Here is a 989,513-nt window from a genome sequence, read left to right on the forward strand (position 1 = left end):
AGACACACTGTGGTGAATCCATTTTAGTTTCCGCTTGTGACACAGGAGTCAGATTAGCTGTTGACTTGCAGGCCTGTGCCCCTGACACCTAGTGACCTTTTATCTACTTAGCTTGCTCTGTTTTATTGAATTTATTATTTCTTTTACCTTTCGCCATGTGTTTCCATTTTATAAGAAAGTTTTTGATTTTCATTATCAGTGCTATTCTGAGAAGGCATCATTATCGGCGTCATCCTTCCTGATGCTATCTATGCTGCATGTCACCTTGCTGCAGGACTCAGACTTTATGTCACCATGGAATCTGACCTAAAGACCTCATTCCAAGGTAACAAGAGTTAGGGGGCGCTTCTCATGGACATCGTACTGGCAGACTAGGTTTGTCATACCTAGCTTCCACTAGGGTAGAGAATAAGGCTTTCTTGTTTAGAAATTTTATATTTCATGTTTATTGATTAGAGGGTGGGGGGGTTTATATTCACAACTCTCATCTTCAGTTCTGCTTTTATTCCTGTTTATTATACTAATAACTGCAGCACATGCATTTTATCGTAGATGGCAGTCTTTTCAATAAATCTATTGAAAACTCTCCAGCATCTCTTTCATTGCCTTTGTGTGAATGTGACTTGTTGCTAATGAGAGAAAAGGGTAACTTTCGTTCCACCGCGACCCCATTGGATGGTCTTATCTAGAGTCCATGTGTAAGGCTGCCAGAAATTACCTTCGCTTTCTGAGTTTGGTAAGGTACTACTTGTGAGCCGGGAGGGTTGGGCCGACAGTTGTGACTTGTACGAATGACTCAGTCACCTACAAACAAAAATGCTTTCTCCCCTACACCAGCAGTCTTGCATAGGAGCAAGTGTCCAAATATTAGGAAAAATCTAATTTGCCAGAATTAGGAAATTGCTCAATGATAGGATCCACAGAGTTTGAAGCCAGTCTTTCTGGAGGACATCCTTGACGCACCAGGAGTACAACACTCAAAAAATGCTTGACAGTACGTCAAAAAAAGCCAGTCAAAAATGGACTGAGGGGTAGCTCTTTTCAGATCAGTCGGAAAGAAAATAACTGACGTCACCACACCTGGGTGGTGCTTATATACGACTGCGACGTCAAATCCGGCACAGAAGACGGACGTGGAGCTGATTGATAACACCTAACGTTGCGCAGGTGTACTTGCTCATGAAAATCTTCCGGATCCAGTCAGACGCCTGGGTAGAATTTAGAAGTAAGGCCATCTTCAGCTAGAAGTCACAATCAGATGCAGTGTGAAACATATGACATGAGCTGGACATGCAGTTTACATGTTCGGACAGTAAATATGCAGAAACACTTTTTACTATGGAAAGTCTTGGTAGCGCTGTTGTCAAGTACAGGATTACAAGCTGACCCCTCAGATATGCTGACTCCTGGACTGCAACCAAAGAGGGCACTTCAAGATATCAAACAACACGTGACATCAAGCCAGACTTGTACCTCAATTCCAAATTAATTTAACTTGTTGCAATGTGCAGCTTTAGCAACTTTGCAAGACAAAACAAAAACTGGTGGCTGATGCTAAATGTTCGCACATCCACGTTCAGATGTATGACTCAGTAGTTCAAGTTCAATATGATTGTTGGGGGCGCCAACCTGGTAAGACACCCAACCACCACGGGTGTCGGCTCACTGATCTGAACACCAATCAGAGCTGGAGCAAAGTCAAAGAATGCCAGGGCACACCAGAAGTAGTCAGAGAAATAGTTCTGAAGTGGAGAACACATGGACTTTTCAAGGCAAAGATATGGATGTGGTTAGTCTTGGAGAAGAAATTTGGAATGTTCCGATAACCAAAATAATTTGCGTGGTCATTCAGAAAAATATGTGCCACGAACTGAAGGAAGTCATGGCAGTTGAATTTCGATAGTAGGGTCCCTGATATCATTAATGAGTTATCAATTGCAGGGCAAGGCCATGATAAGCCTTCGATGACAGGACCGCCATAATCTTCTTAAAGTTGTACAATGCCATGATTGCAAGCAGCTTCTCTTGGTCAGCTCCCGCAGCTGCAATAAGCAAGGCGTTGAAGAACAAGTGTAGATTTTGGAGGAAGTCTACATGAGGACGGCAACTGAAAGAAAAGACGGAACATATTGCCTAAACTGGCTTCCGTACTGTGACTTTAAGTGTCAAACTTGGCGGGAAAGTATTTTGGTTATCGGAACATTCCAAATTTCTTCTCTAAGACTAACCACATCCATATCTTTGCCTTGAAAAGTCCATGTGACGAAACATGTGTCGGCAGACCATACTTTGTCTACAAGGAATAAAACCTTCATCAACCTTCACACAGTGTTTGGACTCTGAACTCTTTTCTCCACTTGGGAACTATTTCTCAGACTACTTCTGGTGTGCCCTGGCATTCTTTAGCTCTAGCAACTTTGTTGCCTTTAAAGTTTCTGTGCCTTCCCGTGCACACACGGAGTATGTTCCATGAGACAGCTTTCTGCTTTCCTGGAGCGATGTGCCGCCTTTGAAGGGCAGATGTATCAACCTAGGGGGGAAGGGTATCCCATTGCTTAGGCAGGTGGCCGGCACAGGGAGCAGAGAGGGGAAACTAGTTGCCAAACCAGTTTCCCAAGGGGCATGTAGCCCTGAGGCAGCCACATCCCAGGGGTGGTCTAATGAGGTCTGAACACTGGGAGAGGGGTCTTGCCATCTTGGGAGTGTGCAAAATGGTGCATCCTGGGATAGCCAGGCGCCACACTCCACAGAAAGTGGCCACCAGGTGGGAGGGAATATGGTGATCCACTGGCTACCAATCTCATCCTGCCCTAATGGCACTTTCTGAGCATTAAGGGGGCACCCAGACTTCAGATCTCTATCAACTTGGAAGAAGGACCGCCCTGCTGCACTGAGGGACCAGCACACACAGGCTACACCGACGAAGACTGCACCTGCTGGCTAGCAATGGAAGGTGCCCGCCATGTCCTGCTCAATGAGAAGCTGCTTCCAGAGCCCAATCAATCCAAGAGAACTCCAAGGGCCAGCTGACTGGCCTATTGTTTGCCACACATTGACACAACAGCTGAAGAAGTCTGTTAGGGCAAGTTGGTATCCTAAAGTTTTACAGCTGTTACCCCTGTGGCCATGCAGCACCAAGGACCAAGACTCGATGCACAGAGTAGCACCCAAGTTCAACCTAGGAGTGCGGTCAGAGTTGCTGGGACCCTCAGAAGGGAAGTTATCAACTCAGGAAGGATTGGTCTATGACCGCAACACGGGACAACTGGTAGTCCAGTGATGACTGGAATTCAGCCAGACACAAGAGGACCTCGTGGGACATAGACCAGGACCCCATCACAACTTTCGTGGTCCGAGGAATCCCTGCAGGAAGACCCCCCCGACTACCACATTGCATCCACGGCATTCGTAGAGCATCTTCAGCATCCTTCTTCCCTTGCATCAGGACCATTCCATAAGATTCCACTGCAACTCAGATAAGGTGCGTGAAACTGCTGAAGGACTTCTTCCCCTGTGAAGGTAACTACTCTTGAGGACTTGGCTGGTCCCCCTGAATAGCTCCCTGCTGCAGTTTGTCGCCCCAAGTAGTTCTAACTGACCGCATAGACACCCAAAGTGTCTTTAAAAACATTTCTGCCCAATTAGTTGACTTTGCCTAGGTTTGGTTGTGATTAAGTGAAAGTGTTTTGATTTAATATTGCTTATAAAATCCACATCTCCGGAACCCTCCGGTGGATTTTTTTCATTCTAGTGTCTAAATTCTTATAAAAATACTATCTGTTTTTATACATTGTCCTCGGCTGGTTTGCTTGAGTGTTGAGTCAATTTCTTCTTCAATTTAAATGCCTAACACTTGCTGCTCTGTGTAAGCCTTGCCTTTCAGAGCCACAGGTACCCCGGGTTGAGCTGAGGGCTCGACAGACTAAACCTAGGGGTCCTAAAAGAGGCTGGTGAGTGTACTACACAGTTGCACAACCACACCATATAATACACTGCATTTGCGGCTGGAGGCCGATGGAGCAGCATGCGTAAAGCGGAGCTCCCAGCGGCCACCGATACTCGAACGAACAATCCTGTCTCCTGGACCCCGACAAAGGACAAGAAAAACATGTGGCACCTAAAGACACCCCAGGTGCACTGAGAAATGGTAACTGAAGAATCCAAAACAGTAATTTGATGGCTCCGCGGCCCCAAAACTGAAAAGGAGCAGTGATGCAAAATGGCGGCCCCGCAGAGACCAGAGACTGAAGGCCATGTGTAGGCGGAGAGCTGAGGAACCGCTCAACATCGGCACAGCAGGAAGTAACTGGAGCGCGGAGTGCGTGCCCGGAGCCTGCACCGGCCCTGGAGCAACGGACTAGACGAGCGGTAAGGGGGGCCGGAGGAATGAGCCTGGGAGAAGAGCCAGGACTGGTGGCAGCACAGGAGGGAGCCAGCGGGGCATGAGAAAGGCCGTGGGCGCTTGTCTTGGCCCCTCCACCAGTGCGGTGGAGACGTGGAGAAGGCAAGAGGCGGAGGGCGGGGGCTCTGGGGATCCTGAGAGTCGTATGCCGCGAACCTGGTTGTCCGGAACAACGCAGGGCCCGGCGGGACCCAGGGGAGATCGACCAGAGAACTAGAACAAGGCCCGCTCCCCTGAAAAGGAACCTAAAAAGTAGCAAACACAGCCATGGGGAGAACGGAGCGGGCGGCGCAGGGTAGCGGATGATGAAAACATGACTGCGACCAGATGCCCAGCTTGCTAATACTGGGCAGCATGAATCATGGAAACAGCAACATGCACTGCCAGAAGGGGGAAAAGTAAGCAGAGCCCTCCCCACCACAAGACACAGAATAAAGGACGTCAAGGACACAAGCAGCTCAGACGGGGGTCCGCACACAGTGAAGCAAAAACACTGCATCCACTGAAAATGGGCAAACCCAAGAAGCGTGAGGGCCCAGGAGAAGATAGCAGCTCAACAAAAGAAGGAACACACGGAGAGGCCAATGAGAGCACTACCCTAGACACTCTGTTGCAGGCAATTCAAGCATCTAGAGAAGCCCTGGAACTCAAAATAGACACCCTGTCTGTAGACCTGACACTCCTAAGAGACGATCACAGGAAGCTGACTGACAGAGTAGCGGCCAATGAAACATCGTTAAAACGACTTACTCATGAATGTAAGACACACTCCAAAACCGTGACCACTTTAATGTCCAGGGTCGGGGCTTGAGGGCTAGGCACACGACCCCAGCTCAGCCCCCCCTATACATACAATGGTCAGCAAGTTGGGGACAGTTTGGACGGGGAAAGTTTTCACACCAGTCCTGGGGATAGGGAGTTTGGTTTACAAAAAAGTTGCCAAGTTAGTAGATAGGGGGTTTCAAATAAGGGGAATAGACTCTCATGGAAGAATCAACCGACAAGGCTCCAGGGCGCTATCACACACAAGACGAGGGCATGGGCACAGTCACACCAAAGATCCACTTATAACGAGGACATAAGGAAAAACCACTAGATTACAAATTCCTTACATGGAATATTAGAGGATTGAACAGCCCAGCTAAACGATACAGGGTATATAATCAACTCAAAAGGCGAGGGGTGCAAATAGCAATCCTACAGGAGACCCATCTGATAAGGAAAGAGGTAACAGCTCTGTCCAAAAGATGGAGGGGTCAGATATACGCCACAGAATATTCGGCATACGCACGAGGGGTCCTGATATAGATACGCCCGGGGACCCCTTTCCAAAAAACAGATACAATTATAGATAGGGACGGGCGCTATGTGCTGGTAAGGGGTCGACTAGGGGGAAGGGACATCACACTGGCAGGAATTTATGCCCCTAACCAGGACCAGAGCTCTTTTCTGAAGGCACTGTCCTGTACTTGGGGTCCCCACCTGACTCAGACAACAGTGGTGGGAGGAGATTTCAATTGTGTGTCAAACACGGTTTTAGACAGATCTCATCCACCCTTGGATTTCTCCCCTATACACAGGACAGCCAATAACTTCACAGACTGGCAGAGGAACTGGGGACTGATTGATACGTGGAGGCAATCCTAACTTTCTCGGATGTAAATAGCACAGTACGCAGTGTGGAATATCTATGCTGCACAGTATCGAATCACAACCCACTACTGCTTATTCTAGACCCGCGGAGAGAACGTCCCCCTATACCAGACTGGCGAATGAACGTAGAATCACTAGAAGATAGCGCCTATCGACAAACTATCAGAGAAGCAATCAAAGAGTTTTTCACTCATAACTCAGGCTCGGCCTCCTCCCGAATGCAAGAATGGGAGGCGTTTAAGGTGACAATCAGGGGACACTGCATGGCAGGAACGCAGGGGGTTCGGAGGACAATAGAAGGGGAAATCGATAAGCATGAGAAAACACCGAGAACCTTGGAGCGAAATAGACCAGATAACCTAGACCTGGCACCCAAAATATCAGAGACCAAGTATAAGATAGCAAGCGCCCTTGAAAAACTCAGACGATTCGATTACAGGAAATACATCAGTAGACAACATACAGAGGGGGACAAGGCGGGAGCATTATTGGCCTGGCTGGCGTCCCTGGTGATGGAAATAGAGGCCGCAGAGGGTAGGAAATTATATGGTCAGGGAGAAATCAATGCTAGCTTCGGAAAATTCTACCCGGCACTATATGCCCCCCCTCGGAACCCCTAGAACCAGACTGACTGAGAAGTTTGGAAAACGTCCGGTTTCAAACCCAGAGTGAAGAGGACCAGCAACTACTGGGGGAGGTGATAACCCCACGGGAGGTGACTGCAGCAGTAGAGGTAATGGCCAGAGGGAAACTACCAGGAGCAGATGGGCTGCCAGCAGAATTTTTTTGAAAGAGTACGTGGACCTATTGGCGCCACGACTCAGTGACATATACGGAGAGGGGTGGGAGAGTGGTAATCTGCCCAGATCTACCAATGAAGCCATTGTGGTCCCATTACCAAAACAAGATCGTCCGTCTACAGACGTAAGATCATACCGTCCACTATCTATGTTGAATATGGACTATTATTGAGCCGTATTCTTGCCACCAGGCTGATGCCCCACATGGAAACATTAATCCACCCCGAACAAACAGGCTTCATGCCAAATCGCAACACAGCCATAAACATTAAAAGACTGATAGGAATAATGCATTCGGGTTCCCCAAACCTCTCCACCGCAGCAGTAGTGGTAGTGGACATTGAGAAAGCATTTGATAGCCTAAAATGGGACTATCTACAAATAATAATGAGCAAGATGGGTCTGAGACCAGGGTTCCTCAGGTGGTCCAGATTGCTAAAGACCACTCCCACAGCAAGAGTCTGTACGGGGCGTACAATATCGAATTCATATGATATAGGGAGGGGCACCAGGCAAGGCTGCTTGTTATCACCACTACTGTTCGCCATCGCAGTAGAACCATTGGCGTTGATGGCCAGAACAGAGGAACACTATGAGGGAATAGCCATAGGGGAAAGAACACACCAGATTGCACTCTACGCCGACAATATGATATTATTTATAAAGGACCCAAACAGGGATCTTCCCAAAGTCATGTCCCTGCTAGACTGGTTTTGGGAGCATATCAGGCCTCCATATCAACTGGCAGAAATCCCTTATTTCCCGCTGCAGAAGGGGACCCCCCTGATCACAACCATCCAGAACATGGGATGGTCTCCGACAATGTTCAGGTATCTTGGCATAAAAATATATCATGAACTGGGAGATCTGCTAGAAGGAAATGTGAACGAAGCCATACGGACACTAAAAACAGCCACCCAATTCTGGAAGACACTGCCCCTCTCAGTAACCGGCCCAGTGGCTTTGATAAAAATGGTGGTGTTACCAAGAATGCTATATGGCTTCTCGACCCTGCCGGTGTTGATACCCAGAGCAACCTTCAGGGAAATTAACTCCATTATTACCAGCTTCATATGGGGGGCGGGACGCCGCAGAATGGCCCTGCACAAACTTCAGCGACCCACAGCAGAAGGCGGACTAGCAGCTCCTGAAATGGAGCTATACTATCTGGCGGGACAGCTCCAGTGGCTGGCAAAAGAATGGCACACAGTAATAAATGGAGGCAGAAAACCGAGGGAGAGAGGCAATAGCTACAACTCTCTCAGGGATACTATTAGCCCAAGGGGGAAGGAAGGAGACAAAATCACTGGAACATCAAGTCATAAACACATGCTGGAAATGCAGCGTGCACGAGTTAAGTCCCCATACTCACCGAAAATTCCCCTGAGATTCCTGACTTTACTCCCCGGTGGTGGCTCCATAACAGGGATCCAGAAATTAGAGGCGCATGGAATAACCACGATAAGAGAACTCTACAGGAATGGAGAGCTCATGACATATATGGACATGATGGTACACTGCGGGGTCCCACCTGGGATGTTCCTTATACATAGATCCCTAACAGCTCTGATATAGCTACACTGGAAGCAGGGACTAAGGTAACCACCCATACACGCAGGAAGCCACACCATTTGCACAATAGGGGGAGACAAAAAGGTAGTGTCCACGATATACAAAACACTGCAAACATGCACTAACCCCTCTAGAAACTCTAAAAACCCAATGGCAGGCAGATATTGGGGAACACATAGACGATGAACGGTGGAGTAACATCACAGCCCAGGTCTACAAAGTATCTAGGAATGCCCGGTTCAAACTGATAAACATATACATATACCATAGAGCATACCTGAGCCCAGCTAAAATAGGATCAATGTACAAAAACACAAGCAGCGCATGTCCTAGATGTACAGAACTAGAGGCAGACTTATTGCACATGCTGTGGACCTGCAGAGAGTTGACAAGCTACTGGGAAGGGGTAATTAGAGATACTGAAATGATCACAGGAAGGAAGTTGGCGAGTACTCCAACGGTAGCGTTACTAGGTAGCTTTCCCAGACCCCACTAAAAAAAAATTAAGAATAAATTCATAGACTTAGCACTAATTGTAGGAAGACGGGAAATCACTATACACTGGAAAGACCCCAGAGGACCAAGGTAGGACACCTTGATTAAATAGGCTTAAGCAGAAGGAGAGGCAGTACGTCTAGAGCTGACAAAAGGAGTAGGAAATGAAGAGGGGGTACAACACTGGGACAACTTGCTAGACCGTCTGAAAAACCCAACCGATGATTCTCAAGAGCAAGACATCTCGGAGGAATCAATAATGAGAACAATAACATGGACTAGCTAAAAGGCTTGCCCCATGCCAGACAATAAATAACTGATAGCTTGAGCCAGAGTGGCAGCGCCTAGGAGGAGGGAGCACTGAGATCCGGATTGAACAGAATTAGGGGAGGGGGATGAAGGGAACGTAATTAACGATATGTAAGTAAGAAACAATATAATAAAAACATATTAAAAAAAAAAATACACTGCATTTACTCACAGTGGGTCAACCAGGAAAGCTATATATTTCTGAAAAGTAGACAAAATTCAAACTTAAGCAAGGCGTCATTTGTGTAGGTTGCCCATGGTTTTTCTAACGATACTAATCACTGAAACAAAAAAAAAAAAAAAAAAAAAATGAATACATAGGAAAAGTTTAACTGTTTTTTTTTTTTTGCCTTGATGGCCGATTTACAAAAAAAAAAGTTTACCATTACAGCCATCAGATTCTGCTGACATGGATATATAGTGTTTGGTGGTTGTACAAAAACATGCAGTACCCAGAGCAAACAACTTGGTTGCAGTTTACAGTTATCTTTCATTGTGCACTTATGAAGTATCAATTAATACGGTAAAAAGCGTGTAGTTTGATCACTTGCCTGGTCGATGTTATGGGTATGGAGAATGCCATTTTAATAGTTAGAAGCAAAAGAGGTCAGCTGTGCATGGGTTTGAAGGGAGTGCAGAGCAGTTACGTGAGAACCAAATTAAAACCCCGCTGTGGCATCACAAACCGTGTTTGCAGAAACATGGTGGATTAGTCCCTTCAAAATAACACATTACAACAGATGATTTGAAAAGGGACGGCTGATCTTGTAAACGTAGGAATGGCAAAAGGGCTGACAGGTATCCCTAGTTATTGCCACAACAAGGCTTTCCTAGTCTAAGGCCAAACCAAACAGAAGATCAGCTAATAACTGGGCAGACAGAGGTTGGCTGTGTCAGGAGGAACACCTGGCAACAAATGTCTCCTGCATAGACAAATTTAGGGGATGGTCGCTTGGCTGCCAAGATGATACAAGCTACCTTGGCAGGAAGATTGAAAGCCATCAGCAGCGGTCGATCAACCCCCCACACATGGATTTCTAGGTTGGATAGATTTGGGAGCAGAACTTGGCCCTATTGCTACGTCAGAAGATCCTCCAGATGGGGTAGCCAGATTGGAGAACAATGCTCATGTAAGTCAGGAAATGTTCTGAATATTCAGCCATTTCCAGAGACACAAGGACTTCTGGCTCAGTATCCATGACACCATACTGCCCTGCTTGTTGCAATACCACAGGGCAGTCGTGTTGTCAGTGAAAATCTCCACCCTCTCCCTCGTGATGGTTGGGAGGAATGCTTTCAGTGACAAGTGAATCACTCAAATTTAACAAGTTTCTGACAGAGACCAGAGTCCTCTGATCTCCACTTCTCCCAGATGACATCCCCAACCCAACAGTGATGCATCCATCACAACCCTTAGATCTGGGTGGGTTAGGGATCTGCTGTGGTGTAGCCACTACTTCAGGACTTTCACAGTCTCTTACACCTGGATGAAATTTGAAATGACCCTGGTGCTGAACCCACTGAGACTTCAGATCTCACTGCAGTTCCCGCATGTGCCACTTACTGTGATTCATGAGCATGATGCAAGAGGCAAAGAAGCCACTCTCCCTAAAACCCAGGTCAAGGGTTGAAACATTGGGATTATAGTCCAAATGCCCTGGACTCACTGAGGCAAAGGGATGACTGGAAAGAGCACTGTATACAGGATAGCTCAGATGAAAGTCATTATGAAAGAGTCGGGTGTGACTTTGACACATTGATTAAAAAAAAAGAGCCCAACGATGTCAATAAGTTGCCCATCGTCTGGAGGTGGCCTATGACATGGCTTATGTGAGCCCACCTTCTGTAACCAGCCATTGAGGCATGAAAAGACTGATATTCCCTATCACTGATATTCCCTATCTCTACAGATGGGCTTCGACTACCACCACCACCCTGGTGAACAACTGAGGTGCACTGGTAAGACCAAAGGCAAGGCCAGGGAACTGAAAGTGCTCACAACTTATATGAAACAGCAGGTAACGCCTGTGGAACTGCAGGATGGGGATGTGAAAGTATATGTCCTGCAGGTCCATACCTACAATCCAGTCTCCTGGATTCTGGGCAGACAAAAATTGGTCCAAGGTGAGCAATCCGAACCTGTCCTTCCAGAGAAGGAAATTTAGAAGGCAAAGGTCTAGGATATGGTAAAGGCATTGATCTTTTTTTGGGACCAAAAAAAACAAAAAACAGGTGTAGCAACCAGTCCCGATTTTTGAAGATGTATCCACTCGATCACTACCTTTGCAAACAGAGCCTGAACTTTTCCACTAAGTATAGACAAATGCTCCTCCAGGAGGTGTTGTGGTGTGGGCCGTACGTCTGGGACAGAGGCTAGGGAGGGTAGAGTGTATCTTTAGCAATCTGGAGAGGTACACGGTGACCGGACCTCCAACCAGGTGATCGCGTGCCGCCAAGGAACATTTAAAGTGTTATGGCAGCAGCAGGGGTTAGGGAAATGCGTTGCCCCAGGGGGCTTGGGAGCTGTCAGGCTGCTCCACAGGCTCGCCATCAAGAAGAATGGGAGGCATGTTGCTGATGAGGCACAAATTGACATTGCTTCTACTACAATCCCCTACAGAAGCCCAAAAAGAACGGTTGTTTCTGCTGAGCAGACCGTGTGTCAGCCTTGCTCTCTTTAAGTCTCTCTAAGACAAAGTCAGCCTTTGCTCCAAACAGCCTGCAGCCATCAAGGGGCCTGCCCATTGGGGACTGGTGGACGTCAGTGGAGAGAATTCATGTGTGGCACCGCATCCAGTTCCAATCATTCTACTCAGGCAGTCAATAGTGTCCAAACCTGAACATATTATGTACTCTGCTGCATCTTGACAATAAGAAATAAGATACAGGATGGTCTGTCTGATGTCTTTCGGAGAATCTTGCAAGAGGTCCATGATCCTGTCCCACTGCATGTGCGCACACTTACCCAAAAGACGTGAGGTACTGACAGACCTAAAGTAAGAGTGCCACTGGAACATGTGTTCCATGAGCATTTCCATTTGTTTGAATTCTCATTCAGGCGGAGTTGCAGGGAAGGACATTGAGGTTCGGGAAGCAGGAAGGTGCCTCTCCCACTATGGGGTTAGGGTACTGGAAGAGAAAATCTGATTACCCAGGAGCAGGGTTGTGTCGTCTTTCCACTTGCCTACTGTATGGGGGCAAGATCCGAGTTTTGAGCATATGCCCACCAAAAAGTAAATGAGGGCCTCATTAAATGGCAAAAGAGGTTCATTGTTTGTCCGAACTGGCTTCAGAACCTCAGTGAGGAAATTTATTTTTTAACCTCTTGCATGGGTAGATTGCAAGTAGGGACTTTCGCTGCCCTGCTGACAACTGTGGCGAGGGATGCAGTCTCTTCTGTAGCCATGGCCGGGTTTAGGGAGGATAAGTCAATGTCTAGCGAAGTGTCCAGACCACAAGCATCCTGAAGGTTCTCTATTACGTTTCCCACCTCAAATGTTTTAACCACTGTCGTCATTATATTGGTGAGATATGTCTGAGTTTGAATGGCTTAAATTTGTAACTAGAGGGTAGGGGGAGAGCACCGAAATTTACAAAACTATCAATCTGTGTCTGACATCAGTACCGACGTCGAGGCTCTGGCCGGTGATGTCAGATGAGACGCTGAGGGATGATGAAGATCCATGATTCAATTTCCATGGTTTTTGTCAGATCTCTTCAACTTACCTGTGCTCAGTGACTTCAATTTGGAATGCTTATGCCAGCGGTCTTGGGAACAAGAGCACATTCTTGACCTCAACAGCTTCTTCTTACAGAGTTCAGAGATGGTTTACTTGGCTTTGCAGATGGCTTTGAGATTCAACTTCATGCAGCAAGGATAAGACTGAGTCGTGTGATGTGCCAAGGCACCAGAGTCAGACAGTGTGGGTGTCCATCACCGACATCTGTTGGTGGTAGTCATAGCATTGCTTAAACTCAGTTATTTTAGGGCCCTTATTCTACACACTGTAGTTTTTGGAAGGGAAGAGTTTTTCTGAGGAAAAAAGGTCTGTCAGAAGACAGCACTGCTAGCTCTGAACCTAAATCAGAAGACAAGGAAAGAAGGGACTGATGTCAGCGTACTGAGGTGGCGCATAAATGGGCCCCTTACCCCGAAGTCCTTTCCAGAGTGGACGGTCACGACACAGAGCTACACGATGCCACATTTTATGGTGAAGCTATTCCAGACTGAAGAGGCAATTAGAATGGGCGGTACTCCTGTTCCCTTCCCAGAATGCACTTCCATCTGCTAACATCTGTTAAGTATGGCCTAAAAGTTTGATTTACTAAAGTCCCTAAAAGCCATCAAGAGGGGTTGAACAGGACAGTCTTCAGGCTGCACTCCCGTTTAAGCTCTATATTAATGAACAGGATGAGGTTCTTTAAGAGTGGGCATTGATTAACCCCCCACCCCACCCCCAAATATTAAATAACACTGCCATTGCTTCTTCGTGCAGAACAAGCTATCCTCATGTTGCTAACAGCCAATGATCTACAATAACTTACTGATATATACGTTTCTAAGACCATGACTGTAGGTCCGGGAAAGCCTTAAATCCAAGCACATTTGTAGCTAAAGTACCTTTTCTAGAGCAGACTTGCTGTTTTTATCACCTTGGTGTGCTTGATGTCAATTCTAATTGCCCCCTCAACGTTCTGGCAGATGTCTCTGTATTGTTCAGGCAAATAAGGCATTGTTTAATTGTATTAGTTATTACTGAAAAACAAATAATGATATGGTATGGATAAATACAGCAAAAACCTTTTCCACCACACTATTTGTAAATCATGCATGCCTTAATGCTAAGAGAAAATGCTTTCTCAGGAAATTATAAAGATGCCTCCCTCACCTACAACCTTTGCCATTCATTTGGGAACCTCTCTCATTATCACCCAGGTCGCAATAGGATTGTCACTTTAAACCATGGCTTTATCTGTGGAAAACCTCTATAATGGTCCAACTAAAGACTTAAGGAAGAATAGTCTGTTGTAGGACAACGATTATACCATAGCAAAAAAATAATTATTTTGAGTAAATGTTTCAACCCTGGAAATAAATGGGTGTGTGCTATACCCCTGGCCATGTATTCAGCTCAGAGCTGAGATGAAAACCATTTCTGAGGTAGAGTATCTTACTGAAATGCTAGACAGGACTTGCCAATCACTCACTGAGGGAAAACAGTGGGCTAATTATATACCTGTTGAAACTCTTGGGATTTGGCATATCCCAGGTTTACTTAGTGATTTCCTGCAGACTGGGCACTCTCCTGTGACAGTACTCCTTATCACAGTGATAATACGTCCCAACCAACTACTAGTTACCTTATATTTTTTTATTTTTGTTATTTCTATATTAAAATCGAGAAGGTCCCCCATTGTATACTGGCTTTTCTATATCTTCATTTACGCCAGTATTTAAGTGTGTCTCTTGTTGTTGGAAAATTCCTGGTGGCAGCCCTTACGATAATGGAATCTGTGGTTCTATGTGAAATTCTACAATTTTATCGGATTAACAGACACAAGCTTGTATCTAACATGACAGGGACTCATGATGAGGTGGGAGTCAGTTAAAACTGGTTCGGCACCACAAGGTCTTGGGCATTTAGTTCGGATGGACTTGATGACTCTTTGAGCAAGGGCATAATTGCTGGTTAGTCAAACAAAGAAGGGGGGATAGGGAGATTAACAAGGTCCAGTGTATGGCCTCCCTAACTGTATCAAAAATCAAAAAGGTACAATGTTCCTGAAAGAAGAAATCAGAACACTGGTCCTCAAGGCACTTCTAAAATTAGATGCAAGCGCCCTCACACATCCAATGGATGTCATACTTCATCATAGGGCTAGCTCCTTGTCAGACTGGCGCTGCAATGTCTGACGAGCCCCGCAAGGGGGCTCTTTGCCAGAGATGTTGAATAGCTATACTAAGAGGTGACCTCTTAGTATAGCTAACGGGAGAGTGTCCCTTTTAGCTCCCTTGGATTGTTAGAGTGGTGGAACATTATTACTTTCCCACTCTCTTGTGTTTTTAATCTTGACCAAGATCCTCAAAGCCCAAAGCCCTAATTAAATGATTTATCAAGGTTCTTGAGCCAATTTTATTTATTTCTTCTCCTGCTCTTTTCCTACAGTAGGTTTACTTCATTCCTACTCTACCTATCACAGCACACACTTCATATTCAAGATCTCCGGCAAAGAGACCCCTTGTGGGGCCCGTCAGACACTGCAGCACCAGTCTGACGAGGACCTAGCCCTATGATGAACCATGACATCCATTGGATGTGTGAGGGCTCCTGCTTCTAATTTTAGAAGTGCTTTGAGGACCCGTGTTCTGATCTCTTCTTTCAGGAACAGTGTGCCTTTTTGATTTTTCATATTTGCTGGTTGACAAGTAAAAATCTGCCATTATTCCTGAAGTTTTTTCATCATCTCATTTATCTGATGAATTCTTGTGCAGCACCTCAGAACTCTGCATTTGCTCTAACTCTGTCAGTGTAAGTGAAGTAGTGTAGTTTGCTTGATATGTTCTAATATGCAATTCAGTTTGCGATTAATGATCTCCTCAGATTATTTTTATTTCACTGGTCTAACTATACTGGTTTTAATCAATATTTTAACTTGTATTGTGTGCTAAGTGTACTTATCTGCAATGTATATATTTGTGGATTTTAGGATTTTTTTCAAATGAAATCTAGATGTAAACGTTGGTCTGTACCACTAAGAACTTTGTTAATGCATTAAGGTATGTATTTCAGTAGACTAGTGTTTACAAGCTATTTAAAAGGATTGTTATCATTTTAAAGTGGCCTTAAAGGGGAATTATGAATATCCACGAATTGCTATGAGCATGGAAAACTGAAGAATAATCAAAAGAACTGGAATCGAACTGGAGAAAATTATGGGCCTGTTATGTCTTTTCCTTCCACAAACCGAGCCGGTTCCAGTATGGACATTGTAGTAGAGTTTGTTCTCTTCAAGATTTGCACTGATATTAGAGGTTGCAGATACTTTTTTGCCAATATCTGACTTTTCCCTGACAATCATTGCTCCAAGGCATGGAAACTTGTGACTATTTTTGAATGTGTAGCACATACATTGGTCTCTGAACTCGTCAGGTTTCTGAAGCAATGTAGAAGAATAGCTACGAATTTGGATTTCTCTTCTCACAAGTTTCAACCTGCAAAAAAATGAGCAAAGGTAGTACAAGCCAGAGGAAAATAATATTTTGACTGTTAAAGTAACAGTAATTAATATCAAGACAGTTGAACATCACTCTTCCATTGCTGAATATGCATACAGTGCATCCATCTCTAATGACCACGTCATTTCTCTGCAAACACAGTTGACATCCAAAAATACTGCCAATACTACACTCCAATGTACCTATGTTTACAAAGAGATCCCATTATATGAAATAGGTAAAGCTACTCTACAAACTCTGAATGAGATAAAGATTTGATATAAGTGACCCCAGATACATCAAATGTAACAGCATAAGATGGAAGATCTGGATGCCCACAAACAAACTCCAATCTCCCAGCAAGTGGAAAAAACAAAGTATAAGTCTAAGATTCACAGGCTCCTTCCCCGACAAGGGTTTTATGAATGCTAGTGCAGCTGCTGTTATACTGGCATGAGAATCTAGTCTTCTTTGTGTGCTTCCTGAATTTAAGTGCCCATAATCAACTCTAAGGAGAGCCCTACGATACTGCAGTCATGTTTTACTTCGTTGTCCTCATTTGTGGACCTGCCGGATTGGGTGATGCCGGTGCAGAAGGCCCCTAAGAGGATTTATTGTTGGCTCAATGTCGTCTGATTGGAGTTGTCCTACAAGCACAGATGTCTCACAGCAACAATGTAATAATCTGAGACATTACTGTTGACTCAAGCCTTGTGACTTCCATCATAGAATGATAGGCACCCTGGAAGTTGAGGCTATAGAAAGTATTTCACCGTCCTGTTTTTCCTTTCTCTTATGCATCATGCTATGGCTACAGTAAATTAGAAATAATTAGACTACAATTAACTCTAACTTGTGTGAGCGAGGGTGGAAAATTCACAACTTATATGTTGAATGAAAAGCACCCTCAAGCACTAGATCTAATTTCAAATATATATCTACGGAATAGAAAAGTCAGACTGGAAGACTGTGCAGCAATCTGCAGCAAAGGTCCTGCCATCTAGTGTAGGGCTCGGAGTGTTACAAGTTGTTTTTCTTCGAAGAAGTCTTTTCCAGTCACGGGACCGAGTGACTCCTCCTTTTCGGCTCCATTGCGCATGGGCATCGACTCCATCTTGGATTGTTTTCCCGCAGAAGGTAAGGTAGGAGTGATAGAGTGTAAATAGAGAGATGTCCATGCAATGGAATAGAGATGTATCTACAAAGTTCAAATAAAGGAATGTTTATATACATATGTACAATTTTTAATTATAACTTAAACGGCTACAGGCTCCCGGGGAGGAGGGAGGGCGCATGTGAATCTGCAGCGGAACATGCCACGAACAGATGTACACCGGGTAAGTGACATTTTTCGTTCAGTGGCATGTGTAGCTGCAGATACACATGCTATGCATAGACTACAAAGCAGTAATCTTCCCCAAAGCAGTGGTCAGCCTGTAGGAGTTGAAGTTGTCTGAAATAATGTTCTTAGTACAGCCTGTCCTACTGTGGCTTGTTGTGTTGCTAACATCTACACAGTAATGCTTGGTAAAAGTATGAGGTGTGGACCAAGTGGCTGCCTTACAAATCTCTGTCATTGGTATATTTCCCAGAAAGGCCATTGTTGCTCCTTTCTTTCTAGTGGAGTGTGCCTTTGGTGTAATGACTAGTTGTCTTTTGGCTTTCAGGTAACAAGTTTGCATACATTTCACTATCCATCTGGCTATGCCTTGTTTGGATACAGGGTTACCAGTATGGGGTTTTTGGAATGCGACAAACAACTGTTTAGTTTTACGAAATGCTTTTGTTCTGGCTATTTAATACATTAGAGCTCTTTTAATATCCAATGTATGCAGTGCTCTTTCTGCCACTGAATCTGGCTGTGGGAAGAAGACTGGGAATTCCACTGTTTGGTTTAAATGAAACAGTGAGATTACTTTTGGTAGAAATTTTGGATTTGTGCGCAGTACAAGTTTACGTTTGTGTACTTGTATAAAGGGTCCTTCAATAGTGAAAGCCTGTATTTCACTAACTCTTCGTAATGAAGTGATGCCACTAGAAATGCTACTTTCCAAGTTAAGAATTGGATCTGACAAGAGTGCATGGGTTCAAATGGTGGACCCATGAGCCGTGTAAGTACGATATTAAGATTCCACAAGGGTACTGGTGGAGTTCTTGGAAGTATGATTTGTTTTAGGCCTTCCATGAAGGCTTTAATGACTGGTATCCTAAATAGGGATTTTGTCTGTTTATTTTGCAAATAAGCAGAAATTGCAGTGAGATGTATTTTGATGGATGAAAAAGCTAGATTTGCTTTTTGTAGGTGGAGTAAATAACCTATGTAAAGGAAAGGTGTTATGTATTTTGCTTGGCAACAGAAAACAAATCTTTTCCATTTGTTAGCATAACACTGCCTGGTGGTAGTTTTTTTTGCTTGTTTAATGACTTCCATACACTCAGTTAGAAGATTCAGATAGCCAAACTCTAAGATTTCAGGAGCCAGATTGCTAAATTGAGCATCGCTGGATTGGGGTCTCTGATCTGCTGCTTGTGTTGTGTCAACAGATCTGCCCTGTTTGGGAGCTTGACGTGTGGTACTATTGAGAGGTCCAACAGTGTGATGTACCATGGTTGGCGTGCCCACGTTGTGCTATAAGTATTAGTTTGAGTTTATTTTGACGTAGTTTGTTGACTAGAAATGGAATGAGTGGGAGAGGAGAAAAAGCGTAAGCAAATATCACTGACCAGTTGATCCATAGAGCATTGCCCTTGGACTGAGGGTGTGGGTACCCGGACGTGAAGTTTTGGCATTTTGCGTTTTGGTTTGCGGCAAACAGATTTATGTCTGGTGTCCCCCACTGACGAAAGTGTTTGTGTAGTACCTGGGGATGTATTTCCCACTCGTGAGTTTGCTGGTGATCTCAACTAAGGTTGTCTGCTAACTGATTGTGAATCCCTGGAATGTATTAAGCTATCAGGTGAATGTTGTTGTGAATTTCCCAATGGCAGATTTTTTGTGCTAGGGGGGCAAAGTTGCGATTAGTGTGTTCCCCCCTGTTTAAGTAGTACATTGTTGTCATATTGTCTGTTCTGACAAGAATGTGTTTGTGAGCCAGAAAAGGTTGAAAGGCTCTTAGTGCTAGAGAGACTGCTAGCAGCTCTAAGTGATTTATGTGTAGCTGCTTTTGCTTGCTGTCCCACTGTCCCTGAATACTGTGATTGTTGAGGTGTGCTCCCCACCCAATCATTGATGCGTCTGTTGTGAGAATGGTGTGAGGCACAAGGTCTTGAAAAGGTCGCCCTTTGTTTATATTGGTGGCATTCCACCACTGAAGCGACTGGTGTGTTTGGTGGTCTATCAAGACTAGATCTTGGAGATGACCCTATGCCTGCAACCATTGTTTTGCAAGGCACTGTTGTAAGGGCCGCATGTGTAACCATGCGTTTGGGACAATTGCGATGCATGATGCCATCATGCCTAGGAGATTCATCACAAAACGGACAGTGTAGTGCTGATTTGGCTGTATTTTTGGCAACATGGTGTGGAATGATTGCACCCTTTGTGGGCTATGATTTGCAAGCGCCTTTTGAGTGTTGAGTGTAGCTCCCAAGTACTGCTGAATTTGGGATGGTTGCAGGTGTGATTTTTGATAATTTATCGAAATCCCTAGTGTGTGTAGGGTATCTATTACATAACGTGTGTGATGTTGACACTGTTTTTGAGTGTTGGCTTTTATTAGCCAATCGTCAAGATATGGGAATACATGCATATGTTATTTCTTAATGTATGCTGCTACTACGGCAAGGCATTTTGTAAAGACTCTGGGGGCTGTTGTTATCCTGAAGGGTGATACCTTGAATTGATATTGTTTTCCTTGTATAACAAACCTGAGGTATTTTCTGTGAGCTGGATGGATGGGTATGTGAAAATACGCATCTTTTAAATCCAGTGTTGACATGTATTCTCCCTGTTGCAGCAATGGGACTACATCTTGTAGTGTCACCATGTGAGAGTGTTCTGATCGAATGTAGAGGTTGAGAGTCCTGAGATCTAATATTGGCCTTAGCGTTTTGTCTTTTTTGGGAATGAGGCAGTACAGGGAATAGACCCCTGTTCCTTTTTGATGATGAGGCAATAGTTCTATGGCTTGTTTGAGCAATAGTGCCTGCACCTCTGTTTGTAACATTGCAAGATGTTGCGATGAAAGTTTGTGCGCTTTTGGGGGAATGTCTGGAGGAAAATGTGTGAATTCTATGCAGTAACCATGTTGGATAATGGATAGTACCCATGTGTCTGTTGTGATGTTTAACCATTGCTTGAGGAACATTTTCAGTCTTCCTCCCACAGGGGATGTGTGTTGGGGGAAGGTGATGACAAAGTCACTGTTTTTGTTAGTGGCTTGCTTTGGGGATTGGAATTTTCCCATAGATTTGGGAAATTGCCCTCTGTAGGACCCTCAAAATCCCCCTCTTTGATACTGTGTTTGGTATGAGGGCTTTGATTGTGAGGTGGGTGGCTCGGAGGGCTGTGGCCTAAAGCATCCCCTATACTGAGGCTTACGAAATGTCCCTCTGTATTGGAATGAATAAATCGATCCCATCGCTTTAGCAGTGTCGGCATCTTTTTTCATTTTTTCTATGGCTGTGTCCACCTGTGTACCGAATAATTGCTGTTGGTTGAAGGGCAGGTTGAGGACAGCCTGTTGGATTTTAGGTATAAAACCTGATGATCTGAGCCATGCATGCCGCCTAATGGTGACTGCCGTATTTATGGTCCTTGCAGCTGTATCAGCTGAGTCTAGCGCTGATCTTATCTGATTGTTATCGCCTGTCCCTCCTCTACTACCTGCTGAGCTCTCTTTTGATGTTCCTTGGGGAGATGTTGAATAATGTCCTTCATCTCATCCCAGTGAGCCCTGTTGTATCTAGCGAGGAGGGCCTGTGAGTTCGCTATGCGCCACTGACTGGCTGCTTGTGACGCTACCCTTTTCCCTGCCGCATCAAACTTTTTACTTTCCTTATCTGGAGGGGGTGCATCTCCAGAGGACTGCGAGTTAGCTCTTGTCCTCGCCGCGCTGACCACAACCGAATCTGGGGGAAGCTGTTGCGTGATATACACTAGGTCTGAAGGTGGTGGTTTATACTTTTTTTTCCTACCCTTGGGGTTATAGCTCTTCCCTTAACCGGCTCCTGGAATACCTGTTGGGCATGTTTGAGCACACCAGGGAGCATGGGTAGGCTTTGGTATGTTGCATGTGTTGAGGACAATGTATTGAATAGAAAGTCGTCCTCGAGTGGTTCCGTATGCATGCTTACATTGTGGAAAGCTGCTGCCCTAGCCAAAACTTGTGAGTAGGAGATGCTATCCTCAGGTGGAGAGGGCTTAGATAGATAGCACTCTGGGCTGTTGTCTGACACAGGGTCATCATAAAGATCCCATGGATCTGTGTCTTGATGTGACTGCATAGTGTGTGTAGGAGACTGTGCAGTGGGTGTAGCAGGTGGAGAGACAGTTCGTAGAGGAGAGTGAGGAGGAGACTGGGCAAGAGAAAACTGGCGAGGCGGATATTTCTCTCTTGGCACGTTAGCCTTTGGTTGATCAGTGTCCAAACGTCCATGGAATGCCAGTTTTCTTTTAATTTTGAGGGGAGGTGCTGTGAGGATCTTGCCAGTATCCTTGTGGATCTGTATCCTGGCTTGTCTGTCATCGAAATCCTCCATTTGTTGTAGCTCTTCCTCAAATCTATGGCTTTCTTTAAGCTGTTTCGAAAGTCCATGCTCCTCTGTGTACGACTGTCTTTTCGGCTCCGAAGCCGGTTTCTTCAGCACCGAAAGGCCGGGTGGTAGTTGGCCTCGGTTCCGAAAGGGACTTTCGGGGTCTCGACTCAATGGGTCGGTGCTGTATGATTTCGGAGCCTGTGTCTCGACTCGAGTCCGAAGACTTCGATGCGGGTGTGGCCTTTTTCGGTACCGAAGGTGTTACTTAGTCACCGCTTGATTTTTTCCGGGTGGAGCCATGGCCTTCCAGCAGTGGTGTCCCAGAGGCCTTCTGTTTGGTCTTGGTCTGGGTCGGGGCAAGCGTATTCAAATGCTGGCCCGCTGTCGGTGGTCGGTTGACGTCGGATTCCTCCGAATCGGAACCTTGAACGGAGATGGCAGTGTGGATCATCTCCTGTTCTTCCGTGTCGAGGCGTTCGGTGCTCTTGGATGCCATCTGTAGCCTTCTCGCCCTTCGGTCTCTCAAGGTTTTTTTGGAACGGAAGGATCTGCAGGCCTCACAAGTAGCCTCTCGGTGATCTGGAGACAAACACAGATTACAGACCCAATGTTGATCTGTGTAGGGATACTTGGCGTGGCACTGAGGGCAGAATCGGAATGGGGTCCGGTCCATGACGCTTCAACACTTCTTGTGGTCAGGCTGACCAGGCCCAAGTTGGGCGCAGGTGCCCCGAAGGGCAACCGAAGGGGTGTGTCCACTGGTACCGAGGTGTTGATGGAAGATGGGGCGTGATCGAGAACAATACAGTTGAATTTCGGTGAATTATACGTTTTTCCGACTCGAACAACCGGAGTGAAGAAGAACACGTCCGAACCCGATAGTGAAAGAAAACAATCTAAGATGGAATCGATGCCCATGCGCATTGGAGCCGAAAAGGAGGAGTCACTCGGTCCCATGACTCGAAAAGACTTCTTCGAAGAAAAATAACTTGTAACACTCCGAGCCCAACACTAGATTGCAGGACCTGTGCATAGCATGTGTATCTGCAGCTACACATGCCACCGAACACATATATATATATATATATATATATATATATATATATATATATATATATATGTATATATATTCTAGTTTTGGTTTAGTTCGGTCTGTGGTAAAAAACCTACATGCGAGCAATGGGGACGTTGAGGTAAGGGAATGGATCCAATCACTGCACCTTCCTAACCATTCCCTTATTTCTTTTCACCAGCTGTATACCCATTCTTTGCTGTCACCATCTTGTAATTTCCTCTAAGATGGAAATTTACAGAACTGACAGCATAGTTGCAGTATAACACACGACCCATGAAAATCCACACACCAACACCCAGTCACAGGTCTCAAACCTGGGAGTTTCTTCCCTTTTTATATAGATTATCATGCAGACCTGCAGCTTTAAATAACTTAAACAGGAAAATAAAACCCTAAAGAAAACACAAATAAAACCAAAAATTTAAATCAAAAGGACAATTACGTCGACAAAGAAATTCACCCGCCTTGGTTCCAATCGGAGGTTCGCTTCCTTGTAAACTTACAATGTTCGTTTTTATTTTATTCTTTATACTTTGAAAGTGAAAAGAAAGAATATAGTCTTTGTTTTCCTTCTTTTGTTTTAAATATTTGTCCTATGTATTTACAGAAGCCATAAGATTGTTCTAACTGCAGTCCCGAAAGCATTAAGAGCACCTTTCACAGTCGAATGATTCCCTTTTATTGTACTTTACAAGATAACTCGGTAAGCACTCCATCCAGAACGACGAGGACTTTTGCTGTTGAGTGCGGCTGTTAAAATCGTCATTTCCATCTCTTGACTGAAACTCCTTCATTTCCAAACTGTTTCTCGCCATTTATTATGTTTGCCTTTGTTTATTTTTGAAGCAAGCTGCAAGGCAAGCAGTAAGATCGGATGATACAAACCAAGGATCATTCGGATGATTTTCCACACCTAACTCACCTCAAATCTTCTCTCTCTATTATAACAACAATTGGAAAGGAAAAAAAACTAAACATTAAGTGTAACAACGGGGAGGAGGATTTAGCCGATTTGTCTTTTTTCATCCCATCATACCGTTTGTTTCCTGAAAGTACAAATATCATTAAAAAAAACTGACCTGCTAATTGCAGAATTGTAAAATAATAAATAAACTGTATACTTGTCCAACCCCCAAATTGATGTGGGACTTGTTTTCCAATAGCTGTGTGGTCTTGGTTTAAAAGGAAACAAAGTATTTAAAATAAGATTTTATAAATAGTGTGATCTTGTTTCAATATTCTTCCTTCAAGTGTAAAGTGGTCTTGTGACTCCCCTTCCACCCTCGTACCTTTTTTTCTCTTGCTGCATGATCTCAGTTACCAATCAATATTTACTCCCATCCCCCACTTGTGCACGTGTAAGGGAAATGCTTTATTTCTGCCGGGGAATTGGCCTTGCTGCACTGTGATTGGTGAAGATGGAACTTATCTTTTTTAAAAAAAAATACTTAAATTCTTTCTTGCAGGTGTAGGGTTTTGTATGCTTTCGTTTGCTGCATGTGTAAGTAAATTCAGTTTTTTTGCCACTGAAAAGTTTCTAGCTGTCCTCCGACTCCTCTTCGGCCTCTCGAAGCCACGTAAAAAACGCTGTAACCGATTTTAGTGCTACACCCTTGCCGTTCTGCTCTGCGGGGTCCTTGCTCGCCTCCCATCTGTAAAATGCATCTTCTGATATCACTTCTTCATCATACAGGCAATCAAAAAACATCCGTAGTAGATCTGTGAGTGATAACAGATGAAAGTAGAGGATTAATAGTCAGTGGTAGAGTGAACAAACTACGGAAGTTATCACACGACCACGCCGCATCATTACAACCTCTAAGGGCACGTATAGCTTCCCTGTATTATAAAACAAATGGACTATCAAGATTGTGTGGCACTGGCTAAGAAATGGACGTCTAATGAAGTGCACTGTGTGGCCATCTTCTAAGTTGCCAACAAGCTGCAGGAAGACACATTTTTCATTTAAGAAAAAACCTTTGACCCTCATATCAGAAATCAAAAAAGCAAATGTTACGAAAGAGTATATATGTAGAAAAAGTGAGAACAAGTCTCACAAAAGGCAGAGGGGTTTTACTTCTACACAATGCAACAACACAGCTACCCTTGCATTCCGAGTCTAATGTAGGTTCAGCTGAAAGTTCCCACCTGAAGTCCAATTCTCACAGCTAGGATCAGGGCTTTATTTCGTAACCTCAATTATATCGGGGGGGGGGGGGGGGAGGTGTGTGTGTAGAGAGTGAGGCGCATGACGTACGAGAGGCAAAGCCTCGAGTGAGTCATGATGCCTCTACCTCAGCAATGGTAAGCACTAGCTTATACAATGCACTTTTGCATATATGGTTTATGGCATTGCATTTTTCATGTGCACTTGTTGAACAAAAGATACTGAACGAAATTTAAAAATGCAAGGGATTGCTATTCCTGTGCTAAAACACTCTGCTAGATAAACAAGACCACTTGCGGTGAGCAGATCTGGAATGTGGGTACTTGTAGACTACCCTATATAAAGGAGCTGCTCTACACCTAAAACCGGGGAACTACCCAGAATTCATTATATATATATATATATAGCGAGAGAGAGAGCGCGAGAGGCGTCGAAGATAAAGTATATATGCAGATGCACAGAGTTTACTATGCTATTGCCATTGTAGAGTTTTGGGAGGGGCATGACGTACGAGTGACAAAGCCTCGAATACGTGTTGATGCCTCTCCCTTAACCATGGTAAGCACTAGTGTTTTATACAGTGCACATCTGCACGTATGGTTTGTGCCATGTCATTTTTTTCATGTTTTCTTGTTTCTTATAAAAAGTATTTAACGATAACCAAAATGCAAGTGGTTAAATTAGTAAGAAAGTGGTAAAATCACATGGAAAAGACCTGGTAAGGAGATTTCACTGGGAAAAAGTAATTGTTATATGCAACCTGTGAGGCAGTAAAAATTGCTTTTCTCATGTCAATTGTGCTGTACTACAGTATTAAACTTAAATTTGACCTTTGCATTTTAGTAATAAATGGTGAATGTGCATTTAGTAGTACAATTGATCTAAATAATGCAGTTATTGAGTAATTGCGGTACTGAATATATGCACATACATGTATATATATGGCATGGCAGTGAACCTAAATCTGGCTTATAAAACACATTTACAGCAATTATATTAATATTGCACTATTTTCTCTTTTAACTGAAAGATCAAAAGCTGAGATACGATTAGTCTTGGAGATATAGCTATATATATATATTTAAATATACAAAAATAATCATACCTCTACTTCACCCTTTTGATTTTTCACAGAAAAGAAAAAAAATATATACATATACGTAGTAAGTGTTTGGCTTGGAAAGCTACTGGGTGCCTCCTTGTGTTAAGACAAAGCTATGGTTCTCTGATGAGCTCTTATCAGGGAGTGAAACGTGTCAAAAGATGCTTTTATTTATTCCAAGTTGGCTTGGATGGCATTTTACTGATCCAAAGCTGTAATACTGTCCTGGGAGAGTTAAAACACTTTTCTCATTTTTCAACTTGACATGGATAGCACTAGCTAACACTATCAGTGCTGATGCTTTGATGATGATAAAGAGGCTATGAGTAAGAGTCAAACTAAAGATAACTTTAGCCTAGTCTTTTGCTATGGCACTATCTCCTTCTAACCTGTGGGCAGATTTCACTGCCACTCAGAATTAGAAAAAGGGCTAGAAAAATGATGGAAGCCTGAGCAGAGGTCTCAAAGAAATACCCAATCAAACTTAGTATTGCCCTAGGAAGAATCCTGTAGAGCATAGTCTCGACAGTCCACATAATCACTGACTGACGCATATCTTTAGAACTCCACCTTAATCTTGAAGTATTGTACCTTGACAAGGGTTGAGGTACAACTCATTTTAACAGTGGTTGAGCTCCCTGTGTAATGTAGCAATGTTTGATGCATGACAGTCTATCTGGCAATGGTGGCCTCAGGAGCTGCTCAATTGGCCTCATCACCCTAAAAGAAGAGGGAAGCCCAGAGAATTACAATGTCCCAGTAAAATACTGTGAAAGGATCTGGAGAGGAAATTGATTAAAGCTTGCTGATAATCCTGGCTGATGTTATGGTCAACAAAAGGGTTGTCTTCTACAGAGGGAACTGTAGGTTTCAGGATGGCATTAGCTCAAAAGATTTATACATAAGCATGGCCAGCATCAAGTTAAGCTTCTAGGGGTGGCAGGATGCCATAAAAGAGTTAAACCAATATATCAGGCCAATCAGATGTATACTGATTGTCTCTGTTTTTAAGAAGTTTGTCGAGAAGTACTCTAAAGGTGTTTTCTGGTGGGCTTCTATGGGTGCAAGGTAGGTTTTGCAGTGAATCACTTGCGTCTTTCATATAAAAAAACAAAACAAAAAAAACAACAACATTATGCACTGATCAAGAGAACAGAGTGGCATTCTTCGCTAAAGACCTAGTGGCATAACCAAAGCCATTTGCTTTAAAACGGGGCTCTAGTGGAGGATACAACCAGGTCTGCTGAGGAGACGGGTTGGGATCTCCGCGCACCCCCCCCCCCCCAAAGAATTGTTCACAATTATTCAATTAAGTTTGCAATGTTTAAATATGTCAAGACTTATTTAAACAATGCAGTAAAGTTCTATTAACTTTTTAAAGTGTTTTTCTGATTAAAAAAGCAGTGTTCTCTCCATAATGCCCTTTTGGCCAGAGCATGGCTGGCGTCCCCCCCTGGGATTACCTGAGGCCCCTCCAGGGGGGGCCGGTCCTCCAGTTTGAAGACCCTGGTTTAAAAGAACACGTTTATTTGATCACAACCAAAATCTTTGTTTAGAAAAGAAAAAAGAAAGATATAATAGAAAGTACACGCCTTTAACTCCTCTATTTCTGTTCTCATGCACAGGTCTTTTTACTTAATGACCCCTTCCTGTCCTACCTCCTTTCTTCCAAATACCCACTAGTCTAAGGAGGGGTGGGGGTGGACCCCCTCTTACTCTCTTCCTGCTCTTCCTCATCTCAAGCCCTTCTTTACAATAAGTGGCGCTTGACCCCAGAGTCCTGGAAAATAAAAAAATAATGGTGCCCACAAAGGTATCATGGGAGCATCCCCTGACCCTCCTGGCTCAGGTGAGACCCACTTCCCCACAAGGGACACACACTGCTGAGGTCAAAAAACTAAATTAAAAAAATATATATATTGCAGACTACAAGGTAGGGGTCTGCCAACCTGAAGTGAAGCTCCGCTGTCTGTTACCCCCTCTTTGGGATCTGTGAATCCTACAGAATGGGACACTTGAACCTTTATTGGCCCCCCTTGACAGGTGCACAGAGATGGGACTGGGACTGCAAACCCCACGGTAGATCCAACAGGGGAAAGAATCTCTAAGGGTTCCTAAATCCTCAAAATGAAAACAAAAAAAATAATAAAAACTTAAGACATGAAAGAAGGTAAAACAGTGAATATGTAAGGGGACAGTTTCTGCTTGGAAGCCAGAAGTCTGTTTGCAGTGGGGATTGGCAGGTCACCATGGGTTGGTTGCAGGCTATGCAGCCAACACTCACTGTGAGATTGGTGTCAGGCCTAGACAAAGGTCATCCAGGCCATTCGCCGTCCTCATTTGTGTTGAAATTCGAATTTTGTTCTAGGATACTTATTATGGTAATTACAAACAATGGAGTTTTGTCAGGCTGGTGTTATACATTTTAAGAATTTGTCATAATAGAAAATGGCCACAAACACTCCATTAAGTCTATCATTAGGCCTTTCCACAGGAAGTGCTGTAGTAGATTGTGAATTAAGCTATGTGAGTCTACTCCAGATGATGGGGGTTGAGGACAATCAAACTTATGTGACAAGTAGCGATACCTGCTGAGACTGTTCCTTCTGGTGTTATTATCAGAGACACACAAAACCACTGCCAGCTGGCAGAGCTGTGTGGTGTTAGTGTTCCTTTATTCTTGATGCAAGAGATGACCATGGTGTGTGTCTTTTGGGCCATTATGACACTTGATCCCGTCACTGGTGGTAAAGAAATGGATTGAGTTACGTGTAATGTGCTATCCCCGTACTCAGATGAGTGGTGACTGCAGATGAGGAAATGTAAAGGTTCATCCCACCAAGAACTTGAGAGCAAGTTCCCACCATTACAGGGTCAGAACCAAGCATTATGGACAGGAATGTGCTTCTAATTGCATTCTCATTGCTAGTTTCAGTGCTGCACCAGATGTAATTGCAAGAAGAGCTCAAGTAGTACACCTGTAGTTCCAGGAACTCCTAGAACCTCAGGAGGCTGTTAAAAGCCTTGATGCGGACCAAATGACCAACTACTTCATTGATGGTTACAAACCTGTCTGGAGGAGAGAAGCCAAAATTGTACTTATGAAGTGGATACTTCAGATAAGGACCAGTAAGGGTTTATTCATCTCACAGAGCTTGTAGAGGGTTTCTAGTGTTTTGGAAACTGTATAACCTATTGTTACGGAGGACACCACTCAAATGTGATTCTACATAATGGTACTAATTAATCTTACTAATGCAAGAAGGCCATCACCTGGACTACAATGCTTGTAAAGACTAGCCAAAGTCGTCATCAGAAGGATGAACTAATTTAGACTAAAGATCCCTAATGGGGCAGAGAATCTGTCAATCTTTTTTACTTATAAGGAAGTTGGGGACTAGTATCCCTGTCCCATTTCTGGGAATAGGTCCTGCTTGTTTTCACTACTGAAAGGACCCATGTTTTAGTTAATCTGGGTCCAGGAGTAATAAGTGGGGAAAGCCTAACTCAACCCCCTCTACTGGCATACGAGTCAGCACCTTAGATTGTGGTGAGGAAGAGTTGGTTCTGGGGAAGTCACTGGGAGATATTTGCCTCAGATGAAGCTGGGAGTGCAGGCTTGTTCCCTCTTCTGAAGCATCTCCTTTTTGCCTGCCTGCTTTGGAGGGAATAGGAATATCCACCAGGAATCTCGAGTTTAAAGGACTCAGTAACTATAAAAAGTTTGGAAGGTCTTTGCAGGCTGAACAATTAGGAGGTGGTCTTGCTGTTACTGCTTGGATGGCACACAATGACTTGGATGGAACTATGCCACTTTTGCATTGATGGAGGAACTCACCCATCATGGAATTCACTCATCATGGAACTGAAGAAGAGTTTGAAAAATTCAAACTGAGCCACCAACTTTCAGTCTGACAGCTTGAGCAATGATGAAATCTGCATAGAAAGACTAATGTTCATGGTTGTAATAGCTGTTCTGAGGAGGTGATGGGACATCAGCAGGTTCTGCTCTGCAGACACCTTCCCTTAGATGATTAAGATTATTCACCAAGCACAAGATGCAGGTCAGCTGCTATAAACAGTCAATGACATGACAAGTGGCTTAAAGTGGGATTGCAATTGCAAAAGCTACCTGATCTTAAAAAGAAATACCTGAGGGAAAAAATAGGAGCAAGTTCATTGTGGAGGTGTTTGCTACGAAAAAAAAGGATAGGATTTTAACTACACAGCAGAAAAAAAGTGACTGGCGAATATGTGCATTTGAAAAGGGATGGGGGAATGCAGTATATAATTTATGGGTGTAATACTGGTGAGGAAAAGCTCTTTATAGTTAAACTGCTTCCAGGGAAAGGGCTAAAAAGAAATATAAACTCTTCTGACGGAAAACGCTTATCTCACATTCTTGTGGAGATGCCAAAAAATCAATGCAATAGCGTAAGAAGGACAAAGATGAAAACTGATAATGCTCTGGAGATCATAGCTGTCAGATGTTGCTTCCTGTGTGGCGACCCCTATCCAATATACTCTCCAACAGGGAAAATTTGGATCCAATGAACAAATACTGCTAGCATTTTTGGGAACATTTCAACTACCATCCAGCTCAGAAGTGTATCGGAAGAGGCTATCAAGTTGGTTATGAAAACAAAACCCAACTATCAATAATGCCTGTACCACACATACTGCTGTTTGGTGCACACTTCTGAACTACATGTTCTCTGATATTAGAGAAATGTTATAAATGCCTAAGGGTAAATCCTATAACTAAGGACACAAGGAGCAGGTTTATGGCTAAGTTGGATTTTTAATAGCAATGCGGATCCACAATTTGGGACTTAGGCTACCTGAAGATTTTTATGTTTGACCATATTTGCATCAGTGGTCCAGGAGTCTGGGTAGGTGAGTATGTGGGTGGGAGTGGGATGATTGTGAACAAAGATGTGTGTGTGTGCAATACTGAGCTTCAATAAGCCAACTTTTTGAGCGCCAAGACAGACTGTGAATAACAATGCAGCATTTACACCATTTACTTTTTTTTATGTTAAACTGTTAGACTATTTGAATCCTAGCACTGCCACCTTAGCACACCCTGCACATATGGAGCAAAGCTATATTTTTTAATAGGACCTTGAAAATCTATGCACTTTATGAACCAATACCATGACAATCTGATGAGATCTGAAAAGATGGTGCATTTTATGATTGTATGAAGTAACTTATTTTACTACCATATACATTTTATGATTTCTTTGTTTTTATTTTCAGCGTTGTATTGTGGGAAAGTGTAATGGTTTGAATTAACTATGCACTCTGGTAATAACACTGGAAAAAAACTTACTATTTGAATTGAAAATTATGTGGTAGAAAAATCATATTTTCTTCAGAGATTTCAAACGTGATATAATTTCACACAGCGCAGTACTGACCCCTAATCCAGAATTGCACACTGCAATAATGTGTACTCTTTCTCAAAATTTGAATTCATTACATAAAAAAAAACCAACAAAAAAAAGTCTCAGCATAAAGTTAGTGGGGGGTTACTTTTTAAACATTTTTTTAGCACAGTGACAATTAGGCCAGTTTTACTACTCTGGTAATCTCTGCTAAAAGATTCAGCTACTTATTTTTCATGTTCTGTGTATGAATGCTCGTTAAGTTAAATGGACACAGCGTGTCATATCCGTGTGGATTCGCAGCAGCAGGTTTAAGTGTGCTCTCCTGGAAGGTCTGATGGCAGGATGCAGGAACCTAGTTATTTTAATGGACAAAGGAATTTTTTTTATTTGTCCTGCACTTATGCTCATTGTTCTGCTTTGATTTGTCATCATATAAAAGCACTACACTGCTATGGGCTCTCCCCGACAAACTACTCAAGAGGACTGTCTGCTCTTTCCGTGTACTCAAATTATCGCCTTATTGGCAGTGTTCATTGTTTGTACTGCTGCTTTTATTCTTCGTGGCTTAACAATTAAGGCTATTGATCATATTCTATTGTTTTGCAAGGTTTTATTTCTTTCTCTGTGACATCCTGAAGCAGTCGTTATGTAGGAGCTATTGCTGTCTGTAATGGATGAAATATTTATATCAAGGTTCGATCAACTTTTTCCGGTATTCTTTAGTTTATGTTGCACAGACCAAAAAATAGTATGCTTCAGATGTGTGCATGAAGCCGCTTAAGAAAGATCTAATAATGTTGTCGGCAAGCAACTTGAATGAGATGCACAGTCAGGTTTAGTTGTGTTGGGGCAAATGTGGCCTTAAGGGCAACACCTCTTAGGTACTTTGACAACTGATTATTTGGATTACGTTTGTGAGCTGACAATATTTTTAAGCCTATTACAGATAAGAAAATATGCATACTTACTGGCAGGTTGATCAAGCTTTGCTATCAAAGCTTGAAGTGCATAAAGTGCTTCTAGTTCTCGCTCTGTATCCGAGTCTAGGTACTTGAGTAAGACGGGCACTCTCTGCTTAATACTCGCAGTGTCCACACGAAAGGAAGAACTGTCCCCTGTACAATAAGAAAAGAGTAATACTCAGCATTTCAGTCAGAATTAAAATATTTCTAATTTTCAGCAAGATTTGTTTTAATTCTAGTTATTCGCAATGTTTTGTCTTGGTATGACTACCAAGAATTACATAAATTTGATGTCTTTACCTTAATGAAAAACTATAAATTGTATACATTTGTAAATTCTGTACATTTGTAGTTTAGTAAAATCTAAAATTAAGTAATCTTGTTATCAAAGTATTCTTGTAGAAGTATAAATATTTCCTAAATGAAAGCACAGATTCAAAAATATTGCATTTGTTTCTGTTACCCTGCTGTGATGGCAGACCACAATCTCAAGATGGTCATCCGGAGTGTCTGATCTTAAAAGCTACAACAGAGTACACTACAAGTTTTTTTTTGTAAATCTGCAGAGGGCTGTGCCTGGCTTAACAGCAACAATTTGTCAAAATACAATATGTGAATCTATTAAAAGATTCATATCGTCCACTTCAGAGGTTAAAAACCAGGGAACATAATTTTTGTAGTGGCATGTTCACCTCAACAAGTTACATATCGTAAGTTAGGATCTTTCTGTTGGGTACTGCACCTAACCGTAGACTCCTCATCTGAATCCCCTCGCCCCCCAAGGCGCCTGATTGAAACCAAAACTTTTCCAAGGAATTGCTCCCACACACCATAAGATGGCGCCATCGCACTACATGACCAGCTCACATTGCTTCCAAAGAGAGAGCCTGGAGAGTTATAAAGATGCCACATCTATATGTTGAGGCCCGTTTTCATTTTAACCTCATCAATGCCTTAGAATGCAGATCAGTGATCAATTTCCTGAAATGACGGTGTGCAAAATCTAACATGGGTCCTTTTTAGAACCCGAATGGTTCACTCCACAAAACAGGGAGGAGGGAGGGTGGCAATCAATTTGCAGTTAGGTAGAATATCCATCATAATGAGCTTAAATAAAAGTAAATGAGAAATTAGTTAGTTACCTCTAACATCCATTCTCCAACATTGGAATCATATATATATATATATATATATATATATATATATATATATATATATATATATATATATATATATATATATATATATATATCAACAACATTCATGAAATACTTCACGAACGACCGCACTCCGGGATCTCTTGTTTCACAAATTTCATTTATTCAGGCTCAGTTAACTTCGTCTACAGCTCAACAATCACCTGCCCTACGGTCTGAGAGACCTTGATCACAGGCATTTCCGGTAGGGGGTTTCTGTTTCCACATTTACAGTATATCTACAGATAACAATTCATTAAGACTCAACATATTTCTAAATGCACTTAGAAAATACTATATATATATATAAAATGTCACTTACCCAGTGTACATCTTGTTCGTGGCATGTTTCGCCTCAAATTCACAGGCTGTGCACTGTTCCTGCCATCTAGTGTTGGGCTCGGAGTGTTACAAGTTGTTTTTCTTCGAAGAAGTCTTTTCGAGTCACGGGACCGAGTGACTCCTCCCTTTCGGCTCCATTGCGCATGGGCAGCGACTCCATCTCAGATTGTTTTCCCGCAGAGGGTAAGGTAGGAGTGGTAGAATGAGAATAGTAAAGATGCCCATACAGTGGGATAGATATGTATGTACATAGTTTGCGCTAAAGTAGTGTTTATTTACATATATGCAATTTCTAATTGCAACTTAAACGGCTACAGGCTCCCGGGGAGGTGGGAGGGTGCATGTGAATCTGCAGCGGAACATGCCACGAACAGATGTACACTGGGTCAGTGACATTTTCCGTTCAATGGCATGTGTAGCTGCAGATACACATGCTGTGCATAGACTACAAAGCAGTAATCCTCCCAGAAGCGGTGGTCAGCCTGTAGGAGTTGAAGTTGTTTGAAATAATGTTCTTAAAACAGCCTGTCCTACTGTGGCTTGTTGTGGCTAACACATCTACACAGTAGTGTTTGGTAAAAGTATGAGGTGTGGACCAAGTGGCTGCCTTACAAATCTCTGTCATTGGTATGTTACCCAGAAAGGCCATTGTTGCTCCCTTCTTTCTAGTGAAGTGTGCCTGTGGTGTAATGAGTAGTTCCCTTTTAGCTTTTAGGTAACAAGTTTGCATGCATTTAACTATCCATCTGGCTATGCCTTGTTTGGATTTAGGGTGGGGTTTCTGGAATGCGACGAACAACTGTTTAGTTTTACGAAATGGTCTTGTTCTGTCTATATAGTACATTAGAGCTCTTTTTATGTCTAATGTATGCGGTGCTCTTTCTGCTACTGAGTCTGGCTGTGGGAAAAAAAACTGGGAGTTCCACTGTTTGGTTTAAATAAAACTGTGAAATGACTTTTGGTAGAAATTTTGGATTTGTGCGGAGAACCACTTAATGTTTGTGTACTTGTATAAAGGGTTCTTCAATAGTGAAAGCCTGTATTTCACTAACTCTTCATAGTGAAGTGATAGCTACTAGAAATGCCACTTTCCAAGTGAAGAATTGGATTTGACAAGAATGCATGGGTTTCAAAAGGTGGACCCATTAGTCCTGTAAGTACGATATTCATATTCCATGAGGGTACTGGTGGTGTCCTTGGAGGTATGATCCACTTTAGTCCTTCCATGAAGGCTTTAATGACTGGTATTCTAAATAGCGATTTTGTGTGTTTAATTTGCAAGTAAGCCGAAATTGCAGTGAGGTGTATTTTGATGGATGAAAAAGCAAGATTTGCTTTTTGCAAGTGTAGTAAATAGCCTATAATGTCCTGTATAGACGCATCTAACGGTATTATGTGTTTTGCTTGGTAGTAGAAAACAAATCTTTTCCATCTATTAGCATAGCAATGCCTGGTGGTAGGTTTTCTTGCCTGTTTAATGACTTCCCTAAACTCGTTTGGAACTCTAAGACTTCAGGAGCCAGATTGCTAGATTGAGCATTGCTGGATTGGGATGTCTGATCTGTTGTTTGTGTTGTGTTAACAGGTCTGGTCTGTTTGGTAGTTTGATGTGAGGTACTACTGAGAGGTCCAACAGTGTGGTATACCACGGTTGGCGTGCCCACGTTGGTGCTATGAGTATTAGTTTGAGTTTGTTTTGACGCAGTTTGTTGACTAGAGAAGGAATGAGTGGGAGAGGGGGAAAAGCGTAAGCAAATATCCCTGACCAATTGATCCATGGAGCATTGCCCTTGGACTGAGGATGTGGGTATCTGGACGCGAAGTTTTGGCATTTTGCGTTTTGCTTTGTTTTGCTTTGTGGCGAACAGATCTATTTCTGGTGTCCCCCACTGGCGAAATTATTTTTGTAGTATCTGGGGATGTATTTCCCACTCGTGAGTTTGCTGGTGATCTCGACTGAGACTGTCTGCTAATTGATTGTGAATGCCTGGGATGTATTGCGCTATTAGGCGAATATTGTTGTGAATTGCCCAATGCCAAATTTTTTGTGCTAGGAGGCAGAGTTGTGATGAGTGCGTTCCCCCCTGTTTAAGTAGTACATTGTTGTCATATTGTCTGTTTTGACAAGAATGTGCTTGTGAACTAGAAGAGGTTGAAAAGCTTTTAGTGCTAGAAAGACTGCTAGCAGCTCTAAGTGATTTATGTTTAGCTATTTTTGCATGTTGTCCCACTGTCCTTGTATATTGTGATTGTTGAGGTGTGCTCCCCACCCAATCACTGATGTGTCTGTTGCGAGAATGGCGTGAGGCACAGGGTCTTGAAAAGGCTGCCCTTTGTTTAAATTTACGGGGTTCCACCACTGAAGCGAATAGTGTGTTTGGCGGTCTATCAACACTAGATCTTGGAGTTGACCCTGTGCCTGCGACCATTGTTTTGCAAGGCACTGCTGCAAGGGCCGTATGTGTAACCTTGCGTTTAGGACAATTGTGATGCCATCATGCCTAGGAGTTTCATCACAAATCTGACTGTGTAATGCAGATTTGGTTGTATTTTTGGCACCATGGTGTGGAATGATTGTACCCTTTGTGGGCTTGGACTTGCGATCGCTTTTTGATTGTTGAGTGTAGCTCCCAAGTATTGTTGAATTTGGGATGGCTGCGATTGTGATTTTTGGTAATTTATAGAAAACCCTAGTGTGTATAGGGTATATATTACGTAACATGTGTGATTTTGACACTGCTGTTGAGCGTTGGCCTTAATTAGCCAATCGTCGAGATATGGGAATACATGCATGTGTTGTCGTCTTATGAATGCCGCTTCCACGGCAAGGCATTTTGTAAATACTCTTATCCCGAAGGGTAATACCCTGAATTGGTAATGTTTTCATTGTATAACGAACCTGAGGTATTTTCTGTGAGATGGATGGATGGGTATATGAAAATGCGTATCTTTTAAATCCAGTGTTGACATGTATTCTCCCTGTTTTAGTATTGGGACTACATCTTGTAGCGTCACCATGTGAAAGTGTTCTGATTTGACGAATAGGTTGAGAGTCCTGAGATCTAAAATTGGTCTTAGTGTTTTGTCCTTTTTGGGAATAAGGAAGTACAGGGAATAAATTCCTGTTCCTTTTTGTTGATGAGGTACCAGTTCTATGGCTTGCTTTGTCAATAATGCCTGTACCTCTGTTTGTAACAGTGTTAGATGTTGCAACAACAGTTTGTGTGCTCTTGGGGGAATATCTGGAGGAAAATGTGTGAATTCTATGCAGTAACCATGTTGGATAATTGATAGAACCCATGTGTCCATTGTTATGTTTGACCATTGATTGTGGAACATTCCAGTCTTCCTCCCACCGGGGATGTGTGTTGGGGAAGGGTGATGGGCAAGTCATTGCTTGGTATTAGTGGCCTGCTTTGTGGTTTGGAATTTTCCCCTGGACCTTGGGAATTGTCCCCTAAAGGACCCGCAAAACCCCACTCTCTGATATTGTGATTGGTAGGAGGGTTTTTGTTGAGAGGTGGATGTTTCTGATGACTGTGGTCTAAAATCTCCCCTATACTGTGGTTTTTTTAATGTCCCCCTGTATTGGGACGAGCAGATCGCTCCCATTGCTTTGGCCGTATCCGTGTCCTTTTTCATTTTTTCAATGGCCGTGTCTACTTGTGTGCCAAATAGCTGTTGCTGATTGAGTGGCATATTGAGGACAGCCTGTTGAATCTCTGGTTTGAAACCTGAGGATCTCAGCCAAGCATGGCGTCTAATTGTTACTGCAGTGTGCACTGTTCTTGCGGCAGTGTTGGCAGAATCTAATGCAGATCGTATTTGATTATTAGATATTGCCTGTCCCTCCTCTACCACTTGCTGAGGTCTTTTCTGTATGCCTTGGGGAGATGTTGGATGATATCGCTCATCTAGTCCCAATGAGCTCGGTCATATCGTGCAAGAAGGGCCTGAGAGTTTGCTATGCGCCACTGATTGGCAGCTTGTGACGCTACTCTCTTTCCTGCCACGTCAAACTTCCTACTCTCCTTATCTGGAGGTGGTGCATCTCCAGATGACTGCGAGTTGGCTCTCTTTCTCGCAGCTCCAACCACTACAGAGTCTGGGGACAGCTGCTGTGTGATGAACACTGGGTCTGACGGTGGTGGCTTGTATTTCTTTAACACCCGTGGTGTAATGGCTCTCCCTTTCACGGGCTCCTGAAAAATTTGTTGGCCATGTTTAAGCATGCCTGGGAGCATAGGAAGACTTTGATAGGAAGCATGCGTTGTGGACAAAGTATTAAAGAGAAAGTAGTACTCCAATGGATCTGTGTGCATGCTCACATTGTGGAATGCGGTAGCCCTAGCCAAGACTTGAGTGTATGAGGTGCTATCTTCGGGTGGAGAGTGTTTCGAAGGATAGCACTCCGGGCTATTGTCCGACACAGGGGGATCGTAGAAGTCCCAGGGGTCTCTATCTTCTTGCGATTGCACAGTGTGTGTGGGTGACTGTGCAGTGGGCGTTGCAATAGGTGACATTGTTCTTTGCGGAGAATGTGGAGGAGAATGTTCTGGGGAAAATTGGCGTGACAGAGATTTATCTCTTTGCACTTTAGCTGCTCAGTGTCTGAACGTCCTTGGAAAGCCAGTTTTCTTTTGAATTTGAGAGGAGGTGCCGTTTCGATCTTCCCTGTATCCTTATGGATCTGTATCCTTGCCTGTGTTTCATCAAACTCCTCCATTTGGTGAAGTTCCTCCTCAAATCTGTGTCTCTCTTTTAGTTGTTTTGAGAGTCCATGTTCCTCGGTGTACAAGGCTTTTCGGCACTGAAATGCCCATGCTGACAGTAGGCCTCGGCTCCGAAAAGACTCTTTCGAGGCTTCGCTGACTCGAAGAGTCGATGTCGAGTTTTCTCGGTCACGGGTTCTCGGCTCGAGTCCGAAGACTTCGGCACGGATTTGGCCTTTTTCGGTGCTGAAGGCATTGCTTGGTCACCGCTTGATTTCTTATGCGTCGAGCCATGGCCTTCCGGCAGTGGCGTCCCCAAGGCCTTATGTTTTGTCTTGGACTGACTCTGGGCTTGGGTCGGGGCAGGTGTACTCACGTGTTGGCCTGCTGTGGGTGGTCGGTCTGCGCCTGGGTCGTCAGAATCGGAACCTTGGATGGAGATAGCCATCTCCTCTTCCGTGACGTCGAGGTGCTCTGAACTCTTCTATGCCATTTGCAGTCGCCGCGCCCTCCGATCCCTCAAGGTCTTGTTCGATCGAAAGGACCTGCAGGCCTCGCAAGTATCTTCTCGGTGTTCCGGTGACAAACACAAATTACAGACCTGGTGTCGGTCTGTGTAGGGATACTTGGCGTGGCACTGTGGGCAGAAATGGAATGGGGTCCGGTATATTAGGCTGCAACGTTTTCTGCTGTCGGGCCGTCCAGGCCCTGGCTGGGCACGGAAGCCCCAGGGGCCACCAAAGCTGTGTTTCGCCAGTGTCGATGCAAGATGTTTCGCGATCGAAAACAATACCAATGATTTTCTGTGAATTTAGTCTTTTTCCCAAATCGAATACACGGAGCGAAGAGGAACACGTCTGAACCCGATGGTGGAAAGAAAACAATCTAAGATGGAGTTGATGCCGATGCGCAATGGAGCCGTAAGGGAGGAGTCACTCGGTCCCGTGACTCGAAAAGACTTCTTCAAAGAAAAACAACTTGTAACACTCCGAGCCCAACACTAGATGGCAGGAACAGTGCACAGCATGTGTATCTGCAGCTATATATTCACATTACTCGTTCCCTGTCATCAGGCTGGAAATCCCGGTACGTTTAAAATAGCAGAATAGTGTGTTAAACAGGGGTGGCTCCTCCACAATGGTGGAGGAGTGTTACCCACCTGGCCAAGAGCCAGGAGATGAAAAATAAAACGATAGTTGACTATCGTTTTATTTTTCTTCTGCTGGCTCAGCCAACAATGCAGGGAGTGACAGGACTGGGTCACGGGAGGTGGGAGGAGGAGAGTGCACCTAAGTGCGCATGTGTGTTTGGCCGGCTGTCTCAGGCGGGCCAAACACACACACACTTAGGTTTCTCCAGCCCAGCTGTGTTGAACAGCCAGGCTGGAGAAACTGCAGAGACCCCAGAGGGCTGTGTCTGAGCAGCCGTCTCAGCTGCTCAGACAAATCCTGGCGCTCTTTTCATGCTGTGTTTAGCATGAAAGCAGCGCCAGATTGCTGAGGTGCCTGTGCTGGTGCCCTAGTGAATGCTGGAACACCAACCATCAGGAGCAGAGGAGCGAGGTGGTAGGGGATAATACAGGCCAAAGAGCTATCCCCCATTGTCCAAATGAGACAAAAAGCTGACAGAAAAAGCTGGTCTGATGTATGCATGTTCTTTTTTGTCTATGGAGAACCCGAGACATCTATGCAGGCCCAATGAATGAAATGATTTGTCTGCTGTCAGATGGATTTGGGAGCAAAGATTTGAAAATGACAGGTTCATTTAAATGAAATTCAGTAGAAACCTTGGGTATGAATTTAGGATTGGCTCTAAAAATTACTTAATCATTTGTGAATCAAAAGAAAAGTTCCTTGATTGTGAACGCTTTAATCTCACTCACTTTCCTTGCAGATACCTATGGAACTTGAGGACGCTGAATAGGTGGGAATGCTCTGAAGAGCCATTTCATTAACTGTTTTATGATCTGCAGGGAGAACAGAAAAAATAACAGCCAGGTGGACTGACTGAATATTTAAGACCACATTTTTAGCCAGATCCAACAAATATGGTAGAAGAAAATGAGGACCTTTACCCCTAGACCAGATACAGAAATGTTTCCAATTGGCATAATTGGTCCTTGCGGTCACTGGCGTTTGAGTCTGCACAAAAATATTTCTACCATTTTGCAGTAGATCCCAGTGGCCAAACTCTAAATGGTCAGGTGCTGTCAAATTTAGCGACTTGTGGTCGTGATGGAGAATCTCTCCTTGGTGTCGGAAAAGGATCTCAGGATGCGCTTTCAGAGGAATGGTGCTGATAACTCAAGGAAACTGCTGTTCCAGCACTGGCATGGCCACGGAGGAGCAATAAGGATAAGAGGTCAATTATCTATCTTTGCCTTCCTCAGTACCCTGGGGATAAGGGGGAAGAAAATATGTTACTTACCTGTAACTGTAGTTCTCCAGTATTGGAATCTTTCATAGATTCACATGCTTGCATCATTCCCCGCCATCGAGATGGGAGTCTCCCGGTACCTTTAATAGCAATGCAATGATAACTTTAGTGTAAGAACGCCTAAGGCCTCCCACTTTAGTAGTCTATCCTTGTCACCTTAAGAAAATAGACCAAACCTAGGTTTCAGCCAATCAGGCTGCCCTGCTGAACACTCCTGTGAGAAGCTCTAGTCCCTCAGATTTTCCAAAGCACGAGTGCTGAAGTACACAGGGTAGATAATGTGTAACAGGTAAGCTTCGCAGGGGAAGAGGGAGGGTTGCATATGAATCCATGAAAGATTCCAAACCTGGAGAACTACAGTTACAGGTAAGAACTTATTTTCTTACTCCAGTATAGGAACTGTCATAGATTCAGTGCTTGAATGAGAATAGCAAGCAGTAGTGAAGCACACTGTATGATCAACATTTATGTATCTTTTGATAGAACCAGTACTACGAATGGTAAAGAAAGCTTCAAGTGATTGACCCTTAATAAGTTACTATACAATGCTAAACAACGAACAGTGTATTTTCAAAGGAAGAAAAATGACTATGCAATGTGCGGAACATATACTGGGATGGAGGGAAAAATAAGAATAAAATAGCTCACCATTACTGGAACAGATGCTGCAGCACCGCTTGTTCCACTGCTACATCGCCTTGTGACATTTCCTCCAAACAGTAATGCTTTGCACAAGTGTGAGTGCACTTCCAAGTAGCCGCTCTGCAAATGTCCTGGATGGGCACACTAGCAAAGAGCATTGTGGATGCTGAGACAGCCCTTGTTGAATGTGCATGCATTGGCCTGTGCAGAGGCTTACCAGCAGCTTTGTGATGATCGATTGCACTAGATATCAATCTAGCAATCCCCTGTTTGGAATGTGGTTGACCTCTCCCAGGGACACTGAATGCCACAAACAGTTGATTGGATTTTCTAAAGTCCTTCGCTTTGTCTAGATAAAACTTGAGCTATCTTTTGACATTAAACGAGTAAGGAAGAGCCTGTTCTGCTGGTGTCGAAGGATTTGTAAAATACGACTTTAGGACTACTGGCTGATTATTGTGGAAATCTGAATTGACTTTGGGTATTAACTTTGGATTTATTCGTAGTATTACCTTATTTACCTTAAACTGCAAGAAAGGGTCTTGAATACTGAAGGCTTGGATTTCGCTAATCCTTCTGAGGTCAGGACAAGAAGAAGCACGACCTTCCGTGACAGGAATTTCAAGTCCGCCCAGTGTATAGGTTCAAATGGATGCTTCATTAATTGGGACAAAACTACAGTGAGTTGACAAGATGCCAAAGGTTGTCTGACTGCCGGGAAAGAACGAAAAAGAACTTTAAGAAACTGTTTGACAATCCTTGTCGACCACAAGGACGGTGAGTTCTCTGATCGCCTGTAATGGGATACTGCAGCCAAGTCAACTTTAATTGAAGCACTAGCCAAACCATCTCTCCCTAAATGGAGAAGGGAGTATCTGCTCAGGGATGATAACAGGTGCACTTCAGCTTGTTTGCACCATATGCCAAACCTCTTCCCTTTAAGGTGGTAAGTTATGTTAGTACTATCTGCTGCAGCCCGAGCAAGAATGACTCTACAGTTTGGGGAAATGTTTAAGTGCGCAAATTCCTGGTGTTCAGGCACCAGGCTGTCAAATGAAGTGCTGTTTGATCTGGGTGAAGAACATGACTGTTGCTCCTTGTTAGCAGGCACAGAGTTTTTGCTACAGGGGTGCTGAGGCTCTCTGAGAGGAGAAGCAGCTCCGTATACCAATTTTGTCGAGGCCATGCCAGGGTAATCAGAAGAATATTGCTGTGTTCGGTCTTGATCTTGGCTAGGACTCTTGGAATGAATGGAATGGGAGGAAAAAGCATAAGCATAAATTTGTGACCATGCTATTTGAAATGCATTCCCCCAAGAGCCCGGATGGTGATCCCTACTTGCAAAGAATTGGCATTTTGCATTTTGGGGAGTGGCAAAAAGATCCAGATTTGGCTTGCCCCATTGAAAGAAGATGTGATCTAGCACTCTCTGATCCAATTCCCATTCGAGGTTGGATGTTGTCAACCTGCTGATAGAGTCCACTATGATATTCTGACACCCCAGCACATGTTCTGCTCAAAAATGCACTTGCAGAATGGACCAGTTCCAGATATGTTGAGATTCTTTAGATAAGAGAAGAGATCTGGTCACCCTGTTTGTTGCTATAGTGCAACGTTGCAGTGTTGTCTGTGCATATGTGTACTGACAAATTCTTTATCTTCGGCAGGAAAGCCCGAAGCGCTAGGAAAACTGCTTTTAATTTGAGATAATTGATATGGAAGGTTTTCTGCTTTGACCTCCACCTGCCTCTGACTTGTAAATCCTAAAGGAAGGCTCCCCAACATTCCAGAGAAGCGTCAGTTATGATCATCCAGGGGGCTGACTGGGGGAGGAAAAAAAGTCCCACTGACAGGTGAGATTCCTAGGTCCACCAAGACAGACGTGATCATGAATTTCGTAATTTAGACTGCATCGTCGAAAGACCCCTTGGAGTCCACCGATTGTCTAGTTGCTCTTGAAGGGACCACATTCCGAGACGGCAGAATGGCACAAGTGGGATACAGGAAGACATTATCCCTACTAGGGACTTGAAGAGGCAAACTGAAATACTTACTTTTTTTAACCAGTCTGGGCAAGGAAATTCGTTTTTTCTGACTCTCCTTTTATAGGAGCCGCCTGGTTGAGGGATGTCTCCAGAACTGCACCCAGAAAGGTAATCCATTTCAAAGGCTTAGAAGCTGATTTGTTGTGGTTGATAGTGAGGCCCAATTTTCTGAATAGCTCTACACAGGCCTCTGTTGCTCTCTGCGCCTGCAACTTAGCCTTGATGAGCCAGTCATCTAAATACAGGAATACCTGTTTTCTGAGGAATGCTGCGACTCGAGCTAAGCATTTGGTGAAGATTTTGGGGCAGATTTCAGGCCGAAAGGAAGAACTTTGAAATGGTAATGCTCTCCAGCTACCACAAATCTGAGAAACTTTCTGTGAGATGGATGTATAAGAATGTGGAAGTATGCGTCCTGGAGATCGAGAGTAGACATATCTCCCAAATTGAGAAGGGAGAGACTATTGCTGAAAGTAATCATACGGAATGACTGTTTCTTGAGGTAAGTATTCAGCTCTCTGAGGTCCAAGTCTGGATACCATTTCTTCTATTTCTTCTGTACAAGAAAGAAATGTGAATAAAACTCCTTCTTTCTGTCCAGAACAGGAAACATTTTTATTGCTTCCTTCTTGAGCATTGTTAAGACTTCTTTTCTGAGAAGATTAGGTATTTTAAATTGCGTGGAGGAGGTGGTCTTGCTGGTGGAATTTGCACGAACTCCAGTGTATGGCCGAACTGGACAAGGTTTAACACCCATTGGTCCGAAGTAATTTTTGGGCAATTGCAAAATGTTGAGAAATCTTTCCCCCTTTTTTTGAATTTGAGGAAAGAAAGGTAGCCGGAGTTAGTAAGAAGTCATTGCGTACGCCCTGCCTCCCTTGTTTGCCGTCCTGCCCGTTTTTTTTGTGTGGTCCTAGTATATGCGGCTTGCGGAGGCAGTCTCTTTGGGTATTGAGGACAAAAAGATTGGTAAGCAGAAGAAAAAGATAGATATTTATATAGCTGAAATCCCCATCTGTAAAATGGATATCCCAGTCCTCTGTCACCCCGAAAGGGTTGTTTCCTAAATTGTAGGGTGCCAGGAGACTTGGCTGTGTCTGTATCAGCCTTTACAGTCTGCAAGGCATCATCAATATGTTTCCCAAAAAGGGCTTCTCCATGAAAAGAAAAGTCAAAAACTTTGTTCTGCACTTCAGGTCTCAATAAAGTTGCATGAAGGCGACCCTGCCTTAAACCAGCGGCTCCTGCCAGCTGTCTAAAAGCAGTGGTAGCAATATCCATCACACAGTCGATGACTTCACACAAAGCTCTTTCCCCTTCCTGCAGCATTTTGTTTGCCTCTGCCTTTGAATCCTCTGGGAGCCGGCCAAATTAAGGAGCCATGTCTGCCCATTGCTGTCTGTCATACCTGCCTAGCACAGCTAATAAATTTGACGTCCTCACTGTAAAAGAAGACATTAAGGAGAAGTGCTTTCCTTTATTATCAAGTCTTCTTCCTCTTTGTCAGGTGGAGCAGAAATTGGTGCCGAAGGATTCCTAGATCTGCGCTGGGACCGCCAAAGTAATAACTGAGTCCTGTTTAGGGTGTCCAGTTAGACAGGCTGTGGCATCACCTGGTGCCTTATATTTTTAATCTAAGTGGGGCAGGACCGCTGTAACACTGGCAGGATTTTTCATAACCTTCAGCCCCTCATCTCATATACTCAAAAGGAAGCCTCTTCCCGCCACACGTCTTGCAGGCTCTGAAGAGACTTTTTCTCTTGATCAGAAATGGTGATTGGAGAGAACATTAGGTTTTCTCTAAGCCAGATAAAAGGTTCAAAAGCTTTCAACTGGTAGACGTAATATTCTGAGGAGAAGAGCTTCCAGAAATGATTCCTGAAAGGTGTGACTGAGCAGAGCTCAGTAGAGACTCCCTAGCACAACGTGCGTTAGAAAATGTGAGTGACTGGAGCTTTTTACAGGAGTGTTCTAGAGGGCAGGGCAGCCTGATTGGCTGAAACCTAGGTTTGGTGTCTCTTCTCAAATTGACAAGGACAGACTACTAAAGTGGGAGGCCTTGGGCCTTCATACACTATAGTTATCATTGCATTGCTATTATAAGGCACAACAACGACGGGGAATGATTTAAGCATTTGAATCTATGAAAGTTCCAATACTGGAGTAAATAGAGGAAAAGCTTAAGCAAAGATTGTGGTCCAACTGATGGAAATGGCATTCATTGCTCATTGTCCCTGGATGCCAAAACCTGCTTCTGAAGCACCGGCATTTGCTGTTGTGGTAAGTGGCAAACAGTTTCACTCGGTCTTGGTTCAGTTCCCACTAATGAGACACTGAAAGTTGCCAAATGAGTGTCTCCAACTGATCGTTTAGGCAGTCGTCCGGTGTTCTATACTGATGTGAATCTAGTGAGAAATGGGCCAGTCCCACAGTAGTTGAGCCTTTTCTGAGGGGGTTATTTACACCATTCATCTGTACTTGGCTACACAGAAAATAGAAATTGTGTTCTCCATTCTGACTTGGATTAGTATACTTGCTAATCTAGGGAGGAAAACCTGAAGACCTACACGTCTGGCACGTTGATCCAACACATTTGTATGAAGGGTTTTTCAAGAATCTGACCATAGGCCATAGACCTCTGGTTAAGAGATTCCGTTCTAGGATGCATTCATCGAACACTTGGGAAAGGCTTTTTCCTTCAAAGAAAGGCTGAAAAATGTGCAATGTGTGGCAAAGAATGTCTCAACAAAACAATCACAGCGAGATGATACAAATCCCTGTTGAGCTTAATGGTATCGTATATAGACCATGTCCCATTCTGCAGGCTTTGCAGGACACCTGTCCAACAAGAACTGGATTTGCAATGGAAGCAGATCGAAGGGTAATGGGAATATACAGTCCAAGCCATCTAAAGGTGGCTAAAGCAGGCATTGTTGTGGTGGAGGCTTCCAGCAAATCTGAATGCAGAACTTCCTTTGCTACCTATATCAGACAGGATAATACTTACAATGGATGGATCGCAAGCTCACCCTCAAGAACTCTCAACCAGAGGCCTATGATCAGATGCGGGAAAAATACTTCACACGTTTGTCTAGGGATATAAGGATGATTTCTCTCTGTTCAACGTGAGGCCCAGTCTCTGGAAGAGATGGATGAAGACCACTGTAGCGAGGTCTGCCTCTTCCTCTGATGGCGCTTTGAGGAGTCAGTCATCAAGGAATGGGAACACTTGATGACCTTCTGGTCTGAGGAAGGCAGCTACTGAAGCAAGACATTTGGTGAATTTTTGAGGTGCTGACTTTAGTCTGAAAAGAAGCGGTTTAAACTGGTAGTGTTGTCCCATAACCAGCAAACAGATATATTTTCTGTATTTTTGGTGAAAGGGTATGTGCAAGTATGCATCCAGAAGACCCTTCAGGACTTCTTGTAGCGTAATCATCCGAAAAGATTTTTTTTGTAAACAAAAAAATGTTCAGCTGTTGGAGATTCAGGATTGGTCTCCACTGACCATTTTATTTTTAATTAGAAAACACCTTGTTTTCTTTGTGACTTGGGAACAATCTCCTTAGACCCTTTGGGGAGGGGGAAGAGAATTTTCGACTACAGCTTCTACAAATGGTCTTTCTTGGGTGGGTCTCTGAATGAACTCCGTTGCATAACCGGACATAACAATTTGGCTCACCCATTTGTCCAATGGTTAAATCTCCCAAATAGGAGAAAACAGGCAAATTCCCCCTCCCATATTTGAAGCACAAAATGGAAAAGGTGGCAAGGACAGCGTCAAGCTTTCTTCAGATTGTCATTGGTACGCGATTGAGAGCCACTCCTTTTTATTCATGATGGGGTCTCATAGGACTATCTTTGATTACTGTTGTCGGAGTATTCTTGGTCATACCCAGGCTGCCTCTGAGGTTAGTATGAATGTTTATTTCCATACTGATCGAACCCTCCTCTGAAATTGTGATCTTTGTGAGCGACGAAAATTAAATGATCCAAATCTACAAAACTGTAAAAGACCCAAAGCTTGGCAGTATCTGTATGTGTTTTAAGTACTTGAAGAGCCTCATTTACATGCTTACTGAAAAGAGTAAGGCCATCGAAAGGCATGTAAAAAATAAAAATAAAATAATGATTGCAACTCAGGATGGAAGGCTGTAGACTTTAGCTATCCCTGTCTTCTTAATTTTAGTTCCTCCTGCAAGTTGGCAAAAACCTGTATTTGAGGCATCCATTGCTGCGTCATTAATGATGCAATAAATCAGCTCTCTTTCCCTAAGGATAGCTCTTGCCATCTCCCTCATCTTAGGAGTCAAGCTCAACAAATGGTGCAATATCATTCCACATCTGGCAATCAAAATGCCCTAGAATTGCCAGAGCATTGGCAGGGTTGATAGAAGTTGCTGCTGTATATTCAAATTCCTCTACCCAAATTGTGTATATGTCTACTATCCTTGTCTGGCAGAAAACAAGATGGCATAACTGATTTTTGAATCTTCTGTGAGCTGCTGAAGAGATGACTGAATCCGGTTTGTTAATTCCAGTGAGGCAGGCCAGGGCAGAATCCAAGGTTTATACTTCTTCTCCAGGCAAGGTATCACTGTTGGAATGGTAGAAGGAATCTGCATTAGCTTCAGGCCTTTCGAACTGACAAAACTCAAAATTGGTATTGATCTTACAGACTTCCCTGGCCGTTTCTTGAAGTTCTAAGGGAAAACTGCTGATCCATAAACTTCATTGGTAGATTGAACTTCCTAGCAACTCTTTCCATTAATGAATGAAAACTAGAAATATCTATTGAGTCCTGTGGATTAGTTACTCCATCCACTTCTCTTGGGATAACCATATCACCTGTGACTGCATCTTGTTCTCCAATTTTTTGTGGAAGTTAAAACTCCTCCTTTTCTATATCAGAATATATAGTTACTGAAGTTATCATCAACCATGCCTTTAGATGTTGGTGGGGCTAGTGGTTTCTGAACAGTCCTGGGGATGACACTCTTGGTGGTGGAGAGGGGATGACCGTTGGAGGTGGAGGAGAAGGTAGTGGTGACACTGTTGAGGACGCATACCTGTCAAAGGATTAGGTAGAAAAGGTTGAACAGGATTGTTGTGGCAATTACTTTTGGAAGGTTTCTGTTATCTGTTGCAATGTAAATAGAAATCCCATAAGCACTTGAACTACTTCAAGTTATCTGTATTGTCTAAGTGGTATGTAATAACTTGAAGTTTGAGGAATATAATCCAGCTGGTAATCATACTCCGAGTAAAATTAAATTTCCTTCATTTCCTCTTCACAATTTGTGACATATCTCACATTCAATTGTGTTGAACTGTAAGCAGTTTGCAAGGCATAGTCACTAGCTTCATCTGATCAGACTGTAAAATCTGAGGTGCTAGTAAGGTTGAAACCTTTAAAGGTCACTTTAAAAGTTGAAACCTTTAAAGGTCACTTTAAAACTCTTCTTGATGGTAAACATAGTCGACAATGTTGTGATCACTGTTGACTGTAAGGTCGCTGTTAATGGAACTGCTGCCATCGTTGACAAGATCAACGTCAATGTGTTTGCATGAAGTGTCAAGGGTAATGCTGGCAATGTCACCTTTGACTTAGTCATCAATGTTTTAGTTGAAAGCTATGGTTGTGAAGATTTCTTCTTTTTAAATGCAAGTTGATGCACAATAGACTTTGATATTTGCACTATAAGTGTGCAGGCAATAATCACTTAGAGGAATGTGTTGTCTATATCTAGTAACAGAAAAGGTGGCTGCAAGCACTGTACCAAGCAAGTCCAGTTCAGAAAACTGTATATGTCTCCCTATCTGTGCAGCCTGCATGGAAGTGCCTGGATGAAAACTTAACAGAATCTTCACCTGAAGAGGGGGTATCTTCTTTAGAAAGAGGAACATTCTCCTAAGCCATCGGGTACAATGACAACCTCTTTTCTTTGTCGTTAAGAGTCTTAGCTGCAAAAGACTTACATATATCACATTTAGATGTCTTATGATTTTGAAAAAGACAATAAATACACTGAAAATGAGGATCATCACTGTAAATCTTCTTAAGACCACAAGATGAACAAGGTTTGGAAGGTGGTTTTTCGCTCGATCCCCCATAATGACAGATTGGTTGCTTGGTATTAAGATTACCCTGATCCAGAATTCAATACGGCTGGCTCAAATCCAGGGCAGATCAAGACAGTAACAGACTTTGGGTTCAATGAACGGTTAGAGTAGAACTCTGCTAGGGGACTCCCTCATACACAACGTGCAGAAGAAATCTGAGCTATGGTTACCTTTACGGGGATAGGAGAATTCAAGCTTCCACTTCACTGGCTAAAATTTGGATTCTTTCAAATGAGGTGGATGTGCTACTAAGTAAATGATGTTGTTGCTGGCCTATTTCCACTTTAACACTATGGGGGCCATTATGACCCCGGCAGTCGGTGTTATAGTGGTAGAAGTACCAACAACAGGCTGGCGTTACATACCGCCATATTATGACATTGGGTACCACACCGACCCCCAGGCTGGAGGGACTACAGTCCCCAGCCCAGCAGCCGTCACTAGGCCACCCACGGGATTATGACCCCGCCCACCGCCATGGTTTCCGTGGCTTTCTTACTGCCACAAAAACCATGGCGGTAGGCACTATCAGTGCCAGGGAATTCCTCCCCTGGCACTGATAGGGGTCTCCCTCACCCCCCTCCCCAGAGTCCTCCTGCCCCCTCCCCCTCCCGACACCACCCGACATACACACACCTACACACAGAGACATACACAGACATACACACGCACGCACACATACCCACATTCACCCACGCATGCATACATCCATGCACACACACATCCACACACACTGACATACATACTAGCACACACGCCTTCACACAACACACACGCATTCCACACGCCCTCACACACGTACACAGAAACATACACACACACAAATCCTCCCACACACAACACCCACCACCACCCTCCCCTGCCAGAGCACCCGACTTACCTGGTTGCATGGGGTCCTTAAATGAACAAACAGAAGATGGACGGAATGCAGAACAAATCAAACATTCATCCCTGGTCACAGATCTGAGTTTAATCCATCAGTTTTTTTTTGCTTGCCATGCCATTCCAGCTCAGACCCAGCCATGTGCAAATCAGTCTTGACCCTGTTCCCCATAGGAACAGTCCAGCCCAAACTGCCCGGCCAGGTCCTCCCTAGATCAGAAACAGGCATCCTGGGACCGGTTTCAGGGTATCACCCATCATCAGCCAGGCTAGCTTGAATCTGGTGGCATAGCAAGCACAGTCCTTAGGCAGGAGATGGGATGGGGCACTGCTGCCAGCAGCAGCGTCTGCCAGCAAAACACCGCCAGGCCGTATCATGAATCATGACATGGTCTGCGGTGGTCTACTGGCGCACCTTACCGCCGTCCGCCGACATGACTGTAGCCGGAATTCCGCCAGCCTTCTGGCAGAATTCCAGCTATAGTCATAATATGTCGGTCGACTGGTAGCCACGGCGATGGTCTTTTGGCGGCCGTCACCGTGGCCTATGTCTTAATGAGGGCCTTTATACTGCTATCTTAAATGTACTGGGGAAGCATGACCTAGAATGATTCAAACATGTGGAATATATAAATGATCCACTGTTGGAGAATTTGTTTTTCAGGTGAATATTCTAACCACAGAATATTCACCTTTTCAACAGAAACCCAAGCAGTGGCTCCCAAAAGATGAAGGATCGGCGGATGCCTTGCAAAAGGAAGTCCTACAAAACTGAGTTGACAAAATGACCAACTCTATAGACCTGAAATCGAGACAGTGATGCCAGCTGAAGGTATGGACTGATGTCAATATTGGCTTCCTGCCAGATGTCAGAAACTGGAACACCCCTCGCTAGCGTCAAGGTGGCAGCCTTGCTTTTGGACGAATGAGCTGCAAAACCCTGAGGAGGCTCCTTACTGGCCATGGCATAGCATATATTTATGCATAGGACAATCCATCTGGATAAGGTATGCTTTTGAACTGCTCTTCCTTTCTTAGAATCAGTAAATTCAATAAGAAGTTGGTCATCCACCCCAGAGATCCATAGTGTGGTTGATATAAAAATGTAGTGCTCTTTTTAGGTCCAACAAGGGAAGCCTTACCTCCCTCCTCCCTCTGAGGGATGCAGCAGAGAGAAAAATAAATGGAGAGTGATAGACTGTCCTGCATGGACTGGTGACAGCACTTTCACAAAAAAGGAAGAATGAGTTTGTAGCACTAAAATATCAGGGAAGGTGGTACACAGAGGTTGCACTGATAGCGCATAAACTGAAATGTCCGAGCTCAACACTAGATGGCAGGAGTATGCACAGCATGTGTATCTACAGCACCATGGGCTGTAAACATCCTGTTTTTATGGTGAGCAAGCTCGGTGAACAGCTATGCATAGGCTTGAAGGGTATGATTATCAAGAATGTGAGGACTAAGTTAAGATACCACTTAACATTTGTGGTCCACCAGATGGTGAGTGCAGAGCTTGTCTGCCACTGAACAATTCTTCAAAATGATTGGCTGTTTGAGAAATCCCCAGAAGGTTGAACCAATGTCCATCTCAATGCATCCTGGCACAGCAGTCTTGACCCAACACCACCTAGCTTGTTGCAGTACCACATGGCAGCTGTGCTGTCTGTTAGAATCTGGACTGGTTTTCCCTTTATAGAGAAGTTTTCAGGGCAAACTGAATGGCATTAAATACTCCACAAGACCAATATTGTGCTTCTGCTCATCCATGGACGGAAAGTCCACTTATTTCCACCATCCCTTACCCCACATCTGATTTTATCCCAAGGTGATCATGACGGCCCAGAGATGAAGCATGGGTGAAGTAGGAAGAACAGCCTGGTGCAGGTCAGGCTGGCTTCTGTCAGCCACCACTGAAAGCCCCAGTCTGCCTAGTCAAAAAATACAGATGTTGTCTGAGAGGCAAACCCACTGCTGGACCCCACTGGAGGAAGAGGTTCCACTGCAGAGTCCACATGTTCCAACAGCCTTGAGAACCAGCAGGTTAAGAAATCTCAAAACTGCCCACGCCCAAACCCAGGAGTGAGCCAGACACATTGAAATCATAACCAGAAAGTCCAGAGTAGTTATGTGGATGGAAAGACCTTCAATGCCACTGTGTCTAGGATGGCTTCTATGAAGGAAATCTTCTGTGCTTCCTGCAGTTGGAATTTTGGCTTATTAATAGAGATCCCAGAGATGAAAGCAAAATTCCATTGGTTTTTAGGTGGTCCCCAAATGATTGCAGCAAGCTCGCCTTCATGATCCAGGTTTCAAGGGATGGGAATATGTGTATTCAAACCTGCGAAGATGAGCTGCATTCACACTGTGGTAACATTTGTAAACAGCAGAGGTGAGGGTGAAAGGCAGGGCAATGTACAAAGACCTAGGCCAAAGTCAACATCTTGAACCTGTCCTTCTAAGGGAAGGTCTACAGAAACTGAAGGCTAAGCCCTCTGTATTTTTCTAAGCATCAAAAACTGGTGCACGTAACACCCCCATCTCCTCTCCACCTCAGAAACTCTTGCTAGGGCCAGTGGTAACTGACCACCTTGTGTAAGGATGAAGAGATGGAGTGATGAAGTCTGAAGAAAGACAGATGGAACAGGAGTGGGAACAAATGTAAAAGTGAGAGCATAACCATCTTGAACAAACAGCAGTATCCGCCGGTTGGAGGCACTACATGTCAGTTGAGCTGGTAAAAATTAAAAAAAATCTGTTCTGACAGTGCATTACCATGTGAAGGGAAATCAAAGTGGGATTGCTGCAGTCGTGGTAGGCCATCACAGTGATTGCTTTCCTTGCTGGTGGCCAGGTCTCTGTCACCATCACATCCTCTGGAGTCAATAAAAGGTTGCATGATCTGTGGTACTCTCTGCAAACGATGCCTTTGGACACAGGTGAGAACCCCAAGAGTATCCTGTGAGTTATTTTATTGTTGGTGGAACTGACGCATAATCACCTTTTTCTCCAAAAAGCTGGGAGTCATCAAATGGAATGGTCAAAGGGTTGCTTGTATATACCTAGAACATCTTGTGGAGTGCACCCAGGCATGATGCCTGATCACTGCACTGGTGCTAATGGTGGGACTTGTATCTAGACTGGCTCTCAACACATACTTAGCCACATTCCGTCAATCTTGAATTATTTGTGCAATAACATTTGGAATTCCTCTTGAATAGCAGGCAAGATTTCCATGGCCATGTCCCCGATAGCATGTAAATAGACCACAGCAGGCAGATATCATTCAAGAACCTCAAAGCCAAACTGTCAGGTAGAAAGACCCTTATCCTGAACATGTCAATGGACTATTTGGGCAAACCATTGTTCAAAGTGATGGGTTGCTCTTGCTGGTTGAAGCCTAACTTACCAAGTTCTTAGGGTTCTGGGTCAGAAATGCCAGGTCTCCAGGGCTAGGATTATTATATAAAGTGGCTTATTGGGTGAGTGAAGCACAACGTGGACCAGTTAGCCATCAAGATCACTGCCAAAGCTTGATTAAGGGAAGATCTCTGAAGTAATAGGCCAAGAATGGAAGTTCTTCATCAATAGGTTTGGCCTTGGTCACTGTTGTGGGTAGCTTTCCAACAGTTATGTGGCTCTGCCAAAAGAAGCATTTATTCCTCTGGTGGTGAATCCAACTCTATCCCAGGGGATGTGCCCAGGCCACTAGTTTTCTGTAATCTATGTAAAGGGCAGCATCATTGTAATGTTGGAGGATGGGGATTGTGGGGGGGAGTGCATGTAAATTATTCACCTCCTTAACATCCTGGAAAGTGTTTTAAAGGCCCTGGAAGGCATCTAAATCTAATCGGAATAAAGTCTTCCGCTATTCTTCCAATGGCTGAAGACGTAATTTAGAAGGATTGGCACTCTCATGGAATCATCTTAAGGGTTAACTGCACCTTGGTTTTATCATAACGGGATATCGCCTGGGACACTGGCTCCAGATCTGAAACAGGCACTGAGGTTGGATTCAGAGCAGCCACCAATGAAGTATAGTTCTGCCTCAATGGGCACAGTGTGAAGGCATGAGCAGATGCTGTTTGGGGCTGGGGACAGGCCCGGTAGGGGCAGCAGGCACCAAAGATGGCCCCACCAGTGGAAATCCAACCTGGGGCCTCTGTGGTTCTCCATGGGCCCGAAGGCACTTCAGAGAGAGCCTGCACCTTCCTAAGAAGATGCAGCATGGCCTCCTTGAAGTCCTCTACTTGCTGAAGGGTCAATGACTGCTTGTGGAAACTCTGAACATGTTGGGCTAGTCTCAGGATGGGCTCTGACTTGGATGAGAGGAAGAAAGTCGGGTCCTTCAAGTGATGTACTGCACAACGTCCTCCTGGAAAGGGATTATTGGGACACAAAAGAGCCCCATCTGGACATGTGTTTATGGCCAGACTTGTCTTTTGACTTTGCCTTTGACCTACTAGAGAACAAAGACTGAGCAGGACTGGGACCTGGAACAGGAGTGGCAGTCCTGCAATTTGTAGTGGGAGTGAGTCTGTGACTTGGAGCTATCTGCCATTTTTCTTGTGCTCAATGACGTACAGTTTTCTTTCACCTCCTGCTCCAATAGCTTGCGGGTGCATCAGGGACCAATGGTCGCAGGGGTTAAAGCTGTGATTAGACCGTAGACATCACAGGCAGATGCTGTCTAGCTCCATAACCATCATCTCTTTCCTACCGTTGTCTTTAGAGTCAACTTCCCTACAATACTGTAATGAAAACGATTTGGGAGTTGGCAAAACACTGACATAATTGTGGCAGTGGAACTTTAGGTGCAGAAAGAAGCTGATGTCAGTGCACAAGTGCAACTCGTGTACATGGTTCCTGACTGTCTCTTTCCGAGGCAGTGTGAGTCTCGGTGGAGTCTGAAGGTGTCCCCTGTTGGCACGCAAAAGCAACTTCTAGGAAAGATTCTGGGTCCAGTCAGGTACCGAGAGGAATCCAAAAGACAAGGAGTCTGAGGTTAGAAGTACCATTGAGAACTCAAATTTCACCTAAGTGAGTCCAACAGCAAATAACCAGAGGATTATGCACACGATGTGTCTGTTTTTGCTGTAAACAATAATGCAGTTGAACATACACCTAATTTATGGAAAGGGGGTGGGGGTCAAAGGGCGTTTACAGCACTAATAATGCCTTGTTGTTGCTTGGGCAGTATCCCCAAGTTATAGTATGACAAACACTTGTTCTTGGGATGTTAAGTGTTTTTGTAAGTTATTCACTACGTAATAGTTTCTGTCTTTCTTGAGGGGGAGGAGGGGTTTGAGAACTGGTTAATGGGGGAGGATCACCTCTATTTAAAACTGATGCTTAAACAAATTCTAAAGTTGTGATTTTTTTCTACGTTCCCCCCCCCCACACACATTTTAGAGAAAAATACAGGAAATATCAGGGGTTATAGCTTTTTTTTGGTCTGCATTTTACATTTAAAATGCAAACAATTGTAATAACAGATTTGTTTCCGATCTTGAGCTAGAAGAGAAGTGAACTTTAAATAAAACTACTTGAGACGCCTCAATTGGTAATCCACAAAAATAAGGTGTGAAACGATGCACTTGCTTGTTAAATCATATAAGACAAATGTCAGAGAGCGAAAAGGGAGAAGGAACAAGATGGGTATTGTTTTATTTATTAACTTCAATTTACGGATGTGATCGTTTCTGTCTTTACATTTTACATTAAAAGATTTCAGAAAACATTTTGCTATGATACAAGGTGCTTTTTCGAGTTATGGCTCAAAAGACAGGAGATGAGGTCATATTGTCATGCCCAGGTGGTAGTTCAAACATCCTCACTCTTGTGCATGTACAGTTCATTAAAGAAAGAGAAATTGCAAGTTACTCACCAATAATAGCAGCGCTGCATACCGCTGTCATTAAAGCTCTAAGGAATGTAGGTGAACTCATCTGGAATTCATCTAGATTGGCCTGAAATCAAGAGTACACAAAGACTCATTAGTAGCCCCTAGTAACATTTTCAACAGTGACACATTAGCCACAGTGCTGATCTGAATGGGAGCTTCAACGTGAGGCTCTTATACGAAGGTTCTAGGAGCAGAATTTCCTTGAGCTCAGGAATAGGTTAGGAAGGTTTTCCCTGACAGCATTTGTACCAGCTTGTTACTCAAACTCTAAGAATATTGCTTGAGAGACAAAGTTGAATGTCAAGCTGCATTCCTACATAGTTCAGCCTATAGGTAGGTGTTTAGCCCTTAATATTTTTCAGAACCTCAGCGTTGGAATGAGGACTAACATATCTAGGGGAAGTCCTACAACCTCGGAAAGGTGGGTTTCTTGGGAACATCTCCGCAGATATCATTCTAGTGTAGGACTCTAAAAACATGCAGACAGTTTTGTAGACGTCAGTGTACAGCAGAATGGAGAATCACTGGAAACCGAGCTAAATTGCCCACAGAAACATCAAATACCATCACAATGTCGGGAAAAGTGACAAAGGCCAAAATGTCACTTTACCTAGGGTGGCAAACTCCTTGAAGCATCCCTTGCAGACACTTCAAATGTAAGTCAGGGTGAGGAGTCTGGAAACAGTACACAAAAATTCAGTATGGGTACGAGTACTACCTTGTCTGGTGAGATCCTACAGTGCTTTAAGATCAGGAACTACAAAGGGCAATTCGATAAAGCTCAGTCTGGTGTAGGAAGCTCAACGTCATGAAGAAAAAGTTACTTACCTTCTGTAACAAATTAGCGGGTGGAGACATATTCTAGTTGCAGATTCCGAACCTTGGAATTTCCCCCGGGCGTCAGTATGGATATGGAGATTTTTAATTCGAGCACTACCTCTGACTGCCGCCAGGTGGCGTCTGTCAACTCTGTGTCCATTGTTGCCATCGTGGTTGCTGGATACGACATTGTGGGTTGTATATAGGCATCATCTCAGCGCAGTGATGTCAGTTTCTTTTCATGACTTTCCAAGGCAGAAGTGGGGAGCCTTGAAGAACACTGACCCTAGAAGTGCACCAGAACTAGGTCCCTGAAAGGGATGACACTGTCCCTAGACATCAGTTCACAGAGCCGGGAGGATGGGTGAATTGGTAAGGATTCTGCAACTAGAATATGTCTCTAACAGATAACTTGTTCATCTGATTGAGACTTCTTGTTGAAGATTCCTTACCTTAGAATAGATACCCAAGTAATACCATCCCCGGACGAGGGTCTGCGAACCAATATCAAACTAGAAAGTCCTGCAGGACTGAACGGGCAAAGTACCTGTCCCTTCGGACCTGACTGTCCAGACAGTCATGTTTGGTAAACGTGTGCAAGGATACCTATATGTTGCTGCCTGGCAAACACCCAGAACTCTGCATGCTAACACAGTGGTTTGCAGCTGTTGCTCTGGTAAAGTAAGCGCACAAGCCCTCCGGTGGTTGCTTTTTAGCCAATGCGTAGCACAATTGAATGCAGAGAACAACCCATCAAGAGATGGTTCCCTTCTGCACTGCCTAACCTTTCTTTGCACCCACATAATCCACAAAGAGTTGATTATCCCTTGAACTGTTTGGCACAAACAAGATGGAATGCCAATGCTCTTTTTGGGTCCAGGAGGTGGAGTCTCTCCTCTTCCTTAAAAGGATGTTGGGGCGCAGAAAAAGTAGGCAAAGTGATAGACTGGCCTACATGAAAGGGCGTAACCACCTTTGGTAGAAAGGAAGCCATGGTACCAAGCACCACTTTGTCAGGATGGATGGAGATGAAAGGTGTGGAAAGAGCCTGCAGCTCACTCAGTCTGCGGGCAGAGGTGAGGGCTACGAGGAAAGCTGCCTTCAGAGTAAGGAGCTGAAGTGGGCAGTTGTGAATAAGCTCAAAAGGAGCACAAATCAGAAAAGTAAGTACTAAGTTCAAATCCCAATGGGACATTATAAATGGAAAAGGAGGAAACAGATGGGTTAGAGCCTTAAGAAATCTTCCAACAACGGGAGATTTAAACAAGGAGAGTTGGTCAGGCAATCTGAGGAAAGCCGAGATGGCAGACAAATAACCCTTGAGGGTGCCCAGAGCAGAGCCATACTGGGCCAGGAAAAGAACAAACTAAAGAACCTCCGAAAGAAGGGCAGAAAGGGGGTCCACAGACTTGTCTGTACACAGTGCCACAAATTTGTTCCAACAACAGGTGTATACCATTTTGGTGGAGGGGCGTCTGGCTGCCAAGATAACATTAAAGACTTTGGATGGCAGGTCAAAAACTGTCAACTGCCGCTGCTCAAACTCCATGCAAGAAGGCGGAGACTGGACAGGTTCAGGTGGAGAACTGTCCCCCGCTGCTGGGTCAGAAGATACACCTTAAGGGGGCAGTCTGATCGGAGGATCAATGGCCAGGTTCAATAGCTTGGGATACCATACTCTTCGTGCCCTATCCGGAGTTACAAGAATGATTTGAGCCCAGTCGTTCTTGACCTTCTTGAGAACTCTGGACAGAAGTGGTATTGCCGGAAAAGCGTGCAGGAGGCCAGAGTTCCACTTGAGACAAAAAGCGTAGCTGAGCGAGTGCCGCCTTGGAAACGCCAACGTGTAAAACAGCTGACATTGGGTGTTCTCTGTCGAAGCAAACATATCTAACCAAGTCTCTCTCCACAGCTGAAAGACTTTGCTCCACCTCCGGATGGAGATGCAATTCGTGATCAACCAGGCATTGACGGCTGAATTTGTCCGCTCTGGCGTTCAGAGAACCACCAGATGTTGAACCTCCAGGGAAATGTCCTGACGTTTCAGCTATGTACAGTAGTGTCGAGCCTCCTAACAACAGGTCCATGACCCCACCCCGCCCTGCTTGTTGGCAGTACCCCATGGGGGTGGTGTTGTCTGTGAACACTTGTACCACCTTACATTTGAGAGAGGGAAGGAAAGATTGATATGGAGCCTGGACTCCACCAAGGACAAGACACCTCTGATCTCTGCCTCTCCCATGTGGCCACCCTGTCCCAGGGGTGATGCTGGTCTCTACTGTCAGATCTGGATGGGGAAGGGAGAGGGATCTGCCTCTAACCCAATTGCAGTTCAAAAGCCACCACTGCAGATCTTGCGCAGTTTCCTCAGAGATCTGGACCATGTCAGAAAGATTCCCCTAATGCTGCACACTCTGGAACTTCAGGTCCCACTGCAGAGCCTGCATATGCCACCTGCCATGTGTCACCAGCAGGATGCGATGAGTCCCGAACCTGCACTGTATCCAGAACAGCTCTGATGAAAGGGAGCACCTGAGAGGGAGTCAGGTGTGACTTTGGCACGTTTATAGAGAACCCCAGCGACTGCAGAAGGTCAGTCGTAGTCTGGAGCAGGGAGACAACAGCCTAGGGTGAGCCTGCATTCAACAGCCAGTCATCGAGGTAGGGGGAAGACTAAAACCGCTATCCTGCGCGGAGGAGATGCGACCACCGCTATCACATTGGTGAACACCCGAGGGGCGTTGGTAAATCCGAAGGGGAGCACAGTAAATTGAAAATGGTCATGGTCTACTACGAACCGCAAGTAATGTTGGTGGGCAGGCTGGATGGGAATATGGAAATATGAGTCCTGCAAGTTCAACACTACCATCCAGTCTCCTAGGTCCAGGGCACAGAGGACTTGAGCCAGAGTGAGCATTTTTAACTTCTCCTTTTTGAGGAAGAGATTGAGGGACCAAAGGTCTAGGATAGGGTGAAGGCCCTTGTCCTTTTTGGGCACCAGAAATTAGCGGGAATAACAACCATGACCTATGTCTGGCATAGGGACCCTTCTCCAAGGCTCCCATGGCCAGCGTAGCCATAACCTCATTGCGGAGAAGTGCCAGGTGATCCTCCGCCATTCAATCGTAGGATGGTGCATGGATGAAGGGGTAGTCTTGAAGGGGAGGGAGTAGCCCCTTTGGACTATTTGCAAAACCCACCTGTCTGACGTGATGGTGTGCTGCGGGGCAGGTGATGATGAATCCTGCTGCCAACCATACCCTGGTGGGGAAGCGTCAGGACTAGGACGGACTGGAGGCTGCGACTGAGGGAGGGCAGTGACTGGTGTAGGAAAGTGCCCTGTTTCTGGCATGGTTACCCCCACTTTATCAATAAGTAAGTTTTGACTGTGTTCACTGGGATCCTGCTAACCGGTACCCCAGTGACTGATCTCTCCCTTTAAATTTGGTTGCTTGGACAACACCCACCCCACATTTGGCAATGTGGTGCTCCCTTATAATTCCCTAGTATATGGTACCCAGGGCATTGGGGCACCTGGGGTCCCCCATGGGCTTCAGCATGTATTATACCACCCATCGGGAGTCCATGCAAAGTGTATATGCAAGCCTGCCATTGCAGCCTGTGTGAAGGCGTGCATGCACCCTTTTCACTAAAGGTAATTGCACCAGGTCACTAAGTCACCACTATGGTAGACCCTCCTAGTCCAGAGGAAAGGGTGCAGGTACCTGTGTGTGAGGGCACCCCTGAATGAACAGAGGTGCCCCCACAAACTCCAGCTCCATTTTCATGGACTTCGTGAGTGCGGGGACACAATTGTATACGTGTACTGGACATCGGTCACTACATTACCTATGTCCGGCTACATAATGGTAACTCTGAACCCAGGCATGTTTGGTATCAAACATGTTGGAATCATACCCCAATACTGTTGTCAGTATTGGAAGTATGATTTCATGCACTCTGGGGGCTCCTTTGACAACCCCCAGCATTGCTCCTACCAGGTTTCTGGGGTTTTCTGGGCAGCCCAAGCTGCTGCCACCCCTCACAGGTGTTAAATGGCTTGGGAGGGGTAGCCTTCCCAAGCCACTGGTATGCTTTGAATGGAACATTTTGTGCCCTCCTTGCATAAACCAGTCTGCACCGGTTCAGGGACCTCCAGTCCCTGCTCTGGTGCAAAACTGGACAACGGAAAGGGGAGTGATCACTCACTTGTCCATCACCACCCCAGGGGTGGTGACCAGAGCTCCTCAAGAGGGTCCCTGGAATCTGCCATCTTGAATCCAAGGTGGGCAGAGGCCTCTGGGAGCTTCTGAGTGACCAGGTCAGGCAGCTGATGTCACAGCCCCTGGTTAGGTGACCAATCCCCTTCCAGGGCTATTTAGGGTCTCCCTCTTGGGTGGGTCCTTAGATTCGACGGGCAAGACTCCAGCAGGACTCCTCTGCACTGTTTACTTCAACTTCTGGCCATTGGAACCACAACTGGACTCCAAAGGAACCTACAATCTGCAACAAAAGCGACGGCTTTGCCCTGCAACATTGTTTATCCGGCTCCTTCCATCTACAGCGACATTTCCGTGGCTGTGCATTATCTGAGGACAGCAAGTCTTCAGCCTGCACTAGAAGCAAGAAGGAATCTCCCTTGTAGTAAAGGAGTCACTCCATTGCATCCGCAGGCACCAACAGCAACGACGAAGGGCTGCCTGGATCTCCTCTCTTCCTGTGCTGTGTAAATCCTGCATCACGGGTAGTGGTCTGGAGTGGTCATCTTGGTCCTCTCTGCCAGCTGTCCAACTTGGTGAAGGTAAGCCCTTGCCTAACCACGCAGGACAGTACCCTTGTGCATCGCGTGTCTTGCAGCTACCAAGACTTGTTGCCATCTCCTCCCAAGGATCTTCAGGCTCCGTGTAGCCCCAGCACTCTTCCCTGCGATGCACAGCCCTCTACGTGCTTCTCCTGCGGCGTGGAACCATTTTTCAGTTGTGCTGCGTGGGCTCCTATGCGATTCTTGGGTCCTCTTCCAGTGGGTCTTCTGTTGGGGCTGCCTCTTCTTCTGTGGACTCTCTGCATTGCTGAGGGTCCCCTTGGGACTCCCCTCCATGGGCTGTGTCCCCCGGACCTTGGTGGTCCCCGGCAACTCCACTTTCCGTCTACCGCAACTCTTGCTTTTGTCAAGGCTTGGCAGCTTTTCCATGCCACAGACCGACTTCAATCTTCCAACTGGTGTGGAACATAGACTGCATCCTCCAGGAACTTTTCACCGACTCCAGGGCGGCACTGCTGACCGACTTCATCCTACCGTCGACCAAATCCTGAAACCACAGATGGGTGGGTCGTGGCTCCTGCCACCACTGGACACTTCTACGAGTTCTGGACTTGGTCCCCTTCTTTTTCAGGTCCTCCTTCTTCGGGATCCACTGCTGGTTTCTTGCAGTCTTGTCTGGGTGGTGCACTATTCTTTTCAGTCCTTTTGGTGGTTTGTGGAAAACCCAGTAACTTACTCCTCTTTCCAGGTCACTGGGGTGCACTGTGGTACTTACCTTGTGGGGTTCCGAGTTCCTGCAGCTCCCCTCTACAGACTCCACTCACCTGGGTGGGGTCCTGCATTCACATTCCAATTTTTTTATTATATGGTGTGGGCTGCCTGAAGGGTCACTATTGTCTATTGTTATTGCACTGCTTTCTATTGCTATTTATGGCTTTTTCTGATTACTAGTGTACATATTTAGTGTGTTTACTTACCACCTATGGGAGCATTGCCTATCTAGTACTTTTGGTAATTGTGTCACTATAATAAAGTACCTTTATTTTTATAACACTGTGTGGTTCTTTCAAGTGTGTAAGTGCTGTGTGACTACAGTGGTATTGCATGAGCTTTGCATGTCTCCTAGATAAGCTTTGGCTGCTCATTCACAGCTACCTCTAGAGAGCCTGGCTTCTAGACACTGCCTACACTTCACTAATAGGGGAACCCAGGACCTGGTATAAGGTGGAAGTACCAAAGGTACCACCACACACCAGGCCAGTTTCCTACAACTGGCTAGACTGCTGGCTCCCCGATCCAGACGGACACTGGATCCCACGTCACCAGCCATGCAGAGGCTGAGCAGAATGTGTAGCACAGTGGCTGGCGGTAAAAGGACGTAGCCATGAAAGGGGCGAAAAGCAGACTGAGGGGGGCGAGGGGCAGCTGCGAGGGCTAGGAACCGGACCATAGCCTGGGACTCCTTAAAGTGCTCAAGCGCATAGCCTGCTTTGTCTCTGAAGAGACAGATGCCATCAAAGGGCATGTCCATCAGGGTGGATTGGATATCCCCTGAAAAGCCAAATGTCCTCAACCAGGCATAGTACCTCAAGGCAACCGTCGAAGCAACCAAACTGCCTAGAGTGTACATAGTATCCAGCCCACTTCGGAGCGTCAGCAACAGCTTGGGAGAGAATGTCCTGGGGCCTCCTCCGGAACCTGTGGCACCACTTGCGTGGCTGTGTCCCATACAGTATGGGCATTACGGCCCAAAAGGCATGCAGTGCTCATGGACTGCAATGCCAGGTTGAGAAATTAAACAGCTTCTTCCAGAGGTGATCCAGCCTCTTGGATTCCCTATCAGAAAGAGCGGAAGGGAACGCACCATAGGATGTTGAGGCCTGGATGATTAAGCTCTCGGGGAGGGGTGTTGGGTCAGAAATGTCGGGTCATTAGGTACAGGCCTGTGGCACGGGCTATCATCCTGTTCCCAGGAGCTCCTGTGCTGGGTTTGGACCAGGTCCCCAGCAGGACCTCAGCAAGGGCTTCATTGAAGGGCACAAGGAGTTCTGACATAGAAGCCCTAGGCTGAAGCACGTCAGTCAGGAGGTCAGTCCTGACAGCCACTGATGGCAGTTCGAGGCCCCAGACCTTGGTCGCTCTCCACAACATCATGGAATAAGATGCCTCCATCCTCCATACCTACGGTAGGAGGAGAAAGCATACCAACGTCAGGGGAGGTGTCCAGACCATTGGCTTCACCCAGTTCCTGAACACAATCCATAGGATCTTAAAGCTTGTATTATAAAGGTTCCAGAAACCCCTCTATACTCTCGCCAAACTCGTACCCATAAGAATTAGGGTCAGTATCTGACCTTGGAAGCGAGGTCCCTGCCCAAGTTAGAATCTGTGTCAAGCAACGTCACTCCACCTCTGTGTCGGAATCGGCAATGAGTATGGGATCAATGCCGTCTGCAGGCTCGGTCGTCACCAGGAGCATTGATGTCGGAACTGTCATTGGGGAAGGTTGCAAAGGTACGACCAATGCTGGGTCGGATCTGTAAGAGGATCCTGGGGTGCACCCTGGAGTCGAGGCCGAAGCCACCGGCACGGAAACCGAAGGGACCCCTGTCGACCTGCGGGGCTTGAAGGCACTCTGACAGGGGCGGACTACCAAAAGATGAGGTGCATGACCTTGTGAAATTCATTCAATTGTGCTGAGGTGGCTCCAGCTCCTGGAAACTCGGGGAGGGGCAAGGCCAATCCAGCAGTAGGCTCCTAGGATGGAGGCCTAGAGCGATGACGCTCCTCCCACGTTGCATCGTCCGACCGACAGGGTGAAGTCAAAGAAAGCTTGTGCTTCTTCGATGACTTCTTATACTTACCTGAATGTCCGGAAGATTTTGAATGGGACGATGACAATCGGTGAGGGCTCCGCGAGCGGTCTCTGGACCTTCCTCTGTACCTAGCCTGGGACCAATGCAGAGCAAGGTGCTTGCCCGTGAGCAGCTTTAAGGACCGCTCTCTCAAGGCCTTCGGGTTCATGACCCAGCATTCAGAACATGACTTTGGGTCGTGGTCGCTCTCTAAACACCACAGACACACAAGATGCAGATCTGTCACGGACATCATCCAGTTGCAAGGCTTCACGTCGGTTTTCCGTGACGACATACTTGATGCACCAAGAAGTCAAAAAACTTCCACAAATAGTCAAAAGGTGACTGTAGGGGTATCTCTCTTGGGATCTGCACGTAGGCTGGCGCGGAAAAAAAAACTGATGTCAAAATGCCAGGCTTGTGCCCATACATGACCTGCGACATCATATCGGGCAACGACGACACCAACGACGGACGTGGAGTCGACGATGCCATCCAATGGCGCACAGGGGTAATGCTCGCAGAAAAATCTCCGGATCCAGACTGACGCCTGGGGGAAATTCTAAGGTAAGGAATCTGCAACTAGAGGTATCTATTACATAATTCCTACCGTGGAGCATCACACGCAGACCAATAAATGGGAGAACAAATGCCCATGAGAATTTGTGCATAGGCACCAGACGTACAACATGCTAAAACATCACAAGGAATCAAAAGTACACACTTTAAAAGCACTCCTACTACAAAAGCAAGCACACTGCCCTCATCCTTCTCGACCTATCAGCCGCTTTTGACACAGTCTGCCACCGCACCCTACTGACCCGCCTCCAGGAAGCCGGCATCCAAGACAAAGCCCTCCACTGGATCTCATCCTTTCTCTCCGACAGAACTCAGAGAGTCCGACTCTCCCCCTTTCGCTCCAAAGCCACCAACCTCATCTGCGGCGTCCCCCAAGGATCCTCCCTCAGCCCTACTTTGTTCAACGTCTACATGGCCCCCCTCGCAAAACTGGCCCGCCAGCATCATCTCCTACGCCGACGACACCCAGCTCGTCCTCTCCCTGACCAAAGATCCACTCACCGCCAAAACAAACCTCCACGAAGGACTAAAATCCATCGCCGAATGGATGAACAACAGTCGCCTGAAACTCAACTCCGACAAGACGGAAATCCTCATCCTCGGGCGCTCTCCTTCGGCCTGGAACGACTCATGGTGGCCCGCCGACCTCGGACCCCCACCCACCCCTGCCAGCCACGCAAGAAACCTCGGCTTCATCCTGGACTCTGCACTCACCATGTCCAAACAGGTCAGCACCGTCTCCTCCTCCTGTTTCAACACCCTCCGCATGCTCCGCAGAATCTTCAAGTGGATTCCAACAGAGACCAGTAGATGGTGACCCAAGCCCTCGTCAGCAGCAGACTTGACTACGGCAACGCACTCTACACAGGCATCCCAACCAAAGACATCAAACGACTCCAGCGTATCCAAAATGCCTCCGCCCGACTGATCCTCGACATACCCCGCCGATGTCACATCTCCCCTCACCTGAGGGAACTCCACTGGCTCCCGGTGGAGAAGAGGATCACCTTTAAACTCCTCACCCACGCTCACAAGGCACTTCACAACGCCGGACCCTCCTACCTCAACTCCAGACTCAATTTCTACGCTCCCACACGTCAACTTCGATCCGCCAACCTCGCCGTCGTCCCCCGAATCCAGCGCAAGACCTGCGGCGGCAGATCCTTCTCCTTCCTCGCCGCCAAGTCCTGGAACTCTCTCCCCACATCTCTACGCCAGACCCAGGACCTCCTCACCTTCAGGAGACTCCTCAAAACCTGGCTCTTCGACCGCTAACTGCAGCACACCTCCACCCCCCCCCCCCCTTCCCCCCAGCGCCTCGAAACCCTGACGGGTACATAGCGCGCTTTATAAATATTGTGATTGATTGATTGCCATCTGTGGTGGCTTGGCAAAAGATCAGTAAACCATAAAGGGAAGGAAAGTACCCTCTTTTTGGCACGGTTACCCCCACTTTTTGCCTATCATTATGCTTAGAATGTTTTCACTGGGGATCCTCCTAACCAGGACCCCAGTGATTGTGCTCTCTTCCTCTAAATGTGGTTGCCTAGGACTTTGCACACCCCACAATTGGCATACTGAGTCCCTAGTATGTTACTTAGATACCAAGGGGATTAGGGCACCAGTGGTTCCCCATAGGCTGCAGCATGTATTGTGCCACCCATGGGAGCCCATGCAAAATGTGTCTGCAGGCCTGCCATTGCAGCCTGCGTGACAAGGTGCATGCACCCTTTCACCACCGGTCACTGGAAGTCACCCCTATGGTAGGCCCTCCTAGCCCAGAGGGCAGGGTGGAGGTCCCTGTGTGTGAGGGCACCCCTACATGAGCAGAGGTGCCCCTACGAACTCCAGTTCCATTGCACTGGACCGCGTAAGTACGGGAAGCCATTTTACCTGTGTCCAGCTACATAATGGTACCTCCAAACTTCTGAATCATATCCCAATATAGTTGCCAGTATTGGTTGTAAGATTCCATGCACTCTGGGGGCTCCTTAGAGGACACCCAGTATTGCTCCTACCAGTCTTCTGGGGTTTTCCGGGCAACCTGCGCTGCTGCCACCTCTCAGACAGGTTTCTGCCTTCCTGCTGCTTGACCAGCTCAGGCAGGGGAAGGCAGAACAAAGGATTTCCTGTGGAAGAGCGAGGCAACACCCTCTTCCCTTGGAAATAGGTGTTACAAGGCTTGGGAGGGGTAGCCTCCCCAAGCCACCGGCATGCTTTGAAGGGCACATTTAGTGCCCTCCTTGCATAAACAAGTTTGCACCAGTCCAGGCACCCCGATCCCTGCTGTGGCGTGAAACTGGGCAAAGGAAAGGGAAGTGACCTCTCCCCTGTCCATCACCACCACAGGGGTGGTGCCCAGAGCTCCTCCAGGTGGCCACTCAATTCTTGAAACCAAGATGAGCAGAGACTCCTGGGAGTATCCGAGTGGCCAGGTCAGGCAGGTGACAACACAGATCACTCCAGATAGGTGGTCACCCTGCAAGGTGATCAAACCCCCTTTTAGGGCTATTTATGGACTCCCTTGAGGTTGGGTCCCTAGATTCGACATGCAAGACTCCACCAGGACTCCTCTACATCATTTACTTCAACTTCTGGCCACTGTAACTGTAACTGGACTGTTCAGGATCCGACAAAGCTACAACTTCAGCAACAACTTTGCTTTGCAACATTGTTTCTCCGGCTCCTACCAGCAACTGCAACATTTTTTTTTTCCACATAGCTTTATTCGGTTACTTTCAACCATAAAAGCAAAAACAACCAACAATTAAATGAGAAGAAAATAGGAATTAAGTTAAAAAGAGATAAGAAAAGTAAAAAACAAATGTTTCAGCCTTAAAACACATAAAATTATTTTCCTTAAAAAAAAGCACCTAACCCGCTAATACCTATCATTTATCATCAATACATAGCTTTATTCGGTTACTTTCAACCATAAAAGTAAAACAACCACCGGTAAAAAGATAAAAGATAAGTAAAAATTAAGTTAAAAAAGGAAATAAGAGGAATAAAAAAGAACATCCTTTACGGCCTTAAAACACATAAAAACCAAACACCTAATCTCCTACTGACTGTCATTTAAATTAATCATGGGGTTTTGTTCCAGTCTAGGTGTGTGGTTAAGATTTGATGACTAAAACATTCCATTGTCAATTTTTCATATTGTCCTTATTTTTCAAGTAAGTTCCGCATCAGCAATTTTCCCCAAGCGATTAATACGTACATGCCAGGCAGCTGTAATGTACTTACTAACCGCACAGGGTAAGGGGGGGGGGGAACTTTCCCTCATCAGAATTCTTAAGGCAACAATATAATGTCTTACCCCCATATTTCTACACACTGGCCGTAACCACTTTCGACGCGCAATCAAATAGGCAGGACATAAAAACATAAAATGTACAATGGATTCTGAATTATGGTTACAGCTCGGACAAAAATCAGATCTTGTAGTTGCACTCCACTTACTGCCATATGATTTGAGAGGCAGACAACCATATCTGAACTGGATATATAAACTTTTACTTAATGGGTCAAGAATTATATCCATAAAAGATTCAAAAGACGGATACCATTTAAAATCAAAAAATTGTGAGGTCAATCTGCCGTGAGTAGGGCACAGCAGATAGTTTTCCCTGACATAAGTCCAGTATATAGTTTTCAAATGATTCTTCTGCTCCTTCCTTATACTTTCTGGATGACTCCATAGCTCACTAAGACCCAATTTATGAAACCATTTAGAGATGTGATTAAACCAGGGAATGGTGAGTACATTTGGTCTATCCAAGATCTCTTGGATAGACTCCTTGTAAGTAGATAACTCAGGGGTGGACCAAACACGGACCCAAAAAAGCAGAGGTCGTAGGGCAACTACATCTGAGATACGTGAAAGGCCAAGGTCCCAGAACAATGGCAGCAGTGGGGTACTGCGAGGGCAGGCCAAAGTAGACCTCACGAAATTGTTTTCTTCCCCCACTGCAAGCCTGCCAGTGTTTGAGGACCCCCAAATTTCTGCCCCATAGACCGCAGCACTTTGTGCCTTTGCTCTATAAATTTTAATAATTGGAGTAATCACTCTCTCAGAAGTAGACTTATGAAAACGAAGAATGGCTCCAGATGACTGTACCAGGCGAGCCAAACTTTTGTCAATTTGGGCCCCCCAATGCAGATTGTTGCTAATTCTCACCCCCAAGTAATCTATAGAGCTTACCAAACCTAGGGGCGTTCCATTGTAAAATATTGAATATCTCTTAGTGGGGCCACAACCCAAAGTCATAAGTTTAGTTTTGCTATGGTTAAGTTCCAGACCATAGTCACCGCAAAACGAACTGAACTTGTCCATGAGTACCTGGAGGCCCATAGGGGTTCTGGAGATCAAGAGAGAATCATCGGCAAATAACAAAATTGGAATTTTATGGTGATTCAAAGATGGGGCATCATTTTGACAATTGGACACGACTTGCACCACCTCATTGATGAACAGTGTAAATAGTGTTGGGGCAAGAACGCAACCCTGGCGCACTCCTCTCTTGATGTCTATTTTGTCTGTGAGTTCCCCCTGATTGCCCCATCTTACTTGTGCAAATGTTTTTTCATGTAATCTTTGGATTAAATGCACTAAGTTCCCTGGGATACCAATTTTGTTTAATACTTCCCACAGTTTCTCTCTTGGGACAAGATCAAATGCAGATCTTAAGTCTACGAAAGCCACATAGAGTTTTTGCTTAGATAAGGTGACATACTTCCAGAACAGTAGTGACAGCCTGAAAACTTGGTCCATAGTATTAGTTTTGGGCCGAAACCCAGCCTGTAAGGGAGATAAAATTTGCTGGTCTTGAATCCAATCAGTAAGCCTCTCTAAGACTTGTTTGGCAAACGTCTTCTGAAGGATATCAATAAGGCTAATTGGTCGATAATTTACAGGCAACCCTGTATCACCCTTTTTGTAAATCGGTATTATTTCAGCACCACGCCAAGACTCTGGAATAGGGCTGCCAGCTGCTATGGCATTAGACAATAAATTGATATACCATGCCCATATCTTAGGTTCTGATTTGAACAAGTCCCGTGGAATCTTATCCGGGCCAGGGGCTTTTGCTGGCCTCAGAGAATCAATAGCAGCTGTGGTTTCAGCTAAGGTAAAAACAATTCTCTCAGATGAGATCTTATTAGCAGCCCAACACTCGACATGTGCAGGGTCCTCCAGAGCTTGCTGTACAGGCAAAGCATAGATTTCAGAACTTTTCATGCAACATTTCCCCAGCTGTGCATCCTCTGAAGTTGACGAGACGCCTGAACCAAGAAGCAAGAAGGACTCACCCTTGGAATGAGAAAGTCACTCACCTGCAACTGCAGGACCCTACAGCAATGACGTTCGGCTGTGTGGATCTACACTCCTCTGGATCTGTGTGCATCCTGCATCACAGGTGGTCTGAAGTGGTCCCCTTGGTACTCATTGCCAGTTGTCCAACTTGGGAGATGGTAAGCCCTTGCCTCTCCTTGCAGGACAGTACCCCTATGCTCCACGACTCAAGGCTTGTTGCCGCCTCCTCCTCCAGCGGATCTTCAGGTTTAGAGTAGTCCCGGCCACCAGCACTTCTTCCTGCCACGCGCAGTCTCCTCTTTGCTGCTCCAGCGACATGGGACTCATCAGGTGTGCTGACTGGGGGTCACAGCAACTTATTGTGCTTGCTGCCAGTGGGTTGCCTGTCAGGGCTGCAACTGCTTCTGTTGTCTCTCCGACTTCTGAGGGTCACCCTGGACTCCCCTCCAAGGGTCGAGTCCCCTGGGCCTGGCTGGTCTCTTCAGCCTTGGAACTCTTCTTTTGCCCCTCTTGCCTTTGCCAAGGCTTGTTGGTGGTTCTCCTACACCACTGACCATCTGTAACCCCACAACTGACGCAGGACACCATCTGCACCACTCCAAGGACACCTCTTCTGCTCCTGGGCTCCACAGCTGGTCTTCTCCCCTCTTTGGCCTGATTCTGCATCCAGAGAAGGGTGGTGGGGTTGGGGTAGTGGCTCCTGCCCACACTGTACACTCCATCGTGGACTGGACTCTGTACCCTTCTTTTGCAGGTCCTCTTCTACCAGAATCCACCTTTGGTTTCTTCATGCCTGGTCTTCTTCTTGTACAATCCTTTTTCTCAAGTTCTCCTGCTAGTCCTTGGGAAGACCAGGTACTTACCTCTTCTCTTCTGGTCGCTGGGGGTCACTCAGGTACTCACCTCTTGGGGTTCCTAGTTCTTCCTGCTCCCCTCTAACAAATCCACATCGATGGGTGGGGGAGTGTGTCTCGCATTCCACTTTTTTAGCATATGGTTTGGCCCTCCCCTAAGGCCCTTTCTATTTTTACTAAGTATTGGCAACGCTGCTTGTTTCTATGCTAATTCCTGATTTCTATTGTGTATATAATTAGTGTGTACTTACCTCCAGTTGGGGGACAGCCTATAAGTAATCTAGTGGTGTGTTACTATAATAAAGTACCTTTATTTTTGTAACTGTGTGGTTCTTTCATGTTTTGTAAGTTGCTTTGCGACTATAGTGGTATTGCATAAGCTTTGCATGTTTCCTACGTAAGTCTTGGCTGCTCATCCACAGCTACCTATAGAGAGCCCTGGCTTCCTAACCACTGCCTACACTTCACTAATAGGGGATACCTGGAATAAGGTGATAACACCATAGGTGCTCAACACAGACCAGGCCATCGTCCTACAATAACCATGTCCCTCTACCTCATTGTTTAGGGGAAGATCTGAAACCCTTTACACTAGGGAAACAGAATGATAAATAACTTATCACTGGATGTACGACCCAACATCAAACATAACAAAATAGATACTTGGCAAATATTTTTTATATATTTAGCATTTTCTCCTCGTGGAATGTCACAGAACCATTCTCAGCCTGTCACCACTGGAAGTGGTCTTTGCAGAACTACTACTTCTCTACTTTCGTTTTTTTTAAATTTCAAATCTTTTCTTTTTTGTAAAAACCTGACTATGTCAAATATGCAATAAATTGATAGACAAGCAATGAGACAGTCGTATAGAATTTTGCTTTCTGCTAGTTGTGTTTAACATTATTGAGAAGAGGATATATACAATCTTGAAATAAATTAACAAGAGAACGCCCCCCACTACATCCCATCATAAAGGGGGAAAAAAAGGAGGTGGGTGGGAGGAAACAGAGGTGAAAAGGTTTGTATATTGCTAGGATTTTAGATCAGGAATTTCTCTGTAATCAGAGTGATGGATTCTCTGGATAAAACCAGGCTAACGTTTGCCAGGCTAGGGGGGCCAAAAGAGTAGTGTGCCATTTTATTTATTAAAGTGGAGGGGGAGGTGATGGTTAATCCACCAAAGAAGACATCTGTGTCCCAGTTTACGCAAATAGGTCCAGTGTCCTTAGCCTGTGGGCTATAGGTGTTCTAGTCTAGAAATATAGTCTACCGAAGGCTGCCTTTTTTCAACAAATTTGTTTTCCGAAATGGAGATTTTGTGTTTTTATTTGTTTAATAACCAGTTTGCCATAACCTATAGAACCAAAGTACTCTAGACCGGGATCTTTCTTCTTCCAAAAGAGTACAACGAATTGTTTGGTGGCACCTGTGATGTGGCGATGAAGTCAGAGCCTGCCATAACCAACATACCTGAAGGAAGCATTCTCAGGATGAGAATTCCTGGGTCAGCTGGGAGCGCGAAACCCAAAGTCCCTTTAAAATGTCCTAAAATTTCTTTCCAGAAGGTTCTTAAGAAAGGGCCTGTTTCACATTCACAACACCCACATAGAGACGACGTGGATGGATATGTCCGGTTCAGACTCACCAGGGTAAGGTACCACTGGTACATGACTTTATATGCAGGCTCTCTTTGGGGAATGTTTCTAAGACTTTTAAAGATATCCTGTCATATTTGTTCCCAGTTCACTGTCAGGAACTCTCCTCCTAAATCTCTCTACCAGTGAGATTGGTATGGATGAATGATGGTTGGTTTAGAATGATGGCTAACACAATAAGTTCTAGAGATGAGACCCTTCATGCAAGCAAATGTGCTGACTACCCTTTTAAAGTGCATGAGTGGTCTTGTGGCAGCAAATGTATTCAATGGGTGTAAGACTCAAAACCTAAACTGGAAGTATTTGAGGTAGAACATATCAGAGTTTTGGAAATCTTGTTTACATTGGTCAAAAGATTTGATCATCTCCCATTCAAAAAGGTCTCTCGGGTTCTACAGTATACCTTTAACTATTCAGGAAATTATGTGGGATCCCTAGTTGGTACGAACTCAGGGTTCCTAGGTATAGGTGTTTTAGAGGAGGGAAGTGGTGAGGCCTTTTATAACAGCTACAAGATCCCATATCTCTAAGACGGTCTTAGTTGCAGTGCCCAAATATGGTATATAGATTTTTGGTCTAGCATGATGAGGGAGCCAAGCCAGGTCACACAAGGAGTGGCAAATTACTGCACAGTCCATATAGAAACCAACTACTCTTGATCTCTCTCACTACCCATTCAGAGATGTACCGCAGATGTGCAGCCCATTAATATTCTATAAGATTTGGATGTGCTAATCCACCCTTATCTTTGGAATGCATGAGCAAGCATTATCATGAGGTTGGAGGTAGCTGAAATAGTTAGATAATTCTTAGGAGGATATTAGTTTTCATGACATTAATACGACCCAGCCACGATGAGTATAGCGGAGCCCACTATTTGAGGTCTCTGATAATATTTATGTGCTATTCTGCCCAGTTATCCTTAGTTTATCCCTCAAGACGGCCTGTGATATTGAGTCCCAGATATCAAGTGGAAGTGTCAGCCCGCTGGAAAAGTACTAATGTCAAAGGTGTGGGAAATTGCTCAGGGGCACCGTTAAATTGATGACATGGGATTTCTCTTTATTAGTTCTGAACCCCGATATTAGTTTGAATGTATTGATCCCCGATATCAAAGATGATAGGTACTAGGAGGGATAATTCAATGTAAGAAGGACGTAGTCAGTAAATATATCCAAGAAGTGTCCAACGAACGTGTCTGAACGATATGCCTAGTGTCCCCCTGTGTTTGCCGAATCTTCATGGCTAGAGGCTACACTGTAACAGCAAAGAGGAAAGACGGTATCCCAGTCTAGTGCTCCTGGCAAGGTTAAAGGTATCAGTACACTGACCACAGACCCTGACAGCTGCCATAGAGGAGGTTTAGACTGCCATTATTAGGCCTAACAATTTAAAGACCACTTTGAGGAAGGCTCAGCTCACTTGGCTGAACGCTTTCCCAGCATCCAGTAATAGCAAAAGAGCTGGGATGTTGCTGTTTTGACCAGGTAAGCAAGACGAGAAATGATATCAGCACCCTGGTGGCTTCTGATGAAGCTAATCTGGTCAAGGTCCAACACATCTGGGAGAAGAGGGTCCAGACTTACTGCTAAGATTTTCATGAAAAGTTATGTGTAAGAAAGCAGTTGGGGCGTGGCTGTATCACATTTCAACAAATGTCATTACAATGCATTCCTTTACCAAGCATCCATTACCAAACAAGCCTTTACCACACACGTATTTACCACAAATGGGCCTTTACCATGAATGCCTTTACAAATAAATAATAAGCATATATAAGTTAAGTAAAACTCAAATTTTTTATATATACCAAATTCCCTTACCCACCGAAACCCTAAAAATATCCTTACCCAACCCAAACCCTAAAAACCCATTCACCTTTTCACTGCTGGTCACTACACCAGGTCACTGTACGTCTCCCCTATAATAGGCCCTTCCAGCCCTAAGGGCAGGCTGAAGGTCCCTGTGTGTGTGGGCACCCCTGCAAGAGCAGAGGAGCCCTTACGAACTCCAGAACTAATTCCTTGGACATCTTTAGTGTGGGGAAGCCATTTCAGTTATGTACTGGCCATAGGTCACTACCTATGGTCCAGTTACATAATAGTAACTCCGAAACCAGGCATATTTGATATCAAAAATGTCAGAATCATACCCCAATACCAGTGGTTCCCAAACATTTTCGACCCACGGCTCCCTTGATCTATTGGCCACTGGCTGCGGCTCCCCATTATGTTACTTTTTGTTGGCGGGTGGGGGATGTAAGCCTGGCCTAGGGAGTACATCCATTTTTCTCCCTGAAAAGAATTGGGATGACGCCAATGAAGGTATTGTAATTCTATATATAACTGTAAAAAATAAAAATGTAACAGTTGTTTAATTACAGCATGCATAGGGTTTTTTAGTAAGGGGAAAATATTGGTTGACGGTAACCCTAGTAAAATGGGCAGGTCTCATTTTTATGTAGTTATAACATAACTGTTTAAATATTGTGAAATGTAGAATCCCTTTAGTTGTGTTTAACCACCAGAGGGCGCTCAAGGACAAAATTAAAAAAGAGCTGCTACAACTGAGTAGTTTTATTTTGTAGGAACTGGCCCAAGGGCTATAAATAGCTCAGTGGTTCCCAAACTGTGTGCGGCGCCCCTGGCTAGTTTTGATGGCGCACCAGCGAGCCGCAGCGCACAGATTGGGAACCACTGCCCAATACTGATGGCAGGATTGGTGACATGATTCCATGCACTCTGGGGGCTCCTTAAAGGACCGCCAGTATTGCTCCTCCCGGTCTTCCAGGGTCTGTGAGCAGCCCACTCTGTTGCAGCCCTTCAGACAGGATTCTGCCCTCCTGCTGCTTGACTAGCTCAAGCAGGGGAAGGCAGAACAAAGGATTTCCTGTGGGACAGGGTTGCAATCTCCTCTCCATTGGCAATAGGTGTTACAAGGCTGGGGAGGGGTAGACTCTCCAAGCTGCCGGCTTGCTTTGAAGGGCACATTTGGTGCCCTCCTTGCATAATCCAGTTTGCACCAGTTCAGGGCCCCTCGGTCCCTGCTCCGGCACGAAACTGCATGCAAACTTCTAATGGATCTGATAAGCTGTGAAAGTGAATGTATTTTACCACTGACTACAATGTAAAAAAAGAAAAAAAAAACATTATTCTACTGCTTTCTATATACCGTGGGACTCCCACTTCGATGACGGGGAATGATTCAGCATGTGAATCTATGAAAGATACCCCAATACCCTAGCATGACAAACCTAATCTCTAACCTAAAAAGAAGTAGGTGTGTTAAACCTAATCTGCCAGAACCATGTCCATGAGAAGAGCCCCTCAACCCTTGTTACCTTAGAATGAGGTCTCTAGATTAGACTCCGTGAGGACACGAAGGCTGGGTCTGCATCAAGGCGACATGTAGCATAGATAGCATTGAAGGCACCTAGTAGGAATCTCTCTGATAATCTTGTCTGTGTGAGATGTATTTATACAGATCTTGTAGGACTCCTTACGGAGGTATGTCCCCAAAAAATAGATAAGTCAGGCTTGGGGTGGCAATTATATAAACAATTCCCTGAAAAAGTATATTATGTTACTGTTACAAGTAAGTGGGAAAGTGCATGAAGTGAAAACCTACATCTCATTTGCCTTTGACACGGATAGTGACGCCTTCACAGAGTGGCACTGATAACATAAAATGAAACATCTTCCTAACTATAAACACAGCAGCAACCTCGGAAGAAATAATTAAATAAATGTGCTAAAACAGAGCAGGCCAAGTAGGATCAAAGGTCACTAGGTGATGAGGGCACAGGCCTGCAAGCCAGAAGGCTAAAGCTCTAAAGCTATCTCCTCGTTCCCAATAAAAACTAAATAGGATCCACTACAGGGTCACTCCCCAGCATATGCAGGGACGTAAAGCAACAATATCCGACTGCCGAGAAGTGCTGTCCTCTTGCTCTGCGAAGATTCAACACAGGTGGTGGTTCTGAGGGGTCCTATTGGTCCTCTCTGCCGTCTGTGCAACTTGGGAGACAGTGAGCCCTTCCCTCCTCCGCCGAATTCCTGTGCACTGAGACTGTTGCAGCAACCAAGGCTTATTGACTCCTGCTCCAAGGGATATTCAGGCTCCAAGTAGCCCTGGCCCCTAGCACTCTACCTCTGCAATCACAGTCTCCTCTCTGCTGCTCCAGCTAAGTGAGACGCCTCTTCAGGTGTCCTCAATGCGACTTACTGTGCCTGCTGTCGGTGGGTTGCTCGTGGGGTCTCCAACTGCTTCTGCTGGCTCTCCTGTCTTCCTAGGCCTAGCCCGGACTCCCCACACTAAGGGTGGAGTCCCCAGGACCTTGCTAGTCCACTCCAGCTCTGCAAATCATCTTCAGCTCCAAATTGCATTTGCTTGTTGGTGGTCCCTCCACTTGGTGGGACTACTGACCCACCTGCAATCCGGTGACAGTCGAGGGGCAGCTCGTTGGTGACTTCCTGGACTCCTCTACAGCTCCAGGACTCCACAGTTAGCCTTCATCCAACACTGTCGACTTGGATCTTCATCCACAGAAGGGTGGGCATCGACTCTTGCCCAACCTGGACACTCCTCGTTGACTGGTTTCTGTCCCCTTCTTTCACAGGTCCTTTTCATCTAAAATCCACTGTTGGGTTTCACCGGCCTAGTACTTACCTGTGCATATTTTGTGTGTACTTACCTCCAGTAGGGGATTGCCTATAGTATTCTAGTTCTGTGTTACTATAATAAAGTACCTTTACTTTTGCAAGATGGTGTGGCTCCTTTCATGTGTAATAAGTTACTGTGTGACTACTGTGATATTGAAAGTACTTCACACACGCCTCTTGGCTGCTCATCACAGCTACCACTAGAGAAAGCTGGCTTCCTAGACACTAACATTCATTAATAAGGGTTACCTGGACCTGGTACAAGGTGCCAGCACCATAGGTGCCCCCCACACACCAGGCCAGCATCCTACACCACCTAAATACCATTACACGCCTTAAACCCTAAAAAAAAAAAAACCTTCCTACCCAAATACCCTTGCCCATCTTAAACCCTAAAAATACCCTTACCACCCAAACGCCCTTAGACACCGTAAAAATACCCTTACCACCCATATCACCAACCCCCAAACCATAAAAATACCCTTACCACCCAAATACCCTCACTCACCCTAACCCCTAAAAATACACTTACCACCCAAATACCCGTACCCACCCCTGAACCATAAAACACACTTACACCAAACTACTCTTACCCACTCCTTAGAAAATACCCTTACCCCCTAAATGGTCTTACCCTAAAGCCTAAAGATATCTTTAGTACCCAATACCACCATCCAATGCAGTTATCCACTCTAAAGCCTAAAAATGCCTTTGCCACCCAAATACCCATACCTACCCTAAACACGTCCACACCCCCACACGTGTGTGTGTGTGTGTGTGTGTGTATATATATGTATACATATATATATATATATATATATATATATACACACACACACACACACACACACACATATATATATATATATATATATGGAAAATGTCACTTACCCAGTGTACATCTGTTCGTGGCATGAGACGCTGCAGATTCACATGATGTGCATTATCCTGCCATCTAGTGTTGGGCTCGGAGTGTTACAAGTTGTTTTTCTTCGAAGAAGTCTTTTCGAGTCACGAGACCGAGGGACTCCTCCCTTTCGGTTCCATTGCGCATGGACGTCGACTCCATCTTAGATTGTTTTCCCCGCAGAGGGTGAGGTAAGAGTTGTGTATATAGTAAAAGTGCCCATGCAATGGAGTGAGTATGTATGTACATAATGTGTATAAAAAAAATATATTATATATTTACAAATTTATAAATGTACAAGTTTCATCAACTTATAACGGCTACAGGCTCCCGGGGAGGCGGGAGGGCGCATGTGAATCTGCAGCGTCTCATGCCACGAACAGATGTACACTGGGTAAGTGACATTTTCCGTTCGATGGCATGTGTAGCTGCAGATACAAATGCTGTGCATAGACTAGTAAGCAGTTATCTCCCCAAAAGCGGTGGCTTAGCCTGTAGGAGTTGAAGTTGTTTGAAATAATGTTCGTAATACAGCCTGTCCTACTGTGGCTTGTTGTGTTGTTAACACATCTACACAGTAATGTTTTGTGAATGTATGAGGCGTAGACCATGTGGCTGCCTTACAGATTTCTGTCATAGGTATATTTCCTAGAAAAGCCATTGTGGCACCTTTCTTCCTAGTGGAGTGTGCCTTTGGTGTAACAGGTATATCTCTTTTTGCTTTAATATAGCAGATCTGAATACATTTCACTATCCATCTGGCAATGCCTTGTTTGGATATTGGATTTCCTGCATGAGGTTTTTGGAAGGCTACAAACAATTGTTTTGTTTTGCGAAACTGTTTTGTTCTGTCAATGTAAAACATTAGTGCTCTTTTAATGTCTAAGGTATGTAAGGCTCTTTCAGCTACTGAGTCTGGTTGTGGAAAAAAGACTGGGAGTTCCACTGTTTGGTTTAGGTGGAATGGTGATATAACTTTTGGTAAGAACTTGGGATTTGTACGGAGAACCACTTTATGTTTGTGTATTTGTATAAAGGGTTCTTGTATAGTAAATGCTTGTATTTCACTTACTCTTCTAAGAGATGTTATAGCTATTAGGAAGGCTACTTTCCAGGTTAAGTATTGCATCTCACAAGAATGCATGGGTTCAAATGGTGGACCCATGAGTCGTGTTAATACAATATTGAGGTTCCACGAGGGAACTGGTGGTGTTCTTGGGGGTATGATTCTTTTTAAACCCTCCATAAATGCTTTGATGACTGGGATTCTAAAGAGTGATGTTGAATGTGTAATCTGCAGATAGGCAGATATTGCTGTGAGATGTATTTTAATGGAAGAAAAAGCTAGATTCGATTTTTGTAAGTGTAATAAGTAGCTTACTATGTTTTTTGCGGAAGGATGTAGTGGTTGAATTTGATTATTATGGCAGTAATAGACAAATCTTTTCCATTTATTTGCGTAACAATGTCTTGTAGTTGGTTTTCTAGCCTGTTTAATGACCTCCATACATTCATGTGTAAGGTCTAAATGCCGAAATTCTAAGACTTCAGGAGCCAGATTGCTAGATTGAGCGATGCTGGATTCGGGTGTCTGAATTGTTGTTTGTGTTGAGTTAACAGATCTGGTCTGTTTGGTAGTTTGATATGAGGTACTACTGACAGATCTAGTAGTGTTGTATACCATGGTTGGCGAGCCCAGGTTGGTGCTATTAGTATAAGTTTGAGTTTGTTTTGACTCAATTTGTTTACCAGATATGGAAGGAGTGGGAGAGGGGGAAAAGCGTAAGCAAATATCCCTGACCAACTCATCCATAACGCATTGCCCTTGGAGTGAGGGTGTGGATACTTGGACACGAAGTTTTGGCATTTTGCGTTTTCTTTTGTTGCGAATAGGTCTATTTGTGGTGTTCCCCAGCTTCGAAAGTAAGTTTGTAGTATCTGGGGATGAATTTCCCATCCGTGTGTTTGTTGGTGATCTCGACTGAGATTGTCGGCTAACTGGTTTTGAATTCCTGGGATGAACTGTACTATTAGGCGAATGTGAATCGCCCAATGCCAAATCTTTTGCGCTAAGAGACACAGTTGTGATGAGTGTGTCCCTCCCTGTTTGTTTAGGTAATACATTGTTGTCATGTTGTCTGTTTTGACAAGAATGTGTTTGTGGGCTATTAGCGGTTGAAATGCTTTCAATGCTAGAAACACTGCTAACAGCTCTAAATGGTTTATATGCAGTTGCCTCTGTTGAATGTCCCATTGTCCCTGTATGCTGTGCTGGTTGAGGTGTGCTCCCCACCCTATCATGGAAGCATCTGTTGTGATCACGTATTGAGGCACTGGGTCTTGGAAAGGCCGCCCTTGGTTTAAATTTATAGTATTCCACCATTGAAGCGAGGTGTATGTTTGGTAGTCTATCAACACTAGATCTTGAAGTTGACCCTGTGCTTGTGACCATTGTGATGCTAGGCACTGTTGTAAGGGCCACATGTGTAATCTTGCGTTTGGGACAATGGCTATGCATGAGGACATCATGACTAGTAGTTTCATCACTAATTTTACCTGGAACTTTAGGTTTGGGTGCATGGCCTGTATTACGTTTTGGAATGCCTGTACCCTTTGTGGACTTGGAGTGACAATCCCTTTTTTGTGTTGATTGTTGCTCCTAAGTACTGTTGTATTTGACACGGCTGTAGGTGTGATTTTTGGTAGTTGAGTGAGAACCCTAGCTTGTGAAGGGTTTCTATAACGTATTTTGTGTGTTGAGAACACCGTTCTTGCGTATTGGTTTTGATTAACCAATCGTCCAGATACGGGAACACGTATTTGCTGTCTTCTGATATGGGCTGCCACTACGGCAAGGCATTTTGTAAAGACTCTTGGACCTGTTGTTATCCCGAATGGCAACACTTTGAACTGGTAATGTACCCCTTGGATTACAAACCTTAAGTATTTTCTGTAGGAAGGATCTATGGTATATGGAAATACGCATCCTTGAGGTCTAATGTTGTCATGTAGTCTTGTTGTTTGCGCAAGGGGATTACGTCTTGAAGTGTCACCATGTGAAAGTGATCTGATTTGATGTAAAGATTTAGTGTTCTGAGATCTAAGATGGGTCTTAGAGTTTTGTCTTTTTTGGGTATGAGAAAGTACAGGGAGTAAACACACGTTCCTTTCTGATGATTGGGTACTTGTTCTATTGCATCTTTTTGCAACAACGCTTGGACCTCCAGCTGTAATAGATCCATGTGTTGTTTGGACATGTTGTGTGTTTTTGGTGCCACATTTGGTGGAAATTGTAGGAATTCTATGCAATAACCATGTTGGATAATGGCTAGAACCCACATGTCTGTTGTTATTTCTTCCCAGTTTTGGTAAAAATCTGTTAGTCTCCCCCCCCCCCCACTGGTGTCATGTGTTGGGGATTTGTGACATTGAAGTCACTGTTTATTTTGAGTGGTCATGGGACTTTGGAACTTTCCCCTAGTTTTAGGGAACTGTCCACCTCTGTATTGTCCCCGAAAACTTCCACTCTGATACTGGCTCTGGTATGTGGCTCTGGTATGTGAGGTTGAGGGTTCTGTGCTTTGTCCCCGAAACACCCCTCTAAATGGTGTTTTCCGAAATGTGCCTCTGCCCTGTGGGGAGTAGAGCGCGCCCATGGCCTTGGCCGTATCTGTGTCCTTTTTAAGTTTCTCGATAGCAGTGTCCACCTCCGGCCCAAACAACTGCTGTCCGTTAAAAGGCATATTAAGCACCGCCTGTTGAATTTCGGGCTTGAATCCTGAGGTGCGTAGCCATGCGTGTCTACGTATGGTGACCGCTGTATTTACAGTCCTTGCAGCTGTGTCTGCTGCATCCATTGCCGACCGTATCTGGTTATTAGAGATACTTTGGCCTTCTTCCACCACCTGTTGTGCACGCTTTTGGAACTCTTTGGGTAGATGTTCTATGAAGTGTTGCATTTCGTCCCAATGAGCTCTATCATATCTCGATAGCAAGGCCTGTGAATTGGCAATGTGCCATTGGTTGGCTGCTTGTGCCGCAACTCTTTTCTCTGCTGCGTCGAACTTGCGACTTTCCTTGTCGGGTGGTGGTGCATCTCCCGAGGTGTGTGAGTTGGCCCTTTTGCAAGCTGCACCTACTACCACTGAGTCCGGTGTCAATTGCTGCGTGATGTACACAGGGTCCGTTGGGGGAGGTTTGTACTTTTTCTCCACCCTAGAAGTCATGGCCCTGCCTTTCACAGGCTCTTGAAATACTTGCTTTGCGTGTTTCAACATTCCTGGTAACATAGGAAGACTCTGGTACTGACTATGTGTGGACGACAGAGTATTACAAAAAAAGTCATCTTGAATTGGTTCTGCGTGCAGGGTGACATTGTGAAATGCGGCTGCTCTGGACACCACCTGTGTGTAAGCAGTACTGTCTTCAGGTGGTGATGGTCTTGCTGGATAACTGTCGGGACTGTTGTCTGAAACAGGCACATCATAAAGATCCCATGCATCAGGATCATCGTGGCTCATCCCTGTGTGCGTTGGAGACTGCATCATCGGTGGGGTAGCCATTGGTGCAGGTTGTGGTGAGCGATGTGGTGATGGTGGCGGAGTTACTTGTTTTGCCACCTTTGCCTGTGGTTGTTTGTCTTTTTCTTGGAAAGCAAGTTTCCTTTTCATTCGGATTGGAGGGAGAGTTCTGATTTTTTGTGGAGCCTTCTCTGTGTGTAATCTGGCTCCCCTGCTTCTAGCTCCTGTCCGAATTTGTGTCCTTGCATTTGTGAGGACAGGCCTTGTTCCTCAGTGTAGGAACTTGGTTTCGGCTCCGAAGCCGGATGTTTCGGTATCGAAACCTTTTCAACCGTCTTTTTCGACTCCAAAGACACTTTTTTGGCTTTCGGTGTTGCGATATCTCAGTGCCGACTTATTTCGGTGCCGGTATCTCGATGTCGAAATTGTTCTGACCCAGTGTCTCGGTGTCGAGTCTGTTCTGTGCCGGTATCTCGACCTGAGTCGGATGTCTTCGACACATGTGTGCCCTTTTTCGGTGCCGATGGACGGTCACCTAATTTTTCGGGTTAAGCCATGGCCTGTCGGCGGTGGCGTCCCCTGGGCTTTAATGTATTTTCCTTGAGTATTGGCCAGGGGTGTTTTACTCACGGTTTTCGGCGTCTGTTCGGTTTCGTCCTCGTCCGAGTCAGCAATGGAGAAGGTTTCTTCTTCCTCCAAGCCTTGGTGTCCTGACGGCGCCGACGCCATTTGAAGTCTTCTTGCTCTCCGGTCCCTTAGCGTTTTCCTCGACCGAAACGCTCGACAGGCCTCGCAGGTGTCCTCTTTGTGTTCGGGAGACAAACACAAATTACAGAGCAAATGCTGATCTGTGTAAGGATACTTGTTGTGGCATTCGGGGCAGAAGCGGAATGGGGTCCGTTCCAATAGCCTTGAAGACGCACGTGGTCGGGCCGACCAGGCCCCGCCGGGGAATCGAAACCCCGAAGGGCCACCAGAGCTCTTCCAAATTCGGTGTCGATCTGAGTTAACTAACCCGATACCAAACGCCAACAATACCATCAAATTTTCCGAGATTTAACTAACTTTCCGAACCGAAACACGGAGCGAAGAGGAACACGTCCGAACCCGATGGCGGAAAGAAAACAATCTAAGATGGAGTCGACGCCCATGCGCAATGGAGCCGAAAGGGGAGGAGTCCCTCGATCTTGTGACTCGAAAAGACTTCTTCAAAGAAAAACAACTTGTAACACTCCGAGCCCAACACTAGATGGCGGGATGTGCACAGCATGTGTATCTGCAGCTACACATGCCATCGAACACATACATATATATATATATATATATATATATATATATATATATATATATATATATATATTTACCTGATATATACTATTTAGTTGTAAAAGCAAGTGTGGTGGTACTACGCTCCAGCACTCGCGTTGATGGGTACACAGCACTGCGCGCAACTCACAACCGCTGCGGAATTGGGCCCTTGGCACGCAGCTGACATACACACTCTGGGTTATTTATAAAGCGAGGGTGGGCTAATTCAGTTCACAGAGCTCTCGCAAGAGACGGGACTGCCAGCGGGACAATTTCTTTTGTACAATTCATTGCTGCGGGCCAAGGCAACCACTTGATTAGTTGGTTCACTGATGTCCTCAGAACACTTACAGCGGGAACCCTCATTAACGGAAGGGAGTCATAACCGGTGGCAAGAAAGCTGTCCTGGTTGGCAACATCTATTTGTCGGCACAAAAAGGAGGTAAAAGGTGGGTGGGAACTAAGAGCTTGTAACGCCCTCACCCTTCTGGCCGAACTAACAGCAAACAAAAGCACTGTTTCCTCAGTCAACATCCTTAAGCGACTACTCATGTGCTCACATGGTGTTCCCCATGAGAAACATTACAACTAAATTAAAGTCCCAATGGGGCACAGCAAAGGAGGTTGTAGGATACAGATATGTCAACCCTTTGGAAAAAAAAAAAAACCATCACAATTATAGACTTGAACAAGAAAGGTTTTTCTGGAAGACAGAAGAACACTGACAAAGCAGCCAAATACCCCTTGACAGTGCCCCCTCCACATCTCAGCTATTTAGTTGGATGTAAAAACTGCAAGACCTGGGACCGCTTAACCTATAAATGGACCACAATGTTAGCCACACATCAAGCAATTAAATTACTCTATGTTCCGGGGTAAGCCGTCTTGAGAGAGGGGCGGGGAAATGCAGTTAAAAGTCCCACCCAAACTAAAATGTGTCCCCCAAGGTGCCTCACAACAGATTCTGGAGGGCAAAGAACTTCTGTCATTGAGCATTGTTTTTAATGAGGTGAACAAGTCCACCTAAGGAGTGCCCCACTGGGCTAACATGTTCTGGACTACCTATGGTGTGCCCAGGACCACAGTCTCAAAGTTTCCAGGCAAGGGAGGTGAGAACCTACTCCCCCTTGCTTACTGCCCTACCACATCTCTGTTGTGTTGTCTGCCAAGATCTGGACAGATATTAGATGGAGGAGTGGATGCCATAAGCGTTAGCCAAATTGCCTTCAATTTCAACAGGTTAATGCCAAGAACCTGTTCTTCAGGAGGCCAGAGGCACCTGATTTTATAAATGGGCTCCCCACCCTGAGGTAGAAACATCTGTCATTATTGCAGCAACAGTCAGAGGGGGAGTGAAGGCCATCCCACAGCCTAGATTCACCTTTTTCCTCCATCTAACCCCACCATAGCAGCCCTGGGGGAGATTATGATGAAGTCTGACAGATATGGTGTGCACAGACAAAAATGTGGGCTTAGAAGATAGAGCCTGATGCTCGCTCACTCTCCGAGCAGAAGATATGGCAACAAGAAAAACAGTTTTGAAAGAAAGGAGCAGTAAGGGACAATTGTGCATTGCCTCAAAGGGAGCACACATTAAGAAACTACAAGACTGAGGTCCCACTGAGGCATGATAAATGGTCTATGAGGAAACAAATGGGTGAGACCCTTAAGTAATCGACTAACAACAGGAGACTTAAAGAGTGAAGGCTGGTCAGGCAAATCAAGAAAGGCTGAAATAGCCGATAAATAACCTTTAAGGGTGCCCAAAGCAGAGCCCTGCTGGGCTAAAGAGAGAATGAACAAAAGAATCTCAGAAAGAGGGAATCAACAGATTTGTTGGTACACCATGCCACAAATTTATGCCAATGACAAGCGTATACCGTTTTGGTGGAGGGACGCCTGGCTGCCAAGAGAACATCATAGACTTTGGGTGGAAGGTCAAAAGCCGTCAACTGTCGCTGCTCAATCTCCACGCATGAAGGCAGAGATTGGACAGGTTTGGGTGGAGAACTGTCCCCTGCTGCTGCAACAGAAGATCCTCCTGAAGGGGCAGTCGGAGTGAAGGATTGGTGGCCATGCTCAATAGCTCTGGATACCAAACTCTCCGTGCCCAGTCAGGAGCCACTAAGATGACTTGGGCCTGATCGTTCATGATCTTCTTGAGAACTCTGGGCAGAAGTGGTATTGGCATAAAGACGTAAAGGAAGCTTGAGTTCCATTCTAAATCAAAAGCGTCACTGAGCAAGTGCTGCCTTGGAAACTCCAACAAGCAAAACAGCTGACACTGTGTGTTCTCTGTGGTTGTGAACCGATCTAATCAAGCCTCTTCCCACTGCTGAAAGACTTTGAAACATCTCCCGATGGAGACGCCATTCGTGATCGACCAGGTATCGTTGAGCGAGTTCTTCCGCTCTGTCGTTCAGAGAGCCTGCCTGTTGTTGAACCTCCAGGGAAATGCCCTGGTGTTTCCAGCCATGTCCAGAGGCATACAGCCTCCAGACAAAGGGTCCGCAAACACACCCCACCCTGCTTGTTGCAGTACCACATGCAGTGGTGTTGTCCGTGAACACCTGCACCACTTTCCCTTTGAGATAGGGAAGTAATGTCTTCAATGCTGCCGTGATCTCCAAAAGGTTCATATGGAGCCTGGACTCCCCCAGAGACCAGATACCTCTGATCTCTGCCTCTCCCATGGGGCAGCTCCATTCCAGGAGTGTTGCATCTGTACTACTGTCAGATCTGGTTGGGGAAGGGAGAGGGATCTGTCTCTGACAGAATCGCAGTTCAAAATTCACCACTGCAGATCTTACACAGTTCCCTCTGAGATCTGGAGCATGTGAGAGAGGTTAATCTGATGCAGCGCTTACTGGAACTTCAGGTCCCACTGCAGAGCCCGAATATACCCTCTGGCCTGTGTCACCAACAGGATGCAGAGGACCATGAAACCCAGCAGCCTCAGAGTCCTTCTAACGAAATACAGGATAGAGGCTGAAACGTCAGTATCATAGCCTGAATATCCTGTACTCGCCGTTTGGGAGGATAGGCCCAAAACTGCTCAGTATCCAGACCAGATCCAATGGACGGGAGCGTCTGAGAGGGAGTCAGGTGTGACTTTGGCACGTTTATATTAAACCCCAGATAATTTAGGAGATTCGCCGTAGTATGGAGGTGAGAGATGACAGCTTGAGGTGAGCCCGCCTTCAACAGCCAGTCAAGGTAGGGGAAGAATGAAACCTCCTCAGCAGATGAACTGTCACCACTGCCATCACTTTGGTGAACACCGAGGGGCGCTTGTAATGCCAAAGGGGAGCACGCAATTTGAAAAGGGTTTGTGACCTACCATAAACCCCAAGTAACGTCTGTGGCGGGCTGGACAGGAATATAGAAATATGTGTCCTTCAAATCCAATACTACCATCCAATCTCCTTGGTCCAGGGCAGAAAGGACCTGGCACAGGGACCCTCTCTATGGCTCCCATGGAAAAGAGCTGTAACCTCCTTGCAGAGAAGTGCCAGGGATCCTCCACCATCTGATCTTAGGAGGGTGGCATGGATGGAGAGGCAGTCTTGAAGGGGAGGGAGTAGCCCCTTTGGACTATATGGAAAACCCAGCTGTCTGATGTTATGGTGAGCCACCGGACAGGTGATGGCAAATCCTGCCTCAGACTGGTCCCTGGTGGAGAAGCTTCAGACTAGGAAGGTTTGGAGGCTGTGGCTGAGGGAGGGCAGTGGACTGGCTAGACCGCTGACTCCCTGCTCCATGCGAACGCTGGATTCTCACGTCCCCAGCCACGCTGAGGCTGGGCAGCATGAGCGACATGGTGTCTGGAGGGGAACGGATGTGGCTGGGCACCCCTTCCGTAGCCACAAAAGGGAAGCAGACTGAAGGGATCGAGGGGCCACTGCGAGGCCTAGCGAGGCCAGGAGGTTAGTCCTAACAGCCACCGAAGGCAGCTCGAGGCCCAAGACCTTGGCCACTCTCCACACCACCATGGAATAGGATGCCCCCTCCTCCGTAGCCGCGGTAGGGGGAGAAAGCATACCAGCGTCAGGGGAAGTGTCCAGACCGCCTGCTTCACCCGGTTCCTGGGCCCAGTCCATAGGGTCTTCAAGTTGCAATTCAAAAGGGTCCAGCGACCCCTCCATACTCTCACTCTACTCGTACACATAAGATTAAGGGTCAGGATCCAACCAAGGGAGCAAGGTCCCCACCAAAGTCAGAATCGTGTCTGAGTCGGCAATAAGTATGGGAACTGTCATCAAGGAAGGTTGCAATGGTACGACCAATGCCGGTTCGGACCCCCAGAGGAGAGGCCGAAGCTACCAGGTCCCTGCTGTCCCTGAGGGACCCAGAGGTGTTCCGACAGGGGCAAACTGCCCAAAGATTAGGCGCATGACCTCGTAAAATTCCTTCAATCGGGCAGGGGTGGCTCTGGCTCCCGGAAACATGTTCCCGTTCTCAACTTCGACCAGGAGTGGGACTTGCATGGTTTCTTCTGTTTTGCCATACAGAGTTCTACTTTACGTTTCTGGATCGCCTACAGATTCAAAGGCGGACTCTTCACACACTTGGAGTCATGCCCTGTACCCAAACACCTAAGGCACACCTCATTTGTTTGCAACAGTTCCAGCAAGGTTTAACTCCTGTAGACTTTGGAGAGGACATGATTCCCCTTGCAGACTGACTAGGAATTTTAGTTGAACATTTTTTTTTATCAACTGATGAGGGAGAAAGAGTAAGAAGAACTCCAGATCTACATCTGGAAGTGCAGAAAGAAAGGAACTGATACGCAGCAGTGGCACTTATATGCAGTGCTACACTCACTTCTAGAGCGGAGCAAACCGATGCAGAGCCACATGGAACCACTTACCACTGTGGAGGAGCAGTGCTGTGTTCAATTTCCATATCCAGTTTGGCAGATACTCTGTCCTTCCCTTCAAGGGCTCGTTAAATATTTCAGAGGTGGATTTAAGCGTGCACTTGCACATGGGAGGAATTACACTGTCCACTGTAATTTTGAGAGCATTTCAACAAGGAAGTCCTCTTCCTCATGACGTGCCTGTCCACCTTGTGAAAGGCAACTAACTGCCTGCAGGCTGGGCTTGCGAAAAGCCATGTAATCATCAAGGGCAGATGCCCTGATGGTGTACTGGTAGAATTCTGGGTCGCCTGGAGGAAACAGCCACCCCAAAGGGGATTTGTCATGGGTGGTAAGCGTGGCCAAAGAGGCTTCCTGGGCCAGAGAAAGAGCGTGGGGACCCCTTTGGTGACTCTGGCAGAGGCAGTTGGGGTGATGTGCGTGAGCGCAGCAGTAATGGAGGAGGTGGTGGTAGAAGGTGGAGGGCTGGTGCCTCTATCCTTATAGGTCTGTGGCGTAAGGTCAGAGGGGGCCTCGATGTGGGTAATTTTGCTGGCTTCTAAGTCAATGGGGATCCTATGTTCCAGCAGTGCCTTTGAGTTGTGTTGAAGCTTGTTGGTGGACTTTGAACTGCACTGGGCATGATGGCTTGGAGGGGCTGACACCCGTGTTCAGGTCCTTTCTCAGATTTGAGGCCTTCGCCCAGAGCAGACCCTGAAAGAGGCATAGGCCTTAGAGCCCCGCAGTGTCGTGTACATGGAGCTCAATGCCTAACTCTCTCTGGAGTAGGGCTGTGCTTCAATGTGATAACTGAACATAACAGGGGCAACCCAGAAAATACCTGGAAACCAGGGGCAATAATATCTGGATACACAACAGGGGTTCCAAGAGAGGGAATCTCAATACATTAATTATCAGAATAACCAATAATAAAACAGAGAACTAATTAACCAACCTAAATCAAGAAATAAGCAAATAAAACAAGGTACCCATAAATCAATTTTTAAAGGGGCGCAATATATTAATATGATCCGATATACAATGTATTCCATTGTTGTTTTTTTTTCTTAACACACTATGTACTATTCAATTTGAACTCACTGCGTGATCACCAGAGCACTTTTCACCACCAATTAATATAGTTTTTGAGTTGCTGAACATTATTAATATAGTGCACTCCTTTAAATAAAAAATTGTGGGCACCTTGATTTGTTTATTTTTTTATTTAGATTGGTTAATCAGTTCTCCATTTTATTATTGGTTATTCTGATAATCAATGTTTCGATATTCCCTCACTTGGAAACCTGTTGTGTATCCAGATCCTCCTTCAATGTGAGGCTTGGCATGGGTATCTTAGCAGACTGTTCTTACAACCCTGAGCATGATCTTCGGTCGAGGGCTGCTGGAGGTTGTCAGAGACCCCCCTTCTTCCTTGCTGGAACGGTTTTGGCTTGGCGTGAGAACGGTAGAAGCTTCTGTGTCCTCTATCTCCATGACGCCAAAGGGGTCTTCTTTGCTGAAGATGTCGGAGTATCTGTGGCGGTCTGCTGTGCCTCTCCCTTTGCTACCATAGGATTTTCTTTGACTAGATGGGTGAAGCAGGACTCACATGAGCTGTTGTCATGGTCCAGAGAAAGGCAGACATTACAAACCTTGTGATGGTCCAACCATGCGTATTTCGTTTGGCACCAGTAGCACGTCTGGAACTGCATCTGTTACATCATGCTTTAAAACTCCACATTCTCTGGTGTTGAAGGCCAACAAAGAGGGCACAGGGCTCTGGAAGGGCACAGGGGATCCCAGTGCTCAAGGACTCAGTCGCTTGGCACTGGTTTCTGGATGGTGATGACGAGAAGACACACAGTTGCTGCAGATATTCTTTTGGTGGTGGGAGTCCATATTTTGAGTGCGAGAGCCTGAAAATAATGTGGCTGACATGAAGCAACTAGGAGCCCGATCGCTAATCATCAAAAGCTAATGGCAGGAAAAAAACAGTTTAAAAATGGAGAGGGTGCCCAAGCACATTGCCAACTAAGGAAGGGGTCACACTACATCCTGAGACTTGAAAGACTTCTTCAAGGAGAACAATTTGCAAACTTCTGAGCCCAACAATAGACGACAGGAGTACCCAGAGCCTGTATATCTGCAGCCACACCTCTACGAACAATATTTTCTTCATGCCACATTCTTTACCTACCTTGTAGATGCATGTTTATTGTTTAACAGAGCATGTTAAGCTAATGAAAGGGAAGTCCAGTGGCTGAAGCAATAGAAAGTTTTGCCTTGGTCCAAAAATCCAGGGATATGAGAAAGACCCAGAAGGGGCTGAAAACTGGACAACCCTTCAAAGGTGGTATATCATCCTAACATAGATGCAAATGCTCCAGACACTTTATTTAAAAACAACTTTAAATACGGGAAAGAGCAGCGATCACCCCCCAAGAATCCATTTAAACAACGTCTGTAAAAATCTGAAAAAGGCTTCATAAAGAGATGCATAAATCTGCCCATCTCATGGCTGCATGGCCCAAAGCAAATGAGATGGATTGACTACACTTTTTATTGTATTAAAAGTATGTCTTCAATACTACTGCGTTAAATGTATCAAGGATCCTACTCTAAGAAAGAGAAATAATTCAAAGCATACAAATGTATGAAAGTTTTATGAAAAAAGTCTGGGCAAACAAGCACAGGTTAAAAAAAAAAAAAAAAAAACACCTTTTATAATCTTCTTAAAAGGCATCTTACAAACTGAAAACTGAATAAAGTAGGTTAGTGAGTTTGTCACAATGATTCTGTCAAGGCATTCAAAGTGAGAAACTCAACACAACAAAAAAATGTACATGAACATTTTAAAATATTTCCTCAATGAAAGAAATGTCAAAGCTGGCTTCATATAAAGATGAAAAGAATTTCTATACCTCCACCCAGTCGAAGATCTGCTCATCATTGGCTTTTTCTTCAATAACAAGTTTTGCTACCCGTTTGTCCAGCTCTTCTGCAGAAAATTCTTTCTTGGAAAGTGCTTCAGAGGAAGTGCTACAGGCTAACACAGTGAAGTCTAACTTCTGCAAAGGAACAAAATCAATTTTTTACAGAGAAGGCAAGATTAATTGTCTGAAATTTACCAACATTCAGGCCAAGGAAGGTATCACAATTTTAAAGCCCATAAACACAGCATGAAGGGTTTCACAGACCATCACCAACAGGAAAAGTGTCTTTCATAGACAACACAAGCACCATAAAGATAGCATTCAACAATCAGCCCCCCACCCCTTAATAACAGACGCTTTAAAAGGACAACCCTACAGCAACCGTTCTTTCAGATATCCCCACTCTACAGGAAACAGAATTATCACTGCAGTTATGGCTTTCAAAGGCCGCAAAACACAAATGTGCAGTTTTCATCTGACCAAAATAGCAACCTGTGGCACAGGCATATTTAGCAATGTGAAAGCCAATGAGACTGTCTCACTCACTTTCTCACAGATGAATTTCTGTTCATCTTCCCCTTCAGGTAAGAAGTCTTTCCAGTTCAGGCCAGCTTCTCTCCACAAGGCTCCAACTTTCTTATGGCTCTGCAAACACAATCAAATGCAAACATTACTAATAACCCTAAACTACTCCGCACATACAATGATGCCTCGATAAAGTGATGCAAAACCAGTTCATGGATTAAGGCAGCATGTTCCATCATCGTGTCCGGAAATAGAAGTGCTTACAGAAGGGCTCAGCCCCCCATACGAATATGGCCAATTTGATATTTAAGACTAATTACAGAGTTAAAAATGTGGTCTTTACAAATTGGCTCACTTTGTGCTGGAGCCCATAGTGGGTGGCCAGGTTTCCCAAAGATGCCGGACACACACAATGTGAATGGCTTGATCAAGGTGCTGATGGAAGGGGGAAGTGTATCACCACATCATAATTCTCATTCAACCACAAACGTTTGTAGTGACCCAAAACTGACAGGAAATGGATTTTGGTTAACAGATTACCTATGTGGAGTGGTGCAGTGTGTATGAAAACAACAGTTTCCCAGAACAACGGTTTTAGTCTTCTCCTGGGCACCTTTATTACAAAAGCTCACATGAGGTCCCTGGTATGGAATAAACCATACCTGGTCCTTAGAACGAACAAGATGTTTGGAGAAAGATGCATTTGTTTGGCTTACGTGGTGGAAATGCAAATAACCTTTGTTTTTTTGGGACAAGGTTACAGAGGATCTGGCTTTTTAAAAACAAATTAGAATGGCAACTAACATAACCAAACTGGGTTTGTTTAGGGCTCTTGACAGCCAATAAAAAGTTTATCTCCCCTTAAGTATTAGTATCGTGGCCTGCTTTTGGCTAGGTTTTTCATAGCCATGACATGTAAGAGAAGTGTAAAACCTTCACTGACCCTGTGGCTTTTGGGAATGGGAAAAGGGATAAATACTGAAAAGATAGCCAAGGAAAAGAATGTGTGGCTAGGTTAATCAGGAACATCTACGCTAGGGCTACATGACTGTGAAGGTTGTCAAACGTCTAGAATGTAAGTCCATATAAATTCACAGAGTGCCACGACACGGAATTATCATGTTACCTACCATGTAAGCATCTGTTTGTGACATGTAGTGCTGTAGATTCACATGCTCTGCATACTCCTGCAACCTAATGTTGGGTCTGGAGTGGTGCAAGTTGTTTTTCTTCAAAGAAGTGTTTCAAATCACGAGATCGAGTCACTCCTCCTCTTGATGATATTGCACATGGGCATCTACTCCTTTGTTAAATAGTTTTCCCGCAGGCGGGTGAGAAAGGAGTGGAAGAAATGTGTAGGGAAAGAGCTGTCCATGCTCAATAGACTGATTAAGGTGAAATTGTGAAACTACTTTAGGTAGAAATTTAGGATTAGTTCAATGAACTACTATGTCCCTATGAATTTGGAAGAAAGGTTCCTCTAAGGTTAGTGCCTGGAGATCACTAACACATCTGAGAGATGTGTTTGCGGCTATGAAAGCCACCTTACATTAAACAAAATGAAGTGGACTCGAGTGAAGTGGACATGAGTGAAGTGGCTCGAATGGAGGACCCATCAGTCTACTGAGTGCAATATTAAGGTTCCACAAGGGAGGCTGGAGGCACCCTAGATGGAATAACTCGTTTGAGCCCTTCCATGAAAGCCTTTATTACTGGAATTCTGAATAACGAAACGTGTTCTCTGTTTTTGGAGATAGCTGTGAGATATAAGTGAATGCAAGTGTATACAAGACTTACTTTCTTTAAGTGAATCAGGTAGTAAACACTCATGTACTGTGGTTTTGGTAGGATCTATGTGTTTGGGTTGGCTGTGGCAATTTTTTTTTCCATTTTGCAGCATAACAGGCTCCAGTGGTGGGTGTGATATCTACCTTACCAATGTTCATATTTTCTGCATGCAAACCTAAGTTGCCAAATTCTATACCCCCAAGAGCCATGTTGCAAGGTTGAGTGACTTGGGGTCTGGATGTCTGATTTGTCCTTGATTCTGGGTGAGAAGGTCCGCTCTGTTGGGGAGTTTCTCGTGTGGGACTACTGAAAGATTGAGGAGTGTGGTGAACCAAGGCTGGTGTGGCCAGGTGGGAGCCACATGGATCATGGTAAGAGATGTTTGCCTGATCCTCCAAGCCAGAAATGGAATCAGATGGAGAGGTGGAAAAACATAGGTAAATATCTCTGACCAACTCATCCATACAGCGTTGCCCTTGGATGGGGGTGAGGATAGCTTGAGGCAAAGTTCAGGGATTTTGCACTTTTTGCTGTGGCGAAAAGGTGCATGTGAGGAGTCCCTCACTTTCTGAAACATGACTGGAGGAATTGTGAGTGAAGTTCCCACTAGTGGACTTGTTGCTTCATCCTGCTGAGCAGGTCTGCAATGTCTTTGTCCGTTCCCAAAAGATACTCTGCCAAAAGGTGAATGTGGTGGTGAAGAACCCAATTCCCTATGGTCTGAGACAGGTGTGATTGTTGTGAAGACCATGTCTCCCCCACCCCCTGTTTTCGTAAGTAATACATGGCTGTCATGCTGTCCGTCCAGACTAGGACAACCTTGTGGCACAGGTGAGAAAGGAAAGCTTTCAGTTCTAGAAATACTACCTGAAGCTCCAGTAGTTGATGCACAGGAACTGGTGTTTGGATCTTTCTAGCATAGTTACCCCCACTTTTTTGGCTGATGTCAGTGTGTTTAGACTGTAGTTCACTGGGATCCTGCAAATGAGGACCCCAGTGACTGTGCTCTCGCCTCTAAATTTGGCTGCTGGCAACCTTTTTACATCTACAATTGGCATACTGGTGCACCCTTGTAAGTACCAAGTATATTGTACTTAAGTACCCAGGAACACTGGTACACCAGGTGTTTCTCATGGGCTGCAGCATATATTGTGACACCCATGGGAGGAGATGCAAACTGTGTCTACAGGCCTGTCGCCGCAGCCATATGAAATGGTGCATGCACCCTTTCACCAACAAACCTGGTCACTGCACTAGGACACTATAAGTCACCCCTCTGGTAGGTTCTTCAGCTCAAGGGCAGGGTGCATCTCCGTAAGTGTGAGGCTACCCCTGCATGAGCAGGGTGTTCCTACATACCCCAGGCCATTTTGTGGCATCTGTAAGTGCGGGGAAGCCATCGTAAGGTATGTAGTGGGCACTGGTCAACACGAGAGGTCCAACTACATAATGGCTTCTTCGAACCTAAGCATGTTTGGTATCAAACATGTTGGAATCATGCAATTACACCGATTTCAGTGTTAGTTGCATGATACCATGTTCCTTAGAGTATCCCTCAGTTCCGCCTGTGCAGCCTTATGTGGTCTAGCTACCAGCCCACTCTGCTGCTGACCCCAGACACTGTTCTGCCCTCCTGCTAGTAAGCCTGGCTCAGGCCGGAGAGGCAGAACAAAAGATTTCCTGCAAGGGAGAGGTGTGACCACACCTCCTTTGTATTAGACGTCTAAGGGGTGGGATGGCCTCTGAGCGCCACCAGACTGCTTTGAAGGGCACATTTGGTGCCCTCCTTGCATAATCTGGTTTGCACCAGTTCAGGAACCCCCGCTTCCCGTTCTGGCACGAAACTCCACAAAGGGCAGGGGAGTAACCACCCCCCTGTCCAGCTCCTCCCTTAGGGAGGTGCAGAGAGCTCTACCAGGTGGCCACTTAATTCTGTCATCTTGGAAGCAAGATGGGTAGGGGAGCCTGGGCGCAACCTCTCCCAGCTGCTGAGAGTCACCCTAGACTCCCCCTCTTTGGGTCGAGCCCCCTGGACCTTGCCGGTCCTCTTCAGCCTTGCAAACCTTCTTCTCCATCTCTTGCTTTTACCAAGGCTTGTTGGTGGTTCTCCAGCACCACTAACCGACTCCATCTCGATCGCCAACATGGGACATCACTTGCATCACTTCTGGGACTTTTCTCCATCTTCTGTGCTGCACTATTGACCTTTTTTGTCCACCGTCGACCTTGTCCTGCATCCACAGAAGGGCGGGTAGTGGCCATTTGCCACAACCAGACTCTCCAACACGAACTGGACATGATCCCCTTCCTTTGCAGTTCCTCTTCTGTTGGGATCCACCTTTGGATTCTTCCAGTCTTGGCTGGGTCTTGCATATTCCTTTTCCAAAATCCTGCTGTTGGGATTGGGGATCACCAGGTACTTACCTCTGCTCTCCTGGTCGCTGGGGGTCACTCTGGTACTCACCGCTTGGGGCTCCTTGTTCTGCCAGCTCCCCTCTACTGAGTCCACATCCATGGGTGGGGGACTGCTTTTCACATTCCACTTTCTTAGTATATGGTTTGGCCCTCCCCGTTTACCTATACTTTTGCCAATGCTTCTTGCTTTCTATGCTCTTTACTGATTGCTAATGTGTATATAATGGTGTTTACTTACCTCCATTTGGGGGACTGTCTATTCAGTATTCTAGTATTTATGTTACTTTAATAAAGTACCTTTATTTTTGTAACACTGTGTGGCTCTTTCATGTGTGAGAGTGCTCTGTGACTATAGTGGCGTTGCATGTCTCCTAGATAAGTCTAGGCTGCTCATCCACAGCTACCTCAAAGAAGCCTGGCTTCCTAGACACTGCCTACACTTCCTAATAGGAGATACCTGGACCTAGTATAAGGTGTTAACACCATAGGTGCTCATCACACACCAGATCAGCTTCCTACAGTGCAGGGTACTGGCTTTGATGAGCCAGTCGTCTAGGTAAGGAAAGACATGGACGTTTTTTTACCTTTCATAGATTCACATGTGCCCTTTCTGCTTCCCATTCATCTGGGTACTGTGAACTTTATTATACAATTTACAAAAATCTGGCAGTTGGAGCTTCTGAGATAGGTTGAACCCTGGACCTCGCCCCCTGATTGACTAGACATAAAATGAGGTAGGAAAGACTACTTGTTGTCGGTTAATATTTTACATTTATTTTCAGTGTCAGTAGATGTATTGAAAAACTGCTGTGTTAACATGAACTACAGAGAGTTCCCCAGCCTGATGTTGGGGACTCATTCAGACATGTGAATCTTTGAGAAATACCAATGCTGAAGAAATGGAGTAACAGCGAAGTAACTTTTGTTCACTCGTAGCTGATCTTTAGGATGCACCACTTGGCCATTCACATTGTCTTCTTCACAACCAAGTGAAGAAGCTTGACTCTGCATCAGGTTGACTGAAAAAAGCATACACACTACATATCCTTGAATACTGCATGAGTGCAAGGTTTACCTGTGTAAGATGGCATGTGTGGCTGTGGATACACATGCTCTGCATACTCCTTCCATCTAGTGTTGGGTCTGGAGTGCTGTAAGTTGTTTTTCTTCAAAGAAGTGTTTTGAGTTACGAGATGGAGTGACTCCTCCTCTCTGTGATATTGCATCGACTCCTTTGTTAGGTTGTTTTCTCTTCACCGTCAGGATCGGACTTCGTTATTTGAATGCAGTCATCCCATTGCCCCAAGTTTGGCTTTTACTGCATGTCTAGTTCTTCTTGCATGGGTCTCATTCTCAGCGGACACTGCTGGTTTAGAGGAATGCTAGATGACATTGTCGTACAAGATCTTTATATTTTCGGATTGTAATCTGTGCCATTAGGCCAGTATTATTAATCTAGCTCCTCTTTCCTGGGAAGAATAAGCTTTTAGATATATACACCTATGTTTACACCTAGAAATAAAATCTGCTGTGCTAGTATAAGTAGCAATTTTCTTTCGTTGAGGGTCAGACACAATTTGTTCAGCAGACAGTTCCCCATGAAATACATCAGATTTTTGAGGCAACAACGGAACTTTGATGAACCAACTGCTAGGATCTGGCAAACTCTCATTCCTTGGTTATGTAAATGTGTGGGCACTGAATCTAGGCATCTGTGAATACTCTTGGTGACTAATTTTAGGCTAAAGAGGAGCAATTTCAATTGGTGATGACCATCCACCATTACGTATAGATATTTTCAAGGTTGAGGATATACGCATCTTCAAGATCTATTGATAACTTAAAATTCTTCCTGAAGGTTTGGAGGGCATTTACCAATGAGCGCTGGTAAAATGAGTCAGCAAACCCTCAGGGGCTGCTTTTTGACTAGTGGGCAGCAGATTGTGATACAGAGTACGATTCAGCGTGAGATGGTACTTTTTTGCATAGTCTTGCCTTTCCTTTCCTCCAGTGAACCTAATAAAGAGCTGATTGTCCACAGAACGATCATTGCAGATTCCAATTGCCAGCATCATACCCCTGTTATCAGTGTGTGTGTGTCGAATAGTTCACGAAGAACGTCAGCTCTTCAAGAAGGCAGATGCACCGCATCAGAATTAGGAGGATTGTAAAGGGCTAGTGGCTTAGATCATGGAAAGTGCAGCCTCGGTCGAAAGCAGCAGCGTCTAGGTGTCGGGCAGTAATATGGGCTGCCGGTCGTTATCTGGAGTTGATAGTGCTGGCGGATCACGCACTAAGGCCTGTTGTGGCACCGGAGGCGTCGGTACCGAACTCCGCGTGGAGCCCTGAGCAGATCCATATGGCCCAGGTGGTGCAGAGGACTGAGCCGACAGCAGAATTCCAGTTGTAAGGTTCCCTGGTGCCCACAAGTGTGGCAGAAGGAACCAGTAACTTGCTAAAAAGCTGCAGCATGGGTTTATGGAAGTCCTGCATTTGCTGCAGCATCGTTGATAGCCCAGGAAATTCCAGCTGACGCAGAACGAGGGTTTGAATCAACTTCGAAGTAGAGTAATTCAGGAACACAACATGGAGGCAGAATGCCAATTTTACACCTCCTGGTGAGATTGAGAGCAGGCAGGATGGGCCTACTTGTACTTCTTGCAGTACTTCTTTAGATTGTAAAGATGATCTGTTGCATAAGGAATCTCAGGAGAGAAACTGGGAGCGGGAAATAACTTTAGACCTGTAGTGATCTCGGTGTGGGGTCTTGCAGTGCTTCGTCACAAAGAGCTTCGCTTCCCAGTCTTGAATGACCCTGGGATGCATCAAGTTAAATCACTGAACGCCTTTGAGCCATGGTCTCATCTTCTGCACCACAAGCAAACCACGTGGGACAGCCTTAGACATTTGTTTGTGACATTTACCATAACCTGTGTATTTGGATGGCCTTTGAGCACTGTAAAAGTACTCAATGAGATGAGGGGTAGCTCCGGATTTGTGTCTGGTTGCGGAAAGATTGGAAATTAGGTCAGTGTGCATTGGTGCACACCTATATAGGCCCGCAGACATCACATCTGACATGGAAAGACACTGATGGTCGCCTTTAATCTATCAAATAGAATTGCAGTTAAGAACATGGTACAGAAAATTTGAAATATTAAGTAGCACCACTGCTGATCTCTGACGAGATCGAGTTTTTGACTGTGTTGTATCACCATGTCAAGTTCAAGGCCTTTTGTGTGTGAGGGGCTTCTGGAAAAGATATCCAAATGGGGACTATCGGATTGGACCAGGAGGATCGGATAGAGTTGACCTCCAGACAGATGTTGAAATCCCTGTAACTAGTAGGTGAGTGGAAGTGAGGATTAGTTAAGACAGAAAAGTGCTAGACGTTTGGAAGACGGTGTGGGCTAGTCTAGGATAACAATTTCATGAAAGATCAGGCAAATTAAAATATATATATATTTGTCGTTTGCCAAAATAAGACAAACAATGCTGCACAAATCATAGATGTACATGTGCATTCACACTATCACAGAATACACGGAACAGCCTGAAATGCAAGAGCAAATACAACAATCAAGCAAAGGCTAGGAGGGGATGTACAGGAATGCTGAGGCTGAAGACAGCGAGGCATAAAAGGTTACACATACTTATATGAAATAAACAGAATATGGTCAACACAATCAGTCATGTTGTGGACCAGCAAGTTCAAGTATCAGTGTCTTCATCATCATCAGGTTCCTGGATGGGTTGCAAGATGGCCTTAGGTCTGGAAGCTAGAGGTTGTAGGGAGGAATAAGGTTTGCTGGTAATGTAGCAGAACAGCATGTACTTTAGCCAGGCATCGGTAGTCTGGACCCTCCTGCTGCCCCAGTACAGAGCTATTCGTTGCTTGGCCAGCAGCGGTGCTATGGCTGTCAAGTGTTGCAGACCTGGACTCAGGAGCTTAACATAGCCCAACAATGACATAAACCGGTCCGGGTCGACTGTACGGTAAACCATAGTGGAGGTCAAAGCAAAGACAGCCCACCAGAATGCATAAATAGAAGTACAATTCCAAACCAAGTGTATTGGCCTGCCGCACACTTCGGAAATGGATGCGATCAGGGGGGGTCCAACTTACCGAGAACCTTTAGCGTGGCATACATGCGGTGTAAGTTCTTATAATGAAGCAACTTATGCCTGTGATTGTTAGCGATCCATTTTGTGTACATGCAGCACCAGGTGTTGTCTGGAAACTAATGCCCCAAATTGTGTTCCCAGGAGGCCCTGGATTTCTCTGGAACCGAAAGCCCAAAGTGCCAGGCAGGTGTGGTAAAGTAGAGAAATTAATCTGTCACTGTCCGTGGTGGATATCATCAAAGTCGGGGGCGGATGGGAGATCAGTAGATTCCCTAGGCTATGTTATGCATTTGTAAAGGTCATGAATACAAGATGGGCGTCCCAGCACAGGAGCAGGGTGTCACGCATATGTCATACGTATGTAGGCAGGGTGTCACGTAGGGTATTACGCAAGTGGTGAAAAATAAAGTTTTGGTGCCTGGACTTCCTGGGAGGGAGGCATGGGACAGGCGATCACTTTTCCATTTGCAAAGCGATCTTCCACAGTATGCAACTGGTGAGCTCTTGGATGCGCTGTACCAGATTCTCCTGAGTAAGAGGGAATCTTGGGTTGATGGGGAGAGGAAATTGAGGGTAAAACAAGAACCCACCACTCAGGCAGCACCGGAGTCTAGACCGAGCCCACCATGTTGTGGAAAGGGTCTGTATATCAATAGGGTTGCACGGAAGTCCCAAGGGCAGGAGAGAGGACAAAGGACGGTCATGCTCTTGGTCCTGTCCTGGTCTCAGACAAGGGAGTATGGTGTCTGGGCGGTACCAACAGAAGGGGAAATGGGTCTGTGCCGCTAAGTAGTAAAAATGAAAATCCGGGTCATTGAAGCTACCTCAGTCATACGGAAGAGTCAATGTCTCCCATCGAATTTGGGAAAACAACCCACCCAAACAAGACTAGTCAGGAGGCCACAAAGTGTAGCAAAAAACTGTTGGCCAGGGCAATAGATATATTTAAGAAGAGATATAGAAAGCGCAGAAGGACCACGATTTTTATTATAGCAATTTACCCTGCAATGGACAGTGGTAGTTTCATCCATCGCTTCAACTGTAAGGTGAGTTTGTCAATGGCAGGGCCATAGTTTTGGCGTACAGCTTCAGATTTCTGCATGTGCCTCTGGTCACTGGGAAGATCTCCGTAAGCATGTCAGTCACCTGTATTCATGCTCCAAGGCAAGCTGAGAGGAGCGTGTTGGGATCACAAAATCCGTTGGACACCCATAACTTGGCCAGCGTCGCCTACAGGAAGAGCCACTCTAGCAAATTAAATGCCTTCTCGGCATACAGAAGGGTTACTGCTGCCGAGGTAGTCAGCGAAACTTGATTCAAAACATCATTCGCAAGATGGCTCGTCATACATTTATTTTGACAGTTAAACCGCAAGAGTTGCACTAATGTGCGGCCCAGTCTCTCCCCCTACCCATACTGATGAGTCAGAGCATATTTACCCATGTAGGCGAACTTGTGTTCCGCCTGGCCCTAGAACTCCAGCAGCAACCTGGAGTGGCTGTATAGTTGGGCAGGTTGTGTACAGGCCATTGAAGCGAAGTCTATATCCGGCAAATCTCTCTCCACTCTAGATAAGTCAAATGCTCCAAAGAACCCCTGCATGCTTGGCAATACAACCACCACATGCATAAGCTTTGAAAGCTTCCCACAATGTGGAATGTTCGTATACTGAGCCAGTGTTTATTCACTGATGGAGTGTGTGAGTTCTGACTTGAATACGGCATCATGCAGTGGATTTTCTGGGAATCGCCATTGCCCGGCCACATGGTCCTGGAACAGAATAAATAGCGTGGCCTTAACAGGGGCATGATCAGAAAGGGTACCCAACATAAGTGATACATTCCCACCCCACACAGAATTGCACAGTACTTGGCTTCTTCCTGGCCTGCTGCTGCTCTGTTTCTTTCCCCCTTATTTCATGGGCTGTTAGTGAGGCCAGTGGTGGTGAGGATTCAGGTCTTGGTTAGCAAACTGAAAGAAGGAGGTGGTTTCACGAAATTGGGTGTAGAAGGTTTTTTTTCTTTGTGTGCCTGTCAATGCATTGTCACTTCTTTTCATAATTGAAATTAGTGCTACTGCTCCTTATCACAGAGTATATATGCTTGTTATGTGGTTATTTGATCTGGACCAAACATTCCATGTAGTGGTTCTGTTCTTGGTGACTGTCACTCTGTCAATTTTGTTTGGCTCTTTAGTGCAGACATGCATTGACTTTTAATTCTAAAGAAGAAGAAAGCTTTGCATATCTAGGACAATAGTTCGCTTTCATCTAATCTTTGTAAGTAATAATCATAGAGATATTGCCAGTATAGGTGTATAAGGGTCAGATTCATGCTTTGTTTTCAGGAAAGCCATTAAGTACCTACAATATTCCTGTTTTCATTCATTGTCTGTAAATCTGATACTGATCCATCCCTCACAGACCAATCTTGGACCCTCTTAATATTTAGCTAGAGTCTCATCCAGACCTTATCATGTGGATGAAATATAAAGAGGTAATTTGGCACTGGAACACCTTTCAATGAAACTGAGTGATGAATTGTCCCTTACTTTTTGATTCAGCAGGGACCCTCTCAGACAGCCCACTGATTATGAATTACTTTGCAGCCATTTGTTCTAACCTATCACCCAAAGCTCAGAGAATATTTTTGTGATCAAGGGAAACAAGTGTTCATGTTTTGTTTCCTGGATAAATAGGTCCAACCCCCTTTAGCACATTCCCTTTGACTGCTAGTTAAAATTGTGAGTTTGTGAAGGAGGACTGTCTCCCACTAAGGATGCATATAGAGATGTATAACTTGTATATATAATTCATTAATGCAAAAGCCTTGACTATTAGGGTGAGCTGTCTGAGGATATGCTTTGAGTGCAGCTTGCATTACTGACTGGTTCTGGTATAAAACCTAGTAAATATGTTTGAAAAATGTAACAAGTTAATGTTACTAATAGTGCTTCATGATTATAGGCAAGTACATGCACGGACATAAAAGCAAGAATTACCACTATTTGTTTTCAAAATAAAATGTGCACAAAAGAATTTACAACTTGAAAAAAACGTTTTGCTAAACTATTGTACAACCGTAAACACCATTTCTCTGAGGCATCATTTACTAAAACTTATTTCACGCAAGTAAAGATATAAAAAAAGGTTAACAATGGAGATCTAATGTAAAACTGCCATTATGGGGAACGTAGGGAACATTCCTGAGCCTCAAATCCTGAAGTCCAAAAGGTACACCTGCAGGTATGCATCCTTCTATTGGTGCACATTCACAACTTTCGAAAGTTCACAAGAGTTTGCAGGAATAGCCCTCTGGAAACCATAATTCTAGCACATTTTTCACATTAGCTAATATACACATGTATATTTGCTCATGAGAAAATCGGTTGAGCAACTGCCAAATTACTATTCATATATCCCCTTTTTTCCACACCGTGAAAAAAAGTTTTACTCCTGCCTTTTTAAGAAGTAAATCACCAACACCTTTTCTATGTCGAAAAAGATTGAGAGGAGTTATAGAACACCGCGAAACAAGTTTGTAAGTGTGTACAAACACAAACTAATGGGGCATTCCAAACCTGGAACTACCATTTCCCAGCTACTTCCAGGTGTAGATGTGTATAAAGGTGGCACAATCACAGCCTTGCCATAAAACAAACTAATAAAGGCCCTTGTATAGTTACAAAGGCTATTATCAGAGCTCTGATGTAGTGATAATACTGCAGTCATTTGGCACCGCACAACTAGGCACCAAATGAGACAAAATGATTTATTTAGGGACAAGTGTATTTCTGAAGTAGATATTTTATAAAATCCCACACCCCCTGTCTTGCCCTCGATTTATTTGTTAACCGTTTAATATAGCACAGAATGGTATTACCATGCTTCTAAATGGAACAAGAGTAATTGCATCCAAAAGCAAATCAAGTTCAACTATGATAAAATGAGGGAGCATGGGAAATACTACTAGAGTGATGGTTGTATTATTTTTGAGGAGTCAATTTACTCTTCTGGCCCATACTATCACTGGGAGCAAAGCAAATGAGTTTTAGAGATTTTCTTATGCTCAGATTTTTAGAACGAGTTCCATAGCATTGGGGCTGTGCCTGAAAAATAGTTATTTTCATGGTAGTACTGGTTTTGTTTTCTTAAGAATGGGAAAGTCTTTGCTCTATGAGCCTCGCTATCTTCTGGATTATCAACAAATTTGGTAGGAAGTGAACAGGTGTGAAGGTCAAGCAGCATCATTTAAAATTCCCCACAATTCTAATGGTAAGTAATTAAGATCTTTTAGTATGGGTGTTTGATTTTTTTTGCTTTGATTAGATCAGTCTTGCTGTGGAATGTAATTTTTTTTTTTTTATAAACACATTTCTATTGCTTTTCATGAGAAACATAAGTAACACAAAGAGGAAAAACTCAGCATAACCTGCACAGGTACAGAGAGGTACTACCAATTCCGGTAGGCATCCATTTGATATAGAACACATAGGTTATTGTTAGTGCTACTTAACGTAACAAAGAATGCAGGAACACACATCCACTGGCTCGGCTTCAAACGAGTAATCCCGTCTATTTCCCCCACACCTTCCCATGTTTGTGGGGTTACCCCCTTGACTCGTACACCACTTTTTCTTGTGCTGCGCACCAGTCCACTCCACGCCTCCATTTCTGGAGGGAAGGACCTCTGGCGGTATTCCAGGTAGCTGCAATGTCTCTCTTGGCCACCAGCAAGGCCGTTTCAGCAAATGTTCAATCCACTCTAGAGCCCTCCAACTCCTCCATCGTACCGAATAGGACCATTCTTGGGGACAACAGTTGTGCCTTTCCTAGTACTTTGTTCAACTCTTGATTTATCTTTCACCAACACACCTGTATCACAGGACATGACCATACCATGTGGAAGAAATCGGCCGGGCCCCGAGCACACCGCGGGCATTGGACAGAGTTCCGGAGGCCCATCTTATGCAGTCTGTCGGGGTATAAGTATGCTCTGTGTAGGAAATAGAATTGTATCGCCCTCAACCTGCTGACACCGCCAGTGACCGAGGAGCCATCAAGGCCTCTGCCCACTCGGCATCCACAAGCGGCCCCACCCACGCCTCCCACCCACTCTTAAGGTGACTCAGGTCCCCGGGGGCATTGTTTATTAACATTCTGTAAATTTGGGATACAACTTTCCTCCCCAAGCTACCCATAAGCAGTTTAACCTCAAGTGGGTTGAAGTCCGTTATTGAGTCAGCGCCAGTCAGGTGCGCACTCAGGGCATGCCGGAGTTGAAGGTATCTAAAGAACTGAGTTGGGGACAGCTGAAACTCATTCTGTAATTCCTGGAAGGACTTCAGTGTGTTCCCCTTCCAGACATCCCCCACCAGGGAGATGCCCAGTGTGTCCCACCTCGTGAAGCCCTCCAGTGCGGCCGTTTCACCCAGCCATTTACCTTGCCACAGTGGAGTTTGCTGGGTGATGATATTATTCCATCTAGTGTGCCGTAGCGCCGCACGCGTCATGCAAGAAATACCGCTCTAGTTACTGGCACTAAGTCTCTGGGAATTGGTGTCCCGTAGAGGAAGTCCAAAATACGAGGAAACCCCAATGCCTCTAGCTCCACCTGATATCATGGGTCCGTCCATCCCCCCCCGTTGAACCAATCCCGAACGACCAGGATTTGAGTCGCCAAGTAATACAGATATGGATCGGCCATGCCCAGTCCCCCATCGTACACCCCTCTACGTCAGGTTTGCGATGCCATCTGCCCTGACGCGAGACACAAGCGGCGTCAGGTTCAGAGCCCAGGATAACTCTGGAAGCAGCGTGACCCACACGCCGAGATATTTAAAACTCAACCGGCGTGAGGGCACCACCTCCTGCCAATCGAAGAAAAGGAACCACCAGTCAACGGAGTCAAAGGCCTTCTCAAAGTCTATAAATAGGAGGGCCAGATTCTGGGGCAACCGGTGACGCCTCGCAAGGGCTACGTGAAGCAGTCGTATACAATGGCGCGTACTGCGGCCAGCCATGAAGCCACACTGGTCTGGGTGTATCAGCAGGGGCATCACCTTCTTACGGCGGGAGGCAAGGATCGTGGCGTACATTTTTACTTCACTGTTGATCAGGGATATGGGTCTGTAGTCACCACAATGAAGGGACGGGGTTGAGTCTTGGGTAAAACTACAATGGTGGCTACATCCAACCCCTCTGGGAAGGAGCCCAGGTGGCCCACCTCCGCATACAAAGACGTAAGACGCAGCACCAGGTCATCCTGAAACACCTTGTAATACTCTGATGGAAACCCATCAGGCCCAGGAGTCCTGCCCACTCCCGTCGCAGCAATGGCTTCTCTAACTTCCGTTTCGGTGAACGATTCCTCCAATGCCCGGACCTCCCCGAAGGGCAATGCCGGGCGAGGAACATCCGCCAAGAACTGATCGGCGTGGCCCGGGACCCTCGTACCCACAGCCTGGTATAGGACCCTGTAATATGCAGCGAACGCCTCCGCCACCTCCTGGAGCTTGGATAAGTGCTCCCCTTGACCGTTGCAAATTTCAGGGACGATTCTGGAGGTCTGTTGCTGGGATGCCACCCAGTACAGCAATTTCCCCAACCATAAACCCTGGCCGTGGATGCACGCCACTGGTGCTTAGCCGCCTCTAAAGATTGGTTACGGATCTCCTCTTGTATCAGCGAGAGTTGTCTGGTTACCCTGTCACTGGGGTGTACCCCCTGTTCCGCCTCCAAGTGTAGGGCCCGTGCCTCCAGCTGGGCACTGCGGGAAGTCAAGGAACGCACCAGCGCACGGACAAGGCTCCTGTCCATCGCCCTCAGCACCGCTTTACTCACAGCCCACAGGGTCCAGGGCGTCGCCACCGAGCCCTCGTTAATATTAAAGTACTAGCGCAGTGTCCCTTTTAGCCGATTAACATAAGCCTTGTCTTGCAAGTACCATGCATTCAGCCATATGGGGCGGACCACCGAGTTCGCAGGACCCACAATGAACCGGACTGGAGCATGGTCAGAGATCCCCGTGGCAGAATCTCAATGTGTGAGAGGTGGCAGGAGTCAGTGGCCGGCATGAACACAAGGTCAATTCTAGATTGCGTACTGTGGGCCGCTGAGATATGCGTGAAGTGTGTGCGCCGCGGATACCATATTCTCCAAGCGTCGCAGAGCCCCGCCGTCTGTGTGCTGACGGCACCCTGCTCGCGCCCACCCCGGTGTCGGGAACTGCATTGAAGCCGCCCCCCAACACCATGACCCCCGGAGGCAAGTCTAGCAGCAGTCGAGTCAGATCCCCTAGGGTCCCGCGCAACACTGTCGGTGGAACGTATATGCTAACAACGTTCAGCGTGCGACCCTCTATTGTCCCTGAGATCGCCACATAGCGCCCCTGTGGGTCTCTCCATACCCGGACCACCACCATGGGCAGTGAGCGGTGAAGCAGTATCGCCACCCCCATGACCCCCTCACAAACCCCGCGTGGTATACCCTGTCGAACCCTTTACGGACTAAAAAGGGGCAGTGGTTCCCTAGGAGGTGAGTTTCTTGCATCAGGAGCATATTGGGTTTGTGTCGGTGGACATGTGCAAATACAGCTGCCCATTTGATCTTGTCTAGAAGACTATTAACGTTCCAAGATATGATATGAGTCGACCCCATTCAACTCTTTTGTTTGTACACGCTCACCTCGCCCCTCTCTCTCAATTCCCTTTGCACGTCCCGGAACAAATACCACTCTCCCCCTGTGCTGTGTGTGCTCTCTGCCGTGACCCTCCTTGCTCTACTACCCCCTGCAGGTGCGAGAGATAACAAATCAACGTTAAATTCAGATAACATTAACAGCTGTCTTGAGGCAAGGCTAAAACTCCCATACCCCCCCAACTCCCACCCCTCCCTATACTTCCCCCGAGAAGCATCTGTCGCCCTTGTCAACCAGCTCACTCCCTAACATAGTGAGTTGAAAACGCCAATTATCTGAGCTGTGATGGACCCCTCCATTTCTGCGGATTAAAGAATGTTAAGTAATAAACAGATGTAATGCGACCATATTGCGTTTGTGAGCCATACTGGCCTCGCCCTCCCTTCCCCAAAGGGAGTTACAGCACCGGACTCTGGGACACATCTGTATCTTCCACTGGGGCGCAGCTGTGTCAGGCCCTCTGCACCCCCTGGCCCACCAGCCGCTTGGGGTCCCGATGACGATTCCCCTGTAGATTCCACAGGGGAGCCGGATTGCGAGTCCCGCCTCTCCCTGCGCTTCCTTGAATGCGTTCTCTGGCGGGGGCCCCTCGGTCGCTGCGATTGCGTGTCTGCCGTCTGACACGGGTTTGCCGCAGCTCTCCTACGGCAGAGCCCAAAGGGGACCTCTTCTGTTAGCCATGTCCAGGCCACACCCAGAGACTCAAAGAAATATGTCCTGTTGTTGTAGACCACCCTAAGTTTTGCAGGAAAGAGAAGGCGGTAGGGCACATCCATCGCTCTCAGTTTTTGTTTCACTTCTATAAAGGAGCGGCGCTGCACCTGCACGTCCCTCGTGTAGTCTGGGAACACCATGACTTTTGCTCCTTCACATTGTAAACCGCCCCTCGAGCACGCCACCTGCAGTATTGCGTCCCTGTCCTTGAAATTGAAAAGGTGGAGAATCACTGGCCTCGGCAGACAGCCCGGTAGAGGCCTGGCCTGTAGAGCCCTGTGAGCTCGTTCAATCGCAGACCACGGTGTGAGGTGGTCCCAGGGCATCCAGGACCGGAACCACTCCTCCAAGAAGGCGGCCAGGGAGGAGGCCGCTGTGTTCTCCGGTAGGCCCACGATATGGAGGTTGTTGCGTCAGGACATATTTTCAGCATCTTCAGCCCTGCGGTACAGTTCTGCTGTGCGGGCTGTTAGCGTTGACACTTGTGTTTTAAGGGCAGTCAGGTCGTCTTCCACAGTGGAGATTCTGGATTCCGCCTCCGTGATCCTGGCTGTTGCGTTGCAGAGGTCCTGGCGTAGTAACGCCACGTCCACCCTTACTTCTCCAATCTTAGCCTCTACTGCTGTCTGGGACGCCTGAATAGCCCTGAAGGATGGCCGCCAGGTCGCCAGTCGCCGCCTGCTTCTCACTGCCTCCATCCGACGCCTGATCCTCTTTTCGAACTCTGTCTGGGCCAGTGGCAAAGTGGTCTATGCGCGTTTGCGCAGCGGACGGGCGCGCCTGCCTGTCTTTGCCCATTACAACAGAGGCAATCGGACTTGTCGTCAAGCCTGTTCCTGTGCCTCACTTCACGAACCAGCCCCCGAGAGTCCTTGGGGCTGGGATCCTGCTTCTGCCGAACCACCACCTGTGGCCACAGCTCTACGACCGTGGGCACCTATGTGGGTGTATTTTCACCCCGCACAATATGTCCTGCAAGGTTCACCCTTCAGCATCTGAGGTCTCGACTTCCTCTCTTGCAACGTAGACTGCCAACAGTGACCGGGGGAGTCCCCAGGTTTGGACCTGAGGTCCGGTGCCCCTCTCCAGCAGCGTGGGGCTCCTCCATGGGCCCCCCGTCTGCCCTCGGTGTGCTGCTTCTGTGTCTCCGGGGGCCCGGCGTTTCCAGTCTTGCCTCCAGCTCTGCTCGCCTCCAGGGGCCCCAGGCATCAAGTGGGACAAAAGGGGGAGGGAGGCCCCCCATCTCTTCCTGTTTCTCACTCCCCTGGGGCAAGTCTTCATCTCTGCTCTGCTCCCCCCTGTGTCATCCATCGACTCTCCTCCAGCACAGCACCGGTGCGGGAGGGGTTAAGGGGGGGGTCGTTGACCCAGGCGGCACGCCTTCCCCGGCACCCTCCTTGACCCGGGAGAGGCCAGGTCCCACCGCAGCCTCCACGCTCAGTTTCCGCCCGCTCGGGCACCCTACTCCTCCGCCTCACCGCCAGCCAGGTGCCTCACGGTCGCGTCCGCCTTCTGGGCCACTCCCTCCTTCAGGCCCACTCCAGCCTTCTCCTCTGCTGTTTCTCCCCCTGTCCGGAGGGGGGGCCGGGCCCCCGCCGAGGAGCCGCCCCACCAGAAGACCACCACTATTCTCCCCGCGGCTCGGTGTAGCCGCCGACATCCCCGTGCTCTGTTAGCGTGCCCGCCATTTTGGACGCGGGCCGCTCTGACCATTCTTCCCACCTGGCCGAGCCGTGAGACCCGGAGCACTGCCCCGGTGTCCCAGGGACCTCCAGGGGTCCCCCGAAGTCTCCCCCCTCTGCCGGGGAGGACGAGCGTTAGGCGCTTCTTGCGCGGATGACGGAGGGGTCCGGAGCAATACGAAAGTGCGACTGCCATCTTGACGCCCAAGGCACAACCCCCCCCCCTCCCTGGAGTGTAATGTTTTAAAGAGTGCAATGGCTGCTTGAGGTGCTCCTTCGAGCAAACCCTGTTGTCGAGGTTAAAGTCTGACGAGTTTACTTCAAGATGTAGGTTTGCATAGAGTGTCAGTTCAACCAGTAACAATGGGTTAAATGTGCTTTTAAAGGTGTAATCGCAGTCAATTTTCAGACACCCATTTTCATATTTTTATGGGGTATGATCCCATTTGGATATCATGTACAGAGGATAACTTTAAATATAGTTGCATAATATCTCCATTTAGATGGGGGGTGTTTCCACCTCCCAAAAAAGATTTGAATGGGGTGGCCACCCTTTATATAGGGCATAAGTAAGTCCTCGAAGGTTCCCGTTTGGCAGCTCAGATTTATCTTCAGATGCTGATAGTTTAGCTGCTGTCTCGTCTGTTTCATTTAACAAATCTTATAAGGTATCTCAACAAAATGACACAACCTCTTCTGTGATCAGTAGTACCACCACTTAATATTCCTAATTTTGGAGTAGGCCCTTGATGTTTGTCTCTCTCTCTTGTTTTTTCTTCCTAGTCATATGGGAGAATTAGGTAGGTTTTCAATGGATTTACTTGTCTGGGGGACCAGTGGTCGATGGTCCTGCAATTTGGGTCAATTGGAGTTTCTTCAATCAGTCTCTACAAGGCACTGAAAATCACCTGGGGGTAGTCCCAGGACCATCTGTTCTTCTGCATTGCTGGGATTTTTGAAGGGCACAAGGGGTTGCCACTCTCCAGGCCTTGACCCCATGACTTACTTGGAGTAAGTCACTGACAGCAGACCCTACACACGTTTTGTCTTCTCAGGTGCTAAGGGAAGGCAAAGGGTCCACCCTCTCCGTCAAAGTTTGGTGCTCGTGGGGGGAAAGGGGAAGGGAGTTGTGGGGAGAAACAGACCCTTGCCCCCCACTGCATCACCAGCATGGGTGGGGGCTTGGTGATTGGTTTCACTTGCAGTGTAACTGTGGGCCCTATCATCAAGTGCTATCCAAATAAATCTATCTGCTGTTCACTGGTTTAGGTGTGTGCCCATTCTCTTTTTGCTTCCCTTGTGAATTTGGGCCTCTGGTAAATATCAGCTTAACCCAGACGGCGCAAGTACAGCCCTCCTCCTCCTTCACAGGCTGCTCTTCCTCAGCTAGGTTGTGCTGTTTATTCTTTCTGAGGGCCTAGGGCCACATCACTAAGTCTCAGTGCATGCTCCCCTATTGCTGACCGCTCCGAGACTGCAACCTGGTGGAGGCCCTTTGCTCTTGTTAACCAGTCCCTTCAGCCTGCTCTTTCTCCACACCTTCAGTTTTTCCCTCAAAAGCATGCAGGAGTTGGATATCACCCGGCAGAATCCAGGGGCGTCGCTGCTCACAGCCTGCAGCAAGCCAACACTGCCATCTAGAAGCTTGGCTACTACATTTCTCTGCACCCGCTCTTGCATCTCCCACCAGACAGGTGGTAGCCAGCTCTAGAACAACTCCACCACCTTCAACAATACCCACCTTCCCCTAATATTAAGTAATCCGGGCTAGTTGGTGGTTGCAGAGTGGCAGCCGGTCCATGAGCCACTATTCTGGCTGCTGCAGTATTCACATTTGCGGGCAGGCGTCCAATCACACATTTAAAGAAAGTTATGTACAACTAGCCTTCTTGTAATTTATCAGGGGTGTGGGCGAGTGCCTGCTTTATGACAAGCTCAAGCTCTTGCTCTTCCTCTACTTTTCCTTTAGAGACCTACAAGAACGAAGGATCACTTCTAACTACCTTGGCCAGGCAGAATGTCAGATGGGCCAGCAGAGGCTTGTGATTCTAGATGTGGCGCCATTCCCTCCAGTACTGGAAGGTCTTCTTGCAGCAGAAGGCATACATCACAGGAGGCCCTGTTAGTTAGCAAGAGGTGCAGGTCGTAGATGATGTACTGGTCGCTGCAGGATCTGTGTTTGTTGTGGAAGAGATCCCAGGCATTGAAGGGAGCCCTTCTAGGTAAACATTGATTATAAACCAGAGGCTTAAGCTGAAAGGTGGGGGAAAGGGGTCATTCAAAATGTTGGTATGTACTGCTGGAATGTAAACATTTCCATGAAACTAGAACTATCTTGCCTGAAGATGATACACTTCAAAAGAGCATAGAAGGAAAAACATACAGGTCCAGGGTTTGGAATGCACTTTGAGAAAATGGCAGGAGCTAAGCTTCCAGGGAACTGAAGTCAGTAGTGGGAGGAAAGGTTCTGATTGCACTTATGCAGTAACACTCCTGCATTTAAATGCATCTTCCATGCAATATTATAGGGTTATACACAAGTAAATGTGTGCGTGTTTGTGGCATGACAGCCAGGACTGTTTGAATGCAGGAAGAACAGTAAACCTTGAAAGTTAAATTTGTGATTGGTGTTGATGTTTTGTACGGCTATGCCACACTGTGAACTTTAACGACTTAAGATCCCAAGTTGCTTTTTTGCAGCTCCCAGGAGATCTGCTTAACTTTATGATTCATCACACAAAAAAAGTGACCAGTCATGATATAATAGCACTGTGCCCAGGAGCAGTGCAGAATGTGTGCAAGGCAAAAACAAATTTTACTTCTAAAGAGCATTTCATGCACCAATAAAACCAGTATTTTTCTAGAAGGTTTTGTGGAAATGCGGTGTGGTAATCACCTAGTAGTGATGCCATAAGTCCTGTCCTTGCCTTGCAGAAGAGCTCCTAATGATTTTGTCAAACCACCCATTTTGATGGCACCTTCACACTATTCTCCTCCACTTTTCCATTAACAGTGTTACCCTCTTGAGGGAATACATGCTGAAAAAATGCCTGAAAAACGTACTAAATCCAAGGACCATCAATAACCTTGCCATTTGATATTGCCCTTGCTTTTATTCTGCACCAAAGGACTATGAAAGTTCTTTTGACCTAGCGTCTATTCAACATTTTATTGCAGCTAGGAAGTAAGAAAGACTTTAGAACCCACCAAAAATTAACATTTGAAAGGAAACATAGCAGCTTAATTACCTTGAATTAATCCAGGAGCACATATTTTAAGTGTTTGTCATTCAAGGAATAAATCTAAACTTGAGATGTACCAGCAGATTGGTATACATATTGTGGTTCATCAACAACAAACCCGTTCAACTAGGCTGATGAGCAGACGTAGAAATCTTGTACTCACCATCTGTTTGCATAGAAGGTGCAAGATTTCGGAAAGCAGAACACCGCCTCTTCCCACAGGAAGTAAAGGTTTGCTAAATTCCCTGCAAACCAAGAGAAAGCAAAAACCTATTATCAACGAACCGGACAAAATCAGAGGATATATTCCATCAATCAAAAGTGCATTTAAAGTAATACTCTGTAACACTTAGCCCCTAAGAACTTCACATTGCCAAAATCATAAATACTGAGATCATTTGCATGTGGAGTACAAGAAATGAGTAAAGCACTCTCAAAGTGAGTGTGTGATAAATCATATAGAGACCAGGGTGGCTGGGATGATGTGCAGATAATGGAATAACATAGGAAAAGAATATGGAGGCAACTGGCAATTTCCAAGTACCAAATAATCTTAGGCCATCACAAGCCAGTCTTGTCAGTACTATTTTGAATACAAGGCATATGGTATAATGCTGAAATAAAGGATTAGTATAGTGCTCAAAGGATTAAAAACCGGTATGCTAAGAACGTAACTCATACATACAAAGTAAAAGAAATTACAAATCACTAGCTGAATTTCTAGATTGCGATGGACCGATCATGTACAATAGTATGACAACAATGCATCTTTTCAAAACTAGACTTATAGATCAGATCAAGAATTTCTTACGTAATCAGTTCTCTCATAGAGATCCCTCCTTCTTTTAGCATGGGAGTTACTAGCTCAGCCAGGTACAGCCAGATGTGGGGAATATCTATTGCCATATCATCTGCCAACTCCAATGTTTCTGAAAACCTTTTAAAAGACAAACAAATGACAAACTCACTTAGCTTTTATAAATATGGTTAACATGCCTTATTTAACGCTTCAAAGGTATAGTCTTTTTTAAATATTGACAAAGCATCTGAGATGGACATCAAGTAAATAAAACTACTCAAAATTACATTGACAATTTTATCTGAAGAAATTGAAGTTTTTGTTAAATTACTATACAGGTCTATGGGTTGTATTCTCACTATATATGATGGATTCAGCGGCATTTCAAATATACCAAGACAACATTGTAGAACTGTAGTATTCTACGTTTGTAGTGACGGTAAACAATATATGTAACAGAGGATACAGACTAGATTGCTGTCCGTTTAAATGGATTTCTTTTGAAGTATTTAAGGGCAAGGGTACATTTTTTTCACCAATCTCAAATCAAGCTTTTTTTTGTCATTTTGCACTGTTTAGTTCAGCCACAGAAAAGGTAAACACACAAAGCAAATCTAAAAGCACTAATCTCTGATGTCTATATTACTCTTAGATTCTTGATCACAGCACTTTTATGTAAGACTCAACATTGACCATATCTGCCAGTGAAACGGATTACAAATAAAGATGAGAAATACTGGGTTGGAGAGTGTAACAAAAGACCTTTGGTCCGAAAGAGATTCAACTAATCCAAGTAAAAAACACAGGTGGTAAGTTAAAAGTTTAACCCATTAAAAAGGACAACACCATGTTGAGGGCCCCATGAACATTAACAAAGGAAAAGTACTCTCTAAACTCCTGAAACTGCTGGCCACCAAATCAACTCAAAACAAGAAATCTTCTTGAGCCTAACGCAGAGCGACTGAATTGTGGCTAAATTACCTTCAATAGTGTTAACTATAAGGTGGTTCCTAGCCAGACATATTGGAAACTACAGAATCCTGGGGATAAAACAAGACAGGGTGACAGATCGTGATTCAGTGAACCTTTTCTAACCTAACAAATGTAACCATGGTGAAAGACCGTCTCCATTTTCTTGAATCTTTGCTATAAAGCTGTCAGTAAAGTAAGAGTATGTGAGAGAGAGAGAGAGAGCGCGTGTGTGTGTGTATATATATATATATATATATATATATATATATATATATATATATATGTATATATATATATATATATATATAGAAAATGTCACTTACCCAGTGTACATCTGTTTGTGGCATGTGTAGCAGCAGATACACATGCTGTGCATATCCCGCCATCTAGTGTTGGGCTCGGAGTGTTACAAGTTGTTTTTCTTCGAAGAAGTCTTTTCGAGTCACAAGACTGAGGGACTCCTCCCTTTCGGCTCCATTGCGCATGGGCGTCGACTCCATCTTAGATTGTTTTTTCCCCGCAGAGGGTGAGGTAGGAGTTGTGTATATAGTAAAGGTGCCCATGCAATGGAGTAAGTATGTATGTACATAATGTGTATAAGAGTGATATATATTTACAAATGTACAAGTTTCATCAACCTATAATGTACAATTTTCATCAACTTATAACGGCTTCCTGCATGAGGTTTTTGGAAGGCTACAAACAATTGTTTTGCAAAATTGTTTTGTTCTATCGATATAGTACATTAGTGCTCTTTTAATGTCTAACGTATGTAAGGCTCTTTCAGCTACTGAGTCTGGTTGTGGAAAAAAGACTGGGAGTTCCACTGTTTGGTTTAGGTGGAACGGTGATATGACCTTTGGTAAGAATTTGGGATTTGTACGGAGAACCACTTTATGTTTATGTATTTGTATAAAGGGTTCTTGTATAGTAAATGCTTGTATTTCACTCACTCTTCTAAGAGATGTGATAGCTATTAGGAAGGCTACTTTCCAGGTTAAGTATTGTATCTCACAAGAATGCATGGGTTTGAATGGTGGACCCATGAGTCGTGTTAATACAATATTGAGGTTCCACAAGGGAACTGGTGGTGTTTTCGGGGGTATGATTCTTTTTAAACCCTCCATAAATACTTTGATGGCTGGGATTCTAAAGAGTGATGTTGAATGTGTAATCTGCAGATAGGCAGATATTGCTGTGAGATGTATTTTAATGGAAGAAAAATCTAGTTTTGATTTTCGTAAGTGTAATAAGTAGCTTACAATGTTTTTGGCGGAAGCATGTAGTGGTTGAATTTGATTATTATGGCAGTAATAAACAAATCTTTTCCATTTGTTTGCGTAACAATGTCTTGTAGTAGGTTTTCTAGCTTGTTTAATGACCTCCATACATTCCTGTGTAAGGTCTAAATGTCCAAATTCTAAGACTTCAGGAGCCAGATTGCTAGATTGAGCGATGCTGGATTCGGGTGTCTGATCTGTTGTTTGTGTTGAGTTAACAGATCTGGTTTGTTTGGTAGTTTGATATGAGGTACTACTGACAGGTCCAGTAGTGTTGTATACCATGGTTGGCGAGCCCAGGTTGGTGCTATTAGTATTAGTTTGAGTTTGTTTTGACTCAATTTGTTTACCAGATAAGGAAGGAGTGGGGGAAAAGCGTAAGCAAATATCCCTGACCAACTCATCCATAACGCATTGCCCTTGGAGTGAGGGTGTGGATACCTGGACACGAAGTTTTGGCATTTTTTTTTGGTTGCACATAGGTCTATTTCTGGTGTTCCCCAGCGTAGAAAGTAAGTTTGTAGTTATTGGGGATGAATTCCCCATTCGTGTATTTGTTGGTGCTCTCGACTGAGATTGTCGGCCAACTGGTTTTGAATCCCTGGGATGTACTGTGATATTAGGCGAATGTGATTGTGAATCGCCCAATGCCAAATCTTTTGTGCTAAGAGACACAGTTGTGATGAGTGTGTCCCTCCTTGTTTCTTTAGATAATACATTGTTGTCATGTTGTCTGTTTTGACAAGAATGTGTTTGTGGACTATTAGCGGTTGAAATGCTTTCAATGCTAGAAACACTGCTAACAGTTCTAAATGATTTATATGCAGTTGCCTTTGTTGAACGTCCCATTGTCCCTGTATACTGTGGTGGTTGAGGTGTGCTCCCCACCGTATCATGGAAGCATCTGTTGTGATCACGTATTGGGGCTCAGGGTCTTGGAATGGCCGCCCTTGGTTTAAATTTATAGGATTCCACCATTGAAGCGAGGTGTATGTTTGGCAGTCTATCAACACTAGATCTTGAAGTTGACCCTGTGCTTGTGACCATTGTGATGCTAGGCACTGTTGTAAGGGCCGCATGTGTAGTCTTGCGTTTGGGACAATGGCTATGCATGAAGACATCATGCCTAGAAGTTTCATTACCAACCTCACTTGATAGTGTTGGTTTGGGTACATGTTTAGTATTACATTTTGGAAGGCTTGTACCCTTTGTGGACATCCCTTTTTGTGTGTTGATTTTTGCTCATCCCTGTGTGCGTTGGTGACTGCATCATTGGGGGTGTTGCTACTGGGGACAAATGTGGCGAGTGTGGTGGCGATGGCTGTGGAGAACACTGTGGTGGTGTTTTTTCTTTAGCCACCTTAGCTTTTGGCTGCATTTCCGTCTCATGGAATGCGAGCTTCCGCTTCATCTTGATCGGAGGAAGAGTTCTGATTTTCCCTGTGTCTTTTTGTATATGGAGCCTTCTCTGGGTATGGTCTGGCTCTCCCATGCCCAGCTCTTGTTCAAATCTGTGGCCTTGTAACTGTGAGGAAAGGCCTTGTTTTTCTGTGTAGGAGCTGTGTTTTGGCTCTGAGGCTGCGTGTTTCGGCACCAAAACCTTTTCTGCAGTCTTTTTCGGCTCCGACGAAACCTTTTTGGCTTTTGGGGTGCCGACCTCTCTGTGCCGAATCTGGTCGGAGCCGGTATCTCGGTGCGAGTCTGTTCGGAGCCGGTATCTCGACCGGAGTCGGATGTCTTCGGCTGCTGGGAGGCCTTTTTCGGTGCCGATGTTTGGTCACCATGTTTCCGGGTAAAGCCATGGCCTGTTGGCGGTGGCGTCCCCTGGGCCTTCATGATTTTCGAGTGAGTTTTTGCCGGGGCTGGTTTACTCACGGTTTGTTGCCTCGTCGGCTGCTCACTGTCGGGCTTGTCCGAGTCCGAATCTGGAATGGAGAATGTCTCCTCTTCTTCGACGTCGAGATGTCCAGCCGATGTCGACGCCATCTGAAGTCTTTGAGCTCTACGATCCTGCAGTGTCTTCTTGGAGCGAAATGCCCGACAGGCCTCGCACGTACCCTCTTTGTGTTCGGGGGACAAACACAGATTACAGACCAAGTGTTAGTCTGTATAAGGATACTTAGCGTGGCATTTGGAGCAGAAGCGGAATGGGGTCCGTTCCATGAGCTTTGAGGATGCAAGCGGTCGGGCCGACCAGGCCCCGCCGAGGAGTGGAAGTCCCGAAGAGCTGCCGGAGTTCTTCTTTTCTTCGGTGTCGATGTGCTAGCACTAACCCGGTACCGAGCGCAAACAATACCGTCGAATTTTCCGAGTAATAACTATCTTTTCCGAACCGAAAACACAGAGCGAAGAGGAACACGTCCGAACCCGATGGCGGAAAAAAAACTATCTAAGATGGAGTCGACACCCATGCGCAATGGAGCCGAAAGGGAGGAGTCCCTCGGTCTCGTGATATGAAAAGACTTCTTCGAAGAAAAACAACTTGTAACACTCCGAGCCCAACACTAGATGGCAGGATAGTGCACAGCATGTATATCTGCAGCTACACATGCCATCGAATATGAATATATATATATATATATATATATATATATATATATATATATATATATATGTCTAGATTTAATTATCTTTTAGCAATTTTTCTTGACCATTATTTTTAATGATAAACACAATATTGCCTTTAAGTCTGATTTTTCTTAGCACTTATTCTAATAATTGCTTTGAATATGAATGATGCTTCCATGTTAGAGAACACATAGTCTTAGACCTGAAGATCATTGCTAGTATAAATGTTTTGATCTTTTCTGGTCCACAATAGGTTGTAAGCCACCAGCCCTAAATAGGTACCCAGAAAAATCTGAACAGCACCCCTGCCTATTTTTGTTGTGTTGTACTATGTGAATGGCGCCTTTTAGCAGTAAAGATATCAATTTCAGCTAGATAATATCCCCATCAGTTAAAAAAGGTCTGCATCCTCCTATGTATCAGCCTTGTATGGAGCAGTAACAAGATACACTGAAACACATACGAGGGCGCCGGATAAGGGTGTCATGGCATTGGACTGGATTGCTTTATCTAAGTGTGAGAATATCTTTGAGGCAACTCTGGCAGTCCCTATCAATACTACAGAGACCCATTAAAGGATTCTTGAGCAGCTTTATGACAAGATAATGCAAGACCAAAGCTTTAGCAGCTCTCCAAGAAGTGACATATGTCACTGAAAAATCACTAATGTCAAAAGACATATGGCCAAAAGAAATCTGACAATAGAGACTGAGCTATTAACATGATGGGACTGTTGCAGACTGTAGGAAAGTACCCTTTTTTTGGCATGGTTATCCCCACTGTTTGCCTGCTTTCAGTGTGTTTTGACTGTGTTCACTGGGACTCTGCTAACGAGGACCCTAGTGACAGAGCTCTCTCCTTCTAAAATTATTTGCTCAGGACTTAGAACACCCGACAATTGGCATACTGGTGTCCCCATATAAGTCCCTAGTTTATGGTACTTAGGTACCCAGGGCACCGGGACACCAAGGGTCCCCAATGGGCTGCAGCATGTATTGTGTCACCCATGGGAGCCCATGCAAAATGTGTCTGCAGGCCTGCCATTGCAGCCTGCGTGAAAAGGTGAATGCACCCTTTTACTACTGGTCACTGCACCAGGTCACTGTAAGCCACCCATATGGAAGGCCCTCCTAGCCCAGAAGGCAGAGGTGCCTTTACAAATTCCAGTTCCATTTTCCTGGACTTCCTAAGTGCGGGAAGCCATTTTACCTGTACTGGACACAGGTGTCAAGTACCTGTGTCCAGCTACATAATGGTAACTCTGAACCTAGGCATGTTTGGTATCAAATATGTCGTAATCATACGCCCAACACTGTTGCCAATATTGGCTGTATGATTCTGCACAGTCTGGAGGCTCCTTAGAGGACCCCCAGAATTGCTCCTACCAGTCTGGGGATTTCTGGGCATTCCGCGCTGCTGCCACCCCTCCAACAGGTTTCTGCTCTCCTGCTGCTTGATCAGCTCAAGCAGAAGAAGGCAGAAAAAATGATTTCCTTTGGGAGAGGGAGGCAACACCCTCTTCCTTTGGAAATAGGATAGCCTCCTCAAGCCACCACTATGCTTTGAAGGGCACATTTGGTGCCCTCCTTGCATTAACCGGTTTGCACCAGTCTAGGGAACTCTGGTCCCTGTTCTTGAACGAAACTGGACAATGGAAAGTGGAGTGACCACTCCCTTGTCCATCACCCAAGGGGTGGTGCCCAGAGCTCCTCCAGGTGGCCACTTGATTCTGCCATCTTGAATCCAAGATGAGCAGAGACCCCTGGGAGCATATGAGTGGCCAGGTCATGCAGGTGACGTTACAGTCCCCCTCCTGATAGGTGGTCACCCAGCTAGGTGACCTTTCCACCATCCTGGGCTATTTAGGGTCTCCCTCCAGGGTGGGTTTTCAAATTTGATGAGCATGTTTTCAGCAGGACTCCTCTGCATCGTTTACTTCATCTTCAGGCCGCCGGGACTGCAACTGGACCCCCAGGACCCAACAATCTGCAACTCCAGCGACGACTCCCCTTTACAACATCGCTTCTCCAGCTCCTTCTAGCAACTGCAACATTTCCCTACCTGTGCATCCTCTGAGGGTGACGAGCCTTCAGCCTGCACAAGAAGCAAAAAGGAATCCCCCTTGGAGTGAAGGATTCCCTCCCCTGTATCTGCAGGCACCAACTGCAATGACAACCAGCTGCGTAGATCCTCTCTCCTACTGAACTGCGTGGATCCTGCTTCACATGTGGTGGTCTGGAGTGGTCCCCCTAGTCCTCTTTACCAGCTGTCCATCTTGGGAGAAAGTAAGCCTTTGCCTCTCAGCTACCAACAATTGTTTGTCCTTCTCAGAGGGATCTTCAGGCTCCGTGCAGCCCCGCCCTCCAGCACTCTTTCCTGCAAAACACAGTCTCATGCCTGCTGCTCCGGTGGCGCAGGACTCTTCTTCAGGTGTGCTGAGCGGGCCTCAACGCAACTCCTGTGCCTGCTGCCTGTGGGGGCTGCCTCCTCTTCTTGTGACTATCCCAGCTGCTGAGGGTAACTTTGAACTCCCATTCTTGGGTCAAGTCCCCTAGGCCTTGACGGTCCTCTTCAGCCTTGTAAAACCTTCCTCTCCAACTCTTGCATTTGCTAAGGCTTGTTGGTGATTTTCCAGCACCACAGACTGACTGCATCACGACCGCCGACGTGGAACATCACTTGCATCGCTTCTGGAACTCATATTCTGCTACTGTGCTGCACTGCTGACTTTCTTCATCCACGGCTGACTTGGTCCTGCATCCACAGAAGGAAGGGTAGTGGCTCCCGCCACAGCCGGACACACTCAAACTGAACTTGGTCCCCTTCTTTTTCAGGTCCTCTTCTGTCAGAATCCTTTGGTTACTTCCAGTCTTGTCTGGGTCTTACACTGTCCTTTTCCAAAGTTCCCCTGTGGGTTTGGGGGGAAAACCAGATACTTACCTCTTCTCTACTGGTGGCTGGGGGGCACCTGGTACATACCTTTTGGGATTCCTAGTTCCTCCCAGCTCCCCTCTACTGATTCCACTTCCTTGGGTGGGGGGGGACTGCCTTTCACACTCCACTTACTTAATAAATGGTTTTGTCTTCCCCTGGGCTTTCAGTATTTCCTATTGGTTTACTATTTGCTATTGCTTCCTATGCTAATCACTGACTTCTAATGTGTATATAATAGTGTGTTTAATCACCTCCTAGTGGAGTATTGACTTTACAGTACTTTAGTATTTGTGTCACTTTAGCAAAATACCTTTATTTTTGTAACACTGTGTGGTTCTTTCATGTGTGTAAGTTCTGTGTGACTGTAGTGGTATTGCATGAACTTTACACATTTGCTAGATAAGTCTTGGCTGCTTATCCACAGTTACCTCTAGAGAGCCCTGGCTTCCTAGACACTGTCTACACCTCACTAATAGGGGATACCTGGACCTGGTATAAGGTGTTAACACGATAGGTGCTCACCACACACCAGGCCAGCTTCCTACACAGACAACATTAGGGTCTGATGGCCACTTCATCCACAAATTCACAGGTAATTTCTCCACTTTTTTTTTTTTTTTTTTTTTTAAAGAGTATTTTAAAACCATTCCACTAGGCTAGTATTATGTAAAGCATGTCAATCTATATTAGATGCGTGCTTGAAAACCGTATGCTGCATCTGGCAAACCCCGTTTTCCAAACAGCTGTCACATTTACAGATTTGTTAAATTTGTTAACTTAAATGTGAAAACCCCTGTATGCTTCTAGGGCTATATTAAAAAAAATAATCTCTGTGGTAGCCAGTAAACTGCTTAATTTTACTATATTTGTTTGAACATTTGAATAAGCAAGTTTTGGCAGACTCCAGTAGAAGTTCTCAAAAACTCTAACTATGAAACCTTTACTGCTGTTGCCTGCTTCTATGAATAACTGGGTTGCCTGTAGATATTAAATGCACTTAAAAACACCTCAGCCCTGGCCATTAAGTTTAGGTGCCTCATTCAGATATATAACAGTCTTTTCTTTTATATGGCAAAGGATACATTGGACCAGGAGAAAATTCATAGGTACCCACCCTTTAAAAAAGTCTTCTTTGTCGAGTTTGTCCGCCTGGACTAACTGGTGAAATAACTGGCCCATATGGTCACGTGTGATCTGACTCCTTTCTAGAGTTGACTCCACTCCAACTCGAACGAAGACAGACATGGGACCCTGCATGAGGAGTTCCTCCACACACTGCATCGCTTCCTACAGAAAGCATTGAATACCATTAATTTAAAAGAGAATTCATCATGATGAAAAGGCAAAAGATACTGACATCCGTTTATCATTGTGTCACCTATTTTTTGCCCTTGCTCAAAACTACATCCATATAACACAACTTTATTCATGAATATGGTGGCCAATAGAATTTGTTATCAAGAAAATCACAGTGGCCCGCTAATAATACAAGACAATGAGCCCTCTCTAAGACTGCTATTATAAACCAGGGTTATCAATTCTATGTAGAGCTCCACCGAGGTCTAACTCCTGCAGCCTAGAATAGTATCCATCTGGTTCCGCAGCAGCAATCAATTTCGATGGAGGGCGATTTTAAGGGATCATTCAAGCTTTGACTTGCATATCCTAATAAAGACAGTACCCAAACAGTGATCATTGTTTAGTATCACAACCCAAGCACAGCTGCAGACCTCAAGTCTTTCTTACTACACTGTCAGATTCAGGTCAAGAATATCTGTTTAAAATGAAGAGTACACAGCCTTAAACAGGCAACACAACTGACATGAAATGTGTGATTCCTTACACGTAAGAACCAATGCAGTCTAAAAATAAATAGGATTAACAGTGAGAATAACACTTTTTAAACCACATACTGACATACATAAAATGGTAGATAGTTCAAAGTAGAAAAAAGGGAAATTATAGTAATTTTCAAAGCATTGTGAAATTAGCAATTGTTAGTAAAAGTCCTCCAGATATAATTAACTCCACTGCGCTTGGAAGTGATTCGACGTCCTAAGGTTCACTGTCCAACCCTGGAAATTGGTTAAGGAGGTGGAGCCTGAGAATGTATAGGGCAATCATAATAAGGCCTCCAACTGTTTAGATTTCAAAACTCTCAATGCGCTAGGGCATCTGCTTTGCTCCAACCCAATTTTAGGATTTCCCACCCACTGGAATTATGACCCTGCTAAGACTACTGACTTCGTAGGCAGGGGTGGGAGTGAAGAGTCAACCAGGATGGTCACGAAATAGCCGAGCTGCTATACATTCCCTAGAAATACTCTGTCAATGGACGACTGAGTTTTTGTGGAAGGTCTTGATGCCTGATCCCCTAAAAAGCAGTTCGCCACCTGAACTTGAGGCCTTTCTGGATGCCATATATGTGTTTTGATTTCAGCTACACTCAAGCTCCATGCTGAATTCTTCATTTGAGGTCCAGAAGGTGTGGAACGCCTGAACGTAATCGTGCTTTGAGTCGGCAGAGGCTAGGTGATGTTTGGTGAAGTGGAAGGCCCGAGGGGCCGGCCTCTTCACCTTCCTCAATGTTGGGGGAAGGCTGCTCCCCAAAGATGTTGGGGGTGTCACTGGAATCCTGCCTCTTATGGCGTAGTGTGCCACCTTCTCTCCTGATATCAAACAGTCTTCTTTGAACTAAAGGTCAGATAGGCCTTGCATCAGGGATCATTGTGGTCGGGAGACAGGCAAAGGTTACACAGTTCACCAATGCCGGTGGCTGACTCGGAGGACAGTTTTGGAACATGCGCTTGTTCCATCACCCTGTGTGAATTCTCCACCAAAACCGATGTTGAACAACATCAAGGAGAAGGAGCACGAGGCCCTGGGTAGGCCCGAAGCCCCACATTGTGGGAAGTTGATGTAGATTGGTGTCCGGAATGTAACGGTTGGAGGAAAGGTAAAATATGTTGTTTTCCAGATAACAGACTCAAGGAATATACCAGCTGGGCTCAACCCAAAGCATGGAAATGCACAATACTCAGAGCTTCGGCCATGCACATCCAAAACTGATGGCGGGAAAAACTATTTAAGACATTTTAATAGAGTTGGTGCCCATGCCCACTGCCCGCTACTGGAAGAGCAAATGTTTATCTTGTGACTCGAAAGACTTCTTCAAAGGAAAACAGCTTGCAAATGTCAGAGACCTATACTAAATGGCAGGAGAATGTAGAGCAGTGTATTTTCAGCAACGCAGTCTGCAAACTTTGTTTTTCTGATGGATACCTGTAATCGCAGATTTCTCATCTTTAGAATAGACATTAAAGAAGTACCTCCCAAAGGAGAAGGGTCTATGGAGTGGAGCTGTTGAAACTAGATGTCAAGCCACCAATACTTTGTGAACATGAGCACCAATGCAAATTTTTTTCCTGCCTGGCATATATTAAGGACAAGCTTTCCACATGCCAATGCATCGGTAGCAGCCTTAGTGGAACGGGCTTGCAGTCTTTCCAGAAGCTGCTAATTGGCCAGTGTGTAGTAGATCTTAATGCAGAAAACTATGCGTCTCAACAGTCCTCTTGTGCACAGCCTTACCTTTTTTCACTCTGGAGACCACTACAAAAAGCTATGCATCCACCTGATGGTCCTTGCTATGACTGTAAAAGTTTTAAGCTCTTTTGGGTTCCAATCAATGGTGCCTCTTCTCCTCTTCTGAGGGGTGAGAAGGAGCAAAGAACACCATTAGAGTGATGGATTTCCCAACATGGAAATAAGTCCCGACTTTAGGCAAAAAGACCACTAGAGTCCTCAGCACTAGTTTGTTTTGAAAAAAGGTGGTGTAAGGCAGTTGCACCAGCACAGCCAGGAGTTCACTCATGCGGCGAGCTAAAGTGGTTGTAATGTTGAAGGTGGCCTTTGGAATCCAAATTCAAAATGAGCAGTTGTGTATCACCTTGAAGGGAGTACGCCTGGCAGCAACACTCAGTCCCCATGTATGGAGGTGTACATTGTGAAGGCTCAGGTAAAGGACCTCTGCCCTGCTGCTGCGGTATGAGATCCTCTTGAGGTTGAAGCCCAATCAGAGGGCATATGCTCAGAATTTTCGGGTACCACATAGTCCTGGCCCAATCTTGGGCCTGGTTGCTTCTGATCTTTTACCCAACTTAAGTTAGGAATGCAAATGCTTACAGGAGCCCATGTTCCACTCAGGCTGGCATGCATCTCATAGCGAGTGTCTCTGGAAACTCCATTATGCAAAACCTTTGACACTTCGACTGTGGCCCTGGTGCCTTCTCTTTGGAATAAAAGTGGTGGGATGGGGTGAGTTGAGCTTTACTTTCTTATGTTTGCGCTTGGACTTCAAATAAACGGGGAACTACGAACACAAAGTTGAAAGGTGCGGGAATGGCCTAGTGAGCAGGAATGAGTTGTTCCCACGACTTGGAACAGGAACAGAAGTTTTGCAAAAACCACAAATACTTTGTGTGTTCAGTGACCTATAGCTCTGCCTCCCGGTCCGGGTTCACCTTTGTACTTACTGCATGATTCAAGTGTCATTGCCGGTGTTCAGACACCAAAGACACACCTCAGACAGGTCCATGACTAACATTTGCTTCATGCAGTTGGGATATGGCTTGAAACCTGTCACTTCTGGTTGGGGCATAGTCCCCAGTACACTGGTGAAATAGTTTTAAAGAAGATGATGGGCAAAAACACCAAATGTGTAGGCGGAGCTCCATATCTGCATCAGAAGGTACAGAAAGACCAACTGACATCAGTGCAGAGTGGTTACCCTCATATGCAGCTCTAACATTTTGCAAATACACTGTTTTACTGCTTTCGGAAAAATTGGTTTCAGCCCTGGTCCTTGGAGCCAAACTCGATATGCTTATTCCCAATATCCTATGAGCTTTCACTAGCTCGGTCAGCACATCACTAGGGACTTGACAGAACAATACAAGCATAATCTGCAGGGAATACAAGAGAGATATTAAGCTGATGTGTCACACTGACAGCGTGGCCCCCTTCCACTACTTGTCAGAGCTACACTAAACAAGATGATGTCTATGTTTCAGTTTCTATGCATATGACAAAACATTCCCATATTGGTGCAAGAGACAGTTTTTGCACAGTTCGAAAACTTCATTGTGGGTTGATAAACTGGCAAAATTATATCTGCATAGATGATGGAGGAAAAGAGTCATCAGATTTATGTAAATCTGTCTGGGCCTCCCAATTAACTGCTCTTAAAGACTGGGTATTTACTTCCAGGATGAATTTTCCCTCTGAACTGAAAAGTATGCCGGGGCAACAAGGAATATCCTGTGATGACCAAAGGTAAAGGCCCTCCCCATTTAGCTGGCCAGAAGCCACAAGGATGGTGAGGCAGGTTTCATAAACAACTGCAGTGATGACAGAATGACAAAGTATCACAACAAAAGAAGGGCTTATTTGGGACAGGTACATCCTGAAGGAGGTTGAGGTGAGCGATAATTGGAATGCAACAGGGTTGAACCTTTGAAGAAGATATAGGATACGCTTTAAATATACCATAAGTCTTTAAATATGAACTCCTATAAGATATCCCTGCCAAATACAAAACACACATATAATATGCCCAAGAAAGGTCCCCTTAAGATTGCTGATGTACCCCTACGACAAAAGGCAATCTCACACTTATACAAAACACTGATTAATAACTCTCCATGCCTTAGGACCTGTGGGAAGAGTCGTTACAAGCACAGAATGATTCCAATTAGTCAGGGGCAAAATAGGCACCTACATAGGTTTTTGATTGCGGTACAGCTCAATATGCTGTATTGAACATACTACACATGGAACCAAATGAAAGCCTTTAGTCTCATACAATCTCCCATATGCCTGAGAGCATGAATCGTGGGGGTGTCCAATGCTGGGTGAATTTTGTGGAAGGTGTGAGACTGTTGGCAGGATATTGAAATCGAACTAAGACTATGTTGCTAAAGGTTCATCTGCCTCAGAGTTACAGACCCCTTCTCTGCAGCACTGGCCAAGTGACTACCAGAAGTGACCTAGGGCAAGATGTAGCCAAGGGTTTTTTCCATTCTGTGTCAATGGGAAAATGTGCTCGTACATATGGCCACTAGTCTTGTATGGGGAGTACATAGTATCCCAGATTTTGAGACTAGTGCACAAATATGGATTGGTGTATACTGGTCGAAAGATTTATAAAAGCAGAATATGCTCATGAAGCTTAGAAGAATATGGGGCAACTGGAACAAATACCATGAGTTAACAAGCGATAAGTGGTGAAGGTAGTGGATGTACAGGGTTCTTAGATGATTCACCCCTGATGACATGGATTGACGCTGTGTTCCATATACTGATACCATATGGTTTATGCTTAACGTCTAATAACACCAATGATTATGCACAGTTTTTTTCATGAACAATAAAAACAATAACAATTTATTGAAAAAAAATCCTTCTGTTTCCAGAATATATACACTGTCACGTTGTCCTTTGATGAACAAGTTACTTACTTTTGGTAATGCTCTTGCAGGTGGATACTGTTCCTAATCTTGTGATTACTCCCAGGCACCAGACTGAATTTAGAGGTTTTTCTCAGCAATTCTCTTGTATGCTAGAAGGTGGTGTCATGAGACTCCTCATCTGGTCTGTCCCATCCTGGAAGGGATGTTAGGGCCACATGTAACCTAACCACCACTTCTGGGTGTCATCAGTTTCTTTCTGATATCTGACTGCAGTTTTGGACGCAGAGCTTGCGTGAATTAGATATGACAGTGTGTAGATCTCTAACTGGGACCTTTCTAGATGTAGAAAATAATTCATTCCACAGATTAGGGATGTGGAAGGGTCGGCGAGGATTCCTTGGTTAGATTATCCACCAGAAAGAGCATTACCAAATGTAAATAACTTGCTCTTCTGATGGATACGTCTGATGCAAGATTCCTCACCTTTAAAAAAGATACATTATCTGTACCTTCCTAGGTGGTGGGTCTGTGAAATTGCTCAGATCAAAAAGTCCTGAGGGACCAAATGGGCAACATTATCCTCCCATCAGACCTGGCCATCCAGACAGCAGTGCTTTGTCAACGGGTGAAATGATGTCAATGTAGCAGACTAGCAGATGTCCAAGAGAGGTACTCTTGTAAAGACAGTAGCAGCCTTGGCTTTTGTGGTGCTGCACTCTTTTGCCCCACAAAGAGGCGTTCGTCCATCAGATGGTCCTTGGTGCAATCAACACAAAAGTTCAGAGCTCTCTTCATGCCCAAACAACAGTCTCCCTCTTCCTCCTTGGGTAGGTGAGTTAGAGCAAAGAACACCAGCAGGGCAATAGCCTGCCTGATATAAACAGGAATCTCAACTTTTGGGAGGAATGCTGCCTTAATTCTCAGCACTAGTGTGTCTGGAAAAAAAGATGGTATATGGTTGCAGGACAGATAATGCATGTATCTCACATGATGAGCTGACATGATCACTGCGATTGCTATGAAGAACATGGTCTTCATAGTTAATCTTAGACAGCAACTGTGCATTTGTACAAACTGGGTACACATCATGTATGAGAGTACCAAATTAAGGTACCACTGAGGCATCGCATCACAAAAGGTTTTGGCAGAAAAATGTGTCAGCTGTTTTAGAACACGCATCCCAACAGGCGAGTTCAGCCAATAAAACTGATTAAAAAAAAAAAAAAAAAAAAGGAGAAACAATGAGACTGATAAGTAACAGTAACTGCATCAAGGGCTTTCTGGGCTGATGCTAGAGAAACCGTAGAAAATGAGACAACTGGGCCTGCAAGGTTTGGCTATGCGGAGAAGAACATCAAACAAAAAACTTCACCCAGCATCCAGCATACTTGGTTTTGGTGGATGGATGCCTGACTGCTAAAACTACATTCACTACCTCAGGAGGAAGATCAAAGGAAGTTAACTACTGCTGCTCAATCGCCAAGTATGAGGTGCAAGATGTGCAGCCCGATTGTAAAAGCCTCCCATGCTGTTGTGACAAAAGCTGCTACTGGGGTGGCAGAAGGATCGGAGGACAGATGCTCATGGCCAGTTGTACTGGATACTGCCCTTTCTTGGCCCAATCTGGAGCCACTAGGCTGACCTGGGTACAGGTGTTCCTGATCTTCAGAACACTGAGCAGGAGAGGAAGAGGCGAGAAGGCATACAGGAGTAAGAAGCACCACTGCAGCCAAAAGGCAGCTCCTAGGAAGTACTGGCTTGGCAACTCCAACACACAAATTATGTACACTGCGCATCTCTGTGCTGAAAGACACCCTGTCACCACCTGCCAGTGTAGTCACTATTTGTGATAAGCCACACAAGGCAGGCTGAACTCTTAAACCTTGACTTCTAAAGATCCTGTCAATTGTTGTACGACTGTGGAAATGCCCAAATGATTCCTCCAGTTCAGGAGGCTTAAGTGTACTGGCACAGGGCTGCACTAGGAAATAAAAGCAGCCCTGGCAAAAATGTTCAAACCAGCCGCGCTCCCTTTCATCGCTCTTATTTCTCACTCTCCTTTTCAGTTTCTTCTTTTGTTTTTTCCTCTCTCTCATCTAAAGCACCCAATATACCTGTTGTAATTACCTGGTGGAGATGTCGGTGGCAAAGGTAACATTTGCCTGCAAAGACAAGCCTCCTGTGGGGATCCAGCCCACAGGTAAAATGCCTGGTGGAAAAAAACACACATTTCGGACCTGCAGAGGACCCACAACCCCACCCTGCCTTGCTTGTTGTACTACCACATGGTGGTGGTGTTGCCTGTGAGGACCTGCACCAGTTCCCCCCAATGGAGGGAAGGAACACTTTTAGTGCCAAACTAATCGCCTGCAACTACAAAAGACTAAGGTGGAGGTGGGTTTCTGCCGGAGACCACCGTCCTCCGATCTGTGCCTCTCCCAGATGGCTTCCAAAAAAACGCAACAATGATGCATCTGTCATTACCATAAGCTCTGGGTGGGCTAGGGTAGAGGGGTCTGCTCCTGGTCTAAATGGGGTTCAGTAGCCACCACTGCAGGTCTGTTGAAGTCTCCTTCGACCCCTGGATGGAGGCCAACAAGTCACAGAGCTGCTCTCACTAAGACGCAGATCAAAGAGAGAAACATTAGGATCACAGCCTGAATGTCCAAGACTCAATGAGGTGGAGGGACGGCTCAGAACTGCACTGTATCCAACATGGTTCCAAAGTAAGGGAGCCTATGTGAAGGAGCCAGGTGTTACTTCAGCACATTGATGAACAATCATAAGGATGGTAACAGATTTGCCGTTGTCTGGAGGTGGTCCACAAATGATTGAAGTGAGCCAGCCTTAAGTAATCGGTCATCAAAGTATGGGACAATTCCTAGCTTACTAACATGTGTAGTGACCACTATCACTTTTTTTTTTTTTTTTTTTTAAACACCTGAATGGCACTGTTGAGTCCAAAGGGGAGCACTAAGAACAAAGTGCTAGTGGCCAACCTGAAACCGCAGGTAACACCTGTGGGACTGCAGAACTGGGATGTGAAAATAGGTGTCCTATGAGTCCAACACCACTATCCAGTCACCTGAATCTATGGCAGAAAGACTTTGGTTCAGGGTGAACATCTTTAACTTATTCTTTTTGAGGAAAAAGATCAGTGGGCAAAGACCTAAAATAAGACGAATTCCTCCATCCTTTTGCACCAGTAGAAAGTAACAGGCATTGCAACCAGACACTATTTCTGATAGTGGCACACACTCTACGGTTTACTTGTCCATGAGGGACTGAATTTTCTTCCATAATATGGACAAGTGGTCTTGCATAAGTAGTTGTGGTGTAGGTGGCATGTGTGGATGGATGGGAAAGATAGAGTGTTTCCAGTGTGGATGATTTGAGCACTCATCTGTCCGATGTGATGCTTTGCCACTTGTGAAGGTAATAACTTATCCTTCCTCAAACTCAAATAAAAGAGATTCCTGACCAGCGCGGGCAGGGGACTGGGTAGCGTGTTATCTTTGAAGGCCTGGTCACTGTCGGCCAGATCCCATCCTCTACCTGAGAAGGGCTGAGAAGTCTGCTGTTATGGAGGCAGATTTTGACATTGCCTTTGGTGGCTGTCCCTTTTAAATCCACAAAAAGGACAATACTGTTAGGGAAACTGCCGCATGGTTTGCACCAAAATATTCTGCAGCTTTGCTTTCTTTAAAGCATGTCAGGACTGAGTATGCTTTGTTTCCGAAGAGATGGGTGCCATCAAATGGCATACTTATCAGGTGACGCTTGTACATCACTTGAGGCCCCGTGAAATGTATCCATTTGGGCCACCACAGCACTACTCTTGTACAAACTGTCCTACCCAAACAGTCAGTAGTGTCCAGGCCTGCCCTCCAGTTAATGAGTCATCAAAGCATCCATCCGCCCTGTAGTCTGAGCAGACCCTGGAACGTAACCGAGAGGCAAAGTCGGCACCAGTGATGAATTTGATCTGTTTCGGTGTTGCTGGTAGCCCTGGGAATTTGGGCTGAATTGGGATAAGCAGAGGGATTGGCTCCATGGCGAGAGATCAGGACAGAGACACTGAGGTACCCTGACATCTGCATGACTTCTCTTGACGAGAATCGCAGAAAGGAGAAGATTTGCGCTTTAACTTCTTATGTTTCTTCTACTTCGTCTTACCTGATGACTTAGAACGGGCAAAGACCTTTCCTAAGAACAGCCTTGAGAACGTGTCCACAACTAAGAGACAACCTTACATGCTTTCTTGTGGTGGTCAGTGACAGAGGTTGGCCTCATGGTCTCAACTGTCCTTTGAATGCATTTAAGTAGTCGTTGCATGATTGAGTCATCTGAAGAGCTTAGACACCAGAGAGAAATCTCGTGAGAATTTGTCACTGACATCTGTCCATGCAGGATTTAAAATCTGTAGTTTTATGGGGAGACATGTCTTGTGAAAATTGATAACATTTGTTAGAAAGGATTCTGTCGCTAAGAAGATGTGGAAAGAAAGGAACCAATGTCGATGTGCAGAGGTGTTGGTTTTATGTGGCCCCAACACCACTTCCAGGTCAGGACAAACCAGATGCGGAGCCACATGGCACAACCTACTGGCGTGTGAGGGAATTGCTGGGAAAAATCTCCAGATCCATCTGGCTCCTGGGGGTATTCACAAGGGGAGGAATCTGCTGTTAGAACTATCCAGAAACAGTGCTGCATTTGCAACAGATTCTAAGCACGTAGTAGCAAGATTAAAAAAAGCGGAAGGGTAGTACACCGGCAATAAAAAAACCTTAGCAAAAAAAAAAAAAAAAAAGGCCGCGTGCCTGCCATGATTCACATCCAAACCTTATTTCGGAGAAAAACAATTTAACAAAGGAGTTGGTGCCCATACCCATCCATGACCAGAGGAGTCACCAAGATCTCATGACTCAAAAGACTTCTTTAAAGAAAAACAAGCTGCAATCGTACTAGCTCATCACAAGATGGCAGGAGTATACAGAGCATGTGTATCTATAGCCATACATGCTACAAACTGTAGCTTGTAGTGTTAAAGATTCCCATGCTATGAACACTCCAGACATCTAGTGTTGGGCACAGACTTTAGATGTTTTTCTTCATAGTAAAAGTTTTGTTTTTGAGGAACTCATGATCCTGACCCAAAAATCTCACGGAGCCAGGATAAAAACTTAATCTCAGACTCTCACATGCTTTGCGTAGACTGAAAAGCAGTGCTCTCTCACTAGGGCAGAGAGCTTGTGAGCAGTTGTTTGGAACAATGTTGTAAGGATTATTTGTCCAACTTCTGCGTCTTGCTGGGCATGAAAGCCCATACAGTAATGCTTTGCAAAAGTGTGCAGTGTAGACCAGGTAGCCACCTTAAAGGTATCCGGAATAGTGTATTTCTAAGAAAAGCCTCAGTAGCTCCTTTCTTCAGAGTGGAATGAACTCTAGGCATAGTGTGAAGAGTATTCCGCTAAACCTGAATTTAATTTACTATCCATCTTACAATGTCCTACTTAGCAACTGGGCAATTACACAAAGTTGTTTTGTACTGTAAACTGATTTTTGTTCAGTCCATGTAATAACATTAGTGCCTGCTTTACATCTAATGTATGCAAAGGCAGTTTTTCAACTCATCAAGGTTGGAAAATGAAAATGGGCTAATGTATGAGGCTGCTTCTTAGCCAAAGCGTAGCAGACCTTAATACAGAGAACAATGAAACACGAAATGGTTAGCTTCTGTAGTGCCAGACCATTCTTTGCTCCCACATACCACACAAAGAGTTGGTCATCCACCCAGAGTTCTTTTGTGGGGTCAAGGTAGAACCACAAGACTATCGGTCCAGACGTGGGAGTCGCTCCTGTTTCTTTAGAGGGATGTGGGGGAGCAAAGAAGGTGGGCAAGGTGACAGTTTGACCCAGAAGGAATGGGGTCACCACTTTAGGAAGGAAAGAGGAACAGGTGCGTAGCACTACCTTCTCTAGAAAATATTGTGAGATGGGGGTGTTGTGTAGCCATTTTAGTTATAGCTCCATACACGTTATTTTAGCAAACTAGGCCTGCCGCTGTGCACTTTAACCTAGACATATTTGATTCAGCTTTGTTTTATTATTTTAACAGCCACATTTGCGGTTGTTTTATTTCTCTCTATTTGGCTGTTCTTGCCTAGATCAGCACTGCGTTCCTAACGAAGACAATTCTTTCACTCTGTGCTTTTCTCAAGGCTGCAGTAAGATAGGTTACCTGTGGTAACGCTTTGTCTCTACTGTTCATAGAAACATACACACTCTTACGTAGGGATCCTTTCTTGGAACATCAGCTGTTTTATTATAAAAACACTACTATGACCCATGTACATTAGAGGGAGATTCCAGCCAGATGACCACGACTGTATGCTGATTGCAGAGTGCTTCTCTACAGCTGCTTAAGTAGACTACAGGCCTCTTGCTCAGGTATGAGGGATGATGTCTTCCCAGGGGAACCTGAAGGGCAGAACTAGAGCTTAACATGCTGTGCTGTAACACAGCCTACATAGGAATTACTTTAACGACTCTAGTGACAATATGGTAGCGTTATTTTCATGCTTTACTCTCCTCGTCACAATGTTAATCCTGTCATTCTTTATCGTACTAGTTATTGCAGTACATGCTTTATTATCCAAGATGCAGTTACTTCAATAAAAGCTTATTGAATTTTATTCTGCCTCCGATTGCCCTTGTATATTGGAGACTAATAACTGAGAGAAACGGATGCGATCTGAGTGACCATGATTTCCCTGAGGAATCAATTGTGTTATGCGCTTGGCTGCCCAATCATCCCTGCTCTTGGGTGGAGATGAGGCACTGCTAGTTAGCCAGAGCAAAACCCGGATTGGGCCGACAGGTGTCACCTCAGTCCCCCACAGCGCAAGTGATTCTGCCGCCCAAATCCAGTAGTCTCGTTAGGATAATGAGAGCCTACGCTAGGGGGGTTTAGATGATAAAGCCTATCTCATTCACCCTGTGAGCATATGTCATTGCCACTAAGAAGGCTGTCTTGATGGTAAGCAGCCGGAGGGGATCATTGTGCAGTGGCTCGAAGGGAGCCACATGAGCTAGGTGAGAACATCCCACAGAGGCATGATAAAAAGGACATGTGGGGAAATATATGTACAAGCCCTTTAAGGAACCTATTTACATAACAGGGAACCTGAACAGAGAGGGTTGATCAGGCAGCCGCAGGAAGGTGGGCAGAGCAGGGAGAGAGCCTTTCAGAGTGCCCACAGCAGAACCCTGTTTGGCAAGAGAAAGAATGAAAAGAATAATATCAGATAGAGAAGCAGGGAGAGGCTCTATAGACGTCTGTGTACAATATCTTTCAAATCTTTGCCAACTGTAGGCATATACCGTTTTTGTGGAGGAATGCCTGACTGCCAAGATAATGTTACAGACTTCAGGAGGAAGGTGGAAAGCTCTCAACTGTCACCGCTCAATATCCACGCATGAAGGTACAGAGTTGACAGGTTCGGGTGGAGATCCCTTCCATGCTGCTGCGACAGAAGTTCCTACCGAAGGGGCAGTCTGATTGGAGGACTGATGCTCATTTTCAGAAGCTTGGGACACCAGACTCAGTGCCCAGTCCAGAGCCACAAGGACTACTTGGACACAATCGTTCTTGAGAACTCTGGGCAGGAGTGGTATGGGTCGAAAGGCATACAGGAGGCCAGAGCTCCTCTTGCAAAAAAAAAGCGTTGCCAACCGATTGCTGCCTTGGAAACTGCAACCCACAATACTGCTGACAATGAGCATTCCCTTTGGAGGCGAATAGATCTAACCAAGGCTCTCCCCAATGCTGAAACAGACCTTGCATCACCTCCGAATGGAGAGGCCATTTATAATCTGCTAGACATCGACTGTTCAGTTTGTCTGTACTGGCGTTCAGTGAACCTGCCATGTGTTGAACCACCACGGCTATGCCCTGCTATTCCAGCCATGTCCAGGGCCTCTTGGTAAAGGGTCCATGACCTCACACCACCCTGCTTGTTGCAGTACCACATGGAGGTGGTGTTGTCCGTGGATACCTGCACTAACATACCCTTGACAGAGGGAAGAAATGCCTTAAATGCTAGTCGGATCACCTGGAGCACCAACATGTAGATGTGGAGTCTGGATTCCGCCAGAGACCATAGTCCTCAGATTGCCACCTATCCCAGATGTCCAACCCATCCCAGAAGTGAAGCATCTGTCACTACTGTAAGGTCTACTTGGGGAAGGGAGAGTCAAATGCCTCTGGCCCAATCACGGTTCGTAATCCACCACTGCAGGTCTTTCGCAGTTCCCTCCGAGATCTAGACCATGTCGGAAAGATTTCCCTGATGCTGCGCGCACTGGAACTTTAGGTCCCACTGCAGAGCCCGCATATGATTTACATTACCAGAAGGATGGAGGCGGCCATGAGGCCCAGCAGGATCAGAGTCAGTCGCACTGAAACCCAGGACAGAGGTTGAAATATCAGTATATTAGCCTGGACTCGCTGCTCTGGAGGATAAGCCAGAAAGTGCACTGTGTCCAGAACAGCTTCTATGAAGGAGGGTCTGAGTCAGGTGACTTTGGCATGTTTATAGTGAACTCCAGCGAATGGAGGAGGTTCGCTGCAGTCTGGAAGTGGGAGAGGACAGTCCGGGGCGAGATAGCCTTCAACAGGCAGTTGCTGAGGTAGGGGAAGACTGAAACCCCTGACCTGTGCAGATGAGCTGCGACCACCACCATCACCATGATGAACACCCGAGGGGCGCTGGTAAAGCCCAGTGGCTGCATGGTGAACTGAAAGTATTTCTGGCCTACTTTGAACCGCAGGTTAACAGCTGTGTGCAGGCAGTGTGGGGATATGAAAATATGTATACTGCAAATCCAGCATAACCAACCAGTCTTCTAGGTCTAGGGCAGACAAGACCTGGGCCAACCTAAGTATCTTGAACATCTTGAAAGAGATTTACAGTCCATATGTCTACAATATGGTGAAGACCCATGCTCCTTTTGGGTATCAGAAAGTAGTGAGAATAACAAGCGCTGCCTACATCTGATATCGTGACCCTTTTCTATGGCTCTCTTGGCCAACGCCCTCTCGGAGTAGTGAAAAATAATCCTTTGCCAGCCGTCTGAATGTTGGCGAAATGAGGGAGCAAAGGATTGTAAAGGCAGTGTAAAGCCCTTCCTGATGATCTGCAGTACCCATGCGTCCAATGTTAGACTTACAGTGGAGGATATGATGATGTATTCTCCCTCCATCTGGGCACAGCATGGTACTGCAGACACAAACTAGGAGGACTTTAAGGCTGCAGTTGCCGGGAGCTGTGTGGCAGACAACTCCTGACCTGCAGACCCTGTAGGTCTGAAGTAACCATGCTCATGTCCTCACATACCCTGATTTGGTTGCTGGCATAGGGCTGGTGTGGTGCCATGCCCTTTCCTTAGCCATGTAAGGGGCGAAAGGCAGAAAGTGGATGAGGGGTCACCGAGAGGCCCAAGGACATGGTGGTAGCCCGAGATTCCTTAAAGCGCTACAGCGCCAAGTCTGCCTTTTCGACAAACAAGCAAGTGCCATAGTAGGGCATATCCCTCAGGTTTGCTTGGACATCCCCTGAAAAAACACAGATGTCCTCAGTCTGGTGTGGCATCTTAAGGCCACTGTTGACGCAACCGCTCTGCCTATTGAGTCAGTCAAATCTAAGCCACAGAGAATGGTCAACTTAGTTACGCTCCTCCTGTCTTTTACCACTTGGTAGAGTATGGCCCGGGCCTCCTCCGGGACCTGAGGCAGTACACCCGTATCCCAAATGCTATGTGAGAAACAGCCCAGTAAGCACAAGGTGCTCACCGACCTCAGTGCCTGGCTGGTGGAAGAAAACGACGTCTTCCCAAGATGGTTGAGCCTCTTGGATTCCCTGTTCGGGGGAGCGGAAAGGAATGTGCCATCGGTCGTGGAGACTTGGACTACCAAGCTCTTAGGGGTGGGGTGTTGGCTGAGAAAATCAGAGTCGCCCGCTGCCGGGCGATGGCGGGGGAAATCTTCATATTTACTGGAGCCCCTGTGCTGCGCTTGGACCAAGTTCCCAGCAGGATGTCTGTAAGTGCTTCGGTAAAGGGCAGAAGGGGTTCAGATGAAGAAGCCCAAGGCTGAAGCACTTCCGCAAGGGGTTTGTCTTGACCGCCACTGAGAGCAGTTCAATGTAGAGGACCTCTGCTGCCCTACGCACCACCAAGAAGTTCCCTTCTCTGTGCCACAGTGGGGAGGGAAGAAGGGGTGGGGGGGGTGGAGTGGGGGAAGGAAGCCAGTACCTGGAGAGGTGTCCAGCCCACAGGCCTCTCCTCATACCTGTCCAACGATCTTCCCAACTGGTTTTCTAAAGGGTCCAGTGACCCCTCCCACTCTTCTCTCATGCCTGATGTGACGAATAAGACTCAGACAATTATCTGGCACCTGTCAGCGCCAGAATGGGCCTTCTGCAATGCCATTCCCGATCTTGGGGAACTAAAATGGGGCTTGAGATGCCAGTGGGCGTTGGGAGCATTGGCTTCATGACCAGCTCCAGAGAAGGTCAGCTGGCTACGACCGGCACAGGTCCGGGTCAAGAATTGGATCCTTCAGACACCATCGGAGCCGAGGCCGAAGCCACAGGCAAGGGAACCGCTTGGGGCCTTCTCATACCCCTGACGGGGCAGAAGACGCACCAGAGGGGTCGGCCTGCTTGAATATGAAGCGCATGGCCTGGTAAAACTTCTTGATCTGAGTGGGTGTCAATCCAGCTCCCAGAAAAGGGAGGAAAGCGCAGAGTCGAACTGGGCAATAGCCCAGCAGAACCATGATGGAAATGCTGACGTTCCCCAATCGTATCATAGGCTGATGGACAAGGTGAAATTGAAGTCCTCTTGGACTTCTTCTTCTTATATGTCTTTCCCGAGTGTACCGAAGACCTCAAATGGGAAAAAGAGGACTTGGGGCTTTGGGAGCAGTCCTGAGATCACCTTCTTGACCGAGACCACCTCAGAGTCACTTGTGACATGTTGCTAACTGCCGGGCCGCAAGCAGCTTTAGGGACTGCTACCTCAAAGCATTCGGTGCCAATGCCCAGCAGTGCGAGCTCGACTTGGAGTCATGGTCCTGCTCAAGGAACCAGAGGGAAACTAGTTGAGGGTTCATAACCGACATGGTGCGTTGACAGGCGCCACACAGTTTGAACCCAGCCTTTCTTGATGACATCCTTGACACACACAAAGAAAAACTCGACAAAGTCTAAAAAGGGCCCTTCTGCGGTCTGCGCTAACTCGCGTGGAAAGAAAAGAACTAATGCCTGCAAGCCTGGGTAGCGCCTACATAGGTCAAAGCAATGTAACATTTGGCGCCAACGTTGCCACACGAAGTTGAGTGGAGCCACCCACGGCGTGCGCAAGGGGTATTGCTTGGCAAAGGCTTCCAGATCCAGCCGGACACCTGGGAAAATCAAAGGTAAGGAACCCGCAACTAGAAGTCTCTATCAGATTGTAGGTTTTCCTCGGGATGACTGGATTTTTTTGAACCGGAATGAAAGGGGCCCTCAACATCAAGACTCACAACTCACTAATTCCAAGTAACAGCCACTAAAAGGCCACTTTCCTGCATAATGCATCTAAAAATAATTTAAGGGCTCAAAAGGAAGTCCCATGACTGACGTTTGGACTAGATAGTCTCATACAGGGACTGGAGGTGTGCTTTGAGGGATAACTCCATGAATGGTTCAACAGCAGAGATCCTAAATACACACCGAAGTTGGTTGCTTTGTAAATAAACAGCTACAGCTTTTAAGTGACATCTAATATATGTTTATGCCAACCCTGATTGGCATAACAGATAGCAGATGTCTATATTCAAGGTCTAAAGAGGTTGGGTATGCATAAAGCTAAAGTAACATACAAATTGTTTCCATTTTACAGCATAACAAGCTCATGTAGCAGGTTACAAACTTCTCACGAAATGAACATAAAATCTTCATGAAGCTGCTCATATCAAAACTCTAAGATATTAGGTAACACTACAAGGTTCATCACCTTCACTTGCCCCTTTAGCTGAGTTAGTAGGTCTGCTTTCATGTGGGTGGGTAGACACTTCCAGCAGCACAGTGGTCCATGGTTACCTTGGCCATGTTGAAGTGATTAGCATGAGCATCATGGTGGTTTGTATCCCCTTTCTCACTACATATGGAAGTAGCGGAGTAAAAGTGTGGGCAAATAACTCTGTCCAGTTCATCCACAGAGTATTTCCCACAGACAATGAAAGTGGATACCTGAAAATTAAGTTTTAATATTTTTTTTCTTCCTGTGGTAATGAACAGATTGACTGTAGCTATCCCCCTTTTCTAAAAACACTACTGAGATACTTTCAGATTCAGCTCCTACGCTTGTATTTGTTGAGGCATCCTGCTTAACAGGTCCACATAGTCACTCTCCACCCTTGGTAGATGCTCTGTGCAGGCATATGGGCTGGTGTGTGAAGAGCACATTTGGTGTTATCACCCTATACCAGGTGCAGGTATCCCCTATTAATGAGGTGTAGTCAGTGTCTAGGAAGCCAGGCTCTCCAGATGTGGCTGTGAAAGAGCAGCCAAGGCTTATCCAGGAGACATGCAAAGCTCATGCAATACCACTTTTAGTCACACAGCACTTACACACATGAAAGAACCACAAAGTGTTACTGAAATTTAGGTACTTTATTTTAGTGACACAAATACTATATAGGCAATACTCTACTAGCAGGTGAGTAAACACATAATTATTAACACCTTAGTTGTCAGGAATGAGGATAGAAAGCAATAGAAAACAGTGCAATAACAACAGTGACCCTAATGGGTGCCCAAACCATATACTAAAAAATGGAATGTGAATGATGGACCCCTACCCAAGCAAATGGAATCTGTAGGGGAGAGCAGGAGTAACCAGGAAAACCAAAAGATGAGTACCAGAGTGTCCCCTAGCGACCAGGAGAGAAACCCACAAAGAAACTTTGTGAAAGGACAGTGCAAGACCCAAACAAGACTGCAAGAAACAGAAGGTGGATCCAGACAAAAGAGGACCTGCAAATGAAGGGGACCAAGTCCAGTTGGAGTGTCTGGTTGGGGCTGGAGCCACTACCCACCGTTCAGGAGATGCAGGACCAGGCTGACCGTGAAAACCGGGAGCAGAGAAAGAGTTCCAGAAGTGATACAGTCAATGTCCCAATGTTGGAAGTAGGGTTGCAGTTAGTCAGTGGTGTGGAAAAACCACCAACAAGCCTTGGCAAAGGCAAAAGTTGCAGAAGAAGATTTGCAGAGCTGCCGGGGACCAGGAAGGAAGGTCAGGCAGGAGACCACACATTGCAGGGAAAAGTGCTGGAAGTCAGCGCTACCTGGAGCCTGAAGATCCCTTGTAAGAAGAGCCAACAGTCCTTGGCAAGTGCAAGAGTTGCGGTGCAAAGGGGTACTGTCCTGCAAGGAGAGGGAAAGAATCACCACCTCCAAAGTTGGACAGCTGGTGGAGGGAACCAAGGGGACCACTCAGGACCATGACCCAGGTTGCAGGATTCACGCAGAGTTGCAGGAGAGAGGACCCATGCAGCCTGGTGTCTGCGGATACAGGGGAGATTCCTTCTAGGAGCAGAGGGAAGACTTGCACCATCAGAGGATGCACAGCTGGGTAAATGTTGCAGTTGCTGGAAGGAGCCAGAGAAACAATGTTGCAGAGTGAAATTGTTGCTGGAGCTGCTGATTGTAGGTTCCTGTAAAGTCCAGTTGTGGTTCCAGAGCCAGAAGTTGAAGTAAACGTTGCAGAGGAGTCCTGCTGGAATCATGCACGTTGGATCTGAGGACCCACCCAAGAAGGAGACCCTAAATAGCCCTGAAGGGGGATTGGTCACCTATCAGGAGGGAGCTGTGACGTCACCTACCTGACCTGGCCACTCAGATTTTCCCAGAGGCCTCTGTCAACCTTGTTTTCAAGATGGCAGAATCAAGTGACCACCTGAAAGAGCTCTGGGCGCCACCTATGGGGTGGTAACTCCTCTTTCCATTGTCCAGTTTCGTGCCAGAGCAGGGACTGGAGGTCCCTGAACTAGTGCAGACTGGTTTATGCAAGGAGGGCACCAAATGTGCCCTTCAAAGCATACCAGTGGCCTGGGGAGGCTACCCCTCCCAAGCCATATAACATCTATTTCCAAAGAGAGAGGTTATTGCCTCCCACTCCCAAAGGAAATCCTTTGTTCTGCCTTCCTGGGCTTGAGCTGGTCAAGCAGCAGGAAGATGGAGACCCGTCTGTAGGACGGCAGCAGTGAGGACTGCCTAGGAAATCCCTGCAAACTGGTAGGAGCAAAGCTGGGGGCCTCTAAGGAGCCCCCAGAGTCCATGGAATCATACTACCAATACTGGCAACAGTATTGGAGTATGATTCTGACATGCTTCAAACCAAACATGTCCAGCTTCGGAGTTACCATTATGTAGCTGGACATAGGTAGTGATGTATGTCCAGTACCCGGCTAAAATGGCTTCCCGCACTCGAAGTCCAGAACAATGGAGCTGGAGTTTGTGGGGACAACTCTGCTCATGCAGGGGTGCCCTCACACACAGGTACTTGCACCCTGCCTTCTGAGGTAGGGGTGCCTACCATAGGGGTGACTTGCAGTGACCTGGTGCAATGACCTGTAGTAAAAAGGGTGCACACACCCTTTCACGCAGGCTGGAATGTCAGGCCTGCAGACACTTTGCATGGGCTCCCATGGGTGGCATTATACATGCTGCAGCCCATGGGGAACCCCTGGTGCCCCAATGCCCTGGGTACCTTTTACTAGGGACTTATATGGGGGCACCAGTATAATAATTGTGGGGTGTAAAAAGTTAGGGTCAACCAAATCCAGAGGGAGAGAGCACAGTTACTGGGGTCCTGGTTAGCAGGATCCCAGTAAACAGTCAAAACACACTGACATCAAGCAAAAAGTGGGGGTAAATATGCCAAAAAGAGGGTACATTCCTACACTCTGCTTTAAAGCAAACCCTGTTGCAAATGCCCCAGTACTACATTAATTTTGCCAGTGCTGATTGCTGGTGCCAGTGAGTGCCCTTTGTTTTTCGATATAATACACTGCAGTTGTATTGTCTGTTTGAATGAGAACTGTCTTGTTGAGTATAAGCGTGTAAACTGCTGAGGCCCAGCTGGGCTGCCGTGATCTCTAAGAAACTGATGTGCATTTTCTGTTGTTGATGTGTTGAGGTGCTTGGAATGGTCAGGTTATCCAAATGTGTACCAGGGAGACGTCCACAATAATAGTCAGCTGTGGTTGAGGGTTGACAAATGATCTAGCAAGTAACATGATTTTGCTGGTTCCACCACTGGAGATTGTGCTGAAACCTGGGCATTACCAATGCCACATCTTTCCTTTGAGCCATCACTTGTGAATATTGCCTGGACAGAAACTGCTGTAATGGGCACAAGAGAAGTTGAGCCTTTGGAAATACTGCATTGCACAAAGACATAATTCCCAACAGTTTCATGGTTATTCTCACTGTCAATGTCTGGTGAAGTGGAGACAGCCTTTGAAATGGCATAATTCTATCTTGGTAGGTATAGGCCTTGCATATTACTGTGTTTAGTATGGCTCCCAAAAAGGTGTTTAACTTTTGAGGGAAGAGATGCAATTTGTTTACATTTACTGTAAAGCCTCATCTCTGAAGTAGAACCACCAGATGAATGTGTGTTGGCACTAATGGCTGCTGCTCTTTATCAACCAGTCAAACAAATACGGAACGACGAGAATGGCACTCATGTGCAGGTGTGCTAAAACCATCTCTCAGCATTAGAATGCCCTCTGTGATGTTGTGTGCACAAAGGGTAGCATTTTGAACTGGAAGTTTAGTCCATTCAGAGGTAGGATAATGTGTGGGATTGATATGGGAGTGTGCATCTTTGAGATCAAGGATTGTCATATGATCTGCACAGAACAGCAGAATGGCGTCTTGCACAGAAGTCATCTTGAAGTGCTATCATACTATGTAATGGTTTAGTGACCTGAAGTCTAGTGTTAGTCTTAGGATTGTGCCTTTCTTTGGGATGAGGACAAACAGAAAGCATAACCCTTAACCCCTTTAGTGCATCAAAACATTTCCTATGGCACCCTTGTTCATAAGTGCTTGCATTTCCTTTTGCAGCAGCATTTTTTATTATTGACTGACTGTATGATAGCAAGATATTTAGTGGAGTGGCGTGTAACTCCAAGCAGTGTACCTTTGAGACATTAGATAGGTCCGCACACCTGGTGTTATTTTCTCCCACTGAAGGAGGAGTAACCTGATCATTCCTCAGACAGGTGTTCTGTGATTAGGTGAATGGTAGCAAAGTCACTGCTTTTAGGCAGAGGAGCCCTTTTCTGTGGCCGCCTCCACGTATTCCTCTCCTGCTGCCGCTCAGGCCTTCTACGAAGAAGGTTTTCTGAGGCTGTCCATCCTGAAAGGACCGTGGTTACTGAAAACCAGATCACTGGGTGTTGCTGCAGGTTTGGCACTCGGTGCTGAAAACCAGGCCTGCTTGTTTCAGTCTGGAGTACACCCACAGTCTTGGAACTGTCAGCACATTTTTTTTTTCCTTTTTTCAAGCATGAAGTCCACTTGTGGCCCAAACAAGTGCTCCCCATTAAAAGGAACACTGATGAGAAGATGCTGCCCCTCAGGATGAAATCATGACACCCTGAGATGATGCCGGTGTTCATTCTTCGTAGCCCAGTATCCGCTCAAATAACGCACAACAAATGTTGGTACTCAATATTATTTTTCCTTCCTGAACTACATCTTTGCATCATTTACAATAGTCTTTTGAATGATGTTGTAAAAGCTGCTCTTCTCTTGTAGGTCATAACCGGCATACATGAAGAGGGGCTCAATAAGTTGGCTGTGCTCCACTGCACTGCCTACTTACTGATCCTCTTCTCCCTTCTGCAGCTCTACTTGTCTAATGGCAGAATCTATCCCGTGCCCTGAGCGAACGTCCTCTGCCTAGTAGTATGTACTACTAGGGGAGTTAGGCGGTAAGTGGTCTTGTATGTAAAGTGGGTCATCAGGTGTCAGCTTGAACTTTTTCCCTCCCCTTGATGTTACCACCCCAGCTTTTACAGGGTTTTTGAAATTTTCTGCTGCTCACTTGATCGTGCTCTTTAGTATGGGTGCCAACTGTCCCATCCTAAAGAAGTTCTCCACCAAGATATCCTCCTTAATGACGCTGTTTCACTTTATGGTGACCTGATACCCTCTGGGTGACTGCATACTAATTTACTAGATCATCTAGTGGCGAGGACTTCCTCCTGAGGGTTCATGTTTCAATCCTGCCAGGCACTACACCTCATCTTAGTGTGGACAAGCTTGTGATAAGGATCATGGGCAATGAACTGGGTAGAGGCACAGAGCTACTATCTTTCTATCAGCATTGCTTAGTGATTGCAATTGAGCTATGTTTTTCAAAGAATGTCTCCACGAAGTCAACTTCCTCTTTTTAAGAGGTGCTTTGGTCTGTATCTTGCATTGGTGTGTAAGTGGGTATTTTTCCAGACTGAGGATTAAGGTAAATCTTTCACAGCCGGACAGGCTTTTCAGGTAGCTTGATGTCTGAGGTCAGTTCACTCGACATCGAGACATTAGTGAAATATGCTTTACTGCCTACTTTTGTTGCCGAAGTTGGTGGTTTGGGACTCTGAGGCACATAAGATGTTGGTTGACTTTGAGGCTTGGTACCCTGTGCTTGTGGCTGCTCTGGAATGGTGGCAGGCTGCCAGTGATGAGCTAGCTGAATGGCAGTGGTTGATGCCATCTGTAGAGGCCTCTTGAGTGCTGTCTCAGGGCTTGAAGCTCTTCTCTCTCAACACCGATGTCCAGCCTGTATTCAAGACTCTTGTGGAAATCAAGCCCCAGAAGAACGATCTTCAGATGGTGTCGAAGGTGTGGCGGTGTTTGGTACAACCTATGTCCTAGTGCAGCTTTCAATGAAGCCCACAGAGATGGTTCATCTCTGTAGTCTGAGTCCTCTAAGAACAAAATTTCTAGATTTCGATCTCTTTGGCCTGCTAAAAAACTGGATGGCTTTTTTCGATCTGAGCAGATTTCCTTCATGTCTTCAGAGCATGAAGCGGCTGTAGGACTTTGGAGCTGCATCCATGACATTCCCGCTGACATTCCCTGCTAATAACAAATACACTAATGTCCTCCTAATTCTTCAAAGTGAAGGACTAATTTTAAGTGTGCTAGGAATAAGCTTACTTGACCTAGATTTCAGGGACCACAAGCTTTTAAGAACTTTAATCACTTTTAGTGAACTGACGGTCTTCTAAAATTAGTTTTAAAACACCTCACAATGTTCACAACTGTGCTCCCCAGGTTTATATGGCTGGTACAAGTAAACCCTTACAGAAGCACATTTCTATAAATGAAGCAGTAACATGTGTGCCTTTGAAACTGATATTAAAGTAAAATATAAAACTACTAGTTAAATGTACTAATCAAAGGTTGCAAAACTAATCTGGCTTGCAATATTCTCTCTGATGCAACAAAAAAGCAGTAGTTTGGGCCCCCATGGCAGAAGGTGCACTTACTACTTCGGCTGGAGTCCCAACCTCCACTCCATCTGTGATTCCCCCAGTCAGTTAAGCTTAACCTAGCTGCAAAATGCTTTCATGCAGAGCCTTCACACATTACATCTCCTTCCAGGGTCTGCGATTACGATGCCTCCCTTCACCCTCTGACAATAGTCACGACTAAATTAGACTTTGTTGCTCTATTGGATTACGATGTGGTTCTGAATTGTTCACATATATTACCTTAGTTTGCAAATATTGAAAATTTAAAGATGTTTCAAAGCAGTGACATCTCCCTTGAATCTATATCACGCCCCTCATTAATGAGTAAAACAATGATGTTGTTTCAGTTTAAGTTCTAGTTTTGCAGAATGGTGATTCACTTTCATCCAGAGGAGTCAACGTAACTCCCATATGGTGAAAGGGTCAAAACTACACCCAACCTCTTACTAATTCTAATCATTCTAAGATTGCCATGCAGATACAAACAAGTTTTCGGGTAAAAACCTAAAGGTTATACAGTATGGATTAAGGGGAGGCAACCAGTGAATTATGGTAGTTTGGGGCTTAAAGCTGTGCCTGCTCTTGTTTGCAGATGCCAAAAAAGAAGAAGCTCTACATATCCCCCCAATTCTCTTTCTGCCAAAAATAAAACAGATAAGAGGTCATTCATTCCTCAATCTTCTGAGAAATATTGACTGTTATCCTAAACAGAAAATTTGATCTTGATTCTCCTGCTCAAAATACACATAAATCCCCACTGTGCGACTCCATAACTGATTACAGCATTGCCTCATATTCCACCTGTAAACTTACATCAGATCTGAAAGTCAATCACTTTGCTTAGCGATCACAGAACGCTGGTATTTTCAGTTAATTGCAGTACGTCGTTATTTGGATTATGGAGATTTGATGGATCCAAGTTGCAGCTTAATAAGTGGTCTGGGAGAATGTATTGGCCTATCCCAAGAATATCTAACCTAAAAGAGTTATTGGAAGGGATAGTTAAATTCATAGGCTCAATTTAGAAAATTCATGAAGTTGATTTCTCATTTCAATTCTGAGAGTCACCCCAAAACGGCTCACAAATCTCAATGTTGATTACTTCTCTCATGTAACAAAGAACTAAACAAAATGGTTAGAACTCAATTTGCCTTCTTCTCAAAGGAAAGAGTCTGGTTAATATCTCTGCTTAAAAGAAGGCAGAGCCTAAAGACAAGCTTAAGGAAGCAAAACTGCAACAGCTTGTGATCAATTTAAAAGAAGCTCCATTTAGGAAAAATGTGTATGAATACTGGGATCTTAATGCTGACTGCAGTGGGACAAGAGTGAGATACCACCTTATCACCATTAGCAAAGATGTACAGGAGTGTTTTATTAGAGAACTGTGTGTGGTAATCCCAGTATCTAATTCTGGTTTGAAGATCTACCCTCCGACTCTGAGACGATGCTAGTTAGTTACAGTCTCCCGTCTGACTTAAATAGATTTTTCGATTAGGGCAATGCAGGCTCCTGGTGCAATGGGCCCGGAAGAAGTCCCGATCTTGGTTATAAAAAAGGAAACAAATCTCTGGGCTCAGGTTTTGTTTCTGGTCTTAGGTTTTGTTTCTGGGCTTTGATTACTGTTATAACCTTTTATCTGTGCCCTTGTCATGGACCGGAAGTATTACTGTTTCTCTGTTTAAGAAGTGCAATTGTAACTTACCTGTCAATTATCAAGAAAATGCATTACTAGATGCGGATGGCAAAGTCTTTTCTAGGTGCCTGTTGGAGTATCTTAATTCTTGGGTTTAAGATAAGAATTGTATTCCTTTAGAACAAACACGTTTCAGGAAAAAGCACTGCACTCTAAATGACACTGCAGCCTTGCAACTCATCACTGGTAGATATGCGACCGTGAGAAAGTGTCCTGTCTGCGCTGCCTTTATAGATTTTTCTCCAGTGTTTGATAAGGTGGATCGTCCAACCCTGTGGAAAAAAACTAGCTTATCTTGGGATGACTAGAATGTTCTTGCGCTTGATTAGTGCTCTCCACTCTTCAACCTACAGCCAAATACTGTTGGTTAGGGGTATCCACAGGTGTTCCTACAAAAAATGATGTGGAGCAAGGGTGTCTACTTGCGCCTCTGCTCTTCTCCTTCTATATATCATAGGGCTAGAAAAATCATAAAATGTTACTAAACCTGCAGGTCAAGCAACTTAAATAATCTACTCAACCTAACATATGTACTTGACTCAAACAGGTCTCAAATTGTGTGATCCGAGGCAAATAGTTTACTGAGTCGCCTTTTCCTAATTCTCACATATGATTGCGCCTTCAAATATGTGAGCTCAGCATTTCTGCAGTACAAAAAAAACTCTTTTGTTTCATTAAGTAGACAAAGTTTGCTGCATGCATCATAAGAATCTAGCCCACATAACCTAGGACTTCTTTTACTTTACTAACAACATTGCCATCAGGGCAGGAGTGTTTCTCAGTTTGTTTAAACAATCAATTTTGATAAATATATTACTAAACCATGATGTGGTAACATTTTGTCATCTGCACACAGTAACTTTCCAAGAAATGCCCAAAAACCTCTCCACTAACTTGCAGCTTTACTGATAAAACTATATACTGTATTAATCAGTGAAAATTGGGTTTCAGAAAACTTATCCTTTGAACATCAACATGTAAAGTATTCTGATTTGTTTTCATCCTATTAAAATATTTTTTCATCACACAAATATAAAAAAGGGCTTTCACAACTACTGAAATACATTTTGAAATGTCTGCACAATTGACTTAGTCATTTAAATGTTGTGTTAGGAAAAATCTGACACCATATATCCTTTTATTTTACATTCTAAGCAGCAGGTCACCAAGTTCACCTTACAAAGTCCTGGAACTCTGCAGTCAGAAGGAACATTTATTGTAAGAAAAACTGACTTTTGACATCTGTCTGTGAACACAGACCAAATGTGACATAAGAACAAGATTTAAAGTCATCTTTTATTTCTCCTCCACTTTTCAACTGAACAGAACACCTGTTCAGTGTCAACTCGCCAGAAGGAACAAGTAAGTATTAAAAATAGCTCAACCTGAGCAAATAAAACTCACCAATGCGGGCGGTCCAGTGGACTTTATGAGCCCTGTATCAGATCTCCCCAGTTCATTTTTTATCTAAATGTGTGGGTTTTCCTTCCGGCATTGGAGGTCACCTAGTGACCTGCCTACTATACGTCGATGACTTTGGGATTCAATACCTAAAGGTTTAGATTGTCGGCTAAGTGACCCACAACAGTATGCCAAAACGCACTTTTGAAAATTAACTCCACAAAAATTAAGGTGTTGTGCTTTCGGGGAACAAGTGTGTGCTCCTACGTTAATTACTCATGGCATCTTGGCACACAAAAAATGGAAACAATTAAATGCTACACCTTTTTAAGGAAAATAATGTCCAGTACTCTAAATGACTCAGAACACATACGTAATAGTGTGTGTAAAGCCCAGTCACAGGCTAGGGAGCTTGGCTCTTTATATAAGACTATGGGACTGAAACATTTTTCCCATCTTCTGTCAGTGCACCGGGCAAAATTTCCACCTACTCTTCTATATGCCATTGTACTAATTGACGTGTCAAAGAGTTTTAGATAAGCTTTAAGGGCAAATACTAAGGGAAGTGCTATCACTTAATATGATAGATCCCACCACCCCATTAAGATTAGAATTTGGTCTAAAAAGTTCATTAGTACAGAGTTTGGCTGAAGTGGTGCAATTGGTTCATTGCATTATGAACAGTGATGGTAACTCCTTACAACACCTTATATTTAAAGAGATTTTTGAACTTAAAAGAGACAAAGCATTATTTTTTGGGAATTTTAAGTATGCTATAGGGCAATTTAATCTCAATATAAATGTGGCTTCATCTATGTCCATGTCTCAGCTTAAAGCTTTTCTTAAGCATGCCGCTCTTAAGTGAAGTTTCCGTTTGAATCTGGATTCCTTTAAGAAAAATGCAGATTTTGATTCCGTAATGAATTGTGATGTTTTGAATAAATCACAGCTTTATGCGTCACAGAATATGGTCCGTGCGGTTAGATGCGTCTGGGCACTAATCCGCCTAAATATTATTCCATTAAATGTTGTAACATCTAATTGGTATGGCACCTCTAGCACAGGTCACGTTTAATAAAAGAAACTAGGAAATGAAACACGTTCTATTTATGTGCCCTGCTTTGCTTTTATACTGTCGTAAGTGGCTGAGACCCCTCTTTTTAAGACATTCTGCTTGCAGAGAGGAAGTATTTATTATTTAACCCACCAAATAAAATATTTTGTATTCACATTTTTAACTTCTAAAATGTTTTTTGCCTTTATATTGAATGTAATAATTTATGTTTCTTGGTACATTTCAGCTTTGATTCAAATCATTTTATCTGTGTATTTTATATCTCTGTGTTTTATGTGGACCGCCTAGGGGTTCCAAAGCATGAAATAACATTTGATTTGATTTATGCTTTCAGGAGGTTACAAGAAAGCCATGCATGGCAAATGCACTTAACATATCTTGTGAACAACCTCAATGGCCTTAGTGAGTTAAGGAAATATGAAAAAGGTCAAGAAGTTTTTATAGTATTACTGAAGATCCAGCACAAAAATAAAATCTGTTCAGTACATATCCAATAATGGATGAAGCACAAGACCTAAATGCTGAGTAACACTCAGACACAATACATTCGCTTATTACATTAAAGGAGCTTTTGAGTGGCACAAAAGAGATATACGATAGAGACAGACTTATTATGAGCCTCGAGGAAAAGATGCAATGCTGCTGGCTCCTATGAGTCTCACCTTAAAATCATTGATGTGTAGGAACTCATCAATGATGGCCTTTGATTTCTTCTCCATCTCGTCTTCAGGTAAGGCTGACTTTTCCTGTTCTGGTGGAGGAGCGACCCCAGATTTGACTTTTTCAGGATCCAAAGACATAGCACACAATATTGAGAAAAAATAAAGTGATACCAGTGTAAATAAAGGAGAAACACAGCACAAATAGGCAGTTTATACAAACTGTGATTTGAGGTGAAACTTTGATGTCCAACACTTGAGAGATTTGTGTTCACTAAGGATTAGATCTGTGGTGTGTGCATTATGTTTTCAGACTGCGAAAGACCCGTTAAGAGATCAGATGGTCTGGTACTGAGGGAGTGGAAAGGTACAGAGTAAAATTATTTCATATTAAAGATGAAGAACCACACTCCAACAGATCTCAAAGGTTCCACAATGTAGCCTTGACTCACCTTGGTGGTTCCACAGAAAGCTAGGGCAAGGTTTTTTTTTTTGTGTTGGGGGGAGGGTCAGAGGCATTTGACTAAGAGTCCTGATGGCATGGTAAAGCTATACATTCCTGCCCTGTACATTTTCTCTGGATATCACTGACTGACCACTTCATGTGAGCTTGACGATCAAACTTTCAATGGAGAAGGTCCATCTTTTTTGTACTTTTCTTTCCAACACAAAATAGACAATACTGCTGTGGCCCTATACACTTCAGCCAAACCAGGCTTCCTGTGCATTAATCATGCTCCTGGCCAGTCCCCTTTCACTTAATCTGAATCTCATCCACTGGCCCATTTCTTGCATGGGTACAATTTTACCTTTTACATATATGCAGACATTCAAGTTCTCTTGACTATACACAGTAAAAAGGACAGAACTGCCCCCAATAAACACGAAGAACTGGATGCTGTGCACTGCTGGATGAGTATTTCGTAAAGCTCAATTCTTCAAAGTCTAGAATTCTACTCACAGAACAACCTAGGTAGCTGGGACTGTTGCCCATGGAACTATTTTTTGGGCCTAAGCCCTAGACCAACTTATACGTTCAGGTGGTGAGAAATCTAGGCACTTTGGTCTACTCAGGCATCATCTGTTTCCTAAAGTGTCTACACCCTGTGAAAATCCTGAGTAGTAAGGAGGCAGGCAATATTTGACTTACTGGCCTGGAAACAATCTTTTTCAAGCCACTTTACTGAAGCCTGGTGATGGAGTGAGGCCACTGGATGTCACCTGTCTACAATATGTTGCAGAGGCCTGGAAAATACTAATTTAAAGGGAGGCACGTTAAACGTAGACAGAATTAATCTTCATAAAAGAGGCCCATCAACTAATGGCAGCCAGTAAAGTAAATAAAAAGGCCACCTCGATTGGCTATCACAATAGTTGAGTTCATTCAAAGAAAGGACATGCATAACAGCTCTTTTTTTGTGGCCATGAGTGACCTTATCTTGAAATGAATGACTTTCAAAGCATTGTGCATAGGTTGGGTATTCCACAGTAACTTACATGATTTGGCCTGCAAAACTGTTTGCATTTATTAAAACATGGTAGATGGGGACAGACCGAAATCTCATGCACCAAACCCAGGGACTTCCTTAAAGTCAGCAAACCTAAGAGAGTATGGGTTTAAGTTCATAATTCCTATGGGGTTGCCTACTCAGTGTTCCAAGCTTTGCCAGAAGTCCCTTTCTGGTGCTAAATTCCCTTGGGAGTCAAGCTCCACCCAACCTGGGATGAAAAGACAAACTGGCTCAGAAAATATGACAAGTTCTCTGATCCAAACTGCAACAACATCCATTTCCCTTGACAGATGGCAGGAGTGGTGGTCAAGATAGCCACCAAAATCCTCACTTAATATACCAGGCTTAGACATTCAGCTGTGATGATTCTGAAGATGAGAGAAAATGTGACAGAGGAAAAACTAAACAGGCATATTCACTCAAAAAGGATTTTGAACCAGCATTTCTCATTTAGGAACAACAACTGAATTACAATTGATCTGGACTTTTCATTTAAGGACTACAATATGCAATAGACAGAAATCTAGTTCTCTGGAGTCCCACTGTGATATAATGTGAAGTAGTGTTGGGATATAAGCACATGGCTGAGGAATCCAAGGGTGTGTTTGTATTTGCACACTGGGGCAAGTGTCCAAAAAGAAAGTACTTCAGAAGTCGTATCAGATTTGAAGATCTAGAGATTGTACTCTTGTCAAGTGCAATAGTGTCCACCCATCATGGGTGGTTTTTGTACTACATAAAACAAAGAATACCCTTGCTCTTTTCAACAAAGGGTGAATGCACTGAATACATTTGTAGCTTTAACTAGGGGCCAGCTCTCCAATAGCAATTAGTCTTAGACCACCATTTTAGTTCAAATAGCACTAACCACTGCCAGATGGTGTTAGTTTGGATTCCTGGTGAGGGGTGGCTGCATTGATGAACTGAGTGGGAAGGGGATTTAAGTGAACTATAACATTTTGTCAAGCTGCCTTGTGAAGGTGGTCAGTTGGTTGAACACCAATTCATTGCTGTCAAATTCAGACAAAACCAAGGTGCTGGTGTTTCGGTCCTCCAGGTTGGTCCTCTTCATGATGGCCTCAAACACTAGGGTTCTGCCATAAGCCTACAGATACTGCCCGCAATCTGGATGTCCAGTTTGACACAATATTGTTATTTTAGACTCATATAAGGAATCGAGTGACTTCTTGCTTCTTAATCCTGAAACAGCTAAAAAAGATTTGACCACTTATTCCTCAAAACTCAAGGCAGCTATTAATACAAGCATTGGTTATTAGCGTTTGACTAGTATAATGCACTGCATATGTCAGCCTCCCAAGCCTGTCTTACGGACACATTACAGCTTATCCAGAATGCTGCCACCAGATTGATATTTGGTATTCGGAAATCTGACATTGTTTCCACTCAATTTACAAAGCTTAAGTGGCTTCCCCTACGGAAGAAATGCTGCTTTAAGGCATTATGCTTGTCCCACAAAGCCTGTATCTATTGTCTTGTATCAACTACATTTCCAAAATGTTCAAAATGTGCAGCTTATCCAGAGTGCTTAGTTCTGCCTCTGGCAAATTAGGAATTGTACCTAAGTTCCACAGGACAAGAATGAGTGGACGTGCCTTTTCAGTGGTCACAGAACAGGCATGGAATTAACTGCTGATTGAATTACGTTCTGAATCCAATATCCTAAAATTTCATAGGTCTCTAAACATACTTTTCACTAAATTTTTGTAATTAGTCTTAAACACTTGGATTCCTCAACTCATCACGCTTTGTAATTGTACTGCAAAGCTCAGATGCCTTAACATAGTGCCAGGACACCTGCGGGCAATCACGTGCTTTATAGTATTATACATAAATAAATGGACTCTGCATTAGGGATTTCGCTAACAAATCAACAAATGCCAAAGCCCAAATTCTCAGAGCTGCTTCTCATACCAGTCATCTTGGTCTTGGTACGGTCAGCCTCGGCTATGCTCCTCTCGAGCTCAGCATTGCCTGTTAATTGCTTGACAGTCTCCAACGTCTCTCTTCGCTGCTCCTCTTGCAGCTGGTTGTCTAAGAGCTCCTTGCTGCTGCTGCCCCGGAGGAAAGCAGTGGATCTGGCAGGCGACGGTGCAGATGGCTTGTCTTTCTTCTCTCTATTTGAGCTTCCCCTATTGAGCATCAAAAAAACATGCATTTCAGATGCACGCAGAGGAAAACAAACTACAGAAAGAAACTGCAGACAAAAGAGTAGGTATGGGGTCTCTGAACACGATACTCTGGCTTTATCTAGAAGTGGTGTGGAAGTATGACGTGCACAGGCATTCAGAAACATGCAGAGGTTATCAAATTCACTCGAAAAACTACACAGATTAAAATGGATTATGTTAACAGCGGAAATCGACTGTACCGATTTTAAAAAGTACAGAAAATACAATCATATTTTTGCTTTAAACTATGCAAACATTAAAGTGATAGGGCATGACAAATGTGAGTAAATGTTTCCCAAAACGGGTGATGGGAAATGGGACTGTGGCGCTCGATGTTCAAATGCAGAAAAAAAGAGCGGTGATGCATTTGAAGTAAACAAAAGCCAAGAAGAGTAAAACTATATGGTGCAGTGGAGAAGGAGAACAGGTCAGCTTGGATGTGGGGTGGTAGCTTCTCATTTTAACACAACTTTACTGAACCCTTCTCCCCAAAAAACTCTTAGTCCTCCGCCCTCTAAGAAAGACAACTGCAAACATCACTTTACATTGATTTTTTTTACTTAACATTTACAAGGTTACCATTTGCATATAAATCTGATGAACTGCACATAATGTCCACTAACACCTCATACAATATTGAGAAGCAAGAAGAACACATCCATGTTTGTAACCCCTCCAAGACAATCTAAAGACTAAGCCCCCTTTCTGGCCGTTTTTGCTGTTGCCCCATGTTGCCCCTTCCTATCACATAACAAAATGAGGGAAGACGTTGCTAGGATTCCAACGGCCGCAGCTTATTCTATGTACATTATACATGTTAAAAAAAGACATCTTATGCAGGTTGCAAAATCATTTCACACATAATGATAATGCATTTGTGTGTCTTTCCAGTTTCTTCAGTGGTTATGTTGCTATTCGCCAGTGTTACAGCACAGCCTTTCCTCCAGAAGGCCATTAGTCAGCGCAACAGCAGCTAAGCTTCCATTGCTACCAATCGCAGTTGATGGCTCCTTGGTCTTGCCTGGGCCACAAGCGCAGTGTACCCCCACTGATAACCCATGTTGGCCTTTGTCTGTTTCCTCGTATCCCTGCCGTGAGCTGGCTGAGCTCTCTACACCGTGCTGCATGTGGTACCCAACCACAGGCACCTCCCCCCATTTCACCTCCTATAGTACTGAAAACCTAGCTGTTCCAAAGCCCCAACTATGTTTAGCAAGAACAAGTCCATGCCCACCACAGTCACTTGGACTCCATCCAATTCACAGAACCCGGGTACCCTCAGGTTAATGAACCCCTGCCTAATGAAACCCCCCAAGTTGGCTCTACAGAAGTTACTCATGGAAATGTAGTTTCCTTCTTGATTGTCCACCACCTGTGGTCTTCGGCCCTCCTTCACTATGGCCTTGCTATTATCTCGGACCACACAATGTCTGTGGGGAGAAGCAGGCTCGCTACTGCCACAAGAACTGACACCATTGCTCCCAACAGGTCCTTCCTGCTCAGGCAAGTGAGGTCATTACCCCCCAGGTGGATTACCATGGCATCTGGTCTACCCAGTCACTGCAGGGCGTTATGCAGGGAGGGGAGGAGTTGAGCCCATTTCATTTCCGGCCGTCCTAGTAATAAGACTGTTGAGCCCTGCAATCCCAGAACGTTGTGGTTCTCCCAACTTTCTGCCTGTGAGAAATTGGAGTGGCCCATAATCCAAATACTGCATCTGTTGCTGGTGGGGCTTGGTGTAGAAAGGGGAAAGAGAGGGGTTTGAGGGTTAGGACTTAGGGTCCCACTGGTCATGTGTACCTCTTAAATGCACCCGCTGACTTGCGGCTTGCATGTCTTATCTGCTTCCCACACAGCACCCTTGCTGCCACTGTCGTGTCTACGCCAAAGTGGAAGGAGTGCAAAACGAACCTCTCTGGGGGAAGCCTGGCTTTGGCAATGGTCATTTTTATTACCGCTGTATGAAGGAGACGTCCTCATGTCAAAAGAGTGGCAGGCCTTTTTGGATGTCGTGCTTTATGTAGTCCTGCTTGCAGCATACGGGGCACAGTGCGTCCTCGTCTAGGGAATGAAGGCAAGAGTACATCCCCCCCTTGCACAGTTTTTTCGTCAAAATGTTAACTGCAAATATTACTCTGATATTATGAAAGATGGCATGAGTGCCATAATTTGTGGCGTAATTAGCGGTGCATGGCGAGGGCGCGAGTTATAGTTACCTTAGGGCAACGCTAACTATAACTGGTGAATTTTTATGATTTTGTACGTTTAAAATACGAGCCTAACTATTACGTTGCTATAACCTTTGGTTTTTTGAAAAGTGAATTTCTATGTTCTTGTTTAATTCTATTTCCTAACTATAACAACCACCAATCCATGGGCACTCTAGGACCTAATAGGAGCCAAACCTTGGTGCTGGCGGTCCCCAGGGCCATCAGTGGCTCCATGAGGGGGGGCCACGCAGCCAACCTCCACCGTGTACACAGTCCCATGGAAGTGGTGCTCCCTTGGGTTTGGCTGTCTCAAAGGGACCCCTTTTCTTTTTTAAAAAAAATTTCCCTGGGGCCACAGGCCCCTCTGCATAAATTGAATTGAAGAGGGGAGGCGGTGGACAGCAGAGAAGGATGTGTGTTAGCACACAGCCCCGCCCCCTGTATATTTAAATACAGCACTGGGTTGGAGGCAGTCCCCAGGGCAGTTGGGGTTTCAGGTAACGCCCCCCCCCCCCATCATAAGCCCTGAGGAGGTGGCGGTCCTCGGGTAAGCAGCAGGGAGCCAAGAGTCCACCCCGCATTTTTATAGAAATTAAACACCAGTCCTCAACACCGGGGCATAGTGTGCCCTAGGAAATTGTTTCCAAATCAGAAACTGACACACGGCCTTGCAACCAAAGGGACACTAAATTTCTCAAACACAATAGCTGCAAACATCCACTAGGGAAGCAAGAAAAAAAGGCCTCACCTTATTAACGCCCTTCGTGAATCGAATTCTGAGGTTGCAGACCCTGGAGAAATAGAAGATGGTGGCTGCTGTAATGCTGAGAATCTGTTTGTGGCCCCAGGTCGAAGGGATTCTGTAAATGTTTTTCAGGAATTAGCATAGTTATCAAAAGAAATAGGGACTCCACATTGTTTATCCTTTACATATTCGTTTGCACCAGGGAATTTTGTTTGACTTTTAAAGTTGTAAACAGGTGTAAATAAGGAGAGAAAGAATAGGAAGTTAACCATAGAGCACTACAAATGTGCTTCTTTCTCGGGGTAGAACAGTCATTTTTATTCAACTCTTGGGCTCATAAGATTGTTTCAATGCACCACAATTATAATCAGTAAAAACATTTCCCAGAACTGAGACAGCTACAAAGCTCTGCTAGTGCAACTCTGTCCTGAATTGGTGGAGGTAGCAGTAGTATTTCAGTAAGGTAGTGAATGGACCGCAATCCTGCCATCAGGCATTCTATATATTGTAGTACTGGTCCCAAACAAGTATCTATCTGTATTATTCCAGAACCTCCTGCTAGGCCACTTACAGAGTTTAGGCTCACTTTAACTGGGTTGAACACCATTCCAGAACTGTAACCATTTATTAATGGGGGCAATAACACATGATCCCACTTTGTTGCAGCCCTTCTTCCTGTCTTGTCCCAAAGATGTATGCCCTGTAGTAAGAGTGAGTACATTTGGTTGTTTTCTTCACTTACCAGGATCACCTGCTTTGGCTCCACCACTGCTCCCCTTTCCCCAGCTGTCGAACTGAGCTTTGGGCACAAGCTGGATTTTGTCATCTATAGTAGTCTACAGGGAAAAAAAAAAAAACACAAAGTAGCAAGCGAGACACCAATGTTAAATTATGTCAGATAGCATTTTCTACCTCCTTTACAGACCAACAGCTCAATGCCCAACAACATGTAGTATAAATTTGACTGTGCAGTCAACTGTGGACTTGTGATGTTCTTTTGCTCCTGTAAGAAGTTTATATGCATGCGGTAAAGAGCTATTATCGTTGGAAAAAGGCTTCATTACAATGTTACACCAAAGCTTTAGCCATCAACTGGATGATGTTGATATCAATAAAGAGGCACAAACTTCAGTAATTTCGCACATTCTTACTCTTTAAAACTATTCAATGATCTAACAGAGTCAACATCATGACATTAATGTACATATTTTCAGTTCTAGGGTGAAGAAAGTGAATAAAATGTATCATACAGAGATTAGGAAATGATGCTGATACTTAGGATGCAACGCATTTTAATGGCTGCATTTGGTGGTAGAATTATAGTCTAAGTTTTCTCCAGTGAAGATGATTTCACCCAACAAAGTAACAGCTCCTTACTGCCATTTCACAGGAAACAGTCATTAGAAAGGCATGGATAAAGTTGCCAAAGGCAACTAAAATGTCCAACAAAATTGGAGCAGCACCATTGACCACACATTAATTGTTCACAATAGAAATACAATGATTAAATACTATCACTGGGTAAAAAGACTGATTGAACCCATTTAAGAAAGTTCTGTCCTAAAATGTTTGCATTTGCTTCATAATAGTATTCCAACTGTGCAGCTTTCCTGCAAACAGTAATATTAAGCCAAGTGTTTTTTTAACCATCTCTCTTTATTCAGATTAAAACAACGGGAGAAATGCATTCACTTTACCCAACAATTAAACTAAATGACTGCCGAAAGAACAACAATGACCAAATAACACTCTACACCCTAGGTAGTATTACACAATCAGTGTTCAAATAGTAAACAACTGTTGATCAACAAAATTCGAGAAGACAGGTCTCCCCCTTCATCCATCACCCCTACAGTGCTGAGATTTGCACACGGAAATAGATTCAATGCTCTCGAACGAGACAGACTTTTCTCTGGTGAGGAGAAGGGGAGTGGGGGGGAGGCGGAAGTACAGATATGATAGAGGTAGGCCTTGAGACAGGCAGGACACCAGTGGCTCCCATAGCAATTTGAAAGAGTTCTGTGGAACTTACAGGGTCACAGCTAAACGTTACAGGCAGGGGTCCTCCATAGCTGCAAATACCAGGCATCAATAGATAGTGGATCCTTCTTCTTCCAAAAAGAAGGCAAGTCTTATAAAGTGCACTTAGACAAATCCACATCAGAACCGGTCTTGTAAGCCACAGGATTCAAGCCTTAATATTACAAAGGAGAATTCAGTGGGCAAAGGGTATCACAAAATCGATTTTTTACCCACAGCCCTCGAATTAGAGAACCCCATTTGTCTGGAAGGGTTGCCCAAAGCCGCCCCCCTTATAGCGGTGAAAGACTACTGCCTTTACCAGGAGTTAAGAAGCACAAGTGTGGTGATGGCAGCATATCTTGTAGAGATCAGTAGGAGTGAAAATGCCTTTTTACTTGTGCCACTGGAGTAAGGCCTACAGATGCTGTGTGCTTGACTCACGCTTGGCCTGCATCAAGTTAGTATGTAGCTCTGTGCAGTGCACATGCTTGTATGTGTACCTGTGAGTGGTACAATACATGGAAGAGTCTGGGTTCCATTTTGGGAGACCCTGGGAAGATTTGTGGATTGCTGCATTCCTAAGAGCTGAGTGGGATACACATTGGAGGAAGAAAGATCCAGGTTCTTCAGTACACTTCAAAGGGTGCTCTTTGAGTCTGAGATAGGTCACTGGGAAGGGGTATGGGCACGTCTTATGATGGAGATGGGCTGATATTGAATCATAAAAAGTAGGGATGGGGCCCTGGGGTAACCTTTTGATGCACATATCCCTGTATCGGACATCTACAAATCACCCTCTAGTCACTCCCATGGCCTGTGTTGTGGGGCTGTCAGATTTGGAGTCACTACTGCAGTAACCAACTGCTTTCTGGAGGGAGGAAGGAGTGGGGACTTCAAAAGGAATCAAACCCCTAGCACAAAGGTCAAAGGCTCAGACCCACAATTCACATTTGGTGTCTGGAAACGGACTATGAGAAGGAAAGCTCAAGGCCGCCAAAACAGTCAACTGTCAAGCACCCAGTCAGCAGTATGCCAAGGAGGAGAAGCTCTGAAAGACTTCTACCTGTGACCAGGTTCTGGGGCTAAGGCCAGTCTCCCAGCTAGGTAAGGGGACATCACCAAGGGAAATACAAGACCACCTAGCCTGTAGCACCTTACCCTTCCTGCTTTTAAAGACTGTGCCCTGTAAGGAAAAAAAAAGTGCTTGGAGGAAGCAAGGTCCAGTGGGGGATCCTGGTCAGTTGATCCCAGTAATGAGGTACGAGGAGGTTTCTGCTGCACCGATCGAGCCGTTACCAGTGTGCAGATTACAGCTGACAATTCAGTATGCCAGAGGAGGCCGCTGTGAAGAGTGCATACTGCTGTGCTGTTTGGGCCATATCCTGTGTGTGGAAGTAAAGTCAGCGACGACCCAGCATGCCAGAGGAGGCGGCAGTGAAGATAACATTACAGCCTTGGTGACCCAGCCATAGCCCACGTGGAGTAAAGCTGACAACCCTGTGTGCCAGAGGGGGCTGCCATGAAGAGTGAATTACTGTTGTGCCGATTAGCTGGTGAAGAGACAGAAGGCTGCTGTAGTGACCTGCAAGTGCCTGGACTCATGCATCAGAAGCCATGCAATCACCCTTACCTGTGGGAACGATCAGAAGAACTTACCTCAACATCCAAATGTGGAACACTATCTGGGACTAAGGTAGAGCAACCTCAGCAGGCACAATTAAGAATGAGCACAGGGCCGAAGGGTCCAGGGGTGCTAGTTCTGCCTCATAGTGCTATAGGAGCTGGAACATTTATGATTTTGGAAGAGTCGGAATGGGGCTCCTAAGACTGGGACTGCTATTAGGGCCTAACCTGAATGTTGTCTATTGTGAACGGGGATTAACTACTAACAAAAGAGAGGGAAGTGGGACTCGGGGACCTGACCTGCCTATGTAACACTAGAGAACTGGCCTCAGAAAATCTGGGTGTATTATTCATTTATACCGCATTTCTCGTGGGGTTCGTATAAGACCCATATATATGAAAGCTCCTTTTTTCCCAAATGAGCAAGTACTTGAATGGTCAATCATTTATTGCTGCTCTTTAACATATTTTGAGTTGTGAGCCTGGGTTCACCCCCTGCATCTAACTCTCCAGAGAAGTCCTAAACTGCTTATTCATTTTTTCGACAACATAAACTCTTATTTCATCACATGTTTGCTGTCCTATATTAAATCCAGGGTTAACTGTATTGATCAAACCTGGGAGGAGAGATTCCAATCATGTGTATATGTTAGGGTCTTTATTAAGTAGTGTGCTTGACCTAAAGGAGGCACACTAGACAGTGTCTTTGCCATTTTTAATTAGGGGAATATCTGAGCCTCTGCCATTCTAGGCAAACCATGCCACTATCGCATACAAGGTTAAAGAATTGATTGGGTGAGGGGTTAATGTGTCAGCAAATGTTTTTTTAAAGTTGGAAGTAAAGCAATCCGGGGCCACAGAATCATTGAGTTGAAGGGTTTTGATAGCAGCTTTAAATTCTTCCTCGGCTATGACCGCTTCAAGCTTTTCCCTCTGATCTGGAGTTATCACGGGCAAATTAACAGATTCGACATATGTTAGCTGATGGGCCTCTAGTGGGGAATCTCTAGTAGAGAGAGCCTGATAAAATGACTGAAAGGCATTTAATTTCTTAGAGTCCAATTGGGCCACAGCACCTCCAATATTTAATATCCAGCACATATATTGACTCCTGCTTTTGATGTAGTTGTTTCATTATGTGGGTTCCCACCTTGTTAGACTAGCTGTAGGAAACCTTTTAAAGCCCTAAAAGAGTTGGTTCAGCTTTGTTCAGAGCATACAATTTCCCACTCAGGGCCATCACTTCTCTCTGTAATAGCATAGTTTGATTCGTCTTATGATCAGCTTCCGCTTTGGCAAGCTCGTAATCTCCAAGTTATACACTGTTTGGTCTCAAAGGCAAGACAAAGCTCCACTGGGTCATGGAAAAAGATTGTGTGTATCAAGGTGCCCCGTATTTATTGCATAAGGCCATTGCTAAGTAATCTATAATCTATCCTACAATACGAGTGGTGTACATGTGAAAATAAAGTATAGTTTTGTGTGACTTTATGATCCTCTCACCATGGAGCTCTACGATTGAAATCTCTTTAGGCATATTTCCTTTTTATTTTTTTTTATTTTTTTTTATTTAGAGTAAGCTCCTTGGGAAGTTTAATCATTGGCAGCCCTGTTCACAGAGTGCTCCCGGACAGATAGAAAGACCTGCACGAGTATTGTGTCACCTACAGCAAACTACCCCAGGGGCCCTCAGACAGAGATCAAGAACAGGTCCAGGGGGTGTACCGGGAGCATATAATGTTGCTACACTAAGGGGCCTTCCCTTTAGCATAATAGTTTTAATGATCTATTTACAAACTCTATCAGTTTTATGTACCAATCAAGTGCTTAAATCCCAATGCACTACAGAAAAGTAGTGCACCCCAAGTATATTTTGTGTTTGTGGTTGCTCATAACGCTGTGGGGTAATGTCTGTGTTTCAATCTATGGTCCTGCCGACGAAGGAGATGTGTTACTGTAGTGCCTCCAAGATACTTTGCCAGAGTTTAGTCCATTTATTAGAGGAGTTTAAGCCATTTGTGTGCAATGAAAATATCTTAGGTATTGTTAATTATGGGTGGGGTTTGGAAGTTAACGAGCATTTATATGTTTGCACGTAATTATTGATCCCTAAACCTCTAGCTACACCTGGGTGTGTCCTAAAAGGGTCATTAACAGTAGAGATGCTCTAAAATAAATACATACATCCTGTCGAACTCTCCCAACAGAATATAGAAATGCAATAATGATAACAAATAATCAATAACCTCACAGGGTACTGAGTAACATGGAACAATGTGATGTGTGTGGGCTGCCATGAAGGTCCCCAAAAAACTTTACCCATTGTTTGTGAATCGTGATTGTGCACTAATATAGGGTGAGAGAGACGGCACTCCCTATGCCCCGCAACTTTCCAGTAAACAATTTGTTTTATATATATTTATCTCTCAATAAATTTATTTTGTAAGAATATAGATACCCTCTACATCATGCAAGAAGGTTGTTGCCTTCTGTTTTTCCTCATATTGCAACACTTTCCTTCAAATCACAGAATTAGGTAAACCGAATCACTTCTAGAGAGTTACATATGCTCTCAAGCGGAAATATTAACAAAGCCAAAGTGCAACCCAAGAGTTTACTGCCTGTGATTCTAATTCTCGTCTCACATAGCTCGGTAAGAGTAGGAATCTAATGGAGTAAGTGGTAACTTGTCTTGACTTGGCCTTCGTAGCGTTTCATCTGTTGCCCCTATGGGGTTTCTCATATGTACTTAATTGGTGTTAGTCTGGATTAGAATCGTCACCTGCTTCAAACTCACTTGGGCTCCATTCCTCGTCCAAAAGTTGAATTTCCAGGAGTAGTGGCGCTTGATCTCTGCTTGTAGAATGGTAGTTTTTGCTTTGCCAATCAAAGGGAATGCCAAATAGAAAACATCCAGTGATATTTTACATTGTCCGATTGCAATCTGCCCACAATTGGCCTGAGTGATTGTTGCTGTGAAAGGATAGCTGGATCAATTCCCTTACACAGTTTACATATACAATGTTTACAAATGATGTGGTCCATGTAAGAAAGTACCCTCTTTTTGGCATGGCTAAGTACCCAGATTTTGCCTGCTGTCAGTGTGTTTTGACCACAGTAACTGTGCTCTCTCCCTCTAAATGTGGTTGTTCCTGACTTAGTACACCCACAATTGGCATACTTGTGCCCCCATGTAAGTGTCCCTAGTATATCGTAACTAGCTACCCAGAGCATTGGGGCCTCAGGGGATCTGCATGGGCTACAGCATGTATAATGCCACCCATGAGAGCCCATGCAAAGTGTGTCTGCAAGCCTGCCATTGTAGCCTGCGTGAAAAGGTGCATGCACACTTTAACAACAGATCACTGCACTAGGTCTCTGTAAGTCACCCCTATGGCAGGCTCTCCTACCCCAGAGGGCAGGGTGCAAGTATCGGTGTGTGAGGGGACCGCTGCATGAGACTTTTCCAGGACTTCGTAAGTGAGGGGAAGCCATTTTACCGGTGTACTGTCCAGGTGCATTATGGTAACTCTGGCATTGTTTGGGATCAAACATGTCTGATCACATCCCAATACTGTTTACAGTATTTTTTGTATGATTCCATGCACTCTGGAGGCTCCTTAGAGGACCCCCAGCTTGGCTTCTACCAGTTTGCTGGGGTTTTTCTGGGCAGCCCGCGCTGCTGCCATCCTACAGACAGGTTTCTGTCCTCCTGCTGCTTGACCAGCTCAAGCCCAGGAAGCCAGAACAAAGGATTTCCTTTGGGAGTGGGAGGCAACACATTCTCCCTTTGGAAATAGGTGTTACATGGCTTGGGAGTGGTAGCCCCCCCAAGCCACTGGGATGCTTTGAAGGGCACATTTGGTGCCCTCCTTGCTTAAACTGGTTTGCACCTGTTCATGGACCCCTAGTCCCTCCTGTGGCAAGAAACTGGACAATGGAAAGGGGAGTGACAACTCCCCTGTCTATCACCACCCCAGGGGTGGTGCCTAGAGCTCCTCCAGGGGGCCACTTGATTCTGCCATCTTGAATCAAAGATGGGCAGAGGCCCCCAGGAGTATCTTGAGTGGCCAGGTCAGGCAGGTGACGCCACAGCCCCCTCCTGATAGGTGGTCACCCTGCTAGGTGACTAATCCCCCTTTCCTGGGCTACTTAGGGTCTCCCCACTGGGTGGGTCCTCAGATTCGACATGCAAGATTCCAGCAGGACTCCTTTGCATTGTTTACTTCATCTTCTGGCCACCAGGACTGCAACTGGACTCTCCAGGAACTGATAATCTGCAACTCCAGTGACGACATAGCTTTGCAACATTGTTTCTCTGTCTCTGTCCAGCAACTGCAACATTTCCCCGCCTGTGCATCCTCTGAGGTCGACGAGTCTTCAGCCTGCACGAGAAGCAAGAAGGAATCTTCCTTGGAGTGAAGGAGTCACTCCCCTGCATCCACGGGCATTAACTGCAACGATGACCGGCTGCTTGGATCTTCTCTCCTGCAAAACTGTTTGGATCCAGCAAAACACAGGTGGTGGTCTGGAGTGGTCCTCTCTACCAGCTGGCCAACGTGGGAGACAGTAAGCTCTTGCCTCTCCCTGCAGGACAGCACCCCTGTGCACTGCAACTCTTACAGCTACCAAGACTTGTTGGCTCTTCTTCCAAGGGATCTTCAGGCTCTGTGTAGCTCCGGCCTCCAGCACTATCCCCTGCAAAGCACAATCTCCTGCCTGCTGCTCCAGCGTGTCATGAGTGGGCCTCACTGAGATTCCTGTGCCTGCAAGAAGCCCGTTGGGGCTGCATCCTCGACTTCGTGCTTTCCTCACTCCTGAGGGTCACCTAGGATTCCTCCCCCCCCCCCCCTCCTTGGGCGAGTCCCCGGAAGCTAAGCAATTCTTCTTCTGAAACTCTTGCATATGCCAAGGCTTGCTGGCATTTTTCCACACCACTGAATGACTGCAACTCTTCTTCCGACATGGGACATCGAATGCATCACTCCTGGAACTCTTCTCCTGCTCCTGTGCTGCACAGCTGACTTCTGATCTCCACTGTCCACCTGGTCCCGCATTAACAGAAGGGTGGGTAGGGGCCCCAACCAGACACTCTAACTGGACTTGGTCCCCTTCACTTGCAGATCCTCTTCTGTCAGGATACACCTTTGGTTTCTTCCAGTCTTGCTGGGTCTTACACAGTCCTTTTACAAAGTGTAACTCCAGGTTCGGGGAAAAGCTAGATACTTACCTCTTCTCTCCTGGTCACTAGGCAGCACCCAGGTACCTAACATGTGGTTTCTAGTTCCTCCAGCTCCCCTCTACTGGTTCCACTTCTTGGGTGGGGGACTGACTTCCGCATTCACTTTACTTAGTATATGGTTTGGTCTCCCCTAGGATCCCCATTATTTTCTGTTATGTCACTGTTTTCTATTACTTTCTATGCCCATTCCTGACTTCTAATGTGAATATAATAGTGTGTTTACTCACCTGCTAGTAGAGTATTGCCTATACAGTATTTTAGTATTTGTGTTACCATAATAAAGTACCTTTATTGTTGTAGCACTGTGTGGCTTTTTCATGTGTATACATGCTGTGCGACTACAGTGGTATTGCATGAGATTTGCATGTCTCCTAGATAAGTCTTGACTGCTCATCCACAGCTACTTCTAGAGTGCCCTGGCTTCCTAGACACTGTCTACACCTCACTAATAGGGCATACCTGGACCTGGTATAAGGTGATAATATCATAGGTGCTCACCACACACCAGGCCATCTTCTCACAGTCCATTTTTAGAGGCTGCTTGAATAGTGTTAGTCTTGAATCTTAAGAACTTCACCAGGATGTCGTGGGGATTGGTCATCTGTCCTGTTCATCTAGGCGCAACTCTGTGGGCCCTTCCAATGTCGAGAGTTGCTTGCCGGTTCTCCAGGTCTGAGCGAAGAGTCCAGTCAGAAAAGCTTACAAGTTCATACCCTCTGCTACATCTGAAAGGTTTTTGATGTGTGTCACATCGCAGTGGATTGTCACCCAAAAGAAATACATATTTATAGTAGGTTAAAAAAAAAGGTATATCAGTGCCACCCAACTCCAACAGCAGGATTCTGAACCTCAACTCCCTTCCCCAGGACTGATACGTGCTTAATTAGAGGTAGAGGCAACCATGTAGGGTAAAGAGTAACAGGTTCCCTGTGCAACTGAGCAAAACTTAGGTGTTGCTATCAATTTCATCAGGCCATGGCCTTTAGTTTTCATTGCATCAACCTACTAAAACATGAGACTTTGCTGTTGGCTCACGGTTTGTTTTGCTCTAGAAAATTAGATGTACTTTTGAAAAATTGAATGTAGTTTTGCGGGGTCAAGGATAGCAGAGGAGTAAGATGTGCCTAGTGTCTCCTCTGCCCAGGCAAGTTTCAAAGTGACCTTAAAAATTTCCTTCATCATAAGGCTCAAATGAAATGACTCAGCAGAACCACAAGTTCAATACAGAAAGGACCCGTTGGAGCAATTCAATTTTGTGTGGTATGGCAGATAATTATGGCCTTACTGGTATTTTCGCCAGAGCTCCTCTCTGTAAAAAAATTAGCCACCAGAAGGTAATGCCGAACCAAGTCTAACACTCCAGTACCATAAGTTACGGGCCGGCTAGCAATCTCAGTGTCTCCACTGAGCACAATGCAGGTTCTGATCTACCTCCAGGTTCACACTCAGCAGACCTTCACTTCCTCACAACCACCTTTGGGCCCACACCTTGCAGGCATTCTCTCTTCAAACTGCAGCTGGGTGGCCATGGTGCTTGTGTGTTTCAAAGTCAACCGCATCTTGGAGATCATCTGGCACCTTGTACCTCTCTGCTGTCAAAACATCTAACAGCAGACACAGAGCGTAGAAGAAGAAAAGTCCACGCGGCTGAGAAATCTTTTCAAATATGGCAAGGTCCTTTGCTGGAGCTGCCGCAAATTACGTCTAGGTGGTTAACTTGGCAGGCCATGCCCTGTTACTGGACTGATAAGATTATCTTAACAAGACCATGGCCATTAATACCTTTGAAAAAGCATTATGGCATTTTATACCTGCCTCAGAGACACGAGGGAGTCTAGGTTTGCTCAGATATTCTTCACACTTTTCATGTACAATTTATTGACTGGGAGCAAATAAAATACAAGTTACTTATATGTACTCTGTAGTTCTCCACTACTGATATTTTTCAGAGATTCACAGGCTTGAATGCTCCCCGTTGCCTAGGTGGAAGCCCCATGGTAATTATAGTAAGCAGTATGAAAAAAAATTGTAACTTAACTATGCTCAACACAGTGACAATGTTAACTAATTCACATCATCAGAAAATAACTTATCTCCACCCAGTCAGGAAGCAAATCAGGAAGCCCCTTTCCCTCAATGGCCACTGCAACTCAGATTTCTCAGCACAAATGTAAAGGTAACTGATTAGACATTTAAAAGAAGTGATCTCCAATCAGAGAGGCAGGTGGGTCACATATTAATCTACAAAAGAGATCAATACGTGTTTTTTCTCTAGTATTAAATCTTTCATAGAAACACGAGCTCAAATCTGAATAGTGAGCAGTTCTTGTAAAGAAGCAGAATGCCTTTAAGGTGCGGTGGGAAGCCGGTATTATGGTAAAAAGAAGCAAAAGAGGAGCTCACTTAAACAAAACAGATGTAATATTTTACTGCTGTATCCAGATAGTAATGTTGGGAAAATATAAGTCTATTTTCCCATGCATCTGCTCTGCAAAGATCTAGCAAGGGTAGTCCAGTAAACAAAGCTATTAAAGTAGTCACACCTCTAGCAGATGTGCTCTAGCCTTTCTGTCCAGAGGACATCCAGCTTTTTTGCTGCCAAAACACTGTACCCACAGAAAGCACCATGCTGTGTATTGATACCACATGGCTCTTCCAAGGCATACCATGGGCTATCAGAAACTGGTCAATTTACCTGAGCATTTTAGTTCTTTCAATGTAAAATGTGAGGCCTATTTGACATCAAGAGTATGGTGTGCTCTTTCTGAGGCATCAGTAGGATTGGGAAAATAGGTCTTGAAAACTATTGGCTCTCATTAAGACTAAAGTCTAAAATTCTGTTGTAACTTTGGAAATAAATTTGAGGATTTGTCCTCAGTACAGCTCTGTCATCATAGAATTGCATATAAGGTTCTTTAACTGTGAAAGCTTCAATTTCACCAACTCTTGGTACAAGTGTTAAGGGTAATAGTAAAGCCATCTTCCAAGACAGAGGCTTGAGGTCCGCTAGATGTACTAGTCGATGTACTAGTTGGACAGAAGCCACTAGTTGAAACAGGGTTGTGTTTATTTGCCATGAAAGAAGTGCTCTCCTTTATGTGGATAAGCCCCTAATAGGCCATTGAGGAATTTCTTAACCAGTCCACAACACCAGAGTGCCAGTTGATTTGATGATCTCCTGAAGAATAAAACTTCTGCCAGGTGGACCTAGACAGAAGCGCAAGTGAGATTTGCTCATGCTAGGTGAAACATATAGAAGGATTTGCTGAGATAAGGAAGAAAAAGTTGAATGTTGTTTCTTAACTTTCAGAACTTCATAAACAGAGAGTCAATTTGGCCTTGTATGTTGTGTTTGTTGTTTCAGCTCTGGTTAAAATCTCTCTGCAGTCTTCTATAATAACAAATAGGTGGAACTCGCTGTATTCAGGAGCCAGGCTGATATATTATGCAATTTTGGCTTTGGATAAATCTGGCTTTTGCTCATCGTTAAAAGTTCGATTACTGGTCTGAGCAGAATATGCTGGTGCTCTGATAAGTAGTAGCATCTCTGTGTACCAATACTGTCTGAGCTATGATGGGACTATGAGGATAGGGTGACAACTGCTATTTTTTAATTTTATTCAACAGTCTTGGTATCATAAGTTCTGGATACTGGTCATCATAGGGGTCACATGAATATTGTTTTGCAAAAGCTACTATGGACCTAGATTTTGAAACGTCAGGCTGTAGGTCATGGAAGGTGTAAAAGATATATCTTTTTCCTGTCTTCATTTTCTAAAGCCATTCCATTAATCTGCTCTCTCAGTTTTGAGCGTTTTTGCAGAAAATGAACAACAGTACTTACAATACTTGGCTTTATGCTTTGGACAGCGGTGTAACAAACCTTGAACCCCACCCCGCCCTACCCCTCCAACCCCCTCCTGCAAATACATGAACATTGGCCCAGTCAGTGGTCTGCTGCCTGCACACAGTGTACTGTGCTAAGGGGGACCCCTGATCTTGTGGGCTGTGGGTGCCTTTGTTACGCCACTGGCTTTGGATGAAGATAGTGAAGACACTCATTGTAAAGATCATCAGAAATAAGCCATTTTTTTTTTTTTTTTAAAGAGATCTCTGAAACACTTTGTTGTCAGTAATAACACACAAGCAATATATTCTAAGGTGTTGTCAGTTCAAGTTGAGGTTAAAAGTAGAACAATTTTGCTTTGGTGAGAAAAAACCTAAGCAGAGCTCAGGAAGACTCCCTTTACATGATGTGCTGTAAGAAGTCTGTGGAACGGCGGGCCATTGAGGGGAAGGGTGCTTCTTGATTGGTTGGAGTTTGGTCCTTTTCAAGTGATGTGAATTGATGTGAATTGGTTAATGTCATTACTTTAAGCGTGATTAAGCTAAGCGTACTATAATTACTGTGGCACTTTCACCTCGACAACAGAAAATATTCTACCATGTGCATCTAGGAAAGATTCAATACCGGAGAATGTAGCATAACTGGACTTGAAAGCTTCTTCATACTATTAAACTTCATGATTGACAGGCCCTTATCTTTAATTGCTGAGGGTTTCCTGTATTTTAGGTATGAAAGAATGTATCTCCCTGCCTTGTTCAACTCACAAAGGATTGAAGCAGTTCGGGGTGGACAGTTCCAATAACTAGCTCGGTAAGTACTAATTTACATCAGGCAGACCTCTGCGTAGAGTGAATTAGTGGGTGAAAAACAATGGTGCCAGGGAGACTGGCAGTGGTTCAGACTGCTTGCAAGCATTTCTCCCATCACCTGTTGTGTGTCTGATATAATACCCCAAGTTATCAGATATGCTCTGACATGGATCTCTAGCTGCGACAGGATTCATGCAATATCTTAAGGCTGAGACCAGTTGGGCGTTGCTTGTGCTTCTTCTAAAATTGTCAGTTCCAGTGGACTGTTCTCAGGAGGGGGGTCACTATAAAATGTAGGCCTCTTTTTACAGTTGCACAGCGGGTGAAAAACAATGGGTTGGAATGGTACAGTGAGGGAATGCCAGTGATTTATAATGTTTGCAAACATTCCTCTCATCACTTTTAACATATTTGTTATAATTAGGTTTCAACAAACCCTTTTCGCTGGATCATATATTTCATTTTCTGCCAGGCCTGCTTCAGTCCGTAAAAGAGTGGAGTTCACTTCCTTAGCGATTCCCTGGAATTTAGGGAAGCATTCACATTAATAATTAAGGAGTATAAGCTGCCCGTGGGCCAGATTTTTAAAGGTACATACCACAACATTTGTTGTCAAAAAAGCCTTACCTAAATAACCTTTCCCTAGTGTTTTGTGGGCATATCATTTTTCAGCTTACCCTCTGTGTACAGCCATGCATTTCATCACCTGCTGAAGCTGTGTGGCCAGATAGCAGGAGTGAGCAGTATTACCTCCCCTTATTGAGGTATACACTTCACTGAAGGCCACCCTGCACCAGCACATATCAACCAGTACTGAGTTGAGTTCCTTGAGAAAGTGATGTGTAAGCATCACAGGCATGTTTACAAAATATTACAGTATTCTAATCAGGAACACATCTTGGACAAAGCTACTCTTTCCGAAGATAAGCGAACATGCTACCAGAAGACTACTTTGTCATCAAAGGCTTGGTTATTGATATCCTTATTGAGGAGATACATTTGCATACCTAAAGGTGCATGGCTACCATCCTAAAACTAGATTGGTCATATTTGCTAACTTGTGCGCCTTTTTTTCTTACTCTCCACTAGACCAGAGATGTTACCAAGGATGTCTAATCAGCCCACCACTTGTCCATTCCTGACCTATTGTCATTTGTAAACAGCAGAACATAATTTGCATACAGGAAATGGAAAATGTTTTGCCTTGGAGTTTTATCCCATGTGTGTTCCCTATATGTCTGATATGGCTTGCAATGGCTCCATTACCAGAATAAATAGTAATGGTGGCATAATGGCTAACAGCCGGACATGCCTTTGTATTGCTTTGGAGTCATAAATTATTCCCCCATATCAGTAAGTGCCATAGGGTCAGAATATAGGAGGTTAATACAAGAGATGTATAGCTTTCCACAAACAATGGTTGGCAATATTAAACACATACAACATAAGGTAGCCAACATTTAGGGGGCAAAGAAACTGAAGCAGGTCTGCTGTAATACAGTATAAGTTTGGCTGCTGTATGTCATGGCAATGACTCAATAACCATTACATGGTCCATAAGGAGAAAACAAAGAGGATCTGAAAGCATTATTAGACAGATTGACCCTAAGAAGATCACAAGACATATCCCACCTGTCCTTGCAATCATCCTGTCCAGCAGAAGGCAGCTAACCTGTAAGGTCTACCAAACGTCAGACTACAAATTACACTGCTTTGCTGAACCACAATAATCACCAGCAATTGGAGGAGACTGAGGAACTGATCTGATCAGTTGCCCAACGGAGCAGGAAAAATGATCGGTGGTACAGGGTGGAATAATAATTCCATACATTTACTTAAGGCTTGTCTCGATAGTGCAGTTATAGAGAGTAGTCTATAGCAGTCGACTACTGCACAGTTCTGTACCACCACTACCAGCTCAGGGTACCATACTAAGCCACATCATTAAAATGCCCTTCCATGCTGAGCAACCTTGTCAGCAGGTACTGTGAAAGCCCTGGGTAAAGACTTCGAAAGTGAAAATGACAACCTTAGAAACAACACTACATTGAGAGAGTAGCAGATGCCTCAAGTTTCAGATGTAGAAATTATATAACTCTGCAAAGGCACCAATCTAAGGAGCAAATGACATCTTGTTTTCCAACAGGATGCAGAGTTCCCTTATATCATGAGAGGTCTGGTGGAAAGAATTGAGCAAAAGAATCAAGGGTCTGAAGGTCTTTGCAAAACGGCGCTCCCCACTTGTTTTGCTATTAGATTAAAAGTTATTATGCTTCCAAAAGGCAACAGTTGGAATGTGGTGCTGTGGCTGGGTTAGCGGCACAGATTCAAATACAGATGACAGTTTTGTCTGCATAAGTGAAATAGTGCAAGTAGAGATAAGCCAGAAGGTGAAAGTGAATACTTAAGTGACCAGCCCTTAAGTTCCTAGCAGGCCATTTACTGAGCAACAGAGAAATAAAGGAGAAACCGTAATTACTGGGGGTGACCAGAAAAAACATAAAATCCAACCAAACACCACAACATGGATGACAATCACAGGAATATCTAATGGGAATCATACAAGTGAAATAGTCAATGGTGTCAAATCTGGCATTAAGATTTTTCAGGTTGGATATTCTTCCAAAATTGGTAGTTACAGTTTCAAAGTTCTCATATGTTAGAGCCAAAATAATGTATTTAATGCTCTCTGGCTGAGAGATATTCTGTATTTGGTGGTTTTCAAGAAAATCCTACAGTTGTCAGGTAAGAAAGCTTTCCAGCAGGCTAGGTGCATAAAGCAGGTTTGAGATTGACCGAAAATGTAAACATATTTAGGATTTATTGAGTAATTTCTGCACTAATGCGTCCCATGCTAGTTCCCGTCAATTGATAAAGTGAACAAATTGTTGTTGATTTTCCAACTGATGGCTGGAGCTCAGCAGGACTGCAGTAATAATGTATAAAAGCCAACAGATTAAAGGTCACATTACAAATTATATGTTAATAACGACATAATTAACTTCTTGTGGTATTAGCACTACATCTTCCAGAACTGTTGCATGGAGTAAGCTGGACTGCATTGGAATCACGGTGCCTGAGAAAACAGTGCATTTGATAATTCTCCATATATTAACACAGCATATGGGGGAAATGTAGAAGTCGCGGTTTTGCAGATAGGCACCATTTTAAAGTTTATCAACTGCATGGAAAGGCTCGTGTAAACAAAGAAGCTGCCACATAACCCTCCAATAAATCCTTAAAGCTTGTTCAATCACTAATAAGACAGACATTTTCTATGTGCTCCGGTACATTGGCAACAACAGACATTATCCTCTTCCATCCTCCTAAAACTGCCATCTGCGTACCCGGGCTGTTTAACCATGGCACTGAAACTTGCAGAGGAGATGGTTAAAGAACAGACCAGACCCATTAGGCACACCATGATGAAATCCTCTCTAAAGCGTTCTTCAAGCACTCATATGAGGTAACCGATTTAGTCAATGCCATGTCGTTATACTCCTGTAAGAATGTGGGACATCAAGAGGAAGCAGAATTACATCAAGGGTAGGGTACCAGACCCCATGTAATAGCAAACAGAGCTAGATCCTGGCCACAGGCCACCCAATACCTTGGAAAAATAGTATCTGATTCATAATCTTAGGTATGTAGGATAACACTGGAAAAGTGGAAGCTGAGGGAACCCTTATGCAAGGTAAGGACAAGAAAATACAGACCACATTGCCACATGATGTAGATGTAACATCACAAAAGGTTAATTGTGGTGGGGAAAGAGTGCGCCAATAGGCGCTGGGGTCCAGCTCACTGGAAAGGAGAAGAACAAGTTACTTACCTTCAGTAACTCTTTTTCTGGTGAAGACTGACTGCAGATTACTCACCTTGTGAATTTCCCCAAGTGTCAGACTGGATCCGGAAGCTTTCATAGTAATTCCCACACTTGTCGACAGGTGGTGTTGTGCGGCTCTATGTCAGTTCAATTCTACCCTAGACATGACGTTGGCATTATACATTCGCAACTTCAAGGTGCTGACGTCAGTTCTTTCTGACCTCCGTCCACATCAACAAACGTGGGGCCATTGAAATCAGTTATGGTAGTGTGCAGACTTTAGGTAGTAATTTTACTATCTCTTCCACAGAACTGGGAAGAGGGTGTGTCAATGAGGAATCTGTGGATAGCTAGATTTTCCACCAGAAAGAGAGTTACAGAAGGTAGACAGCTTGTTTCTTCTGATAAATACTTCTTACTGCAGATTCCTCACCTTGTGAATAGATGCCAAAGCAGTACCTCGGTGGTGGTGGGTGTGTGGAATGGCCCTAACCAATAAATACTGTAGGACAGATCTAGTGAAGTGCCCATGCTTCTGGACTTGACCATCAAGGTAGTAATGCTTTATGAACATGGAGCGCGATGCCCACATAGCAGCCTGGCAAATGTCCAATAATGGCACACCAAACAAAAGTACAGTGGTAGCAGCCTTCGCTCTGATGGAATGAGCTTGCTTCTGTTGGGCTGCCATTTGCAAATCAGTATATGGCTAGGTGCAAACTGGGGTGGCATGTTGTGCAAAATAAAAATGGATTGGGATGTTGCGCCGAGTGATTACCTGTGGCTGAGATAAAATGTAAGCATTCCATCCATCAGTTTTTTTGTATGGTATGTCGCCCTAAGCGGGACAGGTATACCCAGACATGGGGTCCTGTACACACTGTCACTGGAAACAATCTATACCTGGCTGATAAGCACTAGCAAGGGCGAAATTGATCCAGGATTGCTTTTATTCTGGTTCAGGGAAGGGGGCTGGCAGTTTGGGCTGGATATTTCCCACTGGAGCAGCTGATTTGTATATGCCTGGATACAAACTGAGGTGGCATGGTGTGTACAAATACGATGGTTTGGGATGTGCCCCAAGTGATTACCAGTGGCATACGGAGAAATACTGAAAGCCATCATCTGTCGTCACTCAATCTTCATGCATGGGAGTTTAAGTTGTACAGAGTTGGGTGCAGCAACAGGAGGGTCTCATGAAGGGGCAGCCGGATTGGTGGACAAATGCTCATACCCAGAGGTTTCCGGTTACACACTTTCTTTGCTCAGTCCAGAGCCACTAAGATGACTTGCGCCTGGTCTCTCCTCATCTTTTTCAGCTCGCTGGGCAGGAGAAGGAGGGGCGGAATGGCATGCAAGATTCCCAAGTCCCAGTGCAGGTGGAAGGAGTCTCCTTAAGTAACAACCTTGAGAACTCCAACATGCAAAAGCTTGGACCTGGCACATTGTCTGCGGTGGCAAATAAATCGAGCCAGGGTTCTCTTTATTGGTGGAAGAAGCCCTGTGACACTTCCACCTGTAACTGCAATGTGGGATTTGCTAGGCAACAGTGTCTGAGTTCATCTACCTGAAAGGTGGTGTGCGATCAGGGATATGCCCTGAGCTTTCAGCCACTTCCAGAGACATATAGCATCCTGGCAGAGGGCACATGATCCTTTATCTCCTTGTTTGATGCAGTATTACAAGATGGTCACGCTGTCTATGAGCAACTGTTCTCATTCTCCTTTGATGACCGAGAGGAACGGGTTCAGTTTCAAGCAAATCATCTGGAACTCAAACTGGCTGATGTGAAGGCGAACCTCCACTGGAGACCAGTCTTCTGATATTCCCCTCTCAGAGATGATAGCCCCAACCCAGGACCGATGCATCTGTCACAACTGTTATTTATGAGTGGGGTATGCAGAAGGGGTCAACTGACGATCAAATCAAGGTCGAGCAGTCACCACAGAAAATCTTCCAAAACTCTCCAACATTTGGCTGGAATATTACAGATTGCCTTGGTGGTAAGCTCACTAACACTTCAGATCCCACAGCATATTCGGCATGTGGAAAGATCCACGAGCAGGAAACAGGAGACCAAGAAGCCTCAGAGCGGACCTCAGTGAGGCACAGGCTGCCATTTGACCGGAGGGCAAGATCATGGTTTGCAACAGTACATCAGTTAAAGGGGAATGGAGGCTCGCGGGTTAAGGACCTCTGGTTAGGACAGTGCTTTTGACTTTCTGGGTTGACAGGAGGTGGTCAAGTGTCTCAACCACCCTTTGAATCTCTGTGGTGAAGAATGCAGACTCTTCAGTAGATAATGGCAGGGTTTGGTGAGGAGAGGCCCATGTCTGAGGAGGTGTCTATCCCACTAGCATCCTGTAGGTTATCAAACACATCACCTTTATTCACATTATTTGTTGTCATCCTTATCAAGATTGCCCAGTTCGTTAAGTGGGGCATACTCTGGCTCAGAACGGGCATATTATGTAGGTTTGGGTGACAGAGCATGCGTCTCAATCTGACAGTACAATCAGTTCTCTATCTGGCATAGGTGATGTTGAGACTGCCACCGATTCCCACGTCAGTGGCATTGGCAATGGGGCTGAGCATGGTATCTCTGAATGGCACTGGGACTTTTTTCGGTGGAGCAGGAAAAAAGTCAGCCTCAATGCTAGGTCGAGGGCACAGTCCACATCAAGGATAGATCTGCCGATAGTAAACCAACTGGATGGCCACCTGTATCCATGAGGCCCAAAGGTGCTCCAGAGAGATCCCTTGTGGATTGAAAAATGTGGTCCAAGGCCACCTTCAAATCGATGACTGCTATGTTCATTTAGGGTGGGACAAATGCAGGACTTGCCCCCAGATCTGTTCCACAGTGGGAGTTAGGAGCATCTCGTGACTTTGCATGGTAGAGGTGGCGGAAAGGAGGAGACCCATTTTAAGATTTCTTATGCTTCTTGTGCGACTTCCTCTAATAATCTAGGGGATCAGGACCTTGAAGATGACTGGCCACAGTAGTAGCCTCGGGAACAAGAGCAAATTTGTGGCCTTGACTGCGACTGGGACAGCCAGTCTTCTACGGTGAGCGCTTTTTCATCCGCCTGGGATGGGTGATTGCTAATTTTGCTTCCAGGTCACGGATGGCTTTTTCTTTTTTTTTTCCATTTTGCGTAACAGACAATACACTGTTTAACGTTTGGAACCAAGACGCCATAGATAAACCTTATGGGTTTTTGTCACCAACATATGTGACAGTCACAACACTGTTAAAACCCTGTTGTTTTATGGGGTGGCATCTGCACACTGAAGAAATTAGAAGGAAAAAACCTCTCTGGAGTGCCAGCATTCACGAGTTCCAGATCAGCATTGGCTTGTGTGGAAACAAAGGAAGTGGAATCAGTGCGCGAAGGTGGTGCATAGATAGTGGCCCCGACATGTCCAGGGTTGGACGAGCCTGACACGCAGCAGCACAATGCTACCTGTTGACTTGAGGGAAATGCTATGAAAGTTTCTAAATCCGGTCTGATGCCTGGGGAAATTCAGTAGGTGAAAAATCTGAAGTCAGAATTCTACCAGAAATGGCTGATTTGGGTTGTTGTCATTTATTATTATTTTTATTTATTTTTTTAATTTTGCAGCAACAATAACAACAATATCAAATGGATCGGTTGTGTGAGAGAATCTTACTATGAGAAATCAATACATTATTATTTACATAAAGGAAACCTAAATCCTTAAAACTATGCAGGCTAAGAGAAGCGAGAAGGAAATGCACACACTTTGCTCAAAATAACCTCTTTTATAACAATTATTAAGGCCCACAAGGGCCAAATAACACAAATTGCTCTTTCCTCGCACTCACCTTTGAAATTTTCATGAATTTACTGGGATCCAGCACACGGTTATTCTTCGGTGTTTGCACTGTGTTCCATCCACTATCATCTGACCTCTGCCCACCTGCTGGGGAAAAGCAAAGCCTTTGAAGTTCCACACTTAGGTGACACGTTTGTACATAATGAATATTTGAGATACTTTGCAAGTTAGGTCAACAAAAAACTGTAGAATCTGCTGTAATGAATCATTTACTGCAAGTCAAGCCTTTGTTGTGAGTGAGTGAATAAATGCTGCTGGTTCATATAGAAATAATGTTACTGTATCATATACTACTTTAAACTACTACTAGTACTACTACTAAAAGTAAATATATCTCAAGCAAGCAGATATTTTCAAATTGGATCACAATCTGTTATTGTATTGTAATAGTATTGTAATAGTATTGTAATAGTATTTATATAGTGCTTACTACCCCTGATGAGGCGTCGAAGCGCTTATTATAAGAACCAACGTTTCCAGACAAGATAATAGCACCCCACAAAATCAAGTGGTCTGTGTGTCAACCTGCTTACTACAGTGCTAATGTTAAGTAAATTAGGTCTTTATTAGAGGTCAACTATCTCCTCCATCGAACCAGCACAGTGTGTAAACATTGCACTCTTAAATCTGTTTTCAGAAGTTCTAATTATAAACCCAAGCAAAGTTACAGCAGTAAAACACGGAAAAACTGGCAAAGCCAACAGCTGATGCCTTTTGACCTGCTGGCTATTCCAATGCTTTTGCTTGTGCTGGACAGCATGTGCCACAAAAAAACGGGGGCATAACAAATAGGTGCAATGACATAACAGTATCATGTGTGCACGTCAGAAATGATGCATGCGCCATTTATTCTGATCTAAAACGGCGGGCGCCATTTAAATTGGCAAATTAAAAGAAATGTAGTATTGTGTGCAAGTGCTTGTCGCTCTATGGGGTGGCACGGCAGCAAAGGATAGCCACGCCCCTTCCCAAAAAAATATTGGAAGAAAGAGTTACTGACAACAAGGAGCTTGGAAATTATCGTAAGTATGGGTGAGAAGCAGCAATGTGGTTGAGCAGGGCGAGGTACAAACAAGATAAAGAGAAGGCAAGCCACTGAATAAGAAGCAAGCACGTGAGAGTGCTAATAAAGCCAACCAATGGTAAGCAACAGGTGGGCTTTAAGCCCACAATAAGTTGCTGGTAGGGTCCACAACAGTCGCTTGTCTACAGACTTCTAAAAGCGTCCTGGCATGAACACCCCTTTCCAGGGATATCATTATAAAAAAAGAAAAACAATGACAGATTTGAAGGGATGTCCTAATTCATCTTTGTCTGTTGCAAGAACGAGTCCATGTGTTTCAAATTTGGTCTAGAACCGTGAAACTGCAAGAGGAATGTATAGGAAAAGTGCATATTGTGTAAAATATTGTGCTTTATTTATGCCCATCTCTAAAAAGGACGGTGTGGCACCATACCTTCCGAACAAAAGCCTTGCTTTCCTTCCCACAATCACTCAGCCTCTCCACCTCAGAACTTTAAAAGCGACCAGGACGCTACGCAGAAGTAGAAGGCAGCAGAAGAGATAATGGGCAAGCCATCAGAAAGAAGGGCTTAAGAAAGAAAGGAGTAACAACAGGTAGAAATTAAGTTTACTTACTTGTAAATATAGAGAAATGCTATTTTAACAGTATGATTGGTTGCTTGAGTTTTTGGCAAATGTCTATATTTATAATTAAAGAACTTATTTTTTTCCAGTATTTGACTTTTAACAGATCACTATTGAAATGATTAGCAAGCAGTAAGCAAAGTGGGAGGTGGGTAAAGAGATTGCCCTCCAGTATGTTTAAGGATTGCCTTTTCCACCCGAGTGCCACCATTTGCATCAATCTTATGGTCACAGTGGAGCAAGGAGTCTGAAAATGATTTTCATGCGGCTGCCTTGTTTATCTAATGGAAGTATATAGGCAAAGAGTTCACACACCATAGCCTAATCTGCTGAGGCTTTAGGACCCTTAAAGAAGTTCCCAAATATTTATTATGTAACTGCTGGAACTTGGAAACTATCGTAAGAGTGAATCTAGGGTGACGTATTTCATTTTTTTGGCTCTGCGGAATTATGTACATATTTGGTTGCAGACACACATTTGGAGGAACTATCGGTATTGAATACTTTCGGCATTTCAAGTATACCTGGTCATCTAAATGATGTATTATCGATGGTGTTACTTATGCTGAACTCTGTTAATGACAATGTTCAAAGTTGCAGAATGAGGCAATTGTCACCAAAATGAAGATGTTCAAATGCACATAATGATTTTATCTCAATACCCCTGAAAGCAAAAAAAAAATAGTGTTTTCCCAGTGAGAGATTTAAGTGCATTTAAAGAGAGGAAGACATCAAAAGTGACAGTTTAGATTCCATACTTCATTTTACAGAGCACACCTGTGATATATGCAGTGATCATATCAAAAAATATTTTACCTTGAGCTGTAAAAACAACATCCTCGACTGTTTTTTCTTTCATCTTGGGTATGTTTAAGTTGTGAGGATGCAAAGCAGAGCAGAGGAGGTAGGGTACGATCTTATGCTCTACTACTACGGGTAAGGTTAACATGTTTAGAAAGCACACCAGTAGGAAGGGTTAGTGGAACCTGTTTCAGACTGAGTCAATATGTTCATTCACTCCTGAGGTCCTTGATGTTGAAACTCTAGAACTCTACAGTTTAAGCTGCTAGGCTGAATGAGATGGACTAAGCGTGCAATCTCCTGCCACGTTCCTGGTGCAGGTCTTGAGGGGGCACATGGGACCGTACTGACGTGCAGTAGGTGGAAGAACCATTTTTGCCAGTCTCAATCTGAGGCTTTAAGGACGATCCCACAGGGAGACATTTTCGGCTGAGGGGGCTGTTAGCTGAGGAGGTGGAAATACGAGTCCACAAATGAGTATAATCTCTCTGAGCACGAGGCTGCACATTATCCACTATAAATGACTAAGCAGAGCATATTGCACCCCGAAAGTGCTACACAAGTTTGGCTCTCAAAAGAACTCAGACTGTCAGATGTGATTAATCTGCAGAAGACTTTACACACTTATCATGGACATTACTAGCAATGGTGTGAGGTAATTGCTGCTTTATCAATCATGACTGGATATGATCTGTAATGCAACCCAAGAGTTGCCATAATGGGATGGGTATGGGAGATCCTTGTCTCACATACAGGCACTATACTGCCTTGACACAGATACTAGAAAAGAGGTTTGTTGCTGGGGGATGGTGATGATACCCTAAATACAAGCAGCAGATACTCATCGGTCAACTGTAATGAGCAAACAGAGCTTTACACTAGTATGATAGCACTCAGATACTCAATGTAGTCATTGTAAGTCTGAGTAACCATGGCAGATGCATACAAAATGCTAACAAATGATGGGTTCTTAAAGTTGTTTTTTTAAAGAAACAACAATGCTCTAGCAGCACACCACTGGTATGTATCTCTTATTTCTGTACATGTTCACTATGTCTTGTGCGTATGACTAAGCAATGCCTTTCTTTTTATGCTGTGCTAAAAATTAATTAAAAAAGGAAATGCGCAAATTCTCTTTCAGTTAATGGAAATTGCCTCATCTACGGGTTCCTTGTGGGAAGAAAAAAATGTTCATCTGTATTCAATTACAAAAAACAACATAGCTGGAAGATGTTCGATTTTTATGTCATGCTCACTCATGGATTTGCCTTCTTGCCCAATATAGCTGTTTTTTTTGTTGTTTACCCTAGAGAGGTACTGCAATGTCAATGTATATGGGCGTTTGTCAGCCTACATCCTCGGTTCTCGGGGAACTTTGATCAGTGTGCTCTGGTGTACTGCATTATGATGGTATTGTTGAGTTTTAGAAGGGCAGATTTGTTTAAGACTCCAGGCAAGGAGGCTTTTATGAAATATCTCAAAGTCTTAACACATGATAATGTCTAACGACCATTGATGAAGAGTGCTCCTTCTTGGGCTAGTTGTCCATAGCGAGAGTCGTTGCTTAGTACTTGACTCCTGGCAGGCTTTGATTTAATATTCTTTCATCAGAACAGTAGGGCTCCTCTTACGCCATCGGTATGTGCATCTCAGTTAGCCAAAAAGGCACATCTCAGTAAGATGTCCCTGAGGATTGCTTCATAATGACACTGAATCTCAGACAGTGACCATATGCTTTGTTCTGTTGGCTTTGAGTTTGTGACAGTATTTTCACCACTCTAAGGACGATTATGAAGATTAACAGGTTGAGACTGATCTGACGATTATTCACTGCCAAATCGTATGTTTCAAAGATCTGGAGGCACGTCTGAAGGCATGCTTTTGATTTTGTTTTGTAGGTGATTATTAAACAGTAGTCCAGATAGAAATGTGTAACTAGTAACTTAACTAACAAGAGTTGTGAAGCTAGAAGCTTCTGTAGATTCAAATGTAGTGCATAGCTGCTTCCCAAAACATCCTTCTACAGATCCTAAAAATGAAGAAAACTGTCTCTGGAAGACTGAGAACCCTGGTCTTGATGTATTCGTCAGTTTTCGTAGTGTGTTGTCTGTCATCCACTGCCTTGGAGAAAAAAAAGGACCAGTTCACCCTCGAGACATGAAAATATACTGTGCTATATTTGTCCATGTGTTCCATTACTACACACTCAACAAATGGCAAACAAAATAAAAAGATCTCTATTTAAGGGACACATCTGATATTCTTCTCTGTGCATCGAGTCTGAATCCAAAGTGTTTATGATAAGGCTTCTAGTGGACAGCCTGGTTGCCAAAGGTCTAGGTAAAAAAAAAAAACAGGCAACATCTAAGTTCATTCTCCGCTATGTATTTGGACGTTAACCTGTATGTGCCGAGACTATGTAGCCTTTACGAGTTTGCTTTCTACCAGAAAGGGTAATAATGTGCCATACTGTTTTCTTTGTTTTGCACTGTTTGGTAGAAGGAGGATTCATATATTTACAATCAGTGAATTTGCGTTCTATGTTCTCCTTCAGACCGTGGAATTCCAGTCTGGGGAAGGAAGCGAAATCAAAATTAAATAACTGAATTCAATCAGGTTTCTTGGGCACTAAAAAGGCTCGTCTTGTGGGTTGTATTGCTCAGTTGGCACAATGTTATGCCTGGGATTAAAGCATGATATATATTTTTATTTAATTCAAGGCGCTTTTTGCACACCTGGTCAAACATGGGAATGGCAAACACAGTCTTCTTTGGTTCTTTGTTTCTCAAACATTCATAGGAAGCATCCATATTTAGTTATTATACTGCAGCAAAGTCCTAATCTTCTGTACACCTAAGAATGGCTGTGACAGAGGAAGAGCAGAGAGAGATCGAGAAAAGAGATGTGAAGAACTATAGATATGGTCCATCTGTCTCTGGGTGTAACATTCCCAGAATGCCAAATACAGAGAAATTCTATACAAACCTCTAAGCATTATATGCTATATGAATAGCTGCAAAGTCCAACCTGAAAATTATTGAAGTGACCACGATCTGTCATTGAAAGATGATGTGTAACTGGCTCTTGGAAATGGATGGAAACCTAATTAGCCAAAACAGGACCAAAACGTAATTATGGTGGTCAGAGATTTACATATCACTAGCTGGCTAGCCTCATGGAAGACAGTGAACACATTCATATCAAATAGGAGGTCAAGTACTCTCTCTCTCAGATCTCCTGAGAAGTGCAACCAGGCCTGGACATACACATTCATCCTCCTTTGAAGGCACAGTCTAAATGAAGGGAAACCTGCTGGTCTTTACTTACTGTGGTCTGTATCTCAGTCCTCTAGTCCTAAGAAATGCCAGGAGTGCAAACAGACAATAGACCATCAGGGCAGCATTAGTCTGGCAGAAGTGAGGCAATACACTCTGATAAGCGTTTCCAATTGAAAGTCATGGATTTAGCTACTATATCCAATGGCAAAGAGGCCATGAATGCAAAATGTTCATTTTCTTTTTTCAAATGCAACAGTCACCCTGAAGTACATAGCTTGTGAATGAGTAGCAGGGCACTGAAGATTTACTAAAGAACCGGTGTGCATTTGGTATCCATTGCTTTTCTCACCACCAGATTAGAGTGGGAGTGCCTGATCGTACTTGCCAGGCAAAGAATGCTAGTAAGCAGGTGGACCTAAGGTAGCTGGACAGCATCCAGCACTGACAGTGAGTCACAATGCAGGGTATGGTTTATAAAGACATGAAAATTATTTCAGGGTTGAAACGCCATCAACATACTGGCAGGCTTGTTTGATAAAAGAGTGGTTTTCCGCATTTTTATGTAAACAACGTTTTAAGTGTTGCTTGCACTCTGTGGGCACATGTGCATCAATCACCATTTCATATAAGCAGTTTCAAAATACTGTGAGCCAATTAAAGCTATTGATTTTTTCATCATGGCCACTGCATAGTACTATGTTCTCAGAATAGATATGTTATCCATTGCCCTTGCATGCTTGTAAACAAATCAAGTTTGTAATAACTCTACCACTGTAAACCCATGTTGTCTATAGGATTTATCGCCCCAGATTTCTTGTGATGCAATGGCCAAACTCTGTTCATTTTCCATCAGTAAGACTCAAAACACTGAACAGTTCAGCAATACTGAAGACATTTCCTTGAGAGCACAACAGAGGTAGACTATGGGGTGTTTCAGAAAAACAACATGGTGTGTTGCTAGTTTTAGGATTATAACAACTCAGTATTCCCTCTGATGGGACCATAACAAGGGGACAGTTCCTCAAGAGCCTCATTACTGACGGTTGTGACAAAGTTACCAGACCACCTAGAGAAGGAACCCATTAAAATAAAGGGTCACACATCTTTGACTTCTGCAGTCTTATTTGCATCTGTGCTCATGTATCAAAGGAGATTCTAGGAGGCGCACAAACCAAAAAGTGTTAAGCAATAAAAGAGCCAGATACAACACTAGGCAGACCAAAGAAAAATAAAAAGCAAATAAGCATGATGATACTTTGATCTTTTTCTCGCTCACACAAAGAAGAGTTGGTTCAGTTCAATTTTTTTAAAGCCTTTGTATACATTTTCCTATGTGCCTCATGTGAGGTGAAGGTTGATTCTTCTACTGAAAGTGCCTTATTTTTTTTTTTTTTTTTTTTAACTTTGGAGGTCTCCAAATGGAGCATATGCGCTTTCTTTCCTTGCACAGAAGGGGCATTTAGCACAGTTTCACCCCAGACAAGAGGAGGGTCTCAGCAGTCTTCGATTTTTGAATCCCCTTCACAAGTGTTCCACCAAGGTAATTGAGGATTTTGTCTGAAAATGCCCTGCAGATCTTCCAGATGTCTTGTTTGTGAATGGATCAATGCAACATATGCACATTCAATGAGAATCATCAATAAAGCATCATCTTGTCACATGACTCACAGGCATTGAAAGCCTCTTTCAGAAGATCTTCCCATACCAAAACTGTTTTAGCAACCTAACCTGAAAGTAGAGGTGGAAGAACTCAACATACACAATCTAAGGAAAGCCCAAGGTAGATGTTTTTGAAATGAGAACACAGTGCAAACTTCTGGTACTTCCTTTGCACACAATGCATTGCAGAAATGTGAGGCGAGATGACCTCCAGGACGAATGAGGCTCAGGGCATGCCCCCCTAAGCAGCTGGAATTCAGTTATTTTCCAATGAACTGAGTGTGCTACTAAGGTCAACACAGTTTGAAGCATTTCAAGTTTATTAGGCTACATACTGTTACTGTAAAATTACCCTTTAACTCCTACTTTGATTAAGGGGAATGATTCAAGCATCTTAATCTATGAAACATTCAATGCTGGAGAACCTCATCCTCATAATGATGTCAAAATAGACGTTTTTGGTATTCTTGGATAACCCTTCACCCACTGCAATTTCAGTCCCTCAAAAGGCTTAATTATAATGAACATGCATAACAGTAAAGATCCAGGATATGAAGCACAAATTTAGAAGATCCCTCCAATAAGATGAATGATTTCAAATTTACAATATCAAAGGCAACAAAAACCCATTTTAAGTACACACCACAAACCCATTTGTCGGGCTATTACAAGAGCTGATAATTCAATCACAGTTATTCTGCATCTTAGAAGAAAACAGAATTATTGTTGTTTTTCAATCCATTTAGTTCAATTAAAGTACATTTTCTGCAGGGCCTACTGAGCATCATCTTTTGTAAATAGAAGTATCTGAGCAGTATGAGTTTGGCTTGTGGGTGCAACTCTCTCCCCTTTTCATGTTTAAATGAAAAGCCTATGTGATACATATTACCCCAAGCAATGTAGATATGACAGCACAATTTTATGTAGTTAGTTTCTGGGCTTTACTCACAATACATCCCTTTGTTTCAAAGTGTGGACCCTTATGAAAACAGTCCCTCTTTCGTTAAATTGCTAAAAATGTCAGCTAGCTGTGGTCTAACTCAAATGTGTCACATTAAGCTAGCAGGAATATTCAACACTGGCAAGTTCAGCATGTCTGTAATCTAGTGCTTGAACTCCTAAAAGGAGGTCAGGAGATCAGCACTGTTGTTGATACGTTCAACAGAAATACTCTAAACAAAAAGAACCTCTCAAAGGTGGACATATATCTGTCTTTCTGATGGTCTTAAGGTTTATAAGATATTTCAGACTAAGTCATGAAGCAAGCACTTCAGGACTCTTTTAGAGCAATCTTAACCAACAGATTGCAGGAAGGAATGATGTGTACACCCTGGGCTGGGGGTGAAGACTGCTGGTGGGAGTAATGAAACCATGACAGACCAGAATCATGGTACCTTGCAATAGGACTACTTAGCAGGACAAAGAGACAATGGAAGTCAGGTGAACCTTTTTCCCCCTTTCAGTTTTTAGCCAGACCTCTCATACAGTCTCTCTACATCAGACATGATTACTTGCAGCATCACATGTAAGTGAGAGATGGAGGGGGTAGGGATGATGGTGGATACTCATTTCACTTTAAGCTCAGGTTTCCATTGCGAAAGAACCATGATTGCTGTTACAAATTGGGTCTCTAGTTGGCAGTGGTATGTACCCTGTCCAAATAGAGACCACAATCCTAGTCCCGGTAAGTAGGCTACACCTCCTAAATTAACCTGTGATCACCCTCTGGTAGCTTGGCACAGAGCCGTCAGGCTTAATCTAAGAGACAATGTGTAAAGTATCTGCGCAACACTTGAATTACAGTAACACAGTGAAGACACCACAAAAATACTTCAAACCATTTTTTAAAAATAGGGAATATTTATCTTGTTAAACTTAGACCCAAACAACAAAATTTAACTACTTTTGCATAGATTATCACAGTTCAAATATTAGTATTGAAACTAACAGTGACTAAAAGATGTGGATGCTCCCTTTCAGGGAGTTAAGGTAAGTTCTCTTTAGAGGAGTACTATGAAAGCACACGTGATGAGAGTTCTGATGCGATCTCCTAACTGGAATGGTTTGCAGGGGATCTCGGTTCCCCCGGCCCCTCGAGATTGGAAGTCAATGCATGGCAGAAGCACACAAAAGGTGGCCCAGGATCTCACTGAATATGCCTGCAAGGAGGTGGAGCAGTCAGCCCACTCCCTTTACTCACAGTACTTTATCTGTGTCTGTATGGCCATGTGAAGATGTCCTCAGGTCGTGGTTGCTGGGCCAGACACTGCGGGCGGTGCAGAGATGCGGGTACATGCACTGCTCAGAGGGAGTGTGTTGTGCACTTGAAACAGTCTGACCCACTGTTTCTCGTTGACACACACTGCTTCTGGACCCAGGGTAGTGGTGCGCAGTTGAAATCTTTGATTGCCCTGAGATTTCCAACAGAGGGCAAGCCAACAAGCCCTTGGAGTTACTTGAGACGTCCTTTGAGGTTGTAGAACAGTAGTCCTTCTCACTGCAAGAGGCAGCAGGCCAACACAGCAGAGCATGCTGCAAAGTAGCAGTCGCTTTTAGCAGCACAGCTCCTCTTCTTGGCAGTGTCTCATCGGACCCAGTGAACTGATTTGGTGGGGTTTGGGTTCTAGTGCTTATCCCAAATGTGTCTTTGGAGTGAGGGGACTTCAAAAGTAGCCTTTGAAGATCACAAAGTCCCTTCCCTCCCCGGCTCAAGACACACTATGGGGGTGGGGTGGAATGTAGCCCTTTGTGTCAGGAGAAGCACAGCCCTATTCAGGTGTAGGTGTCAGCTTCTCCCTCCCATCTAGCCGAGGAAGACCCATCAGCCAGGTGATGGCCCATTCAGGATGCAAATATCACACCAAAGATCCCTTTTTGTGCAATTGATTAGAGGGGATGCATATAGCCCAACTGCCATCTACCCTAGACGTGTATTCAGAGACAGCCAGAGGCACAGAATGGTTAAAGTAAGAAAATACCACCTTTCTAAAAGTAACATTTCAGACCTATTATTTAGAATCTGACTTCACCATAAAGTGTGATCTTAAACTTCTTGAGCACAGAGACACCAAACTCCAAAATTCTATCTCTTCCCCTTTGAAAATTACACCTAAAGGATGTTTTAAGGAAATCCCAATATTAACCTATGGGAGAGATAGGCCTCCAGCAATGAAAAGCAAAGTTAAGAGTTTTTTTTTTTACCACCTGGACATGTTAAACTAAAAAGGAAACTTTTTAAATACACTGCACCATGTCACTGTGGTTAAGTAGGGCCTACCTTAGGGGTGCCTTATAGGTAATAAAAATTAAGGTTTGGGCCTGGCAAGTGCACCCACTTTAAAACTACGCCTACAGGCACCATAGTGGCAGTCTTGTGAGATTTGAAAGGCTACTGTAGTGGGTGGCACAATCAGTGCTGCAGGCCCACCAGTAGCATGTAATTGACAGGCCCTTGGCACACACAATGCATTTTACTAGGAACTTACAAGTAAATTAAATATGCCAATTGTGGATAAGCCAATGTTACCATGTTTAGGGTCCAGAGCACCTGCACTTTAGCAATGGTTAGCAGTGGTAAAGTGCACAGAACCATCAAAGACAGCATAAGTGAGTCAGAAAAACAGGAGGTCAGAGGGCAAAAAGTTAGGAGACACCATACGAAGGATGCCAGGTCTAATAATTGCCCAGGAGACTGCTCAAATAAGGCCCTTGTTTACCATGACCCATTACATTTAGATTCTGACATTTGCTGGAGCTTGCTATTCATTGATGTTGAGGGCACATGGAGGTTGCACAGGGTTCTTTTCACTTTGTATTTCTGACTCTTGCTTTCTTTTATATTAGCAGCTTTAAAGGCAGTAGGTTTGAACTTGAGGTTGGATGTGGCATGATCTTCATAGTTGAGATGGACATTTTAACACCAACATCATGTATTCATTTATTCAGTCTAACTGTGAAGTTTTCTTGGCAGTTCTTGGTCAATATAGCAGATCAACTGGATATTAAACAATTTGTTTAGCAGTGGAAAAGTTGCCTAGTATAGCAATTCATATACTTGGCCATTTGCATTACACACTAATGTGGACAGCTCAGCAAATAATGTCAGGAAATAATGTCTCACTAACTGAGTAAATATGTGTTAGTGATAACTTTTCTGATGATGGTGCCAAGCGGTAACAGTTACCAGTTTCCACACTTTTTCCACTTCACATACTGGTCCTGGAAATTGCATGTGAAGTTTGGCTACAAAAGTGTTAAAAAGTTATGGAGTACTACTAAAAACATCTATTTGATATTCAAATGATTTTCACTGGAAAATTGTTAAATGTGACATTTCTGGTGTATGAGGCTGCAATAACTGCACTGCAGTAAAATAGTAGAAAGAAAAACACTGTGCTTTCATCATGTGAGGGAAGTTAGTTCCATGGTTCAATAATGAAGTTTATGAGCATCAAACATATCTAATGACTCAGGAGCTATGTCTGAGTTGCCAGGAAAAGATAATAAGACAATTATAGAACACCATCAGGATGAAAATAATGCTTTTATTAAAAAACTAAAAAATGGGAGATTCTCCTAAAGTATATCACCTATACCAACACACAAATAAAACTTGTTTTTACTGTCAACTGGATTAGAAGAGGAAAGATTTCTGATAAGGAGTCCAAATAAAAGAGACTGTGATTGGCTATCTCATGTTAAGACTATTTTAGATAAGGCACCAGTTTGAACCTGGACAAAAAAATCTTATGTACGAAGGTATGCATATGTTTTCAAACTGTAGTAGTTCGTGAAAAAACTAAACTTTCTCAAGATGACCAACATCCAGTCTCTTGTAGTGGCCATTTTCCCAAAAGAGTTTCAGCTGCAGCGCTTGCGAGGTTGGTGTAACTCAGACTTCAAGTAGAAAGTCAGAGCATTGCCCTGTCTTTGTAAAATGTCAGTATATCTCCATCCATTTAGTTCTGATCGTATGTAGCATTGCCATGTTGGCGACTTTTAAGATCATTTTGCAGAGGTCTTTTGTACACTCTTTACACTCAGTTCAAAGGCGCCACTACAGTGGTTAGGGATCGTCTGTCAACGGTAGATGTCTAACAACAAATGTCTTCTTTTCACCTCTAGAAACAAAAACAAACTGGACAGAGCCCTACTAAATAAACTATCACTTGATAACATTATATCCTTTTTCTGATCTTCTGTAACATTCTTGTAATATAGCAACAAACTTGCACAATCTACAAATGTCATTGTTAAGGTACTAAAGAAAATAAACGGTCTCCTATCCTCTGACCAACTGATTTCCACTGCTCCCTCACCTTCATCATGGCCATACGCCATGGCTTGGCTGATATTGACAAGAACATTTGATCACATAACTCTGGATTTAAATGGAATTCACTGGCACTCTGTCCATGCACAAATCCTTTTCAAAATGAGTTATTTCACTCACAAGGCGACCCCTCTCTAAAAACATGGCTGCTCTTCATATTATCTCAGGCAGAGAGAGCGAGAGTTCTTAGGGCAAAAATCCTTACATGCAACGACTGGCCTTTATAATATGTCCTTGGCACCAAAATACTTTTTCTGGTGCTGCTTCCAGTCTTTGAAACTCCTTTCTTTCCTCCCTCAGAACTCAACCTGATCTATCAAACTTCAGGAAACCTCTGAAATCCCACTTGTTCTGGCTTTGCCTGAATTAAACCTCATCATTTTTGTCTAGTATTTCCTGTTCTTTTTGGTTTGAACCCTCTTCCAAGTTCGTACTTCTCTAGTTATTTCAAAAGCAGACATCATACTCTATTAAGAACAGCTGTGGCATAGAATATCGTAAATAAATGCATTTACTAAAGTTCTCAAAGTCGATCTCATTTCCACACTCTAAGAACTCAAAAAATATATATAAAGTCTCAATTGTCCAATATGTCCTTCAGGAGCTGAAGTCTGTGTAAACTCTCATGGATGCTAAGATCCGAGTTTCACAGTTTAGCCTGAGGTCTTTTTTTTAAATCTACAAACATTCAAAAGTCTTCTTTGATAAGGTTGTGAGTATCTTGTACTAGTTTTACCATTAATCCTGGGATTCATGAGAAGAGGCTGATGGTGGAAGTGGTTTTGGACCAATACTTAAAAAAAAGAAAAAAAAAGGCCCCTTGCAGTAATTTGTGTACAAAATTCAACTGAGCTGTTTCAAGCTATCCTTTCAAGCTGGCCAGGCCCATGCCTCCATGTACTGTAATGCTGAACAAGGTGGATATCAATTCTCAGGCACCTCCTGCCCCCAAATGAATCTAGTAATGTGCCCGTCTAGTCCAGCTATGTCTGGTGGAGCGAGTGGGATTGCTGAGCAGTAAATGAGGTCAACTGAAGGTGTGACTGTACTATCTCCAGATTCCTTGTCTTCAGAAGTCAGCCCTATGGGTAGGGGGAATCCATATACTGCAAACCACCTTAGATGGACTGCCACCACTGTCATCACCTTTCTAAAGACGTTTGGTGTTGATGTTAGACCAAAAAAGGACCCCAAATTGGTAGCGCGTTAAGCCCACCACAAACCTCAAGTACGTTTTGTGGATTTTCAGGATTGGTATATGGAAATAAGCATCCCTTGAGTTGAGAAACCCAGCCAGTCTCAGTTATCAAACACCGACTGACTCTATAGAGGGGCATCAGGAGTAGCATCCTTGACCAGTCTCCTGCTCTGCTAACTCCTCCACTGCGGCTTTCTGAAGAAAGGTTACCGCTTCTTACTGCAGAAGGAAAAGACGTTCCTGTGAAATGTCTGACCTAGGGCTTGGGGAGAGTGGTGATGAACAGAAGAGTCTGCTGGAAGTTTAATGTATGCCACTTTTCCACAATTTGTAACCCCCACTTGTCTGAAGTTATGGCCTTCAAGGATGGTGGACAAGAGAAACCAGGCCTGTGGACAAAAGGAAGCCAGGTCTATGGAAAAGAGAATCCAGACCTCTCATCAGTTTTGAGTGAACGGACAAGGTAGAATTGGAGCTGCTTCCTTATAGTGGCGGGTGAGGAGAAAGAGGAGGAAAGCTTGACCGTTTGGGTATCTGGATGTTCTCTATCTTTTCTGTGGCACCTGCACTGGCATAGAATCAGGTTCAAGGTTTGCTGCTGAGCAAGGGCAGCTTGGTGCTGGCGAAGTTGAGCCCTCTCCCAAAACCTTAGAACCTCCAAGACCCTTCATATGGGGTTGAAGACAAAGAGAGCGGGCTGTTGTGAAAAGGTCTTGATACAGTCCAAAGCCAAACCAGTATTCTCCCCAGACAATTTGGTGCCTTCGAAGGGGAGGTCCATTTTAGAGGACTGAAAATCGAAGGAAACACCTGAGGTTTTCAGCCAGCTGTGCCTGCAAACAGCAACGACTGTCCCCATAGACCATGCAACTGAATTGACTGTATGCAAGTCTGACCGGATTACTTGTTCCTCTCTGATGAGGCATTGAAAGAGGACTAGGAATTCCTGCAGGAGATCAGGAATGAGTGGTCATCATATCCCTCAGCATGTGCATATAGCGTCCTAGAAGGCACGTAGCATTTAGGGATTTCAGTGTCGGGCTTCCTGCAGCTAAGCTTTACTTTGCCCAAGCTACCATTGTTTTCCATTTTTATCCATTCCTATTTGTTGTGACAGTAGGGAAAGTGCCTGGTGCACAGACAAAAATAAAGGGTCACCCAGGGCCGGTCTACACCTCCTGGTGATTAGCTTATTTACTACCGTAGGTGCCAAGATTGGCATGGTCCATGCAGTTAGTACAGGGTCTGGGGAGCCTCACTGAATTGAATAAATAGCTCAGAGGTGTGCATGGTGGGCTGCATGAGCTCTTCCATGATATTTGACTTAGTTTTCACAGTATTCAGCAATAACTCCAAAATGTCTGCAGCCTTCTGTATTATGGAGTGGTAGGAAGATGTACCATGGCGAAGGGGCTATGCTGGTTTCACAAAGTGCTGGGGAGGTGTTTTTGCCACTTGCCTTGAACAGGCACTGAAACTTCTACAATGGCTCTTGAGAAGAAACTTGGTCTGTCTCTGTACCAAATAAGTCATACAGAGAGGGGTACTCTTGCGCTTCCTTTTCCTCCAGGAGATGTGCCTCCCTTCTGTACCTATGTACAGGTGTCAGTGGTTGTGAGCCAGTAATTGGGTGCTTTTGAGCTGGTGTTAGTGCCAGCGCCAACAGCGTTGGAGTTACATTTGGGGTTGGCGTTGCCACAGGAGAACACGGTCATTGTGGGACCGGTGCTGGAATCAATGCTGGCATCAACAGAACTATCTTCAAAGGGGAGGCCCTCAGACCAGAATCCAAATGGCATCTCCAGATGTCCAACAGGGATCAAATGTGCCCCAGAGGGGATCACAGCATGCTGGCAGACCTCAAATATGGCGCTGAGGTATTGCGCTGGACTGGAGCTGGAAAGCGGGAAGTCAGGGTACAACTGAGAAACTGGAGCAGTGGATGGCAGTGCCAGGCACTCTGACTGGAAAATGTGCTGCAGCACTAGGAACAACTTCTAAATCCCTATATAGCAGAGAGAAAACAAAGTAAAATGACCGGAAGTAGTTTAAAAGGTTGAAAATGATGCACTGCTACTTTAAGGAACTTGAAGGTTCCTTCTCCGAGTATGTACTATACTGGCATTTTGCCACACAGCCACATTTCTTATGGAAGGTAATGCATAATTTACTAGAAGAGCAGAATACGTTACTTACCTTCAGTAACACATTATCTGGTAGAGACAATATCTAGCCGCAGACTCCTTACCTTTGAATTTCCCAGGCAACAGACTTTAGCATGAGTAGTAACCCTGCGCGCCGTCAGGTGGCTTTGCTCGGATCCACATGTAATAGGCGCCAAAAGTGATGTGTGGTCATCAGTATAGGTGCCACCTCTGCATGTGGACATCAGTTATTTTTCACGACTTTCCACGCCAGAAGCTCGGAGTCATGAAGTGCACTGACATTGGTAGGGTCCTGAAAGGAATCATACCAAACCCTAGAAATATGTCTGCAGTGCCAGGAGGAATGGATGGCTCGGTAAGTAATCTGCAGCTAGATATTGTCTCTACCAGATAATGCATTACTGAAGGTAAGTAGCTTGTTCATCTGACAGTCATCTAGCTGCAGACTCCTTACCTTTGAATAGCTACCCAAGCAATACCATCCCCGGCGGTGGGCTGTGAACAAATTGTCTAAACTAAAAAGTATTGGTGGACCCAACGGGACCGTCCAGGCAGTAGTGTTTGGTAAACGTATGCAGGGAAGCCCATGTTGCTGCCTGGCAGATGTCCAGGACTGGGACTCCATGAGCTAACGGTGAGATCGAGCTTTTCTTCTGGCAGGCCCTTAAGCCCTCATGAGGTTGCTTTTTAGCCAGGGAGGAGCAGATCTTAGTACAGAGAATGGCCCAGCACGAAATGGTTCGCTTCTGTACTGCCCTACCTTTCTTTGCTCCAATATATCCCAGAAAGAGTTGGTTGCCAACTTGGAACTCTTCGAACAGTCAAGGTACAACGACAACGCTCTTTTCGAGTCCAGGCGGTGGAGTTGTTCCTCTTCTTTAGAGGGATGTGGAGGAGCGTAAAAAGTGGGCAAAATGACTGATTGTCCCAGAAGAAAAGGAGTCACCACTTTTGGTAGAGAAGAGGTTCTACTGCAAAGCACCACTTTGTCTGGAAACAGTCAAATAGGGATGTCTGGATGACAAAGCCTGCAGCTCACTCACCCTCCGGGCAGATGTTATTGCTACTAGAAAGGCTGTCTTGATGGTGAGCAGCCGCAGGGGGCAATTGTGCAGCAGTTCGAAGGGAGCACACATAAGGTAGGTGATAACTAAATTAGGTTCCCACTGAGACATGATAAAGGGTGAAGGGGAAACATATGTACAGGCTCTTTGAGAGCCCTATTTGCAATAGGGAAATTAAAAAACAAGAGGGCTAGTCAGGCAGCCGCAGGAAGGCGGACAGAGCAGAAATATAGCTGTGAAGAGTACACAGAGCAGAGCACTGCTGTGTAAGGGTAAGAATGAAGAGAAGAATATCAGAGAGAGAGGCAGAAAGAGGGTTGATAGACTTTTCTGTACAAAATAATACAAACCTTTGCCATTGGAAGGCGTACACTATCTTGGTAGAGGGACACCTGGCTGGTAGAATAACATTACAGACTTCAAGGGGAAGATCAAAGGTTGTCAAATGTAGCAACTCAATTTCTCCACAATAAGGAAGAGCGTTGACAGGTTCAGGTGGAGAACCCTCCCCTGTTACTGTGACAGAAGACCCTCCAGAAGGGGCTGCCTGATAAGAGGATCAAACCGCATTCTCAGAAGCTCAGGATAGCAGACTTTGTGCCCAGTCCGGAGCCACAAGGATTACTTGGGCCAATTCCAGAGAACTCTGGGCCGAAGTGGTTCGGGCAGAAAGGCGTACAGAAGGCCCAAGCTCCACTGGAGAAGAAAAGCATCTCCAAGCGATCGCTGCATTGGAAACTCCAACGTTGGGGACTGAAGACGTCTTAGCAAGCCTCCTGGTTCAGCAACGCTCAGGCATACACATCAATTCAGACTCACCATGCATTCAATTAAGAGTTTCCATTACAATTACACATCACTTAAACAAGAAAAATAATGTTTAATAGCATCTGCACAACATTCAGACCAGCAGAGAGATTTACTGCAATAGGGCAGTTATTGGTAACTGCAGAACACAGCTCAGTCAAGTTCTATTGCTACATTAAACACCAGCCTGCTGGACAGCTGAGATAAATGCAGCATGCCTCAGTACAGGCACAGAAGGCACTTGCACAAGCATATGGGTCTAAGAGTAGCGTGGCTATCAAGACTGTCTGAATATCGCGGTCACACATCAGACAGTCGCTGGGTGCTGGGTCACCACCATCTTTAATTTCTTAAAAGAACAGCTTTAATACATTGCTACTAGATTTTAGGACAAAATGCAAAGGCATGAGGCACTGAATGCCATCATAAAAGAAACACTACAGGCATGCATACTTTAAAAAAAAAATACTATGGACAAATTCAGATGCAATCACTAGACAGAAGGACAATGTACAGCATGTGAATCTATAAGACACTCACTGTGAAAAAGCTGCTCAGCTCTAACAATGACAGACTGGTGTGTGCATCCTGCAGACAGAAGCGGCCTTCCCTTCCTCATCTTCCTTGAGATAATAAGTCAGGCCTTCCGTTTCCTACAACTAGAAGGAAGCCAAAATGGCTATTGCATAACCTGAGATTTTCAATAAACAAAGATACTAAGGTGCTTTAGCCGGCCAGTCAATATTGGATGGTCTGCGCTGCAGTCTAACTTTTGAAAAATTGTCTGTATACAGAAGAACTGATATAAGAAGAAAAGCGAGCAGAGTACCAAGTAAGTCAGGACACGAGGTGTGGATCAGACACAAAAGACAAACTGGAACAAGGAAATAACTGTAAAAACAATGTCCAAAATCTGTTAGCAAAACCCATTGCCTGTGTCAGGATTTGTTTTTCCTTTATTTAATTAAAGTTCACTTAATTTAATCTATCAGGTTTAACTGGCAAAAGGTTTCCATCAACATATAGTAAATAAGTAACATCACTAAGAAAAAAAAACATTAAAACAGCATAAATAAAAAAAGATATAAAGTGTCTAATGTGTACAATTATTACACTTCTCTTTTGCATACTTGTTGCACTTTAAATTCCTACACATACCTTATTGGAAGTCATAGAAATTGTTATTTCAAGCATAAGAAAAAATGGAAGCTGACAACGACAATTTCCTTCTTCTTAAGCCTACAATACAAACGGTTCCAACATAATCGGGGATCTTTGCAAATACAGAGTATTCTCACAAAAGAAGGGCCCCATTCTACTTTTAATAGCATAGTACAATACTAAAATTTTTTATTATCCGGTTATTACGAAAGGGACACTAAAAAAAACAAATCTTATCCAAAATGGGCAACTGGAATGAATGAAAATTGTCTGGGGGTCTCATAAAAAAAGATAGCACCAAGATCATCAAATTGCCAGAAAAGGGAATACCTTTAATGCCCAAGTAAGCACCACCTACAGCGCTACCAAAAATGTTGTTAAATGTCTCATAATTTGCTATGAGCCAATACCTGCTTTCATTTAGGTTTTTAAGAGTTTGTGTACATGAAGAGAGGTCTGACCATAAAGATGTCAAACCTAAACCAAACAACGTTTGACAAGCCTATCCAAGGGCACAGTTCTGGCCCTGTTCACTTTTAGGAGGTCTTTTAGTGGTTTATGGTATGCTAGTGCTAGAAGTACCCATAAAAGTAGTAATCTAACATTTGCTGGATTCACAATATATTTGACTAACTATAGATTTAGCAATTTAATTAGAGCTCAAATTGGCAAAACACATAAGCTTCTCAACAATGCATCAAGAAGTAACCAAAAAACATATTTGTGCTGAAGATAGCGGTTCCATTTCCATAGTGCTCCATAATTACAAACTAGACAGACTACTCCCAGAAGGCTTGGCTCTATAAACCTCGAACTAACTGTAAAATGGCATGGGCCCATTTTATTGTTTTGTACTCCCACAATTCGAATGGAATTATGTTATGTTAAATTATGTTAAATTAATTCAGAATATGCACAAATCACCCCAGGAAGGAGTATCTCAGTGCAGCCGTAAGTCACAGGCAAGTAGAAGCAGCTAAGTTAAAAGTTAGAACAGTGCTATCTTAAGAGCTTTCCTAAAGAGTAAATGATTGGTGCATGTATGAATATGCAGTGGCAGGTTGTTGCAACAGCAAGGGGCTAGGTACACAAATGACCTGCTCCCAGATCGAGTCTTTCTGATCCGTGGGGCAATGAGCAAAGCTTTGTCACTGGATCTGAGGAGTCTTGATAGACAATATTGAATGAGCTTCAAAGATAAATAGTTAGAACCTATCCCTGTCAGGCACTTGAGTTAGGCAGCAAATTTTGAAAACAATTCTCGTATGGACCGGTAACCAGTGGAGGCACAGCAGGAGAGGAGCAGAAGCCGCCCCGGAAGAAAGTTGAGGGGTGAGATGGGCAGAGGTGGTCTGCACAACTTGTATTTTAGATAGCAGCATTTCATTTGCCGATGCCATTAAGGCACTGACATAATCCAAACGGCTAATGACAAGAGCCTGAACCAGGGTTTTCCTCGCTGCCAGGAGAAGGAAAGGAAAAACTCTAAGCAGGCGCATCATTTGGAAGCACAAACCTGTGATGAACATAATCTGCTCTATCTGGGTGAGGGGCTGATAAGATTTCTGTTCTTCCTGATCTGAACAGCTGAATGGCACTTTATACAGAACTCAATACAAAGGTATTTGCGTAAACCAACATCTGAACCTTTTCTGTTTCTGATCAAAGGCCTTGCACAAAACTGGATTGATGGTAACATTTCTCATATTTTCATTACATATACGTTTGATTGTCTGGCACAGAGAGGTGCAGAAATGGCCCAAATGTGTAAGCACTGTTACACAGGGAAGTGAAACGAGGAATAAGTAAGCAAGCCTTTGCAAGAGCTGGGGGGGCACACTTGTGTCCTCCAGACAAGAGTTTGGGGTGGAATAGAGTGACACCCCATATAACATAGTAAAGAGCTGGTTTAATAAGTGATACTCCCCAGTATTAATGGGGAGATCAGAGGGTGCAAGAGCGCACAGCCTTGGCAGAGTGCCATAGAATTACCACGGAATACCGAGATTTAAACACTGGACTTGAAGGAAATAGACATGTAGTATATAGTCAACCACCGTGTAGACCTGAAGGTTTACTTTAGGTATGACTGGAATACAGAGGCTGGGGAGCTAACACACACAATGGGTGAGCTGCATTATTGTATGAGATGGGCCACTGAGGTGTTCTTGGAGTCAGAAGAGATGGCTCATTTGCAGGATGCCCAAGTCTGGGAGGGTGAGAGGAGTGGTTCGGACCCTGCAGCGTTCTGTTTGCTGACAAGTTGTTTTCCAACCGTTTACGTCCTGCAATGTGTTGGTTGGTCCACCTGGGTTGATGTGGCTTCCAGCTGGGCCAGAGTACAAGCTGGAATTTGTACCATCTGACGCATGTTCTGCACAAAGTGGAGGGAGCCTGTGAGGAGATGGCTTTGATCTCAATAGATATTGAAAAATCTTTCCACACTGTGGATTGGGTGTATCTCTGTGGGGGGAGGCTATGGGATTCGGCATGAGATTACAGGCCTGGATATGCCTGTTGTACACTGCTCTAGGGGCGCGGCTTCAGGGTGGGGGGTGGGGTTCGGGGGGGCACTATTCAAATCGATGGGGCATTTAATGTGGGACTTGGCAAGGCTGCCCTTTGTCGTACTTATTGCTTGCTCTGGCCACAGAGCCTTTGGCTGTTCAGGTCCAGCAGGTCATGCACGACTGGGGGATTAGACTGGGGCGAAGTACACGTGGTGTCTCTTTACGCTGATGATACATTGTTCTATCTGAGGGACCTGAGGGAATCTTTGCCGATCCGCTGCGACTTCTGGAAGACTTTTGTAAGGTTTCGGCTTTAAGGCTCACTAGGACAAAGTCATTCCTGTTGATGGCAGTGGTGGGGGTGCTGGCGGAGAGTCTTCTGAGTCTAGGGCTGTGCTGGGAAGTGGGCTGGTTCTGTTACCTTAGAGTGATGGTGACATGTGGAAGCAGAGTAGAGGCAGTATAAATGTGGAACAGGTTCTGACTTTTCTCCAGAGTTAGGCTAAATTCTGGAATACTCTTCTGCTGTTGCTCATGGGCAGAACAGCAGTTGCTAAAATAGTGTTGCTGCTGCGTTGCCTCTATATTATTCAGAACTTGCTGTGTCCGCTTAAGGCGTGGATTTTCCAACAACTGAATACATTTCTTACGTCACTCTTTTGGACGTGGAAACGAAGTAGGGTGGCTAGATCAACTATGATGAGGGGGTCATGGATGGGGGACTGGGTGGCCATAATATAGAGCATTATTATTATGCAGCCCATCTTCATCATGCAGCCCTCTAGTTAGTTGATGGTGATGATTGGGAAAAGGAACTATTGGCAGGGCTGTTCAAGAATGGTGACATCCCTATGATATTGATGGCAAGCTTGGGAGTACCAAGAGGGGTGCCCCACATTGTGTAGCAGACCTCGGCAATCTGCCAGAGGATGGTTACGTTTGTGAATAAGAGGTCCCCAATCCACAGGGAGCTCCTATTATGGGTGCTAGACCCATTTCGCCAAGTGGAGGAGGTCGTGACATTTCAAACGTGGCCTGAGTTCTTCATATCCTTTAAGGACGCACAGTGACAATTTGACCTGGGAGCTGGGCACATTTTGCAGGATGCAGGTGCAATGGAGATAGTCAAACGTATCTGCGTCTCCTTTCTGGACGCACCTCCGGATTTTGCTATGTTGGCAGTGCTGTTGATGATAGGCGCAGGATACTATCCAATTTCGCAGATTCATAACTCACTTTGGACGGATAGCATGCGGGGGCAGCTGAGGGTATGGCAGACATGGGAGGTGGTTTTGGGTGCACCTCTCTCAGATGTAGAGTGGGTCAGGGTATGTGCACTACTGAAAATAGTGTCTAGTATTGCTCGGTTCCGCATGATACACTTTAATTTTTTACATCGACTTATGTGACCCCAGTGAAACTACATAGGAATGATTCAAGTAGGTCTTCATCCTGCCCCTGTTGTAAGTTTGGGGTGGCAGACTTCATGCACATGGAGTGGAACTGTGTGGTGGGGTCCTTCTGGTCGACTGTGGTGGCCAGATTGAGCAGGACCATGGCTTTTCACTGTGAGTTGGCACCACAACATTGTTTGGCAATATTGCTAAATCTAAGAAGCATAAGATGTCCTATATCACTTTCTACAATTGGCTTTGGTACTGGCACAGGGGTGGGTTGCTATCACTTGGATGGAGTGTTGGTGCCTGGCAAGGCTCAGAGGTTTTGGGATGTCTTGAAATGGTCCCTGGCAGAGGACGTACATCTCAGGCAGGTGGGAATTGATGGCAAATTGCAGGCAGACCTGGAGACTTGGGGAGTGCTAAGTGAACACTTTATTGGGGAAGAGAGGAGTGAGTCGGACTATCGTGGCTGAGACTGAAAAGGAGGTGTCTCTGAACGGTTGGGGCTTTTTTTGGAATGCGTACATGGCTTTTGGGGGCTCAGTTTAACGCTGAGTAGGGTGTCACCTTGATGTGCTTCACTGTATGAATCATTACTTGTATACCTGTAGTGCCACATGTTAAAATGTTAATATGTTTAACTGACTTATTATGGACCATGTACACAGGTCTGTTATATATATATGATAACGGTTTTAGAAAACAAATGCAGGAGTAATGCACAGCTGGAAGAAAGGTGATCACACTACTGCTCTGTGCAGCGAAATAGTCTTCCCCCGGAGGGTGGTAAAAGCCTATGTACAGACATATCAGGCCTGCCTGTCACACCTCTAGGAATTCCTAAGGATGGAAAAGCTGTCCACAACCCTGGAACGGAATGAAACCTTTTTGAAGGAACGTGGGCCACTGATATAAAATTCTTCTTGGACGAATTTTGGGTGCTTACATGCCCGAAATACTTTTGGGTATCAGACTAACACAAGCCACATAGGTACCTGAAGAACCTTACTGCTCTGTCCTAAGATGGGGTTGGGGGTTACCCTGGCCTGTACCCAGAACCACCACACACATCATCAGTACCTATCTAACATACAAAGACTATATCTATCCTTTACTTTAACACAACGGAGTGCGAGTTTCGAAACCGTGTTTTCAAGCATGACCCAATGCACCACACTGGCCAGTGGCTGTAGGTGGGTGAATGTGAAGCAACTTAAAAAATACAATAAAATAAGAGCTAAACCATAAAATGCAGGAAGGGCTGCTCAACGTATGTTACATGACACTTACTCAGCAGTGGCAAAATAGGTATTCAAAGACCTTTTCTCACTTAGGGATCACTTTAGTAATTGCCCGTTGTCAGAGTGAAGAACATTATTCATTTCTAGGATTCTGCTGACCTTCGTGAAGAGGTCTTCTCACCTGGTCGCCTCTTCTCTTTGGTTATGAGTTGTTGGACTTTCCGCTGTTCCTCCTGCTCCTCAATTTTTGCCTCCTTGTGAATCTGCTCTATAGTTTTAGGTCCCTGGTCGGCTCTTCTGGAGACCCAATTGCACTGCAGAGGTAGCAACAAGAACATCGTAATTGTAAGTTTAGAAAAAAACAACACACTACTATTAGAAAGGGTGCAAGATGAACGCTATATAGCAATAACATATTATCCTTGACCAATCATAATGAAAAAGAAATGTTGTATTTGATACGCTAATTCGAACATAATACAAACAAATTAACAAAAATGATAATATTTATTCTGTGTGGATGTACGCATCAATAACCAAATGCTGTAGGAGAGAGACAGTTGCTATAACATTCCCATGTGCTTTAGTAAGTCAATCATTTGCATTCTCAAAATGAAAGCTGCTTTGGTGTTTATTTTGTTTTATTAAGAAAACTAAATGAGCTATTTACTATTAGCAATATGTATATTTTTATATTAATACTAAAGACTATCAACAAGTGGTTCGTAACTTTTGAGGACCACCACTGACTCATTACAGGAATCTAGGGTACCCTCGCTGAGTCATTATTGGAAGCTGGGGACTCCCAGTCTAAGCAATTTCCATGATTTGAATATCAAACCAATAAAAGAAATTCAAAAACACACAATACAAATGTGCAAATATTAAAATATTTTGCTCAATTCACAATCAAATCTAGAAAATGGTTTCACATTTACATATTCTTTATTAATTTTAGTGTATTTCTTTTAATATTTAATTTGGTGACAGTTGGGGATCCCCTGAATAGGCCTCACGGACCCCTTGGGGTCCTATCCCCAGGGTTAAGAACCACTGCAGTAAACTAAACACAGGAAGGAAAATATGGATGAGATCAATGAGAATCATTGAAAGTAACTGAACTCTTTTTAAAACCGTATTTTCAAGGATTTTAGTGCTTCAACATAATTTAGCACACATGCTGACTTTGCGGTCTTTTTTTTTTTTTTAAACACAACTCACATTACACTCACATCCTATGCCCAGTGTTCACAACAGTCCATCAGCAACTACAGTCCCTGGGTGTGTCTTTATCCAGCAGTATACTTAGGGCATGTCTATTTTAGGTTTCATCACTTATCTCGCTCCATTAAACACGAGTGCCATTTGCACCACAACACAAATTTTCCTTCATGCAATGACAGCTAACAGAATTATATATACCCGTCGCAGATCTATGATGTCCTGAAGCATGAAGCGAATTCTTGAGGATGTCTTTCGCTCTTTCACAATCTTCTCCATCTGGTTGAAGTACTGGTCCATGCGAGGCTAGTAAGGGGAAACAAAAACAGGAAGGAAAATGTTACTTACCCAGTAAGTGTCTGATTGTGGCATGTAGTGCTCTAGATTCACATGCTCTGAATATTTCCGCCATCTAGTGTAGGGTCCAGAAGGTCGCAAGTTGTTTTTGTTCCGAAACGTCTTTCGAGTCACAAGGTACAATGGCTCCTCCTCTTGCTGGTAATGCGCATGGGCATCAACTCCATCTTCAGATTGTTTTCCCCACAGTAGGTGTAGGAACGGAGTGACTTATAATATAAAGTGACTGGAAAAAGCCCATGCATGTTAATGTGTAGCAAAGACAACTCTACAACCACAGATGACCGGGGAGGTGTGTGGGAGCATGTGAATCTACAACACTACATGCCACAAACTGATGCTGACTGGGTAACTAACATTTTATTTGATGCCATGTGTGGCTGTATACACATATGCTCTGCATAGACTGTAAAGCAGTACCTCCATAAAAGCGGTGGCTAACCTGTGGGTGTTGTAGTATTTTGAAATATTACATAGCACTGCCTGGCCTACATTAGCTTGTTGGCGTGCAAAGACATTCACACACTAATATTTACTGAAAGTGTGTGTGGTGTAGCCCATGTTGCTGCTTTGCATATATCACAATGGGAAGGTTAAAAAAAAAAAAGCCCATAGATGCACGTTTTGTACAAGTTGAGTGTGCTTTAGGTGGAATAAGTAGTGGCCTTTTAGCTTTTGCATAGCAAGTTTGGATGCTTTTGATGATCCATATTGTTACAGGACATTTAGTAACAGGGTTGCCTTTATGAGGTGGGGGAAAAAGCAACAAAACGATGTTTGGACCTGCTGAATGTTTTAGTCCTATCAATATAGAACATTAGCACTCTTTTAACATCTAATGTGTGTAGAGCTCTTTCAGCAACCAAGTCTAGTTGAAGAAAGAAGACTGGCAATTCAATTGTTTGATTAATTTGAAAATGAGATACTACTTTGGGTAAAAAGTTTGGGTTGTACGAAGAACCAACTGTTCCTCATGTAGTTGGGGAAAAAAGGTACTGCAAAGTTAATGCCTAGAGCTCACTAACATATCTGAGGGAGGTCCTGACAACTAAAAATGCCAATTTCCATGATAGGAACTGTAAAGGACATGAGTGAAGTGGCTGAAATGGTGGGCCCACAAGTCTAGTGAGGACCACGTTAAGGTTCCAAGAATGCACCGGGGAGAGAGTCCTGGTGGTATTACTCTTTTGAGCCCTTCCATAAACGCTTTAATGACAGGAATTTTGAAGAGTGTCAAGGGTTGTCTGAAGATAAGCTGCTATAGCTGCTAAGTGGAGTCTTGTGGAAGTATATGGTAAGTTTATCTTCTGCAAATAAAGAAGGTAAAGGAGGATATTTTGGACTGATACCTTGAAGGGATCCCAATTTTTAACAATGCAAAAATGCACAAAATCTTTCTATTTTGCTGCATAAAATGCCCTAGTATTTGGTCTACGAGCTTCCTTATGAATATCCATACATTCTTGAGGTAGGTCTAAATAACCAAATTCAAAGACTTCAGGAGCCAAATTGCAAGATTCAACTCCGTGGGACTGGGGTGTCTGATTTGACCTTGATTCTGAGTGAGAAGGTCCAGGTCGAGGGGAAGCTTCTCATGTGGTACTACTGAAAGGTCTAAGAGTTGTAAACCATGGTTACCTGGCCCACGTGGGTGCCACTAGAATAAGTGAGAGGTTTCCGAATCACATTATATGGAAGAAGAGGGAGAAGTGGTAAAGCGTAGGCATATCCCTGACCAGTTCATCCATAGAGCATTGTCCTTGGACTAAGGGTGTGGGAATCAGGATGTGAAGTCTGGGCATTTTGTGTTTTCTTTTGTGGAGAAGAGGTCTATGCCTGGAAATCCCCTCTTTTGAAAGTAGGGGAGAAGGGCTCAGGGGAATTCCCACTCGCGGACTTGTTGTTGCATCCTGCTGAGAAGGTCAGCAAAATTGTTGTGTTTTCCTGGGAGGTGTTCCGCTAACAAATATATATTGTGGTGAATTTCCCAATACCAAATTGTTTGTGCAAGACTAGAACAGCTGTAGAGAATATGCACCCCCCCTGTTTTTAAACATAATAAATAGTTGTCATGTTGTCAGTGCGTATGACAACTACCTTGTTGGTGAGATGAATCACAAAGGCTTTGAGTGCTAGGTGAACAGCTAGCTGCTCTAGAAAGTTGATGTGCAGGGCTGGATGTGTGTGAACCCAGAAACTCTGGACTGTGAAGTCCTGTAGATAAGCACTCCGCCCTGTCTGAGAGACTTCCATTGTCAGAATGATCTGGGAAACATGGTCCTGAAATAGCCACCCTTTTAAAAGGTTGGTTTTGTTCCACCACTGCAGAGTGTAAAAGGTGCGGCTGTTCAACACTAGATTTTCTAATTGACCCTGTGCCTGAGACCATTGTCGTGAAACACATTCCTGCAACAGGCGCATGTGAAGGTGGTATATCACAATGCAAGAAGCCATCATCCCCCGGAGCTTCATGATTAATTTTACTGTAACTGGGTGGTTGGGACGAAAATGAGAAAGCTGTATTTGGAAATTTTGTATCTCTGCTGCATTTGGATATGCTTTTCCCAACTGGGTTTTTAGAATGGCCCCTAAATATGGCTGTATCTGAAATGGCCTTTATGGTGAAATCTAATTGATGAAGTAAGTCTTTTGTGACTTGGGTATGATGCAATCATTGACTGAGATTGCCGACTTTGATGAGACAGTCTAGGTATGGGTAGGCATGAATTTTCTGCCTGCGCAAGTGAGCAGCTACTACTGAGAGGCATTTTGTAAACACCCTTGGAGCTGTTGTGACTCCAAAAGGAAGCACTTTGAATTGGTAGTGACGTCCTATCACAAATCGGAGGTATTTCTGATGTGGTGGGAATATAGGAATGTGAAAGTAAGCGTCTTTTAGATCTAGTGCTGACAAAATATGGCTTGTTGCAGCAATGGGATTACGCCCTGAAGTGTGACCATGTAAGTGTGCTGATGTGATGTAATAATTTAACGGCCTGAGATCCAATATAGGTCTCAAAGAGCCGTCCCTTTTGGGGATGAGAAATTATAGTGAATACACCCTGGTTCCCTGATGTTGTAAGGGAACTGGCTCTATTGCCCCTTTTGAGAAATAAGGCTTGCACTTCCTGTTTGAGGAAAGTGACATGTTCTTGTGAGAGTTTGTGAGTGCATGGGGGAATGTTTGGAGGTGTGGAATTGAGCTCCAGACAAAAACCATATTGGATAATATCCAACACCCACTGGTCCATGGTGATATTTTGCCAATTGTGTAAAAAGAACTGAAGACGGTAATCGGAGGAAAGGCATGGTGTAGTGTGGTTGGTGGCAGTGAATGCGGCTTGAGGGGGAGGTGTTTTTCCCCTACCACTGTGGTTGTTACCTCTATAGGAACCCCTGTAAAACCCTCTGTGAGATGGTGTGTTGTTGTCCCTTGTTAAATGATAACGAGGCTTCGGATATAGACGGCTTGGAGGCTGATTTAAATTGAGGCCTACGAAAAGTAACACGGAGGCAGGGGATTGTAACGCCATGGACTTCTCCACCTCATTGTGTTTCTTAATTTTCTCCAATGCCTGATCCAATGCCTGATCGACCTGTGGGCTGAACAGGCGTTCTTTATGAAAAGGCACATTTAATATAGACTGCTGTACCGCCTGCTTCAACTGTCCCTCATTGAATTTCCTGACCTCTTTCCTTGAGCTCCTCTGGGAGGTACTGGAGAAATTCCTCCATTTCATCCCAGTGGGCATGATCGTATCTGGCAAGTATGCCTTGTGTGTTGACTATTCGCCAGTGATTGTCCGCTTGTGCAGCGACACATTCGCCAGAAGCATCTATAACCTTACTTTCTCTATCAAGAGGTGGAGCATCCAGAACGGACTGTGAGTTTGCTCTTTTCCTGGCATTGGACATGACCAGGGAGTCAGAGGGATTGTTACCTTAAAAAAAAAAATACTGGGTCAGGTGGGGAGGCCTGGTATTTTTTCTCTACCTGTGGAATAATGTGTGCTCTAACAGGGTCTTGGAAAATATTGTCTGATGCCCTTAAACATAGATAGGGATTGTGTTGATTTATGTGAGGCGGCGAGTGTCTCAAAAAGGAAATCCTCAATGGGCTCTTTGTGAAGAGGCACCTGATGGTATGTGGCTGCCCTTCCAATGAGTTCTTGAAACGAAGTGGGATTGTCAGGTGGAGAAGGTTTAGCAGGGGTCAGTGTCAGTGTCTATGTCAGTGTCCACATCATATTGAGACCAAGCAACTGTGTCTGGGTGTAGGGGGAAGGTTGTTGCCCCCTAAGTCCTGTGTTTAGTGAAAAGAATGTGGTGAGCTCTGTGGAGAGATGTCAAGAGGATTACCCAGGAGATTGTGGAGAAGACGTTAGTGGTGGAGTAACTTGTGGTGTAGAAATAGGTAAAGGTAGATGGATATCTGCCAAGTCCTTTAACATTCTCCGCTGTTTAACTGGAAAGGTTGGTGGTTCAACAGCCTCTTCGAAGGAATGTTGTCTCTTAACTGGGGTAGTAACCACCACTTTAACCAGCACTCTCATTGTGTGTGGTTGTATATGCAGCTGTGACTGCTTGGCATGAAGCTGTTGCTTATTTTGTGAAGAATTGGCCCAGAGGATGTTATCGCCTCCGAGGCTGCATTGAGAGAGTTTCTTAGATGCAGAAATGCTCTTTACTTTTGGTGATGAAATAGTTGGTGCCAAGGTAGTAAGTCTCTTTGGTGCAGAAGCAGTTGGTGCCAAATGTGATGTAGAAGGTTTTGGTACTGAGGTTGGTGGTTTTCGAGTCGGTACCAAGATGGAAGGCTTATGTTTTGGTTTCGGTGTCGAGCCTGAAGGTGGGGCATCCCGATACAGTTTGCTGATGCCTGCCATGGTCCAAGAGCAATGGCGGTCGATAGCCTTTTATTCAATATATATATATTTTTTTTTATGGGAGCGGGGGAAGGCTTACTCACAGTTGGTTGGCCTGATGGAATTCCCTGCATCTCTAGCGTGATGTCAGCTTCTGAGTCTGAGTCTTGAATGGATAAAGCCTCCTACTCAGCAGTGGAAACCTCCTGAAGTTCCTGCTTCTGCTTTGTGTCTGACATGGTGTCCTGGATACGGTAACTGTGTCTCTCGTCAAAATTTTGCCACTGCATCTCACTACGACGAGCTCTCCGATCACGAAGTCTTTTTTGACCTGAAAGACAGGCAAGCTTCACAGCCTTCTTCTCAATGCTCTGACCATAGACAGGGGTTGCAACCCTCGTGGAGATCTGTCCTCTGAAATTTCGAATGACACTTCGGACAGAAATGGAAGGGTCTCCGTTCCATCAGGATTTCATTCTCCGAGTTGTGGAATGTAGAAAATCACGGCCCAAGGGCCTTGATCAAGACGAGTCGACTGGAATAACATTTTCTTCGATCCTGGAATGCAAGGGAAAAGAAGTACTGCATTCGATAACAATACAGACAGAATGGAGGTTTCCCGAATTGAAAAAAGGCCTAATACAGACTTGAACTGGAGTACACTAAAAACCATAACCGGACCTGACAGCGGAAGTGAACAATCTTAAGATGGAGTCGATGCCCATGCGCATTACCAGCAAAAGGAGGAGTCACGATACTTTGTGACACAAAAGACTTTTCAGAACAAAAACAACTTGCAATCTTCTAGACCCAACACTAGATGGAGGATGTATGCAGAGCAAACCAAAGCTCTTATAAGGAGGCCTGCCACCCCCTATGTGGAGGACAAAATGCATCTTAAGGCTGCAAACAAAGCTGTAAGTAACTTGGTAGGATCCATGAGTGGGGCAAGTCACCACAACCTCATTAACATGCAGCCTCATCAGTTCTGGGTTTACTGGTCTTATAGTTTGTAAAAGAGAATAGTAGGCTGTTATGAAGGAGTTTGCAATAGGATGTCTGGAATTGAAGGCACCCTAGACTAGTGATACTCACAGTACGGTCCGGGAGCTGCATGCGACCCTCATGACCTTCACATGCGGCCCTCATCAGAATGCCAACACTGGTCTACTGTTTATTTGATAGAGCAGTAACATTCTTAAGTATGTCAAATAAACGTCAATCATTTATTTAAACTGAAGTAGAAAAGAAGCAGCATGTGATATGCTCTGCACCACTTAACTTCAGAAACGCATTTGTTTTTTTAAAGACATTTTGCTACAACCATAGAAAGATATGATAGTTTTCAAAATTCAAAAAAGTATATTTCTTTAATATGCAGATGTGTTTCACCTCAGTACATCACATTATATCAGTGCATTCAGAAGTATTTGTAAAACTGATAGCTTTAAAAAAAATTAATGTATAAACATTCATGCCTCCTCCCACCCTGACAACAATGTCAATAGTGAAGTAAGAGGCAAGTCAGTTGTCACAGACCCTTCTGGTGGTCTGTGTTGGTTTTTTACATGGACAACATTATAGTTCATTAAATCAAACACAAGAAAAGGGTTTCTACACACATATCCCAAACTTATGTATTTCAAGCTGCATTTATATGTCATAATAATGAAGACAAAAAGAGGCAAAGTGAAATTAGACAATTGTCTAGGATCACACAATTTGGTCAAGTGGAGAAGCCAGGATTGATTCCAGGTTTTGTGGTTTCAAATTATTGAATTGGCATGAAACAGAATTACACAATCAAGTTACTTTCTTTTTTGCACTTTAATCTCCCAAGTTAACAATAGTGTCTACCTTAACCACTCTCCTCACAAAGCCCTGCTGGCATCAGTGCATACCACACTTTGTGGCCCCTTGGAAAGTGTTTTGAGTACCCATGGCCTAGACAGAGTAATGAGTAACACAAAAAAGTGACTCCTGCCTCCTCACTGTTTTCTGTGCTCACCCATGGACCAAAATACCAAAGAATAATGAAAATGAGACCATTAGACAGCCAAGCACCCAAGATATTATAGTAGCTCTTTTCCTTGCTGAGAGGTACACCACACTGTGTAGAGGCATCTACGTTGCCATACTGGCATGACACAGTTACCCTGCAGATGTGTTTGATAGGCGCATGCCAGGAGAGTACCACAGATATAGCATTAGCCTTGGTAAACTGTGCACAAATGATCTTGGGAAAGAGCAGATATGTGCAATTCATACCAGTATTGAACGGAGGAAAAGATTTACCATGCAATAGTGGTTTAGGAAGTTGACTTACATCAGTGCCACCACATAGTAGGTGATGAGAAGGAAAGGGACACAGAAAATTCTTACCTGTTTAGGTGATTACATATGTTCTCTGAATATATTTTCTTCCAGTTTTAATTTCACATAGATAATACTCTTGTTCTCCAGTGTTTGTAATGGTATCTTTCATACATTAAGATGTTTTGAATGTTTAGTGACCATCATACCCTGGTGGAATAGGCCCCGAAGCTCTTACAAGCCTTGTTCTTGGCAAGAGTATAGCAGATTCTGATGTATACTATGATCTGTCAGAAAATTATATGCTTTGGAATCGCCTTGCCTTTTTAGAATTAGCACAGTCAAGGGAAAGCTGATCATAAATCTGGCATCTGTGGATCCTGGCAATGTGAAAACTGAGAACCCGGCACAGATTCAGGGGATGCAGGCTCTACTCTTAAGTGGGAAGAAGAGGCAGGTAGAATGTCTGCAGGATGATGCAATAACCTATGTCGAGCACTGTGACCACTTTTGGCAAGAAGGAAGCCTTCGCCCAAAGGACCTGTTTGTCTAGAAGAAATAATATAATCAGGACTAACAGAAAAATCCTGCAGCCACCAGTACGTGGAGAAGAGGTAATGACAATCAAGAACACAGCCTTTAAAGTAAGTGGTAGTAAAGGACAACTGTGTGTGGCCTTGAAGGGAGAGCCCATTAGTAATAGGAGCACTAGGTTACAGTCCAACTGAGGTGAAACAAAGCACGAAGAAAAAAAACCTGTAGGCCAACATTTCCCGAAAAAATAAAGATGGAGGCAAAGGGTGGTTATTCTAGCAAACAAGAAAAAGTGAAAAGAGCTCACAAACCGCTCTTAATAGTGCCCAAAGCAAAGCTTTGCCAGGGCAAGAAAATCACAAAGTGCAACATTATATAAACTTGTTTGAGGGGGGTTAACGTATGCCTCAGCATACCAAAAGAGAACCAATGGTCAGAGAGGAGAGCGGCTGTGAAAATCACATCCACCACACCTCAGTAGGCATGAAATCAGATTGCCCTGCTCAATCTACAGGAATTAAGGTGGAGCAATCCAGCGGTGTGACAAAATTCCCTGACCACTGTGAAAGAGGTCTACTTCAGCAGAAGAGACCATAGGGACCAGTGGTGCAGATCAGACTACCACATTCTGCACAGCTAGTCCAGATTCATCAAGAGCCTCTACACACGGTCCTGACAAAGGCTTCCTTTGGAGCCAAAGAATCAGAGGCAGAGGAGGAACTGTGTAGCGGAGAAAGAGGTCCCCTCTCAGACGCAAGCATCTCACAGGTTTCTTGCAGGAAGAAATGTAGGGCACAGCATTGAGGACAGTGTGTGCTCCCGTGAGTGGCAAAGGGTCTACTGTAAGGGTACCCCTGAGGGCCAAAATGAACTAAACCACCTAAGGGTGAAGACAGTGCTTGTGACCAGCAAGATGACACTGAATGAGATTGTTTTTATGTTCAGAGAGCCCAAGAAATGATTCATAACCATCTAAACACTGTGAGCCTAAACCTAAGACAACAACTTCTGAGCTTCTAGGAAGAAAGGGCTTATCCCAACATCACTGTTCTTGTTGGGGGTATCACTTTGCGGTCAGATTGTTTTCCAGGATCTGCACTTCCTGAACAATGATGGAAGGCAAGAACGTCTGGCGGGCCAGCAGAATACCTCAAAACTTGAGCAGAGTCATGTGAGATTTGTACTCCATGAAAGACCACATGCCCCTTACCTTCAGTGCATCTAGATGACTGCCCCAACCGAAAGAAGTGGCATCATGTACCCCTGTGGCCAATGATGGTGGAACGCAGAAGGGCTACACGCATGTAAGGCCTCAGTCTCCAGCCACCACTGAACGTCTTGAGCCCCTTCCAGGGAAATATAAATTGTTTCCTCAGGACTCTACAGTGCTGGGGCCACTGGAAGTACAGGCACCACTGAGTGAGTGAGGGAGATGAGTGGATGCAAAATGTGCAGGGTTTTTAAGGTCAGAAGAATAGCTTCCCTCCCAAAACATCAGGATTATGGCTTGAATCTCCTGCACTTGCCAGGGAAGTGGGAAGCTTTAAGGCGACGGTATCGTGCTCCGCTCCAATAAAGAGGATACATAGGGAGGCCTGGAGGTGCGATTTGAGAAGACTGATGGAAAACTCCAGGTCCAAGAGCACAGGAACTGTGGTCTGTAGGTGATCCAACACCAGCTGTGGCTTTGCATAGAACAGATGCGAATGAGGTGTCAAAGTCGCTTTCTCCGTTGGACTCCCACAGGACAATCCATACTCACATCAGATGACGATGCAGGCCACTAGCATTCTGCACAGTCAATGCTTGTTGGGGTGGGGGAAGGAGGGGGAAGGTTTAAGAACCTAGCCCACCTCACTGCTTCCACTGTTGTGATAAACCAAACTGGCTTCTTAACAGAGCCTGAATCGGAGCCAAAAAGGCCATAAAACCTGCCACAATACTCTTCACAAGGCATAGGCTTGTAAGGGGGTTCCTATGCAATTAACTGCTGTGCCCTGCATCTCAATCTGACCAGGGTGACCCCTTATTCTCCGGGGAATTTTCACTTTTAGTAACAAATCCAAAATTGGAGCCAGTGGCATTGGATACAGCGCTGGCATTGGGGTGACTGGTAAAGCATTCACTGTGGAGGTTTAGCTGTCACTAGAACTGAGTGGGGATGACTAATGCCATGCATGGACTCGGTGGTGGGTATCTTTGGGGCCCAACGCCACACCAGCGGGAACTGGGGAGGAGCAGAAAATGACAAGTAGAGTCTTGGTGAAAGCAATAATTTCTGTCGTGTCAGCACCAGTGGCTGGATACAGGGGTCCAGAGCTGAAGCCTGAAAGCCAGGGAAATGGAACTGGAGGCTCTGGGCCTGGAAAATGGATGAATATAGCAGTACCATCTCCACCCAACTGGCCCAGAGGAAGACACTGAGGCTGATGTCAAGGAACAAATCCACTGACTGGAAACCCCACCCCTGGATTAGGAGTAACATAGGTTGGCGAGTTCTTCTTGGGGTGTTCCGTGTGTTTCTTCCTGGAGAACATGTCCTTGGTTCTTGAAAGTGGCCTACTTTGAAGTAGTGCTTGTCAAAGGTGAGCTGGAGCAGGCTCTAGTGCTGGGCATGGACCTGGATTGATGTTGACCTGTGTTTCTCTTGGGACCACAACATGAAAAGCTTTGCATCCTACTTCTTGATTGCCTTAGCACGCACACGCCCACACCCACACTTATTGCACAACCTGGAGTTGAGTTTGGGAATGAGACACCAAAGAGAGATGCTGACATGGTCAAGAGTAATATATGTTTGGTGCAGGATCGACATTGCATAAACTCTGATATTTTCAGGAGAGACATCCTGTCAAACCACAGCAAAAGCCCCAGCTTCAAGTCAATGGGTGCACCTTCTAATCTTGGAGGTTCAGCTGGGAGACTGCGATCCTAGTGCGTACTGCTGGTAGGGGTGGAAGAGGGCTGTCCTGCACAATTAGGACTACACCTTCAAAAAAATCTTCTCTCATTTGTAAAGATATTAATACTCATTCTGTTTGTGTTTGTCTTGATTCTTTAGGGGACATTATGTAAATCGTAGTCATTAAGTGCTAGATCAACGTATGTCACATCTATGATGTGGGATTGAATTTTCAGATAAAAGTGCTTTTTCTCAGTTAATCCTATCTTTGGAGTGTTGCACCATTTGCCAGCAGCTGAAGATATGATGCTGCAATCTGCATGGTTGTGTTGCTCATTAACGCAAAATACACCTGGTCTCCTTTGATTACTTTCTTAGCTTCTGCTTTTACATAGTCTATGATTAGGTCTAAAAAAATCAGGCGATTAAATATAGCAGAATTTTTGATGTATTTAATCATGTAAATAGAGTTGCCAAAATGAAATTAATCTTGTTTCCACAGCATTGATGTAGTTTACCTCCAGAAAGGGTGGCAATGAGCAGGGAATCGATGAGTTTTTCAGGCATCTAACCGTAGTTGAGGTGATAAGAGTTTGCCTGTGGGTGTCTAATGAAATATGAAGGGCCAAAAGGAACCCTTGCATCTTATTTCCATCTTATTTCCAATTTGACTACCACTACTATTGAAGATGCTGGTATTTTCATTACTAAACAGCAATCCTGCCATAGGAAATCTGACAATGGGATGTAGTTTACTGACTTTCTTGGTTTTTCCTTAACGTGATCCATTTTAATGGTCATGGGCAAACTGAATCTGCCTGGAAGTGATCTGAAAAGGGTGCTCCAGGTGGGCTTTGAGACAGAGCCTTGATCATCTTATTCATTGTCTTGTGATGCTTTTTCACTCTAGAGTAGTAACTTGGGTGGGACTTATACCTCATTACCATGGCTGTCCCAAATGTATTTGCTATAGGTACAAGGGAATAGCTGGCAATGGGAGGAAGCTGCAACCTCAAGCCATTCAAGGTAGGAAGAGTAAAAAGGTGTAATTTTTGAGATAATGATTCTGGACTATTTTGTAGAATGGCTGCATTTTAGTTGCAGGGATTTGATTAAATCAACTAGAACCATTCCTGTGAAAGTACAATCAGGGTGCTTATAGGGCTCCTGCAGAAGGTGACGCGCACCTGGGAGAAAACTATCTTCAAACTCCTCTATTAGGACATCATATTAATCCTTCTAGTCCTCAGTGGAGTACAAATTAACATCTGGCTGTGATTTATCATCAGGTTCAAAACATATGTCTGACTTCATCTGCTCAGAAGGGACAGATCCTGTATATCCAAGTAGTCGGTCAGCGCCAAGCATTTGAATGGGTAGTTCAGCTGGTATCTTAATTGGAAATACCCAAGCAAGCAGGAAAGAAGACATCACCTGACTCAGGCTCAGAGGAGACTACGGGTGTCGTTGACAAGTATGATCAAAGTAAATCCATCAATGATGAGAAAGTCTGTTAGTGACAAGAACTTGGCAAAAATTAGTTTTGTCATTGGCAAAGTGGTGCTTTATGGTGATCTTATGGACGATTGTGATTAAGGTTATAGCATGGTCAATGAGCCTCACCCTGATGAGTATTTCACTGATGATAGTCAATGATGAGATGGACACGGACAAGGATGTGGTTGACAACAATGTTGCATACCTATAACCCAATGACAGGGCCCTTGTAAAGAGGTCATTCATAATTAATTTTTTGGTTTACGAGAAGCTGAGTAGGGTTACAGAGAAATTAAGTAAGCAAAAGGTTGTCCTGGACTTGACTTGATTCCTCGACAAATCCTCTGGGATTTATTGCAAGAAGGAGGTGGATGTATGCTGCAAGGACTCATCTTCTAAGTATCTCCCTTCTCACTGGAGAAATCTATTGCGCCTCTCCCTCTTACTGAAAACTGTAATTGAAAAATTGTGGCACATTCAGACGTCTTGGTGCACACCGGCTGGGTGAAGACAATACATGCATTTTTCAGCTGGTTATTAAATAAGATCTTCTTGAGCCCACAAGAAGCACATGGTCTAAAAGGCTATTTCTTTTCGCAGTGTGCATCTGTTATGATGAATAAAAGCTGGACTGAATGAATTCCTCAAACTACCAGGAGTAAAAATTTGATACACAGATACAGAATATTGTACATGACCAGTACAGCTGCTAAAAGTTAGACTCCTCCTTCCATTTCTGTTTTTAAATTGGAAATGCATTTTAAACAGGTAATCTGAGTAATAATGGAGTTGGTACTTCAGAGATTGTCTTCTTTAATATGATATGTATAGCAGCCCAGGTAAACAGTACAGTGTGGTGGGTACTACTGGTTAAATAAGACAGTTTGGTCGGTCAACTGTCACCACAAGAAGTTAAAGAATTATTGTTTTCCGAACTGAAAAATAATGGATGTGAAAACGAAAGTACTAAATTAGTTACTCCAGTTCTCCGGTGTTATTATCTTTAATCGATTCACATGCTTTAATCATTCCTCATAACTGGGCTGAAAATCCTGACAACTTTAAATCACAGTACACAGTGTTAAAATGGCCATAGACCCAAAAGTGGATGTTTAGCAGCATATCCACTCTTGTTTGAAGGAAAATGATTTTTAGCCAGTGAGGTGAAAATGATAAGCTCTCTACTGTCGTAGAGTCCACCACAACTTAGATTTCATAGTACCAGTGTGAAGGGTATATTTGATGATGTAAGCCCCTGATTGAGGAAGGAAGAAAAGTTGCATGTGAACTTATGCAAGGTACCAACCCTGAAGAAACAGAGTTCCAGGTAAGTAACTAGTTTCTTGTCCAGCACCGGTCCTTTCAAATATTCCTCAGTCTTGGATCAGAAGAGCTAGCAGTATATAAAATTTGAATAAGGAAGGGAGCAAGCTGACCTTTTTGTAACAGGGTGCATAGAACTGCTTGAACCGATTAACATTGAGCTGTCTAGGCAGTAATGCTTGGTGTAAGTTTGCCTGCTTTTCCACATGATTACATTGCAAGTGTATTCTAAAGGCACTCCATATTAAAGAGTTCAGGTGTTGTTGTCATGCCATTTTTTGAATAGTAGGCAGCACCTTCCTGGGTAGCCGATGGCTTAAAATAGTCGATATGAAGAACTGGGGCCCTTAACCTTGTCCAATTAGAACCTGATGCACCTGCAGACATCCAGTAAGAGCAAGGATCTTTCTGCAGACATGGATTAGCTAGGAAAGAAAGAGTGAAGGATAAAAGATTCAAGTGGAAGTGAGTCAAGACTTTTGGCATAAACGTTGGATTGGTACACAAGATTACTTTGCCCTTGGAAATCGAAGGCACAGCTCAGTAAATGTACAGAACTCTCAGGCCCTCCTTGTTGAGGTGAGAGCAAGAAGAAAGGCAGTCTTCATTGAAACTAATTTCAGGTACACTCTATGGATCAGTCCAAAAGGAGGCAGCATAATTTGACTCAACAAAGTACTTAGTTCCTGAGGTACTGGAGAGCACTTAATCTGTGCAAACGCTCTCAAAAGTCCTTTCAGGAACGGATTCAGAATTTGCTTTGGAAAGATGAGTAAGTGTCTTCGTTCCTCTGTAATCTTGAACTGCTATCAAGTGAACAGTGATTGATAAGTATTTGAGACCACCCCTGGCCAGCTCAAGCACGTATAGGTACCCAATGGGTTGGCTGACGATATTTCCAAAAGATGTATTCCAATTGGTCCTGATATAGTTCCACCTGTGGCAATCTGCAAGTGCACTGCTGAGTGCATATGTTGGTCATTCGAGAACCCTAGGAGATGCTCTACTGCAATGTTCACTTCATTTATCACAATATTTGTGTCTATTCAGACAGAGAACTGTACCTTGTGCCTGCTTGTTTTGCTATGTAAAACATAAAGGTCATGCTGTCAGTCCTGATCAACACAGCTTGTCCCATAGCCTGGGGAGCAAAGATTACAGGCCCAGTCAAATGGCCGAGACTCCAGGACATTTACGCGTAGATAATTTTCTGAGTCTAAACAGAATCCTTTTGTTGACAGTTCTTGCTTGAGGGCACTCCATTGACACATTTGTCTTCATTATTTTCCTGTAGATTGTTGATAGGAAGGGACGTCTTCTGTGTAATATTGATTGAAACAACCAAAGCAAAGTCACCTTTAGCTTACTTGCAACTTACACTATATTGTTCAAGAGCCAGTTGCTTGCTTCCACTGACCATGCAGCTCTTGTTATATAGGTCTCAACCCGAGCCTGCTGAAGGGTATTAGTCTGATCCAAGACAACCCTAGGACCTCACAAAGGCTTCAATGTTCAGACCAAGATTGTTATCTTGCAGCAAAATGCCACTGCTATTTGCATTTCGTAACACTCTCTCTCTACGAAAGAGAAGACCTTCTCCAGGTGGGTGTTCGAGATGGCACGCAAGAACTAGATTTGTGTGACTGGTTGATGGGGGAGGTTTAAAGTCAGTCTCTGATTGCAGAACAGGCCTACAAAAGCAGCATTGGAAGCACAAGCTACTTTGATGGGGCTATGAGGGTGTACTTTGTGGCCTTGGCTTCATAGGAAGGCAACTACTAATGCCAGGCATGAGATTCTAGGTGCAGACCTTTGTCATGAGACCTGTGCTTGAAGTCACTATAATTATGCCTCGTTTCTTAGCACTCTAGAAATCACAATGTCTTTGCCTTGCATTGTTATCAATTGCACTTTTTTCCTTTCGTGCCATTGTTTTGAAACACACTAATTACACTTGCTGTGCAACCATCTTCCTGGGGTCCTATCTGTACATTCACTGGCTGCTCAGTGGGCACAAGTGCCAGGTGTTGTTTTCTGTCCATCCAGCAATCGTTCTCAGGCTTCCATAGACATAGCACAGTAGCTTTTCAATGTATAAAGCGAACGTTGTAAATTAGGTCCTGTAGTGTATTTTTTTTTTTTTTTTAGAGAGGAAGATTCTAGCAGAGATGACATGTCTGGGGGAATAGATGACCTCCGGGGCATGCAGCCTGTGTAAACTGTGCTTACACTTCCCTATGAGGTCCACTTGACTACGCAAACAGAGGTATGGGGTTCTCCACTCCAAGATCATAAATATTAATAATAGCCTTCCTGCGCATACAATTACAGGGAAGGCTCAGGCCACTAAATGTGCATAATTGTGGCACTATTTGCGTCATACACTTTTCTAACTGCTATGCAGATTTTTATAATTATGGCCAGTACTGTAATCACATCTAAATTGCTTCATAATAGACTATGTTAATTGCAATAAATATATTGTTCATTTTTATTGTGTCTTTTTTACTGTTGCTGTAGATATATATGTCTGAGATAATGTATGAAAACGACTGACCTGTTTTCCACTACTCCCTGAGAAAGGGTGCTAGAGTGTTGTGCCTTTAGGTTTGCCACAATTGCTTGTCACTCTGTAAGGTTAGGAGGGAAAGTAAGGCACTGTGAGCTAGTCAGGTATTTTGGTATGACAGTACTGATTGGCCAGAAATGGTGCACCTCCTGCTTTCTGACATTCTGTTGTCCCAAGGCACAGTTCTACAAAAGCAGATTCCCTGTGACACCTTCAGTCCAAATAGAAGTGCCATGAAACGGTATTGCTGCCCTTCCACTAAAACTGCAGGCATCATCTGAGATTTAGCTGTATTTGGATCATAAAATGTGCATCCTGAAGGTCCAGGGAAGTGAGGTTCTCCTCCTTCCTGAAGTAGCGGAAGGAATTCTTGGACATTTAACATTTGAAAAGATTGCTTTTTCAAGACTGTGTTTAAATCCTGAAGGCTCAGGAACAGACTCCATTGCACTGATTTTCTCTTGACCAGAAAGAACCTCAAGTAAAATCGCCAATTCCACTGGCTCTATGAGACTGCCTCTATGGCTCTCTCTAGGAGAAGAATTTCTTGCTACAGCTCCTGCAAGTGGAAATAATATTCTTTTCTGGGCGGTTTCTGTACAAACCACATAGTCTGAAAAGTCTGCACTTTATTACGTACCCAGTGATCTATTCTTATCCCCTCCCAAGTGAGGGCAAAAGCTGAGATTCTCCCCCTGACTGAAAGTAATTGGGCTTGTAAGGGAACAGATGGAAAAGTCAAACTCTTTTCTAAATGTCCTGGAAGTGTAGTTGAGATGCTCCTCTTCTCTTTGCTGATGCTTTGCCGTAGCATTTGAACTTGCCTCTGCCAAGCAGTAACCACGGTTACACTTTTTTTGTATAGGAGGATAGTAAGTTCTACCTTGGCCTCCATACTGGGTGAAATCTCCCTTAAAGGCTTGAGATTTCGAGCTATAAAAAGGAATAGAGGTAGGACGTCTGTATTGTAATGCTCCTAAAAAGCATGCTGTGCCTGTTTCAACATTTTGTTTGGCAATGTCCATGTCTGCCAAACAGTTTCTGGTCACCAAAAGGTATAGCCAAGATTTCTGTCTAGATGGAAAGCAGCTGATTGAAGGAATCCATCCCTGCCTGTGCAGGAATGGTACGCCTGCGAGATGGCAGAAGCCTGCAGTAGACATCCATACCTGTATAAATGGTGGTAGCAGACGTTTGCACCTTCCTTGACGCAGGTCTTAGCCTCTTTCCCTTTAATCCTCTGGAATGGAATTCAGAAGGGCCGAGATGCTGTGCCACATCTGTCAATATTAATATCCAAGGATGGCCAAAGCATCTGCAGCTTTTACTGATGTTTCTGCCAAGAAGTAGATTCTATGTTCTCAATTATCTATGCGCCTGCTGTCACTGTGTGGAAGAGCCAACACTGGAATTTTGGGATTTTTGTTATCTCTGTTGAGCTACTGCCACAGTGATGGAGAGGAATCTTTTCATGAAAGGAGAATGCAGTAAAAGCTGCCCTGTATTGCCACTCATGGATGGAGGAGTCATCAGACGATGAAACAATGAGGTCCCTAGCTCCAACTACAGGTTTATACTGATAATTTCATGAAAGTCGTGGTCTGATGTCTCTGTACGTAGGCAGGAATATTCCACATTTATGACTTCAGTGGGACCATACAAAGCAGAATATGCTGTTCCACGGATGTCATAAGCAGATCAAACTTGGCTGTTTCTTCCAAAAGATCATGAGAACGAGTGATGTCATTCACCGGGTCAATCAGGCTGAGTGGGTGATTTGTCACCTTCTTTGTGTAGGATGTTCTCTTTCCACTCTTCATCGTGCTGGCCACCATGATCATCAAGTACTTACTCCTAGAAGTCTGACATGCGATCTAAAAATTAGATTGTCAAATGTCTTTAGGTGTCAGCGAGACATGGAGTGGAAATGGAGCTGGAATTGTGTGAGGCAGTGGAGGTACCTCTAGTTGCAGCTGAGGAGATGTTAGTGTTGGGACACAGGGAGGAGGTGGTACCAACTGTGAGCCAAGTTAGTGAGCTCACTGGTGGTTGAGGTTGCTGAGGGAGTAAGTTCTGGAATGTGGCAATAATGTGTTGGAGAGTGCACATGAATGCCACACACACCTGCATCACAGGTGGCTCCTTGTAGGGACCCTGTGACCTGTAAGGGTGGTCAGACCAGATGGCCCTCATCAAGTAAAAAGTCTGAGACTTCTATTCACACTCCTGTTGGTATTCCTCCTCTTCTCCTCCTTCTATTGAGTTTAGTAGCTTATTTCTAATGGCACAGGGCTATAGGTGGAATCAGATGTTTGGTCATAGTCTGTTGCCTTTGCTTCCAACTCATTAGATGCTGTGCCACATATCTGTCAATATTATCATCCAAGGATGGTCAAAGCATCTGCAGCTTTTACTGATGATGCTGCCAAGGAGTAGACTCTATGATCTAAATTATCTATGCGCCTGCCATCACTGTGTAGGAATTACGGGATTATTATTTTTTATCTCTGTTGAGCTACTGCCACAGTGACGGAGAGGAATCTTTTCATGAAAGGAGAATGTAGTAAAAGCTGTACTGTTTTTGTACCCATGGAGTAATCATCAGACTGTGAAACAATGAGGTCCCTATCTCATGGCAAAGGGCAGTAGGCTGTATCAAATGTTTGGTCTTAGTCTGTGACCTTTGCTTCCAACTCAGAGTCCATTATATGCACTGGTAGTGTGCTAAAACCTTTAATGATGTATGCACAAAGGTGAAAGCAACAAGAGGAAATTATGACACTGAAGGGGCCTTAGTGAAGGTAGTCACTGTATGAGGTTATTTATGCTGTAGACACACCTGCCAACGAAACTGCCACCAATGAGGTCATCATCTATTAGAATGTGATGGTAATCACAGGGATCATTGACAAGGGCTTTGTTGTCAACAGTACCATTGTCGGTGGGATCTTCTTGATTGTCAATGACTGCATAGAGCCAGTTGATATTACTGGTGAGGTGCCCAGCAAAGGGATTGAGGTAGAAAATGGGACCACCTTTGCCAAAGTTGAGGCGCTGGTCGTTGATGACTTGGGTAGTATGTTGACAAGTCATCAGCGGCTCTGGATTTTTGCATAATTTTTTTACCAGCTACTCTTTGCCCTTTGTTGATGCCTTCTTGTTGAAAGGCTTTGTCTTTTCCTTGGAGGACCTGGCTGCAGTCCACATACTTGATAGTATTTTCATTAGGCAGCTGCCCTGATGGCTAATGGCTCTGTGAAGAGGGTATTATCAGTGTATCACTGCACCCTCACTATGCAGTTTAAGGTAAATTGGGCTCCATATTATTTTGTGAAAATCATCATGGTAGAGCTAGCTGGATCACTGTTCTTTGAATCTTCTGCAGATGAAGGGGAATCTCCTTTATTCTAGTAGATAGAGAGCTAAGCTCTTTTCTCAGTCCTTAATTATCTTAGAAGGAAACGTCCTGCAAACTTGAAGGCAAGAGGCTTTATGAGTGGGCTACAGATAAATATATTGATCACAAGGATCACAAGGATCATCAGGGTAAGTGATCCTTTGTTCTCAAGACTTGAAGCAAGATTTCTTCTTTCTCAGCCATAGTGTCAACTGGTGATAGATAGCAACCCCCCTTGGAAAGTAATGAGTCAAAACAAATCTAGGAAATCCCTAAAACCAACTCATGGTTTGATGAAGCTGAAGTTGGGACTGGCTGAATTCCAGAGAGGACAAAGTAGAGTTTGCTATAAAATCAAACAGATTAGAGCAGAGATGTTCACAGAGAGTGTATAAACATTATGTGCAGAAGATATCCGCGTTATGATGGCCTCTGAGAGAAGAAGACAGCTCAGCACTTCCACATCACTGGTGAAGTCTGGCTTGTTTCAAATGAGGAGGATGTACTACTAAACAAATTTAGGGGCTGGGCTTACGGCCATTGTAAAACGGTTTCCTGCTTTTTTATGTTGCCAGGGAATTCCAGCCTAATTACAGGGAATGATTCAAGCATGTAAACCTATGAAAGATCCATTCCTGGATTACCTAAATCCTTTAAACACTAATACCTGTGACTCACCAGCGACCAGATTCCTACATTCCCTGGTGGGCATTATCCAGAGGCTGACAGTCTCCTTCCATCAGCTGCTCATGCCCTTGTGCTTCTTGAAGAGCCGACACTCTAAAAAAACAGACTAAAAACAGCTCCCCACAGATGGCTTAGGGGTATCAGAACAGACTGGTTTTAATCTTTCTCTTTTTCAAGCCATTCTTGGGTATATTCTTGTAACCAGGTAACATAGAAATTCTAATTTGCACATATTCAAAGTCTATTTTGCCAGGTCCTAGTAAATCTTCAATTTTATCATTTTACACTGGAAGATGTCCTGCTTAACCTTAGTGCTGCAATTGATCAAACCTTTCCGGGTTCATTATCTTTGTAGTTGTTCATCTAGAAAATGCCATTTACTAGGGGTTTTCACTCTTTCTTGGCAACTTTACAGTTGTAAATAAATGGTTTTACAATGTTTTTTTCATTTCTCTTTTTATCCTTTGGTTGTTGCCAGGATGCTTTCTGTGTCAAAATAATCCTATAATGAACATTGCTTGGTAAAACGAGGTACATCAAATAATCAAATATGGTCCTTCACTTAAAAGGTGGTAAAAGTCATTCCATCTTCCAGTTAAGGCTACTATGTACAATAATTTTCCAAAATATCTGTGAGGGGAGTGGGATGGGTTTAAATATGAGTCAGCAACTCTACACCCTAAGCCCAGCATTTAAAATGTAATATTGGTGTCTTACACACCAGGCTTACCTTTGCTTTCTCAAAGTCAAGGTCCTTCCCGATGGTAGTGAGCAAACGGCAGAGGCACTCAAGTGACTCTTCATCATGGTTTTTCAACAGCTTAACCATGCAGTCATGCATAATAGCCTCAGTCAGCATCTTCAGCTTGAACAGCTCACCAATAAATTTGATGTTGCCTATCGATCGCCTGCGTGCCTTGTCCTTGGCCTCCTCCAGCTCCTCCTGTAACCTGTTCTTCTCCTCTGGCTGTGAAACAATGAAAGAAAAGTGTAAGGATCAAATAGCACCCCTGTGTGCAGCTGTCTGTGCAGTATGGAACCCCACCAGTGGAGCTCAAGTAAAAATTTGTTCTAAACTCACTGTTACCAGTGATCAGACTTATCCAAATGCTACAAAAACACTGAAGATGGGGGCTTGTTTGTTTCTTAAACATCTTTGAACGAAGATGTAAGACAACAGCACAGTGCCTCTAGAATTCTACAGCTCAAGTGATATCCTATTTGATGCAGTTCCCCTTCTCACTCCTTCCTCCATTTCCCTGACTTTGTTTAGCTTACCTTGTTCACGCTATATCTTTCCTTTACCCTCCTTACTCTCAATTTAATTTCTGGCAAACTGTAGGAAAGTACCCTCTTTTTGGCAAGGCTACACCAACTTTTTGCCTGGTGTCAGTGTGTTTTAACTGTGTTCACTGGGATCCCGCTAGCCAGGGCAAGTGTCTGTGCTCTCTCCCTCTAGATTTGGTTGTTCCTGACTACGTACATCCCACCATTGGCATACCGGTGCCCCCTTGTAAGTCCCTAGCATATGGTACCCAGGGCAGTGGGGCAGAAGGGGTTCCCCATGGGCTGCAGCATGTATTGTGCCACCCAAGGGCGCTCATGCAAAACTGTGTGTGCAGGCTTGCCATTGCAGCCTGCATGGAAAGGTGCATTCACACTTTCACTACAGGTCACTCATCAGATCACTGTAAGTCACCTCTAGGGCAGGCCTTTCTAGCCCAGAAGGCAGGGAGCAAGTACCAGGTAGGTGTGTGAGCGCACCCTTACATGAGCAGAGGTGCCCCTTCGTGCTCAGGTTCCATTTTTCTGGACTTCGTAAGTGCGGGAAAGCCATTTTACCCGTGTACTGGACACCTCTGTCCAGCTACATAATGCTAACTCTGAATCTGGGCAAGTTTGGCATCAAGCAAGTCGTAATCATACCCCAATACTATTGCCAGTATTGACTGTATGATTCAATGCACTGTGGGAGCTTCTTAGAGGACCCCCAGCTTTGTCCTACCAGTTTGCAGGGTTTTCACTGGCAGCCCGCGCTGCTGCCATCCTACAGACAGGTTTCTGCCCTCCTGCTGCTTGACAAACCTCAAGCAGGAAGAACAAAGGATTTCCTTTGGGAGTGGGAGGCAACACCCTCTCCCTTTGGAAATTGGTGTTACATGGGATGGGAGGGGTAGCCTCCCATGCCATCCGATATGCTTTGAAGGGCACTTTTGGTGCCCTCCTTGTATAAACCAGTTTGCACCAGCCCTGTGACCTTGGAAACTGGACAATGGAATGGGGAGTGACAACTCCCCTGTCCATCACCACCCCAGGGGTGTTGCCCAGAGCTCCTCCAGGTGGCTACTTGATTCTGCCATTTTGAATCCAAGGTGGGCAGAGGACCCTAGAAGCATATGAGTGGCCAAGGCAGGTAGGTGATGTCACAGCCCCCTCCTGATAGGCGGCCTGGTGTGTGGTTAGCACCAGATCCAGGGATCCGCTATTAGTGAGGTGTAGTCAGTGTCTAGGAAGCCATGGCTCTCTTGAGATAGCTGTGGATGAGCAGCCAAGACTTATATAGGAGTCAAGCAAAGCTTATGAAACACCACTGAAGTCACACAGCCTTCACAAAAATGAAAGAACCACAAAGTGTAACAAAAATAAAGGTACTTTATTATGGTAACAACTACTAAAATACTGTATAGGCAATACTCCACTAGCAGGTGAGTAAAACCACTATTATATACACACACACCAGAAGTCAGGAATTGGCATAGAAGGCAATAGAAAACAGTGAAATAACAAGATAATGGAGGCCGTAGGGGGAGACCAAACCATATACTGAGTTAGTGGAATGCAAAAGTCAGTCCCTCAACCAAGGAAGTGCAATCTGTAGAGGGGAGCTGGAGGAACTAGGAACCCCAAAAGGTAAGTACCAGGGTGCCCCCAGTGACCAGCAGAGAGGAGATAAGTACCTGTTTTAACCCCAAACTCACAGGTAAAGTTTGGAAAAGGACTGTGCATGACCCAACCAAGACTGGAAAAAAACAAAGCTGGATCCTGACAGAAGGGGAACTGCAAATGAAGGGGAATACGTTTTGTTCGAGATGGAGTGTCAGGTTGGGGCAGGAGCCACTATCCACCCTTCTGGAGATGCAGGACCAGGTCGACGGTGAAGAGCATGAGTCGGCTATGCAGTACAGGAGGAGAAGAGTTTCAGGAGTGATGCAGCTGATGTCCCACGTCGGAAGAGTTGTAGTCAATCAGTGGTGTGGAAAAACCACCAACAAGCCTTGGCAAAGGGAAAAGTTGCAGATGACGATTTGTAGAGCTGCCGGGGACCAGGAAGGTCCAGGGGGACTCAACCCACAGAGGGGAGACCCAGGTGACCCTCAGCAGTGAGGAGAGTCAGAAGTAGAGGATGCAGCCCCCACACACAACTCACAGGCGGCAGGCACAGGAGTCGCAGTGAGGCCCACTCAGCTCATCTGTAGAGGAGTCCCACATTGCTGGAGCAGCAGGCAGGAGACTGTGCTTTGCAGGGAAGAGTGTTAGAGGTCGGGGCTACGCAGAGCCTGAAGATCCCTTGGAAGAAGAGCCAACAAGCCTTGGTAGCTGCAAGAGTCACGGTGCACAGGGGTATTGTCCTGCAAAGAAAGGCAAGAACTTATCGTCTCCCAAGTTGGATAGCTGGTAGAGTACCGGGCACAACTCCAAATCACCACCTATGTTGCAGGATCCATGCAGCTTTGCAAGAGAGAAGATCCACGCAGCCGGTCGTCGTTGCAGTTGGAGCCAGCAGATGCAAGCGAGTGACTCCTTCACACCAAGGGAGATACCTTCTTGCTTCTTGTAAAGGCTGAAGAATCGTTGTCCTCAGCGGATGCACATCGAGTGAAATGTTGCAGTTGCTGCAAAGAGCCAGAGAAACAATGTTGCAAAGCGCAGTTGTCGCTGGAGATGAAGATTGTCGGTTCCTGGAGTCCTGTGCAGTCCCGGTGGACAGAAGATGAAGTAAACGATGCAGAGGAGTCCTGCTGGAATCTTGCACGTTGAATCTGAGGACCCACCCAAGAGGGATACCCTAACTAGTCCAGGAAGTGTGTAGAACCTCAAGGTACTGAGTGCTAGTTAAGAATGTTCTATTGTTTGAGTGTCGGATTGCATATTCTCTCCTGCACAAAGCTGTGAGGGGTCCAAATGTGTGCAGGTTGTTTTTCTTCAAAGAAAGTCTTCGAAGTATAGCAGTATGTGCAGTATCACAGAGAAGGAGGAGTCACTTTACCACCTGACTCAAAAGACTCTCAGAAGAAAAACAACCTACACACATCCAGACCCAACCCTAGATGGCAGGAGTATGCAGAGCATGTGTATCTACAGCCATACATGTCTCAAACATAAACTTTTCCCTGACGGTCAGTATCCCATTCATTGTATGTGGTAAAAAACATTGCTGATCATAATCCTCTTGAATTGGGGATCTCCTATGGTAGAATCTCAATGTATATCCACACCTAAAAGATGCAATGTGCACTGCTTGATGATTCAGCACTCAGGCACATGGGATGAAACTGTAGTCAATTTATTTAATGATAAGATTGAAGGGACTGCATCCTCTTCCCTAACAGATTGGGCAACGTTTAATACTGCCATTAGGAGACTTTGTATCCAAACAACAGTGGAGCCCCGAAGAATGACTGAAGAGGAACTACAAACAGTGGAAGAATCCCTATTAGGATTACAATGGGAGGTGGATGTAATGGCTGAGCAGTTAGAACACCTGTGACAAGATAGTGGGAACATGCTGAGCTCACAGAGAAATTGAGATGCATGGATTATGCAACATACCTTACCAAAACATATGCAGAGAGTAATAAGACTGGCAGGTTATCAGCTCAGTTATTCAGCTGGCACCAATGAAGCTCATTCAGTCACATCGATTTGAGACATACACAGTGCCATGCATAATACGCAGAGGACCATTAACTTTTTTTCATGGCTACTACAAAGACCTTTACACAAATAAGGAGGTTTCAGATGACGGAGTGACTGAGTGATTCTTAAACTGAATAACACTTGCCAGAGTTACCCTGGAAATCTGTGGGGAGATGGATGCATGCATCATGGGACACAAAAGTAGGAGGCTTGATAGACCTGACTCAGGTGAAACCTTGGACGGCTGCTAGATTCACTTTATACAACATCTGAAACCCAGCAATGTACCAAATTTGCAAATTATTATAAACCACATTAGAAGTTTGGTACCTCTCCCACATTTAATGCCATTACTTAAAACTGGATGTGAGCTCATGGACTTTGCTTTGTATAGGCCGTAACTGTCCTAGACAGATAGCATTCTTAGCAAAGATTTGCAGAAATATTACTGTAAGGATGTTGTGAACTCCTTTTACCAAACCCAGAAAGCTGTGAAATAATTTTTTGTGAATAAAACTGAAAGGCTTAAAATAGTACTACAAATGTTAATGCTTTGAAAACGAGGTTTTACCTCAAAACACGTGTTGGCTGTTTTGGAGTACATGCAGAATTTGAATATGATGAAATATATTGAATTGGAGGAAACAAGCTTGAGTGCAACATCTTAAGATCTTGACCTATAAAGTACATATTATTAATATTAATATCTCAAGTTACCTCCTTTGAGGAAGACTTTCTTCTTGGATGTATAATATTTTAAGTTCTACAACACTCCTGTAGGGGGCGTAGTTTGTGACAAAGTCCTTTTTGTGTGAGTGATAGGTTGGCCAAGTCACCTGTACAGAACAGTTTATTCGTATGCCATTCAGCATTAGTCATGTTGTTCCTTTTGGGGTGGCTCTCTAAGCAGTGACCACAGCTCCTCGATTTAAAAGTTAGCATCCTTCATATAAAGGTTAAGCAACACTAGGTTACACACTATTCTTTCTTGAAGACACAAGTTTACCTGCTGTTTAAATTTTAATGAAGTTTACTTAATTTTTATTATCAGCATTTTCATTCCAACTCCTGCCATTTGGAAGCTATCAAAACAAGACAAAATGAGATGCTTCCTGAAAATCATTCATTTTGTGAAATGGGGAAGAGGAATCTTCAAGCCCAGTGTGCACGAGAGAACCATTCTGACATGGAACAAACAGGCTCTGGTGGCCCCTTGGTGAAAGAGAATTAAGATTTGGGTACAGAAATCAGTTTCATTGCCAGAACAGACTTGTCTCCAAATTATGCACATATTGAAGATCTGGCTATTCACCTCTTTGCGGTCATCTTTAGCACTCTCCTCTGGCTCACGCATGTCTGTTAGTGCCAGAATATCTTTTTAGGTTGCCTTTTCAGGTCGGTTGCACTTTATAAAGCCACAATAAATGAATTACTAATCTGCTAGGTCATTACCGACTCCTATCAAGTGCTGAATTGTGTTGCTAACAGCTAGAGGGTCTGTTGGAAGAAAGACAGGGAAGTACAGGCCCCCTGTTAATTATGGGACCGTGATGTCATGTTTTAAATAAAATAATTCTTCACAGGGTTTACTGATGGACTTCATGCACTGTCCTAGGTAGCACACCATTTATATGTAGAGATTTAACTGGGTGCACAAAGGCCTTTGGTGATTTGTGTCCAAGCAGAACACCAACAAATCTGGTCATCATTGACTGTGGTTTTGATTCCTGGAAAGGCAGACTTGACCTAACATTATTTTAATCACCTCACTAGTCTAGAGCAAATTTGAATGCTTGTACACACCTGATCATCCTAACTATCTATTATTTAGCAAACTTGGCTATTCCTGAACCATCCTCAATTGCTGTGAGGGCTCAATGGGATTCAGGAGGACATTAGAGCAATGTGTATTTGCTCAGTGAGATGAACTTTGCTTTGTACATCTGTACCATGTGAGACAGTGCTGAAAGCACTTCAGACACCAAAAGAATTACCGGTCGTTAGCCAAGCTAAGTTGTGTCCACAACACATGCAATTAAAACCAATGAAAATTTAGATCGTAACTTTGGCAAGCAGAAACAGGAAGTGTCTCTCTTTTTCACCAGATCAACACCTGGCTCCACACAAGAAATGCAAGAACTATTTCACTTGAAAGGTTTAATATGACCAGGATGAAATTCTTATTGCTTCTTGGAGTATGTCCTTCAAATATGCCGACACCCTACATGTCTGTATTGCAGGAATCCAGGAACAAGGTCCTCAAGATCATCTACTGTAGGTTGTAGTGCAAGATTCCACGGTATGCTGTGGACAGCGGGTCTGGGTCTTCATTGGAAGTTATTGGGTGAATGTTCTGATAGGAGAAGCAGGACTGAAATACCAATGCAAGGCAACTCCCGGGGAGAAACAATCCTCCTTGTTCTGGTTTGCTTAACTGGGATGACCACCATCGGTATCATGGACACTGGAGAAAAAGCTTACAGAAATGTATTTTACAAGCTGACCAAATGCACATTTGGACCCAGATTTGCAGTACCTGGATGCAAAGTTTTGCTATTTTGAGTCTGGCAAACAAGTATATCTATGGTTTGTCTTTAGAGCTGAAGACTTGATTCAGACTTCTATCAGATATAATCTGTGAGTTTCCAAAAGAATTTTGCAGAGGACATTGGATTTGCTTGATCTATACTTCAAGCAGGTAGGTTGCCATGATGATGGTGCTTCTGCCCCTTAATCAGTGCCAGTGGTCTGAGCCTGCAGCACCAGGGTCGCCTATCTCAATGCATTGTTTAAGTAGTATATAATCATGGTGCTGTCTTTTCAATTAACACTTCATTGTTATTCAAAGATAAAAAAGAAGGATTTCAAGATTGGATGTACCTCACCTAATACCAACACACTGATGTGATGTAATGGCTCATCTTCAAAAACACAATCTAGTGGAAATTGACTCCTTTCATCATATTTCCAGTCTTCATTGACCATTGGAATGAATGCAGGTTGCTGCCACTGACCTGGACATTTTACTTTCAATCCCCCTGACCACTGATTTAATGCTCCTCTAAACTACTCCTGCTGGGCACATCTTGCCACTGGAGACTATGAATATGAATGGCATCATACAGAAGAGGCAAGAGATTAGATCTGCTGACCCATCAATTCTGGCTCTGAGTTCAGAAATGTTCATTTCTTCTGGATGGAACAATGCCTCTTCGCTGAAACAAATTTATTTGTTTTTTATCAAATTCATTCCAGCTGCTAAGAAGTGGCTCTTTTCACTAGGGAAAGTACTGACCTGACTTACGGACATTGATGTGTAGCCTCAAAATTTGCAGTGCCATCACAGCTACCTATGAATTGTAATACATTGTATCCTCCATAATGATTTTGAGACGCCAAAGTCATATAGCTAAGAATATTTCTAAAGTTCACTTCTACTAAAGTGGTTTGCTGCAATCTCCATGCATTTGAAGTAGACATGTTGCAAATTTGAAGCTGAATGATCAAACCCCAAACTTGAAATCCTCTTTCTAGACTGTAAAACATTTAACATTACCTCCTGCCAATTATTACCGAATGCCCAAATGTTTGCGACTTCTTTTTCTTCAAGACTGTTGTTGTTTTCACTTAGTTGGTGAGCATTGTTGGTGGAGAGTAGTGCTGAAGACAAAGATAGTGTGAACTGTGCACTGTAAAAGATAATGACCTTGAAAGGAAATATCTGATATTATTGTTGGCTTCTGGGAGGAGGGTGAGCGAATGTGAATCCAGCACTACACAGTACAAACAGATGGTAACAGGGTACCTAACATTTTCCATTCTTAACATGTGTGGCTGTAAATACAAATGCTCTGCATATACTGTAAATAGTTTCTACCCAAAGCAGTGGCTAGCAAGCAGATGATGCAGTTTTTTGGAACAATGTACTTTATAGAGTCTGGTCAATTAAAGCCTGTAGATCGACTTGAATCTACAGAGTAGTGTTTGGTAAACTTGTGGTGTTGACCAAGTGGCAGCTTTGCAGATGTCTACAAAAGGAATGTTTTGCAAGAAGACCAAAAAGTCCCCTTTTTATGCATGGATTGTGCTTTAGGGGTGCAGACTGTACGCTAAACTGTGGCTAAGCATGTCTGAATACAATTCTGAGAGCAATGCCTGCTTTTGAGATGGGGTGTCCCATAAAAGGCTTAGCAAAAGCTAAAAAGAGTTGCTTGCTTTGTTTTGCAGATTGATTTGGTTCTGTCAATTTAGTGCATGAATGCCCTTTTGACACCTAGTGTAGTACCCGTTCCGCTACAGAGTCTGGGTAGAAAATGGGCAGTTCAATAGTTTAGTTGACGTGAAATGAAGAGATCACCTGAGGTAGGAATTCAGGGTTTGTTCTAAGGACTACTCTTATCCTTATGGACCTTGATGAAGCGTTACTCTATGGTTAATGCTTGTTAACTTACTGATCCTGCAGAGGTGATGGGCACTAAAAGGGCCACCTTTTAAGACAAGAATTGTAGATCATAGGAATGGAGTGGTTTGAAGGGTGGGATCATGAGCTGTGCGAAACCCACATTTAAGCTCCAAACAGGGGCTAGAGACATTCTTGAGGTGTAACTATCTTGAAGGCTTTAACAACAGTGATTTAACCAAACCACCCCAAAGAGGGACAAACGTAAAGCATTTACCAATGATAAAGGATTTTGGAAAGACAATCCCACGAACTAGTGATAGTGATGGGCGTGCGGTGTGCGTGGTTAAAAGCACACAGATAGATTACAAAAGGTAAGAGCACTAGCGCGCGAGACCTAAAAAGTAGTGAATGATCTCTGTTCACCATGCATGCTACAAATACACGTAAATGTAAACGGATGGAGATGTCTGCCTAACGCAGCAGTGAACAAATCCTCTGTACTTGGCTATGGGTTTACATGCCCCAAGCAGGATTTGTACACACTCCTTCAGGTGTCTGGGGTTAAACTTTATGATCTCAGGAGCCAGATCACTAGACTGAGTTGGCTGGTATTTGGATGTCTAAGTTGACAACAATCCTGAGCGAGAAGCCCCAAACTGAGCTGCAGTTTCTCATGTGAGCACAGTGACATCTTGAGGAGCTTGGAGTAGTGGCAAACTAGCATGAGGGTCATGGACACTTGTCTCATTTTACCCCACATACAGAGTAAGAGGCGGAAAAGCGTTAGCAAATATTCCAGACCAGTTCATAGCCCATACTGCATTGCTTAGGGACTGTGGGTAACTGGAAGTGAAGTTTTGGTATTTAACGTTTTGAGGAGGAGGCAAACAGATAGATGGTTGGAGTCCCTCAGCTGAAGTACCTCTGAAGCACTTGTGGGTTTAACTTCCATTTGTGGACTTGTTGACCCGTCCTGCTTAGAAGGTCCACAAAGCCATTGTCCACCCTAAGTGAATGCTCCACTAAGAACTGGATATTGTTGTTCATAGCCCAGAGCATATCTCGTGGGTGACTTCAGACAGTTGTGGCAAATGTTCCCCCTAATCTTCTGGATACAGCATATGCCTGTCATGTTGTCCATCTTTGTGAGGACTGTTTTGCTTCAAACGAGGTGCAAGAAAGCTGCCAGGGCTAGATGGATGGCCAAGAGCTGCAGGTAGCTGATAATGCAACTGTGAAATGGGGGGGCGGGGGGTTGGGCTGGTACCTTGAACAGTCAGGTGGTGGAGGTGAGCTCCCCATCCCATTAGTAAAGCATCTGTGACAATGGTTACCTGCAGATGTGGGTTGAGGATAGGCCTGCTGAGCAATAAGATGTTGCTTTTCCACCACAGGAGAGTGCTCTGAGCTATGGCCTTTACCAACACCAGATCTTCTAAGTGGCCCTCTGCTTGTGACCACTTCCTTGAGAGGCACTCCTGCAGTGAACACAGGTGTATTTTTCAATCATCCCCTTTTATTTCATTACCGTTCATACAGAAGAGGACACCATGGCTGAAGACACGGAAGCAGTTTTTGGATAAACATCACACACTCTTGGTTGTGGTACGCCTTCTCTGTGACAGAGTTCATGATCCAGCCTAAAAAGGGTTGGATCTGTTGGGGCTGAAAGTGCTGAATCTTGGTCTCTGATGGTGAATCCAGAACTTTGAGCAGGGACGCCACAGTTTGCATATATGCCAGGCATTGCTCTCTCCAGCAGTTCTTTCAGTCATCTAAGTATGGAAAAAAATGAATGGTATTTGTGTAAATTTGCTGCACCCAATGCCACACACTTTGTGGATACCTTAAAAGTCGTAACAGCTCCTAAGGGCAGAACTTTGAACTGGTAGTGCTGTCCACTTACTATGAAGTGCAGTTACAGTTGGTAGACTGGATGTATGTGGATGTGGATGTGGAAATGGGGACATGGAACTGGGTGTCTTAATTGAGTGTTGTTATGAAGTCCTGCAGGATGGTCATAAAGAAATTCTCAGACAGGATGTAGTCATTCAAGTGCCTTAGGCTTGGATAAGCCATAGGGACACGTCCTTCTTAAAGATTAAGAAGTAATAAGATCACACTCCTCCTTCGCACTGGTGTGAGGGGCAACAAAAAAGAAAAAAGACACCTTTAGCAAGGAGCACCTTCACCTTTTATTTGAGCAGCCAGAGTTGGTTGTGGCTGAGGACATGACACCAAGGTGGAATGTTTGATGGTGTGAATCTCTAGGCAGTACCAATGCTGTACCACAGAGAGCACCCATTTGTTCAGATGTAATTCTCTATCAGTGCTGGAGGAAAAGGCTCGAACTTTACCCTCTGAAGGTGTTGTGAGGTCAGGTGTAGCAGAGGTGCCCAGTTGGTCTGCTTCCTCCTTTGCATCACCTCAGTCAAAAGTACTGGAGAGCTAAGTGCCCCAAAAGGACTGCTACTGGTTTTGGTACCCTTGCCTCTTGGCAGATGAAGGGTGATTTTTTCCAACATTCCAATGACCAGAGGAGTGAAAAGATGTTTACACTGAAGGGAACATTAAGTGTAGTTGCATTTCTGGCTGGAGGCCTGGAACATGGAGTCAAGTATGACACCAAAAGTGGATACTTGTGTTTATCCCACCCACACCACCAACCCCTTCTTATGAGGCGGCATGTGCACCTTCCAATGCGCTTCTTATATTTGATATTCGTTTGCCCTTGTCTAGTAGTTCTTGGCCGCTTTTTTCATTGGGCCTCAGGGAGGTGTTTACAGAGCCCCTCCATTTCCTCCCAGTGATGGCGATCATACCGGGAGAGCAAGTTGAAGAGTTGGTGATTCACCACTGTGTACTGGCTACCACCGCCACACGCCTCCCTGCACCGTCAATCCTCTTTCTGTGAGGGGTTGCTTGTATTGAGGCATGCTTCCGAGCTGTGTGGACTTCAAGGAAATCAGGTTGTGCTTGGCTTCATCTGTACCTTGAATCATTTGGCACTGGATTGAACAACTTCTCCACCTGTGGAGTAATTACCCTAGCTGTCCTTGGTTACTTAAGGTTTTTGGTGGCAGATTTTAGAATGCCCTTAAACACAGGGAGATACTGCAGAGATCTCAGTTCTGGATAGTGTTTTCATGAGAAATGTGTTGTACTACAGGGCCATTTGCAGGATGACAATGTGTTGGTGTGCAGTTCTATGGATTGCTGCAGGACGGTGGTAGTGTAATCTGCTGGGGTTGCCCTAGCAGGGTAAGGCTCAAGGTCACAAACGGATCAGTCCAGTAGTCTTCCCATAGGTTCTTCAAACCCCTGGTCCTTAAAGGCTCATAGTATTGGTCTTCAGTGTGGTATGGGCTTCCTGGATCAGTCTGTGTGGAGTTACTGAGGAGGGGAACGTGGAGAGTGAGGTTTGAGGATTGTGCAAGGGCATCAGCATGTGGATAAAGGCACCTGGGGTTGGGGTAGTGGCAGTGGGTTGGTGGCCCTGTCCCTAACCCTTTTTCGAATGAGAAGGGTTGATGGCTCAAAAGAGTGCTAGTCTTCAAAGGAACGCCTCATATTCTAAGGGATCACGAAGAGTGTGTGAGACCACGCTTGTGAAGGAGGCCTGATAATGATCTTCCCCTTAGTGAGGTAGATGTAGAGCTTTTTCTGTTTGTAGTCCAGGCTATTTGGGAGCTGAAGTATAAGTAATCTCTTGCTTGACTGTGATCTCGAAGTTGAAGGTTTATTGGTGTTGAATTTGGGCGGGTTTGACAGTAACATTTGGAGGCAACGGGTGGTAAGACTCTACACCTCACTTTGAAGGTTTGCTTAGCATCGGTCAAGCAGTTTCTGCCAGCAAAGCCAGAAACAAAGGTTGCTGCCTCGTCGCCTGGGCTCCAGGCTTCATGACAGACTCCCTTCCTTGGGAGTGGTCCTCTGCCTTTGCCTAGTGGTGTATTCAAGGTTGACTCCATTGGGATTGACCCTCCTGCGTCTCTGGAAAGATAGAAGCACTGGGAATGCTACTAGTGGTTGGTCCCAGGTATTCTGGGGCTGGAGGCTCTACTTCCTCATTATCGGACTCAGAGGCCTCGGTGGGCAACACCTCCTGGTTCTCTCCCGTTTGTGCAGTTACAAGGCCCAACAGTTTTGTGTTCCCCTACCACCTCTCACAGTAGTACCGGAAGATGTCAGAGGTTTTGGGCAACTATTGGTGCTGCTTCTTGTGATAAGCCCAGTGCCTTTCCTTTCTGTGTCAAAGTGTCATCTTACACCAGAATGCCTTACAGGCTGTTCTATCGGCATCACCATGCTCAGGTTCAAACACAAGTTATATATCACATGCTGATCTAACTAGGGGAACTTAATGTTGCATCTATAGCAGAATTGGAAAGATGCTCATTTCATAACACCCCTAAAAGTCATTCTCTACAATACCACCTGAAATTGTTCAATGTTCTGTGGACACCAGACCAAGGTATGGGTCTTTGTCGCAGTCTGATGCTGGGGGTGCATTAGCAGGGTAGTCCAGGGGTGAAGTGCTTGTTTTGAATGAAAGGTTCTTGCTGCTGGTTTTGCAGAATGCAGGAATTAATTTCTAGTTGCTGGATTTGATGTTACGATGACCAGCTCAATGTTCCCAAGGACAGACTCAAAGGTCGTGGAACTGGCACACTAATGTTCAAGCTAGTTCAAGAAAACAATCTGAGGAGTAGTAGTCTTTCTGGTGCAATTTGGATGGAAAGTGGAGTCAAAAAAGACTAACATGAAAAAAGATTTGAAGAAAAAGAACTAGCAAACGTCGTGGACAAACACTAAATTACAGGTGTATGCAGAGCATGTGTATTTAAAGCCACACATACGGCATACAGTGTCCATTCTAATATTAATCTCTGAAACAATCTCTGAAACAGAACAAACATTTTTACAGTAATGATTCCCTTTATGCATTTAAACCCTTTTTAAAGTTCTATTTTTACACATACTTTTATAAATATCTTTATTAAAAGAAATGTTTCGTTTGGAAAGGCAGTGTGGACATACTTTTTCTTTACATTGGTAATGCTTTTTAGTATCCTGTACATTACCTGGGGACAATTTACTCTTCAAGAGTAAACCACACACAAACCTTTATTGTTTTCTCTTCTCTTTTACACTTACTGTTTTTGAAGACTCCAGCTCCTTCTGCTTTCTTTCAAAAACATCATCATCCACTTTGTCTTTTTCAAATTCTTTCTGGCAGCGGTTCAGCAAGAGTTTGCGGAAATTCACTGTGCTAGCAGGTTTGTCAGTCATCTGCACTTTCAGCTGTAGCCAGGGAAAGACACTACATACTTAAATATTTTGTTTATTTGAAACAATACAATTACATACATGGATTTAAACTTTTAAAATCGACCCTAAGTCATCAAGTCACCTGGTCCCTTTCTTTTACAAAAACTAAAATTATTAGTCATAAGTGGACTGGAGTAAAATTCGTTTTATAACAATGTTTTAAACACTACATCCATTTAATTAATAAATCTGTTTTTCAACTGCACATTCACACTCAACATAGAATATAAAACAGAGAAAAAAAAACTAGTGAGAAAAGAATGTAAGGTTTCACTAGATTCATTTGTACATTAACTAATATTTTGCAGAAATAAAGTACGTGAAATAATAATTTGTTTTCACAATAACAAAGTCTACAGTCCTAACTGAAGGGAACGATGAATGGGTCATCCCTATCAAAATTCAATGCGACTACATAGATGTGCACAATTAGATATGTATTCCCCAAAAAACACTGACTAATAAAGGTTCTTCTGCCTCAAATTATCTCCATAGAACCAAGATAATTTATTCTTAATAAAATATAAATAGTTCTAAATGGATGATATAAGTTTTAGCAGGGCACCTAGCAGACTCCGTAATTGAGGATGTGGATAAATAGCATTCCAAACGTCACAAGCTGATAAATTCTACAGGGTGACCCTGCTATAGTCAATGCTATGACTTCAACAGACCGCTCAATACCTTGGATGTATTTCACACACTCCAATGGAGCTATTCTATTTTTGGGCACACGATTAATAGGTTAATCCTCAAAACCCTATTTTGTTCAGCAGCCAAATCAATGCATGGGCTCATCCAACGGTTTAGTTCAAACAGTTGCCCGAAACAGGAGTCCTGCTCTTGATCCTGCTGTTTGGGGAGCTTCACAGGGTAAGCTTCTAGTTTTATCAGTAGCCAAAATGGGAGCGAGGGATTCGTTTTCGACATGATTCAAAAGACACCGCAAAGCATTGCATGACACTATCACTATTGACTTTAGGCTGGCCAAATGTGAAAATGCAACCCCATTCCGATCTGAAAAAACACCTACATATTTGCAAAAAGAAACTCTTTCCACAGTTAGCAGATTTAAAAATCAACTGCTTGTTTTATGGGCTTTCAGAAATGAATAACTTTGCCTTACCTAAATTGCTCGACAGTCAACTCTTCTGACAATAAGCATCTAGGAAATTTAGCAGACTTTGCAGACCAAATCTTGTATGGTCAAGCAGAACATTGTGGTCTGCATATTCCTGAATAAGAGCGTGCTGTCTTCCCAGTTTGGAAGGGAGGTAAGCATAGTGTTTTAGCAAAAGAATGATTAAAGTGGCTTATATGACAATTGAAGAACAAGGAGGCCAGTAGACCTCGATTAGAAGTCAGAAATACTTGAAATGTCATCCAATTTAAATGTGATCCAAGTGTGTGAGGCAAATACTAGAATGGTCTGAAGCAGATTACTTGTGCTTTAAGGTAACTATGACTCGCGCCACCACCATGTGGTCCTGTCATCAAGTTTATTACAAATGTTGCAGTGATATTAATGATGATCTTGTTGTCTTGCTATGTCCTCCCTAAGTGGCATGTATGCCCAGATGAAGATACCTTGCTCACTGTGCCACAGCATTCAAGTTAGTCTGGCTGATGAGGGATGATATGCTGAAACCGATCCTAGGATGCTTGCTTCAGGTCGAGGGAGGACCTGGCCTGGCAATTCAGGCTGGACTGTTCCCATGGGGAACAGGGTCAATACCGACTAGCTTATGGCTGTGTCCAACCTAGGGTGGCATGGTGAGCAAAGGAACAATGGATTTAACCCAGATCTGTGACTGGTGGTGTGTGTTTGAAACGTTTCAGCACTCCACCCATCATCATGTTGTGTTGATAATATTAATGATGTCATAGAAGATGCCGTGAATGATGTAATATTTGGGGTAATTAGCTATTTCAAGGAACTATAACTCGTGCCCCAACAGCTGAATTTCTACAGTTTTGTGCATGTAAATTCAGCACCTAACGTCCCGCACACCTTTTTTTTTTTTTTGTGAATTCCTAAGGTTTTTTAAATTTTAATTCCTAACTGTAACATGCCTGTGTTTTTTATTTTTAAATGCAGCAGGAGCATACAGCCAACCCCCGCATGCATTCTGGCCCATCTCAAAGGTGGTGGTGGGTGGGTGGGGTTGGGAGGGGGCGTTGGGAATCCTTCCCAGCATCACACGTAGCCTTTGGCTGTTTGAGGTGTGCAATTGCCGCAGGGCCTGGCCTGTGGCCGGACCCTCAAGCCAGACTTCTGTAGCCATCTAACCCTGCCCCACGCAGGACCATTTTGCGCATTTGCATAATAGATCAAAGGGATACCATTGTGCTCAGTTCTCAACAGGAGACGAGACAAAAATATGACATCACAGGGAGTGCAGAAGCTATTGTGCTCCGAAAGAGCAATGATGAATTAACCTCCATCAAGGATTTGAGATAATTTTTCACGGTGGAAGTGCAGAGAAAAAATGCTTGCTTTGCCTTGTTTATTTATCTGAGAAAAGACCGAATGTTTTGCAAAAAGTGTCTACCCAACTGGAGTACTTTCTTACTGGATAAGTAATAAGTGAAACCCTGTTGGGTAAATGCATAGTGCATAATCCACGCTACAGCTGTGTAGACGACTCCAAAGTAATGTCTCCAGTGACCTTGTATGTCTGTTATTTTGGCGGAGTTTTTATACAGAAGCCTGAAATAACATGAATCCTCGTGTAGATAAGACGACAAGACTACAAAGAGTTGAATCTCCACCAAACATGAGTACTTCCTCCTAATTATATGTAGTATGTACTACTTTGTTTGGTGAAGATGTGCATATCTTCTCTGCTCTCTTGGGGACCGTGGTAGAGCCTTCATAAAGCGCGAACCATGCCAGCTTCCTGCCTCAAGCGGGAGCTGGCACTGCTCCCACACACACAGGGCAGCATTTTTGGCTGCTCCCTGCATGCAGGAGCATCCTTTCTTTTGTTTTCCTGCATGCTTGATACTGTGCAGGAAAACAGATTAAGTCTTCTCCCAGCGGGCAGGAGCAGTTTTTCTGCTCCCATTGGCTGGGAGTGAACTTACAGCTTATTCTTGCTTGACAGGAGCTGTCAAAGCTGCCCCTAGGGTGGGATCCCTGGGGGACAGGGAGCCGGCCCTTGGGGTGGAGGTCCCCAAGGCCATTAATGGCTTCAGGAGGGGGGGCCACAAGGCATCCCTCCTTTGTTTGCACATGCCAGCTCCGGTGAGGTGGAGGTCCTCAGGGACGAAAACGGCCCAGGAGGGAAGGGAATTTGGGGTGTCACATGTCCCACCTTCCAATTTTAATATGGCTATGGCCCCCTTCTCCATGCGCCCCTTCCCTTCCTTTTTTTTTTTTTTTTTAATATTTAACTTTGCCCCATTGGGCCTGGCCCACCCGAGGGACAAAACAACAACAAGCACAGGCAACTTTTAAAAAAAAAACTTCCCCCCCCCCCCCAAATCCACCGCTGTTTTCACTGGAAAAATGTAATAGAAAATGTTTTTCTGACCTGGCAGGGTCTCTGGGGGACTCCACCACCAGGCCTAGGTGGTCGAGGTATTCTTACCCTGCCCCCCTTTTTTTATTTTTTACTTTATTTTGGCACCTTACTGAGTGAGCCTGGTTGAAGTGTTGGCGGCCAATCAGATATCAGCACGGGGACTGTTGGATTCACGTCCCTAGATATCTAGATTTCTTTTTTGTTTAATATCTAAAAAACCACTGAACAGATTTAAACCAAATAACAAAAAAGCCTCTTTCTAGACCAAGAGCTACCTATATGCCAAATTTGGTGTAATTCCGTCTAGTGGATCGGGCTGAAGTTGTGTACAAAATCCCTATGGGAAAATAGCATGTGGGAAAAGCATTTGGGACACCCCTTTATCTCGGCCCCCACTTGACGGATCACCCCAAACCTTTCAAGATAGCTCAACTGAGTGGCGTACTAACTGTGAAAATTTCATATAGATTTGTCGAATGGCAATAAAGTTATTGGCAAGAAAAATATACTTTCCCTATGGAAACTAGGCCCTACTTTAACTACCTACTAGCGACCTCCAGTAGGTGATACACCTGTGTGTATTTATACTAATAATGTACACACACACATATATATATATATACACACATATATATACACACACACATATATATATATATACACACACACACATATATATACACACACATACATATATATACACACATACACACACATACATACACATATACACACACACATATATACACACACACACACATACATACACATATACACACACACATATATACACACACACACATATATACACACACACACACACACACACATATACACACACACATATATATACACACACACACACACATATATATACACACACACACACACACATCTATGTGAACAGGTTACTTACCTTCAGTAACGCATTATCAGGCCCCAGACGCGAGAATGAATCCGGAAGCTTTTTACATAGTACGTCTGCCCATCAGCAGAGGATGTCACACAACTCTGTATCGACGTTGTCCACCGGATGTGACATCAGGGAAGTCTATATAACTCCCCAGCTGACATCAGTTTCTTCGGTGACTATTTTCCACGCTCAAAAAGTGGAGCCACAATAGAAACGGTCTACTGAACCAGTGTGCTTTGATTAAAAGAAACCTTTTCGTCAATTAATCAGTAAATTCTTAATTCTGGGTGTTGATTTTCATAATGAAATCTTCTGATCAAAAGAGAAACTGAGTTCGCAGAACGGGGAAGATCGTTAAGGAATCTGCAGCTATAGCCTGTCTCTACCAGATAATGCGTTACCAAAGGTAAGTAACTTGTTCTTCTGCTAGAGACATCTAGCCGCAGATTCCTTACTTTAGAATAAGATATCAAAACAAAGTAACTCGGAGGAGGGACTGCGAACTGAGACCCTCAAAAAATGTGTCTAAGTATTGTAAAACCTGCCTAGAACAAGAGAAATATACCTGATAAGGAGAGTAATAATATACTCTACGAAATTAAAACCTGTGGAAGTGGTCACAGGTAAATAAAACCATAAAACAAGGGAATTAAAATAAGCTCATCCATATTAGCAGGTCAAGTGTGTGTAAAAAGCGATTTAACCATATTCAAAGTATTTTATCCAGAAGAAAAGTGGTCTTATGCTGGAAGAATAAAATATACATTTGTAACAATACAGATAAGGAAGAAATTCCTCATTAGTAAAATAACTGTAAAAGATCACAATAATAATTTATAAAAATGTCCAGAACATGGGTATAGCATTGCCCATAGTTGATACGGCTTAAAAAATGTTCTTAGAACAAAAGTGGTTTAAACTAATGTAAAAGACCGGCACTCATGAGAATGTAATTGACCCCCAACGTATTTCATGGCTAAAGATTCCTAGGAAGAACCACCGATAAGCAGTCGTACACAATGAAAAATATGAAGAAAAAAAAAGAAAATTCATGTTACTATGACCCATCGGTGTTGGATGCGCACTAACAAAATTGATTATTAAGTTACTTACTACCTTAATGGGATGTGAACCCATGTACGAACACCCCATCAATACTATGAAAAAGACCACAGTAATGCCATCGTAAAGGCAAAGAAAACATGGCCAAGAAACACTACCTGTGACGGTAGGACAGTAATACCAAATGAGGTAGTGAAGAAAAATGTATTTGTTCCCATATGTAGACTGAAACTGCTTGTTCTACCCTGTAAGAACATGGAGCAGCATAACAAGCCATTGATCAGAGCCTCTTATAATGTAAAGGTATATTCAATCAATTATGTGTGTCTTACATTATAAGACGCACATAAAATGTTGATCTGTGGCAGAGGAAACAAACAATTACCCTTGTTGTACAAGTTACTTACCTTCGGTAACAAAATATCGGTTAGAGACTTCTAGTTGCAGATTCCTTACCTTCAAATAGATACCCGAAGCAATACCATCCTGGTGGTGGGCCTGCGAACTAAGATCACACCAGTCCTGCAGGACCGAACGGGCAAAGTAGCCGTCCCTTCGGACCTGATTTTCCAGGCACTAGTGCTTGGTAAAAGTGTGCAGAGATGCCCTAGTTGCTGCCTGACAAATATCTAAGGCTGGAACACCCAGTGCTAGCGCTGTGGTTGCAGCAGTAGCTCTGGTGGAGTGAGCTCACAAACCTTCAGGGGGTTGCTTTTTAGCCAGAGCGTAGCACATTTTGATGCATAAGAGTACCCATCTTGAAATGGTCCTCTTCTGCACCGCCTTCCCTTTCTTTCCACCCACATATCCCATAAAGAGTTGATCGCCCACCTGGAAGTCTTTGGTACGATCCAGATAGAACACCAACGCTCTTTTTAGGTCCAGACAGTGGAGCCTCTTCAAGAGAGGGTTGTGGGGGTGCATAAAAGGTAGGTAAGGTGATGGACTGTCCGACATGGAAGGGTGTCACTACCTTAGGTAGAAAAGAAGCCCCCTTGCGAAGCACCACTTTGTCAGGGTGTATGGCAAGAAAGGGTGGCTTAGATGACAGAGCCTGGAGTTCACTAACTCTGTGGGCAGAAGTGGTGGCTACTAGAAAGACAGTCTTTATAATTAAGAGCCTTAGAGGACAGTTGAGAAGTGGTTCAAACGGGGTACACATAAGGTAAGTTAAGACCAGGTTGCGATCCCATTGGGGCACGATGAATGGCAGGGGTTCCCAACAGTGCGCCGCTATAAGTTGCCAGGGGCGCTGCGTGCATTTTTAAAAACATGACATAACACTTTTAAAAAAAAAGAATAATGCGCGCAGTTTTTACCAGCTTACGTTACGCGGCGCAGTAAAAATTATTTTCTGGCCGAGTAACTCATAGTCCCGATAAATCTTCCCACATTTCCCACTTCCCCCTTATTGCTTCCTCTCTATTATTTCTTCAACTCAGAGTTGCATCTAAGGCAGCGCCTTCCCTCGTGTCATTGTGACTGCACATGAGGTTGCCTGCAGACTGCTGCAGTCTGTGGGGAGGGAGGGAGGATTGCTCAGTAGGGGGGGGAGGAGGGTGCTTGTGTGGCAAGTTGGTTTTCAGCTTAAATTGATGTGGGGGAGTTGCATAAGACCCACGTCTTGCTGTCTGCAGCATGGTTTCACCCAGCAGCGTGATTACATAATTCGGTGTTGCCAGGTGCGCGGCAGTCCAGAAGAGAGCACTGGGGTGTTATTGTTACCCACATTGTCGAATTTCGGTTTTGTTGAATAATCAGATAATTATTATGTTCTGATGGAATCCATGCTTTCAGATTGGATAGTCTGTTTTTAAATGCTTTCAAGTAACACAGTTCACATTGGTGCATTCTTGTTGTGTAGTTTTTAATTTGCGTTTGTTTAGTTTGTATTGTCAGGTTTTCCCCTACAGGTGCTGGGAGTGTTATTGCTTGCCAAATGGAGCTGGCCACTGCTTAGCCTTGTGATCATTGTAACCCCTCCCATTTGGGATTTCCTCTTTCGCTGCCAGATGTCTTCATGAAGGGTGGAAAGATAAGGGCATTTTCTCTGTTTGGGCCTATTAGGGTATGGAAGGGCCAGAAAGCCTGCTCTGTGTGCCCCTCATTTCTCGCTAATCTAAATATCTCGAATTTCTACTTCCACCTTTTCCTTCAACAGTTATCTGACTCTCATCCAAACACCCCCCCGCCTTTCGGGTGGGCACAGAGACCTACTAACATGGTCCCTGGGGTGTTCTTGGTTGCCCTTACCATACCTCTGGGTGGATTGTGTGGAATTCCCTCTGTGGTGCATGTGAGTCGTAATAGGTGCACCACCTCTACTACTGCATATAACCCGTATAAACCCAGACAACAGCTTCACTATGTTTCACCTCTCAAAGAGCACTAAGGTGGGAAAAATCTTGGGCTCCCATTGCACCGGTGTCAATGAGACATGTTCTTCTGGTGGACTAAACACACATCCAGGGGTTGGGCTTCTATTCCTCCATGTTGGACTCCTTAAAATGCTACTGGTGGCTCAATTGTGGTGGCTCAATCTAACATGCTAACAGCCTAATTACATATTTCTCATTATGCAAAGCTTCTGCATGAATATCTGTTATTTTACTTTCATTTAGATACAATGGTCTTTTGAATGCTAAATGTGTCTTTGTGAGTGGATGTGTAGGACAGAGATTGAAATGAGGGAGGAATAGAAGTGGATAAGGGCTAGAAAGGCAGAGGATTAGCGCGAGAATTAGATAAATGAGCGTAAGAAGGAAGAGAGAGAAAGAGCGAACAAAACAAAAACAAACAATACATAGAAAAAAATAATTCATTCTGTATTTTCTAAAATTGTTTTTGAGCACATATTGATATAATTACAGATTTTTGAACGGCAACAAGACACCAACAGGGTGACTTTATTATGTAGAAGTCTGAATCACAAATTAATGACACCATGGTAAAGGTACAGACACTGTTCCACTGGGTATCACTGACGCACAGGACAAGAGGCTGGCGTAACTCGAGCACAGACGTTTTACATGAATAACACCTGTATGCATATGACAGATCATACTTCTGCATCCTCCTGCGAAGCCCATCCATTAATGGGGGGTTGGTGTGAACGAGGAAAGAGAAGCCATGTTGCCCTGAAATAGTAGCAAAGTTGCACATACTGCAGCACCATTGTCTGGATGTTGCTGTAGCTATGATCCCACAAGAGCAAGGAACCTTCCATCAGCCACACTTACAAACTACTGAAATCTGAGGCATAGTGGCATAGGCCAGTCTGGAAATTTACCTCTTCATATATAGTACCTGGAAGATGAACAAAGAGTAACTGCAGAGTGGGAGTGTGAACAACAGTGCTTAAGTTGTAAATAAAAACGTGCCGGTGCCCAAAGCCCACCTCTTAAACATATGGCTGCTGCAATTAAATGTGTGAAAACTGAATACTGAGGCAGTGTAATACCAAAGCCATCTCAGGCCTCTTCAATGATTTTAAAACCACGTCCTTCCCCTTAAGCTCACTCTTGCAGCTTTCTGTTTTCTCCCATTGTGACACTATTTTGTTTTTCTGTTCCTCAGTCTTTCTCTTCTACGTCTGAACTGATTGGCATCTTTATAATTGACAATGAAGAGATTTTTAATACATAGTTCAAGTTCCTCTGAGCAAAGTGAAGTCTCAGGTTCTTCAGGGAAAAAAAGAGGGCGGGAAGTGAAAAACCAAGTACAGAAAGTATGATGACAGGTATCTAGATTATGGTTTCACATGGGTACAGGTTAATAATGAGGAGAGTCCTCAATGTGTAATCTGTTTAGAGGTTTTGGCTTTAGAATCCATGCTTCCAAGTAAACTAAAGCGTAATCTTGAAAGTATTCACCCAAATGTGGTTGGAAAGCCAAGGGAATTTTTCCAAAGAAAACTAACAGAAGCCAAATTACAAAAGACCACTTTCTCATAACAAGCCAAAGTTAATAGTAACGCCCTCTTGTCTTCTTATAAAGTGGCCCATTGTGTTGCACAGTGTAAAAAAACACACACAATTGCAGAAGAGTTGATTTCGCCTGCTGCTGTTGATATGGTAATCATCATGCTCGGCGAACATGCTGATAAACAGCTGCTCAAAGTGCCTCTTTCTAATAATACTATCAGCCGGAGGATAAATGATATGGCTGACAATATTAACGATCAGCTCATCTGATAATTAAAAGTCAAAGACTTTGCACTCCAATTGGACGAGGCAACAGACAACCATAAAGGCACCCATCTTATTTGCTATGTCAGGTTTGTTAACGAAAACAAAATAGTTGAGGATTTGTTGTTCTGTAAGGAAATGAAAGGAGGAACTACCGGTCAAGACTTGTTTGCGGTTGTGGATGATTTTATGGTACAGAATCAGATTGACTTGGAGAGATGTGTTGGAGTTTGTACAGAGGGGGGTCGTTCAATGGCAGGATGCTACCAAGGACTTCAAGCTCGCATACAGTCTATAGCACCTAATGCTGTTTGGACACACTGTATAATACACAGATATGCACTAGCAGCAGGAAACCACAGTGAAGAACTGCATAATATTCTGAAAATAGTCACCAAAGTGATACAGTTTAATAAAATAAGACCAATGAAAGCAAGATTTTTTGCTAAGCTGTGTGAAGACATGGGTGCCGAACACTCATGCCTCTTGGTCTACAGCAGTTCTCGATGGCTGTCTCTCAGTAACTCCCTGCTTAGAGTGTATGAGCTTAGGAATGAAATATACTCATATCTACATGATGCTAAACATTGTTTTGCAGACAAATTTATTGATGCAGACTTTCTAATACAAATGGCTTTTCTTTTGGATCTTTCTGAAAAACTGAACGCACTGAACAAGCCCTTGAAAGGTAATAATACTAGCATCTTGCAGCTCTCAGGCAAAGTTTCAGGGTTTAAGAAAAAAGTAATCCTTTGGAAAGGCAGCTTAAGCAAAGGTGACTATAAATGTTTTCCTTCATTGGACACGTTTCTGCAAGACAATGAGATGGTATTAAAGGAGGAACTGAGGACAGTTTTTGTTCTGTGTTTGTCACAACTGCATTTTTACCTTCAGAAATAAATATTTCCCAGAGGATGAAGTGGAGCCAATAAAATGGGTGAGAGACCCCTTCAATGCTGAGATACCTCAGCATTTCAATAATGAGGAAGCAGAACAGCTCATTGACATTTCAAGTGATTCAACATAGAAAGTAGAATTCCAGTCTCTGTCACTGCTCGAGTTTTGGTGCCAAACTCAAAATAAATACCCAGTGATTAGCAAGATTGCCCAGCGTGTTTTGATCCCGTTTGCTACTTCCTACCTTTGTGAAGCTGGCTTCTCAGCAGTTGTGGTGATAAAGTAAAAATATAGGGCAAAAATTCACCTTGAGAAAGAAATGCGTGTTGTGATCTAAAAAAATAACACCAAGATTTAAGGAGCTTTGTAAAGTAAAATAAGCACATCCATCTCACTAGGATTTTCCAAACAAATTTAGGCCTTTCCATTTTGTTTACATTCGGACTCCCTGTTTTTTCTTGTTCATTGAAAAACATTTTCTACAGAAATTTGTTGTGTGGTTAATCTTACATGTTTTTAAAAAAAGTTGCTAATTCATGGAAAAATGTTTGACTCTTATTATTGTATTGTTTCTGACAACTTAATTGAAAAAAAATCTTAAAGTAAACAACTTGTATTTTAATTTGTTACCAATTTGATAAAACCTTTATCCCAATTATTTGCAGGGAGAAAAATTGACGTACTCCTGAGGATGGGCTTACATCGCCCACCCGAAAAAAAAAGTAACATAATGGGGAGCCGCGGGCAATGACCAATATAGGTGAAGGGAGCCGCGGGTCAAAAAAGTTTGGGAACCACTGATGAATGGGATAGGAGGAAAGAGATGTGTGAGGCCTTTAAGAAACCTCCCAACTATGGGAGATTTAAATAAGGAAGGCTGATCAGGTAACCTTAAGAAAGCAGAGATAGCAAAAAGAGATCCCTTTTGAGTGCTCAAGGTGGAACCCTGCCGGGCAAGGGAAAGAATAAAGAGAAGAACTTGAGAGAGAGGAGCAGATAGAGGATTGAAAGAATTGTCGATGCACCATGCCACAAATTTCTTTTAACAACAGGAGTATACAGTTTTGGTTGAGGGACGCCTGACTGCCAAGATAACGTCATCGACTTCCGGGGGCAAGTTAAAAGATGCCAACTGTCACCGCTCTATTTCCATGCAAGAAGTTGCAGAGTTGACAGGTTCGGGTGGAGGACCTTCCCCTGCTGCTGCGACAGAAGATCCTCCTGAAGAGGAAGTCTGGTCGGAGGAGCTATGGCCATGTTCAAAAGTTCGGGATACCAGACTCTTTGTACCCAGTCCTGAGCCACCAGTATTACTTGGGCCCGGTCTTGCATGATCTTCAGAACTCTGAGCAGAAGTGGTATTGCCAGAAAGATGTACACAAGGCCTGAATTCCACTTGCGACGAAAATAGTCGCCGAGCGAGTGCCACCTTGGAAACTCCAAAGCGCCAAACAGATGACATTGCGCGTTCTCTACAGAGGCGAACAAGTTTAACCAAGGTTCTCCCCACTGCAGAAAGAGACCTTGCGCCACCTCCGCATGTAGATGCCATTTGCGACGGACCACGCATCATCGGCTGAGTTCGTCTGCTCTGGCATTCAAAGATCCTGCCAGGTGTTTAACCACCAGGGAAATGCCCTGATGTTTCAGCCAAGTCCAGAAACAAAGGGCCTCTTGATAAAGAGCCCATGACCCCACTCCGCCTTGTTTGTTGCAATACCACATGGCGGTGGTGTTGTCTGTGAACACCTGTACTGCTTTCCCCTTGAGGGAGGGAAGAAATGCTTTCAACACTAGTCAAATTGCTCGGAGCTCCAGATGATTGATATGACGTCTGGTTTACGTTGGAGACCAGATGCCTCTGATCTTTGCCTCTCCCACGTAACCACCCCATCCTAGAATTGACTCATCTATCATGACGGTAAGATCTGGTTGGGGAAAGGAGAGGGATCTGCCCTTGACCCAATCCTGATTCTTTAACCACCACTGCAGGTCTTTCGCAGTCGCTTCAGAGATCTGGACCTCGTCTGAGAGATTTCCCTGATGCTGCTCCCACTGGAACTTCAGGTACCACTGCAGAGCCCGCATATGCCATCTGGCATTTTGAACAGCAGGATGCAGGAGGCCATGAGGCCCAGCAGTCTCAGCCTCATTCTCAACGAAATCCAGGACAGAGGCTGAAACATCGGTAGCATAGCCCAAATGTCCTAGACTCGCTTTTCGGGAGGATATGTCCAAAACTGCACTGTATCCAGAACAGCTCTGATGAAAGGAAGTGTCTGAGAAGGAGTCAAGTGTAACTTCTGCACGTTGACAGTGAACGCCAACAATTGTAAAAGGAGGTGGGATACGACTGTCTGGGGCAAGTTCGCCTTCAACAGTCAATCGTCGAGGTAGGGGAAGACTGAGACCCCTAACCTGCACAGATCAACAGCCACCAATACTATCACTTTCGTGAACACCAGAGGGGCACTGGTAAGGCCAAAGGGGAGAACTGTAAACTGAAAGTACTTGTGACCTCCACGAATCGTGGGTAACGCCAGTGAGCCGGCAAGACGGGAATGTGGAAGTATGCGTCTTGCATGTCCAACGCTACCATCCAGTCTCCGGGATCCAGGGAAGATAGGACCTGAGCCAATGTCAACATTCTGAACTTCTCCTTTTTGAGGAAGAGATTGAGGGACCGAAGATCTAATATAGGTCGAAGACCTTCGTCCTTTTTCGGAACCAGAAAGTAGCAGGAATAGCAACCACAACCTACTTCTGGCAACAGAACCCTTTTTATAGCTCCTTTGGACAAAAGGGCTTGGACTTCCTCGCGGGGAAGCGCCATATGATCCTCCGATATCTGACTTTATGAAGGTGGCATGGATGGAGGAGATGTCTCGAAGGGGAGGGAGTAGCCCCTTCGGACAATTTGGAGGACCCACCTGTCCGAAGTAATGGCTTGCATTGGGGCAGGTAATGCCGTATCTTGCGTATCCTGCCACCTACTAGCTGCTGCTGTACCTGCGGACTAGGAAGGCTTGGAGTCAGAGTAGGGGGCAGGGGAGGACTAGGCGACCTGCTGGCTCCCTGAACCCCAGGAACGTGGTATCCTGCGGCCACGCAAAGGCTGAACAGTGTGCGCGGGTCTGTGGCCAGGGGGGAAAGGACGTGGTTGGGTGCCCCTTCTGTAGCCACGAAAGACAGACTGTTGGGGTCTAAGTGCGGGCGTGAGGCCAAGGGACCGGGCCGTGGCTCAGAAATCCTTAAAGAGCTCAAGCGTCGAGTCCGCCTTGTCTCCCAAGAGACCTGTGCCATCAGAGGACATGTCCATCAAGGATTGCTGGATATACTCCGAAAAGCCAGATGTCCCCAGCCAGGCGTGGCGTCTCAATGCCACAGTCGATGCAACAGATCTGTCTAGAGAGTTGGTCGTAACCAGTCCACAACGAATCATGAACTTAGCTGAATCCCTCCCATCTGTTACGGCTTGGGACAGGACAGTCCGGGCCTCCTCCGGAACTGCAGGCAGCACTTGCACGACCGTATCTCAGAGATTATGGGAATAGAGCCCCAAAAGGCATGCTGTGTTCACAGACCGCAGCGCTAGACTGTTGGAAGAAATTAACTTATTTCCCAAATTAGCCAGTCTTTTTGAATCCGTATCAAGGGGTGCAGCAGGGAATGCGCCAGATGAAGAAGAAGGCTGGATGACAAGGCTCTCAGGCGTGGGATGTTGGGTCAGGAATTTCGGGTCAGACTGCGCAGGCCGATGGCGGCGGGGAATCGTCCTATTCACAGGAGCCCCTGTGCTGGGTCTGGACCAGGTACACAAAAGGACATCTGTCAGTGCTTCATTAAACGGTAAAAGGGGCTCAGAAGAGGAAAATCCAGGCTGAAGCACGTCGGTTAGGATTTTAGGCCTAACCTCCACCAAAGGAAGCTTGAGGTCCAGGACCTCAGCAGCCCTTCTCACCACCATAGAGTAAGAAGCACCCTCCTCCTTAACCACGCTAGGAGGAGAGAGCATACCAGTGTCAGGGGAGGTGTCTAGACCACTGGCATCACCCAAATCCTGCACCCAGTCCATTAGGGGGTTAAGCTGGTATTCCAAAGCGTCCCCTCCATACTCTTCCCGTACCCATACCCACAAGAATGAGGATCTGGATCAACCCTGAGCCCAGGAGAGCCCATAGAGAATGGAATTGTTGTTGACGGATGTCGTTCCGGCTCTGGGTCGTCAGGTATGAGGATGGGGTCGATGTCGATTGTGGGCCCAACCGACATCGGGAGCATCGACGCCTGATCCGATGCCCAGGAAGGTCGCCGTGGCACCACCGGCATTGAGACAGATCCGCGATTGGATCCGGAGCTGACTGCTTTGAAACCAAAGGGACCCCAACCGACTCACCTGTGCCCAAAGGTCCCAAAGGTGGGTCCGACTGCCCAAAAATGAGACGCATGTTCTCGTCAAGTTCTTTGAGTTGGGCAGGGGTGGCTCTGGCTTCTGGTAAGTCAGGGAAGCGCTGAGCCGACCCAGAAGGCGGCTCCGTTGATGGAGGCCTAAATCGTTGACGCTCTTCCCGCGTCGTGTCATCCGATCGACGGGGTGAAGTCGAAGAACGCTTGTCTTTCTTCTACTTCTTTTTGTGTCCCAAATGTCCCAATGACTAGGAGGACGAAGAGTGGTGATGACTACGCGGCTGGTCTCATGACCTTCCTCTCGAACAGGACCGTGAGCGCCACTGGGTCGGGTGTCAGCCCGCCATGAGCTTTAGGGACCGCTCCCTCAAAGCTTTCAGGTTCATGGCCTGACACTCTGAGCACGACTTCAGGAAGTGATCGCGCTCCAGACACCAAAAGCATACGAGGTGCGGATCAGTCCCCGACATAGTTCCGTGACAGGAGTCGCAGGGCTTGAATCCGGTCTTGCAGGACATCCCTCGACGCATCCACTAACTCGTCAAAAATACGACAAAAATTACGACATAGTCAAAACCGGATCAGCGCGCAGGCTGGCGCGTAAAAGCAAAGAACTGACGTCAGTGCGCCGGGGTGGCGCCTATATACGACCAACGCCACCTCATGGCGCGCAGAGGTACTGCTCGAAGAAAAATATCCAGACCCAGACTGACGCCAGGGGAAATTCAAAGGTAAGAAATCTGCAACTAGAAGTCTTCATCAGATAAGATATTTTTAATAAATAGACATACATATATATATATATTCCCACTGACATAGGAGTGAAACAATCTAACAGCTATGCAGTACCAGTGACATATCTGTGTGTGTGTGTGTGTATATATATATATATACACACACATAATAATGAATAAGACTTATCTACAGTTGACCAATGATGAAAAACTAGAAAAATGTATCAGATTTTTAATAAAAAGAATATGTTCAAGTTTGAGGATCCATCCTATGACAACACCATTTTAAGGGTAAATCCAGCTTACGCCAAGTAGAGTCATGTGAAGATGAAAACAGTTGTACCTATATAAGGAATCAATAAGTAGCCTCATCCGACAGAACAAATGTAACTATCTTCTTAGGGGAGAAACAGTACTCTTGAAAAGGTTAAAAAGAAGGAAGTTTGAATGCAAGGTCACATACGTAGAACAATTGCTGAAGAGTCCATATATTAATCACTCTACACAAAAGACTGAACAGAATCTACAAAGAGATACATCTTTATGAAGACCATTTATCAACTGAAATAAGTCAGGAAAAGACGTAATAATGTTCAAAGAACATGTTGACACCATGGAAAAGTCTACACTAAAGCGTAGAACATATGAAAACTGTGATGAGTATCTAATATGAACCCTTTAAGACCAAACCAGGAAAGTATTAAAAGTTCTCAAAAAATACATCTGGCTCATACAGTCTCCAATTTACCAAAATTAGAAGAAGTTATATTACCATATCGCAGGTAAAAGTAAATATACCTCTCAGTTAGTGTAGATCAACAGATAACTTATTTGACAGTGCAAAAGGGACTTCAGAAACAAACACTTTTTAGTGCTGTAGAATCCGTATAAGAAATCTCTTTGCACTGAGGATAACAATATACCGACATTCCCAGAGAGATGATAATATTCCCAGTTCCCTGTAAGGGATACTAGTAAAATTTAGTTATTTCACAAGTTAAAGTAATTATTTTACATCAAGTAATTATGAAAATCAAAGAAGCCTTGAACATCAAGTGATAAAAGCTCCATAGGGTTTCACGGCACTATATAACTAACAAGTTAAAGAAAAGTGGCATCTCCAAAGCACGACCCACCGGGCATTCCAAAAGAGGTAGGTAGGTAGAGATATATATATATTATATATATATATATAAAAATAACATTACAGAAAAAGCCTCACAGCCTTACCGAATCAGGACTCTGGATAATTTTTTTTTTAGGAACACCATACTAACAGCAAAGAAGTTATGAACTAACCAATGGTAGAGAGGAAGCAAGCTAATTCAGTGCTCCATACCTACTGTCTCAAACGTCTCAACGCAGAGTCAGCCTGAGCACCAAATAAATTTGCACCATCAAATGGCATGTCAATCACTGTAAATTTGACTGCCTGAAAACCCTGAGGTACATAACCAGGCACGATGGCGTAGCGCAAATGAGGAAGCCATAGCACGACCCACATAGTCAATGGTGTCCTTGCCGCAGTGAATGATTAATTTAGCTCTGTGCCGTCCATTCTGAACCATAGCAGTAATAGTACTCCTAATGTCTTCCAGAAGCGAAGGTAAAATGTTCGCTAATGAGTCCCATAAAGAATGAGAGAAAGGTCCAAAAACGCAAGATGTGTTTAAAGAGCATAGAGCAGAACTTGTGGAGGAAAAAATATGCCTGTCACAGAAGTCTAGACTCCTGGGCTCTCTATCAGGTGGAACATGTGGGAGACTCTATATCATGGAAAGCTAAAGCAGTCTGTGGTTTTCATCGATAAAAGTACATCTTGCAAGCATATCTGCTTATAGAAAATCACCTTCTCAGACATCCTTTCATCAAATGCCTGTTAACGATTTTTTAGAGGGCTTAAGAAAGGTTTTTCCTTCTGGTTGTTCACCCTCTACTCTCTGGGAGCTAAATATGGTACTTTTGAAACTGATGGGTCCACCCTTTGAGCCCATACATAAAGCCTCCCTACAGCATATGACATGGAAAACAGTGTGTCTTGTAGCAATTAACTCAGCGCGCAGAGTAAGGGAAATTCAGGCTCTCTGTTCAAAATAGCCTTTCAGTGTTCCATGACAATAGGATAGTTATGAGAACACATCCTAGTTTCCTGCCAAAGGTGGTTTCAGGTTTCCATATTAAGCAGACTTTCACTCACTACGTTTTTTCCCAAACCATCCACACTGGCAGAAAGAGCTCTACACTCTTTAGATCTAAAAAGAGTTCTGATGTTCTATTTGGATAAAACGAAAGACACTAGACACTCCGATCATTTATTTTTTAACTATGGTCCAATAAGAAAAGGCATGGCTGCTTCCAAGCAAACTATCTCTAGATGGATAGTTTCCTGCATTATGTTTACCTACCAGTTGGCTAATAAGCTTTTGACTGCCAGACCAAAAGCCCATTCTACCAGAGGCAAGGCAGCAACAACAGCTCTTCTGAAGTATGTACCCATCTCCAAAATTTGCAACGCAGTGACATGAAGATCAGTACATACTTTCACAAGACACCAGTGTCTCGATTCAGATACTAGAGAAGATACCCAAGTGGGACAGGCATAATTACGAAACCAGTTTAAATAAAGAGCTCAACTGCTGTACCTTACTCAAGCTTCATCCGCAGGGGTATGGGATGGGCTATTGATAAGAATCTCCTGGAAGAGAAGGATAAATTACTTACTTGTAATCCTAGTTCGCTTGCTGGGAAATCCTCAAAGTCATAAGCAACCCTCCCACCTCACGAGACAAACCTTGCATACAGTGTTTCTCATTCTTCAATTCATCATAAAAAATAAATGACTGTCACATTACTGTCACCTTTCTCTGACCTCTGAGGCATGGTGCGATACTGGAGATCTGAGGCCTTAAAGACACTGTGCCATTTATTTGCTTTACCATGTTAATCTGAATACAGCCTATTGGCTAAAAATGTCTGCTTTTCATTACAGTTTTCTCTTCAGTAAAACATAGTACTGTTATCTATATCTCCTTTCTTTCTGAGTTTCAGAAATTATGGAGTTCTTTTTCATATTATGATTAAAGGAAAACAACAAAAATTAGACATGTTTTTTACTTTAACATTTGCTGCAGATATATATTTATGGAAAATGTCACTTACCCAGTGTACATCTGTTCGGGGCATGAGACGCTGCAGATTCACATGCTGTGCCACTATTCCTGCCATCTATTGTTGGGCTAGGAGTGTTACAAGTTGTTTTTCTTCGAAGAAGTCTTTTCGAGTCACAGGACCGAGTGACTCCTCCCTTTCGGTTCCATTGCGCATGGGCGTTGACTCCATCTTAGATTGTTTTCCCCGCAAAGGGTGAAGTAGGAGTTGTGAGTATAATAGAGGTGCCCATGCAATGGAGTAGCAATGTATGTACATAGTGTGTATTAAAATAATAATTATTTATATTTACAATTTTCATGCAACTAAAAAACGGCTACAGGCTCCCGGGGAGGTGGGAGGGCGCATGTGAATCTGCAGCATCTCATGCCACAAACAGATGTACAATGGGTAAGTGACATTTTCCGTTCGATGGCATGTGTAGCTGCAGATACACATGCTGTGCATAGACTACAAAGCAGTAATCTCCCCAAAAGCGGTGGTCAGCCTGTAGGAGTTGAAGTTGTCTGAAATAATGTTCTTAATACAGCCTGTCCTACTGTGGCTTGTTGTGTTGCTAACAAGTCTACACATTAATGCTTAGTAAATGTATGAGGCGTAGACCAGGTGGCTGCCTTACAAATTTCTGTCATTAGTATATTACCAAGAAAAGCCATTGCGGCGCCCTTCTTTCTAGTGGAATGTGCCCTTGGTGTATTGGGTAATTCTCTTTTAGCTTTAATGTATCAGGTTTGAATGCATTTAACTATCCATCTGGCAATACCTTGTTTGGATGTAGGGTTAGCTGCATGAGGTTTTTGGAAAGCTACGAACAATTGTTTTGTTTTACGGAATTGTTTCGTTCTGTCAATGTAATACATTTGTGCTTTTTTTATGTCTAAAGTATGCAAGGCCCTTTCAGCTACTGAGTCTGGTTGTGGAAAGAATACTGGGAGTTCGACAGTTTGGTTTAGATGGAATGGTGATATGACTTTTGGTAAGAATTTTGGATTAGTACGGAGAAGCATTTTATGTTTATGTATCTGTATAAAGGGTTCTTGAATAGTAAATGCTTGTATTTCACTCACTCTTCGAAGTCATGTGATGGCTATTAGAAAGGCTACTTTCCAAGTTAGAAATTGGATTTGACAAGAATGCATGGGTTCGAATGGTGGGCTCATGAGTCGTGTTAATACAATATTAAGGTTCCACGAAGGTACTGGTGGTGTCCTTGGGGGTATTATTCTTTTTAATCCTTCCATAAAGGCTTTAATAACTGGATTCTAAAAAGCGATGTTGTATGTTTAATCTACAGATAAGCAGATATTGCAGTGAGATGGATTTTAATGGAAGAGAAAGCTAGATTAGACTTTTGTAAATGTAGTAAATAACTTACAATGTTTTGTGTGGAGGCTTCTAGTGGCATAATTTGATTAGCCTAACAGTAGCAAAGAAATCTTTTCCATTTGTTCACGTAACAATGTCTTTTTGTGGGTTTTCTCGCTTGTTTAATGACCTCCATACACTCTTGTGAAAGGTTTAAATATCCGAATTCTAAGACTTCAGGAGCCAGATTGCTAGATTGAGCGATGCTGGATTTGGGTGTCTGATCTGTTGTTTGTGTTGTGTCAACAGATCTGGTCTGTTTGGTAGTTTGATGTGGGGTACTACTGATAAGTCCAACAGTGTTGTGTACCACGGTTGGCGAGCCCACGTTGGTGCTAAAAGTATTAGTTTGAGTTTGTTTTGACTCAGCTTGTTGACCAGATAAGGAATGAGCGGGAGTGGGGGAAAAGCGTAAGCAAATATCCATGACCTGCTGATCCATAGAGCATTGCCCTTGGACTGAGGGTGTGGATACCTGGACACGAAGTTTTGGCATTTTGCGTTTTCCTTTGTTGCAAATAGATCTATGTTTGGTGTCCCCCAGCGGTAGAAGTGATCCTGTAGGATCTGGGGATGTATTTCCCATTCGGGAGTTTGCTGTTGATCTTGACTGAGATTGTCGGCTAACTGATTTTGAATGCCTGGTATGTATTATGCTATCAGGCGAATGTTGTTGTGAATTGCCCAATGCCAAATTCTTTGTGCTAAGAGACACAGCTGTGACGAGTGTGTCCCCTCCTGTTTGTTTAGATCATATTGTCTGTCTTGACAATAATGTGTTTGTGGGCTATCAGTGGGTGAAATGCTTTTAATGCTAGAAATACCGCTAGCAGTTCCAAGTGATTTATGTGAAGTAGTTTTTGTTGATTGTCCCATTGACCTTGTATGCTGTGATTGTTGAGGTGTGCTCCCCACCCAAGCATGGAAGCATCTGTTGTGATAATGGCATGAGGCACTGGGTCTTGAAATGGCCACCCTTTGTTTAAATTTATAGGGTTCCACCATCGAAGCGAAGAGTGTGTTTGGCGGTCTATCAACACTAGATCTTGTAGTTGACCCTGTGCTTGCGTCCATTGTTTTGCTAGGCACTGTTGTAAGGGCCACATGTGTAGTCTTGCGTTTGGGACAATTGCTATGCATGAGGACATCAAGCCTAGTAGTTTCATTACAAACCTTACTGTGTAGTGTTGGTTTGGTTGTATGCTTGATCTTACATTTTGGAACGACTGGACTCTTTGTGGACTTGGAGTGGCAATTGCTCTTTGTGTGTTGAGTGTTGCTCCCAAGTATTGTTGTATTTGGGATGGTTGCAGATGTGATTTTTGTAATTGATAGAAAACCCTAGTTTGTGTAGAGTTTCTATGACGTATTGCGTGTGAAATTGAAATTGTTGTTGAGTGTTGGCTTTTATTAGCCAGTCGTCCAAATATGGGAATACGTGCATGTGCTGTCTCCTTATGTGAGCTGCTACTACCGCTAGGCATTTTGTAAATACTCTGGGGGCTGTTATCCCGAACGGTAGCACTTTGAATTGATAATGTTTGCCTTGAATTACAAACCTTAGGTATTTTCTGTGAGAAGGATGGATGGGTATGTGGAAATATGCATCCTTGAGATCCAGTGTTGTCATGTATTCCCCCTTTTTTAGTAAGGAAACCACGTCTTGAAGTGTTACCATGTTGAAATGATCTGATTTGATTAAGAGATTCAGTGTTCTGAGATCCAAGATAGGCCTTAACGTTTTGTCCTTTTTTGGAATGAGGAAATATAGTGAGTAAACGCATGTTCCTTTTTGGGGATTGGGTACTAGCTCTATTGCTTGTTTTTGTAACAGTGCTTGGACCTCTATATGTAATAGGTCTAAGTGTTGTGGAGACAGTCTGTGCGGTTTTGGTGGCACATTTGGAGGGAATGTTGTGAATTCTATGCAATAACCATGTTGGATAATTGATAGGACCCATGTGTCTGTGGTAATATGTGTCCAATTGTGGTAGTATTTGGTTAGCCTCCCCCCCCACTGGTGACAAGTGTTGGGGTGTTGTGACATTGAAGCCACTGCTTGCTAGGGCTTGGTTTGGCGGGCTGGAATTTCCCTCTTCCGCTTGGGAATTGTCCTCTATAGGAACCACAACCCCCACCCCCTTTTGGTATTGTGATTGATAGGTGGGTTTTGTTTGGGAGGTGGAAGGCTTAGATGTTTGTTGCCGAAACCCCCCTCTAAATTGTGGTTTCCTAAAAGTGCCTCTGAATTGTGGGGAGTAGATTGCACCCATGGCTTTGGCTGTGTCTGTGTCTTTTTTCATTTTTTCGATGGCAGTATCGACTTCCGGCCCAAACAACTGATGTTGGTTAAACAGCATATTTAATACCGCTTGTTGAATTTCTGGTTTGACTCCAGAACTCCGCAGCCATGCATGTTTGCGAATCGTTACAGCCATGTTGACAGTTCGTGCTGCTGTATCTGCAGAGTCCAATGCGGACCTTATCTGATTGTTAGATATGGCCTGTCCATCTTCAACTACTTGCTGGGCACGTTTTTGGTGTTCCTTGGGCAAGTGCTGGATGATGTCTTGCATCTTGTCCCAGTGTGCCCTGTCGTAGCGTGCAAGTAGGGCTTGCGAATTTGCAATTCGCCATTGATTGGCTGCTTGTGATGCCACTCTCTTGCCCGCCGCGTCAAATTTTCTACTCTCTGTGTCAGATGGTGGGGCATCCCCTGACTATTGTGAGTTTGCCTTTTTTCTTGCCGCCCCTACAACCACTGAGTCCGATGTGAGATATTGCGTTATAAACACTGGATCTGTTGGGGGTGGTTTATATTTCTTTTTGACCCTAGGTGTTATAGCTCTTCCCTCTACAGGCTCTTGGAAGACCTGTTGTGCGTGCTTGAGCATGCCCGGTAGCATTGGCAGGCTTTGATAGGATGCATGGGTGGATGCCAGAGTGTTGAAAAGGAAGTCATCTTCCACTGGTTCAGAGCGCATTGTTACGTTGTGGAACGTAGCTGCCCTGGCTAGTACTTGCGTATATGCTGTACTGTCCTCTAGTGGTGACAGCTTGGTTGGATAACACTCTGGGCTGTTATCCGATATCGGTGGATCATATAAATCCCATGCATCAGCATCATCTTGGGTCATCCCAGTATGTGTGGGTGACTGCATTAACAGTGTTCCCACTGGTGACAAATGTGGTGAGTGCAGTGGGGATGGTTGTGGTGAGGCCTGTGGTGGTCGTGACTTGTCTCTAACCACTTTGGCCTTTGGTTGCATCTCTATTTCTTGAAATGCAAGTTTTCTTTTAAATTTGAGTGGAGGTCTGAACCTTGCCAGTATCCTTTTGGATATGTAACCTTTGTTGTCTTTGATCAGGTTCCTCTATATCCAACTCTTGCTCAAATCTATGTCTTTCCTTGAGTTGCATGGAAAGCCCCTGCTCCTCAGTGTATGAGGTTTGTTTCAGCTCCGAGGCCGCTTTTTTCGGTATCGAAGTTTCTAACATAATAGTCTTTTTCGGTTCCGAGGTGCTTTTACGGGGTTTGGTCGATTCTATCACTCGTGTCTAAATGTTTCAGTTCCGGAATCTCGACCGGAGTCGGAAGTCTTCGGTAACTCTTTGGCCTTTTTCGGTGCTGATGTTATCTGGTCACCTTCCCTTCTGTGGGTTGAGCCATGGCCTGCTGGCGGTGGCGTCCCCATGGCCTTGTTTCTTGGTGTGACCCCGAGTCTGGGACGGGGCAGGTTTACGCAGGTTTGTTGTCCCGTCGAGGGTCGTTCACTGTCTGATTCATCCGAGTCCATTTCTTGGATGGAGATTCTTTCTTCCTCCTCGACGTCGAGCTGTTCTTTTGGTTTCGATGCCATTTCAGTCTTCTTGCGTGTCGATCTCTCAAGGTTTTCTTCGATCGAAACGCTCGGCAAGCTCCACAAGTATCCTCTCTGTGTTCGGGCGACAAACACAGGTTACAGACCCGGTGCTGGTCTGTATAAGGATACTTTGCGTGACACTTAGGACAGAAACGGAAGCGGATCCGGTCCATTAGTCTGGGACGACGGGTGTGGTTGGGCCAACCAGGCCTCGATGAAGAGTGGAAGCCCTGAAGGGCTGCCGAAGCGGTCTTGATGTCGGTGCCGATACACTTACACTAAACCGGTACCGAACGAGAACAATACAGTCGAATTTTCAAAACTTTAGCTAATTTTCCCGATTCTAAATACGGAGCGAAGAGGAACACGTCCGAACCCGATGGCGTAAAGAAAACAATCTAATATGGAGTCGATGCCTATGCGCAATGGAGCCGAAAGGGAGGAGTCACTCGGTCCCGTGACTCGAAAAGACTTCTTCGAAGAAAAACAACTTGTAACACTCCGAGCCCAACACTAGATGGCAGGGACAGTGCACAGCATGTGTATCTGCAGCTACACAATATATATATATATATATATATATATATATATATATATATATATATATATATATATATATATATATATATGAATATTTATATGTGTTATGTGCTCCAGGGTTCACGCCCGCAGGCGGGAATAATTCAGTGCTTATGACTATTGATGAGTATTCCCCTGGCATAGAAGAATCCAAGCCACTAGCCGTAGCAAGGTCAGTTAACCAGTTGTCTCTATTAGAGTCCAATTCCTCTACCAGCTGTCCACCATGTCACTCAGTAGGACAAACATGAGGGAATTTTTGTGGAGGAAGGCCAGGGATGCCAGGTCTGACTGGTGCCCTTCTCTGGTGTCTGAGAAGGTGAGTCTTCGACGTTGACTTCAACTTCAGACAGAGAGAGGAATTCAACTTCAATCAGCGCCACCAGCGGAGTTGCCTGATGGGATACCCGCACCAAGGGTAGAAAATCCCAAAGGGCTGTGCACCGATGCCGTAACGGCTTCGTCAACTGACACTAAAGGCCTAACTGAAGCCCACCGGCGTTGATACAGTCAAAGCTCTTCATACCTCCTTGGGACCCACAGACACCCCATAGGGAGATGACTAAAGATATCATGAAGGGAAGCACGATATTCAAACATCTGGTCTAGAGTCGCTCCGTCTCCTGGAAAGACAGGGAGACATGGGGCAGACTCCGACCTCATCTGCTCCACTGAGGAATGACGGGAGGTCGTATGCCATGAAATAGTCAACTTGCGTGACTTCGACCTCTTGCTAGACTTATCTCTGGACGTCAATGGACAATTGTGTCCACAAGAAAAACTCTTCAAACAGAGCTGTGAACGGAAGTCAGTCCAAGAAGGAGACCTCATTCGACGGGAAGACCGAAATGACTGACATCTACGCCTCTAAAAGCTTTACCCAGCACTCTCATAGAGCTTTCGGCCGAAGTTGCTGACCGGAGCCGCACTCGTCAGCGTTATGGTGCTCGCCCAGGCCCCACATGCAAACCGAATGGCGGTCCATACCTGACATTTGGTATCCACAGCACCCGCAGCGTTTAAACACAGAAAGCACACTGTTTAATACAACAAAAACGTTGAAGTAGGCTGAAGAACGACCAGACCAACTCTTACCAGATCCATGTTGCAAGCACAAAAAAGGAACTGATGTCGGGGTGTCAGCTTGTGAGTTATAGGCACCCTGCTGACGTCACACCCAGTGGACTACGTCAATATGGAGTTGTGGCCATCCTCTGCCAACATGCAGACAGGCTTGGATTGGGAAGTCGGGCATTTGGCCAGTCCCCGAGGTCAGATGTGGGCCGATTTTTCCCTCCTGCATTTCCAATGCTCAGGGATACTCATACTTCTCCTCTGATCTGAAGAGGCTGCAGCAGCCCCTTCCCATCCTGGTGCGACTATCAGGAGGCCCACTGTCACATACAGATTTACAATGGGCCATCCTGAACTGCCACAGCATGGGGTGGGCTTCCTTGGACCCCTCGTTAGGGCATGACAGGGAGGAATCACTAGGGGAGATGCTGCTTCTGAGCAGCAGAGTTCATTCTCCCCTCCCAAGGACAATTAGTTGGTATTACGGAGGCGTTCTGTTTTTGTCCCCCCAGTCGGTTGCGACACCTCCATTCACTGTGGCCAGGAGAAATATCTTTTGTACTCTACCTTAACAAATGCAGACATAAACAGGAAGGCAAGCCTTACCTGGTTTTGCAGTTTCACTCAATGGAGAGGCAAGGTTACTTCAGTATGTGCCATCTGCAACATTTTTGCTATGCCTTACAGGCACAAGGTGGCCAGTCTTTTGATCACTTTGGTCAAATAGGGGTCCCACAGAAAGTATTTAGGAGTTGTCAGAAAAATCAGATTATTATGAACTCCTTTCTGAAACAAAATGCAAAATAAAGTCCCTTCTCACAATACAAGTGAAACTGAAAGTGACAGAGGTCTGCAGTTTAATAGTGACGACATCACAGTAAGTAAAGTGCCCTCTGCTGGGATGTTTTCGTATGCTGAACAGGTTTTATGCTGGACAGGCCCTGCTCTCCTATTCATTTTGTGGTTGATAAATGGATCATTGAATTGAAGACACCGGTAACAGTGCCATGAAATGCCGGAAAATGCTGTGTAATTCATTTATAACAACTCAAATTGTATGAACCTTTCCCCTTTTTATTCCCTGTTTCTATAATGCTCTGCTTTTGGACTCTATTACAGTAGTGTCTGCAACTCACTTCATTCTTCCACACTGAACACATCATCGTCCATTTATCACATTTCCAACATACTGTGCTCAAATTTTGCATTTGGATGGCAAGAGTAGGCTCAAGCACTATTTTTTCGGGGCGAAGGCTTATTCAGGGCACACGTCTTAAAGAAAAGAAGTGGGGGGACTAACCAAGTTAGACACTATGCAAGAGACATCATGGCACATGACGTCACCTTGCATGACATCACGGTGTGTGAAATTGCAAAGGAATCACAGGTAGTGGCATCATAACCCATGACCTCACAGGAAATTACATCACAAGAGGTGACATCTGATCTTAAGACCTCAATCATATGTTTAGCAGGTGTATCATGAGCACATTTGAGCACATTACAATATTTAACTAATCAGATTTTGCGTCTGGGTTATGCCAAAAAAGTGGTGCAAACCTGACGCAAAGTCTCAAACTGTACGGAAAACAGTGAGCCTCGTACGTTTTCAGCACTTGGTCGCTGCACTCGAGGAGGGCTAACCACCGGAAAAGGCATGACGTATGCATGCCTTCCACTAATGAAAGCAAGCAGATTTTAAAAGGCAAGCCCACGAACCAATGAAAGACACTGACGTGACATGGGCAGGGCTCCGAGCCCTTTTCTAAGTACTACGGCATCTCGCAATAGATAAGCATACGCAAGCGCATGCTATGCAGGATTGACCTTAAAAAGTGTATGGCTGTCTTGGAATGATAACATTCACATACTATGCCTAGAAATCAAAACTGAAATATGTATTCCATATGGTGCATAAATATATATCAAAGTGAATCCTCAAATGTTAACAAATATTAACTAAAAACAAGTGGACACAAGTAGCAGCAGACAGAAATTGCGCAATATTTGCAAGCCGCTATTGTTAATCTCCAAATTTGACATGGCCAAATAACCCACAGCACATACAAATATATTCAGCTGAATTTGCAAACATTGAAACCTATTAATGGGTACACACAGCTTACATCGAACAGATTGCGCGATGGTGCTGTGCCAGTTGCACAAATCATAAGCATTTGAAATAAAAATATTTACCAATAAACGTACAACTTTAAGATATTCTGTATCCAGCCCAGGTGGACATAGATTGGGATGTAAAATTCTAGGGCAATCATAATGACCTGTTATGTCACAGGTTAGATGGTGAACTACTTACAAAAGTGCAAGTGGACTGTCACTGCATGATGTGAAATACAAATATGCCATGCTGCATGGTAGCAGGCTCAGTCAATATCAAATAGTTTTGTCACAAACTGTCATGTCTCTGTGTGCAAGACATCGCCAAAGTGTCTGGCATGTCGAGCAAGTGGGCAGATGTCATTCCCAACCATTCCAATGGACATTATCCATAAGCCAATATTTTCAACTCTTCACAAACTGATGCCAGCAACATCATTTTTATTTTAACATGGTGAAAAACAAAAAAAAAACATATCACCCGATGTTATCTGTGATGTCTTGGAAGAGTAGGGTAAGGTAGGGTGCCTCCACGGGGGCCTCCTCTCAAACCCAGCTCCCAGGTGAGAGTCCCTTCCTATCCTCCCTGGAATAGAAACAGAAAATGCTTTTGTAGGAAAATGCCACAGTTGGCATGGTTTCCCTTCCTACTTTGTTCCTAGTGTTGATGCCAACATTGATTGAAAGTGTGCTGGGATCCTGCTAACCAGGCCCCAGCACCAGTGTTCTTTCCCTAAAACTGTAACTTTGGTTCCACAATTGGTACAGCCTTGGCACACAGTTAAGTCCCTTGTAAAAGGTACCCATGGTACCAGTGGCCCTGTGGTCAGGGAAGATGTCTAAGGGTTGCAGCACGTATTATACCACCCTGGGGACCCCCTCACTCAGCCCATGCACACTGCCTTGCAGCTTGTGTGTGCTGGTGGGGAGAAAAAGGCAAAGTCAACATGACACCACTCTTAGGGCGCCATTCCCACAAACCACTGCCTGTGGCATAGGTAAGTCACCCCTCTAGCAGGCCTTACAGGCCTAAGGCAGGATGCACTATATCACAGGTGAGGGCACAGCTGCATGAGCAATATGCCCCTATAGCGTCAAATTCCATTCTTAGACATTGTAAGTGCAGTGTAGCCATATTGAGTATATGGTCTGGGCGTTGTCATTATGAACTCCACAGCACCATAATGGCTTCACTGAATACTGGGATGTTTGATATCAAACTTCTCAGGACAAACTCACACGGATACCAGTGTGAGATTTATAGAAATAATGCACACAGAGGGCATCTTAGAGATGCCCCCGGTATGATAGCTCAACTGCCAGTGTAGGACTGACCGGTCTGTACCAGCCTGCCACTTTCAGACGGGTTTAACACATGGGGTAAGTGCTTTTGTGCACTCTGTGGTCAGAAACAAAGCCTGTCCTGGGTGGAGGTGCTTCACACCTCCCCCTGCAGGAACTGTAACACCTGTCGGTGAGCCTTAAAGGCTCAAGCCTCTGATTAAAGGGCCCCAGGGCCCTCCAGCTAGTGGAGATGCCCGAACCCGGACAAAGCCCCACTTTTGGCAGCAAGTCCAGAGGGAAAATTAGAGGGAGGAGTGACAACCCCAACCAGGACCACACCCCTTAGGTGTCCAGACCTCAGGTGACCCCCTCGTCCCCCCTCCCTGCAGAATCCTCCATCTTGGTTTGGAGGACAGGGACCAATAGGGATAGGAATGTGTCCCCCTCCCTAAAGGGAGTGGGCACAAGGAGGTTGTAGCCACCCTCAGGGACAGTAGCCATTGACTACAGCCCTCAGACCCCTAACACGTTCCTAAATCTAGGATTTAAGGGCCTCCCTGAACCCAGCTCACCAGATTCCTGGTGATTTACAAAAAGGAGGACTGCTAAGCTGAAAACCCCAGCATGGAAGAAAGCAGACAACAACTGCTTTGGCCCCAGCCCTACCGGCCTGCCTCCTGCTTCAGAGAACTAGCACAAAATGACCAGCGATGCGTCCAGTGGGCCCAGTGACCTCTGCCAACTCCAGAGAACTGCTCTGCACCCCAAAAGGACCAAGAACTCCTGAGGACAGCGGCTCTGTCTAAAAGAAACCTACAGCTAAGGACTCCCACTTCACTCCAGATGCAGGAGTCCTGACCCCTGTGCACCTGACTCCCAGGGCCTTTGTCCAGGTGGTCCACCCAGCAAGAAAGGGTCCCCAGGCCATTGGGAGCAAGAGCCCACCCTGGGTTGACACCTCCTAACCTCCATGACGACGCCTGCAGAGAGAATCCAGAGGAACCCCCTGACTGTAAGCTCCGGACGAAGATATCAGATGCCTAAAGGATACACTGTACCCACAACCCCCAGGCCTTGGAGAACCTGACCCCCAGTGCTACATCGACCAGCAGGCGGCCCTCTTCCCTGCTGAACTGGTGGTTTGCCTGAGAAGCCCCCCCGGACCTTGTCTGCAGCCTCAGTGTGACCCCTGGGGTCCCCTCATAGAGTTGCATTGAAAACCTGATGCCCTGTTTGCAACCTGCACCCGGCCGCCCTAGTGCTGCTGAGGGTGTGTGATTGTTGCCTACTTGGGGCTCTTCCAGTGCTCTCTTGAACCCCCCTGGTCTGCCCTCCGAGTTGCGGGTACTTACCTGCTGGCTGACCGGATTCCGAGAACCCCCGTTTCCATAGGAGCTCACGTTAATTTGGTGCCTATTTGACCTCTGCACCCGACAGGCCCTGCGTTGTTGGTAGTGGGTGTTTGGGGTTAACTTGAACCCCCAATGACAGACTACCTAAAACCCGGTGACAGGAATTGTAAGTTGAACTGCACTATCTTTTCTTCCCCCAGGAACTGTTGAAAATTGCAGCGTCCACTTTTAAACTAGTTTTTTACCATTTTAAAGAAAACTGTATACATTGTTGATTCCATTCAAAGACCTGATTATACCTATGCAAAGTATCCTTCATTTTATGTACTTACCCGCAAACCGAATCTTGTGGTTCTAGACATAAATTAACAAAACATATTTTTCTATATAAAATCCTATTGGTCTGGAGTTAAGTCATTGAGTGTGTGTTTCTTCTATTGCTTGTGTATGTACAACAAATGCTTAACACTACCCTCTGATAAGCCTAACTGCTCGACCACACTACCACAAATTAGTATTATCTATTTCTGCCTCTGTCAAGCCTCTGGGGAACCCCTGGACTCTGTGCACACTATATTTCATTTTGATAGAGTATATACAGAGCCAGTTTCCTACAGCTAGAATTTATTGCAGAGGACTACACAATAGCATATTTACACAACAGTTTCAGATAATAACAAAATATAATCAGAGATACATTATTCCAAATGCACATTTAACTCCTCATTGGAGTTTAAACCATTAGGAGTTTGGTGTTCAGCTCAATAATTAGCCTTGATTCACATTTCCTTATTGTGGCTATCCTGTCACCCCGTGCACCCACCCGATCCAATCTAATGCTTTCGATGCCAAAAAATCTTAGCACCTTCACGTCACTTTAATAATGTGTCTCCAAGTGCCGTGCCGCTGGGTAATGCTTGTCCTGATTAGTGAAGGCCCAGGTATGTTCCAAGATCCTCTGATGCAAAGGATGTATTGTGCTCCCCATTTACCGGAGATCACAGGGAAACTAACAAATAATATTAGGTGTGCTGCATGTGATAAGGAATACGTTACTTACACTGTAAGCATCTGTTTGCGGCATATAGTGCTATAGATTCACATGCTCCGTAAACTCCTGCCATCTAGTGTTGGGTCCTGGATGTGTGCAAGTTATTTTCTTTGAATAAAGTCTTTCAAGTCACAAGGTGACTCTTTCTCTGTGATACTGCAAATGGGCATCAACTCTATTGTTAGACTGATTTCCTGCTGGAGGGTGAAAATGAAGTGTAGAGGCAGTGTAAGTCATGAGATGTCCATTTGCGAAGAGTAGAATAAACTTTAACAGCCATAGTGTCTGGAGAAGAGGGTGGGCGCATGTGAATATACAGCACTACATGCCACAAATAGATGCTTACTGGGTAAGTAACCTATTCCGTTCAAAGCATGTGTGGCTGTAAAAACACATGCTCTGCATAGACTGTAAAGACATCTCCCTCAAAAGTGGTGGCTAAACTGTGGGTGTTGAAGTTGTCTGAAAAAAAGAGTACATAGCACTGCCTGACCTACATTGGCTTGCTGGTGTGCTAAAACAACCACACAATGTTTGGTGAGGATGTGTGTGGACCATGTAACTGCTTTGCATATGTCAGCTATGGAATATTTCCTAGTAGAGTGTGCTCTAGAAAGTGTAGGTGAAGGTGTTTTGCCTTTAGTGTAACAAGTTTAAATACATTTTACTATCGATCTGGCTATGCATGATTTGGATATAGGGTTGCCTTTATGTGGTGGAAACAAAGCAACAAAAAGTTGTTTAGTTCTCCTGAAAGTTTTAGTTCTATCAATATAGAATTTAAAGGCTCTTGCAAGATCTAATACATGTAGAGCTCTTTCCGTAACATTATCTGGTTGAGGGGAAAAATGGTACCAATTGATTGGTGAGGTGAAATTCTGAAAACACTTTAGGAAGAAATTTAGGGTTGGTGTGGAGAACAACTCTATCCTTATGTAGTTTGAAGAAAGAAGAAAGATAGGAACTGAAGGGGCTATGAGTGTAGGAGTTCAAGTGGAGGGCCCATAAGCCTTGTGAGAACAACATTAAGGTTCCATGAGGGTGAGGGTGGAACCTGTTGTAGAATACCTCTTTTGAGTCTCTCCCTGAAGTCTTTAATCACTGGAATCGTGAACAAAGAAAGGTATTGCCTATTTTGTAGACAGGCAGCCATTGCAGCAAGATGTAATCTTATAGATATGAATGCTGACCCAGACTTTTGTAAATGAAGGAGGTAACAGACTATGGGCCTGATTCTAACTTTGGAGGACGGTGTTAAACCGTCCCAAAAGTGGCGATATACCACCTACCGTATTACGAGTCCATTATATCCTATGGAACTCGTAATACGGTAGGTGGTATATCCGCCACTTTTGGGACGGTTTAACACCGTCCTCCAAAGTTAGAATCAGGCCCTTTGTTTTGTACAGTGGCTGTGAAAGGGTTGATTTGTTTTGAGTGACGGTAACAGACAAAGCGTTTGCACTTTCCTGCATAGCAAGCTCTAGTGGTAGGACTATCAGCTTCTTTAAGAATGTCCATACATTCTTTTGGCAAATTTATGTAACCAAACTCTATGACCTCAGGAGCCAAATTTCTAGTTTGAGAGACTTTGGATCTGGGTGCCTGAGTCCTCCATGTTTCTGAGTGAGAAGGTCCGGGCCCGTTGAGGACCTTTGCCTAGGGAACTACGGAGAAGTCCAGTAGTGTTGTGAACCAGGCTTGGCGAGCCCATGTGGGGGCTACTAGGATCATTGAGAGAGACTTTTGCCTGGGCTTCCGAAACAGAATTTGAAGGAGTGGGAAAGGAGGAAAAGTATAGGGCAATATCCCTGACCAGCTCATCCATAGTGCAGTCTCCTTAGACAATTGGTGTGAAGTTTGGGCATTTCGTGTCTTCTGTGGTTTTGAAAAGTTCTATGTGAGGGAACCCCATCTGTGGCAGTATGGAAGTAGGACTTGTGGGTAGAGTTACCATTTGTGGACTAGTTACTGCATCCTGCTTAGGAGGTCTGAAAAGTCATTGTTCGTGCCTGGGAGTTACTCTGCCAGCAGTTGAATGTTGAAATGCAGAGCCCATTTCAATATTGTCTGGGCTATTTGTGAAAGTTTTAGAGACTGTGTATCCCCCTTGTTTTTGTACATGATACGTGACTGTCATTGTCTGCCTAGACAAAGAAAACCAAGTGAATTAGATGAAGGAAAGCTTTCAAGACTAGGTGAAAAGCTTGAAGAAGTTAATGTGGAGACCATGGTGATCAGTGTCCCATAAAACCTGGATTGTGATTGTTCAGATATGAACCCCATCCTGTAAGTGAGGCATTTGTTGTGAGAGTTATGTGGGGAACACGGTCCAGAAGAGGCTAGTCCTTCAACATGTTGGGATTCCACCATTGCAGAGAGTGATAAGTTTGCCAGTCTATCAGCAATAGATCATGTAAGTTACCCTGGGACTGAGACAACTGATGAGCTAGACATTGCTGCAACAGACGCATGTGTAGACGGGCATGGGGTAGCATAGCAGTACAGAAAGCCTTCATCCATAGAAGATGCATGGGTATCTTAAATATTATCTTCTGGTCAAGACGTATTAGGGCCTGAAAATTTGAACCCTTTGGAACTGGGATAGGCTATCCTGATTTTTGTGTTTAGACTTAAAAGTAGATATGGTTGTATCTGTAGAGGATGCAGGTGTGATTTGGTAAGACTGATAGCAAATCCCAGGCTGTGAAGTAGGTTTACTGTTACAGGGGTAGTCTGTTGACATTGCTTCTGGGATGTGGCTGTTAGAAGCCAGTCCTCCAGATAGGGAAAGACGTGTATTTGTTTGGAAGTGGACGGCTACTACAGCTAAACATTTGGTGAAAACTCATGGTGCAGTTGTGACCTTGAATGGGAGGACTTTGAATTGGTAGTGTATTCTGTCCACCATAAACCTGAGAAATTAGCGTGGGCTGTGCGGATTGGCATGTGAAAGTAGGCGTCTGAAATCTAGAGTAGACAAAGTCACCCTGATGAAGTAATGGAATAACGTCTTGAGGAGTGACCATGTGGAAGTGCCTCCATGCAGGGAAGTACTCTTGCCTCTTTCCCTTTGTGTTGTTTCCTCTATAGGAGCCCCTGTAGTAGGACTTTGTAGGCCAGTCCTGAGACTGTTCTCACTGATAAGAGGTGGAAGCTTTCGAGGTGGTGGTCTTTGAACCACTGCAGTAGGAGGAGAGACGAAAGGAGCCCCTGGAAGCAGGCGTTTGAAAAGCTCCCATATACTTAAGCACTTTCTGTAACCACCTTGATTTTTTTCTAACCTTTCATGGACCTGTGGGCCAAAGAGATGTTTCTTATCAAAAAGAGGGTTTAGAATGTTCTGCTGAACATCAGGCTTAAAGCCAGAGATACGCAGCCATGTCTCCGAAGGACTACACTTGTGTTAAAACTCCTGGCAGCAGTGTCAGCAGAGTCTAGGGAACATCTGATAGAAGTATTGGAGATCAGTTTCTCTTCTGCAAGTAATTCCTGACCCTTTTCCTGTGCTCATCTGGGAGATGCAGGAGGGGTTCCTCCATCTCGTCCCAGTGAGAACGGTTGCAACACCCTAATAACCCCATGGAATTGGCGATGCGCCACTGGTTAGCAGACTGTGCAGTGACCCGTTTGCCTGCAGCACCAATTCTTTTCTATCTTCACCAGGCAGCGGAGTGTCACCTGATGTCTGTGAATTAGCCCACTTTCTGGCACTTGTTACCACAAGGGAGTCAGGTGGTACCTGTCTATTTATGTATACTGGGTCGGAGGGTGAGACCTTGCACTTTTTAATCAACCCTTCAGGTGATAACGTGTGCCCTGACAGTCTTAAAAGATATCCCCGTATGGCAGAGTAGGCCTTTTACCACTGGCAGGTATTGTGTGCCCCTGTTTGTTGATGACAGAGTTTCAAACTAGAAATTATCTTCTAGAGGTTCTTTGTGGAACTGGACCCCATGAAAAGTAGCCACCCTCACTTTAAGCTCCTGATATGTTTTTGAGTCATCAGGGACAGAGGCATGCTTAGTACAGGTCTGGGTCCACTGGTGACTATGCCACATGAGTCCCAGAGGGTCAGTGTCTCAGGCACATGAAAGGAGAAATTGGGAGGGTAGGTAGTCAGGTGTTGTCTGCAGGGGAGCCTTGAGAGGAAATGTCCAAATTCTGCATACAGAATTTGGTGACTGAGGCGTGTCTGGTATAGGTGGTGGAAGTAGCACAGATGGTGGAGGCAGCTTTGGTAGTCCAGGTGGAGAAGGCGGTGTTGGCAGCAGAGGCCTGGTGGCCTTGTTTGAGTTCTTTTTGGTTGGGATGGGTGCATCCAAGGCTTCCTGAAAACAGAGATGTCTCTTGGAAGTTGGTGGCTGAGGAAGTGGTGGTTTTGCCAATATCCTTCAAGTCTGGTTAGATCTGGATCTGTTTAGAGTTCAGTTTTTCCTGCTGTTAGGGGAGAATAGGCTCAAAACTGTCTCTGCAGTCTTTTTTGGGACAGCTTTTGAAGTTTTAGGCTCAGAGCTGAGTTTCTGCTTTGGCACCGAAGGGTTAATGCCAAGGAATGTGCCGTCCATGAGGAAATGGAGGCTGCCTAGGTTGTCGGTCCAAGTGCCTCCTGTTGTGAAGTGTGAGTCATTTGGTGGTTTCGACTCCGAACAGGGTGGCAGGGGTTAACAGACTCATTGCGCCAGTTTGCATGGTGACGCTGGAGAACTCGAATTCAGGATCTGATTCCAAGTTTGCCTCGACAGAAAGAGCTTCTTCCTCGGCCACGGGAGCCTCTGGATGGAGTTCCTGTTCAACATCCTGCTGCTTGAAGAGGTCTGGAATGTCCTCGGCCTATCTACTTTGCATTGCGCTCGACTATCACAAAGTGTTTTCTTTGTGTGAAAAGCTCACAGTCAGCCTCCCAAAGCTCAGGGGAGAGGCACAGGTTACAAACCTGGTGGAAGTCTGTCCTGGGGTATTTTGCTTGGCAACGTGGGCAGAATCCAAATGGCATTTGTTCCATCACCGGGAGGTCATTAGGTGGAAGACGGATCCAGGGACGAAAATGGAAGGCCATGAGGAGAGAGGCTCTCAACAGGCGATGACAAATCCACATTGACTCGACGTCCGGTTGTAGTTCGATGCTCAAGGGAAGACAACGTGATTGAGAAAAATACTGACAAGTAGGAGAGGGCAAAGAAATAACAGACAACTGTCTTCACTTGGGGTGGTAGCACACACGCCTGAACCTGTCGGCAGAGAAAAACAATACAACAATGGAGTGGATGCCCATGTGCAGTATCCCTGAGAAGGAGTCATCAGTCGGCCTGGTAACTTGAAAGACTTTCTTAGAAGAAAAACAACTTGCGCACATCTGGACCCAACACCAGATGGCAGGAGTATGCAGAGTATGTGTTGAATATTGGCATGCTTTGTTGTTTCCACAAGTATGAAAACCTGTGAGCTGGTGTGCTAGCATGCTGTTTGCACCGTTCTGCTCCACTAGTTCAGTCTTGACTGACCTGTTTCTGTGAGATCTATTTCAACAGTATGTAATCCTAGGTGTATTACTAACTACATTACTGATAACAGGGTCACATTTCAAGAGACTGCAGTTTTTTGCCAGGATACCTCGTACTGCCCACGATTAGCTATTAAATGTGATTATCACTCAAGTGGGATTCTGCGTAAAGTGAGGGGCACACCTACATTGTGTCCCCTCCTGCCCAAGATGATTTAAGTGTAGGAGATGTAGACTTTCTCACTACCTTGGTGGAATTACAGGATCAACGATGTTGAAAAAAGTTTGCAGGATCAAGACTTTGTTTTATGAATGCAGCATACAAATGAAATTTAAAGATAAATCCAAATTTACACCTGTGTTAGGCTTTGACATGACTGTTGCCTTCCACGAGAAGTTGGTTAATCACCTCAAAGAATTGAAGTCTAGGGGTAACAGAATGAGAAAGAACATCACAAGGTGTGAAGGGAAAGCCACTGATACCCTAGCCAGTGACCCCAACATTATAATTTGCTCAGATGATAAGGGGAGGTGGGGATATCATAGTCATGCCCACGATATGCAACTTAAAGAAACTCTGAGATAGCTAGGCAATAGGAATTTCTACACCATTATCAGTAAGTTGGAATATAGGAATACTATTGTCCCATTCTGGGACAAACTCAGCACATGGAAGAACAAGGGTCTGATAGAGACTGAGAAGTACCAATTTCTTAAGAATTAACATCCCGGACTACCTACACTATACTCACTACCCAAGGTGCATAAATCGCTCACCAATCCTCCAGGCGGACCAATAGTAACATTCAGGAATAGTCCACTGGAAAATCTATCTTGGTATATTGATCATTTTCTGCTTCCTCTGGTAGGAGTATTACCACCCCACATTGAGGGCACCAATGAATTCCTCAACAGGACTGAGGTGATCATGTGGGAATCTGACTACCTCTTAATAATCCTTGATGTCAAGTTACTATATACCAGCATTTTACAGAGATGGCTTGAAAGCGTGTGAACATTTATTCACGGTTGAGACCAGTCTGGTACTATGCATACACATGCATGCTCTTGGACATGATGCAGTTCTGTATAACAACATCTTCACCTTCAATGGCACACTATATAGATACACAAGGGACTGTGATGGGCACCTGCTTAGCCCTTCCACCCCACAGCTTTGCCAATTTGCACCTGAATTTATAGATGACAGAGCAGATAATACTATGGGTGAAGTTTACTGATGACCTTTTTTCTGATATGGCAAGGCAGTGAACAAGATGCAACTAACCTTGTGGACAGCTTGAACAACAATAATTTGAATCTTGACTTCTCAAGTAACATGGGCAGGGAGTGCAGAGTTACTGGATGTAGAGGTCTGCATATCACCTAACAGTCACCTCCATACTACATAGGAAACCCACAATAGGCAATAGTTCACGTCATGCATTAAGTACCATATGGCGAATTAGTGAGGGCCAAAAGAAACTGAAGTGATGATACCACCTTTCCAATTGAACAAGAAGCCATGGTAGAACACTTCATCCAACGTGGCTATCCTGAGGGGGTGTTAGACAAATCTATTCAAAGAGTAAGCTCACAACCAAGGAACAAGATTCTGTTTGATCCCAGCAAAATGACTAGTGTTAACTGTGAAGAGCACCCCACCAGAGTGATCACCCAATGAACATCTAATCGGGGGCAGAACGAGGCATCCTGGCAAAAAACTGAGGTCTCTTGAAATGTGACCCTATTATCGGCAATGTAGTTAGTAATACACCTAGCATTACATACCATAAGAATAGATCCCTCAGAGACATTTTGGTCAAGCCTGAACTAGTGCAGCAGAAGGGTACGAACAGCATGTGAGGTCACCAGCTCACAGGTTTTCATGCTTGTGGAAACTGCAAAACATGCCTATATTTAACCAACTTTAAAGAATTTGCAATTCCCTACACTACTGAACACAGACGGAAAACACAATTTATCACAAGCAGTATACCTTATGTCACTTAAGTGTTATAATGTCCCTATGACCTCAGATATGTGGAGAGCACAATACATCCTGTGCTTAAGAGGATCTTGGAACATACCAGGGCCATCACTAATCGGGACAAGAATTACCTGCTGGCACATCACTGAGACACATCATTACAGTGACAGGAAGCTGCTAAGAGTGTTCTGCATAGAACACGTTAGATTGGATCATTGGGGTGCGGGAGTGGCAACAGTATAGCCAAGCTAAGGAAATTTTATCAAGGCTAATTAGTGAGCTTAACAGCAAAACCTCAAATAGTTTTAACTCTGGTATGGCTTTATATGTGCATTTGGAATAATATATCTGTTATTACATTTTGATATCTTCTGAAACTGTTGTGTTAGTATGCTATTTTATAGTCCTGTGTAAAAAGTGATACCTTTTTTCTTTTTTTTATTCCAGAGAAAATAGGAAGGGACTTTCACCCTTAGAGCTGGGTTTGAGAGAAGGCCCCGGCGGGGATACCCAACCCTAATCTTCCGACACATCATAGATGATAACACTGGTTGACATGGTTTGGTTTATGTTTTTCACAAGGTTTAATATTTTATTTGTAGTTGGCATCAGTTTGTGAAGAGTTTAAAATATTGGCTTATCGGAAATGTGGAATGGAATTGTTGGGAATAACATCTGCTCACTTGGGCAACATACTAGAAAGTTTGGTGATGTCTTGCACACAGAGACATGCCAGTTTATGACAACTATTTGATACGGATATAGCCAGCTACGGTGCAGCACAGCTTATTTGAATTCCACATTATGCAGAGACAGCCCACTTATGCTTTATGATTAGTTTCCTATCTATTCTTTGACATAACAGGTCATTATGATTGCCAGAGACTTATGTCCCAACCTACACTCACCTGGGCTGGATATGGGATATTTTAAGGTTGTACATTTATTGGTAAAGATTTTTATTTCATACATTAATGATATTTGCAATCAGCATGGTGACAGTGTGCAATCTCTGTTAGATGTATCCTGTGTATGCTCATTAAAACGTGTCAATGTTTGCAAATTCACCTGAACATATCTATATATGTTGTGGGTTATTTGATCATGTCAGCATTGGGGATTAACGGTGGCAGCTTGCAAAACATTGTGTAATTTCTGTCTGATGCTACCCTCTGTGCATATGTTTATATTTAATATTTGTTAAAATTGGAGGATTCACTTTGATATACATTTATGCACCATATGGAATTCATATTTCAATTTCTAGGCATAGTATGCAAATATTATCCATTCCAAGATGACCAAGCTCTTTTTGATTTATGTATCTAATGGTGAATTGCCTGTCCTCTGTTTATGTTAGTTTTATTTTTCAAACATGATTTGTATTTGAGTGGTTGGTATCACTGACCCTTGATGCGTGATAGAGGCCATAAGGGTTAAACGCGCTGTAGGGGCTAGAGCATTTTCAATAATTCACACTGGAGAATTTTATTCTGAGTGCGCGTGACTCATGTTCTACTGAGTTCCAATTTATGTTATTTGCAGGGTGCGGTGCCAGGTACCACGCAACACCCCTGTGAGGTAGCTCGGCATAAAGCATACAGTAAGGTGTATTTTATATATATATATATATGGAAAATGTCACTTACCCAGTGTACATCTGTTCGTGGCATGTAGCGCTGCAGATTCACATGCTATGCATTGCTTCCGCCATCTAGTGTTGGGCTCGGAGTGTTTCAAGATCTTTTTCTTCAAAGAAGTCTTTTCGGAGTCACAGGATCGAGTGACTCCCACTCTCGGTCATACTGCGCATGGGCATCAACTCCTTTGTTAGATTGTTTTCCAGCAAAATGGTGAAGGAAGGAGTAGAGTGTAAGAATGTAAATGTACTATGAAAGTAATAAGTAAAATAGATGTCCATGCAAATGTAAATGTACATACATATGTACAAATAATAAACTGCAACGACTACAGGCTTCCAGGGAGGAGGGAGAGTGCATGTGAATGTGCAGCACTATATGCCACAAACAGATGTATATTGGGTAAGTGACATTTTCCGTTCAATGGCATGTGTAGCTGCAGATACACATGCTATGCATAGACTAAAAAGCAGTTTGCTCCTCAAAATAATGCAGTGGCTAGTCTGTAGGAGTTGGAGTTGGAGTTGTTTGGAATAATGTTTTTAGGACAGCTTGACCAACATTGGCCTGTTGCTTTGAAAGTACACCCACACAGTAATGTTTTGTAAATGTATGTTGTGTGGACCATGTGGCAGCCTTGCATTTGTCTGCCATTGGTATGTTACCTAAGAATGCCATTGAAGCATCTTTTTTCCTAGTGGAGTGTGCTTTAGGTGTTTTTAAAAGTTGCCATTTTGCCTTAATGTAACATGTTTGAATACATTTAACAATCCATCTAGCTAATCCTTGTTTAGAGATAGGATTACCTTTATGTGGTTGTTGAAAAGCAATAAAAAGCTGTTTAGTTGTTCTAAACTCTTGTTCTATCCACATAATACATTAGAGCTCTTTTAAGATCATCAGTGTTGCGGGCTCTTTCTGCAGTTGAATGTGGCTGTGGGAAGAAGACTGGCAATTCCACTGTTTGGTTTATGCAGAAAGGTGATACAACCTTTGGCAAAAATGTTGGATTAGTTCTAAGTACAACTTTGTTTGTGTACTTGGAAAAAAGGTTCTTAAAGAGTGAAAGCTTGTATTTCACTAACTCTTCTTAATGAAGTAATCACTACTAGGAAAGCAACTTTCCAAGCTAGAAATTGAATCTCACAGGAATGCATAGCTTCAAAAGGTGGAGCCATTAGTCTTGTGAGTACAATATTGAGATTCCAAGCAGGAACTGGTGGTGTTCTAGGCAGAATGATATGTTTTAGTTCTTCCATGAGGGCTTTGATAACTGGAACTCTAAAGGGATAGGTATGTTGTATAGTCTGCAAATATGCTGATACAACAGTAGGATGGATTTTAACAGATAAGAAAGCAAAATTTGACTTTTGTAAATGAAGTAGGTAGCATACAATATCTTGTACTGATGCTTTAAGCGGGTCATATTTTTAGATTGACATTAATAAACAAATCACATCCATTTGTTAGCATAGCATTGTCTAGTTGTAGGCTTGCATGCTTGTTTGAGAACTTCCATACATTCTAACAGAAGTTGCAAGTATCTAAATTCTATGACTTCAGGAGTCAAATCGCTAAGTTGAGAGCACTGGGATTGGGATGTCTGATTTGTCCCTTGTTTTGTGTAAGCAAATCCGGTCTGATTGGAAGTTTGTAGGAGGTACTACTGACCGGTCTAGGAGTGTTGTGTACCAATGTTGGCGTGCTCATGTGGGGGCTATGAGAATCATGGTGAGAGAGGTTTGAGACAGTTTGTTGATCAGAAATGGAAGCAGTGGGAGGGGGGAAAAGTGTAAGCAAATATCCCTGACCAGTTGATCCACAGAGCATTGCCCTTGGATAGAGGGTGTGCGTCTCTGGATGCAAAGTTTTGGCATTTTGCGTTTTCGCTTGTTACTAATAGGTCTAATTCTGGTGTCCCCCACGTCTGAAAGTACTGTTAAAGTACCTGAGAGTGAATCTCCCATTCATGTATCTGTTGGTGTGTTCTGCTTAGGAAATCTGCTAGCTGATTGTGAATTCTTGGAATGTATTCTGCTAGTAGATGGATGTGATTTTGAATTGCCCATTTCCATATTATTTGGGCTAGAAGGGACAGTTGAGATGAATGTGTCCTGCCTTGTTTCTTTAGCTAATACATGGTTGTCATAATGTCTGTTTTTATCAAGGCAGTTGTGTTTGAGAAGTGGTTGAAAGGCTTTTAGGGCAAGGAATACAGCTAATAATTCTAAATGGATTATGTGATAATTTGCCTGTTTTGAATCCCATTCCTCTTGTATGGTAAAGTTGTTGAGATGAGCTCCTGAACCTATCATTGATGCATCTGTTAGTGTGGTCTGAGGCACAGGGTCTTGAAATAACTGCCCCTTCATTAAATTGCTGAGATTCCACCATTGAAGGGACTTGTGGGTTTGGCAGTCTAACAACACTAGATCTTGCAATTGACTCTGTGCTTGAGACCACTGTTGAGAGACGCTGTTGTAGTGTTCTCATGTTTAGTCTTGCATGCAGTACTATTGCTATGCAGGATGCCATCATTCCCATTAGTTTCATGATAAATCTTACAGTATATTGTTGATTTGGCTGCATTTGTGGTATGAGATTTTGGAAAGCTTGTATCCTTTGTATATTTGGATAGGCTAAGGTTTTTTGTGTATTGACAATAGCACCTAGGTAAGGTTGCACCTGCGCTGGTTGAAGATGGGATTTTTGGTAATTGAGAGTGAACCCTAATGTATGTAGGTTTTCTATTGTGTACTGAGTGTATTGTTGACATTGGCTAATAAAATCAAGCAATTTTATACAATCGTCTAGATGAGGAAAGAAATGTATGTGTTGTCTTTGGTAAGCTACTACTACTGCTAGACATTTTGTGAATACCCTCGGAGCTGTTATGCCAAATGGTAGAACTTTGAATTGGTAATGGTTTCCGGCTATCACAAACCTTAGGTACTTTCTGTGAGCTGGATGGATGGGTATATGGAAATACGCATCTTTGAGATTTAATGCGGTCATGTAATCTTGTTTTTGTAGTAGCAAAATGACGTCCTGTAGAGTTACCATGTGAAAGTGTTCTGACAGGATATGTAGATTTAGTGGTCTGATATCTAGAATAGGTCTGAGAGTGCAATCCTTTTTGGGAATGAGGAAGTATAGTGAATATACCCCTGTTCCGTGTTGAGGTTTTGGAACTAATTCTATTGCCTCTTTCATTAACAGCGATTGTTCTTCTTGTTGTAATAGAACATTGTGTTCTGGGGACAACCTGTGATAACGAGGAGGAATATTTGGAGGAGTAGAAATCAATTCTAGGCGATAACCATTGCGGATAATTGAGAGTACCCATTGGTCTGTGATGATATTTTGCCATTGGGAGTGGAATTGCTGCAGTCTGCCCCCCACAGGAGATATGTGGGGTTGTGGCATGCTTATGAAGTCACTGTTTTGTTGGGGTAGTGACATTTTTTGAGGCCTGGAATTTGCCTCTGGCTCTAAAGGGTTGTCCTCTATAAGAGCCTCTAAATCTCCCTCTCTGGTACTGTTGCTGATGACCTTGTTTAGGCTGTGAGGTAGAAGCCTCCGTAGATTGGGGATTGAATCTTCCTCTAAATTGCTGCTTACGAAAGGAGCCTCTGTAAGGTGTTGTGTGTAAGGCTCCCATTGCTTTAGCTGTCTGAGTCTTTCCTGAGTTTTTCTATTGTGGTGTCAACCTCCGGGCCAAACCGGGCATATTCAGTACTGCCTGCTGTATTTCTCGTTTGAATCCAGAGGAACGTAACCATGCATGTCTGCGTATGGTTACAGCAGTATTCACACCTCTAGCTGCTGTATCTGCAGCATCAAGGGCAGACTGTATCTGGTTATTACTTATGGCCTGACCTTCCTCAACAATTTGTTGAGCCCTTTTTTGATGCCCCTTTGGGAGGTGTTGTAATAGCTCCTGCATCTAATCCCAGTGAGCTCTATCATACCTTGCTAGCAAGGCTTGTGAGTTTGCAATTCGCCATTGGTTAGCTGCTTGTGTAGCTACCCTCTTGCCAGCAGCATCAAATTTCCTACTTTCTTTGTCAGGGGGAGGGGCATCCCCTGACGAATGACTATTGGCCCTTTTTCTTGCGGCATTGACAAACACTGAATCTTGAGGTACCTGATGGGTAATGTAAGCAGGGTCTGTAGGTGCCGGCTTATATTTCTTATCAATGGGTGGTGTTAAAACCCTAGCTTTAACCGGCTCATTAATTATCTCATCTGCATGTTTTATCATGCCAGGTAGCATTGGGAGGCACTGGTAATGTGAGTGTGTGGAGGATAATGTATTAAAAAGGAAATCCTCTTCCAAAGGCTCACTGTGCATAAGTACCCCTGTGGTACGTTGCTGCCCTAAAAATGACCTGCGTGTAAGCAGTAGTGTCTTCTGGTGGGGAAGGTTTAGAAGGATATAAGTCTGGGTCATTAGCAGGTATGGGATCTGGATCATACAGATCTCAATGATCAACCGTATCACCATGAGAATAAGTCTGTGAGTGAGTTGGTGAAGGCAAAGGTGTTGGGCTAGTGGGTGGTGGTGAAAAAGAAAGTTGTGGTGAATGAGGGGGAGAAGTATGCAGAGGTAATGGCTTCTCCTTCTGTTGAAAAATCTTTGCTGGTGGTGGAGCAGTATCTAGATATTCCTGAAAAGCCAACTCTCTTTTAGTCTGTGGAGGAGGTGCAGTAATGATTCTGCCAGTCTCTTTATGGATATGGATCCTTGATTGTCTCTCATCCATAAATTCGAGAATGGGTTGAATTTCAGTGTCCTCAGAAATATATTCTGATGGTTTCGATGATTTAGAGGACTGTTCATCATATGGCTTGGAACTCTGCTTTAGATGGATCGAAAGTCCTTGTTCCTCTGTGTAGAAATACTTTTTCAGCTCCAAAGTTTGCAGTTTTTTTGGGCCCGAAAATACAGCCTATTGTTTCAGCTCTGAGGTAGGAAGAAGAGGTTTTGACTCCTAAGAGTGTGGACGCTGACTCAGTTCGGAAGTTGAGCTTTTGGTGGTTTTGCTCGACTCCGGTATCGAAGTAGGTGTGGCCTTTTCGGCGCTGAACCCGTTGGTCAGTCACCGAGAATTTTCTTACGGGTCAAACCATGGCTCTCAGGCAGTGGTGCACCCAAGGCCTTGGAGGACTTTTTTTTGGAGTGGGCGTAGGGGCAGTCGTACTGACGTGCTGGCCAGCAGTGATGATTTGGTTATCATCCTCCGAGTCTTCTTCGGAGTCGGTGTCCTGAATGGAAACTGCCATCTGCCCCTGTTCTTCTCAAGTGTGTCGATATACTCGGTACTTTTCGATGCCACCTCCAATCTCCTGGCACTCCGGTCACGTAGTGTCTTCTTGGATCAGAACGATCCTCAGGCTTCACAATCCTCTTCTCGGTGATCGGAAGAGAGACACAGATTACATAGCAGGTGTTGATCTGTATATGAAAATTTCGTGTAGCAGCGGGGACAGAATCGGAATGGAGTCTGATCCATCAGACTTCAACGCAGTAGGCCCGAACAGGCCCGAGATGGGCGCTCGCGCCCGGAAGGGCGAAAATTGGTTTTCGACTGCACTATCGGCTCGACTATAGATGAAAAGCGCAATCGAAACAAAGAAAGTTATCTATAGTTTCCGATTCGAAATCTAAGAGCGAAAGGAGTCGATGCCCATGCGCAGTATGACCGAGAGGAGGAGTTACTCGATCCTGTGACCCCGAAAAGACTTCTTTGAAGAAAAACAGCTTGTAACACTCCGAACTCAACACTAGATGGCAGAAGCAATGCATTAAATGTGTATCTGCAGCTACACATGCTATATATATATATATATATATATATATATATATATATACACACACACACACACACACACACACACACACACACACATATACCAACATATAAATTCACTGAAAAAACTAAACGCTACAGGGACGTTATAGTTGGGAAATTTAAAAAGGAACAGAAATTTACTCAAAAAAACAAAGGTTACAGGGAGGTCATAGCTAGGCTCACATTTTAAACTTACAAAACCATAGAAATTCAATAGTATAGTTAAGAATTACCTCAAGTAACTATAAATTGTGCCCTAAGGTAACTAACCAGCTTAATGTTCATACTTCTACTGTATTGCTGTTCCAGACATGTCCTACCTGACTAAGATCTCAAGTAAACTCCTAAGAACTAGACTCCCTGTTTATTTTCGGAACCTCAGTATTGTCCACTGGGAAGCTGTTTTGTTCTTCCTCCTCTCAAGATCCGAGAACAGACACGACATCATTTTAGCTTATGATGATGCAGAAAGGTAATCTCTCAAAATGACAGCAGTTAAGTTTCCCAAAATACACTCTCATCATGAATGGAAGAGCTGTACCTACTGGGTGTGGCAGAGAGCAGGGTGATGATGCTGAGGTGTGAGCGCAGATATTAGCTGGATGGGATGGCAGCAACACAGGGCAGCAAACATCCTCTAAGCTTGACCTCACTGTCCATGCTACTCATTTTTTAATTTTAAGTAGAAAAAAAAAACTAAAGGGCTTGTCAGACAATTAACTTGGTTTAGCCTGATACGTACTTCTACCTGATGTTAGGTTAATAATATATATTTTTTTTAAAACACACATACAGGACTAGATCATGTTCTACTTCTTTCAGCTCTCTGGTCACCAACTATACCCACTTGAAAGGAACAAGAGTCTGAAATGCCTGCAGAAAATGCTTGGTGTGTAGCAACCCTCGTGAAAATCTGGCTGACAAATAGTAGATCAGATTGGATAGCTCCTTAGATAAAAAATTATTTTATCACAGCATCAATTCTGAAGAATGCACAAGTAGCAGGCATCCTAATCCTTAACCATCATAAAGAAAACAGTTAAGATTGCAGTTAACAAGCTACAAAGCCTTAAGTGTCTAGCAAACCAGCAAGACCTCTACCTAAAGCACTGCACAGGTGCAGGATTGTGTTCTGGACATAGACTACACAACATGATGTTATTAAAGCTGTAGGAAAATACAATATGCCTCAGCTCTATCGTTATCTAACCTACTGATTTCCTGTTGGGCTCTTACCGTTGCAAGGCACCTGCACATGTTGGCATATGCTACAGAGAAGCTAGGCTCATCTATAGCTTTTTCAAAAACCAGATCGATGACGCCCTTCAGACGCTCTTCTGTATCCACAGTTAGGTCGGTGACTTGCTTCATCAACTGGTTAAACATCTGAGGTGTCAGCTTGTTAAGGATACTTCGTACTTTCCGGAACAGCTCCTGGTAAATAAAAATAGTCACTGTATCGATTAAAACATTGGATTTATAAGGTGCAAAACATGATGCCTTGTGGCCACTTTAGACACTTTCTTAGAAATAAACAGTGCAACAACATACCATTGCATAACCTAGACAACAGGGTTGGTTAGAACAGACTACGTAGGTACATCTCTGAGAGTTAAGTGGTATAGGTGGACAGCTTCATCCAGCCATCAAATGGGGCAGACCCAATCTGCCATTTATTGTTATCCGAGTTACTTTTAAAAGCTGGCAAGTACTCATGACTGTGCACTTGAGATCCAACTAACATGCCTGCATTCAGGGAGGGATACAGAACTGGCTGGATAAACATAGCAAAATCCCTACTGCTCATCATCTAATTGATTTAACTGCCAGCCCGCAGTCCTTACAAATGGCAGTGGAGAAGCGCTTAAAGACCTTTTAAAATACACATACTCAATTGCACAATGAATTAAATGTTTCATATAGTGTCACAGCGGATGTCAGGTTTGACCACTTTCCCAGCATTTACATTTTCTTTAACAAGCTTTGTTGTGTCAAGGCCTTGACATAAAAGGTCAATACTCTCAAAATCATCGAACCCCAGCAAACGTGTTCAATTCAATGAAATGGCAATATAAAGATGCATCCTCATTATGAGGAAGAAAAAATTTAAGATTGCCCTATTGATGTATATTTATGATAACCATAACTGAGACAAAAACATTTTTGCTCTCACATGGGAAACGAAGAAATACCAATCTGCGAATTAGCTACGGATGAAGTGATGCAAAAGAGGACAAAAATGATTTACCCACCTGGATGATTGCACTAGAATCAATATCTAAACAACTATGCAACAGATCCCTCAAACTGCAACTTTGCAAATGCACCACGGGAAGGGGAGGTAAGCATGTAACAGGGTAAACCTGTAGGACATGAAACTCAGAAAAATCATTGCATTATTAACAGGGATTTTTATTAAATGCTACTAACCACCTTGTGAAGGCCTCAGTGCACACTGAGGTATGTCTACATTCAGAAATAGTGCTGATTTGTATTATAGTAGATTTGCAATAAGGGGGATGGTGAAGGGCTTGAAAATCCTAGTTCTGCAGCGCAGATATCCCTACTTAAGTCATAAACATTGAATATTCCCTCCAGGTTGTGAGGATTCTGGAATGTTTCCAGTATGAATAAAACGTGAACTGGAGGTCGGCATAAAAACTCCCCAAAACATGCATCACCTCCACAGTAATAAGTTCAGCTTCTCTATGGGAATGACATGTTAATCAATATAAAGACACAATTGCAACAAATAGCCGAAAATATGCTACACCAGTAACAGGAATCGCTAAAAACCTTCATTACAGAGAGAAAGATGAAGGGAAAGGTGCATGCCAACCCAAGAGTGCACAAGGTTGAAAAGGTACACTGTTGCTATACAGAGCTATCAATCTCCATTTTCCAGCATGAACTACACTGGTAGCGTCTCAGCCTCGGTTCTTTTGAAAGGCAATAACTAACCTATTAGAAAGTAATTCACTGTTGAAATTATTCACAGTCAAGGAAGAGTAGTTTATAACATCAGTGAATATAACTACAATACAGAAGTAGGATTACAAAAAACTCACATTTATTTCTACATCATAGGCTGCTCACTAACAGTCAAACAAAGAATTTGGTTGCAAGCTCATCCTTTAAACCATGGTTTCCAATAATCAGCAGCAAAAATAGAACAGCTTAAGGAAAATATAAGAATAAAGCAACATCAACTACATTGGCTTGTTAAAACTGCTTGACTGTCTAAAGCGTAAGCTACAGCATCCTCCTCTAAAGAGTAAAAGTACTGACGGCATGGCTAGACCCTCCAGGTGGCAGTCTTACATATTTTTGCTAATGCGACATTTCTTAACCAGACAGCAATAATCACCCTCCTTTGAGTAGAAGGCGCTCCAAGCCCAGTATGAAGGAGTTTGTTGGATAGCTGTAACAGGCAAAACATGAAACTACTTCAAAAAAGGAGGGGTAAGGGGAATAGTACCGGTCCAGTGTGCTGTCCCCTAATATAACTATTGCATAAAGGTACACAGTTCTGGAGGCACAGAGTCCCAACTAGGAGCCTTAAATAGGACTCTAGGCACTTCTATAAATAGAAGCAAAGGCTTTCACACACCCAATTGGGTGTCATGCTTCATCCTTGGCCCTCCTCCTCGTCGAACTGGCGCTGCAATGTCTGACGGGCTCATTGCCAGAGATCTTTTGGACAACGTCGTTTGGTTGAGTGCAGGGATGTACTGGCCCTGTCGGAGGAGGAAAGTGAGGAACTGGAAAGTGAATATTAAAATTGACTGTGGGACCCATAACCCTATATGGTTATTTATCAGTGGGGTTTATGTCAAGGTTAAAACAAAGGACAGAGTGCCGCCAGAGATGATGCTCTCGCACTCACTGCCAGAAAGTGAGGGAAAAGAAGAACATCTTCTATTCCTGGGTATAGGTCAACATGTTTCACGCCTGTAGAAGTCTCTACGGATCAAGTGGCGTTTCATAAGGACCAAAAACAACAACCTAGTCCTCACTATAGTGACACTCAGTGTGTCTGCAATGTAGAAAAAAGTGTGGAAAAAAGACTTGTGTATAAGCCTAAATACCTAATTTAAGGTAGACCCTCTTAGATTGAGGGCAGGGTCCCTTTGGGAAAAGCGAATCGCTGGACTGCTGCAAAATTTCAGCTGGTCGAGTCCATATCGGAAAACTTATCCAGCACGCGCAACCTGGAAATAACATGAAACTATCCATCTAGAAATTCTTTTAAAGATGCCATGCTGGTATGAAGAAGGCCATGACTGACAGATGTTTAGTTCCCTCCCTGTGAAAGATTGTACACAGACATGAATAATGGATTATCATTAAGTGTGTATCTGTAGAATAGCACTGTCGTTTGAGCGTTTACCTCAAAGAAGAGTGTAACGCTCCTAATTTCAGGTCAAATCTCAGATGGGGCTAGTCAGCCTGCCATCACTTACAGCATCAGCAATATCTGTCACTCAGGTTAGCATGAATTATTAATCAATCATCACTTTTAAATATACTATGGCTCCTAACCTTTTGACTTCAATTTATAAATACTGGAACCCGGGGACCCCCAATGAATCATTAATGGAATCCGGGGTCATTACTGAATGCTAGGGACTTGATCTGTTAATTTTATTTAATTTTCTACGCAGATGCAGACCCCTAGGGGTCCCCGGACCACAGGCTGGGAACCACTGTGCTACGGAAACAACATTTATTCTTCAAACATCAGCCTGACCTTGTTCTGCCATGCCCATGTTTCATTTAAAAAAAGAAATTTCGATTTCCCACACAAAATCTTGAATTGTTTTGAAGATATCTACCAGTCACCAAATATTTTTTTTAATTTAATAAGTCTGCAAGTTGTGTATCTAAATACCAGCTCGCCAATGTCAACAGATTTGCCTGTGTAACTACCAAAGGTGGACAGAATCTTCCTCATGTACAGTGCATCACTAGGCACGTTATGCCACTGACGTCCACATCCATATGTCAAAGATGTAGACAACCAAAAAGCATGAGTGGATTATAATAAGGCAGAGATGACCACCACTATGACAGGATGATCATGAGAATATCAAGGTTGTCAACAAACTTGCTTAGCATGACCAGCATTTTACCACTGTTACTTACCTGGATGCCTGCATATAGGTAACAAATCAGTAAGAGCCATCTTATGGGAGTACCACATAAATGCCATGAACGCACACACGCCAAAATGAGATACAATATGCCAGTGCTATCAAATTGCTCATAAAGGCCATCCTTATGTTTGCAATGCCCATTTTACATCTAGAATTGGCTATTTTAATGACCTGAATACCTAAAGTATGCCAAAGGTAGTCGTCATAATTCCCATTAATACCCACAATATTCCAAGGGTAGTCAACTAATGCCAGAAACACTGTAAGGTTCAGAAACTATTTACACCTCTTATCAGTGTACCGCCAACTCTCTCATTCGCTCGCCTCCATTTCTCTCCCTCTATCTTTCAGGCTCCCCAATTCACTTGTCATCCCAAACTAGTTTTCCTGTCTTAGTTCTCTTCATTTTTAGCACACTCCTCATAGCTATCTCTCTCTCTCTTTTCCCTTTTTCCCTAGTTTTCCTTCTTTGTAGTCCCAGGCCATGTTTCACCGCTCCTGACTCAATCCACTCTTTACACCTCATCTGCCTGGTGTTCACCTTGATTTGATCTGTTCTACTGTTTTTTTTCTTTTATCCTCCCATCTCCTGTACTCTTTTCATCATTCATTTTTTCCCAATTAATCTCTCCTCTTTATTTGTGTTTCACCTTACTCCTCACTTTATTGCCTCCTTATGCTGTTTCGATTCCCCTTACGTCTTATTTATCAGCTTCTACTTTCCAATTTCTTCTAGCTTTCTTTTTCTCCCATACAGTCTTCACCATATATCATTCTCCTTCTCCAGAAACCTGTCCAACATTCTTATGCTTTTCTCTCTATCTCCCTCCCCTTTTCTCTAACCACACGCAATGCCACATACAAAGTCATATCAACAACCAGTTACAAATTGTGCCTAAATCACTCAATATACACAATGACTTTCTGCATATTAACCTCTTAGCTGCTGGGCCTTTCACCCCCCCAGTGCAGAACCCTTTTTTGGCTATTTGGGGTAGTTTGTGCTTAGGCCTCCATAACTTTTTGTCCACATAAGCTATACACGCCAAGTTTGCGTCCTTTTTTTCCAACATCCTAGGGATTCTAAAGGTACCCAGAGTTTGTGGGTTCCCCTGGAGGAGAACAAGAAATTAGCCAAAATACAGCTAAAATGACGTTGAAAAAAATGGGAAAAAAGGGCTGCCGAAGAAGGCTTATGTTTTTTCCCCTAAAAATGGCAGCAACAAAGGGTTTGTGGTACTAGAATCACCATCTTCCCAGGTTTCAGTAACAGGCAGACTTAAATCAGAAAAACACATTTTTCAACAAAATTTTGGGATTCTACTGTGACATACCCCATTTTTACTATTTTTGGTGCTTTCTGCCTCCTTCCAGTTAGTGACAGGAATGGGTGTGAAATCAATACTGGATCACGGAAAGCTAAGCATTTCTGAAAAGTAGACAAAATTCCTAATTCAGCAAAGTTTTCCTACAGAAAATAAAAGCTGAAAAAAACCAGCCATTTTTCTCCACGTTTTACTCAGTAACTGCAATGTCAGATCTTTTAAAGCAATATAGCGTTACGTTTGCTGGACTCTTCTGGTTGCAGGGATATATATGGCTTGTAGGTTCATCAAGATCCATAGGTACCCAGAGCCAATAAATGAGCTGCACCTTGCAATGGGTTTTCATTCTATACCGGGTATACAGCAATTCATTTGGTAAAATATAAAGAGTGAAAAATAGGTATCAAGAAAACCTTTATATTTCCAAAATGAGCATAGGGTAAGGTGTTGAGAAGCAGTGGTTATTTGCACATCTCTGAATTCCGGGGTGCCCGTACTAGCATGTGAATTACAAGCCATTTCTCAAATAGAGATCTTTTTACACACTGGCTTACATTTGGAAGGAAAAAATTAAGAGAAAGACTAGGGGCAATAACACTTGTTTTGCTATTCTGTGGTCCCTTAAGTCTCCCGATAAAAATGGTACCTCACTTGCGTGGGTAGGACTAATGCTCACAACAGGAAAGGCAACATGGACACATCACATTTTTACATTGAAATCTGACATGTTTTTTGCAAAGTGCCTAGCTGTAGATTTTGGCCTCTAGCTCAGCCGGCACCTAGGAAAACCTACCAAACCTGCGCATTGTTCAAAACTAGACCCCTAGGGGAATCCAGGATGGGCTGACTTGTGGGGCCCTCACCATGTTCTGTTACCCAGAATCCTTTGCAAACCTCAAAATGTGTCCAAAAAAAAATAATTTCCTCACATTTCCGTGATAGAAAGTTCTGGAATCGGAGAGGAGCCACAAATTTCCTTCCACCCAGCATTCCCCCAAGTCTCCCGATAAAAATGGTACCTCACTTGTGTGGGTAAGCCTAGTGCCCGCAACAGGAATAGATCACACAACGGTCAATTTTGGTCCTTACATGAGGCAACTGTTGACCCTGGGGTGATCCATTCCTGACGCAGGCACTAGGTACAGGTACTCAAGTGGGGTAGTGTTTTTATCAGGACAGGTGAGGAATCATTGGGTGGTAGGAAGTTTGTGGATCCCAGCATATTCCTATAATTTGTGTGACAGAAATGCAAGAAAAATAGAGTTTTTATTCAACATGTCAGCTTTGCAGGGTATTCTGGGTAAGAAAACTTTGGAGAATGCACACAAGTCACACTTCTGTGGACTCCCCCAGATGTCTAGTTTCCAGAAATGCTTGGGTTTAGTATTTTTACCTATATGGTTACCGAACCCAGGACCAAAAACACAGGTGCCTGCCATACAAAACCAGTTTGTTTTGTGTTAGATAATTTTGATGTCTCCACAATACGATTTGGGCGGTGGAATTTGGGGCTGAACTAAATTGGGGAGCTCCCAAGAGAGCACTCTCTCTCTGTGCTTGCCGCCGCATTCACCTGCTCTCTGGGTTGGGCTAACCCACTATTGCCCCATTGCACAGACTGTGCTTGCGAAGGGACAGAAGGACTGTCCTCATCAACTCCCTCATACTTACTGGTAGAGGAGTTATCGAATGGGACTCCTCCGACTAAAAAATCACTCCCAGAGTCTGCGCCATTGTCCTATCCCTCAGATGCTGTCTCAGTATCTGCTGTCTCAGTCTCTGATCCTATGTCAGAGCTGTCCTTTATAACTCGAGTGACGGCATCAGCAACAGTCATCCATCAAGATGCCATCTCTGCTACTGGCTAAACTGTTGCTCTAAAACACTAGCCTACGTAGACAGTCACAAAATTGCTGGTGTGTGTGATACATGCCACAGTAGAGGTCACCTTACATGCACTTGTTCCCTCAATCAGCACGCTCTTTCAAGACACTAAAAAAAAACACCTTGTCACATACCATTCGTCACAGTCTTTAGCACCTCCTGCGCCCAGTCCAACAATCATTATTGCTGTTCCCACTCACATGTCCTCCTCATCGGATTCCCTCAGTACCACCAAGCAAAAGTACAGTTCATTTCTCCATAGCCGCCCACCACCCTGCACATACATTTCATTTGTACTATAGCGCAGGTAATGGCTGACTTTACTAATGTACTCAACTATTTACATAAAATACAGATTTGCTCTTTGCAGTAGGCATATAAACCTTCTGTGCTTCTTTATGGCACTAAAACTGCCACTAGACAAAAGTCTGATCCTTTTGTAGCAGAAACATTATCACAAGACTTACTTGACTTTTACTGCTGCCTAAAAGCTACAGTTGAAATGTGTCAGTTGAAGTATGTGCATTGCTTTGAAGATGCAAGCTGCAACTGCAAGACAACTGGTGGCAAATATATATATATGGAAAATGTCACTTACCAGGGTACATCTGTTTGTGGCATGAGACGCTGCAGATTCACATGCTGTGCATTATCCTGCCATCTAGTGTTGGGCTCGGAGTGTTACAAGTTGTTTTTCTTCGAAGAAGTCTTTTCGAGTCACGAGACCGAGGGACTCCTCCCTTTTCGGCTCCATTGCGCATGGGCGTCGACTCCATCTTAGATTGTTTTCCCCGCAGAGGGTGAGGTAGGAGTTGTGAATATACTAGATGTGCCCATGCAATGGAGTAGGTATGTATGTACATAATGTGTATTAAAATAATATTTATTTACAAATTTACAATTTTCATTCAACTAATAATGGCTACAGGCTCCCGGGGAGGTGGGAGGGCGCATGTGAATCTGCAGCGTCTCATGCCACAAACAGATGTACACTGGGTAAGTGACATTTTCCGTTCGGTGGCATGTGTAGCTGCAGATACACATGCTGTGCATAGACTTATAAGCAGTAATCTCCCCAAAAAGCGGTGGCTTAACCTGTAGGAGTTGAAGTTGTCTGAAATAATGTTCTTAATACAGCCTGTCCTATTGTGGCTTGTTGTGTTGTTAACACATCTACACAGTAATGCTTCGTGAATGTATGAGGCGTAGACCAGGTGGCTGCCTTACAAATTTCTGTCATAGGTATATTCCCCAGAAAAGCCATTGTGGCGCCTTTTTTCCTAGTGGAATGCGCTCCTGGTGTAATAGGTAGATCTCTTTTTGCTTTAATATAGCAAGTTTGAATACATTTAACTATCCATCTGGCAATGCCTTGTTTGGATATAGGATTACCTGTATGAGGTTTTTGGAAGGCTACGAACAATTGTTTTGTTTTACAAAATTGTTTTGTTCTGTCAATGTAATACATTAGTGCTCTTTTTATGTCTAATGTATGTAAGGCTCTTTCGGCTACTGGGTCTGGTTGTGGAAAGAAGACTGGGAGTTCCACTGTTTGGTTTAGGTGGAATGGTGATATGACCTTTGGTAGGAATTTGGGATTTGTACGGAGAACCACTTTATGTTTATATATTTGTATAAAGGGTTCTTGTATAGTAAATACTTGTATCTCACTTACTCTTCTAAGTGATGTGATAACTATTAGAAAGGCTACTTTCCAAGTTAAGTATTGCATTTCACAAGAATGCATGGGTTCGAATGGTGGTCCCATGAGTCGTGTTAATACAATATTAAGGTTCCACGAAGGTACTGGTGGTGTTCTTGGGGGTAGGATTCTTTTTAGTCCCTCCATAAATGCTTTGATGACTGGGATTCTAAAAAGCGATGTTGAATGTGTAATCTGCAGATAGGCCGATATTGTTGTGAGATGTATTTTAATTGAAGAGAATGCTAGCTTCGACTTTTGTAAGTGTAATAAGTAGCTTACAATGTCCTTTGCGGAAGCAAGTAGTGGTTGAATTTGATTAGTATGGCAGTAGTAAATAAATCTTTTCCATTTGTTTGCATAACAATGTCTTGTAGTAGGTTTTCTAGCTTGTTTAATGACCTCCATACATTCTTGTGTAAGGTCTAAGTGTCCAAATTCTAAGACTTCAGGAGCCAGATTGCTAGATTGAGCGATGCTGGATTCGGGAGTCTGATCTGTTGTTTGTGTTGAGTTAACAGATCTGGCCTGTTTGGTAGTTTGATGTGAGGTACTAGTGATAGGTCCAGCAGTGTTGTGTACCACGGTTGGCGAGCCCAGGTTGGTGCTATGAGTATTAGTTTGAGTCTGTTTTGACTTAGTTTCTTTACCAGATAAGGAATGAGTGGGAGAGGGGGAAAAACGTAAGCAAATATCCCTGACCAACTGATCCATAATGCATTGCCCTTGGATTGAGGGTGTGGGTACCTGGACGCGAAGTTTAGGCATTTTGCGTTTTCTTTTGTTGCAAATAGGTCTATTTTTGGTGTTCCCCAGCATAGGAAGTAATCCTGTAGGATCTGGGGATGAATTTCCCATTTGTGTGTTTGCTGGTGATCTCGACTGAGATTGTCGGCCAACTGGTTCTGAATGTCTGGGATGTATTGTGCTATTAGGCGAATGTGATTGTGAATTGCCCAATGCCAAATTTTTTGTGCTAAGAGACAGATTTGTGATGAGTGTGTCCCTCGTTTGTTGAGATAATACATTGTTGTCATGTTGTCGGTTTTGACAATAATGTGTTTGTGGGCTATTAGTGGTTGAAATGCTTTTAATGCTAGAAACACTGCCAACAGTTATAAATGATTTATGTGGAGTTGTTTTTGTTGATTGTCCCATTGTCCCTGTATGCTGTGCTTGTTGAGGTGTGCTCCCCACCCCATCATGGAAGCATCTGTTGTGATCACATCTTGAGGCACTGGGTCCTGGAATGGCCGCCCTTTGTTTAAATTTATAGTGTTCCACCATTGATGCAAAAAGTGTGTCTGGCGGTCTATCAACACTAGATCTTGGAGTTGACCCTGTGCTTGTGTCCATTGTTTTGCTAGGCACTGTTGTAAGGGCCGCATTTGTAATCTCGCGTTTGGGACAATGGCTATGCATGAAGACATCATGCCTAGAAGTTTCATTACAAACCTTACTGGGTAGGGTTGGTTTGGCTGTATGCTTGATGTTATATTTTGGAACGCTTGGACCCTTTGTGGACTTGGAGTGGCAATCGCTTTTTGTGTGTTGTGTTGCTCCCAAGTATTGTTGTACTTGGGATGGATGCAGATGTGATTTCTGGTAATTTATAGAAAACCCTAGTTTGTGTATAGTTTCTATAACGTATTGCGTGTGAAGAAGACACTGTTGTTGAGTGCTGGTTTTTATTAGCCAGTCGTCTAAGTATGGGAATACGTACATGTGCTGTCTCCTTATGTGAGCGGCTACTACTGCAAGGCATTTTGTGAATACCCTTGGGGCTGTTGTTATCCCGAACTGTAACACTTTGAATTGATAGTGTACGCTGTGTATTACAAACCATAAGTATTTTCTGTGAGAAGGATGGATGGGTATGTGAAAGTAGGCATCCTTGAGATCTAATGTTGACATGTAGTCCTCCTTTTTTAGTAAGGGAACCACGTCTTGAAGTGTTACCATGTGGAAGTGATCCGACTTGATGAATAGATTCAGTGTTCTGAGGTCTAATATAGGTCTTAAGGTTTTGTCCTGGTTTGGAATTAGGAAATTTAGGGCCATATGTACGAACACATTTTCCCATTGACACAGAATGGGAAAAACCCTTTGCTACATCTGGCCCATAGTGAGTAGACGCCTGTTCCTTTCTGATGGTTGGGTACTAACTCTATTGCTTGTTTTTGTAATAATGCTTGGACCTCTAATTGTAATAGGTCTAAGTGTTGTTTGGACATATTGTGTGCCCTTGGGGGCACATCTGGCGGGAAATTTGTGAATTCTATGCAATAACCATGTTGGATAATGGCTAGGACCCATGCGTCCGTAGTAATGTGTCTCCAGTTTTGATAGTATGCGGTAAGTCTCCCCCCCACTGGTGTTAAGTGTTGGGGTTTTGTGACATTGAAGTCACTGTTTGGTTTGGCTTGTTTTTGGTGTCTGGAACTTTCCCCTTCCTCTTGGGAATTGTCCACCTCTATATGAGCCACAAAAACCTCCCCTCTGGTATTGTGCCTGATAGGTGGGTCTGGTTTGCGAGGTGGAAGGCTCTGGTGTTTGCATTCGAAACCCCCCTCTAAATTGTGGCTTTCTAAATGTGCCTCTGCCCTGAGGGGAGTAGAGCGCGCCCATGGCTTTGGCCATGTCTGTGTCCCTCTTTAATTTTTCAATTGCTGTGTCCACTTCCGGCCCAAACAATTGTTCCTGGTTAAAAGGCATGTTCAACACTGCTTGTTGGATTTCTGGCTTGAATCCAGAGCTTCGTAACCATGCATGCCTGCGAATGGTTACCGCAGTGTTGACCGTTCGTGCTGCCGTGTCTGCTGAGTCTAATGCGGACCTTATTTGGTTGTTGGAAATTGCTTGTCCTTCTTCCACAACCTGCTGGGCACGTTTCTGGTGTTCTTTAGGCAAGTGTTGTATAATGTGTTGCATCTCGTCCCAGTGTGCCCTGTCATAGCGAGCAAGTAGGGCTTGTGAGTTTGCGATCCGCCATGGATTGGCTGCCTGTGCTGCCACTCGTTTGCCCGCTGCGTCAAACTTCCTACTCTCTTTGTCAGGCGGTGGAGCGTCTCCTGACGATTGAGAGTCTGCCCTCTTTTTAGCTGCTCCTAAAACCACTGAGTCTGGTGTAAGTTGCTGTGTTATAAACACAGGATCCGTTGGGGGAGGCTTGTATTTTTTCTCCACCCTAGGCGTGATAGCCCTTCCTTTGATTGGCTCCTGGAATACCTGTTTTGCATGTTTGAGCATGCCCGGGATCATTGGCAGACTCTGGTAGGAAGTGTGGGTGGATGCCAAGGTGTTGAACAGGAAATCAACCTCTATTGGCTCTGAGTGCATTGCTACATTATGGAAGGTAGCTGCCCTTGATAGTACCTGCATATATGCAGTACTGTTGTCTGATACTGGTGAATCATACAAGTCCCATGCATCAGGATCATCCTGCGTCATCCCTGTATGCGTAGGTGAATGCATAGGAGGTGTTCCCACCAGAGACAACTGTGGTGAGTGTAGTGGGGAAGGCTGTGGAGAAAAACTTGGTGGTGGTGTTTTTTCTCTGGCCACCTTCGCCTTTGGCTGCATTTCTGACTCTTGAAATGCCAGCTTTCTTTTTGTTTTAATTGGAGGAAGAGTTTGCATATCCAGAAAGAGACTGGGAAAATACAACCTCCTTTGCGTATGGTCTGGTTCAACCATACTTATTTCCTGCTCAACTCTGTGCTTTTCATGCATTTGGCTGGAAAGTCCTTGCTCTTCTGTGTAAGAGCTTCTTTTCGCTCCGAAGCCGTTTTTTTCGGTACTGATGTTTCCGATAAACTCTTTTTCGGTTCCGACGTTATTTTCCTCACCCTGGGTGAGTCGAACTCTTGGTGTTGAGATCGTTCGGTGCCGGAATCTCGACCGGAGTCGGAAGTCTTCGGCAAATCTCTGGCCTTTTTCGGTGCCGATGTTTGGTCACCTTCTTTTCGATGGGTTAAGCCATGGCCTGCTGGCAGTGGCGTCCCCTTGGCCTTAACAATCTTTGTGTGAGTTTTGGACGGGGCAGTTTTACTCACTGTTTTCTGCATCGTTGTGGTTCGCTCACTTTCGGAATAGTCAGTGTCCGTCCCCTGGATGGAAATTCTTTCCTCCTCGGCGTCGAGTTGTTCTCTCGGGTGTCGACGCCATTTGTAGTCTTCTCGCTCGATCACGAAGGGTCTTTTTTGATCGAAACGCCCGTCAGGCCTCACAAGTATCCTCCCTGTGTTCTGGTGATAAACACAGCTTACAGACCAGCAATTGGTCCGTATAAGGATATTTAGAGTGCCACTTCGGACAGAAGCGGAAGGGGGTCCGATCCATTAGTCTTCGTCGATGGATGCATTCGGGCCGACCAGGCCCCGCTGAAGAGCGGAAGCCCCGAAGGGCCGCCGGAGCGCCTCTGCGATCGGTGCCGATATGGTAACACTAACCCGGTACCGAGCGATAACAATACCGTTGAATTTTCGATATTTAGCTAACTTTCCCGATTCGAAATACGGAGCGAAGAGGAACACGTCCGAACCCGATTTCGGAAAGAAAACAATCTAAGATGGAGTCAACGCCCATGCGCAATGGAGCCGAAAAGGGAGGAGTCCCTCGGTCTTGTGACTCGAAAAGACTTCTTCGAAGAAAAACAACTTGCGACACTCCGAGCCCAACACTAGATGGCGGATAATGCACAGCATGTGTATCTGCAGCTACACATGCCACCGAACATATATATATATATATATAGATATAGCTATGTAGATATATCTATCTACATAGCTAGATATATCTATATACATATAGATCTATATACATATAGATCTTTTTTTTTTTTTTTTTTAGTAGTTGTATGGTTTCCTTTGGGGCCAAAATGGTGAGAGGGCAGAACCTCCCCCAAGTGAAATCCCTGGTGTCTAGTGGTGTTTCCTGGACCATGGAGGGCCAGGAAACACGTTCAGGAAGGCCTTGTGTGAAAGGGGAGAGTCTCCCCTTTCACACAAGGCCTTCCCGAACATTCAAAACAACATTGTGACATCAGCGATATCACAAAGGGGCGGGTGGGTTCAGGGGGAGACACAGAAGATCTTCCATGTCTCCCGGGGGTATTTATTATTTTTTTTAAGAAAAAATCCATAGGATTTTTTATTCCCCTCCCTGGAGTTGGCCACTGGTCGTGACCCGCACAAGGGAGGTAGTGTGGGCGCCCACACCAAAGGGGTTAAAAAAAAGGAGAATTTGCACTCATGAATCGATTTAGACCCGCTGTAGTCCAATATAACATGGGAGTGAATCTGCTCCCATGATGGGGTATACCTTTCAATTACAAATTGGAGACATCCTAAATGTCATTTTTGCCAACCCAGAACTAGTCACTTTCCAAGGATTTTTACAGTCATGTGGTCAGACCACCGTCTAGTAGCTTTACAACACAAGACACCACAACTCTCCACACCTAAGGCCACCTTACCAGCATGCACAAACTGACCTTGAAACAAACTTTTCAGGACTTAGAAACACAACTTAACGTCCATCACAGATGTGGACACAATACATTCAGTTCAAAAACTCTGAGTGGCTCCTGGAAGCTTTTGATATCAGAGTTCCACTAAAAACAACAAACATGCCAAAAGAGAACAAGCAACTTTGATGAATGAAGAAAAAAGATATAACAAATTGCAAAGCTGAAGATGAAACAGGATCACTGAATATAAATATATTTACAAAAACTAATAATTATTATATACATACATATATGTATTACTTTATGATTATATCCATAAACAAGTACATCACCACATCGTTAACATAAAATGATGAGTGCAGGCTTAAGGGTTTACTTTCCTATAATAAAACATGTGTGACAATGTGTAAATAGGATTATAGCAATAACTATCATATCCATAATATAAGTAGAGTAATACATCAATAAGATAAAATGAGGAGTGTATGTTTACTGATTTCCTTTTCTATAATAACACGTCAATGTGTAAATGTAATCATAGCAATTGTATTTATATGTGCTTTACTACTTAAGCATTGGAGGACAAATACAAACTTTGATTTACACCAAAAAAGAAGACTGAGTTTGTAAATATTTATCCATGCATGTACATATGGGACTTTACCCAGTATAAATTTATAGCTCCTTATTATTTTCCATTAGTGCATCATGTTAAAATCTCTATGTTGTATACTTATGTGTGGTTACGTACCTACATATTTTCCTCCCACTGCAGAGAAGAATAAAAATTAAATATCTAATCTCCCCAAACCTCATCGAATCACCACTATAAGACTAATCCTATTCCTCTTCCAAATCATCCCCCATGGCCGCTCTAATTCATCCCAAACCCCTTACTACTATGAACTCATAAACAACTCTTTCCAAACTCTTCCCTCCTCTAGACATCCTATATCCTATTCATCCAACTAAAAGGCTCTCTGACTCATCCTAAGCCTCTTTCACTACATGCCATCATTTTAGAAGAGAAATGTAGGAGATTTCTAGAAAATAAGTCGGGAGAATTTATTTCCCCCCATTGGCTTCTATTGGGCCCTGAATCGAGTTACTGTTATGTATGGGATTTTCAAGTCGGGTGCTGCAGGGTCGGATATTGTATGTTTTCCCCCTCTTACCCATCAGGAGCACGGAGAAAGTTCTACAGAAGGCAGAGAGAGCATGATGCAAATGCTGTGCACTGACCTGAAGGAGCAGGTTACTGGCAGTGCATACTCCAAGTTACACAAGGCCAGGCCCTGGTCAGCTGAAGCCCGCAGAGGAATCAGGTTTTTACATGCAGCAATTGGGATGTGGGAGACTGACCTTGAAACCAGAGGCTTCCCGTCTGAATTGGGAGGGTTGGCATGTATGACACTGTCACGTGCAACTTGTTGTCAGTGCTCCGCATCAGAGGGCAAGGAATGAAAAAGAGTAAGAAACTGACATCCATTCAAAGGGTTGGCGCCTACAAGTGATTCCACCATGACACTTGTAGGACAGTATGATGTCACTGTGGAGCCATGTCAGGACTGAAATTTTATTAGTGATAGCATATTGTTATTTACCACAGTATAGTGCAGTTGCTTGTTTATTGGTTCACATTATACAAGCATTGCACGATTCGGTCTCTTACTCCTCCACACTGCGCACTCTGGTCAATCAGGACACACTGAGTCAGCGCTCGTGGAAGAATGGTGAGGTAAACGTGGCCCCGTCAGGAGTGATCTGCACAACTGCTCATCTCTCTCGCCCGCCACAGGATCGCATTCCTACTGTGACTATGGGCTGAGCCAGGGGTGGATAGAGCATCTATTTTAGTGTTGTGTGGAGCCCCATGAGTGAAGTTTTGGGGGTCGTGATTGATGTAAGGTGGATTGCTTTAACCTAGTGAGTTTCATTTTAAATATGTCCGACACGTTAATTTTTTTAAGTCTGCATTTTCAAACTGACTGTTCATACATAGTCTATCTCACTGAGGCCCCAGTATTAGTTCATATCGCTTTATACCTACTTGAGACATAGATTGGTAGGTTTCCCGGACCTTAGGATGGCAGGTGATCATTTGTATGGGCGACAAGAGAAGGTGGGGCAGCTAGGTGCCAATGACCCCGAGTTGGTTGAAATAATAGACCTGGACTCTCTAAATCAGTCAAAAACGCAATGGCCATTACCTTACAAAAGCTACAGAGTGCCCCCTAAGGGTCCTATGGGTGCTCTGCCTCAGACATCCAACGGAAGTGTAAACATAGACCCCGATAGCGGCTTAGGGTAATAAAACCAATGAAAGCACTGGTGGAGTAGTTTGGGAAGCTGCACCAACTACTCCAAACTACTTAGGTGCACTTTCCCCAAGTGGAAGTGGGCCCCATTGGCCTTCTATTACCAGCCAACACCCCTTTGTGGGCCCCATGGCCAGACTATGATCAAATCCAAGACCATTATGATACGGCCTCCTAGTCCTTCCAAGATTTGGACAAGGGGTCCAAACGTTTGAGGGACTAGAATCCTGAGAGGGCTCTAAAAACAGAAGTTGAAGGCTGATGTGGTCACAAACCCGATGACCAGGATCAAGGTAAAGATCTTTTTGAGCCCAAGGATATTCGGCACCCCCACTCTTCGTACTGGGACCCATCCTCCAAGGTGACATATGACTAACTCCTCAGACCTTCCTTTGACAAGGGGGTGCTTAATAAATTAGGGGCACGATGCGTAAGACACTCCATTGAGGGAACGAGAGTGGCCACTTTTGAACTGGACCACACCATGGTCACATTCATGTGCAGCCTTATTAATGACCTCAAAACAGGTTTAGGTAGGTCCTGGCCATCCTGTCAGGAGAAACTACTCGATTTTGCCGGGCTGATCACAAAGATTACAGAGATGGCGGAGGACACCAAATGTACAGGAGAAACAACTGACCTTGAAATACTCTCAGGTTGGGCCCAAAGGACAGTCTGCCTATTAGGGAACCCCAATTGTGTGCAGTCCACTGAGCAGAGACACCACCTTCTCCTTTGTTTGGACCCTAAACATGGAGAGTTGGCCTTCACAGAGGTAGATTCGGAGGCAAAAGGTCAGTTATGTGGTGACGCCTTCGTCAAAGACTTGGCAACTTTTGGCCAGGCCTTCACAACCGTACATAAGTAGTAATCCTCAATTTAAGTGTTCAACCCGAGGATTTTTATATGGGGATGGGGCCATTCATCTGGTCATTTCTTACATCAAGGTTCCCGCAGGAACAAAAGCCCCAGCCACTATGATTGGAACGACCATAGGGGATCTAACCCCTTCTTCCCCTCCAAGAAGAAGTTCAGTTGAGGACGCACCTGCAGAGGAAAAAGCATCTCCGCAGGTGAGGACCAGGTTTTTATCCATAGTAAGACTAGAGGGGGGGGCAGTATAAAGCAGCAGAATGTGCAAACAAACGGGAGGAGATCGCATAAGACACATGGGTCAATCAGACAGTACCAGGGTTCCATACAGATCTCTATGGTACCCTGATTCAGCACAGTAGATCGTTTTCCCTTTCCTTTTCGGAGGAGGTTATCCCTCTTATAGACCTGGAGATTCTAAGTCTAGAAAACAAAGGGCTATAGAGAGATCCTTCCTACCCCCCCAAAGTGGATTTTTGGCGATACAGATTCATGGCCCCTGACAAGAATAACCTTATTTATCAAGCCCAGGTGGCAGTCCAGCTTTTGGAAGACTTGGGCATCATTATCAACACTTTCAAATCAGACTTAATACCAAAGCACACTATGGATTTCCTTGGCTTCACCATCAATGTGCAAGCAATGACCCTGAAACTACTTATGGTCAAGATCCAGAAGACCAAGAGGGAGTTGATGGACTTTATATCGTCTGATTGCATCTCCCTGCACAAACTACATGGATAGTATGACTATTAACTTCCTCAATACAAGCGATCTTTCCTGGATTGTTGTACAACAGGGCACTACAAAGGTTGAGGTATTGGCACCTTCAAATAGGGGCATTTTATTCTGATGCGATAGCTTTGTCGAAGGAGGCCAGGACAGAGATGATCTAGTGGCTTAACCACAGGTAAACGTGGAAGAGCTGGGTGAATTTCAGACCATCACCATACATGGTGATAGCATAGCAGGGACTGAGGTGCCAGATGTGGGATAGTCTCAACAGGAGATGTTGGTCCCAGGAGGAGCTGAACCTACATATCAACTGCCTCCGCTTCTGGCGAGTTCTGGTGTGATCTGCAGCTTAGCAGAAAAAAACAGGAGAAGTATTCTGTTTTGTTGAAACTGGACAACAGCTCAGCGGTGCAATACATCAAGTTGGGGAGCCCAAGATCAAGGATTATGGCGGAGCTAGCCAAGGACTTTTGGCACGATTGCCTAGAAAAGAAAATTTCAGTGTCAGCAATGCACCTTCCAAGCACCTCCAACGCAGTAGCAGACTCGAACCCTCCAATTCTGAAGGATTCCAGGGACTATAGGCTACACTCTCATGTCTTCCACCTCCTTTGCTAGACATGAGGATTTCCCACCAGGGACATGTCTGCATTGAGATTGAATGTACATGCTCTGCAGTTCCTCAGCTGGAAGCCAGAACTAAAAAGCCACCACAGTGGATGCATTTCTCCAGGATTGGAGCGATAGGTTGAATTACGATTTCCCTCCATGTATTATGATTACAAGTGTGGCAACTCAGGCCAGGCATCAGCGAGCAGAGATGATCCTAGCGACGATGCTATGGAGACTTCAAGCTTAGTTCCCTTTTCTCCTTAAGATGTCGAGTGACTGTCCTGTGGCCCTTCCAACGTTTCAGGACATCTTACAGGGACCAAGAGGAGAAGTCCACCCAGTGATCAAGGACCTGCTGACCCTTATGGCATAGAGAAAATTAGGAGACAATGGACTATGTCAGGGCTTTCGGGATCGTCTATCATTTATCGAGCAAGCTTGAACATCAAGGACCCATAAGCGATTCAAGTTGGCATAGTCTGCCTGGGGCAGTTGGTGTGTGGGGTCTGACATTGTACATGTTTGAAATTTTCATGCAGAATAGTCAGAGATAGGTAGCGCATATTCAATTCCTTCAGATCAGCCATCTCAACTGGACACATTCCAAATGCATGTAAGCCAGACCGCTCACATTCTTAAATATGTATACTGATGAAGAGCATCAGGCTGGGTAATTCGACTAAAATCTAAGAACATCCAGAACTGAGATGTGAACAAAATGGTCCATTTGTTTATGACCTGGCCAGACAATTTAGGCATTTCCAGAAAGCTCTCAGTTTAACTGTCAATGCTGATGTGACTTATATCATGCAAAAGGGTATCCGATGTCCGTGCCTTTCATCTCACAGGTAGGTCATTTACTAAGGAAGGAGCTATGTTTACTATGTCCAATTACACACAGAAAATGTGTTTGTGTTGTACCCAGAGTTCCTGGACTCACCCAATTCATGCATAGTGCGTTGTTTGCAAGAATATGCGATTTTGTCTTGTGAGTGGTGACTCAGAGGTAAAAAAGTCAACCAAATTACAAAACCAAATCATGCTCTCCTCTTCCACCATGTTTGATGGGTAAGATGGGTGATTTCAGAGGTTGGCATGGACATTTCGATCTTCGGGGATGATTCGGCCAGGAGTGTGATGTCCTCAAGAGCCTACATCTTAGAAGTCTGATTAAAAGATTCTTGCAAATGCCAGATTGGTCTTCCCATTCTATATTTGAGAGATTCTACTTCAAAGCCAGTCTCCCATTTGGCTTCCATGGTGGTAAGTTTTGAACAAGCATAATCAAGCGTCTGGTTCCGACATTGAATGAAAAATGATACAGAGGCAAAGATTATCCCATCCTTTTATTCATAGAACCCACCCACTGGGTAAGAGGATCATGATCTGCATCAACATAAGTGTTTTTTTTTCATTACGAATCAGTCCTATTTTATTGTGTTACAATTTGGCTCAAACAGTTATGATTACCATCCAGAGTTTTGAAAACTAGTTGCTAGCAAGAATGGAGGGACGGTTAACCTGTTTTATGTATTTTCAACCTATGAAGGGAAACAATGAGGTTAGAAAAGACCCTGGGGTACAAATTAAACCAGTACAGTTTGCATAAAGAAAGAGTAGTGGCAGGGGATGACACTGTGCTATATACCATTATAGACATTACTACTGATTGAATTGGCCATGTATTGTGGCTTTACATTGTTTTGGGAGTTTCTTCTTATGGCTGCTGTGAGAAAACTAAAGACAGGTTAATCATAATCTTCGCCTCTGTGTCCTTAATAGAACTGAAATGTTCCTTCAAGCTAGCTAGGAAATTGTTCAATCTCTAGATCCAGTCTGGGCCTGGGACTATTCTAAAGGCAAGTAATCTGCAGAAATATAAAATGATATATAGTTTCAGCCATGCCACATATGCTTTTAGTGTCCACCTTGTGATAGCACAGTCTGAAAGCTCTTATTTTAAATCATATATTTCTTGGATGATTAATACTTACTGTAATCTTAATTATTATACTCTGATTCTGCCACCTAAATAATAGACCACAAAGCAAAACACAAGCCTTTCAGGGGTGTATGTGAGGATCAAAGTAGGTATGTGTGCTTTCACCTGTGTTTTTACATTTTCTGGATCCTCAGACTGGGTCTCACGCTTTATGCCAGGCTTCCAAGCATTCTCTGCTTTCTTCAGGCGCACATCTTCAGTTACCGAAATGTTCATGATGATTTTTCTAGGTTCTCGCCTCTGGCTGGGCTGTGATCTCCTTGTCCCCACACTCATCAGCTAAAACAAACAGCTGTCTATTAGAGATTGGACAACAAATTCAATACAAACTACACTCTGAAAACATTCACTGGACATTTGAGTTACAGGCTTGAATTCACTTTACAATGCACATGAGAGGGCCAAGGAAAGACAAGTGACACTATTAAAGTACCACCCAATGAAAGAAAAAAGGTTCTATTTTGTAGTGCTGCCTTAAAACAACTCTGTACAATAAGGATTTTAGGATCTCAGCAATAGCTTGCATCCTTGACATTATTGTGAGACTCAGATCAATGAGTGAGACTGACTTAAGTCTGAACCTAGAAGATATAGGAACATGTTTTCTGTCAAATACTTTTAAACTACACTGTTGACTAACAAAGAGACAATGAAGAAATCATAGCAGTACTATCTTCAGAAACTTTTTTAATCAGTCACAATGGAATTTTTTTTTACATACATACCTGTATTGTGTACCCAAGACATACACATGTAAGGTTCCTGAGAGGTCTATCTGAATATCAACACCTATCATCACAAACCTCCAGACCGAAAACAAAAACCTAACTGATAACTTTTCACACCCTTTACTTTCAGAGCGTCAAAAATAAACACCATGCAGATATGAATAAGGAAAATGTGAGTAAATAGTGAACGAGAACAGTGCATTCATTGTACTAAATAAAGCATGCACTTTGCAAAAAAAAACCTACACAAAGTACATGACTAACAAATAATTGATGGGATGCCCTCTCACAATGCTCATTGCAGACAACAAGATTCTCTGGATGGTGCTGGCGGCGAATCGGTGGGGGGGGGGGGGGGGGGGGGGGGGGTGGTGTCCCTAGTGCACAAAGACCAAAGTGGGTTCATGCTGGGGCGCAGTACAGCTTTCAACTTACAATGCTTGGCACACGTAATGCTCTCGGTGGCTGCTCGCGAGGAGAACCTGGCACTGGCGTCAGTAGATATCACTAAAGCATTTGACACCCTGGACTGGACATAGCTCTTATTACTCGGCCGAAAAGTGGGATTCAGTCCCAAGTTCACAGGGTGAGTCAAGCTCCTGTTACCAGCCCCCACGGCTCGGATGTGCAATGTCTGTGGATTGGGAGATAAGGAGGGGCACGCAAAAGGGTCGCCCCCCTCTCCACTGCTGTCTGCCCGGGCACTTGAACTTCTGGCAGCGATACTTCGTTGTGATATGGCTGACTTTGGCATTCAAGTGGGGGATGTTACCCATTTAATCTCACTGTATGTGGATGATGCCCTATTTTAGCTACAGAAACAGATGAGTCGGTTCCGCTCCTACTGACACGGCTGGAGGCATTTGAGGTGGTGTCCAGACTTCGCATGAACAGACAAATTCCTGCTTTTGCCTTTGAGGGCACATTGTGGGAAGACAACTTGGGAACTATCTTCGCTGAGACAGAGATGGTGACAGTGGTCTTTCAGTATCTGGGAGACATGGTTGGGCACTCACTGGAGAGTCAGCGGGAATATGGGACCGATCCACTGGTAACTGGACTGACAAACTCTGTAAGGTTTTGGAATATACTGTCCATGTCAGTGGTGGGGAAGATCGCGGTGGTGAAAACCGTGTTCTTGCCCAAGTACTTATATAACATACAAAACGGCATATATATGCTTCCCTGCAGTTTGTTTAAAACCCTAGATCAGTTATTGGTTTTACTGGTGTGGGTGGGGAAAAGAAGCCAATGGCACTGTCCCTCCTCGAAAGAGATATGATAGAGGGGAACATGGGTCTCAAAGATCTTGAAATGTACTATTAAGCGGCTAAGCTACAACATAATACCTGGCCGCGGAGACTCATACTGGGGACATAGGGTATACATTTATTATTGACGATACTTATGGGAAACTCCAGACAGGCTCCTGATATACCGTATGTAGTACAGCAGGTGGCGGAAATTTAGGATCGGAAATTCACTAGAGTCTTTAAGAGGCCACCCTTTGATAGGGACCTCAACATTTGGGCACTTGGGCCTTTCTGCTGCATCTGTGCCGACATGATTGCCGCGCGCTGGAGAGTGTAAGATACTTGGGGATCTCTACCCTGGGGAGACATTCCTCACATTTGAGGAGGCTCGGGAAGGGTTTGCAATAGGGGGTGGGCACGTTTTTACAATACACCAAACTGGCAAGATCAGCACAGGAGATATTGTCAGACATAAGCAGAGTGAAACGCTACATCTCTTGCTGACAATGACAGCGGAATGCCACATGGTGACATTGTTGTGCAAAACACTTAAGATGGACAGACCCAGAAATGTACCATAGGCTTGCACAGTGTGGGTGGAGGACCTGTCTTCCCCGCTGACGGAGGGGTAATGGAATCAGACTTGCACTATTTAAGGAGGTCTCCTGCAATGCAAGGTTTAAACTAATTACTTACATCACACATAACTGACAACAGTCAGGCTTAGCTGGATGTACAGGGATAGGAGAGCGGATTGTCACGGGAAAGGAGCGAGGGATGCATCTTTTCTCTATATGGTGCGGGGATGCCCCGGTATTCATGCATACTGGTTACAGGTGGTGACGCGAACGCAAGTGACAACGAAGCTCCAGCTCGAGTAGTCACCCAAAGGCTGCTTGCTGGGGGGACTGGTCAGAAGGCCCAAAAGAGGCAAAATGATGTGGAAGTTCTTGCAGCTGACCCTGGTATTGGGCAAGCGACGAGTGGCTATGGGATGGCTGGGAACCCGCCATCAATCACTGGTGCATTAGCCAGATGTCAGAGTACATGGTCTCAGAGGAAGTACACATGAAACTACATCAACAAGACAATGCATTGCATGATGATCTGGAGGCCTGGGCAGGGCTCCTAGAAAGGTTTCAGCTAGAACAAGGCAGTAATGGGGCATAGGAACACAGAAACAGACTGATGTGATTGCAACATCACTGGGGCAAAGGATGAGGGGGGAACGACAATAATAGGGGCACGATCACCCACTCTGCAGAGCCCCTGATTGATCATAAGGTGGCGTAGAGGGGGAAGGGGGGGGGGGGGGGTGGAGAGAACAATGCCCAGGCCACAGGACTGATGACACATTACAATCATAGGCATACGGGTCCTGCAGGGGACCTGCACCAGGGACTAGTGGGACGATACTCAGCATCGCCTACACTCCATAGGTGTGACTACTATACGCAATAGATGTATGTATTTTCCTGGAGCTACTGTACCTGTTACTGCTTTGGGAGGGAATTTAACATGACATTCACTGATGATGCACAGACACTGTACGGGGTGTAGTTTGACGTGAGTTAGCTGTGATCCCACAACAGTGGGATAATTGTACCAAAACCAATAAAAAGACTTACAAATAAATACATAATAGATGGAATTAGATACACCATTCGCAAGGGAACGTTCATTGTAGTGCAGTTGTTTTAAACTGGGTCACCTTCTCCCAAATCAACATTACTCTTTTTGATATTCTTTAATAAACTATATCACTTAAAAACACATCAATTAAATACAGTAATTTGTCCCACATGGGGACACGGATGTCCAGCGGAGGTGCAGCTAAATGTAACCCTTTTCTGTATCTTTACATTCTATGTTTTTGTAGTTTATATCTTCAACTTTCAAAGGTACATGTAGCTTTTTTCCTAGAAATCTACTTCCATGTGTGTGACAAAGATTATACTCTTAAAAATAACAAAACAGCCACTTCCAGCTAGCTCAGGGCCTGAGCTGTCCTTTCCAGTACATCAAAACAAATAACGCAATTCCACACAGCAACGTCTGTATGTCGTCTTTAGGCACATGAGGAAAGCAAAACAAAGGACTGAACAAACTAAGGATTAAATTATTCGTTCAAGTAGGAGACCAGGCATGTTATCGATCTGTTAATTTAGCAAGTAAGACACTTACAGGTACACCTCGACCAGCTGGAGCAGGCCTTGGAAAATCTGCAAAGGCTGGGGTGAAATCAGGCCCTCGTTGCAGAACTCTAGTTTCCAAGGTTCGTGATGGTAATTTTGGTTGGTTTATCTGGGAAGGATAAAACATTATTTCGTTATATTTTATAACATGTACATGTCTCAAAGATAAATTAAAAGTCAAAATAGCCAGTCTCTGAATAGAATATTCAGTATTGCTCCAGGGCCAACATTCCTTCTTCCACCTCTAATCCCCACTTACTACGGCCCTTCTAGTGCCCTCCTTACCAGTAACTCTAGTGAACTCCAAGTCCTCTTAAATTCAGAATCCTAATCACGCCTTCCAGTATCTTAAGTGCCGGCAGGCACCCACTTTACATTTAACATCTTTGTACAAGTGCCAACCTCTACAACTAACCAACCTCTTGTGCTCTTATCCCCAGAGCAGATTAATCAAATACATGTATCTAGTAGTCTCAATTGTTCTACCCACATACCTTATCAAGTACCACATCAGTGATGGGTGGCAGCCCCTCAGGCTTCTGTACACAGGCAGGCATGAACTGAAAACCAAGCAGGAAGTCTCTGTTGTACTGCTTCTTTCCGCTGGGGTCATGGGGTACCATTTGTTCCAGCACAGGTGTAGTTTGTTTAAGTTCAGGGGAAGCACATAGAGGCTGGTCGTTGGGAATGTCACCTTTAATAAAATGAATTGAATATCTTTGAAAATGTAGGAATCAGAGCTTTTCACTTTAATACTACAATACTAGTACTACTACAATATTCACTAAGTACATTGGAAGGGTAATTACTATCATTTAACTCATTATTTAATATATACCTGCCAAATACAACCACATAATTATCCCTTATGCTACCAGTCAAAGGTACCAAACAGATGTTTTAAATAGATTGGGTCCAGAATGTCACAAAAACAATATCCGTAAGCTGCATTTTTTTTTTTTTTTACCTCAAGCGGCCAGTGTGAGGCATTTTATACTGACGATAAGTAATGAAGCCTTCTACTAAATACATGATATGATCTTGCATTCTCAATGGCATAGATTATAGCTAAGGTGACAGTGGGAAGACCACCACAGTAGTCCTAGTCTCTTTGGTATATCAGCATTTAGTGAACAACTATGTTGAAGTAATTTATGCCTAGTTTGGGATGGACTCTGTTCAAAGCATGAACCCTACAAGTAATAAAGTTCACAGATAAACCTGTGTTTTCTATGGAGCAGGACCAAAGGCAATCCTTAAACTGGCTCCAGAAGGTCTGGTTAATTTCTGTCACTTCAAGCCCTTTACAAGACAATTTGATATGGCAGCCCAATTTTGAAAACCACCATTATATATAAATTGGAGAATAAACATTAGTTATCAAATTATAGGCCTGTATATTCTTTGAATGCTATAGGAAAGTTCTTTGGTTATAGCCCTAGCAATGATTAGCTTTAGGACGGAAGGCTGCCCAAGTTGGCAAAGTTTTGCACACTATTTGCATGAAATACGTGGTTCTTTGTGGCATTTTTCAGACCTGAATAGAAACTTCACTACAGTTGACACCGTACTTATAGCACCAGTTAAAAACGTTGCTTTCCCAACATCTTTGGTAACTTTGCTACAGCAACTAAATACTGATGACGTCTTTGTCAAAGTTCAATATAGTGCTAGCAGCAAGTTAACACAGGAGCTTTCGAGACCATCAGGAGAACCAGGAGGATTCTGTAGTGGTTTCAACATTGTTCAACAATTTCATGAAGCTGAAGGCCCCAAGAATTAGCCTTGAGCAGTATCAAATTTTGCTTTTTTTTTTTTTATTACTGAAAAAGTGATGCACAAAATGTTGCATGTTCTTCATTGTAGGGATAATAGACCAGTTGCTATGAAAGATTCAAATTCTAAGATTATAATCTTAGGAAAATCAGCTAGTCGAAAGCGTAATTTCAAATCAATGGCCATTGGATCAAGGGGGTACACTTACTGGACCTACTTGGGTATCCATAATTAATCAAACTTCCAATAACATGATCAACCTGTCAAAACTGTAATTTCTACTGAAGGGCACTACAAGACACCATGGGCACATTTAAGTACCACATTTAAGTACCACGGCCTTTGCATGAAAAATGAATTCTTATTTACAAAGAACGCTTAGAAATCTGGTATAACACCGAAGCTATAATTCAAAGAAGAGGTTCTTCTTAAAGGAGAAATATTGGGATTGGAAAACTACCATGTCAACGCAGAGAGCAAAAGCAGGTATGAGTAAGGCTTATGGTTAAATATCATTCAGGTCTGAACGGCTGTCTTAATATGGCTAACTCCGAAGAAGAGAGATTATTTTTAAAGTTTAAATTGGGTACTCGGTCTGTATTCCACGGCTCAAAAGGTTCTAATAACTGCTAATTAGTTTGAGGTTTCATTAATATAATCAAATAAACTTTGCTTGATTTCTTGATCTTCTGTCTGTTTTACACCAATTGAAAGAGAGGTGGTTGACTTTATTGGTTATTAAATTTAAAGTCTCAAATTCTAAACAAGCACTTTGTCTTCAGTCCTCTCCTACAATAGCTCAGTTTGTCTGGCAGCTACAAAGGCTAGCCTAGCATTTTGAGTATTACTTTAGGAAAGACCTAGAAATACACTGAATGGGACCAGAGAAGACTGCTTTTAGTGACTTGCAATGTAAAAGATATGTTCTGTTGTGTTCCAATAGCACTTCAATGATTTCCCACCCTCCCTCAAACTGCAATGATGTGTGTCAGCTAATGGTATAAGGACTATAACAATATAGTGGGAAGGCCATTCAACACTACAATTAAGATGGCTACGACCAGGATCATGAGCTGCCTTATACAACTTACAAAAATGTTTGCCCATTATAAGGCAGCAGGGCACTCCTCCGCTCAGAAAACCTCAGAAGAATGAACTTGTAAACTCTGTTCAACATTCCACCTATTACCACACACTATTTTTCTTTATTCGGGATTTGTAACACTACATGAAGAAAATACTTGCAGCAGAGCTGGTCGGGTTAGTGTTTTTTTGTGAGGGGGGGAGGGCAAAGAGGTAAGCTAAGTGGAGTTCAAAGGGGTCTGAAAGGGGAGGTAATAACTGGGCGAAGAAGTCCCCACACGATGAATAGTATGGGCAGGCTTAAAGTGAAACTTTTTTTTTTTTTTTTTTTAACAAATGACTTGTACAACAGCCATTTCACGATTCTGCTGAACAGGTAGCTTTAAAAGCTTTGGTGCACAGCAATCCTGGCATTCAGTAGCACCAGTGCACCAGTGGTGGGCTCCTGAGGAACAGTTTGGGACCCCAGGCTGCCCTGTGCATTTCTTTTTAATGTAGCAAAGTAGAATCAAGATAAGACCTCATCTTCCTCAGATAACATGGTCAGATGGGAGCTCAACTGTATAGTAACAAGAGTGCTACAGTGATGTCTATGTAAAACATCTCCAAAATCTCATACTAGCAGTCAATAGAAATTAAAAATCCCATCAGGGCTACCAATGTTCAGAATCCTAACTCACATCATGTTCAAATCCCTATGGTTACTTTAATCAAGCTGGATAAGCATTAGAAACGCAACCTGTTTTGACACTATGAATAACGCTCTAACTTAAGGAGGATGGCCCAGTGTGTGGTGGACACCTATGGTGGTACACCTTATACTGGGTCCAGGCAACCCTTATTAGATAGTATTAGTGTCTAGGTAGCCAGGGATATCTAGTGGTAGATGTGACAAGCAGCCAAGATGTGTATCTAGGAGGAATGCGAAGCACTTGCAATACCACAGTAGTCACACAGTAACTTATCACAAATGAAAGGAACCACACAGTGTTGCAAAAATGAAGGTTCTTTATTGCAGGAACACCAAGCTTGATTACTATAGGCAAAACCCCCTTCTGGAGGTAAGTACACAGAAAATATACACAGCTAGGTTTCAGGAAATAGCCTGAAATGGCAAGGGCCCTATGGGAGGGGGCAAACCATAGACTAAAAACAGTTGAATGTGAGAATGGGTCTCCCACCAGAAGATATGGAGTTGTTAGCCAGGGGCTGGGAGAGAGTGGAACCCCAAGAGGTAAGTGTCTAGAAGACCCCCAACGACCAGGAGAGGCGACATAAGTTACCTGGTCATCCCACAGGCTGGGACTCTTAAATGGAATATTGCAAAAGCAGGACAAATTTAGTGGAACCCAACGGTGGATTCCGGACGAAGAGGACCTGCAAAAGAAGGGGACAGCATCTAGTCCATTAAGGAGTGTCCAGGTGAGGGCAGGAGGCAATGCCCACCCTTTTGAGGGTGAAGATCTGGGTCGACAGTGATGGAGGAAGCCCAGCTGGGAAGTCCACGAGCTGCAGAGAAGTCCCTGAATTCACCTATGAGCTGTCCGTCGCCAGTCGTCAGATTGCAGACACGTCAGTGGTCGGGAGGACCACCAACAAGCAAAAGTAAATGTAACTGAAGCTGTTGGAGATTTTCAGAGCTGAAGAGGACCAGCAAGGTCCTGGGGACTCAGCCCTTGGAGGGGAGTCCGGGCTGACCCTAAGAAGAGAGCAATGCCAGCAGAAGCAGTCGGAGCACCCACAAGCCACCTACCGGCAGCAGGCACAATAAGTCACAGTGAGGCCCAGTGAGCACGCCAGAAGAGGAGCCCCATGTCCCTGAAGCAGCAGAGAGGAGACTGCCCTTGTAGAGGTGAGGTGCTGGGGCCTGGGCTACTTGGAGGCTGAAGATCCCTCGGAGCAGAAGTCAACAAGCCTGGGTTGCTGCAACAGTCGCCGTGCATAGGAGTTCCGTCTTGGAGGAAAAGACAAGAGCTCACTATCTCCCAAGTTGGAAAGAAGGCACAGAGAACCCAGAAGGCCCCTCAGAACCACCTGTGTTGGAGAATCTTCACAAGTCCAGATCCCAGCAGCTGAAAGTTGTTGCCTTAAGTGCCTGCGGATGTAGGGGAGTGACTCCTTCAGCTGCACTAAAGAAGCAAGAAGGAGCCTTCCTTGGAGTGAAGTCTTGCTAACCCCAGAGGATGCACAGCCGTGGAAATGTTGCAATTTGCTGACAGGAGCCGCGAAAACAATGTTGCAAGAAGAGGCATTTCGGTTTTGCAGTCTTGTTTGATTCATGTGGAGTCCAGCAGCGGTTCAGGTGGCCAGGAGCAGAAGAGGTTGTTGCAGAGAAGTCTTGGTGGAGTCTTGCACATCGAATATGGGGACCCACCCGCAAGGGAGTCCCTAAATAGCCCAAAAATGGGCTTGGTCACTCTGCAAGGTGACCACCTATCATAGGGGGTCACTAACGTCAGCTATCTACCCTGACCAGTCAGATGCTCCCAGGGGCCTATGCACATCTTGATTTCAAGTCAACAGAACCAAGTGGTCACCTGGAGGAGCTCTGGGCACCACCCCTGGGGTAGTGATGGACAGGGGAGTGGTCACTCTCCTTTCCTTAGTCCAGTTCACACAAGAGCAGGGACCAGGGGTCCCTGGACTGTTATAGACCGGATTATGCTAGGAGGGCACAAAAGGTGTCCTTCAAAGGAATCCGGTGGCATGGGGAGGCTACCCCTCCCCAGCCCTGTAACATATATTTCCAAAGGCAGAGGAGGTTGCACCCCTCACCCAAAGGAAATCCTTTGTTCTGTATTCCCCTGCTTGAGCTGGTCAAGCAGCAGGAGGGCAGAATCCTGTCTGAGGGGCTGCAGCAGCGTGGGCTGTTCAAAGACATTCAAAGACTGGTAGGAGCAGTACTAGAGGGTCCTCTGAGAAGACAACAGAGTGCATTGAATCATGCCACCGATACTGGCATCAGCATTGGGGTACGATTCTGACATGTTTGATACCAAACATGCCCAGGTTCGGTGTTACCATTATGCAGCTGGACTACAGGTGGCCAGTACATAGCTAAAATGGCTTCCCCACACAAAGTCCAGGGGATTCGAGCTAGAGTTCGTAGGGGCACTCCTGCTTATGCATGGGGGCCCACCCAAACAAGGACCTGCACCCTGCCCTTTGGGCTGGAAGGCCTACCATAGCGATGACCTACAGTGACCAGCAGTGAAAGGGTGCATGTACAAATACGGCAAATGGCAGGCCTGCAAACATAGTTTGCATGGGCTCCCATGGGTGGCATAATACATGTTGCAGTCCCAGGGGACATCTGGAGTACCAGTGCCCAGGGTACCGAAGTACCATCTACCAGGGACTTACGGGGGTACACCAGTATGCTAACTGTTGGGTGTAAAGAAGCACCAAAGCAACTAAATTTGGAGGAGAGAGCAGAATCAAGAATCACTGGGGTCCTGGTTATCAGGATCCCAGTGAAAACAGTTCAAGCACACTGCCAACAGGCAAAAAATGGGGGTAACTATACCAGAAAGAGGGACTTTCCTTCAACAACCTGTCCTTAATCATAACAGAGCGGGAGAGAGGGTTTAACAACTGAGAAAATATTACTAATAAAATTAACATAATATGAGGTAAACCGGCATTTGCAAATCAATGGATCTCGCATTTGCTCGACTTAGATCTAGGAATGATGTTATACAGTTTTTTTTTTTTGTTACAATGGTTTAGCTTCAGTAGCTGGAGGTGGGGTTTCGTTTACCTGTGAAATCAAACCTTAGGAATTTGGATGATGCAGCAGCCATGAAACTCAAATGGCGCCAGGTAAGAAAATTGTCCCATGTACCAATGAACAAATCCTCAAAACCCACCATGCCTTGGCAAGGCCACTTCTTTGATGGTGTTTACTGACGGCTACCCGGTGCTAGGCAAGGTCACTGTCCTCCACTAACAATAGTCCCACGCACCCTCCGCTGGCACAGGATCAGCAACAATAAAGCTTGAGACTATGGAATATGGGTTAAAAATTTTTTATTTTTTTTTGATAACCCCCTTGAGCTAGAACCACAGTTCTAACAGAACCCAAATGAGGGTCATCTTCTGTAACTACTTCTCTGACTTTCACAACCATGAGGTGGTGCGGAGGTGGTCCTCAAGTCTGCTGGAGAAAAACGTTTAGTCGCTAAACAGCATGGGTTAGTCATCGACAAAGTAGCCTCCTTTTTACTGATGTAGGGACAGCAATGAACCTCCTCACTGCAACAATAGTATTGCGCAGTAATGGGGGTACATGCCCGGTTTACTCATTATCACTTCTTGAGGGAGAGAATGATGCAAAATCTTCCCTTCACTTGGTACCAGGTTGATTAACACCCAAAATTAATTTTAATCAGCACCAGACAGGGCTAGGGTTAGTAAGGGAAATGACTATGGTCCGGGAAATGAGGAAGGGAGTATTACCCTAGTAGGGAAATCATGGGCTAATTTGGGTAAGGGGAAACTAACTTCCAGAACCCATTAGGCATCTAAAACGGTTATACAGCGGGATGAAGAAGCTGGGGATATGCAGCAGGTACCCATTTTCGTTATAGGATGCACGCTAACCCACTGACTCATTCTCACCCAGAAATATTCCGTCAGCACTCACAGCCTCTATGCATGTGCCAGACAAGATGGTGGCTAAACTACGCTGGTTAGGGGAGACTGAACACACTTTAAAGGGAATAAACAAAGAAGTTGGTATGCACTTCCTCAGGATACAGGTAAAGACACCCACGCCTCTTGGTTGTATGACATTACCACTCGTTCCTTCACTACATATGTTTTTACAAAGCAGACGTTACAACGCATACCACTACCACACATTTAAATTAATTCACATGTGAAATACCTTTACCACGCAATCGACTACCACGCACTTTCACCATGTTTACTGTTACAGAAACATCCAGACAGTCCAACACTGCTGTCTACTGTTCAAAATGTATACATGAATTCTTAATACATTATTGTTCACAGAATGCACATATTTAAATACATTTATGTCGATTACAGGTTCTGTACTATATTTTTGGTGGGAGAACCCCCCTTTTTAATTAACTCCCAAAAAAACATATAAACAGCTTATCACATACTCACCGATTCAAACATATATGCATTGCAAAGCCTTGCATGGTAAAAGTAACTGCGATGTAAGAAATGCATTCTAATTCCATTTTGTGGTTAAAACCTAGTTGTATAAACTGTCCCCTCCAACTCTTACTAGAGAGAATGCTGCAATCATGGTCTGTCAGTAACAAACTGGGTAGAGGTCAGCAGCCAGACTGTGAAAAGGGCCTGGAACAGAATGCGCACATTGCTTGCCTTCTAACGCATTACAGCCGAACTCTGATTAGTTCTAAGTACTTAAAAAAAAAAATACAAAGTGGGTTGACAACTGTCAAGTTCACTGAAGGAAAACACATGACTATGCAGGGCTGGGCAGCACAGCTGAGACCATGGAGAGGTTCGTCTTGCAAACAATACTACATGCTGTTAAGAACATCATAATACACCAATATCTAAGAAAATAAGTTACTTACCTGTAGTTTCCCAGGATTGGAATCTTTCATAGATTCACATGCTTGAACCATCTCCCGTTGTCGAGATGGAGTCCCAGGTACCTTTATAAAGTAGTGTCAATACAGACCTAAACATAGAGGCCTTAGGCCCATTCGTTTAGTATTCTATCCGTTATTTTTTAACAAGCATTAGCAATGCAGTAGGGTCTCGCATTTGTGAGCATTAGAGCTACTGGCATTGTAAATGACAATGTCTTTTACCTATGTGTTTTGCCAGATGCCACAGCAACCTTCAAGGCTAGGAGCTGCAGTAGGGAGGACACAAGAAGGCCGCCATCTTGGGAGCATTTATGCCTCATTCCTACAAACTGGCTGTGATACCCTACAGATGCAACCCTTTCTAACGTGTTTCCCTACATTTTTATAGCACCAAACAAGGCACAAAGATGCACCTCTGTGGCATTTAACCTGGAGAACGAGGGGTTCAAAGGAGTTAGGAGCAAAGAAAAGTGGGCAGCCATATATTTCTCTGTATTAAACTTTTAAAGGAATTATTCTTCTACATTGGCAATACTGGCCTAACTTTTAAAAACACTGACTGTATACAAAGAGACTAACAGAAGAGGCAGCTTAACTGAACAGGAGGCTTTAAGTGTATGCTGATTGGTGAAACAGAGCTTCAGTGGTAGATGGGCCGAAGGATAGGTTCCAGAGGTGCAACATCTGTGACCCTGGTCAGAGCTTTAAATGGAAATAAAGAAGGGCTGGCACTCTGTATTCATTTAAAGCACTGCACTGGGTTAGTAGGCTTATGATAGTCCTCCTCTCAGGACTGAACTCTGCAGAACAGATACATGTATCTGAATGTCCTGGGCCTTGATGGTGCATACATGTGGGCACTGGCTTATGGTTTTGAAGTCAGAATTATCTCTGTTGGGGGTAGCTACTCAAAATTTTAAGTCTTGGCCGTGCCTTCTAGACCACTCCGAGTAGAGCGGGAAGCCTTGGTTTCGTCAACAGTGTTTTCTCACCTGGATCAGTGGTGCCCAATGAAGCTCCTACAGGGCTGGTTCACTGGCATTTGTTTTGGGCTGTGAAAAAGATTCAAATGTATGCTTTTTTGGGAATCCAAGGTAGGTCTAGAACCAGATCAGGGTTTGATACTCACGTAAGATAAATTACATAAGAATAATTTATATGGAACTTATTTATACAGTGGTTAACCCTGCATGCCTGGCCTGGATCCTGCCTGTTTGTGATCTTATACAAAAAATGACCAATCACAACAACACATTTGGTTTACATAAGTACAAGCATTGGCTGATTCTGGTGGCCACAGTTTGTGAAACAACAGTTCTCCTGTTCAAAACACTGACTGCCCATGTAGTCTTTACTGTTACTGTCCAAGATTGCCTTTGAGATGTAGTCCTTGGGGTGTGTACCCATAACAAAAAACACATATTCCTATAGTCATTATGAACGTTATGGCGTTATGGCGTTATGAAGCACTGAGAGGAGCACCAGTAGAAGCAGGAGTGAGAAAAGGGCCACTTGATATGGTCAGAAAGATTTTCTTGACACTGATTTTTCTATGTACCTGGTAACCACAGCAATCAGAAATAATGCATAGAGTTTACATCAAATGATGCATGGGAACTTAGTAGCATTGTTAAACGAAGCCTGGTTTGGAAGAGAGAAGAGCAGATTAGGCATTACTGGACTGTGACGATGCGTGGATCATACACAGGATTCCAGAGGGTGACTGGGAAGCGGTCTGTGCCTGTGACAGCGAATGTGGGGGGTATTTGAGGCAGTACCTCTTCAAACAGGAAGCAGTGCTATTCGAACGCTGTTTTAAACAGAGCTTCCAGAAGTAGCATCTGCAAGTTTGCAGTAGCTGTAAGGGGACGGTCAAAGCCATGACACCAGTGAATTCTGAGATGAGGAAGTGATGGAGTTTGCGCTACTCGTCTCACTGTGGCATCCTTGTGTTAGCTTCTTTGCACTATATGGTTAGGAAAATAGCTGCCTCTACTAACATAACTGTATTTGAAGAGGCCTAGTTTACATCCAAAGGCTTGATGTTTTTGCTATCATGCTTGAGACCGTGAAGTGCTTGGGTCTGGAGTCAACTCCTTTTACACCATTTTGGAGACAACACCTTACACCATCTTCTTGCCTACAACTAACCTATTTGCTTGGGTGACTCTCCGGAAGTTAGAGAGCACCTGCTGTTGCCAAGTGTTAAGCCCTATTCAAGTCAGTTAACGCACCCACTGCAGAGGTCTTGACAGAACAAGAATGTCACAGATTACAATCCTGACATAGCTTTTTCACCTCTTCATCTCTCCAAGGTCGATGCAAATGAATTATAGCGATTTTGTGAAAAATGGCCCCTGCTTTGAAGGGCTATGAAGTGGCAGAATCTGTAATACCAAACACTATATGAAAAAAAGGAGTTATTCCCAGAATGCCCCAACAAACGTGTACAGTGCCCCCGAGCTCAGCATTGTAAGCACACTGACTCATGGGAGTAGGAAACCAAAAAAAAAAAAAAAGTACCCCAAAGAACAGATAAACACGAAGCGTAATTATACAGTAGTTAGTCCCTGCTTTCAAAGAGAAAAAGAAGGGACAAAGAGGCATGACTGACCACTAGCAAGCAAGGATTTTTAAATGACACTGAAACAAACAAATGAAATGTCTTTAAGCCCACAGAAGTAAGAAAAATAAAAGTGTACAAGAGGCCGTACGTTTACGCTCGACCTAAAAAGGACTAAAGCTGAGAGTCCACCAATCAGGTGACACTACCCTTTAGAACACTCCTGCAAGAAGCTCCAGTCCCTCATATTTTTGCAGCACTAGTGCTTACCAATCAAATAGATCTGAGAGAAGTAAAGGTGAACATCTCTGGGGAGGTAGGTGGGCGGCATGTGAATCTATGAAAGATTCCAATACTAAAGAACCACAGTTACAGGTAAGTAACCTATTTTCTTACTCCAGTATTGGAACTTTCATAGATTCACATGCTTGAATCAGAGTAGAAAGCAGTAGTGAGGCACACTGTAGGGTCAATTGAGAATACCTCAAAAGACTATTCAAAAGAGCTGCAATAAAATAATCAGGCATAAAATGAAGCATAATAAAATTGCTTACATCTGTTACCAGAAGCCATACAACATAAACACTTAACCTAACAATGTGCAGAACTCAACGAAGGATGGTGAGAAGATAGAAATAGCTCAACTTTATTGGACAAAATGTCTTAGGACTGCCTTTCCCACCATTACTTCCCCTTGAGGAGTGGAACTGAGACAGTAATGTTGCATGAATCTGTGACAGTTCTTCCATGTAGCTGCTCTGCAGATGATCTAGAGCCGCATACCTGCAAACAGTGCAATAGATGTTGACACAGCTCTAGTAGAATGAGTATCGACAGAAGTATGTAACGGTGTGCCTTCTGCAAGATGGCAAAAACGGATCGCAACTAATATCCATCTTGGTCCGTCTTGCTTGGAAAGGGGGTGGTCCTTTTTTGGTGTACTGTAAGCGACAAACAACTGGTTAGTCTTACAGAAGTATTTGGTCCTATCAAGGTTGAACTTGATGCACCTTTTCACATCCAAAGAATGAAGAGCCCTTTCCGCTGGTGTTAGTGTTTGGGGAAAAAAGGTCTTCAAGATTAATGGATCATTGATATGGAAGTCCGAAGGGACCAGAGGTATGAATTGTGGGTTTATAAATAGAATTATCCTGTTGTCTCTGATCTGTAAGAGAGGTTCTTGAATCGTAACAGCTTGGATCTCACTGACCCGTCTGGCTGATTTGAGAGCTACTAGGAGGGCTATCTTCAAGGATAGAAACTTGAAAATAGATCAGTGAATTGGCTCAAATGGCTGTTTCATGAGCTGTGAAAGGACTATGCTCAGCTGCTATGGAGGAGGGGGAGGTCTGAATGGTGGAAAGACCCTGAAGAGCTCTTTTCAGGAATTGTTTGATGCTTCTGGAGGACCATAAGGCAGGTGTTTTATGTGAATGTCCAAAACATGGAAGATAAATGAACCCTAATGGAGGCATGAGCTAGGCCTGAATATGCCAAATGCAAATGGTAGGGTAATATCTGCTCCGTTGAGGAAGACAGTGGATGTATCTGTTGCTGCAGACACCATAAACAGAACTTCTTCCACTTACAGGAGTAAGTTTTGTTAGTGCTAGTAGCTCTAGCTCTGAAGAGTATGTCTCTGCACCCTGGAGGGATGTTTAGATGAGTGAACTCATTGTGCTCAGGAGCCCTGCTGTTAAGTGAAGGAATTTTAGATTTGGGTGCAAGACTTAGCTGTTGTTCATGGTCAAGAGATAAGGAAGACCTTCAGCGATGTGTGAGGCCTCACTGACAACAGGAAAAGCTCTGTGAACCTGTGTTGGCAAGGCCATGTCAGCGCTATTAAGATCAGTGTGCAGGGTTCGATCTTCATTTTGGTGAGAGCCTTTGGAATCACAGGTGTCCCTTGGGCAGAAAGGAGTAAACAAAGATTCGGTGCCACAGAAAATGCATTCCCCCATCATCCATGGTGACGCCAGCTTGCGAAGTATCAGCATTTGGTGTTTGATGGGCTTGTGAAGAGGTCAAGATTGGGTGTTCACCACTGGGAGAATATCTGATCAACAGTCTGCTGATCTACTCCCCACCCATGACCAGCTAATTTCAACCTGCTAAGAGTGTCTGCTATCTTGTTTTACTTCCCTGGGGTGCTCCAAGTCCTATGGCCCAAGTCCAAATTTCCTGTGCTTCTTGGGAGAGGAGAAGATCTTGTACCTCCCTGTTTGTTTAGGTAGTGCATTGTGGTTTTATTGTCCGTCCTTATGAGCACCTCTTAGTTGGCAATTCTGGGAAGGAAAGCTTGCAAGGCCAAATGAACTGCTTTAAGCTTTAGGAGGTTGATGTGCCAACTCCGAAGAAGTGTTTGCCACTTTCCGCTGATCTGTAGATCTTGAAGATATGCTCCCCACCCTTCTAGCGAGGCATTGGTGGTGGTGACCCATGGAGATGGTTAAGGGAGGAAGGAGAGGCCGATTGATAGGTGTTTTGTTTTCTACATCCACCAAGTTAGGGTCTTGATGATCGCCATCGTGATCAGATCGTCTAAACTGCCTGTGGCTTGAATCCACTGGAGGTTCAGCTGCTCTTGGAGGGGACCCACCCTTAGTCTGCAGAACAGTATTAGAGGGATAAAGGAAGACATCATCCTCAATAACAACTTGAAAAGGTGTACTGAAATGCATTTTCCTTTTTGAATGGCTTTTGCCAAAACAATCAGTTTCTGTTACCTTTCTACTGTGAGCCTCGCCATGTTAGATTTGGGGACCTGATCTGCCCCTAAAAACTTCGTAGTCTGCAAGGGATGAGGGCTGGACTTTTTCCAATTGAGAGTGAGGCCCAAGTCGTTGAATAGTGCAATACATACCCTTGTCGATTTTTGCGCATAAAATGACTTTGCCTTGACAAGCCAATAGTCCAAGTACAGGAAAATTTGGTGCTTTTGTTTTCTGAAGAATGCAGCCACAGGTGCTAGGCACTTTGTAAATATCCTGGGGGGTGATTTCAGTTGGAAGGGTAGAATACGAAACTAGTAGTGGGGTCTGGCTACCAGGAATTGCCTGTGAGAAAAATGGATTGGGATATGAAAGTAGGTGTCCTGCAAATCTAGGGTGGAAAGATAATCCTTATGGTTTAAGCAGAAAAGGATATCCTGCACCGTTATCATTACGCCTGGGCGGAGTTCTGCTACGCAGAACTCCGCGAACTGCAGAAAAAAAATACTTTCTGCAGCTCGAGTAGAGTTTCTACTCGAGTGGCAGCTTCCTCAACGCAGACCCATTAGTCTGATGTTATGTCCTGCCATCATCAGAGGAATGACGTAATTTTGCCCCGTGGTTTGAACGGATAGGGGTAGCTGGAGCCATAGAGGGATCATTGCAGTCTCTTTTCCCTGGCGATCTGGTCGCCCCCTGTGGCCAGTCTGGTGTACACTGCTTGTGGAGGTTGCCTCTGTGTATACTGTGGCCGACATTGTTGGGAGGTGGATATGTAAGAGGGGTATCTGTGCTGTTGACAACTTCCCCTGTGTGAAGGAATTCCACAACCTCTAGCTCCACAAAAGACTTTCTGAACTGCAGTGTACCAAGTGATTTAGCGGTGTCTGTATTAGTTTTAATGACCTTGACAGCTTCATCAACATGTTTGCCAAGCAATGCTGGTCTGTCAAAAGAGGGATCTAAGATCTTATTTTCCACTTCTGGGTGAAAGAATGTAGCCTTTAATCAGCCTTGTCTTTCTGAGAACAGCGGCTCCCGCAAGCTGATGAAATGCAGTGGTGGCAATATCCATGGAGCTGTTGATAATTTCTGCTGATGTTTTCTCTCCCTCTTACAAGATCTTTTTTGTTTCTAGCTTGGATTCCTCTGGTAGCTGATCTACGTATGGGGCTATATCCGCCCACAACTGTTATCATATCTGCCCAGCTCCGACAGTGAGTTAGCCACCCTCACTGTAAGACATGACATTGATGAAAACCTTTTGCCAATATTGTCTAATCGTTGTCCCTCCTTATCGGGTGGTGCCAAAATTGGGGTGGAGGGGTTCTTAGACTGCCTTTGAGCTGCTTGGGCAATGTCTGGGTGTGGGTGACCAGTTAGGCAGGCTGAGGAATCTTCTGGGGCTTTATATTTGTTATCTTAGTGTGTAAGAACTGCTGTGACTGTTGCTGGGTTTTGCATCACCTTTTTCTGGAAAGGCTCTTTGAAGTCCTACAAAAAGCAGTCCATCTGCTTGGATGGCACTGGTATCCCAAATCTTTCAGCGGCTTTTTTAGGCAAACTATGAAAACCCGGATGTCTTCAAGAGGCAATTTTCATGGGTACAGGAGATGATAGGGTGGGAAGAATAAAGTCAACCCATTCTGTGTGATCCTAGTAGAGTTCACCTTTCTCATGTTCTTCATCTGAGGTATCTGGATAATGGAGCAGAGCTGTGGAAGGTGATTGTATTGTCATGAGAGGCGATGTTGGCTCAGATCAGGTTGTAGATCAGAAATTGGGGGACTCGGCATAAACACCATCTCCTCTTGATATCACTGTTTCTGAGAAGTAAAGAATTGTGGATCCTATTCTTCAAAATACTTGTCTTCTTCATGCCATTTAGCTGCGAGGGACTATGAGCTGCCCCATAGGGTCTTTTGTCATCAGAGTTGTCTTCCCCCTCCATCAGATGAGTTGGTATGAGGGGAGTCACCTTACCTCAGTACAAAAGTGCTCTGGGGTAAACCGCATCAGTTGCTGCTTTCTGAGCCTTTTTTTCATCGTCAGTGTCATTAACAAGGTTGTCGACAGAGTCAACGATGAGGCCATCGATAAGGTGGTAGACAGGATGTGTGATGCACTTGTCATCGGTGCAGATGTTGATGGCAGAGATGTAGTTTGTGTTGTCGACGACGAGGAAGGGTGGATCTTGATAGTCAATGGCTTGGTGCCTGATGTTGATATGGAGGCTTACGTAGGCTGTGAAGAAATGGTCACAGTCAGCTTTGTTGACGAGGTATTGTATGCCTCTTAGTTGACAAAGTTGCTGACAACGGTTCTCCCATTGATGGCGGGGAAGTCGGCGCACTCGTCGACAGTGAGGTGTTAGTCAATGGTGAGGTTATCGTCGAAGGTCTGTCAAAGGCTGGAGCTGAAGAAGGTTTACTAAAGGTGTTTGAAATCTTAATAGGTGTTGTAGTTAGCTCAGAGGAGGATTTTTAGCCCTTTCAGACAAGGAAGTATACTCTTATCTCCATTACAAATGAGCGAGACCTGGATCTGTGAGAATTAGAAGGGCTACAGCCTTTGGAAGACCCTGAGGTGGTCTTTTTTTAGGCTTTTTTTGGGCTGTTCTGAGAAGGATTTAGTATGGGGTGATCTCTCTCTTTTGTGGGATCTCCTCAAAGACCGAGAACAGTCCTCACTATCAGAATCTGAAATGGGGTCTTTTCTGTTTTTTAAGTTTTTGTAGCCAGGAAAGCAGCCTTCCTTCTCTCTCCTTTAAAGTCTTGGTGGAAACAGTAAAACATAGCTTGCAGTCTTTTGTGGAGTGATGGGGTAGAGGCAATAAATGCAATTCTGATGTGGGCCCTCAGATTGTAACCTCTCTTTGTTGCAATTCTTACAGGGTCTGAAGAGACTTTTCTTCTCCTTATCGACATGATGACGGTCTTCCGATAAGTTAAAGCTGTGAACAATAAAGGTGGAACCTTCAGACCAGTGGAGAAATTAGACTTAAGTCTTCAAAAATAATCAAATAGTGGAAAAGCAGAGCTCAGTGGAGACTCCCTAGCATGGCGTGCGGTAGAACATCTTAGGGACTGGAGCTTCTCTCAGGAGTGTTCCAAAAGGTGGTATAGCCTGATTGGTGGACTTTCAGCTTTAGTCGTTTTTTTTTTTTTAAATGACCGATAGAATACTAAACTAATGGGCCTAAGGCCTCTATGTTTAGGTCTATATTGACACTACTTTACAAAGGTACCTGGAACTCCACTCTTGACGAAGGGGAATGACTGAAGCATATGAATCAATGAAAGTTACAATACTGGGGTAAAGGCTTTGAGACACACACACACACACCATTAAATGCACTACATACATAACATACGCCTTTAGTGATGACATCTGTATTTCTCTTTAGAACAAATTTACCTTTGCAGGATTTGAAAGGGGGCATCGTAAGAGGTATTGTAAAGAAATCAAGCTCAGTAGCTCACAGACATTATTGGCAGCAATAGTTTGGTTTCCTGGAAATAATCTGCAGTAGGTCCATTAATGGGCTCAGATAAAGCACCATCAATGACAAAAGCACAAGTTAGCTACCAGAGAAAAAATTACAGTCTTCTTGTGAAGTTGTTATAATCCATTGTGAAATTATTGTGTGCCAAGTTGCTTTTGTTAAAAGTAAGTAGCAGCCAAGTGAACTATTCTTGAAGAATACTTAGGATTGAGAGGTGAAGAGATATGACAGAATTGTCTGTGAAATGATGGACAATGGACTGAGGTCTTCAGAACATCTTACACTTCAGTAGATCAGTCTTTGACATGAACTGTGCTCAGACTACTAGCATCATCTCATCACCAAAGGATGATCTCCTTTTATTTAAAAAGCCTGGTTTAGCTTTTTCAGATTTGGTAAATTGTTGCACGATTGGATATGCAGTTCTTCTGCTTCAGAAACATTACTTCAGTTGCAATTTTCACTCTTTTTTTCATGAGATGCTAACCGAATCGCAACCTTTTGATCTTGCCCATGAAACCACACACTTGCTCAATTTCTCAGCACATGTGTAAGCCAAAGAATGACTCATTTTTCCCATTCAGGATGTACACCAATTTTACCACCTGGAAACATTTAGACTTAACCCTCTCATATTTTGGATGCTCTAGTAGTAATGTCCGGTAACCCATGGCTTTTAAGACTGCTGATTGAGTTAAATGCGGACATCTGTAACATGACAGAACCGATTCAAATCCCAGCATGACACTCAGCCATTATTCCTTTCGAGACAACTAAAAGGAGTGCTGCGCACCTCAACTGTGTTACAGCACTAACAGTTGTTTTTTTAAATATTAAGAATATCCCCAACTGTGTTATTAAGTACCAAATAAAACAATTTCTCAGCAGTAGCTGCATAACGCTCCAGGTTATCATATGATCAGTAGCGGAGTCTCTATAGACCAATGAGACTGTGAGGAAAGGGTACAAATATCTTATGGCTCACTTTTCCTAAATTTTAATTATGATAATGTTTTTAGCAAGGTTGTTGGTTGCCATCCCTGCTTGTAAAATTAATTCCCTTTGTCTACTTGACCGCTTCCCCCAAAAAAGTTTATCTTTTAAATGCTTCGGTTAGAATGCATTGTCAACAGTACGCAATGATTAGTGCATACACCAGAGATTATTCTTGCTTTATTTCATGATGAATGCTAATTATTAATCATACTAATTCAGCCTTTGTCTTCAGGTGTTTGTGTGACAAAATGCATGATATGTTTAAGCTTTTCTTAACACCAGCCTGGTGGTCTCAAGGGTTATAAAAAAGTATAACCATTAAGTAGCTGCTCCTAAATTCTACACCACAATGTGAACATGTAATGTTACTTATAATCAACAGAATCACTGATCCACTTATGAGTGAAGGTGATAATGTCAGAGACAAGTCAACAGTCTTTTAAAAGTGTATATGAGGCTTTTGGTGCCAGGGAAACCAAAGAAACCTCCTTACACTAGTGCTTTGTAGCAAGATGATACCCACTTTGATCTACAGAAAATCAGTAACACTGACTCCCCAGTGTCTGAAGAGCACTCGTCAATCTGGGAATGATACAGGCATAGGCCCAGTGGGATCGTAAACTCCTGCATCAAATAAAGTTTACATGGGAAACTATGGTAAGAGAGAATTTAGATAAAATTGTAGTAATACAGTGAAAAAGAACACATACCCAATAACTGGTGAGTGCCAATAGTTATTATGGTTAAGTCTTGCACAGTCTGTCAATCACATATGCAAGAGGTCAATCAATCAATCAATCAAAGGCATTTGTATAGCGCACTGCTCACCCGGAGGGTCTCAAGGCGCTGGGGGGGGGGGGGAACGCTACTGCTCGAACAGCCAGGTCTTGAGTTGTTGGTCTTGCGTTGTCCGGAGGTGGATGGGGAGGGAGTTCCATGTCTTGGCTGCCAGGTAGGAGAAGGATCTTCCTCCGGCGGTGGCTCTGCGGATGCGGGGAACGGTGGCGAGAGCGAGGCTGGCGGAGCGGAGCTGGCGGGTGGGCTTGTGGAAGGTCAGGCGGCTGTTGAGGAACTTGGGGCCCAGGTCGTGGAGGGCCTTGTGTGCGTGGGTGAGGAGACGGAACGTGATTCTTTTGTTGACGGGGAGCCAGTGCAGGTCTCTCAGGTGTCCGGAGATGTGGCTGTGTCGGGGGATATCCAGGATGAGTCGTGCTGAGGCGTTCTGGATCCGTTGGAGTTTCTTCTGGAGTTTGACGGCGGTGCCGGCGTAGAGGGCATTCCCGTAGTCCAGCCGACTGGTGACGAGGGCCTGGGTGACAGTCTTCCTGGTTTCGGTGGGGATCCACCGGAAAATCTTTTGAAGCATGCGCAGGGTGTTGAAGCATGAAGATGAGACGGCGTTGACTTGTCTGGTCATCGAGAGGGAGGAGTCCAGGATGAAGCCTAGGTTGCGAGCGTGGTCCGTTGGCTTGGGGGTGGCCCCCAGGGCGGGGGGCCACCAGGAGTCGTCCCAGGCGGAGGGTGATGATCCCAGGATGAGGACCTCCATCTTGTCTGAGTTCAGTTTCAGGCGGCTGTTCTTCATCCATTCGGCGACATCTTTCATCCCTTCGTGTAGGCTGGCTCTGGCGGCGTCCGGGTCACTGGTGAGGGAGAGGATCAGCTGGGTGTCGTCGGCGTAGGTGATGATCTTGAGGTTGTATTGACGTGCGATGGTTGCGAGGGGGCTCATGTAGACGTTGAAGAGGGTGGGGCTGAGCGATGACCCTTGTGGAACGCCGCAGATGACTTCGGTTGCCGCTGACCGGAACGGGGGGAGGCGGACTCTCTGGGTTCTTCCAGCGAGGAATGAGGTGATCCACTCCAGGGCCTTCACCTGGATGCCGGTGTTGTTCAGGTGCTGTATCAGGGTGCGGTGGCAGACAGTGTCGAATGCTGCGGAGAGGTCCAGGAGGATGAGGGCCGCAGTTTCCCCATTGTCCATTAGGGATCTGATGTCGTCTGTGGCTGCGATGAGGGCGGTCTCCGTGCTGTGGTTGGCTCGGAAGCCGGATTGCGAGTGGTCGAGGGATCCGTTGGTCTCTAGGAAGGTGGCTAGCTGTCTGTTGACGGTCTTCTCGATGACTTTGGCAGGAAACGGGAGGAGCGAGATGGGGCGGTAGTTCTTGAGGTCGGAGGGGTCTGCAGTTGGTTTCTTCAGCAGGGCACTGATCTCCGCGTGTTTCCAGCACTCCGGGAAGGTGGCAGTGTTGAAGGAGGCGTTGACGATGTCGCGGAGGTGGGGTGCGATGATGTGGTCGGCCGTGTTGAAGATGTGGTGTGGGCAGGGGTCCGTAGGGGATCCGGAGTGGATGGTGTTCATTGTGCGTGTTGTGTCTTCGGTGCTGACTGGGGTCCAGGTGCGGAGGGTGGCGGTGGGGGGCATCGGTTTGGTGGTGGGGTTCGTGGTTGGTGGGCCGAAGCTGTTGTGGATGTTGGCGATCTTGTCGTGGAGGAAGGCTGCGAGGGAGTCGCAGAGGTCTTGCGAGGGAGTGATGTCATTGTTTCCGGCGTCGGGCTTGGAGAGCTCTTTGACGATGCTGAAGAGTTCCTTGCTGTTGTGGGTGTTGTTGTCCAGTCGTTCCTTGAAGGCTGTCTTCTTTGTGGCGCGGATCAGTTGGTGGTGTTTGCGGGTGGCGTGTTTGAGGGCCGTCATGTTGTCTGTGGTCTGGTTGGTGCGCCAGGTGTTCTCCAGGGAGCGGCAGTTCTTCTTGGAGGTGATGAGTTCGTCTGTGAACCAGGAGGCTTTCTTGCTGCTGCGTCTGCTGGGGGGGTTCTTCTTCAGTGGTGCGAGGGCATCTGCGCAGTTGGTGATCCACTGTGTGAGGTTGTTGGCGGCTTCATTGGGGTCTGTTGAGCTGGTGGGGGGGTTCTGGCTGAGGAAGGTGGTGAGCTGGTCGCCGGTGATCTTGTTCCAGCTCCTGCGGGGGGCTTGTTGAGGGTGGTGGTGGGTCGTCGTTTTGCTGAAGCTGAAGTGGACGCAGCTGTGGTCAGTCCACTGGAGATTGGTGGAGTGGCTGAAGGTGACGTATTTGCTGGATGAGAAGACTGGGTCGAGCGTGTGGCCGGCGTGGTGGGTGGGGGTGGTTACCAGTTGCTTGAGTCCGAGGTTGTCCAGGTTGTCCAGTAGAGCGGTGGTGTTGCGGTCCTTGTCGTTCTCCAGGTGGAAGTTGAGGTCCCCCAGGAGGATGTAGTCGGTGGAATTAATGGCGTGGGGGCTGACGAAGTCTGTGATGTCTTCGCTGAACTGTGTGCGTGGTCCCGGTGGTCTGTAGATGAGGGTGCCTCTGAGCGTGGTCTTGGGGTCGGTGTGTATCTGGAAGTGGAGGTGTTCGGCGGAGGTGAAGGTGTCATCGGAGTTGTTCGTGATGCGGATGGTGTTCTTGTGGATGATGGCGATGCCTCCTCCTGTCTGGTTGACGCGGTCCCTCCTGGTGATTTTGTAGCCTTCTGGGACGGCGATGGCGACGTCTGGCGCTGAGGAGGCGTTCATCCAGGTTTCCGTCAGGAAGGCGATGTCTGGTGCTGTCGAGTCGAGGAGGTTCCAGAGTTCGACGGCATGCCTATGAACGGAGCGGGTGTTGAGCAGGATGCACATCAGGTGTTTGTTGCTGGGACTCGGTTTAGTAGGTGCGGTGTTGGGTCGGAGGCTGGTGAAGCGGCAGGTCAGGCAGGTGAAGGGTCCGTGGGTGCGTCTCGGGGTGGCTCGGTAGCAGGCGGTGTTACGGCCAGCGTTGAGTGCGTGGAGGGTTATGGCATCGTAGCTGTGCAGGGTGTGCTGGCGAGGGCGAGGACCAGGGGGTCTGGTGCTAGGCGCGGACGGGCGCAGACGGGCTTACCTTTGGCGCACCTTCGGCGCTCCGTCGGTGCTCCCGCTGCGCGGTCGCTCTGGGGGCGTCATAAGTAAGGAGCCGGGAGGGAGGAGCAGCTGGGTGGCGGGAGCGGGGCGGCGAATGGAATCACAGGGGGGCGGGGCCGCAGGGAGGCAGCGGCGGGAAATCCCAAGCAGACGAAGCAGCGGGCAGCGGGAATCCCAGGGACGGCGAGCGAAGGAATCTGCAGGCAGGAGGCGGTGAAGGTGAAGGAAGGCAGGCAGGAGCGGCAGCAGTGAGTGGGGCGACCAAGCCCTGTGGAGGGCTGAGCGGTCACCTTTGACCGCTCAGCAAGAGGTTTGATCCTTTTGTGCAAAACACAACCTTGCTTTTTCATTTGTAAATCTATACTCATGATAACCTTATAGTAAGATCTTCATTAGTCTAAAAAACAAAGGAATAAGTTTCCTATTGGGAACAGCCTTTCTTAACAAGTGAATATTACCAAGATGGTTCCATGCCACTTGTATAGCTACTTCTTTAAACAGCAAGCTTAGGTCATGCTTGGCTTGGTTATTCCGCAGGAGCCTTTATGTGTGACCTTGAGTTTGAAGAAAACACACAGGGGCCTCTTCCAATGGAAACCCTCCCTTCCATTCGATGTTGTACATAACTGCCCTCAGAAATGTCATTTTTCTGCCAGGAATGAGAGGACTTTTCCTTGTTGATGGAGAAGCCCAACCTGCTGAAGGGCGCGAGACAAGCTTTCAAAGAGTTTTGGTGGGCTGAAAGAAATGTCCATTTAGCAGCCAATCATCTAAGTAAAGAAATGCCTGAAGACCTTTATGCCTCAAAAAAAAAAAAAAAAAAACACTGGAGAGATGCACTTTGTACATTTTTTTAGGGTTGTTTTTTAAGCCAAATGGGAGAGCCTTTAACTGATAATGGCAGCCAGCGTCCGCGAAGCGAAGATATTTTGCTTGTTTAGGGTAGATAAGAAGGTGAAATCAAATGATCTGTAGATCTATAGGTGTCATGTATTCTTACTCTCATGCAAACGTATTGTTTTGTGAGGTATGGAATTGCTGTAGAATAAACTTAGCCTCCACTTGTCTGACTTCTTGATGAAAATGCAAGAAAAGAAGTGTCCATTTCACTGGGATTTGGGGACATATATTATGGTATACTTATGCATGAAATTGTACTTGCATCAGATGTAGGTGTTGGTGCATTCTCTTCAACAAGCTGTAGGTGGTTTCTCAACACATTCTGTTGTATGACCAAACCTCTCTACTTCAGGATCCATCATTCGATTGTGATTGCTTACCTTTTTTCACAGCAAGCCAAGATTCTTCCATTCACTGTAAGGACCTTTGTTGATCAAATAGGGATTGTGGCCAGTGGCTGATGGTAGCCAGTGTGTCACTCTGTCTTGACCTCTTGCCGTAACAGGGATGGTCCTGCTTGTTGTCTGAATCGTGCCATGGGTACATCTATGGCATAGTTTAAAAAAAAAAAAAAAAAAAAAACCCACATGTATTCTTCCAGAATAGTTCACTTTTAACCAAAGCTACTGGGCACACAAAAATGTTCCTCCTTCCTCAGTAATTAATGCTCCGGCTTCAGCCCGCTCAGCATTTGCAAATAGATCACAAATGGAGCAACATTATTATGGACAACATCAGCCTACTGTTGTAGTTGGATTCTTGCTCTAGGCATGACTGATGTTTTAGGGATGACAGCACTTTTGTTTGTAGGCGACTAGGCAAATCCTACAAGTCACAACTGTCAGCCCAACCCTTTCAGCTCACAAGCAGTACCTCACCAAAAACTCTAATAGTAAAAGGTGATTTGTGGTAGCCTTTATGCATGGATTCAAGAGTGCGACATCTCAGGGGCGTAGTGGTTAAACGGAGATTACCTTTTTCTCACATGAGCAACCAGTCTCGGTCACACAAAGGCAATGAAGGAGATGCAGTAAAGTTTTCAATAGGTTTTATTAACAAGACTGCAGTCTACTGTAAATTGCATGGGCTGCAATGATTAGGATAATAGAAAATGCAAGACATAGAATTGTAAAAACGAGAGTTGTGAATATGAAGACTCCCACCATCTTGCAACAAGACGAATGCGAAATAGGCCCTTATACCCCAATATGATGAACCCAATATCTAACCTAACGAGAGTTAGGCATGTTAAACCTAATCTGCCAGTAACATGTCCATGAGAAGAGCCCCCCAACCCAGGATACCTTGGAATGAGGTCTCTAGATCAGACTCCGTGGGGAAACGAAGGATGGGTTTGCATCATGGCGACATGTAGCATAGACAGCGTTGATGGCATCTGGTAAGAAACGCTCTGATAACCTTGCCTGCATGAGATGTATTTGTACAGATCCTGTAGGACCCCTGATGCAGGTATGTTCCCAAACAATAGATTAGAAGGCATACTTGGGGTGGCAATTACATAAACAACTCCCTCCAAAAGTACATTATGTTCCTGTCACACATAAGTTGGAAAGAACATGATGTGAATACCTGCGTGTATCACTTGTCTTTGACGCTGATAGTGACGCCTTCACAAAGTGGCACTGACAATGTGAATCAAAACATCTTCCTAACTATAAACTTAGCAGCCATCTTGGAAGAAATAATTAAATAAATGCTCTATGACAGAGTAGACTAAGTAGGTTAAAAGGCATTAGGTGATGGGGGCCTAGGCCTGCAAGCCAGAAGACTAAGCTATCTCCTGATTCCCAAAAAAAACCAATTAGGATTGACTACACTACTGTATCTGACAAGGACAGACCGGGTCGCTGCCAAGACAGCCAAGGATCTCTTAACTATGTTGTCCAACCTCCTTAAGTATCTGGGGGAGTGGCACAGGCACCTACGGTGTTGTGATTACTTTAATTGCATGTGGGACCCACAGGCACTTGTGTGGGGAAAAAACACTGAAGGGAGATAGGAAGGGGAAGAGAAAGATGGAAAAAACACGTCAAAAAGAAAACGCAGGAACCTGCAAGTGAGAAATAAAGGGGCAGAGTGTGGTTGTGGAGAGTAACTAGTGGTGGATTAAAGAGGGATGAGGTGGCATTAAGACTATGTAACTTTGGTATACTCCACATCAACATTCAGTAGCGCCTAGATTAATAAAAGGCAGTCCCCCCCCCCCCCCCCCAACTGGAGATAAGTACTGGAAAATGTAACTTACCCAGTGTACATCTGTTCGTGGCAGATTCACATGCTGTGCATTATCCTGCCATCTAGTGTTGGGCTCGGAGTGTTATAAGTGTTTTTCTTCAAAGAAGTGTTTGCGAGTCACAGGATCGAGTGACTCCTTCTCTTCCACTGTGAATGGGCATCGACTCCATTGTTAGATTGTTTTCCCGCAAAGGGTACAGGAAGGAGTGAGAATATATAGGTAAAAAGTAAGAGATGTCCATGCAAATGTAAATGTATACACATATGTACAAATGTTTGTAACTTGAACGACTACAGGCTTCCAGGGAGGTGGGGGGGTGCACGTGAATCTGCAGCAGAACATGCCATGAACAGATGGACACTGGGTAAGTGACATTTTCAGTTCAATGGCATGTGTAGCTGCAGATACACATGCTGTGCATAGACTACAAAGCAGTTTGTCCTCCCATAAATGAGCAGTGGTTAGCCTGTAGGAGTTGAAGTTGTTTGAAATAATGGTCTTAGTACAGCTTGGCCTACTGTGGCTTGTTGTCGTAATAATACGTCTACACAGTAGTGGTTAGTGAATGTATGTGATGTTGACCAAGTGGCAGCTTTACATATTTCAGACATTGGTATATTCCCTAAAAAAAGCAATTTTCACACCTTTTTTCCTTGTAGAATGTGCTTTAGGAGTAACTAAGAGCTGTTGTTTTGCTTTAATATAGCATATTTGGATGCATTTTACAATCCATCTTGCTAAACCTTGTTTTGATATGGGATTGCCTGTATGAGGTTTTCGGAAAGCGACAAATAATTGCTTGGTCTTTCTAAATGGTTTAGTTCTATCTATGTAGTACATTAAACCTCTTTTGAGTGTCTAATGTATGTAGAGCTCTTTCTGCCACAGAATCTGGCTGTGGGAAGAAGACTGGCAGTTCCACTGTTTGATTTATATGAAATGGTGATATAACTTTTGGAAGAAATTCGGGGGTTGTTCTTAGTACAACTTTATGCTTGTGTGTACTTGGAAGAACTGTTCTTCAAGAGTACAGGCCTAGATTTCACTTACTATTTTTAAAGAAGTAATTGCCACTAGGAAGGCAACCTTCCATGTTAGAAATTGAATTTGGCACAAGTGCATAGGCTCAAATGGTGGTCCCATAAGTCGTGTAAGCACTATATTTAAATTCCACGAAGGAACCGGTGGTGTTCTAGGTGGAATGATATGTTTTAAACCTTCCATGAAAACTTTAATGACAGAATCTCTAAATAAAGAGCTATGCTGTATATTCTGTAAATATGCTGAAATTGCATTTAGATGAATTTTTATTGAAGAGAATGCTAAATTTGACTTTTGTAAATGAAGTAAATAACATACAATCTCTTGTATTGATGCTGTAAGAGGGTCAATATGTTTGGATTGACCGTAATATACAAATCTTTTCCATTTGTTTGCATAGCACTGTCTAGTAGTGGGTTTTCTTGCTTGTTTACTAACTTCCATACATTCTGATGGGAGTTGTAAATATCCAAAGTCTATGACCTCAGGAGCCAAACTGCTAGATTGAGTGCCTTGTGATTTGGATGCCTGATATGGCCTCTGTTTTGTGTCAACAGATCTGGTCGGGAGTTTGGAGTGAGGTACTACTGACAGATCTAATAATGTTGTGTACCACGGTTGACGTGCCCAAGTTGGTGCTATGAGTATCATGTTGAGTGAAGTTTGATGCAACCTGTTGACTAGAAACGGAAGGAGTGGGAGAGGGGGAAAAAGCGTATGCAAATATCCCTGACCAACTGATCCATAGAGCATTGCCCTTGGATAGGGGATGCGGGTGTCTGGATGCGAAGTTTTGGCATTTTGTGTTTTCGCTTGTGGCGAACAGGTCTGTGTGTGGTGTTCCCCACTTTTGAAAGTATTTTCGAAGTATTTGAGGATGAATCTCCCATTTGTGAGTTTGTTGGTGATTTCTGCTGAGGATATCTGCCAACTGATTGTCTATCCCAGGAATGTATTGTGCTAATAGATGAATTTGGTTGTGGATTGCCCATTTCCAATTTGTTTGTGCTAGAAGGGACAGTTGGGATGAATGTGTCCCTCCCTGTTTGTTGAGATAATACATGGTTGTCATGTTGTCTGTTTTTATAAGAACATTCTTCTGTGTGAGAAGAGATTGAAAAACTTTGAGTGCCAGAAAGACATCTAATAACTCCAAGTGGTTTATATGTAGCTGTTTGTCTGACATCCCATTGCCCTTGTATGTTGTGATTGGTTGGGGAGCCCACCTAAACAATCATTGATGCATCTGTTGTGACTATGGTCTGAGGCACAGGGTCTTGAAATAGCCACCCTTTTTTTTTTTTTTTTTTAGATTTGTAGAATCCCACCACTGAAATGACATGTACGTTTGGCGGTCTATTAACACTAGATCTTGAAGCTGACCGTGTGCCTGTGACCATAGTTGTGCAAGGCACTGTTGTAAGGGCCGCATGTTTAATCTTGCGTGTGGCACAACTGCAATTCATGATACCATCATTCCTAAAATCTTCATGACAAATCTGACAGTGTACTGTAGATTTGTTTGCATTTGTGTGATTACATTTTGGAAAGCTTGTATCCTTTGTGTATTTGGATATGCTAGAAATGTTGAGTATTTAGTATTGCACCCAATTATTGTTGTATTTATGCTGGTTGAAGGTGTGATTTTTGGTAGTTTATAGAGAACCCTAGTGTGTGCAAGGTTTGTATTACATAACGCGTATGATTTTGGCATTGTGTATGACTATTTGATTTTATTAGCCAATCATCTAGATATGGAAAGACATGCATATGTTGTCTTCTTAGGTATGCCGCCACTACTGCTAGGCACTTTGTGAATACCCTTGGAGCTGTTGTTATTCCAAAAGACAACACCTTGAACTGGTAGTCTTTTCCCTGAATGACAAACCTGATATATTTTCTGTGTGCAGGATGGATGGGTATATGAAAATACGCATCCTTGAGGTCTAAAGCTGTCATGAAATCTTGTTTTTGAAGTAGTGGAATGTCATCTTGTAAAGTTACCATATGAAAATGTTCTGACAGGATGTAAAGAATAAGGGCCTGAGGTCTAATATTGGCCTGTGAGTGCCATCTTTTTGGGGAATTAGAAAATATAGTGATTAAACTCCTGTTCCTATTTGAGACTGTATCAGGAATTCTATTGCTTGTTTGACTAGTAGAGATTGGACCTCTTCTTGTAACAGAATTGTGTGTTCTGTGGATAGTTTGTGTGACCTTGGTGGGATATCAATTCTAGGCAATAGCCATTGCGGATAATTGCTAGCACCCAATTGTCTGTGGTAATATTTTGCCAATTTGTGTGGAACTGTTGTAGTCTATTTGATTGTTAGTAATGGCTTGTCATTCCTCCACTACTTGTCGTGCCCTTTTTTGGTGTTCTTTGGGGAGATGCTGGATTATGTCTTGCATCTCGTCCCAATGGGCTCTGTCATAGCGAGCTAATAGTGCTTGCCAGTTGGCTATCCTCCACTGAATTGCTGCCTGGGACGCAACTCTTTTCCCTGCAGCATCGAATTTCCTGCTCTATTTATCAGGAGGGGGTGATCTTTTTCTGACAGCACTAACTACCACAGAATGAGGAGGTACCTGATGGGTGATGTAATCAGGGTCAGAGGGTGCAGGTATATATATGTTTTCTATCCTAGGTGTTATTATACGTGCTTTAACAGGTTCACTAAATATCTGATCCGCATGTTTTACCATGTCTGGGAGCATCGGAAGGCAATGATATTTAGAATGTGTTGAGGATAGGATGTTAAATAAGAAATCCTCTTCTAGGGGTTCTGTATGCATGGTGACACCATGATACACTGCAGCCCTAGCTGTAACTTGGTTATAGACAGTACTATACTCAGGTGGTGATGGTTTAGAGGGATAGCTGTCTGGATCATTACAAGGAATGGGATCTGGGTCATAAAGGTCCCATGGATCCACATTGTCTTGTTGTGAATCATAAGAGTGAGTGGGTGACTGCACTTGTGTAGGACTCGTAGGAGGAGAAGTAGGAATGTGAGAAGAATGAGGAGGAGAAGATTGAGGAGGTGGTGGTTTTTCCTTCTGCTTTGGCACTTTTGCTGGAGGCTGCATAGTGTCCAGTTCCTCCTGAAAGGCTAGCTTCCTTTTTGTTTTTAAAGGAGGTGCTGTCAGAATTCTCCCTGTTTCCTTTGGGATGTGGATCCTGGATTGTCTTTCATCCATAACTTCTAGTATTGGTTGTACCTCTAACTCCTCTTCAGAGGTTTTGTGGCTTTAAGTCTTTTTGAAAGTCCATGTTCCTCTGTAAAAGTTGACCTTTTCGTCTCCGAAACATGCTTTTTTGGGGATTGAAAAAGATGATGAAGATGAAGATTTCGGTTCTGAAAGTGGTTTTCTAATTTTTGACTCTGAAAAATGGTGTCTACTGGAGTCGGACACAGAGCTTTTTGTTGTATCTGATGTTTTCGGAGGAGTGGCCTTTTTCGGTGCCGAACTGGTAAGTTGGTCACCGCCAGTCTTTTTTCAGGCCGAGCCATGGCCTTCCGGCAGTGGCGTACCCAAGGCCTTGTGTTTTTTCTTTTGTGAGGGTACAGAGGCAGACGTACTCACATGCCCTGCTGTGACCGGTCTGTCGTCTTCTGATTCCTGTTCGGACTCAGAATCTCAAACCGAGGCTGCAGTTTGCATCAGATCTTCTTCCTCTGCGTCAAGATGTTCACAGCTTCTCGACGCCATTTTGAGTCTTCGTGCCCTCCTGTCTCGAAGAGTCTTTTGATTGGAAGGATCGACAGGCCTCACAGTTTTCTTCCCGATGATGCGGGGAAAGGCAAAAGTTGCAAACCAGATGCTGGTCTGTGTTCAGGTATTTTGTTTGGCACCGAGGACAGAATCTGAAAGGAGTCCGATCCATGAGGCTTCCACGCAGTCGGCCCGAATAGGCCCGAGTTGGGCGCACGTGCCCCAAAAGGCGAACAAAGTTGTTTTCCTGACGGTACTGCCGTGTCGATGTAAGGATATAAACCTGATTGAGACAATACAGGTGAAAAGAGAGTTTTACAGAGTTTTCTGAATCGAAATCTCGGAACGAGAGGAAACACGTCCGAACCCAACGGCGGAAAGAAAACAGTCTAACAATGGAGTCGATGCCTATGCGCAATGGAATTGAAGAGGAGTCACTCGATCCCATGACTCGAAGACACTTCTTCGAAGAAACACAACTTGTAACACTCCGAGCCCAACACTAGATGGCAGGATAATGAACAGCATGTGTATCTGCAGCTACACATGCCACTGAACATATATATATATGGAAAATGTCACTTACCCAGTGTACATCTGTTCGTGGCATTAGTCGCTGCAGATTCACATGCTGTGCACAGTCCGCCATCTGGTGTTGGGCTCGGAGTGTTACAAGTTGTTTTTCTTCGAAGAAGTCTTTTCGAGTCACGAGACCGAGGGACTCCTCCCATTTCGACTCCATTGCGCATGGGCGTCGACTCCATCTTAGATTGTTTTGCCCGCAGAGGGTGAGGTAGGAGTTGTGTATGCTAGTAATAGTGCCCATGCAATGGAGTGAATGCGTATGTACATAATAAAGTTTTAAGTAATATATTTACAAATGTACAAATGTTTAAGATCTACTTCTAAACGGCTACAGGCTCCCGGGGAGGCGGGTGGGCGCATGTGAATCTGCAGCGACTAATGCCACGAACAGATGTACACTGGGTAAGTGACATTTTCCGTTCGATGGCATGTGTAGCTGCAGATAAACATGCTGTGCATAGACTAGTAAGCAGTTATCTCCCCAAAAGCGGTGGTTCAGCCTGTAGGAGTTGAAGTAGTTTGAAATAATGTTCTTAATACAGCTTGACCTACTGTTGCTTGTTGTGCAGTTAGCACATCTACACAGTAGTGCTTGGTAAATGTATGAGGCGTAGACCATGTTGCTGCCTTACATATTTCGTTCATTGGAATATTTCCTAGAAAGGCCATGGTAGCACCTTTCTTTCTGGTTGAGTGTGCCTTTGGTGTAATAGGCAGTTCTCTTTTAGCTTTAAGATAGCAGGTTTGAATGCACTTAACTATCCATCTAGCAATGCCTTGTTTTGAAATTGGATTTCCTGTATGAGGTTTTTGAAAGGCGATAAATAGTTGTTTTGTCTTTCGAATTAGTTTTGTTCTGTCAATGTAGTACATTAGTGCTCTTTTGATGTCTAATGTATGTAGTGCTCTTTCGGCTACCGAATCTGGCTGTGGGAAGAACACTGGTAATTCTACCGTTTGATTTAAGTGGAACGGTGAGATTACTTTTGGTAAAAATTTAGGATTGGTCCGTAGAACAACTTTATTCTTGTGTATTTGAATAAACGGTTCTTGAATGGTAAATGCTTGAATTTCCCTCACTCTTCTTAGAGATGTGATGGCAATTAAAAATGCAACTTTCCACGTTAAGTATTGCATTTCACAAGAGTGCATGGGCTCAAAAGGTGGACCCATGAGTCGTGTTAGGACAATGTTGAGGTTCCATGAAGGAACTGGTGGTGTTCTTGGTGGTATAATTCTCTTTAGGCCTTCCATAAACGCCTTTATGACTGGTATCCTAAACAATGAAATTGAGTGCGTAATTTGTAGGTAGCAGAAATTGCCGTAAGATGTATTTTAATGGAAGAGAAAGCTAGGTTAGATTTTTGCAAATGTAGTAAGTATCCTACTATTTCTTTTGCAGATGCGTGTAAAGGTTGAATTTGATTATTATGGCAGTAATAAACAAATCTTTTCCACTTATTTGCATAGCAGTGTCTAGTGGTAGGTTTTCTAGCTTGTTTTATGACCTCCATACATTCCTGTGTGAGGTCTAAGTGCCCGAATTCTAGGATTTCAGGAGCCAAATTGCTAGATTCAACGATGCTGGATTTGGATGTCTGATTTGTTGTTTGTGTTGTGTTAACAGATCTGGTCTGTTGGGTAGTTTGACATGAGGTACTACTGAAAGGTCTAGTAGTGTTGTGTACCAAGGTTCCCTTGCCCATGTTGGTGCTATTAGTATGAGTTTGAGTTTGTTTTGACTCAACCTGTTTACTAGATATGGAAGGAGAGGGAGAGGGGGAAAGCGTACGCAAATATCCCTGACCAGTTCATCCATAGAGCATTGCCTTGGGATTGATCTTGTGGGTACCTGGATGCGAAGTTTTGGCATTTTGAGTTTTCCTTTGTTGCAAATAGATCTATTTGAGGTGTTCCCCAAATTTGAAAGTAATTGTTTAGTATTTGGGGGTGAATTTCCCATCCGTGGGTTTGTTGGTGATCTCGAGAGAGATTGTCTGCCAACTGGTTCTGAATCCCTGGAATAAATTGTGCTATTAGGCGAATGTGGTTGTGAATCGCCCAATGCCATATTTTTTGTGTTAGGAGGCACAACTGTGTCGAGTGTGTCCCTCCTTGTTTGTTTAGATAATACATTGTTGTCATGTTGTCTGTTTTGACAAGAATGTATTTTTGGGTTATTACGGGTTGAAATGCTTTGAGCGCTAGAAATACTGCTAGCAGTTCTAAGTGATTTATGTGAAACTGCCTCTGATGTATGTCCCATTGTCCTTGGATGCTGTGTTGATTGAGGTGTGCTCCCCACCCTGTCATGGAAGCATCCGTCGTTATGACGTATTGTGGCACTGGGTCTTGGAAAGGCCGCCCTCGGTTTAAATTTGTACTGTTCCACCATAGAAGCGAGATGTATGTTTGGCGGTCTATCAACACCAGATCTAGAAGTTGACCCTGTGCTTGTGACCATTGTGATGCTAGGCACTGTTGTAAGGGCCGCATGTGCAATCTTGCGTTTGGGACAATGGCTATGCATGAAGACATCATGCCTAGGAGTTTCATTACCATTTTTACTTGTATCTTTTGTGTTGGATACATGGCCTGTATTACCTTGTGAAATGTTTGAACCCTTTGTGGACTTGGCGTGGCAATCCCTTTTGCTGTGTTGATTGTCGCTCCTAAGTATTGCTGTGTTTGACACGGCAAAAGGTGTGACTTCGCGTAGTTGATGGAGAAACCTAGCCTGTGAAGGGTCTGTATGACATATTTTGTGTGCTGTGAACACTGTCTTAGCGTGTTGGTTTTGATTAACCAGTCGTCTAAGTACGGGAACACATGTATTTGCTGCCTTCTGATATGTGCAGCTACTACTGCCAGGCATTTTGTAAAAACTCTTGGCGCAGTTGTTATTCCGAATGGCAACACTTTGAATTGGTAATGTATTCCTTGGAATACGAACCTTAGGTATTTCCTGTGTGAAGGATGTATTGGTATATGGAAATACGCATCTTTTAGGTCTAATGTTGTCATGTAATCTTGCTGTTTGAGCAGTGGGATTACATCTTGTAACGTGACCATGTGAAAGTGGTCTGATTTGATGTAGGTATTTAGTGTTCTAAGATCTAGTATTGGTCTCAGAGTTTTGTCCTTTTTGGGTATTAGAAAGTACAGTGAGTAAACTCCTGTGTTTTTTTGTAGATTTGGTACTAATTCTATTGCGTCCTTTTGCAGCAATGCTTGAACTTCTAGTCCTAGAAGATCTATATGTTGTTTTGACATATTGTGTGTTTTCGGTGGGACGTTTGGAGGGAATTAGAGAAATTCTATGCAATAACCATGCTGGATAATTGCTAAGACCCAAGTGTCTGTTGTTATTTCCTGCCAAAGTTTGTAAAATTGGCTTAGTCTTCTCCCCACAGGTGTTATGTGATGGGGTTGTGTGACTTGTGAGTCACTGTTTATTTTGAGGAGTTTTGGGGCCTTGGAATTTTCCTCGATTTCTTGGGAATTGGCCCCCTCTATATTGCCCCCGAAAACCTCCCCTCTGATATTGACCCTGGTAAGTAGGCCTTGTTTGTGAGGTTGTGGTTTCTGTGGGTTGACCTCAAAACCCTCCCCTAAAAGGTGTTTTTCGAAATGTGCCTCTGCTCTGCGGGGAGTAGAGTGCGCCCATGGCTTTGGCTGTATCGGTGTCTTTTTTGAGTTTCTCAATGGCAGTGTCTACCTCCGGCCCAAACAATTGCTGTTCATTAAATGGCATATTGAGCACAGCTTGTTGGATTTCCGGCTTGAACCCTGAAGTGCGCAGCCATGCGTGCCTTCGTATCGTGATTGCAGTGTTTGTCCTTGCAGCTGTATCTGCTGCATCCATGGAAGACCGTATCTGATTATTTGAGATACTTTGTCCCTCTTCTACCACCTGTTGCGCTCTTTTTTGGAACTCCTTGGGTAAGTGTTCGATGAAATGTTGCATTTCATCCCAATGAGCTCTGTCGTATCTTGCCAAAAGTGCTTGTGAATTGGCAATACGCCATTGATTTGCTGCTTGTGCTGCGACCCTTTTTCCCGCAGCATCAAATTTGCGGCTCTCTTTGTCTGGAGGTGGTGCGTCTCCTGAGGTATGAGAGTTGGCTCTCTTACGAGCTGCCCCGACAACTACTGAGTCTGGTGTTAGTTGTGTTGTATTATAGATTGGATCTGTTGGCGGTGGCTTGTACTTTTTCTCTAACCTTGGAGTTATGGCTCTGCCTTTAACTGGATCCTGAAATATTTGTTTTGAATGTCTTAGCATTCCTGGGAGCATGGGAAGGCTTTGGTACTGGCTATCGGTGGAGGATAGGGCGTTAAACAAAAAGTCATCCTCAATTGGTTCAGAATGTAAGGTGACGTTGTGAAATTCGGCTGCCCTTGCGACCACCTGTGTGTAGGATGCACTGTCCTCAGGTGGTGACGGTTTTGTGGGATAGGAGTCTGGGCTGTTGTCAGACACTGGAGCATCGTAAAGGTCCCATGCATCGGGATCATCCTGACTCATTGTAGTATGAGCTGGTGAGTGCATCAGTGGTGGAGTTGTTGCTGGTGATGCATGTATTGATGGTGGTGGAGACGGTGGTGGGGTTGTTTTCCTTGCCCCTTTTGTCTGTGGTTGCTTGTCCTTTTGTTGAAAGGCAAGTTTCCTTTTTATTTTGATTGGGGGAAGAGTGGTTATCTTCCCTGTGTCCTCATGAATATGAAGCCTTCTTTGCGTGTAGTCAGGCTCTACAGCTTGAAGCTCCTCTCCAAATCTATGTAATTGGGAGGTTAATCCTTGTTCCTCTGTATAGGAACTAGTTTTCGGCTCCGAGGCTGGATGTTTCGGAACCAAAACCTTTTCGGAAGTCTTTTTAGGCTCCGAAGAAACCTTCTAAGCTTTCGGCGTGGTGTCTCGGTGCCGAAATTCTTCGGTGCCGCTGTCTCTGTGCCGAAGTTTCTCGGAGCCGCTGTCTCGGCTCCGAGGTTGCTGTGTGGCGGTATCTCGACCGGAGTCGGATGACTTCGACACCAGCATGCCCTTTTTCGGTGCCTTGGATCGGTCACCTAGTTTTCGGGTTAAGCCATGGCCTGTTAGCGGTGGCGTCCCCTGGGCTTTTGTGGACTTCTCGTGAGTCTTGATTTTCGACGTCTTACTCACGGTTTGGGGTGTTTCTTCGGCGTCGAGTTCTTCAGAATCCGACTCGTGGTTGGAGAAAGCTTCTTCTTCCTCCTCGAAACGTTCTTGACCTGTCGGCGTGGACGCCGTTTGTAGTCTCCTGGCTCTTCGGTCTCTCAGCGTCTTCCTCGACCGAAACGCTCGACAGGCTTCACAAGTATCCTCCTTGTGCTCGGGGGACAAGCACAAGTTACAGACCAGATGCTGATCCGTATACGGATACTTGTTATGGCATTTTGGGCTGAAGCGGAATGGGGTCCGTTCCATCAGCCTTGAAGTCGCACGTGGCCGGGCCGACCAGGCCCCGACGGGGGATCGAAAAAACCGGAGCTCTTCAAAATTCGGTGTCGATACCGAACGCAGACAATATCGACGATTTTTTCCGAGATTCTAACTAACTTTCTGACCCGAAACACGGAGCGAAAAGGAACACGTCCGAACCCGATGGAGGAAAAAAACCAATCTAAGATGGAGTCGACCCCCATGCGCAATGGAGTCGAAATGGGAGGAATCCCTCGGTCTCGTGACTCGAAAAGACTTCTTTGAAGAAAAACAACTTGTAACACTCCGAGCCCAACACCAGATGGCGGACTGTGCACAGCATGTGTATCTGCAGCTACACATGCCATCGAACATTGAGAGCCATGAGAAGCAGTCACAGCCCCCACAGGCAACCCACTGGCAGCAGGCACAGTTAGTTGCAGTGAGGCTCAATCAGCACACCTGGAGAGGAGTCCCGTGTCGCTGGAGCAGCAGGGGAGAGACTGTCCTTGCAAGGATGAAGTGCTGGAGGTCGGGGCTAATCAGAGCCTGAAGATCCCTCAGAACAGGAGACAACAAGCCTTGGTTGTTGCAAGAATTGCAGTGCACAGAGGTACTGTCCTGCATGGAGAGGCAAGGGCTTCACTGTCTTCCAAGATGGACAGAGGGCAGAGAGGACCAAGGGGACCACTCCAGACCACCACCTGTGATGCAGGATCCACACAGTTAGAGAAGAGCAGAGCAGATCCATGCAGCCAGTCGTCGTTGGCTTAGGTGCCTGCAGATGTAGGGGAGTAACTCCTTCACTCCAAGGGTGATTCCTTCTTGCTTCCTAGTGCAGCTGAATTCATGCTGACCCCAGAGGATGCACAGCCTTGGAAATGTTGCAGTTGCTGGAAAGAGCCGGGGAAAGAATGTTGTCAGGTCATCTTGGGAGTTGCAGTCTGGTCAGTACCTGAAGTGTCCAGTTGCGGTTCAGTTGGCAGAAGTAGACAATGCAGAGGAGTCCTGGTGGAGTCTTGCACGCCGAATCTGGGGACTCACCCACAAGGGTGTCCCTAAATAGCCCAAAAGGGGGGAATGGTCACCTTGAAAGGTCACCACCTATCAGAGGAGGTTACTGATATCACCTGCCTGAGCTGGCCACTCAGATGCTTCCAGGGGCCCTTTGCACATCTTGTTTTCAAGATGGCAGAATCAAGTGGCCACCTGAAAGAGCTCTGGGCATCACGCCTGGTGAAGTGATGGACAAGGGAGCCACTGGACTGGTGCCAATCAGTTTATGCAAGGACACCAAATGGGCCCTTCAAAGCAAACAGGTGGCCTGGGGAGGCTACCCCCCAAGCCTTGTAAAACCTATATCCAAGGGAGATGGTGTTGCCTCCCTTACCCTCAGGAAATCTTTTTTTCTGCCTTCCTCTGATTGAGCTGGTATAGCAGCAGGAGGGCAGAAACCGGTCTGAGGGGCTGCAGCAGCGCGGGCTGCCTGCAAAACCCTGGAAGACAGGTAGGAGCAATACCGGGGGGTCTGCTAAAAGTCCCTCAGAGTGCACTGAGTCATATAACCAATAGGGTAGGAGTCCGACATGTTTGATACCAAACATGCCCAGGTTCAGGGTTACCATTATGTAGCTGGACACAGGTACTGGATACCTGTGTCCAGTACAGGTAAAATGGAACTGGAGTTTGTAGGGGCACCTCTGCTCATGCAGGGGTGCCCTCACACACAGGATCCTGCAACTTGCCCTTTGGGTTGGAAGGGCCTACCAAAGGGGTGACTTATAGTAGGCCTGGTGTAGTGACCTGTGGTGAAAGGGTGCATGCACCTTTTCACGCAGGCTGCAATGGCAGGCCTGCAGACACATTATGCATGGGCTCCCCTAGGTGACATAATACATGCTACAGCCCATGGGGGAGCCCTGGTGTCCCAATGTCCTGGGTACCCAAGTACCATACACTAAGGACTTACAAGGGGACGCTAGTATGCCAATTGTGGAGTGCACAAAGGTCCACAGTAACCAAATTTGGAGGGAGAGAGCACAATCACTGTGGTCCTGGTTAGCAGGATCCCAGTGAAAACAGACGTAAGCTCACTGACAGCTGGCAAAAAGTGGTGGGTAACCATGCCAAAAAGAGGGTACTTTCCTACACTGTATACCTAAATAAGCAGAGCTTAGGGAAAGAGAAGTAGACGTGTGACCAGCATGACAAAGACAGCTGATGCAGAATGCAGTTTAAGTAAAGACAACTGATGCAGAATGGTACAACAGGAAGAAGGTGTGGCGTAACTACTAGAGCTGCTGACTTTGGAAATGAGGACCCAGGTTCGAGTCATGGCATCAGCTCAATCTCTCTGTGCCTCAAAAAAATTAAAAGATCCTTGTGTAATGTAGCTGGTACCCATGTAAAGCCTCCAATACCTTTGCAAAGTTAAAACAAGTAATTAACTTAACAAGTAATTAAGTAAACAAGCCTCCTTGCTGTTAGCACCGGGATAGCAGACAGGCAGACTCAGAAAATCTAATCACAAGGAAGGACGGGAGCCAGGCAGCTGAGAGAGGGCGCAGAGAGCCCACTAAGTCCAAATGTGACAAAGACAACAGCCTGATTTACACCCTTGTTTACAGCTAGGCTAAACTCAGAGCAAGAATGCTCTGCTAATGAAAAGGGAAGATTCCTTGGACAGGGGCAGGAAACAAAGTTTAAAAAAAAAAACTACAGCCCAGATAAACAGGACAAAGTGTAATTATACAGTAGTTGGTCCCTGCACCCACACTGAAGGAGAGACAAAGAGGCATGACTTATAGCATGCAAGGATTTTTAAATTATATAAACTAACAAATGAAATAGCTGGAAACCCACAGAAGTATACTTAAAAGTATACAAAAGGTGGTATGCTTACGCTTGACCTAAAAAATCAAGTACCTCTGCAGGCACGCAAGGAAGAAACAGCAACCGGGGGTGGAGGGGGAGCAAGTGAAGGAGCAGTGCCAACAAGCTGGGAGGAGAGAAGATTGCCCGCAGATGCACTCATATGAAGTGCTCAAAGAAAATTGACAATTCAGTGTGTAGCCAGTGACCTATAAGCTGTATGAGCCAAGCTTCACGCACATCATGGACAGGCTAGCAGAGCAGGAAGTGATGAACTGAGGATGTGCTGACCAATCAGATACATGTAAGTTACATGGATGTTTGAATGACTAATGGTAAGTTCAAGTAAGTAATGGCGGTTCTAAGCCCCTTTTAAGTTTTTATTTTTATTTTTTTATACAAGAGATTTTGCAAGCATAGCGCAATGCAAGCAACTAAAAAAAGGCTCTGCGGGATGGGTTACCAAGTGCCTAAAAAGGCTTTTGGGGCTGCCGCTCCCCCTCCCTTTTAAAAAACAAAACAAAAAAGGGCCTGTGGAATTGGGCCACCAAGGCCTAATAAGGTTTGGGGAAGGGAGCTTGTGGTAACTACCCTTTATTAATTTAATTTTTTAAAAGACCAAAGGATTAACTCCTCGACGTGGATTGCCAAAGGCCTTGCGTGACATGGGGTTGGCTGACTGTGGGATGGTGGGTGCAGGACCTGGCCTATCCGTGCCACGCACAGCCAAAGGCCCTGTGCAGCGTGGGGTTGACTGCCTTTGGTGGCCAACCTTCATCGCCCACAACCAAAGACCCTTCAAAGGGTTGGAGCTGACCAGGGGGGTGGGGTGGGGCTTGTGTACAATCTCTCCCCGCATGCAGCCAAAGGCCATGCGCAGTGTGGAGTTGGCTGCATTCCACAGGCCAGGCCCTGCAACCAACACCCCGCCACGGACAGCCAAAAGGGCGTGTGCAGCTTTGGGCTAGATTTATGTATGGTAAAACATTATTACTTTACCTTAACAAAAACCCTAGGAATTCATTGAAAAAACAAAGGTTAAAGAATGTTATAGTTAGTTGAAATCTTCAGAAATAACGTAAAGTTTTTAAGTCTAAAAAAATCACAGACCTTTACCAGTTATAGTTATCTCAAGTAACTAGGACTTGTGCCCTAAGGTAACTATAACTCGCTTCCTCGCCATACACTGCTAATTACCCCACATATTATAGCATTCATGACATCTAAAACATCACTGATAATATCACTATAACACTTGCAATGAAATTACTGATGAGAAAACTATGCATGGCTGGAGTGCAAATTATAGTTACCTTAGGGCATGATGTGGCCTTCAGCCAACCTTGCCTTCTGAGGACAGCAGCCCCTGCAAGCTGACGAAACGCAGTAGTGGCTATGTCCATCGCACCATCTATTATCTCTGCCGATGTGTGTTCTCCCTCATGTAATGTCTTTTTAGCTTCTGCTAAAATGTCCACCGGCAGTTGATCAAGATATGGGGCAATGTCCGCCCATAATTGTCTGTCATATCTGGCTATCACCACCAGACAGTTAGCCGCCGTTATAATTAGACTAGACATTGAGGAAAATCTTTTGCCAATATTGACCAATTGTATACCTTCCTCTTCCAGAGGTGTGGAAATTGGCGTAGAAGAATTTTTTAGATCTTTACTGGGCTGCTTGTTTTAACACGAATCTGAGTGAGGGTGACCAGTCAAGCATGTTGGGCAGTCTTCAGGTGCTTTATATTTTTTATCCAGGCGTGGAAGCACTGCTCTGACTGTTGCTGGGTTTTGCATGACTTTCAAACCTTCCTCCCATATGTAACTGACCAGTGGCATGGAGCATACTGATTTTTGGAGTGGTTCCTTAAAGTCATACAGAAAGCTATCAGTTTTCTTGGATGGCATTGGAAGTGCAATACGCTTAGCAGCCCTTTCCATAAGATTTTGGAATCCTCCGATGTCCTCAGGAGGTGAATCTACCTTTGAAGGTGAAGGAGAAGGTGGAGCTGGAATAATATGCTCGTTCCACTCAGACTGGTTGTCGAGGAGCTCACCTTCCTCTTGTTCTCCTTCCAATATGTCAGTCTCATGTGGGAGAGTCATATCCGGTGTGGCCAAATGCGTGAACGAGAGATGGACTGGTATTAAAGGGGTTATCTTACTAGGAGTCATATGCTCCAGTGTACTTTTTGTTGTTTCTTGTGTATTTTTACTCTCGTCGAAGGCGTGACAAAGTGCTTGTTGATGCTGCAGATTTTGAGGATACCTTAACTGTCAACGGTTTCATGTTGGAAGCTACCATTGACAGGGTCGTCGTCGATGAAGACTGTAGTGGGGAAACAATGTTTACTATTGTAGACGGTGATGACTTATAGGTCTTCATCAATGATGATGCTGTCCATGTCCTCGTCGATGGTGGGTGACTTGTCTACGTTGTCGTCAGAGGGGCTGTCAACGGTATTAATACAGAAACTGTCGTGGACGGTGGAACGGATCTTCTTGTTGCCGAGGATGCTGACAACGGTGGAGTTTTGACTAGTGGTCTGTCGAAGCACAGGAAGATCTTTTAAAATGTTCAGCTGTCTTAGAAGGAGGCACAGAACATGATTTTTTAGCCCTTTCAGAACTACTGAAATGCCCTCATTCCCCTTTTGCAGAGAATTTGTGAGGTGATGATGAAGAGCTGCGGCCTTTTTAAAACTCTGAAATCTTTTTGAAGGCCTTTATTGGCTTGTTTAGAAGAGAAGGTGCGACATACTTAGCAGTCATTGGCAGAGTGGTCTGGGTAAAAGCAGTATACGCAGTTCTGGTGAGAGTCTTCAGAGTGTCACCTCTTTTTACCACAGCTCTTGCAGGATCTGAATAAACCCTTCATTTCCTTGTCAGACATGGTGGAGGCCTTACAAGCTACCAGTCAGAATTAGCTGTGACGAGTATAACTTTCTGGGTATTCCAAAATTTGAGTAGAGCAGAGCTCTGAGGAGACTCCCTAGCACAATATGCGGTAGAAAATCTGAGGAACTGGAGCTTCTCAGGAAGTTTCTAGAGGGTGGTGTTGCCTAGTTGATGGGTCCTTAGGTTTGGCCCTTTTTCTTAAGTGACTCTGATAGAGTGCTAAACTGACAGGCCTAAGGGCTTTTAGGATTAAACCTATGTTAGTACTACTTAATTAGGGGTAACAGGGACTCCTGTCTCGACAACGGGTAACGATTCAGGCATGTGATTCTATGAAGGTTCCAATACTGGAGTAAGTAACCTTTCCTTTTCCTCTAGAGGATCCTTAGTATTAAACACTGGACGAATAGCAAGCCCATCCCACATTAAAAAAGTGGAAGAATGAACATGAAAACCCATGCTATTTACCCCAAAAAAGGTTCCTCAATGAAGCTTGTCCTATTTGGGCATCAGGCCTGGGAGCAGATAACACCCTGTAAACACAGAGAGACTTCCAAGTAGCTAATGAACGTTTCTGAAATAGGGATGTTTCTCAGGAGAGCCTTTTGCCTCTAATCAAAAGGGCTTTAGACCTGGAAGAAAGGGTTATGTTTGCCAATTCATAACAGAGTACAATACTAGACACTATGGTTTAGTAAGGGCTAAACCCATTTGTATTGGAATATCACAAACAAGTGTTCAGATAGGCATTATAAAGAAAGATGAACTTGAGGAGAAATGCAACACAGATACCTTTAAGAGAAGAGTTCTGCTTCCTTCCGTCATATAAAGGGACCACAGTTGTTTTGAATGCACTAGATGCAGAATCCCCTCCATTTAAAAGTGTGCTCTGTTCTGGCTGGAGGTTGCTTAACCCGTTTATAATGTCCATGCAGTCTTTTTGCAGGTCTAAATTCCCACACTGGGAAGCAAAACTGCTAAGTGGAGCAATATAATGCTGAGATGCAGAATCTATCCTCTGAATTTGTAAAGGAGTTACTGTCTGCATGGCACTTCTCCTCTGTGGATGTCAGGTGTAGGAGGTTGGTGAACTAAAACTGAAGTGGCCATGCTGATAGTATGACTTTATTCTTTGGTTTGCAATAGGGTCACATGACTAAAAATGTTGGAATCGGAGGAGGGAGTTGTGGAGCAAAAAGTGTATAGACACGTGCAAGAACATCAGGCGCAATAGCACTGAACATCAGAAGATTCTCCGAGTGGCACCACCAAAGATAAGTGAAATGTAGATTGCATGCTGCCGGAGTAGTGATACCAATGATCATACAGGCACTGCTGTAATAAGTTTGTATAAAAGATCATGGTCTTGGAGCATGTCCGTAATGAGAAAATCTGAAATGGCCTCAAGAAAGTGATCAAAGCCTTTTACAATGCTCCTATAATGTGGAATTTCATGAGTAGTTACAGCCAATGGTCTTCGATGCTGAAACGGTATCTGAGGAACAGCTGTTTGAACTGCATTAGAAGTGACTCTAGAGAAGCTGGTATTTCTGGAGAATAACAGTGAACCAAAACTCCTTGGGGGGAGCAGGTGAGAGCGCAAACATGAGGGACACTTCACATGCTAATGAGTTGGCTATAAAGTACTCTGGGTGAAAAGACTCAGGAAGCTTTCTCTTCAAACGACAAACCCAATCAGTAGAAATTTGCAAGGACTCTCCCAACATCGATGTCACTGTCCTCAATGTCATATTGTATGTTTTGACACTAACGCCTTTTTTAGATGGTAAATGACCTAGAGTCCATGAAGTCAAAGACTGCCTTTAAGTTAAATAGCTGGTGAATCTGGCATGAATGGATTTTTAAATGGCAAAAGGCCAGTGCCCCAATGGCAAATGGTGCTTTGATATCAACCGTCTGAGAGGTGTGCCTACCCGAGACAGCAAGAATCTTGCTACCAAGTCAGTCTTCTACATCATGGACCTGGACTTCAACCGGGAGTAGTACAGTTTTACTAATGAGTTTTTTTGTTCTTTCTCTCAGGGAGCCTCTGAAGACAGACAGAGAGCTGTAGTAAAAGATTCATATTCTGATCACACTTCTGATCTTCCTGAAGTGGATCCCATTTTAAGCCTCATGCAGACCATGAAGCCTGATCTTCCTCCTGTCCTTCAGGGTTCTCCTGGACATCTTCTGGCAGTAACAAAGGTCTTCAGGGCAATGTTTCTCATGCAAGTAGAGGATGAAGAGGCCAATGGTATCAGACTGATCCTTCTTACTACCACAGCAGGAAGGGCAGTTCACAATAAGTGAGGTATTTTGTGAAAACAGGCAAAAAACCCTCAGTGAATTCTTGGAAAACACTAATAATCCTGAAAGACATTGAGTAAAAAAATCTTGAAGGTATGGAAAAATTTCCAGTGACAAAAAAAAAAACAACCGACAGAACTCTATGCTCCACAATCCTGATTCCAACAGAAAAAGATGGAGACGTGGGATTCCTTAAAGGAGCAGTGTCAGTTTCCAGTCATTCTTTGCGACTGCCATTTCAGTCATTTCTTTGAAAGTGCTACAGGATCATGAGCGCAGGGTTGAGAATTTAGGGCTTACTTTGACTATTTAAATATATTATTAGGACCTCCTGAAGGGGACTCGTTCACAGATCTCAGCACTAATCAAAATTATATAGCTAACTTCCGTTAGATGGCCTGAACTGATCTCTGCCGAGCAACATTTAATCTAGTGTTTCAAAGCAGCGTATGCTGTTGAGAGAAAAGTAAACTATGATGAGAAGTCGGTCTTATCAGGAAAATGCTTGGCTTTGCCAGGACCATGTCTAAATTCAAGACAACCTAATTCAGATTAGTATTAGGGTCCTTGAAGAAAGTTTCTATAGGAGATTGTTGAATGATTACCATGATTTTCAGACAGCAAGGACAAAAAGTTTAAATGACGCACCGATAACCCCAGTATTCTTCTAGATTAATCACAGGAAAACCAGACAAATCCAAATGATCATGAAGTTTTAACTTCTAAACCTGAGTTTCTTTTCCTGGGTTGACAAATGCATTTTCAGCGAATATCTACCCAGAGTAAACAATCATTAAAGGCATCTGGTTAGCAACTTGATAACAAACATATGTCTGTAAAGATCTATAGAACTATGGCTGTACCTATGCTTTCCTGTTCTCTTACATTCTTCATGTCAATCAATGTACATCTGCTAATCATGACCCTATGTTGCAGGTGATAAGGAATCAATCTCTTTAGGGGAATGAAGGAAAAGTAATTTTGAGAACAGAGTATAGCATTTACCTGATTTATGCTTTGAGAGATCCTCCTCATCAGCACTGTTCATGGTGGTAGAATCTAGGTCTACTCCTTCACCTTCTGAAAGGCTCTCTGCACCATTTTGCACTTGCTCCACTTCCTGCACTCCGTTTTCTTCCACAGGATTGACAGCTTTAATCTCGAGTTCTTCATCGGTATGAAAGCCACTGTTCATATTAACTTGTTTACAGTCCACCACGTCATCATTTAACGCCTCCACTTCCCCCTTCGGCTGAAGAAAACGTAACCAGATGAATTTATACAAACATCATTAAGGAACTATTTCACTGCTACTGCAATAAAACTGCAATAATGCAAAGCGAATCACATTCACATCAATGACATATATGGAAATTACACATATCAATTGAAAGAATGGGCTATAACAAAAGTAAATCATGTACTTAAAAAGTGCTTCTCCCAGATGAACTTTGATGCGGAGTCCTTCTCAGAACAAACTGCTAGAATGTGCCAATGATTTTAGAAGGAAAAATAGTTATTCAACTGGTCAAAGCTTTTGGTGAGCAAATTGGTTACTACTTAGAAAAGCAAAGTAAAATGTGTCCTCTGGAAAGTTAACTGATGTACTGCTATACGAGCATGCTACAAGTTCTGTAGTAGATTTCAATATAATGAACAACACTATCCTTGCACAATGCGAACTATAGATGAAGATTTCATACAAGCTTGGTGCCACCTAGCCAGGTTTGTCAAACAGCACATGCCAACTGCAGCCTACAATGCGCACACTATATCCAAGGCTAATTTTCAGGTGCTCAACTACAGCTTACATCCCCAGACAAATGTCAGGTAGCACCTCATGCCTCTAAAGACTCAAATGGTTACATACAGCCAAAATATGTCAACTGCTGTAACCATATGCCAAGTACAGCTATTGTAGCAAGTTGAAATCTACATACGTCCAGATACATGTCTAGTTATTCCAAACATATACCCGATTACACAGCCAGAAGCGTCAAAATACATAGGCCTAGATGAGTAAATGACAGGTGCAGTATCATATACCTATGTGTAGTATATGCACAGGAACAACTTGTCTCATTCTAACTTTAAAATCCTTCATCTAGGCCCCATTCAGGCAACAGGTCTGAGGCAACAAGAAAGTGCCAGTTTCTACTCCATTCAATACCCTATTTTCCAACATCTCTAGTTGTGGCATTATTCTTGTTCAAGTGGGAACCACCAGAGATGTAAAGGTCCATCTAAGAGGACATAGCTCTTCCTACAAGTCATGTTGTCTCCCAAGTGAGTCCCACACTGCTCTGACCTGGAAGAAAATACGTGTGTGACTTAAGTCAGTTTACAGTCCCCACTGAAGCAGCTCTCCCATTTGCCACTGTTTCTTTGGGTTATCTATAGGGAAGGGAACCAAAGAAGGAACAGCATTCCAACATGGATTTCCTCTTGGTGATGACAATGTGAACAACTAGTAGGAGCAAAGCTGTCTGAAGCTTGTTTGGCTCTCAAAGGTCAACAAGGCACTACAGACTGATCAATAAAAGAGTACGCTGCAAGAACATCCATTGTCATGCAGTTCAACTGTCTTTCTATTTTGGCATTAGAATGTACTTGAAAGTAAAACCAGATGAATAGCTGTTGGGGGGGGGGGCTGTAATTGTAGAGAGTGAACACATCTGTTTGATACGCCAGCATAAAATAATTGATTTAAGTACAAAGAAAAGGATAGTGTTGTTGATGTTACAAAGCTGATAAAAGCAACTACTAATCACTGAGACAAACTGTACACTAAGAACATATCCGGTTAAAACATAAGAACCAGTTTTTGTTTAACCTTATTTTCTAATGGAAGTGAATAGTTCACCAAGAAGGGTAAAGAAATGCCATCAAAACTAGGCCTGCCCTTCGCTTTAAGGAAAATAGCCTCAGCCTTAGATCCATCGGGCTGGAGGAAATGTTTCTGCAATCAAGAATGCACCGTCAGTTACTGCTGGAAAGGTTCATAGTTGTGAATAGCGACAGGTGCAGGTGCAGTGATGTAAAGCAGATTTTTGTTGTTAAAATGGAAAAGTCCTCTGTGTGGTAATGGATGTGTGCACCGGCCCTCAATACGTAAATGTACTGTTGTCTGGGTCCCTAATGCGGATTTGTGTTGTCACAAACAAACTTGGCTCATGCGTGTACACCATGACATATAAACCTGTCTCATAGATTGTTGGACCGAGAGGGGTGCCCAAAGTGCTACCCTCATAGTGGTGGAAGGCCACTGCCTTCACCAGGAGTTTAGCAGCACAAGCGTGGTGGTGGCAGCATACTGTGCGGTGATCAGTAGGTGTGAACAGGTCCTGTCTCACTGCAGTGAGGTCAACCAGCTCACTCACCTTTTTAAAGTTCCGCTGAATGCTTAATTCAACCCTTACCCTACATGGGTTGGATGTGAGGTGCTGCACAGCGCAAGAGTAGTGACTGCGCTGGATGCACATGTGCCTGGGAAGGGTACAGTACAGAGATAGATGAGCGCTATGCAGTGCAAACATGGTGAGTGCTTGTGCTTGGTGGATGAATACCTGCAAAAATGTAATGCTGTGCAATGTATGCAAGGTGAAAGCATGTGCTGGATGGAAGAGTGCTTGCGCAAAGTACACTGCATGAAGGATGAAGTATTGTCAGAAAATGCATGGTGAATGTGTGTGCTAGCAGTTTGTATGTGTTTGCAAGTAGCACACCATGGCACAATACAGAAAGGCTACAATACTGAGCAGTGAGCACAGATTGAGAGTGTGGGTTGATTGTGTGCATCTGGTGTGGTACAATACATGGAGTTCTGGAGTGTGTGCTGTGCATACAGACTGAGTTCAAGTGTGACCATAATGGTACATTAAAGGGAGGACCCTATGTTCAATTTTGGGAAGCCCAGGCCTGATTACTAAAGGAATCAACTCCAGACAGATCTGTGTATTGCTGCATTCCTGTAAGGTGGGTGGGACACAGTTGAGAACGGAGAAAGAGTCCCCCCTGTACACTTCAAAGGTTGACTCAGTGAGAGAGCACAAGGAAGCAGCCTGTAAACATCTCAGGAAGGAGATGGCGCTGATTGGGAAATCAGAGTAGGACTGTGGCTGCCGATTAATCTTAGAACGTACAAATCACCATGTCTGACATTCAGGTGTGAACTCTAGTTACTTCCATGGCATGTGTTGTGAGACTTTCACTCTTGCTGTGACAGACAGCCTTTCAAGATTTAGACAGAGAAAGGAAGCATGCACTTCAAAAGAAGCAGAAGCCCAACATATAACTAAGGCCCAAGCCCAAAATCACATTAAGTGTCTGGAAATGGAAAGTAAGAAGGGGAGGTTGAGACCCCAAAAAATGTCTTCTACCAAGCACCCAGACTGGCTGTGTGAGGAGGGGGAGGCTCTGCAAGTCTTCTGTCTGTGACCAGGATTGGGGTGAAGGCCTGCTGGGCAAGGGGACATCACACAAGGAAACCAAGACCGCCTGTTTTAGAGCCTAGAGCATGGGTGCCTGCCTGCTTGCCAAGACCCAAGTGACTTGAGAGGGAGTGGAGAGCGTTGGAGGGAGGGAGATCCAGTGAGTTGCTCTGTCGAGAAGACACCAGGTGCATGGCATGAGGAGATAGATGCTGCTCAGAATTGGGTGTTTACTGTGTGCAGAATCAGGTCAGAGATCCCCATATGTCAGGAGATTCCAGCCATGAGCGAAGTGCCGTGCGGGGAGCAAAAAACCAATACTGCTCTGCTGTGCCAATCCCATATGCCGGGGGGCTGCCATAGAATTGAATACTGCCAGCAACTACGAAGACCATTGTCGTGCCTAGCAGCGACCCCACATCCCAGGATTGATTGCCATGGTACTGACTGCCAGGCAGGAAGAGCAGAAGCTTTGTGTGAAGTACCGTTAAAACCCCGTATGCTAGGAGAGGCTTCCGGTACCAATTACCTTTCCAAGTTTGAGCCTCCACCCATGAATTTAAGTGTGACCCGTGGGTTGAGATAATGTGTCAGGAAGCTTGCTAATGAATTGCCCCATGGATAGAACAGGACATCAGAAGTGCATTGACCTCACTGGGCCCAGATCAGGAGTGCCAGGATCAACACCTCCGGCTCAGCAGGGAGTGCTGAACTTACTTTAGAGGTTAAAGTGCTGTTTACTGCTGGAGCCGGCCGTACAATCTGTCGGAGAGCCCGTGCCTGGCGAGTGCTGCGACATCTCTCATGGGCAACCCAACTCGACAGAGCAGGACTGGATCAACGAGAGTGCCCATGGTTGGAGCACCCAATGAAACTCAAAGCTTCCTCGCTGCTGGAGTGGTTAAGACTTGATTCAGGCTCACGGGGCTCCAGGGGACTCACTTTTATAGGTGCTGCAGCACCAGTGTCACTTTTGACTATTAAAGTCAGAGTGGACTCTCTTGTAAAACCTAATAGTGATCATTCCCCGAATGCACCCTCCAGTGAACAGGGACTAACCCCGAACAGGTCACGAAGAGCAGGTGGGAAAGATACATGCCAGAGAAACACTAGAGCCCCAACCTCAAGGGGATTGTGTTATTGCTTATGTTGTGTTGCTACTTTCAATGCTTAGAGCTAGAAATAAAATACTTCTTTTTAATAAAAGAAAATAGGTATCTGATTGGACACTGATTTATTGTAATTTCTGTGTGACAGATTGAGTACTGAGCAAAGTTCAATAACTTTTATCCACATTTCCCTTCCGAGGAAGCCTTGACTGCTCGAACATAGCTACCGCGGATTGTCAAGAGCAAATGGGGTAGTTGACCCAGCTGCTTAGGATCCCTAGTTGGAAAGGCCTGGAACTTCAGGAGTAAAAGGCCTCACCACCATGACTGGGCACAGTAACCTCTGCATGCCCAGTCACCCAATTAAATGGGTTCTGACAATCATGCACTTAAAAATTAAATTAAACTGGGACCTCTGATTAATTCAAAAGGGGGAATCACAAAAATGTTGAACAATGTAAGGCATAATGGAAACATCTGTGGACTTTCACATGATGTGTTTCTTGCTCAGAAAAAGAGAGCCATTGACAGGTAGGGTTCTTTATTATGAAACAAATTAATCACATTTTATGGCTTTGGAAGTGGCCTTGGAGGATGCAGAAGGCTGGTCCAGTGTGTGATAGACACCTATGGTGTTACACCTTATACTGAGTCCAGGAAACCCTTATTAGGTAGTGTTACAGTGTCTAGATAGCCAGGGCTCTCTAGTGGTAGCTGTGGTGAGCAGCCAAGATTAATCCAGGAGGAGTGTGAAGCACCTGCAATACCACAGTAGTCACACAGTCGCTTATCACACATGAAAGGAACCACAGAGTTTTGCAAACATAAAGGTACTTTATTACAGGAACACCAAACTAGATTACTATAAGTAACCCTCTTCTGGAGGTAAGTACACACAAAATATACATAGGTAAGTATTGGGAAGTAGCATAACATAGCAAGGGCCCTGTAGGGGGGGGCAAACCATACTAAAAAAAAAAAGGAATGCAAGAATGGACCCCCCACCAGGAGATATGGGGTAGTTAACCAAGGGTTGGGAGAGAGTGGAACCCCAAGAGGTCACTACCTAGAAGATCCCCAGTGACCAGAGGAGGAGAGGTAAGTTACCTGGTGGCCCCATGAGCTAACAAGGGGACTCGTAAACAGAATATTGCAAAGGCAGGACCAGGCCAGTAGAACCTAGAGGTGGATTGTGGATGATGAAGACCTGTAAAAGAAGTGGACCGAGCCTAGTCCATGCAGGAGTGCCCAGGTGGGGCAGGAGGCAATGTCCACCCTTCTGTGGGTGAAGATCTGGGTCGAGGGTGATGGATGAAGTCCAGCTGCGGAACCCAGGATTTGCAGAGGAGTCCCTTAAGTCACCTGGGAGCTGTCCCTCGTTGGACGCTGGATTGCAAACGGGTCATTTGTTAGGAGGACTTCCAACAAACACAGGCAAATGCAACAGGAGCTGTTGGGGACCAGCAAGGTCCTGGGGACTTGACCCTTGGAGGGGAGTCCGGGCTGACCCAGAGAAGACAGGAGAGCCAGGAGAAGCAGTCTGAGCCCCCACAAGCAACTCACTGGCAACAGGCACAGTAAGTCACAGTGAGGCCCAGTGAACACACCTGGAGAGGAGTCCCACGTTGCTGGAGTAGGAGAGAGGAGACTGTCCTTTCAAAGGTAGCATGCAGGGGGCCAGGGCTACTTGGAGCCTGAAGATCCCTTGGAGCAGGTGTCAACAAGTCTTGGTTGCTGCAACAGCCACAGTGCATAGGGGTTCTGTCTTGGAGGAAGAGTCAAGGACTCACTGTCTCCCAAGTTGGATAGAAGGCAGAGAGGACCCAGTGTATCCCTCAGAACCACCACCTGTGTTGGAAAATCTTTGCAGGTCCAGAGGATAGCAGATCCCAGCAGCCGGACATATTTGCCTTTGGTGCCTGCAGATGCAGGGGAGTGACTCCTTCACTCCAAGAGATTCCTTCTTGCTTCTTTGGTGCAGCTGAACTCTTGCCGACCCAAGAAGATGCTCAGCTGTGGAAATGTTGCAGTTTGCTGACAGGAGCCATGGAAACAATGTTGCAAGAAGACATCGTCTCAGGCGTTGCAGTCTTGGTTCCTGTGAAGTCCAGCAGCGGTTTCGGCAGCCAGGAGCAGAAGATGTCTTTGCAGACAGGACCTGGCGGAGTCTTATACGACAAATCTAGGGACCCAACCGCAAGGGAGTCCTAAATAGCCAAAAAAGGGGCTTGGTCACTCTCTGAGGTGACCACCTATCAGAGGGGGTCACAGACATCAGCTACCTAACCTGACCAGTCAGATGCTCCCTGGTGCCTCTGCACATCTTGTTTCCAAGATGGCACAATCAAGTGGCTACCTGGAGGAGCTATGAGCACCACCCCTAGGGTGGTCACTCCCCTTTACTTTGTGCAGTTTCATACCAGAGCAGGGACCGGGGGTCCCCGGACTGGTGCAAACCGGATTATGCAAGGAGGCACTGAAGGCATGTTTTCCATCTCTTCTCAGCTTTCTCCCATAGCGGGCATCAAGACTGCTGTTCATTTTTCTCATCTAATCCCACTGTCAGGGTCGGCCAGCAGCTAAGTTCTCATATTGGGTCCCTCCCACCCTTCAAGCCAAAGGTCTGTTCAAAGATACTTGGATCTGGGACTTTTCAACAATTACTCGTGTGAGAAGTGGCACCTTTGGACTCCCCACTAGCCATATACATGCACCATCTCTGCACACAGATAAGAGTTTTCTTTTGCAACACTTCTGCACCCATCAGACACAAATCAAACACAACAGCAAACATGTTTGTTTGCCGAACCAAACTTGGGACTATTTTAGAAACCTAAAAGTCCACTCCTCAGAATAAGTAAGTGACGTCATTGAGGAATCTGCAGTTAGATAGGAAGCCTTTAAAGCCATTAAGAAGACAGAGAGCTACCAAAGGGAAGCAAACTGTTCTTCTGAAAGGGCGTGGCCAAGCAAGATGGCCAGTGGGACGCGGTGCTAGGAAGCTCCTCACCACCCTGGCCTAATCCTGTTTTATCTGCCTTGCGAGACAAGCTACGTGGGTGTGCTACGGGGCACAGTGAACTACTCATTGATCCTGGGGCCCAAGAAGTTGCACCTGGGCCCAGGCTGAGGAGGCACCCGGCCCTCGGAGACAGCAGGCGGTGGCCACTTGGAGGGACGATGGGCGTATCGGCACGTGAGTGCTACGGTGGGCTTCCCCACGGCATGGTGAAGTTGTGTGGTGCTGCAGGCTTGGGCTGCAGTGGCAGTGGCCCGGCCTGATTACTGGGATTAGGTAAGCTGCTGCCCAGGGCCGCGGACGCAGCTGTGCGGTGTGTTTGGGCCACTATCATGGAGTGAGTGCCTGGTTGTTGGATGGCACGGAAGAGGAGATCGGTGGACACACCGCGGACCACAGGAGTGACGACTGTGTCCTCTAAGCCACGTCATCGGCTCTGCTTCCGGTTACATGCAGGTGGACAGTGCGGCCTGGGTCTTCAGTGTTGCAGACACTGGAGAGCTCCTGAATCCCGGTGGAGGAGTTGGACGGGCCATCAGAGGTGGTCAATCGGGGCCGATTGATGGCCTGGCCCACCGGAACATCAGTCAGCTCTCCCCACAGTGCAGTGGAGCTGTGTGCCACTAGGGGTGGGAGCCGTGGTGGTGTGTGCACTCGAGTGTCTAAGCCGAGCCCGTTGCTGTTCCAGTGCCATGGGGGTGGTGGTGCAGCATGATTGGGACTGAGCCACAGGATGTGATTCGGACAGCAGAGAGGGCCAGATTAGGTGACCAGTAAGCAGACTGTGGGCGCAACAGTTAGAATTGTGGTCCTCTGGCGTCTCACCCCCCTTGCTGTGGTGTGTGCACAAGTGGGCAACGCTACACAGGATCATTAGTGCTAAAGACCTCTGGAGACGGGTGTGGAAGACTGCCGGCAGGCGCTGTTGACTGATTGCTCATGCAGCGCTAGTGCAGGGAGACCAGATGGGCCCCTCAGACTATATGGACATTATCAAGATGGGGTGCCGGCACTACCCTGAATGACTGGAGCACGCAGCTAGTGACATTTCCTGGAACGCTTTTCTCTCTGGGGAATATCCATCCTACCATTCATTCTATACAGGGGGGTCCTACACCACTGAGGGCATCAGACACTGGATTTTCACCCATTATACTGAACTTGACCATAAGAACACTTTTGCTCACCCCGAGATAGTGGTGGCCTCAGAGCCCCCTCCCTAGTTGGCGCCCTGATGGGAAGAAACAAGCAGGTCGCTCCCTCTCAAGGAAATGCCATGGAACATTATACAGTGGCTACCCCTCTGCCGCAATGTCAAACTGGACAGAGGGAAGATCAGGGTGTGGCGTCGTCCACGGAGGAACCTTCCAGTGAGGAATTACTGGCTGCATAAAGGGTTCCAAGGCATCTCTTGACGGGGAAATAGAGTCAGTGGCCCTGGAGGTCAATCTCCTCTGGTCAGACCATAGAAAGGTCTTGGATAAAGTCAAAGTGGCATAGGGCTCCATTGTGGAACTGCCGACGGAGGTCGCCACCCTACACAAGAAGATGGCGCAGGTCAACTTGAAATCTGGGGCACTGGAGGTAAGACTTGAGGATGCCAAGGGTAGATCATGGCGAAACGTTCACCACCTCAGGTTCCTTGAGAAAGCGGAGGGTGGTTCTGTGGAGGCCTATGTGAAGCACTGGATCAGGGATGTATTTAACCCAGCAGAACTGTCCATCGTGTTCACAATAGAGCAAGCACACACATCGCTAGTGACCCCTCTGAAATCTGGGGCACCACTCTGGGCCATTACAAATCGAATACTTAATTATAACGATCGAGACTGCACCCAAAGTGCAGCCCAGGAAACCAACAATACAGTTTTTGAAAATCACAAAATATTAATCTACCTGGATTATACTAATAAAGTTCAGAACTCTAGAAAGAACTTCCTGGAGTTGAAGGCCAAGCCGAAATCCATTGGTGTCGGTATAAGCTGCTATACAAGGCGAGCCTGAGGGTTATTTCTGGGAGTAATGAAAATGTCACTTACCCAGTGTACATCTGTTCGTGGCATCAGTCGCAGTAGATTCGCATGTTCTGCAATAGCTCGCCATCTGGTGTTGGGCCGGAGTGTTACAAGTTGTTTTTCTTCGAAGAAGTCTTTCGAGTCACGGGACCGAGTGACTCCTCCTTTTGTCTCCATTGCGCATGGGCGTCGACTCCATCTTCGATTGTTTTTCCCCGCAGAGGGTGAGGTAGGAGTTGAATTGTAGTAATAGTGCCCATGCAATGGAGTGACTAAGTATGCACCTATTTAAGGTTGAGATGATACATATATAAATAATTGAAGGTAACTTCCAAACTGCTACAGGCTCCCGGGGAGGCGGGTGGGCACATGCGAATCTACTGCGACTGATGCCACGAACAGATGTACACTGGGTAAGTGACATTTTCAGTTCGATGGCATCTGTCGCTGTAGATACGCATGTTCTGCATAGACTAGTAAGCAGTTATTTCCCCAAAAAGCGGTGGATCAGCCTGTAGGAGTGGAAGTAGTCTGAAATAATGTTCTTAATACGGCTTGACCTACTGTGGCTTGTTGTGCGGATAACACGTCTACACAGTAGTGCTTGGTGAATGTGTGAGGCGTAGACCATGTGGCTGCCTTACATATTTCTTGCATTGGGATGTTTCCTAGAAAGGCCATGGTAGCACCTTTCTTTCTGGTTGAGTGTGCCCTTGGTGTAATGGGCAGCTGTCGTTTAGCTTTAAGGTAGCAGATTTGGATGCATTTAACTATCCATCTGGCTATACCTTGTTTTGAAATTGGGTTTCCCGCATGAGGTTTTTGAAATGCAATAAAGAGTTGTTTAGTCTTTCTGATGTTTTTTGTTCTGTCAATGTAATACATCAATGCTCTTTTGACATCTAATGTATGTAGTGCCCTTTCAGCTACGGTATCTGGCTCTGGAAAGAACACTGGAAGTTCCACTGTTTGATTTAGATGGAACGGTGAAATAACCTTTGGCAAAAATTTAGGATTGGTCCTTAGGACGACTTTATTTTTGTGTAGTTGTATAAAAGGTTCCTGTATTGTAAACGCCTGAATCTTGCTTACTCTTCTTAGGGAAGTAATGGCGATGAGAAATGCCACCTTCCAGGTTAGGAACTGTATGTCGCAGGAGTGCATGGGTTCAAAAGGTGGACCCATAAGTCTAGTTAGGACAACATTTAGGTTCCATGAAGGAACAGGTGGTGTTCTTGGTGGTATAATTCTCCTAAGGCCCTCCATGAAAGCTTTAATGACTGGTATCTTATATAGGGAAGTTGAATAGGTAGTCTGCAGGTATGCAGATATTGCTGCAAGGTGTATTTTAATGGAAGAGAAAGCTAGGTTAGATTTTTGTAAGTGAAGCAAGTAACCCACTACATGTTCTGGAGTTGTGTGTAATGGTTGTATTTGATTAATATGGCAGTAGCAAACAAACCTCTTCCATTTACTTGCATAGCAGTGCCTGGTGGATGGCCTTCTGGCTTGTTTTATGACTTCCATACATTCTTGGGTAAGTTGTAAGTGCCCGAATTCTAGGATTTCAGGAGCCAGATTGCTAGATTCAGCGATGCTGGATCTGGGTGTCTGATCTTTTGGTTGTGCTGTGTCAACAGATCTGGCCTGTTGGGCAATTTGATGCAGGGTACCACTGATAGGTCTAGCAGCGTTGTGTACCAGGGTTGCCTTGCCCAAGTTGGTGCTATCAATATGAGTTTGAGTTTGCTTTGACTGAGTTTGTTTACCAGGTAAGGAAGGAGAGGGAGAGGAGGAAAAGCGTAAGCAAATATCCCTGACCAGTTCATCCATAGGGCATTGCCTTGGGATTGTTCGTGTGGGTATCTGGATGCGAAGTTTTGGCATTTTGCGTTCTCCCTTGTCGCAAACAAGTCTATCTGAGGTGTTCCCCGGAGTTTGAAATAAGTGTTCAGAATTTGGGGATGAATTTCCCATTCGTGGACCTGTTGGTGATCTCGAGAGAGATTGTCTGCGAGTTGATTTTGGATCCCTGGTATAAACTGTGCTATTAGGCGAATTTGGTTGTGAATTGCCCAATGCCAAATTTTTTGTGCTAGCAGGCTTAACTGCGTGGAGTGCGTCCCCCCCTGCTTGTTTAGATAATACATTGTTGTCATGTTGTCTGTTTTGACGAGAATGTATTTGTGAACTATTAATGGTTGGAAAGCTTTTAGTGCTTGAAAAACTGCTAGAAGTTCTAGGTGATTGATATGCAGTTTTGTTTGATGTACGTTCCATTGTCCTTGTATGCTGTGTTGATCGAGGTGTGCTCCCCACCCCGTCATGGAAGCATCTGTTGTTATTACGTATTGTGGCACTGGGTCTTGGAAAGGCCGCCCCTTGTTTAAATTTATGTTGTTCCACCACAGAAGCGAGAGGTAAGTTTGGCGGTCTATTAACACCAGATCTAGAAGGTGACCCTGTGCTTGAGACCACTGTGATGCTAGGCATTGTTGTAAGGGCCTCATGTGCAGTCTTGCGTTTGGGACAATGGCTATGCATGAAGACATCATGCCTAGGAGTTGTAATACCATCTTTGCCTGTATCTTTTGTGTTGGATACATGCGTTGTATGATGGTGTTGAAATTTAGAATTCTTTGTGGACTTGGAGTGGCTACTCCCTTTGATGTGTCTATTATGGCTCCTAGGTATTGTTGTACCTTGCGCGGCAGAATGTTGGATTTTGTAAAGTTGACGGTGAACCCGAGTTTGAAGAGGGTTTGTATGATCTGATTTGTGTGATTTGAGCACTGTATGAACGAATGGGCCTTGATTAGCCAGTCGTCCAAATATGGGAACACATGTATTTGCTGCCTTCTTATGTGTGCAGCGACTACCGCTAGACATTTGGTAAAGACTCTTGGTGCGGTTGTTAATCCGAAAGGCAGTACCTTGAATTGGTAATGTATTCCTTTGAATACAAACCTTAGGTATTTCCTGTGCGATGGGTGTATTGGTATATGGAAATAAGCATCCTTGAGGTCTAAAGTTGCCATGTAGTCGTGTAGTTTTAGCAATGGCAATACTTCTTGTAGTGTGACCATGTGGAAGTGGTCTGATTTGATGAAAGTGTTCACTACTCTGAGGTCTAGGATTGGTCTCAGCGTTTTGTCCTTCTTTGGTATCAGAAAGTACAGTGAGTAAACTCCTGTGTTTATTTGTGTGTTTGGCACTAATTCGATTGCATTCTTTTGCAATAGTGCCTGCACTTCTATCTCCAGGAGATTGGAATGGTGTGTTGTTAAATTTTGTGCTTTTGGTGGTATGTTTGGAGGGAATTGTAGAAATTCTATGCAATAACCATGTTGGATAATTGCTAGAACCCAAGTGTCTGTAGTGATTTCCTCCCATGCTTTGTAATAATGACCTATTCTTCCCCCCACTGGTGTTGTGTGGAGGGGGTGAGTGACATGTGAGTCACTGTTTAGTAGCAGGGGTTTTGGGGCTTTGAAATCTTCCTCTATTTCTAGGGAATTGCCCTCCTCTATATTGTCCTCGAAAACCTCCTCTATACTGTCCCTGGTAACTGGACGGTGTGGCTTGTGAGGTGCTGGCTTGTGTGCTTTGACCCCGAAACCCCCCTCGAAAGGGCGTTTTACGGAATGTGCTGTAATTCCCTCTGCTCTGCGGGGAGTAGAGTGCGCCCATGGCTTTGGCAGTGTCCGTATCTTTTTTGAGTTTCTCAATTGCTGTGTCCACTTCTGGACCGAACAGTTCTTTTTCATTAAAAGGCATATTGAGAACTGCTTGTTGAATCTCTGGTTTAAATCCAGACGTTCGGAGCCATGCATGCCTTCTGATAGTTACAGATGTATTAATTGTCCGTGCAGCTGTATCTGCAGCGTCCATGGAGGAGCGGATCTGGTTGTTGGAAATGGCCTGTCCCTCCTCAACCACTTGTTTTGCCCTATTTTGTAAGTCCTTGGGCAGATGTTCAATGAGATGTTGCATCTCGTCCCAGTGGGCTCTGTCATAGCGCGCAAGTAGTGCCTGGGAGTTCGCGATGCGCCACTGGTTTGCAGCTTGTGCTGCGACTCTTTTACCAGCTGCATCGAACTTGCGGCTTTCTTTATCTGGGGGTGGTGCATCTCCAGATGTGTGAGAGTAGGCCCTTTTCCTAGCTGCTCCTACAACGACAGAGTCTGGTGGCAGCTGTGTAGTGATGAAAACCGGGTCTGTAGGAGGCGCCTTATACTTTTTTTCCACCCTTGGTGTGATTGCCCTACTTTTGACCGGCTCCTTAAAGATGTCTTTTGCGTGCCGGAGCATACCAGGGAGCATAGGCAGGCTTTCGTATGAGCTGTGGGTGGAGGAGAGTGTGTTGAATAAAAAATCATCCTCGACCCGTTCTGAGTGGAGGCTTACGTTGTGAAATTGTGCTGCTCTAGCCACCACTTGAGAATACGCGGTGCTGTCTTCTGGTGGAGATGGCTTCGTAGGGTATGCCTCCGGACTGTTATCTGACACTGGGGCGTCGTATAGGTCCCATGCGTCCTGATCTTGGTCACCCTGGCTCATGGTGGTGTGAGCTGGGGAGTGTGATGGAGTTTGTGTTGGTGAGACGTTAATCACGGGCGGAGGAGAGGGTGGTGGGGTAACTCTTTTCACCACTTTTGGTTGTGGTGTCTGTTCAGTCTGGAACTCCAACCTTCTCTTTCTCCTAATGGTGGGAAGGGTGCTTATTTTTCCTGTCCCCTGCTGTATGAAGATACGCTTTTGCGTATGGTCCACATCAGTTGCTTGTAGCTCTTCCTCAAACCTATGCTTCTGCATTTGGGAGGTTAGCGAGTGCTCTTCTGTATAAGAGCCTGAAGCTGGGTCGCTTGCAGTTTGTTTCGGCATCGAAACCCTGTCTGCGTGTTTTTTTCGGCTCCGAGGTGACTTTTTTCTTTTTCGGGGCCAAAACCTCTCGGCGTCGATCTGTTTCGGTGCCGCTGTCTCGGCGTCGAGCCGTGTCCACACCGGCATCTCGGTGTCGAGGCTTGTCTCCAGCACTTTCTCGGTCCCGAGAAGGCTGCGTGCCGGTGTCTCGACCGGAGTCGGACGATCTCGGCACTGTTTGGGCCTTTTTCGGTGCCGACGGTCGGTCACCGAATTTATGGGTGGAGCCATGGCCGGATGGCAGTGGCGTCCCCTGGGCCTTGTAAATGTTTCTCTGTGTGGTTTTCGACGTCTTACTCACGGTTTGTGTATCGTCGAATCCTTCGGAGTCTGAGTCTTGGATCGAGAAGGTACCTTCCTCTTCCTGTTCCTCGAACTCCCGTTGGGCTGTCGGTGCGGACGCCATCTGAAGTCTTCTGGCTCGACGGTCTCGGAGTGTTTTTCGGGACCGGAACGCACGACAGGCCTCGCAGGTGTCTTCGCTGTGCTCAGGTGACAGGCACAGGTTGCAGACCAAGTGTTGGTCTGTGTAGGGGTATTTATTGTGGCATTTGGGGCAGAAACGGAACGGGGTCCGTTCCATCGGCGTTCTTCAGCACGCGGTCAGGCCGACCAGGCCCCGACGGGGGATCGAAAAACTACCCCGAAGGGCACCGGAGCTCTTCGATCTTCGATCTTCGATGCGGTGTTGAATCTAACTACGCCGATCCCGAACGCAACAATACCGACGAAAATCTTCCGAAATTAGCTAATTTTCCGTTCCGAAACTTGGAGCGACAGGAACACGTCCGAACCCGATGGCGGAAAAAAAAACAATCGAAGATGGAGTCGACGCCCATGCGCAATGGAGACAAAAGGAGGAGTCACTCGGTCCCGTGACTCGAAAGACATTTTCGAAGAAAAACAACTTGTAACACTCCGGCCCAACACCAGATGGCGAGCTATTGCAGAACATGCGTATCTACAGCGACAGATGCCATCGAACATTCCATTACTTTGATCACCCGGGGGATGTGTGGCACTGACTTGAGATGTGGGACAACGTACTAAACAGCAGGTCAGGCCGGGTCAAGTACAGGCCGGAGAACACAATGGAATCCCACAGTTCCAACTGGAGATTACACAACTCTGCAGGGGTGGATGTTTCGTTGAGGCCTGAAGGGGAAGGTTCCTCTAGAACTGAGTTACAAAAGGATGGCATGATGGCGGTGGTCCCCTTCAATCGAATGTTGTCTTTAGACAAACAAATGCAGGAGCCGGAAACGGGGATGGAGGTAGGAATTGATGCAGGCTAACAATCACACAGATTACTTTGCCTTTTCTTCTCTCCCAGGATGAATCATTATGGTAACTGTGTGTACATTCTGAATAATTTAAATGGGTTGTGTGGGTGGGAATGTATCCTTGGGGAGGCTGCTATGGGCGATAGATGAGTCCCCGCAGTGGGGCATGCATGCATGCAAAGGTTCTTTGCATTACACTTGTGGGTGAAGTTCTCTTTCATCATAGAGTTCGTAAGGACTGAAGTGCAGAGAAGTTACCTATCATCTACATGGGGGGGCTGCTACCTCCACTGTGATGGTAGGCCTTGTTCTAGGGGTTTGAGGTTAGGCTGCAGGTCCTGGCAGCATATATGTGTGCGGATTTGCAGTATGTGTGATTTTTCCTGTTATACTGCTTATACCAGGAGGGAAAGGTGGTTGGGGTCAATTTCTACTGAGTAATTTTGACATGTTAAATATTTCACTTGTTTTTCTCTTCCTCCACAAGGGGGAGGTGTTGGATGATTATCCTAGCTCCTAATGTCCTGGGAGAAGGACTATTCAGTTTCTATTCCAGTGCAAGGAGAATTTACAGATGGGTCTGCGGGAACTTTACCCACGTGTACAGACAGATGTATGGAGATGCTTGCAGGTGGAGGGGGTGTGTGCATCGGTTACAAGGCTAAGCATGTTAATATGTTAACGTGGATTGTTAGGGGGCTAAAAAATATTGCATGTTACAGGGTACATTCATTCCTTCAAAGGCATAAGATACAGATCACCTATTTACAAGAAACACTTAATGGACGATGAATCACAGAAACTTACAAAGAAGTGGCAGGGTCAATTGTTCTTCGCGTCATATTCTTTCTTTGCACGGGGCGTGACTGTGAGCGTGGCACCGGCACCCCATTTAAGCACACCTATAGTGAGGCAGATAAAGAGGAATGCTCCTCAGGAAACTTTGGATTGGGAACCCATTACAATCCTAAATACTTATGGATCCAATCGTAATGGCCATTCTTTTTATAATATCCTGGATGTGCTGGAAATAGGCATGGGTTATCCCATCATTTGTGCGGGAGATTTCAACTGCATTATGGATTGGGAGAGGGTCCGTCACCCCCCGGAAACAGGGCACCAAACACTGATGGTGAGTTCTCTCACCTCAGTTAGAAATAATCTAGGGCTTTGGAACATTTGGAGGGGAGCGCTCCCGGAGGGCAAGGAGTACACTTGTCACTCAAAAACACACAACAAATACAGTTGCTCAGATAGCTTCCTACTAATGTACCTTGACTGTTCATAGGTGGTTGAGGTAACACATTTGGGGAGGTTCCTCTACGATCACACTCCAGTGCTTCTGGAACCTAGGACAATTGGATGGGAGGCAGTGAATGTGGTGGCACAGGGGACATGCCTGGGAGCTGTATGTGGGTGTGCATAGACAGCTGGAGCATGACCTTACGGAGTTGGAGGGGCAATTGTCAGATGTGCAGCGGCGTGACTCACTCACTGCTGAAGTGTGCATGAAACTTTAGGGCAGTGAGCGGGAGATTGGAGACAGTAGGCGAACTAACACTCAGGACTTATTGGCAGAGACTGCACAAGGAGGGGGACAAGTCAGGCAGACTATTGGCATGGATGCTCAAATGTGAATTGGATTCTCCACTCATTTTTGTCGGTAGGCCCAAGCCAGCGGTGTGGGACGGGACGGTGCTTCGTGACCCTCACAAGCGGTGTCCACAAGCCACGGTGAGGCAGGATGCCTGGGGACAACACAGGAGTCGATGGTGCTGCCGTCGGTGGATCGGGGCTGCGGTGCGGGATGGGACGGTGCTTCGTGTACCTCACGAGCGGTGTCCACAGGCCACGGTGCAGGCAGCGGCACCGGTGTCAGCAGGAGCGTCGTCGTCGGGGATGCCCAGGCTGCAGTGTGAGCAGGCGATGCCAGACTGCGGGGCCCACAGGTCGCAGTGCAAGCAGCGGCCCAGTGAAGTTGTCCGATGACGGCGTCAGTGAGAACAGGGTCGCGGTGCGAAGCGGGGCAATGCGACTCCGTGTGGTGTCAGCAGATCACGGTGCAGGCCAGCGGCGTCGCAGTGGTTTCTTCTCTTGAACAGCACAAAAAGCACAGTTCCCAGTGCTGCAGGTCGGGGAAACTGAAGTCTTTTGTGTCCCTGAGACTTCCAACAGGAGGCAAGCTCTATTCCAAGCCCTTGGAGAATTTTCAAGCAGGACACACAGCAAAGTTCACCTTTTGCACTCTTTTCAGGCAGAAGCAGCAACTGCAAGCCAGTCCAGCAAACAACAAAGCAAAGGGACAGTACTCCTCCTTCAGCTCTTCTCCCGGGCAGAGGTTCCTCTTGATTCCAGAAAGATTCTAAAAGTCTGGGGTTTTGGGTCTTCTTCTCATACCCAGTTCTGCCTTTGAAGTTGGCAACCTTCAAAGCAAAGTCTCAAGTGTTTGCAAGATCCTTCCTTGTCCAGGCCAGGCACCAGACACTCACCAGGGGGTCGGAGACAGCATTGTGTGAGGGCAAGCACAGTCCTTTCAGGTGTGAGTGACCACTCCTCCCCTCCCCTCCCCTCCAGCACAGATGGCTAATCAAGATATGCATGCTACACCCCAGCCCCCTTTGTGTCACTGTCTAGAAGAGAGGTGTGAACAGCCCAACTGTCAAACTGACCCAGACGGGGAATCCACAAACAGGTAGAGTCACAGAATGGATTAAGCAAGAAAATGGCTACTTTATAAAAGTGGCATTTTCAAACTAACAATCTAAAAACCAACTTCACTAAAAGATGTATTTTTAAATTGTGAGCTCAGAGACCCTAAACTCCATATTTTTATCTGCTCTCAAAGAGAATCTGCGCTTTAAGGATATTTAAAGGCAGCCCCCATGTTAACCTATGAAAGAGATAGGCCTTGCACAGTGAAAACCGAATTTGGCAGTATTTCACTGTTAGGACATATAAAACACTAGTATATGTCCTACCTTAAACATACACTGCACCCTGCTCATAGGGCTACCTAGGGCCTAACTTAGGGGTGCCTTACATGTAGTAAAAGGGAAGGTTGAGGCCTGGCAAGTGGGTACACTTGCCAAGTCGAATTGGCAGTTTAAAACTGCACACACAGAAACTGCACTGGCAGGTCTGAGTCATGTTTACAGGGCTACTAATGTGGGTGGCACAACCAGTGCTGCAGGCCCACTAGTAGCATTTGATTTACAGGCCCTAGGCACATCTAGTGTACTTTACTAGTAAATCAAATATGCCAATCGTGGATAAACCAATCAACAGTACAACTTCTATAGGGAGCACTTGCATTTTAGCACTGATTAGCAGTGGTAAAGTGTGCAGAGACAATAAACCGGCAAAAACAGACCTAAAAAAATAGGTGGAAGAAGGCTAAAAGTTTGGGGATAACCCTCGAAAAAGGGTCATTTCCAACAGTGGAGTATTAGTCAAGAGCCGGTGGGATAGTTTGGCTGTAGTGGTTGATCATTTACACACAGTCTCTCTGGCTGGCCCTTTCAGTTCAGATGAGGATACACAGGGCTTCCTATGGAGGCTGGAGCTTCCTCAATTGGGTCCCGAAAGAATGCGGGAACTTGAAGAAGATAGAACGCTGGAGGAGGTGGGAGCAGCTATAACCACTCTACACAAATCTAGAGCCCCGGGAGGACAGTTACCCCGTTGAGTTCTACTAGACGTAAGTATTCTGCTCTCCTTCAGGAGAAATTATGAGAGGTCCTCATGGAGGTATGCGAGAGGAGCATCATATTGGAATCAATGTGACAGGGTATTATGTGTCTTATGCCCAAGCCTTCATAGTGAAGCAGCACATAGGCACCTTAATGTGGAGAGGGTGACGGTGGGTCCGGAGTGCTTGGTCCTGTTTTGGAATAGGTTGCCACTGTCGGTAATGGGTAGAGCAGCAGCTTCCAAGACGGTGCTCCTCCCGTGCTGTCTATATTTGGTCAGGAAACTGTTGCTTCCACTGACTCCTTGGTTATTTGCTCGACTGGATAACCTGTTGATTTCCCTGGTTTCAGCATCGCAGTAGGGTGGCTCTGTCCACACTTTGGCGGAACCTAGAGGACGGCAGGATGGCTGTCCCAGATATTAGGATGTATTATAACGCAGCACATTTTCAGCATGCTGCGAAGTGGCTGGTTGAGACAGACACATGGGTGAAGCGAGTTTGAGGGGATGCTTGGAGCCAACACAGTAGCCAGGATCGTCTGGAGTGGTGGTTGTTCGGACCAGCCGGTTCTGTATCTGGTTTGTATCACCACAATAGTATGGAAGCAGGTAGTCAAGAGAGTGCTCCATCACGCCCAGTTTGACAGGGCGCTGAAATTATGGGACCAGCCCCACTCAGAGCAATAGTGGATCACATGTATACTGAGTAATGGATGGGGGGGCTGTATGGTGACAGGGGACCTGTACCCTGGGGAGCTCGCTCTTCCATTCCAGGAGGCATAGGAAATATTTGAACTGGGTCTGGGTAATTTTCTGCACTACGCTAAAGTGAAGAGTGTGGTGCAGGAGGTGTAGTGTGATTTCCCAGCGGTCCCACAGTTGTCAGAGGTACTGGGAGGACTTATTCATGGGGAGAGGGGAGGCATCTGAATAGCATATTCTATTAAGAGCTTCGGAGGAACAATCAAAAAACTCTGTGCAGCACGTCAAGCCTGGGAGCGGGAACTTTGGGACTCAATATCGGACACTGACTGAGCTAAGGCATTATTGTTAGTACATACTGTCTCATGGTCTTACATTTTAGTTTTGTGCATCGTACATATGTGACACAATGCAACCTGCACAAGATAGATCCCACTATAGTGGCTGGGTGCAAACGCTGTGGCAAGGAAGATGCTTCTTTTCTTTATCTACAATGGTCATGTGAAGGAGTGCAGTGGTTCCCAGAATTGTGGAGGCTATTGGACTAGAGATTGCCCTGACCCCACTGGTCTGCTTACTGAGAGTAGTAACTAAGCCCAGAGGGTGGGAGATTCCACACAAACGTGCGCAACTGACCCTCACACTGGCTAAGTGTAGGGTGGCCATAGAATGGATGAGCTCCAAGAGGCCTCTGGTTGATCACTGGCTTCGGTATCTTCTGGAGTGGGGAGTGGTGGAGGATCAGCATATGTGTCTGGCCCGTACAGAAGATGGGGCAGCAGCAGACTTGATGACATGAAATCAACTGCTGGAGAGCTTCACAAATGATGATGCTTCGGACTCTGTCATCGGTGCTGATGCAGGGGACTGATATGTGGTAGTACAGTGTTCTAAGATTGTTGAGACAACCAGCTGAGCTTATCTCAGAACCTCTGCAAAATGATTTGGTATATGACTTGGTTACTTTACTGTGTTATTGCAATGTACGGCTGAACCGGTTGCCAATCCTGACGCACCTGTTGTATCACACTCCTATAACTCCGTAAGTATTTCTCCATGGAAGGAAATGTATGAGGGATATTGTATGTCCTGCACTGTACTGTTACAGTTTGAATTGCAAAAAACTCAATAAAAAAAGTTATATAAAAAAAAAAAAAGTTGTTCTTCTGAAGAAAACGTTTATTTGCGGATTTCTGTCCTTGTGATTAAACCAAAGTATTACCTCAGGTGGAGGGTATGAGTAATGGACTTACACCAGGAAGAACTGCAGACAAAAGGATGTTCTCTGTTAACTTGAGATTCAAAACAATAATGCCTGGTGAACAAGTGTGGACGGATGCTCATTTCTTGGTCAATGCATAACACATTTTATGCACAGGATGGAAATGAAGGAAAGGAGAAGAATCTTATTTGGACTGCTTACATCTATGCCAAAACTTCGTTGGTTTACCAGTCAATGGAGACTTGCAATGGGCTAGAGATATGGAGCATAATCTACCTTGTGCTCAGTTACGTACAGCTTTGCCTTGCATTCCCCAAAGGCCTTTGAATGTATTAGAGAGCGTTTGTCACAGGACTTTGAGTCATGATGGAACTTTAGACACCACAGGCAGATGCCTTGAGGGTGTGTGTTATTGGCATCTGTTTCAAGCAGTCGCTGCCTGGTTTCAATCGGAGAAGGCATTTCCCTAGCACAATTTCAAACATAAAAGAAACAGGGATGGTGAACATGGAAAAACGTTTGGGGCTGGTGCTCAGCAAATTTTCAGATACACTCTGGCATCTAGAGGAATTTCAAAGATGAAATATATATGGTTGAAAGTTGCCATCAAAATAGTACTCCATATTGGCTTAACAGTGCCTCCAATAGACCCAGACCTCGGTCACACCTTGGTTGTCACAATATAGTAGTCATTTGGTGGTTGAACCACCAACTCCTTTGGGCTGGACCCTCTTTCTTCAAGGGACTCAATATAGCATAGCAATGTAAGGGTGGAGAACACCAACACCCTGTTGCTGCTAGGTGTACCATATATGGAACTCTGTCTTAACAGCACCTCCAATTAGGTAGTTCCTACTGTTTGATCAGTCTCCAATGGGCAGGCCCTCTCCCGTCCAAGGGTCAACTCAATATAGCACACTGTCAGTGCCTTAACGGCTCCTACAATGAATCGGTTAATCTGTCACCCCCTGAGTGGACATCATATGGTATTCCTTTCAAGGTTTAATCAGTCTCTCCCATGCACATTAGTCTCAGTAGCTCCTTTGTCTCCTTCATTCAGCACTCATTAAGTGGCTCCAGTAGCTGGGACCCCTGCTACTCCTGACTATTATACTGCCTTGGTAGTTTAATAGTGGCACCATTGGTTGAGCGTTTACATGTTACTGAACAGACTATGCGCGCTAGTGGAACAAACTGGTACACATCAACAAACAGCAGGTTTTAAATTCTATATTGTCCACCCTAAAATTAATAATTATATATGCATTGTAAGTGGTGTCTATTCTCTCACACTCTGCTACAACCAATGCTTCAGTGCAAATTAAGCACACCTTGCTCCTATCAGGCTGTTCACAACTCACCCTTCATGTACCTAACATGTTTCTAACTGCAAACAAAACTTTCCAGCAGGTGCTCCAAAGGGCATCCAAGAACACAATACAAATCTTAGTGCTTCTAAACACCACCAGCAGTGGGAAGCGCAATACAAATAAAACAATCAAACCATCCACAAAATCACTTTAGGACTCGCAAGTAGTATGAAAAGCCCTAAAAATATACCATTACCTGCTGGAAATAATTTTCTCGCTTTTAAGAATTAAAATTCAGCAATTACTCGTGAGAAAGTTTCATATTTCTTATTAGAGACAGATGAACTGATGAATGGTGAACATTCTACTGAGACTTCTCTTAAGGCTGACCAAAAACCGTTGACCGGACGGGATAAAAGAGAAGGGGAGTTTTACATTATGGCGCATTACACAGAAAGAAAAGAGACACATTGAGTAATTTTGCATAAAAGAAAAGAAAACTATTTAATGGCCTTTAGAGTAACCTTAGACACTGTGGATAGTTTATCATCTAGGATGGCATGGTTCACAGTGACAATGCTGCGCACAAATCAAAACTAGCAATACCAGCAAAGCAGAAGAATATTAGTGAACTATTTTTTTTATTGAGATTTTGTTTAAAGAGGTAACTTAAACATACAAACATATTGCTCATCATGTTTCAATGGTAGATGGTGTTTTGGAGAAATATTCTACAAAAGAAGTATCAACAAAGCCTAAAGCTTGAAGAAACTGCTGTGGCATTTTTCAGTCACTGAAATAACACTTTTCAGATATCCTTCCTATACTTCATCCACCCATCCCAAACTCTGTAGGGGTTCTGAGGGCATCAAAGTGCCTTATGTAGTGGTTTCTCAAGTGCACAATACCTGTGTCTTTATAAATGTCACAGGACAGGAGCTCTAGATTGGTCACCTTGACACATGTTGAAATATCAGCTTATTTGAATCCCCAGGTATCGAAATACAATTTGCTTGACTAATTATCCAGTCCATGTGTACAAATGGGAAACTGCTTATCTTGCCACCCTTAACATTCAGACCCCCAAAAAAACAAAGGTGTCACACATCTACTTAACTAGGAGTCATGAAGTCGCTGGTGAGCCCACATAAGGTAAGAGGTCATACACATCGAGTGAAATTCGGTCTCCACATCTGTCTGCCCACCGGAAGACCTTAATGTGGTTGTCGGTTATAAGCATGTGTGCCAAAGGCTCTACGTCCAGTTTAAACAGTATGGGACATATTAGGCATCCCTGTCATGCACATATATTAAGTTGGAAGGATGAAGAAAGGGTTCTTTCCAATTTAACCATGTCCCTCTGCATTTTATAAAGAATTTTTTCAAAAGGTACGAATACTGATCCCACACCAAGGGGCTTGAGAAAGGTAAACAAGTATTGCCACAATGAGCCATCAAAAGCCTTTTCAAAGTTTGTTACTAGTATGGCTAGGACTCTTGCAGGTGTGTGGCCATCAGGACTGTCTCGTTGAGTCTATGCATGTTGAGCGTAGCTGAATGATATGGCATGTAGCTCCTCCGGTCTCTGTGTGCTAGATCAGTTACTGCAGTGATCAAGCGAATACCGAGGATCTTCGCCAAGGGCTTAGCCTAGGTTTTTATGAGGTGGATAAATTTGCAGGCTTGCTGGGTTTGAGAATGGTTGTAATGTTCAATTCCTTTAGCTCTTAGGGAAGGTGCTCCACCTTTCTAGCTTCTTCGTATCTATTAAGGGCTGAGCCAAAATGTCAGTTTGACATTAAAAAAAAAATCCATTTGAAGCTTATTTGGGACAGCAATTTTCAAGTCGAAAGTTGGGAGATGGCTAGTGCTATTTGATCTGTTGGATAGATTTGTTTAATAGGCTGCGTTGGTCTGGTTTAAGTCGTGGACTAGGAATGTCTGACATGTAGTCCCATAGGCTGTCAATCATCAAAAGTCTTTGGTCAGTATATAGCGATGCGTAATAACCACTGGAGGCGGTATCCAAGGTTCCTAAAAAGGATGCCAGAGCCATCTTCAAATTGGGAAAAATGCCTGTTTGGCTTCTCTCTGACTCAACCAAGGTAATAGCTTCCTCATCCTATAGCCGTGTTCATAAAAACAACATTAGGGAGAAGGTGTGGCCAAGGGCGTAAAGATGGCGGGCGCACTCTAGGATGCCCCGGACCCCTCCGTCATCCGCCCTGCTAGGCCTGGCTGCCCCGACACGTTTCTGGGACCCTGCCAGCTCCCCGTGAGTCGGGGCGGGGGGGGGGTGTCTGGCCCCCACGTCCTGGTGCCGGCGCACCCGGGGCCTGCGGGAGAGTCCCGCGGGCTTGCAACGTTCATGCCTGGGGAGCTGCTGCCTCCCGGGCGGCATGGAAGCCCTTCCAGGAACAGCGCCCTGTGTCCGTGGGGCGCGCAGGCAGAGATCGAGCAGCTGATTCTCGCCTCCCCCGACCCGGTGAAGCGGGGTGAAACCCTCCCAGAACCGCGGCTGGGAGGTGAAGAGCCTGACGGCAGAGGGATGGAGGCCCGTGCCGTGTGTGTGATTGGGCCTCTCTGTGCAACTCACCGGGCCTGATCACCAGCATCCGGTGAGTCAGGCCGGCAGACCCCCTGGGAGCGGGGGGCTCTTCGAGCGTAGCGGGCTCGAGGGGGGGCGCGGAGAACCGTGCCTGCTCCCAGGTGTCCCCAAGGCGGCAGAGTTTGAGGGCGGAGGCCCGGGGGTGCTGGAGATTCACCTCCTCCCCTTCCCCCCCCCCCCCCCCACGGAGCAGGGAGCAGGGACCAGGGTGGGGGCTGCGCGTGGACTGGTGGGTGGAGGCCCGCGCCGCGGGGAGAGGTCGGGCCCCTGGCGCTTGGAGGGCCCTGTCGGAGCGCCGGTGGAGGACAGGTGGAGTGCGGAGCTGGGGGCTGCCGGTCTGGGCTGGAACCCAGGGCCTTCAGGCCCACCGCTGAGTTGAAAGAACGGTGCTATGGTGGCGCACTCGGGCAGCGGATCGCCTGCAGCGCTCTGGAGACGCAGGTGTCGAGTGAGGCACAGGGTTGAGCGGGACAGCAGGTGCAGCGGGAGGAAAGTCGTGGCAGCTGGCCGGGACCCACGCCCGTCGGCTTGATATCAGTGAGGGGAGGAGCAGGCCCGAGAGATCTGCGGACACTTGGACCGACCCGGAGTGGGGCCGCCCTTGGCCCTGGCGGGCCTCTTTTGTGGACCCCGGTGAGCCAGGTCTGATTAGGCGGTGGCACCCGGGACTCTTACTCGGGGCCCGGGGAGGAGATCGGCGCGTTTTGCAGTTACTGGTCTGGAGACTGCAATGGGGAAGGACAAAGCAAACAAGCAACCTCCGGCGTCCCAGTAGCGAATTGATCAATTTGCCAAACAGACATCCTCATGGGAGGTGAGCGCCGTGGCCCCAGACGCGACGACGGCCGATGGGGTCCATACCATTCTAAAGGCCATACAATCCTAGCAGTTGGCTGTCAAGACCAAAGTCAGGATGGTGCGTCGTATCAAAGAGGTGGAAGACCGAGTTTCTCAGGCCGCAGATCTTAAAGTCAAGGTTACGCAGTGGCAAACGCGTACCGGTGAGCTGCATCACAGAGCAGAGGACGCAGAAAACCATGACCCTCAGAGGCGATATGTGGTGGTGTCTGGCTTGCTGAGAGGGCGCCCGATTAATCTCCTGAGTGTAAATGCACCTCTGGGGGCGTGAGAGCAGTTCTTGGTGTCCCTGAGGGAGGTGGTGGCAGGGCTTCCCCCAGGTCTGACGGTGCTGGGAGGGGACTTTAACTCTGTCGTGGACTCCGAGGTTGATGTCACTGGGCCCCTGTCTTCGAGTAGCAGGGTGGGGGCGTCCGGTTTGCACAGATGGATGGATGGTCTGGGTCTTTGTGACGTGTGGCGGGTTTGGCACCCCCGTTGGCGGCAGTATACCCATACATCGGCGGCGCACCACACTTACGTGCGAATTGATCTCTTCCTTGCACCCGCCTTCGACGTACCCCGCTTCACGGGAGCAGAGATCCTTCCTCATGGGGTATTGGATCACGCCCGCTTCGTTTTCACGGAGGGAGCCCTGGCCGACGACCGATGTGGCGGCTCAACGGCTGGTGTCTGCAGGACGGCGAGTATGCCCAGGAACTGGGTGATCGGCGCTCTGTGTTTTTTACGCATAACTTAGGATCCGTGGCGTCGCCGGGCATCCTTTGGGGGGGTGCCTGTAAGGCCACAGTCAGGGGGCACGCCAGACAACTCCTCCGAGCAAGGGAGCGTGCACACAACCATAAAATCTCAGTACTTGAGGCGAGGGCGGTGCGCTTGGAAGGCCAAATTGACGGGTCGGCGGGGGTGGAGGCCCGCGGCAGCTGGCCTTGGTCCGTGAGGAAATTAATCAGAACACAGGAGACCGAGAAACATATGTGGAGAGCCTCCGTAGCCCATGTGTACGGGTGGGGGGACAAAAATGGCAAGCTCTTCCATTGGATTGCCACCAGACTGATGGCAGACCGCGTGGTCCCGGAGATAGTCAACAACTCAGGTGCGATTTCTCATACCCCAAGTGTGATTGCGCAGAGCTTTGCTGCCTATTACCGGAGACTCTACGAGGAACGGCCCAGACCCCTTGCTGAGACTGAGGCCCCATTGCTGATGGAAGTGACCCTCCCTACTGTTTCCGAAGTGGAGAGGCGTGAGTTTGATGAGCCTCTCAGTTTAGAGGAGGTTGAGGCAGTGATGAGAGTTGGCGACGGGGAATACGCCTGGCCCGGTGAGTTTTACACGAGGTTCCGGGATATGTTGGCCCCCACCTTCTGGCAAATGTATGAGGAAGCCGAAAACACGGGGGCCTTCCCCTTAGACTTGGATCAGGCCACTATTGTGGTGATCCCAAAGACTAGACCACCCTCGCGGGACTGCTCAGCTTACCGCCCCATATCACTCCTTAATACGGAGCAAAACATTTCTCCACAGTATTGGCCCGGAGACTGAAGAGGGTGCTGCCCGCGTTGGTTCACCCGGAGCAGTGCGGTTTCATGCCTGCCAGAAGTACCTAACGCTGTATTAGGCGCTTGCACGCGGCTCTGGCCCACAGGGCCCTGCTTACCCCTCCACTGGCACTTCTGTTGGTGGACTTTGAAAAGGCATTTGACACGGTAGATTGGTCGTACCTACGCCGTGTCCTTGTGAGGATGGGGCTTGGGCCCCGGGTCTGTGCTTTAGTGGGCCTCCTTTATTCTACTCCGCCAGCCCAGGTGCAGGTCAACAGGGCGGTCTCGGATCAGTTCCCCATTTGCAGGGGGACCCGCCAGGGTTGTCCCCGCTCCTCCTCAGTCTGGTGATGGAGCTGCCGGCGAAACTAATTCGGGAGGACCCTCTGGTTGAAGGATGGTCGTGGCCCACCGGGAGGGAAGATGTATGGCGTTGTACGTGAACGATGTCCTTCTGTACCTGGCCAGCAGTGGTCCCAGGGTGCTTCAGCTTTTGGGACTGTTCGCTGAAGCGTCAGGTCTGGTGGTTAATCCCAGTAAATCTTTATTGGTCCCGCTCAATCACTCCAGCGATTGTTACGACTGGTAGCACAGCATTCCTATCAAACGTAACAGCTTCCGGTATTTGGGGATCCACATATCTCTGTTGCCAGAGTTGGCATGGGCTTTGAAGGTCAAGCTTCTAGCCAGGCGGGTCAAGGACGACCTCCAAAGATGGAGATCCCTTTCACTAAATACCCTCGGACAGATTGCACTATATAAGATGATAGTACTCCCCCGGTTCCTCTACTTACTTCAAAACTTTCCCTATCATGTTCCCAAGTGGTGGCTCGCCGACATGGTGGCAGCAGTGCGACAGTTTCTGTGGCATGGATCCCGTCCGCGTCTAGCGCTTCGGGTCTGTCAGCGGGAAGTCTACGAGGGTGTCCTGGGGATGTCTAATCTTCACCTCTATCACCTGGCGATGCATCTGTTGGTAATTAACGACTGGTTGGAGGGCGGACGGTCGGACCCCGCCTATCAGCTGATACTCCTGACTATTGGTTTCTCTGACTCGTTTGGGATGCTCTACAGGGACCCCGTTCCACGTGGGACTCCCGAAGTGACAAGGGTGGTGCTTACAGGGTGGAGGGCGGCACAACGAGCGTTGGGGTGGTGGCATCGGCTTACCCAAGCAACCCCACTGTGGCAGGGTGCTTGGCTAAAGGAGGTCTCGGCGCTCTGGGGGTTCCATAAGTAGGATCTTATTGGGATATCATCACTCTGAGAGATCTGGTGGGTACACACATGCAGCCCTTCCAGGAACTTCAACAGCAATTCTCGCTCAGCCAGACCCAGTTCCATAAGTACTTACAGCTCCGTCATGCCCTTCAGGTGCACCTCCAGACGGGATCTGTCCTCCCAGAATTCAGCCCAGTGGAAACCAAGACAATTATGGAACACCTGTGAAAAGGGGAGGTATTGCGCATATACCGCATGTTGATCACCAATACATTGCAGCCACTCAACAAGCTTTGGGCTAGATGGGTGCACTGGGTGGGTCCGATGATGGAGGAGGACTGGAGGGACGCCCTGATGGCCCCAAGAATGTGGACTATGACCTCACGACTGCGATTGGTGCAGACCTATTTTCTCCATGCAGCGTACCACTCCCCCAGAAGGATGCACATGGCTGGCCTTCGGCGGCAAGCGAAGTGCCCACGGTGTGCGTGTCCGTCTGCGGACTTTTTTCATATGGTATGGACATGTCCCAATATCGCTGCCTACTGGCGCGCAGTGTTAGCGGAGGTGTCCAGGGTTTTGTTGGAGGAGATTGAGCCCGCCCCCCAACCTGTCCTGCTGGGGGTTCTCGAGGGAGCGGGCTCCAGCAGGGCGGAGCGCACCTTTGTTGGAATGGCTTGTTTGGTGGCAAAAAGGGATATTGCATCAGGCTGGAGAGCGGAATCGGCCCCTGCGCTGGCGAGGTGGTGCCACGGAATGGACTGGTGCGCCTCCCAAGAGAAACTGGTTTATGAAGCACGGGGTTGTCTGGCTAAATATGAGTGGGTGATGGGGGAGATGGACGGGATCCTGGGAGGACGACACGGGGCGTGATCCCTTGGTGTGAGCTGGGAAGAGCACCTATGACTTTATGGAGATTATATGAGGATCATAAGTCCAATGAATACGATTTATTTGTGTAATGTTCATTCGGAGGAGGTAAATTGTGACCAGCGGAGTTATGCTGTGTTGGTTTCTTGTTCTGCAATAAAATCAATAAAGCGGTTTTATAAAAAATAAAAAAAATAAAAATAAAAACATTAGGAACTCTGCCATATTTTCCTGGCTTAATCCAACTGAGCTTGGTGGAGCTCTGGTAAGTTTGTGGAGGAGTGGAACAGAGGTGTCAGCCATATACCTATTCAGCGCCTTGCAGCGTGCTTTACAAATTGACAATGAGGCTACCTTTGATGGGATGTCAACTCTAGTCACTGCCCCGTATGCATGCCATAATACCCCCAGACAGTTTGAGTGTTGGATTGAAAGAAGTGTGCAGTTTGTTGAGAACGTGTCTCGAAAAGTTCATTTGGTCAGCCACCATGCACTCAACGTCTGTGGCGGTGGGGTCTGAGAAGGGCCACTACCTATTTGAACCTTTACTTGGGCATGGTCAGAAAGTCCCATAGTTTGGAGAGTTGTGTCTACTACATGATAAAGTTAGCTGCATGAGACAAAAAAGTAATCAAGTAAAGAGAAAGATTTATGCTCTCCGAGAAGAAGGTAAAGGCGCACCCATCCAGATTGCAGTGTCATCAAGTGTCACATAGGATGAATGCACTAGTGAAAGGCTCAGGTGGACCTGGGAATGTTGTCATTTGTAGGAAGGGACCTGCCCTGTCGAGATCACTGTTCATGAGACCACTGAAATCCCCCAATAATTATTCCTCCTTCAGGAGCAAAAATTAAAGTTGTGGTGAGCTGTGTAAGAAGTACTTGGGTGAGCTGCACACACACAGAGCATCAACTGAAATTCTCAAAGTGCAGTCTATTCATATGTATCTGTCTAGATAGTCTGATTAACCTCTGCAATCTAAATAGGCAGCTAAGTGTTGATTAATGCTACAACTCCTCTAGAACCCCTATGAAAGCTAGTGTGGTAGGCTTTAGTGAAGCATTATTCTGGGAGGCACCTACACGCATTGCCCATCAGATGGGTCTCCTGGAGGAGGAGGAGGTTGCTGTGCTGAGAGCAAACTGGAAGATGGGGAGAACCGGCAAACGGAGGTAGGCTGGGAGCAAAGTAACTGCATCATCCTGGGTATCGTTAGGGCTATGTTAGCTATGTTAGCAGTGTGTCGGGTAAGAGGCAAGACATTTGGGCATTAGATATTTTCAGGCAAACAGACCAGATGAATAATGTAACTGAACTTAGGCCAGTCTTACTGTGATGTGAAAGTCACACCCTGACTGTGAAAATGATGATGTTATTCCACTACAATTCACTGGCGATCTATTACGAGAGCCCATAATCTGCCCGCTCTCCATCTGTAACAGTATTATTTATCAAGTGGGCAAAAGGAGACAGGCTGCTCGTCCCCCTGCCCAGTGTCCCCGGGGGTGAGGACTTCCCCTTCGGGCTTCAGCCTCTGACCTCATTCGACCTCTCCCATGCCCCCTGGTAGAATCATGTCTGCTGGAAAAGGTCTCTCCTCGAACCATCTCCATGTCCGTTAAGGAGATTCGAAGGTGGTCTTATGAGCGGTGAATTACTCTAAAATGCACACAGCAGCGCATATTGTCGACCCATCACTTTTACATTTTGTTCGCCTGAATCAAGCATCTTCCTCTGTTTCTAGAAGAGTTTTGTGTGATCTGCGGCATCTTCCTCTGTTTCTAGAAGAGTTTTGTGTGATCTGCGAATATCCTAATGTTGTGCGTGGTGTATTTGACTTAAGTTTGTGTCCTCGTTGTTCGCAGGAAGAGATTTCGATATTGGAAGTTGAGGAAACTGACAATAATTGGACTGGCGGGAGAGCCGGGAGGGGTACGCTAAAGAATACGTTAAAGAATGAAACATTGTGAACATTCCTGTCTGGGAATAATGGTATCCAACAAGGAGGTCAAAAGACGTCCAGGATCAGATTTTGTAAACTACTTTGAGTGCAAACTACTGCAGAGAAGTACAGAAGGCTAGGGTTGCTCAGAGTCCTTAAATTCCAGCAGTATGCCTCAATTTGCTCACTCAAGATTCCCCGATTTAGAAATGTATCCAAAACCTTGGACTTCACACCTGCTGAAAAAAAGATATCAGTAAGGAGTGAAACCTCACTGTGAAGGGAGTAGGCATCGCCTTTGTGAAAGAACCAATGAAGTCAGTGCTGTACAGCATGATGTGAATGGAAAAAATCCATTCCGTCTGCTTATATCTCATCATCAGGAAGGGTTCAATCTCAAACTAAAGAAAGATGCAAAAACTAGCTTTACCACGCATTCAATCTCTAATTCTGTGCCCGAAAGTACGTTTGTATGAACCACAAAGGATTCGGCCATTGCACAATTTAGTAGATACAATGACCACAGACTTGAATTTTTAATACCAATAAACTCGCGTTAACAGGCACTGAAGCTGGTTGCAAATAAAATTGTAAACGCTTTTGCAAATGGAAACGTAGATAGTTTATCCTTTGGTCCTTAATACAGAACGTCAGGTACCCTCTTCAGGAATATCGATCTCTTTAGTCAATGAGTGGATTCAATTTAAAAGTGAAGATTTTGTTATGTGGGGTACGACTTCCCACCCCCGATGCTGAGACTGCCATAACATCATTAAACCCAATCCTGCAAAATGTGTAAGATTCAGTAACTACCTGCTGAAGGTGTTTGAATTTTGAAAAATGTAGGACGAACAACCATCATAATGCTAGTCTTAGTCAGATGAATCCTTTCCAGTTCTATTAGCTGGAAACATCTCTGGACCTGATCTCTGGCGCTCAAGTGACTAAGAGGCTTTGTACATCAGCAACGTTATCAAGGGAACCACTAGATGGCACCACAGAATAACCAAGTCGACACAGCATCTTATTCTGACTCATCGCAGCCTCTGTTCGTGATGCCTTTCTACACCCCACCACCACAGCTTTCAGCAACTTCTCTCTAAGTCTAAGCTCTTTCATAGCGCACTTAAGCAGCACAGCAGAATTGTGACGTGTGGTATGAGAACCCTAAATCCATAATGTGTAACACGCTAAAAGGGGGCTGTAGAGTTCAAAGGATTATTATCTCACCAATGTAAGGTGCCAGTAGCACATAAAAGAAAATACAAGTGAAATACCTCTTCCTGGAAGAACAGGGTTTGTGCCAAGATCTGGACTTATTACTTTTTATCATCTTGTGCTGGTTTTAGTCCCAAGCCCTCAAGAGGATAAAGCAATCCTGCTCACCAATCTTTGTATCTGCAGTTCTCTGGCTTTCCCAAGCTATACATGCTCTTTCCTTAGAAGATTAGAACATCAAGGTGTGTCAGAAGAGAGGCATGCACTTTAAGGAGTCTTATTTAATACCCAAACACCACTACATCGTAGAGTTTTTCCATTATCTAGGACACTTGAAATCTGAATTACTTTTGCACAGGTGGGAAGAGGTCAAATTAAACAATACAAAACAAAAACAATTTCAGATTAGGTCATATTTGAAACCACCGGCCACCGCTCTGGGGATACGTTAGAATCGAGACACACGGAATACAAAATAATGGGTGGAGTGGGGTGGGGGCGACAGTGTTGTTCTCGTATGTAGGGCAACATGGTTGGCATTGCTGAATGCCAGTACTCGACTGGTGCAGCAAGTGTGTAAAAACATTTCCAGGTGCTTGTCAGTAGCTGGAATATTAATTATTGGCATACTGAATGATTAATGAGAGAACCAATGTGCAGAGGAAATTATTTCAATTAGAATCTAAAATGCACAAGGTAATAGCTAACACCAGGTTTCCTGTCACAAAATCTAAAACAGCAACCAAAACAATTAAAAATGCAAAAGCATAGAAGAGTACATGCTAATGAAATGACAATTTCTTAACTTAAATGTGTCCTAGATGAGCCAGTTAGGAAATAGATTTCAGGTGCCTGACACATTCCTTTACCATATCTGTAGCATAAGATTGAGTTAAAAGTGAAATGAGAAATTAAAACTTTTGACGCTGACACTGATGAGGATACATCGCTAACCATACGGTGTAGGTCAACCCCAGGGATATCTAACTGGAGCATTTCCAGGGAATATCAAGACACAAGTTTTTGCCTCACTTACGTTATCTGCTTCCTTTAAAAGAGTTCAGATATTCTTTTTAAGGTGGAATTTCTGATTAAGTAAAATGTAGGATAAACAGATAAAATGTCACCAAGGTTCATGTTATAATTACATATCAACCCTTAGCCTTAGAAATAATGCGTTGCCTATATCCAACATTTGGGATAATGGCCCTCCACTCTAGCAATCCACCACAATAGTTCGAGGGAAAGGCATCTTAGCTTCACCTAGAAAGTAGTCAAGTATTTTGAAGCTACTTTAAATCAGTTTAATATTAAAAAATGACTGTTGAACTGATTGGCACAATGAATAAATTTGCCCGAATACTGATTATATAGCTGCATATTCAAAAATTGTATTTTGTGAGATCTTTTTTAACCCAGTAGTCTATTTACAGTAAAAACATTTAGTTTCTGTAAACCAGAAATTTATCTACTTTGTGTATTTGTGGTATACACTGCTCTTGTCTCAGCTTCAGTTCTCTTATCAGTTCTAATTAATCCAAAAAACTGATGTAACTTGAATATGATATTTGGCATCTATAGCATTTTACAGTGGTGGTAGTGGCTTATATCCCTGATTAACAGATGTATTCCTGGGTGTATGGTCCCAAGAAGCCAGAAACTGGAGCCTTCAAACGCGGTAGAATAGCAGTTTAATGCAATATATTTATATACATATAGGTATGGAGAAAGGCATGACATAGGAATATTTTGGGTTTGTAACAGTGCCACAAAAGATATTAACTGGATAGGACAATCTAAAAATACAAGGTTTGCTGGATACTGTTTTTTTTTTTTTTTTTTTTTTTTTGCTTGTCTCATCGCATTTTGTTTATGTATTTTTGCGTATCCAATTTTATAACAGGCAGATAACTGACCAGGTACATCTGTCACCAAAGTACTCTAGATGCATTCACAAAGAACTGTAAACAGCATTATAGGTTGAAACAAAGTTGATCGGCATAGGCGGATTTCTTATCCTCTTACCTCCAATTCTTTCTCTGAACTTTGGGGATGGTCTTTTGATTTCTTCCACGTCTTTGGTACAGTGTGTGCTGTGAGGGTTTCAATACTTTAGGTTAATAACAAACAATATGTGCTTCAATGGAAATGTGTTAAACTGCTTGAATAACTATTTGCATTTTATAACAAAACAAGCACTTCTGATTAGAGAATTAATATAGAATACAGAAGTCAAACACACACATACAAACATTAGATTACCCAGTTAAAAGAATTCAAAGTAGAAAGAAGATACATGTGATTTGACTGCAGGCTAACTCGACTCATGACAACCGTTAGATTTTCAAGGGATGAAATATGTAATATTTTATTGGCCTGCATTTGAAACATCATGTGCTCCTCCTCTTCTGGAGAGGTCACACCCAGAAATACTCGATTTCCGCCACCTCCAACCCCTCAAATCATTCCCCTCTACCGAGGCATGCATGATTAGCAGAAGCTTTATTTTTTTAGTAAGAATTTTGTCATAGGAACACAGAACCACAAAAAGGCTCAATCTATTTTATATTGGTAACCAACTAGTAGGATATACATCATATACTTTAACTCCCACCCAACACACACACTTTGCCCCCTTCTTTTTTCTTTTTGGGGTAGCGAACAACCAGCAGGATCATGCCTCACATCATCCTGCATACTTCCCGGTTAGCAAAACCCTTTCTGCTGATTTTCGTCAGCTTGACATTCACAGTGGCACTCCATGTATTCACTCCAATCCCTTCAAAGATTTGATTAACCAGGCAAAAAATGGAAAAAGCAATGAATCGTTGGAGGTACAAAATCGATTGATTGTGGAACAAATATGAAGAAAGCTATATATAAAGACTGAAGTCCTAATTGTGTTGCATGAATGCTGTGGTCTCCTCATTTGTCGCAATTGTCTCATTTTCTCTGCTTGTGGGAATGCATACTAATACGCCTGGGCAGAAACCTCTGTACACAATTGCTCTGCGGAGCCAGAGACCCTTCTGTACCTGCTGCTTTGTGCTCATCCTTTTTGATTTTTCATTACACAAGCTCTTGCAAACTTTAGCATCGAAGAGGGCTAAGTGCAAGGAAATAGGCTGGAGTGTTGCCTATACTCTGACAGGCATGCTGTTTTGTAAAGTGTTTGATTCTAATGGTAATTCCTACTGTGTTGCACTGGCTGGACAGATTTGTACATACAGAAACCAAATAAAGAAATAGATAAACAAAAAGTATGGCTGGGCAAAAAGTTAACTACTCTGCCATAATTCACGTAATTTTGGAGATTTCACGCTAAACTGGTTAAAATTCCCAAATTTACGCCCCTACACCAGATCACGTAACTAAGAGCTATTCACGGTATAAATGTACAGCGAATGCAATGGAAGTACACCACATTGTTGTTGGGGTGCTTTTGTTTCTTGCTCTTTTTTCTTTAGTCCCACTTTAAAAAAAAAAAAAAAGCGAGGACTCATTTCGGGGTAAAATATAGCACTGAATGGTGGATTTGCATGACGAATAATTTTGTCGAAAAGAAAGTTCATGTATTTAAGTGAAATCAATTTATACGAATTTCACACACCACTATATAAGGCTAAAGAGTGGTTTTAGGGAGAGAAATGAAAGCCATCGCCGATGTAATTTTTAATCAGATGCTTAGAATTCGATTTTAGATGTTTAGCATTTTCAGCACTTACCAAATTATCCTTATAATCCAAAATATGTTTATTTCTGTGCAACATGCCTGAAAATAGAGCTACGCAAAAAACTCCTTCTGCATTAATCAGAAACATATTGCGCAAATGTCTGAACTTTTGTGGACTTGTTTTAGTCTGTTGTGAATGGAAAAAAGATAGGAGGCAGCCAACAAACCTCAAACTGCCTAGTTTGTGTAATTCTACCTGAATCATGTTTTGCTGGCCAGGTAGACCCACACAAAACTGCCTGAAAAACTGGAAATCTTATTCTGTTTCGTTGATCAAATCTATTAAACAGATTTCAGCACTCCGTACGACCAAATGTTGCTCCACAAATGGACTGTGAAAAAGGTTAGATTTTGGTCTTGTTTGTAATTCAAATAATATTTCGGCCAACTCCTGTGGCCCATAAATCTGTAAATGTTTTCACTGTATGCTTCCTTGACAAATTAAATGTTTTTAAAAAAAATAGTGCAATGACAATTTCTCTGCTTCTGTAGTTGACGCGTTTTAGCTTGACAAATCACTTTAAAGTTGCAAAACGGCTTGAATGTGATGATTCTCTCATGTCTGTGTCAATTCTTTTACATGCTCCGGCAACAGCACTGTAGAACAAATAGGGGGAAACAACCGGAGTATTTTCGCAGGTAGTAAAGGTGGGACACATGAGAGCACTTAATATCCTCGCTCTTCCAAGGAGGGCTTCCAATCCTTTGCAAGCATGTTGATGTAAGCAACTTTTTATGCACATTGCAGCTTTATCAACTTGGAACGCTCACTCTATTCTCAAAAGCAAGAGATTAAGCATCTGTCCCACCATAGCCTCTTTTTGATAATTATTCGTGGCTGTGATGCTCCAAACGACGATGTAGGAGGAACCTGGTATACTTAGGAGCCTGGCTTGAAAGGACGTGGATAGTCATGGAGTCAAATGAATATCCCTTTCAAGAGGCATACATCACAGCAGCAGAAGCATAATGGTGGCTTCCATGCACAAAGGCAGACATTTAAAAAAAGATTTGGAGATGTGTAAGCACTCCGAGTAGTCACTGGTGAGGCCACCAGCTAACACCAAGGTTTCTGTCACGGCTCTGATGAGAAAGCAGTAATAAGATGGCAGCCACCGTTCACACCTGAAGCGGATCCTGACAGTGTGGCAACTGAAGATCCTGACTAAAGACAGTCAATTTGGCACAAATTCGTTTGTAGATTAAGTCTTCAGTAATCACCATTCAGTGACTTTTCGGCCACTTGACCTCAGAGACAGAATGTTGCTCCACTTACAGCAATCATAGAGAAAGCATTTAGCAGCTGATGACTTATGATTCCTTATGTGATGTCTGGTCACACACAGACTACCTCTCGTGCACTCAGGGGTAAAAAGGTTGTGTCTTTTGAGTCCACCAACGAACAGGCTGCCGTTAAACCACTGGCAAAAAGCAGAGACTGGGGTGATGATGGTGCTACTCCACCAAGAACGAATTTGATATAGCTAGGGCTTTTTCTTAGTATTTTTACATAATGTACTCAGTGCCCGTCACAGGTACAGCCTTCCATGATACTGGACATGGTGCATGCCAACCGACATTTCACAAAACCACAAGGACAGAATAAAGAGGACAACACATTGGTGTCTCATGGGTTCGTAGAAATGAAAGAGGCAATCAAGGAGAGAGATGAGAGAAAAAAGTGGTAACCAACATTGGAGGCAGAGAATGGATGAACATTTCAAAGAAAAAAGTCTACCTGTGGTTGTGCCAGGGAAGTGGGGGATATACTGGATCAACAGCTCTAAGATCCCTCCTGTCCAGATGAACACTCTCAAGAGCGGTGGGGTGACGATTACTGTGCACCTGGAGATTAATCCTTTTGTTTGGTTCTTCAATCCTGGGATGTAGGCTGGAGGCCTGCATCAAGCCTCCACACAGTTGGCACATGCAAGTTAGTGATGTTTTTCTTCCTAAATAATTTTTTGAGTAGCAATTAACCCATAATTCTAGTTCTGCATGGTTTAATTACCATTGGTAATGGGATAACAGGGAGCCCATCTAGGCATGCAACCTTAATATTCTAGGAGCCACCCTTTCTAAAAGACCAACCAGATGCCATTTGTAATATTTCTTCATTGGGATCTTCATTGAAGCCATAAACTTAGAATAATTCTGGGCTGCCTGCGTGGACCCCGGAACACCTTCAACATATTTTTAGGCTTTGTAAAAATGTCCTTTTAGTGTTTTTCATTAGAATCATTTTCTTCATAGTCACAGTGTAGACTATCAGTGATGTATTTTCAGTGAAATGCTATAGTAGTGTAGTACAAACAATAGTGGGAAAAGGGTCTTTTTAATAACTCCAACACATTGTCATAGAAAAAGGCTGTCCTTAACAGACAGCATGATAGGAAAAACCAGTGTGATAGGCTAACACTGAAAGCTTGAAAATGTGGTCTGCACCTTTAAGGAACCTAGAGAGACCAACAATTCACTGCACTTTACCTGAGAGTCAGTTCTCTTTTACGGAATGCACAGGATATTGATTTATCTGACAGCCGGGGAGAAGGGGTGTATTTATGACTTAAATGAAGGTCCCTACAATGCAGAACTATGGCTACAGGTATGCAACTTTTCCTTCTGCATAGTAGGATCTTCACTGATAGTCATAAACTTAGAATAGAATAGCAAGCTAATAGAGAGTGTTCTGAGGCAGCTGTCAGTAATCATATACTATGAGTCCATAAGTGAATGACTTGAGACCTACTAGTTAAAAGATCATAACTCAGATCTAAGTGGACAAACTAAATCATTTGAAAAGGTTTCTTAGTGTTTCTTGTCCAACTCGAGACTCAACAAGAGTATCAGTGTCTGGGCAGCAGAGTTTTGTGAATGTGTGCAAAGACCTCCAGGGGGTTGCCTTACATATGCCCTATGTAGGGATGCATCTCATCAAAGCCGTGGTGGTGGCTTTGCCTCTAGTTGAGTGGGCTTTAGATTTTTCTGGTAATAGTTTCTTTGCTATTTGATAACATAATGAGATGCAAAAACGATCCATCTAGCTATGGATTGTTAGGAAGTTGCTAGACCTTGTCTTACAGAGCTGTAATTTATGAACAAATGAGCAGAGTTCCTAGTGGATTTTGTTGTGTCTACATAAAATCATAGGACTCAAGATCCAGGGAGTGTAGTGCTCTCTGCCGTACAGGTGGGTTTAGAAAGAAGGGAGGTAGTGTGATAGATTAATTGATATGAAACTCTGATACTACTTTGGGCAAAAAAAAGAAGGGTGTGTGTGTAGTACAACCCTGTTGTGGTGAAAAACTGTGAAGAGTTCTACTGAAGAAAGAGCCTGCAATTCACTAATTCTATGAGCTGAGGTGATTGCAACCAGAAAATCAGTTTTTCATGATAAGTGTTGTAGAGTTGCCTAATGGATAGGTTCAAAGGTAGGACCCATTAGATTTGACAATATTAGATTCAGTTCCCAAGGATTTGAAGGCCTTTTGATTGGTAGAAAAACCTTTTTGAGTCCTTCTAGGAAATCTTTGACTACTGGAATCCTGAAGAAAGATTGCTAAGTTGGACGTTCTCTACAGGCAGACACGGCTGCAAGGTGAATTTCACTGAGGAGAATTGAAGGTTTGATTTGGCTAGATGCAATGGATATAGTAGGATGATATTCTCCTGCACTTTAATGGGATTATAGTTTCTATTCCGACACAAGCAGAAGCGTTTTAATTTTAAGGCATAGCACGCTCTTGTGGATGGGTGTTTGACTTCTTTTAAAATGTTCATGCAATATAGGGAGATTCAGATGTCCGTACTGGGTGACCTCAGGAGCCATGCTGCCAAATTCAGTGACTGGACTTTTGGGTGTAGAATCTTGCCCTGGTATTTGGAGAGGAGGTCTGGTCTGGGTGGTAGATGTTTCAATAGGCTATGGATAACTGAAGAAGATCTGTGTATCCCCACTGTCTCGACCCATCTGGAGCTATCAGAACCATTATGATCAGAGATGTGATTAGTTTCTGGATTACTTTCAGAATCAGCGGAATCGGTGGACAAGCGTACACAAATGGAGTTGACCAGTTTATCAAAAGGGCATTGCCCATAGACTTCGGTTCCATAGCTCTGGATATGTAGTCTCAGCATTTTTTGTTTTGAGCGGTGGTGAACAAGTCTAATGTTGGCGTGACCCCGGCCCTTGAAGATGTTCTCTACCACCTTGCCGTGGGGGACACATTAGTGTTTGTTGTTGTGGTGATGAATGAGAAATTCCGCTCCTAAATTTTTAGCCCTTTTGCTAGAGCCCAGTGCCACATTGTTTGAGCTTGAAGGGAAAGTAGCCTTGACCTTGTTTGTTTAAATAAAACACTGTAGTGGTGTTGTCTGTCTGGATCAGAAGGTCTTTTGATTTGAGAGCGGGATTGAAGGCTTTGAGAGCTAGGTGAACATCTTTCAGTTCCAACAGATTGATGTGATATTCTTTTTCTTTGAGACCAGCTACCTTGCACCGTCAGAAGTTTCATATGAACACCCCAGCCTGTCAAGGAGGCATCTGTGACAAACATTTGACTTGGTATTGGTTTCGGGAAGGGAACTCTCGCTAGATGATTGTACGAGACGGTCCACCATGTGAGAACAATTTCTCACAGAGATTTGGTGAAAAAAAAAAAAAAATTCACTTGAAGATTTCTGAGATCCTGCCTGAAGGAGACAGAAAAAAGACTGACTTCTCAGACAAACCAACACTGCAGAGCATTGTGGGAAGGGGTCTCTAGGGTCTTTAGAGGTGCAGACCTTATTTTCAAGCTTTCAATATTAGCCTATCAGGCTGTCTTTTTTCCTATCATGCTGTGTATGTGAAGTACAACCTTTTCTTTGACAATGTGTTGCAGATATTAAAAAGGCAATTTTTTCCACTATAGTTTGTACTACAATACTATGGCATTTAAAGGAATATATATCACTGATAGTCTACACTGCGACTATGGAGAAAATGATTCCAGTGATGAACACTAGGAGGAATTTTGTTTACAAAACCTAAAGATATGTTGAAGGTGTACCGGGGCCCGCGCAGGCAGAACGGAATTATTCAAAGTTTGTGACTATCAATGAAGATCCTACAACGCAGAACTGACAATATGCCATGTACCTCAACCCGGGAAGCGACCAAGTTAGTGATTCAAACAGAATGTATAGCCTTGGCAGATGTAGAAGGGAGCCACTTTCAAAAGGCAGGAACTTGAACACAAATTCTGCCCTTTTAGGCTGAGATTTATCAAGGAAATATTACTAAAGTGTAATCCTAGTTCTCTTTCAGGGGAACCCTCGTCAAAGTCTGAATTGCCCTATCCACATACGCGGGATCTCTGAGCACTTTACTAAAATATACATATTAATAAAAAATGTGCACATGTATAAAAGCTTTACAGAAAAAAAGTGTGCTAAACACAGAAAAAACGTCTTTGCAGCCCATTAAAAGGGCAAAACTGACAAATTAAATTTATTTCCAATTTTTTTTTTTTTTTTTTTTAAACTACAAGAGAATAATAAATGAAACAAACGGCAATTGTAGCAGATAAAGTGGTACAGACATAACAGTGAGAACTGGTGCTGTGCCTTTCATGGCCTTACTATTCCACCTTTGTCCTAACATGTCCTACAGGTGACACATCAGTTCATATTTACGGAATCGGGAGGATTCTGAGATCAAAAGGAAATACGTTCTTTGAGCAAGTGGGAGGCTTAGGATTACAAGAACTTCTCTTCCATGGTATCTTTATCAATAATCATAAGCACTAAATACAGTGACAAGCTCATCCCACTAGAAAGGGCAGATCAGAAAGTAAAAAGCATCGACTGTCAACCAAACAGATTCGTCATTGGTCTGACCTACATATGTGTCCACCCTGGAATCCGAATCCAGAAAACAGTGTGTCAAAGACACGTATAGACTTGTCTGGGTGTCTTACATATTCTGAAATAAGGACTTATCTTAGAAGCCTTTCTCCAGTCTGAATGAGCTTTAGGTTCACCAGGAAGAGATTTATTGGCCAACTGGTATGAAAGTATAATGCAAGATATTTTCTACCTTGAAACTTTGTGGTTTGTCTTAGATAAAGCTGTTCTTACAGGACCATGGTTTACAAACAGACAATCAAATTTGTCATATATATATATATCTTACATGCTCTTTGAGGTCGATTTTTAAATAGGTCTCACATCTAACATGTGAAGAGCTCTTTCAGCTGGAATTGCCTAGTTTGGAAATAATGTTGACAAGGCAAGGAAATAGACTAACACAGAAATCTTATTTAGAGATCATTTGTATAATTTCCCACAATACCTGTTGCTCTTATGGAGAACTATGTAAGGGTAAGGGTCTTGAGAACACAATGCCGGATTTCACTCACTCTACTCATCTCTTGCAATGAGCCAGCTCCAGACTGTGCTTCCAGAGACAATGGTCTGGAGTGAATCCCCCTTGCTTTAGATAAAACAATGCTGTATTTCACTGTCTGAAAAAGAAGGGATTTAGTCATTTTAGTCATGAAGGGTGAAAGGAATGCTGGATGAAGGTATATGGACAGCTTTCTGTTTCATTCAGTTGATATGATATGACTGCTCCTTTCCTGACCATGTATGTGTGAGCCTCAACCTTGCAGGGAAAGGTCCGTCACTGTTGTCTGTGCAGGAATATCTTTATGGACAGGAATCACTTTTCGTAAATTGCTCGAACGCCACCACCAGGGAGACAATTGGATTACTTACTGTGACAATGTCAAATTGTTTTCCCAGCAGCCTGACAGCTTGTTTGTCAATCTGAGGCCAGGTAAGGGCGTTTGATATCTGAATTCTGACTTTTTTTTTTCAAAACAGAAAGTAACATCACTATATTTCTGTCTGTTTTGTGCTGAGGAACCTCCTCCACTACATACTTTAGTAGTCAAGTGCATACCTCTTTTCATAGTAACTCCTAATGATTTCTTGACAGGACTTCTTCAGTAGTAAGATAAAAAGAAGAGAGATGAATCTGAAAAATTGTATATCTTCCATTTTCAAAAATGTTTTTGTATTTTACAATGCATACAACTGTTACAACAGGGTACATCATCCTGGAGCACTGCAACAGCCAGCAAGTTATGTAAGCGAACATTAGCATGTGAACAAGTTACAGTAACACTTGGAGTGTATGGAGACTACTATAGTAAAATGTGCAGTAGAGGACTCCTGAAAACGATGTGTATTTGTGCCTTGTTTCTGTAATACTAAACGGGAAGGAGCATAAACTGGGAGGAAGAAGGGGTAGAGAACCGGCATGGCGGAGGCAGGCAGGGATGTCTGAGGGGCTCATGAGAACATGGACAATGTTGTAGACGAGGGTGGTGTCACGGTTGGTCATGAGATATCAGCCATGGGTGGGTGGATGATTAAGGAAGGACTTTGAGGGGGTGGGGGTTCTGCCCGTGGGTAGGGCTGGATGATTCACCGGGGGTCAGTAATGCTGTAAAGGTCAGGGAAGGGGTGGGAGGGCACATCTCTGTGATGATGCAGAAGGGGGGAGTTCACTAAAGTGGCCACAACCAGTTGCGGTTTTTGGGTAATCAGGTCAATTTATGGCGGGTGATCATCCGATTTCACACTTCGTAGGAATTATGCAAGAAGGGTGGCCCACTGGGAAGGGGAGATCAGGCGTTTACGTAGATGCCAAACCTCCTCATATCAGAGGGCCTCCTCCTCCGCTGTGCCCCATTAGAGCATCGCTCCATGCCAGGAAGCTACTGGTGGAGCAGTCAGTAAGTGCTATTGAAGTATGACTCTACACCTAGAAAGGAGCAGTGCCAGGGCAGCAAACTGAGTTCACACTTTGCGTTTTTCCCTACCCCTGAAAAAACCTAGCGTGCATGACTCCCATGTGTGCAGGTCAGGTAACTGATCTCCTGTAGGAAGAAATATCAGTTACGTAAGGTGAGAGTGAAGTACACCTTGTGTAGTGTTGAAAATTGAATATTTTTGAGCTAGGAGTTGCGGGAGACCTGCTGGGGGTATTCCAATGCATGCACCCATTCCCTGTCATGAAGCACCCCCTCAAAGTCATCCCACTGCCTACTTCTCAGACTGTGAGGAGAAGGTCCATGAGTTCTCAAATGGCCTTGTATAGCCACGTGATGAGGTGTCGACTTGCACCCATTATAAGTATGGACTGCAGAACCGAGTAGGTATCTGGGTCCATCTCCTGAGTGCCCCATAAAGTGTGGCAGGTGTTGCAGAGTTGCCAATGTGCAAGAAGCTGACCCAGTGGGAAGGCATGGTCCATGGTCAGCTGGTCGTACGAGAGAGGCTGGCCTTCGGAGAACAGGTCACCCACTGTAAGCAGTGAGTGCGCTGTCCAGGCTCTCATGTCTGTGGGTGTGAAGAAACCAGAGAAGTGAGGGAGGCCGACCAAGGGGAAGGAGGTAAAGTAGGTTGGTTTCTTATGTGAAAGGGGATGGTTATGGAGCATACAGATGCGAACAATCGCCACCTGCAGAGGCCAAGAAGAATTAGATGTCGATCATGAACAATATTCATGACCCTTTTTTTTTTGTGTGTTATTTGCTGTCACTTTTGCAGATGGTTTACAGTACTTCTCACCCCCCCTTCCCTCTCTGTTAGCCATTCTGGTGGAGGTGAAGTCAGTATTTTGGCTGTGGCATCCCTGTAGCTATTGATGGTTGCCAGCTTCCTCTTCCTGTGGACACTCTTCTGTTTGGTAAGACTGGTGCTGTTGTTGTTACTACCTTTGAGATGTCTGAACCTTCTACTGGAAGGGCCGCATCTAGAAAGGTCGGTAACTCCCGCAATAGTCCATCTTCTCTAAGCCAACACTTTTCAGAGTGCCAATCTCTGACTAAATGCTGGCCATTTCCTCATCTGTGTGTGATCCCCAACACAGAATTGACATAAAATAGGAGGTTTAGTATGGGAGGTTTTGTGGCCTTGTTTCCTGAGATATGCTGTCGATGAAGCCATGCATTTTGTAAATATTCTAACAGTAGATCTGAGGCTGAACGAAAGGCACTTCTAGTTGAAAATCGCGACCAACCACTTTGAATCTTAGATAACTAACATTTTTGGGGTGGCAGGAATGTCGAAGTATGTATCCGAGAGGTCCAAGGTTGACAAGTAATTTGGTTCTTTCAGGAGTTTAAGCCTGGAGAGCTGTGTAAGACCCTTATAAGTTGTCTGACCTAACAGAGATGCCCCCACCACTATCGTAAAAGAGTAGAGGAAAAAAGATGCAGTAGCTGGAGCAGTCGAGGGTGACGAGATGAACTCGGATAGGTTGGTGCACCCAGCGGGAGAGTCCCAGCAGGACCCAATGCTGAAGGACATTCTTCAGGCTATCTTATCCGCTAGGGAGGCGTGTGAAACTAATATTAACACGCTGGGAGCAGACCTCAGTATTTTCAAGGACTACCATCGGCGGCTGGCCAAGAGAGTTACCATGACAGAAAGAACATTGACAGAGCTCCACACAGATATAACTTCATTTCAGGCCGGATTAACTATGGTGGAGGCAAAGGTACGCACCCTGGAACTTCGGGCGGAGGACAGAGAGAATAGGTCTCGGAGAAACAATACGCACATCGTAGTCATTGCCTGAAAGAGCAGAGGGGGGAAATAAGTTATCTTACATGGAGAGATGGCTACGAGAGGAGATAGCACCAGAGGGACTCTCCTCTTCTACGCTTTGGAACAGGCATATAGAGTCCCTGCTAAGTTGCCACAACCTGGGATGCCACCGAGGCCTATTGTAGCCTGCCTCTTACACTTCCAAGACTGTGATCATATATTGGAAAGGGCACGAACAAAGACTGCAATAACAGTGGACAATCAATTGGTGATGTTCTTTCCAGACTTTACTAAAGCCACATAAAAGCAGAGGACATCATTTGCAGAGCAAAGGTGAGACTGCAGCAGCTAAACAGGAAATATGCCATGATGTTTCCTGCTCCCCTTTGGGTCTCCACGTCTGAAGGGGGACACTTTTTTCAGACACCTCGCGACGTATGGGACTGGCAGGATCTACAGGTACAAGCTGGGTCAAGCCGGAAACCTTCTTGGGAGACGAGCAAGCTGAAGAAGAGGAAAAAAAGGAAAGAGCTGAGCCCTAGAGGAGGCACACCAACTGAGACAGAGGCCCGGAGGGGTCGGCAGAGAGCAGTGGAGACAGTAGTGGGGATGAGCAAGGAGAGGAGAGGTGAAACCAGTACGACAGGCAGAGAAGACAGCTAGCAAGACCACCTTATCTAGTGGAGCTAGTTCCGCAGCCCACTCAGGATGAATTACCCACAGTCACCCCCAGAACAGCAGATTAATTATTTGGAGAACAGTAGAGAAAGTGTTGGTGGGGGGCAGGGGATTGGTTTGGAAGAAGTATGTTGCTTAGCAACTTTTGAAGAAGTGCCCACTAACTATTAACTTGAGGGGGGTATATCACATAATGACTGGCTGCTTAGCAGCAGGCTATGGCTTGTGAACTGTGCTTTGTACTAGCCAGTGGATGAGTTGCATGGATGAGCTCAATTGAATGCTGATAATAGAGCAGGACTGGAGAGCCACGATATGTTACTAGTGCCAGTGGGTGGGGGAGGAGCCGGGCAGAGCACAACTTAGTGTCTGAGATCATCCTCCGAAGTTAGTTGGTGGGCACTCCCACCAAGATTAAAGTAAGTGTTATTGTTTGGATAAAGGGGGCAGTCCTACTTGTCCTGGGGAGGGAGAAGTTATTGGGTTAGTTCTCAGAGGTTTGGTGAGATGGTTGTCCTAAGGTACAATAATGTAATCATGGTAGTTGAGCGATGCAAATACCCAGAACAGGGCGGGGCACAATTCAATAAGGAGGGGATAGGGAGGAATAAGACTTCACATGGCAGATACCACAACCTATAAGATAGTTACTTGAACTATCAAGGGCATGCAAACCATGGCTAAGAGATACAAGGTCCACTCCTACCTTCAACAGAGTGGGGCACAGATTACCTCCTACAGGAAACACACCTGACAACCAAAGAAGGGTTAGCATTACAGCAAAGGTGGTAAGGAAAACTATACTACACCACATACTCTGCATTCGCAAGAGAAGTGTTGGTCTGGATCCGGGCAGGGGTACCTTTTCAACATACGGGCCAAGTGATAGAAGGAGAGGGTCGATATGTGGTGGTGACAGGCTGATTAGATGGCTGACATATTGTATTGGGTAGCATGTACGGCCCCAAAGCGGATCAAATGCAATTCTTTACAGACCTATCCAGAGTATTGGGACCCCATTTAATAGGTTCTGTGGTATTGAGAGGAGACTATAATTGTGCAGCGCACCTCACGCTGGACAGATCACGTCCACCCCTTCCAGGCACACAGACCGATTGAGCAGCCTGTTTCTTCTCGAATTGGCTGACTGAAAGGGGGATTCTTGTCTCCTGGCAGCTGCACCATTCCAATGACTGAGACTATTCCTTTCATTCCACCATATATGACATATTTGAGATTAGATACTATTTTATGTTCCTCAGATGTGCATGCCCAGATATCAACAACAGAATACCTATCCCATACTATATCGGATCATAATCCTCTGTTGCTATATCTTAAATGGGGTTATGAACGCACCGTCTTGGCGGTTGCAGCTGGAGAACCTAGAAGGATCCAGTGTTCCGGGACGCAGTTGGCTCTGCCATAACCCAAAACTCTGAAGATAACACGAGAACGCCCGAATATACATTATCAGAATGGGATGCATTTAAAACAGTGGTAAGTGGGAGGTGCATCTCGGAAATGGTGGGAACAAGAAGGACCCTGCTGCAGGAGGTCCTGGCGTCCGAGGATCTACTCTGAAAGAGTGAGAGGCAACGCCCTGGCCACCCGGAGCTGCAACAAGAGCTCCTAACTGCAAAAGAGGCAGTGGCAGTCAAAGTGGAAAGGTTATGATGTTTTGATCACCAAATCTATATGCTACACACCCATGCTGAAAGAGACCATACAGACTCGATACTGGCCTGGTTGGTAAACCCTACCAAGCGAGGATTGGTTGTAGTAGAGATTGAAGCAGAGGATGGATCGAAAAAGTACCAACAGAAGATAGAAATACGGTATTTTATGAGTACTACGCGCAACTCTATAGAGCGCGGACGGACCTTCCACTGACCGCGCTAGAAGTTTTTTGGGCTACTATGAGACTGCCAAGATTGTCACCAGTGCAAGCAGAGGCCCAGGGGGCTGAAATCACAGTACCTGAAAATTAGGACAGCAATTAAAATCTTGACCTGAAATAAAATGCCGGGAACAGACGGGATCTGAATTCAGCTTTATATGCTCTTTTTACACCGGGGTGAACAGGATGACCTAGTCGGGGAATGCTATATGTTGAAGCAATATGGGTCACCATCAGGACTCCAAGTTAACTTGAGCACGTCATGTCTGATCCCTGTTCAGGCGGGCAAGGCACCCCAAGAAGGACTGGGACCTCTGGTCTGGCAACCAAGGTCTCTGCCATGTTTGGAGGTCCATAAATACCATCACACAGAAGATCTACTGGATAGTAATCTGGGAAGGACCGTTAGAGCCCTGAGGGTGAGCACATCCTTTTGGTCCACACTACCGATCTTGGTGGCGGGGAGATTGTTTTCTTTTTTTAAATGGTGGTGCTCCCCAGATTTTTATATTTTATGACGCTGCCCCTCTGAATACCTAAGGAGTAATTCAGGGACATTGATAAAATAGTTACATGTTTTATATGGGGTCCAGGGCAGCAACTGGTGGCCCTGGGTACAATGCAGAGACCTACAATGGAGGGAGGCCTAGCGGAACCAGAGTTTGAAGGGTACTACTTAGCAGACCAGTTGCAATGGGTCTCAAAATGGTTAGATGGAAGACTGACACGGGCAGACCGATCCCCCTCACCTAGCGCAGCTGATCAGGGCAAAATTCTGGCTCCCAGTTGCTGGTGGTGGGAACGGCCCTGATTTTCATTTGCAAGTTCTGCAGCGGTGTTGGGCACAAAATCTCTACATGTGAAAAACTGCTGGCATTGCATGTTCAGTGGTGGCGAAAAGATCAAACCAGGGTTATCCTCATTGATGGAAGACGTCCTGTGCCACCTCTAGGTGTAATTTCCATTCGTAGTCCACTGGACATCGACAGCTGAGCTTGCCCACCCTGGCGTTTAGAGATCCCAACCAGGTGGTTCAACTGATATGACCACGCCACGTGGTTCACTAGGCAGGTTGTCTGAAGTCCCTAGTGGTCCATCCACTTCCAGAGGTGTCTTTCAGGAGTCTGGTGGTGCTGTCTGTGACCACTTGCCTTCCACTAATAGTGGGAAAGTAGTACCTCAACAAAAAGCTAGCCAAGCTTCTGCTAGAGATCAGTGAACTGTACTCTCTACTTCTCCCTAATGGTCTCCCAAGGCCTAAAATTATACATTTATCATAACTGTCAAATACAGGTGAAAGAGGGAAAGGTATCAACCACTGACCCAACAACAGTCCTATAGCTAACCACTGCAGGTTATCTGAAGTCTTGTATTAAATCTGATTACAATCTGAAAGTCTCCTAGTTTTGTACCCATTGGGATTTGAGGTCCCACTGCAGAGCCTGTATAAGCCATCTGGCACGTTTAACTAGCAGGATCGCAACAATCCCAGCAGCCTCAGTGATCTGCACTAAGATCCATAGCAGAGGCTGAAATTTCGGGATCTTAGCCAAAATATCCTGGTCTCTCCACTCCCAGGGAAAGGCACAAAACCGTACTGTATGTAGAAAGGCTCTGATGAACAGGAGTATATGCAAAGGAATCGGGTTTGAATTCCCCAAGTTGACAGTAAACTCCAATGTTAGGAGGTTAGCTGTCATCTGGAGGTGGTTGGCAACTGCTTAAGCTGAACCCAAATCCTATCGCCAATCGTCGAGGTAGGAGAAGACTGGTGCCCCTGGCCTTCAAAGGTGTGCTGTGACCACCACTATCACTTCTGTGAGCACCCAAGGGGAAGTGGTGAGGCCAAAAAGGACTACTGTGAGCGGAAAATGCTCCTTGACCACAATGAACTGCAGGTAGCGCCGGTGGGCCTGCAGGATAAAGGATATGGAAATATGAGTCCTACAAGTCCAACTGCACTTTTCAGTCTCCGGGGTATAAGGAATACAGAACCTGCGCCAGCATTAGCATCTTGAATTTGTTCTTCCACAGGAGAGGCATTGAGAGGGAGGAGATCCAAAATAGTACGACGGACTATGTCTTTTGGCAAAAGGAAGTAGAAGAAGTTAACACTGAGCTCCTATTTCAGACTCCAAAACTCCCTCAATGGCCCATTTGGCCAAAGGGGCCTGCTCCTCCTGGTACAAGACAGACAAGGTGGTCCTCTGTCAGTGCCCTGATATGGTGGTAGGTGTAGTGGGTTGGAAAGAAATAAGAGGGCATAGACTTGATGTACAATTTGGATGACTCACTTGTTCGAGTTGATAGCTTGCCACCAGTGGATAAAAATATCAGATCCTGCTTCCGCCCAAGTACACAAGAGGGTAACTGTGTAGGACTCATTAAATGGTACAGAGGTTCTGTAAGGGCTTAACCAGACTGGGGTACATCAGTCAAAGCATTAGTCTTCACCTCCATAGTAGGGAGTTGTAGTGCTAATACTTTTGCCTCTCTTTGCATAATGGCAGCAAAGGAGGCCCCTTCCTCAGTTGCTGGGCCAGGTGGTGAAACACCACCATTATCTGGAGACAAATCCAGGTCACTGGCATCTTCGAGTTCTTCATACCAGTTCTCCTCATAACGCTGCTGGACATAATAATCCAATCATTTAAACTGTCTGAATCTGTGCAAAAAGACTGTGCAATATCTGGGCCCTACCACATTGTATGGGCAAAAAATCATAATCTGAGGGATTGTTAGCTGGCTACACTCTGGTGAGAGATAGGTGCAGCCACAGTGGATTCTGCTTGGAGTTGGAAAGCATAATGGGCTGCAAACAATTCCAGATGTTGGCAGTATCAGCCTTGATGCAAAGGAAACTGGCACAGCGGGTAAGCAGGAACGAAAATCAGCACCAGAGGTGGTGGTGAACCTGATGCTGGTTCAAGGGACAGAGATGGCACCAAAGCACTTTGATTTCTATTGCTTCTTCTTAGACTTATCCAAAGACTTTGACTACAACGATGATCTGCAGCAGGAAAGTGACCTTACTTTTGACTTCAACCAGTCACAGCATGGAGTCTTCCAACGTCTAGCGACACAGAGCTTTGCCTCTCACTCTCATAAGGCCATCAGATTAATCTGGGCTCATCAGTCATCACAAGACCTGAAATCGTGCTTCAGCTCCAGGCACCATAGATATATTGCGTGAGGGTCTGTCACAGACATCTGTCAGCAACAGTCCCTACATGGCTGAACCCGGTTGAAATTATGTGATATTTTCCCTTGCAAAGTGTAAAATTGTTTGGTAAAAAGGTCTTGAAAAAACACAAGTGTAGCTCTAGATCTGTGTCTAAAAGTGAGAAAAGAAAGAAACTGACGCAGGCGTAAATAAAGGTGCTTACAAAAGGCTCTGTTAGTTCCATTGTGCAACAACGTCAGTGTAAGAAGTTGCCTGTGTACTTTCCTACAGTCAGCATGGGTCTGCAAGATGTCATCTATTGGTGTGCTTGAGTAGTGCTCTAAAGGTTTCCAGATAAAGTCTAAGGCCTGGGGAATGTTCACAAGTCGATGAATCTGTGGTTAGAAGTAAGAATCAGAGTATTTACGTAATACTGGAGACAGAGCATATATTTTAACAACTAAAATGAAGAGAATGCCTATAAATGTAAGCTAGAGTCACAGATTATATATTTCCCTAATGTGGGAAGGACCAACTGAGATTATGCAGAAGAATTTCTATGAAGTCAAGCAAATAAGTTATTATTCTCACAGCTATCTGCCGTGACAACAAAGAACAAGTGCAGTGAAAATACAGGAAAAACATATCTCTATAGGAGTATTCGCTTAAAGCACAGACAAGAATAGCTATTGTACTGTAACAACTTTAACCAGAAATAACGAGAGAGATCTTGCTTACAACTACAAAGAGTTAAATTATTACTTCTACTGTTAAAACACAACTTAGCAAAAAACAAATACATCTGAAGACTCTAGACATCAAATCTAAAGAACAAAGGAGAAAACTGTGTAACTCAATAAGAACACTATTTGTACAAATCTAACGTATGAATAACCAGCAAATGCCACAAGTACCAATGTATTTTACAGCAAGCTGACAGATCTTGAAAAAAAAAATCAATATTGGGAAATGCTGCAAAGAGAGGAACATAATTCATACAATAAGTAGACTGCAACAACATCAAAAGATGTAATACTATATACCGCCCATACACTGGAGAATCAATTCAGTTTATGCATTTTTTCTACATTTAACACAAACTTCTGTGTATATTGCATCAAATGCCATATGATTACTACCACTAGGCAAAAACATCAGACCAACAAATATTTAATCAGTGAACATGAAAGTAATATCAGATTGAGAAGTGAAAGAGCATGTCATGTACAATACTTAATGGAGTATAACCACCATATAATTTCAACTCAAGTTGGAATTATTTTAAGTTTTACCTGAATGTAAATCGTGGGGGACTGGGGACAAACGTTTACTACTAGAAGTATGGGGGGTCCCAAAATTATACAGGTCCTCACGAAGAGGATTAAATGAAGGTTTTTTCAGACTAACTTTATATTATTTATAACAAGTAAAGACTACAGTGCGAGTTTGTTTGAACAGACTACAATTAAGCAATATAAGAGTGCACCTAGAATGACAAGAAAAATGGAAAAGTTTAAAAACAGCAATGTTGCTGAAATGAACATGCCTCTGAGTCACAAGCATCTTCTTACTGGAGCATTCACAAGAAAGGACTAAAGGTAATGAATACTTATTTTTGCTGATGAGGCTAGATAAATGTGCTACTCACGACTTACTTGACAGCAGAGGGCATTGACGAATGCAGAAACACTGTTAAATGAATGTCTTCCTCAATGAAGGAAATCGCCAAATTGCATTAGGCATGAGAGAAATTACGTTGTGACAACAATATATGATCTCTTTTCAATTTTGAAAATGTAATTATAATGGAAATAATACAAATAAAATTATAAAAATCACATCCAACATTTCTTTTGGAAGGTACGAAAAGTAAAAGGGCAAAATCTTACTTGATGAGCACGTCAAGAAAACAGAAAAATATAAATAACCAAAGTGATGCTTTTGAATAATGTATTTTTTGTCACTGTTAAACACAACAGCAGTGAAATCCAGCTCAGTGGAATTTATTTGATCACCCACGTAAGGATGAAATATCTTTTGAAACATGGAATGTGCTGAACGCAGATACAACTGTCTCATTTAGGATTAGGAAGAGGGTTGTCTAAATTAACATGCGTCAAAACATTTTAATGCCACATGCAGGGTATAAGGGCATGTTTGAAATGTGTGTATATGTGCACCATTGTGTGTTCAATCTGCTTGATGGCCTTCATTCACGAACAGTACCAAGTGCATTTAATGACTGGTTAGCCCCTTTCATCCTGAATTGTTCCACACACACAAGTAAGCTACACAAAACAATAAAACATATCCAGTTTTTCGGCCTCGAGTTTACCATGAATTTACTATCAGAACACCCATGCCTCCATTAGTACTAAAGGGCTTCTCTGTTGCATGGTGAAACTTTATACACTCTAGACCATTAAACAAACGAACTCCTCCTCTTCATCAGCTGTCAAAATATGTTACACTTACCAATAGAGATCCTTCATTTTTAATCCTCAGTCCTTATTTATATGCTCTCTGAAGCCACTGTGCAGTGGCATATTATAAATCCAATGATAAAATAAACCATGACATTAGATTCTGTCTGTGCTTCAAAGTTTTCATTTAAAGAATACATTTGGAAAAAAGTTGCAAATTGCGTGTAGAAAATTTTGACAAAGAATTTAACCAATGATTAAGGCCACGCTTACCTTGTACAGGACTCAGTCTAGAGTTCAAGACTAAATGCTCCGGAGTGGTTTGTGGAAGACCCTCTGCCTCCAGTTCATCGTTCTTTGGAGCTAATGTATCACAGGGGGAAGTTCTTAAGTCTTCCTCTCTTTTGAAGTCCCTCTCAGCAGTGGTAGTGAAAGGAGGCAACCCAATTGTAGTACTAGCAGCAATGATGGCAGCATTATCGTTCACAGGAGAAGGAACAGGAGATGGAGAGCTGGAAGACGCAGGCTGTACTGTAGGGCATTGTGCATAGCCTGCCTCTATAGAGGGAAAGACTTCTGGCTTCTCCACTTGGACCGTCACCAGCGTCTCATTATCTACAGTCATGTCCAACATACTGTCCATAGCAGCAGCATATTCACTAACGCCATTAAGTTCTGAAATTATAGTAGCACTAACAGTCACTGGAATATCACTAGGCACCATCATCACAAATCCTGCCTTGCATAAATCTTCCTGAGAGTCTTCAAAATCTAGAGTCTCACTGCTTTCTACACAAGGAGCTGCAGCAGGGAGTAGTCTTGCCTCCTCCGTCAATGACGTAAGTTCACAACTGTTGATAGAGTCATCAGCTGGAGGTGTGCAGCACACAGTAGCAGGTGTCAAAAGAACAGTCGCAGCAGCTATGGATGGAGCTTCAGCAGTTGCAGGAAGAGAAGGAAGCTCTGTTTTTCGGCCCAACACTACAGCTTCTGATGTCTGCCCTCTCTTTTCATTGCTGCGGTCTGGCCGAAAAGCTGGAGGAGACTTCAATACTGGATCTAGTTTTGGCTGTTCTTCTAAGGAAAGAAGAAACAAATATCACAGTAACAAGCCTACAAAAATATAGCCATCACATTTCAAACACTAGATATTTCTGCTTTCCTTTCACTGCCTCTCTTACTGGGAAAAAAAATCCAAAATATTTAGAAGTGACAGAAGGAAGAGTGGGTAAAAGAAAACATGAAGAAAACTTTGTAATAAACTGATCAGCGCTGGCATTTTTTTCACCATTGTCTTTAAATACTTAGCGAATAGCACCAATGGACTACAATGAAAATGTTACCTACCCTGTAAGCATCTGCTTGCGGCACGAGTGCTGAAGATTCACATGTGTCTCATACACCTTCCATACAGAGTTGGGCTCGGATGTGCACAACTTGTTATTCTTTGACAAAGTTTTTAGAGTAACAAGGTATAGAGACTCCTCCTATGATGGTAATGTCCATAGGCATTGGCTCCGTTGTTAGATGGAGATGGGACCGAAAGTGACAGCAGATAACCATGCATAGAAAGTAAAAGCAGTAAAGTAAGGTAAACCATCTGCAATAGTCGAAAGCTTCCAGAGAGGAGAGTGGACACAAGTGAATCTACAGCACTACATGCCACAAACATTTGGCCACAGGGTAAGTAACACTTTCCGTTCGTGGCATGTGTAGCTGTAGAAACACATGTACTGCAGACTGTGAAGCAGCTAGCCCTTTAGCAGGGGCTAACTAGAGGATGTTGTAAAAGAAAGAAAAAAAGTGGAGCACTTAAGGTGTTAGTACATCCACACAGTAGTGTTTGGTGAACGTGCGTAGACTAGGTAGCTGCCTTGCAAATGTCAACTATTGGTAAGTTACCAAGAAAGGCCATGGAGGGTGTTTTCTTGCATGTAGAATGGTGCCTGGGTGAAGCAGGAGGATATCTTTTGGCCGTGGCATAGCAGGTCTGAATACATTTGACTCGCCAGCGAGCTATCCCTGCATTAGAAATTGGACTGCCTTTTTGTGGTATAAAGTAGGTGATAAAAAATTGTCTTTAACAAAATTACTTTGCCCTGTCAATACAGTACACAAAGCCCCTCTTTACATCTAGTGTGAGAAGGGCTCTCTCTCTGCTATTGAATCTGGAGATGTGAAGAACACCAGGAGTTCAGTTGTTCGGCTGAGGTGTAAAGGAGAGACCAACTTGGGTAGAAACTTTGGGTTAACTCTAAACACTATCCTGTCGGTATGAACCTTGAAAAAAGGCTCTTTAGTTGTGAGCGCTTGGATCTCACTAACATGCCTGAGGAAAGTGATCATGACTAAAAACGCTATCTTATACAAAAGAAACTGGAGTGGGCAAGTATGAATGGGTGGAAAAGGGGGTCCAATGAGCCTTGTGAGGACAAAACTGAGGTTCCAGGATGTGTTCTGGGCAACCTGAGGGGATAAGTCTCTCAATAAAGGCCTTAGTAATGGGGACCCTCAAAAATGAAGAGTTTCCCATTCTGTAGGCATGCTGCCACTGCAGCCAAATGCAAACAAGTGTAAGTGTAAGCCAGGCCTGAGCGTTGCAAGTGAAACAGGTAGCAGATGATGTCTTGAACTGCTGGTTTTAGTGGAGGTTGAGCAACTTGGGGTTGGGGTGTCTGACTGTACCCTGATATTAAGCTGGTTGGGAGGCTTCTTGTGAGGGAATACAGACATGTCTATAAGGGTTGTGAACCAGGGTTGTCTGGCCAACAAAGGAGCTACTGGCATGAGTGTGAGGCACACCTTCTGTACCTTCTGGCCCATGAATGGAAGGCATGGGAGAGGCAGAACAGTGTAGGCAAATAACCCTGACCAGTTCATCTATAGTGCATTGCTCAAAGACTTTGGTGTGGAAAACTGGAGGCGAATCGTTGGTATTTGGCGTTTGTCAGTTGCAAGCAGATCTACATTGGGGAAATTACCAACGCTGGAAGTACAGAAGCAAGACTTGGGGGTGGACTTCCCATTTGCGGACTTGCTGATGAATCCAGGTAAGCAGGTCTGCAAAGTTGGAGTCCATTCCTGGAAGGTACTCTGTTAGCAGACGTACTCTGTGGTGGATTGTCCAATGTCACATGCTCTATGCTAACCCCGTGGACTGAGAAGAGTGTGGTCCCCCTTGTTTATGAACTCTCCCTCTAACATATAGGGGGCAGAAGGATGTTTTGTAATAAAACAGCTGGTGTTCTGAAAAAACGACCCTAACGTAAGAATACCTATGTTTCTCATGAAGTGGCAAAGATTGTGGTGTTGCACTTTACTGACAACAATATCAGGTACAGCCTTAAGCAGAGCACAGAAACGAGAATGTCCTAGTAAGAATAAAAACAGTTCCTAGACTAAAAGCGTATGAGATAAAAGAAATAAAACATCACCGCAGAATGAAGCTTCTGCTCAGAAATTAACATGAATGAATTAAATTGTTTTTAGGCTAAAGGGCACAAGTGGCAGGCCTATAGCTAAAATAGCATGCCCATAAAAAGCACACAAAAAAACTCACAACAACATGGCAGTCGCGTTGTCAGTTCTGACCAGAACTGTTTTGTGATGAATGTGTCAGATGAAAGATTTGAGAGCCAGTTGTACTGCCAGCAATTCCAGATCAGATATGATGACAGGGTGTCCAGAAGCCCTGAACAGTGAAATCCTGCAGGTGGGCTCTTCCAACCCATGAGAGGCATCCATGGTGATGGTCACTTTGGGGGCCTGGTATTGAAAAAACCTGCCCTGCAACAAGTTGTTGCTGTTCCACCACTACAGAGAGCGATGGGTGCTGGCCCAAATTACTACTAGAGCCTCTTAGAGACCCTCCTGTGAACACTGCGCATTCTTGAAGAGGGTGCATGTGTAATTGAACATGGAGATTGATGGCAATACAGGAAGCCATCATGCCAAGAGGCACATTACTGTCCTGACATTACTGGCAATTTGGCTGAAAAAGAGGCAACAGAAGCTCAAAGGCTTGGATCCTTGCAGAGTTGGGGTAAGCTCTCCCAGAGACAGAGTTTAGAGATGACCCTAGGAAAGGCTGTATTTCAAGGAGATGAAGGTGGGACCTGCTCATGTTGAGGATGAACCCGAGATTGTGGAAGAGATCTAGCGTGATCTGGATGTGGGTCAAGCACTGCTGTTTGTGCACTTTATCAGCCAGTCATCGAGGTGCAGGAATACGTGGCCGACCCTCGTCTAGAGATGAGCGACTAGCACCGCAAGGTATTTGGTAAAGGCTCTAGCTTACCCCAAAGTGAAGAACTTTGAACTGAAAGTACTGTTCACATACCACAAACCTGAGGTAGCACTGGTGCGCACGGTGGATGGGGATGTGGAACTAGGCATCCTTCACGTCGAGGGCCATTATGAAATTGCCTTGCTGCAGCAAAGGAACGACATCCAGGAGCGTGACGATTTAAAAGTACTTTGACAGGATGTACCTGTTGAGGGGCATGAGGTCAAGTATGGGCTAGAAGGACCTGTCCTTCTCGGGGATTATGAAGTACAGTGTGTACTCTCCTTTTCCATATTGGTGTAGCAGTACAGGCCCTATGGCCTCTTATTCGTACATCCTCCTGGAGGAGATGGTGATGTTCTGTGGAGAGGGAATGTTTTTAATGGGTGGGGGTTGATAGTGGGACAGTGAGTTCCAGGCAGTAGCCCTGCTATACAATGGATAGGACCTACTGAGGGAATGTTTTGTTACTGTGAGAGGAACCCCTGCAGGCGTCCTCCGTCAGGTGTTTTGTGGTCAGGGAGAGGGAGTCACTGCTGGGCAAGAGAGGCGCTCTTAACCACACTGCCTCCACCCCTATGTTAAGGGTTATTCCCCCTATAGGTACCCTTAGAGTAACTTTGCGAGGGTTGTTGCTTTTGCCTTTGGTAGGAAGTAGGGGGAGGTAGCCTTGGCCAAATTTTGAGTTGCAAAAGGACCCACAAGGCAAAGGGGACTGCAGAGCTCCCAATACCTTTGCCGTGTCCATACCATTTTTGAACTTCCACTTGAGTCCCACAGATGCGTTCCCCTTCAAAGGGCAGATAGATCAGATGCTGCTGGACTTCTGGCTTAAAGCTAGAGATACAGAGCCATGTGTGAAGGCCAATAAGAATGTTGGGATTAATGTCCCTGGGGTTTATGCCAACCAAGTCCAGAGCACACCTTATGGTGGTGTTTGAGATCGTCTGCCCCTCTGTAACGAGCACCTAGGCCTGTTGCCTGTACTGATCCGGGAGATGTTGGATCTGGTTTCCCATCTCATCCCACTGTGCTTGGTCGTATCTGGAAAATAAACCAACCAAATTGGTGAAGCACCAATGGGGGGCAGATTGAGTAGCCACTACCCCTTTCACCACAACACTGATTTTTGTTTTACTTTCTTCATCAGGTGGTGAGGCAGCCTCAGTGCATTTGCTCATTTACAGGCGGTCGAGTCTGGTAGGAACTGTTCTCTGGTGTAAAGGGGGTCAGAGGTGGAGGTCGGATACTTTTTGTCAATCCTCGGTGTGACTAGCCTGGCCTTAACAGGATCCTTAAAGACACTGTGTGGATTTGAAAATACCCTTGAGCATGGGTAAGCATTGAGTAGAACAATGGGTGTGGGAGTGTGTTTCTACCAGGAAGTCATCTTCCTCTGAGTGACGGTGTGCAAGTCTACCTTGTGGAAGGTGGCCGCCCTGTGAATGACCTTGTGATACGAGGTGGTATCATTCAGAAGGCTTGGCTGGGCAAAAGTCAGGGTCAATGTCACCTGCTGGAATGTCATAGTCATCCCAGGATCATCCTGCAGCTCAGGATCATATGGGGCACCATAAGGGTCCATATGATCTAGGGGACTACCTTATCATTACAACAAATGTGCTGACCCCTCTGGTAAAGATGGTGGAGGGGCCTGAGTGGTGGAGGCGGAGTTTATATGGAGGAGTGAGATCTTGGGTAGAGGAGGAAGAGAGATAGAAGGGCGAGAGGGTAAAGGGCTAGTGCCTCAGTCTTGCTGCTTCTTCAGCTTGGGAGGTGGTGGTAACTCTAATGCAAACTGCTTCTCTAAGGTAAGCTTCCTTTTTAAATGATTTGGCGGAAATCATGCCCATTTGCGGGTGGGTGGAAAACCTCTTCTGCCTACTGTCCAACTCTTCCTGGAGGAGGAGCAGAAAGGGGGTCTCGAGATACTCGGAATCTGCTGTGGGTGGACAACTCAGAGCTGTAGGTGGGTTTGGCTTCGAATTGCCTGAAGATCCAGACTGCTGTTGCACAGAGGAACCGGAAGACATCGAGGGCATTGCTGGCCATGAGTGAGGCCAGATTTTATGTGGCTGTTTTGCTGCTGGGCTCAGAGTCAGCATTTGCTCTGAAACTTTACGGCTCTGGCGACCATGGCTGGTATGCAGTGGCAGCCTGAAAGGCTGTTGTGCTTGTGGTGGGCACGACGACCGATCCCTGAGGGGCTGTAGCCAACCAATTGCCTTTGGGGTTGGGAAACAGCACTCAGGGTTGAAGTCTTTGGGCGTAAGCCCGGCCTCGGAGCCTTAAGAAGAACTGCCCTTTGGGCAGAAGTATGTTGGTTGCTTGGCGGATGTGGAGGCACCCGCTTTCCCTAGTCTTGTTATTGCTCCATCTTGCATGGAGCAAGCTGCCAATCATGTCGGTAGCTGAGGGTCTTCTTAGACTGGAACGCAAAGCAGGCGGGGGCAGGAAGTCTCTGTGCTCATGCAACAAGAAGAGGTTACAGACCGCATGGTGACCTTGCCATGAGTACTTAAAGTGGCTCTGTGGATGGTTCAGGAAAGGGGTGCTTTCCACTAAGGTCGACAGAACAGACACGGAAAGGGCAAAAACACAATGCTTTCTCGCAAACAGGTATGGTTGATTTGTATTGGTAATGGGCATCACCCTCCAGAAAAGTCAAGAGCCTGCAAGGCTTTTGAATGACGTGGATGTAAAAATATGCATCTTTATGACCTATGGCACACAATTAAATCCCTTGATGGTCTTGTGGGAATACCAAATTAAGTGTCAACATGTTAAATGTCTTTTTTTTATTATTTTTATTTTTTAATAGACTTGATTGTCATCCTGAGGTCTAAAATTGGACAAAATTCCTGCTTTGGACCTTTCTTTCAAACCAGAAAGTAGGAGTAAATTCAATTTCCTTTCTGGCGAATAAGGACCAGTTCCAAGGTATCTTTAATCGAGAGGGTGCCGTCTTCTAAATAAAGTTCTAGATGGCATTAAGAGGTCTTCTTTGGATAAACGGATGAAGGAAATCGTCTAAATCACAGAGAATACCCATTCTGTAAAATATTCAACACCCATCTGTTGTAACCTTTTTTCATTCTATCAGATACCTGCTGTTTCCCCACCATGGAAGTGGTGAATGGATGAGGGGATAAGGAAGCTTTAAGGAAAGCTTTCCTGTGGCAGCTGGAGTTTGCTACTTTCGTGGTCTTCCAGGTTGAAAGTATTTTTTGATTGTGATGGCACTGTTGCAGCCACTGACAGGCGTCAGCCTCCTTTTGCTGCTAACGCCTTTCGTAAGGCCTGTACATTTGCTTCTCTAGACCAGCTACTTTTATGGTTTCCAATTCAGCTTTTTATGCTGCCTTTCTTCATCAGTGTGAGTTCCAGACAAAGTGGTGCCAGAGAAGGGAAGGTTCAACATTCTTTGTGGTGCCTCTGCTGTTAAGCTTCCGTCATACCATTCAGGAGTAGTACTGCACTGTGGCTATCTTCTTGAGGGAACTGCTCCTGAAATTGCTAAAGTGTTTCTTCACAGAGACCTGCCACAGTGCCCAAATAAGACACTGGCTGTTTTCATAGTGTTTAATATTCCACAGACTTTTCAGTTAACTCTATCCATTTTCTTGCTTTCCTGAAGTGACAGATTACCCTTGACTTCCCAGGAGGCACAGCAGAGGATAGTAAAGTACATTATGTTCTTGCTGTAGCCACTATAATATAGTCAGGTGGGGTCTGCGTGTAGGAAAAAAGGGTCATGTTCAAGAGGTTTGTTCTGAAGACAAAGTGAAAATGAAGATTATGAGCAAGGGCCATGAGGCAATCTTGAGTGTCTTGCTGACCTAGAATGACGCATTGGTCTTGAACAGCAAGTAGAGATAAAACCTTGGAAAGATCATCAACATAACGGCTGCTCTGCTTCTAGAACAGGAGTTCTCAACCTGGTTCTAGACTGTCTTGGACTCCTAGTTGGAGGAACTGAACCATCTGCCAACGGCTAAAGCACAATTAGTTGAGGCAGATTTGGTGGAGGAGCCACAGATGCAGTAGGCTGAGCAGGGCAAGGAAATGCTGGTGGAACAACAGACACTGCTGTTACAAAGGCCAAACCTTGAAAATACCCCATTTCAGAAGTGTGAGAAAAGGAAGTACACAAGGTTACCCATAGTGAAACCTTCCTCAATGGTGAATACTTACTAGAATAGTTAGTGTGGAGTATGCAAAGCCCTTCCTTACAACTTGCCTGCCCATCCTTCCTTAAGATGGAATGATATACTTGCTGATGTATCCTTCAATGGTGAATGTCTCTATAGCATGCACAGCATTGTCCTAGATGTCAACGTTGTCCTTCTCAACGTCAAAGAAGTTGGGACTGAACCTACTTTCAGTGTCATTGACCTCTATCTTGTGGTCTTCTCTTCTTGTGGCATCTTTCTCTGGCTCTCCCAACCTGGGGGGTCGAACATGCAAGCTAAAGAAAATACCTTCTCTACGTCCTTCAGATCTTCTGGAGGAATCTTCCAGAAGACCTGCAGCACTGTCCTCTCTCTGTCCTTCAATGTTCTTCTGGACCTCATCTTGCAGAATCTACAGGGGGGAGACTATACGAAGAGTATAGGCAACAATACACTAGCTTGAGGGTCTGTTTACGCCTTTTTACTCTCACAGTTTTGCAACTTTTGCGAAGTAAAAAATAGTTTTTCTCTGAAAAAAATAATCTACCAGTAAGACATTAAGCAAAAGTATTTTTGTGAGGTTTGAAAAGGTTTCCAAGAGGACAAAACCTCATACAGGTGAACCTCAGTGGTTCAGGATCCTGTCAGCAGGAGCCAGGGAAAAAGAACTAGCTCAACTGCCACCTACGAGGGCATGATGGGATACTGGTGGTGTGCTGTGCCTTAAAGGAATAGCACAGTTTTCCCAGCTTTTCAGACTGCCCCCTAATAGGCCACATTGTCCCCATTTTCTATCCCCTTCTGTTAAAAAAAAATGATTTAAGTTTTATTCAGGCCCACAGGTAGTTCTAGTGGATTTAAGATTTGATTTTTTTTTTAAAGTAAATAACCAAAAAAAGGCTGATGTACCTGCCATAGGCTGTTCGGATACATTTTGTACTTTAAGAAAATAAGGCCTTTTACAAAATAAGAGTGTATAATCATAGTTGCTTATATAAGCTTTACACAAAGTGTTACAGGATCACACATGTGGGCAAAACTATTTGTCGCCTATGACTAATGATTGAGATCCCCAGAAGAGAAAATTATTTACATAACAGCCTAGCTGTTGTTCACTTAAGTGAAATCTTCAGTGCAGCTGAAAACTGTTAAACCCTACAGGAGGACCAAAAGGAGGGAGAATAATATATATGCTTTAAGGAAACTGAGCCACCAAATGGTGTGCCTGCAAGGACCAGAATAGACATGATTGCTATCAAGATACTATGGACCAACGTGTCTAAGATGAAAGAAGTGAATGAAGGCTAATTTTAGAGTCGAGATGATTTAACAGAAACAGGATGAAAATGTTTATGACAAGAGCTACAGTTAGTTAGAGCATTAGTAGAGACAGGTTGAATTCAAGGAGTCTCAGTGCAGAGTTACTAAACAATATTGAAGGCAAAGGGTTTACCAAATTATGTCAATGGTGATCTTCAAACTGTGAAGATAGGCACTGGTATGTGGTTAAGAACAGTGAGAAAATGCAGTTTATGCAGATCGGGAGTGTTTAGTGATGAAAGATATGAAGGGGCTGAGGGGAAGTAGGTATTGTTTTCTAAAGGAAGGACAGGTTTCTATGGTTGTTGTAGGAGAAGGATAGTGAGGATTGAGTGAAATGGGCAGGGATAGTCAAGAGGGATGAGGGAAGAGTGGGAAAAGACATGCTTGTAGGTAGGTCTTTTCAGCTACTTGGGATATGAGATTAAGCTTGCAAAGTTGTCTGATGTGATTGTGGATTGAATGGATGGTGGGTGCATGGAGACATGACAGTATTGCATATATGGTAGGGGAGAGAACATAGGGGGGGAGATAGGGATAAATGAGTTTGCCTTTGCCAAGGGCTCAGGGGAACTTATCAAGGGATCATTTATATGAGGAAAGGAGCTCTAGGGTACCGGTTTGACACCATACTCAAAGGTACAAGAGCTTGAGAAGTTTGAAAGCACCAATGGAAAAAGCAATCCAGATAAGGTAGCAAGGTTTAGGAGACATTTGGAAGGTGATATAAGTTTATGAACAAGTGAGTTTGGGGGAGTGTTGGGCAAAAGGGGTGATATTTGCAATGTGTCTAAAATGAGATGCCTAAAAAAAGGAAGAAATTGAGATGAATATTTGGGTGAAGAAGCCCTTGAGTGGATCAGGAATAGATAATGTGGCAGGTATTATCATATGAGCAGGTATGGTTGACAACAGTTTTAAAGGTAAGCCAGAGAAAAGTGTGCATCATGACTTATTAAAGCAAGCATTGGCAAAGCCAACAGTTCTCACCTATTCAAGAGCTACTGGCCTTGGCAATGTGTTCTGCCATGTCGTACACTTGTGTGGCTGCTGTTCAGCATGGCTAAAAGTTTGTGGTGTGGAGTTCTAGAGTGGTTGTGGTGTGGCGTTCTAGAGTGGAGGGGGGGTGGAGTGGAATTGTTGGAGTGTTGTAGAGTGGAGTAGGGGAAGTAGAGCGTCAGAGCGGAGTAGAGGGGAGTAGAGTTCAGTGGAAGTGTGTTCTGGAGTGGAATAGGGTGGAGTGGGTTGGAGTGGATTGAGGTAGTGGGGTGGATTAGATTGGAGGAGATTGGGGTGGGTTGGACTGGGGTAGAGTGGGGTGGATTGATTGGAGGTGGATTGGCGGGGTGGATTTAAACAGGGTGAGGTGGATTGGGTCGGATTTGAATGGGGTGGATTGGATTGCGGCGGTGGTTTGGATTGGAGTGATATTGAAAATTGGATTGGGGTTGAGTGGGGTGGACTTGGGTGGGGTGGGTTAGACTGGAGTGGGGTGGGTTAGACTGGAGTGGGGTGAGGTCGGTTAAACTGGGAGGGGGTGTATTGGAGTAGAGTGATATGGGATGGATTGGGGTGGAGTGGTGTGGACTGGAGTGGGTTGAAATGGAGTAGATTGAAATGGAGTGGGTTGGGTTGGACTGAAATGGAGTGGGTTGGATTGAAACGGGAGGGGGGTGAGCTGCAGTGGGATGGATCTGATTGGGGTGGATTGGACTAGAGGGAGGGAGGCTGGATGGATTAGATTAAAATGTGGTGGACTGAACTTGAAAGAGTGGGGCAGGCCCGTAGCCAGTAGTAGATGTTTTGAGGGGCCTGGACCCAAAGGAAAAGTATACCATAACAAGCATTTCCAATGCAACGGGTTCTCGCATTTCTCTGAGTTAGAGCTATTAGCAGTTGTAAACTCCCAACCAGACTTTTCTTGCCTCATTAAATGGAAAAAACGAGCGCGATCGCGCTGCTAAACAAGTGAGATCGCACTGCGAAAAAAGAGAAAAAGTAGTCCACAAACCGGACAGAAAACAGCAAGCCTCGTATGTTTTCAGTACTTGGTTGCTGCGCCCGAGGAGGGCTAACCACCGGAAAAGGCATGACATATGCATGCCTTCCACTAATGAAAGCAAGCAGATTTTAAAAGGCAAGCTCACGAACCAATGAGAGATTGACATGACATGGGTGGAGCTTCGAGCCCTTTTCTAACTACTACAGCGTCTCGCAAGCGATACACATGCGCAAGCGCATGCAACACAGGCTCGAACCTAAAAAGGGCCTAGGGGTGGACAGAAATTTGGCTGTCACTACAACAGCTCTACAAAACACGATATACTGATGTTTTAAAGAACTCAATATATTTGATAGTAGTTTATTTTGTTTAAGTATTCTACCTTGACAGCAATATGTGATAATAGGAAATTGTGCCCTTAAAGCACAGTAAGAAGGGAATGGTGGGAGCCTTTCAAAAACGTGTGAAATATTGTTTTGAGAGGACGTCTAGACAATAAAATAAAAAAATGAATAGAATATGAACGCAAGTATATAGCTTTGTGTATTTTTCGTCAGGGCACCTTTGGAGAAATATGTGGCTAATGCTGCATTTGCAGGCACATTTTCATAACAACCGTTGATAATAACTGAATGCATTTTAAAGGTAGTTCTAAACACAACGTCACACGTGAGTACACAGACATGATGCATTAAACAATGTAATCCCACTGACAGCCAGCACTGTGCTAACTGCGACTGGCTCCTGCAGGAGAGACTTCAAAGAAACAGTGAGCAGAACAGAAAGACAAGGTAAACATAGGTTGTTGGGGAACATGGGCACAGCTCAGGAGCTAGAACTTGCCAGGCAGCTGCTCATCCATCCTTCCACATCATTTGACCAGTGCTTTGTGTGGATGATTCGAGGTGGTGAGCACCTATTTTATTTTAGAGGCCCCATACTTAGTTTTCTCTATCAGACTTTGACACACTAAAAAACAACAAGTGATAAAGGTGGAGAAGATGTATGGGGAAATATTGATAAAAGGGTGTTACATGGATGAAAAATAACCTGTAAAATTACAACACAACAAGGCAGTAAATGTTCAGTGGTGGAACACAGTGTGACTAAGTGGAATCAAAATTTGTCAGCCTTGGTATTCAGCCGGAGGGTATTCAGAAAAATGCTAAAATGGCCTCCTAGGAAGCATCTCCATCCCCTTCACTAGTATCTTTACAGATTAAACACTGTTTGGATTCTAAACTGCTTGTAGGGAGTGTCAGTGATACACTTTGGGGGCAGACCTCAGTCTGTTGTGTTCTCTTTCTTTCCCTGTCTGTCTGCAGAGTGCTTCTGCACTGACTGGGCAGGTAGGAGACAGTACAAATTAAATGAAGGTTTAATCAATAAAAAAAGAAGAGCTTTTCTTCTCCTTAAAATGCAGCAGGCCTAGCCTGGTAGAAGCACCTCTTTCTTTACTGTGACATCAGAACGCATATGACATCCTTGCAGTGCTGTAAACTGTAAATCTACATTCTGGAAATGTACATTGGCTAACACAGACTTTTGTCAAATTTTGGCAGAGCTGAGGAATTATTGTGTCTGGATGATGAGAGGCTGCTTTATTGTCTCAAGAATAAAACTTAGAAAGTATGCTGGTGAATAGCAATTGGCAATGTTAATCCCTCTTGGTGATAAGGTGTCCTCTGCATAGTAAGAGACGTGTACCTCTGAGTGTTTAACGGTACTATTGTCTGGATCCCTAATGCTGATTTTTGTTGTCATAAGCAAACAGGGATCATGCAGGCATGAAGACATAGGCCTGTCTCACGTATTGCAGCCTTGTTGGACTGGGAGGGGCACCCAAAGCTCTACTCTCACAGTGGTGGAAGGACACCGCTTTCTCCAGGAGTTAAGCAGCACAAGAATGGTGGTGCCAGTATACAGTGTAGTGATCAGTAATAGTGAACAGGACCCTTTTACCCTTTGTCAATGGAGTGAGGCCTATAGGCTCACTTACCTTTTAAATGTTCTGCTGCTGTGTGTTTAACACATCCTCTTAAGTTAGCTAGGTGTGGATTGCTGCATTGCGCAGCAGTACTGACTCTGCGATAGTTGCATATGTGCGTGGGAAAGGTACAGTTGAAGCATGGAGTAGTACTGTGCCATACATGTGTGATTAGTACATGTACTGGGTGTATGTATGCCTGAGAGGAATACATTACATCAGAGATGTAGTGTTCTGCAGTGCAAGTACAGGACAGCATGTGTTGGGTGTATGTATCAAGTACAATACATGAACAGTGAGGACCTGAACAGCAAGCACAAAGTGTGTGTGCTGGCAGTGTGTGTGTTTTGAAATATTATATCCTGGTTCTAGATAGATAAGCATCAGTGCTGAACAGTGCGGGCAGACTCTGTGTAATGAATGCATGTGTATCTGCGAGGGCACAAGCAAAGAAATATAAGTGTTGAACAGAAAGTGTGCTATGAATGTAGACTGAGTGAGTGTGTCTGCAGCGGTACATTGTATGGAGGACCCCGAGTTCCATTTTGGGATGCCCAGGCCTGTCTGGTAAAGACATGAAGAGGGACGGAATCCCCAAAGAGAGATTTTTATGTTTCTGCATTCCTGTGAGCTATGTGGGGACATGCCAGAGGAAAAAAACTGCACTTTGGTTCAGTGGTAGATCACCAGGAAGGGAGATGGGGCTGATAAGAGAATCCTAAATATCTGGGCTAGGGGTATGCTGTTAACCTTTTGATGCACATACCACTGAGGCTGACAATGTGTGAACTCTGGTTATTCTCATGAACTGAGTTGTGGACAATCAGCTTCAGAGATATGCCTGCTGTGACAGACCTCTCATGAAGGAAGATTAAATAGATAAGTGCCACTTTCTCATCTGCCAAGCAGCCAGATGGGCTCTGTGAGAGGAGGAAGCTCTGCTGGACTTCTGCCTGTGACCAGGACTGGGGCAAAGGCCTGCTAGTCTCTCTGCTGTGTGAAGGGACATCACCTAAGGAAACCAAGATCACCTGCCTTGGAGCCTGGAGCACCAGCGCCTGCTTGCCAAGACCAGTATGCTCTGATGACAGCATTAGAAGGAGCGAGGTCCTGTGGGAGCCTTACCGTGAGGACTCCCTGTGCAAGATGTGAGGATTCGGCTGTGCACCGATAGAGCTGTAGCTTGTTTGCAAAACTGTTTCCTCTGACCCTGATATGCCAGGAGAGGGTCACAATAGACTATGCCAAGTCTCAAGAGCTGTGTGAATTGTGGGAACAGTACTGGCCTAGTTTACATCGCCAGACCAAAATCGGTGATGTTTGGCTACTAAGGATATTCACCTAAGCCTGTACTGTTTGTTTTTTTCCAGGGCTCCGTGCTAAGCCCCACACTTGTATATGGCTCCTCTGATAATCTCACAGAATCCTTTGGAGTTTTCATCACAAACTATGTATCTGGAAGATACGAGAAACCCAGAAAAAACATCTCTTAATGTTAAGAACCCTCGCCTAGGCATTGTCAAATCAATGAACACAAACTCCAGTGTATTAATTGCAATAAATAAATCACCTCTAAGGTAGGCCTTAGGTAGCCCATAGGGCAGGGTGCCATATAAACAAAAGGTAGGGTATGTACATTTAAGATTTTTATGTTCTAGCAATGAAAAACTCCTAAAATCATTCTTCATTACTGTGAGGCCTGTCCCTCTCACAGGCAGGATTTGGGCATTCCTTATAAAATCTTGAAGCTGTAATTCCTGAGCTGAGAGGAGTAGCTGCATCATGTTTAGTGCCTTTGGAATGGTAATAATAAACCCTCTGTACTTGTAAAGCCTGATCTATTATTACTATTTTATAAATGCCACTTTTAGAAAGTGGACATTTCTCTGTGCACTCTGCCCTGTGTCCTTACAGTGCATCTCCAATACATATCTAGCTTGGGCTAGGTGACAGCTACTCTTGTGCATGCCCTTCAGACACCGACTACACAGGATACTCAGCCACGTCTGTATTCATCTGCCTATTGGTGGGTCTTCCTGGGGAGGAGGTTGGGAAGGGCTCACACTTACACTTCAATGGGTAAGGGCTAGAGTTCACACAAAGGGGCTAATCACCTCCCACTGGCTGCTTGGAGCTGAAATGGACCTGAAAGGAGGACCTGTGCACTTCACAAGAATTCTTTTGAAGTTATCCCTCACACCAAAGGCACTTTCTTGTATATAAGTACTGAGTCTCTTGACCCACAAGAGTAGTACACTAATGGACCAAGAAGAAACTCTGCTGAAGCCAAGGTTGCTATGCCAGAAGAATTGCCAATTTACTGAATCTGACTGTCCTCAGAGACTGCTGCCTGCCTTGCTGAGCTGCCCTGCTGCCTGCTGACCTGTGCCCTGCCAAGAAGAAATTGTAAGACATCCCCAAAGTGACTCCACAGGCTTGCTGGCCTACCTCTGTTTTTCCTCCGAGGTCTCAGGGGCACAAAGGACCTTATATATCACTGGGTCCAACTGATTCTGGCACCCGTGTATCTGTCAGCACATCGCTCTGAGAAGCACTTCAATCAGTAACAGAGTCAGCACATGCCATCTGACTTTCATCGTGGGTTCGAGATCACTGCATCAAGCACTTTGCACCTCAACGCTAGTGCTGTGCTGCTGCAAAGACTACCTATGGTGAGAAACTGCCTAACAGAAATGCCAGGGTGCAAGGCACAAGGCCTGCCTGATCGAACTACCTCAGTGCAGGGCTCCTAACCCGCAGTCAGCACAGTGGGTACTTGTTGTGTCCTGCCCTGGGGTCTAGGCTGCCCCACCAACAGCGTATGAGACGCAGTGCCTGGACTGCCTATAGTGTATAGTCAGCCCATGGCCGCAGCAGTGAGTGCCTTCCCCTTGTCTGCCGAGACTGCAGATTCAGCCCCGGGGTCATGTAGAGTTCCCACGATACGCAGTCAGACTTGAGCGGACCCTTCTGGCTTGCAAGGTGCTCCTCACCACTGCAAGTGTATCGCCTTACTGCTGAAAAGCCGCCCAGGTAATAGAGATTAGTCACTCACAAGGGCACAACTCCTAGGAAGTAACATTACATAAATGCATTATTTTACCATAAGGTGTCTAATAGGCGCAAGCATTAGAATTCCCACTCTTTCTTATGAAATTTGGTATACGTTTTATCGTACAAGATACATACTGGATTCTGATAGTTTTGTATCTCAAGTTTAGTATACAAAGCGTCCCTTGTTTCTATAATCTTGTGTGGCGTCTTTTTGTGGTGTGACACAGAGTTGCTGCGAGCATATTACACACATTCTTTATACATTGCCTCTGAGGGTAAGCCTGCCTGCTTTGTGCTAAGCTAACAGAGGGTGAGCCACTGGTTATCTTTAGCGTGTAACTTAATTACCCTGACTAGAGTGGTGGGTTCTGCCTGGCTTAGGTGTGGAGCCTAGCTAACCAGAAAACCCATTTCTAACAAAGACACCTATCTCTCTCCATGTGTAATGCGGGGGCAACTGTCTATTCAGAATGACCTTTTCCCACCCTGCTACCAACTATGCTCCACAAGTTTCTGCGCCTTTTAAGATTTAAGAGTCATAAAAAAAATCCTTCCTTTCATTCCGACACTCGCAAGGAAGGATCTTATTAATTTTAACAGGGATGGATTACGGTATACTGTTAGTGGAATTCCCAACACACCCGTTACATAAAGTCCAGATCTTACAATACAGCAGCCTGTTTAGTCCTGGGTCTCAAGTAATCTCCTCTCCCTTATCCTGCAAGCTACTTACCACTTCACTGGCTCCTGGTTCAGAAAAGGTGTATATTCAAGGCCTTATGTTTATCCCACAAATCTATATACAGTGTAGAACAAAGCTCATACATATGACTTCTATTTTCATCTGGTTCGAAATTTCTTCTTGGTTACGACACCCAGTTTCAGGAAATCTAGAATATAGGCCCACTCTCTAGCACTGATTACATATAAAGCAGAGAATAGTTTAACATACAATCATACACAACCAACAGATCTAACCATTTTCAGACGCCAACCATAAACGTTCTTTGTTTCCAACTAACTAGCCAACCTGCTGAATCTAGTTGGTTGACAAAATATTTACTTTACCATATATGTGGGTTAGTTTGCTGGTGCCAATACACTTAATTCTGGAGGTAACTGCTATTTATTGAAAATGTAATCCCAAAATTAAACAATATCCCAAAATCAGTGTCTCACAATATCTGGGACAGACTGCCAGTAGGAGCAATGGCCTTTCCCAAGTAAATGCTAGAATTTCAGTATCAATATTGATAAACCTGTGTTCAGTAGCAAGGTGTCGCTAGCGGTGCTCATGTTAGCAACCCAATGTCAGTATCCCTGTATTAGTGCCCCCAACACTACTACTGTGCAATTATTTGTGTCCAGTGAATGTCTCCGCTGATAGTTTCTGTGTCAGTTCAGGTGCTCTACTGCCAGCGACCCACTGTCAGTGCCTTCATGCAGGTGCCCGGTGTCATGTTAGTATATATGTATTGTGACATTCCTCATCATTTTCTCAATGCTGCTGTCCTTATGTCAGTGACTCAGCATTAATGTCTGTGGACCTCGGTGTTCCTGGGTAAGTATCCAAATGTCAGTGTTGGCACATTTGAGCCAGTGACGCTCTGTTCCCCCCATCAGTGCTGGAAGCACCCTTATTTCTCCGTCTACCAAGTGATAGTGCCCAAGCATTGATGTCCCAGGATCAATGTCCCCATGCCAGTTCTTTTGGTCGTGTCACTGTGGCAGAAACCTCTGTCAGTATTGATGCCTGTGTCCCTATGTTACTGTCCTCGTGTCAGTGAACCACGTTAGCAATCACAGATCAGTACCTCAATATTGTGGCCCTCCAGTGAGTGTTTGGTCATTGTGTCCAAGCATCAGTATTTTAGTGGAGATACCCTAACATCCCTTTTTCAATCTCAGTGGCACTGCCCTCCCCCTACCATTGTCCCAATATTGATGTTTGTGCCCCTGTCTGCATTTGAGTGTTGAATCCTGTGCCTGTGTTCCAGTGACTGTATCCTTGTATCAGTGTAGTTTGCAATGTGATCGATCACAGCCGGGCCCTTTGCCTTTTGCCCCTCAAGAAGAGTGTCTGTCAGGCTGAGCAAAGGTCTGCATGACAGACATTTCATTTTCAAGTCAGGCAGACAGAACTTAGGCATGCCCTATTTGCACAGGCTCCTGGCCGCCTGAGCTGAACTTTGCTGGGTTCAGGAGGTCACAGCTCCTGTACACATGACCACTTCAACTCAGAAAAGGTGGTCCTTGAGCCCCACCGACCACCCTCCACCCCCCTGGTGATTAGGGGAGTGTCACTCATTGCCACAGACCTGGCCACTTCAGCTTAAAGCTCTACAGCATCCAGGGTTAAGTATCAAACAGTGACATCATCATCACACAGTGGGGTGGGGTCAGCAGTCTCACTGACCCCATCCTTCTCTGTGACGAGGCTGGGATTGCTGCATTCCCTCATAGGCTGACCAGTGAATGGATGTGCATGTGTGAATGAATGAGTGTCACAGAGTGTAATTGAGTGTGTATGTCTGCGTGTGTCCTGTGCGCCTCTCTCCATCATAAATTCACCAACCCCCACTGCAAGTGACAGTGTTAGCGAGCCCTTTTTGGGGGTTGTGTGTCATTGCTGTACCCCCAGAGTCAGTTTTCTGGTGTTGGTTTGTGCCTCCCCTACCAGCAACAAGTCAGACACTTTGAATGAAACTTTTTTTTTTTTTTTTTTTTTTTTAACGTGAACTACTCAAAAACAGTTAATAAGTTAATATAAAAAATACACAAGGGGTTACGTCTGTGATATGGGGCCAGATGTACAAAGCTTTTTTGTGCTTGCAAACAGGCTGATTCACAGAATTAGCCCACTTGCGAACGCAAAAAGTCTTTTTTAAATGTGCAAAGACCTATTTGCGATTCGATGTTAGGAAGGGGCGTGTTTAGGGTGTCCCTTCATAATACCAAATCGCAGTGGTATGTGAGAATGTTTTGCAACCTAAACGCGGTGGCAAAATATTCACATTTTTCCGTCTACTTCAAGTAGGTGGTCACCCATTCACAAATGGGAAGGGGTCCCCAAAGACCTCTTCCCATTTGTGAATGTTTGTACAACATTTTTTTGAGAGCAGGCAGTGGTCTCACTGCCTGCTCTTAAAACATGAAAAGAAAACTTTGTAAAAATTTTTTTGAAATGCATCACGTTTTCCTTTACGCAGCCATGGTGGTCTGCTGACCCGAGCAGGCCAAGATCCCTGTGATTTTAGAAATTCACAATGGCTGGAAAACCGAGACCTAGCTCATTAATATTCATGACATAGGTCTATTTGCCACCCACTGGGAATGGAAAAATGTGTAATACACACATTTGTATGCGGGTGTTTGTGCTTGTCAAATAGCTAACTGCAAAAACATGCAATTAGATAATCGCAAATGATTACCTACATCATGTTCCTTTAATGTCATTCATGACTCTGTGTATACAAATAAATATATTATATATATATATATATATATATATATATATATATATGGAAAATGTCACTTACCCAGTGTACATCTGTTCGTGGCATGAGACGCTGCAGATTCATATGCTGTGCATTATCCTGCCATCTAGTGTTGGGCTCGGAGTGTTACAAGTTGTTTTTCTTCGAAGAAGTCTTTTCGAGTCACGAGACCGAGGGACTCCTCCCTTTCGGCTCCACTGCGCATGGGCGTCGACTCCATCTTAGATTGTTTTCCCCGCAGAGGGTGAGGTAGGAGTTGTGTATATAGTAAAGGTGCCCATGCAATGGAGTAAGTATGTAGGTACATAATGTGTATAAGAATAGTATATATTTACAAATATACAAGTTTCATTCAACTTATAACTGCTACAGGCTCCCGGGGAGGCGGGAGGGCGCATGTGAATCTGCAGCGTCTCATGCCACGAACAGATGTGCACTGGGTAAGTGACATTTTCCGTTCGATGGCATGTGTAGCTGCAGATACACATGCTGTGCATAGACTAATAAGCAGTAATCTCCCCAAAAGCGGTGGCTTAGCCTGTAGGAGTTGAAGTTGTTGGAAATAGTTTTCGCAATACAGCCTATCCTACTGTGGCTGGTTGTGCTGTTAACACATCTACACAGTAATCTTTTGTGAATGTATGAGGCGTAGACCATGTGGCTGCCTTACAAATTTCTGTCATAGGTATATTCCCTAAAAAAGCCATTGTGGCGCCTTTTTTCCTAGTGGAATGCGCCTTTGGTGTAATAGATATATCCCTTTTTGCTTTAATATAGCAGGTTTGAATACATTTCACTATCCATCTAGCAATGCCTTGCTTGGATATAGGATTCCCTGCATGAGGTTTTTGGAAGGCTACAAATAATTGTTTTGTGAAACTGTTTTGTTCTGTCAATGTAATACATTAGTGCTCTTTTGATGTCTAACATATGTAAGGCTCTTTCTGCTACTGAGTCTGGTTGTGGAAAAAAGACTGGGAGTTCCACTGTTTAGTTTAGGTGGAATGGTGATATAACTTTTAGTAAGAATTTTGGATTTGTACGGAGAACCACTTTATGTTTATGTATTTGTATAAAGGGTTCTTGTATTGTAAATGCTTGTATTTCGCTTACTCTTCTAAGAGAAGTGATAGCTATCAGGAAGGCTACCTTCCAAGTTAAGTATTGCATTTCACAAGAGTGCATGGGTTCAAATGGTGGTCCCATGAGTCGTGTTAATACAATATTGAGGTTCCACGAAGGGACTGGTGGTGTTCTCGGGGGTATGATTCTTTTTAATCCTTCCATAAATGCTTTGATGACTGGGATTCGAAAGAGCGATATTGAATGTTTAATCTGCAGATAGGCAGATATTGCTGTGAGATGTATTTTAATAGAAGAGAATGCTAGTTTAGATTTTTGTAAGTGTAATAAGTAACTTACAATGTTTTTTGTGGAAGCATGTAGTGGTTGAATTTTATTATTGTGGCAGTAGTAAACAAATCTTTTCCATTTGTTTGCATAACAATGTCTTGTAGTAGGTTTCCTAGCTTGTTTAATGACCTCCATACATTCTTGTGTAAGGTCTAAGTGTCCAAATTCTAAGACTTCAGGAGCCAGATTGCTAGATTGAGCGATGCTGGATTTGGGTGTCTGATCTGTTGTTTGTGTTGAGTTAACAGATCTGGCCTGTTTGGTAATTTGACGTGAGGTACTACTGATAGGTCCAGCAGTGTTGTGTACCACGGTTGGCGAGCCCAAGTTGGTGCTATGAGTATTAGTTTGAGTCTGTTTTGACTCAGTTTGTTTACCAGATAAGGAATGAGTGGGAGAGGGGGGAAAAGCGTAAGCAAATATCCCTGACCAACTCATCCATAACGCATTGCCCTTGGACAGAGGGTGTGGGTACCTGGAAGCAAAGTTTTGGCATTTTGCGTTTTCTTTTGTTGCAAATAGGTCGATTTTTGGTGTTCCCCAGCGTAGAAAGTAATCTTGTAGGATTTGGGGATGAATCTCCCATTCGTGTGTCTGTTGATGATCTCGACTGAGGTTGTCGGCTAACTGGTTTTGAATCCCTGGGATGTATTGTGCTATTAGGCAAATGTGATTGTGAATTGCCCAATGCCAAATCTTTTGTGCTAAGAGACACAGTTGTGACGAGTGTGTCCCTCCTTGCTTGTTGAGGTAATACATTGTCGTCATGTTGTCTGTTTTGACAAGAATGTGTTTGTGGGCTATCAGTGGTTGAAATGCTTTCAATGCTAGAAACACTGCCAACAGTTCTAAATGATTTATATGCAGTTGTTTTTGTTGAACGTCCCATTGTCCCTGTATACTGTGCTGGTTGAGGTGTGCTCCCCACCCCATCATGGAAGCATCTGTTGTGATCACGTATTGAGGCACTGGGTCTTGGAATGGCCGCCCTTGGTTTACATTTATAGGGTTCCACCATTGAAGCGAGAAGTGTGTCTCTAGATCTTGGAGTTGACCCTGTGCTTGTGTCCATTGTGTTGCTAGGCACTGTTGTAAGGGCCGTATGTGTAGTCTTGCGTTTGGGACAATGGCTATGCATGAAGACATCATGCCTAGAAGTTTCACTACAAACCTCACTTGGTAGTGTTGGTTTGGTTGTATGCTTAATATTATATTCTGGAAGGCTTGTACTCTTTGTGGACTTGGAGTGGCAATCGCCTTTTGTGTGTGGAGTGTTGCTCCCAAGTATTGTTGTATTTGGGATGGTTGTAGATGTGATTTTTGGTAATTTATAGAGAACCCTGGTTTGTGTAGAGTTTCTATAACGTATTGTGTATGAAGCAGACACTGATGTTGAGTGCTGGATTTTATTAACCAATCGTCTAAGTATGGGAATACGTGCATGTGCTGTCTCCTTATATGAGCGGAAATTACTGCAATGCATTTTGTGAATACCTTTGGGCTGCTGTTATCCCGAACGGTAACACCTTGAATTGGTAATGCACGCCGTGTATTACAAACCTTAAGTATTTCCTGTTAGAAGGATGTATGGGTATATGGAAATATGCATCCTTTAGATCTAACGTTGACATGTAGTCCTGTTTTTTGAGAAAGGGAATCACGTCTTGAAGTGTTACCATGTGGAAGTGATCTGATTTGATGTAGAGATTCAGAGTTCTGAGGTCTAATATGGGTCTCAACGTTTTGTCTTTCTTTGGAATTAGGAAGTACAGGGAGTAGACACTTGTACCTTTTTGATGTTTGGGCACTAGTTCTATTGCTTGTTTTTGTAACAATGCTTGAACTTCTAGCTGTAACAGGTCTAAGTGTTGTTTGGACATATTGTGTGCTCTTGGGGGCACATCTGGTGGGAAATTTATGAATTCTATGCAATAACCATGTTGGATAATGGCTAGGACCCATGCGTCCGTAGTTATGTTTGTCCAGTTTTGGTAGTATGCTGTAAGTCTCCCCCCACTGGTGTTGAGTGTTGGGGGTTTGTGACATTGTTTGGCTTGGGGTGTTTTAGTGCTTTGGAATTTCCCCCTTGCTTTTGAGAATTGTCCACCCCTGTATGACCCTCGAAACCCTCCTTTCTGGTACTGCCCCTGATAGGTGGGTCTGGCTTGTGAGGTGGAAGGCTCTGTGGTTAGGGAACGAAACCCCCCTCTAAACTGTGGTCTTCTAAAAGTGGCCCTGCTTTGTGAGGAGTAGAGCGCGCCCATGGCTTTAGCCGTGTCTGTGTCTTTTTTGAGCTTTTCGATTGCTGTGTCCACCTCTGGCCCAAATAATTGTTCTTGGTTAAACGGCATATTTAGCACAGTCTGCTGGATTTCCGGTTTGAAACCTGAGCTCCGTAACCATGCATGCCTGCGAATGGTTACAGCAGTGTTTACTGTCTGTGCTGCTGTGTCTGCCGAGTCCAGAGCAGACCTTATCTGGTTGTTGGAAATCGCTTGTCCTTCCTCAACAACCTGTTGGGCACTTTTTTGGTGTTCCTTGGGCAAGTGCTGAATTATGTTGCATCTCGTCCCAGTGTGCCCTGTCGTAGCGAGCCAGTAGAGCCTGTGAATTGGCAATCTGCCACTGACTGGCTGCCTGTGCTGCCACTCGTTTCCCCGCAGCATCGAACTTCCGACTTTCCTTGTCGGGCGGTGGTGCGTCTCCTGATGATTGGGAGTTTGCACTCTTTCTGGCTGCTCCCACCACTACCGAATCTGGTGTCAGTTGCTGGGTTATAAACACAGGGTCCGTTGGGGGAGGTTTATATTTCTTCTCCACCCTAGGTGTGATAGCTCTGCCTTTCACTGGGTCTAGGAACACCTGTTTGGCGTGCTTGAGCATGCCTGGGAGCATTGGCAAACTTTGATAGGAGCTGTGAGTGGATACCAAGGTGTTGAATAAGAAGTCATCTTCTATCGGCTCCGCATGCATAGCTACATTATGGAAAGTAGCTGCTCTTGATAACACCTGCATATATGCAGTGCTGTCCTCTGGTGGTGATGGCCTTGCCGGGTAACAATCGGGACTGTTGTCGGAGACCGGTGCATCATATAAGTCCCATGCATCCGGGTCATCCTGTGTCATCCCGTGTGTGTTGGTGACTGCATTGGGGGTGTTGTTACCGGGGACAGCTGTGGTGAGTGCAATGGAAAAGGCTGTGGCGAAAACCTTGGTGGTGGTGTTTTGTCTCTAGCCATTTTTGCCTTTGGCTGCATTTCCGACTCCTGGAATGCTAGCTTTCTTTTTATTGGAGGAAGAGTTTGAATTTTACCAGTCTCTTTCTGGATGTGCATCCTCCTTTGAGTATGGTCTGGCTCTCCCATACTTAATTCCTGCTCAAATCTGTGCCCTTGCATTTGGCTGGAAAGTCCGTGCTCCTCTGTGTAGGAGCCTGTTTTTGGCTCCGAGGCGGACTTTTTCGGCACCGAAGGTTTCGGACCAGTCTTTTTCAGCTCAGAGGAAACCTTTTTTACTTTCGCGTGTCGCCTTCTCGGTGCCGAGATGTTTTGGAGCCGGTATCTCGACCGGAGTCGGATGTCTTTGGCTGTTGAGAGGCCTTTTTCGGTGCCGATGGTTGGTCACCGTGTTTTCGGGGAAAGCCATAGCCTGTTGGCAGTGCCATCCCCTTAGCCTTTATAATCTTGGAGTGGAGCTTGGCCGGGGCAGGTTTACTCACAGTTTTTTGTTGTGCCTTCGGCTGCTCACTTTCGGAGTCGTCCGAGTCCGATCCTTGAATGGAGATTCTATCCTCTTCCTCGACATCGATCTGTTCGGCCGGTGTCGGCGCCATCTGAAGTCTTCTGGCTCTTCGATCGCGTAGGGTCTTCTTCGATCGAAATGCCCGACAGGCCTCGCAAGTATCCTCCCTGTGTTCCGGTGATAGACACAGATTACAGACCAAGTGTTGGTCTGTGTAAGGATACTTAGCGTGGCAATTCGGGCAGAAGCGGAAGGGGGTCTGATCCATGAGTTTCGACGATGGACGCGGTCGGGCCGACCAGGCCCCGCTGAAGAGTGGATGCCCCGAAGGGCCGCCGGAGCGCTTCTACAATCGGTGTCGATGTGCTAACACTAAACCGGTACCGAGCGCAAACAATACAGTCGAATTTTCCGATACTTAGCTAACTTTCCCGATTCGAAATACGGAGCGAAGAGACACACGTCCGAACCCGATGGCGGAAAGAAAACAATCTAAGATGGAGTCGACACCCAAGCGCAATGGATCCGAAAGGGAGGAGTCCCTCTGTCTTGTGACTCGAAAAGACTTCTTTGAATAAAAACAACTTGTAACACTCCGAGCCCAACACTAGATGGCAGGATAATGCACAGCATGTGTATCTGCAGCTACACATGCCATCGAACATATATATATATGTATATATATATATATATATATATATATATATATACATATATATATATATATATGTGTGTATATCACTCCTTTATGTCCCTTAAAGTCCCTCTGTGCTTCTCTTTCTCACTTACATCTTTTTCTATACCCCTCGCTCTAAGTTTATATAAGTCACCAATTGCCCCAATGCCTGTGTTCTAGGCACAATTAGATCTCTAACCCTACACCTACAACGTTGGTAATCTTGATCTATTAAAACCGCTAGGGAAAATAGATGCAGTGAGAAAGTGGCTCATATATGAAATAATCTCCTTTCAGTGTCATCAATTCCATTCAGTGTAATATGGCTTCAGTGTCAAGTGCTTAAAGCCCAATTAGGAGAGTATTTGTCCAGTGTTTAAGATCATCCTGTAGCATTTTGTGTTTCATTCTGACATTCAGAACACCTTTTAGATTTTGTAGTAATCATGTGAGGTGTTGTTTCAAGTTATGGGAGCACTAATGGAGTTTTGTCAATTTCTAGAAGTGAACTATTGTGTGTTTTGTCGGAGGATCATCTTAAGTCCTGTTTCAAGGGCCGGCAATGGTGCCTGCAGCGACGAATGGACAGTTAGTGAACAGAAATAATTGGGAACAGTTTGTGTAAGGTGAATGAAAGTTAAAATGTGGATAAGGTTTAGATGGATTGAGCAGAGCCACCTGGAATTGATTATGGGGCCATTGGTGAGAGAATTGTCTCTCAGAGTGAACAGATATTGCTCATTTGTTGGACAGACCCTTTTCTATTACCTCTGTCCAGATACCCTGATATTTTTAATTAAATTACATAGTTGTGGTTTTGCGAGGTCAGATGAGCACAAGCATGATGTGTAATATTTGCTCATACTCACACCTCCATTGGACCCGAGCTGATGATCAGCATGGTCATACAACCTTTTACCACAACCCTGCCAAGTTTACCAGCTTTATGTGTGGCTAGCTGCACCAGTCCAGCTTTTTTATTCCTTGCATTCTATACCTTCTAGTCTTGTTTATCTCATTATAACGTCAGGACTACATGTTCCAAAATGTCCTAGTTTTGAAACCTGGCCACCCCACAATTAACATAAATAAAATGTGGTCTTTAACTGACAAACTTCCAATACTGAAGCAACTTCTCCATCACCTACTGCATAGAATTTATGTTGATAAACTTGTATAGCTCTATACACCACATAATAGCTTTTGAACACTTCAAAGATGATGCTAATTAAAAAAAAAAACTGCCAATTAAGCCATACTGTGATTGGACTTAGTTAACTGACTTCGTGACAATCTACCACATCTGGTTGTAGTGCTCAGAAAGATGGAGATGAAGTCAGCTTGACACCGACAAGAGCACCTATAAATCTAAGATGTTACAATCAGCAAATCAGAGCCCATTAAATGCCAAGTGGTCACCGACCACATCAAACGTAACACCAAAAGCACCAAACAAATCTTATCCATAGTGAGTCTTCACCTCTCTAGCAGCGTAACTCTCTTTCAGGACCTTTACACCTAGCTGCCCCTATTCTTCATCAAGAAGATTACAAGCATCTACAAAAACGGCACACCCCAACTGGACGTTTCCATGCTCCCATCTCTACCAACACCAAGAGGACCACCCTGACAATATGGCTCACCATCACCACTCAAGAAACGGCAATGACCATGCAGTCCATACTCTCTGGAGCATCCTCAAACTCCTGCCCTCACCACGTTAAAAATGAAAGGACTGGACCATATCAGCGCAGCCCTCACCCCAATCCTGAATCACTCAATCATCACAGCAGCATACCTGGACACCTGAAAACATGCCATTAGTATTCCCTCTAAATAAGAAGTCCTAAGCAGACCAGAAGATGTTAGTCACTGCTAAACTACACAGCAAATATATGATGATAAACTAATGCCTGTCCAACCACTTCAACTACACCACTCAGTCAACTTCAGACACCACCACAGTCCAGAGACCGTCTTCATCACCACCATGAAAGACATCTGGATGATCATGGACAGAGGTGACATCTACTGGATCTTTAAGCAGCCTTTGACAACGTCTCACACACCCCATGCTTATCCAGTTTCATTACCGCACCAAATTGTGTGATCCTGTGCAAATGTTTTAGCTCACCATGCTGCTGTTTTCTTCATTATCGCACAGGAGAACACCTTCAAATATGTGAGTTTAGGAAGTGTGTTGTGGAAGAGAAGAAATTTCTGGGGCTTTGATTAATTAGGCTTTGATGCTGAAGACTACATTACATATAGGGTACACTTGAAAATTGACTTGCTTAATAGTGTTCATTAATAGACTGTTGTCTAGGTGGTGGACAGAGATGCTTCTAAGTTGAAGTTTGGGAACTCAGTTTCAATGAAATGCCTCTCAAAGTAGTAGTATAGTCTCATAATATAAAAATAAAACTCTCCCACATTGCGATTATAGGTTTTTGAATCTGAGGAGATTTTTTATTTTATTTTTTACACAATATTTACTGCATGATTTACATGTCAAATAATGTCAGGGCCCGATTAAAGCGTAACCAGGGCCTTTGCTGGCCTCTGGACCGGTACACCTTGTTAATTAATTTGTTGTCTTCCCCACCTCTTATGAGAAAGAAGTCAATTTTTATTTTTTTTGTGGACAGGACTTACTTGCAGAGAAGGAGATGGTGATCTTGGTTCACTCAGCTTTCTGAGGGCCGCCGATTCCTTGTTGGGCTCACTGCTTATTCCAGGCTTGGTACCTGGTGCAGTCTGCAGGTCGTATGGGTGACAGTGGCTGCTGTGGCACAGAGGGCATGAGCTACAGGGGGAGGCAGCTCTAACAGTCTGGTGGCTGCAAGTGCATTAAAAGCAGCAGCATCACTGTAGGGCCCTATGATGCCTTTCACTGTGAGGCTGTCTGCAGGGCGGGAGAGGAACAGAAGCTGTTTCTTGGGCTGTGCAGAGCACGTGGAGCTCTGTGCAAAGTTGATGATTTCATTCTTGGACGCAGAACTCGGTATAGCAAGAGAGGGCACAACACAGCCCCTCTACCTCATTTGTTAGTTAATTTCCTATTTTTGGTGCAAAGGGAAATAAATGTCTGTCCCGCAGTTTGAAAGCAGCCTCCTCCACTATCCTGTTAGATGAGCTACCACTCAGCCACAGCTACAGTCAAGCTACAAGGAGCAACATGCAGTGAGCCCAAACAAAATGATCTGTGTAATGGGATAAAACACACCAGCAAAGTCTGTATTGCTTAGGGATGCAGGCCACACAAATATAAGTGCTGGCCAGGCTCGTTAGGCCCCCCTGTGGCTACGGCCCTTGGGTGGAGTAGATTTGGGGTAGGGTGTGGTGGATTAATGGAGTAGAGTAGGGTGGATTGGATTGATATGGGGTGGGATGGATTGGGGTGGAATGGGCTGAAGAGGGTGGGGTGGGTTGGGTTGGCGTGGGGTGGATTGTATTGAGGTGATGTGGATTGGAGTGAGGTGGATTGCATTGTCATGAGGTGGATTGGATTGGGGTGAGGTGAATTGGATTGGGTATGGTGGATCGGATGGAGTGGAGTGGATTGGACTGGGATGGGGTGGATTAGACTGGAGTTTGGTGCGATGGATTGGACTGGGGTGAGGTGGGTTGGATTGGATTGGGGTGAGGTGGGTTGGATTGGATTGGGGTGAGGTATTGGATTGGAGTGGCGTAGACTGGGGTGGATTGGACTGAAGTGGGGTGGATTGGAGTGGGGTGGACTGGATTGTATTGAGGTGGATTGTAATCAGGTGAATTGGGATGGAGCGGGTGGACTGGATTTGGGTGACGTGGATTGGAGTGGGGCAGATTGTTTTGGACCGGAGTGGTTGATTGGGATTGGAAAAAGGTGGAGCTTGGGAGATTGTTTTGGATTAGAGTGAGGCAGATTGTATTAGGGTGGATTGGAGTAGTGTGGTTTGGAGTGGGGTGCACTCGATTGGAGTGGGGGGATTAGTTTGGGTTGGATTAGAGTGGAGTGGATTAAGTAGGTGGGGTGGAATGAATTGGTGTGGGGTGAATTGGACTGGGGTGAGGTGGAGTGCGGCGTAATGTTTTGAAATGGATTGGGGCAGATTGGATTGGAGTAGAATGTTTTGGATTGGAGTGGGGCAGACTGTTTTGGATTAAAGGGAGGCAGATTGTAGTGGAGCAAATTGTTTTGGATTGGACTGGAGCAGATTGTTTTGGATTCCAGGGGGAAGATCGGAGTAGGGCATATTGTTTTGGATTGGAGTGCAACAGATTGCAGAAGGCAGACTGTTTTGGACTGAAGTAGGGGCATATTGTTTCAAATTGGGGTAGGGCATATTGTTCTGGATTGGAGTAGGGCAGACTGTTTTGGATTGGAGTAGGGCAGACTGTTTTGGATTGGAGCAGGGCAGATTAGGGTACGGTAGATGGGAGGGGGCATATTGTTTTGGGTTGCAGTGGGGCTGATTGGAGTGGCAGATTGTTTTGGATTGGAGTGCAGCAGATTGTAGAGGCACAGATTGTTTTGGATTGAAGTGCAGCAGATTGCAGTGGGGCAGCTTGTTTTGGATTTGAGTGGGGCATATTGTTTTGGATTACAGTGGTGCAGATTTTTTTTGGAGTGGGGCATATTGTTGTGGACTGCAGTGATCCAGATTGTTTTGGATTGGAGTGGGGTAGATTGTTTTGGATTGGAGTGCAGCAGATTGGAGTAGGGCAGACTGTTTAGATGGGAGTGGGGCAGACTGTTCTGGATCGAAGTGGGGCAGATTGGAGAGCAGCAGAATGTTTTGATTTACAGATAGTCGGATTGGAGTGGGGCAGATTGCTTTGGAGTGGAGAGGAGCAGATTGTTTTGGATTAAAGTAAATCGGATGGGAGTGGGGCAGTTTACTTCGGATTGGAGTGCAGCAGACTGCAGTGGAGCAGACTGTTTTAGAAATGGGGCAGATTAGAGTGGGGCAGAATGTTTTGGATTGGAGTCTGGCAGATTGCTTTGATTGTAGTAGGGCAGATAGGTGTGGGGTAGATGGGCATAGGGTAGATTCCTTTGGATTCCAGTGGGGCAGATTTCTTTGGACCAGAGTGCCGCACACTGCAGTGGGGCAGAATGTTATGGATTGGAGTGGGGCAGATTGGAGTAGGACAGACTATTCTGGAATAGAGTGGGACAAGATTGTTTTGGATCGAACTGGGGCAGATTGTTTTAGATTAAAGTGAGTCGGCTGGGAGAGGCACAGATTGCTTTGGACTGGAGTGGGGCAGATTGTTTTGGCTTGGAGTGGGGCTGATTGTTTTAGATTGGAATAGGGCAGATTGGTGAGGGGTAGACGGGAGTGCGACTGATTGCTTTGGATTGAAGTATGGGAAATTGTTTTGGATTCCAGTGGGGAATATTGCTTTGGATTGGAGTGTAGCAGACTGCAACGGTGCAGACTGTTGTGGATTGGAGTTGGGCAGATTGTTTTGGATTGGAGTAGAGCAGACTGGTGTGGGATAGATTGGAGTGGGGGCAGATTGTTTTGGATTGAAGTGAGGCATACTGCTTTGGTTTCCAGTGGGGCAGATAAGAGCGTGGCAGATTGCTTAATATCGCAGTGCAGCAGACTGCAGCGGTGCAGATGGTTTTTGCTTGGAGTAGGGCAGATTGTATTGGAATAGAGCAGATTGGTGTGGGGTAGACAGGAGTAGGGCTGATTGCTTTGGATTGAAGTATGGCAAATTGTTTTGGATTCCAGTGGGGTATATTGCTTTGGATTGGAGTGCAGCAGACTGGAGCAGGGCAGAATATTTTGGATTACTGTGGGGCAGATTGTTTGGACTGGAGAGGAGTGTGGCAGACTGTTTTGGAATGGAGTGGGGTGGATTGTTTTGGATTAAAGTGAGTTGGATTGGAGAGGGGCAGATTGTTTTGGATTAAAGTGAGTCGGCCTGGAGAGGGGCAGATTGTTTTGGATTAAAGTGAGTCAGATTGGAGTGGTGCAGATTGGTTTGGATTACAGTGGGGCAGATTGCTTTGGATTGGAGTGGGGAAGATTGTTTTGGATTCCAGTAGGTAGAATGTTTTAGATTGGTTTGGGATAGATTGTTCTGGTTGGGAGTGATGCAGATTGGACTGGGGTAGATGGGGGTAGGGCATATTGCTTAGGATTGCAGTGGGGCAGACTGTTTTGGATTGGGGCATATTAGAGTGAGGCAGATTGTTTTGGATCAGAGTGCAGCGGACTGGAGTGGGGCAGATTGTTTGGGACTATAGTGAGTAAGATTGGAGTGCAGCAGACTGCAGTGGGTAGAATGTTTTAGACTAGGGCAGATTAGGCAGATTGTTTTTGACTGGAGTAGGACAGATTGGAGTGGAGCTGACTGTTTTGGATTGGAGTGGGGCATATTGTTTTGGGTTGCAGTGGGGAAGACTGGAGTGGCACATATTGTTTTGTATTGGAGTGCATGAGATTGCAGTGGGCAGATTGTTTTGGACTGGAGTGCAGCAGACTGCAGTGGGGCACACTGGTTTGGATAGGAGAAGAATGTTTTTGATTGGAGTGGGGCAGATTGTTTTGGATTGAGGCAGATTGTTATATACTGGAATGTGGAGAATTGGAGTGGGGTAGATTAGATTTGGGTGGCTTGGGAGGAGTAGGGTGGGCTGGATTGGATTGGGGCACGTGGTTTGGGATGGAATGGAGGGGATTGGTATGGGCTGAGGTGTGGTGGATTGTAGTGAGGTTGAATGGGGTGTACTGCATGATTATGTGCTGAAGCATCATTTCAGAAAGGACACAAAGAAACAATGTCACTTTGCAATATTTAGAACAAGATAATATAATCTTTTGAAAACAGCACCTACGTGCAAAAACAGAGAAAACATGAGTGTAAAGTGATAAAGGACGACTGGCAAAATATAAGAATGTTAGGTATAGAAAATAAAACTTAGCAATTTTGTTTGCGCTTCTGGGCAAGTTTTGTTAGTGACAAGCCTTCTGTCTGCAGGGAATAGAAGATTAAAAAAAATAAAAATAGTACCTCAATCAGGTCGGAGCTACGGACGGGCACTGATTGATTCAACTTAATCAGTGCTGGGTCTCAGCTCCACATAGAGGAATGGAAATGATGCTTGGACAGCAGTGATGAACTATGAGGCTTTAAAGAACAGTGCCAGGCAAGCCAACAAATGGTGAGCAACAGGCGGGCTCCAAACGCTTTACTGCACACAACAGTGTCTTGTAAGCGAGACGCATGCGCTAGCAGGCTCGACCTTAAAAAACATTAACTTTGGTCGGAACTTTAACAAGACAGGACAAGGCACTGGGTCCTCTTTCGTCAAAGCTGCAGCTATATTAACTTTATGTTTAATAAACAGTTTTGATAAAAGGCACTGGTGTACTCAATTCAAAAGGCCAGAGACAGGGGGGTAGGAGACTGTGTTTGATGGAAAAATAACATTAGCAATTCCCCCTGTAACAAGAGCTCCAAAGCTCCAATCAAACACAGCTTTTCTGATCCATTCATATCTGTGACCGTGCCTTTAAAACTTGTGGTTTGGACTTCATTGTCACAGGAATGAAAATAGACTAATGTGTAAAAAGATTTTAATAAACCAGTAGCCACCTGTGCTCTAAATTGAGGGAGAGGGGCTGACTAATGCGCAAATGCACCCCATGTGTCCTATAAACTCTAAGGATCAAAGCCAGTAGCTCAAAAATCACAAATTGCAGTCAAGGTTTCTGGTTGCAGTAAGACCAATTGCCTGGGAGCACCTACAAGTCCAGAGGCCAGATGGCTTCAGTCCTGGATAATGGGGGTCTTATCAAGAGTTTTAAATGGTGCTATTTCTGGAATTGGTACAACTAGGGAGATAATTCCAACAATTTTTCTAGCCAGCAAGATAGAACCTCTGGCCAGGGGATGGCATTCAATTTTTCAGGACCTCAGGGGAGAAGTAAATGCAGGTACTGTATAGGTAGTAGAGTTGGAGGACAGTGAATGTTCAACCTCCTTGATTTCGAAAGAGGGGTTCATTTGCAGCAGGCACGGGTAGCTGGGTTACCTATTCACGGTTGAGAGTTTCCGCAATTGCCCTGAATATTGCTGTCAAAAACAAGATTATTGAGGGGGCACGGCTTCTGACCGCACAAGAAGGCAGCTCCTTTTTGAGCTCCTCCGAGTCCACCGCTTTATGAAGCCTACTCACAGGCCCTACATTGATTATTACTGCCACCCGACAGGTGCCTACACACCGACAAGCCAGCATACTCACTTGATACCCAGCAGAGGCCCCTAAAAGTCAGACGACTGATCGAGCACATGCTGCGAGTCCTGTGCGTAGAAAAAATGGTAGCACCTGCTCTCCAGCATGGTGCATTGATGCGCTCCCACTACCTTACCTTGGTACTCCCGCCGCACGGAGGGTGCCGAAACACTGGTAGACCAGCACGTCCACACACTACCCAGCAGAGCCTCCTGGAAAATGCCATAGAGCTGATTTAGCGCTTGTGCTACGACAAGACCGTGAAGAAAATAGCGGCACCTGCTCTCCAGCACGACTGAATAGTTACGCTCACAACTCCTTACCGCCACATCTCAAAACTCACCAGATAGGTAAAAAATGCTTCACCTGGCAATCGTGGCATCTACAGCGCCCAACTATGATGTGTGTTATTTTCAGTATATTTAACAAAACGAGCTAACACCATGAGGCACTAAATCTCTAGTGTCTCCTCGACCCGAAGGAAGGCATCAGACTCTCCCTATTGTACCCTACATCTCTTGCATATCAACTAGCCCACAGGAAGCACCTGATCTGTTAAAGACCACACAGAGGGGGATTAAATATATTAAAAAGAATGTAATAACGAAATAAAATGAAATGTTAACTAAAACCTGCACTAATATCTCAATGGGAGAGGATAGCTTTGGTGACTTTATTGAGATGCATGTGACGCAAGTCTACTAGTGCATGTCTACTGATAGCTGTGCAAGCCTACTGTTAACATCCATGCAGGATTAACATCAAACACTGCTAACATCTATGCACGGTTCTTCAGAGTGGAGCTGACATGCAGGCTAAAACACACTTTTAGCACACTCTCAAGTGCTTTTGTCCCAGTATTAGTGTGCGCTCGTTATAACGTGCCCTGCATCTCACTATCCCCTGGTTGCCCCTTCAAATGATGACCAATCTTAACGGTCCACCTTAAAGTACACATCAGTACCGAATCAACACCGAATCAGTACAGTCAGCACAGTCAGTACAGTCAGGGCCTCTGGCCCGAAGTAGTGCACTCAATGCCTCCCGATTTCCACCCGAACAACCACAAAGCCCTCCAATCAGTCACCTAATAGTGCATACTGACGCACTGCCAATCCAGGCCACACTTTAAAGTGCTCCTGCCATACAGTAGTTCAAATACCTGCAACCAACTATCTACTATCAGAGCTATGGCGAACAAAAAGGATCACAAAACCCTTAATGAGAAATAAAATAAAACTGGATTGAAAAGAGCTAAGCACGAGGCTTCACACCTAGACTCTCCTATCAAAAAAAAAAAAAAAAAAAACCTTCTACCCTCGAAGCAATTCTCAAAAAGGTAAATAATGTCCATGGCATCGCACCAAAGCACCAAAACTAATACTGACCACCTACAGAGGTAGCTGCATTTAGAAGAGGTCTCAAAGAACTTAACCTACAAGTCTCAAACGCCAGAAGCCGTATAAGTACGGCTGAAAATCGAGACTCAGTCTAATCTAAACACCTTCTCGAAACGACAACGCAATATCCGCTCTAAAGCGCAAACTTACCAAATTAAAAGATCGCAACAGGAGGGGAACCCTAAGGATTTTTGGACTACCAGAAGAGACAGAAAATAAATAAGTCACAAACAGTTAGGAGCACACCTGCCTAACATCCCAGCAAATGATCAGCCCCGTTAATTTTAAATATTTCACCTCTAAATAGGTGCAGCCTAAATTAACGGAGTTCGTTTCTTGAGCCACTGGGCTGACGAGCTCTGGAGCAGGCACCGACATGCCAGTGAAGAGGTATTGAAACCGGATGATTAATGGCAGCATTTGCAGCACCCCGCAAATGTGCTTTATTTGTTCTCTGCTGAAGAAGGGATTAACCCAGAAACACATATATGTGTCCAGAGATGCACAGCAAAGGCTGCACCTATTTAGAGGTGAAATATTTAAAATTAACGGAGTTCGTTTTTTGAGGAAACTACATTTATCATGATGCAATGGGGCTGATCATTTGCTGGGATGTTAGGCAGGTGTGCTCCTAACTGTTTGTGACAGAAAATAAATAAGTCACTGCCTTCCTGGAAACATGGATTCCAGCCACCCTTGGTATCACGTTCATCAAAGACTTTGAACTTGACCACAAACACGTGGTCCCAACCTATAAACAGAAGTATTTGTCCACACCACATCCTCATCTTCCGACCCCTGTGTTATCAGCATACTGAAATTATCTTATCTCACATGAGAAAAGTCATATCAGTCTCCGGGCAAGGGGACAAAATCAACATTTCTCAAGACTACGCCAGGGACACAGTCATGAAAAGAAAGGGCTTCCTAGCTCTGAGGAATTCTCTAACGGACAGAATGATTCAGCACTCCTTTATTGTCCGATTTAAGTTTAGAATTTCCTACTGAGGCAAGATTCGTGTTTTCACAGACCCAGATGATCTAAGAACCTTTCTCAACAAAAACAATGATCAAACAAGGAAGACTCACAAAACGAGCAAGGGTGATACCTGTATTGCAAAATAATATGCCCCAAACTCAGCTGTTCTAAGTGATCCTCCCGACAACAACTAAGAATTTTACCAGGAAGACTTGCATTCGGGACATGGTTACCAACTGTAGTGCAACACAACTGCAGATTTTTAAAAAATGTGTTTGTACTGTTTACAATGGTTTGAACAAGTTGAAAGGCTCTAAATGCTTTGAACTCCTAATAGTTTCACATGCAGACTTGTGTCAGATATAAGGCATGCTATACATACCTTATGATGTCATCCCACCATTTGTCAGTGTTGATTGCTGTCTCATGATTTTTCCCGAACCAATAACTAACCGATATCATCCTCCTGCTGATTTCTGACATGCTTATCCCATTGTCCAATATGTGAACATCTACCACACAATCTCAACCCATAAACAGAAATATACCCATATAAGCATATGCTCCACAGTCCGACGTTTTACCACACTAACAGGCGTACCAGACCTAACCATGTAAGTCTTGACCCACAACTTCACCAGCCAACAGGGACTGAATGTGAGACACTGAGCATAACATGTATAGTCTGTTCATATCCTATACTATGCTTATGACAACTGTCCCCACCTTTCTGCTACCTACACTCTTCAATGCTTACCTCTGCATCGCACTCAGAATAATAAGCTGCATGTCAACTCTGACTCATGACCCATCTGATCATTCTGAACTATGATCCTTACTTCATGGTCAGAGCCCCTGGACCACAAGTACTTCATTATAGCCATAGCTACACCTTTTGATAGAATTGACACTATAACATCCCGGAGCCTCATTGGCTTCTTATTATAACCCTTTCTCTCCCAAAGACAAGTCTCCTAGTTCATGATTAATGTCTAGGACCCTTTTGGTACTAAGCAAGTTTACTCCTCGAACCAAGTACTTTATGGTTGACTCTTGAAGCTCTCCCTAACATTATCGCTGACCAGTAAGGCCTACACTAATCATTATCAACAGTTAATTAGGAGATGGGTTCACACCTGCTTTACTGTTCCATTTGTTGTTTCTTGTTAGGGACACCCAATGCCCTGCTCTTGACACAACGTTTTTGAGAATTATTTTTTGCAATCGAGAGCCTCCTTCTTTCAATGATCCCCTCCCATGCCCCAAAAAAACTTTCCTGTGTTATTGGCTCCCCCTTTGCACTGATCATGCAAACCCTGTTCACACTCACTGACTACATCGCCTCGAACAGACACCAATAATGCTACCATCACCAGGTACTTATCTATAAATGCCTGACCAAAATATTAATACATAAAGTGCTTTCCCTTAATGCTAAAGGTCTTAACCTCCCAATCAAACAGAGGAAATCTTTCGACTATTGACACTCCCTTAAAGGAGACTTCGTACAAGACGAGTATCAGACATCGCCTGTCTGCCGCAATCAAAAAGAAAACGGAGTGATTCCAATGATCTCCAAAAATGCTGGTCTCTCGATTATCTCATCAGAGCCTGATGATTATGGTAGGTGGCAAATAACTTGCTTACAGTGTAATAACTCAACTTTATGCGGTAAACCTATACGCCCGACATCTGACTACCCCAAATTCTAGAACAACTTATCCACTAAAATTTACCCGCGCGCCCTGAATTATACTTGCAGGGATGTCAATCTCCCAATGGATCCACTACTAGATAGACAAATTGCCTTTCAATAGAGAATCCCAAATCACAAAGCAATGCACACCTTGTGCACATCTCAAACTATCAGATATATGGAAACTTCACAATCCCACTGGCAACGACTTCACATTTTTCTCCTCCCCACATAAGTTGTTCTCCAGAACTGACAACATTTTAGTTGACCAATCTTTACTCCAACACACCTGTTCTACCCATCGTAATTTCAGATAATGCAGCCGTCTCCATCACCCTCCAAATCTTACCTATTCTCCCAAAAGTGAAATCTTCGTGTTTGAACCTAGAAATTCTGGAGGACCCAAACTGAATAGGGGAAATTCACAAAGATGTATCCCAATTTCTTCAAATAAATAAAGACTGTCTAATTCACAATAATACTATGGGGCTCTTTGAAATTTCACTTTAGAGTGATTGGCATAAGCTGAATGGCTCAGAAAAATAAAACACTAAAATCAACCTTGGACCAACTAACTGCTAAAATTAAATGTATGGCAACAGCCTACAGAAGATCCAATGACCCTTCCCTTATGACCTCCCTTTAACGCCTTAAATATGAATTCAACTCCATAACTGCAAAGCGTGCACACCTATGGACCCAAGCACAAAAGGGCAAGAAAATATTCTAGTTAAATAAAGCAGGTAAATCCCTAGCAGCTTACCTGAAATGTAAACATAACTCCACCTGTATCCAATTGATTCAAGATGAACGGAGCAAATCACAAATATCAACAGTGGCACTACTGAAGACTTTTCAATGTTTTTACACAAAACTGTATACTCCTACAGTTAGCATCCCCCGAGACGCCTGCCTAGAATTTCTACAAACCTTACCGATTAAACAATTGTCTAACAGTGACCAAGAAATTATCTCCATCCCGATCACTACAGAGGAAATCAACGTCATCATTAGGAATATCCTATCTAGTAAAGCCCCGGGCCCAGACAGTATACTTAATGAGTCTTATAAAACCTTTTCACAGATAATCATGGATACTTTAAACCCAGCCTTAACCCACATTTGACATCTGGCTCATTATCAGGAACAGACTTAGAAGCTACTATAGTGGTTATACCCAAACATGGTAAAGGCCACATTGACACTAAAAACTTCAGACCCATCTCTCTCATAAATATGGATGCAAAAATATATGCCAAAATTATTGCCAATAGTCTTGCCCCCCCCAATTCCAGAGCTTGTCTATCCTACCCAATCTGGGTTCATTAAAGGTCACCTAACTAGTGAAAACTAGTGTCTCTTTTCCTACATCATTTAAAAAAGTTCTAAACCACTCTCCCCTTCAGCGGCCACCATAGCATTAGATGCTGAGAAGGCCTTAGACACGGTCTCCTGGCCATACCTCAAAGCTGTCCCTCAACTAGAATTAGGATTAATGGTAACCTTTCCCAGCCCTTCCCCTTACAAAAGGGAACCCTCCAAGGATTTCCTTTATCCCCCTTACTATTCGTACTGTCCCTCTCTTGATCATGATAAACAGCTCAACTAAGATCCCTGGTATCATATTCAAAGACATATTGTACAAAACTGCTGCATGTGCAGATGTTATTTTGTAATTTTGAACTCCCCCAGCTCAAGCCACTACAGAGATCTTAATTGTTTTTTTTAAACGATTCTCCTACTTCTCAGGCTACTCCCTGAACAAAGAAAAAACTGAAATTCTTCCCTTAAATGTTCGCTGTAACCCTACGTTTTTGGCTACTCCAAATTTAAATGGACATCATCATTTAAATACCTTGGAATATGGTTCTGTAACAACATCTCTGAAGATATCACCAGTAAAGAAAATAAAACCTTAGCTATATTGAAAGATCTATTAACAGCATGGTCACCCAAGCATATATCATGGTGGGGCAGATTAGAAATTATCAAAATGATGGTGTCCCCTCTGGTCAATTTCCTATCAAGTATGCTTCATTGCACCTCTCCAAGGACCTTTTTTTTTTTAAATTGATAAACTTGTCTCACAGTTCCTCTGGGAGATTAAAAAACCCAGAATTAGCCTAAAAAAAACGAGCACCTATTAAACTAGAAGGCTGTAATTTGCCAATCTAGCACACATACCAAACCTCTTACCTAGCAGCCCAAGGTGCATGCTGGTTTGAAACCAATCCACAAAAAAAAAAACATCTGACTTGAGATAGAATCTTCAATTTTCCACCCCTTTTCACTACTATCAAACTTGACAATGTCACAGTACCCCTACAAACATTCCATGAAAATATTTGAAGACACTAGTTCAGCATTGATGACATTTGATTCAATCCCATCATCGAATATTCACAAATCCACCTCTGTGTCCCTATGGTATAATAAACTACAAAACCCTAATTCAACAGTCATTGCCTTGACATGGGCCTCAAAAGGAATCCTAACTTTGTCAGACCTTGTTTCAGAATCAGAACTACACTCATTTACCCAACTGAAAAATAAACACGACCTCCCAAATATTGATTTTTATGTATTCCTCCAAATCAAGGCAAAAATCTCCAAACTGGGGCATCTAGGTAACGCATCACTAATTCAAAACTTGCAAATGATACTCTCAAGAGGGCATGCCATCTCAACTCTAGAAACTACTTTCTTCCGCCACGTCTCCACGCCGCACCCCACTACCTCACATATGGTCATCCTTTTTCTCCTCTAACAACCTAACACTCCCTAAAGAAGAGACAAAATCAAAAATAGGTGTAAACGTAGCCCAGAACAAATTAACCCATTCATTAATGCAGGCTAGATTCTTTGCTGTTCACTCTCTATATTGGACTCCTGTTAAACTGTTCAAACTCCACCCCCCTCACCAAATACCCTCCTCATTCCCTATCCCCCTCCTACTCTGCTTTCACCCCCACATTGGAGAAATCTTCACCACAACAAGTACAAGCCACATCTCCAGCCCGGTGTTGTGTGAACAAAACTGATAGTAAACACTAAATCTAAACCCTAGGTCAATAATTCTCGACCTTCCTCATAGGCTCTTTGTACCCCACTGCAACCCACTTACCTTTATAATTACCTCACTGTTAAGTCCCATCTATTCTTTTCTATGACCCTGAACGTATTTTACCTACCTCAACCAAATCCACTGGATCATTTATGTGTAATCAATTGATACTACTACCTGAGAAATAATCCCTCTTCTATAATGTGGTCTTTTTATCTAACTTACCAGTGTACATACCATGATTGTTATGCTATCACTTTTCCTTTTCATTCCCTCCTTTGTTGTATATGCATTTGTACATAAAATCTTAACAAAAAGTTTATAAGAAAAAAAAGACCATTATATATTACATAATGCCTCTCACCAATGAGATGACATGAAGACATGCAACCCGTGCATTTGCAGCACAGTAAGTGGAGTTCTGAGCATAGTGGTACCATCCTTCATTACAATACAGAAAGTTGCAATGTAATTTATGTAACATACTTCATGGATTGTGATCATGGGGTGGTAGGAGAATGTATGAACCACCAGGAATCCAAAATAGTTGCATGTCATCCTTTAAGCGGTATCATATCTTTATGAGGCTTAGATGGTGTGAAAAGAAGCCTCATGTTCCGGTTGGAGACTGACTCTGGCCAAGTATTTTTTTTTCCTTTTTCGGGCTGTACCATCTTCTACACATAGGCCTTGGATGATAACCTTTGAGCTCCAAACTACTGACTCCATGAGAAAAAGAGCAGGTACATGCTGTTCCTTAATTTTTTCTGGATCTACTAGAGAGATTCAATCTTCTTTGTGGTTTTCGAGCAAAGTCACTTGACGACAGGAAGGTTGATGCAGACTCCGGATACGTTAAAATTCCCCAAAACTAACTGTCAAAGTTGCCTCTTAGAGGAGCATGCCACAGACCAACTTCTTTACATTAACCAGTAATGGTAATGAAAGCAACAGCAGTATTTCTCTGGGAGCCTATGTGGGTGTCAACAAGACAATGGCAAGACATCAGCTTGTATAGATAACTGGTTCTGCATCAGCTTAAATACTTTTTAAAAGTTGACTTCTCAATTGTATTGTTAAAAAAAAAATACCATCAAATCCAATCAGCAAAACACCAGAATGAAAGGATTATGTTACACTGGAAGCATCTGTTTGTCACATGCAGTGCTGTAGATTCACAAGCTGTTCATACTCCCTCCACCTGGAGTTGTGATTGAACAAAAACTTGTTTTTTTTTTTTCGAAAAAGACGGAGTCAAAATATCTCAGTGACTCCTCCTTGAGGATGCGCACAGACATCATTGTAAGATTATTTATCGCACAACAGAGAAGGCTGGAATGAAACAGTGAGTAGGAAATGAACAGTGTCCCTGCATGTAGAAAGAGAATAATATTTAGTGGAAGATATCTAACAAACACCGGCTTCTAGGGAGGCCAGTGGTCCCATGTGAATCTACAGCACTACATGAAATGAACAGATGGTTACAGAGCAAGTAATCTGCTCAGAGTGTTTGACTGCAGCTACACATGCTCTGCATTGAAGTAAAGCAGTATTGCTCTTAAGTGGTGGCTAGCCAGTAGATGGTGTAGAGGTATGAAACCATCCTGATGGCAGTTTGCACCCACTCTAGCTTGCTGACTGTCAAGAAGGTCCGCACAATAATATTTTGTGAATGCGTGGAGTGGACCATATGGCAACTTTACAGATGTCAACTATATGGGTATGCTCCCTACAAGGGCCATGATTGCAGCCTGTTTGTGGGTGGAGTGTGGCTTGTGGTGGGAAGGCCAGTGTCCTTTTATCTTTAGGGTAACAGGTTTGGATGAATTTGACAATCCACCTGGCAATCCCTGCCTTGGAAATGGCCTGGCCTTTATGAGGCTGTGAAAAAAGCCACAAACAGGTGTTCAGTTTCTTTAAGGGCTTGGTTTTATCTATTTAGTACATAAAAGCATGTTTGAGATCAAGTGTCTATAGTGCCCTTTCTACTACTGAGTCTGAACGTGGAAAGAAGACTGAAAGTTCTATTGTCTATTTAAGGTGGAATGAGGAGATTAGCTTGGACAAGAACTCTAGCTCCATCTTAGTTTCTTTCTGAGAAGAACAAAATCATCAGTGAAGATCAGGATAGGCTCTTTGATGGTAAAGGCCTGTATGTCACTGACTCTCCTAATATAAGTGAGAGAAAGGAAAGTTGCGACTTTCCATGTGAGGAGTTTCAGTTCAGCTCTATGTATTGGCTCAAATGGAGTTTGCATTAATTGAAAAGGACAATGTTGAGATGTCACTGAGGAGGAGGTGGTCACACCGGAGGAAAAGTGCAAAACAATCCCTTCATGAACTGTTTTAGGAGTCTGGATGAACAGAGAGAACGTCTATATATAGAGATTGCAGGAAGGTGAAACATAACTGAGGCATGATTTGCTCAGAGAGAGCCTCAAATGGATGCAAATTGACACCAGAGACAGGATCTTCGCCACTTGAGTGCGTAAGTCTTGTTTGTACTTTCGGCCCGTGCTCTGGAAAGATCACCCTTCATTCCCGATCAATGTTCATGTTCCGGAATTAATAGAACTCAGGAGCCATGCATGCAACTGGAGAGAGGATATAGTATCTGCCCTTGCTTCTTTGTTAGTACTGTCCATTTCTTGGGAAATCGTTGGGATTGGCAACCAATAGGAGAATGAATTCAGTGTACCAATACTGCTTGGGCCACCTGAGTGCTATTAGTATGAGCCGGCAACCCTCTGTTTTCATTTTCTTGAAAACTTTGGGGATCAAGGGAAAGTGGGGGAAAAGCATATGCAAAGATCTCAGACCATCGCATTGAAAGGGCATTCCCCCACATTCTCAGGAGTGGATATCGACTGGTGTAGAAGCAGTATTTGGCATTCTCGTTGGTAGAGAAGAGATCCAGCAACATCATCCCCAGCAGACAAAGATCTTGTCCAATTCCTGTTGATCAAGCTCCCATTAGTGGCAACTGTCCTCTGTCCTGCTGAGTGAAACTGCGAGGACGTTGTTGATACCAAATACGTGTTCTGCTCCAAAGAGATTCTGCGTAGCATGAGCCAGTCCCAGACAGATTGACCTTCTTTCGAGAGGGATAGAGAGTATGTTCCTCCCTGCCTGTTGAGATAATACATGCTGGTTGTGTTGTCTATGCAGACCAAAACCGATGAGCCTGATGTCCAAGAATGGAAAGCTTGGAGCATGCGAAAAATTGCCTTTAACTCTAAGAGATTTATGTGCATCTGCTTCTGAGAGTTGGACCATTTTCCATGGATGCATATGGCTTGCAAATGACCGCCCCAGCCCTCTAGAGAGGCATCTGTTGTGATGATGAAATCTGGAACTGGGGTAAGGAACATTAACCTGAGAGGGATGATTGATTTGAGACCACCACTGCAAGGTTTCCAACATCCTTGGTGTGACCTTCATCAAGTCCTCGAAGGACCCTTGAGACTGGACCCACTGATGTTGAAGTTCCTCTTGGACTAGTTTCATCCTCAGTGGCGCTAAAGGTACTAGCATTATTGAAGAAGAAATCATCCCCAGGAGCGATCTGAAGGTTCTCACAGAAACAAACTTTCTTTTGAAGATTGCGAGAGCTAGACTGGACATCTTTTGTTGCCGCTCTTTCGCGAGATAGGCTTTGCTTTTGTCTCAGTCGTGTTTCGCACCCAAAAAGACCATCTTGTGCATTGGGATGGTGGATGACTTTTGACTATTCACCATCAATCCAAGACTTCGAAATAAAGCAAGGCAGGTGTTGGTGGCTTGGGAGGCCTGCTGCGGTGCTGATGCCTTTAGTAACCAGTCGTCTAAGTAGGGGGAACATTTGAAAACATTGTTTGTGTAGAGCAGCAGCCACTGGTGCGAGACCCTTCGTGAAAATCCTGGGTGCTGACGTCAGTCCAAAAGGGAGAGTCTTGAATTGGTAATAGGTGCCAGCTACGGTGAAGCAGAGGTATTTGCAATGTTTGGGATGGATGGGTATATGAAAATAGCCATCTTGGAGATCTAAAGATGTCAGATGTCATGTAGTCTCCGCAGTTGAGAAGGTGGAGGATATCGGATAGTGTTATCAAACGGAAGGATTGCTTGTGCAGAAATGTTTTTAATGGCCTAAGATCTAGATTTGGCCTCAGTTCTCCTCACTTCTTTTTTACTAGGAAGAACAGAGAGTAAAAACCTAGACCTCTCTGATGAGTGGGAACCTCTTATTACGCACTTGGAAAGCATTTGAGATAATTCCTTTTTTAGTAAGTGACAATGAGGTGAGTTTGTCTTTGTTGGAGAATAGTTCGGTGGTTTGTGCACAAACTCTAGCATCTGACCGGAAGTCACTATATCCAACAAACACTTACCCGATGTGATCTGTTTCCAGTGAAGCTGGTAATTGGAAATATGTGTGTCCACTTCGTTGGTTTGTGGGGAAAACGGGATTGCAACCAGTACCCAATGGAAATCATTGTTTACTGTTGGCCTCCCGCCTTGGGGTTGTGAGGGACGGGTGGGTCTGTTTTCTTCTGTCACCTTCTTCGACACTGGCTGCTGCAGATGACTGACGGTACGATTAGTGGTAAGCAGGTCTGTATTGTAATTGTGGTTGGTGCTACCTGTGGTAAGTACCTCTAAATGAAGAAAAAAACTCTGCCTCCGCAAAAGGGTTGCCTTTTATACTGCAGTGTGCCAAGAGAGCGGACAGTATCTGTGTCTGTCCTGATAGCAAGCAAAGCATCATCTATGTGCTTACCAAACAGGGTTTTGCCATCGTAGGCCATATCAAGTATTCTTGACTGAACCTCACGCCTAAATGAGGTAGCCTTTAGCCAACCGTGGTGGCACAAGACGGCTGCTCCTGCTAGTTGCCTGTGGAGACGATGTCTAATGCACAATCAATGACTTCTGAAGATTACTTCTCACCCTCCTGTAATATTTTCGGTGCCTCAAGTTGTTTAGCCTCAGGTATGAGGTCGATGAAAGTACTCATGTCAGACCACATATGACAGTCGTAGCGTCCTAAGATTGGCAAGGTACTGGCTGCTTGGACGGTGATGGCTGACATTAGTAATAACCTCTTTTTCTATATTATATATTCATCTGCCCTCTGTGTGTCGGAGCTGGAATAGGTGGATTTTTAGAGCGCCTCTGGGCACCTTTTGAGACAACAGTCTGTCTTTGGATGTCATGTTAAACAGGCTGGATAGTTGTCAGTAGCCTTATATTTGTTACCCAGTTTAGGTGGCACTGGAGAGACTGTGGCGTTTTTTTAATTTTTTTTATTATCTTTAGGCCTTCACTCCAAATGTAATCAATAATGGGAATAGCCCTTACTGACGTTCTTGCTTGCTCCTTAAAGTCATGGAGACAACAATCTGAGAGGGAGACAGATGTCTGCAAATGAAAACGTGTGGTAGCCCTAGCCAGCAAATTATGAAATTCTCCTAGATACTCAGGAGGAGAGTCCGATGGATGGAGAGGTTGGTGATGGTGTGGGGGCCAAATAATCATCATCCCATTGGTCACTTAATGATTTCTCCTTTTTCCTTCTTCTCGTCTGAGGTGTTGTCTTTCCTGGGATGTGCAGCTATCGTAAAGATAGGCGTAAACCAAGGTGCTGCTGGAGGTGGAGGCATGCTTCTTGGTGTAACCGGAAAGTGAGGTTACAGCTGTGAAGGTTGTTGTGGTTGGTCCAGAGCTGAATCCGGGAACCTCAGGTTGTAGTCCTAAAGCATGGACTGAAGATCCTGAATTAGGGAAACAGTCATCTACACTGTACTGTGCAACTGTTGATGTTGCATCGGCTTGTAATAACGTCTATGGGGTGAGTAGTAGGATTCATATTCCTGCTGTTCATGGTCGTAATCTTGGTATTTGACGCGCAACTGAGATGGCCCGTGTACGTCTCCAAAAGGTCCCTCATCATCATATTCCTCCTAGTCTAAGAGATAACTAGGCAGTGAAGTTGATACCTTGCTAGAAGATGTATCGTCGGGACGTAAGGTAGGCCTGGAAACTTTAGTAATCGTGACTGCCTTATGGAGATGAGGAGAGCCTGTAGAGGTGGGAACAAAAGTGTACTGTGGCACCGTTTCCTTTGGAATAGGTAATGCCAGTGGTATAGTTGACGACTGTGTAGTCGTTGATCGTGTCAATGAGGATTTCAGCGTTGAGGGTCTTGTCGCCGATTGCTGCATGGATGGATGGGTCGCCTATGGCACAGGACACTTCGACGGCTCAGAGGTTGTCGTCAATGGCAAAAATTTATTTTTGGATGGTGAAGATAAATCTACCCTGTCACTCACCCTCAAAGAGACTGTTTTTTTTTATGGCCGCCGTGGACGTTGTGGTTGTCAGCATCATCAATGGTAGTGTCGTCGTTGACTTCCACTGACGTGCTGTTTTTCTAGATATCAACGGCTCTGAGGGAGCAATGAAGACTCTCCTTTTTACGACATGGAGAGGACAGCTGCGAGGAGGCTGACCGTGCTGTGGCTGGATGAGTTATCTTTGGAAGGGTCCTTATGATGGCATTTATTGTACTTTCTGTTCTCAGAACACCCCTGGTCAGAAGATCTTGACTTTTGAGGCTTTGGAGCCATGTCGCTATCCTCATCTGAAGTACAGGATTTTGCTTGCGACCATAGTAAAAGTCTTCCTTCTCTGTCCCTCAAAGGCTTAGCTGGGAAGGTGAGAGATCTCGCAGTCCTTCTCCTGATGTTTGGGGAACAGGACGTACAAGCAGTCCTCGTGTGGATCATCCACATGGAGCCTTGTATTGCCGCAGGTTTTAAAAGGGCAAAAAAGGTCTTTTTTGGAAGTATCAGACATTTTCTGAAGTAGAAAGTTGGTTTTGAGAGGAAAATACTGAGAGGAGCTCAGGGAGACTCCTTTCACATAACATGTAGTAGAAAATCTGAGGGAAGGAGCCTCTCTTCGGAGTATTCTAGAGGGTGCTGGCACCTGATTGGTCATAGGCCAAGTTTGGTTCTCTTTTCAAAAGGACATGGATAGGCTATAGCATTATAGCCTATGGTTACTCCTACATACTGCTTTCCTAAGATACAGTGGAACTCCCACTTTGATGACGAGGATGATTCAAGCATGTGAATCTATGAAAGATCCAATACTGGATAACTAGGTGTACTGCTCCTGTATTATTTTAGGGACAAACTATATTTTTGCACCTTTATACCAAAAGGTTGTAGATGGCTATGGTTTCTGTTTTTCTTGTTTTTATTTCATTGAAACCAATAACAAATTTTTTTTTTTTTACAAAGTGTAGCCAAATTGATCTGTATGCTAACCCTGCCTTATTTAAGAAGAGGAGGTAGCAAATAGTGTCTTACACTGTAGATGTAAGAGTGTTTATATCCTTAGGAGAACAATAGTGGACAAAACACTTCCACTTAGCTGCACAGAAGGTGCATGTAATAGGCTTACAGGCTTCCCTTCCCTTAGATTGTCCATGCACTCTTGAGGAAAGTTCAGGTAAGGGAACTCTAGGATCTCAGGAGCCAAATCAGCAGGCTGAACTGTCTCATATCCAGATGTCTGACTTTGCTGTGGTATTGTGTGAGAAAATCTGGTATGTTAGGACGCTTCTCATGTGGGGCAACTGCATTTCCAGAAGGGTCGAGAACCAAGATTACCAGGGGCACCTTGGAGCAACCAGGATGAGTCTCAGAAATGTTTGCCTGGGCTTCCAAACTACATGTGTAATAGTGGGAAGGGAGTGAACACAAAGATTCCAGACCAAGTCATCTACAGAGCATTGTCCAGTGACTGGTGGTATGGAATCCTGTTGGTAAAGTTTGGGGCATTTCGAGTTTGTGTGTGTGGCGAAAAGGTCTATGTTTGGGGTGCATGATCTTTGAAAGTAAGGGAGTAAGACCTGAGGATGGCGTTTCAATTTGTAGACTTGTTGCTGCATCCTGCTGAGCAGGTCTAAAAAATCATTGTCCACTCACAGAAGCTACTCTGCCAGGAGTAGAACTTGATGATGGATGGCCCAGACCTAGCTTAGCTGTCCTGGGCTGATAACTACGGGGAGTGAGTGCCTCTTTGCTACAGTAGGTAGAACATGGCCATCATGTTATCTGTGCACACAAGAACTACCTTGACTTGAATGTGTTGAAGAAAGGCTTTGAAATCTAGAACAATGTCTAACAGTTCCAAGTGGTTGATGTGGAGACCACAAACTCTGATGAGGTGGCCACAAACTCTGGACTGTTATGTCTTTGAGGTGTGCTCCCAGGCCTACTAGAGATGCACCTGTGATAATGGTCACTTGCAGAACTGGGTCTGCAATGGGCCTGCCTTGCAACTTATTTTTGCTCATCCACCAGTGCAGAGTGTGATTGGTGCTGGCCCTTACCCACAACACTAAATCTTCCAACTGACCCTCCGCTTATTATCACTGGCTGGAGAGGCATTCATAAAGCAGGTGCATATCGATTCTAGGTTGGGGGCACTATCGCAATTCAGGATGACATTCACAGAAGGGTCATCACAGTTAGAATTGAAAGTGGACATAGTGGCTGAAACAGAGCGGTGCACTGCTGGGATGTTTGTACCCTTTGGAAGCTAGGGAAACTTTTGCTCATAATTGAATTTAGTACTGACCCTAAAAAGAGTTGAATTTGAAGAGTTTCCAAGTGTGATTTGGAGGTGTTTACTGTGAACTGTGCAGAAGGGCGATTGCGGTCTGACATTCCTGTCTACTTGTCAGCCAGTCGTTGAGGTAGGAAAAGGTGCAAATTCCTCACCTACTGAGGTGAGCTGATACCACCCCTAAGCAGTTGGTAAAAACCCTTGAGCAACCCTTGAACCAATAGTGCTGACCCCTTACCCTGAACCAGAGGTAACACCAATGAGCTGGATGGATAGGGATGTGAAAGTAGTCAACTTTAAGGCCAAGTGTAGCCATGAAATTGCCTTGCTGCAGCATGGGAGATGACATCCTATAAGGTGAGAGGTGGGATGTTTGGTGGGGTAAAGATGAGAATCAGGAAGTAGTTCTAATCAATGGTTGATAGGACCCTCTGGTCTGTGGAGATCTCTTCCCAGAGGAGAAGAAATACCTACATTTATCCCTCCACCCCTCCCGACAGGTGCTGTGTGATCAAGGGATGCAGGCGAAGTCTGTTCATGAAGGTAGAGGCTCTCTTACTAGGAGTACCTCTGGCTAGGCCATTGGACCCATTCCCTCCTAAAGGAGCCCAGTGTTAAACCCTGCGACCATGTGGGTAAAAACTCTGTAGCTGCCGATAATAGGTCTGGGTTTGGTCTGGTGAAATGGCTTCAAGCCACTTCTAATCTACTACCTGTGAAAGGAGACCCTGCAGGAAGGCATCTGAAGGTCACCTATCAACTTGGGGTTTTCTGTGACCTTCATCTTTTCTAGCAGAATGCCAAGCTACAGCCTGAAGAGGTTTACGCCATTGAAAGGCAGGTTTACAAGGTGCTGTTACGTCTCTGCCTTGAAGCCGGACAAACAGAGCAAGGAGTGGTGCCGAAGAATGACTGAGGAGTCCACTCCCATGGCTGCTGCAGCATGTAGTGTACATCTGTTGGTTGCATTAGAAACAGCCTTCCTCTCTAGCTCTTTTTCCCATTTACCACACTGATAAGTGAGATGCAGAAGAAGCCCTGCAATATCCACTCAGTGGGCCTATTCATGGTGAGAAAGGAGGCCTACCAAGGTAGCAATGCGCCAGTGTGTGGCTGCACCCACGCTACTTTCTTCCCCACAACATTGATCTGCTTGCTTTCCATGTCAGGAAGCAGAAGTTCCCAGTGGCCCAGGCTGCTGCGCTCTTTCTAGCAGTGGTCACCACTAACGAATCTGGGGATACATGCCCCCCTGATATAAATTGGGTCAGAGGGGTCCAGTTTGTATTTCTTTTCAATAAGAGGTGTCACTACACAATTATACAGTCTCTTTAAAGATCACAGGGGCGGATTCAATCATCCACTTCAGCATCAGGAGTTACTGGACTGAGCACTCTGTCTTCGAGAGTGTCTCCAATAACAAGTTATTCTCCTTGAGTGTGGAGTACAATCTCTACTTTATCGTAGGTGATTGCCTCTTTGTCCTCCAGGAATCCCTCCGCACCAGACTCTGGGACATCAGAATCTATGAACTGAGAACTGGGCTGGTGTGCTGGGATCTTGGGCAAGTCACTTATTGCTTCCTCCTCTTTCGCGGCCCGAGAGGAGCCATCTAACTGAAGACATCCAGTGTTGCTGAGGAGGATTTACCCATCCTGCTGCCACAATCGTGCTCTACACCGACTCAGTCTTCTTCTTGCTGATCAACAGTCTTAGCTGCTCTTGTCGTGCTCCGGCGACAGGCAAGTTTGCATACAGTGCTGAGATCAGCCCAAGGGTCTTTAGAATAGCACTGAGGGCAACTCTTGAAGGGCATCTGTTCCATTACCTCGGGAGCTCATTCTCACAAGCATAGAAGAGAGTACCAGATGGCCTGAGGGTCCCAGTCACGCAACAATGGCAGAGTCATCATTTGAAGAAATGCATAGAAAAGTCTTCTCTGACGCGGTGAAAGGCAACGGACTCAAGGTCTCAACAGAAGCCAGAAAACGCGTAGAGACTGGAAGCATGCTCAATAACATGTGAGCCAGATAGGGGAGAAACCCAGTGTAACAATGGCGTCTGTGCCAATGCACATTAACGACCAGAGGAGGTATGGGGACCTTGTGACTCAAAAATACTTCTTCGAAGAAACACAAGTTGGAATCGTGCACAGCATGTATTTCTACAGCCCCACATGCTACGAACAGAGTGTTACTGAAGGATCATGTTACTTATCCTGTAAGCATCTATTGGTAGCGTGTACTGCTGGAGATTCACATGCTATGCACACCACCGCCATCTAGTGCTGAGCACGGACTTTACAACTTGTTTTTTTTGGAAGTCTTTTATGGTTAACGTTGTGCATCGTAGCTCCTCCACCTGGAGGAGTTGAGCATGTTCAATGGTTCCTTTGTAAGATTATGTTTTTTCCTTACCATTCAGGAAGTTAAGTTATAGTCTGCTAAGTTAGTATTTGCTGTCAAAAATTCTTAAATGCATTGTGTATATATGCCACCATTTAATACCTGCTGGAGAGGTGGGAGGGTGCATGTGAATCTGCAGTTCTACACTCTACGAATAGATGCTTACAGGGTAAGTAACATGATCTATTTGTAGCATGTGTTGGCTTCAGAAACACGTCGTACATAGACTATAAAATCAATATTCCTCTTATGGTGGCTTTAGGCATGAGATGGAGCATTTGCCAGAAATAATGTGCGTAGAACAGTTTGTCCGACTGGAGCTTTTTGTCTGGCTTGTACATCCACACAATAGTGTTTTGTAAAAATGTGTGGATTTGTCCATATTGTCGCTTTACAAATGTCTGCTAAAGTGATAATTCCCAAAAAAGCTATTGATGCTCCTTTTTGCCTTGTGGAATGAGTTCTTGGCTTTGTGGGTGGTGTTCATTTTGCCTCGCTGTAACAAATCTCTATACATCTAATTATCCATCTAGTGATTCTTGCTTTAGAAATAAGGTTTCCATTCCTCGGATTTGAAAAAGCAAAAATTTGTTGTTGTGCTTTTCTAAGTGTTTTTGTTCTTTCCACGTAGTACATAAGGGCACATTTAACAACTAGTGTATGCAAATCCCCTTTCAGCAATTGTTTTTGGGTTTGGAAAGTAAACCAGTAAATCCAATGTTTTATGTAGGTGAAAAGTCGATCCGACTCTTAGCAGGAACTTTGGGATTGTGCACAGTCAAACCTTGTCTTGAACTTGGAAGTAAAGTTCCTCAATAGTCAGTGCATATTTTTCATTTACTCTTCTTAGTGATGTAATTGCAACAAGGAAAGCCACTTCCCATGTTAAGAATTGCAACTGACATTTATGCATAGGTTCAAATGGCGCAAACATTCATCATGTCAACATAATATTTAAGTTCCAAGAAGATATAATAGGTGTACGTGGTGGAATGACTCTTGAGTCCTTCCACAAAAGCTTTTATAACAGGTACGTGAAAAAGTGATCAATGTTTTCTGTGTGTAGGTATGGAGCAATTGCTGCTAAGTGCAGTCTTAATGATGTGTATGCAAAATTTGATTTCTGATTATGTAAAAAGTAGCATACGAGTTGTTGTTTAGATGGTGCTGAGGGATTTATGTTGTTTGTAGGGAATAGTGAAGAAAGAGTTTCAATTTTTCTATGTAACATGGACTTTTGGAAGGACTCCTGGTCTCCTTTAGAATGTCCATACATTCTGAAGGCATTTGTAGGTAACCAGATTCTACGACTTCAGGAGTCAGACTGGAAATTGAGCTGTTGAACACTGAGTGTCTGACTCTGCCCTCACTGTGAGTGAGATGATCTGGAATGTTCGGAAGCTTGTTGTGATCTACTAGGGAAAGCTCCGGCATGTTGTGTATCATTGTTGCCGTGCCCATGTTGGAGCTACAAGTATCATCTTTAGTGATGTTCGAGTCCCCCACTGCTGGAAGCATGTATGTATAGTTTGAGAGTGGATTTCCCGCTTGTGGACTTGTTGCATTCTGCTCAGTAGGTCTGCCAATGAGTTGTCTACCCCCAGTATGCATTGTGCCAGATGGTTGATTTTGTGTCTGATGGCCCATTTCCATATGATTTGTGTTAGTTGGGATACCCACCATGAATGTGTACCTCCTTGTTTCAGCAAGTAGGACATTGCTGCCATTGTCTGTGCATAGAACATTCTTCCCTGTTATGTTGAATAGGAATGCTTTGAGAGCCATCTGTATGGCTAGTAGTTCCAGAACACTGATATGGAATGTTTGTTGTTGTGCTGACCACTGTCCAGCACCACAAAGTGCTCTATGTAAGCACTCCAACCCATGAGTGATGCATCCATGGTTATTGTCACTTGCAGGATTGGGTTCTTGAAGGCTCTTCTCTTTTGTGTATTTTGTGTTTCCCACCATTGCAGTGCCTGATGGACCTCGGGCTTTACCAACACTGGATCCTCCATAATGCACCCCACTTGTGACCATTGTGATGCCAAGCACTCTTGTAGGGGTCTCATACGTAGTTGTGAATGTGGAACTATCGCAGTGCAAGAAGCCATCATTCCGAGAAGGTGCATCACCATTTTGACTGGTACACAATGATGTGGCTGAAAAAAAAAAAACAACAGTTGGTTCTGGAGATTGAGAACACTCTGTAGAATGGGATAAGTTTTGGCTGTGATGGAGTATGGCTCCAACGTCAAATTGTATCAGGAGCGGCAGTAGATGGGATTTGGTAGCATTTATTGTAAATTCCAATTTGTGCAAGTGATGTATAGTTGTTTGGGTATCCTGTAGACATTGGTAAAACGCTTGATCCACCAACCGCCCAGATAAGGGAAGGCATACATTTTCCTTTGTTAGATGTGCAAATATTACAGCCCAGCATTTGGTGACCACCATGGGGCTGTTTTTACCCCCAAATTGTAGTACTTTGAAATGATAGTGAGGTCCACTTATCACAAACTGGAGGAATTGGTGGTGTGTCGGACGGATTGGGATAAGAAAGTATGCGTCCTTCAGGTCTAGTGCAGCCATGAAGTCGCTCTCTTGTAGAAGTGGTATCATAGCTTGTGTCACCATGTGAAAGTGTTTAGAACTGATGAATTGATTGGGTGGGCTTAAGTCCAGCACAGGAAAGAGCGTGCCATCTTTTCTGAGTATTAGAAAGTATAGGGAGTATACTTGTCTGAGAAATTTGTATGGGACAGGTTCTACAGCTCCTTTTTGTAGCAATGTCTTTACTTCTCCCTTCAGCAGGTGTAGACGCTGTGAATTTAGTACGTGTTTTCTTGGTGGGATATTTGGAGGTGGTCGTTTGAGCTCCAGACAATATCGCTGTGTGAGGATGTATAACACCCATTGGTCTGATGTCACCTCTGGCTAAAACTGATAAGAGTTGTATGCCTTCCCACAACAGGTGTTGCGTGATCAGGGGTATTATTGGTGAGTCACTGTTTGGTGGTAGAGGCTCCTTTAGTGGGTGTTTCTCTCCCCTTGCCTCTCTGTTTAAAATGTTCTCTCTAATAACATTTTACCGACTGTTGGCGGTACTGCTGTTGCTGTCACTCGTAACTTGGGGTCCATGGGGTGTTATTCTTTGAGGCCTATCTGCCGTGGTATCTCCGAAAGGGCTGGTGCTTTTGTGATGTAGACTGCAAAGCTCCGATTAATTTTGCGGTCTCGGTGTCTTTACTATTTTTTTTCAGTTATGTATCAATGTCCAGACCGAAGAGGTGATCTCTATCCTCTTGCTTTGCAGGGTGTGGCAAGTCCTCTGTAAATTGTGAAGCAGACCTTTGTTGCTCGGTTACCATTAGTGAGTCTGCATTAAGGTGTCCTCCGATGTAGAGAGGGTCTGAGGGAGAAGCCTTATACTTTCCTTGTCATTAGAGCCCTAGATTTTACAGGCTCCTTAAAGATTTCTTTAGAGACCCTAATCATAGAGCAAATCATTGGCAGATACTGCACAGTACGCTGTGCCTTGGATATTGGTTCCACCAGGAAGTTGGTATCCTCCTCTGCAGTATGTAGCGGTAGCTTGTTGTGTTCCGCTGCCCTTTGATTGACCCTGTGATAACACATGGTGTCATCTGGCAGAGATGCTTTTGCAGGAATGGGTGGCTCTGCGTCAGTCTGGAAGGACCACATCATAGTCATCCCATGTATTTGGTCTTTGTGGTGTTTCCCCCTGGTATTCCGAAAAATATATGTCCTGATCACTGGCCATGTCCTGTGACTTGTGTGGGGGCGATGGTGACCTGTTGTCTGGTAACATTGGCAAGCTTGGTGGCATGAGGCTTGTGGCCTACTCTCTGTTACCACCCTTTTTGGCAATGGTGCTGGGGCGTCCAAATCTTTTCTTCATTTCGTGGGTGATTTTTGTGCTGCTATCAACATCTTGTATGCGTTTTTGCATGAGCTCATTGAGCCACTCAAAGACATTGCCTTCTTCTGGAGGCATGGGCGTTTTTGTTGGTTTTGACTGCTTCTCAGTCACTACTTTCATTGCGAGGAAGACTTTAGTTTTTGTAATGGTCCATGTCAACTGTTCTTCGCGCATCAAGGCATGGCCATGATCTTTCCCCTTTGTCGGAGTCCAGGGCTGCTTCGGCTCCATATGATGGAACACTGAGCAGTGCTGTGCCTCAGAGTGTTTGCTTGGTGCTGATGCAGGGTGCATGTGTTTCGGGGCCGATGTGTGCCAGAGTCAATGTCTTTTTCAGCATCGATGCTGGCCTTGTGTCAGCTCCATGCGTCTCCCCTTTGCCCTAAAGCCCAATCAGGATCAATAAAATGCTGTCCTGTCTCAGCTCCGAGGGTCTGACTCAGTGTCTACCACAGCTCAAGGTCTGTGGTGCACCTTGATGTGTTGTGGGAGGCTTTGCAACTGCCTTTTTTTTGTTTTGGGTGGGTCGATCGTACTCTGAGCGTGGTGTAAATTTCCTCCTGGCTCCCGCCTCTGGCAGTGGAGCTTTGTGCAAGGTGGTTTGAAGTTGTAATTCTGACTCCTCTCCCTCGCTGGTCTCGCCAGAGCTGACTTAGTGAAGGTTCGCAATTACACATCCAACCCCATCCTCCACATATTCTTGTTCTCTTACCTCGGCCTTGGTGTCCTCGAGTTGATGTTCTTCAGCGAAAACTCCCCCTCTGCTGCCATGTCCATGGGATGGGCTGGTCTGATCTCTTCTGTTACGTAAGGTTTTCTTGTTTTTGAACAGGTTGCTGCACAGTCCTGTTCTCGGTGTTCCAGCGACAGGAAGAGGTAGAAGACATTGTTGGTGATAGCATATTTCGCCCTACATCAAGGGCACTTGCAAAAAGCCTCTCCTTTCTGGCCTCCGTCACCCAGAGACGAGCATTCTCGAAGGGTGTCTCTAAGGCAATGCTGTCGAACTTGGTTGAATAAACTATGTTTTGAACAAAGTCCTGAGCAGTTCAGGCGTCCCCGGAAACTGTATTGGTTAAATTTGTTGAGTAATGAGTGTTCTGTGCTGCTAGGCATTCATAAGCCGCAAGGCGTCAAAGCTGCAAGGAGCTCCGAGCCAAATAGCAAGGCCCCGTTGAACATGTGCAATGCCTCGAGGAGGAGGAGATGCATTGCTAACCATAAAAGACTTCCTAGAGAAAAACATGTTGCAAAATCCAGGCAAAACAGTAGACAGCAGGAGTGTGCATAGCTTGTGTATCTGCAGCCAACACATGCTACAAATATTAACTTCTTAGTTGTGACTATATCTATATGAATAACTTTCAATTGACTCTAAATTCACTCAACTAATTGTGAACACTCAATATAAAGGTAAATGTAATCCTACAACCAAACTTAATTTCAAACCAAATTCCAAACATATCAAGGGTAGTGGGATATTCTTACAAAGACCAAACAATATATTTAATAATACAGGCCCTTCCATTTTATCAATAGAACAAATTAAAGTGGAAACTCTTCATTGAGCCTGTAAGTTACTGTGTGAGTAATTTTAGCTTGGTATACCATAAGCAACAATTCCATGGTACATTCACCATAAACATAATTAAAACATTTTAATGCATTAGAATGAGAATAAAAATATATTTTGCAGCTGAAATATTTGGCAAATCTAAGTATAACAAAGATCAAATTTGCCTGGCCAAACCTGCATCGTCTGACGGGACAATGCATCTTCTTGCACACTGTTCACAGCCCAGAATGGTGCAACATTTCTTGTTTTGCATTTCACGTCTTAAAGATGTTTTCAGGTAAATTATTGTTTGGGTTAATGGTGCCCTTTAAAAAATGAAAATCCAAAAAAAGACTGAAAACATTACCTTTTACATACATGATTTCTTTGTTTAAATGAGATTTTCAAAATGTAAAATTAGATTTTGAAATTTGTTCCAAGGATAACATATGTATGCAGAGATATTCTACTGTTTTTAAATTCAAGGAGAATTCGAGGGTCAAAAACCTTACCCCACAACACTTAAAGTCAACAACAAAAGGAGTTGATGTAAGGCAAAAAATCTTAGTCAAAATCAAGTTTTTTTGTTTTGTGTTATTTTTTTAATTTATTTTTTAAAGAAAAAAGTATTTTAAAAAACCCACATGCAATATTTAGTGTTCCTGGATATATGATCCACTGAGTGGTACCAAACTATGGCCTCTGAAACAAAGGGACAGTCGAAAAACAGACGTTGAAAGTCTTCACTCTGAAGATGTTCTTATTAGTGGTGTTTTCTAGTAGTGAATAGTAGTGACAATAACAGGGACGATTATGTCTAGCTGCTATTTTCATGCCAAGCATAATTCTAGATGTTTGCAGAAATGGCTCAAATTAGCAAGGGTAATTTTCAGGTGACTCACAAAAGAGTGCAGTGATCTTGTGTGTATGCAAAGTAATTAATATGTTCATAAATATGGGACGATCGGCTGACGAAAAAAAGTATTAGGCATTATTTCAAAAGTTTTTAAGAGTAGCTCCCTGTACTTGCTACCAGGGAATATAGTTTACAATCAGTGGAAATAGAAGAGGGCTTCGATTTTCCGAACTGAAAGCTAACTGAATGAATGAATATACATATGGTGCATTTGGACAGTGTACTTACGAAATACCAAAGGAGTTGTGAGAGGACAAAAGACCTTCAACACATATAGAATACACAAAAGGATTGGGCAACAGAAGAAAAGGTCTCTAACAAAATAAAAATACAAATATTTTTCCAGAATTCTTTACCACTTATTTATCAAAGTAAAATGTCAACATACCTAGTTTCTGGTCAATGGACAATGAATGGAGAGGACCTGGTGAGATACAAGTATGTTCCACAGTGCCAAATACCAGAGGGCTTGTTTCGGGGACCTGGTTGGACAGCTGCTGTCAGTTGATGAAGATTGGAGCAATAAAAAGAATAAAACATTAATTATAGTCACAGGGAAATGAGATAAGGGAAGAAAAAAAGCAAAGGAACATGAAAAGGCATGGACTGGAAGACACAGTGCACCCAAAAAAGGTCACAACATAATCAGAAACATGAAGAGGCTAAACAAAAAATGTTCTGGCACCCAAAATATCTCAGAGAACATTAGGAATGAAAGGCAATATTTTTCACTGATGTGTGCAAATCTACATTCAACCTGAAATACAAGTTACTTACCTTCGGTAACAACATATCTGATAGAGACATATTCTAGTTGCAGATTCCTTACCTTAGAATTTCCTCCAGGCGTCAGACTGGATCTGGAGATTTTTCTTCGAGCAATACCTTTGCGCGCCAAGTAGGTGGCGGGTGTCGTAGTCGCTGTGATAACGTCGGGAGTAGTACATAGAAGCCGCCCTCGCGCAGTGACATCAGTTTCTTTTAACTACTTTCCACGCCAAAGCACAGAGCGCTAAGAACACTGAGATTGGTGCGCCATAGCTAAGGACCTGAAAGGGGGAATCCCTGTCCCTAGAAATCAGTTCACAATCGGGGAGGATGGGTGGGCAGTAAGGAATCTGCAACTAGAATATGTCTACCAGATACATCGTTACCGAAGGTGAGGAACTTGTACATCTGAGAGAGACTTCTAGTTGCAAATTCCTTACCTTAGAATAGATACCCAAACAATGCCATCCTCGGTGGTGGGCTGCGAACCAAGATCATACTAGGAAGTCCTGTAGGACAAAACGACCAAAGTAGCCGCCCCGACGGACCGGACTGTCCAGACACGTAGCTGCCTGGCAGATATCCAGGACAGGAACTCCGCATGCTAACGCAGTGGAAGCAGCAGTTGCTCCAGTGGAATGAGCATGCAAGCTCTCAGGAGGTTGCTTTTTGGCCAGAGCGTAGCACATTTTGATGCAAAGAAGCACCCATCGAGAGATGGTACGCTTTTACACCGCCTTCCCTTTTTTCGCACCCACATAGCCAATGAAGAGTTGATTGTCCACCAAGAAATCTTTAGTACGATTGAGGAAGAACGCCAACGCTCTTTTTGGGTCCAGAGGGTGGAGTCTCTCCTCCTCATGGGAAGGATGTGGGGGTGCATAGAAAGTAGGCAGAGTGATGGACTGGCCTACATGAAAGGGTGTAACCACCATAGGAAGGAAAGAAGCCTCAGTGTGCAACACTACCTTGTCAGGGTGCACAGACAAGTATGGAGGCTTTGAGGCAAGGACTGAAGCTCACTCACCGTGCAAGCAGAGGTGATTGCAACAAGAAAGACAGTTTTGAAGGTGAGGAGCCTCAAGGGACAATTATGCATTGACTCAAAGGGAATACACATCAGATAGGTAAGGACACGATTGAGGTCCCACTGAGGCATGATAAATGGACTCTACTCACAATAGGAGATTTAAAGAGTGAGAGCTGATCAGGTAGCCTAAGAAAGGCTGAAATGGCAGATAAATACCCTTTAAGGGTGTCCAAAGCAGAGCCCTGCTGGGCCAAAGAACAAATGAACAGAAGAACCTCGGACAGAGGGGATCAACAAATTTATTCAAATGACAGGCATATAGTTTTGGTTGATGGACGCCTGGCTGCCAAGATAACATTGCAGACTTCGGGTAGAAGGGCAAAAGCAGTCAACTGTCACCGCTCAATCTCCCCGCATGAAGGTGGAGGTTGGACAGGTTCGGTGAAGAACCGTCCCCTGTTGCTGCGACAGAAGATCCGCCCGAAGAGGCAATCTGAGTGGAGGATCGATGGACATGCTCAATAGCTCTGGATACCATACCCTCCGTGCCCAGTCCGGAGCCACTAAGATGACTTGGGCCTGGTCATTCCTGTTTTTCTTGAGAACTCTGGGCAGAAGAGGTATAGGCAGAAAGGCAGCCGGAGTTCCACTCGAGACGAAAAGCGTCTCCGAGCGATAGCCGCCTTTGAAACTCCAACACTCAAAACAGCTGACATTGTGTGTTGTATGCGTAGGCGAACAGATCTAACCAAGGCTCTCCCCACTGCTGAAAGAGACCTTGCGCCACCCCTGGATGGAGACGCCGTTTGTGATCGACAGTGCATCGACGGCTGAGTTTGTCCGCTCTGGCGTTGCGGAAGCCTGCCAGATGTTGAACCATCAGGGTAATGTCCTGATGGTCCAGCCATGTTCAGAGGCGTAGTGACTCCTGACAAAGGGTCCAGGACCCTACTCCACCCAATTTGATGCAAAACCACACGGTGGTAGTACTGTCCGTGAACACCTGCACTACTTTCCCTTTGAGAGAGGGAAGAAATGCTTTCAACGCAAGCCTGATCGCCCGGAGCTCCAGAAGACTGATATGGAGCCCAGATTCCGCCGGAGCCCAGAGTCCTCTGATCTCCGCCTCCCCATGTGGCCACCCCAACCCAGACGTGACTTATCTGTCACTATAGAGAGATCTGGTTGGGGAAGGGAGAAAGATCTGCCGTGGACCCAATGTGGATTCGAAAGCCACCACTGTAGGTCTTTCGCAGTCCTCCAAGATGTGGACCATGTCGGAGAGATTCCCCTGATGCTGCGCCCACTGGAACTTCAGGTCCCACTGCAGAGCCTGCATATGCCATCTGGCATGTGTTACTAGCAGGATGCAGGAGGCCAAGAGGCCCAGCAGCCTCAAAGTCAGTGTCACTGAAACCCAAGACCGAGGCTGAAAGATTGGAATCATAGCCTGAATGTCTTGGACTCGCCTTTCGGGAGGATAAGCCCAAAATTTCACTGTATCCAGAACCTCTCCGATGAAAGGGAGCGTCTGAGAGGGAGTCAGGTGTGACTTCGTCACGTTTATAGTAAAACCCCAGCATGTGCAGGAGGTTCGCCATAGTCTGAAGGTAGGAGACAACTTTCTGGGGTGAGTCCACCTTCAACAGCCAGTCGTCGAGGTAGGGGAAGACTGAGACCCCTAACCTGCGCAGATGAGCTGCAACCACCGCCATCACTTTCGTGAACACATGAGGGGCGCTGATAAGGCCGAAGGTGAGCACAGTAAACTGAAAGTGCTTGCGACCTACCACGAATCATGGGTAACGTCTGTGGGCAGGCAGGATGGGGATGGGGAAATAAGCGTCCTGCAAGTGCAACGCTACCATCCAGTCTCCTGGGTCCAAGGCAAACAGAACCTGAGCCAGGGTGAGCATTTTGAATTTCTCCTTCTTGAGGAAGTAGTTTAGGTCCTGAAGGTCTAGGATAGGACGTAAGCCCTTGGTGTTTTTTGGTATCAGAAAGTAGTGGAAATAACTACCACAACCTCCTTCTGGCACAGGGACCTTTTCTATAGCTCCTTTGGCCAAGAGATCTGCGACTTCCTGGCAGAGAAGCGCCAAATGATCCTCTGGAAGGTGACTGAAGAATGGTGGTATGGTTGGTGGAGCAGAGTCGAAAGGGAGGGAGTAGCCCTTTCGAACTATCTGCAAAACCCACCTGTCCGTGGTGATGTTTTTCCAGTGGGGCAGGTGATGGCGAATCCTGCCACCAACTTGAAGGGAATGAGGGGGCGAACTAGGAGGGTTTGGAGGCTGCAGCGGGGGCAGAGGTGGACTGGGCAGACCTCTAGTTCCCTGTCCTACGGACACGTGGGATTCCGCGTCCCCGGCCATGCAGAGGCTTAACAGCATGGGTGGCACAGTGGCTGGGTGAAGAACGCGACAGGGAGCCCCTTCCGTGGCTAGGAAAGGGGCAAAAAGTGGACTGTGGTGGGTGAGGGACATGGGAAAGACCGAGGGACCGAGCCTTAGCCCGGGAATCCTTGAATCTCTCCAAGGCCAAGTCCACTTTGTCTCCGAAGAGACGTGAGCCAAAGGGCATGTCCATGAGTGACTGTTGGACATCCCCAGAAAAACCAGAAATACACAACCAGGAGTGGCGTCGTAAGGCCATCGTCTTAGCAAACGATATGCCCAGAGAGTCGGTCGTGTCCAGCCCACAACGGATTGTGAACTTTGCTGCATCTCTTCCATCGGTCACAGCTTGGGAGACGATAGCATGGGCCTTCTCTGGTATCTGCGGCAGGACATGCGCAACCGTATCCCACAAAGAGTGGGTATATCGGCCCAAAAGGCATGCGGTGTTCACAGACCGCAGCGCAAGACTAGAGGAAGAAAAAAAACTTCTTGCCAAACTGCTCCAGCCTTTTGGATTCCCTATCCGGGGGGTGCGGAAGGGAATGCGCCTGAAGAAGAGGAAGCCTGGATAACAAGACTCTCAGGCATCGGGCGTTGGGACAGGAATTTAGGGTCGCTCGGAGCGGGTCGATGGCGGCATGCGATAGTCCTATTCACAGGAGCCCCTGTGCTGGATTTGGACCAGGTACCCAAAAAGACATTGGTGAGGGCTTCATTAAACAGAAAAAAGGGTTCTGAAGTAGAAACCCAAGGCTGAAGCACATCTGTCAGGAGATTAGACCTGACCTCAACAGTGGGAAGCCCGAGACCAAGGACCTCAGCTGCCCTACTGACCACCATACCATAAGTTGCTCCCTCTGCCATAGCCACGGTAAGAGGAGACAGCATGCCAGCATCAGGAGAAGTATCCAGACCACAGGCTTCACCCAATTCCTGAGCCCAGTCCATAGAAGGGTCATCCTGGTATTCATAAGTGTCCAGGGACCCCTCCAATCCTTCCCCATAATAAAAAGGGCCCGAATCTGACCTGGGGAGAATAGGCCCCATCGAAGTTGAATGCGGCGTCGGCTGATGCTGCTCCGACTCCGAGTCATCGGGGATGAGAACTGGGTTGACGTCGATAGTGGGCACTACAGACGTTGGGAGTGTCGACAAACGACCCAGCGCCGGGGAAGGCCTCAAGGGTGTGACCGGCGCAAATCCAGAGGTGACCTCGGTGGCCGGAGCCAAAGCTGCCGGCGCAGAACCCGAAGGGCCCTCAGCTGAACCCCTTGGGCCCAAAGGCGCTGTGTCGGGGTCAGACCGCCCAAAGATGAGGTGCATGGCCTCAGAAAACTCGGGGTTGCTCCGGCTCCAGGAAACTCGAGGAATCGTGGAGCCGACCCAGACTCCGGCTCCGAGGACGGAGGCCTTGTGCGTGGACGTGCCTCCCGCGTCGCATTGGCAGAGCTAGGGGGCGAAGTCAGAGAGCGATGGGACTTCTTCAACTTCTTCTTCTTATCGTGACCCGAGGATTTGGAAGAAGACTAGTGGTGATAACTCCGTGACTGATTTCGAGACCTTCCTCTCGAGCGTGGCCAGGACCTACGCGGAATTGATGGCCAAGCCGCCAGGAGCTTTAGGGACCGGTCCCTCAAAGCCTTCGGGTGCATGGCCCAGCACTCTGAGCACGACTTTGGGTCATGGTCGCGCTCGAGACACCACAGACAAACCCAATGAGGATCCGTCACCGACATCGTACAATTACAGTTCTCACACGGCTTGAAACCAGTTTTCGGGGACATCATAGACGCACCAAATTTTCACAGAAAAACTCGACAAAACAGTCTAATTTGGCCAAAAGTAGCCAGGGTAGCTCTTCTCTGGATCAGCGCGTGGCATGGAAAGAAAAGAACTGACGTCACTGCGCAAGGGCGGCATCTATGTACTACTCCCAACGTCATCACAACGACTACGACGCCAACAACTGACGAGCAAGGGTATTGCTACAAGAAAAATCTCCGGATCCAGTCTGACACCTGGGGGAAATGTTAAGGTAAGGAATCTGCAACTAGAAGTCTCTATCGGATTGGTATTTATCTTCCTATTGTTAATTAAAAAAAAGGCTTCCTGTGGTATTATATTATCAAATATTCACTCAGGCAGTCTTCCAATCCAACGTTTTTCATCCATTATGTCAATTTAGATGGAGAAATGCACATACAAATAAGCATCGATCTTACTCAAGTAGGAACGGCACTTCCAGACAGGTTCCAGGCCTCCTTGAGCCCCATCAGTGTGTCACTGCTCGATTCCTCGGGCAATGTAATGCCAAAAACATGCAGAGTTGAGCCTCTTCACAGAAGTACAAAATAACATTTGAAGAAGTAAACCTTGTTTTAGGTAGCATATAATTTGCTCTATGAGTACTGAGAGCGTTTTTGTATTTAGGAACAGCAATGTCGGCACAACAAATGCTGTTAGTGTGTATTAGAAATGTTAAAGTGAGTTAAACTGTCAGGTTTGTGGCCGGCAGTGTCAGCTACTCATAGGGCTGTTTGTAGACAGTGAATTCCTTATTGTTTGTATTTGACAATACTACAAAGCTCATTGTGGCAAATCTAGAATTTGACGAGCTAGAAGAAATAGCTTTGAAATGCCAGTGACTAACAGGGATTTGGTTATAAACTTACAGTGCCTTTTCTTTATCGGATGTTCAAGTAAGCATCTTGAGCAACAGAGCATTAAGTCCTTAAAATGTACTTATCAATACATGTGTAGATGATGGACTTGGAGTTACATTACATATTTATGGTTCAGTTTGTTTTATTAAAGATTTTCCGAAATACATGCATTTTTGATTCCTCTAATGGTGCTCATCCTCACACATACACTCAAGCTGGTAGTTCACCTTGCTCTAGCCAAATCAAATCTAACAGCAGTCATTGATAGGACCTAGTTTCTGTGTCTCTCCTTTAACATTGGTTTTGAAGAAATGAGAATACTGCCAATCATTTCTGGTTAACATTCGTTGATCAATTCCACTTGCACCAATGTGCTTCATTTCTGTACTTTCTCATTATTATGAACTTATATTTGATCTCAGTTGGTGCAAACACACACACTGCTACTGTGAGACCCACGGGTGTTGAGTCTGAATCTGTGCTGAAACATGTGTGAATTTCTGCTGAACCCTCAGATTGTTGTGCCATGTGCTGGCTTGCAATAGGTTTCGCTTGAGTTATGGATTGTAAATACACAAGATTTCCATTTCCATATTTCCCAGACATTTTTCCATATTCTTCTGAGCAACTAGTCTGGTATACTGTCTCGGTCTTGCCTTTCCAGGATCCAAAGTAAGGCACTTGAGTGGCATTTTCCAGGGGCTGTTTTGAGTTTTTAAATGTTTTTCATAACTGACCCAGAAGATATTTATGAATTTCAGTATGAATTCTAAGGCATTTATTTCTGACTAAGATCAAGAATCAGTCAGCATACATTATAACTGGAAGCAGCCTCCATCTTAACCATGGGACGTCTTGGATAAGTTTTTGGATGACGTCCAGAAGATTATTTATCTAGAGATTAAGTCATGCAGATCACGTTTATTACTCTGTGCAGTCATTTTAGGTTTAACAATCTAAAAACCAGACATAACATGGAAAAGCAATGAATGTACATAATGATTAAAAAGAACAATTCTACTTCCCCATGCACCATAAAAGAATGGACACTACTATTAAACTCTTAGAACAAATCATAAAAACAGCTGTGTTAAAATCATCAGGTAATATTACCTCATAATCTTAACATGACTTATTTTCCTTTCCTGCTCAACAGGTAAACAAAACTGAGATGACAAAATATTTGCTTAGAATATTTCTTGTATGCTCACATCAAATGATTACTGAAAAGCAACAAAACATAAAATGCCACATCTTTCTACCCATTACAAAAACAATGTAATATATCAATAATAGTGGTGCCAAGAGGTGGCCAAGCTTGATTTACTTACTCTGAAATGCTTTTCCAAACCGGACTTGTGCCTTTAAATGCTGAAGTTGTTGTCTATTGCTTCACCATTAGTAACCTTCAAAACCTCCTGCATCAACCAAGCTCTAAGGACCTTTAACCTTACACACACATCAAAAGTAATGATTCCAAGTGAATCACCACATGAAAACTATAACAATCCTCGTGTGGCAAATGTATCCACTTATTTTGTCTTTGAATATGAAGGAAGCGCCTACCTGAATAAAAACACTTTCTCCTTAGCCAGTATGCCTATTATGGCTGATTGTTACACTTTAACTGCTTTTACTCAAGCTCTGAATTTCTCTTCCTTATATTGGTGGTCTCAGAAATAAAGTATGGGAAATGCAGTTGCCTAAAATCTCAAATCTAGGGACTTTATGGTAGGCAACTGCCTTTGGTTTTCACCTGCTCACCATCCAGCTGCCTCTTAATTGGGATTAGGCAAGGTTTGTACAAGGTGATGGAGACATAAGCAGAATATTACATTGCGAGTTTAGGTGGTGTAACATCTATAAGACCTTAATATGTGATCTTCTTTACACGTGTTGTATGCCAAGTACCCCAGCATTTGCTCCTATGTTGAGACTGCTATGGTACTCACCCTTTTTTATTTTTTAGCTGCTGCAAGGAAAGGTCACGCCCGACGTTTTGCCTTTTGCTGATGCCAGTTATGATTGAAAGTGTGCTGGGACCCTGCTAACCAGGCCCTAGCACCAGTGTTATTTCCCTAAACTGTACCTTTGCTTTCACAATTGGCACAGCCCTGGCACTCAGATAAGTCCCTTGTAAATTGTACCCCTGGTACCAAGGGCCCTGATGCCACGGAAGGTCTCTAAGGGCTGCAGCATGTCTTATGCCACCCTGGGGACCCCTTTCTCAGCACATGCACACTGCCTCACAGCTTGTGTGTGCTGGTGGGGAGAAAATTACTAAGTCGACATGGCACTCCCCTCAGAGTGCCATGTCAACCTCACACTGCCTGTGGCATAGGCAAGTTTCCGCACTAGCAGGCCTTACAGCCCTAAGGCAGGGTGCACTATACCACAGGTGAAGGCATATGTGCATGAGCACTATGCCCCTACAGTGTCTAAGCAAAACCTTAGACATTGTAAGTGCAGGGTAGCCAAAGAGTATATGGTCTGGGAGTATGTCAAACACGAACTCCGCAGTTCTATAATGGCTACCCAGAAATCTGGGAAGTTTGGTATCAAACTTCTCAGCACAATAAATGCACACTGATGCCAGTGTGCAATTTATTGTAAAATACACCCAGAGGGCTACTTAGAGATGCCACCTGAATACCAGTCTGACTCCTAGGGCTAGGCTGATGCCAGCCTGCCACAAACAGACGAGTTGCTGGCCACATGGGGAGAGTGCCTTTGCCACTCTGTGGCCAGGAACAAAGCCAATACTGGGTGGAGGTGCTTCTCACCTCCCCCCGCAGGAACTGTAACACCTGGTGGTGAGCCTCAAAGGCTCATGCCTTTTGTTACAGCACCCCAGGGCATCCCAGCTAGGGGAGATGCCCGCCCCTCCGGCCACTGCCCCCACTTTTGGAGGCACGGCTGGAGGAGATAATGAGAAAAACAAGGAGGAGTTACCCACCAGTCAGGACAGCCCCTAAGGTGTCCTGAGCTGAGGTGACCCCTGCCTTTCGAAATCCTCCATTTAGAGATTGGTGGATTCCCACAATAGGATTAGGGATGTGCCCTCACTCCCTCCCCCCCCCCACCCGGGAGGAGGCACAAAGAAGCTGTAGCCACCCTCCAGGCCAGTAGCCGTTGGCTACTGCCCCCCAGACCTAAACACACCCCTACATTTAGTATTTAGGGGCACCCAAGAACCCAGGAAATCAGATCCCTACAACAAGAAGGAGGACTGCTGACTTGAAAGCCGTGCAGAGACGATGGAGACGGCAACTGCTTTGGCCCCAGCCCTACCGGCCTGTCTCCTAAGAAAACTGCAACAGCAACGCATCAGACAGGGACCAGCGACCTCTGAAGCCTCAGAGGACTGCCCTGAACCAAAGGACCAAGAAACTCCCGTGAGCAGCGGCTCTGCTCAACAACTGCAAGATCTTTGGCAACAAAGAAGCAACTTTTAAAGAACGCACTCTTCCCACAGGAGGCGCGAGACTTCACCCTCTGCACCGAACGCCCCAGGCTCAAGCTCCAGAGAACCAACACTACAGGGAGGACTCCCAAGCGACTGCGACCTCGTGAGTAGCCCGAGACGACCCCCCTGGACACCCACAGCAATGCATGCAGAGAGACTCCAGAGGCTCCCCCTTATCGCGACTGCCTATAACAAGGAACCCAATGCCTGGACTAAGCATTGCACCTGCAGCCCACAGGACCAGAAGGTACCGAACCTCAGTGCAGGAGTGACCACCAGGGGACCCTCTGCCTAGCCCAGAAGGTGGCTGGCCCGAGAAGCCCCCCTGTGCTCTGCCTGCACCGCTAAAGTGACCCCCGGGTCACTCCATTGATTTCAATTACAAACATAACGCCTGCTTGGCACACTGCACCCGGCCACCCCTGTGCAGCTGAGGGTGTGTTTTGTGTGCCTACTTGTGTCCCCCCCAGTGCTCTACAAAACCCCCCTGGTCTGCTTTCTGAAGACACAGGTACTTACATGTAGGCAGACTGGAACCCGAGCACCCCTGTTCTTCATAGATGCCTATGTGTTTTGGGCACCTCTTTGACCTCTGCACCTGACCGGCTCTGTGCTGCTGGTGTGGTAATTTTGGGTTTGCCTTGAACCCCCAACGGTGGGCTGCCTATGCCCTTAGACTTGTAAGTGTCTTACTTACCTGAAAAACTAACCATTACTTACCTCCCCCAGGAACTGTTGATGTTTTCACTGTGTCCACTTTTAAAATAGCTTATTGACATTTTTACTAAAACTATGTATGCTATTGCTCTAATTCAAAGTTCCTAACTTACCTGTGTGGAGTACCTTGTATTTTATGTATTTACTCCAAATCTTTAACTTGTGGTTCTAAAAATAAATTATGAAAATATATTTTTCTATATAAAAACTATCGGCCTGGCGTCAAGTTTGAGTGTGTGTTCCCCATTTATTGCCAGTGTGTGTACAACAAATGCTCAACACTAACCTCTGATAAGCCTACTGCTCGACCACACTACCACAAAATAGAGCATTAGAATTATCTAATTTTGCCACTATCTTATCTCTATGAGGAACCCTTGGACTCCGTGCACACTATCTCTTACTTCGAGATAGTATATACAGAGCCAACTTCCTACAGCTGCCAAGAGTAGTTTACAGAGTTCTGACATTCTGCACACATTTTCTGACTGGTAGCAGCTTTCACCATTCTCCTTTTTGAGTATTTAGTTTGCTCTCTATTTCCTGGACCTCTGCATTAACTTCTTCCCAGCTTTACTTTCAAGCCTAGCGAAAAAGGCTACGAAGCTCTCAGTATGGCTTCATTTGTCTTCTGCCACCCCAACTAAAACAATTGGTTTGCCATGGTCAATAAAAAAAAAAAAATATGACAATACTAATGCAACACAGGCAATTTAATGAGTGGTTTCCTCCATTTGACAGGATAACTTCCATGGTTAGGCACCTATTACAAAGATCGGTGGGTATACTAAGGTGATGAGTAAATACACCCAGAACTTTTCAGTGTTTCACATTCTGAAGTAGCTAGAAGTAATAATACTGTTTAGGCATTGTTAATAGTTTTGTTGAAAGTGTGATGGGCCTTTTGGTTCTTCACCTAAGATTTAATCCCCTGCCCACAAGACTACTCAGCAATCTAACCACATACATTTCACTGGCCTTTTTATTGCCACATGGTAAAAATAACTGCTCGCTTTCCCTCATGCATTTGGCACTAGTCGATCATGTTGGTGCTTTAGTAGGCCAACAATACAGGAGATGCGTAGTATCTAAAACAAAAACTGAAAACATCTGGAGCACCAGAGTCTAACCACCATTGAAAGATAAGGAGGTAGTAGAATCTTAATACCAATAATAAGTTGCATCTGATACATTTGCCTTACAAGGTTTCACTTATGCTAGCCACAAAAACAGTAGCACAGGGCCCTGTCTCAATACTGTAGAAAGCGTGATTGTGATGGATTGAATTCCACAGTAATGTGCAGAACAATTGCACTGGGTCATACCTTACAGAGTCTCTTTTGCACAAGGAAGTTGCTATTGTGTTATCTTATGTGCTTGATAGCAGGGGCCTACAAATAAGTCCCTCCTCTTGGCTATAGTCAGAGAAATTGGCTGCCAAAATACAGATGACTCAACAAAACAGGTTTCTGGACTCATGTAAGCAGCTGTCATAGTTAGATATTGTATTTCTGTTGATAAAATGAGGCAGATTAGGATATCTCTTCCTCACAATGTAAAACCTGGCCTAATGGTAAGCACAAAACATGATTATATACATTCTGATTATAAGTTCCACACAGGCGTATAGTGCGAATTAAGTGTCTGGGCTTCTTTGATTCGTTAAGAAAACAATATATCAGTTTAGATTCATAGGAAAAAATGCATTACCTGCTTATGCTTGACACAAATATCAGTTCCAGACGTTGAGCCCATAAAACAGAATACAGGTAATTATCATTTACTTGTGCCTGTGTTAATGTTGGTGAGCAACGTTTAGAAGGAGAGAACACCCATTTTAGCATTTTCACTATTCAATGCTGTTTTGTGGCTTTATGACAGTCCATTACAAGGGTTCACAATTTTAAGCTAGCAGATAAAATTAATTTAAACATATACAATATTACCAAAAACATCCTCCCTGTATGTTCCTGTCTGACATTTTTGGAAATGCCTAAATACAGCTGGCACTTGCACCTAGCACTTGAAACACTCCAGCAAGGCTTGCTCCAAATAAATAAAAAAAAACAATCTCAGCTCACATTTTTTAATGGATAACAAATAATTCCTACACAGATTAAGAACAAGGACCTTGAAACCAGTTTGTTCTTATAATATTTGATTGACACCAATACTTAGACCATTGAAAGGTAAGACTGTGATGGTCTGATGGTCATTAACTAGCCTCTCTCTGCCAAAACATGAGTCTTCTGTGGATGTTTAAGTGCACATAAGACACATGTAACAGCTCCTCTTCTTCCATTATGTCCACTTCTTTGTTGGAAACATCTACGGTCTTCTACTCAATTCAACCACTTGCCTCAGAGTAGCCACAGAAGATATCTGTGTATTTCAGGAATAACTGCAAGGTATTTTACGTCTGGCAAGGATCACATAATCAGTTAGCATTAGTTAAGACTGGAATACCCCTCTGCATCTTTATAAGGGGCATCTTGGATCACATTTTGCATGGTATCCAGCACATCATTTATATACAAAATAACACATGTAGGTCATGTTTGTATGTTTCAGATATAAAAACCTAAACACTGTGCATGATATTGAACAGGAATGAATTCACATAGACCATGTTTATTTAAAAAAAAAAAAAAAAAGATCTGATAGCATAGTTTCACTATTTTTTATACAGGATTAAGGGATGGACACAAATACATACAAAACCCTTAGAATACAGCATCAAACAGCACTAAAAAACAAATTATTAAATTCTACATCAGATATTATGACCGCGTGAACTGCCGACTACTTTTTTCCCTTTCCTGCCCAACTGATACAACTAAGATGACAAACTATTTGATTAGAAACTTTCTTGTATTCTCACTCCAGAGGTCTCCTGTGTGGTACCCAAACAACCCCCACAAGGCATTCTGCAGACTGGCTTCAATATGCCTTTTTGTACATTCCAAAATGAAATAAACAGCACAATTGCCCCTGGAAAGACCCAGCAGACAACATACACCTAACAGCTTTGTGATTCTGCATACAAGGGAAGAAAAGGAATTAGATGTTCCTGATCCTCCTGAAAAGGCACTTTCTCTCATTCAACTGGACCACTTTATCTTGGAGCACCCACACTCTCTAAGCCATCCCAGCTTCATTAATCCAATTTCTATTAGATATAAAAAGTTGCACAAACCTTGTCAGCATTCATTGTGGCTGTACCCTGGTTGTCCCAAGGAACAGTAGGCTTTCAGACCTTGCTGTATTACACTTGCTGACATCATAATTGCAGGATAGTGACAATACAACTTGCTTATTTATTTTTAAACTTCAGTGAACAATGCAAAAGCTTAGTGGCTTTCTTGTTTTTAAAGCAAGTGAGGAACAGGAGAAAGAAGTTCTAAACGATATTTGCTTAGGGATCTGGGACATTATCTGCACTGTAGTTGGTATGAAATGTCCTCACACATGTTAAGGAAACCAAGGCAAAAACCATGTGCTCATCAAAAAAGCCTCAAGTAGAATTTGCCATTACATCTAAGTGTAATGTTGAGCTTGCACATGTTAGCTATATCACACAATTACAATACTTGCTCAACGGTGCACACTTTTTGAAAGGCTTTCATTGTGTATGTACTAATTAGGGAGAAACCAATGGTGTGAGGCTTGTGATAATGTTTCGTTGCATACCAATCTTTGGAAACATACAGGTGGGAGTGCAACTGTAGCCTAGCTGTTCTCATATACAGTGGTGTTCAATTCTTGTTGAGGCCCTTGTTCTCAAACAATTACTATTACCGATTTTTAAAGGTCAATATGAGAAGGTGCGTGTAGGTATAAAATGTAATAATGACCCTCTTGTTATAAGCCTATATTTTAGAGTCATGTCACCTATCCTTCTCTCCCCACATTAAATCGAAACAACAAAATGTATGTTCTATGTCAGTCATCTAGTTATTTGTACCCTATTTAACTCTATTTGATTTACTCACATTGATGTAACACTATTCCTTATTACGAAAGCTTCTGAATATTATCTTTCAGTGGTAACTGAATTTTACAGTTAAAACCACAATTACTATCTTAATCCTAAACAGGAAAAGACACTTATACCAAAGAGGACTAAATGTGCTATTCCAATAGGAGAGACAAATTAAAAATGAAAACACCAGCCACAGCTGTATCAAGATTTAGGACCTTTTTTCCCTCAGGCCAAGCAGAAGGTCATATAAAGTTGGATCCAGAATGTAGAGCCTCTTGTTCTGCAGAAGTGTGCACAATGAACATTAAAACAGCAAATTTTTGGGATATCAAACAGCATGTAGGAAAATAAAGACAACTTCAGTAGATAAAGAGTCAACGCAGCTGTGCTGGAACTGGCATATGTGTAGGCATGAACAGTGTAGATGGGTTTTGAATACACGGCATGATACTGAGATTGTATGCTGGAAGTCCGAGATAGGTACCACTACTGTAGTCAACCCGTACCAAGATAAAGGCATTCACAAATGGGATCCAGAGAAAGAGAGAGATAAGAGAAGCAGAGAGAGGGAGGGATCAAGCTAAAGATGGGAGCAACCAGCCTAAAATGTAAGAAACCACGTTTTACAGATGAAGGTAATGTGGGGCCCTGTGGAGAGGTTTGCAAGCACCAGAATTCTAAGATAATTTGATTTATTTATTTTGGGGATTTTGTTTTATTAGGGTATTCAAACAAACAATGCTGCCAGGAACAAGTCAAATCATACAACGCAAGGAGAGTGATAACTATATACATGAGTATAATTTTTTTTTTTTTAAACAGTATAATGAAATAAAAACATCAGTGTTCATGAAGAGACGTCCGCCGGCATATTATGGGGTGGAAAACAAAACCGAGGAGGGAAGGTGTATGACATGTAACAAATGATGTCAACAGTGGTATTCCAGGTGGTGGCATTGTCTAAAGTCAGTAAGTATGTTTGCAATGGCGCCCAGATGTCCTTAGGTTCAGAAGTGGGGGGTTGAAGTGAAGCATAAAGTTTGCTAGTACTGCATATCAACTAGCCAATCCGAAGTAGTGAGTGGCGTGCTGCTGCCCCATCTAAGGACAATACAGTATTTAGCAAGGAGCAGAGACATGGGCACAAATCTACAAAAGCTAGGACTCAGGGGTTTAACATATCCCGGTAGCGCCATGAGAGGGTCCGGATCAAAAGTGAGGTGGAGCATGGTGAAGATGGCCACCCAATAAGTGTGTACTACGCTGCAAGTCCAGGTAAGGTGCACAAAAACCCCTTGATCCGCCTGGCAGCGGTGGCACTTATGTGAACGAGTAGGATCGTAGCATGCTACGGTTTGAGTGTGGTGTATGCTCTATGCAAAAAATCTGTAGTGCATAAGTTTATGTCGGCTATTTGGGGAAATTAATTTAGTCTGCATGCAACAGTAGGCCCAAGATTAATCGGAAATAGCATGTCCCAAATCAATTTCCCATGCTGTCCGAGACGGGGAAGTGCGTACTGGTTTCAGTGCTAAACTTGTATGATAAAGGTGGCAAACCAGCCTGGAACTGTCTGTGGAGACAATCACCAAGGAGAGAGGTGGGAATTCCGTTAGTTCATCAGGGTATGATAGGAGCTGTTCACGCAAGGTGCTACACAGTCGCATACAAATTAATTTATCAAGTGGGGAAGGGGACTTGATGGAATTGAAGGTGGGCCGCAAGTCGATTCGGCCATCAATAAATAGATCTCCCTTGGTGTGGAGTTGACAGGACGTAAGCGTGTGCTGTACTAATGTTTCCTGGGTAAGGAGCAACCATGGTTTACTCGTGAGAGGGATGTGTGGAGACTATAAAAGAGGGGCGCCAAGTAATCTGCGCAGTTTTGCCCAGGCCCAGAATTCTGAGAAATTTAAATCTCAAATAGAGATTTACCTGTAGTTTCTGGTCAAAAGTCCAAGCTCTAGACAAAAGATTCCTCTATAGACTAGTATTGCCACTTGATAAAAAATGACGAGTTTTAAAAATGGTAGAACATCCTCCACTTAACAGTGAAGAGAACTGGGTACCTGGTTGCTACCTTTGTCTTTAAGCCATCACATAAGTGTATGCTGTTAGTGTACATACAGTATTTTACATCATGTACGTGAAAGGTTGTAAGTAAATTCAATGGAGGTGGTAAAGAGGTGGAGTCCAGAGGAATTTGCCACCTGAAATATAATGATGTCCTGTTAAAAGGGCTGAATCCCTTTTGATCACTTGAAATTGTACAAAAAATAATGAATTCCTTTAAGTGCTGTGTACTTGATCCTTTCGTCAGATGTGTTAAGAGGAGACTGTTGAGAATGAAAACATAAGAAAGAAAATCAAAGACCATCAGTGTCCTGATATCACAATCCTGCTTCTCCATACTCTACTCCACAAGAAAAGAGCATGAATCTCTCAATGGTGAAGCCAGAATAAATTCAGCAAGAACAACTGAGGTGACTGTGCTTCGCTCAAATGATTGAAAGTGAGGTTTGGCTAAACATTACACGTTTGCATGGTTAGGAAAGAAATAGGTTGAATCGGAAGGGTCCACAGAAAGTTATTTTAAGGGTAGGTGGTTCAACTGAAGATCACGCAAACCCACACCCCAAAGAGAAATGTATGAGATGACAAGAATCTTGCTGTACAGAGGATACGTTACACTTCGCTTACTGCATCAGATTGGCATAAACGGTTTGAAAGGGAAGAGGACATGAAATGTCCATCATAGAATGCCATATATAGGCATAACAAAGGAAGACATTTTAGATATCTGCACTAGTTCCACTGAGTTCAAGTGAGGGTGGGAGTTCAGATTCCGATGCCAGATGGGAGGGTTCCTCCTCATATCTGAAATAACCTTTAATTGTTTGAGGGGAAGAACATCGTACAAGAGAAGCAAATGTTTTCTTACCAGCCTTGTAATAAATTGGGTTAATTGTGCAGGATGTGAGGCCTGTGCAAGTAAAAGGTTCACAATTTCCCTATTACTGGCAACCAAGCACCCCATTGTAGCACTTGACCCTCACTGTAGCGAAGCAGATCAGTCCGAGGCCTACTCAGGGGAGGTAGTGTGGGCTAGTAATCACCATTCACTGGCACACAATAATAATGCTCAAAAAAGGATTGTCAAGTCAGTGTTTTTTCTTTGAAAAGGAAAAGTATATTTATTACACACAGTACTAAATACTACACAATTTAGAAATATATACATCAGGCAGATTACAAATACCTTGGAGACAGTCTAAAATCTTACTTGACCCGTACTGGGTCATGAACACCCCCAAATCACGCCCCCCCTCCCAACCTATGCCAGCTAAAATATCACATTATTGGAGGAAAGGGAAATATAAAATCACTTCAGATAAATCAGGCCTATTGGCTTTATCAGTTGGGGTGGGTATCACTTCAAATACAAAAGGCCTAGAGGATTTGTTGGGGGGGGGGGGGATAAGCCTATTGGCTTTGTCAGAGGGTCACCATACTGAAAGACAAATAATCCACATGTTATATGGAAGTAGAAGTTGGGGTTGTGGCTGCCAGAGAGGAGGAGGATGCCTCTGCCGTTCAGGTATTCAAACTGCAGGAATGCCAATGCTAAGTTGGCTGTGATTGAGGAAGTAGGCGTGGCCAAATTCGAATGCCGCACAGTGGAAGGAGACGGCGGCAGCAGCCCTGCAGGACAGGGCTCCACTTTTACAAAATTTATTTGGCTAAGAGGGCAAACGATAAGGCCAAGGCCCAGGGGGCCATAGAGAGCCCCAAGAAGTGATTGTGAAACAAAGAGAACCAAAGGGACCCACAAGATCAATGGCCCTGTCAAGCCCCGACATGCCCAATCCACAGAAGCAGCTCACATGCCACAGTCAATGCACACCCTCTTCTTGTTGCCTTCGTGGTGCGGTAGGTGCAGAGCAGAGCTCGTGGCTGAGGGTTGGAGTTCTCACAGCGAGGGGGCAAGGATGGATGTAGAATGGCTAGGTGAGCTTGGTGAACGAGGATCCGGGTGGGCTAGCAGTTAGTTGGCTTGTCCCAGTTGTGGGTGGTGCACTGCTACAAAGTGGCAGGCCGGGTCGCGTTTTGCCGTTGCTGGCTGGCGGCTTGTGGGCAGGAGGCAGTTCGCACAGGAGATTGTACATTCAAGGAGGAAGAGGTGGCTTAGGATCTCCTCGAGCGTCCTATTTCTTCAGTGCAGGTATAGCCTGCACTTTTAGGAGCCTAAGCAATTGGCTCTTTCATCGAGTATCCCGAGTTAAAGTAAAGGTGACAGCCAAAAAATTGAGATCAGGTTGTACAGTGACCTCCCGATCGTGCAAAAAAGACTAAATCAAATCCGCTGAGGAATAGAACGCCCCATCTAGGTATTTTTAGGATTAAGATCTTTATACTGAATTTGAATTTAAAGCATACAAAGAATACAGCAGCTCCACCTACATCCAGCAGCAGTTGATTATCAATGAAATGACAGGGAGGGAAGGAGCAGGGGGAGAAACAAGGCAAAACAATAAAAGATGCTTATTCGAAATCCCTCCATCAGGTTCTTGAACAGGGGGCAATTGGGTACTAGCTAAGAGGTTCTATAGAGGTGTATGCCGTTGTGTTGGGGAGGCGTCGGAAGTGGTCAAGTGCAGTATGCGTAAATACTAAGGGCAAGTCAGCTCTCTAAACTAGTCAGAGGGGTAATCGATACATGACCCCATGTCTTAGCGAACAGCAGCATTGCACGTGCGGCCCATTCCGGGATATTCTCCATCCCCAGAATGTCCCACAATTTATGGCGCCACTCTACAGGAGTGGGGACGTCACACTCATTCCATCGAGCCAATAGAACATGTTTAGCTTCCCCCATCGCCAGTGTAATAGCTATCCCTTTCAGAGATCTAAGAGGATATGACAGTGGATTTGGAAGCCCTAAGAAGACATAGCGTGGGAATCGCAGAATCGTATCATACATTTCGTCTATAGTGGGCAAAACAAGAGTCCCAGAAGGGGGCAATCTTACGGTATTACCACAAAATATGTCCTAGCATGCCCAGCTGGCAGCACTGGCACCAGCACCGGTCTGTGCTACCTGGCCTCCAACCAGCAACCCACTGCGGCGCAGAATACAATAATGAGCTATTTTCAGAATAAGTTCCTTAGTATTCATATTACAGGCCGGGACACTAGCACAGTGCAGGACATCTCACCATTCCTTATCAGAAAAGGGAAATCCACATTTCTTTTCCCATCTACGCCTCTGCAACGTCTTTATCAGGAATAGAGGTATCACCAAAAAGGAGTGCAGATCCGAAATAAGCCTTTTACCAGATGTGCGTTAAGTAACCATTGCTCAAAAGGGGTAAGGGATCTACTTGCATATGGATGGATTGCGGGCAAAGTCACCCAGTGACGGATGGCCAAATACTGCCAGTACGCCGCCAACAGTATGTCATAATCCTCCCGGAGCTGCGGAAAGTCGATGACGCCATCCGCATCAAACAGGTCGCCAACATTTTTACAGCTGGAGTCTTGCCAGATCTGGAATGAGGATCCAGAGAGTGTTGGTGGAAAATCTAGGCTGGCAATGAGTGAGGTCTGCGGGGACACAGAACTGGACAAGCCCCTCTTCATATATACCTTGCCCCACACGTCCATCGTGTCACGCAAGATGGGGGATATGTATACCCCTGGAGGTCGTGATACCTATGGAAGCCAGGGTATTTTCCAAATATGTTCCACTGCCACATCTATGAAGCACCCGTGTTTCTCAGTGCTTACTCGTGACCATTCCACTAAAAAGCGCAATTGGGCAGCCTGATAGCTCAAGAGCTGAGGCACCCCCACCACCATCAGACACTGGCAGGTAGGCCTGTGCCTTCACCATTCTCACCTATTTCCAGGCCCAGGTGATCTCCCAGACTAAGCTCTGCAGTTTAACAAACTGTCCACTAACATACTAACAAGATTGAATCGGTGTCTGTTCCCATCAACTGCCCCAGTTTTTACATCTATGGATGCATTGGCATCTCCTGACCAGGCAGCAATTCCTTCTGACCCTGATGAGGCAGTTACAAGGGTAGTGCTGGAACCTGGGCAGGCCGAATATTCAGACCTTTTGGCTTTCCAGGTAGAGGGGGCCCCTCTCATGGAGGTAGGGGGAAGGAAGGCTGGTTATCAGGAGGATGTATGGTGGGAGCTAAAACCTTCAGTCAATTCTCAGGATGCTATTGTCTGGGCTCTCCAATTTGTGGATATCTCTGCTGACTTCGAGGCAGACGGGACGCTCAATAAATCACGTCTATTATCTCTTTTTCAGTCAATCCCATGGCTTGCGAAGATCTCTTATGGAGATATTGCTTTGGTCGTCCAGCCACATAATACTGGGATGACTGGCCACATGCTTGGGTGTACATCTGCTTTAGGCTAGAGGTGAAAGAAATCCTGAAATCATTGAATAATCTTAGGCGGTCATGTTTCGATGTCTATGCTACTCCGATACACCAGCTGGATATTCAGCCAAATTATCATTTGTCTACAATGAGTCGGGGATCTGGTCGGACATTAATCTTTCTTATCCAACTCTGTGCCTCTGTCTGTGGCAGTGGGAGGCAGTTCGGTATCAGGGCTGGATCATTTACTTGTACTGAGAACAGACCACGTAGACAAATGTTTTCCAACGGAGTCGAGCCAGCTGAGAAAAGCAAATTAAATTGCTGGGGCAATTAATGTTGAAAAAGGAGTTTGTAAAATCCATTTTCCATAGATCCTGATGTCTTTGCGGTTAAATGTATGCCCTGGAACATGGCCGGGTCGAAAAGGAACTTGATGGCGCTAAGCAATGATCGCTGCCCTGCCTTGGAAACGGAGGACTGGGTGTGGACAAAATATGTTGTTTTTAGCCTTAAGGCAGTGAAGGGGCATTTTGGGGCGGGGTTGGGGTTAGTCTTGCAGTTTTGGTAGCTGTGGAGTATAATATAGTGGTGTCTGCCATTTTTAGGGATTTAGCAAATTTTCAGAGATTACTGTTGTCAGGTATACCCTCAATCATGGAATCGAGGGGGGCCCTGACATTTTAATTAACACGTACCATCCTCCGACCAATTCAAGAAGCTGGAACTTCTTTTAGATAACATCCAATTGGGTTTTTCGCAGACGCCCATTCTTTTGATGGGTGATTCAAATGTAAAAATCCCTTCAGGGAGCTGATGAATGTTGCTTAAAGAGTTCAAGAAAGGGCATAGGATATTCCCTGTCAGCTTTTGGAGAGCCAGAGAGGGGAAGGGGCAGGTAGGCAATTGGGGATCCTTCTGGATAGCTTTAACATTACGATAATTAATGGTAGGTGTTTTTGTTTTTTTTGTTTTTGAGGGGTGGGGAGTGGGGGGGGGGGGGGGGGATCAGCTGGCTCAGTCAACGTTTGATAATGGGAAGGTAATGTCCCTGATTGATTATGCAATTTTCTCCTGAGAGCACTTTGGAATGGTGATGGACCTATCAGTAGGGACTCTTGTTGGTCATGACCACAAGCCTATCATCCTCTCATTGGCTAGGTCGGCTATGCTAAGGTATCAGTGGCCTAATAGTTGCACCTGTACTCTAAGAATGTCCGTAGAATAGTGTGGTCTGCCAAAATAAAAAAAGTTGTATTGTAAATAGCACGAAGGAGTTGCTAAAGAAGCTAGCCAGCTCACCCCTACACCACCGAGTTCAGGACTTTGAAAAATTCATCTCCTCTATAAGGGTTATGACGGGCACAGGGTGGAAGAAAAGGGGGGTTGATATGGACTTCTTGGGTTTTGAAAAATCATGGGCCATAGCAACGCCTAGTAAGAAAATACGAGAAGTGTTTAGAGTAGGTGGTCCCCAAAAGGATAGTCTGATTAGACAGCCTAGGAAAGAATTTAGGCAACTCATGAGCCACATTAAGTGGAGGGAAAGAGAACCTTTGGACAAGGGGACTCTTCTCCTTGCTCACCTGCAACCTAAAGAGTTTTTAGAGGATTTTAAATGGTTCTTATGGGCTAACAAACATTTGGCAGCAAGCTTAGTTTCAAAAGACATCTGGGTTAGCTGTATCTCAGATTTGTATAAAGTCCAAGAAAATAGGGAAAGGGTTGCAGGTACATGGTTGTCGAGTCCGAATGATATGAGATGATGGGGGGGTGGAGAGGGAGAGCAGGGAGGAGAGTATTCCACTCACTTCAGTTCGCTGCATCATAGCAGTGATTAGAGGCAGTGATTAGTGGCCTGACAAGTTCTAGGGAGCGCAAGGGCCTGATGGTATTTCTTCAGATATTATTAAACGTTATCCTCATTTGTGGGCAAAGACCCTGCTCCCACTGTTTGAAGAAATAATTGAGGGGCATGACTTGCCTAAAACCTGGAAAGGTAGCATTAGGGTGCCCCTGTTTAAAAAGAGGGAATGAGTCTTGCCCTCTAATTATCATATGGTGACATTGTTGGATATCCCAAGTAAAATCTATGCAAGACATTTTCTGGGCTTATTAGAAGATTGGGTGTGCTCAACTATAATCCTTCTTTTAACTCAAATGGGCTTTGGGAAAGGATAGTCAACTATGGATGCCTGTGTGATATTAAAGTTGTTGACGGAAGCTTACACCTTTAAAAGAAAGCAGCCACTATACGTGGCTCATATAGAATTATCTACGCCACTTGACACTGAACAGATCTCTTTTATGGAAAAAGATGGCCAAGTGGAAGTGTTTAAGGGGTCTCTTGAAGTTGATAGTCCAGCTCCACGAGGGCTCATTGACCAGAGAGGAAACTGAGGGTAATGGGGCCTTGTCCAAAATGATCAGTTCCCCTAATGGGTTGAGGCAAGGTTGTATTTTGCCTCTGCTGCTGTTCTCCCCTCAAGTTATTGATGGAGCCTAGTACTGTGTTGTTTTATGCAGATGACATGGTGTTATTAGATCTAATGCCAGTCGGCTTGCAGAGGCAACTAGATGCTTTTTTCTTATTACTGGAAGGGAAATACAGACAAAACTAAGATTGTTTTTTTCAAAAAGTGAGAGGTGGCCCCAGGGGTTCAAGTGGTGGCTGGAGGGTACGCAAGCGGATGCTGTTAAGGAATATAGATAAGTAGGCCTGTTATTTAGCCACAATCTGGACTTCAGGGCTCACGTTTCATTGCAAGAATCTAGTGTCAAGTCGATTGCTGGTGCACTGCAGAGATTGGATGCCGTTTTGGGGCACATGTATGTTGTAGTGAAGAAAGAGGTGTAAAATGCAAAAATAGTTACTTTGGTGCTCTATGGTTGTGAGGTTCTTCAAGAAAAACAGGTGAAGTGCCTGCAAATTACAGAAACAACCATGTAGAAAAGATGGCTAGGACTGCCGACTTGCTCTGTGATTAGTGCCTTGAGGCTATAGCTAGGTCTAACCAACATAAAATTTAAATATAGACAACGGGTGCTTAACTGTTGGACTGGGCTTATAAAAACTGAGGAAGGCTCCTTGAGACATCTCATAAAATTGCATCTACAAGGGAAGTACTTGGGTCAATGGGTAAATAACAAAAAGGTCATCGAGGTAGACTCATAATCCACTTGTACCGAGCACTGCACGTGGATACACCACTACACCCTCAGAGTGGAAGAGAGGTCGGCATGAGTGCCTGGGAAAAGAACTGACCCCTAAGGAATGGGGCAAAATACATTTGGGTGCTAAACAAGCGGCGGTTAGTGCCTGCTTTAAATTAATCCAATATAACTTAATACGTATGGCATACTCACGCCCCAGGAGACTACACGCTAGCTACCCCATTCAAGACCAACCATGACCCAAATGTGGGAGGGAAGAAGCAGATTATCTCCAACTGTCATGGAGCTGCCCCACAATACAACATTTCTGGAAGGAGATGCTTCCCCAGTTGAAATCCGCCACGGGACGGGAGGTTCCACTGGAGTTCGAAAAATGTATATTGCGTCTACATCCACAAAACCCTGTCAGAAAACTAAGTAGTTGCTACACTATGTTGTGCCTGGTGGTCGCAAAATGCCATTTTGCTATGCACTGGTGTAGCCCTAGGACTCCCACAAGACATATGTGGGAGACAGATATGACAGAATGAGTGGAGGCCGAGCAGCTACACTTACGAATAACTAGGAGGGAAAACAAACCACAAGAAGTCCTGGTGGCCTGAGCAGAGATGACGAGAACCCTTCTCTTATATGCTGGGGCACAACCCAATGCAGCTATGTCGCAAGAGCAGGGAAACTACTTAATACAATTGTGGTTAAAGAAACAGGGAGATAAGAGGTGGTTTGTCTATAACTTACCACACAACCACGATAGCAAAATGAAACACGAGAGAAGACATCTTAATTAAAAAAAAACTGGCTTATCGATGTCAGACCGGACATGGAAAGTTAAGGGATCACAAGAAGGGTGTTCAGAGTTGTTTTATAGTTTAAATGATTTCAATGTAGGCTGCTCGACCCATGCAACAAGACAAGACAATTATGATATTAATTATCTATGTAACAAGAACAGGATTCATAACACTGTTACTTCTGATACTGTTTAATAAATAAACTTTAAAAAAACAAAAAACAAAACAGGTCATTGAGGCTTTCCTTAATCTGCCTGCAGGGTATACCCCCTTAAATATGTCGGAGTTTCATCCGAAAAAGGCACTAAAAAGCTTAGTTAAAGAGTGTTCACAAAATAGCAATGTTGCTGATGTTCGTAGGAGAATTAATTTGCAGCATCTATGTGAGGTTGATTACAGGGACCTAACACAGCCCTACCTGAAGGATATTAAGAGCTGATCTGATAGGCAGTGGGCCTTGAAGGTTAGGTTGGGACAAGTCCCCTCCTTTATTAGGTGGAGGGCAGGGGAATCAGTCAGTTGGGGTCGGTTAGGGATTTTTGTCTCTTTTGTAAGCTGGAAACATTGTCACTTGGGCATGTTATTGTATTTTGGCGCTCCTTTGTCAACATACGCTGTAGCCTTACCGGTTTTTTGAAAGTTACAGGTACGCCATATTAGAGACTTGGTGTGGATGATCCTGCAATGTAGGAATATGGCTAAATTCTTATCTGTGGTATCTGAAAAGCTAGCTATAAGCCCTAGTGTACATGATAATGTAATTAACTTTTGGCACAATACTGCAGATCGTGGACCTGTAAGTATTGTATTAGGTTTTCAACTTTTAAAGTTAGGCAGGTTAATTTTTTTGAATGGATATTCATACTTTGCACCCTTTGTACAATTTGTTTTAAAAGCCTAAGGTTTACAATTGTCAAATTTGTTGATATAATCAATAGCTGCTATATTCTGGGTTCTGGGGGTGGATTGGTTATAGAGATGTGGTTGATATCAGGGATGGGGTAGGTTTAGCAACTACCTTCGAAGTTTGTGTGTATATACTTTTTTACGATTTGAAAACTGGTTTCAAGCGCCTTTGTTGGAGGCATGGATGTGTATATGATGATTTGTTTTACTCAGATTTCAATGAATTTTATGCTTGTATTTTTATTGATATGCTATGTGATGTATGGTTTATATGTCCTAGTTGGCATGATATCAAACTAATATATACAAATACATGTTTTACAAACCACCATTATGTCACCATAATTAATAATTTGTTTAAAGGCAATCATCAATATCATACCTATCAAAGACAAAAATGTTTATACACTTTTCCACACCCAGCAAGGCATTATGGTGGCACTCCCTTCAGGTGTGTATGCATTTTTGAGGAGTGGCTTCAACCTCTTTATTTCCAACTGGGCAGCCCTGAGCCTGTGTCCTTTTTCCCCCCCTTTCTCCTTTGGGCAGCAAGTGGAGCCCATCCCCGGCTACCCTACCCCTGCAGGAGTTCCCCACCTCCTTCCTTTGGCAGTGGACCTGAGATGTGGTGCCAGGCCCCTCTTGGTATTACTGGCCCAGGATAGAGTCCCAGAGCCTCGAGGAGCTCTGGGGAGGGTGTCCGAAGCACACCCCCTGCCAGGCTCATTAATAATTATTGAAGCTTGGGTCGACCCCAGGTACTAGGCTGCTGTATTGCCAGGGTATACTGGAGGTAAGTGGAATGCAAGACTGAAGTAAAACACTCTAGAGGATACCTTTTCTGCTCATTGCCCTTCTGCTTCCAAAAGACACCCCTATCATTTCATATCAGCATGCACTTATTCCATGGTGAAATATGAAGTGTCCTCAACTTTCTACAATTACCACAGTTCAGGCTGGCGGGGTGTAAATATAAGATACTAAGTCTAGCTACAGCAAAGACAATAGGTAACAACAAATGTCTGTTCAATGTCTCATATTTATCCATAGGTTCAATCCCATCAACAAGGACCCAATGGCTCACATCCTGTGGCTGCAAACCCCCACATATCGGTAGAAAAATAGGGCATCAAATAATCCTCACCAAACCTGTGCACTGGTTGAACCTCCAGCCCACTTATGAAACGTACCACAAGACAGCACACGCAGGCCATCCTAATAACAGGATAATCTCAAGGATTACATACTATTATTCTCTCTAGCAAAACAGCACTCAGCCCTTCATATCAGCTTGCATAAAACTGTTGAACATAAATGAGACTCACCACTCTAGATATAAAGTCAAGTCTGAATGACTCCAATGAGGGTGAAAGAAAGACATTCTGATGACGACCCAGTCCTTACCTTTTTACACATTTCAAGAAAGCCGGGCACGGTTTGTTTTATTGATAAGCAAGTGCTAGATGCAATGGAAATATACAGATGGAACTATTCTCTGTGACACGATAACTTGTCAACTTTGTACTTCTAGTTGTAATGTGTGTTGAAAAAATGGCTATCTAACTCATCATAAAATTCTATATAAATACCCTGTAAAATTGTATATTGTAATTCAGACTTGACACAGTCTGCGCAGCGGATAGTCAACTCTTTGCAATTACTCTTCTGTTTACACATTTTACAAAAAACACACACACACACACACACACACACACACACCATATGTTCCCACACACATACATCACACTTTATCCTTCACTGAATATTGACAAGGCTGCCAACACAAAGGAGTTGTAATAAAATACTTTTTTATCTTTGCTTTGCTGCCATGTTCCCCTGAGGCTATGTGAACATGGCAGCAACTTGAAAATAAAAACTAAGCATTTTATTTCAACTCCTGATCTCAATTAGCAATATGAAAAACATCAATAAGACAGAAACCTCCACTATCGTCCAAGTGATCTTGCTGAATAGCTTACATCCTCTGCTGTCAAATATTGTTACAGGGTTGTGAAGCTACAGAAATTGTGACCATCAAATGCAAAGGGCCCTTTGTACCGAGGAAAGCTGAATACTTCAGTGTTTACCTTTGTTCTTTTAGGGCACAGACATAAATAAACAGCAAAAGGCATAAAATAGGTTAATTTCTAACCAGACCCACTGTAACGTCAGTGTAGTAGGTTCAAAGATACTTTGCAATTTTTCCTACAACTACCAGTCATGGAACCACCCTCACCATATCTTCATTGGCTGACAGATTGGTGGCTCTAGTATGTCCATGAAAGCCTCACATAATTTAGCCAGTTTGTTATATCCCCATTTAGATCCTCAAGCAATCACTGGAATGCCATCTATAAAGGTGATTCTTTTCTCATCCTAAAACTATCAATCTACGCCGTAACCAGGAAACTCCTGGAAGCAGTCAACCAGCCATTTGCCATTTATACTACCAAGAACAAACTGCAATTCAATTTTCATCTAGTAAGTCACTTACAGTTAAAATACCTCCATACCCAAGGGTCAGGCCAAGAGCCTCACAAAGAAAGCAAGAAATCCAATGTTGCTTGGGTGAAGAGTATGGGCAAGCAGCCTTTTTATTAATGTTCTGCTAGATCAGGACCAAAGTATGCAATGTCCTATATTTAACAAATCTGAGTTTTTCCTTTCCCCTTGGGCCTGTTTTCAGTGGATTCCTGGCCCATGATCACGGGCGTGGTCAAGAATCCCCACTAGGCACCAGGGATTTTGTTTCACTTTTGTTTTGGAGAGCAACCCTTGGGCAAGGGTCGCTCCACTGGTGGGCAATTACATATCCTACTGCACCGCCTCCCCCCCCCCCCACCCCCAGGGGGCAGATCGGCCAAAAGAATTGCGGGGAAGAAGGCACCAAGATGTCAGAGATTTTTTTGGGGAGTTCCCTTTGTTTTTTTGTGTACTGGGGTGCCCCCTTTGACTAGGGTCGCCCCCCCAAAGGGCCTATTTTTTTAGGCCCATCTGCCCCCAAGGGGGGCAGAATTCACTTAGGCACCAAGGATCTTGTATGTGTGTGTGTTTTGTGTGGGTTGGGTGGCGGCCCCTATGGCAAGCGTCGCTCCCCAAAGGGGGGCACATTACTGATGACCATTTCTGCTCTCCTTGGGGGCAGATTGGGCTATTTTTTTTTAGACCTATCTTCACCGGGGGTCACCAAGACATGAGGGATTTTTTTGTTTGTTTTTCTCCCCTTAGTTCTTTATGCTGGGGGCACCCAGTTTCGTCCCCTTTGGCAAAGGTCACCCCCCACCCCCTAAACAGGGTACAGAGCTGTTGGCCATTCTTGCCCCCCTTGGGGGCAGATCGGCCTATTTGTTTTTTGGCCCATCTGCCCCCGAGGGGGGGCAGAAGCCACTTAGGCACCAGGGACAATTTTTAAGTTCTTGGTGGCGGGGTGTTTGTCAACTGGCGAAGTATTTCTATTTGTGATTATGACAGTTTATTTCTTCTTTTTGTTCTAGTTCTAAGCTTTTGCTTCCTTTGCTGTGGATCCTTGCGGTTTTGGCAGTAGTTGTCCTGCGGTTTGCATAGTTGCATGTTTTAGGACAGTGAAAGCAATTGACTCCAAAGGAGTATTGTTGACATGCATGAATGACATGTTTGTAGGTGGTGTACTAAATGCAGTATTGTGTTTGAAATTGTCCTTAGATTTGAGCACAATGATATTTGTGTTGTCATATGTCTAATTTTCTTTTTTCTTTTTAGTGGGATATCATTGGTGATTGTTGTGTCTGTGCAGAGTAGTTTCTGGTGAGTAGTTTTTTCAGGCAAGTGAGTGGTATAGCTTTTTAGTACATAACTCTTTGTGATAAAGCTACACTTTGTTTATTACCTATTTTAGTGCAGGTTGTTGTTGTTGGCAATCCATTTGTTGTTAGTGAGGATCATGGCTGCCGCAGAGTGACCGCTCAGCAGGCTGTTGGCATGCTTTTTGAGTCGTCTTCAGACCATGATTACGAGACTGACTCTGCATCTGAGGCTTAGGAGGAAGTGAGAGGTTCTGGCAGTGAGTTTTCTGTCCGAGAGGATTCTTCTGATGAGGAATCCACTCTCAGTGCAGATGAAGGGCCTGTTTTAGAGGAGGACACTGATGTACCAAGAGTGCAGCAGCCTGGGGCTGAAGGGTTTCCCATTAGAAGACCTGACTCCTGAATTGCCCTAAAGATGGAGCAGTCACAGTTACCCGCATTTACTCGTCTCCCAGGGTGTAGAGTCAATACAGAAAACTTTTTGCCTGTCAATTTCTTTCACATGTTTATGGACGATGTATTTTTGGAAGAGATTGTGGAGCAGACTAATTTGTATGCAGAGCAATATTTGAGGAACAACGCTGCCAGACTTAGACTTCAGTCTGGAGCTACTCAGTGAGTTCCCACATATCAGGAAGAGATGAAAAAGTTTTTAGGTTTGACTTTTTTGATGGGGTTGATTGGGAAGCCGTCAATGGCTTCTTATTGGTCTACTAGTCCCTTGATGGCAACAGCTATATTTCCTGCAACTATGACACGTAATCGGCATTTGCTTCTTCTTTGTATGCTGTATTTTGTAGGCAATGCTTAAGCCTTGCCACAAGATCACCCTGATTCTTACCGTCTTTTTAAGATTAGGACTGTCCTTGATCATTTTGTAGATCAGTTTTCAGAGGTCTATGTTCCAGGAAAAGACATAAGTGTGGACGAGTCTTTGATCCTTTTCAAGGCACGTTTAGTTTTTAAACAGTACATTTCTAGTAAGAGAGCACAGTATGGGATTAAATTGTATCTGCTGTCAGAAAGCAGTACAGGATGTGTGTAGGATTTCTGGGTCTACACTGGTAGGGATTCCAGTATTGACCCTCCTGGTTGTCCGGCCACTTTTGGAGTTAGCGAAAAAATTGTGTGGGAACTTGGTAGACAACTGATTAACAAAGGTCACCATTTGTACGTAGATAATTTCTACACTGGAGTGCAGTTGTTCAAGGAGTTGTTTAGAGTAGACACTGTTGCTTGTGGCACAATACGTTCTAACCGGAAAGGCTATCCAAGGGAGCTTGTCTGTAAACAAAACTTGAGGGGACAGTGCAGTGCCCTGCGGAATAATGAGCTGCTAGCTCTGCAATTTTCAGACAGGAGGGATGTCTACATGCTATCTACCATCCATGATGAGAGTACTTCCCCTGTGACTGTTTGGGGTCAGGTTGCTGAAGTGCGCAAACCTGCGTGCATTTTGGACTACAATAGGCACATGGGTGGTGTTGACAGTAGATCAGAGGTTGGAACCTTACACTGCTCTTTGTAAGTCTTACGTGTGGTATAAAAAGTTGGCCCTACATTTATTTCATTTGGCAACTTTTAATGCTTTTATAGTTTTCAAGGATTGTTCGCCCGAGTCAAGGATGAAATTTGTTAAATTTCAAGAGTCAGTGATAGAGAGCCTTATTGTGGTGGAACAGGCAAGAGTTCCTAGAGTAGCAGTGGTGGAGGATGTGGCTAGATTGAAAGATCGCCACTTTCCAGATCACATTCCTCCCACTCCCAAGAAAGACTTGCCCACTAAGAAATGTAGAGTATGTGCCCGAAGAGGTATCCGGAGAGAGAGCCGGATGTACTGCCCCAATTGCTCTTCGAAACCTGGGCTGTGTGTGGCCGGCTGTTTTAGAAATTACCACACTAAGAAATGTTTGGGGGAAATACTTTGAGCGTAAACTGGCTATTTTATATTTTCATATGTTCGCTTTCATGGTTGGCATTACTGTCATGTATTTAGTTAGAGCTTTTGTGCTTATAATTTTGTACTTATTTTATAATTAGTGGTTTCTTTGTTGTTTATAAACAAAAACAAAAGTGATGGTGGTGTGCGTGGGGTGACGCTTGGCTGGCGGTGTACGTGGGGTGGCTCCTGGCTGGCGGTGTGACATCAGTCCACACACTCCCATCAGTTAGTGACTGCTGTATCAGGCATGTGGGCGTATGTAAATGATGGGCCCTTGAGTGGTGCTGTCTGTACGTGGACACATCAAAATGATATATTGCAAAACGACCTGTGTTTTTTTTGGGGGGGGGGGGGGGGGGGGGGGGGGGGGGGAGACCAATGTTTTTGGCCCTGGGTGCGGCCTTCATCTAGGGAAACCTACCAAACCTAGACATTTTTTTAAACTAGACACACCAAGGAGTCCAGGGAGGTGTGGCTTGCGTGGATCCCCCAACATTTTCTTACCCAGACTCCTCTGCAAACCTCAATGTGCTTAAAAAAAGCATATTTTCCTGACTTTTCTTAGTAGGATCACTGTCCCAGCACAAAAGTCCTACTCCCCAGCATTCCCCTCAGTATCCCAAGTAAAATTACACCTCACTTGTGTGGGTCCCCAAAGCAGAGTCAGCCTAAAGATGCATAAAAGAGGAATACGTGCTTATCAACTCGCTGTGCTATCCCCTCAATCTCTACAAGTTTTTTTTTGCCCTTTTTCTGTTGCAGGCACCTGGCCCACCCACACAAGTGAGGTATCAATTTTATCAGGAGACTTGGGGGAACGCTAGGTGGAAGGAAATTTGTGGCTCCTCTCAGATTTCAGAACTGTCACCAAAATGCCAAATTTAGAGGTTTGCAAAGGATTCTGGGTAACAGAACCTGGTGAGAGCCCAACAAGTCACACCATCTTTGATTCCCCTAGGTCGCTAGTTTTCAGAAATGCACAGGTTTGGTAGGTTTCCCTAGCAGCCGGCTGAGCTAGAGGCCAAAATCCACAGGTAGGCCCTTTGCAAAAAACAACTCTGTTTTCTGTGGAAAAATGTGATGTGTCCACTTTGTGTTTTGGGGCATTTCCTGTTGAGGGCACTAGGCCTACCCACACAAGTGAGGTACCATTTTTATCGGGAGATTTTGGGGAACAAAGAATAGCAAAACAAGTGTTATTGCCCCTTGTCTTTCTCTACATTTTTTGCTCCCAAATATAAGAGTGTGTGTAAAAAATACGTCTATTTGAGAAATGCCCTGTAATTCACATGCTAGTATGGGCACCCCGGAACTCAGATGTGCAAATAATCACTGTTCCTCAACAACTTATCTTCTGCCCATTTTGGAAATACAAAGGTTTTCTTGATACCTATTTTTCACTCTTTACATTTCAGCAAATGACTGCTGTATACCCGGTATACAATGGAAACCCACTGCTAGGTGCAGCTCATTTATTGGCTCTGGGTACCTAGGGTTCTTGATGAACCTACAAGCCCTATATATCCCCGCAACCAAAAGAGTCCAGCAGACGTAACTGTATATTGCTTTAAAAAATCTGACATTGCAGTAAAAAGTTAGAGTAAAATGTGGAGAAAAATTGCAGTTTTTTTCACCTCAATTTCAATATTTTGTTATTTCAGTTGTTATTTTCTGTAGGAAATCCTTGTAGGATCTACACAAATTATCCATTGCTGAATTCAGAATTTTGTCTACTTTCTAGAATTGTTTGGGTTTCTGGGATCCATCATTGGTTTCACACCCATTTCTGTCACTGCCTGGAAGGAGGCTGAAAGCACACAAAAAATAGTAAAAATGGGGTATGTCCCAGTAAAATGCCAAAATTGTGTTGAAAAATGTGTTTTTCTGATTCAAGTCTGCCTGTTGCTGAAAGCTGGGCAGCTGGTGATTTTAGCACCGCAAACCCTTTGTTGATGTCATTTTCAGGGAAAAAAACATAAGCCTTCTTCTGCAGCCCTTTTTTCCTATTTAAAAAAAAAAGAAAATGCACTGTATTTTAGCTATTTTCTTGGCCTCCTTCAGGGGAACCCACAAAGTCTGGGTACCCCTAATGCAAATTTGGTGTGGGTAGCTTATGTAGGCAAAACATTATGAGGGCCAAATAGCCAAAAAAAATGCCTGGTACCTGAGGGGGAAAATGCCTGGCAGCAAAGGGGTTAAGGTGGCCCTGTCCTCCCAAAAAGCATCTCTGCTGCATACATATAGCTCAACAGTAAATCTTCAGGTCAGGAAATTAACCATCATTTAGACCTGAAATCCGTAGCTTTTTCAGCAAAAGCCTACAACACTCAAATGCCATATGGTAGAGTTAAACCGTTGTAACCAGAGATTTGAAGCAAAACAATATTCTGACAGACAAGTTTCTTTAGAGTAACACAGCTGTTGTACTAGTATTTATCTTTGATAAAAACCTGTATTATTCAAGCAAAATTCCCAATGGCCCTTAAACAACTGTTTGTAGCCGTTAATGTGTTTAAAAACTGGCTTCTGACAAGGATATCATCCCCTAACAAAATCAGTTGGATAATCAGGCAATTGTTCACTGATAAAATAAAGACAGATCAGTGGGTCTCATGTCAAATCTTTTTATCACCTACTCATGTAATTCAGAAACCCATGCCCTCAGCCTACAGACTACAAGCTCCTTGTTAATAATGATGACAACTTGATCGGAAAATAGATCTTCTTCCTGATTAATACTGGAAACAAATGAAGAGCAAGCCAGGCTAATCCCATGCAACCATTCTAAACACCCCTCTTGCTAGTGAACTAGTCCCAGGCATTTTTCTAACAGCTATTTTCAGACCTAACAAAAAAGTACAAAAAAAAAAAACGTATTAGATCCTGACAATCTCATTAACCCCACACTACCTCCCTAGTGCGGGTCACAACCAGTGGCCGACACCAGGGAGGGGGGTTAAAAAAAATCCTCGGGTGTGTTGCACCCAAGGATGATTATTATTTATTTTTTTAAATACCCAGAGAGACACGCAACATCTTCCGTGTTTACCCCCGCCACCGCCCTTTTGTGACATCACTGTTTGTTTTATCCTTGCGGCCACTTCCTCGGTGGGGAAAACAGCCCCAAACATTCGGGAAGGCCTCGTTTGAAAGGTGAAACTCCCACAAGACACCAGAAATTTCACTTGGGAGGGGGAGGGAGGGGGGAGGGGTTAAGGTAGATTTACCCCTATCCGCACCTGATCGCGTCCCCCCAGGGGGGTAGAATTTTTAACAAAAACCAAAATGAAAAGGACAGGGGTCATATACACACACACACACATATATATATATATATATATATATATATATGGAAAATGTCACATACCCAGTGTACATCTGTTCGTGGCATGAGACGCTGCAGATTCACATGCTGTGCATTATCCTGCCATCTAGTGTTGGGCTCGGAGTGTTACAAGTTGTTTTTCTTCGAAGAAGTCTTTTCGAGTCACGGGACCAAGTGACTCTTCCCTTTCGGCTCCATTGAGCATGGGCGTCGACTCCATCTTAGATTGTTTTCCCCGCAAAGGGTGAGGTAGGAGTTGAGTATACTAGAGGTGCCCATGCAATGGAGTAGTAATGTATGTACATAGTGTGTATTCAAATAATATTTATTTACATATTTACAATTTTCATGCAACTAAAAAGGGCTACAGGCTCTCGGGGAGGTGGGAGGGCGCATGTGAATCTGCAGCGTCTCATGCCACGAACAGATGTACACTGGGTAAGTGACATTTTCCGTAAGGTGGCATGTGTAGCTGCAGATACACATGCTGTGCATAGACTATAAAGAAGTAATCTCCCCAAAAGCAGTGGTTAGCCTGTAGGAGTTGACGCTGTCTGAAATAATGTTCTTAATACAGCCTGTCCTACTGTGGCTTGTTGTGTTGCTAACACGTCTACACAGTAATGCTTAGTAAAGGTATGAGGCGTAGACCAGGTGGCTGCCTTACAAATTTCTGTCATTGGTATATTTTCAAGAAAAGCCATTGTGGCTCCCTTTTTTCTAGTGGAATGTGCTCTTGGTGTGATGGGTAAATCTCTTTTTGCTTTAAGGTAACAGGTTTGAATGCATTTAACTATCCATCTGGCAATGCCTTGTTTGGATATAGGGTTGCCTGCATGAGGTTTTTGGAAAGCTACAAACAATTGTTTTGTTTTATGAAATTGTTTCGTTCTGTCAATGTAATACATTTGTGCTTTTTTTATGTCTGATGTATTCAAGGCCCTTTCAGCTACTGAGTCTGGTTGTGGAAAGAAGACTGGGAGTTCCACAGTTTGGTTTAGATGGAATGGTGATATGACCTTTGGTAAGAATTTTGGATTTGTACGGAGAACCACTTTATGTTTATGTATTTGTATAAAGGGTTCTTGAATAGTAAATGCTTGTATTTCACTCACTCTTCTAAGTGATGTGATAGCTATTAGAAAGGCTACTTTCCGAGTCAGATATTGGATTTGACAAGAATGCATGGGTTCGAATGGTGGGCCTATGAGTCATGTTAATTCAATATTAAGGTTCCACGAAGGTACTGGTGGCGTCCTTGGGGGTATGATTCTTTTTAGTCCTTCCATAAATGCTTTAATGACTGGGATTCTAAAAAGAGATGTTGTATGTGTAATCTGCAGATAGGCAGATATTGCAGTGAGATGGATTTTAATGGAAGAGAATGCTAGATTAGACTTTTGTAAGTGTAATAAATAGCTTACATTGTCCTTTGTGGAGGCATGTAGTGGTTGAATTTGATTAGTGTGGCTGTTTCAAACAAATCTTTTCCATTTGTTTGCATAACAATGACTTGTTGTAGGTTTTCTCGCTTGTTTAATGACCTCCATACCCGAATTCTAAGACTTCAGGAGCCAGATTGCTAGATTGAGCGATGCTGGATTCGGGTGTCTGATCTGTTGTTTGTGTTGTGTTAACAGATCTGGTCTGTTTGGTAGTTTGATGTGGGGTACTACTGATAAGTCCAACAGTGTTGTGTACCACGGATCCTGTAGGATCTGGGGATGTATTTCCCATTCGTGAGTTTGCTGGTGATCTAGACTGAGATTGTCGGCTAACTGATTCTGAATGCCTGAGATGTATTGTGCTTTTAGGCGAATGTGGTTGTGAATTGCCCAATGCCAAATCCTTTGTGCTAAGACACAGTTGTGACAAGTGTGTCCCCCTTAGTTTGTTGAGATAGTACATTGTTGTCATGTTGTCTGTCTTGACAAGAATGTGTTTGTGGGTTATTAATGGTTGAAACGCTTTTAATGCTAGAAATACCGCTAGCAGTTCCAAGTGATTTATGTGAAGTAGTTTTTGTTGATTGTCCCATTGACCCTGTATGCTGTGATTGTTGAGGTGTGCTCCCCACCCAACCATGGAAACATCTGTCGTGATAATAGCTTGAGGCACTGGGTCTTCGAATGGCCGCCCTTTGGATAAATTTATAGGGTTCCACCATTGAAGCGAAGAGTGTGTTTGGCGGTCTATCAACACTAAATCTTGAAGTTGTCCCTGTGCTTGTGTCCATTGTTTTGCTAGGCACTGTTGTAAGGGCCGCATGTGTAATCTTGCGTTTGGGACAATGGCTATGCATAAGGACATCATGCCTAGTAGTTTCATTACAAACTTTACCGTGTAGTGTTGGTTTGGTTGTATGCTTGATCTTACATTTTGGAACGATTGGACTCTTTGTGGACTTGGAGTGGCAATTGCCTTTTGTGTGTTGCTCCCAAGTATTGTTGTATTTGGGATGGTTGCAGATGTGATTTTTGGTAATTTATACAGAACCCTAGTTTGTGTAGAGTTTCTATGACGTATTGCGTGTGAAATTGACATTGTGGTTGAGTGTTGGCTTTTATTAGCCAGTCGTCCAAATATGGGAATATGTGCATGTGCTGTCTCCTTATGTGAGCGGCTACTACTGCTAGGCATTTCGTGAATACTCTGGGGGCGGCTGTTATTCCAAACGGTAGCACTTTGAATTGATAGTGTTTGCCTTGCATTATAACCTTAGGTATTTTCTGTGAGAAAGATGGATGGGTATGTGGAAATACGCATCCATGAGATCCAATGTTGTCATGTATTCCTCCTTTTTTAGTAAGGGAACTACATCTTTAAGTGTTACCATGTGGAAATCATCTGATTTGATGAAGAGATTCAGTGTTCTGAGATCTAAGATAGGTCTTAACATTTTGCCCTTTTTTGGAATGAAGAAATGTAGTGAGTAGACGCCTGTTCCTTTTTGGAGATTGGGTACGAGCTCTATTGCTTGTTTTTGTAACAGTGCTTGGACCTCTATATGTAATAGGTCTAAGTGTTGTTGACACACACTGTGCGTTTTTGGTGGCACATCTGGAGGGAATGCTGTGAATTCTATGACTTCTGTGGACTAGAGCATGCCCATGGCTTTGGCCGTGACTTATCAATGGCAGCATCGACTTCCGTCCCAAACAACTGTTGTTGATTAAACAGCATATTTAAACACCGCTTGTTGAATCTCTGGCTTGAATCCAGAACTCCGCAGCCATGCATGCCTGCGAATGGTTACAGCTGTGTTCACAGTCCGTGCTGCCATATCTGCCGAGTCTAGTGCGGACCTTATCTTGTTGTTAGATATGGCCTGTCCCTCTTCAACTACTTGCTGGGCACGTTTTTGGTGTTCCTTGGGCAAGTGCTGTATGATGTCTTGCATCTCGTCCCAGTGTGCCCTGTCGTCGTGTGCAAGTAGGGCTTGTGAATTAGCAATTCGCCATTGATTCGCTGCTTGTGATGCCACTCGCTTGCCTGCAGCGTCGAATTTCCGACTTTGTCAGGTGGTGGAGGATCTCCTGACGATTGAGAGTTTGCTCTTTTTCTTGCTGCCCCCCTACAACCACTGAATCCGGTGTGAGCTGCTGTGTTATGAACACTGGATCTGTTGGGGGTGGTTTGTACTTCTTTTCAACTCTAGGCGTGACAGCTCTTCTCTTTACAGGCTCCAGGAAGACCTGTTGCGCGTGCTTGAGCATGCCCGGGAGCATTGGTAGGCTTTGATATGATGTGTGGGTGGATGCCAGAGTGTTAAAAAGGAAGTCATCCTCCACTGGCTATGTGTGCATTGCTACGTTGTGGAACGTAGCTGCCCTGGATAGTACCTGCATATATGCAGTACTATCTTCTGGTGGTGACGGCTTGGCTGGATAACATTCTGGGTTGTTATCCGATACTGGTGGACCATATAAATCCCATGCATCAGCACCATCTTGGGTCATCCCAGTATGTGTGGGTGACTCTATTATAGGTGTTCCCACTGGTGACAATTGTGGTGAGTGCAGTGGGGATGGTTGTGGTGAGACCATTGGTGGTGGTGATTTGTCTCTAACCACTTTGGCCTTTGGTTGCATTTCAGTTTCCTGAAATGCAAGCTTCCTTTTCGATTTGAGTGGAGGTAAAGTCTGAATTTTGCCAGCCTCTTTTTGGATATGTAAGCTCTGTTGTGTATGGTCAGGTTCTTCCATACCTAACTCTTGCTCAAATCAATGTCTTTCCTTGAGTTGCATGGAAAGTCCTTGCTCTTCTGTATAAGAGCTTCTTTTCGGCTCCGAGGCCGCTTTTTTCGGTACCGAAGTTTCTGCTGGTATAGTCTTTTTCGGTTCCGAGGAGCTTTTTTGGGGTTTGGTCGATTCGATCACTCGTGTCGAAATCGTTCGGTGCCAGATTCTCGACCGGAGTCTGAAGTCCTCGGCAACTCCTTGGCCTTTTTCGGTGCCGATGTTTGGTCACCTTCCTTTCAGTGGGTTGAGCCATGGCCTTCTGTCGGTGGCGTCCACATGGCCTTAATTTTCTTGGTGTGACCCTGAGTTTGGGACGGGGCAGGTTTACTCACGGTTTGTTGCACCGTCGAGGGTCGTTCACTGTCGGATTCATCCGATTCCTTCTCTTGGATGGAGGTTCTTTCCTCCTTCTCGACGTCGAGCTGCTCTTTCGGTCTCGACACCATTTGCAGTCTTCTTGCTCGTCGATCTCTCAAGGTTTTCTTTGATCGAAACGCTCAGCAAGCTTCACAAGTATCCTCTCTGTGTCCGGGTGACAAACACAGATTACAGACCCAGTGCTGGTCTGTATAAGGATACTTAGAGTGACACTTAGGACAGAAACGGAAGGGGGTCCGGTCCATTAGTCTGGGACGACGGGTGTGGTCGGGCCGACCAAGCCTCTGTGAAGAGTGAAAGCCCCGAAGGGCCGCCGAAGCGGTCTTGATGTCGGTGCCGATACACTAACACTAACCCGGTAACCGAGCGATGACAATAACGTCAAATGTTTGATACTTTAGCTAACTTTCCCGATTCGAAATACGGAGCGAAGAGGAACACGTCCGAACCCGATGGCGGAAAAAAAACAATCTAAGATGGAGTCGACGCCCATGCGCAATGGAGCCGAAAGGGAGGAGTCACTCAGTCCCGTGACTCGAAAATACTTCTTCGAAGAAAAACAGCTTGTAACACTCTGAGCCCAACACTAGATGGCAGGATAATGCACACCATGTGTATCTGCAGCTACACATGCCACTGAACATATATATATATATATATATACACACACACACACACACACACACTGTAGGAAGTTGGCTCTGTATATACTATTTCAAAGTAAGAAATAGTGTGCACAGAGTCCAAGTGTTCCCCTTAGAGGTAAGATAGTGGCAAAAGTAGATAATTCTAATGCTCTATTTTGTGGTAGTGTGGTCGAGCAGTAGGCTTATCAGAGGGTAGTGTTTAGCATTTGTTGTACATAAACAGGCAACAAATGAACACACAATCAAAGACTTACTCCAGGCCAATAGGTTTTTATATTGAAAAATATATTTTTTTAGTTTATTTTAAGAACCACAGGTTCAAGATTTACATCAAACACTTTAAATGTAATGTACTTCACTTAGATACTTTAGGAACTTTGAATGAAAATAATATCATATACAGTCTTTGTAAAAATGGCAATACGCTATTTTCAAAGTGGACAGTGCAAAAATCAACAGTTCCTGGGGGAGGTAAGTAAAGGTTAGATTAGGAGGTAAGTAAAACACTTCCAAGTCTCAGTTTCTGGGGCATAGGCAGCCCACCGTTGGGGGTTCAAGCCAACCCCAAAGTTACCACACCAGCAGCTCAGGGCCGGTCAGGTGCAGAGGTCAAAGAGGTGCCCAAAACACATAGGTGCCTATAGAGAACAGGGGTGCTCCGGTTCCAGTCTGCCAGGAGGAAAGTAGCCATGTCCTCGGGGGGCAGACCAGGGGGGTTTTGTAGAGCACGGGGGGGGGGAAACACGAGTAGGCACACAAAACACACCCTCAGCGGCACAGGGGCGACCGGGTGCAGTGTGCAAAGCAGGCGTCGGGTTTTGTATAGGTTTCAATGGAGGGACCCGGGGGTCACTCTAGCGGAGCAGGCAGGCACAGGGGGGCTTCTCGGGACAGCCACCATTTGGGCAAGGCAGAGGGTCGCCTGGAGGTCACTCCTGCGTCGAAGTTCAGTTCCTTCAGGTCCTGGAGGCTGCGGGTGCAGTGTTGGTTCCAGGCGTCGGGCCCCTTGTTATAGGTAGTCGCGGTCAGGGGGAGCCTCTGGATTCTCTCTGCAGGCGTCGCTGTGAGGGCTCTGGTTACTCACGGGCTCACAGTCACCAGGGAGTCCTCCCTGAGGTGTTGGTTTTCTGCAGGTCGAGCCGGGAGCGTCTGGTGCAGTGAGTACAGTCTTGCGCTTCAAGCGGGAAACGTGAAGTCTTTGGAAGTTGCTTCTTTGTTGCAAAGAAGTAGCTGGTTTTGAACAGGGCTGCTGTTCACTGGAGTATCTTGGTCCTGTAGTTCAGGGAAGTCCTCTGAGGCTTCAGAGGTCGCTGGTCCCTGTCGCATGCGTCGCTGGAGCAGGTTTTCGAAGTTGGAGACAGGCCAGTAGGGCTGGGGCCAAATCAGTTGTCTTCTTCCTCCTCCTTTGCAGGCTTGTAGGTCAGCAGTCCTCCTTCTTTTTTCAGGTTGCAGGAATCTGATTTCCTGGGATCTGGGGAGCCCCTAAATACTGAATTTAGGGATGTGTTTAGGTCTGGAAGGGCAGTAGACAATGGCTACTGTCCTTGAGGGTGGCTACACCCTCTTTGTGCTTCCTCCCTGTGGGGAGAGGGGCACATCCCTAATCCTATTGGGGGAATCCTCCAAACTCAAGATGGAGGATTTCTCAAGGCAGGGGTCACCTCAGCTCAGGACACCTTAGGGGCTGTCCTGACTGGTAGTAGACTCCTCCTTTTTTTCCTCATTATCTCGTCCAGCCTTGCCACCAAAAGTGGGGGCAGTGGCCGGAGGGGCAGGGATCTTCACTAGCTGGGATGCCCTGGGGCGCTGTAACAAAAGGGGTGAGCCTTTGAGGCTCACCCCCAGGTGTTACAGTCATACCAGGGGGAGGTGAGAAGCACCTCCACCCAGTACAGGCTTTGTTCTTGGCCACAGAGTGACAAAGGCACTCTCCCCATGTGGCCAGCGACATGTCTGGTGTGTGGTAGGCTGGCAGAAACTGGTCAGCCTACACTAGAAGTCACGTATGTTTTCAGGGGCATCTCTAAGATGCCCTCTGAGTGTATGTTACAGTAAGTTGCACACTGGCATCTGTGTGCATGTATTGTGCTGAGAAGTTTGATGCTAAACTTCCCAGTTTTCAGTGTAGCCATTATGGAACTGTGGAGTTTGTGTGTGACAAACTCCCAGACCATACACTCTTATGGCTACCCTACACTTACAATGTCTAAGGTTTTGCGTAGACACTGTAGGGGCATAGTGCTCATGCACATATGCCGTCACCTGTGGTATAGTGCACCCTGTCTTAGGGATGTAAGGCCTGCTAGAGGGGTGACTTACCTATGCCACAGGCAGTGGGTTGAGGACATGGCACCCTGAGGGGAGTGCCATGTCGACTTCGTCATTTTCTCCCCACCAGCACACACAAGCTGTGAGGCAGTGTGCATGTGCTGAGTGATGGGTCCCCAGGGTGGCATAAGACATGCTGCAGCCCTTAGAGACCTTCCCTGGCATCAGGGCCCTTGGTACCAGGGGTACCAGTTACAAGGGACTTACCTGAGTGCCAGGGTTGTGCCAAATGTGGAGACAAAGGTACAGTTTAGAGAAAGAACACTGGTGCTGGGGCCTGGTTAGCAGGGTCCCAGCACACTTTCAAATCATAACTTAGCATGAGCAAAGGCAACAAGTTAGGGGGTAACCATGCCAAAGAGGCATTTCCTCTCACACACACACACACACACACACACATATATATATATATATATGCACACACATATATATACACACACACATATATGGAAAATTTCACTTACCCAGTGTACATCTGTTCGTGGCATTAGTCGCTGCAGATTCACATGCTGTGCACATCCCGCCATCTGGTGTTGGGCTCGGAGTGTTACAAGTTGTTTTTCTTCGAAGAAGTCTTTTCGAGTCACGAGACCGAGGGACTCCTCCCATTTCGACTCCATTGCGCATGGGCGTCGACACCATCGTAGATTGTTTTCCCCGCAGAGGGTGAGGTAGGAGTTGTGTATGCTAGTAATAGTGCCCATGCAATGGAGTGAATGCGTATGTACATAATGAAGTTTCAAGTAATATATTTACAAATGTACAAATGTTTAAGATCTACTTCTAAACGGCTACAGGCTCCCGGGGAGGCGGGTGGGCGCATGTGAATCTGCAGCGACTAATGCCACGAACAGATGTACACTGGGTAAGTGACATTTTCCGTTCGATGGCATGTGTAGCTGCAGATACACATGCTGTGCATAGACTAGTAAGCAGTTATCTCCCCAAAAGCGGTGGTTCAGCCTGTAGGAGTTGAAGTAGTTTGAAATAATGTTCTTAGTACAGCTTGACCTACTGTTGCCTGTTGTGCAGTTAACACATCTACACAGTAGTGCTTGGTAAATGTATGAGGCGTAGACCATGTTGCTGCCTTACATATTTCGTTCATTGGAATATTTCCTAGAAAGGCCATGGTAGCAACTTTCTTTCTGGTTGAGTGTGCCTTTGGTGTAATAGGCAGTTCTCTTTTAGCTTTAAGATAGCAGGTTTGAATGCACTTAACTATCCATCTAGCAATGCCTTGTTTTGAAATTGGATTTCCTGTATGAGGTTTTTGAAAGGCAATAAATAGTTGTTTTGTCTTTCGAATTAGTTTTGTTCTGTCAAAGTAGTACATTAGTGCTCTTTTGATGTCTAATGTATGTAGTGCTCTTTCAGCTACAGAATCTGGCTGTGGGAAGAACACTGGTAATTCTACCGTTTGATTCAAGTGGAACAGTGAGATTACTTTTGGTAAAATTTAGGATTTGTCCGTAGAACAACTTTATTTTTGTGTATTTGAATAAATGGTTCTTGAATGGTAAATGCTTGAATCTCACTCACTCTTCTTAGAGATGTGATGGCAATTAAAAATGCAACTTCCCCGCTGATATTGGCTTTGGTAAGTGGGCCTTGTTTGTGATGTTGTGGTTTCTGTAGGTTGTCCTCGAAACCCTCCCCTAAAAGGTGTTTTGCGAAATGTGCCTCTGCTTTGCGGAGAGTAGAGTGCGCCCATGGCTTTTGCTGTATCAGTGTCTTTCTTGAGTTTATCAATAGCAGTGTCGACTTCCGGCCCAAACAACTGCTGTTCATTAAATGGCATATTTAGCACGGCTTGTTGAATTTCCGGCTTGAACCCTGACGTGCGCAGCCATGTGTGCCTTCTTATTGTTATTGCAGTATTTACTGTCCTTGCAGCCGTATCTGCTGCATCCATTGAAGACCGTATCTGATTTTAGAGATACTTTGTCCTTCTTCCACCACTTGTTGTGCTCTTTTTTGGAACTCCTTGGGTAAGTGTTCTATCAAATGTTGCATCTCATCTCAGTGAGCTCTATCATATCTTGCCAAAAGTGCTTGTGAATTGGCAATGCGCCATTGGTTTGCTGCTTGAGCTGCAACCCTTTTGCGCGCAGCGTCAAATTTGCGACTCTCTTTGTCTGGAAGTGGTGCGTCCCCCGAGGTATGAGAGTTTGCTCTCTTACGAGCTGCCCCGACAACTACTGAGTCTGGTGTTAACTGCGTTGTAATATAAACTGGATCTGTTGGCGGTGGCTTGTACTTTTTCTCCACCCTTGGAGTTATGGCTCGGCCTTTAACAGGATCCTGAAAGATTTGTTTTGAATGTTTTAGCATTCCTGGGAGCATAGGTAGTCTTTGGTCTGGGCTATGAGTGGAGGATAGCGTGTTAAAAAAAAAGTCATCCTCAATTGGTTCGGAATGCAAGGTGACGTTATGGAAAGCAGCTGCCCTTGCGATCACCTGTGTGTAAGATGTACTGTCCTCAGGTGGGGACGGCCTGGCAGGGTACGAGTCTGGGCTGTTGTCCGATACTGGAGCATCGTAAAGGTCCCATGCATCGGGATCATCTTGACTCATGGTAGTATGAGTCGGGGAGTGCATCAGTGGAGGAGTTTCTACTGGTGATGTGTGCACTGATGGTGGTGGAGACGGTGGTGGAGTTGTTTTCCTTGCCACCTTTGCCTGTGGCTCCTTGTCCTTTTCTTGAAAGGCAAGTTTTCTTTTTATTTTAATTGGGGGAAGAGTGGTTATCTTCCCTGTGTCTTGTTGAATGTGGAGCCTCCTTTGAGTATAGTCTGGCTCTACTGCTTGAAGTTCCTCTCCGAATCTATGTTTTTGCATTTGGGAGGACAATCCTTGTTCCTCTGTATAGGAACCTGTTTTCGGCTCCGAGGCTGGATGTTTCGGAACCGAAACTTTTTCGGACGTCTTTTTAGGCTCCGAAGAAACCTTTGTAATTTTCGGCGTGGTGGTGTCTCGGTGCCGAATTTGTTCGGTGCCGCTGTCACGGTGCCGAAATTTCTCTGAGCCGATGTCTCGGGTCCGAGATTGCTGTGTGGCGGTATCTCGACCGGAGTCGGATGACTTCGACACCAGAGTGCCCTTTTTCGGTGCCTTGGATCGGTCACCTATTTTTTGGGTTAAGCCGTGGCCTGTTGGCGGTGACGTCCCCTGGGCTTTTGTTGACTTCTCGTGAGTCTTATGTTTCAACGTCTTACTCACGGTTTTCAGCATTTCTTCGGCCTCGAGCTCTTCCGAGTCCGACTCGTGGATAGAGAAAGCTTCCTCTTCCTCCTCGAAACGCTCTTGTCCTGTCGGCGTCGACACCATCTGCAGTCTTCTGGCTCTTCGGTCTTTTAACGTCTTTCTGGACCGAAACGCTCGACAGGCCTCACAAGTATCTTCCTTGTGCTCTGGGGACAAGCACAAGTTACAGACCAGATGCTGATCCGTATACGGATACTTGTTATGGCATTTTGGACAGAAGCGGAATGGGGTCCGTTCCATCAGCCTTGAAGTCACACGTGGCCGGGCCGACCAGGCCCCGACGGGGGATCGGAAAAAACCCAAAGGGCCACCGGAGCTCTTCAAAATTCGGTGTCGATCTGTTGTAACTAACCCGATACCAAACGCAAACAATACTGAAGTTTTTTCCGAGATTCTAACTAACTTTCCGACCCGAAACAAGGAGCGAAAAGGAACACGTCCGAACCCGATTGCAGAAAAAAAACAATCTAAGATGGAGTCGACGCCCATGCGCAATGAAGTCGAAATGGGAGGAGTCCCTCGGTCTCGTGACTCGAAAAGACTTCTTCGAAGAAAAACAACTTGTAACACTCCGAGCCCAACACCAGATGGCGGGATGTGCACAGCATGTGTATCTGCAGCTACACATGCCATCGAACATATATATATATATATATATATATATATACACACACACACACACACACACACACACACACATATATATATATATGGAAAATGTCACTTACCCAGTGTACACCTGTTCGTGTTCGTGTAGTGCTGCAGATTCACATGCTATGCTATGCTTCTGACATTTAGTGATGGGCTCAGAGTGTTACAAGTTGTTTTTCTTCGAAGAAGTCTTTTCGGAGTCACGGGATCGGGTGACTCCTCTTCTCGATTCCAGTGCACATGGGCATCGACTCCATTGTTAGATTGTTTTCCCGCAGAGGGTGAAGGAAGTAGTGACAAAGTATAGAAATACAAAGAAATGTCCATGCAAATGTAAATGTACATACATATGTACAAGTGTAAAAACCTAAACAACTACAGGCTTCCGGGGAGGAGGGAGGGTGCATGTGAATCTGCAGCACTACATGCCACGAACAGATGTACACTGGGTAAGTGACATTTTCCGTTCAATGGCATGTGTAGCTGCAGATACACATGCTATGCATAGACTAAAAAGCAGTTAGCCCTCCCAAAAAGCTGTGGCTGGCCTGTAGGAGTTGAAGTGGTTTGAAATAATGTCCTTAAGACAGCCTGGCCTACAGTGGCTTGTTGCTGAGAGAAAACATCCGCACAGTAGTGTGTTGTAAATGCATGGGGAGTTGACCATGTGGCTGCTTTACATAGATCAACCATTGGTATGTTTCCTAAAAATGCCATTGACGCACTTTTCTTTCTTGTAGAAGGTGCTCTAGGACTGATCAAAAGTTGTCTTTTTGCTTTGATACAGCATGTCTGTATGCATCTAACAATCCATCTTGCTAAACCTTGTTTTGATATAGGATTGCCTGTATGTGGTTGTTGGAAAGCAATTAAAAGTTGCTTGTTTTTTAAAAATCTTTAGTTCTTTCTGTATAGTACATAAGAGCTCTTTTGACATCTAGGGTATGAAGAGCTCTTTGTGCCACACAGTCTGGCCGTGGAAAGAAGACTGGCAATTCCACTGTTTGGTTGATATGAAATGGAGATACTACTTTTGGTAGAAATTTGGGATTTGTTCAACTTTATGTTTGTGCACTTGGAAAAAAGATTCTTCAAGAGTGAATGCTTCTATTTCACTAACTCTTCTCAAAGAAGTAATAGCTACAAGAAAGGCAACCTTCCATGTTAAAAATTGAATTTGACAAGACTACATGGGTTCAAAAGGTGGTCCCATGAGTCTGGTAAGTACGATATTTAAATTCCACGATGGAACAGGTGGTGTTCTAGGTGGAATAATGCGTTTTAATCCTTCCATGAAGGCTTCAATAACAGGAACTCTGAATAGAGAAGTATGTTGAATAGTTTATAAGTATGCAGATATTGCAGCAAAGTGTATCTTGATGGATGAGAAAGCCAAATTTGATATTTGCAAATGAAGTAAATAGCATACAATATCTTGTATAGATGCTGTAAGTGGATCGGTGTTTTTATATTGACAGTAGTAGACAAATATTTTCCACTTGTTTGCATAGCATTGTCTAGCAGTAGGTTTATGTGCTTGTTTAATTACTGTCATACATTCTGGTGGAAGTTTTAGGTAACCAAATTCTATGACTTCAGGAGCCAAATCGCTAGATTGAGAGCATTGGGGTTTGGATGCCTGATTTGACCTTTGTTTTGTGTTGACAAATCTGGTCTGTTTGGGAGTTTGGAATGTGGTACTACAGACATATCTAGGAGTGTTGTGTAACAATGCTGGCGTGTCCATGTTGGTGCTATGAGTATCATGGTGAGTGACATTTGACGTAGTTTGCTGACTAGAAATGGAAGGAGTGGGAGAGGAGGAAAAGCGTAAGCAAATATCCCTGACCAACTGATCCATAGAGGATTGCCCTTGGATAGGGGAAGTGGGTGTCTGGATGCGAAGTTTTGGCATTTTGCGTTTTCGCTGGTTGCTAATAGATCTATGTCTGGTGTTCCCCACCTCTGAAAGTACTTTTGAAGTACTTGGGAGTGAATCTCCCATTTGTGTGTTTGTTGGTGATTTCTGCTTGGGAGATTTGCCAGCTGATTGTCTATCCCTGGAATATATTGTGCTAGTAAATGAATTTGATTGTGAATTGCCCATTTCCAAATTGTTAGGGCTAGAAGGGACAGCTGAGATGAATGTGTCCCGCCCTGTTTGTTGAGCTAATACACGGTTGTCATGTTGTCTGTTTTTATGAGAACATTCTTCTGTTTGAGAAGAGGTTGAAACATTTTAGGGCAAGAAACAGCTAATAATTCTAAGTGGTTTATGTGTAGCTGTTGCTGTTTGACATCCCACTGCCCTTGAATGGCCTGATTGTTTAGGTGAGCTCCCCAACCGATCACTGATGCATCTGTTGTGATTATGGTCTGAGGCACAGGATCTTGAAATGACCGCCCCTTAATTAAATTGCTGCGATTCCACCACTGAAGGGGCATATGTGTTTGGCGGTCCATCAGCACTAGATCTTGAAGTTGACCATGTGCTTGTGACCAATGTTGTGAAAGGCACTGTTGTAAGGGCCTCATGTTTAGTCTTGCATGTGGGACTATCACTATGCAAGATGCCATCATTCCTAGAATCTTCATGATAAATCTCAGTGTATTGTTGATTTGGCTGTATGAGTGGTATTAGATTTTGGAAAGCTTGTATCCTTTGTATATTTGGATAAGCTAGGGCTAGATGAGTATTTAGGATAGCACCTAGGTAAGGTTGTACCTGTGCTGGTTGAAGGTGTGACTTTTGGTAGTATAGAGTGAACCCTAGAGTGTGCAAGATTTCTATCACATAACGAGTGTGTTATTGGCATTGTGTAAGATTGCTTGATTCTATTAGCCAATCGTCTAGATATGGAAAGACATGGATGTGTTGTCTTCTTCAGAAGGCTGCTACTACTGCTAGACATTTTGTGAACACTATTGGAGCTGTTATGCCGAATGGCATAACTTTGAACTGGTAATGTTTTCCTGCTATGACGAACCTGAGGTATTTTCTGCGAGCTGGATGGATGGGTATGTGGAAATACACATCTTTTGTGGTCTAAAGCAGTCATGTAATTGTGTTTTTGTAGTAGTGGAATGACATCCTGCAGAGTTACCATGTGAAAATGTTCTGACAGGATGTATAGATTGAGAGGCCTAAGGTCCAATATGGGCCTGAGGGTGCCATCTTTTTTGGGAATAAGGAAGTATAATGAATATACTCCTGTTCCCTGTTGAGAATGTGGAACCAATTCTATTGCTTGTTTTAACAGTAGAGATTGTACCTCTTCTTGCAGCAGAAAGTTGTGTTCATGGGACAATTTGTGGTGGGATGTTTGGAGGGGTGGAGATTAATTCAAACCAATAGCCATTGCGGATAATTGATAATCACCAATTGTCTGTTGTGATATTTTGCCAATGAGGGTGGAATTGCTGTAGTCTGTGCGTGGAGGGGGTGAGAAGGAAGTCACTGATTAGATGGTGTAGTGGTTTGTTTTGAAGCTTGGAACTTGCCTCTGTTCCTGAAATGTTGTCCTCTGTAGGACCCTCTAAAACCCCCTCTTTGATGTTGAGTATGTTGTCCCTGATTGGTCTGGGAGGTAGATGTGTCAGAGGATTGTGGCTTAAATCCTCCTCTAAACTGTGGTCTGCGAAATGAGCCTCTATATGGTGTGATTTATAGTGCCCCCATTGCCTTAGCAGTGTCTGAGTCTTTTCTCAGTTTCTCTATAGTGGTGTCTACTTCAGGGCCAAATAGATGTTTCTTATCAAAACGCATATTAAGTACTGCCTGTTGTATTTCTGGTTTAAAGCCAGAGGAGCGCAGCCATGCATGCTTTCTAATTGTAATGGCAGTGTTGACGTTTCTTGCAGCTGTATCAGCAGCATCGAGGGCAGACCTTAGATGGTTATTATTTATAGCTTGTCCCTCTTCTACTACTTGTAGCGCCCTTTTCTGATGGGAGGTGCTGTATAATCTCTTGCATCTCATCCCAATGGGCTCCATCATATCTATAATATAATGTAAGAATGGGGGAGGGACCGGGAGATTGATTGGTCCAGTGTACGCTCTCCCTATAATAATACAATACAACCAAAGTACACTGTTCCATAAAGAAGAAGCTCTAGGGGGATCTGAAAAATCAGGAGCAAGGGCCCTCAAGCATCACAATGGATGGCTGGTATCATCATTGGGTATTGCTCCTCGTCAAGCCGGCAGTGCAATGCCTGACGGTCTCCCCGTATAGAGGAGAACTAAGCCGTGTGTGTGTTAGTTACTGGTGAGTACTAACCATATCAAACGGGCATGCCTACATTCAAGCACCAGTACGTGAAGGAGAGAACAAGAAGACTCAAGGGTAAAATTGGTTACTCATCCCTACATATATCATCAATTTAATCAATAGTCAGAGATGAGGCCAAAATTAAAAACCAGGGGGAAGTAAATCATGAGTGGCAATGCTCAATTACTTCTAGTGGACAAAAAAACTCGGAGGGATAGCCATCTAGGCATCTACCTCAAACAGGGTCAACATGTTTCGCGTCGTGTGGTCCCCACGGATCCAGTGACGCTTCATCAGGACCAAAGAAAATTTGTATATATAAAGCTCTACTCCAGTTAAACCAATAAGGTGTTGTAATCAAAACTCCATTAGCCAGTCACTTACATTTGAGGAATACTAGGCTAAGTCGCAGTCAGGTCGCCCTAGAAGACAAAATAAGATAAAAAACACCAAAATATTGCCCAAAAAGTGGTCATAGGTGTAATCATGCAAACATTGTGCAACAAATCACATAAGGAAAGTAAAAGTAAAAATAAAGATAAAATATGATGACAAAAAGTGTGGGCTTACCACCCCCAAGTCGGGACTAGGCTCCTTGGTAAACACGTCCCAAGGACTCGGTTATCAGCTATGAATAGTACACATAGATCATTAGTAGGTTTCAAATAGAATGTTTTGCAGCAAAATTTGTCAGTCAAAAAACTTCGTTTGGTAATCAATATATTCGCACATATATTTCTTCAGGCAATATGTATAAAGGAAGAGGTGCAAGGCCCATTGTCCGATCTGCAGATGACTAAAGTGATAGAACAGTCAATAAAGCGTATCAGGGCAGATAAATGTTAAATAAACATAGTCAAATGGGCTAACTATAGCGTTAGCATAGTTAGTATAGCCATACAAATGAGTAAATGCACGGTCTAAGAATCACCAACTATTTATAGCGTAATTGAAAACCAGATTACAAAAAGAAAGGGAGAAATATTATCCTCAAAAGGGTTACTGACGTAATACTAAACATGCGGTTCAGTATTGACAAGAATGCTAATTTTGCAGAAACAGTAAAGGTAAAAGAATGGTGGCTGCTGTATTAATAGAGCACTCGATCATGACAACGAGCGTCCATCTGTTCAAAAAAAGGATAATCACATTACCGTCCGGTGCTTAGTATTAAAAGTGTGCCATAACAAGAAATTGCAACTATACCAAAACGGGGAGCACTTACTATAAATCACCGCCGGTCCGGATTCTGGACCTACCCTCCGGGGACGTGAAACTGCATTTAAACGCGGCAAAACGGACCCGGAGCATTTAAAAGTGTCGGAGACCCGGAAATCAGCAGTCGATCCGGGTCCCGGCACGTGACGTTTGTCAACAAAAGAGAAAACGGTGTTTAGGCAATCGGAGGTTTTTTCAAAATAAACAAAGGCCACAAATCGTCGGCCATCTTTAAAGAGTAAATACCCAATACAAGTCAATGGGTAGTATAAAAATAGACTCGAAAAACAGGTAAACCTCAAGTGCAATAGTATGAATATAGTTCAAAATGATTCAGAATATTCTGTCGAGCATCACAAACAGAAGGAAAGGGCAGCCAAAGAAAAAAAGTATAAAAGTATAAGTAAATTGCTTGCAGTAAATCAATGTGTTACAAAGTCTCCTCAAATCTGTTATTCCAAGAATAATTTGTGGGGGACGGATAAGGTGTTAATACCTGGTGGGACTACTATATTACAAAAATATTATACAACCACCGTTGTCAGGATTGAGCATAAGCATACGTTAATATATTTATGCTAAGGAGGTCCAAGGAATATAATCATTCATGCCACGTATGTTGAACATTAGGTCAAACCCAGAGTCCAAGCATATGTTAGTGTATTTATGCTAAGGAGGTCCAAGGAATATCATCATTCAGGCCAAGTATGTTAGTGCCTAATTTAAACACCCATCTCTGTTCCAACCTAAAGAGTTGTCCTGTGTCATTAGGTCGTATTTTCGGTGCTTCAAGAACCATCCACCACAGATCGTCAGGAGAATGTTTAACAGTCAGAAAATGTGTACTGAGCTTGGTGGTGATCTTATTGCACCTGATGTTACTCCGGTGTTCATTAATCCGGTTCTTGACCGGTCTAGATGTCATGCCAATATAGCGTAAATCACATGGACAAGTAATCATGTATACACAGTTCTTCGTGTTGCAGTTGGTATGTTTTTTTAAATGCCATGTACCAATCGGATCTAGGTTTATTGACATGAGATGTCTCGTAAGTGTACAGACACTGCAATTACCACATGGGTGATGTCCTATAACTGGGGGAAGGCCCCATAACGTTGTCTGAGTATCTGTTTTAGGTGGCAGTCGTGGTCGAGTATGGATTACCATGTCCTTAATATTGATTGAGCGTTTGAATGCAAAAAGTGGTCGAGAGATCTCGCAGCCACCACTGGTCAGAATAGACCATCTTTTATTGATCAATTTTTTAATAGAATTTGATAAGGGAGTGAAGGTGGAAACACACGTAATTTTAGACTGTGGTGTCTTATCAAAGGTTGTGAGTAGAGATTCTCTATTATTATTTCGTGCCCGTTTCCGAGCCTGCTTCACAATCCTGGAAGGGTAATGGCGTTCCAGAAGTTTCTCTTGTAGAGCATCAGCTTGATGATCAAATTCATGCGGGGAACTACAATTCCGTCTAAGTCGTAGAAATTGGCCAACCGGTAGATTATCTCGTAATGATTTGGGATGGTGACTATCATATAGTAACAAGGAGTTACGGTCAGTGGGCTTATGGTAAATGGAAGTAGACAGTTTACCGTTCTGAATGGTAATCATTAAGTCCAGGAAGGGTAACTGTTTAGCAGATACAGAAGTCGTGAATCTCAGATAGGGATCAAGAGTGTTGATCCAAGTAGTGAACTGTTCCGTAATGGACAGTGGACCATTCCATATGATTAGAATGTCATCAATATAGCGCCGCCACAATGTGACGTGATTTGAAAAGAGATTGAGTGGTGATAAAATGTATTTCTTTTCAAAATCAAACATATACAAGCAGGCTAAGCTTGGGGCAAAAGTACTGCCCATCGATGTCCCCCTAACTTGATGAAAAAACTGATCCTCAAACTGAAAGAAATTTTCAGTCAAAGCCAGTCTCGCTAAATGCATAATAAAGCAGATTGGAGTAGAGAGTGGACTGGAGGATTCCTGAAGGGCTGTCTCTATAACTTGTAAAGTGGCTTCTTGGGGGATGTTGGTGTATAGTGCTTCAACATCCATAGTGATGATGCCTTGTACAGTACCAGAGTCGTTGATTGATTCAATCAGATTAAGGACATCTTTAGTATCCTTCAGATAGGTGGAGGAATTCTTAACCAATGTCTGAAGGAAATGGTCACAAAAAATTGATAGTGGTTCTAGAACCGAACCAATCCCCGAGACTATGGGGCGTCCTGGAGGAGGTATAGTGCCTTTGTGAATTTTCGGTAGGCAATAGAAATAAGGGACACGAGGATGTGGTGTTTCCAGGAAATCAGCCTCTTTGGATGAAATCCAAAGGTTGTTCTTTGCCTCTTCGATAAGAATCCTAATCTGAGTCTGTAGTCTCTTGGTGGGATTCTCCCTAATTTTGACATAGTAGGTGGAGTCACTTAACAGCCGCAGACATTCCTGTTGGTAATCAGTAGAATTCATGATAACGATGGCACCGCCTTTGTCTGCCTGTTTAATAGTAATTTGAGGATCAGATGCTAAATCAAGGAGAGCTCTCTTCTCATTGTTGGTGATGTTAATAAATGGATGTTTCGGGCATAATCTATTTAGATCTGTAAGTACTGCTTTTTCAAAAGTCACAACTTCGCTAGGCATAGCTGTTTGTGGTGGCACAAAAGTAGAAGGTTTCCTCAAACCTGAATCGCATTGTGTTTGTTCTACTCTCTTGTCCTTAAAGTAGAAGTGTAGTCGGATTTTCCGAAAGAATTGAGCCATTTCAATATGTAATCGAAAGAAGTCCTCTTCCGGTGTAGGGACAAACCCCAGACCCTTATTAAGTACATCTGTTTCTATGGGTGTAAGTGGTCTAGATGATAAGTTAACAACTAGGTTCTCACTGTGGGACTCTTCGTTTGGCTCCTTGTCACCATCTGGGGTTCTTCTCTAGACCACTGTACCCGTCTGCCTCTTCCTCTTCTTCTGCCTCTTCCCCTGCCCCGGCCGTGGCCTAAAAAAGGCATATATGGCATCATGGGGCGGGGCTGGAAGAAGGGATAAGGAGGTTGCCATGGTAATGATGGATGTACTGGGTAGGGTGGATAGTTATAAAAAGGTTGTGGTGAATTTTCATCCGTACTCCACCCATCAGAAGACGAACTGTTACTGTAAGTGCGATTTTTCTTAGAAGTTGTCATGGATTCATCGGATGATCGTGACTGATTATCAACATCATAATCGTCCTTAATGTAAGGATACACTTTTTCTCTACTGAATCTTGTGATATCTTTTTGAAGTTTGGTTATCTTTTGGTGAGTCAAGAACTCTTTAGTCTCGTTTAGTTCTGTAGTGATCTCTGCAAGTCGGCTCTTAAAGGCTGTCAATGTTAAAGTGGTCTTAAGACTGTTCTCAATGGTATTGATTTGGATAGTGATAGTGTCAGCAAGACGCTTTGAAGTGTTGATAATTAGGACCAGCCAATCTCTGGTACATTTCCAGGCTATTTGTGCCCAGTCCTTTCTAAAAGCTAGATCTTGCAAAAATATTCGAGGTATGTTGGAGACCAATAGGCCATTAGGAGCGATATTAGCTCGTAAATACTCTGTCATGATGGTCCCATGCATGACAGTCTTTATCAATTCTTTTTTTAAAGCTGAAAGTTTATCCCATTCGGGTTTAAGACTACTGGTTGCAACAGCACTCCCATTATCAAGAATCGAGGGAGTCTGTAAAATAGCTGATACCATGTCATCATCAAAGCTTAAGCCCTGGAAATCTTCCATTATGAAGATTATAAGAAGGACTAATTAAGAAGAAAGGTTTTTAAAGGTCCCACAGCAAGCTGCTGTACAAACATATAATGTAAGAATGGGGGAGGGACCGGGAGATTGATTGGTCCAGTGTACGCTCTCCCTATAATAATACAATACAACGTTATGGGGCCTTCCCCCAGTTATAGGACATCACCCATGTGGTAATTGCAGTGTCTGTACACTTACGAGACATCTCATGTCAATAAACCTAGATCCGATTGGTACATGGCATTTAAAAAAACATACCAACTGCAACACGAAGAACTGTGTATACATGATTACTTGTCCATGTGATTTACGCTATATTGGCATGACATCTAGACCGGTCAAGAACCGGATTAATGAACACCGGAGTAACATCAGGTGCAATAAGATCACCACCAAGCTCAGTACACATTTTCTGACTGTTAAACATTCTCCTGACGATCTGTGGTGGATGGTTCTTGAAGCACCGAAAATACGACCTAATGACACAGGACAACTCTTTAGGTTGGAACAGAGATGGGTGTTTAAATTAGGCACTAACATACTTGGCCTGAATGATGATATTCCTTGGACCTCCTTAGCATAAATACACTAACATATGCTTGGACTCTGGGTTTGACCTAATGTTCAACATACGTGGCATGAATGATTATATTCCTTGGACCTCCTTAGCATAAATATATTAACGTATGCTTATGCTCAATCCTGACAACGGTGGTTGTATAATATTTTTGTAATATAGTAGTCCCACCAGGTATTAACACCTTATCCGTCCCCCACAAATTATTCTTGGAATAACAGATTTGAGGAGACTTTGTAACACATTGATTTACTGCAAGCAATTTACTTATACTTTTATACTTTTTTTCTTTGGCTGCCCTTTCCTTCTGTTTGTGATGCTCGACAGAATATTCTGAATCATTTTGAACTATATTCATACTATTGCACTTGAGGTTTACCTGTTTTTCGAGTCTATTTTTATACTACCCATTGACTTGTATTGGGTATTTACTCTTTAAAGATGGCCGACGATTTGTGGCCTTTGTTTATTTTGAAAAAACCTCCGATTGCCTAAACACCGTTTTCTCTTTTGTTGACAAACGTCACGTGCCGGGACCCGGATCGACTGCTGATTTCCGGGTCTCCGACACTTTTAAATGCTCCGGGTCCGTTTTGCCACGTTTAAATGCGGTTTCACGTCCCCGGAGGGTAGGTCCAGAATCCGGACCGGCGGTGATTTATAGTAAGTGCTCCCCGTTTTGGTATAGTTGCAATTTCTTGTTATGGCACACTTTTAATACTAAGCACCGGACGGTAATGTGATTATCCTTTTTTTGAACAGATGGACGCTCGTTGTCATGATCGAGTGCTCTATTAATACAGCAGCCACCATTCTTTTACCTTTACTGTTTCTGCAAAATTAGCATTCTTGTCAATACTGAACCGCATGTTTAGTATTACGTCAGTAACCCTTTTGAGGATAATATTTCTCCCTTTCTTTTTGTAATCTGGTTTTCAATTACGCTATAAATAGTTGGTGATTCTTAGACCGTGCATTTACTCATTTGTATGGCTATACTAACTATGCTAACGCTATAGTTAGCCCATTTGACTATGTTTATTTAACATTTATCTGCCCTGATACGCTTTATTGACTGTTCTATCACTTTAGTCATCTGCAGATCGGACAATGGGCCTTGCACCTCTTCCTTTATACATATTGCCTGAAGAAATATATGTGCGAATATATTGATTACCAAACGAAGTTTTTTGACTGACAAATTTTGCTGCAAAACATTCTATTTGAAACCTACTAATGATCTATGTGTACTATTCATAGCTGATAACCGAGTCCTTGGGACGTGTTTACCAAGGAGCCTAGTCCCGACTTGGGGGTGGTAAGCCCACACTTTTTGTCATCATATTTTATCTTTATTTTTACTTTTACTTTCCTTTTGTGATTTGTTGCACAATGTTTGCATGATTACACCTATGACCACTTTTTGGGCAATATTTTGGTGTTTTTTATCTTATTTTGTCTTCTAGGGCGACCTGACTGCGACTTAGCCTAGTATTCCTCAAATGTAAGTGACTGGCTAATGGAGTTTTGATTACAACACCTTATTGGTTTAACTGGAGTAGAGCTTTATATATACAAATTTTCTTTGGTCCTGATGAAGCGTCACTGGATCCGTGGGGACCACACGACGCGAAACATGTTGACCCTGTTTGAGGTAGATGCCTAGATGGCTATCCCTCCGAGTTTTTTTGTCCACTAGAAGTAATTGAGCATTGCCACTCATGATTTACTTCCCCCTGGTTTTTAATTTTGGCCTCATCTCTGACTATTGATTAAATTGATGATATATGTAGGGATGAGTAACCAATTTTACCCTTGAGTCTTCTTGTTCTCTCCTTCACGTACTGGTGCTTGAATGTAGGCATGCCCGTTTGATATGGTTAGTACTCACCAGTAACTAACACACACACGGCTTAGTTCTCCTCTATACGGGGAGACCGTCAGGCATTGCACTGCCGGCTTGACGAGGAGCAATACCCAATGATGATACCAGCCATCCATTGTGATGCTTGAGGGCCCTTGCTCCTGATTTTTCAGATCCCCCTAGAGCTTCTTCTTTATGGAACAGTGTACTTTGGTTGTATTGCTCCATCATATCTAGCCAGCGGTGCCTGAGAATAGGCAATTCTCCATTGGTTAGCCGCTTGTGTGGCTACTCTTTTGCCAGCAGCTTCAAATTTTCTACTTTCCTTATCAGGAGCGTCTCCTAATGACTGGCTGTTGGCTCTTTTTCTGGCCGTGCTGACTACCACTGACTCCGGAGGAACCTGGTGTGTTATATAGTCTGGGTCCGTTGGGTCAGGCTTTTATTTTAGATCAATCCTAGGGGTAATGACTCTAGCTTTGACAGGTTCGCTAAACATTTTTTCAGCATGTTTACCATTCCAGGTAACATTGGGAGACACTGGTATCTAGAGTGAGTAGAACACAGTGTGTTAAATAGAAAATCTTCTTCTAGAGGTTCAGAATGCATAAGCCCCCCGTAATAAGCCGCTGCCCTAGAGACTACCTGCGTGTAGGCAGTAGTGTCTTCTGGTGGTTAAGGTTTTGAGGGATAAAGGTCAGGATCATTATCTGGAATGGGATCAGGGTCATATAGATCCCATGGGTCCACCATATCTCTACGCGAGTATAGTGAGTGTGATGAAGAAGGCAGTGGTGGTGGACAATTGTGAGATGAAAAAAAGTTGTGGAGAGTGAGGAGGAGAAGTAGGGAAGAGATGCTGTGTTTCTCCTTTTGTTTTTACACGTTTGCTGGTGGTTGAGCAGAATCTAGCTCCTCTTGAAAGGCCAGCTTTCTTTTATTCTTTAAAGGAGGTGCAGTGAGGATTCGGCCAGTCTCCTTATGTAGACGGATTTGATTTTCTTTCATCCATAACCTCTAATATTGGCTCAATCTCAGTCTCTTCTTCTGAAGCTTTATGAGATTCTTGCATGGGCTTTGAGATTTGCTTTAATTTTCTCGAAATTCGTTGTTCCTCTATGTATGAGGATTTTTTCGTCTCCAAAGTTTGGGTCTTTTTCAGTCCCAAAAAAAGAAGTTGGTTGTTTCGGCTCCGAAGCAGGATGTCAAATCTTCGACTCTGAAGAATGAGGGCATTTGTTGGAGTCCGAGGTGAAAGTTTAGCCTCCGGTTGCTTTTTATATAAGGGCATAGGGGCAGACGTACTCACACGCTGGCCATCCGTGATGGATCTATCATCTTCCAATTCTTGTTCTGAGTCAGTGTCTCGGATGGAGACTGCTGCCTGAGCCTGCTCTTTCTCTAGGACGTCGACATGTTCGGTGCTCCTGGACACCATTTAAAGTCTTCAGGCCCTGCGATCTCTTAAGGTCTTCTTGGATCGAAACGACTGACAGGCTTCGCAGTCTTCATCCCGATGGTCTGGAGAAAGGCACAAATTACAAACCAGGTGATGGTCTGTATATGGGTACTTTGCGTGGCACCGAGGGCAGAATCGGAATGGAATCCGATCCATCACGCTTTCCATGCGGTAGGCCCGGACAGGCCCGAGACTGGCGCACGCCCCCCGAAGGGTGACATTTAGATTCTAACAGTACTACCGGTTTGATGCTGGATGGGAAACGCGATCGAAACAATACCGACTAATAACTAGGTATTCTAAGGTTTTCTGATTCGAAAGCAAGAGCGAGAGGAAACACGTCTGAACCCGACAGCGGAGAGAAAACAATCAAAGCATGGAGTAGATGTCCATGCACACTATAACTAAGAGGAGGATTCCCTCGATCCTGTGACTGCGAAAAGACTTCTTGAAGAAAAACAACTGGTAACACTCCGAGCCCAACACAATGTCGGAAGCGATATGCATAGCATGTGTATCTGCAGCTACACATGCCATCAAACACACACACACACACATATATATATAGACACACACAAAAATCTTTTATATATATTTAAAACAAATCATATACACACATATATATATGGAAAATGTCACTTACCCAGTCTACATCTGTTCGTGGCATGAGACGCTGCAGATTCACATGCTGTGCATTATCCTGCCATCTAGTGTTGGGCTCGGAGTGTTACAAGTTGTTTTTCTTCGAAGAAGTCTTTTCGAGTCACGAGACCGAGGGACTCCTCCCTTTCGGCTCCATTGCGCATGGGCGTCGACTCCATCTTAGATTGTTTTCCCCGCAGAGGGTGAGGTAGGAGTTGTGCATATAGTAAAGGTGCCCATGCAATGGAGTGAGTATGTATGTACATAATGTGTATAAAAATAGTATATATCTACAAATTTACAAGTTTCATCAACTTATAACGGCTACAGGCTCCCGGGGAGGCGCATGTGAATCAGCAGCGTCTCATGCCACGAACAGATGTACACTGGGTAAGTGACATTTTCCGTTCAATGGCATGTGTAGCTGCAGATACACATGCTGTGCATAGACTAGTAAGCAGTTATCTCCCCAAAAGCGGTGGCTTAGCCTGTAGGAGTTGAAGTTGTTTGAAATAATGTTTGTAGTACAGCCTGTCCTACTGTGGCTTGTCGTGTTGTTAACACATCTACACAGTAATGTTTTGTGAATGTATGAGGTGTAGACCATGTGGCTGCCTTACAGATTTCTGTCAAAGGTATATTTCCTAGAAAAGCCATTGTGGCGCCTTTCTTCCTAGTGGAGTGCACCTTTGGCGTAATAGTAGATCTGTTTTTGCTTTGATGTAGCAGGTCTGAATACATTTCACTATCCATCAGGCAATGCCTTGTTTGGATATTGGATTTCCTGCATGAGGTTTTTGGAAGGCTACAAACAATTTTTTTGTTCTATCAATGTAATACATTAGTGCTCTTTTAATGTCTAATGTATGTAAGGCTCTTTCCGCTACTGAGTCTGGTTGTGGAAAAAAGACTGGGAGTTCCACTGTTTGGTTTAGGTGGAACGGTGATATAACTTTTGGTAAGAATTTGGGATTTGTACGGAGAACCACTTTATGTTTATGTATTTGTATAAAGGGTTCTTGTATAGTAAATGCTTGTATTTCACTTACTCTTCTAAGAGATGTGATAGCTATTAGGAAGGCTACTTTCCAGGTTAAGTACTGTATCTCACACGAGTGCATGGGTTCAAATGGGGGACCCATGAGTCGTTTCAATACAATATTGAGGTTCCACGAGGGGACTTGTGGTGTTCTGGGGGGTATGATTCTTTTTAAACCCTCCATAAATGCTTTGATGACCGGGATTCTAAAAAGTGATGTTGAATGTGTAATCTGCAGATAGGCAGATATTGCTGTGAGATGTATTTTGATAGAAGAAAATGCTAGTTTAGTTTTTGTAAGTGTAATAAATAGCCTACAATGTTTTTTGCGGAAGCATGTAGTGGTTGAATTTGATTATTATGGCAGTAATAAACAAATCTTTTCCATCTGTTTGCGTAACAATGTCTTGTAGTAGGTTTTCTAGCTTGCTTAATGACCTCCATGCATTCTTGTGTAAGGTCTAAATGTCCAAATTCTAAGACTTCAGGAGCCAGATTGCTAGATTGAGCGATGCTGGATTCGGGTGTCTGATCTGTTGTTTGTGTTGAGTTAACAGATCTGGTCGGTTTGGTAGTTTGATATGAGGTACTACTGACAGGTCCAGTAGTGTTGTGTACCATGGTTGGCGAGCCCAGGATGGTGCTATTAGTATTAGTTTGAGTCTGTTTTGACTCAATTTGTTTACCAGATAAGGATGGAGTGGAAGAGGGGGAAAAGCGTAAGCAAATATCCCTGACCAACTCATCCATAACGCATTGCCCCTGGACTGAGGGTGTGGATACCTGGACGCGAAGTCTTGGCATTTTGCATTTTCTTTTGTTGCGAATAGGTCTATTTCCAGTGTTCCCCAGCATAGAAAGTAGTTTTGTAGTATTTGGGGATGAATCTCCCATTCGTGTGTTTGTTGGTGATCTCGACTGAAATTGTCGGCTAACTGGTTTTGAATCCCTGGGATATACTGTGCTATTAGGCGAATGTGAATCGCCAAATGCCAAATCTTTTGTGCTAAGAGACAGTTGTGATGTGTGTCCCTCCTTGTTGTTTAGGTAATACATTGTTGCCAAGTTGTCTGTTTTGTGGGCTATCAGTGGTTGAAATGCTTTCAATGCTAGAAACACTGCTAATAGTTCTAACTGATTTATGTGCAGTTGTTTTTGGTGAACTTCCCGTTGTCCCTGTAAACTGTGTTTTTATTAACCAGTCGTCTAAGTAAGGGAATACGTGTATATGCCGTCTCCTGATGTGAGCAGCTACTACTGCAAGGCATTTTGTAAATACCCTTGGGGCTGTTATGCCGAATGGTAATACTTTGAATTGGTAATGCACAACTTGGATTAAAAACCTTAAGTATTTCCTGTGTGAAGGATTTATGGGTATGTGGAAATAAGCATCCTTGAGATCTAATGTTGACATGTAGTCCTGTTTGAGCAAGGGAATCACGTCTTGAAGTGTCACCATGTGAAAATGATCTGTTTTGATGTAAAGATTCAGTGTTCTGAGGTCTAATATGGTCTCAGTGTTTTGTCCTTTTTCGGAATTAGAAAATACAGGGAATAGACACCTGTTCCTTTTTGATGGTTGGGTACTAGTTCTATTGCTTCTTTTTGTAACAATGCTTGGACTTCTAGTTGTAACAGGTCTAAGTGTTTGGACATATTGTGTCGTCTTGGAGGCACATCCGGTGGCAGTTGTAGGAATTCTATGCAATAACCATGTTGGATAATGGTTAGGACCCATGCGTCTGTTGTTATGTGTTCCCAGTTGTGGTAATATGTGGTAAGTCTTCCCCCCACTGGTGTGTGGTGGGGGTTTGTGACATTGAAGTCACTGTTTGGTTTGTGGGGTTTTTGGGCTCTGGAATTTCCCTCTTGCTTTAGGGAACTGTCCACCTCTATATTGTCCCCGAAACCCTCCTCTTTGATACTGGCCCTGATATGTGGGTCTGACTTGCGAGGTGGAAGGCTCTGTGGTTTGGGCACGAAACCCCCCTCTAAAGTGCGGCTTCCTAAAAGTGCCTCTGCTCTGTGGGGAGTAGAGCGCGCCCATGGCTTTGGCCATGTCCGTGTCTTTTTTCCGTTTTTCTATTGCCGTATCAACCTCCAGCCCAAACAATTGTTGTTCATTGAAAGGCATATTCAGCACAGCCTGCTGGATTTCTGGCTTAAATCCGGAGGTCCGTAACCATGCGTGTCTACGAATGGTTACTGCCGTGTTCACTGTCCTTGCCGCCATGCCTGCTGAGTCCATAGCCGACCTTATTTGGTTGTTAGAGATAGTTTGGCCCTCCTCATCAACCTGTTGGGCACGTTTCTGGAACTCTTTGGGAAGGTGTTGAATGAGATGTTGCATTTCATCCCAATGTGCCCTGTAGTATCGTGCCAGTAGAGCTTGTGAATTGGCAAACCGCCATTGATTAGATGCCTGTGCTGCCACCCTCTTGCCTGCTGCATCGAATTTCCGACTTTCCTTGTCGGGCGGTGGTGCGTCTCCTGAGGTTTGGGAGTTTGCCCTTTTCCGGGCTGCTCCCACTACCACCGAATCAGGAGTTAATTGTTGTGTGATATATACAGGGTCAGTAGGGGGAGGTTTATATTTCTTCTCCACCCTAGGCGTGATGGCTCTGCCTTTTACTGGGTCCTGAAACACTTGTTTGGCGTGTTTTAACATGCCTGGCAGCATTGGCAAGCTTTGGTATTGGCTGTGAGTAGATGACAGGGTGTTGAATAAAAAGTCATCCTCTATGGGCTCTGCATGCAATGCTACATTATGGAATGTAGCTGCCCTTGAAACTACTTGCATGTATGTAGTGCTGTCCTCAGGTGGTGTCGGCCTTGCCGGGTAGCAATCAGGACTATTGTCTGAGACCGGTACATCATACAAATCCCATGCATCCGGGTCATCTTGGGTCATCCCTGTGTGTGTCGGTGACTGCATCATTGGGGGTGTTGCTACCGGGGACAGATGTGGCGAATGTGCTGGCGATTGCTGTGGCGAGAACCGTGGTGGTGTCTTTTCTTTAGTCACTTTCACTTTTGGCTGCATTTCAGTTTCTTGTAATGCAAGCTTGCGTTTCATCTTTATTGGAGGAAGAGTTCGGAATCTCCCTGTGTCTTTTTGTATATGCAACCTCCTTTGGGTATGGTCTGGCTCTCCCATGCAAAGTTCTTGTTCAAATCTGTGGCCTTGTAATTGAGTTGAAAGGCCTTGTTCTTCTGCATAGGAGCCTGTTTTTGGCTCCGAGGCCGCATGTTTCGGCACCGAAATTTTTTCGACAGTCTTTTTCGGCTCCGAAGAAACCTTTTTGATTTTCGGTGTGCCGAACTCTCGGTGTCGAGTTTGTTCGGAGCCGGTATCTTGACCGGAGTCGGATGTCTTCAGCTGTTGGGAGGCCTTTTTCGGTGCAGATGTTTGGTCACTCTGTTTTCGGGTTAAGCCATGGCCTGTTGGCGGTGGCGTCCCCTTGGCCTTCATTATTTTTGAGTGAGTTTTGGCTGGTTTACTCACGGTTTGCTCAGTCTTCTGCTGCTCACTCTCGGACTCGTCCGAGTCCGAATCTCGAATGGAGAATCTCTCCTCTTCTTCGACGTCGATGTGTCCGGCCGGTGTACACGCCATCTGGAGTCTTCGAGCTCTTCGATCCCGCAGTGTTTTCTTGGATCAAAATGCCGGACAGGCCTCGCAAGTATCCTCTTTGTGTTCAGGAGACAAACACAGATTACAGACCAAGTGTTGGTCTGTATAAGGATACTTTGCGTGGCAGTTGGGGCAGAAGCAGAAGTGGGTACGGTCCATGAGGTTTGAAGATGGACGCGGTCGGGCCGTCCAGGCCCCGCTGAGGAGTGGAAGCCCCGAAGGGCTGCCGGAGCGCTTCTTTCTTCGGTGTCGATGTGCTAGCACTAACCCAGTACCGAGCGCAAACAATACCGTTGAATTTTCCGATAACTAACTAACTTTTCCGAACCGAAATACAGAGCGAAGAGGAACACGTCCGAACCCGATGGCGGAAAGAAAACAATCTAAGATGGAGTAGACGCCCATGCGCAATGGAGCCGAAAGGGAGGAGTTCCTCGGTCTTGTGACTCAAAAAGACTTCTTCGAAGAAAAACAACTTGTAACACTCCGAGCCCAACACTAGATGGCAGGTTAATGCACAGAATGTGTATCTGTTGCTACACATGCCATCAAACATATATATATATATATATATATATATATATATATATATATATATATATATATAAAGCGATAACATCACTCAATAAATATCAATAGTACTCTTGGTATGACCAGACAGGCAACAGGGAGGTGGGTGGGACAATAAGGAACCCACAGGTAGCTACTGAATCCACCTGAAAAAGCAATACCGAAGGTGAGTAACTTGTTTTTCTGATGAATACAACTACCTGTGGATTCCTCACCTTATGAATAGAATCCCAAAGCAGTCCCCCACTTGGAGGTGGGTGCCAAAAAGTCCTGCAAAACGGAACAGGTAAAATGGCCATCCCTCCTCACTTCCGAGTCCAACAATAACGCTTTGTGAAAGTGTGGAGGGAAGCCCAAGTTGATGCTTTACAAATGTCAGCAACAGGCACACCTCTAGCTAAAGCCGAAGTGGCAGGCTTAGCCCTGGTGAAATGAGTCCTAATACCTTTTTGAGGAACTACCTTTGCTAGCGAATAGCATATGTTTATGCAGAGAATGACCCCACCTTGATAGAGTCCTCTTGTGGATAGCTTTGCCCTTCATTTTTCCCACATAGCTATGAAGAGCTGATCATCAGTTCTGAAGTTCTTCGTCCTTTCTATGTAGAAGCTCAGGGCTCTTTTCCGATCCAAGCCATGCAGCCTTTCCTCCTCCTTTGATGGATGGGGAGGAGGGTAAAAGGACGGAAGGGTTATAGATTTTCCTAGATGGCAGAGCGTGACTACCTTCGGAAGGAAAGCTGCCCTGGTTCTCAAAACCACCCTTTTAGTCTGAAAGATAGTTATAAGGGGATATTAGAAGGGGGTTTTACAGTAAAAGTCTGAAGTTCACTAACACGCCTAGCCAACGTGATGGCTGTTAGAAAAACTGTTTTAATAACTAGGAGCATCAACGGGCAAATATGTATTGGTTCAAACATTAAACCCATCAAAAAACGTAAAACTAAATTCGAATTTCAATGAGGCATTATGAACGGAGGGGGTGGAAATGTGTTTGGTAAATCCTTAAGGAACCTAAAAACTACAGGGGACTTAAATAAAGAGGGTTGATCAGGTAAACAAACGCTACAGTGCCGATAAACACCCTTTCACTGTCGCAACTGTGCAACCTTGCTGTGCTATATAAAGTGCAAATTGCAAAACATTAGACAAATGTGCCTTTAAAGGATCAATTTGTCTCTTTCCAAACCAAATAACCAATTTTGCCCAACTGTCGGCCTAGACAGTCTTGGTGGATTGTCGCCTGGACAATAGAATAACATCCACAACTTCCAGAGGGAGAGAAAAAGAACTCTGATTGCCCCTTTCAATCTCCAGGCATGAAGGTGTACGCTTTGTAGTCAGGGGTGTAGGCTTTGGAGTCACAGGTGTAGAATCTGCCTCTGTAACTGCGAGAGGATGTCCGCCATGTGAGGGAGACGGAAAGGAGGGAACCGTGAGGAGAAGAAGGTCTATGTGCCACACCCTTCTTGGCCAATCTGGGACTAATATGACCCGGACCCAGTCTGGGTGAATATTCCTGAGAGCTCATGGAATCAAGTGTATGGGAAGAAATGCATAAAGCAGCTGGTTGCTCCGGCTCAGCTGAAACACGTCCCCTAATGCCCCCTGCCTCGGTTACTGGAGGCTGCAGAATAAACGGCAGTGCGCATTCTCGTAAGTGGCAAAGAGGTCTATCAGAGGCATTCCCCACAACCGGAAGACATGAAGAACAACCCCTGGATGGCGACATCACTCATGATCGGCCGAAAAGTGCCGACAGACCATCTACACGTACGTCGAGAACTGCAGACAACTGGTTTGCTACTACAAAAATCTGATGGTCCTGTGCCCAGGACCAAAGGGAAAGAGCCTGTCTGCAGAGAAGGTATGACCCTACTCCACCCTGTTTGTTGATGTACCAGATCACGATAGTGTTCTGTCAAGACTTGTACTGACTGACTGGAGCAGGAGGAAGGCCTTGAGAGCCAGACGTATCGCCCACAACTTCAACAGATTGCTGTGAAACATCTGTACTACTGGAGACCAAAGACCTTTGATCTCCAGATCCCCCAGATGTGTTTCCCACCCTATAGTGGAAGCATCCGTTATGACTGTGGTCACCGGAGGTGGCAAACAAAACAGCATTCCTTGAGAGGTTGCCGTCCACACTCCACCACTGCAGATCCACTGCAGCATCTCTGGCAATCGTTATCGACTCCTCAAGATCCCTTCTGTGTTGCTTGGGGAGGCACCACTGGAGAGCCCTCATATACCAAAGTACATGAGTGACCAACAGAATGGAGGAAGCAAGCAGACCGAGCAGACGTAGAGTCTTTAGGAATAGAATAGCAGCTCTCCTTGGAATCATAGCCTGAATGTCTTGAATCCTCTGGGGAGGAGGGTAGGCCCGATTCAATGTTGTGTCCAGTACTGCCCCTATGAACAGGAGGTGTTAAGAGGGCTCCAGGTGAGACTTGGGCACATTTACCGAAATGCCAAGGTTGAACAACAACTGGCAGGTAACTCGCAAATGGTGCAGCACCAACTCTGGGGAATTGGCTTTAATCAGCCAATTGTCTAGGTAAGGGAATACAGATATTCCCTTCCTTCTGAGGTGTGCCGCCATCACCTTCGTGAAGACTCGAGATGCAGAAGAAAGACCAAAAGGAAGGACCGCAAACTGGTAATGTTGCGAACCTACCATGAACCGGAGGATACTTCCTGTGTGACTTCAGAATGGGGATGTGAAAATAAGCATCCTGTAAGTCGATAGACACCATCCACTCTTCCTTGTCCAAAGCAAGAAGCATCTGTGCTAGGGTCAGCATTTGAACTTTTCATGTTTGAGGACCCAATTCAAAATACTCAGGTCCAAGATAGGCCTCAACCGACCATCCTTCCTGGGAATCAGGAAATACCTTGATTAACATCCATAATCCCTTTCCTGTTCCGGAACCAACTCCACTACACCCTTTAACAGAAGGCTCTGCACCTCCTGTTGAAACAACAGGAGATGCTCTTCTGAGCAAAAAGACAAAGGGAATGGCATCACTTTTCACACTACATTCAACACCCAAGAATCCAATGTTATTAACCCCCACTTGTGGAGAAAATTTAACAGCCTTCCACTTACGGGCAGCACATGCTGGTGAATGGAGTGAGAACTAGGGCTGCTTCCCTCGCTGGATTCCCCAAGAGGATGAAGAGGAGGAAGAAGGCTACTTAGTGGCTCCTCGCATTCTAACTCTTCCACGACCCCTATAGAATCTGTAGAGGGGGTTGGCAGGCTGCTGGATGTGGGACTACTGCCTCCCACGAAAGGATGACCCACGTCCAAACCCTCTGAACGTACGGAATGGTCTGAAGGTCGTGGATGATGCTTGAAGGCCCAAAGATTTTGCAGTGGCTCTATCATCTTTGTACCTTTCCAGGGCCCAGTTCACATTTGCACCAAACAGCCTGGCACCATCAAAAGGGAGATCCATCATTATAGCTTGCACATCCGAAGAAAAAACAGACCCTCTGAGCCAAACATGACTCCTAGTTGCAATCAAAGTCCCCAGGGCTCTAGCAACTGCATCTGTAGTGTCCACGCCTGACTGAATCACTTGTTTGGCTGCCGCTTGACTGTCCTGTAACAGTTAAGCAAAGTGGCCCTGTACTTCCTGTGCCAACTTAGGGACCACCTCCTTCGCCGTATCCATTAGGGCATAAATGTATCTCCCCAGTACACAAGTCAAATTTAATGATGTTAAAGCCATGCTTGCTGAGAAGAAGCACTTCTTTGCTGACTGCTCCATACGCTTTGACTCCCTATCCCCCAATGTTGTGGGGAAAGACCCCCGGAGCAGATCTTGAGGAATGAGAAACTTGTAATACCAAGCATTCCGGTGTTGGGTCAAAAATTGCGGGTCACCTGCAGCAACTTTACACCTCTTGGCCACAAACCGCAGAAGTAGTGACCATCTTCTTCCGTATCTCCAATATGGGATCCGTCAAAGCCTCATTGAATGGAAGAGAGAGCTCTGAAGACAAAGCTGATGGATACAGACTTCTGTCAGAATATTGGTCTTTAACTCTGAGGCAGGCAGAGGCAATTCAAAAAATTCTGCCGCTTTCCTAATCACCCCATGGTAGGTCGTCACTTGTGACGAGAGCTCACTTCCAGGGGATAAAAGCTCCCACTCAAGGGATATATCCAACCCACTAGCAGTATCTAGTCGCTGGTATTTATCTGAAGGCACAGAAATGTCCCCTTCTTCCAGATGTTGCTGTTCTTCTAGATACTGCTGCTCTTCCAAAAGTTTTAAGGCCTTCCTTCTAGATCTTATCCTAGACTCCAAACGTGGTGTTGATAAAGAGTTCACTGATGAAGACGCCCCTAAAAGGAGAAGGCGAGACTGGAGGAGGAGGAGGAGCCTGATCTCTGTTCCGGAGTAGACTGAACCAACTGCACTCGAGGTCCATCCGACACCAGCACCACCGGCATCATCTGGGGTAGAGGTCGTGACATCCTCGGTGCCGTGCCAGTATAATCCAAAGGGGTTGCTGGTAGAACCAGCATAAATGGAGCCTGCTTATACAGCGCCAACATACCCAGCGTAAAAGCCAAAGGACCCATGGGGCCACCAGGGGCACTAGAGGGGGCCATTGCCCTATTACAAATGCTAAACAAAGCATTTAGGAACAAAGACAGATCTGCTCCCGGACCTGGAAACACAGGATACTCTTGTTCCCCTTGCAGCTGCTGGGCTGGATCTGACCCCGAGCACCAAACTACTGACTTTGGGAGGATGCAGGGGAAAAATGAACCGTTGGGACTCGTAGGTGACACCGAAATCTCTATCAATGTTGGTGACGCACCAGCTAATGCGGTTGGGGAGTCAAGGTGGTACTGACTTCCCAAGTTGTGCGGCGCCGTGTTCTCAAACTCAAGAGATACCGACCTATCTACGGATGAACGGCAGTGACTCATGTCATCAACGTCACTTTTTGTGGGACCTCGATGATCTGTGTGACAAAGTGTCCCGAGTTCTGGATCTACAACGTCCTCTTTTCTCTTTCTTTGCTTTAGAGAGAAGGAGCTTTGCCTTCCTTTCTTTCAGAGCCTTTGGATTCATGAGTTGGGAGGATGAACAAGCACAAACACTAAAAGCAAGTACCGTGCAGATCCGTCACTGACATATAATCTCCCCCACACTCTCTACAAGGTTTGAAGCCAGATTTTTGGCGGAGACATAGTAGCACTACAAGAAATGCCCTCAAAACAGTTGGAAAACAACAGAGAAGTAGAAAACCGTTAGCGTCAAAGGTGTGGAAAAAAGGGAACTGATGTCAGCACTCCAGCGTGGACTTCTTATTGCTCCGATGACATCAGATGGAGTTGCATGCAGAGCCGTGCAATTATGATGTCCTTGTCGACGTGGAGAGCTAGGAAAAAAATTCTGTTGAATGCTGGCACATTGGGAGAGTTCATAAGGTGAGGGATCCACAAGTAGTATCCATCAGAATCAAATGTTTTCTCCCAACATGTTTAGTGCTGCAGTGTTTTTTTATGATGCAATCTGTTCAGCTGTGATCAGCAAAAACAATCTATTATCCTACTTTTACCTATAGTATTCCATGTACATTTCTTGTCAACATTTCTGTTTAATCCCAAAAAGTATGCTTTTTTTTCTTTTAAAATCATGATGCTTTTAGCCTGATCTCATGCCCAGAGCTAAATGCACTATTTTCTCTACCCTTATGAGAGGTACTATGTGAGGTTTCCCTAATTTTGTGATATCCAGAAGAAGTCTTGCAAGGTTTAATTGGATTTTTTTTAAATCATGGCAATTTTATGCTAACTTCTTTTGATATCAATCGATATAGCATACATTGGGGATAGACAAAGCATTGGCTCTCCACCATGCAAACCCCAAGTATGCAGCTCTCTCGATTATAATGCTCACAACTATGAGCGGTGAAAGGGTGCCCTCCATAAACTAGCTAAGGAAGGACTGCCTTAGGCTGGGGTCCAATTGCTCTTTTCTATTTGTGTTACTTACCCCCTCTAGCTTCCCTGCTCTCCAAAGGATCACCACCCTCCTTGGACATGCAGATGTGCAGCTGGGTGTTGACTTAGGACAAAGTATAAATTACAGAACATGCACAAATAAGGTTACCACAATACTGTGACAGGGATAAAACTCCCTCTTGATGTGCAGTGCATCAGTGGCCAGGCTGTAACTATATCAAAAACAGGAACACCACTTATTATCTAACACTGTGAGTTGAAATAGACTCCAATTAGTCACACCAATATCTAACACAAGGAGACTAAAGCAGGTGCAAAACGTTACAATATCCTTATGAAATGCACAGTACAGTCTAAATTAAGACAATTAGGCTGCTGCAAGTGCCAATCTGAGGCACAAACATGCCTTTTGTAGGTTTAACAAAAAGCTCCAACCAGCAGGGAGCTAAATAACTTCATCGGACTAAGTTGGCAACAGCTTCTGTTTTAATAGATGTGTCTCAAGATTAGCTGCCCATGAGACATAGGGCGATCCCTATGGCCCCAACAAGCAAACACACTCCCTATTACCAGTGATGAGATGACTAGTGCCAAGAAGAGGACGACCCAGATAAAATGGAGAAAAAAAAACACACACATACACAATCACAGGAGTCAATGGGCTGACCGTGCAAACCAACAAACCTAGCTAACAGATTTTTTCTTGGCCTCCAATCCCAAGCTGCAGCTCCTCCCTATCTCTCTCTGAAAGTGAGCAGACCACTGTAGCAGAGCAGATCAAAAAACAGGCAAGAACTGAGGTCAACAGCAGAATAGAAATCCTCCAGCTACCAGTGAACAGCCCCACTCAGGAGTGGAAAAAGCCCAGGAAAGGAGAGAAATGTTCGGATGAAGTACAAAGACAGAAATATTTTTCAGTACCAGTCAGTGTCAGTGCTGGTATCCACAGCAGCAGCAGCTGCCAGCCATCAGTCTCCATCGCTCAGCAGCCCAGCAGTGGAGAAAGCAACGACCATCTTGATTCGTTGGATGCATCATGTAATTAACATCTAAGGTGATTCTGGCTAGAGCTGGCTTCATCATACATAAACCTCCTTGCCATGTGTGATTCAAAGGGATAAGAATCAGTTTGTGTGGCCTATTCTTAAAATTTAAAGTGAAGTACCTACTCCTGTCTAATGGAATTGGATCATCAAACTTGGGAGATGCATCATACATAGTATTGTGGAACGTCTTAATGACATTTGGTGGTTAGTCTGTAGGTATGAGAACAGCAGAACCTTCATTTTCACTACACAGTCATTCATTTTTGGTGGGTGGGTTGGTTTAATCTGCAGATGGTAGAGTGTCTCCTGTGTCACTCTCATTGCCCCCCTCATTGAACTCTTCATTGGCATCTTCTTTCACATTTCTTTGGCAAGCAAAAGAGGACAACAGATTTACAAGCAGTCATGGGTTTTCATGGAGGAAAACATGAGTAAAGTTTTCCGGGGCCAAGACTGGCTGAAATCCAGCAGATGCAATCCAGTTATTTTTTTTATTTTTATTTTTAATAAGAATGAGACCTCTACCGCTGGTGTAAGCTTTGCAATCAGAAGTAAAATCCTGCATCACTAGTTTAAAAGAGTCAAGAAAGAATATAGAGCACAAAAGGTATAGATTAGAGAAAGGTTAAGCTCTATAGCAAACGCAATACAGATCCTCAGTTTCCTTGCTTTGGATAAAACAAAATCAAAAGATTTTATGTTATTCTGTTGAGTGTTCTGGCTTACATTTGCCGAAAAGGGCTGTTTTCACCTTGTGCAGATAGCCAGGATTATCCTTTAAAAGAGGTATGTATGGTGGAGGTGCAGCCATGGGTGACATTTATGAAATAATGTATTCTTGTAAAAGCCTGTGTAGTTGTCAATCATAATATTATCGACCATGATCTCACCATAGATTTTCTCAACAAGACAGATATCATGAATGCTGCAAGTGATAGCGTGGTTGACTATGTGGTCATCAACTGTTTAGTAAATTAAAGTTTTAATTGTCTTGTAATGACAGTTGAAGCTGTTGAGGACTTCATACCATGACAGTCTGGGAAGACTGTGATACAATTTGGATTGATGAAGGGTGTTTGAGTTTGCATCAAAAGTGACAATAATGGATGTTTAATGGCAAATAAGCTGCATTTTCAAACCAGTGCAGAGGGTTTGAGATAGGACCCAGGTATAAGGTATTTATTCGACCTTTTCATTCTCAAAGTTATCAGAATCTATATGCACCCTCTTCTAGGGCCTTTTCAGAGGAAAAGATCTTGCTTGTCCACCAGTTTTGTGGCACATGCCCTTCATCACAGATCATCTTTTTGGCCCACAGGTTGGTAACGTTTCAAGAGGGATTTTCTAGATTTTGAGGACTGAAACACACTTAACAGCTTGAGGCACCTACATTAGACACTTTTTTACATACCTGTTAGAGATGTGGATTGTGTGCACCAAATTTCCATGCATTTATTTCAGAGTTATCTGTGTATGATACTTGCACATGCAGAATTTTCGATGATGTCATCCTTGTCATAAAACAGATGGTGGTGAAGCCCGGCCCGAACTAAGAAGCTGCCTTAATTAAATGCTGGAACTCTTTATATATTAGTGATAACTCACACAGTATTCCCTTCCCCAAATTATTAGTGAAGACGCCTTTTACCTGAGGAGGGGTTGGTGTGGAACTAGGTCTGCCGATGGGAGGGGTTGGGTTTCTGCTGCCCCCGCTACCAGACATGATCTCCTCTGTGATGTCTTTGCCACCTTGGTTAGGATCCCGGATTCTGATCTGTGAAAACAGTCCCAAGAAGAAATAGGTAATAAAAACTTCAATGTATAAAGAGGTCTTAAACAAGACTGAAAGCATTCAGTAACAACAGAATTATGGATAGGAAATGAACCAAACTGAAGAACAAGTGAAAAGAGGAAGAAAGGCAGACAAGTGAAGCAAAACCAATACTGGAAGCAGCTAATGACATTAAAAGTTTGATAATTAGGTGAGTTGCTATAGGGGAATGAGGAAAAGAGGGCTCAGGAGGTAAGATGAAAGGTGCAGTAGTAAGCAAAACACCAACAGGAAGGATTATAGTCAAAGGAAATTTAAACAGGGAGGAAATTTAAACAGGGAGGAATACAACAAGGGTGTCATTTGTCCACCCTACTTATTAACCTTTACATCAAGCACCTAGCAAATAGGACCAGGAAAAAGCAAGAGATCATCACCATTCTATACTATGAACTGGGTAAAAAAAAGTGTCGCTCTATGTGGATGATCTGCTGTTATATGATCAAGACTGAGTTTCTTCCCTCATACACTTAATTTGGGAAGGTCCCTGGCTACTTAGTAAATCAACAGAAAACTGAACTGATGACACAGAATGACTCATTGAATAACCATTTGGAAAATAAGGTAATTAGATATTTAGGAATTCAGGAGATGAAAGACCTGAATAAAATGGCCCTAACAAACGTCAATAAACCAAGAAACGCTTGCACTCCAGGGATTATCTTCCACTTTCAATATTGAGCAGAACAAAAGTAATTAAAATGAATATTCTCCCTAATTTCACCTTTCAACACGTTACTCTAAGTTTTAGGGCAAACCAATTACAAGGGGAATTGTGCAGGTTTATCTGGGCCTACAAGGATGTGAGAATTCCCTTGAGGAAATTGCATAAGCACAAACTAGAGGGAGGTATAGCATTCCCAGACCTCCAGTTATGCTGCAGGTGTTTCAACTGAAAAATGTAAGAATTTAATTAACAAGTGGCTTTCAGCAGATCTCCTCTCTTTATTAAGCCTGAAGCAAAAATCTTCAGGAGAAGGTAATTACTTCCTTTTCAAATTTGGCCTCCAAAATACTTAAAAAAGATCAGGCTAAGGCCTCTGAATGCGGTGTGCAAGTTTTAGTTCCAAGTTAGGTGGATTTCTGGAATCCAGTACTACAGTAACTTGGCTCTAATATGGTATTCACCAGGAACGCCAGGCTGTCTGCAGGACAAAGTGCCTAGGCCTTTAATGGATGTTGGGATCCTAAGATGGGGACCACTGATGGAGGGGAGGGGTACCCTGAGGTCACGGAAAACACTATTATGCCTCACTGATGATAGTTTCTCAAAACTGAAGTTTTATCAGTTGATGGAGTCGTGAATAGGGCAATGAAGGGAAAGACAGTACGGAATGGGAGGAGAAACTACAAAGGCCCCCCTATTTTAGAAGAAAGAGGGATTCAAATGGTACTGGATGTTAGTGCAAAGTGGACGCCTTACATTGCCAGAGGATACTTGGAGAGTAGACCTGTCATCGCTGGAGCTATCCAGCACCTATGGCAAGTATCAATGTCTACACTTCGGGCTTCTGTAAAATCTGCGCCTTTGAGGAGAAATCATCTATTTACAATATATAGGGCGTAATGGTCTCCGAAGAAGTTGTCGAAGCTGGGAGAGAAGGTGGGGAGGTGCTGCCCAAAATGCAGCTTGGAGAAAGCAGATAACGCCCATCTATTTAGGCAGTGTCCGAGCATCCAATTCTTCTGGCAGGAAGTGGGTAAGATATAACAGATACAATGAAAAAAGAAATCAAGGTAAGCCTTGGACTGGTAACCATTTGTATCCTTGAATGTGAAGAAGCTACAGTCACAATTATTCATATTGATATTAATTCCGCAGAGGGAAACTTGTATGAACTGGGAGTCCAATATTCCACTGACATGCACTGCATGGGCCAGATCATCACAGCAAATTGGTAGGATGGGCTATATTAATGGTTTAGAAAAAAAGAGTTAAGATGTGGGAACCCTTTCTGGCACGGTGTAAGAAATAGCCCAGAAGTCCAAGGATTACAGTAAAAAATAAACAAGGAAGGAGTGCAGAACTTGGGGCTGTGAAAAAGCTAAAAAAATATTGAATAAGGCCTCGATCAGGAGGAAGCGGCCCCCTAGATGGTGGGACCCTGTTGGTATCTCGTAACGTACACCTTGCCTCTTGTCTCCTATGAGGACTTAAAAAAAGTCATTTAAAAAATAAAAAAGTCTCCTCCATGGGGAGTGCTGGGTCTCTGAATTTTTTTTCGAACAGGAGCAATGGGGGCACTTAATAAAGAGATTTAAACACAGGTGAAAATTCAAGTAACTATCAAAACTTTGTCCTTCTTGGTGACTTCCAAAGTGAGCTCCCCCACCCCATATCTTCGGAGCCCAGGGGGATAACAGGCACGGCCCTTCTAATATCTGTAGGTCTGCAAGTTTAAAAGGCTGTTCTGTGGATACCATCAACTCAATTACTCTGACCCCTCCTCCCCACAGGTCCCTGGTCCACCTTCTAAGAAGAAGTCATGAGCCTGGAGGAACAAGCCCAAACCACTTAACGGCCAGTACTCTCCGCAAGCCCAAGCCAAAAGACTTTGCCTAACCTGGAACTTCAGATCTTTGAGGATGTGGTCCTCGATCAGTGCCAGGATTTAATTTCAGCCCTCGAGCAGAGTATTACATCTCAATTAGCCACTATTGCCACTGGACTGACAACTGCAGAAATTCTCTTAGAAACTTGTTTGGGGTCATTGAGATTCTAAGCAATGGGACAATCCCCTAAACCATGTTATCCATGAATTCAACTGTCTGAACTGATGAACCTATCAGCTCAGTGGTAAAAGGCTAAGTGTCTGCAAATGTTTTTCAACAGCTCTAGCTAGACCTCAGAAGGTTACTCAGCCACTCTCAGTTCAGTCTTCCTGACGCCAGGTTTCTAGCTCCAAGGATTATCACAGACAATTCTGTTAAGCCCTCATTGATTAATCTGGACTTAATGCCGAGTCAGCGTCATATGTACTTTTTCTGGTATGAGTTCCCCCTTACAGAGTGTCCACAGGAGTCTTGGAGGGAGCTTAAAAACAAATGTACACATTGGTGCGGTGCTGGGTGGGTATAACTAATGCTATGTTTCATTATGTGATCATTATTGGATGTGCCGATTGGGTGGGTAGAGGTGAGAAAATACACTCAGGGATTGTTTTGTTTTGAATTTTCTTCAGTCTTTGCTGGCTGCCAAGAGTTTCTCATATTTTCTCTACTGCTCATAATACGTCTAAGACCATTACTGTGGTTTCCTTAGGTTATTTCTATAGACCCCCGCAGAGAATGCCTTTTATGAGGACCATCAGCCCACTCTCTTCAAGGCTAGGGTATCACATCTTTTATTAGACAACTCTCAAAGCCAAGAGCAAGGAATATTCCCTATATTGAGGCACACTCCCTCCCCATATCATTGTAAGCAGACAATGCACTTTTAGAAGCTTATAATCAATGATTTTATCATTTTTATGAATGAGTAGGACCTGAAAGTAAATGAGAAAATGTTCTATGATCTGTGGGGCAAGATCGGCTAAAAATCCCTCTCACTTTATTTACACCACCAATGTACTGGCGACCACATCTTTTTTTTAAATTTAGGAATCCTATTTGATGCCATATATAACTGGAAACCTATGTTAACAAATAGGGAAGCCCTTTTAGAGAAATCCATTATTAGCTTGCACTGTGTTTGAAAAAGGTTGAGCTCAAAACCAATGAAACATCTATCTGAGATTTACCTCAGTAAAGGTGTGGCAATTGCAACATATGGGGCAGGTATCTGGGGCATGATTATAACAAAGATCTAATAACAAGTGGAAAACATTTTTTGGTAAAGCTCACAGGTGGTTCCACGTAGTTGCTCCAACTCTGCCACACTGAATTGGGCATTCCATACATGGAGGATTGAATTAAATTCTCCCCTCTTCCCCCCTATTGTGGCATACCATTTGAGCAAGGGAGGTGACCAAACTCAATTAGCTAGTTATAAAGGATTGCCTTCCACTTCAATCCGCTCTACATATCCCATGGTTGTCCTATGTGAAAATAAATTGTGAGGAGATAGGCCATTCCGGTTTGTTTATCACTGCAGAGTCTTGCCACCTTTTTGATAAAGGAACTGTAAAACAACTATTTAATAATAAGGCCTCATTACCTAAAGAGCATACTGATAACCAAAAACCTATGGTGTGTTCATACAAATTGGTCCACACAAATGGCCTACAACAGTATATTTCCTTTATTTTAAGTAGACAGCAACGATTTGTGCTCACTAGGTTTCAATTTTACCTCTGATGTTTAATTTCCCCGCTAAATGGTGCACTCTGTCTGATCTGAGTCTTTGTCCCTGCTATGGGTTTTGAAGTTCAGTAGACCATACATATGTTTGTTTTGCTCCTTTTATCAAACGCCAAGAAGAAAGTTTTTACTGCCAACTGTTAAAGATCTTACATTTTGATAATGTAGACCTGCCCTCTTGTGTTTACAGCAATACGTAGTCCTTTGATATGCTGTATGGTTACCTCTTATCTGGCATATAATTAAACTAAGGAAATGTGTAATATTGTGAAATTGTTGATCGCTGTACAGGTTGATAATTGCATTCTGATATGTGGCACGGTTGCTTCTTATATCTAACATTTTACAACTAAAGAAATGTGGAATACTGTGACTTTTTCGTATGCCATTCAGTTTCGCTTGGGAGAAAGGAGAGATGGAGAGATTTAAAAAAAGGAAGATTGAAGGAAGAGTGGGTTAAGGGAAAATGGTGTACCTTTACAAGCTTTAGCGCATATTTCTCCTTTTTTCCTTTTAACACTCCACTCCCTTCTCCTCAGTGGCATCCCCACAAAACATCTCAATGTTTAGTGTTCTTTTTTTTCCACAATAAATTTTGTTTTCAAATGGGGGCATTTTTCCCCTCCCCAATTCCTGACACCACCATTCCCCTTGTCATTCTTTCTTACCAAGTGCCTTTCTATTGTCTGATAACCTGTTGTGTCTCCTCTTATTACTTCTTGCAGTTCTGAACGGTTCCAAGAGAGACTACGGTGACCCGGTTTGTGGCTTGTTCAATTTTCCTGCTACATTTTTGTTAATATAATTTAACTTTCAGTTACTATTTTATAAATTGTGAAAAGTTTTTTTTTGTTAAGTGTAATGTACCCATACATCTTTGGGCAGAAATGTGTCAATTTGCAAGCCTGACAATTCCACAAGTTAGTTGTGACTGTACAGTTTCATAAAAGCAAATTAGAGCTCAGTTTGAAGGAAGCAGTCCCACTCAATTTACCTCTGTCTGCCAAAACTAGAAACAGCATAAAGCACCCAGACAATTGACAGTCCATAAATCCCTACAGATACTGCTAATCAACCCAATTACATGTCCCTCTGCTTCAAACCACAAAAGTCTTTGAAGGGAAAATTCAAAAGAACAAAGAAAATATAGATTCATAGTATTGTCTTCCTAGAAAATCGACGCAGAATACCAGCATGCACAGGAAAGAAGGGAAAAAAACCTATCCAAATTTGCAGTAACCAGGCAAGCATCACTTCACAGACCAAGGCTGCATCTTATAATGGCATTTATCCCCATCCAGATACTACTCTGTATTTCAGTATTGCACATTTCAGTTGCAGTTCAGAGGGAATTGTTGTTTCTCTTTCATAACTACCTGGAAACCTGGTTATGGAGTAAAATAGCAATCAAAGAAAAGGACAGGCCTATGCAGACAGAAAAATGGTTTGGAAATGGGCACCCGGCTAAATGTTTTCATGACTCTTCAAAATACAGGAGGAGGAAGTCTGGCCTCAGTTTAAGCTTCTCATGAGAACAGATGGACATTGCTGGTGGCATGATTCATCAGGATTGTATAGGCAAGGCACGAATTATAGTTACCCAAAGGCAAAAGTTACAGTTACTTGAGATAACTATAACTGCTAAATCTCTATGGTTTTGTGTCTGTAAAATCTGAACCGAACTACAACGTCCCTGTAGCCTTTTTTTCCAGTGATTATATATATGGGAAATATCACTTACGCAGTGTACATCTGTTTGTGGCATGCTCTGCTGCAGATTCACATGCTGTGCATTAGTCCACCATCTAGTGTTGGGCTCGGAGTGTTACAAGCTGTTTTTCTTCGAAGAAGTGTTTGAGTCACGGGATCGAGTAACTCATCCTCTTTGGTTCCATTGCTCATGGGCATCAACTCCATTGTTAGACTGTTTTCCCACAGAGGGTAAAGGAAGGAGTGAGAGTATATAGGTATAAAGTAAGAGATGTCCATGCAAATGTAAATGTATCTACATATGTACAAATGTTTGTAACTTAAATGACTACAGGCTTCCGGGGAGGAGGGAGGGTGCATGTGAATCTGCAGCAGAACATGCCACGAACAAATGTACACTGGGTAAGATACATTTTCCTTTCGATCGCATGTGTAGCTGCAGATACACATGCTGTGCATAGACTACAAAGCAGGTTGTCCTCCCATAAATTAGCAGTGGTTAGCCTGTAGGAGTTGAAGTTGTTTGAAATAATGTTCTTAGAACAGCTTGACCTACTGTGGCATGTTGTTGTGATAATACGTTTACACAGTAGTGTTTAGTAAATGTATGTGGTGCTGACCATGTAGATGCTTTACATATTTCAGCCATTGGAATATTCCCTAAAAAAGCCATTGTTGCACCTTTTTTCGTTGTAGAATGTGCTTTGGGAGTAACTAAAAGTGGTCTTTTTGCTTTAATATAGCATGTTTGGATGCACCTTACAATCCATCATGCTAAGCCTTGTTTTAATATAGGATTGCCTGTATGAGGGTTTTGGAAAGCTACAAATAGTTGTTTAGTCTTTCTAAACAGTTGTGTTCTGTCTATATAGTACATTAAAGCTCTTTTGATTTCTAATGTATGTAGAGCTCTTTCTGCCACAGAATCTGGCTGTGGGAAGAAGACTGGCAGTTCCACTGTTTGATTTATATGAAATGGTGATACAACTTTTGGTAGAAACTTTGGATTTGTTCTTAGTACAACCTTATGTTTGTCTACTTGAAAGAAAGGTTCTTCAAGAGTAAAGGCTTGGATTTCCCTTAATCTTCTTAAAGAAGTAATTGCCACTAGGAAGGCAACTTTCCAAGTTAGAAATTGAATTTGGCAGGAGTGCATAGGCTCAAATGGTGGTCCCATAAGTCTTGTAATCACTATATTTAGATTCCAAGAAGGAACTGGGGGTGTTCTGGGTGGAATCATGCGTTTTAAGCCTTCCATGAAAGCTTTAATGACAGGAACTCTAAATAAAGAGCTATGATGTAAATTTTGTAAATATGCTGAAATTGCAGTAAGATTAATTTTTATTGAAGAGAATGCTAAATTTGATTTTTGTAAATGAAGTAAATAACATACAATATCTTGTATTGATGCTGTAAGAGGGTCTATATTTTTAGATTGACAGTTATACACTAATACTTTCCATTTGCATGCATAGCATTGTCTAGTAGTGGGTTTTCTTGCTTCCATACATTCTGATGGGAGTTGTAAATATCCAAACTATATGCCTTCAGGAGCCAAATTGCTAGATTGAGTGTCTTGGGATTTGGGTTACTGATTTGACCTCTGTTTTGTGTCAACAGATCTGGTCTGGATGGGAGTTTGGAATGTGGTACTACAGACAGAGCTAATAATGTTGTGTACCAAGGTTGACGTGCCCATGTTGGTGTTTGAGTATCATGTTGAGTGAAGTTTGACGCAACTTGTTGACTAGAAACGGAAGGAGTGGGGGGTAGGGGAAGTGTATGCAAATATCCCTGACCAATTGATCCATAGATCATTCCCCCTGGATAGGGGATGTGGGTGTCTGGATGAGAAGTTTGGGCATTTTGTGTTTTCGCTTGTTGCGAACAGGTCTATGTTTGGTGTTCCCGACTTTTGTAAGTATTTTTAAGTACTTGAGGATGAATCTCCCATTCGTGAGTTTGTAGGTGATTTCTGCTGAGGATATCTGCCAACTGATTGTCTATCCCTGGAATGTATTGTGCCAATAAATTAATTTGGTTGTGGTTTGCCCATTTCCAAATTTTTGGGGCTAGAAGGGACAGTTGGGATGAATGTGTCCCTCCCTGTTTGTTGAGATAATACACGGTTGTCATGTTGTCTGTTTTCATAAAAACATTCTTCTGAGTTTGAAGAGGCTGAAAAGCTTTGAGTACTAGAAAAACAGCTACTAACTCCAAGTGGTTTAAGTGTAGCTGTTTCTGTTTGACACCCTTGAATGTTGTGATTGTTTAGGTGAGCTCCCTAACCAATCATTGATGAATCTGTTGTAATTATGGTCTGAGGCCAGGGTCTTGAAATGGCCGCCCTTTATTTAGATTTGTGGAATTCCACCACTGAAGGGACATGTGTGTTTGGCGGTCTATTAACACTAGATCTTGGAGTTGACCGTGGGCCAGTGACCGTTGTCATGCAAGGCACTGTTGTAAGGGCTGCATGTTTAGTCTTGCATGTGGAACAATTGCAATACACAATGCCATCGTTCCTAAAAGTTTCATGACAAATCTGACAGTGTATTGTTAATTTGTTTGGATTTATGTGATTATATTTTTGAAACATTGTATCCTTTGTGTATTTGGATATGCTAGAACTTGTTGAGCATTTAGTATTGCACCTAAATACTGTTGTATTTGTGCTGGTTGAAGGTGTGATTTTTGGTAGTCTATTAAGAAGTCTAGTGTGTGTAAAGTTTGTATCACATAATGCGTATAATTTTCGAAATGTGTATGACTGCTTGATTTTATTAGCCAATCGTCTAGATATGGAAAGACATGTATATGTTGTCTTCTTAGGTAGGCTGCCACTACTGCTAAGCACTTGATGAATACCCTTGGCGCTGTTGTTATTCCAAAGTGTAACACTTTGAATTGGTAGTGAATGACAAACCTGAGGTACTGTGTGCAGGATGGATGGGTATGGGAAAATACGCATCTTTGAGGTCTAAAGCGGTCATGAAATCTTGTTTTTGTAGTAGTGGGATGACATCCTGTAAAGTTACCATGTGAAAATGTTCTGACAGGATGTAAAGAATGAGGGGCCTGAGGTCTAATATTGGCCTGAGGGTGCCATCTTTTTTGGGAATTAGAAACTATAGTGAATTAACTCCTGTTCATATTTGAGATTGTGGAACTAATTATATTGCTTGTATGAGTAGTAAATATTGGACCTCTTCTTGTAACAGAATTGTGTGTTCTGTGGATAGTTTATGTAACCTTGGTGGAATATTTGGAGGAGTGTTTATCAAATCTAGGCAACAGCCATTGCGGATAATTGATAGCACCTAGTTGTCTGTGGTAATATTTTGCCAATTTTTATGGAACTGTTGTAGTCTTTCCCCTACAGGAGAGGTGTGGAGTGGAAGGGAATGAGGGAAGTCACTGTTTTGGGTGCTGTGGAGGCTGCTCAGAGGCCTGGAATTTCCCTCTATTTTTGGGGTATTGTCCTCTGTATGAGCCTCTAAAACTACCAATTTGGTATTGCTGTTGGTAGGCTGGCTTTGTCTGAGAGGTTGATGCCTCTGACGGCTGTGTTCTGAAACCACCTCGAAACTGAGGTTTACAAAATGACCCCCTACATGGTGCAACGTGGAGTGCACCCATTGCCTTTGCTGTGTGAGAGTCTTTTCGCAATTTTTCGAAGGCTGTGTCTACTTCTGGCCCAAAAACATGTTTTTTGTTGAACGGCATGTTCAACACAGCCTGCTGTATTTCTGGCTTGAATCCAGAAGATCGGAGCCATGCATGTCTACATATAGTGACTGCAGTGTTGACACTCATAGCAGCGGTGTCTGCTGCATCTAGGGCAGATCTTATCTGGTTGTTTGTAATGGCTTGCCCTTCCTCCACTACCTGTTGTGCCCTTTTCGGGTGTTCTCTGGGGAGATGCTGTATTATTTCCTGCATCTCGCCCCAATGGGCTCTGTCATAGCGGGCTAATAGTGCTTGCGAGTTGGCTATCCTCCACTGATTTGTTGCATGGGATGCAAATCGTTTCCCTGCAGCATCAAATTTCTTGCTTTCTTTATCAGGAGGGGGTGCATCTCCTGATGACTGACTATTTGCCCTCTTCCTGGCAGCGCTAACTACAACAGAATCAGGATGTACCTGATCGGTGATATAATCAGGGTCAGAGGGTGCAGGTTTATATTTTTTCTCTATTCTAGGTGTTATGATGCGTGCCTTTACGGGTTTGCTGAAGATTTTTACCATGCCTGGGAGCATTGGGAGGCACTGGTACCTAGAATGAGTTGAGGATAGAGTGTTGAATAAAAAATCCTCTTCTAGTGGCTCTGTATGCATGGTAACACCATATGCTGCAGCCCTAGTTATAACCTGGTTATAGACTGCACTATCCTCAGGTGGTGATGGTTCAGAGGGATAACTGTCTGGATCATTACTTGGAATGGGACCAGGGTCATAAAGATCCCATGGATCAACAGAGTCCTGCTGTGAATCATCTAAATGAGTGGGTGAATGCATTGGTGTAGGGCTAGTAGGAGAAGAGGTAGGTAGGTGGGGAGAATGAGGAGGAGGGTGAGGAGGAGAAGATGGAGGCAGTGGTAGTTTCTCCTTCTACTTTTGCTGGAGGCTGCATAGATTGAATTCCTCCTGAAAAGCCAGCTTCCTCTGGGTTTTTAAAGGAGGTGCTGTAATAATTCTTCCAGTTTTTTTATGGACGTGAAACCTGGATTGTCTTTCATCCATAATTTCTCAAATTGGTTCTACCTCCAACTCTTCTTCAGAGGTTTTGTGGCTTTCTTTAAGTCTCATTGAAAGTCCATGCTCCTCTGTGTAGGTTGGTCTTCTCAGATCCGAAGCGTGCTTTTTCGGGATCTAAAAAGATGAGGAGGATGAATGTTTCGGCTCCGAAACTGGCTTTCTTATTTTCGACTCCGAAAATTGATCTTTACTGGAGTCGGAAAAGGAAATTTTTGTTGTGTCCGAGGTTTTAGGAGGAGTGGCCTTTTTCTGTGCCGAACTGGGAGGTTGATCACTAACAGTCTTTTTTCGGGCAGAGCCATCGCCTTCTGGCAGTGGCGTACCCAAGGCCTTTTGTTTTTTCTTTTATGAAAAAACACATGCCATCGAATATATATATCTATATATATATATGGAAAATGTCACTTACCCAGTGTACATCTGTTCGTGGCATGAGACGCTGGAGATTCACATGCTGTGCATATCCCGCCATCTAGTGTTGGGCTCGGAGTGTTACAAGTTGTTTTTCTTCGAAGAAGTCTTTTCGAGTCACGAGATCGAGGGACTCCTCCCCTTTCGGCTCCATTGCGCATGGGCGTCGACTCCATCTTAGATTGTTTTCCCCGCAGAGGGTGAGGTAGGAGTTGTGTATATAGTAATAGTGCCCATGCAATGGAGTAAGTATGTATGTACATAATGTGATTAAAAGTGTTATATTTACAAGTTTACAAATGTACATGTTTATTTTATCAACTTATAACGGCTACAGGCTCCCGGGGAGGTGGGAGGGCGCATGTGAATCTGCAGCGTCTCATGCCACGAACAGATGTACACTGGGTAAGTGACATTTTCCGTTCGATGGCATGTGTAGCTGCAGATACACATGCTGTGCATAGACTAGTAAGCAGTTATATCCCCAAAAGCAGTGGTTTAGCCTGTAGGAGTTGAAGTTGTTTGAAATAATGTTCGTAATACTGCCTGTCCTACTGTGGCTTGTTGTGTTGTTAACACATCCACACAGTAATGTTTAGTGAATGTATGAGGCGCAGACCATGTGGCTTCCTTACAGATTTCTGTCTTTGGTATAGTTCCTAGAAAGGCCATGGTGGCACCTTTCTTCATAGTGGAGTCTCCCTTTGGTGTAATAGGCAGTTGTCTCTTTGCTTTAACATAACAGGTTTGAATACATTTAACTATCCATCTGGCAATGCCTTGTTTGGATATTGGATTCCCTGCATGAGGTTTTTGGAAAGCTACAAACAATTGTTTTGTGAATTTGTTTGGTTCTATCAATGTAATACATTAGTGCTCTTTTTATGTCTAATGTATGTAATGCTCTTTCAGCTACAGAGTCTGGTTCTGGAAAGAACACTGGGAGTTCCACCGTTTGATTTAAGTGGAACGGTGATATAACTTTTGGCAAAATTTTGGGATTTTTGCATAGAACCTGTTTGTGTATTTGTATAAAGGGTTCCTGTATGGTAAAGGCTTGTATTTCACTTACTCTTCTGAGAGATGTGATAGCTATTAGGAAGGCTACTTTCCAGGTTAAGTATTGAATTTCACAAGAGTGCATGGGTTCAAATGGTGGACCCATGAGTCGTGTTAATACAATAGTGAGGTTCCACGAAGGAACTGGTGGTGTTCTTGGTGGAATGATCCTTTTTAGACCCTCCATAAATGCTTTTATGACTGGGATTCTAAATAGTGAAGTTGAATGTGTAATTTGCAGATAGGCAGAAATTGCTGTGAGATGTATTTTAATGGATGAAAAAGCTAACTTAGACTTTTGTAAGTGTAGTAAGTAGCTTACAATGTTTTTCGCGAACGCGTGTAATAGTTGAATTTGATTAGTATGACCGTAATAAACAAATTGTTTCCATTTATTTGCGTAGCAATGTCTTGTAGTAGGTTTTCTAGCCTGTTTGATGACCTCCATACATTCTTGTGTAAGGTCTAGATGTCCGAATTCTAAGACTTCAGGAGCCAGATTGCTAGATTGAGCGATGCTGGATTCGGATGTCTGATCTGTTGTTTGTGTTGAGTTAAAAGATCTGGTCTGTTTGGTAGTTTGATATGAGGAACTACTGACAGGTCTAGTAGTGTTGTGTACCAAGGTTGTCGTGACCAAGTTGGTGCTATTAGTATTAGTTTGAGTTTGTTTTGACTCAATTTGTTTACTAGATACGGAAGGAGTGGGAGAGGGGGGAAAAGCGTAAGCAAATATCCCTGACCAACTCATCCATAATGCATTGCCCTTGGAGTGAGGCTGTGGGTACCTGGATGCGAAGTTTTGGCATTTTGCGTTTTCTTTTGTTGGGAATAGGTCTATTTGCGGTGTTCCCCAGTTTTGGAAGTAGGTTTGTAGTATCTGGGGATGAATTTCCCATTCGTGGATCTGTTGGTGATCTCGAATGAGATTGTCTGCTAACTGGTTTTGAATTCCTGGTATGTATTTGCGCTATTAGGCGAATGTGATTGTGAATCGCCCAATGCCAAATCTTCTGTGCTAAGAGACACAACTGTGTTGAGTGTGTGCCTCCCTGTTTGTTTAGGTAATACATTGTTGTCATGTTGTCTGTTTTGACAAGAATGTGTTTGTGGGCTATTAGTGGTTGAAATGCTTTTAATGCTAGAAACACTGCTAGTAGTTCTAGTTGATTTATATGAAGTTGTTTTTGCTGAGTGTCCCATTGTCCCTGGATGCTGTGTTGGTTGAGATGTGCTCCCCACCCTACCATGGAAGCATCTGTTGTGATCACGTATTGAGGCACTGGGTCTTGGAAGGGCCACCCTTGGTTTAAATGTATAGGATTCCATCATTGAAGCGAGGTGTGTGTTTGGCAGTCTATCAACACTAGATCCTGAAGTTGACCCTGTGCTTGTGTCCATTGTGTCGCTAGGCACTGTTGTAAGGGCCGCATGTGTAATCTTGTGTTTGGGACAATGGCTATGCATGAAGACATCATGCCTAGAAGTTTCATCACTAATTTTACTTGATATTGTTGGTTTGGGTGCATGCTTTGTATTATATTTTGGAATGCTTGTACCTTGGAGTGGCAATCCCTTTTTTTGTGTTGATTGTTGCTCCTAAGTATTGTTGTATTTGACACGGTTGTAAGTGTGATTTTAGGTAGTTTATTGAGAACCCTAATTTGTGAAGGGTTTCTATGACGTATTTTGTGTGTTGAAGACACTGTTTCTGAGTGTTTGTTTTTATTAACCAATCGTCTAGATACGAGAATACGTGTATGTGCTGTCTTCTGATATGTGCCGCTACTACTGCAAGGCATTTTGTAAATACGATTGGTGCTGTTGTTATCCCAAATGGTAACACTCTGAATTGGTATTGTACTCCTTGGATTACAAACCTCAAGTATTTCCTATGTGAAGGATGTATGTAGATCTAATGTTGACATGTAGTTTTGTTGTTTGAGCAAGGGGATCACGTCTTGAAGTGTTACCATGTGAAAGTGATCTGATTTGATGTAAAGATTTAGTGTTCTGAGATCTAAGATGGGTCTCAGAGTTTTGTCCTTTTTGGGTATTAGAAAATACAGGGACTAAACACCTGTTCCTTTCTGATGGTTGGGTACGAGTTCTATTGCCTCTTTTTGTAACAACGCTTGGACTTCTAGTTGTAATAGATCTAAGTGCTGTTTGGACATGTTGTGTGTTCTTGGAGGCACATTTGGTGGTAATTGTAGGAATTCTATGCAATAACCATGTTGGATAATGGCTAGGACCCATGAGCCTGTAGTTATTTCTTCCTACTTTTTGTAATAATCTGTGAGTCTCCCCCCCACTGGTGTTGTGTGTTGGATATTTGTGACATTGAAGTCACTGTTTAGTTTGTGGGGCCTTTGGAATTTCCCTCTGGTTTTAGGGAACTGTCCACCTCTATATTGTCCCCGAAAGCCTCCTCTTTGATACTGGCCCTGGTATGTGGGTCTGGCTTGTGAGGTTGAGGGTTCTGTGCTTTGGGCTCGAAACCCCCCTCTAAAGTGTGGCTTTCTAAAGGTGCCTCTGCTTTGTGGGGAGTAGAGCGCGCCCTTGTCTTTGGCTGTGTCAGTGTCCTCCTTTAGCTTCTCTATAGCTGTATCCACCTCCGGCCCAAACAACTGTTGTCCATTAAAAGGCATATTAAGCACAGCCTGTTGGATCTCTGTCTTAAATCCGGAGGTGCGGAGCCATGCGTGTCTCCGAATAATGACCGCGGTATTCACAGTCCTGGCGGCTGTGTCCGCTGCGTCCATTGCCGATCGTATCTGGTTTTGGAGATACTTTGGCCCTCCTCCACCACTTGCTGTGCACGCTTTTGAAAGTCCTTGGGAAGATGTTCAATAAAATGCTGCATTTCATCCCAATGAGCCCTGTCATATCTTGCCAATAAAGCCTGTGAATTGGCAATGCGCCATTGATTGGCTGCCTGTGCTGCAACTGTTTTCCCCGCTGCATCAAACTTTCGACTTTCTTTGTCGGGTGGTGGTGCATCCCCAGAAGTCTGTGAGTTTGCCCTTTTGTGTGCTGCGCCTACTACCACTGAGTCAGGTGTTAGTTGTTGCGTGATGTACAGAGGGTCCGTAGGGGGAGGCTTGTACTTTTTTTCCACCATAGGTGTAAAGGCTCTGCATTTTACGGGGTCTTGAAACACTTGTTTTGCGTGTTTTAACATCCCTGGTAACATCGGCAGACTCTGGTACTGGCTGTGTGTTGACGACAAAGTATTAAATAAAAAGTCATCCTCAATAGGTTCAGCATGCAGTGCTACATTGTGAAAAGTAGCTGCTCTGGACACCACCTGCATGTAAGCAGTACTGTCTTCAGGTGGTGACGGTCTTGCCGGGTAGCAGTCTGAGCTATTGTCAGATACTGGTGCATCATATAGATCCCATGCATCTGGGTCATCTTGGGTCATCCCTGTGTGCGTTGGAGATTGCATCATAGGGGGTGTTACAATTGGTGATAATTGCGGTGAGTGCTGTGGCGAAAAACGTGGTGGAGTTTTTTATTTCGCCACCTTTGTTTTTGGCTGTTTCTCTGTGTCTCTGTGTCTTGGAAAGCAAGTTTCCTTTTCATTTTAATGGGGGGGAAGAGTTCCTATTTTCCCTGTTTCTTTTAGAATATGGAGCCTTCTTTGTGTATAGTCTGGCTCCCCCATCAATCAATCTCGAATTCTTGTCCAAATTTATGGCCTTGTAGCAGTGCTGAAAGGCCTTGTTCTTCGGAATAAGAACTTTGTTTCGGCTCCGATGCTGGGTGTTTCGGCACCAAAACTTTTTCCACAGTCTTTTCCGGCTCCGAAGCCACCTTTTTTGGTTTCGGGGTGCCGATCTATCAGTGTCGACTTTGCTCGGAGCCGGTATCTCGGTGTCGAGTTTGGTCGGAGCCAGTATCTCGGTGCCGAGTATACTCTGTGCCGGTATCTCGGCCGGAGTCGGTGCCAATGGTTGGTCACCGAGTTTACGGGTTAAGCCATGGCCTGCCGGCGGTGGCGTCCCCTGGGCCTTCATGATTTTGGCGTGAGTTTTGGCCGGGGCAGGTTTACTCACGGTGTTCGCCGGCTGCTCACTTTCGGCCTCGTCCAAGTCCAAATTGGCAATGGAGAAAGTCTCTTCGACGTCGTGGTGTCCTGACGGCGTCGATGCCATTTGAAGCCTTCGAGCTCTCCGGTCCCGTAGCGTCTTCTTCGACCGAAATGCCCGACAGGCCTCGCAAGTATCCTCTTTATGTTCCGGGGACAAACACAAATTACAGACCAAATGCTGATCTGTGTAAGGATAGTTATTGTGGCATTCAGGGCAGAAGCGGAATGGGGTCCGTTCCATGAGCCTTGAAGACGCACGCGGTCGGGCCGACCAGGCCCCGCCGCGGGATAGAAGCCCCGAAGGGCTACCGGAGCTCTTCTTTTATTCGGTGCCGATCTGCTATAGCTAACCGATACCGAACGCCAACAATACCGTCGAATTTTCTGAGATTTAACTAACTTTCCAAACCAAAACACGGAGCGAAGAGGAACACGTCCGAACCCGATGGCGGAAAGAAAACAATCTAAGATGGAGTCGACGCCCATGCGCAATGGAGCCGAAAGGGGAGGAGTCCCTCGATCTCGTGACTCGAAAAGACTTCTTTGAAGAAAAACAACTTGTAACCCTCCGAGCCCAACACTAGATAGCGGGATATGCACAGCATGTGTATCTGCAGCTACACATGCCATCGAACATATATATACATATACACACACACACACACACACACATATATATATGAAAAATGTCACTTACGCAGTGTACATTTGTTCGTGGCATGTTACGCTGCAGATTCACATGCTGTGCACTGTTCCTGCCATCTAGTGTTGGGCTCGGAGTGTTACAAGTTGTTTTTCTTCAAAGAAGTCTTTTCGAGTCACCGGACCGAGTGACTCCTTCCTTTCGGCTCCATTGCACATGGGCATCGACTCCAACTTAGATTGTTTTCCCGCAGAGGCTGAGGTAGGAGTGGTAGAGTGAGAATAGTAAAGATGTCCATGCAATGGAATAGATATGTAAGTACATATTTTGCGGTAAAGGAATGTTTATTTACATATATACCATTTCTTATTGCAACTTAAACGGCTACAGGGTCCCGGGAAGGTGGGAGGGCGCATGTGAATCTGCAGCAGAACATGCCACGAACAGATGTACACTGGGTAAGTGGCACTTTCCGTTCAGTGGCATGTGTAGCTGCAGATACACATGCAATGCATAGACTACAAAGCAGTGGCATGTGCAGCTGCAGATACACATGCAATGCATAGACTACAAAGCAGTAATCCTCCCAAAAGCGGTGGTCAGCCTGTAGGAGTTGAAGTTGTTTGAAATAATGTTCTTAGTACAGCCTGTCCTACTGTGGCTTGTTGTGTTGCTAACACATCTACACAGTAGTGTTTGGTAAAAGTATGAGGTGTGGACCAAGTGGCTGCCTTACAAATCTCTGTCATTGGTATGTTACCCAGAAAGGCCATTGTTGCTAATTTCTTTCTAGTGGAGTGTGCCTTTGGTGTAATGAGTAGTTCTCTTTTAGCTTTTAGGTAACAAGTTTGAATGCATTTAACTATCCATCTGGCAATGCCTTGTTTGGATATAGGGTTACCAGCATGGGGTTTCTGGAATGCGACAAACAATTGTTTAGTTTTACGAAATGGTTTTGTTCTGTCTATATAGTATATATTAGAGCTCCTTTAATGTCTAATGTATGCAGTGCTCTTTCTGCCACGGAGTCTGGCTGTGGGAAGAAGACTGGGAGTTCCACTGTTTGGTTTAAATGAAACTGTGAAATGACTTTTGCTAGAAATCTTGGATTTGTGCAGAGAACAACTTTATGTTTGTGTACCTGTATAAAAGGTTCCTCAATAGTGAAAGCCTGTATTTCACTAACTCTTCGTAGTGAAGTGATAGCTACTAGAAATGCCACTTTCCAAGTTAAGAATTGGATTTGACAAGAATGCATGGGTTCAAAAGGTGGTCCCATGAGTCGTGTAAGTACAATATTAAGATTCCACGAGGGTACTGGTGGAGTTCTCGGAGGTCTGATCCTCTTTAGTCCTTCCATGAAGGCTTTAATGACTGGTATTCTAAATAGTGATTTTGTGTGTTTAATTTGCATCCAACGGTGTGATGTGTTTTGCTTGGCAGTAGATAACAAATCCTTTCCATTTATTAGCATAGCAATGCCTGGTGGTAGGTTTTCTTGCCTGTTTAATGACTTCCATACATTCGTTTGGAAGATTTAGATAGCCAAACTCTAAGACTTCAGGAGCCAGATTGCTAGATTGAGCATTGCTGGATTGGGGTGTCTGATCTGTTTGTGTTGCGTTAACAGGTCTGGTCTGTTTGGAAGTTTGATGTGAGGTACTACTGAGAGGTCCAACAGTGTGGTGTATAACGGTTGGCGTGCCCACGTTGGTGCTATGAGTATTAGTTTGAGTTTGTTTTGACACAGTTTGTTGACTAGAAAAGGAATGCGTGGGAGAGGGGGAAAAGCGTAAGAAAATATCCCTGACCAATTGATCCATAGAGCATTGCCCTTGGACTGAGGGTGTGGGTACCTGGATGCAAGGTTCTGGCATTTTGCGTTTTGGTTTATGGCGAACAGATCTATGTCTGGTGTCCCCCACTGGCGAAAGTATTTTTGTAGTATCTGGGGATGTATTTCCCACTCGTGAGTTTGCTGGTGATCTCGACTGAGATTGTCCGCTAACTGATTGTGAATGCCTGGGATGTATTGCGCTATTAGGCGAATATTGTTGTGAATTGCACAATGCCAAATTTTTTGTGCTAGGAGGCAAAGTTGTGATGAGTGCGTTCCCCCAGGTTTGTTTAGGTAGTACATTGTTGTCATATTGTCCGTTTCGACAAGAATGTGTTTGTGAGCTAGAAGAGGTTGAAAAGCTTGCAGTGCTAGGAAAACTGCTAGTAGCTCTAAGTGGTTTATGTGTAGCTGTTTCTGCTGGTTGTCCCACTGTCCTTGTATACTGTGATTGTCGAGGTGTGCTCCCCACCCAATCATCAATGCATCTGTTGTGAGAATGGCGTGAGGCACAGGGTCTTGAAAAGGCTGCCCTTTGTTTAAATTTATGGGGTTCCACCACTGAAGCGAATAGTGTGTCGGGCGGTCTACCAACACTAGATCTTAGAGGTGACCCTGTGCCTGCGACCATTGTTTTGCAAGGCACTGCTGTAAGGGCCGCACGTGTAACCGTGCGTTTGGGACAATTGCGATGCATGATGCCATCATGCCTAGGAGTCTCATCACAAATCTGACTGTGTAATGTTGATTTGGTTGTATTTTTGGTACCATGGTGTGAAATGATTGTACCCTTTGTGGGCTTGGACTTGCAATCGCTTTTTGAGTGTTTAGTGTAGCTCCCAAGTATTGCTGAGTTTGGGATGGTTGCAAGTGTGATTTTTGGTAATTTATAGAAAACCCTAGTGTGTGTAGGGTATTTATTATGTAATGTGTGTGATTTTGACACTGTTGTTGAGTGTTGTCCTTTATTAGCCAATCGTCGAGATATGGGAATACATGCATGTGTTGTCTCCTTATGTATGCCGCTACCACAGCAAGGCATTTTGTAAATACTCTGGGAGCTGTTGTTATTCCGAAGGGTAAATACCTTGAATTGGTAAAGTTTTTCTTGCATAACAAACCTGAGGTATTTTCTGTGAGATGGATGGATGGGTATATGAAAATTACTGATCTCTTAAATCGAGTGTTGACATGTATTCTCCCTGTTTTAGTAATGGGACTACATCTTGTAGTGTCACCATGTGAAAGTGTTCTGATTTCATGTATAGGTTGAGGGTCCTGAGATCTAATATTGGTCTTAGTGTTTTGTCCTTTTTGGGAATAAGGAAGTACAGGGTATAGACCCCTGTTCCTTTTTGTAGATGAAGTACTAATTCAATGGCCTGTTTTGTTAAGTGCTTGCACGTCTGCTTGTAACAAAGCTAGGTGTTGCAACGATAGTTTGTGTTCTTTTGGGGGAATATCTGGAGGAAAATGTGTGAATTCTATGCAGTAACCATGTTGGATAATTGATAGTACCCATGTGTCTGTTATGTTTGACCACTGATTGTGGAACATTTCCAGTCTTCCTCCCACAGAGGATGTGTGTTGGGGGAAGTTGATGGCAATGTCACTGCTTGGTGTTAGTGGCCTGCTTTGGAATTTTCCCCTGGACCTTGGGAATTGTTCTCTGAAGGACCCGCAAAACCTCCCTCTCTGATACTGTGATTGGTATGAGGGTTTTGTTTAAGAGGGGGATGGTTCTGATGATTGTGGTCTAAAACCTCCCCTATACTGCAGTTTTCTGAAGGTCCCTCTATATTGGGATGAGTAAAGCGCTCCCATCGCTTTGGCTGTATCAGTGTCTTTCTTCATCTTTTCAATGGCTGTGTCCACTTCTGTGCCAAATAGTTGTTGCTGGTTGAATAGCATATTGAGGACAGCCTGTTGAATCTCTGGTTTGAAACCTGAGAATCTAAGCCATGCATGGCTTCTGATTGTCACTGCAGTGTTCACTGTTCTTGCTGCAGTATCGGCGGAATCTAATGCAGATCTTATTTGATTATTAGTTATCGCCTGACCCTCCTCTACCACTTGCTGAGCTCTTTTCTGATATTCTTTGGGGAGATGTTGGATAATGTCACTCGTCTTGTCCCAATGAGCTCGGTCATATCTTGCAAGGAGGGCCTGAGAGTTTGCTATGCGCCACTGATTGTCAGCTCGCGATGCTACCCTCTTTCCTGCCGCATCGAACTTCTTACTCTCCTTATCTGGAGGTGGTGCATCTCCAGATGACTGCGAGTTGGCTCTCTTTCTCGCTGCGCTGACCACTACCGAGTCTGGGGGCAGCTGATGGGTGATGAATACTGGGTATGACGGTGGTGGCTTGTATTTCTTTTCCACTCTTGGTGTTATGGGTCTTCCCTTCACGGGCTCCTGAAAAATCTGTTGGGCATGTTTAAGCATGCCTGGCAGCATAGGCAGACATTGGTAGGAAGCATGCGTCGAGGACAAGGTATTAAAGATAAAGTCGTCCTCTAATGGCTCTGTGTGCAGGCTCACGTTGTGGAATGCAGCAGCCCTAGCCAAGACCTGAGTGTAGGAGGTGCTATCTTCGGGTGGAGAGGGTTTAGAAGGATAGCACTCTGGGCTATTGTCTGACACAGGGTCATCATAGAGGTCCCATGGGTCTGTATCCTGTTGCGACTGCACAGTGTGTGTGGGTGACTGTGCAGTGGGTGTGGCAAGAGGAGATAGTTCTTTGAGGCAAATGCGGAGGAGAATGTGATGGGGAAAACTGGTGTGGCAGAGATTTTTCTCTGGCCACCTTAGCCTTTGGCTGCTCAGTGTCTGAACGTCCTTGGAAAGCCAGTTTCCTTTTGAATTTGAGAGGAGGTGCTGTTTGGATTTTCCCAGTATCCTTATGGATCTGTATCCTTTCATGTGTCTCATCAAACTCCTCCATTTGGTGAAGTTCCTCCTCGAATCTGTGTCTTTCTTTCATTTGTTTTGAAAGTCCATGTTCCTCAGTAAATGAGGCTTTTTTCGGCACCGAAATGCCCATGCTGATAGTAGGCCTCGGCTCCGAAAGACTCTTTCGAGTTTTCAACTCGATGAGTCGATGCCTACTTTTCTCGAACACAGTTTCTCGGCTCGAGTCCGAAGACTTCAGCACGGTTTTGCCCTTTTTCGGTGCCGAAGGTGTTGCTTGGTCACCGCTTGATTTCTTTTGGGTTGAGCCATGGCCTTTCGGCAGTGGCGCCCTGAGACCTTTAGTTTTATCTTGGACTGACTCTGGGCTTGGGTCGGGGCAGGCGTACTCACGTGCTGGCCTGCTGTGGGTGGTCGGTCTGCGTAAGAGTCGTCCGAATCGGAACCTTGGATGGAGATGGCCACCTCCTCTTCCTCGACGTCGAGGTGCTCGGTAATTTTCAAAGCCATTTGCAGTCGTCTCGCCCTTCGATCCCTCAAGGTCTTCTTTGAACGGAAGGACCTGCAGGCCTCACAAGTATCCTCTCGGTGGTCTGGTGACAAACAAAGATTACACAGATGTTGATCTGTGTAGGGATACTTGGCATGGCACTGTGGACAGAATCGGAATGGGGTCCGGTCCATGAGGCTTCGACGTTTTTTGCGGTCGGGCCGACTAGGCCCTGGACGGGCACGGGAGCCCCAAAGGGCAACCGAAAGTGTGTTCCGCCAGTATCGATGCAAGATGTTTCGCGATCGAAAACAATACTGACGATTTTCAGTGAATTTTAGTCTTTTTCCAAATCGGAAACCGGAGCGCAGAGGAACACGTCCGAACCCGTTGGCGGAAAGAAAACAATCTAAGATGGAGTCGATGCCCATGCGCAATGGAGCCGAAAGGGAGGAGTCACTCTGTCCCGTGACTCGAAAAGACTTCTTTGAAGAAAAACAACTTGTAACACTCCGAGACCAACACTAGATGGCAGGAACAGTGCACAGCATGTGTATCTGCAGCTACACATGCCACCTAACATATATATCTCTCAGAGCAGCAGTGCCACTATGTAGTTATAGTTAGGATGACCAGAGAGAGTGTTTTTTAATTTTTTTGTCTCTTTATAACTTTCCTCCTGTTTGACAAATGTGTGTGAAACTTTGCAGATCTGCTGCCCTGTTTCAATTTGGGAGGACTGAAAGTTTCACTGCATTTGATCAAGGTGGTGCAAAGAAAAACAAAGGGTTGAATTGGGGGGGGGGGGAAAGAGTCCCCCAAAACTGGCTTCAAATCCGATGCATTTTCCAAAGACTTGGATTTTGCAAAGTGAAAAAACACGTCAGCTGAATTTTATGGAATTGGACAGTATTGCATATTTGGGGGCACAGATGTTTCTGTGGGGTACTGCAGGTAAGTAGACAAACTAAATGTTAAATTATAAGTTTATTCAATTTAGCGATATCTTTCAGCACAATACTATTAAAGGCAGCAAGGAAGTCTAAAACATAAACTAGACTGCATATGTAAAGTTTTCAGATTTACTACATAAACAATTGAAACACCCATTTAAGGGGTGTAACGAAAGAAGGGGGTGCCAAAACACCTTTTTTCACCAATGCATTTTCCATAGACTATTGTATTTGAGGTAGCACAAAAACGGCTGAATTGATTTGCAAGAAATATGGCAGGATTATACATTACGGTGCAAAGATAACGCTTTTTTAGTAGTGTTGTTAAGTAGGGGAAGTATGTTCTTAAGTTATAAGGCATTTAAACTTAGTGCAGTACTTTTGCAGAATTTCACTAAGTTTTGTGAAACTACTGTGATACACAGCCATAAACTTATTAAAATATATATATAAAAAATATAGATACATTTCCAACCCTATAACTACTTTGATTAAGTGGTATAGGTAGGGACCTACCACATACCTATATCTAATACCCAAACACTGAAAACAGCTAAAGTGTAGTAAAAACAATATGGCTGCCATTTAAAAATAAAAAAAAGCCTTTACACCCAATTATATACTGGCTTGTCATCGCCATGAACCCCTGTATACTGAAAAGTTACTACGGTATACTATGGCCAAAAATATGACTAAGGCCTTGTTGTATTATAGGATTGTAGTACTCTTGCGTCACTCATGGCGCAGGATGGGTAATGCAATACTTAAGTCAGATATACAAAGGAATGCAAGGTCACAATGCGTGGCCCTGTGTTGATTGTTAAATCTGGAGAAACGCAAGCCATCGCAATTTGTGGTTTTGCGTTACTCTGCACACCATAATCTACATTGTTGCAAAATTGCACATACACCAGTATACCACACCACTGGAGCTACTCCTCTCAACGCCTCTCCACTGTAGGAGACTCAAATGTAAGCTATTACACTGTACGCAAAGCCACTGTATGTCACTCCACTGTATGCAACTCCACTATATAGTCTTCCACTTCACCAATGAAATGTACGGCAATCCACTCCACTCCACTCTATTCCACATTATACCTCTCCAATGTACAACACTCTACTTCACGCTATTCCACGGTATGCCACTCCACTCAATGCCACTCCAATATATGGCACTTCACTCTAAGCCACCTCATTTTACGCTTTTCGATTAAACCCCACTCTAATGTCCGCAACACCACTGTATGCTATTACACTCTACTCCATGCCACTCCAGTCTACAACCCACCTTTAAATGCCACTCGACCGAAGGCTACTCCAATATACACTATTATACTCTATGCTATTACACTACAATACTCCATTCTACGCCAGTCCACTCTGTACTATTACACTGTGTGCAACTCCACTCTGTGTCTCTTCAGTGTACCCACCCCTGTGTATACCACCATGCTATATGCTACTACAGTATATTCTATTCCACTCTACACTATTAACTGTATGCCACTCCACTGTACGCTACTCCACTATCAACTATTACATTCTACGCCACTCTCCTGTACAACACTTTGCTCTACGTCACTCCATTTTATGCTATTACACAGTATGCAACTGCACTCTATGCTTCTTCAGTGTACAGTTTCATTGCATGCCACTCCACTATACGCTACTCCAGTATGTTATTCCACTCTATGCCATTCCAACGTATGCCACTCTACTTTATACTACCGCACTGTGTCACATTCTACTGTAAGCTACTCCACTCTGTCACGCCAGTATATGCCACCACACCATTCTATGTTATTACATTGGATGCCACTCCACGGAATATTACACTCTACCCCATTCCAGTGAAAGCCACTTCAGTCTACACCATTTCACTGTACGACACCGCACTGTATGCTACTCCACTACACACTACTTCACTGTATGGCACTCTACTGTACACCACTACATCCTACTCAATTACACTGTATGCCACTCCATTATACCCCACTCCAGTGTACACCACTTCTCTGTAAGCCAGTCCATTAGCCATCACTACACCCTAACATTTTCTATTTCACTCTACACCACAACACTATACACCACACCACTCTATTCTATGCACTCCACTCGACGCTATTCCACTGTACACCACTCCATTCCACATTATTACACTGAACACAACTTCTATCTTCGCCCTTCAACTGTATGGTATTTCCACAGTATGCATCAACTGTATGCTATTACACACTACCTTGCAATACAGCACTAAATGCTAAACACCTTCACTAAATGCTATTCCACTGTAGCCTACACTAAACGTAATTTACTCTCCGCCACTCAAATCTACCCGAATCTAGTTTATACCACTCCATTGTATGCTACTCCATTCTACACAACTCAAGTGTGATCTCTGCCACTCTACATAACTCTACTCCACTCTATCCCAGTACCCTCCACTGCCCAAATTTGCACTCCATTCTATGCCCGTACATAGCACTGTACAACTCTACAACAATTTCCAAAACTGTACCACACAGCACTACAGTCAACTATGAGATACCACTACAATTTTTAACAGTTCCCTCGAGACTACGCTACCCCCACTTTAATGTATGCCACCCAACTGTATGCTAATCCACTGTAACCTACTCCACTCTATGCTATTCCACTCCACTCTTCTGCACTCTAGTGTACAGTATTCCACTGTACACTATTCCACGGAATGGTACTTCACTTTACGGTAATCCACTCTACGCCACTACGGTGTTCGCAAATCCATTCTATACCGCTCCACTGTATGACACTCTCTTCCACTCTTTATAACTCATCTCCAGAAATGTCTACAATATTCATGGTACTCTAGGACATTCCACTCCTCAGTTCAACTCTAAATTCCACTCTGTGTCCATACACTCCAATGTACAACACTCTTATCACTATACAACATTTTTCTATAGAACACAGCACTCCACTCTACTGTGTGGAACCCCAATACAATTTTTTAATTTACTACCTACACTATGCTAGTACACTCCACTCCATACAACTCTACAATACACCAATACACTCTATTATACTTTACTTCACACTACACTTCACCACTACACTTTACTACTTCACTGTACAAGACTTTACCTCATGCTACGTTACTGTACAATCCACTCTACACCGCTCCACTGTTACACACAATACTGTACTCCATGTAACACCACTCTACAAGACTACTACATTGTATGCCATTCTTCAGCACTTAACTCCTGGCAATACCCCTTTTCTCCAATGTACATTCCTGTACGCCACTGTACAACACTCTACGATACTCTAGTCCAGCATACAACACTGTACACAACTCTTTGTAAGCCACTTTCTAATTTACTACACTCTGACAGTATTTCACTCAATTCCACACCACTCCATTCTACGTTCCTTAATGCCATTGTACCCTATTACACTGTATGCCAATCCACTGTAACACACTCTACAACACTGTACACCGCTCCACAAAAATCAACTAGACCGTATGCCCTTCACTCCACTGTAGTTTACATCACTTTCCAATATTGTACAACACCCCACTACACTTTACTATACAGCATGGTAATCCAATTTATGACACTTTAATCGACTGCATGCTACATCACTCCACTCTACTGCACTTCACGCACTATAGGCAACGACACGCCACTTTATGGCACTTTACTCCACTCTGCACTACCCCACTCCAGTGTACTCCGCTATATTCTATTACACCTTTTCACACTCTACGCCACTGTCCTATACTCCACTCTACGTCTCTCCACTGCCCAACACTCTACTCCACTGTATGTAAAGCCACTCTACAACACTGTCATACACAATGCCACTATGAAACTACTCCACTCTATGCCCATCCACTCTGCACCGCTGTATGACACTCGGGGACATGCCACTCAAATTCTCTCTACGATACGCACCTCCCCTATATGGCCCGACACGCCACAACACTGTCCTACACTCTACACAGTGACACTCCACTAGACGATACTCTACTCTGACACTCTACTTCACCCTACTCCACTCAAAACACTCCACTCAACGACAGTCAACGACACCCTCCTCTACTGTTCTACATACCATTCCACTGTACAGCTCGCTGCTCCAGTCTACGGTACTTGACTCCATTACATGAGCCACCATGCCACTACACTATGAACTCTTTACTACACTGCACAATAGGAGGCTACCCTAGTCTTCTCCACTTAATTCCAATCTATAATACTCCAGTCTATGACAACAGACTTTACAACACTCATTCACTGTACAACACGTCACAACTAACCACTTGTGACACTAGACTCTACGATTTGAAACACTTATTAAAAATTAAAAAGAAACACTGAAATTCAATGAAAAGAAATAAAGGTTAAAGCTTAGTTATAGTTAGGAAAAATTATTATCCCTAAACAAACCGAGTTTAAACTACACAAACTTTTAACAATTCTAAAGTTAGAGTTATAAATTTCATTTACAATGTATCTACCCTATTCAAATTATTATAAGTAGCGGTCCTCGTTACAAACCTTTCAAGTCGCTAACCAGACAACACTGACCATCTCACCACTCTACCATGCACTGTGTTGTGACAAATAATGTCAAACGAGAAGTTATAAGTGTTGTTAGTAACTATCATTTCACATGCTGTAAGTGATGTAGTATGCAAATGTATAAAAAGTGCATAGAAAAGGCATGAGTTCTAGTAAATGAAGAATGAACGAATGCCCCTTAGGAGGAGGGAAATTCTCCTTATCCAGTAGACGTCAATGCTGTCCTTTAGTCTTTGGAGTAAAGGTTTTACAGATGTCACAGCTGGAAGCCTTATGGAAAAGTATAAAGAAAAATGCACTGGAATGAGGCCATGGCTTACCCTCCAGCCAACTATTCAAGACAAGCACCAATAATCTGTTTCATGCACCTGTACAAATAGGGTTGCATAAGGAAAAAAAAAACATGAGGTCTTGGTAAATATAGGCCTCCCTGACGTTGCATTCTTTGGACTAAAAGTTCACTTCCTCTAGTGAGTCAAAAGTAATGCAAACCCCCTTGAGGTGCTGCATGTTGTTTTTAGGTCTCCGCAACAGACAGCTATAGGTGTCTGTGGGCAGACCTACTGTTTCCAACATAACATTATTTAGAATGAGCTCTGCGCGCGCATAAAAGGGTGGGATTTGGTGGCTATCTATGTCAATGGCTTTCCTTTCCAGACTCCTGTTTGTGCCGATGGATTAAACCCAGATCTGTGACTGGGGGTGAGTGTTTGACAATGTTCAGCATTCCGTCCATCACTTGTTGTTTTTGCTTTGTTGCCCTAAGTGGGAAGGGTATGCCCAGACGTGGGTCCCGTGCTTCCCATGCCACTGGATTCAAGCTAGCCTGGCTGATGAGGGGTGAAACCCCGAAACCGGTCCCAGGATGCTTGTTTCCAGTCCAGTGAGGACCTGGTCTAGCAGTTCGGGCTGGACTGTTCCCATGGGGAACAGGGTCAAGACTGATTTGCATATGGCTGGGTCCAAACTGGAATGGCATGGGCAGCAAAAAAACGATGGATTAAACCCAGATCTGTGACTGGGGGTGAGTGTTTGACAATGTTCAGCATTCCGTCCATCACTTGTTGTTTTTGCTTTGTCGCCCTAAGTGGGAAGGGTATGCCCAGACGTGGGTCCCGTGCTTCCCATGCCACTGGATTCAAGCTAGCCTGGCTGATGAGGGGTGAAACCCCGAAACCGGTCCCAGGATGCTTGTTTCCAGTCCAGTGAGGACCTGGTCTAGCAGTTCGGGCTGGACTGTTCCCATGGGGAACAGGGTCAAGACTGATTTGCATATGGCTGGGTCCAAACTGGAATGGCATGGGCAGCAAAAAAACGATGGATTAAACCCAGATCTGTGACTGGGGGTGAGTGTTTGACAATGTTCAGCATTCCGTCCATCACTTGTTGTTTTTGCTTTGTCGTCCTGTTTGTGCCGCCCAGAGTATTTCCATTCCAGTGTTTGCACTGGATGATTTGAATCCTTCCACTGCATACTTGAAGGTACTCTTTTAAGGTCTGGCTAGACAATGTAGCTGTCTGCTACCTACTGTTACCACTGCTTTAAAATTTACACAGAGCACACTTTTGATCCATCCAGTGGAAAGTTTCCCTCTCTTAATGCTATTGGGTTCATGGGAGCATATTTCCCTTTAGGAAGTGTTTTCATTTAGAATGCATGAGCGACTATTTTACATCTGTAAAGTATACTCAAACATCATGCTGTCAGCCACATTCAATTATTTATCTGTAAGGTGATGCTGCAGATGTAACAACCTCTTAAACTCATCCTTTCAAGACTTTCTTTAAAGAAATATCCTTGGCAGTCATTTAAGATAGGCCACATCAGTAGTTGACATTTAAAGTAATTTAACGGAATTTCAGTACTTATTGAACAGATGATGAAACGTACAAGAACTTTGAAGTAGCCAAAAGAGGATCTGTGTTTTCCTGAATGGACAAAAAAAATGGCACACCTCTGGTATTATATTTCCTATGTGGTATAATCTTTCTTAGCGGTACCTGAAAATAGTATTGTCTTCACAGGTGCCAAGATTCATGCACGTGTAAGGAAACGTGCTAGCTTTTTAGGAAACTTGCTTTCAAATTGAAGAAGGTGGTCCAGCAGGAAGAACATGTTCCTGAAGTACCACGGGTTAGAAGGAATTTGAATAGGTGTCATACAAAACATGGCAAAGTTGTCTTAAAGGAAAGTGTCCCCTGGAGATCATTTACTTTTGGCAAATAGAAAACTAATATGAGAAATGCTGTCTACGGCACAAAACGGTCCAAGTAAGAGCGACACCAAGGTTGAACCTTTGTGAACTATTCAGTGATTAACCACTTCCTTACTAAGCTTGAAAAAACAGTTTAGTGCATAAGCCTCAACATTCTCCTACTCCCAAAGTAAACTTGCCAGAAGAAAAAGGGAATGTGTCCAAGTTCCCTCCTCCTTGTTCAAGTACAGTGGTGCTGCTGGGCTGCATGTATGGAGAAAGCAACTTTTCGTTCTGGAAAAAGAAGGCACCACTTGAGCTGAGGAAAGAACAGGTGCAACAAAATTAAACCTTTTGTTCTAAGGAGTCTAGAACAAACGTCTGATGATTTTGACCCACGTCTCTAGTCGTAATATCTTGTCAACCTAATTTCCTCTTATAATTCAATGTATTTATTAATGTATTTATTTTGTCCAACCAAACCCTCAAAACACCTTAAATTTTTCACACAAATTTACTTCAACTTTTTTAATAGAGTTCAAGGTCCATTATATCTATGTTTGAGCTTTAACTTTATTTCTGCTTAGACACTAGGGGGAAGCAAGGAACACAGAATTTCTCCTTACCTTACTCTTAGCTTACAAATGATCTCCATGGCCAAAATTCTGAAGGCAACATGCATCACCTTCATCAACTTTCAGCAACCACAGGCACTTCTTCAGAAACATAACATGCACATTGGAAGAAAATACAAATTGATTTTGTGGCCTATTAGAAGGGCATTTACTGCTAGAATCAAAAGCAACCTTTCCATCATTTTAGGTACCTAAAAGTAATTTACCCTTTGAAAGAACTCAAATGAGAAATCCCAATAAAGGAATGGTTTCTTACCTGTAACTCCAGTTCTCTCGTAGGGGTATTTTCATGATAGTCATAAGCACTGAATAGTTCTGCGCGCCTGCGGGGACCCCGGAGCACTGATATGAAGTATATTCTTAAGTGCAGATACCAGCCCTTTGAAAAGGGTCTGTCAAAACCACTTAAGAATAACACTGTGCAGCCTATGTGAACAGCTACACAGGCCAAATTGTTGAAAAGAAAAACAGCTGTAGTGTAAATTCACGTTCAAACACCCATTTATTCTAGAAATGTAATAAAAAATAAATTCTCATACTTCATTTACACCTTTCATGAGAATAAAACAATGCAGGGCAGTGTAGCCCATAGGCTGCCATTATACAGAATGTAAATAAAGCTGTGCCTTTAAGTCTTCCTGTATCCCATCATGCACAGCAAAAGGCAGTTGCCTCAGTTCTTTTTGGAGGCTTGTAACCTGACATGAAGGAACAAAACATTTGTTGGAGTACCAACATCAATACTACTATGGCAACTTTTCCTATGTCAACTCCACCGGGGAGGAGGGAGGGTTGCTTATGGCTATCATGGAAATACCCCTACGAGAGAACTGGAGTTACAGGCAAGAAACCATTCCTTCTCTCGTAGGGGATTTCCATGTATAGTCATAAGCACTGAATAGACTAGCAAGCCCATCCCCATAACCGCGGCGGAGTAGACATAATAAGACTGAAAAAAAACATGAATCATGCAAATAAATTCTTAAGCGAGGCCTGTCCAACCTGCGCATCTGCCCTAGCGTCTGTATCAAGGCAGTAATGCTGTGTAAAGGTATGGACCGATTTCCAAGTGGCTGCCTTGCATATCTCTGCCAAAGGGATATTTCTCATTAAGGCCGCAGTAGCTGCCTTCCCTCTAGTAGAATGGGCTTTTGGCCTGCCACCAAGAGATTTGTTCGCTAACTGATAACACAACAGTATACATGAAACAATCCATCTGGATAACGATTGCTTAGACGTGCCCAACCCTGTTCTAACTGGGCCATAGTTAACAAAGAGCTGCTGTGATTTACGCAAGCATTTTGTCCTGTCCAAGTAAAATTTCAAAACCCTCTTTACATCCAGAGAATGCAGGGTTCTCTCGGCAGGAGTAGTTGGATTCTGAAAGAAAGTTGGTAATGAAATGGTTTGGTTCTCATGAAAGCCGGAAACGACTTTTGGTAAATTTTTTGGATGCGTCCTCATCACTACTTTCGCAGAATGAAAGACCGTGTAGGGTTCTTGAGCGCAAAGGGCCTGGATTTCGCGGACCCTACGCGCTGATGTGATCGCAACCAGAAAAGCAGTTTTCCACGTGAGATGTTGAAGTGATGCTTTATGTATTGGCTCGAACGGAGGTAGCATCAGACGCGAGAGGACAACATTCAGTTCCCAAGGAGGAGATGGTCTCCTAATGGGAGGGAAGACCTTTTTTAAGCCCTCCAGGAAGTCCTTGATAATTGGTATCCTAAAAAAGGAGGGTTGAGAGGGACTCTTTCTATATGCCGTTAGAGCCGCCAAGTGCACTTTTATTGATTTTAATTGTAAACCCGATTTTGCCAAACTTAGCAAGTATGGCAGGATAGTTTCCTCTCCGCAGGATATCGGGTCAACATTGTTGTCCAAACACCACACACAGAATCTTTTCCACTTGCATGCATAAGCTGATCGTGTGGAAGGGCGCTTTGCTTCTCTTAGGATTTCCATACAGTCCTGAGGTAGGTTCAAGTATCCATTTTGCACTAACTCAGGAGCCATGCTGCCAAACTCAACGATGAGAGGTTGGGATGAGATATCTGCCCTCGGAACTTCGTGAGAAGGTCCGGACGATGAGGCAGTCTGATGTGTGGCTTGAGTGACCAGTGAAGAAGGTCTGGAAACCACCATTGGCGTGGCCATTCTGGAGCAATTAGAATAATTTTGGATTGAGCATTGGATAGCTTCTGGAGGACTGCCGGTATCAGGGGAAGCGGTGGAAAGGCGTAAAGAAATGCTCCTGACCAGCTTATCCACAGGGCATTCCCCAGCGTCCCTGGATGGTAATATCTGGAGGCGAAGCTTCGGCATTTTTTGTTTTCTGGGGTTGCGAATAGGTCTATAGAGGGGGTACCCCATAGAGCGAAAATGGAACGAACGTCGTCGTGTAATACCCATTCGTGGTTCTCGTCCATTACGCGGCTGAGAGCATCCGCTTGAACATTCTGCTTGCCCGGCAGGTGAGTTGCCACTAACGACAGGTTCCTGGCCAGAAGCCAATGCCAGATTGTCTGAGCCTCTCTGGATAATATCCTGGACCTGGTGCCTCCTTGTTTGTTTACGTAATAAATGGTGGCCACGTTGTCCGTCTGGAGGAGGAGAGTTTCCGTTTTCAAAGAAGGTAGGAAGGCCTTGAGCGCCAGATGGACTGCGTGAAGCTCCAGCAGGTTGATATGATAGAGACTCTCTCTCTGTGACCACTTGCCTTGGACTCGAAGATGATCCATGTGCGCTCCCCATCCGAGTAGCGATGCGTCTGTTACTATGGTTTGAGCTGGAGGCTGTTGCTGGAAAGCAATCCCCACCAAGAGATTGTTAGGTGAACACCACCACTTGAGAGATTGTAGGGCGTGGGGAGAAAGAAGGACTCTGCTCTCCCAATCGTCCATCAGTTGGCACCATTGATCCTCCAGGCACTCCTGTAAGGGACTCATATGGAGTCGAGCATTGGGAACGAGGTGGATACAAGACGCCATCGAGCCCAGAAGAGAGATATTACTCTTGCAGTGGTCTGAGGTGTTCTCTCTAGTTTGCACTTTTGGAGAATCGATAATCGCCGTTCCTCCGAAGGAAACACCTTTCCTTGATTGGTATCTATAATGGCCCCTAAGTAATGCAGCCTCTGAACAGGCGTTGCTGTGGACTTGAGAAGATTGACTTGAAGACCGAGATTCTGGACAAGCTGTTGAGGCCAGTTGAAATGTTGTTGAGCCTCTAGATAGATGGAGGCCTTTATGAGCCAATCGTCTAGATAGGGGTAGACAAATATTCAATGCTTCCTCAAATGGGCGGCTACCACCGCCATGCATTTGGAAAAGGTTCTCGGTGCTGATTTGAGGCCGAAGGGTAGGACTGCAAATTGGTAATGACTTTTGCAGACGGTGAACCTTAGGAATTTTCGATGTTTCTCGCTCATCGGAATGTGAAAATAAGCGTGGCGAAGGTCTATCGCGCAGAGTCAGTCGCCCTGACGCAGTTGCGGGTAAATTTGATGCAAGGATAGCATTCTGAATTTCTCTCTGCGAATCCACTTGTTTGCTGTCCGTAGGTCTAGAATGGGACGAAACTCTTGTTTGTCCTTCTTTGGCACTAGAAAATACCTCAAATAAATCCCTTTCCCGCGTTGGTTGATCGGGACGGGCTTTATTGCTCTTTTTTGTAATAGGATTGCTACTTCTAACTGAAGAGCTTGGAGGTGGTGGCTGGTTGGTTTGGGTGGAACAGAGGGAGGAGGACTGATGAATCTGAGAGCGTAACCATTTCGCACAATATTCAATACCCAGGCGTCTGATGTGATGCGTAGCCACTCGTCCAGATGATTTGAGATACTTCCCCCTACCGGAGTGGATAACGGAGGGGGAAGCGAAGATTCAGGGCTTAGACGCAGGGGCCTGGCGAGTTGCCTGAGTTTGCGGCGTGAAGGAAGACGGAGATGTAGAGTGTAATTTCTTTGCCGCTACTATAACCACCGAGTCCGGCACTGGGTTCGACCTTAGGAATAGGGGATCTTGTTCCGGTGGGAGATACTTTTTAATAAGCCTGGAAGGAGCAGATTTCATTGTGGCCGGTGTCAGAAAAATATCCATTGCCGGTTCAAGAAGACCCGGGACCAGTGGAAGTAAAGGTCTTGAGGAAGTTCTCTGGTGTAAAGTCTCGAAAATCACTGAGGTCGATGGGGAGGGTACCGCCAGAGGGATATTTAGTTTGGTCGCCCCGCGCACTAGGACCTCTTGGAAGGTATTCACGTCATCTATGGGGGACACTCTCGGGGACGGTGAGTCCGATAGGGTTGGAGAGTACTCCCATGTAGACGAAGAGGAATGTCTATGACGTGAATGTGAAGATCTCTGAAGTGACTCATGTCGATGGTGCCGAGAGGAAGACGAACGTCTAGAGGAATGCCTGGAATGTCTTATGGATTCCGCTGGAGTCACCGGAACAGACTCTGAAGGGGGAGCCGGAAGAGGAGCCGTAGGTGTTACCGGTGTCTGCGGCAACGGCGGCTGTTGAGGAGACAGCTGAGGCAAAGCTGGAAGTAGGATGAGCGAGGCCGAGGATTCTGAAGTGGTATAAACCCTTCTAGGCCTCTTTGACTGTCGCCTCGACGTCGACACACTCCTCGACGTCGGGTGACTCCTGCCGTTGATTCCCCTCGACGCCGAGATCCTCTCGACGACTATCTTTCTCGACGTCGATGTGATGACGGCGAGCACTCTCCCTCGACGCCGATCGTCCTCTCGCGTCAACGGCGACCCGGACCAAGATCTTCTCGACGGCGAGCGTCCACGCCGTCTCAACGGCGAAACGGCTGCCGACGTCAAGCGATGCCTCTTTCTTGACGGCGAGCATGTTGGCGCCGTTCCTGGCCTCGACATCGTCGGAGACCTATGCCGTTTATGAGCAGGTCTGGCAGAAGTTGCAGAGGAAACAGGGTGAGCCCTGGTAGAAGACTGACCTTCTCCTCGCTCTGTGGCAGATTGACCACTTCTTCTCCTGTCCTCTCTTGCCTGAAGTCGAATTTTCTCTCTATCACGAAGGGTTCTTCTAGAGAAAGTTCTACAGATGTCACAGGTGTCAGGTTTGTGGCTGGATGGAAGGCAAATTATACAGACCTGGTGTGGGTCTGTTTTAGCCTTTTTTCTGCCACAAGAAGGACATTTATCAAAAAGTGAAGGCATCTTCGAGTAGAAAAACCTTAAATTTTTGTCAGAATTTGACAGAAAAGGTTAGCAAATGTTCACTCAATATTAAAAACGTCGAGTGAAATTGAAATTCAAAAGGTTTTAATTGAATTTTCTGTCAAAAAAGCTTTGTGAGGTGGAGCTCAATGCTTCAGGGTTCTGTCAGAAGGAGCCGGAAAAAAGAACGAGGCAATTGCCTTTTGCTGTGCATGATGGGATACAGGAAGACTTTACTTTCTTAAAGGCACAGCTTTATTTACATTCTGTATAATGGCAGCCTACGGGCTACACTGCCCTGCATTGTTTTATTCTCATGAAAGGTGTAAATGAAGTATGAGAATGTATTTTTTATTACATTTCTAGAATAAATGGGTGTTTGAACGTGAATTTACACTACAGCTGTTTTTCTTTTCAACAATTTGGCCTGTGTAGCTGTTCACATAGGCTGCACAGTGTTATTCTTAAGTGGTTTTGACAGACCCTTTTCAAAGGGCTGGTATCTTCACTTAAAAATATACTTCATATCAGTGCTCCGGGGTCCCCGCAGGCGCGCGGAACTATTCAGTGCTTATGACTATACATGGAAATCCCCTACAAGAGAAATTATTTTACAATCTTAAAAATTAACCTCACTTTTTTTTTTTTTTTTTTAGCTCAAACATGATTTATCCTCCACAAGGAATGGCATTAGGAATTATAGTAATTTTTTAAAATTAAAAACATTACCTTTATACCAGGAAGCAAAATTAAAGGAAGCTCAAACAAAGGGTTGAGGCAATTATGTAGAGCACCAAGAATGTCAAGGGGAGGAAGCCATGATAAGTATACGTTAAAGTAAACTGGGAGGGGGAAAAAGGTGAGGAGTTCTGAAGCTGGACAGACTATGGAGCAAAGTAGATTACTTTGAGTGGTCATGAGCAGCTCTGAACAGGATTTGGGTGTGGTACAAAATGTTCGATTATTAGGATCGTTCTGCACCTTTGATTTTAGAAATGTGTGTTTTTGTAACCTATAGAAACATCTGATTTCCTATAGAATAAGATTCTAACTGACATCAGTGCTTGCAAACAACAAATCCCTTGCACTTCTGCAATGTTGACACCTGTCAGTGGAGAAAACACTGATTTCCCTTTAAATGGCCATTCTAGAACATGTGGAGACTCTAAACAAAACAAGCATTGGCAAAACCAATAGGTCGAACCTATACTATGTATTTTAACCACGTTGTACACCAGTGTGGCTGCTGTCCAGCATGGCTAAATGTTAGTGGTATAGAGGAGAGTGGAGTGTTGTAGAGTGGAACGGCAAAGAGTGGAGTAGAGTTTTGTAGAGTGGATTGGCAGAGTTGTGCATTGGAGTGGCATAGTGTTCGGAGTTGCGTAGAGTGGCATACACTGGAGTGGTAAGTATTGTAGATTATAGTGGCAGAGTGCAGAGGCACGGCATTGAATTCAGCGGCATACAATGCAGTTTCAGAGACTTCAGTGGTGTAGATTAGAGTGCAGCATAGTAAAGAGGCGCAGAGTGCAGTGGCACAGAGTAGAGTGGCAACAAGTGCAGAGCAGAGTGGCAGCACAGAGTGGTACAAAGCAGAGTATATTGGCAGAGTGCAGTGGCAGAGCGCTCTGGTGTAGAGTAGTGCAGAATAGACCGTCACAGAGTTCAGTGGCGGAGAGTTCAGTGGCAGAGAGCACAGGGTTGTAGCGTGTCAGAGTGCAGTGGTGTCACGTAGAGAGCAGTGACGTAGAATGCAGAGGCCTAGAGTGGAGTAGTGTGAAGAGGCCTAGAGTGGAGTAGTGTGCAGAGGCACAGAGCGCAGTAATGGAGTGGCGTGGAGTTGCATAGAGTGGCATACAGTGTAACAGAGTAAAGTTGTATAGAGTGTAGAGACAGAGTGCAGAGTAGATTAGAGTGGCATACAGTGGATTGGCTGGGGCATAGAGTTGTGTGTTACAAAGTAAAATGCATTGGCATAATGTGCAGAACTATGCAGTGCAGTGTTGCAGAGCAGCATAGAGTACAGTGGCACTGAGTGGAGTTGTGCGGCGTAGATTGGTGTGGACTAGACTGGAGTGGTGTAGAGTGCAGTGTGAAGAGTGCATTGGCATAGAGTGGTACAGGGTAGAGAAGAAAGGCGTAGTGTGAAGTGGTGCAGAGTGACAAACTGAACCTGGAAAGCCTAAAGCAAATATAAAGCCTGCAAATGGAAAGCAAGAACGTTTGAGTTAAAAATCACAAAGCCAATGGTAATCAACTTTCTCTAAGTACCCAAGATGTCTTTAGTAAACCAGACAGCTGTGCTGCGTGATAGGCAGTGACCTAAAAAGGAGCTCTACAACAAAGCTTGTATAAGCATGCAGATACAGCAGCATCCATTGCACAGGATGATACAGCTGTTGAACATATGCAGTATGAACCTGCTAATGAAACTACTACCTCAACTACTGAAAATCCTTTTCTTCTGGTCCTTCACAAGCCCAAATAATCCAGAGCATTCAGTATGCTGCCTGGATAGGAATGCACTTAATATATACTGGACAATATAGGCTAGGCTTTTTCCTGTGGCAGATCACAGTGTAGGTGTCACTGGCTTGAGGTACTTATGCTTTTATTGCTTGAGCCACTCTATTTGTAACTCAAGATGCAACGCATTCACAGCCAGCATGTGATTACCAACGTAATAAGAAACACTAACTGAAAATAAAAAAAATAAGAAAAAGATTTTTCTATATTTATGGTCCTTCCACATAGAATTATTTTCATCTAACTCTGCCAATCACCTTCCTCATCTGTCATCAGAAAATACTTAAAGACCGTCTTGTTTAAGGAAATGTATCATTCAGTAGGACCAGCATGAAGAGAACCCTAAAGGGCAGAGTCTGAATTGTAAATGCATTCAGTGAACTACAACAGTAGTTGACCAAACATATTAACTGTCAAAATCAATTTTGCGGGTAGGCAGGAACAGAACAAAAAGGGTGCACTGGGCCACAACTGTGGGAATTAGGTTATTTACCACTCCAGTCCTTCTTACTTATGGCTGTACAAACTGGGCATAGTACAGCCCTACCACACTGGACTCTCCGGATAATGAGCGTAAGAATTCAAAGGCTTCTAAGGTAGGTAGTGAGGTGAGCAGGCTCCGGACTTAAACTGTTAGAGACACAATAAATCATTCTACAACCCAGTGCTTGACTTTGCTAAAACACAATAATTTAACATTGCAGCAAACATAAGTAATATGCCACTAGATGGGAGCACAGCTACAATCTATATTATCTCATCTACAGGCTTTGAGTCAAGGACTAAACTTTCATTGATGCCCTCTCCCACTTCAGGCTGCCGATCCCCAAATACTTATGGTTAATTCTCAGTGATCTGAATGCAGGAACAAATTAGGCACAGCTGAGAGACCACTAATCTATTACCACACTGACAATTTTTAGACAAGTTCAAATAGTTCTTAAACCAAAGAGCTGACATTGGCAAACGGTAATTACCTAGCAACTGGATTGCCTTTGTGTGTTAAAGACAATCTTCCAAGCTCTGTCCTCATGTTACCTTCTCAGCAGACACACTGCTCATGCAGGACCAGATGTAGCGTTCATCAGCATTGAGATCACATGTGGCCTCACTCGGCCCCTGAGGTGATCATCACAGCTGGCGTGATAAGTGTCTTCAGCAGTAGCAGCCTCCAGGCCAAAAGGCAAGCTTTCTACTTCAGCAGCAACTTCTGTTTTTGGATCATAAACAACGGCCTTGCCTGACCAAGGAAGAGATCAGCATGGCACGCTTGAATGGCGAGCGCTAGTCTTTGGCAGCTACACCCTCCAGGCCCTGGGACATGTCTTTCGTTTTGGAGGATATACATCAAATTGGGCAGGGGCAACACCATTCCTTTGGGCATGGTGGAGGGGTAACCTTTGCCACAATGTAGTTCAGGTTATAATTCTTGTAGTTTCTTCATGCATTTTACAACATGAATACTGTTCTGGGAGCACAGATGACCAGTTCTGCCTCAATGTAGACAGCAGTTTGCTTCCTCTGGGTGCTCTGCTCACTCGAAACACTTTAGGGCTTTTGCTCCAGGACAGTCTCTTCTCCTGCAGGACCAGATACTCTCCTTTCCTCTTTGAAAAGGCAGGCTTCTAGGTGCTAAGAAGACTAAGAATTTCTCCAGTACACTGCACAGTTTAGCCTATATCTCCTCACATCTGCAGGACTGGCTGTTCTGCCAACGCAGGCCCTCATCTTACAGCAGCTTTTGAAGCACCTTGCACAGCACCCCCTCTTTCTTAGTCAAGACAAACATGGAACTGGAAAAATCTGGGGTGGTTTAGGTACCACTTATACATTCACTGTCCAGACAGGGGACATAGGTCTACTGTTTAAGGTCCTGGAACTGATTTAGGATGGTTCATTTTCAAATGTACTTCTGTCTGTAGTGCAGTCTTAGTCCAAGGTGATGGCCCTCAAAGCAGATAGTGATGTTGCTCCTCCAAGAATTAATATACAAATCTGGGTGCAATTAAGTCTGAAGTTTGCACCCAGCTGTCATCCGCCTTCCTCAAGTAGAAACCAGGGACAGGTCTAATGGCAGATGATGATTAGAAGCATCCCCGCCTCCCCTTCCCTACCATTCACCGAACAGCAGTGTTCAGGTAAAACTAGTCAGCAACCCCTTACTCCCATACTCCCTCACCTCAGGTGACTGGGGTTTTTACCCTTCAACGACAAGAATGCAGACGCTACACTGCCACTATCTGGGCAAACTGTATCCACCTTTTGATTTGCGCCAGGGTTAATGCAAAATGGATCACACTGGTACCATCTCAAACAGAAGGAACGGTTTCTTACCTGTAACTCCAGTTTTCTCATAAGGGATTTCCATGTATAGTCATAAGCAATGAATAGTCCCGCCCACAAGTGGGGACCCCGGAGCACTTCTTCAAAATATCTGAAGTGGAACCTTTTGCCTTTCTTCAGGCAGGCCTGTAAAGTCACCTCAGCTGTAGGCAGTTGCTTCAGTTATTTTGAAGGCAACACTAGACTTATACATTGTGTATCGATACCTCTGGCTATTTTCCCGGGGAGGAGGGAGGGTTGCTTATGACTTATGGAAATTCCCCTATGAGAAAACTGGAGTTACAGGTTAGAAACCGTTCCTTCTCTCGCAGGGGATTTCCATGTATAGTCATAAGCACCGAATAGAACAGCAAGTCCAACTCTATGGCGAGCGGGGGAAAAGAAAGGATAAGCTGGACTACATTTAAGCAAATAGGTTCCTGAGGGAAATCTGTCCCACTTGAGCGTAAGAGTCTAAGCGGTGGTGTTTAGTGAATGTGTGAACTGATTTCCAGGTTGCTGCCTTGCAAATTTCTGGGATTTCCCTCTAGTAGATTGTGCTTTTAGTCTGGTGGAGAGTGTTTTGTTACCTTTTGGGCAGCAGAATAGAATACATGAGACTATCCATGGCAAGATGGACTGCTTTAAGGTGGCTAAGCCTTTGCTTAGAGGACCATAATTTATAACTAATTGGTCCGATTTGCGAATTGTTTGTGTCTTGTCAAGACAGAACTTGAGAACTCGTTTTACATACGGGGAATGGAGTGATCTTTCCGCTGGAGTACAGAGTCTGAAAAAATGTAGGCATGCAGTTTGTTTGGTTAACGTGGAAATCCAAAACCACCTTCGGGAGGAATTTCGGGCGACTCCTCATAACTACTTTGTTGGATTGAAATACTATGTATGGTTCATTTGAACAGAGTGCCTGGATTTCACGGACTCTGCAGGCAAATGTAATGGCCACTAGGAAAGCAGTTTTCCAAGGTAAGTGTTGGAGAGGGGCCTTGTGTATGGGCTCAAATGGGTCCTGTATAAGGCATGAAAGAACTATAATTAGCTCTCTGGGAGGAGAAGGGCCCCTAATGGGAGGAAAGACTTTCTTCAAACCCTCTAAGAAATCCTTGATGAAAGGGATTCTGAAAAAAGAGGTCTGTGAATGACATTTTCTGTATGCAGTAAGAGCTACCGGGTGGACTTTTATAGAAGAGAACTGCAAGCCAGATTGTGCCAAATGGAGTAAGTACAGGCGTATTACATCTTCCTGGCAGACGGTAGGGTCTTTGTTTTTTGATGAACACCACATGCAAAACCATTTGAAGGCATATGCAGCTTGTGTGGAAGGCCAGTCTTGTGGAAGATTCAGGTGACCATATTTTACTAGCTCAGGAGCCATTAGAATGCACAATCTGATCTCTAAAATAGGTTAATAAATCCGGCCTGCACAGCAGCCTGAGATGTGGATGGATGGACCTGGGAAGGAGGTGAACCGCCATTGACGTGGCTACTCCGTAGCTACGAGTATCATCTTGGCTCTCGACTGGGATAGCTTGAGGAAGACTGATGGAATTCGGGGAATCTGAGAAAAGCGTAGAGGAATCTGCCAGACCAATTGATCCATAAGGCATTCCCCAGGGTCCCTGGTTTGAAGTACCTCGATACGAAGTTTTGACATTTGGTGTTTTCTGCAGTGGTGAACAGATTGATGGCCGGAGTTCCCTACCACTAAAAGATGTCTCGACATTGTCATTTAAGACCCACTTGTGATTTTCATGGATAAGTCTGGTGAGAGAATCAGCTTGGGTATTTTGCTCTCCTGGAAAGTGAGTCACAGTTATCGACAAGCCCCTGGCCAGGAGCCATTTCCAGATTGTCTAGGCTTCGTGAGACAAGGGCCTGGTACTCGTCCCTCCCTGTTCGTTGAGGTAGTACATGGTTGTTGCATTGTCCTCTGAACAAGCAGGGAGTTGGAGGTGAACGATGAAAAGAACACTTTCAGCACTACATGAACTGCACACAGCTCTAGGAGACTGATGTGACATGTCGACTCTCTCTGTGACCACTTGCCCTGAATTTGTAGGTGGCTCATGTGGGCTCCCCATACTAGGAGATACACCTGTGACTATTCTTTGAAGAGGAATGTCCTGATGGAATGGTGTTCCTCGCAGGATATTGGCTGGAGAGCGCCACCATTTCAATGACAGTTTTGCGTGATGGGAAAGCTGAATCCTGATGTCCCAACTGCCTGTTCGCTGGCCCCACTGGTCAAGGTATTCCTGTAATGGGCTCATGTGAAGACGGGCATTCGGTGTGAGAAATATGCAGGAGGCCATCGAGCTGAGAAGAGACAATAGTGCTCTCACTGTTGGATGAGAGGTTTTCATAAAAGCGTGAGATTTCTAAAGGATTGATAAGCATCCTTCCTCCGAAGGGGACACGCTTGCTTTGAGGGTGTTGATGAAAGCCCCCAAGTATTGTATCATTTGTACTTGGACAGAGTCTGATTTTGCATGGTTGATCTGAAGGCCCAGCCGTCGAAGGAGATCGTAAGTCTAACTGTAGTGTAATTGAGCCTTTTGAAACATGGACACCGTGATTGGCCAATCGTCTAGATATGGGTAGACAAATACTTTGCGTTTCCGGAGGTGGGCAGCAACTTCTGCCTTACATCTGGGAAAGATTCTGGGTGCTGACTTCAGGCCGAATGGAAGTACTTGATAACGATAATGGTTGTGCCCCACTAGGAACCCGAAGAACGTCCGATTCTTCCTGGTTATTAGTATATGGAAGTATGCGTCTTGAAGGTCGATGGAGCAGAGCCAATCCCCTTGATGTAATTGAGTGAAGATTTGGTGTAATGGCAGCATCCAGAATTTTTCTCGCCGAGCCACTTGTTGGCCAGTTTGAGGTCGAGAATGGGTCTGAATTTGTTCTCCTTTCTTCTTGACGAGAAAGTACCTGGAATAAATCCCAGTTCCTCGATGATGAGGGGGAATATACTCCACCTTCCGTTTCTGTAAAAGGATGTCTATCTCCGCTTGTAATTGTGGAATGCTGAAACTGGAAGGCTTCGGAGGAAGGACAGCGTGGGACTGGTGAATCTGAGGCAATATCCATTGCAAACAATATTCAGAACCCAGGTGTTTTACGTGATGTTTTGCCACTGTACTAGGTAATGACGGATGGTTTGCCCCTACCGGAGTGGTAACAGAAGAGGGGGAAAAGATATTTCAGGGTTTTAATCCTGTGGGCTGCTTGCTTCCCTGAGGAGGTTACTGGTTTGACCTTCCTCTAGCGTGTCTCCTCTCATAGGGCTGTTAGGATCGTTGGTACTGCTGGGATTGTCTACTTGACTGTTAGCAACCCTGATAACAACAAGGGGCTTGAACCCTCTGTGAAAAGAAACAGCATTCGAAAGGCCTGAACGTTTTTCTCGAGTCTTTTGGTTTCTCTAAGCCGACGGCTTTTAATGTCTCTAGCTGTGCTTTCATCCTTGCCTTTTCAGCACTCGTGTGAGAACCAAAGAGAGTAGTATCTGAAAATGGCAAATTGAGTATTGGTTGTTGAGATTCTGGTTTCAAAGAGGTGAGCCTGAACTAGGAATGTCTTCAGAGAGAGACCCCATGACAGTCTTAGTGTGCAGCCAGGAGAGAGGAGTATGCAGCAGCACTAATGATTTTGTTGAATACCATTAGGCCTTCACTGAGAATCTCATAAAAATACTCTCTTATCTCTGGGAGATAGTCAACAAGCTGCAGTAGCGATTCCCAGAGGGCTCTGTCGTATGTGCCTTAAAAAACGGTGGCACTCGCGGCCTTCATTATGGTTGCTGCAGTATTGCAGACTTTTTCGCTAAACAGAGTCCAGCTTTCGTCTCTCTTTGTCTAATGGAACTGTGGATGTCGGGGTTGTGGCATGTTGATTTCTCACGGCCACTATCCCAACAGTCTGGAGTTGGGTTCCATGCGTAGGAAGGCTGGATCCTGATCTGGAGGACAATACTTTTTTCTGGAGCCTTGATTGATAATGGGATTACGAAGAAGTCCTTTGCTGGCTTTAAGAGACCTGGAACCAAGGGTAGCAAAGGACGTGAAGCTGACCTCTGCTGCAATGTCTCGAAAATGACCGATGTTGTCAGCCACATACTAATACTGATGCACTGAGGTGGCGAATCTGTGAGAGTTCGTATAGGATAAGGTGTCCTAGGTCCTGGTGTTGTAGGAGGTGGAAGAGGAGGAAACGTAGATGGCACTAGTGAATATCTCCCCGTACTTGAGGAGGAATTATCATGAGTATCTTGAAGACAGAGAATACACATTCTATGAGAATCAGCCTTGGCCATTTTTCCTCCCACAGTCTGGGCACTTATCTAAAAGGGATGGCATTTTTTGATACTAAAAACACACAGATTTCTGTTGGAAAATGGCAGAAAAAGGTGGGGGAAGACCAAAGACATCGAGTGAAAGAGTGGTCACAAATTCAGAAGATAATTTTTCTTATTTAAAACAAAAAGAAATAATAATGCTCAATGCTCTAGTGACTTGTCAGCAGGAGCCGGAAAAAAGAAATGAAGCAACGGCCACCAGCTGTGCATGATGGGATACTGGTGGTCTCTGAGTTCCTAAAGGCACAGGTTCTTTTTTAGCCATATAATGGCAGCCTATAAGGCTACGTTGTCCTCCTTTTCCTTCATCTCTATATTGCAAAAGGGATTTGTGAGGGAGATTAATTTTGTGAACAATTTACTCTCTAATTAAAATGTGCTGACCATTTCTTTGATTTAAAATGAAGAGCTCAGCCAGCATAGCCTAGCTACATAGGGTGCATTATCTGTCCTTTTCTTAAGTGACTTTACAGGCCTTCCTGAAGAAAGGCAAAAACTTCCACTTTAGATATTTTGAAGAAGTCCTCCAGGGTCCCCACTTGTGGGCAGGACTATTCAGTCCTTATGACTATACCTGGAAATCCCCTACGGGAGAAACAAGCTTCCACGTATGCCACAGAACCCAGATGCAAACAAACCTAATGATGGTTAGAATGCAGAACAAATCCAACATTCACCTGCAGTCACAGGTTTGGGTTTAATCCATCAATTCTTTTGCTCACCATGCCACCCCTGTTTAGACTCAGCCATACGCAAATCAATCTTGACCCCAGATGCACCATACATACAATCGCGCCTCACACACACACAAAGTCAACACAAGGTTCTAGGTGTTACATGTAAGCAGAACCAGTATGCCGCACTTCTCTCCAACACAGAAAAAAAGGTCTGTTCAGGACAATGAATTCACTAAAATTGGTAAACTGCTACTGCTCCAGGACGTGGAGTAGCCATATATCAACAAAAGAGGACACGCTTGGAGCACCCCTTGACGTCACAGGATGGGTTCTGACACTTGGCATCTCAATAGAGAGGCCTAGGTCTCTGCATACAAACTAGATTAGCAAGTTAGCTGAACCAATAAAAAGTCAGAATCCCAGTTCCACAAGCAGTAAGGCCACTCAAGACAATATACACCCCTGTATACCACACAGGTGACATTACCATCTCAAAACTGGTCATGACTGCAAAGAATTAAACTAACGATCGTCCACTCAGGTGAATGCAGGTGAATGTTGGATTTGTTCTGCATTTTGACCATCATTAGGTTTGTTTGCATCTGGGTTCTGTGGCATAAGTGGTAGCTTGTTTCTCCCGTAGGGGATTTCCATGCATAGTCATAAGGACTGAATAGTCCTGCCCACAAGTGGGGACCCTGGAGGACTTCCAATCCAATGGCATCATAATTAATAGCAATAAAGTTCATCTTTTACAAGCAACAAGTTAGTTTCTCTTTATCATAAATGTTACTATACCTCAGAGACAATTTGATGCAGAAGAGTACTACAATCTTGGAAAAATTCCAAAAGAGGTCAGATTAGGACTGGGCACTAAAAGACCCACATACCAGTGTCATCTTAAGGATTTGGGAGGCCACCGGCACAAATTGTGGGAGCCACTGTTCATAAAAACTTTGAATTGTATTTTCTATTTTTACGTCTGGGCAACATTTTTGAGAATTTCATTGAACGCTTATTATGCGAAAATTGTGAAATTATGCCATCAAGCCACTTTGCTTAATAACATGCAATTTGTGGTAAAGATTTACTGCGAACACGCCTGTCACTGTAAAAAATTTACAGCCAACAAATGGGAACAACAAAACAAGCAGCTTTTATGCAATCGGATTTAGATTTTTGAACTATGTTTTTAAGAAGGAAATGCAATCTCTCATCACAAACTGACATTAGGAGACATTGCCCAGTACACTATGGTGCTAAATGACAGATTTGCATAATTACTCTTAATTTTACTGAACAGTAAATTTTGCAAGCCCCTTTGTATTCACTACATGATGCCTAACAGTACTGAATTTTATGTTAACTTTAAGTAACATGGCCACACAAAAGCAGCTGAAATAGGTTTTGCCCGGGGACCCAAAAATCCTTAATATGACACTCTTTGAAGAGAGACGCAGAGGCGTAGATAAGTAAAGAGAGGTTTAGATAAATGCAATAGGCTAAGCCAAATAGAGAGGACTTCACCTTCTCAAGGGGCCCCTTGGGAGATGGAGGCCCTAGGCTATTGCCCACTTTGCCCAAACCTTAAAATATCTCTGCCACACAGTAAAAGGATATCAAAAGTGGTGTGGACCTTTTACTTGGAAGTGGGTTATCTAGCATAGAATATTCAATAAGCAAAATTGTAACCAAACAAAAACGAAAATTAAACAAATACATGGAATTGTCACAAAATAAGGGTTTATTATTGAAGAATGGTCTATTTATTGATCAGAACAAGCGGGAATAAAATATGCAATTTCATTTAATCAATTTCTTGTGCATATTCCACAAGGAAATCGGGCTGTATATTCAGCAAAAATGCACCTAACTAATACGTTTCTGCCAGTCATTTGCCCTACCTTAGGTTTTTGCTGGTGCTTTGATGCAATTTACTAGGATGAAGAGGATCATTGTATTCTGTCAGAAGAAAAAGCATTCGCAGACCTGTTAAATCCCTCAAGTGGACTAAAAGGAGAAGCTGCAGATAAGAAGGATGGAACATGCTGGGAATTGGCAGAGCCAAATAAAATAAATACACCAACCAAACTCACTAATACACAAGTGCTTCAGAAAATATAAAAGTAATCAAATAAACCAATAGTCCACTGGGATAGGAAATTCCCTCAAGAATGTTACCCCAATTCACGTGGAAACATTACAGATTAAGAGAACTGACTACCCTAATACTAGTATCAAATTGCCTCTCTGCAGAAACTACAAATTCATCCAAGGAATTAAAAATCCAGATACGATCGTTGAAAGTCAACCCATCATGTACTACAAATTGTAAAATGCTCAACTGGTTGAATGAAGAGTCATGATATGGTAAGGGAGGGGGCTGCTAAGACTTTTTTTCAGATGTGTCTTCTTTAGTCTTATAATTCAGATTAGATGATTGGTTTGAGGCAACAGCGGGTACTTCTCTGGCTAGGTAGGTTTTCAAGAAGTCCTATTACCCCATCTCTAAGTCATGTCTTCAGGCAATTCACAGCAGGTTTTAATCTTTAAGACACACAGATGGCACCTCAGCATGACACACTGGCATCAGTTTAACTGTATAGAAGACAGAAAGGACCAAAGTTCACACTCCAAATAAAGATTTTTCAGCAAAGCTCATTTTGGGGGAAAAGGAAAGGGTGGGTGGTCAAAACCTAAGTGACTCCAGGGTTATCAGGGCATGTCTTGGTGGGTACCATACCATGAAAAACCATTTACTGAACATTTGTGTTTGTACTATGTCTTAATAGGTCACTGGTGCCAAGGGTGTTTCAAGCTTGATACTCAAGAGCTTTCATTACAAGTGCTACAGTTTATGGGACAAGTTCCTGGTGACGGAACACGCTTCACACGGATACACATTCAGACGTTAACTAGCCAGGATTCACAAAATAAAGCAGTCACATTTTTGTAATACACTATACACTCACTCCTTTAATTAAATAGGTGTATAGTGGGTTTGTATTGTTAAGCTATTTAAGCAGATTTATTCAACTTTGCCCAACATTCCAAAAAAAAAGAATGTAAAACTATTATTAAGTTACCCTTAAGTCAACTTTACAATTGGTCCACAGTCTCTACTATTCCAGCTTGCATGCTCACCTAATCCACTGCGCACACTACTCCCTAGTGAAGTAACCAAATCAATACATCTTAATACAGAGCTAGTTGTTACCAGTACTGGACATGATTATATATGTCACTACATACCCTTTCACACTGCAGGTGTGTTCTCTCCCATGGTACCCCTTTTTATATGAAGCTTACTGTGATAGAGATAGACATGAAAATGCCGGTAAGAGAAGAGACGCTACATACAAGGAGTAAGAGAGTCACTACAAACGTAAGTTTATCGCACTATTATGTCACGGGTCTCTATTATAGCCAACATGTGAATAGATTTTATCGTAAGAAGAAAAGTAAAGGGGAATAAAGGCAGCATCAAGCTGCAAAGAATTTTCTTAAGACCACCTTTCAAGTTGTGCATCGTCCCAGGAAAATGTATCAAGAAAGGAAAGCTTGAAAATGATTATGGAACGGCAAACATATATGACCAGCAAACCTCTCTGACACAAACATGAATGGATAATGTCATGAATGTCACTACTGCTCTAGTGGAATTCTGTTCAGAAAAAATCTGAAAGTACATCTGAAATCAATGATGTGCAAAACCATCTCAGCTGAGGGCTAGACTGTTGCAGAAAGCAACTGTAAATGATGTATGTATTTATTTTTATGTGTTTTGAGCATCATCTTGGCCGGGATGGAAATTGTGTATGGGTTAGTGTAATATACAAATTCATGCAAAATTAACATAAAAATAAAACATTTCAGAGAACCAAATTGTTAGAAAATCCTTTTAGTGAACAACTCAAGGGAATAGAAAATCAGTTTGCTTGTAAACAATAAGAAAAACAAGAATAGCTTACCAAATAATTTACTACATAAAAATAATCAGTATTAAAACATTTTTAAATGTGGACTTAACAGCAAATTCCTGTTAGGCAACCATTTAACTACCAAAGCGAATATAGGAGGTAAGGAGACAACTGTAGGGCAAAGCAGCTCAGTCCTAGAGTAATAGGAAAAATTAGATAAAAGCGTGGTGGCCTTACATCACGAAAATTGATGCGATCTGGGAGGGGGAGGGAGGAGGTGCGGCGTTAACATTTTAAAATGGTTAAAATGGGTCCCGCAGAGCCTCCTAAAAACAAAAAAAGACAAGCAAATGAGAGGTAGAAAGAAGGAAACCACTTTTGTGATTATCACCAGATCAGCAATTTAAATTAATAACTGAAAAGTCACTCTTTGACAGGACTTGTGAGAGAAAGGGTGGTGGCAGTAAAATGGACAAATACAGAACATGGGGTAAAAAACAGAACTAATTTTTACGATCGTTAGTCTTTTAAAAAAGCAATGGAAAAGGACATTTTGAAAAGAAACATGTTGTATGAATTGGTTCCTTCAAATTCGTGAATGATTTTATCGCGAAAATGTAAGTTAAAATGTTTAGGTGAAATGATTTGTCACATTTGTTGTATTATTTTTTTAATTTTTTATAAATCACATACAAACGTGGTTTCAGATTAATAGTGCTACAGCAACACATCAAAGAAAACAGCTTCACGTCACAAAAAAAACACAGGTGTGCAAGGCTTGTGGGCTAGACAGATTGGGATGATTTAGAAGTCACATCTCACTTGATGGTGCAATCAAGCATGAGAGGCCAGTTAGATGTGTGATGATCCTTATTAGCCATGGAAAATGGATTTTTACCAATCTACTTCTGTTGGTCGAGATAGAGAGGTCTTGCAGGCATCTAGCTGAACGTATGATTCTGCCTGGTACTTGGTAAAAGACAGGACACGGCCCACTAACCAAGTGAGAGAACTAACGATGTAAGAGACATACCTGCAGCCATACTGCAACCACTTGTGCTCTTGGTTCTGGGGCAATGAATTTCCTGGCAATCGCCGAAGACCACAGCTACCCAAAGGAGAGGCCTCGATAAGCAAAGGCTGGCGTCTCACGAACCAGGAACTTAATCAGACCGATTTTATCAAAGAGGATAACAATCTCCTGCCATCCACAGTAGGTAAACCTTGCTTAATGGAAGATGGTTGATCTCCTTGTGAAGAAGGTGCATGATGTCCAAGGATGAAACATGACAGAAGTTATTCTCTACTCTGCTGTGATCTCAACCTGCAGTCATAGTGGGCAGAAGGAGCAACATCTCAGCAAGCCCTGAGCCCATCACGTGTAACAGGTGAAGCTACAGGCATGTCATGTGCATAATGGCGTGGGAGAAACCCCTCTGCATGGCATCCAAAAATAAATATATATATGTATATACACACACATTTTTAAGGAGGCAGGGCCCTTTCCACAGAATCTTCCCCTGCAAAGGAGGCACTCTTTAGAAAGAGAAACTCTTAATGCAACAGAAATAAAGTAAATCGCCTCTTCTTGTCCTCTGAAGTTTTAGAAGTAAATGTTTTACAAATGTCAAAGCGTGAAGCCTTATGAACAAGATTAAGGTATTAAATACACTGGGAATTAGAGTCATCAGTCAAATCTTTTGCCCACAGGAGGAACAGCAGTTGAATCAATTTATTCTCCATGTCAGCCATGGTGACAATTGACTGATAGGAAAAAGGATCTCCCTGGTCCAGAAAAAAGCAATTTTTCCTAAATAAAACTCACAGTTTAGTGGAAGCTGAAGATAAGGCCTGTACTATTCCAGGGTGGACCAGAAAAATAACAACTTTGAGTTCACTTGAAGGTTAGAGCACAGCTCTGATTGGGGATTACCTCATACATGACATACAATAGAAATCGGAGTATGGCGGTATTTAGGGGAAGTAGGAGAACTGGTGCTTCCACCTTACTGCCTGACATTTGGGCTGATACAAATGAGGTTGATGTGTTACTAAATAAACAACGCTATTGAGGCCTATGACCATTGTAATACTGTTTACAGCTATTTAAATGTACCGGGCATTCCCATCCTGATGGCAGGGCATGATTCATGCAGGAGACTAAAAGAAAAATCCAGTGTTGAAGCATCTGAAAGTTGTCCAGATAGGGGTGGAGATGGAGCTGGAATTTTTGAAACACTTGGACTAAACGGCATCACTGATGTAACATAGTGAGTACGAGAAAATCTGTGGGCTTGACAGATGCGAACGTGAAAATATTCCACCCTGTAGGTCCACAGACAATTTAGGTGCTGAAAGTATTTTAGAGGCATGAGGGTGACTGGAAGGGTGCATACAAGTAGTAAATTAAGCTTTCTACTTTCCTCTGAAATAGTTTTCTTATGTTATGTAATGATATAAAGATATGCAGAGTGCACTCTCACCCGGGAGAATATCCTGGTGGTTGCAGGTGAGAGCTTAGACATACTTGGTGCCTAGTTAGAGTACTAGAAAAGCCAAGACTTCAGCATCTTATGGAATTCAAGAAGTAGGGAGGGGGCTTTTATGTGCAGTGGCTGGTGCTTCTACGCTTTAGGAGTGATGAAGGCTCAACCGCCGGATCTGGTTTTCAGTATGCATGGGATGTGTGCACGTAAAAGTCTGGATGAGCGAAGGTGCCTGGAAGCTTTGTGAAAGCAGATGCGATTGTTGAGGTATGCTGGACGAGGGTTATGTAGTGCCTTGAAAGTGTGGGTGGGGAGCCTGAATTGAGCTTGCTTATGTATGGAAGCCAGTAGAGCTCCTTCAAGTGTGGTGTAATGTGAGCGGGGCATGGGAGGTTGAGAGTGAATCTGGTCAACAAGTTATGAATGGTCTGCAATCTTATGGTAAGTTTGGTCCGGTAGAGCAGCTTGCTTGTGCCCAGGCAGTCTGTGACAGTTTTTTCGGGTGATCTGGAGCCATATGAAAATCCTTCTCAGCATTTTCAGGGTGTAGGATAGAAGCATGAGGCGGTGATGGCATTGACTTAGGCAGTCATGTTGAGTTTGCTGTTGATGATAATACGGAGGTTCTTGGCATGGGCGGTGGGGCCATCAGGTGGAGTGCTCTTCATTAAAAGTAGGATTTCGGTCATGTCATGTTCAGCTTTACACAGCTGGTTTTCATCCAATGGACTATTTCAGTAATACAGGCACTGAACGTGATCCGGGCACTGGGTATCTTGTCCATGAGGGAGAGAATGAGATGTATGTAGTCGGCGCACAAAGGACATTGATGTTGTAAGAGAAGATGATGCTGGCCAGAGGAATCATGCAGGAGTTGAAGAGGGTGGAGATCAGGGAGTATCTCTGCAGGCCGATGAGGTCACAGGCAATTGAGGTGTGCAGTGCAAGAGTGATTGACTGGGCACTTCCAGTCAGGAAGCATTAGATTTAAGTGCGTGTGTTTGGATTCCAATGTTGTGGAGGCATTGGATGAGGATGGGCTAGGGTGGGAGACTGGGTCAAATGCTGCGGAGAGGTCCAGGATGGTGAGGGCCTTGTATCTGCTCTGTCCAGAGGCATGTGCATATCATTTGTGGCAGCGATAAGGGCAGTTTCTGTGCTGTGGTTAGGTCTGAAACAAGACTAAGTGGTGTCGAGGAGTTTGTGGTATTCGGTGAGGCATATGTTGGTGATTTTCTCCAAGACCTTGGCTGGGAATTGTAGCAGAGATTGGTCTCTAATATGCAAGCGTTAAACTGTCAGCGGAGGGTTTCTTCAGCAATGGGAGGTCAAATGCATGCTCCGAATCATCTGGAAAGGCCATGGAAGAGGTGGAGTTATTAAAAATGGGTTTGAGCATGGTGCTGATAGGTCGCAGTCGACTAGAGTAGGCAAGGCAGGGGCAGAATTCTGATGGGGCTCCTGAGCAGATGGGACTTCGTGGTGGTAGCAGCAGTTTCTTCTGGGGTGACAGGGATGTGGAATTCCTATTGCCCGACGCCCGGGACATCTTGTTTGGGGTCACGGGCAACAAGTCTTTATGTTTACTTTGTCCTTGGGACAAGTAGGCCCAACCCTTTGCAGCACAAACCCTTTGGCTGCCTTTTACAGAGAGTGGAACTCTCTGCAGTTGAGGTAATGTGTTTCCAAAAGATAATGCTGTTTGAACTTGTATTTATGGTTCATTATTTGAAAGCCTTCATTATTAGGGTGAGTGCTGTAAATAAATGTTTTAAGGTCACACTTCACTTCTGACGTTGGTTCCAGTACAAAAAAAAAAAAAAATGTGTATACACAGGTTTGAAAAGTTTAGGCTATGAGGCTAAGTATAATGCTCCCAGAATGCTCTCTGATTAGATGCAAATGAAGTGTCATTTAGTAAAATGTTTTGATGCATGCTAGTATTTCCCAAAATTATTTCTAATGGAAAATCAGTGAACCATTTTCAACACGATTATGGGAAGCATGAAAATAAATAAACACTGACAAAGCCAACTGATCTGACATATTTTTATAAGTCTTTTAGTTTCATCAATGCGTGTCTTGTTTTGACATGGCTTTTGTAACACTTTATTGTTGTGGGAGCTACCAGGGCCTCAACATTGTAACAAACACTGGCAAAAAAACAAAAAAAAAACGTTTTTGAACTCCAAAAGCACACGTTGCCACCAGTGTCATAACAAAGGCCCCGCAGCCGCCCTCCAGGGGGCCCCTTCAGCACAGCACCTGCCCTGAGTGAGTCTGGAGAGGGGGCTCCTCCATGTTCTTTGCAAAGGGGCACCCTCCAGTTTCGTTACGTCACTGATTGCCACTGTAGTTCCGGACACTGAACAAAACTACTTTGTGTGCCAATATGCTCCTTGTGGAAGAGCAGAATGCGATCACTCACAGTAAAGCAAGCCGAAAGAGAGAAATAGAAGTTTAATAAAAACAAAATGTCTTTGTTAACACCAGACTTAATTAGGGACCAAGACCCACAATTAGGTAGCTTTTTGCATGTCGCAAACAGCGACTTTCGCTGTTTGCGACGTGCAAAAAGCACATTGCGATGCACAAACTCAGTTTTGCGATTCGGTAACCTGGTTACCGAATCGCAAAACGGGTTTGCAACTCGCAATTAGGAAGGGGTGTTCCCTTCCTAACTGCGACTCGCAGTGCAATGTAGGATTGTTTTGCGAACGCGGGCGCAAACCAATTACAGTTTGCACCCATTTCAAATGGGTGCTAACACTTTCGCAAAAGGGAAGGGGTCCCCAGGGGACCCCTTCCCCATTGTGAATGTCACTGTAAAAAAAAAATCTGAGATGGCAGTGGTACTGCGGACCACTGCCTGCTCTGAAAAAATGAAACGAAACGTTTCATTTTTCGTTTTTGTAATGCATCTCGTTTTCCTTTAAGGAAAACGGGCTGCATTACAAAAAAAAAAAGAAAAAAAACCTGCTTTATTGAAAAGCAGTCAGACATGGGGGTCTGCTGTCTCCAGCAGGCCACCATCCCTGTGAGGGCCGCCATTCGCAAGGGGGTCGCAAATTGTGACCCACCTCATGATTATTCATGAGGTGGGCATTTGCGAAGCCCTTGCGAATCACAGATGGTGTCAGGGACACCATCCTACGTTCGGATTTGCGACTCGCAATTTGCGGGTCGCAAATCTGAACCTACCTATATGTGGCCCCAAATTCTTAAAGAAAGTCACAAAAGTGCACCCATGGTATATGTCGTACCCCTATAAAATATTTGTGAACTGTATTTCAGCATGGGTAAATACGCATGTGTAGATTTGCTCATGTGAAAATCTATTGAGCATTTGCAAGTTCATTTTCCCTCCAGCCACTTTCTTCCCAACCCTGGAAGAAGTTCTAATTCTGCCATTGTCAGGAGTAAATGTCCAACCTTTCTTATTATGGGAAAATATTAGAGAGAAGCTGGTGAAAATCTTTAAAACATGCAGGTTAGTAGGTTTGCAGACTCAAAGGCATTCCAGCCCTGGAACTATTGCTTACTGCTTCCTCCAGCCCCAGTATGCAGATCTGCAGAAAGGTGGCTAAATAAGAAAATTGCTACAGTAGGGATTCTAACTGCAAGTATTCAAGCCCTACTGTGGTAGTAGCCCTGGCATAATCAGAGAGGCTATTATCAGAGCTCTTACATAATGAGATTGCTGCCATAATTTGGCGCCACACTACATGGCACCAAAGGGACAAGTAGATCTTTTTACAGGACAAGTAGATTTGAGAAGCAACCTGTCCCCTGGACAAGTAGATATTTTAATAAATTCCACACCCCTGGGTGATCAAAGGCCATGGGATTAGCACTGGCTCTTTCGATAAGATCGGGAGGCGTTTAGTGAGGTGTGTCAGGTTGAAGTTAATGTAAATAGCGTCTTCCCTCTTTAGGCAGAAAAAGCCACCAATACTTTAAAGTAAAGTTATTGCCGGTGGACCATAGAAAGTGGTTAATTCGGGAACCAGGACTTTTATCCATCATCAGACCACCATCATCAAGTGCTCTTTAAGGAATTTTCTTGCCGTCATGGGGCCAGAGACTACCTGGCATTACCATTGGGGAGTTGATGTTGTTTACCACGGGTGTCCCAGGGCCACAAAAATTTGCACTCCGACCTGGATAGCTAAAATACTTGTTTCCACTTGATTCTCTTCTGGTAGTGTGGGTGAGCGGCCAAGACTTCTTCCAACAGGTGTACGTGACTAGAAATAACTTAGATTACAGAACACCACAATAGATAACACTTTAATGACCTTAGTGTTTAATCAGTGTCCACTTCAGAAAAGGAACTTTAATAACAGGCATGCTAGTAGGCACACTTAAAAATATAATACATAATGATAACCAGTAGCACTGTATTCTACTTCAGTTCAACAGGGTGACCTACGGCCAACGTAATCCTCTGGAGGATAGTTCGGGTCAACTCAATAAAACATTGGAAGGACTATTTATGAGTACATGTGACAATTCACATGTTCAGTATGAATAGGAACAAAACCATAAACAAGGGTTCAGATTACTGGATAATTTAATATTTCAACCAAAGTGCTGGAATTATGGGACCAGAAACAATGTACATATCTGGTATAAATGCATAGTTTTGTTCCAGGAAATAATGAGCATTGATTGTTGTCAAATGGCTAGTTCTTTACAGATTTATTCCATGTATTATGACTTGTTTTTTATTATTATAGTAGACCAGTAATTGTTTGCAGGGACCAAAAAAGTAACTAGATCACATTTTCCCAACAAGAAGTTCGCTGAGCTACATGAAAGCTTCCTCAATCATGTCAATACTATGTAAAGCCAGATAGGCGGGAGAAAGGATGCTAACAATTGCATGCCAGATGGAATCCAACTTTAAATGGCCAGTCATAATGTCCCTTTAACAGGGAGGGATACTAAAGAGTTACTCAGAGAAAGGTTATGTGGATTTTATTTGCATATTACCTGTGCTTTATAGTCTCAGCATTCAACAGCATACTTCTTCATACAGGCATGGGCTACCTAGGGAGGTAAACACTGGCTTCTTTGGTTTTCATGTGTCTAAAATATTGGCAATCCTTAACTAAATGGCTAGCAAAGTAAAACAAAAGAAGCAACACATTGAAAACTGGAGTGAGCCATGAGGTAGGAATACGGGGGGAGGTCAGTGTGGGTGTGTGTAAGGGGGAGGTTAAAATGTGGATTGTTTTACTGTCCATTCTTTTCTCTATAACCAATTAGTGCTTAACTACTCCACCTCATACTTCTGATCAGCAACCACCATTAATGGACATACCCTACACCTCACCAGGTCCTTGGAATTCTGACCTTAGAAGACATCGTATAATTCCCAACAAAATCCAAAAAAAGGAAATGGTAATGACTCACTGACAACATGCTTTTTAGACACAGACTAAAGCACATATTTTTTCAAATCTTCCACAGTTGAACCTGCCTTCCTTATGAATAGGAAATGTACAATAATCTACTATTTGGGGGCACTGGGAAATGATCCCAATCTCAGTATGAAACCTGCAAGAGTCCAAAAACAACATCTTAGTGGCTGTAGCATCTATTCCTTTCTAAGACAAAAGGCAACCACAGCTCACCAGCTCCATCCCTTACTCTTTTGGAAAGCTTAAGTAACTTGACAAACACCAAGTTGTGAAGCCAGGTAAGAAAGAAAATTTTATTTATTTACTGTACTCCCTCCTCTCTCTATTGTTATTCACCAGGCCCTCCTTCAAAACATGTACCAACCTTTACATTTGCATCTATTGTGTTTCAGACCATAACACAAACCCTTTGCATAGGACGCTCTGAAACTAAATAGTAAGACCATCCTGTTATAATTATGATTAATGCCTTGCATCTTTGAATTTACGTACCACCTTCAACTACTGGATTTTGATCCCTGATGTCTGCAAAGGGTAGTTTCACGGACAGCTGCACTACACCTGAAATCAAGACGTGTGTTGTCACTCTGCATGCTACTTTAGAATACAAGTATCTATTACAGAGTCAGCTAAAACAACTTGGTAGTTATGGATTAGTTATTTCCCCAATATAAAAACACATTATTTTAAAATATAATAACTAGGACTGGTTGATGAAACTGAAATAAACTTTCTAAAGGTTTAACTCAAATCATCAACTATATCTTGAAGTGTTTTGTCAACATCTGTCAAGCCCAGCAAATGTTATAAAAAAGATTTCAAAAGTGAATTTCCCTGTGTTCATTCCCAGAAGAAAAGTTGTGCTGCACATACACAATACAAAAACTGATGGATGTGCACCAAATGTACAAGTGATGAAGCACCCTGGTCCGACTTGAAATCCTAACTTGGCTTTGTGAAAATTCATCCAGCGATTTAGGATTACAACTACAAACATGATATTGAAATGAGAATTTTTGTCAATCAAAAAAATTAATGAACGGAAAAACTGACAAGTGGCAAGACGATAGAGCGTTATTCAGAGTAGGCACTTTTTGTGGTTTATTAGTCTGGTTTATTAGTCTGAAATATATTGTGTTACAAAAAGGCATTGGGCAGGATTCAACAGAGTTGTATATGTGTATGTACACTTTGATCATAAACTTGAAAATTACTATCAGTTCGAAGGGCGAAAGATCTGAAAAAGAAAGAAATTGGATTCCACAAGATTCTTTTTCCAAGTTGGCCACTGAGGGATCAATGGTTTCTGCCCAGAACAGAAAGGACGGATAAGCTGAATGTGAGTCTTTTCTTTGCAGCCACCACTGCATGATGTGAGAGAAACATAAATGGTAGTGGATTACTTGTTGCGAAAATGTATGGGTGGGATATGAGAGTCTTAGGGCCATATGTACGAACACATTTTCCCATAGACACAGAATGGGTAAAACCCTTTGCTACATCTGGCCCTTAGTGTGCATCACTTGACCCCCACAGAGGATATGGGGTATGTTGGGAAAGAAAAAGCCTTCATAAAGGCAAAAAAGTGCTTTTATTGCAGTATCCAAGGTTGCACTTAAAGGATTCAGGGGTACACTGGCTTAAATTTTCTTGCTTGCCTAATTGAGAGTCTGCTGTGTATCTAAACTCAGAACAAAATAATGTGCAAAGAAATAAGTGGTTTGGGGAACATCGTTGGACCCCCAAAGAAGATACATGGGGGATTGGGGGAGTTGGAGATTATGAAAATTAAAAGCTACCATTTTGAAAAAAGAAAAAATTGACAAAACGATCTTTACTTTCTAACATGTAACCACAAATCCCAAAAAGTCATGAGACACCATAGAAATGCAGGGGCACTTTAGATCCGCAGATCCAATATAAGAATTCTGGATTTACAAAGGAAAAATACACTGCCACATTGTACAGCTGGTTTTGTGGATACAGGGGGTATCTTAGCTCTGCACAAAGAGCATGCACATGTGGTCAAAGGCTGTACATTGCTACTTGCTAAGATATGGGGGATGGGTACGGAATGATATGAAGGCCCACAACTTAAGTTGTAATCCGTTGGGTACTGAATACACTGCTAAAAAAAAACATTAACAGTGGGACGAGGGTATGAGTGCAGATAAGACAACCAAAAGACAGCTCTGAGCCTAAAGTACGCTACCTAAGCGACCTCAGTAGCAGTGTTTTGTTTGAAATGGGCTAACATCCCAAACTATAAACAATTAAATGAAAAATAAAAATATAAAATTTATTATGGATAGATACACAGGAGACAAAGTACATTTATTTAAAAAGAAAAAAACACAAAGAGCGACCCAAAAACTGTCAAAATGGCTTTATAGTTATGACTCAAATCCTATAAATGACTAAAATTTTCTAGCTATAAAAAACAATGTAACTATTACTCTACTTTCTCTCCCACAATACACGGACAAGTGGTTTGCTTAAGTCACCACAAACCAGACATGGCTTTATTGGACCACAAAGGATCCTATTTTTTGCAGCACTTGTATGTGTTGATGCAGTTTGCATGAAAAATATGGGTTTGCTTCAAGCAGGTTTTTTTTTTAATTAATCATACGAGTACTGAAACAGATTCTGTAACATACTGCATTGATACACACTGCAAAGTACTTTTTTTGTTTGTTGGTTATTTTTTTAAAACTAAAAAAAAAACAGTATTTAAAAAAAATATATATATGAGTACCGGAGGACACAGTGTTTCTATATGTAGTAAAGAGTAAATATAATGCTTAATTATGCTGTTCAGAAAGGGTTTTTTTAGGATGGACTCGTTTTGCTGTGCTACAAAATGCATGTTTCTCGCTAGACATGAGGCTTTTTTCTGCTGCTGTGTGTAAGGTACTACGAACAATAATCCCTCTTTCCAGTTAGAACATTAAGGTTTTTTTAAACTTCATGAGGAGCAAACAGATCTTTTTTTTTATTCAAACAGGTCATGCATTACAATTAAGAGTCACAAAGATATGTACATTTTCTGCTTAAGATGAACCCGTGCAATAAACACAAAAATAGGTTTGACTACAAGGTCCATTCGAAACTCAGTCTATAATTTTATTGAGTCAGCTATCAGGTGTATGGCAGTGACATATTTACCATAACATACCCTCAGAAAGAAAGCATAAAGGGACACTCATGCCAGAGTTTGACAAAGGATCATGATTCAAAGACACAGTGAGTAAATGAGTTGGATGAAGGGGGAAGGAACACCCAATGGATTTCCTTGTGGATACCTTGTCCCCAAAAAGGGCGCATAGTATTCTAGCCAAGCCATCAGAAGGGCAGCTTAAAGGTTCACCGATGGATACAAGAGCATGTCAAGGGTCTCCCAGTCATTCGCTGATACTGCCTCAATTTTCTAAACCTCACAATTTCCCGCAATAAATCGAGCTAGTGAAGGCAATTTCTCAAGTCCAAAACCCCACATGATTTTGAAGGGCCCGCAAAACTCAGATACAGCACTGGTTCACTCTTTAGTTTCACCTCAGCTCGAGGAAGGCGAGTAGGCATATCCTACCACTGCCAGCAACCAGCACGTCCATAGTCCACAGGTGTCTATTTCGAACGTAACACCACCCTTCACCCGGTTCAGATAGTCTAGCCGTTTGAGGGCACAATCGTCAATTATGGCATGACTGCTGCTGCCAACTTTGCTCCAGGCATATGGGTAAATTATATAGCAAAATATATCACTGGCAGGACATCCTCCCTGTGAAATATGAGTTCTCAAACCACTATTTTTTGTGCCACAAAATCAGATGACCGCAATACATAAACATACAAATGCTATTTAAAATTATTCATCCTTTTAAAGGCTTCGAATTTTTTTTTTTTAGAAATATCTAAATTCCCAACTTCACATCTCTAGGAGAAACTTTGCGACCTTTGGGTCTCAGACTACAAGGCAAAAACGAACTGCTTAAAACATGCCAAAGGTGTTCTTGGACCACTTAATCCCTGCTCTTGATAGAAGCAGCAAGTGGGTTCAATTATGTCTGCTTATAAAGTAAAATTGATCTTTTATAGTTAGTCCTATCAGATCCATAATTCGTGTTCACTGCTACATGTTTTAATGCCTTTTTATGTAGACAGCACGTTACCAGTTAACTCACTTGTGCTGCTTTCGTCCTCCTTATACAAGCAGTTTTCCCCAAAGACAACCAAAATAAAAAAATATCCAACTTCACAAAGCCTAACAGGATTAAACAATTAATAGATGTAATAAGGTCTCCCCACTGTAGTAGCCAATTGGTCCAAATGTACAAGGAAAGCAGCTTTCTTACTGTTTTCTTCTCTCTCTTGGTTGGTGGAAGAGGCTGTGGTGGTGGCTGAGGCTGCTGCTGCTGCTGCTGTGCAGGCACAATGATTGGTGCAGATTGATACACTGGCTGATTGGGGTAGAAAGGTGACCCTATAAAGACAAGAGAACTAATCAAAAAGCCATTCAGTTCCCACAAGATGTCAAGGTTTTCAGCACTAATACTGTTATTACTGAAAGGTGGAGGAGTGGGCTGTATGTACCATTGCTCGGACAGAGACATCCAGATATTCTTCAATACCAAAAGAACTGTTGGTTGGCTGATCCCTTACTATTAGGCTACTTTCATTGCCTTTGGCCACAATGCCAAGTTAATCACTGCTGCTAATGAAAATGTCACTTACCCAGTGTACATCTGTTCGTGGCATTAGTCGCTGCAGATTCACATGTTGTGCATAGCCCGCCATCTGGTGTTGGGTCGGAGTGTTACAAGTTGTTTTTCTTCGAAGAAGTCTTTCGAGTCACGAGACCGAGGGACTCCTCCTCTTTTGCTTCCATTGCGCATGGGCGTCGACTCCATCTTCGATTGTTTTCCCCGCAGAGGGTGAGGTAGGAGTTGTGTGCGTTAGTAATAGTGCCCATGCAATGGAGTGAATAAGTATGTACCAATTAAGGTTTAAGTAATATATTTACAAATGTACAAAGTTGAAGATAACTTCCAAACGGCTACAGGCTCCCAGGGAGGCGGGTGGGCACATGTGAATCTGCAGCGACTAATGCCACGAACAGATGTACACTGGGTAAGTGACATTTTCAGTTCGATGGCATGTGTAGCTGCAGATACACATGTTGTGCATAGACTAGTAAGCAGTTATCTCCCCAAAAGCGGTGGCTCAGCCTGTAGGAGTGGAAGTAGTCTGAAATAGAGTTCTTAGCACGGCTTGACCTACTGTGGCTTGTTGTGCGGATAGCACGTCTACACAGTAGTGCTTAGTAAATGTGTGAGGCGTAGACCATGTGGCTGCCTTACATATCTCGTGCATTGGAATATTCCCTAGGAAGGCCATGCTAGCGCCTTTCTTTCGGGTTGAGTGTGCCCTTGGTGTAATGGGCAGCTCCCTTTTTGCTTTAAGGTAGCAGATCTGGATGCATTTAACCATCCATCTGGCTATACCCTGTTTTGATATTGGGTTTCCTGTATGAGGTTTTTGGAATGCAATAAACAGTTGTTTTGTTTTTCTGATTTCTTTTGTTCTGTCAATGTAGTACATTAGTGCTCTTCTGATGTCTAATGTATGTAGTGCCCTTTCAGCTACCGAGTCTGGCTGTGGGAAGAACACTGGTAGTTCTACCGTTTGATTTAAGTGGAACGGTGAAATAACCTTTGGTAGAAATTTAGGATTGGTTCTTAGGACTACCTTATTTTTGTGTATTTGGATATAAGGTTCTTGTATTGTAAACGCCTGAATTTCACTTACTCTTCTTAGAGATGTGATGGCGATGAGAAATGCAACTTTCCAGGTTAGGAATTGTATTTCGCAAGAATGCATGGGTTCAAAAGGTGGACCCATGAGTCTTGTTAAGACGATGTTGAGGTTCCATGAAGGAACGGGTGGTGTCCTTGGTGGTATAATTCTTTTGAGGCCTTCCATAAACGCTTTAATGACAGGTATCCTAAATAGTGAAGTTGAATGGGTAATCTGCAGGTATGCAGATATTGCTGCGAGGTGTATTTTAATGGAAGAGAAGGCCAGGTTCGATTTTTTTAAGTGTAGTAAGTAACCCACTACATCCTTTGGAGATGCGTGTAATGGTTGAATTTGATTATTATGGCAGTAGCAAACAAACCTTTTCCATTTGCTTGCATAGCAGTGTCTAGTGGATGGTCTTCTAGCTTGCTTTATGACTTCCATACATTCTTGGGTGAGGTTTAAGTGTCTGAATTCTAGGATTTCAGGAGCCAGATTGCTAGATTCAGCGATGCTGGGTTTGGATGCCTGATCTGTTGTTTGTGTTGTGTTAACAGATCTGGCCTGTTGGGTAACTTGACATGGGGTACTACTGATAGGTCTAGCAGTGTCGTGTACCAAGGTTGCCTTGCCCATGTTGGTGCTATCAGTATGAGTTTGAGTTTGTTTTGACTCAATTTGTTTACTAGATATGGAAGGAGAGGGAGAGGGGGAAAAGCGTACGCAAATATCCCTGACCAGTTCATCCATAGGGCATTGCCTTGGGACTGCCTGTGTGGGTATCTGGATGCGAAGTTTTGGCATTTTGCGTTCTCCTTTGTTGCAAATAAGTCTATTTGAGGTGTTCCCCAAATTTTGAAGTAAGTGTTTAGAATTTGGGGGTGAATTTCCCATTCGTGGACCTGTTGGTGATCTCGAGAGAGATTGTCTGCAAGTTGATTCTGGATCCCTGGAATAAACTGTGCTATTAGGCGAATGTGGTTGTGAATTGCCCATTGCCATATTTTTTGTGCCAGGAGGCACAGCTGTGTCGAGTGTGTCCCCCCCGTTTGTTTAGATAATACATTGTTGTCATGTTGTCTGTTTTGACAAGAATGTACTTGTGGGTTATGATGGGTTGGAATGCTTTTAACGCTAGGAAAACTGCTAGCAGTTCGAGGTGATTTATATGCAGCTTTGTTTGATGTACGTCCCATTGTCCTTGGATGCTGTGTTGATTGAGGTGTGCTCCCCACCCTGTCATGGAAGCATCTGTTGTTATCACGTATTGTGGCACTGGGGTCTTGGAAAGGCCGCCCTTTGTTTAAATTTATACTGTTCCACCATAGAAGCGAGATGTATGTTTGGCGGTCTATCAACACCAGATCTAGAAGGTGACCCTGTGCTTGTGACCATTGTGATGCTAGGCACTGTTGTAAGGGCCTCATGTGCAGTCTTGCGTTCGGGACAATGGCTATGCATGAGGACATGCCTAGGAGTTGTAATACCATCTTTGCCTGTATTTTGTGTGTTGGATACATGGTTTGTATAACTTTTTGGAAATTTTGAACCCTTTGTGGACTTGGAGTGGCTATTCCCCTTGTTGTGTCTATTGTTGCTCCTAGGTATTGCTGTACTTTGCACGGCAGAATGTGTGATTTTGCATAGTTGACGGAGAAACCGAGTTTGTAGAGGGTTTGTATGACCTGATCTGTGTGGTTTGAACACTGTCAGTGAGTTGGTCTTGATTAGCCAATCGTCTAGATACGGGAATACGTGTATTTGCTGCCTTCTGATGTGTGCAGCTACTACTGCTAGGCATTTTGTAAAGACTCTTGGTGCGGTTGTTATACCGAACGGCAATACTTTGAATTGGTAATGTATTCCTTTGAATACGAACCTTAGGTATTTCCTGTGCGAGGGATGTACTGGTATGAGGAAATATGCGTCTTTGAGATCTAAGGTTGTCATGTAGTCTTGTTGCTTCAGCAATGGTAACACTTCTTGTAGCGTGACCATGTGAAAGTGTTCTGATTTGATGTAGGTGTTTAGTGTTCTGAGATCTAGGATTGGTCTCAGTGTTTTGTCCTTTTTTGGTATTAGAAAGTACAGTGAGTAAACTCCTGTGTTTATTTGTGTACCTGGTACCAGTTCTATTGCGTTCTTTTGCAGTAATGCTTGAACTTCTATCTCCAGAAGGTCTGAATGCTGTTTTGATATATTCTGTGTTTTTGGTGGTATATTTGGAGGGATTTGGAGAAATTCTATGCAATAACCATGTTGGATAATTGCTAAGACCCAAGTGTCTGTTGTTATTTCCTCCCAAGATTGGTAATACTGACTTATTCTTCCCCCCACTGGTGTTGTGTGGAGGGGATGAGTGACCTGTTAGTCACTGTTTGGTTGCAGGTGTTTTTGGGCTTTGAAATTTTCCCCTGTTTCTAGGGAATTGTCCTCCTCTGTACTGGCCCCGAAAGCCTCCCCTTTGGTACTGTCCCTTGTAGGTAGACGGTGTTGAATGTGAGGTACTGGCTTGTGTGGCATGACCCCGAAACCCCCCTCTGAAGGTTGTTTTGCGGAAGGTGCCGAAAGTGCCTCTGCCCTGCGGGGAATAGAGTGCGCCCATGGCCTTGGCAGTGTTAGTGTCCTTTTTTAGCTTCTCAATTGCCGTGTCCACTTCAGGTCCGAACAATTGTTGCTCATTGAATGGCAGATTGAGCACCGCTTGCTGTATCTCCGGTTTAAAGCCAGATGTTCGTAACCACGCGTGCCTTCTTATGGTTACTGCTGTGTTAATTGTTCTTGCAGCTGTGTCAGCTGCATCCATAGAGGAGCGTATTTGGTTATTGGAGATGTTTTGTCCCTCCTCAACCACCTGTTTCGCCCTTTTTTGTAAATCCTTGGGTAGATGCTCGATGAGGTGCTGCATCTCGTCCCAATGGGCTCTATCATATCGCGCTAGGAGCGCTTGAGAGTTAGCGATGCGCCACTGGTTTGCAGCTTGTACTGCGACCCTTTTTCCGGCTGCGTCGAACTTGCGGCCTTCTTTATCCGGAGGTGGTGCATCGCCTGATGTGTGAGAGTTGGCTCTCTTGCGAGCTGCCCCTACTACAATCGAATCTGGTGGCAGTTGTGAGGTGATGAAAGCAGGGTCTGTGGGCGGTGCTTTATATTTCTTTTCCACCCTTGTTGTTATTGATCTACTCTTGACAGGCTCTTTGAAGATTTGCTTTGCGTGCCTTAGCATTCCTGGGAGCATAGGCAGGCTCTGGTAGGTGCTATGGGTGGAGGAGAGGGTGTTGAAAAGGAAGTCATCCTCGACAGGTTCAGAGTGTAGCGACACGTTATGGAACTCTGCTGCCCTAGCTACCACCTGTGAATACGCAGTGCTGTCCTCTGGTGGTGAGGGCTTGGTAGGGTACGCCTCCGGACTGTTGTCTGACACTGGGGCGTCGTATAGGTCCCAAGCGTCCTGGTCATCTTGGCTCATGGTGGTGTGAGCCGGTGAGTGTGACGGAGTCTGTGCCGGTGATATGTAAGTAACAGGTGGAAGAGAGGGTGGCGGAGTTACCTTCTTCACCACTTTTGTTTGTGGTGCTTGTTCCTGTATTTGGAACTCAAGTCTCCTTTTTCTCCTAATAGGGGGAAGGGTGCTGATCTTCCCTGTTCCACTCTGTATGAAGATCCGCTTTTGAGTGTGGTCTACTTCAGTGGACTGTAACTCTTCCTCGAATCTATGTTTGCGCAATTGAGAGGACAGTGATTGCTCCTCTGAATATGAGCTGGTAGTTGGCTCGGTTGCCGGTCGTTTCGGCACCGAAACTATGTCCTTACTCGTTTTCGGCTCCGAGGGGACTTTTCTCTTTTTTGGAGTCGAAACTTCTCGGCGTCGATCCTCCTCGGTGCCGCTGTCTCTACGTCGAGCAGCTTCGGCTCCGATGTCTCGGCGTCGAACTTTGTCGGCAGCACTTTCTCGGTCCCGAGATTGCTGCGTGCCTGTGTCTCGACCCGAGTCGGACGATCTCGGCACTAGTTCGGCCTTTTTCGGTGCCGATGGGCGGTCACCGACTTTATGGGTTGAGCCATGGCCTGTTGGCAGTGGCGTCCCCTGGGCCTTGTCTGTTTTCTTGTGTGCTGGCTTCGACGTCTTACTCACTGTTTCGTGGACGTCGAATTCCTCCGAGTCCGATTCATGGATAGAGAAGGCTTCCTCTTCTTCTCCTTGTTCCTCGAACTCTCGGTGTCCTGTTGGCGTGGACACCATCTGTAATCTTCTGGCTCGCCGGTCACGGAGCGTTTTTCGGGATCGAAACGCACGACAGGCCTCACAAGTTTCTTCCTTGTGCTCGGGCGACAGGCACAGGTTACAGACCAAATGTTGGTCTGTATATGGGTATTTGTTGTGGCATTTAGGGCAGAATCGGAACGGGGTCCGTTCCATCAGCCTCGATGTTACACGCGGTCGGGCCGACCAGGCCCCGACGGGGGATCGAAATTACCCCGAAGGGCTACCGGAGCTCTTCACGATTCGATGTCGACTCTATCTAACCCGATCCCGAACGCAACAATACCGACGTAATTTTCCGAATTTCTAACTATCTTTCCGTTCCGAAACCGGACCGAAAAGGAACACGTCCGAACCCGATGGCAGAAAGAAAACAATCGAAGATGGAGTCGACGCCCATGCGCAATGGAAGCAAAAGAGGAGGAGTCCCTCGGTCTCGTGACTCGAAAGACTTCTTCGAAGAAAAACAACTTGTAACACTCCGACCCAACACCAGATGGCGGGCTATGCACAACATGTGTATCTGCAGCTACACATGCCATCGAACTCACTGTTTTTGCAATATACCCAGAAAACAGTTCCCTGAAAACTATGAACAAGGCCACGTAGGATTTCAGATTTAAGCACATTACTTTTCTGTACTGAGTTCTTTGTAATGTAAAAGCAAGGGAAATCACAAAACAGGATATTTTTACTGCTTAAAGGGAAGTAAAAGTAAGAATTATAAAATTCAGCTGAATCATCCCAAATGCTACAAGATTGCTAAATGAAGTCCCAATAGCCCCTGTGCTCCCAATTAAAATACTGTTGTGCTCTCTACTTTAAAGATATGGCGTGAAGCGGCAGCACTGCAGTTTCACAACTGTAATGTTGAATAATTCATAACAAACTCAGTTTCTCTAGCCATTTTCTAAGAGTGTACGATGGCAATGTTTTCACAGGAAGATGGTCACTACTATAAAGTAGCATTTGAAGATGTAAAACATTTCACAGCAGATGGACACTGTGGAAGGCTGGTTGTTGAGGGGTGGGAGGGTGGGGGGAGGCTGCACTGCATCTCTAGTCAGCAAAGGACCTGAGTGCTTCCTGACATTAAACGCACAAGCCATTTGAAAGCTGTGAAGAGTTTTTTTCTTTTCTAAAAGTGTGCAGTGTCCGGAAGAAACTGAGATAGGAGATCTAGTATGACACTTCCTTGTGAAATCGTGGACATGGTCCGACGTTGATAGTAATCACAGTTCTGACTTTCCAGGCTAAAATGATAACCATTAAAACTTGTTCTAGGTGACCAATTGCTTGTCACTAGTAAACAGACTTTCAAATGATCTGAATCCAACAACTTGAGCACAATGCTCACATTCCAGCAACCATTCAGGTTGCCTTAGAAAGAGGAGAGAATAAGGGTGGAAAACCTTAGTTTTATGCCACTTCTAATGCAGGCCAAGGAATTTAGGGAGGTACAACTGGGTTGATGTCACTAAGAACCAAAACACGCTATAACAGAGGAATATGCATGCTGGTATTTAAGTTCTGGCAGTACTAGAAGACTGTCTATTACTTTGGCTAATGTAGGAAAACTGTCTGCCTAGTCTGTCCCCCAAGCTTTTCTTCAATACGGAGTTTGGGGTAGCAGTACACATGACTCAGGCCACCTTCGAGCAGTAGCACAGTAAGAGAAAAACAAGATAGTGTGAAGTACAGAGATCCTCAGTTAGCCAGCAGGATGCATAGGGCGGGGGTCCAATCTTTGGCATTCTTCTGGCTCTCTCAATTGGAAGCTGGACATAGCTGAAGCTTTTTTTTTAAATGTTCGTTTTCCAGATGTTACCTAAACCACAGGGGTTAGGAGACAGGGCTAAGGATGTTCTTTAATTCTGGAACCTGGATCCAACACTCAGAATAAGGACCTGGAGTCAGAGTCAGATGTCTTAAAGAGGTGTTGTTTTAACAGGTGGGAGGAAAGGTAGGCAGGTTTCTGGCTGGAGCAAAGTCCATGCTGGGATCTGAAGATAGCAGGACCTTTGTGCCAATATGCTATGTGCATAATGCATAGCATCTTGAAATGCAGAGAGTTAAGGTGTGGCTTAATATGATAAACTGTTGCTAAGCCAGCCAGTTTTCTAGCTGGCAGATTTTGCCCTCCTTCCAGAGTGGCAAAAGTTTCTTATGTCAAGCTTGACAGCACAGCCCTCTGCAAGACATACTGTTACAATTCATTAAACTTCAGATAGTGGGCCTTGGCTCTACTGAGGGGAATAATACTCTGGCAGCATACTATTGTACGGTGTGTGAATTATGCCACCTCCTGAATAGTGTGCTTGCAATACAATGCAAAAGGGACTGCTTTACATCTCAAAAATACACAGAATCCTCACACATTGTGTGAACCGAAAGCAATCTTTTTTGTAAACAGAAGACTTAATTCTTTTTTGTTAGTATTCAAGAGAGAACCATGATCACCATAACCATTAGCATCACCAAATCAGTTGTGAATGCAAGTGCATGCATTATTTACTTCTGAAAACTAGACCAATTGGTTTTATGAATGGCTGTTTTCATGCGAGACCTGTATAGACAGACAGTAATGAAATCAAGCCATGTTACCTTTGAAGATGTGTGTGGAGGAGCAGTGTGCACTTCAAAAAGAGACAGTTTAAAGTTGGTTGCATTGATCACCTCTTTGCTTTGGGTGGTGAAGTTAAGGTCAGAGTGAAGAATGATATCCTAATGCTGTACTGGCATGTCTTGTTCTCATCCAAGTAGCAAGACTCACAGTGAACCCCTTCTATAAACAGTGCTTCAGTATTTCAGTACTCTAACACCCATTCCTATTCTTACTAGGCTTCTATTTATACTAGGAGCAACCTTGTACTCTGTCTCTTCATATACTACATAAGGTCCGAATGTCCAGAAAATCACTGCTTGTTTACCTTCAGGTACATTATATGCAGGCTGATTTATTTGATGTAGCACAGCCTCTATCAAAATCTTACCTTAAATACACTTCCACCATGTCGCCATAGTAGTTAACTTAAATGTATTCATACTGCATTTTTCTCCTGAAGCTACTCCCCAAAATACATTAACACTTTCTCTAACACGGCATATCATTTCATCATCCATTCCTTTGCAACCATGTGCCCTTGATAAATTCCTGCAATACCCATTAACAAGTAAAGTGCATTATTATTAATAAGTGCTGGACTTCTAGAAGTGCCAAACATTTTGTTGGTAAACAGAGGCCATTCAAGAAAAGCGAAGTACAATACTTTGCACTTCTTCCCTGTCTTCCAGACAAGGGAAGTGCCCAATTGCATGTCAGGCCATAACAATATATATTATCACAGTCGAGAAATACATTTCTAAAGAAGGCTTTAGCTTGTGCACACAACACATCCCACTGATGACTCTTTCACACTTGCCAATTACTACCTACAGTGAATGATGACATGAATAGGCATTAGGGCTATCTTTTTAAATTAAGTAAGACATACACAGCTTAGAACCAAGGATGGCCTAGATAAGAAGAACTTTGGAGGGGCATCTGAGATGACTTGGGAACATTCAAGGTAAAGCTCATTTTCTTTGAAAAGATATGATGATGGTATTCTACGGCACCCTCTAAAAAGGAGGATTTCATCAACTAGTTGACAAGGTAGGGATAAATAGGGGAACTCATTTGCCACTTCTTCATACCAAGCAGGTGGGGTTGACTGAATGCGTAAAAAAACAAAAAGAAAAAGAAAAAAGGGGGATTGGGTGGGCATTTTGTATTGGTTGGGGCACCCATTTAAAACCTGCAGCCCTTGCCCACCATTACAAAGAATCGCGGAAAACACCTTAAAGACCTAATTATGAAAATACATATCTAGCCTTGTAGTCTGTCACATATAGCGGTTTCCACTACTTGGAAGGCTGGACAATCTGGGCCAAAGTCATAATGTTGAATGACTCACTGGAAGGAACAGAGGCTACAGTTTATTAATGATACATTGCAGGGAGAGGCATTGAAATTAATTTACAGAAATTTCACAGACACTGCAAGTGTGCTGTAGTTATGAAGTGAACAGATAAACGATGCTGTTCCTTGGCAGATGAGTACATATGCATCTCATTACAACTGCTAGTCCAACTGTTTGTGGTGGCTGGCAATTTGAAAAGACAACAACCCTTCTACTTAGCGTCCACCTCTAACTCCTACAGGTAACTTACAGATAGCCGATATGCCACAGATGTCTATACCTATTTACAAACATGTGTCCTAAATATCACTGGTAAAGTCTTAAAACCTTTGCCAAATCCTGTGACTGAAATAGTGAATAGGGATGTGTGAGGGTATTTCAAACAAGCCCAAATGGGCATAAGTAAACATTTATGAAACAAAACTGTTAGTCATCCTTGATCAGATGATGGGCTAAATTAAGTATCATTTCTAAATGGCATGTTCTTGGGGCAATGTGATTACCCAGATGATAATTGCAGTATTTTTTTTCACTTCAAGGCTTAAAAGGATGTTGCTAAAGGAGGCTTAGTTTCTTTCAGTGTGCTCAAGCAGTCTTAAGGTAAGTTCAAATTTCTGTACTGCATCGAAGCAAGATAGTTATGTTCAGAGATGGAAGTCGGAGCTAGAGGATTTTGCCGTGCATTTTGCAGGAGATTGCCTGCTCGACAATCTTGTGATGCTCCTTAGGAAGAGGAGGTCAGGACACCACCACCAACATGGCCATACCAGAGAAATCATGATCATCTTCTATCTTGATTGATACAGCTAGAGAATGACATTTGGCAGAAGAGAACAGTGCTTAGGTATGGCATGCCCCTTACAGACCGGGAGAAGGGAGCTTTTCTCTAAAGGAGACCTGGAACGCTTCTCATTGGGACTCCCAGTTTGGCCTAAAGACATATTCCTTCCCGATTTTCCATCCTCCTGCTTGGTATTTCCTAACTATCTGGACACCCTGCAATACTGTTAAAGCTATTTAGCAACACAATGAAAAGGGATAGACTGCAGACAGTAAATGGTTTAAAAGAACAAGTTACTTACCTTCGGTAACGCTTTTTCTGGTGGATACACTGACTACCTATGGATTCCTCACCTTATGAATTCGATCCTTGCGCCAGCATCCGACGGAAAGTCTTCTTCCTAGCTGTCGACGAGGACGTCATATGGCACGGCTCCGCGTGACTCCGTCTGACGTGAAAGTGCCAATAAGAGGTCCCCGTCGGCGTACTAAAGTCAGTTTCACCTCACTTTTTTCGTGCCCTTAAAGCAAATAGGAGTAAACCGACCATGAAAATTGATAAATAATATAGAAAGATATACACACACAAAAACCTTGACCATTTAAACAATCCATTCTTATTGAGAGCTGAAATACATAAATATACAAAATAAATAGAGAAATATCACTATATACATATATATGCGCTTTCATATATATAAATATAATAATAAATATTTAATCTAAATACTGCAAGATAAGAGTGTAACCAGGCAGGTAACGGGGAGGCGGGAGGGACCGTGATGAATCCACAGGTAGTCAGTGTATCCACCAGAAAAAGCGTTACCGAAGGTAAGTAACTTGTTCTTCTGATGGATACAACTACCTGTGGATTCCTCACCTTATGAATAGAGTCCCAAGCAGTACCGCACTCGGTGGTGGGTGCCCACCTGATTACACTAAGAAATCTTGCAATACCGAGCGAGCAAAGTGACCGTCCCTCCTCATCTCAGAGTCTAAGCAGTAATGTTTCACGAAAGTATGGAGGGACGCCCAAGTTGCCGCTTTACATATATCTATCAATGGCACTCCCCTCGCCAAAGCCGAGGATGCAGATTTAGCCCTAGTAGAGTGGGCCCTGATACCTTCAGGAGGGACCTTTTTTGCCAAAGAGTAACAGATCTTGATACACAAGATGACCCACCTGGATAGTGTCCTTTTCAGTCCAGCTCTGCCCTTTTGCTGACCAGCATATCCAACAAACAGTTGCTCATCCAAACGAAAGTCTTTAGTTCTTTCGAGATAAAAACTCAGGGCCCTCCTAGGGTCCAACCTATGGAGTCTCTCTTCCTCTTTAGACGGGTGGGGAGGAGGGTAAAAAGCAGGAAGAGTGATATTCTGCCCCAAATGAAAAGGGGTGACAACTTTCGGCAGAAAAGCAGCCCTGGTTTTTAGAACCACTTTATCAGGGAAAAACATAGTGAAAGGGGGCTTAACGGAGAGTGCCTGAAGCTCTCCAATCCTCCTAGCAGAAGCAATTGCGATCAAGAAAACAGTCTTGAAGGCTAAATATCTTAATGAACATGAATGCATGGGCTCGAAAGGCGAACCCAATAAGAATGTTAAAACAAGATTTAAGTCCCACTGAGGCATGTGAAAAGGAATAGGAGGAAAGCCATTCACCAAACCCTTAAGGAACCTATGTACAATGGGAGACTTGAATAAAGACGGCTGATCCGGAAGGCAAAGAAACTCCGACAGAGCTGCCAAATAACCCTTAACTGTAGCTATAGCACAGTCTTTCTTCGCCAAACTAAGAGCAAACTAAAGTACATCTGAAAGGTGGGCTTTTAAGGGATCTTTTTGGTTCTCTCCACACCACAACACAAATTTTGCCCACCTTCCGGCATAAATAGACTTAGTGGAGTGTCGCCTGGACGATAGAATAACATCCACTACATCCGGTGGGAGAGAAAAAGTACTCAGGTTGCCCCGTTCAATCTCCAGGCATGAAGGTGCAGGCTCTGGAGGTGGGGGTGTAGAACCTGCCCCTGCGATTGAGAGAGGAGATCTGCCCTGAGCGGGAGACGGAGCGGAGGGCACTGAGAGAGTTGAAGTAGGTCTGTATACCATACCCTTCTCGGCCAGTCCGGTGCTACCAATATGACTTGGGCCCGGTCTTGACGAACCTTCCTCAAAACCCGAAGAATCAAGGGTATGGGGGGGGACGCGTAAAGCAACCGGACGTTCCAGGACATCTGAAACGCGTCCCCCAACGCCCCTTTCATCGGATACTGGAGGCTGCCGAACAACGGGCAATGCGCGTTCTCCCGAGTGGCAAATAAATCCACTTGAGGAGTACCCCACATCTCGAAGATGTGGAGGACTAGATCCGGATGGAGACGCCACTCGTGATCTAATGAGAAGTGACGACTGAGAACGTCCGCACATACATTCAACACTCCGGCCAAATGGTTTGCCATCAAGCAAATCTGATGGTCCTGAGCCCAGGACCAGAGTCGTAGGGCTTCTCGACAAAGAAGATACGACCCCACTCCTCCCTGCTTGTTTATATACCACATTGCGGTAGTGTTGTCCGTCAGGATCTGAACTGACTGACTGCGAAGGGAAGGGAGGAAGGCCTTGAGCGCCAAACGTACAGCCCGCAATTCCAACAGATTGATATGCAACATCTGTTCCGCTGGAGACCAACGACCCTTGATCTCCAGGTCCCCCAGATGAGCTCCCCACCCTAGAGTGGAAGTATCTGATATCACTGTGGCCACCGGAGGTGGCAGTGAAAACGGTTTTCCTTGGGAAGGGTTGCCGTCCACTGTCCACCAATGAAGATCCGCGACAGCGTCCCTGGAGATCTTTATTGAATCCCTGAGATCCCCCTTGTGCTGGAACCACTGTCTGCGGAGACACCACTGAAGAGCCCTCATATGCCAGCGAGCATGAGTGACCAACAGAATGCAAGAAGCAAACAGACCTAGCAGGCGTAAGACTGAGGACTGGAACTGCCGCTCCTCTTTGAAACAAAGGAATCAGCGCCTGAATGTCCCGTACCCGCTGAGGTGGGGGGTAGGCCCGAAACCTTGTCGTGTCCAATACTGCCCCTATGAACAGGAGGCGTTGAGAGGGCTCCAGGTGAGATTTGGGGACGTTCACCGAAAAACCCAGATCGAACAACAACTGCGTTGTCATTCGCAGATGAGACAACACAATCTCTGGAGACTTGGCTTTGGATCAACCAATCGTCCAGGTAGGGAAAAACCACTACCTCCCTCTTTCTGCGATGAGCTGCAACAACTGCCATCACCTTTGTGAAGACCCGGGGTGCTGAAGTAAGACCAAACGGGAGAACCGCAAACTGGTAATGTTGCGATCCGACCACAAAACGGAGATACTTCCTGTGCGACTTGATTATGGGAACATGAAAGTACGCGTCCTGCAAGTCGACAGACACCATCCAGTCTCCTTCGTTCAACGCCAATAGCACCTGCGCTATGGTCAGCATTTTGAATTTTTCTTGCTTTAGGAACAAATTCAAAATCCTCAAGTCTAGGATCGGCCTTAGACGACCGTCCACTTTGGGAATCAGGAAATATCTTGAATAACACCCCTGACCCCTTTCCTGCAATGGTACAACTCTATAGCGCCCTTTGCCAACATGACTACAACCTCCTGTTGCAACAACAGAAGATGTTCTTCTGAACAAAAGGAGGGACGGGGAGGGAAGGGAGGAGGAAACTCCTGAAAGGGGAGAGCATAGCCCTTTTCCACAATTCCTAGCACCCACGAGTCTGTTGTAATTGACCTCCATTGCTGCAGGAAAAGACTCAATCTTCCCCCTACAGGAGAAGTGTGACTGATAAAGGGGGGAAAACTAGGGCTGCTTCTGCTGTTGTCCACCAGAGGAGGATGAAGAAGAAGAAGAGAGCTGCTGGGCTGGACCTCTAGCCCTACCCCTACCTCGCCCTCTGAAGGCACGATAGGGCGGGTTGGCAGGTTGTTGGGCATAAGATTGAGACCTACGAAAGGCAGAACCTCTAGCAAACCCTCAAAACCTACGAAAAGGCCTGTACAATGTAGCAGAAGGGACCTGAAAACCCAGGGACTTAGCTGTAGCCCGACAGTCCTTAAACCGTTCAAGGGCAGAGTCTGCCTTGTCCCCAAACAGCTTTTCCCCATCAAATGGAAGGTCCATTAAAGTGGATTGTACATCTGATGAGAAGCCCGAAGTCCTTAGCCAGGCATGCTTCTCGTAGCCACCGATGTTCCCATGGCCCTGGCAATAGAATCTGTAGTATCCAAGCCAGATTGAATAATCTGCTGTGCAGCAGCTTGCGCATCCAAGAACAGGGCCCCAAAAGATTTTTGCACTTCCTGTGGCAGATCTTTCGCGATCTCCTTAGCAGAGTTCATTAGGGCATGAATGTATCTGCCTAGCACACAGGTGGAATTGGAAGCTTTCAAGGCCATGCTGCAGGAGGAGAAAATTTTCTTCGAGGATTGCTTCATCCTCTTGGATTCTCTGTCTGTCGGAACACCAGGGAATGTGCCGGGGGCAGACTTTGCAGAACATGATGCCTGAACCACCAAACTCTCCGGAGTCGGGTGACGAGATAGAAAAACGATCTCCTGGGGCACTTCTATGCCTTCTCGCCACTGCCCTGTTCACCGCAGGAGATGTCACCGGCTTTTTCCATAGTTCCATAATAGGCTCAGTCAAAGCCTCATTAAAAGGCAACAAAGGGTCAGCACTGGAGGAAGAAGGATGAAGAACCTCTGTGAGTAGGTTAGTCTTAACTTCTGCCGTGGACAAAGGCAAATCCAGATAATCAGCTGCCTTCCTCACCACAGCATGGACAGGGGCGGCCTCCTCAGTACACTCCCCCGGAGAAGCAATGTCCCACTCCGGGGAAGTATCCAAACCACTTGCAGTGGCAAGTCCCTGGAAATCATCAGAAGGTTCAATCTCACCTTCCTCAAGCCTTCTGTATTCCTCTTCCTCCAGAAGCCTCAACGCATTCCTTCGAGATCTTAAATGCGTCTCCAGAGCCGGTGTCGACAAGGACTCCATCGACGCCGATGATCTCAGACCTTGAACCGGTTCCGGAAGGCTCCCGGATTCAACCGGCGCCGGCCCGAAGTCGGCAGATGACCTCCTCGACGCCGAATGTACAGAAGGAGAAGGAGCCGGTCTGGATGAGGCCACCAATGACGTCGGATGGCGCGGAGAAGGAGTCGGATGAGAAGCCGACGGATCCACGGTCCCAGACGAAGGACTCCTGCCAGGGGAAACCCCCCGCGCCGGACCACCAGGCTCTGTAGGGCAGAAGGGCATGAAAGGAGCAGCCCTGTACGACGCCGGCGAGCCCAAATTGAATGCCAATAGCCCCGTGGGACCCGGCGGTGAACCAGCAGGGGCCATGGATTGAAAAACAGCATACATCGCATTTAAAAATGCGGCCGGATCCATCCCTGGAGTCGGGAAAGCCGGGTACTGCTGTGTAGACGTCTGGGGAACATCAGGATCCCTCAGCGCCGGTGAGAAGCGAGGACTACCTTGAGTGACCTCATAGACTGAAGGCGCCGGTGACAACCCCGGACTCTCCGGCTGAGGCGTGACCGTAGGACTCATCTCCCACGTCTTCTGGCGCCGTGACGAATGAGATCTCGAACGACTCCTCGATCGGCTCCGCTCCGAACGGCGCCGGGAGTCATAACGGCGCCGAGAGTCATGATGACGCCGCTTCTTATGTTTATTAGGAGAAGCTTGGGAGGAAACCTTCTTGTGTTCCTTCTTCTTTTCCTTGGCCAAGAAGAGCTTCGCCTCGCGTTCTTTCAGAGCTTTCGGATTCATGCTCTGGCACGAAGAACAACCTTCCACATCTTGTTCGGAGCTTAAACACCAAATACAGTCCGAATGGGGGTCGGTCACTGACATCCGACCCCCGCATTCCCTACACGGCTTAAACCCAGACTTCTTAAGAGGCGACATTGTAACTTCAAGAGATCGCTACAGTTACCAACGGGCCAGGAAGAAAAAACCATTGGAGACGAATGCACGGAAAAAGGAAAACTGACGTTAGTATGCCGACGGGGACCTCTTATTGGCACGTTGACGTCAGACGGAGTCACGCGGAGCCGTGCCATTATGACGTCCTCGTAGACAGCTAGGAAGAAGTCTTTCCGTCGGATGCTGGCGCAAGGATCGAATTCATAAGGTGAGGAATCCACAGGTAGTTGTATCCATCAGAAATTAATTTTAGCCGAAGGAACAAGAGGAAAAGGACAAAGCACAAAGGTCAGGACTATTTGATCTAAGAGTGGCAAATTTAAAGAGGGGTGTTAAACCTCTCTTTGGGGCTTTTAATTTAAACTGTCACATAAAATGACTGACAACGCCATTTCTACAAATATATGACAAAGCAGTTCCTCTTTGTAATACCCATAAATAGGCAGTGGTTTTATGACCATGACTTACCACACCCCCACTTTGAGATTCAATTTGCTATGGAACTGGTAAACTAGGGCTCATATGACTTGCACCTACAGGATATAGGTGGTACACAGCTCAGACAGACAGATGTGACCTTGTACCCTGTCTCTTCAGGGCTCATCCTGCAATCCTGGATGGATGATACAAGGGCATAGCAAACTGGCATGGACATCAGGTGGCAGGCAGTTTGGGAAAACATTTGATCTCTGGCTAACAGGACCATATTCTGGACTTAAGGGGAGCATAGTAGAGAATTATCTCTGTGTTCACGGCAGACATCTTACATGAAACTACATCCTAAAGTTCAAGGACAAGTTTTCTTAGGGGGGCAGCCTTATAATAGAGCCAACATAGCCTTGTTACACGAGTTGTCTTGTTACTTGCCTTATGACCCAATCAGTGAGTGAGAAAGTAAGAATCAGGCACAGAGCCTTTGTCTTTTTCAGCTGAGGCAATTCAACTCACTAAGTCACAAGATAAACCCAAGGCAGACAAAATCATGGGAGCACTCAAATGTGGCACCTGGGGTATTACGGCAGAACAGACCTTTGGGCATAACCCAACAGTGTTTGAAGAGATTACCTGTGGGGCTTCTCGAACCGAGAACCCAAAGGAGTTAAACAGAGAAGGCAAATCCATATAACCAGTTTTAGGCCTTAGTCACACTTTGAAATTAACTCAGACACTAGGTCAATGGAGCATATGGAGGTTGGTCCAGTAGGAAATATCCTTCTGCATGTCTCCTTGCTCACAAAAGCCTTCCAATAACTGCCAGGACAAACCGTCCAAGAAGAGAAAAGTTCACGGCTAGAAGCAGGAAAGATGAGGATTCTGTTAAAGTAAAAAAAAATAACTTACTTGAGGTTGGACATGCTTACTGCTTGTGTGTAATAGATTCCATCAATGTACGTAAGGTGCTTTAACTTGATTGCTTGATGGTCATATACACTTGAACAAAAATAAGTCACTTAAACACTGACATGTGGCACTTGCTTGTGTCCTGATTTTGCAGGCTCATTAAAGGTCAGCCCAGCTGTAGAGAAAAGACTGGCATGTTTGCCGTCAGTGAAGTAAAATTCACAAAGATTAGAGAACATTAGAACTTGGTAATGACTCTCGAAAGAAGACTGAACAAATAGAGTGTGGTGGAAGGGATTGCTGTGCAAACAAAGTCCAATTTTGGTCTGTGAATATGAAAAATTGAAGTGTGGGAATCCATATACTGTCAAAAAGGGTGAGGCCTGCATCATGCCCAGAGATCTTGTTTCAGACCTCTGACCCGCAGCAAGGAAATCCACGAGTCCGGGGAAGGGGATCAGGATCCAGCAAAATGTAAACATTCTGAAAACTTGGGCATAACTGTGCACTGGCCACTTACCATGCCTGCTATTGAATATGATTTCAAGATATTAGATAGGACTTTTGCAACATCTGATTGAAAATACTAGCTTCTGTACCATTTTGTGAAATCTATGCAGGTTTGCAGTTTTCTGAAGGTGCTCAAAACAAATGTATATTCAAGCAAAGGTTTTTGTAGTTCCTCCATTAGGGATAAACCACTCATTAAGGAGGCACAAAAATAATTCCTGTGGTTCAGAAACACTTGATAGTCAATAGCATTTGGGGAAAGCATGAACAGATGCCAAAGAGGACAAATGTCCAAGATGGAAAGATCCCAAGCCACGTCATTGTAGTAGCTTTTGCTCTAGTAGAATGAGCCTTCAGACCCCCTGTGTGACAAGGTATAACACAGCATGATGCAAAGCACAAGCAATATGGATATGGTTTGCTTCTGTGTCAACTTCCTTTTTCACAAACTCCACAAATTTATCATAAACAAAGTAATCCTTAGTCCTATCAATATGAAAGCCAAGGACAAGGGCCCAACTGGAGCAGCCTCTCCTCTTTAGACTGATGTGATGGAACCCAGAGCGAAGGGCTGCCTCCCATGAAAAGCTGACACGACTTTTGGAAGAAAGGATTCATGGGTCCTAAGCACTAGTTTGTCAGAAAAAAATAAATAATAAGATTGTAGAGAGGGTGAACAACAAGGCCTGTAGCTAACTGATGTGATGTAAAGAAGTGACAGCAATGAATAACAGTTGTCAATGTCAAACGGCTCAGCACAGCTATGAAAAGGCTCAAAAATAGCACACATCAGCAAAGTAATGACCAGATTAAGGTCAACTGCAGCATGAATAAAAGGAGCAGGAGATAACATGTGAAAAACTCTTTTCAAGAAACGCATGACAGGTCATTTGAATAATGCCAACTGATCAGGCAAACCAATGAAGGCCAAAGGGGATGACAGGTAACCTTTACATGTGCCCAAATGTGACCAAACCAAAACCTTGTCAGGCTAAAGACAAAATGAACAAAAGAAAACTCAGACAACTTTCCCTGTGGAGAGCCAAACTACTTTTTACCAACAGAGACCAGAAGGCATGAATAGTTGGAACATGATGGAAGAAGTAAAGGTAGCCAGAATGACATCCACTATCTACAATGGAAACATGAACTTTTTCAGCTAGTTCAACTAAATTTCCATTCATGAATGTGTAGACAAGAGGTGCAGATGTAGCATTGTGCCTTGATGCGAGGACAGAAGATCCTCCCACAGTCTACTGCAAGACAGGTGGATCAGGACTTCACATCACAAGACCTTCTGAGCCCAATACATAACCTCCAGAATAGCTGTGGTAAGTACCCCTAAACTTTATTCAGGACCCTTTAAGAAGAGTAGCACAGGTTGACTTGGGCAAAATTCTTGCCACAGGCACTTCCTGTCTACTACTGAACCCTGATGATGGAGACTCTAGAGTGCAAAACTCTAAACACAAAGAATTCTCAGATGTAGCAAAACAAAAAAGTACTATGGGTATATAACACCTACAGATGTAGCTACCACTCATGGTCAGCAAGCTGACACCCGTTGAGTTCACCTGCACTAACGTTGAGGGATCCTGCTGGATGACTGACCATCAGGGAGCTCCTGTGAAGTTTCAGCCAAGGCCACAACCTTAATGCCTCAAGAAGTGGAGCATGTGACCCCACTCCACCCAGCTTGCTATAAATAAACATGGCAGTCACGTTGTCCATTGGCTGCCCCTAGTGGATGGCAGAAAGGCCTTAAACAGGCACGCAACCCCAGCAGATTTATGTGAAAGCGGTGCCCAATGCAGCACTTTAAACTCCAGACTGTACAGGTGACTTCTGCAGGCTAGAGACAATACATTCCTCACCACTGTGACTTCCAGAGGGGTGAAGGAGAATGGCATGACATGTCAGATTGCCAACTGTTATCCACCACTGATGGTCCTGAGATGCATGAAGCATATCTTACAGAAATTGGAGTTGTGTACTAATACCTTACTGACTGATGTCATGAGGGTCTGTTACCAGCATCCACTTGTGACGCTGTTTGAAGCCTGTTGTCTTCAGGTGCGATATCCATGTATCATGCCAAAAGTTTTGAAAGCAGGACTGTTGTAGAAGAACTGAAATCTGTTGGATCGGAGCCCCAGATACACATGGAGGAGCACAGAAAAATCAGAACTGACCTCCGCATGCAGGGCTGGTACCTATATGCTGATCTGTGTTCGTGTCCAGATGAGTGACAGGGGCTAGTAGCAGCACTTACTGGCATACAGGAGCTATTGCAACTGTTTCAAGATCCATTGTGGCACCTGGAAAGACTCGCAAGATGAGGATTCTGCGGAGAGATGTATCTGTGAGAAATACATACCCCAATAATTGGAAGTGGTTATTAAGAGCAATTTGACCCACATGAGAATGCATCTTAACATGAGATTCTAAGGAATGAAGTTTGGAGATAGATGGACAGTTTATTTGCCAGCAGAGCAAATTTCAGAATGCTCATGTTATTCAACAGATCTTTTGTTGCTACCTTCTGCCTGGGAGACAGAGCTGTAGTTTTCTTCAAATAGGATGGTTAGCATTATGATAAACATATGCATGAAAATATCCAGCTATCTGTTGTGTATTCAAATACCAATCCTTCCTCCCTGGGGTAAAGTACATGAAACAAGAAAGCTGTTAATCTTCATCTGTAGCTCTTAATACCTGATCACCTGCATAATATATATAGTGAGTAGAACTTGCCCAATAAGAGATGTAGGGTTCACAGCCTAAAATCATTAATTTATTTGAAAATCTTTGAGGAGGACCCATAAAAACTTTGAGGCTCAAAAAAAGTCAGAATCAGTTTTCTCTAACTTAAGTTACAGCAATTGTAAATGTTAACAATCGTGTGATGCTAAAGGTCTGACACAGGCATACCATTAAAACAAGGGCACATCAATTTTTATAAGAACAACATTTTTAATTTAATACATTTTTTTTAATCTGGTTGCTTTTTTTATTTTATAGATTAATAGGAGATAAATGTACCGAAAGAAAGATACTGGAGGCCTGGCTTTGCAAGATGTAGCAAATAAGGCAGACTGCTTCTACGCGATATCAAAAAAGACTATCGTTCAACTGCTCCATATGTAGTACATGTTCCCACAAATGCAAAAAAAAAAAAAAAAACTGCCTTGTGACAGGCATTTTTCTTTTTTTAAGGTATTATGCCAACTAGGGGAAAGAGCTAGCTGTCCATATTGGGAGGTATGGAGTAGCAGTCTGCCAAGCTCCATAACGTTAGATTGTAATAAAATGCCTTGCCCTGCACTTCAAAAAGCAGGACTGGATCAGTACAAAACATTCCAATATGGTCAGCTGAATGAAAGCTAGAACTCCAGGAGTGCTAATGAATGGGTCACATGGCAACAATTACAACCACGTGTTTCTATATTTCTGGATTACCTTGAGTATGAGAGGAAAAGGAGGGCAAAAATGCTCATGATCAAGCAAATGACAGGGCATTCACCACAAACTTCAATTCTGAAAACATGAGACTGGATCTAAACGTTATGGAGTAAAACAATTTAACCCTGGAAAAAGCACTCACTATAATCCCAGAGGACTTTGATTGGGACATGTGCCAAGGCAATCTGTTGTCTCTGAAAGTATATCATTTTAGGGACAATCCTTTTTCAGAAACATTGAATTAAGAGATGAGATCATCTAGAAAGCATTGCAAACTTGCTACCCCATGCACCGTTGTCTTCTTGGATACTCTGGATCAGAAAAAAACATGCATACATACATATTCAAGAATTCAGAGTCTAATGGACTGCTCGGGTTTCTAACCTATATATAGGTCTAGAATCATTTTTGCTGAAGAACAGGAACCTTGAAATTCTGTTTCCTTTAGAAGGGCCTCCCAAACTTCACTGAGCACAATGGCTTTTTTGCCTTCCCATATTAGCGTTACTTGCTTCCACTGATCGTTATGCTACTCCTGAAGCATTATCACATGAATTATGGCACATGAAATCGGAAACTCAAATGGAGTTCTGGGACCAATTATTGAATGCTCTGATCCTGTTTTAGGCTAATGCCACAAAGGAAATGATTTCTACAAAACAGAAAACAAATCTCTCCCCTGAATAAATTACCTTGCATTCCTCTGTGTCTAAAGCAGTTAAGAACACCATTGTTGTTGAGAACTGGAGGAACACTTCGCTTAACTTTCAAACTAGTCCAACATGACTAGGAAGACATCTTTTGATTTTAATAGGAATTTAATGGATTGCACAGCCCCCTTAGAGGTGTGCAACCTGGTTCAACCAGTTGTCCACGTCTGGTTAGAAGAAAATGCCATCTATCGAGGGATACCCATTACTGGCATTTGTCTGTGAATATTTTCAAGACAGAGCGTAAACTGATTACAGAGGCTTTGTTAAGGTAGAGACAACTTGCAACCTGACATTTTCTATGTCATAGAATCAGCTGCAAGTCACCAGTCATGAGCTTCTGTAGCAGTCACTATCTCGAAAATACTCCTGCCTTCTACTCATAAAGAGCTTCTTTTCTATTGCCTCCATGTGAAAGATGAAGTGCACACTTTGAAGGAGTCGTAATGTTGACACTTCTGCACTGGAGAAACTAGGTATCTTCAAACTGGAGAGTGCATTGACTATGAATAGTGTCAGGTGCCTAATAATCTTGTGGTTTCTCTCCAGGTCTGGGGGAAACTGATTGTTCTAATAGGGCACTGAGACGTGGATGCAATCACTGGCCTTTGGAAGGCTAGGAAGGAACCTTCAAATAGGACTGTTCCTAGTTCCTGATAAGTATGAGAGGCAATGATTTTGATTGCTGCTTTTGAAAAGTTGAACTTGTCCTATTGTCTACATCTGATTCCTATTCATACAAAGGCTTAGATCCAGCTCATCTTTCTTTCTGGTCCCTCCAAATTCATTGTGTCACATCTATACAACATACAGATGTTCTTCTCATCCTGTTCCTCAAAAGGGGTACCAAAAGAAAAATGCACAATAAGATCGCCTGTACAACATACTCTTAAGTAAGAGGTGTAACTCAAAATGGAGAAACAAAAACCAAAAGTCCCTGGGCCATAAACTACGCCAGAAGCTACTACAAATTGCCAATGTTCTAACAATATGGTTGGACCCTGTAAAAAGTATCATTGGTTTTGCTGTATGACAGTGCAAATGCGGTCACAAAAGGAAAGATAAAATATCTCATAAGTGCATTGAAACCAGCCACACAAAACCCAAAGCACCGGTAGTACAAATCCTCTTATCCTTTAGTTTTCAAAACCAAACCCAACATAAGAACAATTTTCAGCCTCTGCAGTTCGTGGTTTTGTTCGGCCCGGAGTCATTTCACCATGACATGCCTTCTCAACAGAGTGACGCTGATTTTATATTGCAGTTTTCTCTTCGCTTGACAAAGAAAAATAAAATCAGCATGCATGTGCCAATTAAGGTTTCCATTGAAGGATTATTAAAAGCGAGGAATCCACAACCTCACAATGCTTCTCTACAAATAAAAGGGATCATTTGAAATCTAGATATTCTTTGCTTTTGTTCGTCTAGGAGACAACCACAGCATTTTGACAAGGTCCAATAAGAATAAAGCTTTGTGTCGCCCAGGTTTGTTTTTCACCTATAAGTAGGCAGTGTTATGCTGTGATGCGGGCCATGCTTTCAGGAAATAATCACATTGATTTTGTTGTTTAAATGTTTACATTTGAACAAGACAGCAAAACAAATTCACAAGGAACATGCAAAATCTGAGTTGTTACCATGGATCAAATGTTTGTGCTCCAATTTGATGAATTCCTGCCCTGAACAGGTTTCACTAGCATACACAAAACAATCATTTACTGCACTCTTACGCCAAAGATAGACAACTTTATCTTCATACCACTGGTATTCGGTGAAAAGCCTCTGTTCTCCATCACTGTCTGGAAAGTATTGACTCCTGGGTGTAAGACAGAGGGTTAAATGTTAACGGTACCAATAATTGCGCAAGCCAACGGCCTAAGGACTTTATAGAAAATTGTAACCTCATAACATTCATACCCTTGACCAGTCAGGAAATGGCATGCATCAAGAACAACCACAAATAGCAAGGCTTCCAAAATCAAACTTGTTTTTCTTATTCCACTCACAGTGGTTATGGCAAACCTTTCAATTTAAGAGGTCTTTCAAAATTCTTACCTTTTGCTAAGGAGGAAAACTGTGTATGTTGGTCATGGTCAAACATAAGACACCTGCTCTCTCTACCCTGGTTTCTAACAACAACAAAAAAAACAATACAAAACTCAAAGGGTTTAAGCTGAATTGGTTTCTAAGCAATGAATTGGGACTTATTTCTTAAATGTCTTTATTGGTTTTAATTGTCATGGTGCACATTGTGTGTACCACATGTGCAATACAATACGATCAAGTAAAAGTGTTGCATAAAACCAATCCAAAAAACAAAAGGCAAACAAATACATTAAGATCACATGGGGGGAGTCACTTTAGAATGTGGAGAACAATAAGTGATCAACTGCAACTATTTGTTCTTAGGTAAGTGCTTCTCCCAGCTACTGGTGCTTTTTGCAAAATGAGAGGCAGCCCTGCTTATTTTTGATACATTAATGGTTCTTCAGCATTTACATCTATGGTTGATTGTCATCAGATTTTGGGCCAGTGGCAGCAGCGAAGAGATCCATTCATTTAGAAACCCACCCTTTCCCACCTTGTACCATCAGCACACTTGTTAAGGTGCTTGTACCCATTTGCCAAGTTCCGTTTTCCATGTATTGGTATCAATAGGAGTGATACATCCCAGCTCATGAAAATGGTCCTTTTTACCATGACCACGTGCGCTCTTTGAACTACCTTCTAAAGAGGTTGAACAAAAACTGTTTATTATAAACTTGCGGAATTAAGTATGGCTGCACTGGAGGTGGGGAAACAAAGACCATTCAGCAAGAATACAAAATTGGTGCTTTAAAGTATTTTTTTAACTAGATTGAATTCAGTCTTACTATAAATGTCACACAGTAACTAAATTGGGAATGATCTTCCTAATTAGTGCTTGACTACAACTATGCGATTCAGCTTTTTTTTTTTTTCATTGCCTCCTCTTTACTGGAGGCTGTGTTTTATTTGCTGAATTATCACTCAGCTTCAAACCGTGACAAAAACACAGGTTTTTTTATTAACCAACAGTGGGTTTGAATTTTTTTTTTAAGTGGATTTTGTCCTACACAAAGGGAAGAGTAAACAAAAGCATATTTCCCCTGACACTTTTCTTACCATAAGCACTGGCAAATTCGCCTGGTGCTGGATAGAAAGCGCTCGGGCCTGGTGGTTGTACAGGATACTGTTGGGGAGGTCCAACATACTGAGGAGCACTGTGCCTGTACTGAGAGGGAAACAGAAGAGAGCATTAAAAGGAGGCTCAAGTGTAGCACACATAAGCAAATGTGACAGTCGCTTGACATAAGCATTGGGCTTCATCGTAATAGTAATTTAAAACTTCTATCCTAACCTTGTTAATGTACTTACCTTTAGTAACATTATTCCTGGTAGATACATATTTCTTTTTAGATTGCTCCCCTTGTGAATATCTTCGAGTACCAGACTGGATCTGGAAGCTTCTTCCTCAGCAAATGCTCTTCTGTGTCACCAGGTAGCATCAGTCTGACACAGCTACAACACCAATCACAAGATGTGACGACATCTGGAGTATAATGGGCACCAACCAATATGGTATTGTCACAGTCCCTGGTAATATTTCCAAGGTGCACAGAGAGCAACTGAGACAAACAGGTCTCCTACGATTTGTAATGCTCTTTCTGCTGGGTGTTCTATCTCACCATAATTTGTCAACATTAAAATAGCCCCCAGGCACCAGATTGGATGTAGAGAAGTTTGTAGCAGTGCTACCAACCACTAGCAGGTGACTTCAAGTGGCTCTGCATTAACTCCATATCGCCCCAAAAGTGACAGACCATATGAGAGCCACCCCTGAGAGTGGACATCAGCTTCTTGTCTCTTTCCCTTTCCACGCCCTTAGACGTGGAACATGAACAACTGTTGGCAAGTGTGCTGATTACTAAACTGGGACCTTTCTAGGCGTTAAACTGATCCAACTGCACAGCATGGATAGTTGGGAGGACAGTGCTGAATCTGGGGACATAGTATGCCCCAAAAGGAACAGTTTCTGAGCTGTAACTCCAATTCTCTCGTAGTGGAATTTCCATGATAAGTCATAAGCACTGAATAGTCTCACCCACATGCAGGGACCCCAGGCACTTCTTTAAACTACCTCTCTTAAATCTCTATCATGCTAAAGAGATTTGTGAGGGAGATTCATTCTGTTTACAAATTACTCTCAAATTATAATGTGCTGGCCCTTTTTGATTTCAGACAAGGAATTCAGCCAACGTAGCCTATATACACAGGCTGCATTATTTGTCTCTTTCTTAAGTGTCTTTACAGGCCTTCCTGAGGAAAGGCAAAAACTTCCACTTAATAAATTTAAAGAAGTACTCCGGGGTCCCCACACATGGATGGGGCTATACAGTGCTTGTGACTATACATGGAAATACCTTACAAGAGAAAGTGTTACCAAATCTAAGTAACCTGTTCTTCAGATGGACAGTTCATATGTCAGATTCTCACCTCAAATAGATACCAAAGCAGTACCTCCCCAAGGTTGGGGGCCTTTTGAGTCGGGTTAGATTAGATGGTCTCGTAGAATCAAAAGGACAAAGTGTTCTTACCACTGTACCTGGCTGTCAAGGCAGTAGTTCTTTGAGACTGTATGACCAGATGCCCCTGTTGCAGCATGGCACAAATCTAATGGGAGCATCCCTCAGGCCAATGCAGCGGTAGCAGTCTTGGCCCTGGTAGAGTAGGCTTTCAGACCTTCGGGAAGCCACATTTTGATGCAAAGGACTATCCAACTCGACAGGGTACTCATGTGCACCACCTACCCTTTCTTTGCTCAAGAAAACCTGATACAAATAGCTTATCACCCACTCAGTTGTCCTTTATTCAATCCATGTAATAACATGAAGCCCTTCTGAGCTCTAATCAATGAACCCTCTACTCTTAAGGAGGAGCAAACAAACACCGGTACACGGCTGATTGAACAACATGGAAGGGAATCACAACTTTCAGTAAGAAGGTTGCCAGAGTCCTCAGCACCAAGCTGACCGAAAAGAGGGCGGTAGGGGTGGTTCCACTCAAAGTGCTTGCGTTCACTCATGAGACTAGTGGATATAACTGCAATGAGAAAGAGCTTCCAGTGTGAAGAAATGCAATGAGCACCTATGCATAGTCTCGAAAGGGATATATATGGGGAATGTCAAGACCATGTTATGGTCTCACTGGGGAGCAGAAACGCTCAGAGAACATGTGTCAAACCTTTGATGACCCATATCAGAAAGGTGATTTAAAAAAGGACAGTTAGTCCTGCAAACATAGAAATGTCGAAACGGCAAACAAATAATCTTTTACAGTGCCCAATTCAAGGCTTTGCTGGGCTAAATACCAAACAAGCAAACAGAATTTGCTATTAAGTGGGGGGTGTCGGTGTCCAGGGCACCACATCCGGTTACAAACTTGTCCCAATGCCCAGAGTAGATATATTTCGTATACGGGTGCCAAGTTCCAAGGGTGACATCTACCAGCAGGCCTCGAAAAATTATAAAAATGCTACTAGACATGCAGGTTGAGTAACTTTAATAATCTACTCAACCTAACTGTAATGTATTTGACCCGTAAATAGGTCTCAAATTGTGTGATCCTAGGCAAATATAGTTACAGTCTCGCCGTTTTCTTCATTCTCACATGCAAGTGTACCTTCAAATATGTGAGCTTAGCATTTCTGCTGTAAAAATGCCCCATGTATAATAAGAATCTAGCCCAGATAAAGGGGACATATGATCCATGACTTGCCTCTTGCTTCACTAACAGCATTACCATCAGGGCAGAAGTGTTTCTCAGTTTATGTTTAAACACTCACTTTTAATAAATACAATATTAAAGCATTATGTAGCAGCATACTCCTTTACAGACAGTACATTTCCAAGAAATGTCCAAAAACCATTCAACTTACAGCTTTACTGATAAAACTATATAGTGTATTAACAATAATCTGTTTCAGAAAACATAATTATCATTTGCAAATCACCAAGCAAAGTGTTGTGATTTGTTTTCATCCTTTAGAAACATGTTTTTCATCCCACAGCAGTACAAGGATGGGCTTTCACAACCACTAAAATCTATTTTTAAATGTTTGCAAACACACATTTAAATACCGCTTTGTACAGCAAGGCAGAGAGTTCACCTTACAAAATCCTGGAACTCTGCAGTCAGAAAGAAAATTAATTGTAAGACAGACTTTTGACCTCTGTCTCTGAACACAGAGCTAATGTGACAAGATCACAAGCGTTAAAGGCATCTTTATTGCTCCTGCACTTTCTTACTGAACAGAACACTGTTCTTTTTCAACTGGCCAGAAGGAGCAAGTAGGTCCTCAAAATAGCCCGACCTGATAAAATATGACTTGCCAAAGCTACTGGGTGAGTAGACTTTTCGAAGTCTGTACAACTTCAGATGACAAATAGAATGCAGCCAACTGCCACTGCTCAAGCTCCACCCATTGAGGTGAACATTGCAGAGATTAGAGCAAAGAACCATGCACTGTTACTGAAACAGGAGGCCTTCCTGAAGGAGTAGGCGGATCAAATGACAGATGCTCATAGTAAGGAACTCCAGGTACCACTGTCCCATGACTGTTGTGGCAAGGAAAAGCATTTTCCAGGATTGTTTCAATAAATAGAAGGTTCTCATGAATCAGATGGGAGTTGGGCTCATTTATATTAAACATCAACAATGCTAATAGTTTTGTTGTTATCCTTAAGTGGTACCTGACTGACTGCAAAGGGCCTATCGTCAGTAGTTAGTTGAGATAATGGGAATACAGGAACTCCTGACTTCCGAAGATGGGCTGTGACCAGTGACATAACTTTTGGCAAGGCCAAAAGCAGAGAACAGCAAATTAGCAAATGCTTCTGGCCTTACTTGAACTGCAGGCATCGATTGTGGGACTGCTTACGAGTACATGAAAGTACAAGGCCTGCAAGTTCAAGGACACCATCAAGCCCGGTACCATGCAGAAGTAATCTGTACCAACGTCAGCATTTTGAATTTACTCTTCAGCAGAAAGGTGTTCAAGGGTCGGGAGACCAAGACACGCCCGAGGACAGGTTGCCTTTTCAGAACAGCAGGAATAACACCACCTTTCCCTGAATCTGGTATGGGCTCTATGGAACACTTTGGCAGCAACAGGCATAAATACCTCCTACAGCCAGATGGACAGATGCTCATGAAATCTGCTTGGTGCAGTCGAAACGGAGAAGAGAAAAGTTAGGTAACAGCCCTCTTGCTGTCTCAATGCCAAGATGGCGTCTGTCTGAGAGATATCACCCAGAGCTCCGCTGCACAAGTGTTGCATCGGGGCAGATGCAATGCTCCCCAGGGCCTCTTACCAGTCGGAAATGGAATACTGCACATGCTCTATACCTACCACAGTAAGTACCTCTTCCCCTAAATACAAGCAATGTAAGCAATACTGGGGGAACTAGTTGGCCTATGGATTATTTGTGATGTGGCCCTGGAGCGGACAGGGGTGGGGTGGGCCGCACTGAGGGCTCTGCTCTTCCATCAACGTGTAACCTATTGCCAGCAAGGGAACCTTCTCATTCTTTTGGCATGTTGCCATTTCTGCCTGTACTGTGGCTTCTGGGGCCGACTCAGAGACGCTTACTTGAGCCCCTTACTAACTGCTTAGCCTCGCCAGCAGATCCCCTACACTGTGCACCCATGGGTGAGAATGGGGGGTTTATTGTAATTCTCACCCATGGTCACCACAGGATTTTCCAGACTACTGTAACGTCTTCCAAGCCCCCACATTGGATGAGCCTGAATGAGCAGCCCTTGCAAAGGATGGACCCTCTTACACCAGAGCCACTGCTCCTGGCTCTCATGCTCCTTCACCGGGCCCTGCTTTAAAGGAATCTTGTGGGGGGATGCAGGCTCCTGGCCGGCAAGGTAAATTAGAACTGGCAAACACTTTAAGGGCATTGACACACCCATCCTCTGCTAGGACCGGAGCCTACCCACGCAACAGCCGTGACCTCGCACCACAACAATAAAAAGGATACACCCCCACCCCTCCTATGGACATGCTCACCAAACCACCATCTAAGAAGGTGAACCAGAGCTGGGAAGCACTCAGATCCACACCTCTGCCTGCAGAGATGGCAAAGGCAGGCTCCAAGAGGGAAGACGCACCTGTTATAAAGGTGTTCCTGGAAACCCCCCTTGGGTCCCTCAGGGGTGACATTGCAGCACTCAAACAGGAAATAGCAGCGGTTGTGAAGGATGTCAAGCGAGAACTCCGCACCCTGGGTCAACGAGTTGACTCCTTGGAGCAAATCCACAATTCCTGTGAGGAAGAAGTGGATGGGCACCACCAGGAAGTTGAGGGATAAGAATGCAGAGCTCCATTATCAGCTAGAAGATCTCAAAAACAGATTCAGATGCTCCAATATCCCTAATAAAGGAGTTCCCCTTCAGGCCGAATCTATAAAGTTGGAGGAATATGTCATCGCCTGTCTTGCAACGTGGCCCAAGAGCTTGCAGACCAGGACATTGTTCTTGATTATAACCCGGGGAAGGATGTCAAGCATGCTCTCAAGGAGAACCGCAGGTTATATTCACCTGTCTTCATTACTATCGACAGAAAATGGTCAGCATGTTCGCAATACGAGACAGGAATGCCACTGACTTTGAAGGCGGAAAGGTTTGGCTGTATCAGGATCTTTCCCCAATAACATTACAGCACCATAGGAGCCTTCGGCCTATTGACTGTGATAAGGGGATCAAGTACAAGTGGGAGCACCCCTTCCGCCTCTAGTTTGTCTGGAATAATGAGATTAGAAGTATCCAAACCTTAAAGGAAGTCCGTTCACTGCTAGATATGGTCTCTCTCCAAGAGAAACCTCAACACAGTCTCCACCGCAGTGCTCAACAACTCCTCCTGCAGAGATGTGCGGCTATGCACACCTAACGGAAAAGCAGGTTTGCAAGCCCTCCGAGACAGAAAGAAGCAAGGGCAGCATTGTTGCGACAACCCAGACACCCGAACAGCACGTTGATACCAGACAGTGAACGATAGACTGGATGTTCTGCAGACATCACCTGTGCTGGTGAACTGGAGCTTACCTATGAGAAAACGGTCACTGATATAACAGCCACTATCAATTCTTTTTTAGCCACCAATGACACACCAGACATGCCTACTGCTTATTGTAGGACACACTAAAGGCAGCTGTGTGGGGCCAGTTCATAGCCATTGCAGGTTGACTCAATAATGACAGGCTCTATGCCCGAGCCTAACTGGAAAGCAGGATAAAGGAGTTAGAAGAGTCACAAAAAACTGGTTTGTCTGAGACAGCACCAAATTACAGTGGTTCACAAACAACTCACAGCCCCGAATATGGACATACCAGAATATGCTCTGTTACACACAAAACAAACATTATATAGAAAGGAGCAATCCAGACGCTTACTAGCTCACCGCCTCCACTCCCAAGCTGTCCAGCAGAGTGGATAAGCTCATAGGTTCCGACAGTAACACAACGCATCTTGTTGTGCAAATCATCCTGGAATTCAAACTTTTGTATGCTGAGCTTTAGATGGCAGAGGAGCTAGACTCAGGGCATACTGACTCCTATTTGGCAGATTCCCTTTGCCCCCATCCCTGAGGGAGATGCTTCCAAATTGGATGGTGATCAAAGTCATCATTGCCATATACTACTTACAACCGGGCAAAGCCCCCAGGAAAGATGACTATACCTCGGACTTCTATAAAACATTTGGGTCCGTATTAGCTACCATACTGGCACACCTCTACAACTCCTTTAGTACTATGGGTACTCTGACAGACACAATGCAACTTGCAACTATAACAGCAATCCCCAAGCCCGGCAAGGATCTTGCGCACTGCCCGTCCTACCACTGTATTTCATTACTTAATGTGGATGCCAAGGCCTTTACTGGTATTCTGGCACATCCTCTTGCCCCTTATATGCAGGGCTTGGTAGACCTTGATCAAACCGGATTCATATCAGAGAGAGGCTGTAGCGATATAACAAAGCGTACTTGCCACTTTCTGGAAAATATGCAGTGCTCCCAGGTCCACTGGCCGTTCCTTCACTTGGCAGTGGTGAGGTTTGGCCTGGGCCACCGTTACGCCAGTGAATCTAGTGTAATGACAAATCCCCTAGAGCAACGGTGAGAGGTAACAGGCTCATGTCACTGCCCTTCAATAACTCCGGAGGCAATCAACTGGGCTTCCCTTTACCCCCTTTATATTTTGCCTTATAAAGGAGCCCTTTGCTGAACTGATATGTAGCAATCGGGATATCACAGGCATCCCTATGGGAGGCAGGGAACATAAAGTAGAGTTGTACGCAGACTATGTTTTAGTTGTTTTATCAAACCCATATATATCTTTGCTCACAGTGAAGCGACAAATTACAGACTTCGGATTGGCCTCTGGATTTAAAACAAATCTATAGAAATCCTCTGCCCTGAACCTCACTATCCCGAAGGCCAACCTGGCTCAGCTTGAAAGCCTTTTGAGATTTGTCTGGGCCTTGCAGGGGATAGGGTACCTGGGCCTGCATATACACTCCACACCTGGACCCACTGCTGAAAACGACGCCGCCTCTGTCCTAGGGACTGCCCAGTCCGTTCTATCGAAATGGAAGGGATATGGCCTCTCCTGGCTGGGGCTATTAGCAGCTGTTAAAATTATACTTTTACAGAAGATTCTTTATGTTAGGCAAACACTGCCACTTCAGGTCCCCCAAATGTACTCGACAAGCTACAACACCTTATTGAGGACTTCATTTGGGATGGGAAGAAGTTGCGCTTGCGAAGAAGCAGGTTTATCTGCCCCAATCGGAAGGTGTGCTAGGTGCCCCCCCCCCATCTGACATGCTACGGCCAGGCAGCACAACTGTTATACGGTGGAGTGGTCCAGAGCTAGCACAGAAAAAATTGGTGCTTCATAGATCAGGCAGTGGCTGGCATTCAATTGACAGCAGTGGTGACCAATATGCTACCACAGTTTGATAAGATATGGGGGCCTTGCATACAGTTCCTTTCGGATCAATTTAGAGAACTGACTTGCCCAACATACCTGCGTGTCCTCCCCCTGACTCTTTACTAAAGAGGAAAGTTCTATCAAATTCAAAATCTGGTTGATCAGAGAGAGGCATGTCTAAAGCACAGCCATGGTACTAAAGACCCAGCCAATGCAGTACTACATGTCAAGGTTTGCATGGATGATCGAAGTCTTTGAATCTTCTGCACCAAGGAGACCCTAAGATCCTCCTGGACCTTTGGTAATATCTCTCAAGCCATGTCCAAAATGGCACATGTATATTGGCCCACATATCTCATTTTCAGACTGGCAGGAGAAAACATCACTTGTATCCTCAAGTGCACCTTGCTGCGACAAAGGATCAAAGACAAAACCAAAAAGAAAATGGAGCTTCCATAGTTAGTGGTGATGTGGTAGAGGCACTGGTTAGAGCCAGTCTGCATGACAACTGGTTGAGCTTTTGTAATTTTGTAGTACAACAACAGTTGAGCACTGGCAGATGTCAGTTCGGGGTCAGACACAAGCTTCAGCACTGGATCATCAAACAGCACCAGATGATAAAGCACCAGATGATTCAGCACTGGTGTCAGGGCAGCAGTATAGATGGAGTCAGCATTGGCACTGGGACTGGTGTTGATGTGGGGCTGGAATGAAAGGCTGTCCTGGAGTCGGTATGGTCCAAAGTATTGGGCCCCACAGGGCCAGACAATGCAGGGTAACCCAAAAAGAGGCCCATGCATTTCCATGAGGTCCAAAGGGGCACCAGACGCAGATAGAAGCACACTAAAGATCTGCAGAATGGCCTCAATTTATTATAGGGTAGATAATGGCTAGGTGAACTCTGGCATGAGAGATCAGCTGAGGAATGTGTTCCATAGCCAGTGACCTCGGGGGGAGTGTGGAATTCTTGATGCCCCTAGCACCTTTTCTTGGTAGTCAGATGGTGGGATAAGTTCTGCTTCGCTTTCTTATACTTGTGCTTGGATGTATTTCAAGCCCTGTGACAAGCTGAATCTAAAGGTATACTATGGGACCTAATTCAGATGACAGTGCATGGAACTAAACTGAGGGCATTTTCTATCCTAGCGAAAAGTTGCACGTAAGGACACTAAGTGTGGAGATGGCCCATGTCCTTCACTTGGATATGTAGTACCAACTCATTGTCCTCAGAGAGGCAACTCCGATCATTCACTCTCATACTGAGGGGACCTGCAAGATGCGCTGTGAAAAGTAACCAAAACTGCATCCGCTGTCAGCAAATAACCCCTTAAAACACTGTTCATGGCCCCACAATACCCTCTCTGTTGATATAATGTATAGTGGTGGTTTTAATCTGACCATATCGTCACGGCAAGAAAGACCACCCACAGCTCCAGCACGTTTATATGCAGACTCTGCTCTGATGTTGACCTAAGACCTTGCACTGTCATGTAGCCCACATGGGCACTCCAGCTCAGCAATGTGGCATCTATCGCCTTGGTAGCGTGTGCCTGTGGTGGGATGAAGAGACAAGCCACCAAAAGGTTGTAGTGGATCATCCACCAGTGCAAATCCTGATGAACTGACTGGAAAAGCTACTTACTAGCCAAGAGGCGCTCCTAATGCTGCGCCACAGCTTTCTAGGGTACCACTGAAAGCCTCTCATCTGCCATCTGGCGAGCTGCGCTAGGCCATCACACCAAGCCTTCTTAGGAGTTGCAGAACCAGGATCTGTGTTTTTGAATTAGAAACATCAGAATTTTCTCTTGCATATCAGCAACCCTCTGAGAAGGAGGAAAGGGCTTCATGCAGGTAAATTCCCACACTACCCGTATGAATGAAGGGTTCTGCATGAAATTTCTGGGAGCTGACAGTAAAGTCCAAGCCAAGGACTAAATGTATAGTACACCGATGATGTTGCTTGACCAGCGCCAGCAACCTGCTTTCACCAGCCAGTTGTCCAAGTACAGAAATACATGCACCTTTGCTCTATAGTGAAGCTGCCACAAATGCTGCACTTTCAAGAAGAAATGCAGTAGGTTTGTGCACCTGAAAAATATCAGACTTATCTAATTGTTTTCATGGATTGTGTTATCGAGGAAAACTTAAGAGAAAACAAGGTGGTGCAATTTTCAGGTTGAACTGTCACACCATAAACTGATATTGCTGAGACTCCCATTGTGAATTTCTGGTAATGTGTGAGGGCAGGAAGGCAGAAACATGAAAGCTTTCCTGGAGGTCAAGGGGTGCCAGCTAACTGCCACACCCTGGTCCAGCAGGTCGTGGCACGACGAGAACATCTTGTCTTGCTGAAGGAACTAGTTACTTACATTCGGTAACACTTTATCTGGTAGCATCTATATCTAGCTGCAGATTCCTTACTCTAGAATTATCCCAGGTGTCAGACTGGATCCAGATTTTTTTTTCGTAAGTAGTATCACTGCACGCATGTAGGTGGTGTTAATCAAGTCCATGTGTGTCTGTGGCATTGTCCACGCCAAACTGATGTCCGCTACACCTATATAGGCGCGATGGCATCCGTTTCGTTACCCAACTTTCCACACCAGAAACATTAGCCATGAACACTGACCACTGGTGTGGATAACTAGGGCCCTGAAAGGGATATAGACTATCCCAAAGAAATCTAGGGAGGATGTATGGGCTGGCAAGGAATCTGCAGCAAGATATAGTCTCTACCAGATAAGGCATTAATGAAGGTAAGTTACTTATTCATCTGATAGAGACTTCTAGCTGCAGATTCCTTACCTTAGAAAAGATACCCAAGCAATGATTGCCAAGAGGTGGGTCTGCAGCTCAATGTCAAGCGAGGAAACTAGGCTGGGCTGAACAGGCAAAATGCCCGGCATGAAGGACTTGACTATCCAGGCAGTAATGTTTAGTAAACATGTATAGGGAGGCCCTTGTTGCTGCCTGGCAGATACCCAGGACTGGAACTCTACATGCCAACTCGGTGGCCACAGGTTTAGCTATGGTGGAATGACTACGCAAGCTCTCAAGCGGCTGCTTCCTTACCAGAGCCTAGCAGTTTTTAATGCAGAGAACGACGCACCTGGAGATTGTCCACTTCTGCACAACATGACGTTTCTTAGCTCTGACATACCCCAAGAAGACTGATCGTCCACTTAGAAATTCCATGTACGGTCAAGGTAAAACTGCTTGTTTGGGGTCCACACAATGGTGATGCTCCTCATCGTTAGAAGGGTGAAGGAGCGCACATAAAGTAGACGAGTTGATGGACTGCCTCACATGAAAGGGCTTGACCACCATTGTAATAATGGTCTCATTTGCGAAGCATCACTTTGTCGGGATGGATGTATATATAGGGCGGTTTAGATGATAAGGCCTCAGGCCCACTAACTCGTCGGGCAGATGTTATAGCCTAAAGGAAAGCGGTTTTAATGGTAAGTAACCACAGGGCACAAATGTGAAGCGGCTCAAAAGGAGCACAATGTAAGAATGTAAGCATTAGAATGAAGTCCCACAGAGCCATGATAAAAGGAGGAGGAGGAAAAATATGAACTAAATCTTTCAAGAACCTATCTATTATAGGAGATGTGAATAGAGAGGGCTGATCAGGGAACCTAAGGAATACAGAGATAGCAGACATAACCTTTAGAATTGCCCAGAGCAGACTCCTTCTTGGTAAGAGAGAGAATGAACAGAAGAACCTGAGAAAGAGAAGCAGAAAGGGGATCAACATTCTGGCGGAACTTCAAGCCACAAATTTCTTCCAACTGCAGGCGTATACTGTCTTGGTGGGGAAAAACCCTGCTGCCAATTTAACATTGCAGACTCCAGGAGGAAGGTCAACTGCTGCCGCTCAATCTCCACGCAAGATGGTGGAGACTGTACAGGCCCAGGTGGAGAACCTTCCCCTGCTGCTGCGACAGAAGATCCTCCCGAAGGGGCAGTCTGATCTATGGATCGACTGCCATGATCAGGAGCTCTTTATACTAGAATATCCATGTCCAATCTGGTGACACAAGGATTACTTGGGTTCAGTCCTTCTTGAAAATTCTGGGCAGGAGCGGTATGATGAGATGGGAGTACAGGAGGTCGGAACTCCACTCTAAATGAAGTGCTGCAAAGTGAGAGCCAGCTTGGAAACTCCAGCATGCAAAACTCCCAACATTGCGCGTTCTCTGCGGAGGCAAACAGTTCTACCCATGGTCTCCCCCTCTGCTGAAAGAGCCTTGCACCAACTCTGGATGGAGACACCATTTGTGATCCGCTAAGCATCTGCGGCTGAGTTTCTCTGCCGTGGCATTCAGAGAGCCCACCAGGTGTTGAACCAACAGGGAAATGCCCTGAAGTTCCAGCCATGTCCAGAGATGCAGGGCCTCTTCACATACGGACCACAACACCACCAAGCCTGGTTTGTTGCAGTACCACATGAGGGGGGGGGGGTTATCCATGAACAGCAGCACCAACCTTCCCTTGATGGAAGGCCTTCAGTGCCTGTAACTCCAGCCTCCAACAGAGACCAGAGTCCTCTGATCTCCACCTCTCCCAGATGGTCACCCCATCCCAGGAGTGACACGTCTGTCACTACTGTGAGATCGGTTAGAGAAGGGAAAGTTATCTATGCAGCTGAACCAACTGTAGGTCGTCAGCCACCACTGCAGAACTTTTGCAGTTCCCTCCGAGATCTGGACCATGAGTGAGAGATTCCCCTGATGCTGTGCCCATTGGAACTTCAGGTCCCACTTCAGAGCCTGCATATGTTAGTAGGCATGTGTCACAAGCAGGATGCAGGAGGCCTAAAGTCCTAACAGCCTCAGGGTCAGTCTCACCGAAACACAGGCTGAAACATTATCATAGCCTGTACATCCTGAACTTGCTGCTCGGGACGATAAGTCAGAAACTGCACTGTGTCAAGAACAGCCCCGACGAAAGGGAGCTTCTGAAAGGGAGTCAGGTATGACTTTGGCACGTTTATGGTGAAGTCCATCGAGTGTAGGAGGTTCGCCGTAGTATGGAGGTGGGAGATGACAGCCTGAGGCGAGCCCACCTTAAACAACCAATCATCGAGATAGGGAAGACTGATACCCATGATATCTGCATATGAACTGCAACCACCTCCATCACTGGTGAGCACCTAAGACCGCTGGTCAGGCCAAAAGGGAGCAACACAAACTGAAAAACCTTGTGGCCAACTTTCAACCACAGGTAATGTCTGTGGGCAGGAAGGGGATATGAAAATGTGTGTCCTGCAAGTCCAACACTACCATCCACTCTCCTGGATTCAGGGCAGACAGAACCCGAGCTAAGGTGAGCATTTTGAATGTTTCCTACTTGAAGTAGTTGAGGGGCCGCAGGTCTAGAACAGGATGAAGGCCTTCATCCTTCTTTAGCACCAGAACGTAGGGGGAATAGCAACCATGACTCACTTCTGCATTGGAACCCTCTCTATGGCTCCCTTGGCTAAGAAAGCCACAACGTCCTTGCGAAGAAGAGAAAGGTGATCCTCCATCAGCCTGCCTGGAGATTGTGGCATGAGGGGAGGAATAGTCAGGAAAGGGAGGGAGTAACCCTTTGTGGACCAACTGCCAAACCAACCGGTATGATGTTATGGACTGCCAGTGGGGCAAGGTGATGACCGGTCCTGTCACCAAATGGGTGCCTGTGATGGTAGAAGAGCAGATTAGGAGGGTTTGGAGGCAGCAGCTGCGGGAGGGATGGTGGACACCGTTCCCTCCACCCCACAGGAGCTGTGGAAAATGCATAGCACAGTGGGTGGGCGGGAACTAGCATGTTTGGTAGCTCCTTCAGTAGCCACGAAAGGGGCAAAAAGCAGACTGAGGACGGCATGGGATGGAAGATAACCCCAAGGACCGGACCATAGCCCAACTGTCCTTGAACCTCTCAAGCGCCAAGTCCTCTGTCTCTGAAGAGACCGGAGCCATCAAAGGGCATATCCATCAAAGATGACATAACATCCCCCAGAACTCAGTTCTGCGTAGCCAGGCATGGCGCCTAAGGGCCACTGTCACTGAAACCACTCTGCCGATGAGTTGGATGTGTCGTGCCCACATCAAACTGTGAGCTTTGCTACATCTCTCTCGTCTGCAACGGCTTGGGAGAGCATGGACCGGGCCTCAACATAGACCGTAGGGGGCACTTACGCAACAGTATCCACAGAGCGTGGGGGTAGCAGCCCAAGAGGAATGCGGTGCTCACAGACCGCAATACAAGGTTGGCAAAAAAAAAAAATAATAACATGCTATTCCCAAGTGTTTTCTACCTCCTAGAGGAGCGGTAGGTAACGCACCAGGGTTGATATGCGAGATGGAAGTCTGGGCTACCAAAATCTTGATGCTGGGGTGTTGGGTCAGGAAACTCTGGTCCCCTGTGGAGGGGTGGTGGCGACAGGCGATTGTCCTGCTCACAGGAGCCACTGTGTTGGGTTTGGACTAGGTACCCAAAAGGTCAGTGCGGGCCTCATTAAATGGGAGGACTGGTTCAGAGGGGGAGACTCCCAACCGAAGCACTACTATCAACATATAAGACTTGACTGCCACTCAGGGTAGCTGAAGGTTGAGGACTTTAGCAGCCCTCCGCAACATCATCACAAAAGAAGCTTCCTCCTCCATAGCCACGGTTTGGTAAGAAAGCATGCCAGCATCAGCGGAAGTATCCAGGCCACTGACTTCACCCAGTTCCTCACACTAGTCCGTATCCTGTTCATACTGCTGGATTTCAGCATCCAGGGACCCCTCCAATTCCTGCCAGAAGTCAAGACCATGGGAATAGGGCTCACAAACAGATCTAGGAAGCAAAGCTCCCAAAGGCACCAGATATGGCATTGAGCAACACACCTCTGCCTCAGAATCAAAGTCAGGGATTGAAATGAGGAGGACTCCTGGAGTGTTGGCATTTGGACCGGGGACGGTAGCGGTGGCACAACCAGCATCAGTCTGTGTCCAGAAGTGGATCCTTGGGGCCCCACTGGCACCGGGGGAGGAGTCATCAGTGAGGAAACAGCAGGGGCCTCATGCTGACCCCCTCGGGCCCAAAGGCGCGCCCGGAGAGGTCGGGCAGCCCAAATATGGTGCACACAGTGTCACTAAGATCTTTGAGTTGAGCGGGGGTTGCTCTGGCTCCCAGAACCATGGAGTCGGGCCAGGCGGAGGCTCAACCATAAAGCCAGGCCTCGGAAGTGGATGCTCTCATGTCTCGTCAGCCCACGGACGCAGAGAAGTCGAGGCGCGCTTCGACTACTACTTTTTCTTGTGTTTTGACTTACCCCAAGGATTTAGAATGGGATAACGACCTCTGACTCAGCAACTGAACCCAGGACCTTCCTCTCCACCAGCATAGAGTTACATAATGTGCCGCCTTAAGCTTGATAGAGCACTCCTACATAGGTCCCTTGGGGACGTCACTTTCGGTGTGGACGAGGCACGAGCAGCCGATCAACACCACCCACTAGCGCACAGAGGTACTGCTGATCAAAAATCTTCCAGATCCAGTCTGCTGCCTAGGATAATTCTGAGGAAAGGAATCTGCAGTTAACAGCCTGAATATGTTCAAGAGGTGGAGGTCAAGGATGGGTTTCAGGCTTCTGTCACTTTTTGGAACTAAATAGTAAAAGGGAATACAATTGTGTGCTTTTTTTTTTTTTTTTTTTTTAGAGGCACCTTCTCTATGGTCTCCATTTGTTCAGCAGTGGAAGAACTTCTGCCTCCAAAATCGATACATGTGCTAGAGGACATGTGGTAGTAGAAGAGTGGCCCAATGTAGACGAAAGACGAGGAAGGACATAGCCCTTGTGTATTAGCTGGATCAGCTGTGATGATCTTCCAGACGATGGAAAAATGGGAGAACCCCTCACCCCTCATTGGAAGGTGGTGGATTAAACGGAAGGGAGGTGGAGAATCAGAGTGGTTTTGAGGCAGCAGAGCCATCAAAAAGATTTTTTTGGGTGTTCTAGACCGTCTGATATTTTTGACTCCCCCGAAGAGTTTCAGACTTCTGTTCAAGAGGCAAGAGCTGCTGAAAATTCAGAATGGATACCAGCACTCCTGTTGGCACCATATATACTCCAATGTCACATATGGCAGATGGTGTCATGGCTGAAATTACAGGGTACCACCTGTTGATGCTGAAGACCCAGTGCTAGGGAAATACCTACCGAGCCAGACCGGCGCATGGGGGATATTTATAAGAAGAGAACTATTCGGGAATATGTAGCCATCAGACATAATTATGAAATTATAAGACTGGCTCTCAAGCTTCAGTGTATTCTTCGGAAAAACTGAGTGATACAGAATCGGGTGTACTATCCCACAGTACGTTTGTCAGATTTTACTCTTCTACTTCAATATAGGCAGTCGCACACATTCTCCGAATCTTTATTTATTTACTCCACTTCATTATTAAGCAAAATGTCTAAGGCATACAGCACATCCCCTAAGGAGGAGAATAAACAAGTATTTAATTATAGGTCCTGGTGGCATTAATAAGCCTCCATTGTTTCTCATAACTTTAAATTTACATTTGCCTGGGAACTAACAATGAGGAAACTTGGATTAGCTAAAAAGACAAGAAGGTGAAGTTGCATGTGACTTTAAAGAAAGCCCTAACAATAAAAATAAAAAAAGTGTTGAAAGTTACTTTCTTTCTGCATCCTCAGATCCTCTTTGGAGATACTCGTTTTTTACAATGCAATTGCAAGTGATAAATAAATTCACCCTAGGAAAAACTATACAAAAAAACTAGCAAATCCTGAATCAGTTTTTCACATGAGGTTAGTCACTTCAAATAAACACTTGAGCTAGTATCTTTGCAGTAACAAATGCAAATACTGTCAACTATTGCTCATCTAGATTCCTGCTTGGTGCCATTACCAGTGTGTGTTTTCTCTTAGGGGTGAACTCAAGAAAAATATGCTCTTTACCTGTATAACAGGACAGTGTACTGAAACGGACTGCAGTATTCAACTCAAACGGTCCACCTAAAGGATTACACTGGCATTTTCTCATAGCAGTAACAAGACTCTTAAGCAACAAATCCAACTTTACTGAAATCATTCATTCTACCCGAAAGCATTGAGGGGCCAATGTGGCATTAACAGAATACAAAGTATGATCAGATGAAAATCAAGAAAGTAAAACAACTAGGAAGATTGCACATCCCAAAAAAACCTGAATGTTCGGGCACACAAATCACTTGCGTATATCCAAATCTGTCATTCTGAGAAACATCCTGAGAACTATTCCATTCCTAAAGTATGTCTGTAGCACCTCAGGGTAGCTAAGGCGGCATGAACTCCACTAGCACATTACTACAGCCAGAATTAAGACTAGTGCTAAAGGCTGCTTTCCAATGTGGGTGTATGAGATGGCAGATCAACACAGGTACACAAGGGACAAGGCGATGGTCAGTCATCGGCTCTGCTAATAAATTGGAATTAGTGAGAATTGGATAAGAACTGCAGCACACTTCCTCTTAATTACCTCTAAGAAGTGTTGAGCCAAACCTGCTTCATTGAAGGAGCAATGGTTAAACTATAAGCAGAAGATAAGAGTAACAGTTGAGATATGAAATCATTTGAACATGCATGATGAAGTCAGCTTTTACTAGGTAAAGTAGAGGCTGCTTCTAGAGGGTACACAAAGCAGCTCACTACATGGATGTAGAAAAGATCCCCAAAAAATATCTTCTTGTAACAAGTAGTCTTGGAGGCTTGGATCACAAAGCTGTAAGGCTTCACGTGACAAGTCCCAATTTCAGTAATGATGAACTTCAACAGGGAATGTACTTCGCCATCAAGAAAAGGATTTCAGACTGTTTGGCACATTTATTGAAACAGGGAGCAAATGACAGCCAAAATGGGTTTAAATGCCACAAATGGTAGCTCTAGGTTAGATCTATAAGAACCAAATTGTTCATTCAGCCAGCTGAATTTGCTATATAATATTTAGCAATCAGTAAAAGAGGGATAAAAACGAGTTGAGCATCTTTCGCCAAAAGATTATGGAATAGATATTCCCTAGGAAGAACTCTTTCAGAAAAATTTATGCAAGGATTTTGCATTTTGAGCTTTCTTAAGAGGCCAACACATCTATATGAGGGATGTACCAATGTAAAAGGTTCTTTGTTGAATCTTATCCTTTGGGTACCCAGAAGCTGTCAGGATCTTCCCACCTCTCCTTTACTTTGAGGTATTCTGTCAGTAGGCAAATTCCACGGGTGAGGGACTGTAATCCTCTTCCCCTATCCTCCGCGCCTATAATCTCCTTTCCCTCTGAAATCTCAAACTCTGCGGTGGACTTTATGCTGTGGGCTAGGCGTTCAGCCAGGCGGTATTGTAAACTTTTTATTTTATTTTTACTTGAACTGCTGGCACACTGCATAATCTTGTTTGCTGTGTTCATTGGAGAGGCATACAACACTTGATGATTATTATCATTGAGCTGGTATTTTGAGTTGAACTGATGGCACCTTAGGAATGGAGTGTGCTCCATCACCCCTCCCAGACCATTCTTCGGCACAGGTGGAAGGCATTGAGTAACTGACGAGGGTGGGAGTCCAGACTCATCTGCAATGTTCTTAAACTTCTGCTGTTGAATTTTTGGCTATGATGCATGCTTCTACCAGCCTAAAAGGTCTCAAAAAGATATAATGTGATCAAGTTTCAATGAGGACGTGCAAGACCGATGGAGAAAAACAACCTGAAGATGGAAGCAACCATGCACATTACCTACTAGAGGAGTTACATGATTCCACGACTCAAAATACGTCTTCAAAGGTAAACAAGTTTAAAATATCCAAGCCCAAAACTAGATGTCAGGTGTATGCAGAGCATACATCTACAGCCACATATGCTATGAATATGTATTTACTTCTTCAAAAAGACACATTCTATTTAACTAGGATATGAATAAATAAATATTTTTTTGGTCTTGATACCTTTTCCTGGTTCTACACCGTTTTGGATTCCGAGGCCGAACGATACAAATGGCCCGGCTTCTATATGCAGAACCCATGATCTGGACTCTTTTAGAGGCACCTATCAGCGCCCATTCTGGTGCACAGGGTCACCAGACAGGGTTTCTCCCCTTCCCACTAAATTGTGCTTGCTATGGAGCCCCTAGCAATTTGGGTGTGCATAAACCTGGGGTATCTCCTACAGGACAGGCTCCACGCAATCTCGTATGCGGATGTTTTATTTTACCTCAAAGGCTCAGTGTGTGCGATCATTCTCATATTGCTCTTTCTTGCAAAATTCGGGGTGGTATTAGGCCTTAAAGTCATCTGGAACAATTTGTTTGTTTCCACTCAATCCTGCAAACCCTTCCTGACATTTCTTCCTGACAGACGAACCAGTTCATTGGGAGGGAGGCTTTTTACCCTACCTGGTGACCCAGATCTTCCATTCCGACTGGGACTTTTTGGATGGGATCGGGAATTTAGCAGTTGCTTCCCTTTGTGCCTAAGTTGCATTCTGGCACGCATGCTCGGTATTCGTTACATTGTGCGTAACAGTATCCAAGATGGTGATGCTACCCCACCTCTTATATCACTTTGCTAATCTGACAGTGTTCCTCCCCCAGAAACTTTTTCGAGCTTTAGACCAACTCCTCAGAGACTTTATATGGCATGGCTCTCACTGCTGCGTCACTTTGTCCAAGCCAATGTTTCCATAGAGCAGGAGGGCCTCTGTTGTCCTAATTCTGAATTCTTAGGTGGCTGCTCAGCTCCACTGGCCGTTTCCCTGGATGGTGGGACACTTTGTTGACAAGATCTGCACTCAGGCCCCACTGCCTAATGCAGTTGACATTCTAGTGCTCTCAGTCCAGAGCATCCCCCCTCGCACAAACCTTCTCCGCCTGGTCTCAGTAGTGTCAAGTTGTCTGACTAGAGGCCTTTTGCTCACTAAATCTGTTGCCCCTTACGCTCCTGTGATATAACTGCTGGACATATGCAGGCCTGCCAGACATCTGGCAAGTCGTGAGCTATCCATATGGTACTGGGCTATCAAACCACTGGAGAAACAATGTGGTCTTCATATTGACCAGTTTCTTACTTATTATATGATATGTAACACCCTCATATCGATCTAGTCCATAGTGGGTGCGGAACAACCCATGCACAAACTGTTGAACTTCTAACACACCATCTGAAAGAGTCGCAGGCTTGTCACTTGGCTCAATAATGCCTTGGCTCACACACCGGTATCACTGCAAGCCACTAAGTAAACATTGGAGGGTGAATTTGGTGGAGCCTGTCATGAGAAGGAATGGGCTCGGCACTAGAATTCCATCACAAAGTGTACCGCAATGCAAGCCTGAAACTTTTCAAATTTTACGTCTTTCCAGAGTCTACCTTTCCCCAGTCCATAGTGATAGGATATTCTTAGGGGAATCGTACTCTTGAGACAATCACCTCTCCAGCAGTTCTTCAATCATATTCTCTAGGATTGCCCCTATCTCTCTGTAATTACTGGGCAGAAGTACTAGAGCAACTCAAGGTGATCACTGTGCTGCTTGAACCGGAGTCTAGGAGGTAGTTGCATTAGGCATACATTGGCACCCAAAGAAACACAGGGTAGACTCCTGCTTCCTTAACTTGGTGTTGGCACTTGCAAAACAAATACCACTCATTGGAAGAACCCTCATCTCCCTCCCTCAGCATCTCTCGGTGCCGGTCCCTCAAGGTATGGATGGAGGTGGAAAGTGTAGTCCTCTATAGGGAGGAGCCCAGAGGACTGCACAAACGCCTATAGCCTCTGATTGGGATACTCTGATGCCCAAATTGACTGACACAGCTATAGATGAGGATCCCTCCTTCTGATTCTCCCCTCTCTTACCTGGGGTCCACTGGCCCGGGGCAAGGGGCCAATTACCCCAGTTATAAACCATGTTTTTGATCACTGGGGTATGAGCCCTCCTCAAGCATCAACCACAATCCCTGTTAGGGTTTATCACAAAAAGTCACCAAATTAGCCTAAGCTTAACCTTCTGATAGCTTGGCACAAAAGCAGTCAGGCTCAGCTTGGAGGCAATGTGTAAAGTATTTATGCACAACTTAAACAGTAATATAGAGAAAACTGAATAAAAAATCCTATCCGTAGAACTGGAGTTATGAATTTGGTAAAAATAAGCACCTGAAAGATCAGAGTGCCAACCGTGGCCATCTAGTCGTGCAAGATCTGGGCAAAGTCCAACGTTGTGGCCTACAGCGATGGAGAGCTTTTTGGATATACAAGGTGTATACTGCCTGTTCTCAGTTGACCTATGGACTTAGAAGAATATTTGAAGAAAAATGTAAAAGGTAAAGTTCAGTGGGGGAAGGCAGCTGGCAGTATCTGAGGAGGAGTCATCATCACTGGACGGAGTTGTGGTCAAGATATCTACATTTGGGCTTAGTCTCTTCTTTGAAAGTTGAAAATCTCCAGATGGACAAAGCTGCAGGGTGTAGTGGATGAGAGCTTCAGAAAGTCACATACACCTTCTGCAAGGAGACGTTGAAGAGGATTTGCGGCTGCAGAGAACAACATAACGGGAGCTATGGTGAAATCAGACTGACCAGTGAACAGGCAGGTCCTGGTTTCCTCTAGGTTCTTAGGGCACTTTCTGGCTGAAAACTGTCCAGGTCCTCAGTTTGGTTTTAGGCTGTTTGGGTACCTTATGCACCCCTTCGAAGGTCCAGGACTGGGTGGACTACTTGAAGGTTAGGACTCACTACAGGCAGGACTCACTTGCAGGATTCAAGTTGATGAGGCTTTCTGTGTCCCTGTAGTTGAGAAGAGGAGGCCAGCTAACTAGCGCTTGGAGTCACTCTAGTAGTCCTGGGCTCAAGCAGCAAGACAGTGGTCCAACAGCAGGGCAGTTCACTGAGGTTTCAAGAAAGATTTCCAGCAGAAGGGCAGTCCTTTAAAATACAAAGCAAGCCTCAAGCAACAGGGCAGTACTCTGAAAAGCAAAGCAAGTGGTCAGAGTGCCCTTCGCAGGTCCAGGAGAGAACTGAAGAGTGGTTCTGAGGTTCCTATTTTTATACCAGGTGCCAGCTTTCAAGTGAGAAAAACTTTTGGAGTTTTTTCCCTGCATTAGTGGTTCTGGAATTTCCGTCCTCCCTGCCCAGTCTGAAAGCAGTCTGGGGTGACAAAAGGCTAGTGTGAAGTTCTTTCTAAGTGTGCTGAGGCAGTTCATTTGAAGTATAAGTGGGGCAGGCAACACCTACTCCCACTTTGTGTCCCTGAACTACACAAAGGTCAATTATCATGCTAATCACAGCTACATGACCCAGAATACAGGCACCAAATGGTTAGGACAAGAAAATGTCAACCTTTTAAAAGCAGAACTTTCAGAATTGTGACCTAAAATCTGACTGTACCATTAAAAAGTATTTTAAATTACAATTCATTATAGACAAAACATTACCCGCAACAAAAGCTTATGTGATATAATAAAGTAACCCAATGTTATCCTTTAGAAGAGGTAGGCTTCCCAGTAGCGAAAAACTCATTTAGGAGTTTTTCATAACCAGGACATGTAGAATTTATAAATACATGTCCAACTCTATAAATAAAATGCACCCTGTCCGATGGACTGTTGAGGTCCTACCTTAGGAGTGATATATGTATTAAAAAGGGAGGTTTTGGCCTAGCAAAGGAACTATTTTGTCAGGTCGATTTGGCAATTTAAAACTCTGCACAGGCTGAAATTGCAAACCTGAGACATGTCTTGAAAGGCAACTCAATTAGGTGACATCAGTAAGTGCTGCAGGCCTACTAGTAGCTTTGAATGTACCTGGTTATTTTTTGTAGTTCTCTGTAAGGGACTTAAAAGAAAATCAAACATGCCAGTCACACACAGACCAAATTTACCATATCTAGAGGAGCTGTTTTAATCCCAACATAAATGAAATTCAGAAAACAGGAGGGAAGGAGGCAAAAGGTTTGGGGATGACCCTGTAGGGAATAAGTCCAATAACCGCTATCAGGTCCACTGTACCACAGCACGCCTTGGCGTGTAGCCCATTTTGCATGCATTCGTTAGTCACCTTGCCATATGGTCGTTTGAGACTCCACTTCCCCTACACTGTTTGCTCCGCCATTGTGCATGGTTTGTTCAAACTCCCCTACCCCATTTTCATTGTTATTCTTTCAGGATAATACACTGAATTATAGCATAGCCTAAACTCTATGATCTGCATTTGGCAATTTGATGCTGATGGCCGGTGTACCTCTTCCTCATGTGGGAATATCCATCAGGCTAGGTGCTGCACCAAGCTTCAGCCTCAACTATTAGCACCGACTGTATCCGAAACATACTTGGTCATGCACTCAAAATAATTCTAATCAATGCAATTTTAACCCTATACTATGCTTTATGCTATTCTCATTCTTTTCAACAAAATGCTAATGATTTAAAAAAATCCTTTTTGGAATCATGGGTTTTAAAAAGTACACATTTGTTGGAAAACTCAATTCTTAAAAATAATTAATCATAATCAGTAAATACTTTACATTAAAAAATGATAATCATATATTCTAAAGTTTCGGTAGGGAAAATGTTTTGATCAAGATTAATAAGGAGTGGTTAATCTACATTAAGAACAAAATATCAAAAATAAGAATATGGACCCAGTATTATTGACCATATTTCACTCTTAGAAGAAATGTGTGCTTTGGTAATCTCTCTCAGAAATCTACATGTGAAAGGGAAGCTATCTCAATCTGCAGAGACAATATTCTGAATTGTTATATTTTTATGGGTGTGTTCAACTGTCGCAAGTATCGGATAATTCAAATGACCAAAAAGGAATCTGGACCCTGCTAGTCAAGTTACTGGATTGCCGTCTGCAGGTACTTCATTGCATCCAAGAATTTATATGGGCTTGGAAGTTAGTTGCACTCTGAACTACAATCACACTTCTTTGACACCATCTTCGCTTGCCGATTTATGGTCGGGTGCTAAGGCCTAAATTAGCTGACAAAGGGGGGAATAAAACTCTGAAGTTAGTTGTTTTGGAGATGTCGTATGGTAAAAATGTACCCATTACCTTAGCCATGTTAGCTGCCACCATAACCTTCCAAAATAAATATTTGTTCTCCACATTTTTGTCAATTAAGGTGAAGTCTTCAAAGTAAAGCCTTTTGCCTCTAATTAAGGAAGAGAACAAACAGCTCCCAAACAAGTGTTTTTTCAAAGTGCAATTTGTAATTGCTTGTTTTTTTTAGCAGTGCTATAGTTAGGATGTTAGTAATTACTTGTGAATGCTGAATTCCACAGTTCATGAGTGAAGGAGCCTGTTGTACCTTGTTTTCTAGAAGGGAATTCAGTAAGCTCTATCTCTCACATGTATCAATTTCAATTTCAAGGAGCTGCTGCCTCAGATTTTACCACAATGGCCCCAAAAATTCATATTGTCCCCGTTAAGACATAAGATAAGGATGACGGATATGTGGACTGCCTTAATGGCATATCCAAGTCTTGGCTATAATATTGCCTATTAATGGGATGCATGCTTTATAAGCCTAAGTTTCCATCATTGCCACATTCACATAAAAAGATAGCAATAATAGTTGATAAGAGTGGTTTGTCACCCAGGAGCCTTCTTTGCTGTGCACTGTACAAGGTGATAAATCAGCATTATGAAGTCATATCATACTCTGGTTCTGTTACACATCTGGGATATAGATATATTTGGTAAAGTACAATGCTTTAATATACCATAATGGAAAGGAGATGCAGGTCTGAGCATAATGATTTTGATGCATGGGTGTGATTAAAATTGAGTAGGTGCCAAAACTAAAAGGAAGCAAACGTTTTCATGAACTGCACTGTCAACATTCTTTAAACTGAAGAAAATCCCTTTCTTTCTCCTGTTTCCAGAGGGCACCTAGTAATGTCTTGGACAAAATTATGTTTTGAGTTGTGTTCCTTCTTTGAGTTGCAGCACAGCCAATATTTGATCCTGGAAATACACAAGTCTTTTCGCTTCAGAGTCATGGTGTACACATTTCTTAGAAAAAGAGAACAGGAGCACTTCTGGCTGAGAGGGAAGCTATTACAGACAATCACAATTTTCAACAAGGTCTTCGTGGGCATGTGGCAATTTCAGGAAGATAAATGAGGCAACAATTAACAGAGCTTGCCTCCATAAAACAGTTGTTTCAAAAGTAAAGTACGAAATTTTAACAAAAGCAATATTCAAACCCTGAGCAAACCAAAATGGAATTTAGGAAAAAAGCAGCCAATGTAGCTTTAGCAGAAATGTAAAAGCTTTAAATAAAAACGAAAAATAGCTTTGAGTTCAGAAACCAAATAAAAACGGTCTACCAAAAACTCATTTGCCACAGCAGACAAATATAATTTAATTACGTCAATGAGAGCGAGGTTCGTGACAATTTCAATGTTATAAAAACTGGGAAAATAGTTGCGCCTTATACAGATGAGAAGCTACATAACAACCTCACTAAAAGATTTTGTTTCAGGATCCTGGAACTGATAAAATAAGCTATTCTAACAATGCGAAGCAGAGGAACACCGGAGGCTATCAAGTCACATACAAACATGCAACACAAATGACAGACCGTAGTCCACCATGCATCATGACAGGAGGGAACTATTAGGTTACTAGTTAAGAGAAATCAGTGGTCAAAATACAAACAGACCATTTATTTGATGATCTTTGCAGAAATATTTTGTTACCCAATGGTGTATGTGTAGCTTCCCTATGGCATTACCTTACCTGTTGTATACAGTATTGGGGACCCTGAGGCAGTGCATATGGCATTGTTAGATGGTTCACCATCATGATGTGCTGGTTGGTTTGGTACACTGCCGTCGGTGTTTGGGCCCCAGGGCGGATGGTAGGGCTACTGTTCTGGATGGTAGCACGTGGAGGCTGCAACTGAGGCCTCTGGAAAAACTGTCAAGAGGGAAGTGAAAAGGTATGAAGTGCCAAATCGGTCGCTAGTGCATACAGGGCACAGAATAATTAGTCAACAAAAGCTTTTTAATCAAAAATACTTTAAACAAAAATGTAATCAAATGCCAATTGCACTGCATATCAGGCAAACATTAACAGCAAAATTGTATACCAACCATTCACAGTATAGACATTTAAAATTGCACAAAAACACTTGTATTAACTCTACTGGGAAATATGTGGATAGTACAGGACAAAGCCCTGTACTAAATAGGGCAGTTACAGTGTGGATTTTATATTTAGCTTTTTTATGAATGCAGATGGCTTGACATTGTTCTCTTGTGGATGTGGAAGCAAGAGTGAACTCATAACATGTTTAAATATGTTATGAAGGGGTCAGAATGTATTGCTTCCAACACATACAGGTTTGTGTGGCCTGTACTTCAAATCTTAATTCTTCTTTACAACTAAGGGCTCCCACCTATGGAAAAGAGGCACTATCATAGGTATGCAGTAAAGGACATCACTCCTGGAACAGTTGCATAGTATTCCAAATTGAAAATGACAACCCGCAAGTTTTCTCACTTACTGCTCAATTTCCAGGCCCAGGTGTTAGCACTATGATGAGCCGCATTTCATCACAACAGTCCTTCATTTAACATCTGTTGTGTTTAATTCAGAGAAATACTTAGGGCTTTGCATTGCAACTCTCACAAAATGCAACACTGCAATGAAACAATGCAAACATCAATCATAAAAAATATGCTTGGCCCTCCTTTCTTTAATTCTACCCCTTCTGCGCATGGGTAAAAAATGCAGTTATTAATACCTACATCACAGTATTGAAGAGCAGAAGATGTACACTTAAGTATGCAGACACAAGACTGGTCAGTACTAATTTGCCAGTGTTTGCAATGTGCTGCTGAAGCTCTTAATTTGGGGTACTATTCAGTCGATAAATAGCAAGAATGCTTAAACTGGTACCGTGAGATAGGTAGAAGAAAATAATGTCATCAGAATTACTGAAACAGGCCTGTTACCGAAAAAAGAATGCGACTGATACTCAAATTCCTACGTAGTCCAACAGGAGTTTTCTATTTATTTATTTGTTACTTCAGGGTGCACACCTGTGCAGTATTGTTTATAGGTTGGGCTCAGAAGCTAGTAAAAAAGTGGGGTTGATAAAACAGCACATTAAACAAATGATTGAACAGTGGAGTGTAGCTGAGATTGACAATGTATCTTAAGAATCCACCCAAAGGCGAAGAGAAACGCTTAATCAATATTGCTCATTTTCTTTAGCCAAAAGTAAACTACACAAATTGTGTTAGAAATGTAGTTCTACATAAACAGTTTAGTCCTAAACATTTGTAAAAGGTTATTTTTTAAAAAATGTGAAAATAAATGGCTTACAACAAACAATTATTTTTTTGCTTTGGTACTAGAAAAAAAACGAAACGAATTACTAAATGCATATTACAAAATACATTATTTTCAGAAGTCGGATTCCAGTGAGTCAGTGGTGGTCTTGAATCAACAAAAAATAGAAAACTTGCCAATGTGGAAATGGACAACCAAGTCCAATATAGGTGACATTGGCATAAATATTCTTCAGGGTGTCTATACCTTTCTAAGAGTAAACCTTGGAGGTCCTAATTCTTTTAAAATGGCATCAAACTGATAAAATAAATATGGAAAATGGAACAAAGTGAACACATCAATAGTTGTATGTCTGTGCACTTCTAAGATTCCTGTACAGTTGTATATTGGAAGCCCTTTAAGTTTACTGAGAATAGTCTACAAATAACGTAGCTTGTGCACTTAATAGCGAATAAGTATGAATACCACCTTGATGAATTAGAACAACTTGTAATTAGGAATTGATGGCTTCACCATAACTTTCAGGAAAGCTACTGATAATTTATACATTTCTGATTCAACTCATTGATGATATAAATAAAAGTACTGCCTGTGAGCTTCTAAAGTGGTGGATACAAAAAAGAAAAGAATGCTACCTTTAGTAAGCCCAGCCATATATATATGGAAAATATCACTTACTCAGTGTACATCTGTTTGTGGCATGTAGTTCTGCAGATTCACATGCTATGCATTAGACCCGCCATCTAGCGTTGGGCCCAGAGCGTTACAAGTTGTTTTAATTTGAAAAAATCTTTCTCTGGAGTCACAGGATTGAATGACTCCTCCTCTCGGTCATGGTGCGCATGGGCATCGACTCCTTTGTTAGATTGCGTTCCCGCAGAAGGGTGTAGGAAGGAGTGAGAGTGAAAGAATGTAAATGTACAACTAAATGTAGTAAGTAAATAAGATGGCCATGCAAATGTAAATAATTATATACATATGTACAAATAAGAACTGCAACGACTACAGGCTTCCGGGGAGGAGGGAGAGTGCATGTGAATCTGTAGCACTACATGCCACTAACAGAGGTACACTGGGTAAGTGACATTTTCCATTCAATGGCATGTGTAGCTGCAGCATGCTATGCATAGACTACAAAGCAGTCCGTCTCCAAAAACAGCTGTGGCTAGCCTGTAGGAGTTGAAGTAGTTTGAAATAAAGTTTTAAGTGCTGCTTGACCAACATTGGCCTGTTGCTTTGAAAATACATCCACACAGTAATGCTTTTGTAAACGTATGTGGAGTGGACCATGTGGCAGCCTGATATATGTCTGCCATTGGTATGTTCCCCAAAAATGCCATGGAAGCACCTTTTTTCCATAGGGGAATGTGCTTTAGGGGTTGTAAAAAGTTGTATTTTTGCTTTAATGTAACATGTTTGGGTGCATCTTACAATCCATCTACCTAATCCTTGCCTAGAGATAGGATTTCCTTTATGTGGCTGTTGAAAAGCTACAAAAAGCTGTTTAGTTTTCCTAAATTCTTTTGTTTTATCAACATAGTACATTAGAGCTCTTTTAAGGTCAAGAGTATGAAGAGCTCTTTCAGCAGTGGAGTCTGGCTGTGGGAAGAAGACTGGCAATTCCACACATTGGTTAATCTGAAAAGGAGAAACTACTTACGGCAAAAATTTTGGATTTGTCCTAAGAACTACTTTATGTTTGTGTACGGTCCCTCCATACTGTATGCTTGTATTTCACTACCTCTTCTTAATTAAGTAATTGCTACTAAGAAAGCAACTTTTCAAATGAGAAATTGAATATCACATGAATGCCTGGGCTCGAATGGTGGTCCCATTAATCTTGTGAGTACAAAATTAATATTCCATGCAGGAACTGGTGGGGTTCTTGGTGGAATAATATGCTTAAGTCCTTCCATAAAAGCTTTTATGACAGGGACTCGGAAGGGCAAAGTAAGTTGTATGGTTTGTAAGTACGCTGATATAGCAGTAAGATGAATTTTAATGGGGGGGGGGGGAAGCTAAATTTGCTTTATGTAAATAAAGCAGGTAGCATACAATATCCTGTATTGATGCTTTAAGTGGGTCTATATTTTTGGGTTGACAGTGGTAAAAAAATATTTTCCACTTGTTAGCATAGCATTGCCTAGTTGTAGGTTTGCATGCTTGTTTTAGAACTTCCATCCATTCTACTGGAAGGTGTAAATACCCAACTTCTATGACGTCAGGAGCCAAATCGTTAAGTTGAGAACACTGGGATTGGGATGCTTGATTTGACCCTTGTTCTGTGTTAACAGATCTGGTCTGTTTGGAAGTTTGCAATGAGGTACTACTGATAGGTATAGGAGTGTGGTGTACCAATGTTGTCGTGCCCACGTGGGAGCTATGAGTATCATGGAGAGTGAGATATGACGCAGTTTGTTGACCAGAAAGGGAATTAATGGGAGAGAGGGAAAAGAACTAGCAAATATCCCTGATCAGTTGATCCATAGAGCATTGCCCTTGTACAGAGGGTGTGGGTGTCTGGATGCGAAGTTTGGGCATTTTGCATTTTTGCTTGTTGCAAAAAGGTCTATGCCTGGTGTTCCCCACATTTGAAAGTACTGTTGAAGTACATGAGAGTGAATTTCCCATTTGTGTATTTGTTGCAGCGTCCTGCTTAGGTCTGCTAGCTGGTTGTGTATCCCTAAGATGTATTCTGCTAGCAAGTAAATCTGATTGTGAATTGCCCATTTCCATATTCTTTGGGCTAGAAGGGACATTTCAGATGAACGGGTTCCTCCCTGTTTCTTCAGATAATACATTGTTGTCATATTGTCTGTTTTTATTAAGACTGTTTTGTGCCCGAGTAGAGGTTGAAAAGCTTTTAGGGCGAGAAACGCAGCTAACAATTCTAAATGGTTTATGTGATAAGTTAACTGTGTTAAAGGATTTTTTTCAGCTCCAAAGTAGTAGCTAATCTTTTCGGTCACAGAGATAAAGCCTGTGATTTCAGCTCCGAAGCCGGACTTCAATTTTTCAACTCCGAAGAGTGTGGATGTCGGCTCGGCTGTGCAGCTTTTAATATATTTGCTCGACTCAGGTATCGAAACAGGTGTGGCCTGTTGATGTGCTGATTTGGCCTTTTTTGACGCCGAACCCGAATGTCGGTCGCTGACAATTTTCTTTCAGGCGAAACCATGACTCTCTGGCAGTGGTGCACCCAAAGCCTTAATAGGTCTCTTGGAAGTGGGTGTAGGGGCAGGTGTACTCACATGCTGAGCCGCAGTGATCGGTTTGCTGTCTTCATTAGAGTCTGCTTCGGAGTTGGTGTCCTGAAACGAAACAGACGTCTGTGCCTGCTCTTCTTCTAAAGTGTCGGTGGACTCTGTATGATTCAACACCATCTCGAGTCTCCTTGCTCTCCGGTCACGCAGTGTCTTTTTCGACCGGAACGACCAAAAAGCTTCACAATCTTCCTCTCGATGTTTGGGAGAGAGACAAAGATTGCATACCACGTGTTGATCGGTGTAAGGGAATTTCGCGTGGCAGAGGACAGAATCGGAATAGAGTCCGATCTATCAGGGTATGGCGTGGTAGGCCTGAATAGAGCGCGAGCGCCCAAAAGGGCATTGTCTTGTTTCCAACAGTACTATCAGCTCGATTACAGATGAAAACACAATCTAAACAATACCAAGGGTAGAACAAAGTTAGTATAAAGTTTCTGAATCTAAAGTCTCGGAGCGAGAGGAAACACGTCTAAACCCGACAGCGGTAAGAAAATCTAACAAAAGAGTCAATGCCCCTGCGCATTATGACAGAGAGGAGGAGTCACTCGATCCCGTGACTCCAGAAAAAGACTTCTTCGGGAAAAAACAACTTGTAACACTCTGGGCCCAACAGCAGATGGCGGACCTAATGTATAGCATGTGTATCTGTAGCTACACATGCCATTATATATATATATATATATATACACACATATATATATAATTCATACACAAGTCCCGGAATACAGGAGCTCCATACAGCGGTCCTGGATGGGCTCCGAGAGGCCCTAATAAATCCTCCAACACTCCCTTAAAATATCAGGAGAACCAGGACACCTCCAAAATGAAAATATTTCTTGAATTAATTTATTATTTATATACACATATATACATACATACATACACACAGCAAAAGAGTTTAGAATGTTAAATGTGATCTGCTGCACTGGCAGAGTCTATGGAAGGTCAGTATTTGATGCCAGCTGAGTTAAGCTATCAAGGGATTCAAATTACACATTTTGTCTGTAGGTGTTCTCCCCCACCAAAATAAAACAGTGAAGCTGACAAAGCTGTTTCTTGAAGATACATGTCCACATGGTGATGGACACATTAAACTTTGCCAAATAATTATAACTATGCCATGCAGATCCAAAAGTGTGAATTACCTGAATGGGTCTGAGTCCTCTCTTGACAACGGAAGCAAGAAGGCAGCAGGAGACAGAGAGCCAAGGAAATAACTTTACAAATCATCAAAAGGAGGGAGTGTGTGCATGCAGCCCAACATGCAGCTCACAACTACCTTTTTTACCTTTCACAGCGCTACATATTTTGGGGGCCAGTGTCAGAGGCACTGCACTGTGGCAATGCCAAATAGAGATCTCAGTTCCTCATCAAAATAGTTAAGTATAGGTAGTGGTTTTAAGCTTGCTTACAACACGTCAGAGACAACATGGGCACTTGCAGTGTCAGTTTCTTTCATATGGTGTAATTCAAAGCCTGAGTAGTTCAAGAGCTTCACAGATACACAGGTGCAGCACACAAACTGTCCATAAAAGCTTTCTTTGGACACAAAGGGAAAAGGTCTGTTCTCATAGTGCAGCTCACAGAGCAATGTTACTTTTCTCTCCCATGCCCCCACAGAATGGAATGGGCAGGTTGAAGATCCTGCCCAAATTTAGAAGCTTTGAAGAAAAGGGTTCTCTCAGGAAATTGTGATTGGCTAATGATTAAAGGTATTTTCCTTTAGGCATTATGGTATATAAACTGTGTCTACTAGTTTTAGTCATGACCTCATGAAATGGATCTCATTTCCATTACAATGGCAGTATAGCCCTAGCCTTCAGTGAAGTTATATTTTTGCTTTTAAATCTCTTGTCCTGGTTTACAACACAGGCAATTAATTTGCTCCCTTTTATTAGATTAATGCATAGTTAAGGTATAATCCAGCTTCAATATTGACACACACTCTCAAACTAAGTGCCTAGAACAACTATTCTTTTATAACTTGCTATGCCTTTAGCCCATATGAGGCGCTCTTTCGTGTAACTGTCTTCATCATAGTAACTTTAAGTATAGTATGAAAATTAAAACAGCTGAGATCCTTTTTCTTCTAAGAACCTGAACTAGCTGCTGTCAATATGTCATAAAGAATGCATACAATTTGTAGACCAGACTTCATAGTTTGTAGCAGTCTCTCTACTTCAGACTAACGTCTACCTTGGGCATGAAAAGAAACAGGGACTTTCAGATAAAGGGTAAAACATTAATCTCTAAATCTGAAGCTGAAATTTGACTACCTTTTGGAAAATGACCAAAATCCCAAGCATGAAAGAGGTGCAACGCTTCTTTAACTTTGTAGGACATATGGTAATTCAAGGTCCTTGTTGGTGCTAATAAATTGGATAATTGATGGTTCCCAGGGGATGGATAAGTAAAACGGTCATCTTTCCTTACCAGGACGATTCACTGAATGTGACAACCAACACAGGTTCTCAAAGTCATCCAAGTCCATGTGAAAGAGTGGTATTCAATCAAACTACATTCACCTCTATTACCAGCATTCTAGCCTTCAACTGCTCTTTAAAGCAAGCTAGCTTCTCTATCCCAGTGTAAGCATTTCAGTCACCTATGCTATATCGGAAATGAAGATCAATACCAGTAATAACGTACGCTGGTCTTAAAGCACTACAGCAACTGGACATTACCCTTAACAAGAACTGTGACTTCCACTGTCTGAATGTATGAGCATGACACCTAAAGGTGGCTGAAATGGGTACTTCTAATATCAAATTGTGCAGCATATGTAGTGGCTTTGAGACTGACCATCACGTTTACCAGCTTTTCAACAACACAATCAGGATTCACCCCATTAACAACGAGAAAGAGCTCATTGCAGCAATGGACAACATCTGGATAATCCTGGACAGAGGAGAAACTGGGGCCCTCGTATAACTATCACAGTGGTCTTCTATGCAGTTTCTCACCCCATCATAGTAAGATGACTACACAAGACGAGCACCCAAGGACCCTGCCATAAAATGGATTGGCAAATTCCTAAGTGGAAGAACCTGACAGACAACATGCTCCCTACTTTGTGAAAGCCTGGCAACTGATCTACCCGGTCCTCACTCAGCCCGACCCTCTTCCAACACCTACATGACCCCACTGCCCGACATTATCTGTGCACACATCTACATGCTTACCTACACCAACAACACAGAACTGATATGGTCCCTCTTTGACAAAACACCCAGCAAAAGGACCAACTTAAACACCTGTAAGATCAAAATTGTCACCTGAAGTAAGTCCAACTGCCTCAAACTGAACACAAACAAGACCGAAGTGATGATTTTCAGAAAAGATGCCTTGCCATGGGACTCCACCTACAGACCTAGGACTTGCTCTCATCCCCAGCCCACAAGCAAAAAACTTCTGGATCCTGGAACAACAATCCAAATATGTCCCCAAAGATAAACTCAGTCACCATGCTTCTATTTCATACTCTGAGGAAGTTGAGAAAAATCTACAAGTAGCTGCCAAACATCACCAGAAAGCCCGTCACCCGATAACTCATCACAGCAGACTGGACTATGGGAACTATCACTACACAGGAATAAACAAGCAACTCATTAAAAGACTGCAGAGCATCCAGAATGCTGTGCCAGACTTGTCCTCACCTCCCATGCCGTTCCCACATTACACCTAACCTGAGGGACCTCCACTGGCTCCCCATACACAAGCACACACAATTCAAGCTGCTCACACACTACACAGCACATGTCCTCCATACCTGCCTGAACGGTTGCATACAATTCTAGCACCCCACAGCCCAGGACACCTCCGCTCAGCAGAACTTGGACATGTTCCACACATATATAAAAGCAGACCAGGAGGTTGTACCTTCACATACATTCCCCTTACACCATAGGTCGACCTCCCACACCGCATAACAACCTCATCCTCTGAAGTCTGCAAGAAGCTGAAGACTTGGCTCTTATACCAAGTCCAACAGGACTTGCTCCTCTCACTTGGGAAGAGCCAGGACACTCTCACAGGTGATAGTGCACCATAAAAATATAGATAACATACTGTAGACCATGCAGAAGGAAGCACAAGTTTATCATATTTACTCCCAACTCTGCGCTTAGACTTTCTTAAAAAAATAAATAAAACTATGATAAATCTAAAAACCTGATTTTAAAAATATAAAAACTAAGACCGTGATAAAAACCCAACTTTTTAAATTAAATGTCTTCGCTTTAAGATTTGCTCATCAGCAACCTGGCAAACCAGCCTAAGGGGAGAGGTCTCCATATCACTTTGGCACATACCTACACGGCTGAATGGAGTCTACTAGGCTCTTTGCCAATGTACAACTTCTCCAATGTCTATCCAAAGGAGAATCTCTTCAACACAAAGTGAGTCACATGACCATGGTCATTTCAGAGCAATCATTCAAAAGAAGGATAAAGCCACAGTAAAAAAAAAAAAAAAAAGAAAGAAAGAAAGAAAGAAAAAAAAAAACACACTGCTATACCACTAGCTTCAGTAAAAAAACAATAAGCACTGTACTACCCAAAGACTGTGGGAGGATGGTTTAACCACACAATGATCTACTAAATCTACAAATATATTCAGATTTAAAAAAATAAAATAAAGTGACAAAATGCAAACTAATTGATCTTACTTCAGGGGGCAGGGTCTCCTCGGGACGAGGGTCATAAATTGCGGTTCAGGGATCTAAATTACTAATAAGTCCTGGTAAACAATTGTGGGCATATCTCAATCTCTTCCGTGCAAGACCTCAATTATCCAGCTATTGTTGCTATGCTAACAGACTGAACAATCAAGGCAGCTTTCAATGACATTTTGAACTATGCTGTAGAGGGCAATCCATTTTAAAGTTCAGATACTTCAGACTTTAACCAAAAGAACGTCTGTCCACTTGAACAGCTGTTCTGTTACAACAAGTACATCCCTGACTGCCAAATTTGAGAATTATATAAATTCAACCCTTTGCCTACTATCTATGGTCAGGATCCTTCAGGAGCATTCCCTGGAGCCGACACACACAACAGAAGAAATATATTTAGTAAGAAAAAAATAAATCAAGAGGCGAGTGGGAGGTAAAATCTGCTCTAGAAAATTCACGTTTGTAAATAGAATGTGCTACGTATTTCTATGTGCTACGCATTTGAATAGGTGTCCGTCCACATCCTGACTAAAGAAAAGGTCCCACTTAAAATAGGAGACGCTACGTGACTTCTGGGTTCCAAAGTATGTGTGGCCCTTCCCCACTTACTTCCAAAAGCTTCACAGTTTTTTTCTCTTCTCACCAATGTAACTTCTATCTGTTAAAAGTTGACATTTCCAATAACATTTAATCACTGATCACAGATACAATCTTTCATGTCACTAACCACTGCATCTTGTATCAAAAGCAATGAACCCCAATTACAACGTATTTTATTCTCTGCATATCAATGGCACTAGTGTTTATAGAAAGACCAATACATGTCATAAAAAGACTAATTTGATAATGGAAAGAAGCGAGCAAGAAGCTATCACCACTTTTTTTTTTTGAAGTACTGAAATGTTTGCAGCCTAATCATTATAGGCATGCCAGCAAAGTATTGAAACAATCCTACAAAATGCAATGCATGCAATACAAATAAATGTGACTTACCTGCAAGTTTTCAATGAAAACTTTTACTTAACGTATTATCACCACCTTGAAAGACGACCCTGCCCCGCAGACAGTATGACAGCAGAATGTCATGGTACCTGTAATTCTAGCTATTTTGCCTCTTTCTAAGCAATGGCTTATTTTTACTTCTTTACAACTTAAAGCCGTTAGTAGTCATTACCCGTGGTAAAGGGATATTTTTTGAAGGATATGGTGATTAAGCTTGAAGCTTTACAATGGATTATGCTTTTTTCATGCTTAATCTATTGCTCAGTCAGGCAGATTTTCACCGGTGTGTGTGTGTGTGTGTGTATATATATATATATATATATATATATATATATATATATACACACACACACACACATATATATACACACACATGCATGGATAGATGCACACGTACACAAAAACACACTGTTGCTTAGTAAATCTCAAATCGTGATTTTCTTGCTAAAACAAAGACAATGTATTCTTAAGTGTTAACTGTTCTTGTACGTTTCAGCAGAAAACAATGTCCATAAGCACCACTTTTCACATACAGACCCATAATATTCAATATTGTTGTCAAAAGACTAATTTGTTTTATATTTGGTACCACCCAAAGCTGCATCACATGATCAACAAAGGACTCCAAAAACAGTAGAGAAGCGCAAGTCCTCTTTTCTGCCACCAACGATCAGTGATATTCTCTCTGCAATGAAGAGAAAAGCTCGAAATGATCCGACGGAGAAATGAACTGCGATAGCCACGGAAGGTTTGATTACCAGATGAACCTCATCTTAACCAAACACAGCAAAACAGGAAAACCTTGCCTTCCTTAAACAAGCTGTGATCAAGTTCAAAATCCATGTCCCTTCCTGTAATTAGTAAAAGTTCTCAAATTGAAGAGACACTTCAGAAAAAAGCCTACACCTGAACGTTAAAAGAACAATGTAGAGCAGAGCTAAACTTCAGTAAAAAGTAGGATTCTCGATGCTTGAACTCCTAATACTTCAGGGCAAATACATTTGAAAACAGAGCATTGGAAACTTATGAACAGATACAAGGCAGTACACACAAGACTGATCGTTACAGAGTCCAGACAGAACCGCACGACTATTTTGACCCAATTCAGTAAGACAGTTAAATGCGCAGTGAAAATACAGTCCAACCAGCTAAGAGTTCCCAGGTGACTAAATAAAATCTAACAGGCTGGATCAGAGCAAATAATCCACATGTTAACTGCTGCAACAAAAGGTTGCAATAAACGTACTGTTGAAGAAGAGTCTGGGAGAAAACAAACAATTGGAGAAACAGATCAAGTTACTCAATTTACAACAATTGCAACAATTGCAACAATAACTGTAAAAGAACGTAAGGGTGGTAAAATTGTATGCATTTAACCAACCTTTAATGGAGTATATGAAATTATAACACACAACCAAGGGAATACATATAAACATACTACAAGAGTTGTTAGATTCTTAGAGACAGAGTTGCGATTTCTAACAAACAAAATTAAAAGTACCAAGATCAAAGGAATACAGAGTTGCTATAGCCTTCTGCATGAAGTAAAAACAACAAACCACAAGCAAAACCAGTCTACCTAAAATAAACCACCTTCAAGGATGCTCAACTTATCTACATGAGAAAGAGACAACCAACGCAGAGACTGGCCATCAACCATATCAGAGCATGACAACAACACGGTTTGGACAGTGTGCAACATTATATGCCTTGTGGAAGACTGACAGTGTGATCTACAAAGTAGATTTCTGTATGCCTGGGTTAGGCTTTACATGTATTAAAACCCTGTCAAAAGGTCTTTGATATCCAAGTATATTTGAGGGTCAACTGCAGCTTGAGAAGGGTCTGCTTGGTATGTAAGGAAGGATTCACAAAGAATGCAGAGAGAACACCACCTGACTCAAAGCTAATTCAAAGGCAATTTTAGGAAAGAAAGAAGGATGAATTCTAATATCTATCTTGCCACAACGGCCGTGAACTAGAAGGTCACAACTTATGTAGTTTAATGCTTGGCCTTATTGCAGTAAAGGTGATTAATATGCCTCTATAGGTCATTGTTTCAGTAGCTTTTCAAGCCAGAATAGATGAAACAATACTCTAATAAAAACAATACAGTCTACAAACCAAATTGGCCTATGTAATTGTTACTTACAAATATAACTTTGAGGGGGGAAAAAAACTTTCCCAATTTAAATCCTCAAAGGTATTGAAATCAGAATTGCAGTTTGAACTGGATAAATGACACTGATTGTGAGGCAAAGGACGACACATAATCAAAGGTAATAATAACAAGTGATAGGACTTGTACGGATTGTTTTCTGTCCTCTTGGAGACTCCCCAGATTTTTTAAATAACCCAAGATTATTAAAACTAACGTCTAATAAAATTAGATAGTCATGTCATCAGAAAAGGGCAAACTTGGAGAACTAAGCTACTGGTTAAAGACGAAAATGTGAATGGCTGGGTTACAGAGATGGGCCAGATTAATACACAGCCCCTTCCTCCTCAAATGCATTTTTGTCCACCTGCTCCGATCACAATTTGCATTGTAACTGAAGACAAAAAGATCTAGCACAGCCTCCCATTTATATATTTGACTTGATAGTGTGCAACAACCAAAATGCCACAGGCCTCGTATCACAGTACACGTAATTCTAAAATCAGCTTAAAGCGTAACAACTCCTCTCAACTCATAGCCCTAGTTAGGCATGCAATCTATTTTTTTGTTTAGATAAAGTCGATTTGTTTGAGATCTCGCTCATGGAATGTATAGTTGAGAGAATTGAATATGTTGGTTTGGCTACAAAACACTGTAGTGTTTGTTGTTGGTAATAAATAGAATTCTTCTGTTGCACATCAGGATAAAAGCCTTCAAGGCCTGAAATATAACTTTCAAATTAAGTACAGTGATATGTAAAAGCTTACACCTCTGCAGACCACAAGATGTTTTTCCCACAGTATTAAAACAAATGTGTCATAAACAAGAAATGTATGTGACTGCTAAGTGAGATGTTTTCTGAGGCCCAACATTCCAGTAAATTCTTAATTTCCAATGAGATCGGAATCAATGAGTAGGGGTTAATCTCCTGATTCTAATGCCAAACTAAATGGAATTGCATGCAGGATTTAAAAATAAAGATGCTTACTACATAAATGCAGGAGGCCATCATCAGCATCATGGTTCATGCTGGGAAACTGTACATCTATTTTATTGCTCAAATTTCGAGAACAAACAATCCTGTCTTGGATAGAATGGTCCCTATGATTTAAGTTGCTATGATGGGTCTACTTTAGCTTCACCTTGATCGACAAAACGTACAGATTAAACAAAGGGCAGTCCTTTAGAAGGTGAGCCCTGTGTCAGAGGAGAAGCAGCCCTCACAAAACTGTAAATGCAGGTGGTAGGCTTGTATTCTCTCATGTAAACCATCACTACCTCAGTCATAATTCTGGTATTCTGGGGTGGGTACTTACACTTTAATGCTCCAGAAGGGCACCAACCAGGTGTTTTTGGACCCTGAATACCACTTCTGGGGAGATTTGGTGAGCCAATGACAGAAAAAAGAAAAAACGGCAAAACAGAATCCAAGGGTCTTTAAGATAATCCACTTCCAAGTCTGTAGGAAATCTAACTTTCTTTCCACCTAATCCCAATTACAGGAAAATAGCTGTCTCTGAATGAAGGTATGTGGGAGTCAACTGTGCACCTTTTGGTTAACAGAGGACGCTGTTATAAAGAGTCTCTTCAGTGGCTTGCATTGTTTTATTCGAAAGAAGCTGATCTGACTCGCTATGAAATCAAAGTTGTCTCAACTTCTTGGACTCACCTGTTGAAGTCAGAAGGTGACACTTAATCAAAATAACAGACCTAGCCTTCAAAGTCCTGTGTTACTCAAAGTTCATCGTCCAAGGATGCTGCAAGGAGCTCTTTGCAAGAACCTCTCTTTTAGATAAAGTGACAGGCAAGAACACAGTAAATGTTCATTTCAGCAAACTGCAATCTCCAGAGTAATTTCTCTGATGCAAGAATACACAGAGATCTGGGTACAAGAATTGTTTTGCCTCAAACTCATACCAAAATCTTTCAACCTATTTAGGAACAGTCCTCTGGAATTTTGTCATTTCACTCTAGGTTTATGAGTGCATGCCATCAGAAACGCATAGATTAATCATCTAACCTTTAAGGATGCAGTGCATAGCATAACCCCGTCTTGAAATTCTTAGATTCTATCCATTTACCAACCACATTTTGTTAAATGAAGCAGGAAATGTGTGCCTCAGTTTCGACGAGCTACACAAAACTGTTGAGGAGTGTGAGGAGATAGACTGATTTGCCACTAAGTGCTCTACGTGCTGTAACTCTTTTTTTGACACAAATCATTCCTTGTGCTTTAAAAGGAGGAATGTCTGCCACTGACAACAAAAATAAGAACTCAACCTGAGAGACCAGATCTATCTACAACTACACCTTAATCGGGGAAACGCTCATGACCAAAGCCACTGGGGCAATTAGAACTAGGCTATGAGAATTTACAAGAACAAATTACATTATGTAATTCTCTTCATGTGATACACAGAGGAGGCAAAGTACGCTAAGCAGGTCATGCTTACATGTTTCAGGTAAGTCTGACACTTTAAGGCAGAACCACAAATGCAAAGTGTGATGCAATTCCTCCAAGACACTTGCAGACCAGGGTCAAAAAGACCATCTTTAGAAGGAGATGAGACAGACTGCTCTAGGATCGATCTGATCCACCTTGTGGTTGAAGAGAGGCTGCAGTGTCTCCATTGCTGGATCCAATGTTCTAGAAGATGCTGGTGAGATTGTTAATAAACGTGATTTGTTTTTCAGCTTGGACACTTTTTCAGAAGCCTCAGGTAAAAGGATCTTGGCAACCTTATCAATATGTTTTTCTGCCTTGTATCAGTGTTTAGAAGAACTGGGATCCAACAAAAGTTGGGGAAGGAACCCCACACTGTGCTCCAAAAGGTTTTGGCAGATTTCTATCGAAAAACAAAGAGGTCGACTTGGGTTCTGAAATCACCTTATGGAACACCTTAGAGGCAAGCTGCATAGACAAGTTGAGAGGATTTCCAGTATGCATCTGCAAAGGTAATTCAGGGGATGTCCTTGTGCTAGACCTTGAAGGTTCTTCCGAGAAAGCACTAGTGCTAAGCTGGATCACACCCTGGCATTGTAATCAGCTTGAACTAATAGAAGAACAGCCTGCAAGTGACTTGAAAATGTTCAGCCTAACACAAGACTGGTTGCCCGGAAACAACATCAGTTGAAGTGTAGGACTGGGATAAGTGGTGCGAGAGAGCTTATCCTCTGCTACCTCCTAAAGTTGTGTAAATCCCATAGAAGGCTGACATAAATGCCCACACATCTGTTCTGCCCTGACATGAGACTTAACCAGAGGAAAATCACAGAACGATTATATAGGGGTGTTACGGCCCCAGGCACCACAAGCACAATCTGGAAGTGGGAGCTACACAGAACTGCAAGGTGCCATTCCAGCAGTCCTTGCAGCTAGGAAGACAGGCATAAGGTGGATATGAGAAAAGGGGCAAAAACAGAAAAGAAGAAAGTGAAGAGAAACAGTCAGTTACAAAAATGTCAAAGAGGTGCTTAAAAATAGATAAATGCTACTTGTGAGCTGTGCTTAACACGTGCTGCCCTATCAGTAGCTGAAAGTAAAGTGGTGTACAGAAGTTAATGCTGTATTAGCAGGTGGATGTCAGTTGTGCGGAAGGCCCAATACCTCAGAGCTGCTATTTTAGTTTATCTGCTTTTATGAATTAAGTGTCTAATCCCGAGTTGATATGGAAATTGCATGAGTTTGATGAAAAGAAGGGTAGATGCAAGGTTACTCTCCATATAGTCTGCATAAGATTAACTACAGGAACCTTCCCAATTCATTCCACAATTCCAACCCAATACAATTCGATAGATCTACATATATCTAAATAAATATAAATCTATAGATTATTAGTAATACATCACTATACAGCTCTGGTAATTATCACACTATCACATGTTGCCAAGTTGATGTAAGAAATCACCTATGCATAGAGATCACCACTATTTTAGCTTAACTGAAAAAAAAACATAAGGGCAGTTTCTTGGAGGTGACAACGAACGCTTATATACTGAACAAACTTTGAACAACAGTATCATGCCAATTTGAAAACAGAACAATGCAATAGAAATATGGAGTGGAAAACCTTGACGTAATTCAGAGGAGCCTGGACTTTCAGGGGCTGTGAAGGAATTCCTGTTGTTTTGTAAAACGCATTGAGATCCTGTGTGGATAAAAGGTGCTGTATGAATGCCAACTGCCATCAACAGGATACTAGGTTATTGCATGCACATACAGCCAATGGGCATTACCATAGCGGTCGTTGTAAATAAACCATGCGTGAAAGTGCTGGTCAGCCACAGTCGCAAAGAGGTCAGGTCCTGTAATGAACAGGAGTAGCAGTTATATCCAACTTTTACTAGTCCTCATTCTTCATACTGAGGGAAAGCAGTTTATACTTATAGACATTTGGCAGACCATTAGGACCACTTTCACATCTCAACAATCTATAGGTGATATGTTTTATGGGGGGGGACGCTCTTGAAGGGCAATCCACGTGGATAGAGTTGGTAGGAGGCTCTGCCTAGCAACCAAGGATGATCAGCACTTCACACAAAACTGGTTGTTTCACATACCTTTAAAAATCAAAAATACAAATGGTGACTTGATATCTTATTAGAAGCTTACAGTGGACAATAACCGGATGGCCTTCCCATGCCTAGTAGAAATTAAAGACCATAAGTTCCATCAATTTAGCTTCCTCCACAATGCTAAACGGTAATATCAAAAGACACGAATAGAAACGTCTGTCAAGCGAGTGCTGGACAATGGGTATCCAATGTATGGCAATCTGGCAAGGATGCGTCCATGCCATATTTTCAAGATCACCACTATGTAAACGAGTGCTATTATGATTCAATGTATACTAATATGTCATACGAAAATCTGGCATAGATACAACTAAACTTGACACAAGATGAACACCCTTGTAAAGAAAAAACACTTTCTTTTCCAAATATTTTCTGAACAATACTGTATCTTTCAGTTCTACATTATAGATATCTTTTTTTTTTTTTAAATGACTGAACTGTTGTCTATGCAATGGTACATTTTAACACTACAATATCTACATACATCGTTTGCGTAGCTTAAACCCAAAGGTCAGACAAAAATTTTAAAGTGTTGAAACGCCTTACATCTTAAAAAGGAAAATCTGCAGTTAGCCGAGTGACTGACAACACGTTCTCACATATGAAACCTTTTTATAACCTCACCGTATGACCACCACAGCTGTGTATTCCGAAGGCCTAAATATGAAGCGCACGCTAAACAGAACAGAATTAGGATTTCTAGATGAGAAATGTGAATCGGGTACGCACATTATTTCAACATGCAATTGGTTAGTGAATGCAAACTAAGTATTTATTGAGAGAGGGTCGAGCGGGTCTTATGTTTGTGTTTAGAAATGCTCGCGGACCCCATTCACTCTTGGGGACAGTGAATGGAAGTGCAGGATGGAAAAGCTTTAACGAGTAGCAAGTAAACTGATATCACTGGAGTCGGAACAATGCTACAACCAACAGAAAGCGGCATAGGAAGGCTTTTTAGTTAGGCTTATGCAGGGCTTCAAACATGCTGTGCTATCTTGATTTGCAGAGGCGACCTGACCAAGAAAGATACTCGAGATATTACAAGCCCCTACAGAACGAACAGGAAAGGGCCTTAGTTTTCTCACATCATAATGTCTCCGACCCATGGAAAAGGGAAATAAAGAATCGTCAGTGATTAAACAGCTTCCTAAGCTTTTATTTTCTCAAAGCTTGCTTCCACTTTTACAGCAAGGAAGAGTTTTTTTTGTTTTGTTTTTTAAAGAAAAAAAAAAAAAACATACTTAACCGTTGGATTATGACATGGATACCACAATTTAAAGCCTCCCTGCAATAACCAATTCACCATTTTCTTGAGATCCCAAAATATTAGTACATTCATCAGCATCTGACTCTTTGTTGACCTGATTTTCACTGACATGCTTACATGCCCCCTGAAGGTCGTGCGCACCCTCGTCATGAGACACAGAAATGGAAGCGGAAAGCACTGGTCAGTGAAAGACGGAAGCTCAGGAAACCTATAGAAAATCCGTTACAACTAGCTATCGCTATAAGACAACTTTTCTTGTAGAGACTGTGTGACTCCGTAACCTACTTCTTGTACAGGTTCACTAATCTTTTAAGAGCCTGACAGTTAAATTGTGGAGGAGGGCGATTGTATTTGGGAGAAAAAAATTAAAAATATTCATTTAGTCGTGCACCAGCCGTTGCATATTACCCGAAGCTACAATTATAAAACTATAAGGAGAAAAGTCAATTTTACAGTGCCCGTGCCTATTTTACAGTTTGCACACGTTCGCAGAATGGTAAATTTGTATGAGTTGCCAGCAGATGCGTTTGTCAATCTGTGCACAGGACATGTGGTACACTGAGCCACAGGTGTTGTTACTTTGGGGCAATGGTAGGATACAGCAACAGGAATCTTTGAGCGTTGTCCACATACACTAAGTAACTTGGCAACAAATTTTAGAAGCAGCAGGTCCTATTGCTGCACATGGGTCCGCTGAGGAAAAGGCTAGAGAAAGGCTGCTGTTTGATAAAAAAAAAACGTTTAGATTGATGGGTCAACAATATATTAATTCAATTTAATTGCTAATTTAACTCAACGAAAATATGCTGGTTAAAAAAAAAAAAAAAGAGACGAACCTATTGATGCAAAAATAAAAAAATAAAAAAATTAAAGAGACAATTCACTGCTTTGCGCTCTGGGATTGACCAGTCTTAAAACAATCGTTTAAAGCCAGAGGAGTGGGGAAGGTGTCAGTATAGTTCATTAAAGAAACATATAGTCACACAAACTCAGTGTTTCAGGTGTGGGAGCTTTCGCCAACAGTCATTTCATCGTGTGGCCCCGGTTTATTATAACATCTCATCTCATCTCATCTGAAAAGTGATGAGCCCTGTAATCTATTCATTATCCTGAGTCTATTCAGCACTTCATAAAGATAAAGCTACTGTTATGGTGACTCCATTACTCCTGTTTGGTAGGCTTTTTCACAATTAAAACCTGTTGATAGCCCTGTACTAATGTGGGTGTTTCAGCACAAGCCACTATGCGTCAGTACAGTGTATATATACATGAGTCAATATCCAGCAGGACCAACCCCTGGGTGTGCGTATACATGTCCACACCATTTTCTTTTAACATAAGAAGTCGCCTGGTGAGTTTTCTGACCCATGTCAGTGGGCCCGGCGAGGCGGCAAAGATAATGGGAAATAGCCAGAGAATAGCCACAGTGGAGTTACAATGACCGCAACTTTATCCTACTCTTCCTTCTAGGTACTTTCTAATGTTCAGCCTATGGGCAGAATCCTCAACAACTGAGGAAAAAACATAGTAGGAGCAAGGCAAAAAGTGTAGGTCTATGCAAAAAGGTTTCACAGAACTTGGCTTTCACTGCTCCTGGAGGAAGACCTGACAGAGTGGGGTAAGCAGCATGTATGTGGTGGCTCATGTAGCTATCCAGCAGGCACTGTGTCTGGAGATTCCCAGAAATGCCACCTTTGTCCTTGATGACGTGCTATGAAACCGAATTGAGGTAAAACTCCATTCAACCGCAGCAGTGAGTTATGCACGACATTATCAACATGACAACTGGGCTATTAGCAACTGCTTGGCAGTAATCTTTACCAGTAAAGGTCACAAACAGTTTATCTATTGAAAAACTTTTGGCAGGGCTGATACAAATGTCCAGTGAGCTTAATGTTTCAAACTAAGCAGTCAGTCCTCTGCATAGGTTTGAAAATTAAACTGGGGGATTATTTCTTCATTCAGATGAAAACTATGACAGTAATTTCAGAAAGGGAAAGGGACAATCCCGAGAACCATATTGTCCTTATGGAACAAAGGTGAAGTACTTGTAACCTGTGCATGCATTCAACCAATCAATCATGAATTTGTGAAGCGCGCTCCTCACCCATGAGGGTCTCAAAGCGCTGGGGAGGGGGGAAATGGTGCTGCTACTGCTCGAACAGCCAGGTCTTGAGAAGTTTCCTGAAGGTAAGGAGGTCTTTGGTCTGGCGCAGGTGTGTGGGAAGAGTGTTCCACGTTTTGGTGGCGAGGTGCGAGAATGATCTACCACCGTTTGTAGTTCTGCGGACGCGTGGGACGGTTGCGAGGGTGAGGTCGGTGGGGCGGAGAGGATGGGTCGGGGTGTAGAAGGAGTCTTGTCTGAGGTATTCTGGTCCTGTGTTGTGCAGTGCTTTGTGAGCGTAGGTGAGGAGTTTGAAGATGATTCTCTTGTTGACTGGGAGCCAAAGCAGGTTTTTCAGGTGGTCTGTGATGTGGCATTGGTGGGGGATGTCCAGGATGAGGTGTGCGGAGGAGTTCTGGATGCATTGCAGCCTCTTCCGGAGTTTGGCCGTGGTTCCTGCGTACAGGGCATTGCCACTGTCCAGTTTGTTGCTTACGAGGGCTTGGGTGACTGTTCTTCTGGTTTTGGTGGGTATCCATTTGTAGATCTTTTGGAGCATGCGGATAGCGTTGACTTGCTGGGTCATGGATAGTGAGGGGACCAAGATGAATCCTAGGTTGCATGGGTGGTCGGTGGGAGTCTGAGTGGTTCCGAGAGTGGCAGGACACCAGAAGTCATCCCATGTGGAGGGGGTGGAGCTGAAGATGAGGATGTCCGTCTTGTCGGAATTGAGTTTGAGGCAGCTGCTCCTCATCCATTCCGCGATGGCCTTCATTCTTTCGTGGAGGCTGGTCTTGGCGGAGTCCTTGGTGAGGGAGAGGATCAGCTGGGTGTCGTCGGTGTATGAGTTGATGCTGTGGGATCAGGTGATGTTAGCGAGCAGGCCATGTAGACGTTGAAGAGGGTCGGGATTTTGGTGGCCTCCGAGAGGAAGGGGGGAGAGGCGCACTCTCTGGGATCTGCTGGTGAGAAAGAAGGTGACCCAGTCCAGGGGTCTGTCGCATATTCCAGCATTGCTGAGCCGTGAGCAAAGGGTGTGGTGGCAGACGGTGTTGAATGCGGCCAAGAGGCCCAGGAGGATGAGGGCTGCGGTTTTGCCGCTGTTCAGTATGGTTCTGATGTCGTCAGTGGCTGCGATGAGGGCAGTTTCGGTGCTGTGGTTGCTGCGGAATCCGGATTGGGAAGGGTCCAGGGTGCAGTTCTCCTCGAGGAAGCGGGTTAGTTGTCTGTTGACAGCCTTCTCGATTACTTTTGCCGGGAAGGGGAGCATGGAGATAGGCCGGAAGTTCTTGAGGTCCTTTGGGTCCGCCTTGGGTTTTTTGAGGAGGGCGTGATCTCTGCATGTTCCCAGCTCTCCGGGAAAGTGGTGGACCTGAAGGAGCTGTTGATGATGTTCCATAGTTGGGGTGCGATGACTGAGCTTGCTTTGTTAAGGATGCAGTGAGGGCAGGAGTTAGATGGAGAGCCGGAGTGGATTGTGTTCATGATTTCGACGGTGTCATTGTCGTTGACGGGGGTCCAGGAGAGCAGGAGGTTGGTCATAGGTGAATCTGTGGTGTTGGTGGTTGCCAGTGGGGTCTGGGTGCTGAAGCTGCCGTGGATCTCTGCAATCTTGCGGTGGAAGTAGGAGGCTCGGGAGTCGCAGAGGTCTTGGGATGGTGGGATGTCGTTGGCGTTGGAGCTGGAGCTGGGGTTGGGGTTGGAGAGTTCCTTCACAACGTTGAAGAGCTCCTTGTGGCTGTGTGCGTTGTTGATTCGGTCTTTGAAGGCGGTTCTGTTGGCAGCTCGGATGAGTGGGTAGTGTCTGCGGATGGCGTTTTTGAAGGCTGTGAGGTTGTCCGGAGTCTGATCTTGGCACCACTTTCTTTCGAGTCTTCAGCAGCTTTGCTTGGATTCGTGGAGGTCAGTGGTAAACCAGAAGGCCTTTCTGTTGGTGCATCTGTTGGGAGGGATTCTTGATTGAGGTGAGAGTATTGGCACAGGTGTTGACCCATTGACTGAAGTTGCGGGCAGCTGCATTAGTGTCAGTGGGTGGTTTCTGGGAGAGGGTCACGATAAGTTGGTCTTCGATGACCTTGCTCCAACTGCATTTGGTTAATTGAGAGCAGTCTTCAGCAAAACAAAGAGAGCAGTCTTCAGCAAAACAAACAACTCAAAAGGCTCTTCAAGTGAGCGGTCTTCAGCAAAACAAACTACTCAAAAGGCTTTAAAACCATTCTGTGAAGATTCATATTTCTGTCCCATGGTCAACAAAAGCAAGAAAATGGCACACTGAAATGGGGATGTTCACCTAGAAAATGAAGGCTGAAAGGGAACCTATCCAAAGCACGATCACAGAAAATTTAATTGGGGGTCTTCTTGGGGTTTCCTAGGCACAAACAAAAATTAATAAAAAACCAGAGGAAGAACTATTTAACAACTCATTTTATTAAAAATCTCAAGTTTTGTGTGAAGCGAGAATATCAGTCTCAACAAAGTGGAAGTTCAATGCAGAAAAAAGACATAATGGTCTAAACCAACCCCTCTCTTTTTTTCTACAAATGAAGGCTTTTCAAAGGCCACCATGGGTGACGTCTTGTGTTCCCATAGTCAAACAAAGCCATAAAATTTCTGTACACTGATGATATATATTTTAAACAACGCAGCCAATCACATCTGCTAGCCTGGTTATTTTAAATTTGATGTGTGTGTGTGGTTGGGGGAGTGGCAAGGTGGGGGTCTTTGGACTAATGAGGTTAAAACGGTGCATTTTCCAAGTGGGCTAGTTCCTGCACAACGAACGTCACATGATCCTACCCAACATCATGATTGGGCAACCAAGAAGAACGTTAATGCCTTTGTGATGAAAAAAAATATATATTCTGAAATGAGTGCTGCCCAAAATGGCTCATGCACTGAAAGCTTCTAATCTAAAGAACTTATTTAGAAATGTCAATAATGCAATCCACATAGTACACAGAGTAGTGTGGAATGAGATCAGTTTTCATCTGCGAACACAATGCTAATAACGCTGTCAAGTCCTTGGGTGCTCACCCTAACAGTTATAAGTGCCATGTTTTTAAAGACATTATCATGGGAGGGTGCCACCTTCTACTGGTGCTTGTAACTGACGCTTAAAAGCTCAGAACTATCACAACATCTTATTTGTATTTAACACCCTCTTCTTTTGAAACACAACTTGATCTATTGCTTCAAGTACTCCGTGAACACTGTTCACTAAATTAACAGAATCTTATGAGTAAAATTGGAACCAAAAGCAGCAATTTGGAAAGATCACTTTGCGCAAGAACACATATGACTTTAGCATTATCCGACAACCTGATTTATAAATTCTTAAAACAGCCACACAGGCTAATATGACAAAGTGATGAACTGCCATGGCCAGGACAAACAGATGAAAGGAAGTGTCACTAGTCAGAGACATGTGCTATACTACAGCACTTCACGCCTCCACTCAAAGGGTCGGGGGTAAGGGCTACAAAGAGAAGCAGAGCAGGAACGTTTGGACGTACCTTGCTGCCTCCAAACATAGGTCTAAGTGCTTTTACGTCGTTTCTCGTAGTCGAAGCAATAAATTGCACTGCTTAGATGTGACATTATATCTACAGATGCCCTAAAATTAATTCTCTTGATGCAATAATAAGATTGTGAAACTGAGGCGTTTGGTAAGATGAAAATTTAATCAAAAAACTTTGTGGTGGGGGCTACAAAGCGCTCCAGGAACTCTTCGCTCTATTATGCTTCTTAGGAAGTTATTTATTGTAGCATTGCCGTAAGTGTTTAATACCACCACCACCTCCTGTTGGACTTCCAAATACCATATATATGCCCAAGAATCTTGAACTGTTTTTGGCCAGCCATTACTCCTTAGTAGACTGTATGATCATGTTAGGTTAGAGTGCTAATAAAGGGGTTAGCATATCATACCTGGTGATGGGTTGGTCGTGGCCCCGCAGCAAACTAAGGGAAAGAACAAGAGACAAACACAAAAGGAAAAGGCACAAAGAGTCAGAAACACAGCAACAACTGCAAAAAAACAAAAATAAACAGAAATAACTGATTCAACAATGCTTAAAATAAGAACACAACAAACACTGTAAGCTATGCAGCAGGACAGTGACAGACAGATGCAAAGATCCAATAGTTAACACTACAACAGGGAAAGCAGTGCACTAGGTAAAACTAGGTAAAAAAAAAAAAGTCTTTAATCGGCGTTGTGAATGCAGCATACCTGTGCTGAATCCAAGTGTCTATTGCTTCAAAACTTGCACTCACTTTGTTACTTCGTTGTAGTTACTGCTAAGTGTAAATGGCCCATTTACTTACATATAACGCAGAATTCCCTCACAGCCACTGCTCTCAAGAGCATTTGCTGGACATCCTCTTTCCAAAACTGTTTTCTCCCCTCCATCTCAGTTGCATATATCCATTGTTGACTCAACCTATAAAACACTAGCAGCTAAAGCTGGACTTAAGACAGTTCAGACTCTTTCTACAAGAGTAGATTGTATGCTACTAGGAAAGCAATAATGTAGCAATCCAGATTTCTCTCAAATAATTTAAAGGTGTAAGACAGAGTACAACTGACGCTTAAGTGTTATTTTGAAGACTTGGGTCTGGATCTGTTCCTGGGCTTTGTAGGATGTCCATTTTGCTGGTTTATTAACTGAATCGATAATAAACACAACTAGAAAACAAGCATTTACAATCCAATGGTTCTCACGTTTGCTCGAGTTAAAGCTATTTGCATTGAAAATTCCTAACTGGACTTTCCTTGTCACACAAACTGAAAATAAAAAGTAAAACAGTTGACATAAGCGAGCCGATTCAAAGCTCTGCCGTGAGCTTGAAAGAGGCAGACTAAAGGAAAAAGAAGGTCGCTCGCAGTTTGTTTTCGGCAAAAGTGCAATTATCCATGTAACAGGGTCGATGGCCAAGGCGGTAACAAAACCGCCTTAGGGAGGGACAAACTTAAAACAGTTACCAATGAAAAGAAAGCATTTTTGAAAGGCAAGCCCACAAGCTAGTGATCTATAGGATAAGAAATGTTTTTGAACAATCATAACACCATAATTGGACCGTAGCCTACCGAAACGATCAACCAATAACCTGTCTTAAAGAGAGCATGAATAAACAAAGGGTACATCTTTACATTTAGAATCTTAATCATCCTCCCTCGATACTTCTACCTTTAAGGCATGGTAAACTATTATTCACATTGGCACTTCATGGGCCGTAAGGAGGTTTTAGAGGGCTCATGCATATAAAAGCACAAGCAAAATAAAGTAGTGCTGCAACTGAAGGGAGTCATTAGCCCCAAGGTCTCCATACATTTTGTCGAAAATATGCTTAATGTAATTAATGAAGAAAATGGAGCACTGAAAGGTGTAACAAGCACTGGCGATGCCAATAGGTCTAGCTTTAAATGAATGTTGTACAGTAATGTGAAGCAGTACAAGTAAACAGCATGGGAATAACTATGTATTTGTGTGTAAGCAAAGAACTGTAGACTAATATTTGTATAGGTTAAAAAAGTTAGGTGACAGTGGCACTGTCAAGCGAGATCTAAAAATCCATGTAGGTCTAAGGACTGTACTTCTTCCATCTGTGCTGCTGCCAGAGAAAGACAAACACAGTAAATTATCTAGTCAGCCAAGACACTTTTACAGCATTACAGTGTCATGTGTGTGCCCCTGAAAGTTCAACCTCAGCCAGCTGGAGAGAGAAAATGCAGTGGAGGGCAATCATTTTTTTTTGTAGAAGCACACAAATTCTGCCCAATTAAAACATGTACTGCTGCCTCCCAATATGTGGAAGGAGCCAAAGCCCCCCTCTAGTGATGCTCACATAATTGTCTGGTTACAATTGACCTGTCAAGCCAGACTGTAAAAACCAAGGTACGTTTAACCAGACTATTCATTTCAAAGGCGGAAACCCAGAACCCCCTGTGCCCTTAAATGAATCCCCAAACTTGCACACAGACTGACGGCATAAGAAAGACTTTGTGGAGCATTCGGGTTAGCACTGTTTTCTGAACATCCTTAGCAAAGTTACATTGCAGGTGTTGATATTAGGTACACAAGTCGCCTGAATGAAACACAAATACTTCAAATAACGTTCTATCAGTTTCCTGAGGAAGGGTAAACTTTCATAGAAATAGACTTAATTTAACTATATGTGAGCTTATCGCGAGATCAAAAAAACTGCTTCACAAGTTTAGGTAACATCTATTTGTAAACCATAAGAACCAAAGAACGAACAGACTGGCATTCATGAATTTCAGACCAGAAATCCCCAAAGTTTTATCATCACCACAGAGTCTGGGAAAACCCACCCACAGAAATGAGGCACCGTTATTCAATTTTACATCCTATTGCTTTTAGAGAAGACCGATAACTGCTTCCGATCAGCAACGGAATATTTCTGAACATGTAAAGACCAAAGGATTTGAGCAAGTTAACTCCACTAACTACCTTAGTTCGCTTGCTGCAAGGTTTCAAAGTACAAAGCAATAGCACGAAAAAAAGAGTGTTGTATGAGAAAATAGGTGAAAAGGACATACTCTACTTGCACAAAAACAGGTATAAGGACGCATAAAAAGTTTATAAGAAAAGTGAAACACTTGCTTGCTTAGGACTAAAGCTAAGAATGTACTGGTTATAAGTGTTTTTTCTTTTAAAAACTCACATTTCTGCAACTTACACATGCCACTGAAGAGGTCCAAAATTATATAACGATGGGTTTATGGTGCGAGAATGAATTTTTCATATGAGCTAGGGATCCCTCTGTGTTTGACATCAATGACTGATCAAGGTTCTACCTACTGACATGAGAAAGCTCAATCCACAAATAAACCACATATCTTCAATATAATGTTTCAGTGGTACTAGCATTACATTAGGATTGACACCAAAGAGAAATTTCAGACAAACTGTACAAAACATTGATTTGGGGAATTTGTTTACTGTGACCCGACCTCTTCAGGAATCTGTGTGTAGTAGATTAATGATTCTGTTAAAATAGTGCATTCATGTAATAGAGATAATAAAAACAAAAACTGCTATCCTTAATAGGAAGACCTAGGAAACTATCCTTATTCTCCACATTGGCAGCCCTAAGCTAATATGCTATGTAGGAGCGGAGACTCAGGTTATGCATGTCTCTTTCAACTTTATTTTCTCAGCAGACCAACGTAACGTATTATTACGGTTGACAACTCTATGAACTCTATGTATAGTGGTTGTGTCAAAACTCAATAAAAGTTTATGACAACAAAATCAATTAATTAGTTGATTCCTAGCCTAACACAAATAGTTCTTTAGAGAGCTCCACCAGCTGCAAACTGAGCAGATAAAACCTTTACAAATATGTAATTTAGAGTGCTATATGACTACCTATGGACTTGTTCCAGCCATGATCCGCTATGACTGTGGTCTGCAGCCTGGGTATGCAGTTTTAAAACTACCGTTTTACCCTAGCAAAAAAAAAAAAAAAACTCAGGGCAGGTAGCATTACATGCTAAAAGTATGACGTGTATTTAACTTTTACATGTCTAAACAGCCCAAAAACTCCAAAGTTCTTTTTGCAGTGGAGCAAGGCTGGCTTATCCCAATGGGTTATATATACACAATAACAGCTTATAGTGCTTGATTTCAGTATGGGAGTATTTAGACAAATGGTATAATGATTCATTTTAACAGTAATTTATAAGCAACTGCACAGATCAATACAGATTTTACATTACAATTTTCAAAATTATACTTTTAGAAAGTTGTTATTTTCCTGCCTAAACCAAAAGGGCCTTTATGCCAGTACCACCTGACTGCTCGTGGCTCCCCTGTGGTGGAATGTGGACAAAGGCCTTGAGTGAATAGAGGTGCTTTTCTTCATTGAGCAGGATGGCCTGGGGGGCTGTGCCAAGCCCATTCCTGAGCTTCAGAGAATGCATACACTTTCACAAGCTGATGTAGCTTATACCTAGGCCTGCTTTCCTTGTGTCTTGCTAGCAAGATTGGCTCCACGCTTAGTGAGAGCAGAAGCTGCCTGATCTGGTTTGGAGTGACCACAAGGGAGGGTTTTCCCATTGTCATCGGGGTGAGGACAGGGAGCTCTGGCAGGGGAAGAAAGGTCATGACATGTTGGTGTTAGGCAGAGGGGTTCTGTAAAAGTGGTAGGGTCACGCCGGGAACGTTTACTTCACTGGCTGGGCTAGTACTGGGCATAAATGTGGCATCCCCAGTTTCCTCCTCAGAACACTCCTGGACCTATGTGGAATGTGATAAAGGATTGCCTTAATGTTTGATGAACCAGCAGGAAGACTGGACCTGCTTGCCTTGAACTGAGGACCATACAACCCCCCACCCCAGAGTGACTCCAAGGGTCAGTTGGCTGATCACCTTTTTGAGCATCAGGAACAAAATTAATTTCAAGAAGGCCTTTTCCTCCAAATACTCAGCTGGCCCATACGAAATGGACTTGCCCCAGACCCTGATGCTGGCCTTTCTTCGAGTGAGATCTAACTGCCATGCAGGACCTGGGCCCTTGACTGATCTTAAGAGTGTAGTCCTCCCCAGTTTCTAAACCGCAAGAACTGGGACATAGTAACTTTTTGCTAACTTTCTGCCTGTAGAATCGTCAGGTCTGGGACCGCTGTCAAAGCTGCAGCTGTTGAATCACTGGTCAGGCTCAGCTTGCTGGTTCACCACACTGACGGAGATCTGACTTCTAGAAAAGTTTATAAGTCCAAACACTGGGAGGCTTCATTGAGACCGACGTTAAGCAGCAATTCGTCAAGGTCTTCCTAGGCACTTCACCCAGCTTTCCCACCTTCACTGACAACAGCATTGGCATCCAGTCGTCTTCAAGCCCTGCTTCGAATTTGGCATGCCCTCTTCAATGTTTCTCAATACCAGTTTCTGAGTCAACAGATAAATTTGCCTCCAGGACAAACCTGCTCCGTGTATAATACCCATGCTCCATTGCGGTCTGCCTTAACTTTTGGCCCAGTTTAGCGAGACCAGATAGACACGGCTGGTGCTTTTTGGCTCTATTTTTAATTCAAACTTTAAAAATGAATATCTCTGGTTCTACTTACTCGATTTTCATTGCTTTGGTGTCATTTTTTTCATTAAGTTTTACCTGACTTTTCCAAAATGGGTCAGGGACTTTTCTTTTCTTGTGTTGTGTTTTCACTTTATAACTGTTTGACTACCACTTAAATATTTTACGTGTTGCTGCCAAGTTAAGCCTGACTGCTTAGGGCCAAGCTACCAAAGGGTTAAGCACAGGTTTATTTAGTAACTTTAGTGGTTCATCCTGAAAATGATTGTGATCATTTGAGGTTGGCTCTCACTCCCTGAACTAATGAACGAGTTACTTAGCTTTGATAATAATTTAACTGGTAGAGACCTATTCCAGTTGCAGATTCCTTACCTTAGAATTTCCCCAGGTGTCAGTCTGGAACCGGAGATTTTTTTCTTCAGGCAGTATCCCTGGGCACCGTCCGGTGGCATCAGTCAACTTAGTGTCCGTCGTTGGCATCATGGTTGTCGGATGGGACATTGCAGGTTGTACATAAGCGCCACCCCGGCGCGCTGACATTTACTTTGCACTTCCCATGCCAGAAGCATGGAGCTCAGTAGAACATTGATATTGGTGCACCAGAACTAGGTCCCTGAAAGGGAGTCCCTGTCCCTAAAGATCAGTTCACACTGTGGGGAAGATGGGTGGGTCGGCAGGGAATCTGCATCTAGAATATATCTCTACCAGATAAATCGTTCCAAAGCTAAGTAACATGTTCATCCAATAGAGATTTCTAGTTGCAGATTCTTTACCTTAGAATATAAACCCAAGCAATATCAATCCCCAGAGGTGAGTCTGCGAACCAAGATCATACTTGGAAGTCCTGCAGGATCGAGCGGCAAAAATAGCCGTCCCAGTAGACCAGACTGTCTGGGCAGTAGTGTCTAGTGAACTTGTGCAAGGTCGCCCACATTGCTGTCTGGCAGATATCCAGGATTTAAACTTCACATGCAAATGCAGTGGTTGCAGCTGTTGCCCTGGTAGAGCGAGCATGCAAACCCTCAAGGGGTTGCTTCTTAGCCAAAGATCAGCACATTTTAATGCAGGGAACAACACATCTTTAGATGTTTCTTTTCTGCACTGCCCAGCTGTTCTTCGCGCCCTAATAGAGTTGATCATCCACCTGGAATTCTTGAGTACGATTGAGGTAAAACACCAACGCTCTTTTTCGGTCCAGGCGGTGGAGGGTTTCCTCTTCCTTAGAGGGATGTGGGGGTCGGAGGGGAGTCAAAAGTAGGCAAGGTGAAGGACTGGCCTACATGAATGGTCCTGGCCACTTTAGGAAGACAAGAATCCCTAGTAGGAAGCACCATCTTGTCAGGGTGGATGGAGAGGAAAGGTGGCTTAGAAGAAAGAGCCTGCAACTCACTCACTATGCAGACAGAGGTGATAGCCACAAGGAAGGCTGTTTTCAGAGTAAGAAGGTGAAGTGGACAACTGTTTAGTGGCTCAAAGGGAGCGCACATCAGATAAGTAAGAACCAAGTTCAAATCCAACTGTGGCACTATGAATAGGGAAGGAGGAAATAGATGGGTAAGACCCTTAAGAAATCAGCCAACAATGGGAGATTTGAACAAGGAGGGTTAGTCAGACAATCAGAGGAAAGCCGAGATGGTAGACATATAACCCTTGAAGATGCCCAGAGCAGAGCCCTACTGGGCCAAAGGAAGAAAGAACCTCAGAAAGAGGGGCAGAGAGGGGAGGGGTTGACAGACTTCTCAGTACACCATGCCACATGTTTGTTCCAACAACAGGCATATACCGTTTTGGTGGAGGGACGCCTGGCTGGCAAGATAACATCACAGACTTCAGATAGAAGGTCAAAAACTGTCAGCTGTCGCTACTCTATCTCCACACAAGAAGGCAAAGGCTGGATAGGTTCAAATTGAGAACAGTTCCCTGCTGTTGCGAAAGAAGATACACCCAAACGGTGTGTCTGATTGGAGGATCGATGGCCATGCTAGAGAGCTCAAGATACCAGACCCTTCTTGCTCAGTCCGAGGCCACAAGAATGATCTTGATCTTCTTGGGAAATCTGGGCAGAAGTGGTATTGGTGGAAAAGAGGCTTGAGTTCCACTTGAGACAAAAAGCGTCGCTGAGTGAGTGCCACCTTGGAAACTCCAAAGCGCAAAACAGCTGCCACTGTGCGCGCTTGGCAGAGGAAAACAGATCTAACCAAGGCTCTCCACACTGCTGAAAGAGACCTTGAGCCTCCTCCCGAAGATGCCATGCATGATCGACCAGGCAGCGCTAGCTGAGTTAATCTGCTCTGGCGTTCCGAGAGCTTGCCAGATGTTGAACCACCAGGGATATGCCCTGATGAACCAGCCATGTCAGGAGGAGGAGAGCATCCTGAAAAAGGGTCAACGAACCCACTCTGCTTTCCTTGTTGCAGGACCACATGACAGTGATGTTGTCCGTGAACACCTGCACCACTTTTCCTTTGAGAGGAAAGGAATGCTTTCAATGGCACTCAGATCGTCCTGAGCTCCAGAAGGCTGATATGCAACAAAGACTACTCTGAAGACCAGACGCCTTTGATCTCCACCTCTCCCATGTAGCAGCCCCATCCCAGGAGACACGCATCTGTCACTATGTTGAGATCTTATTGGCGAAAGGATAGGGGTCGGCCCTTGCCCCAATTGCAGTTCAAAAGCCAACACTGCAGATCCTGCGCAGTCCCCTCTGGGATATGGACCCTGTCGGAGAGATTTCCCTGATGCTGCACTCACTAGAACTTCAGGTCCCACTACAGAGCCCGCATATGCCATCTGGCATTTGTCACTAGCAAAATGCAGGAGTCCTTGAGACCCAGCAGCCTCAGAGTCATTCTCACCGAAATCCAGGCTAGAGGATGAAACATCGGTATCATAGCCTGAATATCCTGGAATCACCGCTCTGGAAGATAGGCCTGTAAACTTCACTGTGTCCAGAACAGCTCAGATGAAAGGAAGCGTCTGAGAGGGAGTCAGGTGTGACTTCGGCACATTAAAGTGAACCCCAGTGAATACAGGAGGTTCATCGTAGTCTGGAGGTGAGAGACACAAGCCTGCCTTCAACAGCCAGTCATCGAGGTAGGGGAAAGACTGAAATCCTGTAATCTGCACAGATGAGCTACGACGACTGCCATCACTTTGGTGAACACCCCAATGGGTTCTGGTAAGGCCAAAGGGGAGAACGGTTGAAAATGCAAGTGATCTACCATGAACTGCAAGTAATTTCTGTGGACAGGCAGGACGGGAATATGGAAATAAGCATCCTGTAAGTCCAAAGCTAGCATCCAGTCTCCAGGGTCCAGGGCAGATAGGACCTGAGAGAGTGAGCATTTTGAACTTCTCATTCCTGAGGAATAGATTGAGGGACCAGAGGTCGAGGAAAGGTTGGATGCCCTTGTCCTTTTTGGGCACCAGGAAGTAGCGGGAATAGCAACCACGCCCTACTTCTGGTACAGGGACCCTCTCTATGGCTCCCTTTGCCAAGAGAGCCATAACCTTCCTGCAGGTGATCCTCCGTCCTTCAATCATAGGATGGTGGCCTGGAGGGAGAAGCAGTTTCGAAGGGGAGGGGTAGCCCCCTCGGACTATTCGCAAAACCCACCTGTCTGAATCGATGGTGGTCTAGTGGGGCAGGTGATGGCAATTCCTGCCACCGACTGGTCCCTTGTGAGGATCGCCAGATCAGGAAAGCTTGAAGGCAGTTTTTTTTTTTTTTTAACAGGGGCATGAGGGGGGCACTTGCATTGGTGACTGTCAGGGAACAGACATGACATGGCTGGGTGCCCCTTCTGTAGTCATGAAAGGGGCGAAAAGCAGACTGAGGGGGGCAAGGGGCAGCCATGAAACCAAAGGACCAAGCAGTAACCCTAGACTCCTTAAAGCGCAGTCTGCTTTGTCCTCAAAGAGACGTGTCCCATCAAAGGACATGTCCATCAAAGTAGAGTAGACAGCCCCCGAAAAGCAGATGTACGTAAGCAGCGTAGCAGCGTCTTCAAGCCACCATCGACGCAATTGATCAGCCCAGAGAGTCGGTCGTATCCAGCCCACATCTGATGATGAACTTCACCGCATCGCTTCCATCAGCAACAACTTGGGAGAGAATGGCCTCGGGCTTCCTCCAGGGCATGTGACAGCAATTGCGTGACTGTGTCCCAAAGTATGCGTTTAACGCCTGAAAAGGCATGCGGTCTTCACCAACCGCAATGGCAGGCTGGAAAAAGGGAACAACTTCTTCCCAAGATAATCCAGCCTCTTTGATTCCCTATCTAGGGGAGTGGAAGGGAACACACCTTGGGAGGCTGAAGCTTGGATGACAAAGCTCTCGGGGTTGGGTGTTGGGTCAGGAAACCGGTCGTTAGGCGCAGGCCTATGGCAGCGGGCGATTGTCCTATTAACATGGGACCCTATGCTTGGAGAATGTTAGCAACAGGACATCAGTGAGGGCTTCATTAAAGGGCAAAAGGGGCAAAAGGGGTTTGGATGTGGAAGCCCCAGGTTGAAGCACCTCAGTCAGAAGGTTAGTCCTGACAGCCACCAAAGGCAGCTTCAGGCTGCTCTTCTCAACACCATGGAGTAAGAAGTTCTCTCCTCTGTAGCCACAGAAGGGGGAAGAAAGCATACCAGCCTCAGGTGAGGGTCCATCGCGCTGGCTCCGCCCAGTTCCTGAGCCCAGTACACAGGCTCTTCCAGCAGGTATTCTAAGGGTCCAGCGACCCCCTTCATATCCTTGCCGAATTCATTCTAGGGAAGAAAGGCCCTGCCGCAAACATAATCGGCATCAAAAGACGTCATTCTGGTTCAGTGTTGGCGATGAGTACTGCAGCCCTGGGTGGCGTATGGATTGTCAACGCCTGAACAGACACTGGAGAAATGTGAGGTACGACCCACACCGATCCAAAAGCAGACCGTTGGGTACCCCTCGTAGCCCGAGGGCTCTCCAACAGGTCTGGCATTCCCAAAAATGAGGTGAATGGCCTCGTAAAAATGAGGTGGGCAGGGGTGGTGCCGGCTCCCAGAAAGTCAGGGAGGCACAGAGCCTACCCAGATTTAGGCTCTGAAGACTAAGGCCTAGAGCGAGGACGGTCCTTGTCCCACGTCTCATCGTCCGACAGATGGAGTGAAGTGGAAGAGCGCTTGTGCTTCTTCGACTTCTTACCCAAATGTCCCAAAGATTTAGAATGGGACACGGAAGAGTGGTGGTGGTGACTTTACGAGCGGTCTCGAGACCTTCCTCTCAACCGGGAGAGGTGGAGCCGTATGCGGGCCGCAAGGGACCGCTCCCTTAAAGTCTTCAGGTTCAAGCCCCGGCAGTCGGAGCACGACTTTGGGTCATGGTCGCGCTCCAAGCACCACAAACACACCAGGTGCAGATCAGTCACTGACATGTATCAAGAATCACAGGGCTTGAAGCCGGTCTTCTTGGACATCATCGATGAACCATAAAAGTCCCAAAAAACTTAGACATAAATTCAAAAATCCAGTCAAAAAGCAACTGAGGGTAGATCTTCTCCAGATCTGTGCTTAGGATGGCACAGAAAGAAAAGAACTGATAATGTGCCAGGGTGGCGCTAATGTATGACCTGTGACGTCATATCCCATGACCACGACGCCAACGATGGACGCAGAGTCAACCGACGTCACCTGACAGTGCGCTGGTGGACTGCAGGAAGAAAAAATCTCCGGATCTAGACTGGCGTCTGGGAAAATTCTAAGATAGGGAAACTGCAACTAGAAGTACATGTGAGATGCTACAATTTCTTACAATGATGCTCATCAGGGCAAAAAAGAAACCAAAGCTGATATCTCAGCATGTGTAGCACACTGATATAACCACTGCTATACCCAAAAGACACACAATGAAAATGTAAGGTGTTATTGAGAATGTCTGCTCTCAAACCCAGTACTTCTGGTTGAAACCTCCTGTGCTGAAGAAATCAAAATCAGGAAATTGAAAATCTTGGAACCTTACACAGCAACAACACGGTGAAATTGGTTTCTCTAAATTACATGATATCTCCAAGTCGACTATCAAGAGGCAACATCCACTTAATTATGTGATGCACCTCTTCTCCAAGAGGCATACTTGGACCCTGGTAAATGTACAAAACAATGTAATGAGCAACATATTCACTCTATTTTTTCCCTTCACTATATTGCCTACTAAGAATTTAACTTGCATCAATGCCCCAAACTATGATGACCCAGTGACGAGGATGATAGGGTGGATACATGGTCTGGCATTCAACCATCAACGATAAATCTACTGTTCATATAGATTGTTATGTATTCCCTAACTCAGCTCTAGAATATTAACAAGAAGAAGAATCCTTACTGTGATAAAGAAACTGAAGAGAATTCATTTAGGGACTTGTATCTACCCATCACATTGTTTGAACATGATTTACTTCAAGATGAAAACTAAAGCTGGTTAGAAGGTTATACCATGACTTTGGAGACTCTTTAAAGGAACAGAGGAGTCCTATAGGCTCACCTATACCCAGGAGTTTTGTCACCATCATTTTGGAAAGCTCTGAAAGCAGTCACCCAGGAACTGACAGGGCAAACAAACATGTATGTGAAAAGAAAACATCAGACCAAACCCTCACAAAGAGAGAGGATTGTTTGTAATTCTATAGAATGTTTAAATCACAAATTTACTTGTAGAATAGGAAATAATTTCTCCAAATATCATCAGACGTTCTTTGAGAAAAATAAAATGGATTCATAAGGCTTACCGTATCATCTTTTAATTGCCACTGAGAGACTAAGATAATTGGCTTCATCATATGCTCAAGCTGGACTTAAATCACTGACCATTTGAGTACAATGTTACAGGATAAGGGGATGGCTCCTGTCCGGGGCAAATTCCTGGTCGGTTTTCATCACATTTAGTCTGCTAGTGTTAGATTCAGATGGAACAGTGAGTCCAATGAGTCATTCATGTTAGAAAGAGGGGTTCAGCAAAGATGCATTTTAGCGCCTTTTTAATTATTCTTTATACCAATTATCTGAGTGTTTATTTGACTAATTGTGGGTCAGTTGTTCCACTCCTCATGAATTTACAGGTTCCAGCTAGGAGAGCACAGTAAGTACCTGGTTTTCCCCAAATCCAGCAGGAGGACTTTGGAGAAGGATTATGCAAGGCCCGACCAAGACTGGAAGAACCCAAAGGTGGATCCTGATGGAAGTGGAACTGCAAAGGAAGGGGACCAAGTCCAGTTTGTGATGGGAGTGTCCGTTGTGGCAGGGGCCACTACCCACCCTTCTGTGGATGCAGAACCAGATCAACGGTGGAAGAAGGTGGTCAGCAGTGCAACACAGGAGATGAAGAGAAGTCCCAGAAGTGATGCAAGTGATGTCCCATGTCAGCGGTCGAGATGCAGTCACTTATTGGGTGCTGGAAAACCACCAACAAGACTTGGCAAATGCAAGAGATGGAGAAGCAGGTTTGCAAAGCTGAAGAGGACCAGCAAGGTCCGGGAGACTGGACCCAAGGAGGGGAATCTAGGATCACCTCAGCAGCTGGGAGAATCACAAGGAGGAAGCCCCCACAGGCAACCCACTGGCAGCTGGCACAGGAGTCACAGTGAGGCCCACTTAGCAGACCTGAAGAGGAGTCCCACGTCGCTGGAGCAACAGGCAGGAGACTGTGCTTTGCTGGAGACTGGGGCTACACGGAGCCTGAAGATCCCTTGCAGGAGGAACAATCAAGCCCTGGTAGCTACAAGAGTCGCAGGGCACAGGGGTACTGTCCTACAAGGAGAGTCAAGGACTTTCTGTCTCCCAAGTGGGACAGCTGACGGAGAGGACCAAAGGGACCACCCCAGACCTCCACCTATGATGCAGGATCCATGCAGCTTCGAAGTAGACAAGATCCATGCAGCTGGTCATTGTTGCAATTGGTGCCTGCGGACTCCTTCACTCCAAGGGAGATTCCTTCTTGTGCATGCTGAAGACTCGCCACTCTCAGACGATATACAGATGGGGAAATGTTGCAGCTGCTGGAAGGAGCTGGAGAAACAATGTTGCAGAGCGGAGTCGTCGCTGAAGGTGCAGTTTGTTGGTTCCTGGAGGGTCCAGTTGGAGTCCCAGTGGACAGAAGATGAAGTAAATGATACAGAAGAGTCCTGCTGGAATCTTGCACATCGAATCTGAATCCAAGAAGGAGACAATAAATAGCCCAGGATGGGGGATTGGTCATCTAGCAGGGTGACCACCTATCAGGAGGGGACTGTGACGTCACCTACCTGATCTGGCCACTGAGATGCTCCCAGGGGCCCCTGCCGGCCTTGAATTTAAGATGGCATAATCAAGTGGACACCTGGAAGAGCTCTGGGCGCCACCCCTAGGGTGGTGATGGACAGGGGAGTGGTCACTCCCCTTTTCTTTGTACAGTTTTGCACCAGAGGTCCCTGGACTGGTGCAAACTGGTTTATGCAAGGATGACACCAAATGAGCCCTTCAAAGCATATCAGTGGCTTGGGGAGGCTACCCCCTCCCAAGCAATGTAACACCTATTTCCAAGAGAGAGAGTGTTACCTCCCTCTCCCACAGGAAATCCTTAGTTCTGCCTTCCTTGGCCTGAGCTGGTCAAGCAGCAGGAGGACAGAAACCTGTCTGAAGGGTGGCAGCAGCTCAGGCTGCTCGGAAAACCCCAAGAGACTGGTAGGAGCAAAGGTGGTGGTCCTCTAAGGAGCTCCCAGAGTGCATGGAATCATACAACCAATACTGGCAACACATTTGTCTCTTACACTTTATAATAAGTACACTAAGCTATTATCTTTTGCTTATTTTGAAAGCCTATATTTCAGATTATGTAGACCAGCCCTTTTTCTGCAGACTGTAAAGGATCATGCAACCTGTTTTAGTGTTAGTTTTCTTAGAAAGTATATTTTGCTGTCACAATAGCATGCATTTTTAATGTTGTATATGATTCTTGTGTTTTTGTAGTGTTTGTTGGTTTATGATTACATTTCCTAATAAAATAATTTCTGACTGATTGGTTTATGAATCAAAAATGTCTAACTCTTTCCTAACACTCGTAACTGGCAGCGCTGTGATGAAGCTTTGGCATCAGGGACTCTCCCTTAACCGTGGCCTCACACTGGGATTATTTTACAAAGAAAGGAAAGCTTCCACAAGAAGTAGTTCTTACATCTCAGCATCAACACAGTTTTGCAAAATGCCATCCTACGAAGTTCAGCAGAATATATTTGTAGCACACATTCTCTTCAATGCTAGTTATCTCCTCAATGTGGCAGTGTTCCCTAAAGATCCACTGGAATATTCTGTTTGAAATACTCAACACTTTTAGATTAGCACAGATTTTCCAGCAGATGAATGCTCTGCTGTATAAGTATTAGACAACAGGGTGATGTTTGTATTGTTCTCCTTTTTTTGCATAGTACCAGCAAAACTACCTCTTGTATGCCTGCCCTGAACATGCAATAACTTGCCGCTTCACAGACATTAACCCATACAAGAGGTGTAATGGACTTTATTTTGTTTTATAAAGTTTAGTGCAACATCTATTGCTAGCTTTGCAGAACTGAATGTTTTGACAGAAAGGGTTACTCTTCATCAGGGGAGTTAGGCTTCTCTTCCCATGTTTTGCAGTGATGACAGCTAATCAGCTTAAAATCCTGTTGCAAATGAGTTTGCAAACTTAGGTTCTAAGTGGTTTCCAGAACAGCATGATTGGTCTCTCGGGTTCGGCTTCAGGGAATTCCATGTTATGGGGCCCTGGACATCCTGAGATCAACCTCTATGTTATAGCACCCTACACGGTTGTTGTTTGATTGCATATGAAGAAACGGAGCATACATACCTAGTTGATGCCTAAGAGGGCAACATGCAATTTATGGAAAATCTGGTTTCTCCCAAGAGGATATTCCACAATCTTGGGGCCTTTATTTAACAAGACATGATTATTGGATGAGGATTTTGCAGCTGTCTCAATAAAAGAGGAGATTTTTTTTTTTACCTTGTTCTTTACCTAAAAGTCAATCTTCCACATGGGTAGGCAGTTTAAGTTTGACAAATAGCTTTAAAAATAAATCAAGAGTACATGAAACCCATTTGTGCATCAGGGTAAATGCCATGCAATCCGATTAGGATGGGTGTTGAATGGTTAGCATTTTTTGGCTCGTCCCAGGCCACCTATCATGTGCATTACCACTTTTTAAATGGATGTGTTGGTATTTGTCATTTGGATGAGTTATTCAGTGCATTTTTGGTTCCACAAGGGTGGAGGACCTGTTCCCAATGAACCTTCATGTAATAGCTAAGGAGAGAAACGTGGAGGTTTGGGATTTCCAGCCAACAATTAATAATTGTCTTCTCTGGATTTAGCTCCAATTGAAAAAAAATGCTCGGGAGCCCAATCTCTTTTTATAAGCAAATACTGATTTACTAGAAGCTAATTTTCATCTATCTACAATAGATTATGCCTAAAAACAGCAATACTGTTGTTCCCTTATACTGGGAGTTAAGTTTTCTAATCAAGAGACTCTGCTCACACCACAGGACTGGCTGAATCAAGTAGGTTTTCTAGGCTGTATAAATGAAAAAGATTTTAGTTATCAAGTTGTCATTGGATCTTCTAGTAGGGAAGAAAAAGCTGCCCTAAATTGACTGCTTCATATTTTAACATACAAGACCAACAGCTTAAGACCGATTTTGTGATTAATTTGCTTCAATGCCTCTACCAACTAATTACCTATACATCTAATTCCTATTAAACAGTTACACAATTTGTAACATACCAATGTTTTACTTAACAAAAGACTCACAGAATACATATTTTATTATATATATATATATATATATATATATATATAGCAATTTCTACACATCTCCAATTAAAATGAAAATCCAACACTATCTCAACTAAGATAAATTCTATTCATTTGAGTAAACAGCTGTATCCTGCCATGGGGATTTTAGATAACATCCAAAGTATTGTCAAATGTACACTTCCTCAAACTTCATTTCATAATCCCTTTACAGACATTAAATCCAGAATAGCATTTCAACATCTTTGATTGCTATGTTTTGACTTTTCATTGTCCTTCCCCCCTGGTTATGATGTAATAATTTTTTTGTGAATTAAACACTACAGATGTGAGTTTAATGACCGTACTCTTGTGCGTGCCTTCTCTCTTAAATCATTTATTAACTCTTTAAAGCACTTGCTATTGGACAGCATATAAATGCAACAATACGCTGGATGTTATTTAAAAATCCCCAATAGCAGGATATATCAGTTTAGCGTGTGAATGAGAAGAACGCAAGAGAGTTGAGATAGAGGAAAAGTACAGACATAGTCCATGATTTTCTTATATGTGGATACAATTGTTAATAGAATATCACACTTACAATAAATGGGAGCTATACTAAACACTATCAATCTGTTTTTTCAATATAGTTTCCTCTTCTTGTAATATTTTTTATTTATAGAGGTAAGATGTTCACAACACCAGCCAACACATGGTTTACCCCCTGTGGCTCCCAGGCCCGGGGCTTGCTCAGGGCTAAGAGATGCTGCGATGAGTACTTGTATTTAATGATCTTTGAGTCAAGCTATATTGCAAGTTAGTTATTTAGGACGTTAAGTGGTCTCAACAGGGATGGTGGTGGTGGTCTTATTTATACTTGGGTGACTAGTCTTTTATTGCACCGCTTTGTACCACCATGGATTGTGAAGAATCATAGAATCTTGTACCAGAAGTCGGTTCTAAGGGGGCAGAGGGCATTTTGGGAGGAACCAAAAGGGGTAACCTGATTAGAGGCCCCAGCTACTCTGTGGGCAAGCGCAACAAAGAGTGTCACAAGTGTACTAATGATTTTCAGCATGACCTCGATCTGCTACCGGGGTCAATGACAGCTTGGGAAACTCTGGGCTTGTCAGGAACAGCTGAGTTGCGTTCAGTGATTGGTGACCTCATAGGAGTGTGGCTTAGAGCTTGATACCCTCATGCTTTCTATTTGAAACCACAGTAGTTGGATGGGTCCAGTCCCACTTAAATTTTTGTGCTTGCACTTGTACTGTGAATTACAAGAATACAATGGAACATAAGTAAATCGTCTATAAATGCACTGCTGGTGATTCACACCAAAGATTATTCTGTTGAATTATAAATATTTCTGCAAAGCTGCACCAATAAGCTCCTTGCAATAATGACATACAAGCACGCTGAATTAAGAGGTCCCACAGCCACCCTTCTCCTAGAATAGAATATTTATCTTACTGTTCCCCCTACCCATTCAAACGAAGCACTATTTTTAACAACTTTTATTGGACCTTTGTAAAGGTACAGTACCCAACACTTACTTTTATGGCATTGCATGACACGTTTATCAAATAATTTGCGAGTAAACCGTGTATAAAATCAAAAACTAAAACTCAAATGAACAAACTTAACAGAAGTAATGATCTTTGCTAGCAGGTTACCATACTTATCAAGCTGGGGAAACCACAGCATGGTGGAAAAACTGAGCTGCAACTGAAAGTCAAGTTCTGCTAGATGATAACCACATGAAACGACAAAAGCAAAGTATTTTTTAATGTAGGGCACATCATATTCAGACAATGAAAAAGGTTTCAGGGAGTGCCATACTTCAGCGACTGAGATAGTGAAGTGCACTAGTTCTGGATGTAAACTCCATCAAATCTCCTACTGCAGCAGAAAGAGCTTAGCACTGCAATAAGTTTACTCCATTATTCTAGCAAGTATTTTACAATTAGATGAAACTATAAACACTATATTAAACAGAAAGGGTGTGCTCCATGTTAAGGGTATGTTCTAGTGTGGCTTATCTGTGTATTTCTTTGTCATGGTGATCAGTATTATCACAATTAAGACCATCTCTGCAATAACACATAATAAAACAGCTTGTTTAGTAGCTCGCACTAAGAGCACATTTAACAGAGAGCTATAGATCGATTTACAAATAAAGCTCTATAGGGAGTGTGAAAAAAGTCTTTCATATGAAAGGGACACTTATGTAAGGGAGGGCGACCTAAGGGTACCTACTGCGTGGCTGAACACTGGGCTAGGTGAAAATTCACTTTTTGTCATCTTTCACTCTTAAGGGGGCTGTGATTTGAGGCAATCTATATGTACGAAATGGAAAATGTCACCCAGTGTACATCTGTTCATGGCATTTAGATTCACTGCGCATGGACATCGACTCCTTTGTTAGATTGTTTTCCAGCAAAAGGGTGTAGGAAGGAGTGATAGATTGTAAGAATGTAAATGTACTATAAAAGTAATAAGTAAAGTAGATGTCCATGCAAATGTAAATGTATATACATATGTACAATAAACTGCAACGACTACAGGCTTCCGGGGAGGAGGGAGGGTGCATGTGAATCTGCAGCACTACATGCCATGAACAGATGTACACTGGGTAAGTGACATTTTCCATTCAATGGCATGTGTAGCTGCAGATACATAAGCTATGTGTATAGACTAAAAAGCAGTTGTTCTCCCCCAAAATAATGCGGTGGCTAGCCTGTATGAGTTGGAGTTGTTTGAAATAATGTTTTTAGGACAGCTTGACCAACATTGGCCTGTGGCTTTGAAAGTACATCCACACAGTAATGCTTTGTAAATGTATGTGGTGTTGACCATGTGGCAGCTTTGCATATGTCTGCCATTGGTATGTTTCCTAAGAATGCCATAGGAGCACTTTCTTTTCCTAGTGGAATATGCTTTAGGTGTTATTAAAAGATGTTGTTTTACTTTGATGTAACATGTTTGAATACATTTAACAATCCATCTAGCTAATCGTTGTTTAGAGATAGGATTACCTTTATGTGGTTGTTGAAAAACAACAAAAAGCGGTTTAGTTAACTTAAACTCTTTTGTTCTATCTACATAATACATTAGAGCTCCTTTAAGATCAAGAGTGTGGAGGGCTCTTTCTGCAGTTAAATCTGGCTGTGGGAAGAAGACTGGCAATCCCACTGTTTGGTTTATGCGAAAAAGATGATACAACCTGAGGTAAAAAATTTGGATTCGTTCTAACTACAACCTTATGTTTGTGTACCTGGAAAAAAAGTTCCTCAAGGGTCAATGCTTGTATTTCACTAACTCTTCTTAATGAAGTAATCGCTACTAGGAAAGCAACTTTCCAAGTTAGAAATTGAATCTCACAGGAATGCATGGGTTCTAAAGGTGGACCCATTAGTCTTGTGAGTACAATATGGAGATTCCAAGCAGGAACTGGTGGTATTCTAGGTGGAATGATACGTTATAGTCCTTCCATGAAGGCTTTGATAACTGGAACTCTAAAGAGAGGTATGTTGTATAGTCTGAAAATATACTGATATGGCAGTAAGATGGATTTTAATAGATGAAAAAGCTAAATTTGACTTTTGTAAATGAAGTAGGTAGCATACAATATCTTTTACTGATGCTGTAAGTGGGTCAGTATTTTTAGATTGACAGTAATAAACAAATTGTTTCCATTTGTTATCAAAGCATTGTCTAGTTGTAGGCTTGCATGCTTGTTTAAGAACTTCCATACATTCTAATGGAAGTTTCAAGTATCCACTTGACTTCCGGAGCCGAATCACTAAGTTGAGAGCACTGGGATTGGGATGTCTGATTTGTCCCTTGTTTTGTGTTAGCAAATCCGGTCTGTTTGGAAGTTTGTAGTGAGGTACTACTGACAGGTCTAGGAGTGTTGTGTACCAATGTTGTTGTGCCCACATGGGGGATAAAAGAATCATGGTGAGAAGTTTGACACAGTTTGTTGACCAGAAATGGAAGTAGTGGGAGAGGTTGAAAAGCGTAAGCAAATATTCCTGACCAGTTGATCCATGGAGCATTGCCCTTGGATAGAGGGTGTGGGTGACTGGATGCAAAGTTTTGGCATTTTGCCTTTTCGCTTGTTGCGAATAGGTCTATTTCTGGTGTCTCCCACTTTTGAAACTACTGTTGAAGTACCTGAGACTGAATCTCCCATTCGTGTATCTGTTGGTGTGTTCTGCTCAGGAGATCCACTAGCTGATTGTGTATTCCTAGAATGTATTCTGCTAGTAGATGAACATAATTGTTAATTGCCCATTTCCATATTGTTTGGGCTAGAAGGGACAGTTGAGATGAATGTGCCCAGCCTTGTTTCTTTAGATAATACATCGTTGTCATATTGTCTGTTTTTATCAAGACAGGGTTGTGTTTGAGAAGTGGTTGAAACACTTTTAGGGTAAGGAATACAGCTAATATTTCTAAATGGTTTATGTGATAATTCAGCTGTTTTGAACCCCGTTCTCCTTTTATGGTATGGTTGTTGAGATGAGCTCCCCAATCTGTCATTGAAGCATCTGTTGTTAATGTGGTCTGGGGCACAGGGCCCTGAAATGACTGCCCATTCATTAGATTTCTGAGATTCCACCACTGAAGGGACTTGTGCGTTTGGTGATCTAACACCAGATCTTGCAATTGACCATGTGCTTGAAACCATTGCTGTAAGAGGCACTGTTGTAGTGTTCTCATGTTTAGTCTTGCATGCAGTACTATTGCTATGCAGGATGCCATCATTCCGAATAGCTTCATGATAAATCTTACAGTATATTGTTCATTTGGCTGCATTTGTGGTATGACATTTTGGAAAGCTTGTATCCTTTGTGTATTTGGATAGGGTGAGGCTTTTTGCGTATTGAGAATAGCACCTAGGTAAGGTTGCACCTGTGCTGGCTGAAGATGGGATTTTTGGTAATTGAGAGTGAACCCTAATGTATGTAGGGTATCTATTGTGTATTGAGTATGTTGGTGACATTGTATAAAATTGCTTGATTTTATTACTCAGTTGTCTAGATAAGGAAAGACGTATGTGTTGTCTTCGTAGGTAAGCTGCTACTACTGCTAGACATTTTGTGAATACCCTCAGAGCTGTTATGCCGAATGGCAGAACTTTGAATTGGTAATGCTTTCCCGCTATCACAAACCTTAAGTATTTTCTGTGAGCTCAATGGATAGGTATATAGAAATGCGCTTTTTTGAGATCTAATGTGGTCATGTAATCTTGTTTTTGCAGTAGTGGAATGAGGTCCTGCAGAGTTACCATGTGAAAGTGTTCTGACAGGATATATATATTTAGTGGTCTGAGATCTAGAATGGGTCTGAGAGTGCCATCCTTTTTGGGAATGAGGAAGTATAGTGAATATACCATTGCGGATAATTGAGAGTACCCATTGGTCTGTGGTGATATTTTGCCATTGGGAGTGGAACTGCTGCACTCTGCCCCCCACAGGAGATATGTGGGGTTGTGGCATGCTTATGAAGTCACTGTTTTGATGGGGTAGTGAAATTTTTTAAGGCCTGGAATTTGCCTCTGGCTCTGAAGTGTTGGCCCGCGAAAGAGCCTCTGGTGCGGCTGTTGTTGCCCTTGTTTAGGCTGGGAGGTAGAAGCCTTCATAGATTGGGGCTTGAATCCTCCTCTAAACTTCTGCTTATGAAAGAAGCCTCTGTAAGGTGTTGTGTGTAAGGCTCCCATTGCTTTAGCAGTGTCTGAGTCTTTCCTGAGTTTTTCTATTGTGGTGTCAACCTCCGGACCAAACAGGTGTTTTTTTTTTTTTGGTTTTTTTTTTTTTTTTTTTTTTTTAAATCGAAGGGCATATTCAGTACTGCCTGCTGTACTTCTGGTTTGAATCCAGAGGAAAATAACCATGCTTGTCTGCGTATGGTTACAGCAGTATTCACACTTCTAGCTGCTGTATCTGCAGCATCAAGGGCAGACCTTATCTGGTTATTACTTATGACCTGACCTTCCTCAACAATTTGTTGAGCCCTTTTTTGATGCTCTTTTGGCAGGTGTTGTAATAGCTCCTGCATCTCGTTCCAGTGACCTCTATCATACCTTTCTAGCAAGACTTGTGAGTTTGTAATGCACCATTGGTTAGCTGCCTGTGTAGCTACCCTCTGGCCAGCAGCATCGAATGTTCTGCTTTCTCTGTCGGGTGGAGGGGTATACCTTGACGATTGACTATTGGCCCTTTTTCTGGCAGAACTGACAACCACTGAGTCTGGAGGTATCTGATGTGTGATGTAAGCAGGATCTGTAGGTGCAGGCTTATATTTCTTATCTATGCGTGGTGTTAAAACCCTAGCTTTAACAGGCTCATTAAATATCTCATCTGCATGTTTGATCATGCCAGGTAGAATTTGGAGACACTGGTAATGCGAGTGCGCGGAGGATAAGGTATTAAAAAGGAAATATTCTTCTAAAGGCTCACTGTGCATGAGTACCCCGTGGTACGCAGCTGCCCTAGAAATGACCTGCGTGTATGCAGGTGTATCTTCTGGTGGGGAAGGTTTCAGAAGATATAGGTCTGGGTTGTTAGCTGGTATGGGATATGGATCACACAGATCAAGGATCAACCATATCACCATTAGAATAAGGATTGAGTGAGTTGGTGAAGGCAAAGTTATTGGGCTAGTGGGTGGTGGTGAAAAAGAAAGTTGTGGTGAATGAGGGGGAGAAGTATGGAGAGGTAATGGTTTCTCCTTCAGTTTAAAAATCGCTGTTGGTGGTGGTGGAGCAGTATCTAGATGTTCCTGAAAAGCCAACTTTATTTTAGTCTGTGGAGGAGGTGCAGTAATGATCCTGCCAGCCTTTTTATGGATATGGAGCCTTGATTGTCTTTCATCGATGATTTCGAGAATGGGTTGAATTTCAGTTTCCTCAGAAATATGTTCTGATGATTTAGAGGACTGTTCATCATATGGCTTGGAGCTCTGCTGTAGGTGCCTCGAAAGTCCTTCTTCCTCTGTGTAAGAATACTTTTTCGGTTCAGACGTTTGCATTTTCTTTGGGCCAGAAAATATATCCTGTTTCGGCTCCGAAACAGGACGTCGAGGTTTCAACTCGTAAGAGTGTGGATGTTGACTCTTTTTGGCTTTGAGCTTTTGGTGGATTTGCTCGACTCCGGTATCGAAGTAGGTGTGGCCTTTTTCAGCACCGAACCCGAAGATCGGTCGCTGAGTATTTTCTTGCGGGTTGAACCATGGCTCTCTGGCAGGGGTGCACCCAAGGACTTCGATTACTTTTTAGGAGTGGGCATAGAGGCAGTCGTACTCACGTGCTGACCGGCAGTGATGAGCTGGCTATCTTGCTCAGAGTCTTCTTTGAGTCGGTGTCCTGAATGGAAACTGCCGTCTGCGCCTGTTCTTCCTCAAGGGTGTCGATATACTCTGTACTTTTCAACACCATTTCCAGTCTCCTGGCTCTCCAGTCACGTAGTGTCTTCTTGTATCGGAACGCTCGACGGGCTTCACAATCCTCTTCTAGGTGATCGGGAGAGAGACACAGATTACATACCAAGTGTTGATCTGTGTATGGAAATTTCACGTGGCAGCAGGGACAAAATCCGATCCATTAGGCTTCGACGCGGTAGGCCCAACGGGCCCGAGATGGGTGCTCGCGCCCAGAAGGGCAAAAATTTGTTTTTGACGTTACTATCGGCTCGACTTTAGATGAACGCAAACCAAACAATACAGACGGTGAAAGAAAGTTATCTAGAGTTTCCGATTCGAAATCTCAGAGCAAGAGGAGTCGATGCCCATGTGCATTATGACAGAGAGGAGGAGTCACTCGATCCCGTGACTCCGAAAATACTTTTTCGAAGAAAAACAACTTGTAACACTCCAAGCTCAACACTAGATGACGGAAACAATGCATAGCATGTGTATCTGCAGCTACACATGCCACTGTAAACTATCTAAGATGTGGCAAATTTGACCTGCAGAATTTAGCACACCGATTAGATCCAGAAGGCAGGTTAAACCTAGTGACATTATATTAATAATTATTTCAGTTTGAGCCCCGCATAGGATGCACATGAAGCCAACAGGGTGGGGACAATACAAGTCAGGCCGCATAGAAAGCTAATGCCGGACACTGTCAAACTTACGGTCAATGCCCTGACCTTTCAGTACATTTAAGACTCTGCCCCACACATCCAAACCATAATAAAGAATACCAACCATCCTGCCCCCTCTGTTGCATGGGAGAACACTTTCAACTAAATCAAGAAACAAGAGAAGAGGGAACCAGATACTCAGTGGTGTCTCACTCCTTCCCCAATGCCTCCCTTTATACAAGCTTCCCTCCGCAATGATCCATCCCTTATGACTGGCAGGTATAAATTTGAAACACACCTGCTACAACACTAGCACACCCAGCTACCTTCCATCCCTCCTTGGTCAGGCCATGGGGGCTTGCTCCCCTCCTTTAGCTCATGCTCATGTTACTAGTGGCCTCTTCACAATAACAGCATGCTGTAATACTACTACCCTAGCAATTATATTTAATTTCTGTTCTCACTCATTGTATACGCCCCCCCCCTTGGGCCTTGTAACTTTTCTATTGTCAAATCACTTCGACCATGCTCTTACTGTAGCTTCGGGTCATCTTCTTTAAGAATGAGCCAGTCATATTGGTATCCTGAGTCCAGAAGGCAATTCATTCAATTTATATCTGTTTTCCCAGGGGCGGCAAAAAGGCCTTCATGAACCCTGAGGCTATCGCAATGGAATGCCACTGAATCCTAAAAGATTCTAGCATCCAGACACCTCAACTGAATCTGCATCTAGGCCAGCGCTGTGAGCGTGAAGGAGACCATAAGTTTCTAATTGTACTCCATGAGGCCGTGATCGAAAGGATACTCTGTGGCACATCAACTTCAGTAGGGGGCAGAACCTCTTCTCAACTGGAAAAAAAACACTCCAGATTGAGGCAGGCTTAAGAAGAGCATGTCCATCAGTAGACCTTACAAGGAAGGTGTGCAGAGGAGGAGGGGGCTGCCCAGAGATCCTTACACTTTGGAATAGGCATATTACACAGCTCCTCTCAACTGCTGCTGGCAGGAGTAGAAGGGGTGCAAGAGGCACAGCACCTAGGCCTTCACTCATCCTTGATGCAGATTACAGAGGCTGGGCCCCAAAAACCTAAACAGTTCATACTGATGCTTCTCCTGCTATACATTTCATTGGGAGGGTGGGGGTAAGGGAGAGCCTTGCATTCCAAGCCAAGAGGCATGAATTCTGTCTGACAGCATGGTGATGCAAGTGACATAAAAACTCCTAATGCATTCATTTGTGTGAATTGTTAATGATATTATATTATTGATAACATTCATGGCCTCTTTATAAGATGCGAGATTGGTTCAATACTAGTGGGATGGGGTTTCCTTCATCTTTCTTTATTTAGGGATATCTAGGACAACCTCCCACTGCGACTCTCCACACAGAGAGCCTGACTTTTAGAAATTGCTTCTCTTAATAGGCTTGCTAATCAGCTGGTGTATGTAGTGGTAATGAATAGTTTACCAATGGTGGGTGTTTTTGTTTTCTTTTTCTCTGATATTATTGGTATTTATGTCAAGATCGTAAAAATGTCACTTTTAAAAAGACTGAACTTCACTCAGTTTAAACAAAGTAAGCTCAAATGCCTGCTAACAATTTGCCAACAAACTTTCCCACAGACATATTATTACGACACCCACTGAATATACCAACCCAACATTTGAAATTCTCACCCCAGCAATTCAATTTAATTCTACCTATCAATATCCATTAGGCGGTCGCATTGTAAGCAAACTATTAAGTTCTAAGCACAAAGGCTTCACTACCCACTCCCTCCATAGTATCTTGCTCTTCATCACACCATCCCAAACTACAATTATTGGGCTAATTAGCACTAGATCTGGACTGAAACACACTTACATCCATACCCTTATCCCAATACTTTGCAATACAGGCACTACATTCTCAACCAGTACCTCTTATAGGTTGACAAACCTCTTGTGTAAGAACAATATTCTACCAAAAAAAACTACCATTCCAATCAGATGGTAGAGTGGCAATAATTCACTGCCTCTCCACTGACCTGGCAGAACTGGCTATATCAGACTACTAACATTATCCCAGGTATCACGTTAATGATTAATTTGGCACAGAGGTATTTTAATGACCCCTGAACTATGCCTGCCATTTTTTAATTGCTATAAATCTTTACAGATAGGATTGTCAAGCTGGTAATTAACCTATGAACTGCAAACGTCATTATCTAAGCTAAAATTCTTTGCAACAGACTAGCTAAACCCAGTCTACACCTGATTGACAATTATGGTGTCACCCTTGTTCTAAAGGTCCAGTGCATACAGGGCCTTGTTCTTGTGCTCTTCTTCCAAGTTTGTTACCTTAAGATCATCCCACAAGTGCAAACCTGCATTTATTTTCCATTATATTCCACCAGCCAAGATAAATCAAGAAAACCTCCTCTCCAACAAGCATCAACCTTCATTCAGTATCATCTATCAAATGTTTTCCATTAGGTGCTCCCCAGTAAAAGTATTAACTTTAACAGTGGCACTGCAGATTTTTTGCTTTGAAAATGCACTGAAACCACCACCTTCACCATGGACACCATTGCACATCTCATCCTTTGTAAAGCACCAGCAAAAAATATACCATTAACTGATGGCTCTGAAATGAACTGAACATAAAAATTAAAAAAAACTTTGAGCAAATAAGGAAAGCACTGTCATCAAGAAAATAATGCAGCTGACAAAATCTACTTAGGTAGGCATCACAAGACTGAATTTATTGAAAACCACACATTAGATATAATGTAATAAAAGAGCTGCCAGCACACTATTGTCAAAAATACCCTTCTGCACCACCACCAACTTCATAATACTTTTCTGACACCATACGTTCTTTCAAGATATCCCTTAAGTCAATTCTTATCTCTCTAAAATCAGCACACCTCGGCCATACAACTGGAAACACCACACATCAACCAACCCATGCCAATTATATAGCTCCAGTTTTTCCCAGGACCCAATCACCAACACCCCTAAAGTCAAGCATTGGCAAAGCCAACAGGTTTTGCCTTTGTTTTTTGTTTTGTTTTTTCTTTTGCAGTCTATCTTACTATCTCACTGGATTATAAGTATTAGAAACATTTTATAAAGTTTGTTTGGAATTGCTAAACTCTTAATAATTTTTATGTTGTGATATATGTTGAGATAATAAACAGCAACAAACAATTATTAACGGTTTATCAAATTGCAAACAAACATTGTTATAACATTTTTCGAATATTTATAATCCAGTTAGTAAAACAGAATGCACAAGAAAAAACAAAGGCGAAATCTATGGGCTTTGCCAATGCTTCTTTGTATCACACGGCTCAACTAGAATCACCATGCACTACAGGGCAGGCCCACGTCAGGAAGGAAATGGAAACAGGAGCTCCTCTAACAGATGAGCAATGGTGATTCTGCTGTATGCGAACGGTGCTCATTACCTCCACCAGCAGGCTTTGCATTATACAATTTCCTCCACAGAGTTGCGGGGTGTGTCAGGGGTGCTAGTGCGAAGCACTGCTGCTTTTGTTACTGGGGGCAGATATTCAACACAGCTGCAAAACCAGACCCCACCGCTGCAAAATCAGCCACCACCCTTCCAGGCTCCCAGGGAACACTCGTAACAGCCATTCCAGCCCTGCTGGGGAGAAGTTTTCTGTGGCACTCTCACATTATGCTCACCCCGCTCACGGCCCTCTTGGGAGAGACAGGGGAAATCGAAGCAGCCTTCCAGAGATATGTGGAATGATGCCACCTCTTGGTGAAATGTAGAATTGATTGCTGATGGGGACAGGGGTCGAGCGTCCAAGTTTAAGGAGTGGCTGACCAATGTAACCTATGGTAAAGCCCAACTGAGTACTTATGCTCAATTACTGCCCCGCTGGTCTAGGCCCAGAGACAATAGGACCCATTGCATGCTTACTTGCTAAACCGGACACAGGAGACAACTGACCAGAATGAAAACAAACACCTTCAATCAGCTAGCCCCTAGCACATTCTTGCTCCACTGCACACTCTTCTGTGAATTTAAATCATACCATGCCTATGGTACACCAAATCAGAACTACAGGCCTATCCTTGTTGCATACACTTAAAGTGTACAATACGCATTGTCATGAGATGCCTGACCTGATGATGTGGTATGTGTTTACAGGGTTGTCTTATTCATGCTCACTAGTTATTCATGGATGGTTAGAGATGTGAAAAGATGTAATGGTAGTATGTGTCAGATATTATCTGTAACACTGATGAAGCACAGAGGTATGAATTGACCTCTGATTGTTTCTGCTATCAAATGAAAAGCCTTAATAAAGCAATGATTAAAAATAAAAAGTTCTGGGTCCCTCACACCAGGCTTCTCCATCTCCCGAGCAATGTAAGGCCTTCGCTCACTCATCACCATCAGACTTGTGCCTTATCCAGGACTAGTATCACTCCCTGCCTTTCAGTTTGTGCCTTTTATCTCATAGTGCTATGATGCAGTTCTGATGCACTATGTGCGTTTCTCAGACACCCAAATAACGCCATTTCCTGCATTAGGTAATGTGCCCTATCTTCGTGCATATGGTGACATACAAAGTTAACCACAAGAGTCTCTTTGTAAAACGAAGTGCTCTTCTGGTTTCGGGCCTGGAACTGTGAACCTGCTTTGGACTGGAGCTGGCAGGAACTGTCACAATCAAAGGGCCACCATTAAAGGGTTTATTGTCTGTAACGTCCAGAGTTTCCTGACTTCGGAAACAAAGTAAGTGAATGGAGTCCTCTACAGGGCCCAGGCTGGGTGTTAATTAGAGAGACTCCCGCACCCCAGCAGAGATGGAACTTCCTATTGGGATTTTCAAGGTCTTTATAGGGAATTCCAGTAGGATCCTCACCTTACAGTCTCCCATCCCCAGCTTGAAAGAAAAAAAGAAGGCTGAGAATTCTGCACTATCCCCTAGGGCCGGTCCAGTCCGCAATTTCAACTGCTGGGCAGCAGTAAGACACCCCTTAGGGCCACTCTGTTCCTCCAACACAAGGACTGGGAAGCGGCAAGACGAGGGAGGTCATTGCACACAGTAAACACAGCAAGACAGCTCACGGGGTAGCCATAATGGCTGGGCACTGTGGGTGGTGTAGCAGCTATTAGGAATTGTGTAAAAATAGTACCTGGAAAGTGAGTAGTGAGTGGAAGGAGACTCTTCGCAGCCAATGTGAGTGACCAGAAGAAGTACTTTGTGGAAACTCCACTCGATGGCAAAAGCAGAGCTGGAAGAGCAGGAAGTAAACGCAAATGTCGACGTGCTTGCCAATGAGGAGCGAGTAAAATCTAGAGATAATGGATTGGACCGATGGTAAGTTATTTTTTTTAACACAAAACATTTTGCAGGCGAAACTTACCACGATTTAAGAAGAGCCCTGTCATTAAAGGGTAAGTGGTGGGGAGAGCTTCTTTGCTTGTTATGTTGTTCTAGGTTTATAAAAAAGACAATGCAAATGTTTTGAACAATAAGATCTGTCCTCCAATACCCTCCTGTCCCACTTTCACCAATATGTTTATGATGCAACCTGTCTACTCCACGGAATAATCAGCAGTTTTCTACCTATCCTACCTCGCAACTGCTGCAACTATTCTTTATTCTGCACTCTATAGATCAGTCTCCAATATTCCTCTGCTGTAAAACTGCTCAAGAGTCTGACAGCAGATGTCACTTAATCTGGCTCAGCCCATCACTTAGCCCTACTCAGCATCCAAGATGAAATCCTCTGCTCTGGAAACTGACCAGACAAGCACACCCAGCTCTTTGATTGGTCAGTTGCTTATGATATCACAATCTAGCAAAAAATTATATCCAAGTACTTTACTCATGTGGTAGCTGATAAACCACTGGCATGGATGCAGTCATAGGTAAAAATTCAAACTGAATCTGTCAGTGACTATTTGTTCACCCCTGAAAGCTGAAGTGAGGGAACAGGCGTTACTCAATGTGTCTCACTCAATTCATTCAGAGTTACAGCCAGCATTTCAGTGCTGCATGAATGAGACACAACTCTGCCTTTGCTAAGAAAAGCCTAATGGCTTCAATGACATCTCAAGATGCAAGATCAACAGCATTTAAATCTGTCTCAAAGGCAGCCACATTTGATTATAAGCCACCAATCCAGTCCTCACCTGCTTGAAACCAAAGTCATCAACTATGTAAATCCAACCCCTAACTCTGTTCCACTTCCCTCAATGTTTTGAACACATACAACTCTGACAGATCCTTTAAAAATCCTAAGGCTAAGTTTTAATGACAAAGTATTCTAAGGGAAAGATGATAATAGTTAGTAAAGAACCTAACTACTATAGTTTAATTTCACTTTATCTAGATACAATTTAGAATATCCTCCAAGGAGAGTACACACGTTGATTTGATTGTTTCTAGAAGGTCATCTTATTGCCTATTTTTTACCAATGTTTTAAATTCTTTCAGCAATTGAATCTGAAGTGGATTTATTTGTTTTATGTAGATTAAATGTCTGCTTTGTCTAACTGATACAGTAACTCACCTATCAAATATGACCCTGTCACATGGCAGTGATACGTATGATCCTGAAATTGCTTGTCTAAGCCTGTCAGTTCTTGTATGAGGATGTACAATGCCTGGTTCCACATCTGCATCACCACATAAGCAGTACCAAAGAAAAACCTGTAGAACTTTGCAGCTTATCATAATCTTTTTCAACTGTCTACTACATAACAAACAACAATTTAATTTGCTGGATTCTTGAAACTTCTTTTCATGGTTACTCTCTTCATGGACAATACAGGAGGCCACTCATGGCCCTTACCGACTGGGGTCTTGCCATCAAATGGAATGTTGAAGACCAGTGTTTGGAATAAATACTAATCTGTTCAATTGTGAAAGCTTCTATGGCATGCCTGTACAATTTGTATGATCGCAGTATTAGCTATGTTTATTACTGTCTTCCACGAGCTGCTAAATTTTACTCAATGCTGTGTGGTGATCCAGGCCTATTGTGTAGTTTCTTCCTGTTTTCCTGTCACCAGTGGTGCACAATTACTTTGCTTATCTTCTCTTTCTACTGTGTTATCCCAGTAACCAGAACAGGGTTCCATTGGTCAACGAATTCCTGGTCTAAACTAACTCTTGATTCTTGTTTGTCCAGGTCTGACCATGCAAGGTGTCTAAATGATTCCCATAGCAGGTTTTGAGAGTCTCCTAGCAGTTGTTGTAAATATGGTAAACGCAGTAAGAAATGTACACGTTAATTTGTCTCTTTGCAGGGCAGCTTGGTTTCATACTCTCCCCATACAATGTCTGCACTGCTATCCTGTGGAACTAAATCCTCTTCATACTCCTTGTTGTACTACGTTGGCCAGTCAGTGTTTTACACAGGAGTTACTCAGTGGCCCTAGCTTATTACAGTCATCCCTCCACTAAAGCAACATAAACGCCAAAAAAGGCAAACATGGACTCTTTAACATCGTATGCTTGCATAATGCTGTAATGTTTGGATCTCAAAAGTTGAAAATCATTCTTTTTCAAAGTCCGAGGTATGACACAAAGTTTAGATTTGGTGCTTAAGGACAGGGTGATTGTTACCAGACAATAATTTTGTTATATTGGCTCCTAGTGTCCTTCCGTGCTTTTGTCAATGTATGTTTAACAAAATCTAGAACTGGATGTGGCTATCTTTATATTACTTGCGCACATTGCATAAACCACAGGCAAATTACAGAAAAAGTGTTACAATTTTGAGACAAACGATTCTCATGGTACAAGCAATTTAATCTGACATTACCTCAACTCATCACTGTCATTTTATAACATGCTCCAGACTCAATAGAGCAAGTACAAGAGGGTGTGGAGGGGAAGGCAAAAAAAAAGTTAGGAAAAGGTAAGTATTAGTTATTCTCTTATTCAGGTATTCAAGTGTTCCTCTGCCGTCAGAACAAAGAATTTTTAAAAAAAATTTTTTAAAAAAAAAGCCTTTCCCGCCAGCGCACACCTTGTTTCAAATTTCCAGATGCAGGTAAGCAAAACACAAAGACAACCATTTTCACAATTTCATTTTTGCATTTATACAACATCATAACTCTGTAAATCAAGTTGCAAATACTGAACATGTTTTACAGAGACACCAGAAATCTTTTCACAGTACATTTTATATAGGATGCAGAAACAAATATGTAAAATGTATTTATGTGCAGTTCTTGCTCTCAAATAAGAATATTTTTTCAAATTCATAAACAGAAAAAAATAATGGCTATTCAAATTATATTATAACAATTAAAATGAGTAACTTTTTATTTCCAAAAATCACTGGAGACACATTTTGTCGATTCATCTAGGTAACCGGGTAAAAACTCCCCCCACCCCCATCCTCCCGCCCCACAAAAAAAAAAAAAAGAAAGGACTGGTGTCCCAGTTATCATTCTACAGGCTTTACTGTCCCAAATCCACATCAAAGTCAGTTGGGTGGTTTGTTTTTGCAAGGCAGAGTAGAGATCCAGTAGTCCAAATCTCAAACTACACTCCTGGTTTAATAAGGAGAAGGACTGGTCTCAGTCATGTTTTTCTCTTTAGTAGGTAGAGGGTACATGGATATGCTCACTGGAGTCCTTTTTCATTTACATTTATTGACCAATTTAGGTTCTATCCTCTGAGGTTTTTTTTTTCACTTGCAGTTGTTGGGACTTCTCAGTTCTACCTCAGCGTTGGCAGCTTTTTCCTCTTTTAGAATTGCTCGGGTGCTGTTGATAAGACAGAAGCCTAACATGGTTCACTGTCAGAACTACCAGGTCTCAGTACACTTCTTCAAGCTTGCACAGACTCACTGGACAGTTGCCTTAGTGGACTACTATATCTACTACAGTTCAAGCGGGACAACGCAGCCTTCTTTTACTAATACCTGTTACTTCAGTGCCAATATACTCTTTGGCGTGAACCTTGCACTATACAAATACACTTGTTTTGTTATGATACACATCATGGACCATGACAGTGAACACACCTGTCAGCCTGCACAAGACCAAGTGCAATGCCTCACTCTACACATCTATTGGGCATAAGCGTGCCTTGCTCTCATCACAGTGCAAACAGGCCATACAAAAACAAAACTAGCTAAAGACAAGTAGCTGCTGCTCACACAGCAAAGTGTCCTAACTTAATAAAAGTACAGATAACCAGTAGCTATTGGTCAAAGTAAAACGTGTGAAAAACCTTGCTTCCAAACCAAACCTCACAGTGACTACTGCGGAGAACTGTCACCCAACAGGAGAGCTTACAGAAAACCTATTTCTCCAAGAGAATCCAGTACTATGATTTCCAGCCAATCAGATCAAACGGTTATGGTCCTGAAAAGCATCACAGTGAAGCCCAACAAGAGGGGTTTGTAGTTATTCCTCTTCAGGATCTTTTCTTGTGCTGGACTCTTCTTGTTCTTCAAGACCTGTAAACTTTATGCACTGCTTAACGTTTTCCAGCTTTCTTGCTGAATCTCAATGGGCTTCGCTATTAATTCTTAATTAGTAAGAGCAACTCTTCTGTCAAATGTACATCAAACATCTGTCTTTGTCCTGCCTCCTCACTGGGTCCTCCAGGCCAGATCCGTGTACTGAAACATTTTTCATCACAAATCTCTGCCTTTGGTCCTCTGACATTTATTCATAACATCGTCTCTGACACGTTGTTAAGTGGATGGAGTCAGTTACCAAAAGAATCTGCACAGGTTCCTCAACTCTGCCCAAAGTCCAGCAGTGCACTTTTCTGGCCAAGCTTTTTGTCATCGCTGCTTGGGACACCGATTTACCTTCAGAGACAGCCTCCTCTTCAGCTTTGCAGTAGTGTCAAAGCCTGGCGGCATTTCTTTCCTATGCCCACCTTCCCTCACTAGGCTCCTCCTGGCTGGCAGCAGCACTGACATCTTGCCAGCAGATTTGAGGGTGGGCGCAACCACACTACCGCTTTCTAGTATATAGTCATCATTTCTCCGTCTCCAGTCATTCTCTTCCTCTCAGGTATTTTCATCATGTCTCCAGAGCGATCCTGCTACTTCAAGTTGGTCCATTCAAAATCTTTTTGCCAGTATAAGTCTTGAGGCGGGTTCTTCAAAGATAAATAAAAAGGCTTATCAGGCAGAGGAGGGTATCTTTATTTACACTCTAGTCCCTTAGTTACAGTGTCAAGTACGTTGCTCTAGCCAGGGTCTCATACTCTCACAAACTGTAATTATTGCCCGGCTTCCACTCAACACACCAACATTCTATTACATCAGTCACTCTCTACATTTAAGACACCAGCACGGACATATAATGAATGGGGAAACAGGATGCTACACTACCCACTGTGCCGAGCAAACATATGCGTGGATTGTTATCATAGGTGTTTGTGATAGGCTGCCCTTTGGGGCTAATACTAATATCATGGTTTAGTGGATGGGTACGCTGGCACATAGGCATGTGGTTTAGGATGTTAAGTGGTGGTTGTGCAATAATAATGTCCTTGTAAATGAGGAAGATGTGTTACATCTGCATCTTTGTAGTTCTTATAAGAAAAGGGGATGTCACATATATATGACCTTCTAAGTTATTGCTCAGCCTGTAGGAGTGAAAATGCATGAATGGAATGTTAAGTGTGTAATGTTGGGTGTGTGATCAGGTGGGGTTCTGGAGAATGAGCAAAAAAAAGTCCTTGCTCCTGGATGGCCGACTACTGGTCAACTTATATCTTATGTACTGCTTCCTCTGGGTGTGTTCATGGCCCTATGAAATAATAAAAATATCTTACATGATCTGTGCCTCTTCACTGCAAATCTATTTACTTACTTTAATCATACAAAATGAATGTTTAGGAAGTAAATCAATACTCATGATGAAGAACTGCGGTTACACCTAAATAACTTTTAATCTCTATCAACAGATTTTCGTTGGTATTCATACACAATAGATAAGAAGAGCACGATCATCCCCTTCAATGTAGAGAAGACAAAAAAGGAATTCAACTGTGCAACAAGCTGCACAGAGAGTCTTGACCCACCAATCTGTTTGTTTTGACATTGATCAGCGTAGCAATGTTTGGCAAAACAAGCAGTAACTTCCAGCTGGTAGGAGCACTTCTCTTAAGGGTAGCAGTGTCTGTCTTTCCTTTTGTGGAAGCTATGGACCGACATGAAAAGGGTCAGTTGTTTTTCTTCACTAAAAAGCAATAATGCATGATGAAATCTTGCCAGCTATACAATACCTTGAAGATGCTACACCAGGGAGAATACACTCGTAATTCACAGAAAGTGATTTTGATTTCTGTATGTGTTCATTTTTATTATTACATTAACTTAGCGCTCTTTTGCTGTTGAATGTACAGAGAGACCAGTCTGCTAGCGAAGACAGACAGGGGAAGATTGGTGAGAAAAATGGTTTGAGTCAACCAGAGAAGGAATCACGATGACCCCTATGATGCTGAACATAAGCCCAATATGCCTAACTAGGTTGTCACCATCATTAGACTTTTTTCTATTATTTCTTAGTCTGAACCACCACTTCACAAAAAAAAAAAAACCTTCACTGGGGAAGCAAGGATCATCTGTGACTCTAGAATAGCTTCAAGCCACAAAAACTACTCTTACAGGCAAAGCTTCAAGCTGCAAAACTACTCTTACAGGTAATAAACCACTCACGTGCAGATGACTACTAGTTGATGACCTCCACATTAACTTCATAGTGCCGAAGATGTCAACAGGTCACCTTGTGTGCATGGAAAAAAAATGCTTCCTGTAAAAACATCAGAAGCATTTCCTTTTCAGATATTTAACTCAGACATAAGGGAAGAGGTTCTCTTGTGTCAAGAGATTGAATTATTTTTTTGTTATCTTGTAATGCCTTCATGAGGTCTTCCCACTGTCCTTGGTTTGATCCATTCCTGCCAGGGGCAATAGGCTCCACCATACAAGTGGGGGTACTGTATTTATTCACACAGGTTTGGAAACACTGGCTGGTAGGAATTCCGTGGATGCCTTCAGATTCTTGTCTTTGTAGCAATGTCCTTGTTTGCTAGGTTTCCATGAGTAGCGGCTAAGTTTAGGCGCAAGATCCACAGCTACCCACTGTAGTGTCGTAAGACTAGGTGGGCTAGGACCCTCATGGTTCTGAGCAGACTTGGAAGAGGGAGAATGCGTAACATGCTGGAAGGTGTTATGGTGTGGTTTTGTGTGATAAGACGTAATCAGTGATTTAGTGTGTGATTGTATGCAGAGGAATAAAGATGTCAACTCAAGAGCTGAGTGTGTGGCTTGGTCTTTGTATGCTTCTGGGCTGGGGAAGACACTGCAACTGGCGAGGAGTATGGGGATATGTATCAACAAAGAAACAACGCTGCTCTCCTTGACTGTTTGCAACAACCCAGCAGAGTGCTCATATGTGCTACATGCGTTCGACTAACAGAAGCAGGTCAGAGTTGTGAAATCGAAGCACCGTTCCAGCCCTCGAGGAAGCAGAAGGCCCTCTGAAGGAGAGCATTCAAAAGGCCCACCAGAATCCAGTGGCGAGCGTGAAAGAAGACAGACTTTAGAGCGCCAAATAACACAGAGCCATTGTCAACACAAGTGAAACATTAAAGGCAGCGACAACTCAATACGATGCAAAAAGCTAAGCGTGACCGTGATCAAGCGCAAGAAACAGACAATATTACTGTCAATTAAAAGGGTGATGATTTACAACCTCTGTCCCTACAGGATGACCCAAGCACAAGCAGGAGGCCTGTGCTTGCAGAAATTGCAGTTGCCACTGGTGAGCAGCTACCACAGCCTGAACAGCATATACTCTCAGTGGCAGTAGAAAAGGGTGCCACTTCATTTCTGAAATTACCACCGCCATTTGACACCAACAAGAAACAGAATATTGGAGCCAGGTGGATTGTATGAATTGAGATGTTTCATTGCCTCCATAAATGCCCTGTAAGAAGTAGGCAATATGAAAATCTTTAGGTATTTATAAAACATTGCCGGTGATGGAGAAAAGGATGTCTTGAAGAAAAAACTCAGACTGCTGCAGTACCGTACCGTCAGATTAAAGAAGCGTTGAATACCAAATTCAATCCGATGCCAAATGTTGAATACCAAAGGTACATTTTCAATCAAGCGAGACAGCAAGATGGTGAAACAATGGATGAGTCTGTTGAACGACTTGGTGTGCTGATCAAACACTTAGCTCAGTGAATTTAACGAAGAAGCCATATGCCTTGGAGTTATCGATGGCTGCCTGTCGGACTCTTTCAGAAGATGCGTGTTGATAGAAACGCTCAGCTTAGACAAACGAATGGCTGCAAGAGCTCTTGAAAGAGCAGACCCACAAGTTGCTGATCTGGAAACTGGAACAGCTGAAAATGAATCAGCGATGGTCATGAAAAGTAAATGCAAGCACCAATCAGATGCGCACACGTCTTCAAAGCAGGAAAAGTTGAGTTTCCAATTTGGATTTTCATATCCCCAAGACACCTAATGTCCAGCCGTGGGACAATCGTGCAAGGGCTGCAGAAATGAAACACACTTCATAATGATTCACATGGCAAAAGAGAAACTAAATGTGTCACAGCGAAAAGGGAAAATGGACACCAGAAATGTGCAGAAGCATTCTCGCCATGCCCACAAGGCCAAAAAGCAACATCAGTTACAAGTAGAAACCCAACAAAGTTGATCATCATCAAGCTTGTCCTACAAAGGCTCTTTTACACCATTATCAAGCGCCAATGAGGAAGCTGTATGTGCGATGATGATGTCAATCGAAGGAAACCAGGCACATGTTGGGCTGGCTGCGTGTAAGGAAGAACCCATGACAAAGATAAATCACCAAACGGAACAACCAAGTTCCTTTGGACACTTCCCCAAGATAACAATAAAAATGAATGGCTGTCCCATAACCTTCATCATAGACAGTGGTGCGTCGATTAACATCATGCCGGTTGAGAAGTTTAATAACCCCACTCCTGTGCCACAAGTTAACCTGTCAAACACAAAGGTATACTCCTGGGCTGCTTCTAAAGTGCTGCTGAGTCAAGGATCATTCACAGCAACCCTGAAATAAAGCAGTGCCTGTGCAAGTGCCAATCCACATACTTCCAGGAACTTCACCAAGTACATGCCTGCCCAGCTTTGCCACTGCTGCTGACATGGGATTGATATCTCTCAATTACAACTTACACACTCAGTCTGAAACTGTAAGCCAGTTTCCGTCATTATTACATGGCCTTGGAAGACTCAAAACAATGAAGACTCAAAACAATGACAGTGCGACTACACATTAACAAGGACATTCGCCCTGTTGCTCAGCGGCACTGCAGAATTGGCTTTAATTTGCAAGAAGCTGTTGAGAAACAACTGAAAACACTTTTGAAGCATGACCTCATTGAGTGCTCCACTGGTCCTACACAATGGGGTTCGCCCATAGTGTTAGTGCCCAAAAAGGATAGTGGAGGTAATGTGCACATTTGTGTTGATATGCACCAGAACAACAAGGTAATCAAGAAAGACATCCTGGTCCACACATAGCACACAAACATGCAGTTGAATGGTACCAAAGTCTTCTCTAGTCTTGACCTGAACAAAGGATATCACCAACTCGAGCTTGAAAAGAACTGCAGCTACATTACCACTTTTTCCACTCATGTGGGTTTATTCAGATAGGATTGGAGTGTCATTGGCTGCAGAAATATTTCAGGATGTTATACGCTGCATAATTCAACCGGTCACGCATGCTTTCAAGTACAGTGGTGACATACTGGTGTTTGGAGCAACACGGAACGAGCATGACAAAGCTCTGCCACAAGTGTGCAAATATTTTAATGATGCGGGTCTCACTCTGAACGCAGCAAAGTGTGAGTTTCATAAGAACAAACAAATTCTTTAGACACATTCTCTGATGGAAGAATGACTCCTAACCTAGATAAAGTGCAAGCATTGTCAGCTACTTGTCCCCCAAAACTGTCACCATGCTGCGATCCTTCTTGGGCACGGCCAGATATTGTTCAAGGTAAATTTGTGATTTCGCTACAGTGAGTGCCCCGTTGAGAGAGGTGAGAAAATAAGATATTATTTTTTCAGTGATCTGTGGAATGTGATCAGAGTTTCAAAAAAGAAAGCATGTAATTTAGAATGTGAGTGAGAATGGCTTATTTCGACCCTAAGCAACATACTGAGATCATCATAGAAGCGAGCCCGATGGGGCTGGGGACAATCCTTGCTCAACATTATGGTCATCCGAATTGTCAAAGATACATTGTGGCCTATGCCAGCTGAAGCCTGTCTGACATGCAACAAGCTTATTCTCAGCCAGAGATGATTATGGTTGTTGTCTGGGCCTGCAAACATTTTCATGTGTTTCTATATGGAAAATGTGTCACTGTCATTACAGACTACCAAGCGCTACTCGCTGCCTTTGGAAACCCGAAAGGCAAGATGCCCCCTCACAGGTGAGAGGTGGGGGTTGTGACTGCAAGTGTACAACTATGTGATTGTGCACAAGCAGGGTAAAGATTAGACAGTTTGACATCTAAAAAGCTGAAGAATACATCTATCTCATTGTAAAGTTCAGCACGCTCGCAGCATGATCTATCGAAGAGATAACTGCGCCTACCAACGCAGACAAAAACATGATCAATCTTAGAGGCATTATTTCAACTGATTTGTGGTAAAACAGCGGTCGACCTTTGGAGCATGACATTGAACTTCTTAAGTTTAAAAATGTACAGGATGAACTGTATGTAATCAAGGAAGGTGTGCTGAGAGGCTGGAGAATCATCATACCGGAGAACCTACAACAGCAAGTCAGTGAACAGTTCATTAAGGACATCCTAGCCATCAAAAGAGCCCTAACAGTCCAAGTGTGGTTCCTACGCCTAGAAGAACAAGTGAGAGGGAACTGAAGGAGGGCTATCTTTACACTGTCTTTCCCCTAATGTGACTCAACACCCATTGACAATGTTGGATCTTCCTACACAAGCTCAGGAAATAATTGCTGTTGATTTCTTTGGCCCTTAGGGAACAGACATTATCTCATGGTAGTCACTGATGAGTATTCACCCTTTCCGCTAGTGAAAGAAATCTAATTGACCACCCATGACAAGGTCACCAAGAGGCTGGATGACATCTTCATGGCATGGGGTATACCTGCCATACTCAAATCTGACAATGGCCCGCCGTTCAACAGTCAAAAGTTTAAGAAGTTTCTAGTTCAACTGAATGTCAAGCATAAACCGAGCACAACTCTGTGGCCTCAAGCCATTATCGATGTTGAAGGATTCATGGGCACCCTCAAGAAAGCAATTTAGTGAGCCACGATGGAGGGAAATGAACTGAAACGAGCCCTGTGGCCAAGCCCTATGTGCTTATCACTCACTTCACAAATAGTTCTAGTAATGCCACCTTACTGTTTGGGAAAGCTATTCAAACCAAATTACCACAGTGGATTGATCCTTGGATACCAATAAGTTCTGGGCCATGGACACTTCTAGAAAACTTGAAATGAAGACGGATACCAATGGGAGTCGAACTCAGGAAACAGTCTGATGAAAATGATTTGGTCCTGGTCAAACAGAAACAAAAGCGGAAAACAGACGCTCCATTTGATGTAAAACCTCAGAGGGTGGTGATGTTCAAAGGAGCCACAGTGAAGGCCCAGAGTCCAGGAAAAACCATCACCCAGGACTTATCACATTTCTAGCACAAACCTCTGATGAGGCGATTCCGTCTGACAGTGCAGAGCAAGCATCAGAATCTACTCTTGGTGCTCGATCATAGTGCATCATCACCATCTCATACCATTCGATCTGGCCAATTAGTGCGAGCGCCTCAACGACTCATCGAACAGATGTTATGTAACTATTGTTTAGCAAGGAGGGAGATGTAGTGTTGTAAGATTAGGTGTTTTAGGACCTTCGCAGTTTCTGGGCAGACTTAGAGAGATTATGTAACCTGCTGGGATGTGTTAAGGTGTGGTTTGTGATGGATATGATGTAATCAGTGATTTAGTGCAAGACTGTATACTGAGGAATAAAGACGTCTACTCAAGAGCTTTGTGTGTGCCGTGGTCTTTGAATGCTCCCGGGCTTGGGAGGACACTACACCCATATTGTAAAAAAGGTCACCTAGCCAACAAGAGGGTACAGTTTCGAGCTAGAAACATGCAAGAATACGGAATACAACAGTATTTGGTACTGCCATTTGGAGTTTGCTGCATTTTTTGCTTTGAAAATATAAGGCAGGGGGCATGAAAGACATTTTGCAAAATGCCCTCTAAACCACATTATCAAGGGTGGCCCCAAATTCAGAGGTGTGAAAATAACTCCTAATTCTACACTAAAGATCTTGTATCTATGTCAGAAACTCAGTGTCAGAACCACTTTCAGAAAGTCATGGGGCCTTCAGGGCTCTAGTGGGCCCCAGTTTGGGGGTCGCGGCTTTTCACTCCTGATGTCCCAGGGTCCGACCTACTATCAATTCTGCACCACTGGGCTAAGAACAACGTCATAACTCGAATTGCAGTGGCAAATGTGGTCAAGCAGTCCAAGGCTCAGGCAGGGGGTGAGGTGGTGGAGCGTAAGTGTGGATACGGATTAGCGAACATGGGCTCAGAACTCAAAATGTGCACAAGAGCAGCAATAAATAAATGTCTAGCCAAATACTCACTTATGAAAGATAAGTATTTTATTTCAACAATTTACCCGCACAAACAAAAAAAACATTCAAAAACAACAACTCAATACCCCTTGAGGTTGGGGCTCTATTGTTTAAATGACAACGTCCTGTCCTAGTCCCTCCAAGCGACAGTGGTTATACCCCATTCACTGTTGGCAACGTTCAGGAATTGCTAACAGTCCATGTCTCAAGAGTCCACTCTGACTCAAAGTGCTGGGGTGAGGGAGATCGGAGTTTTAGGAGGAGAGTTAGGAGTCTGATTCCGACACCCCGGTCATCAATCCTGAACTTGGGTGGTGAAGCTCCAACAGTGTTCTTTCTTGCTCAATGGAGTTGGACCACTCGTTTCTCATTCCTCAATGCCCTATGGGCCACCACTCCACGTAGTACTATGGTACTCCGGTGGAATCTTTACTACAACAGCCCCTCCTGGCATATGGGGGTCTCCATTATGATACTGTGCAGGCTTTCACCCTTACTATACTGCAGTCTTTTTTCCACAGCTATATTCATGGCGACCTTTGCCTGCATGATAGGATCACCAGCTCAGTCCTGCACATGGGCAATGACCAGATTGGTGCAGCAGCCACTTCCTCACATCTCGCACAGGGAGTTCACTCAACTGGGCTACCCACTGGACCCTGATCCCTCCAACCATCTCCTCTTTCTCACTGGGCACACTGGTCTTGGCAAGCAGGCAGGCGCTGGTGTTCTAGGCTCCAGGGCAGGTGGTCTTGAAATCCCTATGTCCTCTCACCCAGCAGGGAGACTAACAGGCCATGTCCCCCACTCTTTGTCACAGGCAAAAGTTTTGCAGAGCTTGCCCTCCTCACAAAGCCTGTCTGACTGCTTGGCAGACGACAAATTCGGTATCTCAACCTCCTCTATTTACAGACCATTTCCAGACACCAAATGTGATTTAGGGCCTGAGAATCTGAAGTTTTATGTTGGGGCTCGGCTTCTTTTTAAGTGCATGCTACTCTGCAACCTCTTCCTTTTGAAAAGCAGTCTGTAACAGTAAATATGTCTCAAAAGTTGATAGTTCCACAACATATGCCATGGGAGGGACTAGAATTCACTCTCCTATGTCAGCAACGGTGATTTGTTCATCAAAGTGGCAGCCCAGGGATCCCAGCACAACTCTTTACGATTATCCACTGAGTCCAGGAAGACACACACCCAGCACATGCACTTACCCTGCATGCACTGAACAGCACTACATCCTTCAGGTGCTGTACCACTGAGACACCTGCACCTCCAGCACACCCATACACCTGCATGTACTACTTAGTGCTGCATTATCCCTGTATGACACCCTCCCCAGGCACATATACACCCAGAACAGGTGGACCACTTCTGCGCTATGCAGCACTTCACATCAAACTGATGTAGGGCAAGGGTGAGTTAAGCACACAGCAGCAGAACCTTTAATAAGCAAGTAGGCCTGTAGGCCTCACTCCAGTGATCGGTTAAAAAGGACCTGTTCATTTCTACTGATCACTACATGGTATACTGCCACCACCGCGCTTGGGCTGCTTAATTCCAGAGAAGTCAGTACCTTACATCACTATAAGGGTAGTTACTTTGGACTCCCCTCCCGCTCCAACAAGACCATAATCTGTGAGAAAGGCCGGTTAACTGTGCTTGCCTTTGACAACAAAAATCACTATTAGGGATCCATACATCAGTACAGTTGGGCACTTACAGCAGGGGTGAACATCCCTTACTGAGAAGAACATTTGTCCGTGCCGAAGGACACCCCTGTCCCCCTAGATCAGAACAGCCCAAACCAGCTCCAAACCTGAAGAGGTTGCGATGCCAGTTCAGCAAAACTGGTGGGACCATCCATCAACATTCCTGTGGCTGAATCTAACGTTTTGATAGAAATCGCCCTTCTCAGCAGCTTGGAATACTCTCCCTGCATAGCCATCAACCATTTCAATGGATTACAATGCATTTGCACCACAGACGTACTACTAAACAAATGAGGGAGGAACTTACCCAAAGCCAACACTATGGCAAAGCACTCCTCCTCAACAGCATCCCAGCAATGTTCTCTATCAAGTAATCTCCCACAAATTAAGACAACTGGACGCTCTCTTCATTTCTCATTCAGTTGAGCAAACACCACTCCATGTCCTTTGACAGAGACATCCGTCTGTACAATAAAATGCTGACCCTAGTCCGGTCTTTTCAGTCCAGGTGCAGTGCATAATGCCTTCTTCAGTTCCCTAAATGCTTTCTGACACTCTGCAGTCCAATATAATTTCCCTGGGCTGATTCCTAGAAGTCAAAGCAGTAAATGGGGCATGCATACTCCACTAGTTTGCCACCAAGTTTCTGTAATAACCGGTGAGTCCTAAAAAGGCCCTCATTTCAGTCTAGGTAGTGGGCACTTCTCACTCTATCAGACAGTATCTTGGCATTCAACAGGTGAATCTTCCCATTCCCCACCTCATGCCCAAAGGACACTACAGAGGACAGCCCCACCTGACACTTCATTGCCTTGGTGGTTAGTTTTTCCTCCTGTATCCTCATCTTCTGGAGACTATCAGAACCTTCCTTTTCCTTACTCCAACATCAATCATGGCCGCCTTGCCATTGAGCTCAATCTCAACCCTGGCAAGTGGATAGTCTATGCCCTCGCCATTGGCAACCAAAGCTGTAGCCTTGGTTACAGGGAGCATCTTCTCATGCTTAAGGTACTTCCTCTCAAACATAGTGCAGAAGGCTCCAATATTCCTCAGGGAAGGCATTTCCCACAGTAACTAGGTTAAGCACAACTGGGCGCTCTCAGGTCGCTTCACCCATGTGGCATAGGCTGGCGAACATGGGTGCTGCTGGGTCAGGTTCTTTAGCATGAGAATCTCTCTTAAAGTGCCTCACCTTGTGGCACTTGAAGCAAGTCACCACTTGGAAGGACTTCCCTGCCATCCCTTCTCATGATGCTCCTGCCTGGACATTACCATTCCCATGTTTCCTGGGCCCTACTTCAGTCCCTTGAGAATTACCATGGCTCTTACCCTCTGGCTTAGAACCAGTCTGTGAAGAATTCTTCTCGTCCCTCTGCCATAGAACCATTCATTTCTAGCCCTTTGTGAACCCTGTAAGCGAACCCCTTTTCAGTCAACACTAAGCTTCCCTGGATCCCGCTGTATTCCAATCACACAATACACTATGACTCCAAGGCTCAAAAACAATTTGGTCTCTTCTAGTCGCAGGTTTCTGCATATACTGAGCGGGCTTCAGCACAAACTTCCTAATCAGAGCTTCCTTCACATGTGCATAGACCATCTGGTCTGCCACAGGCATCCTACCAATGACTGCCATCCTATGGTATGCGCCCCATGAAGGCAGCTGCCCTAGACTCCTCATTTAAGGCCTGCACCTTACAAGCGCCTCCAATGCTTAAACCATTCCAAAATATGATGACCTTCCACATGCACAAGATATTTTGGAACATTGGCAACAATCAAGACTGAACTGGATGTATAGTTAATTATCCCAGATTGGATTGCTGCCATCCTGAGTTTCTCTCTCTCAAGGGCCATCCTTTCCCTTTCCAGTTCTCTTCCATTATCTTTCTGGTTCTCCTCCCACTCTTTGTTTCGCCTCTCTTTCTCAATTTTTCTCCTTCCTCTCTCACAATTTCTCCTCCCTGGGCCATTCCTCCTGTGTCTCCTGCCTCCTCTCTTCCTGCACCTGTGAGCTAGACCTCTCCCTCTCAAAATGTCTGGCCTTCTCACCTCCCTCAGCTTTCTGAAGCCAACTGCAAGCTCAGAGTCTCTGTAAGACTCAACCCACTAAAGAATTGGTTTAGATGGTACCCGAGAAATCTGAGGTGGTCCACACACTTGAGGTATTCTAGAAAGTAAAGATGGTGATTGTGTTGGTGAAATTCTGAAAAGTGCATTAGCAGACAAAATTTGCACATATTGTAATGAAGGTACGGAAGCTCAGGTCTCTCTTCATGGTTTGTTTAGTACAAGCATTCCCTCCACAGTCCAAATCAGATCTGACAATCTTCAGCCTGAGGACATAGAATCCCCTTACATTCTACATTCTATAAGTGATGCAATGCAATTCCAATACTACACATATCTAGGACAGATCTGTGCTAGGATGATCCTAGAGCCCGAACCCATAGAGCTCTCTTCCTGAGTTCCTACCATGATTTTCCAACACCCCAAAGTCAACCCCCAGCCTCATCCCTTGAACCAAGTATCTCAAACTGGTCCCCAATGAAATAAGCAAGGACCTCCTTGTCCCTACTCCTGGAATCCTCCACCCTCTGTCCCTAAATAAATACTTCATATGATCTACAGTCATGGTGCTGTGGTCAATTCCCAACCCTGTGTTTTCTATCGTCTATGCATGTAGCCTTTGCGTGTAGAAAAAACTGGACTTATTGTACTACTTGCACAATCTGGAAATGGCCAATGTAACAACTGTATCCAGGCTCCAAAATGTTCGGTGATCCCATTACTTGCCAGCAAATGTCAGAACCCCTTTTATTCGCAGGGCAAGAATGGGCTACTGGGCCCAACCATGGGGGTTGAGGCCTTTTACTCTAGATGTATTGGGGCCGGCCTACTATGGAGTCTAAGCAAAAGGTCCAAGTACCATTTCAGCACTTAGCACTTAGTGGTAAACGTGTTCGAGCAGTCTAAGGATCCCTCAGGGGGTGTGAGGCAATGGAACGAGTGGATACAGGTTAGTGCTCAAGATCAAGATCAAGAGCTCAGAATTCTAAACACGCAGAGCAGCAATTCAATGTTCAGCCAAAAACTCACTTTTGTGAAAGAAGAGAAGTTTTTCATTTCTGCCGTCTACCCACACAATGCAAAAATAGGACATTCACAAACACAATTCCCCTTGAGGTCAGGGCTCTGTTTCAATGGCAATTCCCTGTCCCACTCCCTACTCATGTTAGTGATAGTAGTTATTCCTCCCTCATTCACTGTTGCACGCATCAACGGAATGACTTATTAGCAGTCAGCATCTCAAAAGTCCACTAACTCAATTTCAAGTTAAGTGTTTTAGCACCGCAGCGCTCTCAGCCACAAGATAACCTGGTACCTGTATCCTCAAATAAGTCTTAAATGCACCAGTGGAAGTGAACCATGCAACGTCCTGTGGTGCTCCCGCCTGCAGGTGCTCGCAGCAGCTCCAGTCCCGATAAGGTGAGTCGGCTGCACATGGATTCAGTGGCTGAACTTTACAGGGGGAGGCGCACTCTCTTCCTCATGGTTGCACTTTGGCAATGATTCCTGCACTCTTCCTGCACTCCTCCAGCAAGGTGCCTCCACACTCCCAATTTTTTTTTGGGTGGGTGGGGGGGTAGATTTTGACACTCCAGTCCTCAATCCCAAACTTAGGTGAAGATGCTCCCACGGCATCCTCAATCGCTCAATGGGGTTGGACTAGTCGCATTCCTCGTTGCTCCCAGGGACCTAGAGGTCCACGGCTCGCAGACTAGGTTTATAGCCTATTCGATGCAGCACCAGTATTACAGACGAAATAGTCGCCAACGGCTATTTTGGGGAATTCGTTTTCATAATTTTATTTCAACAATTGGTTTCTTTGGGAAAACCTTGAGGGATTCCTCACGTATTCACACTTGCTAATTCAGAATTTTGTCTACTTTTCATTAAGTTATAGCTTTCCAGGATCACCCATAGGTTTCACAACCGTTTCCACCACAAACTACAACCATACAAATTAGGGAGGGGAAAAAACTACCTCTTAAAAAAAAAAAAATGAAAAACTGGAGGAAATAAATGTGTGTGGTCCTTAAAGAAGGGAAGACTGTCATCCAAGCACAGTAACCTTTTGTTGGTGTCATTTTTAGAAAAAGAAATACGCTTTCCGGCACAGCACTTTTTTCTCAAAGTTTCGCAAAACAAATCCCATAATATTAGTCATATTTTGACTATACTATCTGTTCCCATTAGGAAAATCCACAAACCCCAGCTATCTTAAGTAGGTTTAAAAAAAAAAAAAAAAAAAAAAGGATGCATATTTGGGCTAAATATCTTTGTGGAAAACAGTTGTGTAGGCCTAATCGCAAAGTGCCCCCCCAAAAAAATTATCAGCACTGGGGTGGAAAAGACGCAGCAGTTAATAGGAGTAACTTATTTACTTTTAAGCATGATCTCTCCTAGATTCACAAGCTCTGCATACATTCAAAAGTGGTTTCAAATCTCAAAGGAAGGTAAAAGTTAAGTGTGAGTAAAATCTTCCCATCCAATGTATTAAAACAAGTATGCTTTGCACTATCGGTCTTGTTACTGCTCCCGTTGATATTTATTTGGAAGATCATGCTTTGTATCACAAAGAAACTCCTCAGTCTTCCATAGTGGCTTTGTCTCTTACGTGGTGAATGTGTGGTATTTTGGCTCAGCTTTGTATATGAGCCCAAAGGGTTGTCTGGTGAACAAGAGCTAGTCATAGGTTAAGGCTGCACATGGGAGTCGGTGCTGATCTGGCAGACAAATTCACCTGTCACCTTCTGAAAATCTTTTTAGGACTTATTTTGCAAAGCGGTTCTTTCCAATCGTTCACATACTATATGCAACTATTGCTGACAGTGGTACCCATTTTGAAGCATAAAATAGTTTAAAATCCCTTAAGCAAATACAGTACTTGATTTTTGTAGTGTCTCCTGTTACATTATCTAGAAGGTTTTTCTCTATACTGTACCATACAAATATGTTATGCAGATTTGCAAAGCGCACTATCACTCAGGAGAGTATCCTGGCACTGAGCAGGTGATTCTCTAGCTAAATCTAGGGTCTAATGGGAATATTTGAGAAGCCATGTCTTCAGCTTCTTGCTAAATTCAACAAATTACAAGGAGGCTCTCCTGTGTAGAGGCAGGTCACCTGATGCCTTAGGAGACATGTAGGAGAAGGCTTGACTGCTGAATCAAGGTTTTACATATGCGTGAGATGTGTGCATATAAGAGTCCGGACAAACTGAGGTGTCCGGAAGGTTTGTGAAAGTGGATGTGATTGTTGAGGTATGGTGGGCTGGAGTTATAGAGTGTCTTGGAAGTGAGGGAGCCAGTGGAGCTCCTTGAGGTGTGGTGTGATGAGAGTGTGGCATAGGAGGCTGACTGCAATTCTGGCCACTGAGTTCTGAATGGTCTTCAGCCTACTTGTGAGATTTTTTGTTTATTCAAACAGGGGGTGTTCCCATAATCTAGCTCCCTGATGACCAGGACGTGTGTGATGGTTTTCTGATTACTGACTAGGAGCTATTTGAAAATCTTCCTCTCCATGTTCACGGTATGGAAGCATGGGGTGATGATGGCTTTGACTTGGGAGGTCTTGTTGAGTTTGCTGTGGATGAGGATACTGTGGTTCCTGGGGTGGGTGGTGGATGTGTGTATCTGTCCTAGCTCTGTTATCCACCAGCATGAGTCCCAGAGTGAAGTGCAGGTCCCAAAAACCTCTATTTCAGTCTTGTCAGTGTTCAGCTTCAGATAGAAGGTATTCATCCAGTAAGCGATTTTAGGCAGGCAGACAGGCAGGCAGGCACTGAACTTGATTCATGTACTGGGGGTCTTTGCCAGTGAGGGAGAAAATTGGCTGTGTGTAGTCAGTTTAGGACAGGATGCTGTGAGAGTGGATGGGCTAGAGGGATCATGTATGATTTGAAGAGGGTCAGGCTCAGGGAGGATCCTTGCCGAACTCAGTAGATGAAGTTGCAGGCAATCTGGAGGTGTCAGGCTAACTGACAAGAGTCCTTCCAGTCCAGAAGGAGCAGAACCAACACAGTGCATGTCCTTGGATACTGGTGTTGTGTAGGCGATGGAGGAGGATGGGGTAAAGACCATGTCAAACACTGCAAAGAAGTCCAAACGCATGTGGGCTGCAGTGTCGTCTCTGCCCAAAGTCATGAGATGTCATCCATGGTGGTGAGGAGGGCAGTTTCCATGCTGTGGTTGGGTCTGAAACCACACTGAGTAGTGCTGAGGAGTGCGGTGCCTGTTGCTGATTTTCTCTAAGAATCTGGCCAAGAAAGGCAGACGGAGATCTCTCTGTTGGAGGCAACCGTTGAAGGGTCAGCAGACAGTTTCTTCAGAAGTGGGAGGACAGCTGTGTGATTCCCTGCAGCTGGGAAGTTTGCGGAAGAGGTGGTGGCATCCAGAATGGTTGTGAGCATGGTATAATGGATTCTAGCCCTTTGGAGTAGGTAAGGTGAGGGAGGGGTAAGATGGGGCCCCCAGGTAGATGGACTACACGGTTGTGGCGGTTTCTTTTGGTGTGATGATTGGTCATGTGGTTAGCATTGGTTCTTTGGCTCAATCAGGAGCCATTTGGTAAGGTCTGTCGGGTCCAATTGCAGGTTGAAGTAGCTGTAAATGGCAGTGACTTTGTTGTAGATGTCATGCAAGGGAGAGATCGAGTTGGAGGTGGCCGCTGATGAAGTGATATCCTTCACAATGATAACCATTTCTTTTCTACTGTTGATACAGGCAGCGATGTGGTCTGCCAGAGCAGCACATTTGGTGGTTGGGGTCATTTGGTGGTAGGGCAGATTTGAACGTGCTCCTGCCTGTATTGTCCGTGCTCATTCTCTATTTGCGCTCCAGGTGTTTGCGTTGCCATTTCATCAGACTGAATTCCTCCATGTAGCAACTGGCCTGACTGAGGTCTAGCTATCATTGTATTACTGTGGTTGGAAGGGGGGGTGAGGAACTATGGAGTAAGTGTCATAGGTGAACCAATTGTTAAGGTTTGGGGGAGTATGTTGCTGTTTTGGGTCAGTTGGTGTTGGGAGCAGCGCTCCCCTACATGTCACTGTTGCTACACTAGTTTTGGTAAGCTAGTGTGGTGATGGTGCATGTGCCCTGGACTGAGAGAGGGATGCTGAACTTGATGAGGGAATGGTCTGTCCAGTAAACAGACGTGGGCTATTTGACTCCAATGTTGTCAAATAGGTTAAAATAGGGCCCAGGAGGTGTTCGGCAACGTTTACGTGAGCAGGTCCCTCTACTTGTTGGCGGGGTCTAGGTTTCCAAGGTTTTTGATGAGTGCTTTTGAATCGAGGTTGACTTGGACTTCCAGGTGAGTCTCCAAGTAGGATGCAACTGTTAGTGTCAAAGGTGAATGGTGCAACACAATCAATGATTGTGAAGTTGGTGTGTGGTTAAGGTGGTCTGCAGAAGAGAGTGCCACTTGGGGTGAAGCTGGCTGTGATGTGGAGCTTGAACAACAGCTTTTTGAAGTTGGAGGATGACATGTCCATGAAGGTGGTGCAGCTGATGGCGTTCATGTGATTGATGGCGATTCTGCCTCCGGGATTGTGAAGTCTCTCCTGCCTGGCGATCTTGCAGCTGGGAAGATGGCTGTGGATGTCAAGTGCCGATGTGGGATTCAGCCAGGTTTCTAAGAGATAAAGTAGGTCAGGCTTGTTGTCCTGCAGCAGGTCCCATATCTTTGTGGCATGTTTACTGAGTGAGTGGGTATGAGGAGCATGCGAGTGCTGTGTATTGTGAGGATTGTTGAAGGACTTCGCAAGCGTGGCAGAGTGGGGCTGTTGGGTGCAATTGGTGAGGGTGTGGTGAGTGTTGGATGTGGGTAAGTGCATGAAAACCTGCAGAAGACACAAGAGAACGCTCCCTCTGTGTTGCGTGGTGCAGGGAGGCAGCAGTATAGGGATCGGCTGTTAGGGTTGAGGGTATGGAGAGTCGCAGCAGGAGGAAGGATGACCACGGCTCATGGTGCTGGGCACGGTCCAGGAGCAGATGGGCTTACCATCAATGCGTCAACTGCGCATCTGCACTGCAGTGGCCATTAAGTAGGTCCTGGGGATGGGAAGCAGTTGGAAGTCATGTCACTTCCTGTGCTGATAGACAAAGAGAAACCCAGTGATGTCACTTTCTGTGCAGATAGAGAATGGGAAACCCAGTGGTGTATCTTTCTGAGCAGATAGATGATGGGAAGGAGTCCTCTTGCTTTGCCTCTTCTTTTAAAGACAGTTCTGGCAGGAACCCAGTGATGTCACTTCCTATGCAGACAGATGATGGGAAAGCCAGTGATGTCACTACCTGTGCAGATGGATAATGAGAATGAGTTCTCTTGCTTGGCTTCTTTTAAATATAGTTTTCTTAGGAAACTGGTTATGTAATTTCCTGTGCAGCTGGATGATGGGAAATCAGTGATGTCTCTTCCTCTGCAGATGGATGATGCGAATGAGTCCTCTTGCTTGGCTTCTTTTAAAACAGGTTTTAGCCGACCACCAGTGTTATCACTTCATATGCAGATAGATGATAAGCAATTCAGCTACGACACATCCTGTGCAGATGGATGAGGGGCAAATGTAGTGATGTCACTTCCTGGGCAGATGGATGATGGGAAATTCAGCAATTTGAAATGCATCAAAACTGCGTGGCTCATATGGAACCTGGTAAAGGGTATTAGAGGAAAGCAGGATGCCTTCATTCCTAACATCTTCATAATAGCTTTTAGTCTCTTGTGCTATCCAGAAAACGTGAACTTGCTCCCTCAATGTAGAACCAATCTTAGAACTGGGGAAAGCTCTGGCTTCAAGGAGTCCAATTCCGCCCACAAGAAACTCTTGTGTTGTGATCCGTTGATCTATAATATCTCGGATAATGAGACCCCTAATGCCATCTAGACATTTACCTCTTACTGCTTTCACAGCATAATAAAGTGCCCGAATGTATTGTTAATTAGCTCTGATTTAACAATACGGAACCTGACGCTCCTACAATTATGTTTTCTTTAAGGCATTAAATAAAAATGTATTCCGGTATCCCACCAAAAAGCAAACAACAATAATAAACTATCTATTTACTATTAACAATAAAGAAAATGTCATAATGGAAAAATTTAGAACTTTTTCAAGTTTAAAAAAAATTGAAGCGGTTTAAGAAACACAATGTTGCCACCAATAATTTCTATTCCCTTCTATGCTTGTGCTCGTGTCTCTATGCCCCATTCCCTATCGGGCGCTCTGCGTGTGCGGTATGAGAACAAAAAATACACAGACTCATTAATGCACAGAAAATCCACAACAGATTCACAGTACTGCCTCTATTTGTAGCCAGTGGCCCTGTGCTTAACAATATAATATAATAATGAGTACATCAAGTTACCAAAGAACCCTGAAATTGTATAATCTAGGCACTGTTGATCACACTTAACAACAAAGTTCTGAAGACATCGCTTTTCATCAATGTCAGAGAGATAACATCATGATGCCAAAAGTGGTGCACGGAAAAAAGGAAGACAAAGTGCTCACTTACTGGAGAACGGTTCTGAGGCTGGTTGCTCATTGTCTGAGGCGCTTGTGGGTAAACAAGTGTGGCCGCATTCTGTCCTGAGCCATAGGGAGACTGGGGGAGAAGTTTGAGAAAGAAGAAATGATGACTAACCAGATAACTAGTGAATAACAGACTCTACAACAGCAACAAACGCGTACGGAGCAGCACAACAGGCGAGAAAATCAATCGGCTACTGACTATGCAGTGCTTTCGAGGCTGTAATCAATTACCATGATTTTTACTAGACCATTAATAAATTACATCAATGTAGCATCCAGACAATAACTAAAAAAAAAGACTATATTTTTGTTCACTCTCACACTTATTTATGATTTCATTATGTGCAAGCAAGTCTTTAACAAGAAAACGCACAACGTTATTCATTTGAAATTACAGACTAAAGGCAAACCATTATAAACCATTTACATGTGAATCAACTCCTAAGGCTAATGTTTGAGTCCGGGAAAGAGGACTCAGTATCCTGCTGAGTTTGACGCCCTTCATAACAATGCAGTATCCAACTGTAAACCAGACACACAAATGTCAAAAAAAAAAAAAGCAAGCACTGGCAAAGCCAACAGGTCATGCCTATGCAACGTTATCAGCTTTGCCCTCTTTTTTAAGGGGCGAGAGCACAGCGCTTTATCCCCTGTTGTAATCTCTCTTTGGGCTTCTTAACCATGCCCATGTCACTTCAGTCACTTTCACTGGTTTGTGGGCTTGCCTTTTAAAAGCTGCTTGTATTCATTAATGAAAGGCATGCCTACGTCATGCCTTTTCCGGTGTTTAGCCCTCCTCAAGCGCACTGACCAACAACTGGAAAACATACGAGGCTCGAAGTTTTCCGTCTGGTTTCTGGACTACTTTTTCTCTTTATTGCGCAGCGCGACCTCGGCTGGGCAGTAGTCGAGAGCTTTGCATGACATCAATCTGTTACATAGGCAATTGCACTTTTGACTGATACATAGATAATTTCACATTTGCTGGTTACATGGATAACTGCACTTTTGCCGATAGGTTTCACTGCAAACAAACTTTTATTTCGCTTTGTGTGTCTGCTATGCACTGATGGCGGCCATCGGCTCGCTTATGTGTGCTGTTCAGTTTATATGGCAAAAAAAAAGTCCTGTTAGTTATGTGAAACTGTTTTAATTTTCATTTTCAATGTATGTGGCAAGAAAAGTCAGGTTAGGAGTTTACAATGCTAATAGCTCTTACTAGAGCAAACTAGAGACCCATTGCATTGCAAATGCTGTTTTTTTTTATTTTTATTTTTTAGCTATGTTGTACTGCAGCTTGGGGCCAGGGCAAGCCAACACAGACAACTTAAGAGAGGGAAGGAGAGTGGGAGCAAGCCATCCAAGACAACTAATGGATGGCGGATGGGGCAAACCAATAGGAACAACTAACAGAAGGGCAGGGGCACACTAACACTGACAACTGAGGGAGGGGACAAACAAGCACAGACAACGAACGGAGAAATGGTTGAGGCAAGCCAACGTTCACAGTGAACAGAAGAAGGAATGGCAGGGGCCAGTCAATAAGAGCAATTTACAGAGGGATTGGGCAAGGCATCACAAAATGAAAGGAGAGCGCGCGGATGGGGGCACACCGACAGGGGAAAACACGGAGGGACATAATTGAATGCATTGCACTAGCCTTCTCTTTATAGCTCCCTTGCATACTTGGTGGACCATGATTTCGACCAGAAGGAACAGCTCAGTCTTCCTTAGTGGCTTTGCCTCTGTTATGTAGCACATAATATCGATTATTGCATCTCGGTAGAAGAACACGAAGTAGCCAGCTGAAAAAGATGCACTAGGGTAGAGTGCTTAAACTCAAAGAAAAAAGTAGCGCCTAAAAAAATGAGTAGTAAAAGGGTGTAAGTAATGCATCCATGCTCTAAGATAGGGACAAACACCCAAACAGGAAGGAAGCCTAGTGTAGCTGAACAATAAGCAAGCAAACAACAGTGACATAGGCGGCAACCACTAATAAGCAATGGGCTGTCTCTCAGCCCACTGACAGAAAGCAAAAGGGCTCAAGATACTGAATGCGCTGTCTAGGCAAAACCTAAAAAGGGGCACTTGCCTTTAGAAGCTTATTTTAGAGTAGTACGAGGCTGTAACACAAACTGATGACAAACTCTGCAAGTTCTGATTGGCTAATTGACCCAATATGATGGTAGTTCAGTCCTTCTGATTAGAAGAACAGAAAAAGCTGTACAAATTCCAACAGAAACTCCCTTTTTCCTAGGTCTCACATCAAATCGCATGTTTTCCGAAGTACCCAAATACTCAAAACTCTTTGGGGAATATCTAGTGAACTCTAGTTCAGATCATTGTATTGAGATGTAGCATTTATTTAGCGCTTCATACTTCCAACAGAATCTTAAGCATCCTGACCTGCATTGGGTTACTGGGGGACCTTTATGATGGATAGTGAAAGAAGGACTGATTATAGTTACACCAATGTCAAAGGCACTGGGTGTGCAGCACTATATTTGGAAGTGTGCTCCAAACGTACTGCAGCAGTATCACTGTGCACGAAATGCTGAGGAATAGTTGTGCATCTGCCATTTCATTTAGGAGCTGAGTAGTTCAGTGCAGAGAAACAGATAGGTAATAATGTTTTCATGAATTCAAATGCTTGCTAATTATTCTTATTCAAATAAGGAGACGAGTTCCATTCTTTGCCATTTTAACTAGAAGGAACTTTTGCCAGTGAGATTATTTAAAGAAGGGATGGTCAAGTGAGGAAGCAAGCTAGGTGAAACCGCTTTGGTGTGAGAGCACTATGAAGTCTGTGCTGCTGAACCTGAAAGAAAGTAGAGAGGTCCAGTGCTAATGATGGCATGATTGGCCATACACTAGCAGCTAGCATAGTGATATTTAAGGGGGTGCAAAATGTGACCCTTGACATTAAGGTTAACATGGTAAAGCTTCAGAAGCTTGCCACCTTGCAAACCCAGCCCCAAGAAGCCTGAACGATGCTGGACCCTGAAGTGAAGCGTGGGAGACAGAGTGGTGACCCTCATTAGGTGCCTTTAAGCTAGCCAGACCTGTGAAGGTCAGAGTGTAGATTAGTCATCCTGAAAGAAAGTCATTTCCAACTAAAGGAAACCATTAGATTTGCTGTAACTGGAGACCAGAATCAACTAGACCTGCCCTGGACTATGGCTGGACCCCGTTAGAGATGGACCCCTGAGCCCAAAGACAACAGCTCAAGCCCAAGCCCAAGGATGAGGAGGTTGCCAAAAGAAGCCCCACTGCACCAATTCAGCATCCTGTATCCCTTGCATCAGGACCATTCCATTGTCTTCAATGGCGGTCCTGCCTAAGGATTTGTGAATGGATTGTAAACTGTTAAAATTGACAGGTAACTGTGCCCGTGGACTTGTTTGGTCCCTGTGACTGACTCCCTTTTGGAGCTGGCAACCTCAAGAATGCCGACATAGCTGCTTTCAACTTGCTTGTAGTGGCTAATCCTAAAGTGTTATCACAGTTGATTACAATGATTCATTGCACATAGTAAAAAAAGAAGTGATTTATGTCTTTTAAAAATCATATCTCCGGATCCCACCTGTAGATTTTTGTTGCTCAAGTGTTTATTGAAAGTTAAAAGTATCACCTATTTTTTATGAACTTCTCAGATTTTAATTGTGTTTTCTTTTCCTTTCACCGTTTTAGTACTTCTTAGTGCTTTATATTATATATGTGTATATATATATGTGTATATATATATGTGTATATATATATATATATATATATATATATATATATATATATATATATACACACACACACACACACAAAAACAGAAATTCACATAAAAAAACAAAGGTTACAGGGACGTTATAGTTAGGGTCTGAATTTACTAGCACAAAAACGGAGAAATTCAGAAGTTATAATTAGTTATTTCAAGTAACCATAACTCAGGTCCTAATGTAACAATAACTCAAGCCCTTGCCATGCACAGTTTTTGTTCAATAATTTGACTGCTAATGTTTAATATTTTTATTGACGTTATAAAAGTTGTCATGGGTGCTGTAATATCTACAGTAATTACCAGTGCATGGCGAGGGTGCAAGTTATAGTTAAATAACAAACTTTACATTAAATAAAATATAAAACTTCACTGAAAAAAAACAAAGGTTACAGGGATTTTATAGTTAGAATGTAGAATTTAAAAAAACACAGAAATTCACTTAAAAAAACAAAGGTTACAGGGACGTTATAGTTAGGGTCTGAGTTTACTCGCACAAAACCATAGAAATTCAGCAGTTACAGGTCGGGGTTGGTCGCAGGGCCTGTCTCTGGGTGTCAGAATAGATGCAAGAGGGTGTCTCTGGGTGGGAATGGGTGTGAGGGTCTATGTGGGTCTCAGTGGGTGTGAAAGGCTGAGTGGGTGCTTGAGTCTCTGCATGGGTCTGTGAATGGGTGCGTGAGCATGTGGGAGTGCGTGCGTGGGTGTGCGTGCGTGCGTCTGAGTGAGGGCGTGAGTGGGTCTGTGAGTGAGGGCATGAGTGAGTGGGTCTGTGAAAGGGTGTATGAATGTCAGTCTTAGAGTGGGTGCGTAAGGGTCTGAGCGGGTGCGTAAGGGTCTGAGAAGGCGCATCAGGCTACGTGAGGGTCTGAAAGTGTGTGTATGACTGACTGGGTCTGTGAGTAAGTGCATTAGTGAGTGCTTCTATGAGTGAATGACAGTGTATGATTTTTTTTTTTAAATATATATATGTTTCAGTGTTATTCGTGAATTTGTCACAACGTTACATGGGGGGGACTGTGCTGAACGTCACAACTTTCACAAATATCGTGAGTGGTAAATAAAATCATTTTAAACTTACAATTTGACCCTCAAACTCCCCTATATCACACCGGATTTATACTGTCACGTAGGTTCTCATTATCCTAATGAGACTATTGGATTTGGGGAGCAAAATCTCTTGTACTGCGGATGACAGAGTCTGACCCCATACCAGGTGACACCTGTCGGCCTAATCAGGGTTTTGTTTCGCTATCTAGCAGTCTCTCATCCAAGAGCAGGGATGACTGTGCAACCAGGCGCATGACAAATGAATCCTCCAGGAAATCATGGTCACTCAGATTTCATCCATTTCTCTGTTACATTAGTCTCACATATGCAAGGAAAATCAGAGGCAGAGTATAGTTCAATAAGGTTTATTGAAGTAACTGCATCTTAGATAATAAAGCATGTATTGCAAAACCTAGGACAATGGCATGACAGGATTACAAATTGTGACAAGGAGAGTAAAACACAAAAATAACGCTACCATATTGTCACTACGGTTTTTTAGAATAGTTCCTACCTACTCTATGTTAGAGCACTGCATGTTAAGCTCTAATTCTGCCCTTCAGGTTCCCTTGGGGTGACATCATCCCTCATACCTTTGCAGTAGCTGCAGCAAAGCATAAACATACAGTCGTGGTCATCTGGCTGGAATCTCCCTCTAACATACATGCGTCAAAGTAGTGTTTTTATAATAAAACAGCTGATGTTCCAAGAAAAGATCCCCACACAAGAGTGTGTATGTTTCTGTGAACATTAGATATAAAGCGTACCACTTTTGCCGGCAACCTATCTTACTGCAGCCTTGAGAAAAGCACAGAGTGAAAGAAATGTCTTGTTTAAGAACACAGTGCTGGCCTAGCCGAAGAACAGCTAGATAGAGAAAATAAAACAAGACCGCAAATGTGGCTATTGTTAAAATAATATGAATAAAACATATCTAGGTTAAAGTGCACAGTTGCAGGCCAAATTTGCTAAAATAACTCGTCTAAAATTATAGCTAAAATGGCTACACAACAATACCAAATAACGCACAATCTGTGGAACAAAATGTAGCTTTCTGCCAAATTTGGTGTAATTCTATCCATCGGTTCGGGCTGTAGTCATGTTCAAAACTCCTATGGGAATTAACAAGGGAAACACGCTTTTGCTTTTTCCTATGGAAACATGGTCCTAACTGTAACTACCCACTGGTGACAAGCCCATGCCCCTGCTCCTTCATTACAATTTGTGTAGCCGATTTTCTGCCACTGCCATTCCCACCTGCCCTGAACAGTTAGTTTGCTGCTTCCTCCACCTCCTTGCTACCCTCTGTTGTCAGAATCCATGCACCAGTCCCTTCCTTCCTGCTCTACTTGATCCGATGTGCTGCCACTGCCCTACATTTAGCTTGATGTCACTGTCCACTACTACTGCCCTCCATTGCCCAATTCTATGCCCCATAATTGCTCTCCTGCTTAGCCTCTGTGCTTAGCTTGCTGCCCTTATCCTCCATCCCCCTGCCATCGAATATTTGTGCGCATGTCACTGCTCCCTTCTTTTAACTCACAATGTTCCATAGACCTGCCACTGCCCATCCTATCTACTCAGTGTTCTGCTGAACTGCCACTGCCCCTCCTGTCTGCCTAGCATGGTCAGATGGCTGCCGCCTGTCCCTGCCACCTTCACCCCGCCTGCCCAAGTTCCACATCTTTATCACCCCCTCCTGTCTTCCATGGTCCATTCTGCTGCCACTCCCTTCTGCCTCCATGCTCTGTTGTGCTGGAACTGCTCCTCCTGCCTGTCCTGCGTGGTCTGTTGTGAAGCTCATTCCCATGCACTCTCTTGTCTGTGTCTAGCCACTATCCTCCCTTCCGTCCTCCATGGCCCCTTGTGCATGCACCTACCCTCTCCCTCTTGCCCACCATGGCAGTTGTGCTGACACTAACCCTCCAGCTTGCCATGCATGGTCTTCTGTGCTGCGAGAGTCCCTCCCACCTGCTCCTGTTGGAAGCTTGCTGCCCCTGACCACCTCCCACCTTCCCTCCATTGTCTGTGCTTATGTTATTACAGTCTCACTGTTGCTCTCCAAGGTGTGTTGTGCTTGCAGTGCCCATCCTGCCTGCACCCATGGTCAGCTTGCTGCACCTGCCCCCTTGAACCCCTGCCTGACATTTTCCATGTGCAGGCCCCTATCCCCTCCCTCCTTCCTTACTTGTCTGGTCCACTGTCATGCCACAGCCCCCTCCCTCCTGCCCTTCATGGTGGGTATGCTGCAACTGTCCCTCCTGTCTGTCCGGTATAGTCAGCTTGCTGCCCTTGCCTCTTTCCCCTCTGCTCTGTTGCCCATGTGCATGGCCGGGTCCCCTGCCTGGTGCTTTCCATGGTCCATTGTACTGCACTACCTCCCCGCTTGTGCTGTATGGTATAGTATGTTCTGGAACCTTGACACCTGCCCTGTAAGGTCTGTTTCGTGCCCCTGCCCATCTCCCTCCTGCCCTCCGTTCTCCAAGTTCACACCCATACCCCATTATTCCTGTCCTCCATGATACAAACTACATACTTGCCAACATTTTGCACTTGGTAAAAGAAATATTTTGGGGAAAAAACAGAGGAAATGATTTTCTCCACTGACTTACACTGAAATGGAGGAGATTTTGGGCAGGAGACTAATAAAATAAAGCCTTTTTGGGCTTAAAAGCATAGTAAGTCTACTGCCTGAATCTGGTCTGTTGGCATGTATGGCTGTACTGCCACTGCCTCTTCCTTCTGCCCTGCATAGCCTGCTATATTGCCACAATCTCTCTTGCCTGACCTGCATGGTTGGTTGGTTTGATGCCCCTGTCCCCCTTTACCCTGCCTTCCATGGCCCGTCGCAGTTACTGCCCCTCCCACCTGCTCAGCGTGGTCAACTTGTCCCCTCAGCACTCTACTCTCTGCCCCTAACATCTGCCTCCACATAGTATTCTAATGAACAACTAGATTGCCAACATTCTATATTTATTACAAAAGTGTGGCACACCTGACATCTTGATGCAATCAAAACTAATACATAAAGCATTTTCTTTAGAAATTATGAAAATGAGAGGGTCTTATTACCATAGAAATTATGGCGTGTGCTCTAAAAAACTAAAATGAGGACTTATTTTCTGAGTTCTCAAATAGCAACAAGGCAATTTAAAATTATTTGCCATCTTTATGTTTTTTATCTTTTTGATCACTTGATTATATGTTACACCTAGGGAAGAGGATGTGGCGTTACAGCCACAGCTTCAGACTATGCAACTGGGGAACTAGGTTTGAGTTTTGGCATCATCTCGACATCCTGTGATTCTGGTCAGATCACGTAATTTCCCCATGCCTAAAACCAAAAGGAACGTGTCCTTGTGTAATGTAACTGATGCTTAGGTAAAGCACTCCAATACCTTCAGGTCAAGTCTGCGCTATATAAAACTGTAAAAACTCAAAAAATTAAAGTGTTTTGCACACTTCTGTCACTGAGCCATACTTGAGCTACATTTGAGTGATATTTGTGCACCACATGCGCTCCTTTTTCTCTGGGGGCCATCTCGAAAGAATGTGTTATGAAGCTCCCTAATTTTCTCTTTTACTGCAGTATCCTCAGTAGAAAATGCTTTCAGTTTTCCACTTTGATTCCATCAAGATGGAGTACAGATGTGCCACACTTTTAGCATGAATCCAGTGTGTTAGCATTCTAGTCCCTCAGTAGATCACTGTGGGAAAGGTGCTGTTTACCAGGGAGTTAACAGGCAGTATGCTGCTGGTGTTTGAAATGCATGTTTCAGTCTGCATTTCAGAATGTTTTAATGAAATAGAAGAGGAAGATATTTGAGAACTCCCTTAAAAACACGCCCTATTTTTCTACAGCACTAACCATAATTTCTATGACAACATGAACCATCTCATTTTGTTCCTTTCTAAATTAAATGTTTTAAGTTTTACCAGTTTAATTCAATCAAGATGGCTTCAGGTGTGCAACACTTATCAAAAATAAGTCTGTTAGCGCTCTAATTGTTCTTTAGAACACTCTGCAAACTGCAGTATACATAACACAAATCAAATCAACTGACAGGCTGCTCCTGTTTGAAGCACATGTCTCACTGAGAATGTGAAATTTAATTCTCATGTAGCTGAGAAAGATGGTGTGAATTTATAGCAAATATACTCTCATTTTAGCTTCTGGAGCACATTCCATAACCACTATGGGGAAAATAATGACCAAACAGTTTTCTCTGAAACATGATTCATGACATCCCAGCAGAAGGCTTTTTCACAGGATAAATTCACCTTAGAACACACCACGATTCCTAAAATGAGTATGGTAAAATTAACAAACGATTTATATTGTAACTAAAATCTGTTCTCACCTTTTATACATTCTCCTTTTTATGACCTGCCATTCACTACAATGCATTCCTATGAGGACCATGCCTCAGAGTCGAGTAAGTGCTGCCACAGCAAGTTGTCCATGTTCTGGCCAGACAAAAGGGGGTGGGTCTATTTGGGACCCCATCTATCCCTTTTGGGATCTGCATACTTCTGTAAAAAATGTTTATTCATTTTCAGGACACAGGGACAAAGTCCACGAGTCTTGTTATGGCTACCAAAACATTTTTCAAGTTGTCACCAACCAATCAAGATTGACTAGTCTCCTTTAAATAGGCTAATCAGAGCATATCTGAACACCAGCTGTCCGGATATCCATATTTCTTTTTCCTTTAATATCTCAAAAACAACTGAATGGATTTACACCAAGTAACAAAAAGCACGATCTTACCAGAAAGATCTAGCTTCCTGCCTTATTTGGTGTAATTCCATTAAGCGGGCTGTAGTTGTCTCTAAAGACCCAATGGGAAAATGCATGGAGGAAATGCATTTTGTGACCCCCCCCCCCCTTTTTCTAGGCCTCCACTTAACAAACCACCCCAAAACTTTCAAGACAGCAGCTGAAGAGAGTAGTGTACTAATTTTAAAAAGTTTGTGAAGATTCATCAAACGGTACCAAAATTATTGGCAAAACAAAACAGGCTTTTCCTATGGCAACTAGATCCTAACTATGACTACCTACTAGTGACTGCCAGTAGGGCTTTGGATATATATATATATATATATATATATATATATATATATATATATAAAATGTTGCTCTGTAAGCATCTGTTTGTGGCATGCAGTGCTCTGCATACTTCTGTCATCTAATGTTGGGTTCGGACGTGTATAACTTTTTTTTTTTTTTTTAAAGTCTTTTGAGTAATATAGTACTGTGACTCCTCCTATGACTGGTAATGCACATGGACATAGACTCGAACATTAGATTGTTTTCCAGCACAGTGAGTGAGAATGGAGATGGAACCCAGAAGTGATCCAACATGACCATGCATGTGAATGCGGAAATTAAAGGAAAGCATAGCTTATGCAACAGCCAAAGGCTCCCAAGGAGGCGGGCGCGCACATGTGAATCTACAGCACTATATTCCATGAACAGATGCTTACGGGGTAAGTAACATTTCAGTTTGCGGCATTTGTAGCTGTAGATACACCAGAAACAGCATTTACAACGCACACATTACCACAGATATACCTTTATCAGCAAGTAAGTGTATTTAAACTAAGTGAGTGGATGTAGAGATAGATGGAGACAGTGTGTGTGTGTATTTAATTAAAAAAAAAAATACAAAGGTTACAGGGACATTATAGTTAGGAAATAGAATTTAAAAAACACAGAAATTCACTTAAAAAAAACAAAAGTTACAGGGACAATATAGTTAGGTTCTTAATTTACACACACAAAACCAAAGAAATTCAAGTAACTATAACCCGTCGGTTTGTTGATGTGAGCGCACTGACTGGTTGGATTGGGCCAGCAGCTGGCAGCATGAAAGTCTTGCAACATGTGAATGGACCATAAAGCGGTTGGTGCCTTGACATGGCCTTATGGCTCACCATCCGAAGCCTTGGTTTCAAGATTCAGATATTCTAAGTATCTGTGCTTTGAAGCCAGCATTCCTGGAGGTGCTTAGATCAACCAGTGTAAATTGTGGATTAACTTAAAAAGAAAACAAATACGACCAGATTTATATCTGTGGCAGCAGGATGGCTCTTACTAAGAACTATTTTTCACTCATTATGGTTATCTGTGGATTTTGGGCACCTAGGCAAACCTGCACATTTCTGAAAACTAGACAACCAGGGGGGTCCATGGGTGCATGACTTTCAAGGCTCTCATCTGGTGATATTACCCAGAAGCTCTTACAAACCTCAAACTTGGGTAACAGGGAATATGCTTGGAGCCACAGGTTTCCATTGACCCAGAGTGCCAACACGCCTCCTGATAAGAACTGTATCCCAATTGTACGGCTGGCTCAAGAAAAAAACGACACGAAAGGCCCTAAATTGATGTGTTGAGGGATAAGCAATAGGAGTAGGGGTGGTATTTGGGGCCATGCTGTGGCACCACGTATGCAAACCTATGAACCATAAATATTTTGAAAACTTGACTTACGGAGTGGTATGCCTTGCGTGGATCCCAATGAGGTTTTCTTACCCTCCCATGCTCTAAAAAACCTCAAATTCAACTGAAATCACACATTTGCCTTCCTTTTCTGTGATGACCGTACCAAAAACTACAGGAATCCACAAAATTCCTAACACTCTGCATTACCCCCCTTGTGCCGATAAAAATGCTGTCCCACTTGTAAACTGGGCCTCCTAGAGGAACGGCTCAAACCAAGGTCAACGGGAGCCTCACTAGGGTACTACCACTGACCTTGGATTGATACGTTTCTTTCAAGGGCACCTGGCCTACCCACATAAGTGACGTACTATTTTTATCTGGAAACTTGGAGGACTGTCGGGTGGAATAAGGTCTGTGGCTCCATGAAGATTCCAGAACTTTCCATCACAGAAATAAGGAAAATTTGTTTTTTAGTCAAAGTCTGATGTATGCAAGGAATTCTAGGTTAAAAAAAAAAAAAAAACCTGTTCAGACCAACACAAGTTAGCCCACCCTTGGTGCCCCTAGGTGTCTAGTTTTCAAAAATGTACAGTTTGGATAGCGTTCCCTAGGTGCCGGCTGAGCTAGGGCTCAAAATCTAGAGCTTCTCAAATTGGGAAAAAGGTCAGTTTTTGGTGGAAAAATATGATGTGTCCATGTTGGGCCATTTCCAGCTGCAGGCACCAAGCCTACCCACACAAGTGTGGCACCATTTTTATTGGAAGACTTGTGGGAGCATAGACTAGTCTAACATTTGTGATTACTAATTGGATTTCACTGCATTTGTGTCTTTCAAACGTAAGCTACTGTTTAAGAAAGATCACATCTTGAAAAATAATCACTGCTGCTAAACTTCATATCTTGTGCCCGTTTCAGAAATATAGGTTTACTTGATACCCATTTTTCACTCTGGCTACTTTTCTAAGTTAACTGATCTATACTCAGTGAAAAAAACATTTTACAGTGCAGCTCAGTTGGAGGCTTTGGGTACCTTGGGTTCTTGGAGAACCTACAAACCCTATATATCCCTGCAACCAGAAGGGTCTAGTGGAAGTAATGGTATACTGCCTTTATATATCAGCCACTGTGACAAAGTTATATGGAAATCTCACAAATGGCTGTTTTTTCCTACTCATTTGCAATATTTCTTTAGTTCAACTGTTTTTTTTTCCTAGCAAAAACCTAGAGGAACTTCACATGACCCTTTGCTGAATTTAGACTTTTGTCTACTTTCAGAAATCTATAGCCTTTCTGGATCACCCATGGGTTTCACACTGGTTTCCACCACAAATTGGAAGTAAGCTGAGAGTATAAAAAATAGGAAAAATGTAATGCCCTACAAAACACATACCACCCAATCCCGGAAGTGACGTTCTTCAGGATAGAAGAAGGACTTCAGGCTCTACTATAGGACGATAGCCACCCAAGGATAGTGCTCAAGACCCTCCAATGCAAGCCAAATAATGGCAGGACTGCTCTCCAAAATGTAAGGGTACACTACTGGGTGTCCCATACAGTGGCAATCAATGATTGGACCTTCGCGCAACAGGACCATTCCACCTCCAGAATAGAGCACACACAATTCGCCATCCGGTCATTCTTCCATTACTTGAATTCTAAGAAAGGGTATTCCAAAGCTGCTCCTGACGCAGGTGGCACTGGGGGCCTGGAGGAAAGACACTCAAGATATAGGATGGAAAGGGAAAATATTGCAGGAGACTCCGCTTTGGGAGGTGGTGTGGATGTGCAAAATGAGGAAACTCAGGCAGTTTGGGTCCTGTGATCTGCTGGAAATCTGTTGGATGGGTGACCTCCTGGAAGTTGGTAGACTGATGCCCTTCTCGTCACTTCAAAGAGATTATCATATGAGCTCCAATCAACAGCTGATATATGCACAATTGCCCCACACTTGGCAAGCGGAAGGCCAGAGGGAGTTTGGTATGCCCACTTATGCCTCTCTTGAAGGCAGAATATTCCTGGAGAAGTTGAAATCGAAGGCCATCTGCCTCACTTACAAAACAGCTAATAAGAACATGGCAGACACGCTGGGCAAGCTTAGGGCCCAGGGGAAAGTGACGTGGGGGGAGATTGGGGGACTCGAAAATGTGGGCTGGAAAGCAGCCCTGATGCACCTGAGGGAGGACGCCGTAAAAAACTGCACCAAGTTTACTATGACAGATCGCCCACACCGCATGGGGAAGGCAGCATCCCCAGATTGCCTGCGCAGTGGAGTGGCTCGGGGTACGATTGGTCCACACCATGTGTAGCTGCCCAAGCATCCAAATTTACTGGTCACGATTGGTGGGAGAGCTCATTAGCAAGGTATTAGGGAACAAATTCCTCTTGAGCCTAAATATGTCTTACTGGGGGCCCGGGAGATGTAGACCTCCCTGCGATAAAGCTCCTCTTTTGTAACTTCTGGCTAGTAGTGGCCAAACGCGATATAGAATGCTGCTAGGGAGCCTCAGCAGCTCCAACTTTGGGAGAATGGAGATCGGGAATGGGCCTCTACATGGCGGCATAGAAATAGAGCATGCCCCTTAAAGTTTTTTAAGGTCTGAGAGGATTGGTTAAAGTACTATGCCATGCTATCCTGTGTCGGTGGGACAGACACCTCTTCATGATCCTCTTGTGCGTGTGTTATTGAGACGTCATTGTCTCGTATCCTACTGCAATACTCTATGACTATTATACGCCAGTCCTGGGTGGGGGGCTGCTTGTGCGAGTCATTTGTTATAGAGTAGTTTTGGGTGGGTGACTGCGCATGCACTGTTTGTGCTGTGTACAATAAAAAACAAAATATAAATATATATATATATTATATATATTTTTTTTATTTATTTTTTTTAAGGAAAAATGGGAGGCCTCTTAAAAAATGACAATACTGAGGTACAGAATTCATTTTTTTATTTTTGAATTTGTTTCTTTAAATTCAGCTCTGCGTGTTCCTGAAAGATGGGAAGAGGGTGACTTTAGTACCACAAACTACTTGTGGAAGCCATTTTAGGGGAAAACAGACACTTATCTGGAACAATTTTTCCTTTTTTGCCTTAAAAAAAAAAAAATCTAAATGTTGCTATATTTTGCATAATTTCATGGTCCCTTCCAGGGGAATACACAAACACCAAGTACCTTTAGAATCTTCAGGATGTTGAGGAAAAAAGAAGCAAATTTGCCATGGAAACCTTATGTAGAAAAAGGTTAGGTCCCTAAGCACAAACTATCCCAATTAGCCAGAAAATGAGGGAAAAAGGACAAGCAGCTAAGATATTAAACTAAAGTTGTACCTAAAACATACTTACTACATTTAATTATGATTTGTAAACTTATGTTGATTTTTTTTTTTATTTTATTTATTTTTTTTTAAGTTTCAGCTGTTGACACTTTCAGTTCAAATATACACAAGAACGGGTGAACATCAAATTCCTGTTCTAAACCATGTGACCTTCCAAACCTTACCGGTGACTGTGAGAGAAGCACTCATGAGTGACTTCATCCTTACATCTCACTAGATCTGGGTCAGTATGCCTCAGTGTGATGACTTTCCAAGCTGTGACGTTCAACTAAACGTGATATTGTCATATACTTTCTCTTTCAGCTACGATCACATTGAGGAGAACGTCCTACTGTATGGTATTTTCCATGCATGCTCCCTGAAGATTGGTATATAAGCGTTGTAGTTGCTTGAAATTCTCACTTACCGAGGAGGGGGTTAATATTGGAATTTGGTCCTAAAGACAACCGATTGCCCCTTTGGGGCAGTGAAACGGCTGAAACGTGTGGACCTCTTGATGCTGAGGACCACTGTTTTCCCCATGACATCTCACAGTTTTCAATCTTGCCTGAGACATAACCCAGTAAAGTAAATCTGTAGGGTCTACGAGGCATTTTTAACTTACTTATACAAGCCCCCTGCCCCTTTCTCATATTAGATGTGCTCTGCTTACAAACATGTACAGCCCACTCGCTCACACTAGGTGATACGAGTGAGGGTCCAATGATGAAGCAAGCCATGAGTGGTACCTGTGGGTGAAGACCCCACAAATATATTCGAAAATATCCAGTTGATATGATTAAAGTACTAATTTACCTGGGTACGTCTCTCACAATCATTGGTAATGTTTGGAAAGTCGCGCAGTCTAGAGCAGGAATTTTATTTAAGAAAGTTTGGATTCACCCTCCCTTATGTATATTTTGTCTTACAAATTAGGAAGTCCAGGGCCCCCTTAGTGAATTCTCACTCCTCCGTAAGTATTGTTGGACTGAGAGAGCGTAGTTTAAACATTACCTATTTTAGATGTGAAATGCTTATATTAACAACGCTAATATTATTCATTGAAATGTATTTTAAACGTGGAGAGTTTTTTTTCACATGCATAAACTAATGTCGACTGTAAGGAATAATTGCTTGAATTATGACTAATTGAATATATTAATACGTACGATAATTGGATTTTATTAGAATCCATAAGCCTTAAATTAGCGTGAGTCGAAAACTAGCTGTGTAGCTCTCATATTAAAGCATATTTTTCTGTTTCTCCAGTGTGCTGACTTGCAAAAGGCCATGACCCATCATTTGTTCTTTTCTTCGCTTATTGTATCATTGACTGTTATACTCTCATCCGCATGCTAGTTGCTTTAGTAAAAAATTGCACGCTTTGCAACAAATATGGACACTTTCAAGGATAATGAACCACGGAAAAGAGAACTCTTGACCCGAAGAACGTGCCAGAAAATGAAGTAACCCCGGATATGCCACCTACGAAAGACGTCAATTATGAAGACCAATCAGAAGAATGTAATTTATCGTAGAATGACAAATGCATTACTTAATGTATAATTTGATAGGTTACAGATAGTGGGGTGTAGTGACTATCCAATAGAATTTTGGGGGAATGTATTACGAAAAAGGGATAAAAACTCATGACACAAGAGACTAAGAGCATTAGGTAGGGAATGATATCGATTGCATCCAGAAACTCTGTCAGTCTATTTGGTGATTTGAGACTTAGACAAAACCATCCTCACCCATAGACTGCCCCATTACACTTTCTTCCTTATGAGGGAAGTGTCCCCTGCCATTCGACTAGATAGATTGACGGCGATCTAACTGGTGTCCTGAAGACGAAGACTGATCCTGTATGCGGACCTATTCCGAGGAGAGTAAATTATGTTGTTGCTATTGAAATTCATTTATTTGCCTTTTCTTTCTAGGTACCAACTGCTGTGTATTTTTGATTAGAGACCTTAGTTAGATGTTTTCCAAATTGATGTTCTAAATTGTTTTGCATGAAGTCCAACATGCTGATGCCAATTGTGGTTAGATGAGGCATTTCATTTTGACTGACGTGACTGACGTGGCGCTATGCTGAACTAAACATATTTGAGGTTTTAGGCGTCTAGATTTGTTCATCTTCATATTACTATCTTATGACTGTGATCTTTGCATTATTACCATATTGTGACTATGCTCTTTTGCTTCTTGGTTTTGAGATTAATACATTTGGTATTAGATTTTAATCAATAGGGAATAAAATTCACAAAACTTCAGTAAGGTGTGGTTATTCATGACTGAAAGGTCATGGTTGCGCCGAAGGTTTACTAATGTCTAAAGTGAAATATATTGTGGGGATATATGTTGACAATATTATTGATATATTGATCAGTTATCTCGTCTTACGGTGTCTCACCACTGGGCCCAAAGATTCATCGGCCTAAAACGAGTCCCGATGTGTATAAATTAACATAGAAGGACGCGTTATCAGGACATTTGCAGTAAAACATATAAGTTTTGTTCTTTTGTACCTGAAGTTCTGTTTATTTATTTTTTACTATAGAATTTCGATAATGGACTAAGTCAAAAATACAGATCTAGACCTTAAAGATAATGTTATTTTAAGTTTGCTGTACAGTTTCTTATCTGATTTTAATAGCTTACACAAAAGAGCAATATATATTAATTTGGAACTTTTTCTGTCTAGCAGAGTAACAGGCTTTTTCTATTTGTGTAGGTGTGCGCCCACAGTGACGACTTGGTGCTACCATAACACCTTTTAAGTTGGCAGTGTTTTCTATGTGTTAACTGTTGCTCTTTTGAATTTGAGTAGTTTAGTATTTCGTTTTGATTTTTTTATGGTGCTATTCCTTATTTGGTAAACGCAAATGTATGTTCTACATAGGTTTGAAAGTTTATTTCATATATTTTTATATCTTGATGCTGGTTATATTTTAGTATGTTTTTATCGATACTTATGTATTTTTTTATGGTATTTATTAAATCTATTATTAAATCTATATTTTTAACTTGATATTCAGAACGTCAATATTTTTGTCATCAATATTTCTGTGTTTTACATATTGTGCTTTAAAATTTAATAGTGTACTCTCCATTTATGCAACTATATGTTTATGGACAATATTGTGAATGCAAGCTATGGGAACATATGAATGAAAGGTCATTGAAGGGATGGAGGAAAAGACAGGGAGAAAATGTAAGTGTGTGGAGAGGCATTAAGAGGTAGAACGGTTTAAGACAGGTGGTGGGGGTATGTATGAACCAGAGGAAATAGGACTTCAAATAGAGAGGGCTGAGAGGTAAAGTTAGCAAAAGGTTTCTATGCTGTGCCAAAGAGAGAAATATATTTTGTCTGAACGTTGACACGATTGAAGGCATACCCTGCAGCATTGAGAGCTCACTCAGCTGATCAAATGTAAAGTTGTGTTACCCTGCGATCACATGCTTACATGGCAAAATTACTGTGCCCAACCACATGGGACAGCCTTCACAAACAATACAGGATTGGCATTATTCTCTGCCTATAGGTAACTCAGTTAGGAGCATTTGTGGCTCCTTATCTCCCGAATCGCCAAACCACTAAAATAAGCACCTTAATTTACAATACTATTCAATAACACATGCTTGCTTCCTTCGATATTCAAGGTTCTGTTTTCTGAACAGCCCTTTGACTTGTCTGTAAACGCACCTCATTGGTGACCTTAGCTACAGTCATGTTCATACATCATAATTAACCCTCAATGTTATATATTCCATTGTCTAAACGATTATTATATCAGTCTTTAGAATGAACTACCTGTTGTAAAGTGCTCAGACACACCATTTGTTCAGTAGCGCTAGGTTAAGAAAAACAATTAAACCTGCGAGAAACAGAATAACTTGAATACCACAATCCGATGCGTAGGCTGATCGAAAAGACCATAAAAGCTAACAGAAAAACAATATAGAAAACCTACACAGTCCACACAGAAATGTAAATGCAAGCATAAGTTTTAAGAGCAAAGTTAACACGCCTAGAGTGCTGTAATGTTATTAAGGAAAATCACTTTCGGAAAAAACATTAGGGACTGCATGCAAATACCAAAATATGGCGGAAATGACCAAATATGTTGGCCTTATAAACATCGTGGCCGGGGCCCACAGCATCATCGGCCAGAGTGGGAACTGAGTGCAGAAAAGGCTTCGAAAACCAGAATACTGCCCGTCCCTGCGGGCTAAAGTGGAAGGTCAAGTAGACCATCAGAAGCAATCACATCTTGTTTTCAACATAACACTATATGCACACCAAGTGACTATCAATGTCACAATTACCAGCTACCTAACAAAGAACTTCAATATATCGCTATTCAAAAATAGCAAATCAAATAATCCGAATATAACATCTAATATCTTTTACTAAGGATGCAAAGCTATGATTTTAAAAACCTGCACACTATGAAGAGGAATGGATCTCCCCCTCAAACCAAGGACAGACCTTCTGATTCTCGAACACCTCCAAGAGCTGAGTTTAGAAATCATACAAAATACTGGTTTATTTTTAGATTATGTACAGAGAGAGCTCTGTAATAAACACGGCGGCATGACCCTGCTGGGAAGTGTACTTCCTGAGAGTACTGAATGTGCAGTGGATAAACATGCAGAGCTTTGGACTCAATAAATCACGTCAGCAAAACACAGGGAAGGAAACGCTGAGTCACTGGTGTCCTCTTCCGGAGAAGGGGGAAGATAGAAGTGCCTTCTGCAGAGCAGACGAAAAAACACACGGGTACCAAGTACATCCGGGCCAATGATGCCAATCGACAATTCTCTGCCCCGCTCACGCCAAGTAGCCAGTAGCTACAAGAACGTCTTATCCGAAGGAAAACATAAGTAATCATGTCTAACAGGGTTACGACACGCACACAGGAAATGCATCACCTTCTGCAACTATATACACGATCTCTAGGTATAACAACAAAAACAAATGATCCGTTTTGCACAGATATGTCGCACTTTAGGAAGGCATGGGCGGGAGTTAACAGAATACATACCTAAAGTAGTACCTAGGCAACGGGTGAATGGTCTGAACCCTCAACTAATCTTCCACTGCGGCCAGTCGCCACATTGCCATTACGTGGCCTTAGTCAACCTTACAGTTATAGTTGGATGACATTCTGGGTGTACCTCCTTTTCAGTCGAGCGGAGCTTTGCTCTCAAAGTCTCTTGTTAAAAGGAGTAGGGCCTACAAAGAAACTATATGTGGCAATGCCAATATTTCCGGCTTTTAAATGAAAGTGTCTCTTCAGCCACTGATGAGTATAGGCTTTCAATGAGTCATCATATATGCAACTCTGTCACTCACTTTGGCACTCAAATATCTATTCACTCACTTGCTGCCTTATTTTGGATTGATTTACTTACACAGTTACAATAACACACACACCAACTAAACACCTTATGGAAGATATACGGATAGAAGTAAAAACAAAAATCTAAAAAAATAAAATAAAAAAAACGCGAACAGAAAATATGCCGCTGTCTAAACATAGCGGGTATATGCATGCTGCAATAACAGTCAAGGGTGGCTGCCTAGTAATGGTGTTGTAAATACTGTTTCATTGTTTTAAAATTCCGGCACAGCCACCACATTTAGCATTAATACAGCATCAGCAAATCCAATAGGTCTTGCTTGTAACACCTTTTGGCTTTGCTACATTTTGGTTGTGCTGTGCACCATTGCTGAAAAAAGATGATATGTGGTCACTGCCTCTTTGTGTAGGATTTTTTTATTTTTTTTATTTATCAATCCAAGAAGAATCAGTAGATTAAAACAAGCATTTGCAATGCAATAGGTCTCGCATTTGTGAGAGTTAGGGCTTTGGCATTGTAAATGACAATGTCTTTTACCTATGTGTTTTGGTTTGTAGTGTAGTGGATGTATGCCAGGTGCCACATCAACCCTTCCAGGCCTGTCGCTGCAGGAGAGAGGGCACAACCAGACTGCAGTCTTGGGAGTGTTTTTGTCTCATTCTTAATGACTGGCTGTGATACCCTAGAGATGCAACGCATTCTAGTGTTTAGTAATAGCACTAAACAAACCACAAAGAGGTACCTTTGTGGCATTTAACCCTGACAATGAAGGGGTGAAAAGAGAGGAGCAAAGAAAAGTGGGCAGCCATATATTTCTGTGTATTTATCTTTTAATGGAATTATTCCTCTACCTTGGCAATACCAGACTATTGAGTTTGCGCTAACCGAATTCTATTTCAAGAGGCCCAATTTACATCCAAACTCTAGATGCTTTTAGCTTTCAATCTTGAGGCCATGACGTGCTTACGTTTGGAGTCACAACTCCTTTTCCACCATTTTGGAGGAAACACCTTTCACTATCATCTTGCCTAGAACTAACCTATGTTCTTGGGTGGTGACCCTTCGAAGGTTAATCAAGAGCACGTGCTACTGCCCAGTGATAAGCTCTACTCAAGTCTGTTGATTAATGCACCCAATGCAGAGGTCTTGACAGAACGAGAATGTCACGGCTTACAATCCTGACACAGCTTTTACACCTCTTCATCTCTGCAAGGTCGATGTAAATGAATGATAGCGATTTTGTTAAGCTTTGCAGTGGTATGAAATGTCAGAACCCGTATTACCAAGTGCTATATAAAAAAAAAAAGTGTTATTCACAGACTGACCCAATACGCATCAGACATCGAACCCTATCTAAGGGAGAGGATGTGGTAAAAAGGGCCAGAGCCTGCCGACTTTGGAGCTGGTGGAACACGGTTCACGTCTCAGAACCGGCTCAACATCCTGTGAATCTGGGCAAATCGCTGAATCTTCTCTTGCTACCAAAAATGAATGTGTTCTCTTGTAATGGAGCCAGTGCTCATGTAAAGCGATGTAATACCTTTGTATCGAGTTTGGGCTATAAAAAACTGCAATACAAACAAAGTGCTCCAATACCTTTGTGTCGAGTTCACGCTAAATAAAACTGCAAAGAAATAAAACAAATAAAAATGACCCCACAAACACTGCAAAGAAACAGCAAGATGCCTGAAACCAAGGAAGACGAATAAACAACATACCGTCATAAGCAGAGCAGCGACGCAAAAGACAGAATTGTGCGCCAACACAAAGCTATCTGGCAGATCATGCAATAATCCATGTAACAGGGTCCATCTCCAAGGCGGTAACCAAACAGCCTCAAGGAAGGATAAACGTAAAGCATTTAGCAATGACATGAAGGGATTTTTGAAAGGCAGGCCCAGGGAAGAATGAAAGTGATGGGCGTGAGATAGGCATGATAAAGCCCACAGAGTAGATTACAACAAGTCACAAGCAAAGCTTGCACGCTGCTATGCTTGACCTAAAAAAAAGTAGCACTAAGCTTGTTTCATAAGTGCAGCATGAAAATAAGTTTCCAAGAGTTGAAGAGAGTAAGCACAGAAGCAAGCCAAGAGATGGTAGAGGCAGAACTCCATTGGGGGTTAAACAGAAGACTGACAAAAAAGCAGTCAAATAAGAAGCAGCCGGAGGGAAGACTGCCACAGCTTCTCCAAGCGACAGAAGAGACAGCTGTCTCAATATTGTCAAAAAGAAAAGGAAACATAATATTGCCTGAATATCTATGGTGCTTCTCTATCATTCCTTAAAAATTTTGCAATTTTAACTTTAGGTATTTTTTAGTCAGTCCAATAATAAAAGCCAAGAGACTCGACAGAAGGAAGATCTGCTTAATCTTTAAAACTACTGTCAATCTATTGAGAAACTTATGTAGCACTGAAGCAAGTTGGCTTCAAAATATAATAAACAAAGGCGTCAAAGATGGGAGAATGTAGGTGGTTGATTTTGTTTTGTTTTTTAATTCCTTGAGGTATCAGGACACAGAATACTAGCCGTTCAGTAGAGACGAATGTTTATTAATCCAGATACAGTATCCAGTAACGTCTAGTGTTGCAATTTCGTATCCCTCAATTCATGGCTAATTCACACCCAGTTCCTGAGTGCTTAAAAATTAAACATAACTGCATCGTTCTGCCACAAGCCTCTGTCTGTCTGTCTGTGCTGAGCTTGTGCCTTATGCTTTGTTTTTCTGTCTTCAGCGTCCAGCATGGAGCATCTGACATCCAGCACCTATAACTGCAGTAGCTGAATGGTGCTGTGCCCAGAGCCAAGTTGAATTGATTTCTAAAACAGGGGCTGCTGGGTCTACAGTTGACTGGTGGAGCGTGGTTACAGCTCTGTTCGTCTGTTATTTTGCATCAATTCTAACTGCTCTCTCTTGGGAGCCCGTATCCAGGCAGTGGAGCTTAGCCTGATACCATTATGTGGTGAAGGGGCTGGCCGACTTCATGGTATTGGTCGCTTGAAGTCTGCTGCAGCGTCTGAATTTGGCACCTTTGAAGCAAGTTCTGTGGAGCTGTGTCCAGTACTGTGCACCCACAGGAATAATTTGGTGCTATAGAAGTCGTTTTGACTCGATGGTCCCGGGAGGAGTGAGTCTGGTGACTGAGACAGCTGGGACTTTTATTGGTTTGATGCCCTCTTCGGCTTATGCTAAGATCATTAAATATATAGTTTCACTGTTTATGTACCTCATCTCCATTTTGAGTGTGATGGTGCTCTCTCACAGTTAAACTTTAGGCTATGTGTTAATACTCCCACTGCACTCCTGGTTATTGAGTCATTGTGACTATTCTCCACCTGGGAGTTAGAGGCTGTGTGGACGTACGGCAGGGGGTAATCCTCCGATTATCGGGAAGGTTCAACATAACAACTTAGTGCCTGCAGTGCTAGGTTTTGCGAGCCATCACTACAAATATCTAACAATCTTAAGCTAATGAGGTCTTAAAAAGTTCCCTTTGCCTCTACTGATCAGTGGGGCATATTTGCATAGGACACTTTACTGAAGTTCCTGAATGGGGACTTTTTATTTCCTTTCTCTTATTTATTTATTTAGATGGACATTTTTATTAAATCAGAGATAAGCTATCTGCATTCCACCCCACTCCACTCCACCCCCCGACCCAACATAGAAGCCTTCACCCAAGCGGGATACTCTTGTGATAAAGCTTGAGGAGGGGAGGGTAATTTCTTTTTTAAACAGATAAATGTTATTTATTACGATCACACTATAGTGAGCCACCTATATGGCTTAATGTCCTTAACAAATGTTTTATTGTTTACGTGCCACTAATTCAGTTATACTGGTACACAAATGTTAATTTTTCTCTGGTTTTTGGCAGACTTATTAATGTAATGGATGCAATGTTGATGTCATTTATCTGCCATTTTAGTCATATGAACATCCTACCATGACATGTTTGTTGTGCTTATGAACCTCTAAAATGCAATAAAGTTTGTGTAAAAAAAAAATAATAATCTGAGATAAGGTGGGAAAAAACTGTAAACTAAGAAGACGGCTGAACGGTAACCCACTCCTTTTACAGTGAGTGATGAGCGGCTATTTTCTCATTTTTTTTCAACTGGATATTTAATGGACCAAAAAGAAAAACACCTTTTACTACCAAACCATGCTCTCCGGCCTACCTGAGATGTGAAAAAAACCTGTTACCAATTAAATGTTTTTAAGAAAAAGTCTTACTAATGCAGACAAAAAGACATTGATCAGGTGGTGACAGCTCTGGCACACATCCCCGAAATCGATACACAGATCTAGTGCTAGTTCGAAAGCTCTTAGTTCTAGTTGATTAATGTGAAGTTTCATTTCTGTTGAACTCCAGTTGCCGCTGATCTGCAAATCCTGACGGTGGGCAACCCAACCATCCAGGGAAGCATCTGTCATTATGATGAAGTTAGGAATTTGTTGCAGATACGAGAGCCCCTTGGATAGTATTGACTGTATTGTTCACCAAGACCTAGCTGTCCTCTTTATCGATGTTCTCTGGATGCGATCCTCGACGGAACTGTGTGCTTGAAGGCATTGTTTGTACAGTTCTTCTTTAAGTGGGTGCATTTGTAGTCGGAAATTCTGGACAAGACTACAAGAGGAAATCAATCCCAGGAATGATTTGTAGGTCCGTACTGAAATGTACTTTCTTGTAGAGAGCCTGTGAGCTAGCTGACAAATCTTCCGCTGTCTGACCTGGGAGGGAAATGATTTGTTTTGTACTGTATCAATAACCTCCCATAAGAACTTCAGCTTTGTTGTGGGGGTGAAAATTTGATTTTGAAAGTTTATCCTGAGGCCCAGGTTTTCGAACAGCAAGAGGCAGATGGACCTGTCGGTTGCTGCTTGCTGGGGTGTTGAAACCTTAATAAACTAATCATCCAAGTACTGGAAAACCTGGATTCCTTGCTGTCTGAGAGGAGCCGCTATTGGGACCTGCATCTTGGTAAATATTCCGGGGGCTGTCTTTTGTCTTTAGTACAAATGGCAGGACTTTGAATTGTAGATGGGTTCCAGCTACCCAAAAGCAGAGATATCAGATGGTTTGGATGTATTGTGATATGGAAATATGCATCTTGAAGGTCCAGCGAAGTCATAAGATCTCCAGCATTTAAGAGGCGCATTATATCCTTAAGTGCTACCATTCAAAATGATTGTTTTAGAAGCTTGTTTAATGTTCGCAAATCCTAAATAAGACGCCACTGTCCTAATGGTTTTCTTACTAGAAAAGAACAGGAGTAGAAACCCATCCCCTTCTGAAATGGTGGAACAACATCTATTCCTCCTTTTTTAGCAAGCTATATACATCCTGGAGGAGGAGTTTTAACTGTTAAGGGGGGTGGTCTTGATGGAGGCATTTTTGGATGTTTCTGAAGGAATTCCAGGGTGAGTCCCATGGATATCACATCTAGGACCCATTTGTCCGATGCTGTTCTAGACCATTGAGGGAATTGGTGTGCAATGCGGCCTCCAATTCTGGTTGTTGGAGAGGGGAGGGTAGTCGGTACTAATGCTAGGTCATTGTTTCCTGCTTGTGTCTCTTCCACGGGCAGAAAGTGTTCCTCTTGTGGGATGTTTATATGCTTTGTGGTAGTCTATAGTGCTGTTGTACATATCAGGGTGGTTAAGATGCCTGGCCAGATTTAAATTGCTGTCTGTAGGGTTGATAGCCACCTCGAAAGGAGTACAATACTCTTCCCCTAGCTATTCGAAAGGATTGCTTCCTGTACTGTAATGTTTCCAGAGATTTTGCTCTATCTGTGTCCTCGTTGATGGACTGTAAGGCGTCATCCACGTGTTTGCCAAACAGCAACTCACCGTCGAATGGCATGCCCAGAATTTTACTTTGCATCTCTGGCCAGAACGAAGGGGACTTTATCCATTCCTGCCTGCGGAGAACTGGTGCACCTGCCAGTTGTCCAAATCCGGTTGTCAAGACATCGATTACACAATCGATTATTTCTGCTGAGGTTCTTTCCCCCTCCTTGAGAATCTTTCTAGCTTCCAGCTTGGTATCTTCTGGTAGCAGGTCTATGTACGTGGATGTAACAGCCCAATATTTCTAGAGAATTAGCTGCTCTTACCGTTGTGGCTGCCATAGTGGACAATTTTTTCCCCACTATCGTCTAGCCAACGCCCATCTCTATGATGTGGTTCTTTGAGTGACTTTGCACCACCTGTGACTCCACAGAATCTGGTTTTGGGTGTCCGATCAAACAAGTTGGGGAATCTTCAGGAGCTTTATATTTTTTCTCCAAGAGTGGTATCTGTGCAGATATTGAAGCTGGGTTTTTCATGACTTAGTCCCTCCTGCCATATAAAGACTATGATCGGGATAGCTCTCACCGACTTTTTGGCTGGCTCTTTAAAATCATAAAGAAAACAGTCTGTTTCCTTAGTAAACAGTGGGAGTTCAAAACACTTGGCCGCTCTTTTCATGAAGTTGTGGAATCTGCCTGTGTCATCTGGCGGAGAATCTACTGGCACCGCTATAGGTGGAGATGGAGTGGGAATTAGGTAATCCTCCCATTCATCTCTCTCTGTGGCCCCTTTTCCCTCTGCTATTCCTCAACTTTTCTGACATACTGATTACTGGCTACTCGCTTTATTATTTTTAGGACTCCCTCTAATGTTACATTAGCCTTTAGAACTTCGATGCTACGGCCAGAATGTGCTTTACAAATAACCCACAATACAATACAGGTGTTTGTAGTATTCACACTGGTCTAGGTGTTTCCCTCATTGGTGTTGCAAGAGCTGAGGGCGGAAACCTTCGATAATCAAGGAGCATATTTTGCAGGTCTGTTACCAGTGACAATGGATTAGAGGGAAATGTTGAGGATACTGTGGCTGATAAGGCTCTGCATACTCCATAACAAAGTAGTATTCATCCTGATACTGTTCCTCTTCACCATCCTCAAAGTCTTGGTATTTTACATGCAGCTGGGATGAATCCTAGTTACTCCAAAAGGATCTCTGTCCTCAGAGTCATCCTCATTCTAATCTTAGAGGTGTGCGGATGGGTATGGTAATACCTTGCTTGGAAAGGTATATATTGGCAAAGTGTTGCTGCAGATGACTTTCCCTTTAGTGGAATTAAATTCCATGGAGGAAATCTGATGGCTTCTGAGTTTTCCTATTCATCTGCCAGTATTTTCTTCGTCGACTGCATCGTCGGCAGTAGCGGCGTCAATGTTATCATTGGTGGTGTCATCATTGTTGATGCTGGTGTCGTCAAGGGCATCGTCGACTGGTTGCTCATCGCCAACAGGTCCCTCGTCGACTGAATTACAGTTGACAAGTACATCGTCGACACTACTGTGGACGAGGTTTGCATCATTGACGGAGATTCTTTTGTCAACGGAGAGTCAAGAAGAATGGCCGTCTGCGTCTTCTCAAAGATCTTTGCAGAAGTGATCGCCATCGACGAGAGGCGACGATGAGACACTGCTGTGACAAACGCCAACATGGCTGTCGTCGTTACTACGGAAGCGTTCGTCGACAAGGATTTTTTTTGACAGATTCTAATGGATGTTTCATTATCTTTGTCGTCGATGGTAAGGATTGTGAAACACTTTTAGGAAGTGCTTTCTTCAGAGAGGGAGTAGTAGGCTCAGAACTAACCTTTTCTAAGGCAACAATACTTTATAGAGGATGGAAGAAGGTGTTATTGCCTCTTTTCTTGCCCCTCAAAGGTGTGCTTAGATTTTTTAACAACCTCTGCAGGTGGTTCTACGGAGATGTTTTCTTTGGATGTAGGCCTCTTATGGGACTGAGAAGTCTGTGAAGAAGCATCACTATCCTCAGAAGAGTGGAACTCTCTAGTTTTGTGTTTCTGCAGCTACAGTAAAAGTCTCTGTTCTTTTAAGTTTTATCAGAAAAGGCGTGACTGATCTTACAGTCTCTCACCTTGTGTTCCGGATGGAGAAAATACATAAATTGTTTGTGTGAGTTTCTTACCAAAGGTGTCTCAAGTTCTGAAAAGTCCTTTCTTGATGAGTTGAAACATATTGTCCAGTCAAAATCTGGGGCAAGTTCAAACAGACTAATCTGGTGACAGATTACTTTGAAAAGGATACAGGCTATGGCAGTGACTGTTAATTGCCATTAGGGCCTATTGTACTTCAGCTACTGCTTTATTAAAGATAGCATGGGACTCATTACGACGACGGCGATGATTCAAGCATGTGAATCTAGGAAAGATCCAATACTGGAGAAACACCACTCCCCTGCTTCACCTACCTACACAGTTCAAAATACTTGTGTGAGGGATGTTGTGGAGGAGTCTGCTTCACATTTTATAAAGTCAGCAGAACTGTTTTCAGTTCTCCTCTTCATAGAAATTATATTGAAGGAAGGTTACTGCAACTCTTGTAATCAAGATCATTGTAACAAGGACCTAACCCCTGTTTGTCATCCTGTTTTTCTAGTATACAGAAAGCCTCAGCTTCTTTGAGTGTTTGTTATTTATTACAACTTCAACAGGATAAATCAGAATTAATCAAATCATGGAGCATGAGTAAGACCTTTTTTCATCCGATTGGTCAACATCAACCAATCTGACTGTAGGACCATTTTCAACTTCATCTATATTAGATGCTCTGTTGTTGTATAATGAACTTTAAAGAGGATTTGGGGAACATAAGCTGCTGTAAATATTAATCAGGATGACAAAAATATCAGAAGATCATGTCTGCTGAGCAATATAAACACTTGTCTCCCTGTTTTCATCCACCCGCTGATATCGGCAGAATAGAGCTCTTGCGCAGATGTTGAAATAGTGGAAAATGATTTAGGAAATAGCTCACCCATACAGGAAAACCTGATGAAGTTCATCTCCCCTTCAGATTAAGCCTATCACCCAACATCTTTAGCAAATGCATCATAAATAGGTCAATGTTAATAAGATGTTCACCAACTCAATATAGCATTTATTCTACATATCAATGGAAACCACATAAAAGTGTTTGTAAAGGAGTACCAAATACTAAGGATCATCAGGAGAGTCAAACTGTGAAAGATGCAGTTAAGAAATGGTAATAAAATCAATCTCTCTGAAGAATCCCCCATACTACAGCAGGAGATAAGTGAAATATAAATTCAAAGCAAACAGTTCAAACTATACCAAAAAAGCCAATAAGATTGAAAGTGCCAATTAAAAATGGAAACATTGCCAGTAAGTCCATGGCCCAAGATCCCTCAAAAGCAGCAAAGGATAAAGGGAGGTTTCTCAAATTTACTTTTGAAGAAAGGGTTGGAAAACAAAAAAAAGTCGAAAACATCTGCCTCTCAAACTGGTGCAAACTCCTCACTCTGTTAAAAAAAATCCACAAAATGCTGGATTTGGAAAACAATTAATGATTAAAGAGGTAACTAGTGTTTTGCTTCTCCTTTAACTAAGGATATGATTTCAAAATCTGCTGAGGAGCTAATTATAGTAGCAGCAGAGACCATAATCCCATCAATGTGGCTATTATCCCAATCCTCCCCATTTCCTAGGTCCTGGGTAGGTTGCACCCTTTTCCAGGTTCAGTGGCTGATTAGACATCCACCTGAACATGCAGGTGACCGAATAGTCTGTCATCTTCAACATATGCTAGAAGGGAAAATCTGATAATTGGTGTTAACAGTTGAGAACATTTCTAAACCTAGCAGAAGTCAATTTCATGTGCCTTGTGATCGATTTACATTTATTATTTGTGATGTTGTTGTTGCAGGTAATTAAAACCATGACAATTATGGCAAATCACAGTTCAGCATTACTTAAAACCATGACTATATTATTGAGAACACCTTAACACTACATTCCTTATTATTCACATTAGGATGGGACAATCAATCAAGCAATCAGCCTCACCAGTCTAGTCTTTCAATTTATTGAATAAGATATACAAAAAGAGACTGAAGTGACATGATGTCTACACTGATCAAAGTGCTCTGTACTGCCAAACATGGCTATCTACCAGTAGCCTGCCCTTGCAGGAAATCCAACCCCCCCCAGCCATCTCCAAGGTTATATGGCAAGTCCACTATATAATTCTTGGGGAGGGGGTGTATTTTATCATTCCAGACGCTAAGAATGATAATGTCTTTGGAGTAGCTGCCAGGTCTTTCCGGTTGTTTTTTATCACGGGGCGATTTGCACTTCTATTTGATATCATGTATAGGTTTTTGTAGGTTGTGTGAGGAAGGGGGCATTATTTTAGCCAATAGATGACATGAGTTGGCATTTCCTCCTGATGAACTCCTGGGGCCACTTGATTACAGGTCGAGACCACTGTCATTATCAAATTGGTGGAATTATCGCCAACCACGATCTTAGAAACAGACTATCTCCAGGATTTTGACAAATGTGAAGATTAATTGTAGGTCACCAGGATTACAGCACACAGTTATTGCTTCCCTGCAAGTTCGAATATTCCTGGTGTTGAAGCTGCTCTTCAAATATTATGACTGCAGCATGCACAAGCGTGGGCCAATACAAATCAGATGCAACAGATCTTCTTTAAAATTGCAGTGCCTGCACAGTGTCAAACCAGGCGTTTCCATGCTGGAATGGATGCCAAAGCTGGGATGTCCCCCATGTGTATTTGCAAAAAGGTGTGTTGAATGCGCACCAAGAACGGAATGGGCATATATGGGGAGATTGTGAGAGTATTATAATGCTTCAGTAACATCCAAGCATTGGGAGCAAATGCTGAATTTGTTTTTGTCCTCTAGCAGGGATATCAGTAGGGTGGGTCTACTGATTACCAGTCTGAATGAGACATATTGCAGAGTTGCTACCCATAAGTCAAACAGACTCAGCGACTTAACTGAGAAAAATAAATATTGATGATGTTCTGATTGCCTGATTTGCCCTGCAGACAATAAATCTTGATTTAGAGAGTCTTGATCACAGCTGATCTTAATACCAACTCTCTACCTTTGCTGCTCTTCTGGCTAGATCTTGTTTGATGAGCCCAAATTCTAAACATGGGGCCACGTTCTGAGGTAGTTCATTAACTTTAGGCAAGTTTTTAATCTGTATTTTGTCCACTGTGCCTGCATCCCAGCCCCTCACAGCTGAACTTCCATATGTGATTACTGGCAACAGCTTGGCAGTGATGACTGATAAAAGTGGTGCATTGACAGACTAGTTAGTGTTTTTTGCAAATATAATGAAGGCGTGGATAAAGCAATCCCCTTTTACTTGATATATTGTTTTTGTTCTTTAAATGTCCCTCTTGAATCTAAGTATAAACCCAAATATTTATAACTGGTAGCAGAATCAAGCTGTGTTGCCTCAAATCGAAATTTTGGGCTGCACCCCAAAGGAGTGCCAAAAGACATTATTTTAGTTTTTGTCACGTTAACCTCCAGGTGATTATTCTTAGCATAACTAGCAAGGACACTCAGGGGCTTCTGCAAGCCCACTTTAGTTTGACTAAATAGTACAATGTCATCAGTGTATAACAACAAGGAAAGGGGACCCAATTTGGGAGGTTGGTTGTTTTCCTGGTACAGGGCAGGTATGAGAGCCGCCATTGAGAGGCTGAAGAAGTGGGCCGCTAACATGCATCCCTGTTTTAGGCCTTTATACGTAGGGATCTTTCTGGACAATCTTGTGCCATCTCGTATTTTAATTTGTACCCGTGTATCTACGTATAGTAGGTGAATAGCCCAAAGCAGGGAGTCTGGGACTCCCCTTTTGAGCCATAACAATGGCCAGATCATGTGATTGAAAGCAGCTTTTAAGTTTATAAAAGTGAGGTGTAATTTGGTTTTGTCCTGTTTACATTGGTCTGCCAGGACAGCTGTGATTAGTAGGTTTGTAGCTGTTCCCACTCCCATTCTGAATCCAGTCTGGGTTTGGAGGGTAATGTTGTTACTGCTAAACCAAGCCATTAAATCCTCAAACAACAGAGATGTAAAGTACTTGGCTTCTGAGTCGCGAAGATTTGTCCAATCCCGCCTTAAAAATAAGACTTATGATCGACCGAGGCAACTTTCTAATATGTTCACACTAAGCTGAACTTCTCTAAATAATGAACAGTGTTTTTGACCAAAAATAAGTGTCTTCCTTGAAGACTGCCTGCGGCTGGCAGTTTGGACCAGGGGCAACCTCCCGACACCCCTTACACAAAATTCTCCTTACTGATGATGATAAGTATATGCTTCTGGGACGCGGATTCCCTGAGAGGTCAGGTAAGTTTGGAGAAGGTGGCAGGATGTTTTCTTGCAGCATCCACTGTACCTGGAGGCTGGTGATGTAATGCAAAGGTAGTGGCAAGGAAGAAAACACATGTTGTTTCTGGGATGTTCGAGTTGTTTAAAGTTCTTGACTCAACATGAAGCCTGTTTATAGTTTCCCAGAAATTACTTAGCATTATATGTTATTTTTGCCCAAAAGTCATCCTCCGCAGGCTGGTTATCTTCCCACAGCTGCTTTTTATCCGCTTACTTGAGTCCTTGAAGACATGACAGTAGCAGGCTGCTGAAAGGGCACTTGTTCAGTATCCTGACTAATTTCTTTAGCTCCCTTTTTAGGTGTAAACACCATGAGAAAGCTGAACTTTTTGTCTTTTCCAGAGCTGGGAGTCCTAGTGCTTTCCTGTTGTAGATGTAGAACATAGTGTTAATACCGCTGCTCCAAAGCATAACCAGGCAGCTGTGTACTGTGCCGAAGTACTGATCAAGTAAATCATTAACATTTTAGATTGTAAGGCGAGGTCAGATATGGCTTCAGTCGGCCATCACACATTTCAGATTTGTCACTGTAGTCAGACCAAGGCCTGGATGAACTTCATGCATGCACAGGGTTGATCCTATGGTTAAATGGTGACACAATAGCGGCTTGTGGTGTAATTTATCTGAAAGTGTGTGACCAGCAGGAACAGGGACAGTGAAACTATTGTATAGATGATTAGTGATCGCAAAGTCAGACCATAAGTATAGTTTGGCAGGATATCATCTGGAAATCTTCAGTTTACGACCCACTTTCTGAGAAACCCCAGTGACCTAACAAACTTCTCACCTCTGGGAACTCGTTGATTGAATTTAATGCTATCCTGCGTTGGAATGTTCCAAAATCTATTATCTTAGTTGAGTAGGTCATCGTCTTCTGACATGTACATTAAATTAGAGTTAAAGGGCCATTATAACATCCTATGCAGCATTAAGTTGCTTATAGCTTGATACTGTTGGTAATATCTTCTCTGTAGCCAGTTTCTTCTTGCCACTGTTGGGATGGACATAAACTTTGAACAGTAATACTGGGGGTCTGTTATGCGACCAGTTGCTCAACTTAATAAGCTGAAGGTCTGGGTCTAGACTGGGTAGCTCTTCTCTGATATTTAATGGACATGTGATATAGAACGGAAAGCCGCCTTTTAGTCTTCTATATTTTTTTGACTTCGTAGCGAGAATTTAATGGAAGTAGAAACCTTCTATCGGAAGATCCACCAGTGACCCGGTTTCTTGAAGCCCGATTATGTCCATCTGTGCCCAAGCCTTGAAGCTCTAATTTTGCACCAGCTATGTTCCACAACAGTAGACCTAAAACGTCTTGCTCAAATTGCTGAATCCTTCAGGAGGACTGGGGAATGTTTAAAGCTGCAGGGAGCCAATCCCAACTAAGACTGACATTGTTTCAGATCGGTACTCCTGAGCATGGGGGCTCATGGTAGTCCAGCGCTGTGCTCCTTGCACCCCCCAAGACGGATTTAGCAGCCTGTACTGCTGCACTTGACTTTAGGGACTTACCCGATTGTTCTAACAATAGACAGGGATACTTAGACAGATGAGATATTTTCAGGGAGATTCTCCAACTTTCAAACGCCAAAGTGAATGAATATATCAGATTTTAAATTTCAGTTGATTTCCAAGATGTGAGGGTTCTTCGGTTTGATAATGATTGTCCTGGAGTTCTACAGCTAATAGATCTGAGGATGTTATGCCAGTTAGTTCTGGGATCTTTTTAAACAATCTTAAAATATTTTCCACGTTAAGGGTATTGTGTATGCTCATAGTGTAATATTCTGGTTGAAATAAGAGTTTAGATTGACTACCCTTTGTTGTAACTGAAGCGCCCTCTGAAGTAGGGTAAACTGAGCACAGTAAACTTTGCACTTTAAGTACTAGGTCTGGGTGAAATGACACTTGTCCTATCGGATTGTCCTGTTGTTTTGACTTCCAAGGTTCACGCTTCCCTGGTGATAGATTTGTCACCTGGGATCTCCACTGTTTGGCAGAAATGTTTGTTCTCACCCCTTTACACTAACCAATATAGGAGTCTGATTTTCTTTATTAGCATTTGGGTCATTTGCAGTGAAATGGTACGCATTGCTTCTTAAATGACAAGAGGTGTCGTACATGTTGCTTGATCAAACATGGCGATGGACATTTGAACTAGACACAGGATTTAGGGCACTATTTGTGCACTTCCCCTCATGACCATTTTTGCTGAGCACAAAATTCCTGCTCCTGGATCAATTTCACTGACTGCATAACAGACATCTGAGTGTGAACCCTGACCTGCGCTGACTCCGCTTGTGGCTGAATCGAAAGTGATTTAGTGAAACTTCCTTCTTGGTTTTGCTCTTGTCTGGAAAGCCAGGTTTCGATTACCTCATTTTCATGCATTGTATTGCTAGGAGGCACTGGATGGTCTGGGGTCAATATCCCTTGATCACTTGTATGGCTAACCGCTGTAAATGTGCTGCATCAATATTGGATAATTTTGCTTATAATCCTTCAAGAATTGCAGGTGCTGGTGTCTTGCTTTTCATGTACGCGTTTGTTGTCTTTTACTTGGCTTAGTGGTTGGGGAGCTTGAGTTCGCCCCAGTTAGTACTGAACCCAGTATTTCGTCTTCGGGGTTAGTCTCTTCGCTGTCCCCTATATTAGTTGGGAACAACCTACACCCTGGATGAGTTCTTGTGGTAATGGGGATACACTCAAAGTCCTGACTCAGAGTTTCGATGCTAGCCTCCTCTTTGATGCCTGCTTTTTCTGTATGTCTGTTTGTCTGTATGTCTGTATGTACCCTTTGTAGTTCTTGAGTCGGACTGTTCAATCACTTATTAGATTCGTCTTTGCTCAAACCAACTCGGTCAGAATGTAAAATGACAGACAGGATTTCTGGAAGCGAGGGCAATTTAACTACAATCAGGCCACCAGAGCAATTTGCTGGAAAGGGTGTCTGATCGGCTACTGCCCTTTTGACTAAAGCTGTTAAGGACTCAAGTTTTAAATTTATGGCCAAAATCTAAGATGCCATCAGGTTCATTAGATCAATCTGCACATCAAGTTTATCCGATTGGAGGTTCAGAACCTCACTTGATGACCGCAGTGTTGTTAATATTTCCCATCATCGGGGGAAGGTTGCAATTGTTTGGCTGATTCTGATAGAGATTCTCTTTTGCTTGAAGATGGAACCAAGTGTGGCATTGTGATAGCTTGCAGTATTTTTAATGGTGGTCCGACCTCTTCACCAGATATCTGTTGGTGAGGGGGTAGCTGAAAAAGGTTTAAACTATTCAATGGGGTTGCCCTCCACAAGGAGGTTATACATGCCTTGTTCACTGATGCATTAACCTGTTCACTACTCAGTCGAGGTTGACAATGTATCCACCCGGTCGCACTTTCCTCTGAGTTGCCAGTCTGTAACAGAGTAAGTTAAAATATTTGACCACTGGAACTACCCTGAGGGTTGACTGTCTTTTAAACACATTGCCTTGATTTAAAGCACCTGGGCAAGGTCTATGTTGTTTGATATCAAAAGACACCAGAACCATGAATCGTCTCTAAGTATCCAACCCATGGACATTCACGGATGAGTCACAGCTCATAACATTAATTTACAATCGTAACATCACTTATGGTTGCCACTTTGCTTAAGGTGGAAGGAGGCCTACACTTGGGCAGTTATCTGGAGAGATTTGCCATAAGAACTTGGTCTCAGTCGATTAAGCACCCCCTTTATGGTCTCTGGCTGTAGTGTTTGCAGTAATGGTGAGTTGACTCGAAGAGTCGTTGCCTGATTTTTATCTTTTATACTGCTAGAAAATGTTTTTTTCCCCGTTTTTGAGGGGTTATTGGGCAGGGAAGCCCTTGGACGTCTGCCGGGGTGGCATATATTACAGCCAAAGGTGCTTTCAGGAAGGTAAACTTTTAGCTTCCCGAAGTATGACACTATTTTTTCCTATAGCAACGTTATTTCAAGTTGGCCTTTTAGGGGTCTAAGCTTTTTTGCGGGAGATCTTAGCCTCCTTAGGCAATGGTCGAGCTTAAGGCTTGTGGGGTAATGATTGGTGAGTTGTTCCTGATCTCATGATTTTTGTTTAATGAAGGGCTTACTTTCAGGTAAGTTAAGCACTTGGTTGCAAGAGTTGTTGTTATACTTTATGGTGTGTAGTCAATAATTCTCACGTTTGACAGACTTAACACTGATTTTACTCAAAGTGGTTACTGGTCGTTGTTGAATCTCTGCAAACAACCTTACAATTAACCTTAGCAGCACAGTGTACTAGTATGGTTGTTTCTCCCAGTTAACCTTCTGATTCATTCACAAATGAGCTTTGGTATGGGGTAACTTCAAACTTTTTCCAGGGTGCTTAACTGATGTTATCAAGACTGCATCACCACACCTCTTTCCATTTAGAGCAAATAGAGGGCCAAGAACACGCAGTTCGGACCCCATGGGGTAATAAGTCTCCACCACTCAGCAGAGTGTCGCTGTGTCACTGTGATTTATCGGTAACATGCTAAGTCTTTTGTTTAGAGATCTGGAAGTCTCCTGCGACTTTTGCTGTGTGGCCAGTGCACTGTAATGAGGTTCCTGTTGGGCCCCGTGCTGGGTGAAGGCTCTTTGAGGCAGGGTTTGGGTCGAGGTCAGAGGGGGTTTTGTGAAGGATGTGTGGCGTGGGCTTAACCTTGTCCACAAGCCGCACCCAGACCTAGTTTTTTTTTCTTTTTTTTCTTCAAATCAATTTTTATTATCAGTGCGTCTGGTTAATTAAAACCATTGCATGGATGCACAATAAAACCCATACAATCAAACAGTTGCTCTAAAAAGAAATCGATCCATAAAAATAAAACCATGGGACTTCAATAAACAGGTGTCATTGATGCTGGGAGGTTATTGGGTTTGCTCCCTAGCAGAAGGCTTGTTACAGAGTCTTCTTGTCAGCCTTTAATACATTAGCTAGGGCATGCTCCACACCCTCCAGATACCTCATCATATGGGCGATCAGTTTTTGGTTGGTGGAATTAAGACAAATTACTGTAGTGTGTCTGCATGTACGGACTCCCAGATGGACCCACATCGGTCTCAGACGCCTACAGCACTCCTCCAGGGTCCTGGGGCACAGGAGAGCATGTGGGGCACCGTTTCGGATGCTAACCCACAGAGCTGGCAAAGTCAGTCTTTTGGTGGCCGTCACCATGGACTCATGTATTCCTACCGGAAGAACCCCCCGGGCAGTAGAGCAAGTACTTCCTCGAGATACTGTAGGTTAAGATTTCACCCAGATATGGCTGGGGAGCTGGGCTGTTCTAGCTGTTTAGAGCTAGCCAGGTGTGTTGCCTTTTCCCAATGGCTGTCTTATTGAAAACAAGGGACAGAAGCTTTGTTTTTATTTTAGTTAAGGTTTTAAAAAGTTTATGGTTAACCCCTTCGTTGTCAGGCCTTTTCCCCCTCAGGTGCCAGGCCTTTTTTTGGCTATTTGTGGCAGTTCGCACTTAGGCCCTCATAACTTTTAGTCCACGTAAGCTACCCACGCCAAATCTGCGTCCTTTTTTTCCCCAAGATCCTAGAGGTACCCAGAGCTTGTGGGTTCCCCTGGAGAACAAGAAGTTAGCCAAAATACATCAAAGATTTCATTTTATTTTAATGGGGGGGGGGGAAGGGCTGCAGAACAAAGCATGTTTTTTCCCCTGAAAATGGCATCAACAAATGGTTTGAGGTGCTAAAATCACCTTCCCAGCTTTCAGGAACAAGCAGATTTGAATCAGAAAACCACATTTTCCAACACAATTTTGGCCTTTTACTGGGACATACCCCATTTATACTATTTTTTGTGCTTTCAGCCTCCTTCAAGTTAGTGGCAGAAATGAGTGTGAAACCAATGCTGGATCCCGGACAGCTAAACATTTCTGAAAAGTAGACAAAACTCTGAATTCATCAAGGGGCATTTGTGTAGATTCTTAAAGGTTTTCTTACATAAAGTACCAGCTAAAATTAAAAAAAAAATGAAATTGAGGTAAAAAAAAAAAAAGAGCCATTTCTATCCACGTTTCCTTATATAATTGTTTCCAGCTATGGCAGATTTTTGAAAGCAATATACTGTTACATCTGCTGGACTCTTTTGGTTGCGGGGATATACAGGGCTTGTAGGTTCATCAAGAACCCTAGTTACCCAGAGCCAATAAAGGAGCTCAACTTTGCAATGGGTTTTCATTGTATACCGGTTAAGCAGCAATTCATTTGGTTAAATATAAAAAGTGAAAAATAGGTATTAAGGAAACCTTTGTATTTCCAAAATGGGCACAAGATAAGGTGTTAAGCAGTGGTTATTTGCACATCTCAGAATTCCGGTGTCTCCATACTAGCATGTAAATTACAGGGCATTTCTCAAATAGACCTTTTTTTTACAAAAAAAAAAAAAATGAAGAGAAAGACAAGGGGCAATAACACTTGATCTTCTAATTCTGTGTTCTCCAAAGGCTCCAGATAAAAATGGTACCTCACTTGCGTGGGTCGGCCTAATGCCCGTGACAGAAAACGCAACATGGACAAATCCAATTTTTACATTGAAATCTGACGTGTTTTTGGGAAATTGCCTAGCTGTGGATTTTGGCATCTAGCTCAGCCGGCACCTAGGGAAACCTACCACACCTGTGCATTTTTGAAAACTAGACACCAACGGGAATCCGGGATGGGGTGACTTGTGGGGCTCTCACCAGGTTCTGTTAACCAGAATCCTTTCCAAACCTCAAAATTTGGCAAAAAAACACTTCATCACATTTCGGTGACAGAAAGTTCTGGAATTTGAGAGGATCCACACATTTCCTTGCACCCAGCATTCCCCCAAGTCTCCCGATAATAATGGTACCTCACTCGTGAGGGTATGCCTGTGCCCGCAACAGGAAATGCCCTAAAACACAACATGGACACATCACATTTTCCGAAAGAAAACAGACCTGTTTTTTGAAAAGTGCCTAGCTGTGGATTTTGGCCTCTAGCTCAGCCGGCACCTAGGAAAACCTAGAAAACCTTGATGTTTCTGAAAAGTAGACACCTAGGGCAACCCAGGTTAGGGTAACTTGGCACCCTCACCAGGTTCTGTTACCCAGAATCCTGAGCAAACCTAAAAATTTGGCCCCCCAAAAAAAAACAATAAAAAAAAAAAATCCTCACATTTCGGTGCTGCAAAGTTCTGTAATCTGAAGGGAGCCACAAACTTCCTTCGACCCAGCTTTCCTCCAGGTCTCCCGATAAAAAGGGTACCTCACTCGTGTGGGTAGGCCTAGTGCCCACAACAGGAAATGCCCCAAAACACTATGTGGACACATCAAAATTATCAAATACAAAACTACCTGTTTTTGCGGGGAGATGGCACCTACAGTTTTTGGTCCTGGGCTCAACATACACCTAGGGAAACCTACCAAACCCAAATATTTCTGAAAACTAGACACCTGAGGGAGTCCAGGGAGGTGTGACTTGCTACATGGATCCCCAAGTGTTTTCTTACCCAGAATCCTCAGCAAACCACAAATTTACCTTAAAAAAAAAAAAAAAAAAAAAATTCCCACATTTCTGTGTGGGATCACCACACAGGCACAAATTTTCTAACACCAAACATTCCCCTCAGTCTCCCGGTAAAAATGGTACCCCACTTGTGTAGGTAGGCTAAGTGCCTGTGACAGGGAAGAGCCAAAAATATGTTGAAAATTAGGGGAAACCCAAACGGGCACAAAAGGGCAGCTTGAAAAAAAAAACATTTTTGGCTGACAAGTGCAGCAAAATGTTTATCAGTATAGAAGCGACAAGGCTGGGTGATAGGGATTTTGTGGATTCCAGCAGATTCCAGAAGGTTCCATCACAAAAATGTGGGGAAAATGTGTGATTTCAAGCAAAGTTGGAGGTTTGCAGGGCACTGTGGGTAAGAAAACGGTGTGGGGTGCATGTGAAACACACCACCCTGGACTCACCCAGATGTTTGGTTTTCAGATGTATCTGGGTCTCGTAGATTTTTCAACATGGCAGCGTCCCAAAGTCCAAAAAGTGCAGCCCTCACCATTCCAAGTGGGACGATTTTGAGAGTTAGCCAAGCTCTCATGGCCCAAATGTAAAACCAAAACACAAAATAATCAAATGTCCTCTTGCTTGCCGTGGGATAAGATGTTTTAGTGTGCGGAGGGAGAGCTGAAAGACTGTTACCCCCTTCAGGTGGGGTGGGGCATATGCCCATACTGGTTGGTAGCCACCACCCCACTTTTTTGTTTTAGTTCCTTGGCATCTAGTAGGCTTTCTGCAGCCCCCCAAAGACCTCCCCCACCCCCTGGGGAGTGGATTGGGGGTAATATTCCCATCTGCCCTCTGGAGGGCAGAACAACTTTGTCCCCATTTAATTGGGGTGGGAGTATGGCCATACCCGCATCCTCTTTTTTTGAAAAATAATCTTCCCTGGTCTCTGGTGGGCTTTCTTGGAGGCAGATGGGCCTTCCAACTGCCCTCAAGGGGGGCAGAAATGGGCAACAGTAATGTGCCCCCATGGGGAGCGCCCCATGCCCAAGGGGCTGCCATCCCAAATAAAACACACACACACCCCAAATCCTGTTGCCTAAGTGGTATCTACCCCCCACCCCCCCGAGATCGGACTAATAGAAATTAGATCAGACTAATAGAAATAGGACAATCTGCCCTCAAGGGAGGTCGAAATGGCCTGAAATAATTTTGCCCCTCAGGGAAGCGACCCTTGCCTAAGGGGTCGCTCCCCATCTCTAAACAAATAAAAAATCCCTGGTGCCTAGTGGTTTCTGCCCCCCATGGGGACAGATCAGCCTAATTAAAATGGGTCGATCTGCCCCCAAGTGGGGGGGGGGAGAAGTGGCCTAAATAAATGTGCTCCCCAGGGGAGCAACACTTGCCTAAGGGGGCGCTCCCCTTGTGTGAAAATTGATGTAAAAACATCCCTGGAATAAAAACAAAACAAAAACAAATCCTTGGTGCCTAGTGGCTGGGCAGATCGGCCTAATTAAAATAGGCCGATCTGCCCTGGGAGGAGGGGGGCAGAAAAGGCCTCATAAAACAATTGCAGTACTTTGCTTTGTTGTTAATGAGAGCGATCAGTCGGTAATTACTGGGGTCCGACTTGTCACCGTCTGTGTATTGGAGAGATTATGGATCCCATCCAGGATTCCAGGATTGGTTTGCCAGCCAGGGTGTGGTTTAAGAGGGAGGCTATGCCTTAGGCCCACTTGGGCAGATCCAGTTTATAGATGGTCTGAGGAACTTCGTTTGGGCTGGGGGCTCCAGTCTTTCTCCCTCTGTATATTAGCCATTGTATGCCTGCACAAGAGATGGAGTTTGCTGTCCGCATAACTGTAGCTACAGGCAGATAGGTTGTCGAGCTTGGTTGGCCTGCCTAGGCCACTGATGGTAGCATGATCCTAGACACCTTTGGTTTGAAGGAAATGGAGTTTCAAAAAGGATGCACAGTCCACCCCTGTGATGTTTGAGTCCAAGACAGGACCTTGTGGGTTTTTCAGGGCATTTATAGTACTACAGAATTTGCAGGCATTCTTGTGTTTAATGTCCCAGATGGGTTTGGCCCAAAATTTCTATGTGTGTAGCCTCCTGGTTTCACATGCTGTCTGTTTCAGCTTTCCTGTTGCTTGTTTCAATTTGTTGAGGTGGCATTCTTGATCACGAAACCAGTGGACCAACTGGAATGCTTGATGAACTTTCCACTTCAGCTGTTACAAACTATGCTAGGTGAAGGACTCCTTTGTGACTTGTGGAGTTTGGCACCTGATAACTGACATTTTTGGCAAATTGCTGGGTGTATAAGTAAATAAAAGCCTATTTGTCCATAGTTGACCCTTCTCTGCTTTGGGAGGCTTTTAAGTGCTTGTCTGCTTCCTCAGCCAGGGAAGCTAAAGAAGTAGCTGTCCATTTGATTCTTTTCAGCTTGCTAAGGTTTTCGGATCCGGCAGGTTCCGTGTTGGTCATGTGTAAGGCTAGGGTCTAAGTGCAAGCCACTTCCTGTGGTAGGTGATAGCTTTCGGACCTTAGACCCAGTTTGAAGGAAGAGATCGTTAGCAACAGTGATAGAGAGACCCAAGTGAAATTGATTGAGTTTCCATTTCCAGCGAGGAAGGATAAGTGGGGATATCTTTGCTGAATCAGCCATTTAGTGCTCGGAGACCCAAGTGATCTAAGTAAGCCAACTAAGGCTGTTCCCATGTTGCTTCTTTTGCTGTTTTAATCAGTGCTTGTTCCGAAATATGCCACTGGTGTTCTTGGTCATCAATGACCTCGTTAATTTCTGACCCTCTTAGCAGGTTCATGTTGAATAGTGGAAGGAGTGGGTGGGATCCAGGCACTTGAGTGATGTGGTCCACAAGCAATTTTGACATTTCCTCTTGATTTCTCTGTCTTGGAGGCATAAATATATATGTTGACGACGATTAGCCGTTGCTCTTTCCTTCTCTGTTGATAGGTTAGGTGCACAGTGAGAAATTTGTCGGTGTCCGAAGAGAGCATCTTGCAGCTGACCTTTGTAGCAGTTAACAGATATGCCCCCGTACCCCCTTTCCCGTGGCCAAATATGCCTTCCTTAATTGCGGGAAGGAGGTAATGGGAGTAGCCTGGGACAAGGATTGGTTTTAGGGCTCAAGTTTCTTGTAGGGCAATGATCGAGAAGCCTTGAAGATTGTTGAGTGTCAGGATCTTACACTTTGTCCTTTAGGCCATGAATGTTCCAGGAGCATTACTGACTTCACTGAGTTGAGGCCGCACCTATGTACTACGCCCGCGTCATCACAGCGACTACGATGCCTGAAGGTAGTTGACCTACGCCACCTACTGACTAGCAAGGGTATTGCTCGAAGAAAAAATTCTCCGGATCCAGCCTCACACCTGGGGGAAAATTCAGGAATCAGCAACTAGAAGTCTCCTAACCAGAGGTGGAGTTTCTGGCTGAAGGACCGTTACGGGCCACCTCACATGTTCGTTCGAGGAGAGCTATTCTGGCTCCTGGGCCTGTAGTAGGCCATTCGTAGGTGGGGTAAGCATATGTACTCCGTTTCGTGGGGCCAAGCATCTCCGTCACCTCTTGGCTGTCATCGGCTATACACTGCTATACACTGCCTTGTTGGTTGGACCCCCTGAGCTGGGATGTCCTGCCACTTATTTTCAGGCGGTGAGCCCCCTCGGAGCTGGTGTAGGGAGTGGCTTTTCCTTGGCTTCTGGGCCACCTTGGAGCTGCTCATCTTCCCTCATGGATCCTTGAACTCAGTGGAGTTTACTGTGGGTGGCTCAGTTTCATGCTCTGCGAGGTGAGTCTCCTCCGGGGTAACTTTGTTGTTAGTTGAAGGGCTATTGCTCCCAGTGTTGCATCCATGGGCTGTCTGGTTAGATGTCAGGCAGGTTTGCAGCCATGCAGTTCTGGGGTAGTTTTTGTTATGCGATTTACGCTTCTGAGTCCTTTTGGACTTGGCTTTTTTTCCTGATTGCCCTGGCTGGTGTCTAGTGTTGCCAGTGCTCTTTATTCCTGTGGTTGGCTCAGTTTTCAGGTTGCTTGATGATGCTTGATGATGCTCTTCTCCCCTCCCTAACGGCTTATGGGGTTTTCCTCAGAGGGGCGGGGGTTCTGACTGTTTGAAGCTGCTTCGCCAGAAGGAGTGCCCTTGATTTCTGACTCACTGTCGTATTTGTCACTGTGTGCAGTGTTGAGCCCTCCTTGTGGTTGCGTGGTAGTATGTGCTCTCTCCTTGTTTTTTAGCTCTTTTATTACACTCCCTAATACGCTTGGCAGGTAGCTTAGATTGTCTAAAGTTGCAGAGCAGCAGCATCCTGGAGCAAGGTCGTTTCTAACGTCTTGAGCCCTCTTGATGAGGCTATTGAGGTCAGTGATGTGCTTATCTATGCCAGCCACAAAGGTTGCTACTGAGCTCAAGATCTCCACTTGTACTTAGCCGAGTGATAGCTGAGTGCATCAGCCATTGACTGAATGGTCCTGGGCAGTGCTGGCCAAGTGCCGACTTCCACCAACCTGGGAGTGCCTCTGTTGCTATCAAGGAAGGGTCCACCGCAGTTTTGGTCAAGGGCCGGGGTGCAGGGGTCTTGTTGTGCAGTCGAGCACTCCTTTTCTTTTTCCAACAAGTATGAGGCGAGGAGCTCATTCAATTCTTCCTGTGATAGGTTGAAGTCAACCCCTGTGTTGGGATCAGCTGCAGCCTCGCTGTGCTCTGCCTTGTTGAACTCTGTGCCACCCTTGTCTGTGAAATATGCCAGTTGTACCCCAATTTGCTTGTTCTCTTCATGCAGTGAGGGCTTTCTCCTGCTTGTTTTATTCTGCTCATGCTCTGTCTTTCCTGGACTGGTGTATTGGTGGTCTGGACTTGGTCCCCTAGCCTGGGGGGGTAGGTTAGGCTGAGTGAGTTCGTCCCCGTCATTTTGCACTCCTGACATGGTTTTTCTTTTTGGTATCTCTCCTTTTGTTGCCGCTTTTACTTCATTGCCTATGTCTGTGTTCGTTTTACCATGCACAGTTATTTGGGACTTGCTTGTGTCACTTATGCTGGTCCTGTCTGGAGTGGCTATACCGCTGAAATAATATAGGGCGGTGGGTGTTGTAGTGCCAACTATCGTGCCGCTAGGTATTGGCTCTGGCTCCTGTAGCACGCCTGCCTGCAGGCCCCGTCCTGCGGAATTCCAAGATTCTCTTTAGGAATAAGAGATAGTGATTGCTGCTTACCTCAGATTAACACCAGATGTGTCAGTGGGGCAGAAAGACCAGTGGCCAGGGTAGAGGAGGAATAAATGGCAGCTCCTTCGTCTTTCAGAAATTGGAACTTTGTTGCTATTTTGGGTTGGCCGGTGATTGCTGCCCCAGCTGCGGGACCCTTCTGACCAATAGGGGTGCCTGTTGGCTGGATAACTGCTGGCTGGATATCCACCAGTGTAGGTGGGCGGAGGGGACGCTGTGGCGTACCTTTTTTTTCTTACTAGGCTGTGCTGGCTGCACCAGGGATTTCCGTTGCCTTCCCAACCTCATTGCCTTTGGTGTTCTTACGTCGATAGCAATGTTTGCGATGTTGATGCACGCAGGCTCGTCTTTCTTGGGTAGAGAGGTAGGCCTAGGCGAGTGGGGCTCACCAAACACCTTGCAAGCCGCACTCAGTGCTATCTCAGGGTGCCGAGGCACACGCTCGCAGCAGCTTCTGAAGCTGCCGTACTCGTCATGACTCCAGGTGGCTCCAGAGTGGTTACAATGTGATTAACTGGTGATGTGGAGACGGATGTCACAAGAGGAAGCAGGAGAAGCCGAGGGAAGCAGGCGTGCACTGGAGTGAATCTTCCCTTGTGATCTTCGATGATGTCACAGCCTTTGCAGGTCTTTTGGCGGTCTCTGCTGGCACAGGTGGCCTGTCTCTGCCTTATTCCGCCCTAACCTCCAGCCCCAGCTCAACCCAGAAGCCCGACCATTTTGCGCTCACTGGAGGCCTGACAGGGTGTTATCTAAGTTCACCTGGGGTGTAGGTGGGTGATGCCGGGTTGCTGGGTTCCCTCTGCTGACCACCACAGCCCCGCACCCTGGACCCTGTCACGCCGCCCCTCCCTACACACCTTACGCATCCCTAAGGGCACGGGCGCTCGCCGCCAGCAGGCTTGGGGGCCTAGAAACTGCCGGTCATGAGAGCACGGTGACACAGGGGGCATAAGGATGCATGGGAAGCAGGGAGGCAAAAGGAGGCGCCTGATCGAGCCCCAGCACCAGTGGCACTGGTAGGCACTCAGGGGCGCGTGTGGCAGGAGAGTAGCTGGGCCAGGGAATCGGGTCCGGTCCTGAATCGGGCATGATGGCCAAGTGCTGTGTGGCAGACGCAGAGCAGGCGTGACGGGCCAGGCGTCTGGAGCAGCTGGGAGTAACAGGTGACGGACGGTGGGCAGGCAGCACATGGTCGCATCTGTGTTGCGCTGCGGTTGTCTCGAGCCCTCGCCCCACTCAACTCACACTCACCTTGGCTCCGGCTCACCCCTGGCTCTGGCTCCGGCTCCGGGATCACAGGCTCCCAGGCCGGCTCTCACCGCTCTCCCCTCTCTCTTCTCGTTCTTTCACAGCAGCCAGACCTAGTTGAGCTGCTTCCGCATACAAGGGGCTCCACCAGAGTAGTGCAGTGGCTAACAGCTGCTTTCCCTATTATCCAACACCTCCCGTGCACTTAAACACTCCACTCCACTCCTGCTATCCGCTCTTCCGTTGCTGGTTTCTGCTCGTTTTCTACTCATCACTTGTCCACGTAGACCCCAGGTGCCCTAAAGCTACACCTGGGACCAAGAGCTGGAAACCAGGGGGCCAAGAGGCAGAATATCCAAGTGCGATAAAGGAGTGGGCTAAAACTGTCCAAACTGGCCGCTGCGGGCCACTGAGCATGGCAAGCTGGAAGGCTGGTAGTGGCAAGTAATCCTCTGTAGTGCGGCAGTATTGCAGCGGTAAGTAGAATCGGGACTGGGCTGCGGTGGTAAAAAGAATGAAAGCCACATCTCACACTGGCCGCGCCTCAGACCAAAGCTGCGACCGGGAAAGCCAAGACTGCACAATGTGCACAGGGGCGCCTTTCGGACTTTTCTGGCCCCTCCAGCTGCAGCTTCTCCACTGTTTTGCGTCTCCACTGGCCAGAGGCCATGTCAGCTCCATACACCACAATACTAGGAAACTTCTCTCCTCTCTCACGAGCGTGTCTCTCCTCAATTTGATATATTGGCACAACAATACTCAGATTGAGTATAGCGGTCACAATACAATAATGTACTGGAAACCCTTACATGATTAATCTTGTTAGCTGTAATGGTCATTGTTCTATCCATAACAGAACAATCAGCTAATCTAATAAGCATTGGTAAAGCCAACAGTCATTGGATATAAGAGCTATTGGCTTTGGCAAGGTTTTGTAGCCATGCTGTAAAGTAGCGCAGATGGTTTGCAGTGTGGCGTTTTTGGAAAATGCATTAGCCTTGGATGCATCATAGTCCTTTTTAGGTCAAGCACACAAGCGCTTTGACCTGTTTTAAGTACTGTGGGCTTTTAACCACGCCCATCACTTTCATTTGTTCCTGGGCTTGCCTGTCAAAAATCACTTGATGTCACTGGCAACTGCTTTACATTTGTCCCGCCTCAAGGATGTTTTTGTCACGTCTTGTAGACTGCCCCTGTTACATGGATCATTGCATGTACTTCAGCATGGGCTAACAATTTTTTTTCTTCTTTTCCCTCTCCCTTTCCTGCTGCATGGCGGCCATAGCGCCCACCGCGTGAACAGGCACAACAATGTGAATCCAAGCACTGGTCACACTGTTCACAGTTACCTAATCAGAGTGATTTCTTGTGGCTCTCCCCTTAAAACACTTGAAATAGGTAAATGCTTTACGTAAAACAGAAATTCTCAAAGCAAAAGTCTCTCTTTCGGCACAGCGGGAGAGCCGATACTACATTATTCACTGCACTTAGGAAACTCAACACAATGCTTTGCAAGACATTACTTTTAGAATTTATTTTTGCTCAAACTCCTCCTGTAGTGGTCCAAGGACAATGGGACCACCACCAAAATGTTCACATCAACGTGCTCTGTCTACATCATCTCTGGGTCCCCACACTAGGTCAGTAGGGACACAAAAATAATAACCCAGCCCACCATTCAGTGCCTTTTTAAGCATTCTCATGGCTGGAACTTCTGTTTTACTGGTGGGAATTGCTTTTGTTTTAAGGACTTTGTTTATAATATCATTGCTATAGGCCTGGTACCCCTAAAAATGTGTAATGAACTATTCCTTCTAGGGGTAAAATATAAGTTAGACTGCATTATTTAATGTCATTTTCTTTTTGAGTGGTTATGCCCTCTAGGGGCTAACTATATAGTAATATGACCATGTTTCCTACAAATGCTATTTTCATTGTGGTGTTCTCTACGGGCTGTTCTAAGTATTACAGTCATATCAACATATTAAATATTCGTGGCACAGAAACTTGCCCCATAATGCCTTGCATGGCATTACTTTTACAAAACGTTTTTGCTCCTAACTCAGCCTGTGGTGGTCCTAGGACAAGTGGACCACCTTCAAAACATTGACCACAATGTGCTCTGTCTACATCATCTCTGAGTCCCCACACTATGTTAGTGGGACTCCAAAATGATAACTCCTACCACCCTTCGTTATCTTTTTAAGCTCCCTCATGGCTGGAACTTTGTTTTACAGCTGGGAGAAGTTACATTTTATGGACCTTGTTTGTAAATCAATGCAATAGGCTTGCTGGTCTTGAAAATATGTAATGCACTACACCCTCTAGAGGCTAAATATATGGTTACACTGCATTACTTCCATTCTTTTTTCATGTGGTTATGCTCTCTAAGATCTGTCTGTATGGTTATATGACCATGCTTTTTCCAACTGCCATTTTTATTTTGATGTCCTCTAGGGGATGTTCTGAGCACTGCAGTCAACATACTATTACATTTGTCGCACGAAAACTCACCACAATGATTTTCAAGGCATTACTTTTACAAAACATAACTCAGCCTGTGGTGGTCCTACGACAATAGGACCACCTTCAGATCTCGGTCTACATCATCTCTGGGACCCCACACTAGGTTTGAGGGGCTACAAAATAATACGCTCTCCTTCCATTCTGTGTCTTAAGCTTTCTCATGGCTAGATTTATTGATTTTTTTACTTACAGCTGGGAGACGTTTTGTTTTAAAGGCCATGTTTGTAATATCATTGCAGTAGGCCTGCTAGCCCTAAAAATGCCTTCTGGGGGATAAGTACATGGTTACATTGCATTACTTTCTCCTGTTTTTTCATGGGGTCGTGCCCTCTAGGGTTTAACAATTTGGTTACATGACCATGTTTCTTACAAATTATATGTTTGTCATGGTGTCCTCTAAGGGCAGTTTTGAGCATTACAGTCTATTGTCAAAAGTTAATTTCTGATAAAGGTTTATATGATAATTGTATATGTTCTAACAATCTCTCCTTATTACAATTATGACCATGATTCAGGCTAACGTAACATCCTTATTACACTATGACTGTTTGAACAATCTTGATATCTTTGGGAGACCCTTCAAGTTTCTCCTCAGTAGCTGTCTTGCATTTATTTGTGGAAAATTGAGTTAGCCAGCCAGAAACTGATGGTGGGGTGGTGAAAGTGGTATTGTATTGGAATTAGCATGGCAGATTTAAATTAGGATGCTAAATGGCAACATTTAAACATTTTCATTTTTTGCTGCAGATAGAGGAAGAAGGTAAATAGAAATGCTTTAGTTATATGCAGGGCCACCAGAATTATACTGCAGGAAAAGACGTAATTATGAGGCAGGGTTGACCAGTTTATGTGGCAAGAAAAGTCCAGTTATCGATTTGGAATGCCAATAGCTCTAACGCAAGCAAATGTGAGATCTATTGCATTGCAAATGCTTATTTATTATTATTTTTAGCCAAGTAGCGTAGTAGCCATGCTGTTATGCAGCAAGGCTCAAATCACAAGGCCCATACTATACAATCTGTGTTTACAAGGTGCTTAATGCCTATATTGCCAATTTTGTTCTATGTTTGGAACAAAAACCTGAGAAACTTAAAAGTAGGTACACAAATTATTATACAATTAATTATGCAGGCGTTTTTAATATGAAATCAAATTTGTCTTCAGCTACTAACTTTTTATAATACACTGGAAGTGTGTACAAGGAGTTTTTCGAAAGTCCCTTCCCTCAAAGGAAGCAAAGTATTAATGCTCCTAGTAAGGAATCGCCTGGTGGGCCAGAACATCTTTAAGAAAAGTCAACAGCAATGCCCGATATACAATATTTTTGTTTCAATACATGATTATTTCAGGTTTGATCATTTTTCTGTCTGGAGTATAGATGGGAGTGACCACCAGCCTCTAAATGTGTCCATAGATTTAACATTATAAGTAGGGACAACAGAAATTTACCCAGTTCCAGTGGATTATCCACATAGATGTCTGGGGAGAAGAGAAACTTTATCAACAAAAATTGTCCATCTATCTCAGTTCACAAAATAAATAGGACATGTTTTGTGTTAGTACTGATCAGCCTGAATGGTACAAGGAAATAACTTTGAAGGTTGATAATCAGCTAGAAACAAAATTCCAAAATGGATGCCAAGGAAGGAGAACAAATGAGGCTAACAATTTCTCTAAAGGCCTTGCTCAGTCATGTCAGGTACTAAAAAGTCGAATTCATAAGCTTTACAAACACAACCTAAATGTCAAACGTGATCGAAGTAGTCAAAAGAAAGTATATAAGAAGCTAATAAAGGAAATAAAGATATCTTACTACCAAAACATTGAGAAGTTATAAATAAAACGATTATCCTGAAAAAAGATTACATTTTGTTATCTGCTATATGATAGCACTGTAACAAACCTACATCATTAAACAGCATGGATTCATGAGGAAGACTTGTTGATCCATTTGAATAACTTGTATGGACCAACCATTAGGCAGACTTCTCCTGCTTCTTTCGTGCAGGATAAAAACAGTTTGGTTGTTATTGCAATATAGTTGTTGACATTACGTCAAGCGGCAGGACCAAACAATATACTTGCAATTAAATTATAATTAAATACTGACTGCTGGGTAGAGGAAATAACCATCTTTATACATAGGTTGCTGAATAGGAGACATTCCTTACTGCTGTAGGGGTGCCATAGTAAAATCTCCCCCTTTTGTTATCCACTTTTAAGTCTGAAAGATATCTTGTCAAGTGTTCTCAAAAATATCACATGTGGAGGAATGGGTGCAAGACAGCACTCGTTAACAGATCAGACAAGGTGGCTTAGGGAGGGGCAATCAACAGTGAACCACTGCTATGCATTGTTGGGTATACTGCAGAAGTCAGTTGAATACAATACAATTTAATGGTTGGTGTAGACCTGGTCATAGCAGCAACTGGATGCTGATTATGATGGAGCATGGGTCGGGTACACCAACCAGGTTCATCCTGGTAAAAAAAAAAAAAAATTCTCACTTTAGTCCTTTAAGACCCAATCCACAAGAGGGCAATTCTAATCCCTCCCCCAACTGTACTTCACAGGACGCACTTAGAGACTCAGAGGGTGTCTGGCAACTGCACTTCATTTGGCCTTCATCTGTGGTCCACTCAGCAGTTGCAGGAAAAAGCCTTTTGTAGCTTGTTGTGTCCCTATAGCTTCAACAGGAGATAGGCCTTTTGAACAATAGAGTCCACACCTTTGTCCTACGTACAAAGGGGAGCAGATTCAGTACTTCAAGGATTCCCTCACGTCACCGACAACAGAACTAGTCTTCCCCTGTTCTGTCTCAGGTCCAGAAGTGTTCTGAAGAAGGTGCCAAGAGGTTCCACAATTATGCCTAGTACAAGCTAGTGGGTGGGAATGACTCCTGGTCATATACTAACCACTGGGGTAAAAGTTCCCAGGGCCAACCCTACACACCTTGGGCATTTTAAAGATGGCAAACATGTTCAGTCCCCTTAAAACTTGCCGTCTGAAGGGGAAGGCCTGCGTAGTGTACTATGGTAATCCCACATCCAACACTAAAATCCAGTTTTGGGCAATCATTATGCAAACAAATCCAGACAGAGAATTATGAACATGCAGGAGTTACACAAGGACTCTTTTGGCATCCTGTTTCCCTTCCTTTCAAGTGTGACCCCTGTGTAATATATAAAAACCCAGGGACATCAGGCTGGTGGGACAAATCAGGTCCTTTAGCAACCAGTGGATCCAAAAGAATTGCTTCTGCATCCAGTTTCCTTTGAAGTTTGCCTCCTTTGCTCTATGTAAACCCCAGCAAACCTGTCTTGGAGAATTTGACATTGAAGTAGGATTTGACATTGTAATGTCAACAAGCACTTGCAACGCCAATAGGTTACGCCTATAGGAGAGCTATTGGCTTGGTCAATGTCTTTTAGACATGTTGTACAGTAGCACCGCTGGTGTGAAGCATTGCAGTAAGTCAGGAAAAAAACAATTTGATGAGGCCAGCCCTGTGCATGAACTATATAGAGAAGCAAACAAAAGTTGTGACCTAGTTCATCTGTTATGTTAAAATGACAGCTGATGGTCTTGAAGCAAGAGGTTTAAGATAAAAGCAATTTTTAGTTGCAAAAATACCAGAAAAGCTCTTGTTAAACCACCACATGACTTTGCCATTCTGATGAGCATTAATCCTTAATGTGAAGCAATAAGAATTTTCAATTGTTCAAAAGACATAGCAGATACGTAAATTCAAAGCACTAGTGTTAAAATTATTGCCAGGCTGAATATTTTACAAACAGATCAGTGAGAAAAGGAAACACTCCATGACACAATGGAACAGTGTAACCATTTCAAATCCTACAGGTCTTTGAGGCAACATATCTCAGTAATTCATTAAAATACATTTTCTGTGCATTTTACATGCTCACCCTCTAAGTTTTGAAAATAAAGGGTGCAATCCATAACACTTACCTCAAACTAATAATCCAACACATCTGAACTAAGACAACATTATGTATAACCCAATTCATGTGTATATTAGCAACTGAACACAACACAGACCTGTAGGATGTGGCTTATGTATTTAAGTCCCTACTTAAGTTCACGTTTAAAGACAGATGCTGCATGTTAATCAATTTTAAAAAGAAACGGTTAGAAACAAAAATCACACCAAATACTTAACCTGCAACATTTGATGAAATTACATCAGCCTAATTCACCATAAACATGTTTCAGCAACTGAAGTTAAAGGTAAGTTCATGAATCACAATTGTACTAGAGTCTCTGTTATTGTGAAATAATAAATGTTTGCTTAGCAGCCAGTTGTCAGGACAGGCCACTGTAGTTCGGCTTTACGCTGGCTGAGATGTAAACATTATCAGACTAAGAACAAAAGAAATGATTGAACAACAGTTTGTTAAAGGCGACTACAACATAATCAAGCATGGACAAAGCCATGCTGTACATCAGCATGGCTAAAAGCTCTATTAAATTAAAAGGAACAACTTGATGACACAGCATGTCCTGGCTACGTCATAGCAGTTTTTGTTCCTTAAGGTGGGTGAGCAACGCAGAGAGGGCTGGAGGGAGCAGACAACCGGAGGGATGGCTGGAAGAAACAAGAAGCTTAAAAAAAAAAAAAAAATGCTATGACATGGACACCATGGTGGGTGGTTGTTGCAATGGAAAACATAAGGATAGAGTGGGAGGGAAGAAGCAACATGGACAACAGGAGGTTGGTGGGGCGGATGATGATAGGGGGAGATATAAAAATAAATGGTACTTCAATCACAGTAAGAAGAGCAGGGCAATTACACTAATCAACGTGAAACAATCAGTACTTGGTCCATGCTCTAGAAACAAGGAGAGGAAGTGAAACTAGCACATACAGCCAAATTAGCAGGCAGCAGAAAAAATGAGTTACAATGAAGCCAATGACTGATAAGCAATGGGCGGGCTCCATGCTCCTCTAGTAAACCATATTTCTCACAAGCAAGACAGCATGTACTAGCCCATGCACCAGTGCACAGGCAAGACCTGAAAAGGATATTCACATCCCTACCCGGCACCTTCTGTCATCTTTGTCTATTCAGCTCCTGGGAGATACTTCATACCTTTTTCCCACCTATTCAAATGCTAATTTCTGGCTGCAGAACTGGGAAAGCAAATGCAAATTTAGACTTCGGGAACTCTGGGCTGGTAAATAGTAACTTTCTAAAAGTTAACTTCCTAATATTTGTTAACATCTGACCATCATTGAATTGGATTTTTAATAACTAATAAAAAATAGCATTTTTTTTTAACTACTTCTAGTCCTAAAATAGAGTACTAGGATTTTATTCTATAATCTAGTTTTCTACATGAGACAGCAAGGCCTGCCACGGTGAAAAATAGCTGTTGGTTGCTAATCACTGTAAGATCATATTAAAATAAAATTTCTACATGTCCTCCTTTTAAATGCTATACACTCTGCCTTTCGGGCGACAAGGCCCACATAGGGGTGACATTAAATGTTTAACTCAATGGGCTTTAGACCGGGCTACAGCACTGAATCTGCCATGATTGCGGTTACGGAAGAAGCGAGAAAACGAATGGACCAAGGTCAGGCAACTGTAATAATAATGCTAGATTTGAGCGCGGCATTTGATACGGTCAATCATGATCTACTCATTCAAAGAATGGAAAATAGTGGGATTAAAGGAAGGGCGCTTAAATGGTTAAGCTCGTTCTTACAAAATAGAACCTTCCAAGTCTTGGATCGCTCTTTTTTCTCAGCCCAGTTGAAACTTTTATGCGGAGTTCCGCAGGGCTCATTTTTGAGTCCTACTTTGTTCAACATTTACATGTCCCCCCTAGCAGAAGTCATAGAACCCTTTGGGGGTATCCCTGGTGTCATATGCGGACGACACACAGCTGGTGGTTTCCTTCTCCCCCAATAAGGAGGCGGACAACTTGGCCCTGCCTGCCTGTCTCCAAGCGATTGCTGCCTGGCTGATAGAAAGCAGGCTGCAACTCAACGAAGAAAAGACAGAAATTATGTTTTTAGGAAAACTGGCCAACCCTGCTAAAAATATAGGACCAGTAATACATTTAGATTACTTACCCACCCCCCCCCCCCACCCCCCCACAACTCAGATTAAAGCCTTGGGAGTTTGGTTGGATCCCAAACTCATCATGGAACATCAAGCCATGAGAATGTCAGCCACCTGTTGTGGGATTCTTAATCTACTAAGGAAGATTATTGGTCTGCTTCCGCCATTGGCCAAAAGATTGTCCGTACAAGCCCTAATTTTATCCAGATTAGATTATGGAAACAGCCTCTTTTTGGGATCTCCAGGTTATGTGGTTAACAAACTACAGGTGGTACAAAATGCTGCAGCACGTTTGCTCTTTAATCTGCCTAGGACCACATCAGCTAAAAAAGCTCTGATTGAACTGCACTGGCTTCCAGTGGCAAAAAGGATAGAGTTTAAGGCTCTTTGCTTCTTCCACAGAGCTTTATATAAAAAGGATCCTCATTATCTAAAATCATTAATTTCACTATACACACCCACAAGAGTTTTGAGATCGGCCTCTAAAGCCCTGGTAGTGGTACCCAAAGTAAAGAGAACATCATGGGGAGGAAGATCCCTGAAGCACCAGGGAGCCAGACTTTGGAACTCTCTACCCGCGAATATTCGCATGATGAATCAGGAGGTTGAATTTAGGAAGGCCATTAAAACCTGGCTATTCTAAATTCTTATAAGTTCCCCTTCTCCAGTGAAGTTTGAGATTCTTCCCGTATGTTCTAAACTTTTCAAACTGATCAGCGCTACAAGGCCTCCGGGTAGCTGGTGCTATATAAGTCGCTATAACATAACATAAAATGGAGGTTTTGACTTTTCAAAAATGTTCATGTTGACAGGTAAAATTACAGTGTTTTAACAGCCAGGGTCAGACTACACTGGCAAACCTGAAGCCATAATGTACTTGCTTACTATAGTGAATAGCACTATAGATGCTTCAGTCAATTAGTGATAAACGTACAGACCATGGGTACATATTTTATCATACTAGAGACTTATATGTAAGTTAAATATACAAATTAGAAATATGCCAATTAAACCATATTTAAAGGGGAGGTGCAGGCACTTTATCACTAGTTAGCAGGGTTAACGTGCACAGAGGTCTAATGAACAAGTTACTTGCCTGTGATAACACCTTATCTGGAAGAGTCTGCAGAGTCCTTACTGTTGAAATCTCCCCGGCGTCAGACTGGTTCGGAAGACTTTAGTGAGCAGTACCCCTGCATGTGGGTAGGTGGCACTGACTGGCTCTGTGTCCTTTGTCAGCGTTATCCGAACCGGAAATTATGCTGTGGTTCCTAAATAGGCATCACCCAGGTGCACCAACGTCATTTTCTTTTAACGATTTTCCATGTTAGAAGCGCTGATCCATGAAGAACACTTACCACTGGTGTGTCAAAACTAGATCTCTGAAAGAGGAGTTCCTATCCCTAGAGATCCACTAGCAGAGCAAGGAGGATGGGTGGGTCGATAAGGAATCTGCAGCCAGATATGGTCTATACTAGATAAGGTGTTATCGAAAATAAGTAACATGTCCAACTGATAAAAACTTCTGGATGCCACTTCATTACCTTTGAACATATACCCAAGCAATACCATTCCCGGAGGTGGGTCTGCGAACCAATTTCAAACAAGAAAGTCCTGCAGGACGAAACTGGCGAAGTGCCCGTCCCTACAGACCTGACTGTGCAGGCAGCAGTGTTTGGTAAATGTGTGCAGAGATGCCCACATTGCTGCCTGACAGATGTCATGGACCAGCACTCCATGTGCTAATGTAGTGGTTGCAGCATTAGCTCGGGTAGAATGAGTGAGTGCACACTCTGTGGGTTGCTTTTTGGCTGGTGCGTAGCAGATCTTAATGCAGAGCACAAGCCATCTGGAGATGGTCCGCTTCTGCATTGCCCGACATTTCTTCACACCAACTTAGCCCACAAAGATTAGGTCATTCACCTGGAGCTCTTTTGTACTCTCAAGGTAGAACACCAATGCTCTTTTTGGATCAAGAAGGTGGAGTCTCTCCTCTTCCTTAGAAGGATGTGGGGTGCGTAAAAAGTCAGCAAAGTGATGACTTTTGGCAGAAAAGAGGCCCTAGTGCGAAGCATCACTCTCTCAGGATAGAGAAAAAGGTAGGGCAGCTTAGATGATAAGACCTGCAGCTCGCTCACTTTGAGGGCAGATGGCATTGCCACAAGAAAGGCTATCTTCAATGTGAGAAGCCTGAGAGGACAATTGTTAGAGGCTCGAAGGAAGCACAAATCAAAAAAGTCCGAACGGAATTCAGATCCCATTGGGGCATAATGAACAGAGAAGGAGGGAAGAGATGAGTAAGACCTTTGTGGAACCTATGTACAAAAGGAGATTAAACAAGGAAGGTTGATCAGGCAAATAAGCAGAAATAACAGACATATATCCCTTAAGAGTGCCCAAAGCAGAGCCATGCTGGGCAAGGAAAAGAATGACCAATAGCACCACAGTCTGTGCACCAAGCCACAAATTTCTTCAAACAGGCGTATACCATTTTGGTGGAGGGGCACCTGGCTGGCAAAATTATGTTACAGACTTCGGGCGGAAGGCCAAAGGCTGTCAAATGCCATCGCTCAATCTCCTTACAAAAAGGCAGAGACTGAACAGATCTGGGTGAAGAACCCTCCTGTGGTGCTATGACAGAAGATCCCTCCGAAGGGGCAGACTTATCGGAGGACTGATGGACATGCTCAGCAGTAGGGATAGCATAATCTCAGTCCCCAGCCAAAGCCAAAACCAAAGCCAAAAGGATTAATTTGGTCCAGTCGTTCATGATCTTCTTGAGAACTCTGGACAGAAGTTGTTTGCGCATAAAGGCACACATGATGCCAGTATTCCACTTAAGACAAAAAGCGTCTATGAGCGATTGCCGCCTTGACAACTCCAGCACGTAAAACTGGTGACATTGTGCATTCTCAACGAAGGTGAGCAGACCTAACCAAGGATCTCCCCACTACTGAAAGAGGCCTTGCACCACCTCCAGATGGAGACGCCATTCGTGATCCTAGGCATTTCAGCCGAGTTTTCGGATGATTTAGTCCACTGTGGCGTTCATAGAGCCTACCAGATGTTGAACTGGGCATATGCACTGCTGTTCCAGCCATGCCCAGGGCCTCCTAACGATGAGCCCACAACCCACCCCTGCCCACCTGTTCCAGTACCATATGGTGGTGTTCATGAACACATGCACCATTTCTCTTGGCATAGGGAAGAAAGGCTTTCAATGCCAGCTGGATTGCTAAGAGCTCCAACGTGTTGGATGTGTAGGTCCGCTATCGTCAGAGACAAGATTCCTTTGCTCTCCACCTCTCCCAGATGGCTGCCCCCATCCAAGGAGTGACGCATCTGTCACTACTGTCAGATCTGACTGGGGAAGTAAGAGGGATCCTCCTTCTGGGCCAATCACAGATCATTAACCACAAATGCAGATCTTTCGCAATTCTCTCCAAGACCTGGACCATGTCTGAGAGAGACCCCTGATGCTGCGTCCACTGGAACTTCGAGTCCCACTGCAAAGCCCGCTTATGCCATCTTGCATGTGTCTCCAGCAGTATGCAGAAGGAGATGAGGCCCCAGCAGCCTCAGAGTCATTCTCACTGAAATCCAGGATAGAGGCTGGAACATCAGTATCATAACCTGAATATCCTGGACTCACCAATCGACAGGATAAGCCTGAAACTGCACTGTATCCAGAACAGCTATGATGAAAGGGAGCATTTGAGAGGGAGTCAGGTGTGACTTCAGCATGTTTATAGTGAATCACAACGAATGCAGAGGTCCGCCATGGTCTGAAGGTGGGAGACGACAGCCTGGGGCGAGCTCGCCTTCAACAGCCAGCCCTCAAAATAGGGGAAGACTGATACCAATGATCACCGCATATGAGCTGCAACCACTGCCATCATCTTGGTGAACACCCGAGGGGCTCTGGTAAGACCAAAGGGTAGCACAGTGAACTGAAAGTGCTTGTGGCAAAGTGTGAACCGCAAGTAATGCATTTGGGCAGGCAGGACGGGATGTGAAAATAAGCATCCTATAAGTCCAATGCTAGCATCCAGTCTCCTGGGTCCTAGCCAGACAAGCCCTGAGCCAAAGTGAGCATCCTGAACATTAGTCTTGAGGATAAGATTGAGGGCTTGTAGGTCTAGGATAGGGCGAAGACCCTTGTCCTTCTTGGGGACCTGAAAGTAGCGTGAAGAGCAATCACTGCTCACTTCTGGCACTGGACCCTCCCTATGGATCCTTGGCCAAGAGAGCCACAATTTCCTTGCAGAGAATAAACGATCCTGTGTTATTCGATCATAAGATGGTGGCTATGATGGCGGGGCAGTCTTAAAGGGAAGTGAGTAGCTACTTCGGACTATCTGAAAAGCCCACCTGTCTGAAGTATTGCATTGCCAGTGGGGCAGGGGCAGGTGATAGTGAATGCTGCAGCCAACGGTCTTTGGTTTAGGGGGGGTGTCGGTCATGTCCAGTCTGCAACAGATCCTGTACTTCGCTCCGTCTCTCCAGTCAGCGCAGTCTGAGAGAGTACAGCCCAGGCCTCCTCCAAGACCTGGGGAAGCACCTGCGCAACCGTATCACACAGCGTGTGGGAATAACGGCCCAAAAGGCATGGGGTGCTCACAGTCCGCAATGCAAGGCTGGAGGAAGAAAACATTTTTCCCAAATTAATTTAACTTTTTGGATTCCCTATCTGGGGGAGCGGTAGGGAACACACCTTGGGAGGTAGAACCTTGGACCACCAAGCTTTCAGGGGTGGGTTGTTGTGTCAGAAAACCTGGTTGCTCAGGTGCGGGGCGATGGTGGCGGGCAATCTTCCTGCTCACAGGAGCCCCGGTGCTGGGTTTGGATCAGGTACCCAGGACCACATCAGTGAGGGCTTCATTGAAAAGAAACAGGGGTTCTGATGTGGGAACTCCAAGTAGTAGCAGCTCTGTCAAGAAATTAGTCTTGGCAGCCGAGGGTAGCTGAAGGTCCAGCAACTCAGCCGCCCTCCTCACCCACACTGCTTAAGAAGCTCCCTCCTACGTAGCCACGGTAGGGGGAGAAAGAATGCCAGTATCTGGAAATGTGTCCAGTTTGCTGGCTTAACCCAAGTCTTCATGCCTGTCCATTTCACCTTCTTCTGGATGGTATTCTAAAAGGTCCAGCGACCCCTCCAATTCTTCCCTGAGGCCTAGCCAATGAAATAGGGCTCAGGATCTGAACAAGGAGGCAAAGCGCCCATCCAGCTCTGTGTCGGAGTCAGGGATGACAATGGGGATGGCATCAGGACCAGCACCGGGGAAGGTTGAGATGATACCACCAGCGCTGGTCCGGATCCAGGACTGGATCCCTGGGAGCCCATTGGCACGAGGCCAGAGCCGCCGGCGCAGAACCCAATGGGGACACCTCTGACCAAGTTTGGCCCAAAGGTGCTCCAACAGCATTGAAATGCCCAACAATGAGGCACATCTTTGATTTAGGTATGTGTCGCTCCGATTGAGGGGTAGCTCTCTATGGGTCGGCGCTGGCTGGCGTGGAAAGAAAAGAACCGACGACGGCATGCCTGGGTGGCGCCTACATAGGAACTGCGACATCATTTCTGTTGCAGACTACCAATGCCACCTACCAGAATGCAGGGGTACTGCTCACAAAAATCTACCAGATCCAATCTGCCGCAATAAGTCTCTATCAGGTACAAAAACATAGGGTCCAGCACAAGGTGAAAAATATGGGGTAACCACACAAAAAATTCAGCTTTTCCACAGACTATTAAAAAGGACCTGGATTATTTATTGGGCAAAATATCTATGGCCCCAATGTTAGAATCTCTTGGTTATGAAGAAAAACATATCCCTGTTTAGAAGCTGTGTGAGACAGATTCTTACAACAGGGATGTGGAATTCCTATCGCCCGACGCCCGGGACATCTTGTTTGGGGTCAAGGGCAACAAGTTTTCATGTTTACTTTGTCCTTCGGACAAGTAGGCCCAACCCTCTGCAGCACAAACCCTTTGGCTGCCAGTTTACAGAGAGTGGAACTCTCTGCAGTTGAGGTAATGTGTTTCCAAAAGATAATGCTGTTCGAACTTGTATTTATGGTTCATTATTTGAAAGCCTTCATTATTAGGGTGAGTGCTGTAAATAAATGTTTTAAGGTCACACTTCACTACTGACGTTGGTTCCAGTACAAAAAAAAAAACGTGTACACACGTTTGAAAAGTTTAGGCTATGAGGCTAAGTATAATGCTCCCAGAATGCTCTCTGATTAGATGCAAATGTTTGCAGAAGCTTGTTAAGCAGGAGAGAAGAGTCTTTGCTTTTAAAATAAAATGTTCAGAAAAAAATGCAAGTAGGGAAAAAGTTTCGCTACCATGAAATTTTAGGTGCTATTTCTTTGAAGTGTCATTTAGTAAAATGTGTTGATGCATTCTAGTATTTCCAAAAAATATTTCTAATGGAAAATCAGTGTAACCATTTTTAACACGATTATGGGAAGCATGAAAATAAACAAACAATGAAAAAAGTCAACTGATCCGACATATTTTTATAAGTCTTTTAGTTTCATCAATGCGTGTCTTGTTTTGACATGGCTTTTGTAACACTTTATTGTTGTGGGAGCTACCATGCCCTCAACATTGTAACAAACACTGGCAAAACCCCCCCCAATAGTTTTTGAACTCTAAAAGCACATGTTGCCACCAGTGGCATAACAAAGGCCCTGCAGCCGCCCTCCAGGGGACCCCTTCAGCACAGCACCTGCCCTGAGTGAGTCTGAAGAGGGGGCTCCTCCATGTTCTTTGCAAAGGGGCACCCTCCAGTTTCTTTACGTCACTGATTGCCGCTGTAGTTCCTGACACTGAACAAAACTACTTTGTGTGCCAATATGCTCTTTGTGGAAGAGCAGAATGCGATCACTCACAGTAAGGCCAGCCGAAAGAGAGAAATAGAAGTTTAACAAAAACAAAATGTCTTTGTTAACACCAGACCTAATTAGGGACCAAGACCCACATGTAGGTAGCTTTTTGCATGTCGCAAACAGCGAATTTCGCTGTTTGTGACGTGCAAAAAGCACATCGCGATGCACAAACCCAGTTTTGCGATTCGGTAACCGGGTTACCGAATCGCAAAACGGGTTTGCGACTCACAATTAGGAAGGGGTGTTCCCTTCCTAATTGCGACTCGCAGTGCAGTGTAGGATTGTTTTGTGACCGCGGGCGCAAGCCAATCGCAGTTTGCACCCATTTCAAATGGGTGCTAACCCATTCGCAAAAGGGAAGGGGTCCCTCTGGGACCCCTTCCCCGTTGTGAATGTCACTGTAAACATTTTTTCAGAGCAGGCAGTGGTCCTGTGGACCACTGCCTGCTCTGAAAAAATGAAACGAAAACATTTCATTTTTCGTTTTTGTAATGCAGCCCGTTTTCCTTCAAGGAAAACGGGCTGCATTACAAAAAAAAAAAAAAAAACTGCTTTATTGAAAAGCAGTCACAGACATGGTGGTCTGCTGTCTCCAGCAGGCCACCATCCCTGTGAGGGCCGCCATTCGCAATGGGGTTGCAAATTGCAGCCCACCTCAAGATTATTCATGAGGTGGGCATTTGCGACCCCCTTGCGAATCGCAGATGGTGTCAGGGACAACATCCTACATTCTGATTTGCGACTCGCAAATTGCGAGTCGCAAATCTGAACCTACCTACATGTGGCCCCAAATTCTTAAAGAAAGTCACAAAAGTGCACCCATGGTATATGCCTTTGAATTAGTGGCTTTCAAGACTCAGTATGGAATAAATCTTCTCTGGATGCTGCTTCATTATAGCCACCTGTGGCTCAAGCCAAACATTAAACAGTACCAACAAATTTTACTTCGAAATACCAGTGATGGAGAGTCAGAAACTATTAAGTTCAAAAAGGTCTGTTTTTAAGCATCTGACTGTCCACACCAGGGTGCACAGATCCACAGATGCCTTCATATTGTCCAAAGGTGACTTCCTGGTGGCAAAGTTGCACGGAATACCACCTAAACAGGGTATTTAAGAGCACTCATCCTTCCGAGGAAAGGTGACTTCAGATTGGCAAGCCTATCAGGCTATATAACGTGTCAACTTTTGCTGAACAGAGGTCTTGTCACACACTAAATCTGAGCAGTAACTTGTTTTATCCTCAGATAATGAGCATCACTGAGTTTTTGAATGTGTGGGCACAAGCAATTGCACTTATCCTCAGATCCTTCCGACTAGACTGAAGGAAAGGAAAATGATGCAGCTGCTTTTTAGGGGCGAGCGCAAAGTGCTCCATCCCCTGTAGAAATCTCTTGTTGGGCTTCCAACTATGCCCATGTCACGTCAGTCACTTTCACTGGTTTGTGGGCTTGCCTTTTAAAATCCGCTTGCTTTCATTTGTGAAAGGCACGCCTACGTCATGCCTTTTCTGGTGTTTAGCCCACCTACACAGCACCGGTAAACTGCTGAAAACATACGAGGCTCGATGTTTTCAGCATGATTTCCGGACTACTTTATCTGTTTATTTTCCACGCAGCGCAATCTCGCTGGGGTTTACATAGGGCGATCGTGCTCGATTTTTCCGTTTTCAATTTCAGCACGATTGTGCTGCATTTTACGTAGTGCAATCGCGCTGCGTTTTCTTTTCTTTTAATTCGTGTGGCAAGAAAAGTCCAGTTAGGAGTTTACAACGCTAATAGCTCTAACTCAAGCAAATAAGAGACCTGTTGCATTGAAAATGCTTGTTTAGTTTTGTTAACTGCTGATCTGAGTTGGATTGATAACTAAACAATGTAAAAGAAAATGTGGTGGACACAACATAGGGGTAGAGGATTAGAAGCAACAGGGTAGGCACATGGGAGTGGAAGCAACACAGGGTGCAGGCAACACAGAGGGCGGAGGGATGAAACCAAGCAAATGGGGGGGACGAAGCAAAGAGATGAGCGAGAGCTAATCTTGCAACTTGCAGCTGGGGGGAGAAGCACAAGTAAAAAGGCAATGGGGGAAGCAGCACACAAGAGTGAGGACATCACAGAAAAGGGCAGGGGAGAAGCAAGGGGAGGCAAACACACTCATGTTTCAGCCTAGTGTGGGTTTTAATTTTCTTAGTCTGAATCTGTAACCAAGTCATAAAACGATTTGGAGCGCTTTAAGCAGTGGGACCATATACCCCAACTAATCAGTTTCCCCCAAGTGTCGCTCTAGTGAAGCTGTCAAAGGCAGTAGAATAATCCAGAAAGCATTCAAACTCGCTCCTGCTGGTACTTCAAGCAGTCTTTTAGGTGATTTTAAGGGCCATAATATCTCAAAATCTCGGAACTCTTCCTAAAACCATCACAATGTGGTATTTATACCTCCATTATCATATTTTCAAACTGTTCCATGATTACTTTAGCATAGATTTTGGTCTCACTGTTGATAGGAGCTGTGAGGCGGCACTTGCCTGAGTTATTTGTATTTCATTTTTAATACCATGCATTAGGTATCAAAGCAAAAAACACTATCTTTTTATGCATCCAGTAATTATTACCTTTTTTGCATACATTTACTGTTATGCTGTTGGGTTCTAGGGTCCCTGACAGACACTGATTAACTTAGTTCAATCAATTGTAAAAGAAATATGAATCATGAGATTCAGGCATCATTTGGGGTCTACTCAGTAAAAACCAGACCAAAATAAATTATTGCCACTTAAGTACCTATCAAAACAAAAGGGATTCACAGATGATCAAAGACTGGTGTACCCTCCACTTGAGACATACATACTACACATGCCCCAATCAAGTTCTGCTGGGTGGCTTCTAAAGTCAAAGAGCAAAAGGCCTAAATATTCTGCATTCCGAGACTGCAATTTGTATATTTAGGAAGTTGTACTTCTACTCAAGCGTCCAAACTGTGTAAGAAGGGCAAAATCCTTGTGTCAAAATAAGACCCCACGCTTGGCCCAAACAAAAACAAGAAGAGACCTCAGGAGAGCGACACAAAGGATTACAGATAAAAGGATAACGATGTTCTGAGTCTCTCATCATCAGTGCTTCATTTAAGACACCCAATTAAATTATGCTACTACATTCAATGAAAGTTTTGCTTATGATTTCTGGAAAAACGATCACCATTGTTTCCCTCAAAGCCCTTTGAAATACATAGGTCTGAGTGGGTGCTCTGCCTCCTGGTGCATTTTTATTGAAGTTTCAAGCAAACAAATAAACATACAGCTATTAGTGGCCATAATCACATGGATACTCTCCTCCGGACCTGCTCGGTTCCTGTTACTCATCCTTCGTTCCTTGCTGATTCTTAAGTATAGCAGACAATACGTTTCTCCTACCTTGACATCCTTTTGTTTAGATGGGTTACACTTTCAGCCTCTTCTTGTAAATTTATAGTCTTTCAGTATTTTGCAGAAGATTAGCTGCTCAATTCTATATTCAGTATTGCTCTGAAGGTTCCTAGCCAAGTGAGTTCCCTACATGTGGTAATCTTTCAGGCAAGTAATGGTGTGTTAAATGGAATACTAAGAAGTATCAGAGACGGTTTGGAATCTGAAGAGCGTCATTCGAACTGGACAGAGATACTTCAAAATGTAAGCTGTCTGTGCTTTTGCTAAGGTATTTGTATGAAATAAACTGTAAATTCTATGTCCGGACCGGAGGCGAGGATTATGCTTTAATTTCTCCACTTCGATAAACAGCAGCCAAATGTAAACAGGAAGATTAACAAAAAAAACTACTAATCCCATGAAGCTTTGTGTATCAGTGAAATAAAATAAAAGAATATCCAATGAAATAGCAGCCAATATGAGGAACCAAATAGCATTCAACAGTCCCAAATATAGGGATTCATTATGAACACGGTGGGATTCCCCACCATGTTCATCCTGGCGGTCTAAACATAGACCGCCAGCCCCTAGAAGACCCCGCTGGCCCTATAATATACATTCCACTGGGATGGTGGGCAGAAACAGTGTTCCCGCAAGCCGGCCCAGCGGAATGCTGGGCCAGGACATTGCCGACGGCTCCACATGGAGCCGTCGTCAATGCCGTAGTGCGGTGGGTGCAGCAGCACCTGTTGCGCAGATCACTGCCCATAAATTGTGCAGTGACCTGCACAACGGGGCTGTGCCAAGGGGGCCCGGAGCACCCCTTAAGCCAGCCTGTCCCTGGTGGGGGAAACCACCAGGGAAAGGCTGGAGGAACAAGGGTTCTCTATCCAGAGGGCGGGGCTGCTTGCAGCGCAGCCCTGTTGGATAGAGAAATCCGCCATCGTCAGGCTGCCTGTCAGCAAAAGCCTGGTGGCGCAGGAGGGCTGCCGGTGGCAGTCTTCCCTTGTTCATTATATGGCGGTCCAGACCACCATGCCGGTGGCGGTAATTTCCGCCGCTGCCGGCATGGCGGTCTGGACCGCCATGTTCATAATGAGGCCCATAGTGCGTTGTGAGCGTTTCCAGCCCCGATTTCTTCGCTGCTCGCAGCCAAAGATAAGTCGTATTTTGTAACCATTGCTTATAATTGTGGTTTAAATTATTCTATTTGGTTTAATTAGCTAATGTTTTGTGGTGTTTTAATGTGTTTATTGATTCCCAATTCTTTTTCACCCGCGGGAACGTTTCTTTGCTCCTTCGCGGCTGAATCTTATTGTTTGCAGCTCCGCTGGAGCTGTCAGTTGAACACCAGATGGCGTCTGACTGACGCACTCGCGCTAATCCGGCATTCAGCTTAGAACTCTCACTTTCTGAGAGACAAACTGTGCACTGGTATCACAAGCTGAATTCTGCCCGTCTAGAGAGAGAGGCCCCGTTTTATGGGGTCTGTATAAGAATTTCGTCTTTTCTGCTGTGTTTGCCACAACGCCCTATATAAGTACAGTCTTTATTGGAATTCATATAAATATATATTTTGACGCTCCTACTGGGGTCTGTATTTTCTTTAACCACATTATTTAATACCTTCAGGGACACGCTCCTATGCGCTTTTTCTTATTGTTGAATTACATTTTCAAATGTTGAAGTGTCCCCTTTTTTTGCAAAATATTTGAGTTTTTATACTCGCATATATATTTGGCTGACGGCCAGCCCTCCTTTAATAAAAAGGGATTGTTTTCCCACAAAAATGTTTTTCAAGAATCTTAACCTTTTTATAGGGGTTATTTCCTAGTTCTATCCATATCTAATATTAAACTATCCTAATGGAATTAAATGATTTTTGATGCTGTAGATGCATCTATTTACCACGCAGTCTCAGAGGCTATAGGTCCTCTTGAACAAAGACTGTCTGAGCAGTTTGCATGTGAGTGTGCTAAAATATCCACTTCCACCCATTTGTCCTCAGCTTCTGACACTCAAACATCTGTTGAGGAAGCAACCCCTGCGAAGTGCACTGCAAATCATGGGTTGATCATGATGTTTTTGCCCATGTCAAACTGTTTTTCTTTCAGATACTCCTGGTCTGCTTTCTGTTTCCTCTGCTTCCAAAAGTGATCAGTTTTTTGATACCTACACTGGCCCAGATGATGAGCCAGGCCCTTCTAGGCCTTGGCTTCCATCCTCCAGACTTCCTTCAGGTCCCAAGTCTGAACCTTCAGACATGCTAGACCCTGATAATATTCTCCATCCCCGGTTTTCTGATTGGGCTCCATCTGACAAAGTAGCCACTTATATAGTGGGGTGCATCTGGAATCCTTTAGAGAAAAAATCTTGTAATTGTCTCAGAGCTGATTATCTCCGACCATCCTTACCAGACAAGGTTGCAATCACTCCTGATTTGGACCCTAAAATGGCCACCTTTCTTCAAAAACTTATGAAAGACCCTAAGAGTGGTATTGATAGGTCCGTCTAGCATGCCAGGACAAACTGCTTGATGTTTTAAGTCCCTTTACAAAACTTTTAGACTTAGCTGAGGAGGCAGAATCTACAGAATCTGTAATATCTCAAGAAGTTTTCTCAGGCTGGGCACAGCGTGCTATATTCTTTTTAGGAAATGCAAATTGTGCTCCCTCAACAGAACAACACCGTTCTCTATTAATTAGGGTCGCCCCAAAGCTTGGTGACTTGGCAGACTCTGAAGCAGGACCTGTTGCTCAAGGAGGACTTTTTGAAGAACCTTTTATTAAAGAATTGGGAAGGTTTGTTAATACTTTCACACCTCTAGACAAGGCTCAATCATTGTTTAAAAAGGTTTCTCTTCCCGTGTTTTCTATGAGGACGGGTGAGGCAGGGGCCGCTAGTCCGGCTGCCTTTCCTTTCAAAATTCCTTCAGAGGACAAGGCTCCAGATCAGGATAACTTCAAGAATCAAACTCACTTCACCAACTTTTACCCCACAAGTGGCCACCGTTTCAGAAGTCGAGGTGGCAGAGGCTCAAACACTTCCTCCTATACAGGTAAGAGTTCTCCCTTCTTATATTGTAAAAGTAGGAGACCCTCTGGAGAGTTTTACCCAAGTTTGGAAAACAAATCACAAGGGATGCATGGGTCCTCCAAACTATCAGAGGTTTTCACATCGAGTTTCTGGGCACTCCCCCATAAATTCTATTAGAGAAAGGTGCTATATGTACAACTCAACCTCATCATCAGGGTTTCAACAGCAATCTCTTTTTAGTCAACAATGCCAACGGGGGTCAGCGACCAGTGATAAATCTTCGCGATTTCAACTAATGGTTAATTTATAAACAATTCAAAATGGAAGGTATTCACCTCCTCCGCGACATTTTGCGTCCACTAGATTGGCTAGCTCATCTCGACCTAAAGGACACTTATTTGACAATTCTAATTTTTCCACCTCACAGACGTTTTCTTCAATTTGTCTGGCGTCAACAAACTTATGAGTTTACCAACCTTCCTTTAGGTCTATCCTCTGCTCCGTGGAGTTTCACCACGGTTCTCAAACCAGTGGTGGAACATCTCAGAGCTCAAGGGATTCGCCTCATCATATATTTAGAGGACATTCTTATTTTAGATCAGTGCCCTCGAAAGTGGTCACATCACCTACAAGCTTACTGTCAACTTACTTCAGCAACTCTGCTTCATCGTGAACGAGTCAAAATCCCTCCTGGTTCCTTCTCAAAATGCAGTCTTTTTAGGTTTCAGCTTAGATACGATGTCAGCCACTGTAAGTCTTCCTTCTCGGAAAATGTGAAAAATCCATCACAAGTTGAGACATACTCTGTCCAGGCACCAAGTTTCTCTTCGGCAAATAGCTTGTCTTGTAGCACTCCTCTCTTCCTCCAACCAGGCAATATTTTCTGCCCTCTTCATTATCGGGCTCTACAATGATTAAAGGCTACTCATCTTTGCAAGGGTCTATCATATTCTCACATGATTTCCCTATCAGAAGAAGCCCGGGAATGAGATTCGCTGGTGGCTCTCCCATATGGATGCTTGGAATGGCACAGCAATTTTTGGCTCAGCATCAGACCTTATTATAGTCAGACACCAGCAGAACAGGTTGAGGCACGTGGTGTGGAGATATTTCCCCAGGAGGAGTTTGGTCTTCCGACGAACAAAAGTTACATATAAATTGTCAGGACCTTTTAGCTGGTTCTTTTGTAATCCAATGTTGGACCAAAGACTCTATTCGAACATCTATCCTCCTCCAGATGGGCAATGCTTCAGCTGTTCGTTATATCAATCACCTTGGGTTTACTCATTCCAAATCACTTTCCAATCTATCAACCAGTTTTTGGCATTGTCTGGATCGACATTTCTGTAGCAGCAGAATACCTACCCAGTCAAGACAATCAAGTTGCAGATTACCAATCCACACACTTCCGAGACGCCATTCTTTGGAAACTACACCCAAAAATAAAATTACAATCTCCAAAACCATTGGGGCCCTTTCTCTGTAGCTCTCTTTGCCTCCAAACTAGACCATCAACTTCAGCTGGAGACAGATCCCCTGGTGGATGCCACACATGCATTCCTCCAGGACTGGAGTCAAGAGTGTGGCTATGTTTTCTCTCCCTTTGCTATGATTACTCAAACATCCACCCATGTTCGCCGCCAAAAAGCCATTATTGTCCCGATTACTCCAATTTGGAGGTCTCAAGTTTGTTTCCAGTTCTTCTGGAACTTTCTAGGGATTTTCCAATCCGACTCCCACTCTTTCCGACCATTCTCCTCAATCTGAACCAAATATCTCATCAAATAGTTCTAAAACGATCTCTCTCTCTAATGGCGTGGAGAATTTCAAGGGGCGTTGGTCGATCCCTGACCTTTTGCTCCAAGCTGAAGACTTCCTCTACAAGGCCAGAGCTCCTAGCACCTCTAAATGCTACAAATCTGCATGGTCTTGATGGGCCCGTTGTGTTTCGACAGGGTCTCGATCCCGTGGACGCTCATGTAGTAGTCGTCATCAATTTCCTAGCCAGTTTAGTTTATGAAGATTTAGCTTATCGCTCAATCAATACTTTCAGATCAGCCATTTCAGCTGGTCATTCAACATTAAATGGTTCACCTTTATGAGGGCATCCTTTTGTGTGTCGTCTTTTGCGAGGAATTAGACTCTCTCTTCCTCTGGAACCTCGTTATACTGCCCTTTGGGATGTTAATCTAGTAGTAAACTTAATTTTATCCTGGCAAAATAACCAGTATTTGTCAAGGAAGGAACTTTCAGCTAAGTTAGCTATGCTTCTCTGCCTGATTTCCTATAGAAGGATTTCAGATGTGCGTTGGATTTTTCTAGTAGAACATTTTCCCCTGCTGGAGTTTCATTCACTGTAAGCAAGAGAACAAAATTAAACTTGAGTGATTTATTATCCTGCCGTTCCAGATTTTCCCAAGTTATGTGTTGTACAATGCCTTAAAGCCTATGAAGAAATGTCTGTGGACATCTGTCCTCCAGGGGAACGTCAACTGCTAATTTCCCCTCATAAAACCACATAAAACAGTATCCTCTTTAACTATTACTCGTTGGGTAATGCAAGAAGCAGGAAATGATTTGTCCCTTTTTAGTGCTCATTCCACACGTGGAGTCATGGCCTTCAAGGCGCTCTTCTTTAGGAGCTCATCTGGAAGATATTATGAAGACTGCGGACTGGTCTACAGATTCTCCTTTCAAAATATTTTATTACAAACCAGTAATTGACATGGCTCAGCTTATAGTGGATATGCTTTAAACTAGCATAATCCTCGCCTCCAGTCCTGACACAATGAAAAATGTCGTAGCTATTGTAACGGAAAGTTTAAATTCTATTAAGGACACGGAGGCGAGGATTATTCCACCCCATCATCTTCATGATCCCTCTCCTTTACCAGTAACACTATTCTTTTTCTTTAACTTGTTTTACAAATACCTATGCCTAATATTTTCAACATATTATATATCTGCTTTTACTGATACAGGATGCTTCTTTGTAATTATTTAAGTTTCTTCCTCTAATCCTATGTTGTTACCTCTTCTTAGATCTGATACGATTAAACAAGATGGCTAAAACAGATCAACCTTGCCTCTCGCTGAGAAAGAGGAGCTGGAAACACTAACGACAGACTATATTTGGGCCTGTTTAATGCTGATTGGTTCCTCCATATTGACTGCTATTTTATTGGATACCCTTTTATTTTACTTGACCGATACCCAAACCTTCGTGGTATCAGTAGTTTTTTATTGCTAAACTTCCTGTTTACATTTGGCTGCTGTTTATTTAAGTGGAGAAAGATAAAGCATAATCCTCGCCTCCGTGTCCCTAATAGAATTGAAACTTTCAGTTACGATAGCCAGGACATTTTTCATTCTACATAAACCTCTTCCTCTTGGAACTTCTTGATTATGGATCTACATTAGTTATCTACACAGGGGACAAGCACATACTGATTACATGCAGTTACTTGGGCTGATGCAAGACAAATTTTAAAACGTCTCCACACTAAGGTGAGCCAGTAGCATGTTAAGGAAGTTAACTCTCAACAGTTAAAAATTCTACGTAAGTTTCTAAGTGAATCTATCTGGAAAAGGAAGATCTGGAATTCCAATATGCACTTATAAGATTTATATTTTTCAGGATGTTTAAAGTAGATTTAAGTCAAGGCTAGGGAATGTACTGCCATCACTTAATCTGCTACTAATAGTGGTTAACATCAGCAAACAAGTTAATGAGATGAAAGTGCTACAAAAAAAATGGTAGCAACTGTTTTGACAACTGACAGCATTATTTGAAAATCTGCTGATCAGTAAGTCTGTGTGGTAGGTAAGCAGAGATCTCAAATAACTGGCACTTTTGATTCAATATCTTAAGTGTCCAATAATGTGGTGGAAGAATTTCTGGAGAACTTCAACTGAACATGTCAAACGTTCTCTCAGGAGGTCATTTTGGAGTGACTGTGCTGATATCAGACACACTCCTGAGAGTTACTTTACATGTTTGTCAAAAGGTTAACACAGTTCTGAAAGTGAACAGGCATCGGCTCTATCACAAATATCTGAAACAATGGAAAGCTGTATTTAGATTTCTGCAGCATTGTTGGACCACAAGCTGAAAGCGCTGAAGGACCGCAAACGGAGCACCAGTCTTACACTACTTAAAGAAATAGTTACCTTTGGTGTCTAGTATGAATTTTTTTGTATGCTTATTCAGATGCAAAGTCGTGCACTGGTGTAAAGATCTTCAGGGGGCTTAATCGGGAGCCCGTATTTCATTTGTTTAGATTTATTTCCAGTGTTACCAAGGTACAATAATTGTTTTGTCTTATTTTGCTATTGTTGTCAGGGGAGTACCATCCCGTATTTTGATTGGGTTTGAATGAAATCTTATTAATGTAGGCAGACATGTAGAAAATCACAGCCCCACCGTTCTTTTTTCGCCGGGTAAAACGCTGTCAAGATGGCCGCAGTGAAAACATAATTTGAGTAGTATGCAAAAGTGTTTGGTACATTTAGTGCAGAGAGAAGAACTTCCCTGTCTCTTTTCTCAGGATCAAGAACTGTTTGATGATCCCTCAAAACTCACTGATGTGGAGATTCACTGAATATGAAGTATGTATAAAGAAGCTTTATTTGCACCATCTTCCTGTTGCTTATTGCTCTATTCGGGTGTTGAACTGGTACTGAGGTGCAATCAATGCCCAGACAGTGTTAGCAAGTTTAAAAAATGACAAAATAATGAAAGAATTCTATTACAAAGTATGCACGTTTGTGACTTCCTTTACGAAGTGGGCCCCCAATTAGGTATGGTGTTAACCAGGACATTTTGTTCTTATTCAAATTCTATTCTATCTCTACCCATCTATTGACTGGCTTTACTGTGAGTCACAGCATTCTGCTATACCACAAGGAGCATATCGGCACACAAAGTAGTTTTGTTCAGTGCCAGGAATTACTGTGGCAATGTGTGCATTTTGAGATCAAAAAGAAAAAAAGAAAAATGTGCCTTTTGTCAGTGTTTGTTACAATTGTGAGGCTCTGTCAGCTCACATAATAAAGTGTTACAAAAGCCATGTCAAAACAAGACACACATTGACAAAACCAAAAGACTGACCACCAATGCCAGATCAGTTGGTTTTGCCAGACCTTGTTTATTTTCATGTTACCCATAATCTTGTTGAAATTAGTTACAATGATGTTCCATTATGAATATTTCTGGAAATTCTAGCATTCATAAACACATTCTACTAAATGATAAATTTTCGTACTTGCATTTCTTTTTTGAAGATTTTATTATGAAAGCAAAATAATCATCAATTTTGCTTACATTGTTCTGAAAACATTTGCATCTAATCTGAGAGCATTCTGGGAGCATTATACTTAGTCGCATATTATTAAACTTTTCAAATGCGTGCACACACTTTTTTTTTTTTTTTACTGTCACCACTATCAGTAGTGCAGTGTGACCTTACAACGTTTATTTATATTGCTCACCCTAATAATAAAAGCTTTGCATTAATGAACCATAAATACAAGTTCGAACAGCATTAACACATGGATACAAATATTGCCTCAACTGCAAAAAGGTCCCTTCCCTGTAAACTGGCAGCCAAAGGGTTTGTGCCGTAAAGGGTTGAGCCTACTTGTCCCAAGGACCAATTAAACATGTTGTCCTTGACCCCAAACAATATGTCCAGGGCGTACGGCTAATGTGGTGCTGAAAATGACTAAGGAAGGTACTTTACGGGCTTAGAGATCAAGTTTTCACTAAGAAAAAGTCCAAAGCAAACTTGATTGTGGAGAAATTGTGTATTTAGATCAAGGGACAACTGGACAAGGGATCAAACCACTGGAAAGTTTATAAGAATTATTGTTAAGTTGTCGGTTTCGGCAAACAAAGAAGAGATAGTGAAGTTCCTGGATGGGAGGGGGAAATAAATTTGAAATTAGATGTGCTTAACAGTCAAAGAATACGAGAGAATTGTAGAAGAGAAGTATGGTGTTTCAATGGTCTTAAAGCTCTACTGAAAAATGTACTTACAAGGTCTTGGCTAATCTAATGTTATCAGTCTCCAGATATTTGATTCCATGGTAAAGTCAACTGTAGTAATTAATGTCAGCACCAAAGGCATAGGTGCAGTTCTTGGAGAAGGTGCGAGTGTAAAATAAAAAGGCAATTATGTTTCCAGTACTTTGAAGGGACCAGAGCTGAAATAGTCAATCACTAGCCTAGCCCACCTAGTGCCATTGGACATTCTCTGGTAGAGATGGCTCATAAAGAGCACTTGGGCAGAAGTGATAAAAGTAGAGGCACAGTTTAATTTCTTGGTGGCCAGGCCTAGAGGTCCCGACAGAAAGAGCTATTTGAGATTGAGTGGAGTGTCTTAGTAAATAAAGTTGCAAGCCTATGTTTGCTTGAAAACTGCATAATAAATAATGGGAGGACAAAGCACTGTCTTTGGATATTCTAGAACCTGTTATCTAGTAATGAGGTTCTATGTCATTTTCTTGGCTGACATGTAAACTATATGGATGGAGGTCAGCATTACAAGTAGTGGTGAAACTAAGAATGTCATCAAGATTTTGTGAGACGTTTTTTGCAGAGGGAGACAGCCTAACAATATTTTGACTGATAAAGGGGTTTCAACTTATCTCTGCTGAAATGGGACCAAACGGCAAAGGCCATGGGAACAGGTGTGATCTTATTTCAAGAATGCATGTGTACAGATTAGCCCCACACCCCACCAAAGGAAAGGTTATTTTTGAGTTGCTCAGGTGCAGAAAGCCTAACAATATACTACGTGCCCTGGATGTGTGAGGGAAAGATGAATAAGAAGGATCATCATGACTGTATGGCAAAAGAGTCGACAATATTGCAATGTAAAATCAACAGTTTGATAAGAGAAAAGCTGGTGGAGAAACAAATGCTGCTGCTGTTGCCAGGGTTAACAATCTGTGTGGCATCAATGTTCCAAGTTGTCTGTGCCTATTCAGATAATTACATTTTCAACAATGCGGTGAAGACCGAAGACTTCTGTATTTGAAATCTTAGAAGAGCTGTAGTGGTAGACTGATGTAATGCACACGGCATTATCTTTAACGAGGAGGAAAGTGGGAAGAAATGTCAGATGATGAAACCCATTTTCCCCTCTGCGCAGGGTTATAAAAAAAATCTGTGGTGTAGACCATGACTCAATCTTTTGTGAAGGGAAGTGGCAGAGAAGTAGCAAACCAGCAAAGTTACCTAAACTACTTCAGGAGAACAAATCAAACGTACTGTACATGTTCTTTTTGTTTACACCATTTATCTCCTTTGTTACTTATGCATAACTTATTTGATCTAATGGCAATGTTTATTTTAATATTTATGTACTTAAAGAGAGGTGTGTGGTAATATTTAAGCTAAGTGAGACAACACTCACAGAGAATGCAGTGATGATTAAGATGGAACAGTGAGTAGTCAGTGATGTTTTGGAATCTAAAGAGTATCATTTGAACTGGAGATAAAGATTAGTGTAAGCTGTCTGTGCGGTGGCTGAGGTGTTTACTGAGAATAAACCCAAAAGCCTTTGTGAAGTTCTTGCTCCTGGAACTTCTTGATTAAACAATCTTCCTACCTTTCTTCACTATAATTTATTTCAAAGTAATAAAGAACTGCGCACCAAATGGCTCTGAATGATTTTTGTGTGTCATGTACAGCATGTGGTATTGGTCTAGCCCTAGAATGTGCCACCTTTGAACATGGTAGTACCACAAGCTTCCATTCTTGGCCCATCATTCTCTTGTACATACCTCTGGATGCTATAATTTCATCTTTCAATTTTAAATCAAATGACACTGAAGGGCATATGATTTGGGATGTGTGTAATTTGTATACTATGCAAATGTAAACTTGTATAAAAGCCTATATTTGAGGAACGTATAGTATGTGGGGTCTCCTGATTTCTTTACAGTATGGCTATCACATACCTCTCTTGCCCAAGTCCTCACTCGTGTCTCATTAGAACAAAAAAAAAAACAGGGTTGTGCCACTGCAACATATGCTGCTCTAGCAATGATTACCTTTTTTCTGTATAGAAACTGGATCGACAATGCTATCCCACAAACAAATGGCGAAAATGGTGATGGTTTGATTTTTAAAAAAAATCTAAATTACAGGTGATCAGGCGGGGAATCTTTGCATAAAATCTTCAAAAATTATGCATATGGAATTCATTCCACATAGTGTTTACTTTTGTAAAGAAGTTTAAGTTCTAGTGTGGTTCCATATAATAAATTTAAATTAAACACAGGATATTGTATATATTGATTAAACAATTGGAATGGAAAGCATGTTTCAACAGCAAGTACTAGTTTTACATAAAACACAAATTGTAACCCATCTCCAATTTAGGCATTGTGCTCCTTGATGGTCAGCTCCAGAGAAATCATAGTAATTTATTTCCTTGCTGCTCATGAACTGGCTCTCCTTCCTCGCATCTCATTCTCCCAGGTGTTGTCATGCCACCACCACATCTAGGTACATTGGGGTTAGCCATCTGATTCACAAATGCACATGGAAATCTTAATATTTCCTAAGGCATCATCTCTAAAATCCTTGTTTCTTATAACAGGATGATCTGCCAACAGACTCCTTTCTGTCCCATAAAACAGCAGCTCATTTGTAAACAGAAAATGAGTCCACTGCAACAGCGTCCTCGTTGGACATCTAAACCATTGATTGAGTGAAACAACGGTGCTAAATGTGGAATTTCCAACATCTAACAATTCAGTATCGTTAATAAGCATATAAGGAATCAAAGCCTAATTTAAGCTACTCACTTTATGCATATTGTAGCATACGATCAGAAAGCTAAGTAGCTGTTGTGCATGTTACAGTGAGGCACGAGGGTGCCTAGGACGACAAAATTACACCTGTAAGCATTGGTGTTGCAGGACGTAACATTCAGGGGAATCCTCCAATACACAAACGGGGATTTTTGCTAAGAAAACACAGATGTGCATCCTTGCTGGAGACCTTGAATCACGTTGCTGAAGTGATTCGGAATAGCAGACTGCAACGAATATATTCCCAGCCACCAACGCAAATGAGAGAAGGGAAGCCACCTACTGGTGCCGCCGTTCAATAATGAATTCCAGAGGGAAGTGTCGCAAGACCTTGAAGGACAGAAGGCACACTTGTAAGACTGCGGATCAACACATTTTCACTACTTAGAGGACTTTATACACCAGGACCCCATTTGTACACCAAGACTACTTAGCTGGTGTTTAGGCTCTGATACTTTTATAAGAAATAAGCACTGCTACAGACACAATGGAGTATAGATAACAACTGGGGCTCTGGCGACCTAATATGTTAATTTAATTTATTATCGATGGATTTATCAGTCCAACAACTACACTGCCCATACGAGCATGCAGACATCCAATACATGAAACTAATTTAAGGAGACTGTTTCATGTCATAGCTGTGGTTCAAGACAGTGGCACTGCCCCTGCAGAAATCTCTGAAGGCAGAAAGATGGCATAGAAAACTGTAGGTTGGGAATGTTTATTCCACAAAGCAAATCAGATGGAGTATGCCCCTGGATTCATCCACAGGAAGTACACATTGCATAACGGCCCACTGCTAGGGTCAAGGTAAGAGGGTTGTTTAAGCGACATAGTAGTTTCATGTGGGAAAGTCCTGTTCACGACTGTCCAGTGTCATCTTCGCTCTGGCAATGGAATAAATAGTTACCTTCTCCAATACCCAAACTAAGAAAAACGAAGTCTTATTATTGCTGGATGTGGAACACTTATCGCACATGATTTACAACAGTATGTCTCAGACCAATAAAAAAGTTGAGTGCCCTATTTTTTATTACCTTGACCTCAGGCTGAAGTGCAGCACATGGTAAACACCAGTCCTTGCTATGATCAAAACATTTTCCTATACCTATGTGTTCATTATTACTGAATAATTTTAGGCTCAACAAAACACCTTACGAGCATGCTACTCTCCAAGGAATTAAAATGAGCACCAATCACCATCCTCTATAAGTGACGGTTAATTAGACTTTGGGATGGTGGTGGTGCTTCAACGATTCCCATATTTTTTCCACATTATACCGATGTGATAATCAATTCACTCTTTCCCACAGATAAAAATTAAGCTCCTTTCAACCAATTGAGTCCACTCTCCATAAGTAATTTACTTATCTGCCTTCTGTAAAGTGCATTAGAAATCCCTCAAAGTGTGAAAGAATGGTTTGCGATACTGCAGAGGCCTCTGTGACCAGTTACTCATTTTAAAAGTTCTGCCCATGTCACTGATGGTTCTATAATGACACGCAGAGGAGGTTTGCTAAGATGGACAATTTACTTAAAGGTTGGAAAGAGACCATCTGTAGGGTCCATGAGGGGAAGAATCTCCTATCTTGACACTTTCACAAATATGAAAGTAGGTACGTATGCTTGTAACTCAGCATCAACTATCTCAACCTACCTCTAGAAAGGGGTAACTGTAAGGTAAGGTTGTAATGTAATTCGGTTACATATACTTATAACAGAGGTTAAAAGGGTCATCAAATGGAGAGGAAAAAAAAGTTCTCTTTACCCAGTCCTGCATTTCTAACTATCACCAACAACAGGCATTCATGAATGGTGCTCTATTGATTACGTCGGCTTAGGTTTTTACAATATGTTTTACATCATTCATTGAATTGCCTCTATCTCTATTGCAGTTCTTTAATGGAGTCATTTTAAGTCCTAGCATTGCCGCCAAATATTTCTGCCTTAAAGGTGGCACTGGAAATCAAAAAACATATTTAATGTATGTTTATTTTGAAAGTGTGCACTGCTGAATAACAATGCATAAGCAATATCTTTATTTGATGTATAATTGTAAATGTTAGTAATCGCTTTACCAATTTTATATTGATATTTATACTCAAACCTTACAAAGATCTTTAACACCTGACCGTAACCTTAACTTAGTCCCAGCCCCAAACACAGACCTACCCATCCTAAAATTTAAATTAGCACAACCTTAAGTGTTCACCTTGATCAACATGCATGAGCATGCTATAAGCAATCAACAATCACAAAAGTACAGGAGGTGAGGATGTGTTGAGCGCTACATGTAGAAATGATGACGCTTTCTATTCCTTCACATATCTGGGATGAGTTGTATGCATGAAACCAAAACGAAAACTGATGAGAAAAAACAGTCACTGGCAAAAAGAAATACAGGGATGTTAGTGGTTAACTTAGCAAAGAGCATGACACACAAGCGTGCTGTGTAATGCATCAGTTAACCATCAGCAAAGGAAGAGAACATGGAATGCCAGTATGCATGAAAGGAGCACGGCTTGTTCATGTGCTGCGCCCATCCCACTAGGTATTTGAAGGGACAATACCCTTTCAAAACAAGTATATTCCCCATCAGCTGTCTGCCAGGAGGGATTTCCCATTAGTAAGCAGGAAAAGGGTGGGACAAAGGCAAAACACTTGTCAGATTATACTGTTAGAGGGTGTTGCAGGTCATTTTGGTATTACGTACAAGATCCTAGTGCAGAAGCATAAAATGATGTCAATGTGATTATATCCCCAGGGGGAAAACTGCCCAACAATGTAAAGCAAGTTTACCTGTGAAAGTCCAGGGGACGAGGCATGGCCCGGAGGTGTTGCAGAAAGGCCGGGATGCCCTTTGCTTATTTCATGTGCTGAATAAGGTGATGGAGCTGGTGGGCCCGGTTGTCTTGCTACTTGCGCTGCAACCTGCAAGAAGAACAGCTCACTTAAGTATTCATTCATCAGTCCTAGAGCTTAACTCTCAGGGATACATTCAGCAAAATACAACTGGAAAATTTAACTTGCCTCGAAAGAGCGTTCTGCCCTCCGGGAGACAAGAAAGATGTTCTACACCAGCAGCCAATACACCAGGGCACCAGATGTTCACTTCCTGAGCCCCTTTATGCCTCGCAAGATCACCAGATTAAAGTATCTTCATACACATTATCTTCCATATGGCATGTTGCCCTCCGCTCAACTCAAACATTGTTCCTTTCCCTCCATCCTTTATCACATGCATTCCTTTTCACAGTTTGATTGGTTTGAAATTTTGACTTATTTAAAAAAAATGTAGAACCATGTGTATCTCAAACAAAACCTAATGCATCTTTCCAATCATTCAGTTCAGTCCACTCCTGTGAACCCACTATACTTTTAAGAGGGAGCAGCGCCTCAAGGACACAATGGTGCATATATGTCACAATATACGTTACTACTGTGGCCTAACAATAGAGTTATTTGGATCAGCGCTCTCATCCCTCTTCCGATTCTGATGAATAAATCTTTAGTATCAATAAACCTTTCTGTTGACTCATTTGTGTAAAGTTAAGGAGGGCCTCGATCTTTCAAAGCCCCAAAAGATGGAATCCTTGATACTCAATCTCACTCTTAATCCAATTGGCAGATCAATTAAATATTTGTATAAATTATTGTAGCATATTATATTATGCCATGTCAGTGAAAATAAATGTGGCCCAAGAAAGTTATTTAGGGCAACTATACTAATAATGAAAATGTCACTTACCCAGTGTACATCTGTTCGTGGCATTAGTCGCTGCAGATTCACATGTTTAGCACAGTCCGCTGCCTGGTGTTGGGCTCGGAGTATTACAAGTTGTTTTTCTTCGAAGAAGTCTTTTTTGGTCACGGGACCGAAGGACTCCTCCCTCTTCAGCTCCATTGCGCATGGGCGTCGACTCCATCTTAGATTGTTTTCCCCGCAGAGGGTGAGGCTGGAGTTGTTTGCTATAAATAGTGCCCATGCAATGGAGTGAATACGTATGTACATAAAAAGTTTATAATAATTATTTACAAATGTACAAATGTTTAAGATTTAAGATTTACTTCTAAACGGCTACAGGCTTCCCGGGGAAGCGGGAGGGCACATGTGAATCTGCAGCGACTAATGCCACGAACAGATGTACACTGGGTAAGTGACATTTTCAGTTCGATGGCATATGTTGCTGCAGATACACATGTTTAGCATAGACTATAAAGCAGTTACCTCCCCTAAAAGCGGTGGTTTAGCCTGTAGGAGTTGAAGTAGTTTGGAATAATGTTCTTAGTACAGCTTGGCCCACTGTAGCTTGTTGTGCATTTAGTACATCTACGCAGTAGTGTTTAGTAAATGTATGAGGCGTAGACCAGGTTGCAGCCTTACATATTTCGCTCATAGGAATGTTTCCTAGAAAGGCCATTGTAGCACCTTTCTTTCTGGTTGAGTGTGCCTTTGGTGTAATAGGCAATTCTCTCTTGGCTTTAAGATAGCAGGTTTGAATACATCGGACTATCCATCTAGCAATGCCTTGTTTAGAGATTGGATTTCCTATGTGTGGTTTTTGAAAAGCTATGAACAGTTGTTTTGTTTTCCTGATTAACTTTGTTCTGTCAATGTAGTACATTAGTGCTCTTTTGATGTCTAATGTATGTAGTGCCCTTTCAGCCACGGAATCTGGCTGTGGGAAGAACACTGGTAATTCTACTGTTTGATTTAAATGAAATGGTGAGATTACTTTTGGTAGAAATTTTGGATTTGTTCTTAGAACAATTTTATTTTTGTGTATTTGAATAAATGGTTCTTATATGGTAAATGCCTGTATTTCACTTACTCTCCTGAGGGATGTGATTGCAATGAGAAATGCGACTTTCCACGTTAGATATTGCATTTCACAGGAATGCATGGGTTCAAAAGGTGGACCCATGAGTCTTGTTAAGACGATGTTAAGGTTCCATGAAGGAACTGGTGGTGTTTTTGGTGGTATAATTCTTTTTAGCCCTTCCATGAATGCTTTAATAACTGGTATTCTAAATAGAGACGATGAATGAGTAGTTTGTAGGTAAGCAGATATTGCTGCGAGGTGTATTTTTATAGATGAAAAAGCGAGGTTTGCTTTTTGCAAATGTAGTAAGTATCCCACTATGTCCTTTGTAGAGGCATGCAATGGTTGGATTTGATTGGTATGGCAGTAGCAAACAAATCTTTTCCACTTAGATGCATAGCAGTGTCTAGTGGAAGCTTTTCTAGCTTGTTTTATGACCTCCATACATTCTTGTGTGAGGTCTAAGTGTCCGAATTCCAGGATTTCAGGAGCCAAATTGCTAGATTCAATGATGCTGGGTTTGGATGCCTGATCTGTTGTTTGTGTTGTGTTAACAGATCTGGTCTGTTGGGTAGTTTGACATGCGGTACTAGTGAAAGGTCTAGTAGAGTTGTATACCAAGGTTGTCTTGCCCATGTGGGTGCTATCAGTATGAGTTTGAGTTGGTTTTGACTCAATTTGTTTACTAGATATGGAAGGAGAGGGAGAGGGGGGAAAAGCGTATGCAAATATCCCTGACCAACTCATCCATAGAGCATTGCCTTGTGATTCGCGGTGTGGGTACCTGGATGCGAAGTTTTGGCATTTTGCGTTTTCTTTTGTTGCGAACAAATCTATCTGGGGTGTTTCCCAAATTTGAAAGTAATTGTTCAGAACTTGGGGGTGAATTTCCCATTCGTGGACTTGTTGGTGATCTCGCGAAAGGTTGTCTGCTAGTTGGTTTTGGATCCCTGGAATAAATTGTGCTATTAGGCGAATGTGGTTGTGAATCGCCCACTGCCATATTTTTTGTGTTAGGAGACACAATTGTGTTGAGTGTGTTCCTCCTTGTTTGTTTAAATAATACATTGTCGTCATGTTGTCTGTTTTGACAAGAAAGTATTTGTGTGTTATGATGGGTTGAAAGGCTTTTAACGCTAGAAATACTGCTAACAATTCTAGGTAATTTATATGAAATTTTGTTTGGTGTACGTCCCATTGTCCTTGAATGCTGTGGTGATTGAGGTGTGCTCCCCACCCTGTCATGGAAGCATCTGTTGTTATAACGTATTGAGGCACTGGGTCCTGAAATGTCCGCCCTTTGTTTAAATTGTTGCTGTTCCACCATAGAAGCGAGAGGTATGTTTGGCGGTCTACCAACACCAGATCTAGAAGTTGACCCTGTGCTTGTGACCATTGTGATGCTAGGCACTGTTGTAAGGGTCGCATGTGTAGTCTTGCGTTTGGGACAATGGCTATGCATGATGACATCATGCCTAGAAGTTTTAGCACAAATTTTGCTTGTATCTTTTGGTTTGGAAACATAGCACTTATTACCTTGTGGAATGCTTGAACTCTTTGTGGACTTGGAGTGGCAATTCCTTTTGATGTGTTGATGGTTGCCCCTAGATATTGTTGTGTCTGACACGGTTCGAGGTGTGACTTTGTATAGTTGATGGAGAAACCCAGTTTGTGAAGGGTTTGTATGACATATGTGGTGTTGTTTGTGCACTTTCTTACTGTGTTGGTCTTGATTAGCCAATCGTCTAGGTAAGGAAACACATGTATTTGTTGTCTCCTGATATGTGCTGCTACTACTGCTAGACATTTTGTGAATACTCTTGGTGCAGTTGTTATTCCGAATGGCAACACCTTGAATTGGTAATGTATTCCTTTGAATACGAACCTTAGGTACTTTCTGTGAGAAGGGTGTATCGGTATATGAAAGTACGCATCTTTTAGGTCTAATGTGGTCATGTAATCTTGCTGTTTGAGCAGTGGAATGATGTCTTGTAGTGTGACCATGTGAAAGTGGTCCGATATGATGTAGGTATTTAGTGTCCTGAGATCTAATATTGGTCTTAATGTTTTGTCTTTTTTTGGAATTAGAAAGTACAGGGAGTAAATTCCTGTGTTTTTTTGTTGTACTGGTACTAACTCTATTGCATCTTTTTGCAGTAGTGCTTGAACTTCTAGTCCTAAAAGTTCTAAATGTTGTGGTGACATTTTGCGTGTTTTTGGAGGGATGTTTGGTGGGAATTTGTGGAATTCTATGCAATAGCCATGTTGGATTATTGCTAATACCCAATTGTCTGTTGTAATCTGCTGCCAAGATTGGTAGAATTGGCTTAGTCTTCCCCCCACTGGTGTTGAGTGAAGGGGTTGTGTGACTTGAAAGTCACTGTTTAGGTGGAGGTGTTTTTGGAGTCTGGAATCTTCCCCTACTCCTTGGGAATTGACCCCCTCTATATCCCCTGAAACCTCCTCTTTGGAATGAACCCTGATATGGTGTGGTTCTTGTTTGTTGGCTGGTGGTGTCTGTGGGTTGGCCACGAAACCCCCCTCTAAATGGAGTTTTTCTAAAAGAGCCTCTGCTCTGCAGGGAGTAGAGTGCGCCCATGGCTTTGGCCGTGTCCGTGTCCTTTTTAAGTTTTTCAATGGCTGTGTCCACTTCAGGGCCAAAAAGTTGTTTCTCGTTGAAGGGCATATTAAGGACAGCCTGCTGGATTTCAGGTTTGAACCCTGAAGTGCGGAGCCAAGCGTGTCTCCTTATGGTGACAGCAGTGTTGACTGTTCTCGCTGCAGTATCAGCTGCGTCCATTGAAGAGCGTATTTGATTGTTTGAGATCGTTTGTCCCTCTTCAACTATTTGCTGCGCCCTTTTCAGGTATTCCTGGGGAAGATGGTCTATGAGAAGTTGCATCTCATCCCAGTGTGCGCGGTCATATCGGGCTAGCAGCGCTTGCGAATTTGCGATGCGCCACTGGTTGGCTGCCTGTGATGCTACTCTTTTTCCTGCTGCATCAAATTTTCGGCTTTCTTTGTCCGGAGGTGGGGCGTCGCCAGATGTATGGGAATTTGCTCTTTTGCGAGCTGCCCCTACTACTACGGAGTCAGGTGGTAACTGCGAAGTAATAAACACTGGGTCTGTGGGTGGTGGTTTGTATTTCTTATCCACCCTTGGGGTGATGGCTCTTGATTTTACGGGCTCTTCAAAATTTGTTTTGCGTGCCGTAACATCCCTGGTAGCATTGGGAGACATTGATATTGGCTATGTGTAGCCGAGAGGGTGTTAAATAAAAAATCATCCTCTATAGGATCGGAATGCAGTTGGACGTTGTGGAATTCTGCTGCCCTAGCCACCAGTTGCGAGTATGAGGTGCTGTCCTCTGGCGGTGACGGCTTTGTGGGGTATGAATCGGGATCATTGTCCGGCACTGGGGTGTCGTATAGGTCTTGATCCTGATTATCTTGACTTATAGTAGTTTGCGCTGGTGAGTGCATTTGTGGCGGAGTTTGTGCCGGCGATGCCTGTTGTGGTGGAGAGGGCGGAGGCGTGACTTTTTTAACCACTTTGGCTTGTGGTTGTGCGTCATCCTTGAGAAATCCGATCCTTCTTTTTCTCATTATTGGGGGAAGGGTTGATATCTTCCCTGTGTCTTGTTGGATGTCCCTGTGTCTCTTTTGTGTGTAGTCTGATTCTACACTTTGGAGCTCTTGTCCAAATCTGTGCATCTGGCCACTTATTCCTTGTTCCTCTGTGTAGGAAGGAGGTGTGGAACTTTTCGGTGCCGAGAGAGAATCTTTTTTCGGCTTCGGTACCGACTGAATTTTCGTGGCTTTCGGCAGTGTGTCTCGGTGCCGATGTTTTTCGGTGCCGGCATCTTGTTTTTGCTTCTCGGAGCCGCTATCTCGGCTCCGAGGTTGCTCCATGGCGGTCCCTCGACCGGAGTCGGGTGTCTTCGCTATGGGCGTGCCCTTTTTCGGCGCCTTCGACGGCTCGCCGGTTTTATGGGTCGAGCCATGGCCTGTTGGCAGTGGCGTCCCCTGGGCTTTTGTTTTTTCGATGGTTTTTATTTTCAACGTCTTACTCACTGTTTGTTGTTCGACGTCAGAGTCTCCGGATTCTGATTCCGGAACCGAGAATGTTTCCTCTTCGTCGTCGAAACGTTGTTTTGTCGGCGTGGACGCCATTTGTAGACGCCTGGCTCTTCGGTCCCGGAGTGTTTTTCTGGACTGGAAGGCTCGACAGGCCTCACAGGTATCCTCCTTGTGCTCGGGGGACAAGCACAAGTTACAGACCAAGTGCTGATCTGTATACGGATACTTACTGTGACATTTTGGGCAGAAACGGAACGAGGTCCGTTCCATCGGCTTCGATGTCGCACGCGGTCGGGCCGACCAGGCCCCGATGGGGGATCGAAGCTACCCCAAAGTCTTCCGATGATCGGTGTCGATGTACCTAACTATCCCGATACCGAACGGAACAATACCGACGCTTTCTTCCGAGATTCTGACTAACTTTCCGAACCGAAACACGGAGCGAAAAGGAATACGTCCGAACCCGACAGCGGAAAAAAACAATCTAAGATGGAGTCGACGCCCATGCGCAATGGAGCCGAAGAGGGAGGAGTCCTTCGGTCCCGTGACCAAAAAAGACTTCTTCGAAGAAAAACAACTTGTAATACTCCGAGCCCAACACCAGGCAGCGGACTGTGCTAAACATGTGTATCTGCAGCAACATATGCCATCGGACATGTACATTCACATTTATTACTACAGCGAAAAGATCAAATCGAGTTTAGTAACAGGGTAGAGCAAAATTGACATGAGAAACTTGTTACTGGCTCACAGACGGCATGTAAATTAATTTATAAGGGGAAACGTCTCTCTTGATATCCACAATGTTTCTTCAATGTGATTTGGGAGTGTGAACGGACAGGATATATTGGATCCATGTATTCCCAGTTCTCTTTCATGGATACCTTCATAAATACATACACATTATAATATCCACTCATGTGATGTCACAACATTTCTTGTTTAAACCCAATCCGATCCGATTAAAAAGTAACTATGTGTACCTTAACCTGACTTTTTACATGGCCTGGGAAATATGCAAAAAGTGAGAAATCTGCAGCTAGATAGCTCTATCAGAATTTACATTTTCTCCGGAAGTATGGGGAAGTTTAGTTAGTGGGGCACCAAGTAGCTTACCAGAAAGTTTACGTAGTTACGTTTTTTTTGTTGTGCATGCTTCCCCTAGATGTAGGATTTAGACCTATGACCTGGGGACCAACAGATACATAAATGCTCCTGTGGGCATGAACTAACCCATCTGCCAAAGATTTACTACTTGTGATTAAGACTGTTTCTGGTACATTTTACTGAATTTAGTACTACAAAAAATGCTGACATGAAGTTAACCGTTCAATTCCAAAACTAATCTGCTACCGTTCTGGAAGTTTGGAGAAAAAAAACATTTAACACTCTTTTGAAAGCAGTTAGCCAGCTTTGAAAATCCTAACCGCAAACAAGAATTAAAGATAACATACTGACATACCAGGTTCCATTTGGAAAATACAAGAGTGAGATTTGGAGGGACACGCTGGAAACGTCATTGAATATGTCGATTTTCCAAGCTAGGAAAAGCTTAAAAAACACATTGAAAATCTCCACCTGAATCGAGTGTTAGCATGCACGCATTTTGGGACCAATTGTTGGGGCTTGGTTAGCACGAAATGTTAAACTTCAGCAGGTTTTGTAGAAAATATTTCTTTAAAACCTGTCGAAGAAAGAAAAGTGCAAACTTATTCATGTTAAACAGATTACTACATAGATCGACAGGCAGCATCAGCAAAGATGCAGGCAAATACTTATTTCACATGATAAATACAAATGGGAAGATTAAGCCATATACTTTATTCAAATTAAAACAGAATAAGCGAGCAATTGAAAAAAAAAAATCTGACAACACTAAACAAATCTCATGTCACACGCGCATGGGCTGGTGAAGATTTCAAACATCTTGAATACCCAGACCGTTCTACAGAAAACATCTCTTTACTGGGTGAAGGAGAGCACACTAAGAACAAGTAAATGTGATGAAAAGACCAGCTCGAAAGCAAGAACTAACACACACTAATGGATGAGCACGCATTATCTGTAGAAAGATTATTGGATCTAACCTCCAATCGCTGGTATCCGTCAGATACCTGGAGTTCCAGTCCGCAACAGCGTTCTGCGCTCCCCGTAAATACTCTGCGATGATTACTAATCTGTGGTTCAAACAATAGTACCAGAATTCCTTGGCTATTTCTGCTAGAACTCTGGATTCCGTTCCCCCTAACTTGTTGACATATCTCACTGCTGATATATTGTCCATCCTTAGCAGAATGCAGCAGTCTGTCTTGAGGGGGGATAAGCTCTTTATCGCAAACGATCCCGCTAGGAGCTCCAAACAATTGATGTGAAGGGATTGTTCTGTCAAGGACCAGCGGCCCCCAGTCACCACCAATCCGCAACGGGCTCCCCAACCCCATTGACTGGCGTCTGATTCTATCACCACCTCTGGTTGGGACCCGAATATGGCTCTGCCATTCCAAGCTTCCATGTGGTGAAGCCACCATTGTATCTCTTGCCTGACCTCCGTGGACAACGGGATCAAGGTTGAGTAACTCCAACCCTGTCTCAGATATTTGATTTTCAATCTTTGCAGAGCCCGATAGTGAAGAGGACCCGGGAAGATTGCCTGAATGGATGAAGCTAACAGACCCACCAATTGAGCAATGCTTCTTAAAGAGATAGTCGGACTGGATAGGGTTGACCTCAATTCCCTCTTTATATTGCGAATCTTTAACGAGGGAAGAATCAACTGAGCTTGTAGCGAATCGATCTTGAAACCCAAAAAACTATCACTTGAGTTGGATTCAACAATGACTTTTGCGCATTGATAAGGAAACCCAATTCCTGTAATAGATTGATTGTCCAATTCAAATGGGTCTGTAAAGCTGTTGGGTCCTGGGCCATCAATAAGGTGTTGTCCAGATAAATGATCAAGCGAACCCCTTTGGTTCTCAAAGTCTCCACTGCCGGTCTCAACAACTTCGTGAAGCACCACAGTGCTGAGGATAGGCCGAATGGGAGAGCTGTGAACTCCAAACATTGAGCCTTCCATTGGAATTGGAGGAATCTCCTGTGTGGAGGAAAAATTTGAATTGATAGGTACGCATCTTTTAGATCTAATCTTACCATCCAGTCTCTTTCTATTAAGATATCTCTTAACATGTGAATCCCCTCCATCTTGAAGTGTCTGTACACAATCCAAGAATTGAAGTCTTTCAAATTCAGGACCAGGCGATGACCTCCCCCTTTTTTGTCTACAACAAAAATGGGATTGCAAAAACCAGCTGGGTGAGGGGTTGAAAAAAAACTACAGCACCTTTGTCTAAAAGCGTTTGCACTTCTGAATCTATAAATTTCTGACTTTCTAGGGAAAAATTCATTTGAAGAGGAGGGGCCAACTGACGTGGAGTACTGATGAACTCCAGATGAAAACCTGATACCGTCTCAAGAACCCAAGGATCCCCAGAAATCCTTCTCCAATTCTGTGCACACAGACCTACTCTTCCCCCAAGAATAACCTGAGAAGGGTGAATGAGACTTACCAGCATAGGAGGCGTCCTGGATTGCTCCTTGTTGTCCTCTGGATCTAGTGGGGTAGAAGGTGGCATCCAATTGGTCACCTGACCAGTTACCTCGTCCTCTTGGATAATAATTTTGGGGACTTGCAAAGGATCCCCGGCCAGACATTCGTCCACCATAACGTCCGGCCCTGACAAAAAGGCCTCTCCTAAAAACTTTAAGGGACAACTGTGCTTGGTCGAGGGTGGAAAAAGTGGAACAAAATTTCGCTAATTCTTTAATAAAAGAAGATCCAAATAAGAGGCCCTCAGCAACAGGACCTGCTTCAGATGCTGCTAAATCCACCAGTTTCGGATCCATGCGCATGAGAATAGATTTTCTGCGCTCTGCTGAAATGGCGCAGTTGGTATTACCTAATTGGCATAACGCACGTTGAGCCCAACCCAGTAAGACATCTGTATCTACTGGTATGCCTGATTCTTTTGACACTGCCGCTAAATCCAGGATTTTTGTCAGGGGGCCTGACATGTCTAGCAGTTTATCCAGACATGAACGCCAAGAGCTATCCAAACCTTTTTTAGGATCTTTGGAAAACTTTTTCAGAAAGGTAACCATGGTCGGATCAATCTCTGGAGTGTCTGCTACGTCATTTTCTAAATCAGGTCTAGGACATTCGGTCTTGAGGTGAGTACGAACTTCCTTGTCATAACTTTTCCTAAGGTTATCATGTATGTACTGCGCCACTTCTGCAGATGGAAGCCAGTTAGAGGACCTCGGGTGAACGATTTCTGAGGGGGTCGAAATCTAACAAATGACAAGTGGAATGCTTTTTAGCCTTCTTACTGGGGATTGGCGAGATAAGGTCATCCGTATCTAGATCAGAGGAGTCTCCCGAAGTGGAGGAATTATTCAAGGTGCTGTAATTATGCTCAGCAATACGCTTCTTGCACAGTTTAGCAAAAACATCCGCATGTATGTCCTCAGAGGGATCTTCGTTTGTCAGATTCTTAGTTTTAGCCTTAGATTTGGAGGCTACTTGAGGGTTGCTCCCTTCAGGGGTAGTAGGAGACATATCCGGCACCCAGCCTTGAGAGTGAGCGTATTCTAGCAATTGCCCTGAAAAGGGACCTCACGCTCTCACCAAGGCATCATTTACTGACTGTTGCACTCTAGTCGAGTGCCTCAACCAAATTAACCTCAAGTTGATTGTCATTATCCTCACTCCATTGCGCCATTGCAATAAGTATGCCAGTAATAAAATATCTAGGGGGAGTGAAAAAAACCCTCACAGGCAACAGAAAGAAAAAAACAACCCCTTATATATTGAGTGGAGGGAGCTGCCTGACAATCACTCTAGGCAAAGCCTATTAATATTTTACAACCCAGATAATCTATTATCTGGGCGTCAGGGACACACTTTTTCAGCCTGTAGGTTCTTCTCAAACAGAATTGCCCTAGCGCGCTGTAATCACGAGCCGATCTGCATGGGAAACCTCTAGGGAACAGATTGGCTCGTAAAAATGCACGCGTCGGGCAAAATACAATTGATAAAGAAAACAGACTGTGCGCAGTGTTCCCGCTCCCGCTCCACTAATGTAAACAAAACGCGGGCAGAAGAATAAAATACAAAGCCTTAAAGCGTGCAAAATCGCAACGCTAAATTTTTTATCATACAATATCAAATAACCGTATTAAAGACATAAAACATGTAAGAATAGAGAAAATGGCACTTATCTGCTGCGAAGCAGCAAAGTAAGAGGATACGACGTTGGGGGTCAGAGTATTTATGGTGTTAGGTCACGATATGTGATTGGTGCATGTGACATGGTAACATGTGTCTCTTGGGAAATGTAGTTTTTCTCTTTATAAGTTTGTTATTGGCTGCTGTGAAAGTTCAACAAAGGAAGAGACAGCATAATCTGAGCCTCCGGTCCTGACATAGAATTACTTTTCACAAATGGGCTTCATTAAAGGGTTAATGGCCCAGGGTCCAAGGATTCTTGGCCCAGGGTCCAAGGATTCTTGCACCACCAAGCAAGGACGTCTAATGAGGACTGTAACACTGCATTTTGGAACTCGGAGTAAATTATTTTCCGACTACATCGGATCGTTTATTTGTGTGTCTTTTTTTAACAGTACATTAAAGAGGCTAAAAAACTTCAGTTGATTAATTAAGTCTAGATTTATTCTGGTTAGTTTAAAGGATAATTTTCAGAGAGTCGTCGTTTTGTAAAGATATTTAGTGATCGTGGATATTAATAAAGAACCCATGATGAAGAGCAAACTGTTACTCTTGCGCTAAATCCTGTAATTCACATCACCGCAAGCCCTCCTACTACTTCTTCAGCACTTGCAATGTGATACCACGTACATGTGATTGTATTGCACACTATCATACGTGGATTACTGCCTAGCACAGTGCCAAGTAATTCCCAACTAAGACAGTGCAAGGTCAGCCACCGAATTACACTCACTGTTACCCTCGAAAAGCAACTGCAGAACAAGTTGCTATAAAAGCAGCCGAAAATGATCTGGTCTGGTCTAACAGTTGGAGAAGGGGATCTTGATGTACATCAATACATTTAACCTTTTTTTAAATTATTTATTAGCCAGCCTATTGTGTTTGCAAATTCTAGGCGGGTAAGATTGTTTCACAGTTTCTCTTTGTGCTTCTTTGCTATCTTCTTTGGCTTTTGTTCCTACCTCCACAACCCCCATGTCATGACACCCCCTCGGAAAGTGTGGCTTAATTGCACAGTGAGCAAGTTTAATTCAAAGGACATTCTTACATGCGTAAATAAAGCATTTTTGCAGGTGGAAACGGGTTGTTCACAGAATCGTGCTGTTTGGGACTACAAAAATGCTTTTTATTTAAATGTACAATGGCACAAATTGTCATTTGGTAACAGGTTACCGAATCGCAATTTGTGTTAGCGATTCAGTATTTGGATGGGACAGCCATTCGAAATACAGAGTAGCAGTGGTATATATGAATGTTTTGCAACCAAACTACGGTTGCAAGACATTCATATTTTACAGACACCACAAAGGAAGTGGTAACAATGGGTCCCCCTAGGAATCCTTTCCTCTTTGTAAATGTTATAACAAATATGTTTTAAGGGAAAGCAGTGAGTCCCACAGACCAATGTCTACTCCTAAAAAATTAATCAAACATTTCATTTTATTTTTTGATATGCATCATGTTTTCCTTTAAGGAAAACGGGCTGCATATAAAAATAATTGCTGACTTGCTTTGCAGACAGCTGGGACACAATCCCTCTTCCTGTTGGTATCAATTTCTTTCTTCTGTTAAGAGTTCTAGATTTCGAAACCATAACTTGCCCATGTTGTGTTTTAGGTTGCTCAAATGTATAAAGTATTTCGTTTAAGAAACTATGTGGTCCACCATGTTTGGGTTCCCTCTTAATGCTACTGGCCCTTCACTTCTTTCAGCTTTTTCCCAGATAAAGGGCAATGTAGTGCCCGTAATGAACTGGAGTGGAGCATGGAAAATGTCAATGACGTTGTTATGAGCTAACGTATTATCAGTGCACTAAAGAAAGTAGAACATTTTACTTCCATTTATACGCATATGTCTAACTGATTTAATTGTTTAATTGGCAGCAATTTGTATTGAACGGAATATTTAAATGTTCCCATTTTGAAGGATAAAGGGTGTTCTGATTGTTTCATATTTGAAGGGATTGCGTCCCGGTTGTATGAGCAGTAAATCTGCATATCAAGTTCAGTATATGGCATTCATTGCAGACCTCAGCAGGCTACCATGTGACGGCTGCAATTCTAAATGGGTTGCAAACTGCAACCTACCTCATTAATATTCATGAGGAAGGTCAGTTTGTGACCCATTAGGAATCTATTTAAAATGTATATGTTTTTGTGCATAAGGAATTGCGATTTCCTAACTGCGATTAGCTAAGTATCGCAAGTAGGAAATTGTAATCCCTAAATTCTGTACTCATGGCCCCTAATCTCTAAAGCACAACAACATAATCGCTTCAATATAGATTTATCAAATTTGCTCTGAAACTACCATCTGTTTTTTTCCCTACAGAAACTTTCCAAGAATGTTCTAAAGTTGCTTGCTACAATGCACGTACAACCAAGACTGGATTTTAGCCGTTTCAATTACATTTATGTAGAGCTCTGTCTAACTGTCTAGTGGGAATAAATCTGTTTCTCTGGCTACAATAAATAAATACGACTGACTGACCTCGATAAAAGTGAAGAAGAAACTGCTAAATACCATCACTACACAAGGGTGGACTGGACGTGGAATTAAGTTTACTTGGCAAGAAAACCAACTAAGTATGACTTAAGGCACCCTCATCAAATGCACGTCTGTCTTATAAAGGTTACTGCACAAAAATAAAACACAATAGACAATTTTTATTGTCCCTAAGGTGGCAGAAATATAGCGTCCACGGTAAGTGCTTCGATGCACTTTAATCAAAACAAATGCAGAATGTTATAAAGATAATTTTGCACATTAAAGGTCTATGTGGACAGTGAACAATACTGAATAGTAAGGACATCCTGACACATTCCGCGACAGAGACCGCAGGAACATGCAAAACAAGATTAATGCCCAACACAAAGGAATACTCACGGTGCTGTAAACGGCGGAGACAGTGGGCGGTGGGAAAATCCGTTCGTCAAGGCCCGGTTGAACTGGTCCTCGAGGAATTCTGCAGCACAGCGAGTTAAGGAATATAGGCAGAAAGAGTGAAACCCTACTCTGAATCATGCACGATAGAATGGCAATCCCAAGACCTTGGTGTGCTTACAAAAAAAGAGCACTGTACAAACGAAGGTAAGGCATAGTCAAATGAGTTTACTGACAGTCCCCAAGACGTCTAATCACCGTAACTTTACCAAAATACGCAGTTTACGGCACGAAAGGCACATCCCATTAAGGCACCACACGCCTGAGGCACCAATTGCTTTGATCGGTAGTAAGCAATAAAGGGTAAGAACATCCAATAACATCTGAATTAACTGTATACAGAATTATGAGCAGCAGATGTAGTCACAATAAATGACTGCTTTGAACAGCTAGCGAATTATAGTCACATTCCTTGAAGAATAAAACCAAAACTTTCAGAACGATTGTCCAAACTCAGAAAAGGAAGAACGTCACAGCAGAAAAAAGGAAAAAAAAAAAACAATGGCAAAGCCAATAGGTCTTGCCTATTCGAGATCTATTGTTTTTGTCATTGTTTTTTTTGTTGTTTTTTTTAAGGCATGTTGCATAGCAGCGTGGCCGCTAGCCAACATGACAAAGTAAAGCTGAAAGCCTTCTGACATGGGTCAATATGGCCATGTCATAGAGCTTTTACTATTTGTGCTTTGAGCCACATTGCAGTGGCCACGCTGCTATACAACATGGCTAAAAAACAATGACAAATCTCATATAAGCGCCATCTATTGGCTTCGCATTTGCTTGTCCCATAGCTTACATTTTTCACTATATCAAAAAACGACTTACGTACATTAAGCCAGCATCACATCTGGTTGCACTGTGATGTCCTGGGCACAGGACAGTCGCACAAAAACCGTTCCCAAGGCCCCAATGCACGCAAGTAAAAAATAAAAATAAAAAAAAAGGCAAAGTAGCCCTTCTAGTGCCACTATGAATAATGATTAGGATGCAGGCCTTCATGCCTCCCTCACTAACAACAGAGCTGCGGTACTACTGATTCACTAAAGCCATGTGGCCTGCTCAAGGACTGGTTAACACAGCGCACTTGAACGACCCCCATCCTCAGTGGGTTTTGAGGGGGGTTCTCCTCCTATGGTCTCAATTGGTTAAGAGGCTAGTTTGGAAATGTCCCAGCGAAATGTGGGCCATACGTTCAGTTAAGGAGGAATCTACTCGTGGTTTACGTTTCAACAAAATGCCTGCCGTTGGTTTCAAAATAATCAAACCCAGGTTTCAGCACATGTAATCATAGATCGAAACTGCACATCTTTCCCAATAAGCATTAGATTTGCATCCACTCCATTATTATTACAAGTATCTTGTCAGACTAGAATAAACTGATCACAACTGAGAGAAAGTATCTTATTAGGCAGACATGTTAACTTACTTTGAGTACTTCTCTGCAAAAGACGACACGTGAAGCAGGCAGACGGTACCCCCTCACTTTTGCTTTTTTTATTATCACATTTATAAAGGATGAGCCATACAGAAGAGGTTTCGGAGCGCTTTGGAACAATGCGGAGTAAAGTAGCTGTAAAATGAGCATTACAACTACGTAAAGAGGCCGGGGAGGGGAGAGAAATCATACTTTGCCCGAAGTACTTCCAATATTGTCTGCAGCTCCTGCGTCTGCCCGAAAAACACACTGTTGCCAAGGCCCAGAGTCTCCTGTCCCCATCCCTTCATTAAAAGACACCATGAAGATTCAGGGAAGGCAAAGCAATTTGCTGCCCCCTGGCTTCTGTCCCGGTTATTAATTTCCGTAATTTAAATGAACTGCCTCTCGTTTGAGGGAAGGCGTTGAGGAGATCCCCTAGAAGCGCTGGAGTGACACAGACGCGGCCACCCAACAAGTACCAAGCACACAATGAGTGCCTCTTGTGGCATGCAGCACCGGTGGCATGTAATGATAACTGTGTGTGTGGTGGTTTGGCACAAGATTGTCCCCTGATCGACAAGCTCCACTTATACGAGACACATTGGCAGCTCGTGTACCCCTGTGTGACCTAGAACTGCACCACAGCGACATTATATAATTGTTTTTCCTTTAACTACTCCTGTGTCGGTCTTTTCCCATATTTTACTCATCCCAAGCCTAAATCCTATTACCATATACTTCCAATGAACACTTTTGGATTCCTTCCTCCTCCACCCCTCCATTACTCCAGTCAATCTAACTAACAAACTCTCATATCCGTGGCTCGAATTAACTCATAATAATACTAAAACTGTACTATTTCCCTATACTAATCCATCACTAATTCTTGTTGGGTTCCGGAGTAGCGTGCTACTCGCCGAAAAGCGATTCAGCGCCTCGTCAGGGGTAGTAAGCCCTATATAAATTGTATTACAATACAATACAATTCCCATCTTCCACTTCGAGGCACATATAAAGAAAGCATTGTTTTGTGGCTCTTTCAATGCCTGTCTCAAAGGCTGAATCTAAACTCCCCATGTCTACGGGTTGTGTTTAGCGCCGCATGTTCCTAATATCATATTTAGAGCCTGAATAGACCGACCCCAAAAAAGATAGAAAGGCTGCGTCAGGGATCCTGTCAGCAAGTTGCAAGCACGTGGCAATAAACAGACACAATATCTGTATCAACAAGATCAGCAGAGACGCACTAATTACATTTCTCACATTTAGGCAACAGTACATTTTAAATGATCCAATCAATTCCAGATATTCTCCTTTTCATAAACTCAAGTTATAACCTAAATCAAAAGTACAAGAACTCACTGTTTGTTCTCAAGAGAAGGTTATGATTTAATAATCAGCTTTGCTGAGGCTGAAGTGACGCAGCACAATGCACTGGCTCTCTCCTGATCATATTTAGTGGAGTATAACAGGATTAACAATCAGTTTGTCTGTCTGATGCACAAACCTTAAAGAAACCATTTTGTAAATGCTTTCATAACACTGAAACAAGTGGACATTATGGAATCCCTGTTGTAGCTTGTTAAAGGTACAAGACTGGAAAAACCGAGCTTGATGTTTAAAATGACTGGTTTGCCACTTCAAGCTTGTTCTTCTACAACTTGAGAAGAGACAGCAAAGAGTAATTCCACAGGGAAATGATCCAGAGGAGATATCAAGTTAGTGGAGAAGGCCAGCCAGGTAGCTAAAGAGATGCCAAAGAAAGTCCCTCAAGTCAACCGAAACTACACACATTGAAACAATCGAATCCATACATTACACAACCACACACACAAAAAACACTCTCCTCACACACTTCCAACATTTTACCATCCTCGAGTAATTGTAATAGTATTTATATTGCGCTTACTACCCCTGACAAGGCGTCAAAGCGCTTTTCAGCGAGTAGCACGCCACTCCAGAACCCAAGAGGAATTTGTGGTGGATTAGTATAGGGAAACATGAGTGCAGTTTTAGTATTATTATGAGTTAATTTGAGCAGAGGATATGTGAGTTTGTTAGCTGGATTGACTAGAGTAATGGAGGGATAGAGGAGGGAAGAATTCAGGAGTGTTAATTGTTAATCATAGTAGCATGATGGGTCTAGGATGAGTAAAAGGTGAGAAATGAGAGAGAGTTTAGTAGGGTTGTTTGGGAATAATGGTAGTAAACTGAGGTTTGGGGTGAGCTAGACGTGGGAGAGGAGGGAAGAGCTTGGGCAGGGTTATTTTGGAGATGAAAGTAGTAGAATGGCTTTAGGATGAGTCAGAGTGGGGTGGAGGATAGATGGAGACATGACTTAGGGTGATGGCTAAACAAAGTAAAGCTTACAAGAGTAAATGTATATTATTTTTATTTATAATTCTTTATATATATATATATATACACACACACACATTTTTCTTTTTCTTTAATTTATTCATTTTTTACTTTAATTTACTTATTTATAATTTGAACTTTATCTACAGATTTTATTTTATTTATTTTTCTTTAATTTTCTCTAGTACAGTATGACTAGAGTAAAAATAGATAAGTAAAGGAATATATGTTCAATGAATATAATAATGGGTGTAATGTGAGAAGAAAGGTAGTATTGTAAAAACACAGATTTTCAAGATTTGTAATATTTGAAGTCAATTAAAAAGTGTACTTTTCTAACATTTATCTTTCCTCAATTTTTGAATAGCGAAATATTTATGCTAATAAAACATTTTATCAGTGTGATATAAAACAAAAGCAGGGATTCATAAGTATGTAATATAACAACTTATCTAGGAGCTATGCAATGACCTATGAACATGTTATTTTACCAAATGAGGCAAACCCAAGTAACCCTTAGACCTGGGTAATTAAATCAAATATCAAAATTCTTCGGTCCTCAGGGAGAAGTATAAGCCTACACTTCCACAGCACCTTTTAACTGTGTGTTAAGGAGTTATTCACAAGCAAACATACCATCATTAAATCAATATATATTGCTTTTTATTTTGATGATTCTTAACAAAATATATTCCATTTATGGATCACAAACCTAAGGTGCTCCCAAATTGTAACGACGCAGTGCAGTGATAATAGTGAAAATTAAAGTGAAAGAGTGTTTGATACAATATTTACAATAATGTGGTTAAAAAACAAAACAAAACAGCGAGCTTAAAAAGGGACCCCTTCATTCCAGGTGTCTTGAAGTCACGTTATATGCTAAACCACATTTTAGTAGTCAACGTTTCGACCCTATCAAGAACTAATTAGAGTGTCATCTTCAGGACTAAAAGTTTTTTGGCGGTAGCACCTATATTTATAAGGTTTTTTTTCTCTTTAATTCCAACGATTTCTTCCAGGCAATAAAATATTTATGATTTTCACCGTGGTGGATAAAAAGTCTCTTCATGTAATTGTCCACTTGTCATGTTGCGGAATCATAGAAGCCTAGATGAGATGTGACTGCTTATTTCTTTGCCGTACGTGTCTTAATCCAAAGTGCTCTTAAAAAGGAAACTAGCCTTCTCGTCGAGCCCCCACCTCCGTGAGGGCCCGCAGCCGCGATCGGAGGAAGACACCCTCGATTCGAGCCGCAGTGAGATCAGCGGCCGAAGCCGGCCTGGTGGTTCCGACGCCAGCAGCTTGTTGGGAGCAGGCCGGAGACCACCGCGGAGCAGCGATACCTACTGGGGTGCCGCGCAGCAGTAAGTGGCGGCGCCCTGCAGTGATAGGGGCCCAGGCCCCATGGATGGATCGGCTCGCGTTTCCCAGCAGCCGAGAAGAAGAGCTCCAGCCCTCGGTGCCCGCGGCTTAAGGCCGTGCCGTGGGCTAGGGGCACGCAGCGACGGGGCAGATTGGAGACGCGCGGAGTGCGTGGGCCTGCAGAGGGCCGGACTCCCTGGCGGTCCTAAGGACGCGATCCGGTGACCCATCTCACCACCGAGGGCCAGGGCAGTGACAATACGAGGGTGGGCGGCCTGTGGCAGGCCCCGGAGCTCGCCGGCCAGACCCGGGCGGAGCAAGGCCTTGAAGACCCAAGTGGGCAGACACTGCAAAGCTGCGAAAAGCAGGGAGCACGGGTCCCCCCCACAACAACAAAGGCGTCCTTGGAGTTCCTTGGGGGACCCGATCCCGGTGCACCCACACCCTAGCGGGTAGTGGACCCCCAAAATGTCTGCTCTGCCCTTGGAGGAGGACTGAAGGGCTGCAACCAACCAACCTGAGAGCATACTCCCCCGGGGTGAACCACGTAGAACAGACAGTGGACAAGACAATCCAACTGAAGTGAAAATGAGTCCCCCGAAGTAAGCAGTGGTGCTGGAGAGGCCCACTCAGACTGCGTCGGTGGGCATCAAGACCCGAGGTGGGGAGTAGGAGATCCAGAAACTCCCTGACTGCACATCCAGACAACTCAGTAGCAGGTATGGGGAAAGATAAGGCCAGCAGGCAACCCCCCTGCATCGCAGCAGCACACTGACCAGTTCGCCAGGCAATCTGCGTCGCTAACAGTGGACGTACCTGTGCCAGAGACCACTGCAGCGGAAGGGGTCTCTACGATCCTCCAAGCAAATCAGTCCTCGCAGGTGGCGTTCGAGACCAGGGTTGGTGAGGTGCGGAAAGACGTGGGCCTGCTGCAACAAGACCTGCAAACAGCAGTGGAACGCATCATGGAGGTGGAGGGCCGAGTCTCTCAGGTAGAAGACGATCTTGTAGATCTCAAGGTCAAAGTCGCCCAGTTGCAGACTTCCACTGGGGAGCTTCCCCACAGAGCTGAGGACGCAGAGAATCGCTCTAGATGCAACAACCTACACATTGTAGGATTTCCGGAGGGCGTAGAGGAGAATAACGCAATAGAGTTCCTGGAGAGCTGGGTCAAGTCATGGGTCCCTGTGCAGAAGCTCTCCCCTTGGTTTGCGATTGAGCGAGCACATAGGACCCTGATGCCCCGGCTCCCCAGGCGGACCCCGGAGACCGATGATTGCCCTCCTCCTTAACTTCAAAGACCGGGACATAATCCTGAGAAAAGCCAGATCACAAGCGGACCTCCGCTGGGACAATAATAAGATCCTTATCTTCCCGGATTACACCCGCAAGGTGCAAGCCAGATGCCGCTCATACGAGGGAGTGAAACAGAAACTGAGGGCGATGTAAATGACTTATATGCTCCTCTTTTCGGCACGTCTTAAGGTTCTTATGAATGGGAAGGCCTTCTTTTTCGACTCGCCCGAAACCGCGTGTGACTGGCTGACGGAAGAGAATCGAGGAATACGAAGTGGTCCCCCCAGGCCCTAGGGATGGCTGCCAGGTGCTGGATTCTGGCAGCCCCCCGAAGCCGCTGGGGGGGAGCCGACGCACCTGCTCCCGCCGAAGGAGGCAAAGTGACCCGGGCGGCCCCCCAGGGGCAGAGGGACAGCTGAGTCCAGGCCCCCTTGGGGACAACAATATGCCAAATGCCTCTGAACAGGACAACCCAGACGGGCCTTCCGGAAGAGAGTGCCTCAGCCAGTTCCCCCGCTCCCTTGATCCTGGCCCACGGCTGTGGGGTGATGCAAAGAAACTGAACTAGAGACAAGTTCTTCGGCAGGAGAATCGGATTGGCGAGGTGCGAGATTGCAGAACTCCGACTTAAAGGAGGGGTCCACCACTCCAAATTCGCAGTTGACATGTTGTGGGCACAGTTTAGGGTGACAGATGCTTCTGGTAATGGGTTGGGGTCTTTAGGGGGGTCATAGAGAAACAGTTGATTGTAGTTACTCTTTACGGTGTTTACGTAATGTTTTCTTACCTTTATTAAGATGGTCGCGGTGGAACGTCCAGACAGGCCCACTTCACTTAACACCATCCCATCCATGCACAACCTAGGGCAGGCTAATCGAGTCCTCTCCTGGAATGTCAAGGGGCTCCTTGACAAAATTAAAAGGTCTGCGGTATTCTCCTTTGCCCGCGTTTTGCCCCATCCATAATCTTGCTACAAGAGACCCATCCCCTGGGTACCAAATGCCCCGTGCTCATGAGGGGAGGCTACGACAAAGTCTACCACGCAGGGTTCACTAGGGGTTCGAGAGGCACAGCTGTTCTGGTGAATCGCTCCCTGCCCATGGTGGTGATGGCCAACCGGTCTGACCCACAGGGCCGCTATGTGGTCGTCACTGGACTTCTTGGGGGGGGGCAACCCATCAACATACTCAGTGTCTATGCCCCTTCGGGTGCACTGGGACGGCTCCTCGCTCAGCTTAGGGATGTGATGACCGGACTTCCCCTGGGTCTAATCATAATAGAAGGAGATTTCAATTCTATTCTTTGTCCAGAAATAGGCACAACTGGACCAGCATCCCTGAGCTGGATCTCAGGGGCGACTGGGCTGCATAGCTGGGTTGACAGTTTAGGCCTTTGTGACGCGTGGAGGACTTGGCACCCCCGTCGACGACAGTACACGCACACCTCCGCAGCACATCACACCCATGCCAGAATAGATCTCTTCCTCCTGCCGGCCCTTGATGTTCCCCGAATTTCAGGAGTAGAGATTCTTCTTCAGGGGATTTCAGATCACGCACCCGTACTCCTCCATTTTAACAATGTGGAAGCAGCTAGTCGCCCGATGTGGCGGTTAAATGCCTGGTACTTGCATGACGCAGATTACAGCCAGGCCCTTCGGGAGCATATTTTAGATTACTTTGCCTTCAATCTGTGATCCGTATCGTCCCCAGGTACGATCTGGGCGGCATGCAAGGCCACACACTGTCTACACGCCAAGCACCTCCTTCGAGTACGAGAGCGTGCTTGCCTCCAGAAGGTGTCGGGCCTGGAGGCCAGAGCGATGCGCCTAGAGGACCAGCTAAACGACACCATTTCTCCATCAGGGATGCGGCAACTAATCGTAGTGAGGGAAGAGATACAACACACCACCACGGAGGCAGCCAAACACATGTGGCAAGCTTCAGTTGCCCGCGTATACGGTTGGGGGGACAAAAACGGCAAGCTCCTCCACTGGCTCGCCACTCAACCAATGACAAACAGAATTGTGCCAGAGATTATTGATGACTCTGCCGCCCCCTCCAGGACCCCCTAAGAGATAGCGCAGAGCTTTGCCACTTACTACAGGGAACTCTATAAGGAGCGGCCCAGACCCAGGGTAGCGAGAGAGGCCCCCTTGCTCCAAGAGGTGTCCTTTCTGGTGATCTCGGCAGGAGAACGGTGGGACCTTGACGAGCCACTGGACCTACAGGAGGTCGCGGAGGTCATTTCAGGGCTGGCCGCCGGGAGGACACCGGACCCGATGGCTTCCCGGCAGAGCTCTACCAAAAGTTTTGCGATATCCTTATGCCCCACCTGCTCACCATGTATGAGGAGGCCGAAAGAAGGGGGTATCTTCCCCCTGATCTAGACCTGGCTACCATAGTGGTAATCCCGAAAACCAGCCCCCCCCTCACAGTACTGTGCAGATTACCGCCCTACCTCGCTGCTTAATACCGAACTTAAAATTCTATCAACCATCCTAGCCAACAGGCTGAAAAAAGTAACGCCCTCCTTGATTCATCCGGACCAATGTGGCTTCATGCCGACTAGGAGTACCAGACACTGTATAAGGCACTTACATGTGGCCTTGGCCCACTGTCGCCTACTGACCCTCCCCCCCACCCCCAAGTGGCGCTCCTCTTCCTGGATTTCGAGAAGGCCTTCGATACAGTGGACTGGACCTACATTCAGCAAGTGCTGTTAAAAGTTAGGCTCGGGCCGCGATTTCGAGCGCCAGTACGACTCCTATACTTTAATCCAACGGCCCGAGTGCAAGTGAATGGAGTGATGTCCGACCGGTTCCCTATTCGTAGGGGCACCCGCCAAGGATGCCCTCTATCCCCGCTTCTGTTCGCCTTGGCGATTGAGCTTCTGGTGAAGCTTATCCGGGAAGACCCCCTAGTTGAGGGCTGGTCCTGGCCTACCGGAGAGGAGGACCGTATTGCCCTCTATGCAGACAACGTGCTTTTGTTCTTGGCTAATCCAGCCCGCAGCGGTCCTAGGGTGATGCGCTTGCTAGAGCTATTCGCAGAGGCTTCCGGCCTGGTGCTTAATCCCAGTAAATCGCTCCTGATCCCGCTCCACCAGCCAGGGACTGTTATGATTGGCAAAATACAATCCCAATTCGTCGTAATAGTTTCTGCTACCTGGGCATGCAGATTGCAATGCTACCTGAATTGGCCTGGTCCCTCAATGTAGAACCCCTGACACGGAAGGTTAAGGAGGACCTTCAGAGATGGCGGCCCCTACCCCTTAATATCTTAGGCCGGATTGCACTCTACAAAATGATGGTGCTCCCCAGATACCCCTAGTTGCTCCAGAACTACCCCTATCCTATCCCCAAGAAGTGGTTCAGAGAAGTGGAGACTATAGCTCGACAATTCCTGTGGTGCAACTCCTGCCCTCGTATGGCATTTTGCTTTTGCCAGGGTGACTTATATGAGGGTGGGCTGGGGATGTCCAATCTCTACCACTATTACCTTGCAATGCAACTATTGGTGATCAATGACTGGCTGGGAGGTGGCTGGTCAGATCCGGCCTACCGGCGGGAGCTGGTGACACTCAGCTTTCCAGGCTTGATGGGACTACTATACGGCAACCCACTGCCAAGCACGCTCCCAGAAGTGACGAAGGTGGCACTGACGGCGACGGGATGTCGATACCGCCTTACACAACAAACCCCGCTGTGGCAGGGCAAGTGGTTCAAAGGCATCTCAGCACTGGAGGGGTTTCATAAATGGGACCTCATTGACATATCACTGCTTGGAGACATTTGGGCTGGTACTCACATGCGGTCATTTCAGGAGCTTCAACAGCAATTCTCCCTGGCCCCATCCCAATTCCATAAATATTTGCAACTCCGCCATGCACTGCACGTACACATTCGGACTGGGACAATCCTCCCCGAGTTTAGTCCTGTAGAAGCCAAGACGATGATGGGTCACCTGGGCAAAGGGGGAGTGTCACGCATATATCGTATTCTGACAACACACACATCAAGGCCCCTAGATGAACTCCGTGCATGATGGGCGCGCTGGGTGGGTCCAATGGACGATGACGACTGGAGAGACGCCCTTATGGCCGCCCCCGGACGTTGACCATGACCTCCCGACTTCGGGTCGTACAAGCTTACTATCTTCATGCGGCATACCTCTCCCCAATGAGACTCCATATAATGGGCCTCCGGCCCCAGACTGACTGTCCGCGCTGCGCAGCCTCAAACGCAGACTTCTTTCATATGGTGTGGACTTGTCCGCACATGGTATCCTATTGGCAAACAGTGGTGGCCGAGATTGCTGGGGTTTTGCATGAAGAGCTAGACGTCGCCCCAATACACATCCTTTTGGGAGTCCTTGACGGGGTGGGCTCAAATACAGCAGACCGGACATTTATCGGGACGGCCTGCTTGGTGGCTAAGAGAGACATTGCTGCAGGCTGGAAAACAGGGAGAGCCCTCAGCAGTGGAGAAGTGGCGCAGAGGAGTGGACTGGTGCGCTAAACAAGACAAGCTTGTGTACGAGGCAAGGGGCTGTCCCCGCAAGCATAATAGGGTGTGAGGGAAATAGATGGGGGCTTGGGGAGGGGACAATCCCGACAACATAATATTCACTTGTCTAATGCGCTGTCTTGGCTCCATGTGTGTGTATTTCAACCAAGAGACTTTGTTATGTTATGTGCAATTGTCTGACAAGATGCTTGTTTTGCGAGTCCCCCTCCGCGACCTGTTGGTGTTGGGGTTTTATACTGTTGCTATATATAAACTCAATAAAAACATTTATCAAAAAAAAAAAAGGAAACTAGGGCTTTTAGTCCTGAAGATGGCCCTCTAATTAGTTCTTGATAGGGTCGAAACGTTGACTACAAAAATTTGGTTTAGCATATAATGTGACTTCAAGACACCTGGAATGTGGTCTGGGTGAAAAGACCATGTAACATGGTCTGTCTCTTCTTGCCCCGGCCTCGCATGTTAATATCAAAGTAATAATTTTCACCTAGTGTTAATGAAGTGACACCATTCCTGAAATGAAATCAAGGCATGGTTCAGCAGTGTTCTCAACCAGGGTGACTCCCAGCCAGGAAATCACAGAGCTTTTTTTTTTATCCCAGGCCTTCACAGCTTCTGCCCCTCAACCCTACCTCGGCTGCCCCGAAGTACACAAGGTCATGTTAAGGATTTTGAAGGAAACTGAAATTTATGTGGTTGAGGGATCAAGCTCCCTTTCAGCTAACTGCTCCATTCTAAACGCTGGTGTCAGTTTTTCATGCAATGAAAATGTGAATGGTAAAAGCTCCTGTGGGTATAAGATTATCTGCGAACATGAAAACCGCAACCAAACAAGCATTGGCAAAGTCAACAGGCCTCGCAAGATCTTTTGGCTTTGGCAATGTGTTTTGCCATGTTGTACACTACAGTGGCTCCTGCTCAGCATGGCTAAAAGTAGAGTATTGTAGTGTGGATTTGTTTGAATGTCGTAAAGTGGAGAAGGAGGATTAGAGTGTCAGAGTTGAGAAGAGCGTATTAGGTTTCAGTGGCAGAGGTCTGCAGAGTGGGGTGGGATAGGGAGGAGTGGATTCAGGTAGTTGGGTCGACTGGACTGGGTTAGAGTAGAATGGGGTGGATTGGATTAGGGTAGACTGAAGTGGGTGGAGTGAGGTGGGCTGTATTGAAATGGAGAGAGGTGAATGGGATTGGGGCGGATTCAAGTGGGGTTGATTAGACTGAATTGATTAGGTGTTTTGGATTGGAGTGATAGGGGTGGGGTGAATTGGATTGTGGGTGGACTGGAATGGAGTGGGGGGTGGATTCGGTTGTACTGGAGTAGGGTGGGGAGAATTAGACTGGACTGGAGTGGTGTGGATTAGATTTGACTGGAGTGGGGTAGATTAGATTGGACTGGAGTGGGGTAGATTAGATTGGACTTGAGTGGATTGCATTGAACTGTAGTGGTCTGGATGGATTGGAGTGGGCCGGGGTGGGGTGGGTTGGACTGGAGTGGGCTGGAGTAGAGTGGACTGGACTGAAGAGAGTGGGTGGACTGGAAAGAGGTGGATTGGACTGGAAAGAGGTGGATTGGAGTGGATTGGAGTTGGGGTGGGGTGGACTGAACTGGGATGTGGTGGGGTGGATTGGATTGGGCTAGGTGGACTGTAGTAGGGTGGATAGAGTTGGGTAGCCTGGATAGATTGGAGTGTGGTGGACTGGGGTAGAGTAGGGTGGATTGGAGTGGATGTAAATGGGGTAGGATGGATTGGCTGGGGTGTACTGGAGGAGGTGGATTGGATTGGGGTGGATTGGATTGAGGATGGGGTGGACTGGACTGGGATGGATTAGACTGGTGTGGATAGCATTGAAGTGAGGTGGATTGGACTGGGGTGAACTGTGCGGGAGTGGGGTGTATTGGATTGGGGTGGAGGAGTGAAGTGGATTAGAATGAGTGGGGTGGATTGGAATGAGGGGTGGATTAGGGTGTGGTGGATTGGGGTGGACTGGATTAAGTGTGGTGGATTGGGGTGGGGTGTGGTGGAACTAGGGTGGATAAGATTAGAGTGGGGTGGATTGGATTGAGTGGGGAGTACTAGATAGAAGTGGGGTAATATTAAGGTGGTTTGGAGTGGGGTGGGTTTGACTGGAGTCGGGTGGATTAATGTGGACTGGATAGCACTGAGCTGGTAAGGCTGTACTTCTAGGTGACAACTATTATCTTCCTTGAAGGCGCCTGGATTACTTCCTGCAGATGTCACAGGTGTCAGGAAGATGTGATGAAGGTAGGCAGATGATCGAGACCTAATGATGGGCTGTTTTGGCCTTTTTACTGCCACAGCGAGCACACTTGTCAAACAAAGAAGGCATTTTATCTGACAAAATACCTCAGTATTCTGACAAAAAATAACAGAAAAGGGCAGGAGAAGGTAACAGACGTTAAGTAAAGGTGTTGTCATCAAATTCTTTCAAAATAGTTTTGTGAAAAAAACCTACAAGGGTCAAGCTCAATGCTTCAGGGTCCTGTGAGCAGAAGCCGGGAAAAAAGAATTGACAACTGCTGGGCATGATGGGATGCTGATGGTCCCTGGGGTCTTGAAGGTAGTGTCTCTATTTTACACATATAATGGCAGCCTATGAGGCTACTCTGCCCTGCTCTCCTTCATCTCTATCATAAGAAAGGGGTTTGTGAAGGAAATTGATACTGTTTGCAAACATCTTAAATTAAACTCATTTGTCATTTATTGGCCCTTATTTGACTTTGTGATGAGGTATTGGGCTATTGTGGCCTAGATATACAGGCTGCATTATTTGTCTCTAAGTGTGTTTTTTAGAGGCCTTCCTGAACAAAGGCGGAAATCTCCACTTAAGAAGATATATTAAAGAACTGCACTGGGGTCCCCGCACGTGGACGGGACTATTCAGTGCTTTTGACTACACACGGAAATTCCCTATGAGAGAAACACTGGTGCTTTGCAATATTTCGAACAAGTTGTCATCTTTTGAGAAGAGCACCCACAACAAAAACAAAAGAAAACATGAGAGGAAAGTGAAAAAAGATGACTTTGCGAAATAAAAGAAAGTTTACCCATTGGGCATGTTTTTGCCAATCACAAGCTTTCTGCTTGCAGGGCACTAGAAGATAAAAAGAACAAAATAGTACCTCAATCACGTAGGAAGCAATGGACAGGCACTAATTAAGTTGAATCAGTAAGTGCTTTGTCCCTGCTCCACACAGAGGAGCGGAAATGATGCCAGGCATGCCTTGATGAATTACAAGGCTGAAAAGAAGAGTGCCATGCAAACCAAAAATGGTGAGCGACAGGCAGGCTTCAAGCCCTTCACTGTAAAAAACAAAGTCTCGCAAGTGAGATGCATGCACTACCCATGCTCTCACAGGGTCGACCCTAAAAAAAAGGAAAGTACTGGGTCTCTAATGTTTAAAAATATATATATATATATTTTAAGTTCCGAGTATTGATGGTGCTATTGATTCCAATGACTGGGTTCAATGTGATGAGCGTCAAAGACCCATTGATAGGGGACAGAAACATGTTTCAGCTAGTAGATGTTGAATTACCCAGGTGTTTCAAGACTTAAAACAAAATACAGGTGAGAATAACAGAGCATAACGTAACAGGCTCTGAACATTACATTCTTAGAGGTATGCACTTTAGTTTTATCTCATTTCTAGTTCAACATTCTCTTCCAAGGAGTTGTTCTCAGATTTTTTTTTCTGGCTCCTCTGTCATCTTTGCATGGAGAATAAGGGGTTCAGGTTTAGTGCGGTCACTTAATTTTTGCACTGTGGTACATAGTGCAACTAGGACTGAACCGCAGCATTGACAATACAAGAAAATTGCACCTGGGTTAGGAAATGAGAATCAGCATCAAATATTCTATTACTTGATGACTAGTTGAAGAGAGCACTACCATTGCTGGGCATCATGCATTAATGCACATCAACATAAACCTGTGCAGTGATCCCGTTTGTGCAAACTGATGGTTAATGTTGTGGGAACCGAAGATACTTACTTGTTCCTCACATTCAGAGGTGAAGGATGCATCCCAGTCAAGTAAATCGTTAACAATAATCAATAGCGGACTACCGATAAATCTAAAAATGTAAGGGGCCGTTCTAAGCAATCTGGCAGTCCTCTGCTAACCTGTTAGTGTTCTCTCGCTCCTGTACTCACACCCTCACCCATTCTCTGATCCTCCTCTTAAAAAAGGTCTTCTGAGCCATGAACATAATTAGGACCATTTTTCTTCTTCCCCTGGCAGAACTAGAGACATGGCATTCTTATCTTCCTGTCCCAGAGGGTCATCTCCTTTACCAGGGAGACTCCTACCCTGAATCTAGAGGCAGCACAATAACAAGGTGCATCTGTTTGTCAATGTTTCTTTAGTTTGATAGGCCTAAGACCTGCTTATTACATAGTTAAGATAGCTTGTGAAAGGCCTATCGTTGTACTTGCTATGTATTGGTTTACTCCTATCAAATCTGTTTTTGTAGGAGGAGGAAGGGAACTTCTTGGTCACTGTCCTGAAAAGAGTTTGTCAGATTTCTTCATCTTTTGCTTTCCCACTAACATGCTGTTTTCTAGTCTGAAAGGCCAAATGGACCATGTCCTCAACTCTGTCACAAAGAGGTCGAGTACCTAAAATGATATTTTAATAAGACAGTCCTGCTACACAGTGTCCATCTTTAAATCTCAAAGCTGAAGCTACCTGTGAACTTGCAGGATGCTCTTGCCAAATGGAAGCAACCTTTAACCCATCCAAGAATGAATCGGAAATTAAACTGATTAGTGTCTATATTTGTGCAGTAATGTACAAAAAGTTCTGACCCTCCTGCATCTCAGTAACTAGGTCCTGGAAATCTTCCATCAAAGACTTGGCATAATGTAAAGAGGTAATTTCAAACACATCAGCTACCATGGTCTGTCGACTAACAGAGTTTGGAGAAATACTGATTTTTCCCTTTTCCAAACGGAACAGTGTAGTCATTAATCAAGGAACAGAAATCCTTCTGGGGTCATGCCGTATCGCTGTTTGTTCAGACCTCACATTGCTCATTGGCTCGAAGTCTTTCTTCGTCTTATCTTCTTCATGTTCTTGTGACAATGATGAGGCAAGTGAAATGAAGCAAAAAGAACTGAAAACCCTGATGACACTTCAAAAGATGTTCACGACCTCGCTTTTAAGCCAACCATGAATGCAGGCTACACAGCAGAGGCTACAGTCTAGACCAGTGTTTTTCAACCACTGTTCCGCTGCACACTAGTGTGCCGCGAGATGTTGCCTGGTGTGCCGTAGGAAAAATTCGAAAGATTTTAAAAAAAAAAAAAAAATGTCAAATTTCCGCCCACTAGGGCGGCGGGCGCCGGACTGTGGCATTGTGAACGGGTCGTTACGACCACGTCCACGCCAGCGCCAGCGCCAACCAGCTTCTCGAAAGCCCGTTGCGCGTTCCCATGTCTCCATGGGAACGCTCCGGGCGTCGATGACGCGTTTCCCTGTTTCCAGGGAAACGCTTCAGGACTTCCGGGGGAGTGGTGAAAAGGGGGCCGGAGCCGAAAGAGAGGGAGAGCGCGACGAGGTCAGGACGAGACGAAGGAGTCTCGTCGAGGAGCAGGACGAGGAGGACGAGAAAGCGGCGGTAACGAGAGACAAGGAGAAGGGGGTCTACCACGGAGAAGGTAAGGTTACACATATCTGTGGTCTAGTTCTAAAACATGTGGTCTGAATGCAAAAAGTTAGAGAAAACCATAGCAAGGCTGCCAGGTCTAACAGTATTATTGTTGTAGTTACAGCTAATTTTAGTAAAATTGAGTGCTCAAAATTGAGGTGAGCTACAGCGAGTTAATAAGAATTAAGGATGTATCATACACCTCTTTCTCTCATACACACCAAAACACAAGTTGTTTCTCAAGCAGAGTACCTAGGATTCAAAACTAGAATGGCACTTACCTCACAGAAGGAGTTCACCGGGGGCATCATGGAAGTGTTCATCGGGGGCATCATTGAAGATTTCATTGGGGGCATCGTGGTGGAATTCATGGAGGAATTCATCATGGAGTTATGCATATATGTACTTTTATTCTGGTAACATTGAGCCCCATAGCAATGAAAGTTCCAGCACTTTAACTGTAGAAAGATGACACAAACCACAGGTGTTTCAGGTGATTAGAAAGATAAGTGGTTCAGTGCCCTAGAATAGTCACAGTGTGTGGCTTCCAGGGACCCCGATGCCGCATAAACTTGCTGCAGAGGTGCTGAACCAATTTGATGTCTAAGTAACCAGATGCTTCTAAACCAGCGTCTCCGAGGTTTCAGATTGAACTCAGTCTCCAAAACCTGATACTTGACCCTTGAAACTGCGCCGTTAGTGTTAAAAACACCATGCTATCTTAATCCTTCTGGCGTGTGCAACGTTTTTGTTTGCCATTAAAGAAACAAATATTAAACCATGCTTGAATGTCGGAACTGGTTACTAAACTTTTTGAATCCCACCACTGATGTTAAGGACTATAAATAGCTCCGGTGTCACTGTTACACTAACAGGAGGAGGACAGGAGGAGACATCGCAGTAGATCGCCGATGAGCAGAAGAGCGCCAATGGATCTGGATTTGGAGGAAACATGAGCAGAAGAGCAGAAGAGCGCTGACTGATGATCTGGATGGAGACATGCGCAGAAGAGTGCTGAGTGTGACGGACAGCGGCTATCTGGAGGAGACAAGCGCAGTAAGTACTGAGTGACAGTGAGATACTGCAGTGATGGACAAGTTTTTGAAAAGGAAAGAACTGGACTCTGAACAAAATTTGGAGCCAGATGAGAGCCCAAGTATGAGTGGGGATCAAAAGAAAGCAAAGATGGTTAGCTCAAGCAAATTCTCTGGCACAAGGCAATATAGCGAAAGCTATATTTCATTTGGATTTACTTTCACCGGAGATGCAAACAAACCAACTCCACTGTGCGTGGTGTGTGGTGAAAAGCTAGCTAACAGTGCTATGGTCCCAAGCAAACTTAAACGCCATCTCCAAACGAAACACCCTTCGCTTCAAAACAAGAATGCGGACTATTTTGTTCGCCTGCGTGAAAACACGGAGAAAGAGGCAACTTTCATGAGAAAAACCACAAAGGTAAATGAAAGAGCTCTTAAAGCTAGCTATCAAGTTGCTGAACTTATAGCCAAGTCAAAAAAGTCGCACACTGTGGCAGAGACATTAATACTTCCCGCCTGCAAAGCTATTGTACAGGAGATGCTCGGACCTGAAGCAGCTAAGGAAATAGCCAAAGTCCCTCTCTCAGACAACACAATTTCCAGACGTATTAATGACATGTCTGCAGACATCGAAAGTGTGGTTTTGGAAAAGATCCGTATCAGTGAGACATTTGCATTGCAACTTGACGAGTCTACTGATATCAGTGGACATGCTCAACTCTTGGCCAATGTGCGATTTGTTGATGGTGATGCAATTAGAGAAAACTTCTTTTTTTGCAAGGCATTGCCAGAAAAAACAACAGGAGAAGAAATTTTTCGGGTCACATCAGAATACCTTGAACAAGGAGGACTTAAGTGGGAAAACTGCACAAGTGTCTGCACCGATGGAGCTGCAGCCATGGTCGGGCGCACCAAAGGCTTTGTAAGCAGAGTGAAGGAAAGAAATCCAGATGTTATTGTTACGCATTGTTTTTTACACCGTGAGGCCCTCGTAGCCAAGACTTTACCAGCAGACCTAGTTCATGTGTTGGATGATGTTGTGCGCATGGTAAACTTTGTAAAGTCACGACCCGTGAAAACTCGCATATTTGCAGCTTTGTGTGAGGAGATGGGAGCGAAGCATAAAACCTTGCTGTTTCATACGGAGGTCCGGTGGTTGTCGCGTGGCAAGGTCTTGGTTCGTGTGTATGAGCTGCGGGAGGAACTTAAAGTGTTTCTGACAAATGAGAGGTCAGATTACGCAAAGCTGCTTGCAAGTGATGAGTGGTGTGCAAGGCTGGCATACCTGGCAGATATATTTCATCATCTGAATGAACTGAACACACGAATGCAAGGCCGAAATGAAAACCTGCTTACGAGTACAGATAAAATAAATGGATTCCGTTCAAAGGTGCAACTCTGGCATCAACACGTGGAAAGTGGCAATCTTGAAATGTTCACACTCACCAAGCAATGGCAAGGTGTTCACACTGCTGCACTGTGTGAGATAATAGTTAAACATTTAAAAACTCTCGAGGAGAAGTTGTCATTTTATTTCTCTTCAGTCTCCACTGAATGCCTTGACTGGGTTAGGGACCCTTATAGCTCAGCATCAGTTGGTGGAAAGGACATGACTTTACAGGAGCAGGAGGAACTAACTGAACTGAGACAAAATCGTGGTTTCAAGCTAAGATTTGCTGATCTACCTTTGGACAGTTTTTGGTTGGATACTGCCAAGGAGTTCCCCCTTCTGGCAAACAAAGCTATTTTGACATTGCTTCCATTTTCCACTACATATCGGTGTGAGATGAGCTTTTCAAGCATGATTGCTATAAAAACTAAATACAGAGAGAGACTGAGAGCTGTTGACGAAGAGCTACGTGTGTGTCTTTCTTCGATTCCAGCCAGAATATCAGCTTTGTGTTCAGCCAAACAGGCCCAGGTTGCGCACTGAATAAAGTATTTTATAATTTTTCATATTTCTGCTAACTTACTATTTCATAATAAAGTAATTATAAAATACTTTCTTTGTGTTTATTTGATTCCTATTCAAGAGAATTACTTTATATATAGTCAATATAGGCACAGTTACATTTTTTTAACATTTTCTAATGGTGTTGTGCCTCGTGATTTTTTTCATGAAACAAGTGTGCCTTTGCCCAAAAAAGGTTGAAAAACACTGGTCTAGACAATGTTTTAAAATGGCTCTCAGAAAAGACTGCTTAAAAGATAGTGTCTGGTTAAGTAAATTTTACAACTGAATTTCTGCAAGGTGCTCTCAGTATCCATCCAAAAGGCAAAAGAGAAATAATCAAACTGACTAATTCAGACTCAAATATTCTTTATTTGATTGTTTAAAACAATCATAAAAGACCAACTGTCTAGATAGCTTCAAACACCTACCTTGAGGGCCCTGGACATAGTGGATCCATTAAGTGCATCTGCCTTCCACTGCCTATGTGCCACTTTTGTTTAAGCACATGGTCTGACTGAAAGGCGCACCACCCTCCCCCCCAATACTTTCTAAGGCAACAGAAATCGTTGCCCTGCCTTGAGTCATCTCCTTCAAGCTGGGCCAAGAAGATCTATTCAGGCGTGGTGCATCGCAAAACTGTTAAACATATGTGACCGGTGGAGCCAGCCTTTGCCAAACCCAGAGGAGAGGTTTGGCACATACATGAATCTGTGACCAGCACTATGAAACTAACATGCAACAGCTCCTTGAAGCAAATGCAGCATACTCCAACGGTAACTTACGGTTACCCTATAAACCGCATAAACTTTGAGCTCTATCCTCCTCCATGCCGGTAAGGGTTGCTGTGAACTCCACTCGATTCAATTAATCTAGGCAAAGTGGACCAGTAAGTGGCCCACTGCAGCAGGCTCAGAAAACCTAAAATAATCTGTACTCTAACAAATTCAAAAAATAAAATAAAAGCAACCCTTGAGAGGTATTCGGAGCATCTATCCCACACAGGAGGAATAACACGCGTGTCAGGGGGTGATTGGGGCAAGGAGCACTTTTATGACCACCACCGGTATTGTGTGGCGTTAAATTACCTCAAACACTAAAAACAGAAAGTAGTGAGATGACGGGGACGTAACTGCTACCCAATGAATTCTACACAACGGTGAATATAAGTGCTGTTTTAGATAGGACTGCTATCAAGCTTCTGCGATATGTTTTTTTTTAAAATCATGCCACAAGCTTTTCTCGAAACAGTGACCTTATATGCTTTCTACAATCTATGCTGACACCTCTGAAAGAAACTGCAGCTTTTAGATTTTGTACGTATCTCTTTCTTTATAACGCAAGGGGCCTCATGAAAAATCCTAGCGTTTTGCCCAAAAGGCGTAATGATGATGGTTTGGTTAATTACGCAATACATGTGATGTGGAAAGGCTTTGCGGACTTGAGTTTTGGGCATCTTGGTTCAGTTCAGATCAGTGATAAGTGACAACGCCCGCCCTCATGTTATCTTTAAGAATTGCCTATATGAACTACAATCGCACAATTACAAGCAATGTTCATCAATCCACTCCAGTTGCTATCTGTATGGAACTTCACAGAAAATCGCTGATCCTTAACTTTAAAATCAGCCCACATTAAAGCAACATAAGCAAGAATGCTCCAACTCCATCTGTTCAAACCATCATCTTTAAGAGTAGCACTCATATCCACTTTATTCCTCAGCCACAAGAATCTTCCCCAATAATTCACTTTAATTCAGACCATAAGAACTAGTCCACTTCACAATCATCATCTATCATCTTAAAGATAACTCCACGCAGTACGTAGTCCTTGTCACTCTTCAGATAAGTAAACGAACAAAATAATGACTGCTGCTACCACATGGGATTCGTTTCCAACAGGGATGATATAAAGGCAGCAAAAGTAGAGTTGAAAACAGCAGAATAAATCAGTCAGGTATGTTGAAAAAAAAAAAAAACACACGCTATTAATTTTCCAGAAGTGAAAAAGGAGTCTAGTGACCCAAGTAAGGGGAAGAACATTCTAGGCCTTAGCTGCTAGTATTGTGAAGGCCTCATCCACTGAGTCGGTCATGTTGTATATAGGGAATCAACCATTCAGGTTGGTCCAAGAGGGCCGCAGAGAAGAAAGGGCAAGATATCTGGAGAATCAGTGATAAATTATGATGTTTCCAGAGCTATAAGAAATCCAATAGAAAAAATCTAAGGCATTGGCAACCAGTATGCTGAGCGATCTGTAGAATATGTTAAGAACGAAAAGGATGAAATATGCATGCACCTAACAAAGCCATCCCCATAAAGAGACAACCTACATTAATGCACTTCATGCAACGGAGGCTATCTCCTCCAGCTCTCACCTCTTGAGTGTACACCAAGAGACTTCTGCACTTCAATCCTCTCCTTTAGTACTTAACTTGCCACTAGGACACAATCTTAACCACCGCACAGAAAAGAAACAAGAACAGAGAAAAGCAGACCATGTCCCAAAGGTCACATCCCTTAAATAATGTGCCCGACAGCAAGGATGTTAAAGGGAGCAAGTAGGTTGGGTGGTGCTAGGATGTTTGAGAAATGCTCCAAGTGTAGACAAATCTGTTACAGCACAACAGGAGTTCCATACATAAGTTAATATGGTACGGCTACATAAAGCTAACTGGCACTGTAAAATAAGTATTTGGAACTAAATAAAGATCTTTCTCAAATTAAAACCCTACACACAAGGATCCTATAAAAAATACCCCCTTACCAACAAAGTTTGACCTGTGGTTGGAACAATACAGAAACTACAAGAATTAGAATCATTCTTGCTTAGGAGAGTACACCGAAAACGCTTCTGATGAGACAACAAAAGCCAAAGTAGGAACAAACCCAATGTCATAATAGCTGTAAGTATGGAAACTCTGCACAGGACATAATTAGATTACACAGAACATAGCAACGGATATTATCGCGGCATGCCCATACTCGGGAATTTGCTTAAATGCTTTGACTGCTTGTCAAACCATAAGTAAGCACAGACACAATATAAGGGCACAAACTGAGGACGTTAGTTTAGGGTGTTTCTACAGCAAAGTTACAACCAGAGACATGATTTCATAACAGCTGGCTGTAAGCGGCAGCAAAGTCAGAAATCTCATAGGGATAGAGTCCCTACTGTAAGAGTATTGGTTGTGTACAGCAAAAGCCTTAAAGGAAGAAGCAAACAAAATCTGATTACATCAGTTTTTCTATACTGGAAAAAGTAATTTAAACAGTAAACTTTAACAAAGTATGAAAGTTCCAGGAAGACGAGGCATTCTACATGCAGGAGAAAGGTTAGTGTACACAAAGAACGGTTTGAAGGCATGGTAAGATACCTTTTTAGGCGCATAACCATTATTTCAGCAGACAGTGCTCTACAACACACATGCATGGGTGACATTTTCAAGGGAGAACAGCTCATATAACAGCACAATCTCATACATACAAACAGTCTGCTTCTATGACACAATATCCTGCAAAAAGACTAGGCTCGAAACAGCTAAAGGAAGCGAAGTGGAGTCGACACAATATTGGTTGCGGGCCTGCTCAGGCCTACAGTAGCACTGGTATTTCCATGGTCAATAACTGCTGGGCAGTCACACCCTCTCCCGTGAAAGAGGCTTATGTACAGTAACAGCATTCACAGTCCACGCAAGTACTTCAACGCGGGACTGCTCCGAACTTCAAGTAATCGCACGTACATAACTCTACAGATCACAGAAAGGCTCCCATGTAACGTGGCAGTATACTTAGAAATACGTATTTACCCATAACATTTGTATGGTAGGAGCTCCCACTACATGAGATGCTCTTATATACAAGCAGCCTCCAAACAGAATGGCAGGAATCCCAATGAGAATGGCATGCAAACGAGCACGCAGCCTGTGGGTGGCATGGCAAAAATGCTCATTAGAAAACAGAATTTACTGCATTTAGAGCTAATGTCCACAAACAGATTTCAAAGAGTATGACACGGGCGTTTTGATAGGTAACAAATCACTGCGTGAGGTCCCACACAGCCGTCAGGTGACGTGAAAAAAATATCCTTAAGAAAACACCGGTAATGGCATGTAAACAAATTTCTATACTACCACAGGAGTTCGCACTAGAAAACAACATTGACTGCAAGGCATGTGAACAAGCAGCTATCGGAAACTGTGGTAGGGGATCGGATAAGAGGGGCTAATAGGGACAAAGAGTTCTACTGACCGATTTACCGGAGAAAACACAGGCCCTGTCGACTACTGAAAATCCCCATATGCATAACCGGATAATTTCTGGAAGGCAGACTAAATAACAAACCATGCGTTTTCTCGGCTGGAGAATCAATCAAGCTCTAAACATAAACGATATGTATCTTAACTGTGTGTGCGCTCGAGCTACAGCCTGGGCACAATATAATGCGTCCTTCAGGTGCCTTCGAGAGCACTTCAACAAATCTATTTATGCCCGGGGAGCCACATGTTGAAACAGTGAACACAAAAAGCTATTTCAATTTCAAGCATGGCAGTTTTCTTCAAGCCCTGGACGGCTTAATCCATTAATAAGAGCATGAAGGATACAGTTGGTCTGCCTGTGGTGGAACCAGATAGTGGAACTGAACCATTTAAATTCTGGGGGAGCTCCTGCGACTGGAGCCGCTGGCAGACATTGAAACGCGATGGAAATACCTCCGATTTCACCGTTTGTGCGCGTTTTCCCAGATGGGTTGTGCTGGACCTGTTCCAGCTGCTGTGGACCCAGCAGTGCTGCGTGGACGCCTGGATTTCCTTGCCTCGCCGTCGGCGGTACGCTGGATCCGGCTGGGAGGAAGAGTGGTTCTGACGTGTCTGAGCGCACAGACCCGAGGTGCCCGCTGCAGTGCGCAGTCATGTGACCATGAGCAGGCAGCCCATGTGAGCTCACAAAAACAAGCTCCCGCGCTGCTCCAGCACTGCAGGAGCAAGATAGGCTGGGCTTGAGAGCACATGCACCAGCAGACACAGTACGTTCAATTCTACACTGTAAACAAAAACAGACAGGTATTCCGAAGGCTACTCGAGGTTACTGCTGCCAGCCCAGCTCTCTCCGGGGAAACAGGAGAACCAGACTGGCACGCACGGAAGAGCTGTTTGCTCACCATTTTGGAGCAGAAGGCGCACTTTGCCAGTTCACGCACACAGCACTATGCTGCCTGCACACACTGATACAAATGCGAGGGGGCCACATACAGCCGAAAAAAGTGCGCATGCCACCTGCCCAGTCATCAAGAAGGGCCCGGGAGTGTCTGCCTGGTGAAGAGGAACGAGAAAGCACGCGGTCTGTCCTGCGAGAAGCAGAAAGGGAACTCCAAGTACACCCCTGCCTGCACTGCATCTGAATGGGGAGAGACAAGATGCTCCACGACCCATCCATCGTGTACATCAGGGCAGAACAACGAGGAGAAAGCTGTCTTTCCGAAGCTCACCGCCCACAATAGTCCCCACACGCAGTATGTCATGTAAATAATTCGATTAAACAGTCAGGGCTGCTGAATGCTAAATTATAAGGCCGACAAGCTGCACTGGCTGCTACAAAATATAACCCGCGCAATTGACCAACAGTCTACTAACGACTACTCACAGGTAGGTAATAGAGAATTCACTAATCGAGTCAAAAGACTGCAGTGAAGTTGGCTATTGATTTAACCACAGATACCACCAGGGAAACGTTTATTTTGGGACACTGTGGCCTCTGAGAAAGCAAAGAAACTGCAGTCAACATCTTTACCTCCACAGGTACGGTTTTCTTGCCAGAGACCAAGCACATCAGGAACGACCCTTGGTGATAGTAGGTTAGTGTGAAACAGGAGAATGTCAGCTCAATGTTAGTAGTGTGGTGAAGGGGGCATTTCGTGAGATGGTACACTGCTGAGGAACCAGCGCCTGTAGAAGTGAGGACGAAAGGCAACCAGCTTCACTTGAAACAGTAAACTCTTGCTTCGAAGAGGCAAAGATAAACGGACAAGGAAGAATGCTGCTTCGGGTAGAAGGAGAATTATTAAACAACCTGACTTCAGTAAGCAGAAGACTGAGAAACAATTCTCCTGTCTAACTTAGCATTTATATGTGTCAACGTCCAAATACTGCATTAAAGAGCTACAATCTAAACCAATGACTGCATCACCTGCCAAACAATGTTGCAAAAGCTTTACTGTATTCTGCTGGGTTAGGGCAGAAATTTCTCTAACTAAACTGACAAAGCAAAAATCAAAGATAACGTCATCATCAAATTGCATCCAAAAGGACGCCGTAATACTGCCTAGAGATAGGGCACCATTTGGACAGCGGGGCAAAAGTGATGCATTTACTCAAAAGAGCTTTGTGAACGAAGCCCTAAAATGTTTTCTGCAACTAAGGAGGAGATATGCCACCTGCTGTGTTACAGAGAACAAGAAATCTAACAAGAAAGTACAAAGCGGGTTCAATGACAGCTTCGAAGCCAAACATTCACTAAGCTCAGTCACTTGGATTCCCCCTGAACACCAATCTAACCCTCAAAAAACACACTGCCAAAAGAAAATTGGCCTGGTACCATCTCTCTCTTCTACAGAAAGTAGAACTGTTTCTTCCAGAAAGCACCTTGAGAACCGGTAGTCAAACCCACAAACTCGGGCATCTGTATGGCCATAATACTCTTCTGTTTGGCCATAATACTCTACTGCATGGCCCACCTGGGACTCCACATTGGTGCCCCATACGGGTATCCCACACACCGCAACATATCTCACTAAGGGCCATAAAAATAGGTAACCTCACTCTTATCCTACTTAATGTAACTCCTTTGGCTCCCTTTGCCAGCCTGCGGCGCCATCTTCAAAACCAGCTGCATCACTACCTGCAGCACTGCTTATGCTGCAGACCAGCGTTCCTTCTTTGGTGGTTCTCGGCACACCCATAGCCAGGACACTATTAGATCGTACAGTAAGAAATGCAAAAAAAAGGAAAAAACAGAACAGCAGGCCTTTCCATCTATGAACCAAGAATGTGGAACAACATGCCTGTATCCATCAGGACCACCCTAAAATGTTCCAATTTAGGAACGAGTTTTAGACACTTCTTTAAAGAATACATCACAATGCATTAACGCTTAACAGCACAGCTTCTTCTATTACTTGTTGAGGTTATGTTGGTCTTTGACCAAGTACAGTACTTCATTGCCTTTCTGCTAGGTTTGCGTTACAGACACATCATATATATATATATATATAAACACACACACACATAGATAGATACACAAAAACGCAAAGAGATCCAAAATTAAATGTAGAACAGTGATGCGTCTTCCAAAATTTCTTTGGGGTTAAAAAAAAAAAACACTAAAGTGAAAACTCACTTGACATTCTACATCGTAACAAATATTCTGTTAAAATTATCATCATTACACTTTGCAATTAAGGAGGTTGCACCCATCCTCCTGTCCTTAGAATCCCCTTTATTATCTCTAGGCCTGGTACATATTCATTCTGTCAAGCATGTCCATGTACGTTTACTCCAACTCTTCTTATTAAGTGCAAAAACTAGCATGGTAAATATAATTCCAGCAGATAAACACACACCCAAGCTCGGGATCGTTCTCTGCCCCCAAACTCGCCATGGCGAGGCTAAATATTCCCCCAACAACAACTTTCTATCATTAACATTACATTTCTCCTATCCTACCCCAAATCCGGTTACCTGGCAATTGAAGATATTTCTACTTGGTTCCACTGAAACATGTAAGTTCTATTACTCTTACAGACAGGTCCAATATACCAGTGCGTCTTCAAAATAAAATATTATCTGGTTTGCACTCTTACATTTACAGAACCGGCAGTATAAAATGGCTGCACAAAATCACTGCAGAAGCATCAGTAACAGACCACAGGAAAAATGTGTTTTTGTTACAGTCCACCAGATGCATTAAAATGGTAAAATATTCAGACAATCTGAGCCTTTTTAAGCATTCATTACAATGGAAATGTGTGCACAGGCAAGAAAGGGAGGGGGGCGGGATGAGAAACGGACGGCAGGCAGAGAAACAAGTGCGATCACAAAACCCAGCACACTGGCTGAGCCAAACTCCTAGGACTGAAAAGGGCCTTTGTCCCTCCGGTGCACTGGAGGCTTTTGAAAGCTTCAGTGTTCGCCAAGAAGAACATAGAGGCGGGAGGAGGAGCGCTGTCTCTTCAGGGGATGTCTCCAATCTTGACAGCAAGCAATCTTTAAAAAATGTGCTGGACTTGGCACACATTAAGTGTCAACACAGGTGAAGGATCAGCTCATGCGGGGCACTGCTGGCACGCAGTTCTCATACCGCACACTGCCACCCCGCAATACAAACACTGAGCTCCACTGCTCTGCTAGCAACGTGCTCCAGACCGCAACCCTCCCTGCAAGTTTCAGTGCTGGGTCTAACATACAACAGCAAATACATCTCAGCGCATCATAGAAGCAGATTCCGCAGTATCACCACATTCAGCCAGCTCTGGAACTCAAAGTTGCCATGTAGTACCCACTGCCACTGCAGGGCTGATGTTCACACTTTGCTACTGACCGCATCATAATGTTGTGAATTGCCCTTTCTGCAACAGTATATAGCTGCAAAGTACCCCTGCTCCTAAAATGTACTTCAGCAAGCCTGCCTCAAACCACGTTACTACCACAGCCTATCCCATTTAAATTACCGAGGTCTACAAAGCTCCTTCCGGAACACGGTATACAGACCACTGCTAAACACAGAAACAAAAGGTGCAACAGTCACAACAAAGGCAAACGTGCGTAAACAACAAGAAGAGCCTAAGTACAGAACACAATCTAACGGCAAGAACATAGACGTTTACAGGAGCAGTAACAAGTCCAAGAGTATTATAGATGGCTTCGTGAGAAGAATCAAAATAGTGTAACAGAATTGTTTGAGAAGGTTAATGTGGCAATGTTGTTGAAAAAGTAAGCCGTTTAGCATCTGTATGAATGCAGCGCAAGAGGGATTCGTGCTAATGAATTGTGGGTGTGGAGAGGGATGAGGTTGGGGGGCTAGTTTCCTATCCTAAGTGCAATCCTGCAGAGGTTTAACAGTTCTTTTATTAATGAAGGTTGTAGTTTCAAGGAAACACTTATCACAACAGACCCCCGCAGGGAACAGTTTACCTCAGATAATTATGCTGGAGGGCAGGATAGATGCTATTTACCTATGGTAATACTCCTTCTAGCGGGTACTCTAACCCCATACTCCTCATGTTAAGCATACTCCCCAGGTCTCAGACTAAATCTAGAGGCTTTTTCAGCAATACTCCCGCAAACTGCTAGGTGCCACTGTGAGGCTCAAGCTCACTGCAGAAATGATGGATCGGAGCCAAAAATAAAACTCCACCACTGTTCCGAAATCAGTTTCTTGCTTCACTCTTTCTGTGCCCTCAAACAGGAGCATAAAACAACTGTCAGTACCAGTGTGCAGATCTCCAGCTTCAGAGTCTTTTAGATGCAAGCCTAAAAAAAAAAAATCATAAAAATGTTATGAGATCTGCAGGTATAGTGACTTAAATAATCTACTCGAACAAATTAGTATGTTCTTGACCCATAAACTGGTTTCAAATTATATGGTCCTGGGCAAACATTTTAATTCACTGAGCCACCATTTTCTTCTTTATTGTATATAAGAGAACCTTTGATTACCAGACTAAACATTTGCTCCATACATAATACAAATCCAGCCACATATGGGATCAGACGTGACCGCTGACTTGCCTCATAGTTCATTAACCACATGGTCATCAAGGGAGCAGTAATGTTTCTCAAGTCACATGTAATAAATACATACCAGAAGCATGAAGCGGTACCACACTTATTTGTAATCAGCAGATATTCCATTGAAATGACCACATCATTTCCCACTGACGTGGTTTTACTGATAAAGCGAAGTGGTGTACAATGTTTGGAAATAGAGTTTCTGCAAATAATTTGTCATTTGTACATCACCAAGTAAAGTATTCTGATTTGTTTTGTTTTTATTTAAATCTCTGTTTGCATCACAGGTCTGATGTTTTGTAATTCCTGATATATTTTGAAATACTTGTACTAGTCATTTACAAGCTGTTTGAATGTTGTATGTTAGAAAACAAAAAACTGATATCTTACAGCCTTTTGTTTTACGATTGTCAGACTGCTCACGTGACAAAAACCTCCAACTGAAATAAGAGAAACAATTAGTTAAAAGATAATTACATTTGTCCTTGAACAGACAGGAAACGTGTCAATAAAAAGCAAGATTTAAAAGAGTCTGTACTGCTCATTCACTTTCTGAATGAACAAAATAGCGGTTACTTCCAGCTTAAATTCACTCAGAGGAGTAAGTGCTAAAAATAGCTCAATCTTATAAAACCTGACCCCCCATTCAGTAGATCTTTTGAGGCCTGAGATGATAAAGCAGATCGTGGGATGGTGGTGAGGAATCTCCAGTTGGTATATAGATGGATGGAGTATCCATCAGAAAGAGTTACTGGAGGTTAGAGAATTGTTCTTCTGATGGCTACTTCTGACCACAGATTTCCCCCCCCCCCCAATTTTTTTTAATATATAAATATAAATACACACACACACACACACACACACAGTACCCTCCTCAAATGTGGAGGGTCTGTGGAGCGGATTCAGACCAAAATGTCTTGCAGGATTACAGGACCACAAGGGCAAAATGTTTTTCCTGTCCCACCTGGTTTTTCAAGGCAGTAGTGCTTCATGAATGTGTACACCGACACCCATGCTGCAGCCTGACATATAAAAGAACAAGTATGCCATGTGCCATTGTAATGATGGCAGTCTTAGCCCTGGAGGAATGGACTGTCGTCCTGAAGGCTGCTTTTTGGCCAGCAAGTAGCAGATCTTAATGCAGACGGTCATCTACCTGAGTCATCTTCTGCACAGCCTTTCCTTTCTTTGCTGCAAAGAACAACACAAAAAGATGATCTTGCCCCCGATGGTCCTTGGTACAAATGATGTAAAAGCTTAAAGTCCTTTTAAGACCCAACCAACGGAGGAGTCTCTTCTCTATGTAGGGACGAGAAGGGGCAAAGAACGCTGGCAGAGTGATGGATTGTCTATCCTGTAAGGGAGTCACATTTGGCAAAAAGGTAGTCTGAGTTCTCAGCTTAGGTTTGTCCTGAAAAATGTGATGCAAGTTTGTTGCATCAATAGAGCTTGAAGTTCACTCACACTAGCAACTGACACGATTGCAATGAGGAAACTTGTCCTTAAGTTCAGAAGACACAACAAGTGGCTATGCAGGAGTTAAAATGGCGTACACATGAGCCGTTCCAGACAGTCCTTTTATTCCATCAGGCATTTTCCCAGTGGGCTGAAGCCCTTGGAGGGTGGGTTTAAAAACCCAGGACTACTCCATGTGCCTGTTACTTTCCCCAACTTCCCAAGGTTAATTGCTACAGGCACAGGAGGCTTCACGGGGGGTGGGTGGGTAGGGGGTAAGGGGGCAGAGTTGGGAGGGGGGGGGGAGTGGAGGGGAGGGGTGTTTAGAAAGAAAGCTATCAGATAGTCCCATTTGCCAGGGCTGCTTTGCTTCCCCAGTCTGGCCCTGCATTTGTCGAACATCGAAACCAAGTTATAGTCCCATCATGGATCATAAACTGTTTGAGAGAGAACACCTATATCCAACTTTAAATAAACCACAACAGGTGATTTACACTTTCTGTTGGCCCAGTAAACACAAACAGCCAAAAGGGAAAACCTTTAACAGTACCTTGTTGGGCCAAAGACAAAACAAACAAAAACATCTAACAGTTTGGCCTTTGAAAAGTCGATCTTGTTAACTCCACACTAGGCCCTGAATATGTCCTATTGCCCAGTGTAAATGGACATTATGGAAGGGAGCCTGGCAGCAAAGACGACATCCACAACTTCAGGTGGCAGATCAAACACAGTCAATTTCCACGGCTCAACCTCCACACACAGAGGTGTAGAATGCGCAGGTCAGGGTGAAGGGCCCTGCCCTGCTCCTATGACAAACACTGGACTGCAGAGACACCCACACAATTGATTTTCACTTGAGAACCCACACTACGATGGACAACACTTGCATAACATCGGAGGAGGGCTCCCACCGTGCCCTCGCCAAACAGCAGCCAAACTTTACTTGCTTTGGATGCCTTGAAAAAGCCTCAGGCTTGCAAGCCACAAAGGGGCGAAACACATGTTGGCTATTCTTTACATGTGGGAGGATCCACACAACTGCATCGTCACTTCAATAAAATACTCAATGTTAAATATTGAGCTCAAACCAGGATTCCATATTCTTATCATTTAAATCCTGAACACTTCTCCCTGCTCCTATGGCCGAAGACCCTCCCAAATTGACAGCATGATTGGAGGGCAGATGCTCGGGCCCCAGAAGTTCCAGGTACCACAATCTCCTGGCCCAATCTGGAGTCACTAGGATGAATTGGGCCCATTCGTACCTGATCTTTTTCAGAACTCAAGGCAGGGGCGGAAAGGGCCACTTTCCATTCCAGCCGGAATCCATCTCTTAGTGAGTCTCTTCTCAGAAACTCCGAAGCAAAGATGTTTGTACATTCTCGTCAGTGGCAAAAAGATCTAACCAGGGTTCTCCCAGATATAGGAAGATGCTGTGTGCCACCTTGGCATATGAACACAGATTCATCAGACGCCACCAGCTGAGCTAATTCGCCTTTTATTCAAATATACTGTCAGCTGGTTCACAATCAGGGAATATTCTGACGCTCTGTCCAGCTACAGGGGCACACAGCACATGGCAGTGGCGTTGTCCATGAGAACTTGCACCAGCCATCCTTGGTGGTCAGCAGGAAGGCCTTTAATGCCAGTTGAATGTCCCGTAACTCCAACAGAATGACAGGGAGCTGGACTTCCACCAGAGTCCTCTAATTTCCACTTCCCCCAGATGACATCACTATGGTTGAGAAAAGGAGAGGCCTGCGCCAGACCAACTGCGATCAAATAGGCAGCACTGAAGATTGTGAGCAGTTTCCTCAGAAATCTGAAAAGCATTTGATAGGTTTCCTACATGACAAGCCCATTAGAACGTCAGATTTCAATGCAGTGCCTGCATATGCCATCTGCCATAGTCAACAAGTAGGATGTAGGAGGCTAAAAAGCCAAAAAGCCTTTGAGCTGCTGTTACTGAGATCCAGGACCGAAGTTGAACTATAGGGATCACAGCTCAAGTATATAAGACTCTTTGCGATGGAGAAATGGCCTTGGAACTGTACATATCTAGGACAGCTCCAATGAAAAGAAAGCCTTTGCGGAGGAGATGGGTGTGATTTCAGCTTGCCAATCATGAACCCAAACACTGTCACTATTGTTTGGATGTGGTTTACGAATGACTGCAGTGAGCCTGTCTTCAACACCAACTCGTTGAGGTAGGGGAAACTTCTTGACCTCTGAAGTTAGGCAGCAAACACCACCACTACCACCATTCACTTTACTGAGTACCCGAGGGACACTGGTGAGGACAAGGAGGAGTGTAGCAAGCTGAAAATGCTCCTAGTCTACCTTGAACCAAAGGCTCCTTGTGTCGGACTGCAAGACAGATATACAAAATTGTGTCCTCCTGGTCCAAGGAATCCATGCAGTCGCTTAGGACCAGGGCACAGAGAATCTGGCCCAGTGTGAACAGTTTCAATTTGCCCTTCAAATAAGGTCTTCTATGCCTTGAGGAAAAAAAGAAATGGTATCAGACCAGCAGGTCTAGTGACTTCAATAATCTACTCGACCTACTTGTAATGCACTTGACCCATTAACTTGTCTCAAACTTTGATCCTAGGCAAATATTTTATTTTAATCCACCAAGTTGCCTTTTTCTTCATCATTACATACAAGAGCATCTTTAAGGCAGCGAATTCAGCATGTCGGCTGAACAAAAAAAATCCCTTTCTTTGATTTTATAGACTCAACGTTTGCTCCATGTATAATAACAAAATCTAGTCACACACGATCTCTGTCTTCCCTCTTATCTAACAGAATTGTCATCATTGCGGGGGCAGGAATGGTTCTCAGTTCATATTTAATAACTCTCCCTTTTAATAAATATTACTAAAGCATAATGTGGTAGTGGACGGTCCTTTACAGACATTTTCTATTGAAATAGCCACAACTTTCCCACTCACATACAGTTTTACTGATAAAATGATTAAGTGAACAAACAATATGTGGAAATCTGGTTCCAGCAAATGTTTATTATTTGCACATCAGGTAAAGTTTTCTGATTTGGTTTGATTTTATTAAAACCTTAGTTTACATCTCACTTCAGAATTACCAAAAAGTCATTTTCTAAACATTGGAATATATTTTGAAACATATGCACAGGTCATTTAAAAGACCATTTACATATGTGCCCAAGACACAGACAGTTCACTTTACAAAATCCTCTACCCTTGCAGTCAGAGTAAGAAAAGTAAACCCCAATCTCCAGAATAAAATAGGCAGCAATTTGTAAGAAGACATAATGACATTTGACCTCTGTCTGCAACACACAGCAACTGCCTGCCTACCTACCTACCTACCTACCATGGCAGCGGTGACCAGATAAAAAAAAAAAAAAAAAAAAAAAATCAAGATTTAAAGGCATGTTTATTGCCGATTCACTTTTTGAATGAATATACCATCCTGAGCTCTTTCACCAGACCAAGCTATTAGGCTCTAAAAGTAGCTCGCCCTGATAAAATCATATTCGCCACTACAAGGAGTGGGCGAGTAGATTTATCGAGACTTGCATTCAGAGGATGGAGACCCAAGATGGGACTGAGAATCGTTTTGAGCAAATAGCGACAGTGACAATTCTCCTCTATTTCTGGGTCCCCAATCCTCTCGATAGCTACTTGTGGAGTAAAACTTGCAGACTTTGCAACAGAAGAACGAGTTACTTACCTTCGGTAACGACTTTTCTGGTGGATACATAAGCTACCTGTGGATTCCTCACCTAATGAATACTCCCATTGCGCCAGCATTCGACGGAAATCTTCTTCCTAGCTTCTGCACGTCGACGTCACATTTGCCCACGCGACGCCGTCTGACGTCATACAGGCAATGAGAGGTCCTCGCGACGTGCCGACGTCAGTACCAACATTTTTTACGTGCCTGAGAACAATAATCCATTGAGATGAAAGACAATAGCCATATTTAATGACATTGTAAACAACACATCATTGTGAGAAGATGGACTACTAATTTAATATATATATATATTTTTTAAAACAAGTAAATAAATATATAAACTATATATATATATATATATATACACACACACACATACATACATACATATATACATAATCTATACCAATCCTCAAAGCCAAGAGGAGCACACTCAAGAATTACTTGGTTAGACTAAACAGGCAACGGGGAGGCGGGTGGGACCGTGAGGAATCCACAGGTAGCTTATGTATCCACCAGAAAAGTCGTTACCGAAGGTAAGTAACTCGTTCTTCTGATGGATACAACTACCTGTGGATTCCTCACCTAATGAATAGAGTCCCAAAGCAGTACCGCGCTCGGTGGTGGGTGACTGAATGGTCAAACCAAGAAATCCTGCAGCACTGACTGTGCAAAATGGCCGTCCCTTCTGACCTCAGAGTCCAAACAGTAATGTTTCGCAAAAGTGTGAAGGGACGACCAAGTTGCGGCCTTGCAGATGTCGACCACAGGAACACCCCTGGCCAAGGCCGACTTAGCTCTGGTGGAATGAGCTCTAATACCACGATGAGGATCCTTCTTTGCTAAAGAGTAACACATTTTAATGCAAAGAACAACCCACCTGGAGAGTGTTCTCTTGTGGACTGCCTTTCCTCTCCTCTTTCCCACGTATCCGATGAAAAGCTGATCCTCCAGCCTGAAATCCTTCGTCCTGTCTATGTAGAAGCTTAACGCCCTCTTTGGGTCCAAGCGGTGTAGTCTCTTCTTCCTTTGAAGGATGAGGCGGAGGATAAAACGTGGACAGAGTAATTGTCTGTGCCAAATGAAAGGGTGAAACAACCTTCGAAAGGAAAGCAGCCTTGGTCCTCAACACCACCTTATCCCCATAAAAAGTTGTATAAGGGGGTTTTACCGATAGAGCCTGCAACTCACTCACTCTCCTTGCAGATGTTCTAGCAACCAGGAAAACTGTTTTAAGAACCAACAATCTTAAGGGGCAAGAATGCATAGGCTCAAAAGGGGACCCCATTAGGAAAGTTAGGACCAAGGACAAATCCCATTGAGGCATAACGAAAGGATTTGGAGGAAATTTATTCATAAGGCCCTTCAAGAATCTAAGTACTATAGGAGATTTAAATAATGAAGGCTGGTCTGGAAGACAAATAAAGGCTGACAAGGCAGACAAGTAACCCTTAACAGTAGCCACTGCACAACCCCCCTGTGCTAAAGACAAAGCAAAAGATAAAACATCCGACAAATGAGCACGTAAGGGATCAATCTGCCTCTCTCCACACCATACCACAAATTTAGACCACCTATTAGCGTAGATAGATTTAGTGGAGTGTCGCCTGGCCGCTAAGATAACATCCACTACATCAGGCGGGAGAGAAAAGGAACTCAGGTTGCCCCGTTCAATCTCCAGGCATGAAGGTGCAGGCTCTGGAGGTTGGGGTGTAAAACCTGCCCCTGCGACTGCCAGAGGAGGTCTGCCCTGAGAGGGAGACGGAGCGGAGGGCACATTGAGAGTTGAAGAAGGTCGGAATACCACACCCTCCTTGGCCAATCCAGAGCAATTAAGATTACTTGGGCCCGGTCTTAGCGTATTTTCCTCAACACTCGAGGAATCAAGGGTTTTGGGGGAAACGCGTAAAGCAACTGGTCGCACCAGGTTCTCTGAAACGCGTCCCCCAACGCTCCCTGCACCGGATACTGGAGGCTGCTGAATAATGGGCAGTGCGAATTCTCCCGGGTGGCAAACAGATCTATCCGAGGAAACCCCCACATCTGGAAGATTAGACGGACTTGATCTGGATGGAGACGCCACTCGTGGTCGGCCGAGAAATGTCGACTGAGACTGTCTGCACGTACATTCAAGACTCCGGCCAGATGATTTGCTACCAAGCAAATCTGATGGTCCTTTGCCCAGGACCATAGCCGAAGAGCTTCTCTGCAGAGAAGGTACGACCCCACTCCTCCCTGTTTGTTTATATACCACATCGCGGTAGTATTGTCCGTCAGGACCTGAACCGACTGACCGCGAAGGGATGGGAGGAAGGCCTTGAGAGCCAGACGTACAGCCCCTAACTCTAACAGATTGATATGAAACATCTGTTCCCCTGGAGACCAAAGCCCTTTGATCTCCAGGTCCCCCAAATGAGCTCCCCACCCTAGAGTGGAAGCATCCGTTATGACCGTGGTCACTGGTGGAGGCTGCATGAACGGCCTTCCCAGGGAAAGATTGTCGTCCACAATCCACCACTTCAAATACGTGGCAGCATCTCTGGAGATCCTGACAGAACCTTCGAGATCTCCTTTGTGTTGAGACCACTGCCTTCGGAGGCACCACTGAAGAGACCTCATGTGCCAGCGAGCATGCGTGACCAACAGTATGCAGGAGGCAAACAGACCGAGCAGACGTAGGACCTTGAGGACTGGAATGACCGCTCCACTTTGAAACATTGGAACCAACGCCTGAATGTCTTGAATCCGCTGAGGCGGAGTAAAGGCTCGATTCAATGTTGTATCCAGTACTGCCCCTATGAACAGGAGGCGTTGAGAGGGCTCTAGGTGAGATTTGGGCACGTTCACCGAAAAGCCCAGGTCGAACAACAACTGGGTTGTCGACTGAAGATGATGCAACACAAGCTCCGGGGACTTGGCTTTGATCAACCAGTCGTCCAGGTAAGGAAATACTGCTATCCCCTTCCTTCTGAGCTCTGCCGCAACCACCGACATCACCTTCGTGAAGACTCGAGGTGCTGAAGTAAGACCAAACGGGAGGACCGCAAACTGATAGTGCTGCGACCCTACCACAAACCGGAGATACTTCCTGTGCGACTTGAGTATCGGGATATGAAAATAGGCATCCTGCAAGTCGACAGACACCATCCAATCTCCCTTGTTCAACGCCAAAAGCACCTGAGCTAGGGTCAGCATCTTGAACTTTTCCTGTTTGAGGAACCAATTCAACATCCTCAGGTCCAGGATTGGTCTCAACCGACCATCCTTCTTGGGAATCAGGAAGTACCTTGAATAACAACCTTGACCCTTTTCCTGCTCTGGAACCAACTCCACCGCGCCCTTTAAAAGGAGGACTTGAACCTCCTGTTCTAACAACAGGAGGTGTTCTTCTGAACAATAAGAAGGGCGGGCGGGATGGGGGGCGGAAACTCCCGAAAGGGAAGGGTGCAGCCTTTTCGCACAATGCTGGTAACCCAGGCGTCTGATGTGATAACCTCCCACTTGTGAAGAAAATACAGTAACCTTCCCCCTACAGGAGAGGAGTGAGTGGGAATTGGTGGAAGCCTAAGGCTGCTTCCCCTGCTGCACCCCTCCAGAGGAAGAGGAAGAGGCAGAGTGCTGTTGAGAGGCTCCCCTGGTACGGACCCTACCCCTCCCTCTAAAACATCTGTAGGCGAGAGAAGAGGTAGGCTGTTGGAATTTCCCCCGAAAGGAGGATGAGCCACGACCAAATCCTCGAAACCTCCTAAAAAATCTGGAGGAGGCAGAAGAAGTGGCTTGTAGTCCTAACGACTTGGCCGTGGCCCTGCTCTCCTTAAACCTCTCAAACGCTGAATCTGCTTTGGCACCAAAGAGCTTGTCCCCATCAAAAGGGAGGTCCAACAGGGTCGACTGCACATCCGAAGAGAACCCTGAGTTGCAAAGCCAAGCCTGTCTTCTCGCAACCACAGCCGTGCCCATCGCTCTGGCCACCGAGTCAGTTGTATCCAACCCAGATTGGATAACCTGGGTTGCAGCAGCTTGAGCGTCTGACACGAGATTCATCAGCCCTTCAGGAACCTCTGTATACGTAGATGTTATCTTGTCCATCAGAGCATAAATGTCCTGTCCGCCGGCACTGATGGAAAAGATACAGGTGCAGATCTTGTCAAACAGGAAGCCTGGACCACCAAGCTTTCAGGCGTAGGGTGTCTGGAAAGAAAGCCAGGGTCAGTTGTTGCAGCCCGATACCTCCTGGCCACAGACCTATTGACAGCCGAGGAAGATACCAGCTTCTTCAAGACCCCCAACACAGGTTCCAGCAGCGCCTCGTTAAATGGCAAAAGAGGTTCTGCTGATGTAGAGGCCGGATGTAAAACCTCAGTCAGCAGATTTTGCTTCACCTCAGTTACCGGCAAAGGCAGTTCCAGGAAGTTAGCTGCCTTCTTTATCACAGCATGAAAAGTGGCCGCCTCTTCAGTATACTCCCCTGGAGATGACAAGTCCCACTCAGGGGAAGTATCAAGGCCACTAGCTGTGTTCAGCCCATGAAGACCCTCGCCAGAGTCCTCAATTTCTCCTTCCTCCAGGACCTGCTGATACTCTTGTTCTTCCAAGAGACGGAGAGCACGTCTCCTCGAATGCAGCCTCTCCTCAATCCTCGGCGTCGACATGGCGTCAGCAGATGTCGAAGAACAACGACGATCACCGGATCCGTCCGGCGCCGGGTCAACAGGCGCCACAGGTAGCTTCGGCGCCAAACCAGGAGTCGGATGAAGAGAATACTGCCTCGGAGTCGCAGAAGGCCCGGACGGCGTCACTGGCCGAAACACCGAAGCCGATGGAGCGAAGCCTCTGAAGCCACCGGAGCCGACACCGGTGCCGAGCCCATGTTCCCCAAGGGGAGAAAGGGCATGAAGGGTGCTGGTCGCAGCGGAGCCAGAGTACCCAAACTGAAAGCCAAAGGACCCGAAGGCCCAGCCGGTGCGCCATCTGCTGAAAGATGGAAAACATCGCATTTAAAAATGCGGTATTATCGGCTCCAGGGGCCGGAAAAGCCGGATACTGGGGTGCCTGGATCGAAGGCGACGCCGGCCTCGACGTCTGCAACGTCAGTGAGAACATTTGAGGCTGTGGCACCTCAAATACTGAAGGCGGCTGGCCCGAAGACCCGGGCGAAGTCGGCGAGGCTGGAGAAGGCAACGGCGTCGATGGATGAGGAGTGACTGTGGGACTGACCTCCCAAGTCTTCCGACGCCGAGTCGATGGCGACCTCGACCGAGACCTCTCCTTACTCGACCGGCGCCGTGATTCCCAACGGCGCCGGGAGTCTCGATGACGTCGGTGAGACTTAGGCGAGGAGGATTTTCTATGGTGCCTCTTCTCCTTTCTCTTCGACTTCGCCATAAAAAGTTTGGCCTCTCGCTCCTTCAGGGCTTTCGGATTCATGTGCTGACATGAATCACACCTGGCCACATCATGGTCGGAACTCAAACACCACAAACAGTCCGAATGTGGGTCAGTAACTGACATTTTGCCCCCACATTCTCGACAGGGCTTAAAACCAGACTTCCTCTGAGACATAGTAACCTCAGAGAAAAAACACACAGCCAAAAACACACTGTAACTGCCGAACAGCAACAGTAGCTCCCTCGAAGATAACCGTTTCGAATGGCACAGAAAAAAGGGAACTGACATCGGCGAGGACCTCTTATTGTCTGTATGACGTCAGACGGCGTCGCGTGGGCAAATGTGACGTCCTCGTCGACGTGCAGAAGCTAGGAAGAAGATTTCCGTTGAATGCTGGCGCAATGGGAGAATTCATTAGGTGAGGAATCCACAGGTAGTTGTATCCATCAGAATAGACAGGTATTCCCCTAAGATTAACTCTGATTTGGGGGTGAGATTATTCAGCAGAGCAGTAAGAAAGGGACATGGCACAGCCATGCTGAACAATTTGAAGGACCCAACTGTCGGACATGATGGACCGCCACTTTACAAGGAAGGGCAGGATCCCACCTCCCATAAGGTGACTATGATCTACTAATGGCAAGCTAAATGGGAAAAGGGGAACATGGGGGTTGGTGCCCTTAGTGGCCTGCATGTTGTGTGCCAGATCCACATTCTCAGTCTCAAAACGACTAGGGTGACTGCAGCAGAGGTTAGGATCACTGACGTTTTGGGTCTAGAACAGCTCCATTGAAAGGGAGCATCTGAGAGGGAGTGCACGTTTATAGCGAATCCTAGCAAATGCAGGAGGTCTGTCGTCGACTGGAGGTGGAAAACGACAGCCTGGGGTGAGCATGCCTTCAATAGCAGGTCGTCAAGATAGGGGAAGACTGGAAACCCGGATGTCTGCAGATGAGCTGCAACCACTTTTGTGAGAGGTGCTGGTAAGGCCAAAGGGAAGCACAGTGAAGCACTGTGAACTGACATTGGTCGCAGCCTACCATGAACCGCAAGTAGTATCTGTGGGCAGGCAGGATGGAGATGTGGAAATAGGCTTCCTGCAAGTCTAATGCTACCATCCAGTCTCGTGGATCCAGCGCAGACCGGAGCCAGCATGAGCATTGTGAACTTCTTCTTGAGGAAGAGATTGAGGGCTCATAAGTCTCGGATGGAGCCAAAGCCTTCTCCTTTTTGGGAACCAGAAAGTAGCGTTGATAGCAACCACAGCCTATTTCTGCCACTGGAAACATCTCTATGACTTCCTTGGCCAAGAGAGACGCAACTTCTTCGCGGAGGAGGGAAAAATGATCCTTTGTCATTCGATTGTAAGATGGTGGCGTGGATGGAGGAGTAGTCTTGAAGGGGAGGATGTAGTCCCTTTGAGCTATCTGCAAAACCCTCCAGTCAGAAGTAATAGACTGGCAGTGGAGCAGGTGATTGCCAATCCTGCTGCCAAACTGGCCCAAGGTGGGGAGGAGGCAGACTAGGAGGACTTATCAGCTGCTCTGTATGGGGGTGGCGGGAGGGTGTTTGGGGGGTGGGAGGAACAGACTAGACTGCTGGCCACCTGACCAGCGAGGTGAGTGGGTCCAGGGCCCCAGCCATGCAGAGGCTGGCAGCATATGTAACATGGTGGCTGGAGGGGAATTGGCGTGGTTGGTAACCCCTTCCATAACAACAAAAGGGTAAAAAAAAAAGCAGACTGGGTGAAGAGGAGCTGCTGTGAAGCCAAAGGACCTGGACGTATCATGAGAATCTTCAAAGCGATCAAAGCGCTGAGTCTGTCTCGTCTCCGAAGAGATGTGTGCGATCGAATGTAATGTCTGTCAAAGAAGCCTGAACTTCCCCTAAAAAGGCAGACGTCCGCAGAAAGGAGTGGCACCTCAGGGCCCCAGTTGTGGAAACTGCTCTGCCTAGCGAGTCGGTCCTGTTAAGTCCACAACCAATTGAGAAATTTGCTATATCTCTTGCATCTGCAACTGCCTGAAAGAGGAGAGGCCCAGCCTCTTCCAGGACCTATGGCAGCACTTGCTCAACCGTATGCCAGTGTGTGGGAATAACCGCCCAAAAGGCATGCAGTGTTCACTGACTGCAACTCAAGGCTGATGGAAGAAAACTACTTCTTCCAAAATGAATCCAACCTTTTGGATTCCCTATCCGGGGAAGCAGTAGGGAACGCACATTGGGAGGAAGAGGCTTGGACCACCATGCTCCCAGGGATGGGGTGTTGCGTCAGCAAACTGGTGGGCTGTTGGATCTGGAAACAGGGGCCCCTGATGCACAGCAATGGCAGCGGGCAACTGTCCTGCTCACAGGAGCCCCTGTGCTGGGTCCAGACCAGGTACACAGTAGGACATCAATGACGGCAGCAGCGAACAGGGGCAGGTATTCGGAGGTGAAAGTTCCTGGTTGCAGCACCTCTGTTAAGAGTTTAGTCTTGAAGGCCATTGAGGGCAGTTGAATGTCCAGAACCTCAGCCTCCTGCCTCACCACCAGTGCGTAAGATAGCTCCCTCCTCTTAGCCATGCTAGGGGGAAAAAGCATGCCAGATGTGTCCAGTCTACTGGCTTCACCAAAGTCTATACGTCAGTCCATTTTAGTCTCACTGCTCTGGTATTCTAAAGGGTCAAGCGACACCTCTCATTCTTCTGAGTCTTAGCCTGATGAAATAGGGCTCAGGATCCGAACAAGGGGACAAAGCTACTGGAGTTAACTTCAGCGACGTCCATCTGGCTCCGCGTCAGAGTCAGGGATGACCATGGGAATGGCGTCGACGGTGCATGGAGCGTCGGAATGGGGTCCGGCGCCAGGGAAGGTCGAGGTGGTATGACCAGTGTCAGTCCGGATCCAGGACTGTATACATGGGAGCCCATCGGCACCGAAGTCGCCGGCACTGAACCTGATGAAGCCCTCTCTCTCACTGACTCCACTGGACCCGAAGGCGTTCCAGCGGAGATAGGCTGCCCAGAAATGGGGTCATTGCCTCATAGAAATCTTTGATTTGAGCAGGACTGGCTTCGGCTCCTGGAATCTCAGGTGGGCACAGAGCCATCCCAGGTACAGGTTCAGCAGAACGAGGCCTAGAATGACAACACTATCATCTCATCGGCCGACAGTTGAGGAGAGATGGAAGAGCGCCTCGACTTCTTGTCTTCTCTTCTTACCCGATCGCCTTGAAGACTTCAAATGGGATAAGAATGACGACTTCGGAGTCCGCAATCGGTCTCAGGACCTTTCTCTTGACAGAGACTATGACCTGCGTGGAGTCACATGCCAGGCGCCATCAGATTTAGGGACAATTCTCCCAAAGCCTTTGCATGCATAGCCCAGCACTCGGAGTACAACTTCAGGTTGTGGTCACGCTTTAAACACCACTAACACACGAGGTGCGGATTTGTCACTGACATCAACAGATGACAGGATCCGCAGGGCTTGAAGTCCGTCTTCTTAGAAGACATTTCTCGACGTACCAGGAGAAAATTCCTCACAAAAAAAAAAAAGAAAAAGAAAGAAAGAAAAGAATTAGACTAAAGTTACAAAAAAAAAAAAACAGTCAAAAAATGATTAAGGGGTAGCTCTCTCCGGGCCAGCACTGGCTGGAGTGGGAAAAAAAAAAAAGTCACGTCAGAGCAACTGGGTGGTGTCAATATAGGGACCACAAAAATGTTCAGCTCCGAGAGCCGATCAACGCCACCTACGGCAGGGGTACTGTTAAAGAAAATCTTCCAGATCCAGTCTGACGCATGAGGAGAAATCAAAGATAAAGAATCTGCAGCTAGGAGTCTATCAGGTATAGTCCACACCCACAACTTTGAGAAGGACTTGGGCAAGGCCTCTGTCATCTTTTTTTCTGTTCAGTGACTTACAACTTTGCTTCTCAGACTTAAATTAACTTCGGGTGCGTGAGGGCACACTTGTTCACAATTTCGAGTATACATTTTCATGTTTACGTTGGCCGAAGGATCAGTAGTCCGAATTCCCTGAGCCCCAAACACTGTCTGCCAGTTCACTGTACGAATGTCTGCCAATAAATCAAGATGTTTTTGAATGTGTAATTAATTCAAACTTGTACATATGATTCTTAACTACAAAGCCTTTAATATTTGGGGCAGTGCTACAAGAAGTGTAGCAAGCTCAGCTCAGGGTGCATAAATGACAGTGGTTCCAGTACAAAAACGTGTATACATTGCGATGTTTTACAATATCTAAATCCTCACAAAATTATCCCCTTTTATAGACAGAATCTTGAAAGCAAGATTAGGGATAAAAAAAAAAAAGTATTTATAGAAATTACAACCTGAAAAAAGGTTTTGCTTAAACTGTTCCTAAACTTTCGATGCTTCAGTAAATGCGTTGCATGCATGCCAATATTTAAAGGAAATTGAGAGAGAATCGGTATAAAACCATAGTAGGTAACTTGAAAATAGGCCAGAGGCTCAATTCTAGAGTACGACAAAATATCACCCACAGGTAGACGTCTTTCCATTGATGCAGATTTAAGACTTTCAGGAATTCAAATCTGTTTACTGAAGTATGGCTAAAGACTGTAATCCAAGCAAACTTTTCTGAATTTTATTTTTGAATGACGAAATATACATGTTCATAAGTTTCCATCCTGGCGGTACCTTTCATCCTTCCAAGGCCGTGAAAAAGCATTTCACTGAGTTGAGTAGAAACCCTAGGATGAACATGTGCTATGCAAATATAGACATGTTTATGGGTTATATTGGTTCATGATAAAATATGATTAATGATTAAAAATTCACTGTTTTTACACCCCGTACCCCTCATCTGGAAAACGTTCTACTCTACCCATGGCAGGAAAAAAATTCCACCCTTTCTTGGTTTGGGAAAAGATTAGAGAGGAGTTGGTAAATACCCTTCAATAAACAAACTAGTGGGTCACAGGGCATCTAAACCCCGGAACTGCCACTTTTCACCTACTTCAGGCCCTGTACATAGATTTGCAGGAATAGAGAAAAAAACAGTACCTTGCTATAATCCAAATCCTGACAAAATATAAGCATAATCAGAAATGCTGTTATCAGAGCCCTCGTGTAACAGTTCCTTGTCACCTCACTGCATGTTACAATGTCACCAAAAGAGACAAGTGAATTTGGTAGATTTCTGAAGCGCTGTATCCCTTGGGTAAGTTATTTTTAAAAATACCACACCCCAATGCTTATATGTGGATCTTTTCTGTCATTTCCAGGGTGATAAAGAGCAGAGTTGCACAGCACCACTTAGCACAGTACAGGAGTATTGCTGAAAGGCTTCTGCATCCAGTTTGGTGCCTGGGAACATTCTAAAGGTGAGAAACCTAAAGATGGAAGTATCCATCAGACGTTTAGCGTTCAGGAAGTAAAGTTTAATGGACTGTATAGTCTAGTTTGATCAACCTCCTTGTAACAATGAGAAACCACTTGATGGTAACCAGAACTGGCATGACGTGCTCAGCGATTCCTGCTCCTGAAACAAACCTCACTGCTGCCTATAGTGCAGCCTTCAGTGGGTAGGAGAAGTATAGGTATCAACAAGATGTAAGTCATATTCAGGAAAGAAAGGTTCAATTAGAGTACTCTGACTTCATACTGAGAGGATATATCCAGGAGATTTATAGGAGAATGAAGGTTCCGATGTTTGTCCTACTTAAAACCTGTGTACTTGGCACAATCCATGATGGAGGGCTTGCAATCAAGCAAGTTGAGGGAGTCAACCCAAGTTTGAACTGGAATGGGGTGGAGCACCCAAAATACCCCCTATTATGTGAGCTTCAACTTTAGATGCTGAATAGGCATGCAAGACTGAATATTAGCTCATTTACAGCTAGGTCTCAGTGTAGAGATTGTTATCTATGTTGGAGACTCTAGAGATTACCTAGTAGTTCTCTATAAAGGTTAAAGAGAAGGGGGTATAGGATTGAGGCTTGTGGGATTCCTCACAGATGCAGAGTAGAGAGAGAGCTGGGCACTTGTATTAGTTGGGAGCAGTTGTGTTGATAGGCAACCACCTCAGAATTGCTTCTGTTCAACTGGAATTTTTTCAGGATTTTAATTGAGACAAGACTGCTTTGACTGTGTGGAAAGCTACTGTCAAGTAAGGGACATTTAGAAGGCAGGACTCATCATTGTCAAGGATGTGCAAAGCACAGTACACTATTCGAAGAATCATGGTCTATGGCTGTGTCAAGATCTAAAGCCCGATTGAAAATCATGAAGTTAATTTTAAGAAAGGAAAATAACCTTTCTTAAAATTGGTTTCTACACTTCTTCATAAGGCTTTGGAACGGAAGCTAGATTAAAAATTGAGTTGAAGTTGTTCGTATATTTTTGTTTATTTACCAGCAGGGTGTGATTTGACCGATCTTTGGGTAGATACAAAATGCCACACTTCTAAACCACAGAGCCTCCATCTTTGGACTGTTTATCATGGGGTTACCATATACTGCATTTGCGTGATCTAATTGTCTTATAAACTTGGAGCCTTCAACAATTATTTCACTTCAGCTACACCTGATTTACAATCACTTTCTCAGAACGAACCAAGTCCCAGTAACTTTTGGCTTTTTAAGGGAACCTCAAAAAGAAAATGGATTATATTAATAGTTAGCCACCTACGGTTACACTTTGATATTCACTCTACCAATTCAACCTTGATTAAGTCCCAAAGGACAAAACACGCCAGCTGCCCCGACTGACCTACGTAACCAGCTTTTCATCTTTAACAACTGCACAATTGTGACTGCTTGTGAAGATAAATAAACTGAAAGGAGCTACATAACTGAAAGATCGCAAAAGAGAGCGACAACAAATACAATTAATGGCATGCTGTGGATGACTTGTAAGCCCAAAAATATGTGGCATGTACTGTGTAGGCGAGACCTCTAAAGCATTGGTTCCCAACCTGTGGTCCGGGGACCCCTGGGGGTCCACGAAGCATTCTCAGGGGGTCTGCGACTGCTTAGGAAATTAAATAATATTAACATATTAGGTCCCCAGCTTTCAGTAATGACTCAATGTGGGGGGCCCAAGATTCCAATAATGAGTCAGTGGTGTTCCCCGGGTTATAGTAATGAGGAAGTGGGGGTCCACAGAAGTCAAAAGGTTGGGAACCACTGCTCTAAAGCAATACTTCAGTTTTTGCTGAATTTAAATTTGGAGTGTGTTTGTGAATGCAGTTAGTTATTTGAGGTTCGCGTTGTCTGATCCGGATTGGAGTAGAGTGGAGTGGATAGAGAGCTGTAGGATAGAGGCGCTGGGTAGAGAAGCTAGTGGCACAGGGTAGAGAGGCACAGCGTTGAGGAGAGTAGCATAAAATGTAGAGGCTTAGAATGGGGTGGTGTAGAATGAAGTGGCCTAGAGTGGAGTGGTGCAGTGCAGAGTGAAGTGTAGAATGGAGTAGAGTAGTATGGCTATGGGTTTAAGGAACTAATGGTCCAACAGAGATGGCAGACTGTGTGAAAGCAACATAAATAAGAAGCTGTATGCCTGTTTTAAAAGTAGGAAAGCACACAGGACATCCTGGAATAATACAGAAACACCTACAAAACAAAATAGTGCAAGGAAGAACACATGTACTTGGTCCACGCTCCCCGGAGGCGCTAATACAAGAAAGGAAGAGAAGCCTACAGGAGCCAAGCAATGAAAAGACTGCAAGTGAGAGTGACAACGAAAGCAACTAATGCAGTGGATCAGCCCACTTCAGTCATTGGTCTACTTTACTGTAACTGACAGCTTTCTACTCTTTCGCAAGCAGCACATCTTCACAAAGTAGTTCACATTATTGTAGAGGGTACTACGGCACTGTGTGGTGTTCTGGAACAAATAAATACTTTGGATTTAATGGATTTTTTTTTTTTTTTTAAGTATTGGGAAGGCCCTGCAGTTCTTCGAATAACAGTTTTACAAAAGCCATGATAAAACCAAACAAGTAATTGTAAAGCCAAAGACTGGAAAAGACATGAAGCCAACAACAGACAAGGGGGGGGTTGGGGGAGAGAACAACAGTATGCCAAACAGCTAAAGCACTCGCAAAGGCCTAACTAAAAAAATGTAAGGATAGTGGCGAGTAATATAGTTCCTGCGACACATTTTATTAATTCAGACATAAAAATAAATATAAATTGTCCCGGAAGATAACGGACATACACACCAATTACCCTCAGCTTAAAAAAAGAAAACAAATCAGCTCCTCTGTCCTACTGCACCAGTTCATACCAAGCATTGCAAAGTAAAAAAGTCTTGCTTTTGGGCCCTTACAGCTTCTCCAGTACATTTTGGTGATGCTGAACAACGTCAGTAAAAATCAATGCTTTCTGAAGATGCCATTTAATATCAGCAAAAAAAAAGACAAGAAAATCACGCACTGGCAAAGCCAATAGGTTGCGCACATGCAAAATCTACTGGATTGTCAATAGTTTTTAACATATTGCACAGCAGCACAAGCAGCTGTGCAACATGCCTTAAGGTCAAGAGACCGGTTTTTAATTAATGCTGCACAGCAGCCAATGCTGCTGTGCAATCTGTGTAAAAAAGTGATAGGAGGGAAAGCCAGACAAGCGGGTGCGAGGGAGGAATGGGAAGGCAGAAGCACGAGGAGGTAGGAGACTAGCAACACGAGTGATGTGCAAGGGAAAAGCAGCGGAGATCTGGAAGGGGACGGGGAGCAAGAGCACATTTGGTGGAAGGATGTGGGGACTGGAGATACAGACTCTTAGAGCATGTAAAAAAAACAAGTAAAAATAAATAAAAACAAAAAAAGTACCTGCAGAAACCTGCTGCCACTGGAAGGACACTGGCCACATACAGGAAGCTGTACTAGGTCCAAGCTCCATGGCAGAGACAACACTGGAGCCCTGGGAGGAAGCAACAGGAGGCTCTGACCAATAAGGAGCAAGACACGAGAGGGATGTGGAAGCCAACCAATGGTAACCAACCGGTGAGCTCTAAGCTGGTTTGAAACATTTTTTTTGATAATACTAGAGTTTGCTGACAGCGCATGTGCGCTGTTCAGGCAAAACCTGAAAAGGCGCAATGATGTTGGTGGTTGTGCCATTTTTTATTGACTGACCTAATATGTTGGGCGCCACTTGATCAATCAATTACAAATAAATGAGTGCATCAAAGCAGATTTGTTGAGAGGCAGTGGTAATTTGTCACTGGCACTCCCAAAAAATGTATAATATATTTTTAAAAATAACAGTGGGGTGGAGCAGAGCAACCGAGAAGCGGGTGAGGAGAAGCAACAGGGTGCAGGAGGTAGGCACAAGAAAGAGCAACACAGAGGGAGAGAAACCCACAAAGGAGTCAGCAACATGTGGGCAGGGATAGAGAGAATAGCACAAGTGGGAGACAGCAACATGGAACCCGGCTGTGAAGTATAATAGAGACAGTGTGAGTAGCTACAAGGAAGAACACAAACATCGCAGTCCGATTGAACACTTAATCGGAAAGAAAAAAAGTAATTTCCTAAATGTGAGCAGTGAAAGGATACACGTCAGCCAGTCTAGAGGACAGAAAAGTGGAAATTCTCGAGCGGAAGAACAAACAAGATGGGTAAGGACAGTCACAGTATAAGAAGCAAGCAAATGAGAATGACAACAACCACCAATGGTAAGCCCGCAAATGTTCATGGCATACCAACAATAGGTGTTTTGGAATCTTGAGCTGTCTGGTAGGCTCAACCTAAAACAATGCATTACTCCACTCTTAAACTATGGCTGCTAAGAGTGAGTGAGTGAGTGAGTGAGCGAGTGAGTGAGTGAGTGTGTGTGTGTGTGTGTGTGTGTGTGTGTGTGTGTGTGTGTGTTTTTTTTTTTTTAGGCGACTTTAAGCTTTATCAATGAATCAATAATAACTTTTTTCCATAGAAGGTATCCAGGCCAAATTTGCATGCTTTTTCCTCACATTTTGGGGACTATAGAGTTGGCCACGATTCTAATGTAGGGAAGTCGGCCAGTTGTCAAAATATATAATTGTTTTGTTTTTTAAATGGGAAAAAGTGCTATGCAAAAAAGCATACTTTTTTTCTAAAAATTCCATCTACATAAAGGTTTTCTGTGCAAAGGTCACCTTCTTTGCAGCAGGAACAAGCAGATCAGTTAAAGGCAAAAACTGGTTGAGCCTTTCCCCAATCAGTAGTCATATTTTTTGGCAGATACAGGTGTGAAACCCACTGGTAAACCCTGAAAGCTAAACAGTTTTGAAAAGTAGACATTTCCAAATTCAGCAAGGACTGATTTGAGTAGAAAGCTCGTGGTTTTCTCCTAACAAACTAGTTGCTGAAATAAAATAAATATTGAAAATAAGTAGGAATAATAGCAACAGGTGACAACCGTTTCATCTATTAATTTTTGCTCCATTGGCCAATGTACAAAAGTAATATACTGTTGCAACCGGAAGTCATTTCTGGTTACAGTGATATAGAGGATTTGTTGGTTGCCCACAAACACTAAGCCAACAACTGAGCTGCATCTTATGGTAATGTTATTTGGATAACATTTACAAAAATGATTCAAAGGTCCTAAACTGAGTAAGCTCCAAATCTTGGTACGGTAGAGATTCTTTGCAATTGAGAAGAATTGTCCCAGTAAACTGATGCCAAAACAGAAGGTAGGACCATTAAGAGGCAAAGAGAAACCAAAGGACCTAAGTAGAGGTAATAATGAGCATGTCTAGGAAGGAAACTGAGGTTCATCACTCCTAGCGGGCAGGGCATTTAGGAGGTGAGAAACACAGATTCTCTATAATTACTCGTATCAGGACAAACATGCAGCTACGTATCAATCGAAGCTACAAATATATTTGATTGACATCAAAGGAACTAGTAAAGTATGAGCCACTCAAGGAACAATCACTCTGCCCTTGGTGAATCCACATATATTTTAGTTTTTTGGGGGGATATCTAGCCCTGCCACCGTAAGCCTGATTTTGTGTAATATTATTATTATTTATTTTTTTTTTTTAAACTTTTCATTGTTGCCCTTTGTGACAGGGTTAACACAAAATCGGGACACAAAATGTAGGCATATGAACCAAACATAAAAAATGATCTAATACATGGTAACGGTAAGAAATTGGAATATTTTTTGTAGACTGTTACTACCCACATCAAGCATTAAGAAATAATCACAACCCTGGTCAAGGTGAACCCTCAAGATCATTAAAATAATCTGAGCTCAGCACCCTGGTAGCTATGGCGTAGAGCAGATTGGCTTAACATAGGACAATGTGTTAAATATTTATACAGTACTAAAATAGTAAAAGTAAAAATGCTAAATAATAAAAAATCCCAAACCAAGTTAGAAAAACAGAGTAAAACTTAATAAATAAAAAGACACCAAAAAGATAAAGATCCAACAAGGCAAAATGAAGATATTAATTTGTAAAGTTGTAAATAGAAATAGCACCACAACGTGCCAATGATAGTCAATAGTCATAGTAGACCAAGACCTAAGCGCAATCTGAGGCTGACAGCAAAGGAACACAGGTCAGATACACCAACCAGATTTGCCTGGTCAAAGACTTTACCCTCTGACTTACTATTTTAACTCCCATTCTACCAGAAGAGTACAGTTCTCAAGCTCCCAGGACCTCTTCGGAGCCACTTAGAGACTCACAGGGAGTGAAGCAGGAGAACAACAGCAGGGTCCAGCCCAGGTCTAGTTGCCACTGTTCAGCTAGGTATTTCATGGAAAAGGCCTCTTGCAACTTGTTGTGCTTCTGTGTCCACAAAGGAAATCCACCAATTGCCCCTTGGAGTCCACTTGTGTGTCTATGGTACAAAAGGGGTAGGTCCAGTCCTTCAGGGCTCATCACAGACAGCAGGTCCAGCCCTTTTCTGATCTTCCTCAGGTCCAGAAAGGGTTCTGAAGTGGGTGCCTGGAGATGCCACATTTAGCCCTTGGGTTAGACAGTGGATGAGCATGACTCCAAAGCACATCAGAACTAGTGGGGTAAAAGTTCCCATGGGTAACCAAAACCACTCTGGCAGCAGTTCTAGTTTGCCTTACTGCAAATAAGCCAAAATGCAATGTGTCAGAGCATTTTTAAGATAGTGAAAGTCTTTGGCCACACTAAACTTGAATCTGAAGGCCTGGGTTATGTAGAGAGTGCACTACGGTAACACCAGTGTTTTCCCACATCTAACCTTAAAATCCAGCTTTAGGTAGGCACTGTACCCACAACGAACCCAAAGACACAAGTCTGCTAGGACAAAAGTAGGATATCCAGCAACCAAACAGTATACACGCCAGAACCGTCTAGGCATCCTGTTCCCTCCATTTCAAATGTTACATGTAGCTCAACAGACCTCTCAAGTAGGATTTGACGTTAGTGTAAAAAAGGATTCACATATACCTCCAACCTGCATATTCTGTAGATTTCAAAGGAGTTACCTCTGCCCAATGTTAGATCAGACCGTTATTTGCTCCTGTGAGGCATTTCACACTTAATCAAGGCTGAGCATGGGTTGAGAACTAGCAGAAACCCATTCGAATAAGCCTTATAGCAGAGCAGGCAGGTAAAGCATGACTTTCTAAAAGTTACTTTTGCTTCATATTTATTAAGGACCCGACTTCACCACTGAATTGGAGTTTTAGTAACAGTTAGAAATGGAGATTTAATTATTTTCTTGCTGGTCCCATTCATGAGATACAGTATTAATATTTTAATCTGAACTCTGTTTTGCTAGTTAAACAGTTAGACATGCTACAGCGATAATACCTCCTTTGGTTTTGTCACTGTAGGGATATGGTAACATTAACTTCCAACATGTCACACCTTTCTTACGCAATCTTAACTTTTTAAATCTCTATTGTTTCAACAATTTGACTTACAACATAAAACACAAATAGTACCTCTTGTAGTATTCAATTTAAAAGTATAAAAATAAAACTGCTCTAATCACCAAGGAATAACTCACACAGTTCCTCGATTAAAAACTTTAAATACCATGCGCTACACCTTGTGTGCTAGAAGGGTTACACAGGATGACTTACTAATATTTAAACATGAGATTTTTACCTGTCAAAAAGGGTTTATTTTCACGGGTCGCTGTGCATGCTTACAACTGCAGCAATAAGGCTACACCAGATAGTCCAGAAGCCGTGTTTGCACTGTCACTATGGAGAATGACAACAGGTGCTGCAGTTCACAAGTGGCACTTAACTTCAGGGGCTCGGTACAATTTGTAAACCATATACTATGGATGTAAAGGGAAGTTATATAAAGCTATTTAGGAATAGGAAATATCAATCATGTTCAAAGGGGGGGCGGAGTACAGGCCCTGATCCACTAGTTAGCAGGGGTAAAGTGCACAGAGTTATACAACCAGCAAAAATAGAGCCCAGCAAAAAGGTGAAAAATCCCACGTGACCACACAGAAAAGGTAGATTTCCTACAATAACAATAACCTTCTGGCATCTTGTTTTGTATTATTATGAAATTGTGAGAAAGAGTTTTATGTTCTAAGCCATCTGAAAACGTGCACAATCTGGTATTCACACACAACGCCAAGGCGCTTCCAATATAGGGCACAGAATAAACCTACATACTTTCAAACTAGCCCAACATAGTATGCACCCTGCTACCCATTCACCAATGCACTTTTGGTGCATTCTCAGGGGTAGGAAGCGCTATTAAAAAAAAGCTGCACAAACAGTAGGTATGAATGAAAATAACGGAAAGGCTTAATAGAAAGATAATACATTTTAGGTTATGCTGCCCGGATCTGTTGTTCGACAAAGAGCCCAGGAAAATGGTTATGATAGCTATGTATTTTTATTCTCTTCAAGGAATCATGTGCCGCCTTCCCAAGATGATATTTAGACAGATGAACCACCTATTGATAAACTTGATCTCTAATAGCATGTGATTAAAGGGGTAATATGTCCAGAGTAGAAAATGTATCACCTTGCTGAAAAATTCCAAAATGTTGTTAGTCTTTCTGACTGGGGAACTACACCACTAAACAACTATTAGAAGGAACACAGAGAGGCACCCTTGGAACACTTACTCCTGGCAGGGGAGTGGCAGTGGTGGTGAGAGGGGGAGGGTCAAACCAATCATCCATTTGATTCACATAAAGGGTCATATCTGTGGCTCAAGAAAATTATCAAAAACCCTCATTCACAAAAGCAATGACGCTCTGGGGAAAATCATCATTTGGGTACATAGATAAGGACAGACATGGCAGTAATGATATGGATTGATGGCAGTTACGTGAAAATGTTGTATTATACTTCAAAGGAAATCTACTGACTTTCCAGGAAGACTGGACTTGGTTGGCATCATAGCCTGCAGTACAAGAAGAGAGAACAAGCACTGGCTTAGCCAATAGGTTTCGCTTTTGAGACCTTATAAGGTATTCAACCATGCAGCACATTGAACCTTTATCAGAAATAAACTATCTGAGCATTCCTTTATACACTTGGGATTAGTCTGTAATGGGCAAAACATCCCCTAGAGGGCACCACACAAGAAATAATATTTGGAAGAAACTTGGTCATGTAACCATACAGTCAGCTACTAGAGGGCATAACCACATGAAAAGAGAAGGGCAGAGAGCATTGCACTGTAACCATATATTCAGCCTCTAGAAGGCACATTTCCCAGCCTAGTAGGCCTACTAGAATATTATTACAAACAAGGCCTTTAGAACACAAACTACTCCCAGCTGTAAAGCAAAAGCTCCAGCCATGAGAGAGCATAAAAAGACATTGAATAGTGGGGGAGGTTATGATTTGCCCCCCCCCCCAGCCCCACCCCCTCCCCCAAACTAGTGTGGGGACCCAGAAGATGAGCTGGACAGAAAGAGCACGTTGTGATGAACGTTCTGGTGGTGGTCCCAATGTCTTAGGACCACCACAGGCTGAGTTATAGGCAGAAATGTGGTGTACAAGGAATGCCCCGCAAAGCATTATAGGGCGAGTTTCCCGAGTGCAATTAATATTGGAGTATCTGCTTTTCCACTGTGCCATGCAGAGTCGCGTTGAGGGTTTTCCTTGTGTTTTTTCTATTTAAAAAGCACTGGTTTGTATATTTTTCAACTGCTAAACATGGGAAGAATTTAGGAATGGGACTGCAAATTTAACCAGTGCTCAAGTAAAGCGCTCCAATCTTCCGGTCGCATTCACGCTATATAAATAAACAAATAAAGAATTCAGCTTGCAGCCTTTGTCAGGTACAGAAAGAGCGAGATGCCAGAAGGAGAAATAATACACTGCCATGAGCGCAAAGCAAAAGAAAAAAGGCGTGTGATGGGTGTGGTGAAAACCCACAGAAGTAGATTACAGCAGGTCGAGAGACAGCACATGCGCACTGCGTATGCTCTACCTAAAAACTAGCTACGTCAGCTTGAGAGACCTGGGAACAATTGCCAGATGTACCAGAAGAAGCTCATGCATTTAAAGAAAAGCTGCCACTGACTGCTTGCTGGCGGTTTTGGTCTTTGATTTATAAGGCACTCTGAACTGATAATCTGTCACTCTGACTATCAGTGGGAGAAAGTGAGGCTGCTCAGGACAGTTTGACACCGAACCGACATGCCTTTGCACGCATTTCAGAATGGTCCACGGAAAACCATACTTTAAAAATAATTGAACAAAATCCTCCACAGGACCCAAAACTGACAGGACTTCATAATATATACCCGCAAATGTCAACAAAATGCCCAAAAAGAGGTTTGGAGAAATTTGGATGCATGTTGGAGTTTGAAAATTCTGGGGGAAAATAGTGCTTCACTGGTAAATAGTAATCACAAACCCAAGAAATGTCTGTTTCAGATACCAAAGAAAAGTAAATATGAAACACAAATAAGCTTCTTTGGGCCAAAAGCCAATGAACGTGAAATACGATAATTGTCTTTAAGTTATGTGGGCATGTTTGAAGGCAGAAGAAATCTACAAGTAGTAAACTAAACTCAACAATAGGCTAGTCTAGGTCCTAACGGTCCGAGGAGATAAGTAAATCTGCTGTTGATAACAGAACGCTAACCTGCTTAACCCCATAGGGAACATCACCAGATATGACACCAACTGTGTCCCAATGTTTCCTGCTGATTCTTTTTATTATTTGCACTTTGAGGTTTTACACATTTTTAAAACAGTTTGCCACATAGTGGTTCAGAGTGACAGAAAGCAAAATAAAAGACCCACAAGACATTGTGTAGCAATCAAACGGGATAATTATGGGGGAATAAAGTCTTGATTTAGTTGTCTCCTAGGTGCCTTTACTGATGAAGAATGGCATGAGTTAAAAACTACCATACCGCAGAGCTGTGACCACTTCAGACTTTAACGGGGGGGTCGAAAATTGTAAAAGACTTTATAGAACAGATATTGAGGGAATTTGTGGAGGTAGAAAAGAGTGGGAATGGCCCACAGGTAAGCGCTCCTTTGAAAAGGCGGGAAGAATACTTGGGTAGGGACAGTGTAAATGGACTAAGGGAGGAAAATCAAGGGGTGGAGGAGATGTGATGAAAAAAAGGGGGAGGGGGTGTTAAGAAAATATGAGGGTGGTGAGATAAAGTACAGAAGTAAAACGAGACAGAAGAGGAGGGAACTGAGCTTCATTAACTCACCCAAATTCATTCTTGGGACAAGTTTTGATTAGGGTTGGGTGGTATTTTTAATTTCGCCAGCAGAATTGGAGTGATTTAGTAAATCAGCATTACTCATGTAATGAACAACTTACATGAGTAATTCTGATTTACTAAATCACTCCAATACCCAATGCACCAGCATTCGATGGAAATATTTTATCTCTAGCTCTCCACGTCAACAGCGACGTCACAATAGCACGAATCCCGCATGCGACTCCGTCTGACGTCATCAGAGCCATAAAAAGTCCTCGCCAGCATGCGGATGTCAATTTCACCCACTTTTTTGCATGCCTGTAAAGCTAACAGGTGAAACCAATGTCACAAATACACCATGTGCATTCTCATATCAAAGAATTATATATGTACACTTCATGTATATGACATATCAAACACAAACGTTATCTACAAACAGATTTCTTGTTCTTCTTGGTATATATTCAGACCGGCAACGGAGAGGTGGTTGGATCAGTGAGGAATGCACAGGTAAATACTTACTCCATCAGAAAAAGCGTTACTGAAGGTAAGTAACTTGTCCTTCTGATGGATACAACTTCCTGTGTATTCCTCACCCTTTGAATAGACTCCCTAAGCAGTTCCACACTTGGAAGCTCAAGATGCTGCTTTACATATATCAACAAACAGGAACACCTCTAGCCAAGGTGGAAGTAGAAGACTTAGCTTTGGTGGAATTAGCTCTAATACCTTAAGGTGGCTCTTTCTTTGACATGGCATAGCAGAGCGTCATGCAGAGGATGATTCATCTGCATAATGTCCTCTTGTGGACAGCCTAGCCCTTTCTTGTGCCTACACAGCCCAGAAAAATACAGCCGATCATCAATCCTTAGATCACGTGTTCTATCAATGTAAAAACTTAAAGCTCTCTTGGGGTCCAAACAATGCATTATTTCTTCCTCCTTAGAAGGATGAGGAGGAGGAGGAGGATAAAAAGTAGGAAGGGTAATAGATTTTCCTAGGTGGAAAGGAGTCCCCACCTTCGGTAGGAAAGCAGCTCTGGTTCTCAGAACCACCTTATCTGCATAAAAAGTAGTTAACGGGCTTTAACACTTATAGCTTGTAACTCACTAAAACGTCTAGCCGAAGTGATAGCTACTAGAAATACAGATTTAAAAGCAAGAAATCTTAACCGATAGCTATGCAAAGGCTCAAATGGAGTACCCATAAGAAACGCTAAAACTAAATTCAGATCAGATTGGGGCATAACAAATGGGGTAGGGGTATAATTATTAGTGAGCCCATTAAGAAACCTCAAAACTATAGGAAAATTAAACAGGGAAGACTGAGGGGGTAAGCAAATAAATGCAGATAGTGCAGACAAATAGCCCTTCACTATCGCTACTGCACAACCCTGTTGCACCAGGGAAAGTGCAAACGGCAAGACATTTGATAATCAGGCTTTCAAAGGGTCAACATCCTTTGCAGTGCACCATTTTACAAATTTAGCCTATCTACCAGCATATACCATCTTGGAGGAGTGCCGCCTGGCCAATAGAATAACCTCCACCACTTCAGGGGGGAAGAAGAAAAGAACTCAGGTTGTCACAGTCAATCTCCAGGTATGTAGGTGCAAGCTCTGGAGGTGGTGGTGTAGAACCTGCCCCTGCAACTGTAAGAGGAAATCTTCCTTGTGAGCGAGACAAAACGGGGGGCACAGTGAGAGTTGAAGAGGGTCTGTGCACCACACCCTTCATGGCCAATACGGGGCTATTAATATGACTTGGGTCCGGTCTTGGTGAATCTTCTTCAAAACTTAAGGAATCAAGGATATGGGGTGAAACTCTCAGTTGAGCTGGAGCACCCAGCTACTTTCAAACGCATCCCTCAATGCTCCTGGCATCGGATATTGAAGACTGCAGAACAACTGGCAGTGCTCGTTCTTATGAGTGGCAAACAGGTCTATCTGAGGTGTACCCCATAACCTGAAGATGTGAAGTACCACCTCCGGAAGGAGACGCCACTCATAGTCGGCTGAGAAGTGCCAGCTGAGACTGTGTGCATGTACGTTCAGAAATCCGGGGAAGTGGTTTGCCATGATGCAAATCCGATTTTTCTGAGCTCAGAACAAGAGTCCTAGAGCTTCTTTGCAAAGAAGATATGACCCTACTCCTCCCGGTTTGTTGACATACCACATTGAGGTAGTGTTGTCCGTCAAGACCTGAACCGACTGATCACAAATGGAAGGGAGGAAGGCCTTGAGAGCCAAAAGTATCATATGCAACTCTAACAAATGGCTGTGAAACAACTGTTCTTCTGGAGACCTCTGATCTCCAGATCCCCCAGATGTGCTCCCCACCCTAGAGTGCAGGCATCTGTGATCATATCACTGTGGGTACTGGTGGTGGTGGACAAAACAGCTTTCCTTGTGATCGACTGCCGTCCACACCCCACCATCCGAGATCCGTTGCAGTGTTTCTGGAGATCTTGACTGACTCTCCGAGATCCCCGTTATGTTTAAACCACTGCCTGCAGAGGCACCACTGTAGGGCCCTCATGTGCCAGTGTGCATGAGTGACCAACACAATACAGGAAGCAAACAGACCAAGCAGGCATAAGACCTTTAGGACTGGAACAAGCGCTCCATTCTGAAATATCACAATCATAGCTTGAATAATTTGAATCCGAGGAGGAGGAGGGTAGCACAATTCACTGTGGCATCCAGTACTATTCCTATTAACAGGGTGCGCTGAGAGGGCTCCAAGTGAGAGTTGAGTACAGTGATGCAAAAACCTAGATTGAACAACAGTTGAGTTGTCAAATGCAAGTGATGCAGCACCAACTCCGGAGACTTGGTTTTGAGCAACCAATTGTCCAGGTAAGTGAACACTGGTATTCCCCACCATTCTGAGATGTGCCGCAACCCCTGCCGTCACCATCATGAACACTCGAGGTGCGGAAGAAAGACTAAACGGAAGGATGGCCAACTGGTAGTGTTGCAACCCTAGAGTGAACCGGAGATACTTCCAGTGCGACTGCAGAATGGGAATGTGAAAATACGCATCCTGTAAGTCTCTGGAAACCATCCAGTCTTCTTTGTCCAATGCAAGAAGCACCTGTGCCAAGGTCAACATTTAAACATTTTCCTGCTTGAGGATGAAATTCAAAATCATTAGGTCTAGGATAGGCCGTAAACAACACTCCTTCTTGACCAGGAAATAGCTTGAACACCACCTCTGACCCCTTTCCTACTAAGGAATCAACTCTACTGCACCCTTTAAAAGCAGATTTTGCATATCCTACTGAGCAGCAGTAGATGTTCTTCTGAACAAAAACTTTTCTAGGGAGGGGGAAACTCTTGGAAGGGATATCCCTTGTCCACAATGCTCAATACCCAACTGTCCATTGTCATGGTCTTCCATTCTTGTAAAACATGAATCGACCTCCCTACCAAGGGTAAAGCGGGCTCACTTAAGATGGTGGAACTAGGGCTACTTCCTTGAAAGATTAGCAGAGGAGGTAGAAGAGAAGGAAGAAGGCTGATGGGCTGCACCTCACTGTTTAGCTCTGCCACGTCTTCTAAAGGTTCTGTAGAGGGGATTGGCTGACTGATTTTGCAAAAATACTGCCTCCTTCGAAAAGAGGAACTGCGGCCAAACCACCTAAACCTATGCAGTGGTCTGTAGCTTGTTGAGAGGGACTGAAGACCCAACTATTCTGATGTTGTCTTCCTTTCTTTAAATCCTTATAAGGCCGAATCTGCTTTGGCCTTAAACAGTCTGGATCCATCAAAGGGAAAATCCATAAGGGTAGACTGTACATCGGGAGAAAATCCTGAGCCCCTCAACCAGGCGTGTCTCCTAGTGACAACTGAAGTCCCCATGGCCAAGGCTACCCTGTCTGCCATATCAAGGCCTGATTGTATCACCTGCTTTGCTGCAGCTTGGCTGTCATTTAAGAGTTCAGTAAAATGGACTTGAACATCCTGTGATAACTTGGCGACCACATCCTTGACTGAATCCATCACAGCATGGATATAGCTGATTAAAAGACATGTAGCATTCACTGATTTCAAGACCATGCTACAAAAAATATATATCTTCTTTGAAGATTGTTCCAAGTAGTTGTTGGAAGGGAACCAGGTGCTGATCTAAAAGAACAAGAAGCCTGGATGACCCCGCTCCAATGTTGGATGTTGACTTAAAAACACTGGCCCTCCTGGAGCAGTTTTAAATCTCCTGGCAACAGATCTCAACACTGCTGGAGCAGACAAAGGCTTCTGTCACACCTCCAACACTGGCTCGGTCAGGACCTTACTGCTTTCAGAGAGGTAGGAAAAACAGTTACACGTCGAAGGAGCTGAAAAAAGGGAATGTACGTCACCATGCTGGCGAAGACTTCTCATGGCTTCAATTACGTCAGACAGTCATGTGCAAAGCTGTGCTATTGTGACGTCAACGTGGAGAGCTAGAGAGAAAAAATGTGTCGATTGCTGGCTCACTGAGGTATTCAAAAGGTGAGGAATCCACAGGTAGATGTATACATCAGAAATGGAATTACTAATTAATTCTGCTGGCAGAAGTATGTCAGCCCTAGTATTGGTACTTAAACAGGGCTGAGAGGGAGCAGTAACTATTTTTAAAAACCACTGCACATAAGGCTTTAATCTGCAGTGATGTTTAAACAGAGGGTCTGCTCTGTATTCCAGCCATGTTTAAGTGCCACTGCAGTGCACATACCCCTCACAATGGAGTGGATAACCCCTAGTGCCCTTACATGGTTATGTAAGGGCACAGAGGGGTATGCACTACACTAGAGTGCACTGCATACTCCTCGGTGCGCTTACATAAATATGCAATTTTAATGTAATCCCACGGAACAAAACTCCACCAATTCAGACCACCCCTAGTTTTGATAATGAGCTCTGAATCACAGCAAGGGTCTAGCCAAGCACAAGCAGTCTCAGGTAGATCAGTGGTGAAGACGGCCTCTTCCAAGATATAGCAGTGGCATCTCAAGTGGTCACCACTCAGAGAAGTCATTATAAGAGCATCATAGTTTTTGTCAAGATTTGGTATACAACATCAGTATTGTAGTAAATAAACATGTCTGCATCTTACTGCCTCAAAGATTATCTTTATAAAGTGCCAGTAAGGACAGGTGTATGTTTTTCATTAGAAGACTTTTGGGAGACACAGTCATTTCAGTGGGCCTTGCATTTGCCTCACCACAGTAACATTTTCTGAGCATCCATAAGGCACCTAAAGAGGTACCCCAACCCCTTCCCACGCTATGCAAAGTCTGGCCTGGAAAAAGAAAATTTTGGTGAGCCACTTCTGCACAAGTTCCAATCTTAGTGACATGAACAGACTCCGTCTGTCTTCCATAGCTCTGGACATGTGATGGAAAGTTTTTCTTAAACTGCCTTTACCTTGCATTTCCTCCAGTATAGTGCAATTCAAATCCTCGCTCTCAAGGGCCAGCTTGAATGTGGGCCCCGTGATACCTTTCTAAAAGGTCAGTTCTGGATCGCAGTCTAAAACACCTAAGCTGATTCCCTTTGAGAACCTTGCTGGTCTCAAAGGGAATCAGGTTTCAATCTCAGAGATCGAGGACGCCAGACTACCTCAAATTCCATCCCCTCCTTTATTCTGCTGAATACAAAGTACTCTGATAAGCCTTCCTGTCAAGGGGATGTTCTATTGTTTTGTTGCACCGGGATGGTGTCACACTAACAGACATTAGCTCCACCAGAACGTATCCCTTTGGGTTTCCTGTTGGCTTAAAAACTCTTGAAGGCACATTGCACAAAACTCAGGCAGTTGAAGTCTATAATTATGGTGCTATATTGACTAACACAGTAATGTTGCAAAGGTTACTGACCCAGTTCATAGACAAATAAGTTCACACTCTAAGGCAATTTGATTATCATTAACCGCTTTAGTGCGTGTGTTGAGCAATGGCCGACAGGCACACTTCCCCAGTGCATCTGTCGGCCACTGACTGAAAGCAGGAAGGGTGAAATGAATACCCCTTTTTCCCCCTACACAGTGGGGAAGATGCGCTATCGCTTCCACAACCGCCACAGCCCATCTGTGACACCAGCGCGCAGCGAGTGCACCAACATCATAAATTCCCATCGGAGCGCAGAAGCAGGGAAGTAAGTGTGCTGCTGCCGCCACGGCCGGGGGGAGGGGGGGAGGTTGCGTGTTGCTGGGTAGGATGCCTACCCATGTTTGTGGGAGGCATAGGTAAAAAGGGGAGACACTCCCCTTTCCAGCAATGTCTCTAACAAACCTATTACTGCTCACACTGGTGTTAAGATTCACGAGCAGGAATACCACTAGACCACTAAGGACCAGTGTTTGAGGGCGGGGGGGGGGAAGAGGGGACGGTGGTCTGCCCTCAGACTCTACCATACACACACACCCACCCCCCACCAACAAATATTACCTATTGGCGGTCGCCAGGAGATAGTTATTGTTTGGATCTAGTTTCCATTGAAAAAGTGTTTTATCACTTGGCTATCTATATCTTTGTTGATGAATCTTCATGCCATTTTCCAAAAACAGTGTCCCAAGGGTTTTGTTATGCATGGGAAGTTTCGAGGCGATCTACCAAGGGGAGGCCTGGAAAAAGGGAGGGTCAAAAATAGTGCATTTCTCATACTAATTCTCAGAGAATGTGTGTGTCACCATGCCGTGCGTGGCGCAGGTTTGGGTGGTTATAGGGGGTTTGTCACAGGGCCCGGCCTCAGGGCAGGCCCTGCGACCAGACACCATAACCCCCACACACACACACACAGCCAAAAGCTGTGCGTGGCACGAGGTTGGGTCGTTATAGGGGGTTGGTTGCAGGGCCTGGCTGGAGGCCAGGCCCTAGTGTCGACATCCACTGTGCATGGTCGAAGGTCATGTGTGGTGTGGATGCCTTGCATGGCTCACGGTTGGGTAGCTATAGAGACCCTTGCCCGGGGACCACCACCTCACCAGGGCGATCTTATAATTAAAGCTGGGGGCCTTATTGCCCCCCCCCGCTGCCCCAGCAAGACAATTTGGAGCGTGTGTCCCCCCACCCCCAGCATCCCAGGGACCACCACCCCCCGGGGGCAAATGTTTTAAAAAATAAAGGGAGCCCCTATGGGACCCCTGCACCCCAGGGACCACCACCCCCCCCGGGGCTAAGATCTAGCTGGAGGGGGGCGGCGCAGCCCCCTCGAGAAGCCTCTGATGGCACTGGGGATAGCCACCCCCCAGGGCCGGCTCATGCTATGTCCAGGGGGTGCCCATCCCCGGGACATTGCTGTTTGCTGTGGCTTAGCTGCAGCAAACACTTCAGGTTTTGACAGCGGGACCTTTAAAGCAGGTCACACTGTCAAAATCTAAAGTTTAACTTCTGTTCCCCTGCTCGTGTGCTGGGGACAGAGATGAAATGCTTCAGCAAGCAGGGTGCTGCTGTCAAAGCAGCTCCATGCTTGCTGAAGCATTGGCACTGTGGGCGAAGCCTTAAAGCATCCCCCGCAGGGGCTGGTAGCGAGTAGGGCTCCCCCACGGACCCTGCTTTTTATTTTTTTTTACAGATTTTTTTTCACTACCAAGCCCACAAAAGGCTTCACGCTGAGCTATGGGTGCTCAAATCCAGCTGGACTAAATTTTCCTTTTTTTTTTTTTTTTTTTTAATTAAAAATGTACTTCTTTAAATATATTAAATACTTTTTGTTAAATCTAACAAAAATTTCTCATTCTAAGTAAATGAGATATTTAAGCAAAAAAAAAAAACTTACTTTCTCTCTCACTTTCTCTCTGTGTCTCTTTCAATTTCTCCCACCCACAGACCAACTGACACAGTCATGCAGCCACTCGGAGACCTGCGCACAGACTGACACACCCACTAAAACACTGATGTATGCATTCCCACACTCAGACAATCTGACAGCGACTCTCACCACCAAATACACCCTCTCTCAACTATTCTCACACCCAGAGAAGCTGCGGCTAACTCCCGCCGTGCACGGCGAGAGGGCTGTGCACAACGTGGGTTTGGGTGGTTGGGGAGTGTTGGTCGCAGGGTCTGGCTGCTGGCCAGGTCTTGCGGGCAACACAAAAGGATGATGGATGGAGTGCAGAACAATGCAAACACTCACCCCCAGTCACAGATCTGGGTTTAATCCATCGTTCTTTTGCTCACCCTGCCACCCCAGATCTTGCGGGCACCCTCCTTTGCGCATGCGTGAAGGACGTACACGGTTGGATGCTTATAGTGAGTTGGGGTCAGGGTGTGTCCAGTTGGCACCGCGAACGACCAAAGGCCGTGCTTGCGGTAGTTGGCTTAACGTATAGTAATTAAAATGACTATACATTAAAAAAAACATAGAAATTCACTGAAAAAAAAAACAAAAGTTACATGGAAATTATAGTTAGGAAACAGAATTTTAAAAAAAACCTTAGCAATTCACTGAAGAAAAAAAACAAAGGTTACAGGGACGATATAGTTAGGTTCTGAATTTACTCATACAAAAACGTAGAAATTCAGCAGTTCTAGGTACCTCACCTAACTATAACTGGCACTCCCGTAATGCACTACTTATGACCTCACATATTACATCACTCATGACATGATCAGTGACATCACTGATGACATCATCCACACAGTCATACGCCCACTCAGGGTGGGGGATTTCAGCAGCTAGTGGTATTTTGTCACCATTTTGCACGTGGTAATGGCCGTTAGCCAGTATATAACATTAAGCATTATGTATGCATTACAGAGGTACAGCTGATTCGGCTGTGTATTACTTCCTTTAAAATATACCAGAAAGCACTAAATTTTAACTTAAAACTGCATTTCATTATGTAATAAAAATATTTTAAAAACTATGCAATATAACGTCAACACAGGGACCACTGCATGCATCAGTATATTCAGCAACGTTTTAGAAATCATCCTAGTACGCCCAACATGACATTCCATAGCGCTACTAAATATGTTATACAGAGGTATATCAGCAACACTTTCATGTCATGGACCTGCAATTTTCAGTAACAAGGCACATCACTGCAAATTAACAAACATGGCATACATCAGTCGAGATCACGAACCAGCACCTCAAGCATGCTATACTCCAGCATGTAAAACCAACATTTATGTATAGTTACATTCCCCAGGAGGTCATGCACTAGAATGCCATACTAACACGTCAGGCGCCATCAAAGCTACAAGACCAGCACACACAGCAACTTTTCAAACACAAATCAAGACTTTAATATTGCCTTATAGCCTGCCGTAGCGGGCTATACCGGCCATTAAAGGCCCGATCCAGAAAGGGCTGAGGCGAAGGCCTTCAACAAGGGAGCAGGACTTTAATACCTGGTATATCCCTGCTACAGCGGGCTATACGGCTAATAGAACATTCCCCCACTAGAAGGCAGAATGTCCTAATTAATAAAACAAATTTGTTCACAGATGTTGCAGCTTTGACAAACATTGGAATGTTGGAGCTCCGGCCACTGACTTCAATGGAGCTCCCAACATTCCAATGACCAATTTGTTAATATCATAAACCAGGGAATCATTCTGTACCAGTAACCGTGCCCGAGTCTTCAGGACCATCATATGAATGCCTCACAAGTGCCATTGCGTAAAGTAATATTCCTCACTTCTCTTTTGATTTATAAATGTGAAAAAACAGGCTACTCACCCTCAAATGACATTGTGTGTTAAGCGGTCACTATAAAATGTATGAATAACTGTTACAGAGTACACGAAATCCTAAACAATATCGCTTACAACCCACAGTAATGCCTCAAGGTGTTCATACAGCAAGGTAAAAGTAATGAAAAAAAATTACTACCCAAGAGTATACACAATGCCTGAAAATTATCTTAGGGCGACAAAAGAAAACAAACCAAATGATGGAATGAATGCAGAACAAATCTAACATTCAACCCCATTCACAGATCTGGGTTAAATCCATCAATTCTTTTGCTCACTATGCCACCCCAGTTTGGACCTAGCCATTTGCAAATGAGTCCCATGGAAATAGTCCAGCCTGAACTTCCAGGCCAAGGTCCTCCTTGGACCAGAAACAAGAATCCTGGGACTGGTTTCAGGGTATCACCCTCATCAGCCAGGCTAGCTTGAATACAGTGGCACAGTGAGCCCAGGACACACGTTAGAGCATACCCGCCCAGGACCCACGTTTGGGCATACTCGGGGAGCAAAACAATTGAAGGATTAAACCCAGAACTGTGACTGGGGCTTAATGTTTGATTTATTCAGAATTCCGTCCATCATCTGTTGTTTTTGCTTTTGAAAAGTATATTGGGCATGCCTTTGCTCGACACAATACAAAGCTTTCAAACTACAAGGAAATGTGGTTAAAAAGCACTCTAAATGTACCCAGTAGTTGGTTAACTGCAAAAGGTGCATGCACAACATCCAACACATGACATTATTAGGATTTATTACAGCGAAATCCAGTGCAAACAACGTGTTCAGTTTGCGCCTTGAAAATGAAAACATCAAAGGGCAATAGTGCTGCTCTGTGTCGTTCATTTGTTTATGCAACCAAAAGTAATCAAAGTTAATTAAAACTGCAATGACAACTGAGTTAATTTATTGTGCTACCACTGGTGACGTTGAGGAAGAAAGCAATTATAAGCAGCCCTAGGCTTTAGGAGGAAGGCGGGGCATCGAACGCCTAAGCTCCAGGGACTGGGGGCTTGTGTGCATTCTACGCTGGCCCAGAAGACTAAAAGAGCCAGCAGGTTGTTTTGGATTGAAGTAGGGCATAGTGTTTGGGACAGAGTGGGGCATAGTGTTTGGGACTGAGTGGGGCACTAGACACCAGGGATATTCTTTTTTTATGGCAGTTTCATGTGAGGGAAGTGACCCCTAAGGCAAGGGTTGCTCCCGGGGGGGGGGGGAATGGGGGGGTGGAAATTTGTTTTAGGCTACTGTAATTAGGCCTATCTGCCCCCGGGGGGGGGGGGGGGGGGGGGCAGAAACCCCTATACACCAGGAATCTTTTTTTTTTTGTTATATGTTGGGAGCAACCCCTTAGGCAAGGGGCATTCCCCTGCGGGGGAGGGGCGAATTGTCTTAAGACATTTCTGCCCCCCTTTCGGGGCAGATAGGCCTATTTTTATAATGCTGATCTGCCCCCCTTGGGGACAGAAACCACTAGACACCAGGGATTTTTAGTTTTCTGCATCAATTTCACGCAAGATGAACTACAGCTTAGGCAAGGGTCGTTTCCCTGGGTGGGGGGGGAGGGGCAAATTTATTTTAGGTAATATTAGGCCTATCCGCCCCCAGGGGGGCAGAAACCACTAGGCCCGGGATTTTATTTTTGCGCCAATTTCATGGAAGGGGAGCAACTCCATAGGCAAGGGTCACTCCCCTAGGGAGGCAAATTTAATTTAGCCCATTTCTGCTCCCCTTGAAGGCAGATGAGCCTATTTCTATTAGGCCAATCTGCTCCCGGGGGGGGGGCAGAAAATATTTAGGCACCAGGGATTGGTGTGTGTGTATGTTTTGATTGGTGGGGGGGTTTTGGTTTTACATTTGGGCCATGAGAGCTTGGCTCTCAAAATCATCCCACTTGGAATGGCAAGGGCTGCACTTTCTGGACTTTGGGACGCTGCCATGTTGGAAATTTCACAAGACCTAGACACATCTGAAAACTAAACCTCTTGGTGAGTCCAGGGTGGTGTTCCTCACATGCACCCAGCACCATTTTCTAACCCACAATGCCCTGCAAACCCAACTTTGCTGGAAATCATACATTTTCCCCACATTTTTGTGATGGAACCTTCTGGAATCTGCAGGAATCCACAAAATTCCTATCACCCAGCATTGTCGCATCTATACCAATAAAAATTCTGCCCCACTTGTCAGCCTAAAAATGATTTTTTTTTCCAAACTGCCCTTTTGGACCCACTTTGGTTCCCCTCAATTCCGACATGTTTTTGGCTCTTCCCTGTCACCAGCACTTGGCCCACCTACACGAGTGAGGTATCATTTTTACCAGGAGACTGAGGGCTACGTTGGGTGGTAGAAAGTTTGTCCCAGTGCGGTGATCCCACACAGAAATGTGGGAAAAGTGTGATTTTTTTTGTAGCTAAATTTGAGGTTTGCTGAGGATGCTGGGTAAGAAAACACTGGGGGATCCATGCAAGTCATGCCTCCCTGGACTCCCTCTGGAGTCTAGTTTTCAAAAATGTCCGGGTTTGGTAGGTTTCCCAAGATGGCTGCTGAGCCCAGGACCAAAAATGCAGGCCCCCCCCCCCACACACACACACAAAAACAGGTAGTTTTGTATTTGATAATTTTCATGTGTCCAGATAGTATTGAGGCATTTCCTTTCGCAAGCACTAGGCTTACCCACAAAAGTGAGGTACCATTTGTATCAGGAGACTTTGGTAACACTGGGTGGAAAGAAATTTGTGGCTCTCTCAGATTCCAGAACTTTCAGTCACCGAAATGTGAGGAAAAAAGTATTTTTTTGGCCAAATTGAGGTTTGCAAAGGATTCTGGGTAACAGAACCTGGTGAGAGCCCCACAAGTCAAACCATCTTGGATTCCCCTAGGTGTCTGGTTTTCAAAAATGCACGGGCTTGGTAGGTTTCCCTATGTGCCAGCTGAGCTAGAGTCCGAAATTCACAACTAGGCACTCTGCAAAAAAACAGCTCTGTTTTCTTTGGGAAAATGTGATGTATCCATGTTGTGTTTTGGGATATTTCCTTTCACGGGCACTAGGCCTACCCACACAAGTGAGGTACCATTTTTATGGGGAGACTTGGGGGGGGGGGGGGGGGGGGGGGGGGGGGGGGGGACGCTGGGTGGAAAGAAATTTGTGGCTCCTCTCAGATTCCAGAACTTTGTCACCAAAATGTGAGGAAAGTGTTTTTTGGGCCACACTGAGGTTTGCAAAGGATTCTGGGTAACAGAACCTGGTGACGGCCCCATCCTGGATTACCCTAGGTGTCTAGTTGTAAAAAAATGCACAGGCTTGGTAGGTTTTCCTAGGTGCCGGCTGAACTAGAGATCACAATCCACAGCTAGGCACTTTTCAAAAAACACATCTGTTTACAATGTAAAAATGTGATGTGTCCATGTTGCGTTTCCTGTTGCGGGCATTAGGCCTACCCACGCTAGTGAGGTACCATTTTTAATCGGGAGACTTGGGGGAACCCGAATGGCAGAACAAGTGTTATTGCCCCTTGTCTTTCTCTACATTTTTTCCTTACAAATGTAAGACTGTGTAAAAAAAGACGTCTATTTGAGAAATGCCATGTAATTCACATGTTAGTATGGGCCCCCTGGAATTCAGAGATGCCCAAATAACCACTGCTTCTCAACACCTTATCTTGTCCCCATTTTGGAAATACAAAGGTTTTCTTGATACCTATTCTTCACTCTTTATATTTCAGCTAATGAATTGCTGTATACCCTGTATAGAATAAAAACCCATTGCAAGGAGCAGCTCTTTTATTGGCTCTGGGCACCTAGCGTTCTTGATGAACCTACAGGCCCTATAAATACCCGTAAACAGAAGAATGCAGCAGACGTAACTGTATATTGTTTTTTAAAAAAATCTAACATCAAAGGAAAAAGTTACAGAGTAAAATGTGGAGAAAAATTGCTGTTTTTTCACCTCAATTTCAATATTTCAGCTGTTATTTTCTGTAGGAAAACCTTGTAGTATCTACACAAATCACCCCTTGCTGAATTCAGAATTTTGTCTACTTTTCATAAATGTTTAGCTTTCCGGGATCCAGCTTTGGTTTCACACCCATTTATGTCACTAACTGGCAGGAGGCTGAAAGCACACAAAAAAATAGTAAAAATGGGGTATGTCCCAGTAAAATGCCAAAATTGTGTTGAAAAATCTGGTTTTATGATTCAAGTCTGCCTATACCTGAAAGCTGGGAAGATGGTGATTTTTTCACCGCAAACCCTTTGATGATGCCACTTTCAGGGGGAAAAAACACAAGCCTTCTTCTGCAGCCCTTTTCCCCCTTTTTTTTTTTTTTTTTTAAAAAAACGTCATTTTCACTGTATTTTGGCTAATTTATTGGTCTCCTTCGGGGGAAACCATAAACTCTGGGTACCTCTAGAATCCCTAGGATGCTGGGGGGAAAAAAGGATGCAAATTTGGCGTGGGTAGCTTATGTGGACAGAAAGTTATGAGGGCCCAAGCATGAACTGCCCCAAATAGCCAAAAAAGGCCTGGCACCTGAGGGGGAAAAGGTCTGGCAGCGAAGGGGTTAAGGGTAGAATCATGTGTGCATCATACAAAATGCTTCACTTCATTTTTAAGCTAACATTCTGTATGAGAGCAGTACAGTTGAATTATTGTGATCTATACCTCATCTGCTGAAGAACAGATGTGTTCACATTACTTTTATCCTCGTGCTGAATGATTTACTGGGAAGTAGCAGCTCTTCAAAGTGCACTAAATGTCTCAGGAGATTACAATTGCAGAAGCCCAAGTCACAGTGCTAGCCAGGGCCATATGCCCATTGTCATCCAATGTAACCCAGAACTTTAAAAAATGCTTCTGTCGTGTGTGTCAACATACGAGTTAAACGTACTGTATGACCACATCAACCTGGCCGCATAATAACCATAACATGTTCTCTTCCTTTACCCTACAACGTTAAGTCAGTTGATGGGGTGGGGGGGGGGGGGGGGGGGGAGAGCTCAATCAAAAGTGTGCGCACAGGTCGTGAACTTGAATCAATGTTCTATACGTACAATTTGGTATCTTGGGTGTACTGTGTACACCACAGCTGCCAAGGCCCATATTCGGTTTCTCGATCCTCTTAGCAAGAATAAAAAGATAATCGACATAACCTTTGCAGAAAGAGAACTGGCTAAATGAAAATGAACTTGCCTACTGTGCTTAGTTTCTTTTGGGTCTACCTTATTGCATCCTGCTGTAGATGAAAATCAAACTGTATAACGGTGCTGCAATTCACTTCACTCAATGCAGATCTGCGTCACGAGGTAGTGTTATTTCTAATTAAAAGTGAAGCTTGCCGAAGCGAGTTCACATCAGGAGTCTCTCGAGATGTCCTTCCCAGACTACCGCCGCCGTAAATTCTCGCCTGTCAGTTCAACAATCTAGGTTCCTACATAGTCATTTGGAAGAAGAAAAAAAATCGAAATAAAATATGGCATTTATGTTGGTCAAGCTACTACATCTTCAGGTTCTTGAGAGGTTAAATTCGATTAGTCTCACATAGGCTGATATGTGGCTAAACGGCGTTCCGTTCTTGCGCTAGTAACTCACCTTTCAGTATGGGAATAGAAAAAAAAAATCGCCGAGGCAAAACAAGATCCGAAATTGAAATTTCCCGATCTTCTGAAATGAACAAAATTATCAATTTGCAGATGCTGAAACAGCGCCCATCCCCTAAAGGCGGCGACTTGGGCAGCAGTCAGACCGATAACGACACCGGTGCAAGGTCTCATTCTATATTTAGCGCCAGACAAGTGGCAGAAATACAGACACGCAAGCAGTGCCACTGTGACTCAGCATTCAGAAGGCATAAACATAACACACGTGTTACTAAGGCTACTGGCTCCGTCAAAAATATATTTATGTTCAAGCCTTGTCGGTGTTCTAACAGCTAAACGTCCCGTCAGTCTGAGTCTCCGGGCGGGGTTATTTCTAGGTCTCCCCGGAAACTGGGATATATGAGGCATTTAAATATGCCCAACTATTCGAGTAGAAGATTATTCCAGCTCCCAACTTCCAATATGTGGGGAACGTGTGTTTGGGAGCACTGCAACCCAGTACTTTTTGCAACACGCGATTTTATTTAGTTTTTCCGCCATGCAAACGCAACAAAGGGAAGAAATTCACTGCTTACTTACTTAAGAGATGGCACAATACACAATTCGAACATTTAGAGTAGTATTTCTACAGCACACCACACAGTGATGTGTCTCTGTGTGTTCACATATTAAGTGCTGTTATCCAACACAGTAGTAGCCGATCAACATCGAAAAGATAAAAGGGCCTGTCAAACTTCTGGGACCGAGTTAACACTAAGGAATTTTAACCCTTATGAACTAATGTGGTGCTTCATATATTACATTTTTAAAGTGTTTTTCGGCTGATATTAAATTCAGTTTCTTGGTTTTAGCAAAGGGCACAATAAATATAATTTCTCCACGCTCGAGACTGTTTTTCTCGCCTACAATAAAGGCGTCCCATCCACAGCCTGCCTCTAACCACCTGAGTAGGAGAACTAGGGTGAGATTCAAAGGGGAATGTTCCAAAGAGGAACAGAATGGTATCATAAAGATGCCGCTAATTTTCTTTTTCACAAGTGGATGAGACAAGTTCTAACCATACAAAGTAACCAAAACGCATGATAGGACCAACACCAAATAGACAACATAAATATGACATTAAAGCAGATAAAATTAGTACTTTGTCTTGAATAGAGCAGAGAACAAAAATGGAAACTCGCAAAGCGGAGGAAAAGTTTACGTGCAAATAGTCATACAGAACAGTATCCCGAAGGCGCTGAAGTCTCAGAAGATTTTGAATATACTCTTTCTAACATATAGCCCTTCTCCAACCTTTATGACCACTCCCTTTCACCATCCTTTCCATGCACACCTTTTCCTACTCGGCTCCTTATTGATCCAATTTCCTTAGTTAGATTTCCCCAGACCCCTCATCTTTTTCATCACAAACACAAATTCACCTCATGTTCCAAACCATTCCATCTTTTTTTTTCACAGCATTGTTGAAGAGTTAGATGACTTGACAAGTTTGGTAAGTTTTGACCACTGTATAAAACCAACAGGAGCCGGTATATGCACCCAATCACCCATCTTCACAGTGCATTCTTTAGTCACATCTCATGTTCTAATGAAGTCTTCCTTCTGTTCTGCAACTACTCTTGCATTAAATCATCCAGTACAGACACATCCACCCATCCTTTGTCCCAGTCCATTTATCATTGAGAAAGCTGAGAATTGGGTCTGCTTCCCTTAAACACTTCGAACAGAGTCTTTCCTGTGGCAGCAAGGGTGACAGATAATAATTCATTAACTTAGGTACCTAGTTTCTAGTTCAAACCACTGGCCCATTGACTACTGTATACTTTCATTAATTGTTCTATTAAGCCTGTCAGCTACCCCATGAGGTCCAGGTTGATACAATGAGCTATTATTGTGCTTTAAACCACTACTCCTGTAAAACATATCCACTTCCCCAGAGCACAACTGAGTTCCATAAACCATTAAAATATTCTTGTGCAAACCCTTTTGCATCAACACTCCTTCCAGAAATCAAAGATCTCACTAGCACACCTTACTTCTGGTCACCTGGAAAATAAATCACCTAGTAGTAACAGATAGGGAGTGTCATATTCCCCATTACCCCCCAGCCCCCACATGGCCCCACAACGTCCAAAGCTGTTTGTTCCCACAGATAGCCAAGGTGGTTCTGTACATTACATGGGGGCACAAGGTTTGGGTATCTTGTCTATACCGGCACATTTGATTCATTCTCTGATATATCTCTTGACTTCAACATCCCACCCTGGCCAGCAGAAGTCCATCTGCAGAGGTTTCTTGGTCTTCACTACCCCAGATGTCCACATCCATGAGAATCTTCCTCAATTTCAACAGCACCTCAGAGTATCTCAGTCTATTCTTTGCAGCCAGTTACTCTGAAATGACAGTACTTAATTCAAAAGGTGGTTCTTACCTGGCCAGCCTGACCTCAAAGGTTTCCTTGCCGTCATCACAGTCACATCCTTTTCAGTTCCTCTTTCTAATGCTCTTTGGTGATAAAACTTGCTGTGAACAAACTTTCTTCTGTGCCCAATCATCTCCTTTATCTCCACTTCACTTTCTCGTATTACTAATTGAGACAACCAGCTGCACAGTTCACTTGGAACATATTTGCCTTCAACAGTTCCTACAATGCAAACTGTAATTTCCAGATCCATCCAACAATGTCCAGCCTATTCTAGCAAAAATCTCTGAAGGGCCTATGATTGGTTCTCGCAATAAAAACCATATCCCACACACAATTTCTAAGCTTGTTTACCATCTAGATGACAGGTAATGGCCCATCCTGAAACACAGAGTTACTGAATTTGCTTTGGGACGTGCAACAAAACTGCCTTTATCCCTTTTGGAGCTTGCATTGGTAACTTAATGTACCCCACACATAAAAGCCTACAAAGTGGGAACCTTATGAAGACCTTTTTTAACACTCTCAAATTCATCCTGGTAATTCTCTCCATACAAAACCAGAATTTTTTTTCAACAAACAGATCATCACTGTGATCTTCCCTTAGAAATCTACAACAAATGGTTCAAAATTCTACCATTCCAAGCACACACACCAATGTTCCCGTACTGCCTGTTGCTGGCAATCTCTCTGTAGTTTCCAGGTCTTTCTCAGGCTTCACATACTCTGCGGTCATAAAGAGACCACATAGTCGGTTTCTGACCTACCATACTTGGTCTTTACCAGTGTCTTGAGTCAAATTATGTTTATCTAGTCCTTCAAGCCCCAAATATATCTCCTCCGTCTACGTCTATCAATATATCAACACATTATCCTAGAAAACGTACCCTGTTTCCAAGCAGTGTACAAATAACCCTTTGGAAGAATGATGTTGCTGACAAAACCAAACAGTAATGTAGCAAACTTGATGGCAACAACAAGAGTGATGACCACCATCTAGTTTTGGCATCTTCCTTGAAGTATGGACTCCCTATCACAGTGACAGCTCTGAGGCGCCATAGGCCCAATGTTATCCCTCTCCTGCAACCCTTTGGTCACACTGTGTAAGTAGCAGCAACTGGACGTGTCTGGGCTGAGAAGATTACCAGAAAACCTCAGTGCTGGTGCCCATGTTGCCATGCAGAGCTGAAGCTGTGGTGTGCTTTCATAAGTCCCAGCCTCTCAGCTGCAATATTGTTGGTAATTGAGCCCAAGTGCCCTACAGAAGCTGGTGCAGGTACACACAGCCTCAGACAGCTCTCCACTGGGGTACCTGCCTCAACAGAGCACTGCCATTATGCAGACAAATGGGTCCAAACACTGATCTACGTTGTGGCTTTCAGCAGCAGCGAAAACACCACGTTCCTACGCAGGCCATGGTGGCCCAGATGAAGGATTAAAAAAATATCTCCACCCACAATGCACAGTTGGTTTAAAGTCTCAACTCCATTACCTCTCCAGCTCACAGCTTCTGTGGTATTGCGCCTGCTTCCCCCTTCTGCAGCCTTTGCCTGCTTTTTCCTCCTGTACTAAATAAACACAGCTCATCCCCACAGCCTTAGAGCGATCTTGAATCCCTCACCATCCCCCCCAAAACCTCAGCCCTGATGTCCCTCGTTTCACCAGCCCACATCCTCAGTCCACTCTCCCCTCTTGCACCGGCCATGTAGTTACAGACGGAACTTACTAGGTATCTAGTTCTATGGAAATAAAAGGAACTCTGCGGGTGCCTTTGTAGAAATATGCAGATTCATGACAGTTGAGTAATTTTTAGTTCTCCCCCATCACGCTGCTTGCGCACGCACTCTCGCTTGCAAGACGTAAAGGGCTTTGCCAATGCTTATTAAGTGTACAACATAAGAGGTGTGCTTGTGTAAGTGCTAGGTGATAGTGAATAGTTTGAGTGAATGCAGTTTGAGGGGTGCAAGTGTAGGGTGAAAGGTGTGCAGATGTGAGTGCAGAGCAAGCTACAGGAGTGCAGGGTGAGAGAAGGACCCATGTGAGTGCTGGGCGAGAGGAGTGCATACGGAGAGGAATGAGTGCCAGGTGGGTGGCGCGAGAAGTATAAATGCAGGATGAGCGGTGTGCCTGCATGTGTACTGGGTGACCAGTGTGCCCGTGTGAGTGCACGTTGAGCGGCGAGAGCGAAGGGTGAGCTGTGGAAGCCAATGGTGAGCGCATGAGAGAAGTTAGTGCAGGGTGAGTGGTGTGTCCCTGTGAGTTCTGGCAGAGTATTGTGCCTGTGTGCAAGCAGTGTGAGCTACATGACTTATGGATGAATGGAGTGCCTGTGAGAGAGCAGGCTTAGCAGTGTGTCTGTGTGAGTGCTGCGTGAAAGAAAGGAGTGAGGATGAATGGTGTGAGTCCAGAATTAGTGTTATGCTCGTTTGAGTGGTGACAGTTCAGGATGAGTGTTATGCCCGAGTGGTGTGAGTACAGAGTGAATGGTGTGCCATGTGAGTGAAAGGTGAACTGTATGAGTGACCGAAGTGCCTATGTAAGTTCAGGAAGAGCGATGTGCCCGTGTGAAAGTAGGCTGAGAGGAGTGAGTGCAGGGTGTATTATGTTTTCATTTGAGTATGGTTGAGGGTAAAAGTGCAGAGAGGGACTAATGAGTGGATGACAACTGATATGCTAGATTGAGAGCAGGGGGAGTTGTGATACTGCAGGGTGAGCAGTAAGAGCAACAGGTGAGTGGAGTATCATGTGAATGCAGGTTGAGTGGTGTGCTTGTGTGAGTGTGCAGGGTAAATGACGACTAGTGCAGTGTAAACAGCGTGAGTACATGGTAAGCGGTGTAAGTACAGTGTGATTCCTGTGAGTGCAGGGTGAGTAGCGAGAATGACAGGTGAGTGGAGTGTCATGTGAGTGCAAGCTGAGCGGTGTGCTCATGGGAGAGCAGGGTAAGAGGAAGGTGAATGGCGTCAGTGCACGGTGAGCTATGTAAATACAGTGCGGCTGCTGTGAGTTCAATGAGTGGTGAGACTGCAGGGTGAGAGTTGTGCGTGTGAGAGAGCACAGTAAGAGGGTAAACTGAGTGAGTGCACGGAGAGTGGTGTAAGTGTAGTGTGATCGCAAAAGTGCAAGGTGAGCACTGAGAATGATGGGTGAGTTGTTTGAATGTGGGATGCATTCCCAGACGCTCTGTCTAACTCAGCATGTCATCCATCGTAGCGAGTGGAGTCTCAGATATAGTTTTAACTGTTTCTATTGTGCCATCAATCAGGGATGGATGAAATACTTTATATCTGGGTCCTGCAACAAACTTTCAGACTCTTGCTAAGCCTTGATAAATGATATACTGATTTGCCTTGAAACTGGAAAGGATGTGGCATAACTGCCAGACCTGCTGGCTTTAAATTAGGGAATCAAGTACGAGTCTCCGCGTCAGCACAACATCCTGTGATTCTGAGTGAATTACTTAATCCCCTGTGCCTACAGAACTGAATGTATCTGGTGCTCATCTAAAGTGCTTCAATACCTTCGCGTTCAGTTCATGTAAAACTGCAAAAAAAACAAAGCGTAATGTTACTTTTCAGGAAATTCATTCTCACACTGTGGAAGCAAAAGTAATTTGGAAAGTGCAAGAAATATGCAGCGCGAATACGCAGGGGCCCCAGGAACCGGTAAAAAAAAAAAAAAAAAAAAAACATAACAAAGCCTCGTTAACAAGTAAATTGTATTTTAAAGACCTGTGAAATTCTCAGATGAGGTGGAGAGGAGATGGCAGCCACTGTCCAGCCAGTCCACCGCAGCTCAAGAACTGTGTGTCCGGCAAGCTGCCTCAGCCCGGGCGAAGACGCAACAGGGAGGAGGGCTAAAGCCATTTCAGCTCTATGGGCACTGCACGCCCGCTTCACATAACAGCGCGCCATTCGCAGTGGAAGTGTATGAAAACGTGACATGTGTTGTTAAAATGTGCAGTGAACACCGTGGAATAACAGCACACAAGTGGCTGTTTGAGTTGCTTTCGTTTTTTTTTTGCACTTTCTTTGAGCAAAATGAGTTCTAGATTCAAAATTTTCACAACAACACATTCGTCGTAAACTATAGCATAAAATGGCATATTTGCATTTCGTGTTAATACACATAATTTTGCCCAACATTTGCACACTTCTAGTCAGAAGGACTAGCAAAATGTAATCACAGATGATGCCTGGAAAAACGTAGATTAGGACAGCGTAATTCACATAATTTTGGAAAATTCCTGGTATGTTTGTTATTTCCAAAATAATGCCATTATGCCACGTTTCATAGTCACACCACCACTTGCATCACAATGATAGCAAGGGAGAGCGTGATCAATGCAAACAACTGGGACGTGAATGGCTGTTGTTCACAACAATTGTTTTTCATACAGGATTGCATCTTCTGCTCAAAAATTGACACAAAGGTGCATTTTGCGCTAAAATGTAGCGCAATGACTGATTTATACTCCACGCAATTACAAGTCATTTGGCATATTATCTAAAAAGTTTGTCTAATTACACAAAAACAAATTACGCAAATTGTGTACACCCCTAATTATGTTACAACACACATCTCAAGAAAATGAGAAAGTTATCTGTAACCCCAGTTCACCACTTACTTAAAAAAATTAAGTCTTTCACAAAAATGAAATCATTTTGCATTCCCTTTATTTGGTTATAAAAACTTTTGTTCACTCAAGACTGAAGCATGGCCAAATAAATAATACACACAACACAAGTGTCATACAGTCATTTAGTCTTTCCATTGTAAAACTCCAACTGTACCAGAAAATAATTTAAACGTGCATTGGTATAGCCAATAGGTCTCGCCTTTGGGACATTATAAGTGTTTAACCATGCAGCACATTATCCTGGGTGCTGTGCTGCCAGGGATTGAAGAGCTATACAATTGCTACACACAACCCTAAAAAAATGCCAATTGTCTTGGAGAGAGGATGTGCATAACTTTAGAGTTGCAGGCTTTGGAACTGGGAAGCCAGGTTTGAGTCTCGGCATCAGGTCGTCCGTGCATTCAAATAATAAAAACTACAAAACTTAAGTATAAATCCACAGAGCAGTTAATTGAAAATGTACAATTATATAAAGCAAGGCGCAAAGTCGCATGGGATCCTAAAGCTTATCAGGAATTAAAGTTTGTTTACACATGCATACACAGCTACATTCTGGTTGGCAAATGGTGTCAGCTGAGCGTGTTTTCCGAATACGACCAAAGTGCCCCGAAACGAACCATTGCGGAAATGGAGCTGAACACGAGCAGGAAACGAAGAAAACAGGCTGAGGCAAAAGAAAAAAAGTAGTTTACTGATACTAACCTATATGGGCGATCGTGCAATAGTCCATGTAACAGGATTAGTCTCCAGGGCGGGAACAAAACAGCCAAAAGGTGGGACGAAAGTAAAGCATTTACCAAAGAAACCAAAGGAATTTTGAAAGGCGGGACAAGGAACGAATGAAAGTGATGGGCGTAGTGAAAGCCCACATAAGTAGATTACAGCTTGTCAAGAGACAGCACATGTGCGCTACCTAGGCTCGAGCTAAAAGAAGAGGGGAAAATATAGATAAAACATGCAGGCAAAGCACATACAATGCAGCATAACTTTGCAATTTAAGCCTGCGAGGGTCATGCAAAATCATTTCTTGAGACAAGACAGGCAGGGTGAGCTCACAGTGATTTAAGTCAGCTAGGGCACTGGGGGCTTTTCAATAAAGCACATTATTAATATTAAACACAATTTAGATAATGGGTTCCGTAACTCTTGCCAGCAAATTCTGTCAATTACACAAACACTTTAAGTTCCTTGATGCAGATATTGGATAACAGCATCTCCCATAAGATGGTGTCAATTTTAACCACCAATATCCTACATCTTTCTGAAAAAATAGGAGGAAACAAATGTGATTTTTTTTGCAGACCACTGGGATTTCTATTAAAAGAACCTCTTCCACAAACACTGTCAATAGTGCCTAGATAAATTCAATTTCAGCACACAATTCTAGCTAGAATAAGTCTCTAAAATGCTCACATCTCTTGACACACTCCTAAAAAGTGAGCAATGGTGCCAATACTCTTACACGCAAAACAATGTTTCACAGCCTTGAGAAGATAAGAATACATTAACTAACCTGGGGAACGTAGAAAACATCTAATCAGCAAAATGATGCATCAGAATCAATATAAGGTGCCACCTAAGACTATGGTGTTTAATGCTTGAAAAGGGATCACATACCCCCTCTATGTCCTACAAAGGTATTCCATAATCTAGACCAGATAAGTGGTTTTCTATTTGGTTAGTTGGAAATCTTGTTGTGACCGGTTAATATCAAAGCATAGTTTCTCCCCCAAAAGATTTCAGCAATACCTGCCCCCAAGCATCCTTATGATGTTATTTTCCATTTATGTTAGTTCTAATAAGAGTGCACTCCTATTTAATGTTCAAATAGAAAGAACACTTTAGGACATTCTAAAAATTCTCTTGTGAAATCAATAGACAAAGGAGATCTTCACTCATCAACAACTTACAAAATAAACAAAACAAAAAATACATGGATTAAAAAAACGTTAGTTGTGAAAACATAAAACTGAGTATGAAGGCAAATACTGCATTTTAGTTGGCAAACAGGGCGGTCTGAGGCAGATATCAAGGTTGGAAATTACATGAGTCATTCTGCATAAGATGCAAAATCCAAACATCCCACATATGAAAAGTAAAATAAAAAGAATAAAAGGTAATCAAATACAGACACCAAAGTCAAACAAGCATTGGCATGTCAACAGGTCTGGTTTCTAACTAAAAATGACTCTTCGGTCACTGAAGAGTTTAGGCACTCAATAAGCCACCGTACATGCACTCTGTCACTCATCTTTACACTAATACACCTTTTCACACATACTGTTTATGAATTAGTTCTAACATAACTGCCATTTTTAGATGCAATGTGTAGGCCATCTTTAAGCAGTAAAAATAATGTTTTATTGTGCATAATACCACTCCAAGATGGCCACTCACTAAATGCTGCACTAAACGCTGAAATGGGCAGCAATCCTTGAAATGCTAAACGTGGGCAACATAATGCTTCTAAACATAGTGGCCACCTTGAAATGGTAAAACAATGATGCCCACCGGGGGATACCTTTCCCAAGAGGGACACCCAGTTGAAAAATTACAGCGGCACAGGATGCAGCCCAGTGAACATTAAATGATTGGTAAGCAAGCGGCACGGAAGGGCAGTCTGAGGAGCTGCAGGATGCTGCTGGGAAAAATAAAAGAAAGAGGGACTATATAAAAAAAATAAAAAAATGAAAACTAATGGAATGGCCATCAGCGCAGATGCAGAAGTGTAGGGGGGCCTGTGAAATAAATAAAAAAGTCGTTTTTCACAGGATAATAGAGTCAATAGCAGAAACTGGTTAGCCCACTGCCCCATGCTGTTTGCTGTACTAGGGAGAAGCAGAATATCAATGACAGAGAGGAGGCCTGACCCAAAGATCTCTTATGTGTTGGTATTATTAATTTTATTATTTTTAACTAGCACCCACAGACAATTACATGTGCCGGGTCCTCTTAATAGGGTTTGACAACGATTCTCACAGTGCAAATCAAATCTTCTAGTAAAAATCCCTGCTTTCCAAAATAATAAGTAGAAATACAATGCCTGTCTACAAGCATTATCTCAGTGTAATATTAATCCACCTTTAAAGTTCTATTGGCTTTGCCATATAATTTTCACAATAAATACGTAAGGCTTTGTTGTAAATTCTCATAATAAAGTGGTTGAACCTATGGCATGCGATTTAACTTTTCCTAATGTACCAATCAGATCGAGACCCCTCATCAGTGACTAATCATCATAACCAACTTGGATCACATATTAAGCTTAAGATTTACTCAAAGGTGTTCTCAAGTGTAAGGTTATAAAATTGGCACTATATATACACAATTAGAAATATGCACAAAATTAGAAATATTTACAAAATTGGAGCCAGCAAAACAATATAAAACACTTAAGAGGGCTTAAATTTTAACAATGAAAATCTTCGAACCGCAGGTTCTGTCAGAGATAATCCACATCAGACCCCTTGCCTATTATAGAATCGATGTAACACAATACCACCTTAGAGGATTTAAAGCACTTCAAAACATACTCCTACTTGGTTTAATATAAGCTTTTTCCAATAAATGAAAGGCCTGCTGTTCTTAGTCTCAACCTTTCATAATACATTGATCTATAAACTAATCAGGCCTATAGCATTTATCACCTGCATCTCACCATAACAAAACTCCACTATATTAAGCACAGGCTTTGCCACAAACTATATATAACATACATATATATATATTCGATTATGTACAAAACTACAGCGCGAAAAACAATACAACACCTCTATTACTAAAAACCTCTACTACTAAAACAGCATTAAAAAGACTTTCAAGGTGCAAATCCACCCCCATGGTTTGTCACAGGGGTTGGCCAAAAAGCTTTGCTACTATGTAAATATATGAGATTTCCTGCAACAAAGTACATGTCTATAGACATCAACAACATAATGAAACAATGATGACCGATTAGGATTAATACATACAATATTAAAATAAAGTTACCAGTAAATAACTGCTAGTTGAAAAAGAAAGATTTGATAATCTTTTGGGCAGCTTTAAAAACCATTTCGCCAAGGGAGTAAAACTTGACTGATGCATGACAACATTAAAAAATAATAATAATGGACAATAAGTGTAAACGCATAAGGGCCACCCTGGCAGGTTTATGTCTTTGTAATGGGCTGGATTTAGAAATTTCAGGAATTCATAAGAGTTCACAGGTGTATACCTAGAAACTGTAATCCTAGAATATTTCTGTGAATTTTATTTTGAAAGCAAACCACCACCAATCTTGCTTTCAAGGTTCTGCATATATTTGACAATAGTCCGGGAGCATTTTGAAAGCATTAAAATAGCTTCAATTAAAAAAAAAAAAAAACACATTTCGTAGATGTGTTTTTTTCGTACTAGAACTACTGTCACTCATGCCAGCTGAGCTCCCTGCATTTCCTTACATCGCCCACACTAATATTAAAGACGTTACTACCAATGAACCATATGCATAAGTTATACAATTTATGTACATGGATACACCCCCTGCCTTAGTGGCAAAAAATCTTCTAAACTGGCAGCTGAAGGGTTTGTGCTGCAGGGGCTTTGCCCTGCCTGTCTAGTGAACAAAATAAACATGGAAACTTGCTGTCTTTGACCTCAAACAATGTGCCCAGTGTGTCAAGCAATAGGGATTCCACACCCCTGTTCTCAAACCCCTTCATTCTAGCTTCACTCCAAAACAACTGCATCATATGGGAAAGTTTTATGTGTAATAATTTTGTGAATTGAAAAATGCTGTACTTATAATACATTTTTCTATGTAAGAGAAGAAGTTTGAATGGAGAGCTTGTGAACCTTGTACATTCATAAAGTTACTCAACCTATGAACCAAGTACACAGACGTTGACTTTTCAAGCACGGATCTCACTCTCTTTAAAGCAAGAGGCCTACGATGAATGACTGGGTACGAGGGATGATGTACACCAGTATGTAGACCTCTTTCTCCATGTAGAAGGGCGCCACACATGGATAGCAGTAGCAGAAAAGTGTGCTGCATCTTTTCTTAACATGTCTCCCCAAAATTGTCTTCCTTTTTCATATCCCTGTATTAGTAATTTAAGTCAATAGTTATGTCGCCGATGAAGACTTCACATCCACCTCAACAGACCAAGATTTATTTTTTTCTTAATATAAATTAAGAAACGTAACTCATTCAAGTCCATTTGAGGAATATGTTTTTTTCCAATGTTGCTGCAATCAGTAGCATAATGCTCATCTCTGTACAGACACAGAATCCATTCTTCTTGCTCAGGAATGCTCGCATTTTTATGCCAGCGTTTAACGGAGAACATGATTACAATGTATAGCTCATAAATGTAAAACAGAGTCCACAACTATCCTCTCCAAGCTTCTCCACTTCGTGAGTAAAAACCTTAACTACAGCTCACATCACAGGAGTTGCATGCCCCTAAACCGTGGATCTGCCTATTTATTTTTTGACAAACCTGCTGCTAGTTTTGTGGTCTCAAAAAAATTAAACAGCATAATTCTGGTGCCCTTTTATGTTGATAGCGCAAGGAAGATTTTGAAGGCTTCAAAGGTTTACTGCCATCAAGCTAGTACACCTGTAGCTCAAGGCAATGCAGGTAAATTATCAATAAAAACAGGCCCTTGCTGTTGGAAGGCACCATAGGCCATCATGACAAATTCTCAATACCCATATTCAGGTAGAGACGGCCACATGGAAGAGACTCTTGTGTAATTAAAGAACATGACTATTCGTGAAGAGGAATTTACGATGGCCTAGCATCAGATAGAGCCACATCAGGAAATTATTTCAAGGTGAATGCCTGGTTGTAGGCGACAGGACATATGACTAATCAGTGAATCAGATGATATTGTAGTTTGAAAGGTGAGATCTTGCTTTTAAGAACAAGTAGTTTAACTGGAGAGAACAGAAGACAGAGCGGTATGTAGGAAGAAACAAAGCAGCTCAAACTGTGAGAAGCCAGCGATTCCAAGTAGTAATGCCAGGAGCAATAAAAACAAGTACACAAACCCTGGGCCAACCAAAAATGTACAGGATCTGAAATGTACCCACCCACAAGTGGAGTTAAGAACAGGGAAGAACATAGCTTCAAGAAAGAAGACATAATCGGAAGCGTAAATAAATCAATTCTCAAAATTGATCAATGGATGCTTTCACAGGGTTTAAAAAAAGATATTGCCACTGAGACATTATTTTACCAAGTCAATTAGAGCTTTATATCACTTCCTGCAGAAATCAAACAAAGGCATACCATGCATAAATGACTCGGACAAATTATTTGCAATTTCGTGACAATCTGGTAGACAGAACTAACACATTGAAGTATCAAAAACTGATATGAACGAAGCTGCTAGATGTGGAAACCGCTGCCTGTTTAATAATAAATGCATCTGAGGCATTAGCAAGTAAGTATCCAACACTGAACCTGGAGACCCAAGTGCGAGTGTTATGCTAACATCCTGCAAGTACCTGTAGAAAACAATTAGACACGGAGTCTTCTCTTCATTTCAAGTCAAAAAGACACTGGTCCAGAGGATTGACTGAAAAGTATCCCCATGGCAGCAAGATGATCAGACAAAATCTAAATAAAGAAGACAAAAACATTTTATTTGAAGATGTATCCGTAAGTCACACTGCCCAAAACATGAGAACTAAGAAAAGCCATGGCATTTCTCAGAACGAAGATGCCATACAGATGGGACTTCCCATTTCACCTTATGTTCACCTGTAATGACAAGCACTATGTGGTAAAACTCTTGAAGAAACACATTGGAGATACACAAACACACCTCTGAGTGATCATTACCCCAAAAATGAGAAGCCAGTATTTGGAATATAGTCCAATCCAATATTGCAATGATGGCAACCGGAAATGGAATCTAAAGCTAGAAGTAGAACTTGTGGCAGAGCAGATCGATGATATAAGAATTAAAACTACACAAGTCATGAACATTGCATTGAGAAAAAGAGAGTGGCTTTATATTTGGCCCTCTTCCAGTGCTTTATCTTCACCAAGGTATCTGATCCCTTTGTTTTAACCCCTTCTGTGCTAAGCCGTTATTTTTGTTTTTATTTGGGATAGTTTGCACTTGGACCCCTTTAACTTTTTGTCCACATAAAGTATCCACACCAAGCTTGTGCCCATTTCCCGCCTCCCCCAACATCATAGGATTCTAAAGATACCGATGGTTTGTGGATTCCCCCTCGGGGGGCCTGAGAAATTAGCCAAAATACAGCAAAATGTTGTTTTAGTGTCTAGTGGGCTTTTTGCCCCTCCTGGTGGGCTGATTGGGATAGTAATCCTCATCTGCCCCTTTCTCGTGGGGGGAAGGGGTGCAGAAAGACAGTGGCCTTTTTTGGAAAGGGGGCATAGCCGTGCCCATCCTGCGCTACCCCCACCCCTATACTAATTAGAAGAAGAAAAAAAAATAAATAGTCCCTGGTGTCTAGTGGGCTTTCTGGGGACAATCCCCAAGCAGGGATCCACTTGGAAGGGGTACCACTGAATAGGAGTAATTTATCCCTTTCCAATGATACCCCTCCCACCTGATCAGTGCTTAGGTGTGCGGGGGGCTGAGCTAGCCCAATGAGCACTGATGCAGAGAAAGTGAAATGAACCAATAGGCTCATTTCACTTTCGTTTTCAGATGAATTATGTCAGCACACTGCGCACGCTAAATGGAATTTCCCTGAAAACCAAAAACCTGCATTGGGAAGTGGGAAAGCTGTTCCCTATCTCCAAAGGCTGTTTTTTGCAAGAGGGAATCCCTCTGGTTGCACCAGAGGGTTTAACTGGGTCATGTGCGAGGAGGGCTAGGAGCCGCCTGACACACATGAGCACCTCTGCGTCGTACGGCTCCCATCCGTCCAACGCACACAAAGGGTTAACATATGCAAACAATATTTACTACAACCTGGTACTTCAAATATATCAAAATGCCCCGGTGACAGCAAAATACAACAAATTACCTACAAAGTAATTTTGATTCTCAGTTATCAGATGATCTTTGCAGTAGCCTAAAAGGCAACTATGTTACTTACTAAATGTTGGTTTTTACTTATGTTTTTTGCAACTAAAGATACATTGGAGAGATTGATATTAGTAGACTGCCAACCAAATATTACAAAATTTGCGTTACAGAAAAGGGATACAAAGATCAAACTGGAGTATGTAAGACGACCCAGAAACAAATATCCTACTTGAAAGATTAGTTCCAAAACACATCTCAAAAAATGCTATAAAACTGTCCACGCTTAACACTTTATAGCATCTCCGATTTAGTTCACTGCTCTAAAAATTCAGGGCCTCCACTCGGCCACGAAAAATAAATAACACTCAAACGGTTTATGAGTAAGGAAACAGATGTGGTGATACTGTAGCGGGAAATCCATTTAAATAGACGATGTTCATAATGCTTCCAATAAGACAAAAGGTGTAGCAATCCTTTTATGACAATATTTTCAGGTGAGAAGCAATAAACGTTTCAGAAAGGCAGAGTCCTAGGGTTATGAGGAAGTGCTGCAGACATATAGGTTATCCTTTTCTCCACGTATGGCCTCAATGATGCCAAAGAGCATTTTTCCAACAAACTCTTTTCCATAATTTCAGAGTTTGCCAAAGGAAGTATCTTAAATGGAAGGTATTTAAATGCTGTCCTAAACTGCAAAAATCTATATATCATCAAAGGGACATCCAGCACAAAATTAAGCGATATCCTTTTCTAGAGTAACAAGACGATTAAAAAAAAAAAAAAAAAAAAAAAAAAAAAAAAAAAAAAAAAAAAAAAAAACTTACCAGATATATGTATAGGTTATCATGAAATGGGAGGGATTACACATGTTATTTTAATGTACACAGAACAAGGTCAAGGATCAATAACATCTTGGTCGGCAGAACAATTTCCCAACATCAAACAGACTCATCAATGGATATACTAATTTATTGCTCACAAGCCATGATCACATGACACAGAAGTGCAAGTCCATCCTAGACACAGCCTCTGGTAATTAAAGTAATCTTTTGTGACCCAGCAGTAAAATAGAGAGTTAAGGAGGCTTTGCAAAATCGTTTCACTGACAAAGCAGAGAAGTAGGTTCCCTGTAAACCGCCTGGGATGTGGCAAGGGTGGTGGTCAGGGGATAACCAGTCTTGATAACCACAACCTTACTAGGTTTCAGAAAACAGAGACATTTGGAACTATAGGCAACAATTCATAGAACAGAACAGCAGCATAAACAAGACTACATTAGGAAAACAACGTCCTCCGAGGAGCTAGAGCCAAACAAATACTTTATTATGATGAGACAGCACGTAAAACATTATATAGTAAGCACCAATACCATGAAGCATAAATGATAAGCTGATCGATTTCTACTCCATAAATTAAGAAAAATAGAAACAAAATATTAAATGTATTCTCTAAAATGATGGTCTCCCTCAAACTAACAACGCAGATATAAGCTTGATGTTTCCCTATTACTCTACCTCTTTGCACGCTTCCTAAAAGTTTGAATCAACACACAACTATAGACATATCTCAAAAAACGTCATCTATGCCCATTCTCCTCATGCAGCTATGTGATAAGGGATGCTTACAATGAGAGCAACTAATGCTCATTATTGCATGCATTCTGACTCTGCTTATTGTGTGAGCCATTCCTTGGTCTAATAATCCGATATTTTAGCTATTACACCAATTGACAGAGGTTTCATTTCAATTGTTTATATTGAATTTCTAAAAGCAATATAGGTACCACACTCAGAAAAGGTTTCCTAAACGATACTCAAGATTCTACAGTAAATGGATGGTGGCCTGATTCATACTAAGTCAGTATCCTTTCCATGGCCAAAATTACTACATCAATGTGTTCAACCCCAATACATAAAACAACCATCATAGTAAGTGTCAGAAAATAACCGATAAGCAAAATTAGCAATACATATTCACCAGCGCAACCCCATTACTGCAAAACAACCCAGCCGTAAAACAACCTGCACATAATTATTAACTGCAAATAAGCAAAAATGTGCATATTCTACAACATAAATAAGAAACAACAAAAATATTTGAAACACCCAAAACCTAGACCACTCAGGACAGAAACAGAAGATTCATATGTACACCATTATTCTTGTTCCCATAACAGTTTGAGAATCAAGTGCTCCACTTAACTCAGACTTCTTCCTCTTGCCCTAAATTGGTAATATTTGAATCCTTAATAACTCTATTACTGAAATATTTCCCTTTCCATATTTGTTCCTGCACATGTATGTTGTTAAGTCAAACTGTTTTTAAAATGGTCGAAATTTGTGTTTAAGTTTAAGATTTGAAGTGTACTATATAGTATGGCTGGGTAGCCCTACCATGCAGTACACTCACAAATACTGCCCTGGGTTCAGTCAGGTATTTTACTCAACCCTGGGTAGCTGTGGCTTCGAGCACCAAGGCTTAGCTAAGGAACATTCATAAAGCATTTAGCAACACCAAAGAAACAGAATACGAAAGTCATGTGACATGAAAGAGACAAGGCACTCTTTAGAAAAACAGATTAGATTTGTATGCATCTGTAGAGACCATGATCATCAAAATCCCCCGGAGGGTTCAGGAAATATAGATTTTTAAAGGAATAAATAATGTTACAATAACCGCAAACAAGCACTGGCAACAAACACTTTAGAAACGTTGGAAAAATTAGCTAGGCAACTCCAGCCCAAGTTGGGCAACCAAGTCCAGCAGGACAGAGGTCCGGTGGGCCAGGGAGAATACTTTGGACAGTTACCTAGCCACCATAACATTTTTAAAATAAGATCCAAACTTTACAGGGTGACCGCCATAGATTATAATGGAGTGGTCCTGATGTTGAGGAATGCAGGCTCAAAGATGCTCCTGATGCTGTGTGGCCCACAGGGGCGAAGTCCAGTTGAGTCCTCGGTCCATAGGTGACTGGAGGCAACGTTGGCCACGGATTTCAGAGTCCCACTACCACCTCTTTGCAGGGTTCCAAGGGCTGCCGATGCAGATCTTGTGCTTTTCAACACAGTGGTCACTATGAAAAGGTGTGGAACCTGGGGAACATGGCAGCTAGCTAGTCTGTGGGATGGGAGTGCTCCACCTCTCTGATAGACGTAACCTCAGCAGCGCGGCGCAATGTGCTCTTATCAGCTATGAGAGTCTCCGGTGTTTGATGGCATGTGGGTGGCCGCTTTCAGAATAACGAAACACTGCAGTGCCCAGGTGGAGAACCACCCTGACTTCCGTGGTCTCGGGTGGCTCTGGGATTGACACGAATCAGCCAGGATCGGCTTCCGGGGTCTGACGGGCAGAGTCAGCACAAGCCCACTTTATCCATACGGTGTAGCATGCAGATTTACAAACCCAAGGATTACTACATACATGAGTCAGGAGAGCAGCTCTGTAGGCATGGTGGGACACATGCAAGAACCAGAGGAAAAGGGTCTACCAAGCCAAGTGTCGGGACTGCTTTTAGGACTGCTCTGTTCACCAGGAAGATGACTTCACCATTAGGACCCTCATAACTACCAGACTCCAAGTCTGACTCAGTAAGTCCTGTTAGCCCAGGGGGAATGGGGTTCCGCACTAACGAAAACGGTCAGGTTGGGGTATGCCTTTTGTGCAACAAAGAGACGAGACATAATGACAACCTCCAGACACAGGGAAACTCACAATATACTGAAAATAGTGAGACTTTGGTTAGGGAGAAGAGTACAAATTGCCCCCATCTTTAAGGTTCCTTTTCAAAGTTCAGAACCCGCAGGGCAGTCATTCGCTCGCTCTGCTAGAAGAAATAACCTTCACTCACTCTCCCAAAATAGAACAGTCCAGAGGCCTCAGCACCCTCGCTTCCTAATAAGTTCCAAGCGTTAGCTCTGCCAGTGGAGGGAACAGGGGAAGTGATTGTCCGAGATCGCAATATGCCCCAAGATGGAGAGAGCGATTCAGCAGTTAGCTCTGAAATAGGTCGCTCCAATTCGAATGAAGGGTTGGAATCTTTATTACGGACCCCGACGAAAGAGATTAAATACAAATTTGAGATATCTGAGCGTAATCAGGCAAAGATTCAAGGGACTTGTGGCAGTCTGGATAAAAGGTTTATAGAGCTCTCTGAGAGGTTAAGAGCAACGGAGGCTTCTGTAGGGGCATTGAAGAAGTAGATCGAAGATAACCACAAGCAGATTCACACCTTGAAACTGGGAGATAAGGAGGTGCAGGTTAAACTAGAAGTGTTGGAGAACAACTCTAGGTGGGACAATTTAAGATTTCTGAATTTCTCAGAGGGAGCAGAGGGCAGGGATGCCAAGGGTTTTATTATAAACTTAAGTCTCACATTCCTGCGGCCACCTCATTGGACCTTAAATCTGAGTTTCAGAGAATACATCGGATTCCTTCAGAAGCAACCCTAGCAGAGAAAAGCCTAGGAAAACTTTGATAGATTTTTGCTCTTACGCAGTGAAGGAGCGGATTCTTACAGAGGGCCTAAACACAAAAATCTTTAAAGAGGGGGAATAGCAGTTCCGAATAAGATCCGATATCTCCAAGGCTACCTTAGCCCGGCAATGGGAGCTATATACAGCAATTGAGGGCATTAGGAGAAACTCCACAACTGAAGTTTTCAGCTACTCTTAGAGTAATATGGTAATGTGTAACAATAAAAGGTTTAACTTCAGAGACCCTCAAGAGATTGAGAGTTTGATAAAGCAGATTTAATCACAGTATTAGCTGCATCAGAGAGGTGGGCACCAAAGGGGTATAATTATGTACCATTTTGGATAAAGGGAGGGTTCGCCAGGGAGGGAGGATTTCTAGGTTTTCCAAGGGTGTAAAAGACACTATTTTGGGTGGATATGGCGATAGTCAGGTACAGGGTGGGAAGTATGTGGGAGAAAAATAAAAAAATTGTTGGAGTAGTGACCAAGGATCTCGGGTATCACATAATCAATACATATCCTGCCTCAACTCACGCTAATCCATTTCACAGGGAGGCGATAAGGAAAATCTCTTTAAGTAGTCTAAAATAGATCTAGCCACTGTTAGGGCAGTGTCATTTTTAAATCATGAAAACATTAAAGAACATATAAGGTCTACGTACCAGAACAAGAAGGAATTCAAAGTATAAGTGACCTTCCATGTTAAAAGGACAACAGATAATTAAACCGGTGGCATGGTAAGTCTAATATCGGATCAAGCCAAAGGTCTCATAAGGTTTATTAATTTTACTGATCATTAAGTTTTGTGACTTATGACATTTATTTGGTCTGAGAATTGAATCTTAACTCTCAAATATCAGGTTTGTCAAGAACAAATTCTTGTGGCACAAGAACCTCTTGGAAGCCCTCCGGATTGGCTTCACAAACTGCTATCCTGTTTTCACAAACATGTAATGCAACCCATGGACAAATAAGGGTGAGGTTCATTGGCCTCCAGAATCCAATAAACAATGTTCAAGCACTTCCTGGGTCCTGGTTTATGTCTCCTCTGGTTGCACAAATGCATCCATACCAGCCAGTCCTTTTTAATTAAACCACGTGTATATTAATGTAATAACTTATAAGTAATCCTTATTTGTTATTTTCTCACAAAAATAATTTTACACAGCATCTGCAAAATGCAGTGATAAAACCAGTAATTTCAAAAAATCAAAACCTATTGGCTTTGCAATAATTGTTGTACATCTTTTTCGTATCATGGACTACTCATAGCAGGTACACATTCCAGCCTCACAGAAAAGGTTTAAATGTGCATATCAGATCAGCACAGTAAGTTATCCCAGCAGGGAACAGACAAGCAGCAAGTGTTTAGAGGGCAGGTTGTGTGTGCAAAGGGGCCATTCATGCCACAAGGGGTTTGTCACTGTGTTCCCACCTTAAATCCAATTCTTTCCTATTTATATTCAAAATTGTGTCAGTTGACCCGAGACCACACCAGTAATTTTGTGAACTTGGTCCCCTTGAATGAAACTGCATCAATGACAACAAAATAAAACAATATTCCTAACAGTGCCACTCAAATTTAAAATATACTTCTGGGAAACAAATACTTCTGAAGACCAAATACGGAAGCTGTTGTAAGATCACAGTGTTAGGACATTTTGGGGGGATGGATGTGGTGGGGGTAAGAATCAAGTAAAGATGTTTTTGTTTGTTTCAAAAATGGTATTAAATATTCAGACAGCGGTCATCACTCGTCATTCACACTCAGTGACAGACATCTTGCTTGAAGATTAAGATTTCAGGATGTCAATTGTCAAAATAAAGGCTATTATAGAGAACCATAAAAAGTAATCAGTTAATATCAGTTCTGCTACCAAAGAAACGATCTATGAATCCCACGGTTAGAGGACAATAGATTTCTGGTGTGGACTTTTTCAAAACAAGTTCAATTATGCCACCACATCCAGGTAACAGAATTTCTTATTCTGACTTTGAAAGTTCACCTAAAATATATGCAATTCTAATCAAATTACCAAAAAATAAAAAAGCAAGTCAACAGTTTATCAGTATTGCAAGAGCAGGCTGACTCTACCTTCAAATAGTGATTTTTACACTCTAGCACCCAATAGATTCTTTGCACTGCACTACTCTACAGAAAGTACCTGTTATTTAAATGTTAATTCCAAAATAAAAATATTCTCTGTAAACTGCAACATATATAGTAACCACCAAGACAATCAGCTATTCCATTTAACTTAATTTCTATGTTAAATGTGAGCTATTGATTATTCTTTGCAGCATATGCTACCGGATTTCCCCACAGACTATAGGAGGAGGCATCAAATAATGATCTGAAATGAATACTAAGGGTCTGATTCCAACTTTGGCAGAGGGGGTTAATCCATCCCAAACGTGACAGATATCCCGCCCGCCGTATCACAAGTCCATTATATCCTATAGAACTCGTAATATGGTGGCCGGATATCCGTCACATTTGGGAAGGATTAACCTCTTCCGCCAAAGTTGCAACCAGGCCCTAAGTCTTGAGCCATTCCTACAACTCTGTTGTGGCCACTGTGTCCTGTGAAGGTTGAGCACTGACCAGTATTTTAAACGGGCCACGCAACGGTGGCGTCCGGTATCGAGTACCTGCACGTCTCTAATTTGAAAGAGAGTGCCTGCACTTCTCAGAACTGCTGCAATAAATTTAATGGGAGGGTACCAATACGACTCAGGAGCAAGCAGGCACATTAAATAGTGAGTACCTGCACTTCTATATTTCATATAAAACGGAGTCAATACAAGGAGAATAGAAATGTATTGTTCACCCTACAATGGTGATAGGATGAAACCTTAAAATAGTCACACAACAGCACACCCAATGCTCAGTTTACTTATACACAGTGTTACCCGGTGTTATGGTGTGTGTAATCCTGTGTTCGATGAGACTTATGGTTTATAAAATGGGCTCTGCGTGCATAATCTGCAGTACGAATAATAACAATCAAAACAAGATGTTCACATGATACACCAAAACGTAAATACTTTAAAGCAAAATACCTCATACAAACCAAATTAAAATTACCCTCCTGCACAATACAGTAGGGGGACCTTACACGCTGCACTAGAAAAATCCTTCCTAAATGCAGATATACCAGGCTATCTAGTTCAAGCCTCTAACCTACAATGCTTTACTCGATCCGCATTACAAGAGATCCCACACCTAGCAGTGCAGGAAACCCCAATCTAGAACCATGGCATCCAACCCCTACACGCCCTCAGTGCAATAATTAGACTCCTACAGCGAATGCTTCCAATGCACCTTAGCGAAGAAATCCCAAACTAAAATACACAAACTGCAAAATATAATTGATTTTAAAACAGAAGTGCGCAATAGTTCAAAGAAGTTATCAAAAAAGTATTTCGCATTTACAATTGAAGCAACTTGTAAACAGCCCAGTATCCAGAAAGTGACCAGGTTACCATGCCTAAAAGTGAAAGTACAGTCTGACGCGGGAAACCTCGTGACCTAACTCTGTTTACACGACACAGCGCAGCTGCTGCACTGCTTATCTTTCGTTTCCCTTTAAAACCCTCCCCAGTCCCTCTGACTCAGAGTGGTGCGGCCCACAACACGGTCACTGCTGGAATCTGCAAGAAGCAACGGCGGGGGTAGGGTATCGAGGGGGGCGCTGGAGGTTCATTTTCACCACATACGCTTTGAATAAAACAACCAACCAAACGATAGGAATCTGAAAATAACAGCAAAGTATGAATAACACTAGCTAGCTTGTTCTAAATAAAATGTACCATATGTCTCATCCTTGTTTTCAGCATCACTCCCTACTCCAGTAATAGGACCACACACAGTGCATTGCATTATCATCAGTGCTCACATAAAATCTAGCACTGGAAAACACGGTTCTATCAATGTACCTTAATCCTGTCGATCGCATCTTAGTGGGACTGCTACCCACATACACTTAAGGGCGCGCCTCATATAATTCATACAGTACACTAACACCCTGCATCAACTTGCTAGTGTTCCAGTAGGGATAGCGGGCCCAGTGAAAGTCAGTTTTGACTGGCCTAAGTCATTGCTATTGGTGCGCCATGTAAATTTCTGCCAATGCACCTAAATCTCGCAATGCAACACACTCTTCTATGCGCCGTTTAACACGAAACAATTCTGCATAAGCATAAATTCCGACCTACAGCTCCCCTCCTATTTTTGTGTCGCGAATTCGGCCAATGTACCTCAATCTTGCCTAAAGGCATCAACTGATATCACAGGGCCACGAGTCCACTGTTCTCTTCAAGAACTTCAAACACAGCACTTCATATATCATTTCTATCACTTTCATAAACTAAACATACGAAACAGTTCGCCGCATCTGACCACGAGAGTAGAAAACTAAGTAACTCTGCACACTTTAGTTGCTCGGGTCCAAGGCGGTGTTCACGGGCAACGTATAGAGTCCCAACAGGTTCGACCCATTTCACATGCATTGCAAAAGCAGGACATGTCCCAATGAATAAAAATAGCCACTTGAATGTTCGCTATTAATTTATTGAAGCACTACAAAGGCAACTTACCTGCCTCCAAAAAGCATAATGTATTGAAATCTGAAGATGAGACGATAATTGAATAGGTTTGCTGGGTGACCCAGAACAGGCAGCCAACCCAACCAGGGAGAACCTAGAACCTCACCTGTAAATAAGTCCCCATGGTTAGGGGTGGTGTGAACTCTTCCACAATCCCTAGAGAGACATATCAAACTAATATGGCTCAGCTCACTCTACATAGCAAACTGTGCTGTAAACTGCAATCGCATTTAGCAAGCCTATACCCACAACGACGTCAGTGCGGGGCTCTGCTGCTGTTTCCTGTGTTGGTGGGCGCCCTAAGCTCCCAAAAGGAACTCACGAAGGTGTTGATGCTAGACTTCAAATTAGCTTGACCTTGTGGGTTATGCTCAAAGATCCAACAACGAAACACAACATATCTTACAGGAACATATTGCTCCCTCTTTCACTTCAAGCACGTCGCTCCATTAATCAAGGCTGCTTAACGCCTCTCAGTAAAGGTTGCTACCCCTTCATATAGCTAACAGCACCACCTCACACTTCTAGGAAGACTTCTACTACCATCCCCTCACTGGAGAGCTCTCACAATCCCTCACCCTTCCCCGGAGCACCTCTTTCTGTTGATGAAGGCTACTGCCCCTTCCATCCCACCCTCTTGGCAGAAAAATAACCCTCAACGAAAAAGCCCTCCACTCCTCCCACAGTGTTAGATAATGCCCCCATGTGCAATACTTTACTGCCTTGTCTGCTTAGCTGGACCGCCAGCGTAGGCTCCTGACACCCACCCATCTAAATGAAGGATACTGCCCTCCAGGCAGGGCTCTCAGCCCCGGCAGGGCCACAGGTGGCGGCGCACCGGCCTGGTGCTGTGGGGGCACTGCTGCTGGTGCCGGTAGCCCAGGCCCGGCTCCCGCCTTTAAAGCCGGCTTCTGCGGTAAACTCATTGCGGGCAGGGGGCGGGGGGGCTGCCCCTCCCGGGGCCGGGGGAGGCACACCGGGGGAGGGGGAGCCGGTGCACCCCGCTCACTGGTCCGGCCTCCCCCGGGCCGCCACCGATGTTAGGTAGAGGGATAAGGGGGTCTCCCTGGCAACAGGGGCACGGGGTGTAGTGTGTGCCCAGGAGGGAGTTGGCTCTGACGGGCCCGGGATCGGAGGGGGACTCTCCCCCTCCCCGGGGTCACGGGTGCGAGTTCCGGTTTGGGGGGGGGGGCACTCGGGGGTGCCGCGGAATTTCTCACTGTGGGAGCAGAGCATCCAACATGGCGCTGCAGCCGCCTCCAGCAGTCCGGCGGACGGACTCTCGGCAATCTCCGGGCAACTTCGGAAGTACTCGGAAGGAGGGAAAAAGGGGGCGGAAAGAGACTGTGAGAATCGGAAACTATCGGTGATTTCCGGGAAAACTCGAAAAGTTTGGAATTTTTGCAAATAATAATGTCGAAAAGTCAGGTGATACTTCTTTGGTTCTCAGCTATTTCAGATTGGTGTCTGAAGTACAAGCATGCATGCCAATATTTTAGAAGAGGAAAGTGGGAATTAAAAAAAATAATGGGGAGCATGTTTTCCCCACTGACTTCTATTGAAGCAGAGGGACATTCAGCCGGGAGGCAACCAAAATAAAGACATTTTTTATAAAAGTGGGAACTATCCCGCATGAATCGGGTATATTAGCAGGCTTGGACAAGAGTTCAAGTGAATTCATGGAAGGGATGGAGAGGCTGATTCCAGGTCAAGACCTTTTGGAAGCTGGGACCCACTAAACATTAGTTAGTTGTTTAAGGTCCATTTATGTCTGCAAAATGTCAGGAGGGAGTGGTAGGTGGGATGACAGGCAAAGAAAATAGAGAGTGAGTAATGATGAAAACAGTGGAAAACACTAAGAGAAGGGCAAATAGAAAAAGTGAGCATGAGAGAAATGTAAGAAAAAATAAGTGGGTAGGTAGAATACAGAAAGGAAGGAAACAATAAAGTATATAATAAAGAGAAGGTCAAAAGGTAGGATAGAATAGTGAAATTAAGGGTGAAAGAATGAATGGAAAAGAGGACTGGAACAGTGAAATATTGATATGTTAAAGAATGAATGAATGGGAAGAACGTTAGATGGACATGGAGAGTCGAGTGAAAGGAGTGACCAGTGAAATGACTGATAGCTGGATACATGGACATATTGATGGGTGCATCTGTAATATATTTGTATATGAAAGGATGGATGAATGAAATATCAAAGGTGAAAAGTAACTCTCTTAAGGTTGGTTGGATTTGCTCCCCTCTTTTCCCGGTGTGATTAGAGGTATGGTTCAAGTGGATGGAAGTTTACTTTTCTGGTTACTTCCTTGATACCAACCACAGAACCAATGGCTGCGTCATTGTTTGGGTCCTAAAAAAAGCAATTTCTTGGACAGTGTGTGCCTTGATTTTAATGACATTACCATTTGATTCCATTTACAAATAAGCTTTAAAGTTTCTTATGTAGAGTTAGCTGTAACGCTAACACTACAGAAACCATACTAACAAACCCATATGGATAAGGTGGTCATGAGAGCAAATTCACATTTTATTCTAAAGGTTGGATCAGGTCTGTTTTTCTTCCTTCCAATATGAAAGCAAACATTGGTGTACATTAGTAATCTACTCATTTGGATGCGCATTGCCATATTGGACACTGGCTTTCCATCAATGCCCCCAGTTTCAGATAAGTACGCTAAGCAGTCCAATTACTTTTGCTGGTGTTGAATTTAAGAAGTATGTCGTGCAGCACCAGCTGAGGAAAGATACCATGCCTGGACTCTGATTCTGATTCCCTAGCATCTGAGACTAAGCTAGGGACTACAGGATAACATCACAACTGCTGCTTGCTGCTTATGAGAAAAAGAGATGGAATTCCATGACACAGCTAACTTAGAATGAACCTGATTTCTAATCACATCACAAAGTGGTTAGGTGTGAGCCTGAAATACTGAAGGACTGTATCTGCCTGTGACTAGCACTGTTCTTGTTCACATGCCCTGGTAGTATGCCCCTGGGGCATTAACCTAGTGATAGACTGGAGTGGGACCTGGAAAGGTTCTTAAATCCCTTTTGACTTCTCAGTTAACCTGTTTCAACTACTCCCAGAACAGTCCAGTAGGATTCCTCCCTTTAATCCCAGGTCCTTTGTGTCCTTTCTGTTGCATGGGCGAAGACGTGCTGTACTTGGGACATTGGATACTTCACCTTAGGTTTTTGTGTTATGATTACAAGTTTTAGTCTCACCATAAACTAGTGAGGTCATGTTGCCTAGTGGGTGCCCTCGGATCTTTGGGGGCCTTTACCATCACAATAACCTGACCATTTCTAATTGTTTTCAAGATACTGGTTTTGAAAGTTTTATTTACACCCTTGGGTACCAGATGTGGAGTTGCACTTGTTCCAAGCATCAGTTATTCTCTAAAATGTTCACATGGCCACTTGAGTCACCCAGTGAAGAAAACTGGAGGACAGTGTGCCGACCAATGAGCGGGAGTCAACTGATTCCACTTCACTTGTGTTAGTTCCTTCGCATCACTGTTTAGCTGCTCTTGTCATTTGCAGTTACGGAAGCTTGCTTTTTTAAAATATTCTTTGAGCACACACAGCAGGTTCTGTATTATGTCGAGCTTTTCCCATGCACTCTCTTTGTAAGCGTGGAGACTAAAGGCCTGGCTGAAAGTCTGACAGTATTTACTCTGTCCATCAGGATGGTGGAAGATTGTAATATTTGGAGATCACCGGCAGTCAGCAGTGATTTCTGTGCCTTCAGAGGGGCAACCATATTACAGTGGTTCCTCTGAAGGAACAACATATTTTGTGGATGGTCACCATTTATGAAGCAACAGTTTAACAACCCTTTTTGATTTTCAGACTTAAACTCCCAAAGTGGGAGTTTGTTTCTGAAAAGCAAAAACTGATGAGCCTTCGTCTTGAGAGATTTCTCCCTGGACGTGTGGGTAATTATTTTTTTTACTTTCTATTACCACAGCATTTTTTTAGCAGTGACAAACAAACAAAAAACCACAGACATCAGGCCATCTGCTTAAGTTGGGCGGTCAGGTGCCCTTACTCAAATGGACTCTACTTCATTTGACAAATGGCGTACGTTTTCTGATAGCAGAGGGAGTGGGGGCATCACAGTCAGAAAACTAATAGTCTGTCTGTCTGTCTGTCTGTCTCAGAATTGATCGGGGAGAATGAGGGTTTGGCGGACAGGCTATATCATTATGTTTGTGACCATGTATCCTGTCCACGAGCTCTTAAAAGAGGCCCATAGAATGTATGTAGGCAGTGGTATTTGTATTGTACCAAAGTTGCTGGAGAACAAGAGGGCGTTGAACAGTGAGCTTAGGTCCTAAAATAGAGTTCTAGTTCATAGGTGGGGTGGTGGGTCCCTATAGTGTAGGATGATAGTCGTTAAGATGGGTGTCAAACAAGGAAACTCTGAAATCAAGGATTCTGGGAGTCTGTATTTAAGGTATAATCATAACTGGAGCAGCCCCCAAATATGGTAAACATCCAGTAGGCGCTCAGCACCAACTGCCCCTTTTCAAACAACTCCTTTTGCCACATTCTACTTCTACCCCACCTCACATCTTTCTATGCTCCATTCATCCATTCCTTACACTCTCCAAGTACGCATACTACAATCTCCCTTCCAACACAGCAAAATAAAAGAATATTATGATTCCCCTCCCAAAAACTAATTCAAAATAAAATGACATACCTCCATCAGAAAATCCCAACTTTTCTGCAGAATTCAAAACTCTGGTTGAAAGCCTCATTGGTCTTAACAAAGCACAATCAGGCAGCAATTCTTCTGTCAAAGCTACCGTGCTATTTACCCCTACATCCTTAAAAATACTATCATCTCCCACCACAAAATTCTCTGCCACTTTACTAATTTTACCATCCTCCATCTCTATAATAGACCTCACAACTCTCACTATATGCAGACTGGACCAACATGCAAACCCTTCCTCACCAACCCAGTTTCTTAATCATGAACTTTTGGTCCACTCATATCTTCAGCCATTTGCCACACACATCACCCTTTCTTTTATTTAAGTAATCATCAATTTGTTTCCGTACTTCTTGTCTTATTCCCTCCTTTCAACATCACCCCCCAACTTTCCTTTTGCCTCCTATGGCTAAATCAAACTCTAAGGCACCAACCTATTAGTGGGTTTATGACCCCTCAACAGTTCAACGGCAAATTTCCCACTAATTGCGCTAGATGTAATCCTTTATGACAGTGTTGCTTTCAAGTATTTCGACCAGCACCAGCATGATTTCAGTGTCAACTGTATAGATTCCTTAATGACTTTTTAATATTGCGACCTGCCCATTGGCCCACGAATTGTACAAAGCAAAGCCACCCTTAAAAGTTTAACTTCAATATTCGCAAGGAAATTCTAAATTTTCTCTGAATTGAATTGCACTCTTATCTGAAATCAGCTGCTCCAAAATTCCTTCTGAACAGAATATATCCTCTAGAAAATTTAGCATAATTTCGGTTGTCAAACTACCAATAATTCTAATCTCTGGACCCATGGTATACTAATCCACAAGTATGATTGTTAAGGAATTTTGCACTGAAAACAGACCCCAGGATATCAGTGACATACTTCCTCCGCGGTCTAACAGTTAGCTAGGCCGGTTTCCCAGTAACTCTGCTAGCCTTGGCAGTGGCAGATATCCACCACAATGCTTCATGACATCTTTTTCTGATCCCTGCAATCAAACTAGATGGCAGAACAGTTTTATCACGTGACATAATAATATTACCAAATACCATCAGCTCTTCTTTCACCTCACCATAACTCTGGCATTCTCCTGCAAATACCCTTCTCAGGCCAATCCCTTTCTAAACATTTCTTAATAATATTCATATCTTCATTTTTCTTCATTTCTCAGAAAAATTCTTCATTCGACACAACCTTGTTACTCAGCCCCCCCACTACCTTTTAACATTCTCAAACATAGCAGCCACATTTTCCTGCTCTTGCTTCACACTATCCATCCCCAGTGGTAACCTGGATAACTCACCAGCTTGACCAACCTCAAGGTACATGTATCCCTCACTCCACATCACTTTCGTTCACTGTGTCTCCCTAGCTATAGGCTGCTCCTTGACATACTATTTGTATCATTTATGATAGATGACTGTGTCCAGTGGACCCTTTGTCCCTCTCTGTCGCTCTCCTGTGACTATTTTAGTGGACAGTTTGGAGCATTTACTCCAGTCGCTCCACTGTTATTCCATGATGGACCCAATAAATGCCATATGTAAATTAAGCTACGGTATCCGCTAAAGGGTAAGCGTGAGGTCAGTTTATTTAACGTCATTCAGCAACCACCAGTACCCGTCTTTACTTTAAATCTCCAGAACATAACATTTTCAGTGCAGTTCAGTGCCAAGATACCATACATCTTCCCTTTATACAAACAAAACAAAACAAAATGAAATGCAGAATTTCAGCACCATATTTCTTTGAACACATAAGACTATAACAAACTATAACAAGAACTGGATAACAATCATAAGTAAAATAACAGTAAAAACAAGAATAAAATACATCCCATATTCCCCATATTAACTAACCCACTTCTAACAATCAAAAATGAACAAAGTATTAACAATTAATGCTAACGGACCAATTCACTCATACCATATCACATCGCTTTAACCCAACACAATCTTTTGGTAACATGCTCATCACTCTCTGAAATTCCCATTCCACAGTCACCAAATCAAACAGGATTTTATGGAAATCATAAGAAACCAAAGCTGTTATGGAAACTGTAAGATTTCTGCAACTCTTCACATAATTTCATTTGGTCATAAGCTGACACAAGGAGTGAACCCTGTGTCAGTAATAGTCAATAACAATTCAGTCAAATTTGGCAAAGGAAACTTAGCAGGAATAACCCTTTTTCTTAAATTCATTGCCAGTCAATACACAACCTGACTCCCCATAAGCACCACGGGCACCAAACACTGCATACCCTTAACAAGTTCCATTACACCATTATCACACACGTTTTTAATCTCAGCACTTGCCTCCTTCTGTACATTTAAGGGAATTCTCCAGTACGCAGATATTACTGCAGCAGCATATTTTTTCAACTTGATTTTACGAACAGATTTCTGAAAGCACCCAGCTTATCACTGAAAGGCTGTGGATAACAAGCTTAGAAATCTCGGATGCACACAAAGTTACAGTTTAGCCATGGGATCCAGATAAACACCTATATCCTTCTGATGCGGGTACTCGAAAATATTATTCCACTTCACTGCTACATTGTATTTACCCTCTCACAAATGCCACGAAAAGAACCCACCATCCTTAACGGTTGCCCTCCATAACCCCAGGCCTCAGATCCATTTTATGCCAAACTACACAATTTTCAAAATGTTACTTAAAAACCTGTATAGAAACTATATTCAATTTAGAACATGAATCGAACAATATATTTATATCAATACAATTTACCCAATCAATATCAGAGGGCTGTTCATACATATCACCTCCCACCATCAAAACCACCTCATCACAGACTTATTTCACATCACTAAGGGGTTTGCTGCCACATTTACAATGTTTCGAAAAGTCTGCAAATAACTTTTAAAGTTAGGCAATCCTTGTTTGATGCCAAATCCCCAAAACATACCACACCTAAAGGAATAGCCTTTACATTAACTCAGCATCTTTCTGGAACTTTTAACTTCTACTGCACTGACGTCACTTTCTCCACAGTTCAGTTTCTTCAGATTAGCCACACAGGACAGTTTGTGTTCAACACACTTAGCAGTAGCTTCTGCATCATTCATAGAAGGCTTATGTTTAATCCACAAATTATCTCCTTGTTGTAACATGAAACAAAATGGTCTCTGATCCTCTCTTCAACTAATTCTCCGAAATTACAAGAACATACAAATTTCCTGAGTGCAGTGATGTCATCCTCTACATTTTAATCCGGTCGCTGTATTTGTACACTCTAATGTGGTAGTGATTCTGAGTAGATAGTTTACACCAAGTTCTTTTTTTAAGATCACTTCCATATTCACTTTAACAATAGGCTTTCTCAAGGCCAATGTCCGGAAGATTATCTAACACCCAGACTAAGTTAATAGTGTTAACTTTCTTTCTGCTCCTAAATGATCCCCACAAGTCCTTGCACAGTTTGGGAAAACATTTTTATTTTTCCCATTTAAAACAGGTTCAACAGGATATGAAATAAAAAATGGAGGTGAAGGAATATTCTGCATCATGATTTCCAGATCACCTTCCTCCATCGCAAACAATTGTGGCAAAAGAAGGAAAACAAATCCGAATACAAATGTAAAAGTTGTAGGAGTCCCTGTGCCTTGCATGTCTCAAATAATGTAAAATAAGAATATAGTGCCTTATTTATACTTTTTGGTGCAAAACCGCACTAAGGCAGTTTTGCACCAAAAATTTTTGCACCGGCTTGCACCATTTTTTAGCACCAGCTGGGCACCATATTTATGGAATGGTGCAAGCCAGAGCAAAGGTTAGGCTAGCTTTAAAAAAAAACCGACATTAGGCAGGTTTGAGCCAAAATAAATGATTATGACCAGATTAGCATCATATTTTGATGCTAAGGGGCATATTTATACTCTGTTTGCACTGAATTAGAGTCATTTTTTTAAAACTCCAATTCAGTGCAAAACTAACTCCATATTTATACTTTGGTGCTAGACCCGTCTAGCGCCAAATTTATGGAGTTAAAGTCATTTTTTGGAAGTGGAAACCTACCTTGCCTTAATGGGATGCAAGGTAGGCGTTCCCGTGCAAAAAATGGCTCTATGGCCTTAACGCCATATTTACACTCCCATGCAAAAATGGTGCAAGGGAGGGAGGAGGGGTCAAAAAATGGGGCAAAGCTTGCTTTGCCCCATTTTTTAAAGCCTGGATCAGGGCAGGCGTTAAGGGACCTGTGGGCCTATTTCCGTAAGCCCACAGGCGCCCTCCCCAGGCCCCAGGGGCACCCCCACCCACACCAGAGGGACTGTGGAGGATGGGGGACCCCATCCCAGGTAAGATTGCATTTAATTTTTATTAGTGCCATAGTAGGCCCTGAAATGGGCCCTCATACATGGCACAGGGTGCAATGGCCATGCCCAGGGGACCCCTGTCCTCTGTGATGGCCATTGGGGTGGTGGGCATAACTCCTGCCTTTTCTAAGGCAGGAGTCATGTGGCATGTTAGGTTTAGGACCATAAAATGACGCTAATCTGGTTAGAGTCATTTTTTTTTTTACTCTAACCTGCCTAAAGTCATTTTTTGGTGCTAAACCCTCTCCTTCTATACTGTCAGCCCCACTCGACTAAAGTAATTTTTTTTTACTCTAGCCTACCCTTTGCATCGGCTTGCACCATTCCATAAATATGGTGCCCGGCTAGTGCACAGAAATGGTGCAAGCCGGTGCTAAACTTTTTGGTGCAAAACTGAGTTAGTGCAGTTTTGCAGCAAAAAGTATAAATAAGGGCCAATATTTTGTAAGTTTGCACCACTTTTGCGTCAAAAAATGACATTAATGCGGCGCAAAAAAAGTATAAATCAGGGCCTTGGTGCTAGACGGGTCTAGCACCAAAGTATAAATATGGAGTTAGATTTGCACCGAATTAGAGTAAAAAAAATGACGCTAATTCGGTGCAAACAGAGTATAAATATGCCGCAGAGTATAAATATGCCCCTAAATATGGCGTTAAAGCCATAGAGTTATTTTTTGCATGGGAACGCCTACCTTGCATCTCATTAAGGCAAGGTCGGTCTCCACTTTAAAAAAATGGCTTTATCTCCATAAATCTGGCGCTAGAGGGGTCTAGCACCAAAGTTTAAATATGGAGTTAGTTTTGCACCGAATTAGAGTACAAAAAAATGACACTAATTTGGTGCAAACAGAGTATAAATATGCCCCATAGTGTTTGTTGACCACAAAACAGAAGAAAGGGATGCAGGTAGATCTTCCTGTTGTATAGGTATAATGCAGCCAACTGTCTTGGACCAAATACATTTGGGTCACGAAATCTAAATATATTAGTCAGTAATTAATTAGTGGTAAACAAATGTAGTGTAGGAGATGTGATGCACAAAAAATTATATTTAGTGGCACAGAATCATTGTGAGCCATATTGGTATCCAGAATCCATTGAAACAAACTACTAGCTGCGTTCCACTCGGCTGTATGCCTTCCACTGATCTGATGTAGGCATGGAACCATGGACGTCATTTAGGGGTCACAGCTGGGACCCCTGGCTTAACCTCTGTGACCCCTGGCTTCAGAGGTGGCAAATTCAGTGCCAGGAGCACAGTGGCAGCTCATCCTTATGGACGTTACTTGGGGCTCACTCTTTCTTTTTCTGTCGGTTTTTTATTACACTAATAATGACAATTAAAATATTATTCACTATTTGGGTAATAAAAATTTTAATATGCCCTTCAGTGGCAGATGAGGTAAGTAAAAATACTTTTAAATGCATGTTGTGTGCGTGCTTGCAGTTGAGAGTGTGTTTATGTGAGCGAGAGTGTGTGTGTAAGTGTTAATTTGTGTGCAAGTGTAGGTATGTGTCTGTGAATGAAAGTGAAGGTCAAAGGGCTACTTCTGCTACCCCTGGCATTTTGGTGAATTGATGCCCAGGCGTGGAACACATGCGTTCCTCTTTATTTGCGTCCTGCCTCGCATAGAAGTCATTTGGGGTAATCAGAGATCACAGCTGCGACCCCCTGGCTTGCCCTTTGCGACTCCTGGCACTCCCTTTGCGGTGCCAGCAACACAGGCCAACTCTTACTAGTGAACACTGGTTGGACCCCACTTTATTTGTTTTTTGTCAATTTTGCATCACATTGATATTGAGTAATATTATATTATTGTACTATTCAGTATAAGTGTAATAAAGAGTTAAGTACAATTAACTGGATTATGACGCTTCCTGACAGATAAGGTAAGTGGGAACTGCTTTTAAATGTATGTTGTGTGCTTGCAGGTGAGAATGTGTTTATGTGAGAGAGGGAGAGTGTGTATGTTTGAATGCACTTGTATCTATAAGTGAATGACTGAAAGTATAGGTCAAATGGTGTGTGATGTCACTTCCGCTGCCCCAGGCATTTTGGTGAATTGACGTCCATGTTGTCTGCTGTTGGCAATCCACTGAGGCGACTTTGATGTGCATTGCTGGAATGCAGATGGTTACACGTATTTTCTTGAGGTGAAGCCTTCACAGTCAGCACACCAACTCTGCTGGAACACACATAACTGTATGCATTCCACTTTATTGCCAGCCATGAGTTTACCTTTAAACTTAGAAAATGATTGACGACAATTATGTAGATATTCATTGCATCAAAGATCTGCACTGGCACAGTAGTAAAGATGGCAGAAACGCATTCACCATGGATGTTGAACTAAGAGGATTGGAAGTCTTTAAAACCGCACTTAATCAATACACAACGGCAAAGGTCATGTGAAGGTTAAGTACAAAGGCAATTCTATTAAAAAATCACCACAAATAACTATCTCTGCCTGAATCTCCAACACATAACACTCCCAGAATTCCAGCAGCTGGCTACAGGGTAACGTAGTGCCCTACATACCACACCATGCCCACGCTCTGAGTCCCCAAGACTATCTGTACTGGTTCTCCCACCCACCCAAAACTTGTTTTTCAATACTGTGAGGCCTACCCCTCTCATAGATTAACATTGGGGATCCCTTATTACATCTAACAAGCTGTAATTCCTAATTGAGGAGTAGATATCACAAGTTTGGTATCTATGGAATTATAATAAGAAATCCTCTTTAATGCTACAATTTTGAAAATAGCACTTTTAGAAAGTTGGCATTTTCCAGCTCCCAGCCCTGTGTGCCTGAGCCTGTCTCCAATACACGTCTGGGCTGGGTGACAGCTGGACTCTGTGCATTCCCTCTAGAAGGCCACACACAAAGGGAGCTTAGGTGTGACTGATGAGCCATCAACATTCTGATGGCCCATCCTGGGCAGGATGAGAGAGAGGAGTTGGCACTTACACCTGAATAGGCAGTGTCTACCTTCAACACAAAGGCTTGCATAACCCCCTGTAGTGATTCTGGAGCAAGGGCAGGAAGAAAGGACCTCTGTGCACTTTAAAGATCCTTCTTTGAAGTCACCTTCACTTCAAAGGCACAATTGGGTATACGTACTGGACCTCTGACTCTACCAACTCAGTACTCTACTGGACCTGTGAAGAACTCTGCCAGGAAGAAATATGCTGTGCTGGTACAATGTTTGCCACTATGAACTGCTTCTCTGGTAGAACTGCTTATCTGCTGAGCTGCCCTTCTGCCCTTTGCAGTGCTGAGGAAGGACTTGACCCATCTCACTTGAACTCGGAGTGACTCAAAGGACTTGCCTCATGTTCTTCTGACGTCTCAGGGACATCAACGACTTCTTTTCCTCCTGCAACAGCACCTGGACTTTGCTTGCTGCACGTCTTGCCCTGCAAATTGGTGCCAATCCAGTCCTGCACCCTTGGAATTGGGTATAAAGTGCTGCCATTGCCAGAACCTGTGCATTGACACCATTGCGCTAATCAGAACTGGTGCATCTCCATCAACACCAGTGCCTCACAGCCACTATGAGAACACCGCATCACCGTCCATGCCAGCGCATCGTCACTGCTACGAGGATCGAGAGCACCACATTGCCGACATCACCTCCATTCCCAACATATCTCCAACTTTGCTCGGCTTGGAGCTGATGCATTGCCCACATCGTTGGAGACAATGCCTATGCATTGCCTCTCTTGCTCCTCACATTATGTTAACATCAATGCACCTCTGATCCAAGACACTGTTTCAGCGGACCAAGGCTGGTCCCTGGAAGCTGACTTGAACTCCACACTGGTCCCTTTATCCGACATGCGCTCCATCATTGTTGACCTGACATTTCAGATTCGACCCGGCCTAGTGTGAACAGATTGCCCCGGTTGGCACTTTATGCTTCTAAGCACTAAAACTAAGTTTATTCTTTAAAAATTAATATCTCGATTTTTACCTATTTGATTTTTGTTGTTTTCATCCTGTTTTGTCCATAAAAATATAATTTATTTTCCTATCCTGCTGTGGAGTCTTTTTGTGTTTCTTTCACTGGCACTGTGTTACTGTTTGCAGTACTGCACAAATAATTGACACACTGCCTCTTATGTCAAGCCTGCCTGCTCTGTGCCAAGCTACAAGAGGGTGAGCACAGGTTAATTTATGGTGTGTATGTAGCCCACCCTGACTAGGGTTGTGGTCCCTGCTTGGACAGAGTGCATACCTTTGCCAACGAGAAACCCAATTTCTAACATTGACAATGACTCATCTACCTCGCCAATTTAGACTTGGACTCTGACTCACGGCTATTTCAGATTTTCATATTTGAAAACTTTCAGTAAGATCATCACTGTCTTTTAGCTCTGCAATTGGTTGTTCTAGAAAAAATAATAAATAGTTCAGAGGTCTGATAGTTTGGGAAGCCCTTTGCTGACTCCCTTTCTGGGTGTCATGGATCCAAATGCTTACGCCTTAAATGAGATATAGTTAGCTATGAGTTCCCTACAAAAAGATAAAGCTGAAGCCCAAACAGAAAATTAAGCTTTACGACAACAAATAACAGACAACTTTTATCAACTACATTGATTAGAGGTAATTAAAAATCCCCTACCAGATGAGGAAGTCACTTTATTCAAATCTATCTAAGGGCAAGAAAAGGCAAGGTAATTTCAGCTGCATAGTTTTGGATATATCTCGTTCAAACATGCCATCAGAGAAAGTTAGAAGACTCTGCTTTCAGGCAGAGATCTTTGCATGGAAAAGTAGAAAGAAAAATATTAAAAAAATGTAACTTGAAAATAAATATTTAAAAATATTTTTAAGTTGAACATTAATGTACATTTATTGGATATATATATTTAAATGTAACTACCCATGGATGTTAAGTGGCTCCTTTTGATAATAATGGGAGAGGCGAAATAGTCGAAATAGAAATTATGGGTGGGGGCGACGGGGGTAGGTAAACAAAACATCACATGAGCCTGGGGGACAATACCTTCCCCACAAACTGAGGATTTGGAAAATGTTTCAGACTGGTGCAAAAGAGCGGAACAAGCGATTTACCAGAGTAGGAGTTGCCCTAAAAGAATGAAAAGGTGTGGAATGCCTGGGGTAACTTTTGATGGTCTGGGCTGGGATAGGTGGGACAAGGAAGGGCTGGGGGGGTACCCCTGTTGTATTGCAGGGGGCGATGTGTGTTGTGTTTTGATGCAGGCCGTAAAAGCGTCATCCTACTGGGGCATTAATCCTTTGGTACTACTCTTCTCTGCTTACCTACTATGTCCTGTATGCGTTATATACCTGTGCCCTTCCTATCTTTGTTATACGATGAGCAATGTTCCTATATTAAATTTTTTTTATTTTTTAAATGTAGATAAAAATGAAAAATGCTTTAGCACTCTTTGCTTCATTTTGAAACAATTCTGTAATTTAGCAATATTTTTCTGAAGTCTAAATAAACAATACATTCCCATCTAAAATAATGTTACTATGCATTAATAGTTATTAATAGTGGATGTATAGAATTAATTATAAATATTTTAGTTATATTTTGCTAAAATTATTATTACATTAATTTTCAACTTCAAAATAGGGTATTAAAATATTTTATAATTAAGATATAAATATGTATTCTTTGTATGGTTTTTAAATTATATTTAGATTAAATTTATATTTGTATCTTTTTCAAGTAGTATAATTAATTTTACTTTGTTTTCTTTGAGGTTTTATTTTAATTTTGTGCCTCCATTATTTTCTCAGGAGGCTGTTGCACTAAAAGTGGTTGGCCATGTATCATGTTGAACTTACTAATGGTTTTTGTTTGGTAGTAACTTACACTCAGATGTTGTAAATAAGCAAAAAACTTACTCAATAGGGTAAATTACTGAAAGGTTAAATTACCTCTGTGAATCAGTGAATCAGAGTGTTTACTCAAGTACATGGTGGAGAATTATGAACGTGCATAAATTATCAAACAATGTAATGACTTACTATCAGCAATCACTCCCATTACCTTTAATACCAGTTATGCTTGGTCGAATCATGAAAGCAAAGATTTTCATAAAGATAGGCTCCAGAGGTGCATATTGTCTAATTCATATGAGTGAAGATGTTGAATGGAAGACATCCTTCCCTGCAAACCAAATTTTGACATTTTGAAAATTGAATCATGAATATTGGATTATATAATGCTCCTGCTGCAATTCAGTGTTTTATCAATGAGATCATTAATCAGTTCCACATTATTTTTTTAATTGTGTACATTGATGACAGCCTTATCTCTTCTGACATTGAATGAGGTATGTCTGGTTGGCATTTCATAAATTGAGAGAGAGCCACTGATATACCAGAGTAGAGAAGTGTTCTTTTCACTGTACCACTGTGGAGTTTTTATGATTCATCATCTATCCTGAAGGGCTCCAAATGATCATAGCAAGCCAAGGTTATCCTGCATTCACGCCTCAGTATTTATAATAAACAGTGCTTTTTGGGGTTTGCTAATTTGTATTATCACTTTATCCTTAGAATCTCCAAGATAACAGCTTCTATTACTAGATTGTTGAGGAAAGGGAATTAGTCTAATGGTCTGAAGAAGCTAATAAAGCCCTTCAAAACCTTAGGAGGTGTTTCACCACAACTTCCTTGTTGCATCATTTAGATCGTGGGCAACCATTCTTTTTAGAAGAAGATGCTTCAGATGTTGCCGTAGGTGAACTCCTGTCTCAAAGACATCCAGAGACAGGTCAGTCGCCATGGCTTATCATTCCAGGAAATTAACACTAGCAGCTGCCAATTACAAAGTCTGAGATAAATAACCCTTAGCCATCAAATTAGTCTTTGACGATTGGAGGCATTATCTTTTACGATCAACATCTCTAATCACAGTGTATACGGACCAGGCTAAATCTTACTTTTATCAAATCTGCTAAAGCTGGGAACTATACGTCAGTTGAGATAGTCTTTTTTTTGCTGAGTATGATTTTGCTATTACCTTTAGACATGGATGTCAGAAAAGTAGATGTATTTTCAAGAAATCAGACTCTTGATTCCTCCTCCAAGACAGAATTGCCTGTACCTATAATTCCAAGGACCACGATCATTGCCGCATATACAAAAAAGTCAGGTCTTATAGAATAAATAAAAGCAAATGTGACTCCACAATGTATTGGTCAATTGGTGGCAAAACATGAACACAGAAAATGTAAAGATTTGGTACTTGGGTACAAAAAGAGTATTTCTGTAATAACAGTTAAATTACAACAACAATTTTGTCATGAAACCTGAGTGTTTTTTTGGCTTTTCATTTTTGGCATCACTACAACTAGAGGATTAATTAAAAGGCATTTTGATGGGAAGATGTAAGGAACAAAGTATAAAAGTATGTTTCTATTTGGGAAACCAGCATTAGAGCAAAGACTGAATGAACAAAACCAATGGGCCATTTACATCTGCTTCAAAACCTACCAATCATTGGCATACTGTGTCACTCAACTTACCTGTTGAATTAAATGCAGACAAATGGATTCGCTACTATTATGGTGGCAGTTGACTAACTTACTGAAGTGGCACACTTTATACCAGTCAGATAATCATACTGCAGCAGAAACTAGTCATGTGCTCTTCCAAAATATTGTGCAACTTCATGGATTACTCTCAGTAATCATTTCAGATTGTGGATCTCAGTTTGTCACCTGATTTTAGGAGGCATTTTGTGTTGCTCAGCTGTGACAACTGAAATTCGACTCTCCTCTGCTCACCTTCCACATCTGATGAGCAAACTGAACAGGTAAATCAAGATTTGGAAACCTGTCGACAGTGCTAACTGCAAAAATAAACATCTTGTTTGCAACATCTCTGCTTCACAGATTGATGTTATAATAATTCAGTTCATGCTTCATTGATTCATCGTCCATTTTTCCGCTATCAAGGATATCACCTTCGATTCCTTTCAGAGGTGGCTCCAATAGAAACTCCTGTGTAGTGCTTAATTTGTAAATAAAAATGTGTCAGTGCCCAAAGCCCTCCTCTTAAAGATGCAATTAAATGTGTGAACATGGAATACTGAGGCAGCGTAATCCTGAAGCCAACCCGGGCCTGTTCAATACATTTACAGCCACTCCCTGCCCCTTCAGCTCACTCTTACAGCTTTTTGCTTTCTCCCATTGTGAGTCTTTTTCGTGTTTCTCTTTCTCCACCTTTTCCATATGTTTCTTTTGCTCGCAGTAAATGCTTGAGGCAGAAAAATAAGTGCCAGGTCTAAAAAATAAGTGTTTGTGCTCTGCACCAGAAACAACAAGCACAAATTAAGCATTGGCCTGTGCCATCTGTGAAAGAACATCTGCATTTTTTTCTAATCTGCACGAGGACATCGAGACAACATTACTAAAAGCCATGGATTATGATGCTGTATATTATCATAACTCTCCAACCTAACAGCCTGGGGATTGAGTTTGACTCCACTAGGAATTAGCATCTTCGAGGAAAATGAACATTTCTTCCCCGTTTTGTACGTTCATTTACCAACAGAAAAGTAATAAATAACGCTACAGTGAAATTGTCATTACCACAAACTGTGAATATCCATCTAGTTTCTCGTGTGGCTCTATTAACATCGATAATGACCAACACGTGTCTGTTTCGGCCTCCTCCACCTAGTATGGTAGTTTCTGAGCATGGTATGAAGTTAGCAGTATCACAGACTCAAGCTTATTGCGAGGGTCATTACAATACTTAGTGAATTGGAAAGGACTGGCCCAGAGCAGAGATCTTGGGACCTGTTAAACATCTTCATGCACCCAGGTTAGTGAAGAGATGTCATGTTTTTCAGCCAAACAAGCCTGATCCAAGGACTGTGCCCAGAAGAGGCAACTAGAATGGAAATGAATGGAAAGTGAAAACTTAAACGTCGGCTATGTGTTCTCAAGCCAAGATGGTGACCACATTCACACAAGAATTAGCATCAAACAAGAACAACCATGACATGAATGAGGGGGCTGTTTTTTTAGCTTAATATATCAAGACATTTAACCTAAAGATCCTTGATTCCACATTGCCGTTCTTCATTTCTCCCGTCGTGCTCTGTTTGAAGAATGAACTGTTTAACATTTACCACTCAAGAATAATTTCTCGTTGCTGTTGCTCAAGTTTTTTTGTGAAACTGTTTGTTACCGGATACCACCACCAGCATCTGTATTGTCTTGGACATTTCTTCAAAGGCAGTATTGATTTCAGAACTGATTATATGAAACTGAACTATGTTTTGCTAGTAGGGGTACAGTATGCACTTTCTTTAATTTCTTAATTCATCTGGTGTCAAAGGCAGTGCAAACTGCATTTCAAAGTTATGATGTTCTGCATGTGTGTACCTTTACATCATCAGACAATCAGTAATTTATGTTGATGTTAGTATTGTATGTTGCAGGAGAGCTGTCAGAATTCATAAGCACAATTAGCTGCAGAGGGTTTCCCAGTAATAAAAGATATACCATATACAGTTCTCTGTTATATTTTGTGGCAGGAGACTGTTTAGCTAGGGTTGTGGTTTACTTTCTGTAGTGCTCGACTGTATGAGAAGGTCCAAGAGAGGGTGCTACACAGTGACATGTCCTTCTCGGGTCTCCTTGCCCCCCTATGTCCTTAGGAATTGCTTATGTTAGCCCCCTTAGAGAACATGGTGTGCGAGATGGAGCAGCAACAAAATCCAGAAGTTGCCTCAGTGGAACAGTGAGTCTGACAGTATATTCATCATTTCTTGCACTCTGCATCCTTCACCTATTGCTCTAGGGTATTCGAGGATCTCACCAACTGTGTCACTATGGTTTTGATCTTACAGGCTTGCTTTTCCAATTATTAAGACATGCAGTCTTCTTTACAATATTGTGGAGACCTTGATGCAGAAATTCAGTGAAGGATCCAAGTTCTCCAGCCTCCAGAGAGGACGTGGTATAACTGATTGATTGCAGCACAAAGTTTAACAATTTTGCGGAGCCAGATGGTTGACTTTTTGTAAGATGGATTGATTAGGAGATTGACTTCCTTTGTGCAAAGTCATATTTGCTGATTTAAAGTGAACCCAGCTCCACTAGATTTGAGCTGCCCTATAGGGGCCTGCCAGTCTCTGCAATAGCACCACCCCACTCAGACTCAGAAACAATGGCAGCAGGCCACTGGAGGACATGATCTTGGTACATGGTATTTTCTATAACTAGACTTGCCTGATACATTGCCAGATAGATTCCACAAGTCCAACCCTCTCACCACTGATCCACACTTTCATGCAGTGTCTTGTCAGATGAGGTGGACAATTTGTGGTTCAGGCCGAAGCAACTCTCCCCAGGCTGTCCGAGGCCAATAAATGATCTTCTCCGGTTCTGCTGCAACCTCAGTGCACTGCTATTGGCGTTGTTAAACTCTAATGTATATATAAAGCAAATAAAGTTTCCCTAGATTTCAGTTTGCAGAGCGATAGAAACAGCCTCTGCCCCAGAGAGCGTGGCTGTGCTCTGGCATCCAGCTATGGCTCTACCTGCTGTGGCTCTATCAGTAACCGTGTTTGATGTTCAGTAGCTAACAGAACACTCTGCAGCAGTCAAGCAGCGCAGCAGCCTGGTCAGTCAGTAATGCCCATAGGGCAGATCATACCTTGGCTGTAGACAGGACCTGTGTATTGAGGACAGCAGCTCCCCTTGAATCACCCTACCATCACCCGGGCACACCATCTTCTGATAGCTAGTGATCATCCTCGCATGTCATAGGGAGGCAACCATCACCTCTGAGCCCATAAGACTCCTCCTGCCTTCCTTTTGCACACAAGTCCCAGATCAGAGAGCAACGCAATTCTCCCAACACCCAACCAGCATCCACTCTATCACACAATCTCTAGTCCACCTTGTGCACCACCAAGACAGTCGTTGATTTAGAGGGGAAAAGCACCCAAGGACCACGCAATATCAGCTAAAGGGCACGAGCGTGACACCTGATTCAGACCAGAATTGATAGCTACACAGCCACACTCCCTTCTTCTGTAACAGACTCTGTGTGAACAGCTGCAGGCTTTAATGTACCTGCACCAGTCTTAAATTGGTGAGGTTGCCATCTGTCTCTGCTACATTACCTTTCCATTGCATCCTGAACAGTCTGTTGCACTGCCATCTTGTCTCTCTTGACTTCAGAGGCCACAGAATCTGTGGGCAGCATAGTGGCACGTCAACATACTGTCCAGCCTAGAATTCAGGCAGTAAAGCTTCAGACTGTAGGAGCCACTGTTCACCTGCACAGTAGCCCATGAGACAACATCTTCCCGGATATTACTCTTGGCTGTGGACAGGGGAGGAAGACCTTTACCGCCATCCATGGATTGTGTCCCGAGATGTATTCATACTCTCTTGTGGGCAGCTCCACTGAATCTTTCCACTTCAGATCTTTTGCCCATATTTATACTTTTTTAGCACTGCATTTGCATCATTTTTTGATGCAAAAGCAGCGCAAACTTGCAAAATACAATTGTATTTTGTAAGTTTGCGCAGTGTTTTTGTGTCAAGAAGCAACTCAAATGCGGCGCTAAAAAAGTATAAATATGGGCCATTGTGTTTTGTGTTGACCTTTAGGAGGAAAATCGGGCACTGTGTCAGGATTTCATCATAGACAATACAAGGCAAAGGGCATAAGTGCAAGACTGTTTGAAAGTATCTGAGAAACACACAGAAGCCAGGGAATCATTTGAGAATGTGGAAGTCCGCCTCTTGGTAGCTGGCTCACACAGAGACATAGAGGGTCAAGAACAGGCATGTCTGGATCAAGGTGGGCAGAGCTAGCACTGTACCTTCTGTTTCCTAGAACTAGCAAGCTTGGCAACTTTCAGTTTGTTCTATGGCTCCCGTTTTTACTCAGTTCGTCACAGCGTTGTAAACTTCACACAATTGTTCCTTTTTGGTTTGTGTATCCCTTATTTTTTGTTGTGCGAACTTTCTTACTCAGTTTGAGTCCTGCTCTCTAAGAGGTTTGGGCTGATTGGGTCCATCACTCTGATGCTTTCTCGGAAACTGCCTAACAGGTGCCTCAGGGTGCTTTCTGGAGCCTTCAGAGCTCCTTACTGCCATCATCTGAAGTACCTGGTGAGTCCATACTGTGTTCCCTATCCAGTGTGCGCTTTCATGTATGTCATCATAAGTGACTCTGAAATTGCCCATGCCAACGACATCCGCTCTGGGTGTGCAGGGGGATTCGTCTGTGACATTTCCATGTTGGTGTGTTGCATTCCTCTTACACCTCCTTCCCTTTTCCAGACTGATCCGGTTGGTTTCTCAAACTATTACTTGCAGGACAGTTGGTGGATTATCGTCTGAGTCCAGGACCTTGCTCTCCCTTGTCTGAACGAGCGCATTCCTCACACAGTGATCCACCTCCTACAGGTATTGGGGGGCACAGAAGAATAAAAGGAAGCAAGGGGTGGTGACCGTCACTCTTCCTCTGCACACAGCTGTAGCTACTGTACTGTCATACGGCTTTTGGTTCCTGACACGGGAGCTCTTTGCTGGTATGGCCTGGCTCACGACTGCCTGGGGGTCTGCCACTGCCTGACAATGTTGATTTTTATATTTTTCTGTTTTTAACCACTTGTGACCTACCTATAATTTAAAAAAGAACAAGGTGGGGGATAGAATGCTTGAGTTAAGGTCAACCACGGGCAATTGCTCACGGCTGCATCCCAATCCATTGTTTTTTTCTCCACCATACCATCTCAGTTTGGACCCAGCCATACACAAATCAGTCTTAACCCAGCCCCTCTTGGGAGCAGTTGAGCCCAAACTCCCAGTCCAGGTCCTCCGTGAACCTGAAAACAAGCAATAGATAACTGGTTTCACCCTAGTTAGGGATCTTTAGTCAAGGTACAGCTTGGTTCCAGTGGCCCAGTGAGCCTGGGGCCCATGTATGGACATACCTGGCAAATTCGGGCGGCAAATGCAAAAAGAACAAGACTGATTTGCGTGCGGCTGGCTCCAAACTGAGGTGGCATGGAGGGCAAAAAACAATGGATTGGAATGAATTGGACTCAACCATAATGTTTGACATATGCCCATTAAAGATCAAGGAACTTTTGTTCTAAAAATTCAGCAAATGTGCACTAAAGACCACCCCAGCCACCATCCCGAGCTCTGCCTCTTGTCTCTATGCCAAGGCCCTGTGTTTGATCTTGCTGCATGCCCTACCTATTATGACACTTGTACAGACATCTACAGGCTGCACATGTGCTCTAAGTGCAGGGCAAGCCGCACTCAGTCAACTACGCAAGAGGAGCCAAAGAGCCTCCACGTGAGTACTCAGTCCAGTCAATCAGGTTTTATATGCTGAGCGACTGAACATACTGGAATGCTTATGGTGGCGCTAATGCTTCTTATACTGTGTCTTTCCCGTGGTAGGTTTATGGCATTAGCACCCTGCCAGCCTGCCGATGACTTCTAGGGAGGGAGATGTGTGAGTTTTGTGGTCCACTTCTGAGGGCAGATCTCCCCCCAGACAGTGCCAAGCACAGTGGAGGCACTGTTGGAAAGGAGACAAATTCCTCTTTCCTGGGGTGCCCCTCTTAAAGGGAGTTCTACTCAGGTATCGCTGAAGGGCTCCAATCCCCAAACAAGAACATGTCCATTAGGCCCCCTGAATGGAAAGATGCCAACCCTGTTAAAGAGCCCCCCCCCCGAGGTATATACACTTTCCCAAGTGTCTTCCCTTCCCAGGGACTAAGTCAAGCGGCAAACCCACTAGAAGCTAGGGAAATATGGCGTCAGCCACTTTCCCTTTCCAGTGCTCAGTGTTGTAGCTCTACTCCCTGGGCACATACAGTAGCGGAGAGACACCACTGGAAAGGGGAGAGTCTGGCCCTGTCAACTGTAGCATCCCAAATGGATTCCTTCTCAAGGATCATGGCATGGCTCTGATTCCCAAACAGGAATGCATCCACTAGGCCATGAGGGAGATTATAAAGGGGGTGTAGACCCCCTGTCAATGGGGCCGACGCTCAGAGGCTGAAAATACTAGCCCGCTCCTTTCCCTTCCTTAGGGGATTGGCCGGACCCTGTCTTATACACATCCAACGCCAGATAAGTGTCTGACATTTTTTTTATCTTGCTCGAACATGGGACCTAAACACAGATTCCCAGGCACATTCAGTCCCTCCTTTCCAAAATTCCAGAATGAATTCTCGCCTAGGAGCTTTAGGAGCACCTCTCCCAGTTTTTAACATACACATAAAAGGAAACCGTGTGTCTGGTTAGAGTTATGATGTAAAAGTCGGTTCAGCTTGCACAGCCACAAATGTGCAAGAGTGTGGGCTGCGAGAATAAGTGGGTGAGCAATCTCCAACAAATTAGTTTTGGCACATCCAGGAATGGGGATAAACACGCAATTTATGCATGGCTCGCCCTCTTCCTAGATGTACAAAACCCCATTTTGCACACTTTGCTCCTTCAATTTACTACAGGTTTTTCCTGCTGTCAGTTGTTGGTGCGGGCTTCAGTACTGGGCACAATTTTTGTGTGAATAATAATCCACTTTTGAATGGGAATTTGCACTCAAAATAGACTTTGCTTAACAATCACAAACAGGACACGTGGATAAAGTCACTTTCATCCCTCTGGTTTGGACACCGTGACCAACCTGTTTTCTGCACTACTCTATAATGGCAAGGATGAGCTGGCCACGTGCTGTCATGGGGTCCGCGGAAACAACATTTGCTCACACAGTGGACGCTTGAGGAAAATAATTCCTGCTGAGAGGATGCAGCGAGATTCTGATCCCTCCGCAGGTATCCTTTTGGGAGGCAGTTAGGAGCCCTCCTGCAAACATATTTGCAATAGAATTACAGTCCTCTATCAAGAATCATTTTAAAAGGGAACTGGGTCTCCCCTTTGCAAAGCTCCTCTTTCCTATGTATATCTGTCTTGGGTGCAGCATTCTTGGTCTCTTTTGTGGTTATTGTGCACATTAGTGGAAATCATACCCTGGTGCTGCTTGGTCACCTTGGGCACGGAGGTTCAATAGGAAGGGAAGATGGCATTGGAAAGGGAAACTGGCCCTCTTCTAGTGGTGTACTGCCCAAACAGCAGGTTCCCTTTGTGATGTATCTCTCATAGTTTGGAAATGTTTTTTTTGCTTGAAAACATTATGTTTACTGCCATGCCAGCCGACTGCATTAGGGTGTAATAGTTTTGGCCTTGCAAGAACATCTGCTAGACTTGTTAGGTGTTATTTGCTCGATACCTTGGAGTCCCATTCACATCTAGATTTGAAGCTGGTGGAGGCCAGACAGGGTGACAACTTCAGTTCCTGCTTTTAAATATGAATTCTGTATTTATATCTTCATATTTGTGAAGGAAAAAATATAAGAATCGATAGTATGAACCAGGACTAGTAGAAGAAAAGCTGTTTCACGTGGGGCACTTTCAGAGCTTTTAACTATCTTTGGAATTTTGGTTGTTTGCTTCTTTTCCTATTGTTGTAAATATAATTGCAATTCAGTTTCTGTTTTGGAAGGAAATGAAACAGAGCAGTTGTATCCCTGTCAATCATTGGTGAATGATTAGTACTCTATCATTTTTTTCCTCAAGATGGAAAGTACTATTGTGCAATATTGCCTTCCTGTTTTCTCTGGCATGAGTACACAGATGAGGAGTCAAACTGAAAGTTCATTCTCCACTGATATGTACTGCAATCCATCCCACTTTCACCTCAAATCACCCACACAATTCTTATACATTTAGGAAGTAAACAGACAAGGCCTCTAGCAGGTTGACAGATTACTAACAGCAATGGCAGAGAATTCTGTGGTCCCATCAGACACTGAGACAACATCTGAGGGTGAGGCTCATGGATCAGAATCTGGAAGTGATTTTTTAATTGGTGCATTTCCACTTGCTGAGGACTCCTCTTCATGTGAATCTGAAGGACACAGCCATGCTGCCCCGTCCACAAGCACAGGCTGTGCTATTGAGAGCCAGTTATGTTGAAGCACAGTGCACACAGATGGCTGGGAGTACAGCAAAAGTGCTCACTTGACAACCCTGTTATAGTTTTGAGCCTGCTAATTCTCCTTTAACTGGAGTTATCAGATGTAGAATAAATACTGCATGTTTTGCCTATTGACCACCACCACCTTTTTGTGGATGGCATGTTCCTTGAGAAAATTGTGCAACTCGTTTCTGAGCTAGCTTGAAAACACTCCGGTGCCTTATTGTAGGGCACTCTGGTGGAGTGCCACCTCACTTAGGGCCATATGTACTAAAGCATTTTCCCATAGACACAGAATGGGTAAAATCCTTTGGTACATCTGGCCCTCAGAGACAAACATTGGTCAGTAGCAAACACACTTTTCTTTATTCTGCGTCACATGCTGTGTTAGAGCAATAACTGCAGACTTTGCAAAATTCAGCCTGGTTTGGAAAATTTCTCAGCATATTTTCTCTATGCTTATATCCCAGGGTAGAATATAGAGGTCAGCCTTGATACTTTTCAATGGCAGTTGTTGCTCAGGCGGTATATATACTCAAAAAATGAGCTTGAAACTGCATCATGATTTATATGTTGTGCAAGATCCCCCCGGTTATGCATAAAGTCAAACAGTGTATACTGTAAATAACTATATAGGGCCACTGGAATTATGTGAGGCTGCAGCATTTTCGCACATAATTATGGGTTTGTCACATAACCCATCATCTGCTGCATATTCTGCAAAATTCAACAGAAAGAAATTGGGTCACTGATTGGGGTGGGTAACTACCCATGTCAAGGAATAATCACAACCCTTGTCACTAAATTAACCTCACATTCATGTGAGCTCAACTCCCTAGTAGCTGTGGCACAAACCAGACAGGCTTAACTTAGGGCAATGTGTAAAATATGTATGCACTACCAAAACATGGATCAATTCGAAATGCAGTAAAATAATAAAAATGCCAAACCGAGTTAGAAAAATAGAGTACAATTTAATAAACAAAACTACAAAAATCCAGTGTGATAAGTTATGCTGGCTACAGTGCAGACGCCCTTGCACTATAGCACAATGGTGCCTGCACTGGGACATGGCTGCTGAAAGTGAGCAAGCACAGGGAGGCAGATGTGCACTACTATTTTGTAAATATGGTGCAATTCTCTCCAGTTCACACACCGCAGCACAGTCTGTTTTGCTTGCTGCCCTGTGTTTCATCAACTCTTTGGAAATAAAGGCATGTGTTTATAATAACTCGAGGAAATCAGTGCACATTTGTGACACGCGCGGCTTGCTTAGTAGCATGCACTCTTTAGTTAAGTTTTTCTGGTTATTATTTTTAGGGAATTTAGGAACATCTGTCCCAGAATTTCTACCTCTGTGTGAAAATGTAATTTGTCTCACAGCTTCTGCTGATTGTGTCCTCACAGAACTCACAATTTTCTAGTACACCATGGTAGGAGTTGGATTTTGGAAAACGTTGACTGGATTTTTGACAGTCACATAGCCTGTCAGGAGACTAATTCCACTCAAAGGGGGTTCTTCAGTGAAACACAGTGAGGCCGCTAACGTCATAAGAAAGGCAATCCCTCCTGGACCCACATAGGCTGCCGTGAAGAGGCGCAAGTGAACATTCACCTGTCCTCCAACACAATTTTAGTCATGACTTACAAAAATATGAAGAGCTAAAGCTTATCCTAGAATTGTTAACAAAAGGATCTCATCTGTAGGTAGATGAGTAGGCCAGGGCAGGAGTGACACTCTGATCAGTACACACAACTCCATTCACATAGGTTATATGACAACTAACCAACTCTCCTAACACACATGCTGGTCCGTCTATAATCATTTCACACTTGTAGCAGTTGCAAATTCAGCCGTTCCACACCTCTAAATAAAATTATACTTGACATGTACATATGTACCATTTAATGTTCTGATGCTGCACCTGTGTGCAGTCAGTGTTGACTTCACCTAACATGGGGCTGCAATATTTGGGTTTTGGGTTAGCCGGCACCTAGGGAAAACTACCAAAATAAGACATTCCCGAAAACTTGCATAATGGTGTGGCATGTGTGGATCCCTCTGCATTTTCTGATCCCAGGATGCCATGCATACCCCAAGCTTCGGCTAAAAAAACAAAAAACACAACTGCCTCTCATTTTCCAGAATCTGTGGGGATCCACAAAAGTCCTACCAGTGTTCCCACAGTGCTTCCGATGAAAAGTGTACCATGCTTCTGTGGGTGGGTTTATCTCCTAGGACAGGGAAGTCCTCAACTGAACAAAGAAAACATCACAATTTTCCTTTAAATATAAAATATTCTTGAAATATGGGTAACAGTGGTATTAAAATAGAATACCAAGGGGAGTCCCTGATAGTCTCACTTGCGTGGACCCGCTATTTTTTTCTTATTCATAATGCCCCGCATACATTAAAACAATGCCTGAAATGGAATCGGTACAGATTCTCCAAGGTGCTTTCATTTCGCTTTGTTTTCTTTGCTGTGTTTTCACAAACACCTAATAAAGATATTTAAAAAAAAAACACTATGCCTAAAAATACCCAGGTTTCTCTCAGTGTCCAGTGGTTATGGCTGAAGTATTTCGGTCCTCGGTCAGCAGCCACATAGTGAAACCTATGAACCTGGGGTTTGTCCATAAACTATAGACCCAGGGACTTTCCTTGTATCTATCCCTCTATGTTTTCATACCCAAAAATCACCAAACAAAGGACTATTTCCCCCCCAGTTTCTTCTCTGTTTCTGTGAGAGAGAAAAGAAAACAATGTCAACACATGTATAGGACAGAAAACTCACAATCATACAACTAAGGCAAAAAGACTTATGATCACAAATTGTCACACTACTCTCGATGGGAACAGCACCACTCCCAGGGCTCTGTTATGTTTAGGGCTCAATGCCCTTGACTGCAAGTTGGTGCACCTTTAAATGGATGCACCACTGGCTGACTGAGGATGACAGTGTGCTGCACCCAGGGCAGTTGCAAACTTGCACCTAGAGCAACCTGCTTCCTCATTTGAATGGGTCATGCCCCCCATTACAAATGAAGGAGCTCCCTCTTGAGATCAAGCAGGGGTGCATTTAGCAGAAATGAGGTCTATATAAGAGAAGGGCACTAAACAAGCAATTGCAGCCCCTTCTGTAATACCAGGCTACCATGGGTGTGCTGAAAGCGGGTGCAGGTGACCATTGAGCTCCCAGGGAACTCACGTAATACAGCCCCTGGATCATTAAACCCAGCACAGTGTCTGCCTGAGTGAACAGCTATTTTCATATAGGCAGGCCAAAGCTTTGCAGCCACGAAGAATTCAACATTTCTTAAGCTCTGAAGTATTGGAACAATTTATGAATTTTTCATATGAGCTGTTTTTTTGACACTTGAAAATTGGCACATAAAATAGATACTTCGATTGCAAAGTTGCGAAAAATACCACCAGTTAATATAATAGGGCTCCCCGGCTTGGTGGGGGGCGTTGGGTCTCTTGATTTAGTACAGAGTTGGTATTAAATAATTTTCCAGGGCTACCTCCAGCTCCATATACAGCCCTCCCCCTCCGGAGTACCAGTGATCGGTGTCTAGGCCAGTGGCTCTTAACATGGGGCCTGTGGACTTCTAGGGCTCCATCACACCTACCTAGCGCGTCCTCGACTGTCATCGTCTCATTATTGCAATAAATTACTAGAGAACAAAACGGGCAGCTAAGCACTGTGGAGCACACAAACAGGGTTGGTCAAACAGTAGTTAAAAAGATGAAGTAATATGCTAGAATTCAGCATATTGATTGAGATTCTAGAAATAAAGACACATTTTGAAGCTCCAATCTACCCCTTAACATTTCGATTTGTGTATAGTTTATCATTTGTGAATCAAATACAATATTTCATAATGTGCGCATTTGCTTGATCTGTTCTTGTTTCTGTATTTTAGTTACTGTTTTGAGGTCCAAACATAAAGTTGTGTATGTTGAGTTCCCCAGATTCCAGTGGTGAATCCGTGGGCGTTACAGAAATCAAAAGGTTGGGAGCCACTGCTTTAGGCGGTTGTGGAACAGCAGCAGTGAGTCGTCCAAATGGAGTAAATTGGTTGGTTACACATACGAAATCGTTGCTACCGTAAAAACCTGTTAAAAGTGGGTGAAACATGGCGCAAATACATTGTTACATATTTCAGCGCCCAGAATGCACAAAATATGTTCCATTAAAAGTTGATATTGCTGCGCCATCTAGTGTGTCTTTCTTGAACAAGCAGAACAGAACTAATTTGGATAACCACAATTATGCTTTGTTGCGACAAACTAATGAGTCTTCTATAAAACACGTGAAGTCTGCTGCTCCTCTCCACGACTTTCTGGTGAGCGGCCACAAAGTGGGAAGTGAGGAATGCAGGCCCTGCGGTCTGTGACAGAAGTTTGAAGAGTTGTTTCGACTGCGTCCTCTTCCCATCTTCCACACTCCACAGGGCAGGTAAAAATAAAAGGGAACAGGGTTTGTTTATTATTAGTTGAAAGCCCCGACTATCGGTGTAGGTTCTATTTATCACACCTGACACAGTGGGGTTAGGAAATTATCGGCTGCGATAAATAAATACACGGCAGTAGATCCAGTTCAGGCGGGAGACTCGCGGTTTCTGTAAAAATGCATTTATTTTGGCGGCCTGTTGCCTGAAATTGCCTCTTCTCTAATAGAAGTCAATAGGAGAAATAAATTCGCTAGATTATTTTATTTTAATCTCCCAGTTCCTCTTTATAAATGTTGGCATGTATGTGACTAGGGCCCAGTGGCAGATCGAGGGAGGGAAAAGGAGCGGGGCGGTGCGTAGGAGGAGGTGGGGGGAGAAAATATAATAATAAAAAAGTCCTCGACTGCAGTAACAGGTGTTAGGATTGGACGGAACGCCTAACTAGGGCACTCTGAGGCAGGGTGAAAGTCTCTGCCTGCTGTCTTCAGCCCAGCAACGCAGTGCCTGCATTGCTGGGTTGGAGAGTCGCCCCTTCTCACCCACGCACACAAAGCCCTCCACGACAAGGGACCGGAATACCTCAACAGACGCCTCAGCTTCTATGTCCCCACCCGCCACCTGCGCTCCTCTGGCCTCGCACTTGCTGCTGTCCCTCGCATCCGCCGCTCCACGGCGGGTGGGAGATCTTTCTCCTTCCTGGCGGCCAAGACCTGGAACTCCCTCCCCACCAGCCTCAGGACCACCCAGGACCACTCCGCTTTCCGGAGACTCCTAAAGACCTGGCTGTTCGAGCAGCGTTAACCCCCCCTTTTTTTTTTTTTTTTTTCCCTAGCGCCTTGAGACCCGCACGGGTGAGTAGCGCGCTTTATAAATGTTAATGATTTGATTTGATTTGATAATAAACTAAGGGGCATATTTATACTCTGTTTGCACCGAATGTGCGTCAAACATTTTGACGCCCATTCGGCACAAACCTTGCCCCATATTTAGACTTTGACGCCCGAGCCCGCGGACGTCAACATTTCTCAGTGTGAGTCATTTTTGGGCTGCGGGACACTGCCTTGCGTTAATGACATGCAAGTAGGCGTTCCCGCCCAAAAAATGACTAAGGCCTGTGCGCCTTATTTATACTCCCGCGTCATTTTGACGCACAGGAGAGGGCAGGCCTTTAAAAAACGGCGCACAACCTGATGTGCGCCGTTTTTTAATGCCTGGGTGAGGGCAGGCGTTAAGGGATCTGTGGGCTCACTTCCATGGTCTCTGACCATGGAAGGAGTCCAGAGGTGTCCTTCCCTGCCCCCAGGAACACCCCCTGCCACCCTCGCCCACCCCTGGAGGACACCCATGGATGGGGGGACCCATCCCAGGTAAGTACAGGTAAGATGAGGTAAGTATTTTTTTTTTAAGTGGCATGGGGGGGCCTAATTTGGGCCCCCCTGTATGCCACTATGCCCAATGACCATGCCCAGGGGACAGAAGTCCCCTGGGCTTGGCCATTGGGCAAGGGGGCAGGACTCCTGTCTTTGCTAAGACAGGAGTCATTTCAATGAGGGTTGTGTGTCAAAAAATGGCGCAAGTCCGGTTTGAGGCATGATTTTTGCCTCAAACCTGACTTGCACCATTTTTTGATGCACAACCCCCATTTTCCCCTACGCCGGCGCTGCCTGGTTTGAGTAATTTTTTTTGTCTCTGACCAGTCTGCAGTGCTGGCTAACGTCATTCCTTAAATAAGGCAGCTGCATGGCGCATAGGAATGGCGTTAGCCGGCGGTAAAATTTTTGACGCAAGCCAGCGCCAGCGCTGGTTTGCGTCAAAAAGTATAAATATGGGCCTTAGTTTACTATTGTTTTCTTGTAAAGGTTTTGCAGCTGCTGCTGGCGGGGGCAACGCTCCTCCGCCATAGCAGAGGAGCCGACCCTGCTAGGGCCTATTCTGAGTTTTTGGGGAATAACTTGCGTTGTTTGATATTAAACAAACCAAAATCTGCCTGTTACAGTAAATGTCATATGGTTTTTCCCTGAGAAATTACAGGGAATTTGACCTGCCGAAATTTAATGAAGAGTGAGGTCTTTAATTATTACCACGTGTGGTAAATACCACTCAACAGGAGTTGCGCAGGTGTCAGTAAAGTCCAACCAACTTGCAATCAGGGCGGTAGTGTAAAAACAAATAAATACAACGTTTTTTTTAAGCTAAGCAAAGCATAGCAGTTCTCATGCAACTTTACATTTTGTTAAAAATCCAATAAAAATTCTAAATCAGTAATATTAAGCCAATCATTGCTTGTTTAATAGCATCTGCAGTGCTTCACTGCCTATCATAGTACAGCTATCAGTGGATTCAAAATTAACAGTTTATTGCACGAGTATTCAAAATTATTGCATATACATGTAATTGTCAGTTGTAGTACTGTTCCTAACGTATTCAGAATCTAAAAAACAAAAAGTTATGGTAAGAAGTTCTAACATACGTATCCAAAATGTATTCATTTAATTAAACATTCTACAGTCGTACATCAATATTTAAACAGTTGTCATGTTTACTGCTTAAAATGCTTAGATTATCCACTTTCAAAGTATTTGAGGATTTGACAGAATGAGTGAATGGTGATTATTGAGACACTGATTCATTACTCTTGATGAGCTCAGAGCCCATCCTGTAAAATAGATCAAAATAAAGGGGCCAGGCCCAAAATCTAAATGCAGCCTGAAGCGCCTTGTAGGTGGATGACATGATCCGGTATTTGTGCTGCTAAGGCATAGTCTACGTTTCGCCCTTCTCCGCTCTGAATAAGGTTGTATTTTGTAAATTCAAATTAGTAAAAAGTGAAGACAAATATCTTTTACTCTGATTCCCAAGTTTAAATTGCTTGCCAGATACCGTCTTTGTCCAATTGTCATCAGTCTGATGGTCCTCGCAGCCTACAAGTTAGCCAGCCATCCCTTGGGGGAGATCGGAATAACAAAGGAACAAATCCAACATGGAGACCTACAGAGAATCCTATTTCTGGGCTTTCTGGTTTTCCCATTCGATTGGGAGAACTGGCTTGCTGGGAGTAAGAAGGCATACACACTGTGGGAGGCCGCTATGAAAACTGGTCCAGTCAGGAGTTCCAGGTACTGGTTGATACATTGCGGTTGCAAGAGGGTCAGTACTTAGTACATGGCTAACTCACACATGGGCTCAAGTACCTATGGAATGCTAATTGCTTGGATCCTCCTACGCATGCTGTCATATGCACATTATATACTATCAGAAATTGCAGAAAATTGATCATTTGGGTTTCCGAAGTCCTACTAGAACATACAGAAGTCTTTTTCTAACCTCCCATTGACCACTGAGGGTGGTGCTTGGGATGATTCAATTAATAATGGGGAGTGGCAGTGGACCTTTGAAAACTCTTGGAAACTATCTCATAATGACCGTTTTAAGTTAATTCATTTTATTATTTAACATAAGGTTCACATAACGTTTATCATATTCACACCAGATGTGCCCTATCGTCAGCTGACCTCCAGAATATACCATGGGCCTGCGATAAATTATGCTTCTTTCGGGGCACTGTCCTACAAAATATTTCCTCTGTGACCAGAAGATCCATATTAGAAACCATTGAAGCCTGTTTGTAACAACAACAAAAATAATCACAAACTTGGCTCTTATAATTGCTAAACGAACCATAAGCATGACATGGAAATCCTTGATGCCCACAATTTGCAAAAGGCACAATGACCTTCAACATGCCACGTTGACTAAATATGTAACCTCTGTTTGAAATATATGCCTTGTTTTTTTAATAATAATGATTTGTTATACCATTTTAAAACGTATAAAATATAATTGAAAAAAAATAAAGTCTGATATTCCAGAGCAATTCAGTAACTGATCCATTGTACGGCCTTTACATTTTTATAAAACTTTGTCTCTTCAAGATTTAAAAGTATCAGTACTGCTGTTAAGTAATGGCTCTGGGATTCCGTAGTGCTAAACTTATACATTTGCCCCTGATTCAGTCCCGCAATGTCCCTGCTGAGGCTTTCTTCAGAGAAAAACAGTATTTTAGGAATTTGGCCATATTGGGAAAATATTGTTTCAAAAGGTGAAACTGAATCGAAATTAACTTGTGTCTTTTTAGTGATGGAAATGTTTTCCTATGAAGGTTGTGTTGTGAAGTATCCAACTGTGTATCTAATTGTAAATGCAGGTTGTAGGGACCAAATTATTTGGTAGTACGCCAATGTCCTCAATCATTATGTCTCTTCAAAAGACAAGAACCTTCAATTTGATTTCAGGTCGAGTTTATTAGCGCTAAAGCAAGAATCACAGTGTCACCCATGTAGGCCAGTAGTTGGAAATGATGGCTAAATATCTTTGGTGGAAATACCACTGTGTCAGCTCGAGATGTGCCATTGACTGCAGTACTGGGTGGCTTCCCGAGGGATCAAAAACTACTCGTTTTTTTACTATTTTTAAATATACTCCCTTTGATCTTAGAACATTATATCTCGGTTCTTATTCTAGCTTCTGCACGTTTACAAAAATCATATGACAGTAACATAAGGACGAGCGTGATCAGAAAGACGTGTTTAAATTAGTCTACAGTGTGATTCGTGCTTTTGTGGCAAAACAAGGAGTTTAGCCATTTGTGTTAGGCGACATGACAAAATAGGACGAAGTTTGTACAGTGAGATCTGCTTATGACCAAAACAACGAAGTCAGATCTCCGTGTTAATTTATTTGAAAGAAGAACATGTGGGGGGGGGGAAAACATATTTGCTGCTAGTCAGTACACCTACTTCACTGGGCCCGCCTCTCTCAATTCTAGCCCTGCGTGTATTACAGTTGCACACATCTCATCGTAGTTGCCACCCTAAGGAAAACCTAGTGCAGGCAGTATGGAAAACAGACTCATCAGTTCTGTGCCATGAAATGCTGGTTAGGAGGAGCATGTCACCTTTGTTTGACATACATACACAACAATGCGTCCTCTTGTTTTTGTATCCACGACAGAGTCACCTGGAGCCTCCCAGCCACGGTGTCATGCCTTACCCAGAGTGAATTAAATTATTGAAACCATCATTGGTGACTCGTTGATACAGTCCTCTAGGCTACTGGCCTTATATGGAAGTTGCAGGCTAGGATGCACTGCGCTATAGTGCGGCGTAGTTAAAGGTGGCGGCTGGTGAAAGTGAGGCAGGTGTGGTGCAGATTCATAGCTTACACTACGCAGAGTGCAGTGAGTGGGCCCAATCTTCCACACAGGGCCGGCAGGAATTCCACTCTAGGTCTGGCCAAGAGTTAACTCTAGGCATTTCGACAGCCTCATGTAATGGAAAAAAAATCTTTGATAAAAAATAAATACAACTTAGAAGGGCTTTGGGACAGCTCACTTTTTCCAGTGGTGTATTCAACTGTCATTCATATTTTGCTGGGGCCCATCACAGCGTGCAGCATGGCTTAATGGATCAGCCCAAATTGTCCATTAGTTCCCTTGCTCTGAGTGGTGGCATTCGCCTGATCGCTTGTGAATGACCACCTAACATGAAGTGCAGTTCAGCAATGGAGAGCTAGTGGACTCCTACTTTACCGAAGTTTTTTTTCTTTCTATTCTGCATTTTTAAAATTGTCACCCTTGTTTGCATAAAGTATAACATCAGTTTACACTAATTTCAAGCCAATAGTACCACTTCTTTGTGCCAATAAGAATTATATTTTTGAGTGATGTGTAAAGAAGCATTCATATGGTTCTTTTAAAATTATTTACAATGGATTTTTTTCAGTTTCTAATTTTTGTTGAAAGCATGTGGCTACCACATTTGAGCAGCAGAATGTTTACTTCTCTTTTTTTATTTTTTCCGCATTTGCTTGTAATAAAAACAAACATTGTTCCTCGTCCTTAGTAATTACCTTTGGCAATCCTTGTAAAACAAATGAAGTCAAACTGTGCATATTACGGTACAATAGCACAAAGAAGGTGGCTAACAAAGCAGGGATTTTATGTGACAGTTTACTTATGAAACATTGTAATACTTCAGTGTCCGGGAACATTACTTGCCGGCAGAGGCTTATCGTGCAAATATATATGCCAAGAGAGTACCAGCATCTACCTGACTGTGTATAAAGAGTATTGTTTACGGCCCTATTACTAGCCCTGCACAATGTGTGTACCAAGATGAAAGCTGTTGCTGTTTTGTCATGATACCAGAGTATTTTCATAGCTTTTCTGTCTGTTGCTTAATATTATGCGCTAGGGTACAAATATATGAGAGAGAGTGAGTGTGAGTGTGAGTGTGTGTTTTTTTTTTTTTTTTTTTTTTTTTTTAAGTGGCCTAACTATGATGCTCAATGTTCCAACATGTTAGGAGGGTGGCTTACGTAGGCCACTACTGTTCAGTCGACCATTCATATATGAAAGAGGAACATTTAGCTAGAACTCCACTGCTTGTAACGCCTGGGTGCTTATTAAAGTGCCACAGCTGCTGAAGGTTAAGAAGATACAATTAGTTTATAGATTTTATGTAGCACACTTTTGCATTGTGTTTTCCCGTCCCAATTAGAATTAAAGTCCAGTTACCCATTCTTAGTTCAAAAAGTTGTCAAGGAAAAGCTATCATACTGGTGAATCATAATCCTCAGACTCACGTGGTAAAAAGCACACAGCACCCTAGGATCAATTTTTAGGTTCTGCATGCTCTCTTGTGTAAGGACTCATTTTGTCATTTACTAACATATATAATGGGCTCTGGGCCAGCCCATTGCTTACCATTGGTTGACTGTCTTGTCAATTAAATTTGCTTATTTCTTATTCAATGGCTTTCCTTTATCTGATTATTCTTGTCCCTCGCCTTCGCATTGTTTTGAGTGGATGACTTGTATCCTTCCACAGCTGATATCAGGCTACTACTTTTTGTCCCTTTCAGTGCTCTCTGGGAGTGCAAATGGTTGCCTACCCTCTCCTCCATGTGCTGCTTCAACCTTCATGTCTCTTTCTGCTTGACCATTGATTCCCCGCCACTTTCCTTCCAGCTTTTTAAATCTTTCTTTCTTAAACGTTCCTCCATGGCACCTCTGTTCCTCCCGGCTGATAGTGGCTCCTAGCCCATTGCCCCGCTGCTCCGTTTGCCACCCCCCCTGTTTTTCTCTTATTTATTTGTATTTTTTGTCGGAGGGGCTTGGAGCTTCATTTTTTTGCCAGGCTGTTCCATTCTCTTTGATGCACTTCTGCACACCTCTTACACATTTTAATTTACAGTTCGCAGACGGGGTAGGTCCCAGCATCATAATATATACTTGCATGCACGAAGGCTTTTATTTTTGCTGATGATGTTCAGCATTAGGAATAACACTTCTTATTTTTTTTTTCTGCAGCAATGTAGCATCGAAAAAAGGACACTTCAGCATCACGACACTAGGCACAGTAATTTTTGGATGTTTTGAAAAAAAATTGGTTGTTTTTTAATTTTTTTGCTGATAAACATTTTTACTTTCTATTTTCCGATACACTGAGAGAGCCAAAACGTTGGCGAACTATTTTACAACCCATGGCCTTTGAAGTACTTTTTTTTAAATCTCAGGACACAGCTCTAATTTGTTTTAGGAGCACCAAAGTATAATGGACATATAGTCCTCAGAAGTAAGGTGTTTTATAGATGGTACATAGCTCGCCAGCAGAGATATACAGTGTTCAGCACTAGATGAAGGAGATTATGTAGGCGTGTTCATGTCAGTCCATTAGAGTCATTATCCAAGGATGAAATGTTGGACATGTGTTACTAGTGAGGTATTTGAGCCTGAGCCATGTTCTCTCAGCCCTAGCTACATGCACTGACACCAGTTTCTGTAAGAAACTGACTTAAAAACAGCATTAAACTGTAGTAATAGAGATCAGCTATGGAAGGCCGTAGGTACAATAATGATTCACATTTTTTAATTTGCAGATGACGTGCGTTTGACACATTTCCCCCCAGCTACTGTTGGCAGCACTGGGATTTAGCCTCAAGTTCCATTCAGTATTCGCTATTCATGTGAATAAACTGAGCCTAAGTTAAAGGTCAGTTTGCTGGCCATCAAGGTCGGATTTATGGCAGTGCTATAGGTGCAGCTGCACTAGGCGCTGACAACGAGGTGGGGCACTGACATCAGGGGGTGCTGTCTTCAGAAATAACAGTATGATTTAAAAGCACCTGCTGCAGAGTTCCTTGTGCATCCAGCTTTCAGTCATCGATAAAAATGTCACGATAACTCTTATGGTTAATTTTCCTGCTAGAGAGTGATCGGAATTTTGTCTAGTTGCAGTTTTGATTAGTCAAAGTAGCTCAGAGGGTTAAATGCCTGCTGCAAAGATCAGATCTGTATTTTACGTGGATAGCTGATTGGAATAGTAAAGTCAGCCTTTGTCAGAGCTTTAAAACAAATGAAGTCTATTTAAGAGAGATGGCATGGAGATATGAGGAGCACTTTTGCCGGGTGGTATTGAGGTAATACAAGGAGGAGGTCATACAGGGTTGGTGGGGGTCAAAAAAAGAATGTCGCATCAGGAGCCACCAGCACTAAAGTTGGCCCTGATGTGCAGTTTACTGGCTGAGGAAGCCTGTAGTGTTAGAGAAAAAGACCACTGTGTACTTTCTGGTGAGCTCTTATCTTTTAAATGTATTTTAAACATAAATACCAGTAGTTTTCATCCACCCGATACCTTTCAAATCAGTGTCATCTTATTTTAAACCCAGTCTAACTAGAAAAAGTACTCTTATTTTAGTGATCAGCAGGATTAATAAACTCCAGGTTGGTGTTTAAAAAGGCATTTAATAAACAACTTTATATGAGAGCATTAGACTTACAGCCTGCTCCGCAATACAGTCCTGTTGCTCACAAATGATTGCTTCTGTATAGAGGATTTAACTCTAATAGAAACATGTGATAGAAAGGAAGGATAAGAGTTGGAGTGGCAGCAATTTTACATAAGAGCCCCTTTGTATCCATGTGCACTACAGCTCAATGTAATAGCTCCAAAGTCTTTGTGATCTCTGTGGACCAGTTCAAAGATATGAAACGTAGGCTAGCCCTGCTTTTTCTTCCCCCAGATCTTCCAAGTTTGTTCTTTTTACTGGTAGGGCAAGTTAATTATCCAATCTCTTACAATGTTTAAGGTGGCTGGGGTACTTGAGGATTTTATTGTCTGGGCAGAACAATTTTAACTCAATAAATAACGATCCATGCTTAGTGAACTTGGCCTCTCTTAACGTTCATCAGGTAGAGTCCTGCCTATCTCACGAAGCAGGACCCAGCCCTGAACATATTTTTAGCTATGACTAGTATCTAATTATTGCGGCACAAAACCCAGTTATATGCTTTGATCATTTTTGTAGTTCTTTTTGAGATCAATATAAAGGTGAATGTACATTAAGCAGTTTGAGGCCAATTTACTAAGCATTCTGACCACCTATTCTTGGATGACAGGTCAGGAGTACTCAAGAGGTTTTTAAACACCTGAACCCATTACATATTGGGTGATTTGGAACCACCCTAAGCAGTGCAAGATTATTGACCTTATGACCAGGTTTGATTATATTTTGTGGCAGTTGATTTAATGTTCAGCTTTGCAGTTTCCACTTGATATTCTTCTGTAAATCGGATATTCTACTCTGCTCATTATAAAAGACATGAAGGAATGATTTTGGTGCAACAGCAAAAGTTCCCTTCTATCAAAGACTTAGGAAATATGACCACCTAATCAAATAACACAAGAAGAATTTTTCTGTACCTCCATTTGTCAGTCTTATAAGCCCCCTACTGAACTCTTTAAGACTTTAGAGTTGCTTGATACTCCTGTGACTGTTCTTTAAGGAGTCCAGCATTCTCAGTTCCTTGTGGACTCCTTGTCCATTTTCTTTTTGGAGAAAGGACAATCTATCCTGAAACTATTACTTAACCATCTAGAGTCTCTGATTTGCAGAGAGACCCTGTATGAACTCTCAGGGGTAAGTCATTAAATTTGCTCCACTGCCCCTCAAAGTCCCCCAAAGATCTCCAAAGACTTTTGATCTCTCACAGGACATCACTCTCCGGGCTGAATTCTTTAACCCAGGGCTACTACTTCCTTTTAAAGATGCAATGAATCTTTGGCTATTATGATACACAATAGTTTTCTCAGAGTGAACTAGAACCAACAGTCTTCTTTCAAATCAAGACTGCTAATGTCCTCCGATTATTGAAGTAACCATTCCAAAAACAAGATGATCCCAGTAATTTCATGCTCATTTTTCTCCTTCGTTATACAGCCAATTTGTTGAGGATAAGAAATGGATGCTAGCTTCTGCCCAGGCTCCAGGAATGGAGGCAGTTGTTGTTTCTTTCACAGATAACATGTGGCAGTGGAGGATAAAGGCCATGTCAAAGCCTGAATTTTATTAGATTTATCAGTTGCATTTAATGACCTTAACCACCAAACTCTGTTACGACTCAGGGAGACCAATACAGGAGGAGCTGTCCTACAGTCGAGAGCTTCTGTTTTTTTGTATTAACATTCTCAAGCTATGCCATTACATTCCCTCACACTGGAAGCCAATTCTTTGCTATGCGGTTTTCTCCAGAGGCCTTCATAGTCCCAATTACTTATCAGTCTGTATCTCACCCCTCTGGCTCATATGCAGCTCGGCTTGGGCTTTGTGTTTTGCAAATATGCAGATGATGAACAAGATACCTACCTTCGGTAACCCCTTATCTGGTAGAAACGTTATCTAGCTGCAGATTCCGTACCTTTAAATTCTCCCCAGGTGTCATACTGGATCCAGAAGAATTTTTGAGAGTAGTACCCCTGCACGCTGGTAGGTGTCGTTGATTGGCTCTGCGTCAGTCATTGGCATAATTCGAGCAGGAAGTGACATTGCAGTACCTATATAGGCACAATTCAGATGCACCAATGTTCGTTTCTTTTCATGACTTTCCATGCCAGAAGCACAGATCTATGACGAACACTAACCACTGGTGTGTCAATACTAGGGCCCTGAAAGGGCTCATCCGGTCCCTAGAAATCCATTTGTGGGGAGGATCGGTGGGTTTGTAAAAAAACTCCAGCCAGATATAGCCTACCATATAAGTGGTTATCGAAGGTAAGTAACTTGTTCATCTGATAGAAAGTTCTAGCTGCAGATTAATTACCTATGAACAGATACCCAAGCAACATCATCCCCGGATGTGGGTCTGTGAACCAATTGCAAACAAACGTGAAAGTCCTGCAGGACCAAATGTGCAAAGCACCCATCCCTGAGGACCTGACAGTTCAAACAATAATGTTTAGTAACACGTGCAGAGATGTCCGCATTGCTGCCTGGCAGAGACCCCGGACTGGAACTCTGCATGCTAATGCAGTGGTCTCCGCTTTAACTCTGGTGCAATGAGCTCCCAAGCTTTCAGGAGGTTCCTTCTTGGCCAGTGTGTAGCAGATACTGATGCAGAGCACGACCCAACAAGAAATGGTTTGCTTCTGCACTGCCCGACCTTTCTACTCACCCACGTACCTCATGAAGAACAGCTGTCAACTACCACCACCACTCAGTCTTCAGGCTAGAAGGCAGAGAGTGGACAGATGTGAGGGAAGAATCCTCCTGTGCTGGTGCAACAGAAAATCTTCCCAAAGGGGCAGTCTGATTGGAGGATCAAGGGGCATGCTCAGCAGCTTGGGATCCACAAGGATTATTTGGGTCCGGTTGTTCTTGATCTTCTTGAGAACTCTGGGAAGGAGTGGCATGGGCGGAAAGGCATAGAGAAGACCTGCTGACATTGCACATTTTCGGTGGAGGCAAACAGTTCTAACCAAGGCTCTCCTGACTGCTGAAAGGGACCTCCTGCCACCTCCGAATGGAGATGCCATTCATGATCCACAAGGCATTTGTGGTTGAGTTTGTCTGCTCTGGCGTTTAGAGGCCCATCAGGTGTTGAACTACCAGGGATATGCTGTGCTGTTTCGCCATGCCCAGAAGCCAAAATCTCTTGACAAAGGTTCCACAACCCCACCCTGCCCTGTTTGTTGCAGTACTACGTGGCATTGTTGTTGTCCATGAACACCTGCACTAGCCTTCCCTTGACAGATAGTAGAAAGGCTTTCAATGCCAGTGGGCTCTCCCTGAGCTCCAGCATATTGATGTGTAGTCCAGATATCGCCAGAGACAGCAGTCCTCTAATCTCCACCTCTCTCAGATGGTCACCTCATCCCAGGAATGACACACCTGTAACTAATGTCAGATCTGGTTGAGGAAGGGAGAGGGTCTGCCTCAGACCCAACCAGGGTTTGCTAACCACCAGTGCAGATATTTCACAGTTCCCGCTGAGAACTGGACAATGTCTGCAAGATTCCACCAATGCTGTGCCCACTGAAACTCCAGGTCCCACTGCAGAGCATATGCCATCGGGCATGTGTCACCAGCAAGATGCAGGAAGCCATGAGTCACAATAGCCTCAGAGTCAGTCTCAGCAAAATCCAGGATAGAGGCTGAAACATCTGTATCATAGCCTGAATATCCTGGACTCGCTGCTCAGGAGGATAAGCCCAAAACTGCACTGTGTCCTGAACAACTCTGATGAAAGGGAACATCTGAGAGGGAGTCAGGTGTGACTTCAGCATGTTTATAGTGAACCCCAGTGAATGCATGAGGTTCACTGTAATCAGGAGGTGGGAGACAACAGCCTGGGTTGAGACCCTTCAACAGCCACTCGTCGAGGTAGGGGAAGACTGACACCTGATTTCCACAGACGGGCTGTACCCACTCCCATCACCTTCATGAACAACCGAGGGGCACAAATAAGGCCTACGGGAAGCATGGCAAACTGAAAGTGCTTGTGGCCTACAGTGAACTGCAAGTAGCGTCTGTAGGCAGGCAGGACAGAGATATGGAAATAAGCGTCCTGCAAGTCCAAAGCTACTATCCCATCTCCTGGATCCAGGGAAGACAAGACCTGAGCCAATGTGAGCATTTTGAACTTCTCTTTCCTGAAAAAGAGATTGAGGCCTAGGAGGTCTAAAATAGGGCGAAGTCCGTTGTCCTTTTTCAGAACCAGAAAGTAGCGGAAATAACAACCACAGCCTACTTCTGACACCAGAACCCTCTTTATGGTGCCCTCTGCCAAGAAAGTCATGACTTCCTCACAGAGAAAGGACACTTGATCCTCCGTCATCCAGTCGAGAGATGGTGGCATGGATGGAGGGGTAGTCTCGAAGGGGGTAGCCCCTTCGGATGATCTGCAAACAACCCCTTCCAAAGTTGTGGACTGCCAGTGGGGCAGATGATGACAAATTCTGTCGCCAACTGGGTGCCCATGGTGGTACAGAAGCAGACTAGGAGGGTTTAGAGGCTGCTGCAAAGGGGGGAGCAGTGGACTGACCAGACCGCTGGCCACCTGATCCACGAGCTCTGTGGATACCATGCCCTCATCCACGCAGAGGCTGGGCAGTATGCACTGCACGGGTTGGAAATAGTGCGACAGGAGGCCCCTTCCGTAGCAACGAAAGGAGCAAAAGGCAGATTTGGGGTGGCAGGGGGCCCGCTGCAAGGCCCAAGGGCCTGACCGTAGCCTGAGAGTCCTTGAAGCACTTGAGCACCAAATCTGCCTTGTCCCCAAAGAAACATGTCCCTAAGGGAAGCCTGGGAATCCCCTGATAAGCCAGACTTTCTCTTATAAGAAATACAGAGAATTAAGTAGGCCCTGGATGATGTGGAGGCCATCCGTTGATGGAAGAGTAAAATGTGTTCAAAGCTTAACTCATTGAAATTAGAGCTCCTATTGGCCAATAAATTCTGTTAATGGATGGAATCTTATGCTTTGTCTTACATCAATAAAGAGCTGCCCCATCCCAGTACAGACAGCAAGAGACTAGGGAGCTATAACTGATTCCAAGTTTTCCCTCTTTTAGTAAGCTGCTGGAGTAATTAAGGGCCGCTCCTATCATCTGCCGGGGTTGGAAAGATGATCTGAAACTCTCCACACCAGGTGATTGTGGCCAACGCCTTCACACATTAATAGTTGGATGACTGCAATGCAATCTACTTAGGGCTACCTATAAAAACCACCGGTGGAATCCCACGTGTTCTCCTTGGCGCTGCTCATATCAGCTACAGTCTTTCAAAATCTGGCTTTTTTTCATCCCAGCTTAGAGGACTCCACTCGCTCCCATCATTAAAAATAATTTTCTGAAAAGCGGCTTTTTTCATGCATCACATTTGGCAAAGATCCTCTCCTACATTCTTGGAGAGAAAAATCCTGGAACATCCATTCCAAATCATCCCTCGAGTTTGGTAGGGGGGAGAGAATCTTCGCTTTTCAAGGTGTAAGTCTTTTCAGGGTCAGACCAATGCCTTTAAAAGTAGAACACTATCACTTTTCTGTAAAAACTAAGAACAGACGTAGATAGAGGTCAGCAATAATTAAAATGTTTCGGTTTTGGGAAGGCTTAGTTGTAAATTATTATTCGACACCCAGTACATAGAGCAGAGAGACAGATGAGAATTATGCTAAAAAGATATAAATTCAAAGATGAAATAAAAATCTGTGAGTCGTTCACATAGAAGTGACGGACCAGCTGAAAGGGACACAATCAGTGTAAATTAGGCAGTGTAAAGAAAATAAGCCAAAACACAACCTTTCTGGAACAAGAGAAAAAGAGTGTTGAGTAGCCCAAAACACCAAATTGCATTGGTGTGATAGTCAAGGCAATCAAGAATGTACCACGTCGAAAAGCCCAAAACAAAAAAAGAAGAAAGTTAGCAGCCAGTTCTTGAGGTACAGTGTCGGGATAGAGAAAAAGCCAGTGCTAGCGCAATACCTTTGAATGTAGAAACAGTGAGATACAAGAAGGTGTAGGTTAGAGGTCCAACAGTTGGGCGTTAGGTGATTGTTCCTGCATCTGTGACCTTTACTTTTGGGTAAATTTGAGCTCATCTACCTAAGAGGGCGCCAGGTAAAATTCATCATTGCCTGGCAATTGTGTGCTAGGGAAGGCGATCTGCTAACGCTTAGTTCGTCAGTCGGGCAAACGAAGACTTCACATTTGTTTTATGTCCTTCTTTGGTCCCTCAGTTTTTAACTTTCATGCTAACTCAACTTGTTTGTGCGCCCTCTGTTTTTTTTTTCATTCCTTCTCAGGTGCTGGATTTGTATTTTGTGCTTTGCCCAGTTGTTGGAATGCCTTTTGGTGTCCCGCAATGATAATGACAAACCCAGTGGCAGGGATCTGGGTAAGAGATGATTCAATGGGGAATTGTTATGCACATATATTTATTATACGACTTATTGTAGCACTTCATCCTGGGTTTTTTGGTGTGGGTTGCTACCGGTACGTACTACCTTACGGGTATGTATTAGTTGAGAGTGGCCCTGGAACATTTCGGACCACCTGTACCTGCTGCACATCAGTTACCAAGAGAATGGCCTCTGCATAACAACCTTAGATGAGATGCCACCACAATATGTTCTGTCGAGCCCCTCCCCATTCTCCCCTAGCTGTCCACAGTGTATGGCTGTATAACCGGCGGGATTTACAGTGGCATAAGGGATAGCCGATTTATATCAGATTCTGATCCTTCTGGTCCTTAACAGTTAAGGGATGTAAAAAACATTTTTCCAAACAGAGCTTAGATAATTAGTGAATTAGAATAAAGTTTTAAAAACGTACACCTGGCACCAGACTGCATGGGAGATGCAGCTGAATTAGGGATAAGTTAAGAGTGACGTTCATATTGAGTAACTTGTCCTAAAACTTTTAAAAGAAGTTTAAAAAGAAAGAAAGTAGGATGGGCCCAAGCCTTTTTTTAGAAAGAGAAATAGTAATAGCATGTATATATGACACATACAAAGAAGACAAACAGTGGGGGAAAAATCTGTTTTGGAGGGTCTCGGATATTGAAAGGTAGAAGATATGCACTGTGAAAAGCAAGACAGGGGAAATTGGATTGAAAAAATAAATATGTGGAGAATTGATGAGGTAAATACATCAGAAAATACAGAACTTTCTCCACTGGCTTTCAGCTATCTACCATCAATTTTGGGCTGACTGATGTGTGTAATGAGCCACGCTTAAAGACTTTCTCATTAGAGTACAATGTAAGTTGTTTCCACTTCAAATTATTTACGAGTCAATAAATGTTTCAACCTCCAGAGCTCTTAACCACCGATCTGAAGGCACCATGATCCATTGATTGGGAAATTTATCAAGCAGTTAATTTAATTATTTATAAAATGACTTTATAGTGCAGGTATTTTTGTTGCATGTACACCCAATCCACTGCATAGCGATTTGCTAATATACTTTGTAGGTTCAGCTGAATGGTATTGGCACTTTTGCTTGTTCTCCTGGGCAATCTGATCTTTTCAGTCTTTACATTTGTAACGATCTGGGACGTGTTGGTGAGAAGTTAGGATGTGACGGCATATTGTTATTGAATTTACAGAGATCACTTATTATATATAGAAAATGTTACTCTGTAACCATCTGTCCATAGCATGTAGTGCTGTAGATTCATATGCTCTGCATACTGTCAGCTAGTGTTTGCCCAGATGTTTTTAACTTGTCTTTCTTCAAAGAAGTCCGAGTCACTCCACCCTTGCTCCACAATACACTAGCACACTGACTCCATCGCATATTGTTATCCCTTTAGCAAGTGAGTAGTTTAAATCAAGTGCAGTGTCAAAGACAGAGTATGCTATCATCTGAGATGATCGCTGGCTTACAGGTAGGAGGATGGGTGCATGATAATCTACTGCAATGAAAGCCAAAAACATGGGTACGGGGTAAGTAGCATTTCCTGTTCATTGAATGTGTGTCTATAGATACTCATGCTCTGTATAGAGTGATAATGCAGTCATCTTAGAATTGGTGGCTAGCAAGCAGCTGATGCATATGTTTGAAAGGGTGTTCTTTGGATAGTATGACCAGCCTATTGACAAGTAGGAACATATACACAATAATGCTTAGTGACAGTGTGGGTGTTGATGAAACTGCAAACTTGCAGATATCGTTTAAGGTATACTAACCAAAAAGGCTAGGATGTCCACCTTCTTGTATGTGGCATAGGCTCTGAGGGTATGAGGAGCATGAGCTTGGCCTTAGCATAGCAAGTCTAGATGCATTATACTATTCATTTCACAATGCCAGATTTAGGGGTGGCCAGACCCCTGTGGATTTCCTAAAGCTTCCTAAAGGGCTTGCTTCTATCAATATAACACGAGTAGCCTTTAAAGATCCAGAGTATGAAGGGCTCTTTCAGCTATAGATTTTGGTTGCAGGAAGAAGACAATGGGCGCTCAATATGTCTGCTTCATCTCCACTTTGTGGAGAAATTTGGGTTTGATACAAAGAACTGCCCTATCCTTGCAAACCTGGAGGATGGTTCCTGTACTGCAAGTGCCCGAACCTCACTAATGCGTCTTAAGAGAGGTGACTGAGACTAGGAAGGTGTATGAGTATAGTGGCTCAAAGGGAGGGCTCCTGATTCATGGTAGGTTCACTTTCAGGTTCCACACGGGTGCAGCTGCATATTTTTCGAGGGACTACCCTCTTAAGACCCTCCACAAAGGCTTTAATGACTGACTCAAAAAAGAAGTGTGTTGTCTGTTTTGTAGGTACTCTGCAACTATGGTTATGTCTAAGCGTATGGAGGTGTAGACAACACCAGTGTTGTATATGTGTAGGATGTAACAGGCAATCTCTTGAACAGAAAACTTAAAAGGGTTTAACTGTTTAAAGATACAGTAGTGCACAAACCTTTTCCATTTAGCTGCATAAGAGGCATGAGTAGTGGTCTTACACAGCTCTTGCAGGACAACATGCATATTGCTTGAAGTTTGAGGTTGCCAAATTAGAGATCTTAAGTGCCAGATAGTGCCGTTCAACTGTTCTGGATCTTGGTGTTTGAGCTGCCTATGATGCTGGGAGAGAAGGTCTGGCCTGATAAGAAGCTTCTCGTCAGGAATGGCATATCTCTAAGAGCACTGAATACAGGGCTGTCTTGCTCAGGTTGGTGCCACTAGGAGTACTGTCATGCATACCTGCCTCATCTTCCTCCATACATATAGGATGAGAGAGAGAGGCAGAAAAGCCTACACAAATATCCATGCCAAGTTCATCCATAGTGCCTTGCCTAGGAGGCAAAGTTTTGGCATTTTGCATTTTCAGGTCTGGTAAATAGTTCTATTGACAGGGTTCCCCACTGCTGAAATTAGTTGTGAAGGACTTGAGTGGAGTTCCCACTTCTGGACTTGTTATTGTTTTCTGCTGAGCAGGTCCGCAAAGTTGGACTCCACTCCCAGCAAATGCTGTGCCAACAGGTGAATGCTGTTGCAGGTGTCCCAGTGCCAAATCTCTTGAGCAAGTGAAAGAGCTGAAGAAGAAGGTGCCCTCTGCTTCTGAATGTTGTACATGGCTATCATGTTGTCTGTCATTATTAAGTCTGTCATGCCCTGAATGAATTTGAAAAAGGTTCAGAGAACAAATCTGATGGCTTGCTGCTCCATGTAGTTTATGTGAGGCCCTTGGGGTTAGGGGGTATACAGGTGCCTTGGACAGTCATATCACGGATATGAGCACCTCACCCCACGAAAGACATGTCAATGTTAACGGTCACCTGCAGAAGAGGCTCTATAACGGATCTACTGAGAAAACGGTTGTTCCTGTTCCACCAAAGCAGAGTTCCGAGCCCTGTTCGTTACCAACATTTGATGCTCCCAATGGCCTTCCACTTTGGTGGAGGCACTCTTGGAGTAGACACATGTATCATTGCGTATCGCTCAATCACAATGCATGAAGCATTCCCAACAGTATCATAACAGTGCGAATAGTGATGAGACTGTGTGTCTGAAAAAGAGGCAGAGGCTTTTGGAATGCCACACCCTCTGTTCATTGGGTAGGCTTTCTCTCTTACTCAGGAAGGGGTGGACTTGCTGCAGTTGAATGTACAAATTTTTCAGTGACGGTGAAACCTAGCCTGTGAAGTGTGTGATAGCAGGTCACCTGTGCAGAAACACCATACATGACAGTGGCTATTACTGCTAGGCACTTTGTAAACACACTTGCAGTCATAATGGCTGCAACGGGCAACACCCTTAACTGGTAGGATAATTTGCCTACAACAAATCAAAAGTACTGGTGTTACACTGGGTGGATCTGGATGTGAAAGCACACATTTTTCAGATCCATGGCCCGAGGTCTAGGATTGCCTAGATGGAGCTTCCTTTGAGATAAAGAAGTAAAGGCAATCCACACCTTTCCTATATTGTTTTCCATGCACTGGTTCGATGGTACTCTTTATGAGGAGAGCTTAAACCTCTTCTAGCAAAAGATGAAGGTGGTTGGAGCTTAAGACATGCCGGAAGGTGGGATTTTGGAAAGGAGGGTGTGGAATTCAAAGCAGTATCCTTATCACACAATGGAGAGGACCCACTGATCTGAGGTGATGTACTTCCACTGAGGGAAGAAGTGCCTCAGTCTTTTCCCTACAGTGTAATGTGAATAGTGAGAGGGGAGAGGGATGGGGAGCCACTGCATGCTGGTGAAAGTGCTCCCAGTGGAGCCACCTCTACCTTTTCTGCTGCGATTTCCTCTCTAAGCTCCTTTCTTGTATTTCTTGGTTTGCTGGGGGTCTGGAAGTACAAGTTACTTACCTTTGGTATTAAAATATCTGGAGGAGACATTCTAGTTGCAGATTCCTTACCTTATAATTTCCCCCAGGTGTCAGACTGGAATTTTTCTTCGAGCAATACCCATGCGCGTCGGTCCACTCCGCGGGCAACGTTAGCATTGTAGTTGCCGTGATGATGTCGGGAGTAGATTATAGACGCCGCCTTCGCGCAGTGATGTCAGTTTCTTTTAACGACTTTTCACACCAAAGCGCAGGGCCGCTAAGAACACTGAGATTGGTGCGCCAGAGCTAAGGACCTGAAAGTGGAATACCTGTCCTTAGAAATCAGTTCGCAAGCTGGGAGCATGGGTGGGCGGTAAGGAATCTGCAACTAGAATAGGTCTGTATCAGATATTTTGTTACCGAAGGTAAGTAACTTGTACATCTGATAGAGACTACTAGTTGCAGATTCCTTACCTTAGAATAGATATCCAAGCAACACCATCCTCAGTGGTGGGCTGCGAACCAAGATCATACTAGGAAGCCCTGCAGGACCGAATGACCAAAGTAGCCGTCCCGACGGACCTGACTGTCCAGACAGTAGTGTTTAGCAAACGTGTACCGGGACGCCCACGTAGCTGCCAGGACAGGAACTCCGCGTGCCAATGCCGTGGAAGCAGCAGTTGCTCTGGTGGAATGAGCACGTAAGCCCTCAGGAGGTTGCTTCTTGGCCAAAGCGTAGTACATTTTGATGCAAAGAAGCACCCATCGAGAGATGGTATGCTTTTGCACCCCCTTCCCTTTTTTCGCACACACATACCCAACAAAGAGTTGATCGTCCACCCGGAAATCTTTAGTACGATTGAGGTAGAATGCCAATGCTCTTTTTGGGTCCAGATGGTGGAGTCTCTCCTCCTCATGGGAAGGGTGTGGGGGTGCGTAGAAAGTAGGCAGAGTGATGGACTGGCCTACATGAAAAGGTGTAACCACCTTAGGAAGGAAGGAAGCCTTAGTGCGCAACACTACATTGTCAGGGTGCACAGACAAGTATGGAGGTTTTGAGGAAAGGGCCTGAAGCTCACTCACCCTGCGAGCAGAGGTGGTAGCAACAAGAAAGACATTTTTGAAGGTGAGGAGCCGCAAGGGATAATTATGCATTGTCTCAATGGGAGTACACATCAAATAAGTAAGGACAAAATTGAGGTCCCACTGAGGCATGATAAATGGAGCGGGAGGAAATAAATGGGTGAGGCCTTTTAGGAATCTACTCACATTAGGAGATTTAAACATTGAGGGCTGATCAGGTAAGCTAAGGAAGGACGAAATGGCAGATAAATACCCTTTAATGGGGCCCAAAGCAGAGCCCTGCTGGGCCAAAGAAAGAATGAACAGAAGAACCTCGGATAGAAGAGCAGAAAGGGGATCGACTGATTTGTTGGCACACCATGCCACAAATTTATTCCAATGACAGGCGTATACAGTTTTGGGTGAGGGGCGGCTGGCTGCCAATATAACATCGCCACACATGAAGGCGGAGGTTGGACAGGTTTGGGTGAAGAACCGTCCCTTTTGCTGCGACAGAAGATCCACCCGAAGAGGCAGTCTGAGTGGAGGATCGATGGACATGCTTATTAGCTCTGGATACCATACTCTCCACGCCCAGTCTGGGGCCATCAAGATGACTTGGGCCCAGTTGTTCCTGATCTTCTTGAGAACTCTGGGCAGAAGAGGTATAGACGTAAAGGAGGCTGGAGTTCCACTCTAGACGAAATGCGTCTCTGAGCGAGTGCCGCCTTGGAAAACTCCAACGTGCAAAACAGCTGACATTGCGCGTTCTCTGCAGAGGCGAACAGATCTAACCAAGGCTCTTCCCACTGCTGAAAGAGACCTTGCACCTCCTCCGAATGGGGACGCCAATCGTGATCGGCTGTGCGTCGACGGCTGAGTTTGTCCGCTCTGGGGTTAAGGGAACCCGCCAGATAGTGAACCATCAGGGTAATCCCCTGATGTTCCAGGCATTTCCAGAGGCGTAGTGCCTCCTGACAAAGGGTCCAGGACCCTACTCTCCCCTGTTTGTTGCAGTACCACATGGCGGTAGTATTGTCTCTGAACACCTGCACCACTTTACCTTTGAGAGAGGGAAGGAATGCTTTCAGCGCAAGCCTGATTGCCCGGAGCTCCAGAAGATTGATATGGAGCTGAGACTCTGCCGGAGACCAGAGTCCTCTGATCTCCACCTTTCCCATTTGGCCCCCCCTACCCCTGAAGTGACGCATCCGTCACTATAGAGAAATCTGGTTGGGGAAGGGAGAGGGATCTGCTATGGACCCAATGCGGATTTGAAAGCCACCACTGCAGGTCTTTCGCAGCCCCCTCCGAGATCTGGACCATGTCGGAGAGATTCCCCTGATGCTGTGCCCACTTGAACTTCAGGTCCCACTGCAGAGCCCACATATGCCATCTGGCATGTGTTACTAGTAGGATGCAGGAGGCCACGAAGCCATGAAGCCCAGCAGCCTCAGTCAGTCTCACTGAAACCCAAGACCAAGGCCGAAAGATCAGAATCATAGCCTGAATGTCTTGGACTCGCTTTTCGGGAGGATAAGCCCGAAACTGCACTGATGAAAGGGAGCGTCTGAGAGGGAGTCAGGTGTGACTTCAGCACGTTGATAGTGAACTCCAGCGTGTGCAGGAAGTTCACCGTAGTTTGAAGGTGGGAGATGACTTTCTGGGGTGAGTCCGCCTTCAACAGCCAGTCATCGAGGTAGGAGAAGACTGAGAACCCTAACCTGCGCAGATGAGCTGCAACCACTGCCATCACTTTCGTGAACACCCGAGGGGAGCTGGTAAGGCCGAAGGGGAGCACTTTAAACTGAAAGTGCTCGTGACCTACCACAAATCGTAGGTAACGTCTGTGGGCAGGCAGGATGGGAATGTAGAAATAAGCGTTCTGCAAGTCCAATGCTACCATCCAGTCTCCTGGGTCCATGGCAGACAGAACCTGAGCCAGGGTCAGCATCTTGAATTTCTCCATCTTGAGGAAGTAATTTAGGTCCCGAAGGACTAGGATAGGACGCAAGCCCTTGTCCTTTTTTGGTATCAGAAAGTAGCGGGAATAACAACCACAACCTACTTCTGGCACAGGGACCTTTTCTATAGCTCCATTGGCCAAGAGAGCTGCGACTTCCTGGTGGAGAAGCACTAAATGATCCTCTAGAAGGTGACTGAAGGATGGAGGCATGGTTGGTGGAGCAGATTCGAAAGGGAGGGAGTAGCCCTTTTGAACTATCTGCAAAACCCACCTGTCCGTGGTGATGTATTCCCAGTGGGGCAGGTGATATTGAATCCTGCCACCAACTGGACGGGAGTGAGGGGCCGTACTAGGAGGGTTTGGAGGCTGCAGCGGGGGCAGAGGTGGACTGGGCAGACCTCTGGTTCAATGTCCCATGGCCACATGGGATTTCGCATCCCCGGCCACGCAGAGGCTGAACAGCATGGGTGGCACGGTGGCTGGGTGGAGGATGTGACAGGGAGCCCCTTCCGTGGCCACGAAAGGGGCGAAAAGCGGACAGTTGGGGGCGAGGGGCAAAGGAAAGCCCAAGGGACCAAGCTGTAGCATGGGAATCCTTGAATCTCTCCAAGGCCAAGTCTGCTTTATCTCCGAAGAGATGTGAGCCATCAAAGGGCACGTACATGAGTGACTGCTGGACATCTCCAGAAAAACCAGGTATGCAGCCAGGCATGGCGTCGTAAGGCCACCGTCATAGCAACCGATCTGCCCAGAGAGTCGGTCGTGTCGAACCCACAACCGATTGTGAACTTGGCCGCATCTCTCCCATCGTTCACAGCTTGGGAGACTATAGCACCGGCCTCCTCCGGTATATGCGGCAGGAATTGTGCAACCGTATCCCACAAAGAGTGGGAATAGCTCCCCAAAAGGCATGCGGTGTTCACAGACCGCAGCGCGAGACAGGAGGAAGAAAATCACTTCTTGCCAAACTGTTCCAGTGTTTTTGGATTACCTGTCCGGGGGTGCGGAAGGGAATGCGGCTGAAGAAGAGGAAGCCTGGATAACAAGACTCTCAGGCGTCGGGTGTTGGGACAGCAATTTAGGGTCGTTCGGAGCGGGCCGATGGCGGCGTGCGATAGTCCTTTTCACAGGAGCCCCTGTGTTGGGTTTGGACCAGGTACTAAAAAGGACATCGGTAAGGGCTTCATTAAATGGCAAAAGGGGTTTTGAAGTAGAAGCCCCAGGCTGAAGCACCTCCGTCAGGAGATTAGACCTGACCTCAACAGTGGGAAGCTCAAGACCAAGGATCTCAGCTGCCCTACTGACCACCATACCATAAATTGCTCCCTCCGCCGTAGCCACGGTAGGAGAAGGCAGCATGCCAGTGTCAGGAGAAGTGTCCAGACCACTGGCATCGCCCAATTCCTGAGCCAAGTCCAAAAATGGGTCATCCTGGTATTCATAAGGGTCCAGGGACCCCTCCAATCCCTCCCCATATTCGTATCCATAAGAAAAGGGGTCCGAATCTGACCTGGGACAGATAGGCCCCATTGACATCGAAGGTGCCGTCAGCCGACGCCGCTCCGAGTCGTCGGGGATAAGAATGGGGTTGACGTCGATAGTGGGCACTACCGACGTCGGGAGCGTCAACAATAGACCTGGCGCCGGGGAAGGTCTCAATGGTGCGACCGGCGCCGGTGCGGATCCGGAGGTGACCTTGGTGACCGGAGCCGAAGCCGCAGGTGCGGAACCCAAAGGCCCCTCATCCGAACCCCTTGGGCCAGAAGGTGCCATATCGGGGTCAGACTGCCCAAAGATGAGGCGCATGGCCTCATAAAACTCTTTAAGCTGGGCGGGGGTTGCTCCGGCTTCGGGAAACTCGAGGAAGTGCAGAGCCGACCCAGACGAAGGCTCCAAGGACGGAGGCCTTGTGCGTGGACGATCCTCCCGCGTCACGTCAGTCGAGCAATGGGGCGAAGTCGGAGAGCGATGGGATCTCATCGACGACTTCTTACTTTGACTCGGGGATTTGGAAGACGATGAGTGGTGATGGCACCGCGACCGGTCTCGAGACCTTCCTCTCGATCGAGACCGGGACTTACGTGGAGTCGAGTGCCAGACCGCCATGAGCTTTAGGGACCGCTCCCTCAAAGCCTTCGGGTGCATGGCCCGACACTCGGAGCACGACTTTGGGTCGCGCTCGAGACACCACAGACAAACCCAATGAGTATCCGTCACTGACATCGTACAATGACAGTCCTCGCACGGCTTGAAACCGGTCTTCGGGGATTTCCTCGACGCACCAAATTTCTCACAAAAACTCAACAAACGGTCGAAGTCGGTCAAAAAGAGACCAGGGTAGCTCTTCTCCGGTTCAGCGCATGGCGCGGAAAGATAAGAACTGATGTCACTGCGCGAAGGTGGCGTCTATAAACTACTCCCGACATCACAGCGACTACGACGCCAACGTCGCCCACAAAATCTCCAGATCCAGTCTGACACCTGGGGGAACTTCTAAGGTAAGGAATCTGCAACTAGAAGTCTCTATCAGATAGTGCTCTTAGTATGGCGTCCAGGCCTGAGCCTACTAGATTTGCACCACCATTAGTTTACTTCCAGCACAAGGCAGATCTGGGACTTGAGGGATAGCAGGGCTCCCGAGGACTTTGCAACACACTTGACCGATTTTTTTGAGCATCTGGCCCACGGGTGTCGAACAGATGCTTGTCACGTGAAGGGACATTCAAGAGATGCTAAACCAGGATAGCACAAGCCAGGCATGACTGTGGAGGAGGATGTTAGTGTTAATTATTTTAATGGCAGCATCTGCCATGTAAAGGGAGCAATTTGATGTTAATGTTGCTGATGGTTTTACTCTCAGCAACTAGCTCCTGTCTGCATTTTTGGTGGACTTATGGACTTCCTCAGCTCCTATATTTTGTTCTAGTAGTAGCAATTATACCTGTAGTGGAGACCCACAGTTTGCAATGTGCCAGTCGATGGCTGCTACCAGTGCTACATGCTTCTTTGCTGTGTCAATACGCTCTCTCTCTCTTAGATGGCGAGGCATCCCCTGTTGCTTGAGCACACACCCTCTTGGAGCCAGTGTGGACAACCATGGAGTTGGGGGTGACCTGCTCCCAAATATTTATTTCAGGTCATCAAGGCTGGCTTATAATGTTATTTTCAGATCTAGCTGTGACCACTCTGGGAGATAGGGGCTACAAATATATGCTTGTGCATTGGGGCTAGCTTATACTTTTATCAAACCTAGGTGTGATCACTCTGGTCTTTACAGGATCTTTGAAGTTTTCAGTGGTTGACCTGAACAATCCATTCAGGAGGACTAAAGTCTTCATCAACTTACTCTTTGTGTACCTTTACCTGATGTGTTACATCACCCACTGTACTATTGCATGACAAGGGGTACTGCTGTCAGGAGGCAATTGTTTGGCAGGTAGGATTTAAGGTCTGGATTGTCTTGTGGGTTGATTATGTAGCCCTCACATTTATCTTCTCATGTATGGGCTCATCATCTGTGTCCTATGAGCTGCCAGGAACAGTCAGTGTCCTGCGGACTACGGGGAAGGGATTGTAAGGATAGTCATGGGTGTGTTGTGGGTTAGGATGAGAATGGTGTTGGGCCAGTGGCAGGGCCTTAACCCTTTTGGGAGTGTGTGGCCTTAAGGAAACAATGCCAGTTTCATCCTCAATGGTCAGCTGGCGTGTCTGATGAGTACTGGAAGCAGAGGTTTAACAAGAATCTTGTCTTGTCTAGATGCATACACAGTTTCTTCTGTTTTGTATCAACAACCTCAGACCATATCTTAAATAGTGACCCATCTGTGTTGTCCAACTTGGGTATCAAGGGTGGCTTAGTCACTGGTTTCAAAGCTGGTCGAGCAGGAGCTTGCAGCACTAGTTTTGGCTCCAAGTGTGGCTTTTTAGAGCATCTTGGTTGAGGTGACGTTGACACACAATGCAAAGCGGTGCCTTTGGAGGGGGCTTTCACTGGCATTGGCCCAGCCTCTCAAGCCCATTGTGTCCCAGGGAGAGGAGCCACATCTGAAGGTTTTTTCTGTTTCTGGCTCAACCTAGGGCTCGCCACAGGAATGGTGCTCTACTTATGTGGAAGGGCATATTGACATTTGAGATGGACCGTTTGACACCTGTGGTGCTGTTGAGGAATAGGGAGTTCACTAATCTTCAAGCCTGGGGCGGGCATGTGCTTCATCGCAGGCTTTAGGAACTCTTTCTCCTCTTTGGTGTCAGAACCCACTGAGAAGACTGCATTTGGACCCTCTCTTGCTTGGTCTGCCAGAATGCTAGAGGTCCATTCTTCTTATTTGGTGCCAGACATGCATTCAGCCTCACAAATGTCCAGCGTCTCAAACGGCACTTCTCTCTGCATCTTGTGATAAGCCCACCTTCTTTTCCTTTGGTTTTAGATGGTTTTCTAGCAATAGAAAACCGCCTGCTTCACAGGAGGTTTTTATCGTGCTCTGGCAAGAGGCAGAGATTAAAAACGCCATGCTCAATGCTGCAGGGCATTTGATATTACACCTAGAGTAGAACTGGAAGGGTGTACGTTCCGTACTCTCGCCCCATGTGCAGTCTAAAAAAAAAAAAACTATGGAGAAGGTTAGAGGCTTACTCAGTATTAAGGCCCTAAAGAGAGGTGTGCTGAAGGCAGAGTATTACTGGCTTTTGAATACTCATCCACTCTTTATTCCTCTCCACATCTGGGAAAACTAAGCAGGGTAACTGCCAGCAGAGTCCAGCTGACAGCTGACTTACCCTCAAGTAGCCACACTTGCCTTCATTTATTATATTTATTTGAAGTTTTTATATATCGCCTTTTCACCGGACAGGTATTAAACCTTTTTACAGAGAACCAAACAGTTTGCATGAGCAAAGGGGGAGACTAGGGACAGAGAGGAGAAGGTGAGGGGGAACCAGAAGGAGATCAACAAAAATAGGCTGATGAATATAGGAGAATGCAAGGAGTCTGAATTTACTTGTATGCAGAACTTGATGGCAACATTATAGGATGGCTGTTCTGTTTGGGCTACCAAAGATCTTGATTAGTCTCCACAGAGCTAGCATTTTAAGAGGTGCATTTTTAGGCCTTTCCTGGAAGACAGGATATCGTGGATATGCCTTGGGTCAAGCAGGGGTGAGTTCCAGTCTAGGTACTGCTCCAGAGAAGAATGGCTTTAGAACTAGGGAGAACTTGAATTTAAGTGATTATAAAATTAAGGAGGGCTTGCTTCTTGTGAGTCTTACGCCTATGGAGAGCACGAGGTTCGAAAGAAAGGAATGCTGTAGAGTCAGGTTTGAAGGGGATGCATTTAATCTTGAATTTGATCTGTGCCGCGAGTGGAAGTCAATGTAGTTCTCTCACAATCAGGGATATGTGGTTGAACCTTTATTTCTCCAACTTGAGTTTATGAGTGGAGCGGAAGATGGCTCTGAGCAAAGCCAATGAAGATAAAAGAATTTCTGATCCTTTGCTGATCACATGAGAGTTGTTTGATCTTTAGCTCGGGAAGGTGGAAGTTGTCAGATTGTATCATTTTGTTCACATATCATGACAAAGTAAGAAGGAGTCCAGTATAAAACCAAGCTATTTGACTTGTGTTTTGGATGAACCACAACTTGAATAAATCTGTAAGTAGTGAAGGTCAATTTTGTAGGAACTTTTGCAGAAAAGTGCGAGGAATTTCATTTTTGACAGGATCAGTTTGGTTAGTGTAGGTCCATCAGTATAATTCACAGGCCCTTGTAGAGTGTGTAAGTGTTTCACAGAGGATAGGTTCAAATATAGCGGAGTGCCATATGCAGATTGTGAAGCTTTATGGGAGAGTTATTTATAAGCAGCTCAAGAGACTGGAAGAGATTAAATAGAGTTAGGGAGAAGGTTGAGCCCTGTGTTACACTACAGGTAAGTTTTTAGTCTGTTGATGTGGAATTTTCCAATATTATAAGCTGGAACAGGCCATTCAGGAAAGAGTAGTACCAAGTTAGCGCTTTTACTCTGAGGGCCATTCTAGCCTACAAGGTCCTGGGGAAGAGTGTGTGGTCCACTGTCTCGAAGGCAGCAGGTAAATCCAGAAGGATCAGAAAACGTTTCACCTTTGACGAGGTTTTGGTACAAACTGTCTAAGATCTTCAAGACTGCTGTTTGGGTGCTTTATCCTTCTTTAAATCTAGATTGGATATTGGAGAGTAAGTCATTGTTAATGTGTCTTTAGGTACAGTAATGCACTTTCCCGTGGCTTTTCCGAGCATGGGAGGTTAGTGATGGGCTTACATTTTTGAGGATTTCAGTGTCGGCATTACGTTTGTTGAGATTGGTGAAGCTTTATGGGAAGAGTTATTTACAAGCAGCTCAAAAGACTCGACGAAAAGATTGAATAGGATAAGGGAGACGGTGGAGCCCTGTGGTACACTACAGGTAAGATTTTCCTCTGTCAATGTGTCATTTCCTACTTTTATGAGCTGGGACAGGCCATTCAGGAAACAGTGGAACCACTTTAGCACCGTCCCTCTGAGGGCCATTCTAGCCTACATGGTCCTGAGAAGGAGTGTGGTCCATTGTCTAAAAGGCGGCAGGTAAATGAAGAAGGATCAGAAAAAGCTTCACCTTTGTCAAGGAAACAGTACAAACTGTCTAAGATCTTCAAGACTGCTGTTTCCATGCTTTATATTTCTCTAAATCCAGATTGGGTATTGGGGAGTAAGCCATTGTTAATGTGTCTCTTTAGGTACAGTGACTGATACGCACTTCTCCATGGTTGTTCAGAGCAGGGAAATTCATGATGGGCTTAAATAGTTGAGGATTTCAGTGTCGGAATTAGGCTTTTTGAGTATGGATGATATTTTACCCAGTTTTAGTTTGCTGAGGAACAGACCTTGGGAAAGAAATGCACTAAATATAGTGAGCCAGATTTGTGTGATTAGATTGATTTTCCATTAGATTATTTTGGCTGGCATTGTGTCTCTGATGTGTGGGGTAGATCAAAATTGTTTTATCATCTTGGAGAGATCCTTTGGTGTTGAGCTTTTGAAATGATTCCCATGTTTTTGTTGTTCTAGTAGTACAAATAGGTGGTAAGCATTACTGAAGGTCTTATTTCAGTTTTCAATTTTGCAGGAGGAAAATGCCACATTCCATATTGGGTGGAAGGAAGATTACTCTTCCTGAGTTTTGTGTCACCTCTGATTAAGCTAAAAAGGGTACGAGATGGGTTGTGGGAATGGGAGATTAGATCCTGGAGGAAGGTCATTTCTGAGTTTTAAAGTTCCATTTTGAACAGGCTGTTATCTGTATAGATCTGGATATGTCTGGTTTGTCTCTTTGTCAAAGTCTTTCCAGTTTTTGATGTATTTTTTACTCTTGTGTAAATAATTTGTAAACCATGGTTTGCTGGGAGTGGTTGTTCTAATCTTTTAGTTTTGCCTGCGCTACAAAGCTGGTGGAATAGTCTAATGTTTTGTATCATGAGACAGGTAAGATCTATATGGTTATTCACTCTAATCTTTGAGCTTAGGTAGCCAACATTAATTCAAGCATTTCCCAGCGAATAATTTGTAATCTCTGATCCACATTTTGATTTCAGCAGAGTTCTTATGTATGAGGCTCGCCACAGAAAAGATGAACTGTAGCGTGAAGTGCCTATTCCAATCTACTTTGACAAGGTGGTGGCAAGTGCAAACTTTGCTAGAGGTAAATAATAGGACTAAAATGTTTTTATTGCTGTTGGATGAAGTGGACAGTTGAGCAAAGGTGGTGTAGACTCACAATTATAATTTACCCCCCCCCCCCCCCCCACACAAACACACACAACAGTGAGAGCAATGGATTTAAAGAAGTGTTCCATGAATTTATTAGAGGGTGTTTGTGGCCTGTAAATAATGTGGGACGAATTGGCTACCAGTGCCATTTTCATTAGATTGGTGACAAAACAGTGTATCATTGAAGAATATTGCAACCTCACTCAGTTGTATTTTGCCTGTTATTTCTGATTCTATAATCAAGTAACCAGAAAGGAGGAGGGAGTACATTATGTTTTAAAAGACGTAATGTAGCCAGGATTCCAAAATACAGAAAATGTCAGAGTTGGACTGTTCCATCACTGCT

General features: G+C 44.0%; 1 protein-coding gene across 13 annotated transcripts; it reads right to left on the reverse strand.

Annotated features, from left to right (window-relative positions):
- Positions 1-23,710: 23,710 nt before the first annotated feature.
- Positions 23,711-930,493, reverse strand: EIF4G3 (eukaryotic translation initiation factor 4 gamma 3). 13 transcript variants are annotated; one of them, XM_069240067.1, is made up of 36 exons: positions 929,996-930,481; positions 833,157-833,235; positions 818,883-819,014; positions 739,076-739,165; positions 686,097-686,129; positions 678,294-678,371; positions 661,566-661,745; positions 635,930-636,038; positions 634,545-634,601; positions 610,309-610,436; positions 548,271-548,396; positions 474,047-474,152; positions 414,969-415,772; positions 395,221-395,288; positions 360,236-360,482; positions 315,572-315,771; positions 315,067-315,186; positions 311,007-311,180; positions 290,061-290,258; positions 242,082-242,228; positions 228,336-228,572; positions 207,363-207,467; positions 206,122-206,254; positions 181,666-181,760; positions 161,189-161,282; positions 160,450-160,561; positions 157,235-157,452; positions 153,795-153,910; positions 125,016-125,188; positions 116,160-116,285; positions 115,512-115,593; positions 93,707-93,805; positions 93,149-93,295; positions 57,109-57,190; positions 32,850-32,996; positions 23,711-24,938 (listed from the first exon to the last, which is right to left on the reverse strand). In XM_069240067.1, the coding sequence occupies exons 1-36, from the start codon at positions 930,133-930,135 to the stop codon at positions 24,757-24,759; spliced, it is 5,364 nt and encodes a 1,787-aa protein (XP_069096168.1). In that variant the 5' UTR covers positions 930,136-930,481; the 3' UTR covers positions 23,711-24,756. The 13 variants fall into 13 exon arrangements, with proteins under 13 accessions (XP_069096168.1, XP_069096166.1, XP_069096167.1 ...); XM_069240065.1 differs by having other exon boundaries at positions 181,666-181,763; XM_069240066.1 differs by having other exon boundaries at positions 474,047-474,155.
- Between the last annotated feature and the right edge of the window lie 59,020 nt (positions 930,494-989,513).

This window comes from Pleurodeles waltl, chromosome 6, assembly GCF_031143425.1.
Source record: "Pleurodeles waltl isolate 20211129_DDA chromosome 6, aPleWal1.hap1.20221129, whole genome shotgun sequence".
Taxonomy (NCBI): Eukaryota; Metazoa; Chordata; class Amphibia; order Caudata; family Salamandridae; genus Pleurodeles; species Pleurodeles waltl.

Coding starts and splice junctions, on each gene's coding strand:
- EIF4G3 (XM_069240064.1), bottom strand. CDS start 930,135: ATGAGTTTACCGCAGAAGCCGGCTTTAAAGGCGGGAGCCGGGCCTGGG. Junction 634,602..635,929: donor CGAATTTGCCAGTGCTTATG/GTAAGAAAAGTG, acceptor TCTTACACCCAG/GAGTCAATACTTTCCAGACA. Junction 242,229..290,060: donor TGTGCAGGTGCCTTGCAACG/GTAAGAGCCCAA, acceptor CCCTGGCTACAG/CTGAAAGTGCAGATGACTGA.